The 1146152-nt window shown below is 37.6% G+C and overlaps 42 protein-coding genes, 4 long non-coding RNA genes and 4 other non-coding genes across 107 annotated transcripts; 25 read left to right on the top strand and 25 right to left on the bottom strand.

The window, feature by feature from the left end:
* Positions 1 to 479: 479 nt before the first annotated feature.
* Positions 480 to 20717, bottom strand: gna13b (guanine nucleotide binding protein (G protein), alpha 13b). The gene is made up of 4 exons (XM_052550399.1): positions 20336 to 20717; positions 13737 to 13963; positions 6800 to 6850; positions 480 to 3493 (listed from the first exon to the last, which is right to left on the bottom strand). Exons 1-4 carry the CDS (start codon positions 20616 to 20618, stop codon positions 2921 to 2923), a joined length of 1134 nt encoding a protein of 377 aa, XP_052406359.1. The 5' UTR covers positions 20619 to 20717; the 3' UTR covers positions 480 to 2920.
* Positions 20718 to 24117: 3400 nt separating this feature from the next.
* LOC127952103 (uncharacterized) lies at positions 24118 to 32858 on the top strand. 4 transcript variants are annotated; one of them, XM_052550387.1, is made up of 4 exons: positions 24118 to 24342; positions 24557 to 31355; positions 31479 to 31520; positions 32463 to 32858. In XM_052550387.1, the coding sequence occupies exon 2, from the start codon at positions 24820 to 24822 to the stop codon at positions 30688 to 30690; it is 5871 nt and encodes a 1956-aa protein (XP_052406347.1). In that variant the 5' UTR covers positions 24118 to 24342; positions 24557 to 24819; the 3' UTR covers positions 30691 to 31355; positions 31479 to 31520; positions 32463 to 32858. The 4 variants fall into 4 exon arrangements, with proteins under 4 accessions (XP_052406347.1, XP_052406348.1, XP_052406349.1 ...); XM_052550388.1 differs by having other exon boundaries at positions 24118 to 30713; positions 30813 to 31355; XM_052550389.1 differs by having other exon boundaries at positions 24118 to 30949; positions 31164 to 31355.
* Positions 32859 to 33155: 297 nt separating this feature from the next.
* On the bottom strand, positions 33156 to 40891 carry LOC127952104 (conserved oligomeric Golgi complex subunit 1). 2 transcript variants are annotated; one of them, XM_052550391.1, is made up of 14 exons: positions 40500 to 40890; positions 39783 to 40027; positions 39386 to 39567; positions 39094 to 39261; positions 38409 to 38565; positions 38126 to 38336; positions 37009 to 37794; positions 36682 to 36828; positions 35620 to 35781; positions 35379 to 35503; positions 35072 to 35180; positions 34806 to 34915; positions 34358 to 34439; positions 33156 to 33744 (listed from the first exon to the last, which is right to left on the bottom strand). In XM_052550391.1, the coding sequence occupies exons 1-14, from the start codon at positions 40806 to 40808 to the stop codon at positions 33607 to 33609; spliced, it is 2931 nt and encodes a 976-aa protein (XP_052406351.1). In that variant the 5' UTR covers positions 40809 to 40890; the 3' UTR covers positions 33156 to 33606. The 2 variants fall into 2 exon arrangements, with proteins under 2 accessions (XP_052406351.1, XP_052406352.1); XM_052550392.1 differs by lacking the exon at positions 33156 to 33744 and adding an exon at positions 33769 to 34189 and having other exon boundaries at positions 40500 to 40891.
* A 729-nt stretch (positions 40892 to 41620) lies between these two features.
* Positions 41621 to 43445, top strand: LOC127952110 (small integral membrane protein 22). Its single transcript, XM_052550401.1, has 4 exons — positions 41621 to 41765; positions 42185 to 42330; positions 42417 to 42484; positions 42599 to 43445. The coding sequence occupies exons 2-4, from the start codon at positions 42204 to 42206 to the stop codon at positions 42644 to 42646; spliced, it is 243 nt and encodes an 80-aa protein (XP_052406361.1). The 5' UTR covers positions 41621 to 41765; positions 42185 to 42203; the 3' UTR covers positions 42647 to 43445.
* A 64-nt stretch (positions 43446 to 43509) lies between these two features.
* On the bottom strand, positions 43510 to 49831 carry rogdi (rogdi atypical leucine zipper). Its single transcript, XM_052550400.1, has 11 exons — positions 49633 to 49831; positions 48978 to 49049; positions 48805 to 48890; positions 48589 to 48643; positions 46971 to 47051; positions 46716 to 46811; positions 45670 to 45768; positions 45479 to 45592; positions 45324 to 45373; positions 45095 to 45221; positions 43510 to 44506 (listed from the first exon to the last, which is right to left on the bottom strand). The coding sequence occupies exons 1-11, from the start codon at positions 49708 to 49710 to the stop codon at positions 44465 to 44467; spliced, it is 900 nt and encodes a 299-aa protein (XP_052406360.1). The 5' UTR covers positions 49711 to 49831; the 3' UTR covers positions 43510 to 44464.
* A 522-nt stretch (positions 49832 to 50353) lies between these two features.
* Positions 50354 to 61460, bottom strand: glyr1 (glyoxylate reductase 1 homolog (Arabidopsis)). Of its 4 annotated transcripts, none has more exons than XM_052550394.1 (16): positions 61335 to 61460; positions 60852 to 60888; positions 60564 to 60643; positions 60315 to 60453; positions 59652 to 59762; positions 59243 to 59326; positions 58908 to 58961; positions 55603 to 55653; positions 55420 to 55493; positions 53565 to 53664; positions 53352 to 53462; positions 53160 to 53261; positions 52916 to 53078; positions 52656 to 52838; positions 52198 to 52322; positions 50354 to 51944 (listed from the first exon to the last, which is right to left on the bottom strand). In XM_052550394.1, exons 1-16 carry the CDS (start codon positions 61370 to 61372, stop codon positions 51870 to 51872), a joined length of 1527 nt encoding a protein of 508 aa, XP_052406354.1. In that variant the 5' UTR covers positions 61373 to 61460; the 3' UTR covers positions 50354 to 51869. The 4 variants fall into 4 exon arrangements, with proteins under 4 accessions (XP_052406354.1, XP_052406356.1, XP_052406357.1 ...); XM_052550396.1 differs by having other exon boundaries at positions 52656 to 52835; XM_052550397.1 differs by lacking the exon at positions 58908 to 58961.
* Positions 61461 to 62687: 1227 nt separating this feature from the next.
* ppl (periplakin) lies at positions 62688 to 74824 on the bottom strand. The gene is made up of 22 exons (XM_052552835.1): positions 74551 to 74824; positions 72063 to 72162; positions 71547 to 71701; positions 71267 to 71387; positions 71059 to 71178; positions 70916 to 70957; positions 70658 to 70819; positions 70346 to 70453; positions 69531 to 69626; positions 69318 to 69440; positions 69076 to 69222; positions 68614 to 68765; positions 68429 to 68532; positions 68193 to 68350; positions 67595 to 67773; positions 67377 to 67515; positions 67102 to 67295; positions 66519 to 66669; positions 66339 to 66422; positions 66130 to 66246; positions 65931 to 66023; positions 62688 to 65829 (listed from the first exon to the last, which is right to left on the bottom strand). The coding sequence occupies exons 1-22, from the start codon at positions 74598 to 74600 to the stop codon at positions 63160 to 63162; spliced, it is 5265 nt and encodes a 1754-aa protein (XP_052408795.1). The 5' UTR covers positions 74601 to 74824; the 3' UTR covers positions 62688 to 63159.
* Positions 74825 to 83927: 9103 nt separating this feature from the next.
* Positions 83928 to 124796, top strand: si:dkeyp-72e1.9 (syntaxin-binding protein 4). 3 transcript variants are annotated; one of them, XM_052552998.1, is made up of 22 exons: positions 83928 to 84091; positions 94921 to 94994; positions 98645 to 98740; positions 100583 to 100652; positions 100785 to 100859; positions 104872 to 104951; positions 106218 to 106338; positions 106458 to 106599; positions 109110 to 109216; positions 109330 to 109471; positions 110261 to 110333; positions 114470 to 114558; positions 117428 to 117524; positions 118829 to 118956; positions 119307 to 119399; positions 120093 to 120158; positions 120738 to 120926; positions 121364 to 121480; positions 121793 to 121842; positions 121922 to 122052; positions 122250 to 122307; positions 123506 to 124796. In XM_052552998.1, the coding sequence occupies exons 1-22, from the start codon at positions 84027 to 84029 to the stop codon at positions 123567 to 123569; spliced, it is 2127 nt and encodes a 708-aa protein (XP_052408958.1). In that variant the 5' UTR covers positions 83928 to 84026; the 3' UTR covers positions 123570 to 124796. The 3 variants fall into 3 exon arrangements, with proteins under 3 accessions (XP_052408958.1, XP_052408960.1, XP_052408959.1); XM_052553000.1 differs by lacking the exon at positions 83928 to 84091 and adding an exon at positions 92985 to 93201; XM_052552999.1 differs by lacking the exon at positions 83928 to 84091 and adding an exon at positions 93067 to 93201 and having other exon boundaries at positions 106221 to 106338.
* A 690-nt stretch (positions 124797 to 125486) lies between these two features.
* rrn3 (RRN3 homolog, RNA polymerase I transcription factor) lies at positions 125487 to 132701 on the bottom strand. The gene is made up of 18 exons (XM_052553001.1): positions 132544 to 132701; positions 132218 to 132336; positions 132071 to 132127; positions 131711 to 131800; positions 131492 to 131621; positions 131352 to 131411; positions 130837 to 130900; positions 130691 to 130760; positions 130492 to 130590; positions 130321 to 130413; positions 129866 to 130001; positions 128980 to 129110; positions 128775 to 128905; positions 128357 to 128541; positions 126971 to 127079; positions 126729 to 126881; positions 126565 to 126652; positions 125487 to 126371 (listed from the first exon to the last, which is right to left on the bottom strand). Exons 2-18 carry the CDS (start codon positions 132311 to 132313, stop codon positions 126219 to 126221), a joined length of 1845 nt encoding a protein of 614 aa, XP_052408961.1. The 5' UTR covers positions 132314 to 132336; positions 132544 to 132701; the 3' UTR covers positions 125487 to 126218.
* Positions 132702 to 133812: 1111 nt separating this feature from the next.
* On the bottom strand, positions 133813 to 135233 carry LOC127953727 (transmembrane protein 238-like). Its single transcript, XM_052553008.1, has 2 exons — positions 134596 to 135233; positions 133813 to 134037 (listed from the first exon to the last, which is right to left on the bottom strand). The coding sequence occupies exon 1, from the start codon at positions 135066 to 135068 to the stop codon at positions 134610 to 134612; it is 459 nt and encodes a 152-aa protein (XP_052408968.1). The 5' UTR covers positions 135069 to 135233; the 3' UTR covers positions 133813 to 134037; positions 134596 to 134609.
* Positions 135234 to 137234: 2001 nt separating this feature from the next.
* On the bottom strand, positions 137235 to 139674 carry mpv17l (MPV17 mitochondrial membrane protein like). The gene is made up of 4 exons (XM_052553007.1): positions 138868 to 139674; positions 138720 to 138790; positions 138057 to 138086; positions 137235 to 137904 (listed from the first exon to the last, which is right to left on the bottom strand). The coding sequence occupies exons 1-4, from the start codon at positions 139172 to 139174 to the stop codon at positions 137719 to 137721; spliced, it is 594 nt and encodes a 197-aa protein (XP_052408967.1). The 5' UTR covers positions 139175 to 139674; the 3' UTR covers positions 137235 to 137718.
* An 870-nt stretch (positions 139675 to 140544) lies between these two features.
* pdxdc1 (pyridoxal-dependent decarboxylase domain containing 1) lies at positions 140545 to 153912 on the top strand. 6 transcript variants are annotated; one of them, XM_052552994.1, is made up of 24 exons: positions 140545 to 140677; positions 141673 to 141746; positions 141870 to 141938; positions 142100 to 142174; positions 142764 to 142910; positions 143521 to 143710; positions 143823 to 143891; positions 144843 to 144921; positions 145027 to 145111; positions 145241 to 145289; positions 145400 to 145501; positions 145631 to 145756; positions 145859 to 145909; positions 146725 to 146769; positions 148255 to 148315; positions 149191 to 149261; positions 149390 to 149495; positions 149918 to 150089; positions 150291 to 150409; positions 150492 to 150613; positions 150718 to 150810; positions 152030 to 152126; positions 152226 to 152324; positions 152431 to 153912. In XM_052552994.1, the coding sequence occupies exons 2-24, from the start codon at positions 141673 to 141675 to the stop codon at positions 152658 to 152660; spliced, it is 2331 nt and encodes a 776-aa protein (XP_052408954.1). In that variant the 5' UTR covers positions 140545 to 140677; the 3' UTR covers positions 152661 to 153912. The 6 variants fall into 6 exon arrangements, with proteins under 6 accessions (XP_052408954.1, XP_052408952.1, XP_052408955.1 ...); XM_052552992.1 differs by having other exon boundaries at positions 142761 to 142910; XM_052552993.1 differs by lacking the exon at positions 140545 to 140677 and adding an exon at positions 140690 to 140938 and having other exon boundaries at positions 142761 to 142910.
* Positions 153913 to 154254: 342 nt separating this feature from the next.
* Positions 154255 to 161428, top strand: gspt1l (G1 to S phase transition 1, like). Its single transcript, XM_052553002.1, has 14 exons — positions 154255 to 154706; positions 155927 to 155968; positions 157167 to 157421; positions 157958 to 157991; positions 158083 to 158160; positions 158312 to 158492; positions 158768 to 158922; positions 159030 to 159170; positions 159546 to 159639; positions 159838 to 159918; positions 160008 to 160181; positions 160287 to 160376; positions 160529 to 160697; positions 160791 to 161428. The coding sequence occupies exons 1-14, from the start codon at positions 154502 to 154504 to the stop codon at positions 160841 to 160843; spliced, it is 1752 nt and encodes a 583-aa protein (XP_052408962.1). The 5' UTR covers positions 154255 to 154501; the 3' UTR covers positions 160844 to 161428.
* Positions 161429 to 163940: 2512 nt separating this feature from the next.
* nde1 (nudE neurodevelopment protein 1) lies at positions 163941 to 170866 on the top strand. Of its 3 annotated transcripts, none has more exons than XM_052553005.1 (9): positions 163941 to 164037; positions 165030 to 165134; positions 165313 to 165466; positions 167708 to 167856; positions 167954 to 168090; positions 168261 to 168464; positions 168800 to 168885; positions 168995 to 169140; positions 169259 to 170866. In XM_052553005.1, the coding sequence occupies exons 2-9, from the start codon at positions 165049 to 165051 to the stop codon at positions 169305 to 169307; spliced, it is 1011 nt and encodes a 336-aa protein (XP_052408965.1). In that variant the 5' UTR covers positions 163941 to 164037; positions 165030 to 165048; the 3' UTR covers positions 169308 to 170866. The 3 variants fall into 3 exon arrangements, with proteins under 3 accessions (XP_052408965.1, XP_052408963.1, XP_052408966.1); XM_052553003.1 differs by having other exon boundaries at positions 163960 to 164151; XM_052553006.1 differs by lacking the exon at positions 163941 to 164037 and adding an exon at positions 164817 to 164835.
* On the bottom strand, positions 170853 to 186034 carry myh11b (myosin, heavy chain 11b, smooth muscle). The gene is made up of 42 exons (XM_052552991.1): positions 185818 to 186034; positions 184763 to 185128; positions 184002 to 184158; positions 183492 to 183519; positions 183093 to 183192; positions 182632 to 182658; positions 182353 to 182445; positions 182214 to 182277; positions 181969 to 182067; positions 181664 to 181807; positions 181483 to 181578; positions 181261 to 181379; positions 180895 to 181047; positions 180634 to 180807; positions 180358 to 180531; positions 180062 to 180176; positions 179703 to 179902; positions 179381 to 179502; positions 179203 to 179272; positions 178847 to 179007; positions 178596 to 178704; positions 177992 to 178123; positions 177687 to 177893; positions 177391 to 177528; positions 177154 to 177277; positions 176829 to 177000; positions 176531 to 176743; positions 176281 to 176425; positions 175923 to 176129; positions 175700 to 175804; positions 174521 to 174673; positions 174151 to 174399; positions 173848 to 174060; positions 173524 to 173736; positions 173190 to 173351; positions 172977 to 173105; positions 172816 to 172904; positions 172601 to 172724; positions 172303 to 172511; positions 172118 to 172226; positions 171863 to 172035; positions 170853 to 171699 (listed from the first exon to the last, which is right to left on the bottom strand). The coding sequence occupies exons 2-42, from the start codon at positions 185102 to 185104 to the stop codon at positions 171516 to 171518; spliced, it is 5997 nt and encodes a 1998-aa protein (XP_052408951.1). The 5' UTR covers positions 185105 to 185128; positions 185818 to 186034; the 3' UTR covers positions 170853 to 171515.
* Positions 186035 to 187187: 1153 nt separating this feature from the next.
* abcc1 (ATP-binding cassette, sub-family C (CFTR/MRP), member 1) lies at positions 187188 to 209043 on the top strand. 3 transcript variants are annotated; one of them, XM_052550176.1, is made up of 31 exons: positions 187188 to 187360; positions 189248 to 189424; positions 189533 to 189658; positions 189922 to 190059; positions 194147 to 194272; positions 194362 to 194423; positions 194583 to 194714; positions 194813 to 195040; positions 195444 to 195621; positions 196217 to 196378; positions 196471 to 196563; positions 196642 to 196845; positions 196960 to 197106; positions 197225 to 197312; positions 197572 to 197641; positions 198525 to 198651; positions 199274 to 199450; positions 199602 to 199769; positions 199852 to 200038; positions 202668 to 202719; positions 203173 to 203296; positions 203391 to 203598; positions 204503 to 204813; positions 204948 to 205147; positions 205254 to 205380; positions 205458 to 205559; positions 206490 to 206636; positions 206740 to 206898; positions 207044 to 207210; positions 207295 to 207489; positions 207617 to 209043. In XM_052550176.1, the coding sequence occupies exons 1-31, from the start codon at positions 187313 to 187315 to the stop codon at positions 207723 to 207725; spliced, it is 4539 nt and encodes a 1512-aa protein (XP_052406136.1). In that variant the 5' UTR covers positions 187188 to 187312; the 3' UTR covers positions 207726 to 209043. The 3 variants fall into 3 exon arrangements, with proteins under 3 accessions (XP_052406136.1, XP_052406137.1, XP_052406138.1); XM_052550177.1 differs by having other exon boundaries at positions 187212 to 187360; positions 202671 to 202719; XM_052550178.1 differs by lacking the exons at positions 198525 to 198651; positions 199274 to 199450; positions 199602 to 199769; ... (11 more) ...; positions 207295 to 207489; positions 207617 to 209043 and adding an exon at positions 198102 to 198512 and having other exon boundaries at positions 187212 to 187360.
* abcc6b.2 (ATP-binding cassette, sub-family C (CFTR/MRP), member 6b, tandem duplicate 2) lies at positions 208392 to 231691 on the bottom strand. The gene is made up of 31 exons (XM_052550179.1): positions 231384 to 231691; positions 226870 to 227046; positions 226193 to 226318; positions 225433 to 225570; positions 220493 to 220618; positions 220330 to 220391; positions 220098 to 220229; positions 219662 to 219868; positions 218320 to 218497; positions 218083 to 218244; positions 216638 to 216730; positions 216129 to 216332; positions 215895 to 216041; positions 215726 to 215813; positions 214786 to 214855; positions 214537 to 214663; positions 214278 to 214454; positions 213974 to 214141; positions 213219 to 213402; positions 213056 to 213128; positions 212852 to 212969; positions 212348 to 212555; positions 211948 to 212258; positions 211659 to 211858; positions 211448 to 211574; positions 211252 to 211353; positions 210991 to 211137; positions 210748 to 210906; positions 210504 to 210670; positions 210224 to 210418; positions 208392 to 210133 (listed from the first exon to the last, which is right to left on the bottom strand). The coding sequence occupies exons 1-31, from the start codon at positions 231423 to 231425 to the stop codon at positions 210025 to 210027; spliced, it is 4524 nt and encodes a 1507-aa protein (XP_052406139.1). The 5' UTR covers positions 231426 to 231691; the 3' UTR covers positions 208392 to 210024.
* Positions 231692 to 242059: 10368 nt separating this feature from the next.
* On the bottom strand, positions 242060 to 248625 carry ramp2 (receptor (G protein-coupled) activity modifying protein 2). The gene is made up of 6 exons (XM_052552982.1): positions 248464 to 248625; positions 247786 to 247850; positions 247171 to 247228; positions 243779 to 243808; positions 243438 to 243600; positions 242060 to 243352 (listed from the first exon to the last, which is right to left on the bottom strand). The coding sequence occupies exons 1-6, from the start codon at positions 248516 to 248518 to the stop codon at positions 243106 to 243108; spliced, it is 618 nt and encodes a 205-aa protein (XP_052408942.1). The 5' UTR covers positions 248519 to 248625; the 3' UTR covers positions 242060 to 243105.
* Positions 248626 to 253650: 5025 nt separating this feature from the next.
* LOC127952888 (histone-lysine N-methyltransferase EZH1) lies at positions 253651 to 269963 on the top strand. 7 transcript variants are annotated; one of them, XM_052551755.1, is made up of 21 exons: positions 253653 to 253939; positions 254600 to 254659; positions 255687 to 255837; positions 256841 to 256966; positions 258579 to 258701; positions 259152 to 259269; positions 261420 to 261659; positions 262239 to 262341; positions 263514 to 263677; positions 264015 to 264106; positions 264194 to 264383; positions 265470 to 265651; positions 266174 to 266265; positions 266383 to 266411; positions 266912 to 267037; positions 267347 to 267525; positions 268177 to 268272; positions 268402 to 268483; positions 268572 to 268652; positions 268737 to 268821; positions 268919 to 269963. In XM_052551755.1, exons 3-21 carry the CDS (start codon positions 255700 to 255702, stop codon positions 268977 to 268979), a joined length of 2307 nt encoding a protein of 768 aa, XP_052407715.1. In that variant the 5' UTR covers positions 253653 to 253939; positions 254600 to 254659; positions 255687 to 255699; the 3' UTR covers positions 268980 to 269963. The 7 variants fall into 7 exon arrangements, with proteins under 7 accessions (XP_052407717.1, XP_052407715.1, XP_052407716.1 ...); XM_052551756.1 differs by having other exon boundaries at positions 254600 to 254682; XM_052551750.1 differs by having other exon boundaries at positions 254600 to 254701.
* A 320-nt stretch (positions 269964 to 270283) lies between these two features.
* cntnap1 (contactin associated protein 1) lies at positions 270284 to 296533 on the bottom strand. Its single transcript, XM_052551749.1, has 24 exons — positions 296227 to 296533; positions 287784 to 287885; positions 286823 to 287016; positions 286421 to 286574; positions 285569 to 285772; positions 285308 to 285492; positions 285023 to 285175; positions 283988 to 284249; positions 283677 to 283826; positions 283246 to 283417; positions 282249 to 282355; positions 282044 to 282163; positions 281763 to 281966; positions 280616 to 280772; positions 279942 to 280069; positions 279521 to 279694; positions 279180 to 279398; positions 278857 to 279096; positions 277908 to 278150; positions 277707 to 277834; positions 277524 to 277617; positions 277205 to 277435; positions 276550 to 276594; positions 270284 to 275241 (listed from the first exon to the last, which is right to left on the bottom strand). The coding sequence occupies exons 1-24, from the start codon at positions 296288 to 296290 to the stop codon at positions 275042 to 275044; spliced, it is 3930 nt and encodes a 1309-aa protein (XP_052407709.1). The 5' UTR covers positions 296291 to 296533; the 3' UTR covers positions 270284 to 275041.
* A 14880-nt stretch (positions 296534 to 311413) lies between these two features.
* Positions 311414 to 349112, top strand: plekhh3 (pleckstrin homology, MyTH4 and FERM domain containing H3). Its single transcript, XM_052550768.1, has 13 exons — positions 311414 to 311890; positions 321770 to 321825; positions 332961 to 333049; positions 334836 to 335018; positions 336880 to 337037; positions 338710 to 338833; positions 340092 to 340416; positions 341033 to 341240; positions 341784 to 341920; positions 342813 to 342933; positions 344496 to 344927; positions 345207 to 345398; positions 346492 to 349112. Exons 1-13 carry the CDS (start codon positions 311756 to 311758, stop codon positions 346627 to 346629), a joined length of 2298 nt encoding a protein of 765 aa, XP_052406728.1. The 5' UTR covers positions 311414 to 311755; the 3' UTR covers positions 346630 to 349112.
* Positions 349113 to 350390: 1278 nt separating this feature from the next.
* LOC127952373 (tubulin gamma-1 chain) lies at positions 350391 to 364000 on the bottom strand. Its single transcript, XM_052550769.1, has 11 exons — positions 363431 to 364000; positions 362649 to 362761; positions 361004 to 361171; positions 359850 to 359918; positions 357727 to 357806; positions 357288 to 357414; positions 355218 to 355304; positions 354175 to 354324; positions 353716 to 353868; positions 353470 to 353631; positions 350391 to 351525 (listed from the first exon to the last, which is right to left on the bottom strand). The coding sequence occupies exons 1-11, from the start codon at positions 363477 to 363479 to the stop codon at positions 351328 to 351330; spliced, it is 1356 nt and encodes a 451-aa protein (XP_052406729.1). The 5' UTR covers positions 363480 to 364000; the 3' UTR covers positions 350391 to 351327.
* Positions 364001 to 364508: 508 nt separating this feature from the next.
* On the bottom strand, positions 364509 to 366561 carry LOC127952648 (uncharacterized). Of its 2 annotated transcripts, none has more exons than XR_008153018.1 (2): positions 365732 to 366561; positions 364509 to 365615 (listed from the first exon to the last, which is right to left on the bottom strand). It is a non-coding gene; the product is annotated as an uncharacterized LOC127952648 (long non-coding RNA). The 2 variants fall into 2 exon arrangements; XR_008153019.1 differs by having other exon boundaries at positions 364509 to 365203.
* On the top strand, positions 365013 to 367005 carry LOC127952649 (uncharacterized). Of its 2 annotated transcripts, XR_008153020.1 has the most exons (6): positions 365013 to 365161; positions 365352 to 365435; positions 365468 to 365573; positions 366112 to 366249; positions 366640 to 366723; positions 366882 to 367005. It is a non-coding gene; the product is annotated as an uncharacterized LOC127952649 (long non-coding RNA). The 2 variants fall into 2 exon arrangements; XR_008153021.1 differs by lacking the exon at positions 365352 to 365435 and having other exon boundaries at positions 365020 to 365161; positions 365500 to 365573.
* Positions 367006 to 367789: 784 nt separating this feature from the next.
* retreg3 (reticulophagy regulator family member 3) lies at positions 367790 to 378646 on the top strand. Its single transcript, XM_052551283.1, has 9 exons — positions 367790 to 368342; positions 370284 to 370390; positions 370867 to 370897; positions 370998 to 371124; positions 371466 to 371550; positions 371643 to 371780; positions 372478 to 372557; positions 372720 to 372852; positions 375147 to 378646. The coding sequence occupies exons 1-9, from the start codon at positions 368101 to 368103 to the stop codon at positions 375707 to 375709; spliced, it is 1506 nt and encodes a 501-aa protein (XP_052407243.1). The 5' UTR covers positions 367790 to 368100; the 3' UTR covers positions 375710 to 378646.
* A 575-nt stretch (positions 378647 to 379221) lies between these two features.
* Positions 379222 to 382101, top strand: LOC127953867 (homologous-pairing protein 2 homolog). The gene is made up of 8 exons (XM_052553218.1): positions 379222 to 379380; positions 379537 to 379637; positions 379794 to 379883; positions 379978 to 380089; positions 380178 to 380323; positions 380641 to 380694; positions 381046 to 381105; positions 381818 to 382101. The coding sequence occupies exons 1-8, from the start codon at positions 379359 to 379361 to the stop codon at positions 381872 to 381874; spliced, it is 642 nt and encodes a 213-aa protein (XP_052409178.1). The 5' UTR covers positions 379222 to 379358; the 3' UTR covers positions 381875 to 382101.
* On the bottom strand, positions 382048 to 389107 carry LOC127953866 (max-like protein X). Of its 2 annotated transcripts, none has more exons than XM_052553216.1 (8): positions 388983 to 389107; positions 388030 to 388069; positions 387722 to 387811; positions 387351 to 387460; positions 386654 to 386756; positions 386455 to 386554; positions 386032 to 386233; positions 382048 to 385058 (listed from the first exon to the last, which is right to left on the bottom strand). In XM_052553216.1, exons 1-8 carry the CDS (start codon positions 389022 to 389024, stop codon positions 385002 to 385004), a joined length of 744 nt encoding a protein of 247 aa, XP_052409176.1. In that variant the 5' UTR covers positions 389025 to 389107; the 3' UTR covers positions 382048 to 385001. The 2 variants fall into 2 exon arrangements, with proteins under 2 accessions (XP_052409176.1, XP_052409177.1); XM_052553217.1 differs by having other exon boundaries at positions 388030 to 388066; positions 388983 to 389065.
* Positions 389108 to 392464: 3357 nt separating this feature from the next.
* LOC127953864 (formin-like protein 1) lies at positions 392465 to 409458 on the top strand. The gene is made up of 26 exons (XM_052553215.1): positions 392465 to 393281; positions 397023 to 397106; positions 400068 to 400154; positions 400346 to 400419; positions 400532 to 400615; positions 401223 to 401366; positions 401517 to 401628; positions 401726 to 401802; positions 401882 to 401975; positions 402474 to 402548; positions 402663 to 402773; positions 402943 to 403092; positions 403217 to 403318; positions 403446 to 403725; positions 404540 to 404806; positions 405173 to 405297; positions 405568 to 405770; positions 405854 to 406088; positions 406182 to 406250; positions 406338 to 406418; positions 407472 to 407601; positions 407682 to 407845; positions 407932 to 408033; positions 408274 to 408372; positions 408502 to 408607; positions 408760 to 409458. The coding sequence occupies exons 1-26, from the start codon at positions 393117 to 393119 to the stop codon at positions 408822 to 408824; spliced, it is 3285 nt and encodes a 1094-aa protein (XP_052409175.1). The 5' UTR covers positions 392465 to 393116; the 3' UTR covers positions 408825 to 409458.
* On the bottom strand, positions 407940 to 514827 carry LOC127953863 (SRC kinase signaling inhibitor 1). 5 transcript variants are annotated; one of them, XM_052553210.1, is made up of 21 exons: positions 514434 to 514827; positions 465994 to 466019; positions 463766 to 464082; positions 455468 to 455494; positions 448956 to 449151; positions 446838 to 447130; positions 443048 to 443859; positions 441914 to 442006; positions 438838 to 438965; positions 438235 to 438255; positions 436078 to 436238; positions 429154 to 429329; positions 428306 to 428436; positions 428051 to 428198; positions 427310 to 427619; positions 426060 to 426473; positions 424913 to 425065; positions 421053 to 421112; positions 420214 to 420951; positions 418884 to 418997; positions 407940 to 408074 (listed from the first exon to the last, which is right to left on the bottom strand). In XM_052553210.1, exons 1-21 carry the CDS (start codon positions 514457 to 514459, stop codon positions 408063 to 408065), a joined length of 4356 nt encoding a protein of 1451 aa, XP_052409170.1. In that variant the 5' UTR covers positions 514460 to 514827; the 3' UTR covers positions 407940 to 408062. The 5 variants fall into 5 exon arrangements, with proteins under 5 accessions (XP_052409170.1, XP_052409172.1, XP_052409173.1 ...); XM_052553211.1 differs by lacking the exon at positions 407940 to 408074 and adding an exon at positions 414157 to 414516 and having other exon boundaries at positions 514434 to 514826; XM_052553212.1 differs by lacking the exons at positions 463766 to 464082; positions 465994 to 466019; positions 514434 to 514827 and adding an exon at positions 460447 to 460940.
* An 18123-nt stretch (positions 514828 to 532950) lies between these two features.
* arf2a (ADP-ribosylation factor 2a) lies at positions 532951 to 540824 on the bottom strand. The gene is made up of 5 exons (XM_052551291.1): positions 540701 to 540824; positions 536588 to 536745; positions 535975 to 536085; positions 535767 to 535891; positions 532951 to 535079 (listed from the first exon to the last, which is right to left on the bottom strand). The coding sequence occupies exons 2-5, from the start codon at positions 536733 to 536735 to the stop codon at positions 534918 to 534920; spliced, it is 546 nt and encodes a 181-aa protein (XP_052407251.1). The 5' UTR covers positions 536736 to 536745; positions 540701 to 540824; the 3' UTR covers positions 532951 to 534917.
* Positions 540825 to 543488: 2664 nt separating this feature from the next.
* Positions 543489 to 554120, top strand: wnt9b (wingless-type MMTV integration site family, member 9B). 2 transcript variants are annotated; one of them, XM_052551289.1, is made up of 4 exons: positions 543489 to 543677; positions 544793 to 545046; positions 546559 to 546824; positions 550996 to 554120. In XM_052551289.1, exons 1-4 carry the CDS (start codon positions 543592 to 543594, stop codon positions 551464 to 551466), a joined length of 1077 nt encoding a protein of 358 aa, XP_052407249.1. In that variant the 5' UTR covers positions 543489 to 543591; the 3' UTR covers positions 551467 to 554120. The 2 variants fall into 2 exon arrangements, with proteins under 2 accessions (XP_052407249.1, XP_052407250.1); XM_052551290.1 differs by lacking the exon at positions 543489 to 543677 and adding an exon at positions 544476 to 544581.
* A 13573-nt stretch (positions 554121 to 567693) lies between these two features.
* gosr2 (golgi SNAP receptor complex member 2) lies at positions 567694 to 574492 on the top strand. Its single transcript, XM_052553171.1, has 6 exons — positions 567694 to 567881; positions 568337 to 568401; positions 570463 to 570571; positions 572582 to 572714; positions 572824 to 572964; positions 573772 to 574492. The coding sequence occupies exons 1-6, from the start codon at positions 567853 to 567855 to the stop codon at positions 573931 to 573933; spliced, it is 639 nt and encodes a 212-aa protein (XP_052409131.1). The 5' UTR covers positions 567694 to 567852; the 3' UTR covers positions 573934 to 574492.
* Positions 574493 to 576416: 1924 nt separating this feature from the next.
* On the bottom strand, positions 576417 to 607624 carry gpatch8 (G patch domain containing 8). 15 transcript variants are annotated; one of them, XM_052553332.1, is made up of 12 exons: positions 607500 to 607571; positions 601871 to 601948; positions 599936 to 599971; positions 595537 to 595555; positions 592504 to 592576; positions 585269 to 585310; positions 583925 to 583943; positions 582378 to 582445; positions 582198 to 582284; positions 580997 to 581140; positions 580721 to 580851; positions 576417 to 580628 (listed from the first exon to the last, which is right to left on the bottom strand). In XM_052553332.1, exons 5-12 carry the CDS (start codon positions 592543 to 592545, stop codon positions 576722 to 576724), a joined length of 4440 nt encoding a protein of 1479 aa, XP_052409292.1. In that variant the 5' UTR covers positions 592546 to 592576; positions 595537 to 595555; positions 599936 to 599971; positions 601871 to 601948; positions 607500 to 607571; the 3' UTR covers positions 576417 to 576721. The 15 variants fall into 15 exon arrangements, with proteins under 15 accessions (XP_052409292.1, XP_052409296.1, XP_052409291.1 ...); XM_052553336.1 differs by lacking the exon at positions 585269 to 585310; XM_052553331.1 differs by lacking the exon at positions 599936 to 599971 and having other exon boundaries at positions 592504 to 593433.
* Positions 607625 to 609525: 1901 nt separating this feature from the next.
* On the top strand, positions 609526 to 626591 carry LOC127952266 (mitogen-activated protein kinase kinase kinase 14). 6 transcript variants are annotated; one of them, XM_052550656.1, is made up of 17 exons: positions 612873 to 613348; positions 613441 to 613779; positions 615404 to 615638; positions 615742 to 615781; positions 615903 to 616077; positions 616854 to 617219; positions 619034 to 619168; positions 619292 to 619421; positions 619563 to 619691; positions 623199 to 623297; positions 623386 to 623543; positions 623686 to 623836; positions 623921 to 624271; positions 625083 to 625204; positions 625416 to 625545; positions 625801 to 625901; positions 625990 to 626591. In XM_052550656.1, the coding sequence occupies exons 2-17, from the start codon at positions 613735 to 613737 to the stop codon at positions 626173 to 626175; spliced, it is 2553 nt and encodes an 850-aa protein (XP_052406616.1). In that variant the 5' UTR covers positions 612873 to 613348; positions 613441 to 613734; the 3' UTR covers positions 626176 to 626591. The 6 variants fall into 6 exon arrangements, with proteins under 6 accessions (XP_052406620.1, XP_052406618.1, XP_052406616.1 ...); XM_052550660.1 differs by lacking the exons at positions 612873 to 613348; positions 613441 to 613779 and adding an exon at positions 609526 to 609684 and having other exon boundaries at positions 625095 to 625204; XM_052550658.1 differs by lacking the exons at positions 612873 to 613348; positions 613441 to 613779 and adding an exon at positions 609526 to 609684.
* An 809-nt stretch (positions 626592 to 627400) lies between these two features.
* On the bottom strand, positions 627401 to 634080 carry LOC127952265 (apoptosis regulator BAX). Of its 2 annotated transcripts, XM_052550652.1 has the most exons (7): positions 633939 to 634080; positions 633149 to 633267; positions 631308 to 631356; positions 631066 to 631224; positions 630804 to 630939; positions 630612 to 630716; positions 627401 to 628885 (listed from the first exon to the last, which is right to left on the bottom strand). In XM_052550652.1, the coding sequence occupies exons 2-7, from the start codon at positions 633177 to 633179 to the stop codon at positions 628787 to 628789; spliced, it is 579 nt and encodes a 192-aa protein (XP_052406612.1). In that variant the 5' UTR covers positions 633180 to 633267; positions 633939 to 634080; the 3' UTR covers positions 627401 to 628786. The 2 variants fall into 2 exon arrangements, with proteins under 2 accessions (XP_052406612.1, XP_052406614.1); XM_052550654.1 differs by lacking the exons at positions 633149 to 633267; positions 633939 to 634080 and adding an exon at positions 632524 to 633139.
* A 309-nt stretch (positions 634081 to 634389) lies between these two features.
* rps11 (ribosomal protein S11) lies at positions 634390 to 636409 on the top strand. 2 transcript variants are annotated; one of them, XM_052551324.1, is made up of 5 exons: positions 634390 to 634423; positions 635200 to 635334; positions 635526 to 635601; positions 635837 to 635966; positions 636239 to 636409. In XM_052551324.1, exons 1-5 carry the CDS (start codon positions 634409 to 634411, stop codon positions 636360 to 636362), a joined length of 480 nt encoding a protein of 159 aa, XP_052407284.1. In that variant the 5' UTR covers positions 634390 to 634408; the 3' UTR covers positions 636363 to 636409. The 2 variants fall into 2 exon arrangements, with proteins under 2 accessions (XP_052407284.1, XP_052407283.1); XM_052551323.1 differs by lacking the exon at positions 634390 to 634423 and having other exon boundaries at positions 635152 to 635334.
* On the top strand, positions 634889 to 634973 carry LOC127953960 (small nucleolar RNA SNORD35). The gene has a single exon (XR_008153386.1). It is a non-coding gene; the product is annotated as a small nucleolar RNA SNORD35 (small nucleolar RNA).
* Positions 635371 to 635457, top strand: LOC127953963 (small nucleolar RNA SNORD35). The gene has a single exon (XR_008153389.1). It is a non-coding gene; the product is annotated as a small nucleolar RNA SNORD35 (small nucleolar RNA).
* On the top strand, positions 635643 to 635727 carry LOC127953962 (small nucleolar RNA SNORD35). The gene has a single exon (XR_008153388.1). It is a non-coding gene; the product is annotated as a small nucleolar RNA SNORD35 (small nucleolar RNA).
* LOC127953961 (small nucleolar RNA SNORD35) lies at positions 636062 to 636146 on the top strand. Its single transcript, XR_008153387.1, has one exon. It is a non-coding gene; the product is annotated as a small nucleolar RNA SNORD35 (small nucleolar RNA).
* Positions 636410 to 637256: 847 nt separating the features above from the next.
* On the top strand, positions 637257 to 643970 carry hrob (homologous recombination factor with OB-fold). Of its 2 annotated transcripts, none has more exons than XM_052551307.1 (10): positions 637257 to 637532; positions 637629 to 637682; positions 637897 to 638829; positions 639070 to 639153; positions 639991 to 640128; positions 640625 to 640733; positions 641378 to 641463; positions 641669 to 641788; positions 642010 to 642217; positions 643709 to 643970. In XM_052551307.1, the coding sequence occupies exons 1-10, from the start codon at positions 637521 to 637523 to the stop codon at positions 643765 to 643767; spliced, it is 1803 nt and encodes a 600-aa protein (XP_052407267.1). In that variant the 5' UTR covers positions 637257 to 637520; the 3' UTR covers positions 643768 to 643970. The 2 variants fall into 2 exon arrangements, with proteins under 2 accessions (XP_052407267.1, XP_052407266.1); XM_052551306.1 differs by having other exon boundaries at positions 639988 to 640128.
* Positions 643971 to 647015: 3045 nt separating this feature from the next.
* Positions 647016 to 650744, bottom strand: LOC127952673 (uncharacterized). Its single transcript, XR_008153027.1, has 4 exons — positions 650606 to 650744; positions 649906 to 649971; positions 649218 to 649334; positions 647016 to 648422 (listed from the first exon to the last, which is right to left on the bottom strand). It is a non-coding gene; the product is annotated as an uncharacterized LOC127952673 (long non-coding RNA).
* A 3557-nt stretch (positions 650745 to 654301) lies between these two features.
* asic2 (acid-sensing (proton-gated) ion channel 2) lies at positions 654302 to 1012715 on the top strand. 3 transcript variants are annotated; one of them, XM_052551309.1, is made up of 11 exons: positions 654302 to 654907; positions 656454 to 657076; positions 967989 to 968139; positions 980909 to 981036; positions 992959 to 993109; positions 994608 to 994664; positions 1004748 to 1004901; positions 1006801 to 1006892; positions 1006979 to 1007058; positions 1009930 to 1009998; positions 1010135 to 1012715. In XM_052551309.1, exons 1-11 carry the CDS (start codon positions 654889 to 654891, stop codon positions 1010234 to 1010236), a joined length of 1626 nt encoding a protein of 541 aa, XP_052407269.1. In that variant the 5' UTR covers positions 654302 to 654888; the 3' UTR covers positions 1010237 to 1012715. The 3 variants fall into 3 exon arrangements, with proteins under 3 accessions (XP_052407269.1, XP_052407270.1, XP_052407268.1); XM_052551310.1 differs by lacking the exon at positions 654302 to 654907 and adding an exon at positions 654943 to 655299; XM_052551308.1 differs by lacking the exons at positions 654302 to 654907; positions 656454 to 657076 and adding an exon at positions 893603 to 895794.
* LOC127952674 (uncharacterized) lies at positions 673871 to 674582 on the bottom strand. The gene is made up of 3 exons (XR_008153028.1): positions 674407 to 674582; positions 674215 to 674267; positions 673871 to 674114 (listed from the first exon to the last, which is right to left on the bottom strand). It is a non-coding gene; the product is annotated as an uncharacterized LOC127952674 (long non-coding RNA).
* A 12064-nt stretch (positions 1012716 to 1024779) lies between the features above and the next one.
* Positions 1024780 to 1048477, bottom strand: mpp3a (MAGUK p55 scaffold protein 3a). The gene is made up of 19 exons (XM_052551325.1): positions 1048334 to 1048477; positions 1040935 to 1040989; positions 1040720 to 1040838; positions 1040440 to 1040517; positions 1038594 to 1038674; positions 1038371 to 1038508; positions 1037756 to 1037837; positions 1037137 to 1037222; positions 1036849 to 1036923; positions 1036562 to 1036758; positions 1035697 to 1035761; positions 1035186 to 1035206; positions 1033895 to 1033936; positions 1029800 to 1029961; positions 1029077 to 1029157; positions 1028490 to 1028583; positions 1028278 to 1028386; positions 1027233 to 1027361; positions 1024780 to 1026506 (listed from the first exon to the last, which is right to left on the bottom strand). The coding sequence occupies exons 2-19, from the start codon at positions 1040969 to 1040971 to the stop codon at positions 1026327 to 1026329; spliced, it is 1776 nt and encodes a 591-aa protein (XP_052407285.1). The 5' UTR covers positions 1040972 to 1040989; positions 1048334 to 1048477; the 3' UTR covers positions 1024780 to 1026326.
* Positions 1048478 to 1049649: 1172 nt separating this feature from the next.
* si:ch211-198m17.1 (mucin-2) lies at positions 1049650 to 1069162 on the bottom strand. Of its 2 annotated transcripts, none has more exons than XM_052551301.1 (13): positions 1068934 to 1069162; positions 1061299 to 1061385; positions 1056430 to 1058124; positions 1056244 to 1056345; positions 1055914 to 1056020; positions 1055477 to 1055535; positions 1055249 to 1055394; positions 1054317 to 1054451; positions 1053985 to 1054027; positions 1053650 to 1053687; positions 1053456 to 1053552; positions 1053136 to 1053325; positions 1049650 to 1050870 (listed from the first exon to the last, which is right to left on the bottom strand). In XM_052551301.1, the coding sequence occupies exons 1-13, from the start codon at positions 1068980 to 1068982 to the stop codon at positions 1050748 to 1050750; spliced, it is 2871 nt and encodes a 956-aa protein (XP_052407261.1). In that variant the 5' UTR covers positions 1068983 to 1069162; the 3' UTR covers positions 1049650 to 1050747. The 2 variants fall into 2 exon arrangements, with proteins under 2 accessions (XP_052407261.1, XP_052407262.1); XM_052551302.1 differs by having other exon boundaries at positions 1057672 to 1058124.
* A 13526-nt stretch (positions 1069163 to 1082688) lies between these two features.
* Positions 1082689 to 1096208, bottom strand: LOC127952657 (zinc finger protein 281-like). Its single transcript, XM_052551304.1, has 7 exons — positions 1095776 to 1096208; positions 1090644 to 1091184; positions 1088543 to 1088644; positions 1088285 to 1088408; positions 1087376 to 1087459; positions 1087087 to 1087205; positions 1082689 to 1087013 (listed from the first exon to the last, which is right to left on the bottom strand). Exons 2-7 carry the CDS (start codon positions 1091088 to 1091090, stop codon positions 1085364 to 1085366), a joined length of 2526 nt encoding a protein of 841 aa, XP_052407264.1. The 5' UTR covers positions 1091091 to 1091184; positions 1095776 to 1096208; the 3' UTR covers positions 1082689 to 1085363.
* A 610-nt stretch (positions 1096209 to 1096818) lies between these two features.
* Positions 1096819 to 1100180, top strand: LOC127952662 (uncharacterized). Its single transcript, XM_052551313.1, has 4 exons — positions 1096819 to 1097472; positions 1098123 to 1098194; positions 1098362 to 1098427; positions 1098677 to 1100180. The coding sequence occupies exons 1-4, from the start codon at positions 1097362 to 1097364 to the stop codon at positions 1099787 to 1099789; spliced, it is 1362 nt and encodes a 453-aa protein (XP_052407273.1). The 5' UTR covers positions 1096819 to 1097361; the 3' UTR covers positions 1099790 to 1100180.
* Positions 1100181 to 1100604: 424 nt separating this feature from the next.
* LOC127952658 (uncharacterized) lies at positions 1100605 to 1107696 on the bottom strand. Its single transcript, XM_052551305.1, has 12 exons — positions 1107312 to 1107696; positions 1106590 to 1106661; positions 1105668 to 1106093; positions 1105432 to 1105489; positions 1105114 to 1105206; positions 1103323 to 1103461; positions 1103051 to 1103143; positions 1102597 to 1102889; positions 1102267 to 1102490; positions 1101808 to 1102008; positions 1101539 to 1101728; positions 1100605 to 1101250 (listed from the first exon to the last, which is right to left on the bottom strand). Exons 1-12 carry the CDS (start codon positions 1107420 to 1107422, stop codon positions 1100943 to 1100945), a joined length of 2208 nt encoding a protein of 735 aa, XP_052407265.1. The 5' UTR covers positions 1107423 to 1107696; the 3' UTR covers positions 1100605 to 1100942.
* Positions 1107697 to 1114515: 6819 nt separating this feature from the next.
* On the top strand, positions 1114516 to 1142021 carry kcnj19a (potassium inwardly rectifying channel subfamily J member 19a). Its single transcript, XM_052551311.1, has 3 exons — positions 1114516 to 1115460; positions 1133935 to 1134151; positions 1139961 to 1142021. The coding sequence occupies exons 1-3, from the start codon at positions 1114792 to 1114794 to the stop codon at positions 1140596 to 1140598; spliced, it is 1524 nt and encodes a 507-aa protein (XP_052407271.1). The 5' UTR covers positions 1114516 to 1114791; the 3' UTR covers positions 1140599 to 1142021.
* The last annotated feature ends 4131 nt before the right edge of the window (positions 1142022 to 1146152 follow it).

The raw sequence follows: 1146152 nt of genomic DNA, 5'->3' as shown, positions 1-1146152 counted from the left end.
TTCGTTTTTAACCCCGCCTTATACACAGAAGCATTGACATGTTAAAATAGGGTCCTCTCCAAACTGTTGCAATAAAATTAGCACACAATTCCATAGAACTTAATTATGTTTTAACATCAGGATGAGTACTTTATGTTCTTTTGGAAATTTGTACCAAATTATTCCAACCGGTTCACTAGTAGGGGGTGTCCCAATACTTGTGCATATAGCATATATCAAACATCACCTCCCTTTTTAAAATCAGTTTTTTTTAACACCCATGAAGTTAAACGCAAATAAAATGAATAATGCATCATTTTAAAATATTATTTGGAATCTTTTAAGGTTGTCATATAAATGAGAAAAATGGGATAAATGTGGTGTAACACTACAGCCTAGTGTTCACAAAACAGAATTGGGCTTTCATTGATTCGTTTTAAAGAAATATTTGTTGAAACTAAAACAAGTTATAGTGATTCCAAAAAAAAAAAAAACGACAGTTTTTGCAAAATGATTTTATTGAGTCAATGATGAAGAATGATAGCATAGATTAGACTGTACAATGAAAGCAGGCAGGTCTATATTCTGTACTGAGCACAAGAGTCGAGAAATCTTTAGTATGAATTATATTGATATGAGGACTCAAAGCATCCACATTAATCAACTTTTAAAAACCTATCTACAAAGAAAAAGGGACAAGACATGTCTGAGGCATCAAACTGGAGGCACTAGGAATTCTTCTTTGAGGCAGGCATAATTCTTGCATAATTATTATCAAACTTGATTATCTGGGCAAAACCAAAAACAGCGAATCAGCCATCTCTGATCAGAATCACGTTTCGGTAAAAAGGCTACAGTGAGAAAGACTCCATCGTTAACAATACTTATGAAAGAGCGGAAAAATATGAATGTGAATGGCTAATAAAAGCCAACAGAACTATGGCAAACAACCTCACACCTCGGCAGTGTACAGAGGAGAAATACAGCTAAAGTAGTGTATCTACCTGCAGCATTGCCCTTCCTTTAAACATGTCAACCGTTAGGAGTGACTCATTCTGACCCTTCTCTCACAGCTACACCACACAGTGACATCTTTTGCACAAGCACTTGGGTTTGTCCTCAAGGCTCTCCGATGCAGGAAGTCTTGGACTCGGAAGCGTGCTCAGCTATTCCTTTGCTTCATTAAGGTCTTCAAGCTCAAAGGCAGATAATACAACGTTTTAAGACTCGGCATGCTAAAACTAGGCAGCAAATACTAAAGGCTGATACTCCGTATTTCACTTAATATTAAGTTCACTTAAATCAGTCAACATCTTGTGCTTGGAACGGTCCGAGTTCGTAATGAGAAATACTAATACGGATACCACGTCACACCAAAATGACAACAAAAGCTCCGCAATGCCTGGCTTCCTGGCATTTGGGGGCCAGTGAATGGCACTAGAAAACACAGGACACTGTCAGTGGAGAGTGAAGACGTAATACTTGCTTTTCACGAGCGTCCCGGGACTTCAGCCAGGAAGGCGTGAGGCAGAATTCGACACCAGACAAAGAGTCCTCTGCTGCCAGGCTGAGCTGCAGCCATCTGAATGCATAGACGACAAATACAGGCACCATTCAGCCAAAAGCACTACAAGAGCAACCCTGAATGGGGCGAACTGCGGGCGAGAAGTCAGTATCTCTGGATTTATGGCTGCACAGTAGCAAAAAAACAGCTTTACATTTCAGTGTAGGTTACATATCCGTTAGAAAAGAGTGGTGAGGAGAGTGAGGTACTATTTACATCAAATACTCACTACAACAGTAGTATTCAGGGCAGACATGGCACTAAACAAAGTAGCTATACACAACTGTTGAGGGAACGAAGTTCACAAAGATCGATCCCTTTTGAGAAAATTTGTTCGAATTATTGGTACCTTACACACGTGGCACACTTGTGAATACATGCGCTTTTTGTTAGTGGGGTCTGACAGAGAAGCCAGTTTAGTTTAGTTTGATTGTGGACCAAAAAAAGATTCAAAAGAAAGCAAATAAATTAACAAGAAACCGTTTTCGGTTCCCTGATGGATGAAGAAGTCCTTCCAGACTCTAGCTAGGGCAGAGCGGAGGATGTCGCCTGCAGGCCAGCGAGGAAATGTGATTTCCAGCCACCGATGGAGAACTACAACTACTGGATGTTCCTGAAAGCGAACAGTTGCGCTTAAGTGGTCTACATTCAGCCCTGAGTTTATGCTGTGTGCATTCTGCATCTATCAGCTCGCCTAGCGTGGCTAACCACAGTGTATGTTCAGTTTATCAAGTGGTACGAATCGTTAAGCATTATCCATCAGCAGAGGAAAATCAGAGTGTAAACTTCTGAAACATAACTTAAGTTTATCGGTAAATATATTCATAGAGCTATATATTAAAAAAAAAACGAAACTCAATTCTAAAATTTGTACAATCGATTAGAAATCAACAAGTTAAAAACACCGATCAAAACGAGGGGGAATTAAGGCCAGGCAGGCGTCGACAGAAAGGCTCAGAACATAGTTCCTGTTAAAAGGTTAAAACAGCATTTGCATCTCATCTTGCAATTTGGTCAGTAATAAAAGGCTCAAAGGTAACAGATCAAAGAACAGTGCTAGGATATCTCATCCCGCTTCTCTCCTCTTTTGGAGGGAGGAGCGCATTGCGTTTGGCACCTCCGGCGAGAGGGTGACGCGTGCAGCTTCTCTTGGCAGGACGAGTGCGAGTGGCCAGACCCACTCTCTTCTGGAAGCGCACTCTTTAAGAGAGTCCCGTGCTCTTTGACAGACCGCTAGGCTAGGCCGCCGCCTTGGCGTAAAAGCACGTCAGAGCTATTCAGAAAGGTTACTGTGTGGAGTACAAACATTGGAGTCAGTTTCTTCTGAGCAGAAGAGGGTTATTTCGGAGAGATCTGAAGGTTACGGCTGGACCAGCATCACTGCAGCATGAGTTGTTTGAGGTTGTCGTGCAAGATGGTGTCCTTGACGTCGCGAAAGACCAGGCGAATGTTCTCCGTGTTAATGGCGGTGGTGAAGTGGTGGTAGAGGGGCTTCTGCTGCTGGTCTCGGCGCTTGTTCCGGAAACAATCCACCAGGAACTTCTGCACGTCCTCCAGGTTGTGCGGCTCCCCTGTGTACTCGGGGAAGTAGTCCTTGATGGCCACCAATTTGACCTTCTCCTCCAGCAAGTCTGTCTTGTTGAGGAAGAGGATGATGGACACGTTGCTGAAGACGCGGTTGTTGACGATGGTCTCGAAGATGTTGAGCGACTCCATGAGGCGGTTGGTCAGCCGGTCCTCCATCAGAACCTGGTCGAACTCGCTGGACGAGACGAGGAAGAGGATCGATGTGACGCTGTCGAAGCACTCGAACCACCTGCGGCGCTCCGACCGCTGGCCGCCCACGTCCACCATCTTGAAGGGAACGTTCTTGATCTCAAAGTCATACTCGTGAATGCCCTTGGTGGGCTTACGTGCCAGCAGGATGTCTTGCTGTGTTGGTAGATAGTCCTGCAGAGAGAGAGAGAGAGAGAGACAGAGAGGCCGTCAAACACTTAGAAGAGAAAACTGAAGATTCAGAGCAACATTTGACAGGAAGGAACATCTATTTTTGTTAGCTCCAAGAACAGGCCAGCGAACCTGTCGTAAAGACCAACCCGTGCTGGAAAGAGATTTGCATGTGGAGGTTATGAGATGATATTAAATTAAATCATGTGGCAGTAGTTTGCATACCACATATACAATAAAGAGCCCTTAACGGTTTGAATACGCTACACAAACATCTTTTAAAATCTAGGCATCATACACTTATCCTACACGTTCTTTTATACCCATTGTTAACAGTTACAGAAAAAACGTGGGAAATTTCTCTCAGGCTTTTGGAATCCATTGTTTGACTTCATGGTTTTCCATAGAGAGAGAGAGAGAGAGAGAGAGAGAGAGAGAGAGAGAGAGAGAATACTGTAAAAATAAATGAGTAGAACATAAAACTCAGACTGAGGACAAAAAAACAACTGAAAACAACTATGACGGCCAGCTCATGGCTCATTCTCCACATTGCTGGCATACCAGAGATGGAGGCTGGGGGTGGGGGTTAAAGCATTAGCAAAAAGGTGTATCTGGATCGAAGCACTGGCCAATAAGAATGTACGGGCAAATGCACTCCAAATTAATTCGATGAAACTCTACACTAAAGCAAATACAAGACGTATCAAGTTGATAAGAGAACAGTGCTCAGATCTAGCACATAAGACCTGAAATAGATACAGGATGATGTCAAAGACACCAACCTCGAGTGGACGAGATCATCGACATCATCATGGAAACTGTTTTATGTGTTTTTTCAAAATACATGTATTTTTACACCAAAAAATTATTGAGTAACTATTGCTAAAGTTTTTAATTTCGAATCAACTTTAATCAGTTTACTGAAGTACAAGGGAAAATTATTTTGTGTATTAATTAATCGTCCGCATATAAAGATGAATTGCTATTTCCATTAAAAGCTTAAGATTCAACTTCATATTCAGTTCTGTAACCAAACACACGCATCTCTCTCTGACACATGCTCTGCATTTGCCTGTATTTTATCACATGCCTGAGGTAACCCTTCTTCCTCATCTCCTCCCATATTTATGAGTCTGGGCTGCTGAGGTCTGTCTGACACCCACACTACATCCATCCAAAAAGGATGAACGTAAACTGAAAAAAAACAAACACATACTTTCCAACAGAGTCAAGTGGCTATTTGCCTCTCTGAACACACTCTGAAGCATGCACTCTTTCCTCTTCCTGTTTGTCGATGGCGTGAGTGCAGAAGTGGGTCTACATTGCTGTGATGTGGCTGAGTGAAGGGTAGCCATTTGGTTCAAGAAGAAAAAAGGGGGGGGGGGCAAGTCTGAGGCGTGCCGCCATAGCAGAGCACATTCAACACTGCTTCCTCTTTTATCAGAACATAAAGTCAGAGCGACAGACACGGGAACTGAGACCGTGCGACAGAGTGACGTCAAGGAGCGTAATACAGAAAAGTGAGATAGGTGGGGAAACAATAGAACTGTCCTTTTGGTCTCTCTTCCAGATGTGGCATCAGTGATTTGAACAGGATGACTGAGTGTGCCTGCTTTCATAGGACGTGACTTCAAAACAGGTTATCTGATTCTTTGTCGTAAAGCAGAGCTGCCTGGAGTCAAAGCGGAGATACAAATCATCACATTTACTGCAGTCAGCAGCGTATAGAAAGAGCACAAAACCGCAAACATCCGTTTAGCACTGAGAGAGAGAACATGAGCGGCAGGTCACATGACGCAAAGGGAACTGCACTGACGCCTCATGCATCAGTCCGAGACTGGTGCTGTGACAGCTGCAAGTCCCAAAACTAATCGCTCAACACACTCCACATATAACAAAATATGGAGCATAAAAAGAGGAATCAAAATAACTAGGGTTTACAAAAAAGTGCTGGAACTTAATAAAATGACAATTTCTCTGAAAATGTACTACTGAAATGGGAGCGGGGCAACTTTATTTCTAACTGGTGGTGAGTGTTAGTTGTTAAGAAAGCATATGGTATTTATTACCATTCCTCCTCAGCGTGAACACACGGATCATCTGAATGAGTAAGACAACCCTCATGAGCAGATGAGGTGCTGTCATAGGGTCATCCTTAAATCACACAGCCTCATGAAAACGCCACTCAAAGACTTCAAGACTCTTTCAAATATCTTACACTTTAAAACTGGTGAACTTATGTGAAAAAGGTGCTCTAGAAAGCGTTATGGGAAAGGGTTGACACACGTGACCCTTTGATGTCAGCAGAGCTAGTTTCACTTCTCGGTCTATGCAGGCTGGTGAACAGGGCAACCCTGTCACACCCCACAGCACTGCGAGGGAACAAACAGACAGGCATTCATCAGTCTCACACCATCTTCAGCCTTTGCCATTCAGTCTTTTCTTCATCCACTACTGAACGGAGTCATATTTGCTGTATAAAGTGATTCATCTCATGCTGCTTTGACTATGTGAATATAAAAATTCTTTAGGGATGCTAGTTGTCTCAGTTATGTACTTACTAGTCTTTAAGTGAATCAGTCTCCTGTATGCATGTATAGACCGAGATTTTTATTTTATTATGAATTTAAAGGAGTTGTTCACTCAAAAATAAAAACCCATAAAGTATTTTGAAAAAGGTCTCAGAAATGCTTTATTTGTTTGTGTGTCCATACACAATGGAAGTCAATGGGCTTCAATTGCTGATGTTTTTAAAATATCCACAGAAGACACGAACAGATGTGGAATGACATGAATGTGCGTAAATGATGACAGAAAGTTCATTTTTGGGGGAACTTTCACTTTAAATCATAGGTAAAAGTACAGCAAGTTTCCTAACCTTGTATTCTAATAACTACTAATTGATACCAAGATAAAGGAGATTTGTGATGGAGGTCAATCTCCATCTCATCAGTTTCCAGGCCTACATGGTATGTGTGCCCACAAATCTCCACAGAACTGAAACGCTGCCATTTATAAAGATGAAAGCGTCTTTGTTTCTTACACACTTTGGCTAATTTGTAAGTGCTTTCCACTTGCAGTAAGAATCAGTTCCATCAACACATTATCACATTTAAAGACATTCTGCAGAATTAACTCTAAAATCAGTGTTCAAAACAGAGAAAAAAAAAAAGTGATGACAAAAGTCTTTAGAAGGTAAAAGCATCCACATTAAATTAACATTGATACTAATCATAAATATTATATCTAGAAAGAACATGTGAGGTGAGAAACCTCGGACAGAATGATGACAGACAGTCACATGCTTACCGGTGTTCCAAGTTTGTCCAAGTTATCCAAGAAATATTTCACTGATTCACCCTGTGAGGATGACAAGAACAGAGAGATTCAGTCACGTTATCAAAGCACTGTGAACTGACAATAAAAACAGCTGAGCACAAACCAGACATGGTTCAGAAGATTAACAATATTCCTTTCTTCACACTTAATGTATTTGGATTTATACACACAAAAGTATGCTATTTGGTGTTTGTGACAAAAAGGTTGTTCTTAAATAAACCTGTCAATTTGCGAACATGTAAACTGTGCAGACATAAGCACTCGGGTTGTGACGGTGAGGAAATTTTCCCATCGGTTAATCAACGTGTGACAACACCAGTACGCTATCACTGCGGGGGCGGGGCGTTCCCGCTTTTCCTCACTTTTAAATTGCTTGTAAAAGCGGCGTGCACATTTTGCTTTCACTTTCAAAAAGCGGCAATTCGGCGAAAAAGCAATTGTTTGTTTTTAGGTTGTTTGAATTTTCCCTCTTTTTCTCACTTTTGAAAAGCTTGAAAGCGCCATGTGCATTTTACTTTCACTTTTGAATTAGCGTCCTAAAATTGAAACACACCATGCTATAGGGCAGGCTATGGCTAATATAAAATAAAATAAATAACTTACATAAAGTTTAAATCGGTATACAAAACTGTAAACATGCTAAATATACATGTATAGTATTTAACCAAATAAATAAGAAATGTAGAATGTTTATTAGCAAAATGAGTAAGAAAGCTTGTAGGCATGGCATACACCTTAATGTCAAATAAAATAAATGACAAAGTTTAAATAAAAGTAAAAATCAGCAAACAATATGGAACCAATCAAATAAACAACTTTTTTTAAAAATCACAAATCACCTTAGTGATAAGTGTCAGTCAGCTCTCCTCACTGGAGAAATGAAATCTGATCTGTGATCGCGTTCAGTATTTAATTGTAGTGTTACTTACTGTTACTATAAAAAATCTAAACGACGGTGGGGGTTGGTGCTGCTGTGGGCAAGTGACGTGCTTAACAGTCAACACCATCTATCGTGGCAAGTCTAATAAGCACTCAATCTAATGAGAACCTCATTCAACAACAGAACACATGGACATGACTCATGAAAAACCCTCTCACAGGATGTTAGTAGTTACAAGCATACTGGCATCTTTTGTTTACCCCCGTAAGAGGAACTTCTGTAGTGTTATTGGTTATCTGCATCAGTTTATAGTGGTGACAGTATTAGTGCTATACTAGCACCACCTCCAGCTTCAGCCATGAATTCGTGACAGCAGGTCTCAGTGTGGCACGCCACCAGCAAACAGAGGACACTAGAAATTGGCTCTGGTTTGGAAAATGAAAATCTTGAGTAAGAGAAACAAGCTGCCCAGGAAACAGAAAACAGGCCTTGTGTTAATGTTCCGTGACGCTCAGATGTATAACGGACCAATTAGCCTAGCCTAGTCTGGCATGCTGGAAGGACAGCAGGAAGTTGTTCTGTTCTGCAGGAAGTTGTTCTGTTCTGCTTCCTTCACGATGCTCATCTTTCTCAGAGCATGGTGGCACTGTAAAGCAGCGGTTCTCAATTCCAGTCGTCGCAACCCCCTGCTCTGCACATTTTGCATGTCTCTTTGTAAACACAATCCGAATTGGATAATCAGCTCATTAGAAGTGAGCTTCACGCATGAACCATATAAAAACTGTACTCCCTGAGCAGGGCATATCTGTTGAAGTTTACATCACTTCTGAACATTCTTTCATTCTTTCTGTATTTGCACTTTCATTTTTTTGTCTTCACACATGGACAAGTTTGACATCATATACCTCAGTAATTAAATACAATTTAAATTCACATCTCGCACACTTCAATGCACTTTGAATGTAACATATACATTCGCTTCGCACAGGAATCATGGCGGAATATCCTGTGATGTCCACTTCGCAGGGCACTTGAGTTCGAATAGAACAAACGTCTGAAGCCATAAGAAACATACAAAATGTGCAGAGCAGGGGGGCGTGAAGACTGGAATTGAGAACTGCTGCTGTAAAGCGAAGCTCTGTGGGAACAGTTCTTCCTCATGGCCTACAAAAAATACCCTTTCAAACCATTACAGCATCTATTTGCATCTTGGGGTTAACTGAGGTCTAGAAGAGGTACATGCAGGTCTTTCGAGGTGACTGTCAGTAGAGAGGGGATTATGTCATAAGAAAACCCCTGTTAACCTTCCCCCAGCTGGGCATGAAGCCACAGCCAACACGGTGCTGTTCATCTTCAATGAAGGGTGTGGGCACACAGGAACAACACGGTCAGGGCAGGCCAGGATATCAGTTTCTGAGCAACGCTAAAAAGGAAGTCCTGTTAACTCAGCAACAACTGAAGCTAATTCCTGAAGCTAACGCCTGCTTTTGAACACAAATCTCTTCATAAAAATGTAAAAACCAAGGTCATCTGAATACCACAATGCAAACACAGAGCAAATGCTTTGAATACATTTGTTTAGGCTTGGTACTTTTAATTGCTTTTTATAATGCCATAGTGATTTAGGTGTGTTTTTTTTTTCTTTTTTATAATTGTATACCTTTTCTGTTCTGAATACTGTTAAAAGACTTTCTAAAATACGTTTATAGTGTTTATGATGTTTTTAAAGATTTTATTTACTGGCATATTATAATTGTGACTAATACATTAATGTAACTTGTGTTCTTTTCTCTCAACAATAGACTTTTGACCTGTCGCAGCTTCAGAAAATACAAGATAAATCAAAGAAAATATGAAAATCATCTAAATAATAATAATGTAGAATTTTTCACATGCAATGGAAGGTTAAAGGAATAGTGCACACATTAACATCATATAAAAATGATTAATTAAATAGCCCTACTAGTATCTATAATGCTTAAATACCAATAATGAGTGTAAAAATCTCCTTCCCCGGGCCTCAGATTTACAGGAGTGCGAAAGAGTCATCATTTTAAATCACAGCTCAACATTCCTTCACGGATCACGCAATTCTTCTTTCAGATCCTAGTAATCTCAAGGCCTCTCCATACTCAACGCGAAAAGCTGAACGAATATCGGACGCGATGATGCGCTGAAATAAAACAACAGATTTGGAGCAGTGAGTGTTACTACAATAAATCCATGGTAAACGATGGCGATGTGTCTAGATGGAAAGCCTTCTGACTGTCTCGTTGCACACATGGTGTCTCCTGATTGGCTTTAAACTGGTTTAAATCACTGAGTCATTTGTGTTCGTCGCCGAGTTAAAGCACCAGATCTCTTGAAAGTATTACAACAATATAAACAGAACTCTTTAATGCTTTCCTATCTGTCCCTATATGGGGTGGGCAGAGCACAGAAACAAGTGTTTGGGAAAACAGGAGAGAGACCACTTCACTTGGGTGGCTGCTCCTATCAATATATCTCTTCCGGTGACTTGAATCTGCAGAGATCATGATTCCTGTGGGGACCACAGCAGAGATGTACAGCGCTTTCATTTTAAAAAGCAGCATGACCGTCTAAATCGAACAGGCAGTCGGCATTTTGAAATGGTGCGTCTCCCTAGTATTACCTAAATCAGATTAAGCCTTCAGTAAGTGGGGTTAAAATGAACCTCACGGACTCGCACAGACTGTAAGAAAACCTTGTAATGATTCACCAAACAGAATTTGACAGTTATAAACAATGTGCTGGCTTTTTAGCACAAAGCAGACGTCAAAAAGACAAACAAAAGAAGACAGATGACAGTGCTGCTTTTTCGGGGGTAGTGAGGGCAGCACAGCGAGGAATAAGGCAGTGGATTAGAATTACACAATGCTTAGAAATAAAAGGGAGGGTTGGAGTGAGGAGGAGCCAGAAGCAAAGGGATCTTGGCTGCAGGGATCTAGAACAAATTTTGTTTTGTTGCTTGTCGGGTGCATACCAAATCCCCAGAGGCTGGAGGGGCAGAGTTGATAATGATTTGTACTCGACACACGTGGTTTGTGGATTACAGGGCACAAAAGTGTTTTTTGTTGTCTTCACTCACACAGTGAGTCTGAAGTCTGAAGCAAATCACCAGAGCCAAGGAAAGAGGTCTTCTTGGAAAGTATGGAAACTGTTGTAGCTGTATGGTAACAGATGAATTTGCCTTTGACCAGCACAAATGGAGATTCCTGAGATAGGTCTATAGATAGATAGGTCCGGTTATCAGCTCCAGAAATCTGGGCCGCAGTAAAGCGGCTCAGTGTCGTGTTGTTTCTTGTCCTCAACAGCATGCATCCACTGCTCTGCTTGAGTCCCTACTTGCCCATGCTGATACGATTACTAGAAATGGGCAAAGACAACCTTTATCCCTCAGCAAAAAAGCAAACTATCTGGGCATGACACCAGTGATGGCTGAAGAAAACAACATTATAACTCAAACACAGGAACATATAGTGTTACATATGTTCTAAAAAGAATTCAATGACAGTCATGAAGCTAGGGCTGTGACAGTTGCTGTGACAACCGCGCCACCGCGGTGGTCGGTTGCTACCGCGGTTGACTACTGCCACCAGCGGTAGTGCACGTGACGTCACCAACTCTATAGCAAGCATAATAAAACGTTTTGTATATAAGTGTAATAACTGTAATAGTTGCAAATTCTAAGTCTATGGTATTAACAAATTACCTCAAACACAGTGTTTCCTTTAGATTGGAAGATTTGAGCACAGGAAAATACAGTTTATGCATCCAGCACATTAATTTAGTGTTGGGCGATTGATCTTGTTGGGAAAGCAAATACCACCTCACCAATCTGGAGTCATATGCATTCATGTCACCCATCAGCGTTTGCACAAGTTCTCGTAATCGCAATCGCTGGCTGGTCAGGTTTGGTGAGGCTTTCTCCAAACTGGTCAAATACAAACGAGACAGCGATAAATAAAAGATGGTATGGTAACAAGAAATATGCCAACGGATTCCTATTTCAAAGAGAGCGCTTGCAGATGAGGAGTTACTGAGCTTGCTTGGTGGCAGAAAAGTAAACCGGACGCAACACAACCGCGTTGCGACGGTTTAAGTCTGTCTAGTGTTTATACAGGACATTTGAACTCTGTGTCAGTACCTCACAGACCAGACGGGGATTTATCATGTCGTGTTGTGCTGCATCCAGTGTAGCATCACTGATCATAATGAGTATTTTGTTGCGCTGCGTCGCTCGCGTCCGTTAGACAGGGTGTATTTAACTTTCTTATTTAGGCTACTTTCTTGTAACCTTAATAAGTATTATTTCTTTGATAGTTATTTTAGTGTTTTGCAGGCGGCGTTCACTGACAGGAGTGCTCGAATAAACACGAACTGACGAGTTAAATAGGGTGTTAGATGAGTGATTTCTAGACGTGCATACATATAAATATATCCTGTATATTATACATAAAAAATGTATTACATGCATGCACAGTTTAAGTCAGCTTTAACCACCTTTTTTGGTAATTCCATGAATTAGCTGACCACGACACTACTTGCATATAGTTTATTTTCGCAGTTTTATATGAAAGGATACGCACAAAGGAAGCGCGCGCCACCTTTGAGCACAGGACCGTCCGCGCTCGCTTAACTTGCACCTGATAATAAAGTGAAGTGGAGCGCGTGTCTGAAACGTCTCCTGTTCAGTCATTCTGCGACTAAATAAATTCACTTCTTCTCATGAGAAAAAGTGACAGAAGCAGCAGTTGTGAGTGGATGGCCATCCCTGCCCCTACGTAAAATAATTTGAATACGTTAAATTGGAAAAAATGATCGCCTTCATTAACGAGCAAATTTTGACACTAATATATATATATTTTTTATTTATTTATTTATTTTTTCAAACACCACGCCACCGGCAGTTGTTGGTCCATGACTACCGCGGTGATAAAAATCAGCCGCCGTCACAGCCCTACATGAAGCTGCTTTGGGAAGTCACGGTCATGTCATTTTGGCTGAGAATTGCTTTACAAAGAGTTATCAAAGACAATTAAAATGTCCAATAACCAATTTGCACTTGCAATGCATGTTAAATTGTTAAGCGTCAATGTGGCATGAAGTACTACAGCATCAGAGACTTAATGTGACTCACATAGCACGCATGATCGTGATCATGTGATGTATAAACACCACAGCCCTAATTCCTCCTCATCAATTTTCCTCAGGAATGTTTGGAAAACATATGAAACAGTCTGTTTCTGCAATCCCTCTTTCTCTGTAATCTCTACAAATCATAATAGTAAGAGTCAGTTACAACTGCTTTGGTGAAATCAACATAAAAAATGTGGAAGTAATGCACTAGGAACTGAGAGCGTTTAGAGAAGTCTGAAGTTGCTAAGATGGCACTTGCTTATGTCCGGCCTTAATGAGGAATCATTTGAGATTTATTGGGGAAAACCATAAATTACCTAACCAAACTGATAAACTAGCTAAATAAAAAAAATAGGAATAGCAATTGGTTACCTAGGTTTGATAAGTTCTCAGAAACAGAATGCACAGGCCTTCTTCATAACAACCGTTATGTGGTTTACACATCCTCCTAGATATACACACACTATCTTGGCAAGCCAATTTGTGAAACTTTCAGTTGGGGTCTCTAAAAGTATTTCTGTCCACCACAAGACTTCTGTCAACTGCCAAAAGTCCTACAGACTCTGTGGTGCAAAGCAGGTGACTGTGGCCTAAAGTGCCGTTTGTTAAAAACAATAATAACTAGCATGAAGGTGTAGTTTAAGACAGTTAAGATAATATTCACCCTCTCAATAAATCTCTAATGCCATTAAAAGGTTATAATTTGCAATGCAAGCAAAACACATTTTCTGCTCAAGAACTGTTAAAATCCCACTGCCTGCTAAAAATAAATAAATCGATTTGACTAAAAAAAGCATCACATTACAGAAGTGAAATTAATTACAACTTCCAGTCATCTTTACAGAGAAATACAGTTGGGAAACTCACCAGTTGAAACTCCCTGCGCCGGTCATACGCGTTCTGTATGCCGGTGTCAGCCCAGAGGGCACGGATTGAAGGCATGTACTGCAGGAACACTTTGGTCTCCATCAGCCCTTGCGACACCATGGCTGAGCGTGTGTCAACAGCCATCATGATGTCTCCATGTGCCTGGTTTGAAGGGTCTCCCCATGGGATATGGAGCTTTTCTCTGGCATCCACAAGCACTCGAACACCTATGATAGCAGCAATAAGAGGAACATAATGTAAATATTTATATATGTTGTGTACACAAAATAGAGCTGCACGATTCTGGATAAAATGAGAACCATGATTCTCCCACGATTCTGAACTAAAAAAAATAAAGTGTGACATAATATTATTGCTGCAGACCATTTAAAATTGTTTAATTCTAATTAATACATTTTATGTATATGAATTATATATTTAAAATATACATAATACATATTTTTTTATATCAACATTATGAAAAAGTGGTTTGATTGAATGATCCAATGCATCACGTGGTGTGTGTGTGTGTGTGTGTGTACGCGCTGGGGGGGTGGGGGGTGAATAGGTTCACATCACAGTTGAGTCAGCTTCTTAATCTTGGATTGTGTACAGCAAATACATACGAGCGTCATCACGGTCACATGACTATTATTTTGTGAATAATAACAACACAAAAAGGACATTTTATCACTGCTTTATCATTTACCTATATTGTGACAAATGACAAGTGGTCTGTATGAAGGTAAACATTACAATTGTGGAGCATGCTAGTAAGGTTTGTGGTTTTGCTAGGAGATATATATATATATACATTTACACCCACACATACATAACAGAACAGCTCAGGACACAAATGAAATGCAGAGCTTTTTAATAACTTCACACAGCTAACAGAAACTTTCCATTGCATTTAAAGGAACAACAGCAGCAGGTGAACTAAAAGACAGTTCCAGTGTAGATGTGGGTATTGTGAATTATCCAGTGGATTCAGCATTACAAATGCCTCCGGGAAATCACAGATTTACTTTCAATTCAAAACACATTCATTTTAAAAAGACAGTATTTAAAGAACACAGCCATATTTTAAACAAAAACTATCTGGCCCTTTGCATTTCTCTCCTCCAGGAACATTCCTGTAGATCGGCTGAATAATTTATGGGATACTACTCATTAAAATGAGTGAGGAGATCAAAAGTGTTTATTATGCAAGAATTTAAAAACATAAAGAACTGGCAATGCAGGGCTAGGGAGACTCACAGTTATCACATTTGAGATAAAACCAGATAAACAGCATACATTGCATAGCAAAAAAAAAAAAAAAAAAGGTAAAGTTCAAAGTGAGATTTCTTTGACACGTTATCATTTATCTATTATCATTTTACATTTAATAAGAATACTTTAAAGAATACGGTACAATAAGTTAAGATTATTATTTTTATAAACAAGGCAATAAAGATAAATAAATCTCCTAATAACAATTACATACAATCTTTCACAATTAGCAAAAACTTTCCTTATCTAATAAAGCAGCCTATCTGACTCAAAGTGACATGATTATTTCACAAATGATGATTATTTTTTGTGCAGACTCTGCCTCAAGCGTTTCGTTTATGTGCTGATAGAGAAAATGCATCGTCATTTACACCTTTGTCGAATCAATCCCTTAAAAAACCTCCAAATACTTTCGCAGAGACCACGATCACATCTCGGGTACATTTAAATTGGGCTTTTTTGTGGTGAAATGCTTTCTGATTGTGATACATGATCATGTGAATATTCACAGTCTATGCTGCTCACTAAGGTTAGCTTGCTGTCTCTCTCGCCTCAGAAAGTCCCTCGCTAACTGAGCTGTCACCATCAGCACGTGCCGAAATGACACTGCTCGTGTGTCTACATTTGACTGAACATGCATTCAGTGCGATAAACTTCAAAATCCATTCTACATACATGAAATAAATGTGATTTCTGCAGCACCCACAATACATGCCCAGAAATCTCACATACCTAGGTATAGGAGTCGCAAATCTGACTTTAATTTATGCTTAATTGATAAGGGCAGAAATTTCAGTCAATCTCAGTTGCACAGATTGTCCCCTGAGCCTCGGAAGACCAAAGGAGCAATCATGTGTCCTACGAAAGACGTGAATCACCAGAATAGCTTCAGTCGAGTCCTCAAATGCTATCTGTCCACTTCTGTGACGCAGTACAGCAACATCACGAAAGATCAACCTTTTACTGATGTACTGGCAAGTCCTGAGCATCAAGCATACGCCACTCCTGGGCGAGGGTTTGTGTATCAATAGTGAAAACAGTGGTGACGTTAGTCTCTAGTATGCTCAGATTATCGTTGTAGGAGAGTCCCATTGTGAGCTGGTTTTCAAACATGGCTTTTTCTTTCAAAAACTGGCATCCCAAGCAGTCACAGTAGAAATAACCAGCTAAACCAGTTTCCACTTGTAGCTCTGTCTCACAATGACAGACAAAGAGCACAAGCTCTTTTGACCTTTCAGATATTGCCTTTGGCCGATTTAGTGGAAAACACAAAGTTCTTGGTAACTAGGATTAGAGAATGAAATTATGAGTTACTTTGCAGTTATCTTCCATTCTGCATAAAAACAAACATTTAAATGGGCTGCTTATTCTACACCATTTGTTCACCAACATAGCTCATGAAGCATATGATTTATGGAGGACCTCACACAAGACTCCTCATCCTTCTGGAGCTCACGTGCAGTTATCAGCCCGTTCTGGGGTCCTTTCAGAGGATAAGTCCTTAATTGTTCTCACCACACATTCCTGGCATGAGGTGACGGCAGGTCAGGAGTATTTAACTGAAAGCCATTTAAGAGGTCAGCAATGTCCAAGCAGAAGTCTATTACTGCAGCACAAGACTGCATGTAAAAAGAGCAGTCTCTATTATACGCACATCCTAAAGCACAATCAATAACAGCAGTCCATAGATGCACATTATCGAAAAGCAAATAGCCATTCAGTCTTAAGTACTCACGCACTACATACAGTGCAGTGTCTATCCTGTGTCTATCCTTGAGAGCATGATCAGCCTTTACGATTTCATCCCTAAATAAAAGCGGATAAAAGCGTCTGCTAAATGCATACATTTAATTTAATTTAAATATTGATAATCAGCAAATCAGCATATGATAATGATTTCTGAAGGATCATGCAACACTGAGGACTGGGGTAATGATGCTGAAAATGCAGCTATGATCACAGGAATAAATAAAATGTTAAAATGTATTCAAATAGAAGGTAATTTTAAATAGTAAAAATAATTCAAAATATTTTTTTGCTGTACTTTGGATCAAAAAAATGCAGCCTTAGTGAGCAGAAGAGAATTCTAAATGACTGGTAGTGTAGGCTGATTATTCATATAGTTTAAAAAAAAATGTGCTTCAGCCAGTATAAAGAGTATGAAAAGTGCTCAGAGTCGCTGCAGTAAACAAAAGATTTGAACAACAACTAAAACTGGAAACGTTGCGGGAGACGGGCTTATTGAAAATGCAAATTCATTCTCGGCCAGCAGGAGGCGCTTTTAGAGTGATAAAACTAGCGGTTTCCCTCTAATTCAATCACCTCTGCTCATGAACGCTACTTTATCAGATCAAATGAAAAAGACATCGAACCTTTCCCGAAGACAGTCGGTTTTCACTTCAGAGATACATTCATATAAAACACCCACGCGTTTTGATTTTGAAACGTGCCGTGCAAGTCAAACGCCACAAATAAATCAATGTGTGGGACACACTGGTACTGTATATCAAAATATTGGAAATATGTTTAAAAAAACATCAGAATTATTGAAAAAAAATTATATATCGTGATACATACTAATATTGAATTATTGTCCAATTAAAAAGACAGAAACCCTTGCGAGCTACAGTGCCACACTCCATTGTGCAGGAAACCGAAAGTGCAGAAGTGCTCAAAAGCACAACCCCTTTGACACATCCCACATCTGTTGTGAAGCGGTGTGTCCATGTGACTGCGGCTCTGAGGGTGTCCTCATTATATACATGTACATGCACTTTCACCTTAAAACTGACTACAACAATATGCGTCTTTAAATCTTTACCATAACTGCAGATGTTAATGGGATGTTTGGGAGATGAGATCTGACATCAGCGAGACATAATTTCACATCAAATTCTATAAACAACAGCAGGACGCAGCACATGCATGCTGGCCTAAACTATTTAGGATTATAAACAGAATCATGCCTGAGGTTAGAAAAGATAAACAACGAGCTACAGCTTGGAAGAGAAACCAAAGATGGCAGGATTTCATCCATACCGTCCAACAAACTCATGAGATAAACTACACAGACACACAGCTGGTGTTAAGGTCCGGTTAAACAATGCAGATGCTCAGGATCGTTATTCTGTTCTCAAGTTAAATCATTTAGAAATGTGTAGTACATTAAGTGAACCTGGCTATCTAAAGGTACTTAATTAGAGGAAATATAATGGTGACAACTACAACCTTTCATAAGTACTTCTTGTCTACTTCAGGCTCTATCAAAGTGCATTAGAAGTAGTTCACATCTGCCCTCAGGCATTTCTATACCAAAGAGAAAATATACCAAGCCCTGGGTAAAAGCTTTATATCGATTCTTTTGGACTATTATGCTAAAGTTTGGGGTCAGTAAGATTTTTCAAAAAGAAATGAATGCTTTTATTAAAAGAGCATGCATTAAATAGCTCAAAATTGATACAAAAGACTTTTGGAAAAAAAAATTGTGGATTCCACAAAAATATTAAGCACGCAGCAGAACTTTTTCAACATTTATAAGAAGAAATCCTTCCTGAGCACCAAATCAGCTGAATAAAATGATTTCTGAAGAATCATGCGACACTGAAGACTGGAGTAACGGCTGCTGAAAATTCAGCTTTGCATCACAGGAATAAATTACATTCAAATATATAACTCAAGTTTTGTTTTTGCTGTACTTGTCTTTTTTATCAAATGAGCTAACTGCAGCCTGGGGCGAGCATAATAGACTTCTTTCAAAAACATGAAAGAAAATCTCACAAATCACACATTTTTGACCAAACCAACCTGTTAAACAGGGAGAAACCATTCTGCTTCAAACACAACATCTTCACAGGTACACGAGGGGAAGCTGGAGCGAAACATGAGAAAGCATGCTACTGATTGTTAAAGTGCTTTTTCTCGGTCTCCAGGCATTATAAGGAGAAATTTCCCTGTTTTCTGCAATGCTTTAGGATTAGATCCAAGCAGCCATTTGACTAAATGCTTCCTGTTTTAAGTTGAGCTAGGGAACGATACCATGTTAGCCATGCCACAGACGAGTCTCCATGAGATCACAGCCGAACCATCTGTCATCATGGTGCCTCCGTAAATGATGACCGTTGTGACATATTAATCTCGTACAGGAAATCTCAAATCTTTTCATAGCAATAGACTCTGGAAATCCCCAGCCCAGCCAAGGCGGCCTCAACGGGGAGCCCCGTATTAAATAAGGTGGGTAATGATTTATCACATCCCCTTTTGAAAGGCAAAAACTGAGATGATGGAAACCCGACATTAACTCCTAAGAGAGAGAAAAAAAAACAAAACACACTCGCCTTAAACTCTTAACTCAAATATGACGAAATTGAGGATTGCTTGACAAGTTCAGCTCTTCCCAAGTTGTCTGAACACTATGGTTTGTTTCCAAAGCAGGTGTTAGTGCCACTGTAAACCCATCATGTGCTTGTAGTCCAAGACCTCTGGGACTCCACCCATTTCACAGATGCCCAGACACATCTTTTACTAACAAGACATATATATTTTTGAAAATCTCCCTTTTGTTTAAAATGTAAAAAAAATGCCACAATGAGGCCAATGAATACGGGTTTGTAGGCTTTGAATATGCGTTGGGTCAGTGGTGTGCCTCGGTACACACCAGTCTCTTTGTTATTTATGAGAAGGGCTCAGCATAGCAACAAACAAGAGAGCGCTGATTTACAATTTAAGGCCGGCTTTTCAGACTGGACTGATTTATTTGACATAATCCAGTTTCGGTTAGACAAAACATTAGCACGCGGGGAAAGATTTAGCAGCTCTTTAAACAGCCCCGAGATTCTGGTAAAAAGTCAAAATTAGGGTAATTACGAGTTTACGATTTCAGAAACCAACATTTATTCATAAACAAGAATGTTAGTAGTATTTTGGGTTCAGGTGAATCTTGGGAGTCGTGCTCTTCACGAAGCCGTTACAAACTCGAGCGCTAACGTTCATTTCTGAGGAAATTCAAACTCGAGTCTAGTCTTTCCCAGACCTGTGAAAAATCACGAGAACGAGAGAAATCACACTTTTAGTGAGGCGACAGGCGAGGAAAAACGATTTAGGCCAAAATCAAGTCCTTCGCGGAGGTCTTTGTTCAAAATCGCGACGCTCAAAAGTTGAGCAAATAACATGGGCGTTTCTCTTGAGCAGGTTACAGCGCAACTTCAGCTAACGCTAGCTGAGCCTCACTTCGTTAGCCTCTCATCACCGCCGAGCCCGTTAAAAGTCAAGTTTTGAGCCCACATGGCACTCTGTATAGATGTGTGGATGAGAGACGCGCCTCCTACCTTTCATCACATTACTGTAGATGGTGCCTCTGAACTCTTCTTTGGCCCGCTGGTCGAAGTCCTGGCCGTGTATGATGCGCATCTGCTTGAGGAAAGTGGACTTGCCGCTTTCGCCGGCGCCTAGCAGAAGGATCTTGACTAACCGTTTCACATAGGTTTTGTCTTTCAAAAGACCTCGGTCTATTTCTTTAGATATCCTCAGTTGTTCCGCTTCGCTGCTGTTGAGAAGACAGTTTGGAAAACAAACGGATAGAAAGGACCGGGACGGCAGGAAATCCGCCATCTTTGTGCAACTTCATCGATACAGTGGGGAGTGAAACTGCGCGCGCCGCGGGGCTAGAGGCGGGCGGGGCGCGTTACCATAACAGTGGCGCGCGCAGTGCTCGGGAAGTTTTGCGCGGGCTTGAACATCGAAATGTACGGTGCAAATATTCAGCCACACGAGGTGTCCGCTACTAAAAGTGCACTCAGTATATTTTGACGTCTAAATGAAAACTTTTACAAAAATAATTTAACCATGCAAAGTCAGAAAAATCTACTTTTTATGGAACAGTCTGTTGGCCTTTTAAACTAAATATTTTTAAAAAGTATGCATGTGTTTAAAGTTCTTGTCGTGGTCGACCGATATTGTTTTTTTGACAGCCAATGCCAATATCTTAGAGAGCCGTGTGGCCGATATAAAGCCTATTTAATTTTATTTATTCTAATTAATATTTAAGAAGTGTTAAATTATTTGATAATGATAAATGTGTAAAATAAACATACTTTAAATTATAACTACTTCTTTAATTCTTTAATCCTGTTACAGTATTGTTTCACAAATATACAAATAAAAAATAAAATAACAAATAGGGATGTTAAAAATATATATAAATAAAAAGGAAGTAAACTCTGTAACCTGTAGGGCTCTCTGTAATCTGGGAAGTTTGTGTGTACATTTTTTATTGGACAAACACATTGGAAAATGTCAAATATTGGCCAATATATCAGCCTTGGCAATATATCGGTTGTCCCTTATTTATCACATAATATGATATAATGAGAATATGAAGCTCACATTTGAGGAATAAAAAAAACACACATTTTAATTAAAGGTCCAAAGTGAGCAAATAAACAATTTTGGTGCAGCTGTTTAAATGGCCAAAAATTAAGATATATCATTTTATGTTTTAATGAAGTTATATTAACACTATAGCAGGCAGTAAAACATGCATATATCAATTGTCACTGTATATATAATAATATGCTATGTAAGTTATTTTTGTAAGTTGATCTTTAAATGATTAGGTTTTGTGATCAGAGCTCTGTATTTTGTAACATATAATGCAATTTAGTACAAAGGTGATTAAGACAAATAAATGTTCCTCAAAAGTCTGGTGAATTATTTGATAAATTTTAACACGATTTTTAATTTAAAAATGCTTTGATCCAGTAAATACCAATATAAGAGTTATTATCAAAGTCATTATATTTTATAGCAAAAAGAGCATGAGCTGAAGGAGGAGCATTTTGAGTTCTACTATAAAACCTTTTATTCGCTAAAAGAAGTATGAACTATCAGTCAGAGGGCAGACTGATGATTGTGAGCAACAGGTTTTCAGCAGTGTTGATAATTTTTTATAGTTTACAGGCCTCAGAAATTCATGCATCATACATGATTCAGTGGCATTTTTGAGAAATATCATCACATTAGATGATAACTAGATGTACCAGTCTTCTAAAATTAGCTATTTTATTCTACTTGGAGCAGGTTATGTGTTCATGAGGATTGCCATGTTGACATCCCAAACTGGAATGCACCTGTACAATGCATCTGCTTTCTGTTTCTGAACGATCACATTCAGCCCATCTGAGTCAATCTTGCCCAGCTGAGGAACTTCTTATGGGCCTTTAATCAGGCTGTAACTGAAACGGCAATTTCTGGTGATGGTGGAAAAACATGGCAGATAAAATGAAATGAAGCACTCCTCCAGTTAGTTCCCCATGGGAAGCAGTGTCGAGAGACAGTGCTGCTCTCTCTGTCTGTCGCCGCCTGTCGGTGTCTGAGAGCAGTGACGCTAGAGAACAGTTTTTGGTTTTTGGCCTTAACATTTTTTTTTTTTTTTACGGACTACAAAATGACGATAAGATCGGACCGAGACCTTGGACAACGTTATCAGTCACGGATGTGCTGCCTTAAAAAGGTAAGTCCATTCTTAAGGCAAAGTAATTACTATTGAACATTACTGCCCAATTAACAATTATATATATATATATACATATATATATATATATATATATATATATATATATATATATATATATATATATATATATATATATATACACACACACATGTAATTTTGGTCTTGTTTCTGGAGTTTCTGTTTATTGTTAGGTTCTTGGAGAGATCTTGGAGTCACTGAAAAGATTCGCTCTAAAAGAGCTTTCTGATTCTAAGCCTCATGCCACATCTGACAGCTTGCCTTAAGACTCTCATGTCTTACTCTTAAGTTCAAAGGGCATGCATGTTTCCTGAGTACACGAGTGTCAAACTCATTTTAGGCTAATTGGTACCTGTTACACATATTCAGTTTATTTGTTAAACCTTGGAGAAGCCGTGCAGAGCCAGTGTAACACAAATAATTAATGGCAAAAACTAGAAAATCAATTGGTGCAATTATGCAAATATATGACAGCTGTGAAAATAAAAACAAAGTTTTAATTTAATTGTATAGTATTGTATTGTCACTTTTTTCTCAGGCCGTTCTGTGGCCATCCCTTTGACACCCCTGGCATACCACAACATAACAACAATCTAAAAAAAAAATGTTTTTGTAATTTTATTTTATTTTTAAACTGCATGCACATCATGGTAATTGTCAGTTGCTTAGCACACATTTTTCTTTCTTTGCTGTTTTTGCAGTTGCTATGACATGGTCAGGATATTGTTGCATGGATCACCAAAAATATGAACATGGACAATGATGGTAATTGTGAAAATATATTGTTTTGAATAAATAATGGTCTGGAAACAAATATATATATATATATATATATATATATATATATATATATATATATTACCCAGCACAATAATGTCCTTGAATGCCTTTTGACAGAGGCTCAATCATTTAGCACAATGTTAGTGGCCTTCGGGTATATCTACCTTCTGCAGGACCACAGAAAACTTTTTCTCAGACCAGGCGGCAGTTTTTACTGCTTTCAGGTAAATGTGTCAGGAGACCTTGTATCTATAAAAATGTTTTAATAGAGGTGCACAGTACAGGTGACGTTTCCCTTCGGTCTAGACCCCCTATTTCTGGCCTGTGCAGAAATGGAAGACTGAGGACACTGATTATGGTTTGTAATCTTTTGTATATTAAATTTTTTTTTTTTGAGAAGTTGCTTCAAATAGGCCTTTCATTTACCCATGTAAAGAAAGAGACATTTTTGTCACCAGCCCCTAATAAAGATGTTTTCTGTCACTAAAGCAATCTATCTGGCAATGAGAAACATTCGAAAAAAGGGAGTGCTTGATGCTTATGAGCAGGTTGGTAAAAATATTAATTTGAATACTCATTTAGTTATTATTTAGAATCAGCTTGACTGTAAGAAAGTGGCAGGATTTAAGCAGATGAAATGATGGAGATGTCTAACATACATTGCTAGAGAGAAGTCACTAGATTAAAAATTACAGGCTCAACTTTAATTCAAAAATCAAACATATTAATGGATGAATTGTTCACAATAAGATGCATTTAGATAATAGCTAGTGTGAATTTCAATTTCATGCTGACTGTCATGCCACTTAAAGGAAAATAATAATAAAAGGCTTTTGTTTTTGGGTTTTAACAATGTAGTGTAATATGTTTATCTTTGTAACTGTAGTGACGCGCTACTGCGCACGTCACGAATCAGGAAGTTGATCGCTATGCGATAGTCAATCGCAACAGCCTGCAATCTCTCTCAGTCACCTGTTTCTCCAGCGATCGCGTTTTTCCTTTCCCTTTGCTAAAGCAACGTCTGTGAGTATTTCTTATCATGCAATATTAGGATAATGTCTATTTTTATCTTTGTGAGACTATTGAGAAGGCTAAGTTTGCTTTATGTTATTACTGCTGATTGTTTACTAGCTCGATTTTGTTTATCATATACATCACCGCTGTGTAGATAATCCGTTCTGTTTTCTCTGTATTTGGATCTAATATTAATATACATCTCATTTGCATTGTATTACAGTTTCACAATATTCCCAGTAAATTTTATGGAGATTAATCATCTGTGTCCTGGAGTTTTCTTGGGAGTGTTTAAGCTGAATGGAGCGTAGTCCATGACAGTGAAAAGACGGCGACACAGCTAATGAGGGACACAAGGATCGCTTTTTCACGGAGCAATTTAATGCCAAGAGAAGTGGCCAACGCTACAGCATTACAGTGTGCTTCTCATGTTATTGACACCGGAGTGAGTCACGATGTCACAACGAAGCAACAGTAAAAAAGGCAATGAAGATATCCAGTCAGAGACTGTGCGTTCAAGAATCAGTCGTGCATCTGGTACATCGTCCAGCTCGAAGATTAGTATGGCTGTCGCCATGGCAAAGGCAAAGGCTGAAGCAGCAAGCTAGAGCAGCACACACGCAGAAAGAAATCGAACTTAAAGTAGAGCAAGCTCGTGTTCAAGCCAATCTTGATGCATTAAACGAGGAGAAAGAAAAGGATGCTGCCATAGCAGAGGCAAATGCTCTTGTTGCCGGATTACAAGATATGGGTTTTGAAGTATGCAGTAAGGCTAGCAGCCAGGTTCCTCAATCGGTCAAAGACCAGCGAGTCGCCGCTTATGTGTCAGCACAAGCCAGCCTATGCAGCAAAGGTTTATCGGTAAGAAGAGGTAGTGACTATACTTCACCAACGCTGCATCCTCCACATTCTCAAACTAATGATGCAATCATCTCAACGCCTCACCCACTCAGCACGAGTCAAAATCAAGCTGCTGCTTCTGCAGACACTATGCCACATCAAGTTTATCAAGCTCCTCAGACCAGTGGAGTGCCGCTACAACAAAGCTACAATCCAGCGTTTAACACTTTCTCAGTTCTTCAGCGTGATGAAAGTCGCTTGCAACAGAACGTCAAATCGGATCCCTCCCCTCCTGCGCGCGCACATGTTCACAAGACACCTTATGAAGCTAGCTATGATCATTCTACTTCCACTGGAGATCTCATCAAATACCTAGCTCGTAGCAGCCTGGTGACTTCAGGTTTATCCGCATATGACGATCAGCCAATTAACTATTGGGCCTGGAAAACATCGTTCCTGAATGCTATAACCGATCTAGACCTGTCGGCTGCAGGAGAACTTGACCTCCTCACCAGGTATCTAGGAAAAGAGTCAACAGAGCAAGTAAGAAGAATTAAAACTGTCAACATTAAGGATCCAGTCATTGGATTGCGCATGGCATGGGAACGCCTTGACAAAGTATATGGATCACCAGAGGCCGTCGAGCAGGCTTTGTTCAACAAGCTAGAAAACTTCCCGAAGGTTACGATGAAGGATCCACGAGGACTCAGGGATCTAGCCGACCTGTTATCGGAGCTTCAAGCAGCCAAAGAAGATAACTATCTGGCAGGCTTATCGTATTTGGATACCTCCAGAGGTATTAGGCCTATTATCGAGAAACTACCATACAACATGCAAGAAAAGTGGCTTTACCTTGGAGCAAAATACAAACAGGAACATTTGGTTAGTTTTCCACCTTTCTCCGTGTTTGTAGACTTCATCACCATGGAGGCAAGGGCTCGCACTGACCCAAGTTTTAACTTCTTCACGGAAGCCACAGTGGAGAGAAAGAGTAAATGGGAGAAACCTACTAAGACACCAGTATACGTTCACAAGACGCAGGTCTCAGGGGTTTCTAAGGCAGAATATGGAGAAAGTACAGAACGTATTGATCCCAACAAACACTGCCCCCTGCACAAGAAGCCTCATCCTCTGAGGAAGTGCAGAGGCTTTCGCGAGAAGAGCATAAATGATCGTAAACATCTTTTGAAAGAGCATCATATCTGCTTTCGCTGTTGCTCCTCCACAGACCACATAGCAAAGGACTGCACCGCTGAAATAAAATGTACAGAGTGTGGGAGTGTGGCTCATGTGACAGCACTTCACCCCTACTCACCTACCTGGAAATCTAAGGCATTCCCTTCCACTTCAGAGGATGGTGGGGAGGAGGACAAAGCAGAAATCAGAGAGGTTAAGTCGACGTGCACTCAAGTATGTGGTGAAGGATTGAGCGCTAGGACATGTGCTAAGATCTGCCTTGTTAATGTGTTCCCCAATGGCTGCAAGAATGAGTCTAAGAGAATGTACGCCATACTAGACGAACAGAGCAATCGCTCCCTAGCACGGTCGGAGTTCTTTGAGATTTTTAAGATCTCTGGAAATTCCTACTCATACACCCTCAAGACCTGTGCAGGGTGTTCAGAGACGGCGGGAAGGAGAGCCAGTGGTTATACTGTGGAGTCGGTGGACAAGAAAATTGGCATTCGTTTACCTACACTCCTGGAGTGCAACCAAATCCCTAACGTTCGCACTGAGATTCCTACGCCGGAAGCAGCCTACCATCAAGCCCACCTAAAGCGTATCGCTGATAAGATTCCGCCTTTAGATCCGGACGCCAAAATTCTCCTCTTACTGGGGAGAGACATCTTACAAGTACACAAGGTCCGAGAACAGATTAGCGGCCCAGGTGATGCACCGTTTGCGCAAAGGCTTGATCTAGGATGGGTCATCATTGGTGATGTGTGCCTTGGAGGTGCTCACAGAACACAAGAGGTGAGAAGCTACAAAACAGCCATTTTCGAGAACGGCCGTACGAGCTATCTCCAACCATGTAACAACCAGATCAAAATAAAAGAGGTATTTGAGCAAGCGTTTAGACCTCAGCATCATTCAGCACCAATCTCCATCAGTGGTTCCATGACGCTCAGTGGAGGCTGCTTAGGGCAAACTGTCTTCGCTCGTTCTCCCGATGATCATAGACTCGCTGCATCCATGGAGGATCTAGAGTTTCTGAAGATAATGGAAGCCGAGTGTTTTCAGGACAGTTCTGGAAGTTGGGTCGCACCTTTACCCTTTCGGTTGCCGAGACAGCGGCTGCCCAACAACAGGAAGCAGGTTTTTGACCGTTTTGTCTCGCTCCAGCGCTCACTGGACAAACGACCACAGATGAAAGCCGATTTCCTAGAGTTTATGGAGAAGATGTTCAAGAAGGCACACGCTGAAGTTGCTCCACCAGTACAGCCTGGACAAGAGTGTTGGTACTTACCCCTGTTTGGTGTGTATCATCCAAGGAAACCAGATAGGATTCGTGTGGTCTTCGACAGTAGTGCATCATGTGAAGGAGTGTCGCTCAACGATGTCTTGCTAACTGGTCCCAACCTTAATAATAGCCTGTTAGGTGTCCTTATGAGGTTCAGGAAGGAACAGGTGGCGATCACTGCCGACATCGAGCAGATGTTCCACTGCTTTGTAGTCAAGGAAGACCATCGTGACTTTCTTCGCTTTCTGTGGTACAGGGACAATGACCCTACCTCCGACATCATTGATTACAGAATGCGGGTGCACCTTTTTGGGAATAGTCCCTCGCCTGCCGTTGCAGTGTATGGTCTGCGACGGGCAGCTAAGAAAGCAGAAGCAGACAATGGTAGTGATGCAAGAAGATTCATCGAACGCGAGTTCTATGTTGACGATGCTCTGAAGTCCTTCAGCACAGAGGAAGAGGCCGTCAGCGTCCTAGGGCGAGCACAGAAGATGCTTGCAACTTCTAACCTCAGGCTACACAAAATTGCTTCAAACCGTATGGCAGTTATCGAAGCATTTCCATTTGAAGATCGCACCAAGGACATCAACAGCTTAGATCTTTTCGTTGATGATTTGCCAATACAACGTAGCCTTGGATTGCTCTGGAACATGCGCACAGATACATTCATGTTTCGAATCGAAGATGACCAGAGGCCATTCACTCGTAGAGGAGTGCTTTCGACTGTGAACAGCCTCTACGATCCTCTAGGATTCCTCGCACCCATCACGGTCCATGGAAGACTGATACTCAGAGAGCTAACTAAGCAAGCAGAGGATTGGGACACACCTCTTCCCAAAGACATGGAGACTGAATGGACTAGATGGAAACGATCGCTCCAAGATCTGGAGGGACTCCAGATACCACGTCCTTATACGTCATTCTCCACTGCAGGTGCTCTAAGAAGAGAGCTTTATGTCTTTGCAGATGCATCGGTAAAGGCAATAGCAGCCGTAGCCTACATCAAGGTGACAAGCCACCAGGAACAGACTGAGATTGGCTTTGTCTTTGGGAAAGCAAAGTTGGCACCTCAGCCCGATCTAACCATTCCAAGGCTTGAGCTTTGTGCGGCTGTACTCGCCATCGAGATCACTGAGATGATAGTTTCAGAGATGGACACTATGTTTGACAACATCGTCTACTACACAGATAGCAAGGTTGTATTGGGATACATCCAGAACCAGTCGAGAAGATTCTATGTCTACGTACACAACAGGATCCAAAGAATCCGTCAGTCACCTTGTTCTGGCCTTTGGAAGTACGTCCCAACACACCTAAACCCAGCCGACATTGGATCAAGAACTGTGACTTCAGACTTGCTTAGCAGCACAACTTGGCTCAAAGGTCCAGCCTTTCTTCATGAGGCGTCTTTGCATTCACCTGAGATTCAAGAAGCTTACGACCTTATCGACCCTGACGCTGACTCTGAAGTGCGTCCCCAGGTGGTGGCAAGCTTCACTCGTGTTACTAAAGATGTGATACATCCACAACGCTTCGAACGTTTCTCCAAGTTCAGCACTCTCCTTACAGCCGTAGCTCGCCTCATTCATGTGGCTCGTTCCTTCGCTCACTCTATCCAGGATGAATGTCAAGGGTGGCATGTCTGTCGACCTACAGAGGAAGAATTGTTGAAAGCCAAAGTGTGTATTGTGAAGAGTGTCCAGAACGAGTACTATTCAGAGGAGCTGAAGTGTATTAACTCAGGATCCAACCTTCCACCAAATAGCAGCCTTTGGAAGTTGCACCCCATCTTAGACCAAAACCAACTTCTTAGAGTAGGAGGTCGAATTGAGCAATCGGATCTGAGTATGGATGAGGTTCATCCCATCATCATTCCTGGCCGGCATCATCTAGCTACTCTGATTGTGTCTCACTATCACGACGCAGTGAAACACCAGGGAAGACATCTGACCGAAGGTGCCATTCGAACAGCAGGATTTTGGCTAGTGGGAGCTAAACGCTGCATTAGTAGTTTACTTCACAAATGCGTCACTTGTAGGAAACTGAGAGGCAAAATGGAACATCAGCAGATGGCAGCTCTGCCAGCAGAACGGGTACAAGTAGCACCTCCTTTCACTTATGTAGGTGTCGACGTTTTTGGACCCTGGGAGATCGTTTCACGTCGTACAAGAGGAGGAGTCTTCAACTCTAAACGATGGGCTGTGATGTTCTCTTGTATGTGTTCGAGGGCAGTTCACATCGAGGTGATTGAAGCCATGAGTACCAGCAGTTTTATCAATGCCTTGAGGAGATTCTTTGCTATCAGGGGCCCCGCAAAGCAGATACGTTCCGACTGCGGAACTAACTTCATCGGCGCTTCTCGTGAATTAGAAATGGACCTGTCGAATCCTGGTTTCAAACGAGTAGAGGAGTACTTGAACACCCAGAACTGCACCTGGGTATTCAACCCACCCCACGCATCTCACATGGGTGGGGCTTGGGAACGGATGATCGGCATTGCCCGTCGTATTCTGGATTGCATGTTGCTTGAGCAGAAAAGGTCTCATCTTTCACATGAAGTCCTGACAACCCTCATGGCCGAAGTAACAGCGATCATGAATGCCAGACCACTCATTCCAGTCTCGTCAGATCCGGAATCGCCTCTCATCCTCACCCCAGCGATGCTCCTAACTCTCAAGCTAGGCTCTGCGCCTCCTCCTCCATCAGGAAGCTTTCAAGAAGCGCATCTCATCAGAGTACAATGGAAACAAGTTCAGAGCCTAGCAGACATGTTTTGGAACAAATGGAAACATGAATACCTCAAAACATTACAGCTTCGGTACAAGTGGCAAGGAAAGAGGCCGAACCTTCAAGAAGGAGATGTGGTTCTCTTGAAAGACAATCAAGCTAAGAGAAATCAATGGCCAGTCGGTCTCATCACGAAAACCTTTCCAGAAGAGGATGGATTAGTCCGGAAAGTTCAAGTGGAAATTGTTAAAGATGGAGCCAGAAAGGCCTTTTCTCGGCCTGTTACAGAAGTAGTTTTGCTTCTTTCTTCAAAGTCTGATTCTGTCAATTGATGTGGGCTCTTCAAAGACCCCAGGTGGGGAGTGTCATGCCACTTAAAGGAAAATAATAATAAAAGGCTTTTGTTTTTGGGTTTTAACAATGTAGTGTAATATGTTTATCTTTGTAACTGTAGTGACGCGCTACTGCGCACGTCACGAATCAGGAAGTTGATCGCTATGCGATAGTCAATCGCAACAGCCTGCAATCTCTCTCAGTCACCTGTTTCTCCAGCGATCGCGTTTTTCCTTTCCCTTTGCTAAAGCAACGTCTGTGAGTATTTCTTATCATGCAATATTAGGATAATGTCTATTTTTATCTTTGTGAGACTATTGAGAAGGCTAAGTTTGCTTTATGTTATTACTGCTGATTGTTTACTAGCTCGATTTTGTTTATCATATACATCACCGCTGTGTAGATAATCCGTTCTGTTTTCTCTGTATTTGGATCTAATATTAATATACATCTCATTTGCATTGTATTACAGTTTCACAATATTCCCAGTAAATTTTATGGAGATTAATCATCTGTGTCCTGGAGTTTTCTTGGGAGTGTTTAAGCTGAATGGAGCGTAGTCCATGACACTGACTTTAAAATCATAATGCTGTAACACTGAGGAGGAATACAACAAACTTCACAAATGGATTTTTATTGTGATGCAAGCTAAAGAGCAGTACCAGTGAGTTTCTCTACTCGACTGCTTTCTTTACAAACATGCATGGTTACTTTTTCAGTCTTTTCAGTCTCTGTCATATATATGTGTGTCATTTGGTTTGTCCCTTTTCTTCCTTTTCTTTTACAGCCTGGGATCGTCACATTGAGCCTAATGTGGAGGAGGTAACTGGTAAGTGTACATGTGACCCCTTAATATCTATTAAGCCAAAGTCACCAGACTCACTCTTCTGGAGTATTACTCAAGATTGATCTCGTTTGCTGATTCTATTTTAAAGCGTCAGTATTAACAGTCGTTAAAGCTATTATGGAGATAGTTCACCCAAAAATGAAGATTATGTCATCAATGTTGTTACAAATCTGTGTGACATTATTTCTTCTGTGGAACACAAAAGAAGATATTTTAAGCAAAGATGAGAACCAAACACCATTGACAATTGACATTTTTCCAAATAATTAGTCGTAAAGGATGAGTAAAAGAGAGTCAACATGAGGAAGAGTAAATTATATACATTTTTTAATTGTATTTGGTTGAATATTATACCTTTAATATTTAAATGCATATTTCATATTTAAAAATGAATTATCCCTTTAATATTTAAATACACTTTTAATATTCAAAAGACAGAATACTGTAAGTTACACTACAAGTCTGGGGTCAGTGAGATTTGACATTTAATATTAATATTTTGTGAAAAAAATTAAATGAAAAGGGTACAGTAAATACATGTATAATTCTACAAAAAAAAAAAAAAAACTTTTCATAAATAGCTACTTTTCTTTTTAACTTTCTCCACAAAAAACTGTTTTCGATATTGATGATAATAAGAAATGTTTTTGGGGCACGAAATCAGAATGATTAGAATGATTAGGATCATGTGCCTCTTGAAAATTCAGTGCTAGGGCCCTTATTACAGTATTAACTGTATTTTTGTTCAAATATATGCAGCATTGGTGGTTAGCAATGAAAAGTGTTGTCCGTGTGTTTGCACATTTTGTTGATATTGCTACAGTTTCTTTAGTGCAATTTCTACACAAGTCACTTCAGAAATATAAAACACGTGTCACCAAACCAACGGTATTTTGCTATAAAAAGGCTTGCTCTCCCCCTCAGTGAGGCCCAGCTGCAGCAAAACATGAGGAACCGCAGGCCGAGCATCAGCCCCATCATCACCTGCAGAAGCAGAAGGAAGAGAAAGCAAAAGCAGCAGGCGCAGCTGGACCCATAAACATTAAAAAACTGATGGCCAGCAAACTAGATCCCAAATAGAAAGCTGGAGACAGAAATATACATGCTGCATGATTTACAGATGCATTACAAGGTTTCATATCATAGAGACTCGAAGTTTAATTCTTCCATGAAATTTGCTGAATGCATAATTGCTATCAAATCTATATAAATAACAGTTAAACTATGTACAAATGGCTAACAAACAGCTAGTTCCTATCATTTGTATTGCCACATAATGATGTATTTTTGTAGTTTGCTAAATACAGTTTTTTCAGATTACACTTGTTCCCATGTGGTGATTCTGTTCATCCAACACAAAAAAACGGAGTTTCTTTCGATCTCGGTTTACCTGTGTAGCAGTTTCCCCATTATAGTGTAAAGATGTTTTGAATGGGTGCTATAGTCATGGTGAATACCTGTATGTCTTCTGTAAAACAGTAAGGACAGCATGTTTATTGGTTCAGTGCTGTGTGTTCATAATATTGCCTGCAGTGTTGAAGAAGCTTCTTGGAAAATCTAGTTAATCTTTTCTTAATTTAAATCAGTTTAAATGACATATCTAAAGTCGAAAAGTCATTGTGTTCAAATTTCTAATCTTTAACTTTAATGATTTCTCAGATACAAAAACATTTAAGGGAATATACACAATCAAACTCCTAATTAGGGTAACAAATGAGGATATCATGATAAAAATATATATTTACGCCAAGATGTAGTTTTCCAAAGAAAAATATAGACCTAAATTGTGTTTGAGATTCACTCAATTATAATTTTAATTAGAATAAAATAATTAAAATGTCACAATATAATAGCTAATGTGCTTGATAAATACAAAGTTGTAATTTCTATTAAATTTCCCACCTTTATTAATTAATATGCTTTGCATTGCAATTTCTCTTTATATCATGTGATTTTGTGAGAATAGGCAATACAGGACACGGTTTTAACATTTCAAAATGTATTTTAAATATTGTTTTACATAGTGTTGTATGCGGTTAAAAAAAATACCAACTTTTTCAATAAAAGTTTATTTGGCCATGCCAGAAAGCCAGCCTAATTTAAAGAGAGAAGGGGCTGTGGATTCCTCTTCTTGATTGGCTAACTGCCTGAAGAGATTTCCTGGCCGGAAACTGTCCTGTGGAGCAGAAGCAGAGGAGGGAGCCACCTAAAATAAAATACTCATGTAAATTGCCTTAAAAACTGATTTGCATTTCATAATGTTGAGACACAGAACTTTCAAGTGTTTCAAGACAGCAAGAGCCAAAAAGTGTCACCACAAGCAAACGTTTTAGCAGTTTTAAGGGTGAGTGGAGAAATCTGTAGCTACATGATGCTTGTTTGCTTATAATACATAAGTATTAAGCTCAAGTTGAACCGTTGTGATTGATGATACTGAAACTGCTCAACAGCCTTGACCCTCAAGTTGCTCAATATTCATAATGTATTAGTTGAGTCTGAGTGCTGCTATGCCATGTGTTCCATTCACAAAGATGCGACCAAAGTGATTAAAGTGCAAAAAAAAATAAAAATGCACTGCAAGCTCACTGCAAAAACTGAACCAGCACCACACCATATCACATCACCTATCGCCTTGAGATCCAGTAGCTCTTCTGCTTGGGAGCATTGGTAGAAAGTGACTCATTTGCAAACCCATCATTTTTCTTTTTTAAATAAACATAATGGTGTACTATTACAGTGGCTCAATCGTTTACTCTTTTTAAAGCATGCCAGCAGAAGTATCAAGAGTACTGTACACACCAAATGCTTAAGCAACCTACCAGTGGTCTAGTGAGATCTGCTCCATGTGTGGCTGAATTATTCTTCCGAGAGTTCGTCATACTCAGTGGCAGCAATCCAAACCTTGAGGAGGGAATTTTATAAATAAAATTAAACACATAACATAAACATAATAAAATAAAATATAAATGAATGAAATCATTACATTTAGTGAAAATAATGCAGTAATTAATAATGCATTTTTATTTAACAATTTAAAAATACTCATTTTAAAAGATATATTTGTATAATTCTGTTTTGCATTTTAAATTGAACATAAAATTAGTATCAATAAAATGTGCTATTAAGAGTTCATGATGTCCGACTCCAAATATATTTTCATTGTCTTGTACAACAATGAAACACACAGCATGACAGCAATAAACTAGCTATAAATACATAGCAATGAGTTAAACGGTGTGAAGTGTAAGATAAGAGCTTTATACTGACCGGATCTGGCTGCTTGCCAAAGGAAGGATGTTGTATGGTTCCTGAGAGTTGATATTGTTGGTCCTCGAGGTAAACTGCTTCTCCGTGCCAGTCAACAATCCTAAAAGCACCTAGAAACAACATGAGACAGCTTTAATAGTTCTGTTAAGGAGTGTAAAACACTGTTAAAGGCAGCAATCACCACGCCAACATATATCACATGACAAAATGTAAACTGAATGAGCCAACTAAACAGGGTTAGCAGGAGAAAACCGGTCTGTGCTTACAGAGCTCCTTTGTGATAGTCGGTTGAGGTTACTGTTCAGATGGGGAGTGAAAACGTCCAGGTCAAACGGATCAATGTGGCTTTCCAGTGAGTCGCAGACCTGCTGGATCCTTTAACAAACAACAAGAATTTAAGGAAAAGTGTAAAGAGGTCTGCTGCTTAGGAAAGAGCTATTCTTGGTGTAATCGCTTGTGCTTTGTTTTGAAGCTGGAAGTTCAAGTCACGCTATGCTTGTGTTTTCATGACCAATCATTGCTGTCACTTCCTACTGAGGTCTCGTGGCCATCCCTTGCCTATGAACGGGTTACCTTGGGTCTTGCTGAGAGCGGGAGCTCCTGCCCTCTTCAAGGCGGGACCCTAGAGTGGCACTGAGATAGCGAAGGTCAAACAGCAGCTGCAAAGCTCTGCTCTGGGTCATGGGGAGGCCTGCATCCTAGAGAGGAGAGAGAGAGAGAGGAAAGAAGGTTTTATAGATTTATTCCATTATTACAGTGGCTAAACAGGAATGAACATGTATAAAAAAAAAAAAAAAGTGTTTGATTGTCTCACCTTGCTGTGTGTTTTTTGAGTGAGTTTTTCATACTCACTCACCACCTGATCTAGACAACCCCGCAAGAGGTCCAGGAGAGTGACCTTTGGTAACGCGTGACCTCCGACCCGATTGACCTCAAGGCACAGATGAAAGAGTAACGACTGAACATACCATGATGGCTGTAGGGAGAAAGAAATGAAATGACTCTTTTATCATTTGAATAGCAACATCCTTTCAGTTTAATAAAACACTTTGCAAAGGTTTTCAAAACAGGTGGCCACACGGGGGTGCTAGGGAGGCCGCAAAACATAATTACATTTTGTTCATATTAAAGGGATAGTTCACCCAAAAATACAGAGAAGAATTTGTTGAAATTTTAATTTTTGTTTTCTTTGCACACAAAATGTTTTCAGTTTCGTAACACTACAATTGAACCACTGATGTCACATGGAGCATTTTAATAAAGTCATAACTACCTCTCTGGGTCTTGAATGGGTCAGTAACATCACTGTCTATGGAGGGTCAGAAAACTCTCGGATTTCATCAAAAAATATCATAATTTGTGTTCTGAAGATGAATAAAGGTCTTACTGGTTTGGAACGACATGAGGGTGAGTAATTAATGACAGAATTTACATTTTTAGGTGAACTATCCATTTAAAATATAAAACAGCTATTTTAAATTGGAGTCATATTTCACAATATTACAGTTTTTATTGTATTTTTGATTAGACAAATACAGCCTTGGTGAGCAGAAGAGAGACCTTTCAACAACATTTAAAAAAATCTTATGGATTCCAAACTTCTGAAAGCTGCTGTAGCATATTAGTTTATCTTCTGTAAACGGATCATTATAGATGAAAATACATAACTCACTTAATTTTTTTTTTTTAAGGAAGGTGGTCCCTAAAAAATGTATAATGATATTAAAAAAACTGTAGAAAGTTTGGAAACACAATATGCAATAAGGTATAAGAAATTAAGAGGCTCAAGTTAAGTCTCATTAATGTATTTAATATATAAATAATATTTGATATATATTAACTTTAATAATAATAAAAGGAATAATGTAGCCATTACCTGCACAGGGAGGCGGATTTTGGACATTATATTGTTTCCTGACTCGGTCTCTTCCTGTATTTCAAGCTCTTCCCAATTTGTGGAGGTACTCAGGATGGATCCAGCAGTTCCCGTGTGAAGAGGCGTAGCAAAGCTCCCCACAAGTGCCTGAAATGCATTTCTATTTATTTTATTTTTATGCAGAATATAAGCCTTAATAAGCTACCCTAATATATGTTCTCTGCATAAAAACATCCACACTAGTCATTTCCTGTATGGTCTTCCTGTTCTCAGAATGCACTGTTAACACCTGCAGCTCTTCCACAAACAGTGTGCTCTTCATCTTACCCTGGTGAGTGCTGAGCTCCAGATACCGTAGGCCTCCATGCTGCAGGACAGAAGCTCCTCGTTCAGACAGCTCCACTTAGCCTGTGCTGGGCTGACATCCGCTGCCTTGGCTGTGTTGCCTTTGCCTAACTTCTTGCCCTGTCGTGGAGTGCCTCTGCTCACGGGATCCAAGCCCCCCTGTTTCCCCAGAATGCACTGTTTCAGACTAGGACACAATTCCCCCATTGACTGGCATAGCCTGGCCATAAAGAGCACCGAATTTAACTGGTTGGGGTTGTTGGTCTTAGCCTGGGTGTTAGCAAGCTCAGCACGCACGCTGGAAAGGATGTCCCTGACACATGCCAAGCAGTGCTCTCTAAGAGTGTCCTCCACCGCTCCAGCATCCATATAGCGGTTAATAGAGGAGTTAGTGGTGACCGGGACCACCTCTGAAAGCTCCTTGCCATTTTTTTCAGAGGGCAAGTAGTGCTGCAGATCATCTAATTTGGCTTTGAGCTTGGAGTCCAGCGAGAAGCAGAAAGTCTGAACGCAGGGGGTGAGGGCCTGGGTCTTCATGGACAGACCGCTCTTCTGCTGTGGGGTGCGCTGGGCTACACTCACCCAGGCTGTGTCGCTGAGCAGGTCACCTTGAGTCTCAGACCACAGGAAAGCTGCAACGTCACTCTCGTAGTGCACCCCACGGCTGAAGCTCCCGGCTGTGGCTTGACCCTGCAGATCCCGCAGAGCTGAAGACAAGAGCTGTCTGGAGCTGCTGGAGATCCCTCCTGTGCCCTCCTGAGTGATCGCCTAGAGGGTAAACAAGTATTTCCATCCTATTAGCTAAAAAATGCACAAAATGATCATCTAGAACACATTTATGATCATCAAAACGATGTTCTAATAATCAGAACAACAGTGTTTTTTTTGTACAGTCAGTATATCATGTATATAGTCAGATGCTACACCCTAATTACAGGTGGCCAAAAGAGACGCGTTAAACCACATATTACATCCAGGTGTGAATGGCAATCTGTCTAGCCTGAATACTTGTGATGGGATCACAAGTGTATGTTCATATCAGTCAAGCGCTAACACATTTTATCAGACTAGTTAAACTAGTTAAATTGTTAACGAGTACCTGAAGTCGCTGCAGGAAGAGCTGATGCAAAAGGTCATCCCACAAGGCCAGAGGTCGCTCGAGGAGGGACTGACACACAGTGCTCCAGTGCTGACTGATGGACTCGCTGCCGAGCAGTTCCCACACTGCATCCCGGATCGCAGCCAGACCCTTCAGACTCTTCACAAAGACCAGAAGGCTGCTGACCCCGCTGCGCATATCCTCCTTACAGCTATTGAAAGACAAATGAGCATTAAAAACAACTACTGAGAAATGTTAATTAGGATGTGTAGGAGGGACATACGTATCAATCCACTGCTGCAGCGTGTCTCGGAGCTGCTCCCTCTGTATCGGCTGCGCTAGCGTCCGAAGAGCAGGCTGGAAGTTCATCACTGAAGCAGGAAGGTATTTAAACCAGCTTCCTGTGCTCATCTCCTTGTCCAGAACTTTGTTCTCTTTCCCTGGATTTCACAGAAAAATCACTTTTTTTATTTGAACCCTTTCCAACGATGACTGTATGCTTTTGAGATCCATCTTTTCACACTGAGGACAACTGAGGGACTCGTGAACTGCAGTCAGCACAGCTGGTCAGGACAAGCAAGGGACTCATGAACAACTATCACTAAACAAAACAACGCAGCTGGGGATCATTCAGGTAACAACATCGATTAAGAACCAAGTGTATGTAAACCTCTGAGAAGGGCCATTTTTATAAATGCTGAAAAATCACTGAAGCGGTCTACACTGCCAAATGAATGGGTCACATCATGTTTGTATTCAGATGTTTATGATGAGAGAATTTGTGAGCTAATCTAAAGACTTCTGATTGGCCATTGCATTTATTGCACCAGCCAGAAACATGTGTGTATCTCGAATTTGGGGGCAGTTTTGTTCCTTTTGTTGGCATTTTTGCCCCAAGCTTTAATTTCAAACTCTGGTGGCCCCTTATGTTTGGGCATCACAACATGAATGAGAAACTGACAACTCACCAGAAGTGTTGGAGGTCACATTCTCCAAGGTGGTGAAAAGAAGGCCACATCCCAAACCGGTATCGGACACTTGGCCCTCCGGAGGCACATAAAACACAGCGTATGCCTGGTACAGAGTGGTGACCAGCAGCTCCACCAGAGAACAGACCTGTGCTTTCACACCAGCACCTAACAGAGGCACAGCACCACATCCCAATCAAGAACAACCACATGTAATCCTTATAAACTAAGAACTCATAAGTGTAAAGCTTCTATAAGCTGAAAGGTTCGAAATATTATTAAGGTTATTCACCATGCTGGGGCTGATTGAGTAGTTGCTGAATGGATGCTTTCCTAGCCAGCAGGAAATCAGCAAGCGCCTGGCGAGGGGAGCTGTCTTCCAGCAGCATGCTGGAGACCAGCGCTTCAGCGATCGCTTGATCAGACACAGCCCTGCCGCGCAGCACAGACTTACTCTCCAGCAAGATGGTAGACCTACAGAACAAAGACAACTAGCTTTTTAGTAAGAGAAAAAACTAAACCAAAGCCATTTAAGGGATAGTACAGGCCATAATGCCAACTGTCATCGTTTACTCACCATCATGTCATTCTAAACCTGTTCTAAACTGAAGTCTTATGGCTTTGGAACTACATCAGGATGAGTAAATGTCTTTTTGGTTTTCTTTGTTGGGTGTAATTCTATGATGTACCTGAAATGACCGGCAGCTGCTACCTGGCGCATCAGGATGGGGAAGCGAGAGAGGACGGGGCTGTACTGATGCCCTCCTCCCTCCAGGTGAAGCTGGCTGTGAAGGTGACAGCACAGCAGGTAGAGCTGTGTGGCCTGCAGGTACTGGGACGACTCCAGCGCGCTCCACACACGCTCTGGGATTTCCAGGAGGAGCTTTATCTGGGATGCCATCGTGTAGAATCTCTCCTGCGACGGTTTCTGAGCCTGCCAGCAACAGAACACATCGATATCAATCTCATGAGTCACTAACAATGTTGGGGTTTAATGGATAATGATTAGGGCTGCAAAAAGTAAATTTCAGAAACTTTCCAGGATTTGTTTTTATTTTTTATATTTGAGTTTCATGAATTTGTCAACAGTGTAAAACATCATTTATGACAGTGGTGGTAATTCAGTATAATGGAGCTGCAGTTTTGTCCAGTAGTCTTGATTCAATCTTTCAATGAAGTGAGTCATATATTTGCCAATGTTTAAAACATGATTTAATGACATATTTTATTTGTACCATATTGAGCGAGGAGAAAATGAAAGAAACACGCTGCACTCATGCAGGCGAGAATCTCTGGCCACACTGGATAAATTAAGTCAGAGTAAAAGCATGTATAAACTTTATTATTCTGATTTGTGCAGGCTGTTGGTGTTGTGTCCCAGCCAGGACTCCAGAGGAGAGCTTTACCTCCGCTCTGCCGCTGGACTGAGGGGCTTGTTTGGCCTGTTTCAGCTGGTGGCAGTAGCGGTACATGTCCTGGATGGACTGAACCACACTCTCCGAGCACTGTCTCATCTCACCGATCGTGTCAGCCGCATCGATCAAATCCCGGTACCGTTCACCGACCATCTGTCGAAGTTCCTCCTTCTTCTGCTCGATCTCTCCGCGCACTTTCCTCTCGATAGCGCGGATCTCCTCCGTACTGTAGCGCTCAAATAAAACCGTGGGGTCTTTAATCTCCGAGACCCGGACAGACTGGGCCGGTACCGTGGCCATCTCTTTAAAACCGAGCAGATAACTGCAGCACTAAAACCCGGAAGCACGAACAGCTCTCCTTCCACGTAAACAACGGGTCAGAGGTCACACATGGAATGTAGCGTGACAGCGACCCCTTTAGTGGATGTTTGGTACTGGACCCTCCGTCACAATAATAGTTTTTTCTTTCTTTCTTTCTTTCTTTCTTTCTTTCTTTCTTTCTTTCTTTCTTTCTTTCTTTCTTTCTTTCTTTCTTTCTTTCTCTATTTCTTTCTTTCTTGTTTTTGATTGTGATCTTGTAGTACAAAACCAGTCAGGAGTATCAGTATTTTATTGTATGCCAAAAATCACCAGGCTGTTGAGTAAAGATAATATTCCATGAAGATATTTTGTAAATTTCCTACCATCATTATATCAACGTTTAATTAGTAATATGCATTGCTAAGAACTTCATTTGGGCATCTAATTAAAGGCGATTTTCACAGTACAAGTTTTTTTTTTTTTTTTTGCACCCTCAGATTCCAGATTTTTAATAGTTTGTCTCACCCTAACAATCCATACATCAATGGGAAGCTTATTTATTCAGGTTTCAGATTATGCAATATAAATCTCAATTTTAAAGCATTGTCCCTTGTGACTGGTTTTGTTGTCCAGGGTCACATATTTTTCAATTATGTTTGTTTACCATACATTTGTTACCTGAATCTGAATACATAGCAAATCTAAAGAAATTATGTATTGAATGAAATCCAGGCTGCACTTTACACCCTGTCAGCTGTTTTGATATTGAATAGGGTATGGTGTATTCTCCATGGTTAATATTTTGTCAACAGCACATACTTTATGACTAGATTCCTGTAGTTTTTATGCTATCATCGCACTTCCGCAAAAGGATCTCAGCGACTGAACAGCCTTCAAGATCTGCGCAGAGCAGCACAGCGACAGGTGTACACACCGGAAACACCACCAAAACAGCAGGTGAGAGATCGAGAAGTCCTCTCAAAGATACATTAGGACAGTTTGGGAAATAGAAAATAAGACATATTATAAAAAAAAAAAAAAAGTATGTGTTTATAAACGATTAGTCTACATGAGGATGGAGTTCATCGGCTTTCTTTGAAGCACGCCATTTCTCCCCTGTAATTACTGGTTTGTTTATTCAAAATCTATATACATTTTCTGTAGTTTAGAATATAGTTTATACCTTAGGATTCTCGTGGGGGTTTATTATCACTTGGTTAGCCTACTTTCAGTTCTTTTCGTAGAAAACTAGAAAGAACGACTTCCTGTTTCTTCAGGATGTCGTTTATGGGCATCAGGCTTTTTATTTGTTTTCCAAGCTTCGATTTTAGAATATTCGTGAACAGCGTGTATTCATACAAGGTCCCTCCATTCAGGAATCTTCTTGTGTAAGTCATGGATAAGAACATTCAACAGGATTTTGAGAACCAGTTCAATGATGTGGTCTCAAGACTACAGTCGAAGAACATGTTTCAGTCGGACTGGGACATTGCCTCGTTTGCGGTTTTCTTCATCTTTATAGGTAAGGTAGAATTATGCAAAAACAAAATAAGAAACGAAGAGATGTAATTAAGAATCATTAAGGTGATATAAATTCAATGTCCATAGGCATGGTGCTGTTGCTGGTCATCTTGGTCCTCATCCGCTGCTGTTGTTGCTGCTGCTGTGATGAGAAGGTCAGAATAATGTTACTGGTGTAAACTCACAGATAACTACAGATCCACGAGACCATTATTTGAGACCTTTCATGAGATTTCTGGTGACTGACAGCAAGTGTTTCTTTGTTACAGCCAAGAAGACAGAAGGTGGGCATCGACAATATGGCAATGGAGCCGTGATCTTCCACAATCGACAGGCACCATTACTGTACATCTACTTAGTTCATCAGTTATGCCACCTAATCATTATTTATACGTGAACAAGTAAAATAATGGAGGAAAGAGAAATATATTTTAGGTAGATGCTTCCTTATAGGGATGATAAATGCAAAAACCTTTCCCTATTGTGTAAAAATGCTGTTAATATTTACTCAGGAAATTACATGATTTAAAAGGCATGGTCCATTACCAGATCCACTTAATCAGAGATTTTATATAGATGCATGCCCACCAGGTTTTGAAGACATTGGTTACTTAGAAACACTTTATTGAATCAACTTTCCTGGATGGATCCAGTGCAAATGGCCTCTATTGAAATGAACTTGTTTTTAGTCATTCTTTGAACAACATGTTTTTAGTCATTCTTTGAACAGTATGTTTAATCTGTTCATCTGGAATTTAGCTGTTAAAACTGGTCTTCCCAGATGCCACTAACCTGCAACCTCTTCCTGTAAGTGTTTTTAGTGGATTTCTTTCAAATGCTTGACTTTTAATTCTGAAATTTATATAATACTGTACCTACACACTATGTAAGATTTAAAACATAGAGAGAAAAAAAGGTTAAAATGGCAAACGGATAAGCAATGCTTTACTTGTGAAAACTCTTACCTTAGAAAAACGAGTATCAATATTTGTTTAACTTTTTTATAATGTACCACATTGTTTGTATAACTTTTAGACTTTGTAAACCCAAAATAAATAAAATGCATACCTTTAAATGAACAGCATATAGCAAATAAAATGTACCTTTGCATATTTATTTTATGTAGACATAAGCACTGGATAATTTATTCAGTGTAAATGATATGGGAGAAGAGCAAAAGTGAAGTTCATAATGTTGATAGTATGTTTATTGCACAAAATATTCCACATTAAGCATGAAATGTACATGAAAATAGCTTAGGTTTTACTTAAACGTGAATCAATAATCAAATTAACATGCATGAAGTCAATAAGGACACAAATCAAGTGCATTTGACATGAAATAAATAAAAATGTAACCATAGATAAACAAGACTGACAAAGTAAATGAAGCAGAGAAACCTTTCAGTAATGATCACAAACCCTGAACAGCATCTGAACTAATGCTCGGCATGATATTCCTTTTTCCATCATGGAATGCTGAACGCTGCTCCCTAATCAGCCAGTTACAGGAATGTGTGTAAGTTTAATGGAATATGTTCACTGTTAGCCGTCATTTAGTGTTTATATAGTCATACCAGTTGAGTCACAATGGCAAATACACTACTGGTCATTTATGCACATTCGAAAGCTATGCTTGTGCTTTTTCTGCATTGATGATAGTCCCTGGAATCAGATAATGTTCAAGTGTTACAACCCTTGGACTAAAAGGCAAAAACACTGGTCTAATGAGGTTGAAGAGGTCTCTCAACAAATCAACTGGAGCATTGTGTATTATTAGCATTTCCTTGCTAAAGCCTAAACACACAAAGATGAGGTTAACTTCGATATAGGCAAGATTACTGACAAACGGTCAACACTGACGATGACAAATACTGCAGAAACACAAAAACATGTCACTGAATACCTTCATCTGAAGACACTGTCGTTTCAAATGAATGAATTCAGCTTGTATACTACATACACAGCGCACTCTACTTCGACTGCAGAACACATACTGAACAATAAAGCACACAAAATGAATAAATACATGGTCATATAGTCACAATAGATTATTTCAGGGAGCTTGTTCATGGAATTCCTTGTTCCTAGTGCATAATAATTTAATCAGATTTATTATCATTGGTCAGTTATAGCTTAAAAAGGTCTGTAGTTCCAGAAACTAGAGAAGACAGAAATCTGCAAGTAAAAGGAAAGAAATGAACATGTGAATTGATCATCTGTTTAGATCTGCTCCCAGTGTCAAAGTTTTGCTTTGTGTTTTGATATTTGAATTAGTCTACCGGACGATCATTAACAACAATTGGTGAGTTCTCCATGTTATGAGCCACATTTTACACTACAGTTCAACCTTTGGGTTAGCATACAGTTTTTGCAGAATGGAGTAATAGCTGCTGAAAATTCTGCTCTGCCATCAAATAAATAATTTACACTTATAATAAATATATAGTACACAATAATATATATTATCGTATTTTTGGTCAAATAGATGCCGCCTTGGTATCAATTATGGTATGAGTTCAAATTTGAAAAAAATCTTAGCAACCACAAACATTTAAATAGTTGTGAATGTTTGACTTTAATTTCACATTCACTGTTCTAGGTTGAATAATAATTTAAGAAAAAAAATTTAACTTTTCTTATCGGACATACTTTAAAGAAATCTCTGCAAATCATTGTCAGCAATCCTAGTAATTCAATTAATCAAAATCAATTCTTTTTTTAGGTATTAGAATGTCAAGGTAATTAATCTTTGGCCACACCCACCTTATCTTTGAGCTGCTGACAGAGCTGCAGGGAAATGGTGAAAAACACCAGCGTGTCATTCAGCCACGGCACCACACACTCCACCTTATGGACGTGGCTTACCTCGAACTTGGTGTTGTTGTATTCGCTTGAGGACAAAAATCAAATGTGCCAAAAACCCATTATGAACTCTTGAAGACTGACTGCTGGTGTTGCAGCATGAAAACAAGGAAACGTGATGAGCACTTACAACATCGCTCCAGGATTATGCAGCACTGAGCTTCCTGCAGATTTGAAGTTCTGACAACAAAACAAATAAAGTGCATTTTAAAACACGCATGCATTCTTGTTAAGAATAAAAGTAAAAAAGGTTGTTTTATTCTTCCAGTGCCGATGGCTTGATACCTTAGTAGTGTTAGGCTGCAGTACATGTAGTTGATACACTGTCAAACACAGTTTACTGAGATTGATATAGAAGTTCACCATCACGTCACCAGGCATTGGAGGCGTGAACATTTTCTAGAAAGAACAGGAGATATATTCACAAGAGCGCATGGAGAATCCACATTAAGATGAAGTGATGATCCCAGACTAACCACTAGACCACTGGCTGCGAGCTCAGGAAGCGTCATGCTGGCCGGGGTCGTCAGTCTGTTTCTGGCTCGGCTCAACTGAAGCATTACTGCATCCATCAGCTGAAACACCAGAGGCATGCCACTAAGAGCAATCTCACTTCACATACAGTACCAGTGAAAATGTTGCCTGTAAGGAAAGTGCTACTACTGCTGAGTAACCTGTAGCCCAAAACATCTTTAAATATACTCATGTAGAGCTCAATTATGCACATATATACACGCGCACACACACACATGAAGAAAACCTGGGGCCAAACATAAGAAGGTTCACGAGTTCACATCTACGTATATGAATTCAGTAAGGTTATGCGTATTTGGCGTGCTGTCCGGCTGGAGGGCTCCGAGCTCGGGATGTGGCCCGAACCCAGAGTGCTCCCCCCGGTTGTGGTAAGAGTAGATGGAGGAGGGATGCTGAAAACCGTCAATGAACAGAGATAGGTTCTGCTGTTATTTATGCCTTGTCATGAGTTGATTACTGATTGGTCTCCACTTGTGTTAATCAGGTTAATGAACTGCGACTGCTTCTCCTGAACTTTGTTATAAAACTACATTTATTGAAAGACTTAAAGCTTGAAGAATTTGGATTACTGAAAATACTCGTTAAAATCATTCCAAGTAACCTTTTATAGTGAAGTTATCTTTTCTGTTGGACTCTACAGTCTTATATGGACTTTGTTTTTGTTTTTTAAATTTTGTTTTAAAATTACAACAATCTTTGGTAGCATTTAGCACGTTCACACTAGCATTGCACGCGTATGCACACACACACACGCACACACACGAGACAAGATGGAGCACATAAAAAAAAAAAAAAAAAAAGACAGCCTCTTTCTTAAAAAGAAAAAACAAAAAAAACTTCTTAAGTAAATATAAGAATTGATTAAGAATAAACCTGTGTACAAAGGAGGAATGTATTTGTTTTCAGAAGTTTCCTATATTATTTTTTCAGAAGCTTCTTTTTGAATCTGGCCCCTTACATCAACTTTAAATGTTTGTGAGATACAAACCTTATTGACCTCAGCCCCAGTTTTGAAGGTGTAGCTCTCATCACGGCTGCTCAATAACTGCAGGGCCTGATTCACATGGTTTCGGGCATCCTGAATCTGAGGAGGGGCAAGATGCTTTTAACAGCGCTTTTTATAATAAATCAGACCCCCCAAAAAATATTATGTTGAAATGAGGCATTTTTTAATTGGTTTGGTATATTCATTAATTTTTTTGAGAGAGAGAGAAAGAGTGAGTGAGAGAGAAATAAACATTACCTGCTGCAGTTTCCACTGTTTATCATCACGGAACGCAAAATGCATGACTTGACTGCTTTTAGCGACTTTAATATTAATATCCTGAAAAAAAAAAAAAAAGTACAAATTTATCTTTCCATTTTATATAGAATCTAATAACAGTGAAAGTAAACAATGAGCTCAGATAAACTGCACTGCAAAGAGTCATTGCACTTAGACTGGATGAGATAAAAATGATTTTGTTAAATACAAGCCGCGTCCCAAATGACACACTATGTACTTAATCAGTGTAAGAATTATATATAAGGTTATTTTATCATTCATATCAGAGTCTGTTAGCCCCTCCCCCTTCACTATGTAATTAAAGCTGGGGTCTGTTTCACAAAGGAGGTTAAGTGAAAAGTTGGAGTATGTTAACCCTGAAATGAGGCAAACTCTAGGTTTTCTGTTTCAGGATGGGAGGTTTGTCAAACCCGAGAAAGCAGGGTAAGTCAAGCCCATTTCTGAAAAAGAGGTAACTTATACTCATGTCAATTTACCATGGTAAATTACTCTATGAACCTTACCTGGTCAGGAGCAGGTTTTCTTAGATAAACCCAGAGATTCTTTCAGTCTCCTCCCCCTTTTTTAACACTTCATTGATGCACGCTGGAAAAATGCTCTTCTTACTAAGTGTTTTTTTTTGCCCCCCCCCCCCCCCCCCCAAGTACAAGTAAACGAGTGTTTAATAATGATGCAACCATTTAGAATTGTAATAAATATAATCATTTACAATCTGTTATTATTGCATCTTGTTAATGTATAACAATACTGAGGTGCAAATGTATCTGCCAGTATAAAGTATAACTAGCATCTAATTATTATTTACACTTAGCCTGTTGCAAAGAACTGCTACTTTAACATGGTAAATAGAATATATCACGATTTTCACTGTACATTTTTTCTGTAAATAGCATCTAGAGCTACTTGCACTAAGCCTACTGTAAATAGGATCTATTGCTGAGAAAGTATGTTAATTCCACTTCGTGTAAATAGCCACTGCCATATATTTCTTTCTCTATTGGCAGATCATTTGTAAAGTAAGAAAAAAAAATCACTTAAAATATTATTATTATTATTTTATATATATATTAGTTAATTTTTGGCGGGAGCTGTTGCCATGGTGAATCGTAATATCGGCTCTCCATTGATAATGGCATTTTAAAGTTGTGGTGCACGCGCTTAACTCAGAGTCAGTCAATTTAGAGTTGATAAAACCAACTCATTTCAGCTGTTGTGTAACCGAAAACTCACTCAGGGTAAGTCAACTCAGAGATCAAGTTTAAACTCAGAGTTGGTTGAACCTCCTTAGTGAAACGGGCCCCTGGGCCTGTCAAACATTATTATTGTTTTTTTCTTTAAAATTTTTTATCTCCGTTATTTAAGTGCATTATCCAGACATTTAAAGTGCACTTTTTCCTCTTGGGAATTTTCAGTGTGAACCCCGAACAAAACATCATTTAACAGAAGTACGTGATTTGGGATGCACCTATAGTCTTTTATACATTTTTAAAAAGTCCAGTTGAAGTACCAGAAGCAAAGCAGTGCCATTAGCGCTGAAAGCTGACTTTATTTACATGAGGCTGTGAAACATACTCACAGCTTGAGTCAAAGCTTCTCCTTGTAGTGTCAAAACCCCTTTCACCTGGTCCATCCTAAATCAGATGCAAATTAAACAAGATTTTAAAGTATTTCTATACATCTTCAGGTGTACTGTACACGTTCCCATAAAACTGTAATAACAAAAACCATACATTACTGTATACTTTAAATCTAAAATGTTCCAAACAGAAGAGTTTGATTTCACGGCTCTTACGTTGAGCTGCCCAGAATGAAGTTCTCTTGTTTCAGTTGTCCTTCACAGAGACCTGGAGATGGCACTGAAAAACGCCTTGATGCCTCCTTCGGTGGAAGCAGACAAATAACATTATAAATGCACTTTTTTGTATAATAATGCATAATGATTGTGTAGTGAGTATCTGAAGATACCTTCAAAATTTCTTGCAGCTGTTTTAGCACCGCATGGACCTCTTCTTTCAGCAGCCAATTAAATTCCTCCTCCTAAAGCACACACAAGTTGTACATATTGCGCTTAAAAAAATACATTTCGTCAAAAATGTGTTGAAACGCATCATGACTTCATCATTCTGCCTAATGTTTTATTTTGACTTCCACAGAAGAAAGGGAAGCCTGAAAGCCGCAGACAGGACAGTCACCCTTCATCACTTTTACTCTCATTTATTTAAATCCAGCCGAAGTCAGTGCCGCCTTTATTTTAAACAAAATAGCAAGCCAACAACATAAAGGTGCGTAAATTCTAACCATTTTTTAAAATATCCAGTTAAATCTGAATTAAATCGCTCGGTATGGTGCAGAAACAGCAGTCAGTATCAGACCAAAGTAACACATTAACATCGATGGATAAACTGAACAGAGCAATGATGATAAAGACAAATCACAGTCACGATTGTTTAACCATCTACACTGGGATGCATTTAGACTTTGTCCCACCAGCTGCTCTGCGTGGAAAAGCAATAAACACCTCTGCATCTGCAGCGCACCTGATATCTACCTCAGAATATGTTTTGTTTATAATCAAATCATTCGTCTGTGCAGCAGTGTACTGCAGAGATCAGTCTCTCACCAGCACAGTCCTCTCGGCTTGACTCGCGGCCGTCATCTTCACTAATTCAGAAAGAGCAGAGCGCTCCGCTCCGAGCATCACAATTCAACAAAACTGTGCTTAATCTGATGAAAATGACCCGAGCAGTCCCCTACTTAGTGACTCGTAAACAGTTAGGTTTGATATACGCCTCCTTATTCTGTGCTTCCGGTTTGTGTAACCTTGAAATCTTCCGGCTTCGAAAGGACAAGATTAATTTTATCGTTTATTTTTATTTTTTTTTAACGACGCCAAACACTATTTGAAAATGTATTTCTATTAATATATGTAAATTAAAAAAATAAGTAAAATACACCACTTTGTGTGTATATATTTATATCGTATATATATTTGGCTTAATGTTATTTTAGAATCATTATATTCTTATAGCTTTTTAATTGCTTTTAGCTTCATTTTTTTTTGTTTTTCATATTAATGTCACGTTTTTAAATGTTGTATGCATTTGTAATTTTATCAAATTTCTTTATTTAGAAAATATTTATAGGTATTATTTTTAAGTTTTATCTCTGGATTTGTTTTTAGTTATTTTAATACTTGAATTGATTGCTTATGTTGTCCTTATTTGTAAGTCGCTTTGGTTAAAAGCGTCTGATAAATGACTAAATAAATAAAATCATAGCATTGCGCTTTTGTTTCATATATGCACTAAGAATGGATATTAGGATAATAATAAAAAAACAGCTGGACACTCGGTTTGTTTATTCAGAGGGATCAGTCGACCGCACAAAAAAAGAAAAAAAGAAGAAAATAAATTTCACATTTACATGAAATTATAAATAACTCCAACTATAACACCAATACTTTCCTTGCACAACTGGAATCAAGTCGTCAGTATGTCATTACCAGCCCCGAAAATCAAACCATTTACAGCAAATAAACCGATTCGCTAAGACAAAAGAACAGTCTACAATATTAAGACAACAGATGATTAATAAATTCAGTAGAGTCAAAATGAAAGCATGTTATTCCATGTATTCAAACAACCCAACCCTTTGATGGGGATATTTACAAGAGTCCTTAGTAACTCGCAAAATTCGCTCATCCATAACAAAGCACTTCAAAGTCCTGTTTTTTTTTTTTTGCATAACGATTTATAAAAAATAAATCACCCTGTATTTGTTCAGAGTTTAAAAAAAAAGGCCAAATTATATGCCACTGAGTTTACGGCTTTTGTAATATCACTTAAAATTAACAAAAGCAATCATAATTTAGGGATAAAATGCCGCTTAACTTTAGCTTTATCTTTTATGAATCATAATTGTAATAAAAAAAAAAAAAACAGATCCCTCTGCCAGCAAAACATGAACATCCGATTTAAAAGAAATGGCCAAATAAAGCAACTTAAAATGTCTTCAAATTTATATATATATTTTTTCACAACAGCTGAAAGACTTAAATGATGTGAAACCAATCTGTCTGTAAAATAATCAAGCTGGAAATCAGAAACACCCATTGCAGAGGTGATAGCCAAGACTCAATAATGGAAAACTTTGGGATGCTTTTCAGCATTAACTTCATTGTAAATGAGAAATCATTTCAGTATCTTCTGTGTGATAACTACACAACCAAATGTCAAAAAATTTAAATACTGCATTTCTGAAAAGGCCATAAAAAAAAAATACTAGTGGACAGGTGATCTCCAAAACTGAGAAGGAAAAAAACTAAAAATGTACGGCCAAATTTCACCTGACATGATGGTGATCTTTCTTTGAGAGATAAAATAAATAAATACATCTATCTTATGTGAGTTTTAAGGCAATGCAGTGGCTTTTTCTTTGTCGTGCTCCTTAAGCCTGTTTGTGATCAAAAGTTCATACTTCACAGATTTCTGAACATCGAAAATTACAACGTGGGAATTCATTTGTAAAGTTACGAATGATAAATAAAACCCCTAGCATCTTCAAACAACACTGCATCGTATGCAGTAGCCTTAAGGAAATGTGGATATAATACACTGCACATTCTATCATAAAATAATCACTCGAGGAGAGTTTAATAACCTCCCACAGAGTAGACGTGCAGCTATATTACAGTCAGTGCAATGCTCAGATCAGGCTGCTAAAGAGATCCCATTAAACATGGGAAAACATATCACTGGTGCCCAACAGAATTCATCAGCAGAGGAGAGAAAGACAGAGGGAGAGGAAGAAAGAAGCAGGCGAGGTTTGTGGTCCAGGACGTAGAGCACATCGACAGGATTAGTGAATATAAGCTCTGTAGACGGCAGACATGTCATTGTCCGACTGGTCCAATGCTTTTGCTCTCTTGTATACCTGCAGAAGTACGGAATAATGCATTACTTCAAACGCAAGCATACGCCAAAATTACATACAATTCACAAAACGGGAAAAAGACTATCAAATATCCATATACTACAATTAAATATGTATATTACCATTTCAGTTCAGTTATGTGGTTTACTTTACATTACTATTAAACTGCATTACAGAATCTGAAATTCATACATTAGTTGCTCAATCAACAAAGTATCGATTATGGCCAATCAGTTACCAAATGTGTCTTTACCTCATTTGCAGCAGCTGCCATTGGTGTTGGATGATTAACCGAATCTCCCATTGAAATGGCTAACCGCAGATCTTTCTGAATGTGTTTCAGGTAGTAATCAGGTTTGAAGTTGCCCTGCAAGATATCTGAGAAGAAACACATCAAATGTTAGATAAACTCAAGTCTCGTGTCATTTTAATAGATCCAAAGGTTACGCTGTCATGCTGCGTTGCCTCTAGTTTCTAATAGTCACCAGTTTCCATTTAAGTTTTGCAATGCTCCTTGCGCAATAAATGAAAATTTGTGCAATAAATGACTAAATAGGCATTTGGGTGGACACCGTTTGACATTGGAGACCAAAGGTTATGATGTCTAACCAGCGCCATGTAACAGAAAATGTTTAAATGGCAGGAAGATTCAAAAGCAAACTCAAATCTACCAACACTACCAATCTTAAAAACGTTAACAAGAAAACCTACTCTGGCATTTCTGGTCCACAAACGTGCTTGCCATTTGTCCGTGGCAAAGAATATCCAAAAATGTTTGCTGCGACTGTCCCGTGGCCTGCGCCAAGGTCAATCCCTCTGCGATGGTCGCCATGAAACTGCCTTGAACCATGTTAATGATCAGCATCATTCTGGCAGCATTTCCTGCTTCCCCTGCTTTGATGGAAAAGAAAGTTAATATGTGACGTGGAAACATCTACCTCGTATACAGCGCGAATGAAAGGCTGTAGTACCTATGAAGAAAGACGTCTTCCCCATTGCCTGGAAGCAGCTGCTACAGTCTTCATAAACACTGCGGTCTCCTGCAGCAACAATGACCAGCATACCGTCATTGGAAAGCTGCTGGCTGCCCGAAACCGGAGCTTCTAGGAATCTGCCGCCTCTGGATGTGATGACCTACAGATTCAAATGAACCTTAGTAACGGACTTCCCCTGGTAACGTCATGAAAGTCCCGTCTGGATGATGATGATGGTTACCTGTGCGAGCTCCATGATGGTTTCTGGATCAACGGTCGACATCTCTACGTAACATTTGCCTGGTCTGATTCCCTGCAGGACTCCGCTAGGACCTAACACAAGCTGAATGGACAAAATACTGTACATGTAAACCCAAGAAAGAGCAGCTTGACAGATTGAAGAAAAAGAGCTATTTACAAAACATCGACTTACATCTCTGGCAGCTTTTGGGTCTGATACACAGGAAAATGTGATATCGCACATGGACACAACTTCTGCTGGTGTTCGTCCTAATCTGGCACCTTCTTGGATGAACAAATCACACTGGAAAAATGAAAGGAGAAAAAAATAAAAGGTTAAAAACAAGCCATTCACTCACTACTGTAACGTCAGAAGCAATCATATTGTAAACACCTTTGATTGTACCTTTTCTGCGGTGCGATTCCAAACAGTCACAACATGCCCCATCTTCAACAAATTAGAAACCACACCACTTCCCATCAGTCCAAGTCCTAGGAACCCTATCCTGTTGTGAAAACAAAATAAATAGTTTAAGTACTGTCAACATACCATTTTAAGTGAATGGTTTAATAAACATTAGTAATGCCCTATGTTTTTTTGATTTTCTAAAAAAAAAAAAAGTTCACAACAGTCATTTGTTTGTGAATCAAACTACACTGGTAGTGTGCTGCATGGGGTCAGGAATCGAAAAAAAAAAAAACATTTGCAATATCGCCTATCGATTCATTTACACTTTTTTTTTTCCTCTTCACCTGTGAGGACCAGACCTAGCAATCTGCCAGGACCTTGCTCCAAAGTTTGGCTACATTTGCAATCAGAAGCTAAAAAAATATGTATAAGTATAAAGCTAAGTATAATATTTCTCTGATTTGTCCTTTGACACGTGTGATCAATGTTGTGCTCACTTGGTTCGTTCAAGCAGGGTACGATCACATCAGTATGATTCGAACCTTTGAATTTGCATTCGCGCTGCCGTTGAACTAAAGAGAGCAGCTGTCATTGGTCTTTTCAGCCACACAGTGCCATTGTTTCAAACATTCAAATCACAGAAGTACTGGGATAAAAGTTTATAGTTCAGATATAAACCATGTGTCCGATGTGTATGGTTGTGGTTCAAATAAATCACCTTTTAAAAAGTAATTTGACACCTCAAATGAAGATTTATCGATTACATTGTTACGCCAGTAGGTGACGAAAAGGGGCTGTTAAAATTTAAGTCTCTGGTTCTTAAAAGAGATCCGTTCAAGAGCGCCGATTCATCCAGTAATGAAACAAAGTACATCTTGAGTGAGTCATTTAATCATTAATTCATAAATTGCATACGATTTTGTTTACAGGGTATACACAGGAATCATGGAGTTAAATTTAATACATTTTAAGACTCTTTGCAAACATTGAGACCTCATCACCACTCCAAGTTTTAATCGGTTACATCGGCGACACAAACTTAAATTTACATTATATTGATTGTGAGATAACACAACTAAATAGACTAACTTTGTGATAACTCATTAATACAACAGAATTCAGAAGGGGGAAACAAGCACAAGGTTACTGAGAGACTAAACAATGCAACCCAAGAAACAAGAATTAGACCAATAAACAACGAGCTAACTGGGCAATGAGCTTAAACACAGTATATTACAAAAAATGTATTTGTCACTTCAACTCGTAACTTTCTGCAAACCATAGCTTTTTTTAATGACAAACAACTGACTGGTCAGACAGTTCACCTTTGATTACAGAGCGCTTGATTTGATTTCGACTTGACAGTGTCTGTAATACTGCACCTGATCGTGTCTGAATGATCATGGAAGGTAAAATAATGATCACAACTATTACAACATTTTAACTGTGCATGCCCAAGCTAGCAACAACAACAACAAAAAACTGCCAAAAGTACCACAATTACCATGTATTTATGTACCCTGTTGATTTTTGTTCATGGTATTCAGCTCCAATAATTGTTTTGCAAAAAAGACACAGGATAAATGCAAATGCAGACTATAATAATAATAATAATAATAATAATAATAATAATGCTACACTAACAACAAAAACCCTTCTCTAGGATCACAGAAAAAAACTAATTGGAAAAAAAATATATATGTGTCAATATTAGATTAAATATGTATTCAATTGGTAATGTCTCAGAAACTAAAATGATATTCCAGATTTGTAAACTCAGAACCTCAATGTGGTCTCAGACATTGGACTGGCACTTTTTCTGACCACTGAAACCATGATTGTTCCTGATTACCTTTTGTCTGTAGGTGTGATGCTGCCGTTGATGGCTGTGCTGTCTGCTGCTTGAATAGATGTTGATCTGGTGTCCTTTTCAAGGAGAAAACAGACTATTATTAAAATGACCAAGCAATGCGGGCTGGCTAATTAGTAGGGAAATGAAGAAACCACGAGCTGTGTATTCATAGACGGCACTCACCTCCTCGATTATCTTTAAGCGTTTGGTGATGGGCTCCATTGATGAAGCTGGCTGTAAGGGAAATGGAGATTTCCTTGTCAACCAAAGTCAATTCAGCAGATTCATTTCAGATCGTCTAGAAACAGCAAACAGTCTTGCACTCAAAGGATCCTAGACACACATTTATTGAAAACACCAACTCCAGGTGGAGACCTTTTGGCCCAACAGTCACAAATGATCTTAAGTGCATGTTATTCACTGCTCTGTCGGCTTCCAGTAAAGACTGCACTTATATTATTATCCACTGCTGTCATGTCACACAGCTCTTTCTGCCCTATCTGATGTGAGAGCCACGAGCGAGGACAGCGTTAGGAACTGAAAATCAAGTTATCGTGCTCAGCCACATGCTCCGTTTCAGTTTAACTGAAACTCATACAGGCTGACGCAGCCTAAATGAACATTTCTGAGAAAAACCTCAGGCAATTAAGATCTCAATGTCTCCTTTCTGGAGATCTAACTTTAAGATCAATTCGTTTCTGAATGTGGTGCTTTTAAGCAACAGGACAAGCAAGAAGGAAATGTTCCTCTGAAGAGGAAGTGCCAAGAGGAAAGGAAGAGTCATTTAAACAGTTTGTTGGTATAACTGGCACATGAACAGAAGCACAAGAGTATTCTGGCTGGGCGTCTTTGCTGGCTGAAAACAAGCTTTTCCGATACTGTTTTTTTCCTCCAATCCAATCAATTATTCAGACACACTAGCATGTAACAAACTGTGCAACCATAGGCAGAGTTCAAAATGTACTTCTTTGCCCCATCTATGCCCATAAATATTTTAATGCCTATTTATTTATAATATTTCTTTTTAGAAAATATTATTTTTGACCATAGTTTGCAGCTCACAAGTGCTGTGGCATAACAAAACTATTTCTTTTTGCTTTCTGACAGAATTGTTTTGTCTCTCAAGTCTCTAATACCCACAAAGGCTGCATTTAGCTGTACAAAAATATAGGAACAGTAATACTGTGCATTATACTTTATTACAATAAAAAACTGGTTATAATACATCTTAAAGTATCATTTATTCCTGTGCTATATTTTCAACACTCATTACCCAAGTCTTCAGTGTCACATGATCTTCCTGAAATAATTCTAATGCTGATTTGCTGCTTTAATTTGCTTGGGAACCATTTTTATCATCACAAATGTTGAAAACAGTTGTTGGTGCTCAAAGGGTTAGTTCGCCAAAAAATGAAAATGATGTCATTAATAACTCACCCTTATGCTGTTCCAAACATGCAAGGACTCCTTTTATCTTCGGAACACAGTTTAAGATATTTTAGATTTAGTCCGAGAGCTCTCAGTCCCTCCATTGAAGCTGTGTGTACGGTATACTGTCCATGTCCAGAAAGGAAATAAAAACATCATCAAAGTAGTCCATGTGACATCAGAGGGTCCGTTGGAATTTTTTGAAGCATCGAAAATACATTTTGGTCCAAAAATAGCAAAAACGACGACTTTATTCAGCATTGTCTTCTCTTCCGTATCTGTGTGAGAGAGAGTTCAAATCAAAGCAGCTGGATTTCCGGTTCGCAAATGAATCATTCAGTTCACCAAATAGAACTGAATCGTTTTAAACGGTTCGCATCTCTAATACGCATTAATCCACAAATGACTTAAGCTGTTAACTTTTTTAATGTGGCTGACACTCCCTCGGAGTTCAAACAAACCAATATCCCGGCGTAATTCATGTACTCAAACAGTATATTGACTGAACTGCTGTGATGAACACCGAGCCAGATAACGAACAACAGACTGACTCGTTCACGAGTGAAGAACCGGTTCTGTCAGACGTGTCCGATTCGTGAACCGAGGAGCTGATGATACTGCGCATGTGTGATTCAGCGTGAAGCAGACCGACACACAGGGCGTCTGAACTGAACTGATTCTTTTGGTGATTGATTCTAAACTGATTCTGTGCTAGTGTTATGGGTGCGGGTAAATCGAAGGCTTGAATCAAGGGCAATCATCGCAAATGACGCCATTACATCGAGCGCAAAAGAACTGGTGAACCGTTTTCTTCAACCGGTTTATTGAATCGAACTGTCCGAAAGAACTACTGGTGATCCGAACACCGATGCAACCGGTTCTTCACTCGTGAATGAGTCTATTGTTCGTTATCTGGCTCGGCTCGGTGTTCATCACAGCAGTTCAGTCAATATACTGTTTGAGTACATGAATTACGCCGGGATATTGGTTTGTTTGAACTCCGAGGGAGTGTCAGCCACATTAAAAAAGTTAACAGCTTAAGTCATTTGTGGATTAATGCGTATTAGAGATGCGAACGATTCAGTTCGATTTGGTGAACTGAATGATTCGTTCGCGAACCGGAAATCCAGCTGCTTTGATTTGAACTCTCTCTCACACAGATACGGAAGAGAAGACAATGCTGAATAAAGTCGTCGTTTTTGCTATTTTTGGACCAAAATGTATTTTCGATGCTTCAAAAAATTCCAACGGACCCTCTGATGTCACATGGACTACTTTGATGATGTTTTTATTTCCTTTCTGGACATGGACAGTATACCGTACACACAGCTTCAATGGAGGGACTGAGAGCTCTCGGACTAAATCTAAAATATCTTAAACTGTGTTCCGAAGATAAAAGGAGTCCTTGCATGTTTGGAACAGCATAAGGGTGAGTTATTAATGACATCATTTTCATTTTTGGGCGAACTAACCCTTTAATATTTAATAACCATATAAATATTTTCAGGATTCTTTGTTGAACAGAAAGTTCAAAAGAAAAGCATTTATTAAATCTTTTGTAACACTATAAATGTCTGCCAGTTCGGGTTAGATTAATGTGCCCTTGATTCATAAAAGTATTTTTTTTTTTTCAAACAACAAATCTCCCTGATCTCAAACTTTTAAATGGAAACTGTAAATAATTATCTACTTCAAATTCTGGATAAAAAAAAAGAAAACAAGAAATGTTCATTTTGGACCCTGGCCACAGCCGAGACAAAGACCTTGAGCAAAACCATAGCCAAAAATAGTTTATAAACTGCAAAGTGGAGTACGTGTCAGCTCACAATCTCAGAGGATCAACCAATAAGCTTGACGTTTTCGGTTTCCTTTAGGTACAAAAAAAAAAAAAAAAACTCTGCCATGCTGCAGATTCAGACAACTAACGTCGCCAGAAGCAGTTTGGGGGAGGATATTATTCAGAAATTATTAGAACAGCCATTGTGTGCAATGTGCAAGAGATAGGGGTAAAGTTACACTAACTAGAAAATCATTCAGCATCCCAGCAAAAGTCTCCTTACCTTCTCAGACTGGCTGAGCAGAAAGTGATGAAAATGTGGGTCATCCTTTACTGGCTATAATGGAAGAGAGTTAAATTGGAAACTATTCTCCAAAGAGACTTACTGACCTGATAGTTATTTCATCTCCAACTAATTACATTGACATGGTGAGAGGTGTGATTACATAGTGAAGGACAAAAAGTACAGTAAAGGACACCAGCCGTGCAGCTACTATGAAGAGTCACAGCTGTAACTGCACCAAAATCAGCCAGTGGGTACGTCTTACTGATACCTAAAAAAACAGCATATGTGCAGATCCCATAAAAGTGCAGAAGCAAACTGTGAATGTAACCTACACTGCTCTCCCATTTGAATCCTGATACTGTTCCTGCGACCAGCCGTCGTACAGAGGATGGCTCTGGGTCAGAATCAGTCTGTTCCTTAAGGGAAAGAGAGACACATTCACCATGTGTACAGAATGGCTTCATCTCATCAAACAAAGCCCTACAATAGCTGCATCTAAACCCAGTCAAAATATGGCACTGGTCATACTGCAAAAATGGCATCAGTCTCAATGAATGGGTGGGTTGCACTTGAGAGAGCCACCTCTAAAACATACAATTGTAACCTGACTCCACAGCAGGTGCAACAGCAAATGGCCTTAGCAAAGGACTTTGATGAAGCTGACAAAAAACATGTGTGGTTATGACCTAACCCTTCCCCTCCACAATGGTATTTAATGGTAAAGCAGTATCTTCCATTTACCTTGTCCGACGAGCCACCCTTGAAGGCATCTTCATCATCTTCTTCAATGATCTTCATTGGTTTAGCTGCTTTACGCCCTTTATCTGACTTGCTTTTGTCATCGGAGTGTGCCTGTAAAACAAGGTTCACACAACACGAGGAATTATTTCTGAAATACTACCTGGTGAATTTCGAAGAACCTGTCTATACCTGGTACCAATGCAGTTTGGGTGTCAATAATAAGTAGCAACATAAAAGAGGGGTGTAAGGGGAGCCCAGAGGTTAATATGGAATTTACCATCCAAAAAAAAATTGTTTAACCAACATTTTTCTCAAAATATCCAGCTGAAAGTGAGATTGAACATAATAACATGTGGAAACAACAGTTTGCTGACTTTGTGATATGCTTTTAAACTCTGGCATTGTGAGCAATGCATATCCCATCTTTAAAATCTGATCACAAGGAAACATAAATGCAGATTACAATCAATTAACAAAATTATAACCATTTTTAGGTCATTTTCCGATTTTCCTCATAATCTGCATAATGCAAGGTCGTTTTGTACATGTACAGTGTGACAAAATAAGAGGAAGACACATTTAAGATGCAGCCACAAAACATTGTGTTCAGATCAAAGAAAAGCCATGGTGGAAACAAGAGCACAAGTTTGTGAAGATACTAACCTGATCTTTCCCCTTGGCCTTCTTTAGGTACTCCTCAACTGCATCAACAGCCTGCTGGAAGCGCTTGCCTTTGTTGATCTTGATCATCTCCTCTTTGTGAGGATGGTAAGGCTTCAGCTGCTCTACCTTTATCCAGGCGCTGAAAGGGCGACGCATATCAAAAGTCAACATCTGCTTGGTTTACACTCTCAAATCCTATGCAAACAAGAGGAAGTGGTGGTAAAAGACTACGGCTGTCTCTGTACTCACTGATCTTCAGTTCCAAAAAACTTGACAAAAAAACATTTTTTGCCTCTTGGCTTTTTCAGATCCTTCGGAGGACTGACGATCTGAAAACACGAGGGTTAGAGATCAGTAAATGTGACAAACCAACGTTTAATTTGAAGCATTCTTGCTTTGATTGAAAGCAACCAAAAACGCTTTCTAGATAGCTAACTTAAGTTAGCTCGCAAGGTTTAGAAAACATCCGGCGACCGCGACCTCTAGATGCAAGAGCCTCAGAAAACAACATGAAAAAGCAACATGAAAAGATCTTACCTTGCCTGGCCAAGGTGGATAGCGTCCAAGCTTACCCCTGAAACACAAATTGAGACGACAGTTTAGTATTTTAAATCAAACGCGACAGGATTGAGCGTTTATTAACTGAAAGATCAAGATAGCTAGTGTAACGTTATAGCAAAACCCGTTTCGACACCATCAGCAAACTGCACCGAAGCTTGTATTAAACTCACTGTTTATATAATTACACACCTAAACTTTAGATGAAACCCTCATTTAGTGTTAAACACACTTAACATAACGTTAGCGGATTAACCTCAAAAAGCATATAAAGTAATCGTTAGCTTGTGTGCTAAGCCTGCTGCTCAGTATTTGGCTTGACGACACATAAACTGGGCCATAAACACGATTTTTAATAAAACATTTTATTGCACCCACGACGAAATGCTTTTCGCGTGCACGAAAGATAATTTAACCTTTTGACGCAAAATTAAATCGTGTAAAGTTGTTTTTTTATCTTACCAAACCAGATCCCCGATCCTTAGATGCACAGTCGCCATCTTAAACTGTTGGTGAGAAACGTCGCACTGAATGCAGGGAATGAACACACCCACTACACTTCACCCATCTACCCCTGCGAGGAAGCGACGCGACGCGACAAAACCAGTTCGATGTCGTCGCGTTGACAGGCTGTAACGTCGTTGTAGTTTCGCTCGTCGCTCGCTAGCACTGACCTGCCTCATGTTATTTTTAAACAGCAGGTTCTGGAGAAGTTATACAGAGTTTAAGTTTCTCCTGTGAATTCAGAGAATACCAACTCGGAGAGAAATATGAATTAACATATTTCTTCACACTAAACAAATAAATAAAGGTTATTCTTTGTCTATTTGAAACTTTGGATAATGCTTGGGAACAAATTTATCACCTGATGCTTGGTGAAACTGATGTTAATATCATTTGTTAACACATTTTACAAATATTTGATTTTGTCAAATTATGTAACAATTTAAATTATGTAAAAAAGTGTGAAATTATGTGATGCAAAAATGTATTTGGGAGAAAACGTTAGAAAAATATTGAGCCTAAAACATAGGACATTTTATTCTAAATATGTATAAAAATGTAATTTCTGATACTAAACCCAATACATAATATTTAAGATGTCATGGAAACAGTGTTGGATAAGTTACTCTTAAAAAAGTAATTAAAATATTACTAATTACATCTTCAACAGTGTAATTAGAATACTGTACAAATAACTCTCTCCAAAAAGTATTTAATTACTTATTACTTTCTAAATCAGTTACTGAATTATACAGGATAGACATGAAACGGTTCTTTTAATTCTTCCAAATAAATAATAGATAACTAGGCTACATAAATTATTCTGGTCACACTTTAGATTTGTGTCCAATTTTCACTATTAACAATGTTGACAATTAAGTTTAAGAATTGGGTGATTAAGGATTTATATTTAGGTCTTGCAGAATAAGACATTAATATGTGCTTTTTAAGTAATAATAAACAGCCAATATCTCACTATTATTCATGCTAATACCCAACTAGTCAATAGTGAAAATTGGAAAAAGTGTTACCAATATTCTTACTAAGTCACCAAAGTATTTAAAGTGAGAAGCATACATAAAAAGCATGTATTGGTTAGACTTTGATGTTAAATCCACTGTTGCATTGTATATAAATGTTTTACAGCCTTATAGTTCAATTACATAAGAAGTAACTGCAATTTAATTACAGAAAAATAAGAGTAACCTTACTTTACTTTTCAAGGGAAAAGTACTTCAATTAGAGAAACTAATTACTTTGTGTAACTAGTTGCACCCAACACTGCATGGAAATGACACGGTTAACTAAAAGTGATTGCAAAGACAGCTTGAGCTTTTATTACTTCATGATAAAGGCAAAGGGAAATAACACAGTTTTATCTTCATTTCATTTTTTCTTTATCTTAAATCAAACATGGAAGTAGTATAATCTGACACAAGTAAAAAGTGCATAAAGAGGGACAGATGGGTCCATAATTTTATCATTAAGGCACACATTTTATATGCATATATTAGATCGGATTCCAGTAAAACTGAACTAGATTTCATTAAAACATTCTCAAACATGTCTCGTCTGCTAATCTTCAATGAAGATTCGTAAGTACAGCGATAGAAACATTAACCCAAATTCAGCACCATAACCAAAGCAACACCATCTTGCATTGATATAAGAATGCATTTAAAAACAAATACATACTGTATTGAGAAAGTGAATCTAAAAAGAGATTTCAACTGCAATTTGGGAACACAAACAGCACATTTACGTAAGTTGTATTTGAATGGATCTATATGACTCTGCCTGACAGCAAGAGACCGAACTCCTGGATGCTGATCTCCTTGTTCTGATATTGTTGCAGCTGACGGTTTGTGATGTTTCCAGCCCTCAGAGCGTCTTCAATGGCAAACTTCTTGCCCGATTTTCGGTCATGAAGAACGGAGGACTCGCCATTCGGACCCTTGACTGTGATCTCCTCCCAGTCGCATTCTTGACTCTGAAGGTTGACGAACATTTTCCAGTCGATTAGGCCGAGCTTGTAAGCCTCCTCTGGCTTCATCTCCTTTCCGGTGTCTGGATCGATGACGACAATCGAGCGGCGGAGGTGACTTTCTCGCTGCTCCCTCTTCACTCTCATTGCAGACAGACTCTTCTGAAGCTTTTCGATTTCTTGGTCTTTCTCCATTCGGATGCGCCTGAGTTCAGAGAGTTCTCTTTGCAAGGATTCCAATCGAATTTCCAGGTTCCTGCTGTTTTCCACCGGAGAAGTCTCAGTGATGTGTCTGGTTTCTTTTGTCGTGATCTCGATCTCGGATTGAAGCTTTCTTATTTCGTTCTGCAGGCGCTGGTTCTCCTGCTGTAACCTGTTGCTTTCGTCACGAATGTAGTTGAGTTCTTTGGATGATTTTGTATTGGTGAACTCCACCTCCGAAAGCTTCGAGTTTAGGTTGATGATCTCTTGGTCCAGCTCACGACGGCGCTTTTCCTCTTCTTCAAGGCTTTTCTTTAGGGTTATAATTTCCATCTCGGCCTCCGGGTCTCGTTCGACTTGAATTTTTTCGGTTCGCACAACTTTTTCACGCACTTCCGTTCTCTCGAGTATTTCCTGCTTTTGAAACAAGACATTATACTCCTTCTCCAAGAGCATACGCTTGTGCCTCTCCTCTTCAACCTGAAGACGTAGGATAGAGTGCTCTTTTTCTTGTTGAGGGTCCTGCTGGAGAACGACCTTTTGCTTTACTGTAACCTTTTCTCGGTTTTCCTTGTCCCTGATCTCTAGTTCATTGAGCCGCACTCTCAGCCTCTGGATTTCAAGCTCAGCTTCTCTGCGGGACCTGCGTTCACGTTCCAGCTCCTCAAGCTGAATGTCCAATTCAGCCTTTTGATGCTGCAATCTGATCAGCTCCTCTTTCAAGATCTCTCTCTGTCTCTGCTCATTGTTGATGTTTTGAGTGAAGTTGTCACATTCAGACTTCAAGACTGGATCCTGCTCCATCTTCACTACTTCTTGCTGGACAATCTTCTCCCTCACCTGGGACAAGTCGATCTTCTTAATCCTGATCCTTTCTTCATTGGAGGACCTTTCGCTTTCCAGGTCCAAACGCTTCCTCTGTTCCTCAGCCAGTTTCCGCTTGAGACTCTCAATCTCCTCCTTGGTTTTAGGATCTTCTCTGTATTGCAGGATCTCATTCACAACCTCTTTGGTCTGAATCTGAGGCTGGGTGTCTTTCCATCTTTGGATCTCGTCTTTGAGTTGGAGGATCTCCATCTCGAACTTCTCGGTTTGGTGGGTTTTGTCCACAATTTCGTTCCTGAGCTTCTCCAGTTCTCTTTCAGTTTCCGGGTCAATCTTGTACTTGATGACCTCTTTGATTATCTCCTTGTATTCAATTTGTGGGCCTCTGTTTCTTAGCACTATCAGCTCATCCTGGAGGGTCTTCAGCTGGAGCTCTGAATCTCTGCATCTTCTCTGCTGCTCCACCAGGTCAAGTCGGAGATTTGCCACCTCTGCTTCCGCCTTCGGATCAGGTCGAACAATCTCACGCACCTTCTCCTGAATGATGACTCTCGACTTCTCTTCCTCCAGGCTGGTAATCTTACGCTGAATGTCCGTTTTCTCTCTCAGCAAAGAGCTGCGCTTGCTTTTTTCATCTTCATATTGTCTCCTCAGGTTCTCCACCTCTCTCTCCAAAGCAATATCTTTCTCAACTTTCAGTACTTCTTTGATGGAGATCTTTTCCTCAGCCATTGCCTTTTCCTTGTCAAGACGCCTTAGTTTCTCCTGCAGGAATCGAAGCTCGTCCTCGAGTTCCTTTCGGCTGTTAAGTTCTTTTTGTTTCCTGTCAAGCAATAGTCTGTACTCGCTCTCGAGCTGAGGATCATTCTGAACCTTAACGACTTCCTCCTCCCTGATGATTTCCTGCTCCCTGCTTTTCTCCTCTGCAAGAATAGTCACTTGCTTTTGAATCTGAATGATTTCATTCTCTCTGACCATCTTCATCCTCTTGACTTCCTCAAGCTCTTCTCTCAGTCTCCTGAGTTCTTCCTCCTGTCCCCTGTCCCTCTCAATGCGGAGCACCTCCTTGACTGTATACTGCTGAGCTCCCTCTTTCATTTCGGTCTCAATCCCACGCAGCTTTACACGGAGGGTGTCCAACTCGCTCTCTAAGACACGAGTGGTCCTGCTTTCTTCTAAGAGCTTCTGCTGAACCCGGTGGTATTCTTCATCAAGTTGAGGGTCATGCACCTGCTTGATGAGCTCTTTCTTGACGATTGTGTCCTGTGGTTTCTGGCCCTCTAGTAAATAGATGTCACTCTGGACACTCTGGATTTCTTTTTCCAGTTGGTCTCTCCGCTGAATTTCTTCCTGAAGCTGTTTTCTGATTCTCCAGGGCTCTTCTCCTGGGGCTGAGGATCTCACCGTCTGGACATTTTGCTGGATTACTGTAACTTCTGGTTGCTGTAAAGAGTTGCAAAAATAATCGATGTGGTAAAAAGCCAAGCTATGTTCATGCCATACTATGGTTAATTTTATGTATGGTGTGTGTTAGTGTGTTTTACCTGGTTAAGAAGGCTTTGAGCAAACTCTAGGTTCTGCAGCCTCTGCTTGTTCACAGCATTCGCTTCAGTGAATTTGGACTCAATTGCAGATTCCTTTAAAACACAACAATCATGTTTATTCTTTACCAGTCACAAAAACTGTCATTAAAAGGCATTACTTGATCCAGGAAACTGTTTAGTAGTTAAAAAAACAATTCACCTCTCTCTTCACTTTCAAGGCAGGAGATTCAAGTCTGCTCCTTTTGTATGTCTGAGGAACCAAGCCATCTTCAAGGTCAAGGATGGATTTAAACCGCTCAGCTTCATATTCATAGTCCTGAAAGCCACAACACAAAGGAGTTCACATGGCTTTGCATAAAAATGATATTAGGATAATGCTTTGCAAGTAATACACTGTGGTTTTTGTACCTTGACTGCTTGCTGATAAAGCTGTGCATTTCTAGACACATTGTTCAGGTCTGATTCCTTTCTCGCGATGTCAGAGAGCAGATTCTGTAAGAACAGATTCAAACATAATTTTGGTAAATAAATGTCATTTGTAGTATTATAATGGAATTATTGTAATGAGAGAAGTGGTTCAACCCTTACCCTTTGATTTTTCAGTTTGTCGTCAATCTGTCTAATGTCATCAGTTTCACGTGGCTCATAGTTTGGTAGTCGAGAAAGCCAGCTGTTAAGGTTGTCATAGTCATTGTTGTAGTTGGCATAAGCGGTTTTGGCTCTTTGCAGACATTGTGATCTGTAAAATGAAAACATTTAATTATTTTAAATATGCTGATTTTTTTTTTTTGTGATAAAATACACTTTCTGTAGGACCTATGCAATAGAAAGAAGAATGTATCTGTATAAAATAAACAAGGATAGCACTTTACAATAAGGTTCAGTGCATGAACATTTTGTACATTAGATCATTAATCAATCATTCATTTACAGTGCACAATAGCAAATTTACAAATTAATAAATGCTCTTCTTGACACATAATTAAATAAAACATTAAACCTTACATGAAGTGCAACCGTACACATTAATAGTGAAATCAATCAGGGTGCAATAGAAATAATATAATCACAACACACAGTAAACTAAATAAGATGAAGCCGTGCGATCAAATTCTCAAGTCATTTTTAAGTACATTTCTATTTTAAATAACTCTAAATAATATGAACTCACCTTGCTTCAACCTGTCTGTTCAGGTTGTCGAAGCGCTTGGTGAGTTTCTGAACATCAGCCTCTTGCCTCTCAATATCAGGGCAGTGTTCTTGCACTTTGTTGGCCATGTTGTTGCAGGTGGCCTTGGCATCTCTCAGGTTCTGCTCATTCTCTGTTATAGTAGATCTTTTGCTCCTCAGCTCAGATGCAATATCCTGGAGACAGGAGTACGAGACATGAGTGCATAGTATAAAAAAAAGAAAAAAAGATTACATGGCATGGATTACTAAACTTACCGATAACTCCCGCTGGGTCTTCTCCAGTGAGGTGGGGTTGGATGGGGCAACCTCTTCTCTTGCCAGTTTGTTTTCATAAGAGGACAGCAGAGCTTTGCCATTCTGCAGAGAATTCTCCAGCCGATAAGAGTTCTGCAGTCTACAAAAGTGCAATTTTTAGGCTCACAATTCAAGCTTTCAATTAATAAGACATGCACGATCTCCACTGTAATACTTACTTGTCCTCAGAACATTTCAACAGCAAATCAACTTTATTGTATTTTTTGTTCGTCTCATCCACCTTGGAGTAGAGCTGTGGTGCACTGGCACATTTGGGAGAGGATCGGAGGAAACTCTCAGCTTCCTGTACTTTCGCAGACTTTTCTGGCTCTATCTTCCGAACAGCAGTAGCAATGTCCTGGGAAGAAAATACTGGATCAAGGTTTAAGGTCAAAACATCAGTTTCCACTGAAAAGTAAGGATCGGAAAAAATGCTTTTGTGTTTAAGTTTCAGATTCCCATTCACTTTCAAACATTTATATATATCCCTTATTATTGCTGATATATGCAATAAAATGTATGTGCGGTTTCATAATGTTCACCTTTTATCGGGTTTGAACATGCTAAGACCCTCTAATGCACAGATAAGTTTCAACCTAACGTGATACTCTTAAAAACAAAACAGTAACTGACAAGCAACATACTGAGACTGAAATATCTGCTAAAAATTTATTTAATAAACATTATTACAATGAAACCCATTATATAATTAATAACATGCTGATGCATGATGTGCAATATGAAAAAAGCATACTCAAAAAGCACCAAACTTTGTACCTTTATGTCCTGTAGCCTGTCAGCGCTGTCTTGCACGGGACGTGTCTGCTCCAGTGGGGGGCGCACACGAGAGTAAATGGCCTTCTCCTGCTTATCCAGATCACTGACCACTTTATCCAGTCCTGCCATCAGTTGACGGCATTGCTGCTCTTGTTTATCTGAGGTGCGAGAAGTTAATGAACTGAGTGTTTTACTCTCTTTTGGAGAGCTCTGCATCTAAACGTGTTATTACAAACCTTGACCTCCTGTACTCTCCTTCTTCAGCTCTGCCAGTCGTGCCTGTAGTGCAGATTTGCTGCTGGCAACTTTCTGTTTGATACCCTTGTGCTGATTTATTAGACTGTAAAATATGTTTTTCAGATTAGACACATCTGTGAGTGTATGCATTATAAATTGCATATACAGAGCAGGGAATACCCACTTATCAGCAACGGCCACAGCCTCGGGGTCGGTCGGTGGGATTATGAAGCACACTGCTGGAACACTCATGGTGCGGCCATTTGCGTCCTTCACGTCCCATTTTGACCCATTGTTCCGGAGCAGGGTGTACCGCTCCCCTCGAATAATTGAACCCTGTGTCATACGAAATGAGCAAAGTAAGCTCTGTTTCAGCTTGATATTGCAGCACAAATTCTTAAAATAAATCTGAAATCCGTACAAAATCCCCTGCACACGTCTCCAGAGGTTTATACCAGATGAATCGTTTGGGTGAAGGTCTTCTTAAGGATTTAAATACATTAGATGGGGGAATCCAAAACACGAGCGGAGACCGGGTGCAATGTTTTTCTGTGCTTACTCATGATAATAGCTGATGTTTCACTGACTGGTATTAGTGGAGCTCTAAGCCGCATGCATGAAGTGAGCGAGAGCTCAAACTCCGTACCTCATTAGTCTCGTATTCACACAGAGCCTCGATAGGGAGCAGTTTCTGAGGAGTCTCCCTGCGGTACTTCAGAGGGAGCACCTGCAGGCTGCGTGTCTGGAGAGCTTTCAGCCGCTCGTCGAAACGGTCCATGGCCTTTGCCTGATCCTGTCAAGACAAACACAGACAGCCTTAGATAGCAGAGACACCTTTTAGTTCAGCAAGTCAGTAAAAATATAGCAATGTTAGAACCACGTATTTACATTCAGGTCAGCAATCAGGCCCTCCATCTGGTACATGTCTTTAAACTCGGGGTTATACTTCTGGTTGATCTCGGTTTCCAGGCGCTTCAACAAATCGCTGGTGTCTCTTGCATCCTTGTGGAACTGGAAAAAATAAAAAGAATGCAGCTGAGCAAGTCCGACAGCAAACGTGAGGAAATACCGAATAGGAAATGAAGCAAAATGCGAACTGACTTTGTGATAATCATCCATGTTCTTGAGGTGGTTCTCTTCACAGATGAGCAGGTTGAGGTATTCCTTCCAATCCGCATGTACAGCATCCATGTGTGCCTAAACACAAGACTGGTTTTAGAATAATCATATACAGCAATGCCACTGGGATAGTAAATGTAGGCTAATGTACACGTGCAAGTTTTTCATTAGTTATATGCACTGAAGTTATATTTGAAGTTATTTGGTTTATTTAAAATCGATGCAACATATTGTTACGTAATGTGTGCTAGCCTGATGGTGTTTGGTTTTTATATCTTCTCATTATGCTGTGGTTTTTATTACTTCATTGGATTTTTCTACAAATTAAAATTCTGCAAGACTACCCCAATTAACAAAACCCCAAATGATTACATACATTAAACAGTACAATAAAATACCTTCATAGTAATACATTAAAACACAAACACATTAAATATAAATAAAATCGACTGGCAAAAAGTCTTGACTGCAGAGTCAGCCAGTGCATTATCTAACTGGGACATCACACTTTATGAATCTAACTAAGAACCTCTTTAATCCACGTATCGATTATGGTGGTTATTTTAAAGTATGAAGCAGATTTTTGTGCTTCGAATAGATTTGTCACATGCTGTTTGGCTTAGCTATGCTCAAAGAAAATGCAAAAACTCATTTCAGATCAAAGTTTTTTGGTGTTTCAGTGTTGCCATAAATAATGCATACTACTCTATAGTGCAGCACAGTTATGCACCATAAAAAGACATCCCATGATGCCTGTGGCAACCAACAACTACTGCAAGCAAATGGCTTGTAATTACCCCAATGACATTTTTTCCTGGATGGTTCTGCTCAATAAGTTCCTCTCCATCTTCATTCAGCTGGGTGATGCTTTTCTCCTTAGCCTCCAGACACTTGCTGATGAAGTTCTGATGAAGTTTTCAAGCACAAAGCAGCATGTTAAAAATATATAGATTCGTTGTTTGCATTTCGATGCTATAATCATATCTCTTGTAGGAGGTTTGAATCATGAAAGCACATTTAAAATACAAACTACAAACTTATTGTCTTAGGTAATGAATAAATGAGTTGTAATTCTAGGTGGTTATATGAATAAAGAGGTGTTCATTTACCTCGTACTGCCTCTTGCGGGCAGGGTAGTCCAGGTTGTTGTCGCTCCAGTCATATGTGGTTCGCTCGTCAGCTTGCTGCTCCATCCAGTAGAGCTCGCTGGTGCAGCGCTGCATGTAGTCCCTCAGACTGAGCAGGTTCTTCTGGCGTGCAGAGGAGTTCGCCTGAGACAGACATGGTTTAATACAGTGTTTTGAGACACTAAAAACTTACCATTAAAACTTCATGTTGAAAATTGAAAGCAGAAAATGAAGTCTCACCAGTAGTTTGTTGTACTTCGCCTGCTGGCCATCCGGACCATCCTGTTATGCAAGTAAGCAGATGAGTCACAGATGTCATTCGCATGACTGTACTTCTTTTATTCAGTGTTGCATTTAAAAAAAAAAATGCAGTTAAAAAGTACCCGGTCTCCAGTGATGTACGGAGCCAGTGCCTCGACTTCGCTGTGGAAAATATTGTGCTCCTCCACTTCATCCTCGACGGTCAGCAGATCTTGTCCGTATCCTTTGTTGTTCACATTTGCCTGCATCAGAACACATTCGCACATGAAACGACTGCATTTAAAAGCATACATTCAGAAGAAGGATAGGGGGGTTTGTTTAGATACACACCAGTTTCTCATCGACTATCTTTCCCCAGTTGACGGTGGGAACCTGCTCTGATCGCGTGATGTGGTAAATGCGATCATGTTCCTCGCGGAGCTTCATCACACGCACTCGCAGCTGCCTCATACTTTTCCATTGAAGAGAAGAAATAAAATGAGTCATCCACAATCCCAGCAAAATTCACAGAAAAAAAAAAAAAACATTCCATGGCATAAAGCATGAGATGCTATTGGATATTTCAGTTTAAAGGTGCCTATGTAGACGGAGCTCTAGTATTAATACTCACTCCTTCTCAATCATCTCAGCTTGAGGGTGCTGCAAACGAGAGGCTTGGGCTGCGTCTTCATCCAGACTATTGAGCAGCTCCAGGGAGTTCAGGATCCTCTTGTTGGTGTCCTCCTGGTACAGGGGCTGCTTGCTCTCATTGATCTTCCTGATATCCTAGAAACATCAATGAGCAACACAATTAAGCATAGTTATGTATCAATAATTAAGGAGGTGGTTCACTCAATATGTCGTACCAAACCTGTATGACTTTTTCATCTATCAAAAGAAGATATTTATTTATTTTTATTGAATAATATTTTTTTAATTAGTGTTGCATATATATGTATATGGTGTGTGTGTGTGTGTCTGTATGTGTACACACACAACATATATATAGTGCAAAAACACATGAAAATGAAAAAAAAAAAAATTTCTAAATACTAAAAATGATATGCTTATTGGTGGAAAGACAGGAGGAGTGACTAACTCTCTGGCTTTGATTTGTAATCCCCAGAAAGAGTCGTTCTGTACTTACCCTGTTGAGATTCTGTTCCGTCTCAATGATGTTCTTCTCCACCTTATCTGCATTCTTCTGCAACTTGTCAATCAGGGTCGCCAAATCAGTGTCAGGTGGTCTACGGTGAAATAACAGAACTTTTTTTTTGTTTGTTTATTTGTGGGAGATGTTCAAGTAAGCCAGATATACACATATTTTTCCCCATTATACTGCTGCAAATGTAGGTTTGTTATGTTGTATCTCAGGATCTAGGATTTTGCACTTCACTTCTCTGTCATGCTGAGATGCTCTGAAAATAAATACCGGACTTGAAACAGTTTCATTCCACATCATCTGGCACAGATTTCAGATATGTTACGATAACCATGGTGCTAAAAAAAAAAAATGTTCTTTCAGCTGAAGCATATTGAAAAAATGCAGAAGCGCCGTTCAACATTACAAAAGCCTTGCATTGTTTTTAGTGCATTCTGCGAATTCCAGAGAAAGGGCTTTTGACAGTGCGTGGCAGACATGACTCAACTTGATCAGAAACAAATTGCAAACCTTGGGTCGTATTTGCCTCAAAGACAAGGCATGTTGTTTTAACATCCAAGAGTATGAATCATTGATAATGAGGTTCATGGCAGTTAAAAATATCTCACATGGACTAAAATGATAATGTCTTTATTTTAAGTTTTGTGTTCACTGTAGAACGGAGTATACATTATGAGTGAGATATGTAAATTAGGCTGATAATTACAACAAGAAGGTGGCTTTAATGAGGGCGTTAAAAAACAGGTCTAACTAGTTTTACTAACATGTCACTACTGCATATGCAAGACAGAGATATATATATATATATATATATATATATATATATATTTCTATGTCCTCTATTCTGAATACATCTGCATGTGAAACCCATCAAAATGAGTTGAGCAAAACACAGCTGGACTGTTAAAGCACGAGATTATGTAACCAGCGTTGTTGTTGTAATTTATTGAATCAAAAACAACTATTAAAGCAGCAAGACATAGAAAAGCAAAGCTGGAACTTTATATATGTAAAACTGCCAGATTTGTATAACATGGATGATGGGACAAGCAGCATCAGTCGAACTGCTGTCTAAAGAAAATGATTTAATCGGATTTGAGATGAAGATCTAGGTGTGGCAAGTAATTATTTGATGTTCACTTCCCTTCCCTAGAGGAGTTCCCACATCCAAAATATACAAATGCAAAACCATAACAATAAAAAAAGTGGATGTCTTAAGCATGGTATTAACTAGCCTGAGTTTTTTTTTCCTTTCTTAGCTTCCTGCAAACAAACTGCCCATTTCTCGCCTTGTTTCGGTCAAAAGATGACAGACAAATAAAAACTTGGCACATTTGACACACGAGTGACCCATTGTGCCTAGCGCAGTCAAACAACACCCGAGGATGACTTAAAAAGAAAACTATGTGTTTAGAAAACCCTTTTTTTTTTTTGTACATCTGTAACCAATAAAATAATTTTGACTCAAACTGAAACCATACTCCTAGAGTAAAATCCTTCATAACTGCTGTGAACGACGCTGCACTGCTTTCACAATATCAGTGTCCGATATTGTATCAAATGAAGCTGGAGGCCAGACTCATCAGAAGTCCATGCTTGCTTGAACTTGAACTTGACACTCTGTTTACACTTCTCTTCTTAACCAATCAGCTTTCTTTAAACATTCCCTACACATTTTCACAGCCTGTTCTGATTCATATGTAACTTGAGAACTATATACAATAGCATCAATAAAATGTTGGTTATTGTAAATTAGCCTACTACTAATAATACATTATAAACACAACACATTTAAATGACTGCTCCACATTCCTGTAATAGCTATGCCTTTCACAATTGCATGACTCAACTCTGCTCTGTACAGAATAACCAGTGGTCTTTGACCAAACAGTTTACACAGCCCTGTCAGTCTCACCTTGGACTGTCTTGCCTGGACTTCTCAAATGGAGGATGTCAGAACTAAAAGATCTGTCTGAAGGTTATCTAGTTGTTCATCACAAAGAGATGAGGGTCGAGATATAGTCAATGCAATCATTCAGAACATACACTCCCTCACTATAAACACGTATCCTAAGTAGAAACCAGACATAAAAATTGTAACTTTTCTAAAAAAAAAAAAAAAAAAAAATATATATATATATATATATTTGTGAAGTGAGACCAACCCAGGCGAGTCGCAGAAAACACGGAATATGTATCTCATAGAGAAAAGTTATCCAACCTGTTACAGCGCCACACCCTTACTACAGTAACCTCAAGTCAAGCAAGCATAAAACCGATATTTATCAAGATAGATTTCAAAATACAGGGGTAAATGGGGCAGCTTGGCTAGTGAAGCTACTACAATCCAAACGAGAATGAAACGCGACCGTGTTAAAACACGTAATGACTCCGGAACGACGCAAAAAAAAAAAAAAGAAAAAAAAAAAAAAAAAGACAATGCACAGTGAGAATGTATCCAGTCACCACCGACCTTTTGTCACTGCTGGCCATGCTGGACTTTCCGGTCTTCTTTCTGAACATGATGACAGCTGCGGAGTTTCTGCTAAGATGGCACGGTTAGGATCCCACTCTGCTTCTGTGTGTCTGTCGTTTAACAACCTGACGCGTGTCCCAGGACAGGTACACCTCACATACAACGCCCACAATGACCGAAACAGCCACTACCCTCCCGACAACACGAGCTTTCGCTGTCCGTCAAGGTTAAGCCGTGCTTTTAACATCAAGCCCATTTAAAAGTGCGGGCTGGTGTCCGCCCCTTTCTGAGAGACATACCTGCAGCCTATCCTAACTGAGGCGGCGTCACTTTTTCTTCTGTACACGTTTTGAGAGAGAGATTCAACAGGCTACAGTCACAGTAAACTTTTATTAACAGTGGGCTGTTTCATTCACAAAAGTAAACAACAACAACATCAGCAGCAGCAGCCTTTATTTGGATGTAATGACACTAAGCCTACATAAGTGTGTACATAAGGATCAGTTACGATACACTTTGGGGTCTCATGACTTTTTAAATAGCATTAAAAAAGTCAAAAATGTTTGAGACCTATTCAGTATTATTATCTTGCATAAACATATAGCTATTGGAACACATCATTTAGAACATTTATTAAAATTATGTTAATTTGTTTGACAGCATGTGACAAATGATCAAACTTTCTTTAATTTATAGGATTTAAATTCATTACTATAATTATTATAATATTTATTTTCAAATTGTCTTTAATTTACTGGAAATATAAGGTTGTCAGAAACTACAAACCAGCATTTGGTCTCTAACTTAAGCTTTTTGAAAGTGACATGACATTCAGCCAAGTATGGTGACCCATATTTATAATTCGTGCCATGCATTTAACCCATCCAAAGTGCACACACACAGCAGTGAACACACACAAATCGTGAACACACACATACAAAACCAGTCTAGCCTTAGTTTGGGATGCAGCTAGAGAAAAGCAAGACCTTTATAGTGATTGCTGATGTTAAGCTTCCTGAGCAGTCTTCATTTTATAGCTGGTACATATCTTTAACAGTTTTAAAATATCGTAATTGTCTTGGAACAGGGCCTCACACTCACAGAGCAGCTAAGAAGTCACCAGGGGAGCATTTTAATGCCAACAGAGGAAAAGCCATGAGAACCGGGTATTGTTGGATGGCTAGAAACAATGAGTCATTGTGGGTGTGTGTGTGTGTGCATTTGTGTGTGTTCCAGTGTCTGTTTTTGAATGGAAGCAGATGGAAACACAAGAAATCCTAGTTTGGTGTTCAATATCTCCCTTCCTATTCCATTATTTTACACCATGCCTTAGGCATCACATTATATAAATAATAAGCTCTTTCTTTCCAGGTCTATTTCAGCAGGTGTCAGATTAAGACTGTGATCCAACATAAACAAGCATACATGAGTAAACAGCAGGTGTCAAATTATTTCAGTGGGTGCGTTATTTGAAGTATTAGCATTAGCAGACCTAGAATTCATTTCAATTATTTGAATTACAGATAATCAAAGAATAATGGGATACAGGGTATAGCCTAGTGTCCTTAGGCAGTGATCATCCACACTGACCGCAAACCCAATTCAAATCAGAATATTTGAATATATTATGCTAATATTTACGCTGATGTAACGTCATGAGTTTGTCAGTCTCAGAAAAGCTTCCAGCATTTTAAGAAATATAAAGTGCATATAAACATGCACAAGTGTTTTAATAATCTGCTTTGCCTATAGTACTGTGACAAAATATTTAATTGTAATTTTTTTTTTCTTTATAAGAAATGCATCTCTATGCATGAAGATATTTGTCTGGCTTGGGCATCTTTATAGAATTAAAAAAAATTGCACACCCCTGCATCAGAATACAGTTTGCAAACCACAAAAGTATTTCAGTAGCCTATTTACAGTTATGGGAAAAAGCTTCCATAATGCCTGAGACTGTTGAAGATGTGAAATTATAGTACTATCTTACTACTGCGATAATGAATATAGCCGGCTAGCAGTGTGATATCACTACTTTAAAGGAATGCCCAAAGATAAGCTACAGTTGTGGAGTACTTGTGTGAAATTGGTTTGAAGTGAACACAGTCCATTCCAAGGGCTTAAATATTAACTTTGTCATGTAGCCAGTCCAACACCTCCTAGAGTGATCAGATGCCTGTTATGTGTGAATGGATTTCATCTATCATTTACATTTAGATCTCCATCATTAGAGTCTATTTCAATGGCGCAGAGTTTCTTCCATGCCAGATGTGCTTGTATGAACCGTCTCTTACTGGTGTTGCCACATTCTAGCTGTCACACACACATGCCAGTAAGTGAAAAGGGCACGAAATGTATTTGTCATCACATTATAAGCAGATAAATAGGTGTTTGCATGCGCTGCTGATAATGGATAATGCTCGATGTGAGTGGGCTTGGGACCAAGAATTTCTGAAACGGGTGAAAGGCCGGAATTCCCTTCCACACCCATACAGTGCAGGTGAGGAATGGAGTCGATTTGTGCTCCTGACATGTGTGGATCATTATGAGAACAGAACTCAGTGGCGAGACCTGTGCGGCCAGATTTGGAGTACCGTAGTGAATTTATGGTTTTTTGTTTTTGTTTTTTTTTAGCATTCCTCTGCCAGGATGGGCCTGCTTTGGAACTCAACACACCCTAAACAAAGTTGTACCGATGAGCTTGTGTTTAATCAGCCACTTTGAAGTGAAGATTTTAGTGGTGGGGGTACCAATGAAAGTTCATTCTCCTCCGGGGGACAGTCTTGTCTGTGATAACCATGTAGTATAGACTATGGGGTGTGTGCTTCATTCCTCTCAGTGCAAGGTGCATTATCCAAACATGGGTGGAGAGAGTATTTTAAACAGGTAGATGTGGGCTATCAACCAAAACTGACTGTCCTACTCGAAATGTTATGAGTGAGGCATACATTTGATTCCCTCAAAACTTTCATTAATAGACAAACTTATGCAGTGTAACATTATTAATTCATATATATATATATTTTTTTTACAGTATACATAGAAACCACTCTCATCAATCTTCTAATTTCAAATGGGAGAGGAATGTCAGTTTTTCCGGGTGTGAAGATTTAAGGTTCAATGGCAGGAGTGTCAGCACTTTTGTTCGACACACAGCCACCGAAGGTGTGTCGCACATTTTCTCTTAGCAATATGTGCCTAAAATAATGCACATAGAAACTGTAAAGTGCAAATATGCTAGCTATCCACTGTGGTATGTTAAGACATTGTTGGTGACAGCACAGCTTTTGTCTCTGTTGGGGATACGATTTAATCTTGAAGCCTTGCTTTGCACCTGTTTCTCTTGTAGATAAAAGTGACAGAGACAGATTACTTATCCTCTCTGTCTTTACCCAGCATTTATACAAATTGGACTAGAATTGATCTCATCATTGTGTATTTGCTCTAAAAGACAGAGGTGATGTGTAATATGTATTTCAACCACACTTCCTTTTTTTCTACATTTATTCACCTTGTTAAGTTTTTCCAGCAAAAGAAGTGCATTGTCCACTGTCAGTAACAATACACAAATCAATAGTGGTACATGAAGCACCACTTACACAGAAGTCTCTTCAATGAAAGTTTGCTTTAAAAACTTGAACCAGATGTGAAATCTGTGTGGGGAAATGTTACTTGAAAATCCTGTTCACATGGATTCCTATTGGCAAGCAATGGTGAATGGCAATGGTAAATGTCATCATATCATTAGTGTTTTGTTGCATAAAATGCAGTTTCAATGAGAGGCTGAGAAAGTTCATTACATGCACTTTAACAGTTACATTTAAGTCAAACTAAAGCAATAATTTGTCATGTAAATGCTTTAGTCTGACTGATACTGTAACAGGATCAAAAAAGGTTCTATCTACAGAAGTCTATGGAACACAAAAACTTTAAAGCTCAATATCTCAAAACTACTCAGAACGCAGACAGAACTTTATAATTCCAAGGGGACGCATTGTGTATTTGCTCTGAAAGACAGAAATGCAATGCAACATGCATTTAACCTTTGAAAGTCAATCACTTGGCAGAGAGATGATGATTATAACTGCAAATGGAAACATACTTAATTACTGACCCAGTGATAGCCATTTCCTATTTTCCCACATTGTTCACCTTAGAAAAATTTAGCCAGCAAAGAGGTCCATTGACAGTAGTGTAGTGATGTGTGAAGCACCCAGTAATGGGGAGAAACTAGTTATGTGTAATGGTGTTACATAATTTAATGTCAAAATAAAATACAGTTACTGAGATTTTTTTTAAATAAATTAGTTACTTCTGAAAATGTTAATAATTTCAAAGGGGGATACATCTGAATATTTTCACACACATATACATATTTAATTGATTTGTTTTCCCCCAAATTGTATTGACTGCTCTAAAATATAAGATACAAATATTTCAGGAGTTTAGGACACACAAAATGACACATGCTTATTTGATAAATGTTTTATTTCCTATTTTGGTTTATTCATATGTTTTATTTATTATTTTTTTAAAGACTTAACTGTTTTTTTCCTAAAGCCATTTGTTAGATGCCAGTGTTTCCTGTCATTACTATCAAGATTTGATTTCAAAAACAGTATCATAGCTATTAATCTTTTATTTTTATTTTTTTGTATGATTATGATTGCATATCTGTATTTAACCTCAGAATGATCTAAAAGAGGTGCTAAAGTCTGATTTTGTGGTGGCTGTGCTTCAAAATGAAACGATTCTCATCTTAATTCCACTGATGAAGCATTTTGAAAGTCTGACGGTAATCCATGCTGAATTCTACTGTAAGGTTAACCCTATCTGGTTTTAAGTGTTTGAAAATGATTAACAGTTGAAAACATTCATTGGAAATTTAGAAAAGTATCAAAAAAGTAATCAAATGTAATCATATACATTCCTCTAATTAAGTAATTGAAATAGTTGCACTACTTATTACATTTTAAATAGGGTAACTTGTAATCTGTAACCTATTACATTTCCAAAGTAACCTTGCAACACTGGGACACAGAATTCACTTTCAAACAAAGCTGCATTTTGTTGTTCAACACAAATTTGAGTGAAAAACTCAAAATCTTTTGACCTCTCACAAAATTCCCAAAATGTTTGTGAATTTTTATTGAAATGACTATATTTCACAGAGCAACTGTAAATGTGACCTCACCTGTTGGGTTCAATTTTTGTAACGTTATTTTATGCACACCAGTAGAAGTTTCTATACCACAAACTAAAGACTTCTATATAACTGTGTCTTTGCTACATGATAGTACCATTTTTCGATGCTGTTGGGGCTGGGAACTCTTTTGGGCATGCAGAGTGAGTCCAGAGAATGGCTGAATCTCCCCTGAGACTGTGGACAAAGCAGGAAGCCAAGGCTCAGTGAGTTTGAAAACCCCCCAAAGACCCTCTGACACACAAAACTGCTGTGTTGCAGCAATCCTGATATGGCCCGGCCACAGTTCAGCAAACCGGACTGGCCATGGTCTCAAATCTCAACAGAGCAATGATAATCAGCCACCGTTGGCTAATCACTCTATTTATCCCTTCAGAAACTGCTTTTTCTTTTTGTCATCGTAGAATGTCATAAGCCTGGAAATCTGATTGGAAAATGTACAGCTGATGTTCAACACATATGCATAAAAGGGTTATGGAGTGGCATTGACATACAGCCACACCCAGGTCAAGAATGAGACTGAGAAGGAACCTGCTCGGCTGGGTCAGACATTGCGGACGGTGCAGCTCCACCTACATTCTAGAACGGGGAAGGTCTGACAAAACCTGCCTGTCCGGCCTGGCCCCAGCCATTTATTTGAATTAAAGAGAGTCTTAAACGTGCTTTATAGAGAAATGTTGTTATTTGTGACTAATATGCTGTGTTGAAAACATTACTTTAGGGAGTCTGCTGTCAGAAGCTGTGATTCTTCTCTGCTTGCTTAATATAGAAAAGGAACATTGCTTTACTGATAAGGAGGAATGTTGACTGTAATGTACACTGACCTACTATACTATCTGAAACATGCTGCCACACCCATCCTGTCACTCTTTCTGTCGCTTTACACCTCACATCTCATTCAAAGTATGTCAATGGCACTGAACTCAGTGAAGTGACTCTTTCTTAGGCAGGATGTCATGAACGCTTGCTCTCAACTTGAACACAGACCTGGAATGATGCACACTTGGAATAAAAACAGAGTGTGGACATAATGATTAAGTGCCAGTCATCTATAACATGTGACACACATTTTAAACAATGTGCAGAAGCATAAATGCATTGATGTCTCACTAAAGCAGCAATAGCCTAAAGTTGCGCTCTTCTCACCAAAGCTCACCGCCAGGGGGAGCAGCATCGTCTGTCTTAATGTTCCGTCATCATTAAGAATATAAATAAAATAGAACACAAAATGTGTTTGAAGATAGACAAGATACATTTAAAATAAAACTATTTGTGATAATTATTAATCATAATCTGAGATGACAAGGCTAATTAGAATTTGACATGAAAGATCTGGCTTAAATACAACAATAAAAACTCTTTCACATTGTAAATATAAGTGCAACAAATTTGATCTCTTACGTTTTTTAACCCGGTTGTTTACTGCCTGTATCTTTTAGTCAGATACAGGCAGATACCCTCCTTGAAGTGTAAAGTTGCTATAGCCTACATGGTTAAAAATAATGCAAGAAAGGAAAGACCAATCAGAATTGAGATGAGAGAAAGAAGACAGAGCAGGATTCTGTATGCAAATATTATGTTGGTTTGGAATGTTAAACATTATTTCAAGTGAAAGGGAGAATTTTATATATGTGACCATGATCCACAAAACCAGTCATAAGGTTTTTTTCTTCTTCTTTTTTTATTGATATGTATACAATAAATAAGCTTCCCCTTGATTGGTTACATGATATATATAACACGTGTATATATATATATACATTATAACACAACTATTTAAAAAGATTCAAACGTTCACTGATGCTCCAGAAGGAAACAAGATGCATCAAGAGCTGGGGGGTGAAAACTTTTGGAATTTGAAGATCAAGGTAAATTGTACTTAATTTGTGTACCGGGAAACATAAAAGTATATTCTGTTGCTTACGAAGGGCAGAACTAAATGGAAAAAAATGATATTTCAACAAAATAAGACAAATTTGGCCATCTTCAATGTGTTCAAAAGTTTTCACCCCCCAGCTCTTAATGCATCTTGTTTCCTTCTGGAGCATCAGTAAATGTTTGAATCTTTTTAAATAGTTGTGTTTGAGTCCCTCAAATGTCCTCAGTGTGATAAGATGTATGTCAAAATCATACAGTCACTGCTGGAAAGGGTTCAAATATGCAAAGATGCTGGAAAACTGAAGAATCTGCAGGACCGTAAAGATTTTTCTGAAGAACGCTGCTCAGTTTAACTGTTCAGAACAAACAAGGGACTCATGCACAACCATCACAAAACAGAAAGACAGCCGAGGATCATCAGGTTACAGCACACAGTACTAAGAACCAAGGGTGGGGTTATTTTAATAATTTCAGCAATTTTTTTGTCTTGTGGACTAAATGTTAATATCTTTTATGTACAATATCTTACTCAGGACAGTACTAAATAAAATATAACATGCATTTAGTATGATCTCTCTTATTTTTTGAAAATTACTCATATTTTCACAGATTCTGCAAGGGGTGCCCAAACTTTCGATCCCCACTGTGTATATATATATATATATATATATATATATATATATATATATATATATATATATATATAATTAAAATATTGAGAGAATTGCCTTTAAAGTTGTCCAAATAAAGTTCTTAGCAATATTACTAATCAAAAATTTAGTTTTTATATATTTACTGTAGTAAATTTACAATAGATCTTCATGGAACATGATCTTTAATTAATATCCTCTCTTATTCCGAGGTCACTGTAGCCACCAGATCTAGTCTGTATCCAGATCAGAGGGTCACTGCAGTCACCCGGATCCAGTACGTATCCAGACCAGATGGTGGATCAGCACCTAGAAAGGACCTCTACTGCCCTGAAAGACAGCGGAGACCAGGACAACTAGAGCCCCAGACACAGATCCCCTGTAAATACCTTGTCTCAGAGGACCACCAGGACAAGACCACAGGAAACAGATGATTCTTCTGCACAATCTGACTTTGCTGCAGTCTGGAACTGAACTACTGGTTTCGTCTGCTCAGAGGAGAACTGACCCCCCAACTGAGCCTGGTTTCTCCCAAGGTTTTTTCTCCATTCTGTCACCGATGGAGTTTCGGTTCCTTGCCGCTGTCGCCTCTGGCTTGCTTAGTTGGGGTCACTTCATCTACAGCGATATCGTTGACTTGATTGCAAATAAATGCACGGACACTATTTAACTGAACAGAGTTGACATATCTGAATTCAATGATGAACTGCCTTTAACTGTCATTTTGCATTATTGAAAAACTGCTTTCCTAATTAATGTTGTTCAGTTCCTTTGACACAATCTTTTTTGTTTAAAGTGCTATATAAATAAAGGTGACTTGACTTGACTAATGATTTTTGACATAAAAGAAAAATCTATAATTTTGATCCATACAATGTATATTGTTGGCTACTGCCATGAGTCCTGTCCTTTATTACGATTTTACATGAACTACAATAGAACAATAGTATTTTTGACAAAGTGTGATTATCATGGTGAATGTGTGATTAAAGTAATTATAAACAGTGACAGTTTATGCACTAAAAAAACAAATGTAGACACAGGTTTTGATTTAGCGTACAGTAAGAGGCTATAGGGACAGATATTGGTGTTAAAAACAAATGTCTATGTGAGGAAACTGGAAACTCTTCTGGTGTTTTGGCTGCAGTGCAGCAGTCGTCTTAGGACAGGTCAGAAGTGACACTATTAATCTCAGTTACCTGAAGCTGAACGGTCACATGCTTTACTTCAGTCTAACTGCATACTTACAATTGTCTCTAAATATTTATCCTTGCCTCATTTTAGTTACCTATCTATTTCAGCAACAAGCTTACGTATGATGCCCTAAAATGCTCTCTAGGTAGACAGCTCATGGTTTTTGAGAGGCAACCAATGAATCTGATACTCACACATCTCGGTAGGCTACCTATATACAGACGTTGACAGTACCTAAGTCAAAGTAATGTGACCAGAGGGCTGTCGACAAGATGTAGATTTTGTCTAACAGACGGCCAGGTCAGCATGAAAACCACGTGTGTCGTACAGATTAGAAACGGGCACGGTTGAGTCTCTCTCTCTCTCTCTCCTGGCAGGTGCTGTATCATTGATTTAATGCTGAATGAGCGCTGACTCTTGAGAGAGGATGTGAACCACGAGCATCACACGAAACCGCGGTGATGTGTCTGGTGCTAATGTTTGGAGGCAGCGTTTAATTCCGTTTCCTGAGCAGACTATTTTTAACCTTAACGTTTCTGTTGGATGCGATGTCCTATCTGAACCCCCGGGGAAGAGAGCTCGAGCGTTTTGATGGACTTTCGCTCATTTACTGGTAAGAACTGAATATGTTTGTAGAGTTGTGCATGCCGTCTGTTTATTTTTCTTTGTCATTTCAGGCATTAAATGGACTTTATTCATATAAAGTCTCAAACTGTATAGGCTATGTAACAAGTAAAGACTCGCGTTATTAATATAGGAGTAGGCTACTGTTCGCATAATGTTCTTAAGCCGCGAGGTCCTGCTACTTCACAGAGGACAGGTATCCGTCAGTTTTTTCAGACACATTTTTTTTTTTTTTTTGGCATTAGCAATTTTTAGGAAAGGATAAATTAAAGAAACAGTCGCTTCAGAAACGAAGACGTCAAGTTCGCACGCAATCAAAGCTTGTAGTTATTCAGCCAAAAAGTACACGTCCAAAAACGAAAAAAAAAAAAAACTCTGTCATGTTGCGTTTATAAAAAGCACGTTTATATATAAAAAGCACGTTATATATATATATATATATATATATATATATATATATATATATATATATATATATATATATATATATATATATATATATATAGCCATTAGTACATAGCACTATGTATAAATTTTTGCAAGCACCATGGATTTTTGATGCCGCAAGAACCCCAAATATGATGATTCCCCGCCCATATAAAATTGTCTAATTATATTTTCATAAAGACTTATACGTATCAAAACTCAAGTATTAAGCCTGATATAATATAGTCAATATTACTGTTTTCCAAAATGTAATAATTGTTAATATTGTATAATATTAAAGAAATTATTTAATATCTGGAGAATATTTACTTTGTATATTTTCGACCCAGCATTAGAGCAATGTCAAATGTTTAAACCTTCGAAAAAGATGTATTTTCAAAGTAGCCTACTTCAGACGGCTTTTCAAAGTAGGTTTTCAATTAGCTACTTAGTATTAAAATCGAGGCTGTTATATGAACAAAACAGTTTATAGAAATTAAAATTGATTTAACCTTATGATTTCAACCAGTATTTCGAAAGCACAAACAATAAATTATGCTAATGTATTAGACATGTTTCATCAAAATCTTAAGTTTACAAAATAACTTTGACAGCCCCAATTTTTTTTTCTATCTCAAAATTTCTGTGGATGCCCAAGCACCCCTTTGCACCCCCCCCCCCCGAATGATAAAATCCTAATTTTACACTGTTTTAAATTCAAAATGGCAGATATTTTTCATTTGTTTACATCAAAAGGCATTACTCAAATGTAGATTAGGTGTGCATTTAAGGTGAGTAAGGTGCACTGGCAATATGCCACCTTCTGAAGTGTCTTAATATAGCTTAATAGATGGGACATATCATAGCTTTAAAAGATAAGAATAGCTAACAGTGTGTGTACCTGAGAATGAATATGCCCGGTGACATGCTAAATTTAGATTTTGGCAACCTGGACTTGATTAGACTATTGGGAAGAGTAGGAGACTTAGAGAAGTGATGCTGTCCCATGACCTGAAGAGACAGTCTAAACATGCAGGATATTTACTCAGTATATACAAATGCACAAGTCTAGACAAAACCACAAATTTTTACCAGCACTGTGAGGTCTGTAGAGCTATGTTAATTTTGAAAAAGAAAAAGAAAAAAACTATTTCTAAATGTAACATTTTAACATCTTTAAAATATAACAAAAACTGCATGATATTTTAATATTGTGCAATGTCTTGTGTGATTAAATCTGTCTTTTCATGCTAAAATCTGGTTCCAGTTTGCCTCAAGATGCTTAAGTTTCATTATGCAATAACAATAACTCAATATCAATAAATGTTATTTAATCTATTAGAAAATATAAAACTAAGGAAACGTGTATGATGCATAAACGTGTGTGTAAATCATTGATCTGATCATGGAGACGGTGTCTGTATCTCAGCATTGTGAGCGCTGTGTTCAAATGATACAAAATTACCTTAATCGCTTAAAAATACTGTTTGATTGACTCTGTAGTCAGTCATCTCTACAGCCAAACACACCTGTGATGCTTGTGCTGCAAATAGCATAGCATATTAACATTTTTAATGGTCACTTGACAAATAGTGACTTTATTTACCATTATTTTTACCTTTAATCAGTGCTTATGGTTTTTCACAAACAGGGCATTGTTCTTCATTGCTGATGTTGCACAAAAACCCCATGTAAAGGTTTTGGACTTGTATGAAGAGTTTTAGGAAAGGGCTCTCGCTATCACAGGGGTGTCCAATCCAGTCTCACTCATGGAGAGCTAGTGTCCTGCAGAGTTTAACTCCATCTCAGTTAAACACACCTGAACCAGCTAATCAAGGTCATTACGTGCATACTAGAAACCTCCAGGCGGATGTGTTGAGGCAAGTTGGAGCTAAACTCTGCAGGACAATTGCCCTTAAGGACCGACTTTGGACACCCCTGCTCTACCATGAAGCTTCAGTTGTGATGCATGAGTCTGTCACTCTTATGTGAATATCTGTGGATTAAATACTTGACTGCAATATACACTAAAAAAATATGTATATATATTTGAAACAAATTTCACTCAGAAATTAATTATAAATTTCACAAATAATAATAATAATAATATAGTAATTTAAACATTACATTTTAAGTTGAAAAACGCTAGTATATTCTTGTGAAATGTACTCAAATAATCTGTTTAAAAAAAGTTTATATAAATAAATAAAAGGATGGTGTATAGCACACTCTGAGCCTGCTACATGAGTAGACTCAAAAGTAACATTTGTGTTGAATGCAACCTTTCTTTCCCTTTATTATAGACCAGACACAGTCAGACACAAACTATATGTTTTTAAAGACATTGTTTTCATACTGTTAACACTAATAAATCTTTGTCTGCATGGTGCCTTTTTATTGACCCCCCCCCCCCCCCCCCCATGTTTTTGGTAGTCGCTATTATCAGTGAATCAACATCACATTTTTGCTGACTTAGCGGATTTTATTTATTTATTATTATTTTATTTTTAATCAGCCTTGTTAGTCATGGCATTGCCTAATAATGAGGTCTTGTCAACTGGTTTGTTGTGTCAGCTTTGTTGTGATTCATTGATTTCTCTGCTTTTTGCAACACTGTTGTTAGAGATTCATTAAAAAAGGCTTTTCTTTTTATTTTATTTATTAGTTGATCTGTCAGCAGAACAAATATTTAGTGTTAGTTTAGTGTATCTATTTACTAGAAAAAGTACTTTATTCTTACATTTCTAAACATATTTTTATAATTATAGACCGATATTTAACATTCACAGTTCATACAGCTTTATTGTCGTTAAAGAAGTTTGAATTTATTTGTATTTAATACATCTATTGTATTTTTGTCAGATCAAAATATATTGTGGTTTTTTTAGTTCTCTCTGCTTTCGGGAAAAAAAATAGAGCATTAATAGACATGTTTGACCAAAATCGTCTAATCAAATTGCAGTCTTATTCTTTGGTAATATGAGGAAAACAATTCCAACAATCCCTTCATGAATGTTCATCCCATTCAGTCTTGTTTTATGCTGACAGCATCAAGCAGGATTAAAAGTGGATGATATGTTGTGACATTTCCTGGGATGTGTTTCTGTTTGTTACCTACAGAGGGCAGTCATGGGCCCAGAATGCAGCAGCTAGTAAACAGGTCAGACTGGCCTGTCAGACTGTTTCAGATTAACCCATTTCACCACACTCGGTGGTCCAGCATGGAAATTTGGCACTCGAGTAAAGCTGCCACCCTCATTTCCCATTCTTCATTACTGCAATGGGTGGCACGTTTACTGAGCTTTGCCTTGATGAAAAACAAAAAGTGGGACTGGCCAAAAACTGACATAGTGCGTCTCCGCTGTTATGATTTCTCAATGTGGACTGGATTATCCCATAATCTGATAACAACCCACTGTGCAGATTTGGTGATTAAAGTTCTGATGCAATGCGTAGTTGCCATGTCTGCTGGAAGGAAAAGGGACAGTATGCATGGGTGTATTGTGGTCCATGCTAGTTTAGCTTGTGTGCATGAATTTGCAGTCAGAGAAACTAATAGATTTTTTACATAAATATTTTTGAGTGGTTGACATGACTTGCCTTTTCTGTGTAAAATGGATTTATTTGTTTCAGTTCACAGCTCAGGATTTTGAGACTAAAAGTGTTTTTTTCCTGATGCCATTAGTCAATCAGTGTTCTGATTAGTGGTCGACCGATATATCGCCAAGGACGATATTTTTCAAATATCGGCATCAGCCGATAAGTTTTTCCATTGTGTTTGAGGCAGGACTTTTATTTTGACTGCGCTGAGAGCGGCAGAACCTGTGACACTGAGGACCTTTGAAGTGGCCAGTTTTGAGCACATCGGTTTGGAACGACCCTTCAGTATGGCGGCCATGATTGTTTTCAATCCAAAGAACCCTTTGGAGGGCGATATACCCCTTTTGGAACACACTGTCCCTCTTGTTTACTGTCGTTGTTAACAGTTCTGTCAAATATGGAAAGAAGTCTATCTAATAATCAGGTAGAAGGGTTAAACAAAATAAATTAATGTATACAGAAAGTATGTAACGATTGCTTTTGTATTATCAGTGTACGCATGTCAAAAGATTTCAAACTTCTTAAATATTAATAATTATTATTATAAACACTTGCGTAATTAGTCACATGGCATTTACAGCTCAGGTGTTTGGCTCAAAAGCCTTTGTTTAGAACTGAATGCCAAAGAGCAAAATGGCAGCTATGTTATTAAAACTATTAAAATTTCAGTTTTCTTATTATTTGAGAGACTAGTTAGAAAAGTCATATTTTTAAAAAGCATTGAAACTATAACAGGCTAAATCAAAAAATCAATTATTTGCTCCAGAATTTGCATTATTTTAATAGCAACTATGCATTTGTCAAAGATTTCAACACAAACTATCATCATTTAAGCCTAAAACAAGTATATAATTTTCATGTTATTTGTCAGTTAAATTTCACCCATCCATATATGTGTGTATTGCACAATGGATAATTAAAGTATATTTGTTTATGGTCCCTGAAGTTCTGATCCATATGAACAGACTGAAGATGGAGAACAATCTTTTCTCCTAAGACGTCCATTTCAGATATACCTAATATATACTAAAGAATTTCAACCACTATATAAAAATTCACTCTGTGCCAATAAATACATGATATAGATAGATGGCCCATATAAATTCACATTCTCTGACTGCATCATGAGAAATAACATGGACAATCTGTCATGAATCGTCATTCACAGGATTTACAGCTTCAGCGGTTTAAGAGGGTCGAAGGGCTGTTGGCTTCCTGAGATTCTTGAGTGGTGAGATATATGATACGTTGGAGCAAGAATTTATGAAATTTAGAGATACTGGTACAAATATTTATATATATATATATATATATATATAAATTTAATAATTGATTCATTTAATAGTTCCCTTTATTCTAGGCTTCAATGAAAAAAAATCTACAGCACAGTGTAAGTACTGCAGCTTCAACATATAACATTATACTCCTTTTTTTTCTTTGATGAGCAGATTTGTTTTTATCAAACATGTTACAGCATGTTGCACTGCGCAGTAAAGCTAGTGTCTGTGTGCGTTTGTGTATCGGGGTGGTTGAAGGGTGAATATTATGAAAGACATAAATGTAAATACATAAGTAAATATTTTGTGTCCTATGAGTAACTGGTGATCTTAGCTTATTCTTTAGGTAGGATTTTTCCAAACGTTCTCCGGGACATTTGAATAGCTCATCTCAGACTGTCTTCTAGCACATAGTCTTACGCTAAGCCTTGCAGTGCTTAATATCAGCCAGAGCTTTATGTTCTGCCATTCTCAGGCCGATTCTTGAATAAAGAGCAGCTGTCTCCTGTATCTCAGAGGCTGCCCTCAAAGACTATTTATAGACTTGTAGTATTAGGCTTTATAAATGTAGGCACAGTCACTTTTTAGAGCAAATGAGATGAAAAGTCCTGTACTTCGGTCATCACAGAACAACTCTTTTTCTGTGTCCCTTCAGGTTTAGGGTACAAAATAGACAGAGTTCAACTGCTTTGCCTAAATCCCGTAAATGAGTTAGCATTTTGAACTTCTGACTCTTTCGTCCTGAAGTTTTTTTTTTTTTATTATTATTATTTTTTTATGGGTTGTTGGTTAAATGCCGATATTAAGGAATGTGCTTAGATTTTATCTTTTTTTTTTGGAACTAAAGAAGTTGTCGGGGACATCAAACGTCATCATGTCGAACAGGAAACTCATCTACTTACTTGTCCACTTTTTTTGGTTGTGTTCGTAATTGTGCTTCTGAAAACTACTGTACCTCAAACTTTCCAAGAGTTGTCGGAAACGTACTGGTGGTGACAGTGAAGTCATGTGACTATGGTGGAGTTCATTTATAACTTAACGCAGACTTTATATGTCTGTCTGCCAGTTGTACATAGTCTTTAAAATTCACATATGTTGGGAAGATTCTCTAGATGATAAAATAGGCAATCAGAGTGATCCTTCTTCCTGGTTGGCCTATAAAATTAGATAATTATGAATATAATGAATGAGAGAGATGGATTCTGGAGATGCCTGGCACAGAAGTTTTCATTTTAATGTGTTTCTAAGTTGTAAGGATGCATCACACGTCATCGTTTTTCAGCTTTCATTGGTTACTATCAGAGAAATGTACTGTTACAGTCAAAATACTCCCTTATAGACCTTAGTCAGGATATTTAATTTTCCAGCTTTTTAAATAAAAACAAAGCAGTGACAAATAGATGATGTCATAATTGGATAGTTCACCCAAAAAAGAACATTTTCTTAAAAAAAAAACTATCCTTGTAAGGTCCTGTCACCTTTTTTTAAAAGATGTACTTACATCTATCCCTCAGAGTAAAATGTTTAGAAAAATACTTCAGCAGTTAATACACACTGAAATGCTATTAGCTACCAAAGCATTTCAATTATTATTATTTATTTTTTTGAATGAGGTGTCTGTGAAGAGGGGCGGTTGAGTTTGAGGGACTAAGGGTCTGGTGGACTGTGACCTGGCCCTGCACGTGGTTGATTGACAGGTTGTCCTAGCAGATTACGGTGCACAAAAGTACACTGTCCAGTCATGGCTTGATATGTGAATGTGCTAATCACACTTGACATATTAACCTCATGAGAGGATTCACAGGAGAAATTTAAGGCAAGCCAGACAGAACGCTTTAAATCATTGTAGTTTAGTGTGATAATTTTTGAAAATAAAGCTTATCATGCCCAGGTGTTTAACCTCAAATTACATCATTACAGCCTGTGAGTTTGGAAAAAGAAAGGCTAAGTCTGGTCGCTCTGTGACTATCACAGAGCAGAGACGTGACAGATTGAGTACACTAGTAGATACATCATTTATATTGTTAAATAAGACATCTGATGAATTATTTTTTTTCTCTTTGCCTGATAACATTATCCAAAATGTAGCATTCAGTTAACTGCAACACAAGGGACAGGCATAAAAAAACTAAAGCACACTTGACTTTTGGCCTGATTTCCTCCAATTTACAGTCTGGAGATGTTGCTAGTCACCAAAAATCAGAGTCTGTCTGCAGATTTGAGTTTGTATTGTGTATGATGGTCATTTTTTAACTTCAGACTATAATCCCATCTGGTTGGAGGAGATCAAACATGTTTTGATACCTAATTTGTCATGCATCTCCTAACAACAAGGCACACGACACGTTTCTGAGTGATTTCGTTGTGAAAGTGAAGATTTTTTAAGTCTGGTAGTGCGTGATCCTCAGCTGTTTAGTGTATGATGGCCAGCTTTTCCTTTGTGACTATTTACAAAGTCGCGAATCTAGTGGTTTTTGGTACAACCTTGTGTGACTTGTTTTGGATTGTAGCTCAGGTTGCCATTAAAAAGTGGTCTCTGAGTCCCAGGACATGTGTCGAGGTAAATGACATTAAGGAGTTACACAGTGACAATGCTTTTAAGGGAAAGTGTCAGTCTGACTCTAACTAGGCCACAAGCAACACTGTTTGTAGAGCACTAAATGACAATAATCTCTTTTAACAGGTAGTCACTTCATTACATTATGAATGTAGTTAGTCATTTCAAAGAAGCCCACATAAAGACAATTTTAAGAGTACAAAACCCTAAGTACATTTGGTCAGTGTAATCCAGACATTGTGTAATTTTCCCTCAAGCATGTGTGTATAAATCTGATTGCTGTGCGAGAGGAAAGCACTCTAGCTTTGCATGGGATGACCATAGACAATAACACTTGCTAAAAATGGAAACAGTCGAGAGATTAAATATGTCTTTCTGAGTTGACAAGGATTTAGAGTTTTCTGCTTTTGCACAAATGTCGTTTCTCCCCAAAGCATCAGCGTTTCCTGTTTTTTCCCCATTTTTCATGACTACAGTGAAATAGCTTCAGTGGCAATGTGATCCCATCATCAGGAAGTAAAGAAAAACAGCTGTCCTTCAGTATACTGTAAATTATGCTACACTTTTTGATTAGACTTTTTCCACATCTGTTGGTTTAACCAAGTAAGGTTGATTTAGTCATATTCAGTTGCATCACATTTTATTCACTAGGCTGTGAATGGGCTTCATCTGGATGTATGTTCCAGTAATATTATTTTGCTTTGTAGATCCTGTGTCTTGTTTGCAGACTCAAGAGATCACAGAAGCTTGTCAGTTTTAATTCCCATATCATGTTTGATCTGATGCAAAATACTTTCAGTATTTCACAGTTCAGTCTGATGTAGGCTACCTGAAATATCCCTTGCATTGAAATATCTTAATGTCAGCAACACTTTATATTTCACACCACCTTTAAGCCGTTACAGTTCTTTCATAAACGCAAATATTTGGCTTCCAGCTTGGGAAGCACCTGTTCTAGTCATTGTTAAACAATGGAAAAAAAATATATCTTTCTAAAAAACACACTACCCCTCATTTCTGTTGCATAAGATTTAATCTGTGGGCAAAGTTGGCGATGTTTAGGATGATCTGTATTAGAGGGCTGTAGCAGTGAATCATGTGGCTCGCGCTGTGTCGGACCTCCGCGAGGCGCTGATCGCGAGAGGAATGGGCAGACGCTACACGCCGCTGGATGCGCAGAAATCTCTTCAAAATGCCTACATTTTCGGTCATGTACAAGGGAGCCGTCATGATTAGCAGGTAAAAACCTTTATTTTGGTCATTTTTTGTTTTGTCAGTTGATTCACGGCTCGTTTGTTTCCAGCTCATTAGCTCCAGTAAACAATAAACGCTTGAGCGGTCTTGAGAGAAGCGTCGACGTAACGCGCGTCTTCACTTCGTCCGCTACTGTTTTGGGAGACTTTGGGTACTTTGTGGTACCTGGGCTGTGCTCAGGTGTGTCACTAACAATGCGTGTTACCAATATAAGTGGTGAGAGAATGGAAAACGTGAGTAAAATGTGTTGGACGACGGTTACTTCACCATTCGTTCTTAAACAAATTGCATTGATTGCAGTTAAAGCGTGTAAAAGTGCGAGTTTGATTTCATTGGTCCGCTATATGTTTCGAAGAATGCACAACACTATAAAGGATGTACTATTAATGTGCTCTAATCACCTGGGGATTATAATGTACTAGTGCGTACTCACTAAATCCATTCATACACATCTCGTGGAATTCATACAACTTTGCAAGGCTTTATGCTTTTTGAACCAGAGGTTTTTAAACTTTCTGATGCCAAGAACCCACCTCAAAATGATGATCCATTTGCGAGGGACCCACTTTGTAAAATGTAAAGGCAGCTGGATATTTTCATGTACAAAGTGAGCTCTATATTAAGCATGATATTTAGGACAACTTGCTTATTTTGCAAAATAGAATAGTTGGCTTGTATAGCCTATGTCCATTTCTCTAAAAAACAAAATAACTCAAATGTAGGTCTGGAAAATATTTAATATAAGTAGTTGTATCTTAATGTTCAGTTAAGTTCAGTTTTACAGCTTTTTACAGTAGATATTGAAAACATCTCCAGTGAGCAAACCAAAAATAGAAACAAAAAAGAGGCTAATAAATATTCTTGAATGCATGTATAAAGATTTGAAATTTCTTATTAGAATAAAATAAGCATGATTAGTCCCACATTGATAGTTCAACTTATGCCAGGAACTTTAACATATTTGTTTTTTCTTTTTTTTTTTTCACTGACCCCCTACTATTTTAAATGTCTATTAGAGGCTGCGCTGTGCTGGGGACAGTGCACACTCTCTGTTACGTAACTCTTGTGAAGCAAGTTTAGCTTGAATTGTAGCCTCAGAGGAAGTCTTAGGTTCAAACAGTCTGAAATACAATTTCAAGGAGTCTGCAGGAAAGGCTGGAAGCATGTAATCTTTCTGGTGAAGTACTGGTTAGTCACTTAACAACAAAATGCCCAAAGAATGTAAGTGTCCTGATAAATTGCCTACTAAAAAATAGGCCTCATTTCCACTGCCAAAGGGTTGAGTTTCTTTAAGAAAAATCTTCATTTCACATGATTTAAGTAAAATGTAATCACTGTTATGTGACTGAGTTCTCAGAGAAATCAGAACCACACACAGATTCTGAGTTCATGAGAAAGAGGAGCCTGTCCAAAGCAGGACGTTCATGCTAAATAATTCATAATGATTCCCCACTGGAATGAACTGGTCTTGATACTAATAACAGTCCACAGGCACAGTGCATACAGAAAATTTGCCCCCACATAAACTCACAGTGTATATATATTGTTTCAATGTTCAGAAATGAATTGAATCACCAACTTAAAATGTAACAGATTTTGTTTCACATAAAAAAGGTAGATTCTCTGAATCTAACAAGCCTTACTTTGTTGCTAAATTCAAACGTACTAAGTTTGTTTTAACATGGATGCTGCTTTTCTTCACAGGACACTGATGGGTCCGTATGGAGGAGATCGAGCAGTGCATTCTATGGAGTTTACAGACTGTGAGAATGGATTAGGTTAGTGCCTCTAAAACGTATTCATTTCATTGTGCATTTGTACAAATCTTTAATCTTTGAGGACCACCTTGAAAATTTTTTTTTTTGCGTGTGGATTGAGAATAAAGGGTTACTAAGAATTATTGAAGACATAAGAAAGATATGGAGCAGCACATCTTTTAGCTGATTTTAATGAGGTCTATTGTACAGCATGCGTCTCTGATCTCTAATGGTAATGGAGAAGTGAAATAAAGTGTTCGGTGCAGTCTCCCAGAGAAGTGATGGGATAGGTTTAGGGTTCGGTTGTCTTTCAAGTCTTGCGCTGTCATTGTTATATTTATTCGGCAGCCTGATCTCCCTCTTCACAATAGATCAAAACCATTATTTGAAGGCGGCTCTAAGCTCCTTAAACCTGTCCTTCTTATATCCTAACTTGCACAGTCAACAATCCATTGTGTTACGAGACGATTCTGTTTCAGGAGACATTTCCATGAGTACAGACTCAAGAGGTGAAGCTCTGAATAAAAACAGCACCGATAAATAAAATATTGTACAACACATATTTGCAGTGCTGACACTGTCACAAGCATTCAAGGGTTTTTCCAGGACACAGTCCTTACTTTGCATTTATTTTTGAGTTATATGACATTTTTTTGAGTTTCAGTTTAGTAAAGAACACACTCTGTGGATAACCGGTTTGCATTTCTTTTCATTAAAGTGCTTCCAACGCTGAAGATTTATCTTAAAGCGAATCTATTAATGTGCAATACCAGCTCAAAACTCAATTAGTGCCAATACATTGTCTGTCTATTAATACCAGATAAGCCTGAAGCAAAAAGAGGATATTTATTATTCCACGAGTGTGACTAAATCGTGTGACCAAAAGCGAATCTGAAGCATCTGTCCATCAAGGGAAGTGTCTTTTTAGCATGTTTCTGCTTCACTGCCTGCTAATGAATCTTCCACAGGTATGGGTGTGAAAGATGCTCATCGCATTAAAGGCTTTCATGTTTCGGTTCCTGTTGTTTCAACAACATTGATTTGCAGTTGCTCTCTCACACAAGGGATCTGCCATCCTTTCACACTGACATCTAGACAATGAGTTTATTCAATATAATAGTTTTTAGACGAACCCTAAGTTCATCAGTTTTCTTATTACATGTTATTGATCTTACGGTGAACAAATTCATTGAAAAGATTTATCTACCACTTAATATTTAATCAAAATATCATACCTGGGTCTTTGGATGAAAAGTCAGATTTTTCTCTGTCAGTGTATTTTGGGCGCCTCTGATCATTTAACCTGTGAAATGGCTGGCGAACGTGAGCTGAGAATAAACAGACGATATCGTCCATTGGTGTGGATGCTAACATTGTTATCTTTACAGTTATATTTACAGTTATCATTCTTGGTGGTAACAGGGCTTTACAATCAACCTTAAGCTCACATTCAAATCTTCCTTTATCCAATCAACAGCCGATGCAAAGTACAATTCCCTGCCCCTCTGAAGAAAAGCTCTGTTGCTACTTCCCTTTCATCACAACTTTAACTCAGTATTTTTTGTTTATGTTGTACTGGACTCGTCTTGTTCTTAAAGGAATAGTTCACCCAGAACTGAAAATTCTGTCATTAATTACTCACCCTCGTATCGTTTCAAACCTGTAAGACCTTCGTTCATCTTCAGAACATAAAATCTGAGAGCTTTCTGACCCTGCATAGACAGCAACACAGCTACAGCGATCAAGGCACAGAAAGGTATATATACATATTTTGAAATAGTCCATGTGACATTAGTGGTTCAACCGTAATTTTATAAAGCTACGAGAATACTTGTGGTACTCAAGATGATGTTGTGAATGCCGTTGCACTGAAAACATGAACACGCTGTTGCACCTCTGAGAACTTTTAAGGCTTGTTCTGTGGCGTTTATATAAGTCTTGTGATGGGTTGTTGTCACAGAGCTGTAAAAACAGTTATGCTCACCAAGCGAATGAATCGCGTTTGTGCCAAACCTTTATTATAAAATAAAAACAAACCCTCTCTTTCAATCCATTAACATTTCTCTCGGTTAATGTTCCCGGTCTCGCAGTCGAAAGTGTTTGTCATAGCAAATCAACACACGCTGTTGTGAATAATTAAGTGAAGCATCTTCTCATAGGAATAATGAATAATTGAATAGACACAGATACGTCATCGATGTACTATAGTCCTTTGCCATGTCACAAATTGTGACGTCAAGACAATGTAGATTTTAAACCCGGAAGATGAACATAGCACAAAAAAGTTTAACATTCCCAGTTTTCTCCAACAGTTAAAATGATCGGATCCTAACATTGTCTTCTATGATGTCTAACACAAACACCTCTGCTATGCTCTGCTAAATCTTAGAAAAAGAAACAGGATTCCTGTGTTTAACTCACTTTAGTAATCGATTCAGTGCAGCACAGTCACCAGAGAGATTTGGAGCTTTTTCCAAAAAAAGCTAATTTCAGAGAGGATGCAAATCTGACAACATATACCTGAAGCTCTGAAAGTCTTATGTGTGTAATACCTAAAACTAATACTGACCAGAGCCAGCTGTAAATCCTTACTTTGGGGAGACTCATTTGAACATAAGCTGTTTAAGACCTCTATTATCAGACTTGAAATCAGACACCAATTAAGTCATCTACAGCAGCTGGAGTGCAGTATTTATCATATTTACATTAGGATTACTTTCCTTACCAAAGTGATAAATCATGTACACTGCTGTTCAAAAGTTTGGGGTAAAGTAAAACAGTAATATTGTAAAATATTATTGCAATTTAAAATGACTGTTTTGCATTTTGATATAATTTAAAACACAATTTAATCTTGTGATGTCAAAGCTGAATTTTCAGCATTATTCCAATCTTCAGTGTCGTGTGGTCCTTCAGAAATGAATCTAATATGCTGATTTGATGCTCAAGAAATGTTTCTTATCATCATTGTTGAAAACAGTTGTGCTGCTTAAATCTTTTGTGGAAACCTTGATATATTTTCTTCTGGATTTATTTATTTTTTTATCAAAAGAAGGTTCCAAGGAACATCATTTATTAGAAATATAGCCTAAAATGTTTCATAACATCATAAATGTTTTTACTGTTTTTACTGATCAATGGTATGCATCCTTGCTAAATAAAAGTAATAATTTCCTTCTTTCTTTCTTCTGTTTTTTTTTTTTAAATCAAACTGACCCCCATTATGAATTTTTGAATGCAAGTGAATGCTACAATTTACATTACACGTTTTTTAAACTATTGATTGAAATGGTTTTGGGTTTCTAAAAGGGAACAAATGAGAGTTAAAGCTTTCAGCAGGCAGCAGGAATCTATTGTTCATGGTAAAAATAAGTCGGCTTTATCTCCTCTTGTTTAGTCAGAAAAAGGATGATTCCCAGTCTGTTTAGTCAGAAAATAATAGTGTATATTCAGATCATTTCACATTCACCTATGAGCAAATCTTCAGTGCATACTGGCAATATAGTGGCATTTATTTGTCAATGAAAATGGCCATGTTGTCCTGTTTTAAAGAACCGCGGTATGATTTTTGTGTTTTGATTACATTTATGTGACTGAAAAATATCAACAACTAAACACAAGTATGAAAGAATATTTTACTTTGAGTAAAGCAAGCTTTGTCTCTTCCTAAGGAATCAAAGTGTTCGGTGGAGTTAAAGAACTAACAGGAGAAGAATATGGCGTTTATGTGAAGAGGATCTTACCTGGTGGCCTTGCTTCCAGTGATGGTAAGTTTTCTTTTTTAAATCACAGTTTGCTTGAACATTTATCCATGTGGTCTCCAAATATTTTTTAAACAAAGCAGAACGTAGCTGGTGAAGCTATAGTCAACTTGAAATCTGCTCTGACCAGTGATTTAAATTAAATAGCTTTGATCCACATTGAGCATGCTTTTACTAATAAACAAAATGATTCAATCTTGTTATTATCAATGGAAGCATCTACTGTGGCATCTAGAAATAAGCTTTACATTTACACTGAAATCTGTTAAATGTGAAGTATAAAAGCCACATAAAATTAAACCTGAGAAATTTGAACATCCAGATACAAAATAAGAAAAGAAACCGTGTCAGTGCAGCTGTTTACATTTCATGCAAAACAGATCGTCTGTCTCACTTCGTATACCTCTGCTTAAGTCTCTCACGTGTGAAGCGTCATCCCTGTGCTTAATGTTAATGCCCCTGACGGACTGGTATTAGAGTCTGCTGCCACCGAGCACGGGGTGTATAGGAGCTTATATGTGCGCATGCGCTCTGAGACGGCCCCGCTCACACGCTCTCCATTCAGAGAAGTCAGCAAGCTTCCTGGCTCATTCCTCTGGTTTAGTGGAAAGACAAACCAAGCGTGCTGGTATTTACCTGGCAGACAGATATTCTGAGGGAATCTAGACAGCTTTTCACAGTAGCGATGCTCCAGGGTGAGACTGGAAAGGTGACATTTGGCTGAAGTGAGTAGGACATAGGTGACCCCTTTGAGACTTTAACAGCTTGTTCCTTTCCTGATTTGATTTGTTCTGACAAGATATCTCAGAAGTGATGGTAGAAGGGGTCAAGAAGATAACCCTGACTTTACATTTGAGAGCAATGTTATTAATATGTCCTACAGTAATAAAAAAAAGATTGAGGGCTGTATGCTGCCTCTTACAAGGAGTTACCAAATTATGGCACTAAACATTTTGAACAGTAATGATGGCCTTAAACCAAAATGCAGTTTGGGAATCTATTCTGGGCTATTTACTTTTTATTTCTCATACAGAGCTGTTGAGGAATTCTTATGGCCAGGGTCAACAGCATTGAAGTTCACATCACAATCACCTTGCAATTTCCTTAGCGTGAAAAACGTATCTTTTTTTATTTATTTAGGTTTTGAGAATTAGCTCTTTATGCTCTTAGTTCCTAAATGCCTTCATTTCTGACTCCTTCAAAGTGGAGTACATATTTAATGATTGCATATATTACCGTTCAACAGTTTGGGGTTGGTGTGATTTTTTTAAAATGTTGTTGATAGAGACTTTTACATGCCCACCAAGGCTTCATTCAATTGATTAAAAGCATACAGTAAAACTGTAACAAATGTCAAGTATTTTTTAAATAACCATTATCTATTTTAATATATTTTACAATGTTATTTATTCCTGTGATGGCAGTCTTCAGTGCCACATGATCCTTCAGAAATCTTTCTAATGTTCATTTATTATTATTTTCAATGTTGAAAACTGTTGTGCTGCTATATATTTTTTTCAGAACCATGATACCTTTTTTCTGAAAAGCAAAAATAAAACAAATAAAAAAAACAACACAAAACAGCATTTATTTGAAACAGAAATCTTTTGTGACTTTATAAGTGTCTTAACTACAACTTTTGATTAATTTAATGCATCCTTGCTGAATAAAAATATTAATTTATTTTGAAAAAATCTTGAACGGTAGTCTGTATTTATATAGCAAAAAGTATTAAGAAAGATATCTAAATAATACTGCATATTATGTAATATTAATATATTTGTCAATTAATTTCATGGGCTTTTAATTATGGTCTTTATGGTTTTTATTTTATTAATGTTTTATTAGGAAACCTGCAGCCTGGAGACCAAATCTTGGAAGTGAATGGTGAAAGCTTGATTGGCGTGACAAGTGAACGGTGCCTATACCTTGCTCTCTTATTTTTTTTATCAATATATTATTCTATTCTGTTTTCCCTCTTTTAACTGAAAACCTGCTAAATTAAGCACTTTTAAAATACTTTATGTCTGATATTGTTGTCTGATTGCAGAGCGGTGGACGTTCTTAGAGCAGCATCCTCAACCAATCATATGCGTCTTCTGATCGCCAGAGATGAGGAAGCCAGGTAAGCCACTGATCGATCCATTATAACAGATCACAAACTTCATTCACATTAAGAGCTTCCAAAGAAAAAACATTAAGCTATCAAACCACATTGAACACAGTAGCCACCGTTAAAAAGTTTGGGGTCAGTAAAAAAAAAAAATTATTCAGCGAAGATGCTATTATGAGCAGAGCATCAACCTCTTAGAATGATTTCTGGAGTAATGGCTGTTCAAATTTCAGCTTTGTGTCACAGGAATAAATTACACTTAAAAAACAAAACAAATACTAGTTATTTTAAATAGAAATAATATTTACCAATATTACTGTTTTTGCTGTATTTCTGATGAGCATAAGTGACTTATGAGCATAAAAAAAAACCTGTACGAAATACAACAAACCACAACATTTTGAAAAGTAGTGTGTTAAGAATAAAAAAAACAGTATAATTAAAATTAATTTTTTTTTTAAATAGTGCTAAAGATTTTGCAAACCAAGCAAACCAAAGATTTGTTTGTTGCTGTTTTTTTTCCGGACTACTGCTAATAGTCTCTTTCATCGCCAACCTGCCACAGTGACATTTATATTTGTCATCGCTTAAACACTCTCTCATCCACTGATATTAATCTGACCTAAGTATCTTTCATTTGAATGTCCACCCCTTAGACAACATGTTCAATAATTCAATGAAGGATGAATAATTTTGTTTATAAACTAGATCTGAGCGAGTGTTGGCAGTGTACGTGAGTCTCTTGGTGTACTCTTCAAAGACATGCTTTGGTCCCACAGGCTCCTTCCACTGTTCACTTCACTCACTAGAAAAACAGCATTCCTGCTTATCTAAAACTAGTTAAATTAGGTCTAAATGATATAAAGAAATCAGCAATCATTTTTTACGCACAAACATTTAACCCCCCCCCCCCCCCATTTTTTCATGTAAATGTGAAATTAGTAATTTTTCCTATTTTATGTTAATATAGAGAAACAATTATAAGAAAGCCATTCACAGGTTAATTGAAGAAACTCTGTGATGCTACACATTATAAACAGAATTTTTCAATATTATAACAGCTTTATTGTCACTTTTGCATCTGTCACTTAATGCATCTTCGATGAATAAAAATATACATGTAATAAAGAAAACTGTACTGACCCCAAATATTATTATAATCAAACTTGGTTATGATATTGTATCATGTAATTATGCTAGCTAATTTCCCCTACTTTACAGTTTGCTGTCACCTAAAATGCTCACTTAATCCTTAAAAACACAGATCATTTAACAGTTAAATGTAACATTTAGCAAAATTCAAAACGAATGTCCATTTTTCATACTTTACCATATTTTTGGTATAAGTTGTAAATGTTTTACAAAAACCACCTGTTAATGCAGCTTCTAGTTCAAATGAGAGAGTAAGATGCTAGAATACCAGGATATTATATATTACCGGGCCACGTTGGCTTTAAGATTAACAGGTATTTATTCAGATTTCGGTACACATCAGACATATATTACGCAGAATCCCAGATGTGTTTACTGCGAGAGTCAGTGGCATGACCGCAGTGTACTTCTGACCTTTACATACGGACAGACTGGCAGCAGACTGTATGAATGAAGGAAGAGTGCATGGAGATACTGAGGGAGCAAGAGTAAGGGAGAATGAGAACAGACCCACAGTTTAAGCCATGATGAGATGAGTCCTTGCGTCTCGGTGCTTTAATCTGCGTTCTGTCCTTAACCAATGCGCACTGAGGGGATTACGCCACTGTCTCCATGCAAAGACCTCCGCTGCCTTCACCCGCATATCAACAACCTGGAAGTCTTCAGGGACCGAAAGACTGAGCGCAGCATTCCTGGCCTTTGTGTTTGTGTGTATTTATGAGGAAACCGGTTTGGATGTGCGTGTTTCCACGACGGTTTAATGAGACAACGCTCAAGCCTTTTAGAGTCGGCTCTTTGCCATATGCATCACAACCTTGTCTGACCTCCCTCCTTTTAATCCGCACTGATAACCCATCCTGAGGATGAAGGAAAAGGAGGAAAGAGCTCCTATTGCATTGCTTCATGTACTTCGAATGCTGTCACTTTGAGTACGCCTAGATATTTTGGGCTTAGAATAAATATAAATCGGCTCTGGGATGGAAGATTGCTACGGGTCTACAGTAGTTACAGAAGGCTCGGATGTCCTTATATAGTCTTCTGAGTCGCTTTGCATTGTAGTTAAAAGAAGCAAAGGTCTGCTTAGATTTGCATTTGTCTTTGGAGCTACTCAGGGACACCTGCATGCAGGTAAAGAGGCCAGTGGTTGAAGCTGTGCACTAGTGCGTAATGAACACATGTCCAGAAGTGAATACGGTTTGAGTCCAGTGACAGGACATTTCTGTTGACCTATATTTGACACTCAAGAGGTGTCTAGGGGAAAGTGGACTGAGATGGAGGGGAATATTTAAATAGACTGTAGATGCTGCCCAGCTCAACTTAAAGCAACTAAAGAGAACTCAGCATGTTTATTTTTACTCACTAGGCTGATGACCAAAATCTATTGGCATTGCTATATATTTCAGTAACAGTACAATGATTTGGCAGGACCAGTTGTTTCCAGCCTGCAAATTAACTACAACTACAAATATCTATCTATGCATAAATACATTCACTGGAAAACTTTGGATTAAGAAATCAGGATTTATTTAATAAATGATATCCATCCCCTTACTAAAATGATGATGGACGCATATGAGCATACACTACCCAGAATAATTTATTTTTTGTATGAAGTGTTGATGTCTAGTGGTCCCTCCTCTACATTATATATAAAATTGAAATGGGATAAAGAACTAAAGATTGAAATACCAGAAACGGATTGGTATGACTTGTGGTCAATACACCAAACTACTAGCAGTTCACAAATATGGAGGGAGTTTTGCTGGAAATGACTTCTTTATAACACCTAAGATCAGAAACAAACAAGTCTCTGAACAGCAAGCTTGCTGGAAGCAGTATGGACAATCAGAAGCGGATCACACACATATTTTTTGGAGCTGTGAGAAATGGGAAATATTAAAGGCATAGTCCCTAAAAGTGATCAATATTTATCACATTTAGAATTGGCTCAATGATACTACTTAGAAGTGTAAACAATGGTTTGGAATTATTGAAGAAATCATGGTTATGGAAGAACTTACATATATTTTAAAGATGAAGAAAGGTGCTTTTAAAAGGGACTGGGAAAAGTGGTTGATATATAAAGAATGTAAAGACATCCTCAACTAAGTAAACATTAATGGCTATTAGAATGATTAACCTCACCAGTTTGGCTTTGTTGTTCAGTGTTTTTTTTTTTTTTCAATAGGGGGGGTTAGCATACATATTATTTTAGGTATGCAGATATATGATGATTGATATTTAAGAATATGCATGTATATGTATAGGTATAAAGCTGTCTATGCTATGTAGCATATATTTGCGATGTATTCATGCTTAATTCCTTCTCCTCCCTTCTGTTAATATTGTTTTTGCATTAATTGTTCATCCTGTAAATAAAAAAAAACACATTCACTGGAAAACAGCTGATGCTGTATGTTACATATATACGATTATATATATATATATATATATATATATATATATATATATATATATATATATATATATATATATATATATATAATTTCCAGCTATTGTTCAAAATTATGATTTATTAAATTTTTTATTTTAGCATTTGCCATGTTTTTTCCCTTCTTGTAGTGATGTGGAATATTTTAATCACTGTAGAGAGCCGTATATCTGCTTAGAGCATATTTGGATTGTCTAGATAACATTCCCGAGTCCTTCACAAACGAATTAACTGACATGATATTATTTTGGGATAGTGCAAGCTGTTCTTACGTAATCTGAGGGCAGTAAGAACTGTTATGTCATTTAGGTGTCTAAAGGTATTTGGGTTGTTTTGTATGATGTTATTGAAGGTTTTATTTTATTTTTCTTGGTTGGTTACATTGTGGTTATTGTTAATTCCTCTTCTGTCTTTGTGTAGGAGAGAATTTGCAGAGCTCCTTGAAAAATACGGCTCAAACAGCAGCACAGGATCTAACAGGAATTCACCTATTCAGCATAGTAGGTTTCTATTTTTCAGTCATTGATAGGTTTATAGTGCATGAAATGTACATATTTTAAAGGCATAGTATTGCCTTTTGTAAATGCATTCATTTATGTGCTCAGGTGTACTAGAATGTCTCTCTTCTCTTCCCTGACATAACAAAGGTTATGAAATGCTGATTCATTATGCAATATGATCCTCACAACTGAAGGAGGAGGAGAAATTCACATCACATCTCTTCATCATCATCCTCTCTTTTTAACATCTAAATGTTTACTCTTCCTCAAATGTATATGTAAAACAGCAGACATTCAAACGGTTTGTGTTTTCGAAAATCAGTCTCTTTTTTTGGACTCAAGTCAATTATAATTATAATGTTTAGGGAAGAAATAAATCAGCCCTTGAAAATGGCATAAGACAGCGCATTTGTCCATTATGCAATTCTGAACATCTGTTCTTGCCGGAGGAAAGATGCTCCACAGGAAAAGTTTTTGGGAGTGGGGTGTGCGCTCATGCACTGCCTGCTCAGTCTGATCCCTGCTCTCCCCTCAGTGTACAATATTATAATGATATCGCTTTAAGCACAAGTCTTTAATTTAAAAGTGCAAATGAGACAGCGCTTTGGTCAGAGGTCTTCCTCTGGAAATTTTCTTTGACAAAACATAAAATAGTTCAGTTTGCAAACTTAAACTAATCACTTTTTATGAGCATGTCAGCACACCTTTTTATGTACACTACTGTTTAAATGTTTGAATCATTCAAATAACTGTTTTCTATTTTCCATTAATATGTTAATTTATTCCAATGATGGCAAAGCTGAAGAAATATATTCTGCATTATTATCAATGTTGAAAGCAGTTGTGCTGCTTCATATTTTTATGGAAACTGTGACGTCCTTTTTTCCCAGCATTCTTTGATGAATAGCAAGTACTAAATAACAGCATTTATTTGAAATAGAAAAATACTGTAATCTTTGATCAGTTTAATGCATCCTCATGCCGAATAAAAGGGTGAATTTCTTTAAAAATAAATAAATGGATAAAAATCTTCATTTGAACGGTACCTTATAACAAGCAAAGTTCTGTATCTTTGTTTTTAGTTGGTTTGGATACACTCTCATTCTTTAGATACTAAAGCCGCTGTTATTGTTGAAATAGATGAATTGTCACTGGATTTTATAAAGCTTTCAAAATAACTAACTACCTATGTCAGTGTTAATATCAGTCTATTTGTGATCATTAATTTTTCCACTCACGTCTTTATCCATCTCTTTTGTGCTAAAGCAGGCAGATACTTGGACAGCACATCATCAGGGTCTTCATCCAGATCTCAAAGTCCTCTATTGCTCAGTCCTGCTGGCTCTCAGATTAACTACAATACAGGACCCTTGCTACGCTCCCTAAGGTACTGGGAAACAATGATTTAGCTGTGTGAAGGTTACTTGCTGAATTGTTTAACTATTTAACAAGTAACTACCAACAGTTTATTCTAGTAATCTAAAGTTTGTGTGTGTTTGGTTTCAGTCACCCAGGTGAAGGGGTGATTCAGCTGATATCAATCGCTCGCTCCTGCAGTCTGGGTATTACAATCGGCGGTGGCTCCAACAGACCCGATGGCCCTGCAGTGTTCATCCAGGAAGTGCTGTCTGGAGGAGATTGTCATCGGGTGAGAGTGTGGGATCTGTAATGAACTGTGTGCACGTTTCTATGCGCATAATCTGGGTGAACGCAGAAATCATGATTCATCAAAAACTCACGTTGCAAAATTTAGAATCTATTTAGAGCCAGCTTCACAAAAACACAGTACACAGTAAACATGTAGCTTGATCTAACACAAGTTCTGGATCAAGAAGAAGAGAAAAACATTTACTGCAGTGGTTTTCGACCTTTTTGACTCCAAGGGCCCCACTGACCAAGATTTACAACAATCTTTGATCTTTTTCCATTTGTTCATGATTTACTGGATAAGGATTAAGGATAAGAATTTAAAGAAAAATGCAATGTTTTAGATATTGATATAGATATGATTTAGATACAGAGCAAGATATTAGCTTACTTTCATACTTGTTTTGCCTTATTTAAGTCATCTTGGGCCCCCTTGGAAGCTAGCTGATGCCCCTTGTTTTGGTAAATTGTGTTTTAACTGTTTAATTTTGAGAATAACAAGTGCTGAATGGCTGAGCAGGTGAGTTTGTGTGGACAGCTTTTGTATGGAGATGGTTTTTGGTGCGTATTAAGCTAACTACTTATTGTAAGCATCATCATTTGTCTTTAAACAATGATAAAATGAGACAGAGAAAGAGAGAGATCAGTGGACATAAATGAGTGGGATGTTTCACACAATTCGAGGAAGTGTTTAGTCTGAGCTGGAGAAGAAACCTCCAAGAATATTCTCCCCAAAAGCAAGGATCGCTCAGCTTTTTTACACCTTACCATTAAGCTCTAACACATTTAGCCATCTTTATCGCAGAAGGGGTTCGGATTAAAGTGAGGATGACATCCTAGAATGTACTGTGTACTGTGTTATATAGTCTGAGCCAGTGCAAAGGTTTCCTCTTAAGCAGGTAGACATCTCCTACAAACCGTCTAAGCAATGTATCCCCTGCTTTACATTGTCTTGAGTGTTTCCCTTGATAGATAAAATAGGTAAAGGCTCTGCTGGGCTGTTCTGGGGAAGGGCGGTACTGTCACAGCAGACTGCAGAGGTCAGGTGTACAGAAGGCTGTCTAGGGCATCGCCCTCCCTGTGAAATATACAGCTCAGATTAGCATTCACCTACAGGACTATTGTGCTGAAGCACAGATATTCAATAGCACTTTGATTTTCAGTGTCAGATTGTTGCCCATCTGTGACACCTATTATATAAGATCACATGCATTGATTCAATGAGAGTTATCTGAAATTAACCCTGTTTTTTGTTTTGTTTAGTCATTGGTTTTAGAGTTTACTTGCATGTAAGTGGTTTCTCCAAAAACAAGAATCACTTTTATTGTTGCTCATAGTTAGGACTGCAAAAAAAATTTTTTTTGTTTACAGTAAATTAGGTACATTCAAAGTTTGGGGTCAACATTTTTTTTAATGAAATGATTATCTTTATTCAGCAAGGATGCATTATATTGATCAAAAGATTTATAAAAATATCAAGCAGCACAACGGTTAAAAATGTTAATAATAAGAAGCAATGTTTTATAAGCAGCCAATCAGCATATTAGAATGATTTCCGAAGAAACGTGTTACACTAAAGACTGGAGTAATGCTGCTGGAAATACAGCTTTGTAGCAACAAGAATACATTACATTTTAAAATATATTAAAATAAAAAGTTTTTTTTTAATTTAAAATATAACGAGCAATATTACTGTTTTGTTGTCAAATAAAAGCAACCTTGGTGAGCATGAAATAAAACCTTTTTTATATCTAAAAAAAAACCTGAACCCAAAATTTTTAAGAGTACAGTAGTAAAAGAATACACAGATAAGGGAAATTTAGCAATAACTGTAATTATTAATATTTTTAAGCACATAACCAGTGTATCGCCAGATATCAAAAATTAGTCTAAAATTTGTGAGACTAAAACAAACAAAAAACTTAAAATGTATGTTTTAAAAGAAATTTATCTTTAACAAAACATCAGGTGGTCAGGTGGTAAAAGTTGTAGCTCTTAGAAAATTCTAAGAGTAGTCTAAGAGTAGTTGTAATTATGAGTTCTACAAGGATGTGAACGATTTTTACAAGTTGGCATCTCATAATTCCAATAATTACGACATTTTTTATTTATTTAACAGGCTCTAAATAAACATTATTTTAGTTGTGTTATAGATGCACCAACAGCAAAACTGATTAATTTTATTTTGTACAGTACCCATGTGACTGCTTATATACAGTATTGTGCATCTCTAAACCCCCAATTTCTGGAAATGTTAGGCAGCGGATAGGATTCCCAGGAATCAGAGACATTTCCCACACTTGTGTAGTTGTAGTGTCTCCGAGGGGATGGAGTTGCTGTAGTGGTGTCCTCTGTGACATGAGGTCACAGGTCTCGGGTCTCCACCTGAGTATACAGTGGCTTATGTTCCTGCTGATCCTGTTGGCACAGCTTTCTCAAACTGAATGTCTGCCACCAATTGTGACTGATCAGCAACATTTAGTAAGGATGTTCATTCCTTTGGCCTTATAGGATGGACGGCTCAGACCCGGAGATCAGCTTATCGCCATTAACAAGGAGTCATTGATAGGAGTCACGTATGAGGAGGCCAAAAGTGTGCTCAATAAAGTCAAATTCAGGTATTCACTCTGTTTAGTGTAGCTTTATGTATTTTGATCAATGTTTAATCAGTATATTCGTACATCTTTCTTTTACATAATGTATCTTTAACCCCTGTTCTTTGCCCTTGAAGTCAGGAACCAGTGGTGGATATTGCCTTCATCCCAGGAAAAGGACCTTTTTCCAGCAGCCCATCGTTGCATAATGGAGTTCAGAGGGGGGTTGGGAACGGATACAACTCCAGCAGGTTAAAGGTTCATGTCCGATCTCCTGAGGTTAGTGTTTACTAGTGTAGGGGAATTTACAGTTAAAACCCAAGGACCAGATATGTCGCAATGAAGACCAGGACTCAGAGATGAGTTCAATTAATAATAATAATTTTACTTGAAGAAAATAGTTTGCAATTTCATCAGCAGAAGTCAGCTTCAACACTCTCGAAGGAGTTCGCAGGCCGCCCCCAGTACAATACAAAATCAACCACAGTTATACCCTGACAGAGGATACTAATTGCGTCAATACATGAGTCAACAAAATTCTGATTGGTTCCAAAACCTAGATAAAACTCTCCAAAGACGTAGATCTGATACGCTGGACACTGGCAGTTGATCGTTTGTCCTGGGACTGTCTGAGCTTCTCCCTGTACAGACAGATACTAACACACATACACAGAGAACTTATCTAAAATTCAAGGCTTTCTAGCACTGGCAAGTGTCTTATCATTACGGTTGGATACACACACATAATATGTGGACATTAATCTTGAGGAAAAGAAATACAGCACACATAAGGTTACACATTTCACTCTTGCTATAACTTGATTAATAGTCAAACAAGAAATCATGTAATAATATAATATAATATCAGTATGAAGCAGACATGGGGACTTGGTCCCATCTCTGGTATGAAGGATATGGCAACTCGGCATCCACTCCTTCACTAGTATACAGATCATGTCACGTCTTTGGCATTTCAACAACAAGAGAGTCTTGTGGCTTACATAATGCACACACTTGTCATGGTCTTTCTGCTTCATAATGCAATGCTTCATCATTTTCTTCTTGTAGATGCGACGAGAGGAAACAGCTCCAGTACTTTCGTCCTCCCCGGATATCTGCCCTCCAGACATACAAGTTTCAGGTACGTCAGGACTCGTATATCTAACCCCCTTAACTCTGTCTTAATAAGCTTTGCTGCTAGTTGCCACTCATTCCCTTTTGAAAGGTGTGCTCTAATTTCATAACCATTCGAAACAAGTAATCACAAGATCTCGTGCTCTTTGTGACTTTCTATCATACTATATTATTGTTTTATTGCAGTATTTTTTAATTTACAGAATTCAGCATTATTTAAAAAAAGATATATTTACTTGTCAAAATTGAATAAACACAAAATTTTAGGGTTATAATTTTTTTTAAAGAAATTAATACTTTTAATCACCTAGGATGCATTAAATTGAGTTTCACAAATAACAGTAAATAATGACTATAATAATAATGATAATGTTACAAAATATTTATTTTTCAAATAAATGCAAAAAAATAAAAAAACATTGTTTTCATCTAAGAATCCTGAAATAAACCCACAAAATGATTAAGAGGCACAACTGTCTTCAGCACTGATGATAATAAAGTGTTTTTTGAGCAGCAATTCACCATATTAGTATGATTTCTGAAGGATCATGTGACACTGAAGACTAATGTAATGATGCTAAAAATACAGCTTTGCATCACAGGAATAAATTAATAAATTAATAAAAACAGGTACTGTAAAAAAATAAAAGCATTATTTGTATTTTTAATATTAACTTTTAATTTAATATAGATATTTTGCTGCAAATTTATTGTTATTGTGTTTGTAGAGTATATCCTTTAAAATCCTTAATGGAAACAGACTAAAAGGGGAAATACCAGTGGTGTTCAAGTGCAGGTTCATGAATACAGGAAGTAGCTGCTCTTTAGGTTACTGTACCTTGCCTCGGTGCAAGTAGCATCTAAAATTAACCAGAAACGGGATTCTTGCAAAGCAATAATTTGTTTTCAGAGAGAAAGTTTGGGGATTAGTCAGTAGCAGTGTTTGGATTTTAATCAACGGTTACTTGCAAAGTAATCTCTCGGTGCTGCGGGGGTCGGGCTTGTATGTGAAGTGTTTAAATGACACAATCAAATTCTAGAAGACGTACCACAAAAAGAGAGGAAGGCCTCTTTCATGTAGAGTCAGATGGTGCTCCTATCTCAGCTCACAGCAGCTGGGTAGCTGTTTGGTACAGACTGGTTTGCCATACATACTGTGTAATCCTTTCTTGGGGCACCAAATGGGATTGATAAATTGTTAAAGAAAGCATACAGAGAAAGCCACTTGTAACGTGTGCTAGCTGTCTAAGGAGCGCACGACGCAGGAGTAGTCCAGTGAAGTCTTTTATTATAATTCACAAAGCAAACACAAGGAATCGAGGCGCTGCGATAGCACAACACATAGACCAAAATACAGATAATAGCAGACAGGGGACTAAGGAACAGATAGGGCTTATAAAACACAGGGACTAAATGGGATAATTAACAACACAACAAGTGGGAACAATGAACTGATCAAGACACAAGCAAGACAAAACACAACAGAAACGTGACGTGACACCACTTTAGTCCATTTCATGCATATTTGAAGCAGCAGTCAGAGTGGATGTTAACATGTCAAGTCACTTTTCCAGACACCGAAATCTTCCTATCCTGAAATAATGCCCAAAAAACAATTCACCATTGTATTTCTTTATACAGAGTCCCCAGAAACATTTCGACACTGAATTCACACTTAAAAATGGCTATCGTCATTCTAGTGTATTTGAATGTGTCATGTATTAGATTAACTGTGTTAGAATAATAAAAAATAATATGCAGAATAAACAGTTACTGAAATTGACTATTCTGACCAAGTTATTTTTTGTTTATGAAATTTCCCTAACATTTAAAAAATAAATATTGATTAATTTTAACAATATATAGATTTTATTATATTGATTTATCCCAATAAACTTTTTAAAATGTGAGCTGTCAACTAAAAACAGAATTCATCATTCAGAACATTAATAATTAATATTAAAAAAATGGCATTGGATAAAGTTTTTTAAAATCTAACGATTAATATAATTAATATTAATATTTAATATGATGCATATTAATTATAAATACAAAACCCTCAAAATATATTCCCTAAATGCAATTATCATTACAATATTAATTTTTTCTTCTCAAGTAAATGGACCTAGTTGTAAGGATATTAAAAGAAAGGTCAAATTATATTATTGCTGGAATAAGATATTGGTTAAGAGACTATTTGTAACATTTGTAAATTGTTATTTAATGCAGTGACATTCAGAGATTTCAAGTCTGGCTTTAATGTCCATCGTCCAAACTTAGATGTGTACCATGCACCTGTCCATCAGGCTATCCCTGGCCCAGAGTTCAAGCTTAAGCATGCCCGGCTCGCCCTTGAACTCTGGATGGTGTTGTGTTTACTGGCATAACATGCTAATCATTTGTGACATCTATAAAGTGTATGGTTCTTACTTACCCATTTATCCAGACTAGCTGATTAAATCTTATAAGAATAAGGAAGCTCTGTCTTATCTGAATTAAATAGGTGCTGTAATCCAGCAAAAGCCCTTCTGGGTGTCCTTTTTAGAAAGGGAGACTAGATGCACTCAGACTGTGTGAGATCTGCTTATCTTCGTTCCTTCATGATTTGTAGAGGTATGGAGATTGTTGTAGAATTCTGCTCATCATTTTTTAACCTTATTTCAATTTCAACCCCTAAATGGTACTAATTAGTACTACCCCAGTTTTGTACCCTTATTTTTTTTTTGAGAGTGTAGGTTAAACATGACATTATAAAACCTATGTTAAGTTCTTATGTGTCGATTTTGAGCTTGGCCCTTGGATTTGAGAAGTCGGATCATATACTCACCCCATGACCCAAATGACATGAAAACCTAAAAAATAACTTTTGAAGAATATATAGGCTTTTCCATGTAACAAAAGTGAATGGGGACTGGGGCTGTCAAGTGACAAAAAACACAGTTAAAGCATTATAACAGTGGTCTATATAAATCATTTGCTATATTCCAAGTCTTCTGAAAACATATAATAGCTTTGTGTATGAAACAGACTGAAATCTATTTTTTTTTAAATAGACTAGAAATCATCATGACAAAATGCCATTCTAACTTCAGCCTAATTTTGCTGTATTTACTATGAGAACAATGTGAATACAGCACTTAAATGGATAGTTCACCCGAAAATGAACATTTTGTCATCATGTCGTTCCAAACCTGTGTGAGTCTCTTTCTTATGTTGAACACTAAAGAATATTTTTGGAAGAATTTTGCAGCTGTTGGAAAGAAATACTGTGAATACTGATTGTTTACCAGCAATCTTCAGAATATCTTCTTTTGTGTTCAACATAAGAAAGAGACAGGTTTGGAACGACATGAGGGTGAGTGAATGATGCCAGAATTAAAAAAAATGTTTTAGTGACCTATCCCCTTATAGATACTGTTAATGTACTCTTTTGTGATGTTGAAGCTTGACAGAGTCCCCATTCACTTTCATTATAAGGAAAACAGTAGGCAGGGAATTCTTCAGCAATTCACATTATGTGTTTCATAGAAGAAAAGGAATTTATACATGTTTGTACAACACGAAGGCAAGTAAATTATTCAATTTTTATGTGAACCAACCTTGTAATGAGTTGCAATTCTGGTGCAACATTCATAGACGCCCCATTAATCGGGATTGTTTTAGTTGTCCTGGATTGTGTGCCATCAGTAGCACCTGTTAAATCCACACCTCCTGGGCGAGCTCCTGCTGTGCATGGGACCTGTCTGAGTCTGCGTGAGTCTGACGTGTCTGAGCTCGAGCTGTCAATCATGAGCGTCAGAAGGCAGATAAATCCCCTGCAGGAGCATGTCCCCGGGGTGGGGGTGATCATTTCATAGCTCTCATAGCCAGCGTTGCTTAAAAATACACGCCACTGAAAGCACTGGTGTTAATACCTGACTTTCTCTATCGCTATCTCTTTCTCCACCCCTCGATTCAAATCCCTCACACAGTTCATAATCTTTATTGTATTAATATAATACCCATTCGTTTGAGCTCCCAGACAATGAAAAAAACATTTAAGGCCACGTTTTCCAATGCAGCTTACTAGCACTCGCCACTAAATGCTCTAATGTGAGTGTGACTCTTTAAGTAGGTGAATTACTGTTCCACTTTCCCCCTCAGCCTCCACCGCGCAGAGACAAGCCACTGTTTCCAAACCCAAGATCTCACTGGACCCCCACATACGGCTCAAATCAGAGAAGCTCGATCTGGTAAGCCTGGTTCACACAGACAGTTTTGCATGTGTACAAAGAGCTATGCTTCATGAAATATTCTCAGCTGTCCGGTGCTGTGAATGGTAAGTTTACATTTGACTGATAATCAAGGACACGTCCTGCTGACTTGACTGGTAATATTTTCACTGACCTCACAAAAAAATGGCTACAAATAAGCACAAATGTAATTAATTATGACAATGTTTCCTATGCAATATTTAAGTGGTAATGTGTTTTAGATGGTTGTAAGAATGCATATTTTATTTCCCTCCTCTGAACTTGATTGAGCAGCCTACTGTACAGTCAACCTTGCAGACATTTCAAAATAAGCATCACAATGTTTTTCAAGCCTTTCTTCCTGGTCATTATTGATATTTTGTGTACATAAACTGTATCTAATTTCATTTCATTTCCATTTCCATAACGATTGTAGCTTCTGTCTGGGATTCCTCATCACAGTACGGACAGACTAATAATTTTTTTTTCACAAAATTATTTATTTATTTTTTTTCAAGTTTTTATAGTTAAACTAAAACCATAAAATATTCTAATATTATAATTGAACTAAAATAAATGTTAACTGAAATTATAAAGCAAATCTATAAAAAAGGAAATAAATATCTAAAATAAATATATTAAAAAAACGTATTTTAGTTTATAAGCTTTATCTTAACTTGACGTACTAATATAACCAAAACAGAAATAAAAATAATAATAATGCATTGCAATTTAACTAAACCCTTTAGATTTTAGTCGACTAAAATTGTATGATATTTAGTAGACTAAAACTAGACTAAAATATGACTAAAACTAAATGGCATTTTGGTCAAAAGACTATAGCCGCATCCCAATTGATGCACTAAACACTATGCATTCATACACTATGTACTTATGCACTGTGTACTCAACCATGTAGTGTATGAATTATATAACGTTATTTTGTCATTCATAAATGGAGTCTGGTAGCCCCTCACCCTTCATTGAGTGAATGAAGCATACAACATTACACACTTAGTTTTTTTGGTTAAGTGCATGATCTGGGTGTTTAAACTGCACTTTTTCTTTGTAATTTTCAGTGTGAACACACTACTCACACTATTAAAACTAAAAAAAACTTCATAGAATAGTGCATAAGTATGCGATTTGGGACGCACCTTGACTAAAACTAAATCAAAATTTTATGCCAAATTTAACACTGGTAGGAAGTAAGAAATATTATTAAGAATATTAAGAAACACTAAGAAATATTATGAATGGTCCCCATCCCAGAACCACTAGATAACATTACAAAATATGACTCATGTGACCTTAAAGAGATAGTTCACCCAAAAAAATTAATTTCTGTCATTAATTGCTCACCCTCATGTGGTTCCTTACCTGTAAGACCTTCGTTCATCTTCAGAACACAAATCAAGATATTTTGATGAAATCCAAGAGCTTTCTGACCCTCTGTAGACAACAAGGCAACTGATTGTTAAAATAGTCCATGTGACATCAGGGGTTCAACTTTAATTTTTCTGAAGCTATACAAGAATATTTTTTGTGCCAAAAGAAAGCAAAAACAGCAAAATAACGATGTTCTTGTTACCTTTCTGGGCTTTGAACGTATCAGTTGCCTTGCTGTCTATGAAGGGTCAGAAAGCTCTCGGATTTCATCGAAATATCTTAATTTGTGTTTTACAGGTCTTACAGGTTTGGAACCACATGAGGGTGAGTCATTAATGACAGAGTTTTCATTTTTAGGTTAAGTATCCCTTTAACCTGGTGGCCCCCATAAGGCCTCCATAAGGCAACCAGCTAAAAGAAATCAGTTGCTATCATCTTCAGCTCATATGAGTGGATTTTCTTTTAAACATTTGAGATAAATAAATACTGTTAATTTGGTTAATTAATTAAATACTTTAATTATCTACATAGTTTATGATTGCAGTGGCATGTGCCAAGTGCTTTTCCCTGTGTTTTTAGTAATCGCAGGATTGGACCCAGCAGTTCAGAAAACAAGGGGAATTTAAAGGGTTAATCCCCACTGAAATCTGAACCAGTGACTTCAAGAGGAGCCTGTGTCTCAGTGCAAAGTAACTGACAGAGCACTTATGCAGATAACTTATCATAACTATCACAGATCTCTGTCTCTGCTCTTTGTTATGGTGCAGTTGTTTAGCAGAGATTTAATTTAATCCCGCTGATCCCGAGGCTGACCCTAATCTACCGACCCATTAATAGGATTAGGTCTCAATGGACGAGAGCACTTAAATGTGGACTAGAGGCACAATGCACACAATATTAAGTGTTGCAGGAACAGGTATTTGACATGAATAAAAATTTTGATGCGACTTTATGCTGTTTACTCCTCTGTTTGTCTCATCTTTAAGTAGATGTTTTATCTGGAACGGGACAGTTTTCTTGCCATTGGTGTTTGTACCGTATATATTACTTTTGTGGCAATATCAGATTGTAGGTTTGAACCTAATCTGATTAGCCTTATTAACGTCTTTTGAAGTCTTATGGACCATAAGCCTGGATTTATGGTACACTACCGGCTTGACCTCTGTTACCACACTGCCCTCCTGTGTACATAGCTGTAACATTAGATTCAAGCTTGCTTGGATGCTGTACAGTCGAAAAAGAATCAGTCATCAGTATATATTTTGTGTTTCTGTATGCATCAGAAATATGGATACATCATATATATTTTGTGTTTCTCTCATCTGAGCAGTAAATTCAAAACAGTGTTGTAATAAATAAATTAATAAATTAATAATGTTTTTTTTTTGGAATATGAGAATGGCATTGCAGAGTTTCAAAGGTGCAGGATGTGGTCGAGTAGGCCCTGAATCACTATATTGACAGTTTGTTCATTTTACAGGCTCTGTCGTACCTTGGTCTGGATGTAACGGATGAGAAGCAGCGGCAGCTCAGAGAGAGTCTCACTACAGACCCTCAGGGAACTGTATCGTATGGAGGTATAGACACATCCTTTACACCTTTATGCTGCACACAGCTACACCTTTATACGTGATCCTTAGCCAGTCAACTAGATAAAGAAAACAATCACAATCATTTCGGTGTGGACTGCAAACCCTTTTTAAAAAATCACATATTTCAGTATTAAAGTCTAAAATAGGGGCCGTTTTGATCTGAAGTGCTATTTGTAATCATTTTCACTTATTTTTCAAATTACAAGCATGCACACAATTACATTATGTTTTTGCACTACCCCTGCAATAAAAGCACATCCTGTGCAAACATCCTTTAATGAGTGGGGTTTTATATCATATTTAATTTAACTGATTAGGTTTTGTTGATTGTTTTAACCAATTCAGCGGTTGACATTTTAAGATTTAAAGTTATGATTATGATTTTAAATATTTTAAATATATTAATAGAAATGTATCTTCATAAGTAAACTGTTTTCTATGACTACCACCAACAATTTTTTTTTTTTTACAAACCTAAATAAAACAAACAGGTTGCATGACAAAGAAAAAAGCTTACTGCATTTTTGCAAAAAAGGAAGTTGTAGTTTAGCATGGAAATGTGGCAGAATTGAACATTATTGAAATGACTGTAATACTAATCTCTCTAGCACTCATTGCTCGGATGCCAGTGATTACCGGTGCAGCTTGCGAGCCTAAGGTTCCCAACCTCTGAAATAACCACAGGAAATAATCACATTTTGACAGGGACGGAAATACCTATTCTGAAAAGGGAATCACAGTCCATATTTGGATATTGAGCTCGAGTTTACACTTTGAAACACTTAGAATGAGTTTTTAGAGACAGATTGTCTGTCGGGGGGGGGGGGGGGGGGGTATTTGGGTTCAGTACAAACTTAGACAGCTAAGTATATTTCCAGGCTGCTTCACGACAGGGAGTTACGCTCCTCAGCAGGAAGATGCCACCGAGGCAAATCCTGATCAAAGTGCTTGCAGTGGAGCAAGAGTTCTGCCTGTTTTCTTGTACTTCAGCTGTGCAAACACTTCGAGCTAGGGCACCTGAACATAAATATTCCCTCTAGACGCTCTTTCTCATGGAATATTCTGGATAGATTCTGCTGAGTCACAGGTGAAGAGAATATATTGCACCCGTTTTCTGTGTAGCAAGCAAATGTTGACCTGAAATCACACGTGTTCAAATCAACATAGCAGAAGACTTGATGGTTTTGATGTTGTAATTCCTTACGTGCTTTTTTGTTGTAATTCCTTACGTGCTTGTTTGTAATGCTATTCTTGGCTATTTCTAACTACGCCTCTGTTTTCTTAATAAGACTTTGTGGAAGCCACCCGCAGCGTTTATCAGGAGAAGCTGGAGGAGGCGGGACTGGGGCATGGTCCCTTCATGTTCTCCTATCAGGAAGCAGCTAGTTTGATGGACACTTCTGCCTTTCATTCTCCGGTAAGTAGACCCGCGGGATTTAGTAGTGACTTTGATTGGGGCTAAACTCCAGCGCAATCCTCAGAGCACCTCCTCACATTGAGACTTCACTTTCTCCTGAAGTTGAGCATGTCGGGAGATTTACTTTGCATTCTTAAAGGAGCTTTTCTGCTGCTCAGGAAAGTTATCAAAGCTGTCTTTTAAGCTCTTAAAGGCTTCAGTTGTCAGAGCTTGCCTGTTCTGTAGCCTGCGCCTTTTGGATACGTCTCGCATCGATGTATGAGCCCTGAATTGGTCCTGGTTTTAATGTTCTTTTCAGATCTGAGAGGCAGGGTCACACACTTATGAAGGAGTGTCGCTCTCTCTTTCAGACCTATGAGTCAGAGTGCAGCTACAGCAGCGAGGAACTGGAGGAGTTTCAGACTGAAGTCAAACAACTCCAGCTGCAAATGAAACAGCTTAGGGTCAGTACTGATTAATCACTGGATTGTGTTGCAGAGTCCACAGTGAACACTCATTAAGTTACTCTTAAACTGACCTGTAACTCAGTTAGGAAATACAACATAATACATATAGTTTTAAGTCAAATTAAAATGTTAGTCTGACTGATTCAAAGACATACAAATCATCTTAAGAAGCACAAGTTAAACTGATTATGCTTTTTTTTTCTGGAAAGTTTTTCTTTCATACCTTCATTAAGTATATATATATATATATATATATATATATATATATATATATATATATATATATATATATATATATATATATACACACACACACATATATATATATATATATATATATATATACACACATATATATATATATATATATATATATATATATATATATATATATATATATATATATATATATATATATATATATATATATATATATATATACATATATCTATATTGATGTTTAGTATGCATCACTATATCATTTTACTGGAAATTGGATATAAAAAAGAATAAATGCATGGACGAATCATTCTATGAGATTGATATCATATATTTAGAAAAGAAAAAACTGCATTGCATGGTGATTTTAGGTTTGAACCCAGCTTGACTTTTGATTACATTTTGCGAGACAGTGCTGAACATCTGTGCAGAAAGGTTTGGTGACATGAACATTTATTGCAATGCTCTCAGGTGTTACTGAAAGACACAGAAGACAGCAAGAAGACTCTGGAGGAAGAACTGCAGAAGACGGCTGAGGTAATGCCTGCAGCATCTCAAATAAACACGATTTGTGTCTTAAATGCCTCAAATTATGCCATCCACATATTATCAGGCATGTGAGCTGTCTTAATACATCAGCACTTTGTGCTGGCCATGTGACCTCACTATATTTGTGTATACCAAATATAAGCTATAAGCACATAAGCATCTGAACTTGTTCAAACATTTAAGGGCCAGATTCGCGTTAGAGCGCGGATCCATGAAAGCGCCATTGGGAAGGGAAGATTCTGTGGGTGATTTACTAATAATGCACATATTAAAGAACACAGACGCAACATCTCATTTCCATAATGACCAGCACAATCTACCAAGAGCTTCGCAAATTACATTACCTCCTGCTTTAAGACTTGATTTTTTGGGGTGTTAAATAATGCCACAAATACCAGTGAATTGACAAGCGCAAATCCACGATTTCCCACTGTGTGTTTTAGTAAATCCTGACAGTAGTTTTTAAACCCCAAATGAGGGTTTGCGCAGGCAAAGGCTGACAATAAATCTGGCCCTAAGACTTTTCTCCACTCATCAGTCTTATTTCCATGTGTATGGATGAAACAGAAGGCCACAGCCACAGTGGAGGAGAATAAGTCTCTGAAGAGCAAGCTGCAGGTGGCAGAGGCCGTTCAGAGACAGACTAACAGTGCCGAGCAAGACTATGAGGAGGTCATTCAGCTCCTGGAGGCTGAAATCAAAGATCTGAAGAACCAGCTCGCCGGAAACAAACCGAGAGGCCTGGAGGCTACCAAGGTAAATCTCTCTGTTTGATGAAAAACCATGTATATTGTTTTTAAAAAGATTTACAAGATGACTGAAGGTTACTGTTATGCAGTGTAACACAGTCCTGTTTGTGAATAACAAGTTTTAAACAGTGCTGTTTTGGTATTTGTATAGTATTATGAATTTTGAATGATTTTTCATTTATTTTAGTTTTAGTAAATTTGTCATTTTTATTAGATTTCTTTTATGTATTTAACTTTATATAACTTTAAGTTTTAGTCATTTTAGTACTTGGAGTACTAAACTAATTTATTTAATTTCAGTTATTTGCTAAAGCAACATTTCTAGTTTTTTACACTTTTTCATCAAATAGTTACATTTCAGCTTCGTTTCAGTGAATGAAAATGATTTTGAATGGTTTTAGTAAACTATAAATGGCCTGGTTTTAAAGCTCTTTTTCTTCACAGGAGGATGTGATGGAGCTGAACCGGAGGCTCAGCATCATTGACAGCCAGTTAAGAAGGTCTGAACTCACACGGAAACATCTGGAGATATCCAACAAGAAGCTCCTTGGCTTTGCACAGGTAAACACAAACACATTTTTTGACTGAACCCTTTAGTTCACCCAGAAATGCAAACTAGGTTATCATTTACTCCCTCATCTCATTCCAAACATTCTTCTGCTGAACACCAAAGAGGATTTTTTTGAAGAATTGTGTTAACCGTACAGTTACATTGACTTCCAGTGATGTCCAACATATTCCTCAAAAGATCTCCTTTTCTGTTTAGCAGAAGAAACAAATTCATTCATGATTGGAACGACGTGACAGAATTAGCATTTTTGCTAAAAGTCTAGGTATCAGTGGTGCTTTAAAATTTGCGCTGTGTTTTTACAGAATGTCCACAAAGTTCTGACTAATACCAGCTTATTTGGGATGGAAAGTGGGTAAGTTTGTCAAGACAGACACAGAGCGTTGCAGTGTGTCTCCCGTCAGAGATCACGACTTCCCTTCCTCCTCCTTCAGGTGCGCACGGGCGTCTCCGGTGACCGACAGTCCCGACACACCCTCCCCGATTCCAGACCCCGCCTGCCAGCTCGCAGCTGAGGCCAAAGTCCTCGTAGATGGTGTCTGCTCACTTTGCAGTGAGGATCACAGTGAGTGAGAATCCTCTCTCCTTTAGTCTGATTGTTTGAAGCCCCATCAGTCTGTTCCAGTGGAGTGTGACTTACATAATCTGGATAGATTGCATTAGGACAATTTCTGGACTTTTTACTGTAATGAAATCATTTGAACTTGTGTTTTCGCACCTGCGATGGCATGGTTATTCACTAAATGTCTGGTTGTTTGGCAGCATTAGTGCAGTACGTAGAGGGAGACGTTGTGAAGGCTGAAGAGGACTGTGATTCAGAGTGAGTGGCCGTTTTTGTTGTGTTATAAAGCTATCAGCATTTTTCCCTTCAGCTCCTGCTGTCAGCTGAGTTTAGCTCAGGCCAAATATTCATTTCACCGTCACAAAACCCTTGGCTATAACTGCTAGCCTTGCAAAGTCTCTCCGTTATCCAGTTTGACAAGGAGTTTTGAAAAACACCACAGCAGGGGTCACGTGGCCCAGGTTTTAGATATGCAGAGTTTTAAATCATATTAATCATGCTCTTTTTGACATGAGAATCAAGGGCAGTCTTGTTGTAGGGTCAATCCTAACAAGACTGCATTTCAGAAGATCCTTCGAAGCAAAAGTGGTTTTATTAGTTTTACTAGTCTTTAATTATCATCCTGAAATGTTAACTGTATTATTGCTAAATAATTTATTTACTGAACATGCTCTGTACATTTGTTTTCTGGTATGTATGTCTTTCTTTATGTATTATAAAAATAATAAATAATTTAATGTATGAAGCATGTTCTTTAACTGTATATTTACTGATGAAATATACACACATATATATATATATATATATATATATATATATATATATATATATATATATATATATATTTTTTTTTTTTTTTTTTTTTTTTTTTTTACATACATACATACATACATACATATGTATTTCTTTCTTTGAAAAAAAATGCACATTTATACTTATTCATATGTGTGTGTTTAAATAGTATTAAATAACTAAATATAATATAGTATTCATTAATTAAATAGTATATTTTAAAAAAAATAACATTTACATTTTTACGAGCTTATTTTTTAATGAAATTATACGTTTTATTATATTTTATTATTATTATATTAAGCTTGAATTATTTCAGTAATCATTTTTTTTTATCAGAAATTTCTTAATTTAAACTTTACCTGTTCTTAAAGTCTAACAGTTTTTGTTATTAATGAAAAAAGGTACAACAGCTGTGCATTAGTGTCAGCCATAGTGTGTTTGTAATACTGACTCTGAATGACTGTTATGTTATACCCCTTTTTAACTTCCGAAGCTCTCACTGTGGAAAGTGTGTACTCTTAGGGGAATATGGCAAATGCATATCACTTCTAAATAGAACACAATCGCAAACATGCTTATGAGAATCTTCATTACATTAGAAGATTAGAGACGTGCACAATACCTCACCTAACCTGAAATAATTCTCTTTTTTCCCCTCTAGCCTCATTCAGTGGCCACAACCTCCTGTCCTCGGGACTCTCGCAGTAGAGCGGAGAGGTCAGTAGGGCATCTGGGATGGACAGACAAACCGGGCTCATTCAGAACACCGAGGTCAAACCGCAGCCATACTGTGGAGAATAAGAGACTGTGACGACTTGCAGTGTGGTCTGTACTCTTTCAAAGCGGTTATCAGACGCCTGAGCTCTACTGATCAAACTCATACTCATTTTTGAAAGCAGTCCGTGTAGATATTTAACATGTAGCAGTACTGAGTGTCATTACATAAAGGCAGAAACCAAAAGAGGGAATTATAATCTGAATCACAGACGTCACTGTTAACAGCAGAGGCGACTTTGAGATGCTCAAATGTGATTTCAGCTGTGTCTTATAACACTTGTAGCAGATGAAGCAGTTACCACACACAGTTAAGAAGATGATCTCATTTCCCCATTTCAACGACTGTACTGAAAACACATGTGGCTGTGCAGCTGACCTCTCTATTAGAGTTAGGTGTATTATACAGTACATGTATTACATTTCACATAGGGATCTCCGGGACAGTCCCCACTCTTCATCATTTGATATGATGCTTATTTGTATCTGTTCTGAGAAGTGCTATGATGTTTTCAAGATTTTATATTTTGGGTCCAAATCTTTTATTATTCAGAGACACGTAGACACGCTCGCTTCCAAGTATGTGCGCGGTTGCCGTTATAGACCTTGTAAATCTCGCCGTCCAACCCTTCAATGTCCTCTTCATGTCTTTGCCGATCATGTCATGTCTACGCTGGGACGCATTTGCGGTGCAGGTCAGTCCAAAGTCACCCAGCATCCACTGCATTACGATCAGTTATGGTCTGTTAAGTGCTTTGGGGGGATCCTTCGTGGTTGGTTTCGTTGATGGACGTTGATTGCTCCATCTCGGCGTCTTTGGGACTATACCGGGGGTTTTTCTTGTCATGGTACTGGTGTCGAGTAATGGGAGTCATATTGCAGTGTGTCAGCTGAACAATGCTCACGGTTCGGGTTACTGTTTTCATAAGCACACTGTATTCGACTGTTTTGTCTTGCTGTATAGGATCTACAGTCACTTATATCAATGTGTAATAAGCTGGTGTCATTCATGTCCCGAGGACAGAGGTGTACGGTTATGCAGATGCTTTGTTGATATTAATAACAGCAACATGCTTTGCAAATGCTGACATGTAGTCCTGTGATTTAACTAGATTGCATCATATGTGTGGCCTAAATATCTTTCTTTTAATGTTTTTATTAAAGTCGGAACAAATCAAGTGTGGTGTGGTTTTTGTTTTCGTATTTCATGAGGTGGAATTCAGTACAACAGCGCATAGATTTAACAAATACTAGAGTATTTGTCTGTCATTTTCAGATCCACTATGGTAAACAGACAGCCGTGCTCGTGCTTGCGTGTCTGCAGGAACAGCAGTGCGTGTGTGCCATCGTTGAGCCAAAGCCGTCGCATGGTACAAGATCTGAAACATTTATTTGGGCACCAAAGGTTGCATGCTGACAGTTTTAATGCTTATGTAATCTGCAACAGCTTGCATGAATCTTTTTTTTTTTTGTTATATATGACTATGCACATCTGTACAGTTTCTATTATTATTTTTTGACCTTCCAGTTACCTTTTAATGGTAACATGCATAGCCATAGGTTCATCACTGTGTTGGTATATATGTATACACATACATACATACACATACCATTTAAAAGTTTCTAAAAAGTTATTTTTTTTAAATGTTTTTTTTTTTTTACTTCGGTCTCTAATTCTGACCGAAGCATCATTTGTTGATCAAAAATACAGAGTGATAACATTAACAGCATGAAATATCACTTATTTACTAACAAACATACAATGGAGAAAATTAAGGCGAGAAACGTTTTGTTAATCTGCAATTAAACTTGTTTTATAATAATTATAATTTAAATGTTACATTTCTGTTGGAAGAAAAGAATAAACATTTTAAGAGTAACATCTTTTATTAAGTCAACCATTAGATCATATTTTCCACATTGTAATAAAAGAGCTACACCATTTTACTACTTCATGTTAATTTCAAAAGTTGAATTCAAAACTGTAGCGCAAAAGTACAAATCACTGTGGAGGTTTGATATTTGTACAGAATAAGCCAAGGACAACAACAGTTAAAATTTCAACAAATAACACAGAAAACCATCTTTAAATGAAGGTATTCACTGCAAGTCAATTTTCTACAGAATATTTTGTGCAAACAGACACTGGCTTAGTCAGAGCTCAAACTCATAACATGGGAAGTGACACCTGAAACACACCACCAGCCAATTCTAATCATTTCAGAATAAACTGAAAAAAAACAAAATTATATATATATATAAAACAACTCCAATTTACTCTGAGAACACAGTGATAATTTCATTAAAACTTTAGTTATAAACTAATAGTTTGTCCTGAAAACAGAAAATACATCAGACTGTCCACTTGTGAAGCCACCAATGTTTCTTTCATTTTACTATTAATATAGCACAAGTGTGCAATAAACGCATATTGGTATTTTATGATGCAGTCTTAAAGTGAAGTAGAGGGTTCAGCAAACCTACTGCCAAACACGGGGTCAGTAATGCTGGCGTGTGAAGGGCTCCAGTCAGAGCACAAGCAGTCCTTGAGCGCCCCCTCCTGATGTGATCTGTGACCAGCTGAGTGCTACAGCAGTGGATCAGAAAGGCCGCTGCAGGAAGGAGAACGGAGGCGAGCCAACGCTCCGCGGACTGTGAAGATGAGAGTCATAAGAGCCCGGAGTCATGCCCACTACCAAATCACCCTGAGGAGTTTCTCCATGCAGAAAGTCATCTTCCTCCTCCATAGACCCCTGTGAGAAAAGATCACAGTGTTATAGGATATTCTCTGAAGAGGCTAAACTACTGACATTAGCCAAAAAGAGTCAGTTTTCTTATGATGGTTAAAAAAAAGTGTGCATGAATTTGCAAACAAAATGAAACTCAAAAAGACAAAATATTTGAAATATTGAAATGGTCTTTGTAGCCACTGTGAATGTGTATCACCGTTATCACTTGCTTCTTGGGCACATCTATCATACAATCAGACGGCTCCTCCCACACCTGATAGATTGGCTCAATGAGTTTTCCAGAGCTGTTGTGCAAAATAAATAAGAAATGATTTTTAGTGAACTGGCGTTCCACGGCTGAGTTTGACAGGAATTTGTTACCTTTTCAGGAGATACGGATCAAAAGGGAAGAAGGTATCCAGAGGGTTTGTGTTAGTGGACACAGAGTTTCCGCCCGTTGAACAGCTCACCACTGGCAACAGGTTCCGGTTGTTTCGCTCAATGATGGTGTAACAGAAGACGAGCTGGTACTTCCTGCCAACAGATGGGTGGGATTTCCCTCATTTGTCATGCTTTTATTTCGTGCAGTTTTGTAAGCCGATGATCGATGTGTTGTGCTGTACCTGGTGATGGCTGCAAACATGTTGGTGACAGCAGGTAGACAGACTCTCAGCGGGTTGAGCTGGCACATCACTATACGCTCCAGATTCAAGCCCTGGAGATACGCCAACCCTGCAGAAGGGTCGAGGACAAATGACACAGAAAATGAGAAGTCTGGTCAAATGCTTTTGTATTCATGTTAGTTTTCATTTCATTAAAAGGTTTTTGTAAAAAAAATATAATAATTATTTTATGACTAAAAATTATTTGTATTAAATATTATGAAATATTAATTTAAGGCATATTTGTTAAGAGTTTAATTGTACATGTAAATACTGAGTAATATTAGTAATATGTACTACTGCAGTGTTAAGTTTATGATTGGAGGTTTCGTTTAGGGTTAGTTTCACGTAATTACGCATAATTTACTGTAATTACTATAGTAAGTACATGTAACGTGTAACAAGGACACTAAAATAAAGAGTTAATATTAGTGCTGTCAAACCATGAATCGCATCCAAAATAAAAGTTCTTATTTACATAATATATGCGTGTGTACTGTGTATATTTATTATGTACTGTATATATATATATATATATATAAAAACACACAAGCATGTATAAATTTAAGAAAATGTGTTTGTATTTGTTAATATATTAAACATACTGGTAAAAAAAAATAGCCTGTATATCCTGAATGCACAATAACTTGCTTTAGATAAAAGTGTCTGTTATATGCATAAATGTAAATATATTTATACATGATCTAATTTATATGAATATAAATATACACACATAAATGCATGTAAATATTTTCTAAATATATGCTGTATGTGTGTGTCTTTATATAAATATAATAAATATACACAGTACACACACATATATAAACAAAAACTTTTATTTTGGATGCGATTAATTGTTTGAAAGCAGTATTTAATATTAATTTTAATTTGAAATTATAAATTAAAATGTTGTTGTGGCATCACACAACATTTTACACCCTGAACTGACCTTTTCTTGCTGTAAAAAGTATGAAAGTTTTTTTCTTTTGTGCATGCTGGTTGGAGTCAGACCACCAACTTTCTTAAATATATATATATATTAAGCAGTGAAACATTTTTGTTAAAATACTTTTTATAAGAAATATTTATAAAACTGCCAAACTAAAGTTTATTATTATTATTATTTATGACCCCCCCAAATACTTGAATGAAATGGAAATTCAGTAATAAAATACAAATTCATAAGTGGTCACTGTTTGCACGATTACTTTAATAAATTAGAAGATCAGGGCAAAACAATTGTGTAACTGACCCAGACTTGAAACAAACCAAAAAAGGTTTCAGCATCTCAAATGATTTTGACACCTGTGCTTCACGTATAAACAGGTCAATTCCACATGTACTGACCTTTCTTCATATTGCCCTCCAGAATGGCATTGTGTCTGAAGATGAGTGTGTAAAACACAGCCTGGCAAGCTGTATAAAAAGGGCCGTGCAGATTGACGTCACAGAATGCTTTGGATCCAGCGTCCTGACTGTCAATGTAAAGGTGCAACCAGGGAACCAACAGGTCCAGACAGGCCTTGACTGTCCTGTGGAAGAGAGGAAACTCTACAGCTCCAGTTTTGACATCTAGGTTTCAAACCATGTGTGACAAACAGAGGTATCTGCGTCCAGTCAACCCTTTTTCTTTTCCAGATAACAACAAAGAGACATTAATGTTTAATTACTTAATCGTGGTCACAAACCACTGCCAGGAAAGATGATTAAATATTGAACTCTGTTGCATTAGATAGAATAAAACTGCATGATAAAGGTCACATACGATACTGGCAAAAACTTGGCTCTTGCCAAGAAGCTGCCCATGTATCCAGCAGCGGCTTGTCTCAGGATGGAGGGCTGGTTGGGGGCTTGTAACATCTTCCATAAGTGATCCAAAAAAGCTTCAGCCAACCCCTAAACAAAGAGATTAGAGTTAAGCTTCAGTTTATGTTTGTTTCTTTGAGAATGAGTGAGAGTTGGGAACCCACCAGGCGGAAGCTGCACAGGTAGAACATGTAGTACTGCACGTGACAGGAGGCGTGAGTGGGGAGCACCACCTTATCAAACACCCACATCAGGTCTCTGTATACAGCTTTGGTTTTCTCAAGATCTAATGAGCCTAATGAGATTGAAACAATGATTAAAAAAAGATTATATATTTAAAAAAATTAAGATAAAAAGTTCAGTTAAAAATGCACATGCCATTTATGAAATATGTTTGATGCCTGTGCATTTTAATGCACTTCTTTACATGCAAGTATAAACAAACTGACTAACACAACAATTACACACAGACTACCGTTCAAAATATCTCTGGACATTCTTGAAAGTCTTGTATGCTCATTATTGATGCATTTATTTTCTGAAATATACAGTAAAAATTGTAATATTGTGAAATATTATTTCTTTTTAAAATTACTGCTTTCTACTTGAATATATTTTAAATGCAATTTATTCCTGTGATGCAAAGCTTTTCAGAATCATTACTCCAGACTTCAATGTCACATGATCCTTCAGAAATCATTCACAGATAAACTGATTTGGTGATTCTTATTCCTTTCTATGTTAAAAACATCTGCTGTGCTGCTTAATATGTTTATGCAAACCGTTATGCATTGTCTCAGTATTCTTTCAGGAGTAGACAATTTCAAAAAGAACAGCATTCATTTGAGACAGGTGTTAGATGCATCCATGCTAAAATAAAAGCATTCATTCTTTCAAAAAAATCTTACTGAGGCCAAACTTAAGAATGGCAGTGCATTTTTCGTTCCTAAAAAATGACTCAATGTCCTAACTGAATTTTGATTAAACATTTTAATTAACCAACAGCCCTAAAAACAACTTCTATGGTTCATAAAACGGTAATATCCTGACCATTGACATGGCAAATGTCCTTAATATAAGCCAGCAGGACAGACATCATTGTGTCCAGTCTCTCTGCGACAGGATGAACCATCACAGCTCCATCAGGTCTCGATGAATCCTCCTCTTCCTCTTCCTTATCCTCTTCCTGAATAGACCACACAAAACATTACATTAAAACGACTAGGATATAAATAAGTTACTCCTAAATTAGGGCTTAATTTGGTTCCTCATACAAACCGGTTATGTTGCTTTCAAATTTAGTTTTTTGATACTTTTGCATCTTTTCTGAAGCTTGAAATTTCATTGCATGCAAAAGAGTGATTACAGTGCATTCTTCAAGATTTCACGATAGAAGGCAAGTTGTTTGGAGTGACATGAGGCTGAATATATGATGATGACTGAACTATCCGTTTAAATAGGTTTTGCATTCACACGTTTGGTTTTCTGAAGTGTTTTGGACTCACCATGTCAAAGAGGCATTCATCCTGTGCTGCTCCATTAGCATCTTGCTGAGCTCCGCTTTCCACTTCTTCAATCTCACTCCGTGGTGCACTAACCTAAATATCAAAAACAGCCGTCAAACCGCCGCACAGCTGCAAAGCTTTCAGTACAGTGACTGAACACGAGTCCCTCACATCTAGCGTCAGCATCTTGCTGATGATGAGCTCTAAGATGTCTCTCCTCAGGTCAGGGATGTAGACCGAAACTCTCAACAGGTTGTGCACGTAACACTCCTGTGTGGACACACAACACGGCCTCAGAACAATCACTTCACGCATGCATTGATATCCATTTAATCTAGTACTGCTTTTAAATGCTTTCTCCAGAACTCACAAGTGTTCTGGAGGATTTCTGCACAAAAGGGAACTTGTCGGAAAGGATCGGCATCAGGAATCGACTGGTTCTGAAGGAACAAATAAAGGGTTTATTAGTCACTGCTTCACTCTGCTACGCTTTGGGAGGCTTTAGAAGACACTTACGATGGAACATATCTTGCAATAAGCTGTAAGGCTTGATGACAATGATCAAATGTCCTCGGCAGATCTGTGTGGATTAAAAACGAAACAAACAATGAATCATGGTGCAAAGTAGAAGGTATATTAATAGCACAGAGACAATTTCACTGATTGACAGGAATGGATAATGACTGCAAAATGAATGCTTGCATTCAGAAGTTTGGAAGAAAATTTTATGCTGCTCACCAAATCCACATTTATTTAATCAAAACCGTAAAATCTAAACATTGTGAAATATTATCATAATTTTATACTATGAAACATTTATTCCTGTGGTGGCAAGGCTGCCATTACTCCAGTTTTCAGTGTCACATGATCCATCAGAAATCATTTTAATATTCAGATATGATGCTCAGGAAACACGTTTAAAACATCTGTTGTGCTGTGGATCATAAATCCCAGTATACAACTACAAAACAAATACAATAATCCAAATTCAATCACAAAACAAGCAGGGGATATAAAAAAAGTGCACCAACTTTCATCTTCATCATCAGAATCTGAAAATGCCACATTTCCTTCTTGGACTCGTATTCTCTCTGAAAGAAGAAGAAAAAGCGTTATTTCAAGTCATCTGAGAAATATGAACGGCGTGCAGCATTATCATAATAAATCTTACTTGGTGCAAAATTAGTGACGACCATTCTGAGACAGGCTCTGAGATAAACGGTCTGGGCCGACACCAGGTTACTCAGAAAAGCCAGATATTCTTCCACCACAGCCTGACTGCGACCGAGCCATGGCAGCTTCTGTACAGGGAAACACCTCTTGCATTAACACACAGTCAAAATCACCAGACTGCGCTGTTCATCATTTAACACAATAGTGTTTCCCTCACCAAAACAACATGTATCAATTGCTCATGATCTTTGCCAAGTTGAGTAACACAGCTCCTGAACTCCTGCAGCCAGTTGATAATCTGAGCGTCCTACAACGAGACACAACACACGTGAGAAAGAAGAACATTTCTGTTTAACGCACAAACGTCAGGATTCTAATGAATCATTTAGACTGATTCGTGAGTCGATTCGACCGATTCAATGAAAAGTGACTCAGCCCATGAAAGACTTTAAAGCACATAATACAGATTTATTCCCCGTTCATAGCATCTAAGGATTTTTAGGTTCAGTGATTTTTACACATGTCTTGACAACACAATCTTAAGCGTGGAAACGTTGAAATTGCGAACAACACTTGCCTTAATATCAGGATCTGAGAGTTGATGTTTTATCAGTTCATAATCACTCGTGTCGCCCTGCAGATGGCACATTAGACATGTCAGGGCATGTTTTACAGACAGTGACATCTCATTAGCTTTATACTACAGCGTTATTTACAATCTCACCTTTTGTAGCTTCGCTAATGTATTGGCAACTGTGCCTCCAAAACGCACAGTTTTCTTCGGAGGAGTGTTGAGAAAATCTCGGCCCTCAATTTCCATTATTTATCACTAATAATTTTACTCTGCGAACACAAATCAAAACGACGTTAAACTCAACTAACGTCGACTAAATCCGCTGCACCTTTCATCGTGTAACCTAAACGACGCACACTCGAGAAAAGACACAATTAAACCATAGAGACTGTGTGGAGATAAAATAACAGACACTTATAGACTGCACGGAGTTATTAAACGGACTACACCGCGAGAGTTAATAGATCACAACTCACCAAATAATGTTTATCTAGAAAAAGTCTATAATTAAATCCGGCATTATACGTGAGTATTATGTGAATAGTCACATGCGTAACCATGCCGAGCTCTGCGCGACCGGAAGTGCTGTTTTGTTGTCACGGATTCGGAAGTAGCGTGTTCAGTTCAGTTGTGCTCTAGAAATGAAAGCTCTGCCACCTAGTGGTTTGAAGTGTGATGACTTGATGAACGCTTGTTTTGCATGCAATATTGACGTTTATCAGGCCAAGGGCCCCTTGATGAAAGAGAGATGAAACAGGTAGCACGTGTTATATTGTAAATGCAGTATGTACTCTTAACATTACTCTTTTTATAAAATGCATTCACGTGGGATGTGAAATAGTTAACTGAGCTTTCATTAAACCTGAATGAAAATAGTTTAAAAACACTATCTTCTTTCATGCTCCACAGAAACAAGTCCCACAGGTTTGAAATGGCATGAAGGCGAGAAAATGATGAAAGAATTTTAATTTTGGGGTGAACTATTTTATGTTTAACATTTTATGTTTTATGTTTAACATTTTATGTTTAAACATTTTATGTTTAATAGGCTGCAATATTTTTAAATAAATAAAATTAAAAATAAATGTATGCATTTAGCAGACACTTTTATCCAAAGCGACTTACAGTGCATTCAGGCTAAAATTGAGCCCCAGGAACACTTTTTTATACATTTGTGAGATATCAAACAATAATTGGTGGACTCCTTATTGAAGACCACTGGCACATATATAGGATTTGAGAATTTTCTTATGGTTTTGTAATGAGAAGGATGTCACAGAAGAAATGTTCTCTCATCATAAGATTTGCTCTGTTGGACAGGACTACAGATCTTTTCCAGATTATTTGGTTAGATTAATTGTCCAAAAGTTTTAAACAGGCAGTTTTTAGTGTTGATGCATGAATGCATCTGGAATCACATAAAAGGCATTTGAGAAATAAAGCTGTACATCCACCTGAAAGCTGCATATAAATATCTGGAAAACTGATCTGAATAGAAATAACAATGTTGTTGAGTTAACCATCACACTGTCTGCCACCCATCTGGTTCATTTACACCTGCTGCTTCTAAACTGGTATGAGCAAACAAAGATAAGAGGAAGCAGACCTAATAACACTTCTCAATGTCCAAAGGTTGTTCACTATATGTACAAGATTCAATAAAAGCAGGACACTAGAACATGTCTGGGTTACAGTCGCGCTGTTTGAATCTCAGATATAAGACAGACAATTAAATGTAAGAAAATACATAATTGTTTTTTATTTTGTCATATAGCCATTCTTGTTAGTGCATAATCTCAAAATAGTGTATAGTACAAAGCACAAAACACAAGATCAATCAAATCAACAACATGTACAAAATCTAATTAAATTGTAAACATTTTCAAAAAAAAAAAAAAAAATTCCAACAGTAGAGAAAAACAAAAGTAAGTTGAGGCAATGCCATATTGTCGAATATCCTCTTCTGTGACCTGTTAAAACAAAAAAGAAAATGTGTAAACATTTTTATTGTCATTTAAAAGGTAGTCCATTTCTCTCTCTAGAGTCTAATTGTTTTATATATATATATATATATATATATATATATATATATATATATATATATATATATATATATATATATATATATATATTCATAAATTATGAGTTAGGCTTGTATATCAGGTGGTAAACAAACATCATATACATAAGCAGGCTACATCTTCTTACATATGAAGGTATATCCATTATACTTTACACTGTAAGTCTCCATTGTTTATAAAGCTATTGTAAGTTTCATGGTTGGTGTTAAACAGTGATCTGCTCTTACTTACGATACAAATACTTCCTCAAAGTCATTTGAATGGCAACTTTAATATTAAGACAATTATTGAATCAAGAATAAATAGAGACAGTCATCATCTTCTTTTCTTTTTTACTTGTTTGTAACTTTTCATAAAACATTATTTACTAAACTGGTGAAGCTGCATTGTTATGATCTTAGTCAGTGATGTAATAAAGACAATTAGACGTAACTAAATGCTATCAACCTGTAAGTGATGATTCAAATGGCCTGTGTTTCTGCTCTGAGGGTGTCTCCTCCGCTCACTGTCGCAGACACAGTGTTCACTTTATCCTGAGAGCCCATCACAAAAGCCGCTGGTGCTTGACTGCCATGTCTCCAAACTCGGGGCCCCCCACTTCTCCTGAGAGAGTTTCTGATTCCGCTCGAGAGGCGGCTGGAGAACCTCCTCACGACCCCGGCCAAACCTCTGCCCTTCTTCAGCAAACCCACATCGTCCTCTAGCTCCTCGGGGGGCACCTTGATATTACCCGTGTACCAGAAGACCCACCAAATCAGACTCAGAAAAATGATGATGGCTCCCGCATATATCAAGAAATCGTAGAAAAATAAGTCCCCGAACACGCCGAGCAATAATATGATGAGCCCGAGCGCGTCGAAAGCCACCGCGAGCCAGAACGCGCAAGAACAGCGCCCGAGACCGCCCGGCGCTGCCTCCATCTTCACGCGCCTAGCCTCGGTCGCTCGGGACAGGTTAACTGCTTTTCTGAAAAACCAGCCGCCTAAAGGAAGAGTGTGGAAGGATTTGAAAGTGTTTTCGTTTGTTTCATAGGTAAGCGGCGCTCCGTTAACAGTTCACCTGGAAGGGAGGGCGTGGCTAGAGCGGTGGGTGCGTCTTAACTACACAGACTCACCTGGATACTGTACACCTGAGCCGTGCTGAACACTAGCACTTCAGCTGTGCTCAAAATAAACCCTTACAGCCTAACTTCAACTGTCTAGACGTACAAAAGGTTTCTGAAATGTTAGATATTAAATTTTTATTAAATATTCGTTAATTTGCATACATTTCTAGTTCAAAAATCTACACTGTTTCAGAATTATTGTTGAATTATTATTATTTTTATTTTTTTGGAGGTATTAGTCATGTTTTAGAAGGACTTTGGAGTAGGCCTATTTCATTTTTATCACTCCATAATTCAGAAAATAGACAGAAAACAATATATTTCACATTTGTTTAGGGGAGTAAAATGTTGTATGGCCTATAATCGAGTAAATTGTAGGCTCTATGAACAAATCCCTCTGTAAAAACCTTCAGGATATAGACAGAAATAACATTTTTTTAAGTTGGGCGTGTGTAAGGGCTACTGAAGTGAGGATCTATGGCTCAGAGTAAACCTCCGCCCCCCCCCCCCCCCCCCCAAAAAAAAAAAAACTAATTTTGAGTAAGCAACCTTTAAAGTATTGTAATTGAAATCTATTGAAAAAAAACAGATAAAGTGCTATAAAAGAAACACCTTACAGTGTCTTTTGGATGTTTTCTATACACTCATCTGAAAAACAAAAAGCATAAAATCACCCTTAATACATGTAGAAAAAATTAAGCAAAAAAAATATTTGTACAATTCAAATTTAGAACATAAACACATTTGAGTGGTTCTTAACCTTTTTGATTCTAAGACCTTGTGTTATCCGAAACAATATTTGACAGTCCAGTCCCTGTATGTAGATTTCTGGTATTTCTAGTGAAATAAGTTCTCAATTTTTAAACTTCTTAATGTTCAGAATCCAAGAGTGTCAATATATTAAATAATAAAAAAAAAATTGAAATTGTGTTAATATATTTATGTGACTTTTCACTTTGTAATTAATTGGATAAGGTTTTAAAAATAATTTTTTACTCTATAACAATTTCTTAGTTCCAACTCAATAAAATATTCTAGAGCTTGACGTAAGTGTATATATATATATGTGTGTGTGTGTGTGTGTGTGTGTGTGTGTTAATAAAATTTCCTTGACCTTTTTAAGATTTTATTATTTTCCATAATTTTTCAGTTCTACAATTCACAAAATTAAATTAATATTTATTTTGTATACTCAGCTTTCTTAAATAAAATGAGTTTTTGAGGGAACAAATAAAAAAATAAAAATAAATGTTGGTTTGTCAATCTCGAGGCCTCCTTGGATTTTTCCTGAGAGCACCTTGGGGGCCACTTGAGAAATGAAATAGAAAAATGAAAATCTGAAAAATGAAATCTGAAATCCTTGAATTCAAGTTTTTTTTTTCTTTTTTGAAAATATATTAAAATAAATGCAGTGACCTTCAAAGTTCTGAGTGTTTTAAATGACCCATACATTAAATAAAAATAACTTGCGTGTAAGAAATGGCAAATATTTGATCTATGGCAACTTTGAATGAAGTTTATTCTCATCATTCTTTTTGTCTAAAAATAACATACATTTAAAAACCAAGATAAAAAGGCATTTTTCACACTATTATGCTAAAGTATTATGCATTAATGTACACAATACCTAAGAGAGTTTTTTTCTGTCCTGCCATCAGAGGTCATTGCATGCAGTGAGTGCACACCAGACATTTTTGCCCTTCTAAGATTAGCAAGTGTGTGATCCTGCCTAATCCAACCCAGACAATCAGTACCAGAAAAGCTGTTTATCTGTTACCCAGCATCACCCTCAATATCTCACAAAATCTACAGTAAGCCTTTGCGTTTCACAATTCTTCATGGTTAAACGCCTCACCTCTTACATACACTTTCATAAAAACAGCGCCAGAAGAAACTGTACAACTCACCTACGAACAAAGTGAACACTACTTAGTCTAAAATAGTGTCTAATCTGCAATATTCAATCACAACAAATACATAGTTCTATTACAAGTTTAATAAGATACAAATCTTTTTAAAACTGCATCCCTTACAAATACATGTGTATGTTATGTGAGTGAATGCATCTTTATTTATCTTTAGAAAGACAGTAACATTTGGATAAAACACTGCACAGTATGACCATTTTTAAATATTTCAATAAATTAATAAGGTATTTGGGTTGAATGGCAACCTAACCTGGGGCACAAATGTCACAAGGCCCCTCCAACCCACCCAGTGAAAATCATAAATACACAATGCATGTCCCTTCAGTAATAAATAAATACACTGAATCACATAAAACTATATAAAGTAAAATGGGCTTGTTCAACATAAATATAAAGTACACAAATATGTTAATTTAATATCACTCTTAATAAGATTATAAGCGACAAGATTTATAAACACAACACAGCGTCAATGCTTCTGGGACTCAACTGTCCATCTACAAAAACACAATGTTGTTAATGTGCGCCATTGTGTCTCTATTTCCCCTCGTCTGTACTGCGAGCTAGAAGCTGTTTTTTGGGGGCCATGATCCAAGCTAAGGCCATTGCTGCCGTGCCGTCCCCACTCTGTCGTGAGAAACATAAGAACGTGGCCCACAGGAACGCTGAACAGCCCATAAACGCTGTCCTCAGGTACAGAGGCATCAGAACAAAATTCAGAAACTGAAAGGAAATACAGGTAAATCAACATAAATAGTGATTAAATGGGAAAAATGCAATTCAGTTTAAGAACATTGACAAAGCAGAGGATGAAGACGTGCTTATGGCACGTTTATCTGTGTTTATACCATGTGGTGACAGAATGTGGTTCTTACCTGCATGAATGGCCAGTACATCAGTCCAGTCTGAAATGTAAAAACATATTTAAACTGTCAGCCATAAAAGATAGATGTTCTCAAAATCATTTGTAATAAATGTATTTCTTCAAAGCGGAAGTAAGCCCATGCATGGGCGAGAAGAACGAGAAGAATAACAACATGCAGCAAACGGTAAATCTGTTTGCACTACAAACCAGTGTGTTCACAATTAAGATAATACATAACAATAATATGGTAAGACACACCAGTTTGTTGAGAATTTACAAATGGCAACGGTCATTTTAACAGAAAGAAAAAGGTGAATAACATTTATAAACATAACCCTTCTGAACACAAACCTAATAAATGACAAATTAAAATGACATTTTATCTGTGGATTTTGTACATCATCTTTGGTCTCTTAAGTTGACACCTCCAGGTTGAGAGATTTTATATAGCATGCATGTAGGTTTTTTTTATTTATCATCTTGACATCAGAAGAAAATCTTGCCTCTATAGGACACAAATGGTTCAGAAAGACTAGAAAGGTCTATGAGGGATTTTTCAACTTCTGTGCATATTTGATTTAGACTTCAGCAAACGAGTCTTTGTAAAGAAGTCTGTCCTTGGGCTATAACCGGTACAAGATGACTTCTTTTTAGTGGTTCATGAAGGGCCTACCTTATATGTATTAAAAAACTTTTCTCGCCAGTCTGCAAATATGTCCTCCTTGCCCTCCAAGAAACTCACACCTGTGAAGACAATGGATTCAGTGATTAAACCAACAAGTGTGTTATATGAGACTGTAATGGACATTAGTCTGCATCACCTGTGTAGAAGACACTGGTCGCCAAAGGTGAAGCAAAAGTTTGGTCCAAAAGCAGTTTGCGGAAAATCATCCCGGCCGATCTTCCCGGGAAACGATGTTCTAAAGCTCTCAGCCAGAAGTAATTGAAGTTCCCCTGGAAGCTCAGCGCCACGATCGCCACGTTCCTCGTGTGCCTCCAGTCCATCTGATCTCTCTGCGCGATCACGCACTGATGCACGAAATCCCCGCCGGCGAACAAGCATCCGTACAGAGTCACATTACTTATCCAAGGCAATACCTTTGCTCGTTTGAAAAAAGATTTTCTCATGTTTAACAACACAGAAACTGCTGTAGGCCTACTTCGTAACCTTTGCAAATAATGTCGATGGACAGGAAACAAACCTGCAGTGACCTGACATTGACAGACGGCCGTAGCTATATAAGCTCATAAAATATGACCTTTTGCTCTTCAAGTTAAATTGTTCAGTTAAACTCTATTATTTCTAGTCAGTCTGGCTCGCTATTTTTTAAAGGCACAATACATTACAGATCATTAGTTTGACAGCTCATTTGGACTCTTGGTGAACATCCTTCAGTTTCTAAACATTAGAAGATCATTACAAAGCACTGCCAAATAAAACAGAGATCAGTCGAGTACTTGAGTTCAGACCATCATCTCTGACTTTAAAAGAGACAGCAAGGCAAAAATAAGAATTACGCTTCATTAATCCATTAGCAATTAAATTGAAAGGTTCCAGCGCGCGTTCTTCCAGTGATCAGCAGTTTCCCGTAACTTGGTCAGGTGCTCAAATCCCACATTAATCTGGCCGCGCGCTCCTGCGCCTTCGTGGGTGGCGCGCTTAAATCTGATCTGTATGTAATAAAGATCGACCACATACTCTGCAAGACCAGGCACTAGCTTTTATGTTCATGTCATCAACATTTTACTTAGACTTTTAATGCATGCACAATTTTAACATATTTCATCTTTGCTCTGTAAGGCTAATTTTATGTAGACTATGTGACGTTTGTTTGGCAATGGGATGAGCTCATTATAACTTCACCGAAAAATGCATAAATTTAATAGCCTATGCGTAAACGTCCCACAATATTGTTTTATTTGCCCTAGAAATCTGGTTCTAATATTCCTGGCTTTTAGCAATGTGAAATAATCATTCATTTTAATCATAGATAAATTTAAATGTTAAACGCTTGGATATGTTGGACATTACTCAAATAAATATTAATATATATAGGCCTATACATGTTGATACATTACTTGCTTTTTACTTTTAGAGATTAAAAAGTCTGTTCAAGCAAACTGGTTGGTAAGAAAGGGGGCATTTTAATAGAAAAGTAAATGATGAGATATTTGAATAACAGCAATTCTACAAATAAAAATTATTAAAATATGTTTACGGCTTTTTGTGTGTATGATAGTTTCATCCGCACACGAATCTGATTTGTTTTGGAGAATAGGAAAAAATAAACATGCAAAAACATGCAAAGTCATGACTCATGTGGATTATTATTATTATTTTGTATATTATGTTTTCATTTTTAGATTTTTATTCGTATTTACCATGTTTTTATGAGCAACAACAAACTGAACATGGACAGCTTACTTTTATTTAATCATAAAAGGCATGTGATGACACTGGAGATGTCAGAGACCACGTGATGTCGCAAAAGGGTTTTCGAACCAGTTTATTTATTCATTTTTGGAACGAACTGTTCGAAAGAACCGATTCGGCTCGGCCTTAACATCACTTCACTGCATCATTACCAGAGACTGACTGTATAAAAACAGATTACACGTCTTCACATTGAGGTAAACCCGACAGAGGAGCTGTAAAGGGGGTGTATGTTTAGGCTACGTCAGCGCTGCCAGCGTGGAGCGGCATGACACCAGGAAGTAACACTATTCAATTGACTGCACAATATATCGAAGAGAGAGGGGACCTGAGCTGGATTTGTGTGCTTTTTGGATTTGCTTCCTTAAAATACACAGCACTCGACGACGCACGGGGGACACGCGTCGGGTACTTGTGACGGGGTTTTTAAACATTGCACGGATAAGCCGCATGTGAAGGTAATGTTAAATGCAGGACAGTGTGTCATTCCCTGAAGGACTCGCTCATTTGATTAAAGTACAGGAAGCTTATTCACTGTCATTGCCATCATTTGTATCAAATATTTACTGTTAGTGCGTGGAGCTTGATACTCGCTGTCTTCTTTAAACGTGAAAGTGTCGCTGAATATTGAAGTGTTAATAGATGGTGGTCTGCAGACCACTTTCATGTGCAAGTGTGAGCCAAAAAAATCAATTGTGTTGCGAAATGAAGTGCTGTGTTAGAACAGGATGCGCATGAGGACATGACATTAAATTGTTCCTTGTCTGGACAAGGTGGACATACCTGATGAGTGCTAGTGTATTGAAATGAGCCTTGTCATCCGACAGGTTTTCGTCTTTTAACACGCCCCACACATCCTGAATATCAGGAATTATTAGTGCAGAAGTGATAAAGCACGAATTAAGACGCGCTGCAGGCTCATTTTACACAAATTAGCACAGTTTACAAATAGACCAGTGTTTGTCTAGTCTGCAAATAGTGTTTGTGCTATTTATTTTGTGCTTAAATGTATAATTATCACAAAAAGACAGAGGCCTAAATGTTTCCTCCTCTCTCACAGTGAGCGAAAGTGCCCTACAGGTGAAATGTATGAGCCTGATGTTACAGCCATTGTCATCAAGTTTGCGAGTTCTCCAGTGTTTCATACAGTGCCCTTCAAACATAACCGTATATATTTACTGTGTAATTGTAGATGATGGACCCTACACTTGCTGAGATGGGAAACCATCTCTCTGATGCCATGAAGATTTTGGAAAGTGGAAAACTGTGAGACTTCACCTTTCATATTGCAATATTTTCAGTAATTGCAATTAGAAATGGCAATGCTTAGCTATCTTTATGTTGACAGTTTAGTTTCACATATAACTGACGTTGTTGGGATGTATTCAGGGAATCTGAACAGGGCAAAGAAAGAAGAAAGTTGAGCTGGAAAGACTTTCCAGGACCCTTGCAAGGAGAGTGAGTGAGACTCCAATACTGTAAATCACACTGTTTCATGTCTTGCTCTGTAACTCTGCCCTGTTCATTTTAAGGCATTTTGTGGGTTTTTATAGTCAGCACATATTAGCTATAAAACACTTGAAGGCCTTTCTTATCCCTTTTCCATATTTTTCTGACAGTGGACAGGATGTTGTCAGCATACTCCAGCTTGTCCAGAACCTGATGCATGGAGAAGATGAAAAGCAGGGTCATCGGTAGGTCACCGCATGCTCTGTTTGTCATCCTAAAGCCTAGAGATGAATCATATAAGAATTATGAACAAGTTTATTAGAAAAATATATTATTACTTTTATTCTACAAGGTCAAGGATGCATTAAATTGGTCAAAAGTGATGGTTAAGACGATGTAAGATTCCTATTTCAAGTTAATACCGTTCTTTTGAACTTTCTGTTCATCAAAGAATCCTAAAGAAAAGTACCACAGATTCCTCAAAATCTGAATCTGTTTTCAACATTGATATATTTCTTAAGCATCAAATCATCATATTAGAATGATTTCTGGAGGATCATGTGACACTGAAGACTGGAGTAATGATACTGAAATTCAGCTTTTCTTTAGTAAAATAAGATCTGTGTTATATATTATTTGTAGAACAAAATGGAAAGTTTCTTTGAGTAACGCCGTAAGCCTTATTTTACTGATTAACCAAACCTATGTTGAAGTATTCTTTAGGGTTGGTGTACACAAATTGACGTCAAGAGCGAACAGCTCCATTATATTGCACCCAGAGCATGTGTAAACCCCTCTGCGTGTGTCATAAAACTATGAACGTCTGTTCAGCAGGATGCAGTATGTCGGAGAGCAGGGACACATGGCTCTACTGGGAAACAGTCTGGCTGCATATATTTCTGTCCTGGAACGAGAAGGATTGAGAAAACTGACCACACGCATCCTGTCGGATACCACTCTCTGGCTCTGCAGGCTTTTCAGGTATGCTCAAGCTCAGATGTGGTTTTGGGGGTTTCTCTTCTCCCTGTCATACACACACTTTTAAGTGATTTAAAGCTATTTTTAGAGATGCGTGTAAAAGCATCAATAATAGGCTCCACCTTTGGTTCACCTCAGCAAATGTTATTGGCAGTGTCTTCACTTAAAAAGCTTAGCCGGCAAAACATTGATCTTTTCATTAGAACAATGACAGATTTAATGCTGAATAAGAGTGGACAAGGGGAATCTTTATCTCAGTCTGTGTGCATCTATTATATGAAATAGGTGCTTTTCCCATTTTATAAGATGATTTTTGAAGCAAATTACTATAAGTTTTAACTTTTTCTACAGGTTTTTTATTTATTTTTATGGATGCACTGATTTTCCAGTTTTGGCTGATACCAATAAGCAAAAATGATTTTCATATAATGTCTGATAAATGGCCAATATTAAAACTCTATAGTGTTTTGTCAAAACAATATAAATAAAACACTAAAAACTAATACCAGTAATTTTAAAGGTTGCTTAATTTAGACATCATAACGTTATGATGAACAGAATAAAAATGCATATCCAATTTGAGATATTTCAAAGTTAATTCTTTTTTTTGTAGATATGAGAATGGCTCTGCATATTATCATGAAGATGACTGTGAGGGGCTGGTGAAGATGTGTCGGCTAGCTATTAATACTCATTATGAGGACTACGCTACAGAGGGCTTCACAGTGCTCAGCTCTAAACCTCCTGTGATTTACCAAAGTGCTGCGTCCAGACCTGGCCTGGGACAGCATCTCTGCAGCCAGGTACAGTGTCACCTCCATGTCACACGTCACTGCAGGAAATGTGTGTGTTTATGTGAGGCTGATAAAGCTTACTTTGATTGATTAGACAATTTTTTGTGTGTTTGTTTTTCAGCTGGGACTGCCTCTGTCAAGTCTTTGTATTGTGCCCTGTAACACCATGTTTGGCTCGCTGCACCAAATGGTAGGAAGTTGTCTCTTGGTAGATAGGTTTATAATTTATTTACGTTTTTAAAAGGGATTTTTCTTGGGCTTACCAAGAATTTGTTTATTTGACCAATACTCAGTAAAATTTAAATGAACTATTTTAATATATTTTAAAATGTATTTTAAAATCAGAATTTTCAGCAGTTATTACTTTAGTCTTCAGTAGCGATGTTTCCATCACCCTGTTTTGATTAAATTTTCCGCATATGTTAAATTTGGAACTTTGGATGGAAACCCAGCTAGTGTCACATGATCCTTTAGAAATCATTGTAATATACTGATTTGACAGTTTTAAGGTAAATAGACAATATTTGTATTTGGAAAGTGGTTTTAGCCTAAATTATTTATATTAAAAAGTGTCACCTAAGTGTATTTTCACGTTTGTCTAGTATTAACCTTAAATGTCTTCTATAGCGTCTTGTTAATTGCATGCCTTTTGTTATTTATTGAGTTTTCGCCATGAAGATAGCCTTGCTGCTGACATGATGGTGTTAAAAAAATGTAATATATAAATAGGTTGCTGGGTTGCTGCTCAAACAATTGGTATCAAAGTTAAAAACAGTTGTGCTACTTAATATTTTTATGAAAGCCGTGATCATTCTTTTCAGGATTCTTTTAAATAGAAATCATCTGTAGCACTATAAATGTCTTTACTATTACTTTTGATCAATTTAATGAGTCCTTGCTTAATAAAAACTTTACTTTATAAAAAAAAAAAAAAATCTTACTGACCCCCTCCCCCCATTTATATTAATACAAGTAAAACATAAACAGGGAATTTGCCTTAGTGCAAATACAAAACACTACAGACAGTCACATGTAACACATTAAATTGAAAGACAAATGAAATTGAAACTTTGGTCGAAAAGTGCAAGTAATGAGACAAGTGTTGAAATGGTGTGTTTTTCACTAACCTGTCTTTGCACAGGATGTTGCATTGCTTGACAAGCTCATCAGAGATGATCGTGAGTCAGGGAAGCTTCCATTGCTGTTGATAGCAAATGCTGGTCAGTCCGCTATTAGACCTTACTTATTCAAGCAGTATAGCTTTTGCAAGCATTTGTTGGTTGTCAGTTTTGCATGCAGTCATTAAAATTCCCTGAATCTCTCAGGAACGCCAGGTGCAGGTCACACAGACAAACTCAGTCGTCTGAAAGAGCTCTGCGTTCAGCACAACATGTGGCTCCATGTGGAGGGGTTGGTATTAGCTGGTCCTGTTTTTGAAGTACCACTTTTACTTGATTTACTTTTTCATTTAAATAAACAGATTTGATGTTTATAGTTAATATTCACCATATAAATTGCTTTTCTGTGCTATTCTTTCAGGGTGAACTTGGCAACACTTGTTCTTGGTCAGGTTTCTTCTACTGTCACAGTATGTTGTTTTTTTTTTTTTTTTGGTTTGGTTTTTTTTAGCACAAATATGCCCGCATTTGTTTCCTTTTCTAAAACATGTGCTGTTATTTTCTTCCTCTCTCTATCAAGGCGGCCACCAAGTGTGATAGTATGACTTTAACTCCAGGGCCGTGGTTGGGCCTGCCGGCTGTGCCTGCTGTCACTCTTTACAGACATGAGGATCCGGCCCTGGTAAGATGGACTGTAATTTTAAACACCAATCATCATTTTAAAGCACGTCATATGGAAATGCAGTCAAAAGATACGACTACTGTGTGCAAAAACCTGATGCTAATTATCCTCCCTGCCGCTTGGGGGCAGTCTCTTGCAGCGGGTCTGACCTCTAGCCAGCCAGTGGAGAAGCTTCGGGCTTTGCCTCTCTGGCTGTCCCTTCAGTACCTTGGGCATGATGGGATTTTACAGAGGATTAAGCATGCCTCGCAGCTAGTGAGTACCCTGCCAACTTAATTTAGATAATAATCCGATGCACTGTACTTTAAACACAAGAATTAATCTGACCTTGTTGGGAATTGATCTGTTTCCCTGTAGACTCAACAGCTGTTGGAGCATCTGAAGACACTGGCTTCAATAAAAACCTCGGTAGGTGAACTTGTCTTCATTCATTTAGCTGTGTGTTGGCACAGAGTCTTTTAGTGTTGCATCACAATCACCACAAAAAAAGAATGTGAATCAAAATGATTTTGAAGCTACTGCATATTAATGAATATTTCCTATGTCCTGAGTTGGTGTTGCTTCCTAGTTCACCCCAAAATGTCGTTACACATCCCAAGTTGCAAGTATAACATTCTTTCTTCCATCAAACACACACGTTTTGAGGAATTTCTAATTTTTCATACTTGCATATAATGAAAATAAATGGGGACTGGAAAGTGATACTCCTTAAAAGTAGCATAAAAGTGGCCCACTTGATTTGGACCTATATTCCAAGCCATACGATAGTTTTGTGTGAGGTACAGATTGAAATATGACATTATTCATGTATCAGCTTCCCTCAGATGGCACCACAAAAAAAAAATGTATGGTAGAAGTGTTAAATAAAGCAATAACTATTTAAATAGTTTTCACTAATTGACAATTGAAATAAAATATAAACATTAAAAGAAAACTTAAAAACTCGACAATGACCGAATTTACCTTTTTTGGTGCACTATACCTTTAAATCTCGATGACATCATCAGCACCTGGCATTTTCAACCAGACAGTATCATCGGGTTAAGATACGTTGTAAGATACGTCAGAAAATATTAATAAGTACTTTACTTTGCACTTTATCTGGCAGCTTCTTGAAATTTTGTTCTTTTCTATCTGTCAGTGGCCCACTTTGTCCTGTCACTCAGAGCATCTAGGCTAAAACCTTAAAAGCAAACACCTCTGTTCTGTGTCACCACCATTAGGATGTCCTTGACAGTGAGGTGTCTCTCATCGAGGCTTTGCGCATGGTAAAGAGCAGAGTGTTCGTCATATGTGTGTTGTGTGAGCGTCAGCACTGTGTGCAGCTCTTATACTGTGAACATAGTGTGGTAGTGAGCGTGGGTGCCTTGGTTTCAGGATGTGGTGTCTCATTCCCGGGTCCCTCCCATCTCCGGGGGCTCGCTGCGGGACGTGCTGGGCTCTCTTATACTCTCTATTGTAGGTGGGACCAACCCTCTGCCTGCTTGATCCCACTCCACTCCTTCTCCCTTTCACTCGCGCTGTTCCTCCACCGTTCCCTCCCTCACCATGTCCACCCATAAGTGCTGGTGCTTAGTTTAAAGGCTTTTATTCGTGTAAAGGCCTGCCAGTGCTACAGGCATGTGCAAAAACATTTGAGAAATGTCACTTCACAGAGCTTGCTGGCCCTCGCTTTGGAGCAATGATGCAGCATCATGGGAATTGAGCAGAAATGATTAAAATGGCCCTTGTGAGAGATGGAGCAAAATTAAGCGGTGATGTTTTCGTGTGTAATACTAACACTTGTTTGTTCAAAATAAACGGCATTGCTATAACAGGAACCACAGTACAACATCTATTTAATGTTTTTAAGATATACAAAGAGGTAGAGACACTCTGTGATATTTATAAGGCTTCGTTTACTTAATTTATGTCGGTGGTGGTTAGACATTTGTTCATGAGAATGCCCAGTAGTCATGAAGGTAGCATTGTTTGATAATTATAATAATGGGCATTTTTTCCTGTAATTTAACGACGTAAGCTTTTCTTAGTGATAACGAAGCTTCCAGCATCAAATAGACATTCCAGCAGCACTAATGCTTGACTTAAGGTCATGTGCCACATTGTCCAGATCAGCGGTTCTCAATTCCAGTCATCCTGACCCCCTGCTCTGCACATTTGGCATGTCTCTCTTTTGTTAACACCTGATTCAGATAATCGGCTCGTCAGAAGTGAGCTTTTGACTGACCCATTGACATGGTCCCTACCCAGTGTTCATTGCTCCCTACTCCCTGAGCAGGGAATATCTGTTGAAGTTTACTTCACTTCTGAACATTCATTCACAGATTCTCAGTGTGATTCTCATATACCTCAGTGAATAAGTACAATTTAAACTAAAGTCTCGCACACTTCAATGCACTTTTAGTGGAACATATACGGTCGCTTCGAACTGGAATCATGGCGGAATATCCTGTGATGTCCATTTCGCAGGGAACTTACAGTACATTTGAATAAAACAAATTTCATAAGAGAGATGTACAAATGTGGAATTAAGGGCTGGAATTAAGAACTGCTGATCCAGATTGACCTGTCAAACCAGTTGAAAGCAAACAAAAAGCCTCATTGCATCACAACAGTTAAATACTAAACCAATTTTGCATTAACATGGTAGTGCCCGCAGCATGACATTAAGACCTCCTGCAGTGAATGCTCATATGTGTAACTGGTGTTTTGAGAGCCTGTCCCCACTCTCTGTGTCTCTCTGATGTTTGTAGGTGGAGGATGAACTGAATTCTCCTGTGGTGGTGTTCAGGTTTTCACAAGACGGCAGCACTCGTAAGTTTCCTTTTCTTGGTTGTATGTGTGTTTATGTAAACCATACATAATCATGTTGGAAATGACACGTGATTTAGGTTGAAGTACCAGCCCGGTGTTTACGAAGCGAAAATTCCTGGAAACAGTCACACGTTCTTTACCAAAAAAAGATAAAACAGCGATGTCAGGCGATTTTGAATTTTGGATGAAAACCATAACCCTAACCACCCTAATTTTTTAACCGGAGTGAACAGACAAAGCGTTAACTGTGTATGATGTTTCACAAGTGATTATGTATTGCATCAAGTAGCATATCACAGAGCTAGGGCAAGAAGTGTATTTGTGGTTGAAAAGTATCAAAATATATTTATATTTGCTGGGGTCGTGTGGAGCCCTTTGAAGCTGCATTGATTCAATTCTGACCTTCAAAAAACTGTCATTTTGACCTTCAACCAGCTGGCCCCCATTGAAGTCCACTATATATGGAGAATTATATAACTTACATTATAAGACTGATATAAGGTTAGGCTTGAGTTAAAAAATCTTGGTTTATGTTCTACTGAAGAAACAAAGTCACCTACATCTTGAATGCCCTGGGGTAAAGAAGATAAATATCAAATTTCCATTTTTGGGTGAACTATCCTTTTAAGAAAATAAACCTGCAAATAATTGCAATTGCAGATTTCAAATATAGAGGGCAACAAAGAGGCAAAACTTACTGACTGCTGCTTTGAAGTGGCAGTAAAGACATTTGTTACAAAAGATTTTGAATAAATGCTGTTCTTTTTTTAAACTTCTATCCATCAAAGATTTATGAAATAAGGGTATCTGCAGAAATGTTATGCATGTATATACTAAAAGATCCTGACCTTTAACAATTTTTTTCTAATTTTCAGCCTCAAGTGGTGGCTCAGTAAAAGGCAATGTTGCAGAGGAAAGAGATATCCTTGATGCCCTTAACAGATGGGTAAATGCTTCTCTTACTCGTGGTGTATTATGATAAATAAATAGGGTGAATTATGAGCATTTATAATAGAGTGCCGAGATCATTTCCATACAAATGAGTTACCGGACTGCTTTGATCTGATTTGACAGTTGGGTGAGCAGTTGGCGCAGCAGGTTCCCCTAAGTGGTGTGGATGTGGTTGAGCTGGAAGATGAGGGCACTTGTGTTCGCTTCAGCCCCCTCATGACCGCTGCGGGTAAGACATTTGGGGCAATGCTAACACCGTGTTCAGGCCTAAGCCATACTGACTTAAGAACTGGAGGCATACACGATAGAGCTAATTATATATTTAAGAAATTAGGGTTATGTGCAAGTTCTATACATTTTAGCACGCCTATATTAAATAGGTGCAAGGAAGAAATCAGAAGAAATTGGCCAGATAGATTTCTGACATTCTGTTTAAATATTTTCCCCAAAAAAATATATAAATAAATAAAGAGAGAGAGGATTGAGAAAAATAATTCCGCAAAAAAGGGCCTTGAGTAGACTATTCTCTATCCTTATGCAAAGATATAAAAGTATCATTGATTTTGCAGTATTGCAGTGGTGAGATCCAATTGAAGTTAACACATCATACTCATAGGGTGTGTGTATGTATGTGTGTGTGTGTGTGTGTAGCTCTAGGCACTCAGGAGAACGACGTGGCTGCACTGGTGGAGAAGCTGGGAGAGATGATTCCGGTGCTGAGCTGCACCCTACGCTTCAGACAGGACTTCAAGGACGAGGTTCTACAACAAGCTTCACTCTCGTACATTGAGGACCAGAGCTGGCCTGGTCTTGGAGTTGTGAGGTGAGACTCTGGAGTCAAACCTGCATCATTTAAAGCAAATTTGACATTACATTCTGTATTAAAAATTGAAAACGTGACCTATTCTGCCAGCTGAGCTAAAAGGATATAGTGACCCTGATATCCTCTGTTCCTCTCTCGCATTGTTGTAAGTTTCCACAGTGTTAAACAGGTTCTTTTTGTTTGTCGTTTGTTTTTTAAAAGGTATGAGGCCAGAAGCACAGACCTGGATGAAGACAAGAGACAATACAGGGTGGAGAAGATCAACAGTGACTTGCTTAAGAAGCTGATGGAGCTTGACACTGACCTCTACTTCTCTGATGGTAAATTCCTGATGGTCTTATGATTGACAGTTGTTGAATTGGTGTAGACCTCAAAACCTCAAAACCTCTGTCTTGTGTGCAGGTCCGGAGTTTTGTGAGGAGAAAAACTGCATATTCATTGGTATGGCAACAGAAGACCTGGATGTGGCAGAGTTGGTGGAAACTATAGTATCTATCGGAAAAGACATTGAGGAAAGTGGAAAGGTTTGCACTGACTTTTGCTTTGGATGGGTGTTTAATAATGGAAGGAGAAAATGAAAATCTGAACCCTAAGAAGATGTAATGCATCTGTGTGTTTTTGTGGCTAGTTTTTTGAGAACATGACGGAGGTTGTGAGAAGAGGAATACAGGAAGCTGAGCAGCAACTTCAGAAAGCAAATGAAGAGAAACTTATGGAGGAGGTGAGTGAATATATCTTGGTGGACAGTAGGGTCCATAAATCTGAGATCACAAGATCTTATTCAAACCTGTAAAATACACGAAGAAACGTTATGGCATAAAGTGGTCGAGAAATATTTAAAGGGGTCATGAACTGCCATTGTTTTTAGTTGTCTTTTTGTACTCTAAGGTACAGTTATTTTATCAAGATTTTTACATAAAAAAACAACATTTAGAAGTAATAGGCTATTTTCTTTCCTGTTATTAGCTCTCTCATCTGCGGACGTAAATAACCACTGCTATGATCCACGGTAAAATGAAGTGAACGAAGGACCAAGTTCTTACTGACGTGGTCTCGATCTTCATTAAAAATAAAGTTCATTCACTCTTTTCTAATGTTAGGTTCAGAAGGAAGGCATTAAATTACATTTAGCAGACGCTTTTATCCAAAGCGACTTACAAATGAGGACAATGGAAGCAATCAAAAACAACAAAAGAGCATTAATATACAAGTGCTATAACAAGTCTCAGGTAGCTTTAACGCAGTACACATAGCAAGGGCTTTTAAATGATATAATAAATTAAAAGAAAACTAATAGAATAGTAAAAGAATAGAGAAAACGAGTGTTCGAGATCTTTTTTTTTTTTGCAATGCAAGGGTGGAGGTTGCATTGCAACTCTCTTTTTACACGGCGTGGCACTGCAAAGTGTCTTGTTGTCTTCGGAGCATCTTTATCGTTTTGTTTCTTCGTAGACCTGCACATTCCCCTCTCAGTATTCACACTACATGTGCAAATCAGTAGGCGGGGCTAAACTGGCAGCAATGTAGAAGCAGGCGTTGATCTTCTTCAGCAGAGGCGGGGTTTATCCACATTATTACATCATAGAGTAGAACATTCCACAAGCTGTCGCTTTGGCAGATTAGCTTCAATAAAAGCTGTTATTAGACTAATGAGTGTTTTGAGTTCTGAAACTTACAGGATGTTTTTATAGTACAATGACCTCTTTTATGTCAACAGATCAAGGGAATTTTGGTTTCCACAGTTCATAACCCCCTGACCCCTTTTCTTTCACTTGATTTATTTTAATATGTGATATTTTGCATGTGACTCCATGCGATCATGATCAAGACAAACCAAATACTAAAACATTCTGAAATTAATTTTCAGTTTCAACAATGCTGGTTTCATCATTTTATTAAATAGTTTTCTGATGAAATCATTACAAAATGTTTCTTTTCAGGGTGTGCTTCGACAGATCCCTCTGGTGGGCTCTGTGCTCAACTGGTTCTCCCCAGTTCAGGCCTCTGTCAAAGGAAGAACTTTCAACCTAGCTGAAGGTATAGATGTTTTAAAGTTTGTTATGCACAAAAATGTCCAATAAATATCAGTTTAATTGTAGTTTTCAGGTTTTTATAGCATCTATTCTACCTCCATAGGTTGTCTGGACAGCACCGAGCCTGTTTATTCTGTAAAAGCCCAGATTAATAAAGAAGCCTCCCTTGATTCCCCCAAGTCTGTCACCAAACAGTTTCCAGGTAACGCTAAGATCATTGTGACCCTAATTATACCGAATTACTTTGTGTCCACAAAATAATTAAATTGACAGCGCTCTCAGGGTTAATCAAACCATGTGATTCACAGGCCAAAAACTCTTCCGGCGGCACGGAGCGGGCTCAGACTCAGTCAGTGATACCAGCTCTGTCAGCCACCTCGAAGAATCATTCAGGGAAACGGCACACGTGCAGGCCATCGATGCCGAGGAGGCAGAGGTTCCTCAGGAGCATCACGTCCACATAGAGACGGAAACGGCTTTGTCAGACCAGCGTGTACCAGAGGGACAAGAGACCGAGAGTGTAGACGCCCTTAGATAAGACCACTCCTAAAGGGATGTCCCACAGGTTGGCTTTGTCTCACAGAGGAATCTGCGTCCGTGACCTTGATGCCTTGAGCAACCCACTCTTGAAATTAAGGAAAGAAGCAGCTTTAAATGCAAATAGCAAAACACTGGAATCTCATGGAAGTAATGTCTGAGTATACGTCCCTTTTTTTTCTCGTAATCAGTTGCACATTTTTAAGGTTTCGGTTAATCATATATTATAGGATCTCTCCTCACAGTTCTTTGTGCATTGCCAGTATATCCTTCCATGATGGCTGACACAGCTGTTACGTTTTGGTGTTGCACGCTTATCTTTGTCATCTATAGGCCTGTCTGACAGGTTTTTTTGATCCATTTCCACACATTATTTACACAACGAAAGGGCTATTGTGGCCTTACCGTCATGTACATTAATGTAAAAATGTCTTGTTTGCCAAAAGCTGGTCTAGCTCTATGTACTCTCCACTGGCAGACGCGTGAGAAGGAAGGTTGAGGCTTGAAGACTCATGCAGCTGTTTCTAATCAAACCATAGCCTTATTGCACTTTTATGTACAGAATGTCACACTTTAATCAGAACCGCAGAATATTTATTTATTCTATAAATAATTATCTTTAAGGACATTAGGCTATTTAGAATTAAGTAACATTTGCTAAAATAAGAGGAATAAATAATGATAAAATCAAATCAAACAGATATCCATCCAGCCCTTTAGGAAAGTTTACCAGAAGTGAAATGATTATCATATACTGTTGTCACTGTGAAGAATGTTTCAGAGATGTCTCTTTTGATGTGTATGAAGGCTAAATATAATGTACTGAAATGAAGATCCTTATTTGTTGTTTACACCAATGTTAACTGTTCTTAGCACATAAAAAAAGCTTGCTACTGGGGAAATTATGTAGTTTCTTTTAGCATATGAATATTGTGTGAATAATTAATGGAAGGGAAATTCACTACAGCTAGAACACGTCCATCCATATTTTTGGAGGGTATAAGGTGCTCTTTTCGTAACTGTGCTTCCTTACTGAATAATGTAATTGTTGATCTGCTCATCTTTTCAAAATGATTCTGTCTTAACTGGTGCAATAAAGCATTGTTTTTTCTTTTTCTTTGGGGGAGATAAGTGCTGACTTGAAATGTTGTGTCAAAAGTAAGAATAGAGTGGTTTTTATAATTACTATTTTATTTTACAATGAGCAGTTATGTAAATGACAATAAAGAAAATGGTACAAAAAAAAAAAATAAGAGCTTGGAGAGTTTTTCTTTTTTCTTTTTTTTTCCCCAAAACGCTGAACTTAATGTAAGCAGTTAGTTAAAACAGGTGCTTTATCACATCATTAAAATTATTTAGAAATAAGCTTAAAATACATTTTAAAAGCAAATTTAAACCATTCAAATTTTATTTTAGTTATATCTATTTTATAGTTGCGGTTAACGGAAATATACTCTTTAGTTAGTAAAAAAAAAAAAAAGAGGTCAGCAAACGACCGGGTTCATCCATAATGCGGAAATGTAGTTTATTATACCAACGCCGCACGTTCTTTCAGAACCAAAAGCACTACATTTCCCAGAATCCCATTCGCTGTTGCTCCGCGAGGTCAGGGGAGTCGTCAGCACACACGAGGACTCATTTCGAGTGCTTAGTCAAACCTCCCTTTTCTCTCGCCCCTCGCTGAGAGACACCGGCTGTTTGATTTCTACCAAACGGGGGGAAGGCCACAGTCCACTAACAAAGTTTTCACGAAGCACGGGGTGACATTAACAGCGGCTAAGGCCGGGCACGAAAGCGATCTAGTCCGTGGCTTGAAAGCGTGTGTGTGGAGCGGAGCAGCAGATGGACGCAATGGAGGCGATAGACACTGCTCCTGATTCCTGGGATCAGGAGGACGATGGCGAGGCCCAGGTCGACGAGCAACTTTCCAACGATTTTTCTACCAGCCTAAACGTGGACGCCAAGCCTTTTGTCCCCAACGTGCACGCTGCGGAATTCATCCCGACTTTCGGCCAGAAGGGCTCCACGGAAACGGTGGAGTCAGCGGGTGAGTTCCCGGTTATTTAACGACAGTTAGCCGCATTAGCTGTTAGCCGCACACACGCTTGTTCGCGTGAGCTTAGCACGGATGCTAACGAACACCAGAGTTATCGTCAACGACTCGGAGCGGAAACGGGGCCAACGTGTAATTTGCGATTTAACAAGCTGAAAAACTTTCTTGACGTGAATAAGAAGTGTTCAATAACACCGTAACCGTTGCTCGTGCTAGAAAGTGATTTAGTTTAATGGAGACTTTGTGTGTAGGTGCTTGTAAAGCAATTTTAGACGAATAACAACATATAACTTGATGATATAGATTTACGTGTATTCGGTTTAATTGTTTGTTATTTATGTAATTTGTTATTTAATTTTTATTAACACGTAAACTTGCACAAAGGGTGCTTGCGTTTGGTTTGCATAAAAATATCATCAAAACTGATAATCAGGGGCCTGGAGTTTCACAAAAAAAAACATTTTTCCCCATGCTTGAATTCTTTGTTTGAGGGGCTCTTTTTGGCTGATTGTTTAAGGGTGGGTTTTATCCCTCGTGCTGTCTTCCTGCAGACGTGGTGTACCATTATGTGTTGTGCTGATATACTGTAACAATGGAAGACAGTTGTTGGTCTGATCCGCTTAAATCACGACTCTAGGAAACTGGACATGTTCAACATCATCTGTGCAAATACAGAAGCATTTACCACTGATATCAAGGCAGCTAAGTGTTTTCACTACAGCAAAGTTTCTAAACTCTTACCTGAAGCCTTTGTGTCAGCTGTTGTGTTTGAATACATTGTGTTTGTAAGGTACACACTGCAGGTCTTCTGAGAAAGATCAGTGTAGCGTGTAATGAAGGTAAACGTTGTGATCTGATCTGCTTATTAAACTTTTTCATGCTTAGTTAACTTACTATCTTTGGAGAGCAATTTATGGTACTCAGAATATGTCTTTTATTAGACTATGATTTCTGTAAGTGATTGTGTTACAAAATAAAATGTCCTTTTGGACAAAAAAAATGGAAGTGTTTTTGGTGATCCATTAAACTATTTTTGTCTTGCAACAAGTGGACGATATGCCATTCAACAAACTCCCATTACACAGTGCAGGTTGTTGTCTGTAAATGTGTCAATGTTGTCATGCAGTTTCCCTTTTAAGATGATTCATCTTATTAGTAACTAGACTGTCCTGTGTAATTACAGCTGTAAAAAGAAGCGTCTTCTATTCGTGCAGGTCCCGATGCAGACGCCAGTGTGGAAGTGTCAGAAGCTGAGGGTAAGTAAATGCTGAGACACACAACCACAGTTTGCTTCACATCCCTGTAATAATGATGACAAACATACAGATGAGTCTGTGGCTAGTAACTTGTGCTTGCTCGCTTTCCAGTTTCCAACGATCTAACACACGTCCTGTTCACACCGAGATGAATGTTTCATGTGAATAATTCAATGTGATAAGCATTTTACTTTGAATTAACATGTTAATGCTTCTGTTTAAATGGAACTTAACCAGAAAAATAAAACTTTTCAACCGATACAAACCGTGCTCTTGGTCATACGCTCAAGAGCTGTCGCCGTTACATAAAACCAAGACTTGGTGGCACTCATGAGCCAAGTATTTAACCAGATTGTGGTGTATTTAGGTAAAGTTTGATAAACACCAAAGTGAAGGGAAAAATTGTAATCTAAATGTCTGTTGGAAACAAATATTGGTACACAGTGAGAAACTGGTATAAAAAATTACCATATTTTCCAGACTATAAGTCACACTTTTTTTCATAGTTTGGCTGGTCCTGCGACTTATAGTCAGATGCCACTTATTTATCAAAATTAATTTGACATGAACCCAGAGAAATGAACCAAGAGAAAACATTACCGTCTGCAGCCACGAGAGGGCGCTCTATGCTGCTCATTGCTCCTGTAGTCTACACTGAAAACATAGAGCGCCCCCTCGCGGCTGTAAAAATAAATAAATGCGACTTATAGTCCAGTGCGACTTGTTTTTTTCCTCATCATGACATATTTTTGGACTGATGCGACTTATACTCAGGTGCAACTTATAGTCCGAAAAATACGGTAAGAGTTGCATAGCGTGAACTGGGGTGTTCCTTACTGTCTATTCCAGCGCCACCAACTGTAAGAGAGTAAATGTGCATATTCATTCAGCCTGTTTGCCATTTCTAATGCATTAGATTGAATTTTCTTGCTGAACGTTCATGTTGGTGAGAACAGACCTTCACCTTGCTAACAGACACAAGAAGAGCTATTTTGTTTGTTGTTGTTTTTTTTTTTATTACTGTGTTTTCATGTCATCTTGATTTCTACGTTTTGTTATGGTTCAAAATAGCTTTTAGGCACAAATATGTTGACACCAGACACAGCAGTATTAGTCAGAACGGAAACAACTGTTACTGCTCAAGATCAACAGTGATTGGATAAACAGTGTAAAGTGATCATGTTGACTTTGACATCAGCTCCGCCCATGGAGAACGGCGATGCAGAGATGGCATCAGATGACACCTGGGAGCAGAAAGGGAGTGAGCCCAGCCAGGCTGAGGCAGAGCCAGGAGGCAGCCCTGGAGGAGACGGGGGTCAGGCTGGAGAAGACTCTCCTCAAGAGGAAGGAATGGAGGAGGAGGAGGAAGTAGTGCCAACACCTAAAGTAGTCCCCACACAGCCAAATGCCCCCAAGAAGGAACATGTTAATGTAGTCTTCATTGGCCATGTCGGTTAGTGTTTGCATACTGCATTTACATGATGTATTCGATGCCAGTGTCCTGTTTAAACTCCTCAAGCGCTGTTTACTTTTGGGTTCATTTCCATTAAAAGATTTTTAATGTTAAGGCCAGATTGAGTTTTAGATTTAGATAGACTTTAAATAAATCAATATTTTTTTAGTTTATAGACTTTTCTATTGTTCACTTGCTTTGGATTCCTTAATATATCGCTGGCGTCATGCTGAGTTATAATATGTATCTTTGCAAGATCTCCATGCCATTTCTTAGTAGTTTTGGTGTTTTTAATTTTTTTTTTTCATTCATCTCATGAGTTTCATTCATCTCATTTTTTTTGCACTTGGCTCTAATTTGCTTGGATTTGTTATATAACCGCTTAATTATTAATCAGTTACCCTCAAGGCATCTGTTCATACATATCTCAAGAGCATCATGGGGAACACTTTTAACATGTCTTTAGAGAACAGAATTTTACCGTTTTTATCTGTCCTGGCCTCACCCTGTCTCTTTCTTATCTCGCCTTCCTCCAGATGCTGGAAAGTCAACTATTGGAGGACAAATCATGTGAGTTGATGATTTTGCCGCAGTTTTAAACAGATGTTGGTTTTTCAGTCCCATGTTTCTTGATAGCTGATATTCTGCCCCTCCTCCGCAGGTATTTAACAGGAATGGTGGACAAACGAACTCTGGAGAAGTACGAGAGGGAAGCCAAGGAGAAGAACAGGGAAACTTGGTAATTAGCTTAGTTAAGTTTATTTACCAGAACATCTGGTGGGCAGTCAAACCCATTCCCTCCATAAACAGCTGAAGCTCATAACACTGCAGTACTTTTTTTTTTTTTGCCCAAGGTGGAGCAGTTTTTCATAGTTAATGGTTTTCCTCAGGTACCTCTCTTGGGCCCTTGACACAAACCAGGAGGAAAGAGACAAAGGGAAGACTGTGGAAGTCGGACGTGCATACTTTGAGACCGAGAAAAAGCACTTTACCATTCTGGATGCACCAGGCCACAAAAGCTTTGTGCCCAACATGATTGGGGGTGCTTCTCAGGCTGATTTGGCAGTGCTGGTGAGTCATAGTATAGAATAGGCACTCAAAAAGAGCCGTGAGAAATATCCACTCATGCTACCTGCATGAACTCCATAGGAAAAAAATCTGCATGATCTCCATAGGAAAAAAGCCTCTCCACTGTTGAGCTGTGAGCAGATTCAATGTGTTAATGACACAGTAGAGGGCGCTATTTGTCTGTCTCAAAAGGCTTGACTTTCGCTGGAAGCCCAGAAAACTTACTGCCTGTTCATTCACTTCAGCCTCTCAATTCATTTCTTTATTTCTATCTGAAGGTAATCTCTGCAAGGAAAGGCGAGTTTGAAACGGGCTTTGAGAAAGGAGGCCAGACGCGGGAGCATGCCATGTTGGCCAAAACTGCTGGAGTCAAGCATTTGATTGTACTTATAAACAAAATGGATGACCCAACAGTGAACTGGAGTCTGGAGAGGTCAGGAGATGGACATTTATACACAGAGACTATTGTTACTGTATTTTATTTGGTTTTGTGAAAAAAATGGTATTGAGTGTTAATCCGTTTATCCTGTTTTCACATAGATACGAAGAATGTAAGGAGAAACTTGTTCCTTTTTTGAAGAAAGTCGGGTTCAACCCCAGGAAAGATGTTCATTTCATGCCATGTTCGGGACTTACTGGGTCCAATCTGAAGGAGCCAGCAGAGTACTGCCCTTGGTATACGTAAGTGCTGATTTGTGGTTATTCAGTTTTTGTTTGATTGCTTTTTGACAAGTGTATAAAAAAATAAATCACTGGCTTTCAACCTTTTTGACTCCCAAGCCATCCCTTCTAAGATTAAATATTGAAATATTCCTCTTGTGCTTCTGTAATAAGAATAAATAAGCTAAAAAATATGATGTCAGTTTATGATTGTACTTTCTCCTATGTAATATTCTAATTTAGTTCTATTACCATAGGCTTTATGGTACTTACTGGGGACCCCCTACAACTTGGCTGAGATGTCCTGATTGTCCAGGGCCCCCGGTTAAGAACCACTGCTTTAAATATCATAAAAGTACAGAAATAATGTGTCTCACTTGTGTGTATTATGGACAGAGGGTTACCATTCATTCCACATCTGGACAGTTTGCCAAACTTCAACAGATCAAGTGATGGACCAGTCAGGTTACCCATAGTAGACAAATATAAGGTCAGTTGAGGAGAAGGGAAATAAATATATAAATGCCCCCTCCCCCGTTGTTATCTTGAACTGTATGAATACTTTTAACTTCATAATACATCACTTTGGTTCCTTTAGCCCTTTTACTTTTAAAAAAAAATAAATAATAATAATTCTGTTGTCCCTTCACATGGTTTTAAAAAAAAATTGCTTCTGGTGTTTTTGCAGGATATGGGCACTGTGGTATTGGGAAAATTGGAGTCGGGATCAATCAGCAAAGCTCAGCAACTTGTTATGATGCCCAACAGGGTAAGGTTATTGTAACGTAAGCCATTAAAACGTCAGGTTTTGTGGAAAGAATTGACTGGCAGATCTGTGCCTGTCTCATCTGTGTGCAGCACACTGTGGAGGTGCTGAGTTTGCTTTCTGACGATGTTGAAACCGATGATGCCAGTCCGGGAGAGAACTTGAAGTTGCGACTCAAAGGCATTGAAGAGGAGGAGATCTTGCCAGGTTTCATCCTCTGCACCGCTGAGAACCTTTGCCACACTGGGCGCACGTTTGATGCCCAGGTCAGTGAACTCCACTGTAATTAAAAGAATGATACAAGTTCAGCTCTATCAGTATGATTACTGCAGTACTTCATATTAATTGTGCTTTGGTCTCTGTCATCTCAGATAGTCATCATTGAACACAAGTCAATCATCTGCCCAGGTTACAATGCAGTTCTTCATATCCACACCTGCATTGAAGAAGTGCAAATTACGGTAATGGCTGCAAATGTTGTTGTTTTTTACATTTAGTATTTGTGCAGAAATTCTCTTATAGCGTAAATCTGTGGCCATAATGAATGGGTGCCCTCATTAAGAGTGAGTTCTGTATCAAAGTGGTTTAAATGAGCCTGTGGCCCCTTTTACAGGCCTTAATCTGTCTGGTAGACAAAAAGACGGGGGACAAGAGCAAAACGCGACCCCGCTTTGTCAAACAGGACCAAGTGTGCATTGCTCGCCTAAGAACAGCTGGGACCATCTGCCTTGAGACCTTCAAAGATTTCCCTCAAATGGGACGCTTCACCTTACGAGATGAAGGTGAGGGGACATTATTGGCAAAAGCAGCTCTCTAACTTGTCGTTAACTTGGATTTTCAATTTAAATGTGTTTTGTGAATGTCTTGTCTTTTAGGGAAAACCATTGCCATTGGAAAAGTGTTGAAACTTGTTGCTGAGAAGGACTGAAAAGAACGATTGGTGGTTGTGAAACGACTGACCGAGGCGGAGGCAGATGCTGCTTCAGCCGCAGCACACTTCATAGCCCTCCTGTCCTTTCTCCTCTCCACCTCCCGAAGACCAGCTTAAAAAACTTCTCTTAAAGAAACCTGTTTTTAAGCAAATGAAAATGAAATCAAGTCCACATGTGTCAGCTTTCTCATATTGAGAGCTCAGCGATGCCATTGTTTTAGGTTCTCCCCCAATGACCTGTTCTTCATCAGTCTGCACATGTTAAACGGCAAGAGAAACTTTTTTTATTTTATTTTTTATCATTTTTCTTTTTGCTTCCATCAGAGAAATATAATGGCAGCAAATACAGTAAACGTATGTGGACCAAGATTTGCTTGTTAACAAAGTGATTTATGAGCAGTAATGTTTGAATGATTAACCAATGGAAACCAAAATGTTAATATCTTGGTTGTACATGTCTCCCATTGCTTATTCCCATTTTGGTTTCTGTTCACATAGCGTTCTTGCAAAGTGCATGAGCGTATTCACGTTATTAAAGCATCTTCTATGACAATAAAATATAAAACTGGGGAAAAAAATTAATTCTTGAATTCTTTTGTTCTATATGATGGCATTTCTTCTTTAAAAAAAGTAAAGAAAAGAGAGAAATGTGATAGAAATTTGTTTAAACCTGTATCTCTGTCCTGTTATACAGATGTCTTGGTAACCCCTTTTTTAAAAATGCTTTCTGTGTTTCTATATTTCTCCTTTAACTTGGACTCTATTTCTATTTTTCATGTTTAGTCAAAGATAGAAATCCTAAGTATTATGCATTACTAATTCATATATCACTGAATACATTGCATGTGCAAACTGCAACGATATTTTCAGTGTTGGCAGATGGTTTAAATCCCTTGTCCGGTAAATGATGTGTTCATTATGAACTATCTTTAGCCCTTTGCACAAACCGGTTGCAATGTGATCTTTGTATTTGTGGGTGCATTTGCTCAAATAGGGCAGTGTGGTCCAGCTCCAGATGTTCACACTGACACACCCACAGGGAGTGGCTTTCTCTGCACTGTATTTTGTGGGTAAGTACAGTAACTGGCACGCAGAAGTGGAACAAGAGCTTCTGTATAACCATTGATGGTCTCTGAGCTTTCAAAGTAAGTGTACTTCATTTTTTGATTTACAAAGTTTTTTTTATATATATAAAATGATTGTGAATGGTTTTTCAATAAAAGCAATATTTTCAGTTTTGAATCCTCTGAGGCTGAGTTTATATTGATAGTCTTACATTTCTATAGGTCAAGATGCATTCCAACATATCTGCTGTGAGGACGGAGACCAATGAAGCTGGTTCATGTCCTGGAAAGACTTCCCACAAAGGAGTGAAATGTGGCTGGAGTCACTTTAAAAAGCCAGCGCTGGCCATCCTCATTGGGGGTCTTCTCTTTGGCACTGGCACTGCTCTGTCCTTGTTGTACTTCACCCAGGTGGGCAATGTGCCCTATTTAGTAGGACCTATATTCTTGTCCGTGGGGCTGATGTTCCTGGTCACTGGACTTGTCTGGGTGCCTGTCATCAAGCAGAAGATGGTCCATACAGCAATGACCCAAATGAGCCATGGCAGACCTCTGCTATCTGAGCAAGGAATTCATACACAGTCCTGTGTTACCATTTCATAGGAACTCTTGAGCTGAATGTTTGTTTTATTTATGTTTCTTTCATCCTCTTGAAAATAGATTTTTTTTTCGTACAGTCTATAGATATGTCTCCTGTTGTAAGTGTTTTTTTTTTTGTTGTTTTGTCCTGGTAAATCCCTACAACTGGATTAAAATGGCTTTAAATGCTCACCGCTGATGTCATCAGAGGTCAGAATTAATTCAGTCTAAACTGAATAGCAGAGATATGCAGAATACTGAAAAAAAAGCACAAATATTTAGGTCAGCTCTGTGTGTGAGAGAAATACATTTAGATTGAAAATATGAAGCACTGTGCTTGTCTACCATTATATCATTATTGATATTGATTGCATGAATTATGTAATCAATGAATATATGGTTATAACCTACTGATGAGTGTGTTCATTGTGACAGTTTGCACCTAAGTGTTGCTGCCTTATACATTTGCCCAGAAAAGATATGCTTTTATGTTCTTGCTTTATTTTAGGAAGCGGTAGTATTAAGTACGCCTGATTGATGAACGAATCGTTTTTTTTCTGTTCTCCTCATTTCATCTATTAACATGTCATGCACAAAACGATTCGTTCAAGAATTAGAATGACTCGGTTTCCAATCGACTCACTGAACTGCAGTGTAAGAGCAACCGAGAATTTGGGTGTTCTGAAAGATTTTCGGAACAGCAGCAAATTTATTAATAAAACGTGTTCAAATCTAAGTTAATAAAAGTGTTCATGATTGTAGGACAGTTTTGTCAACAAACATAATTTTTTTTCAAACGTTATAATTATAACTCGGACATTAAAAACACACATTTAGGACTAGAGCAACAAGTAATCAATCAAAACGAATACAATACTTGATAAAACCAATTGATTCGTTACTTTTTTTATTTTATTTATTATTTTCGGTATTTATTTTAAACTTTATATTTAGATGCATTCTGCAGGTTTAAATTAGTATTGTTCAATGTAATACAATTATTTTCAAAATAATGAAGCTGAATCATGTCTGTAATTACATTAAACATTATTATTTAAAAAAATGTAACTGGAAAAATGCTGAATCTAGAAATGTATTCGAGCGCGTATAAGAGTTATTCCTTCCATAACGTGACAGGGGTTATTACCATAGACAGTAAAAGTAATATATGCTTATAACCTCTGCCCTGCCACGTTATGGGAGGAATTTAACGTACATCGTCATGACTTATTATATCACGCTATGACGTAAAAGCAGTTAAAAAAAACTATACAACGAAACTTTTAATCTCTAAAGTGAATAATTCATATTTTAATATTTTAGAGGTGTTGAGAAGTAATTTCAGCGCCTTCTAGTGTCCGGGGTAGATAAAGGAGGATCGCTTGAAACAAACGTATCCAACCAACCAACCGAAGGCTAGTAAAATAATGGCATCATTAAAAATCGGCCAATCAGAAGCAGGCATGAAACAAACCACGAGCTGAGAGTTTTTACACAACAGTCGGAAGAGTCCCATTGTCAGGAGTGTAACGTTCCCGAAAATAGTTGGTATAGTGTTGTTATTTTATTATCAGAATCGTAATCATACTATTTAGTTCGACATATCTCTAACAGGAACTAAATAAATATTTGCAAGAAAGCCACTTTGAGCATTAGCCGAAGGTAAGGTGCTAGCTAGCGTGATGTCTCTTGAGGATAACTTAGTGGGGGTTTTGTCAGTTCGGCTGAGTTGTGAGATGTGCTAGTTCTCTAAAACTGCGGCGCGCGACAAGCTGTCAATCATATCGTTATTTAAATATAAACCAATCGAAGCTGCATCTCAACTTCTTATTCATTCGTTATTAAAGTGGTTTCAGTCGAAGCATAAATCCGCCGACTGTTGAGAAGTTTAAGTGTCCGGTTTGTTGTTAGCTAGCTAACGTTAACATAGCTAATTTAAGACTGCAGTCTTTAAATATGATGGTGATAGATAGTGTATGTGTTCTAAAAATGTTTACTATATCTGGACTTATTGCGTATTTTATCCGAAGCATAAAAACATACCGCTTTATTGCAGTTTAGAGAATTCAGTTTGGTATTAGTCTAGTTTAGTTTAGCTAGTAAATCCTTCAGAAGTCTTCAGAGAGTCTATTAAGTCACACAGTTCTTAAATACTGACATATTGTTACTGTTAAAATTGTAGTTTAATAGTGAGTTGTAGGCCAGAGGCAACATTTTTAGGTTTTCAAAATCATCAAAAGACACGCCCTTCCTCTTTTGTTTTTAACCCTGCTATTACAAAAAGTTGAGCACCCTTCAAGAAGAAACATTTTCAGTAACAGAATAGTCTAATAAGATTTTGATCAGGTATTATCATCTTCATCATCAATATGAATGCTTCTGACTGACCACATACAATACATACACAACAATAGATTTGATAAATGCGTTACTCTAAACAATATATGTTTTTATACCGTGTTTGAATGTTATATCATATGCAATCAATACATTTTTATTCACTACATTTTGTAATATATTGATGGCCATTATTTTGCCAGTAAACCTGACAGAACAGCAATGAATGACGCTGAGCCTGCGACATTTGCGTCTGTTGAACAAGAGAGGGACTTCTGGAAGGAGCAGGCTGCCAAATACCAGCAAAGGTACTTCAGTGTTGATTTTCAGTCATTATGACATTTGATCTAGACTGGACATAAATGAATCTAAGTAAGGCAGTTTGCAGAGCCCATGTTTGTTTTTGAACACTTGGGATAAATCGAAGTATAAGATCTTCCTTTACAGCCTATGTTCAGCCATTGTAATAAAAAACTGCTTGTTCAGGGCTGAGGAGGCGCAGGAGGAGCTGCAGGAGTTTCAGCAGATGAGTCGAGACTATGAGGCAGAGCTGGAGACCGAACTGAAGCAGTGCGATGCCCGTTATCGTGAGCTGCTCTCGACCAGCAACAGACTCCGCATGGAGCTAGAAAGTTACAAGGTACTGTGGTGCATCATAGACACATGGTTAATAAACTGATTTATGGGCAGTCGCTTGGGTGGCTCGCCAGTGTACGAGATTTCTCTGATACATGTAGAGTTTATGATGCATTGACCCAATGCTGACCTCAGGTGCTAGTTGATCCTTCGCTGGGAGTTTGATTGACAGATGATCTGACCAATAATAACACCAAATCTGCAATTTTTGTCCCACAAACAAACTAGTTAGGAGAGTTGATCAACATTGGTGGACTTGAACTTGAAAAATGGTGTGTATCTTTCCGCAGTTGAAACAAGTTGAAATGATGTTCATTCATGTTTATTTCATGCTATAACTATTAAGGAGGAAGAGATGATCGTTTCATGTGCCCCTTGAACTGAGACGCTACAGCGATTTGTAATGACGCATTGAAGAGCCACAAGACTGCTTTTATTGTTAGAATTTCTTAAATGACAATTTGAAAGCTAAAACTTTGTTTCAAACCTGAAGTAACCTGCTCTGTCTTATCTGTTGGCGTGTTGTCAGTTTCCTTTTTAGATTCCTCAATGTATATTTAATTGCAGGAAAACAGGATGTGTGGCATGAGAATGCCATGACTTGTTGGACATAACAACAGTTACTAAGAGGGACAGGTTTTTGCGAAGGTTCAATTATATGATCCATTGAAGGTCATACTGTTGTAAACAAAAATGTAGATTACTACAGTTGACTGCAAATACATTACAGTCAAGGGCACAGTCACAATGTAAGTGGCTCTCACTAAAGATAACTGAAGTGCACAATATTTCATCACTAACCTCTTTAACTAAAAAGACTATGGGTCGATTTAAATGAAAACATGCCCAAATCACACTGGAACAGTTTGCAAACCTCATTTAGCTGTCATTGCTGCAAAAGATGGCTCAGCAAAATATTACATGAAAAAAATGCATGTTGTGCTTATTTTTCTAATACATCAATTTATATTATTATATTCTATTAGCTCAAACCATATGCGCACAACATAATAATAACAGGCTGTATTCTGAATAACTGTACTGTGAATAACTGTGACACCGCTGTCTCATAAAGCACATTAATGGGGTTTTATCTAATATTTGAATAAGAATTTAATCTATAACTGACGTTCACTTTGTAAGCATATAACCACAGATAAAAGCCATTTGAATGTTCTTTGGCTGAATGTGTACATCCCGAATGTCTCTGTCTGGTTTTTTCAGTGCTTACTGAGAACACAATCACACATTCACAGACAAACAACAGGGATCCAATTCTGGATGAGGAAATCAGCTGATGCGTATTTTTGCATCAGTGCCTGGAGGGCATGGAGGCTCAAAAAATGTTTTTACTTGGCATTTGTGGCAAAACATGGTTGCAAAGCCATGTTGTGGGATTAATTTTAAAAGAGACCTAAGTCAATGTACATTTAAATGCATCATCTCATAGCGTCAGCTTTGGCTTTGGTACAATACCGGAATCTAATACCTTGGTATTGATACTAAATTATTACCATAGGTGACAAATAAGCAGCCTGAAAAGATAACTGAATTAAAAACAGTATTATTAAAAACAGTGCATGAAACTCTGTTGCTGGGTCACATGAAACAGATGTGTTGCTTGTTTATATGTTTACGCTTGAAAACAAAATAACTTTTTAATGATACAAATGTGATGCAATCAGAATTGTAATATATATATATATATATATATATATATATATATATATATATATATATATATATATATTTTATATATATATATATATATATATATATATATATATATATATATATATTTTATATATATATTTTATATATATATATATATATATATATATATATATATATATATATATATATATATATATATATATATAAATATATATATAAATATATATATATATATAAATATATATATAAATATATATATATATATATATATATATATATATAAATATATTTATTATTATCAAGGATATTTATAATGTTACAAACAATTTCTATTTCAAATAAATGCTTTTTCTTGTCTTTGTTCTTGTCTATTTCAAAGATTTAAAAAAAATGATCACAGATCTCACAAAAATATTAAGCAGCAAAAACTTTCAACATTAATAATAAGTACAATACTAGGAATAAAGAAAGTGTAAGTTTAAGTGTAGTTTCTCCACAAGTGTTTTTCTTTATCTCATCAAATGTCTGTTTTACCTTTATTTGTGTGGTCCTCTGTCTTGTTTGCTAACAGGAGAAGTATGAAACACAACACTCCGATGCAATCCGGCAGATCTCGACTCTAGAAGGAGACCTGGCAGAGACCACAGCCATCAAAGACCAACTGCACAAATATATCCGGGAGTTAGAGCAAGCCAACGATGACCTGGAAAGAGCTAAGAGGTGCGTTTAATGCTTTTGCCAGGAATACATCTCATACATTTAGATATTTACAACTTTAACAATTTATTACTAATACCTGTCTGTCATGTTCTTATAGGGCGACTATAATGTCACTTGAGGACTTTGAGCAGAGAATGAATCATGTTATAGAGAGAAATGCCTTCCTTGAGAGTGAGCTTGATGAAAAAGAGAATCTTCTAGAGTCAGTACAGAGATTAAAAGACGAAGCCAGAGGTAAACTCAAGGGAAGCTTCTTTGCATATACACCATTCACTCGTATCTAACTTACAAACCTCCATTTTTGTTGATAATCGGCAGAAGAATCATCTGATTTGCCAGTCTCAGATGTTTTATCAGTGTTTGTTTGCTGATTGTGTTTGCGGTCTTCTTTCTTTTCGGGGCAGATTTAAGACAGGAACTGGCTGTTCAGCAGAAACAGGAGCGCAAACCATCAATCAGCCTTCCTAAAGATGTAGAGAAGCCAGAGGCCACACCTGCAAGACCCTCGTCTGTTGTTACCTCCAAGCTCCCATCTCTCCACGCAACACCCTCCAGACCTCCAGGCTCAGGGACCGCTTTCAACACTCCCTCCGCTTCCTACAGCAGAAGTGAGCACTTACTAATTCCTGTAAGGGCTGCCGAACTGGCCCAAGGACCGTATCCAATGAAGTGACTCAGTTTCCCCATCATGTATAATGCACACTGTGCATTATACTTGATTTATTGCAGTTTAATGATACTAAATAGTTTACTTTCATGCAGAACATTGTATTTTGCATGAAAGAATTTTGAGTCAACTACGTGAAGGGAAGGATTGGTAAAGAATGGGAAGAAAAACCAAATTTGAAGGAAGGAGAGCGAAAGGAGCATCTCCCTCGTCTTCCAGCTTTATATTTCTGACACATTTTTGATTTATTAACGTATTTTTTTCTGTCATGTCCAGTTGAAGGTCTGACTGGAACTCCTCTCACCACATCTGCAAGGATATCTGCCCTTAACATTGTTGGAGAACTGTTGAGGAAAGTTGGGGTGAGTCCAGCTGTAACTGTGGATATTACCAAAAAATACACACTCTTTCAACTGAGGTTGGTCTGTCGTTTTGATAATCATGTTCTATGTCCCTTTGTTCCCTTTTCAGAACCTTGAATCAAAGCTGGCATCATGCAGAGAGTTACACATCCATGACAAAACACCCAGCCGTGCAGCGATAAGCCAGGGCACACCGAGCATTTCACGGGAAGCCCCAGAAATCCCATCCAACACAAATGGCTTGTATGATAAAGGGTTAGTCTCGGTATTAATTTGAGTACATCTCCGTAATTGACCAAAATGATGTAGATTGTATTATATCTGATTTGTTCATAAGAATTCTTCTCCAAACTTTCTCTGTTTCGTGTTGCAGGATGGTGAAACGGTTGGACTTTGGAACGGGACCCAAGATAATGCTGTGAATAAAGTACTATTCGCTACCAATGCACAAGCATGTCTTTTGCTCTCACATCATTGGGAAAACAAGTATGCCTAAACCATTAATATGAAAATGGTTTATTTTCTGGAGCTGAATCATATCTTATGCCCCAAGTCTTCCACTATCTCAGAAGGGCTCTTGCTTTCACATTCATATCAACCCTTTTATTGTGTCTGTGGACTGAAACTACTACCTGTTGTTTTACTATTTTGTTGGAGATTTGCATTGTGTTTTGCAGATGTACTATCTCTTAAATTCCCACTGTTTGTTTTTTATTTTTGTTTGTGTTGTGTTTAGATATCTGGTGATTTATAGCAGTTTTAAAATGTATCCGCACTGTAATTTTTATTTGCTCTTTTTGGGGCCATAAATATGGAGACTGTTGCAGGTGCCTGGCAGATTTACTACTGCAGTACCATTATATTTGGCACTAAACTACTGATCTGTGTTCAATGAAACGTCAACTGCACATGCTTCTTGTTTGTTTACAGGACTGGAGCAAGGTGTATATACCAGGTTCATTTTTAATTTAGAAATACTGGATTGATTAGATTTTTTTTAGAAACTAGCATTTTAATGATATATATATTAAGTTTGTTACTAACTGAATGGCATGTCTTCAGTGTTTCGATTTGAAAATTCTAAGAAGGTTGGTGAGATGTTATTAGCTTAAGTTGTTGTTCATTTCGTTGCCTTGTAGGGGCTGGCGTAAGTAACCAACAGTAGCCAAAATGTTTATGCATGATCCTCTCTGGGGCCTTTTTGTTTCTAGTGATTGCTAGTGAACTCCTCATTTGAACAGTCAGTGCCATCTTTGTTTTCAAAGATTACAGTGCTACGGTACTGGAGAGTAGTTGCTGTCATATTATGCGCTGAACATGAATTTAATGTGCCTTAATTTTGTGGCCATAATAAGCTTTGCTCCAAAGTTAATTTGGCTATTGGGGAACTTACTAGCCCGAAGGGAGTTGCAGCTTCTCTCGCTATTCTTCCCAATGTATTAAATCTCTGATATGTCAGGGATTCCATGAAGAGGAGAAATTGAATTCTGATTGGAGTTGAATCGCTTAGTTTTCACATTTCTCTTTGAAGTGTAGATTTAAATAACAAGCAATATGAATACTTCAGTGAAGGGTACAGATATTTTTATGTTAAAAATAGAAATGTAAGGAAGACTTGATACATTATATTATCCATTTTTTCCTAGAGGTACTAATGAAAAATGATAGAAATAAGAGTATGATTGTTGATGGAAGAATTTATCACACTTGATCGCACCATCTCAGGGCTTCATTTAAGCAATAACCTCACTCAAGAAGTCATTATAGTTCAAATTCTGTCAAATATTTGTCTCTGTATGCACAAGACATGCACAGTTGCTAATTATTGTCATTATGGGTTTTCTTTGTTATTAATGAACCTTAACATCTGCAGTGTCCATGCATTCATCAGCAAAGGCAATGCTTAAGTTTATCCTGTCTGTAAAACCATTTCTTTGTTGGTTAATCCAAAACCATCACAATAAATGTGTAGTTAACAGGACTGATTATTTGACTTTTATTTTTCTTCCCAGAAATAGTACAACTCTTGGTTATGGTCCTAAATGCTGTATCACATGCAAGGGACATCTATTGGTCTTATGTAGAAGCAGAAAATACAATTTAGGTCAACAAAAGCGCCTTATACACTTTGATTTAAGTGTTTTTTTTTTTTTTTTCAAAACATCTCTTTAAAGGACAAATTTGCTGATTGCCATCCAGCTTTGCATTGTTACAGTGTCTGTATTATATGTAAATTAATCATGTGTACTCTTCCTCCATGTTACTTGCACCCAGATATCCCAGTTAATTAGTCAGCAGGAATGCTGAAGTTATATATAAATATAATAATTACAGCTATATAATAATAACAATATATACCATGGTACAGTGCGGTATAACTTTTGTATCACTTTGTAGTACTTGTGTATATACTATGCCACTTTGTTGATTAAAAATGGTATTAAGTACATGTCCAAAAACCATGGAGGTACCCTTGCACTTTCTGAGTAGAAAAATCCCATTAGAATTAGTCAACTGTTAGAGTCAGTGAAGAACAGAAATAAACACCAAACCTCGCTTTAGGAGATAGTCAAGATTAAATAAGCATAAATTATCATTCAGGAAAGTGAAAGGCTTTGGGAATGAATTCTTTAGTTGTCATCCTTGGTGCCATTGATTGGCTCGATCTGAGGTGCCTCAGGTCGATACACAGGAGTAGCAGGACCTTCATCTTCTGGGACCTCAGATGTTTCTATCATGCTCCTGCGTGTTCTTCTAAAGCTCCCCCCTGCACTACGCCTTAATGGACTGCTGAAAGATGAGTCACTGCCGCGCCTGAGGAACATACAAAGAGTTAAGAAACCGCACATCTCCAAACGTACCACATGCAAAATTATGTCTCTCAATGTATGTTACTGTAGAATGCAAAAAAGGAGGATGCCAATGAATGGGATTCTGGTTTCACATACATTACAGAAAGGGGTTACTGCAGAACAACCTGAGTTTGTTCCTGAGTGAAGACACTTCTCGGATCAGGGCGTCATTGGCCTCGGTGGCCTCGTTCAGCTCTTTTTGAAGTTTACGACGGGCAGCAGTGGCACGCTGAGACTCTTCGTCACTTTCTTCAACCTGCAACTTAAGCTGTCTTGCTCGCAGATTTGCTTTTTCAGCCTACAACAAGGATAACATCAGTCAGATGTCAAAGTTATGAGAAAACATGGAACCTCAAAAACTGAATAAGAATGCTTCATACCTGATCCTTAAATTGCTCAGTATGTTTTCGTTCATCCTCTATCTGAATCATCAGTTCCTTTAGTTTCTTGTCTTTCTGACGCATGGCCTTGGCAATAGCTTGTCTCTCCCTGTTACAAAAAAAAATGACTAGTAGGAATCCCTTTGTCTTTACTGCCAAATCCATCTTAACACTGATGATCTTACCTGCTCTCATGGTCCACTTGGTCCTCCATTTGTTGTAACTTGGTCTCTAGTGCAGCTGCAGAGGCCCGTTGCTTGGACTTGACTTGTCCCTCCATCTCCAGCAGCTTGGCCCTCAGTTCTTTGTTCTGCCTCTCCATTTGCTGCCAGCCACTCTCCATCCTCTGAGCATTGGAGCGTTCGACATGAAGCTCACTGGTCAGCTGATCCACCTAGTTATAGATGAAAATTATCTGCATTATCACCTCGAAAGAACACCTTACAGCATACAAGTGGATGAACGGCACATGAACCCTATCACCTCCTGCACGCTTCTCCGCAGTCTGTCATTGAGCGTCTCCGTGTTTGCCTGTTCCTCGTCAAGTTCCTCTTCCAGCTGTTGAATTTTGGCTTCCAGGCGACGCCTCTCATCAGACATGCCAGATCTTTCAGTGGACAGTCATTGCATTTTAAATTGTAGTTTCAAAGTAATTTTATTTTTTCTAATATCTTTGTAAATATCAATTCCCAACATACTTTCCAAATGAGCCACTTGCCATCTCCCCTGCTATGTCATCTCTCTCTCGCTCAGCCTGTTTGCGGGCTCTCTCTGCTGTCGCCAGTTCCTACGAAGAAATTGACAACTGTATGGCAAGATATTTAAGCCTATTGCATTCAGCCATTAGTATCATGTATACCTCCTGTAGGTGTAAGATTTCTGCCTCCATGGCTCTGGCCTTTCTCTCAGAATCTCTAGCTTCGGAAAGAACCTCCTTCTGGGATGCTCTCGCATCTTCCAGCTCCCTCTGGGAATCTTTCATCTGCATCTATCATGGTAAAACAATAAAACATGAATGAAGTTTGATAAAAGCATTGGAGGTTTGAAAGCATGAAAGGTTTAACCCTCTGACCTGAGTCTTGCGGAGCTGTTTAATGGCCTCATCCCTCGCCCTACTGATTGCATCAATTTGGTCTTCAAGGTCCTGCAAATCCCCCTCAAGTTTCTTCTTGGCAGCTGCCAATGAAGTTCTCATTTTCTGCTCATCTTCTAGCTCAGTCTCAAGCTCACGTACCTGTGTGCCAAGTGGGAAAATATTACAACAGAATAACTTTTTGCCCCCAATTGCTGACTGGAGGAGTGTAAGGAGTCTACAAGAAGTGTCATGCAGTTCAGGAAGACCTACAAAATTATATATCGCTTACCCTTTGAGCAATATAAACAAAATCAAAGAAATACATTTTCACCTGCTTGAGCAGTTGTTTCCTCTTCTCTTCATTTTGCTCCTCTCTGACCTGCAGGTCTCTTTGAAACTGGACTTTGAGGGCCTGCATATTGACTTCCAGATGGAGTTTAGAGTCCTCTGCAGTCTGTAATTCATCCTCAAGTTCCTCCATTTGAATTGCCATCTCTTCCACTCGAGCCTCCAATCCACGTTTTGCCTTCTCCAGCTCATGGACCTTCGGTAGTTTTTATACGCAACATTTAGTAATCTAATTTCAGACAACTGTGGGTCTAAGTTGACTATGAACTAATGTCCAAGATTCACGCTACTGTAAAAAACAACTTACATTTCTGCCCACGTCGTCCTTTGAACTGATCAGATCTTCCATCTCAGTGCGAAGTGTCTTATTGAGTTTCTCTAACTCTCGTAAAGAACCCTGGGATTCTTCAAGTGTTCGGGTGAGGGCCAAACATTTGGTCTCTTTCTCCCGCGCCTCTGCCTCTGCGCAGTCACGCTCCTGAGCATACTTGCTGGAGATGGTCTTCTCATCAGCAAGCATCTTAATGAGATAAAAAGATATCACCTAATAGCAGTATTTGTACTGACGAAATTAGGATAGCTGAAATTAGCTGAAGCATAGAAATGCAACCTGGTCAAATTTCCGTTGTTTCTTCTCCAGATTTGAAACCAGCTGTCTCTGGTTGTCTAGGTCCATCAGCACATCCTCTAACTCTTGCTGAAGATGATTCTTGGTCTTCTCTAGCTTGTCATAGGCTGCAGCTTTCTCCTCAAACTCTCCAATTGTGGCTTCCAGATCCCTCTGTAGACGTCTCTTGCTTTCTTCAAGCATTTGGAAATTGCTGGAGTACTCATCCAGCTTCTTCTTTGCATCTGACAACTAAAGTAGAAGCAAACTTATTGGAAATGAAATTTGCCTTATTTGTACATTTTTTGATTATCATATACTGAGATGCTTAATGGAATTTTTAGGGTGTTCTTAGCAAATGCGAGTGACTTGCCTGTGTGGTAAGGCTGGAGGCCTGTCTCTCCACATTCCTTCGGGCTTCTGCCTCTTCTTCTATTTGTTCCAGCAGACTATTTCGTTCATCTTCCATTTGACGTAGCCGAGTGGAAAAATTAAGTTTTTGACGGGTCTCCTCAGCAAGTAACTCCTAAATAGGCAGACATGCAAAACATCAAGAGCCAAATGGTTCTCAAAATCATAATTCTGACACAATTATTATTTTTTTTAAACTGGGTTATATATCCTAAAATATGGAGGCACGGCCGCAGCCAGGCTTTGAAAATTAGTGAGGTCCAGGGGGTTACTAAAATATTCTAAAATTCGAATCCGCCTTTTCGCAAAATTTTTTCTCCATTTTCAAATTTCAAATCACATCAGAAAAGCATTTATTTTCAATGAAAATTAAGTAAATAATCAAAAAGTGTAGGGAGGGCTTTATTGTCCCAATAAGGTGGCATCCATTAAATTAGACTCAATAAATTATTATTGCATACTGTTTTATAATGTAGTACAATACTGAGGTGCAGATAATTGCCACTATTTGCAGTAGGTAGTATAAATAGCAGAAAATCCTGCTATTTTAACATAGTATAAATATAATCTATAGATATTTGCACTTCATGTAAATAGCCGCAGACTTTTTTTTATTACTGCCAGACTTATGCCGGCGATGCAAGGTTGCCAGATGTTGCTATTAAAACAAACAAAGCCTCGCGATCTCGCTCACAACTCTCTGAAGACTCGTTTACTTCGGAAGCGTTTCGCAGTGATCATTTTCATACCACGGACGCTAAACATTCTGAATTATACATGCAGACATTCATATGAGGAGTTTAACAGCAAATCAGTCAATCATAGAACAACATTTATTTTCGAACATGAAAAATGTATCGAGGTCCGGACCTCGGTGACCTCATTGCTGGCTACGGCCAGAGGTACCTACATATACAAAGACCCATTTATTCAGTAAAAAAAATAAACAAATAATAATAATAATAATAATAAAAAAAAACTTCCATTTGTGTAAAATATTATTTGTATATAATTAGATTTTATCAGACAAAAAAAAAAAAGGCTTCAGTGTTTAGAAATCACAATTAAATTTTTCTTTTTTCCCCCCTGAACTTTTCTAATGACTCCAGTTTGAAAACCTCTACTTTAGATTATACAGTACCTGTGTATCCTGGAGCTGCGAGTTGAGACTAGCAAAATCTTTACTCAGCTTGATGTTCTTGCTCTCTGCTTCATTGAGGATGCTATTCACATTGTTATACTCCATCTGAAAGTTTTTACAAAAGACATCCATAAATCAGTTTTTTTTCCAGAACCTCTGCATTGTATCTAGTAATAATAATTTATAAGTGTTAATTCCGAGCACGTCTAAATGTAAAACTCACAGTCAGTTTAGAGACTGCATCTCCAAGCTCTTCTCTCTTCTTTTCGCTCTCACTGAAGCGAGTCTGAAGGTCAGCAAGCTGGGTCTCCACCTTTTTCTTCTTCTGTTCCACATCCTGCTTGGCATTACTCAGTGAGCGAAGGTCTCCATTCATGTCTACAACCTCCTTCTCCAAGGCCTGTTTCGCCTTCTCCAGATTGGCCTTGGCCTGTGTTTCAGGTTCAGTTTAGGAATTTGACATTTATTTCATCTGAATCATCTTACGAGACTAAAAGTACTGAAGTATCTATTTGAATGATTGATGTTGTTGTAGCACTGTCATTTTTTTGTTATATGCCAATGTTAAGTAGTTTTCTTACCCGTTTGGTTTGCTCTAGCTGTTCACCAAGTTCATTTACAGACTGAGCATGTTTTTGTTTTATCTCATTCATTTGAGCCTCATTGCTTCGGCCTTCATCTTCTATCAGCTTCTTCAGCATTGCCACCTCCTGCTCTCTCTTAGCCCTGTCCAAAAAAAGAGGTTAAGACTAATATCTACTCTACTGTGTTCCACGTAAATGGTAAAAAGTAATAAATGACTATTTGAAAGCTACACATTTAAATAATCACCGTAGCTCTTGTTGTGCTGCTGTGGTGTCTAGTGAGTCCTCCAGTTCAGTCCTCAGAGCCGACAGCTCTTCTTCCAGCTCCTTTCTGGCTTTTTCTGATTTTCTGCAAGTCTGCCGCTCAGCGTCAAGCTCATCTTGAAGCTCTGAGACTAGCCCATCCATTTCCTGTATCTTTTTCAGAGCATTGCTCTTCTGAGCGGATTCTTTCTCTATGCTGGTTAATATACAGATGATCTGGTTACGATTTACAATGAGCAGTGAAGCAATGTCTTTGAACAGTCATGTGAGTAACAATGTACCATGCCTGAAGCTCCTGAATTTCCACTTCACTTCTGGCTTGTTGTGTCTTGAGTTCTGTTATCTGGGTCTGTGTGTCCTTTAGTTGTTCCTGTACATCATTATATTCAGTTTCCAGTTTACGTTTAGCTTTCTCGACATCCTGCCGACTTTTCTCTTCCTTTTTCATTCGAACTGCACAGACACACAGAAATGGCAAATGCTTCACGGTATTTACTTGAGGTGTTTACTTATTATTGATCTATCAATTAATTTGGTTAGGATTCAAATTATTTTCAACTACAGACAATTCCATACTATAAAACCCGAAAGTCACAATGAAAAAACCTTCAAGATCTGAAATCATAGATTCATGTTTAGCCTTCAGTTTAGTCAAGTTTTTCGATTTCTCTTCCTCTTCAGCAAGGTTGGAGCAAAAGTCAGCTAGCCGCTCCTCTAACTGTTGCTTCTCCTAAAACACACACAGAAGCAGCAGCCATATTACTCAGAACTGATATTCATTTTTCACAAAAAGTATTATGATGATCCAGATCAAAATACAGCCTGATGAAACCTTCTACAAACCTTCTGCAACTTGCAGTTTTGATCTTCCACCATGAAAAGATCTTCCTCAAGTTTCTTAATCTTCCCATCTGCAGTCCCACTTTCCAGTTGAAGCTTCTGTCTGGCATTTTCTTCTTCTACTAAATGTTTCTCTAAATCCTGCACAAAACGATAGATGAGTACAGTTTTCTTATTTACTCTTTCCATTTTCTTTTCCAAATCGTATGCTTTGACCAAAATGAGACTGAGAGAAAAAATTACAATTAGCAAATTAAAGTCTCATTTATTGTTCCACTTAGTCTGTGATAACTGATCACCTTGAGTTGTTGTTGTAGATTCGCCTTCTCTTGCTGAAAGACCTGGCTTCGCTCCTCCTCCTCCTCAAGTCGAGCCTCCATCTCATGCAGCACTTCCTCCAGCTCTTGCTTCTTGGCCTCCAGCCGTATCCTCACCTCCTCAGACTCTGCATACAGCTCTGCCTCCTCCTGTAGTTTGGCTTGTAGCTGGTTTCTCTCCTCTACCACCTGCACTCCAGCCAGTGTGGATGTATTGATAGTGAATCAGTATAAATGAATGCACCACTGTAGTAGAGTTTGGATCACATATGGTTCTGCCCTTGTACCTGGTTGTGTTTCTGTGTGATCTCCTTAAGTTCAGCTTCAGACTTCTGGGCAATTTCTTTGGCTTGCTGAAGCTCCTCCTCCTTTTGATTCATCTCCTCTTCTTGACGAGTCACCTGAAGCAGGGGTTTTACCTAAACAGAAACATAAATTGACCACAAAATGACCACACTCGTATCTAAATTTACATGGATTCTGTCATGACCACTTTTAGGGTGTTTGGCATGGTAATGCACACGACAATGTGAATGTGAAGAACCGAGACTTGTTACTTCCAAAACATCCACAACATGCTGCTGTGAGCATGAAAGAAATGCTGATGCTGCACGTATTACATATGAAATAACCCCTATATAGCATACAAGAAATGATCCTGTAGCAGATCTATACAGGTGGAGCTGGGGAAGGTGGAGGGTTTCTGAAGCGCGCTGCAACTGTTGAGTATTTGAATGTTGAGCAGCAAGCTCTTTGGCTGCTGATACAAAAAGACCAATCAGCTGCACCTTGTGATAATGATGTCTTCTTTATATCAGCTTGAGGTCGACCTATCAGACTTTGCCATCTAAAGTTTAATGCCAGAACTCTGAATTTGTGTTTAGGACTTACTTTAGTGAAAAGTCTCCACCACTGCCAGTTCTTAAGTGTCAGATAAACAGCGCAGTTCCTCTGAATCACTTTCATGGCTGTCAGCTGCTTCTGTTTTTTGCTGAATGCCCTGTAAATTTCAAGATTTTTGGATTTACTTTTTCAAAAAGGTTTACTTTTTGTCTTTAGCTACAATGAAACTAAAATGACAGCAATACGCTTCAATGGTAGATGGTATACAGTATATTTGCATTTATTTAAAAAGAACTCACTTTCTGCTAAGAAAGCCACGGGCCTGGGCCTGGAAGGCAATTATGATATCAGTTAGTTTCAGGTCACGTTCTTCCTCCAGCTGTGCCAACACTCCTGTGCGGAAAAATATCTTGCTCAGACCAATCCGGTACAGGTTGGGGTCCAAGTCTAGATGTTTGATCTGATGGTTAAAAGCAGGGAGGAATTGTCATCAATGAATGAAAAAATAAAAATAGCACTTTCAGTAAAGTGTAAGTAATTTTTTTTTTACACACAAACACACACACACACACACATATATATATATATATATATATATATATATATATATATATATATATATATACATATATAAAGTATATTTTGCTCAACTCGCCATAAGTGTACAGGCTTGTTTTCCATCCATGAATCCTTTAGGAATAGACCCAGCAGCAAGGATCTCATAGCTTGGAAATAATCAGAGATTGCAATCAGTATTCTGGCCAATTAGAAGCATGCAAATCTACAAACTCAGTATTTGAATTGATGAAGTAGGTGTTTCAGAAATGACTCACCGCTGGCGGAACTCGTGAAAGACGATGCGATTGGGGAAGCCCTGGCGACAGATGCGGATCCCTTCCAGTACACCATTACAGCGCAGCTGCTCGAGAACCAGCTGGGCAGCTATCTTGCCAGACTAAGGATAAAATTGTACTACTGCTTTCACTAAAGTTTCATTTTTTTTTAACTGTATGCATACTTTTGGGGTATGCTTAAATCTCATATAACACAGATCAGGTGAAACCTGCTTTTGTCTTCCTTTTGGAAAAGGCATCTTAGATATACCACTAAATACAGATAGGAAACACTATTATTTAGATATTTGCTGAGGCATACCCTTTTTTCATGGTTGGGAATGATGCACCGTACAAAGTTTGGTTGAGTGTTATGGAGAGTCGTCATGAGCTTGCCAAGAGACTCTTTGTACAGCTGTCCTACGGTGCGGAACATGCCTTTCTTGGACTTGGAAGCAGTAGGAGCTGCGCTTTCAGACTTAGCCATTTTAGCCATGGTTTCCAAACCCACCACACGGTCCGCTGTGGGAACACAGGGTGTTCTTTCAAAATTCATTTTAGTTCAGTTGCGTTTAAAATAAAGAATTTGAGAAATATAAAAGCTTTCTTTATAGAGAACACATAACTGTTTTTCTGCTCAGACGCAAGTAAACCCTGTTATTTATCCTAATAAAAACTAACCATCTTTCCAGATGTCCTGAACAAAAGCACTGGAAGAGTTACACAGCAGGGCTGTGACATTGTCATTGAGTGGGTCCATGTTTTTAGTCAACCAAGATGTGGCATTATAATCCACCTAAATCAAATGAAAACATTTTTATTTTAGGAATCATATTTTTTTTCTCATAATGATCTCATTTTAAGTACTTTGCTTTACAACTGCTCAACTTTTAATCAGTAAACTTAGTGCATTTTTATTGAATAAGTGTAATAATATTTTTAAAATATATCTTTTCTGACGCCAGACTTTTGAATACCTTGCCAGCATAGTGTTGCACAGTGAAGAAAGTCTTCTCCTTTAAATTCTTAGGTTTAGAGAATTTGCAGTGGCTTGAGTGAGTGTTTGTCAGTTTTTCGACAAAGGAAACATCCGTTGCCTTTGGAAACCAGCACTCCTCATCTAGCAGAGCTAGGATACCTGGAGGATTGTTCTGAAATGGAAAACCAAGAGAAATGTCACGACTGAGTGACTTTTAAAGATAATCAAAATGATCATTACACTTAATATGTACGAATGGCATTGTTTAACTGACCGGTCTCTCAATGAGCTCAATGCAGGGTTGGAGGTCCAGACCAAAGTCAATAAAGTTCCACTCGATGCCTTCCTTCTTGTACTCCTCCTGCTCCAGGATGAACATAGTGTGATTGAAGAGCTGTTGCAGTTTCTCATTGGTGTAGTTGATGCACAGCTGCTCAAATGAGTTATCCTGTGAGAAAGGCAAAAAAGGAAAGCTTTGAGTTTGAAAGTTCACAATTGGATTTTAGAATCCGTTAATGAAGACTTTCGGACTCACCTCAAAAATCTCAAACCCAGCAATGTCTAAGATGCCCAGAAAAGAGGCTCCCTGACGCTTTGTCTTATCTAGAGCCTTGTTGACACGTGCCAAGATCCAGCGAAACAGACGATCATACATAGCCTTGGCCAAGGCTTCAACTGCAAAGTCAGCCTAATAAATAGACATAATATATTATGTAAATTGATACATACATTAGTCAACATTTGAAATGGATCAAATCCTTACATCACAGTTGTCCTAAAACCAAAACAATACCCTTGTCTTGTACTTTTGTGGATCAACCACTTCAAATGTTGACTACTGTGTCTGCTGAAATCTTACAAATAATGCATTATAGCTGTATGGCATAGTGTGGTAATGCACCTGTTCTTTGGTCTGTGCCTTCTGTACCAGCTCTCGGCCTACTTTGATGCGAGGAGTGAGAATAGCTTTGGTGAAGTCAGTCACATTAATCCCCTGCAGATGGCACACTTTCTGCGCAGCTGGTGGATGCATTTACCACAACATATGAGCATTCTGGATTAGTCAGGATAGTTCAGGATAAGAGCAACATTACAGATGAAGCCCTCTGGACTGATTGTTTACCTGTGTTATCTGGCATGCTGGCCTGTTCCTGGTTTTTCTCTGCTTTGAACTCAATGTTCCCCAGTTGCAGCACAGTTGAACATAATTTAAACATGCCTAAAAGTAACCCAACACTTCATGTAAAACAGAATGAATAGATAGGATATTAAATGATACGACTAGTTATTGTTTTGTTATATACCAATTCTTTCCTCCTCGTTGAAGCCCAGGACCTCCATGGCTTCCAGAGTCTCTTCAAACATCTCATCATCTTGCTGGTTTTGTACCTGCACATGCCCAGCCACCAGGAAACGGTAGTTACCAAAGTCCTCTAGCAAGAGCTCGTCTGTGGAAGAGAATGACTGCTAGTGGTACGTCTGAAATGATGTCTAAAACAGTCTACTAAAACTAATAAACTGACTAAATGAGCTGATTTGTATTTGTGAATGTAATTACATAAGACTCAATACAAAGCTGGTGTAATAAAAATCCCCGGCCCTTACCCACCTCGCATTTTGTCTTTGGCTCCAGCCACCATGTAGTAGAAGATGTGGAAGGATCTCTCGATTTTGGCCTGTCGGATACACCGAGACTTCTCCAGAAGGTCTGTGTTCATTAAGTCATTAAGGTGAAAATGCATGTGCTTGACTTTATGATGTACAATAACTCTAAATATTTTTTTTGGAAATGATTCATCTAACTGATCTGGACATCAAACTGTTCAGATTCAGAGGAAAGATTTATTAGGATACAGGTTTCAATGTTTGCTCCAACGATGTAGCCAGTGTTGTCAAAGTTGATTTTAATAAATTTACCCTGAGAAGGAAAAACAGCAAAAGTTTTGACACTAATGTTGATGATAATTTGATGAAAAGTTGATGGTTAACTCACGAATCTTGAGGAATTATCATTTTTGATGGTCTTTGCATTGCCAAATGCCTCCAGAATAGGATTGGCCTGCAGGAGCTGCTTCTCTAGCTCACCCTAAACAAACGGACAACACAAATGTTATTCATTGTGATTCAAATAAAAACTCTTCTAGTGTACTTTACATATTATAGTTTAGTATATATTAAGGTAAAACACCATTCAGGTTTTAACCATTCACAATTATTGACATCCAAAATATAACAATAACAATAAATAATAGCAATAAGCTTAGGTACTCACAAATGCTAACTGGGGTCCTTTTTGTTGCTAAATAGGGGTAAATAATGAATTGAGTTAAAAATTGAAAAGTTGTGTATTTGATGTCCAGTGATTATTTGATTTCAGATCTGTATATTCTGTGAATTTGTGCAAAAAAATAAATCAACAGTAATCAATTCAAATGTTCATGAACAGCCTTCCAAAATCACAAAGCACATGCAGAAGCATATCTGTATGGACACAATTGTAAATGACCCACAATGCACTGCACCTTGCATGCAATATTTAAATATATCTTGTTAAGTGCTGACGCGTTTTTATTACATCATAAAGACATGACTATTATTCTAATAAAATGATACACTGTTATCAAAACCTTACTGTAATAAGGGCATGCAAAAATTGTTATTATAACAGATACTGTGTGAAATGTTAATCAGTATAATGATAAAAACAGTATGATGATAAAAACTGGAACTCACAGATCCAGCATCTTTCTTCCCTTTGTGTGATGATGCCACAACTGCAAGGTACTGGATGACTTTCTTGGTGTTTTCTGTTTTTCCTGCACCTGACTCACCACTATTAAACACACATTAAAGAATGCTGCCACATGTCACATAATCATTTGCATAATCATTTACATGTCAGGCTGCTTAGCAAATTTGATGATATTGTGCATATAAATGGCCCATGTGATATTTGACCAGTCAAACTCAAGCTCTTGTTATTCTTGCAAATTTATCTGCTGATTATATCTTTACTGAATAGTGCCTCACAGACACAGTGGATACTTCTCTCCTGAGTCAATCTTGGGTTACTATTAAAGTATTTTTTAAGAGTATATGGAGCAAACAATACGTAGGGCATTTAGAACTCACGTGCAAAGAATAGACTGGTCTTCACGCTCTGTGGAGAAAGAAACAGAAACATTTGAACCCAGCACAAGGACAGGACAAGAAATGCATGAATTGTCACAGTTAAGAACCGGAACGAGATTAACAAGGGTCCTGGCTGTCTAAACACAAACTCCACTATTGTTCACTGGAGATCCCTACCTCCAAAATCTTACATATTCTAAATTGAGTACAGGGTGAGATTAACTTCAGTTCATCCTTCCAAAAATAGCTGTAAAAAATTCAGTGAGAAAGGGAAAGGTCCCTTGTATGGCCATTTTAATCCACAGCTTGTAAAAACACACACACTCTCCAATACACAGCTGGCTCTGCTGGACTGAACAACTATGAATAATCTTCATTTTTACAGTTTCCTTATTCAATATTATTACTGAAAGAATTACGTTAGGGAAGAAAGACACTGTCTTTTCTAGTTTCTATAACAACTACAGTAAGCCTGTGAATCGACTAATAGTTTTTATAAGGTGAGTTCACCTTGCAGCATGTTCCTATAGGCATTATCAGTGACGGCATAGATGTGGGGAGGAACCTCATGACGCTTCTTCCCCTTGTACATCTCAATGATCTTCTCAGAGTAGATGGGCAAGAACTTATAGGGATTCACCACCACACAGAAGAGGCCTGAGTAAGTCTGGATTGGAATAAATATTAAATAAATATTCAAAGTGTATTATGCAATATTAGACATTTGACACATATTGGTACAAATATGCTTAATTTTTTCCACACTATAAGGCGTTTTCAACTTTTTAGATACAAAGACTCCCGGATTCTAAAGTATAAATGCATATATTTTAAATAAAATTAGTGTATTTCATAATATTTAAGGTATAAAGACTCACACACTATCATTCAAAAGTTTTGGGTCAGTAAGTTTTCTTTTTTCTTTTTGAAATAAATTAGAAATTAATAAATTAATTTATTTTTATTTTTAAGAAATGAATACTTTCGGGAAGCAAGGATACTTTAATTTGATCAGAAACCACTGTAAACACTTTTACATTGTTACAAAACGTCTATTTCAAATAAATGCTGTTCTTCTGAACTTTTTACTCATCAAAAAATCCTAAAAAAAAGTATCAGTTTACATAAAAAAAGGAAGTAGCAACTGTATAGACATTAATTATAAAAAGAAATGGAAGTGTGTGTACCCTGTGTTAAAAAAAAAACCCTATGACCGAGCAATGATCATAAATAAAGACTTTCATAGTAAGATGACGTTTGAGTGAACTTACATAAATGAGACCTGAGAAATACCTCTCCCTGAGGTTGTGCAGCACTGAGGCCTCATTCAGACAGGTCAGTGCAGCCATGTCTTCAACCTTGTTGAACTTGGGTGGGTTCATTTTCTGGATTTCATCTTTGCTGACGGTCACCTTCTGGCCGTTGTCGAGCTCAACCACCACCTCATTCCCCGTCTCTTCTTTGATGCTGGCTGACTGGAAACCTTCCCTTTCTGAAGGTATCCACACCATCTTTTTGGTTGTCCAATCGGCCTGGGCCACCCCGCTGTTTTTGAAGTCATTGTCAAGGAAAAGGAACTTGCTGCTGTCTTCGTTTTCTGGTTGCTTGGTCATCTTGAAGTGTTTCTGTGAGTTATTCTATGATGTAATAAGAAATGTGTTTTATCATCTGTATGTATTAGCTTTTTTGACACTATCGATGGATGTGCAAACATGTAGCCTTATTTTATATTCTAATCAGGCAAACCACAGCCATATCTTTGCCACTCACAGGCCACTTATTCTCTACAGCTGTAAACCCTGTTGAAAGGTGATAATAAAGTCCTCATGATCATTCCTTATATGGAGTGTGTCCAGTAAAAGCTTTCTCATACACCACTGACATACTGGTGCCAATTTATATCACCTGTTTTGTGTTTAAGTACTCGATTTGCATGACAAATTTCCAGGACATTTTACAGTCAGCATGTCCTTAGAAAATATTTTTACGGTTAAATATACAGATACAGATACTTATGATCTCTGCAATATTTCAATAACCCTGCAGTGCATAAACAGGTAATTCAAAACATTTCAAGAGTTTCTACCAATATGGCAAATGTGAGGATACTAGACCATTATCATTTTATAAAAATAATAAATATTAATAACAAATCAATTATACTACCATTAAATGAAACTACAGTTAACCAAGAATTTTTATTTTTTTGAAGATACAGTAATATAACTGAATGCACTTTATAAAATATAATATATTTAATTAAAGTTTTAATAACAATTATAATGTATACACAATACATATACCAAAGCATAAATCTATTACTTACATGCTACGGCAACCTCTTCTTTTTGCAGTGTCTGTGTATGCTTAGAGCAGTATCCAAAAATGAGTGCCTAGGATGATCTTTATTAATTTTAAGCCTTAATTTATAGACAGACTTGGTTTGGTGGGAGGAGCAAGTCATTTGGACCATCCTACAGCTAAAAATTCATCAGAATATAGCCTACAGCCTATGCAAATGATGAGGCTTTTCTACTGAAAGACAGTTTTGTAAAGATCATTAAACACTAAATGACTATCAGTAGCCTATCTGTCAAAGTGGCTTGACTGAAGTCAATATTTATTACTTCTGTTTAACCTGGCCAGTATGCCTGATACCTGGTAACCAATTAATAATAAGTCAGCTATAAACTTTGGTAAAAAGTCATCAAGCTCAGGCTGATGCTCATTATACAAGCTCATTATGATTTAATTTCCTGTTTGTTTGTTTTTTACAAGCAGTTTGACACAGATCTATAATGGCAAGCCATTTTAATGTTTAATCCTTAAGATTTTACTATTTCTATTTTCTTTCTAGTAGTACTTTTGACCCTACTGTCTATTCATTTATTAGTACTTGTGTCTAATAGGTGCAAACTATCTTTGGTCTAAAGGTTACTAGCAACTACAATTATTTTCTTTTAAATTAGTAAAGTATAAATTATCTAGTATCTAATGAATATGTACTAGGTAGTAGTATCTAAAAATAAGTAGTAGTATTTAAAATAAATAAGTACTAATACACAAAACTGGGTCAAAAAGAAAGAAAAAAAAGAACTTAAATCCTCTAAATTAATCTGTAAGTATTAACTTCCAAGGTAAGTATTAGACCACCAATAAGAGATAGACGCCTCGTTTGACTTCTTATAGCACACCTATACATAAACAGTGCACAGTTCTAAAAATGTATTTTAACATTCAAAGTAATACAATTCAGTATATGAAAAAGTTTATTTATTTAATGACATTTCCATCATGTGAAACAACCGTTGCGATGTGCTTTTAACTGCCATCTTGTCCCTATTTATTGCATTACATAAAGTAAAATGACTTATCCTACAATACAGTCATAACTTTATAGATAAAATAAAATGTACACAAACAGTTAATTGCTCTCTCCTGTAGCCTATACGATGTAACACCCCCTCAAGGCTGGGTTTCAACTGTAAGTGAGATTGTTTGAGCCACTAACCCAACAACTTTGTAACACAAAATCTACTTAAAAAAAAAAATCACCCAGCATTTTAAGAATGTAATGAATAAGTTCTAGTAGCAGGAAAGTAGTCGGTTTTAAAGGGGGGAAATGTTAAAACGGCTTGCCATGTGTGTGGCTCCCGTTGCGTCAGTTGTTAAATTGATTAAGTGACAGCGCCCCCTATATTTCAGCCCATGCGTCCCACTTCTACACAGGTCCCCAACATCATAACACGCACAGAGCAGTGGTTATGAAACGGAGGCAGTGTAAACCTAGTACACTATAACAGATCCTTCCTGCGGAGCGAATGGATATTGACAGTTTCTGTAGTTTGGACGGTTCTGATCCATTTTGGGTGAGTAAATAAATTAAATGTATTATTACGACTATATTTTGTTTTCAACAGATTGCCAAGGCTCACCGGGTTGTGTTCCGCGGCATCACACTTGTCTGTGTCTCAAAATACAGCGAGCTCTCTACCTAGGCATCTTTTCGGGGCCTCATATGCGCTTTGACGGGTGTTTTTTTGGGGTCAGAGCATTTTCAGGCATCAAATTCAGGTCCTAAAAGATGAGTTTGGGTTGAATGCGCCTATAACGCCGAATTCTGCTGCCTAGGTAGACAGCTTAGTAGGTTTTGAGACGCAGCCACTGTTGCTAAGCTAACCGGTTAGCCACACAGCAACTACCATATGCTTATAACTCTCTGTGGACTTTAATACTGCACTGTTGATATTTCTCTGTGACAGTCTAATTTAAGAGTGATTTATAACACGATCACCTGTTAAATGTGTGTCGTTATCACAGTGTGAAACTTAAGTGTTGACTTGTCACTGTTCTGACTTGTTTTTGGTTAGCTAATTCCTCTAATGCTAGGTAGTTTCCTCTTAACTAGAGAACTCATGTATTTGTCATATATAATAATTAAGTCTTGTTTATTTGTGTTCCAGGTCTGACAGGTCAGTGGGTTATCAGTAATAGTTGTAGTCTGACAGGTTTAGGCAGACTGTTTGCCCTTCAAGATCAGAGGGCCAAAACATGCATATACATATGCATACACTGCATGCCAAGAAAATATGTCACTTTTCTTGAAATTCTCTCAGCTTTTATGTTTACATTGTTAACCCTTTGTCTGTCTAAGGCTACAATGCAATGAAAGATTAATAATGAAAGGTTAGGAGGCCTAGGGTTAAAAAAAAATACATGCCCCATAATAAAAATAATATAATGAAGGAAATTTAACAAAGTAATTTTTATTAAACATTGTTTTTTAAAGTTCATCAATCTCTTTTTGTATTACAATCAAGCCATACAATTAGTGTTTAAATAATTGTTTTCTTCCTTGTCAAAGTACTGGGAATTTGAGGTAAAATGTTTTCAATTCTCATTAAAATTTTGTGACATGTAGCTTTATTGTTCAAACAAACTTTTTGTATTACAGTAATTTAAAGGCCCAGCAAATACTGCTGTGACATAATTTACAATCGGAATAATGTATTATTTGCTTTTATCTTTTTACATTTTCTCATGTCTTTCCTTGTTACAATAACAAGAAATTAAGGTTAAAATGTTACTTTTTTTACATTTTCACAATGCAAAAAGTCTTATTGGTCATAACAGTCCTTTTTCTTCTTTTAGCAAAACGTATCTTTTTTTTTTTTTAACTCAAATTTTTTATTTATTAATTTTTTTTTAATACATATAACAAATAACATCCATTCAGAATAAAAATGCAAAAACAACAACAACAGACATATAATCATTTTGAATCTTGACCGCTGGTAAGGTTGTACAAGTGCATTTAGTTCAATAGCTAAAATGTCAAGTAAAGGACATTTCATGTCTGGTCTTGAAATTTTAGGAGCGCAGCCTTTTTTTTATTGATCTATTATTCCTCCTCAGAGAAAGGATTATGGGAAGAGATGCTCCCTACAGAGAACAAGATTAGATTTTCTTCGTTAGAAAAGGTTCAGTTCATTTTTTTAGGCATGTTTTGGATGTCACTACTTAAAGGAGACTTGTTTTTGTCAAGAAGCCTCTCTGCTCTGCTTTGCTCAGTTGGGCAGAAAAGATTGCGCTTGACTTTGGTTCTCTTAAAAGGTCCTCTTAAGAGTGTTTGTTCCTTGCACACATCATTAGATCTTTGTGTGCTTTGCTGGGGGCCTAGAGCTCTGTGTCTACTCCAGTTATTACTTTGTTTCTAAGTTTCATCCAAAGAATCTTTTGTCCTCTCATGTTTTCAGGATTGGAACCGGACCTGGCAAACACACAATCCAGACCTGACACCATGTTTCCAGAACACAGTGCTGTTTTGGATACCCTGTCTCTACCTCTGGCTGTTTGCACCATTCTACATCCTATACCTCAAAAGAAATGACCGTGGATACATATGCATGACCCACCTCAACAGAGCCAAAACAGTGAGTATTAACAAAAAGGATTCCGGTACAATGCTTTTTATGTAGCAGTGTGTTTCCTGAAACTAGCCTAGACAGCTGTTTCAAAGTCATGTGACTCTCCTCCAACAGGTTATTGGGTTTACCCTATGGCTTATCTGCTGGGCAGATGTTTTCTACTCTTTCTGGGAAAGAAGCCATGGTGCTACAGTAGCCCCAGTCTACCTAGTCAGTCCCACAATGCTTGGCGTTACAATGGTGAGACCTGTTCTTTCACAAAAGGAAGTGCTGAATTTAACTACTTTGCTTGTCAATTACTCTTCGCTCTGCATTGATTTCATATTCAAATGGCATGAAAGTTTCCTGTTTTCTTGCCTCGAGCAAAGAGAAGCAAGTCAAACAAATTCTCCCATATTTCATAATATTGTTTATAGTTTCTTAAAGTTTTCTAGTCATGTTATATTCCTAGCTTGATGTTTACAAAATTTGAGTAAAAAGTTTTGTAATTGGATGTGTTTTAGTTGCTGGCTACGTTCTTGATCCAGTATGAGCGGATGAAGGGGGTCCAGTCCTCAGGGGTGATGCTCAATTTTTGGCTGATTACCATAGTGTGCGCTACAGTCACCTTTCGCTCCAAAATCCTGCATGCACTGAATGAGGTAAATATGAGTTTTGCATTAAAACGGACACTTTTTGCAGTTCATGTAGTAATATATATTTTTAATTCAGATGTAATTTAGTTAGTTTTTTTTTAGTCTGAATGGCTAACAAACACATGTAATAAGATATTTACAAACCTGAGCCAATCCACATTCATTAGTGATTCCAATTACATTTGTTTTTTTTTTTTGGGGGGGGGGGGGAAATTAACCTCAATCTGAATTGGCAGATCACATTTTAAGTAGTTTTTTGGTTATTTAGAATGTGTTGTTTGTAATGTCTGAATACACTCATTTTTGTTCACTCTTTTCTCATATAGTTAACTATGTAATAGAGATAGTGTATGAATGAATCAGCAGTTTTAGATGCAGTAAATGGATGAATGTGTAAAATGTCTCTGTCGCTCGTGATCTCTCATGCGCCACGTGGGTTCTGCACCGCAGCAGAGGCTACATTTCCTGTCCCTTCCCACACTGAGAGCTACTCTTCAGTTTCTGTAGAAGAAATATTCTCAGTACTATGTTGACTGCCACATCTTTAATATAGCAACAAATTTATAATCATTGATATACAGGTGCTTCTCAAAAAGTAAAAAATTAGAAACTTATTTCAAAAAGTGAAACATGCAAATATTCTAGATACATTACATGTAGAGTAAAACATTTCAAACGTTGTTTTGTTTTAATTCTGATGAGTAGAGCTTAAAGCTCATGAAAGTAAAAAAAAATATTAGAATATTTCCTACGATCAATCAAAAAAAGATTTACAAAACAGAAAAGTTCAAGTTCTTTAAAGTATGTTCATTTATACAGTCAATACTTGGTCGGGACTCCTTTAGCACAAACAACAGCCTCAGTGAGGTGAGGCATGAAAGCGATCAGCCTGTGGCACTGCTGAAGCACTATTGAGTCTTTAGCTTGTCTCTGTTGTTTGATCGACTGTTTCTCATCTTTCTCTTCAAAATATCCCATAGATTCCATACGAGAAGTTGTGCCAATAAATTGTGCACTGGACCATGTTTAAATCCTCTCTAATCCTTTGATAATAACACTTGAAGTCTTGAAAGTGAGCCTTTATCCAGTTTGCCCACTTTTCTTGCACTTGAATCCAGAAGAAGTGCATTCTGATGTGTGATTGTCATGTTAATTTATATTCATGTGAATTCAGTCTTTTTTTATCATAGGCTACTTATCCAGATTGTTAATGTCCATAAATGTCGTTTTATGGACCTCTTGAAAATATCCCATTAGTTCCATACATGGTTCAGGTCAGGTGAGTTTGCTGGCCAATCAAACGCAGTGATATCATATTCAGCAAACCACGTGGAAGTAGTTTTTGCTCTGTGGGCAGGTGCTAAAGTCCTGCTGGAAAAGGAAATTAGCATCTCCATAAAGCTTGTCAGCAGATGGAAGCATAAAGAGCTCCAAAATCTCCTGGAAGCCGGCTGCATTGACTTTGGACTTGATAAAACACAATGGACCAACAGCAGCAGATGGTATGGTACCCCAAATCATCACTGACTTCAGAAACCTCACACTGGATTTCAAGCAGCTTGGATTCTGTGCCTCTCCAGTCTTCCTCCAAACTCCAGACTTTGATTTCCAAATGTAATGCAAAATTTACTTTTATCAGAAAAGAGGACTTTGGACCACTGAGCAGTATTCCAGTTCTTTTTCTCCTTAGCCCAGCTAAGATGCTTCTGGCTTGGTTATTACCTTTATACTTGGTAAGAGGAATTTGCTGGGATCCAATATTCATGTTGCGATTAATTGCTAATGTTTTTATCACTGTATACGATATTATCACGGTATTGAAATGTATTTTCAAAAAAGTGGTCATAATACAGTATAACAGGTTTAATATTTTTTTCTTATAACAAAAATGACTTAACATTTAAATACAATAAAGCAATACAGAAAAATATATAAAGTTAAAAGTTTTACACAGATTAAAGTGCAAAAGAACTATAAAGACCAATAGGTATCTCTTTAAAATAAAACCTCATTAGTTTACCTTAGTTAATGCATTAACATTCACAATGAGTGATAGCTATATTTGCTACAGAAGTTATTAATTTTCTGTTAAAAAATACAAGTCTTAGTTCATGTTAGCTCATTAAATAACAGAGCTGCAACTTTTGAGTTTAACAACGTGTTATTAATCAGAATAACTAAGATTAATGAATGTTCAGAAGAATTTTTCATTTGCTGTTTAACTAATGTTAATTAATGAAGCCCTAATTTAAAGTTGTTGAACAAACAGTAAAGAATCAGAACACTTTCAAACAATATCTAGAGCATGTTTGTAGTCCAGATTAAAATGTAAGAAAATGTTTGAAAATAAATAGCCTAGTAAGTCTAAATATTTAAGCATTAATATTATGGCACCGTGATGAACAACACAGCAAATTCACAGATTTGAATAGCTATTTAAATACGTTCTAGAAAATAGTGCAGCTGCTTTATTTATGGGTTTTCCAGAGTAAAGGCTGCATTTTCTGCAGTTTAGCACCATCTGCTGTCATAAAGTGAATGTGCTTCCATTCAGTGCATCTCTCACGTGTTCCTCATGTGCTTCTCATGCGTGCTTGTTTACATCAGAGTGCACACGGGACTTTCAAGCAGCATATAGCGGTGTTTTGACCAGTTGATAAGAAAAGTATTCTTAAAATGCATTCAAAATTCTGTATAATTTGTAATATATAATTATTGACTGAATTTAGAAGTGCACATAACAATATCGGACATATTCATTACCGTGATATATTGCATTACAGCATTATTTGTGAAGCTCTCCCAAGTGTTTCAATCTGCTTTGCCTGACAGTATTTTCAAGCTTGCGGTCATCCTCGTTTCTTGTGCACCTTTTCCTAAACATTTTTGTTCCTTCCAGTCAACATTGCATTCAATATGCTTTGATACAGCACCCTGTGAACAGCCACCCCCTTCAGTAATGACCTTCTATGACTCACCCTATTTTGTAGAGGGTGTCAGTAGGGCCTTTCGCACCACTTTAGTTCCAGAACTAAACGTACAGTACTAAAGTACCGGGACGATTTTGCGCGAACTATTTCCCAGTACCATTTAAAGGGTTGCATTCACACTGACAGTGTGTACTAGGATGTGATGTAAGCCGGTCGATAGCAATGTCATTTGTGCGGGGTATTTAACAACATTAACAAATAAGAATAACGTTCACAACAGGAAGATGGAGGACGCTGTGATCAGAGCTGTGTTTTTGTTGTGTCTCACATGTTTCACAGTAATGGACATAGAATGTCGACGTAAACGTAAAGCGATTGAAAGAACAGAAAGGAGGACTAAGAATCTCCAATGATAACTGGCAGTGCTACATTTGTTACAAGTGCCTGCACTTCAGCGTCCGTCCATCTATTGCTGTTCATCATACTTGCAAAATAAGTTGACACAGTATGTTTACACTGCGTTTTAAATCATGGCGGGTGAGGTTGTTTTTGAACGTGTCTGGCCAATCAGTGTCTTCTTACGTCACTTGTAGTACCAATTGTGCTGTTTACACCCTGCTCAGGAGTAGGAGCTAATTTGGTTCTCGAAAAAGGCAATCCGTACTAAAATAGCAACCAGTTCCGGTAGTGCAAAAATGCCCAAAAGTGGGTAGTTCCACAATTAGTTCTGGTACTATGAAAAGGTTCCCTAATGATTGTCTTCTTGACCATTCCTAAGTCCACAGTCTTCCCCATTATTGTGGTTTTAAAGAACAAGAGATACCTGAAATTTATACTGTAGCGATGGTCATTTAGTGTAACTCAAATGTAAATATTCTAATATTTTGAGATGCTGGATTTTTGACTTTCATGAGCTGTAAGCTCTTATCATCAAAATTAAAACAAAAAAAATGTTTGAAATAATGAAACTTTACCAATGAATCTAGAATATATTAAACTTTTTTTCTTTTTAGATGCACATGTATAGGATATTGAGCAAACTGGATATACACATATTTCATCAATTGCAAAAGGACAGTCAGTTCTAAAGTACAGATTAAAACACAAAGCAGGTTTGTTTGAAATGTGAGGAAACCCTTAAAGTGTTGTGTCTTTCCTTTCAGCCTGCCAGTGTGAATGTGTTCAAATATACCACCTTCTACATATATTACACCATGGTGCTCATCTCCCTGATCCTGGCCTGCTTGTCCGACAAGCCTCCGCTCTTTTCACAGGCTGTCAAAGACTCGGTTAGTGAACTTTACTTAAGGAAGGTAGAGGAATGCCTTATTATATGAATGTTGAATTGATGGCCAGCGCTGTGAATGTTTCTGTACAGAATCCATGTCCAGAGTCAGGAGCTTCATTCCTGTCCAGAATCACTTTCTGGTGGATCACAGGGTGAGAAAAATAAATGTCTGCCTCCCCTACTCGCGTAATTTCTTGATCCCATTCATCTCCTCAATTTAAATCTTCCGTCTGCTGAATCCTTCATTTTTAGCTTGTATTCAGACTCAATGTTTTTTCTTCTTGATGTATGTTCCTCTTGTTTCCTCATAGATTGATGGTGACTGGTTATAAAAGGCCTCTGGAAGAGAAGGATCTGTGGTCGCTCAACACAGAGGATAAGTCTCAAAAAGTGGTGCCACAGCTGGTGCGCCGCTGGGACCAAGAATGCAACAAGGTCAAAAGGTCAGAAGTGATTTTTTTTTTTTTTCTCTTTCTTTCAAGTAGACAGCTTGCTGCAAAAATGATTAATCCTCTGATTGGGGTTATGCTTTTTGTGTTAGGCCAGTAGATAAGACACTCTACTCCCCAAAAAGAGCTTCAAGGGGAGAAAAGAAGGATGGACAACCAATAGAAGAGTCTGAGATTTTGCTTGCAAAAACCCTTCAGAAAACTGGCGAGCCGTCCCTTTTCTGCGCGCTCTGCAGAACCTTTGGACCATACTTTCTCGTCAGCTCTCTGTATAAGATTATTCATGACATCCTGATGTTTGTTGGGCCCGTGATTCTCAGGTATGAATATACAGCATAAGTATCATCTCTTTCTTTTTTTCACGTGCGATTATTCCCATCTGTGCTGAGCTCAGAAGCAGTAGTTCTCTGCAGGGGAAAGTGCAAGTGTGCCCTCTGCCTTTGATATGACTTTAACTCTGTGGGAAGGCCACTCTGTCAAAACAACAGCTGTGGCTCTTTAAAGAGCTCTAGTGAAGAGTTAGTTTTGGCATGCTGAGAAGTTGTGCCATCAAATTTTGCCTCTGGACCATGTTTAAATCCTTTCTAATCCTTTGAAGTTTAGCAGTGAAACTTTATCCAGTTTGCTAATTTTTCTCCCACTTGAATCCAGAAGAACTGCATTCTACTGCACGATTTACATGTTAATTTATATTCATGTGACTTCTGTCTTTTTTTAACTTAGGCTACTGATCCAGTTTGTGAATGATTCAAGTGCCCCCACTTGGCATGGCTACTTCTACACCACCTTGCTGTTAGTTTGTGCCTGTGTGCAAACCCTCATTCTGCAGAAATATTTCCATGTTTGCTTTGTGACAGGCATGAGGTTACGTACGGCCATTGTCGGTGCCGTGTACAGGAAAGTAAGTGGACTTTTGATTGCTAAAATGTCTGTAACATGAAATAATACAGTGTTCATGCATATTTAGAGGTTATTTGTTTTATTAAAAAAAACAAAAAAAAAACAAAAAAAATGCATGTCAAATGAGAATATGACATATTTTATATCTCAGAAAACAATTTTAGCATTTTTATTTTTTTAACTAATATGATTTAAAATCTATATACAATACCATTCAAAAGTCTGGGGTCAGTAAGATTTTTAGTTTTTTCGAAAGTGTGAACAACATGCTCGCCAAGGCTGCATTTGTTTGACCAAGAAAACAATTACAATAATTTGTTGTGTAATATATTGTGAAGTGTATTTTGTTCATGTCACAGCTGTATACTATAAATGTACACTATACTAGATGTATTTTACTGTCACTTTTGATCAGGTTAATGCATTCTTGCTGAATAAAGTAATTCATTGCTTTACTTAAAAAAAAAATTGAATTCCTTTTTAAAAAGTACTATATATATATATATATATATATATATATATATATATTAATAATAATAATAATAATAATAATGGTGGAAGTAGTGATTTATAATATTTTCCTTCATTTTGTGAAGGCCTTGGTCATTACCAATGCTGCGCGACGAACATCCACTGTTGGAGAGATTGTGAATCTGATGTCTGTAGATGCTCAGCGTTTTATGGACCTCATCACCTATATCAACATGATTTGGTCAGCACCTTTGCAGGTTATCCTGGCCCTTTACTTCCTGTGGCAGGTATGTGCCTACACAAAGGTGTCTTGGCTTGAATGCTCGTTTCATTACACATCACTAATACCCATTTTTATTTTGTGCTCTTTTGTTATAAGAATCTGGGTCCTTCTGTGCTTGCTGGAGTTGCTGTGATGGTGCTGATGGTTCCTCTAAATGCAGTCATTGCCATGAAAACTAAAACCTACCAGGTTTGTACCTCTTTTCCTGCTCGGCAAGCAATTTTGTTAATTAGATTACCTTTGTTAATCTGACCCACTCATCCACAGGTTGCCCAAATGAAAAGCAAGGACAGTAGGATCAAGCTTATGAATGAGGTGATGAATGGCATTAAAGTCCTTAAACTCTACGCATGGGAACTGGCATTCAAAGACAAAGTGTCTGCCATCCGAGAGAGTGAATTGCGTGTGCTGAAGAAGACGGCTTACCTTGGTGCTGTGTCCACCTTTACTTGGGTCTGTGCACCATTTTTGGTAGGTGGTGCCTTTTGAGTTCTGCTTTTTCATCATTATTATAGCCCACTTTTTTATGTTACCTTATGGTTGTGCAGTGACATTTGCTTTTGTCATCTTGTCTCTTTTACAAAGGTTGCCCTTTCCACGTTTGCAGTATATGTGTTAATAGATGAACACAATGTTTTGGATGCACAGAAGGCGTTCGTTTCTCTGGCCTTGTTCAACATCCTCCGCTTCCCTCTTAATATGTTGCCCATGGTCATCAGCAGCATGGTGCAGGTATTACCCGCCCCCCTCTCTCTCTCTAGCACGATATAGCACGGTTAACACAGAAATCCAGGAACATGCCATGTGATTTAAAAATGGTTATGACTGTGAAATGTATTGCTTCCATCAGGCCAGTGTGTCTATGAAGCGTCTGCGTGTGTTTCTGTCCCATGAGGAGTTGGATGAAGACAATGTGGAGCGGCCGGCCATCACTGCAAGTAAGTCAACTTGATTAACAAGCACTTCAAATCTGGAATCAAACAAATGTGCTGTATTTTGTGTTGTGCATTTTTTTGTATTCAATGCGTATTTGACTCATGATGAAGTACTCCAGTCCCCAAACAGTTTCCACAGACAGACATAAAACAGCATTGTATGAGAGAGTAGCAGCTGTCCAGTAGATCTGTGGGTTCAAAGACAGCCCGTGTGTTTTGATCTTCACTTAAGAGACTTCATTGTTGTTTCCTGCTCATTCAGCTCCTGACAGCATCAGGATTGTGGACGGAGCTTTTAGCTGGTCTAAAGGCGACTCCCCTACTTTGAAGAGGTAACAACAATTTCTTTGCATGTAAAAAAGACACTACGTGAGCCAATAAATAGCAACTTGTTCAGTGTTATAGAGCGCTAGGGATGGGAATGGTACGGAATTTCACAATTCTGATGAACGATTCCATGTACAACTATTTTATTACTTTTAAAGAAGCACCAGTTTCCCTCAACAGTTAGTTAAAACTAAACACAAACAACACTTTTTTTTTAATAATGTGTTTCTTTAACTGAAAGTGTCAGTGACAAGTCTAACATAAGACTGATTAGTCATTTGATTGCCATTTGCACATTAGAAAACCTTTAAGAACCGTTGGTTACAGAATGTCATGAAAAAATGTTTTGTGCTTAATATCCATTATCAATTCCCAGCTCTATGCACTCTACACAAATGTTGTTATTGTTATTTTGAAGGCATCAAAATGACTTTTAGCATTAACATGACTATTGCGGTTACATAGAGCACAACCAGTGAAACAGACTTCTGAGGACATTACAGGTAAGTACATGCGCATGAACCCCGAAACAGGAGAGCATCAGTCGCCAGAAGAAATGTAATCCGGTGAATCTCCACTGATATTAATGAGAGGGATAATGAAATTTGGGAATGCTGAATTGCTTTCAATCTTAGCTTAATTTCTATCTCATCTACTTCAAATCATGCATTGAACTGTGTAATTTGACTTGCATTATTGTTCACTCTGAATACACCTCAATCAGTACACTCTGAAGGATTTGCCTGAAATGTTCGATCAACAATGAAGTGAATGAAGAAATCTCAATGAACTCTTTTAAACCTTCATGACACAATGCCGCCTCTGACCACATGTTGCTTGAACTGTTTGTATCTGTTCTTGACTCGGCGTGTCTCTCTGTCTCTTCAGGATTAATGTGCGTATCCCTGAGGGGGCGCTTGTTGCTGTGGTAGGGCACGTGGGTTCAGGGAAATCCTCTCTGCTTTCAGCTTTGCTGGGAGAGATGCAGAAGCAAGAAGGATCTGTCTTGATCAAGGTACTGACACAAGCTGTGGGCTTCTTTATTGCAAGGTGGTCTGAAATTATTTTGTGTGGAAACAGTGGCTCTTTGAGTTAAGTGCTTTTGTGGTATTTAAGTTGAATAGATTATGTAGTGTTTGCACTGGGGCTCAAACTTTTCAGACCACCATATCGTCCATTATAATTGAATATTTTAAAATATAATCTACTATAATTTTTTTATAGATATTCATTTCATTATATTAGCAGCATAACAGTGTAATGAAAGTTTGAATTTCGTAATGTCTTTGTATTAGGTTTGTTCCCTTGATTGGCGTCAACTCCACGTGATTTGGAAATGTTCCAAAAAGCGTCTTGTGCTTCTGTGAAAGCAGGAACATCTGACTGTCACATGATCAATGTCCCAAATGTATTTATTTGATTTAGAAATGGTTAATTATGTGTCGAAACCTGTCTTTGTATTTATTTATTAATAACAATGCCTTGAAGACATTTAAGGATAAAATGAATCTTAAGAACAATATGAAAGAAGAATATCAGTTTTTCAAAGTGGTCCAAGAATTTTGGTGTGCACTGTATTTGGAAATCATTGATAATAGGATGATAAAGAAATGCATTGAGCATCTGATGTTTTTCAGGGCTCTGTGGCTTACGTGCCTCAGCAGGCCTGGATCCAGAACGCCACTCTCAAAGACAACATTTTGTTTGGACGGGAGGCAAAAGACAGCTGGTACCAGAAGGTGGTGGAGGCGTGTGCTCTCCTACCAGACCTGGAGGTCCTACCTGGAGGAGACTCCACAGAGATTGGGGAGAAGGTAAATAAAGACTTCATACACTTTGTCATAAACAAGCACAATAGATTGAGGGTTAATGCTGCATGGTGTCACGGGCTGCTTTTGAATGCAACAATCTGACATGATTTAAATAGCAGTCATTTGGGTTAATCACGTGACATTGTATTTTTAGGGCGTGAATCTGTCCGGAGGTCAGAAACAGCGTGTGAGTGTGGCCAGGGCTGTGTACTGCAGCTGTGCAGTGTATCTGCTGGATGACCCACTCTCGGCTGTGGACGCTCATGTGGGAAAACACATCTTTGATAAGGTCATCGGACCTCAAGGGTTGCTACAGGGCAGAGTAAGGCCGTTTTAGCCATGTATTATCCAAATATGTATACACCTCTTATAGACATTTCTCATCACACATGGTACTCTTTCAGACACGAGTTCTGGTGACCCACGGGCTGAGCTTCCTGCCCCAGGCTGACCTGATTCTGGTGATGGTGGATGGGGAAATCACAGAGATGGGCTCTTACACCGAGCTGTTGGGCAGACAGGGTGCTTTCGCTGAGTTCCTGCATACCTACAGCAACACAGAGCAGGAGGAGGAGGAGGAGTCCGTGGGAGGTGAGGCTGCCCTCCTCATGTCTGAACTTCTTTCACGTGTCTGTCCTTTCACATAGCCGTTTCCTGTAAATGATTACTATTGTTCACATTGTGTGTGATTTTTGTGTAGTGTATGTCTGTGTTTTCATCTCCATTTGTTCTTATTTGTTGTGTCCCCTCTGTTGGCTCTTCAGAGGAGGGAGGGGAAGCAGAGGACGAGAAAGGGAAATCTGAAGGTTTGAGGGTGTAATTTGTCCCCGGGCCGTATAGATTAAATAGGTCTGCCTGTACTGCATGTTAGAAAAGGGTTTATTATCCTGCTCTGAGGCCTGAAATATTGGAGGTGCACACTGGGTTGTTTTAGTTCTTTCCCATTTCATTACTATTGGACTATATCTCATAACGCTTAGATTGACCTTTGCACTGCGCTTCATTTTGATGGAGTAAATCGAATTGCATCCCATCTCGGCTCACTTGAGAGCCATGCAATGATGTGAGTTTTACTACATAATTAATGTATGACACTTTTTGACAAAATGCACTGCTGTTTGAAGCCTCTTATTCTCACCAAGACTGCATTTATTTGATCAAAACCTAAATGAATAAAAAACATGCATAATGCATTATAAAAGTATTAAGTCCATTAATTATGCCTCGTAAAGCACCTTCTAATCTGTTGTACAAGCTCTTAATAATTGTAACGACAATTAATACATCATAACATTTATCAACACTACATATTTTAAATTTGGTTGTAATTATTTACGAAAAGGTTTAATATATTACAATAACCATTATGAATAATTATAAAGCATTATACCATTCACTAACCCTTTCTAATGCATTATACATAAAGGCTTTAAATACTGTAAAGTGTTACCAAAATAAGAATTGTAATACTGTGGGAAAATTATTACAATTAAAAAGTACTTTTTATATATATATATATATATATATATATATATATATATATATATATATATATATATATATTTTTTTTTTTTATTTATTTTTTTAGATTTTTTTTCTGCGAATTCTAGCATTCTAATATGCTAATTTGGTGCTCAAGTGTTTTTTTTAATTCTTTGAATAGAAAGTTCAAAAGGTTAACATTTATTTGAAATAGAAATGATATTTAAACATGATTTAGAAATAAGATCATTACATTTCAGATATCCAGGGAAAGGTCTTTGTAGTCTGTGCAGGACATTTGCACTGTGAATGGCTTTAGCCTTTGACATTCACCAGTCTTGTCACTGTGCCAGTCCCTCATGTGTCTGAGGTGCTGGGCAGCCTGCGGGTGATTCTTCTAACCTTAACCCACAACTCTGAGCCTAAATCGCTGAGTGCATTTAAATGCACATTCTTAAGCCGATTATGCTTAATAAGCCGAAAATGCATTTGCTCATGTAAATGCAGTAACCTGTTTTCTTTTATCGGAGTTTGGTCATAAACGGCATAAGCATAAACCGGTCGCAGCAGGTAGTTTTTTGCCTCTTACTCCGACTACGCATGGCATGTAAACACATTATCCAGCTTTCTGTTGGCTTATTGAAGTGCACGTGTGTGATACGTGACAGGAATGCACCCTTAGTGCAGATTTATGCACATCTAGACTGAGCAAATATCTTGCAGTAAAGAAAGCAGGAAATATTGAACAAAAGCAGACTTTTTCATGACTCAGAAAATGATAAGTTTTCTCCTCTCATGCAGTAGTATTTGAAGTGGATCAGTCACAGGACTGCGTTTATAACTGCATCAGAGGATAATATAGTTGCAAGCTGACCTGTTGCAAGTTTAATTTAACATCACAACTTACAAATGTATGGAATATGCCTACTCTGAGTCAGATGAGCAAATGATTATATTTTGACGTCCCTACAGCGAAATAACCTGATTTATTAATGAAGTTATGTAAACACAGCTTACTTGCATTGTCAGGTTACTGATGTGTGTAAACAGGGAAAACTGGTTATTTTAATAAGCTGATATTTGTGACTTATCAGCTTACCGGTGTGCATGTAAACGTGTTCATTGATTTAGTGTCTACAGTTTTGGTAGACTCTCTTTCATTTCAGCTGACCTGAGATGTGTGGTTGCTTAGAAGCAAATTACGATTGCCTTTTATTGCCACATTAAATCTAGGCATGTTTGTACTCGAGTCCGGCCTTGTGTTTTAGTTGCTGCTTGATCACAAAATTGGTTGCAAAACGATAGTGTTGCATATGTGCTTTTGAATGACATGATTTATAGATAATTATGAGAAAGCTTGTCTTCTGTAACGGAATAGTTTAAGGAGTCATTGGTATGGACATGGAAAAGTATGAAGCTTACAGGAAGATATGCATGTAATTCTGTGTGATGTAGGATATATTTTCGGTAACAGTTTATTTTACAGTTACATCTATTAGTTGCTTATTAGTATGCATATTAATAGAATATTAGCCATGTATTAGTGCTAATTAAGCACATATTAATGCCTTATTCTACATGACCTTATTCTACATCCCTATCTCACTATTAATACCTTTCTCACTATTAATAAGCAGAAAATTAACAATTTATTGAGAGAAAAGTAATAGTTATTAGTAATAAGCAACTAATAGATATAACCATAAAATAAAGTGTTACCATATTTTCTCATCCACAGAAGCAGTTCCACGGAAAGGTCTTGAGAATGGGGGCCCTGCTGCTGTGTTGGGGTAAGAGACACCGAATACCTTTTCCCATTCATGAATAAACACTGCGTCTAGACATGTTGCAACATGATGAATCACTAGTGGCGAGACATTTTGTCTTTCCTAATTTGTGCATTGCTTTCTGCGCATGTCTTCTGAAGTCTCGTGATAGATTTGTGTGAAAAACAGGAGGAAATATAATTGGTTGTTCACTGACAATTTCATTTGTGAGTTTGAGAAACATAGTGACCAAATCCTGAGTCATTGAATCAGTCGTTTCACATGCCATCCATTTGTTTGACAGATAAAAAACAAGAACCAAACCTTACTGCATCACACACTTATTTGTGCTAGATACTAAAAATGACTTGTGTTATGGTTGATAAAGACTCTGTCTTATATGTAATGACCATTAAACATTTAACTACTAGTATTTAGACATTATTTGCTAGCCTGCTCTATCTCTGTGTCCTGTAGGCAGAGTCAGATCTCTCTTAACGCAGCAGGCAAAACTGAAGCCAATGATGTTGCGGCCGCAAAGAAGACCAAATCCACAGAAGCTTCCCGACTGACTGAGGCTGACAAGGCCAACACTGGCAGGGTATGAGTCAGTTATCTCTCTATGTCAGGATGTGAGATCATGGTTCCTATTTCCATCTGAATTTGAGATTAAGTGAACGTTGTGTGTTGTGCAGGTGAAGCTGTCCGTGTTTTGGGAGTACATGAAGGCTATCGGCTTGCCCCTGTCCATCTTCAGTATCTTTCTGTTCTTCTGTCATCATCTGTCTTCTCTGGGCTCAAACTACTGGCTCAGTCTCTGGACAGATGACCCTGTTATCAACAACACGCAGCCCAACAGAGAGATGCGTTTAGGGGTGTATGGAGCCTTCGGACTAACACAAGGTTATTTAAGAGGCATTCATGTTGTTGTGTGTTATTGCATATATTTAGTTTTTAAATTCTTGAACACATGCTATTTAAATGACAACTTGTATTCAAGGTTACATAGCCTCCTCAATCAATTTTGTTTTTATATTAGCTTGTAGTTACATGGATAAATGTATATTCCTTCGTTTTGTTATGTCTTTAAAATTAAAAACCATATTGAATTGTGAAATTCGGTAAAATAAATACATTGCTTTAACAGGGCTTGTGTTTTGGGGGCTGCAGTTTAACATTAATATTTCAGGTAACAGTAAATATTTTGATTGGAATTGACAGTTCGGCAAAAATGATAAGTGCACGCATCCAGCAAGGCAGAAATCTCAGTGAGAGTGGGCAACTACAAAAATCACAAAAAGGAAAAGTTGGTACACCAAAGCTCAATAAACCAACAGTGAAGTTACAAGGCATGTCGTCAGTGTTGGTTAGAACTAGAAAATATTTAATGGTGTGCCAACGTGTCTCTTTTTCGAAATACAATATTACATCATTGGAATACTTTTTTCGAATACCTTCCAAAATTTACTAAAATATAATTTTTTTAAAATACCATCTCAATTTCACAAGTTATAAATAGCTGCAAATTAATAATGATTGTATTTTCATAATATATATTTTTTTTACTTTAAGGTAACATTTTGAGTATTGTTTAATGTCAGAATTGTTTTAAGCTAATGCATTTTTATGCAACTCTGGATCCCTCTATATTATATATTTTTTGTCATTAATATACCATTTGTATATTTTGTCATTATATATATTTTTTTCAGTTATTAATATTTAAGCATGTTTTGTCCAGTAACCAGTTTGATTCTGAAAAGCCGTATTTCTCTTTCTTTTTTCTTTTTCATTTTCTCTCTGACAGGCATTGCAGTGTTCTGCTATTCTGTGTCAGTGTCTGTGGGTGGGATCTTAGCCTCCCGCTACCTGCACCAGACGATGCTCTACAACGTCCTGAGATCGCCCATGTCGTTCTTCGAACGCACGCCCAGTGGCAACCTGGTCAACCGCTTTGCCAAAGAGACGGACACCATTGACACGGTCATCCCTAGCATCATTAAAATGTTCATGGGCTCCTTGTTCAATGTGCTGGGTTCATGTGCTGTCATCCTCGTCGCCACTCCGCTGGTGGCCATCATCATCCCGCCGCTGGGCTTGCTTTACTTCTTTGTACAGGTCAGTTATTTATTCCACGCAGCTGCTTATTAGGAAAGGCTAGTTATTCTGTAGGCTAAAAAACATTTAGATAGAAAGTGTAAGTGTAGTAATGGTGGGTGCTGCTCTAACATTTGCCTTTTTCTCTCTGTTAGCGTTTCTACGTGGCATCCTCTCGGCAGCTGAAACGACTGGAGTCTGTGAGCCGCTCTCCTGTCTACACGCACTTCAACGAGACGCTGCTGGGCACCAGTGTGATCAGAGCGTTTGGAGAGCAGGAACGCTTCATCAGAGAGAGTGACGGAAGAGTGGACTACAACCAGAAAGCGTATTTCCCCAGCATTGTAGCCAACCGGTGAGAATTCGCAGAAGATTCAGTTTTCTGGTTTACGTGTCATTAAGTTTGATGTAGTAGTGTTTTGGACAGTTGATCAGTTGTGTGTGTCTTTGTGTCTCTGCAGATGGCTGGCAGTGAGGTTAGAGTTTGTGGGCAACTGTATTGTAACATTTGCAGCGCTTTTTGCAGTGATGGCCCGGGACAGTCTGAGTCCGGGTATCATGGGGCTGTCCATCTCTTATGCGCTGCAGGTCAGTTTAACTTCTAAAATGATGAGATACAGACCAAATGTTCATCCAAATCCTTACTAGTTCTGTATTTCTCACAGGTCACAACATCTTTGAACTGGCTGGTGCGGATGTCCTCTGAGCTGGAGACTAACATAGTAGCGGTGGAGAGGGTGAAGGAATATGGAGACACAGAGAAAGAGGTCAGTGCACCAGCAGGCAGATTGTGTGTGTGTTCAATCTGTTCTTGTGTAGAGTCCAATCTGTGATTAGCCTTGTTTTCTAACTTATCTCCCACTGTACTAGAGAGATGAGGATATGTAGCACACATGAAGTGGTGGGGGATAGTATATGTCTACAAAATGTGGCAATAGTTTCCAGAGCTTTAAATCATTTATTTGACATCTCCATGGACTTTTTCTTTGCCAACATTTATTAATTAAGTCTACGGCTACAATTTGTATTAATGTATGAAAGGAAAGTCAATGTCTGTGATCTTGCAACTGGTCTTTTTTCCATTAGGTATGCTGACCACTGTTTTTTTTTATGTTTTTATTTTATTATTTTTTTTTTTTATTATTATTTGTAATGAACTTTTTCTTTTTCACTTGCTCAGTTTAAATGGACCATCATTTCGACAAATGAATTTTTAAGTGATTTTTACGTGCAATTTTTATAAATGATTACGTACACTTTATAAAAAATTAGATTCTTTAGACTAACATTCAAATGTTAGTAATTTTATAAAGCAAGGATGCATTAAATTGATCAAAAGTGACAGTATCTCAGTCAACACACACACACTGACAAAGATATCTAGGGAACATGTGACACTGGAGCAATGGCTTATGAAAATTCAGCTTTGCATCACAGGAATAAATGACACTTAATTACATTTAGATTTAAACATTACGCTTAAACATCCTAACCGCCCCAGTCTTCTAAATAGAAGTGTTATAAGCATTTAGCTATATATTCAAATAATATTAGATGAACTACAGCATGTCACACTGCAGGACATATAAATGTCACGAAAGTCTTTCAAGTTAACTTCATGTATTTCTGGTTTCCATCTTAAAGATGGATTGTTGACATCTGATTGGTCTATGCTGCATTAATGTCTCTGTTTACAGGCTGAATGGAGGTCCGAGAACTCAACTCTGCCTGCTGGCTGGCCGACCACTGGTCATATTGAAATCCGCAACTTTGGCTTGAGATACAGAGACGACTTAGAGCTGGCTATTTCTGATATCTCGGTCAACATTGAGGGAGGAGAAAAGGTGCCTGGAGCCATTGCAATATTCAGAATCTTCTCAAGCTTTGACTTCATCAATAAACATTTTTTTTTTTTGTGAATCATGTATGTATTTGTGTGTTTCTTAGGTGGGAATTGTGGGTAGGACAGGAGCAGGGAAGTCCTCACTGACACTAGGGCTCTTCCGCATCATCGAGGCGTCTCAGGGGCAGATTTGTGTAGATGGGGTCAACATCGCTGAGCTGGGCCTGCATGAGCTACGATCCAGAATCACAATCATTCCTCAGGTACCACACTTAAATACACCTAAACATTGATTTAAAGTCACCCATTTGAGGACATCAACAATAAAGTTTTAATCTGTTAAAATGCTTTTCTTGCTTTCTTTAGTTTTTCTTTCTTATTTCTAAACACCTCTTTTCTCTGTCTCAGGATCCAGTGCTGTTCTCTGGTTCCTTGCGTATGAATCTGGACCCCTTTGATGGCTACACTGATGAGGAGGTCTGGAGAGCTCTGGAGCTCGCACATCTCAAGAACTTTGTGTCTGGCCTGCCAGACAAACTCAACCATGAGTGTTCAGAGGGAGGAGAGAATCTCAGGTACAAACCCCTTCTCAGTCATGTTTACTCATCATTTGATTAACATCTGATATGATGTTTCTGACTGGATATTCTGGGCTTCAGTTTGGGCCAGCGGCAGCTGGTTTGCCTGGCCCGAGCTCTCCTGAGGAAGACCAAGATTCTGGTTTTGGATGAAGCCACCGCAGCTGTAGACCTGGAGACGGACAATCTGATTCAGTCCACTATCAGAACTCAGTTTGAGGACTGCACCGTTCTGACCATCGCCCACCGTCTCAACACCATCATGGACTACACTAGGTATACATTTTTTTTTTTTTTTTTTTTAAATAATGAAACTTCAAGAATATTAAATAATGATAATAATAATTGTAAAAAAAAATGTTATGTAATAATACTTAAAAAAAATTCCCTCTATGATTTGAAGGGTGCTGGTTCTTGATAAAGGCCAGATGGCAGAATTTGGTTCTCCGTCCAATTTAATTGCCAAGAAGGGAATTTTCTACAAGATGGCCAAAGACTCAGGTTTGGTCTGAAAAGTAGAGGGGCTGAAGAGCCCTCTGTTCATCCAGGACATATCACAGACTAGAGCCCTTTGAGAGTGGACCTTGCGAGACATGGACTCTGAAGGTACCTCTTCTGTGGGCCTGGAGCTCACACACTCACACCGTGTGAACATGACACCACTCCATCCTCAGCTATTGTATCCCTCCATTTTCAATCACATTTTAAAGGTTTCACTGCAAATGCTGCTTTAAATGATGTTTGCTCCTAAAATTTGGGAGGTTTGAAATCAGTTTGATTTATTCATGGCTGTTTTTGTTGGAAATTTCATTTGGAAGACTTCTCAGTTCACCACTAAGCCACACTTCGCTGCCAGTGGTTGATTGTGAGGTCATGAAAACAATTATACTTGCAACTTTAGTTTCACTAGAAAGAGTAAAGAACAAAGTTTCTCTGTGCAGTGTACCATTGATGCAGTGATCAATTGTTTATTGACCAAACAGCTGCTGGGAAATCGCTCCTTGAGCATAAGGTACTCATCCCAAGCCAAATTTCATATTTGAAGCTATTCTCATCATCAAAGAAGCGTCACATTTGAAATCTCTAGGTTTATTTCCATTGTTTACTCTCATTTAATCTTTATTTATAGTTTGAGAATATCTGTTACAATATTTATTACTGGGTATCTCCCACTAATGGTGGCTTAAGCATCATCTTACCAATGTCATGCAGTAGAGTCTGCACTGACCTTCTGTTTTCATTGGTAATTTATTTAGTTGTGTTTGATTAATGATCTTTGTTTACTCCTATTTCTCAGTGATCATTTCACCAAAAAATTATGAACGCACTTACTGTTCTTAATATAAACCTCAAACTAGGGTTTATTTTTCAGCTTTATTGGGAGTGATGTTTAAAAAAACAAATAGGAATAATCCAATGCCACTTTAAGGTTCAATACCTAAATTGTAGTAGTTCTTTAAGGACAGGTTGTCTTGTTGATTTCTGTACCTACTGAGCTGTGTGCTGTGTGCTTCACTCTGTTTGCTGTATACCATATATCTGTTGAATGTACGCTTGTGCGCCATGTTGTTTCATTCAGCAGTACCTCCACTCTAGATCATTTAAGCCTTCTGAGTTTTTAAAGGCCAATCTGTTTTTTTAAAGAACTGACAAAGATACACTTTGAATGATAAAAAAAATATATCTGATTTGTTACATATTTATATGATTTGTATGTAAACATAATGTTATTATTTGATTTGTATTCATGCACTAGTTTTAAGTGTGCTTAGTTTAATAAATCAGGCTGATATGTACAGGGGAAATATGAATAAAATTTTGTAAAGAGCCTTTTGCTAGTGTTTTAAGTGTTGTACTTCTGAAACGTCTTTCAAAATGTTTTGTCACAGTGAGAAGGAAAATGATTTCTGATCACTGCTACCAACATTTTATTTTACTGAAGCGGTCCAGAAAATAAAAAGAGCATTTTCAAGTTTGAGAGTCACTCATGAAGTGTGCACGGAAATGTTATAAATATATATAAAAAAATACAGTACAAAATATATAAATACAGATTTAAAGTTTTAGATTATGGATAAAATACTAGTATTAATACACACAGACAAATTCAGTATAAGGAAGGGTGGATGTTGCATTGTTTTTAACATTTAAATGATCTTCCTCTCATCACAAATATCTTAAAATAGATGCATCCTTTCAACTTTATGAGAATTTATGGGAGTTTAATGAGTTGATATAATTAAGGAATTCTTGCAACAACCTGAAAAGGTTCAAGTAGAATTGTGACTAGTTCTACAGCTGTGTTATGACAGGATCTACAACAATAAACTATACATCTCCACAAATCTTCACTTTGACAGCAGTGAGAGGTGGTGAACATGGCAGTGTACACCCTCTGACCATCTGAAGTCTGCTTTTTTAACCTACTGAACACCTCTACGGTAAGATAACGTCACTCAAGTCTTTGTATTCTGAGATGAGACTGTTGACGACATGAGGGAATCAGTCTGTTCCTTCAGCACTTCAGATCTCGGTTAAATAATAAGCAGGAGAATGCTGAAGCACACCACTTCTGTAATACTGGAGAAAACATGGACACCTGAACAGCTATTACTGGTGAAACCTCTTCACCCTGAGCTTTTTGCTTCTCTCGTTTGAGAAGGCAAGATATGCCCTTTAGTAAGTTCTGTAATAAAAAAAAAAGGTTCAGGTAGTCTGAGCAGGTATATTGGTGAGATTTCTGCACCATTTTTATAGTCTCTCCTGAGTGAAGAGATGATGTTGTCATTGTTTCCTCTGGTACTGAATGGTTCACACTAGTCCAGCCTCCCGGCACATTCGATAGAACTGACCACGCTGAGAGATCAGATTAGTTGGAGAGTCCATTTCTGTGATGTGCCCCCTGTCCATCACAATCACCCTGTTGGGAACATTTGAATAGGGTTGAGTTTGAACATTGTCAGCAATCATAATCATATTCTTAGAAATAAACACATGCTCTTTGTTATACCTAGTGTAGTCCATGATGGTGTTGAGACGGTGGGCGATGGTCAGAACGGTGCAGTCCTCAAACTGAGTTCTGATAGTGGACTGAATCAGATTGTCCGTCTCCAGGTCTACAGCTGCGGTGGCTTCATCCAAAACCAGAATCTTGGTCTTCCTCAGGAGAGCTCGGGCCAGGCAAACCAGCTGCCGCTGGCCCAAACTGAAGCCCAGAATATCCAGTCAGAAACAGTCATATCAGATGTTAATCAAATGATGAGTAAACATGACTGAGAAGGGCTTTGTACCTGAGATTCTCTCCTCCCTCTGAACACTCATGGTTGAGTTTGTCTGGCAGGCCAGACACAAAGTTCTTGAGATGTGCGAGCTCCAGAGCTCTCCAGACCTCCTCATCAGTGTAGCCATCAAAGGGGTCCAGATTCATACGCAAGGAACCAGAGAACAGCACTGGATCCTTGGGGGAAAAAAGGTTGAAAATAAAACGCACACAAAAAAAGGGTATTCAATACTTTTTTCCATTTTCAGGTGTACCTGTGGGATAATGGTGATTCGAGACCTCAGTTCATGCAGTCCAATCTCTGCAATGTTTATCCCATCTATGAAGATCTTTCCTTTTGCCGCCTCAAGGATCCGGAAGATTCCGAGAGCAAGAGATGATTTTCCGGCCCCTGTTCTTCCCACAATTCCAACCTGAATAGATTCAGTGAATTGCTTAGAATGTAATAAAAAAATAAAGCACAAATATGACACAATGTGTTAAGGTGTTATATTTACTTTCTCTCTCTCATTAACACTGAGAGAAATTTCTTTTAAGGCCCAGTCAAGACCCCTGCGGTACTGAAGTCCATATTCCTGGAATCCAATGGATCCGGATTTGGGCCAGTCTGATGGGAGTGGACTGTCCTCGATTGTCCATGGTGCCTGTGACAACCCAAGACTAACTTAGCGACCTCAAGAATGAACGTAGAAATATGCTTTGGTTGCTTTATATAAAGGAATTAATAAGGGGGGGGGCATCCTTCAGATCTATATTACCTCTTTTGATGTTTCGGCATATTCCTTCACTCGCTCAACAGACACAATGTTGTTCTCTACATCTGTCCATGCCCGCACAATCCAGCTTAAGATCCCAGTAACCTGCAATGTAATTTTTCTTGAGGTTTTTGACTAATAGGCTTGCCTAACGTGTGGTTGTCCAAAGATTTTTTGAAAGACTTTTTGAGTTTCCTACCTGGAGAGAGTGCGACACAGCCAGTCCCACGATTCCAGGGCTTAAAGTTGCTCTTCCCATAACAGAGAGAATAGCTGCAGCAAGGACCAGCAAGTTACCAAGGAACTCTAGATTTACTGCCAGCCACCTATTGGAATGACATTAAAGATATTATATAGAGTTAGACTGGATTACCAGTAACAAAAGCAAACAAGCCAAGACTGAATCTGACCTGGTTGCCACAAATCTTGGGAAATAGGATGTTTGATTGTGGTCCACTCGGCTGTTAGCCAGTAGGATAAACCTAGACTGTTCTCCAAAGGCCCGAATCACACCGGCTCCTTGGACTGTCTCATTGAAATGTGTATAGATGGGTGATCGACTCACCGACTCCAGTCTACGCAACTGGCAGGATGTGGCCACGTAGAAGCTCTGAAAACACAGTAGAATAGATCAGGTTCTGGTATCTGGTTCTACTTGATATTATACTCTGGCATGCTGATCAATCTCTAGTAGCATACCTGGATAAAGGCATAGAGCAGAGTCAGTGGCAGTATAATCACTCCTGCAAAAGGAGTCGCCATCAGCACAATAATGCAAACCTCCAGAAGTTTGAACACATAGCCCAGCATCATCTTCAGCCCATCAGGGATCATGCAATCAATGGCGTCTATCTCTTTAGAGAACCGATTGAGAAGGTTACCACTGGGTGTACTCTCAAAGAACGACATTGGAGAATGAAGTACATTGTTGAGAAGTTCCAAATGAAGATGCCGGGATGCAATTATTCCTCCAAGAGAAATGGCCACAGTAGTGCCAAATATTGCAATTCCTGCAATTCAACAAAACCGTTAATGATCAACAACAATACAAAGTCCAAGAATACTCAATGAGGGTTGAGGAACATGAGGGATTGTGAACCTTGTGCAAAGCCGAGAGCTCCAAAAACACCAAGCTTCAGATCCGTGTCAACCTGTGTTCCATTTACAACCGGTTCATCTGCCCACATGCTTAGCCAGTAGTTGTAGGCCAGTGAGGCAGCTTGCTGGAACGTGTAGAGGAAGATGATGGGGATGATGAAGAACAAGCCGATGGTCCTGAAGTACTCCACATACATCTCCAGTTTTACCTATGTGTGAAGCATTATGGAGAAAAACATGACAAAAACACTCTGGATGATATAGTGCAGGCTATTTTATTGTGTTTGGAACAATGAAGCTCAAAGACATGTAATCAGTGGTAACAATTAAATCTCTGTGGTGACATGAGAGCATCCGAAACCCTTGTCGCTGACCCGTATCTGAACTTTAAAACTGACCTTCCACTCTAAATCTTTGGCCTTTGGTATTGAGTTATGCATGAAGGTATATTTTGATGTGTCTATCCATTGTTTGAAGTCTCTCTGGATATGGCTCTATTACTTACTCTGCCTGTATGAGCTTTGTCAGCATGGGTGAGTTTCCCAACTTCCTCCTGGTCCTGCTCTTGTTCTGTGTCAGACATGGCCTCCATGGTTTGTATACTGGCACTTCCCATGTCTCCGCTTTATAAAACAAAATTGACAGAAAGATAAACATGTGCTCGTCGATAACATTTGCATTTTCATTACCAAAACTTAGTGAGTTTTACCTGATGAGTTGCTCCTGGGAGAGGTCAATAGAGAAGTCTGTCATGCTGAGACGAGATACTGATTTTCTGGTCCCTAAAGCAAGGTGAATCTGCATTTTTAACTGTGTCTACATACAAAAGTGTTGTTGTAGTAAGTCATCAAGCACTCATTCCTTTAGCTTACCTCTGTGGGTGGTACATTCCTTGCGTTCGCTAACAGAAAAAGCTTTAACAAAGTCTGCAAAGGTGTTCTTCCTACTCAAAAGCTCGGCATAAGAGCCCATCTCCGTGATTTCTCCATCCTCCATCACCAGAATCAGGTCAGCCTGGGGCAGGAAGTTCAGTCCGTGGGTCACCAGAATGCGTGTCTGTTTTAGCAAGCATTGGAGAGCATCATCAAGCAAGCTATTTAGTTTGTTATTTTAAGCCTGAATGGTTCCCTTTCCATTCAAAATCAGGAAATTGAATTAAATTGGCTACATCCACGAAAATTTGAATCCGAATGACAGGAAGATACATTTGCTAAATTGCAGTCTAATCTATCTGTCTAGCCAATAAACTTTCAAAGCTTTTTAAAGATTTTTCAAAAAACTATTGCATTCAAATTAAAATTGTGATTCTGCATCCTTTTTGCTCCTTCAATTTAAAATGTAGTATTGCTAATATTAGATTTTAAAGGGATAGTTCACCCAAAAATAAAAATTCTTTACCCTCATATCATTTTGTAAACCTGTAAGACCTTGTTCAACTTCGAAACACAAATTAAGATATTTTTAAATAAAGCCAACTTTCTGACCCTTCATAGACCCTGAAGTTGAATGAAGGTCTTACAGATTGGGAAGGACACGAAGGCGAGTAATTAATGACAGAATTGTTGTTTTTTGGGAGACCTAACTTTTTAAGGTCACTTTTTTATCTTACTCGTGTTTTAATGTTCACCTTATTTTTAAGAACGCCATTAGGTCCGATGACCTTTTCAAAGATGTGCTGACCCACATGTGCATCCACAGCTGACAAAGGATCATCCAGAAGGTAGATATCAGCCTTCCTGTAGACTGCACGCGCCAGACTCACTCTCTGTTTCTGACCTCCTGACAAATTCAGACCCTGTGAACATTGTAAAAATGAAGTGGGAGTTAAGTCATGACCCTGCTGATACCCTGCTATTTGGTGTTTAGAAAATTAATTATATTTAAAACCACTCTATTCTGTTTTGTAAGAATCATTCTTAGTCTATTTTTACCTTCTCTCCAATCTCTGTGGCATCTCTTGCAGGTAGGATCTCCAGGTCTGGTAGAAGAGCACAGGCCTCTAATACTTTCTGGTACCAGCTGTCTTTCCTCTCGCGTCCAAACAAAATGTTGTCTTTGAGAGTGGCGTTCTGGATCCATGCTTGCTGAGGCACATAAGCCACAGAGCCCTGAAATAAAGTGTTAGAAAATTTATTTGTGGAATATGTGAATGATGCCAGTATATTTTCAGTAATTTTTCTGACGATTTACCGATAGTGTGACGTGGCCACTTTTCTTTTCCATTTCTCCCAACATTGCGGACAGAAGAGAGGATTTTCCACTGCCCACATGACCTACCACAGCCACCAGTGAACCCCGCTGCCCTTTGACGTTGATCCTGCAGAAACCAACCATTGCCAGATTATCATCTTTATATGTTTAGGAATGGTGGACCTACTGAGATCTTTCAGCAGTTATATAAATTTACTGTAAGGGATAAATATATTCAAAGGCACCTACCTCCTGAGACATGGTGTGCTATCTTTAGACCAGCTGAAAGTGCCATTGTCAATAACAACACCATCAATATCTGACGAAAGGAGGAAATCAAGAGGTGAGGTTTTTCTTATTTATTATTTACACACTCATGCCACTCATTTCAACGCCTCTGCAGAATATTGAAAGATTTTGTATGTTTTATTTAGTATTCAGTTACAATGAATATTAGCTTAAAAAGGACACAGAGAGACCATAAAAATATCACAAAATTGGTCCATACAACTCTTGGACACTACAGTATGTTTTAATAAATATTGTGAAGATGTATAACAGCTTCTGTTTCAGTTAATGAGGCAACAGTTTGATGATAATTATTTATTAATACATTTCCATAATTATTTAAAAATCGTCCATGGGATATTATTATTTACCTGGCTCTGTTATTAATCGTATTTTCATTAGAAAACATTTTCACAAAACCTTCTCTTTGACCTTTAATATAAAAAGATTCATTTTTAACAAATGAGTTTTAAAATAGGCCTTTAACACAAAAATGTGGAAAAGTTATATAAATATAATTACAGCCCCAAAGCTGAAAATCCCCTTTAACCGCTGCATGAAGTCATCATGCGCATTTCAGCCACTACCAACACCCACCTCATAGCCACACAATTTCCTTGTAGTGTTTCTCGAATTACAGCTTTTCAATTCAAATAAGCTTGTCATGCAGAATAACTGGAAAAATATTCCTCAAGGTGGGTCTTTTTGGCAGATTAGTAACTCGTTATTTTTGTTTTTGGCATGCCAGATTTGGTTATGCCTTTTTCTTTTAAAACTCCACCATCACATTAATAGGGAAAAATCTCTGTATTGCTCAACATGTATTAACAATGTTGGTGAGCTTATAAGCTGTTGTATGTCAGAGCAAAGTCTGAAAACAATGACAAGCTAATGCACTCACCAGGATGGTAGGGCGCTCTTTCCACGCTATCCAGTTTCAGCTCGTCTTGACAGAGAAACTTCCCGAGGCGCTTGAGAGAAACCAGAGCCTTAGAAACAAGAAAAAAAAAACAAGTTATCTTCAGAAGTTTCTTCAAAAATATAAAAACATCAAATATTAGCTGCTTTACCTGCATGGTAGTGCTCATTGCAAAGGGCAGTTGACTGAGTGGAGCTTTAAGAATATTGATGAGAGCCATGGACACGAAGACCTTCTGAGCATCCAGAACATGCTTCTCATCAATCAGCACATACACCCCAAACATGGCAAATGCAATCTGAAGGCAAAGTGGCATACATGATTAAACTCTACTGTTGTAAGGACTATATTACTGTGTTAAGATGACGACGATGATGCAATGTACCAAGAAAGTGGAGGAGTTGAAGGAGGCGATGGATATGGAGTAAAGAATCTGAGACTTCTTCAGAGCATTCAGCTCTTTTTCCCGATAGCCATTAACACGTTCTCTGAAGGCATTCTCCCAGGCATAAAACTTCAGGATCTTTATTCCGCTCAAGATCTCGTTCATGAGCTTAATGCGTCCGTCCATGTACTTCATCTGGACTTCCTGAGAGCAGCAAACAGATGTGAACTGAGAATCACGCAAGCAAACTTGTTTACGAGACCAGACAGAAACCAATATGGGCGAGTTTCAATTCTTCGGATGTTTGAGACGAGGCAAATAAAGACATTTCAATTTTACGACAAAGCAAAATCCTGTGGTTTCCTCCATGTTCATATAACATCAGAGAATCAAAAGGCAGACTGTCCACATGCTGGCGTTTTAAATCATTTGTAGGCATGAAGCAGTTCCTGTCGCCACGGCACGAATATCATTATGGAAACTTGACTGAATGGCACAATAGACTATACCTGGAGCTTGCTTCTCATTTTGGCAATGAACCCATTCAAAGGGAAGATGAGAATTACAGTGGCGATGCCAGCCAATGCAGATGGGCCGAGGCGCTGTACAGGGGTGAGACATTTCAATTAATGAATTTTAGATCTGTGCTCTCAGAAATATTGTGCATACAATTGGGGTACAATACTGGGGCAGTACCCTTAAGGGGTCATAGCATGTATGGTGCATGCCGTCAGCAGCTGAACACTTCTGTGTTCAAATACACGCAAAAGGTTTAAGCTTACCACAAAGCACCGGCAAAAGTAAATACCATAAATAAGGGTAAAAATATTAAGGATATATTTGAATTATTTAATTTAATTATTTTCTGAGTCTGTGTTGCAAGAATGACGTTTCCGATCCTGACTCACCATCTCATTAGACACACTTTTAGAGAGAAGAGCACCTTTACGATTATGATTATAATGAAAGAGTTTTTGTTTTTGACCTATATTTGAGGCATGTTTTCACTGAGTTTGGTTCATTTTGTACTCCAGTACTCGAAGCGCAACGTTTTGTTGATATTGTGAGTGGAAACAAATAAAAGTAGACCTTTTGCAGTTAGGAATTATGTATTACTCTTACATTCATGAGTATCCACTAAAAAAATACAAGTGATCACGCTGTCGCCTCCATGTCCTGAAGCTCTCCACACAAACTATTGGATATAGTGCACATTTATCTGGGTCTAACGTTTAAACATTGTCATATGCTTGAACTGTTTTATATCTATAGATTTTATTTTAGGCAAGTCGTGATGATTTGAGAAGGCTAAATTGGTCTGCCCCTGACAGCTTGGTCGTTAAAAAAAAAATAAAAAAAAATAAAACTTATATTTATCAAAAATAATTTAATAAATAAAACAAATGTGCCTTTTTCTAAATTAACTTAATAACAAAAAAAATGATGCTAAATATTAATCACTTTGCTATTACGTACAAAACTGAACTATTTTAATAGCTGAAAGTAGTATAATTTATTTTTATTTAATCTATCTTGAGATGCTTTAAGTTTACATTTCAGCTCAATTAAACACTTTAAGCACCAACACTTTTTCAGTAAGTTACTTTGCTTTGTGAATTGTACTCCCAATAAAGAACATTTTGTTGGCCAGATTGTTCGTTAATCATTTAGGCTATATTGCTTATATAGACAACGATTAAAAAAAGTGAACTTGTAAAACTGCGGTGTTAAATGCAATGCGGTCGAAAATTTGGATGCACATAACTTTGTGCTGGTGAGTCCTGCGGTTTAGGGTGTCGTTTTATTAGGATTGGAGCTGAACTCTGCAGGACACCAGCCCTCCAGGACCAAATTTGGAGACCCCTGCCTTAGAAATATGATTTTGTGAATTTTTTCCTACTGTGTAACAATTCAACATACTGTAGAAGATAAATAAACATGCATCTGTTCTTACCTGCCAGAGGAAGAAAAGACACAAACCGATTTCAATCGGGGCCACCCACACTGCATTGAAGTACACCACGAAATCCATGAGTTTCTGGGTGTCAGCCGAAACCAAGTTCACTATCTCTCCAACTGTACACGTTCTGCGGGCCGCGCTGTTGATGACCAGAGACTGTGGAGACCAGAATGCACGTGAGAACCATTATATGCATCTTTCCAATTTTTTGCAAAGCTTTCAAAGGCCTACCTTCCTGTACACTAGGCCCATAACTGCAGTTTTAACCCTCATGCCTACTGAGAAGCATGTATACATGTACTGATGGTTGAACAGGGACTGCAGACAAGACAACAGGAACATCAAGAAGGCAAAGAGGTAACCCTTCCACAAGGGGGCGTCTTCATCCCTCACAAAGCCAAGCAGCAGACTGGAGAACAAGAAACACACTTTATCATTTATTGAGACACAAACAATGGCACACCAAATTTGTGAATACAGTTATGAGTTTAGCTTTTATTTTGTTCATCTGCCTTAGGAGTACACCAAACATAAAGAAACTTGAATGCGAGCATAATTTATGACTATAAATCTGAGCCTTTATAGACCTGATACAGCTGAGCCTGATCAGTATTATCCCCATGCATCAAAGTTTGTCAGAGTGCCACAGTTCTTGTGGTTCTGGAGCAGTAAACCCACCAATGTGCTCTTGTTATATGCCAGACAGAGCGGCTTAATTTGATGATCCAAATCTAGTTTCTTCTGAGCTATAGCTAAGCCACAAAGAATATAATGCTGCAGTGAGCAGACTCTCCTAAGTGTCATGGACTCCTGGTGCAATGGACATAATTAACAGTGTGTGGTTGCACCACAGCAGGATGTGCTGTTATTCCTGTCTGTGACGGGAGTTCACACTCAAAACTGAGAAAGGGCAACAAGTTCACTTTACAATTGTGTGCTAAAGGTCTTGCTCTACATTTGCACCCAGGCATGTGTTTTCTTATAAAATAACATTCAAAACTGACGCTTTGATATGTAGATGTTACCCAGATGCAAAAATATGTTGTAGTCTTAACTAAGAAAACACTCAAAAAAGTAATATTTAAAAATGTTTAAAAATTATTCAAATGTTGACCTTTTTTTAAATCAGTAACTGTGCACATATGACTTTAGAATTTGTAGTAGAGAAAACAAATGTAACACTTACATAGACTAGATAAACAAAACAAAAAATCATTTGAACTTTTTCAATAAAAGAGAAATAGAATGAAATAAAAATTGCGGTTTCTACAAAAATATTAGGTAGCACTACTATAATATGACACTGAAAACTGGAGTAATGATGCTAAAGATTCAGCTTTACCATCACAGGAATTAATTTTATTTTAAAATGAAGATATATTTAAAAAGGGAATAATCATTCGAAATGTATTTTTAATTAAATGTAGCCTTGGTGAGCACAAAAGGCTTCTTTTTAAATAGATTAAATCTTACCAACGTCAAACGTCTGAACAGTAATGAATCTTATACTAAATGCCACATTCTGTTTACAGTTTCATTTTACATGCCATGACAGAATGAATGCGTCTCTCACCTTAACACTTGTGGTATGGAGAACATAAAAGCATCTTGAATGACCAGAAAGATAGTTCCAGTCAGAAAGTAAGGACCAAAGTTTTTGGCCAGCGTCCGGAGCAGACAGAAGCCTGAGATTTGTTCTTTATGAAGTTTTCTGAGCAGCTGCGTCTGCTCGCTCAGTTTATAACCAAGAGCATGTGCTCCATTCAGAGTGTTCCCTTGCCTTGTTTGAGGGAGAAAACACAACATTTTTATCCAGACTTTAGTCTCTGGTATATTATTGTACATTGTAGCATTATTGTAGCATTGTCGCAACAAAGTGAATAAGTTGTGCTTTGTTAATTAATAATACAAATAAATAAGTAATTATGAACAGACAAATTTCGAACATCTCACATTTTCATCATCTCAGGATGGAAGACATGCAGTTAAAGAAACAGCAGGTATCTTACTGTTGCATTTTGGCCCATTGCTTGGCCCACTCTTTTTCCAGATCACAAATGATTTTTTCAGATGTATCCTCTTCTCGTAGAGACCAGAGGTCTTCAGCTTGTAGAGGTGAGCGGTAGCCCTTTACCACCAATCTGTGGAGCAGGAATATGTGTGTTTATCAGTATCACATGGGTTTTTATTCTGCAGACATTTACAAGAAGTCAATAAAATCAGAGACAAAAATATGACTACCTGCCGTACCACCAAAACAGCACTTTTGAAAGGAAAGAAGCATCCTCAACTGGACATGGGTTCTAGTGGAAAAATAGTATGTCCAGCTATTATTTTTTCACAATGTTTCAAATATTTATTTACTAATTAAAAAAAATGTATCATAACATGGATTACATTGTACCTTTACATATACAGGTTTAAGAGTCGCTGGGCGCTGATCAGCGAAACAGCTGAGGATGAGCTGAGCCAACTGGAGAGAGAAGAATGTGAAAAATGCCACGAATCGCATCGCATCTGCAGAGAAACCCTGCAACACAAATGACTGGTCATCAGCAGACTGTAGACAGCAGTGTGGAGCACATCACACAAATGTGGTACACTCCTTCTACAGCACAAATGTTTCTTGTGTTTTAATTGTATAATGCTAGATAAACTGCTATGTAACATTGTCTGTGACCCTCCTCTTTAAACTGCAATTTTAGCCCATCACACCACAGAATAAAACCAACATAATCTTTGATATTTAACTCTGAGATTTGAAACCTTAAATATTGCACAGTCAAATGGACATTTATGTGTGTGTGTACCAGGACTACAAAACCAGCTAAAGGGTTTCCATTGAATTATGGTTTGTTTAGATCGGACAATATCTGGCAGAGATACAATTATTTGAATATCTGGAAACTGAGGGTGCAAAAATAATAATAATAATATTTTAGAAAAGTTTTCCAAATGAAGTTCTTAGCAATGCATGTTACTACACAAAAATTAGGTTTTGATATATTTACGGCAGGAAAAATGAAATCAGCATCTTCAAAAAGCTGGTCAGCAGAAGAAAGGATGAAGTGCTCCAAGATTTATTGGTAAACGGGTGCAGCGACTTTGGTTTTCAAAAAACACCAGCAGATGAAATTGCACCCCAAATCATCACAGACTGTGGAAACTTAACACTGGACTGAGCTATAAGCCATGAGCTTCTCCACCCTTCCTCCAGACTCTAGGACCTTGATTTCCAAATGAAATACAAAACTTGCTCTCATCTGAAAAGAGGACTTTGCACACTGGGCAACAGTCCAGTTCTTTTTCTCTTCAGCCAGATAAGACGCTTCTGACGTTATCTGTGGTTCAGCAAATTCCTTGACACGTCTGTGTGTGTTGGCTCTTGATGCCTTGACCCCAGCCTCAGTCCATTCCTTGTGAATTTCACTCAGAATCGATTTTGCTTAAAAATCCTCATAAGGTTGCGATTCTCTCAGTTGGTTGTTCATCTTTTTCTTCCATACTTTTTCCTTCCACTCAACTTTCTGTTAACATGCTTGGATACAGCACTCTGTGAACAGCCATCTTCTTTGGTAATGAATGTTTGTGGCTTACCCTCCTTGTGAAGGGTGTCAATGATTGTCTTCTGGAAAACTGTCAGATCAGCAGTCTTCAACATGATTGTGTAGCCTAGTGAACCAAACTGAGAGACTTTTGAAGGCTCAGGAAAGCTGTGCAGGTGTTTTGATCTGATTAGCTGATTGGCATGTCACCATATTCTAATTTATTGAGATAGTAAATAGGTGGGTTTTTTTTAAAAATGTGAGCCAAAATCATCACAATTAAAAGAACCAAAGACTTAAACTACTTCAGTCCGTGTGCACTGAATTTATTTAACACACAAGCCTCACAAATTGAGTTTGAAATAAACATTTCCACAACATTCAAATTCATTGAGATTCTCCTGTATATTGAAAAACCTTGACCTAAGCAGTAATAAACTCTTGGTTTTTGGGATAAATTGAACTGTGTGACAAATTAATGATTAAATAATGTTCAATGTTTTGATTCAACCCTTCTGTGGAGACGACCAGCTAGGCACATAAGTGGTGTATGCACATTTGCCAGGGATTTCCCAAGGAGTCATAACCACATAAGCTGCATGCTTCCTGTGGGATCATATCCATCTTTTGTCTTCCGCCTTCCCAAGCACCAGAATTGATCTGAGATCAGCCGCCCACTTTGTCTCACCGCAATGTGCGGAGGTGGGACTGGTGGCTGATGTGGGGAGTTTTCTTTCAGGGATGTTGCCTTCTGTTTCCCTCCCTTCCTTTCAAAGACCTCAGCTTATTATAATGACCTAAATGTTCCATCAAACCAGGATTAATGACACAACAAACCTTTTTATGGACACTTCTAAACCATGGTACAATATACAAACCACAGACACATATTTATGCCAACGGAACCAAACTCTTCATTCACAGATTCTAAGAGTATAATGGTGGTTGGTAATATTATTCAATAAGCATTCAATTGCAATAACCGGACTTCAGCTAAAACTACCAAAAGTTGCAGATGATCTACGAAAAAGCGCATTTGCTTTTCAATCAGCCAAACAGAAGAAATTTGACCATTTATAAAATTCTAAAATCATTCTACTCATAAGTAACACTTCTGTTTGTATTATTGTTTTACAGTGTTCTCAGTTGTTGTTTGGGACAAAGTTACACCATGTCTTGTTTGACCTGTTTGTGTAGTGCTCGATACAAGGTTCAAGATTTGTTTGGGAGAAAATATGCTGAGGTCAGGGTTTTAGGTTCAAAACAGCTGGCCTGCCAGAGGCCTGGAGCCGCTGTTGAAAGTTTTACAGGGGCCACCAGGGTCATCCATACCTATGGGCTTCTGACAGAAACTGTGTCAGATGGCCACAATACAAGAGAAAGTGGCAGCGCAGGCCTCTTTAAGAATATGTAAACACAAGCTTCATTTACTCAAATGGTCACAGTCCAAACTCTGGACACCACAATGCTGGATACTGTGATTATTTGTCCGCCACACTGTACGCTTAAACAGTTTAAAGAATCTCAAATTGGTCAGGGAACAAATCCTCCCACAGTGTGGTATGAAAGGACCAAGAGCTAGTTGTTTTGCTGTTGCTGTTGGACCCACTGCCCATTGGCAGAGGGCTCATTTAGGTCAAAACAGATCCCACCACAAACCAAGCTTCAGTTCCTGTGTAAACGTATGGACTGTCATCGCTAAGTCATTATTGTTTTTTATATTTCCATACTGTATTTTTACTTCCTTACTAAGGAGCCTGCATTTTAGTTCAATTATATGTTTTCAAACTTTCACTTTTACTTCAGTATATTATATACTAAAACGTCATCATGAACTGAACTAAAGAGCTGCCGTGAGACACAATAATGACCTCCAATTCGTGAACGAATGAACGTTTGAAGGATTTGAATTATTTGAACCGATTAATTTCAAAGAACCTGTTGAATCAGTTACCAAATTTCAGCGAATGATTCGGGAATCAGTTGAATCAGTTCACAAATTGCAAAGAATCATTCACAAAAGAGTCATTACTCAAATAAATGATGAACCAAGGCTAATATGATCTCCAGTACTTTAATGTCAGAAGGATTAGACCGATAGCTTAAAAAGTAAGTAGCTAATGCTGAATTTAAGTCTTAAAAATATGAAATACCAAACTCATATTTGATTAATTATGACTTTAAGTTTGTGAACTAAATGTGCTGTGAAGGAGTGGTACAGCACAAATCAATGCCTTAAACCTTATTGCTAAGTGTAGCAACATAGTGATATATATGTAATATAATAATAAACATATATTTATAACATTTTATAAAGTAGATCTGGTGCCTTTGTTGTGTGGCTTACGCTAAAGTCGAAGTATTTTTTAAATGTTGATATTTTGTTCATTATTGTAAAGTTGAATTGCCTATGGGTTGAGTCCATTTTGTTGCCATACTCTCATCACTATACATAAGTTCTGGTTACCACATAATATAAATACCTTACAAAATATTCACATGGTCTTAAAGATTATACATTCCACGCTCAGTATGTGTGCAAACTGTGCAAACTCAGTTGCATGTATATTCCCAATGTCAAGACATTGATTGTTGTGTCTGTGACAAGATGCAGTGAAATAATTATGGAGCAGGAGCATCACAGCAGGCCAGAGACAAACAGACTGAGGGAGAAGTATGGGGATCCGCAGACATATGCGGCTTCTCCTATCTGTCTGGAAAAGCACCAGCGCTGATTGTGACTGGTCTCTGCACAGCCTCAGCTCCAGACAAAGAGGGCATTGAGGGAACTGAAAAGGGAAAACCGACAGGCTGCCCAGACGTCAGTGCTGAGAACAGCACCATCTGTAAGCACTCTGTTTACGCACCGCTGTTTTAGACTCTCAGACACAACACAGATAAATTTAGAGAGTGTTATTGTGTAACATTCATTAAAAAAAAACCACGCGAGAGCCCATGTTACGCTTGCATGAATGGAGAACAACACAGCATAGGCATTTTATAGGGCGGGAGATTCAGAGTTTAGGGCAACAAGTCAAATTCACTTATTTCTTTTATAGTTTCGAAGCACCATTTATGGCTGTTATAATAGTGGTCAAAATGTCTGTGACTGCAAGTATAAATGCCTCTATTTTGTATTTTTACCAATATAATCAAGTATTTTGTAATAATTACTAATTATACTGGGAGCAGCACTCAAGATAAAATAAGTGTAATCTTCATGTTATTTAGTTTTTTTTTTTAAATGCTAAAACTTTCTGCAGAGGGTTTGAATTACCAGTTTTAAAGTAGATTTTGGGCTCACTTTATATTGGGTGAACTCTGGTCTGTCGAAGTATGTCTTCATTTTTATTTATTTTTTTATCGAACCCTGATGGAAAAACAGTTTTTTTATGCTTCAAACACTTCACTCTAACACTTGCATTCTCAATTCTATTTTATATTCTATTTACTTGTTTCCTTTGTATTATAAAAATCTTGTCCCTCTAACACTAGCACTCTGTTCTGTTCTATTCTAATCTATTCTTTTTCTTTTCTATCTACTTGTTTTCTTTTTATAAAAAATTATCTTCTAACACTAGCACTCTCTATTTTAAGTCTATTTCTTTTTTTATCTACTTTTTATTTTTATTTGTTATAAAAAATAAAATTAAAACTTGCTACAGTATGTGCATTTTTTTTTGATGATTAAAAAAAAGATTCATTTTTTTTGTTTTTCCTTTGTTGATTTTATAGCTTCTATTGTCCTCTATTGTCCTTCTATTTATACAATAGTTGGATATACTGGGAATGCACAGACCTCGTCTATGATGGCTTGTATGTTGGCTCTGAGAGGCACCAGTGAGCAGATCACCGCCAGCGTCCAAAACAGGAAGAGAAAGATGGAGGAACGAAAGCCCCTCAGCCTTTCCAAGTGGATCACCAACACTGCCAGTGTCTGAGGACAGAGAGTATTTCGGTCAGTATGCTAGTCATGGTCAATTTGAGAAACCCAAAACACACTAGAGGAACATGACAGAATACCATTAGGCAGCTTAGACGTGTTGATACAAAAATCTTGCAACCAAATTCTATTGATTTTATACTAGTATGCTAAGACTACTGTGAATGTTTAGTCTGTGTCAGGACTTTAAAATGGGCTTATCTTGTTAGGCAGATCTTAATTAAAGAAAAGTAATTTACTACAACCACTGTTGACACTGCTGTCTGCTGTGACCAGAGGTAAAAGAAGCTTATTTATCCTGATCCCTTCAGGAAACTTCTGCCAGACGTCTAGCCACAAAGAGAGGTGTTCGTTCAAGCTTAAATATAACAGATCATAAATCTTATCCTCAAAAAAGTTCCATTAAAAAAATAATAATAATAAATAAATAAACATCATTTCAAATCATAACTTGTGTTTCTTAATCAACATGTTGTTATGGTCTCAACAGCCATGAATAGAAAAAAAAATCACTTTCCAGTGTAGCTTGATACCTTATACTTTTACACTGATTACACAATTATGCATATAATTAAAAGCCATTTTTATTGTGGATAATAGTAATTGTGTGATTTACCATGGTAAGGCTGCGAATGATAGGGCTCAGGAGAAAGACCATGTGATGCTCTAGGTCTCTGCTCTTTTCCACCAACAGATAGACCATCTCCAGCAAACCAAAGGAGGCCAGACAGAGACCCAAACCCTACAACACAAACACACAGATGTCATGCCCCCTCCCTTCACTTACACTACTGTTCAGAAGGCTGGAGTTGTCCATTTTTATAATGTTTTAGATGCATTTATCTGATAAAAAATATAGTAAAAGCTGTATTGTGCAATGCTATTATAATTTAAAACAAAAACAAACAAAGTTAAAACAAAGTGTAATTTATTCCTGTGATGCAAAGCTGAATTTGTCTTCAGTGTCACCCGATCCTTCAGAAATCATTCTAATATGCTGATTTGCTGCTCAAGAAACATTTCTTATTATTAGCAATTAAAAAAAATAAAATAAATAGTTCTGCTGTTTAATATCTTTGTGTAAAATGTTTGATTATGAACTCGATATGACCTGTTTTTCTTCCTATAGAATCTTTTTCATGCCTGCCTTTTAAATGCTCTTAAACAATGTCACCCATTTGAACGCTTTTGAGCACATAACCTGTGAGTTTTTCAGCTGATTGATATTATATTCAATCTATAGAGGTGACATCTAGAATTCAGTCAAGTCTTGATATGAGCAGTATGACTCACCGTCTTGGCACAGCAGAGGCTGGATAAAGAGATGCGTCCATTGTCATAGAATCTGAGGTACAAGCAGTAGAAAGGGGCACAAAGCCAGAGATAGAAGCAGGGGAACCACACCAGTACTGTGTGCTGGAAGCACTGGGTCAGGTCTGGGTGTGCTGTGTACCACGTCACATTCCAGTCCTGAAAACACAATGTTAAACAGTTAGTCCACGTTAACTTGTTACATTAGGATTGTATAAGTATTGACAACTACCTAAGCACATATTACAGCTTATTAGATTGTATTAACTCTTTGCCCTCATAGTGAATTACGTTGTGCAAAAATATAAATAAATAGATAATTCATCAGATTCCTTGATGTCCATTGACTTTCCCCAGTGTTTGTTCAGTCCAAATGGCTATGTGTGTTTTATATCTGTATAAAATATCTGTGTGTGATTTATCTCTTGCAGGGAGAACAGACAAATTGTGTGAAGTAGCACGAAGGTGAAAGGTAAAATTGCTGTAATAAATCTTCACAGTTTTTCTGTGCTTTGGAATATAATATTGTTTGCCAAGTGAGTTTATGATGAGTATTGCTGGATTGGGCATATAACGTAAAAAAAAAAAAAAAAAAAGCCTACATGAAGTGCCATTCTATATATTAAAGGTGAACTCTTTTTTTAGAATTCCACATTCTGATTGTAGAAAATTCACTATTTCCACAAACGTAACTTGCAAAGAAACAAATACTTTCAATATTTCGCTGTTGTAGACTGATATTGTTCCTACTCCGAACCATTGCCAAGAGCAGACCAGTTTTCACAGCACACACTGTAGTGTGTACAAAAATTGATGTTGAGTAACAGCTTGTGCACACTGGTTCTGCTGAGTGATAGTTTGAATAGAGTAAAGCAAAGCTGTGGTCTGTGACAAAAATACTGTTCTGTGCATTTTGATTACATCAAATTTGGGCAAAGTCCCAGTTTGGCATCTTTGCCAAGACTTCTCTCTCAAGCTGAATTTCACAAGTTTGTTCTATTCAGACATCAGTAATTCACACTCTACCTCTTCAGTTATTTATGGCCTTTCTATGTTGGAAAACAGGCTGATGTCCAAACGCAGCTCTTTTTTCTTTCTCTGGACTGATGAGAACTTGTTTGGCTGTGTTTTATGCTGTGGTTAATTCGGCAATGGTACGGCTCTGATAAATACTGCATGCTGGTTGGAAGGAGTCCTATGGTTATGGCAGTATATAAGAAGTGTACCTTTGGCAAGCCAAAATGTAAACCTCATATGAGCCATGAGAAGGACCATGAGCACCAAACACATCTCTGTGTAAGCTTCTTTGCTCACGAACATACAGCAATACAGCCCGAGCTTTAGTTTTCAGTTTTTCTCAGTATATTGTCTTACTCAAAAATAATTTTCTAGGCTTTATGTATGCCAAACCTTTTTCTTACATGAAACACCAAAGAAGCTTTTTCACTGATTGAATTTTTATTTTTCGTTTTTTTCATATTGACCGATCATCATTTTAATGCCATATCTGCAATTTTTGTCCAACAAACAAACCAGACAGAAGAGTAGACTAACCCTGGTGGACTTGAACTTGAAAAATGGTGTGCATAGACATCTGTATGACTTAAAACAAGATACCTTCTAATGTTCATTCATGTTTATTTTATGCTATAACTAGTAAAGAGGAAGAGATGATAGGTTCATGTGCCGCTTGAACTGAGGCACAACAGCGATTTGTCATGACACGTTGAAGAGCCACAAGACTGTAGTTATTGTTTGAATTTCTTTAAAATTTCTTTTTTTATACCAAAAGTAACCTGCTGTGTCTTGTCTGTTGGCACATTGTCAGTTTTCTCTTTGTATTTTTGACTGTGTGAGAAGATGATGTGTGGCGTGAGAGCGGCATGGCTTGTCAGACATATCAACAGTAATGAAGGGGGCGGGGCTTTACAAAGAGAATCAAATACAACAACCTGGGACTGAAGCTTTCATGCTTCTAAGCAGGATGAAAAAGAACAATAAAGTATTCATAAAATTAGTCTATACACTATATATTTGAAGTCTTTTGCAGTAGCTTTGTGTGAGGAATATACCAACATTTTGCTTGTTATTCATGTATAATCCTATCATCCAGTAACTGTTCACTGCTGCAAGCATATTGTTTTGTTAGTTAGTGTAATTCTGAGGACTGGACTGGTCTGATTTGTGAACAAATCATTCAGAATTGGTTTGTGAACTGGCTAAAATGATTCATTTAAAACCTGGATCAAAAGAACGATTCATTCATTCCTAAATCAAAGCGTCTTGCACAGGTTTTCTCGTGAATGCCCCATAGTGAGCTGTCATGATTTTTAGCAATTATTTACTTTTTTGGTCTTTATATCAAATAAAACAATGAATTTATTTGCAATATATAGTGTAAAAGTCACATGGACCACTTTTATGATATTTCACATGTTCATTCTCGCATTCACAAATGTTCCTTTCGTTAGAAGAACTTATTATGAACTTGACATGGTGAGTAAATGATAAAAAATGTTTTTTTGAAGTAAACTAGTTGTGTCTTCTAGCATTCCACCTTCATTTAGACCAGTCTAAAACCCTGAAAGTGCAATCCAGACACACACTACAGGTTCAGGATGAGACACTTGGTTACGTTGTTGTTTTGGTCAGGATATGTCCTCATCTATGAGGGGGTGTACTGCGGTCTGGGCCCAGGAAGGGAAAGAGATTCTTGTTCACGTGGCAGAGCCTAGTCACAGTTTTCCACAGGGAGTTCAAATGGAGCATAAAGACACCAGCTTCTACTGGTCCTGCATCCTCCAAGACTATGTTTGCACTGGTGTAAACCCAATGACAACCACAGTCTCAGGAAGTGATTCAGAGTGGTGTGTGGACCCTTCCTGCGAGTGTAGGAGTTCAGACTGCCGGTCAGCACAAATAACGTTTAAAAACAGTTTAAAAATGACACCGCTGAAGTTTGGATTTATTTGGAGGATATTTATGAGGATGGCTTGCAATTCACAAATCTCTGGTCATTTCTTTTGGAATTGGCCCCTTGGACGCTAAAACATTCTCTCATGCTAGCCATAACAAGTTAGTCTAACTTAAGGTTCAAAAGGTTCAGCCTGATTGCTGCTGTCAGTCATGCTTCAATAGACGGGAGTTTACGACTTTGACTTAACCCTAACCCTAACCCTAATCTCATTCCACATGTTTTTCCCAGATAACGATTTAATATTCTAAGAATGTTGTTCCTAGGTACCCATTATGTTATGAAAATGTTATCTTCATAAATTCTGATGATACAAATGATCTGGCAAACATTCATTGTGTTACACAGGACTGGTCAAAAATACATTCTAATAACAGTAAAATATAAAGTCAAATTATTAAATAAGCAATTATAACTAATGAAACATCAGAGACTATTAAACAAAAGTCCTTTTCAAGGAAAGTTGGTTCACTCAACGGCTCCATTTACAAAGCCTCCGGGCAGCTATTTCAGGCACGCAAGACCAACACAATCTGAATGACAACATAACTAAATCTCAAATGCTGCATTAAAAAACCCACATTTTGAAAACCGCAACAAAAATATGACATGAACGGTTTAATGAATGTTGATTATGATGCTGAAATAGCATAAAAAATTTGTAGTACCAGTCATGTCTACGGACACTGACTGTTTCTATGGGAAAGCTGCAGTGATGCGATGCCTGTGCCAAATCGCCATTGGCTCTTTTATTTAGAAGGCGGGACTTTCGTCATATTGGCGGTTGCAGCTTCTCCCATTCATAGTAATAGTAACAGTCTTGTATGAATGATAATGTATGAATAATTCTTTTTTTTTTTTTAACATTGTAAATCTAATAAAATTGAAAGATTGTTCTGTTAACATTTTGAGAATGTCCTGAGAATGTTTCGTATTAGCTGGGATGCAAATGTATTATTTTGAAATCATCCTCAGAATGTGGTCAGTTACTTATTGTATGTGCATCATCTGTTCCACCATCATTGTGAAATGGTAAATATTGCTACATGAGTACGGTGTACCTTGGAGAACCTTAGTGGGCACAGGGCCTGGAACAACATTTGCTTGGCTTTTTTCGCTGGATTTTAAATGACCTACTGTAGTATACTATATGGGCTAAAGTGCAGTTACATGCAATGCACTCTTAATGATACCAGAGTACAGCTGTTTAAAAGTAAAAAAGAAGTTAAAGCACACAAATAATCTTTTCTCACACTTAAAACTGAACAATTAAGGTCCTGCATTCAGTCTTAGTCAATGAATCATTGGTTGAGAAATGCATGACTCACCCCAAATAACTGTTACTGTAAAAAAACACGATCACTTACAAGAATAAAGGGGCATAAATAACATAAATGGATGTCTAGGCACAGTTTGTGTTATGTCACTGACAAGCAGTTATTATATCTGAGGTTTTAAATAGCTATTTAGTTTATCTCATTAAAGTGACATATGTCCTCTCCATCAGTTATCTGAGACTCACCCAGAGAGGGTCCAGGCCACTGAGACTGCAGAAGGTGTCCATCCAGGTTCTTCTCTTCTTCACCTCACTTCCTGTAGTAAATCCCTGCTCCCTGAACTCAACAGTGTCCCAGTCTCCTGTCTAGGTAGTTTCTTTTGGCAGTGTAAGTGTGTTTGACAGTTGTTGTGCCTGAGTGTGTGTTTCAGCCCCTTTTTTGTAAGCCAGCCTCCTGTGTCCTGACTTGAGTCTTGTCAAAGCTACAGTCTGACACCAGGTTTGTGTAGCTGTCCTCTTTATGAGCGCTGGCCTGCCAGGTGGGTGGAAGATTTGGGCTGTGTAAAACTATCGTCCCTGCTCTCTCTCGTCGCTCCGGCCCACGTGTGCCGAGGCCACAGTACCACAGACACACCCCTGGAGGAGATGAGAGCGCCGCAGATGTGGCCACACCCCGCTCTCCTTCAGGTCTTGCTTCTGTAAACTCCCCCAAACACCACCCTTCATGCTGCTTTTTAATAGACAGGGAAAATGCTTTGTGGCAAATAAGGAATGTGAGTCGCTGTTTACAGGTGGTTCAAATGGCATTTTGTGTGTGGGGGGTTCAATGGGGCTACTGGTATTCTTGACAGAAAGTTTATTTATTTATTTGTTCGTCCCAAAATATAAGACTTTGGGTATGATATCAGAATTAATTAATGTTTTGCTAATTGAACATTGATGGAGCAACATAAAATTGTGTAAAATAAATGGTTAAAGGTATACAGAAAGTGTGGAGGACACAGAGTGTTGCAACCCAACACCAAACCAAAACAGCTCAGCATACTCAGTTGAATTGTACTGGTTTCATGCTATCCAAATATTGACTGCACTGTGTTTTTGTTGCAAGGTAAACAAGTATTTAATGCAGTCCATGTCATACTCCTTATTATTATATAATATAATATTTATTTATCAGAACAGACCTGTTCTTCTCTTTAAAAATCCTTTTTACTCTTGTTATGCTTTACTTATTGTGTCCTCTCCAGCACTGCGTTGAGAATGAGAGGAGCTCAGTGAATGTGTCTGGAAGGTTCTGCCAGGGGTCTGATCAATAGAGGGCTCTTGAAAAGCAGCATTTGTTTTGGCTGCAAAAATGCATAGTGGAGAATTTAAAAGGGGATTTTCCTTTTGGGAGAACTATGGTTTAATGAAGCACTGTAACTGACACACATCCACTTCAAACCATTCCCTCATTCCTGTACATATGGTGGAATTATGACATAAGCTTCTGTCTTAATTTTCCATTCAACTCTGACTAGACAGTCATCAAAACAAACGCGAGGATGTTAATGGAACATCGGAAAATGTCTCATCTGTAAGAAATGAGAATAGTGGTCTTTTTGATTGGTAGTAACATTTAATATTCATCCAAACATGGCGATTTTGGAGCAAACAACCACAAAAACATTTCATTTGCAATGGAACTTTACAGCTTATAAGTGTTTTTACAGTGAAACACTGCTCACTATTTCTGTCTTCATTAATGGTCGCTGTCCCAGCCTGTTTCCACAATTAATGAATGGTCATTGCAGATGACAGTGGAGAAACCATTTTTGCAAAAAGTTTTGCAATCATTTTCATAAAGCAATGGATTTATAAGCTCATTTTTTAATTACTGAAACATTATTCCAAAAAAAAAAAACCCTCAAAATATTTATATATATCTGAATCATACATATCATGCTTAGTTGGAGACCTTCACAGTCACTGGAATGTTCCTCATGATTTATTGTGTGTAAATTACTTAATTGCATGGCAGGGTAACTATACTATATTATGTTTATATTCAGGGATGCATACATTTACAGCCAGCATTCTCCAAAACTCAAAGAGATGATTGTATGCTCAGAGGCACTGGCCTGTGCTTTTGGCATTGTCCACCGAAAATGAAGATCACAACAGTGACATTTGGCTGAAAATACCAAAGTAAGCTGCAATTTCCCCCGCTGATTTTGTTTACAAGAAGAGCCTGTTTACAGGTTTACAGGTTAACAGGAATAGTGTGCTTTTGGACAGCTTTCATAGGTAAAAAAGGTCAACAACAGGTGAGTCTCTACTATTTTCTTGTTTTATGGTGTTCTTAAACTCCTTGTAAAAGTCTGGCACAATCTAATTACACAAGCTAATACACAATTTGACTATTGCTATGGATTGAGGGATAATTTACACCATTATACAATGTTGCACAACCTCATTAAAATATTCCATCCCGTAAACCTAAAACATGACATCTGGAGACAGTTAGCTTGTCAGTTGAATGGTTTAACATGCGGTCTCAGGATACTTTCTTTGAACACCACTGAACATGCCTACAGGACAGAGGACAGTCACTCAAGCATGGGTATTTAATGCAATATAAATGATCGCTTTACTAATACCTTATATTACATCCTAATATTATTTGTATGTTCTTGTGAACAATAGAAATGGCAGTTCTATTATAACAACTCTCACAAGGTTTTAGCGTAGTAATAGACATGGCAATGTTAATGTATTTGGTCTCAGTGGAATAAACGTGCTATGCTGCTGCTGAATTACTGCTGCTGTTGGTTATTGCTGTTGTTTTAGATTATTGCTGCTGCTGCAAATCAAGTACAGCAACTTGCTACTGCCAATGTATACGCCAATACAGTGCTGTGAGTATTTAAGACATACTGCTGCTGCAAAAATAGTATAATAGCCCATGGCAGATACATAGGTGGAGCTGGGGAAGGTGGAGGGTTTTAGAGTTAATGAGCCTTCAGCCTGATATTGATTCTGGTTTTAGCTTTGCTTAAGATTGCAAATCTGCTTTGAAACAAGGTCTAAATGACTCGACTATACATGATTTATTTATTTTTTTAATTATTATTTTTACAAACTGAGGGGCAAGTCAAATTTTTTTTGCAGTAGTAATGAACAACATGTGGTAATAGAGCTTTTAGACATTTCTTGAAGTATCAAATCAGAATACTTTCTAATGCACTATATACATAAGCTTGAAGTAAATTACAACTACATTTGTCTTTTCAATAAAATTAGCTCCATGAGCCTCATGGCTTTTCTGTCCTGTTACTAAACCCTTCTAATTGAAGGTAATGCATGAACACGTCCCAGACCAAAACAGAAGGAAGGAGCAGACACAGGAAGGGAAGGCCCATCTGAGGGTCTGAACATAGAGAGCTTTCTCCGAGGCCTCAACAGCGAGCTCCACTGAGGAAAACATAGGTGGCCTGTTTGTATAAGATGTTGTGGGAGGTGACTCATGACTGCAGGGATGCATTGAGAAGATCGACTGTTTCCTCTAGTTGGATCTCTGCCATCTCCACACTCTCAATTACAACATTCGACTGGCCACGAAAAAGCGGCCTCCGCCAGACGGGCTGAGGGCAGCAGCCCTGCAGTGGTAAACCAGACGCAGATCACCTACACTTCCTCTGGCTTCTCACGCTGGAGCAAACACGGTCTAGTCAAAATAATAGTGTAAGTTTCTGCTTGAGCTCTCAGACGACGTGTAAATATGCTCGCATCAGATGGAGACCAAAACAGAAAGACAAAAAATAATTCCATTAACAGGAAACATTCTTATGTCGGAAAACAATGTGGTCAGCCTCCATAGAAGGCAGTCATTCCTGATTAAGCAATATCGTGTTTCTGCTAAGGATTAGGCTGTATGCAATTTGCCATACCGATATGCAAAAAAACTGTTCAGATATAATGACTTATAGGATTAATTTTGCATTAAGCTCAGACAAAATTGGGCAAGTTTGGATTTTTTTACCCACCAATAAAAAATAAAAAAGCACTGCAATTCACTGATGATTTTGTAGCAGTAGAGTTAAAAAAAAAAAAACTTTTGCAGATTTTTTTTCTTGCTTTGACCAAAGAAATCACTTGACATCAGAATTATGATATTCCAACATGTAAATACAATCTTCCCAAGAGAGTTTGAATGCACCATTTTCAGCTTCTGACACATCTTTCTAAAAACAGTACTGTGCATTTTTAAATGCAAAAATGCATTTTATGTGAGTGGCCAATAAAGCTGCTTGACCAATCAAATTACAGGATCAATAGTGATACAAGCCACATAATATATGACAAAGATGATGACTTTCAGTGCCGCTCAACTACAGTACATGAGCACGTCATCATGCGTTCAGCATGTCTGTTATTGTTCCCATTTGTGCTAGCTTACTGTAAGTAACACAGAGATCCTTTCATTACTCATTTTGTGGTTTTCACTGATCTGTCCGTCTTGAAGAGGGAATCTTAAAAAAATATGTAAACGGTCTCAGAGTTCATGCTTGGGTGCGTTTGACATTGTTTGATGTCTCTTACGATGAGCTCTGGCTGCTAAAGGTGGAAAATTGTTCTCTAGTTAAATCACTGCTCCTGACACTTCATTAACTTTCTTAACCCTTGATGTATGATAACCCCATCTTCTCAAAGAACAGCAAAAAGAAACTGTTGTGTATGTTGATGGTTTACAGGAACTGAGATGGCCCGAAGGCAAAAGACTTAGTCATGAGGATGTTCTGTTCTTAGGATTTCAGAGGTTCTGAATACATTTCCCTGAAGATTTTAGTACAATACCAGTAACTGACTGGACAATAAAAGTGATTTCATGTGAGTTTCTATCCAGCATTCAACACACAGACATTTTAGTAAGAGATGCATTCATATGAGGTGTTCAGAAAAAAAAGAGTCACTTCTTGTCCAAGTAGTTTTAGCTTGACTGATTGTTCATGATTTTAAATAAAAGCAGACTAAAATAAAGCATAAAAAGCAGCCATATTTTACAGCCTAAAAATAAAATGTTTAAATTAATCAAACTTTAATTGTATTGAGCAAGAATGCATTAAATGAGTGAAAAATTACTATTTCAAATAAATTATTTGAAATTTTCTGTTCATCAAATAATCATGAAAATGTTGATGATAAGAATAATAAATATTCATTGAGCAGCTAATCAGCATATTAGTATGATTTCTGAAGGATCATGTGACACTGAAGATTGTAATTATGATGCAGCTTTGCATCACAGGAATGAATTACATCTCACATATAGTAAAATAGAAAACTGCTGTTTTAAATTGTAATTATATTTTACAATATTACAGTTTTTACTTTATTTATGAACAAATGAATGCAACCTCGGTGAGCATAAAAGGCTTCAAAAACATTTAAAAAATGACTCCTAACTTTTGAATTGTGCACTGCATTTTTTTCTCTCTCTCTCTTTTTCAGATATGCTTTTGAGCTGGTATTATAACTAAATTGTGATTCATAGGACAGCTGCAGCTGCATTAGCTACAGTGGCATAATAACATATAATTACAAAAGCAAAATGTCTGCAGGCATTTACATGTTTTTGCAGGTAAAATTCAACCATTCTTAGAGGGAAACTGTGATAAACGTCAGAAGCATCTTGACTAAACTCTTCACTACAAGAGAAAAGGCAGCAGTGATCATATTAAAAAAAAAAAAAAAACATTTGTTTATGGTTAATTTTACACATTTAGATATTAAAATATCTGTTAATACATAAGAATGTTTTGTTTTCCATAGAATCTGTTCATTGAAAAGTGCAGATTTTGTGATCATAGCCTCTGCTGTTTGTTTTTTCTTCTGCTCTCACATCACAAGGGTGGGAAGACATATTGTGTAACACTATGGTGATCAACAAACAGTTCCTAGCATGCCATTGGTGAAAGACATTTTCACAATGTGGCATCCCACCCTCCCCCTCTGACCACTGCTGCCTGTCTGAAACCACAACGCCATGGTCATTGTCCAAATGAAATACACTGGCTCACCTCAGGCCAGACCACATTTCACACCAGCGGAGCTGACAACACTCTGGCCCTCTCTATGGGTAATGACTTGTATCAACAACAGTCTAGTTTGACACAGTGAAACACTGAACTCTAAGCTCCCTTAAATACCTTGGTCAGTGCTTCATTTAATAACAGCATTCTTCGGCTTTTTAGTTTGTTACAACACTGGCTGTGCATTGCTGAAGTGTTGAGGTGCTGCAGGTTATATGATTGTTCTTTTAAATAAAACGAATAATTAAATTGGCTGCATATTTTTGTATTATTTAAAAAATGAAAAGCAATCAAATATAATATACAGCCACAAAGAAAAACACTAATAAACAAATACAGTTTTTCAAAGCATTTCAGAAGTATTGCTGCCATCTATTGGTGTAAACAGAGATAGCTACATCTTATGTATCAAATCAGGCCTTCCATATGCCCCGCCCTCTTCAAACCTCTCATCCAATGATTTTCAAAACATGCATCCAATTTACTTTGTATCAGAGCATTTAGTTCTAGTTTTACAAGCTTTCATAATTATGTTTTTTCCCATCTTTATTACATAAGTGAATTATCTTTATTTGCTTTGATAGATTTTGGAAAGAGATTGTGTACTTAGAGGGATGTCCCAACTGCAGTCAGGCCAGTATGAGTATATCCACTCAAACTGAAGAAGACTTTAAACATGATCATAGGTATTAATGTATTGATTTTAATATCTTGTGTCTAAAGTGACTTCCAGCTAGAAGAATAGTAAAAAATAAAAATAAAAACTTATTTTAGTCTTTATTTTAGTATGAAAGAAAAATGTTGTAATGGTGAAAATTAGTTGTATGATTGTTTTATAGTCAAATAAATAATTTACTCCTCACATCATTAGAGTAAGTGAGAGGTTTATGTTTCTTGTACAACCAGTCAGTAGTTTGATTTTGGTTTTATTTTTTATAAGTATTTAACAGATTCTAAGGCTTTGCCAACATGGGAACACAAAGGCAAAAAAAAAAAAAAAAAAAAAAAAAAAAAAGGATGAGAACTCCTTCTGTAAATGTCTCTAAGCTTTGTTTTCAGGTTATTATGTGAAGTCTTTTATGTGCTATTTTTCTTTTCTTCCTTTACAAGTTTGCAGTTCGATGAGACTTGCAGTCTTAGTTTCTTCTTTTGTTGGAAATGGTGCCACAGGTTAGTAATGTACTAAACTTTACACGTGTTACATTAAGAATGTTTTCTGCCCATTATGTTCACAAATACAATAAAGTGCTGAAATCACTGCTAATTTTTTTTTTTTTTAAATAAACACATTAAAATGCACTATTGGCACAGTACCATCGTACAGTGATGGTATCATATAAAATATATATATCTATATTTATCAGGAAAATGTAAACACAACTCACCACAATGTTTCTGTTCATTTGGTAAATGGACATACACATACTCTTCAAACAGTTACTGAAGTAAATGTAACAGTAGAGCATTACACCCCCCTTTGGGAAGTGGCTCTGTCTTTGCACTGTAAGCACAGAAGTCCCTTTGTTGATATAAAGTACTCTGGAATACTTTTTGCATTATTAATTATTAATTTAGGTACCTGTTTTGTTTCTCTTCATGTTTTCACATCTTTTAATTCATTGATCTGTTGTCTGATGTCTTATTTTCAGTTTCATCTTTTCACTGTTTGTTATTGTCATGTGTGTCCATGTATCTGAGCCCTCACGTTTGTCATGTTTGTTGTGTATTGTTTATGTTCAGGTTTTTGTTCATGTGATTCATGTTCATGTTACAGTCATGCCCACAAATATTGGCACCCTTGGCAAATATGATCAAAAAGGCTGTGAAAATTCATCTGCATTGTTAATCCTTTTTTTATTTATTTAAAAAATTCACAAGAACGTATCCTTTCATTGGATAATAAGAATTTAAAACGGAGGGGAAATATCATTATGAAATTAATGTTTTTCTCAAATACTCGTTGAACACAATTATTGGCACCCCTAGAAATTCTTATGAGTAAAATATCTCTGAAGTATATTCCCATTCATATTCACAATTTTGAGCACTCCAGCATGATTATAAACATGAAATTATCCAGCCATTGCTTCCTGTTTCACAGAAATATAAAGAGGAGGGAAAACAAAGCCCAAATGCCCTTAATCATCCATCACAATCAGAAAAACCAAAGAATATATTTCTGATGTGCAGCAAAAGATGATTGAGCTTCACATGATTGAGTTTCTGGTTCAGAAAACCTTTAAAAAAAATGTCAAACAGAACGTACATCACCACATGTTGTTTGGGAGGGTTTCAAGAAAAATTCTCCTAGCTCATCCAAAAACAAACTAAAGCAAATTCAGTTATCAGACATGACTGGAACTTCAAATGGGACTGGCTTCTATGATCAGATGAAACTAAAAATGAGCTTTTTTTGCAGTAAACACTCAAGATGGGTTTGGTGAACACAGGGATAAAAAGTACCCCATGTGTACAATGAAATATACAGCTGTTTTTTTTTATTTTGTGGGCCTATATTTCTGCTGGGGGTCCTGGACATCTTGTTTAGACACATGGCATTATGGATTCTATTAAATACCAACAGATAAAAAAATCTAAAAGTGACTGACTCTGTTAGAAATCTTATAATGGGCCATGTTTAGATCATGCAACCGTACAATAATCCAAACACAAACCTCAAAAACAACACCGAAATGGGTCACTGAGCTCAAAACCAAGCTTCTGCTACAGCCATTCCAGTCCTCTGACCTAAGCCCTATAGAAACTGAGAGGAGTGAACTGAAGAGGAGAAGCTGGGAATCTGAAGGGTCTGGAGTGATTCTGGATGAAGGAATGGTCTCTGATCTCTTGTGAGGTGTTCTCTAACCTCATCAGGCATTATAGGAGACAGTTTTGAGCTGTTAAACTGGCAGATGGAGGTTTAAAAAATAATTCAATAAAAGGGTGTCCTTAATTGTGGCCAATGTGTATGAGAGAAAAACATTTATTTCATAATGATATTTCCCCCCATTTTAAATTCTTATTATCCAATGAAAGGATACATTTTTGTGGATTTTTCAAATAAAACATCAAAAGGATTAACAATGCAGATTAATTTTCACAGCCTTATTTGATCATATTTGCCAAGGGTGCCAATATTTGTGGGCTGTATGCTCAAGTCATCATCATGTTTACGCTTTGAATTCGTTTCCTTATTTCTTTAAACTGCACTTGGTTTTGCATTCTTTGTCAACTAAATTAGTCATAGAGTAAGAAATACTGAACATTTTTCATATCTTAGCATATTTATATGAAATATATTAAATTAAGTAAATTCATCAGTATTTTACAGACATGTTTATTTTTCCTCCCCAAACTACTTGTTGTGTTGCCTCAAAGAAAATGAATGTTTCTTCTTTTGGTAAGCCACATCATCATCCTTATCATAATCAAAAATAAGTACGCGAAATAAATAAATTTATGATTTGGAATTATCATCAGTTCTATCAAATTATGTTGGCTGTTCTACGGTGTCCTTCTCTAAATTAACTTTGTTCTCTTTCTGTTTCTTGCAGGTAAACTTCAACCATTCTAAGAGGGAAACAGTGAGTGCACAAAAATCAACAACAGCGCAAACTGACACTGAGAGAGAAATAGTTTAATAATAAATATGAATAAATATCTCACAAGCTTTTAAATAACTTAACCACTGGGTGGCAGCAATATCACATAAAACCTTTCCAACATCCGTTCCCTTCCTGTCAGTCCACTGAACTTAAAAAGTTTTTATTAAAAAAAGTTTGAAACAGAAACATGAATAAACAAAATAGTGTTCATAACTTCAATCCAGGACAGTCAAAATTTATTGTAAAGGGTACTTGGAAACGCATTCAAATTAGGTACTTTTTATATAGGCTGATCAATGTATCCGTAATGTGAATTCCGTGTGTAAAAATAAAGGTGTGTTATAGGAATAAAACGGGTCTGTCAGGAGCTCATAAGTAGGGTTGTACAATGCAACTGTAAGCTCTTGATTGCATAAGTCGCTGGCCAGGGGTGGGTACAGATGTGCATCTGTGTTTTGGATCAGTGCCGGGGATCTGACAGTGAGATCTGGCAGCACTGAAGGCCTGCAGCATCTGGCCAGCTGTGAATGGCTGAATGGTTAAGATGTGAGGTGTGTCCTCTCCCTCGGGACCTGTGAGACTGACCCCGGATTGGATGAGCTGCTGGAGGAGGGCTGTGCCTATGGAAGGCCTGACCTGAGCCTGGAGGAGAGCAGCCGAAGAACGAGACAAAGGAGGAGGAGGGTTATTACTCTCGTTCCCACCACACCCTGCCAAACTGAGTCCCCACAAACACAAGGTTTCACTCAAGACTTTGTGTGTGTGTTTTACAGTGGAAGAGACTCACACCCACGAAATGTTGTACAGAGTTAAGGCAGCCAGTGGTTTGAAAACACATCTTAAACTAGTTCAAGTTTAACGTTTTGGATTGCTGGCCAGTCTGCCTGGAAGACCACATTAAACCAGTTTAGTATGGTTTAAGTGTTTTTTTAAAATTATTATTTCAGTGGTTCATGCTATAAACAAATAAGATCTTACCGTTTTAATTGACTTTAATAGAGTTCACTGGAACATTTTCACTCACTATCCCACCATTTTCCGCTCTTAGATCGGACATCCACCCCTCTGACTGAAGTGTGAGGGGTATTTTGAGCTTGAATATTTGAGCTCTCTGTCACAGACGAGCAAGTAACATGTATCAACCTTTTCTATGTTAAGATGCACGACAAAATATGATATATTCTTAACACAGAAAATCAAAAAACAAGGACGCTTTTACAACAAATCACAACAACAGACTCTAATATTAATATAACATGGTTTAATTATTTAATAACATGTCAAATTAAAGTAGGAGGTGAAGTATAAAATTGTAAAATAGTTCACAGGCTCTTAAAATAGTTGGTCTATAAAAAAAAAGAAAAGAACAATCTGCAGACATAAGCTTGAAAAATGTTTTGTCTCAATATAAGACTCATCCTTCATAATCAATTACTGAAATTATTATAAAACACAAACTAATGCCATTCTCTTTCATGTGACTACACTGATACAGTAATTATATAGTAAGCAAAGTATACACTGCAGTTCTGTTTGAGGGGCACAGTAATATTAAAATGAACAATGCAAGTGGACATTACAATAAATTTCCATATTCTGACATTGCCTTCACTCTTAAAAGTTTACTTTTCCGAGGCACCTGTATGTCGTTAACTTATATAAATAAACAGTTATTTAATAAGCTGCCTATTGAAATGGGTGGCTTTCAGTCGGCTTTGTTTTGTCATGCATTCAGATTGAATCATTTATGCTTAATTCCTCAATAGCTGTCATAATACATTTAAAAAGTCAATTGTTATGACGTGTCAAAATAGAAAATATACTAAGCGTCAGCTAAACAGCTCTTGTCACCTAACTAACATCAAAATCTTCATTAAAACATGGGTTAGAGATTACAGTGCATAAAGTGGACACTCAAATGAGTTTGTGGTTCTGCATTGTTCTGCACAATTTGTCTGAATACTTCAAAGTAATATTTTTCCATTGCCATTTCACATTTCACTGGATTATAAATCCTGAAGACAACAAAACGCATTTGGAGATAATAATGCTGCGAAATATCTGTAATGCACATTAGCTGTCTGTTAATGATAAATATACATTTCTAACCAACAGTTATTTCACTGAACTACAGTTATATTTTCCAGTAAGAGATCACCCCCAGAACAAATGCTCATCCTCCATCCTGGTTTAGTCAATCCTGGAGACAGGTGCACATTTACTGGAGAGCGTCGAGTCAGGACATTATCCCTGGGTGGGATACCATCTCGGATGAAGACGAAACCTAGGAGTCTAGGACCTGTCTCCATTTTTAGACTTGAGAACAACTAGGACCACCATAACAGGGATTAGGCATATGGGGGTCATGACAAGGGCAAGGATGATGTTGGGAGGGGGGTCTCTCAGTGCCTCTGTGGGGCAATCTTGAAAATAGGTGGTGTGGATTTTCACAAATAAATGTTCAACCAACTGATTCGGCCAGGGAAGCAGCAGACTTTCAGCAAAAGACTCCGTACACACACTGAATTTGTTGTATGCACTGCCAGAGAGACAGATGGAGAAAAAGAGTCAGCAACTACTATCAAACACATTTAGTATTATGATAACGAATCCTTGGAATGTACCTTTTAACTTTTTCCAATGAACACCAGTCGGTACTGTTCATGGACCCCATATCATCATGAAAATGATATTCACACAGTTCCACCAGCAATTCATAGCATTGTTGAGCTGTATAGTTCACGCAAATTGAACAATATGGCTCACAGATGCTCCTGTTACTACTGCCTATGATGTAAACAAAATGAAATAATTCATGAACTTCGACATAGGTTGATGTGATTCATCCCGTCATGTATAATGGACTTTTCTGTTCATCTTAAGTGTCCCAGTCAAGCTGATACCTACAGTAATTAATTATCTTAGTTCATTAACATAAACTTTTTATATGATAGCAAATACATACCAAATGTTCCTCCAGCTCCATAGCCAGGGTCTAAAAAATATAAGTAGCGCAAATAAATACAAACATAAACACATACACAACTGTGTAAATATAATTAGGCAAAATGTGCATAAGGTGTGTCCAAACTTGTCGCAATTAAATGCAACTCTCTGTCTTTGATTATTAAAAATAATAACAAGCATAACTTGCTTCAGTTAAAAGAGGACGAAAAACTACGACTTATAGCATTCATCCCATTAGATCGTCTGTGACCGAGTCATCTGCATCTTTTAAACAATTTGTGGTGGACTTGTATACAGTCTCTAATTCAGATTAATGAGAGCTGAAGTTTTCTATCGACGCACACACACACACGCACACACTTACCACAGATAACGGACAGTAAGACGCCTAAGAAGCTGAACGATACCCTCATATCAGAGCAAACGAGCGCTGGCGAGCTGCTCTCAACCCGCCGCTGAATGTGTCTGAACTTTTGGAGAACGCGAGGCACAACAGGAAACGCGACGCGAGGGTGGAAGCGTGATGCGCCGTCACCACATGTGCAGTCACGGTTACCAGATGTTCAGAGAGCTGCTGACCGAGAACGCTTTAATTTTCCCACATAATATTGCTCCACCTCTGTCCGCCTCTCTCTCTCTCTCTCTCTCTCACACACACACACACTCACTCTCTCTCTCTCTTTGCCAGTCAGTCATCAACTGAAAAAAAAAAAACTAGACAAATGACAAATGTGCTAATTTGTGTATTTGTTTACTTTAAATAACATTAATTATAAAACTCATGTTCATCAACAACTTACGTTAAGGCTTATTCGTGCTACATCGTAGGTAGCTCTTGCTAATTTAGAGTTGATGAAAGTATCTACTTGCTTTCCGACTGATTTATAAGCGGGGTTGGGGAAAGTTACTTTTAAAAGTAAGGCATTACAATAGCCTATTGCGTTACTTCCTGAAAAAAAAAGTAACCAATTGCGTTACTTTGTTACTTTTTATTGAAAGTAATGCAATATGTTACTTTCGCGTTACTTTTTAAATCTGGGCTGGGCTTGGTTGTTTGCGTTTAATATAAAAAGTTATATTTTTGGTTTGCACCAAAATGCTCATGATGAAGGAAATGTAAATTCACATCTACAGTAGAACATAGAGGACGAAAGTTCAACACTCTTTAGAAATAAAAAAAGAAGAAGTTTATCTTGTGTCATTTTTGATGGTTGAATTGGACCATCGAAGGTCAGCAGCAAATTGGTTAATAAAATAGGATTAAATACATAAAGGATATTTGTATTATTTAACATATTTATTTATTACAGCTTTGAGTCATATTCTGAGTTGCTTTTAATTGTTTTAATTAATTTTCACATTTTGAACTAAAGTAACATCTTACTCTCGATTTCTCTTAACATGGGGACAGGAGAGTTTTCAATTAATAAATGGGGGGGGGGGGGGGGGAGTAGCTGGCGTTACTTATGTGTAATGTTCTGATAAAGAACCACTTCATACCAGTTCGTTGCCAGTTCAGGAATAGAGACCACATGGGTCGTGTTGTGTGGATTTGATTGACATAAACAAACCGAGAAAGAGTCATACTTTCGGGGTTTCGAAGTCACTTGTAGCACATTTTTCAATGTATAGTTTGATTCATTTAAAAGAACCGATTCATAAGAGTAATTCGTTTGGGAATCGTATTTGTTACTGTAAGTTTTGCAGTATCGATTTACACAACAACAATGTAGCCTAGAAAAAGCACAAAATATACAACAATGTTTTCAAAATGATTATTAAAATAAAGTAAAACACTGCATTATTCATGCCAGACCCATAGTTGGAAATGTAATTTTGGGAAGAAACACTAATGAGCACTAATGAAACATTTGAAAAACACTGATCATTTTCAGATGTCCACGATTTCATGCCCCAGAAAGGGGTCATGTAGGCCCTCTTTACAGGTTGTGTAAGCACACCCTTGGGATGCAAATTTACTGTGTTGCCATGTACATTCTTATTGTGTATTCAGGCTGTTTGCATGTGTGAACACTTGAAAACCATAATACAGAATTTGTAGATTTTTTTTTTTTTGTAGGTCCTTGTGATATATATATTTTTTTTTTTACATTTGTCATCTATATGCAAAAGTTTTCAAAAATGGCAAAGGAGTAACTTATCTGTTGCTAGTACATTGTTGTCATGTAAACATACCCTTAGTAGTGGTGTTGGGATTTGTAGTGGAAATGTCAGATTATTTTTGTAGAACAAGGAAAGCATGTTCAAGAACATTTTCACAAGCTTCATAAAAGTCCTTTGGTATTTTTGTATAAATGGAACTGTTTCTTCATAAGAATCAGTTCTCAGTTCCAGTCCTGACTCTAGAATGTAAAGCACTGTTGTGTTTAAAGATTACTGTTTCCCTGTGGCGCGGTTCTTTTCTGGGCTGATGTACATCTGCAAACGGGTCTTCCCCTTCAGGAACCACTCCATTTCTCTCAGGTAAGATTCCTCGTCGGCTCAGTGGTTCTGATTTATTTTTTGCATCTGTTTCCAAACAGGAAACATAAGTGAACATTTAGGTGCAGAGCAGGGCGGTATGATTGAACGGACACTTTTAAGAATAACTGGGTCATATTAAACAGATCGAGTTCGGGAAACGATATAATCAGAGTTTGCCATCTGTGCTTGAAGGGCTGCACCTTTGGTTGGAGCCCAGCTGTGATCGAAACAAACTCTCAGCTCACTCACTTCAAAGGAAGAGAAAGAAGTGAATCCAGGGCCGAGGGAGGACTGGAACAGTTTATGTAACACTTTTGGGCTTGTTGATCTCATGTTGACCATGTGAGACTGTCTTAAACCAGTACCAATAGATTAATTCTACAAAAAAGCATTTATTGTAGTACACGTTTTAAAAGTTTTTGATTATATATATAAACTAGGAACTAGGAATGGTTTTAGTTCAAACCAAAAGTAGCTAAAACAGTTCTATTGGAGCTATCAGTGTACGCTGATTGGCCAAACACATATGAAACATGCAGAATTGGTCTCTGTTTTTGGTTCCTAAATCTCTCCAGTCCCCAGTGTGTATTCAAATCTCAAACTGAAGCAGTTGGATTATTATTTGTTCCACAGTCTCTAGTTTTGCATAGAATGATCAAAAGTGTCAACAAAATCTCTCACCGCAATGTAGAATTGCTACACAACATTCTCTTCAAAAGCTTTTATCAACAACTTTGTAGCAGTAACCTTTCAAAGCGCTGATTGTCTGCTATTCATTGCTGCTCTGTATTCAATTGAATCCACATTGAAAACGTCCTCACAGTAGGGCTTATTTGGATAAACAATTCAGAAAAACAAAGAAATTAGCAGACATGTCTATCATATTTACACAGCTGTATCACTAACCTGCTGTGGTGTTTGCAGTGGTTTGAATTTTTGTTGGCATGGTTGAAGTAGTCTGTCTCTAGAGCACAGAATAAAAATAAATGATCATGAGATGCAGAGGATATTTGACAAAAATACCTTTTTAGAGCAAACTGAATTAAATTTTAAAGGGATAGTTCTGTATGAAAATGAAAATTCTGTCATTAATTACTAACCCTCATGTCGTTTCAAAGCCACAAGGTCTATGTTCACCTTCAGAATACAAATTAAGATATTTTGGATGAAATCCGAGAGCTTTTTGATCCTGCATAGACAGCAAGTGATCTACTATGATCAAGGCCACTACTAAGGGTTTTCAAGAGAGGATTACAACACATGGTCCTCAAATAGCATTTGACAGTGAGAGGGCACATAAAAAGTATTCTCGTAGTTTCATAAAATTACTGTTGAACCACTGATGTCACATGGACTATTTTAACAATATCCTTACTACTTTTCTGGGCCTTGAACATGTCAGTTGCATTGCTGTCTGTACAGGGTCAGAAAGCTCTTTTTTGGATTTGGAACATCAAGGGGGTGAGTAATTAATGACAGAATTTTCATTTTTGTGTGAACTAACCCTTTAACACAACTCACCACAGTTTGTTTCTGTTCATTTGGTACCAGGGTATGCAGTGTTGAGACCATGAGACACAGACAGACTATCATAGAAAAAAAAAAAAAAATTAAATGAATTACACTAATATTCAGAAACACACTTATTTGTCATTGTAAGAAAGCAAATTCCAGCAGTATGGGGAATATTGACACGCATGGAAAAAGATGCAGGAAGGGAGTAGATGAAGAAAAAGGCATGGAACATCCTCCCTTTGTCCTGACCAGTTGAATTATGACAGTCATTTCCCCAGAAGCTGTCTAATTTATCTGTGTCTACCATATAGTAATTTTAAAGAAGTCAGCTGTATAATTTACATTTTCTTTGTGGTCATGAGGGTGATAAAGTTACATTTGAAATTATTAAAATTAATAGATTATAACAGAATTATTGACGTATTGACGACTAATTCAATGTGTGTGTGTGTGTGTGTGTACATACATACATACACACACTACATATTCTTATATATAATCAAACCAGAATTAATATTTTGAAGTATCAATTAAAAACACATAAAATTCAGATATACATTTTTTACAATATTCAAGATAGCTAAAGAAGTCTTTGTTTAGTCTAAAATTACAATGTTTTTTCTTCTAGATATTGCCTTAAATTTTCAAGCACACTAAACCAAGCTTTTATTCTTAGATACTCACCCCAAAACAGAAGAGTCCCTGCTGGTTTCGAAGTAGATATAGATATGTATGCCATTACGCTTTAATCCTGTGGTGGTTCTATCCGTCTGTCCACCTCAGCTTGCACATAACACAAGCTCTTCAACAGGAAGACTATTAAAACAACAGGATGTGCTCATTTCCTTAAAGGGGTGGTGGATTCTGATGGAGAATGGAGAGACATTATAGGGCGGGCGGTCTATTATGTGCCAATGTTGTCATCATCTGTCTCTCTAAATTTCCATCATATTATCTTCACTGTCACTATCTATCTATCTATCTATCTATCTATCTATCTATCTATCTATCTATCTATCTATCTATCTATCTATCTATCTATCTATCTATCTATCTATCTATCTTCTGTTTCTTTGTCTGTCATATAAAATATGTGCGTTTGTCACTGTACACTTTTTATTTTTTAATTAACAAAGCATTAGCCAGATTTTGCTTTTAGTTTGGCTCACTTGTGTATCATGTAGAGTACAGTATATGTAGATGACGTGATGTATGATGTTTTGGTGTAAGACCAGCTGCTATTTACTCAGGAACCAGTGCGGAAATGGAGGAATCTGCTATTCGGGATGCTTTCTATATTTGTTGTTTACACATATTTCACTTATTAATTACATTATAAATTATTTATGATCAATTATGTACAATTCCAATATAGGGTGTGTTCAAAAATCCCAAACCTGCATGTTCTTCTGCATGGACAACCAAATACATGTATAATATGAAATAATCCCACTGTAACTATAAGACCTTTCTTTAGAATATTAGACAAGAACTGGCTTCTGTGGTAGGTTTCAGAGTGTTTATTATTATAGAGTTGAGTCAGCAGCCTCATTCCAAACAGACTGTTTCTTTTCATGTTTCTGGCAGGGATTCTGTTAACCTCATCGGGCCCTTCAGGGGGTCTTACCCCAGGTGCTTAGGAGAGTGAACTGTGCAGCAGAGATAAAGTCTGATGACAAATCCACCCCCTGAGCATTGGCTCAGAGTGTCTACCCTCGCTATTGACGTACACAGAGCTACACCACTGCCATTGACGCATGTACTGTACACTATGACCACCACTGGCGTGCACTCAGTTCAGCTCAGGAGTGATGCAAGAAGAGAAACTATCATCCCCTTAGAGTTTCTGTCCACACACACACGCACACACACACACACACACTCTCACACACAGCTACAGATGTGTAAGTCAACGGTCTGGCGATTCCCTCTCTCTTACACAGCTGGACTTGGTCTGGTGCCTTGTGAAGTTCTAAGGACCCAAATTACTTCCACATTTGATTCACATTAGTAAGGAGAGGCTTGTTTTCCACCCTTAATTGGTTTGCTCTGTTTATAAAGCAGATTAAGTTAGCGGGACAGAAAACACAGGGTTTATTTAGCAGTTTGGGACACTTCCGTTTTTACAATAATTATTATTAGAAAAGCTGATTTTAATTGGGATCACACAGGGATGACATCGTCACACTGATATTGCGGTTCACTAAAATAAAGTTTAGTAAAGTCAAAAAACTTTTTTTTCCCAATAGGAACACACGCTGCTCAGGTTTGTGAACAGAAAATGTGATTCAATTGTCCATGAATGTAAAGTAGGTCAGTTGCTTTCAAAAGCCTGTAGTCTGATTCACGAAACAAATTACTCCTATAAGTCAATTCTTTTAATGAATTCTTCAAAAAGTCTGGATCCCTTAGAAAAATTATTAACTTACTCAATCCATACGTGTGGCTAATGAATCTTACTGAATCTCCATGTCAATGAATCTCTCTCTGTTAAAAAAAAATATTTTAGAAATATAAAAATATAGTCTTAAATTACTTTGGTCTTTGTTTGTTTGTTGTTATTTTCATCTGATAAAAATGTAAAATGAGACGTACACTTAAAAGAAATAAAAGTTCTTTACTGGAATCTTTAGAAACTTTCCACTGTACAAATGGTTCTTTATAGATGGAAAATGTTCTTTAGGTTTTTAACATTTTCTTCACACCACACACTGCAAAAATCCCCTTTTGAAAATGTTAGTGTGTTCACTGATGCCATAACATAAAAATGTATACTATAAAAAAGTATGTAACCGATATTCCTTTTATTCAAATATCAATCTCAAAAAGAAAGCTTGTCTAAGCATTCTACATCCTTTACATTTAGCACATGCTTTTCCCCAAACTCACTTACAAAAAAGGAGCCCCTGGAACTGTCTCTTTAAAGCCTCTGTATCTGGAGTTGTTCAACAGCATGTCAAATGTCACAGTCTCTGCTATATTTCATTTCATCCTCTAAACTCAGGGCCTCAGAGCAAAGAGCCCATCCCTCAGTACCTCACACACCGGCTGATACTAATCTTCATTTGACGTGCCAAAACCAACATCCAGGGTTTGCACTGCACGTAATTAAAACCTTTCCACAGATAAGACCTCCCTCTTATGTCTATCTTTCTGCGTGTGTTTGCTTCTGTTGTGAGGTCCAAGATAAACACTGGACTGGCCTAAGAAAACCCTGTTAGGATGGGCCCATACTGGGATAAGGGTGTGAGGAAAAATTGCGTTGTCAGTCCATCTATCACCAGAGCTGGGTAGTAACGGATTACATGTAATCTGGATAACGTAATCAGATTCCAAAACTCAAGTACTTGTAATTAGAGTAAACTACTTTTTAAAATACTCTAAAACAGACTACAGTTACTTTTGTATGGATTACATTTTATTTACACAATGGTAATAAATTGTAAGTAATTGATTCTCTTAAATTTCCTTTTTTTCCCTTCCTTTTTTAGTCTTTTCAACAACAAAAAATGTCACTGATACATTCATATGCACTTCTAGTGTTTTATTAGATTAAATATTTAACCTGGCAGTGATTTTGATTTGAATTTCATTATTGTTTTTGTTTTTCAATATTGTTTTTTGTAGTGTAGCTGTTTTCCAAATTTACTTAATTATAAGTTATTAATTCTAAGTTTTTTTCATTGTTACTAGCAAACACTAACAGCAAGGCACATTAATGTTAGTATTTTGTAAGTATTAACTGTCCACACTTTGAACTTGAAAAAGAAGCAATTGTGGCTCTTGTTGGTGAATTAAATATATTTTGTGGAATATATTTTTTCTTTGTATATGCCAAAATAGTACAAGCTTAGGCTAATTCAATATATGTGCTATCAAATGAGGGTTAGCACAAATGTAATCTAAATGTAATCCAAAAGTAATCAGAGTACATTACCAAAAATGTGTAATCTAAGAGATTATATTACAGACTACAAATTTTGTCATGTAATCTGTAATCAGTAATTGATTACAATTCTTAAGTAATCTACCCAGCTCTGTCTATCACATGATGAAGTGCTTTGCAACAACCACCTCAGTTCTACAGACAGAAGATACAGAACATATATAATAAAATATATTTTTCCTTGTTAAATGGATTGTATCATAATTTACTCGCCCCCATGTTGTTCCAAACTTGCACTACTTTCTTCTGTGGATCACAAAAGAAGTTACTCAGAAGAATGTTGTCAGCTAAACAGTTTAGGTTACAACTGACTGCCATTTTATGGACAAAAACACTCAGACGTTTCTCAAAATATCTTCTTTTATGTTCCACAGAATAAAATGAATTCATATAGATTTGGACTGACATGAGGGTGAGTAAATGATGAGCCAATTATCATTTTTGGTGTACTGGTCTACATCTACACTTTTTGTTAAAAAGTATCACTTTTATGTTAAAGTATCAAGAAAGCAACAACAACAAAAAACTCCCAAGTGTTTTTCTTTAAGTCATTAATCTGTAAAAATAAACCAAATATTATTTCCATGTTCTTTCACCTGCAGCTTGATGATATTGAGGAAACGCAATAAATAGTCCAAGATACAGTAGATATGTAAAAAAATGATAATATGAAAATCCCTGTGTTGTTCCAAACATGACTTCCTTGCTTGTGAAACACAAAAAGTCGCCATTCACTTTAATATATATTTTTTAAACAAAATCTAAAACTGATATTGTCCTTCTGCCTAATATCTTCCTCTGTGTGTTTAACTAAAGATAGAAAGCCAAACAAGTTTAGAGCAAATTGAGTAAGACTTCTGACGTTTGGGTGAATTATCTAAAAAAAAAAATATGACTGAGGAATAAATGGCTACATGTCGCCACCTAGTGGATTCATAAATATCAAATCATCTGTCGAAATCAAGCTATACACGAGATGTATTCTTAAATTATATAACATAATCCTAACTTATTATTATTGCATTTGTAGTTGTAGCATTACTATACCATGGCTATACTATTATTTTTATTGATTTATTATAAAATATTTTTAAAAAGTAATAGTGGCAACAGCAGTCATTGATGCTCACATAATAGTAACAGCCAATTACTGATCCAATCTGTGTCAGGGATCGGTAAATGTGTAAAGCATTTATTGGTCTATTCATACACTGTTAAACTGCGATGCGCGTTCTCGTTGGTCACGTGTGACTTACAGAGAAGGGCAGTGTCTTCTGTCACGCTGCCCTCGCTCGCTCTCTGGAGGAAAACAGCACATGCTAAGCGCTGCGGATCTCAAGGGAGACGTCCAAAAACAACAAGCATTGGATCCTCAAGCCAGGCCCCTTTGCGCGGAGGAGCCTTCTGTCTCTACATACGTTAACATCCACGTGTACATATGCGTAGGCTATATGAATAGGCATCTTGCTATAAAGTAAATACAACTGCTTAAATGGTTTATATGTCCCATGTTTTTATGTCATCAACACTTTATAATATATATATATATATATATATATATATATATATATATATATATATATATATATATATATATATATATATATATATATATATATACACACACACACACACACACACACATATATATATATATATATATATATATTGCATGTGTATTTTTATTTAGAATTAACACGCAATTGTGGGAATATTTAAGACATATTCAATCATAATAATAATACTAATACTAATAATAATTATTATTATAGACGGATAATCGTTATTAATCGAATATTCAATTATTAAATGACGCGTATTAAATGTCAGAGCTCGTGCACATGTGTGCATGCAGGCTATTAATTATACAGAAAACGAGTTGCATTATTATTTTCCTCCTCGGTGCACTCGTAGCCTGTGGTCCAGCCAAAGAGAGCTGGAGTATGTTCATAATATAGACGTCACCCTGTGCTCTGACCGTGGCAACCAAGTGCGCAGCTCTTAACTGTACAACTACAATCTCGACACGCTCACGGACGACCGAGGAATCCACGCATCCCTCAACACAAGCAGTCTGGCACCGACATCCGCAGCGGCTCGCTAGACAGGACACCGTTTTTCACTACAGGACGTTTTTGGGCACGCGGACTTCTTTTCTGCGCACTTGAAGCTGATTCGCGAGAGGGTTTAAAGGAAGGAGCAGGGACTCTTAAGGTATTTAAAACTGCGACGGCGATTCATCGATCTCTAGCATGCGCGAGAAAGCTACAGTATGTGCACAAGACATGTTTACTAAATCGTCTCGGCGTGTATCGTTTGCTTCTGTTGCACGCATTTTTTAACGTGTGGCGTTGCTGAAGCTTAGCGTCCTTCATTAACGCTGTCGTTCGTGGCCCGTGCAGCCTTGCGTTATTCGCCCCCAAACCACATTTCATATTTCATTTCAGTTCCCCGACAGATCGAGGAAGCAGTATTGGAGGGTTAAGATTAAGAAATTTGTGAAAAGTGTACTACGCACTTATCCGCACCGTGGAGAAATGGGCTCTTGAGAGACACGCCCACTTCCAGTTCAAGCAACCAGCGCGTGTTTTTCCCCGCAGAGTGTCACTTGGATGAGATTTGCATTGGCTGTTTTGTTCTGTGGCAGCCAACGCGTTACTTCTAGCCATTTTCCATCAAATGACTGATACCTCAAATGCTAATCTGCATTGGAGACCTTTAAATGGTGTGTAATGCGGAATGTTAGTTGTGTTTTGTGAACTGCAGGGGGCAGTAAGTGAGTCCTATATGGTGTCATTACTGATGATAAAGTTTGAGTCATGCAATTTATCGGTCCCTTGTGTGTGTGTGTGTGTGTGTGTGTGTGTCTGAAAGAGAGTGAGTCACATCTGACGGGAACCCTTATGGAAGGTGCTGTTTATCACATCCCAGAGAGTATGTTTACCATGAAGAGGAATGTATGGATTCAGAGAATAAGTACAAATACAGATGATTTTACGCACGTAATATACATTGCTGGGAAGGTTACTTTGAAAATGTAATAGGTTAGAGATTACAAGTTTCCCAATACCCTATTTAAAATGTAATTAGTAGTGTACCTATTTCAATGACTTTATTAATGTAACTGCTTACATTTGATTTATTTCTAGCAGTAGTACTCAACAGTGATTACTGTCAGACTTTCAAAATCCTTCTTCACTTGAATTAAGATAATTTAATTTTAAAGCACACCCATCAAAAAAACAGACCTTAGCACCTCTTTTTTACTTTGAGTTCGTTCTGAGGTTAAATACAGATTTAAAGGGGTCATATGATGAGATTTCAAGTTTTCCTTTCTCTTTGTTGTGTTACAAGCTAGATATGATCCTTAAAGTTGCAACGATTAAAGTCTCAAACCCAAAGATATATTCTTTAAGTTAAGATTCATCCAGGCCCTCCTAAAATGCCTCATTTAAACACACCCCCACATGTCTACATCACTGTGTGGGAAGATTTGCATAACACCACCGAAATGTTTATGCAAAGAAAGAGATAACTTTGATTCTTGCTGCAGTATTGTTGCTGCAAGAAATCAATCAAATCTCTCTGTGTGTGAAAATATTCAGATATAACCCCCTTTGTAATCATTACAATTTTCAGAAGTAACTGTAATTTAATTTAAAAAAATTCTCAGTAACTTTAACAGAGTACAGTTACATATTTGTTTTTATTAAATCATATAATTCCATCTCATGTAACTAATTTCTTCCCAACAATGTATATTTATATATATAATAATTATGATGTCTAACGTATGTTATACATCTTGCACACACACATTTTAATTTTTAAAAACAGTCTGAAATATTAATTTGATAAAATCCTTAAACATACTGTTTGTTCCAGTGTTGTCTTAATATGAGCTCAGCTCGGCTGTTTGTGTATTTATGCCAAATATATGTATTGCTCCTGTGCCTTGCAGCCAGGTGAGGCTGATGATGGAGGAGGTGTCAGGCCCCCGGTCCTGCACTGCGAAGCCCCCCCGCAGTCTGCTGGAATGGAAGAAGAGAGTCAAGTCTGAGTACATGAGGTTAAGACAGCTGAAACGCTTCCGCAAAGCTGAGGATGTCAAGGTAGAAGCTCTTTTGCAGTGCTGATTATCTTTTCATTCCTTTACTCTTTTTAATATAACTGATTCTGTATTTCTATACTAGCTTCGGGGTGAGTACGTTTTTTTTAGTTTTTTTAGCAATTAATAGTTTTATTCATCGAGGATGCATTGATAAAAGGTGGCAGTAAATACATTAATAATGTTACAAAAGATTCCAGTTTCAAATAAATGCTAAAGATGTAGGTTTCAAAAGATATTCCAAAAATAAATGTGGTTTTATTAACAAAGTTCGGGAGAAGCACGATCAGATAATCATCCAATTTGGCACAGGTGCATCTCGTCTAGCTAATCATCTTAAATAGCACGCAAGCGTGTATATATATCCAGTCTTCCTACCTCCTGTCCCACGACAGTTTTTTCGGCAACCCTCCTCCACCCCAACTCCTCACTTCTAATCTATTTATCCCGAATTAGGGATAGGGGGAGTCATTTGGGTTCGGGCTATGCTCCGGGCCCGGACCCCTCCCCCAGGACAGCACGCCAAAATATGCCTACTATTTGCCTTCAGATTAGATGTAAGGGTGAACTCGTGAATGACAATCAAATGATTCTTGAGCAGCAAATCAGCATACTAAAATGATTTCTGAAGAATCATGTGACACTGAAGACTGGAGTAATGATGCTGAAAATACAGCAGGAATGAATTACATCATTAAATTATTATTTTCAAATGTATTAAAATATTTTTATTTGTAGTTAAATGTCATAAAATTAGTGGTTTACTGTATTTTCCATCAAATAAATTCAGCATTTGGTGAGTATATCTGACTTCTTAAAAAAAAAAAAAAAAAAAAAACGTTTACCAACCCCAAACTTCTGAAGAGTAGTATTTCTTTTAGAATTTTTAATTATTCTACCACCTTTTATTTCCTTGATTTGTTTTCTATGTCATTCTAATTAGAAAATGTAGCTTTCAATTCATATAATTCAGTCCTTTTAACTATTAGGCTGTGTGTTTTTCACAGTCCCTTTTCCAGTCGAACCGCCGGAAGATTGAAGGAAGAACTGAGCTGCTGAATGAGGAATGGTCCAAGCTCCGAATCCAGTCCATTCCCCTTTCCACAGCCAGTGGCTCTCTGCCCAGCAAAAAGGCAAGAATGAAACAGCTGGAGGCCTTGACCACCACAAACCAGTGTCAGTCATCTTGCATCTGCTCTTCGACACTAGATCGCTTTACTGTGAATTGCCCCTGCTAATTCAGCACAAGACTGTCCCTGCTAGCTGATTTATGAGCCGAATCAATACATAGTCAGCTTTGCCTCGCCATTTCAAAACATAATTTATTCTAGCAAAATGCCAGTAATGACTCAATATCAGGTGCCACAGTTTGCCTTCTATTTCCTGCAGCTCCTACTTTATCATATCCTACCTGACAAGCATTTAGATCAATATGATGTTATTAATGGACTGACTGGGGCACAGTTAACCTCTGTTTAATTAGTCAGGGCAAATATTACCAGCAGGCCGGTTAAATGCGCCAGTGTTTTTGCCTCTCTTCGTGAAATTGCTCTGTTGCCAAAAATGTATTTGTATGTTTGCCAAGCCAGAGCTCAGTATCTGAAACTCCTGTGATATCCACAATAAAAGCAGCCAGCGGGCACAGCAGAGCTTAGCTCTCTGAGGAATACAGAGAGACTGCTCAACATACCAGCGCAGCTGGATCCTGCTTGCAACCGCACTGGAAAACAACACCATACTTGATGTTCTCTCTATAACACCAAACCAAATATTTTGATTAGTAGATTATGATATTGTAATTTCCCTGGGCACTCATTTGGTCCAAGTTCAATTCTTTTTGCCCTTATGACATTTCTATCACTGATTTGGTTTGGAATTAAATTATTTTATTATTTATCCACCCTCATGTTGTTCCTATATGACTTTAAATTATTAACTATGACTTCTTCCTCAATAGACTCCTAATTTGCTGCTTATTAATAGTTAGTACAGAAGCTGTTAAGTTTAGGTATTAAGTATGATTAGGGATGTAGAATATGGTTGTGCAGAATATGTGCTTTATAAGTGCTAATAAACTACCAATTTGTTAATAACGGGCATGCTAACAATCAACTAGTTAATAGTGAGAGTTGGTCCCTAGTGTTACACACTTTTGTTCCCCTGTGAAACAAATGGAGACATACCGAATACTGTTAATTTTTTTACATTTAAGCATGACTGAAGCTTTTAAGCTTCAAAAAGGACACAAAAGCATTATTAAAAATATTGTCTGTACAGATAGTGCACTATGTTCTTTATGAAGCCATACAAGCTTTGAGTGATTGTCAGACACAATTATAAAATAAGTCATTATCGCACACATTTCCAGTTAGGTTTTTAATGGATCGTTTGATCCAGAATGGTCTTAATGATCTGGCCACAAATCAGTCTCATCTGAATTTCTCGGTTAATATTGATTGTAAATTGCATGGAAAGGAGTGACCAGTTTAATTCTAGAAATTTCACCTTTTTTCCCGGAAGAAAGAAAGTCATACAGGTTTGGAACAATTTAAATGATGACAGTATTTTCATTTAAATTCATTAATCTGTCAGTAAAATACAGCCAATGTAACATTAATATATTCAAATGACATGGACTAATTAACATATGCAGGACTAAAGCAATTTAACGGTCCTCGAATAGTTTTGAGTGACACTTTGACTTGTCTTCTGTTTTCCTGTCTCCCCTTTCTTGTCCAATCACAGTTGTGCATGGTAGAGTCTGGCTTTCCGTCTTTTCCATACCAGGCAGTTACCATGCGTCCCTTGACAACTGTTGCTGGGATACCATTCATGTACTCCTGGTCCCCTTTGCAGCAGAACTTCATGGTACTGGATGCGGACAATGAGCGCACACACTTTAACACACATAAAAAGCACTCAGTCATGATCACCATTAGAAGCCTGTGTCTGCAGACAAATATGAAGAGAGAGTGAGAGATGAAAATAGAAGAAAAGCATCATTTATGACACGGTCATTTTGAAAGTAGGTCACCCTGCAGCAGCACATTCACATGTCCTGACAGCTCAAAGCATGTGTTTTTGAAGTCATCTCTCTCAGGTAGAGCAGGATGTGAACCTTTAAACGCCTACACTCACTCACAGGCACAAATGTAGGAATACACAAAAACAGTCACCCACAAAACACATGCACAATATTGTTATGCATTTATCTCTCATTAGAAAAACCTCACTGATGCATTAATGCATATAGAACATGTCTTTATATAAATCAATAACATCACTAAAAAGTCTTTCCTGCCTCTCTTTGTTTCTGAGGTGGAAGATGAGACATTTCTGCATAATATCCCCTACATGGGAGACGAGGTGTTGGAACAGGATGAAGCTTTCCTGGAAGAGCTTATTGACAATTATGACGGGGTGCATGGAGACAGAGGTGAGCATCACAATATGTACAAACCCGATTCCAAAAAAGCTGGGACACTGTACAAATTGTGAATAAAACAGAATGCAATGATGTGTAAGTTTCAAAGTTCAATATTTTATTCAGAATACAACATAGATAACACATCAGATGTTTAAACTGAGAAAATGTTTAATTTTAAGGGAAGAATAAGTTGATTTTAAATTTCATGGCATCAACACATCTAAAAAAATAGTTGGGACAAGGCCATGTTTACCACTGTGTGGCATCCCCTCTTCTTTTTAAACAGTCTGCAAATGTCTGGGGACCGAGGAGATAAGTTGCTCAAGTTTAGGAATTGGAATGTTGTCCCATTCTTGCCTAATACAGGCTTCTAGTTGCTCAACTGTCTCAGGTCCTCTTTGTCACATCTTCCTCTTTATGATGCGCCAAATGTTTTCTATGGGTGAAAGATCTGGACTGCAGGCTGGCCATTTCAGTATCCAGATCCTTCTTCTATGCAGCCATGATGATTTAATTGATGCAGTATGTGGTCTGGAAAATGCAAGGTCTTCCCTGAAAGAGACGACGTCTGGATGGGAGCATATGTTGTTCTAGAACTTGGATATACCTTTCAGCATTGATGGTGCATTTCCAGATGTGTGTTCTGCCCATGCCACACGCACTCATGCAACCCCATACCATCAGAGATGCAAGCTTCTGAACTGAGCACTGATAACAACTTGGCGTCCCAGTTTTACAAAAAGAACTTCAAATCTGACCACAGAACAGTTTTCCGCTTTGCCACAGTCCATGTTAAATGAGCTTTGGCCCAGAGAAAACACCTGCGCTTCTGGATCATGTGTAGATATCGCTTCTTTTTTGACCTATAGAGTTTTACCCGACAACGGCGCATAGCACGGTGGATTGGGTTTCACAGACAATGATTTCTGGAAGTATTCCTGAGCCCATGTTGTGATTTCCATTACAGTATCATTCCTGTATGTGATGCAGTGCCGTCTAAGGGCCTGAAGATCATGGGAATCTAGTATGGTTTTCTGGCCTTGACCCTAACACACAGAGATTGTTCCAGATTCTCTGAATCTTTGGGTGATATTATGGGCTGTAGACGATGATAACTTCAAACTCTTTGTAATTTTTCTCTGAAAAACTCCTTTCTGATATTGCTCCACTATTTTTCGCCGCAGCATTGGGGGAATTGGTGATCCTCTGCCCGTCTTGACTTCTGAGAGACACTGCCACTATGAGGGGCTCTTTTTATACCCAATCATGTTGCCAATTGACCCTATAAGTTGCAAATTGGTCCTCCAGCCGTTCCTTATATGTACATTTAACTTTTCCAGCCTCTTATTGCTACCTATCCCAACTTTTTTGGAAATGTGTAGCTCTCATGAAATCCAAAATGAGCCAATATTCGGCATGACATTTCAAAATGTATCACTGTCAACATTTGATATGTTATATATATTCTATTGTGAATAAATATAAGTTTATGAGATTTTTAAAGTTTTCCATTCCATTTTTTTACCCAACTTTTTTGGAATCAGGTTTGTATTTAAACACATTACGAGAGGCGTCACTAGTCCTGAGCTGAATCTCTTCTGGAATCCCTGAATGTTTTAAATGCATTTTATGTTGTTTTTGGAAATGTCTTTATTATTATTCTGTATTTTTTTTTTTTTTTATGAAAAATACAACATAACAAGTAATATTGTGAAATATTACAATTTATAAAAACTTTTCTTTTTAAAATTGAGATTTATTTTAAAATATAATTTATTCCTGTGATGGCAAAGTTACACTTTCATCAGCCATCACTCCAGTCTTCAGTGTCACGTGATCCTCTAGAAATCATTCTAATATGCTGAGTTAATGCTGAAGATACATTTCTTATTATTATGAGAATATAATAAGAATATATTATACTGCTTTTTTTTTTTTTGTAGAAAACTGATACTGATAGAGGTCTCATTTGTATCATTATAAATGTTTTAAATATCCCTTTTGAGCAATTGAATGCATCATTGCTGATTGAAAGTATTAATTTCTTTAAATAGTACTGACCCCAACATTTTTGAACCGTAGTGTTCATGCTAATCAACATGAAACTTCTATGTGAATCTTAGACAGGCAGTAAGTATGTAAGTATCTTGTACCAACAGAAGGAGGCTTCATAAATGATGAGATCTTTAAAGAGCTGGTGGAGGCACTGAGCCAATACTCAGACCCAGAGGAAGAGGAGGAGGAAGAGCCCTCAGAGCAAACAGAGAATAAGGAGGAGGAGGAGGAGGAGGAGGAGGAGGAGGAGGAGGAGGAGGAAGCGGTGCAGAAAACTACAGCTGAAGGAGCAGAAGAGTCAAAAGAGGGCTTCCTCAAAAGGAAGAGGAGGAGCACTGCTGAAGGTGAGTTAGTTTTGAGCAGAAGCAAAATACTGGAACAATTATAATACAATTTCATGTGAAATATATAATGTGTTTAAAAAATAATTATTATTTGTTTAATTCGTTTTTTTTATTACATTTTATTTATTTTAAAGGAAACAGGGTTACTGTCTAAAAACATATTAATGCCTTTTTATTATTCAAAAATAATAATAAGACCTTAATAATTAAATAAATCAGATGATCATATGTTAGGTCAAATTTGCATAGAATGCTTTTAATGGACAGTGGCTGGTGTAGCACTGTTGGTCTGAATTTCACTGGTTTAACAACAAATAGACTAGAGCTGACATGCATTACCCATCAGATCAGCCTGTCTCTATGTCTATGTGCAATTGTTTGCTCTGAGTGTCACCTCTAATCCCAGTGAGGGCTGTTTGTTCATTCAGTTTGTTTTAGGACAGTATCCAGTTACGGTACACCCTGACCCTTACACATGCACACACACACTCACACATAAGCCCGTGCACTACTCCACTTTTGCTTTAAAAGTCAAATTCAGGACAATGCTGATTTTAGTCTCGCTTTTCCCTCTACTAGGAAGGGAGCTCTCCACCAATAAGAAGATTCCTCATGACAAGATTTTCACAGCTATTGCGTCTATGTTTCCATACAAAGGCACCATGGAGGAGCTGAAGGACAAGTAGGCCACCCTGCTGATTTTTAAACCTTCATTTTTAGAAATGAATGGAATCAGGACACAGGGCAGGTTCAATCCGGCTTTTATCTAAATGCACCCCAAATTGTGTATGCTATCAAACCGTTTTCTAAATACTCTAATGTCTTCTATTGTTTGGACAAACAGGTTGGCTTGTTTTAGTGATTTTCAATTCAGTCCAGTTGATTGATTTACACAATGCTGTCCCAAACAAAAGCTTTTATTCACTAAGAGTATGCATCCATAATGGCAAATCTAACATGCATGCACATTCTTCGCAAGACTTGGAAAGTATATGTCATGCCACCTTCATGCAGCGGTAAATGAAGGTTCATGGGAAGCTTCTCATGCTCTGCTGGCAGCTGGCAGCAGTGGAAACAAAAACCTGTCACAGTCTGCCTTATCATCCAACTGTTTACCGTTTCATGTCATTATTGTTCATCCCACCAGCTGTGCTCATTTTATTTCTTTCCGCTTGCTGGGGGAAATCTGTGGGTGAGAGTTGTGTTTAATGGCCTGTCATGTGTGTCAAACAAATTCAGCACTTTAAAGGCATAGTTGATCCAAAACAGAACATTCAGGGTTTTTTCTTTTGGACTTAAAAATACACAGAAATAATACTTAGATGCACAACAGCTCATTGTGACTACGGCTGTTATTGTGCAACATATGGATGAGTAAATAATGGCAGAATTGCACATAAACTACAGTTCAAAGTTTAGGGTCAGAATTTTTTATTTTTTTTGGTTTCCACAAAAATATAAAGGAGCACAACAGTTTAAAACATTTATAATAATGAGAAATATTTCTTCAGCAGCAAATCAGCATATTAGAATGATTTCTGAAGGATCATGTGAGACTAAAGACTGGAGTGATGATGCTGATAATTCAGCTTTGACATCACAAGAATAAATTACTAAATAAATTACGAAATACACTCAAATAGAAAATTATTATTCAGTTCAAATTTGAATAATATTTCACAGTATGTATTAAAATATTCTAATATATAACATACATTATAATATTTCTGACCAAATAAATGCAGTCTGGTGAGCATAAAAGACTTCTTTCAAACCCCAAACCTTTTACTGTAGTTTCAGTTAATGTGTTTTGCTGTTATTACAAATTATAGTGTATTTTTCTCTCTCTTGCAGGTACAAGGATCTCCTGGAGCCATCCAGCCCTGTGAAGTTGCCTCCTCTCTGCACGCCCAACATGGACGGCCCCTGTGCCAAATCTGTTCAGAGAGAGCAAAGTCTGCACTCTTTTCACACACTTTTCTGTCGCCGCTGCTTTAAATACGACTGCTTCTTGCACCGTAAGAAACAATAAAAGTCCTTCTCTAGTCTTCTGCCTTTTTGGGTTTATTTAAATGGAGAGCGAGATGCTACAATCCGTCCTTCAGTGCATGTTCCTGAATTATGCACAGAGCAATACCTTTCATGTATGATACCATATTGTATCAGTACATCAAGCATACAGATATGCCCTGTTTAAACTTGGTAATAAAGTTCGTCTGAAATGATCTGCTCACAAGTAGTCAGTTGAGTATCAGACTATATTTAGAATAATTATAATTATCTTATATTAAGCAGTGACCACTTATGGTTACATCATCCAAAATGGATGTAAATTAGTATGCTGTTTGTGTTTAGCTTTCCATGCATCTCCTAATGTGTATAAGAGGAAGATTAAAGAGATCCGAATGGAGACAGAGCCCTGCGGACTGGACTGCTTTCTGCTGCAGGTAGCAGGTTTCATAAGATTTTCTACTTAGATGAGAATTTTGGATTGGATTAAATTAATAATTTAATTAAATGTATAATTTATGTAGTTCTTTTCATCCCTTCTTTGGTCACAGAAAGGGGCAAAAGAGTTTGCTGATCAAAACATGCAGAGGTCTCAAAGGCCCCGTCGTCGAAGAAGACAGCCCCGCCCCTCGAGTTCCTGTGGCCCCGCCCCCTCAGGCTCCGGTGAGGAGGGAAAAGAAGGAGACAGTGACCATGAGACCACCAGCTCCTCAGGTACAGTGGATAAAGAGTTAATAGTTTATCCAAACTAAAATAACACAGATGAAACACACAGCCAAGCCGTCCCTTGCCAAAAATAACTCTCGTCCCATGGTGAGTTCATTGTCTAAATTGCAAAAGAGACATCAAAGGAAATGTTTGCAGAAACACAGGAACATTATTAGTGGTGCTTACTAAAGTAATAATTATTTTTTTTTACCTGCCGGATGATAAAAGGAGGTAACAATTGAATAGGCTTCTTTAAGCGAGGGATTTAAGCCATATCTAGAGAAAGTATAATAAAGATTTTGGCTTAAAATCATCACATACACAACTCAGAATGGCCTAAAACTCATGCACAGCGTATCATCTGGTCATCAGCCGCTACAGGATTACAATCTTTTTTTTATGTATCATATTGGTTAGTATTGCATATTTAATAGTTTATCATTCTAAATTGAAAATTTAGATTACCTTTGCCTTCATCTCATGCTCACTTAAAGCTAATCTTAAAAAAAAAAAAAAAAAAACTTAATAACATTATAATCTTAAATGAATTTCAAGATTAATGCAATTAATTAATGTTGCGATGCCTAAATCCACTTATAGCATTTAAAAATGACTAATTTGAGTTTTTATTGTATTCCTGTGATGGCAAATCTGAATTACTACAGAAATCATTCTAGCTTGTTGATTTGGTTATCATGTAACAAACCGTCTTATCAGCAATGTCAAAAACAGTTGTGCTTATTATTATTTTTGTGGAAAACGTGACATTTTATTCTAGGATTCTCTGATGAATAGAAATTCTAAATAACAGCGTTTATTTGAAACCGAAATCTTTCATAACATGTTAAATATCTTTACACTGTTACATTGGATCAATTTAACATATCCTAGCTGAACAGAAGTAGTTAAAAAAAAAAGATCTTACTCACCCTAAACTTTTTAACAGCAGGGACTTTGGACACAATAGTACAGAATTTTAATTTAAGAAGTTAATATCAAATATCTGCTGCTGCTATTCAGTTCTGATTTCCTTCAGTAAAGAGTGTTTGGATGAAAACCTGACATTTAGCTGTGTGCTTATTTGTGTGTCAGAGGGTAACTCTCGGTGTCCCAGTCCCGCCAAACTGAGATCAGGGGAGGAAGGAGCAGAGGAGTCCCATTCTCCTCCTCAGTGGAGCGGAGCAGAGGAGTCTCTGTTCAGAGTCCTGCACGGCACATATTACAACAACTTCTGCTCTATTGCACGACTCATTGGCACCAAGACATGTAGAGAGGTACGCACACAAACGACTATGAACAGGAGGTTATATATTTGTCTTCTGCTAGTTTTGGTAGTGTATTGTCAGGTTACTCCCTGGTAAAGGAGTTTATTAATACAGATCTAAATTGAATTAAAATGTATTAAATGTGCAGAAAGTGCTACAGTATACACTCAAAAGCAGAGATGACGAAAATGTGTGCGTTTAAATGTGTGCCTGTGTGTTTTTCCCAGAAAGACTGTGGTTTTGTTAACTGGAAATGCGATTACCTAAAATCATGTGCTTTTCTTTCATTTAGGGAATGGTCCAAATCTTTTTCTAGAAGAGTGTTGTTTTGATTGTGTGTTTGAGTGTGTTAGTGTGTGTGAGAGCTCATATGGCAAAGATCAACATGATAATGAGCGGTTACCTCTCAGCTGGGTTTCAGAGCTCTGACTAACGCCCATTAAGTGTTCACTGGATTGTGATTAAGTGTGTGTGTGTCTGTAACATGATGCAATGCTCTGGCTCATGTGATTATGGTTGACTTTCTGTCAGGTTTACGAGTTTGCAGTGAAAGAGATGCTGATTCACCGCGTTCCGCTGGAGGACGGTGGGATCTCACCACAGAAGAAAAAACGAAAGCACAGGCAAGATGTTAACACACCCTTACCTAGCTGTCAGATCCATGCTGTTATAAGCTGGGTGTTACACAGGCAGCAGTATACTAACATTAGAGCTCAACTCTGTTTCTGTTTGTTTGATAGATTATGGGCAAAGATACAGCTGAAGAAAGGTAAGACTCTCAACTTAAATTCCAGACTGAGACGAGGTTTCAGTGGTTTGGCAGGTACAGGACTGGACAAACAGAAGGAAAAGTCATGGAGATGGCTGTGGTTAGGGAGATTATTCTGGCTGACGATTAGTAGTCAGACAAATTAATAATCAGTTTAATGGTTTGTTCATGTGCATGTGCGTATTTCACATAATATATGTGAATAATTTATTCAATTTCAACACAGAAACAAAGACTTTGCAAACAAATATTAAACATGGTAGAATAACAAAAAAATTAGATTCTAAAGGTTTCAGTCCTTCATGTAACTTTTAAAGTATTTTCAGTATTTTAAAGTATTGAAAATGTGCAGTCAGAAAAATGGAATGGTGTTAAAAATGAGCAGTTTCTGAAAAGTAACTTAAAAATATTTATGTAATAATCACAAATATTTGGAACCATAATGAAAAGTTTCTGTTCATAAAGAATTGTTGTCATTTCCCTTTCTATTTGTCTTATAGACAACTCATCCAATCAAGTGTACAATTATCAGCCGTGTGACCACCCTGAGCACCCATGTGATAGCTCCTGCTCGTGTGTGATGACACAAAACTTTTGTGAGAAATTCTGCCAGTGCAATCGGGAGTGTGAGTTCAACACGGATGAACATTTTTTTCCTTTCTCTCTCATTTTATCTAATCTTACACCATAAAAACAAAATTTGCAAACAATGCACAAATATTGCTGCTGTTTTTATGTCTATACACCACTAGGGGGCACAAACAAAACAAGCATTGAGAAGAAATGACACTTTAACTTTGAAAAATCATTGTACCATTTTGACATTTACTCAAACTGTGTGATTTTTTTTCAACATCCATTTATTTTAGGTATAAGAACACCTCAAACATCCACAGGTCACTTTAGCCAAGTTCTGCTCTGGGTTTTTGTTCTAGGTCAGAACCGGTTTCCTGGCTGCCGCTGTAAGACTCAGTGTAACACCAAGCAGTGTCCGTGTTACCTGGCGGTGCGGGAGTGTGACCCTGACCTCTGCATGACCTGTGGGGCCGCAGACCACTGGGACACCAAACAGGTCTCCTGTAAGAACTGCAGCATTCAGAGAGGAATCAAGAAGGTATCAAGTACATTCCAGTGACACTGTGAATGATCTATCTGTCTGTCTGTCTGTCTGTCTGTCTGTCTTTCTGTCTGTCTATCTGTCTGTCTTTCTGTCTGTCTGTCTGTCTGTCTGTCTTTCTGCCTGTCTGTCTGTCTGTCTGTCTGTCTTTATGTCTGTCTTTCTTTCTGTCTGTCTTTCAGTCTGTCTGTCTGTCTGTCTGTCTTTCTGTCTGTCTTTCTGTCTGTCTGTCTGTCTGTCTGTCTGCCTTTCTGCCTTTCTGCCTGCCTGTCTGTCTGTCTGTCTGTCTGTCTGTCTGTCTTTAAGTCTGTCTTTCTGTCTGTCTGTCTTTCTGTATGTCTTTCTGTCTGTCTGTCTGTCTGTCTGTCTTTATGTCTGTCTTTCTGTCTGTCTGTCTGTCTGTCTGTCTGTCTCTCTGTCTGTCTGTCTGTCTGTCTGTCTGTCTGTCTTTCTGTCTGTCTGTCTGTCTGTCTGTCTTTCTGTATGTCTGTCTGTCTGTCTGTCTGTCTGTCTGTCTTTCTGTCTTTCTGTCTGTCTGTCTGTCTGTCTTTATTCAGTAACTTATGCCAACATGGTGATATTCAAAAGGGAAATAACTGTTACAGAAGATACTTCAGTGATATAAATATTGTTTGACCTGTTTGCCAGCACCTGCTCCTGGCCCCATCTGATGTTGCAGGGTGGGGTACATTTATCAAAGAGCCAGTCCAGAAGAACGAGTTCATCTCTGAGTACTGTGGAGAGGTGTGTGGAAATCACACACACCCCTGATGATGAGCACTAGCTGTTGTTCTTTTTATGGAAGTTGTGCTCTCAGTGATCTGATTAATGCATTGTGTTTGTGTATGTGTGTGTGTGTGTGTGTGTGTGTAGCTTATTTCCCAGGATGAAGCAGACAGGAGGGGCAGAATCTATGACAAGTACATGTCCAGTTTTCTCTTCAACTTGAACAATGGTATCAGCCTCATTCTATTCCATTCTATTCTATTCTTTTTTAGATGTCAATTTGGTGTTTTCAAAATAGTGTTTTTATATCATTCCAGACTTTGTAGTGGATGCCACTAGAAAAGGGAATAAAATACGATTCGCCAACCACTCCGTCAACCCCAATTGTTACGCAAAAGGTACTTTATCTCATCATATAAATATCAAAGTATTTTGTGTTGAAGCTATTAAGCACGTTGATGTGGTGTTGGTTTTTGTTACAGTTGTCATGGTGAATGGTGATCACCGCATTGGAATCTTTGCCAAGCGAGCCATACAGCGAGGAGAAGAGCTCTTTTTTGACTACAGGTATGTTTTGTTTGTTTCAGGAATACCGTTACATCACAAATAGACACTGGTATATGCGGTTTCATTTGATTTTGTGGTCATTTTTTCTGCTTCATAGATACAGTCAAGCGGATGCATTGAAGTATGTGGGTATTGAGAGGGAAATCGACATTGTGTAGACACACACCCATTGAGTGTGTCCTCATTTACCTGGTAACATTTTTGCCTACCCACAATGCTTTGCACTTCACTGACATCACAGATTCAATTGATGATGCAGTCAGATGGTGATGTCACTACTTTAACCTGTGGTTTAATTGACTCTGAACAAGCGTTTTTGTTTACCTCTTTGAGATAACGTCTGTGATACCCTAAAGAAACCAAAAGGTGTCCTCAGATTTACAAATCCACTCCTCCGCACAGGACGAATATTGATAGACTGCACCATTTTCTCTGCCATGGAAGGAAAAATGACAGTTCAGACAACTGTCATAAAGTTTTTATTTTATTTCATCCCATCTCTCCATTCATAAGGCTCTGTAAACAGCTTTCGAAATAGCTATAACCTCTATATGCTCAATATATACTGTAACTGCAAACTGAATGCATCACACTTAGCCGTTGTTGTTTCTAGTCAAAATATTTTGTTGTGCAAAACATCAAGCAATATTTCAAAGTTACATTCGCTGTTATAGTCAGTCAGGTCAGTATCTTCTCTCTTTAAAACAAACTTCAGTAAACTCCTCTGCAACCTGGTGTTAGCCTGTTACTGTAATGTGCACCCCTCTGCTATCTATCTATCTATCTATCTATCTATCTATCTATCTATCACTCTTGCTGTGTTGCACAAAGCTGGCTCATGTTGTCAGAAATTAGCATTCTAGCTAACATAGCACTAAGGCAGTTAATCTTCATCTCTGCTTAAACTGTATGAGGTCAAATATTGTTATTGTTCTGTAGAAATAAACAAAACAAGTGACCATATAAACCGACAGACTGAATGTGAAATGTGAGCTTAAGAGTGACTTAAAGGACATTGTATAGCAGGTTTTTTTTTAAGAGTGAACAAAAGAGTGTACAAAATAGGCCTAGCAAGAGTTAGGGTTTGGGTTCCAATGTCATATGTTACATTTTATGTCAAATAAAGAACTAAACCAAATGATCATATTTGTTTAGCATGCCCTAGAATTGAAACTGCATTTCACATGTCCACTAAATACAAATATGAGCAATAATTTTCCAAAGCTGAAAAAAAAAAAAATACAATTCCTAGTGTCTTGTAAAATACTGTAGTTACATTTTTATCTGACATTTCGAATCCCGAAAACACTGAGCTTTCTGAAAAATGCAAGTGTAACTGAATTTCCAGATGCATTTAAAAGCAGGTATATCTTTTGGACACACTTAACTCTATCAGACATGCATTTTGTCAAATGGCAAAAACAAGATATGCACCTGTCTGTTATAGAAAGAGTCCTCAGAGTTTGTCTTTCCTTCAGGCTTCTTTTATTAAAGTGTCATTAGGGGTTTGTCTTGATTCTACACAGTCATGGTCATTTACAATGAGGTTGACACAAACAAAACCAGAACTAAAGCATTAGGAAAACTCAGAATGAACACCTTGTCACACCTGACCACAAACCTGAAATTACCTGCTTGCAAGAGGAAACCATTATTTTAATAGATTCCATGAAACTAGTTCAACTTTAACTTTTGAGATTTTCATGGGAATTATTTTGGCAAATGCGTTCGCCTTCACAGGACCTACAGTCCCCCTGAATCAACCTCAAGAGCACAGTGATAATAAAAGATCATTGAGATCACAATGAGAAGAAATAATATAACAAATAATGCACGCAGTATTCATTTACCCTCAGCAGATGCAGTTTACTGTACCTTTCAAAGGTTTGGGGTGTACAATTTTTTCAGGTTTTGGAATTAAGTCTCACCAAGGCTTCATTTATTTGACCAAAATGTCAGTAAATACAGTGAAATATTATACTCTTAGAAAAAAAGGTACAAAGCTGTCACTGTGGCAAAAGCTAAAATGTACATCTTTGTACCTTATTTACCCTAAATAACGGATATCAGTACCTTAAAGACAAATATTAGCACTTAACATGTTATTACCTACAGTGTGTGTAAGATATATATATCACTTTTGATCAAATTAATGCAACCTTGCAAAACATCTTATTGACCCCATACCTCTAAAGGGTATTTTTACTTAAATGGTATGTTTGCACCAAGCACTAATATCAACAAATACCATATTGTTTACAGTGAAAATTGTGATAGATGCTACTTTAAAAAAAAAAATTAATTGTTATGTTTAACACTGTTAACAAAGTTGGCTGTTTGCAGAAAAGATACATACAGCTACTATAGTCACCGACATGACGGTCAGAGTGGAATTCTTTTTCCACAAGATAAATGGCCTACAAGATTTCAGATTTGTGCTAAATATGTAGTGCATTTGGAAAAGATGAAGAAATTACTTCACAGTGAATTACTGGGTTTATACAGTATGTACATAAAAAAAATGCATTAAATATAAAGTGAAAAAAAACACAATTCCCTACAAAACAGAGGTGAAGGTCGCTTATTAATAATACATTTCTCCCAATGAAACAAATGGATCTCATGTATCGATCAGTGTTGTTGTTTTCTTCAGACATTCAGTTAAATGTATGTCAATGAGGTAACTCTCTTATTAGCTGCAGTATTAACACAGATGACACACAATACCTCATTTACACAACATACATGACACAAGCTAGTACACCAGTCATTTACACTGTCCACTCGCTCCTCATTTCACATTAACATTCATCTGGAACAGACTGGGGGTTACATCTACTTTTGTCTGAGCATCACCAGACTTTGGTGCTCAATTATTTATACTGACTGCGTAGTTTTAAAGAAAATGTCAAGTAGGAAGACACTCTTTGAGAGGTTTTTGTCCCTGTTAAATTTAATATTTCTTTACAGTAGCATTCCATTCTTCATTCAAGACACTCTTCAAAATAAAAATGAAGTGAAAGTCCATAAACCACTGGTTTAGAGGACGACAGAAGAGAAGAAGTGAAAGAATGAGGGACACATTAAAAAAGAGAATGAAAACAACACAAAACCTGGCAGAGGTCATGAGGTTAAAGCTGGACTTATTCATTCAGTACTCATCTATTCAAAATACTCTCACATGCCTGCCTTTTTTATACAAATTAGAATGATAAAAAGAGAAGTACACTTTATTTATACATATACATAAACAGCATATTCTGTGGGTGGATATTATGTGATCTCTTTGATAAAAGCTCTTATGGCTCTGTTAAAGAAACAGACTAAAGAACATGTGCCTGGTTCTGGAAGCAGCGGATTCTTCTTTTTCTTATTGCATTTCGATGAAAAGTGCAGTAGTCATGCAAAATGCATAGCTTCTAAAGACAATACATATTTGCTCTTTTGTTGCAATAGCTCATTTTACATCTGGAAAGCTGATGGAAGTGCTCTAAGCTCTTGCTAAGACCACCATCAAAACAGCTAAGAAGCAGCAGCAGCAGCAGAAATAATGGTTTCCTACAGCAAACACACGAATGAATTGATAAAAACCACGACTTTTTACATGGGAGTCTTTCATCCACAGACCGTCTGTGGTGTGTGAAAGCCTCTTGACCTCGATAATCAGACTTGTGCTGAACTGTTCAGTGTTACTTGCTAAGAAAGCTATCATATGTGACTTCATGTAAAAATATCAGCTGCTTTATGATTATTTCTGTCCAAAATCCACCTGTAACAAACCACCACAACACATTAAGGTTGCCTTTCCTCTAATACTCTAAAGATGCCATTTTAGTATTTCTATCACTCAGTTATTGTTGATCCAAAGCTAACACCGTTCGTTTACCTTTTCCTGATCAATGTATAGGTTATAGGCTCCACAGCTGAGTGAACACATTCAGCCCACAGAAGCTCCACACTAGAAACAGTGCAGACTGTCCAAAACAGGTTTTTTCTTATATAGGCCAATAGACCCATCAATAAGGCAAAATTACCCCATCCTCACTTAGAAATTAATTCATGATGTCATTTTTAAAGAAAAACCTGAATTATGGTCGGAAAACACCTCAAAAATATAAAACTTGCATACATTACAAAAATATTTGTACTTTTTTTAAATGAACTGAAAAAAAGATATTATACCCAATTAGTTTTTATATATACTGTATATCGGACATCCTTTTTGGGAATCACTGGTCTAAAATGCTTCATCATCAATCACGTGACATGAATATGATGTGGACTGAACAAAAGTATGACATCATTATATTCTGGTATAAGAAACAATATTGTTTTTCTTTGGCCCACAGGAAAAACAGCTTCCAATCGCTGATCTGTGGCATCATTAGAATCCGACACAATGCAGTTTTTACCTGCCCTCATTCATGCACTTTTAGGTTTGTAAAATATAAACCGAAACATTATTTCAGAGTCAAAGAGTCTAGAGAAGGGCTTGAAAAGGCTGGTGTGTGTTGCTGTAGCAGCAGTGAGAGGAACATGTGAAGACATACAGTACAACACACCCTGTTCATTACGGCTACTCACTGGGCATTAGTCAAGAAACACTTCTGTTTATCTTTCAGGGAGCTGAAATTCATTCAGCTTGTTTCGTGAGAACTACTGTGATCTTTATGAATCTTATACCACACAAAGCAAGATGTGATATGGCTACTATCACAAAAACACCTTTCTGCAGTTTTTGATTTCTGATATCCCCAGACACGTTATTGTTCAGCACATTAATCTCATTGTGCTCTAAAGAAGCTGAAGCCATTCAATGCCATTGACTCTTCATCTCTTATAAGCGCTGCAACCAAATTTAGACAGTAGTAACACACAAATATATATATATATATATATATATATATATATATATATATATATATATATATTTACCATTAGCTATGTGTGAGCTAATTCCTCCAAACGTTAATGAAGATTCAGTGATGTTGAACAGATATGTGTGAACATGTCTACATTTTCCAAGCACTGTACTCTGAAGGTTGTTGTTGTGCATTTTGTGCAGATTCTCTCATGGACACAACAACATGGCTATCAAACACACTACTTCTGCCAGTACACAAGAATGAGCCAAAACTTGCACTTAGTATACACAGGGTTCCCACACCCTTACACCAATTCATTGTCAATTTTCCCAATCATTTATGTTTTTTTTTTTTTTTTTTTTTTTTTTTTTTTATAAAACAGATTTTTATTACAGTATGCTATTTGTTTTCTGGGCATAACTAAAACAACAACAAAAAAAATATTCTGACTACAGGAATGTCTTCCTTTCAAAATTTTTATCAGTTTTCCTTTTTCTGGTTTACCAGCCAATTGGGATTTACATTTATTTTATTTATTTATTTTTTATTGCGATTGCATTCACAAAAAGTGAATTTGTAACCAATAAAACATTTTTGAGATGGTCATTACTACTAAGATTTATATTACAGACTACAGAAGTGAACATGAATTAAGTTTAATCATTTGCTTATGATATTTAAACATAATTTTTAAATTATGGGTTCGATTTGATTTATTTTGCTGTTTGATATTGTATCATTGAGTGTTGCATCTTAATTTATATATTTTTTTACATTGTTTTAGCGCTTTGGGTGTGAGAAAAGCACATTCTAAATGAAGTGTATTATTATTATTATTATTATAATGATTTTGTAAAAACAATTCTATTGAGATTGCACACAATAAAATATCATCGTGATGGTCATGACTATATAAATATATATTTACAACACGCATTTCCAAGACTTTTCCACGATTGTAATCATTCCCAATACTATTTTCTAGGCCTGGAAATAAAAATGGTTAAATACCCTGATGTTTCCTGATATCTATGACTGTGGGAACCCTGGATTGATCTTTCAAAGTTTCTTGTAATGTTGCTGAGGCACTTCAGTCGGCCTGCACTGCTAGTGCTCATTGATCAGATGGTAAATTGTCTCTAGCCTGCTTATTTTGAACCCTGCCAAAAGCACCAAATATCAGATTACACTGTAAAAATAATGGGACAGAAAAATAAATATAGTTACATTACCATAAAGGCAAACGATACATAAAAACAAAACAAAACAAAAATCAGATTAGCAACTCATTCCTCAGTCTTCACCATGTACCTCCCTCATAATCACCAGCACTCCTCTCTTTTTCTCAGTCTGTGTTATTCATTGGGACTTTCCTCCTGTATTTCCGGCATGTTCTTTCTATCCTTGCGCAGAGTATCAGTGAGGGGTCGAGAGGAGCTGGGGGACTCCAGCTGCTTGGGTTCATTAGTGTGGTAACTGCCTTTATACCTGTACAGGTAAATGTAGAGGCCGTACAGGATCAGGAAGAGCAGCATCAGAGACACTGTCACGATTACTGTGGAGAAAAGACACAGAGACAGAGAGAGCAGTTGTTAGCATTAAGCTTAATACTCTTACGCTGCTCTAGTTGAGCCGTCTGCAAATGATGGCTTAAACATAATTTGTATCATGTTGCAGAATTGAAAGGAGAGACTGCTGACTGTCAGCGCAAATGTACTCATAAGCTTTAAAGGGTTAGTTCAGCCAAAAAAAATAACATTTTCAGCGTCATTTACTATTCCAAACCTGTTTTACTTTCATATTTTTCTCTTTGAAACACAAATGGAGAGTTTTCATGCAACCAAACTGATATGGATTATTTTATGATTTCCAAAAATCCAAAATGTACCAACATTTGAGGTGGTCACTATTGTTATTATGGAAAAGAGCGCCATAAGGATTCTTCAAAATTCTTTTTTTTTTCTGTGTGTGTGTGTTTGTGTGTGTGTGTGTTCCACAAAATAACAGTACACAGGTTTGGAACAACATGAGAGTCAGCAAATGATGACAGAATTGTTCTTTTAACATCTTGACATCTTGTAGTTTTTCTGTTTTGCTGTGAGAACTGCTTCCTCTGGTAAGGAGGATTAAGTGTGTGTGTGTGTGTATGTGTGTGTGTGTGTGTGTGTATGTGGGAGAAACAAGTCTTGTTTGTCCTAGAAAAGAGATGACAATCAGACAGAAAAAAGAGGATTTGAGTGAAGCAATGATGAATAATTGCAAATGATGAGCAAGGATTCTGATAAATTTCTTTAGGAAAATGTTAGTGTTCATTTTGAAAAATTGTCTTTTTGTATTGTCTTGATGAGTATTTAATTTTTGAAATTATCGCATTAGTATTATAATAGAAGCTCTGTAAAACATTTACAACAAATAAAATTAACAGGTTAATGTAACAGTGACATATTTTGAAATATGGTCATTTGTAAAGATCTGATGCTTATTACACCTTGATTTATTCCACATACAGTATATTATCCGTATATGACGTATTATCACTGATTATACCAAATTTCTGTCACGTGTAGAGGATCGTCTTTATGCAGAAGCTTATATTCCCATGAATGTTCCCTAATCCTGTCTTCTGCAAATTAAGAGGATTTTAAAAACAGGTTTTAGCATCACAAACAGAAGATCAGCATGATTCGCAGTACTGCCTGACATGCTGAATAGGAATTAAAGACAAAGAAAAGCAAGAAGAACAGAATAGTAAATACATAAAAAAAGAATTTTGCCACTTTTATTAGGAGGATGGTGGAAATCTGACAGGAATAAAAAAAAATGGCGCTACAAGATAATAAAATGAGTGTGACTGTAAACTTACGTGTCATCCAAGGAGGAGTAACATCATCATGAATGTAATAAAAGACTAAAAAGAAAAAAAAACACTGAGGGTTAAAACCAACTTTTAAATCACAGTGTAATAATACAATAATAATATACTATACTAGTAAAAAACACTAATAAATTGCTTAAAAGTAAATACATTGGACCATATCTACTTTACTTCACCCTGCACTTATTTACTTATTCACTACTAATCAAATGTTTCGACGTCAGATTTTAAATGTTTCTGAAAGAAGTCTTGCATTTAGTCTTGCATCTAGCTGCATTCATCTGATCTGAAAAAAAAACAGTAATACTTTGAAATATAATTATCAGCAGCCATTACTCCATTCTTCAGTGTCATGTGATTTTACAAAATCATTCAATTGTAATATGATTGCTTTCTTCTCAAAAAACGTGTTATTATCATAATTGAAAAGGATTCTTTGCTGAATAGAAAGCTAAAAAGAGCAGCATTTATTTGAAATAGAAATCCTTAGCAACATTATAAATGTCACTTTTTTTAATCAATTTGATGTATCCTTTCTGAATAAAAGTATTAATTTCTTTCCAAAAAAACCCCCAACAACAACATTTGAATGGTAGTGTATGTTAGAAGGCACTCATGCGAATGTCAGGATATGTAATCTTACACAGGCCAGTGAACCAGGGGTCATCCTCCCAAGGGACATATCCTAAAACAGGGGGAAACGCCCCACAGTTAGACTCCACCACATATCCTTGAGTCGTCACCGGTGGATTGGTTACATTGGGTCGGAAGTAAGCCTTCAGTGGAGCAAAAATATTATATCGGACCCCTGATATACAGCCCATAAAACCTGGACTGTTGTGCCTCTGAATTTCGTAGTCGACACCTCCCACCTCTACGAAAAAGAAAATAAATCAGATCAGTCTATTAAATGCAACTTTTCATCCCCAGGCAACAAGTTAAGATCAATATGCTCATCTTACCCATGACTCGACCCAAGAATATCGACTTCGGTGAATCAAATCTGGGAATCTCTCCCGGTATTAACTTCTCAATCCATGGATCCATGTAATCCACCTAGATCCAGGTGCAAATACACATACAAACAGTAAACTCCTGCTGTGCTTATAACTCTAGATGTAGTCTGATCTAGTTTGAGATCCTACCTGTGTCCATATGGTGTAGTTGTGTCGGGTGATGTTGACGAAATGAGGGAAGCCGTCGGCCATGTTTCTGTCAGTCAGCTTAAATTTGTAGCTTATTATCCCAAGCCGATATCTCAGCGAAAGAGTCCCTGCAATGGTGGTGACATCAGTGCTAAAGCTAATGTTTCGTATGCTCCGCTGTGATTATGTGTGTGTGTTTACCATCTTTCTTGAGCAGGACGGCGATGTAATCATTGCTGAAGGAGCTGATATACAGCAGCACAGCTGGGGCCTGTAGAGTGCTGAAGCTGAACTCTATGTCGTCAGTTGTCGTGTTGTAACCGAGGGTGAAGTTGTGCCAGTGAGGCTCTATCCAAAAGTTCGCCCACCATGCATCAAAGGAAATCGGCTCTTTGCGGATGTCATACCGCAACCACGCTCCCACGTCGAAGAATGCCCCAATATCTAAAAGGATGTGACACAAGCAGAGATCACAGTGCTGTTTATGTCAGGTCATGTCTCGTGGCCAATCCTCACATGTGAGGATGATGTTACTTGTTTTTAGGTAAATAAAAATGGACATGATAGAAAAAGTTTGTCTTAATAACATTTCTTTAGACTTGAAAAGAATAGACCTGTAACAGTTTGTATAAAATTTTAGTATAAGAAGGTTATAATAAGTTATTATACCTGATGAGCACATTATGTATCCTTTAGGTGAGTGTATTAAGATTTACTGAAGAAAATAAAATCAGCTCAAAGACTAAGATCTTGAATTTTCCCACAGATTATCAAAACAATGCAGTTTAATTCACAGAACAGACAAATCCGTCACTGTTAGTCTGGATTTAGATGCTTAAAATGGAAAGTGGACCCAAAAGCTAAAATCTGTCACTCTCTCTTTTTTTAAGCCAGTGAATCTCTCTTTAACAGATTCTCAAATTTTTCATGCGTCACTTGAATCAGTTTTGATCCTTTAAATCTCCTAATCACGGTTTCGTGAAATTAAAATGCATTTGTAATAATTAGTATTTTTTTCCACATAAGGATGAAAAGATATCATTTTAAATTTGCATATGTTTATTATGAAACGGCTGCAGTCTGTTTTGTGCCATGTCAATTTGTGTCATCATAAGTGTGAGAGAGCAAATGCAAATGTGTGTTAACTCACCTAAATGACAGTAATAGCCGTCGAAGGCTGTGTTATTGCAGTCACAGATGTATGAAGCGTAGCCATCAATGCACTGGCCTCCATTTCGACACGGTATGGAGGCATTCAGACACGCTCCGGTGCAGTTCCTACGTATGCCAGCCCTCTCGTCAACCTTACCCTCCAAATCCACAGGCACCCCGTTCATCCTCAGCCCACGCAGACAACCCAGAAAAGGCCTTAAGGTGTGATTGGCTGCCCCTGAATACAGTGCATGGTATCAACTGCTTAAAGCAATGTTTTCATATGAACTCTGCTAGAAACTCCAGCTCTGTGATTCTTACCTACGAGCAGTGGTTGTGTGAACTTCATAGTGATGTAGGTTTGGCCCGGAAACTTGTGAATGGCCGGAGGCAGGAAATCAACCTTGAGACGTGCCAATTTCACATTGATTTCAGCTTCCACGTAGTGCCATTCATTATCATTGAGAGGTTTAGGAGAGCGCAGGGTCACGTTTCTAATCCCATCACCCACCATGAAAATGAAAATCACCTCAGTTGTAGCTGTGAAAATTTAAGCAGAAACTGCTAAAGGAGACATCAGATGATATCAGTTGATATACAGCATATATTTTTAGGCTTTTCAATGGGATTTACAGTCCCTCAGCCATGGAAACAGCACTCACAATTGAGTTCAATTCGTAAGAAATTACGCAGGTGGTCATCTGAGCTTTCCACAAACACTCCGTTAGTTCGGTAGGTCCTGAAGTGGAACGTGATGTCAGCACTGGTCCCGGGCTTGAAGGTGGGGAACGTCAGATAGGTGGGCTTGGTGAACGCTATAGTGTGCCAGATACTCCCTAAGAAAAGGATTTCCCAACAGCGAATCAGTGCAAATATACATTACTCAAATCAACATTTTATGTTCATTTCTTTATTTATTTGGTAATTATATGTTCAGTCAACCAATCAAAATAAACCCCTATAGGCTCATTTAAAGCTTTGTGTTTATTTTGCGATATATCAAATAATTGTACATTTCCCTTTACTCACACGTCAGAAAGGATCTTCTTATTATTTAGACAGACTTTTCATCCATTTACTCACTGTCTCCATGGCAGTACAGTGCCCCAACACTGTAGCGCGCCTCTGAACCGGTGCGGTTCGTGTCTCCTATGACAATCCTCCTGACAGGCAGGTGGTCTCGGAACGACAGGTAGCCCTTATCTGAGTGCCTGGTGAACGGAAATCAGCCTTTCAAAGTAAATATTTAGCTTGCATTTATACACTGCTGTTCACAAGTTTTGGGGTTGATTAGATGTATTTCTTTGGTTTTTGAAGGAATTCTCCTATGCTCACCAAGGCTGCATTTATTTGATTAAAAATACGGTAGTAATGTGAAATATCATTACAATTTATAATAACTGTTTTCTATTTGAATATATTTTAAAATGGCATTTATGCCTGTGATGTCAAAGCTGTATTTTCAGCCCCATTACTCCAGTCTTCATTTATATTAACATGTTGATTTGGATAGCATTTCTTATTATTGCACTGCACTTCTCAATTTTGTAGAAACATTTTTTTTTGAGACACATTTTTTTTTTCCAGGATTCTTTGTTTAATAGAAAGAGCAGCATTTATTTAAAATTATTTCCAAAAAAAAGTTCCCTGAGGTCCATTTATTTTCTATCTTCAATATAATATAATATAATATAAAACACCACCATAGGCATGCTTAGATAATAAAACATAGTTTTCAATTGTTTATTCATTCTCACCATTGGCGGTAGTCTGCGTCACAGTTGCACCAGTACTTGGAGTCAGTGCAAGTTTGATTGACAGCACATCCACATTTCCCACTTTCAGGGAAAGCTCCTCCCCAGTATTCATGACTCTCATTATACCGACCAATCCAGTAAGTGTAAGGCCGTCCACCTGTTTACAACAATAAATAAAACCAAAGAAACACTCAGTGCATTCCTACTGTAGGCAAGCCAGTCTCACAAAGCAGGGAACCATGACAATTGGCCCCTACTACGTAAACTCATTTCAATGGTAAAGGCTGACTGATACGAGTCCTATAGTTACTCAGCAGAGAAAAAGGCTGAGAAGGTCAGTGACACTAATTACGTGCAAGCTCCTTGCAGTTCAGCTGAGTCAGACCATTGAGTGTTTTTGCACTGATTGCCTTAAGATCCTAGCTAAGATCAATACTTTAACAGCCATCTAAAATTCACAGCTATAGTTCCTTCTTATTCTACTATGCTATATTTTAGATAAAGAGTGATGGCTGCATATAGAGTACACTGTAACACAACATTTAAATACATTCATTTTTACTGTGGAATGCAATAGGTTGTTGACGAACACAATTTCCACTCTTTTCAATATAATGAAAGTGAATTGTTATTGGGGATGTCAAGCACCAGATATATATATATATATATATATATATATATATATATATATATATATATATATATATATATATATATATATATATATATATATATGCAATTAAAGAAGAAACATCATAAATCTATCATTATTCCCTGTCTTTTCAAGGCATAAGTCATTCTAACTCAAATACTCTATTTACTATATACGTCTAGTGAGCTGTCAACTGCTATGACTAGATTTTGAATCAGTAAGTTGAACTCCAGAACCAGACCAGATTTTGTGTACTGCATTAACTGATTCAGCTCAAAAATATAATTTGTTCATGAATTGGTCATTGCTAATTGTCTTGTGAATGCTGGTGATTGCAAGAGATTAAGAATTTCAGTGCATAATGAGTTAATAATGAGGATTTCAGTGAATAATGAGTAAAACTTTACACTGAATATTTCATATAGCTACAGAATGTATGGAACGTAGTGCAGGAGTCTAATCACATACTTAGAGTGACTAAGCTTTTGAACTTACCTGGAGTATTGAGGAGGCGTGACTTGTAGCAGGAGAACTCAATCCACTGTTCGCAGTATAAAGATGTGTTTGCTAGGGCAGTGACTTCATCCCACGATGCATTTACATACTGGAGGTCCCCAATATACGGTCGATCCATGGTGGAGCCGCTCACTTTGGTGCTTTTCATGCGGTTGTGCTCAATAACAGTCCATGATTTTTGCACTGAACATATTATAGGATAAACCTCAGCATGTTGTGAAAAATCTTTCTAAATTGCTTCAGTTTTACTTCATACATACACATATTGCAGTAGACGGTGAAAGGCTTGAGTGGTCCGCTCAGATCTGGATCTATGGTGTAGTTGCCTGACCAGTACTTCCCGTTCAGTCTGTAGGCCTCACATGACTCCCTGTAGACCGCTGAGATGACAGAGAGAGGCTTGATTCTCATGTTTTACCAACAAAAAGTCAATACAGAGGAATCTCCTCAATGAAGGACACTCACAGTTATGACAAACTTCCCCCTTGTAGCCGGTGTTGTTGCACACACACAGGAAGTCATTCCAGGACTGAATACACCTGCCTTCATGTTCACAAGGGTTTGGACTGCATCTGTGAAAAAAATAAAAACAACAAGAGACGGTCGACATTTTAATAATGCACGTCTCAAGATATTACATTGGGCATGTCATGTTTTCTTGCCAATACTGTTGTTGCCTATTGAACAAAATATGATTTGCAGGTGACACTAATACGAGATGAATCAACCTGAGGGTTATATTATAAGCTCAAAACCAAAAAACTGTTGTTATTTTTATAATTTAATCATCTTATGATTTATCAGTGATTAATCCATCTAGTTTATCTCCTTTGTGAGGCTTTGTTTCTCTTTTATGAGTATTTACGTATATGATTGTATGTTTGTATTATTGTTATTAATAATATTTTTGACAATAACTGACACTTTGGAAAAAAAATTTATTTGTATTTTTATTTTGTAATCCAATCCAGTATGAATACTTACAATTATGTAAATCAAGATACAAAATCTTGTGAAAATATTAATAATTTGAAGGCAAAACAAGATTATTGTCCTACCCCACTGACAGATGTTTTCTGGTTTCAGATCATTTTGATTAGACTAAAGAAGTCATTTATAGCTTCTAAAGTAAATCTATATTAAGGACTGTTTAGCTATTTGTACTGTTTTTTTTTTTTCATTTACATTTTTCTTATTATGTTCATCCTGTTTGCCTATTACAGATCAAGGCATTAGACTTTGACGTAAGAAATAAACACTTAAACTCAACTCATATCACACACATGCATGCTAGTTTTCACATCATGGTGGTGATTCCCATTGATATATATTGTTTTTATAGAGCTGAGCTACTGATATGTCCTACAAGTGTACTTCTCTCCAACAGAAGCCATTCTGTATTTTACATGCTTCTTAAAATTCCAGGACACTGTTGGCAAAGCCCAACCACACAAACACACACCTATCAGTGATTCCGCAGGTGCCCAGCAGGATTTCGGCATATCTGCCCCATTTCCTCTGCAGCATGACATCTATATCCACCGGCTCATCATCTATAAAGATCTGCTGCATGCAGCCATGGAAGCGAGACAGCTTGGTCACACAGCGTGCCGTGTTATTGGTCTTAGGACAACCTGCAGCACATCAGACATGGAAAATTAATCGAGTTATCTGCTATGCAACTGAAAGGCACTGAATGCATTCACATTTAGTATAGATTAGAAACATTAGCATTTATGGCATATGCATATTTATGTATAACATGAAATATACATAATATTGCAAACACTAACATTGTTTCACAGTGATTTTTGAGGCAGTTTTACAGACTCCATTTTAGTCATGTGGCATTGAATCATAACAGACTAATCCTCCTTAGATTCTGTTACTTACCCCCGAAGAAATAGCGATCTCCTGTACGAACCATGAAGGGGTTGGTGATCTTCAGTGGTGAGCTTTCATCTTCATCTATAGTGATCGTTAATAAGTTGTCTTTGGCGGTCAGGTCTACTGTGTGCCAGAAGCCGTCATTGAGACGGTACCCTGAGACAAGGCGAAATAGGATAATATTTACTGTACTGTATCTATTATATTTGGTGTTGGTTCTGCTAAACTCTTGGTCTTAAAGGGCTCTGTTCAGTCCTCTCTTATAGAAACAAAGTTCAAAGTGTCATAATGACTATGGACACAGTCCTCGATCATACCTGCAGCGAAGCGTAATCTCTTGTTTCCAGGCTGCATTAGAGTGACGTTGACTTGTCCTTCACTGAGGCCCAGCTCCAGAGAGCCCAACTCATCTGCAAACCTGGTGAACATCAGTAACCCTGTGTAGTCCCATGAGCGAAACTTAAACTTCACTGCCAGACGGTTCTTCCGGAAGAAGCCGGGGAGCTGCAGGTAGTTGTTCGGTCCTGCAAAGGTCATGGGCTTCCAGAGGAGATCCCGGCAGGTATAAAGCATCTTTTTCTGAAGAAAGGCAGAAGAGAAGATGGAAATGTACAAATTAATATTACAAATATTTTTTAAAAGCAATACAATTGTCATCCAAATGTGACATAATATGTAGGATGACCATACGCCTCTTTTCCCCGGACATGTCCTCTTTAAAAAAAAATGCATCCAGCTGGGATTTCTATATCACCCAAAATGTCCGGGATTCGGCTTCTCCTTTCTACAGTCGCCATTCATTGTGTGCGTTTTTGTGTTAGAGCCATGCACGCTGTTTTCTTAATCCCGCTCCCGCTGAATTTCTGACCATTAGCTACTGTGTGCTCATGCAGACATTATAATATTGCATATAATTTTCGCACATCAGGTAGCCGATATCAATAAGCCGAGTATTTAAATCACTTTGGATGCCGCTCGTGTTGGATGCAGGGTTGCCAGATCTGCTTTTTCATTCCACGATTTGGACTGATTTTAATCTGTTGCGACAGGTTGATTTTCTTCCCTGGGTTAAAGGTTTGAAATATTGTATAAATAACATTTGACTGAAATGCTTGTATTGAAACATTTTGCATTCTACCTATGATCAAACTGTGGCAGATGTTAAGTTTTGTGAAGGACGGCCACTGTAGAGAAAGCCTTTTAGCTTGGTTTATACTGGGACTGTAAAAGTTATTTTAGGTATGGAAATTACATATAATACCCTAAAAATAAGTGATTCTTCATCTCTTAATAATTCACCCACACTATGCTCTTGCTGTTGGTAGTGTGAATGTAAAGAAATCATAGCATACCTTTTTAGGAGCTAGTCGAATTTCAGGCTCCTGATACTGTGTCTTGGAGATGATATTGATTCCATTGATAAATACGTTTTCCATGCAGCCACGGAAGTTAACCTTACCAGGCAGATGGGGCACGTCTTTCTCAATCACGCCACCAACATAAATCTAAAGAGAAATGGATAATTGCTGTGATCAGGATGCAGGGAACATTGATTCTTCATTTAAATCTTCTGAACAAATGTGTGTCATTTAGTCAAGTGTGCATCAATAGTCTATGTGTTTAATCCAACATAACACCTGTTTGTCCAGATCAAGGTACTGGAACTCTCCGTTGAGGATAGCAGTCTCTGTCTGGCTGTCCAGGGTGAAATTGACCTCTCGTCCGTAGCGCTTGATGGTGACATAGTGCCAGTGCTGAGTGTCCAGAAGGTTTCCCAGCATCATTGTGGTCATCCCATTGGTGTTATGGACAGTGCTACTCCCTGAAAAAGAGCAGAAATACATGGCCTGTGATTGCAGTTAGAACGATAGACAGATAGATAGATTTGTGATCATTACCCAGACTGATATGTAAGTAGAGGCGTCCAGTCTTTAGCTCCAGGGTAATGGAGTCTCCCTGCAGACCTTCACTGTGCAGGAGAATACCGTCCTTCTCCAAGGTCTTAAAGTTTAAAGCGTAGCGGTCCTGAAGTGTCCTCATTCTACCCCGTGGGAATGAATACGCCACCATGTCATCCCCCTCAAACTGCATCACATATGAGTCTGTTAGGGTCAAAGGTCAAAGAGTATAAAGAAGACTGTCAGAAACTGTATTGGAAGATGTTCTTCATCTTAAAAACCAGACACAAAATTGGCACGCCAGTTTGTCTAGTTGAATGACAGGAACCCAGATCATCAAGGGGTACACTTGCTCCCTAATTGCTTCGAGCTTGCATAAATGAGCATAAGACAATGTTTATACAGTAGTTGTTGAATTGACAAATGAATATTCAATTAATCCATAAGCTTAACAGGCAGTATGTGTGAGTGCTTGATATTGTATCCAGAAAAAATATAGTTATTTTATGCAGTGCAAAGATATTAACATTTAAATGACACACTGCATGTACACACACACAAACTCATGATTTTCAGTATTAATATGAAAAAATCCTTAAAAAAATGTAAATATAAAAATGATATAGTATGTTCCCTTTCAGTCTGAAAATGATCTTATGCCATTTTACTTCTAAAGCACATGGATATATTTATTAGAAAACAATACCAAAATACTGATTAAAGAATTATTTTCTGCAGTACAGCTCAAAGGACCGGTTAACATTACACAACATTTTCTGTATCAAGTTAAGATAAAGTTCCTGGCAGCTGATAAAACATAAGCTGCTGCCAGTAACTCAGTGAGCAGTTTACCGTAAGGACAGCCATAGAACTCTACGCGAAGGCCGATCTTGCCTCCGTTCTCAGTATTCCAGCCCATGGGATAGATGCGCAGATGTTTGGCAGTGAACGCATAATGAAAGACGTTCCTCTTCACCTGGTAGTAATTCCAGTTGCCAGGCAACGTCTGAGAGATTCAAAAATCTGCTATTAGAGGCTCTATAAATGTTACGCCCCATTTAACAAACAAACCGCTTCTCTCGCCTACAACTAATCCTACATCAAAAACGTAAGTAATCTCTAAATTCTGAGTCAAAAATGATACAAATGCATGACCTCTTGGCCTCTGAACAACTAAACATCAAGATCATTGATCAGCACAAATCATACAAACACTCTCTTTCCAAACACTCATAAAGCATAGATTATTTTTACCATGTTGCCTCCTTTCATGACATATGGAGTCCATGCGTCGAATCGGTCCCCGTACAGCAGCATGTATTTGGTGACCCAGTCATAAGAGTTGAAGGTACCCTGAGTAGCAATGGCCATGATACGATACTTCCTCCCCAAGTCAATCTGCATCCATGGCTGCCTGTCCCGAGGGGACGGAGACCAGCCGCTGCTCCCTACATCATCACATTTACATTCATTCATTTTGCAGATGCTTTTATCCAAAGTTATTTACAAATGCATCATCACACAAACATTTGAGAAATTTGGTTAATAAAACACATTCTCGAGCCATTCTTGTCATGGGCTGCAGGAACCATTATAGTTGGTAAGGCCTTGGTCCCTATTTGGGCATTCATAAATTGATAGATATTGAAAAAAAATCTAAATAGTCTATATTATTTTTGTATTTTTGAGTTCTAAACAATAAACATAAATTTCCCAAATCCCTTGTGTGTTTTTGGCACTTCAAATAAAGCAAAACGTTCAAATTGTTATTTTTCTCCACCAACCAATTAAATTTATGCCTATAGAATCCCCTTTATTTAAATGTCTATGTCTACAGCAGATCTTATTTTACATATTTAATGAAAGGTCAAACCAAACAAATAAAATAAAATAAAAGTCAGCATTTAGTGCAGCATTCAACTCTGTTTCAAGTGATTTTGTGACATTAACTTTTTCTTATACACTATATTATTTTCTTTTTTATTCATAGCTCCGTTATGTAAGATATAGTTACAAATGCTTTTATTCACAAAAAGCCAGATATTTTGTTTCAAAAGGCAACCCATCCAGCAGTTTGCTAGTAGTTGTAGTGGCTTACAATGTATCTGCTAATTCAAAAAATCAGAGGAGGAGGTTAATATCACTTCATTATTCTCAATGAGATCTATTCCAACTTATTTCTGCAACCCATGCTTTTTATGGTGTAGTCACTTACCATACAGTTTGGCAAAGTGTGCAGAGTAAAAAAAGTTATATCTGGAGGAAGCATGGAAAGAGGAGGCGTAGAGCGGAGAGATCAGTGGATCTAAGCATGGCCCTGAATAAAGAGAAAGAGAAAGAAAATTACTGGAAACAATTAACAACAGCATTTCATAAAAGCATTATGAATGAATTATGAGAGCATTATCATAAAAGCAAAATGAGTTTTTTTTTTTTTTTTTTTACTTCTGACACAAGATTTTAACGGAAGAACACAATAAAACTAAGTTATGTACATAAAGTACCTGCAATAAATACTTTTCATTTCTGTTATGTATAATATTTCTATTATATAGCACCATCACAAGCGCAATAAAACCACTCTTTCATGAGAACTGAGTGTCTGTGATTTCAAAAGTGAAAAATTGGCTGGAACCGCTTATTGGTCAACATAATGTAATGCTTTGGCTGTTCTGGCTGAGATTATTACTAGGCCTAATGAACAACAATGACACTTGACATTGCACTCAAAATGGCATATAATCTACCATGTAACCCTATTCACTGCCAAAACAATCAACAAAACATATACATCTTCATGACTGAAAGCAAATTACTGTAATCTCAGACAAAGAAGTACCATGTTTAAATATTTTGCCACTTGCTTGAGCAACTTAATATGCAAATCTGTTTAAGAAGTAATGAATGGAATATTAAATTTTTACAGCATAACTGTAAATTCATCTATCAAAGATTGTATTATTGCTCTTAACTTCCAGTTCTGGTATCCTCCTCCTTCACCTTCAGGTCCTTTTCTGACTGTTTATATTATTAAAAAAATCTTCTGTTCACAATAATGAACAAGCTTTTTCATTATCTTTAACAACATTTAGATTTAATTTCAGAATAATTGAAAATAAATAGATTATTTGTGGTATGAAGAAGCTGAGGATCCGTTGCATATATGTGCACATAAATGTGCACTGCAAATGAATCATGTGTGAAACATGCATCATAGTTGTTACATACAAAAATATGTGTGTGACTTAGTGGATAGATAGAACATTAATAAGGCCCTTTTACCAAGTCTTGCCATGTCATTTCATCAGTCCCTCTGTTGCACAAATCCCTGCTTCAATTAGGCCTGGCAACATTTCAGCCTAATCTAAACGGCAGAGTCAGATAAAGCCACCTCAATCTCACCCTCTCAACAGAGCTTTAATAAAGCCATAAGCCCGAATGGCATCGCATCTCACATGCCCATCTAGCTCACCTATCTAACAACAGATGACACACAAACCAACAGGAGTAAGAAAGGAGGACATGAAGAGAGATTGCTGACAAGCTAACAAGATAAAAAGACAACCAAGAGAAAAGACACAGACATGTGGACAGAGACAAATAGGTCCTGTAATTCATGAACAAAATGATTGCACTGGTCTACAAACAACATAAGTCATACTGTATCCTCCTCCTAAAATACTGTATTCTTTAACAATTATTTGTGTATCAGATGTTTTTTATCCAAATAAACAACAGGTTTAGGAGAAGAACAACAAATATGGAGATAATATAATATCTTATAGAAGTATCATAGTTCATATGGTTCTACAGAAAAGCACGAGCAAACAGCCTACAGACAGTAGAGTAGTATTTTTATGGGGTTCATTTGAATATTAAATGTCAAGTCAAGTCACCCTTATTTATATAGCACTTTTTACAATGCAGAACATGTCAAACATTGCCCCAATCCACAAGCCAGAGCAAAGCTGAGCGACAGAGTACAGGATCCCCCTGGATGTAGAAGTTAACCTGTCAGACCAGGTGCGAGAGCCGGCGACAGTGCCCACCTCGAGGGAGCAAGCCTTGGACAGTGAGAGCGCAGAGTGGAGCTCTGCCCACTGCAACAGAGGGTGAGCTGATAGTGCATCTGAGGTGACTAGACTTTGAGGGTGACCTTATTGACTGGGAAAATAAGATTTGCCCCCTCTCCTTTCTCCTTTGTCACTGCTGGTTCTTTCCAGCCCTCCGTTGTCTCCAGTCCCCAAGTCCAGTCCAGAGTGGGCTCCCGTTTCCCAGTCCAGCGACGAGAGAGATTCAGTCCCCAAGTCCAGCCAGCAGTGGGCTTTGAGTCTGGAGGACAGCCCTGAAAGCCCGGAAGCTCATGAATATCCACCCACCCATCCACTCCTGCCTCCTCCACCACTGTCATCTGGCAGCCCCTCTGCTCACCTTCAGCCCACCATCAATATGGTGTGAGCTCCGTTCTACCATCCTCCAGCATCACCATAGCTGGAGAGTCCATCACCTCCACCTCCAGCCTCCGAGGTCCGGACTTCGCCTCAGCCTGTAGACCCAGCGGCTCCACCTCGGCTCCTAGCTCCCTAATCTCCACCATCAGCCGTCGATCCACTGGGCTTCCTCGTCCCTCTGGCTCTGCCTTGGTCGGGCATCAACCTGCCATCACCTCCTCTGGCTGCAGCTCATCGGTCCTTCCTCTCGCTAGCTCCACCTTGCTTCTCAGTCATTACGGCTCTGCCGCAGATCTCTGGATCTCCGCCTCGGTCACAAGAGCCCTCAGCTCCACCCTGGCCCCCCATATCCTTGGCATCCCCCTGGCTCATTGGCCCTCCATCTCCATAATAGGCTCCAACACCACCTGGTCCGCCGGCATTGGTTGACCCCCTGGAGTCGGTGCCCATTTCTCATCCATGGCTCCTCCCTCCATCGGCTCCACCGTGGGTCATCATGGCTGGGGCCTGGGTCCAGCTGTGCTCCTCCTGATCCAGGTCCCTCTTTTCTACTCCCTGGTCTCTGTCTACCGGCCCCCTCCTATGTGTCGATCCTCCTCCTGAGTCTCCTCCCAAGCTCCAACCTATGCCTCCCTATATTGTTGCCTACGGTGCGAGGATGCACCTTCCGGGAGGGGGCGAAATGTCAACATTGGACCTGTTTTGTTAAGTGTTTCTGTCCTTGTTTAGTTTGATTATTAGTTGATTCCCCTCACTTGTCTGTCCATCGTTATACCCAGTCTGTTCAGTTTGTGTTTGGTGGGTCTACTAGTGTACTACGTGTGTTGCTAAAGCTCCTGTTGTGATGATTCCCAATGTTGATCCCCTTGATTTAAGACAGCTAAACGTTCCTTCATGCCTCCTGTGTTCTTCCTGAACAGCGTTATGTGACACTTATAAAATCACCATTGGAGATGTATTTAAAGGGAAGAATGGTTCATAAATAAATACACCCATTGTGTGCCCATATAATCTTAGCATTAAGGGTAAACACATTTGGCTTGATGTCTGCTATGGATGGCTTAGGGAGACTATTCATCTCAAGCACCGATAGCCCCCCTATAGACTTAAAGATAAATATGCATAAAAAAGAGGAGATGGGGAGGAGGAGGAGGATTGCCGAAATAACTAACAACAGAAGTGGTAGGAAGCTATCTTTTATACTGGGATATTAATTGGAAAATTAGATGGGCGTATTCCTCCAAAATTACATTAATAATTTCACGTATAATCTTACAATCCTTTTTTTTTCTCAAGAATACAGATGAGATTGGCTCAAGCTTAATTTGTTTGATTATAATTAGCTTCTAAAATAACAGAAGTCCATTATGTAATGTTCTTATATAATTGTGTGAATTTTTCAATGAGGTATTAACTGTAGCTACCACAAAGAGACTGCTGGAGTCAGACTGCTTAACACAGCAGAGGTTATTAGTATTCTGAACACTGCAACTGCCGGTGAGGGAACAGAGGGGGAAAAGAAACAGTTTGATAGAAAGAGAGCAAGAAATGGAGAAATGGAGAGAAAAAGCAAGTAACATAACAGAATACTGCATGAGTCATCTAGTTTATTCTCAAGTGATTTCAATTCCCATGTGATGCACAGTCCCCTGCTCTGTCATCTTTCAGCCTTTGACTAGCCGGCATCATCAAGCCATGAACTCCATTATGAAAATCTTCTGAAAGAAATGGCTTGTGGTGGAAACATCCTGTGAATATTCCTTTATTCCAGCTGATCCAATGGAGGAGCTGCACATCTGTTTCCTGAGATTTGACTTGCTAGTGAAAGACATGCTGACTGACAATGACCTTGGCTGTTCAAAGAAGGTGTGTGTGTGTGTGTGTGTTTGTGGGGGTTTGGTCAGGATGTGGCCTTGATACACAGCTAGTCAAAGGGGAACAATTATTCATGCTGTGGAATTTATGATTTTATGATATCTGTAGTTTTTGGACATTGATATATTGAAATAAATGTAATAATATAGGGGGAAGTTGTGGCCTAGTGGTTAGAGAGTTTGACTCCTAACCCTAGGGTTGTGGGTTTCAATCTGGGGCCGGCAATACCATGACTGAGGTACCCTTGAGCAAGGCACCAAACCCCCAACTGCTCCCTGGGTGCTGCAGCGTAAATGGCTGCCCACTGCTCCGGGTGTGTGTTCATGGTGTGTGTGTGTGCACGTTGGATAGGAAAAATGCAGAGCACAAATTCTGAGTATGGGTCACCATACTTGGCTGTATGGCATGTCATTTTAACTTTTTAGTGCTATAAGCATAAGCTTAAAAATCCATGTTAAGATCCATGTTTAAGGTTCTCGTCTTAGATTAGCCTCACTTTCATACTGTCCCAAAAGCACCAGTTTAGTATTCTGATTCACATTAGGCAGATAAATTAATCGACTGAATGTGTCCCAGCCCTATCTATCTTTGTAAAATATGAGATGCAGAGACTGTCTGTCCCTCTTCACCAGCTCTGAGATCAATGATCTCCACCCTGTGCTATTCTTTCCCCACCAGTAGTTGTGCAGTGCAGAGAGGAGTGCCTGCCCTGCAGGAGAAACATTGCAGTTATTAAAGCGCTCAGTGCAGAAGAGCTGCGAGGTAAACTGGGAATAAGCAATGACAGGGTCATGGAGATATGTGCCGAGACTTGCACATAGACATGCTATTTAAATACAAAAGCTCTGTTCCAAAACCTACTAGTGAGCTACCTCTCTTCCCATAGCCCACATAAGCAGCAGCCTTCTATAGGAGCATCCTAACTGTCATGGAAGCTGATAAGTGATGGATTCATAATGCTCTATTCAGTCAGCAATTGTGCACACCTTGCAAATAGCACAGCATGCTTGCCACACTATTGATTTCAGTAGATTTTCAGTAGATTTCAGAGTGATGTTAGCATGTTGCACAGTGAAATTATTTAATCATAAAAACACAGCATACATACAAATTGGATGAACACTGGGCTATTTATAATAAATAATTTCCAGTATTTTATAAAATATAAACCACCCTTGTTTTGTTTACCTTCTTTTTTTTACCCAGTGAATGTCTCCCATTGCATTCTGGGACTGTGTTCTCTGTGAAGGTCACAAGTGATTCTGCTTTACATTCTGGCTAAAACAAGAGGTGTGTCCCAGTTTGTGTACTTGTGCACTATGCCATTTTATAGTATAGTGTGTTCACACTGAACATTCCAACAAGAAGAAGTGCACTTCAAATTCCCAGATAACACATTTATTTAAAACTATGAAGGTTTTTTTCAGTTGCACAATTTATTAAATATATAATAAAATAAATGAATATATAATATATACAATAAAAACAAAAAATGTTTGCAGATGTGTGTTTTGTTGAGTATAATTTTTGATACATTAAGCTTTTATTGCAAAATATATATATTGCAGTGAAAGGCAACACAAATAAGAGATAATGTATACCAACATGAATAAGCATGCACAAACATGATACAGTACAGGCTTTATAGGATTAAGGATAAAACAACAACAAAGTGGAAAGCTTGACACTCAGCTGTATCAGCTTTCTTACATAGTAAAGAGGGAGGGTTTTCATCCCTTGTGTGTTCCTTGACCCAGTTTTCCCTAATGTCTGATATTCTTGTTTTCCTTGTGTCTGTTTCCTCATTTTGTTCACCTGTGCCTTGTCAATTATCCTCATTTGCTTGTGTACTTAGTTCTGTTCTTTGCAAAATTGAAGTTGAGCCACTGAGGTCACATGGACCATTTTACAGATGTCCTTGCTATGTTTGGGTCTGGGAACATTTCAGTTGTGTTGCTGTGAGGGTCAGAAAGCTCTCATATTTCATCAAAAAATCTTAATTTGAGTTCCAAAGATGAAGGAAGGTCTTACATGTTTGGAACGACATGAGATGAGTAATTAATGACAGAATATTTATTTTGGGGTGTGCTATCCCTTTAAGTCTTGATAACCTGTAAGTCATCTGTCTCTTGTTCCAATGCACTAAATCTGTGCTCACAAAGTGGTGATTTTAATTTTTTGCAAAATACCTTGTTGAAATTTTAAACTGTACTATTTCACTCCCTTATGATGTTATTTTTTCACTCTCAGTTGTTCCTTCTCTATTCCTCCAAAGACCTTGGCTGCTCTCCACTCAAAGATAAGAGAGAACAGTGACACATGTGAAGCGGCTCCTTGAATGCTCTCTCTCTCTCTCTCTCTCTCTCTCTCTCTCTCTCTCTCGCTCTCTCTCGCTCTCTGTCTCTCTCTGTAACACATGTGTTGAATTACAGGCACTCCCCCAGTCTCTGCAGGCTGATGCAGCACTTTGCTGTAGGAGAATCAAGTGCATATCACATGAGCTATCTTTCATCACTGGGAGGAGGCCACAGTACACTAAGATTGCTAGTTCAGATCAATCTGTTTGGGCTGCCTGAGATTTGAATGATCATATAGGTGTAGAGGCTATGGCTAAATTTTTAGCATGGTGAATAGAAACCAGGGGGGATCAGGTTGGTATGAATTATTCATAACAGGACTTGCAGCACAGTAGATGGCAGTCTTTGAATGAAATAAAAGCTCAAAGATTACTTCAAAATACTGAGTCAGTCTAAGGCACTGCAGCACATTTTTCTACAGTGCGCACACACCCACTTGACACAGACTAAAAATACACACAAACCTGTCACCTGAATCTTTTACACCTTTTTTGTGCCTTTATTTAACCAGGAGAGAACCTCACTGAGATTAAGAATCTCACCTTCCTCCATTCTGGATCTAATCTGTAGCCCAGTTTCAAATCCAAAACACATTTATACTCTCTATCATCATCTCACCAACCACCCTGCCTAAAATCAGCCTACAGACAGACATGGCATCTTCAGTCTCAATAAAAATTGAATTTTCAAGGCTTTTTTTCTGTGTTGACATAGAACCCGTTTTCAGTTTGGACAGTTTCCACTCCCTTCCAAAGATTTATGCCAAATGCGCTGTTTGTTCGGTCTCATTTCCCTGCTCAGTGCTGCCTGGATTATCTTCTTTACACAATACGTCACACTGAAGCTCTCATTGTTGTCAAAGTAGTGAAGTGGGAGCCTAGCAAAAGCCCACTTTTGGGATTTCACAAAAACTCATTCTTTCAAAATACAATGTACTATTATGCTTTATGCAAACACTGTATTGAAAAACAGTTACTAATTAATATAAGCAAATGTAATATGATTTGTAAAAAAAAAAATGTAATAAGAGCTGATATGTAAACAAGGAGATCTGTTATTTAAGGGACAGCGGGGGTAATTTTAAGCAAACTGAAAAAGAGTGCTATTGATATGAGATCATATGGAAAATATGAGAAAACTTCTTGAATAAATATACATTAAATGCCCCCTTAATTATAGAATGAATATCCAAATAATTTTAAGTACATACACATTAAAACATCACAAGCTTTCTTGCTTCACCAAAATATCACCTAACTGTGGTATTTTGTAGAGATTTATTAAATCATAGAACAGAATACTGCTTGAGTTAGGAAATATTTTGATTTTTGAGGATTTAAATGCTGTCTTGAAGGTAACCTTACGTGAGGATTCGCATGCAGTGTTCTACGTCATGTGAATTTGGGATTTCGGTGAGTTAATGCGCCCGCCCTCTGTCTCCGCATAGGGCTGCTCCCACAAGCAACTTCACGCAATGCGAGCCACGCCATTTCAAATGCACCGACAATCTCAACTTTCCCCCCATTAAGACACTAAAGACACGGCTAATTCCGCGAATACATGTTTCAAGAGTCTCTGTTTAACAGCAGGACGGTGTGTCCTTCGCGCGTGTCCCCTGCGCAAGGCGCACCTTTCCATGCAGAAACTTGTTCAAGTGAGCGCGCAGAAGCACTGCAATGCAGAAAGAGTCCGTAGTCACAGGCTAAGTCGCGAGCCCGGACTAAGGACTACAACTGTGCTTTACTTTCAGCCGAAACCCTCTGGACTTATTCATCTAAATATGGATTAGCAAAATATTTTACAATTTCACGCGGATTTAAATCAATACATGCTTCAAATATAGCAATTTTGAGATCAAAATCATTATGTCATAGTATTACTGATGCACCTTTTCTGATAGAGAATAACAGTCACGTTCATAGCAAATAAGAAACACTGAATTTGCACTGCATTTTGCATCTGCGGTTTGACTTACGTGACGAGCAATGCTGAAAAGCGAGAAAGAGTAAAAGGCTTGGGGCAAGAATTTTGATATCCATCCTCTCCGGGAGATGGAGTCTCTCTTAGATGAGCAAATCAAATGTTATCCTCTCCTCGTCACCGGACAGTACAGCATCGTTTATCCGTCCTTTCGGCCAACTTTAACTCTCTCGGCCGGGATGGCGATAGACTCGCTCGCTAGAGGCGGGAGCGCGCGCGAGATAGTGGTGCTGATGCTGCGCTTTGGCGGGAGCGCGCATACTTTCATTAAACCAAATTCCTTGATACTTGGGAAGTTGTGGCAATCTGGTCGAAATACAGATATAAACTCTCTTTTATTACAAACAGAGGGAGTGTGGAGTCGTATGGTCTGTGTAGACGGTGGACAGTCACGAATTTAGTGCCCGGGTTCGCAGTGAGGGAGGGGCGCAAGATGAGAACAGAAAGAAAAAAAAAGTTTTGGACTCGAGCAGTTCGTCATAGTGATGAGAAGTCCGAATCCTTTCCGTGAATCGGTTCTTTTGAACAGAACCTCTTACAATGATTATTTTACGTAATGTCGAGATTACGTTGCTCCTGACATCCTTGTATTGACTAGGCACATAAATTGAGTTCACTAAAATTTAAAATTAAGATTTAGTAATAAGGATTCCTTATCGCTATGTGTCTCACTTAAGTTTGTTGCAGCCTTAATAAGCCATTTAAATTACAATAAATTGACATTTTTATTTTTATTACAAATAATTTTTACCTAATTAGCCAAATATTCAGTTTACTCCCAATGCTCATTAACCGATTAATTGAAAAAATCTGACTCGATTTGTTCACAATCCAGACATCGCTCACTTAAAGTATTGCACCATTTCAATTATATATTTTTCTAGTTGTCAAGAGAGATATACAATAGTTTAGCACAGTTGTAGGCTACCTTGTATTCCAATTAGTGCTATCAAACGATTGTATAGTTTTTATTTAACGTAATATATGTGTGTGTGTACTATGTATTTATAATGTATATATAATTAAATACACACACATTCATGTATAATATTTTTTTATATCAAATATATTTGTTTATAATATAATAATATATAATTTTAATATTTGTATACTTTATGTGTGTGTGTATTTATATATGTATAATAAATATATACACAGTGCACACACATATATTAAGTAAACAAAAACTTTTATTTTGGATGTGATTAATCATGATTAATAATTTGACAGCATTATTACCAATGTAGAGATCTAACAACATGGCTTTAGTTAAAATATAGTTAAAAATGTCTTCATTTGGAGTGCCTCCTTGCCCTGCAGCATGGGTTTGCCCAGAGAGCACAAGTTCATTACTACAGTCAGTCCAACTGCCTACAATCAGATTTGTTTGTGGGGGTCATTTGTGCAAGGTGGGTAGTAAATCCGGATTTGTGTTGGAAGAGGCGGACTGTCCATGATTCTGTGATATAAACAGGCTTTGGGATTAAGAAGTGGGTTTGTAGGACAGCAACAGAGCAGGGGCACAGGGGCAGAAGGGGATTTGCAGAGTTTCTAATCAAATCAGATTGGGATTTACCAAAGTCCCTCCCTGTTCTTACAATCATCTCTTACACACATCAATATTCATTCATGAATATGAATATGCATGGGAAAGCAATCTGCAGTGCAGGGGGTTATGATGTTTCTTTCTTAAAACAAAAGGCATAAGGTTTCTATCCTCAGTCACACACACAATTAATTTCGCAATTGTTATTATTGAGGAAAAATTCACATGAGCTGTGGAAATAGATTATTAGTTATCTAGTTATGTGGGCATCTGGATGGATAGGAGAATATTACATTTAAAGCATCAGTTATTGCTTTTACATAAAATAAAATTCAGTAGATTCAACAAAGGATTAAGTGATAAATCCATGCATTGATCTTCTTTACACACTGACAAAATCTACTACTTATTTGCTGGATCTGTCCGCTGCTTTTGACAAAGTTCACCACCAGATCCTCCTGTCAACCCTATTGGTAAAGGGCATCTCAGAAACCACACTCCAGTGGTTTGAGTCGTATCTCTCAGATACGTCCTATAAAGTATCTTGGAGAGGTGAGGTGTCCAAGTCTCAACATCTAACTGGGGTGCCTCAGGGCTCAGTTCTTGGACCACTTCTCACCTCTGTCTACATGTGATCATTAGGTTCTGTCATTCAGAAACATGGCTTTTCATACCACTGCTATGCTGATGACACTCAGCTCTACCTCTCATTCCATCCTGATGATCTGATGATAGCAGCTTGCATCTCAGCTTGTATAATAGACATTTCTTTCTGGATGAAGGACCATCGCCTTCAACTAAACCTTTCCAAGCCAAGACAGGACTTCTTGTGGTTCCATCAAACTCGTCGTTTGATGACAATTTCACCATCCAGTTAGGCACACCAACCATAACTCCTTCAAAAACAGCCAGAAACTTTGGAGTTATGATTGATGATCAGTTGACTTTCTCAGAACACATTGCTAAAACTGTCCTGTCCTGCAGATTTGCTTTATTCAACATCAAGAAGATCAGGCCCTTTCTTTCTGGACATGCTTCACAACTCTTTGTTCAAGCTCTTGTTCTGTCCAGGCTGGACTATTGCAATCCTCTCTTGGCAGGTCTTCCAGCCAGTTCTATCAAACCTTTATAATTAATCCAGAACGCGGCAGCAAAATTCATTTTTAATTAGCCGAAAAGAATGCACATCACACCCCGGTTTATCAATTTGCACTGGCTACCAGTAGCTGCTTGCAAAACATTCAAGGCATTAATGTTTGCTTACAAAAGGGATACTCCACCCCAATTTTTTTATTTTGTCATTAATCACATGTCATTGCAAACCTGTAAAAGCTTTGTTCATCTTTGGAACACAATTTAAGATATTTTGTATAAAAACTGAGAGGCTTGTGACTGTCCCATTGACTGCCAAGTAAATACCACTGTCAAGGCCCAGAAAAGTATTAAAGACGTCATCAGAATAGTCCATCTCTACAGTGGTTCAACTGTAACATTATGAAGCGACGAGAATACATTTTGTACACAAAGAAAACTAAAATAATGATTTTACTCAACAATTCGTCTGCTCTGTTCCTCTCCAAATCAAAACAGTGCCATTTTGGAGATTATAGGCTGAACACAAGAAGAGAATGCTCTTCTGTATCAGCGGCACTACAAGGATACTTTTTTAAAAACATATATTTACGCTTTGATTTGAAAGAAAACAGCGCAACCTTGTGTTGCAGCTAACTCAGAAGAGGGAATGCTGCCTGCATTCAGCTCATAATATATATAACTAGCTTCTCTAATATTTTTGTATTCTATATGTTTTCTGTTTTATTTATTATAGCAGTTCGCTCTATTCTTTTCCTATTCTATCTTTTTTTATTTATTTTGTTTATTTACTTTTAGTTTTCTTTCTTTCCATTTATTATATTATTTAAAAGCCTATGTGATCATTTACTCACACTCATGTTTTCCAAACCTGTATGACTTTCTTTCTTCTGCATATTTAAGTCAATATAATAAAAAATTAAATAAAAGTATGTCTGTATAGTTTCAGCTATTTTAATACATCAACTTAAACTAAATTAAAATTAAAATAAGATGAAATAATATGTTCAATATTAAGCTGTTTAGTTATATTTACTATTTTAAAAAAAATTGTTCAAATGTATTTTATTTCAAGTGACAACAGTTTTTGTTTATGGTTTTAGTTGTATGTAATAACCCTAATTTAGACTGTTTACAGTCTGTTTGTATGTACAGTAAAGACTAGTACTACAACATGAACTGATAAAATGCCTAATATAAGCACCAGATGGCGCACACAATTCATAGCGTGGGGTTTCCAGTAAAACAAAGGCCAGCGAGCAACCCTACAAACTACCACGAAGCTGCTGGTCAGACAATCTGGGACTGTCCATCAGAATCACTTCCCTTTTCTGTTCCAACCAGTGACCTCTCCAATAAGAGGAAATAAAACTGTTCGTGTGACTCAGTGAGGAACAGATTTTTGAGTCTCTACACGTGAGGGAAGTTTCACGTTGAGGCATACGCACAGCTGTTTGGTTTACTTGACTTTACTGTGGTCTCAAGGTAGTCATTCGTCAGGTTAAAGCTTAGCTGGTTCTGGTTCAGTGCTCCCTCTCAGGCTGTGCAACATCTTTGGATGGAAAGTGAAACCACCGATCGATCAAAGTGGCCTGCTTTAGCTCAGGTTACAGAATCATGCAAATATAGGCAGTAGGAACTATACATTCAGATGTAAATGCACTTCCTCTTCATCTCTTCCGCTTTGTAAATAGTTTCCTTAGTCTCTGTAGTGCTCTAACACACATTCTGTACCCAGAAATTAACATGACACCACACGTGCCTCTAAACAGTTCTCTTCTCTTCTATTCCTTTTCCTCCCTTCGGCAGGATTTTCTTTGATCTAATGGTTTCTGTTTATCAGACGATCTATGTAGGCCTACTTATGCATGTGTGTGGTTGTCACAGGCTGCATATGAATTTTCCATATGGGTATTTGCGTTTTTATCTCTTGGTCATTCTATAAACATACACAAGATAGTTTTGCTGATGCGCTGTTGTCTGTTGAAGTTAAGATAAATCAGGCATAAACTTGCATTATATGACCTCCAAGTTAATTTTGTACTGCAGAATACATAGTTTGGTATATTAGTTGGCATTTAGTTGTCAAAAAAGACTTGAAGGTCTACAACATACAAAAACATACAAATGGCTGGAATATATGCATGTGTATTTATGTAGGGAAATAAGTCACTGACATATAAGCTATGAAAGCTGGAAAGGGAGGGAATAGTTTAAATGTGACAAGTGCTGAAAGCACTAATTTACATAAAAGGTAATCTGACATGTATTTGTACAGTTCAAGTCTTGCAGTGACTCTGTGATATCATTTCCTGTCTTGTCTTGTTTTATTGGGTTTGATTTGGCAGATAAAAGTGTTTAGAATATTAATAAGTAGTGAAAAAGAAGTAAAACATTTTTTTAATGAAATAATAGGAAGATGTATAATGACATCAGGACAGTTGAATCACTCTGACATCAAAAAGGCACCAAAACCAAAAGACAATTTTAATTCAAAATCTTTTAAATATGCTCATCAAACAGTGGTTCACAAACCCCCAAGGGGGCCTCAAGATGACTTGAAATGATTTAGGCAAAACAATAATTAAAATGAGCTGAAACAACTAAAAATCAAGATAATTCTTATTTTATCAATTAAATCCCTCACCAAGTGATTTTTTTCTTTGAAGAACCATGGTTCATGTGTTCTTGGAAAACCTTAATATACTGTATGAGGAAGCCTATTTAAAAAAATGTGACTTTTAGACCACAAAGTCATGTAAATGTATGAAATATTATAACTCCATGACCATTTTTAAAACGCATATGGTTTTTTCTGGTTACATCAAACTAAAATATTTTATCAGGTGGAAATTATGAGCATACTGTACATACTAAATAAATACAGTACAAAACATATACTGTAAATTATGAACAATCCAAAATATTGTACAGTATTTCCATAGAGAAGGTGTATATAAGTTCATGCATATGTGAATGACATTTTTTCAGTGGATTAATAGATTTCAAATGAATAGATGGAATGAGAAAAATAAGTGTCATGTCATCCAGCTATTTTTGTTCTTGTCAGGTCCTGGAACACTTCAGCTGCTTTGCAGCCCAGCAGGGGCAAACCGAGTCTTGACGGTGCTGGTGGGGGGCACCTGAAGTCTCTTCATGGCTCATCATCCCCTGACAGGACAGCTGCTACAACAAGATGGCTGTGGTGGAGTTTAATGGGCAAATAAACAAATAAAAAACCTGACCGCAAGCACTGGCCAGCTGCCTGACACAATCTACCAGACAATAAAGAGAAATTTCCATCTAAAAAGAGAAAACGACCAGTTACTACCTCCTACATCTGTGAATTTCCTTCAAGTAATAATCTGTTTTGGACAGTTTTGGGACCTGCATGCAGACACTGTGGAGGTTAGCGTGCTAGCTCTGTCAGCAAGAGTTTCAATAGCAGGCGCATTAGAGTGCAAGCGGTGTAAGCAAGTATTGTATTTTACAGAGCCCAGACTAGTCCTGTCATCAAGTTCCACTTTACAGTTTTAAATAACCATGACTCCAGCTCAGCTCACAGGCTAGAATAGTGTTTGCCTTATCAAGGTGTCAATGGCCATCAACCAACACCTTTGAAATGAAATGATCACCCATCCATTCTCTCTATGATTTTACTGAAGTTGCTGCAGAAGCCTAGAGAGAGATATTACATGTGGGGGAAATTTGCAAACATTTGCAAATGCATATGGAAGAATGCAAAATGCTATCTGCACCCTTGCAGACACACAAGCACACACATTTGACTCGAACGCTGAAACACAATCCTGGTTACCGCTGCCAAGTATGATAGTCAGCACAGTACTGTCAATATCAAACAAACACTTTGGCGTGCAAACAAACGTACAGAGCAAACATGCAAGGCCTGTCAGACGTGTGGGAGATGAAACGGTGTGTGTGTAGACTATATGTAGATGTTGCTATAATTATTAAGCAAATAATTCAGAAAAATACCTGTCGTTTTTTAGTTCAAATACTAGGAACTTGCACTATGGTTTTTCCAAGTCAAATGATCATGCACAGCAGGTCAGCTGGAATTTTTGAGTTCAAATTGGCTACTAAGAAAAATGGTTTTGTGGTTCAGTCTGAATTTCCCTTTTCCCAGAATGCTCTTGGACATGATTTATTAATATGGCTGTGTTTTTTGCGCTTTTATTATGTTCATTTTATTGTCATGCTATTATGTTTTAAGATTTACATGTCCTACAAACGTTTGCAACAACCCTGATCAGGTTTTAGATAATAGCTAAATAAATCCTTTTGATTGTGCTTTGATGAAATAAGAATAAGTGTATTTGACAAAGTATGTGATATTGTCATAGTATAGTAGTTTAAGACAAGAAATCTGCACTCCAAAGCAGATTTTAGTTAATTGATATAGGATGTGAGGTATACTTACAGTTATGAACTGTAAAATATACAGGGATCAAAATTCCTCCCTAATGCTTTTCACATTAGATAACATTTTCATTATTTTTGTGGTGACATTTTTTTTGTTTTATTATTATTTTTTTGCATCTTCTTCTTGGACGCACTTCTAAATAGGTATGTAACAATTGTAAGTCAAGACAGCCTGACATTCTACATTGAGTTAAAACATTTACCCGATGTTATGAATGAATTGATTCAGCAATAAAGGAATCTAATGCAAACTGTTGCCCTTTTTCTGACATTCTACAAACACCTCATTCTTTTCAGTAAACACAAAATAAATGTAAAAAAGAATCTGTGCACATGATGTATGTGGTGTGACGTGCGAAGTAAATATTTGAAATAAAAGGGGTCTGAGCTTTAATCCACAATCCCCAGCCACCAGTGCCTGAATTCATTCCAGCTGCTTAAGGCTTTGTAAAAGCGTCAATATGACAAATGGACTGTACATTGTGTGTGCAGTGTGATTGTCTGTGAGTGCTGGAAGCTTTACTGAACTCTCCAAGCGCAAACTGATCCAGTGAGCATGTGGACACCCTGCCAACCCTTTGACCCACAGTCTCTTATTCTTGGCTGCCCTGGCTGTATCTTTGCGGAAGACTGCGTGCACAGCTATACAATATAAATGTGCGTATATGTCGATGTCTGCATATGTCTCCTTGTGTGCGTGTCTGCAGGCTAAGCAGCAAGCTAATGTCTTTCATTAACAGTCATAATTGCTCAGGCTTTTGACCACGATAGCTTGTAAATTGACACACTGGTCTAATGGTTAACAGTTCAGTCCCACCTCAATACTGAAATAGGTCTCATTCACCCATATTTTTAATGTGAGTGTGTGTGTATATTTGGGGTGAAATTGCAGGTTTCTATGATTGTTCACTGCGGCTTCCACCCTTCCCTAAAGCAAAGCAAGCCATGCTTTTTCTGGGGCCTTATGCATATGAAATCACAGCACAGTTATATGAGATCTGGGAACACACACAGATTTCCACTCAGTTTAACAGACCCTCGGTTATTTACCCTAAATGTGCCAACATTTCTTTCCTTTTTCCTTTTTCTTGCCCCTACCGCACACTGAAGTTGAAATCTTTCTTTAAGACAGACATGGTTTAATACTTTGTCATATGAATAAAGATGCATGCAAAATGCGCGTGCACACACTCACACACACACACACACACACAGAGAAGTTCAGGGATTTTGGCAGCTCTGTACAAGTTCTGAGTACTTTCACACAGTCTAGAGGCTATAAATAGAGCAAGGCCTCTGGATGACTGCCCACCCTTTCTTAACTCTTAATAACCAGTGGGTCTACCCTAGAGTTACGGGCCGTGCACTTCTGCTCACACGCAAACCTGTAAGAAAGCCTCTTTTAAGAGCGCATACGCCATGCAAATGAATGTAAACACATGCTCGTAAATATGCTGGATTTTGGCTGCTTTTGGCAACATTAGATGGGTAATTTATAGCTTCTTAAAGCTTGGATGAAAAAGAAAATAAGCTTGCATTTTCACTCTAGTTTACATATTATGCTAAAAACAGGTTCTCTCACACAGAATTGTGAAATAATATGTAGCTACCTACAGCATATCAGAAGTATTAAGAGTTACTACTTCAGTGATAGTTGATTACATATTGCAGCTAATTAACGATGTTTTAGCAAGTACGATATAATGGTAAAATTGCTTATTGTATTAATGGAGATTTTTTTTATGTTGTCTATCAGTCGATATTAAAGATGTGTTTCAGCTGATATAGGGGAGTGTGCATGCCTTAGTTTTACATATAATGTTATTATAACATTACATAATTACAAATAATTTAATTAGTAAATCATTTCATTAGTCCTTCATATTGCCGGTTTCGCTATTAACAAGAAAATCATTTTTGGCATTGGCTAGAATTTTTATATCAGTGCATCTCTACTTTTGGCTGCCAAGAGTTTAACACTGTCAGTTCAGTTTAAACAATTTTACCATGTTTAAGTTTTGTCTGTAGTCTGGGCCTGCAGTTAACTAGAGAGTTAAAAGAATAGTTCAACCAAAAAGGAAAATGGTGTCATCATTTATTAGCCATCTTGCCATTCCAACCCTTTATAAGTTTTGTTTTTACGTTAAACACAAAAGAAGATATTTCAAGGAATTTTAAAGAACCAAACAGTTGTTTGGTCACAATTGAGTTCCATAGTAGGGAAAGAGATGGGGTCAAAGGGGACCAACAACTGTTTAATTACCAGCAATCTTTTGTGTTCAACATAAGAAAGAAACTCAGGGTTATACAGTAAACGAAGGAATAAATGATGACAGAATTTTTCTTTTTAGGTGAACTACTGTATATCTTTAATAATAAAGCAAAAGAGGGGATAAAGTCAAATTTAAATAGATAAGTATCAAGTATAAGAAAAAGAGAAGAGAAGAGAAGAGAAGAGAAGAGAAGAGAAGAGAAGAGAAGAGAAGAGAAGCGGTTGGTCTTATCTTTCTCCCTCTTTAGTGTGCATATACCGTGCAGTATGAGGGCGTCTGGATGCTGGATACTTCTCACTGCTTGTTTTGCTTTGCTTTGCCTTTCCATTGTTTTGTCTTATTCCTTCTGTGCTCCAACCAGCCCTATAAGAATGTATGTGTCTGTGTTTGCGTATGCATTCAAAGATCTGCGCCTTTCTTCCTGGATATTGTGGTACAACGCTGATGCAAGACATGATAAGGTCTGCTTTTGTTTATGTCCTCCTTTATCCTTTAATTTTCTAGGCCAGTTCACAATGGACAGAAATCAGCTACTATCAGATAGCCGAGAAGTGTCTCAGATCCTGCTCTGTCACCGCCGTGACCATAAGAGAAACATTTTTTTGTGCAAAAGGAAATACCAGGAGGTTCACTCTGGATGGCGTTAACATGAACAAAAAGAGTGGCACTTGCTTTCTTTCTCAAAAGTAAAACAACATCTTCCTGTAAATGAGCAGCAAAATGTGTCCACAAGGACATGGTTTAAACGACACATACAGTGCATTTTACGGAAATTAAATGGTCTGTGAGAGTTGTTTGTGTCAGAGGGATTTGGGATTTTTTTGGGGGGAGTTGAAGGAACCAGGGTCAAAGATAGAGTAATGGAGACCATGAAGGGAGGTGAGAGGGGGTTGGGAAGAGAGGTCAGAAGTTTATGGAGAGAATATTTTTTCTCCAATGTGCCCTCTCCATAACACCCCTCCTTCCAGAGAGATTCAGAAAGAAGGAAAGACACATACACACACACACACACAGAAAGAAAAAACAAAGAAGAGCGAGTTGTATACACTGATTTTCTTAAAGCAGACATTTTCAACCTAAGCATCAGAGCCAGGATTCAGAATTCATCCACAGTTTAATCAGGCCTGCAGGTTATTTATTATGAAAACACATTAAAACAGATCCAAATCACCAAATCTGTCAGCCTCATGATTATCTCATGATTTGGCTTGATATCTCATATTTGAGTTTGTATCTCATAATGTTACTTTTGACTTTATTTCTCACAATGTGACTGCATATTTTGTAATGTGACATCATGTCTCACAATAATGTGACTGTATATCTCATGTGATTTTATATCTGACAGTTTGACTTTATCTCAAAATGTGACTGCATATCTCACACTGTGACTTTTGACTGTATATCTTAACTAATTTATTTTTTTTACCTTTTTCTCTGAGACACTGGAATAAGGCGTCCAAACTCTCCATTGCAAAAAGGCACAGCTAATCACATTATTCTGCTCAGAAAAGTTTAATACAATGTATTCATTGACGGTGTCACTTATTTGTGAGCAAACCTTCTCAGTAATAACCTTTGATGAACCAAATACAGATATTATATAAACCCATTGTCTTTATTCTGAATCTTCCTTTACTTTGCCGTTTTCATTCAGCTTGCATATCTTTTGCAGTTATACTTCAAATATAAAAATATAATTGCAACTGCACCAGTGCCACTAAATTTGCCCTAAAGGCATCACTATATCCTTCTAATAACTCTACCATGACACAGTGTAGTAAATGTTTGTATGCTGGTCATTTGTGATGTCCTCAACTTAGATTTACAAGGCTTCAGGTGACCTCTGACTTCTACAGCTATGAGCTATTCAGCCACATTTCAGACAAGCCAGTAAGACAAATAAACTATGTAAGACAAAAGTCTGGAGAATAAGGCTGCATACTAACAAAAGAAGAGAAAGAGACCGTGTGGAAGAACTTTATAGGATGACTATTATGAGTTTGGTGTCTGTTTATTGTCAAGTTGACTCAGGGATTGACCCTATCCCATTCCTCAAGTAGAATCAACACCTTAAGGCATAAAACGACCTCATAGACAGGAAATGTCAATTACCAAGTTCTGACTTGAGTGCAAGTCATGAAGAGACAGAGGCAACGTGAAGCAGGGGGCAAAAGACCAACTACAATACAAGAATTTCTTGCATGATTTTATGTCAATCTGAATTTAGTTTTAATTAAAAGTTTGAATTCTCCAAGTTTCACGATTTTAATTCAAATCATGAAATTAAACATAAGAGGGGTCCTGTTATGCTTTTTTTTTTTTTTACATTTTCAACTTCCATCAGTGTGTAATATTAACTGAAGGTACAAACAGTGCCATGTTAAGCCTTTGTGAGACCCTGAGCTAATGCAGCTTTGGGACCCCACCCTCACGCCCCATCGCGTGCTGGTTATATTCAAAGAATTAGTAAATCAAATGTGCAAAAACACATTATATTCGTGAAAAAAAAATAAAGAAAGAAAACACAAAGCACACGTCATAATCCTATAATAGGTTAAAAAATGATGTACATAATATTATTGAGTAATAATCATACATATCAGAAATAAGGATAGGGATAGCAGAGGATTCCGCTTGGTCTTAAAGCCTTCTTTGAGTAGCTACGTTTGCATTTATTGAAAAAATAATAATTCATTAAGAAGGGCCTTCTGAAGTGAAACAAATCATTTGTTCATCAGAAACTGTAAGCTGTAAAATACCCATTTGAACAGCCGGGAGGATGTGGAGGCACTGTGGACTGTGGCACTGTGGCTGAAAACAGAAAAAGGGCCCCAAATGAAGATTTAGGGTTTGTTTTGTGAAAATGAGACAGAAAACTGAAAACATCAGTGTTGTCAAATTCCTTTCACTCCCTTGTATTCAGAGACAAAAGATGGGTGTGATAATGACAGTCTGTTTTCCTTGAAAACCACACTCTCTCACAAGCCATATATAGACACAAGACTCCCTATTTCTTCTTAGCGTGGGCACAGAGAATGAGAAAGAGGGAGACGGAGAGAGAGTGCACTAAAAATAAAACATCTGTTCCAGGAGCAGGTCAGGTGGGAGGCAGGTCTGAAGCGCCATGACAAGGAAGATGAGAAGAGAGAAAAGCAGAGATGTAAGCTGTGAGGAAAAAGATACTGTAACCTATTAGAGAGAGAGAGAGGATGAGAAACTGATAGAGAAAGAGAGATGCCAAGCAGGGGGGTTTTACTGGACAGCACTCTAGCTAGCCCCCTGCACGAGTGTGTGCGTTTGTGTGCATGTGTGTTTGGTAAAGCCATGGGCAGACTTGAAGACAAACACCAGGGCCAGCTTGCAGAATGATGAATGCGTGGAGAGAGTCAGCAGAGAGCACAGCAGAGCAAACGAGAGGAAATGAAGGCACAGAGAGAGAGTGAAGGGAGCACAGGCACAGAGGGGCCCTGAAAAATATCATGTGTCATCTGCATGAACGTGCGCAAGAAAGAGTGTGTTTGGTGTGCTTTCTGAAAGCGTGATTTATGGGTGTACATGAGTGAGTAAGTGAGTGAGCTGGGTTCTGTGTGAGACTTCAGGAAAAGAAGGATTAGAGTGGAAAGACTGACAATGTGTGTGATGGAAAAATTAAGCTTTAAGACACATCTGGTGAAAATGATGAACTCACACTGAGGAAATTATCTGTTTAAAAAAAAAAAATGTATGGGAGAAAATTTTTATTTCACCGATGATTAAGCCATTGATTTTATACAGATGAGAGACAAGAGCCTTGAGTTTAAGGCCAGTATTTTATTATTATTACTATTATTATTATTTTGAGAAATTCATACTTTTAGACACATTATTATTGATCAAAATCATGGTATTTTGTCTCATATTTTGTTTTTGAACACTCCTTTTTTGCATAAATGCTGTTCTTTTGAGCTCTCCATTTGTCAAAGATTCCTGAACTTTTCAAATCAGTATATTGAATGATTTCTAAAGGGTCATGTGACTCTGAAAACTGGAGTAATGGCTACTAGAGATTCAGCTTTGCATCACAAGAATAAATTCCATTTTAGAATACATCAACATAGAAAACAGTCATTATAAATACTAGTAATATTTCACAATACTGTTTTACTGTAGTATTTTGATGACATAAATGCAGCCTTCATGAGCAAACAATAAAAAAAGAAAGGAAAACAGAGTAGCAATGGCACAACCAATGGCTGATCTTGGGAAGGGACTTCAATGGAACTAGGAACAAGGAACAAAAATTTACTTTTTGTTAGCCCAATGACTGACGTCAAGTATTCCCCTACTGGAAACAACAACATCAACTTAAACCTAAGCTGGTTTGCTGATCTTAGCTGGTTTCCCAGTCTGGCCCTGGCTGCACAATGGCAGACCATCTTAAACCAACTAAGACCAGCAAACCAGTGTAGTTCAGCAGGGACTGGAAACCTTTTTATTTTACTTTTTATATGGTTACTTTTATTGACCTTTCTTTTGATCTTTTTAAATTAATCTCTCACCTATATAAATGTGATTTGATTTATTTGATTCATACCATGACCAGTTATTTCCTGGAAGAAAGGTACAATAAAACTAAATGAGTGATGTTTGTTTGGTGTCCACAAGGAGCAATTTGCTTTCTAAGCCATAAAAATATAATAAATGACAGAATAAATGTAGAAAACAGACATTGCACAAGACAATAAAGAGGAAGAGGGATCATCAGACCTTTTGGAAGTCACACAAAAAAAAGTCTTTCTGGTGCTCTACCCTCTCCCCTCATTCTCTGTCTGTCTCCCTCTCTTCAGAGCCTCTCGTGACAGGAGTTTCCTGGAATAAAGGAGTCCATCTGCTTTCCATTCAGGCACATAATGTGTTTCAGGAGACTACATTACCCCCCAACACACACACACACACACACACACACACACACACACACACAGAGTGCTCATTCACTCCTTTACCCAGAACTTCACACTAACTTGATAATACAACTGCACAGTGTCCACGTCCCAGCACTATCCAGATACTAGAAGGTGAATTTCACTTTGCCATTCAAAGTAAAGCCTTTCTGTGATGACTTCATAGTTTGGACAAGGACAGATTTGGGTAAAACCTAGAAAGTTGTTCTTATGTGCAGTAATCACTAAGTAAACAGAGCAAAGAGTGCAGACAGGTTCATAAAAAAGTATAATTTGCTTGTTTATGGTCTAACTTTCTAAAGTTTAAATGACAAGGATTTGACATTTGTGACCCTTTGTGTCATAAGTAGCACGGGTATATTTGTAGCAATAGCCAACAATACACTGTATGGGTGAAACATGTTCTTTTATGCCAAAAATCATTAGGATATTAAGTAAAGATCATGTTTGAAGACATTTTGTAAATGTCATACTGCAAATATATCAAAACTTAATTTTTGATTAATAATATGCATTGCTAAGAACTTATCTTGGACAAATTTAAATGCGATTTTTGCACCCTCAGATTTTTAAATAGTTTTATCTCGGCCAAATAATGTCCTATACAAACTAACCATACATCAATGGAAACCTCATTAATTCCGCTTTCAGTTTCAGGAAATTTACCCTTATAACTGCTTTTGTGGTCCGGGGTCACATTTGTTGTTGCTTTTCAACGAGACTCAAACATTTCTGATCCCATCACCGAATCGCTTCCATTTCCTGAAATGCCTACTTCCCATGTGCAGCGAGCCAGACAGTGGGCGGGGCGTGTTCTGGGCGTGTGCGTGGCCAGCCAATCATATTGCGAATCCTAACGCATGGGGTGATTCGCCCCGCCCCTTCACTCACGCTTCTCAAAGAGCCTGCATGCTCATGTCCCGCTCACGCAGAATCAGAGACGCAACAGAAGCCGATAAGAAGCGTTGTTTTATCAACTCTCCTTTGGAACTTAGCTGTGTGATAAAAAATATTTTATCATATCAGTTCTTTTCTCTTAAGTTGGACTCGTATTTGGATATATACCGCGTGATAAAACGCGGTATTGTCAGTTGTCTCAGAGTTTATTCACTCGGATCAGCCCGTTTCCTGCGACTAGACAGTCTCCATCTGTCCCATCTGCACGACAGGACGGTGGACGTCACTGGACTTTTACGGATAGAAACTGGACGACACGCCGTGATTTGAATGCCTTTGCAGGGACTTTGCTGGCTTGTGTGCTGCAGACAAGGCTTCAGTTTGCTGGCTCGGGATCATGGGGAGAAAGAGGAGGAAGAGTCTTTTGAGTTACGCAATCAGGACGAGCACACACACACAGGACGGGTATGTTAGACAAAACCTAAGAAGCTAGTTGACTACCTAGACAGCACTGTATGATTTCCAGTATGGTTCATTTCTGTAGTTCAAACTAACCGATAGCTGTTCTGATGCCACTTATACTTTTTTGAAAACGTAACAATATTTTTGTATACTTGTTTTATTTTTTTTATATACTTGTTAATATTTCACTAGTCATAATCCCATACATAACAATTAACTTTTATTGTTTTTAAGCTAAATCAAGTAACATATTGACATTTTCCCCCGTTGAATTGTATGGGGATGTGTGGTTCAGATCACTTCCAACTAACATGTATTGCTAACGTTAGATACCTATTCCAGTTTACTAGTACCTTTTCATTTGATACAAGTTCTTTATGTTGGGTGTTTACTAGTAACTAGTCCTGCTTAGTACTTATTTACTAGATACATGTGTGTGTGTGTATATATATATATATATATATATATATATATATATATACATATATATATATATATATATATATATATATATATATATATATATATATATATATACATACATATATACATATTTATCTAGACACTAGTATCTATCCTAAGTGTCACTAGCTATATTACTTGTCTCAAGCAATGATTGTTTTGTTTGTCATATGATTATTTATATTAGTGTCTATTTATTCAGAACTAATTATTAGTAGTAAAGGAACCAGTGTTCATATAAAGAATAGGTGTTAGTGGTTTATTAAATAGCTATTAGTCACTGTTAGTATAAGTACTGATATGTAATGAATAAGCACCACTGTTTAAATAAATGGATATTACTAGTGAAATTGGAAAGGCTACTAGTTGTCACTACTGGATTGTATACCAGTAACGGTATAATACCATAATCACAGTCATTCTCAAAGACTCTCTACATGTGTATACTGTAATGCCCAAAGGTAAATAATTTTTTTTATATTCATACATTATAGACATACAGACATATTTTTGAAGCACTGACATGTGTAGGTTGATTAGTGTTGGAAATAGTGTGTGATAAGAACACCAAGGTTGTTCTAGCAAAACTAGTTTTTCTGGTCATATTTCCGTTTGCATGCTAAGATACCATTGATCCCAAGGTATTATTTGTGAGCCATTAATACATATGCTCACTGTGTATATGGTTTTGAGAGCTTTTTAATTCTAGCAGTCCTTTTAGTAGGACACCATGAAAATCAAAATATGTAGTTATAAAATATGTAATTGTCCTTTGTCTGTATGTCAACTATGCATCCAAAAGTATTCCACTGTTGTCACGCACAAGATCGTATTGTTGAGTTGTTTCAATATTAGCCTATATGGGTTAAAAAAGAGAGGCACAAATCATAGTGAAGAACAGAGATGAAGGGTTCCTGCGAAATGTAATGAACAGTGAAGTACATTCAGCTGAGCCAGCACTCAGGTTCCCCATCTATTTTATGCCTCTGTGACACTGCAGCGGAACACATCCGCATGATCAAATAATTCATAATGGCTCCTCTGTCAGTAAAATCTCTGGTATTGATCCCCTTTGTACACTAAATTAGTTTTTCAACAACCAGAGAGCCTTCCTCACTCTCACACAAAGGCAGTTTTGAGCATTTCTGAATTTAAGCAGAAATATTTCATCTCACACTTGGTGGATCCTGTGTATTTCTTGGGATGGCTACTCGCTTACAGCTGAAAGTATTCCAAACCCCATTATGACCCAACATCCACATGTAATGCTGGCTTACCTCAAGTGTACTGTCTACAGTTCATATCAGTTCTCTGATAGGCGGGTATAAAGACATATTGACATATGACGTATATTATACACACACGCTGTATGAGACACCTACTGGTTTTCTAATCGGTCACATATTGTGAAACACTGTTTTACACAAATGCACTAGGCCAATCAATAAGAAACAGCCTAAGGGACCTTTTGCGCCAATCTCTTATGGACTGACCTCTTATCTCTCCCTACTCCCTTTATCCCCACTCCATCTATCCTCTATGGACTAATCGCCCGGGGATCAATAATCCTCATATTTCCTTGCTGAAGTCTTATGCCATTAACCCATTTATGTCTCTGTGAAGGATTTCTATGCGCGTCTGTGTCAGGGTAATGGGGGTAGAATATAGGAGGTTAATAGGTCAATGCATACCCCTCTTCCCCAGGTTCATCATGTCCCTATTTTTATTTTAAAGGCACCAGTCCTTGGCACCAACTGGCAAGAAAAGACATGACCAGGAAGAAAAAAAATGCACTTTTTAAAGTGTTGTCAGATGGGATAGTCTAATAGTACAGGATCATTTAGACCTGAATGGGTGATTTTGGAAACAGAGTTTCAGAGAAACTCAGTTTGAATTTGATAGGATGATTAAATTTGATAAAATTGATCTGCTGAATGCTGCCAGTCTCCAGTATGTGATGTAACCATTAGATAATCTTACATAGTCAGCCGAGTGCCTTCCCAAATCTTTGGGTATCACATATACAGTAATGAAGCAGCTTTAAAGACTTGATCAGCTCTAACTATATGAATGGATGTTGTAATATGTGTGCCCATTTGCTGAGTCATTGTTTTAGGGCATGCAGAGCTTGAATTTTTATTATGATTTATCAATTTTTTCTTGCTGTTGCACCACTACAATTGACTGTTGCTGTTTTCACTGTTGCCACGGTGTCTTTATTGATTATTGATAAAAGATATTGATATCTAAAGTGCATCTGCAAAGCCAGGCTTCCTCTACATGCCAGGCAGGATCAATAGTCCAAGCAACAACCTTCAGTTTTCCCTTCCTAAGACAAACTAAGTGGCTGCTGCTCAGGACTTGGTGGGTGGCACCTATTTTTCTCGTTTAGAATTAGCACTCTCCCATTTTGGTGGTTTGAACTATCAAAGCTTATTCTTTAAGGACTTGTTGGAATATTAAACTTAAACTTGCAACATGAGAGATGGTGTCTATCTTGACTTAACTGGTGATTCAATTTTTTTAGCGTAGACGTGCCACCAAAAACAAGCTTGACCATCTTGGTGTTAGTCCATTATCTACCAGTCCATGATCATTTACATTTACTAATTACTAATGACTGGCTTAAGGTGCAGTCAGATTCACCATTATTCAGAAAATGGTGCAACATTCCAGAAATTTCATTAAGAAACCACACAAATGGGAATTTTGCACAAGGGCAAAAGATTTCCCCATTCGGATTTCACATCTGGTTCAAGTTGGTCATGTGAATTCACTTAAATGAGCAACAGAAAGCTACTTGGATTGAAAGTGACTTCTGTGTGATTGTGCTTTGCCCACAAAATTTCACTGAAATGTTTCTAATGTGATCATATTTCTATCACATAGATAAAGGCTTAAACTGGATTTTCAAGCTGGGAATTTTGCTGGCTAAATCAGTCTGGCTTAGTTTCATTACTTCATGATTTTTGCTCTGTTTTGATGAAGTATTAGCAACCTTTTCCCCCAAAACAAACTAAATACCAAATACCTCTAGAAGTTGGGCTTTCACTGTCAACTATTATTGCCGAAGAGGAAATGCATGCTTGGAAGATACGGAGGGTACAAAGAGGCCTGATTTGGCTGAAGTCTAGGAAAGCCCGCTCCGGAAACATCCATTGACGTGTTTACACAAAGACCTCCTCCATTGCACCCAACCCTCTGTAGGCCACACACTCAAGCAGGTGGTCAGACCCCACAGACGTGTGTGTTTGGATACTTCCTCTCTGCAGTGACTGTTAACGGTCCTTTTGTTTGTGCCGCAGGAGGCCGCAGTTGAATGTATCATCTCCACAGATCCACTTTTAATTCACACGTACATCTGCACTATATTTATGCTGAAATAAACCATATATTGTGTCCTATATCATATGTAAACCTTATATTCAGGCTTATAACTTTGTTATAACTTTGCTAACTTTAATACTTTTCTCATCCTCATGTTATTCTGAACCTGAATGACTTACTTTCTTCCGTGGAACACAAGAGATATGTTTCAACATTTTTTTTTGTCCCAAGTCAAAAGGAGGTCCAGTAACATTCTTCACAATGTCTCTTATTGGGTTTCACAGAAGAAAAGTTATAAAGGTTTGAAATGACATAAAGGTAATCATCTTTCCCTTTAAAGCCTTCTTAATAGCAAGCATGCAGCAGTGCAGTGCTGGTTCTGGGATCTGCTCTTCTGACGTCAGCCGCGTTCCCCAATCAAGCTGGCCAAACAGACAGTGGGAGAGCTGAAAGGGAGCTTCTGTTTGTCCTGCACGCTCCTGCTCTTCCCCCTTTTTTCCTATTTTGGAGTGACGAACATCCCTTGATTCACTCTTCCATGTTTCTTAGGAGACACAGAACTTTCTTTCTTTTTGTTTTTGCCATTCACACTGTGCCTTGAAGATGCTATGACACCCGCCCACTGCAGCTGTTGGGGTGAGGAGCAGGGCATCTTGGGAAAGAATCACAAACTGGCAGGAGTTCCTGGCACAGCCTCAGAGCTGTTAATGTATAACGGTAGAAAGCTTTGAGATGGTATTTCCCCCACAACCTCTGCAATGAGCCAAAATCTTGCGCTATGCAGGTTTAAATTGAGGTTTAATGTTTTGTTGTTGTTTTTGTTGGAGCGATATGGGCGAAATAAACCGATTTTCCATAACGCTACATTTGTTTTTTTCCCCTTATGTTTTCATTTTTAGACTTAGTTTCCCAGCAACACACAGCAACTTTGACAAACTGTTACATAAACATAAAAACGGATTGCATGATACCTTGACATTCAGTATACAAAGTTAAAGTGGTGGTCTTTTAGGCCACTCGGAAAAATGTAAAAAGTAAATGAAGTTTGTTTTGTTTGGCTAATCCTGCCTGTCCCTAAAAGTCCCCTCAGGGTAGAAGCATAGAAAAAAACAAAAAGCACACAGATGAACATCTGTTCCAGAGGCCCGTGGTTGGCAGAGCAGCGGCATTTCCGCCCTCTTACTCAACCCCATCTCTTGGGACACAGGAACGGAAGTGAGCCACGGAACGAACCCATCACAGCATCTCCTTCTGGATGAATCATCCCGCTCCTCATCCCAGAACGCTCTTGCCAGAGGTCTCGCTCACACGCCATACCTTTCCCAGTGTTCCTAACCGACTCAATCCCCAGATTAAGCTTTATTAGATATGAGAAAAACATGTGAAACAGACAGACTCATTTTCAGTGCTGTGAACTCTTTAAATGTCTTGGGAAGGGGTTTGTAGTGGAACCTATGACATTGAACAAGAATTCGGATGTGTGGTTTCCTGAATTTCATCTGGATTTGAATTGTGTTTTTTTTTTTAGCCTACAGGCTAAAAGGACATCTTTAAAATACGACTAAATGCACGTACACCAACATTAGCAAATGAATGAAAAGCGTGGGCCACTCAGAGGAGCCGAATGGCTAAGAGAGAGCAAAAGAGAGCGGTTTAATGGCACCTCTCAGTCTCTCCTGCTGAGCCTGTCCAACATTTATGGTGCCTCTCCACCCTGGTTAAACATTAAGTGAGTCTCATTATACACACCCCTTTTGCTCTGTAACACACTTTTATCTTCTTTCTCACCTCCATCCTGCTCTTTTAGCTCCACTCTTCCTCTGGCAAGGACCTCAGCCAGTCCATCTTCCTATGCCAAGTGGACATCTTTCCCTACTCCCTACACCATCATTGTTAAAGTGTGTGCGTATCTACTAAACTTAGCAGCTCTAGTTGTAAATTGTAGCGTGCTGGTCATAAAGCGTCTTGCCGCTGACCTGAATAGCGTTTCATAGATTTAGTGCCAAAACTGTCACGTGCACCTTAGAATACAATAATATTTCAATATTTATCTAACAGCAATCTTTTTTATATTCGAATAGCATTTAGCGTTACATTTTGCTGTGTTTGATCTTTTTTAACTGTTTTTTTTTAAATGTATATATACTTTTAGAAGCTTTAGAACCTCTGTACTACTGTTCAAAAGATTGGGGTTAATGAGATTTGGTGAATGTTTTTGAAAGAAATCAATTGTGCTCAACAAGGCTGCATTTATTTGATCATGTATATGTATTCTATGTATATATTATGTAAACAAACGTTTATTTTGGTTGCGATTAATCGCAATTAATTTATTTGATCAAATATTCAATATCGCTACTCATCATAAGTACTTGGTACATTATCAGCACAGCGTGAGACGTTCAAACTAATAGCACGTAATTTACATCTCTGTGATGATTGGTTGATATACCAGAGGGGAGGCTAGCCTCCCCTACAAGGTTTTTTTCCTCAGCACTCCTCAGGACTGAAGGTGAACACTCAGTGCTGATAGGTTGTATTTGTTTTTTATTATTATTATTTTTTTTTTTTCCAACGGAGGCACAAGAGCTCAGCTCTCTCCCAGCCTCCCCCTCCCCTGCTCTATCACTTAGTAATTACGGCAGTAGATTTGTCACATTTGCGTTAGAAATGCGGCATTTTCCAACTTCAGTTACATACATACAGTTACAGTTACTAGAAACTAGACATTTATATGAGTATTATGGTGACTCTTTTTAAAACAAAGAAAAGATATGGCCTAAAATAAGAAATAATAAATGTAAAAAATTTTTTTTTTTACACATTTCTCATGAAATGTTGTTTCTTTGAAAGAGTTTGTGTAAGAAAAGAACCGTCTTCTTGAGTCTTTAGCCCCATGACCCTCACGAGCCCTCAGCCCGGCACGGAACGTTCCTCCGAGGCTGTGCCAGAGAACTGAAACACGATGCCACAGAGGGGTGCCGATTTTGTCGCACACACATAGAGGTGCGTGTCTGTGAAAGAGGTCAAGGTGAGGGGGGCTAGAGTTACAGCTGATGTGGGGGAGTCAGACCGAGTCAGTTTACAGCCGGATCGATTCTGATAAACCTTACAGAGTCACTGGACCAAAGGGCAGAATCAGAGCCAGTGCATACCAGTCATTAACAAGAAGGCATAGGCAAACCGAGCGTGGCACCGCAGCCTGGGCTTGCCAGTGGGTGGGCGGTTGACAGGGGTCAGATGGACTCAGATCTCAGTGGTTAGAAATACATGGTTGTGTAAATGAGCCTCTTTGTAATTTTCCTGGAAATCAACTTTAACTAGAATCCACTCATAAACAGTATTTATTGCAAATTGCGGTGTGCTCGCTGCCTGTTATGGGCAAAACACTGCTTTTATTGACTACAGGACCACTCACAAGAAAATTGTTGGCAAAATGGTAGGAGCCAACAAATCTTTGAGGACACTTTTGTATGTTTTTTTTTTTTTTTTTTTAGCCATCACCTCCCAGAAGGTATTCGAGGCTTCACTTTGTGTTTGTTTTAGTTTAATAGTGTTGACAGAAGCAACACAGTTGAAAGCAGGAAATGTTTCCCTCTATTTCTGACATTGTTTTCGTCCCTTCCTCATGTACGTCATTTATGGGATAGTTCACCCAAAAATGAAAATTCTGTCATCACCCTCATGTCGTTCCAGTCCTGTATGACTGACTTTCTTTTGTGGAACTCAAAGATATTTTGAAAATCTTTTTTCGTCTCTACAGTGAAAGTGAATGAAGAATGAAAAGTCATACAGGTCAATATTCAGGCTCAATTACATGCATGTCATGTAGAACAGAGAGGAAACTAAAGCTGACATCAGATCTGTTCGCAAGGAAGGACAGTTTGGATTTACTGTCCAGTGGGTGTCAAGGGTCTGAGTGCTGGCTGCGGGACAGAGTTTGTCCAGAGGGGCTGGGCGAGGCAGAGCTGGGTTGGAATTGCATAGAGACGGATTGAGCACAAAAGTGCTCTATGTCTTTGTCAGTTCTAAGAACAGCCCTTATTTCTAATTTTATGATCTGAATGCAGCAGTCAAGTGCCCACGACTGCTAAGTGTTTGTGTGTTTGAATTAACTGCCAAGCACTACTAAGGAGGTGCTGTTAATAAGTGCACTTGTTTTTTGAAGTATGTTTGTTGGTTTATGACCAAGTGACTAAGTGTTAGCCAAATTGCAAAATTCAAATGCAAAAATGGTTTATAAAGTAACTAAATAATGTTCAATTTTTGGTAATTTAGTGTTGAAAGATGGTGAAGTTCCAGTGAAAAGGAAGTAGCACCATATCTTTTTGTGATGAGTGGGGTGGGGCCGAGAGCTGTGGGAATGGAGCAAGGCCAATGGAGTTAGTGATAATGCGCGACTCCTGAGCCACAGAAGGATAAAAGGGTGAATGGCACAGGTGTCGTGCATTATCCCTTTCTCCACCAGCCTCATTCCGTTCCCAAAGCTCTTGGCACTCACATGTTTATTCTGCATTGTGACATGCATTGACCCTTTACAAAAACTGCCCTAGTTTTGGTGCCAATAGCATTGCTGTTGCGCTACAGGCATCCCGAGTTCGAATCCCGACTCGAGGAACTTACCCAATCCTGCCCCCATCTCTCTCCCACTTCTCTTCTTGTCAGTTCTGATCCGTCCTATTCTAATAAAGGCAAAAATGCAAAATAATAATAATAAAAAAAGAAATGTTATGTCCGACAAACCATTCTGCTCTCACACTACCATCATGTTCTGGCTTAAGTTAAGAAGGTCAATGGGGAAATCCAAATTTAGACTGCTAGGTGATTGTGTGTTTGTGCGTGTGATAGTTTCAGAACATGTATCATGCAGCAAGTAGGAAGTTGGTCAGTTACCGTTCCGGTTTACATATGCAGAACCCATGGGGTTTTCTTTAACCAAGGGAGAATTTTAGAATCCAGTAAATGACCTTATGACTCACAGCATGGATTAGGTATTTGTACAAGTTGTTTGATAGTTACCATACAAATTACATGACTTAACTCATCATTAGTTGACAATTATGAAGGGTGAGACACCATAAAGCTGGCTAACTGCCATAATGACCTATTTCTACATTTTCTTTTGGTTAGCTACGTTGAGCCTCATCAAAGGCTTTCCAGGTCATTCCGGTTGACCTTTCCTGGACCCCTGCTGCAGTCCAGAGCTCCTTTCTCCTTCCGTCTTCCCCTCTTTAATATGAGCTCTGAGATGGGGAAGGGGAAGCCAGACCTGAGGAATGCACTAAAGAATCCGGACATCCCTCGAACCGTAGCCTGCCGCGCTATCAATCATCTGCGCAGGCGTCAACGGCTAAACATCTCAGACAGCTAGTTTTTGAAGCCACTGCTAGCACATTGTGCAAGAGTGGAGTTGAATGTATGGTTACTTTGAAAGTTTTCACCCATATGCTGGTGTTAGATTTTTGGTATAATGCCAAGCCATAATTATTTATAATGATTCATAATTAAAGACCAGCTATTTCATCACCAACCTATTTTTTTCCCCACCTGGAATGGCTTTTTGCTCATTTAATGTTTAAGGGAAGCATATATGACACTAAAATAATTCAAAAATATTAACTCATGTACTGTATATAGAAAATGTTAAACAAAACACCCTGATGTGCATTACTGATGACACAAATGAAGAGACTGACTTGTGTCACTCACACTAAATTACAGTAATTCATAGTTTTTACTCGAATGAAAAAAAAATACATTTGACAGAATTGTATAATAATGTTACATAGTGTGATGCTAAACCATTTACAGTTTTTCACCATACATAGTTATGTAACTTGCAGCTAACCAATAAACAGGCGTTTACTGTAGAATCTTTTTTTTTTTTTACAGTTGGTATTGACCACTGAAATTTTGGTATCGTAGCAACCCGACACTAAAGTTCTAAATAGAACCATATGATGTGTGTTGAACATTGAAACAAAGGAAGTGAGAGAGACATCCTTCGAGAATATCTAGCAGAGTTTACTGGAAGGCAAGTGAGAGATCAATACCTTCCAGATGCCCATGTGATCTGTCCTTTCTCTTTTACAGGGGCAACTAGAGGTCACTCTGTCTCAGCCCACTCGCACAGCCAACGGCACACCCTGGTGAGTTCAGCCATTAATGATATTTAATAGGTTGTGTGTGTATGTGTGTGTGTATATCTGTCCTACATCTCCCTCACAACCTGGACAGATAGATTTGTGAGTGCATACAGTACATATCCTTACAAACAAGTACTCTGGCAGTACAGGGATGTATCAGATGGTAATACCATCTTAGTTTGATATGAATAGCATATGGAATTAGTTCTTATGCTAACCAAAGCTACATATATTTGATCAAAAAAAATATGTGAAAAATTATTACATATATAACATAAAATATTAAAGTATATATATTATTTTAATGTTTTCAGTTTAAATATATTTACAAATATAATATACTTCCGTTTTTAAAAATAAAAATGCCTTTACTCCAGCCTTAAGTGTCACATGATTCTTCAGAAATCATTCTAATATGCTGATTAGTGCGCAAGAAACGTTTCTTATAATTGTACATTTTGAAAACAGTTGTTTTCTGCTTAATATTCTTGTGGAAACTGTATGGTTTTTCAGGATTCTCTGATGAATAGAAAGTTTAAAAGAATAGCATTTTTGGAAATGTACACACTTGTTACAGAGCCACTTGTAAGATAATGGTATGTGAGCTAGCCTGACTACTGTATGTCAGCTTTGGGTGTGTCACAGCACAAAGAATCAAGCACATTCACAAAATGCTTTACCATTAATCATCAAAAACACGGTCATTTTATTATATTATCAAGATTGTGAATCCTTGAATCTGGAGGAAGTGTGTGTGTGTTATAGCAGGTTGAGATTTGCAGGAAATCGTCAGCCAGACGGTGACTCAGTCTTTTTTATCGCATGTAGAGGTCGCTCAGTCTCATCACGGATTAGACACACACGTGCTGTCATCCTGAGTGCTTTCTGTCTCGCTCGGCTGGCTGGATGTGGAATGTCTTGGAGCGGTATTCTTGAGTAAACTGTATTATTTTTAGCAGAGGTCAGAAATACTCACTCCATCATACTGTCCTCACAGTCACCATGTCCGAAAGAATGCATTGTCTTTGTATCTGTCGCTCTTGGTTTATTTCTTCCGGTCTTTTAACCAAAATCTCAAACAGAAAAACATTCTGCTCATTTTTGGCTTCCTCCTGTTGCCAGCTGTTCTGCACTGTCAGTCCATTAATGGGTTAACCTGACAGGTCACAGCTTGGTGCTAATGTGTTTCCCACGTTTTAACAGCTGAGCGCTTGGACTTTCACGTATTGTGGTTTTTTATGAGAGAGGCGAACGTGCAGGTACACACAGAAACTAAATGATAAAGATGATCTGAAGACAACAAGATGCTGTGCAGTGCCAATTTGTTGAAAAACTGTCTTCATATTGCCTTTCTTCTGATCCCAACATTAGGAAAAAGTGATATATAAAATATTAAATATATAAAATATTAAATTACTATAAATCCTGAAAGGAAACTTTTTTTAAATGAGGGCATTCCAGAATGTCCCAGAGGGCTTTTTTTTTCACATTTATTTTTTTTATGGACAATTTAGCTTTCCTACATGGCTAAGTGTGCATACATATATACACATGTGGTCGAGTGTGAGCAGTTAATGCAGTTAGTTAATAAATAAGCAGCACTGCATTTTAAATGGATTAAAATCAATCATCTATTGACTACAGTTCAACATACCAAAAGTGTACCAATGGAAAATAAAGTTTTAGAGATTAAGTGTACTACAGAGGGAAGTATGCACTCACAGTGTAACAATGAATGAAGATCGCCTACTTCTTTTTTGTTTGTCGTCTTAATAATACTACGACAATGGGGGAGTTAGCAGTTAGCATTTCCTCACAGGCTAACTACCTAAAAAACTGATATTGTGTTCCTGTAACAAATCAATGATTTATTTCAATCTAGAACGTTTGTGTGTGTGTATAGTGGATAACTAGGTTATATTAGCTTTTATCATGATTGTGTGTTAACCATTGATTAATCAGGCTATTGATGTCTGTTACTGTAAGTCACATGGAATTGGCAGAAAAAGTTACACACAAAAGAATCTCCTTCATTCAGCAGACATTTATGGAGGAACGCATAATATATGTTTCCCTTATTTTTACCTTTCCTCCATCCCTCCATTTCTTTTATCAGTTTCCTGTCAGTGTGGGCCACACAGCTGGTTTGGGTTAGTGAGCTTATGCCACCGAGAGCGTCAGAGAGGGAGGGTTACACACACAGTGCTACTTTGCCTTCATATGAACCATTCTGTCTGGCAGTATTACCAACCAGACTTTCCAGTTCCATGACGCTATTCCACTGAAAACATACAAAACATTTCAATTCACGTCTCCAACCACAAAATGGTTTCATATGGCCACCTCACGCCTTTATTCTTAAATCTGCAAATCAGTCTTCTTCGGCTTTTAATATTATTATTAAATTTTTTTCAACATGCTGCACAACTACACATCTAACTGAAATACAATTAGCCTATGTGAATTGATTTCTATGTATTTTTGGTCTTTATACATTAAGTTTGTATAAGATTTTGTTGATATTTTTGAAAAAGGACTCTTTTGATCAAATATACATTAAATATCGGTAATATTATTAAATATTGTCACAATTTAAAATAATAATTTTCTATTTTTTATATATTTTTAAACCCATTTTATTTCTGTGATGGCAAATGTATTCTGATTTGCTGCTCAAGACACATTTCTTAATATTATCAGGGTTGAAATGGGTTGTGTTCCTTAATCCTTTAGCTGAAACTGTGACATTTCTTCAGGATTCTTTGATTTAATAGAAAACTTAAAAAAACTGCATTAACTAGAAACAGAAATCTTTTTTAACATAAATTTCTTTACTGCCACTTTTGGTCAATTTTTATGCATCCTTGAATACAAACATTAATTGTTATTTTAAATGTTTCTTACTGACCCAAAACTATTAAAATAACTTTGTGTGTTGTCATGGGGTTATAACTGGAATTCAGGTACTCAACTGGTTTCCAGGTCATTTTAGTTTGAGACTCTCAATGTCCAGGCTCAGTTTTGTTCTTGTACAGTAAGGAGAGAAAAGGTTTTGCAGCTGGACTGCAAAGGTTTCTCAGAGTGAATTTGCTTTCACTTCCATAAACAAGCACGATTTGCTTATTTTCCTTCCTTCCCCTCGTCAAATCAGTGCTCAGTGTGTTGCATTGTACATCTATCACCAAACAACAGCTACATGCTCTGCAGCGCTTTCCACTTTCCCTTCTAAGTCCTCCTTCCTGTTCTTTGTTCCTCTCTCTCAATTTCTTTAACCATCTTATGAGTCGAATTGATGTCCGTGTCTCTAACCATGTGTCAGCAAAGTCAACATCCCACTTGACTGACAGTTTGGTTTAATATTTTGTCTATGCTGCGTTATCTTATATTTTCATTTATTTGTATTTCTCTCTTGCTGTTTCTCCCTCAAGGCTTTCATGTCTAGATTTAGAGAAAGGCTCACTCATTTTCCTCTCCTCTTTTTATTATTCCTGTCGTTTAATCCTGTGTGACAAATTGCTTCCTGCTTTGCTCTCCCTCTTACAGGAAGTCGACTTGGAGGCCCCTCTTGGGGGCCACTGCTGTGGACTCTGGGAAAAGAGTGGGCAGCAGTGGGTAGGATTGGGATGGGTTTGATTGGAAAGCCTTGGAAACCTTGTAGACACACACACACTCACACACTTATCTCACAACCCTCACCTCTTTACAGATCCACTATACCAGTCCAAACCTGCGTTCCAGCTGTGACTATTGAATAAACCTCTACTTTACAGTTTCCAGACATAAACTTCAAACACGCCTCCACATCTAACACACACTCACTCAGACGATCACACAACACAAATCCATCTATAAACTTCAGTCTTCAGTCTCACATCGGAAAGAAAATGACAAATGAGACCTCTAAATGTCCCAGTTGATTCTCTTACATGACAACTTTAAATAGAAAGCAAATGGACATTTTTAAAATAACAGATCTTAGTGATAGATATGTTTTCATCCAAGTTATTTTCTCCATTATAGAAATGGAGGGAAATTGGCACAAAATAGAAACGGAAGTGGTATACACTGGGGAAGCCATTTGTGGCTGTTTTATTAAATATGATTAATTAATTGTTTTAGAGCACAATAAGCAACTGACAGTAAATATTTCAGAGAGCTACAGTGAATGAGCCAATCATTTTAATAGGAAAAATTAACATGCAAATTGTTTAGTCTCTTGGCTTGTTGAGACAAAGTCTTATGACTTTACCTAGGAATATATTTGGTGTGTTTCTATTGTAGTTTATGCATGTGTTCTTACTAAATAAAAACTCTATCTGCCTCAAGTGAGCATATCCTTTTTTTCTAGCTTTTGTTTACATTATGGAAAATTTTAATATGAACATCACTTTGAATTTAAATTCATCCCATACTGAATTACAGTATTTGAGCTATGCTGTTCACATACATTTTATATTTCTACAATTAAATTTTGATGTCTCCAAATTAATTGTAAGAGGAACATCTGGGACGAAGTTGATACTTATATGAAACGCAAATGAGAATTCCATAAAGTCTCTTAACCAATCACAGATCAGGGTCTGAGAGTTTGCCCAATAAGTTGGGCAAACATATCCACACACTCTGTAAACATTCATGATAACTTCATCATGGTACATACATATTAATAGTTTAAAAATGATCGCACGTATCATCATTTATAGCCACCGACTATTCGGTCGGAATGGCAATGGCTCATTCATTGCATGGCTTTTTCTATAGAGCAAGTATTATTTTCTTCACCCTCCTTCAGCTGACAGGAATGGCTCAATCAGGGGGCAAAGTTTTGGCATACTGCCATGTTGATGTCACTGTGCGCCACTCTTATCCTATATAATGGATCAAACAGTCATACCACGCCAAACCCTGTGGGCTTTATCAGTGCCTTCGCGTGTAGGTGTGGCATTTCAAGTTCAGACACACAATAACTGCACTGAAATGTGTGTGTGTGTCTGCGTTCACTATTGCGTATATACATATACTTTTGAATGAGACGTGACCTGCTTCATGTTGATCGGGAGCTGGTATTGTTAGGTAATCGACAACATAATTGTGTTACATGTTATCTGGCTTCTGGGGTCCAAGGTGCTTATATTGATCTAGAGTGGCTCATTCACTCAGAAGGGCACCACTGTTTAGACAGCCCAAAGCCTGCTACTGTAACCCTCACTTCCTGCCTTTCTTATTGCTTTCTTTAGCCACAAACTATATTTTCCCAGAGAAAAAGGTAGATAACAAGGTTTTGTGTTCATGCCTGCACTTTAAACAAAGGTTCTTCCACCCCATTAGAAACTATGCTGTTATCAAGAGCCATTCTTTACTGTGTAGGCGTCTTAAATTGGATATGTTATAGTTCTAATCTTAAATTATCTGTCTATCGCTTTTGACCATGTATAATTCAATCTATTAATCTGTCCATTGCTTTATCTATGGTTCTAAAAACTAGTAATACATTTAAAATATATCTATGTATCAAGTATAGTTCAATTCTATTAACATTTACTGTCATATCGCTCAATACTTACTGATATAAAAATTATAATTCATCTTTATTTGAAATGCAACTTGTGCACAATGCACATTTCTTAGTATTAAATGCTTGGTTCACTTCCAGAATAAAAAGTTTCTGATTTCCCAACATGGTCTCACTCCAACTTGTCACAGTATCCCGACGCAAAAGGCTTATCCTCATGATTAAATTATGTATTGGGCAATAATATTGCCATGTTGTGGTGTGATTTTTCAATGTAAACAGTCACAACAGTTTTATTCATATTAAATTATTTACACATTTATGAGCAGGTAACCCATCCCCTGCCCCTACCATTTGTCAGTAAGACACAGTGTATAACAGGTAGATACAACTACCATCATGATTATTAAAAAAAAGATTAATATTCCAAGTCCTTCGAGGCAAAACAATTGATTTGTGAAAGGAATAGACGTGATCACCATCTCAGTCCGCTGTGAAGCTCTTCCTGTGTGCTGTCTCTGTGGGTGAATTCAAAAAATGCCACCAGAAGAAGCCTTACGCCAGCCATTGTGAGCACATTAACGGAGCGGGATCATTTTAAGCAGTTAAAACCTTATGTTTTACTCTCTTCTTCACATAAAGGTATCGTATATGGTAGACTTGGAATGCAACATGACATGTTTGTTATGCTTTTATACTGCTTGTTTATCGTTGGTTTTTGCAATCAATACCTGTGACTTTACTCTTATTAGCCTGTTACATGTCTTATATTGTTCAAAAGTGGCTAGGTTTAGGGTAGGGGTGGATTTACGTTCTCCAATGAAATTATAAATGTATATAAAATTATTTATATTTACTACAAATGCATGAATATCATTAAATTAAGACAAACAAACAACCGAAAAACATGGAGGAAACTTTGCTTTGAAAAATGATGGGGTACCTTGAGCATCAAAAAGTGATGCCAAGGTGTCCTGACCAAGTGTCAATATATGATGAGTTGGAATGAGCCTGTGTTGGACTTCCTGATATTTCTTCAGTTGAAAAGAAATAAAAAAATTTTTGAGTAAAAAGGATTTTTCTCCATATAGTGGACTTCAACAGGGACCAACGGGTTGAACACAAATGTACACAAGGGTCCAAATTGCAGTTTCAGTGCAGCTTCAAAGGGCTCACGATCCCAGCTGTGGAATAAGCGTCTTCTCTAGAGAAACGTTTGGTCATTTTCTAAAAATAAATAAATAAATAAAAATTCTATACTTTTTTATCTACAAATGCTTGTCTTGCACTAGCTCGACCTCACACATTACGTAATCATGTTGGAAAGGTCACAGGTGATGTAGATGGAAGCACCAACCCGGTGTTTACAAAGCGACATCCAAAAACCGTCAAACGGCCTTTACAAAAGAAGGTAAAACAATGATGTCGGCTGATTTTGAAGTTGCAATTGAAAATGAGATTAAAATTTTCACCCTATCCTACCTTTTTTGAACTGAAAATGAGTTGTTCCAATTTAACAGACTTTGAAGTATACCAGTACCAGGTATCAGTCCCTTCACACTGTAGGCGTTTCTCAATGTCAAGGATACTTCCTTGGTAGGACTGATCCTTCCAAGTCACTTCATTCAGAGGCTAGGTGAGACTCCTCTTTAGCATACGGAGAACACGTAAATGGAACAGGCTAGCAAGTGCACATAATTGCGCCATTACATCAGTGAAAAGGTCCGTTTGAATAACGCTGTGAATGGTATCATTAAATTACTTTGGACAACTTAACTAGTTATTTATAAAAGAAATGCCGTTGACGCAACCAATTGTTAAATGACAGGTCCGGTTCAGTTAACCATTTGTATTTGTATAATTTACAATATCAATACAGTAGAATTTGTACTGGCATTTAAACGTCAAACTTTACTTATATTTACTACAGTTATAACAAATATTTGGTAACGTAAATAAAAACCGTAAACGCTCCGACTACGTTAATGTTCGACATTTTTTAATTTTTGAACTAACGTTAGATAGCAAAGCTGCGCGCATAGGATTGTGGGTGATTTGAGAGCGCGAAGAGCGCGAAGGATACACATATGCATCCTTTCCTCGGTATGGGATATTCTTTGAACAAAGGACTCAGTCCTTGGTTGAAATTCCGAGGATCCTCGACATTGGAACAGTCCTTCGACGGATGTCGATGATGTAGCATCCTCGAAATACTGGCTTCCGAGGATCCTTCCTTGACATTGAGAAACACCTTGTATCAGTATACCAGTTTAGTATCTATCTATCAATCTTCTCCGCTATAACTATATTCCCTGCTACAACCCAGAAATCACTTTATTTTCTACATGAAGGCACAGCTCTTATGTAGCAAAAACATTGCTACAGTGAATATTGTGAGTCTGCTTTTGCAGTTATGCCAATGCATGTGCTTGCTGTTGGAAACAGATATTAGATTGTGAGTTCCTATTTTGTAGTGCACACTCTCTGTTGAGTATTACAGGCTCCTGTACTGTCATGTCCTGAAAAAAGGGCAGGAGATAATCCGATGATTCAGTCTTTCATATCTGTCTATATCCTTTAAGTGAAATGAGGCGTGCGCCAACCTGGATCAGTCATCGCCTGCTGCTCCAGTTTTTCTGTTTAGCACCAAAATATCTGTCCTTTTAGGTCCCCATCACAGACCTCTCTCAACTCCATATTCATAAAAAACATTTTTAGTTTTACTGATAGTCTAGACAGATAGTAAAACAGTTCTAGCCCCACGAGACATGAGTCATAAAGCTCATCTCAACTTTTATACCCCATACCCATCCATAATATATCTTACTGCCCTCTAAAGTCTCTATATAGCAGAGCATTTTTGTCCATATCTGCATGCTGGTCTCATTCCAGCGGCCTCCAGCAGAGATAGACCTCAGCTCATTTTATCTGTGTGTGTATGTGTGTGTTAATGCTGTCTAGATTAAGATGAGGGTTATTCTCATGCCTGCGGGACAGAGGGGTTTTCTTTTTGTTAAAACCAGATTCTTGATCTTGATTCTGTTCTGATCCGTGAACCGGTTCTGGCAGGTTCTGACTGGCTGATTCCGGCCCTCACAGTTCCTGCAATCGGAGGCTTCCTCTTTTTGTGCTGCCTGCCTCTCTCTCTCATTCTCTCTCTTTCTGATGGATGTCTGTAAACTCTTGACTCCGTCTGAGCGTCAACTTAAATTAGAGAGTGATGCAAATCCACAGGGATCTACCACTGCATCTCCATTACACGCATACACTTGTAAACAGACCTGTAAATAAATGTACAGAACACTGATAGGGTTCAAGATATTCAAGAACACAAAAATATTCAGACACCGCTATCGTATCTGAGGTCAATGAAGAGGCAACATACTCTTAGACCAGATTGGCAGGCTCCAAAATACTGCTTTAGAATGACTGGAGCCAGAATGTAGAGCAGATATTTAATTGTACATATTCATATTGTATTCTTAAATTTAAATGACCTTTGTCATCAATTAACGATAACAGTTAATAACACAGTTGAATCTGGAGCAAATCTCAGAGTGAACAGCAATTTTTCATATTGTACATTAAAATGTTGTGATGGCTAAACATGTAGCATTTAAGAAAAAGTGTATTTTTTTCTTGATTTAGCAGCATTTTGTTACTGGTCGTGAAAATAAGCTTATTGATATTGTCCAAAATATTAATGTAAGTACATATACTCTGTGTGTGTTTTTAGGCTCTTCCATTAGAGACACTTGGCCAGTCAATGACCATGACCTCTGGTTTCAAACCATGATGTTTTTCCAGAGCATCGGCATGAGGAAATTAGTTTTCAGGACTCTCAATTTGATTGACTTAACAAATGGCTGATTTGGGTGAGAAAATAGCAAGTCCAGATAATTAGTGCCAAATTAAGTTCTGACTTCAGGAGATCCAGGAATGTCTCTTTTGATTAACCGACACTCTCACATTCAGTTCCTCCTTTGCAGCCCAAAGTGTGTGTGTGTGTGTGTTTTAGACTGTCTGAATGCCAGTGTTATCAGAGTGATTATCCATCTATCACTGTCTACTTCAAGGTACTTGTGCTCCCAGCATTGCCCAAAACACCTATTATTTGTTAGCTAATGACGTCCTCTGACTAATCTTTTAGCTGCTCATTACAAGCTTGTATTCTGTTCTTAACAAGAGTCTTTTAGTCCAGGTGTACAATTAGCCATTCACTTGACACCTTGATTTTTTTCCATGTTGATGATGAGTTGTTTCTCACAAGAAACAACCTCAGCAATTTGTGAAATTTCATCCATGCTGATTATTCCATGGTTAACTGTAAATGGTTTTATTGGAAAGTGAAATATTTAGGAACAGCAGCAGTTAAGCCTTGAAGCAGAAGACCACGTAAAGTCACAGAGCCCTGAGGCGCATGGTGCGTAAAAGTTGGAAATGCTCTGCTGATTCGATAGCGGCGGTGTACCAAACTTCTACTGGCAATTATACCTGCGCAAAAACTGTGGCAGGATCCTCATGGAATTGGTTTCCAAGGCCGAGCGACTTCATGCAAGCCTCAAATCAATATGTGCAATGCCAAGCGTCAGATGGAGTGATGTAAAGCGCGCCACCACTGGACTCTGGAGCAGTGGAAACCTGTTTTGTGAAGTGACAAAATCTGGCTTCTCTGGCAGTTTAATGATGGATGCTAGGAAAACGTTCCCTGTCTGGCAACATTGTGACAGTTGTAAAGTTTGTTGAAAGAGGGATAATGGAATGTGCTATTTTTCATGGGCTAGTCCTCTAATTTCAAATGAAGGAAAATCTTAATGCTTCATCATACCAAGATATTTTGAGCAATGCTTCCAAATTTGTTTGGGGAAGGCCTTTTCTATTGCAGCATGATTGTGCCTTTGTGCACAAAGCAAGATCCATTTAAACATGGTTGGATGAGTTTGGTGTGGAAGAACTTGACAGTGAGGCCTGACTTCAATCCCATTGAACACATTGCAAGGCCTTCTCTAACAAGTGCTTGACTCAACACATGGCTTTGCTGGATGAATGGGCATAAATTCCTTTCTAAAATGATGAGGAGGGTCCTACTAAGGTCCTTTGTAGTATAGTGCATATTTATTGACCCCCAAGGGAAAGTGGACCCACCAATGACATTTTTGTCCCAGGCCCTGTGAACTTTAGTGATGGCTATTTGACATCTATTTTCTTGTCAGGACTTCTAGACCACTCTTGTTCTCCCAGGCTCTTCCTAATTCTCTCTTTGCGTGCGAGTGTCCTTGGCGTCTCTTAGTCACGTTTATTTTCAGTCTTTTCCCTGGCTGCCAGACCGATAAAGCCCTGCCTGCCTGGCCATGGTGGTGGAGGGTGGAGGGATGTGCGTGTGTGCGTTGTGTTTGTGTGTGAGATGTGAAATGTCTGCATATGTGAGGTGGTTTTGTGCTATGTTGGGGTCTGTTTTAGCAGCAGAAGTGTGATGTTGACCCCAACTTCCCTCAAGGGATGGGTGTACCTATATGTGTGTCTGTGTGTGTGTGTGTTTTGGGGGCTAGGGGAGGGGGTCGTACAGTACTTACTGGGTTACAGTAGGCACACTGCTGATATCTGTGTTGTGTTTCATGTTGTTCAGTCTGTCAGGAGTTCCTGAGGAGAAGAGAAGTCTCATCACACAGAAGAGCAAGATGACGATGGATGAAGACCCTGAGGTGCTTGTGAAAGGTGAGGAAGAAATTCTTCTGCTTAATAACTCTGATTCACCAGATCAAGTCATATTTGTTATTATGGCTGTAAAACTTAATTGATTCTTTGCATGCATTAGTGCATTTTTGTGAATTATGTCCCCTTTTTTATTGTGCTGGTTACTTGGAATCCTCAATCTGAAGTAAATTAGATTTGTACGTGTTTCAGTTTTACAGCATGTAGATTACAATTTCAAAGGTTGAATTGTGTTTTAAACTTTATGACACTGGCAGCTTTATCGGTAGTGAGTCAATCTAAAATCTGGCTCATAACTACCTCTGTATAAACCAGGGTGCAGCTGGCTGAATAATGTCTACACACACACACACACACACACACACACACACACACACACACACACACACACACACACACAGCCATCTAAATGAGGACATACCATATATTTCTACTGTCTTAATAGAATTATAATTAGTATAAACTAACCCAAATAAACTAACATGTAATAAATTAAGCAATACTGTTTAGAGATATTAACATTCAACATTATCATTATTGGTAATTTTCAGGTGTACAGATAAACATGCAGCTGTTAAAAAGTTAATTATTAAAGAGTTTTTAAATGTTTTTGAAAGAAGTCTCATACTATATAAGTATTCAAAATAATATAAAATAGTAAAAGTATTATGAAATATTCTAAAACTATTTATATTTGCAAAGCTGATTTTTCAGCATCATTACTCCAGTCTTCAGTGTCACATGATGATCCTTCAGAAATCTGTCTAATATGCTGATTTGCTGCTCAAGGAACATTTTTCATGGTCAATATTCTTTGAGTCTTTGATGAATTTAAAGTTCAAAAGAACAGCATTTATTTAAAATGGCAAACTTTAGCAACATTCAGAACTACATTCAGTATTAACAATATTTATCAGTTGACAACAACTCGATTATTTAACACTTAAAAATAATCAGTGTGGAATACCAATATTGATCAATCTGTGACTCCTATGCCTACCATTAAAGCCACATTTTTCACATTTTTTAACCAACACTTATACTGCTGTCCACAGATTTAAGTGTGTGTGTGTGTGTGTGTGTGTAAATGTGAGTGATATTTGGTATTTGCTGCACTGGAGTGGTAATAATACTCAATCACATGTAATGAGTAATAATAAGCAAGGCAGAGTAATATTAGTGTAGAGGGGTCCAAATACTCCGCCAGTCTGTCTCATGCTGGCCAGGCAGAGCTGCTAAATAAGACAGTCTTCCCCCAGTCTGTCTGGCTGACTCACACACACACACACACACACACACACATACATATTCAAAGGGAAAGGTAGCAGGTGCAATGCATCTGCAAGCAGCAGCGGAAAAAAGGTAACATGGTTCGAGTGTAATGAGGGTTTCCTAAAAGGAAAAAAAAGCACTTTTCCCATAAAATGTATGTTTCTTGATTATTGGCTCCGATACACATCTGTGTGTAGACAACCAAGTTTCTGAAGGTCTGGAGGGAGATTCTATCCCCAGTGTGACCTTAACACAACCCTCTATTAAGTTGGGTGAGTGAGGTTTGGTATCCTGCTCTCGGCTGGATGTGGACGGGCTGGTTTGTGCTGTTTCGCCTTTTTCCATGATCACTCAGTCTGACTCTGCATGAGCGCTGTGAACTAGCTCTCAAAGAATGATATTTCAAATGACACATCATTCATTTCTGTCAGGTTTTGAGATGGATTCTCTACTTGATTGGTCTGTTACAGTATTTATCATGTGTAATATGGGTTATTTTCTCTGTTTTGTTTTTCAGGCTGGCTCCTGCGGGAGGTGCAGGGAGGTTGGCTCCGGCAGAGGAGGTTCTGGTTCGTGCTGACAACAGACTCTCTTGACTACTACAGCGGCCCGGACAGAGATGCTCGCAGACAGGGCACGCTAGTCCTCACATCCCTCTGTTCAGTGCTGTGGCCGGATAAACACACCTACAAACAGACAGGTAACACACCTGCAATTAAACTAGGACAGTCTAGTCTTGTATACGCTCTCAGAGCACTCTGTATATTTAGCGGTTCAACAGCTTGTCACACTTAAAGGGAAAATATTCGGACTTGTGTTACCCTAAAGGTACATGTTATTTTTCTGTAGAACTAATATGTACGTTTTAGGGACAAATAAGGGATCAGTCAAAGCAGTTCTTTCCGTTTACACTGGAACAGCATAAAAATAAAACCACATCTTCTGTTTTCTCATGACTTTGGTGATGATTTTAAGGTTTTTTTGGGTGATTTTTATCATATAATATTTATTTATTTTAAATTTCACAATCAACCTCTCCTCAAACATTGTTTGACACCATAAAAATATACTGACATAATTTGTGTCAGCAAACACATTGTATAAGAAAATCCTATTTCAGTTTTTCTACTTAAAACGTAATGTTTAATTGAAATCGTTGCTTGCTGTTTCTTTGCTTGCTTGTGAAATTTACTAACCTGCAGAAACCCAGTGTGACTTTATGTGTTTGTCACTTTTTGTCCTGGTCAGAAAATGGTGTGAGCCAGGATTCATAGTCCAGGGGAACATAAACACAATATATCACTCACTATTTTAGGGTTTGCACTCACAGTGACATGCATTTTTTCAGAAAGAGCTGATCTTTTGGACAGATCACAGGCACAAAGCGGTCGTGAGACCTGTTGATCTCTTGTCGGCTTTGGTGTGAATTCTTTCTTGTGGGAAGACTTTGATTGAGGAAATGAAATGCATGATTGTTTGAGAAGATAAAAAAAAAAACCAAAAGAAAAAAGAAAGGCAGACAAACAAGAGACATTGTTGTCTGGGAAGATGCTAGGGAATGACCAGACAGACTCAGAGGCTTAGTCATACTGTATATATGTATGCGTGTGTGTGTGTGTGTGTGTGTGTGTGTGTGTGTTAACCAGCACCGTCCACAAAACTCAGAACATTTCCCAGATTAACTTTAGGGACTTTCCTAGATAAAAGTCTGTATGTCTGAAAGTAAAGCTTTGTGTGTGTGTGTGTGTGTGTGTGTGTACAAGGGCAGCAGTCGGTCAGGAGTCATTCATTATCCAGCACAGCGGACACGATAGAAACAGTTTCTTCTTTTAACAAACAAGCTGTCATATAATATCATGGCTAATTCTTTGGCTCGTCCACAGAGTAAAACAGATCTCTTAATGAAAACATTAATGAGGTACAATTTTCACCTAAGAAATCGGAGATGTTTACAGTGGACACCAAATATTTTGGCCTGTAAATTTTAGAACACCCGCTGGTTTTGAAAAACCTGGAAATGTCAGGGAATGTAACCATGAATTAGTCATAGAAATGAGTTTCCACAGCAAATATATAAAACGTTCTGCTTTAAAATATTGAAGTTGCTTGATATTGCTCTTTTTGAATGCTTGTGTAGAGCAAATACTTGCCCCTAAACAGTCTAGAGAGATTGGTGGACTTCATGGAGATTGTAAAGAAATGGTGGGTTTCGAACCTCAGTTGTGAACCAAAGCTTCATTCTTTTGACTGCCAAAGTTAACAACGGGAGAAATGAGATATTAGTTAGATCCTCATAAAAGAACTAGATCCAGCTCTCTGAAGACATCTGAAGACATTTACTGCAGGTCAGACACATGAAATATGAGGTTGTCAGAGTGCTGGAGCTCTAGGACATTTGTCTTTAATCAGAAACAGTATAAGCATGTGGTTCTTCTTTGTTTATGTACTCTCCCAATTGTTAGGAAATGCTATTTTTGTATTGCTCCACTTTGTTGAATGGCACTTTTTTTTATTTTATAGTTGTACTAAATTTGGGCCTCTTTAATGTGTATGTGTGACAGGTTACTGGAGTCTGACAGTGTACGGCCGCAAACATTGCTTCAGACTCTTCACAAAGCACTACAATGAGGCGGTGCACTGGGCCTGTGCTGTACAGAAAGTCATAGACAGCAAAGCGCCGGTTGAGACGCCGACACAGCTCCTCATACGAGACATTGAGGTGAGAGAACAAGCAGCAGCGGAGATGAACATGACCGCATGTCAACATGTATCAAGAGGGATTATGATTGTTGCATGCACACACTTATTTAGAAGGGATGCTTTAAATTGACCATAAGTGACAGTAAAGGCATTTATAAAAGATTTCGATTTCAAATAAATGCTGTTCTTTTGAACTTCAGAGAATCTTCAGAGAATCCTGAGAAAAAGTTTTCTTTAAAGTATTAAGCAGCAGAACTGTTAATTTCAACATCAATAAGAAATGTTTCTTGAGCAGAAAACCTGAGCATTAGAATGATTTCTGAAGGATCATGTGACACTGAAGATTGGAGGAATGATGCTGAAAATTCAGTTTTGCATCACAATAATAAATATCATTTTAAAATCTATTAAAATAGTAAACAGTTGTTTTAAATTCAAATTATATTTCAAAAAATTACAGCTTTTTTCAAAACTTTTTCAAAAATATTAGAAAATCGTATCGACCCCAGATTTTGGAAAATAGTGCATAATGTAAGATAATATTTTTTGTATGTGTGCGTGTGCATACATATATATATATATATATATATATATATATATATATATATATATATATATATATATATATATATATATATATATGGCAGCTTAGCTCCTATAGACAAGTTCAGGATGGCACACACATACAGACACGATGTGTAAACCATCTAAACCCCACCCACTGTCATCTTTCTGTCTCACTATATTATTCTTAGTTTGTTGGCTAGTGATTTTACACTTATAGATGTGCTCCTCTGTATCCCGTGTCTCTGGAAATAGTTCCGAAAGGCAGCGAGTAGCTCTTCAGTATAACTCTGTTGTTATGATGTAATGCCGGCGCTCTTGGATAGATCTGTATTAATAGGATGCTAGTTGCTAGCCCACAGAACTCCCCGGAATCCCATTGAGGTCGCACATAAACAGACAGATAGACAGGCGTGAAAACTGCAGTGGTTGAAATGTTAAGTGCCCAAACCCCTAAATGACCTTGCAGATTGCTATATATCTCTTAGAGATAAGATATGCATGGATATTAAATATTTAAACAATAAGATAAGAGAGGCTGTGCTTTATTCTCAATCTAGTTTTTGCTAAAAGACACAATTTTTTTTTAAAATGATAACCATGCAATAAAATAAGCTTTGTTTTGATAAAAATGTTGTAATCTTAAGTTTTTATATGTATTGTACTATTTATTCTACCCCTCACAAACTCACACATACAGCACATAGTGGTTACGGCAGGAGGTCTTGTCACGTTTAACTGCTCTTCAGTTGGTTTATCATGTCTGTTATAAGCAAACATCCCACAGCAAACATAAACTGCTCTTTTTCATCCTTGAAATGTACATAGCAGCTTTCATTATCCACACATACACAGAGCAGACCTTGACCAGGGCTGTCAAGTCCATCTGTAAGCTGAAATCTGTTTCCCTTTCATTCATCCCCCCCTAAGCCATTTTCCCAAACACAACATTTTCATATAAAACATCATTTCATCATTTCATTACGAACCACATAACAAAGAGGTCATGTGTTTATGGGGATATAATGATACACAGCAGATATATCTGTCTTGAGTTTATATATATATATAAATATCAAGGTGTTTAATTGACCTTGCATTGATCTATGTGCATTGTTTTTGTACAGGAAAATAAATTCAATCCAGAAGTTGTAGAACACATCTATGAACATAATCCCATCCTGAGGTACACCCAGAGCCCCCTTTACGCCCCACTGCTGCCTTTCCCCTATGGCAGCCTCCACCACACACGTGAGTCAAACACACACGCTTGCGTTGCATATTATAGCACATACACACACCACTGCTCACATTTCAATGAACCATTCAGATCAGACACACCCCTCTGTCTACAACCCTGCCGTTTTGGTGTAATCTTGGTCACTTGTCACCTGTCAAACTCCGCATCGGTTTTCAAGTGTTTTGAAGCTCTCACCGTCCTTGAAAACCTTTAATGTTGTTTTTTGGTCTCCTGTTTTTTTTTTATATTCACTATGAAATCAGAACTAACCATTCTTCTTTAAAAATCTGACTTTTTCCGTGTTTAAGTGCCATAATATTGCCCCGGTTTATCTTCTAACCCAGAAAGTGTCAAAAAGAACAACACGGTAATTTTTTCTTTGCAAGATAGTGAAAAAACAAGCCGCTCAAATTTTGCTTCCCCTGTGATGTAGAAAGGGGATCTCATTATAATATTACCACCCCTTAATCTGTAAGTTTCCACCCACGGCACCACCATTGTTTCCCAGCCTCAGAGGAGATTTCTTAATTTATTTACTGTATATTACGCTTCTGCCAAACACATCTAATGTAAACGTAGTTTCTTTCCCAGCTGTTTACTTTCACAGACATTACCAGCTGTTTTTGTAACTCAATTTATGTTTTTAATATTTGACAATTTAAGCTCAATGTGTGTGCTCAGAAAACCGTACATCAGAAGTTTAAACTAATATGCTTTAAAACGCAAGATTTCAGCATTATAGACATGATAATAAATATCAAACTGATGTTTTTTGGCAGAATATCTGAGGAACAAGCTGATGACCTTTCCCCTCCAGCAACTTTCTGACATGAGATTGCAGCAAATAACAAACAACCATTCAATGATCAAATAAATTCCCAATGAATACAATCAAGTCCCATCCTATTTTTTTCTTTTTTCTTGATCGAGCAGCTGTTTCACTCAAAAATACATCACAATAGTGAAGAAATGCAATCACTATTTCTGCTCAATACTGAATGACATATGGCTATATAAGCTATTTTTGATGCATTTTACACCAAATTCAGTTTGTCTTGCTCTCAGCATCTGGCTTTCTATAGATGAATTGCCACTCTGAATGCACAAAATGATTAACAGGCAAAAAAAGCAACTCAAAGGCATTCTGATTGGGCAAATACAGATTACCATTTACAGAGACAAAGGTGTGATATTCCAGGACAGCGACTACATTTTTAGTGACTACAAAATGTATATACACAGTTAACCTTCTCTCACTTTTCTTCATAGATATGGCAGGTAAAGGCTACATGTCCATCCGTGAGGAGGCGGTGCGGCTTTTTAACTGCCTCCAGCAGTTGGAGTTGGCCCGTGAGCCCATTCCTCTCATACAGGGGATCCTCCAGACCTGCCTCGACCTCCGGCCGCTCCGAGATGAACTCTACTGCCAGCTTATCAAACAGACCAGCGTCACCAACTCAGGAGTCCAGACGCAGACGCAGACACAGACACAGCTGAATCCGCAGCTCAGATACTGGCAGCTGCTCACATGCATGAGCTGCACCTTCCTGCCCAGCTGCAGCATACTCAGATACCTACGCTTTCACCTGAAGAGGTGGGTTACACACATTACAAATCAATACAGTACACTCACAAACCAACCCACAAGCCAGATCTCAACACACACACATAAACGTTACCTAGAAGAGTGTAAACACGCACAACTGCCTCCGGTCCTGCGGTCGAGTGTGGAAGAAATATGGGCTGCCTGAGGTTGACTGGATTGGAAAAGTGCACTTCCTGTTCGCTCTTTCTTTTCCTTTCCTTGAGGGGTTGGGAAACGATGCTTTCTGCATCCCATGGCTAATTAACTCTTAAAGCACTGCCAGGCCCGGAGGATAGACAGAAAATAAGAGAATAAACGAGTGTGCCGTGAGGAAATGGTGCGTTGACCACAGGGCTTTGATTACAGAGGTGGCTGGTGTAATGGAGACGGACGAGTCTCTGTTCTCCTGAGGCTCCCAGACGCTTCCCGCATGTGTTTACTTAACACAAATAGGGCCTCCGCCATGCATGTGATTACCAAGTGGCTGACACTTCATATCACAAATAGACAAACTAAACAGAGAGGCCACACGATTTCCCTTAGATTTTTTGGGGGAGGGGAAATTTTGCGGTTTATATGCCAAATTATGGAAATGGTCCTTAAAACCCCTTTCTTTTGTTATCAGGGTTCAGAGTTTGAGTGTGGACCCGGAGGTAGAGAGCTACGCATCCTTCATAGCCCAGGCTCTGGAGAAGACGCGCGGCCGTGAGTGTGTGCCCTCGTGGGAGGAGATCCAGGGGCTGATGGGAAGGCAGGAGATACTGTGTACTGTGCACTACCCTGGACCGGGCTGCTGCCAGATACCGATCACCTCGCACACCACGGCTAATGAGGTATTGCATCAACTGTTTCCTCTGTAGCAGGGGCTGGGAAACTTAAGCTCATGTGCCACCACTGGAACACAAAGGATTAATCATTAGCACGCAAGTAATAAGAACCAGACAGATGTATTTATTTATAAGTGCATTTATTTTTGTACTGTTAAATTCTCTTTTTGCAATTACCCTTCCACAAAAATGTAAGAATATGTATTTATTTGTTAAATTGCCCTGTTACTTTAACATGGATTTTTCTCTCTTTCGAGCAGTTGTTGTTATTAAAACGAATATATTTAGTTTTAAATCAAAGTTGTTTTTATTAATCGAAATAAGGCTAAAATCAAATATAAATATGAGAATACTTGCAAATACTTGGCAACTAAGTGACTTAAGTTTATGCACTAAAATGACTAAGCTAACAGGGAAAAATAAGCCAAATCTAAAATAGCAATAAATAAAATATAAAAATAAAATCTAATTCAAAATATGAATACATACTATAATAGTATATAAATACTACTAAAATAACAATAAACAACTCTTATTTTCTCTGTCCAGGTCGTGAAGCAGATGGCGGAGCGCCTCGGGCTGCAGGACAGCCCAAACACATTTGCTCTTTTTGAGCAGAACTCTTGCTGGGAAAAAGCTATCGGAGGCAGCACCATAATAGCAGATGTCATCACCAGATTTGAAAAGTAAATATTTTTAATAAACATCTTCAACCTATTGTAATATGTATAATACAACTAATGTTCTGAACCCAAAGTACCACAGCATAGTTTGTTGAACATGGTACCATGCAAGTACCATGTTTTATGAACATTAACATTTAGAATATTTTTAAGTACTATGTAAAGATCATGTAGTCAGTCAGTACCATGGTACTGTACATGTCAAGTTACAATGATATTACCATCCATGGCACCAAAGTACAGTACAGTGAAGATCTGTTTTCATCATTGATCTATTCACTTTCCCAGCACTTTAGCACAGTTTAACCAATCCCCCGATGCACACACACACACACACACACTGTGAGAATGGACAAGCAGCTCTTTATTAGTATTCTGTGTTCCAATAGACATCTCAAGGTGAGACTGATGTCATCAGCATTAACTGATGTGAAAAGCAAACTGAAGGAGCGATAAGTCAAGTCAGCCAGAATTCAAGGCATCCACTTTATTCTGGGAAGTGTGTTTCTGTGTGTTTTTGCACATCTCAGTGCCAAATCTTCCCAGAAGCGGGTTCATGGACACACGCCTCGTCTTTTTGTACACACAAACAAACCCGCGCTTACAAAACTGCACATGCAGTAGAAAAAGCTTAGCAAATCAGTGTGAGTCATGTGTTTGGGAATGTTGACGTCGCTCTGTTGGGGTGATTTTAGTTGTGTGTTTAGGAAACGTTGGTGGATTTAATTTGTTGCGCCATGCTTTGCTTGACAAGCCTCCTGAGCTACTTGAAGACTAATAGTTTAAGACACATTCATAGTTTTAGGGTTGAATAATAAGCCTTTTAGAGCCTCTTCTGACGTGCATCTGATCCATATCCATTTTGCATTAATGAATCTCTGTCTCTGTCTTCCAGTTTGTCAGCTAAAGATCCCGACTCTGACTGCCAGTGCCGACTCTGCTTTAAACTGTACTGTCTTCTGGACACCGACAGCATCAGTACAGACAGCATTGAGTACCTCTTCCTGTATGAGCAGGTAAAATAACAAGAGACGGGCGGAGATGAGCAGAAATGAAAAAGCTTAATTAGGGGTAGGCGATAAGACCAAAATCTTTTAGCACGATATGAGTAATTTTATTTCACTGTAACGATATTTATCACGATATAGCTAAATAAGGTTTTTTTATCAAAATTATTGATACCATACAAATTTTATAATTCTAGTATCCAGTATCAGTATCACAAGAAACCATTACTAGCTCCTAATTAAAAAAAAAAAAAAACTAATTGAAGACAAGTAAACAGTCAGCGATCAAATAAGAAAAAGAAACTAATTCCAAACAATAATAAAAAAGACTACAATAGAACAAATAAGAAATTATACATTCATTGTACTATAATCAAATTTATGAAAACAGTGCAAATTCTTCCTTTGTAAATTAAATATATATTTCTTCTTATTAAAGTTACAAAAGTGATTTAGTCAAGAGCAGTGAGAGATTTTCTCTCTATTGTTGTTTGATTGACATTAATGAAAGACAGCAGGATTATTAGACTGCTGTCACTTTAAGAGCTGCCCAGATCCAATATATGTACTGTTACACGTGTCTTCTTTCTCAGCTGTTTGCTTTGACTTTAAGATCTTAATTAGTGTGTTTACAGAGATAATTACAAATACCAGTATTTTGGCAAATAAAATTGTGTTTTTTAGCCTTCAAGGCCTATAAAAGCGGCAAAAATAACTTGAGTGTTCCCGCACTCTATAAACACGTCTTCCCATGTGCATGTCTCTCTAACAGCGCTCAGAAACATCTCTCAGACAGCACGTGCATATAGCAAAATGAGTTCTCTTTCACTGCTGCTTGTGTTTCGGTGACTTAAAATCACTTTTTTTTTAAACCGCGATACGCTTTTGTGATCACGTGAGCGTGAAACCGCGATAGAGATGATAATCAAAAATGTCTACTGGTTGACAAATTTCTACCGTTTAATGGTGTCTACCGTTATATCGCCCATTCCTAAGCTGAATGTTGATGATTGAAATCCATGAGTTTTGCAACATTCACACTTTTAAAGAACTGAATTAAATTAACGTTAAACTGAATTGAGCTGATTGACAATGTCTTCAGTAGAGCTCCTTACACAGAACTTTACACAGTTATTGAACTAAAGTGAATCAACACTGAACTGACTGGAGCTGAATAATGACACTTGTCTGGCTACAGCTGCTTTATGGCAGAATTTGGATTTGCCTCATTTCTGAAGTTACTTTCCTGTTTAATACTGTGAAAAACTAAAAGTAACTTTGACTGTTGAGTAAAAGTGTACAGCGAAAAAAGAAGTGTGACTATAGTGGAATGTGTTTTATAAAGGGCTAATAATAATAATGGCTATCTTCCTCTCAACATTTAAAACAGGGATTTTCCAATTCTTCCTCTCTGTTTGTTTAATGCCAACTAGTTTCACACTTGTGTGCATAACGTCTTTATCAGTCAGTTGAAAAGCAAACATACAAACACAGCACACTAGTGAACTCGGTAAACTTTCCCTGGCTTGACTCCCTCCTCCCTCCTCCCTCCCTCCCTCTCTCGGTCTCAGTGTCATGAGATGGTGGTGCGGGGGCAGCTGCCAGCCTGTGAGGACGACCTTCTTTCCCTGGCAGCGTTGAGACTGCAGTGTCTACTGGGAGATTTCAGCGCCCTCTCACCGTACCCGCCCTTGGAGCAGCTCTTTCCGGCTGAAGTGGTGGAGGCCCGGGCCCTGCTGGCCCCCGTCGATCCCCCTGGCTGTCCGTCATTCCCCGGGGGTCTGCTGGCTGGGACGCTGTGGGGACACAAGCGGCGTCAGGAACAGGACCAAAGACTGCGGGCCAGACTAAGGGAAGAGGGAGCCGTGGTGATGTCGGCCATTTTGGAGCGCTGGAAAGCCCTGGCGGGATACAGTCGCAGAGACAGCATGGCCGCCTATCTCACCATTGCCCAGCAGTGGTCGGGGTTTGGCTGCACGCTCTACGAAGTGGACTTTTACATCGTGAGTGGTTTTCACTGTGTAACTGTTTTCAACATTGATGATTGGGCCAATCAGAATATTAAAATGATCTCTGAAGGATCATGTGACACTGAAGACTGGAGTAATGATGCTGAAAATACAGAGTAATTCAATTTTAAAATATGTTATTTTAAATTGTAATAATATGAATTCACACTGCTGTTTTTACTGATGCAGTCTTGATAATCCTAAAAAGCTTCTTCCAAATGCTTAATGCTTAAATCTTTAAGGTTTTAAACGTCTTCCTCCTGTTCCTCATAGAGCTCGACAGGAAGCTTCTCTCAGAAGTTGTGGCTGGGCGTGGCAGCTTCCTGTGTGTCTCTGTATCGTCAGGGTGAGGCTGAAGCGTTGGAGTCTCTGCCGATTGGTCAGATCTGTTCCTATGGCGTCTCTGACAGCAACACATTCAGGATCACTGCGGGAGACAGAGATCTGCTCTTCGAGACCTCCAAGGTAAGCGTGCAACATTATATCAGCAATATCCTTAACCTATACTAAACTAAAATACAAAAAAAGCGCAATTACATTTTTTTAAGTAATTAAAATGCATAAAACATTGTTAAAATTTAATTAAAAACTCACTCAAACTAAAATTAAAATGAAAACAAAAACTAGCTAATTTAAAATATTAGTAGATGTTATAATGATATATAGATAATATTAAAATACTGGCAGCCACAAAACCACTCACAGCATCTTTGCATCAGGGAAACACCCCTCATATTTCTTCAACAAAAACTATTGCAAGAGCATTTTATATACATAGATGGCAGCTCTACCTATAGTTTTACTCTAGCAGTAATAGTGAGTTGCAACTCGGCCTTCATGTTAGCATCATGCATGCATACCGACCGTTAGGCCTAAATACTCCAGATATAATAGGGGAAGCATATACCCCTAGCCAAGGTGGAGTTTTAGACTAAAATAGAAAATACTTCATATGTTATCTAAATTAAGAGTTAACACCTGAACCTTCAATAGTTCTAAACTAGAAAGATGTTGACGTCAAAGTGTTTGTATCATGCATACTACAAACCTCTTTCCAGTACTTGAACAATACAGGTCAGACCAGCTGTGTGTATCTGTGTGCTCACATGTGGAAACACCGAGACAACCAGTCTATCTTCTCCTGATATTAGTTGCAGGCTCACACCCATCCTGTGCCGTCACTCCTGTGCACTTTAACCTGATGAGTCTCTTGAGTTTTCATACCAAACCGCTCCACTTCACGCCTGCCTGAACATCTGTTCACACATAAACTGTTAATAACATCCAGTCATTTTCAGTCATCAACATTCCCCTGTAGCTATTCTGATCCATAATCACTCTTATTGCGGTCAATATAACAAATAAAAAAAATGTTAAATGTGATAAGTGCAACTGTCAATTTCTGTTGGATTTCATTTAAATGAACTTTTCTCTCTTCTGTCTAATGAGTTTGGTGCACAAAGCCTTCAAGAGTATAACCAAGTGATTGTACTAGTGTATAATGTCTGACACACATTTGACAGTGGAAATTTACTCGTCATCTCTCTCTCTCTCTCAGCTGACTGAGATCATGCAGCTGATGAATGCTTACTTCAGTGCCACCCGTCGCCAGCTGGACAAGGATGACTGCATCTCCACGGAGACAAACCCTAAGCTCCACCCCTCCCTACTTGAGCTCCCCTCTCACCCGGTGTGAAGAGACACGGACTCGTGCATATGCAGTCCTGACCGATTGCTTGCCTGTGAGGAGCTTTTGCAAAGAGGACGAACTCTGATGAGACTGAAAGGAGCAGATGCTGTGGAAATGGAGGAGGAGTGGAAGGTGTCCAGGAGCCACAGACAGGAGAGCAGGTTCAGGAACTCACTTGCTACACCGCCAGCCAAATCCAGAAAGGACACGGGGACCTAACCAGCCCCTGTCACCTGGGAGCCCGCCAAATATCACAGAGAACATAATAGCCTGACAGAGTGCAAAAATTTCTTAAGCAGTATTTTTGCCTTGTTTTTTAAAATATTTAAACATCCTTAAAAAACATTAATTTATTTTTTTTTAATTGCTTTTTAAAATTTATATACATTAAATCTTCCTTTAATTCATCAAGTATTAAAACGAACTTTTCAAGAAAGTTTCTTTTTATTTTGCACCTCATGTAAATTTGCCTTGTTTAAAGGATGTTCCTATGTTTTTTGGAAAACATGACAAAAATACTTGGTTTTTTTTCTTTCTTTGCAGTGATGTCTTTGTATTTCACTAAATGAAGACAACACAAACCACGCTGCCATTGCACTCGCACACAAACACTCGCTCCGCTTTAAACGTTCCTTTCCAGACTCCTGCCCGGATCGCCATTAAAACTCATTCATCAAACTATACCTGACTTTGAAATGAAAGCAGGTGCAAGTCACTTTCACATCGACCTTCAGAACTGTCCAATACTGAAGCGACGGTGCTGCGTGTGCATGTGTGAGACCGATCTGAACATTTTAAGCTGTAGAAACCAAAGGATCTTTAGCTCGTCTCTATGATGTGAGTGTATTTGTGAAATGCTTTGAGCCCGACCTGGTGCTGCTTGACTGCTGTTAGCTTACAGTAACTCTACACTGTGTGTCCTGTAGCCACAACAGCCTCAGATCTTTAGAGCCGGTTAAAACCAGCTAACTTAGTCACCCGTTTGCATCCTGGTACCTGTGAAGGTAAATTACATTTTGACATTAAAAAAATAATACATTTTGTTCAAACCAAGCTTCCCAGACCTCTTAAACACGTTCAAACACTGAAGATAGACAAATAATCAACACTATTGATATGCAATTTTGTCATGTATTCTAAAGATAGTACATTTCCATTTAAGGGATAGTTTACCCAAAAATGTAAATGTAGTTATTATATACTAACCCTTTTTTCATCTTGCTGAACATAAAAGAAGATATATATATATCTGGTATTTACATACTATGAAAGTAAATAGGGTCCAAAAAAATCACTTTGGATTCCATTGACTTTCATTGTAAATAAACACACACACACACACACATACATATATATATATATATATATATATTCTTCTATGTTCAACACTATAAAGAAAGTCATACAGATTTGGAACATGAAAGATGTAAACGATAACCTTTGAGCATAAATTGTAGCCTCTGTCAGTTGTGCTTTTGTTATGAAGCCTCATGTCGGCTTGTTTATCTGCTGAGATATTGTCCTTTTTTAATGTGCGTTACTTTCCACTAGTTTTATTTATGCTGTCTGTTGTATACATTGTGTGGAAGTGACTTTTGTCCTTTTTACTTACGTTTCATATATCTTTCATAAAGACCTATATTTGTGTTTTAGTGCTTGCATTGAAATAATTTCAAAAGAGCAGACGACGTCATAGTTCAAATATGATGTCATGTTTATTTACTTTTTTTTTGGTTCTTTGTCATTTATTACCCATGCGCGAGAGGTCTGCATATGGCAATTAATCCATTTTTGTATATCCAGGAGGATTATTGACATTTTGCCAGAACTAAGCAATGAAGAGTCGTTCACCCCTTTTAAAGTCACTTGGACCAAATTTCCCTCGTTTTCTTTTATTTCCCCCCGTCAGATGACTGCCAAACTATTACTGAAGCAATAAAACCTGCCCAAATATCCAGATATGAGCCTATTTTCAGTATGGGGCTCTAGGTTGCCTAAAGAGGAGCCACTAGTGCCTGTCACACAGTATGTACAATCTTTAATTCAATTCACAGAACAGCTTGTCTGCCTGAACACAAATCTGAGAAAAGGTTACCAGCTACTTAATTCAAAGGTGGAGGGCAATCACATCTTCAGTGTTGTTTATTTTGGTTTTTGTCCCCTGTGACGGCAGTAGCAGTTGTTACGTGCTTTTGTGTTCTCTTCGTGTCACTCTTTAGCTGCAGGCAGCTCCGCCCACTTTCATACATGTAACAAAGCTCAAACGACAACCTCTGATGCTTTAGATGGTTTGTATGCTGCATGGTACCTTTATTATGGTATACGTGTAATAGTCAATTGCACTATTGTTTGTACAGCTAACTTAAATGTGCAATAATGCAAAATGATGAATACTGTATGTAATAAAAAGCAGCACCATTACAACATCACTTGAGTGTCAGATATGCTGTTTTTGTGGAAAATAAAACATTATATTATTAGTAATGACATATTTATGAAGTAATACTTTATTCACCAAAGATACATGAAATTGATAAAGAGTGAAAGCAAAAACTTCTATATTTGACAAAAATCTCTCTCTATATCTCTCTCTCTAGTGATTTCAAATGATTAATCACATCCAAAATAAAGGTTTTTGTTTATTTGTGTGTATTGTGTATATTTATTATGCTGTTCTTTTACCTTGCTATCCATTGATCCTAACGGATCACGTTTTACACAAAAAAATATTACGCAGCACAACTGTTTGCAGTAAAAGACTAGATTAATGGCTGGTGAAAATTCAGCTCTGTCATCACAGGAATAAATTACAATTTGTATATTGTATATACATACTTGTATAACAATTCTCAATTGTAATATTTCACACTATAACTTTATTTAAATTTAAATTTTTAGTTTATATCAAATAAATGTTGATATAATTTAAAAATGTTATCAACCCCTAACCTTTACAACAGTAGTGTGTATATTTTAAAGTGATATAATTTCTTTAATATAGTGCTTTTCACTCCATATGCTTACTATTTTAAAGCAGATATAGAAAAATATTAGAACATAATTTGTTATTAGAAATGTTATAAATAACTTGACTGCTAACAGTTATGAATAACAGTTATGAATAATTTGGTTTTGCCTGTTTGTCATGTTTTCAAGCTTTATAAAAAAAAAATTAAATGCATCAAATTAAACCAGGCATCAAGATCCTATAATGTTGAGTAGAAAAGATTAAAAACCCCACTGAAACAACTGTTGAAAATAAACATGCCAGTTACAAGGAAAGTAACATGCAGTTCTGAGAAACGGTCCTTTGATTTGATATATGAAATTAAGTTTTGGGACCAGCGTGTCCCTAATAAAACAATTCCACTGGAGAGACATGAAATGTCTGCAACCTTTGGAAGAAACAGAAACGGCTTTGGAAGACACTTTAGAAGAAAGTGTAACTGCTACCATGTGGGATGTCCTATCCTGTTCCTGGAGGGCTACTATCCTAATTAAACACCTTAACCAGCTAATCGAGGTCTACAGGATGACTAGAAACTACCAGACAAGTGTGTTAAGACAAAAGCCCTCCAGGAGCAGGACTGATACGGAGTACGGTACAGAGTATATCCTTTACTCAGCTTATCAGTATCTGTCGCAAGTATTGGAATATGAGATGAAGACCAAAGAGGTAATTAAAAGTAGAGGCATTCATACCAGAGATATTTTGTGTTTTAAGGTCAAATGACCCATGTGAGAGACTATGACATGAGCGCAGACGGTTTTGAGGGTAATCAGTATTTGCACACTGGAAATATTTATTCAAACTCATGAACTTCAAGTAAATGCATCAAGTCTGACAGCAAACTATATACACAGTATAACATTAATAATAAGAACAAGTGGTAACTGAGGGGGGATAAAGCATTGAGATTTCAAAAGGATGACTGGAGCAGAAGAAGAAATGATTCAAATGATGAAATCTGATGCGTTGGGATTGGTTCTGCCAGACTTTGAGGTAACTTCACTGATTTGATTGACTAGAAGAACCTGATGAGGGTTCGCTGATTGGATGGATTGAGGTACAGAATAACACTTGACTTTATTGATCGACTCTCAAAACTCTTTTGAGAGTAATCCACGACAACGAGAGGAAAACTGATTCAATCGCACAATCATAGTCTATGCCCTGAAAGCAAGTGCCTTTTGTCTAAAAGCATGCATGCGTGAATGTGAGGGAGTGAGATGGAGTATTCATAAACTGCTTCTAGTCTGATCTCTTCTAAGAGGCTTAATCTTTCACACTCCCTCCCTTCGGTTACATTCATCTGAGACCACCCAGTCTTATCGGTGTAGACGTCCAGCGTGTGTGTGGTCAGGGAAGTCTGTGTGCAGGCCACCTTGATGGAGATGGATGTAGATTTTGTGCAGAAGAGTTCGGAGTGCAGTACAAAAATAGATTAAGACGGAGCCATAAATTCTCTGATTAAAGAAATCAAGGAAATCGGGAGGAGAGGGAGAAAGAGTGAAAGTTACAGCTCAGGATAGAGGCACCAGGTTATGAAGAACTCTTCTATAGGCCTGTAAACATGACAAATGACATGTATATACATACGTGAGTCTCTCTGGAGGTGCGCGTTTACTAAAATTCTGGTGAACGCTACTGGAGTCATTGTGTATTTTACAGGATGAGTTTCCACTCTAAGAGCTTTAGGGATTTCACTGCTCTTGTGTGCCCCATGAGATGTAGTCGGGACGTGTGGCAGCGCTGTATTCGTCAATGAGCTGCTGAACCACCTCCCGAGAGTTATCCAGCTCGTCGAAGTTGTCCTTGAATATGTCCTCCTTCCTGAACTGCTCGAGGAAGGCCTCCCTCTTCCTCAGCTTATCATACTGACGACAGGTGCGCTCAAACAACTAGGAGTGAGGGAGAGGAGAACAGAGATTAAAGACTGCTCGAATCTAGCCTTTCTACATACAAGACAGATGTCAGGCTTTCCCTACATCTTTGACCCATTCATTTCCATGAGCTTCCAATCATATGCAATTACTGGATGTGGATTTTTAAACACATCTCATAGCAACTGCACTCTTGGACAGTCTAGCTGTTGAACTATTTTAGAGTTGAGCATTACCAGACAAACTTATATTTGCTGTAGAATATTTCCAGGCCTGGATATCGCAATTTAAAAAAATTGCTTGATATTTCCTGTTTTTTTCATAACCATGGAATCCCTGTTCAGTGGTGTTTGGGGTTCTGAGAAAATAGTATTTAATAATGTTAATAAGTTATGTTAATTATAGTTGTTTCAAATAATAATTCTCCTTTTATGGCTGATAAGGGACAAGGTCCATTCTACAAACTGCTGTCCCACACATTTAAAAAGCATTTTAGTCTTCAAATCTTAGATGTGTATTAGGATCCTTCTATCCTCTATTGAAGCCCCAAAGATTCCTTTTGAAGTCTCAAGAATTTTATTTTTTTCATACCTCTTTTTAAAAGTATCTTTTTGATTCTTTTAAAACGTAAAGTTAAACATAAATAATTTATTTATATTTTATTTGTAAATTCTGACACTTTATGTAATAAAAAATAATTAAAAAAGTGTCCTGCATTTTTCGTGTCACTACCGAAACAGCGTATGTTTTAGTCCACTGGCTGAGACAGATTTTAACTACACTCCTTAATTTATGATCAGGAAATATTCCTGTCTCCCCCTTTCTCATATCTACAAGGTGTGAGTAGATAGGTCCCATCATTTTGAGGTAAATGTGTTGAAAAATCTGTGTGTTACTTTAAGGAACATCACCACTGCACATTTTTTGGGGGGGAGTTTCCATAACATTTAGTTTTTATATGTGTACCACAGTTCAGAACTGTGCTAGCTTACCATGTTCTGATTAGCATCTTTGTGCTAGGTTCAAAGTTTCTAAAATTGTCCCTACCAAAACATTAGGTGGAGTTTTGGAAGTGACATCTTTGTTTTGTTTGGTGTTATCCAATAGAATTTTCACTACCTAAACCAATTATTATTATTTCGGCAGTGGCAGAAGGGAACAAATAATCTTCATATTTGGGGGAATTAAACAAAAGTTTAGTACAGTTATGTAATTTTTTTGTTTTAGTATGCGAGTTAAAATTCTGTAATGTGATGTGATTTGTCACAACCAAAAATGTGCAGTCACTAGCGAAACATGGGATGTTTTGTCAAAAACAAAGTATACTGAATTATCAACTAAGATGTTATGATAGTTACTGGTTCAATGTATATTCAAACTAACAAATCCTTAACTTCGAAATCAGTAAGATCCACGTTTAGATTTGTATAAAGGAAAAAAAGGATTCAAAATACAACAAATCTCATAAATTACACTAGAAGTACTGTTAAAAATTTAACTGTTATTTATTTACCTCAACACCTTTTAATAAAAGTCACATTTAGTGTCTCAAATATTTAGAGTAACAATTACTTTCAACATTAATAATAAGAATAACTGTTACCTAAGCAGCAAATTAGCATATTAGTATGATTTCTGAAGGATCATGTGACACTGAGGACTGGAGTAATGATGCTGAAAATTCAACCTTGCAGCAAAATGAATAAATTATTTTAAAATATTCTAAAATAGAAGTTATTTAAAATTTTAAGAATATTTAAAAATATCACTGCTTACTGTATTTTTTTATTTAACAATTGCTGAAGAGACTTAAACAAAGACAAAAACGATCTAACCCCAAACTTTGTAAATCCAATACCAACTGATATAGATGAAATTAAGAACAAAAATCACCAACATAGAACCTAGTTCAACCCCTTTTTTGAACAGTATAGACATGGAGAATTCAGGGTCAGGTCTTACTGAAGAGATGCTGGTGTGATTAGCCATCATAAGACCACTGACACGATGAGCTGAGGGCAGGTAGGGGGATCGGCGGGACAGTGCCACCTGAATACTAGCCGGACCCCATGGGATAAAATTAGCTAGCTTCCTCTCCCTGATTCTCTGCAGACTCTTATGGACCTACAGAGACACGTATAAACATATAAAGATGAGGACATGCACATATCACTTCAAATAAGCTGGGTATATTTAACATGCTCACACCTGTGTGGGGTCCACCTCTCCCTGAATGATGTTGAGAATGGCAATGTAGCAATGATTGGTCTGACGGTCTCGGCCTGTGGACACCATGACATTCTTGGGCTGCAGGAGTCTCCTCATCACATCAAGAACTGTAGTCTTCCTCACACTTGCCACCTGAAAGATGACGGCAAATTTTAAGGATATTCAAACCAAGATAGTGGAAATGGAAGAGAAATTAAATTAGAAATGTCATGTCTTTACTAAGGAAAAAATAAATAAAAAATAGACGGGCTGGCAGAATGATAGACAGAGAGGACTGACAGATCAAGCTGATGTAATTAAAAATGAGTCATTTGTACTCAGAGTCATTAACTCAGCAACATGCTTACACAAAACTACTGGAATCAATAGTGAGTTGAACAATCTTTCAACAGTTGAGCAAAGGATCTTAATGCAAATTCCTCCGTTTGACCAACTTACGGCCTGATCGGTGGTCAGCGGTGTGTATCCAGTCATGAGGAAGTGGAGGCGGGGAGTGGGGATGAGTGATGCAATCAGGCCAATCAGATCATTGTTCATATATCCAGGGTAACGGAGAGTTGTTGTGCTTGCTGACATTATAGTAGACACCTGTTAAAGAAAAGCACACTTGTCTTTTGATAAACCATGTGGGTGGGGAACAAAAATAGACCAGGCTCCTTTATTTTCATTTTTATATTGTGCTGTCTTAATTATCTGGGTGTGCTAATGGTACACTAAACGTGTCCTATATGTAAAAGCAGCTGGTGTTGAAGAACGCAGTAGCCTAGACTGGTGAAACAGGTTTTCTATTTGAACTCTGTTCACCCTTTACAGAAATCTACACACTGTATTGTTAAAGTTCATGTTCATGTCGTATGACCGAGTCTATTAGAGGTGATGAAGACTGTGATGGATAAGTTGACAAAGTGAACTACTGATCTCGGAGCAGGGTGCTATAAGAATGGGCGTATAAGAGGAAAGCATAGGAGAGCGCTGCACAGGATGCCACTGGTTATTTATTACCAACTCTTTAGAATGTGACACAATAGCATGTCAGGCTGCTGATGACAACTTTCGGATCAGGCAACTCCCCATGTTTCATCCTCACGAAACTGACAGGCTGTGCTATTTCAGATTTTATGCAGATAGTACAATACCGCTGTGATAGAACAACATTTTGCTAACATTTTATGGTTTAGCTTTCTATATACACACACACACACCAAAATCATTCTTTAATTTGTCTCATTGCCAAACAAACTCAGAGCTGCTTTAGTACGGTTGATTTTCTGATTGTCTGGATTAGCGCCCAACTGTGATCAACAGAAGAGGAGTGACTCTACTGTCCCTGCATGAACCGCACCAGACCAGTCCCTCGATCTGCTGCAGGGATGGGCTTTAAAAATGACACTCTCTGGGTTGGATGCCTCAGCTCGGGACAGATGAATAGGGGCCTGTATTTTCACAGGTTAATGAGTAAATGACAGACTTCTAGAACTCACCAGTTGGTTGATCTGAGAGAATGAGGGGTTCTGGATGTGCAGCCGGTCTGTTGCGATTCTGTTCAAAGCTGTATTGTCCAGCACCACCTGAAAGAGACATGGGGAGGAAAGAGATTTTAAACAAGTCAGGACTGTGTGTTGTATATCTTTGCAGGTCAGAAGATCTGTAGCCAGCCTGAGTCGACAAATCCATTTTGAATGGAATTGACAATGCTAATTATATCTACATTAAGATAGCAGCAGTATTTAAAATTTTAATTCATATGAATAAATAAAGAATCTTACAGAACTAAGCAACACTCAACTGGTAGAACATTGGCAAGGTCATGGGTTTAATTTTTTTAAAACACCGCGAGCCACTTTAGATTACAGTCTCTGCCAAACCAATACATGTAAATTTAAAGAAGCAGAATCAGAATGAAAGAAATTCATTGTTGTGAGTTGTATCAAGAATTGCCATCTTGCTTACAGTCACGGTGTAGAACAATGTCAATATTTACTTTTCCAACAGAACTTCATTTCAATATTTATTTTCACCTGAAAACAACGTAGTTAAATAGTATGTGGCAAGGAAAAATTATACACTATTTTGATGTCTGCGATAGTTTTTTAACAGTGCTGATGATTATGTTTGAATTTTATTTCTTTTTGCAAACCTTGCTGAGTACCAATGAATATTCCAAGTTCAATATGATGTTTCTTGGCCAATTTTATTCCAATTTCAGCTAATAAACTGAAAGAAACGGAATATTAAAAGGAATTCACCCAAAAAGAAAATTCTGTCATGAATTACTCATCCTCATGTCATTCCAAACCTGTAACTGTAAGACTATTTTGGTCAATCTCAGGAACAAGATATTTTTCCCAAAGATGTACAAAGGTCTTATGGGTCTGGAGCGACATGAGGGTGAGTAATTAATGACAGAATTTTCTTTTTTTTTTTTACTATCCCTTTTTAATTACCTTTGTCCCTAATTTGTACATTTATACAATATATATTGTAGAGGTACAATATTTTTGTATACAAGCCGGAATATTTGGATGAAACTGGCTTTTTAAAAGGAAGAACAGAAATCTTGCTTGATTTCATTTAAATTTGTGTTTGAAGATAAGCAAAAGTCTAATGGGTTTAGAACAAAACGGTGGTGAACAAATTAATAGAAATTTCTTTATTTTTAATTAAGAGTTAGGAATAATGCCTCAGACTTGGCATTAACTCTAGATCTGTATTCTCATCAGAGGAAGACAGAAAGTCATCTACCTCCATTAACCTCCTCATCTTTTGGGCTGACTCTCTGATCTGACATTATTATATCTGCCAGAGACGATAATGAAGCTAGCAGACAGCTGCAAGAAACACAATATGCATAAAACAGATCTTACCCTTTACTAATGACATTTGCTCCACTAAAGGCCAATCTATTCTGAATTGCGCAGCCCTCACACATAGAGATTAGCTGGAGATATAAATAATGATGTAATGCTTTTGTTCTTTTGCTATGGTGATCAAACCCATAAATCCCTTTAAAACTCAAATAAGGATATACAAACACAATTACTGGCTCCTCAGAGAGTCAATAGGATGTGTTTGTTGAATAAATATCTGCTCAATCATGTGCTGATGGATATCAGTATGAAAGTAAAATAGAAAGTGTTGTTGATATATCTATAAACTTAAAGTCCAGTGTACAGATATGACAGTACTCTGCATGGTTTATTGAAAGAACCCAGGGACCAAGCTATTGTTAATAAGGAGGAAATGGAAGGAGAGAAGTGGATAATCACATAGGACTGACCCTCTTTTCTCCATCCGCTGCTGTTTGGGGAATGAAAGCAGGAGAGGTAGAAAGAAGGTCTGTTTGGGAAGGTGGATTGTGTAAGTGAGGAAATGTGTAGTAAGAGTAGCAGGCTGTGTATATGAGAGGGGCACTGTTTCAAATAGAAACACATTCATTTAAGATGCACAATCCTGGAGTGTGTGTGTGTACCACTGTGTAAAACATCCTCCTGAATTCTAGGCCAGCTGAAAAGGTTAAAAGACAGTGTGTGCGCGTGTGTTCATTCACTCACCACACAGTCTGCATTCTGGGTCAGTCTCTTTAGCGTCAGAAGAGAATTATACGGCTGTACAACAACATCACTCATCTCATCTTGGTTAGGGAAGACAGAGTAGGTCTGAACCAGTTTTTTAGGATACCTTAAAAAAGACAGAAGAATGGCTGAATGCTTCAGGCACAAGAACACGTGCCCAGCTGAGCACCGCTGGTGCCCTTGAGGTTGCACACGCAATGGTATTAAACACACCCCTAAAGAGAGGTAATTACACCCGGTGATGACCGCTGCCGCCTGCATCTCCCTCTAATTACACTGACTGCCACCCAAACGCTTCATGCTTGCACGTCTAGACGAACAATGCAGAGGGCGTGGATCTGTGCTTCAGGAGAGGGAGTGTGGACTGCTAAATCAGTCAGAGCAGCGGGATTCCTTTATCAGTGAACTGTATTCACACCTGTCGTTCAGTCGCTCCAGTAGGTAGGACCCGAGACCAGATCCTGTTCCCCCGGCGATAGAGTGGCAAAGCACAAACCCCTTAAAAAGAAAAAAATTTTTTAACATAAAACACACGCTTTAGATGCTAACTGTGACCAGAAAGAATAATTGTTCTTTGGTCTCAAATACCTTAACGCTGCGCTGCCTACTATGTCAGTTAATCAAGGGAAGATTTACCCCACTAGAACTGATGTTTAGAGACATTTTTAGCCTTTATGAAAACATATTCTTTCAAATCATATATAAAAAAACAAAGCCTTTTCATTAAAAATTCATTAAACACTAATTCTGTTCAATTAATCAATTAAATACATTTACATGCACCCTCATGGTGCAATTATGAAGGGATTTTGGCAATATTGCGATTAAACTAAACATGATGTAAACAATACTTCTATCAAAATAATGGGATCAAGCTCATGATAAAAGCAAGCATACCTGCATTAAAATATGTGGTGTATGCTGATTCTAATTGCAATAAAGAAACACGTTAATCCCATTATTAAAGCTCTGACCAAAGTGCACGTGAGCTCGGATGTTCACTCAACTGCACAAATGACATTATTCTTAAGCAGGCCCAGTTGTACAGGGGTGCTAATCACCCTCAAATGAAAACAAGAGCACCCTCAGCCCCCTTAAAACACCAAAGTTTTGTTCATTGCGGAGTTAACCAAGTTTGTAAATACTCTTGCTTTATAACAAAGCTTAGAAAAATTTGTGATTCACTGTACAGTGTAGAGAGATTCATTGATTTTAACTGAACTTGAAATCAAAGAGATTGCAAAGTTCATCATTAGACTGAATACTTTCCAGCACATCTGCATTCATGTCTTGATTTTGATGTATTTGGCAAAGTGTCCAACACCTAATGTATGCGAGTTAATCGTTTTTGTTGTGGGGTTTGTGAATAATGAAATGAAAAATAATGACATTTTCAAAGAATCTTGAAGAAAATATCAGTTACCACAAAAATATTAAGCAGCACAACTGCTTTCAACAGTGACCAGAAATGTTTCTTGAGCACCAAATCAGCATGTTAGTATGATTTCTGAAGGATCACGTGACACTGAAGACTGTAGTAATGATGCTGAAAATTCAGCTTTGCATCAAAGGTATAAATTACATTTCAAAAAGTTATATTTTAATTATACTAATATTTCACAATAGTACAACTGAATTATTTTACTTAATATTTCACTTAACAGGGCGTTAGGTTAAATAATATTTTTTGTTTAGAAAAAGAAACTTAGCTGGAATATATTTTTAAAGGTATAATTAATTAAAAAAATAAACAACATGGTCAATTTGATCACAATCTTTCTCTTAGAATATCTGTATATGTTGGGTAAACTGAGGGAGTCTTTTCTGCCCCCACATTTTAAATATCTGGGGAATTTTTTTTTGCCCCAGGCCCTAACTAGTTTTTGAGACAGTTACTCCCCTTTCAGCAGTTAGCATGATATGCTATACACACACACACACACACACACACACACACACACACACACACACACACATCCAACTAATTGACTGGTAACACCATCCTCCAAACCACTCCCTAACCTCCAGTTACATACAAGTTATACATGTGCACGCACACACCAGTAATTGTGGGTAATAAAATGAACGACATTTCGAAGGGAGGGCTGAGTCTTGTTTTAATGGGAGGAACATCTGTATCTAGTAAATTAACAGTGCATGAAAGGCATAAAATAGCACTTTTGTATAACTGTCTGTGGACGATAGTAAACATACATATATATATTATAAATCTAGCTATATGTATACATAGGTCTATGTATGTCTGCAATCTAAAAAAGAACAGAGAGAGCACCATAGAAAGGGGTACAGAAGGAAAAAAGTAACGGAAAAAATGGAAGTACGTCAAACGGTACGTCACTTTACCATCTGGAGATCATCAGAAAGGGTTTTACTTTGTTTAAAAACTGAATCTGTTTAAAAACCCAGATGTTCTCCAAGAGTCAGAGAAAATGGTATTAATGAATGACACGCAACTAAAGGGTAAAAACCAACCCATTCACCATAACACACAAAGAAGAGTACAGTCACTGAGAATCATACCTCCAGACTGTCACTGCCATCTGCCTCTCTGTCAATGATGTCAAAGATGTCCTCGTGGATTTTTTCACCCTGAAATGTACAAATATATTGACCACAAATTAAATTACCAAAACAAGTCATTTTTTTCCCTTTTTTTTGTGTTGTTGTTGAAACAATAAGTCTAATTCTTGTACAATTATATATATATATATATATATATATATATATATATATATATATATATATATATATATACACACACACACACACACACACACACACACACACACATACAATTGTTTGACCACATCATAATTGAATTTCGTTTTGGAAAATGGCATAATTTGTAAAGAAACTGTATCATCTAAATGTTTAATCACTCAATGTATTTGTGTACCTACAATTGATGCAATGTGCTGAATCATATTTATATTGTTGGAAAGATGCATTCATTTAAAAATGTACCACTTTAGTTAAACGATGAAATGGGGTCATTTTCTTGTGCAACTGCTTACACACCACGAAAAGGAGTTAGCTTTCGAACTAGTTTTATTTGAACTAAAAATGAAACAAAGTGCCGTCAGATGGAGTTTTGTGTTGTTCATCAATATCTGTTAGCGCGAGCCTGTGCTGCTTGTGATTTTGACTCATCAATAAAGAACACATCTCTGACACATTATTAAAGGGTGTTCTGTTCATTTAACTATTAATATAGGAATGGTAGACCATCCCAATTGTAGCAAGTATAACCGGTATCGCCGAGTCTGCTTTAATTATCAGCCTTCACGTTCTCATAGACACAAAACTACAGAAACTACAGTCTGACAGAAAGATTTCAAATTACTGATTTGATCTGTTTGGAGTACTTTGCTAATTCAACTTACATGCTATTGAATTAATGTTGCATTATAAGTGCAAAACTTGCAGGAAAAAGTAATGTCCAGTCTCCACTATCCCAAACCAAAATTCAGGGCCCCAGAGACTGCACTAAATACCTCTAATAGTCATTATTAATATCTAATTAAAAACGATATTCTCACACTATATGAAGAGCAAAAAAAGTGACCATGCATTGTGAAAAACTACAAAGGAAAGATGGCAAGTTGAAATCTAAAAGAAATGTAACCTAAAATAAAAGTCAGCAATGATCTGATGTCTAACATCACTCAGTGTACCTGAGAGAAGCCACTGGCCCAGTTGTTACCGGCTCCACCGCCATGCTCAGACAGGTAGATGTTCTCCGGGTTGTACAGGTTGGCGTAGGGAGAGTTCAGGATGGTGTGGATGACTCGGGGCTCCAGGTCCAACAACACAGCACGAGGGATGTAGTGCTCATCATCTGCCTGAGGGGGGCAAAACAGAGGAGAAAAAGATCAATGGAAATTACTTTTCCTAAGTGCTCCTCAATATTCCTTAACAGGAAAGGACAAATGGATTCTCCATTTAAAAAATGAGAAGTACTCAAGATGCTTATGATTACTTGACTAGCTTGAGACTGCAAAATGAAAGCATCCATGAGAATTCCTAAATATATCTTAGAATGTATGACATCAGTAGTAGACATTAGTGGATGAGCGATGTATAGGCAAGGCTGATATATTCACAGATAATTGGCATCTTTTACTTATCGGGATCGATCAACAAATCTTTTGTGTCTATAGTTGCCAGAAGGGGAACTTTTATTTCGACAGTGATGACAAAGCCAGTGCATTAATAGACATATATGCCATAATACCTTCTCATATACAAGCAAATCCACATAATTTAAACAACTCTTTGAATATCTAATAAATATCGAATAAATATTTAATTCCACAAACCACACAAAAGTTTGCAAATCTAGCAATTAGTTACTTGGACATGTGCATTTTATAGCCAGACTAAATTCTTTATTTGTGAAAATACTATAATACGATTATAGAATCAAGACTTTGATATCAATAAGTAATAAACAGATTTCACATATAATACCACACATATATAGACACATTTCAAAGGCCACCCTGCTCTCTAAGATATTGGCATCACCATCAAGAATAAAAAAATAAAATCTATATCAGTAGATCACTAATTTACATAACACGCAGCTAGCCATAATACAGAGGAAATGAGTATAATACTGTGACTCATGCAATTTATTCACATCAGTAGAGAGCTTTAACACTCACTGCCTCATTTCAGAAGAAATATAAGCAGTCCCTTTGAAAACATTAGGATTTCACTGCAGTTTCTGTTGAAATAACTAATTTTGTTCTTTAATTGGAACAGTCTTTTGTTCCAAAAAAAAAAAAAAAAGGAACTAGAAGCTGTGCCATTTATTCCTAATTAATTTTCCCTCAGATTGTGGACAGGCCTCCACATAATGGTTGCAGAGGGATTATGGACTTCCAGCAGCTGCAAACACATGCACCCAGCTCCGCCTGGTGGTTCATTATGTGAACAGAATCAAGAATCTTACAGAGATATCACATTTTATTTGAAATGATTTTCATATTATATACACTATATTTTATTACGTAAATTTATGTATTACTTAGAACATTGTTTTAATCGTATTTGCACTTGTTTCTTACTGTAGCATTTATTTTTCTTGACATTACCTTTTTTGTGTATACTGTTTCGGCAATATTGTATGCAAACACTATCATGCTAGTGAAGTACTTTGCTTGATGTCTTGATGATAAGATAGGTGTCTATATACAAACTTATATAATTTATATAATTAAATAAAGACTTGAAAGCAGCAATCTTGACGTGTTGATTATGGTTGGTGATTGATTTGCTCCAAACGCCTTAAGTTATTGGTCTATATTTGTGTACCTGATAGAAGAAGACATCTTTCCGGTCTGTACCCTCAGTGGCGAACTCTTCGACGATGCCCTCAGGGCTGATGCCATGCTCCGCACACAGCTGCTTCCAAAACTCAAAACCAACTGAACAGAGAAAGGAAAAGCACACCATTCAGTCCATTAATGCTGGATTCTTAACAACACTTGTGAAAAGGCTGTTAGCTACTGTCACGTCAATATATAGTGGTGTGTTAAGAATATTAATGTAATGGCTATCGTTTATACCACATATTTGACAGAAATCATATTTTGTCTTCAGTGACCAAGTCTGACACAGTCTCAGATCACATGAGACTCACACAGTAACTTACATGAACATCTTCTTTAGTAAAAGATAAAGTCAATGCAAATTCCTCTAGCTAAAACTGCCAAACGTGACTGTAAATAATACAAAGCAGCGTTTAGAATCATGTGCATAAGTTACATAAACCCACAAAGTTAGACGGTCAGGTTGGATACATTACAATTTGATCCATTACAGTTATCTCCAATTGACAGTATTAAATAATTATCCTTACTAATTTGCAAACAAAAAATAAAGATTAGTCAATAAGTGAAAACTAGTGAATACGTTTTTGGCTTCTTGCTGACGAAAATCTCCAATAAACAACCAAAACCATATGGACTGTATCTATTGTGTCATTTGAAAGCTATCCAGTGTGATGATAGCTAACTAACGTTAGCTAGATAGCTAACTTTTTATGTAACGTTAGAGACTATCAAAAAGAGCGTAATACACAGCGAATGTCTCACTCTGATTCCCGCACTGTCCGAGCTGCAGGGTGATGATTTCTCGTGGCATGCTGTGCTGTTATTTAAGCTGTAGGACCAGTAACTTAAAGGTGATAGATGTGCCGCTGTCAGTCACCCACTATGCGTATTCCCGCTCCAACAGCAACGGCCCAACGGAACGGGCGCGCGCACTGCGCATGCGCAGACGTAGGCCCTACTTGGCCTCGCCAGCAAACGTGAACCGATCGATACTTGCTGAAATTGTACTCAAATAACTCTTTATTGATATTAGTGGGGAAAAAATACACTAACGAGAAGAAAGAACAGACAGAGAGCATCAATTACGTAATTCATGACGTAGGACGGATGCGTTAACGTTATACAACATCAAAGCTGCGCGTCAGTTGTGCAAACAGAGGAAATTTGATCTAAGTTATTAAAGAAATTCAGATCAGGTTTAAAAAAAATTAAAAAAATATTTGTTAAATTTCTCAGTGTATAGCAACATTTTTATTTTATTTATTGCCTTCATTTAATATGTTTTATTGTAGTCACTCAATCACTGGCAAAAAGCAAAAGTTTTAGCCTACCATTTACTTTGATATGAAGGGTTTTCAAACGTTTTGATGCCGATGATTCCGAAATATCACAATCTTTTGAAGATTTTAAAAAAAAAATGTATTCATTTATTTGTATGATTACATTAAATTTTTGTCCTTCATAGTGAAAAATTATGGAACCACTGCACTCAAGTATAATGCATAAACCTCTCAAATAAAATCCATAATATCTTTTTTTTTTTTGTATATTATATTTATTGTATCATTTTCAGAATTTCAAACAAATAGACAATACAACCACAGGACAGAACCAAATACAACTACACAAAAAAAAAAAAAAAAAAAAAAAAAAAAAAACTCCTTCAGTTAGATTCAAGTTTGCAGATAAAAATCCATAATATCTTTAGTATTTCTTTTATATAAATAATAATTATGAACGATATTTGGGCTTTTATTACCTAATTATGGTTTTATAAACCATACTGTAAAATCTAAATCTTCCTATCAAACCTCATCCAAATGACACCATTTGATTTAAGTAGAGTTTACGCTTGTGACAACCTTTAATAAGAAACAAACATGTAGTCTGGGAGATTATTAAAGTTGTTCTCATCTGAAGAAAGAGGTGTTAGTTGTTGTCGGTTGTTGTTTTCCTCTGAAGAGAGAGGTGTTGGTTGTTGTTGTCGGTGGTTTATGTTCTCATCTGAAGAGAGAGCTGTTGGTTGTTGTTCTCATCTGAAGAGAGAGGTGTTGGTTGTTGTTCTCTTCTGAAGAGAGCTGTTGGTTGTTGTTCTCATCTGAAGAGAGAGCTGTTGGTTGTCGTTGGTTGATGTTCTCATCTGAAGAGAGAGCTGTTGGTTGTTGTTGTTGGTTGTTGTTCTCATCTGAAGAGAGAGCTGTTGGTTGTCGTTGGTTGATGTTCTCATCTGAAGAGAGAGCTGTTGGTTGTCGTTGGTTGATGTTCTCATCTGAAGAGAGAGGTGTTGGTTGTTGTTCTCATCTGAAGAGAGAGCTGTTGGTTGTTGTTCTCATCTGAAGAGAGAGCTGTTGGTTGTCGTTGGTTGATGTTCTCATCTGAAGAGAGAGCTGTTGGTTGTCGTTGGTTGATGTTCTCATCTGAAGAGAGAGGTGTTGGTTGTTGTTCTCATCTGAAGAGAGAGCTGTTGGTTGTTGTTCTCATCTGAAGAGAGAGGTGTTGGTTGTTGTTGGTTGTTGTTCTCATCTGAAGAGAGACCTGTTGGTAGTTGTTCTCATCTGAAGACAGAGCTGTTGGTTGTTGTTCTCATCTGAAGAGAGAGCTGTTGGTTGTCGTTGGTTGTTGTTCTCATCTAAAGTGAGAGGTGTTGGTTGTCGTTGGTTGATGTTCTCATCTGAAGAGAGAGCTGTTGGTTGTCGTTGGTTGATGTTCTCATCTGAAGAGAGAGCTGTTGGTTGTCGTTGGTTGATGTTCTCATCTGAAGAGAGAGGTGTTTGTTGTTGTTCTCATCTGAAGAGAGAGCTGTTGGTTGTTGTTCTCATCTGAAGAGAGAGCTGTTGGTTGTTGTTCTCATCTGAAGAGAGAGGTGTTGGTTGTTGTTGGTTGTTGTTCTCATCTGAAGAGAGAGGTGTTGGTTGTTGTTGGTTGTTGTTCTCATCTGAAGAGAGAGCTGTTGGTTGTCGTTGGTTGATGTTCTCATCTGAAGAGAGAGCTGTTGGTTGTTGTTCTCATCTGAAGAGAGAGCTGTTGGTTGTCGTTGGTTGTTGTTCTCATCTGAAGAGAGACCTGTTGGTTGTCGTTGGTTGTTGTTCTCATCTGAAGAGAGAGCTGTTGGTTGTCGTTGGTTGATGTTCTCATCTGAAGAGAGAGCTGTTGGTTGTTGTTCTCATCTGAAGAGAGAGCTGTTGGTTGTTGTTCTCATCTGAAGAGAGAGGTGTTGGTTGTTGTTGGTTGTTGTTCTCATCTGAAGAGAGACCTGTTGGTAGTTGTTCTCATCTGAAGACAGAGCTGTTGGTTGTTGTTCTCATCTGAAGAGAGAGCTGTTGGTTGTCGTTAGTTGTTGTTCTCATCTGAAGAGAGAGGTGTTGGTTGTCGTTGGTTGATGTTCTCATCTGAAGAGAGAGCTGTTGGTTGTCGTTGGTTGATGTTCTCATCTGAAGAGAGAGCTGTTGGTTGTCGTTGGTTGATGTTCTCATCTGAAGAGAGAGGTGTTTGTTGTTGTTCTCATCTGAAGAGAGAGCTGTTGGTTGTTGTTCTCATCTGAAGAGAGAGCTGTTGGTTGTTGTTCTCATCTGAAGAGAGAGGTGTTGGTTGTTGTTGGTTGTTGTTCTCATCTGAAGAGAGACCTGTTGGTTGTCGTTGGTTGTTGTTCTCATCTGAAGAGAGAGCTGTTGGTTGTCGTTGGTTGATGTTCTCATCTGAAGAGAGAGCTGTTGGTTGTTGTTCTCATCTGAAGAGAGAGCTGTTGGTTGTCGTTGGTTGTTGTTCTCATCTGAAGAGAGACCTGTTGGTTGTCGTTGGTTGTTGTTCTCATCTGAAGAGAGAGCTGTTGGTTGTCGTTGGTTGATGTTCTCATCTGAAGAGAGAGCTGTTGGTTGTTGTTCTCATCTGAAGAGAGAGCTGTTGGTTGTTGTTCTCATCTGAAGAGAGAGCTGTTGGTTGTCGTTGGTTGTTGTTCTCATCTGAAGAGAGAGCTGTTGGTTGTCGTTGGTTGTTGTTCTCATCTGAAGAGAGAGGAGTTGGTTGTCGTTGGTTGTTGTTCTCATCTGAAGAGAGAGGTGTTGGTTGTCGTTGGTTGTTGTTCTCATCTGTAGAGAGAGGTGTTGGTTTTCGTTGGTTGTTGTTCTCATCTAAAGAGAGAGTTGTTGGTTGTTGTTCTCATCTGAAGAGAGAGCTGTTGGTTGTCCTTGGTTGTTGTTCTCATCTGAAGAGAGAGGTGTTGGTTGTCGTTGGTTGTTGTTCTCATCTGAAGAGAGAGGTGTTGGTTGTCGTTGGTTGTTGTTCTCATCTGAAGAGAGAGCTGTTGGTTGTCGTTGGTTGTTGTTCTCATCTGAAGAGAGCTGTTGGTTGTTGTTCTCATCTGAAGAGAGAGCTGTTGGTTGTCGTTGGTTGTTGTTCTCATCTGAAGAGAGAGCTGTTGGTTGTCCTTGGTTGTTCTCATCTGAAGAGAGAGCTGTTGGTTGTCGCTGGTTGTTGTTCTCATCTGAAGAGAGAGGTGTTGGTTGTCGTTGGTTATTGTTCTCATCTAAAGAGAGAGGTGTTGGTTGTTGTTCTCATCTGAAGAGAGAGCTGTTGGTTGTTGTTCTCATCTAAAGAGAGAGTTGTTGGTTGTTGTTCTCATCTGAAGAGAGAGGTGTTGGTTGTTGTTCTCATCTGAAGAGAGAGCTGTTGGTTGTCCTTGGTTGTTCTCATCTGAAGAGAGAGCTGTTGGTTGTCGCTGGTTGTTGTTCTCATCTGAAGAGAGAGGTGTTGGTTGTCGTTGGTTATTGTTCTCATCTGAAGAGAGAGCTGTTGGTTGTCCTTGGTTGTTGTTCTCATCTGAAGAGAGCTGTTGGTTGTTGTTGGTTGTTCTCATCTGAAGAGAGAGCTGTTGGTTGTTGTTCTCATCTAAAGAGAGAGTTGTTGGTTGTTGTTCTCATCTGAAGAGAGAGCTGTTGGTTGTTGTTCTCATCTAAAGAGAGAGTTGTTGGTTGTTGTTCTCATCTGAAGAGAGAGGTGTTGGTTGTTGTTCTCATCTGAAGAGAGAGGTGTTGGTTGTTGTTCTCATCTGAAGAGAGAGCTGTTGGTTGTTGTTCTCATCTCATTGGCCAGATCAAGTCCGTCCTCCGCAGCTCGCGCTGTTGCTCTCGCGACTAAAACAACGACTGGACATGACAGCAGCACGGTGACAACATAAAAAAAGAACCTGTGCTGACACTTAAATATAGCAAATCAGACCCCCAAAAATGGGTTTTATTTCACATTTGCTTTGTATGCACGGTGACAGCCTCGCGCGAGGTCTGCCTTCTGCTGTTCTGCCCTGAGCGGCTTCATGCTAAAGCTAACTAGCGATACATACATTCAGATCGTTTCTAAAGCACGGGGTGTATTTTCAGCACTCTGATATTATAGATTGTGTTACTTTTTTTGCTGTCACGTTTCCCAGACGCGTAAGTATGGCTGGAGCGGAAGACGCGGCTGAAGGGAGCGGTTTTGCGGGGCAGCTGCGCTCTCGTGTCGGCCTCCGGAGCGGCTCGTGCTCCGGCGAGAGTCAAGAGCAGCTCCGCGCCGTGAAAGCGATGCTGCTGGAGCGGCTGGGACCGCACGAGCGCCTGCTCGCCTATCTGCAGTCTGTTTTATTGTGGGAGAGACCCTTTCACAGCGCCCTGCTGTACACGGCCGCCAATGTCCTGTTCTGGTGAGTGGATGAGCTTTATCTCCATGGATTTAACGTTCACGTTATCTCCACTCGGGCTCTGTTTACAACCTAACGTTAGTGCTTTCAGCTGAAACGTTTACATTATTCATGAACATTTTTGAGTATCGTGTATAAGCCTTTCTTGTTTTATCTGGATGCATACGTGTCGACATGTTCTAGACGTTTGCTCCTTTAATTTAAGATAAGCAACAGATGGTCAGGCTGGTATAGTGTCTATATTTAGACAGTGGGCTCTGGGTTTACTGGTGTGCAACTGTTAAAACAATGCTGAGTGCACACGCGTTGTGTTTTTGTGATTGACAGAACAATAACGTTTTATTTTGTATTAGGTGCCATGTTTGACTAAGGCCTGTTAAGCAGAGATCAGTTTGCACTGGATTTCTGTGGCCTGTATATGCTGTATGTTGTCTTCCACCCCTCCTACTGTCAGTTATTAATGTATACAGTAGATAACTGCATATGAGAGACGCTACCACACACACACACACACACACACACACACATACAATTATAATATTAATCACTATATAAGTAATATATGAATCATAATGTTATTAATATTTAATATGAACTTTATTAAAGGATTTACAATCAATATTATTATTTTGTATTTGATAAGATTGAATAAAAAATTCAAAGTAACGTGCTGTATTCCCAAATCAGTTTGTTGGGGCTGGTCTTACAGTTGTATGATTTCTTGTTCATGCCTTGAGACTTTTCTCAGGCCAGCCTAACTTGGGAAGCCATGTGCTCTTAGTACACGCTTTTGTGCATTAAAATCAGCATGAATTCAAAGTGGACCCTATTTATTTGCTAAAGGCATGTCCTGGTCATTTCATTTGTGCAGTTACTACAAAGATTACAAATTGTTTGCCTCTTTAATCTTTAATCTAGGGCTGCAAAACGATTAATCGCGTTCAAGATAAAAGTTTGTTTACATACTATGTAGACACTGTATATTCTGTACTTACTGCTTATTGCACTTCCGGTTAGATGCTAACTGCATTTCATCGCCTTGTACCTTACATGTGCAATGACAATATAGAGAAATCTAATCCAAACTAATTTAAAATGTACATTAAGGAAAAATGTGACATTTATAAAAGTAAACTTAGTTGGGAATGAGAGTTTATGTTGACTGTTTGCTATAAAGGATGCTTAATAAGTCTGAAAAGCTTTAGATGAAATGCCTCAGGAGGGAAAGATGTGGAGGGAAGGATCGTTTTAGGTTGAATGGCTCCCTCTCTTGTTCTTTATCATTCAGGCATGCAGTCTTCATTCACTTAGTGCAGCCACCCTCTCCATCAGAGAAATATTCTCCTGATCTTATTATCTCTTTTTATTTGTCTCCGTTAACAGCAGAGGAACCGTTTGTGATATTTCTGTGCTTATAAAGAAGTACTTGTCACCACCAGTTTGGTTATTGTGGATATGACAGGTCATGTGGGAATGCTGTTTGATCCAGTCAATAAACAGCATTCGCTGTCTGGTTCCACACCGAGAGCTCAGCAGAATTCAGCCTGGTCTCAGTGGCGGCTCACCTTTTGTTCAAGTACTGTAGCACATGGCAGTAATTAGCCATGCAGCGAAACTGTCGGAAATCACAACTGCTTGTGCAGCACACGCTGTCTCTGAGATTTGCACAGGAAGACACTGGGGCTGGAAACACCTGTGTAACAAAGGTTTCCTCATACATTCAGGATGATAAATGCGTGACGGGTGCCAACACAAGGTTTTGCTCAGAGGATCCACAGTAGAGCTGCTGTTGCAGTATAAAGCACACATTGTAATGCATAAAAAAGGGATGATTCAAGACATTTCACAAAAATGATTAAAAAAAAAAGAAGCTTTTATTCAATGTTATTTCATGCTGAAATAGAGTATAAATAATGGACTACAGTCTTTCTGATCTCTTCTCAGGTTTTTTGCTCTGAGCTCCTTGAGGTTGCTCTTTCTGCTGGCATCAGGTCTGGCTCTGGCTGTTTGTGTCGACACTTGGAGGAATAAGATCTGGCCGAAGATCAAAGGTACAACTGACCTTCCTCTGCTGCCTGTCTACAGCTACTACCTATAAGACCTCATCTTTCTTCCATCTGTTTATCATTTTAATATGAATCATATTGGCTGTGATTAATATCTCGGTGTTCCTTGTGCTGTGACCCACTCGAGTTTAATTTTCTCCCTGCCCATTCACTCAGCTCCTATCACGTTATGAAATTGACAGTTCCTTTTAGTGCATTTCCAGGAGGAGAACAGTATCGACCTGAATCAATATTTTGCATGTAGCTGTTACACAGTGGCTTATTAGCATTTGATCTCCTTTCTGGGACGTCTTTAAAATAATTAAAACAAGATACTAATATAAAAGTCAGTGTTGCACTCATAAAACCTGTCGAAATATTCATATTTCTGACGGAAGTGAAAATGTAATGAAGCAAATGGTGAAAAAAAAGTCTTGTAATACTCACACATGTACCTTACACTGTTTGTTTTTGTTTTACAGTTAAAAGGCAAGATGAGAGCGAGAATGAAAGGTAACGTCAGTTTGTTTATTCTTTTTCAGGTTTTTCTAGTGGTGTGAGGCTTGAGTTGTTATTTATTAATTCTCTCTGCTCTTCTCTGATTGGCTCTCAGCTGGGGTCTGGTGCAGCCTGGGACTTTGAGCGTGCCTGAATTGTGCCACCACCTGGCTGAAGTTTGGGTTATGGGCTCTTCCTGTGCAACAGATATTGTGCAGTTCAAACGGAAAAATCCAGGCAAGGTGAGAATACGTACAAACCAGAAACTTTGTGACAATTGCATGGTGATATTATAAGCCCTATATTGTGTGTGTAGACAGACTTTTGACTTGCTTAAAATAGTTTGGTCCAGTTTGCACATTTTTTCCTGGCTCACTTAGAAAGAGACTTTCTGAGCATCATGTAAAGTGACCAACCACAATGCATTTAGTTGTGCATTCGTGTCATTGAAGTTCTTTCATTATTATTATGGCTTTTATGACTGCTTTATGAGGTTGAATTATTATATTGTTGGTATAATATACAAACTCTTTTGTTTAAATGCTAAACATTTATCAAATGATGAAACTCCATTGTTTTACAGTTTTGTATGCTGGTTTGTGGGCTGTTCACGTCAGTGGCCATGGTGGGGCGCTACATCCCTGGACTGGTGCTGTCATACATGGCTTGTGAGTAGCAGAAATCCATCAGGGCTTGCTCATTTTCTCCAGAGCCTTAACAACTGCAGAATATTCACTTTCTTTCTTGTCCTGTCCCTCAGTGCTGGGTGTGTTGCTGTGCCCATTGGCTCTGTATTATCGGCTGTGGCAGCGTGCATGTGTGAAGCTGGAGCCAGCCCTGCAGTGGCTGGACTTCAGCGCCAAAGGATATATGATGTCAAAGCCTATAGACAACCAGTGTAAGTACACTGTAGATCTATACAGTGAGAGTCCCATAAAACTGATGTTATGCTGAAGACAAATTTTGCATTTTTAGAGTTGTATTTTAAGGACTATATCTGAAGATAAAATTGTGTGCATAAAGTCCCATTTGAATAATGTAGTGATGCACTGTTAACACATTAGTCTTTCAAACCAAGCAGCTTTCTGTTGATCAACACACAACATCACAATGCAAAATCTTCATGCATGAAGAAAACAAAAATATACTATTATGTGGATTCCTATTTAAGCAAAATTGCCTGCTATTTTATCTCCAAACCAGTCTTCTCCATGTAAAGCTCTTATTCTACAAATCTGTGCAAAACAACCTTTCTAGGTGTTTGTTGATATATATTTTATAGGCATGAAGACATTCAATATTCAAATGGCATCTAACCTGACTAGGGTCTGTTGCATACAGTATCTTGTTTGACAGTAGAACGAAATGATGATTTTAGCTGAAGAATGAATCAACACGTTTGGTTATACTGAATGTTGTACAGAAACTTTGAATTACTTTGACTCAGTCTCTCAATTGTATTTGACATTTACCTATAACAATAAGCATTTGTGAACATGACCAGTTGATGTCTCTTGTAGCTATCTTTTACTGTATGTTACAGTTCTCAGACGTTGTGATAAACCAAACTAATGTTTACCCTTCTGTGTTTGCAGTTCTTCGTAAGCCCTTCAGAAGCGGGACCTCAGATGACGCAAGTGACAGCGAAGAAGAACTGGCTGCATTCTGCCCGACGGTGAGCCCAGAAACAGGGTTATTTATATCACAGGGATTTAGAGCTGCTGCATGCTCATGAGGTTAGGGGGTCTGCAGGGGGTCATGACAGTAAAAAGCAAATTGGAAGATCATTGTTTTTTTCTAATACACTCACACTTCTCTAAATATTTTGCCCCTGTAGTTTGATGAAGCAGCTGTTGCTAAAGAACTGGCACTGACTGACTCCGAGCACTCAGATGCTGAGGTTTCATACATGGATAACGGCACCTTTAACCTCTCCAGGGGTCACACACCCCTCACAGATGGCTCTGAGGGTAAGACACCTTGATGACGTCTTTTTTTCAGTCTTTGTATGCGAGTCAATGACAAGATTGTCTACAGTAACGAAAAGGAAGAAAAAATAAATAAAACACAACATAGCCTTAGAAATGTGCAATTTGTATTCACGTTGGTTTCATACAGTGTTGAAAAACCGTTGTAATATTTTAAAGAAAATCGTATGACTTGGTGCAAGGATCAAGTAAAAATTGATTAAATATTTCCTTACTCATAGAATATATGCGAGTGTACACATCTAATGAAAATATTTGTTTTGAATGTGTGTATTGTCACGGGAGGAGCACAAGACAGACACAGTGGGCGTGGCGTCAGGCCTCGGAGAGGCTTTTATTAACAGAAATCATAAAACAAAGGGAATAAAAGTGGCCAAAGGGGGAAAGTGTCCAAAATAACAGGGGATCTGGTGTCCTCGTTGTGCTGCGGGGTTTGTGTGGGTCGGGCAGTGTTCATCAAGGAAGGGTCCAGGCAAGGGGCGGAGTCCGGCGGCCGCACGCGCTCCCCTCCTTGGTCCGGGGCGCGAGGGGCGGCGGCTTCTCCTAGTGGCCGCGTCTCTCTCGTTGGCCGCGGCGCTGGTAGGGGATGGACGGCCCGGCATCCTGGCCCGTCGGCCGTGTATACGGGTGCGGTTCCCATCCGGATCGCGGGTCCGGCAGCTCACGTCTTGGTGGCGCGGGAGTCCCTCAACGCACCCTTCCTGGACCCACGAGGACACCAGTGTGCATGCACGGGGAAGAGACCGGTCTCCTGAGGAGAGGCGCGTTGGGCTTTTAAACAGCGGCGGTAATGAGGCTCCACTTCCTTCAGGTGTGCCCCATCACACGCCGCCAGCCCTGACTCGTCCAGCGCCCCTCCTCTCACACACCCACTCCAGTCGGGAGCCTGGTGAAGGGCGGCGATTTAGGACGGGGTGCCGGTGACAATCAGGGAGGAGGCAGCTGACTCGTCACATTCCCCCTCCCAAGCGACATCCCCGTCCCCAGGGCGCCACCCACACGGGAGTGCTACCATCCTCAACCAGGCTCCAAACGGTCGGAGTGGGCGGGGCTTCCTCTCCGGGCGGTCCTCCCTCTCGCAGCGCACCAGAACAGGGACAGAGAAACCGGGTTTTAGTGACAGCCTCAACCAACCACAGGGTAAAATGACAATGGAAAAGTCACTTACCCCTTGTGTGGCTGGGAGGCTGTCCCCAGTTTTCCTCCGTCCCAGTCTGGGTTCTCACGAACGTTTGCAAGCGAGAGGGGGGTGACGTCACCAGACGTTTCCCAACTGCGCTGTCTAGGCTCCGCCTGCCCGCATTCTCCACCAGTGTCACGGGAGGAGCACAAGACAGACACAGTGGGCGTGGCGTCAGGCCTCGGAGAGGCTTTTATTAACAGAAATCATAAAACAAAGGGAATAAAAGTGGCCAAAGGGGGAAAGTGTCCAAAATAACAGGGGATCTGGTGTCCTCGTTGTGCTGCGGGGTTTGTGTGGGTCGGGCAGTGTTCATCAAGGAAGGGTCCAGGCAAGGGGCGGAGTCCGGCGGCCGCACGCGCTCCCCTCCTTGGTCCGGGGCGCGAGGGGCGGCGGCTTCTCCTAGCGGCCGCGTCTCTCTCGTTGGCCGCGGCGCTGGTAGGGGATGGACGGCCCGGCATCCTGGCCCGTCGGCCGTGTATACGGGTGCGGTTCCCATCCGGATCGCGGGTCCGGCAGCTCACGTCTTGGTGGCGCGGGAGTCCCTCAACGCACCCTTCCTGGACCCACGAGGACACCAGTGTGCATGCACGGGGAAGAGACCGGTCTCCTGAGGAGAGGCGCGTTGGGCTTTTAAACAGCGGCGGTAATGAGGCTCCACTTCCTTCAGGTGTGCCCCATCACACGCCGCCAGCCCTGACTCGTCCAGCGCCCCTCCTCTCACACACCCACTCCAGTCGGGAGCCTGGTGAAGGGCGGCGATTTAGGACGGGGTGCCGGTGACAATCAGGGAGGAGGCAGCTGACTCGTCACAGTATATAGATATTTTGTTTCAAGGTTAAAGGCTATTATGTTTGTATATTAAGTTGAAAAAACAAATTAATTAAAACTAAATATCAGAATCAATTCCAAAATTAAATTACTGTATGCATGAATTCTGTTTTTGTTACAATATTGTTTAAAAGTTTGTGGCCAGTAAGAAATGTTTTGGTATATCAGAATGATTTCTGAAGGTTCATGTGACACTGAAGACTGGAGTAATGGATACTGACAATTCATGCTATAATATCTTAATCTTTATTTTTTCCCTTAATAGATCTAGACAGACACAGTGATCCAGAAGAATCATTTGCCTGTGGGCTTCCAGACTTCCCCTCCATCAACCCAGATGCCACCCTGATGGAGGACGATGATGATGCCAGCATCGGGCTGCCCAGTCTCAACTCAGCCGCGCTCTCTGGCCCTCGCGGCTCTACCTCCGCCCTACTGGACCTGGACACCCAGATGGACTCAGATCAGGAAGACTTCGACCCCGAGATCTCCTTCGGCTCCCTAAATACTACCTCTGACCTAACTAGTAACCTGGCAGGGGTCATCGCCAGCAACATGATCCAGGCAGCCATCGCAGGAGCCATGCAGCCCCGCCCACCGCAGGGTCCTCGGAGAGAGAGCGGCCCACGGCCAGGAGCACCCCCGAGGGGATACAGGAAGCAGTCGAGCTCGGAGTTAGACACAGATCTGGACTTTGATGGCGAGGACTTTGAGATGTTGGATCAGTCTGAGCTGAACCAGTTGGATCCCTTGGGAGGGGGGCAGGGGGGCCAAAACAGAACCCAGGGATCCAGTTTCCTGTCCAACTTGCTGGGGAAGCCACAGTGAGCCCATCTCGCAGATTCTCCCTCCGTCTGTCTGCTCCTCGTGTCCCTCGCACCTTGATCCGAGTAGAAGTTTGCAGTGTTGGCTTGAATGTCTACTGAGATGCTTTCGATTTATCTGAGTGAGTGCGACGGAGAGAGAGAGAGTGTGTTTGTTTTGCACTATTAATGTCATATTAGATTCACCTGCCAGGTTTCCCTTCACTGGCTGCTGTTGATATCACTGTGAAGTAATCTTGTTTTTAGTCTGAATCTTCTCTGTTTCTGCTCTGTGAGTTTCTGTGTCCTCTCTCATTCGTGTGTGTTAAAAGGCTCCGATTTACTTTGTAGGCTAAGCAATAGGACAACAATCATAAAACATTTAAAAAGATCCAAAATCTCTTTAACTTTTTTAGAAACCAGCAAAACCAATACCAGATATTTTTACCACATCCGAGTCTTCTAGATCTTACACATCAATGGCTGGATTGTTTGTGTCTTCAATAATAACACACAGGACCAAATCAGACATTCCATCATCAGTGCAAAGCCAAGACCCTTAAGGTGTACAGAAATGAAATGAAGACGCCTGTAATAAAGCAATCTACAGTCAGAGGAGTCGGATGAAGTAGCAGTGACTCTTGTTTTTAAAGGGGTAGTTCACCCCAAAATCTCAATTCTGTCATCATTTACTCACGCTCATGCCATTTCTAATCCTTTATATACATTTTTTCTTCTGTAGAACATACAAGAAGATATTTTGAAAAAATGTCTCAGTGTTTTTTGTCCATACAATGGAAGTCAATGGCAACTAAAACTGTTTGGTTACCAACATTCCACAGAAGAAAAACAAGGGCTGAGTAAATGATGACAATTTTCTTTTTTGAGAGGCCTATCACTTTAAGAGTGAACTTTACTTAAGGTCACAGAGTGATAAAGATCAGTCGGGTTCTCATTTTTCCTTATGGGGTGAATTCTGGTCAATTGAGATGCTTTCTGTCATTGAAACGACTGGGGAAAATGTCCCAAATAGCTTGAATTCACCTTGTTTGCACCTGTTTCCCCCCCATTTGTTTATACAGTATCTTTATGTGGTAACTGCACATGATTTTTAATCATGTCTATCTGATGGCGATGAAAATTTCTTAAATCAGGAGTAATATAATTGAATACATTAGTAACTAAATTAGTAGTCGAGACAGTTTTGTTGAAGATGTTTCTCTCTTAATGATATTTACATTTAAGTTCATACTGGCTGGATTTTTTTCTGCATTTCTTGAATAGCACATGTTAATGAATGACAGTAGCTCTTTTAAAGACAAAATGAAAAAATAGGGAAAACTACAGTATATTGTGTTTCAGATGGATGTTCTTTGTCTGTTCGTTAGTCAAATTAAAAAACAATTAAAATCAAACAATACCAACTTGTTTAACAGCTCAGCAATGCTGCTCAGCTGGATAATATGGCAGTACATTGATCTAGTTTGTAATGACTCTACCTCAAACAAGACATTGGGCTGTAACTGCCACCTCTTTGTACACCGCCTCCTCTCTTCATACACACCTTTAACCATTCTGACTTTATGCAGGAACTTTTAAACAGGTAGCAGCAGAAAAACAGTAGATCTCTGCATCCTCTCTTCTCATCTGGTCTGGTCTGGTATGAGATTTAGGGCAAAGTCTTACATTCAGTGCAATACTAAAGCACAAAAGGATTTGAGAAAACACCTTTCTTACTTCCTTTCTTGGAAGCTGGTGGAATTAAATGAGTGGATTTTGCTGTTTCTTTAGTAGATGCTGAGCATTGTTTGTTTCACTGCACTTTTCCCAAGTGAACCGTTTCTGTTTCTGACCTAATGCTAATGAGGCCATCATTGCTGGCTTTAAGCTTTCATTATTGTGTATGCTGGAGAGTAGGAAACGTACCGGAAAACTGCTGTAGCGATAAAAAGGCATTCAGTTACCAGAGACCAGTGAAGTGTTTTCTATTTTCTAGGCATACATTGGTTTTCTCGTTTTAATTGAAGGTAATGGAGCGTTTAGGAATTATAAGGAAGCATCTTATCTTTCTCATGTGTATTCACAGTCTGTCACTTCCTGCTGTTCCAGTTTGTTTATTACATTTCAAAGTCACAAGTCTTACTTTACCCAGCCAACATGAGTAAGGTTAGAAGAACAGTACTGTTTATTGGAGTGTATCATATTTGACCACTTTTCACAAATTTTATTCAATCTTTCACTCTTTTTTTTTTCCTTATTGTTTTCCTGTTTTGTTTTTGTTTGGTTGTGAGCCCTAATTGCTGATGATTTTTTTTGGATTGCTGTGTTAAAAAAGATTTGATTTATTATTATTATTATTATTTAGGTGTTGACATTGAAGTGTAATGCATAGTAGGCTCATAGATCGGAAAGCCTTTTAATTTTCCCCTTTTTACTGTTTCATACTATTATTAAAAATACTTAACTAATTATATGGACACACTCTTTAATGATTCATTTGGTTTGATAGATTATCAATATTTCTTTTGAAAAAACATGACAAAGATCTCTGTTTGTAAGTGTGTCAGTGTGATTACTTTTCAATGCAAAAATTCCCTGGCCATTTTAGCCATTCACCTTTTTGTGTTAAATTTCAGCAAAAATCACCAGCAATTCAAATCGGACAATGAAGTGGTGGTTTACTGGAGGAAGATTATGCCCAGCGTCATCTATTGATGTTGTATTGATGTTAGTGCTTTAAACAGAAATCAGTTGGCAGGCCGCCATGTTGAGGCCAATGCAAAATACAGAATCACTCATTTTTTCTTTCTTTCTCTGTGTGAGCATTTTACAGGAGTCTTTCTATAGCTGGATACTGCAGTGAATTTTATTTCTGTACAGAACTATTTCACTCTTCCATTCTCTGTAATTGTTTTTTTGATAACTTTTGATGTGTAAGACAATAAAGAGATGAATGAATGTATTCTTTAAGTAACAAATGTGATTTTTCTTCTATTAGTTAGCCCTACTGGATACATTTAATTTAGTTTTGTGACCAAAATAATCTGCAATAAACAATGACTGATATTAACAGAAATAACACATTTTAGTAAGATTAAAAAAGAAATCTGTTGTGGAAGGCAATGCAATTAAAAATTAAAACCGTGAACGTGGTTAATCTTAAGTAGCTCTAATTCTACAGAAAATTATATTTAATGAATGTACAAATTACAGTCAATCAACATACATGAAATTGGAAAGTTGTTTTAAATCATTTAGAAATATTATAAACCGTATGGATAAAAAAACCCCTGCATTAAATGTTTAGCAGTAGAATAATAATATACTAATTTTAAGTAATTATATGTTGTCTAAAAAGCAACAACAACAAAAGTTAAAGATGCAGAAGGGCATTTTAACTGTGACTTTTAAATTGATAAACTAATGAGACGTTTATATACATAATGTGTAGATTATACAGTATAATGTCAAAATGTTTCACACACACACACACACACACAAGTGACCAGAAGATCCGACACAGACCATCGAGTTGACGTCTTCAAGATGACGTACGTGTCGTCGTCACCGGTACTCCCACAATTCAACTCGGCGCGCGAAAGCTACCTGAGGTAAACAACAGAAAAGTGCAGCTCGCTGTTTTCATACAGTCTATGATCTAGACCGAGTAAACAATGAGCAAAAAAGACAGTGCTGGTACGCGATACTTCTCATACTTACACTTCTGAACATTTCATGCCTTCATTTTGAAGTGATTTTTATAATTGGTAACGTTACGACAACGCCACTATAAAATACTCCGCTGTACGTTACTGTTACTGCATCGGATCTCCGTCTTTGTCTTCCACACAGGCGTTGCACAGATCCTCGCATACCTGAATGAGAAAAACAGACCCTATAGTGCTCAGGATGTCTTTACAAACCTACAGAAGCAGTGTGGTCTGGGTAAAACGGTAAAAACAACATTAACGTACATGACAGATGACATCTGTTCAGTAGTGTCAAGCGCTCTTTGCTCTTGTTAAATGTGATACGTTAAAATTACAGTTTGTATACAGAGTGTATGACGTTATTTGATTTTGTGATATTAAACGCCTTTATTTTCCCAGGCTGTGGTCAAAGCAATGGAGCAGCTGGCCCAGCAGGGACAGATTCAAGAGAAAGTCTATGGAAAGCAGAAGATCTACTTTGCAGATCAGGTTGGTCTAATTAGGATGGAGACAGATTGCTGTTAATATGAAGAGAACTGGCGTTGGGTAATCAGCCTGACCGATGCCTTGTCTAACCCCTCAGTCTCAGTTTGCGGATGTGAGTGATGCTGAACTGAAGGAGATGGATGCTCGTGTCGCACAACTCAGTGCTGAAGTACAGACCATCTCACAGAGCTGCAGGCAGCTGGATACAGGTGTGCACTCAACGTGCGCTGCTGGGAAAAAACATTCGGTTTGATCTTAACTCTGTATTTGATAGAAAGATCATGGTTTTGCCCTCAGAACTGAAGGAGCTGAACAGCTCATTAACCACAGCAGAGATGGAGGCCCAGATCCAGGAGCTGCAGGCGGAGTGCTCTGGGTACAGAGAGAGGCTGGATAAGATCAAAACCGCTACAAACCATGTGACCCCTGAAGAGAAGCAGAAGGTTAGAAACCAAGTGTCAGTGTTTACAGTATCAGCTCTGTGCATGATCAATAAACGCAAAATATAGTGTTGAGTAAGTGCAAATCGGCCTGAATCTCTCCCACACTAGCCCTGGGCCATTCTTATTCTTGAGCCCTGCACATTAAATAGCTTTTTTATGTAAGCAGTGCAAAAATACTAATTTAAAGCCTTCTAGCATCTCTGGAATACGTTTGATTCATTAGGTGAAGTTTGTACAGATAATGTGTCTGTCCTGGGGCAGTCAACAGTATATTATGCTTGTTCATGTTGCTGACAAATGTATTTCTTGCCCCTCAGGTTTACAAGGAGAGAGAGACTTATGTGAAGGAGTGGAGGAAGCGGAAGAGAATGGTAATGAGCTGTAAAAATATTTATTCACACGGCTTCAGATTCTACCCAGGAGACAAAATGTCAGCTAGTTTTTAATGATACAGCCATAAGGCATGCCTTTATGAAAGTGCATTCATTTCATATTTACCTTTGTGTCCTCAACACCATGGTTTATTTATGTACGAATGGAAACTGCACATTATGGCCTTTACTATCACAGCCAATGGTCAACTGACCTAACAAATGATGCCTGTGATATAATGCTACATAACTTACATTATACAGATTATTAGATATATATTAAGTCTTATGTATCGCAACATGAATCTCCAAGCATGGCTTTTAGATAATTTATGTCTGTTTACCTGCCAGGTTACCGATATGGTTGGAGCTATTTTGGAGGGGTACCCAAAGAGCAAGAAACAGTTTCTGGTGAGTCATTTCCAAACTTTTTTGTTACAAATTTACTTGAAGTACCCCTCTGAGATTTGACATTAATATTTCAGTTACAACATGTTTGCTTGTTCACAATTCTCTGATGTCAGTTATCGGTCACATGGCATGCAAGTAAATAGATAAAATCATTACGGTTGTAAATTATTTTTTTAACGTTCAAATGCTCAAGCTTTTATTTTACCCTAATATGGAGATGGGATCTTTTTATGTTGGATAATATTAGAGAGAGTTCATCCAAAATGTAAAATGCTGTCAATATTAACTCGCCCTATTGCCGTTCCAAACCCGTAAGGCCTTTGTTTATCTTCAGAACACAAATTAAGATATTTTTTGATGAAATCCGAGAGCTTTCGGACCCTGCAAAGACAGCAAGGCAACTGACGCGTTCAAGTGCCAGAAACAGACCATGAAAATACTCCATGTTCCATTAGTGTGGATGCAGGGTCAGAAAACTCTCGGATTTCATCAGAAATATCTTTGTGTTCTGAAGATGAATGAATGCTTTGGAATGACATGAGGTTGAGGAATTATTGACAGAACTTTCATTGTTGGTTGAACTATTTCTTTACAAACCTCGCACAAACCCTTGGGGTATCACAGCCATTGTTTTTTGAAAACCCTGCTTTAGAGTATCGTGTATTTGTAAACTGGCAAATGAAAAACCTTCTTTTCTCTCCTTTGAAATCAGGAGGAGGCTGGAATTGAAACAGATGAAGACCATAAAGTGACAATGCCCAACATCTGATGGAGGACTCACTGATTAAATTCCGATCGTTGCTGGGACACCAGACCTTTGGAAAGGTTGGAAAGTAATGTAGAGTATTCTGGGACACTGAGACAACGGTTTTGTTAAAAACCAATCCTATTTATAAAAGTTCTGTTGAGAAAGAAAGAAAGAACGAACAAACAAGCTGTAAAAAAGTTTGAACATTTGTTTATTTTTCAATTAAAAAAATGATACTGATACAAAAATATTTCCACCAGATTCTTCCGTTGAAGTCGGAAACGCAAAAGCACAGAGTCTAGTAAAGTAGTTCAGCACGACGTAGGCTCATCTCTGTGAGCTGGCATTCGCTCCACCGTATGGCTTTTAACCTGTAAAGACGTCCCTTATTCCAGCACAGGTCAGACAGTTGATTGTACAATCATCTGTTATCAACAAAACAAAGATCTCAATACCTAAAAAGCTGTGTCCTGAGTAGACTTTGAATTTTCATTACGCCTTAATTGACATTCATTGAAAATATAAATAGAATTGGGCGGTCACACCATGTGAAGCTGCTATACCACGCACAGATGCGACCGTGTCTTCATCGATAGCTTATGCAGCACAAAACATACTGAACACAAGAGCTTAAACCATTATCATAAATGTAGGATGCGCTACACAAAGCTGAAGAAAAGATGACATAACATGACAAAAAAAGAGGTTTATCTTCCATTATTTGTGCGTAGACACTGCAATCTTTGGTCACAGCATCACAATGACAAAGAGGAACTAAGATGGCTCAGCATTGCCTAACTTTAATTCTATTAAAACATGCAAGACAGCTGATGCATCACAGTGCAACCAGACCTCTAGGCTCCCCTTTCCAGCACTAGGCGGTTCACAAAGGTGAAAATGTAGTTGTGCTTTGGAAAATGATTTGAACATGAGGTAAAGATGATAACTGAATGCAACACACCAAGCTTAATCATTCAAAGGCAGCTGACTGGTTTACAATTTCACCTCAGTATGTGTGGGGTGTGAAGTTGAGTATTCTCGAACTTATTTGTGGTTGTCAGTATGATATTTTATCTTAGCATCACAACTGCAGACTCTTGAACATATGAATACTGATGAAAGTCTTCTGGGTTTAGACTAAACAAAGAAATTATTCAACTTCAGGACTGAGGTGTGTTTCGACATCAACTAAACAGAACTAACTAGGGGTGCTCCGATCAACATTTTTGAGGCCGATCACAGAAAGCAGGATCACAGATACCAATCTTTAAAGCCTTCTTTTTATCATGTTGATTTATTTATTGTGATGATCCAATCAAGATTTTTAGACATTTATTCAGGGCCTGAATTTCATATTTGAAAATGTATCCCTCTCTTATGTGACTCTTGTGGGAGGATTTTTATTATTTTTTAATTTGGAGGTGTAAATATATTATATAAAATATATATTTATATATAATGTTTGATCATGCAATGTATTTTTGTTTTTACAGTCGTGTAGTTGTTGCACAAGCCTGATTTAATCAGCTGTATGTGAGGTCCACACATGCTCTGTTTGCAGTGTGCATGTAGTCCATGTGTGGTACAGAAGCAGCACGGACTGAGCTTTCACACAGGAGTCTGATCCTGATCCACAACATTTATCCATTCTTTTGATTTTAAATCCAAACTTTTTTTCTTAAAATGCTTTTTCAACATTGTGATTCTTTTTTTTTTTTTTTTACACAGTACAGTAATACAAACTTTCATCAATTATTCAATGCTTTTTACTTTTGCATTTACTTCTAGATTTATATATTATGTCGCTAAAACATAACATTTAAACTACTTTTCTCACGTTATCACAAACATTCTAAATTAAAACCATTGACAGAAACAATCAGCTCTACTGCCTTTCTTTTGCATTTAAATCTTTATTACAAGCAATCCTGCAGTTCACAAAGAACTTTAAGAAATGATTGCCTTGTTTATCTAAAAGTGCTCTTTTTCTTTAAACCTAGCCAAAAAACCATAGCCTATGTGTTGACTGTGAAGCACAGCAGACTTTAATCATATGCATTTAAGGTGTAATTACTACAATTTTGTGTTAGTGCGTATTCACATTTTTGCAAACAATGCACTGTTACTTTAATTCAGCGCAGCAAAAAATAGACTTGGTGCGGAAACTATCTCTGTACTGCTGCAAACGCTCTGCCAGACCGCAACCGTGTCTGCAGTGTGAACGCTTTAATCCATTAACATGAGCGCGGTAAAAATACACACCACATAGACACTGCAAATGTACTAATGTGAACCTGGCATTATTATGTGTGTGCACTGTAAGTGTGCATGAGCGCACTGTCTTCAGGAAAGCACGCGAGCGTTGAATGGCTTGAACACTGACTAGAGTTAAAAAGAAAAAATGCTATTTAGTGATGCAATTCCTGTGTCAGCTGTGCAGCTCACTTATAGAGCAGACCTGATGTGATTAAGGCATTTGCATTTTGAGAAAGAGAGAGCACACGCAGTGATTCACTCAACGCTGTTTGTGAAATTATCTCTTACAGAGACTTTTACAAATTACTTTATCAGTTATTTAATGAAGAAATATGAATTGTACCTCAGCTTAAGTACTATAATTATTTAACGCACGCTGGACAGAGACTGTGCCGCTGCATGTCATGCCAAACCTCTCACGGCAGGCTCATGTTAATGGATTAAAGCTTGAGTTCAGTTTTATGAGATCGGCCTTTTTAGAGATCGCCGATCAATCATCCCAAAGTGATTATCGGCCGATTGTGATCGGCGCACCCCTAGAACCAACACCTTCTTTAATTTCTAAACCAGCTGAAAGTGTGTGAGGAAACTATATGCAATGGCAAACATCTTAGATCAGATTATTACCTTCCAAATTATTAGTAATAAAATTACTGATCAGAATAAATTAACGCATTTCCACATTTGTTGATTTGAATCACTGCCATAAACACTGTCAGTCAATACTTCATCTCTTTAGAGTCCTTGTAATCCACCCCAGTCCATTAGTGTGCTGATACCCTGCTGCATAGTGTGTGTGTGTGTGTGTGTGTGTGTGAGAGAGAGAGAAAGAGAGACTGTTCTTGAATGAGATATCAGCCTGAGAGACAGACAAACATACAGATAGACAGCTTCAGTACAGCTGACCATTCACTTGCTGCAGCACAGTCACCACAAATTCTCTCAGCGTCTGTCAACAATACAGAAAAACATAGTCAGCCTGGGAGTTTACAGTGTTTAACTAAGCCTGTGTAGGGCTATTTTGTGCCCAAAATGCAATGACTTTCTTTTTTTTCCTTTTGGAAATAGGAAAACATAACACAGTTGCTACTTGCGCATTAAGTTGATCAGCAATTTCTAACTTTTGACAAGGGGCATTTACACTTGATAATGTAATTAATTTTTCCTGTTAAGAAAAATGGCAATCTGCTATAAAATTAAAAAAAGTGTAAATGTCTTCTAAAACAGGTTCTCAACCAGGACACTTAGCAAACCTAAAACTTGCAAAAAATACTTTAAATGTTTTAAAATTTGACTGAACAAACTTTAAAATGAGCTAAAACAACAACAACAACAAAAAACCTAATTTTTTGAAAAGCCAGGGTTCTAGTCTAGTTAATTAATTTAATATTAACTTTTTTTAAATAAATATACATTATTTGCTAGTTTTCAAGTTCTAAAATATTTGACCGGGTAGAAATAGAGTAAAAACTATTTTAAAAAATCCTTCTGAATCCAGTAAATCACAATCAACTGGAAAACTCATGGGGTCTTTAAATATTGTTGTGAACCTTTACGTGAAAAAAAGCTGTGAACTCTTCATATCGTAATTCAGCTATTAACAAGCCGTAAAGGAACAGTTCACCCTAAAAATGAAAAGGTTGTCATCATTTACTTACCTTCATGTTGTTCCAAACCTATATAAGTTATATTCTTAAGTTGAGCACAAAAAAAGATATTTGGAAAAAGTTGTTTGTTCCAACTGACTTCCATAATAAGAAAAGAAATACTACAGAAGTCAATGAGGACCATCAACTATTTGAATACCTGCACTTTTCATAATATCTTCTTTTATGTTCAACCAACTCAAACAGGTTTGAAATGACATGAAATATCATCTCATTTTTGGGTCAACTATTCCTTTAAGCATGTGTATGTGCTACCTGGGGCTTGCAGTGTTCCTCGATCCAGCTGAAGACGCAGGCAGAGAGCTCCTGAAAGCTGTTGACCGACACTGAGGCACTGAAGGACTGGAACAGAGAGTCCATGATGCTCTGAAACACACTGAACTTCACCTGGTCTGAAACCTGCTCGCTGCCCTGCTGAGGGTTATTCTGATGGGCCTTCACAATGTGCTCATAGTTCCTGAAACAAACCATTAAAAGACACGTTAGTATCTTTAAGACACTTTTCTTCCTCCCTCCCTTTTATAGGTCTTAAAGGGGGGTGTTATCTATTTCTTGGCAGAAGAGTGACGGTGTCAGATAAAGCCGGAAACAACCCCGCCGGAGAATAAGTGGAACTACATTTGTCAGCTTATGCAGTTCAAAATGTCCCGGCCACGTGTCAATAACCCCCCCACTCACGTTTTCATAATTTTCAGCGCCATCACCTCCTTCCTAAGTGTGGAAACATCCTCTTCCTGCTTCTTCTTTTCTTTGTGGAGAAACTGAATGTAGTCGATTGCTGCAAACACACACACACACACACAAGCTGCTGAGCTTTTCCATTCCAGAGTGAAAGGCATGTGACAAGGAAATATAAATAGATAATGAAGGTTCTCACTCTTCTGCAGGACTGTAGCTTTACTCATCTTCTGAGTGGCCATGGCAAAGTCAGACTGCTGCTGGCATGTAGGCACTATAGACTGCAGGTCATCATAGCCTTTCTGTGGGACAGAGATCCGTACAGACACTTCTGAGTGACAGAAGTAGAACGCTAGGAACAAGGCACGGTGTTCTTTTACACACGAGCAGCTCACAATCCAGTCTGTCCACAGTAAACTGCTCCACATGAAATCATCTCTGCATGTTTTGGGTTGCTTGTACCATGTATCTGGGAACACAACTTGCGCTGATCTCATCTGATACCACCAAATTTGTAATGAAAAGCACTTACAAACCGCTCTCTTCAACAGAAGAGATTTAATGGGGTCGCTGCGTCATTTTTTTTCCACCAAAATGGAAGCTTGGATTATTATTGCCATATTTCTATTTTATAATCAAAGTGTTTGGGCAAATTGAGCAGCCCTACAAACAAGCCCAGCACCTGGAGCTTTAAAAAAAAAACATTTATAAGTGTAAACAATTTACCATTTTATCAGGGAATAAACTGTGCAGACCTATGCTTACGAAATAAGTATTTCTATTTGGCAGATAATTACTGTGCTTTTGTGATCCATTATTGCGATCACTTCCAAGTACCTTGTGCTCATGTAAGCTACTATATTTTCTGTCTTTGTTTTTGCTCTTCTCTCTCTTACCTTGATGGCATCTCTGCGTTTCTGCTCTGCCTGTGTGTGTGCCTGTCTCCTCCGGTCTTTATACGACTCCTTATAGGGCGTCTCATGTCTGTTATCACTGTCTTCATCATCTAAACCAAAGGGAAGAACAGTGTGTTAGCAGACTGTATCTTGACGTCTGTATTTAATGTCGCAGATATCAACATGTTTTCTTTTATATTGTTACGTACAGCGTCAGAGTGTAACATAATTGAAAAAGAAAAAACAATATAGGGCACGGACTTGGTTCTTTGCATCAGAGGGAGCAGGGAAGAGTCTTGCATAAAGTACATTTTAGAGCAAAGGTTATAAAAAAAATGGCCATGTTTGATTTTAGATGATTGGGGTATTACCTGTGTTTGGTACAGAAGAGGCACTCGTGGATCCGATGCTGTTGGCTCTTGACACCAAACTTCCTTTGCGAGCACTCTCGGCAAAGAAACCTAATGATATAGAAATTTATACAAGTATAAATGTAAACACTAGTATTAATGTTTGGTTACTTCAAAATTTGACAGCACAAAGTAGTTTCAGATGGTCGAGTCCAGCCCATGGGTTCATTATATTTTTAAAACTGCATGTCTAACCTTCATCTTCGGAATATAAGAAAAAAACACATTGGTGTAGACTTATAGTAATAGTTTATAGCTCTGGTACTCACTGTGATCGAAGCCGTTGTCGCTGAAGGCACCGTCCGTCTGCTGAGACATGGTGAGATGGGTGATATAAAAAGACAAACAGAAGAACAGTCAAAGCCAGCCTGACTAAACAATCACATATGCAAACATAGCCTGACCTGTCCTGCCTTACCTTTATCTAGGACACCTCTAACTCCCGACTGTGATGTGTCCCAAATAACCCCTTTAAAGAGTGACATTTAATCTACATGCATAATGCGTCTCCAAACTCTCAGATTGAGCAATATCTGTCATATTGTCAAGCTGCCATTACAGTCGGTGCAATTGAGGGCATATTTTATGATTTTATAAGTTGCATATGAATGCGGCAGGAGGTTATAATGCACTGGAACAGCAGCATACATACAGTGGAGGCACAAACAAACAAAGAAAACTAGTGAGATTTAATTTGCTGTCTTGACAGTATTTTGGGACATCATCTGTCACTTGAATCGAATCCCGTTCTCTGGGGAGTCGATTCGATCGTCCGAACGCGCCTTCGATGCCCAAAAATTCTGTCTAGTGGCAATTTAAAAACGTTTCAAAACAGCCAATGTAGCGATCAAACCAGTTAGCTTAGCGATTTCAACTCGTACACATCTGTTATAGCTTCCATTCTAACATTTACAACATAAAAAGTCAGTTTATAGGCAGAACTGTTTTCGGACGCATTTCTGTGGTTATGTGTTGCCTAAATCACCGCTAAATACAAAGCATTTTAAGACCACTATTATGTGGGGAGCAGGGTAATTGTTCTTTTGACTTGCTGAACTTTACGACTAACGTTAGCCAGCTGAGCTAACGTTAGAGAGTGAAACCAACCTCTGTAGAACTAACGTTACACAGATAAACAGAAACACACTTCACGGGGGCGATTTGGGAGGATATGGCTGTTTTAAAATCAACGGACAGACTTTATCTGAATATTTTTCCTTACTTTGAGCCAGGGATCCTCCGGTGACGCGCTGTTTTCCGTCATGTTGAAATAAACAATGAGTGGATTTCACGAACTGCGCCTTCTATCGGCCATTATCTGATCTGACCTCTAGAGACTCATCCTGCACTCTATCGTTCTCTCCGTCTCCTGATTACTGACGGCTAGGATTTCCGATGAACTCTAGTTCATTAATATATATTGATCTATACGCTCTTCCATTTCGTTTCTTGATGTACTCATTGCATTGACTGTGTATTATATTATATTTTATTGTAGTCTATAGCTACACATATACCTTACAATGCTTGATTAGATATAAACATCAGTGTGTGGTCATTTCTTCCACATGGTGGTGCTCTAAGAGTTCATCATGCATCAAACTGAGAGTTAAAGCTCGTATCACAGAGTAATGGGTATCTATCTATCTATCTATCTATCTATCTATCTATCTATCTATCTATCTATCTATCTATCTATCTATCTATCTATCTATCTATCTATCTGTCTGTCTGTCTGTCTGTCTGTCTGTCTGTCTGTCTATCTCTGTCTGTCTGTCTTTCTCAGTCTGTCTATCTCTCTCTGTCAATCTATCTATCTCGGTCTGTCTGTCTATATATCTGTCTGTCTATCTCTGTCTGTCTATCTCTGTCTCTCTCACAAAAAAAAAATAAAATAAAACGGGGGAGTCGTGGCCTAGTGGTTAGAGAGTTTGACTCCTAACCCTAGGGTTGTGGGTTCTAATCTCCAGCAGGCAATAACATGACTTAGGTGCCCTTGAGCAAGGCATCGAACCTGCTCTGGGTGTGTGTTCACAGTGTGAGTGTGTGTTCACTGCTCTGTGTGTGTGTGCAATTTGGATGGGTAAAATGCACAAATTCTGAGTATGGGTCACCATACTTGGCTGAATGTCACTTTCTCAAATATCACTTTCACCTATCTATCTCTGTATGTCTATCTACAGGTGCATCTCAATAAATTAGAATGTCGTGGAAAAGTTCATTTATTTCAGTAATTCAACTCAAATTGTGAAACTTATGTATTAAATTCAATGCACACAGACTGAAGTAGTTAAAGTCTTTGGTAAATAAATAAAAAAATAAAAAATAAAAAAAACATTTCATCTCAACGAATAAGAATACTTCATGAGACCAGTTAAAAAAAACCTTTTAGTGATTTATTGGCCTTCTGGAAAGTATGCTCATTTTCTGTACATGTACTCAATACTTGGTAGGGGCTCCTTTTTTAATTACTGCCTCAATTCGGCGTGGCATGGAGGTGATCAGTTTGTGGCACTGTTGAGGTGTTATGGAGGCCCAGGTTTCTTTTTACAGTGCCCTTCAGCTCATCTGCTGTGATGATTGTGATGATTTTGCCTAACATTTAACAAAAACCCACCAATTCACATCTCAACACATTAGAATATGGTGACATGCCAATCAACTCAAAACACCAAAGGTTACACCTCTAAGGTTTCCTGTGCCTTCAAAATAGTCTCTCAGTTTGGTTCACTAGGCTACACAATCATGTGGAAGACTGCTGATCTGACAGTTTTCCAGAAGACAATCATTGACACCCTTCACAAGGAGGGTAAGCCAAAAACATTCATTGCCAAAGAAGATGGCTGTTCACAGAGTGCTGTGTCCAAGCATGTTAACAGAAAGTTGAGTGGAAGGAAAAAGATGCAAAACCAACCGACAGCCTTATGAGGATTTTTAAGCAAAATCGATTCAAGAATTTGATTGAACTTCATGAGGAATGGACTGAGGCTGGGGTCAAGACATCAAGAGCCACCACACACAGACAAGTCAAGGAATTTGCTGAACCACCGACAACCTCAGAGGCGTCTTACCTTTGGCTAAGGAGAAGAAGAACTGGACTGTTGCCCAGTGTCCAAAGTCCTCTTTTCAGATGAGAGCAAGTTTTGTATTTCATTTGGAAACCAAGGTCCTAGAGTCTGGAGGAAGGGTGGAGAAGCTCATAGCCCAAGTTGCCTGAAGTACAGTGTTAATCTTCCACAGTCTGTGATGATTTGCAGTGCAATGTCATCTACTGGTGTTGATCCATTCTGTTTTATGAAAACCAAAGTCGCTGCAGCCGTTTACCAAGAAATTTTGGAGCACTTCATGCTTTCTTCTGTTGACTAGATTTTTGAAGATGCTGATTTCATTTTCCAGCAGGATTTGGCACCTTTTTTTTGGTCATTTTTTTTTTTTTTTTTACTGGTCTCATTAAGTATTCTAATTTGTTGAGATGAAATGGTGGGTTTTTGTTAAATGTGAGCCAAAATAATCACAATTAAAAGAACCAAAGACTTTAACTACTTCAACTTTTCCAAAACATTCTAATTTATTGAGCTGCACCTGTACCTCTGTCTGTCTCTGTCTCTCTCTGTCTATCTGTCTGTGTCTATCTCTGTCTGTCAATCTCTGTCTGTCTGTCTGTCTCTCTGTCAGTCTCTCTATCTATGTCTATCAATATTATAACATCTTAGAAATATTAAACTGTAACAAATTATAATGTGCAAAAATTTGATACCAAAGTCTTTAACTTACATAGAAACACACATTCGGATCACTGTGGGGGACACTAGGGTAACACACTGAGGTCAGACACAACACATATTCACCACATTCTATCTATGTCTGTCTGTCTGTATAAAACTTAAAGTCCTGGCTTTGAAAAAACGATTTTAAAAACTTTTATGCTGTTACTGCCGGAGGAGAAAACAACAAAATAATTATTCTGCACATTAAATAGTGTATTATCGGATTTGTTTAGTAAAATTTAAACAGTAATATATTTATGACCAGCAGAACATAACAGTAAATATTAAATTAAACCAGTTATATTTAATATTTAATAAATTTAATTAAAATACAATAAATAAATTAAATATTAATATACAACATTAAACAAATGTGATAGTCTGTCAAATAAAAAAAACATAAAAAAGTCAAATTGTTTATCAGTACAGTACAGTAAGGTCCAGTTAGCTAAAGGTAGTTTATGTATTAACTTATGTTAACTATCAATCTGCAATATATTTGTTACAGTATTTATCAATAAATGTTCTGGTTAATGAAAAGACAACTGTTCTTGTTAGCTCAGGTCCATGAAATAATATGAACAGAGTCAATTTTTGATTGTATTTATGTATAAGTAAATGTTGAAATTAACTGAGACTTCTGAATGCTTTAGGCCAAAAAAAATAGAAATAAAATAAATAAGATATTAGGTCAGATTGAGAAAACAAGTAGCCTTGTGACAACAAGCCCTGATCAACAGCATCAGTGTCGTAAGATACATACAGTACATAATATGCACATGAGTGGTGTGATATGTTTTAGATCATCATATTGTTTTAAACATAAACAGAATTTAAACCGACACACCCAGCGTTCTCTCTCTCTCTCTCTTGTGCGAGGTACACAGGAAGCGTGGATGCTTCTGCTTTTTTCTGTGGTTTCCTCCTGCTGTCACAACTGCTTCTCTCTCATTTCTGTAACACACACCAGTGTGCTCGGACAGGTGCCTTCATCTAAATTTGCCAACGTCTGTATATTCTTCTGGAAGAAACTTCTGCAGGCTTGATCAGAGGGGGTGGACATAAAGGAAGATGCTCCAACATCTGAAGCACTCACATGATAGGCAGACAACTGGAGACAAGGCCTGCTACGCTGGTAATCAACACACTCAGCCGCACTGAGAGGCTGAAGAGCTGAACTTTCAAAGGCACCTCTATTGTCTTTATTGTGAAAGTATAAACAGAGGCTCTTCTTCCTTTTTTTGACTAAGTAAAGGTTCTTTTAACCCTCCATTTTGAAATCGGAGGAATTTTCTGATTGTGAGTTTGACTTCAAGTTCTCATCCTCATTGAGAGCTTCTTCACAATCACGTGCACCGTCCTGCACACAGTTTTCAGTTTGAAAGGTATCTCTCTGACAGCATGTCCTAAAAGACTCCACGTGCTTCCACCTACACTGGATCTGAGTGACTACAAAACTTCAAACAGTGGATTGTTCCCTTCGATTGCAGAGAGGTTTGTCTGGGTTTCTCCAGAGTTTGGTCTTTTGGAATTGCCAGTGGTAGATCCAGAAAGAGTTCAGTATCCTGGAATTCCTAAGGAAAGTTGTGATGGGCAACGCTGCCGGCGGGTTGGAGCAGGTGGATGGGCCTGAGACCAAAGGCTCAACAGGAGGCTCAAACGCTGCTCCCACCACATCCAAAAAGAAATGTGCCCCTACTAAACTACCCATGCCTCCTGAGGAAGAGCTAGAAGAACGCTTCAGTGTGGTTTTGGTGAGTACTTTTTAAACATTATATACCAACACAGCAAAAGCGGCTAATCTTGATACTTCCTGTTCTGATTTAAAAAAAACAGCCATGCTAGGAACTACAACAGTATTAGATTCTCTGTCTTTGCATTTTTGGAATCTAATTACTAGCTGTAGAAAAACACACACTTCTTGTATCCTTGACGCATAGAGAGTGATCATCTAAGAAGAAAATCAAATACAATATGAACATTTCAATGCAAATGCAGTGTTCCTCCTGAAATGCAAGATGAAGTAACATTTGGAAAAACACTTCTGACTTAATGCACTTTAGTTCCACATGGGCTTGTGGCAGTGGTGGGATGACAAATTAGGCAACTTCTTAAGAGAAGTCATAAGATAAAAAGAGGTCCTGTATTTTCGGTGACGACTGACCTTTGTTACGTCTTTCGCTTCACTGCAAGACAGGAACTTTCCTTAAGGAAGCTCAGTTATCTTCCATTTGGGTCCACTTCAGCAACACATTATAAGCCTGTTTTCCATTCACAATAAATATTATGACTTCTCATAAATGTGACTTAAATCTCACATAAGGATTTTGTTTCTTGTTTTTAACTTCTCAAAATAACATTATAATTTTACCAAAGTAAAAAAAAAAAGTACTTCCATATAACAAATGGCCATTTGATGTTTCTGAGCATTCTCTTATTTGTCCATGCACAGTAGGGCACAACCAAACTGTAAAGTACTGTATGAAGGAGTTTGGGACAATCCTTGCAATTTTGTCCTTGACCCCATAAATTCAAGTAACTACTACCCTGATCAGATTGCTATTGTGTTCTAATGGATATATATGCATTACAAGGTCACACTTCAGAGAGATGTCTTCATTACAGGCTAAACTGTGCTTCATTTATAATACCAACTTTATTTAGTCTCCATTTTATTCACTCTCTTGCACCAGTAGACCACAGTTAGTCCAACACCCCCACCCCACCCCGCTCTCTCTGTTCCTCCAGTAACCACTCAATGTGTTTCTAAATGTGCTTTCGCTCTTTATGCACACAACCTTAAAAAATAACCATGCTCAGAGCGGAAACGTCTTAGTGCTTTAGAAGGAAACACCCAAGATCACAGCGTTTCTTCATTAAACTTTACACCGTTTTTTTACAAACCCCACCCTTTTAATTTGGTTGAAAGGTGCCATTCTAGATCTGATGTGAAAGTAAAAAACATAAAGCTTATAATGATGACTTTTTGTGTGTTTAAGGGTAAGATGTAGCAACTTAGCCTTGTTTTCAGGAAGTCACATTGTGTCAGACTGATGACTGACACAGCATATTATCTTAAGCAGATAAACTTGAGGGAAAAATAATATGTACATAATATAATAATTTACTCAAAAATGATAATTGTATCATCATTGACTCGCGCTAATGTCATTCCAAACCTGTATGACTTCTGTGAAACAACAGTGGACCCCACAGACTTTTATTGAGACAGTTTTCAAAATTTCCAAAAAAAACTGAAAACTAAAAATGAAATAAAGCGAAATAGTCGCCTAAATGGTGTCAGGGTTTTAATTTTTGTCTGAAATATGCCTTTAACCCTTTATCTGTCACCCCCATATTTGAACATAGAAAATCCAAATTACTATAGTTCATGAACAAACACAATTTGTAATATGATTTTAATGTACTATTTCCATGTTAATGCAGTGTCTGATTTGAAAACGGTTCTCACAGAATGAGATTTTAACCTTTCAATTGCTATGTATACTCACCTAAACGATTATTATGAACACCTGTTCAATTTCTCATTAGTGCAATTATCTAATCAACCAATTACATGGCAGTTGCTTCAATGCATTTATTATTGGTGTGGTCCTGGTCAAGACAATCTCCTGAACTCCAAACTGAATGTCAGAATGGGAAAGAAAGGTTATTTAAGCAATTTTGTGCGTGGCATGGTTGTTGGTGCCAGACGGGCCGGTCTGAGTATTTCACAATCTGCTCAGTAACTGGGATTTCTAGGGTTTACAAAGAATGGTGTGAAAAGGGAAAAACATCCAGTATGCGGCAGTCCTGTGGGCGAAAATGCCTTGTTGATGCTAGAGGTCAGAGGAGAATGGGCCGACTGATTCAAGCTTATAGAAGAGCAACTTTGACTGAAATAACAACTCGTTGCAACCGAGGTATGCAGCAAAGCATTTGTGAAGCCACAACATGCACAACCTTGAGGCGGATGGGCTACAACAGCAGAAGATCCCGCCGGGTACCACTCATCTCCACTACAAATATGAAAAAGAGGCTACAGTTTGCACAAGCTCACCAAAATTGGACAGTTGAAGACTGGAAAAATGTTCCCTGGTTTGATGAGTCTGGATTTCTGTTGAGACATTCAGATGGTAGAGTCAGAATTTGGCGGTGGTGGTGGTGTAATGTGATGTTTTCTTGGCACACTTTAGGCCCCTTAGTGCCAACTGGGCATAGTTTAAATGCCACGGCCTTCCTTGAGACCATGTCCATCCCTTTACGACCACCATGTACCTATCCTCTGATGGCTACTTCCAGCAGGATAATGCTCCATGTCACAAAGCTCGACTCATTTCAAATTGGTTTCTTGAACATGACAATGAACTCACTGTACTAAAATGGCCCCCACAGTCACCAGATCTCAACCCAATCTTTGGTATGTGGTGGAACGAGAGCTTTGTGCCCTGGATGTGCATCCCACAAATCTCCATCAAATGCAAGATGCTATCCTATCAATATGGGCCAACATTTCTAAAGAATGCTTTCAGCACCTTGTTGAATCAAAGCCACGTAGAATTAGGGCAATTCTGAAGGTGAAAGGGTGTCAAACACAGTATTAGTATATGGTGTTCCTAAAAATCCTTTAGGTGAGTGTACGCCATAAGGTTTTCTAAAGCTTGATAGGGAAAAAGGCAACGAAAAAAGACTTTTTGTGACAAAATTCAAATCTCCTGTCATGATGTAGATTTTTTTTTAAAGTGTGCACTCTTGTCATAAATGAATCTATTTCTGTTTCTACATAATTTGTAACAAAAAACAATGGTATGTATATATATATATGTGTGTGTGTATATATATATATATATATATGTGTATATATATTAAGAAGTATTAGAGATTTCCAACTATATACAGTGCGTCATGATTAGATTAGGATTTAATCGTAATATAGTGAAGTAGAATAGGGGACAGGTGACAGTTAAGAGGTTAACAATCTGAAGAAAGCCAAAGAAGGAACAATAATTGCATCATAACACATTTTGTAATTTCCTTCTCTATGTCTGTTCCACCAACGTCTTGCATCTGATATAAGTGGTGATTATCAGTATTACAAATTCATAATGTGAATGGCAAATCAGACGTTATTTGAAACTAAGATCAGACGGCAGTATACATGTTAATGCCAATCTCTTTCATAAAACGTAATCAGACTTTCCCAAGCCATCAACATCACAAACTAATTAGTATTTTGACACTGATAGTTTAACAGTTTAAGCCTGGTTCTGGGTTACGTTTTTGATATCCAGTATTATAGTTGTAATCAGTCTATTGAAATCCAGCACTTTGGGTTGGATATGCATTGTGCACATCAACCAATAAGAATAGCAGTGTGTTTACTCCTAAGTGTATTAATACTGATACTGCAGTAATTTGAATCCATGAGTCTGCTAGCATGTTTGTACAGTTCTTCTAGAAAGGATTTCACCTGTGAACCTAATTTCTCTTCTCAGAGCTCCATGAATCTGCCTCCTGACAAGATGAAGCTCCTGAGTCAGTATGACAATGAGAAGAAATGGGAGCTGGTCTGCGATCAGGTGAGTCGATCAACTTTCAACATTATGTGTTTCAAATAATGGCAGCAAAGTAGAACTGAGAGCATCTTGATCGTTTCTCCCGTTTACTTCTCATTTAGAGAGTGAGACATTACTCATATTGAAATACGTCATGAATTAGTCATATTGAAATGCATAAGGCATTGCATCTTTTGAGCAGTTTATTCTGTGTATCTCCAATACTTCATGTCTGCAGTGTAGGTGAACTTTGAGAGGAAGTTATCTGCTAGACTACATTTAGACAAACCAGAAACCTAAAAGAGATCTTTACACTGTGACGCAAATACAAAACCAAACTCACACAAGTTATTTGAAGACTGTAACCAGGGCTCAAGCAACTGCAACCAGTTTATATAAGAGTCTGAAAGATTAAAAGTAGGGCTGGTAATTTAACACGTTAATTAGATTAATTATGGACAAAAATAACGTGTTAAAATTATTAACGCATTTAACGCACTTGCCCCGCCCCAGACCTATGTGGATCATCTGCCATTTCATACAGTTGATTGATGACTAATATGAGGCAGAGCAACAATATCCCTAAAATTCAAGGTATTGGGCAAAATGCCCCGATTGAACTTTTGTCTCATATTTACATCACATAGTTAAGAAATATCACACGAGCTGTAGGCTAAGTGCAATACCACACAAGTGCAAATGTGATACTCATCTTATACAAGAGTTCATTAAGAAGTTAATATTGTGTTATTTTAGACAGAATGTTGTCTGTTTTGCTGAATTTTGACAACCAAAATATCAAAACAAATCAGACCTGTTCATCCCCGAGCAACCCACAGTGGCATTTCATTTCTTTATCTACGTTATGAACGAATTTGGTGAACCATTTGGCGCGTTGAACCATTGGCCATAGTCGCCTTGGCTTTGAAGTGGCGCTGCACAGACCGATCGGTGTGATTTAAAAAGCACAAAGAGTCGTCCGCTTTCTAAGCTCTTGCGGTACTTTGATGTCACATGACGATCGGTCTGATGGTGATGATCCACTTCAAGTCGAACCTAATGATTCAATGAACCATTCATAAAGAACCATTTACTTCACTCCTAAATGAATCAGCCATTTGAACCGAGGCAACCTCCCGCTCTCTCTCTCATGAAGCCAACAAGAAGTGACTAAAACTGCAATTCATCAACTGGCCTCTTGAGGCTGGCTGCAAAAGGGAGTCAATCCCATAGCCTCCCGATGTTAAAATGCCCAACTTTACACCAGAAAAAAACCTGTTTATAGCCCCATTTTGGCCTTCATGGCAACTGCTAGCGGTGTGATTTTTTTTTTTTTTTTTAGAACTCATCTGTTTAAATTATATTAAGACTTAAAGTTCTGGCTAATTAAGGGCGTGGTCACTTGATTGACAGGTGGATTGCCGCTGCTGCTGTCACCGCTGTCAAGCTAGGTGGGCGTGGCTTCAGCAAACAGCTCCAGCCTTTTTGCCCATTTTCTATATGTAATAGTTTATCAAACAAAATATTTCTTGCTGAACCTACTTTTTGTAATCTCTGTTTGATGCTTTACACAACAATTACTTTAAATGATCTTTTCAGAGTAATTTCTCCAAATTTGATGTGTGATTAATAAGATTAATTAATCACCACATCATGTAATTAATAAGATTAAACATTTTAATCTCCTACCAGCCCTAATTAAAAGTAAAACAGCTTTTAATTCATCACTCCATTTATACATATATCAGGAGAAAATATAAAAGCTTTTCAAGTGTCTCTAAGTGCTGATTATAAGTGCTCCAATGAATGATCTGACCTGTTTTTCTTGTTCTATGTTGTGACAATATAATTAAAAAACAGGTTGGGGCATTTGTTGTGATCAGTTTCAGAAAATAGAGAGCCTATAGAAAGGAAAAAACAACAACAGCGGTAAACTCTTTCTGTAATTGGTGTTAATTTAAGTAGGCTTACAAAGTTTTGCAACGGAGGTGTATTCTTAAGTTTGGATATATTTTTGCTGAACCATTTAATAACCGTAAAAAGAATGATGCAAGTGTGTGGTTGAAAGAGATGATGTAAAGGATGATAGCGAGCAGACGTGGAGGGGAAAATAAGAGCACAGGGATGAGGTCAGACTCTAAGGTGCTGAAACTGTTTACGCACTTCCTGTGGTAATATTTATGTCTCTATGACAACTGTGGGATGCAAGTTTTGTAGCTATGCATGCAGAAAGCACAGGTTGTTATAACAACGAATGCACACAAATGAAATGTATTTCTTATGGGCATTATGTAGGCAATATACCACCTTTAGGGGAAATATGTATTAATATGACTTAAATAAAATCAATAAGTATCTGAGATTGATGTACAGGACAGTTTAAAAGTTTGGGGTCAGTAATATGTTTTATTTATTTAGTAAGAATGAATGCTTTTATGATGCATTAAATTGTTTAAAAGTGGCAGTACTGTACTGTAAATACATTTATAATGTTACCAAAGCTTTCTGTTTCACATAAATGCTCTTCTTTTGAACATTATTCATCTAAAAATGTATCTTGATTTCCAGAAAAATATGAACTGTTTTCACTATTGCTAACAAATAAATGTTTCTTGAGCATCAGATCAGTATGTTAATTAAAAGTCATTTCTGAAGGATCATGTGACTGAAGACTGGAATAATGATGCTGAAAAATTCACAGAAATAAATGACCTTCTAAAATGTGTTCAAATAAAACTGAACATTTGTTACATCATATTTCACAGTATTACTGTTCTTACTGTATTTTAATCAAAGCAACTATGGGCATAAGAGACTTCTTTTAAAAACATTATAAAGTCTTGCCAAACCCCAAACATTTGAATTATATTATTCAAACTTTATATTATTTCATCACTATTTCATCAAAACGTGGTTTTAATATCTTAAATATCACAGCTGGAAAGCAGTCCATTTATTGTTTCTCTTTCTCTTGGTGTCTTTTAGGAGCGATTTCAGGTGAAAAACCCTCCCTCGGCTTACCTGACTAAAATCAAGAGCTTCTACCAGGACCAGGGTGGAGTTGCACGCAGGGTCAGTACATTACTCTCTTTCTGTTCTGTTTTTCCCTCACCCCCTCCATACTCTCATTTCTCTTTTACCCCATCAGTGCTTACACCCACCTGCCTAAAAAGCCCAAATGACAACTCAGTTTAGAGTCTTGATGAGAAGTGAATGAGTGTCTGTCAGTGAGTCATCTTATCTCTGTGATTCCTTCTCCGCAGTTCAAGAAACGTGTGCAGGAGTCAACTCAAGTCCTGAGAGAGCTGGAGATCTCGCTGAGAACCAATCACATTGGGTTAGTGGCAGCCGTGCTGCTGCTCCTGAATAAACCTGAAAGATCATTTTGCACCTGAATAATTGAAAACCTCCATAGATGCATATCATGATATTCCTTTTGTACTCTATAGGTGGGCTCAGGAGTTTCTGAACGAGGAAAACCAAGGCTTGGATGTCCTGGTGGACTACTTGTCTTATGCACAAAGTGATGCGCCGTATGTTTATTCTGTCTAAGATTTCCCATTTAAAGTCAATCCTACAGTAGATTTGAACAAGAAGTAACTACAATTCACTTGCCATTTTAAAAAGAAATGTTCCAATATATATATATATATATTTTTTTTTTTTGCAGTAATGCCATACAAGGACAACTTTTGGTTCCCTAAAGAACTTTTCAGTGAACAGCTCTTAAAAAAAAACCTATTGCACTCTTGAAACTGATAGTTTCACTAAGATTATTTAACATTTATAGAACCTTTCCATTACACGAAAGGTTGTTTATAGTGTAAAAAGGTTCTTTAGATTATTACATTGTTCTTTACTCTAAGGAAAAATTGTTCTTTTAAGAACTGCTCACTGAAAGGATTTTAGGGGATCCCAAAATGCTGCTTCTGTGCCATTTGCGTTAAAAAGCCCCCTTTGAAGCCTTTTTGTAATAGTGTAGTGTGAAGGAGATTTTACAAATCCAAAGAACCCTTTGTAGAATGGAAAGGTCCCACAGATGTTAAATGTTCTTCATGGAACCATAGCTGCACAGAAAGAAAGTTTATTTTTCAGTGGGGCTAAAAATGAACTCCTATTCTGTGCCAACGTGTTTCTTAGGTTTGAGGTGGAGTCTGTGGAAAACGGCGGATCTGTATCAGACAACAGAAGGTTGTCAGAGAGATCAGTGGAGGATCTAGCCAAAAATGTGAACCATTCTTCCACACATGGCGTGGGCAGAGCGGCCCGTGCATTCACTGTCCGGTGAGTCATCACTACAGCACACCCCAAAATACAGGGATCGCTGTACAGGACTAAAATGAAGAAACCATGTCGTTTAGATGTCATTCTTTTTAAGATAAGTGTACTCAGATCTTCATCATATTTTGTTCATTCCCTGCCTTTTCACATTAGAATAAGTAACTTGACCCATAGCAGAAAAACTATGCGAAACGCCCGATTGGCCACCCAAAGAGATGACGTTCACCTCTGCATTATGTGTCTGCGTGCTATCATGAATTATCAGGTATGTTGGTGTGAGGAACACATACAAACACTAGACTCGGCTACTCAAATGTCATTTTAGGAGCTCTTTGGGACTCACCATTTTTTGTTTTCAACAGTCTGGGTTCAATTTAGTCATGACTCACCCCAGATGTGTCAATGAAATTACACTCAGCCTCAACAACAAAAACCCCAGGTGAGTGTTTTTTTGTGGGGTGTAGGGGTTGTGTATTTGTTGTGAGAGTTTGTGATACATTTCAATACACTGTCCATAGGACTAAGGCTCTTGTGCTGGAGCTGTTGGCTGCAGTGTGTCTGGTTCGAGGAGGACATGACATTATCATCTCAGCCTTTGATAACTTTAAAGAAGTAAGATGACCAGCCTTCTACACATACACATTCATATTCACATTTTTTTAATCAAATGGGATGTCCTCATAAAATGGTTCAGTCAGGTTTTGCATATGGTCAAGATACATTTTCTTCTGCCCATATGTATTCTCTTAAAAACTTGAACTCTTCTTAATATTTTACCTCCTCTCAGTGTACTCAGAAACTTGTATTATTATTATTATTATTATTATTATTATTATTATTATCAAAGCTGAAAACAGTTGTGCTGCTTAGTGTTTTTTTTTTTTTGGAAACCTTTCTAAAAAATGTATTTTATTAATCTTTTTGAATATTATAAAACATCTTTACTGAGACTTTTTTCATCAATTTAATGCATCCTTTCTGAAAAGAAAGAAAAAAATTACGCTACCAATACTACACAAATACCTTTCAGAAACTATAGTACAAGTCTAGACATTTTATAGCGTAGAATAGCTCAACACTAACTTCTATATTTGGCCCATCTTCTCACAGGTGAGTGGAGAGAAGAACCGCTTTGAGAAGCTAATGGAGTACTTCATGTATGACGACAGCAATATAGACTTCATGGTGAGCTTTGATATGAATCACATCTATTGTCAGTTATAAGAAACGTGACTGTCTGCTTGCTTTTTTCTTTCTTCTTTTTGTATAATGAATGCTTTTAAATCTTCTTCTACACAGGTGGCTTGCATGCAGTTCATAAACATTGTGGTCCACTCAGTGGAGAACATGAACTTCCGTGTGCACCTTCAGTATGAGTTTACCCAGCTGGGTCTCGACCAGTACTTAGAGGTAAGACTAGTGTACAGAACAGACAAATAATTTATTAAAGCATAACGTGCACCTTAGACATAATTAACATAGGACTGGATCCTAGATTTGAGATGCTTTATACGCAGCGTGTATTTATCAAGTTGTGCATTATCCTTGTAATGTACCACACAACTGTTTGTGTCCGCAGTCCTTAAAGGAGATGGAAAGTGAGAAGTTGCAAGTACAGATCCAGGCGTACTTGGATAATGTGTTTGATGTTGGAGCTCTGCTGGAGGATGCAGAAAATAAAGGGGAAATAATGGAGCAATTTACAGAACTGCAGGAGACCAATGCACAGGTTAACTTTACTCTACGGACACAATGCAATTTGCACATAATCATCTGCTGCATAGTGCACATGCCTCATGTTGCAGGTGGGCTGTTCTGTTCCTCATATGTCTGTGTATATTCTTGTGTTGTAGCTGAATGCCAGATTGCAGGAATATGAGAATGGAGCAATGGAAAAAATGGCAGAACTAGAGCAACAACTAATGCAGGCCACTAAAGAGTCAGCACTGCTTAAGGTACCACACTGCATTTTCCTTTCTTTGCATACTATCTATACTATATACTAGTAGTTGTTAAGATTACATTTACATTTAGTCATTTAGCAGAACCATTGTCTCAAACCTTTACCTGTGTGTGTAACAGGAGAGTTTGCGAGAGTCCTGTGCCCAAGTAAGCACCTTGCAGCAGCGAGAACGAGAAAGAGAGATTCAGAGAGAGAGAGAACGAGAGCAGGAGCGTCAGTCACAGCCCTCCCAGGTAGAGAGAGAGAGAATCAGAAAGGCGAGTGAAAAGGAGTCCGTACTGGAGGAGAAGCTGAGGGGACTGGAGGAGAAGGGCCTAGTCCGACTGGAGCGCACAGCCTCTGGGAGCTTGGACATCGAAGTGATTCCAGTCACCATAGAGAAAATTGTTACTCAAACAGGTAGGAGCACTTCTGCAAAAGTTCTCCTTCTGCTTCGCATCCAAAATTAAAAATAACTTTTTTTTTTTTTACTGTTCTCTGGGGTTCACTTATGATTTTATCAAGATATAACATTATATTTTGCATCAAAAAAGCATCAGAATTTAGAAGTAATAAGCCATTTCTGTCCTGTTTTGACCTCCTCATCAGAACGTTCCATTTGAATAGACGAAACCGATTGTAGACTCAGAAGTAAACCACTGCTGTGATTGGCTAACAGTGGTGTATGTTTGACAGCCTACATCCTTCACAGAGGACACCGCTGTGATTTAGATTAAAAATCCATAAATACTAATTACATATCAAACGATCTGTAATGACAGACAAAGCAGAAGTGACTACTAATGAAAACAGTTACTCACATTTGTGATGTGCGACATCGGATTCAATATATTCGGAATAACATCCACTATTAGTTTAAATCTTTCTTAAAATTCTGCATCGAATTGTGCCTTGTTTGTAAAAGAATCCATGGTAGAATGAACCAAACAAAGGACCACGTTCTGGTTTGGTCTGGCACCTCATTCAAAAATTAATTTCATTAAATAAAGTTTGGTTTCTGCATAGACCTGCGTCTGCCTCTCTCATTATTTAGGCAGCGATGTAGAAGCAGGTGTTGAGCATCTTCTGCAGAGGCGGTGTTTATCCACACTGTTTTTGTAGTACACTGACCTTGATTAAAAGATCAAGGGATTTTTGATTGATGCTTCTAGTTTACTCAAAATGATTACATTTAGCTGGCTATGTTGATAATATAATGTGTTTATGTTCATAGTGACTGTGTCAGATCCAGCTTCTCAAACATCGTCCCCTCCAGCCGCAGCACCGCCTCCACCTCCACCTCCTCCTCCTCCACCTGGAGCTGCGGCGCCCCCTCCTCCTCCTCCTCCTCCACCTCCTCCTCCTGGATGTGAAGGTATTCCACCTCCCCCTCCTCCTCCTCCTCCTGGTGGAGGTCCTCCACCACCCCCACCTCCACCTGGCTGTGGACCACCACCCCCTCCAGGAGCTCCTCCTGCCCCTGGGGCTGAAACAGGGGAAGGTACAACTAAAGAAATTTAAATACTTATACAGACAAAAAATTTTAATACATATACAGACATGCAACCTGAGCAGAGTTCACTCTTAAAAATAAAGATGATTCACGATGACATTGAAGAACATTTTGGTCTAAATGGTTCCATAAAGAACATCTGAAGAACCTTTCTGTTTCACAAAAGGTTCTTTGTGGTGAAAGAAGGTTCTTCCGATTATAAAAAGGTAATAAGGAGATGGTTCTTTAAATAACTTTTGACTGAATAGCTCTTTGTGGAACCAAAAATAGTTCTTCTATGGCAGCGTAGTGAAGAACCTTTTGAAGCACCTTATTTTTTTAGAGTGTGACTGCATCTTCCATTGTTTCACACAGGACCAAAGGAACGTAAACCAGTTCAACCAAAGTTTAGGATGCCTCTGTTGAACTGGCAGGCCTTGAAGCCCAATCAAGTGACGGGAACGGTGTTTAGCGAGCTGAATGATGAGCAACTGTTAGGGGTAACAGCAAAGAAATCCTTAAAATGCACTCAAAATGAACCTGTATGACTCCTGGAGTTACACAAAATAAAATATTTCGAAGAATGAATATAATAAAAGTCAGTGAGGCCAAAAATTGTTTTGAAATCACTTTAAATAATTACATTTGTGTTCACAAAAGAAAGAATGTCATACAGGTTTAGAATAAATGAATTTACATTTTAGGGTGAACTATCTCTTTAAATACTTGATCAATTCGTCAGTTAATCTATTATACTTTCTCTGTCTCAGGAGCTGAATATGGATGTATTTGCAGAAGTGTTTAGAACCAAGGCTCAAGGTCCTCCAACAGATCTCTCTAAGCTCAAGGTTAAGGTGGTTGAGAAGGCACCTAGTAAGGTCTCCCTGTTGGAGGCAAACAAAGCCAAAAACCTTGCTATCACCCTCCGCAAGGGAGGCATGAGCCCCAATGACATCTGCACAGCCATTGAGAGGTATGTTTCAATAACAGCAAACTGCACCAAAAAAAAAAAAACCTTTAAACCAACCTGAACCAGCATGGAAACTCTTCTCTCAGATATGATCAGCAGTCTCTGAGTCTGGACTTTCTGGAGCTTCTGGAACGTTTTATCCCATCGGAGTATGAGATGAAGCTACTGCAGAACTACGAGAAGGAAGGGCGGTCACTAGAGGACCTGAGCGAGGAGGACCGATTCATAAGCCGCTTTGGTAAAATCCCACGCCTTGCTCAGCGGATCAACACCCTCACTTTCATGGGCAACTTCCCAGAGAGCATGAAACGTCTGCAGCCGGTCAGTTCACATCACTCTTTGGCTGTTGTACCTTGTATAATTCAAATGTTTTATTCAAAAGTCATTTCAAAAGTCCCCTACCTGTTTCTTTAGCAACTAGATGCAATCATTGCAGCTTCCGTGTCCCTCAAGTCTTCATCAAAGCTGAAGAAGATGTTAGAGGTGAGTAGACATTTCATTTGTGCTTCGAGGTACAGTATGCATGGTGTGCTCCTTCAGTGCTGCTCACTTATCATCCTCCTGCTTCAGATCATCTTGGCTTTTGGGAACTACATGAACAGCAGTAAAAGAGGAGCAGCGTATGGGTTCCGTCTGCAGAGTCTTGATCTGGTGAGTGGGTTTGTAGACTGGAACTTTAAAACCCATATTTTTATTGAAAAGTGACGTGACATTCAGCCAAGTATGGTGACCCATACTCAGAATTTGTGCTCTGCATTTAACCCATCCGAAGTGCACACACACAGAGCAGTGAACACACACCTGGAGCAGTGGGCAGCCATTTATGTAGTATTATGTATTGTAAATAACAGCAGGAAGTTTCAGACCCAGGTGTGTTTGGGAAAGCTCTATTTTTATTAGTTATGAGAGACCTCTGATGTAGAGGCCTTTGATGCAGAAACAAAGAGGCTAATGGAGTCTGAAGAAAATAGGGATTGAAACTTTGTATGGAAATGAAAACTTTGCATGCTAATCTTCTGTAGCTGAAATATCCTATAAATAGTTTTTACCTTTACCTCTGTTTTTCAAGTTTTTCAAAGGTTTCAGATAACCCCACCCTATTTTTAATTCATGTGGTTTTTGACAAACTCAAAAACATAATTAACATAGAAAAAAATATATACGTTTTTAATTCAGTTTTATTTTCAGTTATGTTCGTACATCAAGCTAAACTAAATGAAAATGCAAAATTGAAAATGTAAAAAAAAAAAAAAATGCTGAAATAAGTTTGTTTATTATTATATTTTGAAAGTTTGATACTATAATAATCCTCATTAAAATATTTATCAGCAGTGACAATTTGCAGGTTATTTGTCATTTTAAAATGAAATTGGTCTCAAATAGTTTTAAAAAATTCTTCACACTTTTGTTTACTACTTACAAAGACTGATTAGAAACTAGTCATCCTTAAAATTTTATATTATACATTTTTAAGCAAATCCATAAATTCATATTCATATTACAATTGCTGTTTAAATATATTGATCCAATTCATTTCTTCATGAGGATATTTACCCAAAATAAAAACAACTTCTGCATCTACTTCACCGCAATTTCTACCCTCTACCTTTGCAGTAACTTCATCTCATCTCTGCATCTGTCCTTGGTGGTCACAGTAAAATATCCCAGTGTCCTCACCCAGTCTCACTCTCTTGTGTCTTTCAGCTGTTGGACACTAAGTCCACAGACCGCACACAGACTTTGATGCACTTCATTGCGAATATGGTGCAGGAGAAATACCCTGAGCTTGCCTCCTTCCACACTGAACTCCGTTTTGTAGACAAGGCTGCTCTGGGTAAGACGCACCATAGTTACTGTACAAACATATATAAGGATACATAGTCTTTTCTCTTTCTCACTCCTTTGTTCTCTCAGTGTCTTTGGACAGTGTGCTCCAGGATGTGAGATCTCTGGAGAGAGGGATGGAAGGGACCAAGAAGGAGTTCCTGGTGCAGGACGACATCCCGGCGCTGAAAGAGTTTGTAAAGGCTAACAGTGATATGTTAGACTTGCTTGTTAAAGACGGCAAGACAGCACAGGTGAGAGCACAGTGTATGCTCAATGCACACAATCTATCTGACAATGCTTAATTAGTCTCGCTGACTTTTTCTCTTTTGCCAACAAGGAGGCATACACGTCTGTAGTGGAGTACTACGGAGAGAATCCGAAGACGACACAGCCTTCCATGTTCTTCCCACTCTTCGTCAGGTTCATCAAAGCTTATAAGGTGAGAGATATAGCAACATTTGCCCACGTTCATGTCAACACCTACACATAATAACAAAGATGTTATCATTTGATTGTTCACGTGCTTATGGGAATTACTTGAAGAACTGTAAGCACAGTAAAGGAATAGAAGCATGTTATAGAATAGAAGCATGTTAATAGAAGCATTGAGCAAATATACTGCAAGCGTTTGACCAACTGATTATGAATAACTGTGATGTATTATTGTGTCACACAACAGCAAGCAGAACAAGACAATGAACTGAAGAAGAAACAAGAGATTGCGGCAGAAGAACAGGCGACTCCTTCCCCAAAGAAGAAAGATAGCACTCCTCAAAAGGTTAGAAAAGTGTCATTCTAAACGGCGTTTGTTTTATATTGTTTAATATATCAACTATTTGGATATTTCATTTAAATAAATCATTGCACTGGAACTGCACACCTGAAGTTATTCCCCTACTATGATCAGGGTCCCATGATGCCCAAAATGCCTCAGATGGACCTGATTGCAGAGCTGAAGAAAAGACAGGTGAAGCCCCAAGTCACAGACGGGGCCATCGAGGGCATTATAACAGGTAAAAATGGGCCAAAATACTAATCGTGTCGAAATGCACCTTAAGCACTTTCCCTATTGTGTAAACTGGCATGAGCAATTTGCCACCTACTATTCTATAATCTGTTTTTTTTTTAAAGAATTTGAATTGTATTTTTAATTTGTCTGCATCAGATTTGAGAAATTCACCCTACAGAAGAGCTGATGGTCGGAGAGCAAATCCACGACAAGAAAACTGAGGGTTACCTTCGGAGCTTTCTCTCCCACCACACACTTCTGTACTTATCACCTGGTCTTATTCTTTATATAATAAAACATTTTTCATCTGTACAGAGATACATAAAATGACTGCCAAACATACACAGCAACAGATGGTGCACACAAACAAAGAGTCACACTAACAGACACCCATCATCACACACACTTGCATATACTGTTTGCTTGGATACACGTAACCTTTTGAGAATGTTTCAAATAATTGTACATAAGGCAAAAAAATATTTTTTTTGTACCATTGCAAATGCTCCTGAATATGTAAACAATGCCTTAAGCTTCAGTTTTCACGTTTTGCTGTGTTAATATCGTTAATGAAATTGTAAAAAGTGCTCACAGATGAAGGCACTTTTAATACAGCCTGGTGATAAGAATTCTTCGAGATTTGATTAAAACATTGAAAACATTGTACAGTAAGACACATTTCATTTATTATGAGAAACCCAAAAATTAAAGACTCTGTAGAAATATTGTCATAGAAGAGAGCTGTACTTTATTAGACACACAACCACAGCAAGTATGTACAAAAGGTTTCAGCTCTCAATGATTTCTCACAGGAAAAAATAAATAAATAAATAAGTCACATTTCTCACAAAGTTATCATGGCATCCACACTGACAAATTAATTTATTTTTCTTCTGTATCTATAGGTGTTTATATATCCTATTTGTATATATAGTGATTCTCTGTTGGTATATTTCTCTACTCTAGAGATGGGAGGGTCACAGCGTGGGCTTGGGGCTCGCACCATTACTAGTGCGCTGATGGTCAGAGCTGAGTTTATTCTGCTCAGTTAAACACACTCAGAGCTTGCCACTCAAGTCTGGTTACCACATCACCACAGGTTACAGTAAGACTGGACATGCCTGAGCCACAAAGAAATCAGACTATTTGGACTCTACAGCTGTGAACCTCATATCAGGGCACTTGACCTCACTATTCTCTCCCTTGACTTTTTTTTAGAAAAACATGTAGATAACTTAGTTTTTTTAAATCATCTGCACCGTGCGATTGCTTTTAGAATGTACATGCATTGCTGTAATTAATGTTTTAAATATACTTTTTTTTTTTTTACTTTTAATATATACCTAAGAACTCCATCTTTTAGTAAATAAAACTTTTTTTTTCTGGACATAATTTTGTAGGACTCTAATAATTACGGTTTTATTTACACGCTATAGTTTTCTCATACCCCCCCCCCCCCCCTTATTCTTTTCTAGTATTTTATTATTATCTTTTTAAAGTCAGAATTTTATAACATCCAAACAATCCATGTAGTAAAAAATCTCACTTAAGGGACTAAAGAGCTCTGGTAACATATTCCACATAAAGACGTTCCATCATAGAATGTGCTTTCTCCCAATTACTCTGTGTTATTTTTGGCCTGGTAAACCAGACATAACTAGCAGAAGCAACCAGCTCCTCCTATTTCCTGCAGTCTTTCCGGGGCAAAGTCTGAACTGTAACTCAAAAGAAGCATAATGTGGCAGAAACACTTGTGCAACTGTTTCCTTGACCAAGGCTTTTGTACAATGACAGTTTAAACATCTGCTATCCATTAGTGAAATGAAATTGCAGACTTCCTCCCTGCCACTAGAGGACAGAAGAGGGCTGTGACAGTTCATTTACATTTTCCATTATATCCACATTGTTCATTTCCCTCAAATCAAACAAATTAAGAGTTAGCAAATGACATTCTCAGGTCACAATACAGATTAGAGCTTCATAAGTATCAGCAATGAACCCGATTTCGTTCGAATCACATTAATTAAATTCTTTCGAATGGCTGGCTGGCTGGCTGGATAAAGGCTTTATCAGATTTACCCAACACTTATACCGACTCAGAAAATTAACAAAATATTAACCCGTGGTTAGATGCAGCTATACTTTATACATGAACTGGGCTGTAAGGAGTAATATTTTCAACTCAATATACAAAAAACTTCTCTTATGAATAAATCATTTTCTAGGGTGCTATATATTTCCTCAGGATTACAAAAACAAAAATATGTACAAATAAATCGCAGCTCATATAAAATCAACAAACAAAATATATACAAACGCAAATCTCACATCACACATATTTATGTAATTTTTTAACCAACCATGTTGAGAGAAAAATGAGTGACTTAACTTTAAAGATGTATTTATATATCATGTCTGAGCTGTTATCTTGCCATGTTTTGAGAGAGAAAGATTCTTCTTGAAAAAGGGAGATTTCACCACCTTCCTGCATTTATCTGTCAGTCTCTGAGGGGGGTCAAGAAAGTCTTTTCTTAGCTCACAAATTTCTACCCGTGGCTTTACTAAGAGGATGAAGTGTACTTCCTGACAGGAAGTGCTGTAGTTTCTTACCATCTCCATTCAAGCACGAAACCCGCTTCTCGTTTCTGTGAAACTGTAGGCGCAAGGGTAACGTTTTGAATGTTTGAGAGTGCTCTCCGTAGCACCATTTGCTAAATTTGTCTCATTTGCTAGTTTGTAATAATAGTTCAGTCTGGGTCCTTAAATAGACCGAGCTGTGAATTTGATGCTTGCTCTGAACTTTCCAGACAAATCTAGAGTGTGAAGTATCTGAAGTATGAATCAAGTTTGAATCATTTTAACAAGTCATTTTTAGGAATCTGCAAGCCACTGCTCAACTTTTTGTGTAACTAGCAGATCCAGACATGAATTACGAATAAAGCTTTGTTTTCTCTTTTCACAGATGTTAAATTCAAACATGGCTTAAATTAAGGTGTTTCCATGCCTGTAACAGCCTACGCTTGACATTTTCCCCTCTCGCAGCACCACGTGAACTATTATACATTTTGGACATGAATTACAGGCCGATTTGGCTGCGAGACACGGAGTAACACCACTAATCTCTCCTCTGGCCATTTACTCTTGAAGTCGACCTGGTGCTCAAGCCATTAGTTTAAACCCCCGCGCCACAAGCAATCAATTTCACACATTGGTTTCATCAGAAAGCTGGAAAAATCTCCCCTTTTGCTCTATTCATCTCATTCTAATCCACTCTCACTCACCTTTACACATTTAAATTCTCTGGGCTCATGAGGAAACCTGCAGGTTTTCGCATTGACAAATTCACAATGCAGGAATACTCTTGTGAGTGTGTGAACGTCATGAGGACTGGATTGAGAAAAGAAGATGGGTGGACAGAACCACAGCCTCAATGACCAAAAAAAAGCATTGCAGTCTATGACTGTGGAGTGCAATTAAACCAAATAATGGATTTGAGATTCTTATTTGTATCACCATTCTAGGTAATCATAAACTGGCATACATGACCTTCTAGAAATGATAGTGAATCTAAGTGTCTGTGGTTTGATAGAAGAGTAAGCGGAGGGTTTGACTGGCTCGTTAAGAGAAAGGATGAGTTGGAAAGCTCTGCCGCACAGATGTCTTCCACTCGATGGATCACGTCCACTGGCATACGTGGAATTACACTTAGTCTTCTTGCTTGTGCAACCCCTACATGGTGAACCTAACCATCTGTTTGTTCATTTTAAATTGGAAGTCGGTTTCACAATCTGGGAGGCCCAAAGGTTAAGACAAGCTTGTGCCGAATGTTTGATGATTGTCAGAACATTGTAATTTCTCTAGCTTCTTGTGCTTCTTTAATGACAAGAACAGGGGAGTATCCTATATCCTTATGTGGGAAAACTGTGACTGTTAAGAACTTAATATAACAATAGCCCAACAACAACACCCCATACCAAGTGATTCAGAAAGCAGGCAGCCGTCCACTTTCCCACAGTTCCTCTGTTGCCATGACAACTAAGTTACAGCAAACATGTAAAACGGCTGTATGAAGACCTATTTGAGTGCAAATGAGAACAAAAATAAACTCTTAGGCAGTGTATGTGTATCAAAGGAATAGTTCTTTGGAAAATGAGAATTCCGCATGAATTGCTTTCTTCTGTAGGACACAAAATAAGACATCCTGAAGAATGTTTTTTTTTACCCCACACAATTAAAGTCAGTGGAGTCTGAAGCAATGTAAGACCCCAGTGACTTCCATTGTATAGACAATAAACCAAGACATTTGCAACAATACAAGAATGAGTAGATCATGACAGAACCTTCATTTTTAGATGAACCATCCCTTTAAGGGAGTGTATAATCATCTAAATGTTAATTATAGCACCAATTTCAGTAATTTTTCTTTAGATAGTCAAAATCTACATTAGAACGAGCGATGCTGCCTTAACATTAAGGTTTTGCTGTTTTTTTTTTTTTTTTACATTCCTTTCATTGATATAGATATGAGCAATAAAACGTCTCAACAAACACCGACTACTACAGTACTCACTTTCGATTATTGCAACTCTACTTGGTTTTACATAGTCTCACAGTCTTGATTTTACACTTGATGGACATCTACCGAACTCAGCTAGACCTCCAACATGTGAGATTTGGCAAATGATTGAGGGTTTGGGTAAAGAGTCCTTCCCCAGGCCTCCCGTGGGTGGTGTGATGCTGGCTGTGCAGTGGAGCTGGAAACAGGCTGGTGGTGAGTGTCCAAGCCCATCTGTTGGTTCTCTAGTTTGGGGAACTGGCAGAAACACAGAGTAGGTAGGGTTTACAGATTGGATCCGTTTACAAACTGAAGAAACGGTGAACCTGTGATGCAAAGCGGTAAGTCATCCGACCTCCATGCCTTACGTCACTGTTCTCCGCAAGGCGTCTTGGTAGGGATAGGAATGGAAACAAAACACTTTAGAAACCAATCCTCCAAAAAAAAAAAAAAAAAGCTTTCTTTTATGTCAGTTACATTTAAGTTCATCTACTTGTGCTGTCCACATCCTATATATGGATCATTTCCAGCCACATCCTCCTTAATCACTATCATCTGGAGTCAGCGTCTTGGATTCGGTCTTGTTCCGCTCCAAGCTGCCGGTGGTGGAGGGTTTTAGGGCCAGCGATGACAGATTCAGTGAGGTGAGAGCAGAGGGAGATGAGGGCGAGGATGAGGAAGTAGGTGAAGTCGGAGAGGAGCGGCCATTGGAGATGGAAAGAGGAAGGCTTGAGTAATTGAAGTTCTGCTCTCTGTGAAACCGGTGTTGTCTTAAGGTGGATGGCAGGAGGAGTGTCTCAGCCGAGAGGCTGGATCTGGAAAGGCTAGCCAGGAGCGCTTTGGCCTGGTTGGAGGAGGCCGTCAAAGAGGACAGTGCCCCCTCCTGGGGGTACTTTCTCAATCTGGAGGGCAGGTTACCGGAGAAGCTTGCGGCTCTGGTGCTTGCGAGGAGCGACTCAGTTGCTCTGGCTCTGCTGATGTTCAGACTCAGAGCCTGAGGGGTTGGGTGTTGAGGGCAAAAGTAGGGAAGATAAAGGACAGAAGAGTGGGTAGAGAAGAGTAGAGTAAAACTAAGAACATTTTTGGAGGCATTTACGGTTTGCTTTGGCTGCACTACATCATCAATCTCTCTCACAAGACACTTTCTCTAAGGAATGAATGAGGCTCTGGTGAATATTGACAGCTGCATGATATTTTTCTTCCTTAAAAGTGTACAGGATTGACTTGGAGGAACTGGGTAAAGGATTGTGGGCTTCAATCAGGAGATGCTGATGAAGAAGTGGTGGTGAACACGGCAGAAGAGGAGGTGGACAAGCTTCGGTCAGGTCGGGTTGGTTTGGGTCGCTCGCTTCTGCTCACTGGGTCAAGGAGTTGGACGTGAATGGTTGCCATGAGGGACGACGAAGGATGGCAGGTAGCGGTGACAAAGAGGAAAATGCAAGAGGAAGGGGATGGTGGGAGGAAGGATGAAGACAAACACAGGACAAAGTTATTCAGGTTATGATCATTCATGCATGATGCTAGCCTGGTACACATCTCTACTTTCGGATTTTACCACATGAGGGCAAACCCACATACATTTATAACACCCACAATGCATTATGCTAGAATAAACTGACCATTTGACAAGATCTTTGGTTGGTTTATTGAACATGAGCATATATGCATCTCTATTACCATCAGTCACTCTCAAACACTCTTTCCGTTCCTGTGTGACAGGACGCTGAAAGAGTACCACTGAGATCTGCTCAAACTCTAATCAGTTGTGAGGGAGATGGATGGACAGCACGGATACAAGGAGTGAAGAGGAGAGAGTGATGAGGGTGAAGAGAGAGCCTGTGTCTTTCCACATGAAGTGCCAATTATTCCACCCTGATAGAGCAGAAAAAGACCCTCCATCTCTCTCTCGCTCGTATCTCTCTTCCCTTTAACCTTCTCCCTCTCTTTCATTTCTCTTACTCTTTTCCAAACCTGCTGGCCCATGTCCTTTTCACAGAGCCTTCTCAAAAAGTCCCTGGAGAAAACAGCTATGATGGAGATTAAAATAGCTGCTGCTTTTGCACAGTCATACGGACTACATTTTCCTTTTGGCACCATTTACCACTTACTTTCTCTGCCCTTTTAAAATGTATGTGCCACAAGCTAATGTAATTGAGAATAGACATAATGCTGTTCAAGGAAGTCATATGTAAAAAGAAAATGGGTGCTAGGGGATACACAAACAATTTCAGAGAGAGATAAAAAAAAGATACATTAACAAAATATGTGTAACATAAGGAAGGTGTTTTCTTTTTGTTTTGTTTTTTGCATTTACTAAATTGAGAAAACCAATTTTGTCTGCTAGACTTGTGATTACTTCATTCTACTGACAGCATAAAAGTTTTGGTAACACTTTAGTATAGGGTGCAGTTCACACTAATAACTAGTTGCTTATTAGCATGTGTATTATTAACATATTGGCTGTTTATTAGTGCTTATAAAGTACCTATAATGCATGACATCCATAATCCTACCCAATACCCTAAACTTAACAACTACCTTATAAACTATTAATAAGCAGCAAATAACGAATTAATTGAGGCAAAGGTCATAGTTAATGGTTAGTTAATAGTGAGAATTGGACCCTAAAATAAAGTGTGACCAAAGTTTTAACTGCAAGGAAAAAAAACTGAGTTTTTGGAAAAAGAGGTCACACTTTAATTTATGGTCCAATTCCAACTATTAACAACCCATTAACTAAGACTTTTTTCCTCAGTAAACTCCTAATTTGCTGCTTATTAATAGTTAGTAAGGTAGTTAAATTGAGCTATTGTTTAGGATTAGGGATGTAGAATATGGTCAATTAGTTAATAGTGAGAACTGGTCCCTAAGTGTTACCAGAATTTAGTTTTTACAACACCATTCAAAAGTTAGGGGTCAGTTAGTTTTTTTGAAGAAATTAATACTTTCATTTATCAAGAAAGATCCATGTGACAGTAAACCCTGACATTAAATAAGCTTAATATTAAAAAAAGGTTTCTGTCTCAAATAAATGTTGTTTTTTGAACCTTCATTTCAAAGAACCCTTTTCTATAAAAAAAAATATTAAATAGCAACATTGATAATTATATGCAACAATTAATGAGTACCAAAAATATTAGAAATATCAGAGTGACATCTAAAAGATCATTTGACACTGAAGTAATGGCTGATGAAATTGCATTTAAAAAATATATTTACAGAAAACTTAATGCAGACTTTGTGGTGATCATAAGAGACTAATTACCAACCCAAACTTTTTAAAGGTGTTGTAAATATCAATTACAAAGACAGGGAGAAGAAGTGAATCAGACCAAAAGAGAGCAGTGATGTGTTAATTTCCTTTAAGCAGTCAGGATGAGCAATCATTTCAAAGATGAAGTATTTTGAGAAAAGGCTAGCGTACAAATGAGGCCGTGAGGTACAGTGAAAGACACAGCAATCAGAAAAAAAGCCTAAATGAAATGATGAAAGGCACAGCAAGCAGAAAAAAAGCCTAAATGATGAGTCCGGGTGAAAAGATGAGTGTGCATAAATGTTTGTATCCATTTGCCGCTAAGAGGGTTAAGACAAGAAGGAGATACTGTATACGCAGTCCACTTCAAAGGGAATAATTAGCAGTTACACTGACAAGACTAAATCCTGATCATATCCAGTTTAGCAGGAGTGTCTATAACAGCAAATATGCTCTCCTGTAATTATAGTTGCAACGAACCCTCTGATCTTGCTCTCTCTCTTGCCAATATCTGCTTCTCTCTTCCTTCCCCATAAAAGATTAGATTCTTTTCTAATATTCATGGCCTGTTGAACAGGGGCCAGATTTATTAAACACAGAGTGAGGAGATTTAAAGAGCACCAGCAGATCTATCATCTCCTTACCTACAGCACACAGGCCCATAGCTGTCCGTGTGTGCGCGTCTTTTTCTTTCTCTAATCCGTCTTCTCCACCTGTCTCTTTCACTTCACTTATGTTGTGGAGCTCACATTTCCCTAGTCTCTGGCTTTATGCTTTCTCTCCCCCCTCTACTGAGATTCACCTGTCTCTGGTTTCTTTGTTCTGTTCGAGGGTTTTAAGTGCACTTTAGAGTCCCAAATGTTCTGCGATTGACGCTCCAATTCAGTTTTTCAAAGCGTCACTGCTAGAGAGTTCTCTCCCGGCCTCACTTCACTTGTGACTGACACACACAGACAAACACGCGCATATACACGTCTCTCCTAAGGCTCTCGGCAACAGTCTGAGCTGAGGAATCGGAGCTGTGAAATGCCTCAGACAGACATCATGAATTGGTTTCAAGCAGAAAATGATCTTCTTAGCTTTCAGTAACCATTTTAAAAGCTAATACAAACATGCACAACAGTAAAGCGAAGGAGAAGTCTAAAACCTTGTTGCATGCAAAACCAAGATTGAAAAAAGAAAATATCAAGAACAGACTATAAGACTACAGATAGACTAAGAATAAACTCAACACTTACGCTAGATCAACTCTTGACCAAAACTCTAACTAATAGCCTACTAAATACAAGACTAAACCAAGTTTCTTTTTTTAGGCTAAACTAACAATAAACCAGAACTAAGATTAAAGATAGACTAAAATTAGACTGAGATTAGACTAGACCTAGATATATTTGAATAGATTTGAAATAGACGTTTACATACCTTTCGCAGATTATGCAAATATGTTAATAGTTATGCAAATATATTTTAATAAGAGGGATCATGAAAATTCCATGCTATTTTTTATTTCATACTGTCCTGAATAAATAAATAAATAAAAAACTTACATGTTTCCGAGAAGACAATATAAATACAATTTACCCTGATCATCCAATTCAAAAAGTTTACACCCGCCGACTCTTAATGCACTGTGTTGCCTTCTTAAGCATCAGTAAATGTTTTCACCCTTTGTAATAGTTAAGCATGAGTCCCTCAATCGTCCCCAAGTAAAAAGGTGGATCTCAAAATCATACAATCATTGTTGGAAAGAATTCAAATATACAGATGATGCTGGAAAACCAAAGAATGTGCAGGAGCTGGAGGATTTTTCTGAAGAACAGGGGGCAATTAAATCATCCACACAATATTAAGATTAAGATTCAAGGGTATGTAAACTTTTGAACAGAGTCGATTTTATAAATTCAGTTAATATTTTCTCTTGTGGAGTATACTGTTGTCAACATCTGAAGCGGATAAAAAATAAATAAAATAAAAACCATTAAAGTTGTCCTATGACAAGAACAGGTATTGTTTTGGTTTTCAGGACAACTTTGATGAAAGGTTCTGAACCACTTCAAATGTTGATTACTGTATATAAACATATTGTATGTGAAATAGCCTATTCTGGACTATCCTAATTAAAGAATATCATGCAATTTTCATGATCGCTCTAATTTTGTTAAAATCATTGATGTTTTGCATATTCTGCAAGGGGTAAGTAAACTTCTGAGCACAACGATCGATAGATAGATAGATAGATAGATAGATAGATAGATAGATAGATAGATAGATAGATAGATAGATAGATAGATAGATAGATAGATAGATCTGCCTCGTACCCTAATAAAATGAGCCGTAACAATAGATAGGAATGACAGAACAATACACTGGATAATAGAAACAAAGATAGAAGCACAGAAAGATGGACAAAACCATGGAATGACAGAAAAACTGATATACAGGACAACAGACAGACAGAAAGACAGATCATACCTGCTGTTGACCCTGGTTCTTAAGGAAGTCCTCTCTCTGTTTGCTTGTTTTGCTCTTTTCTGATCCGCTCTGCTGCAGGTGCTTGAGACGAGACAAGGCCTTTCCACCGCCAGTCTGAGACGGATTAGAGAGAAGAGGAGATAAATCTGTGCACTATATTTGGTAATATTTTCCCTCCAATTTCCAACAGTGTATTTGCCATCACCAGCAGTCAAAGGAAGTGCTGGAGAAGAATGGTGTGCAAGACAGGCAGGAGGGTGATTTGTTTTTAATAGAACACATGCATCTCAGTACAGTCCTCTCGTTCATTCATTCTCACACACACAGACACATATTAGTTATAATTTCTTGTATTAAATTCAGAAAATATAAATTATATGCCTTTGCACGCAAGTTGACGAAAGCTCTCAGCCCCATACAAAATAATGAAAGCTATCTCTAGTCTTTTCTCTCTCTGAATATATTACCTACACAAGATCAAGCACTAGACCAAAGTCTAGAGTCACAACCAGCCAACAGTCCTTTTAAAGCTTCAAGGAGACCCATTAGCTGTGTGTTTTATGCAAACGAGCACCTCACTGAATGAGAGGCTCTGTAAGAGGATCTAATGCCTGCAATCAGGTGGAGCTGAGTTTGCCAGGCTCCATCTGTCCTACGAGAAAAGTGTGCAACAACCTAGAGCAAGGGACTCGAACACACCAGTTAGAGGAGGGATGATGCAATGCCGGCTTGTATACAAATGTGTGGGCTGAAAGAATCACAGTGGAAAACTTCATGTTTTGTGACTTCATGCAAATCCTTCTCTTCTATCACTCACAAAGATCATCCCTGTTCTCAGCAGAGCTGAGTTATAGACATGATGTCTGGTGGATCGCGGCTTCATAGTGGTTTATCCTGACAACTAGTCTCTGAAGACGAAAGACAAATGTGAGAGGAGACAATACCGCATAAATTAGGAGTAGTTACGAAGTGCTTCACTGGGCTTCATCCTTTTATTTTACGAGAAAACCACATATAATGTCTTATGTACCAAAGGAAAATAAGACCAGGGGAAAGTAATCAAATTGCAAAGTCATTTTAAGAGTAGAAAAAAAAGAGAGTAGGCTAATAAAGAAGAGGAGGAAACAAGAGAATTTATTGTGCGAAAGATACAAAATGTATTTCTAAAGAGGCTGGAGGCAAACAATTTATCAAAGCATTTGCAAAAGAGAACTGATCTAGTTGAGCAACCCAGCGGAAGAGACCAAAAACCTTCCACCACACAGGAAGAAAGAAGATGGAAAAAACAGATAGACCAGGGCTGAAGAAGATACTGAAGGTTAGGTTGAACCTTGGATGTGGATGTGCTGATGCAGGACGGTTTAGGTGGGACAGCGGGTTTGTTTGTGTCTCCTCCGTCTGCTGTATGTCGAGTGCTGGCGGATCTCTTGGTGGAGGAACTCTGCGCCTGGACGGATGTTGGGAAGATGTTCCCCGTGTGAGGATCAGTGCTGAACTCCATCAGGCTGAGCTCCAGCTCACGAATGGTTTCCTCCAGACTGTCCAGACGACGGTACGTGCTGTGGCAGATGTCTTCCTTTTCCCCTCCAACGCCTTGAGTGCGGATCACACCCAGTTGAGAAGTCTCTACGGGTCCGTTTCCCGGCGAGGCAGACAATGTAGTGTCCGACTTTCTCAATCGCTCTTCTTTCTGTACTGTCGCCGCCTCGAGAGTCTCCTGAACCCTTGGCTCCCTCCTCAGGGGCTGTTTAATTGCTCTCTCGCTTGTTAAGGGCGGACACGACTGGGTCACATCCTGGACGGGACTCTGGAGCTCCCTCTGGGCTGCATCCAAGTCTTGTAATCGAGGGACTTTTTGGCTGGCTGACAAGTCTTGTTTCCATAGCGGCAGACGGGGAGTCCTCACAATGTGGCTGAAGTAACTTACTCTGATGTTATTGTCTTTGATTGTCTGTGTGTTGTCAGAGTGCCGGGTCTCTGCTGAGTCCTCAGAGGGGGACATGGGGAGAGAGTTACACTCAGTTAAGACTATCTGGGGAACTGGAGTGGAGGACATCCCGTGCTGCATCTGCAATTTAACAGGAGTAATTGGCATAATTAACCCATGAATGTGAATCATAAATGTATTAAGTTTTAAGGTTAATATAAAGATGGCTAAAATAAACTTACCTGTGATTTCTCAGTAAAATCACTGGAGTGGTCATCACCACCCTTAGATGCAATCAACTGCTGGCACATGTAGCGTAGCACACATACAAATACAAAATTAAATAAACAACTATTTAAACACGTTCAACCAAGAATAGTTCACTCAAAAATCACTCATTCCTCATTTACTTTTACTTATATTACTTACTTATATTTACTCTTTTTCATGTAATTACAAATGTTCCAATGTCTGAATTCAAAAAATGCAAAAGAACTAAAAAAAAATAGTCATTTTGACTCATGCTACTCTTGCTTTGTGAGGAACTGATTACAGTCGACATAGTTATTCACTCATAATTTGAGTTGTTAAAGGGATAGTTCACCCACAAAATAAATTAAATTAAATTACTCACCCTCATTTAAGACGTTATCTTAACAAATTAAGATATTTTTATATGTGTTACACTGCAACACAACTGACACGTTCAAGGCTCAGAAAGGTAATGTGTACACCGTTAAAAGAGTCCATATGACATCAGTGGTTCAACTGCAATGTTATGTAACTAAAAGAATACTTTTTTTGCACATAGAAAACAAAAATAACAATTTATAACAAATATAAAAAATAACAACTATTCAACCATATCTTCTCTTCCACATGCATTGTGGTACTCTCATGAATGGCGACAGACTGACCCAGAAGAAAAGAAACAATTGAATACATTTATTTTTGTTTTCTTTGTGGACAAAAAATATTCTTGTAGCTTCATAAAATTATGGTTGAACCACTGATGACACATGGACTATTTTAACAATGTCCTTACTGTTTTTCTGGGCCGTGAACATGTCAGTTGCATTGCTGTATATGGAGGGTCAGGGTTTGAAGATGAACGAAGGTTTTACAGGGTTTGGAACGACATGATGGTCAGTAATTAATGACATAATTTTCATTTTTGGGTGAACTATCCCTACAACTTTTTACTGATTCATGGAGTCAGTGAGCTGAGCTCAAGAGCCGGATTCACTGACAAATCATTTAGACTAGTTTTGTGAAACTGATTAACTGATTCAAAGAAATAACAAAAATAAATTAATTACAAACCAGATATTCCTCTCATGAAATTACATAAATATTACTTTTAGTATTTAAAAAATATTCTGGAATTAGATAACTTGTATTATGGACTACATTTATGTTATCTTTAATGCTTTTGTATACTTTTTGAAATGCTGAAAGTTTTGGTCCCCACTCATATTACTTCATGAAAAGGAGCATAGTAAAACAAAACATCTCCTTTGTTCATCAGAAGAAAGTCATATGGTTTTGGAATGACATGATGGTAAGTAAATGGTGAGAAAACATACATTTTTAGGTGAATTATTCATTTAAAGATCACAGAGCTGTGCTCACTTTAAAATGTAAAAACAGCAACATTCAAACCACTTTTACCTTCAGTGGAAGAAATTAGAAATTGGGCATTTCAACACAAAACAGGCATGCACTGGCAAGTGCACACACACACACACACACACACACACACACACAAAGTAAAGTATTTGGTGATTATGTAGTTGTGATCGTGCTCACTGTGATGTGGGAATATCAAAGAGCATCCTTGGTCTTTAGTTTGAGTGCAGTGAGTTTTCTTTGTCTATATAGAAGTACAGCTAACATTGTAGAGGAAAACATATAGATTCATGTGTGTGCATGAGTGTACAACATCAGTCCACACTAGCTCGCATCAGGGGTTGTTACCTGTCCAGACGAGGACACATGGGACAACAGCTGTAAACTAGAGGGACGAGCATATTTCCTGGGAGAGGGCAGGGGGAGAGTCAAATGTCGCTCAAAGAGCTGAGCATCAGGGAGATTGAAGAGAATAAATGAAAAATATGGGATGATCAATATCAGTTCAGACAGTGACATTTCAGCATTTTCCCATGAAAAGCTCTAAAGACTCTGAAACTCAATCATTTAGCACTATCATCTTCACATAGTGTACATAATTGTAAATCCCATAATTTATTCAAATTTACACCAAATAATTTGACAGACTTTCAGAAATGACACGCTGTATCTTTAAGCAATGTTTAGAGATCAGCTATTTCTGTTCATGAATGTGTTACTGTGTAGTTATTGGGTTATGGGGTGTTTTGAGATGCAGCTTGTGAGCCTGATTAGGTTTAAGAGGGAGGTGGGTATGGTGTCACTGCAGCAGTGCCCAGATCTCCACAGGTTGCCACATGCAGTGGGGATGGAGGACAAGAGACATCTGCTTGCTTACCATGTCATCCACTCAACCAAGACAACAAAATCTGTCTGCTTGTTGGTGTTAATGAGCCTTGTAGTTTGTGTTCCATGTGTGTGTGTGTGTGTGTGTGTAAGCGTATGTGTGTTGCTGGCCTGAAGCAGGTCAAGGAAGCCTAAAATCAACACCAACACAGCTCAAGCAGTGTCAGTCAGGAGAAATGCACTGTTATGGCCCCATGGCAAAATGGTAATATGTAAATGGAGACAGCTGGGGAGAGAGGTTAGAATTTTTATTTGTGCATCAGTTAAACAAATATAAAAAGCATGTTCTGAAGTAGGCCTGGGTAAAATTAATTAATTAAGGTTTTTGTTTAAAATACAAATGAAACTAAAATGAACTGATTAAAAAGTACAATCTTTAATAATAATAATAATTTCCCCATAGATTATATATATATATATATATATATATATATATATAATTATGTGTGCTGAAACGTTAAAAAAATAAAAAATAAAAAAGGCGTCGGCGTATCTGGACGCTCAGGTGGCTCGGAAGAAGTGGCCAATGTGGTTTATCCATTTTGCAACGCGAACTGGAGGTAAGCAGGCGTTTTTTTTCTCCCTCTTTTTCTTTTTCTTCACTTCAGTCCACACTACACGCCGTGTCGCCATGGTTTCGTTTATGGTTTCGCGCATGCACAGTGAGGGAAACGCGGAAAATCGGTTCGTAGCCCTGCTTCAATAGTGCGATATCTCACGAGAGCTGTCAGAAATCCATTCGAACAATCAATTGCCGTCCGGGTGAGGTTAATCGACTCTCGTTTCACCTTGTATACTGCACGAACACTGCACGACAAACGACAATGCTGAAAATCGGCCCGACTTGAAAAAGAGTCGCACAGGTCAGAATTCGGCTCTAAATCTCATGAAAATCGCACAGTGTATGCCCGGCTTTAAAGAGCATACGAGACTTTTTTCAAAAACATACAATGAAATTTAAATTAATTATAGCATTTATAAAGATTATCAGTAATATGTAATGTTTTTAGAAATATCCAGTGTGTGCTGTAGGTTCTGGAATAGAATTAGTATGTAGAAGGCATTCCCAATTCAATTTGAGTGGTGCATAACCCTGCTCTGAAGTTGCTAATGCATCTAGAGATAAAGTATATGGGTAAGTGAGATGGCATATATTAGATGTTATGGTTGTTGATTTCATGCACATTTAAATTAGACACAAACGCTATCCCACAATCCCACAGTGCCTAACTAACAGCACTGTACATCAGCACAGCACACAACATTGTCAAACCACTCATTTGAGCTTAATAGTTCATGAGCCAAAGAGCACAGACAGAAATTCAGATCTCCTGCCTGCTAATGTGTGCTTAATGAATGAATGAACCCACCAACTGGTAGAAGCCAACAATGTGTGTGTGTGTGTGTGTGTGTGTGTGTGTGTGTGTGTGTGTGTGTGTGGGTATATGAATGTAATTGCACAGCTCTGTGGGTGTACACCAGACACATCTGGTGCGTGTGACATATGGACATTAATCACCAACATTAACACTTCAGCGTGAGGGTACACATGGTCTGATGTGACCCCTCAGGTAACACATGTGCTCACCTCCAGCTCAGCTGCTAAATTCTCCTCGTTGCCCTCCTCTCGCTCTCCACCAGCGATGGTCGGAGGGGTAGAGGCTGGTCGGGGGACTTCAGATATACTCCTCCTCAGCTTAACGTGTGGCTTCTGAGACTCAGTCTCCTCTGATTCTGATTTCTGTTTAGATACACAAAGACAAGAGGACAAATCTGTATATACAATATGCATTTTTTTTAATAAGGGAACATATTTCAAAAGAAAAAAAATCATGCATATATATATATATATATATATATATATATATATATATATATATGTATATAGTTCTCTCTTTTATATAAAATGAATATATTTATATATTTATATAAAATGAATGAATTAATAAATAAATATATTATTTATTTTTAAGTATATTTTTTATTTATTTAGGATTACACAACCAATCAATGAATGAATAATATAAAATAAAAGCATTCATGGTTGAAACAATATTAAAAGAAATAATATATATATATATATATATATATATATATATATATATATATATATATATATATATATATATATATATATATATATATATATATATAATTATTCTAAAATATAAACATTGATTTGTTAGATTATGAATGGATGAATGAATAAATAATTATACAAATATTTAAAAATACAGCATATATATTTATTTATATGGTTGAATGAATGAATAATGTAAAATGAATTATGTTTTGATTGACATGATAACTGAATTCCGGAAAATAATAACTAAAAGGCTGCAAATGTATAAAATATATCCCATTGTAATGTAACGACTGAATCTTAATTAAAAGTAAACGCAAGGGAATTTAACACCTAGAACCATCTTAATCTTTCTCAATCTCTCTCAGATTCACCTGTGACCGACAGGTGATTTATTACCATAGGCAACTGAGCTGATGGAGTAAATATCAACCATGACTAATACACCCACGGATTTATGAGATGCCTGACATTTTTGAGACCCTGCTCTCAAATAAAAGTGATTTAGTGTGTTCCTCTGACTCCTCTGAACATCCGTGTGCTGCTCTTTCAGTAACATCTTGCATATAAATGTTTGAGAAAGTTTGCATGCATAAACACACACATGCAAAATCATCTGTGTGTGGGTGTCATTCTGAATGTCTCCAGTCACCTTTATACTCTTCCCAGGAATGATCATCTCTCCGCTGCGTGTAGTCAGGCCAGGGGAGGAAGGGAAACTCCGGCGGGGAGGTGGAGGAGGGGGGGATTTCGAGGGCTTCTCCGTGCGATACCTCGCCACCGTCAGCTCATCCGAGCCTCGTCTGGATCCGCTGTCTTTACTGGAAAGTTTATTCTGAGGCTTATTAGGCTTGTGTTCAGGTGTGGCATTGGTGCTAGATGGACTCTGGCTCTGGTTTTGGTTTTGAATCTGGTTCTGAGCAGGTTTGATCTGCTTGGCAGCAAAGTCCAAGTCAGGAATGGCCTTCATGAGCTCGGCCTGAGTCTCCTCCAACAGTCGATTAATGTCCTGAGCGCTGTACTGTGTTAGACTGGCTCTCTTCTCTTCCCAGTCCCGCTCTGCTGCCTGAGAAGACATACAGACTACATTTTACAAGATCATCAGTGCTTCAAAACAGCTGGTAAAGAAGCTGAAGTGTTAAAGCCTATTCACACAAAGTCAGACTTTTCAACTCTAAACACATTTACAACAAGATTTCACAAGTGCACTATTATTCAAATTTTAAGGACGGTAAGATTTTGTGCATGTGTGTTTGAAAGAAGTCTCTTACATTTACCAAGACTGCATTTGTTCAAGTAAACATCCAGTAAAACCACAATTTATAGTTTATTCCTCTAGTTTATTCCTCTAATGTCAAAGCTGATTTTTTAGCATGATTACTCCAGTCTTCAGTGTCACATAATCCTTCAGAAATCATTTTAATATTCTTATTTGCTGCTCAAAAAACATATATTTTATTCATTATGAAAAGAGTTCATGATTCTTTTATGAATATATAGTCAAATGAAAAGTTTTTTTTATTATTAGAATAGGTTTGTAACACTATAAATGTCCTTAATGTCACCTTTAATCAACTGGCTCCTTAGAGAATAAAGCATTAATTTCTTTAGAAAACAAAATACACTTTTGAACGGTTGTTTATCTTTATGAACTTTATTACTGCCACTTTCACATAATAAATACTTCAAATTGCGGATTTATCAAATGTCATTTTTTTTGGCAACACAAATTGTCCAAGGTTAATTTCTAATGTCAAAAAATACCTTCATACTTTGTCTAATTTAATGACGTCAAACCTGGGCCTGATATACATATTAAAACAACATTACTAAATAAAAAAGGTATTGCTATTGTATACATTTAGACAACTGGTTTCCTTCATTTTAAATCTCATTCCTCACCAGTCTCACTTCCACGGATGAGGCCTTCTCGGACCCTCCTCGACCTCCCAGCTCGCCCAGCTCCCGCCCCTTCAACGAGCTCACCATCCCATGAGCATCCTTCTCACGCTGTGCACTAGAAGGGTTCGAGTGGCCGTGGCCTTGACCAGAGTGTGGGCTCCAGTTAGCCAGGCTGGTCTCATTGAGGTTCAGCGGTGGACTGGTTGGAATATCAAAGTCTGTGTTCTTCCTGTACTCGTCCCCTCCTCCGAGTTTAGGAGAGGGGCTGGAATACTCATCCTGGGTTTTCCACACTCCTTCATTCATCTGCCTGATTAAGCCATAAAACAGCACCCAAAATAATGAAGAGTAAAATACATTTGAGACATGTGGCTAGACGGCGAGTGTGATTTCACCAAGTACAGCATGTTCCTGGATCAACATCCTTGTTGATCCTGGAACAACATTCCAATCAACCAATCAGAACTGAGATATAACTTTTCAGGAAATATCTGTTTTAGGCTTACAATCAGAGTTAGCTGCTTCTAAACTCTTGTTAATCAGCTTTCATTTCCCACTGATTTTAGTAATAAATTATGGGTAGGGTTAGGTTTAGGGGTAGGGATAGGGTTAAGTCCATATTTTTGGACAATAATGTTGATCCAGGATCATCAGAAGATGTTGATCCAGGAACATGTCTTACTTGGTAAAATCAGGGCGACCGTGGGTAGCAAGGGAATGGTTAAATAAGTGTTTGTCTACCTCCTCAGCGTGGAGAGAGTGTCTGTGATGGATCTGCAGCGTTTAAGCAGGGCGTCCAGTCTGTGCGGCTCCTCTTTCAGGAATTTCACAGCTTCCACTTCCACTCGCAACACCACTCGCATTTTACTCTGGAGCCCCGGGAACTGATCTGAATGAGAGAGACAAACAGAAAAACAGACAGGCAGAGAAGTGAACAACTCTCTCCTCTAACTGAGGTTCAAGTGTCTGGCTGTGAAGGACAGAAGACCGTCTCACTCTTCAGCTCGGTGAGAGTCTCTCCCAGTTTCCTCAGCAGTGAGCTTTTCTCCTCCAGCTCCTGCACTGTCACATGTCGGTGATTGACAGACATCTCCTTCTGGATTTCATCCACGGACCTTTCCAGATCACTGTCAAGAGCAAACATTAGCTTCGTTACATATTGATTGTTTCAGAAAAGAGCATAAACCTGCATGACATATTAATTGATGCTATCACAAAGCACCTCAGTGTTATTACACAGAAGGGACTCTTGATGTTTCTGACATTTAAAAGTTGAAAAATGTAGCACGAGATGAGCGTGAAAATCCTGCGCTGTGGCGTCGGCACGCATTTGAATAAGTGTCAGTGCAGCAGGGTGTTTTAGCACTAAACGACTGAGACACAGCCAGACTGTTTACACTCGAAATCCAATTTAACCACGTCAAATAAATCCACCCCTCGCAAAATGCTTTGTTACAAACAGCGTACGGTTAATAATTGAATCACATCAACTGGCTGTTAGCTATACTTAATAACCGCTATCAATTAAAAGCAACACGACTGATCTGGCAGCGGGTTGAAGAGGCGGATTTAGTCACCCTGCTGCTTTTAATTGGAAGAAAATAAATCAATGAGATGCTGTCCGTTGTTTGGACGAGCTAAAGCTGAGGTGCAGGTCTGCAGGTCTATAACTGAGACTGTTTATGCCTCATTGTTATGCATTTATTCACATTCGGGTAAGAGTTGATGAGAACCCGTGCAATAAAAATAAATGTGAAATTATTTTTTTCAGCATTATGCAGCAGTTTCACTAAGCTAGCGCCTCAGATGGCAGTATTATAGCACATATTGTGTGCCAGACGCACTGCAGTTGCTGAATGATGAGTTCCTCCTCGTTCAGGTATTTTAGTCTCTCCTCTTCCACTAGGAGGCGCTGTCTCTGGAGAGGGTCTTCCTGTTTCCTCAGCGCATCTGATAGACGCAGACTCAGCTCTGTCTCGGTCCTCTTCAGTAGACTGCGTATGGAGTCCTGGTTCTGCAACTACACACAAACACAAACCAATTAAATTCTGTGCAATGGCAATTTAGATAACTATTTCGAAACACATCGTAAATGTTATAAATGTTTTGCTGAACACATTACAAAGACTAGATAGCTATGCCTTCATCACGTAAATGCATATCATAAACATGTATGGCTGTGTAAATCAAATGAAGCTGCTAGAGGAAGCTTTTTACTGTAATTATTTGTGAAATTTTCTAGTAATTTCTGAGTGATTTTTTTTTTTTTATAGCTATTTTTTTGTGTGTGTATAATTATCAAACCAGAGGGCCAGGGTCCACTAGGGGTCCTCATCAAATTTCCAAGGGGGCCAAAGGACAACTTTAGAATGAAAGGGAAATTAAAGTTTTAAGCAGCTTTTTTAAAGTTATAATACATGCCAACATGGGGGAGGAGTGGTAAAATATTGTGTTGGACAGCAGAGGCTCTGGGTCAAAAGATTTGAGAACCACTGCTTGAGGTGATTTATATAAATGTAGGACATGTTACTTAATCAACCTCCTATGGTGTTACTAGAACAATATTCCCAACAACCAATCGCAGCCCTTCTATGTTCAGTATTAATCTAGTCGTCAGAGGTTTCAGGTGTATCAGTGTGGGAGCGTTTAGGAGCCACACAGATGGGAAATCAAAAATTACCAGTATTACAGTGTATGATGTAGCTGTCCATCAGTGTAAACAATGTGCAAAGTAATTAAACCAAAAAGTACACGATTTATAAAGTTATTGGCTTCTTAAGTAAGGAGTCGACTCTGAATCACTGAAACGAGTCGTTATAGATTTCAAATCTTTTGCCCATCTCTATGTACGTCACTAGGAACACTTTGCATAATAATCTCCGCCTACCATCTTGAGAGAAACAAAACTGTGACCTGCCCCACCCCCCACACAGACGCTCTGGTTGGTGTGAGAGCATCATGTCGAGGAGACAGTGTTTTTAATTGTAAAGGCAAGTTTGTTTTATTTTCACTGCCAAAGAATGAAGATCAGAAGAACCAATGGCTAAAATTCATATTTACCACAATACCAGAGCAGTACAACAAATCCCTTTTGTTGTGTCCACAACATTTCACTGATGACTGCTTTTCTAATCTCGGTGAGTACAAGGCGGGATTTTCAAAGCGTTTGGCCATAAAAGAGGGTTCATTACCAACTTTATTTAGAACAACGAGCATCTCGGAATCACAACGCAAAGTATGATTATGAAGTTATGTGTCTGTTTTCTCCCGAGCGTCTTATCAGTATGTGTGCTGTCTGCAGCCTGTCTGCGCTGATCTTCATTTACGAACACGTCATTAAAATGAAGTGTAACTCCGTGAATACTCAACGAAGAGACATGAGAGAGATATCTATAGAAAGTTTGACATGTCTACTTTAAAACTAAACAAGTGCTGCCGAAAACAGATATTCTGTGATAAAGTAATCCATATGAAAACAACGCGATGTCCGTTTTTCACGTCTCCCTTCATTATATCTAATGAGACCACGCCCCCGCGTTGAACGCGCTATTCAGATTCAAACTGAAGTGCGCGGCTTGAATACACCCACACAGAAGAAAAAGCAGCGAGACTGTTCAAGTTTTTTATTTTACTGTTTGTTTCGTGATGAGAGGAATAAGACATAATTCACCCCAAACAGATGCTAACGCATAGTTTACCGTGGAGGTGTGTGCGGAACAACCAATCAAACCTGACTATGTTAGTTGACCAATCAGAACACAGTATGCTACCGAAAGGTGGGGTTTAAGGAAACTGAATCTTTTGAACAGCTTCGCGCGAACCGTTTGGGGATCTCTGAGAATTGAGGTAATTTTAAAATGATATTTTGACAAAATGACAATGTTTTTTAACCTTGGATGGATTTCAACCTAATGTACAAGACTTATAAACAGTGATAGGAAGCTTAGAATTTTCATCTTACTGGCTCTTTAACAGAAGGTCAGCCGTCACAATCCATCACAACACAGCCATCAGATGACTCATATATGTATCCATATGTAACATTGACCTGTCTTTGACCATATGCAGCTGTCATCTTGAATGTGAAGATATAATATAGAATTGGCTTTGATAGTGTGTCAGTATATACCGTATACTATCCTTGATAGTGTTTGTGATGGACCACATTAGTTTTGGTCTCTTGAATGCCCTAATGTGAATGTGCATCCATGTCCTTGAGTTTATTTTGTAGTATTTTCAATTTGTGCATGTTGAAGGTTGTGTGGGAGTTGGAGTGCCAGATATCACCATCATTTTGCGATTGCGTAAGCACTAATGTTTGTTTGCCCTGAGAGAAAAACAGAGTGGACTTTGTCACTTGCATAGCACCGATAATGAGAAAGTGTGTTTTTGCACACTCTAAGTTTGTGTGTACGATGAGATTTTAGAGTCATTTGGTGGCAGTTCCTCCTCGAGCTGAATTATTTATAAGTCTCATGCATTATTCAACATATCCATGTCTCCTAGGTAACAGGATGAGGGCAGGGGCCGTGTCTCCAGCTCTGGCATTCAGGCAGGTAATAGTCTAACTCAGCAATATGCAGTTGCATGACACCAGCGGCTTGGCTCTCGACACCAAAGCAATTGACACCAATCTCGCCGTCCCCACGCGACATGCTTAGACTGTTGCAACATCCCCTCTACTTCTCCATGCATTTGTCTTATTGGCTTCCAACTCACATCCACCCCAAAATTGGGGTATAGTGCTCTGTTTCAGTGTTAAATGTTCATAAACTGCAAAAGGGAGATCTTAATGGGTTTAATCAGTTTTTTGACATCCCATACAAATCTCTCTCTATTTATATAGTAAAAAAAAAAACACATTACTTAAAGACTTTATTTATAATGCATTATAAAGGGTTATTTAATGCATTATAAGTTTGCATAATGTGCCTTGTGATTCATTATAACTTGTTGTATATAAAATGCATAGTGTTACAATCAATTTACTGTGGTCACAATTATTTGTGAGATTGTATAATGCATTATAAGGTGCATTACAATGCATTAAATCTACTTTTATAATGCATTATACATAAAGGCTTTAAGTAGTGTTAACAAAATCTCTCTCTGAAAATTTGCCAGACAATTCTTAATGTCCCATGAAGGTTTCTTTCAGGTTTGCTTTCAAGTTCACTTCTCTAGCAAAATTATTTTGTTTTAAGAACTAGTAGATACTTACACATACTTATTATGATTAATTTACATATATTTTATTTCATAATTAAGAATATTCCATATCTTATAATTATTTGTTTATTTTTTTGCAGCATGGGATTGTGTTTCTTTAGCAAATGCAGACTCTATACAGGTGCAGGGTTTATATTATGTAATATGGACTACAATTTTTCATCTTCCTTGTATTGAAATCTACATCTTTTAGAAAATTCCATATGCAAATAAATGGTTTTACGTTTTTGAACACGAAGAACCACTGTGTAGGAAACAACAGGGAATATTTAAGGTTGTGCACTCTTTCTAGGTCACTAATTGAATAAGCAAATAATTCATGAGAACTCCTTTGTATAAAAGATCAAATTTCCTTGCTTCTATTGAGACAAAAACAGATGTCTCTTTAGAAGCTTCCTCTGTTTATTCAGAGAGTTCACAATAGAGATGTGAGTTTTCACTCATGAATCACACCAGTAGCTATCATTCCACAGTCAATTTTTATTAAAGCATTGCTGACTGAAAAGCTGCCTTGATTTGGGGCCGGTGTCCTCTCTCTCTCTTCATCTACGTATCCCTGCTGGCCCATACCATCTCATCATTGAGTATGATATTAAGAGTTATTGCCTGCCCTGCTATAGTGAATCACACACAGCAGCAGCAGGAAAATTAATGACTAGTTGAACACATGGTCACTTACACATAAATACAAACACACTAAGATATACTTACTTATACATAGTAGAGTAATAAATACAGCATTTTTTTTTTGGATCAATTAATTTCTTTAATTTTTCTTTAATTAATTATTTTAATAATAGTCTATTAGTTCAAAATTCAGTACGTTTTTTTTTTTAAAGAAATCTTTTATGCTCATTACGGCTGCATTTATTTAATAAACACGATCCTTCAGAAATCCTTCTAATATGCTGATTTGCTGCTCAAGAAACTTTTTTTACTGTCAATGTTTAAACAACTTTAAAAAAAATTTAAATACAGGATTATTTGATGATTAGAAAGTTCAAAATAATTGCATTTATTTAAAATAGAAAACGCATCCATGCTAGATAAAAATACATTTAAATAAATCTTAAAATAAATAAAATAAACAAATAAATAAAACTCTTTCTATATATAGATTATGTTCTATTCAAATTTTAAGACTTTTAACATTCTGTCCAGGTGTCTATCCTGGTTAAAAAATAATGTTTTATTAATGTACAATGTCCCTGTTAAGAAAACAAATAAAATAAATAAATATATATTACATTATTTAAAATTGCTTTTTGTGTGTGCAATCACAAATGACTGGAAGATTCATTGCTGTGAGATCCCTGTTTTATAGACACCACACTCTCAGAGAAATGTCTGATGCAATTTTATAGCTGAGCATAACTAGAAAAAAATTATTTTCCGCTTTAAAAATTTCCATGACTTTTTGAGGCTAGAAAAAAAATCATTTAAAAATACCCTTGCGTTTCCAGGTGTTGCAAGACTGTGGGAACTCTGTAAATACAGAAAGGAAAGTATATGACAGACACACAACCCAATAGGATCTGTCAGACCGTTCGTGTGCCTCTCTGCTGGCTTTCAGCCCTCCCTAAAGCTCCCTCCACATCCTTCCTTTCTCTCCTCCTTCACACATTCACCAACACAAACATTTCCCTTTATCATACTCCTGCTCAACATGTCACCGTGATAATCTGACAGCTGGCCGTACAAGGAATTTCCACAGTTTACAACAGTATCCATACATATTTTATTTAGACGTTTTGCCCCATTCAGACATCAGATTCTATATCCATTCTGCTCGTCAGAGTCGACTGCTTCATGGGATAGCTGGCACATATCTAAAAAAATCTGACATTTTGACAGATACATTTCTGACTGATACAGTATGTGAATGTTCCCTGTTCCCCATAGATGTAACTTATCAAACATCCCTCTTCTTCCTCTGTTTCTCTGTATTTCTGCCCAACTTAACACACACACACAGGAACAGAATACCAGCATTCCAATATAAACTTTCTGTAATGTAAAAAATGTTCAGTGTCTATCTTTTGTAAATATGTATTAAAAATCATCAGTAACACAATTAAAAAACATTCAACTAGGTTTGATTTTACCATCAAGTGCTCTGGTTTGGATGTTGAAGTGCGTAACGCATGCAAACTTTCCATGCTGAACTCTACACATGGCTGAGATCGATGCATTTCCTCCTCTACACCACACACACTGAACACCATCGGGACATTGAGCAACAAATCTGCCGTTAATATCAGGTGAAGCCATTCTGCACATCCTCTTTGTTTTTCACTGCTGTGTGTAAATAAATTTGACTGTGAGATATTGTGAAGACTACAAATCAGAGCTGCTGTTCCTGCCTTCTGTACCACCTTCTGTATCACCTCCTTAAATCCTCCTCCCTGCCAGCAGACAAACATCTACAGTAGATGGCTTGCAGTGTTAGGTGCAGGTTAGCGCATCTGGATCTGTTCTGTTGATTCTGATTGGTTGACACTCATTCTAATGTGGTTATGAAGCATTTCCAGGTCTGCCAATAGTGCTTTACATTTAACCAAATCTAGAGATAAGCACATGTACAAGTGATTTCCATGGAATAAGTGGAATGATCGACACCGAACTGCTTAAGAATGAATATTTTAATACACATCTAAGGAGTAACAGGTTTCTCTGAGGCTTCGCATCATGCTGCATTCTGACCGCATATGCATTCAATTTTCCATATTTCAGTGGTCCGTTGTCAGTTATTCCTTACTTTGAGACTGAGGTCTTACAGTAATGACAATGTCTGATCTTCCAACTGTGCGCTCCTATGACTGAAACTAAGCAAAAACATAGCTATCATCATTTACAGCTATCAAATTAAAGCAATTTGGAGCAGTTATCATTTGCACTTGAGTGTTGCTGTCAATCGAAAAGTGACACCTTTCCAAGTAGCAAAATTACAAAGTGTAGAGCATCAAGAAACATTTGTGTCCTCAACATTGAATTGAACTGAGCTGAATAATACAACTAATTAATTCTTAGAGTTACTTACAGCTGAACTGGATTTGTTTTATAACTTATGAACTTTGTAACTTATACACTGTAACTAAATTCAATCAACTTTTAACTACATTGATCTGAATAATGACACTATTGCTGCTTCCCTTTTTCAGGATTTCTGCAGTATATAATCTATTATGTTCCTGTTTATTCCTTTGAAGCCATGTTTGGACACAGTCTGTATTATACAAAGCACTCTATAAATAAATGTGATTTAACGTGAAAGCTAAATGCCCCTATCAGTCAATCAGAACAACTTTGAAGTTTGAGTTGAAGTTTCATAACCAGCTTTGTGGAGATTACTACCTAGTGCCACGTGTCGAAAATAGAAACCAAGCAAGTGACAAATTGTCTTGACATGCTACGCTGTAGACGGTCACCCATGGTGAGGACAAAAACTCAGATTAACATGGAAGAGATGCCGCTTTATCATGTCATGCCTGTTCAGTTACCTGCTGTGTGTCAAGATGCACGAGATTGTAACGTCTTACCTGCATTTTACGGAGCTGTGCGAGCTGCTTGCGCAGATCGGTGGCGTTCTGTTGAAGGTCGTGAAGGTGAAGCTGCATCTGTAGCCTGGAGACGGTGGAGGCCTGAGAGCCTCCGGATGGAGGTGGAGGCATCAGTGCCAGCGGGGCAGATGGAGTCAGTGCTAATAACCACAACACAGGACAAAGAGTCGACACTGTGAGCTCGAAATCCCACTCAATCAAATACAAATTATTTTGCACTTACCCATCTACACCTTCTACACCTTCATCGTTTAGTCCTGCTCCTGGAGATGGACCTTACAACAGAGTTTATGCTGCTTTCATATTACAACAAATGTGTTGAAAAGTTTAATGCAAACATAAAGGCATATTTAATAGTCAGAAACGCAGGATAATGCTAGATTCAAGTCCACCTGGGAAGCTCTCACAGCCAAGTTAGGCAACTGCTTTTAGGATATACTGCATAGCACATTCAAGCTGGAAACACAATATCCAAAATGCAACAAGGTCAAAAGCTATCTGTTTCTATTATGTGACTCTTCTCATTATCACCAAGACTGCTTTTATTTGATTAAAAATACAGTAGAACAGTAATATTGTGACATACCATCACAATTATAAAATGGAATTTATTCCTGTTATGGCAAAGCTGAATTTACAGCATCGTTACACCAGTGTCACATTAATATTTTTCTGGAAAGTCCTGGTAAATATGACTTTGCTTGGTTATCCATTAACACAAATCCCATGATTGTGATATTTCTGACCTGAAGTGTGCTTGAGCCCAGACTTTCCAATGAGGCTAGGTCGAATAAAGAATTATGGCAGATTTTTTTTTTATTATTATTTATCATAAGCTGTGAATGTTGATGGTGCAGTATAATATGTACAGATTCTGTGTGTACTGTTAGAGAAGAAGAAATATAAAGCTTGCACTAGTCAGTTTGGTTTAGGAGGAGACCAAAGTACTGTACGCTTCTCATCATTCTCCATTAGAAGCACTGAGTGATAAAACACACCAAATTACACACCTAATGTTCATTATTGCTCTTCTTTATTTTGTTTTATTAGCTCTTTCCGTCTTAGTCTGTAAGTGAAAATAAAGAGAGAGAATAATGAAACTGTCCTGCGAGTCTATCTTATTCTGAGCAGAATCACTTCACAATTTCATGATTTCTGAACTTGTGAGGAGGAACTTCCCAGAAGGACTTGAACACAGTTTCAGTTCCAACACACCTAGCTGTAGATTCAATCAAGTGACCTTGACTAGCCGGACTCGGTGTGACTGATTAGGATTGAGGCTAAACTCTGTGGAAAGGAAAATCTCCAGAAACCAGATCAAGGACTTTTGCTCTACACCCATCCTTCTTTGTGTTTTCAGACAGAGATACACTAACCCGCACACACACACAGAGAGAGTGTTGTCACCTCCAGAACCCATTCAGGAACATGCTGTTAGTGAGGAAGACAGAGATACACTAACAGCACTCTCCAGTCAGTTGTTTTTAACAAAAGGGTACATTGTACCAATTCCCCAAGATTTGGGAAATGTGAAAACCAACACGTCCTCCCCACACTTCATTTTCAGCATGTGAATGTGTTAAGTTTAGGAAAACAGACTGAGGGAGAGAAATATCTAGTGCAGGCAGGCCACAGAGGAAAGCTACTGTGGAAATATACAGTTGGATCAAGCATTAAAGTGTTAGTCCAACCCCAAAAAATGACAATTCTGTCATTTCTATCATTCATTCACCCTCATGTTGTTTCAAACCTGAAAGAGTTTCTTGCTTCCATCGAACACAAAAGATTATATTTTGAAGAATGTGAAAAATCTGTTGAAAAAAACAGTTGATGGTAGCCATTGACTTCCATAGCATTTTAACCATACAATGGAAAGCAATGGCTACTGTACCATCAAATGTGTGTCCAACATCCTTCAAAATACCTAATTTTGTGTTCAACAGAAGACAGAAACTCTTCCAGATTTGAAACAAATTGAGGGTGAGTAAATGATGACAAAATTTTCATTTTTGGGTGGACTATCTTTTTAAATAAACAGAAGGATCACATTTTCTTATACTGTATATAAAAACAAACACTCCCACCACATTCACCAGAAAAGACAAATTACATATGAGAGAGCAGAGGCAAGGCTACCTTTCTTCTTCAGCCGGCCAGCTGTAACACACATTAGAAGCTTTCAGCTTGCAGTTAACTAAATAACCGTAATAAAGTAAAGAGAAACAGAGTGCTGAATTGGACTTTTTGTGGATCAGATTCAAAGGGGGAGACTAGGACTCATGGGAAACTCTCTCGATGGCCCTTTACTGAGGTGAGAGTCGACTCAGACTCACCTCTCTTAACCGTGAAGAACCTTCAAAGACAAATCTAGCAAATCAAAACCCTGGCTGCAGCCTTTGAAGGCTTGGCCACTGATGAAGACGCTCTCTGAGGACACCCGTTACGGTTTTGAGAAGAAACAAAACTGAAAACTAACAAAAAAGGAGCACTGAGCACGATCCGTGAAAACATCAAGGTTGTTCTGACTAAGAAGAACAGAGGAATGAAAACAAGGTAGGGTGCTTCATTCAAGTGCACTCTGATGATGAATCATGTTTGCTTGTTTTAATATGGAAACAAGGCCTTTTTGAGATCAGCATTTTTTTTTTTTGGGCCACCAAAACATGATATTTTAGACATTAGTTTTAAAGCCTGCTGCACAACTGCTCTGGGCAACCATTAAAAAGTAGCTGGACTCACTTCCTGTGGCGGAGCCATCACTGGTGGATTCGGTCTTCTCGCTGGAAGAGAAAGGGAAGGGCCGTGAAAAGTCCGCCCCTTGGTCCGGAGGGCAGCCCGCCATCATGCAGAGACGCAGCAGGCCGCATCTGAGGATCATACAGCCATGATACTACCACTGTACTACAGCACCTAGTACTACACTGACACTACACTACTCTAACACCACAACTACACTAGCCTTCTCTAGGACTAACAAAAGGTTTTGCTATCTATCTTGTATAATGCTACTTTTATTGTGCCTTTTACTAATTTCAACACATTAGAATTCCTTTGAGTAACAAAGCTTTATTTAACCTATAAAACAATTTTGTTAAACCACGCACACTGCTGTTCAAAAATTTGGAGTCAATAAGATTTTGTTTTTTAACTATTACTTTTAATTTGTAATTAGATTGCACCATATTACTGTTATTTCTGTGTTTGTGAATCAAATAAATGCACTCTTGATCAGCATAAGGGACTTCTTTCTAACACATTAAAGGGGTCATATGATGCGATTTCAATTTTTTCTTTCTCTTTTGAGTGTTAGAAGCTCTTGGTTCATAAAGAAGATCTGTAAAGTTGCAAAGACTAAAGTCTCAAATCCAAAGAGATATTCTTTATCAAAGTTACGTCCCCCTAAAACGACTCGTTCTAACACGCCCCCACATGTCTATGTCACTATGTGGAAATATAATGCCGCCCAAATGTTCACGCAAAGAAAGCCGGCGTGGTTTCAGTAACCGCAGTTAGTGTTGAAGCAGCTATGTCAGGGAGATGCTTTGTGTATCCATTTAGAAATCGTTAAGATTACTTACAACAGAACAGCAACGCATTTTATGGACGACTGTTTCATAAACCTAGAAGTGGAGGTAATTCTGACTTTGCTACAACAATCTGGCTCTTCTTAATCAGCTACTGTAAGAATGTTTTGTTATTAGTTTAAGTATTTTCTATTGAATGTTCAAATGCAGAGTTTTTGGCCAATCAGAGCAGATGTCGAAAAGAGGGACTTTGTAGAAGTTTGTGAGGCGCAGGGCATATAGGACCTACAATTATGTACAGTATTTGAAAAATAATGTGTTTTTTGAACATTGAAGCATGTCAACATATTCTGTTTGACCAAATACAGAAAATAATTATCTTTAAAAAAGCATCATATGACCCCTTTAAAAAATGTTACCAACCCTAAACTTTTGAATACTGGTGTATTGGAACTGAGCTATACCACCCAATACACAACTATTCTTCAATTCGACCCATTCTACCTATTCTACCTATTTTTCTTTAACCCAAAACAGTATTTAAACAGTATGCTTATTCACAAGTCACTGGCTTTAATAACATCTAAAGGTCAGCAATGAACTCTCACTGAAAGTATCTTTAAGTCCTATTTACACCAGGATTATTTAAGGGGACAAATGGCGCTATAAGATTTTAACATCAAAATGCACAGATTTACACTGTAATTATCTGACTTCTTGCTTTTTTATTCATACACTAAAAAAAACTCTAATCAACAGGATTTACATCAGTCATTTTTATCTCTAACTCAACCTAATCTGAATTAAACACCCTACTTATACAATAATCTTATAATCTCTTCTCAATGCTTTCTTCAAAATGCTCTTTTTGAGATCAGAATCTAATTATTATTCATTTCCTTTCATAAAATAGTTGATGTGAATGATTTTTCACATCGAATATGAATGATAATAAATGTCGAGCAACATCAAAGCATCGGGTACAAAGAGACTCATGGCCATCGCAGGACAAAGAAGACCACCAGCACACACGATTTCAATACAAGCGCTTTACACTCAGCAAGTGAAGACATTTTTGCAAGCTTATGAAACATAAGAAAAGGCAATGGCTACGTAGCAAACAAGAGAGCAAAGGATATTACTGGGTGATAGCAAAATTTAACCATGATAACAACAGTGAGCATGTGTGAAATGGTTGAACGTATTGTGTTAAACTATTTTGTAGTGTCAAGGACATTTCACATGGTACACATGCTGCGTTCAAGTCCTCCTGGGAAGTACGTACTTACGAGTTGACAAGTCATAATTACGATGTCGGGTGCATTCAAGTCAGTTAAGTCGGCTAAAGAATGTTAAGTTAATAAATTACAAGAAAATACAACAGGGTTTGTGAACTCTGCTTATAGAAAATGAAGAGCAAAGAATTTATGAAGCCACTTTAATCTGTATCGCATAAAAATGTATTCATTGTTATATTATATAGTGTTCCTGTAGCTCAACTGGTAGAGCGTTGCATTAGCAAGCAAGCTAGCGCAAGGTTGGGGGTTCGATTCCCTGGGAACACATGATAGGTAAAAATTGATAGCCTGAATGCACTGTAAGTCGCTTTGGATAAAAGCGTCTGCTAAATGCACAAATTTAATTTAATTTAAATTTAATATTGCAATCCTGTCTATCATTTTCAACAACAAAATTGCCATCAACAACAGACGTTGCATCCATCGATCCATCGATTCTGTCATGTTTCTCATGGACACTCCCCCAACTCGGAAACTCGAAGCTTTCCCACTCGTAATTACGACTTTGTGTTGGGCGTTCATGTGCGTTTAATTCATAATTTACGATGTATCCGACTTGACTTGAACGCACCAACAGTCTTAGGTACAGATGTTTTCCATACACAAGAGAGAGCGCAACAACACTTACTACTGCTTTAGTTCAATGCTAACTAACAACAGGCTGCTTCCATAATAGATGCGATTACTGTAAATGATGTATTTAATGTTGCATGTGAAAACTTATCAAACTAAACAAAAAATGAACAAAATGCCATTTATTTCTCCTATTAAGGTATTTCTCCATAAAATACGTTGAACTGTTAACTCACACAGTTACTGTGTACCATGTACAATGGTCTTTACATGTCAAATGCTTATTGTGACTGACGTATCAGAAGCCTGTATGAGTGAGATGGCTTTTACAGGTTGGTTGTCAATATGAGTGAGCATCTGATTGGCACTGGCTCCATGTAAATGGATATAGATGGCTCTGTGGATGTAGTCATGTCTTACGTGCTGTCACTGTCTGGGGCTCGGGTTAGGACGCTCTGAACCAGTCCAGTCAGACTGGCTATCTGCTTCTCCATTGCCTCCATACGATCCCTGCTAACGAGACAGAGACAGAAAATCTTTTGAAGTGTGTACTTTTTAACATACATTTCCCAGCGATTTTTGCTTAAATTTCCTCTTAAACACTGTTACAGTAGTATATGTACCATTACTAGGAGTCATATCTGCTCAAAGACAGCAACATTTCTCCAAACAGTAAATTGTCTAGGGCAGGGGTGTTCAATCCAGGTCCTGGAGAGCCAGCATCCTGCAGACTTTAGCTCCAACTTGTCCCAATCCTGAAAACCTTGATTACTTCGGTCCAGGTTTGTTTAACTGGGTTAAACTCTGCAGGACAGTGGCCCCTCCAAGAGCTGGATGTGACACCCCTGGCCTAGAGGCATCACTCAAGATCTCTCAATAATGAAGTGCCAGTGTTCGGCACAGGTTTCATTTTCTAGTGACTAGGTGTAGCTTAGCACAGAGCAAAAATTGTTTAGCTGTCAGATCAATCTGTTTGCAAGAAAACTGATTAAGAAGAATCCAGTATTTAAAAAAAAAAAAAAAATGTACCACAGTATCCCTGAAAATCCCAATGAAAAGACACTGCCAAAAATAAATCACATAAAGACATAAACAAGATAAAGCAAGATATTTAAGATATTAAAAAGCTTGTTTAAATCATGTGCAAACTTTGTCAAGTTCTATAAATATACTCTATATATTAATGTTTTATATATTTAATAGATTTGGGAAAAAAATCTAAGGTTTTAATTTAAAGACTTTTGCATTTGGTGTAACCATGAAGTAAACAACAATAACATATGCTCCAAAAATTACTTTAAAAAAAGTTGTTTAAATATACAGTACACTTTAAATAGAGAAGAAATTGTTAAATAAAGTCTTTAATTTTCATTTTTTTGTGCACAAAAAATATTCTTATAGCTTCATGAAATTAAAGGTCTTTGCACACCGAGTCTGAAATTCTTGTCCAAAAAAAAATATATATATTTTTTTAAATTTAGGTTTACTGAAACTTTCATCCGTCATAAAAAAAATTCTGATCATGTTAGATTAGATAGTTTTGCTAGTGCTTACCGTGTGTCCGTCTCGCCCCCAGATAATGATGACCCAAATCCAGGTCCCTTACTCCCATCTCCTAGGGGTTCAGAACTGGAGCTGGGTCTGGACTTCGGACTCTCCACAAACACCGAGGAGGAAGCGGAGTCTTTGCGGAAGGTAGTTCTCACAGGCGACCCTCGGCTGGAAGACCCAGTGAATGAATCCCGGTCCCTCAGCTGCATGTCGGGAATCTTCTGCGGGGAGGAGGGCGGCAGACGAAAGCCCATGCCGAGCGTGGAGCTGCTGTAGGTGTCGGAGTATAGAGAACCTCCAGGCTTATACAGGCTGTCCTCCAGGTCGCTTTGCAGCGCTGCAGCTGAGTATGTACTGAGAGACCGCACTGAACCTCGACGGTACAGACCTCCTGACACCGGGAAGCCATAGGGGTCTGCGATGGTGGCCAGGGACTGAGTAGAAGCCATACTAAGCCTACCCTCATGCATCAAGCTGTACGGATCGGCATAAAGACCTTCATTCTTTAGGAGGACCATGCCTTTACCAGACATCTCCTCGTCGGGTTTGACATCACGCCGCTCCAGGATGGAAGAGGAGGAGGGGTTTAAGCCTTGAGCCTGTCCATGAGAGGGCGAAGGGTGGTGGGAGTGGGACGGATGCTGGGGACCCTGTGGGTGAGGGTGACCCGGACCAGTGAAAGAGGGGGTCCTACCTCCACTGTAAGAGAGACGAGATCGAGAAGGAGAGCTGGAGGAGGGTGAGGCAGTGGAGGAAGGGAGAGTGTTGATGCGATGGTTAGGAGACGAGTCTCGGGATGAGTATACCATCTCTCTCTAAAATAAAACAGAGAAAAGAAATGAGCATTTTATGAATCGCAGCATTTTATGAATCACTCTAATTTATAATTTATTTATATAATCCAAGTCCAAGTCGTAGAGAATAAAATTTTAATGCATGACTATAGAAATGATTAATGGGGAGTACCCATCTATGGTCAAAACATTTAAAGTGCATTACATAGATCAAAGGTGCAAACTTGAATATATTATTTCAGAAATAATTATAAACTTATGTTACTCATAATGCTTTTTAAATATATGATACATACACCATAATAATATAATATAATAATACATGCAAATACAAATTTTATACATTTGATAAATTAAATACATCTGATAATCACAACACTTACAGGTGCATCTCAATAAATTTGAATGTTGTGGAAAAGTTCATTTATTTCAGTAATTCATTAAATAAATTCAGCCAATCAACTCAAAACACCTGCAAAGGTTTCCTGAGCCTTCAAAATGGTCTCTCAGTTTGGTTCACTAGGCTAAACAAAGGTTATTTAAGAAAAAGTTTATATATATACACATTTTTTCTAAAATAGTTAGTTTTCTATTATTTATAAATGCAGAATATCAATTACATTCAGATAGTACAATATTTTTTTAGTTGTCTCATATAATGTTTAAAATCCTACAGAAACCTAATGTAAAAAAAATATATTTTTTTTTTTGGAAAAGCCACCAGTTCAACAGAACAGTTCATTCATAGTTCAGAGAGTTAAAGTGGACTTTTGCAAAAAATCAATCGAAGGTGAAAATGAGTTGCTGACAAATCAAACATCTCAAAGCAAGAGCAGTCCTCTGATGTTTAGGACAAAAACCAAGAGCAGAGTTCTAGACTTATTCCCCTTATTCTCTCCTTCTCTCACTCTTTCTTTTCATGGGTCTGTAATTCAACTCCGGGGAGCTCCATTCACCCTGTACAGTCCTTTCACCCAGCCTAGCAAAAGCTTCTGGCATAACATTGGATTACATGACACTGTATTCAGATTTCACCAGCGCTTCTGAGCGAGCGCATATACTTTACTAAGCTACAATGAGCAGAAGGAAGAGCTTTTAAACTCTCCATTCACAAACACCAGGAAACCCATACTCATCTAATAGAATAGATTTTTTTCTGCCTTGTTGCTTCTCAGTATCTTTCATTCTCTTCATTCTCACCTCTCCTTTTCTACATCCTGCATATCATTCTAAAAATGTACATCTGCTTGTCACTTTACTTGCATTTATTCCACAGCTTGTTTTGTTTTATTTTAAGGCACTCATCCATCTTTTCTTTATTTTTTGTTTTTCTTTTTCCCCTCTTTATCTCTGTTCCCCACCTCTGAGAGTGGTCAAACTTACTGAAGCATTACAGGGATATAGCTTGTTAGCCTGCGTACAATGGACACACTGACGTAACTGTAAGTACACACTCCAGGGAGCAGTTGACATGTTCTGTCTAGAGTTCTGTTGATGATAGAGAAATGGGCTTTAAATATTCACTCAAACACACAAACAGTGAAGGGCTGTAGAGTTTCAACTCGAGTGGCAATTTGAACAAATTCAAATTGGTCAAAAGGTGCAAAGAGCTTGTCACTGCAGGCTACCACTTTTGAAACTCTTATTTTGTTTAAAATATGAAAGCAGCAATAAAACTAAAATAAAATTAGCCGTATTTTAAGACTAGCAAAATGCACATAATTAATTACACGTTTTATTTGATTTTTAACACATTAAATAAAATATTATTACAGTTTGTTCTATCTAACCAGAAATCATGAAATGAATCACAATTATTAAATCCTATGGACAGTTTAAATGTTATATATTTTACATCAATAGCGGGTAAAAAAAAAAAAAAATCTCGCAACTTAAAGTAAATATTCTGCAGATAATATGAATATTTAATTTTCAAAAATTAAAATTAAAAAAGAAAAAATAATTAAATTTTATAAACATGTTGTCTTAGTAGTACCACACCACACCAGTAATACCATATATATATATATATATATATATATATATATATATATATATGTGTGTGTGTGTGTGTGTGTGTGTATATATATATATATATATATATATATATATATATATATATTCCTTTGTTTTTTATTGCACATTCTTGCAGAAGGGACTCATCATATTTTGCAATCCTTGGCATAATAAAGTTTGAAAACCATTCAATTAAGTGACTAACAATTATTGGTCTTAAATACAGTATATACTAAATAATCTAAACATAAACAATAGCACATTTTGCTACAACAAAAATCCGTCGTGTATGTGAATCTTTAACATACAAATTGTTTAGCAGTTAATAATTAATTACACTGATTTTAGTCTAAATTAGTGAAAACCCATTCTGCATTCCCAACTTTGACAAACGCACACACACTCAGACATCAGTGTACAGACATACAGTACACCCCACACAAACAATCAACAGAAATATTTGCATACATTAACAGCCTCGTGTCTAATAGCAGTGGGTATGAGATGGTAAAGACGTCTCACACCTGAGAAGTAAAAATGAGCATTTGATCAACAAAGTGACGCAACATGATCGCTTTTCAAAGTCAACCCACATCAAACTCCTGTGGTAGCACAGCGAGCTCACAAAGTGAAACGAACTCCCAAGTGATATGCCAAAAACTGTGCATAATTCAAAAACCTCCGAGTTCAAGAACATCCAAGTCTGAAAGACGTCGCTCAAAGGATCAAACAACGGGTACTTCCCTTTAAAATATTTAACACACAAAAAGCACTGTGACGTCGATTTGAAGGTTAGGTTTGCCTTTCATCTCGCCACATACTGCGATCTACATCTTTAACCTTGTGATTTCTTATTTTGACTTGGGTGAGAAAACATTCTTTAAATATGGATCATGCTTGGCGCCTTTTTACCCATAAGCCCATGCTGAGACAATGTAAGATGGCAAACAACTGAATCATCAAAAGCAGGAGGAATATCTCACCCTGAGGTCTCCGTTGGCCAGATGTGCAGCAGGATAGGAGGCATAGATGGGCTCTTTGCGATAGATTTTGATGATACTGCGGTCCTGTATGTCCCTCACGTCCTCCAGCTCGTAGAAGACGTTCCTTGCTTCGTCTTTGATCAAGATGGCTGTGTTTGGGGACTTCAGCATTCCCGCAGTCAGCTTCTGAGGGAACATGTGCACAATAAGTGCGTGCAAGGTCTCCAAACTGTTGAGCTCGTGAGTGATGTGAACACGTCTGGTCTCATCTCCAAACTGAAGGAAAAGGACACCTGAGGAGAGACAAGGAGAGAAGTAAGAAGAAAGTCAAGAAAGACCACCATGATCAAGATGAAAATGTTCAAGCATCTGCTCCTAAATTTATGTATTTAAATGGCATTTAAAATTTCCATCTATTTGGATTACGCCGTTTTATTATAAACTAACAAGCTTAATGTGATGTATACAGTATTTATCAGTTATACATAAACGAGAGAGGTAAGAAACCGGTAAGACTTCTGTAACATAAACTGAATGTGTTTTAAAAACACATAAATCCAGTTACTTTCAGACTAATACATTTTAACTAACTGAATTTGGCTTGTTCCACATCTTATGCCATATTCATACTTTTCTAACTGAATGAATTCAAATGTTTTTCACAATGAACAGGTTTATGCTTCTAAGTGATCTGAATGTATGCATTTAGAAGTAAAGACTATTTAAATAAAATCAAACAGATGGAAATTGCTGAGAATAAACTGTGCAGAAATCTAGTTTTATTCATGTACTGACAAATATAAAGCGTAAAAAGCATCACATTAGATGTATTAGATGTACACAGTACAGTAGTCTGTTTATGTTAAAACAGTGTAATCCAAGTGCATGTCAATTTTATATGCAATTCAACTGCATAAATCATAAATGTAATCATACATATTTTTGAAGTGTTGAGAGAGGGAGAGAGTGACAGACAGATTTTAGGATTGATGTCAGCGACAGCAAGTCGCTCATTCAGGGCTGCTGAACTCCTCCTGCACACTTTTTGTCATTCGTTTTTGTCAGTTTATCTCGGTGCACTTCACCTAACGGGGCAGCAGGCGATCCTAAACTTCCTGCTGATGGGACAATAATCTCTCTGAGGGGAAGTGCTCTAACCGAATCACTTTCAGCAAATATTGTGCGCTTGCTGCTAACACACAGACACACTCGGCTACATCTAACAGAGACTTCGCACCATGGAAACCAAAGCTAAAAACCAAACTGCTGAAGGTCAGTTCATCTGAATGCATTGTACTGCTGTAATTAAAGCACTGTTATTAACTATCAACAAGTAGAAAACATTTCACAGTATCTAATTGCAGGACAGCGAAATGTCATCTTCTGCCAAAATCAAAGCAGAACAGTGAGGCACATGTTTTTTTTTTCACCGATTCATTTATACCACCCAAACATTCAAACAAAGTGATTCAACAGAATGAATCGGATTTTCCGTCCCCGCAAATGAGAAAACAACAGAATTGATCGTTGAATTATTGCGTCATCTCACTCAACTGTAAATACAATGTGACATTTAAAGAAGTAATGTAGCACCATGTCACATCACGATTCAAAATAGCACAGATATATATCCTGAGGTTAATCGAATTGCAATTTGAACTGTTCTTGTACTCTGAGTTATTTACAAGGATATTAATCATAATTAATACTGTCCATCAAACATTCAAGTAATGTTCTGTATAACCTTTGAGATTATGTTAACATTTTAACAAAGCATTTTGATTTTGAATTGCACCCTGAAATTGTTTCATATTTTTGGGAAAATTGTGATACACTTATTTAGAATTCTCTGATGAATAGAAAGTGTACGATAACAGCATTGATTTCTAAATCTTTTGTAATATTATTCATGTTTTTACTGTCACTTTGGTCAATTTGAAGTATTTTTGCTGAAAAAGTATTCATTTCTATACAAAAAACAAACAAAAACGAATACAAATCTTACTCACTGACACTATTAAAGTTGTTAACTTACTCTTGTGTTTATGTGGGCATGAGTGTATTAGTCATTTGAGTGTCAGGTAAAGAGAGTGATTTACTGAGAGCAGTGTATGTTACCTGGAGAGCGTAGTTTATTCTGGCTTGCAGAGCGGGAGAGTGGGAGGCTCTGACGGAAACGGTTCATGCGGTTGAAGCCCAGCGGCATGTCGGCCTCAGACATGGTCTCCAGAGACTCAGCAGATGCGAAGGACAGTTTAGACGCCTGGTCTGCCAAACCTGACTGAGTGGACTGGGAGTGACGCGGACTACGGCTCTAAATGAGAGAGAGAGAGAGAGAGAGATTTTAAATGGCATGATGCAAAAGGCAGACATTATTTACTCACAGGGAGAAACCTAAAGTCAAGTCCTCCAACCAGAGAAAATTACACCTAAACAACTGCTCAAGCTCAGGGTGAGAAAGTAAGGCAGATAAAAAGTACCTGATTCTCTGTTTGTGTAATGAGGGGAAAAAGAGCAATGCATTGACAGGAAAATCACTCACAAACTAACAAGTCTCTATGGATGTGTCTCTAAAAACAGACTGAGATGCTAACTATTACACAGAACAAAACAGTCTGCTTCACTGTAGTATATACAGTAACAGTGAATCACACATCTGTGGATTTCTTGTCAGATGTTTCTGTTTATTTTGTAGCATTTAATAAAGAGGATCCACACAACCACATCCTGGTGTGTTTCACAAGACACCTGTAATGAGCTCCCAGGGTGCACTGGGGAAAGACTGGCAAGCTGGTTTACAGGACAACCACAGAGCGGCATCAACATACATCAAATTCATTCTCCTCTGTACTTCAAAAAATATGCTTCTAAATCAGTATTTTTCCTTATATTAAAGCTGAACATATTTTAAACTAGACATATTTACTTGAAAAGTGTTTTTATGTAACAAGTATTATTTTCAGAGAATAAAAAACACTACAAAAGTTTGGGTTCCTTATGATATTTTAATGTTTTTGAAAGAAGTATATTTTGCTCAACTAGTGCATATTAGAACAAAATTAATACTGTGCATTTTTTATTATAATTAAAAATAACTGTTCCATTTTAAAATGTTTTTTTATTATTGTGATGGCAAAGGTGAATTTTCCAGTAATTTGTACAGTCTTATGATCCTTAATAATGTAATTACAATTTTTGGTTTGTTTTGTAAAAGTCTTTACTGTCAGTTTGTATCCAATCAATGCATATTGTTGAAAAATTAAAAGTTTTTTTTTTTTTAATCTCACCAACCCCAGACATTTCCACAATAGAGTATATCTTGAATTACAGTAATATTTTTTTTCCTGTTTTAACCATACATTTAATAACATTTAGAGAAGTTTATACTAGATTTAAACTAGATTTAATTCACGAATAGTGAACAAAAACAAATCAGCTAATTCGCATTTATAAAAATAAAACTTATAAAAACGGTGCTTTATTTACACACAAGGTAAAAGCTCTCTCACACACACACACACACACACACACAAATGCTGAAGCACAGAAGCAGTGCTGTGTCTGTTCCCTTGCAGACAGTGTCTGAGTGCAAAGGGGCCAAGTTGAGCTGATAGATGACCCCCCAGTGTAACTATAATGGGGTCATTTATCCACAACAGAGAGCAGTCCAGGTGCTATTCACACACAAACGCACATACATACACACATCTATAAAATAAGAGCTTGTTTATCCACAATAAGATGCATAGCCATATAGCTTTCATGCATCCCATGCTAAACTAAATGCTATACAAACTAAATGTCCAAACTTTTTCAGGACACAGTATTCATTCATGCTGCTCACATAAGAGTGTTATTACAGAAAAACTTCTCCAGGGCCCCAAAACCCTCTCAGACCCTTAGAGGGTTAAGGATAATAAAAAAAAAAAAAAAAAAAAAAAATCTAAATAATGTGCTAACAATGAGCTATAAACCATTTTTGCACATGCATGCACCTTACGATTTATTGGCAGCAGGCAATTAAGTTCAGAGTTATAATAATGTCCATAATGATTAAGACTAGTCTAAGACAGGGAGACAGGAAGGACAGCTGATCGTCCTTGCAGTGCCAAATCAAATGTATCCAAGTGTCCCCCGAGACATGTGCAATGCCTTGGTGAAAGAGTGGAGTAACATCTCACAGCAAGAACTGGTGGTCTGGTGCGGTCCATAAGGATGAGAAGCTCTGAAGTAATTAAAGCAGCTGGTGGACACATCAAATGCCTGTGAAATGTGTTCAGTTTATGACTGAACAAGTCATAAACTAGTTTAAAATGTTATATAAAAAAATATTTAGATGAAATGAAAGCAGTTGAAAGTGAGAGGAGGTTTCTTTCTTGCCGAGTTTATAATGCGAACATGAATCTGTTATGAGGTTTGACTGCGCCGTCCTATGATGAATTTTGTAAGAGGAATCTCGTTATGATTACAAAATACACATTTTTTGAGATAAGGGCAAATATGAGTAAATACAGATCAGAAGCTAAGGAAAGCCAAGTTGTTCTGATGTGGTTTCAAACCTGGGAGAAAACGCAGCACACTGTTAATCAATGCTCCACGTGAAAACACCCTTAAGACCATCTACATAATCAAGATCTCCTTCTCTCTCAAGCACTAATGCACTTTCAAACGGCTTTTTGTCAAATGCAATAAACAAACCAGCACTCAGTTTCCTTCTGAATTTGTATTTGCATCAATAAACGTGTCAACGGGTGTCATATTATCTTTCTAAAGTGCCTGTTTTTTCTGAATTAAACAGAATCAGGGATCCCTGCAGGATTCTCTGCAATAAATCTCCACACACATGCACTTCAGTTCTGTTCCAACAGCAAGAAGGAGGACAACCTCATGCCAAAAAATACACCTGACTAGAAAATGAAATGAAGGTAACAGCATCTGACAGGACTGTAGTGTGAATGGCATGCGATTATGGTAAATACAGATGTAGCTGAGAAATCCACTACAACAACAGAAGCAGTGATACTAAATGCAACATGAGGCAGAACAAATCTGAGAATGAAACAACTCGTTCACTATCTACTGAGTACCACACAGTGAACGGACAAACTTCGAATTAACTTCCATGCAATAATGAAATTAATCAGAATAAAATGAATGAGTCAATATAGGGCACAATGTTCTGAAAGGAATTTATTTTTCACGTTTTACCAATATGTTGAATTTTATACTGTAATGCAGTATGTTTTTGAGTAAATGGAGATGTCCTTAAAATCAAATGCATACATTTCCATGCAATGAGCTGTCAGTCCTTATTTCTTTTATTTGTTTGCATATCTTTATGGAATAAAATAAACAACAATGTTTAGCTGTTCAGAGATATGTGAGAGAAATATTTAAATGCACAAATATTACACAAAGTACAGGAGACAAAATCTAATTCTCAGTTTGTGTTTAATTCACCTTGTTTTATAATCCTAAAGATTAGTAGTAATAAATAGTGGTAAACAGATTGAACTTGCTGGCTTTACACACACACACACACAAATGTAAATGAATGTGGACAGCATAGCCTACATCAAGTTGAAGCTCTTTATCATTTACCATGATCTTTTTCTTATTATGAAAACTGAGACAAAGACTAAAATCTGAGTATGAACACCTAAGCACAAGTCTCCATTAGTTATCCATTTAATTTCATTGCCCTCTATGGGTAACGATTAAGATATTACAGAAAAAAAAATAAAGAGAGAGGCATATTTTTTTTTCCTTGTACATGAGAGAAGTGTGTCTATTTCAGATAAGATGATGGGAGATACTATAATATAAGATATAATGTGCACAATTTTATTAAAGTAACATTATTAACTATTACAAAGTGACAGACAGAGAAGGAAAGGGAATGAGATAGAGAGAGAGAAAAGGAAAGAAAATAATTGCTCTTGAGAATAATCTCTCTCTCCTGCTATTGTTAGACACAGGCTGAAGGCACAGCAGAAATTGCTCCAGCAAATTGCAGTAGATTGAGGCCTATTCAGTCCAATGCTGAGAGAGGGAGAAAGCAGGGAAAGCAGGGAAATGGTAAGCTGGTAGGTGGTCATAAAATGGCGGCATTCTCTGCACTTATCGTGGGGGACTAATAGCGATGATGAAGACTGAAATGATAAGAGGAAGAGGAGGAGGACAGTGGATTAGTTCAGCACACCTTTACTGTCTGCTGGAGGACAAGCTGTGAGCTGTCTCCCAAAACAAGAGATAACAGCTGACACTGTTTAACAAAAACACTAAAATAGTGCTAAACTGGATACCCAGGGAATGCAACATGTGTCCAGTGTACGTCTTTGTTTATGTTGCACGTGATTTTAAGGATACACTGAAACTAATTCAATGGAAGCTACTTTAAATTGTAGTTCAACAGGCTACAGTACTTCAGTTACTCCTAATACAGAAAACAGCTAAACTACACATATTCACATATTACAAAACAAATAAATAAATCACAAAACTATGTCCATCGAACCTAGGCTCATTGGAGAATCGTGCCTCTACCCACATTTTTGCAGAATTTCAGAATCCTTCTGTATATTGTACATTCCACTCACTGTAGCTTCCAGTTAAAACTGCAGCTAGTGGGAATAAAACACTAAAAAATGTTCAGACAAAATATTTTTACAGGGCAGATTATCAGTTAATAAAGACATTTTCCATTTTCATTCCGAATTTAGTAAAACATTTTACTAAAATAAAGTAAAACATTGAAATGACAAATTTAGAATTCAGCAAACCATTCAAGAGCTACCTGAAAAATACTAGTTACCTAGAAAAGCCAGAATAAAAATGGAAAATACCTGAGGTATTGTCAAGATATGTTTTCATAGCACCTCTACTTGAACTTAGCTACTCCCCAACACTGTCAATGACGAGCTCTGCCCTCTCTTCGCTGTTAGCATATGGCTAGCTCTAATGATTCGAAAACAACTGATAAAGAAAAGAACAACGGAAAATGCTAATGAACCAGCACGTAGACATCAAAACACATTTCTAGAAACGAGGAAGTTATCAAAGAAAAAACAAGGCAGCACAAATGAGAGCGGAACCAAACCAACAAATCACAGCTCTGACAGTAATTTGCAGAGAGGCTAATTTTATGCGGCGCAACCAGCCAGGGGAGACGTTTGCTTTTAACAGGCATCTGTTTGGGGCCTCAGAATCTACACCTAAAGGAAAAAATGTTCCGAAAGCATCTGACAATTCATCTTACCGTGACAAGAACACACAAACATCAGAAGAGAAGAGAAGAGAAGAGAAGAGAAGAGAAGAGAAGAGAAGAGAAGAGAAGAGAAGAGAAGAGAAGAGAAGAGAAGAGAAGGACCATAATTCAGGAAAATAAACAAGAATAGAGAGTGTAAACATCAAGTATTGGGTAAACGAGAGAGTTTAAGGCATTTGCAGGGTCAGGTCAGGAGGAGACTATTAGTCTGGAAAGTCCACAGTGAAACAAATAATATGATGATTCACAAACCCAACTGACATGCCCAGCACTCTAGCAGAAAAACACAGCAAGATCTCATTAGTCCTAAATCAATGTAGACGTGCACTAAAAAATGCATGTTATTTAGTGTCTGGATAGTCAAATCTACAAAAACACTTGACATTATTGCTAGACATAATGAGAGAATGAGCGTGTGTGTGTGTTGGCAGGTGGAGTGTAATGTGAGTAAATAAGTGTGAGAGTGAATATGAATGAACAGAATCAGGAGGATCCGGTTACTGAGTCTCAGTCTAATGACACTGTTTATCACAGCCTAAGGCCTTTTCCTGTGTCCTTCTACAATTATACACACCCTCCAACATCACTAATACATACAGTATAATACACATTTCATCCTCGATAGAATACATATCATTCACAATACAGAACAGGTTCAATAATGAAGGATTTGATGGAGTACGCAAGCCTATAAGGTTTCCGAACCAACATGCTAGCACCACACTCACTGCTCTGGCTTCTGATGTGTTTTTTTTCCTACAGTCTCATTCCCTGGGCTTTTAAGATGCTGTGACAACTTAAAAGAAATCTAGGTTTTAAAAACATCCATGTGTTCAGTTCTATTAAGTTGACTTCCGCTGTAAGACTTTGATGGGTTCTGTGGGCAGATGTGCACAGAGAGGAAAAGAGAGCTACTGTAGATGGAGATAGAAAGAAAGAACAGGGGAATGAGATTTAGAAGATAAAAACCAGTGAAGCAGATCATCACAAATCAGCCGCAGACCTGCACGGCCCACAGATCAATGACTTTAACACACCTGCCACGTGATACACACCTATTCAGCACCACAGACTTCAGCTGTTTTTATCAGAGGCTCTTTGCTGACTATCATTCATTTTAAACATTTAAGGTCGTCCATGTGAGCCACCAAAGGATAGTTTTTTCCAGATTTATCTCACTTTTAGCAACAATTATGTCATTTTTTTGCATTTCTTTGTTGATTTTAGGGATGTAAGGTGCGTAAAACTACAGCAGACATCAATACACACCATGTACTGTACATACAACATAAGAACACACAAACAGGTATCAAAAGAACAAGTTTTTGATATAGCAACACACAGAAGTAATCAAAGTACTGACCTTAAAGCTCCAGTAGTTTGGCTGTTGCTATGGAGAGAGAGAGAGAGAGAGAGAGAGAGAGAGAGAGAGTTACTTAGACATTTATCTCTGTGTGTGGCGAAACCTCATACACAGTCACCATCTCCAACCATCTTTTGTCATAAAAGAATGTGAAGGAAAATATTAACAGAGAGAGAGAGAGAGATAGAGAGAGAGAGAGAACAAATCCCAGTGAGGATATCTATCAAAATTTACTGAGAATTTTTGGACTCACATTCACTTCAACTCACTCTTAAAAATAAGCAAATGTAAGTAACTACAACTATATATTGCATAACGTAAGGCCTCTTAACACAAGCAAGGTACTGCTTTATTATTTATTCTCTAATTACAATATAATATTTTCATTCAGCATTTGATGCAAAACGTATTGATACCACCAATGCTAACGTACAAAATTAAGGGCAGAAGTCCCTTATGTTCATCAACGCTCCATTTATGCGATCAAAAATACAGTAAAACAGTCACACTGCAAAATATTACTTCAATAAGAATTTTTAGCATTTTAAAGAAACAATTTGTGCTGCTTGTTATTTTCTGTGGAAATTGTGCTAAAAAAATTTTTTTTTCCAAAATGTAAATAAAGTTACAAAACAGCGTTGCTTTGAAACCAAAATCTTTTGTTATATTCTACTGTATATATCTTTGCTCTCATCTTTGGTCAATTGACATTACATACAATTAAAAAACGTACTGAGCCGAAAACTCTTGGTAGTGTATAAGCAGCAATAAACAGACTTTTTACACCACATATGCGGCTTCATATGCAGAATAAAGACAGAATTAAAGCACTTGGTGATACAGGGACACATAATTCCTCTAGTCTGGTCATCATAGGGAGCTGTTCTGAAGGGGCTGGCCCTCTAAAGGAGTCTGCATGAAGGTATTTTGAGGCTTTCTCTCATCTGTCCATCAGCTGCCCTGTCTGACAGACTAACTGACAAGATTGCAGCAAATGAGAAAAAAATTAATTACAAAGATCCCCTCTGTGTCTACGCTTGGCCTGCTGCCCAGACCTATCAATCATACTGAAATTGGTCAGCTGTCTGAAGCGCTCACACCTCTCTCCAATTTTATCCGTGAATTTCACTTTTACAGAAAGTCAAAGACATTACCAGCTAAAACCAGATCATGAGTTTTTTTTTTTTTGCTTGGTCACTTTTTACTTTTTTTGTAGCATTTTATAAAAAAAAAGAGAGATAGCGAAATAAAGAAAAGTAATTTAAATCCCTGTCACTTCCACCACAGGATGATTTGAGATGTGACAGAAATGACACTGTGGTGAAAATAACATTTTAAACACTAATTCATCTGTCATGTACGTATGCCTGCTGCATTATTAGAAGACAAGTTAAATAAACTAGTGAGTCTGAAAAATGTGGGTAATAAAGTGGTTTATTTTCTTTATTCAGCTCATTAAGGTCACAGAGCCTAAAGTGCCCTGAGCTCCCATATATTCTTTGAATAAAGTTCAGACCGCCGCTTATTTGGTGAACACAACCCTGATCGATCAAGACCTCTGAATATTTCATGGCCAAGTCTAGACTTCATAGTCAGCTGATTAAAAGTGTGTGCATGAAAAACATACATACAGGAAAATATATTAATTGGGAATCTTAACATCAACTAAACATTTCCTTCAACACAAGGCCAAAAATCCAGTTGAACTCCCTTGAAGCAGGATGTAGATATCAATGATGCATAATTGCTCACTGCTCACATAGCAGTACTTCAGCAATATATTTATAGTAGAACAATATTCTGTGCATTCCTTCACCTGCTTTCAACTTTGTGCAGTTCATCCTGCCAATGCCCTACAAGGAGCAGCAATAGGAAAAATACATGGAGCTCTATAAAGCACTACTGCAAACATGTGCTGCATGTATTTTAGGAAAGTTGTGGCCTAGTGGTTAGAGAGTTTGACTCCTATCCCTAGTGTTGTGGGTGTGAGTCTTGGGCTGGCAATACCATGACACAGGTGCCCTTGAGCAAGGCACCGAACCCCCTGACTGCTCCCCGCAGCATAAATGGCTGTTCACGGTGTGTGTGTGTTCACTGCTGTGTGTTTGCATTTTGGATGGGTTAAAAGCAGAGCACAAATTCTGAGTATGGGTCACCATATTTGGCTGTATGTCACTTTCACTTTATATTAAATACACACAAACACCACAAAGTTGAGGTTAAGACAACTTTATACACATTGCATCAGTGTCTCTCCAAAAAGAAAATACCACATATACTTAAAATCATATAATATATATTTCAGTGTTGTTGAGTGTATTTGTGTTGCTGATATATGGAAAACTGGCCAACCCTTCTCTGTGTTTATTGTGTTATAAAGCAGGTTTAACTGGTTTCTCATCTGAGCTGTTTTAATGATTGACAGAAAAGGGTCAGATATAGGGGCAGGGCCTCACCTGCAGGGATTGATTCTGGGTTACCTGATGTAAGGTACTACTGAGCAGCAGATGGACCCATCGCATTGCTGCCAGGAGGTGTTCTGGTACTGAAGTTCAGCCTAAAGCCAAGCCTCTTGTACAGTTGATGGTCAATCCGGGGGGATACAACCATACTTTGGAACAGCTTGAGCTTTAAGTGCCTGCTCAAGGACGTAATATTAAATGTCTCCCAGCAGCATTTTTAAGCTAAAGCATTCTCGTATTACGTGGGAAACGATTGTCTGAAGCATGAAAGGAATGGCAGTGTAGTCAGTCTATACAGCCCCTTATATTCAGCACACACACATACTCAAACATTCATCTAAAATGTAAATGAAAATGAAAAGTGCATGATTCACTGGATTCACTGGCAGATAAAAAAAAAGTGGACTTTAAAAGTGGACACCTATCATCATGGATATAAAAAAAAGCTTTTGGACATTTTCTTCTTATTTTTATTATTCATATTCATATATATATATATATATATATATATATATATATATATATATATTACATTATGCTTGTAAATTATTTTCTTAAAGAAGTACTAATACAATTTACAAACAAGTAAATATATAAAAACATTTATTTATTTATTAACCCAATTTGCTTTTGATGACATCCCCTAAAATGAGATTTTGACAGTTTTAGCAAACTCCTAGCAACATGTCTCAGCAAATTTGTCTGAAATGTATGGCTAAGTTACAAGTTCGCACACACACACACACACACCTTCGCGGCCATTTCAATTTTCTCTGTGGTCTCCAGCCAAACCACGAAGGAAGTGAAAAATTCACAGCAATGAAAAGTCCCCTAAATCATTTCAATGTGACAGCCCTAAATTTCTCTCTTTGACATAGCTTTTGATAAATAACTGAAATAACACAACTACCGACACCATCATATTGGATCATAATTGAGGGGCCGCTTCAGCGTCTTATGGATTTATGCACTGCAGGGCCGGCGAGCTGTGGCTTGGTGATGTTATTTTCCCCAAACAAGCAGAATTCCATGAAGCGGTATGAGGTTAGCGTCCTCAGTTGCTAAGAAACAACTCTAAATGGAGGATAATTGGCTGTCTAAGCTGCGGCTGCTTTTGCCAGCGGTAAATCAACAGCATGTTTAAGGGTTAATAGATGATACAGGTGCATTCGAAAGGAAACATAAGACACAAGAAAAATTCTGTTTATACCAGATACTAACATTCATTTCATATGAGCAGCACTAAATATATAACTATAAAAGGGGCTCATATTGTTTTGTGATTCGATCACTCAAACCACATTTGGAAGCAGCTGAAAATGCTAATCTATCAGTCTCACCTGTCAGTCACCCATTGCCCTAAGGTAAGTGTTTATTCGACAGTTACATAAAATAATGGTGAAATCTTTGCTGAATATGCCTGACATCAACAAGCAGCAACAGATCACGTGAAAAAGCAGATCCAAAGTATAGTTAAAATACAGTTACCTGACTGAAAATTCTGCTCAGAACCTAATGCTTGTGGTGAGATTAAAATTTGAATGAAAATTTGATAATTTTAATCAACACGCACTTAAAGAGTCACTTTGAAGACAATGGTGTGGAAACCATTTTCTCTCAGAAATTGTAGTATATTTAACCAATAATTACAAAGAAATAGCAAGTAACACTTGAGTTGAACATGGTAATAGTAGCCTGTTTTACTACAAAATGCCAATTATCCAATAGTTTTTGTTTTATTCACAAGTTTGAAAAATCCTTTTTAAAATGTCGCCACAAGTCAAAGCATTTGCAACATTTTACTATAAGTTGAAAACAGCTGACCAGTTGTGATTGGTAATGGACTGCATTGACACATGGAAGTTAAACTATCAGAGGTTATTTACATTAACCCCATAAACCTCAACCCGTACATTAAGTCTTAAATGTACAGGAACAAGTACAGCTTGCTTGTTAAATGCTATAAAGTGAAAACTGGTATTGAAATATAAATGATCACACATTCTTGTGCAGTAATCCTTAACTAGCATTAATCAGGAGGTCAAAATAAAATACTTAAAAAGTGCAATAGAGTGTGTCCCCTTTAAATCCACCTCCTGCATGCATCACAAACATGGCTTTTGTTTGCAAGTCAAATACCACCATGTGCACCTAGACGTCAGCATTATGACTCAATCCACCTTTATTAAAGCAAGAAGCCTTAATCCTCATTCGCGCTAAACACAACAATCAGGCCTGAATACTAGTTGCATCTGATCCTCTGACCAGCATTAGTCTCCACCTGAGAAACATGTGTCAGCCCAGCAAGACTACATCTAGCTATACACTACCTGACCTGCATGTAAAACAGCTCATCACATGCACACACATGCACACACGATTACAAATACATACATTCAGAACAGTCATGCGCAGATACACTCACACTGTAAAAATCAAACCCAAGCGGTGTCCATCTGCATGCAGTCACCACGTCAGCCAATCTTGCAATAACCAAACACACCGAGAGAATCTCACCTGCACCTGCATGCATGTCCGCTATTGAGTGTGCGCCCTCCCTACACACACACATGCGTGCACACTAGCTAGATGCCTTCAGTCTTAGCAGCTGGCTGTCAGGTGTGCAGAATACTCATTCTCTTATTCCTGCCCTCTCTTTCTCTCTCCAGCACATGCGACGGCAGGTTCTTTATTTAATTCATTACAGCATCGGCTGGCTACTGGCTGCTGCTTTAACTCTTCCGTGCTGGAGTCTCGGGAAAAGGCTGGTGGAGGGTAATTAACTCTCCCCCCGCCGGTTTACACACCGTTGCGCTCATCTGTCCCCTCTCTCGCTCTCTTCTTGTCCTCCTCTTCCCCTCCCCCTTTCCATTATTCCACCACGGCTACAAATAAATAAGGAGGAATTCCTGTGAAAGCGTCCTCCTTCAGAGGTGAGGATATTCCGAAAGCCTTTCCCTTGTTCTTGTCTCTCTTTCTCTCTCACTCTCTTTATTCCTTGTTCTCTCGCTCTTTCTTTCTCTCCAGCCTGACCTTTGTAATATGATATCACCAGTTTCCATATAAGGGCAGTGTTGCCTTGGCAACCATGGACTCCACCTGTCTCTCACCAAACCTCCCTGTATCTCTCTCTCTCTCTCTCTCTCTCTCTCTCTCATTTGATCCTATCATCTCCCACACACTCACTGGGCATTAATGTCACACTCAGGTATAAACTGGGATGAGAATCACATACATGAGGATGAAAGAGCTGTAAAATAGGTGATGAAAAGACAAAAGAGAGCCCTGCTGAAAAGACTAGCTTAGACCCGCATGAGTTCCCATGTTTATGCTGGTTTGGTGCTAGTCTAGACTGTGGACGTGTATTCATAAGAACTACTAGTAACACTTTAGTTAGGGACCAATTCTCACTATTAACTAGTAGCTTATACAGTATGTGTACTAACATGTACTTATAGTGTACTTACAGTGTATTTATCTAAGAAAGTTCTGGTAACACATGGTAACTACATGGGGTAGGGTTAGGTTTGGGGGGGGGGGGGGGTAGGGTCAGGGTTAGTACCTAGTTATTACATAGTTATTGTAATTACTATAATAAGTACATAGTATGTACATGAGGAACAGGACTGTAAAATAAAGTGCTACCTTTATTATAATGCCTATACATATTGGCTGTGTATTTGTACTCATAAAGCACTTATTCTGCATGACCATATTCTACATCCCTAATCCTACCAAATATCTAAATTGAACTACCTTACTAACTATTAACAAGTAGCAAATTAGGTGTTTATTAGGGCAAAAGTTGTAGTTAATAATTAGTTAAAAGTGAGAAATTTACCTCAAAATGAGGTGACCAAACTACTTTTATAATACTTTTAATATAATATATTTATTTAATTTATTATAACTGCATGATAAAAAAAGAGATTCTAGTGATCAACCAATATATAAGAAATGTATCAATCTATCAATAAACTTTTCTGTCCCACCACCATGACTTTTATTTTGGCATCATTGTAAACTCTTAGATGCTCCTGTTTTTAATTTTTATTAGTTTTATGTTCTTAAAAGCAAATTATTCAGCAAATACATATTTATATATTTTAAACAAGACGTTGAATTATCTAATCAATATAACATTTTACAAACAGTGTTGGTTACAGAGTTTATTTCCTATTCTATTTTTAGTACAATATTTTTTAACAATTTATTTTGTAAAAAAAAATAAAAATGGCTACAGTTACAGATTCAGAAGTCAAAATTTAAATTCAGTTTATTTTATAGGTTTGTCCATCAACTTCAAAGTATTTTTTCATATTGATTCATTTTCAGTGTACTTTATCAATTTCTAATTGAATACAATTTTAAATAATGTAAATATCATTGCAGTGTGTTATTGTTTTGAACAAACACGAGGCTGAGTAAATAGTGACAGAATTATTGGGTGTACTTTCCCTTTAAACTAGTTTAAGAAGCCTGATAGGGACACCTGATAGTACGCCACAACACAGTATATGCTGCTGACCAGCACTGCAGGTCAACAGAAAAAAAGAACAAGAACAATGGATTCAACATGAAATCATTTTCTAAGGGGATATACTGATGGCGAGATAATGCGATGATGTGGATAATTAGAAAGCAGAGGCAGAAAAGTTTCTTTTTCGACACCCATACCTCTGAAAATATTAAAGGCATGTGGATTTTGAAAGACTTGAGGGTAAACATGCCTGTTATACCTGCGTGTCTCTCGCTCTCTTTTCATGCGCACAGCTGATTGGCTGAAACTGGTTTGATGCAGTGACATCATCCATATTTTAATTCAACATTACGTCACCCTCCTCCATAAGAACCAGTTGTTCCATTCACAGAGTGGCTGCTGTTTCGCTGCACTCTTGCATGCAACTGCCTGTTCTCTATGGTGAGTACAAAACGTTTCAATGACATTTTGACAGCGTTTTTCAAGCTGTGTGAAAGCTGGGGAGATATTGAGGCTATGTTACCAGGGACTGAAGTGTTTGTATGTACTGCAGGCTCTTTGTGTCAATGCCTCTTCACAAGACCTCTCAGATGGGTACAATTTCAAAGCCACATGTTGTGCATCTTGTGTGTGTGAGAGTGTGTCCATGCATGCTTAATGTAATTTACACTAGCAGCATATGTTCTTGAATCAACATCCTTTTGTAGTTACTGGAGTAGCATCGCTATTAACCAGTCAGAGGCTTCAGGATGTTGAACCAAGAACCTGTCCTATGTGTGAGCATTTTTCCAAATACACTCACTATACCAACATTGATAATAATCAGAGCTGTTGCTTGAGCATTAAAATAGCATATTAGAATGACTTCTGAAGGATCATGTGACACTTAAAGCTGAAAATTCAACTTTAACACCACAGGAATTAATAACATTTATAACAAAATATGACTATTTTTACTGTAATTTTGATCAAATAAATACAACCTTGGTGAGCAGAGACTTCTTTAAATAACAATCCCAAACTTTTGAATTTTAGAGTACAACATCATCTGTAGTTCAACATAAATTTATTAAATAAAAGACTGAAAATATGTAAAAAAAATCAAATAAAATAAAAAATAGCTTAAATAAATAAACGTCATTTTTTTTCCACAGAAGTTACTGTAAAGTTACTGTATTTTAAAAAAAATGTAATAAAATTAAAAATCCATAACCCTAACCATTTAAAAGAATATTGTTTCCTGTCCTCGCCCTTGACTTAACCCTTAACATATATGATTGATGAATCAGAATGTCGGTCCATTACCAAGAATAACAGTTATCCAGCAACATCAAGAAAGGTAAGCCTTGTACAGACCTGCTCACGTGCGCTTCTCTCTGCAGTGCTCCTCATGCTGCCATGCGAGGGGGATGGAGAGGGTGGTAGGGAGTGCTGGGGAGGGTACTTGTTCTTCAGGTGGTCCATGAAGGCATCCCGCTTGCGTTCCATGTCGGCCTTGTGCAGGTTGGTGAGGGCCTCCAGGCTCTGGGCGGCGATGACCGTGTGCCGGTGCTCAGAGGTGTGGACCAGCCCCACATTGGAGAAGCGCCGCGCGCTGTTGCCCAGTGTGCGATATTCACGCGGGTATTCCAGGTCATCAGTGGAGATCATGTGACCTCCGCCACGCTCCGGGTCTGGTTTGAGAAAGAGATGAAAGGGGGCGAGGAGGAGTTGAGGAACATGAAGAGTGTGGCACCAGCATCCATTCGGTCATGGACGATCACACACATACATGCAGCAGCACAAATGCATTCACAGACAGATGGTGGAGAGTGGGGTGAAGGGGAGGAAGAGAGAAAAATGGGATGAGATGTTAGACTTATTACAACAGAAAGGAGCACAAGAGCGAGTGGCTGCTCCCTGCAGAGTTATTGATCTCAGGTTTAGTCGAAAAGAGGGAACTAAGGAAAAGTAAAAGCCTGAGCTATAGATCAGAATAAAGAATGGAGCCAAAATTTCTTTGTAGGAGATTACATTTTGCTTTGCCTGTCGGTTCACCTTTGTCATCTGATGTGGCATTTCTTACTTTCTAAGCATACATACTTGATCACTCACCTCAAGTGCATGCTCCACCACATGCAAATTCACATATACACACATGAAAATATGTTTATACGAGCTGGGAGAGAAAGGCATTTGAAAAATTGACTACAGAGGTCAGGAGCATCATGTTGCAATGGGGGCACCAGTGGCAGTTTAGGCTCATTTTATGCCCTAGAGGAGATAAGTGCTTTAAAGCACTTTTCAACAACTTAAAGAAATAATTCACCCAAAAATGAAAATTCTGTCATCAGTAATTCACCCTCATATAATTTAATGTAGGGCTGCAGAATTAATCGCAAAGGCAAGAAATCACGATTAGGCAGAAGCTGCGATTGTCATGTGTATCTTTCAGTGAAGCACTGTTCTGTGATCAGCAGTAAATATCCATCCGAAGGCCAAAGGGCGTTTTTGCACTGAAATGTCAAATATGCCCCGAAGAAGAAATCCAGGTAATGTCTATCGCTGCAGCTGAACAAACAGAAGATTTAACTGCTTTCATTGATGCAACGTGACTTATAAACACACTACTACAGCAATATATGGTTTATGGTTCTTATTATTATAATTTTCAAGTATATTTATAATGAAATGCTAATCAACATAGCCTTTATCACTGCTTAAAATACAATGAACTACTGTGTGCTTTAATTATTCTGTTTAATAAGCCACATCATCTCACTGAAGGATTTTTTTCAAACACTCGACTGATGTTACGAAGTGAATTTGGAATGTGTAACACTATACAAACTTCATAATCATGGGAAGAAGGAGGCAGGAACTGGCGAACATTCAAATCAAAGTTTAATTACAAATTAAACAAAAAACAGCGCGACAGCCCCTCACAGACCCACACCACTCGTCACATACCCCCATCGCCCCTCTACTCTACCCCCCCCCATCTTCATTACTGTTCCAAAAAACAAAACTCTGTTACTGTGTTTGGAAGCACATGAAAGTGAGTAAATGATGACAGACATTTCATACTACTGAGATCAATGGGGACCAGCAACTTAAGGTGAATTATCACTTTAAGAAGATGGGGAAAAAAACATACAGATGAGGTAAATCTGTTTTAAAAAGGATGATTATATAATGTAGTGAAACATATGTGACCTACAATTGGCATTTCACAGATCCTTGCTAATTACCAGCAGGGGCAAACTGAACCATGCTAACCAACCAAGCCTTGACACCTTGGTTTACTGTTTGGGCCCCCTCAGTTTAAAAGTGCATGACGCCTCTGACATATATTTACGCATACCCAGACCACCTCTGAGGACAAGAGGTGCAATCAAATGCACGTGTAGCCCCTCTCCTTGATCATAAAGACACACATATGACACACATGGCTTGCAGACAACACCGGGCCAGGCAGTATGCAGAGACGAGACATTGACATACAACTGACAAAATCAGTGAAACAAAATGACAAGCCAGTCAGAGGCTCTGATTGGCCAGAGGCGGGCCGACATGAGAGGAAATGAGAAGCTGGGTGTGGTTACCTTGCTTCGGAAAGCAGGCCCCAACACTGGCTGTAGAAAAAAACAAAAACATTGACCACGGTTAAGCTCCTCGTTCTCTCTATCTTTCATTCTCTCTTTCATTCCCTTTATCTCTCTTTCAAATATACGCACGATAATTGCCTTTGGTGCTGTTGGCAAGAATTGATTCCCAAATCATCTCTCTCTTTTGTATTATGCAAAAGGAATAGGAACATTGTTCAGTCAGAAATACAAAACATGAAATCCTACACGGAGCGAATTCTCTAACTGCTGTTCACAAAATATAGGAAGGTGCTTCTCACATTGCTGGAGTTGTATTTTTTTGTGTAAACAGAAGCTTTCGGTACACATCCTCAATAAGAAAGGGCTTCAAACCGAAAACCTTCCCGAGCACATTCTGTCAAGCATTTATGAGTCCCACTGTCAGCTTCTGCACACACAAATACAAACTCCCACACAATCACTACATTCAACTTTACATTTAACAACCATTCCTCTTTCTAGCTACTGCTCTTTACTCATTTTCTCTTTCACATGTTAACAGATTCAAACCTTATATCCTCTTATGACTAACACACATCAATAAATACATCTTACAAGAACTGATGTTGTGAGGCCTTTATGTGTTAGGAAAGTTTTCAGCAGGGAGTGAGGTCAGAGAAGGAGGTACTGGTCTTGATCGCTTGTCTGGAGTAATTCTGTTAATAAAATGTTCATGAAGTACCTGAATGTTTTAGTGGGCTAAAGTCTAGCCCCTGGTGATGAAATACTGCATTTAAACCTGAGGCCAGATTCCAGGAACTCACAGAGGATAACGAAACTGCTGAAAGCTGCAGGTGACTTAGTGCTCGAATTATATCTTCACTGATGTTTGTATGTTCCTTCATTTATACATCATGACATATAGATTTATTATTTCACTTATAAATCCATACCACAGTTTCTTTGTTAGAAAAATTTACTGTATGTACGAAAAAATCATATTTAATTTATAGTAAACTGACAATACTTGCAAATAGCTCTATGGCAAACTCTTAGCAAACATGCATTACTGTTCAAAAGTTTGGGGCAAAAAGTCTTTTATGCTGACTAAGGCTGCATTTATTTGATCAAAAATACAGCTGTATTGTGAAATTTGATCACAATTTTAAAAAAACTTTTCTATTAAGGATGCACAGTATCGGTATTGGGCCGATACAGAGCTCCTGTACTTGTACTTGTTAAAATGCCCCGAAACCAAGTGCCATATTCAGACCAACACCAACAACAGAACAACAGACAGCAGAATGGAGTTAAGGTCGTCTACGTAGGATATCTATACAATAAATATAAAGTTAAACATTCAGTATTAACGCCTGTATAGCTGACGTGCGCTATCTGATAAAGCACGCTGAGTGGATTGCGTGCGCTGCGGCGGAGATGCGCGAGCTTGTTGAGTGAATATACAGTTAATCACTGGAAAGTTTGTAGTTTGGTCGGTTATGTCAAAAACAAGTAAGTAAAACAATGCACAAGTTACTTAATGGTAGAGGGAGGGAGTAAGGGAGAGAGAGAGAGAGAGAGCGAGCACACTCGTTGACTTCTGTTGTGTGATCTTTGACGTTCAGTCACTTAGCACATGCATTTGGATTAAATCTTAATCATAAAAAGACAATTTATAGGGGCATTCACTATGAACATCATTTATTTTCAATCTTAGGCATACATGACTCTGGCGAAAGTGAATCTAACAGCCTGTGTGTAATGCGCTAGGCAGTAGCTACGTTACTACTGTCCCTCTCGTTCTGCAACAGTACAAATACATTGCTTGCTTTAGTGATTCTGCATTACATGAGTGGCTTAGGAATATAAATCGCAGCACATTTCAGAAGAAAAAAAACGCAACTAATATATGTGAAAAATATCACAGGAAATTTATAACGAGTGGTTCCCTGCATTATTACAGCAAAGCACGTCATTACATTACTAAGTCGATGCAACCGAGCAGCTCTAATGCTATTGAATTACAGATGATAAACCGTAGAGCAAAAACATGAACAAAGAAAGTAACAAAAACTTGTAAAATATATTTAATGGGCATAATTAAGTGTGAAAATAACACATGGATATACAGTCAAACCAAAAACTATTCAGAGACCAGATATAATTTAAAAAAAATGTTTTGTCTTGTGGGTGCAGGACACTATAGTTAATTTATATAAGTGAGGATAGCAAAATAAAGTAAACTGTGACAAATTGTACCCCAAAATTACCAGTAAAACTGATAAAAATTTGGGACCAATAAATTATTCAGACCTTAAAAAATTAAGTTCAGGTTTGCATGATCCTGGATGGCAGCATGTCCAGGAGACTACAGGAAGTCATTAAGGCTAAGGGTTGCCTGACTAAGTATTGATCGTTGTTTAAATACTGTCATACCAACAGCTGTCTGAATAATTTTTGGTTGACTGTAATCCATTACATACCTTTCTATCATTATAAGTAATCTAACATTATCAGTATGGTTTTGTTCTGACACAGTTTATCTATGAGTTCTTGTAATATTTTATTACCATCTTCTAAACTAGAATAAACTGTCATAATGTGAAATGGTGACAGAAAATGTTTGGGTTTGACTGTATTAAAAAATTAAGTCAGCCAGCTAACATTATACATAATCTTTTGGATTCTGTACCCAATATTAAAAAAAAATTACAAGTGCAATAAAAATATCAGTATCGGTACTCGTTATTGGTATCGGGCAATTACTGGAAAAAGTGGTATTGGTGCATCCCTTTTTTTTTACAAATATATGTTTTTGTTGTAACAATTTACATAAAGCCTATAATTATTTATAATGTGTGCTGATATAATGATATCATGTGTACATTATATCTTGTTGTAAATAATAACAATAATAATAAGCAAATTTAATATGCATAGTGTAACAATGAATTGATAAGTATTGTATTAACTGTGGTTACAATTATTTATGAGATTGTACAATGTATTATAAGGTGCATTACAAAGCATAATTAATGCTTTGAAACTATTTCAATTGTGAATTATACAATAAGGCTTTAAGTTTTTTTCTGTAATAGCAGTGGGGAATTGTCAGCAGAAAATCTTCAATGTCACGTGAACTTTCAGAATTCCTGTTCCATTTTTGTCTATGTCGAAAAGAGTTTGTGCTGCTTAATAGTTTTGAGAAAACCATGATACATTTTTTTTTCATAACAGTAGTGTAAATATCTGCCACTAGTAGCAAATAGTGCAGTGATGTGGCAACAACAAATGATTCACGAATTTGCTAAATTAAAAGTGTGATTATTCACATTATTATTTGAATGTATTTTATGAATGTATATTAGGTGAGAAATGTTTGAGAACCTGTCATAAGAAATATGAACTGTCGTGATGAACTGGCACTTAAAATATTGTAATAATATATTTTCTATTCTATTCTATTCTATTCTACTGTATACTATTCTATTCTGATCTGTTTTGTTCTGATCTGTTTAAATATGTGCAATTTTAAACTTGAGAAAACAGAATGAAGACCTGAAGTCATTCTCTCTGAGGAACAACATATCGTGTACTTCCAGCTCAGTGGGATCTGAATCACTTCTTTCAGTGACTCAACTGTCACCGTGGTCTCCCTATTGCCCCTTCAACCCCTTCCAGGAAGCTTGAGGCTAAAAACACCATCACCATCCAATGAATTATTCACATATTATTTAAAGCATTGAATCTGAAAGCAGCTGGTGTTTTATTAAGCAGAGCTGGTGCTTTAAACAATCATCAGGGTTGTTCTGAGAAACAGATAGCAGTGGTGTTTCTGAGGATCGGCTAAATTGAATGACCTTGTGGTTAATGTTGTTAGCATTAAATACTTTAATAGCACTCATACTCTCCTGAGAAGGGAGCATTATCTTTCAGAGAGCAGCCAGTCGAAGGACAGACGCAACTGATACTTGCTTTAGGGAGTTTGAACCACTAATACACCCTGACAATGTGACTAAACTGTGTAAGCTTAAGCAATAAGAGCTTTGAATGGAAGCAAGAAGGACATGTTCAATTCACTTAAACTGGCTGAATAATTGAGTGATATCACTCTGTTAAAGTTGTTTTGTTCAGAGAACAACTACATATTGGTGACTGCACTTATATACCTCTGCCTACAGTTATCTGATGACCTTAGCTATTATTATTTTTATACTAAATTGTGAGATAGTAGTAATAGTAGTTGTAATCCTCTAACTATAGTAAAAACATTGGTTTTGCTTGTGGACAATGTGGCTTTATGTGATACATTGATAGAAATGCTAGAGCTGAAGCATGATTACTGTCCACAAACTACAGTAAATTTGCATTTAATGCATATGATAAATAACGCAATCCCATGTAGCTCTGCTCAGAGCTGTATTAAATTAAAGTAAGGTAGTGCAAAGTCAACAGGGGACAGCTTCAGCTGAATTTGAGTCCACAATGGGCCAGATTAATGAAATAAACCCAAAAGGCTTCAAGCGCTGATTCCAAGAAAACTGTACCCTGCTGTCTCATTCTCTCATCTCAGATCACATACCCTCAGCTACTCATTCTCCTAATAAAGACAAAATGCTCCGCAAAAATAACCATCTTGAGTGTAAGGAAACAAAGGGCATTGATTTGACCTGTGCATGGAAGCAGATACCATCAGCAGAGAGAGTCGACCCATTTGATGTGCTAAAAGCAGGTAACTGCTGCAGGCACAGAGAAAGAGAGAGAGTGAGTGCACAACTCCGGAAGTGGAGACAGGTTGTTTGCCTCCATCCGTCACACAAGCCAAGCTAGAATTACTCTGACATGCAAAATCAATGCAAAATAACAGCCCGAGAACGTGTTAGCAAGACCTTTTCAAAAAGTACAAGAGAACAATGATGTTTAGCGAGCAAGGGAGAGAAAATCAAATTCTAAACACTAAAGCTTCATAAGAAGTCTTCACACCAATCTTTATTCCACTGTTATGAAGAACTACTGTGTGCAAAGGCAATACCTGTGCTGAATACAATGTGTGTTTTTGTGAATTTTCTGATAATTTTACAGCACAGCCTTGTATTGCTGCATATTTATTCTAGATACCTTTTTTATCTTCCAGAGATTAGAATGACTTCAGCTCCAGCTTTACCTGGTTCGCAGCTAAATAAATAAATAAATAAATAAGAGAAGCAATTTCATATTCCTAAATTAAAAAAGTTTCTATCATAGGGGCAAAACAAGAATGTAAACATAAAAAATGATGGAACTATAGATAAAGAAAGTTGAACTGTGTGACTGCAGCTGCACCCAATCAAAATACACCTGTGAAACAGGTAACCAATCAGAGAAGAGAAAACCCCTGGCAAATTCTAGGAGCCTGGATAATAAAGAACCAGCAATGAAATCAAAGGCTACAGACTTTGTATTGAAACACACAAAAAATAGTTTAATTTTAGCACCCTGAACATAGATCCTCTACTGCCTCCCCTCTCATCTTCCCCTTGGCCGTTCCTTTAACCACAGCGAAACACACACATGCTGCCATCAGGGAGACAGACTGCCTTCTGCTCGCCTGGGAGCCCATCAGGAGCATATGGAGAGGAGAGAGAGGAGGTTATGAATGATGGGGAGGCAGAGGAGAGACAGGAAAGAAATAGGCTGGGGTGTCATGCACCAATTTGTTTTGAAGGAAGATCAGTGGCAGTTCTGGCACTCTTGGACTGGCAAAAGTAAATTTGTGTGTGTGTATATATATATATATATATATATATATATATATATATATACATACGCATTATAGATTAGGCTCAGTAAGATTTCTTTGAATCAGCAAGTATGCAGAAATTGATCAAAAGTGACAGAAAAGACATTTAGGATGTTAAAAAAAATAAAACAATGTTATTTTGAACTTTCTATTTATCAAAGAGTTCTGGAAAATGCATTCTGGTTTCCTTGCACAGTGTCTCCAAACTGATGATACTAAGAATCGTTTTTGAGCAGTAAAACAGCATATGATGATTTGTCAAAGAACATGTGACACTGAAGTAATGGCTGCCATCGTAAGAATAGAAAACAATAGAAAATCCATACTGATCCATAATGGAGTAATGGCTGATGGAAATTCAGCTTTGCATTACATAAATAGATTATATTTTAAGATATATTAAAATAACATCATAATAATATTTCACAATATAAAATTTTTCTTGTATTTTTTATCAAATAAATGCAGCCTTGATTAAGCATAGGAACTCCTACTTAAAAACATTAAAAATCATTCTGATCCCAAACTTGTGTGTGTGTGTGCGCTCTTGTTTTTGTAACACATCAGGAGGACACAACTTTGTATAATGACATGGGTATGACACAGGTATTACAAGGAGAGGGTGACTTATGATTTTTCAAAAAGCTTATAAATCATACAGAATTAGTTTTTTTTTTTTTTTTTAAGTAAAAATGAACAAAGTTTCCTGTAAGGTTTAGGGTTAGGTGTAGGGTTGGTGTAGGGCCATACAATATACAGTTTGTACAGTATAAAAACCATTACAAGTTTATTTTAAAAAACATATAACTTTTTAACTTTAAAAAAATCATGTTTTTTTAATATTGATGTTAATTATTTACTATTTTTTATTATTAGTTATTATTCATTATCATGTTCAAGTTTTTATTGTGTTTTATCAAAATAACCCAACTGCAGTTTGATTGAGATTAATTGGAGTGGACAGTGAAAAACACGATTTTTGAAACTTGTTAAAATGGAGTTATCTGTTTTTGCACATAAATTAACATGTTAATTCCATTTAAGTGAGTATGTATTCTTGAATATACATATACTTGAGGTATATCCTGAATTTTGTCAGAAAGAAATGAAACCACTGCAAAAATGAGATCACATACTGTATGTAAGCTGAGTTTGTTGATTCAACACAGACTATAAGAGACACTTCTCCTTTCTCTTGCTTTTTCGTTCCTGTTTACACTTTGATTTCATAATGCATGACATAAATCCTACAAAGTTAAACAAAGACATCTTTTACTTAATAAAATGTGCACAGAATCCTCCAATATGCTCATTATACAGCAAACACACAAAGCCAGTACTAAACATTGGAGGCCTGTTTTACAATGGCCTCTAGTGTTTGGCTGCTCAACAACATCACTGGCTTTTCACCAACGACCTTTTTAAGGGTGGAATATGTCATTTCTGTGCTATTAGTGTCACCCAAGTTGTCAAGGTTTCGCTGGTTAGCATAATACCGTAAGGCCCTCCAGGCAGATGCAGTTACTACACACTTTGTAGGCCAAAAACATATTTCTCCATTGAGCCATTCAAAATGAACCATGCATCCCAATAACTCTCAAACGGATTTGTCAGCCAAAGCCCTTTGACCTACCATGAGAGCAAATATTCAAATAATTAAACCACACATTTGTATGTTCACAGTTGGCTAATTGGCACTTCAGATGCAATAAAATATTATTTTGTGTGTGTTTATATTTTATCTTGATTTAATTAAAATTATTTATTATAATTAATTATTAGCTTTTCATGAAAACACAAAGCCCCAGGGGTACACAAACCCCAAACAAATAAGACTTAAATTGTCAGTATTTACCTTTTCAATTTAGCCATCACATCCAGAAAGTACAGGAAGAACTAATTTAATTAAACTAATGAATTCCTTTGGTATTGTAAATGCTGCACTTTCACATTCAAAACATTGCAATTATTTTAAAAAGCCAAAGGCGAATTCTAAATGGAGCCCTATCAAATGTAATGACTTCTTCAGGGTGAATTAGTGGGTATACAGTAGAGGGAATAGCTGAAACACACAAACACACACAAAAGCAAAAAATCAGTTAATTCCAGGAGATATGTAAAATCCATCCAGTGGGAGGAGGTGCAATCGGTCAGATGTTGTTAAACAAAACTAAAGAATCCCTCCTCCTCTCTCTTTCTGCGGTTTCAGATGGAGCAAAGAGACCTTTCCTCGCTGTTGTATAATTGCTATTACCTCCTAGGGGCCATCAAACTGACTGAGAAAAAACTCTTTCACTAACAAGTCCATTATGGATGAGTCACACAACCCGAAACACATTCACAGACAGACATACAGGGACTAAGAAAAGCTAAACAAAAGTAGCAGCGCATGGCCACATCTCTATCTGTCGCATGTGGTGTGTTTTGTCCCCGTCTTCAACATCAGATGCTGGAGCAGTGTTCATTATTTAGCTCTGCCCTGGAAGATTTGATTAGACTCAAACAGAGATTGTGAATCAATCTGGTTTCAGCCTGAATGTTCCCAATACCGTTACACAAACACTCACTCACGCACTATGGTTGGGGCGGATTACCAGCTTGTTTGTTTCCCCTAGTGTTAATAGCAGGCTTTTTAATTAAACTAAACAAGAGATCGCCATCCCCTGTCTCTCTTCTCTCAGTCGCTGTAGAGACCCATCCCACGAGTAATTACAATAACAACACTGCTAACAATGTCAATGTTTGATGAGACAGAGGCGTTTTTGAAACTTAAGAACGAATATTTTAATACACATTAGAGTGTGTGTAGTATGTCTATGCGGGGTTCATTTTTAATATGCTTCTGAAAACCATCAGAGACATCATTAAAGGAGCTGAGAGAGAAACGCTTCATCTGCTCAGTTTTGCTCCGCAGACGTTCAGTCTAGCAGAACACTTACTGTCAAGCGGTTTCAGATAGCAGTCGATCACAGATGTACAGGAATGTAAAATCAAATCAGATGTGAGATATTATAAATGAAATATAATTAAAAAGGCTGTTATTACTTGCTACATAATCACAGTCGGGGAGATATGCTCAGCTCAGATCAACATTGCCACTACAACATGCGAGAGTGATATTGTATACAATTCAATAAACAAGAAGTTCATATTCAGTAACTTAAGACATTAATGACATAATATTATCAGTTACTTTGTACATTTCTGCTTTGAGAAAGAAAACTGTTTCAAATACGTATAAAGCACGAACTGTTATTGATTTTTTTTCTTCCTGAATCAATCAGTGTTTTAAGTCAGTCTTTATTAAATGAAATGGTTGAGTGAATAATTCAGTGATTCACTCATGAAAGCAGTCATTTGATTTGTTCCTGAATGAATCAGTGTGTTTGAAAGAATCAGCTGAGAGAATGATTCACTGAATCGCCCTTAAAGATAGTGATTTGTTGCCACCTACTGGTGTAACAAAATAAATTATTGATTGTCATATTTTTTATTAGTTTCACTAGCATTTATGTCATAATTTGCATTTAAACATGTTTACGTGTGTCTAATGATTTCACTCTTACAGCTACCGTCAGTTAATATGCGTAAACCAGTACAAATTAAAACATCTACACAAGTAGAATTTTTCAATCACTGCGATAATAAGAGTGCTACCAAACAGGACCTGGAAAACTACAACAATACATAATCGCAGGTTTGTAATTAATGACAAACTATTATTATTATAAATATTTGATGTTTTAATTTTAACATGCACACACATTCATGCCCTCATTTACTGCTGAGTTTAGTTGGTTGTTAGCTCACCATTTCACCAGGCCTATTAAAGAGGAAATAAAACAGTTATGGATTTAGGTCTGCTAATGTGACAGTAGCAGTCAGGTGGAGTAAGGTCAGGTTTTAGTTTAATGCCAGCGCAGAATAATATTTCAAGTCATCAGGAAATTATTACATTCACACACATTCACACACACACACACACACACTAACCTGTTCCCACCTACTTGATCTAAATTTGGTTAATCACTGTCTACAGGAGACTTCATTAGCTTGAACATTGCATAAAATAATAAATTCCTCAAAACGGATCCACATAGATCACTGTAAAAGGGAATTTCTTAAATATCATAAAAATAAGCACAAAGCAGGAAGGAGAGACATGAGTGTTTGTTTCATAAAAATAAAAAAGAAATGTTGAGTCACACGAGGTTCTGCATCTCAGTTAAAGTTAAAGTTATTTAACTGTTATATAATGCAAGCAAAGAGCAGGAAGGTCCAGCATCAAACAGGTTTTTTTTTTCCGAATGGGATTGTTACCAGCAGCAGTATTTGTCTCTTTTTCTCCCTGCTTCTTTTCCTCTCGCTCTCTCTTTTTTTATAACTGCTGAAATAACAGGGTCTGCCAGGTCAGATGTACTGGAGAGCTACGCGTGCTTCTTCACTCATCTCTTTACCTCACAGCAAAGAAGCAGGCAGAAGAATCGACCCACTTTCAAGTTCTCTAAAGAAAGACAAGCGCTCCCGCTCCATGCTGCCCACTACACTGATGCACACAAAAGAGCATCACATTTATATTTCAGGCCTTCATAATTCCTTTTAAAATCCTTGAGATTTTCCAATACCATTTAGGCACGCATCGCTTTTTCATTCATTTAGTGATGGATTTAATTTAAAACAACTGAAATGAATGACTCAGAGTTGATGATTAGTCTATTCCTTTATTGGATGTGAGGCGGCAGATGTTAAGCCTGCTACGGGAGGCTGAAGCTTTTTAATGATGATGTCATAATGATGTATAACTTGAGGATAAAACCTGATTAAGCCTTTGACAGTGAAATTAAATTAAATTAGTCCTATGAATCTATACAAATTAGCGATTATAGTATGCACATAAACTATCATCAGACACACACACACACACACACACACAATCCCTTTCATGCATTTCCTCACTGATAATATCATGCAAATATAAATATGTAAGACAATGCCTAATAATTAGAGCATAATAAATGTCACATACATTTACATATAAATCAACATGCATTTTTTTTTTTTTTTTGGCTGACCTCTAAAGGAGCAAGGTCATGGAAAATATAGAGTAAAACTGAATCTTAACTTTATCATGATTAAATAAAGTCTATTGCTTCACACGGTTATGGGATATGAGGGGATGTACAGTAAAAACATGAAATATACCAAACACTCAAAATACAAAATCAGTGTAATGTATTTTGCATTTGCTTTTTTATTTTCAGTTTTCATTCTAACTTTAGTTTAAGTTTGGTTATTTTGTCGTCACTTTTTTTAGTACTTAAACTTCTTTGAGCTTTTTTTCATGCCAAGGTTTATTACAGGGTTTTTTTCTTTATCTTATATGTATATTTCATTTTATTCCAACTTTATTCCTACGCTTATCAAAAGATATTTTGAATAGTTCAGTTTTACTTAGCACTGACAAACAATGCTGCAAACTTTAAAAACAAGCACAATAGAAAAAGCTTGAATCAGACTGACTTACAGTGAACTCAGAAAAAGCACAGGCAGAGTGAATGTAGATGAAAAGAAAAGCTGGTGGAGTTATAAATAAGTGAAAGCTGATGCAAATATTGCATAAAGTGGGTGTGCAGAACTGTGACCTAAGATAACGTCTGATATCAGATTGCAACAATGCCCTAGCACACCTGTACGCACAAAAGAACATCTTAATTGAACACAATCAATGCATGGTGCTGGTGAGTAATACATTCTTGGATAAACAAATATTAGCAAAATAAGCAAAGGGAAAGAATTGATGTTCTTTGCTGAAAAATACATTTATTCACCATTACAAAACACAGATTCATAAATATTTGATGTGCCCCATTCTTGTTAAACACATGAAGAAGCCTTGTGTATAAACTAGTTAAATGGATTATTCATCCAAAAAGGAAAATTCTGTTCTCATTTACTCATCTTCAATATTCTTTGTGTGTGTGTGTGTGTGTGTGTGTGTGTGTGTGTGTGTGTGTGTGTGTGTGTGTTTTGTGAGCTGTCCCTTTAAGACTTCTAGGTGACTTAAGAGAGTTTCCCATACTGCTTTATGACCATAAATAAGAATGAAGTTTGAATTAAATTAAGCTGGATGATGGTACATCAACACTGTTATTTATATGAACTAAACCATGAAAACCGAGTTTCCATTATTGCTTCTGCTTGTTTATTTCTATGAAGCTGCATCGACCGTCTGTATTGTATAAAGCACTGTAGAAATAAAGGTGACTTGATTTGACTATGACCATGGTACTCCAGTTGTTCCTGCTGTAAATAAATCACTTATTTAAAACCAAAACTTACTAAATGAGAAGTTAGAGGACTCAAAAAAAAAAAAAAAAAAAAACACTTACTGAATACTAAGGAACTCTTTTGAAAATAGCAGTTTTAGAAATAGTCCATGTCATCAGCTTCAGCAGGTCACATGATGTGCATTTTCAATGGAAATGATGAGTCATTGCTGTATTTGGCTGATGATGTTTTTTTATTTTTTTATCCAGGATGAGGGCATTGTGTTTTACTGCGTGTGTTTGCTCATTTGTTTCTGGATAGAGAATGTTTCCTCCATTGATTCTGCTGTATTGACTTTGGCTCAGAGACTCCCGAGTGCTATATATGAATGCATCATGAGAAGACACTTAAGTCAAACAGAGGGCATTCTTACACTGACTTCTTCGTAACTTAAAGTTGCTGTAGAAAATAAAAAATTTTGTTACGTTGAGTAAAATGCGTTCATACGGTAAAATTTGCTCAGTCAAGGACAAACATTTGTAATTGTTTATTGGGCACTGGTAAAACAAAATAAAATAAAATAAAATGCCTTCTGGGATCAATGAATTGTCTGTGATTCTATGTGGAAAGCTTCAACAGAACTCTCATTCTTGTTCTCAGTCCCTCCGGCTCTCTGTGTCTCTGTCAGTCCCTCGTGGTCGCCCGTAGGGAGGGGGGCACGGAAGGAGGAACGGGTGGGGCAGCCTCACAGATGGGCTGGTGGGTAGGTTTCCGTGGTTACATGCGAGGAAGAAGAGGAAGAGGAGCCATCTGGCAGTGGTTTGTGTGAGATGACGTGTCTCGCCCCTCACCCCCCGCCACCACACCCATAACCCACATGAAAACATGCCTAACGCTCCACCAACTGTTATACAAACTACAGGTATCAACCTTACAGACACAGCTGAATGACAACACCTGCTCTCGCACCTGGAAGGATTTGTAATCCCAGCCAGGAAATATCCATCTACTCTAATACTCGACTACCCATAGGTGATGGAAGAAACAGCGGCATGAGGAGTTAACCAGCATGCATTGCAACAGTGAAATACTGCCATCAACAGACATTAATTATAACCTTCACTGCTTCAGTAGTTCTCTGCTGGTCGCACGCAAAAGTGGATCCTGGGCAGGCAGCGAAAAACAATGTTACATGCAAATCATAAACAAAACTAAATAATAATAAAAAAAATTATAATCAATGGCAAAGGATTATTAAAGAATAAATACAAACAAATAGAAAGACTTATTACAAAGATTAAATCTTTTATGTCATGTCATTTATTTACCATTAACCAACATCGGAGATCAGGGAATGTGCAGATGATTGAAATATCACCTTAAAATTTCACAGTGCACTTCAAGTCAATTTATTATGTCATAGGAATTTGGCTGCCAAATAATATAAAAATAATTGTTTGGGGTTCCCTGCCCAACAGTAGGCTATATTGTTTATGTCAAACGTACCTTCAATCAGATATCTAGCACACATTCTCCTATCACTTGGTAATAATAATATTATTATGCTAAAAAAAACTCTTTAAACTAGTCATATATTTATGCTGTTGTTTAGGAATTTATTCATAAATTAATCATGATTTTCCTACTAATCTTATGTAATATTAACAATTTTGCATTTTTAAGCATTGCATGTTTTTTTTTTATAAACTTCGATATTTAATTCTAATTTGATTTATTTTTTCATACTAAACATTTTTGTTAATATGGGTGTATCTGCATGTAAAATCTAGAACTCAAAATCGAATAACCTTTTTTTACACCTCAACATTTTACACCTTTAAGAGCCAAAAATTAATCAATCACATGGGAAATAAAATAATAAAATAAATAAATAAAATAAAATAACTGAATGACTCTCAAAGAGAAAAAATATTTTTGTTAGAAAATGTAATGTAATATATTTCAAATATATTAAAATAATACTGATAATATATTAGCATATAATGATAGTCATAATAATAATAATAATAATAATAATAATAATACTAGTAATTAAAATAATTAAAAAATATATTATTGTTGAAAATAATAATAAAATGCAAATTTGATTACTTTTATATTTTTGAAAGAAACAAATAAAACTGAATGTACAATTTCATAACTTTACAACTCCACACACACCAAGTCCAAACACTTGATCAGATATGCTGTTAGCACATTGTGTTATATAAAGTCAGAGTGTCTGTCAAGAAGAACATTCAAGATCTTCATCATTCTTTTCATGACATCCCTTTGAGCATGTTCACAGTAGAGGGGACAGATTTGCCCATTAGAAACCTGGGAAATGTCAAATGGCCTGTTTGTGCATGTGTGTGTGTGTGTGTGATTGAAGAGAATCAAGCTGAGTAGAGCAGTGGACGCACTCTTATCATGATCTTCAGTAATTCAGCAACCAACAGCAATAACAACAAAATGTTTTCAGAGCTCTGAATCCACAACAGTGGAAAGTGTGTGGTAAAGAGAGAGAAAACAAAGAAGGCAAGAATAATGGATGAGCACACAAAACTGGGACAAGAGGTGGTCAGAGAAGAAAAGTAAGAAAAAGGGAAGCAGAGGAGAGGCGAATGACTTATGGGCGGCCCGAGCTGGAGGAATGGGGTGTGACAGAGAGAGAGGCATGAGGGATTTGGGAAAGCACTTGATGTCTTGTTAGCCTCAACCTTCCTCATACTGTGATTGGCTAAAAATATCCCATAGCTCATGTTGAACAAGGTGCATTCTGGTTTGTGCCACTGGAGCATTCATCATCACATGGACTATAAAGTGCCAAACGCAACCTTTCTCTCTTTCGCTCTCTCCATCTCTGTCGCCAAATGCCTACTCTTCTCCTTCTGTTTATTCTTCCTCAAATCTAGCACAAACCCCATGTTTAATTACCTGTACTGTTCTAGGCTCTAATGATCTTTTAATAAAGCCCCATTACTTTAGTTATCCTCTCTTTCTTTTAGCATAACCAAGTAGCATACCTTTCCTATCTAAGTTATTCATCAAAATATTCTTGGTCCTTTATTTCTACATATGACCTCTTCAGCCATCAGTGTTGTCTTACATATATAGACCTTATTTCCTTTCCCTCTCCACTGATTTTTTATTCCTCTTTTCCTCCATTTCCTCTTATATTTTGTCTTTCCTTCACTGTAGATTGCATTTAATCTACTCTGTTTTATTATGTTACTTCCATCTGGTCCTTTTTACTTTCTATTTCCTTTTCATATCCTCCCTCCAGCATCAATGCCATTTTGCGTCTGTCTTTTCTCTAAACACTCTGATTGGTGGGAGGGGGAAATGGGCTCATTTCTTTCCACGGATATAAAAAATAAAAGAAAACCTCCCAGGCACTTTCCGTCTCTTCTTCAACCGCTCAATAGTGGACGACAAGTCTAAAGCGTTTACTCTCAGAGCAAATATACTGAGTTTCAGAATGAAACCACATTCAGAATCTAATTCAAACTTTGTTTTTACACATTTAAGAGCTCTAAGATAATAAAATGCATGGAAAAAAAGGATAAATAAAATAAAATCAATGAAGAACATTTTTTTTTTTTTTTGCTGCCATGCAGACAATTTTCCTTCTAGGATCAAAGTGAAATCACTTCAAGAAATCCCTTAAATCTGGAGTTCAAAAAGCAATTTTAACTTGGAAATAAACAACATTTTATTTATGAAGTAAAATGAATAAGAAATGTTTCAGATTCTTCAATATTTCTAGGTCACAAAGCAAATTAGTGACACTGTTCTTGGTCTTCCTCTATTGAAGCTCAAGATGCTCGGTGGATCATCTCAAATCATGCTGGAGAACATGATCATCAGACTCAACAAACTTCTGGAGTTCATTCAAGTGCTACCATTAAAGCAAAAAATTAAAAATACTAAATACATTTTTAATTGAACTTTTCACTTTAGTCAATATGCTGTAATGAAACATGCAGTATTAAATTATTAATGAATACAAAACAGAACCATTTTCATTAGTAGTCTTTTTGACCCCAATAACTGCAAGTAAATCTTAACAAATAAAGACAGAAAAAGGGCAAGCATCCAAACAACCATATTACTCCCTCTGGCAAAGACACTCCTCATTCCACTAACAATTAGCAATAGAAGAAGAGCTGGGAATATCACGTTAAAGATGAATAAGAAGAGAACAATTTACATCCAACCTGGCTCTTCTTGTTCCTCATTGCTCATCACTTTTCCTATCTCTTCTGTCCAGCCTTATCCAGCCATCATTCCAATCCATTTCCAAAACAGTCAACCATATGACGGAAAATATATAAGCATTGACAGAAAGAGAGAGAGAGAGAGAGGGTGGGTACAGCAATCTCTCTCTCTCTCTCTCGGTTTCGCTAACATATCTCTCATTATCCACAGCTCACTGCACGAAGCACAGAAAAAAAGAGAGTAAGAAGCTTTTGCCCTCCTAAAACTCCAGCGTATGTGTTTATGAGTGTGTATGAGGGAGAAAGATTTAATGTGGGTGCGTCTGTGTCTGTGCATGTGAGAAAATGAGCAGACGGTGCTGTTTTTCAGTCAGTGGGTGATAGATAAGGTGGGATGTGTCACTGAGGCATCAGTAATATCTAACCTGGCTACCTGACAGTCCTACTGAGAAAATACACACACACATTCAACTTTCCATTGACGTCTACTGCACCCACAGAGTAGGTAAAGCCTAACCCACACACAAACACACAACAGCCAAGGCATACTGGCATATTGCATTAAAAGACTGACACTTTGAGAAAAACATTGCAAAAATTGTACTTCTTGTGATACAGCAGCTTTAGCTTTTACAGTTGGGCAGTACATGTAAAGGGATAACTTTGTTCCTTATCTACACCTAAAAAGTGCATATTAGTACATTAAAGTAGTACATGTACCAGGGTTATTATTTTTAGAATAATTTAGAATTTTAGAATTTTAGAATGCAGGTTAAGGCGTTTACATGCCTGTGTTGATAGGTTTATGCTTGAGCTGTTTATGACATTTCACCATTTAACACGGTCACATGATCACACACATTGTCAAAAGAAGATATTTTATTTTGATATTTTTATTTGGTGACCAAACTTTTCGGCTTCCACTGACTTCCACTGTACGGACAAAAAGAAAAAGAAAGGAAAACAACAGACATTTCTCAAAATATATTTTATGTTCAACAGAAGAAAGAAAGTCGGTAACATTTTAGTATAGGAACCAGTTCTCACTATCAACTAACTTTCTCACTATTAATTAACTAGTTGCTTATTAGCATACCTATTATTAACATATAGGTTGTTTATTAGTACTTATAAAGCACATATTCTGCATGACCATATTCTACATCCCTAATCCTACCAAATACGTCAATTTAACAACTACCTTACTAACTATTAATAAGCAGCAAATTACTCATTTATTTAAGCAGAAGTTGCAGTTAATGGTTTGTTGATAGTGAAAACTGGTCATACAGATTTAAAATCAGCATAAAGGTGAGTAAATAATGCCAGAATTGTCATTTTTGGGTGAACTAATACTCTAAAGAGGATGTCTAGGCATTTTGGTCATGAGCCTATGTAAATCTTCACAGTGGGCTGTCAGTCTTCGTGAAACTCAGAACACAGATTTAAGAGTTGTATTCCCTTTAGGGAAATATTTCCAAGAATCAGACAATTCCCTTGATACCTACAGCACCGAGCTGCTATTAACACAAGACAAGTACAGGCCTATACACTCTGATCTTCCAGCACAACATAACAAAAGCTGATCAAAGAACACTTGTTTCCCTCCATTTCACTTTTCTTCAGGCTGCAGCTCGACTGAGGAACTGACGTCCATAATTAATGAGCTTCAGACAGACTGCTGGCCTGATTTACCTGTCTGCTTACTAACGGTTCCATCACCAAAACAATCTTGTTTTGATCTTCTTTTAAAGACGCAGCCCTTTTATTAGGTCTGCATGCAGGGCATCTTTATTGATGAACATCTAGAGCGTGGGAGGCTGAGGCAGTATTTGGATGTCACCAACAGTGGCAGATTTCTTCCTCCTCTGCTTAAAAAATTATTTCTCTTTCCAACACCCAACTGAAATCATTTTATTCCGCTGGAAACATTGCTCAGCGTGGAGGTAAGCAAACATACTTATACAAGCATTCACTAAACCCAAAAAGAAAAAAAAAAAATGTGATAAAGTCTGAGAACTGCTTAAGCTACAGTAAATGGCCAAAGCATGCATACAGCACTGAGCAACTTGTACTTCCTGTAGCTCTTCAGCATCATGACCTTGAAAACCATAGATATTCTCCTTTTTTGCCCACACTTGACTGCTCACAAGTGTGAATTTGAAATGGAAAAAGGTTCGTAATTAGAAAAGCATCAGGTTGTTAGCGAACCCTCTTTGCAGCTAAAGAGGTTTCAGTAAATTGGTTAATGATTTTCTTTTGTTTAATCTACTCTTGGACTGACATAAAACTAAGTCTGGCATGTATTAAGGGAATCTTAGGTGGCTAAATGGCATTTTTTGGGCCAAGAACAGCTCTTCTGAGCATGAGTGCACAAACAGTTCCCGTCCTGAGGTTCAGACCCCCAGCTCCCCAGTGCTGTGTTTTAATTGGCTGATGCACTATATTTAAATTGGCCATCAGGTAATGAGTCAGGATTTAGGGAGTTTTCAGATAGCTTATTCCTGTTACATAGTTCAACATCTGCTCACTTTGAGTGAGATCAAGTTTAAATGTGAGTGTGGGTTAAGAATATATATATATTTTACTACCTTTAAAAAATTTACATTTCTTATGCTCACCAGCATTAATTTTATAATACAGTAATTGAGTAATAAAAAAAAAAAAGATTTTCTATCACAGGAATAAATTCGATTTTAAAATAAATTCAAATGGAAAAGTATCAGTTTTTTGATCAAATAAATTTAGCCTCGTTGAGCATATCTGACTTATTTTCAAAAACATTAAAAACACACACACACAACATACAAAATATAGCTATGATAACATAATTAAAATATATGAAGAAAAGAAACATTGAAACATAAAAACCGAGAAAAATACTCATAAAAAGAATTCATAGTCCAGCTGCTGAAGTATTATTGATGTTTGTTGCTGTCTAATAAGACAAAAACACAAAAGAAAGAGAGAAAGTTTGGCTCTTATGCTTAGAGAAACTAATTATTACAGTAAGTGTTTATTTTTAATTGGATTCAATGCAACGAGAGCAATCATTTTCGAAGGTTGTACTTGAAGAAAGTCTTGTTTGTGTGTGAGTTTGAGTGTGTGTGTGTGTGTGTGTGTATGTGTGTGTGCGTGCATTTGTGTTGTGAAGGCAAACCAGCTTTGTTGAGAATCCCTTCTTTTCCCTCAGTTGCACCACAAGAGAATGTTGCTTTAGGGAACTAACATCCACAGAGAGAGTTTCTAAGGGTCATTAGATACTGGATCTCATGATTTTCTGCAAAAAATAGTTTTCTGTTTGAATATTCATCAAGTGATATACATCAAGTGGAACACCCCGGAGGTGGCAAGAGTTAATTTCTGTAATTTATGTGCATCCTGCCAGTGTGCTCTTTGAGGTCTGCCGTCTTTCAGCAGAATTAACAGATGATTCTTTAATTAGTGCAGGGCAAAAACAGTGTGAGGCCAAACTAACTGTCATTTAATTACCACTCACAAACACACAGCAATGAACTTTGAGAGAGTGAGTGCGGCTATATTGTTTATCTCCCGGCAAAACTGGATTTAAATTTACATTGAGAATTTCTTCAACTAAAGCATTAAAACTAACAGATAGTATCTCCAGCGCTTCAGGTGACCTGAGCTTGAGTCCCCCCTCTCTCTGTCCTCTCTATATACTGGCTCTTATAAATTAAAAGAAAAAATAGCAAAAATAAATAGAAAATTTGGCTTCATTCATTTTTGCCACTTTTCAAATGACTTGTATTGTTTAAACCATGTTCCAGAACCAAACTTGTGATTTTAAAATAATAAAAAAAATAATTTAAAATAGAATTAATTAAATATATCAACATCTAAACAAAAACTTGCATAATTTATTTTTTATAATGGAAATTATTTGCATAATCTTTAACGTTGCCTCGGTTTTTGCATAAACCAATCATTTCTAACACTATCAACAAATTTGCCATTAAGTGTTATCAAATATGTGCTTGTTCTCGAAAGTGACAAAAATTTGAAAATCATGCTTTAGAAAGAATAAGACGAAAAAAATCAAGATCGTTATTACATGTGAATTTTTTTTCTTTCCTTTTTTTGTAGTCATTCAGATCAAGCTGTAATTTTCTCAAATAATTAACAGAGTGTTTTTAAGATACATAAATGCTGGCTATGAAATTACATGAGCAGGACCAATAAGCCAGCATTCTTGCTAAAATAAAATAAAATGAGCCCAAAGCTGAACTTTTTTAAAAAGTTTCTGTGTGAGAGAAAGAGACGGGAACATAGACAGAGGGAGATACAGCATATCTAAAATCGAATGCACTTTCATGGCTGTTTTCCTTCCTTGGCAAGCTCTCAGGGACTGATAGCAAACTCAGAGATACACACACTCACACCTCACCAGACAACACTGTGAGACCACGAAGACTCCCAGTCAGCCCAGACGTCTAGATCCAAAACAGTGCTGAATAATTTAAGGGCTACACATGGCAAGACTTAGGCTCTTCTGTGGACAACAGTGGAACGTCTGCCAAATATTACCAGAAAGTCAAGTCAAGTCACCTTTATTTATATAGAAATTTTAAAAATACACATTGTGTCTAAGTAGCTTTGTGGTATTAATTAGGAAAAACAGCTCAGCAAGGAAAGATAGGTTAGAAAACACGACCGTGGCAGTGTCTAAAAAAATGTACAGTAAGTGAAATATTCCATAACATTGAAAAGTTACAGAGCATACAGATGACTGACCAGCAGTTTGAGTTTGTGTGGGTGCAATGTCTAAACAAGTCTACATAAACTAGCTGATATATAAATATATAAAGGTGTATGTGTGAGCACACACTGTATGTATATAAGTAAGCATATATGTTTTTGTTCTAGCCCTAGACTGTCTTACACAACATAGATAAACAGCCATGGGACTATTAAGGGTGAAAGGTTTTTCAGCAGACAGCCAGTAGCTTTACATTTCATGCCAGAGCAAATCGGAATTGCACTTTGGAAAAATTGCAGCATAAAAAACAGCATGTAATTATCTACAGCTGCCAGACGCTATTATCATCACATACAAAAATTACGAATTAAATCAGCAAACTTTAAATGACATATTTCGTGAGCGTTATCTGCACGGCAGCAGTGTATTGTGGGTATGCATCTTGGCTGATACAGACAGGCTGAATGTATTCTGTGACGTCTCATCTTTTTGAAAATGTTTTTCCAAGATTTTAGTTGTATTAACGTTAAACATTTATGGGGAGCTGCACATACACACACACACACACACCCACACACACACATAGACACAAGTGTCTCTGAATGCTGAGAATAGCAAATTCAGCACAGATAAAGAATGTCACACATGGAAATCTTTCATGTAATGCATCAGTCACACATAAAAACACAGATTCACAAGCAAACACACATTCAGACAACACGATGACAAATACTGGAGGTATTTCAAGCTGGCAAAGGATGCACAGCCTGAATCTATTTACACATTTGTTTGGACTTTTGGTTGTGGGGGGGGGGTCATATTTCTAATGTTTAAAATACTTAATTCTGGATTGTTTTCAGTTGTGAAGGGTATGGAGGATCGCTTCTGAGTTTTCACATAGAGAGCATGGAAATGTCAGCTTGATATATAAGTGCGAGTGTGTGAGAGTCTTTGTGTACAAAGCCACATATGCATTGGATGTGCCCATGTGTTAGCTGAAATATAAGGCCATCTGGTGATCACAAGACACAAGCGCTCTGATCTGACGCCTACAGACTCCAGCCACAGAACAATGTGTCAAGGAATCATCATTTTTCACGCCCTGGCTTTGAAAATAAATAATGGTGGCACTAACAGTAGAAATTCCTCACAGAGCTGCACTTGACACACATAAAGCTCGAAATAGTTGAGCTGAATTACCAACGGACCAAAAGCACACAAACTAGAGCTTGTTCATACTACTGTGAAAAAAATCAGCAGCCAGATGAACTCATACCACCACCAGCAAAACATTATACTGCAACAAAATAATTAGCAATTATGTCTTAAATATAACATGTCTTGCACATCGCCAAGATACTGTGTTCATTAAAAAGTTACTTTGGTTTCTTAGCAACAAAACAGATGATGCAGGATAGTTCAGGCAGTTATCATATTGAATAATAATAATAATAATAATATAATACATAAAATATATTATTATTAAATTGTTATACCTTATATATATATATATATATATATATATATATATATATATATATATATATATATATATATATATATATATATATATATATATATATATATATATTATTATTATTATTATTATTATTATTATTATTATTATTATTATACAGTGAAATAAAAATTCTCTAATGAAAGACAAAATAGTACTACTATATTGTCCACTACTATATTGCTTTATGAAAGTGAAAGTGAAAGTGACGTGACATTCAGTCAAGTATGGTGACCCATACTCAGAATTTGTGCTCTGCATTTAACCCATCCAAAGTGCACACACACAGAGCAGTGAAAACACACACACACACCGTGAACAGCCATTTATGCTGGGGGGAGCAGTTGGGGGTTCAGTGCCTTGCTCAAGGGCACCTCTATCATGGTATTACCAGCCCAAGACTCGAACCCAAAACCCTAGGGTTAGGAGTCAAACTCTCTAACCACTAGGCCACTAGGTGATCTTACTACAGTAATAACTGTAAATTGGTAATAAATAAATTACAGTAATTAGTAATAAATAAATTAGTAATGCTTTAAATTACAGTAATAAGAGTAAATTATTAAAAAGTGAAACACATAAATAATAGCCTGCCACAGCACAATAAATACACACACACACACACATACACACACACACACACACACACACATATATATATATATATATATATATATATATATATATATATATGTATATATATATATATATATATATATATATATATATATATATATATATATATATATATATATATATATATATATATATATATATATATATATATATATAATACAACAATGAATATATATATATATATATATATATATATATATTCATTGTTGTACTATTATTCTATTTAAGAAATATTATTATTTAATGATGATAAAATGATTTATTAATCAGATATTTAAAATTGTCATATATCTATATCATTTAAATATATATATTTGTATAAAAATGTGTAAACAAATCTTTTGGTGCATAATTTCAAACAACTAATCCGTGATAAAACCCTAACTCTATAAATGTTACTATTATTTGTTAAATAATATTGCTGATTTGTATAATTGTAACAATAACATTTTAAAATAAAGTGTCACTAAAGTAATAATAATAATTACTGTATAAAGTGTGTGTGTGTATATATAGTGTATATATCATAAATATATGAATACAGTGAAATACAAAAATTATAATTAAAATAGTTAAAACTATTATATAAATTTGTATCATAAATCATTAATATATTAATGCAAATTGCAATTGAATTAAATAAATATAACTAATAATTAGCATTTCTTTATTTTTAAATCTCTGTAATCATTATTATTATTATTATTATTATTATTATTAATAATAGAGACAAATAAAAATGAGAGGGAGTGCAAAAAATAATAAAAAGATAACAATAAAAGATTAATTGAGAAATGTGGTATAGATGCAAGCCAAATTGAGAAACAGAAAACAATAAAAGGATTGAGGATGAGTGACACTGACGGAAAGATTACCAGCTTATATGCAAAAGCATACCTAAGAGCTTGACCACATGCTTGTCAGCTTGACGTAACAGAATGTATCTCTAAGCACACACACATACAGAAGAGCACGTGAGAAACAGGCATCTTTGAAGAAGACTGCGCTGTCACTTACTCGTCTGAACCGACAAGGACGATGGTTAGTCCGTTGGCTTTAGAAGAGGACAGGCTGAAGGAATCCAGTGTAAAGAAGCTTTTATTCCAGCGGTGTCCGGCAGCACTCATGAGTCTCTCTGTGTGTGTGTGTGTGTGTGAGCATGCATTAAAGTGTTGGACTCGTGTGAGGATGCTGCCGATGCGTGAACATGTGAAGAGGGCAGAATGTGACACCAGCGGGACGAGCAGCCAATCAGAGCATGCATTCAGACAAACAGGGCACTCTCTGTGACTTTCTCTCATCCCATAGCCCCTCTATCACCTGCTTTTCCTCTCTTATTTCCTTCACTTGCTTTAGGGGAGAAGTGGAGAGGGTGATAATGGGAGACTGTCCGTCATGCTAGTGGATGACCCAGATTCAGAGCAAGAGAGGGAGAAAGGAAGAAGAAGCTGGATGCAGTGAAAGAGAGAGAGTATGAAGAGTGGAGAAAGAGAGGAGGAAGAGGGGAAGGTAGCATGTCCATGATGATTTGATTAGGCTGGTTGATCATGAAGCGGAAGGGATGAGAGATCCTCATCAGATAAAGGAAAGAGGGAGAAGAGAGAAAGAGGAGAGAGGGACAGAGTGAGAAAGAGTGTGTAGAAAGGAGGAGGAGCAGGAGGAGCTCTGCTGAAACACACAGCGCCTCACTGTGGAAAGCACACATGATACATACATGCACGCACACACACACACACACAAGCTCACAAATACACACACACACACACACTAGCTAAATCAAGACATACTATAGACTTGTTTTGGTGTTATATTTCTTAGCTACTTATAATAAATACAGACTAACCCTTACCCCCAGCAAAAAAAAAAAAAAAAAAACTTAATAAAGTAATTTATTTCAATATGATTTTTATTTTTTTTATTTTATTTAAATTTATTATTTACTTTACTTACGAATAGTTATAATTTTTTATTGCCTTCATATCATTTGAAACACTATATTTGTACTTTTAAAAACTCATTAGTCACACCAAAGGACATCCATAATGAACTGCTGAATAAAATAAGCTGATTAAAAATTACATTAAATTAAATTAAATTTATGCCTTTAGCAGACGCTTTTATCCAAAGCGACTTACAGTGCATTCAGGCTATCAATTTTTACATATCATGTGTTGCCGGGGAATCGAACCCCCAACCTTGCGCTTGCTTGCTAGCGCAGTGCTCTACCAGTTGAGCTACAGGAACACTAAAATTAAAAAAGTTAAACTTAAAGTTACTTATTTACCCCACTGTGTACACCTACACACACACACACACACACATATATATACACACACATACATAGACAATTAATTTAAAATGTATATACATACTGATTTTAAAAAAAAATACTGGGCATTTAAGCATCAACAATAAATTGCATACACATGATTCAGAATGATGACTTATTCTGAATGCTTTTGGCAACACTTTAAAATGGACATTTTCCTCAACAGTCATTTATCGGGAAGGCTCAGTCAGCAGAGACAAGACTGATCACTTCCAACACACTTAAGCTTCAATGCTGATGTAAAAATCTAAATGTCTGAGAGATGAAGGGAATGAGGCAGCAGCGTGATTTGTTGCGCATGACTGCACAATGTTAAATAGAAGCAATGCAGCTCATAAACACCAAGATACTGTAAGACTTACATTAATCACATGCTCCCAGAACAGCATTACTGCAACCAACACGATCTGTACCATTTTAGACAGCAACAATGCATAATATGCAGTAAACACAAGCATTTAAGTTAACAGAGGAGTCAGCATTATTTTCAGCACCAAGGACAGCTCCAGGTTGGCCCAGTTTATCAGCACCACGGACAGCACCAGTGCACCTCTCAACGCAAATAGCAGCTTTCTACATCACTGAAGATCTGCACAAACAAAGATCTTAAAGAGCAGCTCCATGTAGAGGTGGACAAATGTTTGAGGTGTTTTGAATACACAATGCAAATATCACAGTGCCAAGCATTCTGTCATGGGCCATGCACAGGGATCAAGTGAAAATGTGAATCTGATAGAGAGGGGAATGAATTAAAAACATAATGGAGGTTCAGATGGGAGAGTCACAGTATTTAATATGTAAAGATCGAATGATTGCACTCTCAGTGAGACAGGAAGAGCGCAATCTTTCTCAAGAGCCATCCTTCACTTGCCCTTCAACTCACAGCGTCTTTTGTTCTCCTTCCTCAAGCGATTTAAATCACTTTTCAAAGGGAGGCATATCATGTAAATCAGGATTTTCCTTGCTCTTTTGAATTAAAACATCCTGAAGTACTAATACACCAAACAACCCAAAGCTTCAACCCTACCATTTATGAAAATTTAACTGCAAAAATGTGTCACGCAAACCATCTTGAAACCATCAAGTGAATCTCAATTTGACTAAAAAGAAGTACGTATCAGCATGGATTTTATTTATTTATTTATTTATTTTGACATCTTTCACAATGTAATGGAGGAACTAATGCATGTTAGCCAATCACAACAGAGACCATTTACATATAGATTTAAACGGAAATTTCAGAAAGAAAAATGTTATCCATATAATGAAAGTCAATGGGGTCCAATGTTGTCCTGTCACCAACATTCTTCAAAATATTTTGTGCTCTTCTTTTGTGCTCCAAATTCTAATTCATACAGGTTGGGAATGACATGAGGGTCAGTAAATGGCGACAGAACTTCCAATTTTGGGTGAACTATCCCTTTTTTAGGTATATTAGCAAACACAGTCTACCTAATTGAGAGAGAAGTTGGACAGTGGGTATGTTAAACTACATTATGACTCTTTTGTAGACCTGAGAGGGCAAAAATAATAAGTTAACACTTAAGTCAGATATGCATCCTACAAGTGATTAAAAATGGATTGCACTCAGTCTGTGTCTATATGACTCAAATACATTTCTTCGTCAATTCAATATCAAAAGATGTTTTCATGCCCACTGTAAAATAAAATAAAATAAAAATAAAAATAATTGTTTGATCACAGCAGTGGAAGTGATTTAAGGTTGGGTTTTGTTAAAATAAAATGTAACACATGTATCTGATCAATTCTTTCGTCTTCCACTCCCTCTTTCTCCCCCCTCCCTCTCTTTTTAGTAGGTGGTATCTTTATATTGAGATAGACCCCATCACCCTCTCTGTCTCTACTGTGCTTATCTCTATCACACATACTTCTGGCTTCTCCTCCCTCCTCCCCTAAACCAAATATCGCTGCTTTCATTTTCCCTCTCCTCCTTCGCTTTGTTTTTTGTTCACTTTGGGGACAAAGAATAAGTAATCTCTGCATCTTTTCAATCTGTCACTCAGCCGGAGAATGGCAGAGGAGCGGAAAAGAGGAAAAGAAAAAATGCGACTGAGGAGAAAAGATGGATGGGGTCTTTTGATTTTAGAGTGCTTGTTAATTTTCCCCAGCTGTCGTTCACACAGAACAGCGCACGCACGGCTATAGATAGATGCGGGATAGTTTAGCGCTGTGGCATACTTTGATGACTCATTATGCTGAAAAGAGTTCGTAGAAAGTTGATGAATCTTTCTCGACCTTGAAACCTTTGATCTGTCATAAACAATTAATAACTTTAGTCTGATGTTATAGATCAGGTTTGTTGTGTGATATTTTTAAGGTAAAAATCAGCAACTGTAGCAATAGATTATCTTAACACAATATACAGACAATAATCATGTAAAGAGTGAGTTAGAGAGGGATATATCAGACCGAGTGTGCAAATAAAGTCTTATGAGCTGCACAGTCTCACCTCGCCAATTTTTTCACTAAATGCAGAAGATCTGGTCCAAATTCTTCTGGCCAAAAACCACCCACAATACAAGAGACTGTCAGACTGACAGATTAAAGCAACAAACCACAGCAAATTCTGTTTATGTGCTGTTTGGATTCAGATGGTGAAATAGATTAAAACACAACCTTGAAATAATAAATTTTATGCATAATAAAATGAATGCATAAATAATGATGGAGATACCAGTGTACACACATCACTATTAAAATCATTTTTATTATGTTATATAATAATAAGACATAATATTATATGCCATTCAAAAGTTTGAGGTTGGAATAAAATGTTTTGTTAGAAGTTTTTTTTTTTCTTACTGTAAAAACAGTGATGTTATGGATCTGAATTAATAATTTTCACTTGAATATATTTTAAAATATAATTTAATTTAAATTTTCCGCATCATTACTCCAGTCTTCAATGACACATGATCCTTCAGAAATCATTCTATCATTCTATTTTTCTGTATCTTTTGGTGAATAGAATATATATTCAAAAGAAAAGCATTTATTTTAAAACAGAAATATTTTGTAACATTATAAATGTATTTACTGCCGCTTTTGAATTTAATGCACCTGTGAAGATAAAAAAAAAAAAAAAAATCTTATTTCTAAAAAATCTTACTGACCCCCAACTTTTGAAATGTGTTGTAGATATATAGAAAAATATTATATATAATGAACGTGTAAAATAAATAAATAAATCATATACATACATATATATATATATATATATATATATATATATATATATATATATATATATATATATACACATATATATATATATATATATATATATATATATATATATATATATATATATATATATTCACTCATTCATATATATTTTATTTATAATTTATATTAATATAGCTATATTTATTTATATATAATCTGTTTAATTTATATTTGTATGAGTGTTTATTTTTCTCAGAAATGTGCATTGTACAATTTTAGCACATTGTGCAACATTACTGAATGACTTAGTTTTAAAAACTGTGAAAATCGTTTAAAATGTCATCAAATCCACACCTGATTAACTCTCGGCAATCCTTATTAGCTTCCCTCCATTCATACAAAACACAAAAGTCCCAGGGAAGAGAATTTAGGAGGAGGAACATTAGCTAAGCCTTCCTGCGCTCACTAATGCTCTCTGAAAGTCATGACCAGTCTGTTTCCTGTCACTGTTTGCTGCGTGTGACTCATTCCTCACAATCTGGATAGACTGCAGAGCACAAGAGAGGAATATAACACCATTCAGATGAAAAAGTTAGATTAAACAACTTCAAATCATGGCCTCCAACAACGCTGGGTTATTTTTAATGCATAATGAATGCATTTACAATATGCCGCAGCGGCTGTCGAGTAAATTGCCTGCTCCGTAACACCTGGCACAATGAGAAAAGTTCACCATACAGTTCAGAAAAACATGAGTTTACAGGGCGCATGCATTTTAAAGCTTACAGAACATGACTCTTGGCTATTTAATATAAATCTTATTGTAAACAGGCCTACAGTAACCAGTTTTACGTATTAAAAAGCTGTGGCTTTCCAAACTCGATACGAATAGTGGATTGCTTCATGGTTTCACGTGATAGTTTGACTCTGGCATGCTCTTCTGATGTACTGCACTAATTGGCCTGTGCTGTCAAAGGCCACAGAGCATGTATGAAAGAGGAAAGCGCCGGCATCAAAAGACATCAGCCGGAGCGCCTGTAGTGAGAAACCTTCTCCATCTCTCCTCACAGTCACATTCATTCCATCATTCCTCACTGCTGCACACATTTCATTTCCTGTTAACTAGCCATTCTTAAAATAAAGCACATTAGATTCAATAAATAACCATTTGCACTATTTAAGGTTGAGTTGACGCTATTGTTTTACAGAGCAGTTACGGTTTATACTATTGTAGTTTCATCAAATTGGTTTCTTTTAAATCAATAGCACATACACAGTGGACAGACTGACACCAATGAAAATCTGAAAATAAAGATAAAAAAGAAACAGAACTTTTTTTTTAATGAGTGAGATATATTTCGGATTCTGAATTATTCCTAAGTAATTCTCCACTATTCCTGCACTGATTAAAAAAAAAAGTAAATTAGTTACAATGATCACTTGACTATTTTTACAGATGGTGAGATGTTCTTTCCTTCCACTGAAGCTCAAGATGCTCTTTGGATCATCTCAAACTATGCTTGAGAAAAAAATATATCATAAACTTTTGGATTTCAAGGAGCTTGAGTGCTGTTGTCATAAAGGCAAATGAAGAACAAGCTAAATACTGGCATACTCTAAAATTCATGTATGTGCATTTTGATATATAAATAACATTATTTTATATATAAAATAAAACTGAATAAAATGTCATTTCATTTCATAGTTTTAATAAATTATGAATGTTGTATTTTTTCCCACAATTACAGTCATAATTTCATTCTAAAATTCCAGCTCAGAGAGCTTTCTATTTTTATCTCAACACTCCCTTAAAAAGGTTTTGTATTGTCAAATATACAAGCTATGCCACACACACACACACAGGGAAAATGCCACAGAGCACAACATTTATCTCAGGCCTGCTAATGATGTGTGCAAACAATTAAGAAAAAGACAAAAGCTTTTCAATTCTTTGTCTCGCATTCCAAACACAACACAATCTAATCTGCACAGCAGACAGAGAGAAGAAAGCTGCTGTCTGCATTAAAGTTCCTCTATGAATTAAAATAGTATTTCGTATTCCAGCGCAAACCAAGGAGCTAAACTTCCATCCACTTCTCAAAGCCTTTGGACCCGATCCAGTAACACTTTGGTCAAAATGTTCTGCATGGAGGCAGTCTGGTGAGTAAAAGCCCTCCCCATCCAACCCAAACAGCAGGTAGTCTTCCTGCAGCATGACTATCAGCCCAAAAAAGTGTAGGATGTGATGCTTCAGCCCACTACTGTTCAAATGCACATTTAATACACCCATCCCCCCCATGTGTGTGTGCACACATATGTGACCACATGTAATAGGAAAGAGGAAATGCTATACATAACGGTACTCATATACACACACACACATACTAACTGTGATCTCCACTGTACAACATTGCTATTCTGAATAGAAACATGCACCAGAGGGCACAGAAGCACTCACGTTAAACCCCTTCATTTTTTTAGAGGGGGAGGAAAGGAATGAACAAAGTGATGCTAAATGCATCATATTTTAAATGCTGTATTTGTATTCATATTTAAATCCAATAATTACAAGAAATTCTGAATTTTAAGAAAATTACATGCAAAAAAAAAGAAAGAATCTTTGCATGTCAACAATCCTGCAGTGAAATGGCAGTTTACGGCACATGTGTGTGTGCTAAAGGTTGATCCTTGCTTTTAAATGACGGAATTAACCTCTATTCAACCCCATAGGCAACACTGAAAACACATCAACAAAAAACAGCAGCCAAAAGCCAGTCATCAGTCGCTCAGTAAACACAGCTCTTCAATCCTGCTCTTTTTATCTATTTTCTCTCCTCTTCCGCTCTCTGCCAAATTACCTCCTTTCTGCTGCCTCCAATTAAAGTGATTATGAGACTGTGGTGTGCTGAGTGTGTGTGTGCAGAGAAAAGAGGAATAACACACTGATTATAGCTAATAGAAAACGTGCATATGGCTGCGGTCGCCAGTGCCTTGAAATGTTGTATTTATGTGCATGTTTAAAATTCTATGGCAATGTAATGACATTTGCAGCATATCCGTAATATGACTTATATAATTTTATATTATATAAATAATGTTCACAAGGACTTAATTTCATCCACTGGGATTTTTGATTGGACCGTGAAACATTAGGCACGAAAAGTTATTGCACTTCTACTAAGTTATAAATTATATATAATATATGTAGCCTAATATATTATATATAATATAAAATACTATAATATAAGATTTATTGATATGGCGCAGATATATTGTTCATACCCAAAACGCTTTCTTATATTCAAGCTAAAAGTGCACAGACAACTCACTAAAAAGCACTGACAAGTAAAGAAAACATTGCACTATTTTTGCACTATTTTTGCACATCCGTTTGGTGGAACAAAAATTACACACCTTTAAACACTCCCAGCAGTTTCACAGGTGTAAAACATGTAAACCAATGACAACTTTAAAAAACACATTCACAGTCTAGAAATGGCATTCCTCGTTCACTAGAGCACTGTGCATGCCGAAGGTCGAGTTGACGGAGCACAGCTCACAGCCAAATAGAGAACAGCGGGATCTGTGGCTCAGGACTCCATGTTGAAGAGTGGGCGGACATTGGCTGTCAATAGCCTTTATGCACACTGAACAAAAGATGGAAGGAATAATCCAGAGGGAGAGAGGAAAGAGACATAGCAATATCACAGCAAATCATGTGTCAAACAGAAAGAGGAGCAGGAAGGAAGGAGAAGAGGAGATAAAGTGAGCTAAATCAATACTGCTTCATATGCAGTGCATGTAAAAGTCAGATCATGCAGGACAAAAGGGGTAGGATGAGGAAATTTTAGACACAAATAGGAATAGTGGTATTGGTGTGCTTGTTTGTTTCGAGGAATTCATTCTCATTGTCTATGGACTGTGAATACCACTGCCTCAATTAGATTTTACATGATTCACAGGGCACTAAGCTCAAACAGCATAATGCAATTGTTTGGTATTACTACAATGTTGCTTTCAAAATTAGATAGATCGAGTGGTTACTAATGCTATTGAGCAAAGTTCTTTGAGAGTGAAATGTGCTGAATGTTATTAAAAGTTTAGGTATTTAAGTTTGAGCTTACTGCAGTGATGTTAGCATAGCGCTCAGATAGTGTTTAAGTACAGCACATTGACATTTAGGTTCAGCACAAGTGGTGTTTAGGTTAGTGTTCAAACAGTGTTTAAGTTAAGAGCAATGACATTTATATTAGCATTCAGACTGTTTAGATTCAATGCCGTACTGTTTATATAAATGTTCAGACAATGTTTAGGTTCAGTGCAGTAACAGTTATGTTAGCATTCAGATGATGATTAGGTTCAGTACAGTGACGTTTACGTTAGCATTCAGACAACGCTTTGGTTCAGTGCAGTGACGTTTACATTAGTGCTCATAATATGTTTAGGTTCAATGCAGTGATGTTTAAGTTAACAGACTGTGTTTAGGTTCATTGCAGTAAGTCACTGTGGTCATGCATGCATGAATTAATCAGGAGCTATTGTCATTATGGGGGGAACTTGAACATATATTTAGGTTAAGCACAGTGAAATCAGTGTTTATGCAGTCTTTGGGCGATTTATGCATTTTTGTTTTTCAGTCTTGGGTTGTGTAAAATCCAATTTCTTAATGTTCATGTAAATTCACTTTATTAAGCTAAAAGCTCTTAATCAGTTCCTGTGTAAAGGACCTTACATTTTGTCTCTACTCTTCACTTTCATTGATTCAAAAACTCTGAGCAATGGTGGGCATGGATTTTCCTTCAGTTGCTTGTTTGTGGTTGTTTAATTCCGCTGAAATGACTGCATATGGAATCTCATAAACTGTCTCGCAAGATCTTGTTTCTCAGTGGACAAACACACACATACTCAGTCTAATACAAGTACTTTCACATTCTCTTGCATTTCATACCAACCGGAAAAACTGGCTGTTTAAATGAAACCCATAAAACACAGAAGCCCTCCCACGGGAAACACTCACGCTCTGCATCAATAATTCCAGAAGTTCATGAATATTTGAAGATTCCATACCTGAGATGTAAAAGGAACAAAGAATGTTCGAGAGAAATGCAACGGAGTGCACAAGAGAGATTTAGAGCCTGAGAGTTTGTGTGTGTGAGTGAGTGACAGAGAGAAAAAGAGAGAGAGAGAGTGAAGGAAATGCCACCATTTTTGTCATCTAAGTGGATCTCTAAGTGTCAAGAGTTGTGAACAGTTATTGATGGCATTCCAGGATGGCCAAAAAAAAAAAAGAAAAAAGAGGAAGGCAACTCTTTGCAGAGTTCCAGAAAGTTCACTGAAACACATCCAGAGCATCTTGCCCAGGCAGATGCCAGCCAGCAGAAAGACACCACTTTGATACCTGTCCAACTGTGATGACATCACATCCAGTCCACACAGCAGGGGGCAACAGATGGTTTGTGTCATCTGCTATCAACCACGGGTGCTTTCTAAAACATCTTCCGCCTCGCAAAAGATGTTGTGATGGAAGATGAATAGATGAACACATGAGAGCAGGAATAAAAGTGAAGGAGGTTTCTTTCAAATGTCTCCATGACAACGGCATCTGCCTGGTCGAATGAGGCTATTTTATTTATTTTATTTATGGTCACACATCTGTAAGTGCACGAACAAGTGAGATTTGTTTTCTAAATAACATCTGAGTTATAATTATTAATAAAGGTCGTCAGTGATTTTATGCAGTGTTTCAGACCAGATTAAGATCTCTGAAGTGTTTTTTGTCAGGATGAGTGTCACACAAGGTCATGTGATCAGGATTTGTGTATCACAAAGCCCTCTGAAGTAAGACTTGTGATGTGTAGTTGGAGTAACATGCATATAAATAAGGGAAGGAATTCATTTGATTCAAATCGGATACTGCTACTTAAGTGTTCATTGAATAAAAAGCATTTATTCATAACACCCTGCAATGTTATCAAACATAGATGAGACTTGTTTCATGCATATTATAGGAGTTTAATGTATAATGACATAATATACTTTTTTAAATACTGTACGTGTATATAACACATCCATGTGCATTTATATAAATATTACATTATCACTGACTGATTTATTCATAAATTGTCATTTGAAAGCATTAAACTGAGTTATAAATGCCTGTTGATGTTTAATATGAAAATAAACATAATTTGGTTCTATCAGCTGTGTATTTTATCTTATTTAACCGTAGTCATGATAGCTGCATGTAACAGCCCATTTTCCACAAGTTGATATGACTCTTTAGGGTCTTGATGAAAAGTCTGTAACATACTTTGGTTAAAATTTCTCAATGGTAATGTAAAACAAAACCCTTTTACCCTGCCAAAAACAGCTCTTTTCAGAGCAAGCTGTTTTGCTGCATGCCGCTTTAAATGCTAATGAGCTCTGCTGACCCCGCCCCTCTCTTCCATGGGGTGGCGAGCCATTCTCTGAGAGACTGTAAATTTTTCCTGCATTCGTCTCAGAACTTGCTAACTAGCACGTTATTAGGAAAGGTGATTTGCAAAGATTCATTAAAAAAACTTAAGCTCATTTCTTCTGTAGGTGAAGCTGGATCATGAATGATTTGCACGAACATATAGACACATTTAGGTAGATCGGGGGCACATTCCCTTCAAAAGCAAACATAAACCAATGCGTCTTCAGTGGCTCAGATGTCGGAAGTAAATGATGACTGCTATGTTTATAATTACATCCAACAACAGAACACCTCAATTTTTTAAGAGACATTCTTGTCTACATCTGCTCCGGAGGTGAAACAATGGCGGCTCACTCAGGCAAGTCTAAGGTAAAACGCTACTATCAATCAAACTATCGTGGGTGGGGCCTGGGTCTTTGTGACGTCACACTGGCAGGAATCTGAGAATGGCTTGATTTAAGAAAAGGATAACGATGACCCTTAAAAAAAAAAAAAAGCTGGTTTTGATTATAACACTTCTTATTCCATTTACATCGGATGAGATACAATTATTCCACAGTCCACTGAATCCATGATGGAGATGCACCAGGATATAACACAAGCTTTATATAACTACATTATTAGCTAGTATGCAAAAAAGTCTAAACAAACAAGGAGAAGGGTACTGCAATCACAGACAACCCTATCAGACAGAATTAAAATTCTCAGAGACGGAAATACGATGAAATCAGAGATGAAAATGGATGGACAATGCAATAACCACATTCAGAATCTCACTGATGTAGCTTAATGTAATTGATTTCTGTGTATGTGTGTGTGTTCTGGCATCAGTCCATGTTATGATTTTGATCTTGATGAAGGTCAAACAACAGGCAGTTTAACTCACTCACGGGCATGAAAGCAACTCTCTCTCTCATTCCCTTTCCATTATTTCACTCCTCATCAGTGTTCCAGGCTGCAAGCCTTTCCTTTTCTGTTTCCTCCTTTCACTATCCTCACGTCACAAATCCATAGAGAGCATAAGCAATTTAACGGGACATTACCATAATGCATAATGCTAAAGCCAAACATCAGTTCACTACCACTTGCTCCAAATTTACATGTAACATTAAGCCACTACAAATGTGCATCCACTGCACTGCACCCCGAAAGCTTTGCTTGTAAACAAAACCTTGGTGTTCTCATTACTGTGCAACAAGACTTGGTAATTACAGACAACAAAATGACCTCACTTACAAACAGTGACTCAGACACACACGCTTCACTAAATAACTGAGCATGCCACGATGACATATGAACAGTGTTGGGAAGGTTACTCTGGAAATGTAATAGGTTACAAGTTACCCTATTTAAAATCGAATGAGTAGTGTAACTATTACAATTACTTTATTAAAGTAATGTAACTGATTACATTTGATTACTTTTTGATTACTTTTCGAAATTTCTAACCAATGTTTTCAACTGTTAATCATTTTGAAGCATTTATACATGATAGGGTTAACCTTACAGTGATACTCCACACTGAATACTGTCAGACTTTCAAAATCCTTCATCGCTTGGATTAAGATTAGGCTCATTTAATTTTAAACCACAGCCACCACAAAATCAGACTTTAGCACCTCTTTTTATTTTGCAATCAATATTAAATAAATATTTAAATTCATAACAAGAAATAGTAAATATTAATACTTATTCAGATGTAACCCATTTTCTAAACATTAACATTTTCTTAAGTAGCTGCAATTTAATTACAGATTACATTTTACATTTATTTTTGAATTAAATTATGTAACATGTTACACATAACTGGTTACTTCCCAACACTGCATAATATGACCATGAGCAGACAGAGTGGGTGGCAGAGATGAAGTTGAAACAATCATGCAAAATGGTCATAAAGTATAAACACAAAAATAAATTAAGGATAGTTAACACTTTATTTCGATAGTCCACTTTAGACATTATAAACTATATCTATAAGCTCATTCCATGTTACATCAAACTAATTTCAGAAACTTCCCTGGCTCTAGTTTTTTATTTAGTTATTAAGAAAGATTAACATAAATAGTGAAGAAATCCAAAGCATTAAATGTTATGGACGTATATTTATCCACTGTTTTATAGATGGGGGTCGAAATGCAATTTTTGGAGCCAAATTACAAGAGGGAAAAATGATTTCAGAATGTTGGCAGCATCATGTTATTTTTACACAAAGATAAGTAAGATCTGTTTGTTTTAGCAATCTGTTGCATTAAATGTCAATGGTGACATTTCAAAAATGGGGAAAACACTATTTGTTTCTGGAAACCTGCAAGCCTTTTGAACACAAGTTAAAAATCAAACTTTGGCACCAGGAATCTTTGGTTGCGTTGATGTGGAATGACCCCATAACTAAAATTACAACTCCATGCCAACAAAGCAGTCATTAGATTATTAAAGAAGACATTCTACTGGCTATAACTAACTTTGCAAGTATGTCAACTAATTCGACTAACTCTAACCCAGATGTCTAATACTCTAGTCTAATGAGAGTTAGCTGATTTGTAGTTGCAAATGAATCACCATTAGTTGACATGCAGTTTTTTATAGTTAGTAGAATGTCAACAGTGGACTATCGAAATCAAGTGTAACCAAAACATAACATCTGAAAGTGCCATGCAGTACCTATGTTGTTTATTGTTGAGATAGAAAAGAAAAACACAGTGATTTTCTTGTGAAAGAATGCTGGGGGATTGTTAGCAAGGTGTTATGAGTGCATCACCTCAGCCCTACCCATAACCCCCTCCGCCCCCACACACCTTCCACATCATCTCGGCCTGCTTTGTATTCTGGTCGCGCTGCCGTGTGCTCTCTCTCTCTCTCTCTCTTTCCAGCAGTGAAGGCTGAAGAACAGAGGGAGGGAGATGAGTGTCAGAGGGAGACCAGCCGATTACCATTTCAGTGCAAACACACACTTTCACGGTTTCAGAGCGACACAACAGACTGGTGCACACATACATACATATGACATATTTGTGCCAGGAATACCCATGAATCCCTAACCTTGTGCTGAAGGCCACTATTAAAAAAAAGTACAGATTAGATAGAGCTGTGTGAATGTGTGTGTGTGTGTGTGTTTAAATATACAGCCGGTACCGGATATTTCCCTCCATTTAGCGCTCAGTATTAAATATCATCCTGCAAACACACAGTCTACACGTGTAACTTTGCTCTCTTACTCATCTCCATACGTATGGAGTCCATACGTTGAGTGCAATTTAAGTATGTTGTTGGGACAGAAAAGAGAAACACAGTGATCTTCTCATGATCTTCTCATGATAATCACAAAGTGAAATAAATAATTTCAAAAGCTTTTGTGTGATGCCATTTAAATAAACATTTATAGAAATTATTGCAGTCCCACAACCACAATCAGGCTGTAATTTTGCTTATTTATATAAGATTTTCTTTCTTTTAGTGAGTATTTACGTATTATTATAAAATTAGCATTTATCATTTTATTCAATGAAAATATTTAAAATGTCATGACTATTACAATCATTCCCACCACAGTATGCTGTCAAACACATATAATCATTTAAAGGTTTGGGGTAAAGTCTTTTATTCTCACCAAAGCTCCATTTATTTAATACAGAAAACAGAACTATTGTAAAATATTATTACGATTTAAATTTTGAAAAATATACATAACCTATACTATATTTTAAAATGTAATTTATTCCTGTGACGCAAAGCTGTATTTTCAGCATCTTCAGTGTCACATGATCCTTCAGAAATCATACTACTATGCTGATTTGCTGCTCAAGAAACTTTTATTATTATTACCAATGTAGAAAATATTTTTATTGAAACTGTGATACATTTTTTCAGGAGTATATTAAAAGTTCTTCTGTAAAACATTATAAATTCTGTTACAACCACTTTTGAACAAATGAATGCATCATTCCTTGTAAAAAAACAATGTTATTCGATGGACAATGCTGGAATTGTTAATGGACAATTTAAATAAACTAGTGAGTGTTAAGAGTGAGTGCTGCGAATAGGACGACATCTCACAGGCTGCTTTTAAAAGCAGATATTTGTCTGCATGGGTCGCTCTGCTGAATGTGTTCATTCAATTGAGTGATGGAGCGCGGTGCCGATGGAGCCTCATTGTCTGCTACTAATGGCTAACAGCAAACAACTGTGGGCTCCTCAGGCCAGACAAAGTGGTGATTGCTTGTTTCTGTCTGCAGGCACAGACACAGGCTCCAGTCTGACCTAGTTCTGCTGCCGATAAAAAGAGAATTAAGAGCAGTCCAGCCACAAATCGCAGCGCTACTTCCAGTCCTGACAGGTGAACAGTCATTCACAGACGAATGACAATGAGAGGGAGATCAGGGGAATGCTTAAATACATGCAAAGGATAGAATAGAATAGAATAGAATAGAATAGAATAGAATAGAATAGAATAGAATAGAATAGAATAGAATAGAATTCAAGTATCAAATATGCCTAGAAATTTGTAATTTGTGTGAGACCAAGGTGAACCTAAATCGAAGATCAGGTGAACGTTTAAGATAAATACATGACAGTGACTTATGAGTAGATTTTTTTGTTCTACTAACATCAACAGACAAAAAAAATGTCAAAAAAACAAAAACAAAAAATACAGTGGACATGCAGGTAACTGCCAAAGTATCCAGTGAGTCTGACAAAGCCAGAGAGGGGCAGTGACTGCAGGAGAGGAAGAGCAGGCTCAGGCTCCTGTGTGGTTTCTGTGGTGCTGTGTGATTGCCTCGCTCTTTAATTATATCAGCTAATGATAAGAATCACTGAAGAATGACATGGAGCGAATATTATCGAGAAGTAACAGCTTCTGAAAGCCCCCTTTCATATTCAACTGAATATAAGAGACCATTCTGAATCAGAGCAATAAAGGTGCGCACATAATTTAATTTCATATGTCGGTGATTCTTCAATTAGGGGAAATTTTCTGCCTATTTAATAATCAAAATACAGTAAAAAATAAACAGTAATATTATGAAATGTTATCATTTGAAATATTTACTATTTTAATATATTGTAATGTGTAATTTATTATTGTGATGCAAAGCTGAATTTTCAGCATCATTACTCTTCAGTCTTCAGTGTCACATGACCCTTCTGGAAACATTATAGCATGCTGGTTTGCTGCTAAAAAGCATTTCCTATTATTATCAATGTTGAAAACAGTTGTGCTGCTGCCGTTGAACATTTTGTGGAAACTGTGATACATTTTTATTTCTCAGAATTATTTGATGAATAGAATGTTCAGGAGAACAATGTTTATTTTTAAAATACAAATCCTTTACGACATCATTTATTACACTGTATTTATTTATGTACATATTAATTTGGTTTTTATACACTGTAATTGTTATCTTTTTAACTAACAGTTAAAAATGGTTTTCATATTAGTTCCCATGTGGAACTTTTGAGCAGTGACAGCTTTTGTGTAGTGTAGTCAGGTTAATTCAGTCAAGTTAAGTAATATTTTCAACTCAAATAAACAAGTTATACACAATTAATCTGGTGAAAGAGATCGTCGTTCACACCTAGTATTAACATGCATCTCATTTCACCACTCGTAATTGAACTTCTTGACTTCACAAACGAGACCTCAAGCACAAACGAGACATCAAGCCGAGTCCTTGCTGTTATTACAGTTGAGTAAATTAACAGTTTGAGTGATTGGATCATAAACCATATTGGAGCCATTGACGACTGTTAATACTAGGAAAAATAATATAATATAATCCAGACCATCTAAACAAAACAGTCTGACAAAAGCAAAAGGACTGAATTATCATTAGCAGGATTAAGTCTACATGTACAAAGATGGACAGATGAAAAGAGAGAACACAGAGAAAGATGAGAAGAACGGCATGAGCGTGACAGGAAGGATGTCAAAGGGGATCTGGCTGTTCATTCATAAAGACTAATCGATTCACGGGAGGAAAGTGCTAAGAAAGCATTTGTGGGCTTTCTGTGCTCCCGGCAAATTACACACTGATTGATATGGATCTTATAGCAGCCAAGTGTCGGATTTATGAACTAAATCTGTAGATATGGACACACATATTCGAAAGCAATGCACACACAGAGCTGTGTTCAGGGGTGTAATTTTCAGATTTATTTTAGGGTTTATCTTGTGAGCCAAGACCTAAAACCTCGCAGTAAATCCTCTTTTATACACAAAAGCAAACACATATAGTCAAACAGACTGACTGATAACTTAGTAAAGGATTTTGGGGCCTAAATTAGCCATTATTGTGGCCCAACTGAAAAAAAAAATCCTTTGAAAAAATCTACCCTTTGCAGAAACAGACAGCGCTCCAATTAAATCAGATTGAGTCTGGAAAGAAATAACTGTCATTAAAGCGTCCCTGCTGTTATAAAGCCCCGGTGAATATACCAGCACCTGTTTGTGTGTGTGACTGAGAGAAACAAGAAGAGAACTAGTCAAAGGATAGACAGACGCCCCTCAAGGTTACCTGTCACAGCAATGTCATTGCTGGAGGCCGGGGTATCCCATGTTGCCATACACTGTGGATGAGATCTCTGGCTGATGTTTAGTGCTGCAGCAGTGATACTCTACGGTTTCCTCTTAAAAAAACACTGCGTCCAATCATCAACACACTGTCATAAAACCGTTATGTCATTGTTAGCCAATCACATGAGAGTTCATGCATATGATGGCAGAGCTCTCCTGAGGTTAAATGCATTCAGATTAACACGCAAAAATGTAATTTAAGATAGGAATATTGAAGTACACACAGCTATCAAAAATTCATAAACCGTAGTAATAATGGATATTTATCCCTAATGAATTTACTGTTACAACTATAATCTTTTACAATTCAATAAGCCTGGTGTTTTTTAATATAGCCAAAGTATTTTTTATTTACACTACTGTGTGAATGATGATTGCACATTACCACATTTTACACTGTATAAATACCAAAATAATATACACTTTTATCAATACAGGATATACTGTTCAAACGTTTGGGATCAAAAAGAGACATTTATGATGTTTCCGATTTGGATTTTAAATAAATGATATTCTTTTGAACTTTATTAAAAAAGTAAAATGTATCTTGGTGTCCACCAAATTAAGCAGCCCAATTGTTTTCAGTTGATTGGGAAACAAAAGATTGATTGATAATGATTGACTGATAATGATAATGTTTCTTGAGCAGCAAATCAGCATATTAAAATAATTTCTGAAGGATCACGTGAGTAATGATGATGAAAAATCAGTTTTACCATCATAGAAAGAAATGATATTTTAAAATGTATTAAAATAGAAAACAATTATTTTAAAAAGTTAAAATATTACACAAAATTACGGTTTATAAATTAAATGCTGGCTTGATAATCATAAGACACGAATAACACATGAATAACACATGTTGCGTTTTGCACAGCTAACCTGTGCCTAACCTAAGTTTAGTCACTGTAAAAAAACTCAAAACCCAAAATACATAATTCTGGCACTCTAGATATGGAGGTTAAGTAATTTCCCTGTTTTCCTTCTGTCATCTGCAAAATGACCGCTTCTCTTCTCTCATATGAGGATGTATAGTAAGTGTGCTGCTATACAATCACTGTATTATACTGAGCCTCCCTTTCAAACCCTGTTACACTAATTCAAAATCCATACTGAAAAACTGGCATGATGTAAATCCTCTCTCAATCCATGGCTTTATATTCAGACAGTAATATTAATGCAAGGCTTGTTCTATACAATTACACACGAGTGAAAAAACACAAAGCATCACTAGCCCACTATAACAGCACCTCAGGTTATAGTCACGCAACAGCAGAATACAGCTGTCAGTCCAGTTTGAAGTGCTAATGCTGTTCTTCTCATAAACATTTCAGTATACAGCCACATTTTTAACCACAGATACAACCTACATTTCGAGCAGTCACAACCAAAAACTTTGAGAAGGGTTTGTGGGTTGTATTTTTACTGGAAATTAATAATATTTGAGATGTAGTTCTGTGGCAAGTTTTTAAAATGTTCTCTGCGAATTTGCACTCTTGTCAATGAGATATTAGATCATTGCACTTTTTCCCATTCTGACCTATTATGAACAAAATTTTGGACTTCAGCCAACTGGTTAAGAAGTGTTGAGTAATACTGTAGCTTCTGCTCCTCCTACAGTGTGTTGAAGTTTACAAATAACAAGATACAAGAAGATAACAAGATGGTTTCCTGCCTAATAATACTCTCAGGTGGAGCTTTGATTATCCTGAATCAGAAAAAGGAGCAAATCCAAGCTGATCTGAATCATGCTTTTACACTTTTGCTCAGCTACCAAACTGTGCTCTACCAAATCAGCTGAGAAAACAGAAGGGAGATCATGACCTTGTATCTGTGAGGACAATTTTAAATATTAAGCGATTACATTAAGTGCACTATCATTACTCATCACTGTGGTGAAACATGAGTCAGAAAAATGGACTGACTCCTGTTGTATTTTCAGGACAGTTTGAGATAAAATGTGAGATAGTAACTAAATAGTTGAATATAGAAGCAGACAAAGACAACACATTTTACAATGCCGCACACAAACAGTTTTAAAGGGGTAATCCTCTGTGAATAAAATTACTATATTTTGAGTAATTGTCTAACCTCTTCTTGAGTATAACAATACTTCCTTTTTAATATCTGTTTGTAAGAATTGTTAAATGTCATTTGTAAGCATTCCTCTACCTGCCATTGACATATTCTGTGCAGAAACTCGAATCAGGCGCAAATCACTTCAACAGCACTCAAACAATCAGAACAGAGGCAAGACTGGGGTGGTGTCGGGATGGCTATTTTTACTTAGATCACAGGTGTAAATGCTGCTTTGAACATACATGACTATCCTGATACATGCAATACACAGTATTTTCTCCTGTTCAGCAGCTGAAAGGAGGTTAATGGGAGAGTTTACAAGTAGTGTGGAGTGCAGAAGCAGGATAAGAGAAGACACTTGTAAAAGTGCATTCAGTGAGATTACAGTATATATAATTCTGGTACGTTTCAAATGTATTCATGTTTTAAAAGTACCATTTTTTTGCCTTTTTAATCACAGTTACTGGTTACTACTGGTACTGCAGGTGGTCTGCTAATTATAATTTGTTCTAAAACTAAAGCAAAAAAAAATTACAAGTTAACTTTAAAGCTCAAATTGAAGACATAGTCCACCCAAAAATGAGTCCATCCTCAGGCCATGTAGAAGTAGGTGAAGATTTTTAGCTGACACTGTGTTTTTTGGTGATTCATAAAATCCAAGTCAACGGCTGCCCATTTTTGAGGGCAAGTAAATGAACAGCACATTTTCTCTTTTGGGTGAACTATCCCTTTAAGAAGTTGCTTCTTCAATGAGCCTTCTCTGTTAAAGGTATTTAAATTGAATGTACTGTATATTGCATTAAAATGTAATGACCAATTATAAGACTCTGTCCATCAACTATGATTATTTTAATAGCTTTGCTATGTAAGCAAAAGACAGAGATAAATTACTATGGTACTATACAGGTTTAATTATAGGACAGGTTCACAGTATGCAACACTCACAGTATGTATGCACGCTACCAATCAAACGTTTTAAATGTTCAAACCTCTACATGATTTTTTTAAAGAAACTTATACTTTTATTCAAAAAGTATGCATTAAACTGATAATGGCTTTGGAAAGAGATTCTGTATTATATATGCTACAGCATTGGTATTGGGAAACATTGAAAAGCACATCACACAACACAATATCACACAACCATGAGAATGAACCAAGATCACACTAGAAATCTCAACATCTTCAAGATTCATCCAGGAACTCTTTCTCCTTCATCTCTCTATCCGTTTCTTTCATCCCATTAGTGCTTTCATCCCCCTGTTTTCCTTCATCTCCATTTTATGCTTTCATTACACCCACCTGTCTGTCTTGAAACGTTTTTCTCCTTTTCATTCCTCAGAGCAATGCTCTTACACTCTCTGTCCTCCACACCTTTGACACCTCCACTTTCTGCACCCTTCGCTCTCTTATTTCCGGAACCTGCAACAGTCAGGTTCCGCAAATAAAAACTAATTTCCATTCATTCTTCTCCATTGGGAAATTGAATTTTAACAATAACTAATAATCTTTAAAGAACTGTTGTGAGTCTGAGGTTGTTTATACTCTTTTCAAACACATCTGGTCACATTAAGTCACCTTATTTTTAACAGCGGAATTTGGGGTGAAAAACTACATTACCCATGATGCTACACAGAAAATCCCACCAATCAGAGACTCACAGTGAGCAAACAACACCAAAAGATCTTAGGTCTGCCCACTCCCAAGAAGCACCGCAAATTATGTAATCAAGGCAGTCTCCCTACACTCTCAAAATACTTAAATATGTGTGTGTGAATGTGTGTGTGTGTATATAAAACCATATTTCAAAAACCACACTAACCACATTACATCAATATTGTATGCTGGTAACTGGTATCTTGCTGGTAAAAAATAGTCTAAAGGCCTTGACACACCATTCGACCGACGATTATGACAAAAACAAACAAACTTTTCCTTTCACAGAATTTACATGATAGCTGCCTGCTGGCTGCAGTGTTTGCGGTGTATTTAAGTGCAGCTTTTTGGCCCAGATGCACACGATGTGATGTGACAACACAGCCAGCTTTTATCTCCCCTAGTTCTGTAATGCTGATTTGGTTTGTCACGGCCTTAACACAGTGGTTTTTCAACCAGGGGGCCGGGGCTAACTAGGAGGCCTCAGTAAATTTCGATGATTTTAATTGATTTACTATAAAATATATTTTTTAAATAAATAAATAAATTGGCTAACAAAAACAGGAAATATTTTAATTCTGAATATTATGTATATAATTCTGAAATGAAATATATCTTTGAAAAACAATAGATCTCACAGTCGTGGAAAACTTGGATAAATTAAGTAGTCCAATTAAGATTGAAGTGAGATTTCTAGACCTGGAAAAGTCTTCTTTTTTTTTTTTTTTTTTTACGAATGACTGGAAAAATCATTGGAGTTAAAATAATGTTGAAACAACTGGTCTAGCAGTGTATGACCTGCTATAAATCATAAGATTTTTCAACAGGAAAAGAAAGAACTGAAGGAGAGAACTTGTCTTGTTCTACTGTTCTTGAGATTATCTGTAGTGAAGCTCCTGTAATAAGCATAAGTGTTCTCCATCTGTTTCTTCTTTTGTAGGCATACCGGCCCTCTCTTTTGTGCTTCCCAAAGCTGATCTGTCCCGAAAGAGTGTGGGTATGCCTCCTTCTCTCTGCCCGCCTTCCCCAGTCTCACTTCAAGCAAGCATTCCCTTAGTTTCAATCCATCTCTCTATCTCTCATCTGCTGTATATGTGCTTTACTGTGTTGAAGATTTTTCTCATCTTCTCTAGTAGCATTTCTGTCTCAGGCCTCATATGGAAACTTCTTATCGTTCTTCTCATGCTTTATTCTTTCTCCCAGCAGACTTCAGGGACAAATGCCTCTAAGCACCTCTTTGCCCATCTCTCTTCCATTGGCTTTTTCTATCTTTTTTGTTTTTCTGCCTGCATTTCGCAGCCTTCTTCCTGTAAGAGTTACTTTGAAACTGTGAAATACAAGACAGAAGAGGAATCTCTTTCTCAAGAAAAAGAATGCAAAACTCAGCATGATGCTAAACTGCTGTAGGTGGTAGCCTGGATGTTGGTATGCAGTTGCTTTGTAGTTCTTCAACTAGGGGTTTATTGGTATATTGCTACATGGTAGCTAGGGTGTTTTGGGTGGTCATAAAGCCATGGTCACATTGGACTTTGTCTTTGATCATGTAAAATTTCTACAGACACTATTTTTACCATATGAATCATCAAATGTCAACTTTGGAACAGCAAAATTAATGAGTCTGCATTTGTGCAAAAAAGTCGGACTACACCTTTAAGGGTACCGTTCACCCAAAAATGAAAATTCTGTCATTAATTACTCTTATGTTGTTCTAAACCCGGAAGAACTTTGTTTGTCTTCGGAACACAAATGAAGATATTTTTTGATGAAATCTGTGAGCTTTCTGACCCTGCACAGACAGCAATGTAACTGACACATTCAAGGCCTAGAATGATAGTGAGGACATCATTACTAGAAAGTATACTGTCTGGTAGCTTCATAAAATTATACTTGAACAACTGATGTCACAAGGACTATTTTAACAATACCCTTACTACCTTTCTGAGCCTTAAACGTGGTATAAAACTCTCAGATTTCAACGAAAATGTTTGAATGTGTTCCAAAAATAAATGAAGATCTTACAGCTTTGGAACAACATGATGGTGAGTAATTAATTACATTTTTAGATGAACTATTCTTTTAAGAAGCCATAATCTGGCATCATTTATCACCCTCAAGATAACAAAAGAAAATATTTTGGGGAGTAAAAATTGTCCTTACAATGAAAGTCAATGGCGTTTCAATGTTGATTTAGACCTCATTGATTTTCACTGTATGGACAAAAATAATTTAACATTCTTTAAAATAATATAAAGGTTTGGAATGACATCAAGGTGAGCAAATAAAATCTTTATTTCTGAGTAAAAAAGATCTTAAATTCTTTTTAAATTGTAATTGTTTTATAGTCCAACAGATATGCCCACATGCTTAGAAAAGTAATAGCAAAATAATATCATTTCTACTCAAAAAACCACAATTTGAAGTCCGTAGCACAAACAATGCGAGTCAAGTTGCACATAAGTTAATTCCTTGGGGTTCAAACAGTAATTGCCTTCACAAGCGCCACAAAATTCTCTCCGACAACGTGCTCACACACTCACTTCAGGTTTAATGGGTGCGATGACTTCCTCTGCTTCTTATGGTATTCCTACACAGCCACTGAAAGCTCAGACACGAAACCACAAATACACACACCTACACGCAAGCACGCACAAACACACACACACACACGTTCAAGCATCATTAGCGATGCTTGTTTTCACCCTCTCCCTTTTTCCTATCTTCCCGTTTCTCCAGGAATGGATCCCTCAATTCATATCTGAGCTCCCACACCCACTGAGCCATCCTCATCACTCCCATCCCTGGAAACCCTGCTCACCGGCAGAGCCCCCAGATCCCACAGACACAGAGCAATCGGCATGAAGCACCAAAGGACACTCTGCACATAAACACACACACACACACAAACACATACACACACCCTCCACCCCACCTTGCCCCACCCCCTCACCAAAAAAGAAAAAAAAAAACCTTGGATGAGGAAACCAACAAACACAGCAAACAGCAAAATACTGCTACATAAGAATGGATGAAGATAAGGTTGACATGCCTTGGGATGGTGCATTTCCCATAATGCCTTCACTGTGCTCCACTGCCTACAAGAGAGAGCCACCAGCCTGCTTCCTGATCCACCCTCCTGGTCCTCCTCCTCTCTTGTCTTCTCTCCGTGTCGTTAGCCTCTCCCGGAGCCGGCTGCGCTTCTATTCGCTCCGTTTTTCCTTCCGTCCCAGCCTTCCTTTGTCTCGCTCGCTCGCTCCTGTCCTCTGTTCCTCTCCCTCTCTCTCTGAGCGTGCGAGATGGGCTTTCTCCAGCTGGTTCTCGCGGACAGCGCCGTACGCGTGTGAGGCGATGTGTGTGTGTGTGTGTGTGTGTGTGCAACTCAGGGAGAACGAGTGTGTGCGGTTTTGTATGTGTGCGTGTGTGTGTATATATCCTTGCTTTGCGCCGTACAATTAAACTGGTTTACGAGTGTTGGAGAAGCTGCAAATAGCTTTTACTAAACACACAGCTTGAACTAAGCGAAAAGAAAGAAAAAACTAAACATTCAGTGACAGATTAGCATGGTTTTGTTGTTATCCCCTCTCTCTCTCTTAAAGGTACAGTCTGTTCTCTGCAGTGATTGTGCTAATCTCTTTTCTCTTTGCCCTTCTCTCTTTCTCGGTCTCTGCAGACTTCTTTGTAGAGGAATATTAGGAGCTCTAGGGATCGGAGCTCTCCGTGGTTCTGAAAGTCACGGTAAGGTCCCTAGGGAGCGGTGCTGAGGCGGGGGAGGGAGGGGGAGCCACGGAGGTCCCTCTATAGGCTCAGAGAGACCACCAGGAGACGAAGCCACGAAGGTGACCAAATTTAACATCCAAATGAAGGTGGGAAGGAGTTAAATGGTTAGTTTACTCAATAATTAAATACAAATGTTGTCTTTTTTGACTTGCAGAAATGATAATACCACCAATACATTTGTTGTTGTTGTTATAATAATAATAATAATAATAATTTGAATATAATTAAATATTATTATTATTATTATTATTATTATTATTATTATTATATGTATTGAGACTATATGGTTAATTTTAAGTATTGTTAGAATAATAATAATTATTATTATTGTTGTTTAATTACTGTATTGATATTTTTTATTATTAATATTAATACTTATGCTTAATTATAGTTTTTGTTGTTGTTAATGTTGCTGTAATTTTAAAACATTATTCTGTTCCTTAAATATACTATTATTAACTATTAACTATGACTATTATTATGTTTAATTATGTTTTGTTGATATTTTTTAGTGCTATTTTAAATATTATTATTATTAGCTGTTTTTTATTATTTATATTCTCAAATAAATACGCACACATACTTGTCTCAAATGTTCGTTTAAATAGACATTATGTTTAGTTATATTAAGGTCATATTTCAATATGTTTAAAAACATTTCAAATCAATACATTGAAAAACTATGAAGTCGAACATATTTTTAAAATTATATGGAATTTAAAATATCTTATTCTGTGCTTCACAGGAGAATGAAAGTCATTCAGGTTTGGAATGACATAACGGTGAATATATTATGACAGAATTTAAGGTTTTGGTTGATCTAGCCTTTTAAATAATTAAGACAATGACAGCAATCAACAGTGTAAGTGTTATTCTAAGTATAAGTGAATGCATTGGCATTGCCAATTTTAGACAGGAGAGCATGGATGTGTGAAGGCGTGAGTGTGTTAAGCATAAGAAAACATATTTTAATAGTGATCCTGTGTGCGTGAGGGTTTGACAGGAGCGCAGCATGAAAGTGTCAAGCAAGTGTTGCATGATTTTGAAGAAACATGGTGAGGTTGCCATGACAGCAACATGTCCTTCTGCATGGAGAGGGGAGAATGATGACTGTATGTCCATTAAGTGCAAGAAACACAGACATCCCTCCCTTATTCACATGAACAAAAACACATTAATAAACAGTCACACTAATACTCTTTTAATTCAGCTCTGTACCTCTGATCACAAATCAGGCCACCTTCTAATTAACATAATGACCATGAAATTTATCAACGTGAAAATGCTGCACAATGTTACACAATCACAGCCAATCAGAAGATGTGTGATGTTTAATGTGCATATACATAGAGCGGGACTTTGGACCAATGAGATTTCACTGTGGGCAGGGCTGCTCGAAGCAATGCTATAAAAATAGAAACCAAGTGATCAACAAAATGTTGTATGCCACAGTTGCTGCTAGTTAGGACAAAAGCTCAGGTTTACATGTTAGAAAGCTTTCATCGCTTGTCAAAATAACACATGGAGCCCACAGAGGACACGGTGTAACTGTGACATCATGCACTGCAGGAGAAAATGACATGGAACAGATGATGGAAGCATGAAGGATCATGCAGAGAACACGTAAGCTCATGCTAAGACAACACATCATGGTGCATGGACAAACCAGGAGCAACAGCAATGGAACAAATGGGTCACATAACATTTTAATGAAGGTCATGTTAAGGTCATACTTCAGTACTGTTCATACTAAGTCATACTTAGTCCTGCTGAGATCATAATAAGGATCTGGGAGATCATATTAATGATAAGTGGTCTCTTTCACCCCCTTTTTTTTTTTTTTTGCAGCAGGCAGCAGGACACATGACCAAAGGAAAATTTATGTTTTAATAACATAACACACCACAACGACTGTTACACGTCACCCTGGACTACATTTCCCATGTTCCATTGCACTGATAATGCACTCACCTAAAGTCAATCACACACTTCAAACGTGAGGCCCTAACCACCATTCAGGGCCAAGTATCATTTGCATTTTGCGATTACGTTTGCCATCGATTGAGCTATGCCTGTCTTTGGGTTAGCTATACGCTGGTTTTCCATTGTTTGACCCCTTGACAGTTTTAATACCACACCTTTAAAATAAAGCTTTGCATATGGATTCGCACGCCAGTCTTCACACAAACCGTAATACTGTGAAATGATATTTACATTTGTGAAGAAAAGCTGGTGCTCAGTTATTAATAATGGTTCTATTATGAATGTTAAAAAAAAAAACGTTTTTGCTGTTTAATATTTTGTGTAAAAAATATTTTATTCATGATTCTTTGATGGATAGAATGTTCAAAAGAACAGCATTTAGCCTATTTGAAATAGAAATCTTGTGCAACATCATAAATGTTTACTGTCAACTTTTGATTAATTTAGTGAAGTGAAATGAAGTGAAGTGAAGAGTGACCAAGTATTGTGACCCATACTCAATTTGTGCTATGCATTTAACCCATACAAGTCCACACACAAAGCAGTGAAAACACACACACACACACACACACACACCTTGAACACACACCTGGAGCAGTGGGCAGCCATATTGCTGTGGCACCTGGGGAGCAGTGGGGTAAAAAGTTTGGACTTGTGAGACCCTTGAGCAAGGCACCGAACCGGTGGAGAGAGCACTGGTTATTCACTCCCCCATGTCAACTCCTGCCAGACCTGAGACTCGAACGCACAACCTTTAGGGTTACAAGTCCAACTTTCTATCCATTAGGCCCAAACAATTGAACGGCAGTATACCATGTTTTCTGCATAAATACCAAGCAACCTGACTGATTTCAAAATTAACAATGATAAAAAAAAATTATTGAGCATCAATCAGCATAATGGGATGATTTCTGAAGGATCATGTGACACTGAAAACTGCTCACTGAAAACTGAGTAATGATGCAGAAAATTTTGCTTTGCCATCACAGAAATAAATGGTATTTTAAACAAGTATTTAAATTGTAATACTATTTTACAATATTAATGTTTCACAGTATTTTTAAAGGGATGCCCATTTGCCACAAGTTAATATGATTCGTTTGGGTCTTAATGAAAAGTCTATAACATACATTGGTTAAAATTTCTCAATGCTAGTGTAAAAAACAAGCTTTTTACCCTGTCAAAAACAGCTCTGTTCACAGCAAGCCGTTTCAGTACATGTCTCTAAATGTTAATGACTTTGCTCACCCCACCCCTCTCTTCCGTGGGGTGACGAGCCATTCTCATGCAACTTACTAATTAGCCCATTATTAGGAAAGGCGATAAGCAAAGATTTATACAAAAAAAAAGAAAAAAAAAAACTCACTTCTTCTGTAGTTGAGGCTGGATCATAATGGTTTGCATGAACATAAATGCATTTAGGTAGATCAATGCTACTGCCAGATGTTTACCAAACTGTTCTTCTCTCACAGCTGTCACCGTTGTTGTGTTTAGGGGTACACACGGGCGGCGTGACGCATGTTTAAAACCACGCCTCCAGCAGCACGGGGATAGTATATTGTCACTTTGCCTTTTCAAACTTTTCCCTCAAACAAAGAATGATAAAGAACTTTGTTTGAGGTATATCGGGGCCTTTAAGGTCATACACAGGCTGTGAATCCATCTAAGCACATAACTGATACATCACTGACTCATGGGTCAAGAATCCCTCTGATCATAACTAAGGCAGAAAAAGAAACCACAACATGTATGTGCAGGTGAGTTACACATTAGGGTCTGTTTTTGTGCATGTGTTTTTACAGATGCTTCAAAGATTGACAGATAAAGGGACAGCAAGGGAGAGAAAGAGTTCTTAATGATTTGTATCATTAATAATGTATGGCCAGGCAAGCTCAAGCTCAGGGAACACGACTGCCTGCCTGCAGTCCATCTGGTAAATGACAGAAAAAAAATTAAGTAGGACAGGATCCAACCTGCTGCTATACCTCTATTAAGGAGAGGGAGATCACAGGAGATCGCAGGCATTGTGCCAGGGAGTTATGCATAGTTCAATCTATCACTTGCTTGTCCAAGATCAGTTTAGCCAATAAACTCGTCGCCGTGTTATAATGAGACGGGTCAGATCTGATTGCATATCAACCTCAGTGCTGTTTGTGTTAGCGGTTATTACAGAGCAAAATGAAGGATGAGTCAGATGAGAAATGCACACACTTGCACGCTCATTAATATGCAGTACTGCATGCAATACCGTTGGACCACAGGGGTCTATCACACTCAAACACAAGTGCATGATTAAACACACTCAAACACACACCCTCAATCACACTCATCTTTCACTGTCACTCTAATCTAGCGCATACACGGCATGACGATGATGACAGGAATGATTATAATAGCAGACTAATTCTCAAGGTCATTATTATCATGATGGAGAAAAGCATGGGAGGAGAAACAGGAATAACATTGAGAAAAAGGGAACGATGAGTGTGAGAAAGGGAGAAAACAATATGGATTTATTGGAAACAACAAGGGAGAAAACATTGAGGGTCAGTTTAGTCCTTGAACCCCTACCAAGACTGGACTCTGCAGCAAACGTGCAAAACCAGCAGAGAACAATGCAAATCAACTGAGATATTGATGCAGCGGAAACAGCGCTCTGCTCATCTAATTGGATATATTAGGACAAACCTTCAGACTCAGCAAAAACACAGCAACTTTTTCAGGGTGTTTGTAACTGCTTGTACTTTTGTGTTTTTACTTTGCAATTCGATTTTTAAACACGAATAAAGGTAGCAACCAGGATGTATAATATTGCTACTACTACTACTACTTTTACTGTGAAATAACTGAACATAAACATAGGAGCCTGATAAAAATGCTTAAGAAGAAATTTTAGATTTTAGATGGCACTCTTCATATTATTATAAATATTATTATTATTACATTTAAAAACATTGTTATTGACAAATAATCATTTATAATCATTAAATTATTTTTGGGAAGCAACTCTCATTTAATTTGATGGTGTTTGTGACCACTTGTATTTGTGTTTGTCTTGCAATTAATATGAATACAAGTAGTAAAAAGGATGTATAATAATAGTTATGTTTGAAGGGTTATGCCATTTGGCAGAAAAATAAAAAAAAATGTCAATGACAAATAAAAAAAAAATGTCAATGACAAATTATCATTTAAAAATCATTAAATAAACAGTTTACCCAAAAATTTAAACTCTGTCAATAATAACTCATGCTTTTGTTGTTCCAACTCAGTAAGATTCATCTTCAGAACACAATTTAAGATATTTTGACGAATTCTGAAAGAATCTGAGACAGCACAAGTTCAAGGCCCAGAAAGGTAGAGAGAACATTGTTAAAATAGTCAATGTGACATCAGTGGTTGAACCTTCATTAATGAAGCAACGAGAATACATTTTGTACACAAAGAAAACAAAAATAACGACTTCATTCAACAATTTCTTCTCTTCCATGTCAGTCTTTGCAGCGTGTTCATGACAGTAGAATGCTGCATGCATGTGGTTCTGTCTGAAGAAGAATGTCCATCTCTCCTATAGCTCATCTTGTGTATATTCTTGCTTAAATAAGCAAGTCTGAGCAAAAAATTGCATGTCATCATCTCTGTCAAAACATTCAGACATGTTTACATGTACAACGTGTGTCTTCTGTATGTTCAACGTGTGCAGAACATGTTTGTTCTATGTCAGAAAGCTCTCGGATTTCATCAAAAATATTTACATTTTTGGTGAACTTTCCCTTTAATGCAAAGATGGAAATCTGATCATTTACAAGGCAAGATTTTGTATAATAATTTATAATAATTTACTTGTTTTTGTTTTGTTTTGTTTTTACACAAACTGAGCATTTGAAGTGTGAAATAAGATTCATCTTTCCAGCATATGACAAACCTACAGTGCCCTTTTCAAAATGTATAAATGATCAATGACTCAAAACAAAACTAAGGCGCCATTAAAAATGTCAAATGGTACGTCAGACTAAGCTGCCTTTCCCTTTGAAAGCAACCGAATCATCACAAAGCAAATTTTACAGTGACTTTTGACATGACGCTAAAGGCATTCATCTATAAAGAGATGTTTAAAGGCCCTTTCTTTGTTGCTCATTCAATCAATGTCATCTGAAGAATACCGTTTCCTAAAGGCAGCTTTGATGACGTTATAAGAAAATTACTCAGAACTTCCTCTCTGTAATTCTTTATGAGATTTTTCTTGCATGAAAAACCCTGTAATTGCCAGGGAAGCAGTGTTCAGTTTGAGACTACTAAATAATTTAAGACACTTTCATCAAAATAATGAATGTGGTTTAGCATCACCAGCGATATCAATTTGCCAAATGTAAACTTTCATTACTAGAAGTTTAAGATTTTTTGTTATTTTCCTCTCCAACACGAATTCCGAAATTGAATTAGTTATGCGAATTAAATTATTTATGCGGTTTAAAGTATCGGTATGAGGTCTGTGACTTTCACAAGGTCTTAATATTAAAGCAACTAGTATGAGAAAACCGAACTAAACTAATACAGCTGTCCAAACTTTATGAGATATTTTCTGATTTAATCCAGGAAAACATATTACCATGCAAAAACTCAGCATATTTCAGCCTATTTGATTTTGGACAGTAATTTGTTCCTTTAAAAAGCATCTGTAAGCGGTAATCAGTGGAGGCATGCTGAGATCAACTGAGGGATTTGATTACTGCAATTTAAATATCGCCAGGGCTTTCGAGCTCTATCAGCCGGCACTGAAATGTATTTTCTCTGAGAATTTTAGCTCAGAAGACTGAGTGGTTATGACAGGCTTTTCCAAGGCAGAATATGGCGTTTTACAGTTTTTAATCCCTTCCTTCCAGAGCAGCACAAATTACATGGACGTGCAAAGCCAACAGCACCAGGCTGGCAGAGACTGACCACCGCTGACCATGTTTATTTCCCATGCTGCTCTTTAAATATTCTTTTTTTCTCAGTGCATGTGATTTTCTGGGCTGTTTTAATCTAACAAAAATACCTTTTCTATATTGTTTTCCAAATGGTTGCAAGAAACAAAACTAAACATTTTATTGCGATTCTTTGTCACGTTGGTTCTACTATTTTGCAAGTTGTCTGAGCATGACAGCCAAACTAATTTGCCTATTATAAAGACAAAGCCTTTCAAGGTAACAAAATTTAAAAAGGATATTAAGGTCAAAGTGGGCGGCGATAAAAATCTGGCATTATTTTATCTTTGTTATTAAAAAATAAGAACAAAGATAGACATTACAACAACACATAATATACAAATAAAACAAACAGTGTTTTATTTCCAGGTACAATAGGTGTATTTAGCAGGAGCATTCAAGAAATGTACTTAAAAATAAAACACTATAGAGACTATATAGCATTAAAATACTTCAGTCAAGGGCAGTGAGCGATTTGTCTCTTTTCATTTTGTTGTTTTATTATCATTAAAGCAATAATTCACCCAAACATTTAATTCTGTTACACTGTTTTATTTTTACACCATCATTTACACACTCAAAAGTTGTTTTAACCCAGAATGAGTTTCTTTCTTCTCCTGAACATAAAAGCTATTTTGAAGAACTTGGAAAACCAAACAGTTGCTGGTCCACAGTGACTTCCAATGCATCTCTTCCTAAATTCAGTGTCAACCAGCAAATGTTTGGTTACCCGCATTCTTCAGAATATCTTCTTTTGTGTTCAGCGCTAGAAAGAAATGAGTACAAGGTTTGGGACAATGTGTAAGTAAATAATGACAGAAATTACATTTTAGGGTGAACTATCCCTTTAATGACCGTCAGCAGTATGTTTAGTACTGTCCCTTTAAGACCTGCACGCATCTAATAAACAGCCACATATCCGACTTTCTGTTTACTATAATTTTAGACATAACCAACTGAGTCTATATATAAACCGTGAGTAATTTTATAGTTTTATCAGAATAAATAATAAATATAAATATATACAGTATACAAACATATATTACGTTAAAAAAAACGTTTATTTTGGAGGCGATTAATCATTTGACAGCACTAATATACAGTGATGGGAATAACGGCGTTATAAATAACGGCGTTACTAACGGCATTACTTTTTCCAGTAACGAGTAATCTAATTGATTACTCTTCTCATCTTAATAACGCCGTTACCGTTACTGCCAAAAAATGCGGCGCGTTACTATAACTGATGATGAAGCTGTTTTTTTTTTTTCATCAGACCAACTAGATCTCTGAGCGAGAGGCAAATACTTTTTTTTACTGTTCTTCCTTGGTTAGTGGGCAGAGCACGAGACAAGCGCATAAATGCTGACGATTGGCTGAGGTAGAGTAAAATTTCATTGTAAGCCAATCACAGGTAGAGTTGGGCGGGTTTTCGAAAGCACGCATAGTAGTGATGGGAATTCGGCTCTTTTGACTCAGCTCACTGAAAAGAGCCGGCTCTTTGGCTCACAAACGGCTCTTTAAATGACTTTGACTATAATATTTCAATTTTTATTACATAATTATTTAATTTCTATAGGCTAAATCTGAAAAAATAGAGTTGGCTCTTCAGATATGCGAGCCAGCTCCCGAAGTTCAACTAAAAAAGCCGGCTCTTAGAGTCGGCTCATTCGCGAATCGCGAACGACTCATCAAAAGCTCATTCGCGAACGAGTCGATCCATCATCACTAACGCTCATTCGCGAACGACCCATCATCGGACAGGACAGGACACACAACGAACAACACAAGCCAGTCAGTCAACGAGAGACAGGTATGGCGACGACTCGACGAGCCCAAATAATCCAAAAGTAGCCTTCTCTAAATAGAAGTATATACATTACTTTTTCCTTCAAGAAATTAAAGAAACAATAAAAGGAAATATCAAAAGTTCCCAAAAATCTATCGTGTTATTTGCATTGATCCACTATATAAACATAATATCTACATACATGCCATTTGATTGGAGGCTAGTCTCACTTTGTCCCACAGCAACTTTTTTTTTTAGATGTGTGTACAATGTTTCATGTTTCTGTTAATAATGTATTGTATTAAGTGTCCATTTCATTATAATATTCAGATTTATCATAAATAATTGAACATGCACATGTATTTTAAGTTCCTTTAAAGAGGGGTAGAGGTGGGGTCACGTTTGAGCATTTAAAATTTAATTTTACTTGAAAGTAACGCAATAGTTACTTTCTTAAGTAACTAGTTACTTTAAAAATTTGTAACTGAGTTACTAATTTAGTTACTTTTTGGAAGAAGTAACTAGTAACTGTAACTAATTACTTTTTAAAAGTAACTTGCCCAACACTGCTAATATATCATATAAATGCAACATTACATGATTTCTCTCATTTCTTTCTTCAAACCTTCATCTTTCTTATAATATATATTATGCCTTTCACTCCTAGACATGTTTACCTTATCCATATGTGTCTGTGTGTCTCATTAGTGAGGTGGTTGTGTTTAATAAAGCACAGAGCGGGTTCCTCCGATATGGTCTCTCTCTCTCTCTCTCTCTCTCTCTCTCTCTCTCTCTCTCTCTCTCTCTCTCTCTCTCTCTCTCTCTCTCTCGCCTCAGGCACTGTGCTGCAATCTCTCTTTCCCTCCTGCCTTCTAATAACATGTCATCCCTCCTTCACTGCTCTGACAGCACAGTGAAGCTGATGAAGACAGATTCAAGTGCTTGTGTTTCTTTAACCTTCCTCATCTCTGCTCTGCTCTCCTGTACTCCACCTGCCATTTCACTCAGAAAGGCCAGTGGCAGCTCAACGTGGTTGCTCTCTGTGCACATGTATGTGTGTGAGCGACGCTTTCTACTGGTCCTCTGTTTCCAGCACTGCCCCTCTGAAGAGCGCTGCGCAATAACCCAGAAACCTTTGCAGCAGACAGCAGCTCAACTAAAAGTATTTCTCCTTCGCTCCAGTGACAGCATTGCTATGGCAATCGTTAGCCCTCTGGAGGTGGAGATGCTGGGCTAGTGGCTTGAGAAGACTGGATCAGACAGGACAGTTGAGTGGGACAGGAATCACACACACACACTTCTCAAGCTATGCATAATTGAACTAATGACAATAAAAATGGCCAAAAAAAAGCTTATTTTCAATTCAAGTACTATCAGTGTCAGCACCGCTAATATCTACAATACATGCTAATGCCTCTATTAAAGGGATAGTTCATCCAAAAATGAAAATGCTGTCATTAATTACTCGCCCTCATGTCATTCCAAACCCATAAGACCTTCGTTCATCTTCAAAACACAAATATTTTTGATGAAATCAAAGAGCTTTCTGGTCCTCTACTTCACGCATTTATGCATTTAGTAGATGCTTACAGCGCATTCAGGCTAACATTTTTTACCTAACATGTGTTTCCAGGGAATCAAACCCACAACCTTTTGCGCTGCTAACACAATGCTCTACCACTGAGCCACAGGAATAACATTTTAAAGCATTGTCCTAGTTTCATAAAATTAAGGTTGAACCAGTATTGTCTCTGGAGGGTCAGAAAGCTTTTTGTCATTTTAGTAGTTTTTGTTTTTTACATGTTAGATTTAGATTTTAGTTTCAGTTTATTTTGTTTTTAGTTTCAGTTTCTTCAAACTAAACAAAAATGAGAAATGTTGCCTTGGCAAATCGCTGAAAAAAAAATAATGTAATAAATTAATTCTTTTATTCATTTAATGTTAATTTTATTTCAGGTAACACAATTTATTTAGCCTTAGTTAACAACAATAACCCTGTAACAAAGTTGACATTTTCAGCCATAATAGAGCCACAAAAGATTCATAAATATTTTCCTTTTATTATTAAGAATATTCTTTGAATGCTTAAGGTTGCATTTTTGGAATATTTATTTATGAAATGTATATTTAAATATTGCATGTTTATGTGGAATTATGCAAGTTATCATACAAGCATACAAATTATTTTTAAATATCAAAGAAGGGGGTGGTTCTAGACAATCTAGAGCATGAAATCGTGTTAATTTTAAAGCTTGCAAAAAGTTACTTTTTTCTGTATTTGGAAAAATGAACAAAAACTGTTATACTGCAAATTAGTGGCTTCATATGTCTAATCATAATGACGTTCCCTACAGACATGGCAGAGTTACTAAAAAAGCTTACTGCCAATACAATATGCATCAATTTTTGTGCTAAATAAACAAAATTATTAGTATTTGAAATGCACACACATAGGATGTGTTATCTGTATAACAGTACATCGGTATGACATCCGTATCAAAAGATTTAATGCATCGAGTTCAATCCCTAATGTTGAGAAAACAAAAACTAAGAATATTGTCAATCCATCACAGCTTTCCCCTGCACATCTTTTGTGTACCAACACAAACAACATGCCAAGCGCACACTAACATTGATTTTCACACATCCCTGGGCCACTAAAATTTCAGTGGAGGATTACACTCATGCGTCTACATTTTGCACTTCATTTACAGGTACACAAACAAGCGAACATCTTCAGTTTAACCTTCACATTTTTGTTTATGCTATTAAGTTGGATTGTGCCATGGTGCAGCGATGAAGAGCCAGGGTGATGGATAACTGTAGAAAAGCACAGTGAGGCACAGAGGATTCAATAACCTCAATTCTTCATCACACACTGCCATCCCATCTTCTCACTGTCTGCATTTTAACTCAAAACAGCCTCTCCTTCACCAATAATACTACATAAATTCCCTTTTTAAACACCCACATTTATCTGCCTTTGCTTGCTAAATCCTGCTTTTTACCTGCTTCAAAATCAGTATTAAGGAATCCTCTTTTTGTTTTGGGATGCAATGGATGAGAATGACAGCTGTCTGTCTTTCCTTGTGGACCAATAATGCAAATTATGATCATTATGATGTGCATATTATATGCCATTAGTCTCAGGTCCTCCCTTGAAAATAATTATCCACCCATCTCTGTTCGGGACTCATTCATATGCAATTAATTCACAGTATTGCGTTACAGTTGTTACCTTGGAAAATGTCAAATAGTTTAATCTCTGTAGATTCTATGGAATGACTGTTGTGACATCTTACACTCTTTTTTTGCTATATAAAGAGAGAATTTTCCCTCAAATCATAACCCTAATGCACAGCACACATCATCACACACCAAGCCAGACCTTTGGGTTTCCATGGCGACCATGATGACGGTGGAGGGGTGCTGTATTTTTGCATTGTTGCGTGAGATGAGGAAAGTAAAGAAACTGTGGGGAGCTGTGTTTACAGGGCACCGATGAGGGCTGAATGTGATCTATAGCACAGCCAGTTTTAGTAAGGGGACAGAAAAAAGGCACCAGAATTACAGACAAGAAATCTCATTTACTATTTGCACATCTGTGCATGTTTGCGCAAAACAAAATCACTGTTCATCATTAAGAAAATATAAATAATAATACGCATTGTAATATTGTGTGTATTTAGGCAGCATTTATTCTGTTATTCTACCATTCTGGTCTATCTATTTTTCTCTTATTCTAGATTTAGAGTATTTTCATTAAGAAAAATACATGAATTTATATATATATATATATATATATATATATATATATATATATATATATATATATACACACACACACACACACACACACACACACACACACACACACACACACATAGTGCTGGGTAGATTACAAATTATAGTTCATTACTAATTACTGATTACATGATGATAATTGTAGTTAGTAATGAAATCTAGATTACGCACTTCAGGTATTGTATTCTGAGTACTTTTTATTACTTTTGGACTGCATTTTACCTTACTTGTTTTAAACTTACCAGAACATGTATCACAGAGAAAGAAAATATATTTCACTCTTTGATACCAACATCATAAAATGAATTAAACACTTGAACACTAGAAATATTCAGTTTGTTCACCTACAATTCTGTTTTTACCATTAATCGATATCAGACAACTGCGAACGTGCAAATGTTTCAACAAATTATTGAAGCTTCTACAGGGATATCTCGACTAACTATTTTATGTCAAAGGAAAATTATGAGTAAATGTCATTGCCCAACCAAAGTTTTCAAAGCTAAATGGTATGACAAGGAGTGGGAGTTTTAGAAAGGAGGCTTCTTAAACAACATAATAAAATAAAATAAATTATGAATAACCTGCTGACATTGTGTGAATAATGTAATCCATGTAATCCATAAAAAAAACAATAATCTGATTATGAGCATTTTGAAATGTAATATAATTTAATTATGTGTGCTTGATCCAAATTACATGTAATCAGTTACTATCCAGCACTGCATACATATGTACAAATACACACAAGACAAAACTATTACTCAATGTCCTTAGAGTACAGCTTGCGTGCCAGTGATTGCGTGTGAAGCTGGATGTGAGCTGTCGATCTGATACAGAGGAAAATGTGATCTGACACCCTAAAAGAGGTCAGATAACCAGTGAAATCTTCATATACTTCATATACTCAAACTAAACAAAGAGCAAAACCATGCTCCTATACTGTATTTTAGCACAAAATGCATTAAACATACATGCATACAAGTGATATCACACATGCACATTTACACCTGCATACACACAATGAATAACTAAAGGGGCACTCAAGATAAAACACACATTAACAATATGCCTTTCTCCACTCTAGAAAACACAGAACTGTGAATCTAAAAACAATTCTCATAAAAGTAGAAGTTACTATTTGATTGTTTTTTATTAAACTACAATTTAAAACATGAATGAAAAAAATTTAAATATGCATTTCAGATTTTAAGACGCGCATATATATATATATATATATTGAAGGCCATCGTATATTGAAGGCCATCATATATATCATTTTATCTACCTGAATTCAAGTTTTAAATGTCCTCTAATTTTCCATTTAAGATGTGATTTTTTTATTTTATTTCCATTTTTATTTTTTCTTAAATGAATAACAGAATTCTTCGTTTTTATTTTTATATGTCACTTCTAGTGCTCCATAAAAAAGAAGGCATGGAATTATGAATCGATGAGGTGACACAGAAATGACCTTTAACATGCTTTGATCAGCTCTATCAAAATGCTAACTTTGCAAAGAAATATGAGGAAAAATGTCTTCTCGATTATACTTTGTTCCTTTATGGCAGTGTGGGGAATAAAGGAGAAATAAACTCTCATCCATCCATCTTTCCTCGATCCACGATGGCCTTCAAATAGTCCTTTGGGATTTAGAGGGAAAGAGAGATGCTCGGTGTGGTGGAGGCTGCAGCTTGTCAAATGAATAACTGCCCTCTAATTTCAAAGGGCCCATAGGTTCAGCGATCAATGCGATTAATGCCGAGTGAGTGCATGGGTGATGCATGCGCCTGTTTTCTCTACTGGGAGACATTGGGTGGGGTTACTATGGCACTGAACTAGAGGTGTGTGATGCTGAATTCGATGAATATTTAAGAGACGTGCCTCACCGATCAAAAAGCCCCCAGATGAGGAGGAGAGAGAAAGACAGGAGGTTTCTTCTTATCTGTTCATGCTTTTTCTCTCTCCTCTTCGACTCTATAAATAAGTAAGGTTTTGTTTCCAAGGTAACATGTCCCCTGAGATCCGGTCCCTTCTACTTTTAGTGGGGGAAAGGTGTGAGAGGACCCGAAACACAACAGGTCTCACAGAACTTGCAACTTCAATAGGCTTTATCAATACGCAACTGTTTACAATCAAACATAAGCTGGAGTCATAAATCTATCTATATGCCTAGGGTTTCCCATCATTCCCTCTTGCCGGGTTTGTGTTGTCACCAATGCTTCGTTCCCCATCAGCGGCCACCTTTAAATCACAGCATTGTTGTGGCTTTGTGCTGAGATGCATGAATAAGTGCTCATAAACTGGTGGAGAATTTACAAGTACACTGCTGCAGCATGTCAGTAGCAATGAGAACACATGCGAAGTCATAAAGATTTGAATGCTGCTTTTGCAATTAACTCTTTATTGCAGTTCATATCTGACTGCTGACTTTGCTATATTCGGCACTGTAATGAGAAGCTGAGAAGCTTGATGTAATTTAAGCATGTATTAACTAACAGGAGAGTTGGATGAATAGCAAGGCCTCTCACATGCAGTTGTTGTGAAGGGCTCCCACTTGTGGTGGTGTTTGGGAGCCGAGCAATGGCCTGGAACAATGTCATGTGGAGATCGGAGCAGGATCAATCATTCGACTGCACAGGCGATTTAACCAAGCCATTTCACTTGGCTACGGACCAGTAAAACACTAGTGTACTGTAACCCTAGTCAAATTCACTAAAAAGTCATTATATAGAGAAAAACTTTAAAACCACACGTGCCGCGTGCGTGTCACGTTTTCTGTCGTTCGTTTTGAATCTTAACTACAGATTCTCAAATGATTCGTTCTTTTGATTCACTTCAATGCTAGGATAGAACGTTAGAAGACCGGTTTGAGTCGGTTCGCGAATCATTTGAACAGCTTGGTCACGTGCTGAAACGAATTAAAAAAACAAAACAAAACAAAAAACATTTATTTTTGACAGAGTCCAAAAAATGATGAATCTAGAAAAACATTGTAACGGTTTTTTTTTTTTAGTTCAATATCTGCCCATAGGCTACAACCTTTTTTAATCACTCAATATTCGGTCAAAACAGTCTACATACATGTTTGTAGTATAAAAGTGTAGCCTAATACACGAAAATGTTCATCACTGAATACAGGAATACATAATTTTAATATAGGCCTAATCATCTTAACATTTTTGAAAAGTAAATTGGAAAATGTAGAAAAGCTAATTCATATGATTGCCGTCAAATTTTATTAACTTGTCTTCAGATAACCTGTTCAGGAGATTTCTGCCTTTATTCAGGTGAATGTGTTACTAAACACATATCTAAAAGCCCAAAAAGAACATTATAAATGGCCACTAAGTAAACTTAACCTGAACTCAGTAAGCATACTGAGGCTAAAGACTTCCCAGCACTGTCGATTATATGTGCACCAGTCAAAGGGTCTAGTCTATGTAGGTGTTAATGGAGCACACTAGGGAGTATGGGAATACAGTATTAACCTTCTGATTGCATACACCAAGTCTAGCGGGAAGAGTATCTAGCGTAAAATCCCTCCTTGTCTCTCCTCTTTTCACTAATGCTAATTAACATCTTTTAACTGAGCAGATCCCAGGAAACATCACAGCATACAATTAAATTATCACAATTAGTCCACTGGAAGTCATTATCCAGTGATCATCCCAATATATCAGTCATGGGGATAAGGAAATGCAGGAAGGAGAGATGGGTGGAGTATCGTGAGGGTGCAGAACAATGCAGTAGAGACCAAAAATAGAGATGAAAACTAGATGTTCATAATCTGATGTTTAACAAAAGTTCATTTGTGAATGTGTGATGATGGTTCTTCACCTCAGCTAATGTTTGAGTGACATGGGGAAGCTTGTACAAGAATGAAGCATTACACCAGATCTCTCTGGAGCAACATATACACCTCTGTGTGAGTAATGAGATTAATCCATACAGCGGTTTCTCTCACCCTGGTCCCTTAGGAATGTTTTAGATGACTAAATTCGATTTTTTTGACCAAAATTAGTCTCTATTTTTTTACAGGCAGATTCATCTATTTCCTCTCATTTCTACTGGATCTCAGTCCTGGTCTGAGTTTTCCCGTTCCCAAGCATTGAGTGTTTTTCTCTGTGTGGCAACACATAAGGGAGATGTTCTTCACATTAAGCTGCTTAAATGAAAATAAAACCACTGTGTGTCTTTTCATTTTTGTGACAGGTGCGGTTTTAATGGGAGATGGAGACTGACTCATCTGAGCATTGAATGATGCAATGACAACTGGGTTTTTGTCACCAATATACAGGAAAAACAGAAAAATAATGAGCAGAAAAGCTATTGCATGGAAGCAGATCTAAATTGAGATGGAGGTTGATTGTAAGACGGGCAATGTTTAAGCAGAGTAAATGGACCAACTTAGATTTATTTAATTCCAACTTTAAAATGAATAGTTGAAATACATGTTATTTTTCGAGCCCTTTGGTTTAAGTGATTCATCTTGAGCAATTGTGCTAATTACCTTAACAGGGTACAACCTAATGTTAATTCGAGCCCCATCATTGCTCGACGGTATCATTAATTCCAGTTTGAGAGTTTTGCTCAGTTGAGATTTTATAACTGAAATAGAAGCATAAATCAATCCTGCCATCTGTGGTGTGTAGAGGTGAATTTGCAAGAAGGAAAAAAGAAAAAGATTTTCAAAACCTTGAACTTTCTGCCTGAAAGGAAAGTGCTATATTGGGTACAAACCAAATATAGTTTCCCCACATAACTGTGGTGACAGCATCAAGTATTCATTTCAATAGGAGTAATTGGAAAGTGTATTAACATCAAGGACAACCTGGATGGAACCAAATATAGGCAAGTCGTTTTGGACAGTCTACGTCATCTAGAATTCTCCAAAACAATTAGGCTAAGAAAATGGTAGATGGTCTGTAATGGTTCCGTTTTGAGTCTTGTTTTAAATTTGGGTATTAGAAACAATGGTTTGTGTAAATGCTTAAACAGCTGAGAACATAAGGAATCTAAGATTGTATTTTCCCCAAACTGTTAAGGTAAATATATGAAAGCTCCAAAACATTTAAATGTTGACTTAATGTCTTTATAAGGCATGCGTGTCAGTTTGATTGCTATAGAACTCTTGGCTTGTCAGCATCAGTTCCACAGCACCACCTGGAGATGAACTAGTTTATGACATAAAGAAAATTTTAATATTTACAGAGGTTGTAAAATAAAGGAACAACAAAAGTTAATTGTAATAGAGATCTCTTTATTATAGTGCATTTATCAGATGTTACAAGATGGGTTAAAAAAAAAAAAGCTAATAACCATTTCCATAAAAGAACAACATGTGCACGTTTCTTGCTCCTATTATTTTACAGAAAATTTGAAATTAAAGCTTCACGTCTGAACATAGGATAGCTAAATGAAATCTGCAAGCTAAATACATTTCATACTCATACACTTTAATTACTTGTCATAGATGATGCTTATTCAAATAAATCTTTCTCTACTACAGTAGATCTGTATCAGAATAACTAAAAAGGCCCAAAAAACAATATTAGAGTTAAGAAACATGAATTTTGGTGACAGACGAAGGGGGAAGAAAACTAACCAACAAAATGCATTTATGTTGCTATCAAGTTTTACACGTTGTGAAACGTCACCTATTCCCTTGTGAGAGGTCAGTACAGGGTTAGGACCGCTGCGATCGTTACAGCTCAATGCTCAGTGCTGTATGCAACACTGCAGTTACCTTTGGAACATGAAGGAAAACAAAACGTGTTTGTCAGTTTTGGATTATTACAAGATGTGTGTACACGTTCTCGAAGCGAACATCTCTCTGCTGGTGCTTGATTCTATCAGTGACGAGTTTCAAAATGGACTGGTGCATCAGGTAGAGCAGCCATCGACTGATGAAGAGGAACAAGGAAGGAGGAAAGAATGTGAGAAATGGAAGAGGGAGGACTGAAGCTGGCTGGAGGAGTTTGCATTTTGACCTGCAGCTGTTCTGCAGTTCTCTTATAACAACAGAGGAACCACTGGAGCTCGGTGGCGACTCTGGATCAGTTACACATGTGTCTGGATCCTTATCTATCATGCATCTCAATTTTAGATTACAATTTGAAGAATGAATGCATCTCAAAAAAGCCCTTAGTGGCCTCACCTGAACACTCATGATATTCTGACTACATATGATGCAGCACAACTTGAAAGAGACCATACTAACGAAAAAATGATCAAAAAAAGAGAGCTATAAGAAGAATCACTGGAGTGGGAGCAGCTCACAAAAGGCCTTGCTGCTCCAGCAGAAGGCTCCCTCCCCTTCATCCTCCCACAAACACTCATCACTTCTGCAGTCGTCTCTTACATGGCAATCAAAACACATGTAAGGCTGTTAGTGCCTGGGATCTGACTGAATGATCAGCAAGACCCACCCAAAAAAAAACAAATAAAGCAAACACACAGGGTCAAATGATTTCTTCCCCACAGGCAATAGTTTAAGACGCTGTACAAACTTTGTATAAATGAAAGGTTTCACAGGCTTGTGCTTGAATGCGCTTGACTGAGGACAGCAGTGGGGAAGGCGAACTGGTGTTCACATGGAAAGCGTCAAGTGACGTACCTAAAAGCATTAGAATGATTTTCAAATAACGCGAAGAAGAATGGATGGCAAAGAAAACTTTATTGTCTGATTTTTTTCCTTCTTTTTTTTTTCCCAACCTGATGCAGGTTACAATGAGTTTTATCAAATGTGGGGTCAAAGGATGGCAACTCACACCTTGTAACATTTTAGACATGCGTGATTGCTTTAAACATTGGGAAAGGGACAAATCAGGCCTATAGTCTGGTTTCAGTGTATTAGGTAACAGAAATATTTAACATCCTGGGTCATTCTTTGCGTGCAGAAAACCACGGGGAGAGGAGGGAGAAGAGAGAGAAAGAGAGAACCGTGCTGTACACTGAGTGTCTATTTTGAAAGGCACAGCAAGGCTACTCCCACCCTCAGTTCACACACATGCACACGTAAACACACACACTCTTGCATGTGTATTATAGACAGCACTGGGCAGAGTCTCTGACGTATACAAGACTGGACAAGAGAAAGAAATGGATAAACTGGGCAACCGGGCAAGACTGAAACCAGTGCTGTCACCCTTCAAACACATTCACACACACACACAGCGCTGACAGAAGAGGAGAGGGTGGAATGGATCATTTAGCGTTTTTGAGCTGGTTAGAGAGCCAGTCGAGCCCTTCGTACAGGCCATCCCCACTGGTGGCACAGGTGGCCTGGATGTACCAGTTACGATGACGCAGGGAATGAAGGCCCAGCTTATCTGTGATCTCAGCTGCGTTCATCGCATTGGGCAGGTCCTGTTGCGCAACAGATGGAAAAAGCAATGCAGTCAAATACTGAGCCTTTAAAAAAATAATTTTTAATTGCTCTGAAACACTGATTCATAAAATCCCAAGATCTTTTTGGCTATGCAAGTTTTTTTTTTACTGGTTGTGTGAAAATGTGCTGCCTGTCCTGCCGATGTCATTGTGTTCTGCTGAACTAACTTCAGTTGAAACGAACAGTTCATTTTAATTAATCAACAACATAACCAAAAACACGGCCAGTGCAGTAGTTAAAAAATATGAGTTAGTGGTCTGAATCAGTCTAGAGATGAAAAGTAATCCACCAGTGCTTGGTGCATTTAATCTACAAAACTTACAGAGGGAATTTTTTACATCAAAATTTTGGTGTCGAAAAAAAAAAATTCCCTTATGCTTACATTTCATTACGTTTTAAAAAATGTTTTCTATTTTACTATGCAATTTATTCCTTCGGTGACAAAAGATAGATGTTTTGCAGCAAATCTGAAGTATATGCTGAATTGGGGATCAAAAAACTAAGCACCAAAAAAAAAAACCACTGCTTAATATATTTTTTTCAAACTAAATAAAAAGTTCAAAAGAAACGCATTTATTTAAAGAACTATTGCATTTCAGAAAAAGAACCAAATTAATACTTGGACTGCTGATGCTGATAAAGAATTTAGTTTTTCTCTCTTTTACCTGTTTGTTGGCAAAGACGAGCAGCACGGCATCTCGCAATTCGTCCTCTGCCAGCATCCTCGTCAACTCCTCCCTCGCCTCATTCACTCGCTCCCTATCATTACTGTCCACAACAAAAATCAGGCCTGTGGAAATAACAGTGACAGACTTAAGTATGCACCCAAGAGTTGCACAATACCTGGTTCTGTGTGTATCTGTGGACACTCACCTTGTGTGTTCTGGAAATAGTGCCTCCAAAGCGGCCGGATCTTATCCTGACCGCCCACATCCCACACAGTGAAGCTGATGTTCTTATACTCTACCGTCTCAACATTAAAACCTGCAAAGAGAAAAGGGGACAAGTTAAACACTGGCTCAAAAAAAAAGAGGTACAAATGGAATGAGGGTGAAACGGCATGGACTTCTTGTGTCTCATGCTGGGGCCCCGCTCTAATAACACTACAGCCCCAGGGCAAAGAATTTAACCACATACACACACAGACAGCAGAGAAAGAGATGGGATAAGATAGGACACAAAGAGATGGAATAAGACAGGGGAGGGACAATGGATAAAAGTCAAATAAAAGGTAAATATACAGGAAACTTTTTTTTCTTCAAATTAAAGTAGGCCTATGTAATGAGCTGGTTGAATTTATGCATGCCTTTTAACTATTTAATGCCCATGGAGAAGAAAACATTTCCAGAGCCAAGCACACTGAGAAAAAAAATAAAACCGCAGCACTCATGTGATGAATACTAATGCATGTTGCAAAACAATTTTATTAGTCTGAAATACGGAAATCTGAGAAAGAAAGCATGGTAAAATTGCAAGAATCACAGACCGATAGTGGGGATGGTGGTGACTATTTCTCCCAGTTTTAGTTTGTACAGGATGGTGGTCTTTCCAGCGGCATCCAAGCCCACCATCAGAATTCTCATCTCTTTCTTCCCAAAGAGATTCTTAAAGAGGCCTGCAAACATATTCCCCATGGTGGCGGATCTGCAGAGAGGAACAGAGAAGGTAGATGGAATTAGATCTTATGCGCCAGAGAAACAAGTGCGCAGCAGTCTTTAGATTTTTGTCTTTGAACTTCTGTTTTTGCGGTAGCCCTGTAGCATCACTGCTGTAGAGAAATTAGCTGGCGGATCAACTTTTACAAAAGATTTAATGTGCGTTTGAATGTAACAAGCAGATGTCCTAAATGTCGGTAGACCAATAAGAGTTTAAAATCTTATTGGAAGACAAATTGCAAATTGAAGACACAACAGACAACTAGCTACATAAAGTAAGTCTATAGAGCAGACTCAAGTCACTGTCCAATTGAAATTGACAAAATCTTTACTGACCAAAACAACAAAATCAACAGCAACTTCATTACTACTGGCAAACAATATTTTGACTGCCTGAAGAACACATAATAGCAGTGATCAGTGTGAAGAAGACTGAAAAAACAAAAGGTTAAACCCTGCCAGAGGTGATCCTTCAAGTCAAAGCACTTAACCCCAAATCACTCTGAAGTAGACTGCAAATTCAGGTATCTGCTAAATAAATGCATAGCATTCATTTGAAATCCATTAATCCACAATCATTTACACAGGAACTGATTAAGGGTTCAATGTGCTTTGAATGCTTGTTATGGTTCAACCACATCTGACTCTGGGGAAACAAGTGTAGGTCAAGGCTGATTCACCATGTGAAGAGAAAAGAGGAGGGAGGACAGTCAGAGAAACAAAATGCCCAGCAGTGATGAGGTGAATGCAAGATGCCATCGGTGGAAAGAAGAGTACAGGAGGTAACCAGAAACCTGACAAACCTGTAAGAGGAGACACCTGCCCACTGAATTAATCAGAGACACAGGGAGAGAGAAACACTGGAGATCCTGGTCCCTGTCGACTGAGTTACACTCAAATACCTAAACTGTAACTCAAGCGACAAACTACAGTTTTAGACAATGAAAAATACATTTTGTGCAAAAATAATTCAGAAGACTGCAGCTGCACAAAGGACAAAAAAAGATGTCGTTCACAAGTACTTAATCTGAAGGAATGTGCATTGTCTAGTCTACTCGAGTCTCAATGTGTCACAAAAGCTAGGCGCTAAGAATGGTGTGAGAACACACCCAATGAGATTGTGAGTGCAGTGCCCTTTGGGTTAAACAGAGGAGAGGTGGGGCTTCAGAATGCAGTGACACCAGAGTTAAAACAAAGTCCCAACAGAACAAAATGACTACATAAGCCCCAAACTATTTGAAAAACGCCCTTTTTGTTGAAATGATGTGCCATACAAGGGGCCACATCATTGGCAGAAGTCCTTGCAAATACAAGGAAGTACTACAAAAAAACTGACTCATTCTGTAACTTGCACACATTTTCACAGATTGACTCACTGATCTGTCAGATGGGTTGCATTATGGTCGATGTGTGTTTCAGATAAAGACAGAAAAGGTAAGACCAAACCATTTGTAAGAACAATGGACCTATTCAAAGATTTATTTAATTGGCCATAGGATTTGTCAGCAACAAATTAAGCCACATCAATTATTTACAAGAACCAAAGAAGTTGAATTATTGAGCAGAAAAGGTGAAATGAGAAGCTCTTGCTAATGAAGCTACTATAGTCATGACTGTACACTAAACAATGTCTTGTGTAAATAAAGCTAGATCCTCACACATGAAATTGAAGATGACCTCAATCATCAGTCTACAAAGCCTTGATTAAATTAAAAATATATATGATGCCAGTAATGTTTCAAATAAACGTCTTAACATAAAGTGGTTAAGTGAAATTTTGCTCTATTTTTACCACAGTGATACACTTTGTCGCTCTGTGCAGCGACACATTTAAAAATCATGCATCAGATTTGATGAGTGTTGCTGACACTTTTTTTGTATTTTCCACTGGTTACAACAGACCGAACTAGTCATGCTGAAACTGATGGCATTTAAGGTTAAGCCCAAGCTTAAATAATGACCCCATTCTTACTGTGAAGTTTTCAGCTTAATACTTAAATGCAGAGTAACATTCACATACACTACCATTCAAAAGTTTGGGGTTGGTAAGATTTTTGTTATGAGTTTGAAAGAAATCTCTATCTCTGTGACATCAAAGTTGCATTCACATTCTCATATGCTGATTTGATGCTCAAGCAAAATTATTATTTTCAGCTAAACAAAATATTTAAGTCATAAAAAAAAATCTTTCTGACCCCGAGCTTTTAAACAGTAGTGTAAATTGTGTTTCTCCTGTGTAACTCCAGCAACTGTCTGCTAACATTTACAATAAGTGACTTTCCCTAAACGCGTTACACACAGGAAATGTTTATCTTCCCGGCAGGGAGTATCGAGAAACAACATTCCTGGTATCTGGGAAAGAAAATGAAAAAAATATTAACAAAATGTTTAAACAGAAACTCTTAAGACTTAGCTTTCATTTGAAATTCAGAAAACCTTAATAAAGTCAGAACATAACGCTTTACAAACTCTGGCTAACGAACAACCCCTAATGAGAGAAATCAACACCTTCCCATCCAGCAGTCACTTCAGGCTCCAAAAATAATAGCAGCGATCAAGCTAATTAATCATAACATTAAACATGTCCTTTTAGATGATGTACAAAAAAAACATCAATAACAAAAACAAACTATGTGACAAATACATCCAAATCTCTAATGAGCTAATCCACTGAGATTAAAAACTCTTGATACATGTAAGATATAAAAAAAAAAGATGAAAATGCTCTTTAAAAGTGCAAAAAGATCAAAGACTGAAATGGTTGCGATAACCTATTTATCAGCATACTAGGAAGTGAGAGCATAACAGAGGCTTACAAAATACAAAATCACATGACAACGTCTGATCCCATCCACAGTGTCAATGTTGCGAGAGAAAGCCAATTATAGCGAGAAATGCTTCCTAACTAGAAATCAACACGACAGTCATTCATGATCAGAGTGACTGTGAGGCTGCTTACGAAACACCTTACAATTTAACCAGAAGCGGTACAACCACACGTTTAAAAACAGATCCAGTTTTCTCATCTGACCTAAAACTGAATGGAGGTTAAACGAATCATCATTTCCATCGAACTGCAACTACACTTTGAGTGAATCGATTCCTTCATACATCTCAATGCAAACCCGGTGTTTGACACCTGCTAATTCTGCAGACAGACGAAAGATGGCATCCCATCACCGGGGTTTTTTTTTTTTCATGTATTTTTTATGATGCAAAAGACTGGATCGATCCTGTTCCCGTATGCCAAAAGGCAAACCGCTTTAGACATGCATAAGGTTCCCAACATGTAACGTTACAGAGCCTTGATTTCTAATGAACGCGTAAAGACAGACGCAACACTTGACAATTGAAAAACAAAGCGATAGAAACGACGTTATCGACGATATCAGAAACACGGCCTAACGATCATTCACACTCACAGATTACGCACAGTAAATCTAACGCTGCCTTTAAGTTCAGTTCCTCGTTGATTTATGTTTACACTGCTAGCTAAAACGCAAAACTAGATCTCATAATTATCTATGCAGACTGTCAGCGTTCGTGATGACGGGATCGTTCTGCTCGTGTCGCGACCGACGCCTCGTCGTCTGTTAAGCGCATAACTAGATCACCTTACTGTTTACTTCACTGCTACTTATGCACTCCGGTCACTTCTGAGCAACTATACAGTTTCGAAGACATGTTTAAAAACCGTTTACGCGGAAAAAAAGGTATACGTGTCTGTATATTCGGATAAGTAGGCGCGAACTGGTTGTGCAGTTCCACATCAGCTAAGCAAACATCCGTTGGTTAGCCTGTTAGCCTCCCTGACTGAAATGATAATTCATTAACCGAGGTCACGATTTCTCTTGGCTACATGTAGACGACATGTAAACTGAAAGACCTCTGTATGACCAACGTCAGAATAACATCGCAAAATGTTGGGTTTCGGCATTATTTACCTTTTGGTGCAGTTTCGCTACGATTTTTCCGGTTCTCCTCCTCACCGCTAAAAAACAAAATGGCGTCTTTCTCTAGTCCGAGGACACTGGCGTCATGGGCCCCGCCTTCGCGTAAGTGTAGTCCAATCACATTGTCCAGAGTGCATGCGAAACTCCGCCCCGTTATTTTCGTCGTCCAATGACTGCATCGTGGGCGTAAGGGCCGAGGGACGCGTGTACAGGCCGCCTTTTCCCATGCAAAATGAAAGATGAGTCGACCTGAATATGTTTAGCAAATACGCCTCTGATGAGAAACTCATGTTTTCGAAGCGCGCTCACCAGAGGAATACGTAATTATGAAGTAAGGGGATAAATGAATACAAGGTTGTGTTGGAAGAGGACTTTATAAATATAAGATTAGCTGCTTTGAGTGTAGCTTGTAGCCTTAACATAGGTACTGTATGAGGTTACCCTCTAGTGGCAAAGATGCTACAACGTGTCAGGTGCCTTGTCCTACATCGCCTGTAATAATAATCATAACAATAATAATAATGATAATAATCTTTATCTGACAATCTTAATCTAGCACTCTCTATTCTATTATATTATAGACTTGCATTCTTGCAGAGAATTATTCATTTACTAACTGATTGTTAGGGGGAAAAAAACTTTATAAAATATATTCATGTTTTCTATCTGTTTTCTTTTTATTTATCATACAATTAACAAAAGCAAAATGCCTCTAACACTAGCTTGCTCTATTCTTTTTCTATTATATCTGTTTTCTTTTTATTGTATAATAAATAAATAAAAACCTTGCTATGTGTACTGAGTTACGCTAACTGAAGCTTGTTAAAGCACTTTTTTGCTCTTTTGTTGATTTTGAATGCTTCCATTGTCCTCATTTGTAAGTCTCTTTGGATAAAAGCGTCTGCTAAATGTAAATGTTATAACAACAATAATAATTTTTCATTTCTTTAAATCCTTTAAAAAAACTTAGCAAGGTTATTATACTTAAAAAAACTGAACCATTTATTATCATTTTATTTGTTTGTTTGTTGTTGTTGTTTTACTTTACATTCAAATAAACGTTTAGTGAAATAAAATAGAGAAAAACTTGAGCTTATTTTATTTCAACTAGTAGCAAGGACAATAAACATCTATGAAAAATATTAAGACATATTTAAAGAAATTATCATAAACAAGTGAATGAAATAATGATAAAAATGACAAATCACACACCAGAATTAAAATGCAAAATATACATTTCAAATAATTACATTTATAGATCCTATAAAAGTATCTCAGTGATAGGCCTACTAAAATAACACTAATATTTAAACATACTTGTCTTTGTATTACCTTATTTATTTATTTGTCATTTATTTCTTAAATGTTGATGATCGACTGGTCATGAATATTTAATCAAAACATAAAAACAGTCCACCAGAGGGTGTAATACATTCTTCTTGATCCACTGAGTTTTACTGCATTAATGCTGCAGAATTGAGACAGAGTATAGCACAGTCAGCAGAGGGTGCTACAGTTAAGACAAACCAAGCATTTGCAAATCCACTGAAACCACAAAGCTACAACTGCTGGCAGCTCATTCAAGATTGTACCTGGATGGCACATTCAAAAGTTTATGTCAGTGTGGGACAGGTTACCCATCTGGGTAAGCAGTGATGATATGAAAGTAGGCTATTGTTAACATAAAAGTTGGGTACCTTGAGAGTATGCCATTCAATTAATAAAGCTAATTCTATTTTTAGGCTGAAGCTTCTTTCAAGCTGTACCAACAGCAATGATAGAGAAATATGACCAAACAGGCTTTTTCCAATTCAGACCTTAAAATATCTGAGACACATAAATGGACCAATTGTTGGAAAGATTCTATTTGTTATAAGGTGTTATAGTCCTGAAATGCAAGTTAATCTAACAACTTTTCATCTAACAACAGTTGCACAGAACAAGAGTCTTGTATCCAAGATATTACAGTCAACAAGATAAACTTATCTGAATAAATAGTGGCATACCTAACACTCTTAAATTTAGTATCAGCTTATGTGTTATCTGATGATCATTTCAAAGACCTGAAAACAATTTGAAACTAAACAAATGGATCTCTAATCAAGAATCCAACCACATATAGATCAGTGAATCCAACACTAATGATTGTGTGTCCTCTTAAACATTATATTCACCCATATTTTTCACATTTCCCACACAGGCCTATGTCTCATTTGTATTGTTTGGATTGGTCACCACAAGCAGGAAGTGCACCTGGCACACCTCCGTCATAAAGGTGGGTGTCTTAAACAAAGAAGGTGACATCATAAGGGAAATGTGGAGTCCGGTTGGTCAGTGACTGATGGAGGCGAGAGGAACTGAGATGAAAGATCAGTCATGATTAGCTCATTATATCTCGTGCCTAGTGATGACAACCGCATCAAAGACGCCAGTGTGTTAATGATGCGGAGGAAATGAGAATGGAGCCACAGTTTGTAAACAAGGTGTTAAAATTAAACAAGAGTAAACAGACACTCATTATCCTTATACTGAACTCAGAAAAGAAAAAATAAGAAGAAGAATAGTATTTATAGCAAGTGTTGGTTGTTGTTTTTTTAAATCCATATCTGATTAGAATGAAAAGGAACTAACTCAGCCCTAAATAAATGTGAACCCTTCAGCAGGTAAACGCACCTGCTAATATGTAGGGAAATATCGTTTCCCTGGCAATGGGCGGAGTGACTGATGATCCAGTAAGTCTGGCGTGCCTCACCCCTCTCGGGACCGCGCCTCCCCAAGGGCTAAAATGAGTTTCTGCCCCTTTAAGAAGTTGAGCTGTCCAGCACAGCTGGGATTTCAACACGGACAGATAGCGCAATGAAGAGCAGCGTCGACCCGTCATCATGTGCACCGGGCTTTCGAGGACTGCCTGTCCGCTGCGACTTTTTGCCCTCTGCATCCTTCTTTCCCACGCAGCAGCCTATTTCGGGTCAGCAGAGACTTTTCTATCCTCTATCTTTTCTGAACTCATGGAAATAGCCTCTGACTGCATTATTGTTGCATTTCACATGGAATCGAATCATTTTAAGATGCGGCAACAGGTGGAGATATTTGGTGATGTTGGATGTCCCATGCGCAATTACGCATATCTTGTTATTGGTTGTATGTTTAACAATCAGGTTTAAAAGCTACATTGCAGGTTGTCTGTTACAAATAATCAAATGAGGCTAAGTCATATCATTATATCCTGAATGTGGCATTTTAAAGATATCTCAAATTAATTATTTAAATAAGGAAGACTTTTTGTCTGCTCTTAAAAAGTAGCTACAAGTAACGCTGTTAGATGTAATTTAAAGTTGTTGTTTTTTTTCTAGTTGTTAATGTTTTTAAAACATTGATGTGTCTAAAATATGTCAATGGTGTGCTGCTGGTCGATTATTGGCGTTGAGCGCAGCGCAGTGTATGGATCCAGATGTCTTCCGATGGTTTGGCACCGCGTCCTTGCCCTCGCACTACCTGATAATTAAGATCTTTCTGGCTTATGCTCATAGGACGTTGCTCCACTTGTGTTTATAATAAGAATCATGAGCGTAAAAACACTCTGCAATTGGTTTTTATTTAAGAGTGCTTACTTAAATTTGTTAAGCGCCACAGTAAATCCAAGGGCGCTCAGACGTCTACTGGGTGACTGGGGAAAGAGCACGTGTAGTTTTCTGCATTATTTATTCAAACAAGACTATTCAAATTAGGTATTTAAACATATATTCAAAGCAGATGTGCCATCAGTCGGGCATTCTAGAAAAAAAAAGTTAATTTGTTGTCTTAAGTTTTCAAATAGCCTACATTAACCTTAGTGACAAAGTTTAAACTCTGGAAACCTATTGGAAATTGGGGTGAGATAAATAATTGTAACAAGTTAAACCAAAGATGTTTTATAACATTAAGATGAAAACGTCTTACACTCTGTGTGATGTTCAAAAGGGTCTTGAAGGTCTATTTTTAGTGTCTTTTAAATATGTGGTGATTGTGAACAAATCAAAATTAACCCCCTGCTGAAAAATAAATGAATGGTTTGAGTGACTGTAGCGTGCATGTTATTGTTAGCCTTACAGGTCGCGAGCCACTGGTCTTTCTGCCCGGTCCTTTTGCCAACGAGTCTCCGAACGGTAAAGCGCACCTGAAGCAATGCGAGCAGATGACTTTGACGCGCCGGCAAAAGCGCTTGTGCCGGCGAGAACCGGGGCTGGCGGAGACTCTGAGGGAATCTGTCCGCCTCAGCCTCCTGGAGTGCCGCTATCAGTTCCGCAACGAGCGCTGGAACTGCAGTATGGATGGCCGTGGAAGCCTTTTAAAACGAGGTAAAATATATGTCACCCTTATTCCCACAATATTTGTGTTCCATTCTGAAAACTTGTGTTTAAAAGCACATTTCTGTAAGAAATTAAAAAGAAATATTAAGTGTTATTAACATCAAACTAAATGTACAAATGTTTTGTGAAATGTTTTACAATATGTTGGAATATGATAAGGTTCACAGTTCAGCCATTTTAGCCTTGCGCTCAAGGTCATTCGTTTATGGAATTGTTCATAATTTGAATATGATGGGGGGGGGGGGGGTTCTAAATAAAATGGTATGTCCATCTAAAGATAGATAGATAGATAGATAGATAGGCTACTGGCCTTTGTTTAACTGGAATGTTGATGACAGCCCAAATGGAGAAGGAAGACAAAACAATTAATTTATAATTAATTAAAATTAAATAAAAAAGTTTGTTCCATTAGGAATATCACATAGTAAAAATTTAAAAAAGCGTTTTCATTGTTGAAGCAATTGTTTAATATTAACATGGAACAAAAAGAAAAGACCGAATCTTGTGAGTTTAAAACCCACAAAACACAATTGTACAATTTGCTGTTTGGTAGCCTTAAATTAGTCAGTACTACTTATTTATATTGTCAGAAAGGGAATGTTTTAGCATTAACAACTATGCAGAGACCTGCATGTGGTGGCTGCTTCCAAACGAACATGTGCGTAATGTGCAGGATGTGAATGTGAAAGCCATGCGTAGGTCAGTCCGCTGGTAATTAGGGACTTGGGAAGCGCGGAATCCCTGTGCGGTGAGGCCTCGCGGGGCCAGATGAAGTATTTTTATCTCGCGGAAAAGCGCCCAGTTCTCAGAGGAAAAGGGCGGCGTGGTCGCGCGCTTTCATCTGACAGAAAACTTAGTCAAAATAATAATTAATTGGATCAAAATACACGCCTTGCCTCAGCTCTGATTTAAGCAAACAATAATAGGCTACGAGGAGGCTGCGAGCAGGGACTGTGCTTAAGGATCGTGACAATACTGCACTTAATACTTAATTGGAAAAGTTGTAGCCTATAGTTCATGTTAGGGTTTCCATACAGGCTTGATAAGGGTGGCCTTTTCGTTTGAAGTAGATTTTGAAATAATAAATATAGTAATATAAATGTTTTTCAAAAGAAAAATGAGGCATAGCTACAAACAAAGATCCACTATATTTATTTTATTGTGGACATATCATATCCACTTTGTTATCAGTTATCAAAAGAACTTTAGATTTGCGTTACTTGCAATCAGAGATGATTGTTTTAAGTGCTCAGTATTTAGCTTGTAATGTGAACTCCTTATGCCCCCCTTATGAGGTTACCAATTAGTACATCAAATCTTTTATTACGTTAGTAATGATATGCCTGGAGTCATTATTTCAATGCACGCTATTTAAAACATTTCTCAAAAGCACTAATAGGCTGATTTTATTTCTGTGCACGACTTTTTAAAGTCTAAAAAGAGCTGTACACCTTTAAAACAGTTGCTCAGTGCTCATTTATGAATGCATTACTTCATCAGGTTTTAAAGAGACGGCCTTCCTGCTCGCGGTGTCATCAGCAGCGTTGTCTCACGCGCTGGCCAAAGCGTGCAGCTCGGGGCGCATGGAGCGCTGCACCTGCGACGATTCTCCTGGTCTGCAGCACCGCGAGGCCTGGCAGTGGGGCGTATGCGGGGACAACCTCAAATACAGCACTAAGTTTCTCAAGAAATTCTTGGGGCAAAAACGGGTCAGCAAGGACCTGCGTGCCCAAATCGACGCTCACAACATTAACGTCGGCATCCGGGTAAGACAAAAAATATGAACAAGCCTATGCCTATTTAAAAAAATAATATAATGCACGCTTTTAAGAGTAAAGTTTTCAAAAGGGGTTTTCGTAAAGTAGTTCCCCAGTGAACCAGTTTTTATCTTAATTTGCAGAACATGTAAACTATAATATAATAATATAAAGAACCTTTAGTAGAACTTGAAGGGTTCCGTTGATTCTTCATGGAATCCCTTATAAAACGTTTATTTTTAAGGGTGTAGTCTACATGATCCATTACCCTCCAAAGGTCATTTAGAGAAGATCTGTAAGGGTTAACTCTCTCACAGACACTATAGCGTCCTCTCTTGGTTGATGGGGTGCGGTATTCTAGTTCATTGTTGCCCAAAGGAGAGTTCAGAGAGTGGGGTGAGGCAGGTAGGTGAGCAGGTATTGGCCAGCTCTCTAGAGCCAGGTGTTCCTTCCACTGGTCCAGGCATGACAGCGCTTGCTGTGGAGGCCCTCTTCAAAATTAGAGGTCTCCCATGAGGGCGATTATGCAGAGGCCTCTGTAATATACTAGCATTTTTTCCACCTATGCCTCCCGCTTTACCAGTCTTACTGCTGCCGCCGTCGCCACCGCTCTCCTAGACTTTCATAAATCCTCATAACATCCCTCAAAACAGTACTGTTACCAGGAGACGGCCAGCCTCGGGGAAAGACAGAGGGAACGAAAAAGGGGGAGGCTTTACGAGGTTCACAGAAAGAGTAAGAAAAGAACTGCTGGACAAACTCGGATCTTATCTTATCAGTCTCCGGTTTTGTTGTTTCCCACAGTTGACACCTCAGGCCACAGATGGCGGTTAACAAAAACAAGCAAAGGTGGCTGAGGTCTTGTTTTCCCCTCCCCTTTCAGATTCTCTTCGTTTCCTTGCTTTTTCTCTGTATTGCTCATGTGGCCCTGGGGTGGGAGCTCATACCTGTGTAGGGTGGAACACCCCCATCGACCATTTGACCTCCCCATCTCCCCTTGGGCCCATTTTTGATAGACTGATTTGCTCTGCAGCTACTTCCGCAGTTGATGTGAAATGAAGAGAGGAGGATGAATAGGAGACATAGATCAACAGTCAACCAATAAATGATGTGATTTTAATTTAGAGTACCAATACATTGAAATTGAAAATGGAGGGCGAGAGAGCAAAAAAACAAAGATGTGCTGATCTGAGCATAGATCAGGGATGGTGGTCTTCAAGAGGTGCAGGTCAGAGTGGAAAGACCGCCAGCTCAGGCATTCCACCTGCATCCATCTACACCAAGTCAACCCAATGTTTTTAGCTCAAGGCTATGGAGTCCTAGAGTATCAGCGGAATTACTCAAACAACTTATAATTTTGGAAAACATGCTGTTCCACATTTACAACTTGTATGCTCACTTCCCTCCCCACTTTTGGGGAGATAATCCATAACAATATATTAATGTGACTTCCCAATCATGTAAAATAGTCCTCTCTAGCCCAGTGGTTTCCAACTTTTTGGACTCTAAGCCTGCCAGCTGTCCACAATGTAACTTGAAGGTCCCATTACTTTTTCAGTTGGTCATGATTTTTGGTTAAGAGTTGAGAAGAAGGAAAATACGCTTACTCACAATATCTAACTGATAAAACATAAATATATATATATATATATATATATATATATATATATATATATATATATATATATATATATATATATATATATATATAGAGACCAACGCTACTTTGGCGTCATCGAAGGTTAACGCCCCTTTTTGGGGGAAAACAAACGGATTCCTGATACAGAAGTCGCTCCAGGGACCTTTTGTTTTTCATTGTTTCTGATGTGTACAGGCCTGTCAGACACAATTACAAACAGATATTGTATAATAGTTATATTGTTTAGTCCTAGCCTGTGAATATTTGAAACTTAAAATCAGTTAACAGCCAAGGTAGCGTGCCTAATGAGAGCTAACGTTAATCACGTAGCTACTAGCAGCTTCGTATTTCTAACTACAACAAAACTGTCAATAGCTTAAATCAAGTGTTATTCATTTGCACATTCAAAGCCAATGGAGCTTCAAGATTTTCATTTATGTGACTATTTGGGTCTAGAAATTCTACTTTTAAAACTTTTACTTTTACTACTTTTTAGTAATCTTGAGGCCCCCTTGAAAGTTTGCTGAGATCCCCTAGTCACCCTAGGTCTAATAGGGCCCATTTACACCAATGCAATATGAAATAAATTAAGAGAAATCCCCAACGAAAGGCCTGTTCACACCAAAGGTGAATCCACTCATGATTACTGCGGTAATATCGAGTTAACTCAAATTTGATTCAAAGTAATTATCAGGCTTGGGATTTGGACATATGACTAAAAGCTTAGGCTACACTTTTTTTTAGGTGTCCTTGTTGCAGTGTAATTATACATTTAAGTATTGAGTAATATTAATTAACTACATGTGCTATATGGTTGGGGTTTGGCTTATGGTTACTTGCATGCAATTATGCATACCGTATTTTTCAGACTATAAGTCGCATAAGTCGCATCAGTCCCAAAATACGTCATGATGAGGATAAAAACATATATAAGTCGCACTGGACTATTAAGTCACATTTATTTAGAACCAAGCAACAAGAGAAAACATTACCGTGTATAGCCACCAATAAATGCTGTTCAGTGTAGGCTACAGGAGCACTGAGCAGCATAAAGCGCCCTCTCTCGGCTGTAGATGGTAATGTTTTCTCTTGGTTCATTTCTCTCGGTTCATATCAAATTAATTTTGATAAATAAGTCGCACCCGACTAAAAGTCACAGGACCAGCCAAACTATGAAAAAAAGTGCGACTTATAGTCCGGAAAATACGGTAATTTATTCTTCTTATGAATGTAACATGTAACATGCTTGACAAGGACACCTTAAATGGGTTATATGATGCGATTTAAATTTTTCCTTTCTCTTTGGAGTGTTACAAGCTTTTGGTGCATTAACAAGATCTGTAAAGTTGCACGGACTAAAGTCTCAAATCCAAAGAGATATACTTTATAAAAGTTAAGACTCGTCCACGCCCTCCTAAAATGGCTCGTTCTAACACGCCTCCACATGTCTACGTCACTATGTGGGAAGATCTGCAAAACGCCACACAAATGCTCATGCAAAGAAACAAGGGCGAACCTTTTATTCTCTCTGTTGCTGTCAGTGCCATTTCGTGGAGAAGCTGTGTGTTTCATTGTGAAAGTGAAACTACTTTGCTTGGGCTTCAAAAAGAGCACAACATCCACTTTGTCAAATCCACCAGCTGTTCCTCGCTCTAGCCGCTGGCTGCTGCTCACTCAAGCCATGGGCCGTTCCTCTCTCGAGCTGCTGCTAGATTTACATATGTAAAGGATTTGCTATGATTCATATGCGAGTTTTGAGCAGTGTAGATTAGAGCTTGTTGTTTGTCATTTCTCAGATCACAAATGCAGACATGGTTTTATGTTTACGTAGCGCGATATTCAACGCAATGCGTAAAAAGACAGTATAAGTCATTATAATCAGTAATTATGTTCCCACTGGATGCAACTGCCTCTTTTGTAATGGGTTTCATTGTTTTTGTCTTGTCATGCCAGTGTTCTGACCAGGACACGCCATAACAGTATATTCTGAGGGGCATAACATTTCCGTCAGACGCTTAAAACATTCGGCCAATCACAAAGCACTGGATAGCTGGCCAATCAGAGCACACCTCGCTTTTCAGAACAAAGATTCTTGTAAAAATCAACGCGTTTCAGAAGGCAGGGCATAGAGGAGAAACAATAATGTACATTATGTGGAAAATAATGTGTTTTTTTTTACCTTAAACCACATAAACACATTTCACTACACCAAATAAACAAAATAATGTTATTTTTAGCTACATCATATGACCCCTTTGAAATAAAATGTTACCAAACATATATCTTATTGGCTGGCACATTTCATCACCAGACAAAACTCAAAAAATCGCTGAAGTGTGAATAGCTTTACAAAAATTGTTTCTCTTTAAAATCTTCTTCAGTACCAAATATCCATGTGAAAAGGTCAAAGCCAATCCAATAAGTGAGACCAAACTTCAGCAGCCTATATTGAATTTTTTGTTTCATTTTCACAGGATCATAGTGTTGTATTTGGCGTGCAGCGTTCATGTCTTCACCTCTGTCTTTTAATTTTTCTCTCAGGCGGTGAAGAGTGGTCTTAAGACTACTTGTAAGTGTCACGGTGTCTCCGGTTCTTGTGCTGTGAGAACATGCTGGAAGCAGCTCTCCCCGTTTCAAGACACAGGCCATCTGCTGAAGTATCGCTATGACACGGCCATTCGAGTGCATAGTGTTACCAACTCTGCCACTGGAGAGACCGAGCTGGCCAGCCCACGGCGCCACAGCAACACAGGTCCCCGTCTGCGGCCCACCGAGCTGGTATTTCTGGAGGAGTCGCCCAGCTTTTGCAGGCCATCGCGCTACTCCCCCGGGACGGCTGGCAGAACGTGTTCAAAGGACACCAGCTGCAGCAGCCTGTGCTGTGGACGGGGCTACAACACGGCCCTCCACCTCACCACCCTCTCCTGCCACTGCCAGGTCCGCTGGTGCTGTCACGTCGAGTGTCAAACCTGCCTCCAAGAGGAAGAGGTCTACACCTGCAAGAAACACTGATAGCAAAGAAGGAGACCGAGAAGACAATGTGGAAATGGAAGAAGGCTGAGGATTGTTAATGCGTCGGCTAGACAACTAGTAGAGTTGTGAGAGGTTTTGAGGTTGTGATAAGGAAAAAGATCTGCCAGTCTTACCTGCTTTAGTTGTGATTCACTTTCTTAAACTCTGGGCTCCCACATGGAGTTCTGAACAAACGTTCAGGAGGAACGTGGTCATTTAATACGACCAATCAGTGCCTGAACAAGCATTTATAAGTGCCTTTGACAGTTCCTCCACCACCCCAGCTCAACCTTTGAGGAAATCTTACTTTTGTTCTTCAGCTCAAACCCTTTAACATGGACAGCAAGCAAAATATGTATACCCTCTCTTCATTAAAGATTAAACAGACCCGTTAACTCATGCCACAAGTGTGGGCAAACCTGGCCATGGGTCCCAGGGCATTTGTGAGATGCTTAGATTCAAATGAGCTTTTCTGCTGTCAAGGAAACTAAATGGGACGTTTCATATGTTTCCTAGTTTAGTGGAGATTTGAATTGAACCAGGCCACTTTTTTCTTCTGCAGCAATAAACCAACTTCACTGGGAGGTTGCCTGTTGAGTGGTCTGTGTTGATCACACACTGATGGCAATGTACTAGAGATCTGCCTAGATCCGTGTAGTTATACTCAAACTGATAGTGAGGAAGTGAGACGGCGGTCTGCTCAATTATATTTCTGACTGCTTGTACTGTATATCTCTCTATTGCTCTGAGAGTCCACATATGAGTATGAGGCACTTATGAATGCATTTATTTGTGAATATTATGATAGTCTTTTATATGTAGTGAAGAAAGTACTTATGTCTGTTATGGTATTCACAGTTATAATGCTTAACAAAGATATATTACAAATTGGGAGGGTGGGGGGTGGTAATGCTGATAAACTGGAAATCTACTGGGACACTGTCTACTTTTATAGACTCTTCTAATGAATGTTAAAGAAAGTTATATAATCAGAAATATTTTGCTTTAGATATTGAATGGCCACTAAATTGCTGTATCTGGTAATAGATAGGAATGTATTTATTGCAATTCGATAAAACTGACCACCTGCCGCACCCGCTTCAAGTACACTTACTGGTGTATTCCAGACTGCATTCACAAATCTACACCCTTTTATTTATATTTGTCATATTGCTGCATGATTTCCAGCTTTGACTGTGTAGAAGTATGGCAAAAGCATTAGGGATCAGACAGAACAAAGTGTGTCATTAGAGCATGACCCGAACATCACCTCTCCCTACAGCTGCATATACTGTGTGCACACATCTGGGCTTCTGAGTATGTAGTCTTTATTCTACGGTTTCACATCAAGGGCAATGAGAGTGAGTATGTACCATCCAGAACAAAGGAAAACATCTCCTTTCCTAGTAAGCAAGGTTCTCTGGTCTATAAATTCTATAAGCCCTTTCATGTGTATGAAGCCTTTGATAAAGCCCATTCCAGTCCCCCATTAGCCCATTACCAATCAGAGCAAATAACAGCGCTTTTTCTTCAGAATTTGCTGAAAGCAGAAAGAGTTGAAAGTAGGTGTGCTGGATTCCCAATGGAGGCCTTTGTTACAGGGATATTTAATATTTTTTGTTATGTAATGTTTTGTTAATTTTAGCTTTATTTTTTATATTGTATTAATTTGGCTGTTTTTAAGCTCAATTTTTGTTTGTTTTACAGTTCTTAGCTGTTATTTGTTTTGTTTTGACCAAATGCGAGTGGAATTGTTGAAAATTAGTTGTGTAGGTGCACTGCACATAAAGGCACATTTTAACTCAGACACAAAGTATTACTCATAAATATTTTCTGTTAAAATAAACATAACATGCATTTATTCACTTAACAACTGAAACTCAAATTTAAAGTATGAGAATGTGAGCGTGTACGTGCCTATTTCTGTGTGTGCGTGTGTGTGTGTGCATGGTGATTCTGGGAAGGCAGAAAACTGCAGTAAAATTGGCCACATCAATCAAGTGAAAGAAAGTCCAAGCATTCAGTGACATGCCATTCAGCTGAAGCATTTGTAATGTCTAAAACGTTTGCTTCAAGAGGGTTTCACTCAGACTCATTTGAAGTTCATATGCATGATATGAAAGCTTTGTCCTGGAATCGATTCAGTTTCTATGAAAGAGACTTTACTGAAGAAAGAGAGTTCTCACACTGAGTCAGCACATGCAAATATCTGAAACCCCAACAGTGGCTGTGAAAATCCAAATGAGATTGTTTCCTACATCTGAGTGGATGTGTGTGGATGTGAGCGTGTTTCTCTGCTGCATCTGATGAAATGGTAACATTTATAGCACAGATATCCGTAATGAACCCTCTGTCAACCTGTGGGTTATGGAGTCTATGTGTTTGTTTGTGTTGTCATAGCTTTAACAGTGTAATGTTTCACTTTGTGATTTCATGCCGGGGATTTTTTTCTACTACCTCACCCGGTCTATGGGGGAAATGAAATACTAAGATGTTTTTTCTTACTAGATATTTAAGACAATGCTTCTTTTAAAAGTTTTAGCCTGAAATACAGATGCATTTACTATACATTTCTTTTTAAAAACTTTTGTGAACTATTTCCTTATTTAAGAACCAATTTATCATATTCAAATAAAATACTACATTTGTAAAAATGGTGCCTGGCATTTGTCAACAGATTGACCTCTTGAAATGAAATGTAAAAAATGCTCACTTCCTTTCTGTCTCTCTGTCTCTCTCTCTCTCTTTCTGTGTTTGTGGTTGCACACCTGTCCAGAGCTCTGCACGCAAACACCTGCTCTCTAGTTAAATCACAGCTAATCATGGAGCTGATGGATCCTGACCTGCAGTATTTTCCTGTCACTACTCTCAACTTGAGCCTCATTCTAATTTCACTCACCCAAAACATATACAAATAGTTGGGCTTGCACATGATGTGCCCCTGCCACACACACACACACACACACATTCGCATGCACAATACCTAAGTAATGGACACCGGGAGTCTGGCATGAGGCAAGTGAGTTACTTATAGTTCAGGTACATTCATAATTGTGTAGCTTTCCAGTAACAAAGCTAATTTATGAAAGGCTGTTGTAAATGTCTGTAAGCCGGGAGAATAATCCAACAGGCTCACCTCAATGGTCCTCTATCCCTCAGTTCATTTAATTTAACCAAATGAAACCAAAATATTCACCAATTCTAGTTCCTGTTTAAGTTTTTGATTAATGTTTGTTCTGTTAAGTATAAACTTATGTCCACAATAGATTTTCCATTGTTTGTAAACCCTTCATTACTTTTGAGTGAGGGAAAAAATAATGAAGTATCATTGGATTTTTATATATTTTAATTATAAAACATATCTATGTTAGTTTTCTTCAGTATAGACCTTAGTCATGCATCATATTGAATTTAACAAGAATTTAAAAGAAAATGAGGCTTACAGTCTAACGGCACACACTTTCCCCTAGATTGCGTTTTGTTTTCACAATTCACAAAGTTCATGTAAAACTTTTATTAACTTTTTGTGTACCCGAAAGTTTAATATGGCACTACCCTGACTAAAGTCTATAGTTTACTTTTTTGTGTTTGTATAGTGCAGCTATTTACAGGTGCATCTCAATAAATTAGAATTTCGTGGAAAAGTTCATTTATTTCAGTAATTCATCTCAAATTGTGAAACTCGTGTATTAAATAAATTCAATGCACACAGACTGAAGTAGTTTAAGTCTTTGGTTCTTTTAAATGTGATGATTTTGGCTCACATTTAACAAAAACCCACAAAATCAGAATATGGTGACATGCCAATCAGCTAATCAACTCAAAACACCTGCGAAGAATTCCTCAACCTTCACAATAGTCTCTCAGTTTGCTTCACTAGGCTACACAATCATGGTGAAGACTGCTGATCTGACAGTTGTCCAGAAGACAATCATTGACACCCTTCACAAAGAGGGTAAGCCTCAAACATTCATTGGGTTTTTGTTAAATGTGAGACAAAATCTTCACAATTAAAAGAACCAAAGACTTAAACTACTTCAGTCCGTGTGCACTGAATTTATTTAATGCACAAGTTTCACAATTTGAGTTGAATTACTGAAATAAATGAACTTTTCCATGACATTCTAATTTATTGAGATGCACCTGTACTTCTTCAAAACAGCAGCTTGACTGCAGATCTTTGCAAAATTTCCAAATATTTCAATAGAATTTAAACAACCATTATTCATAAAGAGCCCCTTGTACCGTGAGTTAATTTATTAAATATTCTGTTAGTTTATTAAATTGGATCCTTTTTTCAGCTTCTTCAAAGAGTGCTTTCAGATCTAAATACCACATTTTACCATATTTAAATCCATTCCACAGACCAAAAAAAAAATCACAGAAAAGAGTCTCCAGATACTGTTTGGCCCTGGTGACATCCATAAGCTGACCCATCACAGAACTCATGTGCCTGTACACAGCACTTTATTATCTGAACATGAAATCATGCGTGCATTGCTGTGTTTGATGTGTCTAAAGGTAATAGCCCCAATAAGACTCTCCCATTCTCTGTTTAGACATAATGAGAATAATAGTCGTTCTCCATCAAACAGATCTGTCCTTTCACTGTCTGCCCAGATCGTCAACCCAGACCTCGTCTAATGACTGTTTATAAGTACTTACCTTTATTAAAGAAACAACCAGGAATAAGGTTGGAGGTGAAATGGCCCAGAGATTTCATGTTTACAAGACAACAGCCACGTCATGTGGCGGCTTTTTAAATCAAAGCTGATTTGATACAAAACCAAAAAAGTCTAAAAAACTGTCGTCTTAAGCCTAGTTGACTATACATTTAAGCACACACACAGATCCACGCATGCTTCAACAAAGGAATTTCTAACCCTTGGGGCATGTCAAGGAGAGAAAGGTAGAGTTCAGACAAGGGAGGAATGAAGAATGAGTGAGTGAGCGAGTGTATGGATGAAGAAATGAAAAATGTGCAGCAGAGAAATGGCTACTTTGTAAATAAGTTACTGTTTGATGTTGGACAGGACAGCAGATGAATATGCTGCTGTGGTGAACCGCAGGGGGTCTGTGAGGGATGATACAGCACTAGTTTAATAATGAATCCTAAAGCCTTCATTTCCCCAAAGCCCAGCATCCACAGCCTTCTTCTCACGCACACATCCCCTAGAGAGAGGCTGCAACGGGGGAGACAGTGTGTGTGTTCCTCAATGAGTGGCTTTAATGTGTGAATTTTCATCCTTATCCTCTTTTCATTTGCATATGCAAGTGTGTTTGTGTTGTGGATATTTAAATATGGACTATTCGACTATGTTTTACTGTAATCATAATGTGTGTGTAATGTAATACTGTTTTGTTTAGGCAGCGAGGTCAATCAGGTAGGTCTGTTACCTTCTGGGGACAGGACGTTTTATCTGCCATCTTCATTCTGGATAGAAAACAGACGCACATAGCATAGAAATACCAGTTAGCTCTTTGATAAATTACAAGTAAATTAAATCTTTACATCTCATTTTCAGGCTCGTGACAAGATGAAATACTGCAAACCAGCCAAAGAAAGTGATATGTAAACGATTTGTGTGTGTGTGATTTTGGAAAGAAGAGTCATACATGTTTGGGAATTTTCATTTTGGGGTGAACTATCCCATTCTTAACAGACATCATTTTTACTTTGGTTGAACTAGCACAAAATAATGGTTCTAAAAAGTTATAGCAGAACCACTTTCAGGTTTCCCAAAACATCTTTCAGTGAACAGTTCTTAAAAGAACCATTCTATTCTAAGTGTAAAGAAAATGTTAACCTAAAACTTTAATCTAAATTTTTAAAAAAAAAGTAACTTTTTGAGAATGTTAAGTTTCTAAATGATGTTAAAGGTGCTTTATGGAACCATAGATGCAAATAGAGAACGTTTATTTCTAAGAGGTCATGTATAGTGTACATTTTCAAAAAATATTATTTTCTGCTGCTTAGCAAATGTCCTTTATCCATAATGGCTTACATAGTTTTACATTGATTACTGGTTTATGGGTTACCTATTGGAACAAACTTATGCTTAGTTCTTTAGCCTTGAGCAAAAACATATTTCTATGAATTTGTTGCCTTATGTTTTGCTATGAACCATAAAAGACCACATGAATACTTTGCAGAAGAACAGTGGAGTAATTTCATTTGAAATGATAAGGAGAAATTTAATAAAAAGGTATTGTCTGCAAAGTTTCTGTGAGTGAGTGAGAGAGAAGATGGAATAAGAGAGAGAGAGAGGTGGACAATGGCACAGGGTAAGAATTTGGAATGTGAAATGAGTAATGTTATTGCTCAGCCCACATCACAAAGCCACACTGCCTGGAGCTATGACAAGCTGAGTGCATATCTCCATACCTCCATCCATCCCTTCATCCCTTCATCTCTCTGTACTTTTTGCATTCTTTATTCCTTCATTCGTCCAGCTGTCTATAATTATGGGTATTGCGTCTGTTTTAAGTTAAAAATTGAATCTAATATCCAGTATTTACAATACAACAGTTATTGTATTTCAAAAAGGCTATACAGCACTTTTCAGATTTTGTATGAGGGATAAATACCAGTTTGTTGCTTGTCAGAGTTTACACGTTTCAGACAGACCTTTCGTTTGTGTGTTCTAATAATGGATGAGATCCGACTCTTTCTATTACATAGTCACGGCAGTAGGTGGCGACAAATGACTGCCTTAATGAGTGAGTCATTTAAAGGGGTGGTTAATTGTGGTTTCACTTTATTAACTTTAATGTGTATTGTTGCTGATTGAGCATAACAATAAATGCCAAGTTATGAAGCTTAAAGTCTTTTAAAATTCTGGCAGATTAATGCCTACAAAAATGGCTGGTAGGGACTACAACAAGTTACTTCCTGGTTTTCTGACATAACAAACCCAGATAAACTGGTAAAAGGCAGCAAAGGGGGCGAGGCCATGCTGCACTGCTATAGAGAAGAGGAAGAGAAAACTAGAGTTGCATGTAAAAAATCTGTTCATATATGAATCATGATTATGTCTTCTAATGATTCTAATGGATTCAAAATCAATGTTCAGGGGTTCTTAATACTGTTCCTCAAGTCACTCTTCTCTGCACACACTCTGCACTCTCTCTTCTCTCTCTCTCTCTCTCTCTCTCTCTAACATTCATCTGAAGTCCAACAATGAACTGTTCCAATTATACACTTATTTTCACATAGTTATAAGAAGTGTTATACATGGACACGCATGCAGCTGCCGTACTGTATTAAAGCTTTAATCAGGATAAAACCATATATTAAAAGCTAATATAAGCAATGGCATTTACAGATAATAGCATATCTAAAAGTATGAGAGAACAACAAACAAAAAATATAGGCCTAACATTAAAAGGTTTTCTGCACTGTCTTCTTCAATAATATCCTCTGCTTCTAAATCAGGCTCAAACTGATAAGTGATATTAACACAGCAATTTTTTTTTTTTTTATTAACAATGCCATTGTTTACAATACAACTCGCGCACATGCCGCTGTGGTGATGGGCGGGACTTTTAGACACGTGCTAGAGGCGGTTTAGCCAATTACAGCACACTGACTAACGAGCTAACCAATCAGAGCCCATCACCTATTTATGAGGGAGGGGCTTCATAAAAGCAGGAAATGAACAGAGTGTTTCTCAGAGAAGGGACAGAGCGGTGTGGAATAAAGGTAAAATAAAATTAAGTGAAAATAATGTGTTTTTTTTAAACAAAGCATTAATACTTTAGACTGCACCCTGGAAACAAAATCAAGCCTAGAAAAATAACTGTAGCCTATATTTCACTCTAACTGTAGTCAAATATTTAAGTTTAAGCATTTAGAATAATTAGTTCAGATTTAATGTCATAATGCTATATTATTATTGTTATTATTAATCTAGTTATTTATTTCATTATATTTTATCTTCATGCACAAGTAAAAACATCACGTTGCTTTGGTGTTAACTGTCCCTTTGCGCCACCTGGTGGTGAATTCACAAACGAGTTTCACATCTGATTTTTATTTGCCGCTGAGGCATAACCGCGACGGTAAGTGTGGCGGTAATAGAGCATCACAGTCCCACCCACAGCCCGAGAGGGCTCTGGTGCCGGAAGTAAATTTCCCATTCATTTCTCCCATTGACTTTCGGAAAAATCCGTATCTAAAGAGTTTTAGAGCATGTGTGAGGATAACCAGCAACGGCTGAACTCATAAGCTGAACTCGAAACATATCATTTCGAGTGAAAAAATTTAGAGAAAATCCAAAAAAAGTCAAAGGTACAAGACTGTGTACATATTTTCATTTCGAGCGCAGGAACTACTCATCCCATAAACCAGCGCGCCCCATTGAATTCGACTGAAGCCACAACCGCGAACGAGGCAACGAGCCTTTTGAGCGACTTCCAAATCTGATGACAGCCGCTCGCGCGAACTTTTTCCTCCAGTGAATTATATTTTATATAGTGAATGTAGTGAATTTACAATCGTGTAAATAAATAGTGTTTTATATAGGTATTGTGTATTGATTTTTATATTTATCATCGTGTATTTTATATATTGTGTGCGTGTGTGAAAGTGGTTAACAATAACGTCAGCAACATGATGCAGTGCTTTGTACCTGACTGCAATCACCGCTCAGTCAACACATGTCGTTGCCATTACACAAATGTTCAGTAAATGCACAAAAAGGTATGCCTAGGCTAAATATTGTTTTGACAGTGGCATTATAAAATGCTTGATATGACTCATACCATATGAAGGCTACAGTAGCCTAGCTAAGTTACCAACCTCCCTGCAAAACTCTCATGGCAGCAAAGGAGATCATGATTGCACTGATAAGTCTACCGTGCAAAAACGCAACACAGGTTTTTATTTTATTTTATTTTTTTATTAATGATCTTCACGGACCTTCGCGGGGTTTAACCAGTTACACAAGCTCCACCTATTGTCTATGGCTACACCAATCAGATGCAACACTGTGGGATTGTGGGATTGTTCAGGATTGTGGGTAATGAAGTACTTAGCCAAGACATCGCGAATAAAAGGCATTTATATCAAAACAAGGTTAGTGCCCCATGAACCTTTGGCATTTATATGAGCATATGCTATCGCTTATTACAGCCGTAGCTGGTTTTAAATCTACCATGTATGGTTACGGTTTTATGGCTTATACCCTAAATGTCAATGCAGAAATTGCATTGAATTTTTACTTCCGGCACCAGCTGTGGGCTGGACTGTGATGCTCTATAGGCATTCTGGTTGACTACGTACCCTAGAACCCGGATGTGCTGCAGTACGATTGCTAGCAGAAGAATGTACACACGTCATTGTACTCTCGTGAGCATGCAAAACTGACACAGAATTTTTGAATAAAGTAATTATTTTTGTTTTCTTTGTGCACAAAAAGTTTTATTGTAGCCTTATTAAATTACGGTTCAACCACCGATGTCAAATGGACAGTTTTAATTATGTCCTTACTACGTTTCTGGGCCTTGAACATTTCAGTTACATTGCTGTCTATGGAGAGTCAGAAAGGTTTCGGCTTTCATCAAAAATATCTTCATTTGTGTTGCAAAGATGAATGAAGGTCTTATGGGTTTAGAACGACATGAAGGTGAATAATTAATGACAGGATTTTCATTTTTGGGTGAACTATACCTTTAATCTAAATATCTAAATATCGTTACTCATCATTACATTACAGATGCAGACTCTCTCTTTCTCACACATATATACTTCACACAAGAAGTTGTATGTGAAATATTCTACAAAGACCATTAAGACAAAAGTTTTGATGAAAAAAAGACACCTTTCTCAACCTATCCTTGTTCGGCCTTGCATCACACACAAACACACACACTTAACAGAGTTTTGTCTCCTCACTATCCTGACTGGGTGGCTGAGGGCTGGGAAAACTGTGAAGGAGGATTTCCCATGAGCCTTGGCATATTGTTAAAGAAACACCTGTTGGGTTAAAACCCAAAGCCACCCAGGATAACATTCATTCCACACATATCATACACTACACTGTTTCAAGAGCACTGCAATACCCTGTACTACCAAAGATTTAACTAAAGATCACAGAACATCATATTCAGTACCTGTGCGATCAGATCCAGTCTTGGACCTGACCTCATTTAGCAGATAAAACAAGAGTTTCCCAGACTGATCAACAAGTGCGCTGAAGATAACCACAGATAGGAGGCAGGAGCAGCCTTCACTCCTCTCTTGTTCACATCAACATCCAAAGTTTCATACACACACAAACGACATGTGTTCATCTAAACATCTCATAAGAATAGAGCTCGGTGTGTGCTCTTGGTCTTTCCCAAGCCTGCACTCTCCATCTGCACCCTCTCCATAGACATTCAGCCATCTGCACACTGATAATTGTATTACATGAAAAAAGATATGAAGCATTGACAGTGTTTGTTATTTGATGGTTATGAAAATTCAAAGAGGGATTTACAACACTTATCAAAACACGAAACAGGGTAGGGATAAAAAAAAAAAAAAACAAGGTCAGAAGATGCATTTCTTTTTCTTTTTAAATTTTTCAAAGTCCTGTGTTATGTGTGGGACACTGTAAAATACACTAGAACAACAGTCAAGCATGTCCAGCTCATGTTTACATAGAAAAACAATGGAAAAGTGATGCAGTGGAATGCAAAAACATGTTGTGTATAAACAGCACTTGAAACTAAAAGTAACCAGACTTTGCATTTAAGATTATAACATGACAGAAAGCAAAAAAGCTGTATTAAATTTAATTAAATGTACTTGTATTGGTTGGTCACCATCTGAACCATCTGAACCAACTGAAACAAGAGATTTTAAATAAGGCAGTAAATGAGGGGCATACAAGTGCTGAGGGTTAACTGATAATTTCCTAATGAGCTAATGTACTAATGACAACAGGAACACAACCAAATATGGGCAAACAGGAGCCTAAACCAGGAAAGAAGACAAAAATGTAATGAAACACACAACAAGAGTTCATATCTTTGACAGTAACCTTTTTAACTTGTAATTCTTCATATACTATAAAGTTGTCAGCAAGCTATGTGAGTATCATCATAGATCTGTGTTATTGTTTATGTTTATAATATAGAGACAGAGGGAATGGTTGATGTCAATCTTTAGTATGCTGGAGGGGTGTGTGTATGTGTGTGTGTGTGTGTGTGTGTATTCACTACACACAGCTGCAAGTTCTTCAAGCTCAAGATATTCAAGACACACACCCAGACAGAGTGTGAGAGATGATTCCAGTAAAAGGTTGAGGGGGAGGCGAAGTTGTGCAAAAAAATAAATAAAAAATGAATACATTTAAGATTATGTGTTTGAATTACAAAATGTCCATCCATTTAAATTACACATTTTTACTTTAAAACTTACATTAAAAAGAAATAAAATCATAATAATAAATTATAAAAATAAATAAATAAATAAATACTATGGCATAGTTTATGAATGAACTACTTGCATATCTACTTGATATTATTTAAAAAATATTTTCATAATGCATTTATTAAAATTAAAATATTAGAATCAGTATTAATCTGTTCATAGTTAAAACAAATACCTTCATTCGGTTAATTCATTATTAAAATATGGCTTGATACATTCAGATTATTTGTACTATTACAGAAAGCTTAGATGTTTTTTTTTACGTTTAATTTCCAGTAGCCTGTTTATGTCTGACAAGTGTGTATGACATTAAGTTTAGTGAAGTGTAGTAAAACTTTAATCCAAATGGATATAAATGTAATATGCAATTAAAAAAAACATCAATCTTAAATCTAGGCCTAAATCTTTATTTGTTTGCCTAGGGTTCAGAGATCCATTTCTAAAAACAGAGGCAAAAACACAAAGCCTTACAGGTTTTTATTAGTTCTCAGTAACCTCTCATTAGCTGAAACACAATTGTTTTGCTCTTCTCCTCAAAATAAAGAAAGCTGAGAAAACAATAATGAATGAGAAAACAGACATCTGGCATCCAAACATTTCTACCCCTGGAGCCATTTCAGCACCATTTGTAATCTTCTTCATCATGACATTACAGATTGCCACCTTCACCGGCTGTCAAGATAAAAGACGCCGACTGCTCTTTCCACCAAACATTAAACTTAAGTGTCTTAATAACATATTATTTTCTCTTTATGCGTGAAAAACACACAAGAACACCTCTCACTGTATATATCTCCACAGAACAACAGAGTTGTTACTATGGTGCTAAAGCAAGACTGAAAAAATAACACTTAACCCACTTTTAACAACATTTCTATACATTTTTATGAAAAACAGGTCATCAGGGGCAAATCAGCAAATCATCAGTACCTGACAGAACCCCCTGCCTCTGGTTCACAGCTGCATGAGTTTGTGCCTATGTGTGTGTGTGTGTGTGTGTGATGGCAAAAGGTTGAATGATGTTTTGTCACCGGAGGACAAATTGCTTTGACGTGTGTAACCTCAGAAAATATGATCGAAAACATCAACTGGCCTCATTGCTCTCTATCTAATTCCTCTTTCTAGAATAATCATCCCTTTCTCCAGTTTTTCTCCCCACCTTCATGTCTCATGACTCCTGTCTGCTTGTTCCTGTGAAAGTCTCCCTCCCTCTCTCTTTCCCTGAATATCCCTCTTGGCCTCAGGAGGTGTTATGACAGTAAGGATGGAGTGTGTGAAGAGCAAGAAGGAGCATGAAGAGAGATAGTGCTGGGGGCGAGCTGGATAGAGGGGAGATGAGAGTGAAAAAGGGGGCACTGTTTCAGGAAGGTAGCCCGGAGAGACAGACTTCAACCACCATTCGGCCTGTCTGTCTCACCCGTCACACTAATGGTTTGGGGTGGGGGGTAAACATCAACACCAGTCAAAACAGGTAGTCGCCCTGATCACGCACTCACACACATATAATTACACACACCTGACCACAGCAGAACTCAAAGAGAGAGAAGAATGACTAGATGTAATGGAAAAGATATTAAATCCACAATTTTTGAAGATGGAATCACGTTAGGAGCAAGCAATCACCCTTTCTGCATAAAATGCAAAATGATGATGAATAAAAAAGGTGGGGTTTTGCTTTTAATGTTTTTACTCAATTTGCTTTAAATTACATTTATACATTTATTAGAATTGCACAGTGTTATTTGGTTAGTTTTAAAAAATAAAATAAATCACTGACACATTGCCTCAATTTTAAAACTAAAAGGCTTTAAAAAAAATCCAGTTTACCACTTATAATTACGACTTTTTATGAAGTAGGAAGTAACCAACAACAATTTTTTTTATTGAATTTATGTAACTAAATAAATAAAAAAATTAAACATATATAAAACAAAAACCAAAACATACCAACATACCAGCATTTGTTTTACATATTGCACACAAAAATGTTTTAATTACAAACCGAAATTCTAAATTGAATCAAACATTAGGGTGAACATATGCGGCGTTCATACGGGACATGTCCCAGCCAGGATTTTAATAATGCCTAAAACATCCAGAGCAGTTTGACCAATAACATGCAGGTATTGTACATAATCGACCAATCGTGGGGCTGCGTGTGAGAAGGTGAGATCTAGAGGGAACGATCAAAGCGATGCAAATTTTTTAGTTTGACTTGAAGCTTCGCTGTGCACAAATCCTCAAAAAATGCTTCAAGTCAACCAAATGAACAAACACGTGAAAGCGATTCGAAAGCATAAGGAGCCATCTGCTCTGCTCTTTATAGCTCTCATGAATGTTACACAACGATCAACCTGCACATTGCAAATAGCCAAAACCTGTATATTTTAGGCAATATTAAAATCCTGGCTGGGACGTGTCCTGTATGAACGGCACATATGGTCACCCTAATCAAACTGTCACTCTGATATAAGCTGATTCTTTAACACATCCTGTTAATTTATTTATTTCCACCCTTCTTCTTCACCCTTCTTCTTCAAGTATGTCAATCGTATTGCCAGTGTGTAAATAAAAGTAATCTGTTTAAAGGGGTCATGACCTGAGAAATCTAAATTCCATTGATCTTTTGATCTATAAGAGGCCACTGTGCTATAAAACATTCTGTATGTTTCAGAACTCAAACCCTTCTTGTTATATTGAAGCTATACCAAAACGACAGATTGTGGAATGTTCTACTCTATGATGTAAAAGTGTGGATAAGCAACGCCTACGTAAAAGAAGATCAACACCTGCTTCTACATCGCTGCTTGTTTAGCTCCGCCCACTGATTCCTGCATGCTGTGTAAATTACGAGAGTGGAAAACACTGGTCTATGCAGAAACCAAGCGATAAACATTATCTGATGAACTTTACTTTTAATGAAATACCAGACTGCATCAGTAAGACTTGGTCCTTTGTTCCCTTCATTTTACAGCAGATTCGTTTACAAACAAGACAATTTGATATGCACTGTATTTATGAGTTCTTAGCCTAAATCACTGCAGCGTCCCTCTGTGAAGGATGTTAGCTGTCAAACACACACACACCTGTTAGCCAATCACAGCAGTGGTGGTTTACTTCTGAGTCTACAATCTGCCACGTCTATTCAAACAGAGCGTTCTGACAAGGAAGTCAAAACAAGACAGAAAATAGCTTATTACTTCTAAATTATGAAATAAATAAAAAATGATAATGTTATAAGTGGACCTCAGAGAACAGTAGGCCTACACAATAAAAAAAATGACAAAGGCAGTAAATGACCCCTTTAAAAACTTATAGGTTTAAGTACTTGAGTTTTTAAGAATGTCAGGTGGACATTTTCATAAAAACACCTTATTTAATTACAACATAGTTTATAAAAAAGGGTGTAAGCATGAATAATTCAGCTGTGCTATTTTTTATGAAACCACCATGTCTTATTATTTACACATACTTACATACACACAGACCAGTCTCTGGAGAATTCACTGATGACATTGTTGAGGTTTAACCACAGGGCAACAACAACAAAAAAGAACCCCAATCTTGCTAAATCAATGTCACTTTCATCAACTCATTCTCTTCAAACTGTGACGAACAGGTCAACAAACATCCACCTCGTCTGTCTGTCTCCCTTTTTGGAAATTTTGATATGATTATTCTTGTGTCTGTGTCTCCGGGCATGGGAGGCACCAGATCAGACTGGTGTGTTCCGATACAAGGCTGCGGAAACCACCATAATTAGACAAAGCCGGGACGAGCGAAAGGAGTTGACAAAATCTTGCCCCAAGAAGTTTTTTCATTATGTTTTTCCTGTCACTGACGCTCCATCAAGGGATGAAAGTTGACACACCTTCCCCCAGGCCTCAAGCTGTAACCATACTATAAGAATAATGATATTTGCGTTCATAAAACTACAATTGCTTCTTGATTCATGTTTCACATAAATTATGAATGGGATTAAGGTTTACAATAATAGATGTCATTTAAAGGGCTTTATGGAACAGATTTCTGAATGTTGAGATCTTATGGGAAAAATAAACTCCTTAATTCACATTATTTAAGATTAAAGCTGGCTGCTAATTGCTGTTCACATTCTAATCTAAACATTCAGATCTTCCTTACAAAACGTTAATCTTATAATTTGTTTTTACACAGGGATAAAATGTAGTTGTTGTTTTAACATCTAGCTAGTTTTTAACAACGTTATTATTATTCTGTTATTAGTTAATGGTGTGCTTCTTATAGTTAAATTTTTAGTTCATGTTTAATTTACAAATTAATCTGATGATGTAGCTGTAGCATATTAGTTTTAAGATTTTAGCATAAAGGCTTCTTGCCCCATGTGGCATTTAGTCTCATTGTGCCTTTATAGAGAACTGTAGAAGTAAAGTAAAATCTTTTTGTCAAAATTCATTCCCAGTCATAGATGTAGCACTATTCCTTATAGACTACATTAGGATTAATGACTATCACCCGTTTTTACTAATGTCACCACAAATAAAATTAAATAGACCTAATATTGTAGGCTATTATTAATTACATTTTCGATTTACTTTTTCAAGACTATTCTTTATTCTAATAATAAGAAAGCCATTAGGACTCTGTTGCCTGTATATGCAAATCTTTACTCTGCCTCCTTGGTTGTGTGTTTTCTTTCATTTATAGCCTATTATTGTAGTTCTGAATGTGTTTAATTTTTGTCTAACTAAAAAAGTTAATGTTGACTAGCATCCGCCACTGCTGGCGCTGTTCTGTCTTCCAGCGGTGTGTGTGTGTTTCTAGTCAGGCGGAGAGGGCGCCTAAAAGAGGTCCTTTTTTCCTGTTGACGTGTATGCTTGTCAGCGATATGTGAAACTAAACGAAACGGAGGAAATAAAACATTACATAACTTTCCTTTAAATACTTTTTACCTTGTTTTTAGTGGCGTCCTTAAACCGTCACTGAAGATGGAGACGCTTTACCACCAGACCAATAAGTGAGTTTGTTCACACTGCTGATCATTTAGCTTATCTTACCAGTAAACAGAGCTGTTTAATGCTCCGATATCAAAGTCTGACCGTTTCCATAAGTTCGGTGTATACCATATTACACATAAAAGGCTCTTTGAAATATGTTGTTTGGAAATAGAATATAAGCTGCTTTCGTCTGGCAGCATCTGATGATATTATAGATTCCTCTTTATACTTTCTGTTTATGAGTCTTAGTGATGAGTTTCGTTGATATTATGCTTTCATTGCGGTCTGTCAGCTGTTTTAATTAATTAAACGTGTGGTTATAGTGTAAGTAAGGTAAGGCACAGCTTGTATAATGCTATTATCTGTCTGACATCCACAGGGCCCTGATGTGTCTAAAATGTATTCTTTGAATAATGACTTCCAATGTGCATTTAATCCCCTCCCTCTTCTCACTTATCCATGTCTTTAACTTTAGACAAATCCAGGAGGTTCAGTCACACATGGGAAGACTGGAGACAACAGACCGACAGTCAGTCCATTGTAAGTGTGTCTGTGTGTGAGTGTGTGAGAATAAAGATCCTCAATCCCACAGAGACAAGAGGATTCAAATAGGACACATACTCCAAAACAAAATGAAAATTAGAGCGGGGCAGTGTGGTTTATGAATATGAGCATTATCCAAAAGCAGTTATTCCATATTAGTAGTCCCTGCTTGAGCTTGTCTGTTTCAGGCCCTTAATTGAGATTCAAGATTCAATGGACAGTCCAATTATTAAAGAATACAACACAGATGAATATATACATAAATATAGCTATGAAAGAATGAAATAAAAGTAAACAATAAAAATATAAGAAAAAAATATAAATGGGTATTTAATGAAGGGTATTTTAGCACTACATTGATTGTGAAACATATGTTTTTGGTCTGCCCAATTTCTAATGACATGAGACAATATTGTTTATTTGGACAAACTTTGAGGGTCTTATTTTGTAAGATGGACCCAGAAACACAATTTTAGAATATTTTATGGACTTATGTGTATATATAAAAAGTTGAATAATAAAAAAAATAATTTTTTGTTGAATTTGGATCTGCCATTAAGTAGTCTGTGAAGCTCATATGTCAAGAAACTTAAATACAACCAACCATTTCTATTAACCTATAGTATTAATTAATGTAATTACAAGATTATCCTATTTCCAGCTGTTTGTTGATATTTAATTGCTATATACATTTACATCTTTATTATTTTGAAACTCATTAAAGCACTAAGAAAGTGCAGGACGTCACTCCAGCATTTCTCAAAAGAATTGTTAACCTATTTGTAAACTGTAAAGTAGTATATAGAGACCATCTGAGTCCATGGTTTATCTGTTTAGGGCCTACAGTGCTTTTGGGAAACCCATCAGAGATCAGTTAGCAGCTGGCTTAGGCTTTATTTACACATGTATACTGACATCCACTACAAGTTGTCCACGACCTGTGATTTCAGGGATCATATCGCCAAAACCTGTAGACCCCTGATATTTTCCATTGGTGATTGGATAATCCAGTTATCAAACCACATATAAACTGGTTAGAGTATAAACTGGTGCCAGCCAGCGTCATCGTGGTGCCACTGAGCAGCTGATTGTTCTGGAGAGGTGGAGCTTCTGCAGAGAGCCAGGCTGGTGCCACGACAGGAAGGACAGGGAGGAGTGATGGGGTGGGGGCATAGAGACTCATGGAGTGCTGCGGTGTGTGAGAGTGTGTGTTTGAGCTGGTGTTGTGGCTCTTTGGTGAGTCTGAATAAGATAACCGTCTCCTACCAATACTGGTGACATCATAAGAGCTGTCATAGGCGGGAAGGATGCATAACGCATGCATAGGTTTGTCTGTGTGAGAGCAACTGTGAGATTGCATTGTCTCAGAGGGTGGGGGTCAGGGCAGACTGCATGTGTGATAAAACTTTCCCACCAGTCAGCGGATCTCTCCAAGGAAGCGCCACTCATTCCCAATCAGCGGATCTGCTTGTCAATGCTTGATTCTCTCTCTGCCTGATACTTACTGCAGCTTATTGCATGCATGTATTATAATTAAATAAATGTCTTCGTCTATTTCTCTTACTTTCACATTAAGATTACTTTTATGGCCATCTAACACTCATTTAATATTTAAAAGAGTTTAATAAGCTTTTGCATATCTATGTTTTTGTACTGTGTAATGTTGTGATGCCTAAATTCACTTGTAGCAATTAAAATATTACATATATAAGAAATTAATACTTTTATTCAGCAAGTATGCTTAAACTGATGTAAAGCGTAACTGATACTATGCATAGCTGCTAATCATCATAATATAATGATTTCTGAGGGATCATGTCACACTGGATCACATGAGTAAATTCGATTTTAAAATCTATAAAAAAACAAGTCATTTTAAAATGCTGTAATAAATGGCAATAATAAAATGCAGCCTCGATGAGCATAAGAGATTGCTTTCAAAACCATGAATAAATCTTACAGACCCCACACTTGCATTTCAGTTGAAGTATTTTGTTTTGTACTTGATATATGATTCTTATTTGTGTACTTGTTTCTGACTCTTATGTCTTCCCGCAGTACTTGAAAATGAACTTCAAGCAAGAATTGACCAGATCTTTAATCAGCTGGAGCGACTGGAGATACTGGCCAGTAAAGAGCCACCAAACCGCCGGCAAAACGCCAAACTGTGAGTGCAGCAGTAGAAATATCCACTAGTGCCTTATTGAATCGTGCAAAGGTCCAGTCCTTGTCTTGATCCGAGGTTGTTTTTTAGGAGGATAGGCAACTGAAGCAAAATAAAAAGCTTCCTGGCAGAAGATTAAATTGGGATCCAATTTGATCTGTAATAATTAACCAGAGTATGTGGAAGCTGTACTATAGTATTGGTGGATAGATGGCTACCTAAACGTTGTAGGTTCAAAGATCAGGGGATTCATGAGCTTCAGCAGTCGTCTCTACCATCAAATGAGTTGCTCTGTCCTCGTAGTAAATACATAATGTAAGCTGTTTTGAATGAGAAAGCCTCTGCCAAATGAAGAATGATGTGACGTGATGTGAGGTGATGAAGGTGAGGAGTGTTTGTGTTGTATGCGCCCCGTGGCAGTGGGATCCAGTGAAAACATTCCGTCTGCAATCACGTCATCAGCAACATTCCTGCCGTGTGTGGCAAAGCCTGGCTAAAGCACTGCACAAACACACCTGAGGCCAGCACACCTGTTACACTCACTCACTCACTCAAGAAGCAACGGATATCGTAAAGAACAGACGTCTTTATTACAGTGTGTGTGGATGATCTCTAACACACTATACAGAAGCTTTTCACACAAGTTTAACAATATGAATTCTAGTTCTAGTTTGTCATTTATTTCTGTTCCAACACCCTACATGGTTTTATGTATTTAGTGTTCAATACGGAGTTTGTCTGCTGGCCCAGTCATATTTAAAAAATATTTTATATAATTTTATACAAGAAATAGCAATATGATAGTTTTTTTAATTATATAAATAATAGTAATTTTTAAATAATAGCATGTGTATATATAATAACTGAAACTATTTTTAATAAAAAAAAATCAATTAGACTTTTAGCAATGCTATCATTATTAGAATTATTATAATGATTAATTGCATAATATATATATATATATATATATATATATATATATATATATATATATATATATATATATATATATATATATATATATAAAATATGCGCCAAAAGTATTGGAATTGAGGCCAGTTTCTTTTTTTTTGCCTTAGACTGAAATTTTTTGGGTTCGACATCAAAAGATGACTATGGGCCTGTTTACACCTGGTCACTTCATGCGTCTTTTCTGATTGGACACCTATCTGATTGCGAAAAGATCAGGTGTAAAAGTGTAAATGGAAACGTTTTAACAAATCAGATATATGTCTGATCAACGAAAATGCATGAAATGACCGGGTGTGAACAGGCCCTATAAGACAAGAGCTCAACATTTTATTTCCAGATATCTAAATTTGGATCTGATACACAACTTAAAAGATTTTTGAACCCACCCATTGCTCATGTAAGCAAAAGTATTGGAACAGATTGACTTAAACAAGATTAAAGTGAATAAGACTTTAGTTGTAAATATTTAGTTGCAAATCCTTTGCTTATATATATATATATATATATATATATATATATATATATATATATATATATATATATATATAAAAGGATAATTGTGATTATATGTGATCATAATTAAAATATTATATATGACAATTAAAAAAAAACATTTTATTGTTAATATTTTTTTTTAGCAATGTGATATTTAAATAATTGTTAAAAAATAAATATTTAATAAAAGATTTACATTTTCCATTAATAAATGAATGCAAAAAAAAAAAATTATTTATTTATTTATTATAGTTTTTTTTATTTTTATTGATAAATAGTTTTATGATTTGCAATTATTTCAGGCTGTGGTTCTAATAAATGACCTGAAATGATTTTGCATTAGCCCAGAGCCTTTGTATTGTTGAGCCTTGAGTGGAGTAAATAAAATGCAAAAAGTTTTATTCCAACTTCATTTTTGGCTGTTGTTGCGTGTGAAACTTCCTTCTGTATAAACGAGCAGGTAGTCTACAACTGTTGCATCACCCAACAAGACCTGCGGGCTGCTGTGTGGTCTGAAAGACACTCACTGTGTTTTTCTTTTTACAGGCGTGTTGATCAGTTGAAGTATGATGTGCAGCATCTCCAGACCGCCCTGAGGAACTTCCAGCACCGCCGTTACGCTCGCGAGGCTCAGGAGAGAGAAAGAGAGGAGCTCTTGAGCCGAACGTTCACAACAAACGTCAGTAGACCACACACACTCTTTCTCCATCACTCATCAGTCTATAAACGTATATCACACTACAAAGAACACATTTTGATTCTGACAGTGCTGTGTGCTTTTTGTGTAGGATGCAGACACCTCCATCCCTATTGATGAAACCCTGCAGTTTAATAGCAGTCTGCAAAACGCTCACAGAGGAATGGACGACCTGCTGGGCTCCGGCTCCAGCATCCTTAACGGCCTGAGAGACCAGAGGAGCACGCTTAAGGTGTGTGTGAGACGCACACAACACAGGGTGGATTCAACTCTAGACCAGGACGGGAAAGTTTTCCATTCTCTTATCAGGGTGTTTCTAAAAATGTCAAATACTGCTCCACTGATTGGTGATGGCTGATATAACACCGTTTAATGATAGCCAGGAATAATGAACACAATAATTAACTGAATCTGGTTTATTTTAACAGTAGGTGTTGGAGTGTGAAGTCAGCATTATTTTAGGTTGATTTAAATACTATTATAGTAGTTATTAATATTTTGATTTAGGCTTCATTTGATATTTTAGTTTTTCTTATAGCATCTCTGATTTTGCTTTTGTCATTTATTAAATTATTTTACATCATTTATCTTCTTTTATTTCTGTTTTAATTTGAGTAATCTTACTATTTCAACTTATTTTTTCAATTGATCGCCGAGGCAACATTTCAATTTTTTTTTTCATCAAATGTTTGTTTTATTTCCACCGTTTGAGTTCAGGGAAACGTCAGTGTAGCTAACAGTGACGCCACTGGTTTGAGGTCATGCATGCACACACAGACACTGACCGTGTGTTTCCAGGGAGGAGCGTGTGCTCTTCCTGACGCTCCTCTGATTATCACAGAGCGTGAGAAACCGTCTCTGTCTGCGCTTTTGGGGAAATGGGGATTGATGTGTACCTCAGATATTTTACTAAGTGAATGAAAGTTTATCTGTTGTTCATTGTTTTCAAAGAGACAAAAATATTATTCGAAAACTGAATTTTTTTTTTTTTTTTGAATTCGAGATTTGTTAACTTTGTTTTTTTTTTTTTTTTTTTTAGGGTACCCATAAAAAGATGCTGGATGTGGCAAACATGTTGGGTTTGTCGAACACAGTGATGCGTTTCATTGAGAAGCGAGCATCGCAGGACAAGTTCATCATGATGGCTGGAATGCTGGCTACTTGCTTTGTCATGTTCCTGGTGGTGAAATACCTGAGCTGAACTCTCCCAGCTTGAGCCGACCCTGCTGCTCGATGGCGTCAGTGCTTCATTCCGGTTTTCATGCCACATGCATCACATCTATGAAAAATGCACAGGTGTGCTGAAAGAAAATCACAGAACTGCCTCTTTGCAGGATGACTGCCACTCTTCAACATCACAAACCTGTTATGTCTCGAAGTCTTTCTTCTTTAAATGTTTTTAAAGACATTGAATCCTTTCAGAACTTTCCTCTCAGCTAATTCAGAAATAAGCAGCAAATTTGTCTTACTGCTCTTTATTTTAGAGTCTAGACTGAACTAAAACCTTTATTTCTCGTCTGTATTATTGAAGTATTAGAGCAAATAATTATTATAGACATTTAGATTTAAAATGCATAATGGTTAAAGAATCGGTCTGTTATCTTGCTCTTCATTGCCACCTTCTGGACAAAACAAAAAACTTAAATATTTGGTTACTCAGTGCTCAGTTTGTACTGTATTGTTTATAATGCTTCTAACCTGTAAATACAAATTTCTGTGCAATAAACTCAAGTAGCATCCAGCTGCCCTGAAATGTTAAACTCTACACTCGTTTCATATCATTAAAGTGTGAGTGTGTATGCCTGGATCTACGCAGGAGCCACAGCCTCCAGCAAACAGGAAATGAGACGTCTTATTGGACATCTGCTGCATGGATCTTGACGCTGTATGCGCACATTCATACATGCTCAATACCCCAGCAGCATAATCCTCAACAATATCCTACTGCAAAAGTCAAACAAACAAGTGTTGACCAAGAGGATAAAATACTATTATTGAAAGTTAACAAAGAGTATCTCGTGCACCTCTTTTTCCCTGTAGTCAATGTAGCAAGACCTATTTATGCAGCTATAAAAACTTACATTTGACTGGCAAACCACACTATTTTTGTATGTTACTTTATCAGGTTCTTACTACGTCTACCAGAGCTTATTTTATTTGTCCAATGAAACCAAATTCTGGCACAGATGTCTCACAGATGGCATGTCCCTTTCTGATGGCTTGCAGCTGGGTTTGCACTTCCTGGGGTTCACCACTTCCTAAGCAGTGAGGGACAGGTCATGGTGGTTCGCAAAATAAATGGCCTGTCATTAAAGAGTGAAATTTGATTTAGTCTGAATTTCTATAGCTACCTGGTTTTATTGCAAATATCTTGTGGTGCTGATGTTCAAATGATGGCTTTTTTGGAATGTTAGTGCAAGTTAACCTGAAAGCCTAACAGAAGATCATGCAGCTGTACAATGCAACCATAAAGTGTGATTTGCTGCAGGAACATTTTCATACTATGACAAAGTTTTATTATATATATATATATATATATATATATATATATATAAACACACACACACACGCATAAATGAATCACTCCTGAACACCAGTATTATAAGTCAAAGTTTTTATTTGCTGATGCATCAAGGAGGATAAAAAAAAAGAAGCTAATGTCATTGCTGCCATCTACAGTACAATTCATGTCAACAAAAGTTTTGCCACATTCTGCGGTCCCTCCACGTTCCAAAGACACTCCTGACCTTAGTAGTACCAGCCCGGATCATGTTTACATAAGCTTTTCCACCCATTTTTCATTTCATTATTTTTATTAGCATTTTTAAACGGGTGTTACAAACCTTTATTTTACATAGTTTCACAACATTAACTTTATTTACATTTAATTAATTGTACAGAAAGAAAACATTTTCCAAAAAGACAACAAAAAAAAAGAAAGAAAAATAATTTAAAATCAAATAGAAAATACCATTATTGCAGAATACTACAATCATACAGTTTGTTACAAGATGCAAAAACAGCATCTCAAAATGTACATTTGTCAGTGCAAGATTTCACAATTTCAATAACGGGGTAGGAACCTTTGCATCCCAAAGTGTAACCTGTTATGCAGTTTCGTTATAAAACTTTTGACATCATTGTGTATGATGTCTCTTCTATTCACGGTTTTCTGACATTTTATACAGATTTACAACCAACCAGCAAAAATAGCTTAACACAGTTGAGTGCTGAGTATGGCTTTTATTTGAATCATCTTGTTGATGTTTTGTGACACCCTTTGATCAGAGTATGGTACAACGGTTTCTGATCATTTCTGAGCTGAAAATGATTAAATATAACAATATTTCAGCAAATCAATCATCAGTTTATCACACCCTGCTTTTGAATAGCAGGCTGAAGTGTATCTTTGCATATTCATACAATGAGTTAATAAATTCTGCAACTTTCATGAATGCCTAGTACACAGAAAACAAGTCTCCAAAAATGACCCTCAACACCACCCATATCAATTGTAGCAAACCACGCTAAAAGCTTACAACAAAGATCTTGATTATGGCTTCAGCCAGTGAGCATGTGGAGATATTATATATATATATATATATATATATATATATATATATATATATATATATATATATATATATATATATATATATATATATATATATATATATATATATATATATATATATATATATATATATACACACACACACACACACACACACACACACATTGAATGCACCCATACACACGTCAACCTGCCAACCTGGCTTCTGGTTCAGGCCATTACAATCTAAAATGACAGCCAAGATCGTATTCTGTCCTCATTTTAAATGTACTCCTAAACAGCCCAGTTGAGGTCATCCTAAGGTAGCAGGGCACACAGAGGACAGTGTGTTGCCAGATCGTGCCAATCATTAGCTAGAACTTTTTAGCTATTCACACTGCTGGGCCAGGCCCTCTTTTTGAGAGAAGACTAATTTTCAGGAGCCATGGTTTGGAGGGTGCTGAAGGTCCTGCCCTGAGAAGATAGGGTGAAGAAGTGGGTGTAGCTGTAGGGCAGCTGCTGCCGCAGCAGTTGCTGGCCGAGGGGCGAAGAGAGTTGGGTAGAGAGCAGCATGTGGGATGTGGTGTAGAGCGAGAGGGGTGTGATGGAGTGCAGAGGCTGGTATAATATGTATAGGTTGGCCTGAAAGGAAGGCAGTGTGGTGGGCTGGAATCAAGCCGGTGTGTCCTAAAGAGTGACCCAGTGAATGACTCAAGGAATGGCCCAATGGTGACAAGGAGATAGGGGTCAGATGATGTTGAGGTATGTGGTGAACCTGGGCTAGCTGGGCATGGGCAGGATGGGGATGATGTGGGTTATGGGGATGGAGTCCCATGGCAGCAGCGTGGTGCTGCAGGATGGCATGCTGGACTGAAGTAAGAGAGGTAGCAGAAGCTGCAGAAACTGTGGGTTGTTGAATGTGGATAGGCTGCAGTGCAGCTTGTGGGGGCGGTGGTGCAGGGGCAAGGTTGGCAGCTGCTGCCAAGTTAGCTGCTGCAGCAGCAGCTGCAGCTGAAGGGAAGGTCTTCACCTGCTTGGCTAACAGTTGCTGTTGAATGTGCTGTTGAGCTGCTTGCTGCAACTTGCTGTATTTCTCCATTTCCTCTGGGGTAAAGGTGATTGGTTGACTTTCTAAAGGTGCAAGACCATCTTCTTCAGGTTCCATGCCCATTTCCCCATCTTCCATGTTGGGAGGGTAACCAGGGTAGGCGTGCATAGTAGGCTGTGGACCCATTTCAGGCCCCATTAAATGTCCATCCAACATGGGATTGTTGGGGTCTTGTCCGGGTTCACCTTGGTATTGAGACATCATAATTGCTGGATCCTGCTCATATTGTGGTTGAGACTCATGAAGGGCTGGAGGGTCCAAGGTCGGATGTCTGGTCTCCTCGGTCACAGAAGCATTTGATACAGCCTCCTCCAACTGCTGCTTTTGTTGTTGTTGTTGCTGTTGTTGAACTGGTGGCTGAGGTGGAGGGGGAGGTGGGGGAAACTCACGAATGGGTTCCACCAGGATAACTTCATTACTATCTGAATTTTTCCCTTGCTCTGACTTTTCGCCCTCGATTGAACGTGTAAAAGGAAATAACGGTGGCTTCTTTCCTGCTTGAAGCTTGCCAAAAAGGGGCAACATACTTTTGTTTCCAATGGCAGGGGGGAGCTTGGGCCCGAAGTATCCCTGTGGAGGGTCCTTGATCTTGAGGCCAGTCTTGGTGCCAGTACCAGATTCATCCCCTCCTTTTTTAGACTGGATTTTCTCCAAGAGTTGTCGAGCTGTGAATGAATTTCGATGTTCTGCAGCCCCTCCTCCCTCCTTTGAGGAAGCTCCACCACCTCTTGTCCCTTGTGCCGATGAAGAGTTGCTATTTCGGGTTTGTGTGCGGGAAGATGACCTTGGAGACTGGGAGCGGTAGATTCGCGACCGGTTGAAATCCCGTCGCCGTGACGAGCTGTCAGATCGCCGGCTGTGACTGTGCCGTTGTGGAGAGCCCTTGGTGGAGCTAGATGAACGACTAGCAGAGCTTCGACTGCGACTGTAGCTGCTATGTCTGTAAGAACGAGCGCTGCTACTCCTACTACTACGGCTGGAGCTGCGACTACTGCTCCGTTGGTGTCTCCGCCGATGGTGCTTCCTGCGGCTGTGTGAGCGTGAACGTGAACGGGATTCCTCCTCTGAAGAAGATGGGGTGTAATGTCGCCTGTGAGATCGCCCACTATCACGCCTTTCATAGTCTGATTCAGAGGAAGGTCTTCTTGATCTGCGGCGACGTCCTTCATCACTGTAGTCACTGTAACTGTCTGAATAGCTATGGCTACGGCGACTGTAAGCACTGCTCCCTGCTGAGGAACGTTCAGAGCTACTGGAGTAGGATCGACTGCGTGACTTTTGACCTCTGTGGCGTCTATGGTTGTGGTCTCCTCGACGAGACGACCTACTATGTGAACGTCCTGATCGTCCAGAATCATCACTGCGGTGTCTTCGCTGCTCACGTGGTGGCGTGGAGCGACGGTGAGCTTGTCGAGAACGTTGAGAGGATGATCCACCATCCTCCTCGCTGTCACTACTTGGAGGTCGACCTCCACTTATGCTCTTTTGGGCTGAAGCAGAGCAGGAGGCAGCAGGTGTGTTGGTGTCTGGTTTAAGACGTTTGGTACCATTGTGTTCCTCTGCAGAGCTAGGCTTCCCTGCACTGCTTTCCTCAACTCTAGAGCACTGAGAAATTTTGTGGGAACGTTTCCTCTTTCCTCCTTCGTGGGATGTGCTTACTCCTGATGACTGAGCAGGGGCTACTACATCTTTGTCATCCTTTTCTTTCTCTATTTCCTTACCGTCACCTCCCTCTGCTTCAATTTCATCAGTGCTACGTGGTTTATTTTTGCTTTTCTTTCTTTTGTGTTTTTTCTTCTTTTTAGTTTTCTCCCCTGAAATCTCATTTTCTAACTCCCCCTCCACTGCTGCTTTTTCTTTACGTTTGGAACGCTTGCTTGACTTCTTGTGTTTCTTCTTCTTCTTTTTTTTCTTAGACCCTGCAGACACATCTTCATTACTTTGTAATTTCTGCTTGCTGTTCTCACTCTCAGCATCCCCTTCTTTCAGGGATGATTGTTCTTTTTGAACTGTACTGGACCCAGCAATCGTTGTAGCAGTGCAGACCTCTCCACTATTTGCAGGAGTACTGTCTGTGTTTTCAGACTTAGACCCCTCTCGTCCTTCAGTGCTAACTGGCTTGGCAGGTTTGAGGTTTTTGCTTGCCCAGTTTCCTTTGTTTCTTGACTGTTTGAAGTCAAAGTAAAGAGGATTACAACTGTAGGAGAGGGATGGCTGAGCCTTAGTAAACTCCAACAATTCAGAAGGCCACTGCAACGTGGTGCTTTCGTCCTTACTTAGCACAGGAAAGAAAGGGCCAGTTGGCATGCGGGGACCCGTGTCTGTAGGCTCAGACATAACTTGCTTGGTATCAGCTTGTTGGGATGAGATATCCGCCACTGCTGTATCACCTTGCCCTGCAGGTGTGGTACCAGATTCTTCCTCTGTCTTCACTGTAGCTGATGTGGGATTTGTGTTTTGTGCCTGTGTAGGTTCATTCTCAGTGTGTTTTTCAGATGTGCAGCTGCTGATTTTGATATGTTTTTGCTCTCCGTCATTACCTGCTGCTGCCTTTTCATCTTTTGCTCCATCTTCCTCCTCCTCCTTGCTATCACATTGGTCTGAAGCCTTCATGAAAAGCAGAAACTGGAAATGCGGCTTGACCCGACAATGTGCAGGTGGTACATAATGATAATACTGTGGTTCCTGTCCGGAGTAACCTTCCTCCTTTTTCATCATCATCTTCAGTTTGTTTAAAGTCGAGGCCAGGGTACCTCCATCATCTGGTTGTGACTGCTCTTCCTCACCCCCACCACTTCCACCTTCTCCTTCTGCTCCTGCTACTTGAGGGATATCAGTGGTGAATTCCACACCTACATCCTCTCCTCCAGTCTTTTCTCCTCCCTCTTCCTGACCTTCTTCTCCTTCCACTGTCTCCTCACCATGGTCTGCAAACACAGCGGCAGCTGTCTCAAGTTTGACTGGGGCTTTCTTAGCAAAAGAGAAGGAGACACTCAGTTTGGGAGCCTGTGAGCCTCCAGAAGGTATTGGAGAAGAACTAGCTTTGTTAAAACCAAAGCTGATGGCAGGGCCTGTTCTAGGGGAGCCTTGACCGCTAACGCTACAGATTCCCTTATCTTCATTAGCCTCTGTGTTGGTGTCCACTGTCATAGGCACTCCATCCATGGAGTCTTCCCCCTTTTCTCCATCTACTGCCACTGTGGTAGTTTTAAACATAGGGCCACTACCAGGGACACTGCAAAATAAAGAATGATAACTTGTGTTACAACTGGCAACACTTCCTTAAAAAAAAAAAAAACATTAGAATTTCTGCTCTATTTTACTTACAGGTCTTGCTGTTTCCTCTGTTCGGCCAGTTCAAGAAGCCGCCGCAACATCTTTTCCTGTTTTTTGCCATCCTTCCTGGAGCGAGAAGACACATTCCGGGCAAACTCTCTCTGCTTCAGCTCCTTCAATCTCTGTAGGATTAAACAGAGAGGAATATGAATTTGTTATGAGATGTAGTGTCTAATTGATAATAATAAAAGTCTGATTAATCTTTGAATGTGAAGAAAATTATTCCGTGTTATTAAGTAGAGTCACGCAGATGCAAATCTCTCACACCTGCTTGTGTGCATGATCGTAGGAGTTGATGTGATTGTCAAACTCCTGATGTTTCTGGTATTGCTTATCACACAGTTCACAGTAGAAATTGGCCCTCAGGTCCTCTAAAGCTTTAGCTATGGCTTTCTCTTTCTCCGCATAATCCTGCAAAACACATGAAATATTAATGGACTGAGGTTAAATGGGCTTGGTATATGGACTTACATAGGCAATTTTTGGCATTGAAAAATGTAAATAAACTTGAGTTATGTACTGAATACGTAAAATATTTTTTAAGTTTTTTTAAAGTTTTTAAGAACGTTTCAATCAAACACTACACTGCTTTAGAGAGAGACACACTTCTCTAAAGTTAAACATGATTATCCTCAATGACATTTTAGTATGTTTGTTTGTGGTTGAGCTGCAATAGAACAAGAGAAGCTTTGTATCTGTCCAAGCATAGTGACTGTGACAAATCTCAATCTCAAACATTCATAGAATATTAACTAGATACGACTCATGGCTACTTTATGACAAAAGAGGGAATCGTGGAGGACTGGAAGTAAAGAGAAATTTATGTCCACAGGTTTGACCAAAAAATAATTAAAGGGGACATTTCGGTGCATGTCTCTTTAAATGATAATGAGCTCTGCTCACCCCACCCTCTCTTGTGTTTTTTGTGCATTTTGTGACATGTTACCATCAAAAACAAAACTAATGCATCCTCAGTGGCTCTGATGTCAGGAGAAAATGAAGAATCGTCACTGCAATTGCAGACTCGTAAGAGTATTCACACTGGAAGCATTTGTACAACGTCACAACAGCAGTGGCTCATGCCTGTGGTGAGAAACTGGCGTTGTGTTCACTTTTACATCTAGCTTCAAAACTCCTGCTTACGGCACATTGTTGTTTCTACAGCTGCTCGAGCGCAGAGAAAATGTGACAGTGACCTCTGACCGAGGGCGGAGATATGCTAATACAATATAGTCCATCACCGGTTGTATGTGTGTCGGGGTGGGGGGTGATAATTGAAACAGATTAGGTTTTTCTGGGATAAAAAAAAAGGAGTGATTGATTTTTTTTTTTTTATCATTGTAGGTTGGTTTTGTCCACACACTGCTAAGACACATTTATATACCAACACAAATAAATTTGGTTCAAATGTGCCATTTAAGAATGACAGAAAAGTGCAATGAAAAATGTTGCTGTCTTAGAATCTCACCTTGTATTTTTGACGCTGTTCCTCTGTGTCTTCTTTTTCCACTTCCAGCACCCGCCGCTTCTCTGTGGCATCTTCTGCATAGTCCAACTGTGGGCACCCCACATACGCACAAAGGTTAGAGATGCATACATTAATATTAACATTCGGCAAAAAAAAAAAAGCCCAAACAAATCTTTTCACCTCCATTTCCATGCGCCCCATTCCCATGACGTCATATTTGAGGATGATGGGCACAGGGTCAGTTCGTCCTATGATGTTGGGGGGAGAGGCAGAGACAGAGAGGGACAGAGGTTAGACTTTTACTCAGTTACAAGAGAAAACTTGGGGCGGGACAGCCTGCTTAGAGCACAGGGTGCTGGGTTAGAGAGACTGCCTTCAAGTGCAAGAGACCAGAAAGCTACAGTGAACCAAACTCTAGCCATTCTCACAGCTTCATGTGCAGCTCTTCTCTAAAAAGCTATTCCAGGTGCTACGACGTTACTGCAACTAAGCCTAGTTGTAATGGTTTACCATTTGAGTTTACTGCCAATTTATTTTGTAATAAACTGCATGCCCTGAAAGAAACTTCTGTTAAAAGAAGCACAGAACAGAAAACAAGGAGGGGAAGGTTGGGCCGAAGTTTTATTGAATTTGCCACAGTGTCCTTACAGTGGCCTGCTTGAGGAGGTCTTTTTCTGTCCTTTCTTACTGCCTCACTTTTTTCTGTTATCTCATCCCTCTTTTTTGAGCCATGTCCCGCATTGTGCTCTGTCTAACTCATGTTCTTTACTCAGATGACAGGGAGGCAGGCATTTGGGATGCTGGAAGGAGTACTTAAAAGAGAGGGAAGATATCAGCATTTACTGCATCTTTTCACAGCACTGCAACGACACTGACTACCTGATCCACAGTGTGCCTTCCTTATTACTCTCCTCTTTACACCCATTTAGGCTTTTCTAGGTTTCAACCTTCTCTGAGCTTTTCATCATCTGATTTTCCTACCTGACTGCCGGCCACACCTGGATGCAAATGAAGGTTTGTGACCCATATGATATCCTGAAAGAGTACATTGTTTTACTTGCCCGTCATGTTTTATATACACAAGCTGTGAAAAGACCTAGATCAGAGGAAAAGTAACATCAGAAAAATGAACAAATCAGAATGAAACAAAAGGGGGGGGGGAGGACAATCAAAACTACACTGAAGATTGACACATAATTGCTTAATCCACTCATAACCAGCCAAACGAAGCAGAGTGAAAGAAAGAAAGAGAGACACGGGGAGTGAGAGAAAGACAGAGAACAGAGAAAATAAGGACACAAGCACTGAGCTACAGCAGCAGAGTGACGTCAAAGGCCAGAGGTTGCCATGATGACAGTGCAGGGCTGGGGAAAGGATGTACTTACCTGGGAGAGTGTGGGGATGGGGTGGGGGTGGCAAACATACAGACACAGAGACAGGAAAGGGTGGGGGTCTCAAATAAAGGAGAAAAGGCACAAGAACAGAAGTCATACTATGCGGCTGCACAGGCTAGCACCACGGTCACAGTGAATCAGACTCCAATCAATCGTTTGGATTTCAGTTTTTTTTTTTTCTGTCAGTCTTCCTCTTTTATTGACAAATTATTTATTTATTTATGGGGGGGGGGGGGCGTTCAAGTTAAGAGCAGGATCAGTTCATACCATTGGGCTGATCTAATTACAAAAGACAAGAAAAACGTCTGAATAATAGTAGTAGGAGTAACTTACCGCAATGAAGGGCTAGATACTTTACATAAACACAAACAAAAAAGTTTATATTAGTTCCTTCTTTTTCCGATCAGATAGATATACAAGGATGTTCATTATTAATAATATTGTAACATTTTTTATAGATAATACATGCATTACCCATATACATTATAATTTTGGGAAGTGAAGTAAGAGAGAGAGAGAGAGAGAAAAGGGGTGTGATATGTCGCTGTACATTATAGTTGCGTGAATCCTAAATACACTGATTTTACAATGACAAAACTATTTTAGATTTAAAAAAAATTCAATTGCAATAATATGAAAGTAAGTATTGTCCATCAATATTGGCCAGAATTTTTCTATCAGTAAATTCCTAAAGCATTTAATCATTGTTTTCTCAATACAATGATAAAAAAAAACATTTATCTTTAACTTTACAAGACTTAAAAACGTAAACTTCTGAGAAACATAAGCAAGTATCACTGTCTTTACACTCACCCTGTTGAACTACTAAAAAAACAAAAAACAAAATCTGTACGCCTTTCACATTTCTTTAAATTAAAAGGAATTAAATCATCAGTAATGCATTTTGAGAAAACAGTGTTTAGAGTCATGATAGCTAAAGCATTAATTCATAGCCCTTGAGCAGAAAAAGACGCATTACAATTTTGAAGCTTAATATGGTCTAATTTGTGGCAAACTTGAGTTTCAGCCCAGTGGTATAGTTGTTCCTGTAATGAAGTGATAAAGGAGTGTGTGAAAACGATAAGGGCCTGATGGGATTCCAGCCCCCACCAGAGCTTGCAAGAAAGTGCGCTAAGGGATTCATCCTACCACCAGGGTGCACAAGAGAGTTTCATAACAAAACAGAGAATGCATCATATTGATCATCTGAGAGGGTTGTTTAAGAATGTTGCCTAAAAATGTAGGTGGGAATCCCAAAATCAGGCCCCCAAGTCAACGATCTCAATCCTTTCCCTTCCCAACAAACTTTGGGAACAATGTGAGGTCAAGACTAGCATTATGCATTCCAGTGGAAAAAACATAACGAGACTGGACGACGAAAAGGGTGCAATACAACAAAAAAGGGGGAAGTGGATCTAAGTGTTCCCCTAAAAAACTGAAAACAAACAGAATGAGAGTGTTCTAGAAGAGTGCATATTGAACACTAAGAGACGGGCAGCAGAATGAAGACTAATACAAAGAGAGGTAGAGACAGTTTAAGCCTATTAAGCACTGGTGCTCTGATGATGAGAGTCATATCAAAACAAGAAATGGGGGGAGTAAAAAAAAAAAAAAATGAAAGCATAAATCAAATCAAAATTAAAGAACCAATTCAATCGGGTTAAAAATAACATTTACCACTAAGTTTACCATCAGCACAACATGGCCAGGATCATAATGCTGCAAAAAAGAAACACCAATTGGTTAAGCAGGAAGATTGAGGCACAAAGAGAGGGTTCAGGGGGTAAAGGGTTTGGGGACAGGGGCTTCGGTGTAACCCCTACCAATGGACTTGGGTGATTACAGGGATACCCTCTCACCATCCCTGACACTCCTTCTCTCCTCCTCTTGACCGCTCATTTCTGGTACTATAATTTCAGGCTTTCGAATTCCTCCACAAGGAGGACATACTTTCTAATTTCAGACTTCCCTCAGAGGAGAACCTGAAAACCATTCCTAAAGCGGTCCGCTCTCTTGTTTCCCCTCTCTTTGTTGACTGTCCTTCAACAGAAATGTATCAACCATCACTCTGTCCCCATCCTCCCCCCTTTCGCCCAAGTCCCCGCATGAATGCATTTGAGACAGAGAGGCCGTCGTATGCATACTCCATCACGCAGCTGTACGAGCTATGAGAAGCATACGCTGTGAGAGAGCTTTTAGCAGCGCATCGTTCTTCGAGGACTAGATCGCTTTCACAGCTGTTTTAATCTCGCCATTTATCGAGGATCAGTTGCAATCTGTTTTGTGGTATCCTGCGTTGCTCAAAACTCAGCTTCACAAGACTGGGTCTCTACAGCCAGCATGCTCTGCAGGAGAGGTGGAAGGAGATGGGTCAGGTCAGGTGAGGCTTTCACAAGTCAGTACATTTATAAGAGGAGAAGTGGGATGCAGGTGGGATGGTGTGAAGACTTCTCCCTGCAAGCTAAAACACCTGAGCCCCCACCCCTCGTTTTGGTGACACACACACACACACACACACACACACACACACACTCTGCAAATACAATTTCCACTCCCACATGTACCACAGGTGTACATTCACTTCACAAAAGTGGACGCAGGCAGATAGACCGATCGAAGGCGGAAGGAGGGGGAGAATGGGCGAGAGATTGAGGCTCATTCTGGCAAGCCATTCAAGGGAATCATGGGAAAGAGGCAGAATCATATTCTCAGCCAATCAGAGGGCCCCATCTCTTGTTCTCAGCCAATCAAAACACCCCCATCGCAGCCAAACATACATTAAACTAATATTTACAATTACTATTCTAACATGGGTGAATTCTGAACAAAAAAAAAAACAGTGGACAATTAATTAATTTCTACAAAATGTTTACAGATTCCATTTTGGCATGAGTTTCAAATCGTAGTGCTGGTATTTTGAGCAGAGAGCGTTTAGTGATTGTAAGCGTAGAGACAAGAACTAAGAGAAGCCGTTAGGCTACACTGTAAAAGGGGGAGAGTTATTACGTATTATTTCAAGAAAAACATCCACACGCACACTTACTCAAACATACACACAAACATACAGTGGGGGAGGTCCTACAAACCTTACCTAAAAAACAAGAGTAAAAAAAAAAAAAGAAAGAAGAGTAAATAAACAGAGTCAATACAATGGAAACTCAAAGCATTGGGGAGACATTTCAGAAAATGCACACTCAGTACCAAGGCTCTGTCCAAAAGATAGAGAGAAGAGGAAAAGGATAAGGTTCAAACACCATGGCATGAGCACCAGAATGGGTGAACAGACATTGTTTGTTTGTGCATGTATGCAGCAGAGCACTTTGCACTAACAGCGAGTGTGTTTTCAAATAGATCCCCACCTGAACACTGGACTGGGTCAAACATATGTTCACTTTCTTCTGCCTCATTTTCTCCAGTTTTCACGAATGTGATTTGCGTGTAATTTGGTGTGCTCTCACTATGGCCCTGCAAGATGGAAGTAATCTACCTCCTCAAGCTCGCTGGAAGCTCTAGCACTTTATCTGATCTGGAAAATCTCTTCCACTGCAAATAACCTTCAGCCACTCCCTGTCTGCTCTGTGTTTTAAATGCAAACAGTATGATGACAGGATGACGACAACCAAGAAAGGACAAAACTCTGATCTTTTGAGTGTCTTGCCAAGCTACAAAACAGATGGGCGGTGCTGGTGAGCAATGGAAACATTCCTAATCTTTCACACACTTGACTTGGCCGGGATGACAACCTCTGGCTACGGCTGCTTCCTCTGGGTTCTCAGCACTGCGAGTGGAGTGTGAGCTGCTAAAGCAGAGGCCAAAAAGAGAGCGGCCATTCTGCTGTCACTGCTAAGGGAAATGCTGTCTCTGTGTGAAGTAGTGCTGGCAATATAAAATTAAGCAATACGGAGAACATCAGAATGATTTTATTGGCCCATTAAGCTTCTTAATGGGCAAATAACCTCTTTCTACTGTGACTTTTGACTATGAGGGCGAAACAAATGAGATATTTTAAAAGTGGCTCTGATTTAAACATCAGCAGCAAAAACAGTAATGCTAAAAATGCTAGTTTCTTAGGTTGAAAAAAGTACATCCTTTAAAACAATTTCTGAGCAAATATTAATATATATTTCAATCAATATTCTAAAAGTATACACCATCTAGTCACACGTCTGTAAATGATTTTGAATCTTACTTCTGCTGTATTTATTTAAACAAAACACAGTAAAACAATAGTGTGAAGTATTACCATAAATTATGACAATTGGTTTCTATTTTAAATTAAATTTAAATTTAAAAATGTAAATGTAAATTTATGCATTTAGCAGAAGCTTGTATCCAAAGTGACTTACAGTGCATTCAGGCTATCAGTTTTTAACTATGCAATGCTCTACCACTTGAGCTAAAATATTATAAAATGTTATTTCTTCCCGTCATGTCAAAGCTGAATTTTCAGCAGCCATTACTCTTCAAAGGTGCTTCAGAAATCATTCTAATATGCTGATTTGGTGCTCAAAATGTTACTTTTTACTTTTAATCTTTAAAACAACTGTGCTGCTTAACATTTTTGGGGAAGACGATACATTTTTAAGACCTCAAACTTGAAACTTCAAAAAGATCCAAAGAAATATCGTGCAACATCATGTCTTTATTGTCACTTTTGATCAATTTAATGCATCCTTAAGGAATAATTGTCCTGCTAATGTTATTTTTCTTACTGTGGTTGATATGGGATATTGATGGAAGTGTTCACTGGGAATAATAAAAGCAGACAGGATGCCGTTCCCATTTCTGCACACGGAGTACTGAATTAAGATCTTGAGCTAACGCTGACTTCAGCATTTAAACTGCAGAGCTATCTTAACAGCTGCAGGGCAGTGTCTAGAGAGTGTGCATGTGTGCAATAAAAAAGCAGTTTCTAGGGAGAGACTCAAACTCGCCTGATGGATCAAATGACCTTGCAAAAGTTAGCTGGCTCAAACCTTTCAACAGAAGTCCTGAGAGAGAGAGAGAGCCATTCATATTCCTATCATTGATTTCTGTCAGAGCAAGTTCTCTTTGAATCAAAACCTTCTGCTAAAACGATTTGTAAAGGTCAATTCAACAAGGCAGCACGTCAGAAAGGCAGCTGGGTTGCCTTCTTTCACCTCGTGTTGAGAACAGATTCCACTGATTTACATGTGGGCAGAACAATTTACCGAAACATGAGGGTGTTTTCATGTTTCGGAGCAAACCAAACAAAACCTCCCACATGCTCTGAAGTTGTAGTGAAAAAATAAAGGGAAAGAACAAAAGAAAGAGATCAAGACCTAGAACATCACAAATCTCTCTTCCTGTTGAAATGTGCTCAGATATCTAAACATCCTTTCAGGCTATAATACACTACATTTTATTCTGCACTAAACTGATGCACTAAGAGCATGAGGCATGTAAGCATTCCTCTTTGTGTGCTTTACTTCCTGCAGGCTTTGCGGTGTGACTGCAGCACACATGCATCCTGAGGGACGATAAGATATGTGTGTGTGTATGTGTGTGTCTCACAGATCAATTTCTACATAGACCTCGGTTCGCCAATAAACAGCATCAGCATGAGGTAAAGACCAAAAACAGAGTGGTCTATAAAGCTAACTTTACTGTGCGACTAGGGTGAAATTTAAGCATCTACTCTATCCTTGTCCAAGTAACTGTGTTTCCTCACTCACATAATGTGACTTTCGCTCACAAGTGCCAAACTGTTATAATTTTCTTAAAAAAAGTCAACAATAAATCTTAAACTCTGTATATCTCAACTCTGCTCTTTGTGCAACGGGAGACAAGGGATCTTCTTGCAGGGAAGAATGGCTCATATGAATGCTATTCCACTTTCTCGCACACATGCAAACCACACAATCACTGAACGCAGACAACAAGACTGCATCAATACTGCATCTCTGACATTCTTCAGGCCATAAGTCAAGTGCAGGGGAGAAAGTAAAGGGGAACTGGGAGAGGACAGACACAAAGAAATGAAAGAGCTGATCTTCCTCAAAGGCACTCCAAAAGAACAGAAAGTTAATGAATGCTTTTATTTGGTATGATCGAGAGGAGCTCATGAGGGTTTGTGTTTTGGTTTCACTTTGGTCCTAGGCTACATAAAAATAAAGGCATGTCTGTCCATTTAAGGGATGTTCATGAGTAACTGAGCAATCAAGTAGCAGAAACACTTCTGGATAATGCAAACTGATTTAACTTTTCCTACTGAATCAATCCCTTATTTATTTTTAAACTCTTCCAAGCTGTTCAATAATTGTCAGTAGTACAATAAATTTATGCAGTTTTTGGGCATGTTCAATAATTAAAATCTTATTTATACCTACTAAACTTTTGCGAGTTTGCAAATCTTTGTCCTTGCAAACAGAAAAACTAACTTTTGGGTGGGTATGAATCTTTTGCACTCTGAATGTTTCATGGTTGGGTTTGTTCAATATTCTTGCTCAGTTTTGGCTTTATTACCTTTTTTACTGACCTGCTTTTTTTCGCATCTAAAAGTCAAGTTTCAACAAAACCATTTTTTCATTTTACTCCTTCCTCTATCCATCTCACCCTTATGGAGCCAAAAGAGTATGAATAAAGATAAAAGCACACACTAAATTCACATATGCACACATAGGATTCATACATGCACACACATAATTCATAAATACACACACAGGATACACATATGTGCACAAAATTCACAAATGCACACACAAAATTTAAAAAGCACAGAAGATTCACAAATGCCTAAAAAATTCACAAATGCTTACAAAATTCAGAAATGCACACACAATTCAGAAATGCACACACAATTCAGAAATGCAAACAACATTTACAAATGCACAGGACAAGATTCAGAAATGTATTTCTGATGCACACACACATATATCTTGATTTACAAACTGCTTGCGGTCTGTGAACTTCACTGCATTTGTGTGTGAATTTTGAGACTCCTCTGACTTGGCTCACTTTTGACACACAAATGCCTTTTTTTAAACAGGAAATGATCTTCAACCAATCAGATATCTCCCTTGTTTGAGCCAATCACAAGAATGCACCCCACGTGGGGGATTGTTTACTTATAAGCCAATCAGCGAACGACTCACTTTCCTCAGCGAACAACTCACTTTCCTCAATCAGCGAACGACTCACTTTCCTCAGCGAACGATTCATTTCCTCACGCAGCGAACGACTCACCTCACGCAGCCGGCGACTCACTTTGCGCAGCCGGACACCCACTTTGCGCAGCAGGAGAATCACTTTCCGCAGCCGGAGAGTCACTTTCCTCTCACAGCGAACGACGAACGACTCACTTTCCTCACGAGTCACGCAGCGAATGACTCACTTTCCTCACCCAGCGAGGTTGAGCGAATGATTCCCTTTCCTCACGCAGCGGCGACTCACTTTGCGCAGCAGGAGACTCACTTTCCTCTCGCAGCAAACGACTCACTTTCCTCACGAGTCACGCAGCGAACGACTCACTTTCCTCAGCGAACGATTCACTTTCCTCACCCAGCGAGGTTGAGCGAACGATTCCCTTTCCTCACGCAGCGGCGACTCACTTTGCGCAGCAGGAGACTCACTTTCCTCTCGCAGCGAACGACTCACTTTCCTCACGCAGCGAACGACTCCCTTTCCTCAGCGAACGATTCACTTTCCTCACCCAGCGAAGTTGAGCGAACGATTCCCTTTCCTCACGCAGCGGTGACTCACTTTGCGCAGCCGGAGAGTCACTTTCCTCTCTCAACGGACCACTGACTCTCTCTTCATGTAGGGACCGAATATTATAATTAAAATGACTTCTATATTGCATCCAAAAGAATATTTAGATATACTTAAAATATTCAAAAAGGTGTAATTTTTTTTTTTTTTTTTTACTTTAAAATATTTCAATAAAATGAAATAATTGCCTATTGCAAATTTATGAATCCATGGTTAACTTTTTTTCTGCAGTCACAGTCTGGGCTATATGTATTGAGATATTTTTACATTTATATTTTGTAAAAAATAATAAAAAATAAACCTGAATTGTAATCTAAACATCTGTATTTCCATACAATTTCATAAATAGGCTGTGTGAACACGTTCATGTGATTGGCTTATAAGTAAACAACCACGTGGAGTGCGTTCTTGTGATTGGCTAAAAGAAGGGAGACATCTGATTGGTTGCTGATGATTCCATGCATTTGTGTGTCGAGCCAATTCAGAGGAGTCTCAAAATTCACACACAAATGCAGTGAAGTTCACAGACCGCAAGCAGTTTGTAAATCAAGATATATGTGTGTGTGCATCAGAAATACATTTCTGAATCTTGTTCTGTGCATTTGTGAATCTTGAGTGCATTTGTAAATGTTGTTTGCATTTCTGAATTGTGTGTGTATTTCTGAATTTTGTGTGCATTTCTGAATTTTGTATGCATTTCTGAATCTTCTGTGCTTTTTAAATTTTGTGTGTGTATTTGTAAATTTTGTGCACATTTGTGTATCCTGTGTGTGTATTTATGAATCAGGTGTGTGCATGTATGAATCCTGTGTGTGCATATGTGAATGTAGTGTGTGCATTTATCTTTATTGAGACTCTTTTGGCTCCATACACCCTGTCTTCCCCCATTCACTGTATATAGCAACCCTACAGTCCAAACAGACTCATTCCTCACAGAGACATCCATGTCAGTACAAATGAGAAATACAAATGAGTGTGCTGGAACAGAGGAGAGAGCGAGAGCGAGAGAGAGAGAGAGAGAGAGAGAGAGAGAGAGAGAGAGAGAGAGAGAGATCAGAAAAGAAATATATATTTTTTTTTTACAACGGATCAAACCATACGGCATCGATGCTGTTGGGTGGAAATATAGAGAGAGAAAGAGTGGGAGAGACTGAGTTGGATAGAGAGGGTTACTGGCTTACCCTGCATGGTTTTGCCCAGGCCTTGACCCAACTTCCAGCCATGTTTCTGAAGGAGCCGGTGCCCAATGTTATCCTGATGTGAGGAAGAGAGGAAAGAAAGACCACAATATTCCAATAATAAGAAGTGCTTTCCTCACACACACACACACGCACACATACACTCACTCAGTCACACACAAGTACATGTGGTAGCCAGACAACGGTCAAAACATCTTCACTCACTGTCATCAACATTAGCAACATCTGCTACACCTTTAAACTCCTTGTTAGATGGGGAGCAAAAGGGAGAGAGAGTGAGGAAGAACAGAGGGAGATAGATAGAAAGAAGAACAAGAGGAGGAAAAGTCACTAGAAGAAGGCACATCTGTTTCTGTGCGGGATTAATTGAACCCAACTTCATCCTAAAGTCTATAGTCTAACATCTAATCTATAGCATAAAAAGGGGCCCTTACTAGAGGTAACAGAGCTTAAAAAATAAGACAAAAACAAAAAAAAACATGTAAATGCTACCAACCTCTGAGTCTACTAATTCACTTTCAGATTCAAAAGGAGGAGGAAGGGACGTTCGGTTATATACATATTACGACACAAATACATATATAAACCGTCTCTGGGAGGGAGATTAATACACAAACAACTAAGGGGGAAGGAACGGCAGAGACATAGAGCTTGCAAACAGATAAAACCCAAAAACTTTCACAAGCTTTTTGTGAGTTCATCATCATGACAACAGAGACACCAAAAAACATACAGTATGTAGCTGTAACGAGAGCGAAAGGAGGAGATCAAGGAGCGAGACAATCAGACAAGTAGAGCGATAGATTTATGGAGTGACAAAAAGAAAAGTGTAGAGAGAGGGAGGCCTCAGGTTACCACTGAGAGGCCTGATCTGCATGTGTGTGAGTGCGCGGTCATATTTACATACTGATGCTTCATCAAAAACAAAACAATAGATATAGAAAGAAACAAGAAAAACAGAGATTATAGAAAGAAAAATATGAAATGCAAGAATAAGAAAAAATTCAAGCTTGAAGTCATGACAAATAATTGGCTTTAATCTGATCCAAGCATAAAGAAAAATAACTATATATATATATATATATATATATATATATATATATATATATATATATAAGTTTGCATTGAGAGAAAAAATACTTGTCTACACACACACACCACAAATAAAGGCCATTATGAACAAAAAAAAAATAAGTGAAAACAAAAAACCATTAACCAGCATGCAGCTTTTTGTTAAACCACTTTTAACAAAAAGAAACGGCGGTGTTAGTCATGTCTGTATAGTAGTAAGCATATACAGTGAGGGAGAGGGCAGCAGAGAGCTCAGGAAGTTGTTAGTGATGAGGACGAGCATCCAGCGGTGATGCACAAGGCCATCTAAACAGATGTCACAACCTACAGAGGGTGAGCATAAGATGGAGCAGCCATGAGTGTTGTGTGAGAGGCGAGGAGTGGCGAGTGCGGAGCAAGAACTAGGTTAGAGCATTATGGGTATCATGTGATCACCCCCACAAGACACACCCACTTTCCTTTAGCGCTGCCGATTGTCTGCCACGCCCTTCAACAGTTGGGACAATTTGCAGATTTTAATTTAATTTTATAAAAATACAGTCTGTTATTGGAGAACCATGAATCTTGTTTTAAGCAGTGCTTCGAACAGCTCCTCCGTTGCTTTCTCTTGCTTTGGTGTTAAGATTGCTACTGGGATTTGATCATATTTTTCAATTTTTTTATGGGGTTATTGCAACAGGGCTCCTGAGGAATCCATAACCTCGCTTATGATTTGGGTTGCAATTTGAAATGAGAAAACCCGTGGAAAATTTGAAAAGACCATTTCCTTAGTTCATCTTACCTTAAACAAAAGGGTATGAAAATGAGCCGTTACATAAACCAATAATCAAGCACACAATTTTATAGGTCTCTAAACAACAGAGCTAACAATGATATTACACCACTGAATGTTAAAACAGAACTTTCTGCAAGTTATGTTACTTTATATGCAAGTCACTTTATGGGAATCTATTTATATATACACACTAACATTCAAAATTTGGGGTGGATCATTTTAATGCTTTTAAAAGAAGTCTCTTAGGCTCACTAAGACTGCACTTGATCAAAAATACAATAAAAACAGAACTGAATCTTCAAGTTTATTACATATTTATTTGTGCGGTGATAGAAAGTGGAAACGTTTTCTCCAGATGGTTGGAGCATGGGGAGCTGCCCTAATGCTCATCTTGTGCAAAATCCCCTTAGGGCCTCTGGACATCCAAACACTTCTGTGCATGTTCTTCCGTTCAGATTACAGAGATGAAAAAAGGAACAAGACCGTGGGATCACGGTCATTCCCTTTTCTGTATTTATAGTCAGCAGGGGAGGCCACAGAGCGCACATCAAAACCAGCGTAAGGCCAATTGCAGCAAGGGTCTCCAATGTAAAAATCTGATGGTAGAACAGAATTAATCAGAAGATACATGATCTTACTGCGTACAGATGAGACGACAGGCTGCAGCATCGAAAGATCCCAGGATCTTTGGTTTATCAGCAGTGAAGATGTGCCTGCAGTAAGCCCAGCCCAAAAGGCCTGCAATGCAGTGGCTCTGCAGCATCCTCTGCTAACAACACACAGCATTTCATCATACTGAGGATTGCTGGAGCATCTGAACAGAGTGTGTGTTGAGCTGACCTCACATTACCTCTTCTTGCTGAGTGGAGCACTTTACATACCAATGGTGAACTCCTCTTTCCCCAACAGGAGACCATTAGATCAAGAGAAACAGAAATTGATGAAGAGAGCTGTCATTGTTTAGTCTAATCCTTCATATTAGCCAATCAGAATCAGTCAAACTTGGCCCGGGGCCGTGAATGGCATGTCAAGCAGACGTAGGAGGTAGGTGGGTTTTGTGGAGACAAACGGATGAATGCAGACAGATAAATAAAATGGACAGATGAAAAGCAACAACGCCGAAGAATCCAACAGCAGTGCAAGTGGAGTGAAAACATGTCCATACGAACCTGGCTTTTAAACCCTGGGCTGTCAAAAGAACAATCAAACGTCACACAAACTGAAGAAACTGGCCAATCTCTACAGCTTTCTACTGGTCACACGGTCTCTTTGATCCACTAAAATACCACAGTGAATTCATACATCTACACATCCACTACCTGGCAGTTCATTCATATAAAATGATTAAAACAACATAAAGAATGTTATATTGTCCAAACAGATACACTCCCACAAGAAAAGAGTGATAGAGAGTGATGTTATCAACATATTAGTAGCAGGGAGTGAGAGAGGGAGAGGAAGGTGGGATTCAATTAAAACAGGACAGAGATGTGCAGGGCAGCGAGTGGATTTCCAATGTGTAGGTATTTGTGACAGCTTCATTAAGACTGACCTGAAATTCAGTCTAGAAGAATGAGATCACAGTAAAGTTGACATTTTATATTGTGCATTACTTAAGCATGGGAAATTCATAGTAGCTGTGTAACAAAAACATGTCACCTTGTAAATAAAATGTGAAAATACACACCTATTTCTAGTATCTAATGTGCTTCAGTCCATGAAAAATGTGAAAATAAGACAGCATCTGCTCTCTAGATTTGACTTAAAAACTATTATGCTGATACATTGGAAATAAAAACACCTTAAAGTGACAACCACACTAGGAACTGTCTCGTGACAAATGGAAATGTCAAATCTGATAACTGTAGGAGTCAGCCAGTTGTGGCTGATGATGAAACTATTTATAAGGTGACTGTGTTCCTGCTGACCTTCATGCTCTACAGCTGGACGCCGAAAGGTCAGTCCTTTAAACAGAGAAACAACCAACAAGCGCCAGAGAGATCAGAGCAGGAAAGTGTTACCAAGTTAAGGTGGGGTAATTGGCTAGCCAAGGTTTTTTTTGGGGTGGGGTCATGACAGCTGGTGTTGTGTCAGTGTGCTCATGGAAGAGAAGGAGAGAGAGTAATCTAACACCTTCCCTTCCTTACTGCCACAAGGTGGAAACTACTCAGGACCAAATGGGAAGACAGCAGAGAGGCTTTTTAATGTCACATTCACTTCTTTGTCTTATGCACAGTGGCCACAAATGTGCTGTATTTCAGCCACAGTTGAATATCTGAATGATATTTTGAGAGCAATATATCAAACCAGGAGACATCTGAAAACAAATGAAGCTAGAGCCAGGTTAAAATTTACTTTTAACAACAAACTCATTTGCAACATACCGCACTGTGTGCTTTAAGATCCAACAAAAATTTGCTTTAAAAGTGAGCTATGATCCTTAATGCATGACACTTGGTCTGATTTTGTGTTAAACAAATCAATGCCATCAATTAAGTGTGGCTTAAGTGTCAAAACACTTTTTGATGCCAATGAGTTTCCTGGGTTTCAGTGTTAAAAGGACAGTTCACAGTGCTATTGTATACTCAATCCCTGCTCCAATAACACCAAAACATCATAATCCTTACTTTCACCTTCATACTGAAATCTCTGGTGGCCAGAAAGAGTGATTCATCTTTTCTGAATCATTAAAAATATTGGTGACTTGGATGCCATAAGCCAAGATAATGTGTACACTGAGTTTTTGAAAGCCTAAATTAAATGTGTATTATAAATATATAGTCCTCACTAATGGCTGTTAAGATTCTCACCTGAAACAGAGTGGAGCCTTGGTCCTAGAAACATTATTTGTTACATCACAGCTTTAACAAAGCAGATAGGATCAGGTCAGTGCGGTCTCGAAATGGCAAACCTTGACCTTTCCATCAGAACATTCCTGGGGTTAACTTTCATACAGAAGATCGCCAAGAGCTTCATTAAGAGAATGTGTGTGCATGTGGTTGCAAAGCTTAACTGTGTGAACTGAATGTCCCGAACAATGCAGGTACCAAATTGCTGTAGCAGTGAGATATACAATTACAGTGTCTCATCAGTCACTATTTGGGATTGACTTCATTTACTTTTTGTTTTATTTTTGTTAATACTGCTGGTATAAACAAGTAACCAAAGACCATTTTTTATTCTCAAGATTGCAACAGTGACTGAAATAAATAATAAAACAGGGGAACCTACACAACACCTGAAAGACTTAAGTAAAATAAATGATGCCAGTCAAGGTGCAGATGAAGCCTAACCCTTCAATCTTGATTAATGGATGATGACTTCAAATATTTATTTTTTTTATATTTCCTTTTAATATTTAAGTGTAGACTGCAATGCTTGGGTCTCATCCAGACCACAAAACTAATGGGAGCAGCTCCAGTGAACAACACCAACTGGATCTAAAACCCTCAGAAGTCACACAGATCCTATCAACAAAGCTGTGAGTTACCAGAAGCCTAAAAGACAATCCAATGTGGTTCTGTTCACACAGCACAGATTACCTGAGCTCAAAAGGTTGTCCTGAACAATTAAGGGAGTGATCTAGGTTAAAAGTACTCAGTAACCAAATTGTGAAAATAACCACATGCATATTTTCTACTGTATCAATGTAGTGATTCTGAGTTTCCTGCAGTAGTCATAGTGAAACCCCTTAGAGAACTCATACCAAGAGTTACGTACCAAGAGCGATAACAATCCAATTTGTGATGTGTGTGATTTGTGTGATATTTGTCTATTGACTCGGTCACTGCCCAGTGCACATCTCCTTGGGTTAGGGGATGGGAGAAAGGAAGATGAGTTTTGAGATACATAGTAAGAGAAACTGAGAGAGAAACTAATGCTACTGAGGTTACATGCAAACAGACAAACAAAGGTGTTGAGAGAGCAAGAAAGATGAGGGAGTAGATAAAAGCATATGGGAAATTAAGAGAAGACCCTGAGTACCACAGAACTCTAGCTGCCTACAGATCACACACAATGATTGGCAGAGGAGGGGCATGGGAAAAACAAGAGCGTGGCAAACACAGCGCTTGAACAAGACACATACACATATATGCAGCGATGGCTGTCACCATCCACGGACCAGCTGCTAGGACTTGTTTGATATAAATACACCTCTGCTGTTTGGTGGAAAATAGCCCTGACACTCTAGATCCAGAACAGGAAAATGGGTGGCATATAAATGAAAGCTCATATGTTGTTGTGTGATTGAGGAAACATCATGAACGGTGTATTATACTCAGAGTGTAAATAATTGACAGTGATAGCCATCGGTATCTGCAGGGTGTAGCGTCTGCTCATCACGAACACTGCATGTGACAGCTCTACTCTCCACACCCCTCCATAGACAATAATGCAGGAGCAGGACTCATTTGGTTCAGGCAGGCAGTCAGGCCACCTCTCCTGCTCTCTCTCCCGTCCTTCTGACTCGCACTCAGGGACGGTGGCTGCTCCAAACAATACGAACAGATCTGATCGTGAGATCTGAGAAATCCTGATGGGAATGCTTCTACAGCTTGTGTTAAAAAATAAGGGATTATTGGACATGATTATATTATTCAAAGACGTTAGTAATTAAAGCTAACACATGCTACAGAAATAGAGATATTAAATATATATTATTTTAAGATCACTTTCACCATGTCACATTTAACAAAAAAGATTTTTTCAGCCAGTCTGCTTGGCCCATAGCACTTGTCCTGCTCAAATTTTTACCTATCCTATGCTAAAAAAAATGAATGTATTTTTAATTTACATAAATAAAAATAATGCATTTTTATGTATGTGTTGTGATTTGTATTCACAATTTAAACATAACAAAAAACAATTAAAAATGAATCATTTTATTTACCATAAAACACACAGACATAGGCTACACAAATGAAATAAAAATACATACAGTTTAATGTGTTAAAATTTTCCAATAATTGCTGGCTCAAATGAGCTGACACAGATGCACATGGAAAAATGGTCCTTTCAAAACGTGTTTTTCATTAAACAGATGACCTGTTTTTGAGGATAAGACTGCAGATTTTTTATATGGGACATAAAACTCTTAACCATGACAGACGTCACCTGCATTTTCATGTGTATTACAAACACTGATAATAAAAAGGAAACAGGACATTTTTGAGAATTTACCTAATCATGTTTGCATAAATTTGCCTTAGTCATGGGGTCTGAGTGTAACTGGAGCAGAAAGGACAACATGGAGAGGAGGAGAGGCATCAAGCGTGCAAGCCCCTGAAATACAGAACGAACCAGAGGAACTAAACGGAGAGACAGAGACGAAAGCTGCCTGCGATATTATCTACATGCCTACTCAGCGAAAAAATGCAGTCCCAGTTGCACAAGCACCATGCCAGCACATAATGACAGAGGGTACTGTACACCGAATCACCAGAGAGAGAGGGACAGAATGATGAGACAGACAGAGAGAGGAGAGGTGAGAGATAGAGAGAGTGAGAAAGCGTTACAAGGAGCCCCTAAAGAGACAGGAGGAGGAGAGCAGAGCGTGCAGATACAAACCGGGTCAGAGCTGCTTAGCTAATTGGGGCCAATTCGCTGCAGGAGAGAAATGTCGAACACCCCAAGTTGTGTACAATACTCAAAATATCTGAAATAAACTGTCCTACACAAACACTTACACACATAAACACACACACACACACGCACACACACCACACACTCTCAATCAAAACGCACACACACTCTCTCTAGCTCCACTATGTGAGGTGGATGACACACTGAGGAGATCATATTTAAATCAGGTCAGTCTAGCTTGAATCAAATGGAGCAGACACACAGACCAGTTGCGTAACTGAATTGGTGGCATGTCTGCGTAACAAAGGTCTGCCTCCGAGTCTGACAAATCCAACTGACTCAGAGTTAATACACTGACAGGGTGCTTTAATTGAACCACTGGATGTCTGTGTGCATAGAGGACTGTCCTTTACTATAAAAGTCTAGCTCTGAGAGTCGATGCATCTTCTGAAGAGGTGGTTGGGCGGTTTGGTTTCTTTGCCTTGTATGCTTAGGGGAGTCTATTTGCAGGAGGACAGAGTGAACTACAGGGCCTGTTACAGCTCAGCCTCAACCCTACAGCATAACCTCTATTTGGTGGCTTCTGCAGCATGACTGTTTGCAGCTAGCTTTGCTGTGCCTGTTTAATACACTATTTTGCTGATTACAGAAGCAACCCATAAGCAGATTTGTCTCAACTAGAGTTTCAATCACTTTGTGGGATTCTCTTTTTAATCTCTATCATATTATATATCAGAGATATTATGCATATTTGCATACATATCTTTTATGCTCGATTTGCTGCTTATTCCTTTTACCATAATTATTAATGTTGTAAACAGTTGTGTTTAATATTTCTGTGGAATCCGTTTTTTTCCCCAGGATTCTCTGATTCTCTGAAAGTAAAAAAACAGTTTAACAGTTTATTTGTGTTTATTCATATCAGTGCTTATTTGAAAAAAATAAAAAATAAAATCACTTTAAACAAATGTAATGCATCCAAAAATGTAATCTTACTATCAACATTTGAACAGTAGCATATAAAAATATACATATTATAGATTGCTAGGTTTATTCATAGTTTACTATCTTTGTTCAACCTGTTGCATTTGGAATCAGCCTCTCCTTTTCTATTAACTTGTATAACTCAACCTTTAAATAAAGAGGGCTAACTGTGCTGTGGTCTGGATGTACTGTGGCCGTTATGAGGGCCCTTAGCATCCTCCTACACTGAAGCTGAATCCAGCACAACAGCCAGAGGGACCTACTCACACACACATGGACACACACACACACACACACGGACGGACAAACACTCCATGTGTGTACTTTGAATCGGCCTTGGATAAGGCTGTTACTCATAAAATTAAGCAATCATGGGTAACAGATCAAAATCTACATGTCAGTCAAAGAGTCTGGCCAGTGTTGAGTTATATATCGTATGCGCATGACTGTGCATGTCTGTATGTATCGTTCACCTTTTCCACAGCGTGCCATCCACTTCACATTTCAAACAAGTGTCCAAATAAAACACTAGGACATTCATTCTGGAATACCATCTTACATCACACAAGCACATCCATTACTCACTCACATCTGTGATCAAATAATACAAAATAAACAGCAGGCTGATCACAGTGATTGGTACAATCCAACAGATCTCTTTCACCTGTGTCTTCACTAAACAGTCACAAAGTGGCTGACACCAGATGTGTTCACTGAAGGCCAGGGTGGAAACCACGGAAGGGGTCTACGGTGGCCTCCAGAAAGGGTGTGCTGACATATTTACTGAAAAGGAGGGGTTTGACTATCTCTAGAATAAGGGAAGGGGCTGACCATAGAGGTGGTGTGGCTATCCCTGACTGGACCAATCATCCACACTCTCACACACAGGAAGCAGCTGTTCTAGTCAACAGAACAAAGTGAGGTGTGTGGCCTTACCGATTCTATGGGCTTGTCCAAAGATGCCTGTTCCAACTCCAGCTGACCATCCTCATACTGGTCAAAGTGATTTCCACCCTGAGAGGAAAGAGAGACAGGGAAGATGACAGATTACAGCAGAGCAAAAATGAAAAGAAAAAAAAAAATTCACAAAAATTAACAACTAGAACAGAGACATCCAGTTTTTGTGAACAAATTTCTGACTTCATGCTCAAAGCTTAACTCCAAAATAACCGGATCCCGACAACAGGAATTTAATCAGATGAGGAAAAAAATGAGGTCACCTTGAAAGGGAGGAGGGGTGATATCCGATCCACCTGCTCATCTTTTTTCTCTATGAAAGATAGGTCAGTCTATCTAGACTTTACCCCCTTTATTCCTGATATTTTTATCTTTTGCCACTCACTACTGAATAGAGATAGTGAAAGGAGAAAATCTGCAGGCAGTTAAATGAGATTGGGCAGGAATTAAATCTGCTAGTGCTCAAATCCAAACCATCGGACCTCTTTGGCCTTTTAAAGCTTGGGTCTATTACAATATAATCTAACCAGTCAAAAAGTAACACACACTTTGTGCAAGACAGCTCTTTAAAGTTGCAATGTAACAGATACAGGGACAGATCATTTTTCCACATACTGTCATGTTCATCTGAGTGCATCAAAAAAAAGGGGGGGTGGGGGGTGAAGACTTGGTTCTATTCATCATTTGTTGATCTGAGTATGAGTTCAAAATTTAATGTAAGAAGAGGTCAGAGTTTAAGAGGACTAAATGATTGTCTGAGCTTTGAACTCACCTGAAACTTTTCATCTTAATATATGAATATTAGAGCACATGAATTACAGGAAACATGGCAAATGAGTAGATGGGACATTGATTTAATACAAACAGAAACCGCTCAAAAGACTTGACAGCAGCTAAATCTGGTTAAGGCAGTCAGTTGTTTTTGTACACCAGCATGAGCCTCTGCTACAGGGAGTCAATGACAGGCCAATGACAAACACACCGCTTAAACCAGAACTGGCCACTACAAGATTATGAAGAAAACCGTCATAAATTCACTCAACAACACAGCGGTTGCGCTTGACATTTTTCGGTGGAACAACATTCAACAGCAAACTCCGACTTACATCCAACGGGAATACTGTGCGCTCTTTCAAACACAGAAAACACACTCTCAGCAGGGTCACGATTTGACACGCTCCTGCCCTCTGACACAGCGCAGTGCTGCAACTAGAGACTGTGTGTTCCCCAAATGAAGGATGAGGCTACTATATCCTCCTCTCATCTAATCAGTCGGTCTTTGTTTAAACTCTGACCCGAGTCTCTGCTTAAAGCTGTTAGACTTGAAACGGCACCTGTTCACTGAATTTACACTCCACACTTACATACACACAAAAAACACTCAGTTAAACATCCGAGGAGCAGCTTGCTTAGCGTTCAGCCGAACAGCTGATGAGCAGGGTCAGACTCATTATGAGAGGTCTGTATGATCCCACTGCTCATCTACAACTGATGATAATGTGAAAAGGGCGGGCAGCAATCATGTATAACACAGCTCTCTAGAAAACTTAACTCTGATTGGTCATTTGCTGCATCGAGCAGTCAAATATGACCAATAAAAGTGGATATTTCACTGGTATCTGTATCTGTAAATGTTAAGCCGCAAAAGTTGGTTGAAATCTGAATCCTGCATGTTCAGTGTTAATGAATGAATGGTTTGTTTACTACATAGACTGAAGCGCGTGACGCTTGCAGTAATTTCAGCATCTGTCGTTTCAATGAGGACATAAATACATAAACAACATCATGGACTGATCTAACTTGGACTGCAGATAATTTAACACTAAAATGTATATAGTAATATTAAAAGAACAGTTCAGCTAAAAATACTGCTCTTCAATTTGAGACTAAAAGAACTAAAAGAAATGAGAGACAGACTGTGACGCCCCCTGCGGAAGACCTTTCTGGGAAATGCATTTCCATCCTCCACCGATTTTACTCTCATCCCGTCTGCTGGTAGCAAAGACATCTGCGCGGCGACAGCAGGATCAGTGACAGTTGAGTCCAGACCCCTCAGGAGCCTCATACAAGCAGAAGTTTGAACAGAAAGGACAACCACTGAGAGAGAATATGGCACGGGGCACATCGATCTATATCAAGAAAGAAGAAATCAACATGGAGGCTTTGCTCGAAGCGGAAAGAAGCAATGCACTCACACAAAACCCTTGTTTGACTGCAGCCAAGACAGAAGCACAAAGCTGGAATCTGACTGACAGCTGGTCTGTTGTGGATCAACCAAGCAGAACATGTGGCTCAGACCGCGTGGCATGATTCATCAGACTTTAAGCTGAACTCACAACCCAAGTTCTGCAACCCATCTCTGAGATCCCTCACACACCTCAGCGCTGCAGCTAGAAAACACAACCAAACATGGAGAGAGAAACTGCCACAGCCAAGATAAATAATCCCACTCCATCACCCGATTAGAGACATCACAACCTTGAGCAAACTGCAGAATGCAACGCTGAACCAATCCACATGAAACTGCATGGTGTCTTGTAGGGCTACACGATAAATCGCATGCAATATTTAATGCGCATCTTGTCAGTAAAACCATCACCAGTAAATCTCCATCACCTGCGCGCTTTCACATGGAGCAGCATTAACTACAAAGAGCCGTTGTTCACCGACAAGCTGCGCAAAACATGTCAAACCAATACTGGTGGACTTGTTTAGCCTCTTCAGGCTCACAAATACAAATATGCAGTGCATTCGGGTTGTTTGCCAGACACTGCAAGTGAAAAAAGCCAACAGTCAACTAAAGACCAGCCGGTGTCAGAGACTGCCAGACTGTGTCTGTTGCATAAAACGAAAGATTTATATAAACGTACCTCATGAATAAAGATAGACCAAAGGCACAAAGGTGAAGCAACAAACATACAAAACTGACCACTCCATCAGGACCTGAAAGTACACAGACCAGAACATTGGTATGCTGACCACAGTCAGCAAGAGACACTTCTGTCAAAGATAAAAATTCTACGCAGGTAATCACACAAAGCATTTGAATTCTCAATCCATTGCCTCGCCTAAGACAGAGAGAAAGAAAAAACGTAAAGGAAAAACCCAAGGGAGAACAAGAACAATGCCCACAGTTATGAATTTCTGAAAGTGACCTCTGTAGGACGTGTATAAAGATTTACTTTCAGTCTTCCAAGATTTCATGGACTTATTTGTTATATTCTCCTTAACATATCAAAATCTGCATCTTAACATGCTAAAACTCTAAAAATGTGATTTTGACAATCGGCTGAAAAAAGTCAGAAATGTAAATGTGCAAAGAGAAACTACTTTTTCTTAAACAAATACATCTGAAGAGTTCTTATGCCTTCTTCGTGTCATTGTTCTTTAACAGGGGTTTTTAGATGTCCATGCTCCAAATGAACTTTGACTTTAGTTTTCTATATATGATGTGGTTCACTAACATGCACTGTGATGCATTTCATTTCATCTCGATAATTAACCCTGTCTAATTCCAAATACCGCGTCTAATATTTGTTGTGCATTTTATTTATTTAGGGCCAACCTACAGTAAACCAAGTGAATGAATGAATGAATGTGAGTAAATAAATAAATAAAATAAAACAGACAGTGTGCATGCAAAGTAAAACATTTCTATTGACTTATGCAAGTCTTGCATGCGTACAGTAGGTTTATTTTATTTATCAGAATAGGGAAAATATAAAATATAATAAAATAAACAATTAAAAACAAAAATAAAAAATTATAAAATAAATTAATTTAAAATAAAATAAATTAATTTAAAATAAAATAAATTATAAAAATATAAAATACTGCTCAAAAGATGTTGTAAAGTTCATTACCGGTAAATAAGTCTCTTCTGGTCACCAAGGCTGCTCAAAAATACAGTAAAAACAATAATACTATGCAAAACTATTACAACTTAAATTTAGCCATTACTCCAGTCTTCAGTGTCACATGATCTTTCAGAAATTATTCTTATATTCTCATTTGCTCCTCAAAAATATTTCTTAATATCATAAATGTTGAAAACAGTTGTGCTGCTTAATATTTTTTGGTGAAAGCTTGATTAATGATTTAGGATTTTATAATAATAAAAAAGTTTACTTGAAACAGAAAATGTATGCGTTTCTACAATTTGACAAAATGTGTTGTTGCTATACACAAGCACTGAAATCTTACTAACTCCAAACTTCTGACACTAGTCTAACAAGGCTGCTAAAACCAAAAATTGGTTAAAAAAAAAAAGTTTTAAAAAGCCACAACCACAGTTTCCAAACACTACTATCGATTGTTTAAAGAATAAACAAATGCTGTTAATTCTGTCGCCAACCCCTGACAAATTGCCAAGGCGAAGCTCTCAGCTGGCCGCTGGCTCTAATCTAAACTAAGGGCTTCACACTGTTCGTGGGCACGCTAATAAAAGCCTGTTTGTTCCTCTCAATGCTCCATGCACAACCCAACTGGGTGGTTTTGGAAACCCTTCTTTCAGATGGGAGCTGGACAACATGGGCCATCTGCCTACACATCAGTGAAGGACAAAACAATCCCAGCCTTTAGATAAATCAGTAGAGAACCTTCCCAGAAGGACCATAAATAATTATATTAATAAACCCTCAAGAAGACAAACAACACCGTTCATAAAGACAAAAACAACATTCCTTGAGCACTGCCCGAGAAGGTCTACAGCACCATTTCTCAAGAGATGCACAGAAAATGTTACATGCCTCACTCAATAAACCATTTAAAAATAAAACAACTGTTTTATTTATGACATGCCAACGCTCATCTGACATCAGCAAAATGCAATAAACAACGGATCTCTCTCATCACACTCTGAGTCCATGCATCAATAATACAGAACTTGTTACTGGCATAACTTGCAAATCACCTATGCAAAATACAGCACAAACATGCCATTGTGCACGACGAGAGTCATTCTGAGACAGAAAAAAAACAAACAAAGCAAAAACAAATCAAACAATGCCTGTATTATTCACATATAGCCAAAACCGCGAGCATACACAAGACATGACTTCACAGCTAACGTCCTAGCAAAGTTAAAAGAGCTTGAATTAAAAAAACTCAGATTTTGATTTTGAAGCTTCACAAGCAGAAACAAACATTTGATATTCAAATGATTAACATTACAGGCGGGTGGCCGTTAGTACATGAGATATTTGCTCATCTTCTTTTGACTGAGGCGTTTATCTCTCAGTGCCAGGCCAGCTGCAGTTATTCTCTTAGCGTCAAAACCCCTTCTCAAATTAACAACATATCTCGTCAAACACAAGGGGTCACATAACGACACTTCTCAAACTTCAGCGGCCATCTGGATATTCACTGGAAATGTTTAAAAATGTATGAGGTAACCAGGAAAGCGACACGGAGAGCTCACTGGTCTCACGCTTGTCACTGCTAAATCGGGACGATAGCGCTGTTGTAGTGTCATAGAGGCAGCGCTAGGCTCAGTGCCTCAAACAAATAATACCACATTGTACAACGCACTGCTCTCTGAGACGCACGGTTATCCAATATGTTTCGGACACGTGCAGCTCTTGCAGTATTTTTATTTTATTTTTTTTACCTGGAAATCACGTTCTTCGTTGAATCTAGAGAATCTGTCGGCCATTTTCTCTCCTGCTCGCCTCGTCTCCTGCGCTCCGACTTGTTTCTCCGTTGACTGAAACGCCCAGGAAAGTAAGCGGATGAGCGATAGACCAATGGCAGAGCGCCTCTGTTGATTGATGGGCTAGCTGTCCAATCACCTAAGAGCTTCGTACTGCGAACGCATTGGCTCTGGAATAAAGCATTAGAACCATCGCTGGTGTTTGTTCTTCATATCTTGAAGGGTAAAGTGTAGGAATACCGAGCATTTATTGCAAAAAAAAAAAAAGATTCTGGACCCTTTTATCAAATTTTTAAGATGTGGTTTACAGTTGCTAGTACTATTTTATATAAACCTTTTAAATCTCTGTTTCTGAATGACCGAATAATGACTGAACAATGCCAATAGGCTATACATATTTTATTCAGTTTGTTATAAGATATGGTTGTTTTGCTATTTTATTGTATTATGTATATAGCATTTATCATTCATTGTGTCAGATATCTTTTGTAAGTTACTATGAGGACCCCCTCTGGTGCCAGAAAAACAAAAAAAATAAAAATCACGTTGGCTCACAAGCTTGTCAAAGTAAATATATAACTATAAATTCTCCAGTAGTACACTAAACTAAAACACCAACAACAACATTAGTGTAATAGTCTCGTAATATGATAATTGCAACATTTCACCAATAAACGTACTGTTTAATATTTTAAAAACAAACATAAATTTAGCGCTTAGGTTGGCTACTAAAGTATAAAGTTGTAAATTGGTTTTCATGCCTCAACCAATTTGAACTTTGCAACCATGTTTTTCAATGTATATAGTAGTTTAAAGGTTATATAACATTCATAAGTGATGGAGATTCATATACAATAGGTACTAAGTTTGTATACATAACACAGGCCTTCAATGCAAAGTATGAACTGTAATAGATTTAGTCATTGAGATAAGACAAAACTTACTAATAAAGGTGTGTGAAATAAAAAAGTCTGTTTAAGGGTATTCTATAGTCTTTGGAGAAATGCTCATCACACAATCAGTATTTCTTGCATGTAATTCATGGCATCGCCAGTTTTAAAAGACAGGCTCAACAAACCACATTCATACAGCATTGCCCAGAGCTAATCAAATATTTTTAAGTGATTCTGCTCACAGCTGAAAAGCAAACAAAGTGGTTTTGGTTTCATCCCAAACCTATGTAAAGCAAAATAAAAGCATCATATAATTTAGATAATTCAGTCACAGATTAGGTCACTTGACCATAGACCAAATTCTACAGAATCCAGTCCATTTTCTTATTCTACCGCAGATGGGACAAGGCAGAGGAAACAGTTACGTCAAGTTGGACATGAGTTAAAAACATTCCTCAGGATTCCCAGGCTGGCTGACTGGCCCAGTTTCAAAATTATATTACTTTCAAGTTTTTCCTCATCCTCTCATGGGATGTTTCTTTGTCCAACTTTTGAGTGAGCGTATACTATATGTGAAACCAATGTGTACCGGTAGATGGGGCTGTAGACCAAAACATTGGCGTTATACTACTGAAAACTGTAGATTTCTGCACGGAAGATGAATAATAAATGTTATTTAGCTAAAAATAATTAAATTAAAAAAATAAAATATATTTTTTTTAAACCACTGACGTGCCTCCTCACCGCAATTCAAATGTTGTGAGGTAACTTGATCAACGGAAATTGTCCCACATTTTTGAACAGGTATCAGTGGGTATGTCACTTTCTCATTATTTCCCATTAAAAGCATCTGAACAAAATGAAAGTTTAAAACGTTCTACGTTCTACGTTCTACATCCTATATGTTATTCTATAGAATTTGTCTTTTAATACATAAGAATTCACAAAACAAAACTGTTTTGATATAAACAGTCGATCTGTCTATTTAACGCCAACTTTAACGGCCTTTAGAAAACGTTACTTTCAATATGAATCTTCAGCCGTGATGTCACGTTCGTGTCTGAAAACCTAGTGAACTGTCTATCTAGACAGCCGCGTGAACGCGTGTGTGACGCCCGAAAATGCTGTCTATGTAGGCAGCGCACTAGGATTTGACTCGCATCCTCCGTCTTCCTGTCTCTAAGCGATCAGAAGAGCTCGACAACGTCCGACACAAGACACATTCTCTCGTCTTATTAAAAACAGTTAAGGTAAGTCCCCTTAACTTTAATGAATTACCCTTATAGTGTTCGTCACGAAGGCCTGTCTTTGATAGGTAACGAGCTGAAGTCACTCAATTCTGCCTCGGAGTATTTTCTCTCCGGAATTTGTGCGAAATGGCGGAGGAGGAAGTTAAACGCTTCTGCCTTTCATCATTTAAAAATGCTTTCATGCTTTTCTCCATGCCAGAACTCGCGAGCTTTCAAAAGACTGCTCATATAAATGTCTAAAAGATCATTTTCTTGCACAGATCTCTCGAATGTGAAATGTTAAGGAAGAAAGTTATGTACCTCTACATATTCATCATGTAACATTAATAAAATAGCCATCATGTATTCAGTTGCTCAACTTTTAAATTTGCCTTGAGTGTGCACGGATCTACTGTAGGACAGTTCATACCCCCTTCATATACAGTGCATAAGTGCAAAGTTTGTTATCACGTGTTCAGTGTCTATCCTCGAAAGCCTGTATGTAATGAAATGGAAATAGTTTCATAGCAACAGCGTTTATGTACTGTGTGTCTCTTGGTGGCAAAAGTGCAGAGGGGCCCCTGACAGGTTTGCAGTGGGATGAGTAACAGGTCCATAACATGCAGGCCTCCACAGTCCCTGAGTTTAGACTTTAGCAGGACTTACTCAGGCCAGAAGCATCTTGTTCATGTGTGGGGGCGTGAGTGAGTCACTGCTTAATGTCTCAGTGTGTGTGTGTGTGTGTGTGTGTGAAAACCCTTTTTGTTTTTTCATGCAGTGGTCAATTTTGAGGTTATTTTGTTTCCATAACACGTCGTCTTCTTTCAGACTAGTAAAAAAACAAGCATCAAAAATTCACTGCACATTCAAGTGTTTAATTTATTACCCTTTATTTACTTGAATCTGTAGATTTTAATTTACAATCTATCTTGAAAGGCATTTTTCTTCAAATTATTTTCCCCCCTTATGCACCAAGGTAGTTATCTCCACTTCAGTTAAACCAAGCTTTACAGTTTTATTCCTGTCTCAGATCTAGTTGTTCATCTATTATTCGCCTGGTTTATATGAAATTGTATTCTTTAAATTTGATAACGAAAAAAATAAAAAAATAAATAATAATATATATATATATATATATATATATATATATATATATATATATATATATATATATTAATGTTTTTGGCTTTTTACAGTATTTTCTGATTTATGGAGTGATTTGTCTAATATGTCAACCAAATTAATCTTGAATATTGAACATGTATTTATCCAATTTTCTGCATCTGTTTTGGAAATGTATGCAAATTAGTGCACTTTTAAGATATTTCTTAATTTGAATATGTAAATCTAACATTTCAGAAAACCAATACAAAAATGTGATGTTTTTTTTTTTAATTATAAACTGGGAGAGTAGGATGATATTTATCAGTTTGACCCTATTCACCTGTAGTGTTTAATTGGAAAATTGGTTGTCATGCTTCAACCAGTTTGCACTTTCAACCAATCGCTTTGAATGTGTAAAGTAAAAAGGCAGTAGTTTTAAGTGATGGAGCTTCATATACAATAGCGCACACCCAAGTGTCACATTTTCCAAGAAAACCACTGTTTTACCACTTAGTGATAAAGACTGTGTAATTGCCTAATGTCTGGTCTTACAAACACAAACACAGTCATTGTGAAGTGGACATTCCCGAAGGCTAAACCAATGTTTTTTGTCACACACTTCAGTGGTAAAAGGCTATCATTATACCTCTTAGCATGTGTTTTTCTTCTCGGCCCGGTCCCTGGCCTCAGTACCACATTGTTCCTGTTTGAGCTGTCCAAAACATCCACACTTCTGTTTGCTGTAGTTCGCTGAATTGGATTGCGTTTTCTTCCTCATCTGCCTGTAGCTAGCTCTGTTTCTCACTTCTGCAAAAAACTTTTGACATTTAAACAAAAATGCAGAACCTGCATTTTTTTTTTTTTTATCTGTTGATAATTACAGGCTGTGAGTTTTGATGCGTTGATGAAATGTTAACGTCCGTTAACGTTATAAGCCAAACTGCACCGTTTCCCTTGAACTGTTAATTAGAAATGACAGATGCAGGGTGTGGCGTAACTTCTGGTTCTGTAGTAGCTTGAACATTAATTGACTATGACAGATGTGCCTAGAAAAATTTTGCAAAAAGTCTCTTGTGCTTAACATGGCTGCATTTATCTGGTCGAAAATACAGAAAAGAAAAAAAAAAATCATGTTTCTCATGATCCTTCAGAAATCAGTCTAATCTACTGATTTGGTGCTCAAGACGTTTTTTTTATTATTATGAATGTTGAAAACTGTGAAAACCGTAGCACTATTTTTTCAGAATTCTTTGATTTAATAGAACGTTTGAAAGAACAGAATTTGAAACCTAAATATTTTGTAACATTATGATTAGTCTCTTTTGATCAATTTAATGTATCCTTGATGAATTTTTTAGTTCCTTATTTAATAATAAAAATGTACCGACTTTTGAATGGTAGTGTAACTTAATGAGAAATATTTAATGTCAAAAAAATGTTTCAGCTCCAGTTCCTTCAAAGAGGAAACAGTGATGTAATGAAATGAGCTTGTTTATTGTATTGACATACCTTTTAGCTGACAAAGTTATTTCTAACTTGAAACCCATTCAGTGAAGCAGTCAAACCAGTTATATATATATATATATATATATATATATTAAAAAACAGGAAAGGTGTGTAGATAGAAGTCATTTAGGGACAGTCATTGCTGCAATTTGTTTTATTACAAACATTTGTTACAGAGTCTTGTCAGTAGCAATATTTATATTTGGATAACTTCATAGTACTACATGTACAAAAGTATACTTTGAACTTTGAGTAGGATATTACGACAGCATTTAGGATGTAGACTTTGATGTGGGAATCCAGTGACAAGTAACTTGACGTCAGTGAATTGTCAGGTTACAGTAGATGAGCAAGATCTGACTTTTCTCAGTTTGATGAGGTCTTCAACGCAATAAACAAAACACAAATTGGACATTTTAAATGCCACTTCTTACCAGTAAAATCTTTCAGTATTTTGTTGAACGATGCCCGCCTACTTGCAAGAAAGAATTAGGTAAAAAAAAAAACGGAATTAATATTACGTCTATCATTATTTACTCACCCTCAGTAGTCTGAAACATATGACTTCACTTTCTCTGTGGAACATGAAATAAGATATTTTAAAGAACATTGGTTTCTCAAAACATTTTTTATGGTCTACAAAAAACATCAGTCATGAAGGATGACATGAGGGCGAGTAAATGAAATCAACAATTTGGTGAACTATCCCTTTAAGAGGATCAACGCTAAAAACATAGACACACATAAATGGAAAATAAGGGTCTGAGGTGGATCTATTTGCACAAGATAAAGTTCAGTTAAAGAACGAGAGGCTGCAGGTGAAGTTAAAGAGAAAGGAGGAGGAGGGGAGCCCAGGGAGGGGAAATGGAGATGGGTTTCCCGTAAATCAGCTCCATCCAATCAGAGCACAGATGCTGTTTACATGGCAGAGAGCCAGCAGGAATCAATCGTCAGAGGTGTAGCTGACGAAAGGAGAGAGAGAGAAAGAGAAGGAACCGGCTGTGATAGATCGGATCATATCATACGAGATCTCTCATGTTTTGCTCTATGCATGTGAAGCTGCATTTAAAAAGCAGTAGGTTTTCTTCTCTCTCTCTTGCCTTTGCTCGTGTGCCTGATTAAAGTGGGTGCGTGTTTGCTAATCATCACTGAATCTGTAATGGAAAGGACATTGAGCAGCAGTGGCGGTCTCATGATGTCAGTCTCTGCTGGGTGTCTCGTGTGAAACTGCTCACAGCCTGAGGAACGTTTGAGGAACTACAGTTTGCTCGACTGCGTGACTTTCCTGCAACATTTTTCCATTGCTCATGTATGGAGCGCTGTCGGATGGATTTCTATCTTCCCACAGTGCCGTGAGTGCTCTCTGAATTCATTTGGATGATGTAACAGCTTCTCCATAAGCTATCAAAATGGAGGATTCGACTCCTTGCAGCCAATAAACCTTTGGCGGCATCTACATGGATGACGTTGGTTTTAGATGGAGGCCTGTTTTCTCTTAGTGTAGAGGTAAGAGAGAGGGAAAGGGAAAGGGAGAGTGTGGGACAGATTAACTGGGGTCATATAAAGGCTCACTGATGCAACATGCTGTAACTGCATTAGAGTTTCTCCAGGCTGTGCAGATCTTTCCAGCTGAATGGAGCAAAAAGATTTGCTTGTTCAGATTTTAGAGTACTCATGTTTTTCATTTTGCCTCTTTGATTGGTTTTATAAATGCAATGTTATAAAGGTAAATGATTGCACATTTGTTAAAGCTAAGTAAATGTGGTTGCTGTTTTTAGGGCCTGCCATGACAATGCTAAAGTAATGTGAGCGGATGCCAGTGTGGGGCGCTCACAAGGTTTTGTGAGTGATTTCGGCTGGTGTTTTTGCAGTTGCTATACAATGCAGGCCGAAATACACTATAAGACTCCAAACAGATTATAAAACGCTATGCATCGTACACTAAACGACTGAGGATCACACACTACCAGACTTTAAAATCGTTCAGATCCCAATAAACTAAATGCAGAAACTTTTTGTTGCTGGATTCGTGACAAATGAAAACAATATGTGTTCTAAAATCGAGTCTGAAGTTACAGAAATCAGAGTCGGAGATTATCATAAACTGTGATTTTCTGTGAATGCTGTCAACTCAAATCTGCTGACGGGCTAGCGTCTTTTTGGCGACTAGCGTCAACTACTTCAGACTAAATCGGGGCTGAAATCACGGCAAAAGTCATGTAGTGTATTCCAACCTTTTGGCACACTTTGAGGGATCATATATGTCTAAAAGACGTCAAATACAGACCAAATAATGCTTAAGCAAGGCACAACTGCTATTTCTTATACACACTGCATTCAATTAACAAATGCATCACTGTGCTTCAAAACAATGAGGAACTAGAAGAAAATATTTCAACCACACCTTCTGAGGAATTTGATTTGAAAATGTCAACCAAGAAAACCTCCCACATATACCCAGAGTGAAATAGCGAGAAGTAGTCACTGATGTTAGGTTTATGATAACAAGCTAACTTTCTTTGGTAATGCATCAGAGATAATGCTCTGATATAATGTTCTAAATTAAGACTTTTTCAGTTCCAAAATGAGTTCTCAAGGCTGGTAAGCTTACTTTTATCGTGGGTTGTACAACTTAATCCCGTCAAACAGTGTCAAAAACACAGCCCCCGTCTTCATTTTGATAAGCAGAAAGCTCATGTTTCGCCCCTAGTGGTTCCTCCTGCTCCACAGAATCAACTTTGAGGAGCAGGAAGTGTTCATGTGAAGAATAGAGTCTTTGTGTTGACTGAAAACACTGAGAGCAGTGGCCTCAGTTGCCTTTAGCAGGTACAAAGTTCAAGCTTTGTGACCAATCACGGTTAGATGGAAGATTTAATGAATTTGGATTTGAAAGAAAATACCCTCCCTTGCCAGTCAGAATAACCAGCACCAGTCAGTGAAGGCCAGGTGTGTGGGATCTTTTTCCCACAAAATCTTACGGTTGGGCTGTGTGTGTGTGCTTGAGGCAAAAAGTTAATCATAGACCGTATTTAAGCACTGAGAGGTTTAGGGATACACATCCAATGTTACTTCTTTAGAATGAGCAATATAAGACTGAATTGGTTTATTGTTCTGTTTCTTTGTTTCGTAGAATTTCAGGATGCCTCGAATTTTGAACTCCACTGTCCCGTTCTCTGTCATGGACCAAAGGGACATCAAAGCTTTCAACTGCCCCAGCTTGGGCCCAGGCTCTCGCACAGAGAGAAAAGGAGGAGAGCGGGACAAACCCAATCAGTTGAATATCTGGACGGCCATAGAACTTGGAACTGCCGACCATGAGTGGACACAGAGGACCGAGAAACAATCCATTATTGCACAGGCAGAGTGTAAGTACCGAGACTGAAACAGATGAACTCATTTGATTTCACTGATTTGTCAGTGTTTTATCCAAATATACATTTGGGTTAAATAGTTTCTCTTTTTTTACAGGTGAGTCCCAGGATTCACAGGAGTTCTGCCCCAATGGCAGGTAAAGGCTTGTGTGACTGTCACACAATCGCGTGTTCCATTACGTTCTGTTTTAATACCAGGACTTAATATATCACGGCAACTAACTTATTTTCGGACATTGATTTTCCGCCACGTTTTAGCATCTCCTCCAAGTTGTTTCTTGGAGCCTTCCCTCGCAGTCGGCCCAAAAAGAAACGGCATAAGAAACAGCGGCGAAAACAGGCAGAGAAGGACAGCCGAGTGAGTGAGTCTGTGGGAGTCTCCGGAGTGCCAGAACAGGACAGCGGCGAGTGCCTTTCTTCATCTCTCATTCAGGTTAGACTGAACTAACTCACTGTGTATAAAAGATATATTCAATGGCGTCATTCCAAAACGTAATGTGCTGCTTTGATGTATAGTATCTAAATCCTCTTTATATTCATGTCAATTGTGACAAAACCTCTAATCAGTTTTGATACTGACTCAATATCATCTAAACAACCGTTGATCTCTAAGCTAAGATATGTCCTGGACACTAATATTTTTACAATTCACACAAGATAAAGTCAGCAGAATCTGACTGTAGCATGTTGGAAACTAATAAGCACAAAGTGTAACCTAATATTGACTGAATTGCATTTTTAAGTTCTGTTCAGTAGTAAATATCAAAACGGTTATTTACTACTTGCTTATTTTCACTGATCTCATCGCAGTGCACCCTGGCATTACGTAATACATGAAGGATGCGTGCGATACAGCTATAGGTTTTCTTTGTATCTTATCAGTGTAGTTTTGGTGGTGTCTAAATGTGTTACGTAGATAGGAAGCACACTGCGTTTTCCAACCGAATATATGTAAAGATTACCTGTCGATTTAAAACTAGACTCTGGTCTCTGCTGTGCTTTTACAATACCTCGGAGGGAATTCAGTGATTAGCTAACCACTGAGTCAAACAAAGCTTGTCTTTAGCTCTCCCTAAAGGCCTGAAGCGCTTGATATAAGTGATACATCTACAGATCCGAATGGAATTTTAATTATCATTGATTTTATGCAGTGCTTTTCAAGTGGCTTTCTCTCTAATAGTCCAGTCAACTTGTGTCCTGTTGTTTCAGGTTAGAGATCCAGTGTGCATCAGCAGCAGCAACAACAGTAGTGCGTACAGCAGCAGTGGCCTCAGCACGGAGAGGGTGTCTGTGCAGGAAACAGAGGGCCCCTCGAACTCTTATGAGTGGGAGTCCCGGCGGACCTCCTTACCCAGACCCTCCTGCTGCCAGAGCTACAGCCAAGAGAGCGAGGAGCTGAATTCTCCCCTGAGGAGTGAGACCGAATGCCCTCTGGCTTGTACGGCCCTGAGGAACTTTGTTACAAGCGAAGATCGCTGCTTTGCATATGGCTTTGTCACTGATTTGCTGAGAGAGGAGAGGGATGAGGGCGACAGAGAGGAGAGCGACAAGAATGAAGGGATCCTGTTCAAAAAGGTGATTTGAAATGGCATTTAAAACATATGACGTTTAAGCATGTCGAAATTGACACATGTGTGAACTCATACCGAAAGAGCTTGATGCATAGATGTGCACGCAAAGATACAAATTTACATACAAGAGCACAACCTGTAAGTCATACAGGCACACGCAACCTGAATCCTCTAGAAAGACAATACAGATAAAGACAACATAGGCTTACTAATACAGAGAGGAAGAGAGAGAGAGAGTGAGAAACACATGCACACATGCATGCATGTGTACACACAGCCAGAAATTGACTTGCGGTCTTGATTTCCTGTTTTTCTTGTGTTCAGCAGGGTTTCATGTTTACCTCACCAGCCTAGTTCTGCTTAGGGAGTTTCCTTGTAAAGAGAAATAGGCGAACAGTACAAAAAAACGTCTTCTCACACTTACTGTGCTTGTCATGTGCTCTGAAATAAGACATTTTCAGTGGTTCTTCTGTGGAACTGTTAGGTAATAAAACAGCATTAGTATTGAAATTGTGGCATTTACCGAATTTGTTACAAAATCTTAAAACTCTAAAATAAGCCAAAGTCGTTTATTTAGCCATTACAGCATTATAAGTTACATCATGAAAGATGGCTGAATATTTACTGCACGTCTAAGTGATATAAAGTTGGTTTACTTTTTCAAGAAATGAAACTTTTTTTATTTTATTTTTATAAACAAATAAACAGAATTCAGTTCAAAACTTTTGAGGTGAGTAATATATAAAAAAAATACACTTTTATTCGGCAAGGATGCATTTAATTGATCAAAAGTGCCAGTTAAGATATTTATAATTTTACTAAAGATTTCCATAATATATGCTGTTCTTTTGAACTTGTTATTCTTTAAGAGACTTGAAAAAAAGAATTTTAATAATTGATGATAGTAAGAAATCGGAAAGCACCAAATCATCATATTAGAATGATTTCCGAAGGATCATGTGACTCTAAAGACTGGAGTAATGATGCTAAAAAAAAGTTCAACTTTGCATCACAGGTAACAATTACCATATTTTTCGGACTATAAGTTGCACCTGAGTATAAGTCGCATCAGTCCAAAAATATGTCATGCTGTGGAAAAAAACATTTAAGTCACACTGGACTATAAATCGCATTTATTTAGACCTAAGAACCAGAGAAAACATTACCGTCTCCAGCCACGAGAGGGCGCTCTGTGTCTTCAGTGTAGACTACAGGAGCACTGAGCAGAATAGAGCGCCCTCTCGCGGCTGTAGATGGTAATGTTTTCTATTTGTTCATTTCTCTTGGTTCATGTAAAATTAATTTTGATAAATAAGTCGCACCTGACTATAAGTCGCAAGACCAGCCAAACTATGAAAAAAAGTGCAACTTATAGTCCGTAAAATACGGTACATTTTAAAATATATTCAAATAGAAAATAGTTATTTTAAATCATAATAATCACAATTTGGTTGTTTTTTCTATATTTTTATCAAATAAATGCAGCTTTGGTGAGTATAAGAGACATCTATTAGAAATACAAAAATAAATCTTATAGACCCCAAACTTTTGAATGGCAGTGTAGTTACATGCCCACACAGATCACCAGATCTTAAGTGCCAGATTAAAAAAATCTATGCTTTTTTATGCTTTCCATGATTATTAGAATATAGTCCATAGTATACCATAGAATATACCTTAGAATTATAGTCTAAATGGCTAATGCATGTACACAGTAGCTTTTTATTTTTGTCACTATATTGCGTATTGTAACTGTATTGGCCAGTACACATCCATAACATCATTTGACAGCAGCATTTCACATCTCTTTTTTTTTAGGGGCTACAACCAGTGAATTATGAGTACAGAGAGGGACTGGAATATGAACGCTGTAGATTTCTCAAGCAGGGCTCCTTTGGAGAGGTCTACAGCATCAAAGACAAAGGCACTGGCTTCATGTGTGCCGCCAAAAAGGTATTTGTGCCCTGCTTTTATGTCCATCTTATTATTCTGGCAGATGGCACTGCTGGCATTTAAATGTAAGTCACACTGTCTGTTGATCCATAGATGCGTGTGTGTGTGTGTGTGTGTTTTCAGGTGCCGTTGGTGAGTTTCAGCAGTGAGGAGGTGGGCTCGTGGAGTGCCCTGCAGTCTCCTCAGGTGGTTGAACTCTTCGGAGTGGTGCGTGAAGGTCCTTCCATCATCCTCTTCATGGACCTTAAATCCAGTAAGTGCTCAGAACAAACAAACAACCTCATTATTCCTTCATCTTTTTCCCATTCCTTATTTGACATATCTGGTGTTTTACTCAAAGGAAGTGTTTTGTGGAGAGATGGAGAGATGTTTGATGACTGTGCACTTTCTTCAGGTTCTCTAGGACAGCTGGTGGAGGAACGAGGCCGTCTGCCAGAGGATCTGTCCCTGCACTACTTTCAACAACTATTGGGGGCGCTAAACCACCTGCACAAGAAGCGCGTCCTTCATCTAGACATCAAAGGTACGTCCAGAATGTGGGCTGGATAGATACAAATGCCACAGAACCATTTGATTGGTTTAGAGGGGTGTTTTTCTTTTTCTGTCCTCTCTTCACTAATCCAGACTGTCTCTATTTCACTTAGTGGAAAGATGACATTATATTGACATTTAACGTCTCCGCGTTATTTATGTGGAAAGTGGACATTTGTTTTTGTTTTTTTGCACTTCCTTATTCGGGATCACAGTTCTTTGGAAACCACATAGAGAAATGAAAAATCACAAGTCAGATGTCCTTAATATCGCAATTGTTTCTTCTGAACAGCAATTGAGATTAAAAACACTTTTTTTTTTTGTGAAATAAAATGACCCTCTCACATTTCCTCATGTTTATTCAGATATGGCACAATATCAAAATAATAAAATTATTAAAACTAAAAAGTAGAATTATATATAAAACAAATAAAATCCAATAACAATGACAAAAGCACATGACACTGTTACTAAAACTGAAATATATATATATATTAGGGGTGTAACGGTTCACAAAATTCACGGTTCGGTTCGATACGATACACTGATGTCACGGTTCGGTTCGGTTCGGTTCGATACGTTTTAGATACAGCAAAATGTAAAAACATCTCAACTTTTCAGAATGCCGCAAGCGCACCGCGGGTCATGTGACAAGAACTAACCAATCAGCTTCATCCTTTCCCGTAACAACGTTGAGAGCTCAGCCAAGATGAAGGATCAGCTGATCATAGTTGTATATGGATTGCAATTTTGAAATAAATTTAGTAGCAGAGCTACTGCAAGCGATTTTTAGAGCTGCAAATCCATTTATCCTTCGCTGAAATTTCCGCGTCTCATGGAGAGAGCACGTCATTGTTGCTTAGCAAAGACAGACGCCTCATGAGCGCTTCTGCCCAAGCGCTTTGGAAAGGAGGAGAAAGACGCGCTTAGCGTTTTCCATGCGTTTTTAGGCACGATATGTGAACGGCCCCTAAGGCGCTCGCTCACTCAGCACGCGCTGAAGGCTCGTTGCAAAATGTCGAATGCCTTTAACAGACCAGAAATATAAGATCCTAAAATAACCAACAGGTCTGGTGTTTGGGTTGGATTCCCTGTAAGCTATAGTTTCTAAATGCTGCAGGGATAGTTTGCTGCGTGCATGTTTCTCCTTTTTTTCGTCTTTTCCCAGATAGTACTGACGCATATATCCCAGATATTCCCGCTGGTGTTTTTTTTTTTTTTTTTTTTTTATTCCCGCTGGTGTACCCTGTCATGTTGCAGATGCGACATACCGTTGTTTTTTTATCCACCACTCTCTTGCCATCACCATTATAGCTTAAAGGGAATCCAAAGTGCACCCAAACACCAGACCTGTTGGTTACTGGAGGATCTTCTTTTTCTAGTCTGTTAAACGCATTGGCCATTTTGCAACGAGCCTTCAGCGCGTACTGAGTGAGCGAGCGCCTGCTGAGTAGCCTAACATAAACATATAAGATGGTGTTTTTTTCTTCTTCGGGAGTGTCAGGGGCGTTGCCTGTTACGTTGTTTGGGTTATTGGGCTACCTTGTTGAACGCATATCATTATATTTCTCTCTCTCTCTTTTTTTTTTTTTTTCAAATATAATTAATTACTCCAACGAACCGTTCGGTATACATAATGCGTACCGCGTACCGAACCGAAAGCGTCGTACCGAACGGTTCAATACGAATACGCGTATCGTTACACCCCTAATATATATATATATATATATATATATATATATATATATATATATATATATATATTCATTTTGATAACTAATTCATAATATATAAAAAAATACAAAACTAACATTGAAGTTATCTTGTATAGCTCCTGAGCTATAAAAGAGTAATACATGTGCAATAAAATTGCCTCATGAATCGGTTCTTTTCAAAGCTACCACAGAAAACACTGTTAGCAAATGCATTTTTTTTAACAAATGTGTTGCATAAAGACATAAGCAATTTTAAGAACTATAGATTGGTTGTCGAGGAATTTAAGTTGATTCTAATGCTGTGTTTTGTTGTTTTTCCGGGAGACCAGGTGAGACAAACAAGCACCTGTGGGGAGAGAGAGAGACAGAGAGAGAGAGAGAGAGAGAGAGAGAAAGGAGATCAGAGTACACTGTGATCAACCCAGGGCTGGGAATTTCCCACAGCATGACTCATGTGGTTCAGATGAGGGGGAGAGGAGGGGAGAGACTGAGAGTTCAAGAGAAAGAAACTAGACACTGACTGAACAACTGACCGTGTATAATGCAGATGGACACGAGAGACCAAATGAGCAGCTTTATGTCTTTATCAGCCATTCAGATTGATAAAGGACAGTTCAATTCAAGCAAGCAGTAAAACAAACCTTTCTGCTCTGACATCTACAGCGCCATCTGCTGTCCAAATAGTCTGATTATCAGTCATTTAATCTAGACTTTTTTTTTTTTCTTCTTGTTCAGTCAACAAGCTGTGGTTTGCAATTCTGAAACCGAAAGTCTCACACACTCCAATTTTAACTTTTCCTGGAACCGTCCAATCGCCAGTTCTAGAGCAGAGACTTATGGGAAGAGATGTGCCCGCTGGCAAACATGTTTATTTTCTAAATACGCATTACTAGTCTAATTGTGCATGACTCAACAGTATTGCATTGTGAAAATAGATGCATTAAAACAGCTTTTGAAATGGCTTGCACTTGTTCCACGGGTTAACTATTAGTCAGATAGATAGTTTAAGGCTACTGTATATGCACTGTATATATAGGTACTGCACCCATTCTAAAATCTAACCAATAGTTAATGAAGTAATTTAATCACGTTTTATGTCAGTGTATTAAAGGTTACAGAAATAGAAGCAAATTATGTTCAGTTTCAAGCAAAAGCACTATCATTTTGATGCTCTTGAGGATGGTCTGAAATCAGAAAACCTCAAAATGGGTTTAGATTTTTTTTTTTTATGTATTTAAAAATAATAGTTTTTTGCTGACCAACGCTGCATTTATTTCATCAAAAATACAGTAAAACAGTAATCTTGTGAAATATTATTACAACTTAAAACAACTGTTTTCTATTACTAACTGTAATTTCTTCCTGGGATGGTGAATTTTCAGTGTCACAAAATCATTCTAATATGCTGTTTTAGTGCTCAAGAAACATTTGTTATCATTATCAATGCTGAAGACAGTTGTGCTGCTTTATATATATTGTTTTGTTGAAACCATGATAATTTTTTTCAAGATCCTGTGATGAATAGAAAGTTCAAAACATCTGCATTTATTTGAAATAGAAATATTTTGTAGCATTATAAATGTCTTTACTGTCAGTTTAGATCATATTAATGCATCCTTGCGGAGTAAAACTTATTTCTTTTGAATGGTACTGTACATTACATTGTGGATTTCTTCATATTTCAGTTTCCTGTTGATTTTAATTAACAGGACAGGAGCAGGCAGACATAAGTTATTTACATGTTACCTCACCACTGCGTTCTCATGTTTGTGTTTTGTTTTCAGCGGATAATATTTTGCTGTCAGAAGATGGGAAAGATGCATTCCTGTGTGACTTCGGATACTCTGAGAGATTGGACAAACAGGGGCTTAGTTATTGTAAGAGTAAGTACATTTCAGTCTAGCCTCAAATATATTTCAAGTGAACATAGGCACATATTTAAATGAATCAACTGGTTTTGTATGTGTTTAGGTCTGAAAGGCACAGAAAGTCATATGGCACCTGAGGTGGTGCTCAGTGAGCCGCGCTCTTCGAAAGCAGACATCTGGAGCAGCTGCTGTATGCTTCTGCACATGCTCAACGGCTGTCATCCTTGGACCCGCTACTATTCCCACCCACTATACCTCAAGGTTAGCTACGATCGGAAACAGTTTGAATAAGCCCCTCCCACTTTTAAAGTCACACTCCATTTTAATTAGTGTTTTGTGAAACCTATATGATTTGCATTGCCATAACACTTACAAAGTGTTGTTTGTGTTTGCATGCTAACAGATAGCAGAAGAGCCTCCTCCAGTGAGGGAAATCCCTCCGGACTGCAGCTCCTATACAGCAGATGTCATAAGATCAGGACTGCAGAAAGATCCAAACACACGAGCCTCTGCCAAAGAACTTTTTGTTAAAACTGCTAAAGCACTTAAAGAAGGTAACCATAAATAACCACCAAACACATACCAATGGCTGTGTATTAAATATTAAACTATTAGAAAAGTCATACATTTATTTGCAGTGGGGGGAATTCGCAGCCCCGCAAGAGGAGGAACCTATCAGAAGCCACTGGGGAAGCCTGAGAATCCAGACTCCGCCCACACAGCCACACCCACCACATCCCACCACACCACGTCCTCTGAGAACTCTGAGCAGCAGTGGATGAGCTCGGAGTCGAAGAGGAGAGCGGATGATAAGGAACGTAATGATGAGCCAGACGAGGTAAAACAGGGCAAACGGACAGAGGAGACGAGAAACGATGAACACTCTCCTCCGAAGTCACTGCTCCACATTCAAACCACTTCACCTGAGCCACAGATCATCAATAAGACCGAGCCAGAAGCAACAGCGCCAGAAAAAGAGCTGTGGAAAGGTGAGCCGGGTGCCCTCACATGATCACGTCACATTCATAGCAGTTCAGTTGCAAATTTAGAAAATCGTAGAAACAAAGAGTGACAATTGTTTCCTTTGTCACTTCTGGGAAAAAGGACACAAAATAACAGAAATGGAATTTGAAGCCACTTCATTTATTAAACACACTATCGTAGAAATGTTTGGGGTCAGTAAGATTTAAAAATGATAGAAATTATATTTTTCAAAGGTGTTACAAAATAACACTGAAAAGATCTGCAATGAAGTGTCAATTTCCGTTAAAATATTAAGCAGCACAACATTTTTTAACGTGGATAATAATAAGAAATATTTGCCGCAAATTAGAATGTTTTCTGAAGGATCACGTGACAGGAGTAATGATGCTGAAAATTCAGTACATTTTAAAGAATATTAAAACAGAAAAATATTTATCGTATTTTTGATTTAAAAAAAATACAGCCATGGTGAGCATAAGAGACTCCTTTCAAAAACAAATCCTACCAACCCCAAACTTTTGAATGATAGCGTAGAATAAATATGTTAGATGTGAATTAATTCAAAAGATTCTAAAACAGTATTTTATTTAGTAAATGTGGTCATATAGTAGTTTATGCACATTTATTCTTAACCAATAAAACTGTATCCAGCGTAAACGTTTTGAAAATGTATTCGCGTTTTGGTGTCATTTAGCATTTTTTCTGTCCCATATCCCAAAATTAGCATCACAGATATGAGGACGGAACCTCAATATTCTTTCTTGTGATTACAGCCATTGAAAGTTTGTAGCTTTGCAGATTATAACACTTGTCTAGCTCTCCTTGCAGATTTCTACGTGAGCAGTCTTTCCCATCCTCATTCTGCTGAGCAACAGGAGCAGTTGCTCTCGTGTATCAGCAGCGACGACCTTTACTCCAGAGAATACTGGGACAAGAAGGTAAACAAACCCAAGCATCAAGTTCAGAATGCTGAATATGAGGCAGCCTGTGATTCCTCATAACCTGATACATGTCTAGTGAACACATTAGAGGGATATTACGAGTGACGTTTAACTTCCTGACGACCATCACCTGTTGTTTGCTAGTAAACCATCTCAGTTAAACCAATCACAACTTATTTGAAATTCAAAGGGTTTTTTCTCCTTCCAGGATTCAGGGCGTGGGTCAGACGGTTCCTATGATGACCTTAGCTCAGGCGTGTTTTCTTACAACAGCCAACAAGATGGCCAGAGCTTCAGCAGGGCCCCCACACACGGCCCCCCGCCCCGCTGCTTTGACGGTGTGTGAACAACTCCTGATCACATCATTACATAACCAAAGAGTTGGCATGATACCAAACTGTTAGCAATCCGTACCAACATTGGTTCAATTTGCTGATTCTCATTATCCTGGAAAAAATCATAGTGCTATTTAAATTTGAAATTAAGCTCTCTCATTGACTCATGCTGTTGTTATGTTGGTGTTGGAGATATTATTAGATGACATTTAGCATGGTTATTTGTGCCATGCTCACATCTGTGCTTTGTTTCTTTAGGTGTGGATGTTTATATTAGGGACTTTGACGGGAGATGCTTTCACATTCGGGAGATGCCTGGGGTGAAAGTAGGCCACGTTGCAAGAGGAATCAGCGACCAGGTAAACTATGTGTGTGTCTGTGTGTGTTTATAGTTTTATTTGCATTACTCTTTGTTTGCTAGAAGTTAAAATCTTCCCTCTTGTGTAGATCTCAGAGAACGTGTTCAGTCTGCGAACAGAGGATGGTTGCTTGGTGTCCCATGACAAAGAGGTCCTAGAGAACAGCCTGTTTTTGCGCTGCGTCCCAGCCCCTGACTCCAGCCACTATCATCCCGACTGCAAACTGCCATGGAGCTGGAGGATCAGAGACGGAATGCTGGAGACTAGAGACTGATCTCTCCATCTCCATCTGTTCCTGCCGAACTTTCTGTTCCAGTCAAAGTACCTGTGCATTCAGTTAGTATGCATGAATCTCATCTGTGCCTCTTGTCGGCCAAACTTTTGAGCCCTTGTCATATTATTGATTTACTTTCTCAGTATTTTGTTGTTGTTTTAACGATGTATGTCTTTTGTTGCACTGTGTTCGGAAGAACATTGTGAGCCGTCAAAGAGTTATTTCATGATTAATAGTAAGATTCAAAAGCATTTAGTCGATCAAGTATATGCCTTAAACCTTGAGCCTATATGAGTAAGTTTTAAATGCCAGTATGGTTTACCATGTACTTACCATGTACCATATGAAATAATCACTGATCTTCTTTCTAAGAACTGTATTTTAGATTTATTCAATAAAAATATGCTTTTTTTGCAGTTGTCTGTGATTGAGATGTGATTGAGATTGAGTAACTTACATCAAACAGTGACCTAAACTTATGTTAGTTAGTTGGCATGGCAAAATTTCTTAACACATTTTTAAGTTACGTTTTCATCTAATGTTTACTTAGTTTTAGTTAACAATAACAACACTGCATTACATACAACTGGACGTTTGAACAAAAAGCTGAATTTGTTTCTCATGATCTAATTTTCCAGAGAATGAGATACATTTTTAAAGGAAAACGGCTAGTATCTAGTGTCTAGCACACGTGAACTTCTTTAATACTGTTAGAATACTGTTTTTATTTTAAAACGGATGGTTCTGGTCCTTGATTCTGATTGGTTGAGCCGTGTTTGAAGCTGTTGTATATTACTCTACAAACACACACCTTTGTTTACTCTGTGTGTTGCTCGGCCACCACTTTGCTGGAACCACAACTGTTTCTGAGGAACTACATTGTTTGGTGGAAGAACACTGTTTAAATTCATATAATTACACTTTATTGTCTCTGTTCTATGAAACCTTACTACTTCAATGGAATAACCATTTTCTAAAAGCAATAAACCCTGTGAAGCCGTGGTTTACAGCAAATTTATAACAGCTAAGGGGGTTTTACAGTGCCCCCTAGCGGTTTATAAATTCACTGTAAACTACAGCTTCTCAGGGCTAATTGCTTTATTTAAAATTTACTACGATTCCTATATGCTCATTTCGTAGATTCGATCCTTTACTGGTATTTTAAAATGTGACAATTTTAATAAAGAGTAACGGTTTCTCTACCAAAATCAAAACACACAACACATTTATATTGAAATACATAAAAACAATTTATTGTTTAATTTTACAGCTTACAAAACAAACTCATGGGCTCAAACAGTAGACAGACTGCCTTAGGGTGCACAATTTTATACCAGTTTACAAAGATGTAGAAAAAGATGAAAAAGTGGTGGCTAATATCATAAAAAGGCCAAGGCACTGTCAACGAAAGAACCATAAAATAAAAGAATATGAAACTGTACCCAAACAACCAAAAGATAAAGAAACAAGTATATATAGAAAAAAAGAACAATTGCATGTAAATGTAGGATTGTGGGTCTTGCCAACCATCTTAAAAATACAGTACTGAGAAGACCTTGCTGAGAGGACAAGCTCAACTATTCGGCATGATATTTCCTGCAAGACCGAATGTTTGCACCAGCTCAAGCCAAGCGAACTGCTTTTCGCCAAAGAATCTGCACCTGCATCTGAAGTCTTTGGATTGTCGAATCCAAAAGAATTTTTAGAAAAGGAAAATATTTGGTTCTGTAAAAAACACGCTCATCATGGCTCAGAGAAGTTCAGTTCATTTAAGAGTCACTAGTATTGTCCATTCCTGTCGTAGGAGGGGCTTGCTGATGAAGACACACCCACAAACCAGAACACGAGTGCTGATTGGTTGACTGCACTTCTCAAATGCTGTTGCAAACATTTCATGAACTCTTAAGAGGCTAAACCTTCAAGTACAATCAACTTCACAGACACTTTGTAACCCCGTGAAGAACTAGAGGAGACAGTGGAAAAAAAAAAAAAAGACGAGGAGGATGAGGAAGAGACAGGAAATTAAAATATCAGCAGAATAGAGTCTGAACCCATTTCTACCCTTTCAGATAACAGTGCGCTAAAAAAAGACAGATACAATTATGCTTTTATCATAACGATAATAATAATATATTAATAATAATAATTCCATTTATAAGCTATCATAACTATTTATCGCATGCAAGGATGAAAAATAAAAATAACATAATGAGGATATATGTCCTAGACACCCACAAGCCCAAACTAAAAATAAATAGCTAAAATCAAGCCTAACCCCAAACTCTTACGCGTTAATCTCTGATTTTCAGTGCAAATGTTATCAAGTTTTAAAGTTGTAGATGAGAAAGAGCACAAGCTCAGGAGTAACAAGAGTGCTCAAGACATCTGCATCATGCTGGACTCTCACTCTTTCCTCCTCCTCCTCCTCCTCTCTCTTTTGATTAGTTGAGGCCGTTTTCAACTCTCTTATTTGTCTTTTTCTGTGCATCTCTACTCCAAATCCCTTCCTCTTGCCCCTCATCCTTTCTGTTCTCTTTTGCTGGTCTGTTTCACTCTCTGTCCTTTGTCTCAACTCTCTCTTCTCTTGCTCTCCACCTTCCTGCCAGTCTTTTCACATTTTGCGGATCACCACAACCGTGGTGAGCACCCCGGCCAGGAAAACGCCAATAGTCTGCCATGTTGGGGTTCCGAAATAGGAGCGGATTCCCTCCTGTGTGAGAATAAAGGGCAAATTTGATCACATATTTACTTTTAATAAAACAAAATAAATAAATGTATCAATAAAAATACAATTAAATAAACTAAAACAAACAAAATGCTTTAATGGGAAAGTTTGCACAAAAATGAAAATTACCCCAAGATGTACTTTTGAAAAATAATTCTACTTAAAACTTAATAAACGCTTATCTCTAGCTTCTGCTAACTGTCATACATGTGTTCACGTGTGTTCCAGCGAATGACGTAGGCATAGCGTAATCTCCAGTGAGATGTGACGAACATGGAGGCGCAGAGAAAGAGCAAAACAAAACACCGGACATGAATTAGAAGTATAAAACTAGGATTTGTAAAGAAAAATGTTGGAGGATTTCGATATAACCCAAGAGGAGACAGGGTTTCCTTTCATGTAAACAAAACTGCTTTCAGGAAACAGTTGCGTATTCTCTCTGGAGCTTACAATACAAGTCCTACATCACTGGAACGTCACTCTTTCGTGAACCCATGTACGACAGTAAGCGGAAGCTAGAGAGTACATTTTATAAAGTTTTAAATAGCAAGATTTTTTTTCTTACACAACTGCATTACTTTACTTCTTAGGCCTTAGTTAACCCCCTGGAGCCGTGTGGAGCACTTTTATGATGGATGAATGCACTTATTTGGCCTTAGTTCTTAGGATTGTACTTAGTACAAAGTCTATAGAATACCCAAAATGTGGCACTTGTGTAGTTTTGATTGAAGAAGAATGCAACGCTCAATACGGCGGCTCCATCGAAGGAAGCCCTGCCTTATTGATTTACTGATTTAGCCTATAAACGCTATTTGAACAAAAGAAACTTCATTTATGACACAGTTGTTGTCGGATTTCATGTGTGGTTTCAAATTCGAATTGTCGAATAAAATCATTATGTATTCTTGTAGCTTTGCAAAATTACAGTTGAACCTCTGATGTCACATGGATTATTTTAACAATCTCCTTACTAGGTTTCTCAGCCTTGATCATGTAAGGGTCCGTGCTGAACAAGGAGGGTTAGAAAGCTCTTGGATTTCATCAAAAATATCTTAATTTGTGTTTTGAAGATGAACAAAGGTCTTATGAGTTTGGAGTAATTAATGACAATTTTCATTTTTGGGTGTACTATCCCTTTAATGAGTCTCGTGGTACAGAAAAATTAATTACTAATTGATGTCAGTGTGAATACATTAGTCATTTAAAAATGAATGTATTTTTAATGGTACTTTAAAAAAAAATAATAATTTAGAAAATAATTAAGTTTCAGTTTTTTGCTGACATTTTAGTCAATAATTGCATAGCCAAACAATAAAATCAAATCCTTTGCTAAATAGAAAGATGTAAAGCATTTATTTGAAATGTAATCTTTCGTAACATTGTAAATATCTGTACTGTCACTTTCAATCAATTTAACGTGTCCTTGCTGAATAAAAGCATGAATTTCTTTAAAAACATAGGATCTATGTATGGCTTTATGATTTTATAATGTATGACTTTTGAACAACGGCATTATACGTCTAAAGTACAGCTGAGATATTCAGCTTCACATTACGGAAAGCTAAATGTTCATGTTGTGTTTTGCATTTTGTTTATCGCGTTATCAGTAGTAAAGGTCATTGTGGCCTGTGTTAAAATATCACATCGACACCCGATGTTTCACATGATTTTAAGGAAGTCACTGTGTAAGGAATTCACTGTCAAGACTTACCCATCCACCCTGTTCCCTGATCCAGTTAATAACGTGCTCCTGAATGTAGGTCATAGTCCAGTTTATGATGGTTCTTATGATGTCAGGAATCTTGGTTATAATAGCCTAGGAGTACAAGAATAAGAAAAACAAATATTTAAAACATCAAAACAATGCATTTCCATATGAGATTGAGCTTATGTAGGTCTTCACCTTGATGACAAGCCGACACGCAAAGTAGAAAAGTGCCACCACTCTGCCCCAGTTAAACTTCCCATCAGAGAAGATCTCACGGGCCACTTTCAGGAAGACTTCTCGAGTTGGTTGAAGAGTGGATTCATTTAACATACTAGATCAACATGACAATGGAGAGGTATGGATGAGTTGCAGCACACTGCCATCCAGTGAGCATTTCTGAGCACAGCAGGAGACTCTGTATTTAGAGACAGTCGAGATGTCTCCCGCAATCCATTACCTTTGCAGCTGCACATTTCCATCCAGCTCGTCTCCAATCTGCTGCAAACACTGCGCAAGACGTTTATGGCTGGGGTCGCACAGATCCACATCACTCAGTTGACTTCGGGTTAATTCAGCTTCACTGTTTCCATGGCGACGAACTCGTTCATAGATGAAGCTGTGAGAGATGGGACGAGATGACTGAGGTAATGAACAAAAACAAACACAGAGAACGTGAAGAAGAGATAAGATGATACTCACTTATTGAGAAGTGCAGATCCCAAGGCAATAATCTGCTCATTGCCAATGCCTTCAGATATTGGAAATAAAATCAATAATTAAAAACAATGCAAAACCAGGAGGGAAGACACTTAAGAGTAAACAAAATGGATTTAAAATATGTTCAGCATAAAAAAGTACAAATGTCAGTACACAGGTCTAACAACACCATTGTGACCTTAAAAGGGAAATGATAAGCATCTGAATGGTTCCATACTGTTCGTGACATGACTCAGCGGTGCATGTATAATTAATTCAGTGCACGTTTGGTTACAGTTTTCTGATGAGTAACGTTGATGTAAAGAAACTAATATGCATGAGCTGTCTAATGGAGAAAGAGACTCGGACAAGCTAAATCTCTCAAGTACGCATCATAACTCATTTTAAGTATCAGTTCACGTATTTAAATATTCAAATAAAACTAAAGACGTTGAATCTTCACGTGTCATGAACACAATACATACAGGCTGTGTCGCAAAACTAGTGAGCTGCCTACATAGATGGCATTTTGAGCATTACAGATACCTAGAAATTAAAGCAAGCATTTTGGAAAAAAAAGGCTGTACAAATTTCAAAATGATCCCTTTTAATTTCATTTAAATCTCTCTCTCTCGCTCTCTCTCATATATTATATATTATATATATATTATATATATATTATATATATATATATATATATATATATATATATATATATATATATATATAACCAAAATTCAGTCCTGGAGGGCAGAGTTACAGAGTTTAGCTCCAACGTGCCTCAACACACATGTATGGACGTTCCAGCTGTTTCATGTGTGTGTAACTGGGATCGGAGCTAAACTCTGCAGGACAGTGACCCTCCAGGAGCAGGATCAGACACCCCAGCCTTAATAAAAATGGAGGGCCTATTATATCAACAGAGCAGCAGGATTTGAAATGAATAGTTAAACCAAAAATGACAATTCTGGCCTTCATGTCGGTTCTGCCTAACATCGCGTACAGGTTTGAACTTCAAACCAGTATGCAATGTTGGGCAGACTGAGAGCCTTTGGTAATCATTAAAGTTCATTATGATCAAGACGATGCAATGAAAGTAAATGGTGACTGAGACTGTTACACTGACTAACATCCCTTTTAGTGTCCCACAGAACAAAGACAGTGATACCGGTTTGGAACAACATGTGATAACAAAGCCGACCTTTTTTGTGAACCATACCTTTAACTCGACAGCAACCCATCTCGAGACCTGTACATGGCCAGTTATAGCTGTGAAGAGTGTTTACTCCCCCCTCCTAACAGATCAGCACTGAAACGATGATGTCACCTCTTCTGGGAATCAACAACATCGCGGTATCGGGGGCATGTGAGCACAGCCAACACAAGCGCACAGAGGCTGTCTCAAAAATAGAGTGCTGCCTGCCGAGACCGCGTTTCTGGGCATCATGGGCGCGTTCTGAACAAATCGAACGTTTGGAACGCGCCTAAAATGCTCAGGAATTCTTTTGGAACGCGCGTGACGGCCAAAAGAGTTGTTTGGGTAGACGGCACACTTTTGGATACAGCCAAGGGACTGTGCTTTGTTTGTTTAACTCGTGTCGTTATCGTTAATCGGAAGGTCTGTGCGCTGGTCGTTCAGCCAGTGATCGGTATGTGTACAGACATGTTTCAGACAGACAGCGGTGTTGTGACAGTGAACGACACTGAGAAAACTCACAGTTCACATGATAAATACTATTCTAATACATATTAAAGCGCCGGTCTGTGTGCTCTGTCGGACATCTGAGTTACGACTCGGGAGAAACGGGCGAAAATCATCATTTGAACAGGAAAGCGCCACTTACCCGTATCGCCTCCACCCGACGGCGCTGCCATGTTAGCAAGAAAATAAGTGAAAAGTCTTCCGCTGCGTGACGTCAATTCTTGGACAGGAAGGAAGTCGCTCGCGAGTCTGTGCGGCACACTTCAAAAATAATAGGGAATAATCAGAAGAAACGTTCTTGACATGTTATAAAGATCTCATGTTGCAAGATAGCAGAACAGTATCTGTAACAAAAAGCATATGTTGCTCTGTTTGGGCTTCAGAATGTAATCGAAGCGTTTTCCTTTTCGAGTATTCCCTTTATATCACACTATAAGAGTCATACAAGCATCAAGTGTCACATATAAAACGCACACACATACAAACTTTTTATTATTATTATTTTATTTTGTCTAATTGTTCAATAAACTGCTCCATTATTATTATTGTTGTTGATTTGACTAAGATTTCATGTCAGACTTTAGAGGGTTAATCAAATATTAATAACCTGCTTATTTTATAGAAAATAAAACAATTATCGAACCAACATGTGTCATATTATGTGTCCTAAACTCCTGAAACATTGCTGTCTCATATTTTAGAGCAGTCAGTGCAATTTATCAAATAAATCAATATGTGGGTGTGTGTGAAAAATTCAAATGTAACCCTCTTTGTAATTGTTAACGTTTTCATAAGTAACTGTATTTTTTCTAAGTAAATGTGACTGATTACAATTACATGTATTGTGTAATTACATTACGTAATTAAATGTAGCTAGTTAATGTACTTCCCAACATGGGTAAATAAATATGAGAGATTTAAGCATTCAATACCTTCTCAACAGTGAACTTAGACGATGACCAACCGCACGACGCACACAGTGCTGTTACTGCGATTTAAAAGTTGTTTAAATGTAAATAATCAAATAACCACGGATAACGGTTAAGGCAAGGCTAGATGGCATACACATTGACAGTAAAAGGGGCATACAGCAAATTTCTACTGGGCATGCGCACATCAATATAGTGTAATTTTTCTCACACTGTACAACTTTATAATAATGACTATTTTTGCCTTATTGTAAGGGGTAGGTTTAGGGAAGGGGGGGGGGGGGGTTAGGTGTAGACCATAGACGGTAAAAAAGTGTAGACGTTGATAAATTCAATTTATTGTTAGCTTCCGGTTTTTGCCGTCTCCCAAACTGTTCAGTCGGCCCCACCCACAGTGTGTCGTCACGTCCGCGGAACAGCTCTTCCGTCTGTCTCGCGCATGTGTAGTCCTCTTTACGACTCGGCTGGCGAAGATGGCGGACGCACAGGTATGCGAGTCTGAACGGCGTGGTCGTGGAAACGCGTTTGATTTCACGTTAAACTTTAGCTCAAAGTCACAAATTCTAGTAGATAGACAGCAAAGAAAGCACGATGGATGCAATCATGTCGAAATGGATCACACTGGAGACTAGAATATGTGTTTTCTGTCTCCGGTTAACGGGAAGGAAGCGTTCGTGAACGGCAAGGCGAGCGGCCTTGCCTTATCCGACCAGCAGAAAGTGATTTTATTTAAACATGCAGCTGCTTATTTGTTTCCAAGTTGTGGTGTAAAAAAAATAGCTGTGTTTAATCTGTCTTATTGAGTGGTAAAATAGCCGAGTTAGTTCGCAAGGCATGGACAGTACATGGATGTCATCCAGAAGGAATAATCGTATGACTCTAAAAAAGATAAAGCTCTGAAGATACCGTTTATGTTTTTATCTCTGTAACACTGGTCTCAATGGGAATGATGCTGCAAATGATGTTTTTTCTCACGATGGTCTTCCAAGTCTATCAGGCTTTGACGACACTGCCTTATGGCATCACTGATGCAGCATAAAACCCCTCAAGTGTTTTGAATTGGCATTTTAATATGGAAAACACTTGTCTCCAAAAGTCCATCAGGTTTGGTGTAGGTGAGGATATACTAATAGTCCAGGATGTCTAATGGAAACCTTGATCTACTGATCTGAGTGTGTTCCGCAACTTCACATGAATGTTATTCAAGCACATGCATTAGTTTGTGAGGAGTATGACTGACACTGTGCTTGTGGTGGTGTTTCAGAACGAGAGGGCTTATCAGAAGCAGCCCACCATCTTCCAGAACAAGAAGCGGGTTCTGGCTGTTGAAGGAAGTGGCAAAGAGAAGCTCCCACGTTATCACAGAAACGTCGGCTTGGGCTTCAAAACCCCCAGAGAGGTGAGATTGCGATTACACACAAGTGTAACTTTAGTTCGCAGAGGATGTCTTTTCTCACGATGGTCTTCCTAGACTCCAAGAGAGCTTTGAGGATACTGCCTTTGGCATTGCTGATGCTGTTGATTTAAGATACCATTGTGCAACCTCAGTTGAGTTCAAGTGCCTAAATTGCTTGTGCTTCACTTCCACAGGCTATTGCTGGCACTTACATTGATAAGAAATGCCCCTTCACTGGAAATGTGTCCATCAGAGGCCGTATTCTCTCCGGTAAGTCTGTGTAGTGTAACTAATTGTATTGTAATCTGGGGTGCAGATGATGTCTTATCTCACGATGGTCTTCTGAACCCTTTGGGTTTTGAGGATAATGCCTAATGGCTTTACTGATGCTTCCCCTTTGTCTAATTTTGGGGTATCTTAGGAATTATTGGAAATTGAAGATTCTGTTCGCTGGCCATTGATATACAGTGAATGTGAACATATTTGGCTGTCATCTTTTTTCCAGGTGTGGTGACCAAGATGAAGATGCAGAGGACCATTGTCATCAGGCGGGACTACTTGCATTACATCCGCAAGTACAACCGTTTTGAGAAGCGGCATAAGAACATGTCTGTCCACCTCTCTCCATGCTTCAGGTAAAGTTTGTCTATTGCAGCTTTCTTTTAGCGGCTGAACAATATCGTTGACCCTTTTTGTGGGCTTGAACACATGCTTTAAATAAACGGTGAGCTGCAAATGATGTTTTTTCTCACGATGGTCTTCCAAGTCTGTTAGACTCTGACGACACTGCCTTATGGCTTCACTGATGCAGCAGATAATGCTTTAAATGTAGTTTAGTTTGTATAAGTTTTGATCACCGAACATTTTTCTTCTTGAATATCACTAATAATGCTCTCCGATTGTTTAGGGATGTGACCGTAGGTGACATCGTTACAGTTGGAGAATGCCGACCCCTCAGCAAGACCGTGAGGTTCAACGTCCTGAAGGTCACCAAGGCTGCTGGAGCCAAGAAGCAGTTCCAGAAGTTCTAGGGCTGTTTTAACAATATGGCACCTCTGTATTGTGGAAAATAAAAAAAATCTGTTCTTCAAATCTGTTTTTACTGTTGGTTCAATCTGCATGTCTCTTTGCATAAGCATCTTGCTCTTATATATCCCTCCACATTTCATATTTTGGATTCCCCTTTAACACCTGGTTCAAATGACCAGCAGATATAGATAGATAGATAGATATATATACATACACACTCGTGTTTATAAACTTATATACACATACATATTGTAGTACTTTTAATCTTGTACTACAGTAATATTTGAATAGGCTTTACAATTTTTTTTTTAGTTCATTCTAATTTAAGTTTTAGTAATCGTATGTTTGTCATTGTAAAAAAATTGTGGCTCAATGTTAGTACTATGACAAACTTGTTTCTGTTAACCTATTTCAACGTTCAAACACTTTTTTTCAACTTGGTATGTTTCAGTGTGATAAGTTCATGTAGCTTATAAGCTCAGTTATGTTGTTTCTGTAGTTTTGTAGACTTTAATTTTCATAAACAATAATTCGCTAGCCACATAATTAATAGTTTTTATTTTATACTTAACCTGTCACTACCGAGAAGCTCGCTTACATGTTTAGAAATATCTATACATATCCTCACATTTTATGAGTGCTCTACAGCCATAAAATCCATGAAGCTTTAGCGACAGCATTTGCTGTAATAAAAGGCAGATGCAATTTAAACTCGGTGAGGTAGAAAATAGATGCGATTTTCTTCGTATTGGGCGTTATTAGAGAGAGAAAAAAAGTAAACTAAAGTAATATCTTATTCGCCTTTGCCAATAATCTCGGCTAAATTGAGACGATCTTTCATCTCGGCATGCTACTATTACCCCAAAGTGGATAAGTCCTATAGACAGTAAAAAATAAGTCGAGCAGATGGCGCTGCGTCACTAGAGCTGCGCGCGGCAACACAACACGTCAAGCGCAACACGTCACCTGCGTAGCGTGAGTGACGTATTTGAACGTGGCGGCGCGAAGGTTGTGAAAATCGGAGATTATGCGATGTTTCCTCGGTGTTTCTTAATGTCTGCATATCAAATGAGAACACAGCTTTCAATGGATAGTTGCTTACATTAACAGTCGATAGATACGTTTAGCGTTATATATCTGCTCTTATTAATTGAACAGACATGAAAGCCATGGTAAGATAACGTTACATACAAACAGCTAGCTAATTTGTTAACTAACAGCTATGTGAACTGATTAGTAATGATGATATTTATTGTTTGTTGATACAGGCTTGTAATAAATGGAAGGGCTTGTTCACCGTTGGAGAGGAGTTTGATGATGAGGTGTGGAATCTAACTTTTAGTTTTAGCGTGTTAGTATAGTCGAGTAAAGCCACTTGCATGTTATCTGTACACTTAATAATGTGCTTAGAAATAATATGGCAGGCTATAAATTATAACTCGTTATGTTCTGATTTCTAGAAAGTTTATTTACTGTACCAATGACAACACGAACAATTGCTTGGTTGTCTTGTAATCCATACTTTTTCATCGGTAGGATTTGCTTGAAGCAGATTGGACGTGTCCATCAGAGCATGCATCTTCAACAGCTCCTTCTGTTGCACCATCATCTGAATCCTCAAATGCACAGCCGAGCTCTGTTAGCTCGCCATCAGGCCCTGGGAAAAATACATATGAATCTGCTTCTGTTCTGACTCTTCGTACTCCAGCATGTGGCTCTATCAAAGCCCCACCAGATCTCGCCATGACTTGCCATCAGTCAATCTCTGCCTCCATTTCTTCTCTCAGAGCGCCGGTGTCATCCTTTCAACCTTCCTCTAACCCAGTAAACCCTCCACCGCCAGCATCCCTTAGAGTCCCGCAGAGAGAGCTCCCTCCTCTGGATGAGTTCGATGACTGGGATGTGGATCTGGAGGAACTGGATAGCATTCCTCAGATGGTTTCTGAGCCACAGAATAATCCAGCTGCACCCCTGGACAACATTTCACCCGCTAAACGCATGAGGCCATCAGCACAAGAAGTATCCTCTCATGGGAGGTTCAGTGCTATCTCCTCAGTGTCAGCTACACGGCCCTTAATCAACACCTCATTTGTGTCCACCATCCAAGGCCCCATGTATCCATCCACCCCTTTTCAGAATACAAATCACATGCATGGTCCCGCTACACCAGCCTCGCGATTCCCCAGACCTGTGACTCCCAGGCCTCCAGCTGCGTTGCCTCAGTGCCAGAGGGGCGCTTTGACACCGAGGACCCCGCTGCAGCCCCGAGGGTCTCTTTTCCACTCTGTGTCTTCTACACCCGAGTCCTGTTCCACATTTACACCTCGTGGTCTCAACACGCCTGTCCTGACCAATCACCTGGTCCAGCTGGTGTCTGCAGCCAACAAGACACCTCAGAGACCACAGAGCCGCATGATGCCAGCCAAAGCACGTCGTTTTCCTGGCCCGGCGGGAGCACTACCACTGCAGGTCATCCAAGCACTATTTTAGCTTATCATCGTTAATGTCACGCAATATTTTCTGCTCAGAATTGTTATTTAATGTGCTGCAAGGTTGTTTCTCTTTAAAACCGGTTGTTGATGTTTATTGTTGTTCTGTACCCTGCAATCTGGAAATTTTCCCACTGCTATCAAAGGACTTATTTCTTATGAATAGTATTTCTAATTTATTTCCATTTGCATGGTTTAATTTCCGTTTGTTGTCTTGTAGGCAAGTGCACAGAGTCTTGATGAGATTGTTGTGGCAGTTCCTCAGACACCTGCACATGGAGCTGTCGCTCGGCTAAGAAGTGATGTATGTAAAATTGTGCTGAACTAAAAAATCTTTTTTTTTTTTTGTAGTTGGGGGGGAAAAAGCTTAATATATAATTAATATGGTAAAAACACTTAAACGTAAACAAACATTAGAAATGTTGTCTTGCCATCTAGATAAATAAGGGTGGGGATCTTGCTTTCAAGGCTAGCTTGCTATCACTAGCCTTTCCGAAAATGCATACCCTACCTTTATATTACTATTAACTGCAAGTAAAAAAAAAAAAAATTGATGCTAAAAATAAATAAAAATGATAAATGCATATATCAGAATTACCTAAACTAAAATCAGAGTGAAAACTATATATTCAATTTTTAAAGCTCTTTCAAAATACTAATAAAAAAGTACTATATAAATATACTGAAATAAAATACATTCCCAGTGTCAGGAGAACCAAATTTATATAAACAAGCATTACTTAAAAGTAAAGTATTAATGTTTGTGCCAGTTGTGGCTGCTAAAAAAAAAAAGAATAATTATGATAAAAAATCTGTCATTTTTATGCATCATGCCATAAGATGGATATTTATTTAAATATTTTTTGTAGTATTATATTTAGTGTTATTGAATTGGTTAGTGTTAAATGATGGCACGCACAATCTAAATGTAAAAATGGGAAAAAGTTGCATTATTAAAAATCCAATCTCCACTGATAGATAATGAAAAATATGATATGGTACCAAAATATTGTGAATCCTTTTCTGCTTTTTCTTTTTTTAAAAACACCTTTTGCACACTTTTCACTCACAGGTACACTTTTCTCTTACACATACTCACAAACTTGCATTCATCAGATAAGGTGTCCATTTTTCACAGCAGGTTTCCAGCTCTCAGATGAGTGAGGAAGAGGAGTTCAGCAGGGGTCCATGGGCAGTGATGAAGACTGAGATGGGATTGGACGAGAAGAACCCTTCTTGCTTTCTGCACTCTTACAGTGTTGTCATGGTTCTCCGCAAGGTGAGCTCCTCAGAAATCTCAAATGAGCTTATCTGAGTGTTTGTGCTAAAAATGTTGTTTGGGATAGAACTTTGTTAGTCTGCAGATTTCTTCGGTTTTATCCAGATTTGTACTATAAATATCTATATTTGTGTTATTTCTGCCTAAAGTGGAAGTCCATGGCTATAATCAGAACAAATGAAGAATCTCGGCTCCCCAAATGATTAACACAAACATAATCACTGTTGTCATCAGTCATCTTAAAGTGATTATTAATGTAATTTTAATGTGTTTTGCCCAGTGTGTCATAACGATCCTCTACTAATGGTACACGTGTGTTAAATATTCATTAGGCTGACAAATGCTGATTAGCTTTTCACTTGATTCGTTACCAATGGCCTTGAGGCTGTGCTGCAACTTATGCTTTTTCTTTTCTCTTATTCTCTTCTTTTTCTTTTCTCTTATTCTCTTCTTTTTCTTTGGTGTTTATTTGTGACTTATTGCTTTCTCACTCCAGGCTGCTCTCAGGCAGCTAGCTAAGAATAAGGTCCCTAATATGGCTGTTGTCTTGAAGAGTATCACACACACACATGCAGATGCCAAGGCCGTCTTCAGAGATCCCACAGGTACTAATAATACGGGGATATACATTACCACAAAACTATATTTAAGCTGTTTCAAAGTCACCACCATATTGCAGATTCTTTCTCTCATCCAACTTCATGAGGCCGGGGTGCTTTTTAAACCATTTATTGAGCACTTTATGCTGTAATAACTGTAATGTATTGTATTTATTTGATCTCACAATATTACAGTTTTTCTGTAACTTCAGTAAAAAAAGTTTTTAAATCTTACTGATCCCAAACTTTTGAAGCGTAGTGTGCATTTATGTGTGTATGTGCATGTGTTTTTTTTTTTTTTACTAATCGCACATTTTTCAGAAATGAATCTTGTATTTTTAAAAACTTTAATGTTAGGTGGGATTAATTGCGTTAAATATTTTTTTAATGCGATAAACTGGAAAATAATAATTGCCTTAAGCATTTAGTTGCTCAAGTATTTAGAAAATGTTTCTCCATTGTGATATATTACCATATCCATCTCTCTCTCTCTCTCTCTCTCACACACACACACACACACATACAATCACAGTGACTGAAATCAGGGGGTCACTGACTGAGCTGGTGTTCTTGGTCTGATTGCATTCTTATTTTCAGAAGTCTCTTTTGACCTCTTCTCTTTTTCTGTTTTTTTCTTTGGCCCTGTGAAGGTGAGATGCAGGGCACGGTTCATCGTCGCCTGGTAGAGGAAAGACTGGGAGAGCTCAAGACCGGAGCTGTGTTACTACTCAAACAAGTAACTATATTTCAGACCTAATTATAGACTACCAAAGGAAGTAATGTACACTTTAGATTACTCCGATAGCTCATACAGAGCTGTGGTGCTTATGTGGGCATAACAAGATTGTCCTTAATGATATTTGTAGATCCAGATCCTTCACTCTTCTCTATGATTTCCCGTCCTCTACTTTGTTTCCACATAATTCTAATTTTTTTTAAAGGTGGGTGTGTTTTCACCATCACACCGAAATCACTACCTAAATGTCACACCCAATAACCTTCTCAGGATATACCCACCTGATGGGGTCTTCCACAACTCCCAGCCATCCCACTCTCCACTGGTGAGTCACCTTTTGTTTTCCAGTTTTAGACTTTTCTGTAGTTGTCATATTCTAATCCTTTCTCCAGGTGTTTAATGAGCGCGATATGGTGGTCTCCAGCATTCTGCTTGTTTGTTTGTGAAATACCTGTCCTCAAGAGATGCTTTCTTTTTCCAAATATCCCTTAAATATTCCTTTTTGTTTTGTGTTCCTTTCACTCTGGTTGTTGCATGCACATGCAGGAGCTTACATTGCGCAGTGAATCCACAAGGCCTGCAGAGGGCCCGGTGTCTCTGATGGAGCTCCACTTCGATGAAGAAGACGACAGTGAAAATGTGTTCCTCAGTGAAAATCGGCCTCCTGATGGTTTAGACACTGCAGCTGTCTCTAATGAGCTCTGTCAAGCGCCTACAGTGTCCAGACCAACCGGAGACACAGCATGGGACACAGGTGTGTATGATGGAGTATCATCAATTAAGCAATATCACAAGCAAGTGTGCTGTTTTAGTCTCAAAGTGATGTACTGGCCAAAAGCTGGTGTGGAACGGAGTATGTGAGTGGAGTGACAGATTTCTTGTTCTTTCTCTAAGGGTGTACTTTTGGTTCCCTTGGTCTGGTCCAATAACGAAAATGTTACCGTTAGTCCAGTGTCGCTTGGCGTTCTCACTGTTATGTTTAACAACAAACATAAAGATACAAAACAAAAGACAAATAGATATGATCACAAAAATATTGGTCCGCGTTCATGACATAATTTCGCAAACTGGCAGCAGGGATTCCCACACATCACATAAAATTATTATTATTTTCTTTTTTAGATCTCTTTAGTTCCTTTTCTGTTCATAGCCCGTATTATTCAACCTGCTCCAGAGTTGATTTGGAAGTGGACCGAGACCCCCTGAAACCCTAAATGTTCTGTAAATACTCATTGATTCATGTATTTCATTCCCACTGCCACGCAAAACCTGCTCTGGGTTTTGTTTACCACACGGCAACATGTTTTGGTACCTAACCATCATCGTATAATGTATAATTTGAGAAAATAACTAGCTAGTCATTTAGTTCCTACATCTAGTCTGTTCGGCAACGGCAAAAACATAGACATAATGAAGCACTCCTGAAGTGCCACTCAACCATTTAAAATAGAGAAACCAGAACTAACTGTTTTATAATTTCATGAAGCACATTTCATGAAATCATCATTTGCATGTTAAAAGCATCAGGTATGAGGTTAGAAAACACGTTGTTGAAATGAATCTTGGCAGGGCGCCAGGCTAAGTCTAAATGAATACTTTTGTCAGACCCATTAGAATTTGGCACAATTTTGTTACAAACTCTTTTCTGACCCCTAAATGACTCAATACTTAAGCTAATTTAAACCATATTTAACTGCTTTGACGTACTGAAAAAAAGCACAGAGAAAGAAAACGAGATGGGTCACACAAAGCAGCAATGATAAGACCGCTTTTGAATCTACATCAGTATCCAAACCTGACCATGGGTTTACTGTAGTATCTATAACCTTAGACCCTAGGCTCTGTCAGGCCTGGAATGAGCTGAGTGTGATTTAGAAATCAGCCAACATTGAGTGTATCATGATTTGTGATAAATGTTTTTATCGCACACCCCTAAGCTGGATTCTTTTTCAATTTCAAACTTTTTTTTTTATATCGTTTGCACTTTACTTGAACATGCGATGTGAGATAAGATTAATGCAATCATCCTAATGGCTTTTATCACGCAATTCACTAGACTCTATTAAATTTCAGCAAATAACGGTTTGTGTTTCACACAGAGGGTGGTATGCTAAGTTTTACTATCTATTAGTATTTAGATGGGGAAGAAAATGTAGCTTTTTAATTTTCAGATGCTTTGGTGTTGCAGTTTTTTGAAGAGAGTGTGTGGATTGAAGTTTTAATCGGTGTCAATGTTTCTTTTAAGATGACCTTGATGAGCTGCTCGGGGAGTTACCTGCGGATGCATATGACGGATTACAATAATCACAAGATCACTTTATATACAAAGTATAGTTGTAGAGCCTGTCTCATATTAATGCATACTGTGACCATACACACTAATAAACAAGCAACCCCTGCCACCCAGACTACTTTTGTTCAGTTTTTGTGCAAACCTTTGTAAATATACACGAGTCCCTTGTCTCATGCATAAATTGAAAGAATAAATACCTGATTTGACCCGTAAATGATGTGTTCACTTATTGAGTCTTGCTGACAAATGCCACATGCTTTTGTAGCTAATAATAAATGGGTTGAAGGAACATGTCTGTACAGATTAATATTAATTTCATGCTGAAATTACCCAGTAATCTGATGTTTTTTTTGGCAAGCTTTCCTTGTGAATTTAAATCAGCCATTAAGGCTACAGTTTGCCAGCTGGGTTCCCCCTTAAAGGACTCAAATGGCATAATTAGTCATTTCTGATGAGTGGCTGGCATAATGGGGTTTGTTCACGCTGTTTAAAAGCTTTTCCATGTCTTTCCGCAAGACGTCTTGAGTGGTTGACATTTATTTGATCATTTCATTGATTATAATTGGAAGTCCCTGCATGGTTCTTTGTCTTTCACCGCCATCTTTGAATTTACATTTTTACCTGTTTTGATTAATCTTCATGTTTTATGAATTGCTCATTGCTGTCTTGGTCTCACAGTCTCAACCGTATGTGTATTATTGATTTCTAGATTAGGTTTATTCACTGTGAGTGATTATAAAGTCATGAAGGTGCAATTACTTATTCAGTCTTCCCTGGCGTACCTTATATAGAATAATTAATTGATTAAATATTAAACCTCCTGTCCTCTATGCATAACTTATTATTTGAGCTAGAGGAGAGTAAAATCCATTAGCTTATAGCCACATATATGAAGTTTCTCTTGACCATAGATGGTACAAAATCTAAACCCTTTTCATAAATGGTTATGCTATTTTAATCCATGCTATGCTATTTTAACATTTTATTTTACATCATTTGAATATTAACATTTGTGAGATTTACTCAGCCTAAAAAGTTTTGAGGTTAACTGATCTGTTAATGAGGGGTTGGTGCATATTTTGATTTGTGGAGTAAAATGTAGTTTTATTTCAAAGTAAAAAGATAATAATAGACCCTTTGGAGTGAGATTGCTCCTCTAGAATTATTGCAGAAGTCCCAAGTGGCATGTTGTTATTTTTAGTTGTAATACTTGTTATAATTGTTGATATTATAATTTAATAATTATGTCTTAGATGTACATTTTCGACATATTTCCCTTTTCTTAATTAAAACCTATAGGCTTTTTGAGTAAAATAATTAGATTTGCATTCATTGTGTTGCTGTTTTCAATTAAATTATGGGTAATTAAACATGTAAAAAATGTAAATATTCATATGCTTGTATATAGGTCATGAATACATTTACATTTTTTTATGTATCTCTCTTACTGTATTCAAACAAACTGTCAAAATACAATTACTAAATAAGCAAGTGATTGGTTGCAGTGTCACCACATACATTTTTAAATATCTTGCAACTTTAAAATAAAAACAGAATTCTTAAGAGGGGGCAAACTTGTATATTTCTAATAAATCAAACATTGTACAGTTGCATTAGATCAATATCTCTTAATCTTCAGTAATATGTGATTCGGCAGGTTTCCCCCGCTTTCCTTTGTTTTACTTCAAGGATAGGTTCGAGTTTTGTAATTTTTTTAAATTAAGATAAAAATGATAAACAATGCAAATGTATTTCCAAAGCCACCTTTGTTCATATTCACCAAGGTTGCCAATAATATTGGGCGGCACTTTTATTAATCTGCTTCCAGAAGCTTTGTATGTTTCATGAAAAGCGATGTAATCTTTAAACAGCTGAATGCAACTTTTAACTGCTTTTGATTTGAACTTTTACATTTTCATCCCTTAATAGAGCTGTTCTTGAGTTTGACACTGCTTTAGTATTGAGCTCAGAACAAAGACGGGATCTGATCTAGTCTGTCAGCGTGTCACAGATCAGTAGTTACTCGGAGAATGAATGTGAGTTTTATCCAGGGCCCGGAGGAGGAGTAATCCATGTTTAAACTTTGCTCATTACTGCAGCTCGAGGGGGCACAGGGACCTTGACTTATTCGCCTCATTAACTCATTAACAGTCTGGAAGCCCTACAGCTGTCAGCAATATCGGTGCCTCCACAGAGATACTGGTGCAAGACGAGCTGTGAATGGCATATGTAAGCGATAGAGGATAGGGATTATCAGCAGATGTTAAATTACAGCCATCTTTTCTAATAGGCCTATGTCCCCTTTCATTTGGACTCTTTCCTCATCTTAATTTCTATACTAAAAATAAATAGGCATATTACTTTGACTTATTTCATTTCTTTTATAAAATTAGAGATTTGCTCACTTATCCTCAGCGCTCTTGGCTCGTCTATCTCCTGTCAGATGAATCCCCCCAATAATCTCTTCTAGAGAGACATTTGAAGTATTTATGTGTGATGTAGGATGTGTATCAGTCACTAGGGGGCGACACGCGCACTAATAATTAGACCCGTGTCATTACTGAGGCTAATGTGCCTCCACAAGCTCTTTAGCTCCAGTCCATAAAGATGTGACTACTGTTCCATCCCTTTTCTTTAGTTCTTAGTAATTTGCCTCGAGTAATTAACTGACACTTGAACGGAAGCCAGATTTAATCAGTATCGGGTCTTCTGTCAGTTTGAAAAGCCGTTGATTGTTGGAGACACTTGAAGAATCAATCACCCAGCTCTTCAGCATTGATTAGAAGACCTTACACCCATCTTGTCTTTTTGAGAGTGCCAAGTTTATTAAAAACATTCATGTATTTATCTGTTTCCCTCTGCTGAATTGTGAATTTCTGTCTTTGATGTGCAGCTACTTAATCTGCTGGTCTAAATTTGACCAAGACAGGTCTGTTCTCACTGCTTTCCTTCAGGTCTTGTGGTGTGCAGTTCACTGGTTAACACTCTAAAAATGGCTGGGTTAAAAATAACCCAATTGGCAACCCAGCACTGGGTAAATATTGGACAGAACACGTGCTGGGTTAAAGTAACCCAGCATGCTGGTTTACACATTTTAACCCAGCATGCTGGGTTATTGAGAAAACCCAAGATAGAGTAATTTTTACCATTTGTGGGTTTGCATTTTTATGATTCTGGGTTATTCTTGCTGGGTTATTCTCATAATTTCACTTTTGCTTAACAAAGCAATCATGGATTAATAAATAATGAAGAATACAGGTTATTTAGACTGTTAAAAAATATTTTTAATGCCATCTGACATTAAAAAATTTGTACCAATGACAAACAACATGGAATTTTCCCTTTTTTTGTTTCCAGCAAATGCAAAATAAATAAATAAAAATCACAGAAATACAGTTGCAATAAATAAGAAAATTATTTCTGAATGACCTGTGTCTAGCTGTTTAACTATTACATTTTGAGATTTTTAGCTATTTAAATACACAGTGAAATGACATTGACAATTAACATTCTTTAAATTTAAATGTAAAATCATTTAAAGATGTCCTTAAATTTATATCAAGTATATAAAGACTCCTACGTAGGTAGATGTGCACTGCTTAGGGTAGTTCAACATATAGTTCACCCAAAAATGAAAATTCTGTCATTTATTACTCAACTTCATGTCGTTACAAACCCGTAAGCCCTTCGTTCATCTTCAGAACACAAGTTAAGATATTTTCGTTGATATTCGAGAGCTTTCAGACCAGCGTGAATAATTAGTGACAATTTTCATTTTTGGGTGAACTATTAACTATCAAACACTTAAGCTCTGAAGCAAAGATCTACACCTGAGTGCAGTGTACTCCGTTATAGAGCCTGTCTATGGAAGGACAATTTTCAAAAGGAATTGCTAATTATATTTTCAATTGCGTTTTCCACATGTGACAAATTGTGACAATCCAAACACAATTGCAAATCTTGAACAAAAACACTGTTTCAAAAACACTGAACAAAAATTACGGTTTCAGCTTTCATGAATGCACAGTGACTGCCAAATTTCAAATGGAAAAACAAAGTCAGTTTGTAGCTGTATTTTCCATGTATTATGAGTAATAAGCCTGCCATATTGATCAAATACTGCATCATAGCAGCTTTACAGTATTAAATAGGAAAATAGTGTGTAATAATGCAAAGGGACAAAAGTAAACACTCAGTTTTCAGTTCAAGTCAGTTCGTCATTGATTCAGTGATGTATCGTCCCTCTGTGCAATCAAGTGGATGATATCGCTTGATATTAATTGTCCCCAACTAAAGAAAAACAAGGAACCAAAACTCCATCGGTGACAGAATGGAGAAAAAAACCTTGGGAGAAACCAGGCTCAGTTGGGGGTCAGTTCTCCTCTGACCAGACGAAACCAGTAGTTCAATTCCAGGCTGCAGCAAAGTCAGATTGTGCAAAAGAATCATCTGTTTCCTGTGGTCTTGTCCTGGTGCTCCTCTGAGACAAGGTCTTTACAGGGGATCTGTATCTGGGCTCTAGTTGTCCTGGTCTCCGCGGTCTTTCAGGGATGTAGAGGTCCTTTCTAGATGATGATCTCCATCTGGTCTGGATACGTACTGGATCCGGGTGACTGCAGTGACCCTCTGATCTGGATGTGTACTGGATACGGGTGGCTACGGTGACCTTGGAATAAGAGAGAAACAGACTAATGTTAGCATAGATGCAACATAAGAACAAGTACATGAGGTTTTATGAATTACCATGTCTGTTTTTTCACTGTGTCGCACATGTTACCTGCCAAAACTCAAATGGAATCTTTAGCATCTGAATTTCCAATGCCTCACATTGAAAACTGTCAATTTTTGTCAGAGGTGGGACCATACTATGGAAAGTGTTTGTATTGGGAGGTGACGTCACTCAAAGACAACTGTGCAAAATGCTTTAAACAATGGAGGTTAAGGCACTACTAAAGGCAGCTGCCGCTCCAAGAGATGCGTGTTAAAGAACAGACAGTGCAACCCGGATCTCCTTATATTCTTGGCACCTCACACAATAAATAATTCTGTCATTTTTACCCCAAATGCAGCTACTATCCCCTGCTAACCGTTAGAGCCACATGGTACTATTGGTCAATATTCACCATTAACCAAATGCTTTTCACCGGAGGAATAAAATATAGGGTAAGATGCAGCTAGGTAAATAAGAGTAGAACTGCAATGTTGTTTGCTGACGTGCATCAGAGTGCAAACAGTGAGAGATTTGGGGTAAAAACTACAAAATATCTCCCAATACAAACACGCCCCATAATATAGTCCCACCCTTGACACAAATTGACAGCTTTCTGTGTAAGGCATCTGAAATACAAATGCTTTTCAATTGAGTTTGGACTATTTCACAATGTATATGACCACATGTGGAAAAATACAATTAAATATACAATTTGCAATTCCTTTTGAAAATAGTGCAGAATATCCTTACCTGTCCATTGATTATGATCAATGCCTGAGAGATCTGCTGTCATTTTTAAATCGCCACAACAATTGGATGGGGTTTTGTGGACTCTGCTCAGTTAAGGAATTCCATGTTTGTTCCAACCTTTAAAATAAAGTTTAAAAAAAAAGAAAAAATACAAATTGTTTTAATAACAGTGATTCAGTTCAATTAACTGTGTGAAGTTCATCATGAAATTGACCCATCATGATTATGAGTTAAATTCACCTATGAGTTGGTCTACAGAAGCAGAATATGATATAGTGATTGGCTGAAATGTGTGCTTTCAAACTGTCTAATCAATGGGATGTTCCAGTCATTATAAATCACAGTTTTATGTTAATATGCTGGCTATATCAAACACACACAGTAACTGGCACAGATAAGGGAGATCACACTGCATGCGCGCACACAGACATTTCTATGACAAGTCACGTAGGTAAAACAGTCCATATATAAAAACTTATAGATGTACCAAAGTGATAAGGACAAGTCAAAAACACGATCTGGAAAATTAATATATGATGTTTACGCTCATAAATTAGGTACATTCTGGTGCAGCTTTAACTATAGCACGAAATAAAAATATATGTGCGTTTAAGTTACGTGAGGGTTAACGTTAGTTGATTATCACAGACAAACAATTATGTAAAATGAATAATAAACACGAACTTACCGTTAGACGCCTCAATAAGACTGCACTCGACGAGTTTTTCTCACACAAATGTATCCATGCGCTTTTCTGACAGGAAAAAAAACACATTTTGAATTATAATTTGTATGTAAAAAGACTTTATAAACCACAAAAGCATCAAATCACTTCACTAACGCGGCCAGCGTCACTCGCTGTGCGTGCGCGCACTTTGAAATGCCCTGAGACGTCGATTCTTTTCCGGGAATCACTTTGTTCGAGAATTACTGAACCGGTTTACTTGAACTGGGTCGTCGGTTCTTTTAGACCTGCGGTCCGACTATATTGTACGTAATTTGTATGATTTAAATGTCGATATGGACAACTGCAGGCGTTTACATTAGAGCAGAAAGTCGTATTCACTTTTTGAACTCATTTGACTCACTTAAATATCAAATTCGCTTTTCAGTGTCAGAAACTACTTTTTCCTGTATTTTCACAATTATTCGCATATTTCAGCCATCAGTCACTGTCTGAAACTTAATAAAACTTTATTAATCTGTCGTCTCAGATAACACGATTATGCGAGTCGCGTAACGTAGGTTGGCCGTTTGAGGTAAACAGTTCATCATTTAACGTAAATAATGTTGGCCTGTAGACGTTTAACAGTATTGTTGCTGCAAAAAAAAAGTTATAATTCTGCCAATTTAAAATAATTATTATTGAAAACATTAAATAAACTTACCTTAAAACAGTTGAAAGCCGTGGCTTTGCCCCGTTGTTCTTCCAAAGTGACAGTTGGGGAGCGATTTAAACATCTTCAAGGCGCGTTAAATAACCCAGCGCTGGCCTGAAACAACCCAGCGACGCAACCCAGCAGGTTTAACCCAACACGTGGTAAATTGAAACTACCCAAAAGTGTTTAAAAAGAAATTAAATAACCCAACAAAATGACCCAACAGACTCAACCCAGCATTTTGGGTTAAAAAATAACCCAGCCGTTTTTAGAGTGAAGAGCGATGTGAGTGACCCTGCCTGCTGTCAACTTGCTGTTATTTCGCACTTCTTGAAAATAACAGGTATCTGTGAAGAATACTGTCTTCAAACTCAGAGAAACGGTCACAATTATCATCCGCTCCAGAGCAATACCTGAGCAATAACCTTCTGTTTTTCTGACAAGATTTGTTCAGTCCTATATTATTTCCATAACAGACCAAAAAGGGGTTGTTCTAGTCAACCAAATAAATAAATGCCTTTTTCATAAGGGATGTGTCTCGTTTTCTGTTGCTGATCATCAACACATAACAGGGCAACTGTTCCTCCTTTGCATTTTAAGGGGCTGTTCACACAGGGAACTTTTGTGTAAAAAGAGCTAATATTAGATGGAGCAGAACAGAATTAAACGGGCCTCAAACCACACCTTACAAACCATATTTACGATAATCGTGATATTTAAAAACAGAAATATCCTTATGTTGCTGCTATATTTGAAAATGAATAGTACGTCAGACTGAAATAAATAATCCACCAGCAGTAACTATCTAGTTGGCATCCCATTGTAGGTGGCGGTATAGCATCCTGTCGTAAAACAAGCGCACGCCGTTACTAACGCGGTGTGAAAGCATGTTGTCAGATAAGAAAGACAAGACAGTCTACATGCACTTTAAAAAAGTTAGCTTGATTTTTTTTTTCATTCAGAGAAAATGACTTGTTGGTCACCGCAGAGACTGCAGGAATGATCTTTCAACAGTGAGCGTAAAAAGGGCAATACCACAAACTGTTCACCCTCTCCGTCTTTATCATCCTGCAGATTTCGCCACTGTACAGAAAGTAAGTTCAGTTGTATTATTTTGCTAGCATTGAAAAAGGTAATGTTACTTGATTGTTAAAACTGTTAACTGCTGACACCTTTCTATTGTAATTATACCCATCTGAACTTTTAGTCTAAAAGTGTGTTTTTTTCCCTATTATTTTCTACATTAAATATCTTTAAAAATAAGTATTTATTATTATGTTTACTCTAAATGGGGTGATGCGAGCTTTATTGGCGCGCTAAACCATGTTATTTATGTTTCATTCATACTCGACGACGGAGGGCGCCTTTGTGCAGAAAGTCCACAGGCGAGACTCATCGGAGTAATAGAACTTATGCTCCAGGAAATCCCTTATATGGACCAAGTAGCTAAATAAAATACAGATAGAAACTTTTGACTGATTAAATATGAGGAGAATCAACACACGATTGCGACAGACATTGAAAAAAATTATATATTAATTTTTTTGTGGTGCAAAAATCCAAAAGATCCAACAGAATAGCCAAATATCTTTTTTATTATAATTTTAATATGTGCCAGAATCAGCACATGAGTACATGTCCACATCATCTCAATAAATAAATAAATAAAAATCAGGAATATCAACACAAGGTTACAATGTGAAGTGTACTGTATATGTGCGGACATTCTTTGTGGACCATATGGCAACGTCATTGCTTTTTTTAAATTTTATTTATTTATGTCTTTTTTTATTTTTAAGGGGTGCTAGTTCAGGGTCACTTGGTGAGCTAATACAAAGGGGGGAAATAGATTTACCAGTAAATATGAGATGGGATACTGATACATTTTTTAGTATGAAAAAGGACTGTCATCTAATCATTTTTAAGTGATCCAACCAAAATTAAGAACTTGACAGTCATTAATTACCATTCATTTTTTGTTGAATGGAAAGTGCTGCTTTAATTTTATTCCACAAGCAAAAACATTTAAATTTAAAGTTTTAAATGATGTGAGGGTGAACATTATTAATGGAAGGTGCAACTTGATTGAACTGACATTTGTGAGTGATAGGATTTTAGACAGTTCAAAGTCTGTTTTCTTTTTAATTCAACACAGCAGAGACACATTAAACTGAACAAAAGTGACAGTAAAGACATTTATAATGTTACAAACGATATGTTTGAACTGTTTATTCATCCACAGATCTTGAAATAAATTTGTTTTGACAAAATCATGTATCCACATAAATATTTAGCAGCGCAGAATGATTTCTGAAGGATCACGTGACAGTGAAGACTGTAGTAATGCCTGCTACAAAATTAAGCTTTGCCATCACAGGTGTAAATTACATCTAATTGTATTTTGTGTATATTCTGTAAAAATAAACAAATATTTTAAGTGAAAAAGGTTTGGGGTTGGTAGGATTTTTTATTTTTTTTAAAGATACCATTTGTTTTTGAAAGTTACATTTAATATCCATTTGGGTGAATGGACATGATGCTTCAGGCAGTATGTGTTTTTCTGTCAGGTCATGACTGTGTCTCATATCCTCTTTACTCTTCCAAACAGCTTTAGCTGAGCTCGTGTCATTATGCTGTCAGAGCTCCAGTATAAAGTTCCAGCCTCGCCTATTGATCTGTGTGCCAAACGCTCTCCTCGCTTAGAATCAGAGCTGTGTGTGTGTGTGTGTGTGTGTGTGTGTGTCCCGTACACCCACTTTGCGTAAATGTATTTGCAGAGGTCCATAAATTACCTCTTTGCTCGTTCCCCTTCTCTGTTCCTCTGCGTACCCCGGGCCGAAACGGATGAGAAAATCAGGGAACTGGAATGAGGGAATGAAAGTGCGTGAGAGAGAGACTGATGAGGGAGAGGGAGAATGAAATGGGTGTCAAGGGCAATGAATAAGAGAGGAACATTTTCTCCACCTCACCTAACCAGGAAAACAACAACGACAACGAAACGGAGAAAGACATTTACGGTCTGTTGTGAAAGATAAAACAAGCTTCTTTCTGTCTTTTTCTGGCTTGACGTGGGAAGGTTTATGAGAGGTGAAGAGAGCTCAAGTAGCCGTCCACTTCCTCCGGCTCTGCTCTCTTAATGCAGTCTGGCATCTCCAGCCAGATGAGCCGTGAAAAACGTGATGTAGACGATGTCATTTCCGAAAAGTCGCACTACATGACTGTCAGGAAGAGAGATGGAAGGAGAAATAAATGTGAAAAGTATTGTAGAATGATCTAGAGTGGAGCTCGGAGACGGGGGAATGACATATATATTTTTTATATATCAAATTTTTCACCAGCTGCTCATCCATTTAAATTGTATTTTTATCCCCTTCTGGCAAATCCTTACTTTCCTCCAAATTCAGCTCTTGCTGTCATCTTATTTTTCATCTCACAGTCTCTGTGCTCTCTCTCTCTCTCTCTTGTCCTGTCTGCTTGCATTACAAGACACACTTGTAGCATCTCTCTCTCTTCCTCCATCCCTGTTTTTTATATCTCTCTTTTTCTTGTCTATCTCTTTCAGTCATATTGCTTTTCTCAGCCCCCCTCCCTCAAGTGTTTGTGCCTTGAATGTTGTGCACACGCAAGCATTAAACTTAAAGATGCCTCACACAGTTTCCATTACACATTTCCAGTGTGATGGCAGTCAGTCACCCGCCGGGCACCAAATGCAGTATCTGTCATCTCCCCCTCTTTTCTCACTCTCTGTGTTCCCTTCCTCTCCCCTTTCTCGTATTTGATTATTTCCAGTTTCCACGTTCCTCCTTTTACCCACAATCTGCTTCTTGTATCCATCCATCACGCTCTAAGCGGAGAGGAGAGGAGAGGAGTATGAACGCACGCGGAAGGAGAGGAGAGAAAAGCGAGCGCGAGAGAGGAAAGACGGCACAGCGTTTCGTGAAGAGCAAGAGCAAACGAGCCTCTCTCTCTCTCTCTTTACCTCAGTTTGCGCTTTTTACATGTGAAAGTGTGCGGGTATCTAACATCTGTACCAGCTGAGTTATCGCTCGCGTGGACACGGCGGGTCGCGTGAAGCACCGGGCGCGTGATGGTTTGGTTGGACTAGCGCGGGAAGCGCGAGACTAGGAGAAGCTCGCGTTTAAACTCCGTCGACTTGGGATCAACGACAACATCTTCTCCAGCCCTCTCTGACCCGCCTCTCTCTCTCTCTCTCTCTCTCACACACACACACACTCATGCACGGCTGGATGTTGTGTCGTTTGGCTACGTGAGGTGCTAAGAATCGCCTTTGGATGTCCAGTGACCGTGTGTGTATGTGTTTATTTTGGGATGGTATAGTTTTTTTAAGCTCTGTACTACTTGCTTTTCATTTTTCATTTGAGTGTAAATAGCTTTATTGGCAGGACTCTCAAGCAGTAATACTATATTGCCATTACTGTTTCAGAAATGTATGCTGTTTTTTTTCTGTGGGCATTGTCTTAGCGTATTTTAAACAAGTGGGAGAAAGTTAGAGATAGAGAGATTTCTAGATGTAAAAGGAGGAGATGGTGTAGAAAAGGAGGATCCTGGCATTTGGAGGGGCTGAAATGATGGAGTGGGTGGAGAGACAGACGGAGGGAAACCCTTGGGCAGCATCTTCCACTCCATTGCCACCCTCTCACACTGCTTAACTGGAGCAAGATCTGTTCTTTCTTCACTCAGTGGTGTGTGTGTGTGTGTGTGTGTGTGTGTGTGGTCCAGGCTGATATTTATTTATAGGAGCAGCTCTGTACTAGTGTTCAATGGACCATGTCTTTCTCTCTGTGTATGTGTGTCGCTCTCTCTGATTGGACAGGAGACAGTTTGGCTATGATGTCAGGGGGTCTGTGTACCTTGATTTGTCTCTGTCTGAGCATATGTGTTAGTGTATATCTGCTGAAATTATTTTTTTCTTATGTATTTTCAGCATTTCTTCATACCTTCTTTCCTTTGCGTTCTTATCTTTCTTCCTTTAACCTTTTTGTGTTCATTTCTTTCTATCTTTTCTTCCTCCCTTCATCCCATCTTTCTCCTTCCTCGTTTCCTTCCTTCCACGATATAATTTTCACCTTTCTCTCTTCTCTCATTTTCCTTTCTGTCTCATCTTTCTTTCTGTCATTTCTTTACTCATTCTTTCCTTCATCCCATCCTTTTTATTCTTCCACTCCTTGCCTCCTTCCTTTTTTACTTTCGTCTTTCATCCCATCTTTCACCTTTTCCTTCTGTTTGCTTGCTTTCTTCCTTCAACCCAATTTTTTTCATCTTCTTCCTTTCCTGCCCACCTTCCTTCTTTCCTTCTTATTCTTCTTTCTGTCTTATTTTTCTTCATTCTTCTTTCTTTCCTTTTTCTATTTCCTTCCTACCTTCTTTCCTTCCTTACTTCCTGGCTTTTTTCCTGCCCATCTTCCTTCTTGCTTTCTTCTTCTCTATCATTGTCCTTCCTTCTTAGGCTCTGTCATCCATTTCATCCTTCCACTCTGTCTTTCCCTCTTTCCTTCCATCTTTCCTCTCCTTATTTTTCTTACAGTTTCACTTCTTTCCTTTCTTAGTTCTGTGTCTAAAACCGTTTCAGCTTCTTTGGTCAGTAGGGTTCATGTTATATAAATCCTCTCTCTCTCTCACTAGTGTCTACATTCAGTTTTATGTTTTTTCATAAAGCCTTACAGTGTCACAGTGTCTCTTCATGTTTGTGTCAAACCCGCAGCTTCAAGAAAGACTCTGGATTCCGTGCTATATTATTGATGTGTCTGTGAAACTCTAATGAAGTGAAATATAGCCAGAATCAGATGCCAGAAGGTGCCTGGGCTTAAGCTGACAATCACTGTGTGTCTGCCTGCAGGTGTGTGCGTGTCAGTGATGGACCTGAAGGAGGGCTGTGGAAGCGAGGCCAGCCGTGAGACCGAGAGCGGAGGCATGGGGAGCCTGGGAGGCCCCACGTCTTGGCAGTCCTTCGCCCATCGAAGCACCCTGCACGGTTTACGCTTCATCTTCCCCTACTCTTCGTCCTCCTCTCACCGCTCCACTTCACGCCGTCTGCTCTGGAGCGCGGCCTTGCTGGCCAGCCTGGTGCTCCTTGTCCTGGAGAGCACCGAACGGCTGGCTTACTTCCTCTCCTACCCCCACGTCACGAGTGTGGATGCTGTGGTTTCTGGCAGCCTAGTGTTTCCCGCGGTCACCGTCTGTAATCTGAACGCCTACCGTTTCACGCGTCTCACGCAGAATGACCTCTACCACGCCGGGGAACTGTTGGCCCTGCTAGACGTGCACCTGCAGATCCCTGAGCCGCACCTGGCCGAGCCTCACGTGCTGGCCTTCCTCACGGAGAAATCCAACTTCACTAACTACCGGCCCAAGCCATTCAGTATGCGGGAGTTCACTGAGCGAGTGGGCCACGACCTGAAGGAGATGATGCTCTACTGCCGTTTCCAGGGCCAGGAGTGCAGCCACCAGGACTTCAAAACGGTGAGTTTCTGCAAGGTGTTTCTTTTATAAGGTATTTTTCAAGGCTCGCTGTAGACCTGAAGAAAATGTGTTCTGCTGTTGTGGACTAAAGCATTATGGGCTCAGTGTTGTTAGCTCTAAAGATTATCCTTGTCGTTCAGCTGTTTCAAAGGGTTGTAAAGAAAATGATGATATTGATTCTTGTTGATGGTGTGGTTCTGGATGCTGAGCTGTGGAGTGAAGAATTGTACTAGTTTGTTAAGCTAATCTTTCACTTTTCACTCTATAAACGCAGATGTTTTCATCTTAACTGTGATTCTGTGCTTATGTTAAAGTTAAAGTGACGTGACATTCAGCCAAGGATGGTGACCCATACTCAGAATTCGTGTTCTGCATCCAAAGTCATGGTATTGCCGGCCAAAGATTCAAACCCACAACCCTAGGGTTAGGAGTCAAACTCTCTAACCACTAGGACACGACTCCCCCACAAAGAGTGGGAGCTTTTGCCGAAACCCGGGATCGAACCAGGGACCTTTAGATCTTCAGTTATGTAAAGCAATGGACTGATTGATAGTGTTTTGAATGTCAAGAACGCTACAAGGATTCACAACATGTTCTACTTTAGAAACTGGTTTTCTCTAGAAATGATGTTTAAGACATTATGGCTCTGTCTCAAAACCCACCGCTGATGGCTACCGCCTACATAAACTGCATCATAACTGAAACAGAATCTCATAAGGCACTGATCTTCACAGGCAGCAACTTTCTTAACAGCCACTCAGGCACGTTCTGGGCCTCATGTGAACCTCATGAGACTCGCTGACGCTCTCGTCTCGTTCTGTTGTTTACATGTAGCCTGCTAATGATTCTGGCATAAAAAAACTCATTTATGTAGCTTTTATCAGCAGCTCCCTCGATCCTTTGTCTACATTTTTCGCTGAGTTCAGCGCAATACATTTTGGCCATGAAAGACGCAAACAAAACCTTTTCAAAGTATCTTTGGAACCATTATTTGCTGACTACAAATTGAGCAGCCTCAGTGTCAGCAGCATGCCTACGGCAACAAGGAATGGTTCGTGAGACAGAGCCATTTACTTTTATACATCAGAAATTTAATTGACTAGTTGTTGCACTAAATATTTGAAGAAAGCTGTCACTCTAGGATATTCTCGAACTGGTTGAAGTGGTTTTAGTGGTTTAGTGGGGTAAAGATGTAAATGCTGGCCGCAGCTGTGTGTGAAGAATGTGTTTTTCTCAGCACTGAGGGCTGAGATGATGAGTGTTGATAGTTGGTGTGATACTCAGTTGGAGTGCTGCTGTTCTCCTCAGGGGTTGAGGTCTGTTTATCCAGCCTCAGTCACTACACGTGGGCTCTCAGTGCTTCGAACCGCACGCAAGCACATTATAAACAAACTTGCACACTCATGCCATGCACCAGCTTGCTTTCTGTTGCTTTGTGCTTTCTCTTCTTGTTTTCATTGATGATGTATAGTAAGAGTCAATGTTTGCAGCAAACAGGCATTATAGTGTTCTTGCTGGTTTCTAACAAAAAGTAGTTCGCTATATTGAAGCTATTAAGTGACATTTATTTTTATATCAGAATGATTATGCAATATGTGGCAGTATCTGATACATGGACTGATTTGGATCGATTAATTAAGTATTACTACACAGAGCCGTTGTTAACTGAGAAGATGCGCCAAAAAACGCTGAAAATGAAGTGGATTTGCGCATCTTTTCTATTAACAACGGCTCTGTGTAGTAACAGCTGCTCTATGTGAAATCACGCACCTGATGGAATTATCCGCTGATTAGAGAACCGGCTTTACTGACGAGATGCGCATAACAATCGGCCGATCGTGATCGGAGCACCTCTATTAATTTGTATTAAATAATTTACTGTAATACAACTAATGTGGCAAAACATTGAAAACATCTCTTAACTATTAATGATGAAACAATTTTTTAAGTAAAAAAATATATAATGTAAACAAATATCATGTATCATGACTTTCTGGTCCTGAATTTCTACTGGTTAGTTAAAAAGAATTGTCTGAACAAACCAATTTGCCTAAGTTAATTGGACTTTCTACTTAGGAGAGTTGGCATTTACAGTAAAGGAGGTTACACTGTGTGTGAATATATTTTTGCAAGATTCCGTCAATCTGATCTTAATCATGTAAGTAATTAGTCGCATGGCATTTCCAGCTTGGATGATCATTTAAACCAGTGGTTTTCAAACCTGTCCTGGAGTACCCCCTGCCCTGCACATGTTGCATGTCTCCCTCAATTATCACACCTGATTTAACTCATTAGCTCATTAGTGAAGACAAGACCTGAAGTGGGTGTGTCAGATATAGGGAGACATACAAAATGTGCAGTGCTTGGGGGTACTTCATGGAGAGGTTTGAGAACCACTGGTTTAGAGGATCAGATATAGTAATGCAAGTAATGACCATTCAAATTTGTGTAAAATTGTTAGTAGTGTTTACAGAAAAAAAACTATAAAAATCCCACAGTAAAAACTTGTTAATTGGCTAACATCAAGTTACCTTACCATGTATGGTAAAAGCTGTGACTGATTGACCACTGCATTATGTGTAGATAATGTCTACAATTTCCGATAAAAAAAACACCCATCTGTTTGGTAAACCTATTTCTTGTGTTATTTAACAGGATATGTTTTACAACTTAAAAAAGCTAACAGACATATTTCTGTGGGTATTATACACTTCTTTGATTGTAACCACTGTATGATGTAAGCTACTTTATATGTATCTTCAGAATATGAGGATACATATTATCTCCGAGAATGAACATATTATCACTTGAGTCAAATGTACATCCCGTCTATATTACTGTATTGCCCTTGCTGTATTGTCGTGACCCTCTGTCCACCGACAGGCCGTGTGTTATCACACACAGAGAGGCCAGGACATCAAATGGCTGTGCAAGCCGCTTTACTTTGAAGATTTCCTCCATTTTAAATATAAGTGCTTCACATGTACTGTAGGCAGCAGATATCAAAGGCAGGAGTCAGTCTGTTATGGCATGACCTGATGAAATTCTTCACATGCAGAGCCGAGCGTGAACAGGAAATTATGTGTATTATGTCTGCATGTTCCTTCTGCCCTGCATGTGGGCTGATACAGTAGCTGCTAATGTATGCTAATAGTCTGTCACTAAAGAATATAGAAGCACTCATACTGATTCCACAAGCCTGGATGAAGACATACTTTCTTTGTAATAGTTAAGTGCTGTTTTTTGCTCAATCATTGGTTTGAGTCGTCTATCCCTCAAATGGAATCGAAATGAAAAAGAAATGAAGAAAATGTCAACCAGCAACAGTTTCATGTTTCATATCTGTGTTAGTTTTGTATTATGAGTAGGTCTTATAGGTTAATGCAAGTGTTGTCACTAGAAATTTGTAACTAATTTGTCCTATTTTTCAATACTTCAGGGAAAAGCTGCCTCAAAATTAAGGACATACAATTTGAACGGTTAATTTGAAGTTAAATTACCTTTGACCATAATAAAAAAATAAAAAATATTTTCTAAGCAAGTGAATCTGTTGTGTGAAATTTGGTAGCTTGATTATATTATATTAGAATGTTACAATAATGATAATACATTAATAATACTACTAGTATTATTATGATTATTATAGAATAAAATTAACTTACAATTGCATTGTTAAATAAAAATAAATACATATATGCAGTGTTTTTCTAGTAGTAAAAATCTCTCACGATTTTCATTCACACCCTCAAGCTTTTATTTTGACAAAAAAACTGCAGGGAAGCCTTTTATGGTTCTGTGACTACCGGTTTACAAACACATTTCATTACAAATGTAGTGACTGCTGTAATTGTCTGTCCATGTAATGTTGGATATTATGTACAAATACAGCATAACTGGAGCACATTGCATTGCCAAATGATGCAGAGATGAACTAACAGATGCAGAGATGGAGTTCACTGCATTTCCTGCGAACTGATCCTCTCTGAGACCATGAAAACACTGTACAGTTATATTTTTTAAAACAGTTAATACTTTATCAAGCAAGTCTTTTCTTCACTTGCTACATTTTATGCTAAATTAGTGTTTCGTCACTGGTGTTCATAATCAGATTTTAATGATGAAACAAGGTTAAATATATCTTATGAGTGTTTGTAGGACACATGGCCTGATGATACAGGCTCTGGCATACTGTGTAGTGATGATTATGTGCAGGTGACCCGAGTTTGACTCTAGCTTTTTCCAATTCCCAATTGGTTCATTCATCTTTCCTGTCGCTTCTACACTTTCTTATGAAATTACTGGCAATATGAGAGTAATTTTACTGTAGGGTGAAAGCCAAGCCAGACTGTGTGACCTCAACTGTCTTTTATGTCACGCTGTGTTATGTACACTACTTCTTCATTTAGACTGGTCACGAATGACACTGAAGACCGTTCTGACATCCTCATTTACACGTGAAGTTGAAGTGATACTGTGATACAAGTCTAAAGCCCCTTCACATCCCACAATGCAACACCACCTCAGTAAAGAGCATGAGAGAGGACAGCCACCTCTCTGTAATGTTAGTGAACATTTCCATCTTTTTGATTCTTCCTATGATTGTGTATTGACCACAACAGCACTCGGTAATTATATGGTTTCGATCGTGTATTTTAGATGTGGTGAGTCACGGTGCTTCCCCGTGGCGTTGTCTGTGATTTTGACTCTGTGTCCTCCTGCGCTCCTCTCTGTTGTGACTCATTTGTAGTATGCTGATGCCATGAGTATTGAGTTTTCACTTACATCCTGCAATGACCCTGCTCCAGGGCTCTCACTGCTGTCGACGGTTGGGGAAAATGTGTTGTTTTCTTATAATGCAGTGTCAAAAGTAGTATTAAACACAGTCCTTGGGTTGTAAGAGCTGCAGCCTCCTCCATGACTTTACGTTTTTCTAAAACAAGCCAGGGCCACCAGAGTTTTATTCAGATCTTCTCAGATAATTGCTGAAGGCTTATAGGCTTTACAAAGCAAAACGGACCAGAGGAAATAGCCCAGGGAGGAAGCTCTGGGGTGCCTTTTCGATCTATGGTAAGATTGCTGGCTGGATTTATAATGCTCAGTTTTGGTCTAAAGTTTTTAGTGCTCTCAGGAGCCACCTGCAATGTCGACAGCTTCCTGTTCTTTCCTTTGAAGCACTTTTAAAAGTGTGTGTGTGTGTATTTTTTGTTCACTTCTTTCTTCTCATGTTACGTGTCACTCTAACCCCTGTTCTAGTTCAAGTGTAGCAGTGTTTTAGGTGAATCACGGCCATGCTGTACTAATTCACTCTATCGTGGTCATGATTTGTGGAATTTATTATTTTGTTTTCTTCTTCCCTTGTATTATATATGGGGTTCTTTACATAAATGTCAGCATAGGACTGGGAAACATTTTTGGATCATGTTAATACCATACATGTCTAATTTAGTTTTGGTAAGTATGATAGCAGGCACTTTTGCACTGGATGAACCTTTTCATAGAGGAATTTCACGCTTTTTGGTGTGTTCACACCTTAGGAACTAGGAATGTATTCTATTTAGTTCTAGGAACTGTTTGAGGGACCTGATTTAGCTTCTACTTCAGAGTAGGGTCTATAACAGTTCTATAGGAACTTTCAGTGACATAAGTATGCACTGATTGGCCAAACGCATACAAAACACCGGCTACCTGGAATTTTTAAAACGCTGTCTAAAAATATATACTCCATTAAGTGATAATAACAGCAATTACCGGTTGTCTGCAGCAGTGTGTTGTGCTAAAATGTAACACTGCAAGTTGTCATAAAAGATTTAGTCAGATTTTTTGCACTCTTTTAATCACGTAAATTGTGCATTTACTGTACATTCCATCTCCACTAAACAAAACCCACGACACAACAAAAACAACTCAGACCAACATGTCCTCAAATCACCAATTGCTGATGTTTGTAAATGGCGATCTTAAAGACGTCACTATTTAGGCCGGGTTCACACCGCAAGCTGCAGCAGAGCAGAAGCAGCGCGTATTTTTTTCGGTGCCTATGTTAACAGATGAGAGCGTTCACACCGCACGCAGAAGCTGCGCGGCAGAGCGTTGCAGAAGCAGAGCAGAAGCAGCAGTGCCGCGATCGTTTCGGCGCTGGGTCTATTTTTGCAGCGCTGCTGATGCTCAGTTAAAGTGAAAGTACACCTTTGATGGACAAAATAAATATGATTTCACACAAAAAGTGCTCTAACTGCACAAAAAAAAAAAAAAAGCAGGAAAAAGCATGGGATGAAGTTGCAGCGGCTCTTATAGTCTTATAGCTATTATAGTGTTTTTGACGCTTTCGCTGGCACACGAGCAAACAACTCAATATTTGATTCAAAATTGATTCAATTGGAACCATTTATTTACAATTTCTAAATTACACATAAGCACATAAATAACAAAAGCAGGTGATACATTCATATATAATAAACAAGTAAATGCTGATTTCAAGATGAGCAGGAAGTCAAGGCTGTGAACCATTTACAATACACATAATTTAAAACCGTTTATTAAATTGGTTTTCAGGGTGTTTTTTGGTAAATTTGATTGCAAACAAACCCAGTGACAAGATGGTAATATGCACCATGTTCTCTCCTACGTCGGTTAATGGGATGAACCCAAAGTCTGGGTCTTTTTAGTCTCCTTAATAACAAATATAGCGCGATGGCCTTTCTTCTATCAACAACACGTACTGCACGGAAAACAAAGACAGCAAAACAAAGGTCCAACAAAAGAAACAATTAAATTATTAATTAAAAAAGCTTCTTGCCTAGTCTTTTTATTTAAATGTATTTTAAATGGGAAATAAAGCAATGCGAACGTACCCATTATAGAGCACTCTGACCAAAATCTGCTGTTCAGTTGCGCGCTGCCTCCGCTGCCGGTGTGAAAGCAAAATAGGCGCGCGCTGCTTCTGCTCTGCCTACCTGCTGCTAACGCGCTGCTTCTGCTCTGCTGAAACTTGCGGTGTGAACCCGGACTTCCTGCTGCTGGTGTGAATACAGACAAGAAAATGGCCCTAAGAAGAAATTGGTTCTCTAGGAACCACCATGCTGACTAGTTCTTGTAACTACGCTGTGTGAAATTACAGTCTGGTACCATCACTGTACTAACATTTTACACACGTCACAGTTAATAATTATTGCAGCATCAACAACAACAATGTGCAATAACCAGTTATTTCACTACTACATAATAGGACTAGTAAAAGCAGCCCAAATGTATTTTAATTGTCTAAATAATAGAAATCCATGTGTATGTGAAGATTAGAGATGTATTAGTGGGAAAGAAGCAGTTCTCCTTTCAATGGAACTAGACATTAAAGCAGTAGGGAGTATAAAGCAGTAAGCAGCAGGGGTTTTGAATGTCAAAAAGTGAGCTACTGTTAAGAAACAGACATTTCTTGCATAATGGGTACATTTGTTTTACTTTTTGTGACTAGCAGCTCGAGAGAGAGAGAGAGAGTGAGATTTAGACATACATTCAGAAAGAGTTAAGAAGTAGGACGATAGGGCTCTCTAAAGTAATGTTTCAGACATTCTCATGACTTTGTAGCAGCAGTGTTGTCTTGGCAGTGTTTGTGTGTGATTAGGGCTGTTATTGGGCTTTGATGATCACATCTATTGATTTGAAGATGACGTGCCATTCAGGAATATCTTTACACACATTGTGTTCATCCAGCTGAGTTTAACCTTTCCTTCGTTTTGGCCTTTTAGAATTACAAGCACTTTGTCAAAATCTTCACTTGCTTGAATAGCAATCCCCCGAAGGCAAGGAAGACTGATCCAGCTGCGCTCTTTTTGTTTACTAGAGGATACTTTTCCTTTAATCACCTAACAAAATAGGATTAAGTTACAGTTTTTGAAGATCAGATCTAAATTAAATCCAGCCCTAGCACTTTAAAAGATAAGTGTGCCATAAAGCACACACAGAATTGAAAAATGCATGCTTGCTTTGTCTTTATCATCGTGTGTCACACATTGCATAATTTTTTTTTATTTTTTATTTTTATATTTTGTTTTATTCATCTGTATGAAATAGCATTATTGATATGCCTTTGTGCTCTGCACCTATTGTAATGTTCCTGAAAATTTCAGTGACAATTATCTTTTTATCGCTCTGTGGAGCATTCTTGGTAGTTAAAGGTCTGGGCTCTGATTAGGGATGGAAATAGAAAGAAATGTAACAATTCTTGTTCAAATGTACAAAAACATTTCTTCTTTTAGTGCTTTTCAGGAGCCTAATTCATCATTTTATTCATTCTGTGAATTCGGTTTATTTCAGTTTGGACATGACAAAAGTTGAGTTGCAGTTGCAGTTCAGTCGACACGAGTTGGATGTGAGTTGCTGGTTAAAGTCTGAATCGTAAAACCATACATGCACATTTCCTATGCAATGTCTGGAAATGTTTGATGCGCCAAGGTTGATTCAAGACTATATTAATTTCTTTGGCCCACATATTGTGCTCCCTCAATTGAAGAAATGGATCCAGATGAGTTATTTATGTTTCAGGGTGCTACTGGGTCTTGCAATGCTTGTGTAATTGCCAGGTGAAATTGAACGTCAATTCTTATATCAGCACACTGCGTTTAATTTGCAGCTGTCAGCCAATAAACACACTCATGCGAAGAAGAATAGCCTGTGACTGGAAAAAGGAGAGAGGTTGTTTTAATATGTAGGCTAGTTTCTGTCTGTCTTCAGAGAGTCTTTTCACAGAAACGCGAGCGTGACTGATTGAAAAGAGTTGTAAGGTTTTTCCTTCTACTGAAAGACAAGTGGACAGGCAATTCAGACTCCTACATTCATTCTTTGGGAATCAGAGAAAAGAAAGTAGAGAAAAGCAAGCAAAAGACATTGGAAGAGTAGGAGAAGAGGTGATGAAACAGGGTGGAAAAATGTGTGTGGTGGGCAGGTTTCCTACGGAATGTTATTTTTATATCATGGAGCCCCTGGTTTACCTCCATTGCACCTAAAATTAACTATATATGCAGGTTTGTGCAGATCCTTAAAAGTCTTCAAGTTTTAAATGTAGTTTTATCAAATTAAAGGCCATCAAAACTCTTGGTACAAGAAAATGTTTTCAAGAGGTCTTACATTTAGGGACGGAAAGACAAGAATTGCGATATGGCTTTATGTAAAATATATTTATATGTTAGTCAATAAATATATTGATTGATAATAATTGTTTAAATTAATATAAGAATTGATACTTTTGACTTGAATGGGAAGTTTCTCATTTTATAAAATGTTCTGTTTTTGTGAAAACTGTAAGCATAATTCATGCTTTATAGTCATTTTACAGTTTAATATGATAGACATTCCCCTACCCCACTCGTATGGTATTCATTTTATTTGTGTATGTCTTACAAAGGTCTTTGAACAACAATTATAATTTTTTTGTAACCTATAAATTTGTAGATGTGTAATTCATAGCTATGTTATGAATTAACTTTTTATTTGATTATTTTTCAGTTTTCATTTTAATTTTAGTTTTTTTTTTATCATTTTGTGATATTCTTTTGTGTTTTTTATTAGTTTTTTAATGTCTATTTAGGTTTATTTTAATTGTAGGTTTTCATTTATTGATTTATTTTAAGTTTAAGGTTTTCATATAGTTTTTAATTATTCATATAATTATTTAGGGGTGCTCCGATCACGATCGGCCGATCGTTAATGCGCAACTCGTCAGTAAAGCCGGTTCTCTAATCAGCGGTTAATTCCACCAGGTGCGTGATTTCACATAGAGCAGCTGTTACTACACAGAGCCGTTGTTAATAGAGAAGATGCGCCAATAAACGCTGAAAATTTACGTGATTTGCGCATCTTCTCTATTAACAACGGCTCTGTGTAGTAACAGCTGCTCTATGTGAAATCACGCACCTTGTGGAATTAACCGCTGATTAGAAAACCGGCTTTACTGACGAGATGCGCATAACGATCGGCCGATCGTGATCGGAGCACCCCTATAATTATTTAATTTTAATTTCAATTAATAGTTTTAGATTTGTTTTTTACGGAAAAGGATTAAAAAAAATAAAACCATCTAGAGATTAAAGTAATTTTATTGCGAGATTAAACTCATTAAATTTCAAGAAAAAAAGTAGAAATACAATCTTTAGAATAAGCTCATTAAATATTGAGAATAAAGTCGTTGATTTTCGAGAAAAAAAGTTGAAATATAATCTTGAGAATTAACTCATTATATTACATGCCATTAATTGCAATTCCGTACAGTTTAATGTATCATAGTTGTCCATATGCCAGAGTGCATTTGGGTGAAGCCAGTGATAACCTTGCATTTGTCCACTGGTTGTCATTTCATGTTGGACAAAAGCGAGTAGCCTACATTGCGCAAATTGGACAGATTTTTTCTTCTAAAAAGACCTAGCCGCTTGCAAATTCTCTTTAAATTCATATGCTAATTATTATTCATTCATTCATTTGATAGTATTTCTTTGTTACTGAAAGAAAGTTTCAAATATAGCTTGACTAAGTGATCCAACTCTGCCATGTCCTCTATCAGTAGGCTATCTAATTAACACTGGTCGAATGCGTTATTCTCTACTTTTCATTTTGACTTTTTTTCTCGAAACACAACGACTTTATTCTCAAAATTATTTTATAATTATACGTTTATTCTCTCGATTTATTTTTTTTTATCTAAATTTAACGACTTTTTTTTTCTTGAAATGCAACGACCTTATTCTCGAAATTAAATGAGTTTATTCTCACAATTATTTTGACTTTTTTTCTTGAAATGTAACGATTTCTTTTCTCGAAACACAATTACTTTATTCTCAAAATTTAATGAGTTTATTCTCAAGATTGTATTTCAACTTTTTGTCTCGAAATGTAACGATTTTAATCTCGCAATATAATGACTTTAATCTCAAGATTGTTTTATTTTTTTTTATTATTGCTTGGCCCTAATCCTCTTCCGTAGGTTTTAGTTGAATGTAACCAGAATACATTATCATATAAACAATAGTAAAGTAATGGATGTTACTTTAAGTTTCACAAACTTTTAGTACATAAATAATTTCATGCTTCATTTCAAGTTGTATGTGACTTGTGGTTCAGTAAGTTCAGTAAGTTCAGATTCAGTGAAGGATTTGTTATAAAACCATCCCTTGAACAGTTCACTGAAAGAACCAGCTCATTTATTTGTGAATCGTTTGTGTCATAATGTGAGACACGACGCAGTAAATTAGTTTTCTCACCATTATTTTGTTCTACGTGGTCTGTTTATCTCATTACATTAAATTCACTCCCACAAGTTGAGCATCATAATATTTATTTTCTTTTGCCGTGGCCCTGTAGAGCTGTGGAGTGCCAGCACTGAAAAACAAATTTGGAGAGACTGGGATTCATTGCTGAGCTTTGCGATAGGCTATAGATACAGTATGCTGCATAAAACAACAGATGTAATGTTGAGTGCGCATCGCCTGATGGGATTTGGGCTCTGATGTGTTTCAGGATGGCCCATTTAAAGTGGAAATGGAAGATCAATCTTTAGGGGACTGTGCCTGCCTATTTCTTTTTACCCAGCCTATCAAAGCAAGGAACTTCTGTGAAGCAATTTCAATAAATGAGGCAATACTTCGCAAGCCAGCAGTGTCCGCCCACTTTTTCAGCAGCCTTGGTTCTGGAAGTATTTTTCAGAACCACGTATCTCCACAGGGACTGAAAAAAATCTTTAATTGAAGATTTACGAATCAGAAACATTACTGGAAAACTTGAAAACGAGTACTTCAGGGAATGAACTACTTACGTAATTGTGGCATCCATAATTGTAATCGCGATTAGAAATTTGATTAATTGTGCAGCCCTAGGTGGAAGGTCGCAATAACAGATTTTTCTGATTTGTGGTCTTCAGGATTTATTGATGGTGTTGATATTCACTGAGAGTTTTACTTGGACACACACTTTTGAAATCACATTGACTTGTGGCTTCTGGAGAGGCTAATGTTAGGCCTGTTTAGAAAGACAAAAAAAAAATTTTTTGTTACTACTGAAATCTCATATTTACACTTTATAAATGTGAGCTGGCACCGGATCTGGAAAACATTAGTCTAGTTAAAGAAAAAGCTTAATTTACTTGGAATTTAACCAGAAGCTCCACCGACAGGACAGATAAAGACACACAGTGTTTTTTATATCCAGGACACAGCTGTCTCCTAAACTGCCTGACTCTCTTTATTACACTATGTCAAATGCAGAGAAAGGGATGTTATATTACTCCAGAAAGCCAAACATGCATCTCCACCAAACCTAATGTGTCTCAACACAATTGATGCCGATAAATACCTGATTTGTCTCTTCCTCAAGGACAAATATCTGTTCCTGATGATCCAGAGGAACTGTAGAGACGCTTAACATTACAGTAACATCATAAGAATACTATATTATGTATGAGTACATACTTTGACATTTCAATGACTTTCACTGGGATCTAGCAGACAAATCATGTCTTGTCACATGACCTCTGACATTTTGTTTTTCCTTGAATCAGACATTGTGTCTTTTTTCATTGTCTCTGTCTCACAGTGATTTTTCATTGTCTGCTCTTAGAACTTCTCACCACTTTCTTCTGCTGCTGCTTTTTTTTTTTTTTTTTTTTAGGTCTGTTTCAGTTCATCTTTAAAGGGAATATGCAATTGACAGAGTTATACTCTTTACTATGTCTGTGTCCTTAACACTGTAAAGCTTATTATTATTATATAAAAGTCCATTTATTTTTGTGTAACAGATAATTATTATTATTGAACCTTTAAACAAAATAATTTCGACAACATAATTTATAATAAAATGTTTCATTTTTTTTATTTTTTTTGAGTGTCATATTTAATACATCAGGCTTTTATGGCTCACGGAGATAATGATATAAGATAATATGCAGCTCATACCCAGTACTCATACCACAGATAAAAATTGATTGCAATTGCAATTGCAATTTGATGCAGTTGCTAATATTTATGTGGTCGAAAAGAAAGATAAAATTCTGGTGCTTGAATGTAAATCCAATAATAATACAGTATTTAAATGCTTAGTTTTATGATCAAATCTGTAGTTTTTAATGGGATGAGAAAAAACATATAATGCACTGTAATACAATAAGATTTAAAGATAAACAAATGATTGGACAATCAAGTTATCTTAAATTACTTATTATGTTCATCTTCAGTAATACTGTTCTTATGCTTGCTTTATAAAAATCATTAAAGCATTAAAGCAGTTACCACAATGTGATGTTAGACATTCTTACAGTTATACTAAAAGGCCTTTTACTTGTTAAAAAAGTGATGACAGACTCAGATGACAGAAGGCATGTAGAAGATTACAACAGGTTTTTCAATAGAGCTTTAATTATGTTGATAATTTTGAGGCCTTAGAATGTTGTGTATCAAATATTATAAGATGTATAGGGTTAAAGAGAATGCTTTACATAAAACAAAATAAAACAATAGCAAATTTATTCTGTTTTCATAAAATGTTTAGATGCATGAAATGTATTTCATATATTTATTTTTTATAATTTTTTTTAACCGATCTCAACAAATGATGACATGCCAATCAGCTAATCAGATCAAAGCACATGCAAAGCTTTCCTTTCCATTTCCCCAAAATGGTCTCTCAGTTTGGTTCACTGGTCTACACAATCATGGGGAAGACTGCTGATCTGACAGTTGTCCAGAAGACAATCATTGACACCCTTCACAAGGCTCAAACATTCATTGCCAAAGAAGCTGGCTGTTCACAGAGTGCTGTATCCAAGCACGTTAACAGAAAGTTGAGTGGAAGGAAAAAGTTTGGAAGAAAAAGATGAACAACCAACTGAGAGAACTGCAGCCTTGTAAGGATTGTCAAGCAAAATCGATTCAAGAATCTGAACTTCACAAGGAATGGACTGAGGCAGGGGTCAAGACATCAAGAGCCACCACACACAGATGTGTCAAGGAATTTGCTGAAGCACAGACAACATCAGAGGCGTCTTACCTGGGCTAAAGAGAAGAAGACCTGGACTGTTGCCATTGGTCCAAAGTCCTCTTTTCAGATGAGAGCAAGTTTTGTATTTCATTTGGAAACCAAGTGTCCTAGATTCTGGAGGAAGGGTGGAGAAGCTCATAGCCCAAGCTGTTTGAAGTCTAGTGTTAAGTTTTCAGCTTTTTGAAGATGCTAATTTCATTTTCCAGCAGGATTTGGCACCTGCCTGTGGCAAACAAAATAATCTGTTCTATAACATTGGTTACTTTCACTTTCATTTTAGCGTGATTTCTGGGTGGAGTGTGTCAATTAACGGCCGAAGGGAATTGTATTTAAAGGGAGCGTGTCATACCTGAATCAGAAGCGTCATCCGTTTGTTTGCACATGAGGGTAGCCCGTATGAGTGATAGTTTACGGTGGAAAGACGGCTGTGTGTCAATCAGCTGTTTCATGGGTATGATGTCTGGTGCGTGACTGAAGCATTGCACTTCCAGACCAACTTCCATGGGCAGTGCTGAAGACAAGAAAAAACTGCTTATCCACCTATCTTGGTGTCTGGTGACCCGCGATACTCATTGGTGCCTTCAATACCTGCAAACGTGGTCAGTACCTTTGCGCCGCCATTTCACACACTGCAACACACGCACGCACCCATTCACATAGCTTTCATATTCGCACATTCTGTGTGCTTAGTGTTTTGTTTATAATTATTGTGGCCCGATAAAATTATTGACGCTGTTGATTTAATGTGTGTGATTTAATGAAACTGAATGAGATGTTCATCCAGTGTTTTCTTTGTTCTCTCTTTTTCTCTTTTTTTTTTTATGGACATTTTTGTGAATGAATGTGGACACGAATCTGCAAACGTGGATTAGCGTGACGCGGTCGGTTTCTGGCACGGGCACGGATTCCGGAGAGAGACCGCTAGTGGGAACGTGTGGTCATTTCTTATTTTGTTTTATTTTTTTTTTGTCCATTTTGTTTTTCTGTGTTATGATTTTGAACATATGAAAGAAATAAATATCCTGATGACCTTTAGTCTGGGATTATTATTATTTGTTGTGTAACAGGTGGTTATTTTTCTGCTATCCTGGGTAAAGATAATTTTTGACAGGTTTAATCCTGTCTGGCGCCCGAAGGTTCCCCCCCCCCCCCCTTTAAAATGGTTATTTTACTTTGGGGGCGGCTACCACCGTTATAGAGTAGTGTGGCAAACAAAATAATCTGTTCTATAACATTGGTTACTTTCACTTTCATTTTAGCGTGATTTCTGGGTGGAGTGTGTCAATTAACGGCCGAAGGGAATTGTATTTAAAGGGAGCGTGTCATACCTGAATCAGAAGCGTCATCCGTTTGTTTGCACATGAGGGTAGCCCGTATGAGTGATAGTTTACGGTGGAAAGACGGCTGTGTGTCAATCAGCTGTTTCATGGGTATGATGTCTGGTGCGTGACTGAAGCATTGCACTTCCAGACCAACTTCCATGGGCAGTGTTGAAGACAAGAAAAAACTGCTTATCCACCTATCTTGGTGTCTGGTGACCCGCGATACTCATTGGTGCCTTCAATACCTGCAAACGTGGTCAGTACCTTTGCGCCGCCATTTCACACACTGCAACACACGCACGCACCCATTCACATAGCTTTCATATTCGCACATTCTGTGTGCTTAGTGTTTTGTTTATAATTATTGTGGCCCGATAAAATTATTGACGCTGTTGATTTAATGTGTGTGATTTAATGAAACTGAATGAGATGTTCATCCAGTGTTTTCTTTGTTCTCTCTTTTTCTCTTTTTTTTTTTTATGGACATTTTTGTGAATGAATGTGGACACGAATCTGCAAACGTGGATTAACGTGACGCGGTCGGTTTCTGGCACGGGCACGGATTCCGGAGAGAGACCGCTAGTGGGAACGTGTGGTCATTTCTTATTTTGTTTTATTTTTTTTTGTCCATTTTGTTTTTCTGTGTTATGATTTTGAACATATGAAAGAAATAAATATCCTGATGACCTTTAGTCTGGGATTATTATTATTTGTTGTGTAACAGGTGGTTATTTTTCTGCTATCCTGGGTAAAGATAATTTTTGACAGGTTTAATCCTGTCTGGCGCCCGAAGGTTTTTTTTTTTCCCCCCCTTTAAAATGGTTATTTTACTTTGGGGGCGGCTACCACCGTTATAGAGTGGCGCCCGAACAGGGACATGAATTGAAACCTGCTTGAACACTTGAAACTTGAGCTTTTGATTTTGACAATCCCTGTGAACTACTGAACACTTTTGAGGAAAAAAAAAAAAAAAACCACACCTCTGAAACATTGTGATTTGAAAACTTGATATATATTTTATTTTTTTTTTTGGGAAAATTAGTGAAACAATGAAATTGTCTGAATTAATCTTGAAAATTGTTTTTTTTTTTTATACTGTGAACGCTAAATGAACAATTAGAGGTGTTCTCTCTAAGGTGTCACAGTAATTGATAATTGTTTGAATAGTGGAAAATAGTGAAAATAGTGAAAGCGAATACTTATTGTTTTTGATTTACTTGGTGTTTGTGAGATAATACTGATTGAACAGTTGTGAAATGTTGTATTTTGTTGTTTAGTATAAATTTCAGGGACAAACAAACTGAAACACATCTCATTTACTGATATTTATTGGTTTTCACACTCAACATTCTTGCACTCAATCACAGCAATCATGGCACATACCCCTCCCTCCCAATCTACTTTTGTGGAAATTGAGCCTCCACCAGACATCTCAACTCCAGTTTGGCCGCCTGCACTGCGACCGGGGATGCCTCTGGAACCACCTCCATGTGCTCCGGTGTTCTACCATACCCCCACTCCACTCAGCCCTGTTCATCCTGGAACCCATGTGCACATGTCCTCTCCTGCTCTGGCTGGGAGCACTCCAGTACAAACTCTCACCTGGGCAACACAAGGGGATAACATGCAACTTTGCACCTCTTCTGAAGGTGGAACTCATTCATCAGTGGCACAACATGAACTGCCCAACATTCTACCAACTCCTGGAAGGCAAATACAAGAAGTCACTGCTCGGGTACAAGGGAACTGGGATACCTTGTTTGACTTAATGGCAAGACAAGAAACAAGAGTGAATGAACTTACCCAGGAAGTGAAAGATACCTCTTCTCAGCACCAGAGCCAGATTGCTGATCTTGCTGCAAAAGTGGAGGATAACAAAAATCAAGTTTTAACCCTGTTTACTACCACTAAGCAACATGAGGAGACTGAAGCAGATAACCTGACTAAAGCGATGAAGTTAATGATCACGGAAGAACTCCAGAAGGTGGAATCTACCTTGGTTTCTGAACTACGATTCATGGTTGATCAACTCCAAGCAGAGGTTCAGCAGGACATCAAAGCTGTTCAAAACACTTTCCAAACAAGCCATAATAAGATAACTTCACAACTCCAACAATGTGTTACTCAAACTGATCAATGTCTCACCGGTTTCAAAGGGTTGAAAAGTGAAGTGGAGAAAGGATTTTCAAAAGTGCAGATCAACAAAAGTTAAGCGTCTTGACGCCACCAGGTCCCAGCACTATCAGTATTTCATCCCAGCCATCTCCTTCTGCTCCAGTGACTCCTTCAACTTCTTCAACCCCTCCGTTAACATCTGTGGTTAAAAGTGACCATATTAAATTAACCTTCCCCACATTTGGAAGGCCTTCAGATGATGCAGACCCCCTATTGTACCTAACCAAATGTCAGGATTTTTTGGCTATACATCCCCTGACAGATGCAGACATCCTGGCTACCTTCTGTACTGTCTTGTACGGAACAGCACGAGACTGGTGGGTAGTCAGACGGTCCACCATAACCACCTGGAATGAGTTTGAGACTGCATTTTTATCTGCTTTCCTTTCGGAGGATTATGAGGATGAACTGGCTGAACGTGTCCGTACTAGGATTCAAAGAGACACAGAATCCATTAGAGACTTCGCGTTTTCTTACAGAGCTCTCTGTAAAAGATGGAAGGCAGATTTTACAGAGGGTGAGATTGTGAAGATGATACTTAAGAATATTAAGCCATACCTTGCCAGTCAATTGCGTAGCAGAGTAAATACTGTGGAAGAGCTGATAAAATTAGGACATCAACTGGAAAGAGATTATGAGCAACAGCTTCGTTATGATTGTGGTCGAATGGGCCCTAAGCATCAAGCCACATCACAAAGACCCTACTCAAACCAACCTACTGAGAAAATCCCAGTTCAGTGCTGGAGATGTAGAGGACAGCATCCACCAGGAAAATGTCCACATTATACCTCTCCCCAGTCACCTCAGACGTCTGGTCCACAGTATTCCACCAGCGGCAAACAACCTTATCACCCCAAGTCAGGTGGTCATCCGTCCAACAACTCTGTTGCTGCAACAAGAAGTCATAAGTCACAATCAGCAACCAAGAAAACCTCCTCCTCACTTACAAGCTCTAATGAACGTGTAGCGGTACCTCAACAACTAGTTGTTCCCCTTTGTATCGATGCCTGGTCAGGTAAAGCCATTGTGGACACTGGTGCAAGCTACACACTCATCCATGAGAATCTCATGAGGCAGCTTACATTCCCCGACCAGCTGCAACCGTGGTGCCATGGTCCTCTTTATCTGGCGAATGGAAAAGCAGAGATTCCGTTAGGATGGCTGAATACCACCATTAATTTACATGGCCAAGCATTTACCTTACCTACTGCTGTACTTTCATCCCAAGCTGTAGCCTATGCTGTAGTCTTGGGGTTGGACTTTATTTTCTTCAGTGGGCTGCAACTCAATGTCATTGATCAAAAATATTCCTTCAAGCTGGATCCTTCAAAAGAGTACCCCTTTCAACCAGGAAATCCAAGTGTGTCAAATGTAAGTCCCCAAAAAGATATATGTCAATTTACCATTTCATCACCATTGCAAATTCAACACCCGGACGGTATTGATGAAAAGACATTGATAAAAAATGCTGTGGACGCTGCTCATTTACCCTTTGATGAAAAGCTACAGTTACTCCAAATCCTGAACGAAAGCCCTCAGGTGTGTACTCTCCGTACTGGACGTACTGTGGTTCTCCAACACAGCATCTATGCCACCAGCCAAGTCCCCATTAAACAACGGCCATACCGTTTGTCCCCCCTCAAGCAAATTGCCCTGGAGGAGCAACTTGATGAGATGTTGATGCAAGGAATAGTTGAACCATCTCACTCTGCTTGGGCATCACCGGTGGTCTTAGTACCCAAAAAAGACGGCAAATTTAGATTCTGTGTGGATTACAGAAAGGTTAATTCTGTAACAGAAAGTGACGCTTACCCTCTTCCCAACATCACAGAAATTCTGGAATCCCTCTCTGGGGCAGCCATCTTCTCTACAATCGATCTAAACAGTGGATATTGGCAGGTGACCATGGACCCCAACAGCAAAACCAAGACAGCCTTTATCACTCCTGCAGGTCTCTATCAATTTAATGTTATGCCGTTTGGTCTCAAAAATGCGCCCGCAACTTTTCAGAGGCTCATGGAGACAGTTCTGGGAGAACTAAGGAGAAAAATATGCTTTGTGTACATCAATGACATCATTGTGTACTCACCTTCAATAACTCAGCATTTCCACGACCTCCAGACTGTCCTCCATAGACTAGGAACTGCTGGTCTCACCATAAACTTAAAGAAAAGTAAATTCTGTCTTCAAGAACTCTCCTTCCTAGGACATGTTGTAAGTGTCAAAGGCATTTCAGCAGACCCGTGTAAGACTGAAGCCATTCATACCTATCCTGTGCCTACGAACTTGAAGGAAGTTCAGCGGTTCCTCGGGTTAGCAGGGTGGTATCACCGTTTCGTTCCAAATTTTTCAAAAATTACTGAACCCCTCAACGCACTGAAAAAGAAGGGACATAGTTTTCAATGGTCAATTCAGTGTCAGCAAGCTTTTGAACAGCTAAAGTCTTGTCTCACCTCACCTCCCATTCTGGGCCATCCCGATCTTCAGCGGCCATTCATTGTTTACACCGATGCCAGTGACATCGGCCTGGGTGCCATATTAGCACAACGGAGGGATGTAGGCAGAGAGGAGGTTATAGCCTATGCAAGTCGAACATTAACTGGGGCCGAACTCAATTATACTGCAACGGAGAAGGAATGCCTTGCAGTCATTTGGGCCCTGGAAAAGTGGCAACATTACTTGGAGCACAAGCTTTTTACAGTTGTTACCGACCATGCTGCACTGCAATGGGTCATGAACTCCACGAAAACCACCAGCCGCCTCATTCGTTGGGTCCTGAGATTGCAGAAATTCGATTTTGTTATTGAGTACCGAAAAGGGAAGCTAAATGTAGCTCCGGATGCTCTATCCAGATCTTCGGTTACCCCAGGATGTAACTTGTACACCAGCAGAAAAGACCTAGCCCTGCCTGTATCAGATGTTGTCCTGTGGGTCGAACAGCACAAAGACCCCGAAGTTACAAAATTATTGCAAGCGGTTGCAGATAATTGTGCCAGTCTGAATGGCCAGTACGAAATAATTGAGGACAAATTGTATCACAAAGCATACCTGACAAATAACCAACTGCATTACAGAATCTACATTCCCAGCAGTCTCCGATCCACCCTTCTCCAGTACTATCACTCCACTCCCATCTGTTGCCATGGAGAAATCTACAAGACCTATAAGCGACTTCAGGAAGTAGCATTTTGGCCAGGCATGTGGTCAGCGGTGAAACAGCATGTGAGGACCTGTGTTAAATGTCAAACTCTGAAAAGTGATAACAGGAAGCCTGCTGGAAAACTACAGCAAATCACAACAAGCCGCCCAAACCAAATGCTAGGAGTCGACCTCATGGGTCCGTTGCCACGTAGCACAACTCAAAATGAATACCTGCTGGTCTTTGTTGATTATTATTCTCGATGGGTGGAGTTGTTCCCTATTCGGAGTGCCACAGCAAAGAATGTTGCCTCCATCTTCAGAAAAGACATCCTGACACGTTGGGGCGTACCAGACTTCGTTCTCTCAGACAAAGGCACTCAGTTTGTTTCATCTGTTTTCAGAGAATTATGTGAGAACTGGAGTGTTATTCCCAAATTAACTACCGCCTATCATCCCCAAACCAACATGACAGAAAGAGTTAATCGAAATCTCAAGAGCATGATGGCAGCCTATGTGGACGACAACCATCAGAGGTGGGACCAGTTCTTACCAGAATTCAGATTCGCCCTTAACCCCTTACTAGTAACCCCCCTTTTTTGGCATGGAGACCGAAATTACATACCCAAAATAAAAAGGTTTCTGCTCATGATTCTTTCTGACTAGATACATAATCAACCTTTGTTCACAAAGCTGACACTTTAAAGTTTACTGTTCAGGAATCAGAATCACTCAGACTGTTATGATAATAGAGATATATAAGCTCAAACATAAAAACAAAAATAAAAATATTAAAAACATATGTTTTAAATGTATTTAAAAATATGTTGATGTAGGAAATGAGTTTGAAAACACAGTGTAGCTAAGGCCACAAGTCTTCCAAGACTTCATAAAAAATTTCATAATCGAATCTGTAAAACTGTGAATTTTATGAAATATTTTCTAAGGCCATGTCATGTGTGTTTTTAGAGAAGGCTAATCAGATTGATTTATGGCCCTTGTCATCTCTGTAAGATCTCACATGTAAACTCTCCTGTGCTCTTTGTGTATGTTTCACTGTTGAAAACTGCCCGAATCATGATTGTATTGTTCTCACCAAACGGTTCTTTCACACCTCCGCCAGGTATGACACATTATCTGCATTATTCTTTTATCATTATTCTTTTGTTTTTATTCCACCTTTATTAGCATTGATTGTGGTTTTTCAGGCTTTACAAAGCAACAAAGCAGCGATCTCACTTCAGTCTCTCTTTGCATTTAGCCCTTATTTATCAAAAGTCTTACTATAAAAATACAACAAAACATTTTCTTACGACCTTACGTGAATTATTGAGACAAAAATGCATTATGAAGAAGAAAAGCACCTGCTATTAGTAGCATTGGTGCTAACGTTAGCATCAAGCTACATCTGACAATTTATGAAATTATTAGTACACTTTTACTCAAAACTCACTTTAAACCCCGATCGAGTGTTTATAATAACTTCCTTTAGCGATCAGGGGTGGAATTTGGTCGTTTACTGTTGTAAAAATATGTTATTTGTAGCCTTTTTCATCGCTGCACAAGTTAGCATTCCCGATGTACATTTTCGATTTTTTTTATAAAAACGCCCCAGATCTCAAGAAATTCTCATACCAAGCTTTACTATCGTAATCGCGGGTTTATTATTCGGATATTTCGTGTGTACAGAGGTGTTTCAGTGTTGTTTTGGCCATATAACTACCAGGAAGTGTGCAGGAAGCATGTGACACGATGGGGCGGTGTCCAGATATGAAACTCTAAGATTGACGTTTGAAAGACCCAATCAGAGTCTGAGTCACACACCGCACGAGCTGTGACTACTGCACGCACACATAGATCGCTGGGAGAGGCTGTTTATCATCTGATCGCGTAAATCCGTGGAAAATGAATAGAAATGACGATTCTGTCTGAAGAAATATGAAGTAAACATCAGTAAATATATCCATATATCTCCGCAGATATGTATCTTTGGTCTGTAAATCCTTATTGACGCTGTTCAGTGAGTCTATGTGAACACAAATAAACCGCTCTTGACGTGACTGAATATGAGTGAGTTGTGAATTTCTATTCAAAATGTGGCATAATACGGATTTATTATTTTGCACTCCTGACATAAATCACTAAATATCTGTCACTGCAACAATGTTTTATCAAAATATTGGTCAAATATCGAAGCTTGAGTCTTTAAACTTTCCATTGATGCACAGTTTGTCCAGATGAAGTAAGACAGTGATGTTTAATGTGCTGTGAAAGTGAAACAATAATAAACTGGGGCCGTCAGCGATGTTTGCACGCAAAGGGGTTAATTCAGCCGTTCAAGAGACCACTGGACTAACCCCAGCCGAACTCCAGCTGGGTAGGAAACTCCAAAGTCCAATGGACAAAATACTCTCTGGCCCTAATCTAACCCCAGATGCTGCCTCTTATGATGTAGTTCATCATCTTCATCATCTGCAAACTCAAGCGAAAGAAAACAGCAAGAGAGCCAAAATGAGACAATTGAGGAACTATAACAAAAATAGGAGAGATGTAACATTCAAAAGCAAGGATCGAGTATGGTTGCGTAACTTTCCCCAGTCTAATGCACAGCGTAAATTTAGCGCAAAACTAGCCCAAAAATGGAGAGGTCCTTACCGCATTATCAAGCAGCTGGGTCCGTTGAACTATCAAATAGCCCTGGAAGACACTGGAGAAGACGTACGTACAGCACATGTTTGCAACATAAAAATGTGTTATCCAACAGCGGCAGAACTGGAGATACAAGAAAAGAAAAAACTCCTGGATATATTTCAAGAATCCTCAGATGACGAAGATTTTCTAGGATTTTCTCTCTCCTAAACAACCATAGGTTGTTTTCTACTAGGGGGGGAGAGTGTGGCAAACAAAATAATCTGTTCTATAACATTGGTTACTTTCACTTTCATTTTAGCGTGATTTCTGGGTGGAGTGTGTCAATTAACGGCCGAAGGGAATTGTATTTAAAGGGAGCGTGTCATACCTGAATCAGAAGCGTCATCCGTTTGTTTGCACATGAGGGTAGGCCGTATGAGTGATAGTTTACGGTGGAAAGACGGCTGTGTGTCAATCAGCTGTTTCATGGGTATGATGTCTGGTGCGTGACTGAAGCATTGCACTTCCAGACCAACTTCCATGGGCAGTGCTGAAGACAAGAAAAAACTGCTTATCCACCTATCTTGGTGTCTGGTGACCCGCGATACTCATTGGTGCCTTCAATACCTGCAAACGTGGTCAGTACCTTTGCGCCGCCATTTCACACACTGCAACACACGCACGCACCCATTCACATAGCTTTCATATTCGCACATTCTGTGTGCTTAGTGTTTTGTTTATAATTATTGTGGCCCGATAAAATTATTGACGCTGTTGATTTAATGTGTGTGATTTAATGAAACTGAATGAGATGTTCATCCAGTGTTTTCTTTGTTCTCTCTTTTTCTCTTTTTTTTTTATGGACATTTTTGTGAATGAATGTGGACACGAATCTGCAAACGTGGATTAACGTGACGCGGTCGGTTTCTGGCACGGGCACGGATTCCGGAGAGAGACCGCTAGTGGGAACGTGTGGTCATTTCTTATTTTGTTTTATTTTTTTTTTGTCCATTTTGTTTTTCTGTGTTATGATTTTGAACATATGAAAGAAATAAATATCCTGATGACCTTTAGTCTGGGATTATTATTATTTGTTGTGTAACAGGTGGTTATTTTTCTGCTATCCTGGGTAAAGATAATTTTTGACAGGTTTAATCCTGTCTGGCGCCCGAAGGTTTTTTTTTTCCCCCCCTTTAAAATGGTTATTTTACTTTGGGGGCGGCTACCACCGTTATATGCCCACACTGCCAAAAGCACCAAAGACCAAACTCACCAGACCTGAACCCCAGAGAGAATCTATGGGCTATGGGCTAGTTGCATATTTCTGCCATCTTGGATTTCTGGTCTTGCGAGTGAGTGCAAAGATACTTCTGGTTGTGCTAAACGTCAGTGCAGAGTAAGATATACACTGCTATTATTACTATAACTATAAATGTTAACTGAGCCAGTGGATTTGAAACTTGTGTATGTTTGAGTCTGGTGAATTAATTAAATACACTAATGTTCCCTACTGTTCACAAAATGAAAGTTGAATTCATGGTGTGTATACACAGCTAAATAATGTATGTTTATCTTACCAATTATGTAAATGTACACTTATGTTACTTATTTTTCTTGAAAATGTTTGTATTACTTAGATTTTTTTAAATGAAATATTTACCCCGTGAGACGTGGGCTGCGATTTATCTTCACAAGTATCCATTTCTCAATTGTGCACATACATCAGTTTGTTTCATCATAACATATTTTATTATTTTACATAGTTAACTGATAAATTACTAATTTTAATATCTGTTTTATCTCATAATTAATGCAAAATAATAACAATATGCGCTGCTCATAGACAGATAATGATTTATGCTGCAGATCTTTCACAAAACAAATAAACATTGATAAAAACACACATGAATCTTTTAATTAATGCAAACCTACCATAATTACAATACGTTTAATTGTACAGTTACAGTTATAAATTGTTATCAAATAAAGTTAATAAAACATGCTTTATCAGAAATATCTGTTTGTCTCGTTTGACAGTCAGAAACTTGCATCTTACATAACAGTCAGAACAAAATCAGTTCGAGAATGTGATGTGTTGTACGGAGCCCCACACATGACATGCAAGAAAAAATTAAATTGTGCGCACAATTTACTAACTCGTTCCCTCAATGTACTAAAACATGCACACGATTACTATTGCGTTCCCTCAATTTACTATTGCGGTCCCTCGATTAACTATTGCGTTCCCTTGATTTGCTAAATCGTGCGCACGATTTAGCAAATCAAGGGAACGAATTAGTAAATCGTGCGCACAATTTATAAATCGAGTGAACGAAATAGTAAATCGAGGGAATGCAATAGTAATCATCTGCACGTTTTAGTACATCGAGGGAACCAATTAGTAAATCGTGCACACAATTTATAAATCGAGTGAATTTATGAATCGCTGAAGCTCACCGGTGCCATCTTGTGCACCGAGCCCATTGTCAACAGGAAAATGAGAAACAAGAGACCAAAAAATGCAGATGAGCTGAAGGCCACTGTCAAAGAATCCTGGGCCTCCAGACCACCTCAGCAGTGCCACAAACTGATCACCTCCATACCACACCGAATTGAGGCAGTAATTAAAGCAAAAGGAGCCCCTACCAAGTACTGAATACATGTACAGTAAATGATCATACTTTCCAGAAGACCAACAATTCACTAAAATGCTTCTTTTATTATTATTGGTCTTATGGAGTATTCTAATTTGTTGAGAGTGAATTGGTGGGTTTTTGTTAAATGTAATACAAAATCATCACAATTAAAAGAACTAAAGACTTAAACTGCTTCAGTCTGTGTGCACTGAATTGATTTAATACACAGGTTTCACAATTCGAGTTGAATTACTGAAACAAATGAACTTTTCCGACATTTTAATTTATTGAGATGCACCTGTATATTAAGTGCATAACATAGTAATATCAATTAATAATTTTTAAATAAATTAAATTAAGCTTGGTGGATTTTTGCCCCAGTTTTTCTTTTTGTGTGTGTGTGTGTGTGTGTGTGTGTGTGGCAAAACTAGGTTTCAGAATGAAAACTATACATCCCTGTGGACTTTTCCCTACCAAAAGCGTAAATGTACACTGCAGTGATGCAGGTAGGATGTAGGTGTTTTTGTTAGTTTTTATTCAGAATTTCATCAGCAAATGAGATCTAAGATTTCTAGTCTTGGGTCCAGCCTGCTGATGGTGTGAGTTGTATTTTCCATTCATTGAGAATAAACTGGTGTGAATAGTATTAGCATTGTTTTGGAGTTGTGTGTGTATCGTGTTGTCAGTGTTTGTATCATTTGGTCACAATGAGAAAAGAAGTATTAAGGGATTTTCTGCTGTCACTCACACATGTCCCTGCCATTGTGGTCAATCAATCAATTCAATATTTGACAGAACAACAAATAGTGGGAATGAAGACTAATCCACGAATGACATCAGCCCTGATTCAGCGGCACACATGGCTTAGGACACATACCAGGATCATTTAAACCCTTGATTTCTCTCTGCCACTTGCCAGCCAGCACCTTGATTGTGATCTAGCCCAATTTGGGATTGTACCACCAACCTTGTAGTTTGTAGCCCAGGTTATTACACATTAGTCTATTACTGCCCATGTGTAATGTATGGCTTGCCCAAGTTACACCAACAACTAATCAATCACTGACTCCCTATATTATCCATCGCTCAAAAACAGGCTTGCACAGGACCTGCAGACAGTTTCGCATTATCTGAGCTGAATGGATTTAACCATGGTAAAATGTGTTCAAGCTGAGTGTACTATGCTGACATTCATAGCTGAATGCATGATCAAATGAGCCAAATTTTGCGTGGATTCTGTGTGGGCCTGGTCAAAAGGTCATAACCCATCTCGAGTCTCGACTTGTCTTTACCGTTTAGATTGGATGAGGCATTTTTTACAAGGTGATCCCACAGCAGCCATATGAGAGCAGAGCCAACAACTGTGTCTAATCACCTTAAGAATCATCCATTTCATTTTTTTACTCCAGAGACATTAAACAGAATGTCATTTCAGTGTGCGTGCCTGTGTGTAGCTGACATATTGATACAGATAGCATTAATCTGTGTGTGTGTGTGTGTGTGTGTGTGTGCATGCGTTTATGAGATAAAATAGGGGAGAGGGGGAGAGAGTTAATCTGTTTGTGTGTCGAGCAGGTAAACAGAACAGCTGTGAGATGAGCGAGATGCATTTCATACAGAGGCTTGATCTTCTGTTTATGTGGACGTGAGAAGAGTAGCAACAGAACAGACTGCGTCAGTTCACACTCTAAACATTACATCAGAAACACGGCATCGTGCCCCTGTGTTTTTAAAGGGGTCATATGATGCAATTTCAAGTTTTCCTTTCAAGTGTTACGAGCTGTTTGTGCATAGATATGATCCCAAAAGTTACAAAGGGTAAAGTCTCAAGCCCAAAGAGATATTCTTTATAAAAGTTAAGACCCGTCCATGCCCCCCTGAAACGGCTCGTTTAAACGTCCCACATGTCTACGTTACAATGTGAAAAGATTTGCAGAATGACACCCAAATGTTCACGTAAAGAAAGAAGGTGTAACTTTGATCCTCGCTTTAGTATTGTCCCCGCCGTCATGACGTAAAGACGCTGTGTGTTTTGTTGTGGAAGCGAAACTACTTTGTTTGGGCTTCAAAAAGAGGACACAACTATAAATCAGTGGTTAAGTTGTATTAACAAAACTGTTCCAGAACAGTTCAAATATTCAGTGTGCAGCCAATTTTATGGAGGACTGCCTCCTGTGAGAGTAGCTTATAATTCCACAGTGCACAGTGAGAGTAGCTTACAATGAACAAAGGTTGTTTCTATAAAGTGTAGCAGTTCCAACTTTGCAAGGACAGTCTGGGATTCTGACTCAAAGCCTGTAAGTTTTAAGCAGTTTAGAGTAGTGCTTTGTCATTTCTCAGATCACAAATGTAGACATGGTTTTATGTTTGCGCAGCGCGATACCTAACGCAATGCATAAAAACACAGTATAAGTCAGTATAATCAGTAAAAATGTCCCTACTGGATGCAACAAATGCCTCGTTTGTAATGAGTTTTATTGGTTTTGTCTCATCGCGCCGGGAGACTGCATCACAGTATGGTAAGGGGTGTAACATTTCCGTCACATGCTTGAGGTATTCAGCCAATCATTAAGGGGCACCAGTGGTAGTCCTGGCCATAGACGCCGATCCTGTGGTTCACCCACGGAAAAACATGTTGTCATAGTCCACTTAAGCCCATTTTTTGGCGTTATTTTAATGGCAAATGTCAAGAGTGCATTATTTTAATACGAGAGGGTGCCAGCATGAATCTCTCGACTTGCAGATAGTGTGCACCCTCCAACTTTGTCCTTTGAATGCGCAAATAAGTGCTTGTTGTAAACAGGTATTTATAAAATCAGTTTATTTTGTGTTTTTTTTTTTGATTACTAAATCATTTATTTGCAGTCCATGTGTTTCACTTCGAAAGATACATTTTGTGTAGTAAATTAATCAAACACACCATCCAATGGAGTATACGCTAGAAAAAAAATGAAATGTTTTAAATATAAAATTTGTTGCATATGTGTATGATAACTTAGCCCAGTTTTTATTTAATTGTGGAAACAGCTGTGAAAATGTGTTATATAAACTGCACATTGGATGGTATGGATTTGAGCACTCACCGGCAGAAACATAAATCAGTACCTATGGTCCTGGCTGACTTTTTTGCCCTTGGTTAGATGAGCCAGTGGTCATAACACACAGCTTTGATATTTAAATAACTTAATTTTGTGTTCAACTGGGAAACAAAAGCATTGAGTTTGGAGCAACATCTTAGTGGTTAAAATTTCATTTACAATTTAAAATAGATCTGTTTAATAGATTAAAACAGATCAAATGTTTGTGAACAGGTGATTTCTGACACAGTAGTTTAGTCAAATCTTTTTAGATAAAAAAAAAACAAACACATGAAATGCCTTAAACTTCTTCACTACACTAAGTTATTTTAATATTTTAAATGTAAAAAGATACTTTTGTATACATCAATAAAAAGTGTATAAATATACTGTATGAATTTTATTAATCCAAAATAAAATACGTTTTGTGTAAACATTGTGGTTATGTATAGGGTATTTACTGAATGTTAAAGGATTTTTTTTTTTTAAACTGGTAATTATTTCGGCTTATCTGAAAATATTTATTCATGGATGAGGTAAAAATAAGATTCCATTATAACAAACTAGCATAAATCAACCCATTATGATGTATTCAATAAACAAGCAAACATCCAAAGTTTGTTCATATTTGATTAATCTGTGGGTTGCAAAACCACCCAAATTGGTATACTTTCTAGTTTATTTATCTATTTCAAATTTCAGAAGCTTTCAGAATTTTCTTGGACGCAGAAATCGTGAGGGGAGCACAGTTTGAATGGGTGCTTTTTATCAGAATAAGTGGCACTTTACTGAGAATCTACCTTTGTTGTCTGATTCCAATCTCCAGTCCACTTTTTTTCTTTTTTTGTACAAATTGGACAGCGTTTCTTTCCTCCTCCCTTGCCTTGGCTTCAGTTTCCCCCTTTTTCATCCTCTCCCACTGAGCCGTGTTTGTTCAGGGGGCTGTCAGAGGTTTGAGGCATTAACACAGAGCGTGGTGCTTAGGACACTTGAGTGAGGCCGGAACAGGAGGACTGCAGAATCCCTCAGCACGTCCTGATCAATAATCCACTGAGCTTTAAGAGACACTCCACGGCCTCTCCTTTAATGCATCACCATTTATTAAGGCTTCTGTTTGAACACTCCACACAACAATGTTTCAGTCGCTTTGGCTGTTTGTTTTCAAACTGGTCTTTGAATACATGTGTGTTTGAAGGTTGGAAAAAAGCCTGCTGTGGTGTTTTGCTATCTCTGCAATGTCCCTCTAAACGGAAGCACCTGTGGAATACATAAGCAGTGTGACATTGTTGTGCTCGTAATAAGGCTGCTGATTGTTTTTTCTTTCATGTCTTTGTCAAATTGAAAAAACAAGGTTGGTGAAGCATTTGACAGAACAAGACCATTTGACTAAAGCAGAGACAGAATAATAGGCATGCTCTAATTTCCGTCAGTTTCAGATTTTGAGAGTTTGTTTATGTGTACCTCAACCTTTTCAGTCCTATTCATATATCCTTTACACATGCATAACATGTATTCAAATTTCTTCGTTTCAAAGTTTGAGCATATAATTTTTTTTTTTTTTTGCTTTGATGATGATTGACAAATTTTTTTTGCTGATATTTAGGATATCATCAGTCACTTCCTTTCCCTAGTTTGTAAGATTTAAATACATTTATTCATAAGACTCCTTGTTGCTCTTCAGTTGGATTGATCGAGGTGTGTACATTAGAGCTGTTTTTCCAATTGAGAAATCATATAAATGCATTATTTGGTAATTATATGTAAACATAGCTAATGATTCTGATCATCTCTTATACCAGTAGTGTCCTTCAGCAGTCTACTCTAGTTTAAAGGACCATGGGACCCTGGGACCCTGGGACAACAACTGCACAATGCCTCCTAAAAGCAAACATAATAGCCTGGAAAGCCCTTTCAGAGACGGAGCAATTTATTATGGTTTAATAAATAATTAAATTAAATAATAAAGACTTTTAAGACTTTGATTTGAAAAGTATTACTGTATTTTTGCAACTGGCTGTTGGTTTTTAACATTAACCAGTAAATTATTCTATTCACAATTTAATCATGAAAGTGTATTTTGAAAATCAAATTGGGCCAATTTAGATTTTATGTTGATAGTAAGAGATTTTCAAAAGTATGAAATGAGTATAATAGAATCTGGAGCCTGTCCCTTAATTGACCATTTGATTAATCCATCTAAAGGCAGCTTTCGATGGTAGCTGGTGATTCACGGTTTCTAGCTGGTCAATCAAGGTAATTAGCTTGTCTCAGGTTTCTCAAAGACCACCAATAACACTCTCGTGGCCTCCTGGGGGTCCCATTGACCCCTTCACCTTTTTTTATGACACGATATCAAGTCATGATAAAAATGCATACTTTAGCATTTAACCCTTGTGCATCAATTAAAAAAAGTTACACATAGGTTCATAGGGGACAAAAATGTCCATGTCCAAAAAGTGTCATAAAAATATTATAGATTAATATTTTTTTCCACTTTCACTCACGCCATTTTTTTAACCAGAATAAGCTCTAATCATAATAGCCAAACATTCATTAATTTTCAGGATTTTAACCCTTTAAATGCTGGTTTATTTACACAATGCCACTGTTGTTTTTTTTATGAAAAAAATAAATTTTTTTATTATTTTCAATTTACTAAATTCTAAGCAGATTATTTTTTCTTTGATTATTACAGCCTTGGATATGTCAATGATTAACAACAACATAAATTTTTATGCATTCATATTTTTTATGCAGTATCAGATAAAAAATAAAAGTACCTCTCAGGTCCATAAAGGACAAAAATGTCCGTGTCAAAAAAGTGTCATAAAAATATTATAGATTAATATTTGTCTCCACTTTCACTGACTTAGATTTTTTACTAGTGCCAGTTCTATTCATAATTACCAAACATTCATTAATTTTCAGAATTTTAACCCTTTAAATGCTGGCTTCTCTACATAATGCCACTTTTGTTTTAAATAAAAATAATAATAATTATTATTATTTTCCATATAGTGAATTCTAAGCAGATTTTTTTTCTTTGACTATTACAGTCTTTGATGTGTTAATTATTAACAACAATATTAATTTGGATGCATTTATATTATTTTTGCAGTGTCAGCCTAAAAATAAAACTACCACTCAGGCCCATAAAGGACAAAAATGTCCTTTTCAAAAAAGTGTCATAAAAATATTATAGATTAATATTTTTTTCCATTTTCACTGACTTAGATTTTTTTCCAGCATCAGTTCTAATCATAATAACCAAACGTTCATTAATTTTCAGAAATTTAACACCTTAAACGTCGGTTTCTTTACATAATGCCACTGTTGATTTTTATAAAAAATATAATAATAATAAAACATTTCCATATACTAAATGCTAAGCAGTTTTTTTTTTTCTTTAAATATTACATCCTTGGATATGTAAATGGTTAACTACGACATTCATTTTTATGCTTTCATATTTTTATGCAGTATCAGATTTAAAATAAAAACTACCACTCAGGTCCAAAAGGACAAAAACGTGGGTATCTAAGACACAGCTGTGTGCGTCTTAGTAAAAGCAAAGAGGGAGGACAGAAGTGCTCTATGCTTTATTTGCAGCAGCTTTGGGGGAAGCTCTGGCTTGTTCCTGCGAATTGTGCCAACTAGGGCGATCTTCCTCTTTAGAAGCTCCTCCGCCAGTCCATAGGAGGTGAAAAAATCGTCACAGGTCACAGTGTTCCCCTGGAGCCCCTCCGTCATTTCCAGAATGACCCTTTTTCCTTGGTTCACCTCCGCAGGACTTCAAGGAGACTTCCCCGTGTAAATTTGCAACTTCCATGCATAGGATGTGGTGACATCACAGGTGACCCAAATTTTTATGCCATACTTGGCAGGCTTGCTGAGCATGTACTGGCGAAATCTGCATCAGCCTTTGAAATCGAACCTCAGGGTGGAGCTCAGGAGCTTGAATTTATAGTGGGACAAAATGGAACGCAAAATGGAACGTCCGTTTTCCACATCCCACAGGCTTCTTGTTGATTCATTTCGGAACTTGTACACGCCGGCCAGAATCAGCAGCCCGATGTATGCCTGAATGTCAGTGGAATCAAAATCAATCCAATCCATCACAAAACGCATCCCATGTAAATTAGTGTTCTCCAGAAGAAGCTGAATGATTTCTTCGGTGATGAAGAGGTCGAAGCAGGACTGCAAAGTTGTGATGCGGGCAGTTGCATAGTGTGTGGGACCCGGGGTCATACCCTTGGCAGGATTGTAGCGCAGCGTCTAAGTGTGAGTGGAAGACCAGAGAATCTGCCCATTTTTTGAATTCCACTGAAGATCTGCAGTCTCTTCTGTGTCCTCACTCTCAGTGTTGTCATCAGAGGAACAAGAGATATCAGAGTCAGACTCTAATGCAAACTTGACTTCATCCTCTGAAGTCAATTATTCATCCTCACTTACACATGTAGCTGGGTGCTCACTGTTGGTTGCCACAACTAGATCCAGAGCTTCCCTTGCTGTGAAACCTCTCTTCATCTTGCAAACTATGAAATGACAAGGCACTCAAGCCACTGATATTTATAGGTTTGGCTGTGAAAGCACCCGTCTCAACTAAAATCTACCAGACAAAACAATCGCCATTTTCTCGAGGTGGAAACAAAAACAAGGTTTTGAGGGGCTTCTGAACTACTACATCAAAATCAAGCTCACATTTTTTCTTTGAACAAAAACAATAACAAATTAAAAAGTGCAAACAAGTAATAAGAAATGTGTTTGACTGAAAAAAATCTTCAAAGCTCAGTAACTTTTTCACCTTCACCTTGCATTCAGTTTCCACATGACAGGGTCTGTAACTCTGTATGACTAATTTACATGGGGTGGGATTTGTGATTTCCAGTACAATATATATTTTTTTCATTCAAACTGTTCACACACACACACATAAGATTTTCAGTACACACAAACCACACTCTGACATCCATAACCAATAGGCCCACACAATTATAGCTTCATAATATATCTAATTGGCTCTATAATATGCATAATCCGAAAACAGCAGAAAACAACAATAAAGCGATAATTTGCTTTATATGCCAAAACTGAAAAAATGGCACCATCTGGTAAAATATAGTAAAAATGTACATTTTGAAGCCTTGCCAACAGAATGAAAGCCTGTTGACAAAGATTGCATCATTTTATAGTTGAATGCCACCGGGATTAAAAATTGCAGTTTTAATGGGTTTCAATGGGGACATTTTTCTCCAAAAGGTCCTGAGGGGAAGTATTTTGTGTACCTAGTAGAAAATAGATTTTTTAAAGGAAATGAAGGTGAAATATTAAAATTCCAATAAAAATACACACCTGTGGCAAATTTTATGCAGTTAGCATTAACACAGGCAAAGTTATCAAAAAAACTAAACTGAAAAAGCCAAAAATGTCCTCAAGGATGCACAAGGGTTAAGTGTATTCTGTCTAACTGTTTGACAGTGTATAATGTTGACACAAATTGATTTCTGATGCATCAAGGTCATGTGAAAGCCACACTGTAACCAATCACAAAATTGAAAATGAGCCCACGTTTGGCAAGTTTTCCTGAATAGCAATCAGTGTGAAATGTTTCAACAAAAACCCATGCAATTATTGTGTTTCATGATCGATCATCACTGTTGCTTATGAGTTCTCTCGTCCTCACGCCCATCCCTAATTCCCACTGATTCTTGATGAGTGCATGCTGGCACACTTGGCCTGGATTCTCGTCTCATTCATTATTCAGAAGATGTTGTGGCACACCGGGACAGAATCAGGATTAAGGCTGATCCCCAAAAATATCTCACAGCTACATTTGCATTCTCCACTTACAAGGCCCAGACCACCGCTGACACTGTCACATGGCACAAAAAAAAAAAAAAAAAATCACAATCACAGGCTAGACCTTCTGTGGCGGCAGTTCAGACTTTGAGATTTAAATACAAAAACTTACATTTTGGCCTCGTGCCGCAGTTGAGATTATCTGTATTATAATGCACAGTAATGTGTCACGTTGAGTGATTGGAGTATACAGACATGCTTGTTATCCTAACCCCATTAAGATAGCAGATGCTTAATGAAAATTAGAAAGGATTGTTTTTAGATAATCCCTGTTATAATCCAAGATAATAATTAAAATATGCAATTCTATAAATACTCAGCTCACGTTGTGATAAGCAGCCTCGAGACTGACTGTCTGTTGCTTGGTTTATTAATAATCTCTGCATGAATCCTCTGTAAACGCATTTGTATTCATCACAATTTTTTTAATGTCTGCGTTATGCTCATCAAGGCATAAAACTATTTTATAATATAATGCATTTTTTTATCAGAAATACAATAAAATGTATATTATGAAATAGTATTACAATTGAAAAATATAAAACAGTTTTCTATACATTTGAAAATGTAATTGATAAGTTTCAGCATATTACTCCAGTCTTCAGTCACCTTTATTTTTTATATAGTGCTTTAAACAAAATACATTGCGCCAGATTGTGTCAGATTATCCGTCAGAAATCATTCTAATATGCTGATCTAATCACAATTTTATTTTATTGGGTTTTATGATTTGTCATTGCTGTCACTTCCGAGAACTTCAGATTCTAATGCCTATCCTTAATTCCCAGTGATTCCTGATGAGTGGAAGCTGGCGTACTTGGCCTAGGTTCTCGTTGCATTAATAATTCAACAGTTGTTAAAATTATTGTTTGTAGCATTTTATAATAGCTGTTTTGTGACAGCTGTGTTTGAGTTGAGTGGCAAAGCTAAAGCTCAACATCACTGAATAACAATGGTGAAGAAATTAAATGTGCATGCTTGAACTTTACCTAGAGGATTTTGTCAACAGTTTAAGACAACAACATTTTAACAAAATCTACACTGAAAAAACAAAACAAAACAAAAAACAAGTAACACACTGAAGTACACGTGGAATTGTTATGTGTGCGTAGTGTGTGTGCTTGTACATGTAGATAGATAGACAGACAGACAGACAGACAGATGGAGTAGTCAGCCCAACTTCACTTAAACGTGTTGAGACACATCCTTACACTTTTTAGTGTTGAACTGGTGAGCAATTCCAGCTGCAGTGCTGAACCCATTCCCAATTGAGTCTCTGCATCATCCTGTCATTCTTTTGTCTTACGTGGATTAAACAGCCTTTTGGGGGACTTATTACTTATTGGGGGGCAAATTAGTGTTATTGTAAACCTGCAATATTGAGTAAATCACATATTTGGAATCACCAACTTCACTCGCAGTGGCAAAAAAAAAAAAAAAAGGGTCATCCTTTTGGCCTTCAGCTGGTTGCAGGGTTTCAGTCACCTTAGAGCAGCCCGCCATCTTGCAATATCAGTGAAAATTGGATGAATGCTGCCAGTTAAATAGGCTTTATTATACACTGTTTATATAGATAAAATAAAATAATTTACTTTTTTTGTTGTTTTATTATTTATTAAAATGTTCCTTTATTATTATTAGTAGTAGTAAAATGTATGTTATATCTGTAATCATTATAAATGGACTATTTTATTATTTATAGAGCTGAAACATTGTTTTTAATTAACGCTTATACTAAATATCATCCATAAGCCTAGCTGATCTATCAGTCTGCATCTTCTTTTGCTACATAGTTCTACATGTTCGCCTCATAGCTATCAACTCCGTTAATTCATTCTCCTTCAGACTTTTTTCTCGGTACAACTTTTCCCTGTCCAAGGTCTTGCAGCGTTCAGCATGAATTCTAGCCACAAAATGTTTACCACCACACTCTGTGACCCACATACACGTACTTACACAGCTAAGGATTTGAAAAAAGAGCAGCAGTAGCAGATATTTGGCTGCAGGAAAGCATAGAGGGCCTGTGAAGTGTTTGGCAAGCTATTATGTTGCTTAGATATGAAATTGAGTTTGCCATCTGGGAGCAGTTCTCCTGGCCCATGTGGAATTGTATTGTCAGCTTTTTTTCCTCTTGTGTTGTGATTGCGTAAAACGTCTGGAATATGAAATACTCTAGTCATACACTAAAGTGGGACGCATAATTATTGATATGTAGCTATATGAGGAGCATATGCACACAAAGGATTCACATATACAGTGTAAACTGAGGTCTGAAGCTATGAATTAGTAATGATAGAGAGAGAATAAAGGGAAGCAGAGGCGAAGCAAAAATGTTTAAAATTTTGTTTACAGCAATCTGTTGAAATGAGTTCTTATACAATAGGAACATTACATACATAAAACTGTCAATGAAAAACAATTGTTAATACAAGACTGCAAAATTTGTTCATGCAAGACACATAAAATTAATTTGTAAGTGTAAAAGAAATGGATATTATTCAGATGGACAGCAGTGCATTAATATATGGGCTTACCTTGGTTTATACTTAGGCCATAGGCACAGACTCCATTTCTCTCTTATCCATGGCCGTTTCATGGGATCATGGCTGTTTTTGTTCCACTCGACCTTCCTATTGAAACTGAAATGTGACCTAGCTTGTAACTTTATCTGAAAAGCTCTTTGCGCTTTACTTCTCCTCCCCTCTCACTTCAGCTGCTATTCGTCTGCTCCATAAAAATAGGATAATACTTATCTCTATGAAGACTCTTCACCTGAAGCTCGAATGTGCATTGACTCTTAATATATATGTGTGTTTATTAGGGGTGTAATGGTACGTGTATTTGTACCGGACCGTTTTGGTACAGGGCTTTCGGTACGGTGTACGTGTGTACTGAATAACCGAATGCAATATTTTGTGTGGAACATAGGTACATTCTCGTGTTTCCAAACAAACATATTAAGTGGCGGAAGTCTCCGCGTTCAGCGCAAATCCCGCCCTGCAGCTGATTCTAAGGCCGGTGACACACTGGATGCGTGGCATGAGTGTGGCGTTTCTGCTGCGTGTCAGTTGCGTGACGGCTGCTTCGAGTTTTCTGTGCCTTTACACACCAGAATCGTGCCTGACGCCGCGATGGCGCGCTGCTGCTACTGTAGCTGACATAGAGGGAGATCGCCGACTGACCACGATCTTGTCTTCACGACAACAATATCTATACTTCATGTTGAGCATAAATATAAAGCCTACTGATAATTGACACCGTCAACAGTATTGACGGCAAAATAGACTATGTTTGACAGTTGCAATATGCCAGTGTGTCACCGGGCTAATGTTTTCAAAAGGCATCACGCGAGTATGAACAATCCAAAGCAATAACGAAATCTGAGCAGGTCTAAAAACTGAAACTGTTGATGATGCACTTTACACTTTGGAAAAGTTATATATATTTTTTAATTATGAGCAGGCCTACAAGCTGGGATTGGTAATGCTGCACTGTAATCATAGTTATTTATTTATATTTTTCATTATTTTTTATTATATGATATTGGTTTTATATATATTTTATTTAAAAAGTATTTTAAAAAAGTGTAAACAAAAAAAAAGTTTATAGTAATAAACAACCTGCAGTTTAATGTTTGCATTTCTTTCCCTTACTGTACCGAAAATGAACTGAACCGTGACTTTAAAATCGAGGTACGTACCGAACCATGATTTTTGCAAACCGTTACACCCCTAGTGTATATATATATATATACAGTCCCCTCCACCAGTATTGGAACAGTAAAGAAAAAATTGTTATTTTTGAGTCAAGAAATCTGTAAATTTGTTAAAATTCTGTAGTTTTATCTCATATTCATCTTTTAATCATATTTATATGTAAATGTGACCATACCGTAACCTTAACCAATGATAGTGAGTTTGCCTCCAAATGCAGGACAACATTAGCACGAATGCTAGAATTGCTAGTTCAATTTGTTTTAAATGTTTAGAAACTCTGTATTTTAAACATTTGTAGTCGATTTACAACATGACTAATGTGCAAAAAATAACGTATTTTACAACATATTTTGGTTGCGTCAGTAAATAGTTTATTTTTTCTTGTTTATGTTTGTGATTGAGCTATAAATCATTAAAATCATATTACCACTTGAAATAACATGGCTTGTGACTTGTTTGGTTGTATTTGTTTTATCTTATACCTCATATATTTTTCTTTCCCTCAGAGGACAAGATCAGTAAGAAGCATTACAGCATACCCCACCCTCCCTCTTTCAGTTGAGCAAGAAACATAGCCAGCGACAATCCTTAAATATTCCCCCTCTTTCATTCAAAGGATGCAAACAAAGATCTGCTCATCAGATGGAAGGTGATGCTAATTTACTGTAATTTACTATGAAATGAGTTGGATGACTTCCCAGGAGAGAGTAGACGGTTTATTAAAGTCAGAGAAAGAGAAGTATTCAGCTTCTAAAGATCAGTCCCATCTGAATATTTGTTTACAGGTAAAGCCAACCGAACAGCAGCGACTATTTGTAAAAAATTTTTGCATTCTGTGTTTTTTCCTTTACCTTTGTGAAGATATGACACCTCCACACCTGTGACTTATTCATTTTCGCTTTCTTGCTCTCCCTCTTTCATCTCATGGTAATGTGATGATTTTTAGATTACGCTTTGGAACTTATTTTGACAGTCAAACAGCCAAAATGACTTTCTATGCTGATTGGCCGAGGCAGACATGTTTGCAAGGAAATATGTGACCTTATCTGAGTTCATCAGACTCGGCTGAGAGAGCAAGGCATCAGTTGCTCCTTCTACATTGATTGAGAGTGGCCACTTCAGAGGTGCCAAGGCTTAAAGATTTGGTCTTCTAGACTGATTAACTGCTTTTACAGTGTAATTTGCTTAAGCAGGGGCCACTGCAGAGTCTGGAGCCATAGTGATATTTTGTTTTTGAGGAGTCTGTCAGTGGCGCTGACACACTTACCCATTCCGGTGCAGTGGCTTCTTTTGCAAACCCAGACAGCGGCTCCATCAAGGAGCCCCATTTAGATGTGCTAATGTAATCAAATTCATCCAATGACAATGCCTCCAAACATTTCACTGGGCACATGCATATGAATGAACATTATGCAAAGAGAGCACTTGAGGCCAGCTGTTGAAAAATTTGATGTTTTCTTTCTTTCTTTTTTAAATGGTCCTCCTCTCTTCCTGTTTTCTCCTTTGTCGAGTGTTTGCGAGAAACTAATGTAAACACACATAGCTTGAAGTAAAGTCTGATCCCCTCTCATGTTTTTTTTTTTTTTTTTACAAGACTGAGTGATATCATATTCTTTTTGATATATCACATTCTCAACCCTCACCTCATTAAGTGTCAACTCATCCCACAACCATCCTACAATCCTCAGTGATTTTCTCTTCTTGTCTGGTTTAGATTCCTGCATCACCTACCCAGGGCGAATCCCGGGCTATGTAATTTGGCAGCTTGCCTTTTGTAGTTGGATGAACATTTCTCCACACTGTAGGATGGTCTACAGACACCGTGAACTAACTAAACAAGAAAAAAAGTTGTTTCCTTACCACCACCCCCTCAGGAGCATTAATTATGAGCATAGGTTATGAGATATGGAGTTTGCCTGCTGGGATGCTTGGCTGTGCCGCCTGCTGCGTTGGCTGTGTTCACCACTGGAACCATTGATCTTCTATAGTTAATCATGACTATAGGCTTAATCATCAAATCTCCTATGGGCCCTATTCAACGATCTAAGTGAATGGACTAAAGCACACGGTGCAGGGGCACTCAGGGCATGTCCGATTCCACTTTTGTTTGTTTAACGACGGGGAAACGGTCGGTGCGATTGGGCACATGGTCTAAATGGGTTGTCCCTATTCTCTTTTGTTTTTAGGCATCACGTGCAATAAACCAATCATCTCCCATTCCTTTAAGAGCCAGTTGCACTCGTGCCATGACGGATTTGCTATTTACACAGCAGAATTTGCAAGTGCAAAACCAGAACACTTCACCGAGATGAAACAGAGCTGCTCCTGTGCATGCAAATAGGTAGCCTAATTCTGATACATGCGATGACTATTCATTATGACATATAGGCATTTTTATATTTATGTAGCTTACACAATAATATTATTTTGCATTGTAATCCTTTAATTTGTAATATTTGGCATATTTGTGAGCTACTGAGCATCACTGTGTGTTTAATAAGCACTGTGTACACTAGGGCTGCGAGATAAATCGATTTAATTGATTAACTTGAATGTGTAGTTCACATTGATTTGTTTGAATGAATATCGATTTTCTTTTTAACATCCACTGACGATTCACACAGGGCTCCCGTATTTCCGATTGCCATCTTGTCTTTTTGGCTTGTTGTTTCTGATTGAACTTTAACCCCAAGGGGGAAATCCAGATCAAATCCCAGAAGGTAAAATCAAAACAAAATAAAGTTAAAACTTGTTTTGAACAATTCTGAATATTGATTTTAATTAGGTGGGAAAAATCGATTTAAATCGTAAATTTTTTGTGAAAATGTACATGCATTGTGGACCCGCCTATACTAAAGCGTTCTTTAAATAACAAGGAAAAAAACATTGCACCAAACTTAGGGCCATTATGCTGTCGTGATTGACTTATGTGGCAGGAAGACAAAAATCTGCAAAAATTGTTGTAGACGAATGCAGATTGCTTGAACTTGGTTATCGTTACGTGGTAAATGAAAACTGTACCACTTAACATATCTTTTATTTATTTTATATTTTTTTTAAGAACTAAAAAGTTCTTAAAAATATATATTTTTCTTTGGGCAAGTGTTACCTTGCCTCAGGCACTAAGTGAGGCAGGGCTAAAGCTCTTGCCCCCTCAAAAAACATAGACACATGATGCTCTTGTCAAAAGTGAAAAAATGTTATCTTCACCTCGAGACCTCAGACTGAAATGGTATTTTTGGACTGCAGACCATGAGAGAAAATGTTCTGTTTGAGGGGAGACTCCCCGGTGTCTGCTTCTGTCATTTTGTGTTTAGTGTCAGAGTATTGTCCTGGGATTGGAGCTTTGTGTAAGCAATTGTGTTGTCACGTGGTGCTTGACATGACCTCAGTTTGTTAAGGCCTCCTGTGATGTTCTGTGGCTTCTTTTGGTCTTGTCTATGTACATTTGTAGGTTTGTTTGTATACTATGCTGGCCTGCTGTATTGACATTTGTGTTTATATTTACCAGTCGTATATGCAATAGTTATTTCAGTATCCTTATACATCACATTTATCTAGCAAATCTAAATGGTCTTAGATGTATGCTTTATTTTCTTAATGCAAAATGCAAATCTCTTTTTTTGACTCATTTCTCAACAGGCTTTGTAAGATCTGCCCTTTATGACAGTCAGTTCAAACTAGATTATGTCCATTTAACAAAGAACACATTAATTTGCATCCTCTGGGAAGTATAACTTACAATAATTATGCAGACGCAGAGAGTCTCAGTCTCTGATCAGTCAGAGATATGATCATCAGGGATGATCGTTTCTAATTAGGATCTATTAAGTGACTGTACTCATACATTATGCATGTGTCTTTAATCGCAGTAAACAGCCTATGGCATGACAGTTTAAAACACAAGGGCATGACAGAGATTGCAGTATCACTGGAAAAATAGAGTTATTACTGTTAGTTACTGCGAAGGTGTGATGGGGGTCGGATCCTGCCGAAGCCCCCTTATAAGTTAATTTAAAACACAAGAACATGCAGACCTGAAGCAACAAGAAGCAGTGAGCACTCATATGCAATATACGGCATAAACATGCACTTGTAAAAAGAGGTGGTCACATAAATGCAAAAGTTTGCATGGCTTGCTTTCAAGTTTGATTTACTTAATTTAATGTAGTAAATGTCTTGCCTGTGCTTTAAATGTCAAGTTGCCATGACTTACTATGTAATCTGCAATTGTAAAAATTTTTTATCAACAATGTGAAGACAATGCTAAACATGACAACAAAATCAACAGCAAGAATGGACATAAATCTGGCTTACAATCAAAAAATGCAATCATATTAATTATTCATGGCCCATTGCATGCTGGGAAATAGAAATGGGAATGAAGGCCAGTTTGGACTCACTTTAATCATATAAGTCTTTAATTATTGGTTTGACATATATTATATAGATCCTAAGTATATAGTAATAGAAAAATTACTTAAAAGGTTAGTTCATCCAAATGACTCACCCTCATGTCTTTCCAAACCCGTAAGACCTCCGTTCATCTTCAGAACACAGTTTAAGACATTTTTTTTTAGAATTTTCTTGCACTAATTTTGGTGACAAACACTGAATTCAAGCATGGTAAAATGTGTTAAATGGACCCAAGAGAACTGTGCTCTTGCTGGTAGCTGAAAACATCATCAAAAAATCTAAATGAATAATAAATGAACACACTAGGGATGGGATTTGTATCACTTTGTGAATGATGCCTGTTCCAGTTCTGGTCTGTTTATTATAGCAGAGGACTGTGTCACACGTTTCTGATTCATGGGAGTAGATTAAGTGGATGTATATTTCCCTCCGAGGAATGACCTACATTAGCCAACCTCAATCAATTTGTCTTAAACATTACGCTGTACTTTTCCTATCATTGTAACCGAATGAACAAGTCTACTTTGCCAGAAGTTAGCTATGCCAACTCTAATCAATTCATTGGAAGAATTTACTCAAGCTTACATTTATTGTTTGTGTAGACTGAGAGGAACAGATTCTTTTCACTCAGACCAAGATTTCTGTGGATATTCCACATTTGCTTTCTGTGTGCAATGTTGCATCATAGATATATCTTTAACCTTAAAATTACAGGGCAGTGACTGGTTATTAGGAAGTTAAAGGGATAGTTGACCAAACAGTTTTCCTCACCCTCAAGTGGTCAATCTTTGACACAAGTGGAAATTTTTAATATTCTTTGATAATTTTCTCCTGCACTGGAATGTTCAAGTTTCAAAAAGCTCATAAAGACATGATAAATGTAATCCATATTAATCAAGTAGTTGAATACAAGTCTACTGAATAAGATGAACTGATTTAATTTAGGCATTTATTAAAATATGATGAATATTCATTAAAATGAGAAAATGGTGAGGTAATATTAAAACAAAATTGAGGATGAACAAAATTACAATGGGTTGGAACAAAATCATGGTGAGTAAATTATTTTTTAGTTATGGAATTATCCTTTCAAGCTACTTTTTATAACTACGTATTGCTGAATATCAGCATGTTTTAAAAAATGAGTTCAAATTGGCGACTTGTATGAACTTATAATAAGAAAAATGACCATAAAATGGCTGTGATTAAGATTAAATGCATTTACTGTTTGGTGTATGTTAATAGAGGATTAATTGGCATTCATTCGCATTAGGCTAATATTTATAGTTATTCTACCCCATAAATAGTGCTTTTGTTCATCAGTGAGTAGATCACTTACATCAGGTAGATCATAGTGTGCTTTTTGAAATATGCAAATTATTATGCTTAAAAGAACAACTTTTCATCTGGCTACCTCATTTCTTGCAGCCTATATATTCATTCTTTTGGACGAAAGGCAAATACAGAAACAGGCTAAATTAATTTGGCCTTCAACTTGTTGACCATTTTCAAGGAAAGTCTGAAATGAAAATGTGAGAAAATAAAGACGTATGGAGCTGCATTGGTAATCAACAGTATTACAGCTCTGTTTGCATGGCAGTATCTCTCATTTATCATCTGATTGATATTTTGAATCCGTTTCCTGGTACTTCAAATAAAATTTCCAATTGGAAATGTTTTCTGCAAGCATTTTCCATTATCTGTTCCTGACACCAATTCTGACATAGCAAAATGAGATGCATTGAAGTGAATGAACAGTTTGAAGCGCAGGAATGTTCAAAGTTGATCTGTTTCTCATTGTCTGAATATTCAAATCATTGCAGTACCTCTGTTGCTTCAGGATATGTAACTTCACTGGCTGCCATTCAACTTCTATGGATGTGGATCCATGAAATTGTACTGCGGGCTTAAGGTAAATTTGATTGAACAGCAGCACATGCATATGAGAAAACATCTAACTCATATTCTGCAAACTTTAGTCATTTTAGTGCAAGTTAGAGCTGCTGCTAACAAACAAATTTGAAAGACAATCTTGAATGAAACAGGATCAAAAGATGCAAGAAGGCACATATAATAAGGATGCTGTTCCAATAAACACCAAAATTCCTTTCTGTATAATATGCCCTAAGTTTGTGTGTGTGTGCAAGTCTCATTGGTTAGCAGGGGTAAAGCCTGTTTGAAGGCAGTGTAAATCAGACAGCGTTGTCCTTTATTCCCTATTAATGATGACAGGCCTTAACCCTGCTACATTATTACTAAAACCTTGTGTCTCTCTGTATCAGTAACCTTTAAAAGAGAGGTAGGCCGAGGATAAGAGAGATGAAGTGAACACTTTTATAATGAAATTGAATTTATTTTCTCTGAAAATGAGGCGGTCCCTTGTCCTTATGTAAAGAGCGTGTCTGTGTGTGTGTGTGTGTGTTTGGTAAGGTTGTTAGAGCAGCAATTGAAGATGATGATGGCTGTCTGAGCCTTTTGAGAACTCGGCTAGACAATTTCAAACAACTTTCCTCCCAATATCTTCCATCAAATAATAACCTTGGTCTGCTGCTCCTCTTCATGAAACTGTATGTGTGTAGGTGTATTTGTTTTTGTGTTTGTCTATTTTTGTGTGTTCAAGCATGATTTCGCAGCTACAAAGTGAGCTTTAACACAAAAGCTTCTGTTCACATTTTTAGACTTGTACTGTATACACACAATTGCACAAGCACAAATATGACTCTCTCTACTGCCAGGTTAGATAGTAGTCTACCCCTTTTTTATTATGCAAAATATTTCATGTGGTGCTGGCTGATACACTGTGGATTTGTGTTGACAGTAGGGATGCAGCGATTAACCGGTTTCACGATTAACCAAGCTTTAAAACGGCACGGTTAATTAATCGTAAAGGCTCCGCTATACCGAGTGTTTCTGTTGCATGGAACGAAACAGTTGCAACGTGCGCAAAATGAAAACAAAGTTACACAAGCGTTGCACCATCTTATTTCCACCAGAGAAATGTCGAAAAGGTCAATAGTGTGGGAATATTTTAAGTTCACCAAGAATGACATTTAAATATTGCCGTAAAAACTGCTGCTAAAGAGCAAATACATGGTGTGAAGGCAAGACTGACGCAAAGCGCATTTTGCAAGCTTCAGATCTGACAGAGATTAAATAGTGCCGTAAGATCACACTTATTTGAATTAATTGATTATAACATTTAGCTACTCAAATCAATTGTTCGATTGGGAGAGTGAGATAAGTGTGTGTGTGTGTGGGCATGTTTTTGTGACATATGAAGACACAACTTTGTATAATGACATGGGTATGACACAGTTATTACAAGGAGAGGGTGACTTATGAGGACATAACCCATGTCCCCATTTTTCAACGCTTATAAATCATACAGAATGAGTTTTTTTTTGAGAAAGTAAAAATGCACAAAGTTTCCTGTGAGGGTTAGGGTTAGGTGTAGGGTTTGTGTAGGGGGATAGAATATACAGTTTGTACAGTATAAAAACCATTACGCCTGTGGGATGTCCCCACTTTTCACAAAAACAAGTGTGTGTGTGTGTGTGTGTATTTGAGTGTGTGAACCTGTGTCAGCGCGTCTCTCTTCAAGCGTGTGTTTAGTTACTTAAACAGTGATTTTACCCTCTCATTGCTGATGAATATAATATAACAATTCAGTATCAAAAACTATTTTATTAATAAAAGTCGTGGGGCAGGGTTCACAACAAGTTTGTGTTCTCCTGGATGTTTGTATGTGTGCGCAGCGTGATCTCCGATCTCACAAACCAAAATAATAGGCATGATTTTCTCAGGTCACATGTAAAATCATATGAATTATTTTAAAAATTATTAAATTAAATATGTATGAATAGTTCAGCTTATTCCCCTCAATATTAAGAGTTTCCCCTGTGGGGTAAATAAAGTTAATAGTCTTATATTAATAATACTTCATTAAGATTGATATTCAGTATCCCTTTTAAAGTATTATTCATGAGTCAAAACCCAACAAGATTTATTTTTTTTTTCACCATGTTTCCAGTTCTCTGCCTCAGGTCCAAAAAAAAATGGAAAGAATGTACAAACTGAGTTCTACTATGTCTTTTAATAACTAAAGACCAACCTAAAGGTGGATTGAGTAGTTCTTTAACAATCACTGTTGTTGGTGTAATTATAGTTGAATTTCTGGCTTCATATAGTACCTTTTCTGATTCTCCTGTTGTCTCTGCTAGTAAAACTCGATAGTAAATGTCCATATAGTCAGTTGCTCTTCGCATCACCAAACTACACTATGCTAGTAGCACATAGTGGCGTTGGTGGAGAGTGGAATGCAACACTGACAGATTACCTCATGTATCACTCACTTGTTAGAAAACATTACTGTACGAAGAGCATGATATTACAATAATAACTTCCATTCTCCATTGCTATGGTGATGTGAAGAGATGTTCAGCATCACAAAAATGGTTTTGGACCAAATCACCTACCCTGCCTTTAACCTGTTAATTGTCACCCCGTCCCGTATACGGGACGCCTACGTTGACTATACTATATTACAATCAAATCTAATCTAATCTTGACAAACTATATATCGTTGGAAAGGTCTAAGACTCCCAAATATATATATTTTACCAATATTTTTTGTTAAAAATTATGTAGAAAAAAATAATAGATCAATTTATGACGAGTGCACCCTCAGAAATCTATATTACAAAAAGAGCTTTGACCTTTGTTTAAAAAAAAGACTTCCTCGTTGCCTTGGCACATCAAAATCATGTTACAAAATGTTTTCAGTCATGATTTATAAAAATTTAGGTTTGTATCATGCACATTCAAGTCTATCTTCAAAAACGTGAGTGACAGTTAACAGGTTAAGTAAAAAAAAAAGTTTATTGGTTATTGATGTCACTGAAAAAAAAAATATATATAAAAAGTCTTTCTACTTCATATTTTATTGTTACTAGTTTATTTTGTAATTATTTGTTAAATTGTACTAGGAATTTGAGGGGAATTATTATTTTTTTTCAAAGTACATCACATTACAAGCACATCTTTATTAATTGTAAGAGTTTACAGAGCCAAAATGAATTTTATTTATTTCATTAAAACTCGGTTTCATTTCATAGGATTTAAATGGAAAAATACTCAATTTAGAAAATAAATACTTTATTTGGCTTAAATGCATAAATACCCACAGACTGTGCAGCATCCTAGGAAGAAAACTCCTAGGATATGTTTATAAGGTTGTTTTGGATCAATATATTTTGGCATGTAGTGAAAAGATGAAAAATGGAGGTGCTGGAGGGAAGAGGACAAGACAAATCAGGACTAAGAAATCAAAGTCAAACTCTCATTAAAGGATCAACTCTTGTCTCTAAACCTCAGGGAAAGATGGATACTCCCTCCACATGCCTGTGTGTTTATCATTTCAACTAACAGGCTCCTTCAGCAAAAATGTTTGTTTTGCTAAATTTAAGATGAGAGCTAAAAAAAAAAATTAACAGCACCTGCTGTTTACAGACTGCGGTTCAAGGTCTTTCAGTTGAAAATATGGCTGTGTGAAAAGCTTTTTTATACAGTCCGTTAAACAGGTTCATAAAATTTGCCATCAGAACAACTATAAATTGCTATAAGTAATGACCCCCTAGGCTCAAAATAGATATTGATTCATCTTTATTCATTAAATTTTCCTCCTCTTAATGATTTATCTGTTTTTATCTTGTGATCTTTAAAGACAATGAAAGTCAAGGAAAGTTGCCACATCTTACTTAGGCTGTTTGTACAGGGCTCCAAACTGTGACCAAAATGGTTGCATTTGCGATTAAAGGATATTAAATTGCAAGTGAAGTTTTTGCAGAGGTCACCACTGGTAACTAGGCCTATGTATTTACATGTTATAACTTAAAATTGGCATGTCATGCCTTTTTCCTGATTGTCTTGTGATCTTTTATGTTCGCATATTAAACTGAGATGATGTGCATCAAAGTTTTAGTGAAAAAAAAGAGTTTCGAACAATCCTCATCTCTATCGCAAAGCAGCGCTGACACACACCTGATAAACGCAGCTCAGTTGAGCAGCGCGAGAGAGATGGAAGTGATGGAGACATAAGAAGTGAAAGTGCAGAGAAACAGCGTGTATTTCATGGACAACTTGAACAAACTACAACAGAAAAAACTGTCGGCTGTGTAGATATTGGCAAAATCGTTAACAATTATCGTTTATAATCATTAATAATATGACTTCTTCTTAACAAGATCTTAGGTCTATGCTGTGTTGTTAATGTGTGGACTAGATTATTTGAAGCGCACTTGCCATCCAGTAATCGCAAAAAGCTTTATGCGTTTTTACTTTTTAATTAACAAAATATCAGCTTTAAAATTATTCCAAATTCATAACGAAATTCAAACAATAAATAAGGCAGGCACGATCACTTTGGCCCAACCGTTCAAGCAGCAAAGTAACCCATTTAATCTTTATCTTTACTACTATAGTACATTATGAACAAGAATGAACATTAAAAGGTAGGCTATTTAATAAGAGAGCCTACAGGACAACTTACTGAAGTGTCTCGTGTAAAAGCTCATTCAGTGTTTCAAACTGTGGAAAATATGTAACGCTTGTAAACATTGCAACGTAATATATACATTTACCTCAGAATAACCATTCGGTGTCAATAAGCTAATCTGTCAGATAGAAAAATAGCTATAAAGAGGAGCATTTTGCTATATTTGGTATATTGCTATACATTTCAACTCCTCCTTTAAAATTTTACTTATTAAGAAAAACTGAATGAAAGTGTGAAAGACAAACACTCTTAAAAATAAAGGTGCTTAAAAGGTTATTCACAGAACCATTTTTGGTTCCACAAAGAACCATCTAGTCAAAGGTTCTTCAAAGAACCATGTCTTTCTCAGCTTTCTATAATCTGAAAAACCTTCTTTCACCACAAATAACCTTTTGTGAAATGTAAAGGTTCTTCAGTTGTTAAAGGTCCTTTATAACCACCATTTAGACAAAAAGGGTTCTTCTATGGCATCATTGAAGTGTCTTTATTTTTAAGAGTGTATGACAAAATTTACTGGATGCATTGATGAGGAGCCTAAACTACACTCAGTAGCCAAGTGATGCTTATGGTCCATGATATTGGTACAGATTTTGTGTAATAAACAATGAGTCTATATTTCAAATTGGAAAATATATTTAGATCCCATTTAGTGGATCCTAGTTCCCAGGTCATCTACAAAATGGATTAAAATGTTGATAAAGTCAAGAAAGATGAGACATAAACACATGACATTATAATAGAAATGTTAAAATGTAAAATAATAATAAAATAAATAAAACACATTTATTCTGTGGCTCCTAAAAAAATAATTTGGCACTTTTTTTCTTATAGGAGCCAGTGGCTCCTTTGTCGATTTTTTTTTGTTTGAAGCCCTGTTGTAGATTATCTTTGACGTTTACATTTTGGTCTGTATGCTTTTCTCCTTCAAATATCAGGGTGAATACATAGTTGTGTTTTGGCAGGGTAGGGATGGTTAAAGGGGTCATATAATGCCCACTTTCCACAAGTTGATATGATTCTTTAGGCTCTTAATGAAAAGTCTGTAACATAGTTTGTTTAAAATTTCTCAATGGTAGTGTAAAAAAAACCCCTGTCAAAAACAGCTCTGTTCAAAACAAGCTGGTTTGTGGAATTCACCTTTAATGCTAATGAGCTCTGCTGACTCTGCCCCTCTCTTTTCCGATCTGCTCTCTGAGAGAATGTTTACTTTAGCCACATTCATAGTGAAACTTGCTAATTAGTAAATTATTAGGAAAGGCGATTTGCAATGATTCGTTATAATACATTATATTCACTGCTTCTGTAGGTGAGGCTGGATCATGAATGATTTGCGCGAACATAAATGCATTTAAGTAGATAAAGGGTGCATTTCCCTTAGATCCAAAAGTAAGTTAATCCTCTGCGATTTCAGTCGCTCAGATGTCGGGAGTAAATTACTACTGCTATGTTCATTATTACACCCAACAACAAAACACCTCAATCACTTAGGAGTCATGCTTGTCTGCATCTCGGACTGATGAGGTAAAACACAAGTCCAGTCTGTGCTGAAACGCTGCTGTCAATCAAACAATCGTGGGAGCGGCCTACGACCGTGTGACGTCACATGGTCAGACAGCTCGATTTGAGAAAGGGGTAAACTTTTAACGAGATTACAAAAAAAAAAAAAAACACTTGGTGGATTTTTATAATTATAAGGTGGTTGTGTACACACACTGCCAACACACATTTCAGTTCAAACAACTTGTAAAAGTTCATGTGGCATTATATGACCCCTTTAAGAACACAAGGCTTTTTTCGACCTTCTCTCAGAGGAAGGAGAGCTGTTCTGAAATGGTATGATCCCACTAAGTGGCTCTGCTGGCAGGGCAGATGTGTCTGTGTTTTAGCAATCCAGCTTGTACACACTTCACTGGGTTCAGGGCTCTCTGGGACCAGGTCTCTGCGAGTCAACCCAGGATGAACTCTCACCATGCCTCTACACTCGAGCGATCGGCACAATGCAATGCAACTAAAGAAGCCTTCTTGCTATAATTAACAAAGCTGTCTAAATGATGCAAGGGTGGCAAGTTGTCCTTCTTTCAACATTTACAGTTACATATGTTTCAATATCAGCTGAGTTTAGTGTTTCATAACAAATGAAAATTCCTTTAGTAATTCCACTCTGGCTATAATGTAACTACAGTTTAAATTTTGGAATCAGTAATTAATAAAATAAAATAATAATTTGATCAAAAGACATTTATTATGTTACAAAAGAGTTCTATGTCAAATAAATGCTGTCCTTTTGGACTTTTTATTCATCAAAGAATCTTGAAACAAAATACACCAAGGTTTCAGCAAAAACATTAAACAGCTGTTTTTAACATTAATAATAATTAGAAATGTTTTTGAGCAGCAAATCAGCATATCAGAATGATTTCTGAAGGATCATGTGACACTACATTTTCCAAAAAAATACTTCATTCTTTCTACTTAAAAAAATAGGTAAAACTTTAGTATTGAGACCAGTTCTCACCATTGACTAGTTGCTTATAAGTATGCCTAATATTAACATTTTGGCTGTTTATAACTGTCCACCTGTATAAGGCACATATTCTCATAACCATATTATACATCCCTACACTAAATTTTATTATAAAAATCTAAATATTAACTAAAAACCTCGCTCGAAATAATGCTGGATGCAGTATGTAAATTGTGGACAAAATTGCTGGTCTTAGTTTTCCACCCATCACGGTTATCAGTAATTCCCCTGATCTTTCCTTTTGCCCAGCTGTCTTTCAGCAGTTTGAGCCGGTTACATTCTCCTGTCTTTCTGACATAGTTTAACAGCTACGTCCTGCAAACTGCCCCCTTGACAGTAATCCTGCACGCTTGACTAAAGATGTCTTTGACACTGTTGGGCCAAGTGTTGTATCTTTGGTTAATACATCTCTCAGCTCAGGGTGTGTACCAGCTGTTTTTAAACATGCCTTTGTGCAACCATTACTAAAATAGAAAATCTTGGATCCTTCCATTTGGTCTAATTTTAGACCTATCTAAACTCCCCTTATTACTGAAAGTCTTGGAGAGAGTTGTTTTTAATCAACTTCAATCATTTATAGATGAATTTAGTATTTATGAAAATGTTCAGTCTGGTCACAGTACAGAAACTGCTCTTTTAAGAGTTTCTAATGTTATTCTTTTAACTGTGGACTCTGGTAACTCTGCTGTTTTAGTCCTTTTGGATTTGACAGTGGCCTTTGATATGGTCAACCACTCTATTCTTTTATCTAGGCTTGAACAGTGTGTCAGCATTAAGGGCATAGTCCTTAAATGGTTTCACTTGTATTTGGCAGACAAAAGTTTTTCTGTTCACCTTGGGGAATTTTCATCATCTGCTGCCCCTCTTTTTTGTGGCGGCCCTCAAGGGTCAGTATTGGGCCCTATGTTGTTTTCTTTGTATATGCTGCCCTTGGGGTATATTTTTAGAAAGCACAATATCACCTTCCACTGTTATGCGGATGATGTACACATTTATTTGACTGTCAAAACAAATGACAAAGCTTCATTTCTGTCATTACTTAATTGCCTGAGAGATTTAAAATATGGCTGGATCAGAACTTTCTTTGTCTTAATGAAAATAAGACTGAGATTGTTGTGTTTGGTTGTCCTGGTGATTTAAGTGCTTGTGTAGATGCACTTGGTAATTTAGGTTTGTATGTTCATCCATTTACCAAGAATCTCAGAGTGATTTTCTAATAGTGCTTTTAAATTTGAAAAAGAGATTAGTTCTGTTGTAAAAGCCAGTTTCTTTCAACTGAGACTATTGGCTAAAGTCAAGCCCTACCTGCCACGTAAGGAGTTTGAAAGTGTAATTCATGAAGCCTCACCTCGGCTAGACCTTCTGACATTTGCCGCTGGCTCTGATGTCTCTTTAGTGGTTCAAGATAAAATATAATTAGTTTTGGGTAAAACGAAACGTTTCTTATCTTTGGCCTTTATTCAATTAATCTATTAATAAGTTTTTTATATATAGGTCCTTTTTATTCCTGTCTCTATAGAAATATGAACTTTTGTCATATAACGTTAGCTCCAGTTGACTGCTTACTGCTTACTGCCAACATCAGTCATTCCTCCATGTTGCATGAGTGACTCCTGAGCAGGCTCCTGATTGGTTAACGCGGCGCAAATTGACACCAAAGTAAAAAAATTTCGGGCGGCAGACACAAATTTGCGTCAAACGCTTAAATGCACAAAAAGCACCATTAAAAAGTAGGACTAAAAAGTATGAGCATATTACCCATGTCTTAGCTTCACTACACTGGCTTCCAGTCCGTTTTAGGATTGATTGATTCAAGAATGAGTCAATGGTTCGCTCATTATCTGGCTCGGTGTTCATCTTCAGTTCTCTTTTCAAAGCAGTTCAGTCAGTGTACTGTTTGAGTAAATGAATTACTCCGGGATATTGGTTTGTTTTAACTCAGAGGGAGTGTCAGTCACATTAAAAAAGTAAACAGCTTAAGTCATTTGTGGATTAATGCTTATTGGAGACGCGAACCGTTTCAAACGATTTAGTTCGATTTGGTGAACTGGTTCAAAAGATCCATTTACATCGAATGATTCGTTCGCAAACCGGATATCACAAACTGCTTTGTTTTGAACTCTCTCACAACAGACATGGAAGAGAAGACAATGCTGAATAAAGTCATAGTTTTTGCTAGTTTTGGACCAAAATGTATTTTCAATGCTTCAAAAAATTCTAACTGACCCTCTGATGTCACATGGACTACTTTGAAGATGTTTTTCTTACCTTTCTGAACATGGACAGTATACCGTACACACAGCCTCAATGGATGGACTGAGAGTTCTCGGACTGAATCTAAAACATCTTAAACTGGGTTCCGAAGATGAATGGAGGTCTTGGAACAACATGAGGGTGAGTCATTAATGACATAAATTTAATATTTGGGTGAACTAACCCTTTAAGTGCCCCCAACTAAGCAAGCCAGAGGCGACAGCGGCAAGGAACCAAAACTCCATCGGTGACAGAATGGAGAAAAAAACCTTGGGAGAAACCAGGCTCAGTCGGGGGGTCAGTTCTCTTCTGACCAGACGAAACCAGTAGTTCAATTCCAGGCTGCAGCAAAGTCAGATTGTGCAGAAGAATCATCTGTTTCCTGTGGTCTTGTCTTAATTTAGCCACTGTATTGAATAAAAGCCTTGGGTTATGTTTGTTTTCTTCTAAAGGAGACAAAAAGTAATCAGATCTAGCAGTTTTTAATGTTTTTCTTTGGGATAGCATACTTTCCCGCCAAGCAATACGAAATACCTGAGAGTGTGGTCCTTTTCCTTAATCTTCTTTAAGCGTAAAGGAGCAACCGTATCTAAAATGCTAGAAAAGAGAGTTAATAGTTTCAGTTACATTATCGAGTTGTTCTGACTTTTTGGATATGCTAAGTAATTGAGATAAATCAGGAAGATAATTTTGTGGTAGAAGTGATATTTCTACCATACTTGTATCACGGATTAGAATTTACAGTTGTACAGTAGCTATATGAAGTTTGCACAAAACTAAATAATGATCTGAGATTTCATCACTTGGCTGCATAATTTCAACACCATCAACATCAATACCATGTGACAATATTAAATCTAAAGTATGATTTCAACAATGAGTAGGTCCTAACATGTGTTGTCTAACCCCAACAGATTTCAGGATGTCTATAAATTCTGATCCCAATGCATCTTTTTCATTAACAACATGGATATTAAAATCACCAACAATTAAAACCTTATCTGCAGCCAGCACCAACTCTGATAGAAAATCAGGAAATTCTTTAATAAATTCTGTATGGTACCCTGGTGGCCTGTTCAAACATCACAGGGGATTTATCATTTATGCTTGTTTCTCTGGATAATGTTATATGAAGCACAATTATTTCAAAGTTATACATGAAGTCTGCCCTCTGAGAAACACTGAAAATATTGTAATAAATTGTAGAAACATCTCTCCCTTTACCTTCTGGACACAGCTCAGGTTTATAACAGTAATCTTTAGAAAAAGCTAAATTTGATTAATTTCCTGTATACTCCTCTCTCTGAGGGAACTGATGCCAAGGCATTTTGATGTTGGTAAATTAGTTGTATTGTTTGTGCTTGCTTAGTATAACAGACCAAATACAAAGTCTAATAACTGTCATGAATTATGGATAGATAAGAATGTGATTAAGTTGTTGGAACAGACGAGCAGAGAATAAGAGGAAGGAAAATACATAGAGGAACAGGTGACTTAAGATGACACACAAGGTCATGCTGATACAGACAGTCTGTGTAAGTGGTGGAGTGTTACCATGGAGACAGCTGCTTTGATGTAAATTTGTTGGTATCCATGTGTATGTACTGTACATAGAGATCATTCAGAATGACACAGCAGACACTGAATAGCAAAATCTTGGCATTTAAAGTGTCTGAAGGATTTTTTGTTTTGTTGTTAAACTCAGTGGTTTGGAGTTGAGGAGTTTAGAAGAATCTGAAACTTTAGACTTTTGCTTCATTTCATCTGTATTATTGTCTCATAAGCAAGTACATGTAGTGGAGACTAACTAAAGGGCTATTTTTTAATGCTCACCAAGGCTACGGTTATAATATTAAAAAAGGAAATACAAACAGTAATATTTTGAAATATTATGATAATCTGATTGTCATAATATTGATGCCACAGCTGATTGATTAGTTTTGAATGTATTTTAAAATGTAATTTATTCCTGCAATGGCAGAGCCAAATTTAGCGGCAATTCTTCAGTCTTTAGTGTCACATGATCCTTCAAGAATATGGACCTCAGAACCAGTCTTAAGTCGCTGCGGTATATTTTTTACAATAGCCAAAATAAACATTGTATGGGTCAAAATTATTGATAAATCATTATGATATTAAGTAAAGATGCCCCATGAAGATATTTTATAAATTTCCTATCATAAATATACCAAATCGTTAAGAATTAATTTGGACAGCTTTAAAGGTGATTTTCTCAATATATATATATTTTTTTGCACCCTCAGATTCCAGATATTCAAAAAGAATATTCAAAAATCTCTGCCAAATATTGTCTGATCCTGTAGATGATGTATAAATCTCAATTTCAAGACTGGTTTTGTGGTCCAGGGTCACACGCACACACACACTAACACACACACACACACACACACACACACACACACACACACACACACATATATATAAAACATTATAAATACTGTCACTTTTGATCAGATTAATGCATTCTTGCAACTAGGAGTTGAGGTAAAGTCGTAGTTAATGGTTTGTTTACGGTAAGAATTGTACCTTAAATTAAAAACTCATACTGACCCCAAACTTTTAAACAGTAGTAGTATAAAGTACAGTAGTTTGAGTCAAAGTCCATATTTTGCATATTTCTGTGGTTTCTTTACTGAAAACTAATATTCCTGTTTTATAATTTCCCTTTGTTATAAAAAATTAATAAATAAATACTAGTAATAGAAGGATGGTAGAGTTAAACCAAAAAGAAAATAGCTGTATTCCTATAACAGGCTATAGATTCTCAAACTAACCGCATATTGTGTGACAACATAATGCTGTTGACAACTTGTCCAGTTTTTTTTTCCTTGACAACAGCTGCAAATTCTTTTTTTAAGCTGTTAAAGTTTGTATCTATACAAAACTTAGTAAAAAAAAATCCAGGAAAAGTATTTTCTTTGCAGCACATTGTTGTTAATTCTCTTTCTAGGCAATCTTTACACAACAGACTGACAAATAAATGTTTTGTTACTCTTGTTATTGTGCTTGTTTTTCTAATGATACTATACAAATACTATTTTTGTACAGAATCACTGCTGCTGTTTCTAACAAATGCGAGTTAGCTGAACATGAGTCAGCGTGTCCAGTAGCTTTCTCTCTGGAGAAATCTGAGAAACATCTCTAGCGAGCTCGTTTTGTTGGCACAGACCTTCTGAAGCTCATGTCAACAGTAATGATTGAAATTCAGAGGAAGGGTAAATGTCAAACCATGTTGGCTGTCTGCTCTTATTTAGCATTCATGTGCGATAGTTAGACAGAGAGCTGGTGAAGGTCTCAGCTTTGCTGTCTTCTACCATCCCATCTGTGAGTGATCACAGTGACTGCTGTATGCTGTGGAATTAATAAGGGATGTTTCTGCAGGATAATACTCCATTCTTCCAGCTGTGCAGGAGTGTGTATATAAAGATTTGAGTCTGTCTGGTGTGTATGTGTGCAGGTAGGATTAGGTCATTTTGTCATTTCAGGATGTTTCAGGGCTATCTTGTCAGGATCTTTTTAAATACACTGAGTAGAGACACAGAATTATGTCATTTCACATCTGACGGATTAGTTCACCCAAAAATAAATCGTTTTGTCATCTGTCATCATTTTCTCCAAACCCGTGTGACTTTCTTCTTACCTAAAAACATTAAAGGAGATGTTTTTTAAAAATTTACTTCTCACTCTTTTCCATGCAGTTTGAATTAAAAAAGAGGCTACACTACCATTCAAAGGTTTGGAATCGGTACGTTTTTTTTTATGTTTTCAAAAATAAGTCTCCTGGGCTGCACATAAAAAAATGCAGTAAAAGCAGTAATATTCTGAAAAATTATTACGATTAAAAAAAAAAAAAAACAGTTTTCTATTTAAATGTATTTTCAATTTTTATTTATTCCTGAGATGCAAAGCTGAATTTTCAGCATAATTTCTCCCGTTTTCAGTGTCACATGATCCTTCAGTATGCTGATATGCTGCTTTGCTGCTCAAGAAACATACAGAACCATTATTATTATTATCAATGTTGAAAACAATTGTTCTGCTTAATATTTTTTTGCAAACAACATTGAGACTTTTTCAGAATTCTTAAATAAAAAATATATATAATCTCTTAAGGGGTGGGGGGGTGAAATGCTATTTCATGCATACTGAGTTTTTTTACACTGTTAAAGAGTTGGATTCCCATGCTAAACATGGACAAAGTTTCAAAAATTAAGTTGTACGTTTGAAGGAGTATTTCTGTTCCAAAAATACTCCTTCCGGTTTGTCACAAGTTTCGGAAAGTTTTTTTCGAGTATGGCTCTGTGTGACGTTAGATGGAGCGGAATTTCCTTATATGGGTCCTAAGGGCACTTCTGCCGGAAGAGCGCGCGCTCCCGTATAGCAGCGCACTGAGAGCACAACAGACATTCACTGATCAGAGCGAGAGCGTCGCGAAATGTCACAAAAGGAGTGTGTTTTTGGTTGCCAGGGCAAGACAACCCTGCACAGATTACCAAAAAAAAAACAGCATTAAGGGACCAGTGGATGGAGTTTATTTTTACAGAGCATCAACGGAGTCTTGCAAGTGTTTTTGTTTGTTCCCTGCATTTCGAAGATGCTTGTTTTACAAACAAGGCCCAGTTTGACGACGGATTTGCTTATCGTTTATTTCTTAAGGATGATGCAATCCCAACGAAAAAGGGCCACGATCGTGTGTTGGAACCGCAGGCGGTGAGTAAAACTGCTTCAAATATCTCTGCCTCCTTGTTAGTGCGTCCCCTCCCATGTGAGACCCGGGTTCGAGCCCCGCTCGGAGCGAGTCGTTGCTGCTGCTGCTCTCGTTCAGTTTCAGCCTCGGGATCTGATTCTGGATCATAAATAAACGGCTGAATCTGACTGTTAGCCATGGTTTTTTCCTCACGGTGTCACAGCTTCCAAACGCTCTCAACGCAAAAGCCTACTGGCGCTCGTGATTCTTTAGCTCCGCCCACACGTCACTCCTCCAGTCGGTCGCGTTTTTCCGGGAAAAATCGGTACAGACTATCTTTCTCTTATGAATATAATAAAACTAAAGACTTTTTGGAGTTATGAAGGATGCAGTACTACTCTATAGGTACTCAAGATTAACAGGAGATTGAGTGAAAACGAGCATTTAACCCCCCCTTTAACATATTAATGCTTTCAAATACAATAGAACTAAAGTTATCAATATGATTTTAGATTTGCATTCCATGCTTTTAGTCATACAGTAGTTTTCTGCGACAAACAGACTATAATCCACTGGTTAATAACACTATTAATGTTGATACTCTTCCTCTCCATTAAGCTTGAGAACCAAATCATTGGTTCAGTGACTCATTCGTTTTTGTGAACAGCAGGATCAAACAATTCATTCAAAAGATAATTTATGAATCAGACATCACTAAAGATGAATACAAAAATAAGAGCTAAAGTGGAGTAAGTGAATAGATGCTGATAGTTCAGAAGATCACCTGGGATATAATTTACAAGTCATAACTGACCTTTATTCTGCTTTTTTGAAATGTCCTCATTCATTTAATTTTATTGTGTGGTCATGATGTTGTTTGAAAATTCACCTTTTGTGCTCCACAGAAGAACAAAAGTCACACAAGTATGAACCTGCATGAGGCTCTGTAAATGCTGGCGGAATTAGCATTTCTTTCCTATTTAATGAACTTTCATGATCTCATATCTTCTACACATTGTGTCTCTTTTCTAATTGTAAGTAATTTCCTTTTAATTGTAAGAGCTCAGAGTCACATCCCAAACAGTCTTGATCTAAACTCAACTGGTGGAGCAGAGGATTATGGGATGCAGACACATGAACTAAAGATATCCTGAGCTGTCTGTATCAGTGACAGTGATAATGAGAGGTACTGGGACCACATATCTGCTCTGACGACTGGACCGTGAGCTCTTTGTCTTCACTTCTTATGCACTTTTATTTTGCACTTTGCTACATGGCTCTCAGGATTACTTTGTAATGACTGGTCAAATGCAGTGCTGAACAGGCAAATATTATATAATGAGCTCAAACATGTAGTTGACTGAAATCCACTGCAATATATTTGTGCTACTTTCATTCTATTTCTCTTTTTTTTCTGACGTTTCAGTTTTGTAAGGAAATTAATACTTTTTTTTTCAGCAAGGAAAAATTAAATTGATCAAAAGTGAAAGTAACACTGTTATATAAATGCTGTTCACTTGACCTTTCTGTTAATTAAAGAGTCCTGAAAGAATGTATCATGAATTTCAGTATAATTGAATAAAATATGAAACTTCACAACTGACAAAATTGAGAATTATACATTGCTTGAGCTGCAAATCAGTATATTAGTATGATTTCTGAGTAATGGCTGCTGAATATTCATCTTTGCATCCACAAGAATAAAATACATTTTAAAATAGAAAACAGTTATTTTAAATTGTAATAATATTTTACTATTGTTACTGTTTTTGGATAAAATAAAAATAGCCATGGTGAGCATCAGAAACTTTTTTTTTCTCCAGTAAGAAATAGCAGTTAACACCTAGAGAGTCATTTTTAAAGGTCAGGTCAGGTATCCATAGCTTCTTAATGCAACTATTCACATTTTCACTCTTTATTGCGGTCTTAACTATGCAGTAAGGGGCAGATGTGGATGAGTTGGAGTGAATTATGCATCCAGCACGTTTGTTCACTGCTGAAATTGCTGTGATGACAGATTGACAACACGATGAGGGACGCTTGGGGTGAGAGGCAAAGAAGAGAGACAGGAAAACACAGATCAATATGCACACTCCATCCAGACAGTTCTGCTGATAGTTTGATAAATGCCATTCTTGCAAAAGCAGGCTGAGCAGCTGGCGCAGAGCTCTGTGCACTTTGTTTTAGGCTGATTTGTAATAGACAGTAGGAGATATGAAAATTGAATGAAAATAGCACCAGTGGAGTCAAATAGGACCCGCCCCTCACAACACTGTGAGTGACTCTGATTGGCTGAGGTGCAGGCAAGCAGAGCCTATAATTCAATTTGACTGGTTTAAATTCTGAAGGGTCTTTGGGAGACTGATGAGGACTTTATTGCCGATGACCCCAAGAGCTTTTACGCCTCAGTGGCTGCAACGGAGTGCTCCCTAGGCCATTGAAAGCAGAAATCTCTGACTGATGGATTGATCATTTGGACAGATTTCTCTGAAGGACTGCCGTTGAAGTCTGAAGCTGGGAGAAATTTGATTGGTTTAGGACTTTAGTGTACGATTGGTTTATGGAATAGCAGTTTTATTTGAACGGACGAATCTGACAGGGCAGCATCCCCCTGGATTTCCTCTCAAGCTCTTTTGTACTAATAAACACATCTTGCCAAATATATCGATCATCCACATTCCCAGCACAAGTCAGCGGGAGGTCTTTTTCTTAGGGTCCATTAGAAACGCTCTTAATGCACGTCTCACTATGACTACATTCAGTTGTAAGTGCTGTTTCCTTGTGGGTGGGTGTTAATAGCCCCAGCGACTCAACTCCCTGTTGAGTTAATGGCTCATCTGATTCAAAATAAACTTCTGCTTGACATTACCATTGAGTCACGTTAAAGAACTAACAAACTATTGTATTACTCACATCTGATCCATATATTTGATTAATTAAAATGGAAAGGCCTTTTCTAAAGTATACACTCCTTCAGGAAAGTTATTTTTATTTGTGGATTCCTTGTATGGGTACTTCTCCAGAAAGAGTGTGCACACACATCAACCAGAATGAGAGCAAGAGAAAGCCTGTCAAGCATGCTTCATTCATTAATATGTTAGCCGTAGGTAATTTAAGTAAATAAATTCAGTTTTATTTATATCGATGTCACAGCTTGCAGATGATCGCTATGCAAAAGTTTTATGTGCTTGCTCCCCCCACAGCATTCCTACAGGAGCTCGACTGTTTTCAGAGAGGAGAGTAAGCTCTATCTGTCTTTTATAAATCTGATGAAACTAAAACTCTCCGGAGATATGGCAGATGCAGTACTACTCTGTAGGTACTCAAGCTTAACATTAGATTGGCAGAAACTGTGTGCATGTCTGCTTTAACAATGGGGATTGTGTAAACCAAGTGCCTTCTGGGGATCACTTGCATTTATTAAATGATTAAAGAAACTAGAAAAAAGAGAGCCGGAACTGTCTATGATTGTTTAATTTAATTACTTTTTCTTAGCTTTTTTTGGTTATGATGAAAAACATGTCAGTGAGTTCAGTTTAAGGCCAGTAGGTTTTTTTTGTTTTTTAAATGCTTCTATCCAGCAAAGACATGACATTAAATTACATTAAAGACATTAATGTCACTTATTATTTCGGTTTTTAAATCCTGAAAAAAATGTATCACTGTTTTCACAAAAATATTAAGTAACACAACTGAAGAGCAGCAAATCATCAAATTAGAGTGATTTTGTACTGTTAAGGGTGGAGCAATGATTCTGAAAATTCAGCTTTACCAACACAGGAATAAATTACATTTCCTAATATTTTTAAATATAAAAAAGAAACAGATTTTGCTGTATTTATGATTACATACATGCCTTGGTGAGCAATGCATAACAGACCATGGCCAAATAAATACACAAGGCTGTTTCATATGATTAAAACAAATATCTAAATTTCATTCATTGGCTCTGTGTGAGATAAAAAAATCTTCTTAAAACATAAAAATGATTGTCTAGTAATCAAGAACAACTAGTGACAAAAAGTCATGAAGAATTAATTGTCTAAAAAACATTGAAACTCAGATTTTTTATGATTTCCAACAGATATTATTTAGTTTATGCACATGTGTGAAACTTTTTTCCAACTGAGGATGTTCTCATTTGTCCCCAAATGGAGGTTGTGTCAAGTTTAGCTGATAGACTCACACTCTGTATCCCTGGCACTATCAGTCTCACACACAGCAGTGAACACACACCGGATCATTCATGCTCGTTTCTCCATCACTGTGTTGTTACTAATGGTTGTGAGTTGGCAGCACACATCTGCCTTCTGGCAGGGGTCAGCAGGAATATGTCCCCATGTTGATCGCCGCTGCAGGCATCTCTTATCATACTCCCTCTGTTATCATCATACCAGGTTTAGCTCTTGAACTTTGACCTGCTCTATTTCTCTGGAAATACAGTAGGCACTATCTATCTCTCTCATGCAGCCTACTCTATTTACTCAATTTATCTCAGTGCTTCACTTATATTTGCTGTCCTGCCTGACTTCTCCTCACCCTGCAGCGTAAACGGACGTGGCAGCTTCCATTCATTCCCTCTGCTCAGAGCTGTTGGACCTAAGAATTGTTATCACAAGATAATCGCATTCAACTGCCAAACGGCATGTGTAGACTGTCAAACGCACTATGTCTCCCCTTTTTCAATCCTCACTGACAGTTACACTGTGCGTGGGGCTAAAAGTTTGTCAAATTGAGTCTTGTGGGTAAAACTGAGTAGTAAAGCCCCTCACAGAGACGCTTCCCATCTCTCTACCTCCACTTCGCTCCCTTTCCCCCTCTTATCTGGAATTTCCCCTTTAATCTTTCCCAAATAGATAGCATCAGCGAGAGATTACATGAAGATGAGGCAGTAATTGGTGTAATGTGGAGAGTGCTCCGCATCCAAACAGCTCTACACTTCCACATAAACTGGTATTGCTTGGGTTTTTCCATCTATTATTTATACCTCCGGGGCTTTGTGGCTGTGTACTTACTGTGGATTCTGGCCTCTCAGAGTCTACAGAAATCTCCTATGTACACTACCGCATGAATCAAACCAAGAGGACAGAGTTTGGCTTGTTAGATTTGAATAGTTTTCCCCTGCTGGGTAGAGGCTGTAACTACATAATCGGGGGGCAAAAAACATATTTCTCTACTGATGGCCATTGTAACACACTCTAATGGCAATTTGGAAATATTTTATGTTTTGGTGAACTGGTGGCTAATTTGTTTGAATTTGTGTCTCATTTATCCGATTTCATGCAATTTGCTTATGATCGTTCTACTGAGTACGGATCATGTTGTAAGAATCACTGCATTGTAAAATAGTTTTGTCATGAGATTTTTTTTTGTAATGTTATTTGTTGAAATATTGTATCACATGCTGGTATGGCATGTATACTACATTGTTTTGTGGTTTCATGTGGATGCAGATATTTCTTGAGATGAGGAAAAAATTGTCGGATAGAGAAAGCTCTGGCTTTGTGTGGACGTTGCCTAAATCACCCATTTTTTTAATATTATTTAATAAGACAAAATCATATAGAATTTTATTATTGAACGTAATGGTTGTTGGTCATAAGATGAAAATTAATATCAGCTTATCAGAATTTTAATAATGGCACATAAGTGTATGTAATATTGGTAAATTTGACACTTTCAGGTAGCATAAACATGCCAGTGATCATTTTTAGGGCACCTGAAAGTGTAAAATTGACTTTACCAGCAGACGCACAGAACCTATTTCTTGCAAGTAGCAAATGTGAGCATTTTCAGAATGTGCAGTTATTGACACATTCAACTTTCAGCCATTTGTTAAACAAGGAGTCTTATTATCATGACATGACCATTGCAGTGAGCTCAGTTAGGAAATCTAATTCATTAAGATTAAGATCACTTTTTTTCTACACAGATGGCTACTGGAATATACTGGAATTTTTGAGAAAGACAGAAATGTCGGTAACACTTTAGAATAAGGTTCCATTAGTTAATGTTAGTTAATGTGTTAATTAACATGAACAAACAATGAATAATACATTTATTACTGTATTTATTCATCTTCGTTAATGTTAGTTAATGAAAATACAGTTATTCCTTGTTAGTTCATGGTAATTCACAGTGCATTAACTAATGTTAACAAGCACAACTTTTGATTTAAATAATGCATTAGTAAATGTTGAAATTAACATGAACTAAGACTTATAAATGCTGTAGAAGGATTGTTCTTGCTTAGTTCATGTTAATTAATACATTAACTAACATTAACTAATGGAACCTTATTCTAAAGTGTTACCGAAATGTCTTAGCATGTGTTCTTAGCATTCATTATGTCATGACATTCATTCCCTAACAGACCAGCGGCTGTCTTGTGACAAAGCAGTCATGCATCTGTCATGTTTGATAGAAAATGGTAAACAAAGTTTAAAGCCTCAAGTTCTCTAGATTAGTTTTTTAGTGAGTTTGTAAAAATTTAGCATTACATTATTTGCTCATCAGTAGATATTCCACAGTGAATGGATGCCATAAGAATGAAAGTTCAGTCAGCTAATAAAAACATCACAGTAATTCACAAATAATCCACATGGCTCCACTCTATCAATTAACATATTGTAAAGAAAAACTGTGTGTTAATGCATTTTCATTGTAAACCTTTACTTCTGGACAAAATAGTCCATAATTCATAATAACTGTTCCTCCAGTGGCACCCATTCACTGCAGAAGATCTAGCCTAACGGTGAGCAAGTGATGAGATGTTAATTTTCTCCAAATCTGTCCCTATAAAGAAAAACTCATCTACACCTGAATGGCCTGAGGGTTAGTGAAATTTCAGCATATTTTCATTTTTGTGTGAACTGTTCCTACATGTTTGAGCTACTATATAAAACACGTCGGATCAAATAGTGAGTCTTTTGAGTTTACTTGGAATAAATAAACAAAAACTTTGAACTCAAAAATCTTAAGATGCTGTTACCGTGATTTTCCAGTCTATAGATTATGCACGTCTCTTCGCTTGTGGGATGGAATGAATAAAAGGTAGGTTACGTTAGGTTCGAGAGATGGAGAAGGTCAAATTTATTCATTTAAAAGTTCTACAGAGAGCTTTAAAATCAAATAAAGGAAGGCGGAAGCATGTATGAGTGTGCATACCCAGGTGCTCATATGTGTATTTCCAGGTGTGTGTTTGAAGCTAGCGGTGGGTCTCGTGCTCATTAATTTTCTCATTTAGGCTGAACAGCGAAGTGTGCAAACAGTAGCACGGGTCCTGCCTGCTAATGAGCGACAGAGTTCCATGTGCTTATGTTAAAATAACCAACATTTGCTAGGAAGCTCTTTGATGTGTTTTGCTAATCAATAGTGCATCTGTAGAGAACGCGTGCTGTTGTATACATCACTCAGCCTGACACACTCTGATTCAATTCAGCTCTGTGTTGTCTGAAAACCCCTCCATGTGTCCGTGGCTCTTTATCTCTACTGTGAGCTCCACTGCTGCTCTCTTTCACCGCTCTCTGGGCTTTGGCTGGAGTGTGTGCATCCGCAGAAGTGCTTTCCTCTTATGTGGTTATGTGCACTGAGAGCTTAACTGTATGGGGCGGATTCACTAAGAATTGTGCTTTGCTGATAGTGTTGTTTATTTTCACAAGCTGTTTGCTTTGCTTTGCTGCTTTCTGCAATTCACTAGTTATTATCCAAATCAGGTAACATGGAGGAAAACCAAGTCTATGCTGAATGTAATTTGCAGAGTGTAGTTATTCAAAAATAATAATAAAAAATTGGATGAAGTCTCTTATGCTAAACAAGGATCAAAATGCATCAAAATGCACCAATTGATCAAAAATGCAGTAAAACAGTCATATTGTAAAATATTATTACAATGTAAAACAACTGTTTTCTATTTTAATATATTTAAAAATGTAATTTATTCCTGTGTGATGCAAGGGAATTTCTCCAGTTTTCAGTGTCACATGATCCTTCGTGTATGAAATCATTCAAATATGCTGATTTGTGCTGAGTGTTGAAAATGGTTGTCTTTTTTGTTTAGTTTTTTTGTTTTCTGATTCTTTGATGAATACAAAAAAAAAAACATTTATTTGAATAAAGCAAAGTCTAGAATGATACTATTTTTTTTTTTTTTTTTAGAAAGGAGGCATGTGCTTTCTAGGAAAGACAACATTTTTTATTTAAATACTGTACACCTAATTTTCCACACATTTAGTGCCTGGTTAAACTGGACTGTAGTTAGAAAAGTCACAGGTTTTTCTGTTGAAATAATGCAAAAGTCCCCCCTCTATGTGTGTGTGTGGTTTTATGACCAGGGGCCTCGGGAGCATAATAAATATCTGAGCTAAAATATTACAGAAATACAGAGAGAAGCTCTGGTCTATTTCTTTGTAATGGAGTTCATCTTTCATCTGTACAAGTTTCCTCTGTCCTCTATTCCATCCCTCATTCCTCCTCGCTTTGAAAACACACACTGCATTTCAGTTGCTGCTTTACTTTATTTTTCACCTAATTCTGCTTTCCAGGTTGCCCATGTGTCCCTGTGTCCATCTCTATCCTGCTCTCTAGATAGCATATGTCTGCCTTATTAGCTACTGTGTTTTGGCCTCAAATTTAACACTACATTCAGAATGCATTGCAATGAGCTCAGAAAATTTGAATTCAAGATGGCCACAATGTAGTGAGCTAAACTACCAAGTATCTACAGAGTTTTCTAAACTAATGTAACAAGCTATTTGTTAACATTAGATTTCATATAAACAGTTTTTTGAATGTTCTTTTTTGTAGTGCATGCTACTGTTCTGCTGTGCTCACACACAACGAGATACTGTACACAGCAACCTGTCAAAGATGCTGTAATGGCTTTTAAACTGGTTTGAAATCTGGCTAGCCAGTTAAGTGTATATACTGTCCTGACTAGCAACAAGCAACAGTCAGTGACATTACAAGATGGAGAAGCAGAAGCTTATCATATCATCACGGGGATTTAAAGGTGAAATATCATGAAAATCTGACAGAATTATATATCGCCCATCCCTATTTGTTAGTTCTGTATGTTGTTTCAGGGTTGGCATCATCTGAGGTCCTTTTAGATATTGTACAAAGGGGGGTAATAGGGCTTTTTAAAGACGGGAGGTTATCCTAAATTTAAGAATGTATTTCTGAGGATTTTTAAGAAATCCTTTCCAAGAATTATCATTTTATTTTTTTTGTATTTAGATTTGTCTAGATAAGAAAATGCTTAAGAAATGTTTTTTTCAAAAATACTAAATATTTGGTAACACTTTACAATAAGTTTTTTTTTTGTTAACATTAGTTAATTACATTAGACATCATGAACTAAGAATGTACAGTGTGTATTAATGTTAATGTTAATTTCAACATTTATAAAAACTTTTTTAAATTCACTGTTTATTAATATGATCAATTGTGTTTTTATTAACAAAGATTAATAAATGTATAAAAATGTAGTATAAAACTGCACGAGTTTATCATATATTGCCCAATGTTAACAAATGAGACCTTATTGTAATATTCTAAATATTCGTAACTGAAGTTAGAAAATATGAAGAAAATGACAGTTAAGAAGAGTTTTATTCTTAACAGTGTTCTTCGAATCTGTCTCTAGACTTACAGTTTGACTTGAATTTCAGTTAGTTAGAATGCTTTCTATGTAGATAGCATGGCAGCTCACTAGGCATTAGAACAGACCCTCTTTCTCACCTCACCACCTCTCAATTTATTTCTCCTCATTTTTATGTACATTAAAATATGTTTTTTGTCAAAGTTCACATAGAACCAGCCTGATGAATGTGAACCCCAGCACTCACCGAGGAAACATATTAGGCCTAATGCAGTTAATGTTGACAGCAAACACACAAACACTGGCACAGCAATTGGTTTTCTGCTGTGCTAGGGGCACACTTATGTTTCAGGCTGATGAGTGGAGCAGTGAGGTCCTCGGTTGCCAGATCCTCCTGTCTGTTTGACAGCTCACGGCAGAGCTCCTCTAGCAGGTGATAATGAGGGGTCTTGGCACTGACTGGCCACCTGCTGAGAGAGTTTGATTTTAATGATCTTATGGACAGCGCCCTGTTAATAAGCTCTCTTTCCGCGCGCACACACACATGCACACACGCGGCTGCACACGCCCCCCGTTAATGAGCTGTCTGTCGGGAGAGTGGGCGGATAGCAGGTTTAGCGCTGTTGCACATCCGTAATGACTTGCACTTCCTGCCCCTCTGCTCTCTTGAAGATCACGCTGCGACTACTCAGCTAAGCAAAGACACTCTGTATGTCCCTCCACGGAGTAAGACACATTAGTGTGTGTGAGTACAGCTGTGTGGGCCAGAGGTATTCACATACACACAACTGCGTACGTATATACACAGGTACACACAGTTAATCATGACCAGCCACACCATTAATCTTAGTTAGCTCAGTCAAGATGCAGAAGGCCTATATTTGCATCTGTGTGTGTGTGTGTGTGTGTGTGTGTGTGTCTGTGTGCATGTGTGTGTTCGCCCTTCAGCAGAGCGTGCAAATGCTAAACAACCTCCCACTGATTGAAACCTAAGGCAGCAACACACCAACACTTGATTTTAGTGACACTACTTTGTTTAGCCAGTTTACTTTTTTTGGGAGGGTTTTTCAGTTAATAATTTCTTGCCAAGGTAACTACAGATTTACAAATTTTAAGTACATTAAAAAAACATATGTCCTATGTCTGGTTTTATAATCAGATGCCAAATTGAGCTTTTAAATGAGAGAATTCTTGTGCTATAGTGGTGCAATAGTTTAATGTAGATGCATACACTTTGTTGTGTTTCCAGAAAAAAAAATTAACATCCCTAAAACAATAAATTAAGATGCAAAACTGCAAAAGTTATATTTGGTTTATGCTTTAAACAAGTGCAAATTATTTCCCAGTGGGTTGAAAAAATTTGTATTCTAGATACACACAGTCTCTGAAAACACATCTTAATGTCTTGTTTCTTCTGTAATTATATCTTTACGAAAGTTTAGGAATGTTTATAAATAAACCAAAAAAAGTATCTTTTGTATTGTATTTTTCCCATTATCAACATGCATTATTTCAAAATGTTTTAAAACATTGTTTTAAAGCATAATAATATAATTTTTTAAACTAAAGCTGAATTTTCAGCAGTCATTACTACAGTCTTCTAATGCTTTCTTTCTTTCTTTCTTTCTTTCTTTCTTTCTTTCTTTCTTTCTTTCTTTCTTTCTTTCTTTCTGCCCTATGTAGGTGAAGTGAAGAAACATCACTCAATTTAATGTACAGCTGCAAAAAAAATTTCTTTTCTTTTTTTGGTCTGTATGATGATTAGATCCATACTAAAAATCTAAAATCTCACCAAAATGACACATTTTCATTTTATCCCCAAATAATGTTCAGCAGAGAGAACCTCCTTAGACCAACCTTAACTTGTCTGGGTAAAGACAGCCTTAGTTCCCCTAACTAACTAACTTTTTTTATAGTGTGGGGGAATAGAAGAAAGAGACAAGACTGGAGTGTAAAATAAGTTTAGTACGGCAGAATATCAAACAATTTTGTCCTACAAATGGTGATTAGAGACAATGTCTGTGCCTGTTTCATATGAATAATGGAAGAGAAGGCCACAGGAGAGGGGAGATTCAGAGGAAAAAATAGAGGAAAAAGAGTCAGAGAAGGAGTGGATGAAGGTACTAAAAGGCACCAGAAGTGAGAGCACACACATAGGCATGTGAAGGAATGAAGCTTGAAAATGTGAGTAGCAAATGTAGCAAGTGTGAAAGATGACAGGATATGGGAAAAGAGAAAAAAGATAAAATGGCAAGTGAATAAAAAAAAAAAAAGTGGCCGAATGTGGAAGAATGTGGATGGTGACTGCTGGTCTTAAATTCACACTATACTTCTGTTCCTAAACAAAAATACATAGACCCACAGATCTTCCAGTTTTTAAAGATGGATCTTGATTGGAATCGCCAGTATGTACTTTGTGTTATAGATATGCCTTTTATAATTTTGCCACTCTCCCTTTATGGAAATTTCTGGTGATTTTTTTGAGTGTGTTCATTCTGATTTAAAGCTGAATATTTGTAAAACAAGTCCTTCAAGGAACATATACTGGAAGCATTTGAGTCTGTATGAAAACTGCCACAAAACTCTAGTTAAACCTGCTCTTTTTCTGGGAGGGACTCCAGCTGTTGTGACTGTTTGAGATTGCTGTTGTTTGGTAATTACTTTGTTGGGGTTAAAGTCATTTTTTGTGCTCATGTGAAGAGCCTCTCCACGGGTCTGCAGTGTGGTGTAGATCCCACTCCATTTCTTCTAAATAATGTTGTTCATTACAGCACCGTATAGTGCACAATCAGTCTCTGTCTCTGAATGACACACAGCCCAGCTGATCTACTCCATCCTGCTGCTCCATCAGGACAATCAGCCAGAGCACTCAGCACCTTCCATCAGTCTTTACAAGAGAGAGATTTTTTTTTTTTTTTTGATTTTTCAATCATCTTTATTTATCAAAAATATTCACATAAAAACAATTGTAAATCTTGTTACAAAATTTTATTTATTTATTTTTTTTTTTTTTTAGTGGAGTGCAAAATGAAGTTCATTCTCAATGACAGAACACAATGCTCCTCTGTGACACCATATCCCGTCAAAAACATTTAAAGAATCCATTGCTTTGTTAAAACGGAAATCAATTACAATCCTTGATTTGATCATTGCTGCAAACACCTTTTCAACATTGTATTCACTTTTTTGCTCAATTTTATCTCTTCTACTGATATAAATCGCCATTTTGGCTTTACCCAAAATAAAATTCAACAAATGACACTCATGCTTTCGCCTTTGAACGTATTTAAAACCTAAAATAAAAGTTTGTACAGAAAACTCCTCATTAAAACAACTAAAAAGATTCTGTAAACAATCAAATAAAGGTTTTAGTCTTGAACAGTATAGAAAGGTGTGAAAAACAGTTTCTCTCTGGCAACAAAAAGGACATTCTTTGCCAACATCTGGATTTAAAACAGAAATAAAAGCATTAACGGCAATAATGCCGTGTAAAATTCGCCATTGTAAATCTCCATCTCTTTTAGCTAACGGTGGCTTGTACAATGCTCTCCACTCTGGTCTGACATCATCACTCATCTTTAGAACATTACGCCATGGTGTGTCAACTCTTTCATGTAGCTCTTTCTTGTTAAAAGATTTTACACAAGCTTTGTAAAACATTTTTCCATTGCTTTCACACAAATCTGTCAACTTTTCAGATTTTAGAAAAATTCCTACATATTCACCTAAATTTGGTGAAAGAGACAGATTTGGAAACGGATCCCTCTCGTTAGGGATAACTTCCCCTTCACAGTAATCTTGAAGCATTGCTTTCTCTTCAGTTGTAAAGGCAGAGTACAGTTTTTTTAACACTTGTGCCACAATTCGAACAGATCTAACCCCCAATAAAACAGCTACCTCTTCAGCTTTTTCAAAGCTTGGACCAGCCACTTCAATTAAACACCCAAGGGTTGTGATCTTAGATTTAATAAAGTCTGCTGATATTGTCCCACACGCTCCTAGAATGTCCAACCGTGATCCATAAATCAGAGGTTCCTTCAACAGCCAAAACAATGATGACGGAGAATCAGTTCTTTTGATTTGAAAGTAGTCCCAGACTTTAAAAAGATTCTTGTAAAACTGTGGTAATCTGGAGGTGTTGATTTTTCCGGGATTTAACAAGAACAATGACTTGTCCAAACATAGTCCTCCAGCGGTCTTTAGAATCGTCCTGGTCACCGGTCTCCAGCTTAAAGTCTCTGGACCAGTGAGGAAACGCTGTATGAACTGTAGCCGGAAAGCTGCAGTCCTGCTCTGCAGATGTACAAGCCCTTGTCCTCCTTCCTCTTTTGGCAAATACAATACATTATGAGGTATCCAATGCATCTTTTCCCAAAAAAAGTCTACTAAAAGGGACTGAATTTTAACAATTATCGATACAGGTGGATCAATGCATGCCAGTCGGTGCCAAAGAGAAGAGGCTACTAAATTATTAATGATCAGAGTACGTCCTCTGTATGATAAACTCTTAACGATCCATTTCCATTTCAATAGGCGACCTTTAATTTTTTCAACTGTTCCCTCCCAATTTTTTTGAACAGTTGTTTCATCTCCTAAAAACACTCCTAAATATCTTAAACCATCTTTTCTCCAACTTAATCCACTTGGGAGTGCTGGTACCCTTCTTTCCCACTTTCCTATTAGCACTGCTTCGCTTTTACCCCAATTAATTCTTGCTGAAGATATGGTTTCAAACTCTCTTAATGTTTTTAATAATAAATCCACATCACTTTGCTTACTAAGTATAATGACCACATCATCAGCGTATGCTGACAAACACAAAGTGCTGTTACAGGCTTGTAAAGATACCCCTTCTAAAACTCTTCTCAACTTATTTAAAAGTGGTTCTATTGCCAAAGTGTATAGTATTCCTGACAGAGAACACCCCTGTCGTACACCACGACACACTTTAAAAGGAGCACATAAGCCACCGTTAACCTTCAGTAGACTCTCAATGTCATTATAAAGAATTTTAATATAACCTATAAAATCAGAGCTAAAACCAAATGCTTGCAAAGTTTTCCAAAGGTAATCGTGTTCTACACGATCGAACGCTTTCTCTTGATCCAAGGAAATCAAACCCATATCGATTCCCAATATTTTTGACACATCAAATAAGTCTCTTATAAAATAGATATTATCAAAGATTGATCTTCCTGGTACGCAGTATGACTGACCAGAATGGATTACCTCTTCCAAAACCTTTCCTAGTCTAGTAGCTAGAACTTTTGAGAGCAATTTATAGTCACAGCACAATAATGACACAGGTCGCCAGTTTTTTATGTCTCTCACATCACCTTTTTTTGGCAGCAGGGTGAGGACCGCCCTTCTACAGCTCAGCGGCAGAAGTCCTCCGACTAGACTGTCACTGAGAACCGCCAGCAGATCCTCCCCTATCACAGGCCAAAAGGCTTTATAGAACTCAACTGGGATTCCGTCGATCCCAGGAGCCTTGCCGTTCTCCATACTCTGGAGGGCTTCATGCAACTCTTCAAGGCTTATAGCTCTCTTGAGTTCTGCATTAGAGTCCTCAGAGACCTTTGGTAGTTCTTCATAAAAACACTGCTCAACCACATGATCTTCTCTGTGCTCACAACTATAAAGTTTTTCATAAAATTCGTTTGCTCTTTTCCGAATTTCAATAGGGTCTGATTCAAGAGAACCGGTCTCAGAAAACAAAGAATGTATAAAGCGTTTCTGACCGTTCTTTTTTTCTAGACTAAAGAAAAATTTTGATGGAACGTCCATCTGGTCTATATCATTAAAACGTGATCGCACTAGCGCCCCCTGTGCCTTTATTCTTTGTATGTCAGACAAAGCAGATTTCTTTAAAAAAAGGGATTCGATATGTGTTTGATTTCCACTTAACTGTGCTGTTTCTTGAAATTTAAGAATTTCCTCTTCTAATTGTTTCATGGATCTTATTATATCTTTTGTGACATTGTGAGTATACTGTTGACATAATTGTTTGGTTTGTATTTTGCCATACTCCCACCACTTTTGTAGCGACTGAAAATCATCTTTTTCTTTCCTAAAATTCTTCCAAAAACAATTGAAAGTTTCTCCAAAATTTGCATCACTTAATAAATTATTGTTAAAGTGCCAGTATGCACTTTTCGGTTTAACAGAGTGTAAAGTAACTGTACATATAACAAGACTGTGATCGGAAAAACCAACTGGAATTATGAAACAATTTTTAAAAGTACTAAGATGGTGTTTAAAACAGTAGAATCTATCCAGACGTGCTAAAGACAACCTGTTATCACGAGCATGTGCCCATGTATACTGCTTTAGATTCCCATTTAGACTCCTCCACACGTCACATAAGTCATTTGTTTCAATCATCTCAATAAGTCGCTTGCGAGAAAGTAAATGTGGCTCTACATGATTTCTATCCAAACTACTTTCTGCACAATTAAAATCTCCACCTAAAAATAACTGCTCTTCACCATTACATTTGTTCAGCGTCTCACAAAGGGTGTATAAAAAGCTCATTCTTTCTGTTGGTAAAGTTGGAGCATATGCACATATAAAAATAAAAATGTGATTCTCAACCTTGGCTCGAATCTTTAACAATCTTCCTTTCACAACCTCTTCTATCTCAGTAGAGCAGGGAGTAAAACTATTGGAAAATAAAATAGCAACACCACCGCTAAGTGAGGATTTGTGACTAAAAAAAGAGAGACCTTTAAATTCTTTCGACCATTCATCTACATTTGCTGTGTCACTATGTGTTTCTTGTAAAAGTAAAACATCAAGTTGTTTCTGATTTATAGTGTTATATATTAATGTGCGTTTTATACATTCTCTTGCTCCATTCACATTTAGAGATGCAATGCGAATGTCATCCATTTGAAAAGAATGAAGAAATAGACTTAAACTATAAAGAAAAAAACAGCCATAGAGGGCCAAAAAAAGAATCCTTTGTACTGCCATTAACTATTAAATTTTTAATTTGGTCACAAACTTTTTCAACCTATAGACTTCTTTATTTGTGAAACATCCCTCAGTCATGAAAGCCCTCGTATTTTCCACAAAACGTTTTATGTCTGGAAAATAGTCAGCAACCTGTACTCCCCTCACATTTTTTGACACCTTTAAAAACTTCTTGATTTCACCAGCATCATACTCTAGACATGTCCATTCAGTCTGAGAACAACTAGAAGCACCGGAATCTGAGACATCGCTCTCATTACCATCATCTCCATCAAGTTCAAACTCATTTTCATTTTCTTTTTTTCTAGTTTGCTTTGATTCAGAGACCTCATCAATCTTTTTCCTCTTTAAAGGGGTTTTGAAAACTGCCTGATCTATGTCCCTAAACATCATTAGATCGTCACTTAAGTTGACTTTCTCTGAAGGAGACTTTGAATCAGACACTTTGTTATCATGTGAAACATCCATACTGTCAGCAGCCTTAGGCTCACCTTTTTCAAGCACAGGGATAGATGAATCATTCTCCCGATTCTTCCCAGCCTTGTCATGATTCACCTCAGTCTGTGAGTGAGGAAGTGTTTCAGTTTGGTCGCTAGTGGATGGCCCTGGATCAGAAACATTATCTGTGCTGACTTGGTCACAGGCTTCACCTGAAACATCTCGTTTATTTGTACCGTTGTTATCTGGGCAAACTCGTAATATGTGGCCTGTTTCTCCCGCAGCCAAAACACCTCATCACATCCGTACTAACGAAAACAGTATAATCAAAGTCATCGACTCTGAGTTTCAAATTCAGATTGAGTTCGTCTCGGTTATCTTTCAGGATCATGTAAGTGAACCTCCTGAAAGATACCACATGTTTGATTAAGTCTGATTTGCTGCCAAAAAACATCCTTTTCACTGGGCTGACTATCTTTCCGAAACGCGACAGTTCTTTTGTCAGCATTTCGTCTTTTATGAACGGCGGAACGTTAGACAAAGTGACTTTCTTAGCGGGGGTAGAGAGGGGAAGCACCGGGGTGAACGAACCGCTGATAACTATACCTCTCTCCACTACTTCGTTTGCTTTCTCAACAGAATTTAAAAACAAAACAATTGCATTATTCATCCTAGATGCCGCTAAAATACAGTCATGACCAACAATATTTCCGACGGCCAATATGCATTCCTCCACATTCACTGCGGACACCACTTTGACTCCGTGGCGCCGCGTGAGAGAATCTAAACTAGTGTTTGTGTTCTGGGCTGCCATGCTTCCAGTGAATGGGTGATACACTGGTTGCTAACGGCCAGCCCCTCCTCCAATGGAGCCTTACTTCCCCACCCGATGCTCCACAAATATCAACTAAATAAAGAATTGAAAGAAGAAAAAGGAAATTTTCGCCACAGCGGGCATAAACCATTCACACTTACCACGCGCTCTCAACGCTCACCCAACAAACGCTCACGCAACAAACGCACACGCACACGCACGTGCTCGAGAGAGAGAGAGAGAGAGAGAGAGAGACATCTGTCTGTCTATCAGAGTCATTCTGTCTCTAAGACTTTCTGTCCATCTATTGGTCTATCTATCTATCTATCTATCTATCTATCTATCTATCTATCTGTCTGTCTGTCTGTCTGAAATATTTGACATTATACATATTGCAAAAGGTCACATATATGCTTTCCTCTCAGTCTGAATGCATTATGCATGTCTAAGTGTGTACAGAGAGTGCAGAACTGTGAGAAGAGACAGACAGGTAAAGACAGACATGCTTTGATCAGTCTCACAGTAAATTCCTGACTGTTTGACTGATACTGTGATTTGGTGCTCAGATAAGACAGTGTGGAGATGTGTCTGGGATTGATAGAGTTGTGTATATTATGTGTGTCTCTGGCTGATGCGTGTGTGGTTTCGGTTCTTACACTGTCAGTAGGACCACTGGGCATATTTTGCTGTTGTCAGCTTGGCTTTCTGCCCCACAGCAAAATAACTGTGTGTGCATTCTCCCATCTGTTTGTTAATGTGTGTGTGTGTGACATTATGTGTGCCAGATTGATTCACTGTATCCCTGTGTAGTTTTACAGCTTCACAGTGCAATCTTCACACTTTTCCCTCAAAATATTTCCAAAGAAACACAAACAAACATAATGATTTTTACCTCTGAGTACCACAGAGAATAAAAGAACACAAGCACACACGTCCTTTGCTCTTGTTTACTGCATTTTGTCTAAATAGATTCCCTCTCATCTGCCACCTGTTCATTTGTTTCTTGCGTTCTCACTTTTTGAATTTGATGGGAGACTTGGTAAGCGGAGATGAAACGGGATGAAGATTCCTCCTCCTTCATGAGGGAAGTGAACCGTCATTAGAGCTGAACCTCTCAGAGATGCACTGTGAATATGCGAGTGGAAAGACATCCGGATGTGTGAGTGTGCTTCAGATGGCAGAAAGAGATGAAGGCTCTGGAAGTATGCAATGAAACATCGTCAGCGCCTGCCACTGTTGTCTGACAGCCTGCATGGTGTGTTTATGTTTGTTCATACTGTAGCAACATGTTGCATCAGATGGGCATACTTTAGATGCTCATATGCTCAGTCATTCTCTTCACTTCACTTACACATTCTCATAGTCTAGTGAGTGTCTGTTGGCTTATTAAACTACAGTTTGGGGACAGTTGTTGCTGGTTACTTTAAATAAATACAAATTATTTATGCTGGTTAAATTTAGTTAAAAAAATATATCATATAGGGACATTTTTAACAAATAAAAAAATATTCTTAAATAAAATTAGCATTTAATTTGTATGTATGTACTTTTTTTATTTATTATTACTAGGCTTGTTGTGATAGACGGTGATGACTGGTTACGTCACTTGCCCACCGCGGCACCGACCCTTAATTTAGTTTTTTTTTTAATAGTATGTTACGTGTTCAAAGATGTTAAACGGGATGATTGCGCAACACTTGCGTGAGTTACTGTTGCTATGAAAGCAAGCAGAAAAAAACAACCAGAAAGACCAGACTTCAATAATACAAGACGTTTAATCTTTAGTGGATGCAGTTACCAGGACCAAAACAAACAATATAAAATGTGAAAATATTAATAAAGAATAGAATACAAGAGTGTCGCCAAAGTAATTAAACAATCAAAACATAAATACCATAGCTAGTTTACCCAACCACTAAACTAACTAGCAAAGTAAAATGTAGAAATAAACCCCGAAATCTTCAGCGGATTCGCCGCCTTAGATAAACTATTCTAACTAACAAACAAATACAACAGTGGCGATCACTCTCCGCCTAGCTAACAATTCCAACAAACTGCCTACCGTTGGTTCACGCTGTACATTCCACAATCGGCAGAATAAACTCAGTAGCAACACATTAAATGCGCTAAACAGATTATGTTACACGTACAAGCAAATACAACGTTAGAGTTAACAAACACGAAGGAGTATTACTCACATCAGAGAGACTAGGCATAACTCAAACATTAACAACAGTTCATGACTTTGGAGCAGAGGAACAGATCAATTCACATGAGCTGGCTGAAATCTGGCAAAAGAACAATCTTCCGTGCTTCTTGTGAATGGGCCTTTTAAACCCGGCAGCGCGCCATCGGATTGGTCCACCAGCTTCTATGACGTGTGTGATAGTAACGACACACCTGCCGACCAACCAATGAGCACCACCTGAAAGTAATGAACACACACAAAGACAAAGAGAAACACAAGTCCACGTGGGACGTAACAAGTAACAAAAGTTATTTAGTTCAGTAAAAGAACAGACACTTCAATTAAAAACTGAACACAGCTGCTCAAAGCAATGTGCCAAAGACAGTCGCATCACAGATCAGATCTTATTTCTCCAGTGAGGAGAGAGTCGAGCTGACTGACAAGAAGAGTGAGAGGAGACAGTCAAGACAATGGCGGATCATTTCGTTTTGAAACAATGCAAAAGCGCTTGTTTGGCAATATTTTGGATTTTGAAAGCATATTAAATTTTGCTGTTTATCTAAGCAGTGATCATCACTGATCTAAGGTGATTATAATTATTTTTTATTTATTTTTTATTTAATTGGTTACACTTTGTTTGCTGTCTATCTATCTATCTATCTATGTACTGTTTACAATGTTATTTTTAAACAATGTTTGCAAAATTAGTAATTAGTAGTAGTTTAATGAATACATATTGTTTTATGATGTTTTTTTTTTTGTTGTTGCTCCCAGCAGCCAATAATTATATTACAATATATTACAGTAGTCTGGGTCCTATTTTCTTCTACCTTGCATTAGGTTGTTCATGAACATTTGCGATGCATTGAGCATTGTTTTTCCAACCTTTAGTACAGATCACAACCAATTTTTGAGTTGACCCACCAGTTGTAATGCAAAACAATGCTTTATTACTATTTCTTAAGAACCGAAGTAGTGAGTATCTAAATGATCAATTGTTTGTGCGTAGATGTGCACAGCTGTCTGAGAAGGGATACATCATTGGGAGTCTTGATTTGGATTTGTTTGAAATGTTTATCAGAGTGAAAGACTTAGGAGCAGGTAATTTCCACGCTGTAATAATCTTCAATGTCCAGGATGCTCAGCCAGAGATGGAAGCCTGAAGCCAATTACTTTTTCACTACACCTGATAATGCACCTGATAATGCACTATAGCGGTTTCTTTCATTAGCTGAGCCAGACGATCCAGACAATGACAGAAGAAGTGATTACTCCTTTGACAGTGGTGATCTAGAAGCATATGAGAAAAGCTTGCGAGATTATAACCAGGTCCGTATGTATGTTTATGAGGTGCATCTTTCTGCATGACGTCTGCAAAAAGACATTCGCATTGTAGAAATAATATCAGATGGCAGTATACTCCCATGTTTGGAGTATGCTTTTCTTCATTAGCATTTGATGTGTAGGTATGTGTGCATGCGAGTCTAATGCATCCATTTCCATTCTCTGGCACCGTGACCCTGTTGATCACAGTCTGACACCATCCACACTGGCTCATTACCATCCATTCTCTCTCTCTGTGTGTGCTTACTCACACAATATCTGATTTATCTGATATTATTCCTGTCTGCACATTGCATAAATCACCTGCTACTGTACGTATCTGGAGCAGACAACATCCGAACACTGATTGATAGAGCTCTCTTTCCTTCTTTCTCTCTCTTTCTCACACACAAGCACAAACACCATTAAGTTTGAGGATGTCTGTGATTTCTCTCTTGTGCATTTGTTCCACTTTGTATTATCTACAATACATCAAAATGTATATATGTGTCATTTATTTCCCCTCACAAAGTCAGCCATAGTCATATTGTGCATTTTTCTAGCTTAGTAAAATTTTTCAATAATGACAGCAGCACTCTCAGACCTAATGATCATGTTCTCATGAATTTAGAGATTCAGTCGAAGAAGATCTGACAGTCTGTGCTACAGGATCTGTCACAAATTTACATATTTCATTAATGACCTAGAAACAGTGTAAACTTTTTATTACCAGGTTTAAATGTGATTTATTTATTTATTGGTTTGCTTGTTTGTTTTAATTATTAAAATGCAAACTTTTTTTTAGAGATAGGAGTAGGGTTTGGGTTAGTAATTACAATAAATTTTTTATGAAAACAACAGCAGTATATTTTCAAATTTTAATGAAGTACTGAATAATGATGGCGAATTTAAGGGATTTTAATTAAGAATTTCAAGGAAGGTTACACTTTTTCAAATTAATTAGTTTGAAATTAAATTAAATTAAATTAAATGTATGCATTTAGCAGATGCTTTTATCCAAAGCGACTTACAGTGCATCCAGGTTATCAAATTTTTACCTATCACGTGTTTCCGGGGAATCGAACCCCCAACCTTGCGCTTGATAGTGCAATGCTCTACCAATTCAGTTGTAATTTTTTTTTTGTTTAGATTAGAAGATTTGAGATTTTATTTACTTATTTACTTAAAAATGCAGAAATGTTTCTGTAGTAGTGTTTGAGTTAGTAAATACAATCAGATTTAAATGAAAATAACAGCTGTATGTTTTCGAATTTTAATAAGGTACTGAATGAAGATGATGAATGAACAGATTTAAGTGATGAATACATAATTTTCATTTCCAGGTTTGAGGTTTAAATTGTATTTATTTCTTTACTTATTTTCTTTACTTACTTAAAATGCAGGACATTTTCTTTTAGAGATAGGAGTGGTGTTTGAGTTATTAATTATAATCAGATTTAAATGAAAAGTCTGTTTTAGAATGTGAATGATGTAGTGGAATGCCGAGTCTCAGGCGTTTGTAATATTCCACTGGTTTATAATGAATATAAACGAGCTTTCTTTCGTCACAATATTGAACTAACGTAGACATTTCATTACAACCATCATTGACTCAACACCCTTATTATTACACAATAATTCAAATGCATATGCATACAGTAGAATTAATCTCACACACTCACGTATTGTTGCTGGCGGGGATTGAAACTAATATAACCCAAAGTTGCCGAGAGATAATTGCTTTTCTAAACTCATGAATACACATGATACAGCAGCAGCACGAACAAGCAGTGGACTCCAGAGCCAATGCCAGGCCCATAAATCAGATTTGGGCCGCTTGTAATGAAAAAGCGCCAAAGGATGCTGACACTAGAACTGCATTTCCCAGGGGCCTCGGCAGTTATCACCTTAGCAACAGACGTGGCCTGAAGGTCATAGTTCTTAATTGAGTTTTTGTTTCTTGTCAATCTGAGAGACTCTCAGAATGATAAAACATCAGCGAGGAGCCGTGAGGCTATAAATGAGAGAATATTTCTATGTTATCTCGTCTCGATCTCTATTACACATTGATTATGTCTTCCTTCTTTTTAACGATTCTTGTTGTTTTCTTATCGTGAATGCATTTTTGAACTCTCTCTCCATTTTTCTCATTATAAATTCATACAAAATGCTCTCTTATTTTCTTTCCTCCATGCAGTTCATAACCTCAGTATGGCTTTTATATATACTGTTTCAAAGTATATTCAAGCTCTTTTTATGTCCCATGATGCTTCGCCCCAGGCATGACCATGACCTCTTGACATACAGTATTTTCCCCTTAAGCATATAAAACTAATTCTGTTGCTCTACCTACGGAATCTGTCATCAGATTTGCTGTTCCACAAAAATGTATAGTTTCCATTTACACTTCCATATCTCTGAGGACAAATGCATGATATATTCATAAATCATCATAATGCGCCTGTCTTTGTGAGAGTGGGAGATTTATTTTTTTCAGCAAGTGTAAGGCTTTTGAACCAGTTCCCAATTTCTGTAAGAAAACCCTTTAGTTTTCCAAACATAGATCAAAAAATGTGCGGCAGAAATGAAAGTCAGGTTTAGGGAACATTAATTTGGATGTTTCGTCGGTGTGAGGAGTTTTGGGATGGAAGACGTCTGATGAAAGGAGGCTTATCACCCTCATCCACAGCTCACTCTCATCTGAATAATTCTCTCTTTCTCTTTCTCTCGTAAAGGCTCTTGAGGCTTCAGCACACATACATCCCTCAGGGAGACTTAGGTAACTGCGTTTGCCTCTCATCTCTCTCGAGATGAGGAGACACTTGAGCGGCATTTCAGAAACTCTCTGAAACAGAGAAACAAGACTCCGAATTGAATTGAAAAACTGACACTTTCAGGTCTGGATCTTCCTTCCTTCTTTCTTTCTTTCTTTCTTTCTTTCTTCCTTTTTCTTTCTTTCTTTCTTTCTTTCTTGGCGTGACGTTTAACGAATGTTCACATCAGAAGGAATATAATCTCTGATAGCAGAATAAATGATGATCGAGTGGGTTACGTACATTTTACACAATTTAAGAGGGTTTATCCTGAATTGAAATGATTGTGGTGGCTGCCAAAATGAATCGTTCTCCCACCAAAGCTTTATTTGATTGTTTAACATGATTTCTGGCTGTAGAATTGTGGATGACTGCTGTCCTTGTGCTGGTGGTATGGAGCACATGTTGATGACCGAGGGAGAGAACGCCTGTCTGTTCAGTTTTAATACCTCAGTTCTCTGATCAGGCTTCTCACTTCAGCTTATTTGCCTTTATGTCAAATGCCCTTCTTAAAAAAAAAGCAACATTGTAATGATCTTATGTGGATTTGCTTTGCAAAATAAGTAAAACTTCACAAAATCACATTACATTAATAACATTTTATAAATATGACAGTAAATGATAAAACAAAATGTATTAAACTAATATTTTCTAATTGTATATACTTTTTTGAACATACCATACCGTATTTTATTTTGTAATTATAAGAAATTACGGCATATGGTGGTAAGTTTAAGTCTCTTAAACTGGTATCAAAAGCATAATAAGCCAGAGAAAAAAAAGAAAAATGGGACTGGATCATTTTTTGACACAGCAGAGCAAGCAAAAAAAAAGTACATGACAGCATTTTACTGTGTAAATACCCAACTGCTTACTGTAATGCAGAAAATGATAATCAGCACACATTGCTTCATCATACATTTCCAGCTACTGTTAAGTGTGAGGATGCTATATATAGCTGTCTTTTTATTTTTATTGTAAATCCTTCAACTACTGCTATGTAACAGTGGCAGGTAGCCAGAAATATACTGTCAAATTGACACTTAGAAGTTTTATATTGCTGGATTTTTTTTTTTTTTTTTTTTTGTGCACAACAACCTCTAGGGTTCACAGAGAAATGACTGAGAAAAAAAAGAGCAGTGAGTGTCAGTTCTGTGGGTGAAAAGGGCTTGTTATGAGAGCGTTCACAGGAGAATGGGCAAACTAGTTCAAGCTGACAGGAAGGCAACAGTAACTGAAATAACCAGCCAACAGTACAGTGACATACAGAGAAACATCCCTGAACGCACAACACATCAAAACCTTGAAGAAGATGAGCTACAGCAGCAGAAGACCACACTGGCTTCTTCAACTGTCAACTCAGAATAGGAGAATGAGTCTAGTGGGCACATTTACAACTGGACAGTATAAGATTGGGAAAAAGCCACTTGGTCAAACTTTGACATTAACCTTAGCATGAATTCATGGATCCTTTCTGCTTTGTATCAGTACTTTAGGCAGTTGCTGGGAGTGTAATGATGTGGAACATATTTTGTTGAGCGTATTTGGCAGCTTAACGGCAGTTCAGCATTATTTTAATGCCACAATCTACCTGAGTCTTTTTACTGGCCTAGTACTCTAGTTTATCTTCTGACAAAACCAGTTTGTCACCGAGCCCCGTAATGACCAGATGTCCATTCACTTGAGCAGTTTTGGGATGCTGGAGAAGGGCAATTTTACAGCACAGATTCACAACCAACATCTGGAGCAATGTGTCATGCTCTCATGTCACTCTGGACCAGAATGCTACAGCAGCTTGTTCAATTCATGGCACAGATCAATCAGACTGTTCACTTGGCACTGTAATGAACTGTGTTCTCTATATGCTGTAGATTATACATTTATAATGAAGGTGTAGGTGTAACTATTTTGTTATGTTTTTCTGATCTTTTTTGGTTTAGTTTTCTGTGATTCCCTTTCTCCTGCTTTGTTTGTTTCTATGGTTTTTGATTAATTTGCTCATTAGTCATTATTAGTTAACTCCCTCTACCTGTTTTGCCCTTGTCAGCTGCCTTATTTAAGTCATCTTCCTGTTTAGTATTTTGTCAGTTATTAGTTCATGTTTTGTGTGGAATACAATATTAAAGAATTTTGTTGTGAATTATCCCAGTCCTCTTCGTCTTAATTTGAGAGACTGTAACATATATATTGTGCCCTTTGAAATTCGCCTTTTTCCATAAAAAAATTCTCGACTCTGTTTTAAACTTGCACAGTTTAACAGCAATTTATTAAAAGTTCAACAAAAATGAAAAAAAATCTGTTTTCCATTAATTTTCTCGATTCCATTATGTTTTAATTAAATTGTATTAAACAAAATCATTTCTAATTAATCAATTCTATAAAAATAAAAAAAAATATATATATATATATTGTTATTTTCATTCTTTTTGTTCAGAAATACTATGTGTATTTACACTTTTTCTGGTAAATATTCCTTAAAAAAATAATAGTTTTATTATGCGTAGTAGTACTATCATTACATTAAGTGATGTTTTTCTGTCACAGTTTCTTTATGATATGATGGTAGTTTTTCTCAAATTAAATGGTAAAATGCTCATAAAGTGACTGTCAGAGCAGTTCTAGAGATCATGTTCATGTGCTGATGTACTCACATTTACATTTACATTTAATCATTTAGCAGACGCTTTTATCCAAAGCGACTTACAAATGAGAACACTCATATACTCATACAGTATATTGAGGCGGCAGAGGCTGAAAACTCTCTTGCGGTGAGTGTCACGTGTGCTTCAGTAGCCTATGTGTGTAGTAAACGAAAGTGCACATCTGCGCCACTCATTTACACAGAAACATGCAGAATGTAGAGGATATTTAAGTATACAGACAGACCTACTTTTATTTTATTTCTCCAAAATTAGACAAATTCTGTGACATTCCGTGTTATACAGTAAATAAAATTTGTATGACTGGATTCTGCAATTCTGTCTGTTTTCCACATTGCTGAAGTTATAGGGCCCTATATATACACACTTTGTTTATCATTATATGCAGAACTCAGACTAAGTGTAATTTATTTGTTCTTATGGACAAATCAATTTGAATACTGTTTTAATTTGAATGTCTTTTCTTTCCATTCGACCCATGAATCCAGGGCATTGTTTGTTTTGAGTCTTGATTAACTACGGTAATAGAGTTTTTTTTTTTTTGCATATACTGTATGTCTGTGTGTGTTTCTGTGTCTTTGTATGTGTGCGCACGTAGGTTTTTGTTGCTTTCTGTTCATTTGCATTCATCCTTGGCCACAGGATCTTCAGTTCTCTTGTATAAAGTGCAGTCTGTTTATTGCCTTTACAGTATATTTGGCATCACTCCCAGATAGTGCATGCACATACACACAGGCACACACAACCACATACACACACACACACACACACACATACACAGATAGAGACAGCCAGCTGAATGTTATGGGTTTAATTGTGCACAGTGTAAATTCATAATTGAATTCATTATGGGTACAGGATGCCAGATCACCCACAATTCCCTAGTTAATCAGTGAAGAGGACAAGTTCAGTCCTTAACGGACTCAGACATGCACACATGCCATCAGAGACTGCAAGCAGATGCCACGGCAAAGTGGTAATTAATAACTAATCATAAATGCTTTTGTTTGACTAGAGTGTTTGTGTGTATGTGTGTGTTCTGTACAGGATGATGGATAGCAACATTATATGCCAATAGATCCACACACAAAAGTAAACACACATGATGATCTTGAGTTAAACAATACCGTCTCCACTTTCTCCCTGCCTCTAGAAATCATTCTTTTCCAATGCAGTCTGAGAGCCTTTGAGATCACAGGTAGATGAATATTTAATCCAGATAGGAGAAAGGTTGCTCCGAGGGTGCCCTTAGCTCTCTTACATTGTAAGTTGAACAAAACAATAATGGGATGATGTGTGTGTGTGTGTGTGTAGAGGTGTATATATCCTTGTCTGGACTTAAACCTAAATACACTTAATGCTGACTTATGTCACGATGGGGACTTAAATTGAGGTCCCCATTTGTACAAAAGCTTATAAATCATACAGAATTAGTTTTTTAGTATAAAGATGAAGATGAAGGCAGGGGCGGAGCCTACCCCCAAAAGAAGTGTAAAATGATTCCAATCAGTTGAGGCTTTTCTTTATTGTATATCCTAAAATGAAGTCAAAAGATTAGCATTACATTTTATGAAAAGGCATAATTAATAAATATTTATAAACAAATGACTGTATGAGCTATGTTATGACAGGCCGCATTATGCCATTTAACACAAAGGCAGCGTAGTTCATGTAATGAGAAAAGCCATGATAGGCCAATGTTGTGAAGGGTCAGAATAGGCTAAAGTTAAATAAACAATAATATTCAGACTTACCTGATGGTCACACTAGGCCATATTGTGCAAAGGCAACTAAAGGCTGTGTAATGTGTATTTCTGTGGCAGAATTACAGCACCACAGGCTGGTCTGGCATGTATACTACATCGTTTTGTGTCGGTTTTGTGGTTTCATGTGGATGCAGATATTTCTTGAGACGAGGGGAAAAAAAGATTGGATAGGGAAAGCTCTGGCTTTGTTTGGATGTAGCCTTAGTAGAAAAAAGATAAACATGCCCTATGATTATAGCTTAAAGATGCCTAATGAGCATTAAGCCATATATAACTAGACCTCCAGTGGGAGAATGACCATATGTGTATCCCCTTGACAGAGACTGCACTAGCAGCACCAGTCCAAAAGAATAACCTGTGTAAAGATGAGCTGAGAGCCACAGTTCTCTTCAATGTTTAATGTAACTTTAATGTTAAGACCAAAGCGAGAAAATGTGTCTGTTTTCATTCATACTCTTTCAGAGGACACAGAAATGGACAGCAACTGTAAGCGAGGACCTCTTTGCAGAAACGGTCTACACATCAAGACCAGGACGAGGTATCCAGAGATTGTTGTAGTAGAATAAATGAAAATAAAACATAATAATTGAAAGTAGGCTACATAAAGACACAAACATGAGATCAAGACAGCAGATAGATTAATGGTGTGCTAAACATAGGATATTTTCAGAAAAAGATGGAAGTATCAGTAAAATATTACATAGGCCTATAATAATGTCACATAACAAAATAGTTGTTTCAAACACTGAATGTTATTGAGTGAATCTGATTAAAACACGTCATTAAATCATCTCTTTTGCTGGAAAACAGGTATGGAAATACTTGTCATTAAAATAAAATATACTGAAAATGGTTTATGGTCATGGTTTTATTAAATCCACTGTAAAGGTGGCAACTGAGCTTTCAAAGATAGATCGTGGAGCATTAACAAATCGCAGCATGTGTTCAAATTGACTTAAACATGCAGCGCTAGTCTGCTAGATCATCGTAAGACAATGAAACAGAGTTCACCGCTTACATACTCCATGTGTCAAGCAGTGACTGGTCTGACCTGTTAGTATGAATGAATGATGTGGCATTGGACTCTTCATTTTTGTAAGGACAGCCAATCATAAGGTCACTGAAGTACTAATATGCTGCTAAAAATCTTTTTCTTAATCAGTGTTTTTTTTTTTTTATTATCTAAACATCATTAAAGAGATCATTAGAGTGAGGGTAGGGTAGGTAACAGATAACAGGATTTTATTTTCATGGTGGAATCTCTCTTTAAATCATAATAATGTCACTTTACTATATAGCAGTTCACTTTAATAGTATAGCATTAGTCACAGTCTGTATTAATGTACCTTCATAACAGAAAACAACAGTAACTATTATTGAAGTAAGCAAGCTGCACTCTATGAACTGGAACGCGTTTGAACAACCATTTTTACTGAGTTACTTTGTAATTTGGCAACAAGAAAAGTCATTTGGCTCCTAAATGTGTTATTTTAAGAGCCAATTACTCTAGTCATTTTTTCCCCCTCTGGAGCCCGAGCTTGTATCTATTTCAAGCATGTAACCTTTTAAAGGCAAACCTCTTCTTTTTTTCATGCACAGACAAATGGCATTTTGATAATACTCCACTGCTAAATGTTACAGTGTCATATTTTATCACAATTCTAACAAATGTTTTGCCATACTCACGGCACTTATTTCTGTCATTGGTATAAAGGGTGGAACGTTTTATAAAATCCACTGATATTTTTGTATTTACATATTAGTAGAGTATTTGGAATATATATATATATATATATATTTTAATTAATCAAATTTTAAATTATTTATTTAATTTTATTTTTCAAATATTTCTATTTAGCTTTGGTTTAACAGCCCCCCCCCCCCACTCCAAACCTGCATTTTTTTCTTTTGATGAACAAAAAAGATATTTTGAAGGAAGAGGAGGAGAAAAAAAATCAAATATTTTTTCTAATACATTTCATCTAATATTTAGCTTTCATTTTAGCTCAGATATTTTTTTTTTACTTAAAATAATTGTAATAGTTTTAGTTGACAAATACAGCACTTATACTATCAGGCATCCAGTGTAGCTTTATTCTTACAGACTGGTCCCAAACAATGCCTACTGTAGCACAAACAACTCTAGACATAAGAGTCTGTGGAGAAGGTAAAAGCCAGTGTGGAAAGACGAGATATAAAACGGCATGGAGTCATCAAATGCTACAGTTGGGGAGGTCAAGTTGACATTAATTTTAAGTGCAATACTCAAGAGTTGGTCAGAGGAGCAGGGCACTGGGTTGTGTTTGTAGTTTCCCTGCGAGGAAGGCAGCATTTCCACATCGCTGTGCTTTAAAATGTTAAATAAGAGATAGCAGGAAGAAGAGGCACACAGCCAGGGATCAAGAGGTGTTTCAGAATGAAACGGAGCAAAATAATTTAGGATTAGGAGGAAAATATTGGGGTTGTGGACTTAGAAAGTTAGAATGTGAGAGGGATGTTGAGGGAAATAGACTGAAATGCGGGAAAGGAAATTACCCAAAAATTAAATCTGGATTTATGGGGGAAGGGGGAAAGAGAGAGAGAGAGTTTTAGAATTATCTTTATAGAAAGAAGTTGCTAAGCAACCCCCTTCTTCAGATTGCATTTGGATGGATGCTGCATTTAGAGAAAGAAATAAAGAAATAAGAGGCACTGTAAACTGGGGGGAAGAGGGAGGAAATAGGAAGAGAGCAGAAGAGTAAGTGAAATTGTGGAACACAGTGTGAGCCATTATCATTCAGGAAGACTTTTTTTCTGAACTGAGTGAGCAATAGGTGGATATGGGGTGAGATGCACATCAGCTTGATCTCTATGGATGTACGCACGCACGCACACACACGCACACACACGCACGCACACGCACGCACACACACACACATTTAATTCAGTCCCTTTCTGCATCATATTCCCAGACATTAGTCCCACCAGTGTGCAGTGCTATTTTTATCTGACCTAGCTAACACAAACATAAAAAGGAGCAACTCCCTTCAACTGCTGGAGAATCTTCTTCGGTCGTGTTACTAACGCGCTCCTAATTATTCACTCAGGTGTTTAACATACTGTCATAATTATGGTTTTTGAAAAGGTGAATATTTAAATGTCACACAGTGCTGTTGCACTTTTGATGAAGACCGTTTTTTTTTTTTTTTTACTCATTTCAATAGGATCTCCACCCTTACAGTATTGTTCAAAATAATAGCAGTACAATGTGACTAACCAGAATAATCAAGGTTTTTCGTATATTTTTTTATTGCTACGTGGCAAACAAGTTACCAGTAGGTTCAGTAGATTCTCAGAAAACAAATGAGACCCAGCATTCATGATATGCACGCTCTTAAGGCTGTGCAATTGGGCAATTAGTTGAATTAGTTGAAAGGGATGTGTTCAAAAAAATAGCAGTGTGGCATTCAATCACTGAGGTCATCAATTTTGTGAAGAAACAGGTGTAAATCAGGTGGCCCCTATTTAAGGATGAAGCCAACACTTGTTGAACATGCATTTGAAAGCTGAGGAAAATGGGTCGTTCAAGACATTGTTCAGAAGAACAGCGTACTTTGATTAAAAAGTTGATTAGAGAGGGGAAAACCTATAAAGAGGTGCAAAAAATGATAGGCTGTTCAGCTAAAATGATCTCCAATGCCTTAAAATGGAGAGCAAAACCAGAGAGACGTGGAAGAAAACGGAAGACAACCATCAAAATGGATAGAAGAATAACCAGAATGGCAAAGGCTCAGCCAATGATCACCTCCAGGATGATCAAAGACAGTCTGGAGTTACCTGTAAGTACTGTGACAGTTAGAAGACGTCTGTGTGAAGCTAATCTATTTTCAAGAATCCCCCGCAAAGTCCCTCTGTTAAAAAAAAGGCATGTGCAGAAGAGGTTACAATTTGCCAAAGAACACATCAACTGGCCTAAAGAGAAATGGAGGAACATTTTGTGGACTGATGAGAGTAAAATTGTTCTTTTTGGGTCCAAGGGCCACAGGCAGTTTGTGAGACGACCCCCAAACTCTGAATTCAAGCCACAGTACACAGTGAAGACAGTGAAGCATGGAGGTGCAAGCATCATGATATGGGCATGTTTCTCCTACTATGGTGTTGGGCCTATTTATCGCATACCAGGGATCATGGATCAGTTTGCATATGTTAAAATACTTGAAGAGGTCATGTTGCCCTATGCTGAAGAGGACATGCCCTTGAAATGGTTGTTTCAACAAGACAATGACCCAAAACACACTAGTAAACGGGCAAAGTCTTGGTTCCAAACCAACAAAATTAATGTTATGGAGTGGCCAGCCCAATCTCCAGACCTTAATCCAATTGAGAACTTGTGGGGTGATATCAAAAATGCTGTTTCTGAAGCAAAACCAAGAAATGTGAATGAATTGTGGAATGTTGTTAAAGAATCATGGAGTGGAATAACAGCTGAGAGGTGCCACAAGTTGGTTGACTCCATGCCACACAGATGTCAAGCAGTTTTAAAAAACTGTGGTCATACAACTAAATATTAGTTTAGTGATTCACAGGATTGCTAAATCCCAGAAAAAAAAAATGTTTGTACAAAATAGTTTTGAGTTTGTACAGTCAAAGGTAGACACTGCTATTTTTTTGAACACACCCCTTTCAACTAATTGCCCAATTGCACAGCCTTAAGAGCGTGCATATCATGAATGCTGGGTCTTGTTTGTTTTCTGACAATCTACTGAACCTACTGGTAACTTGTTTGCCACGTAGCAATAAAAAATATACTAAAAACCTTGATTATTCTGGTTAGTCACATTGTACTGCTATTATTTTGAACAATACTGTATGAAACAAAAATATGTTGCAGTATATTGGAAAATATCATGTAATATATTAGGCATATATTCTTATATATATTTATTGCAATATATTGAAAGCAGCAATCATCTGTATATTTTGCAATATATTATATAATATATGTATCATAAATATATTATTAAATGTATTCAAATATATAAAATATTAGAAAATAAAAAGGGAAAATATTATATTAAAATATATCACAATGTATTTTAAGAAATATATTGGTAAATATATTTTCCTTTCCTAAGGGGCAGTCTCTGAAGAGAAAATGAACCCAGACCAATCAAAGCAGTCCATACATGTCAAGTACATTAAGGCAAAAATATTAATAGTTTATACTAATAAGCTATTGAATATCAAGTGAATGAATATAACACACTAGCCATTGTACAGTATCTGAAGGCATTTGGGTGTTACTAAGAAAGTTTCACGTTAAAAGGCTAAACAGAAAGCACATTACTAAAAAAATAAATAAATGTATTTGCCTTCTATGGCTGTTTGGTGGCATGTTCGTTTAAGCATGTGTAGTTGTTTTTAGAACATCTTTGTCAGAAAATCAGTTACCGCTGGCAACAATGGAATTAGTTTTCTTAATAAGAGAATGTCTATTTAATCAAAGTGAACTGATAGTGAAATATGAGATGATTACCGAGCTGCGAGGTTTAGTTTACAGCTGACTGATCTCAGATAAGTCATTTGGATGAGAGTGAGTGATTTACAGCTCTGTTCCTGTACAGAATAACTAGTTTCTCTCTCATTGAGCTTGTTAAATGGCTCCAGTAAATCACTGTAAAGTGAACTAGGCAGCGTATCTCAGCTGTTTTCTCTATTCTTTGTCTTGTGTCATCTCTACAGGTGTGGAAATGCTTACACTGGGGCATGTTTTGGGGTATTTTTGGTTTGTTTGTTGTAATATGTCAGCAAATCAATGTGTAAATTAAATTAAAAGTGAAGAACCTAATTTTCATCATTGCTGATGAGATATGTATTTATTTAAATGTATTATATTTTAATCATAACACACACACACACACACAAATATATAGGCCTACACATATAATAATTTTGTATATATAATATATATAAAAAAATTACATTCACAAGCTGTATATTCATAGTAAAAAACAGTAGAATTGTGAAATAGCTTTACAATTTAAAATAACTGTTTTCTATTTCTTTGTTGCCAAAGCTGAATTTTTAGCATCACTACTCCAGTCTTCAGTGTCACATGATCCTTCAGAAATCATTCTAATATGATATTATATCTAATATCTAATATCATTTATTATCAATTATTATCGGTGCTTAATTGCTAAAAATGGTTCTTATAATTCTCATAAATACATGGTCAGTTATCTAATCAGCATATCATGTAAACGTAATGTTAACATTTTAATTGACAGAAAGCCTTACTTTGTAAAACAAAACAAAAAAAGAAAGCATTAAAATATATATAATTAGAACAAAATGATAGGAGTTAATCTTCCTCATTTTGATAGCTAAACTTGTGTTTGTGTGGCTGATAGTGTCTTAGCGCAGAACTGTGTCTGACAGAGCTGATTTTCCTCGTTTTTCTGGGACGTGGCTTGTTTTTCTGGGACACAGCAATGTTTTCTCACCCACAGATGAATGCTACAGCCATCTGTTCCCGTACGGCAGAAAACAAAATGGTGCTGTGAAACAACATCTTCACATGGAGCACCGATGGGGCTCATTAACACTTTCACATCCTCTACCAGCACAACTCCCCTGCATGCCCACTTGCTTTCGAAGCCACACTTCCTGAGTATCCTGCATGCATGATTAAGTTGAAGTAACCTTGCTCTAGTTTCAATGGAAACTTAAAACCAAAAAACAAGCAATTGGAACATGCTAGGCATACTGCTTTGCAAGTAAAATATATTCTTTTACAGATTTAACCCTTATTTTCCCCAGGAGAGTGACAGGATCTCAGATTTTTTGATACTGGATATTTTGTTTAGCATTACAAAAGCCACTGCGAACTGAAGTGTCCTGATCTCTTTGAATGGCATCACCTGCACAATGTGGATCTGTGCAGGTTTGGTTCACTCACTCGCAGGTCATCAGTCTTCTGTTTGAGAAAAGCAGAGGTCTCACTCTGATTCGATGTTCTGAAGTGCAGCAGTGATGATACTGGAGACAGCCATTGTTCCAAAATTATTTTTAGAGTATCAGAATGAATAAATACAAACTCATTGAAGGCAAAGTAAAATATTTATAACCAGCTGGAAAATTTCAGTGTTGACTTATTTAAAACTTTTTGACAGTTAACGATCTGTGGATTACTTTCAAAGCAATCTCAGTAGTGTGTACACAAACAATAAGTCTGATGTGTTTGTTAGATACACAGATGGATATAGGCCTATATTTTTTATATTAATCGATATTGAGAGTAATTCAGCAGCATGTGTCCTTGCTTATTACTTAGTTTACAAACCTGGACACTTGTATTAACAGGTTAATCATGAGACACATGAATTTAACCATAAAATAAATGAAATGCTTTTCATGCATACTAACTTAAAAAGAGATCTCTGTTTGGTTATTGTGGGACAAGTAAAATGCATAGCCTTTATTCTATTTCAGATTTTTTTATTAGACATTTAAATTGGACGTTTTGTTCAAGGAAAGGCAAGGTTAATTCAGGTCAAATCCTAAGAAAACTTAATGCTAATAATAAATTCATTATATTTGTAATATAGTATATATACACTACTGTGCAAAGTCATAGGTCATTAGTGATTTTAAGTCAGTTATTTCATCACACATATTTCTTTTGCTGTAGTATGTCAGTATCAGTTTACATTTCCAAACACACACACACACACACACTTGTAAAGATAAATGCAAAAAATGATTTTCTAAAGAGTTATTTTGAACTACATTTTTTTCTGCTTTTCATCATCCCAGACGTCCACTCTTCTGCCATGCAAGTGAGCCCGAGTGTTGCTTCAGTCTTCACTAAACGTTGGTGGTGAGCACTACTCCAGGTATAGTCTTACAGGGATGAGCTGGTGTTTAGGGGTAAGAGCTCTTTAGATGATTGATGCTGGGACACTCACAGCACCTGAGACTGATGAAAGGGCTCTGCTGATTAGACGTCCTGATTGGATGACATAAAGTTGGATGAATATTATTGATTTGTGAGCACTCACTCTAGACGGTGTGTGAATTTCAAAAACCTTCCTCGATCTGCTGATAGCTCTTCATGATTTGAGTTTACAAATGTTAATGAAACCCAAAGTTCTGATGAAACCACAGTCAAATATTTTCTCTCTCATTACTTCTGTGTTTTACCTGCATGTTCTATTTCGAGATTTAATCCGACTTTGATCCCTGATTATCAGGGAGAACTTTCCTGGTGCATACATTAGCCACAGCCAAACACTATAATGCTATTTTAATCAAACATGTTATTAATCTCTTTCTGCTATAATAATGATTATTCACCGCATGTACATTCATTCACGACACTCTGACTACTGAGAACAGGGAAGAGGAGATTCACAGTAGTATAATGATCTAAAAAAGTGACGAGTCCATCAATGTTTCTGGTGAAAAAAGACAGGAACTGATAAGGGATGAAGACATCATGTGGGACAGATTCAAGTCATCTATGTGTAACTGTCTCTTGAGCATGTGTGTCACAAAAATGCCACCAAAATGACCAAAAAATCACAACAAATTTACGATAAAGGAGAGAAAATTGCCCCTCTATTAAAAAGTGTTCCCTTGAACTGAGGGGCATGAGAATCTGTGACTTTCCTAAATAATCTATTTAAACACACACAAAAAAGACTTGACTTGATTTGGTTGTTCTAAAGGTGTGTAAAAAACTGTTAATTTAAGGTCATGGGGTCAGACTGAACCCACACTGAAAAGATTTTTTTTTCATTTGCCAAAAAAGTAGTAAACCCAGTATAAATCTGAAATATTTGACATTTTTATAAAGGCCTTAATCTAGAGCACAAATGCAAATTGGAACGAACATTCTATCTCTTGCACACGCGCACACACACAAACACACACACGGGTTTGTGTGACTGAAATAGAGTGCATTATTTTAGGAATTGGCATTTAAAATCAACAAATTTGGAATAAATCTGAAAATGACCCTACAAGGAACGCTTATTGTACGATGGAAGCTATTTGGTAGAACTTTGTATTTTTCAATTATAAGAGCAAATTATTTTGGCGAAACCAGATTTATTATTTTTGCTCTAGAATACTGTACACATGGGCATTAGCTGGACCAACTTGAATGTAAAAATGTATTTTTAGGTATTTAAGATTGTATTGGTGATTTCATACAGACTACTGTGTACTGTATACTGTATTGAAATAGACGGTTTTCTCTGTTAATATATTTAATATATATTATTTGTTCCTGTAATGCCAAAGCCAAATTTCAAGTGTTCAAGTGTTAGTATATGCGTGTTTATGTGTGAGCAACTTCATCTAAGTCCTTGTTCTGGATCTGTCCTGACTCTGACAGCTCTTTAGGATCGTTTGTGCCTTTAACTTTTGTGTTGAGCAGCCCAGTATTACAGAAGAGAGCTCATTGTTGTTGCTTAGAGGGATTGATGTAATGGCCGAAATGTCAACCTGAACCACCTGTTTTCATCACTGCATGGGCCAAAGACCACAAGACCAAATTGCTCATATTTTTTTATGTGTATGCTTGAAGGAAAGATACAGTTTTATCAGATCTTCAAATCCAGTCTCCACTGGTGAAATCTGCTGGGGTTATCGACTTACCACAGAAGATCAAATGTTTGTACTGATGCTACAAAGCAACCACTAACCATAAAATAGATCTGAAAACACACAAAGCTATGACAAATCATTCTGGGTGTTAGCACACATATTGTAGCATCTGCACTCAAAAAAAATGCATGGTTATTTTTAACTAAAATGCTGGTTTGTTCCTTTTGGGTGATTTTAATCTTTTTTTTTATTATTATTATTAATTTTACATTACTTTTACTTAAGTGCTGGATAGTTTTTCCTGTATCTTAGCAGCTAGGTCAGTTTTACTGGAAATACAAAGTATTTGGTCAGTGTAACCCAATGCTACATTGTCTGTACCAAACCAATTAAAACCATGCATTCATCAAAGGTCATTTTCTGTACTGTACTGAGATAAAAAAAGAAAAAAAAAAAAACTTCCTGAGGGGAATCTTCCAAAATGAAATTGAGCTACATAATACAAGTTTTCCTATAAAGTAATAACAGTAGAAACAGAAAAATGTTGCAGCTTTAGTGTGCTTAGAATGATGGCCTTCCACAAACTCAGCATACACAAGATCTACACTCAAACAACACACCACCATATCAACAATTTAACTACCATTGGCTCATTTAGTTTACACTCGAAGTAGATTGGTTTCTCGAAGCAAGACCCCAATTCGTCGGTCACGATGTGATGACTCTGCTCCCTCCTTCAGGGAATGAGGGGTACATACTGTACGTAACCAAGACATTCTAGTTTCTTCTAAAGAAAGCTGTTCAGTTACACTGTTGTTTATTGCAAGAGATGCCAGATGACACTTTTCTATCACTGATGTCTGATGTTGAAGAGAAATAATTATGAAAGCATTCTGATTTACAGAAGTCAAACACTTCTTTCTACTTTTGGAGGATAACATTTAACATTAAATAACATTTGTGATACAGTTTAAAGAGCCAACACACACGCATACACATAAGTACTGTGTGGAAGATATTTGAGTTAAAATGTAAATAAGGAGGAAATTTTTTTTTTTCTCTCTAATGCAAAATATTTTTATTTTATAAGCCAGCTGTTTGGATCTGGTAAGATTAATGTATTTTTCATGAGTTTTTAGTTGAGTTGAATGTGTCTGCATATTTCTGTGTACTTTAGAGTTTGACTAAGTTTAAGTAAAGCTTGGGTTTGCATACAAAATATAATTATTTGTGAAAGTTACATAAAGAAAAAAAAATATATATATAAAATTTCCCCAGTGAAATAAATGCCTTACATTTTCTTGAAATGTAAATCTGTAGATTTCTTTCTTTCTTTCTTTCTTTCTTTCTTTCTTTCTTTCTTTCTTTCTTTCTTTCTTTCTTTCTTTCTATGTTCTTGGTAGTAAGAATCCACTTTTGTTTGACTCACACTCTATTAGTCAATGTTATTTTATTTTCCTCCTGTCCCTATGTATGGTGTATTCCAAGTCTTCCAAGTCTATGCATACTAATGCCCATTACCCACAGTGCTCCGGGGCTGGGCTGAGATTTCAACCCACCCTGTTACCCTGCTCCACAAAACATGCAGCAATTCGTGGAGGCTTGACATCAGTTTAGCGATTGTTCTAGGGGTTGGCAGGCGAGTGTGGATGGCACAAAATAAAAGGGAGATAGAGAAAGAGAGTGAGAATAAAGGACAATGAGATAAAGCTGAGTGTTAGACCGTTATAGTGTGGGCTCTCTAAAAGCTACTTGGAGGCTTGAAATGCAGCACGTAATTCCAGAATGTTACAAAGAGCCAAATGTAATTAGAGAGCAAAGCTGGAGGCTGCGATGTTCCACTGTGTCATTAATGACTTCCTCCCCCTCCTACTCTCTCTAACTCCCTCTTTCTGTCCCTGGCACCTTTCTTCTTGTTTCCTCCTTCTGTTCTCTTACAGTAATTCTGATAAGCTCAAACACTGCTATATGCCCTTTGCATTGAATAATGACATGTAATTGGCTTTGTGTTGGAGTTGTATTAGAATCTCCTTCATAGAGCTGCTCTGCTTCAACTGCAGCTTTAAGTGGACTGGGAGTGAAGGGAACTTTGTTAGAGATGTTGCGAAACACTTGGACTGGTTCAGGGTGAGAGAGGCAGACAGAAAAGTGTGTATCAAGAAAGATGAAAAGGAATAAAGAGCTAAAGATAAGGAGCAGTTCACGGTTTAAGATTGAGACAATGAAATTAGAGATTTTTTTAGAGGAATAGGAGCTCTTGTGGGTCTGTCGAAAAATTGCATTTATTTATTTTTTCTTAACCAAACCTGTTAGATTTCTATATCATTTTGTACGCTACCTTTACTTTCTTAATACATCTCAAATATTGAAAACCACATTTTGAAACTACCTATTCAAGGAATGATTGATATCTTCTAAAATATTTCATTGAAGAGCTACATAGAGAAATCATTGTGACTGCAAATGTGTTTTATATATATATAATATATAATATATTATATATATAATACTGCCTTTTTTACTATGTTTACTGTGGACTGTTTTGCAGTGCTTTTACTGCTTCTGGAACTGTTATGTCCCAGTGGCATTGATTTAGTCATTCAAACTGTCGTTTTTATTTTTGCTACTTTTGAAAATCCACTTCTGTAGACATTTGTCACTGAAGTACTGTATACTTCAGATGTCACATCTTGATATCAATAGGGAGAAGAAACTAATGCAGTGAGGTGGATGTATTTCTGATAGTTTTCTAAAGGGCTTATCTCACAGGACTTATTTTTACATAAAAATCCTGTCAAGCTTTTTCTTTTTTGGTGAGGAATTTGGTGAGGAATTTAGTAAACTGGGTGTTTCGGAGAAAGTCTATGGAAGCAAGGTCAGATCACTGAGTCATAGATGCAGGATGTTTTAATGAAAGAAGTGTTTTACCTTGTACTGATAGAACTGAAGAGATATACAACACAAATACAGATACAGGAACATTGCAAGTTAGGCTACTTGCATGATATACTCTAAAATCTGATTAAAAAAACAATAAAAATAAAAATAGTTATGAATTCTAAAATTCATCCCATAAAAAAACTCTAGAAACACTGTTAATAAATGCAAAATTATAATGTTTTTATTTAGTAAGTTTAAGTTTAGCACCCTCACTTGGACTATCCTGCCCCCTCACTCAAGATAAGTGTGAAAATAGATTTTATTTGAAATAAATAAAATATAATGGTTTATAAAAAAATATATACTTGCCAAATGTCAGCTTCTCGCGCATAATAGCCTACATCATTCTAAAACAGAGGTCTGCAAGCCTGTCGGGTCCCGAGTCCATTCGGGCCGGGCTCGGGACATTTGTTTTTGTTGTTGTTGTTGTTACAGATCTGGCTTGGGCTCATTTAATAATAATAATAGTAATAATAATAATAATTATTATTATTATTTATTTATTTTTTTACTTTTACTCTGTGGTATTTCATCGCCCCCTTTCTTTACTTCAGACGCCCCCTCATCACTGCAGCGCTGGCCCTGGCTCTGCTTCTGGTGCTAGGATTTGTACTTCAATAATAAAGTCTGAGTTTAAGAATTGCCTATACGTTAAAAGTAATAATTTTTTTTCTAATGCATTTTTTCCCCTCTCTATTTAACAGCATCAACTAACAATGAAAGACATCTTCCCTCAGGTAGATGAAATGTTTTCCTGGAGTGCTGGATGTTGGGCTCATGATCAATGAGTTGTTTGCATTCGCCCAAACTGATTCTGTAAAATAAAAAAGCGGACGGTGAAGGGAATTGCCATTAGTGCGAGACACACTCGCTGTGAAGCGGGAGCCAGCAGAGGATTTGGCTTGGTCTTTAAGCCTTCCTCAAATGTCTACAGTACGTTCACAAATAAAACAATGATTTGCGCAAAAAAGAATGATTAGTTATTAACTGAGAATTTGTTACTGATATTATCTGGTGAAAATAATAAAATTGGCTGTGAGAAAATGATAAATAAAAAGAGATCACAAATGCGGATAATGTTTTAATGTTTACGCAGCGTGTTACCGCCGCAACGCGTAATAAGACAGTGTATGTCATTATAATCAGTAATTAGGTCCCCATTGGATGCAACAAATGCCTTTTTTTGCAATGGGTTTTATTGTTTTTGTCTCATTGTGCCGGGACACACAGCATCACAGTACGGTGAGGGTTGTAACATTTCCATCACACACTTGAAGTATTGGTCGAATCACAATGCACTGGATAGCTGGCCAATCAGAGCACACCTCACTTTTCAGACCGATGAGCTTTGTTCTGAAACTATCTGTTTCAGAAGGAGTGGCAAATAATGTTATTTGAACCTTAAATCACATAAACACATTTCATTGCACCAAATACTCAAAATAATGTTCTTTTTAGCAACATCATATGACCCCTTTAACACAACCATCGTTGATCCTAAGTGCTTTACAATAAAAGCTTAGATAAGAAGCAACAGAGATCATTATTAAAAGGGAAAAAATAAATGTTAAGTAAAAATGTAAATCAAAATATGTATATGTAGCTACTTAAAAAAAAAAAAAAAAAGATTTAAAGTACCATACACTGCATCACTCAAATGCAAAGGAAACATTCGGGTCCATTTTGGTCTGCCATTCACCACTGCACATGGGGTCAGATGCCTAATGAGCCTTGAGGAGATCTTCACAGCCTGCTTTCTTTTCTTTGACTCGCTTTGCAGCTTGTCATCAAAAGAGGCCAACAACATATGTGTCACCCCACTCATCCCATCGTTCTCAGGAGATCTAACACAGTGGGTGCCACACATCTTTCTTGAGCCATCCTCTGGCTAATTTCCAGCAGCTATCCTGTATTGTCTCATTCCACCCATGGCATGTCCTTCAGTGGACATCCTCATTCCATGTAACAGCAGGCTGAAATGAGGTTTCATTGCCATCCAGCCTGGAATCTCTGCTGGCGAAGAGAAAAGACTCAACTGTTCTGGCAATATTCTGCACTCACACTCATTCTTTCACAGAGCTGCGATTGGCAGGACGGTGGATCAGCCTTTCACAGCTCTTGTCTTGTGCTCCTGAACTCTTCTCTCCGCGACAGGCCTCTATTACTCTAAAGTAAAGTCTATTACTTTGCCCAACTTGTTCCAAAACATCTAGTATCCACTATTCATTGCTATTCTTACAACTTCACAGCTAAATATGTCAATGAAAAATGATCAGTAATGTGACCAAAGCTGTGATGTCTTACAAGAAAAAAATAAAAGTAAAAATATACTTGTAAGAAAGCAATGCTCTGGTCACATTACTGGTCACATTACAACAGTGTTTCAGTCTCTTTCAATAAAGGTCTTCTGACTCTCATGGCAAAACAATGTAAAGTCACCATCACAAACACACAGTTTGCCCATACTAACTACAACTATTATTTATATAAAATATGATTTATTAAATAATAATGTTCAATAAACAACAACAGCTATCATAAATGTAACTAGGTATTTCAGTCAAAAGTAGAAAGGCAATGCTCTGATATACAGCATTAAAGTAACATAAAATATAAAGTGATCAGATTTAGCCCTCTGTCAAAACTATTTGCTCTGAAACAAATAATATATTAATGAGACCAAGACTACCTGGGAGATTTACCCAAAATGAATTTTATCTCATATTTATAAAGATATCTGAGTCAGTTGCAAATTCCAGAAGATCTGGCTGAGGTGAAGTGCTCTTGGCAGGTTTATGAGCTCTGAATGACTGCTGACATCATGGAGCTTTGTCTTCAAAAACATTGAAGCAAATTTTCAAATCGATGTTATCTTTATTAACAAAGTGCAAATTTGAAGACAAAGTAAGTTTTCTTTTAAAAAGTCTCTTAAAACTACATTCCGTGACACAAACTTTTTATTTTATTTTTTTTATATTGGATGCCCACCATGACACTCACTGTGAGAAAGACTGCAAGCGGAAGGATACAAAAGGTAAAAAGGTCGGAGTTGCGATATCACTTGAATATCAGCCAATCAGATTTGAGGACCAGAATAATCTGTTGTGTATACTATATATATATACAGGGGCATTGTTTGTGGTATAACCACCCCCCCCCCCCCCCCCCCCCAGTAAGCAAAACTAGCAAGTATACCCCCCCCCCCCAATATTTATACTATGGTTAATGAAAACATAAAATCAGACTATTAATTATTTAAATCTCATCTTTGCTGTTTTTGTAAGTGCAAACCTCACGTACAAAGTGAATGGAGTGGTGATCACCAGCTCGCTCGAAAAGTGTGATGAGATTTGCGAGAGTCATTCCTATCTCAAAGCTGATGGTCAAATATGAGATCTACTTGAATTATTTAGAGAAACAGACAATTTAAACTGCTATGGAGAAAGTCTAACAGTATCTAAAAAAGGCAAATCAACTAAAAAGACTGATAAAAATTCAGCTTTACTAGAATTTACCATGTTTTATTGTATGCTTATTTATTGAGTAAAATGTTGTCTAACTTGTTGTAGAATTTAGAATAAATAATTCTCTATATTTTCTATATATATACAGTGCCCTCCATAAGTATTGGAACAGACAAAATTGCTTTCTCTGCTGTGGAGTCAAGACATTTGCAAATATGATTAAAAGATGAATATGTGACAAAACTACAGAATGTCACAGTTTATTATTAGGTCTTTTGACACATAAATATTTTACAAAATAAAAAGGACAACACTTTTAAAGTTCATCCCACTATTTTATGTGAGCAAAAGTATTGGAACAGTTGAATTTGAGGCAGATGTAAAAGATTAAAAGCTAATATTTGGTGGTGTTAGCGCAGTGGGGTGGTGTTAGCGCAGTTGATAAGACACACGTATGTGGTGTGGGAGACCCAATGTGTCCCTGAGCAAGACACTTAACCCCTAGTTGCTCCAGAGGCGTGCAACCTCTGACATATATAGCAATTGTAAGTCACTTTGGATAAAAGCGTCAGCTAAATGAATAAATGAAAATGTAATATTTAGTTGCAGACCCCTTGCATGCACTCAGTGTAACCCATAGACATCAGCAGACTCTTGGTCTTATGCTTTGAAATGCTTTTCCCCAGTCTTTAATACAGCCAATTTCAACTGTTGCTAGTTTTGGGGGGTTTCTGTCTTTAGTCTCCTCTTCAGCTGGTGAATTAATGTTCGATCAGATTTAAATCTGGAGATTGATTTGGACAATCTAAGACTTTACATTTATTTGTCCTGATAAAATCCTTGACTGAACTGGCAGGGTGTTTTGGCTCATTGTCCTGATCCAATATGAAGTGCTTTCTAATGAGTTTGGTGGCATTTTCTTGAATAATGGTAGCCAAGATGATTTTGTAGCCTTCCAAATTCATTCTGCTGCTGCCATCATACATGAAGTCATCATTAAAATTCAGAGGTCCTGTTCTAGAGACAGTCATGCATGCCCATGCCATGACACCTCCTCCACCAAGCTTTACAGATGAGCTTGTATGCTTAGGATCATTTGCCGTTCCCTTTCTTCACACTTTTGCTTTCAAACCACTTAGATAAAGGTTAATCTTTGTCTAATTGGTCAATCAACTAATTTTCAAAACTCTACTGGCTCACATTTGTGAGGCGCCAATCAGAGATTTGCATCTTGCTGTAGCTTTTGTAATTCTGTGTCAAATTCTCCTGCGGACTGTAGATGGACAGAGCATCACCCCAACTTGTTGCTGATTTTACAGAAGTAGTTATTATACTATACTACCTGTCAAGATGATTTATGACTTTGACCTTTGACCTTTTGACAGGTTGAACTTCCGGTGACCTTATGATGGATGGACGGAACAAATGAGTTCAAGGGTTAACCTATGACCTTTCCCACGCATCGATCATGTGGTTTTGACAGAAAGTTTTACCCTATTGACCTAATTAGTTCTAAATCATGGTTTTTGATGGCTAGTTTAAACGGTACATGAAAGACTCCCCACGCATCGATCATGCGGTTTTGACAGAAGCTGTTTGAACTTTGTGTCAGTTAGCTTGTTTGAAGTTTGTGTCAGTTAGGTTGTTTGAACTCTGTCAGTTAGCTTGTTTGAAGTTTGTGCCAGTTAGCTTGTTTGAAGTTTGTGCCAGTTAGCTTGTTTGAACTATGTGTCAGTTAGCTTGTTTGAAGTTTGTGCCAGTTAGCTTGTTTGAAGTTTGTGTCAGTTAGCTTGTTTGAAGTTTGTGCCAACTAGATTGTTTGAACTTTGTGTCAGTTATACGGTTATAATACGGTTATGTGTGTGTGTGTGTGTGTGTGTATGTCTCCCCCCTCCCATTACATTTATGAGCAGTGTATAAATGGGATCGGTGTGTTCTACATGCACCACCGGAAAGGGAAACATGAGCTACATGAGCATGGATGGTTTATCCTCCCCTCAATCGACAGATGCGGGGCCGAGCAACAGGACGTCGAATAGTCTGACTATGGCGCCGAGAAAACCTTTCGGACACATCCGTTTGACAAGTTTTCTCCATGAAATTTCAGAATGGACTAAAGGTGAATTTATGATGCGTAGTAACCGCGTATTCGGATACAAATTTCACAAACCAACTCGAGTCGTTACGCTCTACACCACCGACGGCCTCGGCGAGTTTCAGGCTGGGGAAGACGAGTGTCTGGTATTTCCTGAAAAAGACTGGTCTCTATTTTACAAACGTGTCTGGAATGATCTGAATGACGGCGGCAAGGAGCCTTTGTACGTGGCAGAGTGGGACGGGATGACCCCGAATGTCCGGTACCGTGTGGTGGGTGACCATACTCAAAAGAGGCCGAATGATTCTGTTTACATATTCTGCTGTAAAGACAAGACAAAGCTCAACAACACACGGTTTGGACGCATCCTGCCTAACGAGCATCACGATCTGTATGAAATGCAATTTTTATTCAAGTGGTGCAATCTGGATCTACTGAATAGGCTTTTTTCAATCATCAACAAAATGTTCAAATGGTGTGACATGCATGACGGATACAACAAAATTAAAGTGCAACTGTTCCACCCCGAGAGATGTGCTCGGAGCAGCACATACTCTCTGCCGTCCCCGCCCATTCACTACAACCATTCTTAAGCTCCGCGGTCGGACCTCGTCAAGCGTCGTGTATAAATCAAGGCTGAAGCGCTCCAAAGTCCCCTCCCCTTTTCCACAGCGATCATAAAATACAGCGACCCAACCCTCCCAAGCATCATTTATAAACCATGGCCGAAGACCACGTATGCAGCTGCGGTATCTCTTTCGGCAGCATTCTCGACCCTCCCGACGACGACGCAACCCTACATACACCGACTGACGCCGGCGGTCCATCGGACCTCCACAACGACTGGGTCTCGGCTAAAACGGTCAGACGGCGCATAGAGTTGCAATCGTGCTTTGAAAACGATTGGGCTCCCAACAACATCGTCACCGCTGAAGCCTCGGACCTCCAAAACTACTCTGGTCCACCTATCAAGCGTAGCTTAGACTCGGATCTGATGATCGTGAGCCCCTGCCCCCACGGACAGGACAAAAGTTTAGGGGTCCAATCGCACGACTCCTCTACATTCGACCGAACCCTTCCTCATTCTAATCCTGGCTTCGACGCCACAGACGGATGTTTCACCGACGTCGGATTCAAAATCGTAAAAGCCGCGACCGTGGTTTTGCTGCAACGTCTCATCAACGATAAGCAGAAGGACGAGTGCGAGGGCTGCGCGATTGACCATCCTAGCCAGCTGCAACATTCCTGTCTGTTTGACCCCATCGTATTCAAGGAACAAGCGGGACTATTCTGCGTGAATTAAAAGACGAACCATTCATCGTCTCCAAGGTGGAAGAAATCAGGGCGAGACTTCTGGACAAACCCTGCAAGGAAATAGTCGGTGACGTCGTTGATCTCTGGGAAAATGTCCCCAACGCGAATGGCCAGTGACCAAACCACCTCCAACATGGGTGCAGCCTGTAGCCTAAAGTACTGTATGGAATTATTGTTTAAAGAGCATTACAGAGAGCAGATGACCGATCTCGTGAGCAAGATTATTATGGACGCATCCCACCCCGATACTCCATGTCACGAGAGCGTGCGCGAGGCAAATCTAAAGAAAAATATGGTGTATCTAAGAGGCCTGGTTAGCTCATGGGACTATATGACGGACAAATGTGTTGACGGTAACGATCCACCCATTGTAATGATAAAACAGGTTCTAGATATGCTGTGTGAATCACGATCCCCGCTCGAGATCACCGATCTGCTGAGTACTTGTACCTACGTGGCGGACGTCTGTACCGAGCTAATGAAGAAATCAAAAGAATGTGACTTACACATTACAAACGTAGACAAAATTGTCGTAATGTACGTCGATTACATCCTTGACAAAAACATGATGGCCTGCCGCGATTTTCTTTTCTGGTTAGATTTATTATTAAACCATTTTGTATCCTGTAACATCCCTGTTATAACCATTGTACTTTTTTAGTCTGTGTATGTAACGTCATTATATCCATTTTGCATGTTGAATCGTATTAATCCTATTTTATTTTACTTAGAGTGTGTATTTTTACATGTTGCATTAATACCATTTTACTTAGTCTCTGTATATATGTTTTGTATTATATCCATTTTTACTTATAGTATGTATCTTTTCTATCCTCTATTATATCCATTTTACTTCTATTATATCCATGTTTACTATGTTTTATTATATTCATTTTTCTCGTATTATATCCTGTAGCGTTTTTTTAATAAAAGATTGATTCAAACCGCTTGTACGCGTCATTCTTTTCCAACGGTTGCGACGGCACCATGTCGGAGCTCATGAAAGAGGCCTATTATACGCCCTCCAACCCGGGCTCTTTAGGTGGTAAAAAAAAACGATTAAAAGACGCCGTCTTGAAAGACACCGGGGTCCGTCTAAGCGATAAACAGGTTTCAGAATGGCTGGCTGGTGAGGACGCTTACACATTACACAAACCAGCGCCTATAAAATACAAACGAAACAGAGTGGTCGTGTACGGGGTCGATACTCAGTTCCAGGCCGATCTCGTCGACATGATCGCCTACGCTAAGGATAACGACGGTCATAAATATCTGTTGACGTGCATAGACGTATTTAGCAAGTACGCCTGGGTTCGCGTGTTGAAGAATAAGAGCGGTCACTAGAGCGTTCGAGTCTATCCTCGAAGAGGGCCACGTGCCTCAGAAATTGCAGACGGATCAGGGAAAGGAATTTTTTAACAAACAATTTCAAGATGTGATGAAAAAGCACAACATTAATCATTTCGCTACCGCTACCAATTTGAAAGCCAGCGTCGTGGAACGATTTAACAGAACCTTAAAAAGTCGAATGTGGCGATTTTTAACGGCTACAAATTCCCGTCAATACATAGATGTTTTACAAGACATCATGCAGGGGTACAACACCAGTTATCATCGAAGTATCAGAATGAGACCCGTGGACGTCGGCAAAGTAAACGAGGATCAAGTGTTTCAAAACTTGTACGGCGATATAAAGAAGACCGAGAGACCCGTATTTAATTTCAAAGTCGGCGACGTCGTCAGGATTTCTAAAGTGAGAGGTCCGTTTCGCGAAAGGTTATGAGCAGAACTACACGGAGGAAGTTTTCACCGTATCCTCGCGTATTCCACGTCAACCGCCTGTCTACAGACTCACCGATTATGACGGCGATGTCATTGAGGGGGTTTTTTACGAAAAAGAGCTGCAAAAAATAATTGTGAGTAAAATCAAATCTTTTAAGGTGGAAAAGATTTAAGGCCAGAAAAAACAAGGGAAATCTACGCTCGTTTTAGTGAAATGGCTAGGGTGGCCTTCAAAATTTAATAGTTACATAGATACGCCGAAATCGAATATCCTAGAAGTTGGTACAACTTTGATGACGAAGACGGTCATTTCATCCTACATACGGCCCCGGAACCCCCAGATAGCAAGACCTCCAAAGACTCTTATATCGGTTTTTCTGTAATTACGAAATTACACATAAGCGGCGGGTACTACGCAAACATTCGTAGAATCCTGCGTGCTATAAATCAACTTACCGCACCGGCGGCCGTATTGAGTCACGAAGAATTAAAAAACAAGGTGATTCTGACCGCGAAACCCAACATTTCGATGAGTTTTCGAGGGAGAATAGCCACTATTTTAGGAACGACACTAAAACCTCTAGGAGGTTTAAACTATCATAAAAAAACAGATTTTACCGTAAACGCCGTCATGTACGCCCCTCATCAATGCGATATCAAAGGGGGGTTCTACATGATGTACGTCTACACAGACATTATCCTATATCAAACGGTCGGCGATTCTTACGTTCCTCTTTTGAGATGCGTACATATATCGGGAAAAGCAATGACTCGTTCATTGCTAGATACGACACCCCCCATTACGCATCGATCAGCAAGGATCACATCACCAACATCACCATAGAGTTGAAGGACGATCAAAACCGCAGAGTACCATTTTCTTACGGGAAAGTCATCGTAAAACTACACTTTAAACCAAAAAATGGTTTATTATAGACCCGGAGAGACCGCCGACTACGTCAGCTACTACCGAAATCAGGCCGGCGGGGATTTGCCGGGCTATGCCGGGGGAGGGGTTTTGTACGGAGCGGGCTTAGGGGGTCTTTTCAGAGGCCTGTTCAGGATGGCTGTACCTCTGTTAAAAAGAGGATTTAGCATCGCGAAACCCCATCTAAAATCGGCCGCTAAAAATATAGTATCCGACGTTGTCTCAAACGTATTGACGCGGTCTCATAACGATAAAGCTCAAGACGGATCCGGTCTGATGGTCATGGCCCGTAAGAGGATGTCTAAACCACCGGGTGTGAGGAGGCATGGTCAGTGGCGAAAGAAGAAAACAACACTTGGACCAAAGAAACGCTCAGTCGTACGCAGAAAGCGTAAGGCGGTTGTTAGACGAAAGGTGTCGATCAAGAGAGTCGTAAAAACCATCTTCTAACATGGCGTTATTGCACCGCATGTTGGGGGAGTGCATCAAGTCCGAGTTGTACCTATTTACTGTCCTGCTGACGCAGTCCGTTATTGAGAAAAACGGCTATTTAGAAGTAGCCCCATTATCGGCCATATCGGACTCTTCACCGTTGGAGTTTTTTATCGCCGGCAACGGCGACGATTATTTGGATCTTAACAACACGATGCTCTATCTACGGGTGAAAATCACGGGCCTGACGGAGCAGTTATCGCTCACCCGGCAAAGGTGGGGCCGATAAATTACCTGGCAGCTAGCATGTTTTCACTGGTCGACGTAACCCTCGGTGACCGCCTGATATCTCAGAGCTCAGGAACTCATCCGTATCGCTGCATCATCGAAAGTCTGCTCAACTACGGTAAAGATACGCTGGAAAGTATTTTCAGCGCCGGGCTATTTCACAAAGACACAGCCGGTTACATGGATGTAAATGACCCCACAGGCCGTAACGAGGGGTTTACGAAGAGATCGCTCTACACCAGCCGAAGCAGCGAGGTGGAACTGCTAGCCCCCATACACAGCGATATATTATTTCAAGAGAAACTTTTAATTAATGGATTGGATTTAAAATTACGGTTCATACGGGCAAAGGATGAATTCTGTCTGATGAGGTCCGACGACGTGGCTTACAAATTACATATAGCAGCGGCGTCCCTATTTGTCAAAAAAGTTTCCGTATCGCCCCCGGTGAGACTGGCTCACGCCCAGACACTGCTCTCGACCACGGCCAAGTACCCCATCGATAGCGTCTGTCTAAAATCGTTCTCAATACCCACCGGCTCTCGCGTTTCCAATCAAGAAAATCTGTTTCTAGGAACGCTGCCAAAGTCTATAGTTATCGTTATGGTCGATAACGACGCATTCACTGGTTCCTACGAGGAAAATCCATTCGCGTTCAAACATTACAATCTGGAATTCCTAGCGGTCTACGTGGACGGTCAACAATTTCCCGCCAAGCCTCTACAAATAGTGCGCAAATATTATCAGCTGGCTATGACGACCAGGAGACACCTTAAAGATCGACCGCTCTGTATCGGCAGGAATGATTTCCTGAACGGATACACGCTCTACGCATTTAACCTGACGCCGGACGAGGACTGCGGTCAGCATATTTGCCTCATCAAGTCAGGGAACATTAGAGTCGAAGCTCGTTTCAGACAAGCGCTGCCGACTACCGTTAATTTAATAATTTACGCCGTATTCGACAGCCTCATTGAAGTGTCTGACCGCAGACAGGTACTGATCGATCACTACTGAGAGATGAACACGCTACAACTCACAGCTATCGTGGATAAAATAGCATGCGGGACTCATTTTCTTAGGGTTCTGCCAAGCGATCAACTACCCAAAAAAACGTTGAGGATCTTACCGTCGTTCTGCGTCGTTAATACCCATCTGGCTCGATTGCCGGGGCAACATTGGTTAGCCGTTTATTTAGCCCGAGAGGGGGCCGCTTGTTTTTTCGACAGCTTCGGCAATCCGCCCGACAGCCCACGCTTTCCAATCAGCATCAATAACTTTCTAGACTTCAACGACGTCGACGTATTATATTCCAACAGATGCGTCCAGGATTATTCATCGGATACCTGCGGACAGCACTGTGTTTTTTTTCTATATCATCTAGCCAGAGGTTGCGACTATAACCACGTGATGAAACTATACACCGATGATTATATTAAAAATGATAAAATGGTGTCCCTCTTTGTGAAGAGATTGAGACCGCATGTTTGTAATGATAAAATGTTATCGTGCGTTCATTGTGTGCAGACATGTTTGACGTATAAATAAAAAAAAGCTTAAACCATTATATTTCTTATCGTCTTTTATTTATTTAATCATAAGATACAAATTAATGCTCGTGCAAAATATAAGGAGTCGTTACATTTCCAGCCATTGTCGTAGGTCGATAGAAGACGGCGAGTCTTCAAAATCAGGACCCGAGGGAGGTGAATATGTTCTCCCTTTTTTTTTCTTTTATAAGGTCTAACAGACGGTGATGGGGGTTCTACGGGTTTACTCTTTAGAGAGTTAATCGTACGTCTGACCTGTTGGTTCGGCACCTTAGAAAAAGGGATGTTTAATTCGCCAAAGGTGCGTAGAAACTCCGACCATCCCAGAGGTCTCCGTTCATCCCTAACATTTTGTGGGGCCGTAACATTTTTTAACAAATCGACCATGTGCGAACCTTGTACGGCTTTACCCCTGAACACAAACTCCCCGGATTCGTTCCACGAGCTTAGTCCTTTAGCTTTAGACATCTTGTCTAATATGTATCTGCTGTTTTTCATGCTTCTCGACGGGACGTTCTTCAGAACTTCGGCGATGACAGCCTCCTCGGCTTTAGCGTCTTCGACGTTAGCGGCAGTCGGCGATTCGTCTTTAGGACCGGGATCAAGATCGGGTAACGAAAGCGTTAAAACACCGCTCTCACGATCCCCTTGTTTAACGACGGTCAAAAACCTGTTCAGGGTTTGGCTGTAAAGTTTCATTTTTCGTAAGGATTCAAATCGTCGCGGCGTAAAATATTTCTTATGGCGGCGTCAAAATCGCTCTCCACGGTCTGTTGAATGTTCTCGCGAGCATTTTCACTCTTGAGCTTATCCAGTTGATGGTGAGGGACTAAATACATCTTTTCGGCATACTCCATCCTAACGATTTGCTATTAAGCTCGTGAGAAACGGCACGGCGACGCTGAGGAGCGGTAACAGGAACCCTCCCTTCTGGTTGAAGACTTGTTTCTTGGCCGCTATGCCGATTTTTTTATTGGCTACAAATTTAATATCCGCTTTTCTCTTTTTCAGTTTTTGGTACTGTTGCCTGCTGACCGGAATGATGCCGTAGAGGATGTTTAGAGCCACTTCGCAGAGCGCTAGAATGAATTCGTCAGACGCCGAATGTAAAACAAGGTGTCGTTGTTTAGGAGTGGCTTTATGTAGCATTTTTAACACCGGCAGATGCTTACAAAGCCTGGCGGACATGGTGATCACGCTCTTCTTTTTTTCGGGATATAAACCACTTGACGATCTGAAAGCAATCCTGTTCTGAGACTGCTCCGGAGTTTTTGCTTTATAGTCTATCATTAAATAGCCGAAAGGTCGGTCGACCGCGTCATGATAACACTCCATAAAGTATTTTGTGTTTCCGGGGTACATTTGACGACCTAGCATCGCCACTTCATGGACGTCCCTAGGATTTTTAAACAGGATCATATAATTAGCGTTTAAACTGATGGTTCGGCTCGACTTTCCCTGCGCGAATAAATTTTGCACTATGTAAATAGAACTGAGATTACGATGGTGGCAGTATTGAGTGAACACGCGCTGCAGTTCGACGTTAGCGCTAGCTTGTTCCATGAGATCGTCGACGACGTCTAATTTTTCAAATAATAAGACTTCGACAGATCTGAACCATTTAAAAAAAAAACACTGGATCGTCGTGGATTTTAAAAAAACACTCGGTTTACGTCTTGGAACAAATTCTGAAAAGGATGTCTGCCACTACCAGCGCTGCTGCGGATGAGCGAGTGGAGTGCGGCTGTGCCGAAGGAAAGATGTGTCATGTAAAAGCCAACATAGACTCTATGTTTAAACAATGTTACAGAGAGCAAATGATTGATCTGATGCGTAAAATCATAGAAGATGCGTCTGATCCGAATCATGATTGTACGACGGATTCCAAGCGCGTAACAAATCTCAAGAAAGAAATGGACGTTGTAAGAAGCCTGAAAAATAATCCGTGGCCCGATTTGATGAGCTTGTATATGACCAGCAAGGCACCGATTTGTGTAACGACCAGAAAAATTCTGTATGTGACCGCCGAATGTAGCGACGAGATGTACATTAACGAGACTCTCTGTCTGTGTACGTGCATAACGGATTTGTGTGTGATGTTAGTTGCTAAACATTATGGTTTCGCGATACCTGAAATTATTGAAACCGTCGTCAATTTCATAGTAGAACAAAACTTGAGGGCCGCCTGCCGAGATTTTCTTTTCTGGCTAGATAACTTGTGATGTCATGTCATCCCTATTGTTTGTAATAACAATTCGATCACTTTCTTCATTACTTCATTGTAAATTCAACACTGTTTTGTTGAAATAAAAGTTTGAATCCCTTCACTGGATATTCTTTCTCAGAGTTCATTTTTTGGATTGTAATGATTTAGCATACGTCCGAAGTGATCTACAATGAGTATACAGTCATGGATACTCTAACGGGGGTAGATGTAAGAGAAATATGAAGAAACAAACTAGTATCTGATATAAACTAGGATAGTATAATGATATAACGTAAAAGAAATAACTCATCATCAATTTTACACAGACTTTCCCGACTACACCATTTCATTTTTAAAGTACAAAGATCACACATAGCTTTGTAAAATCTGATATCAATCAAAATTCTTACTTTAAGTAACGATTTAAAAACAAAAACAACATCATCATTGCTTTTTTTTCTCTATTTTGTTTTTCCTACTCATGTATATTGCCAACTTTGCTTGACCCAAAATAAAATTCAACAATTAAAAAAAACAACTCGCTTTTTTTGATCATATTTAAAACCAAAAATAAATGTCTCAGGATAAAAACACTCTTTAAACTTATTACACAGTCTTTCTACCATCTCAAACAAAGGTCCAAGTCTGACACATTGCATGAAAGCATGAAACACAGTCTTTTTTTTTTTAAACAAAAAGGACAACCGAAGTTATTCTTCGGATCTAAAACTGAAATAAAAGAATTCACTGCAACAACTCCATGCAAGATTCTCCACTGCAAATCCCCTGTTCTTTAGATAATGGTGGCTTGTACAATACTCTCCATTCAGGTCTTACCTCATCACCCAGCTTTAAAACAGCACGCCAAGGCATATCAACTCTATTATTCAACTTTTTTTGTTTAGAGCGAGCACAAACATTTTATACAGCTCTTTTCCAACACATGAAAAAAAAATCAACAGATGAAAACTTCCTTTGTTGAATAAAACATCCCGAACACTCTTCAATTTTTGGTTGAATTAACAAACAAGGAAACATATCTTCACTGTCAGGGATATTATTTCCTAAAGAGAATTCCTCTAACATAAATTTTTCTTCATCCGTAAACACTTCTTTCAATTTATTCAGATAACGAGAAACTGAACGAACAGATCAAATTCCAAGCTTTTCAGTAAAAGTTTCTACATTTTGAAAAACAGGCCCAGTTAAACACAATAAATGTTTTAAAACATAAATTCCTGAGTCTTGTAAACTCTACTCTCTACTCTAACTCTAACTCTACTCTAACTCTACTAAATCCTGGTAGGAAATTAGGTGCAGAAACATCTAATCTTGCATTAAGTATCAAGGGTTCATTCAGTAACCAAAAAAATTGAGTGAAAATTTTCAGTCCTTTGAATTTGAAAAAGATACCAGATTTTAAAAAGATGTTGATAAAAAAAAAACAGCATTTTCGAGAGATCCAAACACCGACGGTCCATTAGGAACAGAGATTTGTCCATTCCGAAGTTTCCAACAGTCAAGTAGGGCACAACTGATTGCCCTCCAACTCACATTCATCGGTCAATCGAACAATCTACCATCTTCTCCACCTCTGCCGAACTTTCCACATTAAATTATTTTCCATCATTTTCCCTACCCTGTACAACTTCATTACTTTTTTCTCCCTCAACATTTTTGTTTGGGCAATTCCGAATTAAATGACCTTTCAATCCGCATCCAAAGCATTTGACTTGACCAGTCGTGCCGAAAATCAAAAAACTAAAATCCTCAATTTGAAAATTCAAAGTTAAATCTAAATCGGCGTCATCTGGAATTATTATGTATACGAAGCGCCTAAATGAAACGATATGCTTCAATAACGGCGATTCACTACTGATTGGGATCTTTTTTTATTGATGACACCAGTTTGCCATAACGCGACAGCGCTTGCGTTAGAATCACATCACTGACAAAAGGTGGTACATTCGAAATGATTAAATTTTTTGCTGGCATAGAAAGTGGTAGAACTGAAATAAATTCCCCATAAATGACAATTCCCTGCTCAACCAAATAATTTGCCTTGTCTACACTATCTAACTTTCACATTGTTCATTCTAGACGTTGACAAAATGCTAGAATGTCCAACTAACTCTCCAACGGCCAAACAACATGCCTCAATGCTCACAGCTGACGCAACCTTAATTCCGTGGCGTCTCGTGAGTGTATTCAACACCTGTGTTTGTTGGGCCGCCATGCCACCGACTGACAGACAGCACACGACCCTCCAAATAACTAAAACAAAAAACAAATAACAAAACAGACAACAAAAATAAGAAATAAATAAGCAGAAAAAAGAGAGAAAGAGAAAGAGAGAGAGAGAGAGAGAGAGAGAGAGAGGTTATTATGTGAATGCAAAATGTTTGAATGTTTTTATATTTGCATGTTTTGAGGATAAGGTATTACCAACAGGATTAATCACTAAAAGGTGAAGTGACAGACAGCCGAATTTAGCTGCAGTGTATACGTTGCCTGAATACTTAAGTCTGATAACGTAGATAGAAACATATTTGTAAGTCATCTCCCAGGTGTTTCCTGTCTGTGGCGTTCCATCTCACTGATGATTTTCTGTAATCTTCCCTCTCTGCCGACCTCTGATGTTTATTTTCTATTGACTTCTGGGTAATCTTTGAATTGATTTCTGGAGAGCATGCATAAAGTGCTACAGACAGAGAGTGAAAAAGGGCTGCTGAATGAATGCTATAGGACGTCACAGTTTGTTTAGCATTCAGAAGGGTCAATTAGCATTTCCTGTGAGTGGTCAGGATTTTCTCTTCACTGCCTGAGTTTGATAAGCAGCAACTTAGACTTTAAAAAATGTTCCATGGAGCCGCCATTAAGACTGTTTTGTTTGTCCCTCTGGGAAAACATTTTGAAATACAGATTCTTGGTAGAACCATTCCATGAGCTCTACTAAGAATCCTGTCAGAGTACTGATTTGATCAATTAAAGTTTCTGGTCCTGTTGTTCATTGGTGCTGCTTAATTACTGTTTAGGTGTATGACAGATAAAGAAAATCGTAAATGGGCTAAATGTGAAGTACACATGTATTATGTGTGTTAACTAAATTTTATATGTGCATTTACTAAGTTAATTTGTTTACATTACTGTAAAATTAATGTACACTTCTCTTCAAGTTTGGGATTTGTTTTTATAAAAGTTTTTATGCTCACCAAGCTGCATTAATTAAAATGCAGTAAAAACAGAAACAGTGTGAAATATTATTACAGTTTAAATAAAAGTTTTCTGTTTTAATACATTTTAAAAAGTAATGATTCCTATGATGGTAAAGCTGATTTTCAGCATCATCACTCCAGTCTTTAGTGACACATGATCCTTCAGAAATCAGTCTAATATGCTGATTTTAAAAAGAGTTGCTTTTCATACATTTCATGATTCCTTAATGAATAGAAAGTTAAAAATAACACCATTAATTTGAAATCTGTTGTATGTAACGTTATACTGTAAATGTCTTCACTGTCACTTTTAAGTTTAATGCATTCTTGCAGAATAAAAGTATTACTTTGTGACATTCTTAATGACTCCATAAGTTTGAAAGTTAGTAATAATAATAATAAAAAAAAACACAGTTAAATTAAGCTTTTTTCAATAGTAATGATTAAAAAAAATGCAGGATGCAATTCTCATCCTCTAGAGTAATTTACAGTTCATGAAGTCAAGAGAACAGGAGAAATTAAATTTAACTTGATTGTTTATGCTCTTTTCACACCTTTAAATTGCATTTGTTTTTGATAATACAGTATGCTGATGCTAATTACAGGCTTTGAATCTCTTTGCCGTTAGCAAAGTGACCACTGGCCTCAATAATGAGCTCTTTGTTTGTGTGTTAATTAAACAAATTAATTCAATTTCCACAGCAAGTTTCTTCGTGAAGAAGCTGTCAAGCCCTCACTTCTCCGCAGTAATTACTTCAGATGAGACTACATCACTAAGGTCTTCCACAATATTTTAAAGCAGAGGGTTCATCGCATTCTTGAAAATGTCACCCAGTCATTGAGGAGTGTAGAGCCCACGCATGGTTTTGTGTTTACTTGCATAGCTGCTTAAATCAGACTTTATTTTATTAGCATGTGGGAGTTGAGATTTGAGTTTTACTCCAGGTGTGACGGAGCTAGAAGTGTTCAGGACCTCTTTGTAATTACTACATGTTTTTAAAGCCTGAGGCGATGTCTGTGTGATCCCTCATTAAGGTCACACCTTTAGTTTTGCTAAAATAAACTTTTAAGTGCTATAGGTCAGTAATGTACAGGACTTGGCATAAAAATGCAATCTGACCTTTGAAGAGTAACTTAAAGTAACAGATAAATATATATGAGGTGTATTCAGTTAAACTTGTCTCTCTGGTTCATAAAGGGAAGTTGCATTATTGTTTCAAACCTGATAATTAGTTCTACATCACTGGATTACACAAGCTTTTTAAGCAACAATTTGATTTGTTCCACATTGAGTTACAACAATAAAAGAGCAGCAGCAGAGCACAGACAGAGTTGCAGTGAAGATTTGAATATCTAAGAAAACAAAAGGTGTTTGGTTTTCTACTGGAGAAGCACTTAATGATGATCAAGCGATAGTACTGTATAGCCCCTTTCACACAGCCATTACGGAAAATACATGGGTAATGTGACCTGGCAATTGTTCCCAGGTTGCTAGAATTTGACCCTTTCACACTGCCAGTGATTACCCAGAATATGTGTGTGCATTCCTTCACACACAACCTGTAAAGGTCCCGTAACGACACGTGACATCAGAATGTGACGTGCAATTTACGTGACGAAAACACTAGGCATGTTAACTTTCACTTAAGCTGGCGAACGATCTCAGATTCAGCGTGGAAAGTGAGGAACTAACTGATCTCTGCTTCATTACAGTTTGCACATATTTTTTTCGCCGCAAATCACTACGACACACTGTTTATGGCATTTGTTCTGGCTTTTGTTCACACAGCGCTCATTCTGGGATGTGTTTGCATTCACACAGAAGGCGACCCTGCAATGTTCCTGCAATTTTCCGGGTCCAACGTGTAGTGTGAAAGGGGATTAGGTGAATGCAAAAATTTTAAATCTGTAATTTATTCACTCTTCATGTCATTCCAAACCTGTATGATATTCATTCTTCTGCTGAACACAAGACAACGTTTTAAAGAATGTCACAGTGTCTTTCATACAATGAAATTCTGTGTTGTCAGATGTTTTTTTCTGACTCCCAGAAAAAAGGGTACAAAAGCTGACACTTGAGAGGTAGCCTTTAGAAAGGTAACCTTTTGTCCCTTATTTCCCCTTAAAAGATAAATTTAATTACCTTAAAGATACATATAAGTAGTACCTATCAGTACCATCTGAAAACGCCATTGACAGCTTTTTTTCTGAGATTGTACACTCTTAAACAAAAAGGTGCTTGAAAAGGTTCTTCACAGCGATGCAATAGAAGAACCATATGTGGTTTCACAAATAACCATTTGTTTCTTACCATTCAATAACCTGAATAACCTTCTTTCACCACAAATAACCTTTTGTGAAACAGAAGTTCTTAAGATGTTAACGGTTCAACCATTTAGACAAAAAAAGGTTAATCAATGGCATTGTGAACCACCTTTATTTTTAATAGTGTATGTACAAAAGCAGGTAAAACATTCTTCAAAATAACATATTGCTTTCATTCTGCGGCAAACTACGATATTTGTTGGCAAACATTTATAGAACAGCAAAAAAATAAAAATACTCAAGGCTCATTATGCCAGTAGCCTTTCCTAACAGTCCTGTGATGTTTTTAGAAAAGTAAATGCTTTCTAAGTGATATTTTCTCCTCAGTCAGCAGGTTCCTCAGTTCTAAATAAATCTGCAAACACTACAACAGCGACTGACTTATTTCTTTATAATTATTCTGGTGCTCCATCACCAGCAGTTAAGCTACCTGTGCTCTAACTGCTAATGCCATCTTCACACCAGCTACTTATCAGGGAAGGTCAGAGATGGATGTTTGCATGAAAATTTGCTTTATGTACCATCTCTTAAAGAGACGGAGGTTATTGTCAGGGATCTGGAAGAAGGACCTAATTGCAGTGTGAGTAAGTAACAAGGGTTTATTGACAACAGACCAATACAAAAGGGTTGTGAGATGCACAAGTGTTACCACAACAGGAACACAGTAAACCGAGACAGCTAGGGAAGGCCACTGGAACAGCCACAGACATGAAATGGCAGAATACTATAGCAGCAGAGGGGGCAGCAAGACTAGGCTGGTGGAAACACCAGAGAGATGGAGCACAGATACTTGTTGACCATTAACTCTGAAGCACACCAGATGCTAGACAAGGGAGCCAATGCACAGAAACAGTTCAGGGCAGTAACTAACACCACAAGACCAGGGTCCAAATGGGACACAAGTTACTCCAAGACAGGCAAGAGAATAAATAAAACATGGAGTTATGAAAAATGTAAACAAATTATATCAACACAAAACAGCAAAGACAATAGGATAAGGGGCACTATAAATAGGGAGGGAAACACACAAGGAACAGGTGAGCACAATTAGACCAACAAGGCTAACAAGAGGGTGTGGTAAAGAGGAAACAAGGAGGAGGGGCTAGAGAAGTACATGGCTGAGAAAAACAATCAACTAGGCCATGTGCAAGACAACATAGACACAAGAAACAAACACAATACAGAGTGTCAGGGCAAAACCCTGACAGTTATACAATATATGGCACACTTTATGTGGTTACTTAAAGGGGGGGTGAAATGCTATTTCATGCATACTGAGTTTTTTACACTGTTAAAGAGTTGGATTCCCATGCTAAACATGGACAAAGTTTCAAAAATTAAGTTGGACGTTTGCAGGAGTATTTTTGTTCCAAAAATACTCCTTCCGGTTTGTCACAAGTTTCGGAAAGTTTTTTTCGAGTATGGATCTGTGTGACGTTAGATGAAGCGGAATTTCCTTATATAGGTCCTAAGGGCACTTCTCCCGGAAGAGCGCCCGCACACCCATACAGCAGAGCAGAGACATTCACTGACCACAGTGAGAGAGTGAAATCTCACCAAAGAAGTGTGTTTTTGGTTGCCAGGGCAAGACAACCCTGCACAGATTACCAAAAAAAAAAAAAAAAAAAACAGCATTAAGGGACCAGTGGATGTAGTTTATTTTTATAGAGCATCAACGGAGTTGTGCAAGTGTTTTTGTTTGTTCCCTGCATTTTGAAGATGCTTGTTTTACAAACAAGGCCCAGTTTGCGCCGGATTTGCACATCGTTTATTTCTTAAGGATAATGCAGTCCCAACGAAAAAGGGTCACGATTGTGTGTTGGAACCGCATGCGGTGAGTAAAACTGCTTCAAATATCTCTGTGTTGTTAACTTAGCTATCGGCGCGTAAGCACATCAAGTAAACCTTGTACACCTTTAAAGAAAAAAAAAAAAGATGACATAAAGTGGAACTTAGTCATTTTCCAAAACCGCTAAGCAAATATATACAGTTTCAATACATACCACATAGAGACGTCCTGCTGTAGTCGTTGCTGCTGCTGCTTTTGTTCAATTTCAGCCTCGGGATTTGATTATGGATCATAAATATACGGCTGAAACTGTTAGACATGGTTTGTTTTGGATGATGGTTTTTTCCTCACGGTAATGTCACAACTTCCAAACGCTCTCAACGCAAAAGCTTACGTGCTCTCGTGATTCTTTAGCTCCGCCCATAAGTCACGCCTCCAGCCGCTCGTGTTTTTCCGAAAAAAATCGGCACAGACTATTTTTCTCTTATAAATATAATAAAACTAAAGACTTTTTGGAGATATAAAGAATGCAGTACTACTCTATAGGTACTCAAGATTAACAGGAGATTGAGTGAAAATGAGCATTTCACCCCCCCTTCAACCATTAAACAATGTTTCAGTAACATTTAATTATTAGTGGAACACAAAGACTAAAATCAACATGGTATGTCATCATATCGTAATGTTTGGGTGATAAATTTGGGATTAGATGTGGGGTTATATGTTCTTCAATAATACAGTTCTTTGTAACATTGCATATCCTCCTAACGTTTTATTTTAAGATGGAGCTTACAAGTAAGTACATTGTGCTGAAAGATGCTGAACTGTTGCCAAAGCAGTAGTCTGCCCAACATGAAAACAGAGAATAAATGCTGCCAGTTGTACAGAATGTCATCTTGTTATAAGATATTAATATGTCTGAATATATTAAAATAATCATTGTGGTTTTGGTAAGAAGGGTTTGAGAAATGTTATTGCTCAGTCCCAGAGATAAATCAGTGTGCTCCCATCTGTGGTTTGTGTGTTATTTTTTAATCAGTTGTAAGCAAATACCAGTAAAGAACAATCAAACATTTTGGCAGTAAGGCTTCTTCAGTGAATCATACAGTGACATTCCCTACAAGAGTTCTTAAAAAAACAAGAAAAAGAAAAGCCTAGTTTTAGTCCTAGACTAAAATGTAAATCTGAGCTCTTTCAACTGAAAGAACCTTGCACTGACTGATGTTAAAACATGTCAGTGCCTCTGTTTTGTCTTAAGATGCACACCAGTAATGCTTTTTTTCTAAGGCATGTTTATAAAAATTACTTAAATGTCCTTATTGAACAATGGCCTAATCCTGGTTTAGGCTAAGCCCTGTTTATGAAACCAGGACAAAATATCTTAAAATAATGTTTAAATGAGCATACTGTACACAATTTTAATCAGTTTAAGTTTTCCTTTTTTATGCTTTATTTTTATTCATTTTTTTTACTTCTGACATTGTCATTGAGAGAGTAATTTTCATTTTCATTTTGTCATTTTGCTTTTTATGTGAACTATCGAATGTGTATTTTATGAGGAATTTGTGATCAGGTGTTACCACAGTCCGTGTAGAAGCTGAATTTAAAAATTATTACTGTCTTAATTGACTTTATATTTGTGGTATTTGAAAGCATTGCTCTGTTTTTGAGAAGACTGCATGAGTATCTGTATCAAATACACTGCCATTCTCTGAATGATGCACGATAATCATAATCACATTAAGTAGCATTTTACAAGCTTCTTGAGCCAAAATATATTTAATGCCTGTAATTATAATCTATAAATGTAATTGTATTAAAGAGCCATTGACTGCTTTTGTTCCTAATAAGCCCAATAAGTTAAGAACCTCTTGAACCTCACATAAAAATGAATTAACTGAATACGTTGTCCTCAAAACACATCCTTATATAGTAATTCATCAACTCTGCCCACTTACACAATGCTTTTAAGCCAACTCTAAGTGTTAATAATTATTAATATTATTCATATATTTTTGTCCCGATATTTTCTTTGTTGCAAGGTATGCTTTTTTGGGGATTACACAGTGGTGTAGCGTCAGGGCATGCAGGTGCATATGGGGGCCTGCCGAGCTGGGGGGAACTTTTCATTGAAAGGAAGGGGCGAATAGAGCCCTGCATGGGCTCGGCCCGTGTCCAAAAGCTTATGTGAATTCTAGGCCTGAGTCCAGCTGGGTACCGTGTTTTCTCTCTCTCTTCCCCATTACACAGCTTTTAAAATAGTTCAGTTTTGGGTTTTGATGGCAAAGTGGTCATATTTCTTTTTGTTTCTTTATTAAATTAATTTAGAAATAAATTTGGAACATTTTATCTTTTTAAAATTCAAGATTTTCTTTTTTGTAAAGGAATGACCAAGCTGCAGCAGCAGACAGTGAGTTGAGCATTATGTTTGATCAAAGTAGTCTTCTCAAACCTACACGAATTGCCTAAAATAAACAGACATTAAACACTTGATGCATTTCACAGTATTAATTTAAACATTTTTCCTAGATAAATGAGCACTGTTAGGCACATATCCAATTGTTTGTGCAGAGTGGATGATAAAGTGCACTTTGCAGGACATGGATCCATCAGCGTGATCACTTTTTTTTTTTTTTTTTTTTACAGTGGAAACTTAATTTTTGCTCATAAAGGTAAGAGTATACATCAGCGTTATTCAAATCTTGTCCTGCAGGGCCTATACGCTGCAGAGTTTAGCTGCAACCTTGATCAAACTGATTTTAAAATGATCCTGAAGACAATGATTAGCATGCTCAGGTGTGTTTGATTAGGGTTAGAGCTAAACTTTGTAGGACAGTGGATCTCATGGGCCACATTTGAGGATCCCTGGTATACATCATTCGGAACTGAAAATTGTCTACTTGGGGCTTCATCGACATGATAAATATATCTGTAGAATACCTTAAATTACTATTTTAAAGTGAAATAATTCAAATAAAAAACAAAAACTCTTTTATTCTGTAATTTTTTAGATGCTTTTCTCTCTAAAGGCGCGTCCAATGAGGAGATGGTGAGTCTGATTCGTCAAATAAATTTTTGGAACATTGACTTATTAACAAATAATTAAAATATATCCCTTCACTATGTTTTACTGTTTTGTTTGTTTGCCAAAATTGTGTTTGGGTTCAGCAGCTTATACGGCAGCATTTTTGTTCCTTGTTGATAAATAACAAATTTAAAATAAGACTAATGTCATAATATTTTAAGAATAAAGTAACAATTACAATAGTAAAATCATGTTTTATTAATGTGAATGTGCAAATTCCACTACTCCTCCAAAAATAAAAGTCTGTGGCATCCATCATTCTTTTGAATTTTTTTTTTTTAACTCTGATTGATCAATTTATGAGACATTCATTTGTATTTATAATATAAAATTATATATAATATAAATAGGTGATTGCTACAATAATGGTGGCTTTTAAGTTATGATTACTTGACATTTTCAGTTTCATCAAGGCATTTATAGTAAGTAGGGACATATTTAGCACAAAAAAAGTCAACGGTTAATACTTTTTTCCTTACTGGTTCTACATGCACTTTATTTTAACAGCTGTTGAATTTCCTAACGTATTCAGCTTTCATATGATTCTAATTCAATTAAATCTGTAATATAACTTTTAAACATGTCTTTTTCTTGTTTTGTTAGATACCACATATTACTTGGCACCTGTTGTAAAACTGTGTACTTTCAAAACATTAATGCAAAACCAAACCGATATCATGAATAACTGTCAGTGAATATTTAAGAAAATACAATATATATGGTATATTTGAGAGTTCTGGAATGTAATCTAATATGAGTTTGGCTTGAACTCCACCGCTCTGGAAGTAGATGTTAGAAATAGCCTTTGCACTTGATAGAGTGATTTCTCTAGGGCACTGGGGTGTGCTGTACATAGTAGACGTGGGGTTTGCATTTTGTAAAGAACTATCAATCTCACGTTTTAAAATACAGCAAATGCCTGAAAGCTGCGAAAAAATATGTTATTCTTTCAATGAAATCTGATAAATTCCGACCTAGACAAACTATGTTTCTGTGCTTATTCTTTGAATACTTTTACCATAGCAACAAAACTGTCAAACTGGCATCTTTCAGTCAAGAACACAATCAATACCAACATGGGGAGAGAGGAAAGAACAGAGCAGAAAGAGGAGATGATGAAAAAAGAGAACTGACATTGACGTTTACAGTAGATGGCTCACTGAGCAGTAACACACATATACACTTAGATTTTTTTGTTTCTTCTTCAATTCATTCTTTGCTTTATGCTTTTGCTCTGTCAGGTTCATATTCAAATGTAGATGTGAACTTTTTTCAACACCTGCATTTATGTTAAATATTATTTTAGTGTCATATTAGCGTTTTATATGAATTAATACCCATTCACACGGAGGATGGTAGCTATGACAATAACTATTATGTTTTATTAATTGTATAATACCACAGCTATAATAATAATGGAACAAATGAGCAATATCTCAGGAATATCTTTAAAAAAACAAAATTCCACCAGTTGATGAACGATAAAAACAAACAAACAGAATTCCCCGACTGCTCAAGCATTTAAAGCAACTAAATAACTGATGCATTTAAACACTTATTAAGATGTTATTATCCATGTGTGGAAGCTAATATAGCTCCTCATTAATGTTTTCAGTGTGAATGCGCATTAAGTAAGTATACTTTATACTTCATGTTTTATTCTCTGTATACAGAATTTCTCAGCATCCTTCTGTCTGTAGTGTAGAGAGTCCAGCTTCAATCCTCAGAGACCCGACTAAATAGTTCCCATGTGTCACTAAATAAATAATACCTAGCAGCTCAGACTCTGCAATGTACAGTATCATAGCAACAAGTTTGGCAGGAAAATATTAACAATTATAATCTCCAGCATGCCAAAATCACATAACATAGCTGTTTGGGTCAATAGCTTTCAAGTAAGAGTTTGACCTGTGATCTTTTATTCACAATTCTCAACATACTTAGCTACACTAAAAATGGCAACATTGCCAACAAAATTAGCCCCCCACCCCCTAAATTTTGCAGATATGCAGCACTGGGTCATAGCGGTCACCAAATTCAACTGTACAGTATTTCTGCAAATTCCAGGATCATGGAAGTTCAGAGTGTGCCAGAGTGCCACTCTGACACTGACATACTGAGATTTCAGAACCTTTGTAAAGGTCAGAGCAACTGTTCTTTAAACCTCCGAATATGACTTTCTGAGGGTCACTGAGGTTCCCAGGTCATGAAACTTCAGAGATTGGCAGAGGAATGCTCTGAGATGAATCCAAATACTCATTTTGATTGCTCAACCTTATATATATATATAACTTAAGATTTGTGTAAGATTTTTAAAAGGGGAAATAACACTTCAAAATCAATTCTAGTATCTCTGAGGGATTATAAAAACTATTAATGCCATTTTAAGATTCAAAGAGTGTCTCATAAAATCACTGAGATGACTAAATGTCATTCTTCATTTCTCAATAGATTCTGTCTTAATGGCACTCACTGTAGTTTTTCTCTTTTCTGTTCTTCCTTCCTTTATCTGTCATGTTCTCTGCACTCCCTGTCCTTCTTTTCTCAATATCAGGTTAGCAATAATGGGACTGCTGTAAGCTTTCATTGTGTGCTTCTCAGCGAACTGTCTGTATCACACAGAAAATGCTCATTCTAATGTCCTCTCTCTCATTTCTTATAGCTTGTTTTATTCTTTATTTGTAATTTTTGACAGTGCTAAAACAGCCACACATCTCTTCCAAGGACATTAATTGATGCAGCTGAATGTTGTTCAGATTTCATCTCTGTGTAAATATGTCTCTTCATCATGAAATAGGCTATCCTGTTATTGGACTTCTGACTCTAAACCTCATAGTTACCAAAAAACAGTATACACAGTTGTTGTTACTAAGGTATTAACAGTTACATCATCGAGCATATTTCATTACAGTGGCAGTAATTGTGCAAATAGGGATAGTGTGTATTATCCACCTCATACACAAAGTTAAAGTTAAAGCTCACATGACTGTATTTGTTTACATATCCTCAGGGCAGTTGACTATAATGAGTCGACTTATTTAAAAACACTAAGAATAAAATCGATTACTGGATATTGATGACCTTTTATTTTTCAGTGCCTGAACGGAGTTGTATTTCATCAAAAAGTGCAAGTTACAGGTGCATCTCAAAAAATTAGAATGCGGTGGAAAAGTCCACTTGTGGAGAAACTGTAATTATTTACATGTTTTGATTACAGGTTATAATTTTATCAAAGCAAACGTCACTAACAACATCAACACTCACCCCTTCTAAAAAGAAAAGACGGCATGTAAAAAAGAAAAAGAAAAAGGCAAATATCTGCAAATAACATCTTTTGAGCAGGTGACGTTCTACCACTGCTTTTTCACTCATTGAAAACAAGTGTTTTAAAATAAAATGATACGAAAGTTAGGAAATGATGACATTCAACATAACAGTTGCAAGATATCTTACCTGTCAAGCCAGAAAAAAAGTCGACCCCTGGGTCGATTTGAAATCCTTTGAAGACTCTGAGTTGTCTTCGTCTCTGAAAAGCAGTCCGATGTTGATATTGAGATGAACAGGCTCGGGCACTTTTTCCTGTTTGCTTGTGAACGGACAGATTTTTAGCGAAATCCAACCTGATACCTCAAATTAAAACACATTTTTATAACCTTGTGGGTAGGGCAACTGTATGAAAGTTTTAAACACTGATTTGCTTCTATACAGATTTTGGGTTATTTTTAACCAAAATGTCTTGCCCACTGCAGCTTTAAATATTTATTAAAACGAATTCATTTGAACCACATCATTAAAAGTAATTAAATAGTAATAAGTATTTTTTTTTTTTTACATTTATTTAGTTATCGATTCAATTTATTCTTTTCAACAGATTATCAAATATGTTTTACTACTACTGTTACTTTATTTCATTCCCAGCAAAAATAACTTAAATATCTTAATACAGTTTATTATCATCATATAAACTTCTTTTAAAATAGTTTGGTCATACCCCTCATCCTTATTGGGTCTCTGAACATGAAATCCAACATGACACTGAAGGACATTTATCCATTTATTTATGCTCTAGCTTCATATTTCTATTAATTTCATGAAGCTCCTACAGTATCTGGCATGCTTGTCTGTGAGAGAAGGTCACAGATCGAAAGTGTTTGGATCACAGGAGGTTCCGGTCATTTGACTCGACTCCTGTAAGAAAGGAATGTGATGCACATGATGCACATGATGCACAGACCCGTGACTGTTGTTTTCAAAGGCCAAGAGACCATGCTCTCCCCAGTTCATCTTGACTTATATACCCGCTGACAGGAAGGATACTATGAGCTCGGGGACAGTGTAGGGTAGTTTGTATGTGTGTGGTGTGTGCCGTCAGCCAGCATAACTGTATTTAATCATAGCAGTACATGTGAGAGCTGTGGCTCGCTCAATGCTGAAGAGTTGTGTACTTACAGAAATAATAATGCATATTCAGCCTGTGTAATGTTCTGATCCATTACCCCTCATTTGTTTCTTCTTTCCTGTTTACTCTCTACTGTCTCATTTTGTAAAAAAAAAAAGGTGTTAAATAAAATTAAGGCAACAATTTGCCATGTTTTGCTGAATTCATTTGCTTAATTATTTAAATGTTTAAATTGAGTACGTCTTGACTAAATAGAAATTTCATTAACTGTGATAACAACTGTGTTTAGTAATTCTATAATCTATATTTATAGAAGGGATTTGCATCACCATAACTGAGTCTGATGTGATACGCATCTCGATGCATAGTCAACGATACAAAACACTAAAGATGCATATGAAGCAGATAACGATGCGATATGATACAATTCACTCCATTACAATGCAGCGTGATCTGATTTTGATTTGATTCAAACAATGCAAAACAAAAATATAAAGCAGCACAACTGTTTTCAACATAAATAATAATAAGAAACATATCTGAATGATTCCTGAAGGATCATGAGACACTGAAGATTATTGGCTGGTGAAAATTCAGCTTTTCCATCACATGAATAAATTGCATTTAAAAATATATTCAAATCAAAATCAGTTACTTTTGTAATTGTAATAACATTTCATAAAATAATTGGTTTTACTGTATGCTGTTCATATAAATGCATTTGTAATGGTATTGTAAATAGTATTAATATTGTCTTACATTGAACAATACTATGTGCTTTGAGAAATGCACCTCATATGAATTATTCATTTTAGAAAATAGAATAGCTTCATTTAGCTCGTTTACTTAAGTTGCTTGGTATACAGCAGACAATATAACTAAATACAATCAAATTATGATGCAAATAGATTGAGATGATTTGCATTTCCTGAACACAATACCAGTGTTTCCAAGGCAGCAGTAGAATAATGTTAAAGTCGAGACAAGCTTGTAAATCATCTGCAGAATCCGAGCTGCTTTGCTGTTGTCATGATGCTCAACATGTGTCTTGTTATCAGTTTTGCTCGACACAAGAGTCAACTCGGTCACTGTGTAGGTGTGAAGTGGATAGAAAGTATTTGGGTATGTAAGAAAGAAGGACTAGAAGCAGTCCTGACTGAGACATGTAGGCATATGAGTGGAGAAGAGAATGGCTGGTTATATTTAAGAATCTGTCTCCTATCTGAGGTGTTCTGCTCTCTCTGTTGGTCTGTCAGCACCACTCATTTTGACCGTAATGTGATTAGACAAGTCTACAATCATAGATGGCTTTTCTAATGATGTGCCCGGACAAAGCATTGGCAGAGAGGATTCTGTGGATGATTTGATTGGTCAGTGATGATTGCACATTGCAAAAAGTTAGAGAAGGTCATGGATTGGTCCAGAATGAATAAAGCGTGTGGATTAGTTTGAAGAGTGTCTCTTGATAATGAGATTTCGTGACTAGAGGAGTTCTGTAATAAGTGTGGAAATTGTGCAGGATACTGAGGATAGCTCATCTTCTGATTTTCTTGTTGTATTATTGTATAGATGTATATACTGTATTATGGGGTAACTCCGTGTCCCTAATACTTTATGTGGACCCTTTGAGTTTTCTCTAAGGAAAAAAGGTGACCTGATTTTTCTTTAGTTTACTAATTTGTTTCTTCAGTGTCTAACTAAGTATCTATTTTTAATAGGAGAGAGGTTGTTTCTATGGCAACCACATGAGATGTATAACCGTTGTCTTCCTTCAGCTGGTTTGACAAGGGCATCATCAATGATCTAGAACAGCAGAACTTTATGAGACTTGTGAAATCCACTTTTGGCAAGCACATAAACAAGTGACACATATAAAAATATATTATGATTAATGACAACGTCAGTTATATATCTCCAAAATATCATAATTTCAACATATTAACTAATTTATTATTTATTAGTATTAATATTGCAGTAATTAATCCTCTTTTTTCTTTTATTTTCATGTCTCTATATACATGTATGACTAGTTCAGTTAATTCATGTTTTTTTTTTTCATGGGTGTTTTTTTCTTTTTTTGGTACCTTATTGGTTTCTTTAATCTTTTCTTATACATCTTTTCTCACTCTATTTATTTAAATTTCTTGTCATTTTACATTTATTTAAGAGGTTCACTCACCACTGTTCAAATGTTTTGGAGTCAGAAAGGAATCAATGCTTTTTATCAAGCAAAGATGCATTAAATTGATTAAAAATTGACTGTCAAAATTGAAAGTTAAAAGAAGGTTACAGATATTTCTATCTCAAATAAATGTTGTTGTTTTTAATGAACATCAATCAGATAATTCTGAAGAATTCTGAAGAGAAAAGTTTCTAAAAATAGCTTTTTTAAATGTTTCTGTAGCATCAAATCTACATATTAGGATTTCTGAAAAATCATGTGACACTGGAGACTTGTGTAATGATGCTGAAAATACAGCTTTTCCATCTCAAGAATAAAATACATTTCAAAATGTATTTAAATGGAAAAACTGTTGTTTTAAATTGTAGTAATATTTCACAATATTAAAATTTTACTTAATTAAAAAAAAAAAACATTTTATTACAATTGATAAAATGTATTTATTTGTATGTGTTGTAAACAGTACCGTTTGCATATACACAGGGGCAGTTGATCACTATTTGAGAGTCTAACTAGAAGTTTATGAGAGTGCAAAAAGTGCTGAGCTAACACCTGTCTTGAGATTTAATTAACAACTTGACCCAGATAGATACTGTTGGAGAAGATTCTGAAACTGCTGATCCAAGACCCGTTATAATATAGTATCTTGAGAACAGGGTTTGATTTAATAGAGGAGTATATATTTATTAGGAGATACGCGCCGGTTCAGCTGTATTGATCTGCGGTATTGAGAAATAAATTTGCACACACATACACACGATGAAATGTGACATCAAGGAAGGTTACAGAGATGCAAGCGTATCGACCCAATTTATAGGTCTGGAAAATAACCTGTCCCTAACCCCCCCACAAAACACTCACTCCCGTTTAATGGTCTCAGTGTGTGTGTGTATAGCCTGAGGCTGTGGACATTTACTTGAAGTCTTTGTTAGTTTACCCATTTGTTTATTTGAGGATCTATTTACTGCTCACAGGCACCTGTTTAAGTCCATAGATAACATGGCAGACTTTATTTTACTCAGTCCTTAATGCTTTATCAAGAAATTAACCCTCTGGGGACGGATTGGGCGGTACCGCCCAAAATGGCATACTTTTACAAATGTGTAGTTATCTCAAAAAATATTAATGCTAGAGAGATGCGTTTTTTTTTGCCGTCTTCCTCAGATTCCGCTGAAAACAGCGGTGTTCAGTTTGTATATTAAACACTTCCCTTATTGCGCAATACCACTGCGTAAACAGGCCAATGAAAACGATTGTGTTAGGCAGATTCAACACGCAACAGCCAATGGAAAAATTGCCGCTGGGAGGAGTCTTTTTCTAACCCAATCAGAGGAAGGTTATGTCTTCTAGCCTTTCAGAGGACTGTGTAGCTCTGCTGTAGCCTTGTAAAAGCTGGCTGGACTATCGTAAAAGACATGTAATCAATAAGCGTTTAGAGAATCAGCATCAGGGTGGAGAAAGCAGAAAGCGATCGAAGTGTTACAGAGAGCGATCGGAGTATTAGCGAGCACAAAGAGCTACATTCGAGCGATCGGAGAATCAGCATCACGTGGAGAAAGCAGAAAGCGATCGGAGTGTTAGCGAGCACAAAGAGATAAATTCGAGAGAGATACAGCATTATTACAGAATTGTTTTATCAAAATGGCAAGCAGTAAAAGATTTACGGCAGAACAAGCTCTGGAACAATTACTGGAAAGGCCTGGGGAGGCCTTTCTTTGCTCACTGGCATGCCTAGGACTGTTTTAAAAAAAAGTTAATTATTTAATTGTTCTTTACACATTTGATTAAACAATAACACATTTCTGTCAAGCAAAGAGTTTGAAAAAATATATTTTCTTTGTTCAAAAACTGTTCTATATTGTGTGTTTTTCAGTAATAAATGACAAAAATCTAATTTTCGTTTTTGAAATTCTCTAGTTTATTGTAAAATTTTTCACTCATACTTCCTTTATATAAACATATTGCATGCATGCTTATGGTAGCTAAGGGTCTTCTGAATCCATAGATACCAAACACAGGGTGTTCCATCTCCTTTACATATGATTTATAAGCCCAAATATAAAAATAGAGAAAACAGACCAAAAAGGGCTTAGTTCCAAAAATAAAAAAAAACGCCTAGGACTGTTTGTAAATAAAGTTAATTATTTAATTGTTCTTTACACATTTGATTGAACATTAACCCATTGCTGTCAAGCAAAGAGTTTGAAAAATATATTTTTGGGTCAAAAACTTTTAACTATTGTTGTGTGAGGTAGGATTTTCAGTAATAAATGACAAAAATCTAATTTTCGTCTTTGAAATTCTCTAGTTTATTGTACAATTATTCACTCACACTTCCTTTATAGACATATTTCAAGCATGCTTATGGTAGATTAGGGTCTTCTGAATCCATTGATACCAAATACATGGTGGTCCATCCTCATTACATATGGTTTATAAGCCGAAATGTAAAAATAGAGAAAACGGACCAAAAAGGGCTTAGTCCCCTAAGGGTTAAGAACATTTCATGGCTTTTTACAAACAGCTTACTCATTGAGCATAATCCGAAAATTTAGGGCAGTAAAACAGCACAAAGCTTGGGAGAAACACTAACCCAAACCTGCATAATGCTGCCTTCAAAGGCTTCATTCAGCAGACTCTGAACATATCCGACTCCAGTGGTGAAACATCTTGTCTGTTCAAAATGAGTATTGTATCATTAAATATTCAATTACCTCCAGAGCTCACTTTAATTTGTTCTAGACCATTAACCATGATGTTATGAAGCTGGTCTGAATCCAGTTTCCTTAGGAGAAGCCTTCGTACAAAAAGCATTTTATGGTCAACAGGTTGTAAACCGGATGTGAGTATTTTATCATATCGTACAGTGCCGTAGGATTTGAAGCCATAAACCGTAAGAGGTTGTGTGTTATAGAGTTATGGGGCTGGTTACATTAGTGGAAGTTTTGCCAGAGTTCATGTCCATTATCAATTGTCAATCTGTTGTGTTGTATGAAGCCGATCTCAAAAGAAATCCCTTTCAAACCAAGCAGCGTTCTGCTGGTCAACACGGTGACCAACTTAAACCCACTGCAAAAACTGTTTAGGAAAAGTGTTCTTGTTTAAGCAAAATTCCAGAAAAGATTCACTCGCTAATATTCAAATAGCAATGGAAAAGATTTACATGTCAACTTCAAAACAGACATTTTTAATTTATTAATTAATTTAGTTCAATCAGGACCACTACCGTCAAGTATATTTTATAACAATTATATTGCATACAGTTAGTGTTGGTAGTATGGTTATGTTCTGGGCAACTGAACTAACGCGATGCTCAATGTTAATATTTAATAGGATTTTTTTATTTATTATATAAAAAACAATGAATTAGAAAAAAAATAAAAAAAACTGTATTGGTCAATATACTGACAGATATTTATTTCTACATGTTAATTTTTTTTCATATTATTCTATTTTTATAATTAGTTTATCTTTGTTGTCATGTAACACTCATGTAACTAACTTAATAAAACGGTTAAAAACAGTTCTCACAAAAGTGATTATCAAATGTTTTATACTGTACATTATATTGTTCTGATGCCTACATTTACCTAAAATTATTAATATTAAGGTTAAATGATAAATGTATTTAATTATAAAATAGCGCCTTTGAAGCCCAATTCATGCGTCCCGCAAATTGAGACTGTGTCACGCATAATCAATGCTTGCTCAAAAAAAAGTTGATGGCTCTATATCCTCGAGCCCCAGGCAGCCATACGAACATTACTTGACAGTTTAGCACGCTACTGCGAGAGCGGGAGCGAGCGAGTTTGAATGAGAGATGAAGTTTACATCTTTATTATTTCTGTTTTAACGGTTTTCCTACATTATTTATATTAAAATATGTTATGTAGGCAATAACTCAGTTTACTATTTGACTAATTTACTGAGGTGGCATCGTTGTTAAATTACAAAAATGATGATAATTTGGTGGATAATTTACATTTTTCCGTTAATAACAGGTAGTGTATTCCGATGTAAAATTAACAGTCACCTGAGGACGCTCAACAACCATCTTATCTGAGCTCAAAACACTGCTTGAGCAAGTGTCAAGATACTAAAAGTAATAAATACATAATTAACGTTTATTAAGTACGTTAATCAGTCTGTTCTCAGTACGTTATTTTAATAGCAATTAATGATTATGAACATAAAAGCATTACAAGAAAAACATATATATATATATATATATATATATATATATATATATATTATTATTGCTATATACCATCGATGAAACCACAAAGCTGACGCGGGAGGTATGTATAACTGCAATATAAAGTAATTTTGAGTATTATTGCTATTAGTATTATTTTCTAAAATTAGGTACATGTAATATAAAAGTACACATGGCAATGTTTTTGCAACAGCTCCAAGTCTCACGTGCAGTGTAGGCTATACGTCACTGTCCGAATCCGTTCACTTATTTATTTGTTCACTCCTTCCTGATATAGTGAACTCAACTGCCATACACTATATAGGGATTATTGAATGAGTGAATTCCCTTCCCTTGAGTTGTGATGTTAGACTTTTTTTTTTTTTTTTTTTACTGTTCCTGTGGTGTTGAGCAACGTCTCGGTTACGTACGTAACCCTCGTTCCCTGATGGAGGGAACGGAGACGTTATGTCGACCGACAAATGGGGTCTCACTTGGGAGGCCAATCATCTCTGATTTTAAGAGAAAACGCCAATGAAATTGGCAAGTGGATTAACACACCTGAGCCACTCCCCGTGCCAGCGGGTATAAATAGGGCGACAGGTGCATCCACTCATTAGGTTTTACGCTGAGGAGCCGAGAACGTGTCCCGGCAACAGCGAATGGTTCAAGGTTGTGGCATGGGGACATAACGTCTCCGTTCCCTCCATCAGGGAACGAGGGTTACGTACGTAACCGAGACGTTCCCTATCTGTCGGTCACTACGAGTTATGTCGACCGACAAATGGGGTCCTATGGAAAACGCCATAACCTGAACCTCGTCACAACCCTGAGGCGCTGCAATTGTTGACAAGCCTTAGCGTGCCACAAAAGCTACGCTTAAGGTCGTAACCTTCCCAAAGCCCCAGCGCAAATTCACTGACCTTGGTACCGAAGGGGCCAAAGGGTGAGTACATCGCTGCTGGAGAAGGCCATGCTGCTGTTCCGCCCACATAAAGTAAATGGAAGGGATTTCAACCTTCAGTGAAAGATTGCTTCAAATCTTCCCTATTTGTTCTTTCAGCTGGCAAGACAATGGGGAAGCGAGCCTTTAGGAAAGGTCGCTACGGAGACCACATCCTACCCGTAGGGAGGTGACATGTGGATATACCGATATGGACTGACCCAGGGGGCAGTACTACATATGGAAAGGGTCTCTGAGGCAGGTCCTACCTTGGAGTAGGGATGGAACGGCTGCCAGAAGAGACTGACAGAGCGATCTGTCAAGGGAAGACACGGGTTTGCCAAGAGGGAAACCTTACCGTGGAAGAATACACATATGGGATTACCCGTAGGGAACCCAGCCATATGGACACCTAGCCCAGTACAGGGGCTGACCGGCTCCGGGCATGCTAACGCCAGTACTGGGCCTGGCGACAGACTGCTCCGCCAAGTCTGACGCCGAGGGTGCTGGAGGATGCTCGACCAGGGTACGCCAACCGGGGAACTCTACTGGGAGAAGAAGGCGCTCACATCCCCGTGTTAGGGGGAATGGCGCAGCAAGCGAGACACCCAGCCAGCCCTTCCCGCCAATTACCTGTTACCCAACACACGGGAAGAAACTGGCTCTACACGGAGGTTGTAAAACCTCGCAAAAGTGTTAGGTGTCGCCCAGCCCGCAGCTCGACAGATGTCTGCCAGAGAGGCGCCGTGCGCCAATGCATAGGAGGAGGCCACACTCCGTGTGGAGTGGGCCCTCACCCCCAGGGGGCACGGCTCGCCTTGGGAATGGTAAGCCAAGGCGATGGCGTCCACTATCCAGTGGGCCAACCTCTGCTTAGAGACAGCCTTCCCCTTCTGCTGACCTCCAAAGCAGACCAGGAGCTGCTCAGAGCTTCTGAAGCTCTGGGTGCGGTCCACGTATATGCGAAGCGCTCTTACGGGACACAGCAACGACAAGGCTGGATCTGCCTCCTCCAGGGGCAGCGCTTGCAGGTTCACCACCTGGTCTCGGAAGGGAGTGGTGGGAACCTTGGGCACGTATCCAGGCCGGGGTCTCAGGACAACGTGAGAGTAGGCCGGCCCGAACACAAGGCACTCTTCACTTACCGAAAATGCTTGGAGGTCCCCGACCCTCTTGATGGAAGTGAGCGCGATCAGGAGCGCTGTCTTGAGAGACAGGAACTTCAGCTCAACCGAATCCAGCGGCTCAAAGGGACCCCTCTGAAGTCCCGCCAGGACAATAGAGAGGTCCCAGGAGGGAATCAGGGGTGTCCTAGGAGGATGTAACCTTCTGGCACCCCTCAGGAACCTAACGATCAGGTCATGCCTCCCCAGGGACCGGCCGTCCACTGCATCGTGATGTGCTGCAATGGCAGCCACATACACCTTCAGGGTGGAGGGTGACAGCCCACGCTCCAGCCTACCTTGCAGGAAAGAAAGCACGACTCTGACCGGGCATCTCCGGGGGTCTTCTCGGTGAGAAGAACACCAATTCGTGAACAGACTCCACTTCAGAGCATAGGCCTGCCTCGTAGAAGGGGCTCTAGCCTGAGTGATAGTGTCTACCACCGCTGGGGGCAGATCACTTAGGTCTGCCGCGTCCCGTCTAGAAGCCACACGTGGAGGTTCCAGAGATCTGGACGCGGGTGCCAAATGGTGCCAAGCCCCTGAGAGAGAAGGTCTCTCCTCAGGGGGATGCGCCAGGGAGGGGCTGTCACGAGGAGCATGAGTTCCGAAAACCAGGTCCGGGTGGGCCAGTAAGGCGCAACCAACAGGACCTGTTCCTCGTCCTCCCTGACCTTGCACAGTGTCTGTGCGAGCAGGCTCACTGGGGGAAACGCATACTTGCGTAAAGCCCGAGGCCAGCTGTGTGCCAGTGCATCTGTGCCCAGGGGGGCCTGGGACAGGGAATAGTACAGCTGGCAGTGGGAGGACTCGTGGGAAGCAAACAGGTCTACCTGGGCTTCCCCGAATCGACTCCAGATCAGCTGGACCGTCTGGGGATGGAGTCGCCATTCCCCGGGGAAAGTGAGCTGTCGTGAGAGCGCGTCGGCTGCACGATTGAGCTCCCCCGGGATGTGGACAGCGCGCAGCGACTTGAGCCACGTCTGACTCCAGAGGAGGAGATGACGGGCGAGTTGAGACATGCGACGTGATCGTAACCCGCCTTGTCGGTTGATGTACGAAACAGCCGCAGTGTTGTCCGTGCGGACCAACACGTGCTTGTCCAGCACTAGCGGACGAAACCGTCGCAAAGCTAGATGCACTGCCAGCAACTCCAGGCAGTTGATGTGCCAAAGCAGTCGAGGTCCTGTCCAGGACCCTGAGGCTGCCTGCCCGTTGCATGTCGCGCCCCAGCCCGAGTTGGAGGCATCTGTTGTGACAACAACGTGCCGGGACACTTGTTCTAAGGGCACGCCGGCCCGTAGAAAGGCAAGGTCCGACCAAGGGCTGAATAGGCGGCGACACATCAGTGTGATGGTGACACGATGTGTACCGCGGCGCCATGCCCATCTCGGGACTCGGGAGTGTAACCAGTGCTGAAGTGGTCTCATATGAAGCAATCCGAGCGGCGTGACTGCGGCTGCGGATGCCATATGCCCCAGGAGCCTCTGAAAGTGTTTCAGCGGTACCACTGTCCTGCCTCTGAAGGAACTCAGGCAGTTCAGCACTGAGTGGGCACGCTCGCTGGTGAGACGTGCCGTCATACTCACCGAGTCTAACTCCATACCGAGATAAGAGATTCTCTGCACAGGGGAGAGCTTGCTCTTCTCTCGGTTGACCTGAAGCCCCAACTGACTGAGGTGCCGAAGCACGAAGTCCCTGTGATCGCACAACTCTTCTCGGGACCGGGCCATAATGAGCCAGTCGTCGAGATAGTTGAGGATCCTGATGCCCACTTCCCAAAGTGGGGCAAGGGCGCCCTCCGCGACCTTCGTGAAGACACGGGGGGACAGGGAGAGCCCGAAGGGGAGGACCTTGTACTGCCATGCCTGACCCTCGAAAGCAAAGCGCAGGAACGGTCTGTGACGAGGGAGGATAGAGACATGAAAGTACGCGTCTTTCAGGTCGATCGCTGCAAACCAGTCCTGGGGCTGGACGCATTTGATAATGCGTTTCTGCGTCAACATCCTGAACGGGAGCTTGTGTAGGGCCCGATTCAAGACTCGCAGATCCAGGATAGGTCGAAGGCCACCGCTCTTCTTGGGCACGATGAAGTAAGGGCTGTAAAACCGTCCGGCCAGTGGCGGAACAGAACAAAACAGAAACTGAAGATTCTCCGCCCGGCCCTCCTCCGGGGGAAGGAGTGGCGCTGTCTTCGCCATCTCCTGAAGAGCAGTTCTCCGCATCTCCGAGTTGCCCGTGTCAGGGCCGCTTGGTCGACTTCCTCGAGGACTTCGCGGCCGGGAGTGACACGGGGGGCGCCGCTCTCCTGCGCGGGGCTCGACGCGCCGGCCTCGAAGAACTCTCGGCACGGGGCGGAGCTGGAGTGGAGGACGCAGGGGGGCGCCCACGGCGACGAGCAGGCTGAGGCGCTACCCGCGACGGAACGGTGGCAACCGGAGAGACACGTCGGGGCAAGATGTGCTGGATGGCCTCAGTCTGCTTCTGTACCGCCGAGAACTGCTGGGCAAAGTCCTCGACAGTGTCGCCGAACAGGCCTGCCTGGGAGATGGGAGCATCGAGAAAGCGAGCCTTGTCCATGTCTCTCATCTCAGCCAGGTTCAGCCAGAGATGCCGCTCCTGGACCACCAGCGTGGACATCGCCTTCCCGAGGGACCGCGCCGTGACCTTCGTCGCCCGTAAGGCGAAGTCAGTCGCCGTGCGCAGCTCCTGCATCAACCCCGGGTCGGTACCACCCTCGTGCATAGCTTTGAGTGCCTTGGCTTGGTGTACCTGCAGGATAGCCATGGCATGCAGGGCAGAGGCAGCTTGGCCCGCAGCACTGTAAGCCTTGGCAGCGAGCGCGGCCGACAGCTTACAGGCCTTGGACGGGAGACGCGGACGATTCCTCCAAGTGGCGGCGTTTTGCGGGCACAAGTGCACCGCAACCGCCCTCTCCACCTGGGGAACCTCCACGTACCCCCTGGCTGCCCCGCCGTCGAGGGTGGTGAGGATGGAAGAGGGAGACGAGCGGCTTCTGGCCGTGAAAGGGGCCGTCCACGACTTCGTCACCTCTTCATGCACCTCCGGGAAGAAAGGCACCGGAGCAGAACGAGGTTGTGAGCCGCGTCCCGCGCCGAGAAACCAATCATCCAGCCACGAGGGCTCGGGACTGGGCGGTGTGGTCACCTCCAGCCCGATACTCACGGCTGCCCGGGCAAGCATGGCCGACAGCTCCAAGTCAGATTCGGCAGTGGCGACAACACCCGAGGGGGGCAGCCCCGCCGAACCCTCATCCTCAGAGGTCGATAACCCATCCCCCGATGCCGCGATCGACATCTGATCTTCGGGCGGCGCACCGAAAGACACGCTGGGACCGCCGTGAGACGGCCCAGCAGAATCAATCGGCAGCTGCACGGGACAGGCGCTGCGGGAGGAGTGAGAGGTCCGTGGGGCGTGGCCCGGCGGAGAAGCTCTCACTGTAATCCTCAGATCTCCCAGAGCGCCAGCCGGCGGCCCTCTGCTCGAGCCAGAGAGACCGGGACGGGTGGCGACAGAGGGGTCTGCTGCACTCCCCTTGAGGAGTGAGAGACGCGATCGCAGCGCTGCCATGTTCATACGCCCACAATAGACGCATGAATCATCCACGAGCGCAGCCTCAGCGTGTTGGACGCCCAGACACTGCAGACAACGCTCGTGACCGTCAACCGAAGACAGGAAACGACCGCATCCAGAAGGACACGGACGAAACGGCATCTTGAAAAAGACGCGAATCGTCCGTGATTTGCTCTTTTAGAGAACTGTCTCTTTTAGCCGAAGCGCCCAGGGGAATCGCCGCTCGCAGGGACACCACTGTAACGCGCCGTCACACCGACCAGGAACAGCTCTACCGAAAACAAAGATGAATGGCTTTGTAGTGATCTTCTTCATCGACTACTCGGCTCCGAAGCAAAAATCTAATGAGTGGATGCACCTGTCGCCCTATTTATACCCGCTGGCACGGGGAGTGGCTCAGGTGTGTTAATCCACTTGCCAATTTCATTGGCGTTTTCTCTTAAAATCAGAGATGATTGGCCTCCCAAGTGAGACCCCATTTGTCGGTCGACATAACTCGTAGTGACCGACAGATAGGGAACTACAATTCATTTTAATCATATAAATTTATATTATAATTTATTTAAAGTGAAAAAATTGTAATGAAAAATAAATAAAATAGCTAAAGTAAATCGTAAGTGGAAGTGCATCTGTCAATTCTGTCATGAGCATACATCAGCAATTACACATGTTTAGGGGAATAGGGCATTATTAATATACCATGTAAGGTGGTATGTGCTAGAAATGGGTAAACCACTATCAGTGAGTCTGCCCATGGGGTGGGGGCACCGCCGCGCAAGGTGTCCCACATTGTCCCTCAGAAACATACCCCTTGTCCCCCCAGGTGGTCACCCTACTGTTACGGAATCATAATAAAGAGACATTTATCAGTTGTCGACCGTGATATGAAAATGATTATCAGTGCTAGAATCATAGTATCATTTTGTGGATTATTAGGTATATTGCCTTACTCTATCCTGTCTCGAACCATTCCTGTGTTTCCTACCTCTCTTTGGTGCCAATCTAACTCTCCTTTGTCATTCTTTCATTTCCTCTGTCACTTCCTCCCATTCTGGCTCTCTTCATCCTGCTGCTCTTGTCTATTCAACCGTGCTCAGTCACGTCGTGTGACACAGAGTAAGTTGCTGTTACTCGGTACAGTAATTGCTGAGCTTTTGGAGAAATGGGGTTGATTTTATTGGCTGGCTTTTTTGTCATTAGTTTGGCCGGCGTTCAGAGTCTGTTCTGTCTGTGGATGGAAGGTGGAGGAACCAGGTTGGGGCCAAGCTGGCAGAACTGTGCTAAATGAACCGCTCCACAGACTCTCACACCATTTAATTTGGGTCATTTGTGTGTTATTGCTTTCCCTAATCGCTCTGGAACATTATTGTTAATTGCTTTCTTTAATATCATCATAACGTTACAAAGGTATAGTGAACTATAGTAGCCTGAGACACTTTATGCAACTCAACAGTCAGTGATAAAGGCGGAAGAGGGAAATTGAATCAATATTTTTTTCTACTTTCATTAGTAGACTAACATATAGATGACCTCCAAACTGTCACACATGGTCGAAAAGTCATGAAACTCAGGTTTTGATTTCATTGGGTCTTTAAGACAGCCAAATTTCTATACAGAGAGAGAAAGATAGAGAGGAGGACCCACACAGAGGCAAAAACAACAAGACACTTGGAGGAAACACATTCATAATTACTCAAATTTGAAACATTATCATGCAAAGGTCAGACACTCATCCTCCTCTACAGTGACAACAGCTCTGTTCACTCCCATGTCTTTCAGAACCCATTAGCCTTTTTGTTTTACATGCTCTTCTACAGAAGACCCCAACAACCCAATAAAGTCATAAAAGCCCTCAGGCAAGAGCGTGACTTTCAGAAAAGCACAAACTGCCAGACTAGAAACAAAATTTATGGGAGTCCATCGTTTCTGTATCTTTGATAACTGTAACAATGAAATAGAATTGTGTATCCTCCACAACCCCCAAATAATAATTTTAGTAGCCATAGACTTTGAATATAGTGTATAAGTCAGATTTATGGTACCTTTGTTCTTTTTGTATTCATAAGTTAAAAATTATACATTTCTAAATGGTCTAATTATAAATTACCCCCCCTTTAACAGCTTCAAACGTGAAGATGATTTTATATTTGTGTTTACAGTTATCCAAATCTATGCTGCTTTGCTACTCAGTTTCAGTAGTGCAGGTTTATGGTAAATACTTTTTTTTTTAAGGTGATGCCATGTATTGAAGAGGAAATAATTATTTTTCCCTCAGCAAGTGAAGAAAAGATGGTATTTTTGCAGTTTTTTAGATGGCAGGTGTGTACGGTCATGACTCAGATGTTAGTCACTGACTGGAGAGCAGCTGTGCTTTGGGGTAGAAGGATTGTAACACTAAAGATTATGACAGTCATGTGGCTGTGCCTCTGACCCCAGCACAGTGACCTTAAAGCAGAACAACTCACTAAAAAAACAAATGATATTCATTTAGAAGTCATTTTGGAGTTCATTTTGGTCCATATATATGTACAAAAGACAGTTTCTTTGTCATTCTCTGACATAGTGATGTTCTGTGAAGACAGAGGTTTAAAGCCCTTCCTTAAAGCAGAACAGCTCACAAAAAAAAAACACAAAACAAGCCAACCAAAGATTAACTGCACTGGCTAATTAGTGTTTCATTAAGGTATAAAAAAAATTGGGATTACTTTTAGAAACAAATTCCATTTTTTGTTATCACTTAAAATAGTAATTTTGATACTGTTGTCTAGACCTACAGGATCTAAATAGTGAAGGTCACTGGATATGAGGAAGACAGCTATATGTCAGAAGTATTTAGTAACTTGCTGTACATGCTCATACAAGTTTCTAAAATAAATATTAAATTCAGACCACTTTAACAAAAGTGGACTGCAAGGAAGGGCTTACACTCTAAGGGTCACTTGTCATGCTTGGTTCGATTAAAACGAACCCTGGTGCAGTTGCTCAGTAAGTGCGGTACATTTGAGTAAGTGTGAACGCTGCCATACCAACACAACACGGACTGCCAAATGAGGAATGCACAAGGGTTAATTTTAGAACATATGGTAGAAAGCTTATAATAATAAAAAAGTTCACAAAGTACACATTGTTGTTAAAAGGTACTATAATATGAAATTAAAAAAAAAAATGCAAACATGTTTTCTTTCTGAAATTAATTTAAAAGGCCTGAGGGGAATATATCTAATGAAACTGACATTGCATATAACCAGCAAACCTATGTTTTGACACATGTATGAAATCATCATAGATTTGGAAAAACATAAGGCAGTGTGAGAGGTGTTTGAGAATTGTATTAAAATCATAGAATTGGAGCCCAATTTTAAAAGTTTCTCTTATTCTTTCGTGACCCTGTCAAGGTATTATATAGGAATTCACTACAGTGATATTTTCTTCCGCTCACTGTGACATTTTTTCCACTTACTGTGCCATTAGGGGTTATTTTTTTCCTTGACCCCTGCTGAGCGTCCAATATGACGCTGCTTCAGTGAAAATTTGAAATTTATGCTGCTTCAGTGAAAATTTGAAGTACAGTATGACATTATTAATCTGCAAATAACACAGACAAAATAACAGTTCTTTTAAAAATGCATATAAAACAGTGGCTGGTTCAGTGCTATTTGAGTGTTTGTGTGTGTGCGTTCGTGCGTGTGTGTGAGAGAGAGAGAGAGAATAAGAGGCAAAACACTTGTGTTTCAGGGTGTATGTATCTAATACAGCCTGAATAATACAATAAACCATTTTCTCAGGGTTTGCATTGTAGGTTATTATATGCAAAAACCTACCAGAGTGAATATCCTAGATTATTCATCTTTATCTAGCCCTTAGCCACTGCTCTTTCATGCTCTCTGTTATGACTCTCTTAAAAAGGGGGAAAAAAGAAATAAAAATACCTTGATGATTTTCACTGATTCACTGTGTAGCTCACTTATACAGAATCACACTCAGGTTTGATGGAGCAACACAGCAGACAATAAATCAGACCTCTTCATCTAATAATGTGATGATCAGTTCAGAAGGACAAGTTCTACTTCAGTCCTACCATCTGGACAATTATAATTCTCTCTGTGTGAAAGCTTGAAAAATAAAATAAAAACATCAACCAACCTGAAAGCCTATATTGCTGCCATAAACCTCAGCGAAACCAGAGTTGTACAATTCATTATTGTTTAATAGACTGACTTTGGATTGTCCATTGTTTTAGTGTTCCAATTCTTGTTTGTATTTTATTTTTATTTAACAAATGTATTTAGCAAGATTTAATTTACTGTTTTTTTTTTTACTTAGACGTAAAACTCCTAGAGGATTTTTTCTCAACTTAATGCTGGATGTTTTCCAGGGTTGATCTTCTTATTGGCAATATTGGCAAATGCTTAAGGGTCTTGACATGGTGATAGGCTTGCCATACACCAATAGTAATGATCTGAATGAACTGAGGAGCTAGTAACTATAAATATTTTAGACACACATGGACTGTGCATGCTGGGAAGTCAAGTAGCCCTAAAGCATCTTTCATAACTGTGTAGTCTTGTGTTGGTGACTGAGCTTAACTCCTCTTATACTGTATATTAAATGTCAGTCATCAAACGTATCATTATAAGGGATAGTTCACACACACACACACACACACACACACCCACAAACCACATTGTTTATTCACTCTCATGTTGTTTAAAATCTGTATTACTTTTTTCTTCTGTCAGTAACAATTTTATTCATAATTAAGATGGTTTAAACTTCAAACCATTGCTTCCAGCTAAAATACAAACCCTCTATCAATAATAGTGCTTTCTCCAGAGAGAAAAAAGTTGTCTCATCTGAATCAGGAGAGAAATATGCACATATTAAGCAAAACAGTTCTAGACAAATATGTCAGTGGATTTGGATGTAAGGATGGAGGACAATAGACAATTGACTTTTTCACTGGAGGAAGGTTTTTTTATTAATTATGGGCTCATATTTTGGTCAAAGTCATGCACCTTTTCAACTTGTGTATATATGTTTATTGATGGACTGGAGTGTGAGGTATTTTATTCACAATATGCTGACTGTAAACTTACTGCCATCTTTCAGTGGCTCGTACCTGGTGTGTAAAAGCCAGGCTGCTAGCACACACTTGCACAAACATAATAATAATAATAATATTTAAATGAGCTTGTTGTAAGCCATCTGGAATGAAACATTATTTAACCTCATCACCATAAGGTAGGTTCTCACAGAGGTGATAAAATCAACACATGATTTAATTCAGTGTTGTGGATGTTAATTGTGCTCACATGCTAATGTTGGTCTAGGTTAGCTAAAGGTCGGGTTTAAATGTATGTTTTAACTGCAGCTGCTGATGTGTATGTGTTTCCTCTCATGTGGCAGTGGCTCACTGCTCTCTGTTCTTAATTCCAGCGTGTCTTTAGCGTTTCAGCCGATTAAAGCCGGCCCCTCCTTGCAAAGCCAGAGCAACAAACAGCTTAATTAGAGAGACCTCCTGTCCTTGTGAAATCAGACATATCCATTATGCGCAGTACACTCGTGTGCTTCATACAACAGGGTTCTTTGGGTGAAAGCCAGGAACTTTCAAAGCCTTCGCTTTAACTTGCTATGGCCTGTTCACTCGAAGCATGTTGTTTTGGCATGACAAGAGCATCATCCCTGTGCTCAGTGCACCCCTGTGAAGCCTTACACACGAGTGCAAATTTACCCCGCAACAAAGAGATATTTTTAAATACTTCGATTTTAGTTGTTTTGGTGCACATCAGCCAATAAGATCTAAGCTTATATATATATACTTGACACAGTGTTCATTACACATACTATTACATCAGTAAATCTAATAGTATTATCATTATCATTTTTAACAATAGTAAGTGTGGTATTATGTGTGTGTACAGTGTGTGTGTGTATATATATATATATATGTGTGTGTGTGTGTGTGTGTGTGTGTGTGACCCTGGACCTCAAAACCAGTCTTAAGTCGCTGGGGTATATTTTTAGAAATAGCCAAGAAAAAAAAAAAAAAACGGTGTATGGGTCAAAATGATTGATTTTTCTTTTATGCCAAAAATCATTAGGATACTACTGTAAGTAAAGATCATGTCCCATGTAGATATTTTGTACATTTTCTAACGTAAATATATCAAAACCTTCTTTTTGATTAGTAATATGCATTGCTAAGAACTTAATCTGGACAACTTTAAAGGCAATTTTCTTTTTTTATTGATTTATTTTATTTTAATTTTTTGCATGCTCAGATGCCAGATTTTCAAATAGTTGTAGCTCGACCAAATATTGTCTGATCCTGATAAACCATACATCAATGGAAATATTATTTATTCAGCTTTTAAATGATGTATAAATCTTAAGACTGCTTTTGTGACCCAGGGTCACATATATATGTGTATATATATTGTCTATGTATTAAACTGTTTATTTATTGTAACGGCTGCTTATTGTGTACATCACTAATAACAATAGGTATTATATGATACTACAGTAACACACTTTTTTACTTCCATCTTTAACTCCCATCAAACCTTGGATTGACAGAATATCTTCTAAATTGTAGTGAAATCTTTAACAGGATGAGTGAAGTATTTATTTGACCTGTCTTTTGACTTTTCTCAGAGTGTCTGAGGTGGATAAATATGTGTGTTGGTCAATGTGAACAGTTTCAATGCAAATGTTCATAGCTGCTTTTTTGTGTTGGTCTTAGTGTGCAGTCGATGTGAAAGGCCTTGAGTTGCTTTCAGAGCATTTTAAATCTGTTTTATAGATTGCTTGAAGATGGGAGGCAGTTCAAGAAATAAACTGCTCTTTCTGAACTTCAGCCATGGCCTGTACAGTTTCCACTGGCAGATGTATGTGATGTGAACTGTACATTTAGATTCACGCATTTATCAGATGCTTTTATCCAAAGTGACTCCCAGTAGAGTAGCACAAGCAATTCATCACAGATATTAGCTGTATTGATTGACTTTATAACTGGAATTGATTCATTATAAATATGCCGTGTAACTTTGCACTGGCAAGGATGTCCACCACCTTATCAAAGCTATGTCTGAATTAATGGACCTCTATGAAGAAATCGGGAGACAGGAAAGGAGTCTATAGACTACTCAGAAAGTCTGTTGTTCCGAGTAGTAATATGGATGTTTTTTTCTTTTCCATTAGAGTCTAATAATCTTCTCGTACACAGCTTAGTGTAGTATTTGACTTTCCACTGTGTGGGTGGTGTATGTGCATTTGTACGCACCCATGTCTGCTTTTCTGTGAATAATCAAAATTGTCGCTTTAAAGGGAAAGTTTGTGCTAAAAATTCAGCCAATTATTTACTCGCCCTCATGTATTTCTTTTTTTTTTAGAGTAGACATTTTTTGTGGAACCATTATACAGCCATACAACATCATTTTATAGTGATCGCATCTGTCAAGTTTCTCCTTAGCAATTGAACACTTCTGATTTGACACAAATAATAAGGCTCCTGCTGTTCATAATTCTTCAAGCCGTCAGTGTGCATCATCCACAGCTCAACAGATGTTAACATGCTCATCTCAGAGTGACTCACAATGATTACCAAAATCGGGGGAATAACAACAGCAATTTTCTTACATTTCTTACTTGAACAACCTGTTTTTAAAAGTGTTTTTGTGTGTGGTGTTATTTAGCTGCCTACAAAGCTATTATCCACTCGTCGCATAACACCACTGGTCAGTGATTTGGCTACGCTGCTTGGGTAATGTTAAGTGAGAAAAACAAAATGAAACCGCATAAACAAACACACGAACCTGACTGTTGTAGGAGTAACATTAATATTTTCCAGTGCATTTGGAAGAATTCTCATATTCTCACCAAAGCTGAATTAATTTGATCAGGAGTAAAAAAAAAAAAAAAAAACAAGTAAAATTTTGAGTTAAATGCATGAAATCAGCCTGATGAAATCATATCACGCTAACAAATCATTTTTTTTTATTGTGAGATCATGTAAAATAGCTCCTTAGGGTACACGTTAGCACATTTTACATTTATTACATTCATTTATTTGTTTGTGTTAGACCTGTGTTTATCAAATCAGTATGTGTGGAACAGAATGCATTTCATCTTCACAAACCACAAGCTGTGGTTGCGAGGGGGAAAAAATCCCAAGCTATGCCATCTAGTGACAACAGAACAGGATATTGCATTCACACATGACATGATAAGTGGTACATGGCAGATGCTGTGTGCAACTGCTTTGTGTGTCTGCAAACACACTCTTTATTTGTTTGGGGAATATACAGTATGCAAACATGTTTATTATATGTTTGTGCATTATTGTAGGTATGTTTGTGAAAGGAACCCACAAATGACGACAGAGAAGAAGAAAGTGAAGGCTTTTACTGATTAAAAGCGGTCACTACTGTGTGTGTGTTGTGGGGGAGGGTTATTTTGACAGGGTGGGAACAGCTATAATGACTCTGTCAGGAGGTGGCACAATAACAAACGCTTGACACATCAATAATGCGGCTCTTTCACACTCGCTCTCTTCTCCTTGTAATTTCTGCTGTCATTGTCTCGGGCGATCTGAATGAAAAAGGCATTGCGAATGGATAATGATCAGTCAGTGAATCTCATCCGCGCACCGCTCCTTTATCAAATCATCTTTCATTTCGTCGTCTGATCTGGAAGGACTCAGGCATGTGAATCTGAATTGAAAGTGTGAATCAGAGTAGCTTTGAACTGAAGCAGAGTGATCTCTAATCCTCTTTCCTGTACATCGGCCGATAGAAATCAGAATCAGAATCAGAATCAGAATGAGCTTTATTGCCAGGTATGTTTACACATACGAGGAATTTGTTTTCGTGACAGAAGCTCCGCAGTACAACAGAATGACAGCGACAGAACATAAAACACATAATAAAAGAATAAAAAATACAAATATGTAGACAGTGAATGACAATATACAAATGACAATTGTAGGTAGGTATATTACAAAATGGAGTTATGTATGTACATATATATAGTGTGCAAAATTTAAGTGTATACTAAGTATGGTGTTAGATAAATAAAGTGTATGTGTATATAAATATAAAGTGTAGTGTGTTCGCAGTTATTGTCAGCTGTTCATTAGATGGATTGCCTGAGGGAAGAAACTGGTCCTGTGTCTGGTCGTTCTGGTGCTCAGTGCTCTGTAGCGTCGATCAGATGGCAACAGTTCAAAGAGGGAGTGTGCTGGATGTGAGGGGTCCAGAGTGATTTTGACAGCCCTTTTTCTCACTCTGGATAAGTACAGTTCTTGAATAGACGGGAGGGTTGAACCGATGATTCGCTCAGCAGTCCGGACTACCCTCTGTAGTCTTCTGAGGTCAGATTTAGAAGCTGAGCTGAACCAGACAGTTACTGAAGTGCAGAGGATGGATTCAATGATGGTGGAGTAGAACTGTTTCAGCAGCTCCTGTGGCAGGTTAAACTTCCTCAGCTGGCGGAGGAAGTACAACCTTTGCTGGGCCTTTTTCACAATGGAGTCAATGTGAATGTCCCACTTCAGGTCCTGAGAGATGGTGGTTCCCAGGAACCTGAATGACTCCACTGCAGTCACAGTGCTGTTCATGATGGTGAGTGGGGGGAGTGCAGGGGGGTCTCTCCTGAAGTCCACGATCATCTCCACTGTTTTGAGCGTGTTAAGCTCCAGGTTGTTGAGACTGCACCAGACAGACAGCTCTTTTACCTCCTGTCTGTATGCAGACTCGTCACCGTCCTGAATGAGGCCGATGAGTGTGGTGTCGTCTGCAAACTTCAGGAGCTTGACAGAGAGGTCCTTAGATGTGCAATCATTAGTGTACAGGGAGAAGAGCAGTGGGGAGAGGACACAGCCCTGGGGAGCTCCGGTGCTGATTGTACGGGTGCTGGATGTGTATTTACCCAGCCTCACTAGCTGCTGCCTGTCTGTCAGGAAGCTGTTGATCCACTGACAGACGGAGGTGGGCACGGAGAGCTGATTTAGTTTGGGCAGGAGGAGGTTTGGGATGATCGTGTTGAAGGCCGAGCTGAAGTCCACAAACAGGATCCTCACGTAAGTCCCCGGTCTGTCTAGGTGTTGCAGAACATAATGCAGTCCAATGTTTACTGCATCGTCCACAGACCTGTTTGCTCTGTAGGCAAACTGAAGAGGATCCAGCAAGGGCCCAGTGATGTCCTTCAGGTGGGCCAGCACCAGTTTTTCAAATGACTTCATGACTACAGACGTTAGAGCCACAGGCCTGTAGTCATTTAGTCCTGTAATTTTGGGTTTCTTAGGGATGGGGATGATGGTGGAACGTTTGAAGCATGAAGGGACTTCGCACAGCTCCAGCGATCTGTTGAAGATCTGTGTGAAGATGGGGGCCAGCTGGTCAGCACAGGATTTCAGACAGGCTGGTGTAACACAATCTGGGCCTGGTGCTTTTTTCCTTTTCTGCTTCCGGAAGACCTGGCGCACCGCATCCTCGCTGATCTGAATTGCAGGTGCCCCACCTGAGAGGGGGGATGCAGGAGGTGTGAATGGTGAGAGTGCTTGATTGGAGAGGTGTTCAGGATGGGTTGCAGGAGCTGTTAATTGTGTGAACGGTTGTTTGGAGAGGCATTTGGGTCTGGTTGCAGGAGTTGTGAAGGGTGTGAATGGTTTTGTGGGGAGGCGTTCAGGGCAGGTGATGGGTGTTCTTTCAAACCTGCAATAAAACTCGTTCAGATCGTCTGCTAGTCGTTGATTCTCTACAGTGCTGGGGGGTGGTGTCTTGTAATTGGTGATGTTCTTTAGACTTTTCCACACTGATGCGGAGTCGTTGGAAGTGAACTGAGTCCTTATTTTTTCAGAATAATTCCTCTTTGCCACTTTGATCTCTTTTTCCAGTGTGTATTTAGCCTGTTTATACAAGACATTGTCCCCCTTCACGTAAGCATCTTCTTTGGCCTGACGGAGCTGTCTGAGTTTTGCAGTGAACCACGGTTTGTCATTATTGTAAATTAGTTGAGTCTTTGTAGGAATACACATATCCTCACAGAAACTGATATATGATGTTACGGTCTCTGTGAGTTCATCCAGATCGGTGGCAGCAGCTTCAAAAACACTCCAATCAGTGAGGTCAAAACAAGATTGTAAATCCTGCTCTGCTTCATTAGTCCATCTTTTTACAGTCCTTGATACAGGTTTAGCTGATTTTAGTTTCTGCCTGTAGGACGGTATAAGATGAACCAGAAGGTGATCAGAACGTCCCAAAGCTGCTCGTGGAACAGAGTGAAATGCATCCTTTATTGTGGTGTAACAGTGATCCAATATATTACTGTCTCTTGTGGGACAAGTAACATGCTGTCTGTATTTTGGAAGTTCACGGGACAGATTGGCTTTATTAAAGTCCCCGAGAATGATTAAAACAGAGTCCGGGTGTTGTTGTTCTGTCTCTGTGATCTGATCAGCGAGTTTCTGTAAAGCTGAGCTCACATGAGCTTGCGGAGGGATGTAAACACTGACCAGAATGAACGAGTGAAACTCCCGCGGCGAATAGAACGGCTTGCAGTTAATGAAGAGTGTTTCGAGATTTGAGCAGCACGTCTTCTTTAACACAGTTACATCTGTACACCACCGTTCATTGATGTAAAAGCATGTCCCGCCGCCGCGCGATTTCCCAGTAGATTCTGATTCGCGATCCGCTCTAAACAGCTGAAAGTCCGGCAGATGTAGCGCGCTGTCCGGTATGGTGTCATTCAGCCAGGTTTCCGTGAAACACAGAGCAGCAGAGTGTGTGAAATCCTTATTTGTCCGAGAGAGCAGAAGGAGTTCGTCCGTTTTGTTGGGTAGAGAGCGGAGATTTGCCAGATGGATGCTAGGCAACGGCGTTCGAAATCCGCGCTTCCTGAGTCTGACGAGCGCTCCCGCTCGCTTCCCCCGTCTGCGCGTCCTGAAGCGCTTGATCAGCGCCGCCGCTCCTCCGATAACAACGTTCACTAAAACATCTGAATAATTGAAATCCGGAAAAACATCTTGTGGTGCGTTCTGCCGAATGTTCAGCAGTTCTTCCCTGGTGAAACTGATGGCAGGAATATAACTAAAGACAGGACAAACTAACAAAAACACAAAAACATATGCAGAGCTCGTCACGGAGGCAGCCATCCTGTATCGGCGCCAGCGTCTTATCTGTGTTCAGACTGTGTTCAGAAAAAAAAAGAGCAGACTTAAAGACAAGCTCAAGACTCTTCATGTTCTCATGCTTTCTTCATGCTTTTTATCAAGCTTTCGTGTGTGTGAGGTTAGTTTGTGGATGGGAGGATTGATCCTGAAGTACCATGTTTTCAGTAAGGATCAATCCTTATCTAAAAATATAGATCCAAAGTGCTTTGACCTACCAAATTCATTATTTATTTAAACTGAAAAGCAATGCCTATTCTAAGCTTTAATGTGAAAAAAATGAGACTTGTTTAGGATTGTTAATAATTGTCCTTTTGATTTTTCATGTAATCCTTTTTAACACTAATAATTAAAAAATGTTGTTAAATGTAATCTCAAAATTATTTTTTTGATACTGTAAATTGTTTTAATACCTGCATTCACTTGTCAGTTTAAGTTCCTGTGTATATGCTATATATATATATATATATATATATAGACAAAAGAATATAAAATCTTGATATCTGTAATTTATCAGTTATTAGACATAATGCCTTATTGGTATCAGCCATTTTTTATAGTAATCATCTCGGATATTTTCATATTGAATAAAGATAATGTAAAGATACTTTAAGCAAAGATAAATTAGAAATTTATAATAGGTGTGTGTACTTCAACTGTTTTTTTTTTTTTGTATTTCTTTTTGAAAATTATTGTTTATAAATGTACTGTTAAATGTAATTTCCAAGATCTATATTTTATACTGTGTATATACCATGGTCTGTCTGAATACTCAGTTCAGGTATGCATTGAAACCATTCAATGCTCATGTTCCAAGTCAGTTTAATCACTGTTCTGTATTAATGTTCTACTTTAATTGATGCACACACACACACACACACACACACAGAAAGAGAGGGAGAATGGTGATCATGCTGGGCACACACAGAAACTTGTGGTCAGCGCTGCCCTGCAATTTTTATGAATAAAATAGCCCCTAGATACTGTATCTTTACATTATATTCTTGAGGAGTGAGGTGGTAAAATTTATGTTTTTGAAGTAACTAAACTTCATTGTTTGTATAGAGAGACAGAGGTAACTTACACACAAACTATTATCTTTATCTCTCTCGATCATAAGTTAATTCAAATAAATGCTGTTATTCATTCAAATAAATGTGATCTTACCGTGTTATTTTATCTCTGTGTCTGATTTAAAGCCGTCAGAATGCTAGAGCTAACGAACCTTAGCTGACAAAAATAACCGTCATTTACCTTCCGGTCAAATATTGTGCTGCAAACATCATTAATAGCTTTAACTTGGAAGTGCTGGAAGAAAGACCATGGCAGAAGCGATGTAGTGCATGGCTAGCTGTGCATTAGATCATTTTAATGCACTCCACAGAGGCAACAACTCTTCACTTTGTGTTGGGTGTGTCGGACTGAAACTAGCAAAAACACTTGTGCCGCACCTTGCACCGCATTGCACCGTGTGTATGATAGGGCCCTGTGTGTGTGTGAGAGAGAAAAGAGACAGAAGGTGAGGGAGAGAACATACACACATATCATAAGAGAGAATAAAAACTTGTTCTCTGTACTTTCTTTCACGTCTTTTCTGAGTGAAGAAAACCTTCTTGCATGTGCTTTCTTCAAAGACACTTACTTTTTTATTAACACACCACATGCGATGATACTTGATCAGCATGAATTCAAAAATGAACCTTATATATATATATATATATATTGTCAGCAGTGCCACTGGGTATCTGCTAGTTGAAGCTGTTTGAACAAAGAAACTCTTATGGAGCTGTATTGGTCTACTTCCTCGAGAAAGTCCCTTTTCACTAATGAAAGCTTTATATGTCTTCTCAAGTGCTGACAGAAAACTAACAGTGATTTCAGGCTCAACTTTTAAAGAGGTTGTAGTAGCTGTAAAAAGTTTGTTCAGTATAATGCAAGAGGAAATCTTTTTTTTATTTTTATATAGCCTCTTGCTGTCTGTTTAGAGAGGATTGGACGAAGCTTGACATGACAAAATATTTTACGCAAATTGAACATTAACCCCATAGCCAGAAAAAAGATAGTATGGGCAGGAGATATGCATCAAATCAAGCATCACTGTGGTTGCAATTTTTTTTTTTTTTTTTTTTTTTGCATTTAGCATTGTCCCCCCAATGTTGTATTCTGTGTTTTCTCCTGTTTGGCTAATGTATTACACTCGAAATATAAGTGTAGGAAGGCAGAGAGTTTATAACCATAACTTACACACAATGCACATATTTATGGTATTATAATTTGGAGGACCTTGGCATCAAAATGTTTGACAACCTGTTGAACTTAACATCAAATCCTTTTTCAGATCTTCTATATGTTGCTTGCCAAGAAGTGTATTTTATTTTATCATCACACAGCCACTTTTGAATAGCTGTTTACAGGCGTCTGCCAGCAGGTGCGAACAAGCCAAACATTGATCAGTTTACTCACATACAAGTGCCTGTTATTTTCAAGTGACCCCAAGAATTTGATTAGTCATTGTGTTTGATTTGTGTTTAAAACTAGACATGCAGTAAATCAAATGCTCAGAAACACAGGTGGTGCTCTAGATATGGTTGTGCCAAACTTTAATGTGAAATGTTGGAGAGAGAAAAAACTTCATCAATAAAGTTTAGCTTAATGCATTGCCAGTAACTTGGCTGATCCATCATCACGTACGCCGAGCAGATGGAACATCTACTAAATGTACATTTTCTTCAAATTCTCACTAATACCTTGTTCGCTCGGTTTCTTTCTACCTCTTTCTGCCTTTCCCTTCTTCCCTTCCTCCCTGGCACACATGCACAGCCTGGTTGGCAGGCCTCTCCTCCCATGAGAGCTTTCACTTTCTAATGCGGTAGAAAGCAGTTTAGTAGTCTCCTGCCTTCAGAGGAATGGTTAAATCCCTGCTGCCTGTCTTTTGAGGGTCTCCTGGGATTCTGCTCTAACAAAGCGAGACTTAGAGACCCTTACTAAGACACTGTGGCTCCAACATACACACATGCATTTATATTGTGAATCTGTCAGTCATTTTATGCAACACAAACATGTCTGTCGGACTTCACTCATAATATCTAGGTGTGCTGATGGGAGAGTAGAGAGCTATGCATTAGTATTCACATTCATCTCAGTGGCAGGTGCTCGGCTGCTGACAGGAACGACAGGAAAGACACAATATAAAATCAACAGTTTTGAGGCAATCATTGAGACGCATGAAAAATCATGACAATGATTGACTGATGGCTCCAAAACTGACACTAGTGACTATCCTGGGCTCTGACGTCAATGGCAGCAGATGGACATTTCACACTTTTTTTTTTCTTCACATTTCACAAGTTTTTGTATCTTATGTTCACTAAAGCTGAACTTATTTAATCAGAAATACAGTAAGATGTTGAAATATTATTATAATGTTATATTTTTTCCTTTATGCATTTGGCAGACACTTTTATCCTAAGCGACTTACAGTTCATTCAAGCTATACTTTTTTTTTAATCAGTATATGTGTTACCTGGGAATTGAACCCACAACTTTTTGCACTGCTAATGCGATGCTTTACCACTGAGCTACAGAAACACTAAATGTTAGCACTTTGATGTCAAAGCTGAGTTTCTAGCAGTATTTATTTAAATTTTTTTTTTTTTTTTACAATCTACTGTCATTTTTTTCAAACTTGAAGCTTGCTTTCTAAATGAAAGTATCAGTTTCTTAAATAAATAAATAAATAAAAAATGAACTTAGCCCAAATATTTAAATGATAGTGTTTACTTTAATATGCTTAATACAATGGAATTTTAAGGCACAATGATGAAATAGAATAGAACTTCAGTTAAAACTATGACGTAAATTAAATAATACCTCTAATATTAATTCATATTAGTTTTAGTGCAATTGATTAATATTAAATGTAGTATAAAATTGTTCCATATTAAATAATGTTAGTTAAAATAATAATATATTTTTTTTTTATTCCAACTCAGCTCAAATTCATCTGTAAGGCATGTAAGCTGAAGCTGAGTGGAAATAGCATGAAGTTAAATTCAGTTCACATTCTAAACTGAAAATGATCAGATTTCGGAGTTTTGTCCTTTATAAACTGACTTTTTAAACTCAACTGCAGAACAAAGAGCTCTTCACAGAATAGCAGGAGTGCAATGTAGTACATTTTTATACATCACAGCAAATATGTGCTGTAGAACAAGAGGCTGACCTCCTGAGACGGATCATGTTTATTATACATGACAATATCAAACAAGCAGGGCTTTGATCATACGCTTACAGGCCAAGAAGCAGTTGATCAGAGGGAACGTCAGCACAAATGAGTATGAATGCGCTAAGCTAGCACCCGCACAGGGACCTCATGGGTGTCAATGACCACATTAGCATTTAGACGTGAGCTGACGGATGGAGAGGAGGACGAGGATGCAAATCAAAGCTGAATGAGGGATTTAAAAGGTGTGTCTGTCTCTCACCTCTCCATTGATTTTAGTGAGTGAGTGTGTGTTCAATCAATGTTTCTGTTATCGCTCAAAGAAAATTAAGTAGGGACTATGTGAGCATATACCCTCTTCAAGCATGATTACTTCCTGTGAGTGTGTGGAGAAAATGCGGGCAGCCCTTTAAGGCCTTAGAGCTGTCCTTGCTTCAAGCATGTGAGTGGCCACTAAATGAATTTTTCTAGATGTCTCTAATGTTTAACAATCTTTCAATGCAGAATTGTGCTGTTGTTCTGTCATTCTAAAATTTTTTACCCACTATTGCTTTGACCTTGCTGGTTCTGTGTCACTTTTCATCCTACAGTGCATCTTATATAGGTACTCTTCGGAAAACATACAATAAAATAACAAATCAAAATTTCTTTGATAAATAGAAAGGTCAAAATTCAATTGATTAGAAACAGAAATCTGTTAATACACTTTTTGATAGATATTGATAGACTTTTTGCTGAATTTAACTTTGAGTTTTTGTATATATATATATATATATATATATATATATATATACATAAACATTTCAATGATAGTGTCAATGCAGTATATATATATATATATATATATATACATATATATATATAAAATATATAATGCATAAATTAAAAATGATGATATAAACATTTATTTAAATTATTTTAAGAAACATTTACAAAAATTTATGTAGATTTATATTGCTTAATATTAACCTTACTGTTTTTCATATTTTGATAAATATTAATGAACATTATATATTTCATTTAAATCCAATTTTTCTGTATCTTACCTTGATTTAAGAGTTATACTTTAAATAATGACCCTTCTCTGATGTTCTACTGTCATGTCTTTCCAAACCCTTAAGACCTTTGTTCATCTTCAGAACACAAATTAAGATATTTTAGGTGAAATCCTGACCCTCCATAGACAGCAACACATCTGAAATTGTTGAATGAAGTCTTCTTTGTTTTCTTTGTGCAAAACAAGGATTCTCGTAGCTTCATAAAATTAAGGTTGAACTACCGATGTCACATGGACTCTTTTAATGATGTCCTTACTACGTTTCTGAGCTTTGAACGTGTCAGTTGCATTGCAGTCTGTGCAGGGTCAGAAGACTTTCGGATTTCATAAACAATATCTTAATTCATGTTATGAAGATGAAAGAAGGTATAATGGATTTGGAACGACGTAAGGATGAGTAATTAATGACAGAATTTACATTTTCGGGTGAACTATATATATATATATATATATATATATATATATATATATATATATATATATATATATATATATATATATATAATATACTAAATATCACACATTAAATATATAATTAAAAGGCTGAAACATATGGACAGTCTTAGAAAATCCTTTAACAAGAGTACATTTTAACTTGATTACTTGAATATATTTTGAAGTGTCAGTAAATAATAGTACAGTATTGTAATGTAAATTTTTCTCTGTTTTTTTTTTCTTTTCTTTTCCCCATGCTGCTAATGTCCTCCTCCTTGACATCCTTTTCAAAACCTTTCTGGACCTGCAATGCCGATGTGGGACTCCACTCCTCTCCTCGGGCCACACAGGTAAGTTATCTACCCATTTGCCTTGGCAGCAGTGCTATTGTAAATGAAGCCCTTGATCTGTCCTCTTGTGTGAACTCCCTGCGGAGGGCGGGGGTAAGACAAAACACTAGCTTCAGACAAGGAATTTTATACAACAGAGATAAAAAGTACTGCATGGGAGATCAGGGTCAGTCTTTTTCATTTTTAGCATTATGTCTTTGTCAGCCCGCGTGAATGCCGTTTCTTTCTCTACCCTTGATTAATCAGTCACAGCCTTAAGGCTAATAATGACATGTGTCCTGGGAGACTCTGTATGGTTTTGATTTGTAGCACTGCATTCAATCACTGCAGTCTTTTATCAGGCTAATAGGACATTCTTCCATCTTTAGACTTTGTGTTTTGTGTGGCGCACATTGTCCTCAAGGAGTTTGGGTGTGTTATTCAGCAGTGCCATCAAACTCGACTGATAAGCTGAAGAATAATGATTGTGTTCGTACAGGTTTCCATTCATCTGTCATAGAGTTGTTCTGTTGGGCCGCTTAAGGAACCATAACAATGTTTTGAAAATGACAGTGTTTACATGCTTCAGGAAAATCAATCTGCGAATGACTGACTTATATTTGTACCACAAAATGGATTATTTAAAGCGGTCTCTACACATTTTGCTGGGTGCGTATAGAAAGTATTCTAACATGGAAACAATTACACACATCAGCTCTAAAATGAAGTCACTGATCACAAGAAAGAGTGAACTATTATTCATTCGAAGAGAATCATAAGAGATGACACACCCACACATATTTATGTAAATGAAACCATGCCACTAATTCTGTTAAAAATAATACTTTGCAATGACACATTAAAGGAATACTTCACCCAAAAATGAAAGTTTGCTGAAAATTGACACACCTTTCAGGCCATCCAAGATGTAGGTGAGTTTTTCTTCATTTGAACAGTTTACCAGTAGATCCTCTGCAGTGAATGGGTGCCGTCAGAATGAGAGTTCAAACAGCTGATAAAAACGTCACAATGATCCACAAGTATTATGAAGTTTAAGCCCAAATGGATAAAAATGTATATGTCCATATGATTCTATTCAAGAAACCTTAAAAAAATCATGGTTTCCACAAAAATATTAAGCAACACAACTGTTTCCAACATTAATAATAAGAAGCAGAGATGTTACTTGAGCAGCAAATCAGCATATTAGAATGCTTTCTGAAGTATCGTGCAACACTGAACACTGAAGAAAATTCAGTTTTGATATTACTACAGTGAATATCATTTTATAATATATTCAAATGTATATACAGTGTCATTTGTATTAATATTACTGTATTATATAATACATAATTAGCAATATTATTGGTGATAAGTCTGATCAACCACAAACATTTGAATGGTAATGCAGTTATATTTTATAAAATCAATCCCGGATGATTCAAGTTCAAGTTCAAGTTCAAGTCTGCTTTATTGTCAATTTCCACATGTACAGTACATACATACAGAGAATCGAAATTGCATTACTTTCAGACCCCGCTGCATACAGATTAACATTAAAGCCTAAAAAATCTAGATCAAAGATTGCTGGTCTTAGCTGGTTACTTGTTTTTTATTATATATATTTATTATTATTATTATTATTATTATTATTTTTTTTTTTTTAGAAAAGGCACCTCTTTAAGAAAACATTAAATACAATTAAAGTTTCATGTGGCATATACTTAGATATAACACAAACCACTTGAAAGGAGACTTGGATTATGAATAGAGACATAAACAGTGATACACAGTAAGAGGCAGATGAAGATGAAGATGCTAAGTCGCAGTGACAGTCAGAGAGAAAGAGTAAGAGAAGGAGGACCAATAGAAGGAAGGGCTAGACGGGGACACAGATGGGAAAAGACAGAAAGGTTCCCTCAAGCTCAGTCATTTGTTTTTTATGTTGGATGGTAGGAGGTGGTTCAGGCCAGTGGCTGTGAACTGGTTTGGCTTCAGGACACCGATTTTTATACTGGACATCAAGTATCAGATTTGTTTGTCACATAAAAGTAAACCAAATATCTGTTTTTGTGTTCCAGCAGTCAATAATTCACTGTGTAAAACACATTGTGGCACAAGCCATGTTTATCCCTGCAGCAAGTGAAGCGTATTTAGGACACGTCATGCAGCCTCTCTGTGCTACCGTCTGCCTAATTTGACTTGTGACAGATGAATTTGTGCCAAATTACTGTAGCTTGATTGGCCGCACGATCTTTAACATCTTTAAAAGGTATGGGAGTTTTCTTCTTTCTTTCACTGTGCATATATATATATATAATTGTATTATTTACATTTAACATTGGGATTGTAATTGCTGTCAGAACAGCCATATAATCTAAGAATTGTTTTAGAGAGACCTAGAAAATTTGAATAAGATAAAGCTAAATAAATAAATAAATAAATAAATAAATAAATTCTCCAACAAAAACCGTCTTCATTCCTATTCCGGTTCATCTATTGCCCTCTGGTGGCTGATTGTGGAAGTTAGTTTAGCCTTCTTGTTCAAGATGCCTTAATATAATGTGGTGAAATAAATACATTATTTATATTTTTTAAATGTATTGTTTATAAATAAATAAACAAATTGGAAAACAATAATATAATGTACTTAATGTATTTAGTTTAAAACTAATTTAATATATTTGATTTGATAATTAATAATAATTGGTTTAATTATTCAATTAGATAACATTTTTATCTGTTTGGATTACATAGTTTTGACACTAATGACTTTTATGTGATGCATACACTCTTGAAAATAAATGTGCTTAAAAGGTTCTTCACAGAGATGCGATAGAAGAACCATTCAGTCAAAGGTGCTTTGAACAGAAAAAAAAAAAATATATATAAAAGTTATTCTATGGCATTATGAAGCACCTTTATTTTTAAGAGTGAACTGTATTTGTCATATATTAAAATAATAATAATAATAAATGTGCTTAGTTTAATGTATTTGGTTTAATAATTAATCATTGATAATAATGATAATATAATTGCATAGACATTTTTTATCGATTTGGTTTACACACTTTTAACAATTATAAACATATTGTGGTGCATACTGTATTTGTCATATATAAATAAAACAGATGCTATTACTAGTTTTTCCACCAGCAACTATATATATATATATATATATATATATATATATATATATATATATATATATATAGTATATATATAGTTTTTCCACTATTATTGGCACCCTTGGTGAATATGAGCAAAGGCAGCTGTGAAAATAAATTTGCATCGTTTATCTTTTTGATCTTTCATTCAAAAAATGATCAAAACTTATAATTGAATTAAAACAATTGGAAGTGGTGGGAAATCTCGTTGTGAAATAAATGCTTTCTCTAGTTCACGTTAGCCACAGTTATTGGCATCCAATTATTGCAACCTCCTTTTCCCAGGATAACAGCTCTGAGTTTTCTCCTATAACGCCTGAAGAGTTTGGAGAACACCTGATAAGAGATCAGAGACATTTTTGTCTTGATTTTGATGTTTGTCTTGGATCATTGTCTTGATCATTGTCCAAACATGTTTTGGTATCTGATTGAATCCATGATGCAATGTATCTGAACATGATGTCCAGGACTTCCGGCAGAAAAACAGGACCACTACATTAAAGATCCAGTGGTATATTTAACCCGGGACATGGGGTACTTTTTAATTCCTGCTTGTACTAAACCCATCTGGTGGGTTTGCTGCTCAAAAGCTCTTTTTTTGTTTTTTGTTTTTATCTGACCATAGAAGCCAGTGCCATTTTAAGTTCCAGTCGTGTCTGACAACTGAATATGCTGGTGTTTGTTTTTGGATGAGCAAGGAGAATATTTCTTGAACACCTCCTGAACAACATATGGTGATGTAGGGGCTCTTTGATTATTAGTATTATTATTATTATTTTTAATAAATATTCTTGACCCCAAGACTCAACTAATTTCTGCAATTCTCCAACTGTGATCCTTGGAGAGTCTTTGGCCACTTAAACTCTCCTTCTCAACATGCATTAGGACGATATAGACACATGTCCTCTTCCAGGCAGATTTATAACATCTTTAGTTTATTGGAACTTCTTAATTATTGCCCTGATGGGGGAAATTGTGATTATTAGTGCTTTAGCTCTTTTTTTACAGCCACTTTCTATTTTGTGAAGCTCAACAATCTTGTTCTGCACATCAGAACTATATTCTTTGGCTTTACTCCTTGTGGTGGATGATTAAAGGGTATTTGGCCTTTGTGTTCCTCATATTTATAATCCTGTGCAACAAGAAGTCATGGCTGGACAATTTCATGCTCCTAGTCACCCTGGTGTGCTAAAAATAATAAAAAAATATGAATGGTAATGTACTTCAGAGATATTTTACTCATATTAATTTATAGGGGTGCCAATAATTGTGGCCAACATGTATTTGGAGATTTTTTTTTTTTTTTTCACAATAAGATTTTCCCCCCACTTTCATTTTTTTTTTCTACTTAAGTGAAAGGTTAGAATTTTGTGCATCTTTTGAATGAAAGATCAAAAGGAAAAACTATTATTTTCACAACCACCTTTGCCCATATTTACCAAGGGTGCCAATATATATAGAGTTTAACATTGAATCTGTTTGTCATCTCAAATAAATGAATGCTTTTTCAAAGATGGAAAGTGTCAGACATTTCAGTTATTAGTTTATGTGCTAAAGTGCTTTATTTTTGTAAGCTGCAATGATCTAATTAAGGATGTGACCTCTACAGTCCTGCTGCAGTTGTTCTGTGGGTTTGTAGTGATTAAAGAGTATGATAAAAAAGAAGGATGTCTGCTCTGTGCCTGCCATGACACTCCACTAGATGGTAGAGCAGAACAAAGACCAGAGAAACAACCGCCAGCACTGCTTCCTGAGAGCCTCTGTGAAAAACACAAATCTCAAATATCAGTCCAGCTTAATAAACATAGTTTAATTAAGATATGGAAATGCAGATGCAGAACGTTTCTGTCAGTGTTAGTTTTAAAATTGAAGGTCAAAAAATGTCAATAGCTTGATGTGTGTGTGTGTGATATTTTGCTGTTTGATGCTCACTGGATAATAGTGCTGTGAGCTGAACATATTTAACCTTAAGTTGTGTCTGATGTCTCATGTAAATTCATAATGGTTTCATTAATGAGTGATGGAAAGGCAAATAATGAAATGCAAACCATTTGAGATTCCCCATGCATCACCTTTATGTCTCTGCTAAAACGATTAAGTGGTTGCAATGGCAATTTTAATAACTTTGTGTGAACACATTACATTCATTTGGCATGACAAAACTGAGAGAAGTCTCAGGTATGACTTTTACTTTAAGGGGCTCTGCTGGAGTGAATAAAAATCTGGTCTTATTACACTGTCATTGTGCCCTTGTGGCAGACACTTAAGCCCAGGTCCTTTCAATAAGCTGTTTTTCATGTAAGAAATACATTAATTGTAGCATTGAATAAAATTGTCAGCTACAGTATATTACTAGTTACTCTACACTCTTTATAAAAAGGCAGAGAAATGTCCATTTTACCACAGCCACATTTCAAGAGAGACAGAAATGAATGTAACGCTGTTGTGAAGAAGAGAATGGGTAAAATAAAATGTTTACAAGAAGAAAAACTGCTTTGAAGAAAGAAAAAAGGGTGTCAAAGGAAAAAGACAAATCAATACTGGTCTTTATTCCTGTTAAGCATGCTTATTTTTAGATTTTATTTGTCCTTCCCCGAGGTGAGAGTGAGAGAGAAGAAGAAGGGCACTGAACATCTTAGATGTTTGTTTATCTGTCTGTGATGATGAAAAGATTCATAAAGGGTCACTGGTGACAGCATGATGAAAGAGATGGGCAAAAAGATTATCGATAGTCAAGTGGAGGACAGACTCAAACCTTAACATCCATTTGTTATTATTTTTTATTATTATTTAACATGTATGTACTTCAGATAATTGCCTTTGCACAATTTATAAAAGCAGTTGGCTTCTCGTTGGACTCTCGATGCATAGAAACACAGTGTTTATTGTGGTAAAATGCACAGTATCTAAGGCCAGGGTTTATTGCACATTTTGTATGCTTATAATCAAAAACCTTTTTTTTTTTTTCTGTTCGGTGAAATATAGCTCAAAGTAGTAAGATCTCAATACAATTTATGCAAATATGCTATACATAATTTATGCCTATAAGCACGTTATGCATTGCATTCCCTAATTTAGTTTTATTGTATTGCTGTAAACTAATTAATGCCATTCATTTCAGCATAAACACCTTATACATATGTATTTTCTTTTCAGTGGAATATAATAACACATATCATCCGACTCTATCTTCCCACTCTTTCCTTCATACTGGATTTTCCTGTCACAAGAGATTTACTTCACTGAAGTGTAAGATTTGCATTCCCACCTTCACTTGTGTGTTTCTGTGTTCACATGTGTCCTTACTGAAGGATGAATAGAGAGCGATCCGCAGCTGTGTGCATTAAACTGACCCCTGTTTGCATCAAACCTCATTAGCCTCTGTCTCACAGCGGGACCCACCCTCCATACCAACACCCCTGCCTCATTCATCTCACCTCTCACCGGCCACCTACAGCTGTGTGATACTGCTTACATTCAGAGCTTATAGTGCCACTGACACCCAAAAAACACAGTTGTTCTGTGTCTGTGAGGTTACATACAGAGAGGTACAGAAGCATCTAGAACTAAAGCTGGTGCTCATATTCAAATTCTATTCAGTCGACGGCAAGGCAAAGTATGTTTATTTATGTAGCACATTTCATACACAATTGTAATGCAATTGTAGTGCCTTACATAAAAGAAAGTAAAATAATCATAACAAATAATCACAACAATAAAACAAAGAATTTCAAAACTTTGATTATGTTTTAAAAATGGATTTAAAATTAATTAAAAAGTTAAAAATAGAAAATGATTATACATAAAATACAGTGAAATCAGTTTGGACGTGCACTGGCAGAGGACGTCAGTGGGGCTGTAATCATTTGGCAATAAGTGTAGGTAAATCTGGGTATCATGATTGTGATAGGAAATTTAGGAGCAAAGGCTAAACAAGAGCATTGCAAGAATTGAGCCTTGTGGGTCTCCGCATATCATGGACGTCCTCGTAGACTTTTGCTCTCCTATTCTCACACAATAACCTCTCTCTTCTAAATATGACCTGAACCATTTGAGTACCATCCCAGAAAGCCAGACCCAGTCTAGAAGTAAGTTATGATGGACAGTGTGAAACGCAGCACTGAGATCTAGTAGATCAGAATGTAAGCAAATATCAATTATTGTTTCATTGAGGACTATTGCAATTCAGTTGCTAGCCATGTTTCATTAGAAAAACATAAGATCAAGGTTGTTTGTGGTCAGTGTTGGGCTAGTTACTCAAAAAAATGTAATAGTAACTAGTTACTAGTTACATCTGTAAATTGTAATCATATTACTTTACTAGTTACTGCATTTGAAAAGTAACTTCACTACTTATTACTTTACTTGTCTTTAAATTAAACCAGACTCTTATTTTGACGTGTTAACGTGAATACCTTTACAGTTCCGTGTATGTGATGTGATGCTAGTTTTACTCAAATCAAATGGTCAGATGCTCATGAAGTGAACGCAACATGACTCTCAGTGCAGTTCTGGAGGGGGAAAAAATTTCATAAGGCTATTTTAAATAATTGAATAAATTAAGTTGTTTTTATGCATGTAAATACAGTATTGTTCAAAATAATAGCAGTACAATGTGACTAACCAGAATAATCAAGGTTTTTAGTATATTTTTTATTGCTACGTGGCAAACAAGTTACCAGTAGGTTCAGTAGATTGTCAGAAAACAAACAAGACCCAGCATTCATGATATGCACGCTCTTAAGGCTGTGCAATTGGGCAATTAGTTGAAAGGGGTGTGTTCAAAAAAATAGCAGTGTCTACCTTTGACTGTACAAACTCAAAACTATTTTGTACAAACATTTTTTTTTTCTGGGATTTAGCAATCCTGTCAATCACTAAACTAATATTTAGTTGTATGACCACAGTTTTTTAAAACTGCTTGACATCTGTGTGGCATGGAGTCAACCAACTTGTGGCACCTCTCAGCTGTTATTCCACTCCATGATTCTTTAACAACATTCCACAATTCATTCACATTTCTTGGTTTTGCTTCAGAAACAGCATTTTTGATATCACCCCACAAGTTCTCAATTGGATTAAGGTCTGGAGATTGGGCTGGCCACTCCATAACATTAATTTTGTTGGTTTGGAACCAAGACTTTGCCCGTTTACTAGTGTGTTTTGGGTCATTGTCTTGTTGAAACAACCATTTCAAGGGCATGTCCTCTTCAGCATAGGGCAACATGACCTCTTCAAGTATTTTAACATATGCAAACTGATCCATGATCCCTGGTATGCGATAAATAGGCCCAACACCATAGTAGGAGAAACATGCCCATATCATGATGCTTGCACCTCCATGCTTCACTGTCTTCACTGTGTACTGTGGCTTGAATTCAGAGTTTGGGGGTCGTCTCACAAACTGCCTGTGGCCCTTGGACCCAAAAAGAACAATTTTACTCTCATCAGTCCACAAAATGTTCCTCCATTTCTCTTTAGGCCAGTTGATGTGTTCTTTGGCAAATTGTAACCTCTTCTGCACATGCCTTTTTTTTAACAGAGGGACTTTGCGGGGGATTCTTGAAAATAGATTAGCTTCACACAGACGTCTTCTAACTGTCACAGTACTTACAGGTAACTCCAGACTGTCTTTGATCATCCTGGAGGTGATCATTGGCTGAGCCTTTGCCATTCTGGTTATTCTTCTATCCATTTTGATGGTTGTCTTCCGTTTTCTTCCACGTCTCTCTGGTTTTGCTCTCCATTTTAAGGCATTGGAGATCATTTTAGCTGAACAGCCTATCATTTTTTGCACCTCTTTATAGGTTTTCCCCTCTCTAATCAACTTTTTAATCAAAGTACGCTGTTCTTCTGAACAATGTCTTGAACGACCCATTTTCCTCAGCTTTCAAATGCATTTTCAACAAGTGTTGGCTTCATCCTTAAATAGGGGCCACCTGATTCACACCTGTTTCTTCACAAAATTGATGACCTCAGTGATTGAATGCCACACTGCTATTTTTTTGAACACACCCCTTTCAACTAATTCAACTAATTGCCCAATTGCACAGCCTTAAGAGCGTGCATATCATGAATGCTGGGTCTCATTTGTTTTCTGAGAATCTACTGAACCTACTGGTAACTTGTTTGCCACGTAGCAATAAAAAAATATACGAAAAACCTTGATTATTCTGGTTAGTCACATTGTACTGCTATTATTTTGAACAAAACTGTATGTCAATAACTTGCTAAAGTGCATGAAAGCCACCTATTTATGTATTAGACCTGGAAAGAACGTCTCTCTCTCTCTCTCTCTCTCTCTCTCTCTACTGTATAAAAAGTATATTATATATTATTATGTAAAGTATAATTTTATACACTATAATATAACATATTATTGTATTATTGTTTCAATAAACGAGCGTGTACTAAAATTACGAGTCATTCTTTAAGGTGACATTTCAGCACTTGACAAACGGACAGCGACTCCTCTAAGCAGCACTTAAAGCACAGCTGATTGTTAGAAAACTCACATGAAACAATAACGAACGATCGTAAAATTACTTGTTACTCTTTATCAGGAAACCCTGCACAGAACTTTACACACAGGCACGGCTTGTGTGACACAGGAAAGCACGTTTCTATAGTCTCGCAAAGTAGTGTAGTTACCAATATTATTAGGGTGATGCGTTACTTTACTTCATTACCCAAAAAAGTAATATAGTTACTGTAATCCGTTACTTTGTAACTTGTTACCCCCAACACTGTTTGTGGTTAAGTCACTGACCAGAAATGATTAATTTTTTTAGTGAGCAAATGTTTGAAAATGCTAACTCGTTGGCATTACTTTTTGTCTCTACAGCAATTTATGTTTGATGTATAATCGGCCGCAGATTAGAAAGAGTTGAAGAGTTTGGTTCCAGCGTTCACCAGTTCCTCCATTTTCTGTGAGAAGTTTAGAAGTGGTGATGCTGAAGAGATGCATAATATATCTGGTGAGCGGGGCTCTGGCTCTGGTGATTTCAGTGACTGAAATATGTTGTCCTGGCTTCCCTGGCTGTTTTCCAGCAAGGTGTGGTGAAAGTTAGGTTCTGAGTGTTGACGCTTTTCTGGTACATCACGTCTGTGATGAGCTCTGTGGGCAGGGCTCAGCTATGATGTCCATGAGAAGTGCTTGTAATGGCTGAGCAGTGTTATCAGTGTCCTTGTGGGATGTGTCAACCACATGAAGACTCGGAAGCTGATCTGGAGTCCTGTGGTCACCCATACTCTGTCCAGGTGTGTGTGTGTGCCAGGTTGAGTGGTTTTGGTACACACTAATGAAGTATGATGGAGGAAAAAGTAGATATTGTCCTTTAGCACTCTTGCACCAAGTTTGTTTGAGTGAAGGCCATCCAGTTTAAACAGTTGTCTATAGCCCCAGAAAAGATTAAAGTTGTCGATAAAATTCACTCCTTTTATACTGCAGGTTCTTTGTAGCCCCCCAAAAACCTTTGTCTTTCACATAATGCATTAAATTCAAATGTGTTCCTGTGATTGTAACCCTAATCCACTAAATTTGAAAATAACAAAACATTTCTGGGGGAAATATTGTCCTTGCTGTCTAAATTCCGGTACCTGATTCACTAAAGGAATCATGTAAATCAGGTTACCACACAAATAAGTTTTTACACAATTTGCAGGCCTTGCAGCTTCAGTTGTTGTGGTGGATGTAATCTACTGCAATCTGCCATATTTTACTAGGAATGTACAGCACTCTTCAATACCACTGCAGACTCCTAAATGAGCTGTTATCTGGATGTATGCCTGGTTATAATGCTGTTATTCATTATTTAGATGATCATTTGATGAATTACTTCTGCCATGATCACTAGACTAACTTGCCATCTGCTTTCCACAGGTGGTAAAAGCACAATGGAAATGGCACAAGGCATGGTTTTATGAATAAAATGCAATAAACACTATAAGAAATTCATTTTTTTTTTGACAAGGATGCAATTAATAGATCAAAAGTAACAGCAAAGACATTTGTAATTTTCTAATGATCTTTTATACATTCAAAAATCCTGAGAAAATGGAGGGTTTCTGCAAAAATGGGTTTTCTGTCTTCAACACCGTGACCATTAATGATAATATTAAATGTTTCTTGAGCAGCAAATCAGCATATTAGAATGATTTCTGAAGGATCATGTGACACTGAAGACTGGAGTAATGATGCTGAAAATACAGCTTTGCCATAACAGGAATAAATTACATTTTTACATATGCTATTTTAAGTTGTATGAATATTCCACAATACCACTGTGTTTTTGTTAAAGTAAATGCAGCCTCAGCGAGCAGAACAGACTTCATTTAAAAAACATTTAAAGTTTTTACTGATCTCAAACTTTTGAAAGGAACTGAGGCTAATTTACATGAAAAGGGGTTAAACAGTTCTCCTTGTAAAAAAAAAAACTATTTTCTATGTACATTACAACAGGTTAGTCACTAAAACCAGGAACTTTGTGCTGAATCAATGTCTATGCACAAAAATGTCTCAAATATAAAGTGATCTCACTCTTCGTGTTTGGCGACAACCGCAGCAAACCATCATTTCCTCATGAATTATTAAAGGACACAGAAGGATAGAGATATATCAGAAAGTTTCCATAGTGATATTTGTGCTCCAGTGGTTATTCCAGTTGCTCACCAGCTTGCGATAAAGTGGATAAACATGCACTGCACGCACATGCACCAAATTCAATCCTTTTTTTGGGGGGTAATCTTAGCTTTAGTTCACAATCCTCTCTTTTGCTTTTTGCTAGTCAAGGACATACCTCCCCCTGGGTTCTCTTTCATTGATGTCTTTACATGCTATTAGCTCTTTAATGGATCCCTTTCTCCCCCATACATTACTACAATCCCTTGCCAACTGGACGCAGTTTGGTCTGCCTGTCCAGTCAATTACAGTGTCCACCGAGGAAACCACTAAATGAGAGAAGAAAGAAGAAAGAAGGATGGGGTGAAAAGTTAAAGATACACTGGGACTGTGGGAGGAAGAGTTAAAAATAAAGAAAAAGGTCCATGTTTAGTCTCAAGAGGCGTATGTGTTGGCATCAGAGTGCTGGAAGTAAACTGTGTGGAAAACCTTCCTTGACTCTGACACCCACACACCCAGTCTTTTCTCTGTGCTCATTTACCTGCTAGCAGAGGCCAGCATCCATTTGGGACTTCGCTAGGAGGTGAGTCATGAGAGAGAGAGGCTAAAAACAGCTCTTTTGATTTATACAGCCAAGAAGTCTAGTATCAAAATAAATAAGATAAGCATTTGTTGTCTATGCTTATTAATCATTGCAGTCCGTTTTAAGAAATTGATGTATAAATAAAGGTCGCCGTTTTAAAGCTAATTGCCATTACTCGTTTTTTTTTGTTGGCAGTTTATGAAAGAACAACTGAATTAATATCCTGATAGATCAAGAGTGTAAGATAACCTGGGTTCAGATCTTTTAAAACAAACAAGGATCCAGTCGTCAGGTTTTGGAAAAGAGCTTCTTTGACATTTTGGTAACCACTCTTTTTGTGTTCAATAGGAAGGCAACAAGGTGGATTGATGAGATTTAAAAATAAATGAATAAATAAATGACCTGTGGAAAGTGCAACTGAACTGGAGTATTTTGATAATAGTCCTGACCTTGAGAAGGTTCGGCATGACCTCAGAATATCGATTCAAAACATCCTAAGAATATTGCTGAAGTGAAGTTGTTTTTTAAAAAGTAATGGTGCAGAGTTTATTCTGCAAGGAAATACACTCCTGTTCAAAGTTTCAGGGACAGTAAGAATATATATATATATATTTTTTGAATACTTTTATTTAGCAAGGACACATTATAGTGATCCAAAAGAACAATAAATACATGTATAATGTTACAAAAAACTCTATTTCAGATACTGTCTGCACACAAGTCGTGGCCTAGTGGTTAGAGAGTTTGATTCCTAACCTTAGGGTTGTGGTTTCGAGTCTCGGGCCGGCAATACCATGACAGAGGTGCCCTTGAGCAAGGCACCAATCCCCCAACTGCTCCACGGTGCCGCAGCATAAATGGCTGCCCACTGCTCCGGGTGTGTGTTCATGGTGTGTGTGTGTTCACTACTGTGTGTGTGCACTTTGGATGGGTTAAATGCAGAGCATGAATTCTGAGTATGGGTCACCATACTTGGCTGTATGTCACGTCACTTACTCAAAAATGACTTTACTGTTCTGCAAATTCACCCTTTGTGTTTGGCTACAGCTGAAGCAAACCATCAGCTCCTCATGAATTATTAAAAAAGGACAGGAAAGGAAATAAAGGTATCAGAAAGTATTTGTGGTGATATGTTTTTTTGTTTAACAACAAATTCTGAAAAAAGTAATCAGCACAATTGTCTTCAACATTGATAATAGTAAGAAATGTTTCTTGTGCAGCATATCAGCATTTTATAATGATTTCTGAAGGATCATGTGACACTGAAGACTGTAATAATGATGCTGAAAATTCAGCTTTGCATCACAGGAAGAAATAGCATTTTTTAATATATTCTAATAGAAAACATAACTTTTAAATTGTAATACTATTTCACAATAATATTGTTTTCACTGTAAAACAATTAAATAAATGTAGCCTTGATGAGCATCAAAAACATTCAGACACAAAACTTTTCAAATAAAATCTTTCCGACCACAAACTTTTAAACACTAGTGTGCTTTTTCCACACTGTACTTATCTTTTTAAAGCAGATGATTTGTGACTTACCTGAAAATCAGATCAAATTTCGTGACCAATTTATGCAGAAATCTGCGGTAAATTCACAAATCTTTCCTTGCAACAGTTCATTTCCAATGCTTTACAACCCCTTAACACTAATCATGCAATGTGACGTGACAAAACTAGGATTTTCTTTTAATTTTGTTGCAGTGTGTTGCTTGCAGTTCATCAAGATAAGCAGAGTTTAGGAAGTTATGTATAGCAAAGTTATAGTTTTCCCACAAAACATTTGTAGGAGTACAACACAACAATTGGCTTAATCTTTAATGTGACAACAATGAAGACTGAGAGCCTGTGAGGTGAGATGCATGACCTTCCTCATCCCCAGCAACCGGCAGGTGTTCGACCAGAATACTGAAAACCCCAGACACTGGACGCTGAAAATGTCAGTCTGTCTTTGGCTAATTTTAATTGCAAAAACAATTCAGCTTCTCCGGACAGGTGCGCAGATGTCATGATGCGGTGGGTGCTTAATTCAAATTGAATCATGAAGTAAACAACCCCATGCGATTAGATTATGCTAAATGTTGAATTTCCATACTTGAGGAGTTAAAGCAAATGTGGCTGGACGTTTAAAAACAAAACAAAACAAAAAAACTTGTGTTTTCATTATTCCGGTCGAGCACCTGCCAAATGCAGAGGATGATGAAGGTCATGTTTCTCACCTCTCAGGCTTTCAATGTTTCACTGTTTGTCACAACATTAAACATCAGACATTAAATTATTCTGTTACTAAAAGGAAGCTTTTTAAGAAACACATTTGTTTTCCTGGCCTTTTTGAACTGTGCTTATCATTACACAAAGAAAGGAAACAAAACAAGAAGTGCATTATAGTTTTATCACGTTGCGTTGCTTTGTTTATAGTGTAGACAGCTAAAATAGACAGTGTGAAAACTTGAATGTACTTTGAATCTCTGCCTAAGTTTGTCATAAAATGTCAATTCAAGAAGAAAAAGAAGAAGAATATGATCAAAATACAGTCTACTTAGCACACAAACAATGACATATGTTCATGTTTTTATTGAACGCATTGTGTAGACATTCTCAGCGCAGGCTAGGAAGAGTATGTTAACCTTCGTATTTCGTGCCTCCTTGCTCCAAATCTTTCTCTTGGAGCAGACCTGCACGAAGAGTCCATTTTGCACCATTTCTGTTCACAAAACTGCTTGAGTTCAGCAATATTCTGGGGATGTGTGGAGTGAATCGCTCTCTGGAGGTCAAGCTAAAGCATCTCAATCTAGTCCACATCTGAACTCTGTTTTGGGCCATTCCAGAAGGTGTATTCTCTTCTGCCTTAAGCTCTTTTTTTGCTGATTTCCTCCTGTTACTTGGGTCGAAGTCATGTTTGCAGGACGCCCACTTTTAGAGAGACTTGAAACAGTGCTGTACTCTCTCTGTTTATTTGTCTAACTGTGGACTGATGACAGGCAGCTGTATGCAAGTCAACAATTCTTAGATGCTCTGAGATTTCTTCTTCAAATGATGCTTCCTGTGAATATGAAACTCAAAATGTTTGTTTTTATAGAACAGGGTATCTCATACTAAGACCTCCATCTCACCTCATTATTTGGACTCCAGGTCCCTGACCTCTGACTCTGAATAACTTTTGGAGGAGTTATTAGTGTAGAGATTCACATGCCCCCAGTTTGTACTGAGAATGTTTACACAGTGTTGTATCAGTGCTTGTTTGTTGCTTAAAATGAGCTTGAAATAGAAATGGTCTTTTTCTATTGTGATGAGTGAAATGGCTTCTTAAATGAGAAAAAATATAGGGTGGTTTTTGGATTGTTTGCTAATTGCCCTGATCTCCTGTGAGAGACAGGTTGATGGAGAGGAGAGTTTATTGTCCCGGCTTCATGACACTGCACAAGTCATCAAGTTATGAATTTAATTAAGATTAAGAGGTCACATTAATTAAAAAAATCTTTACTGACTATGATCAAGTAAACATATAAAAAGAAAGAAAGAAAGAAAGAAAGAAAGAGAGTTATATATATATATATATATATATATATATAATGTTTATATTGTTAGATATATTTTATAAACAGACACTTACTGGTCTGAAGCAGTGTAGGTTTATTTGAGGGTCCATACATTATTTTTATAAAAGTATCTTTAATCGTAGATCTGTAATCATAAAACTTATCATCTAAATATTATCTTACTAAGAGATATTATAAAGCATGAGATAGAGAGTGACAACTGACTTTATTCTCATAATTTTGATTTAAAAATTCTATGACTTTCATCTCATAATCTTAGATTTTTTTTTTTTTTTTTTACATGGAAGTAAAAGATTGTCAAAACATCTGAATAAAAGCAAGGTGTTTTTTATTTTCTTCTTATACACTTCATATTCAATATCATGACTGTAATTTCATATTTTAGGCTTTATAGACTTAAGCTGTATTTGTGCTTGTGCTTTCAGGTCATATTGTATGACTAATTTATGCAAAAGTCCAAGTAAATCCACAGTGTTTACTTACTTTGATCAGCACACAACTGTTAGCTGGTAAGCTTTCCAGGCTCAAATGGGGAGAAAAATTGCTAGTCAAGGATTGCATCAATCCAAAAGTGTGTGTGCACTAATGATCCAGGGAAATGAATTTTGTTTAGAGGAAATGGTCTATGTTTGTATTAGTAATACGAAGCATAAGCCACCAATCACTGGAAGTGCAATGTTTGCAAACAATAATTTCGCCTCATCCCCTGATAAAATGGCCAAATCATCCTCAGGATTTATATAGCACAGTCAGAGAAACGCCAGGGTGGGCAGGTGTTCTTTTTGCACGTGAAGACGTGGCCCACAAATGAATTTGTTTTTGTAATATTTTTACATGATTTAATGTGGTATTATATTTATGCTGTCGGCATACCGGTCCTCCGATAGAGGGAATAACTGTCTAGTGCTAAAACATGAGGGATTTCAATGACTTGTGTGTTGCTACTACACACACACACACACACACACACACACACACACACACACCCTTAATAGTATTTGGTTGCTGCAGATGTTATTACTGTACTCTGTCATAAGTGGGTTTCCACCTTAGGCCCTAATATGAGCATTAGAACACACACTCAGCCTCCAAATTCACCCATCGGCGTTGTTTTCCTCCATCACATGGCTGTTATTGCTATATACATTCTGTTAAAAGACAAATTGGCCAATAGAACAATAAAGCAACCCCTGTCAGGCATGTACCACATTCGACTGCTCATTCAGAGACCCCCATGACCACATGTGTGTTTATGTGCAGAATAACAATTTAGACACATGGTATTCAGTTTATATACCTTATTATTGATTTAAAACATGATGTGTTTAATATCAAATCACAACAGTGAGTGCACCTCCCAGAGAAGCCATTACCCTTTTGGTGCTTAGAAAACTATAACCAAGGATTCATGAGCATTCAGACAGTATATTGAAAACCCATGTTGTATAAAAGCCTCTAACAAGCTTTTAATCAAGTACAGTGTCTACAGTTTTTGAAAAAGTTTTTTTTTCAGGAGCTGTTTTGGCACTGCAAGGTTAGCTGTATTTTATGAAAGCACGCTATATACCTCAACTGAAAACATTTTATGGGCAGGTAAGTGAGTTGGCGTGCCTTTTATTGCCGAATAACAGCCATATGCTGTTAGTAGTGGATTGGTCACAGATTGAAAATATAAAGCACTTTTCCATTGATTCAATGTCATATTATTTTCCATAGTCTCAGAAGCGTTTTCTTCCAATTCATATCTCAGATTGGAGAGGTATGCTTGGTCCTGCTGAACCACTTGCGATTAATGCACTTTAGGTAAGTTATTGAAAGTGCACTCACCGTAGCTGTTTTCCTGAAATCAACTTTCAAATATATTGCAAGCTGGATTGATTTGATTTCATGTGTATCGGAAATCAATACAAGGAACATTACGGAGAACATTTTTTATTGTCTGTTTTTCCCTTTGTAATTAAGCAGAAACCCATGCAACTTTTACAGACACTGAATAAACTCAATACATTGCTCTTGATAATCCTTTTATTGCTTTATTGACCATTGAGTACCTTCGTAGACATGTTGTTCCTATCCTGTTGGCTTTCATATATCCTGTTTTGGAGCATACCGAGTGGCTTCGTTAGGTTCTGTTTTCCTGTTGATGCGCAGTGACTCTTTGATTATGGCGAGTTCAGAGACATTCCAGCGCAGAGTTGCTTTGGACTGTTTCATGTGCTTTCGGCACCGTCTCAGATGTGTTCAAATGAGCTTGACTTCTTAAGCGCAGCAAGAGATGGACAGGTGTTGATGGTGGTGGAGCAGATTAAACATACTGTACTCTTTCTTATGTGAAGAACAGAAGAATGCAAGACAGAATGGGGATAAAAGCAAAGAGAACATCACACAAACACAAGAGCATGATTTCATTATGCATTTGTTCAGCCAAATATGCTTCCAACTCAGACATTTTGCTTGATTATACATGGCTCATACATTCATTACATCAAAACTTGATTATTGAAATGCACATTTGGCTGGATGCCCCAGTATTTCCATAAAATTAGCTGCCGCTTACTCAGATATATCCAGATATTTAAATGCATGCTGTTCAGAAGTTTGGGGTCAGTAAGATTTTTTATTTGTATTTTTTTACTGTTTTTGTAAAATTAGTTTGTTGCTTACGAAGTCCTTATTCATTTAATTGAAAATACAATAAAAACTGTAATATTGTGGAATATGATTATGATTTAAAATTGACATTTTCTATTTTAATATGTACAAAAGTGTAATTTATTCGTGTTACTGCAAAGCTGAATTTTCAGCATGATTACTCATCTTCAGTGTCACATAGTCCATCAGAAATCATTCTAATATGCCGATTTGCTACTCAATATATATATATATATATATTTTTTAATAATATATAATAAATATTAACTGATAAAGTTGTGCTGTTTAACTGAACTAATACTCTTATAGTATTCATTATTCTAGGTAGAAAATCGTAGATTATGAATACATTTTAAATTCTCTGAAGGAACATACATTAACAATAAACACAAGTACATTTTCTCGCTTCTGCTAATAAATTAGGCAATACTTTTTTTTTTAATCAATATACGTCTGAAATACATGTGTTCAAATCAACATGTCTGCATGTTTGAATAATTTGTTCCTCTCAAGGTTTCTTGCTCGTCTACATAAACATCTTAGGGAGTTTTTCTTTTCCGCTGTCACCTTTGGCTTGCTCATTATAAAGAAGAATTCTTTGTAGCTGCTTTGGGGTGAGATATATTGTGCAAAGAGCTGTACAATTATATTGAATTGAATTGAATTAAACCCCTTTTAGGCCAAGTGTGAATAGGCATATTAAACACTCAGACTTGTGGCTTGAAAAGTGCCTTGCTTTCTCTTTCTCGGCCTGTCAGACAATAGCAAGTGGTTTGAGCTTGTTCTGTGTTGAGAGCTGTGCTGCCACAGGTCTGCTTTCCTGTTGTCACAAATGGGCGTCCTCTGACTCTGACCCTATCTTCTGGCAGTGCATCCAATTAAAGTGTGACAATGGCTACCTCCATCGCACCCAGAACACCATCCACTGACCATCATCACTGACACACATGAACACGCGCTCACATTCTCCAATCTCACCAGCTCAAAACCTCATTAAACTCCATAGGATATTTGTTTGTTGTGCATTATTCACATTTTCAGGCCTCGGTTTCCGGTCACCGCTGCCTCTTCTTTATGTTGTTTTGTCATTTAGAGTCATACTCTACCAGCATTAGGAATAGTCCACCCAAAAATAAAAATTCTGTTATCATTTACTCTTATTCATTTCAAACCTGAATCAATTTCTTTCTTCTATGGATAGCTTTTCCGTAAATTTTGAAGAATGTTAGTGGCCATCCAGTTTTGGTTCCCACTGACTTCTTGTCAATGGTTTCCCATCAAAAAAAGTGCAATTTAATGAAAACCATTGGTTTGGTTACCAACAATCTTCAAAACATATTATTTTCTTTCGCAGGAGACAGAAGTCCATACACATGTGGAACCTCACCTGCTCCATCAAACCACTCTCATAATAGCTGTCAGTCACCACTCAAATTAATAGATGACTCAGATTAACTGTCTAGCATGTGTGTAAAACTCTAATAAGATTATAAAGTAATTATTTTATGATGAGTAAATATTCCAGTGAGTAAACCTGGCTGTATCTATTATAGACTACACAACATTTTTATTATATTTTCAAATTTTTTTTTATTATTATTATTTTAATGTATTGTCCGTAGCTGTGGTTGGGATAGATTTGAACTATCAATTCATCTTAAAAAGATGCAATCTAATTATGTTTACAAGAAATTAGACTGCATGAGCAGGTTTAAGATTATGGACCTGTTGCTTTGAAAGCAAGTCAAGGATGAGCTTTGAATAACCAAATAATCATTTTTAAAGAAAAATTCCCATACTGTTTTGGATGTATTGATTTAAACAGCCTTCATTTGCAGCAAATGATCTTTCACAAACTACACACACAATGAAGAGCTGCTTCATCACTGAAAAATACCGGTGCATCTCATTTAATAAGAATGTCGTGGAAAAGTTAATTTATTTCAATAATTCAACTCAAATTGTGAAACCCGTGCATTAAATAAATTCAGTGCACACAGACTGAAGCAGTTTAAGTCTTTGGTTCTATTGATTATTATGATTTTTGCTCACATTGAACAAAAACCCACCAATCTCAACAAATCAGAATATGGTGACATACCAATCAGCTAATCAACTCAAAACATCTGCAAAGGTTTCCTGAACCTTTAAAATGGTCTCTCAGTTTTGTTCACCTAGCTACACAATCATGTGGAAGACTGCTGATCTGACAGTTGTCCAGAAGACAATTATTGACACCCTTCACAAGGAGGGTAAGCCTAAAACATTCATTGCCAAAGAAGCTGGCTGTTCACAGAGTGCTGTATCCAAACATGTTAACAGAAAGTTGAGTGGAATGAAAAAGTGTGGAAGAAAAAGATGCACAACCAACCGAGAGAACTGCAACCTTATGAGGATTGTCAAGCAAAATCGATTCAAGAACTTCACGAGGAATGGACCGAGGCTGGGGTCAAGGCATCAAGAGCCACCACACACAGATGTGTCAAGGAATTTGCTGAACCACAGACAACGTCAAAAGGGCATCTTACCTAGGCTAAGGAGAAGAAGAACTGGACTGTTGCCCAATGTCTTCTTTTCAGATGAGAGCAAGTTTTGTATTTCATTTGGAAACCAAGGTCCTAGAGTCTGGAGGAAGGAAGGAAAAGCTCATACCCCAAGTTACTTGAAGTCCAGTGTTAAGTTTCCACATTCTGTGATGATTTGGGGTGCAATGTCATCTGCTGGTGTTGGTCCATTGTGTTTATTGAAAACCAAAGTCACTGCACCCATTTATCAACAAAGTTTTTGAGCACTTCATGCTTCTTTCTGCTGACCAGCTTTTTGAAGATGCTGATTTCATTTTCCAGCAGGCTTTGGCACCTGCCACACTGCCAAAAGCATCACAAGTTGGTTAAATGATCATGGTATTGGTATGCTTGATTGGCCAGCAAACTCAACAGACCTGAACCCCAGAGATAATCTATGGGCTATTTTCAAGAGGAAAATGAGAAACAAGAGACCAAAAAATGCAGATGAGCTGAAGGCCACTGTCAAAGAAACCTAGATTTTTTAAAGCAAAAGGAGCCCCTGCCAAATATTGAGTAAATGTACAGTAAATGAACATACTTTCCAGAAGGCCAACAATTCAATATTTTTTTTCTATGACATTATAAATGATTGAGATGCACCTATAAATAGAAGATTTTTGTAAGTATTCTTTCCTACATTTTTAAGTACATATCCACCACATCCAGCACTTTATTTTAATAAAGGAATAGTTCACCCAAAAATTTAAATTGTAACCATTTACTCACCTTCATGCCATTTCAAACTTGTATAAGTTTCTTTCTCATGTTGAACATAAAAGGAGATATTTTGAAGAGTGCTGGCAATTTAAAAGTTGTTGGTTCCAGTTTACTTCCATATTATTTCTTTCACTTCTGTAGAAGTCAATGGGGACCAAAAACTATTTAGTGTTTGGCTCTTTTTTTAAATTCTTTTAATTATCCTGTTTTGTGTTAAGCATAAGAAATGTATACAGGTTTGGAACGACATAAGGGTGAGCAAATGATGACACAATTTTCAGTTCTGATTCTAGGTAGCTGATTTAAAACAAACAGGACATTATTTCTGAAATATTACCAGGGGAAATGATTCTCAAGTCGATATAAAGTAATCTCCACCATTAATTAATAGGTAGTTTAGCATGAACTAATGATGAATGAAAAAAAAAATTAACAAATAAGGAATTAATTCATGCTAATCCTATTAATTAAGGTATTAGTGCATTATAAATCTTGTACCCTTATTGTAAAGTGTTACCATAATATTTTTTCTGGATTACAGCAGAATTTCACTAGCGACACCCCTGCATGCAACAAAGGATATAATAAATGTAGTGGTGTTTAAGAAATAACAAGAATTTGTCACAATTGGCAATTAGTGTTCGGTCAAGATAGTCAATTAGTCATCCAGACCATCCAAGAAAAGTTTATTTAGATTATCTTGTTGTTTTAATATTTGTAGCAGTTGTATTTTAATTAGAATGCTCTGCTTTGGCTATTACACCGCTGCATGGTAAAACTCTCTCAAAAAGTTGCATCATTCCCTTTAAAGCACATTGGCCATTCTTTGGCCATTCTTTCACATCTCACGCTGTGTTTTTGAGAATGTTGCTGGAAGCATATTTAAGTTAACGATAGTTCCACTTTTGAAAACCTTTTTTTTTCAGTTCTGTGAGTTCTGTTTAGCTGTTTTTGAGTGCAAGACCACAACAGTGATGCAAACCTTAAATCAGCCTAACTGCACTTGGCTTTCTTATGACTAATTAGCTGACCAGTGATCCAGGCAACCAACAGACTAGTTTTGTCAATGTATCGTCATAAATATAGTTTCAGTCGGAGAGAAAAATCTGTAAAAGGTAATTTGTTCACTTAAACTACATGTCTCTTGATAAATGCATCTTTCTTGTTGGCAGTGCCTGCAGGTCTGATTCCAGCTGCTCTGGTTGACAGAAAGTTACATGTCTCACTTTCAGCTCTGTGTGGCCAGCTGCTGTCTGCACTGTGTAGCCGACCCATTACAACAGTGCATCTGTGTGAAGCAAAATACACCATTGTTCCCGCCAAAGACCCCCTCATCTTCCTTTTCAGAAACTCCCACCTAAGTATATAAAAGCAGGTTAGCCAAAGAGATGATATTCATCCCCCTATGAAAACAAATTGTAGAGGGTAGTAGTAATAGTTAGGTATATGCTATTGTTTGTGGCTGTGAAATCAGACTGACATCCACTAGCAACCAGTTGACCACAAAGCTGTAGCCAGCAATAATTTAACACACTTTTATCCAAACACATTACAGTTCACTTACTACAGGAACAATCCCCCTGGAACAACTGCAAGATAAGTGCCTCGCTCAAAGGCCCACTGGTGGTGGTTTATGGCTCATATGATCAAACTTCTGGGTTTCAGACCACATACTGCGGTGAACAAAAGAGAAAGGAACCCTCAAGGAACCCTTCCTTAAAGTAAACATAAATGATGATCTCTTTATGGATGTAATTTCAGGTACAATTGAAAATCTCTTATGCTCACAATACTGAATTTATATGATCGAAAAAGGCACAACAAGTAATATTGTGAAATATAATTAGTCATAATTTCTTCTGTTCTGTGTCAGTCTTCGCTGAGTGTTCACGACAGTACCACGATGAATGCATATGGTGCTACTAACGCAGGAATCGGCCTACTGATGTAAAACCTGGAGGCACTGTGGCTTTTTACGTTTTGCGTTTGTAAAGAGAGGAATTTAAGTTGTTTAAGTTGTGCTTAAAAAGTATTTTTAACAAAGGTCTTATGGGTTTTGAATGAAACAAGGATGAGTAATTAAAGGGATAGGGTAGTTCACCCAAAAATGAAAATTCAGTCAATAATTACTCACGCATGTCGTTCCAAACCCGTAAGACCTTTGTTTGTTTTCAGAACACAAATTAAAATATTTTTTTATGAATTCCGAGAGCTCTCTCACCCTCCCATAGACAGCCATCTAATTAACATGATCAAGGCTCAGAAAAGTAGCAAGGAGATCGTTAAAATAATCCATGTGACATCAGAGGTTCAACCGTAACTTTACAAAGCTAAGGAAATAGTTTTTGTGCTTATTAATAATTTGTTATTTATTAATAATTATGCTTAATCATAATTTGTTGCTTATTAATGGTTATTACAGTAGTTGTTAAATTTAGGTATTGTGTAGGATTAGGGATGTAGAATATGGTCATTCAGAATATGAGCTTTATAGGTACTAATAAACAGCCAATATGTTAAAAATAAGTATGCTAATAAGCATATAGTTAATAGTGAGAATTATTCCCTATTCTAAATTGTATGTGGAAATTTATATGGAATTTTGGGGCTGGAACCAATGAAGCCAATGGGGCTTACTGTAGATATTTACATATTTTGTAGAAATATAACACAAGTGAATAATTTATCCCCAACACAGAAAATTAAATCATCATATACTCAATCTTATGTTGTTCCAATCCTGTATAACTTACTTTGTTCTGCGGAATACAAATGAAGATTAGGAATGTGAAGACTGAACAGTGCTATTTTTATTTCTTTCTTCTTCTTTTTTATGAATTTTTTGTCCGAATAATGAGGTCCTAAACAACATTGACAATGAAGGGGAATGTTGTTTTCGACCTCATTACATGGACAAAAACATTCTTTAATGTTTCACAGAAGAAAGAAATTCATTCAGGTCACGTGTGAGTTTTAATTTTGTTTAGGAAGCACGCATAGTTATTGACTGATTTGCATGCACTACGTTTCCCTCCAGTAGCTAATTACAAACTGCTAGGCTTCATGTATCCCTGCAACATGCACAGCATGCTTGGCCTGATCTCAAATCAGAGCTGAGCCCAGATGATCCATGTAATATAAACACCCTCTCAGCTGAGTTTCATCAGCACAAATGATTGCCTGGGCTACTTAGTTCACTTTGTTTGGAGTAATTTTTCATTTGCGTAATTATAAACACCGCCACTCTGAATCACGTAAATGAGATAAAGAGTGCTGTTCATTATTAAGACAGCATTTGGTTTTACCACTGGTTTGTAAAAGGATCCCATTACACTGCTGTTAAAACCCTGTTCAGACAGCAGGATTAGGACTGGATTTGGAGAAGGGTAAAGTGTAGCTGTCCTCAGAGATAGAGGATATGTAGGAATCGAAAATGAGAGGTCCAGTTGTTACAGGAAAAATCATGACATGAACTGACTAAACATTTGTCACGTTCTGTTCAATGTGCTGTTCCTGTGTCACAGCAGTGCTCAAGTCTAGAGCTGAACTCATACCAGACTCCCTTCATCAAGTGCTCCTTAAATGGTGTGTGGCTGAACGCTGTGCATCAGCTGTTTCCAAAGGACCCTCAGGATGGAAGTTATAAAAAATTGAAAAATTCTCCTGCTCTCTTTTAGAGCTAGTTAGACATATTAAGTGGTGAGCGACTATGCCCTTTATAGATGGCAAAATAGCGAGAGCTATGAGATATGTGTTGCATAAGATTTATTCTTCCTGTGAGTTTCCATCACACAATGCCACCTACAAAACATTTAGACGTCTATACACTTGGAAATGTCTGTATTTATGTTTTTCATAATATCTGCACTATCGCTGAACGTTTTGTCTGTTTGTCTATTTTCTTCAACCTGCTATAGTAAATCCTGTTTCAGTGACCTTGGCTTACACTGCCCATTAAGTGTTGCATGTCATGGCCCCCTGGTAAAATACTAATTTGTTCTCTCTTGTACAATAATATAGTCCTGAATGGCAATACATCTTTGGGATATTAAGGAACTGTAGGGAAAAGTGCAAATATTGTATCAATTATTAGTTAATTTCAGTTGATCCAAAAACAAGCCAACGGTCTTCTGACAGCAGATGCAAATAATAAAGTACAGTAACAAGACCAACAATATTGTACACTCTGTAATTACAGTAAAGATTAAAACAACAAATATTTTCACTATTATTGCCAAGTGTATTTTCCTGCTAGCCCTTATTTAGTCCTTCCTGTTCCTGTCCTCATTGTGTGTATTCATCTCCATCTGTGTTTTTTAAAGATCATTATTGTAGGTCCCCTTTGCCATCCACCCCAACCCTCCTCATGAACACATTGTTTTCTGCTAAGTTCCTCCTTTCGGCATGTCTGCTCTGTTTGGCCAGCTGACCCAGTGCATTGTGATTGGCCAAACACTGCAAGCACTGTTTGGAAATGTAACGCCCCTTTATGTAATGTGAGCTTCATCTTTCAAATTTAATGTAAAGTTAATAATGACCTTAGTTTTACCATCAGTTCAAGCCCGAAAGGGGAACAATGTGGCGTTACAGACACAGCGAAGAAGCTCATATGTGTTTGCAGTACACAAGCCACGGACATTTAAGACAGTTGACTCCACTGTGTGACCCTGTCTCTTTTTCTTTTTCTCACACACAAACACACGCGATGCGCAAAACTCTGCATTTGAACATTCAATAGCAAATACTATGTTATTGTAACTAATAAAAAAACATACTTACAGTAGCTGATTCAGAAGTGCCAGATTGTTGTAGCAAAGTCAGAATTACCTCCTCTTCTAGGTTTACAAAACATCATCCATAAAATGTGTTGCTGGTCTGTTGTAAGTAATCTTAACGATTCTTAAAATGCATCTACTTTTGGAAGGCCAAATAAAGTGCATTTGCCTTCACCTAGACACACTCATCATCTCATCATCATCGTAGACATGTGGGGGCGAATAAAGAATATCTCTTTGGATTTGAGACTTTAGTCTTTGCAACTTTACAGATCTTCTTCATGCACCAAGAGCTTGTAAATTTACACTAAGTGAAAATAGCAATGCATTCTATTTACATTGAGTGAAAAAAGCTGTATTTCTTTAGGGATATGCTATTTATACTGAGTGCAAACAACTATAGATTATATTTACACTATGTTAAAATAGCAGGATTTTCAGCTATTTATGTTATTTATTGCAAATATTATCGGCGCCTCAGTTTTGTAGTACATTATGCAAAATTATGCGTTTATAAAGTGTAAATTATATTTTTGATTAAAATGATTAAATGGATGTCACCTTATTAGTACAATATAAGTCCTCCCTACACTATTTGCACTTAGTGTAAATAGACACAAACATTGTGGGTAATGCTCTACAAAAAAATTAAATGCTTTAGGTATCATGAACCAAACGTGAACATGATTTATGAATCTAGGTTAAGGGTAATTTAATATGCTCTTGTTCATAGTTAATTCATGTTTGTTCACAGTACAGAAAACCATATTATACAGCTTGAAACTTTAAGATTAACCAACATTAACCAAGATCAGCAATTTATTATTTCATGTTAGCTATAATGTTACATGCAGAACTTTATTGTAAAATGTTTTCAGATTCGGTTGGATGTATTAGGTTGTAAAACCACTTGTGACCCACTCTGTTAGACCATGCTACTTTATATTTTGCGGTGTTTTCGAGTACACATATATAAACAAGCAGTGAACTTTGACCTGCCCATTACTGTGAGAATGTGTATATAATGTTAGACTCCTGTGAGGCTCTGATCATTCGAATCTCATTACCTGGCTCATCACTGAGAGAACTGACCTATGGCACACAGGTACCAAACGTTATTAGCCCTCATTACAGTACCTAACCTCTACAACAAAAACAAATACACACACACACAGGTACGGTTACATAAGGTATAGTCCTTCATTAGGGAGCTCAGCGCTCACAGCAGGCTCTGTTCCGTGAGCTTCATACCTCACGGCGAGTTTAGGGTCCTGAACTCACACTGCTCATTATATCCCTCCACCACACACTCCATCGCATACTTACTGTACAACATCCAGCAGAGATACACACTCATTCTGCATTCAGCCATTGTGCTCAAGTACACACCTCTCCAAATGGTTTTTTAAAACTCTTGTTCTAAACAATACCTGGAAGTTTAGACAAATAAAAAGGAATTCTGAAAATACCTAATGTATATTGTATAATATACTCGATCGTTGTATACTGCCATTCTAAAGTTTGGGGTCAGTAGGATTTATATTTTATTTTATTTTTTATTATTAATACTTTTATTGAGCAAGGATGTAGATCAAATGTGATGATAAAGACATTTACAATATTTTAAAAGATTTCTGTTCTTCTTTTTTTTACTTTCTATTAGAACAATGGTTTCATGGTGATTTCACAAAATTATATTTAGATATTTATATTTATATATTAAAATATTAAGCAGCAAAACTGTATTTAACATTGATAATAATATTTAAAAAAATATTAAGCAGCATATTATAATAAATTCTGAAGGATCACATGACATTGAAGACTGGACTAATGATGCTGAAAATTCAGCTTTGCATCACAGGAATAAATTACATTTTAAAATATTCTAAAATAGAAAAGAGTTATATAAGAATGACATATTGAATTATAATAATGAAATTAAAAATAATAATAATAATAACTTCCAAAACATTACCCCATCTTTTAAACAATCATGTACTTAAAGGGTCCACCCAAAAAAAGATTTATTCATCACCATCATGTTGTTCCAAAGCTGTATGTATTTCTTTGTTCTGTGGAACATAAAAGAATATATATTCTTCAAAATATCCTCTTTTGTTTGGCACAGAAGAAAAAGCAATATCTTTATGGAAATGGAGGTTGTCTATTAGAAGAACACTCAATATTAAAGAACATGAATAATCAATCATGCTTAATCAAAATTGCATGTGAACAGCACAAATAATGTCATGGCAACCTAGATAAAAGATGGGGTGTTGGAGTGTATGTTAGGACATGCATTTGTTATTAACTTAAGAAACGCTCCAAGTGATTCAATGATTGCATGTTGTACTACTGGGGCCTTGGGAAACAAAAGTAAACTAAAGGAATTAAACCACAACACTCGAGGAAAAGCCCCAGACAAAATAAAATTAAGATATGAAATATATATTTGTAAAAGGGGTGCATATGTACTCACCACAGAAGTGCTCTGGGCAATGCATAAATGCTTTTGTTTCCACCGGAACTGAAATAAGAAAAATGTCCTTGCTTGCCTCTGCCTCCATAATAGTAAATCACATATAATTCATGTCAAGAAAGGTTGAATGTTTTCCCAGTATAAATTGTATCTGATGGTTTGTGCCAAGGCAAGCATCACTATTACTCATACTCATTTGAACAAACCCCTATCCTTAAGTATTACATTTGGCATGTAACTTGTTCAGCAGTATTTGTGCAACAGACACTAATGAGACCTCAAATCACATGGTATATTTTTCACCCAGTTGATGACGAAACACTTTTACATCATGTTTTGCTCAGGAAAGCACCGCTCACATATTTAAAAATGTTAAGTTGCTTTATACTGTTGCTGATTTTCTGTGTGTACCCATGTATGCAGTTTTTGGAAAATAAAAATAAAAGTTATTAAGATGTACTCACTCAGTAAATAATGTTAGCAATGTTATTGTCAGGCTTTTCATGAGCAGATCTGGTCTTCATTGATTCACAGCACCCAGGATCATGATATTACATTATATAACATATGGCACCTTGGTAAAATGAAGATAACTGCATGTTATTGACTTCTGAATGCAGTATCTGCTAAATATTACACATGTGAAGGCAGGACAGCTGGAGACTTGTTTCACATGGACAAATCTTATTGCACAATACTTCAGCAGTGTTTTGCAATTTCCAACTATTGTTTAAGCCAAAAATCTATGAAATAGATTTGAATCAAAAACAAAGCTCGCAAGGACAGTTTCTTCTGATTAGAGCCCATTGGTTGTTATCCAGAGCACTTCTGAGATTCAGATTCATGATTTGTGAAACAAATGTGAACATTTCAATCCAGTTTGATCAGTTATTTCAAATGAGGCATTGTTATTTTTCAACAACATTTTTTTGCTTTCAGTTACTATGCTCCTGCAGAAACACAGTTTTCCTTGTTCTCTTTTTCTCTTTCATTGGGTAGTGTTTTTATTTATTTATTTCATTTTAACCTGCTGATGTGATTTCATGGTTTCATTTCACATTCTGAATTGAATTAATTTCTTTTGAGCATGCTTGTATCTTTCCAGCCCCTGATATCTCTCTCCTCTGTTTTTAACCCCCTGGACAAGAAATTTAACACACCTCTGTCACACTTTTACAGCTCAACATACTCCTTCTCAGCACAGATTATTGAGTGTGTGTGTTTGCGTCTTACATTTCTGTAAATTTCTCATTAACTTGAGCATTGGCATTTTTCTATATCTCTGTGTAAATGTTTTTTTTTTTTTTTTCATTTCCCTTCCTAATTCAAAAACTCATTTAAGTTTTTCTTTGCTCAAAGATTAATTACATTAACATTATTTTCTCTTTGACTTACTCTCTGGTGTTGTCATTTAATTTGTTTTACACCGGAGTTATTTCCTGTCAGTTATCCCCTGCTGGTAGATACTGTAACTACACCACTCTGCTGACTAAAACACATTTGGTGGTCATTCAGAATTAATTTTGTCATTTGTTCACAATAAAACTTATTGTAAGTTGAGCATCAATTAAAAATATTTAATTATATAATACACTGAAAAGAATTAGGTGCAAAAACAGTTTTCACTTAAAAACTGCTAGTAAAAGACTGCAGAGAAACAAAATGTAACAATTATACAAAATTTTTGAAGTAGAAAAACTGAAGAATTAAAAAAAAAAAATGTTTTACACATTTGAAAACATTTGTCTAGTACCAGATTTTGTGGAGAATGCGAAAAGTGAAATGAAAAAACACGATTGCATCTCTGTGTAAACCTCACTCCCCTGATCTCAAGAGACTATTGGCTGCAGTCATTTAGCCTCCTTGTTAATGTGTCCGCCTCCCATGCCCAAGGCCCACTCGGAGCGAGGACGAGGTGTGGCAGTGAGGACCCGGGAGAGAGGGGTTACATGTGCATGTCATATTTTATTATTATTCCATTAAAAAATTATGTAAAATAAAGAACAACAGTAACAAACATTATAAACACTATAAGTATGTACTGTATTGTAGTTCCCCTCACCCCACTGCAAATCTATTAAATTTAACATAACAGGGCTAAAAATTGTATAGTATAAGTATAAAACCTGCTAAAAAGTATAGTGGTATTAATCCTAAACAACATTTATTCTAAAAAGCAAGTGTAACTAAAACTAGTGTTGAGCTCATGTTACTCTCTCATTCGGCATGAATCCAAATGTGTGCACTGCGCACTGTTTTGTGTGCCTGCCTCTTTGGAATAAGTTACAGCACATTTCAGATGATGAAATAAATTTGCAAACTTAATTGTCCTCCCCTGTCTACTGTCTTTGATGTCACAGCTCATGCTGTTGTGGTGCCATAAGCCAGTCAGCTTTCTCATGTTATTTTTCTGCGGCGATGGCTTAGGTGACGGGCTCCTGTGGCCTGAAGTGAGAATCCATGCGGAAAGAAACAGATTCGAGCAACAGCTGTTAAGATAAATGGGAATGTTAAAAGATAGCTCTCTTAGGGTATTATAGATGTCTTTCCAGACCAATCCTCAGCCGCACATCCCTAAAGCTCATCCCATTACAGCCCGACCAATCTCCTGTCACATATCCTTAAAACCACCCCTTTTATCCTCTGCATCTAGAGCACTTCAAAGTGACAGCTTAAAAGTTGATTACACTCCTGTGTAACATTAACAATTCGGGTCTTTTGGCTAAAACAAAAGAAAAAAGGGCATTAAACATTTATACTCATTCATTAAGTCTAAAAGATAGTCTCACGTTAACTGTATAAAGTATTCATGCTCTCTAGCACCAGCCCCAGAGCACTGGATCAGATGCTGATTTACCGACCTTGCTATGCTTGTGTATTGTGCTAAATGTTAGTCATTAATCAATATCTCTATGTGCAGTGACACAGTTCACAAGTCCCCAGCCGCCTTCACTATATGGCTACCTCAATATGCAATCAGATGCATTTTTCCTCAGGAGTTTCATATGAAGTGGCAAATGGTTGTAGATGCTGTTGGACTCGATAGCGATACTGTACCTGTGGCTGTAATTACGCCTGATTTGTGTCTTGGGCTTAAACTGTGATTCATCCAAATGGGTAATTTTCTCATTTCCTCCTCTCTGTTCTTCCTAATTAAAGCTCCTCTGTTTTTAGCATCTCTCTCCAAACCTGCTATTGCACCCATCTTGAACGTAAGAATTATTTTTTTTTAAGCATCAACTGTAGCTTCTCCTACGAACCATTTGTATAATTTCCTTTTGTCATAATATGCATTATCATGAATGCAGAAGCCATGTCAAATCTACCCTTGAGATAAAATCGCTGGTTGCTAGAATAGTCAGGTGTGAGAATGGGCAATGCCGGTTATTTTCTTTTCTGTCCCATTTCAAGAACAATCAAGGCAAATATACCAATACAATTACTGCTATTAAACTAAAAGGATTCTTGGAATAAAATGGGTAATTATAGTCATTTACAAACCCATTGTTAATACCACTAAAGACATTTCCATTCACTAGCAACAAGAATTATTTTACTATAATTATAGATGACTAATTTTAACAACTATTATAGTTTATGTCAAACACCACACAACCTATCATCCTATAATAATCGTCACATATTTATATATGTTTTATAATTATTCAAATTATGTTGGCTAAATGAGTGCTGTGCTGAGCAGGAGTGCAATTGGTTAGAAGCAGATTTCCTAACTTATATTTTAATGACTGCTAGCTGACATGTAGTTGCAAAGTTACTTATAGTTAGTACACTGTCTAAAGTGGACTATCACAATAAAGTGTTACTGAATATCCTTCTCAACTATTTGCTATGCATTCTCTTTTGCTCACCAATAGGGCCTTTTGCACCTCTTTAGTTCCAGAACTAAATGTACAGTACTGAATAATGGTACTGTTTCCCAGTGCCATTTAAAGGTTTGCATTCGCATCGACCGTGTGTACTAGGATGTGATGTAAGCCGGTCGACAGCGATGTCATTTGTGCATGGCATTCAACAACGTTAACAAAGAATAATAACGTAACAGGAGGATGGTGGACGCTGTGATCGGAGCTGTGTTTTTGTTGTGTCTCATGGGTTTCACAATAATGGACATGGAATGTCATTTTATAAGTAAAGCGATTGAAAGAACGGAAAGGAGGACTAATGCTGCGTTCCAGGTAGGTTTTTGAGCCCATGAATCACGACTTCAAACCACGACTCCCGACTTTGTAGCATTTCAGGCAAGTCACGCCAAACTTCCTGAGCGCAAGGAATTTTAGCTAGATTATTAAATTTACTGCAACGTTATATTGTTCTAAACTCTATTTCTACCATGTACCACTTGCATAAACACTGCATCCATAGACAATATTGTTCGTAGGGGCTGCCATAGTTGTTTTGTGGGCTATGTGACGTCAGAAATCGAAACTGGGAGTACATCGATCTAGTACGAGTTCAAGGGTGGAAAGTCACGGGTTTGACTGCCGTTCTGCTGCACTTTCACGAGTAGAAAGTTGTAAAAATGCGGGTTATGGGTTGCCTGGAACGCGCCATAAGAATCTCGACAACTGGCAGTGCTACATTTGCTACAAGTGCCTGCACTTCAGCGTCCATACATTCATCGGTGTTCATCATAATTGCGAAATAAGTTGACACAATGTTTACAATAAGTTTTAAATAATGGTGGGTTGAGGGTGTTTTCGAACATGTCTGGTCACTTACGTGTTCTACTTACGTCACTTGTAGTACCAGTTGTGCTGGTTAGACCCTAATTTGATTCTCAAAAAAGGTGATCCGGTACTAAAATAATAAAAACGCCCAAAAGTGGGTAGTTTGACAATTAGTTCTAGTACTATGAAAAGGTTCCTATGGTGCAAAAGGCCCTAATTCTGCAATTATTTAATCAACACAACAATAAAAACTGTACAAATATTGTGAAATAGTATTATCATTTTCTTATAGATTTCCTGTTTGAATATATTTTAAAAGGCAATTTATTCTTGTGATTCCTGCGTAAAGCATTGTTATTCCAGTTTTCAGAGTCACATGATCCTTCATAAATCTTTACATTACAATTTGATGCTCAAGAAACAATGTCGAAAACAATTGTGCTGTTTTGATTTGATGTAAGGATTTGAAAATGCTTTGTGAAAAGAAACTCTCTCTTCTCTTTCTCTTGAGTCAATCATCTTTTGAACAGTTACAGTTCATTTAACTTCTAAAATGTGAATGCATGTGAAAGAGAAACTAAATTTGTAATTGGTTCTTTGCTCTGTTAACCATTCAGAGCCTAGCCCAGATGTTTGATGCATTAATCAGGAGTGCAGGCTTTTGTTTCTGTGATGTCTCATCCTTTACATCCATAAGTTTGAAGTTTTTCTGGATGACTCTTAATCTCTTTCTCTTGTTGGGCAGCAGGTTTTTAATTTCCCACTTTTTAATTCTGTTTAAAACCAATGCCTTGTTTGAGTTTTCCAAGTACTAAAACGCAGTGATAAAAAATTCTTCAACAGTACATGTTTTTTGTATGTTTGACTGATGTAATATGCTTGCAAATGTGTAGGAACCTGTACAAAAGCTTTATGCATAAATAATTGATCTCTTATTTTGATACTTTTCATTCTTTTGGTTTCAACATACACATTCTTATGTTTCTTAAACTTTATTTCCAGAGACTCTCCAACTTTCAGTGTGTGTATTCAAACCTCCAATCTTGTACTCATTGATACTGTAAGCCTTAAATAATTATGGCACCACTCTTAAAGTCACAGAGCATGAAATTGGAAGGAGAAGATGCACAGAGTGAGTGAAGCAGATGAATGGAAACAGAATGTTTGTTAAGAGGACATGTTAAAGTGATGTAACGTTTGCAGACTAAATCATGTGGGCTGTACCAATAAAAGGCTACAGCATAAATCACTTTTAATAAGTGTGTTTCCATTATCAGAAATCATAACCAAATGTCATTGGTATTTTTGACAGTTCTATATTAGGCACTTCTTGCCCCAGCAAATCTAAATTGGAGTAAAACATCATGATTTTACTATAATTTTAAGTCTGTGTCAGTTTGCTTTAATGCTCTTATATACGTTTAGCCAATTAAAAGCATTTAAAATGCACAGTCTTTCTAAATATTAAATATCAAAACATCAGTGAATCACTATTTACATTTTTGTCTAGTCAAATGCTGTCTAGAATGAAAATGATTATATTATGCAATAGTCACTTGAACTCATTTTATTATTATTTAGTCTTTTATTATTATTTGATCTCTTTAAACCAACATTGTAAGGTAAAATTATCAGCTGAACTCATTGTTGGCCCAATTGAAATCCGCTGCGAGTTAGTTTAACAGATTTATATCTAGTAGTAAACTTTACCGCATATCTCTCTCTCTCTCTCTCTCTCTCTCTGTTTAGCTGCTGTCATAAATCAGACTTTGCTATTAGCCCTAGCGTTGACCTCTGCGGATCCAACTGCTTTAGCCTGTCTCCGCATGTTCTTTACACACTCTTTGTACACACACTGACGGCTTGGCCCTGTGTGCTTAGATACAGACTTATTGATTAAGAGGATACTCCTCTGCAATTTACAACATACAGAGTACAAGTCCCATCGATCCCGAGCAAAGTGACAGTGGCCACATACCACGCTTCTACATTTCATTCAATACAGCGCTGTTTGGCGGTTTCTTTTGCCTTTTTTTTTCTTTTTCTCTTTCTCCTCCTGTGCTATATGGTTTGTCTAGTTGTAAATGTTGCTGTAGAAACTCCGAAAACTTTAATTGCACATCTCAGATCTGTATAACTAAAGCAAATTAGCAGAATAAGTACTCAATCTTAACCCTAACGTCTTACTGAAAAAAATATTTTTTTTAAAAATCAAGAAAAAAAAATATATGTGCAGTTGGTCAGTTTAGTCTCTCAGGAGCAATTAATGACAGTTGGATCCTAAATGTACTCCTGGGCCTCTTTCCATGACTTGCTGCTTTCAATTTTCTTTCTATGAAGCTATTTTTTTTTTTTAAACATAGTTAATACAGCCTTCTGTCTGCTATTATTGAAAATATTCTGTGAGCCGAGAAAGCATAAATAAATTTATAAGAAATAGTTATGAGGCTTTGGTATTTGCATGTTTTAAGTTTTATCTGATTACTTGTGCATCTACATAAACTGGCTCTGCATGGGCAGAAACTTCAAATGATGCTACTGTGTAAAGGGAAAGTAAACTTTAATATAGCAATTTTTTATCTCAAGGTTTATGTCACTCCAAATCCATATAACTGTCTTTCTGCCATGGGACACAAGAGTAGGATTTTTGAAGAATATTAGTGTTTTCTGTATAATAATAATAATAATAATAATAATAATAATAATAATAATAATAATAATAATAATAATTATTATTATTATTATTATTATTATTATTATTAATCAAACTAATGTGGTGACTGAATTCACTCGATCACACTAGATTATCAGTGAATAACAATTTGAATATCATTTTCCTGGCACACGACTTTCCTGGCATAAGACTTCAAAAGATAAAGTGTTTGTCAAAAGTTTGAAAAATTTTAATTTTTAAATGTTTTAAATTAAGTCTAGTCTGCTTACCATGGTTGCATTTATGTACTCAGTAATATTGTGAAATATTATAAATATTAGTACACTGCAAATGAAAACAATTATTTTCTATTTGAAAATGTTTTAAAATGTAATTTATTCCTGTAATGGGAAAGTTATTCATTTATTTATTATTATTATTATTTTTTGTGTGTGTGTGTCATTTTTGTAGTCTGATAGTCCTCATTCACTTTCATTATAAAAGAAAGAAGAAAGAAAAAAATGTATGTTCTTTTTGGGAAAAAAGGAAAACAAAGACATGGAGGTTTAAAACAACACAAGGGTGAGTAAATAATGACAGAAGGTTCATTTTTGGGTGAAGTAATCCTTTAAGGCATTGCATATCCGTGCCAACCAGGATGCAATTTATTTCACTGTGTATTCACAAATACACACACATGCACAAACACACAGCATGTTTCATCAAGCATCCTGGGCAAAGGCTTAAGATTACACCACATCAGCTGCCTAGCAACATTGCTCTGAACTTTTTTTCTCTGCAGGAACTTTAATACTTTGAAGCTGTCCAAAGTTATGGGTCTGAAATCGTCCCTCTGAGGGAAACCTAAGCTTCAAATCACCAGCTCCCTGCCCATCTTCTAAAACACACACACACACACACACACACATGGGTGGATAAACTGTAAACTGTAAACCTTGCATGCTTTATGTTGTCCTCGAGTACACCATTTATTTTATGCAATTCGCCCCTTAATGCTTTCTGCATGACGTCAGAAATTACATAAATTCATATTTCTGATGTATGGATCTATAATTGTATTTGAGCACTATCCCACTAGTACTTGTTCAACATGTATAATCCTTATAAAACTGTTTACATTTAGGGGCACATGAGCTTAAAACTGCGTTTGTATCCTTAAAGGGACAACTTTGTAATTACTTTTGAGTAGTACGTACCCTTTAAGGTACTATATGAATCTTTTGGGACAAATAAGGTCTAAAGTTGTCCTTTTAAGGGAACTGACCCAGTGATAAGCTGATGTGCTCCTAAAGGTACAGTTTTTGTAAATTTTGAATAATATAATTTTGTTCCCCATTAAAGGGATAGTTTATCTCCTTACCCCCCCGGGCATCCAAGTTGTAGGTGACTTTGTTTCTTCAGTAGAACACAAACAGAGATTTTTACAAACCTTTGCAGACTGTTAGTCATATAATGCAAGTGGATGGGAATCATGGCTAAAACATACAATAAAACCAAAACTAAAACCAAATTAAACCCTGCAGCTCGTGACAATATATTGATGTGTAAAGACACAAAATTATCAGTATGTGCTAGAAACTGAACAGTATTTATATTGTTTTCTACCTCTGATGCACTGCAATGCATGAGCTGTATGAGCGCCTCCTCAAAACACAGCCTGCGTATGAGGAGTCTTCTTCTTCTTGCTTTATGGCATATATGCATTAATTCAAGTCAAGTCAAGTCACCTTTATTTATATAGCGCTTTAAACAAAAAAGATTGTGTCAAAGCAACTGAACAACATTAATTAGGAAAAGAGTGTGATTTAAGTACATCTGTGCAATCATTTGCAATCAAGTCAATGATGAAATGAAGTGTCTAAGCAAGCCAGAGGCGACAGCAGCAAGGAACCAAAACTCCATCATGACAGAATGGAAAAAAAAAAACCTTGGGAGAAACCAGGCTCAGTTGGGGGGCCATTTCTCCTCTGACCAGACGAAACCAGGAGTTCAATTCCAGGCTGCAGCAAAGTCAGATTGTGAAGAGGACTCCTGTTTCCTGTGGTCTTGTCCTGGTGGTCGTCTTTACAGGGGATCTGTATCTGGGGCTCTAGTTGTCCTGGTCTCCGCTGACATTCAGGGTTGTAGAGGTCCTTTCTAGGTGCTGATCCACCATCTGGTCTGGATATGTACTGGATCAGGGTGACTGCAGTGACCCTCTGATCTGGATACAGACTGGATCTGGTGGCTACAGTGACCTTGGAATAAGAGAGAAACATACAAATATTAGCGTAGATGCCATTCTTCTAACAATGTAGCGAGTACATTGGCTGTTATGGGCAGTGTTTCCGGTTCTGGTTTACCTAATTAATGCAACCTAAAAATCCTTTAACGGAGTTGGATATTAGAAGTGTATTAGTGTATTATGTGTAAGCCAGGCATTACCACCACCTATCTCTCAAGTGGACCATTGACACTCCTTATTGAGATTATAAATACTGTTCAGTTTCCTGCACAGACCAATCGTTTTGTGTCCATGACACAAGCCGCAGGGTTTAATTTGGTTTATAAGACTGATAGACTGTAATGGCTTGAGTTAAAAATCACCATATGTGTTCTACTGAAAAACAAAGTCAACTACATCTTGGATGCCCCGGGGTAAGCAGATAAACATCACATTTTCATTTTTGGGTGAACTATCCCTTAAAGTATCGAAAGTTTTATTTTATTTTTGAATTGAGAATGATTTCCCTTCACTCACTCATTGGACTAAAATTGTAAGAAATTGTGAAGACACCAAAAGACAGGAAACAAATAAAAGCTCATTTTGTACAGTAACTGTTCACCTGCACATCAAATCACTCAAAAATGTAACATAACATTTAATCATCAATACTTTTCATTCAGTACAGAATCACTCCCTTTTGTCATCATTAAATATCCCTGCTTCCATCTCCCCTAAAGATTGCACCATAATCATCTTCATATTAGAGTTTCCTCCCAGTGAAATTATATTGATTTGTTGTAGTAATGGTTATATTCTTTTTGCATACCAATGTCAATACTACATATTTGTTTAAGATTGAGGTGTACATTTAGTGGCATCAAATGTAATTGCAAAAATAATGTTTTCAAAAAGCTTTCCAGCTCTTCCTTTGTCTTAGACAAGGCGTGTATTCCCATTTATCCTAATGGCAGTTCCTCAGCTAAAACATGATTTGCAGTGGAGATTTTATTTATTTTTATTTTGGGTCCAGCTGGAGCTGGAGCCAAAGTCCTAGGTTTGGATATAAAAATAAGCTAGACATTGAAAAAATGTCACTTCATTGCAAGGAATTTAAAAACCACTGTTTGTTAAAGTACAGATAGAAAAGCTTTGTGAATTTCTGTGTGAGCAGTCAATGATAAAAGTGTAGCGGCTAAGTGCCTCTTAATTAATTATGCTAATTGAGTGTGTCTACACATTTGTTTAAAAAAAATATTAAACATAAAATTACACACACACACACACACACACACACACACACACACACACACACCTGTAGTTTATGGATTTTTCATGGCTGTGCATTTGGTCTACCCTGTTTCTTAGTCACAATGTGTTTACCTTGAAATTACAAGTGAAACCACATTAGACATCTTAATAAGAAGAATGTGAGACACAGTAATCAGAGAATTGTTTGCCCATATGTGACACTGACAGTCAGGCTAGAGGAAACTGTTGTGTAACTGATCTGATGGTAATGTAGAGGAGGCGGGAAGTGTCTCTGTGGTGAGGATAAACACTAGCTGTCCCCTGCCCATCACTCACATTACTGTCCCCTCAGAGCAGACACGAGCAATCAATATAAACTGCAGGGGTCACATGTCAGCACCCGGCCTTCTCCCCTGAGGATTTGAGAAGGTGATAAAGTGCCTCTCAGTATCTCTCGCGGTTGATTCTGCCTTGTAATAGTGCAACTACTTCAACACTCAAGTGCTGTCTGTTGGGTCGGAGAGCCCAGGGAGATTTTAATAGCTTAAAAAAAAAACTCCGAACATTCAAGTGCAGCTTGAAGCTTCATATTCCTCATCTTGTGAGAACTTTTGAAGAGATTACAGACAGAGTTTCAACATGATAATTTTTAAAATGTCCTCATGAGAAATTTTAAAAAGATACTGTACAAAGTGAGAATAAATACGAGGGATTTCCTCAAGCAAAGATCTTCTAAATAGTGTTCATTCTCCTGTACTTTGTTGTTTCATTTATTTATTTAGAAGTAGGTCTACTTTAAAATGCAACAACTCTAATCTTCAATATTTAATAATTATATCTGTCTAATAGGTTTTAATTTAACTACCGGTACACAAGAAAGAAAGAAAGCAAGACAAAAAGATTGAAAACAAGCAAGCACCACAACTCACAAGAACACAAACAAAGAATTTTTCTAGAGAATCAGCTCAGCATATCGGACTTAATTCTAAAAATGAAAAATTCTGCATCGATAAACATGTTTCAAAAACATAAAAAAATCCCAAATCCCAAATGTTTAAATGGTAGTGTACATTAGCTCAGATGAACTTACTAAAACAGTTTAAAAGAAATAAAAATATTATTTTTGAAATTATTTCTATTATTATTGTTATAACCGCATCATTGTGATCTCTGGGAAACCCGAACAGATCATGAGGGTTTGTTGATCTTGCACCCTCTCACTTTGCAAATGAATGTATTCTGTACACACCAGCAGATATACAGATATACAGAACATTTACAGCTTGCTATTACAGAAATATACCACTTTAATGTCATTTGACAACATTACAGGAAAGTATTCTCCTTTATTTGCATTAATTTATTGCATGTCATTGTTCTTTGTTTGCACTGCTCAACTTTAAACAATATTATATGTTTACATTTGGATCTACAGCCACTGTTGCATCAGCAGTTGTTTACCAGCAGCATCTGAGATCAGTGCTGTCAGTGGAGGGTGTACACTACGCCTCAGATCTAGCACTTAAATGCACTGCTTTTGTTGGGTGTGTATGCAAATATGGATTTGAAGTGTCAATAAGCACCGCTTACATGAAAGCACCAATCTAGCAGCAAATACAGCACATGTAAGGTTAAAGCATGTCTATGAAACAGGCTCATAGGCATCACTGGAGTTCTGCACCAGCTTAATCAATTTACAGCCCATGGCACCGCTGACAGGAATGTATTCATCCTGTCAGAAATACATAAAACAGTATTTATGATGCCAGATGTTTCCAGTATACACCGTTAATCATTCTGTTCTGATGTAGAATCAGTGAGAAGCCTGCCTTCTGTGACATGATAACACAGTGTTTTTATACACAATGAAATGTACATTTCTCCACAATATTGCATGTGTCATTTAAAATGTTAATTAATTATTTGAAAAAAGGAAATCTGTTTACCCTTTCAATGAAGGGAAAATTAAAGGCATAACTCACCCAAAAATTATCATAAGTGGTTATGTTTGACTTTCTTCCTTCAGTACTCTAAAAAAAAAAAAAAAAAAAACACTTTTGTATTTTTTGTCGAAACATTCATATCAGTACCTATAATGTACATATTAGTACAAAAGTTATATGTATTTGTATCTTTTGTCACTGCTAAGTGACATTTTTCTGTGGCTTTTTTTTTCTGGCAGCATGTGAACCATAAATAAAGATATTTTGAGAAATGTATGTTTTTTTCCCCATACAATGGAAGTCAATGATCACCAAAGTTACCAGCATTCTTCAAAATATTTTATTTTTGTGTTCTACAGAACAAAGTCATACTGCAACACCAGGGTGAGTAAATAGTTTAAAGTATGTATAACTGTCTCCAGGTGTTAAAAACCTTCTTTTGCAGTAAAAGAACCTGTCTGCAAATCTCGTCTCAAATGAACCATTGTTTTAAATGGTGCACAACATTTATATCCCTTTTTTTAGACAAAGTCCATTATACCCATTAGATATATATTTGAACTATTCAGGTTTACTGCTGTGACCTTAAATTAGATCCTCATTGATTTTGTACCAGATGAAATCTGCTCCGACTGTAAAAATAAATGATATTACTGATGGTTTCATATTTAACAAGATATTGCTTTCTAAAATAGCTTGAACGTGCTTTAACTGCTTCAAATTATGAGTAGCACTATTAAAGTATTATAGTTGTGAAGGAGCTTCCTCATCACTGCTAATAGACTGTGTAAAATGGCCTCGACAGTGTGCAGCTAAATCAATGTATCTGTTTAAAAACTGTATCTCCACATCTCATCCAAAACAGATCTTTAATCAGTTAGGCAATAATATGATGAATGATGTGAAGACTATACACTCGATTCATTAATTCAACTTTAAGCTGCATTAATTCACATCTACACAGTTTAGAAGACCATGACTGATATAGTCCTTCAAGATGGCAAAATACATTTTGAAACCCTGAAGATTAAAAACTAAAATAACGTTATGGACTGTCGGCATCGCAAATGAGAAGTCAATGGATGTGAAGATGTCAAGAAATGCAAGATGGCGGTTCAACAGCGCTGAAAATAGCGCTATCACTAAATAGACTCTTTGATCAAAATTCGACGAGGGAGGATACGTTTTGTGCATGTTGCTGCATTTGCTATCTGTCTCTTAAGATGAGAATGTTTGCGTGTTGGGAAGCCGTTTTGTTTGCCACAAAGTGTTAAACAAGTCACAGTCATGTCAGGCAGTTGAAATCCGGAGCCCAGGAGTCTTAGCCCTGCAAGTCTGCCCAAAGGTCATGAAATATTTAAGAGCTTCTGCCCCTGTGGTGCTCTGTCCGATAAATCAGAGTGTTCCGAGACTCGGGATGCTTCCTGGTAACCCAGAGCTCAAGACAGTCAGATCCAGACACCCTCACTCATTTGCCCCCTTTGACTACTCATGTTGAGCATTTAAGAAGATCCTTCAGAGAGCCTTTAGGCCCACACAAAGACAAAGAAGACAACACTTGAGTCTCCCTCTCAATAATAGATAAGGCAAGTGTGGAAGAAAGCTGTCACTAAGAGTGTTGTGAGAGAGGCCTGAGAGATGGACAGGAAAGCCCCAGAGAATCTCACTGCCACAGTTGGAGAACAGAAAGACGAAGGCTTCTATACACCTGGGACAGAGGGACATGGAGGGAGAAAAGACAGATTGCATTTCAGAATGGCTCAGTGGATGGACGCTGACCCACATCAGTTTTTCTTTTTTCTTTTTTTCAGCGTGCTCATTAATTGATATTGAGAAGAGAGGATAAGACTAAGATAAGATGGTCATGTGTCAGATGAGATGCACATATGCTTTCACAGACGCACTGTTTATGTCTATTTTCCCTTCTGCACATTTAGGACATGTGGAAACATGTAGAACATTTGGAGAGTGGGAACACTGAAAGTGTTACTTTGAGGAGAAATCAATAATCAAATGCTTCTTGTTATCATTGTCCCCCTCTTGCTGTCTAAAAATGCAGTTGAATCTTACACAAATATCTGGTTTACAATCTATATCTGAGACTGTCAGCATCAGAAAGTGCCCAGGAACACCTTTGCAGATGTAAAAATGTTTAGAAATGCTTTAGGGTTCATAAAATAATGAATTCAGGCAATTTATGAATTCTTTTAATGACGCTCAGAGCATCTTTTAAAGTTGAAAAACGTTTTTCTGAAAAAAATAAGCCCTACATCAAGCGCCTTTTTGATGGCTGAAAAGTATGTAGCAATACCCATTGTTTCCATAACAACAAGAACAACAAGAAAAAAATGGGAGGGTGCCAGTACATAGACTTATAATAATATAATATGCTGCCAACTTTCTCTTTATCAACATCTCTGCACCAACCAGCAATAAGCCAATTTTGCCGCCGTTGTTATAGCAACTAAAGATGCCCTCAGGTGCTATTTGTAATGAAAACTCGACCAGAGAGGTTTTTTTTTTGTTTGTTTGTTTTTTTTTTTTACTAGAAAAGCGCCATTATCAAAGTTTATGTGTATTTACGCATCCTTGTGGCGCGGCTGACAAAGAAGAATGTAAGCTGCCTGCGTTCAGCTCATATTCTGAAGGTGAAATCTAGAGGGAATGATCAAAACGATGCAAATATGCGCACGTGTTTGTTTGTTCGATTGACTTGAAGTGTCGCTGTGCACAAATCCCCCCCAAAAAACCAAAGTGCGCCACAATGCTTCAAGTCAAATGAACGAACAAACACGTGAAATCGATTCGAAAGCATAAGGAGCCGTCTGGTCTGCTCTTTATAGCTCTCATGAATGTTACACAACGATCAACCTGCACAGTGCAAATAGCCAAAACCTGGATATTTTAGGCAATATTAAAATCCTGGCTGGGACGTGTCCCGTATGAACGGCGCACATGGTCACCCTAGTGATAGGGAGAGACACAGAGAAGACAAGTTGTTGAGTAAGTCGTTATTTTTGTTCCGAAGACGAACAAAGCTTTTACAGGTTTGGAACAGCATGGGGGTAATGACAACATTTTTATTCTGGGGGTGGAGTAACCTTTTAAGTTGAGGTATTGGGTAGGATTAGAGATGTAGAATATGGTCATGCGTAATATGTGCTTTATAAGAACTAATAAAAAGCCAATATTGTAATAATATACATGCTAATAAGCAACAGGTTAATAGTGAGAATTGGTCCCCTTACTAAAGTTTTACCAATAATATATCAATAAAAAATAAAATAAAAATATATGGAGTGTGTATTTATAAATTATATCCTCTTTAAAGTTTGTTTAACAATGATGATTTTACTTAATTATATACAAGTAAATGATAACTCTTCAGGCACAGAACCCAAAACTATATCCAATGTTGTCAAAGTAAATGAAATGAGACATCAACATTTGTCAGTTGAATATCACAGTGAGATAAGATCCCTCAAAAGCCACATCCTTCAGCTCTGCTAACATCAACAGTGCATTAATATTTCATATTCACAGAGATGGCTCATATCTACAAGCTTTTCTAGAAAGGTCTCACCAAACAGAGGCATGCACTCAAACAAAACATGGCAGGATCAATGTGATACATTGGAATCAGGCATGCTAGGTTGTGTGAACTCTACCCTGGTGTCTGGGATAAAAGCACAGCGGGAATACAAGAAGGGCTATGGTATAGCTTAAATAACTGGAACCCAAAAGTGCAATTGTATAAATGTGTTATTTGTAACAGTGGGTTTGTGTGTCTAAATGATTTGTGAATTTTCTGCTCCAAATTAACATTTCTAAATCATATTGTAATGGGGTAATTGGTAAACAAGTGAACACACTACAACTGGCAAACATTCAAGCAAGAATTAACTAGGTAAAGACATGAAAATGTACACACCAACAGACCTTTTAAGATGTAGATGAGTTTGTTTCTTCATCAGAACAGATTTGGAGAAATTAGCATTATTTCACTTGCACATCAATGGATCCTCTACAGTGAATGGCTGAGAGTCCAAACATCACAATAATCCACATGACTCCAGGCCATCAATTCATGTCTTGTAAGCTGTGTGTTAGTAATAAAACAAAGAAATAAATGTCAGTAACGTATTTTAATTTTAAACTGACATGTCCTGCCAACATCTTAAATATCTTATGAATCCATTATAGTGCTTGAACTTGGCTGTTTGGAATATAGTGTTAATATATGTATATTAACTCATGGTAATGTGTTAATATTTATGTATTCATTAATATTTAATATTTTTATTTTATTGATATGTAATGCATATTAATAACTATATATCATAATACTATTATTTAAAATATGTAAATATTTAAAGGCAGGTTGTCATTGTGACATCCTACCTCAAGTATTGTGCATGCTTTTTTGCCCCTGATAAATAATTATGGATATGTTATATCTTTTTAAAGATCCAAAAGCATTTATTTATATTGAAATTCATAAGGTAAAATGAATCAACTCATTAGGTAAAAAATAAGTTAAGTTACTAATTAGTAAAGTGCCACAGTATCAAATTTTGAAGAGTTAAGTATTGCTGTTTTTCCTTTTTCATTTGTCATCTGAATGAACAGAATGTGCAGAAAAAAATTTCTCCTTTTATTCAGTTAATTTTTAATAACATCTGTAATGCTGCAGATCAAGATACCACTTAACTTCGGGAAAAAATACCTTAACAAGTACCTCTCTTTGTCTCTCCCTCCCCTCCTATGTATGTCCAGTACTTTAATGTGTAAATTAAAATTTTCTGCATTTTTTCAGTCTTTCCGTTTCTCTAATTCATTTTTTTTCTGTGCCTAGAAACGTTCTCTGTATTCAAAATCCCTTTCATCAAAAGCACACACTCACCATCGTCCTCATTCACAAATTATTCTTGCAAAGTGCTTAACAGCCAACCCTCCAACTGCTTGCCCTCATTCACCATGACAGGATCAAAGTAGCAGGTAGAATTCTGCATGAGGGAGCTGCCAAAATCAGCAATTTTCCAAAGCCATGGTTCAGGGGAACCAGCATACGAGAGCTGCCAATGCAAGCAGCCTCATTTTAATTGCACAGAAGAGAGGAAATCAAGAGGGTGTTTAGGGAAAGGTGCGACCTATGTTGGAGATTATTTTCTGCATGTCACTGCCATTTTCATCTTTTATTTATTTATTTCTGAAGGAGGCTGAGTTTGGTTTTAATGCTTGACTGGATCCTTGCAGCCAGTTTGAAGGTTCAGATACCAGCCGTAGGAATGACCTTTCCTGACAGACTCTTTCATCACTTTCTTTTCTTGTAGTGCCCCATTTACCAACTGCAATGGTGAATAATACTCATGCCAGCTTCTCAGTTTTTCTCCGTCCACTTCCCATTATCCAAGAGATGGAGCTTAATAATGTCTGCAAAAATCAAATGATTAGCAGTGAGGATTATATGGCCCACAGGGACTCTTTAGCACCACATTGTCCACAAATCTTGATTTTTTTATTATTTTCTTTCCCCTGTTAACACAAGCCATGAATATAAATTGTTCCCATGGAGATTAGTCTAATTATGATTCACGCTACTTCACTGTAGCTTAATGTGTGTGTCTAATTTTGGACTTCACATCAGGCCTTCAAGAAAGAGAGACCACTTTGTTTATGCCCTGCTGCTATATGAATCACACATCAAAGTGTGGCATCACATTTAGGAGTTTCTTTTTTTTTTTTGTGTGTGTGTGTTTTAACTGCTGGCAGAGGTTGAGCTATTGAAGTGCTGTAGTGATGCTTACATTTATAACTTCTGCTAGTGTATGAGGTTTATTTCGAGTAGTCCCTGTAATCTGTGACCGTCATAAAAGGCTAATTATGATTGTATGTGAAGACTTTTCATATGATATAAGAGGTGGAAAAGAATACAAAGTAAAATCCTCATTTACTACCTGAAATGAAACGGCGATGTTAGATATGATCTTTCACTGGCTTCATTTGAAACATATCCTGTATAATGAGAGTAATTCATAAATATATAATACCCAGAGATTTCATTAAAGCAGCTTGTGGAATCAAGGGGGTTCTTCACAAAGCAAAATGAAGCGGGTGGGTCTGAACCCACAAAAGGTGAGTTAATGAATGCTTTTCTATGGCTTTAGCCCAGAGCTCTGTTCTCAGGTGGTCCTTTATCCCGGCAGCTGAGAGGAAAGGCCTGCATTACAATCACATAACCAGCGGCCTTTGATCTAAATTCAGTTTATGTGGTGAGAAAGATGGTGAGAAGAGTCTGGCTGCAATTACACTGAATAGAGGAACTCGCGTTTGGGGTCATTTTTGCTTTTTAGTTAAAGGAAATTTTTCAAAAGAATTCAAAGCCACTTACAGAACTCCAAGACCTTTAAGATCTTGTGATCACTACATACTGTATCAGCAGAGAGTCTGGATCCTTATAACCTCCTAACAACAATCTACCTACATCATTATTCTTTAATAAGAAAAGAAGCTCGGAAGCTTGACGTGGATTAAGCCTCTGTGATGGATGTATGGAAGATACTTAATGGATCTGTCAGAGGGAAAACCTTCCATCACCTCTCCTGTATTGACTAGAGCCTTAAATAAAGATAAGTATGGGTGGTGTATGAATAATATTATCTCAGCGTGAAGAGCAGGCAATTACACTTTGGACTGTTGCCCAATAATTACTTTTTCATTAAAAAAAGAAAGAATATATTGATATGAACTCCCAGACTATCACTTCTAGAAATAAGATAGCATATAAGTGGAGATGAAGTTTCTTTCACCTACACTCTCCAACACAATGACCTTTGCCCTGACATCCAACTGTTCTCATTTTCCAGTAAAATATTTAGGTTTAAGATGCAAGTTTAACATGTAAATAATTTGTCAAGTCAAGTCACCTTTACTTATATAGCGCTTTAAACAAAATGCATTGCGTCGAAGAACATTCATTAGAAAAACTGTGTCAATAATTTGTTACAGATGCAGCACTGAAAAATACATGGTAGTGGTGTTTTTAATGAATCAATCTATCCATCCAACCATCCACCCAAAGCAGAATCATCTGTTGTATACTACATAGTTTTCTGAGACCACAAAACAGGTCACCCCTTTTAATGCCACAAATCTAACTGATGCTCCAAGTGGCAATCATTTGACCCAGGGGTTACTGGAGTGAAAAAACAAGAGCAGTGCAAGATCGCTTCTGTGAGAGTGACTTTAAGTATGCACTTAGCAGATGGAGTCTGTAGCTACTTTGTTCTGAAATTTGCTGTATGAACCATTAACTCTGCTTTGTTAAGGTTGACTGGACTAGAACAGTGTAGAGTCCTAATAGCTAAGCTCAAGCCCTGTCCTAAGCGTATCTAATGTCTTCTGAAAGTGTATTTTCATTTGTGTGTGTGTGTTTGTGCGAGTGTGTGCATGTTTTTGTGGCATATCAGGACACAACTCTGTATAATGACATGGGTATGACACAGGTATTACAAGGAGAGGGTGAATTATGAGGGCATAACCCATGTCCCCATTTTTCAAAACGCTTATAAACCTTACAGAATGAGTTTTGAGAAAGTAGAGAAAGTAAAGTGTGTGAGGGGACATTCTTTGGCTTTAAATGATTTGTTATGCACTTAATAAAGAAATCAACAGATTTGAATGAAAATGACTATCATTTTTAACATGAAATGCCATACAGGGGAATAAAATGTCTCTTATATAATATGTAATTACAGAATAATTAAGAATAGCTGGTTTCTTCTCTTGTTACTCTTAACAAAAACCTTTAAAACTGTGATCTGTCCTTGTCTTGACCTAGGGCAACAAATTGCACCTGCTTACTAGAGAGGACTATTTATACTATTTTGTAACTTTACTATACAGTATATAAAAACATGGCACCAAGTGGGTTTCACTTTACTTTAGGACTTGGTTAAAAATCAATACACTTACTTACATCTGAGAGATGTTTTTCTTACATTCACCTTGTGTGAATGTAGCTTTAGACAGGAGGAGCTGATGTCATTAAATGGTGTACAGCACTCCTTGGGTTGAGGCTCTTTCTGCTGCCTCCCCCATCCTGCAGACTGCTACCTTCCTCTCCTTACCTGTTAGTCCAAATGTTCGACTGGGACTAGCCATCCCTGCCACCCTCTTTCTAATCCTTTTGGAGGCTTGGTGGCATTCTTCTTCCCACGACTCTGCAAGTTCGATCAAGATGATGATCTTTACCTTGTCAGATAGCATAACCTCAACTGGTCTACTGGACTACTTGGGGGAATTGCAGTTATTCTCTGAGATCTACTCTCATATCCCATGCGTGGGCCTTTTGTAATAGGTTGTTGCTGAAGGTGGTGGCTTTTCACATTCTCTCACTAATGTAATCATTGTTTGTTTCTGATACCAAATAAAAAGTTAAAGACAATTATAATTATACAGAAGATTTGTATTTCAAATGAATGCTGTTCTTTCAAACATTTAAGTCAAACAAATTCAGAAAAATCGATCAAATAAATGCAGCCCCAGAAGTGCAATAGATGCTAAATTACTGGAAAACAATAAACCAAAATACATTCTTTCCCTTTTTTGTATCTTGCTCATCAAATGCAGCAGGTGTTGACACCATTTACTTCACCTACTAAAAATCAAAAGGATGCCTTTTTGATATGTTGAATTTACTGTAATATAAATGGTTCTCTCTCTATGTATATATATGGTATCTATATCTGTCTGCTGGTTCCATAAAGAACCAATCTGACAAAAAGCACACAAAAGGTGTTTTTATTTATTTAGATTACTACATTTGTTACGGATCACTCGGGAAGCTGAGGAGTAACAGATGAAGATGTTTATTAACAAAGACACAAGCAGAGGAGTAGGTAGTGAGGAGTGGATGGGAGTTTGGATCCGTGCAGGTAAGGCTGTGACTTCTTGAAGGGAGCGGTGAACCACACACACGCACTTCGGGGAACTGGGTCCTTCGGAGAGAATTTTTGGAGAGGGTAGAAGAGGAGTTAGTCCTTATAGTAAGCATACAGGAATGATCTTGTCGCGAATGTGACCGGACGAAGACTGAGTGCATGGCTTTTATGGTGCAGCGCTGATGAGTGGGTGATGAGGAACAGGTGGTGGTGATCTAGTATTCAGGTGAGGGTGTGCGCTGTGATTGTGTGGAGGTGGAACCTGGCGTGGTGGGCGTCCTCTTCTCCTGGGAGCTGGTCGATTGGGGTGAATGGAAGGTATCCAGTAAGGTGGAATCCAAGATGTCGTTGCATGGGAACCAGGAACGTTCCTCTGGACCGTATCCCTCCCAGTCCACGAGGTATTCCAGCTGCCCATTACGTCGCTGGGAGTCCAGGATGTCCTTGACTATATAGGCTGCACCGTCATCCAGGAAGGGGGAGGAGGGGGGGCTTCCGTCTCGCCAGGTTCTGTGGAGGGAGAAACAGAAGGATGGTGAGGTTTAAGGAGTGACACATGGAATGTGGGGTGAATCCAGTACTCAGGAGAGTACTGTCCTGGGTGGACAGCCAGACCTTCTGACCGAGTTGGTATTGGGGAGCCTCGGACCGGCAAAGGTCGGCTGTCATCCTGCGTCTGCGAAGTGCCCGCTGTAGCTGGTGATGAGCCGCGTCCCAGACCCTCTCCCGGAACCAGTAGTCGACGGTGGGAACATCCGAGGGCTCTCCTGACCAGGGAAACAGAGGTGGTTGGTAGCAGAGTACGCACTGGAAGGGGGTGAGTCCGGTGGTGGGTTGATGGAGGGAGTTTTGTGCGTACTCGGCCCACCCCAGGAATTGGTTCTAGTCCTTGACTGCAGGTTGTTAGCAAAGCCTGTTCGTTCCATCCACTGGAGGCCGCCAGAGTTCTGAATTGCAAGGCATATTCATTGACAGACATTTTCCCTTGTTTTAAATTGTACAGCTTCTCACCAATCGAAGAATCCCAGGCAGGTCTGCCGAAAACTTCACGGAAATGGTCGATGAAGCAAGACTGGATAACTGGGTTATTTTGAGTCCAGAGTGAATCTGCCCACAGTAGTGCTTTGCCTTGCAATTGGGATATTGCAAAGGCTACCTTAGAGCGGTCCAATGGATACAGGTGCAGTTGCATCTCCAGGACCAGTGAACACTGAAGCAGGAATACGCTGCATTCCTCCGCCAAGGCAGAGTAGGGCGCCGGCCTGGCCATGGGACTGGCATGCACGGCAGGTGAAGAAGTGATGACGGGGTCGGCGGAAGTGCTAGCTGGTGGTGGAGATGCTGGGGCTGACATGAGTGTTCGACAGAGTGCATCAACCAGGTCTTGAAAGGGGTCCGTGAGGCTCATGCTTGTGCCTGTCGGTGCTGGTCCGGTCATCTGTTACGGATCCCTCGGGAAGCTGAGGAGTAACAGATGAAGATGTTTATTAACAAAGACACAAGCAGAGGAGCAGGTAGTGAGGAGTGGATGGGAGTTTGGATCCGTACAGGTAAGGCTGTGACTTCTTGGAGGGAACAGTGAACCACACACACACACTTCAGGGAACTGGGTCCTTTGGAGAGAATCTTTGGAGAGAGTAGAAGAGGAGTTAGTCCTTATAGTAAGCATACAGGAATGATCTTGTCGCGAACGTGACCGGACGAAGACTGAGTGCGGATGTGTGGCTTTTATGGTGCAGCGCTGATGAGTGGGTGATGAGGAACAGGTGGTGATGATCTAGTATTCAGGTGAGGGTGTGCGCTGTGATTGTGTGGAGGTGAAACCTGGCGTGTTTGTAACAAAATTGTTCTTAATATTAAAAAAAGGTTCTTTTGAGAACTGTTCAATGACAAGTTCTTTGTGGAACCCCAATTTATTATTATTATTATTATTGAATGGTTTTGCTAATAAATATCACTTTTTGGAACCTTTATTTTTGTAAAGACTTCATAAATAGAAAACACAAGAAACGCGTTGTGAAAGCGAGAAAAAGCCAGAACTAAGTCACATTTCAGTTCATTTATGCTTGTCTTTTTGAAACTGTACAAGAACACTGTTGATCTAATGCAGGTAACCTTTTAAAACCCCTCATTACGGATAATCCCTCACCAGGACCACTGACCTTTTCCTCTCCCTCTAACTCCCCGGGGGCCCTATGGACCATCTGATGAAAGCAATGAGAAGCCTAGAATGACTAGAGACTATAAAAAAGGACCCCAAAAGCTTCATGATTATTCCTCACAGCCATCCTTCCCATCTTAGAGAAGATTGCTGAATGCGATACATCAGCAAAGTGGTTATCGGAGAGCATAATGCCTTACTCTCCTTAGAGAGATAATGACCAGCATTTATATGCAGGCACTCATCTACAGCATGTCAAAATTATTCGCAAGATACTGCTACATGCACCATTTCCTGTAATCCATTCACTGTATCTAGGTATTGGCTGAATGAGTTTTTTCATGTTGAAATTTGGTTTTAATGTCACTGAAGAAGCCTTTTTTGAAACACCATATATTGGTGGACACTTAATAGACAGTAAAAGCGGGTTCATTTATTTGTTTTATGTAAAAAAATCTCAAAGCATTAGAGTTGGGCTTGTAACCTGAAGGTTGCGGGTTCAAGTCTCAGGTCGGGCAAGGATTGTCGTCGGAGGAGTGAATAACTAGCACTCTCTCACCTTCAGTACCATTACTGAGGTGAAAACCTTGAGCAAGGCACCAATCCCCCACCTGCTTCCCGGGCACCGCAGCATCTGGCTGCCCACTGCTCTGGGTGTGTGTTCACACTGTGTGTGTGTGCACTTGGATGGGTTAAATGCAGAGCACAAATTCCAAGGCCACATGTCCTTTCACTTTCATTTATTTTAAATAAAAGGCATAATTTGTATTTACTTATTTTTTATTTTGATCAAAACACTATAAATGTCCCCCAATACTATATTTCTCTTATCACAATTTCTGCTTGACCGTTTGATGCCCATTTTAACCATCACATGGCATGGCCAACAAAATGCACTGTTTGTTGCCTTTGAAGCTCTTCATGTTGGAGTGATTGTAGAGCATGCCAGGGACATGCTGAGATTTGTAGCAGTTGTTACAGTGAACAGATGAAGGTTCTGGTGGCCAGATTTAATCAGTGTAGGATCTGATACTTGGCTCTGACATCAAGATAAAGGCCTCTCCCTTTTGAGAGTATCTTCATGGGAACAATCTGATGGAAAGCACACGTCCAGGACCCAGCCTTCATGCCTCATTTGATCTTGTAACCATCTGTGCTAAGTATGGGTCTCATATTTAGCCCAAAGTTTTCATTGTCCTCAGTCGACTTCAGTAAGAAGGCTCCTTGGGCTAAATCCTGGTTTTGTCAGGAGGAGCTGTCCCTATTTGTTTATTCATTAAGAATGCATTACATTAATCAGAAATGGCAGTTAAAAAATATTTCCATTTAGATTAAACACTTTTTTTTTCTCAAATTTTCTATTCATAAAAAGATTCCTTAAAAAGTATATCATGGTTTCCACTAAAATATTGTGCAACACAGCTGTTTTCAACTTTTATAATAATATTAACTGTCTCTTGAGCAGCAAATAAGAATATTAGAATAATTTCTGAAGGATTATTTGACACTGAAGACTGGAATAATGATGCTGAAAATTAATCCTCGGATCACAGCAATGAATTATATTTTAAATATATATCAAAATATTATTTATAATATAATACTATACCATACTATACTATAATAACTTACTGTAACTGTATTAATATGTCATAATGTGTTTTTTATTTTTTAAATTTTTTTTTATCTTACTGACCCCAAACATTTTAACAGAACATCATAGCGAGTGTCATGGCTGACACCCAAATTCACTATAATTTTATAAATAATACTGTTTTTGTTGTGTGGTTTGTTAATGAAGATAATGTCTACTTAAAAATTCAATTCTTTCATTATTCTGGGGAGAGATGTGAGCTCCTGGATGTCAGCAGCCATTTAGAACCTGCCGAGAGCAGCCTAACCTCGGCCAGATCTTCTGGAATTTGTTGCTGGCTCTGATATTTCTATACTGGTTAAAAATGAGATACTAATTTGTTTTTGGGTAAATCTAATGGATCTCATTAATCTTTTATTCTTTTTATGGCTTATGTACAGCAATATTGCACTGCTGATTGTGTGGTATTGCTTGTGTTTTTGTGTGTGTGCGTGTGTATACACAAGCAGCAGTGCAATATGTCTGTATATCAGCAAGTATAAAAAAGTACAAGGGCAGCACTCTGATAGACAGTACAGCATTAATGTTTCCTACTTACATAAATAATAATGTGATGAGATTTTGTCTTCAGCTAAAAGTGCTCTAATACACATAAAAGTTTCTAAGCAGCTTCACAGTGCTAAACAGGACAGTGACAAAATCAATGATGCAAATGATAACACTTTAGTATAGAGAACATCAACTAATATAGCTGCTTGTTAGCTTATTAGCATGCCTATTATTAACATATTGGCTATTTATTAGTACTTATAAAGCACACATTTTACATGATCATATTCTACATCCCAAGCAGCACACACACACACACACATTTAAAAAAAAAAAATTTAAAACCCTAACATGGAGGTGATTTACCATATACTGAATATACATGCAAACAAAATCAAATATGTATGTGTATATTGTTTTAGCCTACTTTAAATCCTTGTTGTCTTACATCTCTGGTCACAGCTTTTACTCTTCTACAATAAGATCCTGAAGCACTTCAAACCAAGATTGTCAAAAATATATGCTTCTGCCAAATGAGCGGCTGATGCTCACAGGCTTCTTAGCAAAATGCAAATTGAAAATCTGTTCCAGTCAATTCAAGTACTGCTAGAATAATGTGAGGTCATCTTTTATTCATGGTTGTTTTTTTCTTGGGCTGCTGCATGAGGGTGAGTGTCTTAACATTAACACAGATGTCTGTTAATCACGTCAGTGTGGATGCCAGATGGGTCCCTTAGGGAAACAACTGGAAAACATTTCACCTAATGCCTTCCTCCCTGGTCTCTCTGTGCTTTTGAGCTCACTCGTTCCTTTCGTACCTCCCATGTCATCGCTCTTACCTATCCATCAGTCCTGGTTCAATCTTGACACAGTTCTGCACGATTGAAACATGGGAGTCGTTGTGAATCTTCCCCTTTGGGATTAAAACCGGTTGTATTGTTTCGGCTGCTGCCATTGACTCTGGACTTGATTGCATGCTAGGTATAAATATTTTATTTGAAGAAGCCATTTGCGCTCTTGTTGAGGTATTCCTCAACATTTTGTCAGGTGCACCTGGACACCGAGCAGGCAATGAAATGAAATACTAGGAGCACACCTGACAAGATTAGTTTAAATTACCATATCCAATGGCATATTATTCTGATGTACTTTGTTTTATGTATATATTCTTTTTCTGTGGTGTTTCTTTTTACCCCTGTGAAGAATCCTGAGCTCAACTGCTCTTACTGTTTATTAAAACAGCAGCAAGCGAATAAAGGATTATACTACTGTAATTATTCCAGTTTTAAAGCAAGTCAAGTTATGCTTAACAATTTAACACGTTATACAATAGAGACTGTTTTGAAGCAGCTTTACAGTATTAAACAGGAAAGTAACAAAATCAGTGATGCAAATGGTAAAACTTTAGTAAAGGGACAAATTCTCACTATTAACTAGTTGATTATTTGAAAGACTATTGTTAACAAATTGGCAGATTATTAGTACTTATAAAGACCATATTCTACATCCCTTATCCTACACAATACCTAAACTTAACAACTACCTTATTAACTATTAATAAGTAGCAAATTAGGAGTTTAATGAGGCAAAATTCATACTTAATGGTTTGTTCATAGCAAGAATTGGAGCTTAAAACTAAAGTGTGACCATGCAAACTTAAAAAATGAGGCAAATCCAATTTCTTCTATAAAACAGCTGGCAATGTTGCAATTCATGAATTATGAACAAATTTGATTATTATTAATCTTAATTCAGTTCATCATCATTCACATCCTTCTCTTCAATCTCTGAGGGAGAAGTTTCCAAACTCACCCTTTCTAATCATCCTAGTACTTGTCCGCGTGATCCTATTCCATCTCATCTCCATCAAGCCATTTCTCCTGCAGTTCTACCTGCACTCCCTCACTCACATCTTTAACATATCCCTCTACACTGGTGCTTTTCCCTCATCATTTAGACAGGCTTGTATAACTCCACTTCTTAAGAAAACCACCCTCTACCCATCTCTTTTAGAGAATTACAGACCAGTTTCCCAGTATATTGCAAAAACACTTGAATTAGCTGTGTTCAACCAAGTCTCTGCCTTTCTCACACAGAACAACCTCCTTGACAGCAACCAATCTGGCTTCAGAAGTGTATATTCAACTGAGACTTCCTTGCTCTGTTGTTGAAGCCCTAAGACTGGCAAGAGTGTAATCCAAATCTTCAATACTAATCTTGCTTCATCTGTCCACTGCTTTTCACACAGTTAACCACCAGATCCTCCTCTCAACCCTACTGGCAAAGGGCATCTCAAGAACGGCACTCCAGTGGTTTGAGTCTTACCTATCAGATAGGTCCTTTAAAGTATCTTGGAGAGGTGAGGTGTCCAAGTCGCAACATCTAACTACTGGGGTACCTCAGGGCTCAGTTCTTGGACCACTTCTTTTCTCTGTCTACATGGCATCATTAGGTTCGGTCATTCAGAAACATGGCTTTTCATACCACTGCTATACTGATGACACTCAGCTCTACCTCTCATTCCTGATGATCCGACGGTAGCTGCTAGCATCTCAGCTAATCTAACAGACATTTCTTACTGGATGAAGGACCATCACCTTCAACTCAACCTTGCCAAGACAGAACTGCTTGTGTTTCCAGCAAACCCTTCATTTCATCACAATTTCACCATCAAGTTAGGCACATCAACCATAACTCCTTCCAAAACCAGAAAGCTTGGAGCTATGATTGATGATCAGCTGACTTTCTCAGACCACATTGCTAAAACTGTCTTGTTCTGCAGATTTGCTTTATTCAGCAATTAAGAAGATTAAGCCCTTTCTTTCTGAACATGCTGCACAACTCCTTGTTCAAGCTCTTGTTCTGTCCAGGCTGGACTATTGCAATGCTCTCTTGGCAGGTCTTCCAGCCAGTTCTTTCAAACCTTTACAATTAATCCATAATGCGGCAGCAAGATTAATTTTTAATGAGCCGTAAAGAATACGTCACACCTCTGTTAATCAATTTGCACTAGCTACCAATAGCTGCTAGCATAAAATTTAAGGCACTGATGTTTGCATACAAAACCATCACTGGCTCTGCACCCCTTCACCTAAATGTATTACTTCAGACTTATGTGCCCTCTAGAAGGTTGCGTTCTGAAAGTGAAAGTCGCTTGATTCAAAGAAGCATAAAAGTCCTTTTTACGTACTTTTTAATTAAATGTTCCCTCTTGGTGGAAAGACCTGCCCAACTCAATCCAAGCAGCTGAGTCCATCTTCAAGAACTGGCTTAAAACACATCTCTTCCATCTTTATTTTACCCTTTAACTTTTGCACTCACTATTCTAATTCTATTCTTAAAAAATAAATAAATGATATAATCTTTTTTGTATTCTATTTTCTTTTTATTCATTAAACAATTATAAAAAAAGACCTCTGACACTAGCTTGCTCTATTCTTTTTCTATTCTATGTTTTATTTTTATTTATTATATTATTTAAAAGCCCTTGCTATGTGTACTGCTAACTGAGACTTGTTATAGAACTTATATACCATTGCTCTTTGGTTGTTTTTGATTGCTGCCATTGTCTTCATTTGTAAGTCTCTTTGGATAGAAGCATCTGCAAAATGACTAAATGTAATGTAATCTTTTCCTTAAACACATTTTGTAAGACTACATTCAAAATGAAAATAAGTTCTTAAGTTTGCATTAGCTGTAACTTAGATAAACATTATTGTTTGTCATTAAGAGTTCCCTGTCTTGTTTTTGGTGATTGACAAGCAAAGATTACACTGTGACACTCCTGCTGATTTGGCGAATTAGCCATCTGACATGCCCTCCTTCTGAAGACACACACGTTTGTACTGGTGGTACCAAACCCACAGCGATCCATCTCCCCCCGTGTCCATTTAGTGCACAGCTAAAAATGATGGCTGTTGACTAATGGTGTGCGTGCCTTCCTTTAGTTAGCACTAATAACCCCTTGATTGATCGGCTTCCTGCCGAACGTCTAATGATAGCATTAGAAATATTCCAACTTTTTTTACTGTTGTTTTTCCTGTACTTCTCCACGTGGGTCATCTGATCACGTTGCCGCAAAAGCAGGTGAAAACTCACACTGATGAGAAACACTTGATGTTGACTACATGCAGTTTTTATGTAATGCAAATGAAATGAATAAAAGTACAACTTCATGATCTGTTCAGTATGTTTCTTTAATTGCAATGCAATTTTTTTTATGCTTTTGTAAATCTTACACTCATGACCCCAACCACCAGCTGCACAGAGAGCAGCGAGTATGCAATTACGGTCAGCAATTGTCATGGTAACATGCAATAAAAGAAAGAAAGAAAGAAAGAAAGAGCACCAACAATTTAAACTATTCTGAAAACGGTGTACTTCAGTGGTATGAGACAGGATTTCTAGGAAAAGCCAAGGCATTTATAACTCAAGTTAAATCAAATATATTGTCATTCATCTCATTAGAGGGCAAGTTTTGGGAAAAAGGAAATGCACAGGAGTATTTTACCACAATGTCAATCATTCCAAGCTATTACCTACATCTGAATAGGCGCTGACTTGAAGCGCTACGTGCCCTTTTGTTACCCCTGAGGTCAAATTTTGCTTTAGCTGTGTGTACATGGGGCAGTTTTAGCTTGGCTATCACCTTGTTAGTGCTCCCTACTGGCATCACACTCATAACTTAAATATTTTCCATGTGCACATGCCTTAGGAGACCAAAGAGGTTTTTGTGTTGCAGGTGCAAATTAAATTACATAAATGACCTGCTGTCCAGAAGAAACAAGAAAACCAACATGTCTTTCTTAAAAAGCTGTGCAGCTAGAATCTTAATTGCCAATTGAATAGGCACAGATTTGATTGACTTATTGCAGATGTGTGAGCAAGCAAGAATGGACTGAAAGTCAAAATCACTGCTATTAGGCAAGGATAAATAAGGAACAAGCCTTAATAGACCAGACAAAAATGGCTGAAGTACAATGAAATCTCGAAGGAGCTTTGCTATTGATGTTAATGCTTGAGTTAAATGGAGGACTGGCCAAGAATAAGGATTTCAAATTTGAGCAGGTGTTTACAAATAATGAATGTTCTTCTATCGTATGCATGCAAAAACTTAGATGTGCATAGTTCAAAAAGTTACAACAAACAGTAGAACTGCAGTCAAGCTCATATAAAGAGCCATTTGTGTAATTAAAATCCTCATATGTCAGATGTTTAGTGTATACCATATATTTTTTCCACACACTTTCAAATGTGCAGATAGAGACACATTGGGTATGTAGTCTTTATATTGATATTTAAAGGGAAAGTTCACCTAAAAACACAAATTCTGTTTCATATTATTCCATATCAGTGTGACTTTCTTTGTTCATGGTACATATAAAGGCATCTATACACAGCCAAGTTAAGGCTCTGTGCCTCCTCAATATTCTCTGTAAAGACACAATGCCTAATAATAGCCAGACTAAATTATGTTTTGGAAAGCCTCAGCCCCTACTATCAAAATATACAGTACAGTTGTAATTGCAGTCTGTGTGAAGACACTTATGTACCACCTTTGCAGTATACATTTGGAATTAAAACAAATAAAAATAATAAATAATACAAAAACATTTCAGATAAATTCAAAGGCTACAGATTTGGAATGATATTAGGGGTGAACAAATAATAACTGGAATTTTCCTTTACCTTAGTGGTCTCAGTTATAGATCTGCAACTGTGCTGGTGATCATCAAGAGTCATTCAGTACTGAAATACAGTTTTGTCCAACTTTTTCTCTTGGTCAGTACCAATCTCTGACTGTAATTAAGCTCAACCTTTATGTTCTGCGTGAGTTTGCCATTGACTCCGATGAGATGAGGGGAATTTAAATCAGCTCTGATCTTTATGCACCATAGATTTCTTGTTTATCCGGGCTGCTAGTTTATAAATGTGCAGTGCTGGTGTTTTTAGCACATCCCTGAATCTATAGGGGAGTGTGTGTATAATGTTTTCTAAAGTTGTTTTCTGAGTTTAAATTTGGAAACGCGAATCTTTGAGAAAAGTGGCCACAGTACATGGCTCAGATTTAGCTGTTTATAGTATATATTTACCATCTAACCTCTATATTTTGTGGTGACTGCCCATTTAATGTGCCTTGGCTCTCAGGAGGATGTAGTTTTGTGCTGGCGCTGGCTGTGGCTTACTCTGCAGTGATTAGTCACAGCTGAGTGTGTGTGTTTGAGGGGAATAAATAACCTGGTTGGTGATTCAGGTCACGTCAGAATCACTCTTTACAAAAACACATGCACATTCTGAGCAGCACCAAGGCTTGGTAGACTGTGCTGGCTACCAAAACATCTGACCAAAGGAAACTTTCAAGCAATTGTATTGGTTCCAGAGAGGCAATGATACCAGATTATGCACAAAAAGCTCAACTTGAGCATCTTTAGACACTCTCCCACACATTTAATATAACATTGAGCTGTCTGTTTTCTTCATCAAAAGGTGTCATGCTTTTTTCCACATGGGTTATGTGTTATGACACTGGACACAGATGTTTTTGTGAGGCGGTAATGCGAGAACCGGACTGAAACATTCAGGCGGTTTCAGGGAGAGAGATTGAGAAAAATAAAATGGAAGGAAGGAAGGAGGTAGGAAGAGGAAGGAAAACTATCACACTGTGCAGAAATCCTGTAATGTTTTTATTGCTTTCCTGAAAACAGGAAGCAGCTGAATGTGAAATGTGCCACTTGCTCAGTGATTTGAAAAGGTCAGAGATGTGGAAGCTTGCGTGCGCTGCTGTGTGTGCAGATAGATTAAGCAACTTTTCTCTCCTGACCTTCCAGAAGTGGAAAGGAATAATCTTCCAATCACAGTAGGCTGCCCAACACCAATAACATTTTACTATTGTAGGAAATCTCACTTCAGAAATCTCCTCAAGTCAAGACCTGAAAAAAAAAAAAGCCCAACATTTTATTTATTTATTGGTCTAAGGTATAAATGATATATTCAGCATTTTCCACTCATTTTATTAAATGTTCTAGTTCTATCACAAAACCTCTTAACCTTAAGATGTGTGTGCTATTTCACTGCTTGGCGCTGCAGTTTCTGCAGCTGTATTTATGTGTGTCTTTGTAAGTCAGAGCCTGCTAAATGAATAGATGTAATGGAAAGATGAGCAGACATGCAGTTAAAAATTAAGATGTCAGGAAACAAAAGTTTTATCAACATCTGGAGTGAGACTGAGAATCACATTTATTTTTGTAGTCACTTTAAGTGCCTTTCCCCCTTTGTGTCTCAGAGACCTGATAACTTAGTCAGAGACGCACCAGTAAATCATTACTAATAATTTGTGTGGCACCTCTTTGCTCCCTGGTGGATCTGGTCTGGGAGAACACAAGCAGGCAAAGCTGTAAAGAGCCCTGGGAGTGGCTGAGATTACAAGCCTGCAGATGAGTCAGAGAGCAGTGCCAGCGGCACTCTAACACTTCCAACCCTTCTGAGATTCATCCTGCGTGATTGCTGTTTTCATTGTTTGCTTTCTTGGGGTAGGACTATATACCAGGTGTCTCTTTGCCCAGACTTGAAAAACCTGACCTTAAAAAAATAAAATAGAAATGTCAATAACTGCTGCATTATTTATTTTTTTATATATATAAAAAAGCCATACGTTTCTCAGAGATGATGCCAGACTTACAATGTATTTGTCACAGTCTGGTGTGCTAGAAATCAGGCAGGACGAAGAATACAATAACACATTCATATTCCACAATAGGTAAAGTCCAAGCAAGGTAGGAACACACGCACAGAGTAACATTCACAATCACCTACAAACTAGAGACTGAGAGACGATGAGCCAGGGAGACAATGAAGATCCAGAGGGCCAAGTCAGAACAGATGGCGCCGGCGACCGAGGCGGGTTCCGGAAGGTCACGGTGGAGCCGGAGTGACAGAGGACTGAGGTGGAGACAGAGGAGCCTGACAGTGCCTGAGGGACAAGGTATGGCCGGAGGAGTGGAGTCCCGAGGAGCCGGATGGCCGACGACTGACCAAGGCTGTATGGACGATGGAGCCTGGTGGAGCTGGTGGACTGACGGGCCATGGTTGAGCCGGTGGATCGATGGTCCGAAGCAGATTCAGAGACTCAGAGGCTAGAGGAGACGTGAGATCCACCAGCCAAGACACCTATGGAGACTGGCATACCCACGGCGATCCCACCGCACAGATGGTGGGCTAAGGGTGAGCAAAGTGGCAGACACGAAGCAGTGGCAAAGGGACAGATGATGACAGGGCTGAGGGAGCAGGGATAATGAGACATGAGAGGCAGGGAGGGTGGGGATTTGTGATTGTCTGCGTATAAATCCATGTTAAAGTCAATAGATCCCCCAGAGTTCAGCAGAAGCTCACCCTCAGTGGTGGTGCAGTAGGCGAGGCTTTCTTCCAAGCCCTCGTGCTCTCTTGCATCTGCCACTGGCACATCTGGATCTGGAGTGGGACTGGTGAGATGCTTCTCGACGGGGCTGATGGTCAAAGGCTATTTATTGCTCACCAGCACCCACTCCACAAATGGTCCACCTCTGGACAGCCAGGATTTGCACTCCTCGTTGAGGCTTGCCAGAAAGAATCCACAGAGGCTGCTGTCCGGGTAGCTGGAATGATTGGAAACCTCTACAAAGACTGCAGAGTGGACCTCGAGAGGCATCTCCCTCTGCTCCAGCAGCAGGAGGAGGACATCTGGATGATGTCCATGTTGAAGGATGTGAAGAAGATCCTTTAAATAATCCATAAATGACAAAAAAGGCTATAAAACTGAGAGGACACATTCACAATAACCTGACAAACTACATGACAAGAGACAAGAAACTAATATAGGGCAAATAACAAGGGGCAAACAGGTGAGCACAATGAAGGTGATTAACCAATAATGAAAACAGGAACATAACCGAATATGGACATGATCAACAGTCCACGGTGTGTAACAGTAGTGGTACAATCGGATATCAACATTTTAGTTTGAAACTGAAGTTCAGTTTGCACTAACACACACACACACATAAAAAAAATGATAATAAACAATATTGTTACAAGATTTCTTTTGAACGTTCTTTTGAACGGTAATGCATGTCACAAACGAGTTCATCTTTTTTCTCCTTAACAATCCTAAAACAACATTTTAGATTTAAATTGGACATCATATTAAAGGTTCAAATTACTGTTATATTATTTATTTATTTCGATTTTTAAACTACTTTACCCTCAGTGTATATCAAAAGGCATTTGAAACACTGCTTGTCATTAAAAGTCTTAAAACTTAAATTCTATATCAGACACTTGCAAGCATATTTGGATACAATTCTGCTCCTAAAATGTCACTTTTGTGGTTAGAGTTAATGTAAGATATAAAAATAAGTGTTTTACAAACACTTATATCTAAAGTGACGTATAACAGGAACAACCTGGAGAAACCTGTAAGTGCTCAGCAGCACAGTAATAGCGTTTGGTTTCTTGCTGGGATTACACCAGTAAAATTATTGCTATTATCTCTAAGCATTGACTATTATGTCCCAACACATCTGATCTTGATCTCTTTATAGCCCACTGTTTCTCTACAGTTAGAATGCTTCATTAGTCCTAACTGTTGTATAGCTGTTTTAATAACTCAACATTAACCAGGAAGATAACTTACTTTGAGGTGTGGAATTCTAGTGAAACAAACTTAGTCAAATCATATTTTTGCTGGTTTATTAAAGCCGTTTTTCTCAAATAAATGTCAAAACAGGAATACAAACTAGTCACAAAATGTTTGTCTGATGCCTGAAATAACCAGGTTGGTTCTAGTGGTTTTAGTCATGCTGCAAACAGCAATCTCTAGCTGAAAATCTGATTTTATTATAGATGATGCACTTTTTTCCACTGGCAGGGCACCAGGTAGGTAGTGATTGCAATAGATTGAAAAGTTCTCATTTTGAATGTTTGCTGCCTGCCCTGCTTCCATCCACCAGCAAGATCACAAAACACCCATGACATTTTAGGTGACACATTCACATTTCCTCTAGCTGGCCTACTTATTTGATTGAAGACACTTTTCCCTTGCCAGCTTCTTGTATCAGTCCAGATCCACACTTGGTCTTGGTCATGTGACATCTGTTTTGGTGCCACAAGGGCAGCAGTTGGCCAAATGAGTGATGTTCTTTTAAATGAAGTTTTCTCTGTACTGACAATGTGTAGTGATGATTTGAATCAGTAATGTGACTGAATAACCAATGCTTGGTTTCTATCACCACACTGTAAAAAATGACTGTATTAACCAACTAAAGTTTGGATCCAACCTCTTATGGAGATGAGGCGGGGCCCCATCCCCTTCAAGTACTTCAGATGATGCCCGCGCTGCATCAACATAAAACCTGTCAAATAAGGACAAACTGAAATTAAACAGGAACACACACGTGACAGATATCACCCCCCTCCCGGAAGGCACGTCCCGGACATAACAGTACCATCTAGGAGGGTGGGTGGGGGCTGTGGAGGCTGGTGCAGGACAGGAATACGGTGGAGACCAGGAGAGCCTCCTGGAGAGTTCCGGTTGCCATGGTGGAGCAGGGGACACAGGAGGCCATGTCCAGAAACACAGAGTCAGCGGGGGCTGGCTGTCTCGATGAGAAGCTGAATCTGGACTGATCCCTTCCCTCCAGCTCAGTCCAGTGGTGTTTGGGAGGTCCAGAACAGCGAGTTGAGTGTTGCATCATCACCTATTCTTTGACCTTGTTTCTGTCTCCCCTTGATTGTGTTATCATGTTCAGATGTTTCATGTCAATTACCCTCATTAACGTTCCCCTTATAAGTTGAATTCTGTACAGTGTTTGGTTGTCCGGTCTCCCCTTACGAAAGGAAAATATATTTACCAATATATTTCTTAAAATATATTGTAATATATTATTTTCCCTTTTTATTTCTAATATTTTATATATTTAAATACATTTAATAATATATTGATGACACATATATTATATAATATATTGCAAAATATACAAATGATTGCCGCTTTCAATATATTGCAATATATTGGAAAAAACAAATATATATAACAATATATGCCTAATATATTACATGATATTTTCCAATATACTGCAATATATTTTTGTTTCATAAGGGTCGTCGATGTGTATCTGTGTTTCTGCCTTCACCTAGTGGATTACCCATATGAGGATTATTAAAGACTTTGTATAATCATCTGCCTTGTTTACATGCTTCTCTCCCACACACCACACCATGACAATTCCCTTTCATTGAATTGAATTTTAATTTTATTTGTCAGTGTTTTCAGAATCAGAATCAGAAAGAGCTTTATTGACAAGTAAACTTGCACATACAATGAATTTGTTTTAGTGACATAAGCTTCCAGTACACAGAGACAACAAAAACACACAGATAAAATAATAATAATAAAAAAAATATATTATAATAATAATAATAATAAATTGTAAATATAAAGACAAATATTGCAAAATAAATCAAAAAATAAATAAATTGTATGAACAGTTGTGCTATAGATGACAATGGAATTGAATAGAGTGATATAAAGGGATGTACTAGGATGGAGGTGGTAACAAATAAATAAAAGAATATTGCACTTTTTATTACTGTAAATTTCACTGTTTTTGTCTGCTCTGCTTTAGTCGAATCCAAAATGTGCACTTTGACAATCATGATATCATAGATTGTTTTCCTCCTAACTTTTATTAAACTGTTGTTATCCGTTTTATTGTTCACTCCCTTTGAACTTTAACTTTTCTGTTGTCCTTAGCTTTCAGCCATTCATTTTGTTTCTCTATTAGCTGCCCATAGTCCGTTATCTCAGCTCACCCCATCTAGTCCTCTCCCCATCTCTAATCTCTTCTTTAATGAGTTCATTTTCAGTGGCTTTACAGCAAGACAGATTGCTGTGGTGTCCTGCTGGTCACCCACAGTGTTGAACAGAGCCAATAAGCTTCACTCTGTCTTTATGTACTATATATTGCAGTATGTCGTATATTGTCATAACATTTTATGTTATTATACAGAGGATTAGGTCAGCTGACACTCACAAGTGATTTAATATTAGTTAAACTTCACTGTGAAAACAACACATGTTGTACTAGTATTGTTGGGTCAAGAAAATTTAATACACACCTACTGTTATCTTAATGTGTGGATGTATTCTTTAATGATATTCTAACTAACCCTTATGTAAAATGACTTGCCATGATTGCCAACTCAGTTGAAACAAATATGAGTAGCTGTCAGTAGTGATCAACCTAAATTTTTAGTAGCTGATGTTTTAAATTGTTCCGTTGCTTTTTAAGGAAAAAAAAGTGTTAAAGCATTGGGTTCAGCAATTTGTGTGCATGGCACTCAATTGGACATGCATTTAAAAGGCAGATTTCTTAAGCAGATCTTTAGCAAATCTGTAAATCTGCTATTTCTTAAAAAAAAAAAAAAAATTCTTTACACCTTTTCAAATCGTGTTTGCAGATTACATTTGCAAGGTGGCAACAAGTATTGTCATTTGAAGTGATAATTTGAATAATTAGGGGTTAGGGATCCCCCGAGGGAAGGGATCCTCTGGTGTCTGGCGGGCATCTGGCCCTGATCCAGAACCAGCCCTCTGGCTGTGGCATTCTCAAGCCCACCAGCCATTCCTGTGTCAAGCCCATTGGCCACGCCGAAGTCAAGCCCACCTGCTGCGCCAATGTTAAGCCCGCCAGCCGTGCCAAAGCCAAGCCCTCAGCCTACTGCCTACCACCCCACAAATCAAAAGAGAAACCTGAGGAGGAAAAGTCTGATGGCTTCAGCCACAGAGCTCGCTCCAGTGTTGGCTCCAGCCCCAGAGCTCACTCCATTGTTGGCTCCAGCCCCGGAGTTCACTCCAGTGTCAGTTCCAGTCCTGGAGTTTGCTCCCATCTCGGCCCCAGCCCCAGAGTTCGCTCCTGCGAGGGCTCCACTCCTCGAAAGTGCCCTCTGGTGCCTGTTTCTCCAGAGCGCCCTCATGACCCTGTTCCAGCCAAGATGCCAGTGATTCTGCCCAAGTATTTTTCAGGGCAGGGAGGTCGGGGTATAGGGATCCAGCCATAGGCCTTCTCTGCCATAGCCTCCTGAACTGTCTGCTCTGCCATGGACTCCTGGATTGTCTGATCCACCAAGGCCTCCTGAGTTCCCTGCTCCACCATGGCTCCCTGAGCTCCCTGCGCCACCATGGCTCCTTGGACGGCATGCTCTGCCACTGTCCCCTGAACTGCCTGATTCGCAGGCAGAACAGGTACCGTTCCGTGTCTGTCCCGAGAGGCCTACAGAGGGCCCACCCCCTTCCAGGAGGGGGGAGTTATTTCAGATTATGTCTTTGGATAAAATAAAGACTGTGATTATTGTTACATCATCTCCATGCTTTCTCTGTGCTCCTTAGTTCCTCCACAGCAGCACAACTGTGGCAGTCATTCTATTAACTTGTTTACTGAACTATTATATAAACACACATGTATATATATATATATATATATATAAACAAAAACTATAAGATTTAGCAGTGTGAACCAGCCTGAATATAAGGTGAATATCTGCCCGTTGCTCTCTAATCAGCAGATTGAATGTGCACTGATTGAGATGGCCACCTCTCCTTTTAGAATCAGATGCATGTGTTTCCAGGTGATTACCTCCTCACACACACATACACTTCCCATCATGGTGACTATTTGCTGCTTTTTAATTTGGTCTTGATGGACAGCCACACCTCCCTTTATCGCTCTCTGTATCTCTTTTCTCTCATATTGTCATGTGCAAACAACCAACTCAATAGTATTTGAGCATTGTCTACTAGATGAGTGTGGATGACATTGAGAGTATGCACTATTTCCATCCCCTCCTGCACAAACACTATTAATTTCCTTTCCTGTCTGATGAGGCATGCCCCTTCCATTAATTTCAATAGTCTGCTGATTTTTAAAGCAGTAGTTCTGTAATCTGGGGTAAAGCCATTTCTCACATCAGACATGTTTGGTGAATGCTTGATTAAAAAACTTATAGAGCAGACTGAGCTCATTGATTACCAGTGCTATTGGAGTCATCTTTATTCAGAACACTGTCTTATTGATCACCTTGACAAAATGCATCTCTTCATTTTTGAGCATTGACCAATTTGGCTGGCGCTTAAGCAGAGCTTTGTACATCGTTTCATTTTTTTTTCTGATATTGTGAGATTTTCATAGACTTGTCTTGGTAAATTGAGCGACGGCTGAAAGAAACTCAGTAATGCCTTATTCTAGAGTGAATTGTATGCAAATAAGGGAGAAGAAATCTTTAGAGAAAAGGCTTTACAAGCTATTCTCCCTTGATTTATCACAGCAAATGAGGAGCTCCTCAACTCATGTATATTGGTGCTTCAGTGCACATTAACACCTAATAGTACAGCTCTTTTTGGATTGTTTTAATATGCCTAGTCCTTACAGTTGACAGTAATACCCCCATTGTGCAAATACTCCTACACAGCATTACCAAACCTTTTCAAAATGACATTTGTTTTTAAATAGCAAGCATTTCCATGTCTTTTACTCTGCAATATAGCTTGCTTTGCATAGCCAATTGATTGCTATCTGCCATTTCTCTAAATCTCAGCCTGTGCCTGCACTATGCATATAGTATTCACCAGAGGCGTCTGTTGATAGTGGGAAAAGAACACTAATGACACAGTTTGGAGAGAGTTGTGTGTTTCTGTTCGTTTATTTAAAAAATGGCTTTGTTGTTTCTAATAATGTTGCTTCATAACAGGCTACAAACAGTAAGCTAATCCCTTTTGTACTGTTTTCTGATACTTTCAGGAATCTAGAATAGATCACATTGTCAGGTTACCCCCGTGTCTATGTCTGTGCATGACTATGCATGAGGCTGCAGTCTTCTTGTCTCCAGACTTCTATAAATGAATGTAACATTCTAAGTGGGGAAGCTGGTGTGTAGCTGACTATGCAAATGCGATTCTGCATTGTGTAGCATGCTGAGATCCCGCTCATGCAAAACAAGACAAGCTTGGATAATGTCATAAGAAATAAGCAATGGCTAAGCCCAAGCATTTTCATATTTGTGCATCAAAGCATTATTTGCTATTTGCCGTAATGTCACTTTGAGTTATTACTATCTTTGTTTAGACAAGTGGTTTCTATATTGTTCTCATAGCTGACAGTAATATCCAGTGATGCAAGGTAATGTTTTAATTTAATTGCATTGCATTGCAAGAGTTGCATTGCAAATATAGATTCTAATTTACATGATTCATGTAATTTGTAACTGAATATGACAAATCTTACAAATTTAAGACCCCTGTATGTCTATAATTCAGTGTAATTTCAGTAATATTTCGTATGCAGTAGTTCTGTTTGTTTGTAGGCAGTAACTGTGAATGTGTGAACATGGCTCTCAGTAATAGAGACTGACCTTGTCAAGCTGAGAAGTTTATATTCATCAGTATTCTCATACACACAGGTATTTTTATCTGAGTCAGGACCTGTAAAGTGAGGAGAGTTTTTTTTTATTTACCTGTTGATTTATAAATGTATTTCGTTTGATGAAAGAACCTAAATGCTGGTAAAAATGTAATACTTGTGGCTGGATTTAGTTTTTGTTTTGGTTCTAGAAGAGGGTTTGAGTGTTTGGCCTTCAGGTATCTTGTGTCAAATTCAATCCATGGTTCTTTGAATGAGGGTTGGACACTCTCATTAGTGAGCTGCTGCATGGCCTCTTGCTCGCTGTAGAACCCAGTTTGATTTTCAGGGAAGTAGATCTCACAGTGGGGCTCTGGAAGTAAAAATCACTTTAAAAATTTCCATGGAGAAACAGATTTTTTTATTGTGAAAAGCTTGAACACAGCCCTGCCATGGGCTTAGACATTTTAAAAAGTAGTATAATATTGTATAGAATCAAAACGGGATAATAATAATAATAATAATAATAATAAAAAGCGAAGTAAAATGTGCTTTTCAAGTAATTGTTTGAAGTAGTTAAGATGTAACTGCTTAATTTTAATTAAAGGTTTTGGGGAGGTTGTGTGTTTCTGTCCGTTTATTTCAAGAATGGATTTGTTGTTTGTAGTAATGTTGCTTCATAACAGTCTACAAACAGTAAGCAAATCCTTCTTAATTTTTAAATACTTTTTTGCTTCAAATGTTGAAATCTCTGTGCATGTTTAAATGGTTCAGATCATTATTGAAGAGCATGTAGTGTTCTATCTTGTACACCATTGTGTTGAGATTTATGTATAATTATGTATATTTATTTATGTGTTCCTGTAACTCAAGTAGTAGAGCATTGCGTTAGCAAGCGCTAGGTTGGGGGTTTGAATCCCAGGGAACGCATTTTAGGAGAAAAATGATAGCGTCTGCTAAATGCATAAATTTATGCATTTCTTGTGTAAATATGTAAACTTTTCAATCAGGCCTTTGTGCCCGGTTGGACTGTACTTTCTTCCGATTTTTGTGAATTCATGCTTATGTTTTTGTTTTTTTGTTTTTTTTGTACTCGGTTGACTTTGTTAGCATGGTAAAATATGAGGTCATATTGAAGGGCTAGTTTAATGCTGGGACAGGTGCTGGTCATATAATTAGAAATATCATCAAAAAGTTGATTTATTTCACTAATTCCATTCAAAAAGTGAAACTTGTATACTATATTCATTCATTACACACAGACTGATATATTTAAAATGTGTATTTCTTTTAATTTTGATTATTATAACTGACAACTGAGGAAAATCCCAAATTCAGTATCTTAGAAAATTAGAATATAACTTAAGACCAATACAAAGAAAGGATTTTTAGAAATCTTTGCCAAATGAAAAGTATGAACATGAAAAGTATGAGCATGTACAGAACTCAATACTTAGTTGGGGCTCCTTTTGCCTGAACTTCTGCATCAATGCGGCGTGGCATGGAGTCGATCAGTCTGTGGCACTGCTCAGGTGTTATGAGAGCCCAGGTTGCTCTTATAGTGGCCTTCAGCTCTTCTGCATTGTTGGGTCTGGCATATCACATTACCCTCTTCACAATTCCACATAGATTTTCTATGGGGTTAAGGTCAGGCGAGTTTGCTGGCCGATTAAGAACAGGGATACCATGGTCCTTTAAACCAGGTACTGGTAGCTTTAGCACTGTGTGCAAGTGCCAAGTCCCTTTGGAAAATGAAATCTGCATCTCCATAAAGTTGGTCAGCAGCAGGAAGCATAAAGTGCTCTAAAACTTCCTGGTTTTACGGCCGTGTTGACCTTGGACCTCAGAAAATACACTGGACTAACACCAGCAGATGACTTGGCTCCTCAAACCATCACTCACTGTGGAAACTTTACACTGGACCTCAAGCAACGTGGATTGTGTGCCTCTCCTCTCTTCTTCTCTTCTTCTTGTTCAAGAGTGGCTTGACAAAGGAATGCAACAGCTGAAACCTATGTCTTGCATACGTCTGTATGTAGTTGTTCTTGAAGCACTGACTCCAGCTGCAGTCCACTCTTTGTGAATCTCTCCTACATTTTTGAATGGGTTTTGTTTCACAATCCTCTCCAGGGTGTGGTTATCCTTATTGCTTGTACACTTTTTTCTGCCACATCTTTTCCTTCCCTTCACCTCTCTATTAATGTGCTTGGAAACAAAGCTCTGTGAACAGCCAGCCTCTTTTGCAATGACCTTTTGTGTCTTGCCCTCCTTGTCCAAGGTGTCAGTGGTCACCTTTTGACAACTGTCAAGTCAGCAGTCTTCCCCATGATTGTGTAGCCTACAGAACTAGATTGACAGACCATTTAAAGGCCTTTGCAGGTGTTTTGAGTTAATTAGCTGATTAGAGTGTGGCACCAGGTGTCTTCAATATTGAACCTTTTCACAATATTCTAATTTTCTGAGATACTGAATTTGGGATTTTCCTTATTGGTCAGTTATAATCATCAAAATTAAAAGAAATAAACATTATAAAAATATCAGTCTGTGTGTATTGAATGAATTTAATATACAAGTTTCACTTTTTGAATGGAAATACTGAAATAAATCAACTTCTTGATGATATTCTAATTATATGATCAGCACCTATAGGCACTCAATAAAGCATCTGCCTGAAAGAAAGCATAATAAAATCCATTACATGCTCACTGTGAAACTGAATGCCCAAATACTGGGAAAATTAATATAAACTAAAGGATTCTTCTATCCTTTTTATTTTACTTACCACAGTTTTATAATGAACGGCACAATGTAGCTGGAGATGTACTGGATTGTACTTACTAAAACTGAATCAAGCAGCAGTTAATATATGCACTGATGTCCAGGCCGCTTGAATGCTTTTCGGAGGATATGAGATCCTAGGGGATGTGTGATGCTAACTGATAAGTAATGGCTGAAAGGCTCCAGACTGAAGTTGGAGATTGTACTCATGATTTGAGGATGATGAAGAGAATATTAATCTTTCTGTTGGAAATGAATTAAAATGTGTTTTATGCAAGGCTGCAAACCAGTTCACCGTTGGCCTTACATCAGTGCCAATTTCTTTGTTGTTTGCTAGCTGGAATTAGAATGACCTTTTATCCATAAATCATTTTGTGCATAAATCAATATATTTTCTCGTTCTACTCTAACAATCTATTGCATCAAAGGATGAGCAGACAACTGCTAGACAGGTTCAAAATATATATATTTTTTACAAGACAAATTCAAGTCCCAGGTCTGAACCCTAAAATAATTCCCAAGTTACAAGGTTTCACTAAAACCATTAATTTGAATTTAGCTCTCCAAGTCTTACCAATGAATTATAAAACACATTTATTGTAATTTCATTAGGTTTATAAAAAATACATACAACTGGGGGTAGTAATGCAATATGGATGAAGTGATAAATATTGCAAACTTAACTCTAAAACAGTCTCAGTTTTATGTTAAGGAATTCCTTTTGGTTTATAGCCAAGTTACATAATTTGATAAAAATGTGTTTGCCAGCATAATGATGATTGAATAATCATGAAAGATCTAACCATCTGCAGCACTGTGAACAACTTTACATATTTGAGACTTGCAATTTGCTATTCAAGACCAGTAGATGCAACAAAGTAATCCTGTTAAGCAAGTTTCTAATTGCATCTTCCTTTTGATTTTTTTGTTGTTGTTTTTATTAATGTATTTGTAAGAATTTATCCAAATGTTTTTGTGGGATTATTGTGGGAATAAATGTTTCAAAACTATAACCATCATTCCAGTCCCAAAGAAGCCATCTCCATCCTGCTTCAATGACTACCGTCCTGTTGCACTTACTCCCATCCTCATGAAGTGCTTTGAACGGCTAGTCATGCACCACATCATGTCTGCCCTCCCCACCTCCCTGGACCCTTTCCAGTTTGCATATCAGTCCAACCACTCGACCGATGATGCCATCACAACTGCCGTCCACTCAGCAATCACACGTCTAGACAAAAAGGACTCATACGTCAGAATGCTGTTCATAGATTTCAGTTCAGCATTCAACACAATCATCCCTCAACAGCTCATTTACAGACTGGTCCAGCTGGCACTCAACACTTTGTTCTGCAACTGCTGTAGGACTTTCTGACTGGAAGACCTCAGGCAGTACGCATCGGCAGCAACACATCCAGTACCATCACACTGAACACTGGGCCCCCCCAAGGATGTGTGCTGAGCCCCCTCCTCTTCACTCTGCTGACCCACGACTGCACACCGTAACACAACTCCAACCTCTTAATTAAGTTTGCAGATGACACTACTGTGGTGGGTCTCATAAGCAACAAAGATGAGACAAACTACAGGAGCGAGGTGAGCCGCCTGGCCGGATGGTGCAGTGACAACAATCTTTCTCTGAATGTGGAGAAGATCAAGGCGATTGTTGTTGACTTCAGGAGAGCACACACTCAGCATGTTCCTCTGACCATCAATGGTCCAACTATGGAGAGAGTGAGCAGCACCAAGTTCCAGGTTGTGCACATCACAGAGGACCTCTCCTGGACTGAAAACAAAGCAGCACTGGCCAAGAAAGCACAGCAATGTCTTTCTGCCTATGCAAACTGAGGGGAGCCAGAGCCCCACCCCCCATCATGTACACCTTCTACAGAGGCACCATCGAGAGCATCTTGTCGAGTTTCATCACTGTGTGGTATGGCGCCTGCAACACGTCCTGCCGGGAGACTCTGCAACGCATAGTGAGAGCAGCTGAGAAGATAATTGGTTTCTCTCTCCCCTCCTTCCAGGAAATTCACGGAACCCGTCTCACTCGCAAAGCCCTCTGCATTGCAGGTGATCCCACCCACCCATCACACAGCTTCTTCAATCTGCTGCCATCAGGGAGGAAACTGCGAAGTTTACAGACCAGGACCAGCAGACTGAAGGACAGCTTCATCCATCAGGCTGTCAGGAAGCTGAACTAGCTCCCAAACTTTCCCCCCATCCCTTTTCTGCCCCAGGCACCACTGAACTATGAACACCCCCCCACCCCCCCACCAGATCTCACATACCCAGCCCCCCCACCCACCCACTGTCATACAATGACATGCACCAGTCACTTTGTGCAGCATTGGTCTGCTCACTACCTCATTCACCATGGAACTGACATTATTCTACTACCTCATTAGCCAGTTAAATAAAATAAAATAATACTTTAATCAGACTGAATATGTTTTTTTTGCACTACATTTTTTTTGTTTGTTCACTTCACTGGTTTGCACTCTATCTGCCATGTGCCTTGCAATGCTTTATTTAACTTTATTTTTTATTTTATTATATGTCCTTTTTACATTCCCTTATTGTATAGTTGTATCTTATATTTTATATTTGATGTAGATTTTTTGTCTCTACTGTTAGTGTTATCTATATGCACCGGGGGTCTGAGAGTAACGCAATTTTTATTCTCTATATGTATGTACTGTACATGTGGAAGAATTTACAATAAAGCAGACTTGACTTGACTTGACTTGGCTTGATCTGCTGTCAGCTTTTGATGATAAGTTTTCAAGCCAAGTACTTAAAGTCCATGTTGTTAACAAGGTATTTTTGTTCACTGAAAAAGAGAAATAAAAAGATTCACAAGAACAGAAAACAGGTGAGAAAATTAATTTTGAGGACAATTATTTGATACGAAATAGCCTTATAGACACTATTTGCATCCCCTGGTGACTCATTTGTAAATACAGAGCCCATGTGTGCATACTATTCATTGAGGATCACCAACAGAGAAATCTTCTTATCTAGTTAAATGGTCAAGTATATATTTGTAAATTATTTATTTATTTATTTATTTAGTTAGTTTTCTTTTTTTTTTCTTTTTTTTTGGTGGAGTGTTAGCAAATAACAAAAACTGGGATTTTTCTAAGACACTGTTGGATAATAAGTGAAATGTTATAAAGAATGATGGGATGTGTCAAACATATGATTGACTAGTCAAAACAGTTTGATATTGTGCTGTTGTGATATATTCAGTTTGTGATTAAAGAACACCCCGCCCCCCAGGATCCAAATCTCGCTCCATCGGTTGCTTTCTAAATATTTGGTGATCTGTGACTCTTTATCTGCCTGCCTATTGCAACAATACGAGTACAATCTAGAGTACATGCACTCATGTGACGAAACTCTGACAGGTCACTTTCTCCATCCCCCAAACTGTAATGCAAATCTTTAGTAAATATTGTTCGTCATGCTAGAAGAATCGAGCATTTTTGTTGTTGTTGTTGTTGTGCCAAAACGTTTTCCAAAAAAAAAAGAAAAAAGCACCAAATATGTATGTAAAATATAGAAAAAAAGGTGACAGAAAATATAAGCGTGAGAGATAGGAAGTATGGGACACCAGTGAGCTCATTTGGCTTTTCTTTCTGCTCAAAAGCAACCCTCCTACACGCTCACACACAGAGTGACAGGACACCATTTTACTTTTTAACAAGCTCATGAAGAGAAACATTAGAGGGACTCTTTTGTTTCTTTTCCGCCTTGTTCAAGGAAGCAGACTGTGAAAAAAACATACAGGCAAAAAAAGAGAGTTTGAGAGAGGGAGAGAGAGAGAGAGAAACAGAGAGAGAGAGCAAGTAAGTAAGAAAGAGAGTGAGAGAGAGAGAGCTGGCACAGGCTGAGCCAGGCGCTGGCTGTGTGGACACGGAGGAGTGCAGAGCGAACAGAAACGACAGAGCAAGAGGAGGAGTGAATGGATGGAGTGACCCAGGAGGAGGAGAGGAATGCTGAGCGAACAGACCGACAGAGCGCGAAAGGGAAGACGAGAGTGGCGTGGCAGCAACAGCAGAGCAATTAAACAGTGGAAAGACAAGCAAAGGCTCACATGCCGAGCAGCTTCTGTCGCTCGCTCACACTCTCTCTCTTTTGAGCAACTGAAGAGGCAGAAGTGAAGCATCCAGACAACGACAAAGGACAAGAGGAGGCACACAAGAGGCAGGGGGAGGAGCAAGCATGCTTTGATTGACAGAGGAAAGAGGAGGGACATGGACGCAAATTGAAGAATTTGATTTTCTGGGAATGGATATTTTTAGTGAAGAAAAAACAAAGGAGAAGAAGATAAAGGATGCCGTTTCAGTCTAAAATAAGGATGGAAAGGGGGAGGGGGAGAGAGAGAGTGAGATGCTGAATTCGGACCATGTCAGAACAGATTCCACATCAACGGCATTCAGTCCTCCTGCAGGCAAGAGTCAGTGTGTGTGCGTATGTGTGTGTGCGTGTGTGAACTAGCACGAAGTACGAGCTTTGTAGCACCAGGCTTTTGCCCATGTGCCCCCGTAGTTGAGGACAGAGACACATAGATATGGGAAGGAAAAAAGTAAATGATGTATCACTGTCAAAGCTAGAGAAAAAAAGGCAACAAGACAAGATGAGTGTGATCGTGGGGTTGTGAGGTCAGCTGTAGCTAGTTTTTGGGAAGCCCTCCCTTCAGGGACTTAGGAAAAGGATCGCCCGAGACAGTCTATTTCACCAACAGGTCAGCCTGCCTGGAGGCTCTCTCAAAACCTTAATTCTTGTGACTCAGCTGGTGCTGCCTCCCACTATCCATCTCTTTTTCATTATTCTCGCTTACAATCTGTCTTGAATCTATTGAATCTCTTCTCTTATTAAGATCACTTCGCATGTAACTGCCTCAATGTTTCTGATTCACTTGCCTGAACTTCGGGAGATTCTGGGAGAAGCTCAGAGGGAGATTTCAGGCTGTCCCTAAAGCCAGACTGAGCACCCTGATCAGATGGACTGAGGGGGGAGTAAAAGATAGAGCTAGAAAGAGAGAGCAACAAGGCAAATAGCCTGGGGATTTAGCCTGAGGGGTTATAGAGAGTTGCCAGCGGGTATGAAGACACATACTTAATTTTGGGTGCCTTAGGGAGCAGTGTGTTTGTGCATGAATGTGATTATTCAATCAAGAAATAAAGTTTGCATACATTTGACAGGATATTAAAGTGGAATTTTAAGTAGAGCTGGGGTTGTATGCTTCAATTATACTTTGAGGAGTCCTGCAGGTGCTACAATCGTACATGACTCGATAGCTGGACTCTGAACATTAGATTTGTATTCACAAAGTCAGTGTTGTGGCTCTATCCGTGCTCCTGGAGCCCCATGAGGGCCCCGGCCGTGGAGGCCTGGTTGGGAGATGAAGCAGTCCGCCCTGCTGCTCTAGCAGCTTTGTGGGCCCTCATGGCTCTGGAAGGCCGCTGTCTGCGCCCTGCCTCGCCCACGCCAGGCCAACGCAGGGCCCGCCGTCGTCTCACCCAACCCGGAGCACCACGAGATGATCTGTCCCGCCTCACTGAAGCCCTCCTAGCGAGGGCTCACCTCCACGGATTGCGGCACATCTGCTCTCCGTCAAACTCTCTCAGCCGACGGGCCTTTTGGATGCTAGCCTTCTGTATTTGTCTGGGTTTACTGTTGTCCTGGTCCTCGAATCGGCTACTTCACTGGCTGGCCTTCCCCACTCACACAAGAGTCCACACAGAGTGGGCGAGAGAACTGCCTTTTCCCACGGTCACCATCTGCAACAATAACCCCGTACGTTTGTATCACCTCACTAAGAGCGACCTGTACTTCGCGGGTCACTGGCTCGGACTGTTGCTGGCCAACCGCACGGCCAGACCCCTGGTGCTTGACCTGCTTCAAGATGACAGACGGACATGGTTTAGCAAGCTGTCAGATTTCCGTCTTTTCCTGCCTCCACGGCGCTTCGAGGGCACCAGCTTGGAGTTCATGGACCGACTGGGCCACCAGCTGGAGGATATGCTACTGGCCTGCAAGTACCGCGGAGAGCCCTGTGGAGCTCACAACTTCTCCACTGTGAGTCTGAACAAATGACCTCCATCTCTCTTTCTGTCCTTCTGTCTCTTTCATTGTCACCCTTTTCCTCTAGTATTTGTCAGATTTACTGTGATTTACTCTTTTATGCAGCACATGTACAGACTCGGCTCTGACCTCTCGTTAGTTCTTTTCCTGTGTTGCCCTCTCTGTCGTGCTTCAAATATTTCACAGCACATTTTGTTCACCCATATCTAAACTTTCTGAACCCAATTTTGTATTTACTAATTTTTTGTATGAGGGAGCCTAGTGTCTAATACAAGTGTTTACAAACACATCAGGTGCAAGGTTGATTTCCATAATGCAATTCTGATTGAGCATAATGTGCTATTTGCATTTGCGTAAAGACCCTCAACCTATTTACACAGAAATCTGCCAATGTATCAGCTGTCTAGCCTCAAGTACATACTGATCTTTCATGCCAATAAATACTTATGTATGTATATTAGGGTGTTGCTATAGGTGTCTATACACTGCATTGCTGTGAACAGTCTCAGACTCCTATTGTCAGTGAACATGTCTTCCTTCTCCTCATGCTCATCCTGTTTCTCCACAGTCACAGCTGCTGCTGCTGTATTGCATACACTCACTCGATCCCAGACACATTTCCCTGAGAAATAACAAGCACTGTTATAGACAGGTATAAGCGGAAGCTTTGAAAACAATGACGTAATCAATTAAATTATAGTTTAAATTTGTGCAGGAAACTTTTGTTTTGATATGCAGATTTTATTATTATTATTATTATTATTATTATTATTATTATTATTATTATTATTATTATTATTTTCAATTGAACACTTTTTTTTTGTTTTGATCTTCAGTTTTTTGGCATGTTCCCATTGTGACAAATTACTATAACAATACACCATGCTATTGGGGGATGTTGTCAACTACTTTAAGTTCAGTGTTTATTCTGTAATACCCCGACCCCGGGCAATTACAACAGAATTACTTAATCACTTTATAATGGAGTTAAACTTTATAAATTCTAAATATTTAAACATGCTGTTTATTTGAACATACTGTTCAAAATGCTTTTAAACATAAGTGTATTTAAACATACTGCATCTGTAGCACAAAATTACAGATTTGGCTCAGAAGTTTGTTTTGATAAATTATTGGATAACAAGGTCACCATATCTCAGTGGAGATGGAGTGCATGCTCTAACCACTCTTACCACTGAACCACATCTCCAGACACCATTATGAGGTTTTAAATAAAGTGACATTGTATAGCGGACTATTCATTTTGACTTTACATAATATGAGTAATAGGCCACTATTAAATGTTTTATATGGAGCAGTGGGATGTTGCAGTCAAAATTTGAGTGACAGCTGTAGGACTGTTGTTGTTGACATTGTAAATTAACTAATGGGATGCTGTGGGACTGTGAGAAGCAGGCACGTGCACAGGTAGGGCTCAACCTGTGCAGAGCACATGCCCTTTTTGCCCTTACACTCCGAAGTGCCCTTTTTTTGGTGTTTTTTTTTTATTTTTTATCAATGCTATTGGTCACCCTTTACGCCTGTCTGTCTGTTTTACCAAATTAAAGTTCTTAAAACGAGCTTGTGTAAATCTTATTCGATCCTCAAGCTGTCAGTAAGCTGATAACTCCGCCCCCTCTATATTCATCGAATCAACTGAAGTTCCACAGGAGCCGCACAGTAGACAACAGCTGAGCTGAACAAAGTTTTGCGAAGGGTAAATAAATATCTTGTTGTTTGAATAAGTACTACTAAACACTGTCTATAAAGGCTCATATTTTATTTATTTGATGTCTGACTGACTCACTGACTGAGACATGTGGGACGTCGCCTGAGAGAGAGGGCTAGCATTTGCCATCTAGTCATAGCCAACACTTAAATAGCCTGTGCACACAGTTGCATTTCATCTTTTATAAAATGCTAATTTGGCCAAATGCATTTTACCACAGGAAAAACTGAGCGCTCCGTCTATATAGCTACAAAAACTAGATGTTGATGAAAATGTAATGTGATGCCGGCAGCGGCAGGCGCCGTCGCCGTTTTAATGACGGACAGAAAAAAAATTACATTTGCACACATTCGCTGGTCAAAAACTATATATTGATAAGTAATACAACAACATAATTTGTTTTTACAGTCGGGAAATCATAACAGGTGCGCCCCCGCGCTGTTTCGTACTGGAACTTACACAAAGCGACGAGCGATCCTCGTCACCTAACATATATTTCTAAGAAATTTCTTCTTTGATTCATGATTGCTGATAGACTTAATTTATTTATTTAAACATTTAGGCTAATCATGTTATGATATACTCTCTGTATACTCTCTGTATAAAATGTTGTAAAACATGGTTTTACTACAGTAATGTAGTAGTAACTAAAAAAAAAATTACAGAAGATCACTGAAATCTTTATATTTTATCATGCAGAATGTAATTCATGATTCATTCCAAGGCTTCATTTATTTGATCCAAAATACAGCAAAATCAGTAATATTGTGTAATATTTTTACAATTTTAAATAACTGTTTTCTATTTGAATATATTTTAAAATGTGATTTTATTTTTGTGATCAAAGCTGAATTTTCAGCATCACTACTCCAGTTCAGTACTCTTCAGTGTCACGTGATCCTTCAGAAATGCTTTTCACTGCAACTGTACTTTTCACACTATTCTTATTTATTTTTTCATTGCTGGCTTATTTTAGGGAAAGTGTAGTGAATAAGAGACCTTCAAGAGACCAACATCCCTGGTCCACCACAGTATCAAATTTTTGCCAGATACATGGGTCACAGAAGGTTGCTGTTGTATTAGATTTAAAGAAGCCCTTAAAACCCTGTTTATCTATATTATCGAATTATCTAATATTATTATTATGGTTGTTATTAATCGTGAATAAATCTAAAGCTTTTGAGACTATTATTTTGTGTTATTGAATTTGTCATGAAGATGTGACCATTTCTTCCTTTTATCCAGGCTTACTAAATAATCTTGATATAAAAAAGGGGGGGGGGGGGTGCCCTTTTTCAGTTTCAGCACATGCCCCTCAAAAGGTCTGTGCACGGCCCTGGTGAGAAGGGAGTTTAGGAAAGCTAGTTTATTTTTTTGTTCGTATGTTGTTCTGGATTCTGTCCCCCCTCTCTCTCCTTCTAGTCTCATTGTGTTGTTTGCTACTCTATTGTTTCTCTAATTCTCTGGATGTAGGGAGAGGAGGAGCGCAGGCAGATGTTCTCTCTCAGGCTATGTTTCAGCATAGCTTTTTTCTGCATGTGTGTATTTGTGCGAGACTACTTTGCAACTCTCTCACAATAATTCTTAATTAGGACTGTATGTCACTGAGGTGTCTTTCTCAGTGTTTAGAAATGGCACTGCAGTTTGCAAAGGATTTACAACTCATCTCACAATGACAAAAACATAGTGCATGCATCTTATTCCAGCTCTTAAACATATGTCTTGCGTCTCCTAATGGTACGCTATATTGAAATATTTTATAGAAATAGGATTAATGTGTCTATGGAAATGAGTGTTTATTTAACTGTCTTCTTACTGAACAGTTTATCCATGGGTATTTAGCTTAGATAGGGTAAATATGCCCATTTAAAATGTTTAGAAAGTAGAAATCCCACGTGCAATGGCTAATTTTCTTCTTCCTCATCAGCTCAGCTTTCCTCTCCATGACATTAACTAAACATTATCCACTCATCACAAAGTGTATAAGAGACCCAGTAAGAAAATGGCAGAAGCTCCAGCAGGGAAAGCTGGAATACCCATCTCTGGGATGTTTCATATGGCTACAGTCATGCATTCCCAGATGTTACAGAAATATATCCTCAGAACACATTAGCTTACTCATAATAATTCCATTAAATTGAGATGTGCGCAATAATTCTCAATAAGCCAAAAAAGGCAGGGTTTATTATTTTTAACACTTTTGTCTGTTAGTAGTACTGCTCCTACAAAAGCTATACTACTATAATTTAACTTAATGAAGTTCTACTGCTAAATGTTTTACCTAGTGGGACTACAGTTGGTTTTAAAATGCAGTATGTTTAGTACACTTGCCAACTTTTGAGCTTGGTTTTATATTTATAATATCAGTTGCTGTTGTTTTTTTCTCTTAAAAATTCTGAGTTATAGAGACATAGATTTCCATCACTGCATCCCCATAGTAACGCTGTTAGCCTGCCATGTCCATCACTTGATGGGAATGGATGAGTTTCATTAGCTCCAACACTGTGTTGATTAGTTTGGTCTGGCACTGTAATGATCCTTGAGGTTGAAGCTTTCCGTCAGGTGGTCCCCCGTCTGGAACGAGAGCAAGATGCGGCGCTACGCCTCCCGTCTCTAGTCTTTATATAGAAGGTTTTGAAATTCACAGAGAATAGTTTTAGATTTTACAGTAACGTAGCCAATTTGATTTGTTGTTTGACAGGTGTTTAGCAGAAATGTTTCATAAATTCAGTATGCTGTGAGAGCTTAGGTGCTTTGGGGAAGTTGCTATGAAATGTATTACAGATTTCCAGTTGCGACTCTAGCTCTTTATTTCTGATGGGGTGCAATCAGTCAATTGCCAAGCTGAGATCTTTTCATATCAAGCAAAAATATTCCCATTTATAGTCAAAAAACAGTGTATGTTATTATAAACTGAAGTGTAACAGAACTGTCTATGTATAAAATTTGAATTAAATCATCAATGAAGATTTGTAAAAAAAAATTATTCACTCATAGCTAATGCATGCAAGGTTTTTGTCATTATGGAGCTCTTTCACCACGTTAACATGTACATTAATTTTGCAATATGAATACTAATGTGCTCATATTTGGTCAGCGTGAAGCACAGATTTTTCTTTTAAGCATTAGAAGAAATTAGCATAAATCAATATACTGTACAGATGGGCGAGAGCACTGGAACAGCCTTGTATTTAAAAAGGTTACTGGCATGCATTTCCCAATTCATTCATCATCTTTCTCTATAATTAATGACATGAATGAATTGATTTATACTAAAATGCAGCAGAATTAATGGCAAGTGCAACGTAAGACAACAGCATGAAAAAAATGTACGTTTACATATTACCATGACCAATTTTACATTAATGACCTTTAATTGTTAATTGTCCCAAATCTTAAGAAAATTAGATTACTTTAACACCCCCAAAGGCTAAATGTATGCTTGCTTTTCTCCTTTTTATTTTTATTTAATTTCTTTGCACCATAATACAGAGCTTCTGCCCAGCAAGAGATCATAATTTGTAACAGACTCAACTTGAATGACTCTCATCGGATTTGAGACTCTATGTTCTCTCCCTCTCAAATCTCCTCTTCCTCTCTACCTCCCTCTTATACCAACTTGTCTCTTTCCTGGACTCTTTTTTCCATCTACTCTCAGTACTCTCTTCTCCCTCGGTTCCTCTTCACCTATTCCTTCTATTCCCACTCCAGCTCTTCTCAGTCTATATATATATATATATATATATATATATATATATATATATATATATATATATTATGGTCTAATTCTCGCCATTTGCTAACCATTAACTACAACTTTTGCCTCAAACTCCTTTATAAACTCTGCTGCTTATTAATTAGTTAGTAAAGTAGTTGATAAGTTTAGGTATTGTTTAGGATTAGAGATGTAGAATATGGTCATGTAGAATATGTGCTTTTTAAGCACTAATAAACAGCCAATATGTTATTAATAGGAATTCTAATAAGCAAGTAGTTAGTAGTGACAACAGGTCCCTATACAAAAGTGTTACCCAAAAAGTATATTGTTAAAATAAAAAAATAAAAAACTAGTTATTTACTGTGAATCATTGAGTTCAAGCAACGTATCTCTCTCTCTCTCTCTCTCTCTCTCTCTCTCTCTCTCTCTCTCTCTCTCTCTCTCTCTCTCTCTCTCTCTCTCTCTCTCTCTCTCTCTATATATATATATATATATATATATATATATATATATATATATATATATATATATTAAAATCAGTTATAGTATGAATTACTCTACCCAGCTATAAAACGGCAAGTCTTATCCCAAGGCTAAATCGGTTTTTAATGTTCCTCTGGTGAACAGTTTCTGTGAAGTTGCATTCAAACTCATATCCAATATTTTCAGACAACTTTACACCCTTCTGCTTCCAGCAGTTTTGGATGATGTATCTTTTGATATCCTGTGGCTCGATCAAGCTATGGTCTGGAGTCCGGTGGGTTGAGATAGGCGTTTCAATGAGTTAGCTGGCAGATGAATTAAGTACTGCTACTGTATGTATCTCTTGACCTCTCGATACTCCCAGACCCTGCCGAGATTTTAACTTGGAATGTTTTTGACACTTTGACAAAATAACATTAGTGAAGTTTTTGTGTTTTCTGCAGTACTGCTATCATTCTCACAGTGTGCCTAAAGGGTTTGCACAATATTTTCTCACATTAATGGGTTGTGGCTCCATTTGTACTTACTTTCCTGCTGCCAGGTGAGGCAATATGTTATTGTGTGTGCGAGCTACCTTTGGCTCTCCTGGCTCTTATTGAGAAAGCTGTGTGTGAATGCTGGTCGATAACAGATACAAATAGCTTCACGTACAGTCTTGCCATGAAAATAAGCCATGTTCCATATCAGTAAGCAATAGATGGCTACCATTATTTTACAAACTTACAAATGGCCCAGTGTCCATTAATTGTGTTGTGTATGTCCACTGTGCCACATTCAGTTCATTTGGAAAATATTAGGTATTGAAGAATTGGAACCTTTCACTTCACAAGATGGAATTAGAATGGAATTGACTATAGAAAGTGTTTTTTCCTTATTTGCAATATCAAATAATAATAATAATAATAATAATAATAATAATAATAATAATAAATTAATTAATCAAACAGATAATTACATTCTAATTAATAGTAATTCTAATTAATAGTATAAATTATATTAAAAATATGTTAATATCACTACACTCTTTTTATCTACTGTTATATGTGCGACAATATTGCAATGTCTCTGAATTGTAATCTATTCAGCAGAATTTCTCAGAAAATACAGTATTTGATATGATACATTAATTTATTTAAAATGTTATAGGTTAAAAGCCCTAATTATTATACCCTGTCAATGTGGGAAATTGTGTTGTGACTGCATTATTGATTCCTAATATATACTGCTTTTCCTCACATATAAAGTAAAGACACAAACAAATACACACACACACACGTCTATGAAGAAACGTGCACAGAACAGCACAGTGTTCACAACATCACTATCGCACAGAACATCAGCGCATTAATGAGAGAAAGAGACAGAGTTGCTTTGGGTCTTTATGGAAATGCCTGTGCATTGCCATCTTGACGAACGTAAGCTGTGACAAGTCCAACAGAGCTGAGAACCCTTTGAACACCAAATTGAGAAGCAAAGAGAGGGGGCAGAGGACAGAGAAACTGTGCCATTACTGTCAGACACACATGAAAAGAAGGAGCTTTGTGAGGTTAAAGGTTACAGAGATGGACTGCTAAGGTCTGATCAGTGTTAGGATGTGCAGGTTACAGAGTGTATGTGTTTATTCATGGGTTTGATGCTTGATGAATCAACTAAGCAGTTTCTGAACATATCGTAGTATAAATTGGGGGTAAGGTTCGTGTGTTATTATGGTCCATTCAATCTCTGCTTTCACCATCATGGGGACAAGAAGCATATTTTTCCATTGGTGGCCACTAAAAAAATGAGCAAAATGAAAGATTTTACCATTCAGTACATTTTTATAAAAATAAAAAAAAATGTTACATTTTACTTTTATTTATCAAGAATGCTTTACATTGATCAAAAGTGACAATGGTACACAAGGTTTGGTATTTTGGTGTTTTAATTTTCTGAAAAAATTGACATAATTAGAAAAACTAGACTTATCAAAAGTAACGATATGTAAAACTAGAGTTTTCCGATTAAGTTCCACCGTGCAGCTGTCAAAACATTGCTGTATTTGTTCGTTACACATGCAAACCTAAGCGAAACACCCGTGCCAAAAATCTTTGGTACGAAAATATGTACTATAATAGCAGGTGTTATCTTTCTAAGATTTTCTGTCTGTGGTGGTCTGAAGAAAATAAGTAATGCACATCTGGGAAGGTAAGAGGGTGAGTAAATGTATTTTCATGTTTGGGTTAAAGGGTTAATTCAAAAGTAAACACTTGTAAAATTCCCGGGCACTGAAAAGCCCTACCATTACTGCTATATAATGGGAATTAATTTACACATCTTTAATTTAACTGACCCAGATTTCTAATCTCAAATTGCTGAAAATTGGCATGGCCTGTGGATCCTCTGAGTCTCTGTATCTTCAAATAGGCTTAAAAGCCAAGCGAAATTGCCAATCAATTAATCGTCATTAAGTCTTCTCAAGGGCATATTTATATGAAATATTTTACATTATGCTTACAGATTCCTCAAGTACTCGTACTTGCCTCTTGGTCTGCTGTGTGTTTATGCCACCATGGTCATTCTTGTTTGAGTTATTAATGTGGACTTGATATTGATTTTTTTTTTTTTTCATCGTGAGTCATTTATCTATGATTACACTTGAGTGCAGTAGTGGCCTTTGTCAATAATTAATATCACTCCAGTTTCAGTAAGAGCTCCTGCTGGTTTTAGAGGGACCGCCGCAACAGAATATATTGAACCGTTGACTTAAATCCAAAACAAACCTGACCCATAATAATATGAAATCTGTTCTTTGCGGATATTTAATTGTTTGTTTCTGCGGAGGTCCTCCCTTACTGTGCCATCTGCAGGTTTATTGTACCTTTTACTCAAAGGGAGTGTCAGGCAGTAATTTAGTTACTGTAATAATAGTACTTTTTGCAGCAACTATAGTGTAACTAATTACTAATAATATTTCAGTAATAATATTACAGTTACCATCCATAAAACAGCTTAGTTACTTAGTTACTTTTGTTGCCTCAACTCCGCTTATTTAAAATCCAGCAATAAAATAATTTCCTAAAAAAATGTTTTCTTACTTTTCATGACTCACATGCATGTGATGTCCCCAGTGCAGCAGATGAGCTTAGAATATGGAAAAGTTATTACAAACACTCAGTAGTGACATTCAATAATATGGATTTTGGTCAAATGATGGTCAAAGCAGAAATATGTTGTTAGTAACATTCTAGAAGAATTTAGAATAAAGACACAGTTACAACTTCTGTGGGACGTGAAGAAAAAGTAATGTAACTAGTAGTGTGACTAATTAATGTTGCCAGAAAGTAAGTAAAGTAACAATATTACTTTTGAAAGGAGTAACTAGTAATGAGTAATATATTACATTCTTTGAGTAACTAGCCCAATACTGCTCAAAGGTCCTATTTTCTATGGCATTCTGAGTACAATCTCATGGAAGAGAGTTATTACCATTATCAAATACCACTTGCAAAGCCTGATTGCACTGTGTTGTGGAAATTGCCAATGGTATTTTAAAACCTCTGCCTAATAAACTGCCAGAATCCTGTTCTTTTTTTTTTTTTTTACTGACCTTCTGTGGTGTCCCATACGTCATGGTCGTAAACTATCGATCCAAAGTGGAGCAAACAGAACGGGCTGTCACAGTGTTGTGAGCGGGTCTGGGGTCTGGGGTCTGCCAGATCTGCGACAATCTTATTAATGCATGGCTCTGATCTAATTTATGCTCTTTAAACCCACAGTTAGAGTCTGGCTTTTGCTGTTTAACAGTCTATAACATCCCTATCTCTAAACACAAAATAGGCCGTTGCAGGCATTATCAGATCTTATGGGAGCGTGTTAGTATGGGGAAGGAGGGGTTTTGCTGTGTACACTTATTCTCAGTCATTTAGTGTCTGAGCAGTGTGCTTCAACCATATTAAGTGGAAACTGAAGTCTTGCTACACAAACACTTGGTGCATATGGTAGCAATAATCAACTTGTTGATATACATGAGGATCAACCCAGATGAGAATGTTTAGCATTTGAGATGGAAAAGCTAATAGATTGTTTGGGCCCATGAATACCATTAGCATTAGCAGCATGTTTGCTCACCTTATCAACTGAGCAGAAGTCTTCATTTGTTTCATTAGAAAGTCAGATTGAATAGTTTAGTTGGAGGTTAGGAGTCATTCCAGCCATTGATATGAGCCAGCAGCTTATATTGATGTGTAAATTAAGAACCCATGCTTACTAGGGGTGTGCAGCGTTTATCTGTACATATCAATATCTGTTGCATTGACAAAATTTGCTGTATTTAGACAACATTGCTTATGGAAATACAACAAACTAATAGAAAATCTATTTTTAATTTCCCATACAGCAAATATGAATTTTATAAAAAAAATAAAGAAATAAATAATAATATATATATATATATTATTATTATTATTATTATTATTATTATTATTATTACTCTTTATTTCAGACTCATGGTCCATATGAAAAGAAGAAAGAATGAAGAGGAAAATACACACAGAGAATTTAAAAGACATACAAGCTTGCATTCCAATGCTTCCGCAAGCTGGAAAAATACCTTGTATCACTTAATGTAACATCATTTAAGACCATTATGATACCATTTTTTGAATCATTCAGCCGACATATGAAATTATACATACACTTCCTTAAGACAGCATGCAAAGTAGGTACATTATTAGATACAAACAATTGGCTTGCACTTGTCCACCTTGGATGTTTAAGCAAAATTCTTAGCGCATCATTAAATGCCACCTGGAGTTTTTGCATTTTAGCTTTAGCATACCTACACCATAAGTGAGCTGTATAAAAAGATGTACAGAATGCCCTAAATAGAGCTATTTTAACAGCATCAGTACACATATAAAATTTACGAGCCAGCATATTAGCTTGCCCATATAACCTACAGCACTGGCGCTGCACATCATCTTCATCATTTAAATCATTTCTAATGATGTGACCCAAGTATTTCACTTTATTTACCACATTCAATACTTGGTCATCTATATAAAAAGAAGGAAAATTTTGCTTAAGGTCCTCTTTGGTTTTAACAATCATAATCACACTCTTTTTAACATTAAATTTTATATCATGCTGCACACCATAACTTGAACATACTCGAAGCAGCTTTTGTAATCCTGCGCTACAAGGAGACATAATAACCAGATCATCAGCATACATCAAATGGTTAATGAGACTATCACCTATTAAACATCCAGTCTTACAATTATTCAACTCCACAGAAAGACCATCCATGTACAGGTTAAAAAGAAGAGGTGACAATATCCCCCCTTGCCGAACCCCATTCGTCATAAAAAACGGTTCTGATACGTTCTTACCCCATTGAACTTTTAAGGTTTGATGTATATACCAAAAATATAATATTCTTATCAAGTATGGGGGAACCCCTCTTTCTTGCAATTTTAAAAATAACTTAGTATGATTAATTCGATCAAACGCCTTAGATGCATCTAAAAAGCACAAAAAAACAGTTGAATTATGTAGATTATACTTACTAACTACTTCCTTTAATGAATATATGCATAAATATATATAATCAAATATATATGTTTGGTTGAACTATCCCTTTAATGTATTAAACATGTAACAGACTGTTTTTTTTTTATATTCAGATGTGTTAATTTTGCTTTAGAAAGAAATGCCTCTTATTAGTATTGAATTAATGTTTCCCATTTGAAACACAAGTGTTGCATCCCATTTTTGATACACTGTGACCAACCACGTTGTAGCGTAAGCATCTTATTACACTGAGCAGACTGAACCCTTAGAGCTCCTTTGCTATTCCACTTCCTGCATAACTGGAAATGAGGTGGACATAATTGACCCCACTGCTGTGAGACGAGAGTCCCTCCACAGCCGGGCCGCTCTCAGTGTCCCAGCACAGGCTGTTAAAGCCATAAGATTCTGGCCAGGGATCCAACCTCAGTGGACTTACTCTTCCAAATGGAGCAATTCATCCATCTGCTCAGCCCTGTTTTTGAGTTCAATCTCAGTTGATCAAAGCTGCACAATGTCTAAGCTGCTGTGGACGCTCTAGAGGAAGATTGCAGCTTTAGGTGCAGTGCAAGAAGCAAAAGGTTTTAAAAAGCTGCAATACATGTAATGACAGGCATCAAGACACAACATCTCTGGTTCTCTCTTTGAAAAACCTGTCAGGGATGAAATCAGCTAGCATGACAAGAAATTCTGAAATATTTATCTTCATGAATGCTGATGTTCTAAGACCACAAGCTGATAGACTGGAGGCACTAAATGCTGAAATCACTCAAGGCTATTTACCACAGCTAGTAAAAAGATCTCTTTTATTCATGTGTTTATTGGGTTTTCCCGAGTAGAGTGGCTCATAGAGCTTCACAGATAGAAGCACAGAATATCATGGTTGTGATGATACAGATGGAGAGAGATTTTATATCAGAAACCAAAGCTGTTTGGCAATCCCAGATATACAATTTGAAATTATGTTTTAGAGAATATTTTCATCTTGTGAAGTAAAGCGAGAAAAAGGATCTGGTTAGAGCAGTCATCTAGAGCTACAGGTTATTGTATTCTTGGCATTACACACAGAGTGCTGTCAGAGCCAGATAACAGCAGGCCCAAAATGATAAAGCCATATGTTATTTATATCTGTGTATGACAGCTGACCTGCATTCAGAGCCTGTGGACTGTGAGAGTAACTTCCGTTTTGAAGTCACAGCAGACATATGTAGGTGGAATATATATTGTGGAAACCTGTAATTGCTTCCTTTTATATTTTGTGTGTGTATGCGTGTGCGTGTGTGTGTGTTTGAGAGAACGATCTGATGCATTTAGGTTGATTTTGCGGTGTCAAACAATATTTTTTTAACTTTGATAAAAGTTAGTTGTTACTTCATGATCCCCTTATACAAATTTCTATATAACGGTGTCTTCAGATATGCTCTCAGATTAAAAGTTTTGAGTTTAATTAATTTTCTCAGTGGTTGGTTCAGCTAGAAATATGCACATATTCACTATTAACTAAGCGTTTTACCTGAACAAACTCCTACTTTGCTGCTTATTAAGACAAAGTAAGGAAGTTGGTAGGATTAAGGGATGTTGAATATGGCCATGCAGAATAAGGCATAAATATGTGCTTTATAAATACTAATACACAGCCAATATACATGCTAATAAGAAACTAGTTAACAGTGGGAATTGGTCTTTAAAATAAAGTGTTATCAAATTATTTTTGTGTGTTCCACAGAAAAAAAAGAATTTCATATAGGTTTGTAACAACATGAGGGCCTGTAAGTGATGACTGGGTTTTTATTTTTGAGGGAACTATGTGAGTTTTATAAAGTTTTGACAGGCTCTAACTTTATTCTCCATAAAATCCATTCTTGGGCAGAGTAAGAACTCAGCTGTTGCCTTTTCAGTCAGATAAGTATAGGTGTTACTTACATCGATAAACAGATAAAGTAGCCAAGTGTTTGCACAGTGGGATTGTCTCAGCTCACATACAAAAAAGTGAGCTGTAATACACTAACAGAGCTCAAACAGTGGAGCACATATTGTACTCCATCAGTCATTTCTTTTAAAAGCTGTATTATCTTCACGGCATTTATTTCACTGGCCCAGAGCTGGATGTGCTGATCCCTTTTTTCTTTTTTTTTTACATTTAATCCAGTTTCGCTCCATTTATTTAATATAGATATTTCAACAATAGCTGTCACATAATTGCTTAATGGAGTGTAAAAACACAAAACAAATCAAATATAAATAATAAAAATGTTGATAACAAATATGAATGATATGTTATTGGGCTTTCTAAATGTGTGCTCTGTTGAGGTTTCTGATGTTGTGTTTTGGGAGAGTTTAGTACAGCTGTGCACTTTTAAGATGTATGATGGATGTCTTACAGCTTCCCATCAGTATGAGTGTGTGTCTGTCTGTCTGTGTGTGTGTGTGTGTGTGTGTGTGCGTGCACATAAGGCTCTTTACAGTGAATCACCATTTTATTGATTTCACTTAAGACAAACACACGCGAAGAACACTTCACATCCATTTCCCAGCCACATGACTCTGACCTTGACCTTTGCCTCTGCTCTTGATCTGTGCTTGAGCTCTCACAGCTTTTCCTCCTCCGCATTTCTGTTCTCTTCTCTGATCCTCCATCATGTTACCCATTCATCTCTCTCTTTCTTTGGCACTGAGTGGTGCAGTATGTTGATGGAGAGAGAACTGCTGATACTGCTGCTTTGGCTGTTAATGTCTACATGAAGCCTGTACCTGTCAAGAATATTTGTATTCAGGAACTTTTGGTTTCTAGACCTATGCCCACTCCCCTTTCTGTATGCCCATCAAAATCTAATATTCTCAAATCCAATGAGATTTTATGAAAAGTCTGCAGTTCTCTGTTCTTTTGCTTTTCTGTTATGTTGGCTTTTCTATAACAGTGTAAATCAGGGTTAGGTAAAATTCAGAAAAAGCTTAAAACTAAAACTTTGCTAAGTCATCATTAGAAGTTTCCCTGATGAAATGTAATTTTCTATTAAAGATTACATTAAAGTGAGCAGCCACGTAAGGATGCTATTACTTATATGTCTCAGATGATAAGATACATTTGAGGTCGATGAACAAAATAAGGGTTTGCATGCCCCCCATTGACTATAAGGGGGCAGCTCCAGAAATTACAGCTAAGTTCATTGCATCTTGCAACTTGGAAAGATATAGATATAGTTTGAAACCAAACAGTAACTTTTTATGTGGTACAAACTTAACTTTAATACATTAATCACGCGTTACAAAGAGGGAGCAAATGTTAAAAGTCTGCTCTCCATGGTTCTTAATATCTACAGCTGTATATATATTAGGGGTGTCCCCGACTAAGGATTTTCAATCTTAATCTTGCCGACATTCGACTGATAGTCGAATCATATGTTTGGGGGCGGGGGGAAATACATTAACAAGAGTCAAGTCAGACATTCGACTAACATAATTACTGATGTTAACACACAGGGAAAATGTGTAATGAACACCTTGCAGGGTAAATAATGTTTTATGTTTTGATGAACAGATAGCTAACACTTAACGTTGGCGAAACCATAACAATTAACAATTGTATTTTTTTATTTTTTACAATATTGCTCACATTATAACGTTAGCCTAGAACTCTGCATTTCTGTTTTGAGCTGCGCGTGCTGAAGATGGCCAGTAGAGTGACGCATTTGATAGCAGGTTTTTAATGGGATTCAACTTATAATTTAGTTAGAATACACTTCATTATTTATACAACATAGCGTTAATATTAAGACTTATAGGCTATTTGCAAAAAGGGCCCGAATGCACATGAACATATCTGGCTCTGAATGCGAACTCCTTTTGTGGATGTGTTCTATACGAAACAAAGTGTACAGAAACACAGCTAAAAATTCATAGCGTTTTAGTAAAATGGCCTTCTCATTATAAAAGTATGTATATAATAGTCCCAGTCATAGTTATTAATATTCTGCATTGTAGTTTGACCTGCTCGTGCTGTGCGTTGAAGAGATATCACCATAGTAATACAATGAAGCGCTCGACTCTAAGCCAAATGAATATTATATCAGGTAAATAATATATCCACGATATATATACACCGGCTGAAATGTTTTAAAATCACTTGTACCCTACCCTGTTCAAAAAAATCCAGTCTCAGCCTGTGTCAGTTTGAGTCTTGGTAAAGTTTTAAATCCCTGCCGCCAAGATGCTCCTCTGTCAGTCATGGATTATGTAAAGTGAAACATAAATCTATAGGGGTGGTTGGATTTATTCACACACTTTAAAATATTAATTTGAAGCTTCTTTCTTTTCAGATTATTACAGCTTTATCATAATAGGCTGTATATTAACTTATTGGGAGAAAACCTGTAGTTCTATGTGAAATCAGACATTTGAGCTCCCCCATATAGTCAAAATGGCATAATCAATAACACCCCGTGAATATTCGACTGTTAGATTGGTAGTCGCATCAGGCTTCTTGATTCAAAGCATCGATTTGTCGACTATTCGGGGTCACCCTTAATAAATATATATATATATATATATGAGCTGTCCGTGGTGCTGAAGATCTGCTTGCGCATACCTATGCACATATGCACTGTCCGTGGTCCTGAAGATCCTTTTATATGTATTTAAATGCATGTGCGCTGTCTATTGTGCTGAAGGTCTGCCTATATGCTTCTGAATGCTGGCCTGGCCTGTCTTTACAATACTTTAGCTTTTTGATTCCCACCTTACAACCGCTCTCTATCTGCCATTATCATCCTTTTTTAATACAGTAATACATATTGAAGCTCAGTCTGTACACTTCACAAGCTATTAATGCTGATAGATGTGCTCTTCAGGGAAGGAAAAATGTCCTCCATTGTTTAACTATATGGCTTATAGTGGTCCATTTTCAGCTTTTTTAGGAAGGCACATTTCATTGTTTGAAACCGTGTCATTTTGCTAAAGCCATTAGCAGGACTGGGGATCTCACAAGGGGGTTCAGATTATTGTCATGTCTGTGCTTCTCCATTGGGTTTTTTTTTTTTTCTTTTTTTTCTGATAGTGGTATTGTGATGCACAGGCACAAGTGTGGTCTCTATGTGACTCCCAAAACAGCAGCACATTCTCATGACAGCTTGTAATAATTTTTCCTAGATGGTGAATTCATGAGTTTTTTTTTTTTTTGTATCAGTATTTGTTAGATTTAGTGGTTGAGGTTTAATTTTATGCTTAGATTTAGGGTTTGGATTGTATGGTTTTTTTTTTTTTACGGCAGTTGCTTATTCCAACATCTTTTACGCTAAATCAAATTGTTTTAGTGAAGAATGCTGGTACTTGTCATGCAGTATAATCCTCCATTTAAACACGTCATGTGATAAATTTTCAAACATACACTGATGTTGATCCATTTCTCCTTTGGGATTAGCTTTGATTAACATTACAATCATTTGAGTGAAAAGTTTCCTTTCTTCCTCTGGTGTCAGTTGAAATAGGTAATAAAGGGCAGCATTTGTCTGTGTGCGGGTGTGTGTCTTTTACCTGAGGTGTTCTGAATATATCCGCTATCCTTCAGAGTTAATGAGGCGTGTCCTGTGAATGGTGTTTACTTATTCCGATCACAATCCTGGTTCATTTAAACCCATAATCTCACTTCCCTTAGTAGGATGTGACATGCATTTCTATAAATATATTAGTATCCTCAAATACACCATACACGCTTTGAGGCATTCTAGGTTGTTCTGATATAAGAAAAATCAGAGGATATTGAGCACAATTAAAGGAATAGTTCACCTAAAAGTAAGAAAAAAAATAAAATAAAAAATAGCTGAAAATGTACTCACCATCAGGCCATCCAAGATGAAGATGAGTTTGTTTCTTCATTTTAACAGATTCTGAGAAATAGTATTACGTTGCTTACTAATGAATCCTCTGCAGTGAATGGGTGCTGTCAAAAAATATCCATAATGCCTATAAGTCCATAGTCCATAACAGTGCTTCCTCCAATAAAAAATATATTCCCTCTTCTTCTTTCACATCAAAATCTATCAATATACAGTAGGTTTTTTAGGTTAAAATATACATTAGGTTTTTAGGTTTTTAAGGCTAAAAGCAGCCTAATCTATTAAATACAAACATCATTTCTTTTTAGACAAGAATCAGACAGTGGTGTCTTGTAGGCTAATTAAATATGTTTAGTGGGACTGGATTTGCATTTAACGTGATTACAATTTCACTGCAGAGGAACCACTGGTGAGCAGGTTTTCATTTCTGGATGAACTATTGCTTTGAAAACACATCACACTTTCACACATCACAGTAAACCTGAGACACATGAAGAGATCACAACAAAAGAATTCCACAGATTTTCTTTTCTCTCCTAAGTAGCTAAGAAAAAATATAGACAGCACACACATAGAGACAAGCATTACAGAAAAATACTGATGATTTGACAGTGGCACCTTCTGTGATCTTGTGGCAAAAGTTTTTCCTTTGAGACCTAGTGAGAAAAGAGCAAAGCCAAAGTCCTCCCACGTACAGACAGAGAAGGGTAAAAAATCTGATTTCTCTTTACACCACCAAATATAAGTACAGTAAGGAAAAATCAATAAGTAATAAACTTCCAGGCTGATTTTATTAGCTTATATTTGAGTTGCATGCATTTGTCTGTCAGCAAATATTAGTGGCTTTGATGAGGGATTTTATTATTGGATGAGAGTGACATGTGACTGAAATTAGATCCTTTGACTTATTTAAAAGACATGCTCTCAAACTTTTCCTGCACAAACATATGTGAAGTGTACACACACAAACACACACACAAACACAGAGCTCAATTTATGACTGCAGTGCAGTCTCAGGTGTCCTCACCCTATTAACCAAACCCCTCTCAGTGGAGCGTTGCCTAGAATAACAAAACATAATTTTCTCCATTATTATAATCACTGTATAATCATTTCACATAATGGCTTCTATATAATTTTACAAATATAGGGAATCCATAAACTCAAAAAATTATAAAAACATTCTAATTGTTTAATTATCAATTACCTTACCATTTATGGTTAAAATTAAAAACATTTCATTGTTTTTGTAAATGTAAATATATTGTTAAATACTGTTAAATATATAGGATTTGGTAGTAAAGAGTATGCATTACCATATAATTTGCTATTTTAATCTGTATGATACTCAAGAATACGTGCACTTTTAATTTAAATTATTGATGTAATTTTTTTTTTTTTTATAAATAAATAAATAAATATATAACAGCCACCCCATCATATAATAAATATTTGTCCTTCCTTTCTATTATCAGTTATGATTAAGAGTGCCACATTTTATCTAAGTGTAACATGATTTTCATGCTAAGGCTGAGGATGATTGCTGTTTAGTGCATTCTAAACCGGTTGCTTGTTGCCATGGATTTATGATGGAAATGGTTATGATGTCTTATCGCAGTTTCTTGTCTTTGAGGTTTGCAAGTTTGAAGTTTCATAAACTCAGGTGGTGTCAAATGCACACTGGTGATATAATCATGTCAAAGTGGCATAAAATCACTGGTCTGTGGGTGAGTCATCCGATTCGTATCTATTCCTGTCATTTTCAGTGTCTTAAAGATTTGACATGCCTGCCCTTTTTTTTTTTTTCTTCGGTTGAGTCTTCAGTAGAGGTGTAAAGAAATTGTAAGTGGATCACTTCTCTTACCTTTTACACTGAATTATCTTGTCACCTGCCTGTGCATGTATCCAGTGCAACCAGTGTCATGTTTGATCTGTGTACTCTCACAGACTCTGATAATGTCTCATGCGTCCAACCCGAGATGAGATAAGATCAACTTTTTATTCTGTGACTAATATGTTCAGCGAATGAATGTGTCTCATACCTGCTCTTTCTCTTGCTGTCCACCGATGGCCCAGATAATTTCATTAGAGAGCATTTAATTACATCATTCCTGAAACTGCACATAGAAGTGATAAGTCAGTGCTCAATAGCATGACTGAGAAAAGATAAGTCTCTAACCGAATTCCCTATTTTGTGCCAAGGTGGTAGCTTGTTTCACACTCAGGCGTTCAGGTCGACAAGGTTGATTGATCAAGGGCTCGAATGTTAAAACAATCAATTGGATATAGAGAAGGAGAGCGCTTTATGTGCGCAGGGGTTAGAGCCCTGTACGGGCCTCAGATTAAGGCCCTAGCCCGGCCCTGTCCCAAGATGCTCAAGCCCTAGCCTGGCCCATGTCCAACAGCTTATCAGAATTACCAGATGTAAAATAAATATATATTTTTTCAAGTAATGACCAAGCAGCCAGCGACAGTGAGCTCAATTGTCAATTCACTCAATTATTCTCAAATCATCATGACTTGCATAAAATAAAATGTATAGACATAAAACAGTTCAAGCATGTTTGTCCGGAGACGTTTTGCAGAGCTGCAATTTTTTTTCATCACTAATTGATGGATGTCTAAAATATAAAAATGAGAAGCCTAAAACAGGCCTGAGGCCCGGCTCGCGTCTGAACTATGATGTGAAAATTGTCCTGAAGCTAGTGATGGGCGAATCAATCCTGAAGTATCGATATATTGATACTAATGCGAGTATCGAAAGTATCAATACTCAAATAAAAAATATCGATACTAAGGTGTTTTTAGTTACCTGTGATTCTGTTTATCAAACAGAAAATAATGCCTACAATATGCCTTAAATTGGACGAATAACCTATGTTAGCAAATAATTGTGTGGAAGGGATTTTCCTGCTCATCTGAACATACGCAAATGTTGCAAGGCAGAATCAGTCAATTACAGAGAGCATTCACTCACTTCTGACAGTGCATTTAAATAGAGCTGTGTTTCCCAAGAGTAGCCTATTGTAAGAAAGCATTTATGTTTTTTGAAAATGAGCCAGGAACAATGCAGAAAAAAACCATAGGCTATATGTTTGAGTTATTTCACAATAAACCTATTGAAATTGTACCCTAGTTTGTGCAGTACATTTTTTTTTTTATTTGAATGTTAAAAGTTCATATTGCTCATGTTCTATTCTATATTGCTAATATAAATCATACACTCTCCGAATAAAAAGGTTGCATTTTCTGCATGCAACAGCCTATTACAGGCAGTCCCTTATGACAATGAACCATGGTAAAGTGAACATAGTTTAAGTATAGTATTTGTAGATTTCCTTGGTTACCACTACAGTAAAACATATTTTAACCATGTGTAAACAAAAATATAACAAGTTGCAATTAAGGCGTATTGAATGTTAAAATGCATTTCAAATATAAAGTTAAGTAGGTATTATTACCCATTGTACTCATAATAATTAAATAAATTTCATAATCTAAAAATTCAGTTTATAAGTATTGTATTGGTATCTATATCAACGATACTGGCCTTTAAAAGTCTCGGTATCGTATCGAAAACAAAATATTTTGTATCGCCCATCCCTACCCGAAGCCCGGCCCAAGGGGCATAAAAAAAAAGTCAAGGCCCATCGTGCCCGGGCTGAAATGCAGGGCTCTAGCGGGGGTGACCTAACTAATTCATGCATGCATCTTGCTTTCAGATATGGAGGTGAATTATGGAGTGTGACTGATGTTCGTGGGTTAGTGATTTGGCTGTAATGACATCCTGTGTGGCCTGAGTCATAGCCGGAAGGTTGGATGTGAGTTGTGTAATACACCTTCTAAAATGTGTACAGTGGATTAAATTAGATGAGGAGAGGTGAGGAGAGGAATGAATAAGAAAGACAAGAGAATATTATACAAGTAGAGGTAAACAAAAACAGATGAGTAGTAGAGATAAGATTACAAAACAGGGTTTGAAAGTCATGAAAACAGGGCCGGAGTGAACAATAATTGGGTCAGTTGACAGACTGGGACAGTGCATTTTCACAAAAGTTGATCATTTGCACAAGTTTTTAAGTCTTGACAGTTGAAACATTGGTCACACTTTATTTTAAGTTAACAAACCATGACTTTTGCCTCAATTAACTCATAATGTGCTGCTTATTAATTAGTTTGTAAGGTAGTTGTTAAGTTTAGGTATTATTTAGGATTAGGGATGTAGAATATGGTCATGCAGAATATGTGCTTTATAAGTACTAATAAACAGCCAATATGTTAATAATATACATGCTAATAAGCAACTAGTTAATAGTGAGAACTGGTCCCTATACTAAAGTGTTACCAAAATATTCAAATGATTTAAAACCATCAAGCACAAAAATACATGAAAGATAACTTAATTTGCATACAGTTTGTACAAATACTATATTGAGACTTCTTAATCCTGAATGGTTTAAAATTGCTTGAATGTTTACATTTTATTTAATTGTATTTTTATTTGGTTGTATTTCTTTATTCTGTTGCTTGCCATTTGTTTATTTGTTCTTGTATTTTCCCTGACTGGTTGCTTGTCTTTATCAATGTTTGAAATTGTTATCATTTTAGCTAGTCTTGCTGTGGTATTGAAAATAAAATATAAATGTTTGTATAAATATAAAAAAAAGTACATTTAATTAATTAAATTAAATATTAAAAATATAAACCTTACAGCAGTGTTAACTGTTTTTTTTGTTTAGTTTTTTTGATGCAAAGGTAGTATAATACAAAGTATAGTGTTATAAATGCAATATAAATATATAAATGTACACATGTAAATGTAAAAATATATTTAACTTGCTGATGACCATTAAAACAAGTCATCACAGTCTTTGAAAATAATACACAAAAATTATAGACAGACTTGAGATGAAACTAGAAGAGAAGAGAAGGTAACATGAGGCAAGAGTTGCCTGATGATCAGTAAACAGGAGCAGAGAGAAAACGGGGGCATATTTATGTTTGTGTTCTCTGCAGATGTTTTCATATCAAAGCGCATTACAACAAAGTGCATATACAGTTTGACAGATAAATCAGCAGGCGGCTGCTTTGTTAGTTTCATAGATGAATTCACTGGAGGCCTACTTTAAGTGCAGTTGTAATATTAATACAATTCCAATGCTATCAGAAGTATTGAGGTGTTAAAAAGAAAATATCTGACCACTCAAACCATCTAATATTTCTAGGTTTATGCAAGGCTAGTTCTGTTTTTGCAAGTTAAAACAGAAAACCTGCTGTTGAGCCTCATTTTCTCAGTTTGATTTTGATCGAGAAGTCAAGCCACTAGAGCGGCAAAGCACAAAGAAGTGCCAGAAGTTTGAGAAAGAGTATTTTAGATACATAAAGAGAGAAAGAGGGGAGGTCATGGCCCCATGAAGCCCAGTGTGAGGGATATTCACAGTTTCTTCTGTTCCCTCTCTGACAGTCTAGACTTAACATACACACAACTCCATCTAGCAGTTGTAATCCTCCCATGAGAGTCTTTTCACATGTGTAACAACCCCCGCTTAGAAAGCTCATCTGATCATTTGTATTTTTGTTCTTGCTACAGATGTGAATTATTAATGGTGGTATAGAGTGGATTGTGTGGAACTGTGCTGAATTTGCCTGATTTTTTATAGCTTGGTATAAGGCTGTGCTCCAGTTTTCACCTTTTTTCCCTAAGCCAGGAAAAAACACCACACGAGATACACACAAATAGCATTTTTGATTTAGAGACGTCTATCTCTTATCTGCGTCTCTTCCATTCTCCTCTCATTCCCCAACTCCCTTCAACTCGCTTGTATACTGAAATCTGTTTTGGCACAAAAACATTTCAATATCTCTCTCATTCTTTTCCAAGCTTTGGCTGTAACTCAAGGGCCCTGAGCTTGCATGTCTCAGGGAGGCTTTTTTTTTTGACAGCAAATTGACATGCCTCGGCCTCTGGAGGGTTTCCTTTTTTTATCTCTGAAAAGTCCGTTGTGCTCCAAGGCCCTGGCATGGACTATATTGATAAACACATTTGTCAGTCATTGAACTATGAGTTTTAGGTTCAGTCCAGGAGAGGTTATTCAGGTTAATGAAGTGTTTGTTCTAACGGAGAAAAAATAAATAAATTTGTATTATTCAGCTACTGCACACATGAACTCATTTAAGTCAGGGGAACCGCAGATTAATTCTGTTTGCACTGCAAAGGCGTGAGATCTGGAGTCTGAAGAATGTACTTTTCATAGTGTCATTATAAAATTATGTTTTTGCATTCATGGAAAAACTTGTTTAAAGAGTAATTAGAACATTTCATTCCTATGTTTATTCATAAACAGTTGCAAAGAGGGTAGAAAAGGCCTTGTAGCAGCCAAGCTGACAGCTGTTTTTATCTTCAAAGACGGCACCAGAGATGGAAATGGCAGTATCTCAGAAGAGCCCACGTTTCTGGTCATGTCCTAACTGCACATTTGCCTCAAACACTGTCGTTCTGTGTTGTTCAGTTTCACATTCGTACTCCATCTGCGACACACTCTTTCTTTTTAGCTTGTGTTTTTCCTCTCACATTGTAGGTTCCAATTTTCTTTTGTGTCTTTTCACCTTACATTGTTTCACACTCCCAACTTGTTTATTGTCACTTTTTTTCTTTTTCTTTTTGTGCCACTTTTCCAACAGGCTAAATAATATGCTCTTTATTTTATCTCCTACCTCCCTGTTTATGACAAAGCATAAAGAGGGCAGCCTTTTATATATATATATATATGTGTGTGTGTGTGTGTTTCAATATGGACTTAAACACTGATTATTCTCCAAGAGGGTCAGTGCACTCATAAAGAGTTTTTGAAGACCATTTGAATGACAGGTTAAATGAAAGTTTCAAGTGTTACTCAACAGTTTGAAACACTTGTGCTGAGTGTGTAAGTTAATTATATTTCTCCAGTCTGCAGTAGATCTTTAAGGACCACCTGCTGCAGAGGCATTTGCTAGAGGGCCACCGCTGAGGGCAGACATGGGATGTTTTGAATAGTAATCCACTTTTGTATGTTTGGACGCCTGGAGTTTTTTGATTAGGGATACAGCACAATATCATCCCCCTCCCCGGGTGGCCGCAGCACTAATGATGGATCATTGTGGCTGGACTATAAACTATATATGTTCGTAAAACATTTTGTGTAATAGGGTGATTGTGGAGGCTGTAAATCTGCTTAATTGGGAACGGCAAAGGTTGTTTAATTCTTCATGGTGTTTGCTCATGGGTGTGTCTTATGTTTGCACTATGTGTGTTGTAGCAGTTATTTCTGCTGGTCGGCTTATAATCATAAATCAGTCACGGCTAACCGCAACGCAGTCAACCTTTAACACTAAAAGAAACATGGCTTCATTAAATAACATGCCAGAGATAATTTACCTCAGGAGAACTTGAACGGTGTATGGGAGAGAGAAAACTAGCAGAAATCATGTTTTCAATTATATATATCATATCTCTTATCTATACATTTTTTGAATTTACTGTTACAAGAAAGGAAGAACAATTGTAAAGGACTTTTTTTTATTATTATTATTCAGATGCCCATTTACAGTCGAGACTGAGACTGTGAAAGATTACATAAAAACAATGGCAGCAAGAAGGCAAGCCAAAGGAAGCCATACATTTTTTTTTTTTTTTTTTACAAGTTAAATTTTTTTTTTAACAAGCTTTTTTGACAAATCCAGTGTTTTCTCTTTAGTAAGACAGATGGTCTAGTAAATTTGTTTAACACATACAGTGCTTAACACATTGTTTATATTTTATTTATTTACTATAATTGGGCATCTGAATAAAAAAAAGTGCTTTCATATTTTTTGCCTTTCTTGTAAAACAGTAAATTAAGAAATTCATGGATAACAACAATCATATTTCAGCATTAGAAACACTATTGTGATTAAACATTAAAAAATATATATATATATATATTTTTGGTAATCAGCAGTGCTGTTAGTTCAGAGCAGCTGTGGCACAAACCTTACACTGGGTGGTAGTGGTCTAATAAATTTGTTAAGCACTGTTAAGCATTTCATTCTTTTTGCATAAAATTTCATAAACATAACACTGCCTACGCATATAATCAGATTTACACTACACAATATGTATCTGCTTGATTCAGTCAGCTTTCGTCCATGCTAATCAGCTAAACCTTAACACCTTGGTTGTGCCATTCTGGGTTGCTTATTGGTCCAAAATCCAATGACAAACTAATCTTAGTGCTGGAAACTATGCCAGTATCCCATGTGTGGTTAGGACACAGTGTGAGACACTAACAAGGTGCCTCTCAAGAGACCTTTCGGATGATAGTTCATATCACTGTGAGTCAGTATTGTAAAGACTGACATTACATTCAGTTGTGCATATTCATGAGAACATTCCTATTGTTTGATAATGACATGAGTGTGCCATGAGTGTTCAAAGTCATAACACGCACTCAATTAATTAGTCACGACATTTAATTACTCTCCATTCACTGTCGTTTCTTGCTGAGCCATTTGTACTGATTGCATTAAACACTCCGGTAGAGGAAATAAAAGAGTGAGACAGGAAAGACAGAGCTGAGTCACTCAGTCTGTAGCTCTCTCTCTCTCTCTCTCTCTCTCTCTCTCTCTCTATATATATATATATATATATATATATATATATATATATATATATATATATATAGACCATGAAAAACTGTTTACCCCTGCTGCTTTTCCACATCCACCCAGCCTTTCCCTCTTCTGTGAACAATTAAGCAAGGTCATTAAGCTGTTCTTTAAGATGATGTCTGTCTTAAAGGGCAGGGGAATCAAGAGAATCAATCTCATTAGAGATTAATTACCCTTTTAATCATTCAGCCCAGTTCTTAGTCAGCACTGGCCTGAACCCCATTTCATATTTATGGTCCTGCGATTATGCTTTTATTATGACACATCTATTTTCTGACGTCTCCGTCATTCCTTTGAGAGACCCTGCTTGCAGTCTCTTTGGATAGACAGTGATGTCCCAAGACACAGATGACATTTAATTAGGGAAGCGGGTAGTGTCGGGGTAAAAGGTGGGTTTTAATCATGTCAAAGGTTTTCTTTTTCCTCTGTAAGTGGACATTAGGCGGTTTGAATGCTTTTTGTGGTGCATTTGTTTCGAATGTAATGTTTTGAGAGGTCGGTAATGCATTTAAAAGCTGATGCAGTGAAACTGTTTTGGTCAGCATTCATGGTATACACAAAAACACTATTCACAAAATATCTTCTTACATCTGTTGAACAGAAGAAAGAAAAGTTATAATTGGATTTGGAATTATGTTGGGTACATGATTTTCGATTTTTGGTGAACTATCTAATATGAAAAGTTGAGATGGAGTGGTATATAATAATAATAATAATTATTATTATTATTATTATTATTGTTGTTGTTGTTGTGTTGGGGCACTTTATTATTGGTAGGGTCATGAGTTATGTAAAAATATTTTATTTTTCCTAGTTTTTATTTCAGTTAATACAATTGCATTAATCTAAATCTTATCTATTTAATTAATGATGATGATGATGATGATGATGATAATTTATTTACTGAGAATCTACTACATTTGTTTGCTGTGTAACTTTGCAAAACTTTCCTCGGCTACGTTTTCATGTTTGATTTTTATCCTTTTCACCTCTCTTCCCCGCTTTCACCTCACTTCAGACAAACTCATATACACAAGCAGGAAAACCTTGTAGCAGAGAATCAAAGGTTCTGGAATAAGCTACTCCCAACAAATGCACCACACATTGGAGGTTATATTTCATCGCCATCCCCTGCACCTCTCCAAGAAGAGAGCCAAACACTGGATCAATACCTCATTGCCGCAGTGTGTCAGCGTCTGTCCCCCCTCTCCCCGTCCAGCTGTAATCTGGAGTAGTTGCGTGGATCCAGTCTATTAGTTGAAAGCATCATAAAATCACAAGAGGCAGTGCGAGAGCTGACATGAGCAGGAGAGAAGCAGACAGAAAGGAAAAGGCAGAAAGAAAGGGACAAGGGGAGAGAGAATTAAACAAAGGAGACTGAAATTAGGAAGGTGAGAAGCTCGCATGGTGGACCTGCAGGGACGCACATATAGGCTAGTGACAATGCCCCAGAATTTTCGAGATACCCCTACCGGAGGTAGAACTAAACCCAACAATGTTTTTCCTCATCTCTAAGGTCTCCCATATATGAAATGGATTCTTGGCTAAAAATATTTACTGCTAAGATTGTTAAATTAACAGATATTGTTATACACCACAAAACCAATAAAGGACTAAAATATAGCCTGTCCGTATGGGAGTTAAGGCATATAAACTAATGCAGATCAATCACACAAGCTCTGAGAGCTTTGAAACTTGACATGTTTGTAGTCAGGAAGTTGATTTAACTACTAGAAAAGACTGGATGTGAATATCTTGATGTATGGAATAAATAGACACATGTAAACACATATCTAAAATAAGCGGACATGCACAAATTCAATATCTATGCAGAATGTTTTCATTTACTTTGTGCTTGCTTTGCCTGGCATTATCATAGAAACACATATGATGGCTTGTTGGAAAGGTGGGGTTGTGCTGAATCCAGCAATACCAAATATGTAAATATATAATAAAAGAGAAGTGTTCTGTCACTCAATGTATGAGGTGTCCAAAATGAATGAAAATGGAACACTGACATAATTGAGTCCAAACCCATTCATTATCAGTGGTGAGAAGAATGTTGAGAAATTCAAATATAAGAGACATCAAAAAATATTTAATATGGCACCTTGTACTATATGGAAACAAAGATTGAAATCGAAAGATAACACCTTACCATAGCACAAACAGGAGACCAGGAGTTTTAACTTAATGAACTTTTTAATAAAACTATAACTTAACTTCACACAATACAACTTAAATTACTGTCTTAAATAAAACAAATGGAAATCTAACTAAAGAAACAAACACTCTTCGGGGAAATGAGCCCTGTCTTCTCAGGCTGTTTAGTTTATTTTCTAGCAGCAACCATTTGGAACATCAACTGCTTTTGGTAACCATTGGAGAAGGGTCTGGCTGCAGACTTGCACTTGCACTCTCAGACACTGCTTCTGCTAGCGACGTCACTTGCAGTCTTTATTTTTTATTTTGTTCTATTTATTGATAACTTTTTGTTTGAATTTCCCAACATTTTATAACAGTTGCCATGTGGCGAAGACAAGAAAAAATAAACTAAATTACAATGTCAATTGCAATCGCTACTTGCACTTGCACTTGCACTTCACTTGCAATCAACACAAATCTTGCATGTTGCCAGTGGAGACAAGACGCTGTGGTTGTGATTAAACGATTAAAACTAATTTAGTACTATAACGTACAGGGTCCTGCAAGAAAAAGACAAGCACAGACCTTGGCCACAGAACAGCAGAATATACACGCAATGCACAAAGTCTTTCGTTAAGCGTTTTCCTCCTGTAGAAAAAAACTAACACTTAATATGGCATAATGTATTCAGATACATTAAGTTCAATTAAAAGATCAAATTCGATATATAGTTTTTATTCAATGTACTACAAGGCACGCAGATGGCTATGAACACAATGTGCAAACTTTGTCCTCCCATACAACATAACGCTTAATGTGGCCTAATAACAGACTAAGATGATAAAGACAATTTAGTAGGCCTAGGCTATATGTCTTGTTGTTGACTCTAAGTATATACAGACCAGCAAATATGAACGGGCATTATGCATTAAGTGATTTTAAAAGGATCAACTCCGTACAGGCAAGAAGACGAGTACAGAACGCAGTGCGTTAAATTGTACATTAAACGTTTTTCTCCTATAGAAAATCATTATAAATAAAACACATAATGTAGGTTAATGGACAAAGACAGTGATATAAACAAGTTGTAGACAGTTTATTCTATATGGAAAAATGCTTAATGTGAAACTTTGCGTGTTGCGTTTATTCTGGGCTCACCTGCTTGCCTGTACATATTAGTTGTGTATTTTAATAAAGTAGAGAAGCATGAGTTTGGCCTTTCTCATCTATGTCCATTATGCCACATTTTGCGGTATGTGAGGAAAATACTATATACATATTCCTTATATTAATGAACTGTACATTTAATTTGATATTTTAATAGCATCTTAATATATTAAGCCATGTTAAGTGTTTTTTTTCTACGCTTAGCTAGAGACTTTGTGCAAATGTTCATATTCTGGTGTTCTGGCCATGAATTTGCCGATCTTGTCTTTTTCTTGCAGGACCCTGTACGTTATAGTACTAAATTAATTTTAATAATTTAATCACCACCACAGTGTCTTGTCTCCATTGGCAACATGCACGATTTGTGTTGATTGCAAGTGATGTCACAGGTAGCGGAGAGTTCAAGTAGCAATTGCAAGTGACATTGTAATTTAGTTTCTTTTTTCTTGTCTTCACCACCTGGCTTTATAAAATGTTGGGAAATTCAAACGAAAAGTAATAAAAAAAATAAACAAAATAAAAAATAGTGATGCAAGTGATGTCACTAGTGATGTCAAGTGATGTCACTAGCGGAAGTGCAAATGTCTGAGTGTGCAAGTCTGAGAGTGCAAGTACAAGCCTGCAGCCAGACCCTCTTGGAACATTTTGGGGTCAACCCCCCATGATGTTACAACTGCAACACACCACTCATCCACATTGTCATCAGTGACAAAGTGGGTCATATTTGGACAGTCTGGGAAAGGGCAAGAGCAAAACCCTGTGCAGGTCAAGCCCACAGAAAGACACTGGCATTTGGTGGCATCGGCACAGTTTTCGTCTTTACAGTAGAGGTGGGTGAGGTCTAATCGCCTAATTGCACGCAACCATTTCTTTCATTTTTCGCTATCCTTTTCGGAGGGAATTCGAAAAAACTTTTTATCAGGCCCCCAACTAACCGTACAATCGACCACACAGCAAGAGTGAACCATCCTCTTCTCTAAATCCTCCTCCAAACATGCAAAACAATCAAATTACAGGTATCTAGCGGTGTTTCCTGCCACACGATTCCCATGATGCAACGCGACAAACATAAACAATGACGTCACAAAAGATCCGCCTATTGACTCCCTCTGCCAATGCATTGATAAAATTAATAGTTGGATGTGCCAGAGCTTTCTTCAGCTAAACAAGGAAAAAACTGAAGTCATTGCATTTGGAAACAAACATGAAGTGTTCAAGGTGAATGCATACCTTGACTCTAGGGGTCAAACAACTAAAAATCATGTCAGGAATCTTGGTGTGATTCTGGAGACAGGTCTGAGTTTCAGTAGACATGTCAAAGCAGTAGCTAAATCAGCATACTATCATCTCAAAAACATTGCAAGAATTAGAGGTTTTGTTTCCAGCCAAGACATGGAGAAACTTGTTCATGCCTTTATCACCAGCAGGGTGGACTATTGTAATGGGCTCCTCACCGGCCTTCCCAAAAAGACCATTAGACAGCTGCAGCTCATGCAGAACGCTTCTGCCAGGATTCTGACTAGAACCAGAAAATCTGAGCATATCACACCAGTCCTCAGGTCCTTACACTGGCTTCCAGTTAAATATAGGATTGATTTTAAAGTACTTTTACTCGTATATAAGTCACTAAATGACCTAGGACCGAGATATATTGCAGATATGTTCACTGAATATAAACCTAACAGAGCACTCAGATCACTAGGATCGAGTCAGTTAGAAATACCAAGGGTTCACACAAAACAAGGGGAGTCCTCCTTTAGTTACTATGCTGCCCGCAGTTGGAATCAGCTTCCAGAAGAGATCAGATGTGCTAAAACACTAGTCACATTTAAATCTAGGCTCAAAACCCATCTGTTTAGCTGTGCATTTATTGAATGAGCACTGTCCAATGTCCGAACTGATTGCACTATATTTTCACTGTTTTTTATGTAAATTCATTTTAGTTAAGTAGTTTTTTTTCATAATTTTAAAAGTTTTAAAATTGCTTATCTTTATTTTTATTATTTTTCTTCATGATTATTTTACTTTATTTTATGTAAAGTACTTTGAATTACCATTGTGTATGAAATGTGCTATATAAATAAACTTGCCTTGCCTAGTAATAAGTAGACATTTAAAATACATCAATAACTGATATCATAGTTTAAAATAGATAAAATCAGAGTTAAGGCTTGCTTTATGTGTTGCTCGATGAGGATTTCTCAATCGTTGCGACTTTAAATCCTGAGGACACAAAATGCCGTGGAAGTTCCTGCCGCGGAGTGAAGAAGAGGTGGAGTTACGAGGATTCTCAGACAGTTGAAGTGTCCAATGGAGTTAAGAGATTTGCTCTCAATCTATTTTCAACACTTTAGATTGTTTACCATGTGGGGTTTGACCAATAGCATTGAATTGGGAAAAAATATGAAATAGACAAAATTTGGACATGCGAGGATTCTGCCCGTCAGTGACGATATTTTAATAAAGGTGTTCCATTCCAATGTTAACCTGATTCAATTGGATCTGTGGTTCATATGAATTGTATAGTATACTGTGCCTTATGAAATGTATCATTATTAAATGTATCATAAATATAGATCAGCACTTACCTAATGTAAGTTACTTTGCAGTGACCATGAATTTGTCAACATTCTTCTCACCACTGATAATGTGATTTGGACTTGAGGCTATTTTGTCCAGCGTTCTTTCATTTTGGACACCTCATACATTGAGTGACAGAACACTTCTCTTTTATTATATATTTACATATTTGGTATTGCTGGATTCAGCACAACCCCACCTTTCCAACAAGCCATCATATGTGTTTCTATGATAATGCCAGGCAAAGCAAGCACAAAGTAAATGAAAACATTCTGCATAGATATTAAATTTGAGCATGTCCGCTTATTTTAGATATGTGTTTACATGTGTCTATTTATTCCATACATCAAGATATTCACATCCAGTCTTTTCTAGTAGTTAAATCAACTTCCTGACTACAAACATGTCAAGTTTCAAAGCTCTCAGAGCTTGTGTGATTGATCTGCATTAGTTTATATGCCTTAACTCCCATACGGACAGGCTATATTTTAGTCCTTTATTGGTTTTGTGGTGTATAACAATATCTGTTAATTTAACAATCTTAGCAGTAAAATATTTTTAGCCAAGAATCCATTTCATATATGGGAGACCTTAGAGATGAGGAAAAACATTGTTGGGTTTAGTTCTACCTCCGGTAGGGGTATCTCGAAAACTAAAGCACTTTTTGACCATTTGTCACTAGCCTAATACAGGAAGTGGAATTGTTCTGGAGTAGCAGTCCTGCATGGTCCTTCCAGCTCAACACCTAATCCCTCCATATCATTTCCTCTGAGGCACTGTATTTCTTCTCCTTCCATCCACTCGTCTCTATACCTCTTGAGGGAGGGCTGTGAAGAGGCTTAGAGATCTGCTTCTTTTCATACCCCATCAGTGCTGTTTACTTGCAACTCTGGATATTTATCTGGGGCCTATAAAATGTGATATACGGCTTTGTACCAATCAAGAAGTCTGCTTCTAAACTTTTTCCTGAGTGCTGAATTAATTGTCGAATGCATTTTTATGCACTGCTCCTCTTTAAAAAAAAAAAAAAAGAATTCTAAATAGGTCATAAAATGTGGTACTTGAGCTGTCTTGGGTAATAATTACCTAAACAAATGGGAAAAAGTGAATACTGTGAAATTCAGCGCTTGTACCATCATCATACCAGTCCAAAACATCCATTAAAACAATCAACCAATCAACTCTACAAATGTTCATTGGAGAACATTGGGCGTGTGAAAAGGCACTATGGCCTAATCTAATGAAAAGAGCAAAAAGCCATCTGCAGAACTAACTGCTCTTTTAAAACAAGATTGGAAATCTAATTCATGGCACATAAACACACACAAAACACACACACACAGAGAAATCCCTTTAGTTTCCTGAGTGTTATAGCCCTCCTCCCACTCAACCCTGCCTTGATTTCCGTCCCTCTCGGGTTCTCATTTCATTAGGCTCAGTGTGGAAAAGCCATGAGAATGTAAATAAAGCCTGTCTCATAATGACTTTATCACTCAGTGGCAACCATTTTGGTGATTTATCACTATGGTGACTGGGAGAAAGGAAATGGCAGCAGCGATAGAGACAGACTCGGTGAGGGAAGGACAGGCACTTGTGTCTGATTATGAAGTTCAAGTTCTTGAGGGTCAGTGGTGATGAGCTTTAAACTGCAGCTGAAGTTGTAAATGCTAGATTTCTGAAAATGTTTTATGGTATCATACAAACTTTTCACAGATAAAATGTATGATTATACACTAATGCCCGACAGTGGACATTTGTGAGAGGGAATAATTTTCATCACATCTCAGTTGTTGTGTTGTTTATTCTGTTATAGAAATAAAATAATTGTAATCAAATGTAAAGAGTAATTTCATAGCTCGGATTGTATGTATCCTAAATAAACACAATTAAATCATATTTTCACTCTAAAAATCAGTTGGGTTATTTGGTAAATCACACTTTAGGTAAACATTTTTTTAAATGAATTATTATAATTTTAGTAATTGAAATAAAACAGAAATTAAATGAACACTAAATGTAAAATGTTATCAATTTAGAATTTTAATACAACAGTATTATAATATTTAAACATTAATGCAATAATATATAAACATTAATAAAGTAACGTTGATTTGCACAGTAAAGTGTTTAACAAATATTCTACTTACCTTAATTTCCTTGGTTTAACCAAGTTCCTATACCGAGTTAAGATGGCGATGGACAGACAGAGCGATCGATCAATAGATAGATAGTCTAGCAGAATAGTAAACATATGAAAAGTAACAAAAACAAATATTAAGGTAAGTTTCAATATAACCTTCTGATAGTCCAAAAAAAAAAAAAAAATAAATAAATAAATAAATATATATATATATATATATATATATATATATATATAAACATCTTTTTAAAGGGGTAGTTCACCCAAAACTCACCGTCGTGTTCCAAACATATGTGACCAATCACGGAAAGTAGGGACACAAGTCGGTTCTGGGGCATTCTGAGTTATTCACAGATTCTGAAAGTGTAGTCTCCAAGCTTTCCAACGATGTGTAACACATGGAAATCTGATAATATTTGGAGAAGTTGTGGCCATTTGAAGGTAGGCACTCAAAAAAGCTCAAAAAGCAGAAAATAGCCTCTAAAGATTGTGCAGTTCTCACCTGTTCTCACTGCTGCGAGTGACAATGGGGCTCATTAAATCTCATTTAGATGCCTCCAATGAAATAAGTCGTTCTGGCACACTTTCTCTTTGTCGGGGTCTTCTTTGTGGATGGAACCATCTCCGAAGTTTGCACTGTGCGTCTGTTTGCCTCTATGGGCCCTATTTTAACGATCTGAAACGCAAGTGTCAAAGCGCGAAGCGCAAGTAAGTTTGTGGGCGGGTCTCGGCGCTGTTGCTATTTTCCCGGCGGGATAAATGGCTCTTGCACCCGGCGCAAATCTAAAATGGGTTGGTCTGAAGTAGCTTCATTATTCATAGGTGTGGTTTGGGCGTAACGTGAAATAAACCAATCAGAGCGTCATCCAACATTCCATTTAAAAGCAGGTGCGCAAGTTCCATTATGAATTGCTATTATTATGGCGTATTTACCAGGTGCACGCCAGGAGCGGTTCACAGCCGAGGAGACTGATGTTCTTGTAAGAGCAGTGAAAGACAGAGAGGTTGTGTTGTATGGGGATGGGAGAAACCCATCCTAAATAGCGTCGGTTAAACAGGCGTGGGAGGAAATAGCCACAATTGTTTCATCGATTTTTTTTCCTGGTTCTTGACGGACAAACCAATTTGTCAGATGTCCTTATATACATATATGTCTTGCCACTATTGGGCAAATTGGTCTGATCCTTAATTACTACAATTAGCCTGAATAATTTGTAAGCTAGATTTATGCCTATTTTTTCACATCTTCGTGGCACACCACAATGATTTTCGTCATCTCATGTGTTAATATTTTTTTTAGTGTAACAATTTATGATTTGCAAAAATAACTGTTGCATCTGTGTAGATTACATGAGCAAAGTGTATACGCGTTGTGCACGCTATACATTATGGTCAAGCATGCGCCCTTAAAATAGCACAATGAACAACGCGCCACTGACTTTAGACTAGGTTTTTTCTGGTCAGTGGCGCAATTGTTTAATGGAACAGCAAAATAGCACCAGGGATTGTTTGCGCCGGAACACGCCTCCTTTTTTACGCTGAACCGCCCAGGCAGCGCAAGTTCATTCACTAGTTTAGCAACGTGCTTCTGTGGAGGGAAAAGCGTGCTTTGCGCAGGTGCAAAATAGGAATGACACATGCGTCGGTGTACAAAGTCAATTGCGCTGGGTGCAAGATAGGGCCCTAAATGTTACGGATTTTCCTCATTTCTCTGTCTTTATCCCCATCAAATGTTACTATCGATATAGCCTTTGATATCTTACGGTCCAACTCGTCTGACGCCAGTCCAATACATTCTTCCTCATCGTCATCTTCGCTCAGTTGTAGATTAGGGATATTATACAGTCTTATTATGCCGCTTTCATTGTCGCTCAGATTCTCTTTAGAATCAGTGAGCGCTTGTTCATAAGCATCCGGATTGTAACCTCAAAATGTACGCTTTTAAATATACCAATACTGCTATCTCAAACACAGAGAGGCTTCTTTGTGATCTCAACTAACAGATTCTGCAAAAAAATGAAAATCACCAATATTGAAAAAAAAAAAAAAAACGCTTCTTTCTCATTTTGCTCGAAAGTTGTGCTGCCGACTTGTGTCACTGGTTTCCGTGACGGGTCACATATGTGAATTTCTCTCTTCTGTTAAAAACAAAAGAAGATATTTTGAAGAATTTGGGTAACCAAACAGTTGCCATTGACTTTTATAGTATTGAAGACTTTTATAGTCAGTGGCTAAGTACACTTTTTGGTTACCCACAATCTTCAACATATCTTCTTTTGTGTTCCAAAAAAAAAAAAAAAAGCACCTTGAGGCTGAGTAAATGATGACAGAACTATCCCTTCAAGGCCTATAGAGTTTTTTAAAGAGAACTTAAACAAGTTCATGGGTGCTGTGGACTGTGGTCCATTTCCAGGGCAGAGAAAAACCTCACAAGTTTGACACATCAAGGCCTGTGTCAGGATGCATCTCATCAGAATGATATGTCCACACCAGAGAAAGGCTGGTAAGGAGACGACAGAGAGTAAGGGGTGAGGTTTAGAGGAAGCGCTTTGTCAGATCTTGTTTTTGTTGTGTGTCTTCCTTTATTCTCTCTGTGCCCTCACACGTTTTCTGTCTCTCTGTCTATTTGAATCTGTGCTTTTCTCAAAGTCTCTGTCATGATTCGTTGGCCCACCTGTCCATCATGTGACCAGATCCTTCCTTTCTCCTTTGGCCAGGTCTACACCTATTGTCTCACTCATTTACTCCTGCTCACCCCATGTCTATTTCACTCATTCTCACTCAGTCTGTCCTGTAATCGTATTCACCCCACATAACCATCCATGCTGTGTGGCATCACACATCGTTCAAAATCAAAATGGTGTTCACCTCAGTTTACTATCTCAAAAGAGTTAGCAATGGGTTTAATCATAAAATGTGTACAAATATGTTTCTAAAAAAGCATTTAAGCTTTCCCATTGAAAAGCTTTATTTTAAGATTTATTATTTATTTATTTTTTTTTAAAAAGAAGTTATAAAAGAAGGTATATTTATAACAGATTTCTGGCCCGTCTTAATCTGGTTTGTTTATTTATTTAATTTAACTGAGCTAATTATATTTTCTATCCCCAACCCTCACAAAAATGTTTTAGCCTTCTTAGACCTTACCATGCTGCCAGTATTAAAGAGCCAGTGTACTTACTGGGTCAGATTGACCGTGCTTGACAAATCACAGCTCAAGAGTTGCAATTTGTTGCTTGTGAGTCAGCGTGTGTGAGAGGCATGGTGACACTGAAAGCATTTTACATTGCCATGTGCAAATCACATCTGTGGAGCATGTCAGGAAATTTCAGGCTGAAAAGCTGAAAAATAAGCCATAGCAGTTTGGAAGGGTTGAAACTTTATTTAGGATAGGGCTTTTCAGCATCAGTCCTACAGGGCCACTGTCCAGCAGAATTGTGTTTCTATGCTAATCAAACTCACCTGAGAAAACCACGGTAATCAAGGTCTTATTGATTTTTTTGAAATTACAGCAGTTGTGTTTGACCAGGGTTGGGAGTGAACTCTGCAGGACAGTGGCCCGTGAGGACTGGAGTTCAATAGCCTTGATTTAGTATGTTTATAAAGCTGTTTTCCTTGAGGGGACTGTTGGCTGGTCCACACAATCATATTTTACCTTCCTGGTGGGAACATTTGATCAAAACCTTAGGCAGCAGGCAAAACCTCACCATGTATATATCTTGCAAATCACCCACATGCATGATAAGATCTTCTGTATTTGTTTTCCAGTACAAAAACTAAATACAAATCTTTACAAACATATTTACTTGGAATAATAATAATAATTACAATAATAATAATAGTCCATACCCTACAGAGTATAAGATATATGGAGAATGGATAATAACAATTAGCCTTTAATTTATTCATATTTTATTTTTTGCTTTGTTTTGTTCTGTTCTGTTCTGATCTGATTTGCTTTGCTTTGTTTTGTTTAATTTAAGCATAAATCTGCCAAGATGTAGCAATGTTTTTTTTTTCTTTTTCTTTAAACAAGTATTAAAAAGTAACTGCCAATGGAAAAGTTAAATGAGTTTCTCTTGTTTTAATGATATTTTTGCATGAAAACAGAACAACATTACTGATTGACAAAAATGAGCTTTTGTGCGATTGTGCTTATTAACCTGCTTTAGTCACCCTATCTAAACCAACCTGAAATCCTGTAGAGATAAGGTTTCACATGAAGAATTGAACAGAACAGCTGAACTAGAGAACACACAGAGTTGAACATCTGAAGAGAAAGAAAACAAAAAAACAAACTGAGACAGTCCGTAAAGGGAAGGTATGGAAGCAGAGGGAAGACTGTTTTGATTAAAATAACCTGGAAGTGTGGCAGCACCATCACTCTGCCTGTCATCTGAACAGGTGCTTCTGATGTGCAGAGAGAACAGGAGAACAGCAGAGCGTTACTCAGGGCAGGGTGGGACCTCTTCTCCTGCTGCTTCTCCTCAGCGACTGCTGTCTGCTCCTACTGCGCGCCAAATTTTCCCAGTGCATGCTGGTGACATATCAAATAAATGAAGGAAAATGAAAGGAAGATTACATCATTTGATGCCAGGCACATGCAATATCTGTTTGTATGAGTATATAAGTGAGATTATGATTATTTTAATTGAACAATAAATTGTTTGAGTATTTGTGCATTCATTTTCATTGGGTTTTCCAGCACGCACGCATATAGCCTGCAGCGTCCCAGTCCTCTAGAGATTACACACAGATAATGCATGGCACAGAGTGTATCAAAGCCTGTGCTTATGGAAGAACAATGTGGTGAGATCTGTCCTCACTTCAAGACATTTCAACAGCTTGTTTTCAGGTTTAATTCTGTATTCAGAACTGGCTCCATTTTTGTTCCAAAAAGTACAGGAATCAATGCTTTAGCACTTGTGAGTTTGCCATCAGAGGTAAATGAGATGAGAGAGAAAGACTAGGCACTATAAATAATGCAATGGAAAACAGACAAAGCACAAATGACTATTCTGTTTGAAACAACATGCATACAGCATGACCAGTGTATGACTTCATTACTTTTTTTTTTTTAATCATTCATAATGACCCAAGTGAAGTCATTACACATACAGGTTGTGTTTGAAACCTTTCACGGTTTCAAACACAACCTTTTCAAGGTTTTGCCTGAAAAAAAAAAAAAAAAAAAAACCCTCAGACAGGATTTTGAGACATCATACATCATGTGTAATGGTCTCGGACAGATTTAGAGATAATCATGAAAATATTGAGTGACTGTGAGGCTTATTTCTTATTCATATTCTAAAATATTCTAAAAACAGGACTCTTTTAAACCACACTTTGTTCATTTTACCAACAACCAAACTGCCAAAACAGCAACTGTGAAGGATATATCTGCTGTATGATACTGTCAAAAACTGACCAGATAAAAGCATCTTAGCAGACAGGATATGATGCAAAAAGTAATTTCAGATCTATCTCATTGTATTTCTATCTGCAAAGAACACAGCCTCAAACAAATCATCCAGCTCAAAATGCCATGATGTTATATGCTTCAAGGCGTAGCTGGACTAAAAATAAAAATGCTGTCATGTCTTCCTGTAAAACTTCCAGTAAATGTCAATGCTAAAACAACACTGGACCACACTTTCACTGTATGGACAAAAAATATCATTTACATGCAATATCAAGCACATCATTTACATTTTTGGGTGTATCATTCCTTGAAGACTTGAGAGACATAAATCAGTGTATTTATTAATTGTTTGTTCATATATATCTCTAACAGTATCTCGTTAAGAACACAATTTAGTTAATTTAATTAAATGATAGGGGAAAAGTACCAAGTTACTTAAATGTTCCAAAGAAATACTAAGAATTGGTCATTTAAGGATCTAGAATCAATATATTCCTTAAGATTCCTGTTCATATTCAGGACATTTAGAGGAAGAAAAGCTGGCGTTTCAGCGCTCAGTCACTGAACTTGGGTCATATGATGGGGTAGGTCATGTGAACGATACATGAAACACAGCGTGGTCTGGCTTTTTCAGTCCATTCTCTTTTTCTGTCTGCCTGCGGGGACCACTGCACATCAGCATATAGTCCAAACTCACATTCTTGAAAAAAGAAGCTTTGAAAAGCAGGCGCTTTGAAGCCTAGTCAAGCTTTTCACTAATGCTGAGGAGAAAACTTCAGAGAAATAGACAGAGGTATAAGAAGTTGTGTGTTGTCTAATCTCAGACAGGGCCAAAACTGTTGCTTGAATTCTTGAGACCAGGGACAAAACTTTAATGTTTGGCCCCCCTTCCATAAAAAGGTGGCTGATTGATGGCTTTAGTGTGTGTCAAGCCAAAGACGGAAAAAAAAGTGCACTGCGTCCAGAATTAGCATTTCCTTTCATCGTAATATCTGTGTGTTTACTCTAAAGCAGTGCTTCTCAGTCTGGTTCTCGGAGGCCACTCAAGCTCTGCACATCTTGGATGTCTTCTTAATCTAACACACCTGATTTAATTCATCAACTCATTAGTAGAGGCTCCAAGTCCTGAAATGTGTGCCTAATGTGGGAGACGTCCTAAATGTGCAGTGCTGGGCTGGGGAGCCTCCAGGAACAGGACAGACAAACATTTCTCAGAGCAATAGCAGCAGTCAGCCGTTAAACACCACTGCATTTCACACCTGAGACTAGCTGTGTGTGTTAAAATTATGTTTTTTGCCTTTTTTTTAAAGTAGATTATCCATTATTATCCAGTTTGTTCTTTTACTAATTTAGTGATTAATTAGAGCTGCCATTTATTTCTTAAAACTTTTTGTAATAAGGAAAAGGACATGTAGATTATGGAGGGTTTGAAGAGAGCTCATAAAGCGAGCAGTATAGAGTTGAGATGGTGAAATATGATGTTGAAAGGCAGTGAAATAGAGATGAAGGGTGTTTGTGAATTGGCCTTGGTACTGGCCTGGTGCTGCTTCTGTGTTCAGCTTGAGTGCTTATTTATATAAGGATTTAGACCACAAGGGTCACCGGTATTTTGTGTTTGAATCCACTCTAGTAGACTGACCCTGACAAAGCAATGTCTGCCCTGTATTCAGTCTTCATTAGTATGTTTTTGTAACTCATTAGTTTATTTACTTATTTGCATTTTGTCTTCCTTCAATTAGTAGTGAATTTAGGGTTGGCCATAGGCAGCATTGGGACACTTGGATTAATTGCAACATGGAAACCCAATATATATATATGAGAGAGAGTAAAAAAATAAAAATTGTAATTCTGACCCATTTAAATTGTGGATCTTGGTGTAAAAGTACTGTTTGATATAACTTATATCAAATAGTACTTTTACACCAACATATAAGCAATGTTCTGTTGAATAGTAGTACGCTCCACTATACACAAGTCTGCAATCAAAAGTCAGAAAATCTTAATATGCACTGACAATTCCCAGAGCAAATAATCCCAGCTATTCTTTCCACATTCCTTTTCTAGCTTCATAATCATACTGTCAACAACGGTCTCATTGGTGTGCATTTTAGGTGAAACATCAGTGACTTACATAAAGTACTCCATTGAGCTATGAAAGCAATTTAATATTCCTCTGAGATCTTCTTCGATCCATGGTTCCATTTTCTGTGACTTTGATGCATGACTCTGAAGTATTATTCTTTGGTTTTTTATCAAGTTTAAAAAAGGGACATTCGCAAGATTATAAATAATAAAAAAAACAACATGATGCGAGGCAGCAGACACAGAGGTGAGAGAGTAATTCATGCAGGAGAGAGAATGACGCATCTGCCCTTGTGTCAGAGCTGATTAGACAGACAAACTGTTACCTTGAGTCAGTGCCTTGCTGTTGAAGCAGTACAGAGCCTCATGGTTCACTGCTTTCAAGATCAAACCTCATCTGGGAAAATTAACCTGAGGAGTCTTTCATCCATACAAATGGATTTTTTATCCTCATAAAACAGGTCTTATTTTTGTTGTGTGATAAAGTCGTGATGTCACTCAAGCTAGCGCTGGAGTTAACATGACCTAGTGATGCTGTCATCCGATGTCAGCCTACTGTGTCACAACATTCCCTGTCATTGCGTTCATTTACAAAATGTTCACACATTTCATGCACGTTACGATTAGTTTTTGCCGGCATAGGATTAGTGATTAGCTTCCCACTTGTGCCGGTGTAATTGCAGTGTGCTTGTCTAGCAGCTATACCTAAAGCTGCTGAAAATCTGCTTCTGAATCCCGTCGACCGCAATCTCCACCAAGTCCCTGTCAGGAAATGTTAGAGTTACACTCCGCAGTTATTCAGCCTAATCAAATCTCTTCCCCAAAGTCTCTGTGTGCAAATGATTCCTCTTTAATCTGGTCTGAGGAGGGAAGGCCATTTGCCTATCACGTCTCTGAATATTTCACAGCAAATTAGATGCATGTCTGGAGACTTTCTGGCTGTTTTTCCCCTCCTGAACTCTATTTCTAATTTACTAAAGTAGAACTGTGGATGCTGATGGCATGCTTTGTTGGATGTCATTGCACTGTTCAACCCGATCTGTGAGAAAATGAAAATATTTGAGCTATTTTGTAAGATTTTGACTATAAAAATCTATTTGTTTTAAAAAAGCAGAGCATGAAAGTCCGTCCCTAAGTCAGTGGGTTACAAAATTGTATGCATGAAAGAGATTGAATTGAGAATGTATTTATACAAATTTGCCACTAATTCATCAAAATGTAAAATAGTTACAAATTCCAGTGAGAATGTATTTGCATTTTATTACTGGGTATAAAGGAAAAGGGCAGAAAGTTAGCAAATCAAATTATGTCGTAAACATGCCCACAAAATCTGTGCTGAATGAACTGTGTGTGGTGCAGCTCCTAAACACTTTTTTAATCAGGTAATAATAACTGTGCATATCAAATAGTGTTTTTTTTTGTTGTTGTTTTTTTTTTGTTAACTTGTCTTATTTGCATAGAAAGGGATGTGTATTTACACTGAAAAGGATGACACAGATTTAATTCAAATACAACGCAGTGCTATTTCAGTGCATTTAGCACCTGGTTAAACTTGATTGCACATGGATATTGAATAAGATGAGGGGGCTATTTTATAATAGATTTGAACACAAATTCCATGTATTTTATCCTACATTAATTATAATGATTTCAAAGTTTGAATTGAGTTGAAAATGTTTATTTGTAAAGATACACAGTTAGCTAAAATTTATTATTTTATACATAAATTATTACATAAATTATTTTAACATTTCAATAATTTGTTTAGTAAATTAAAATTATTTAAATTTCAGGAAAAAAAATTAAAAAATAAAAATAAATAATGAAGTGGAAGGGAGTTCAGAGCTGCTCTGTTCTCCTCCCTCTATCTCTCAGTGAGCAACATGGGAATCTTTTACTCTGGCATCCTGAAATAGATTAAAGATTTTCCATCTATTAATATTGGTTTTGATTGAGGAAGGATTTCATCCCTGTTGCACTGAACCCGATTCGTGCTGTGCTGAGCTAACTTTCAATGAGGGCATGTTGAATTACAAAACATTCAGCCTATAAATTAATCCTGTAAATCATGCAGATCAGAGCTTTTCCACCTGTTTAGACATAGCAGTCTTATTTTTCTATAGAAACTCTCTCAAATCCGCTTTGAAGTAAGATAACACCTGTCCTGCTGCGATACTTGCACCGTGTGAAACTAAGCTCTGTCAGATAATTAGCTTGAAGCTCAATATGCTCTTCAGAAATATACCGACTTGCAAAAATGATTATGCAGGTGTGTGTACTCATGCTCTTGCGTTTGTTTGTGATTTTGTATATTTCAGGCTTTAGTAGTATTCCTTTGACAATGCAATTCTTTGTAAGAAAAAAAAAGAAAGAAAAATCTGTGCATGTAAACAGCAAGGTCTATAATATCTATAGAGAAAATGATCTGTTAGCATTCTCATTCATCTCAATGGCCATGTCTCGAGGCCTTTTTCAGTGTGTCCTTGTCTCGCTGTCTGCATTGTGATGGAAGGAACATGAACAGGAGGGTTATTTATATATGTGGAGCTGAATTGATAGTAAGAGGGTCACTTTTATAAAAAAAAGAAAAGAAAAGAAAAGAACTAGCTGATATTGTTTAAATGGAATTGGTGATTATTAGAAATCCCAGTATTTATGAATACATTGTTCTGATTAATGTGTTGAAACAAATGTAACGGACGGTGCTATGAGACTCAATGACGATGAACAAAACACAAAACAAATCATTTGCATTATTTCAAAGTTTATTGTACAGATGTCAACATGGACACAACTAAAACATCTTAAAACGGTGTTAAAATGCCAGGCCAGTAGTTGGCGATATCACTTTGTGAAGAAACACAGACTAAAATTTAATGTCATTAAATGTCATTAAATATCATTTAACTATAAGTGCTTTGTGACCATTAGTGGTTCATTTGTTAGATGTTGGTTCATAGTTCATAGTGGTTTATAATTAAGGCCAGGCCTTGTAATCACCTTAATGTGGTTGTAATGGGAGTCTTTATTTACAGTATAGAGCTATATTTAAAGCTATTGAAATGAGGTTCTTGCTCATTGCTAGTTAATAAAGGGATGTGAAGCCACACAATGTCTAATGCTGACAAAGAGGCTAATGGGATATGTTCACTGGTCATTGAGCAAAACTGCCAGTGTTCAAACACATATCAAAATACACTTAGTGACATACGGTTCAACATATGGTGCATAATTATATATATAATATGTGTTTTTGTGTGTGTGTGTGTGTTTCTTTCGTCCAGCCAGTTATTTACGAATGTGAGTGGAGTGTCCCTAATCGATTACAGGGCAGTAAAGTTTGAGCACATCCTTCCTCACACTGACTGGTCTTGATCATGTGACTCATTGGTCACCAATGAAATGTTGTTAGTTGTTAATAAAAGCGATCAGATTGATGCGTGCGAATCATATGGATGAGCAATAGAACTGAGGCCAGCAACTTTAATGAGAATGGAGCGATACAAGCCTGTCAGAAACTTGTGTGCATTCTTAATTAACTTCTTCTAAATCCGCTTTCTCCATTCTGATCTCTTGTGGGCTATCTCTAATCCACCATGGCTCACATTGTCTTTTTATTATTTATTTATTTATTTTTATCTTATTCATTATGCTAATTTTTGTTTCCCAGTAGGCTCTTTCTTGTCCATCTCCGTTCCTTCCACTTCCTCTTCCTTCACCCTGCATCATCTGCATATCAACACACGCACACACACATTTGTATGCATGTATTATGGACTGTGGTTTTTTTGCACTTGTATAATAAGATATTCTCTTAATAAGACATGACACAGGATGTTGAGATGCAAAACACTATTTTTTGGTCACACTCCCCTGAAAGTTGAATTTTGCCCACCTCGCTTGTACAAGAACAACAACAACAACAAAAAAATAATAAATATGGGAATGAAATCAATAAAAGCACATTGCATGTATAGTTTTAACTGTTTTCTGTATTGAAAAATTTCATCAGCAGCCATTTCTCCAGTATTCAGTTTCACATGATCCTTCAGAAATTATTCTGTTATGCTAATTGGCTTCCAAAAATCATTTCTCATTGTTGTTAATATTGCACATTTGAAAACATTGTTATTTATTTATTTATTTTTGTTCATTTATTTATTTATTTTTTTAAGGCTTGTATAGCTTGGTTTATAACATTCAGCCATGAAGTTTCAAACAGTAATCCATTTATGTAGTTTATTTTAAAGCATCAAATGATCAGAAAGTTATTTATTTTAAAGCTGCATGCAGCTGACTTAAACTGAGTTTAAAAGGCTGGTTTTAGTTCTGAGGTTAACAGTTGGGCTGTTTAAATTTAATTCATTTAATTCAGCTGTGGTCAAATGCATTTTGAATATATCAAAAAAGAAACAAAAATACGTTTGTCAGAATTATAATTTTTTTTCTTGTCCAAATGAACTGCCAGATGTAAATTGGGCCTTTGTTGATGATTTCACCAAAGAACGGCCTATTCTCAGACCAGCTGTTGTCAACAGACAGTGCGGTGTTTATCGAAATACACTTGAGTGTGAAATGGAAATATCTGGTTCAGCACCACTGATTTTAAATCAAGATTTAATATCCTAGTCCTTAATAAGTCCTCTATAATAATTCTGACTTTTATTAGACCAAAAAAACTGGCCAGCTGTCTCTTTCACCATCTGAATGTCTCTTTCTATCTCTCTTTCTGTCCATCTAATACTAATACTGTAGCAGCACCTTCGAGCAGCTATCTACTTTAATAGAACATTCTTGTGAGCCATCATGATGAATGGATTTGAGGCAAACAGGAGATGAAAGAGAAAAAGGAGCAACAATAGACAGGAAGTGAGATGATTTGAATTTAACAGAACATAAAAAGAGAACGAAAGACCTGTGAAGCCCGGAGGTGACCCTTCAGGGTCAAGACACTGTATGATGGATTAAGACATTTTGGGAATACAAATATAAAAGGATAGTAAATCCCAGGGACAGAGGCAGAAAGAGAGACGGGCACAAAGGAACGTGTGTTTGCTGGAAATCAACCTGCAAAGTGCAACACTTAAAGTTTCAGAAGTTTTCTTATAGTCCCCCCACCCACAACTCTGCTTCTGCCTCTCGTTCCCAACAGTAAACATAGCTTTAACAGGAAGCCCCTAACATCTTCCACTTTCACTTTTTGAGGCCTCAACAAGAATGCATAATCATCCATATTACATTCAAAACACCAGGGAGGGAGACTTAAATAAGGGAGGAAGAGCAAACGGGAAATGGGGAAACAGAAAAGGGGGATCAGTGATTTAAAACGAGAAAAGTGAGGCAAGAGTTTGAAATCATGATCTTATTCTTTTGGATATTCACTGTGCATATATTTATAGGGTTTTCATATAAACCCAACACATAAAACAGAACATAAAAGTTATTTTGTATTGTTTTACTTTTATTTAATTCTTTCATATCTTTACTTATGTATATATTTTTTTCCTCAGTGTTGTATTCTTTAATAATTGCACTGCCCATGGAGCGGACCTGACTCCCATTTCACTGCTGGTTACATATTCTCTATGTAATCGTGTATGTGAGGAATAATACACATATTATTTGTCGCTGAGGGTGGACGCAGGGGGCCACCCTCAGTGACGAGCAGGCTGGGACGCTGGGGCGCTGGGGGCGGAAGACAGGAGGAGAAAGCAGCCGAGAACTGCTGGGCCATGTTCTTAACTGCATCGTTGAAGAGACCAGTCTGGGATATTTATTGTCTGACTGGGACATATATTAAAATGCACCAAAATTACAGTCTTCAGCAAGCATTTAGTTAAACTTGACCAGCCACCCTTTAAACAAACCGTCTTCTATTAGTTAAAAGTCCAATGCCTATAAAGATACTAACCGATTAGTAGTAATTTAAAAACATTTACAAATGATGGATAGTTTCAACTAGATTGGCTACTGCAAAAAAACATGAAAACATTATTAATAAATTATTTGTAAAATATCATGGATAGGGTAAATTCAGGTAATTTGGGACACTTTTTGCCTTTGAGATGACTGCTCGTGAAGGGAATTATGATTAGCAAACATTTATAAACACTTGCAAATGATGAATAGTTTCCACTTGGTTCTACTTTTTGTAAGTATACACATTTGTGATTTGAAAGACTTTTATTTTTTATTTGGCTTCAAACTGAGACCTAAAGATAATTATGTTCCAAATATGTACCTCACGGTGCAGATTAATAGTTGTTGCATGATCAAGATCTGTTTGCGAATAAACGCACCTTTTCATGGCTTGTGCTTTGTTGATAAATGGTCCATGCTGCACGATTGAAAGTGCATAACTGAAATGGCTATGCATAATGAAAGTGGGTTGGACAAATTTGTAGCTGCATCATTGCCACCGCTAACAAAACTTTGCACCGACATGAAAAAAGGTTACAAAATGTGACCACTCAGACACTTTTGCCTGAACTACCCCTTTAGGAAAAATAAGTAAACTGAATGAAAAGTAAATAAGGCAAAGCTCTTTAGAGCAATTAATCAAGCAGAAGATAGAACAGTAAAACTCTTGCCAAGGAGAGATGCAGACTCTACAACAACATTACAGGCTAAAACTTCATGTTGATCAATAGACGACAGGCGAACCCCATTAAAACACCAGCAGCGAGTAAGTGCTGGGAAATAGTGCAGCATTCTTATCTCCAACAAGCAAATGTCAGGATGTCAGTCTCAAATGTTTACCCCATAAGCAAGAGCAGTGAGGGGAGGGCGATTATCCTCATTTTAAACCTTTAAAAGAACTGCAGACAGAATGACAGACTAACGGTTTGCTGAGTGGAGTTAACACTGTGATTGAAATGCACTTCAGGCTGCGGTTTAGCTGCGCTAGCACTCTGTCGCTAGTTTAACTCAGTTCACATAGTATGACCAAGCTGTCCATCAAGCGGATTATGTCCACTAAGCACTTCCACGCAGTTCACATTGTTCCATCAAGTGCTGATATCTATTCCATGAGCACAGAAGAGAAATCTAGACTTTTATGCTTTATGGACGACAGACATTTGTAAATCCTACATGGTGCATTGATTTCAGATCTGATGGCTTTGCCTGTTTTTCCGACTGTTAGTTGACCCAAGTTGTGCTGAATCTCTAATCCAATTGAAGCTATTATGCAGTTCAGTTTCAAAAGAGGAAGCACTATTCTGGGAGGTTTGAATTGAACAGTGTTATTATGTTACAAACCCAACAGATAAATTGTACTGTGATCATGAATTCTCTGACATTCTTACCCTGAGACCGCTGTATGTGCTGTAGGTCTCTTTAATATTTGCATTGGCAGGTGTATATATATATATATATGGTATAGACAATGATTTGTAGACTATTATACTCAGGGGAAATCAGAGCTGTTATTTCAGTATAGCTGATGCTGGAGACATTTCTATTCTAGCTCTACATTTCTCTCACTCTTTCTAAGAGACTGAAAGATGATCTGGGTTTGAGATTCTGAACTTGAGGAATGAGGGACATGTTTTCCTCCATTGTTTTTTTTTTTTTTTGCATTTGCAGAACACGACTTTATGTACACTGCCATCCAATTGTTGGGGTCAGTTAGATGCTGTTTGTTTTCTATTCACCATAGAATTCTTTGGTTTCCACAAAAATAAGCAGCACAATTGATAATAATATGAAATATTACTTGAGCATTATATCAGCGTGTTAATGATTTCTAAAGGATCATGTGACAATGAAGACTGCTGAAAATGTTGCTTTATGATCACATGAATAAATTACACAAAAAAACCATTAAAATATTAAACAGTTATTTATTCCTCGGTTAGAATGTAGAGCCCTTTGAAGCTGCACCTAATCCCCAATCTTGACCTTCAGCCGTTGGCCACCACTGAAGTCCACTATAAGAAGAACAAATCCTGGAATGTTTTCCTCAATAACCTTAATATTTTTTTTTCTGAAGAAAAAAACAAAAATAAATCCATGAACATCATGGATGACATGGAGGTGAGTTAATTATCAGGAAATTTTCATACTGGAAGTCAGCCAGTCAACGTAGTTCTGTAGTAACATAGACAAGTTAAATTGAAATCCAGACAGAAAGTTTATTGATTGATAAATAATTTTTTTTTGTGTGTGTATTTTGCCTCCATCACATCCCGGCAGTGTCTATATCTATGCTTGTCTGATAGTGTTTGTGTGCATGTGTTTAAGTGCCTGTGTCTGTGACCTTAAAGGCAGTCTTTGGTCCAGTGTGTGTGTTAGCGTTTCACGCGAGGAGGGTGGGGGTGGACGTGCTTGAAGAGAAGGGGACACAGCAGAGAGAAAGATGGGAACCAATGAAGCAAGAAATTGCTGTTTCTCTACATGTCAGTGGCCTATTTGTTTGAGTACCCCCTGCATGCACAGGGACCGAACACTATCTTTTCTCAAAGTCCTGAATTCCTTTAACTGCACCAACAACTAACTAATGTGCAAAGACCACTTCATCCCAGCTTTTCTTGTTTTCTCCATTTCTGCAGTATTAATATAAAGCTCTCAGCACTGTAAAATGTGTTTTTGAAACATTTTAAAGTTTTGAACGTAAAAAAAAAAATGAAGGTGGCAATTTATATGGTGTATAAATTAAATTACTTGAAGTAAATGCTCAGAACTTAAACTGGTGTAGTTGTCATGACAACTAACTGACCATTTTAAGCATAGATATGTATAGGTAAATGCCCTATTAGCGGCTGTTTCTATGGGCTGCTTTATGTAAGCTGTCCGCCATATGGAACAGTTAAAGCAAGTTTCCTGTGTATCTGCAAGCATGGTTATATGCATGTATGAACATCGATAGATTATGCATATACATTATACTACATACGGTAAAATGCATTCTTTTAAAAGGCCATTACTATTACTGTACTGTAAAAGCAGCTTTTTCTCTTAAAAGAAGCCTTAAAGACTTAAGTGGAATTACATTTCCTAACAACTGATTGATATTCTGACACAGTGAGCTTTCACACCCCTGCAATCAAAACCTTTGACGCTGATTGTTCTCAGTCTTTGATTGCAGGAACAGGCTTTTGGAGTGTCGTTATGGTTTATCTGTTCTTCGCATCAACTGTTTTTTTCTACCCTCTACCTTTTTGGCTTTTTAAGGTCAATAAGGAAAAAGTGGTTGATGGAAGTCACCACATAGGTGGACTCAGGAGACCTGCAGAGAATACCATTACTGCAGGAAGAGAATAATATCACCTTAATGTATTTAATCCACAGGTTTCTGAAATAAAATTGTACAGTATTGTGCAGTGAAACGCTTTTTAACGCACATAAAATATACTATATCCTGGTTGTATATGCTTTTAGATGTAAAGCCACACACATTCATGTCAGATGACATTTACACACACATACACACAAACATCTAAGGTAATGACATACAATTTCCCTCGAGCTCTTCTAGCTTTTATGAGAGACATGCCTCCCTGAGAGTGGTAATGACAAAATCGTGTGAAGGACAGTTAGCTGTTGCTTGTAACTGCATTACTCCCTCTGGACTTACACTTGCACACACGTGCGCGCACACACACACACACACACAGACACTAGTAAATAAATAGTTTCAATGGGGATCTGGCTCTAATTAAGAGCCAATTAACAGCCAGAGCAGCACATAAATGACCTGCTAAATCATGGAGGAGTTAGGGGTTCATGAGCGGCCTCTGAGCTTAGCTAGTTCCATGCCTGCAAGCTTCATCTGGGTTAACTTCCAGCTGGGAGAATTCACTTCTTTTGAGTGAACTGCCCTTGGCCAAAGGGCACTTGTCTTAAGTGCCCTAACAAATACAGCCACTAGCACTCTGGAGCACTTCTGTCCGTGATCAAGGCAAATACGTGTCAGGAGAACATGCACCTTCATGCAGGTCTCAAATTGGTTCTGCACCTACATAACCCACTTATAAATGGTTGTGCTTAGTGTGAATCTAGCAGTGTAATTTGATGGACAAACAAATGGCTCTTATGAGAATCAAAAACAAGTCTGGAAAAAAGCACTTCATAAGAGGTAATCTGTAAGTCCAACAACACCAACTGTGTTTTAGATTCACTTTAAAAAGAATGGATCATGAGAATCATTCATTCAAGAATCAAACTACAGTACACTAGTTGCACTCTTATGTTTTCTTTTGTGTGCAATCATAATCAGTGTTGTGCATTTCACTAACAAATGACCCTTATAAGACAATACAGGGCGACCTGGTGTAGTCGCATTCCTGAACGACTGATTCTTACAGCCCAATACTTTTAGGTGATTCTAAAAACGTACAGTGTTATCAGTGTATTTTGATTAATAAACAAATTATTCTTATGAACTTTTTAGTTAATAAAAAACACAGAACAGTATAGTCCAATTCACTAATAAATGCCTCTTTTCGGTCTGTTCTTGTTAGTGACACCGTACTGGGTGACTTATATAGTCTGATTTAGGAACAAATTCTTATGAGACAAGTTTATGTCAATATCATTACTAAATGGTTGACAGGTCCTTCATATATCTAAAGTGTCTGATTTGTGCAGTTGGCTGGATTAGGTTCTGTCCTCACAAATGTGGATTCTTATCATTTATCAAAGATAAACCTTGCATTCATGAATCAATGGCCCAATTCCCATTTGAACACAAAGCCATTAAAATATGATGGGTATCAAGCACTGTTTCAAAGAAACAGATACGCATACAACCAACAGGCATTGTGAAAGGTTAGAAGATAAAAAAATAAAAAAAAATACATGCAGAGTGATAGATGTTGTTTAATGATGTAAATGAGTGGTGCATGTGTAAATGAAGCTCTAATTCTGTGCTGGGACTGACATCAGAGACCAGTTATTATTATAGTGCTTTGATATTTTGGATTTGGAAGCTCTGACTGATGTTATGGTTTATTTTAAAATGTGACTCAGTGATACTTATGTGAGCCAAACAGATCACATAAAGTGCAAATTAAAAAGATTTGTGCTGGTTTTTCAGTCATTCAGCACTCTCATAAGGAAATGTTAATGTAGTAACTCTCTCCAGCACATTCACAGAACAACACTCTTGTATATTAAACCATTTAAACAGTTTTTAGATGTCACAGTGATGCAATAATCAACTTGTTTTTGATGTCTCTTTCAGCAAATCACTTAAACTTAGCTTCAGTGCAAATGTTGATTTTTTTTTGCAAATTTACACACACACACACACACACACACACTTTTCAACTGTAGTGTATATTGTTAGAAAAGATTAATATTTTAAATAAATGCTTTTTTTTTTTTTTTTTTTGTCATCAAAGAATTCTGAAAAAAATCACATTCCAAAAATATATATATATATATTAAGCAGCACAACCGTTTCCAGCACTGATAATAAATCAGCATATTAGAATGATTTCTGAAGGATTGTGTGACACTGAAGACTCGAGTAATGATGCTGAAAATTCAGCTTTGCATCACAGGATCATAATATTTCACAATAAAATGTTTTTTACTGTATTTTTGATCAAATAAACACAGCCTTGATGAGCATAAGAAACTCCTGTAAAAACATAAAAAATTGTTCTGATCCCAAACTTTTCACTGGTAATGTATATATAGGCTTATAATACAATTCATTAATTATGAATAACACATTGTTTCATTCTTTCTTTTCCCTGTTCACTCACTGCCACTGCACAATAGATGTGAGACATAAGATTTGAAGCAGACCTTTTCAGTCAGTGACACGAGTGGAAATTTCATCCTACTAATCAATAGATATAAATTAAAGAGCTTTTGACTTTGGCTTTTGACAGACCATTATAACATCCACTTAGACCGAAGAACAATAAATTAATTAGGCTAGTTCAGACTGGAGACGAAAACAGGAATGAGAGGAGGTGAGACTTAATTAAATATGAAAGCAAGACAGTGGCAGAAGATGTGAAGTAAAAGACAAAGAAGAACAAGCAGAGAGACAGAAAGTGAGGGAACAAAAACCAAGAGAAGCTGCACACCAAACCTTTAGCATCAAACTGAGGCCTGACACGTCAAATTTACAATTCACATGCACCCAGTCATCTCAGACGAGAGGCTTAGCATTTTTAGCATGTCATCACAGTTAAAAAAAAAAAAAAAAGCAGATGTAAGGGCTTAGGAGATTTTCCTGTGACACAGGGCCAGGCTGGGGCTCTGACAGTACAGAGCTCTCGCTAGTCAAACCCCAGCGAGTCTCTGACTCTGACAAACTAAGGAGGGCTGCTGTATTATTGATGATTCATTCTGCTTAGATCCTTTTTAGCCCTAATACAGTTTCTCATTTTCTGTATTAATATTTCACAGGCTGGCTAATCTTGATGGAAGAGAAGGCTGCTCTTGTCCTGGTGGCTTATATGGTGCACAGCCTCGTGCGACATGCATAAGAAGTATGCATGCATACATAAACACCCCTTAAAAATACAGGGCAACTCATATACTCAAATACCCTGCCTGATAGAATGCTGAGGCAGGTCTTCCTCTGAGCTCATTTTTATGCATTTTATGAATCATATTCTATTTTAATATCATTATTCAGATAATCCCTCTTTCAATTTCAGGCCGTAGCCTTCTTTCGGTCTCTGTCTGTCTGACATGATGCCCTGAAGGCCATTTTCTCCCTATATTTCTTCCTTTACTGTGATAGAATGAATATTGTCTCGGCCTGCCCAGCGTGCAGCCCCTGATGATGATGAAGGTTAGCTGTCAATGGGGGCTGGACGCTGTCAAACTGAGGTCATGGAATATCCTCAAGGCTTCAGAGAGATGCATTTTTTAAATCCATCCGCTCTTCTGTCTATCTCTGTCTATCTATCCTTCTTAATAACAAAACGAACTCACATCTGCTATATTATTATTTGTACAAGCATTAATGAAATGAAAGCTTCCACGGCCTAATCAAAATATTCATTATAATCTTTGTATGACTCTACAGAGACGTGTTTAATTCCTGCCTTTCTTTGTAAAACACCTGCTGATCATCATTCCACCCTTGTAATTAAAGACATGAGAATAGATTAATCTAACCCGCATGCCTCTCTGCATGTTTGTTGTTACATTAAATTGTATTTCCCCCATGGACTCTGTAAAGTTTCAATTAGCTAACCTTCCCATCTGCAGAGGAAAACCTTTGGCTTATGCAAGTGCACTGTCCATAAACTTGTCAAGTTGTTACATTTTTTCACGCCTGGACTTTTTTTCGAAGACGTTTACATTTGCATTTCTTTCTGACCAAACTGACTTCTTTATAATGCATACAATACGTTAGTTATAAATACCCCAGCAGGAAGAACAAAATGCAGTTCAAATACACAGAGAAAGGCCTGAGGCATCACAGTAAAGATATGTTTCAGAGTGAGGGGAGAGACAATGCACTATGCTCTGAGTATGGATGAACAACATTATGCTGTTCTGTTCGAAACAATGCAACAGTGTGCAGGACAGTAGTGCGTAAAAATGATATAATTCAGTGCAATAGCACAACGCAAGGACAGCACTGAAATGCATTATGCTGTTGGAAAGAAATCATGATGAATAGAGAGTAGATTGTAATTCATCGTAAAACTATTTCAGTCAAATTAAAAGGAGTGTATCATTGTAAAATGAATTTTGCTTTGTCCTTTAAAAAAATTGCTCCTTTGCCAGTCCACCCAAACCAACAGCACGATTTCACAAAAATGGCATTTTGAAATCAAAAGGAAAGACAGCAGAGGAAAGCACCAATAGAAGAAAAGAAGGAGCTGTGTTGAAGCAGGAGTGAACAGAGAGGAAATATGGAACCAAAGGCACAGAAAGGTCTTTTTTCCTCTCCATCTGAGGCTGTAGCACAGCTGGTCTGTGTTCCAAAAGATATCAATTAAAGGTCTTTCCACTCTAGACACTCCAAAGCGCTTTATAATCACAGAAGTCCCCGCTCGGGTCAGTCCTCCTCTCGAAGAGCATTTCTCTTCAGTCCAGTGTATGTGTGTGATATATTGTAGGACCACTAGGTGTTATAAGGTGAAGAGAAGCCTGACAGGTTAAGTGTGTGATTCTCACTAGTGACACCACTAGTGGATTGAAATGCAATTCTGGCACATGCATAACTGGCTCAGTAAATGACATGAATCTGGATAGGCACTATTTATTTGGGTTTTATTTTTTTAAGCAATGGAAGACAAGGTCAGTGTTGGAAACTTTGCTGCTATGAAAAAGTCATGATGTACATCCTTGATTTTACGTGCCATAGGGAGATCATCAAGAAGTTGAAACTACATGCCTACTTAGATTACAGGTCAGGCGTTTTAAAGTAAAGGTATTCTCCACATCCAGAAGCCACAGATCTCTGGTCTGTTGACCACACAGCTTTGCAGGATGTTTCTCAGGATACCTTTAAAGAAACCTGTCATGCTGACTTTATGAAAAGTGTTTGTGTGCACTTGTGAGTGTGTGTGTTTATCACAGAAGAAGTTGCCGTTTCATCAGTTTCGTTATTCTGCTCATTTTCATCGCACATTTGAATTCAAGCCTCCTTTCGTCTCATTCTTTCTCCCACTGCATTTTCAATCTAATATTATCTCTGAGGTACAGTAGAAATGCTGAGAGTGGCTATTTGTCTGTTTTTGATTGCCGGCTAGGCACGGGTAGGGAAGCACATGGTTCCCGTCAGGTTTTTGGATCAGGGATTTTAGCATCTTCCTCCTGCATCATCATAACATATGCTCACAAATGAGATCCCTGCTGCCTGCTGCCAGAGCATCAAGACGCCATGTTCTCTTCTTTCGGTCTGTCTTTGATATGTCACCATGTGTCACTGCACACTGTTCCATGCACTAATTATTCTCAGAAAGGTTACTCTGTCTCTCTGACTCCTGCTTCTGCCTCGCTGTGGGCTGATGAATTAAAAGTGGCATAGATATAGACTTGAGTTTTGGTTTAGTTTATACGATCTCTCACTCAAATAATCAAATGGATCTATTTAAATTGATATCACAGCTAGGACGGGGTGACATATCTGCGACCATTACTCCAATATTTAATTTGCGATCCTTTAAAATCACTCTCATATAGAAATGCATCAGTTCTGAATAAAATTGTCAATGATTTTTTTTTTTTTTTCACCAAGGCTGCATTTATTTAATAAAAAATAAATAAAGGAAAAACTGTACTATTATAAAAAATTATATGTATTTTTTATATATTTTATTATATTTTAAAACATTCCTATAATGCAAAGCTGAATTTTCTGCCATTACTACAGTCTTCAGTGTCACATGATCATAAATCACTCTAATATGCTGATTTATATAATGCTGCTCCAAATTCTTACTATTATCAGTTGAAAAGGTTGTTTAATTGTATAATGTTTATTACATTTTTCACAGTGTTTCAAATACCAAATCATGGTTCATCGTTCATAGTTGTGAAATAGCCAAAAGTCTATTGTCTATTAAGCCCTTAACTATGGATAAATGTTTTTTTGTTTTTTTCAGTTAGAAATATTGATGATATATTCTTGATGTAGCTTAATTTTATAAAGTCATTTAAAAATCATTTCAAATTTAATGAAATATTTTGTTTATCACCCAACTTCAATCACAGCTTATTCTCTCATTGACTGTCATTTATTAAATCTGATTTCAAATGCAGACTCATGTATAAAGCATCTCTTCTCTGTCTTTGGGAAAACACTCAATGTAATCAACCTGAGAGGACTGAACTAATCGGAGAACTTGCACTATGAATCAGCGATTGCAAAAATAACAGCTGATGTTTCGTTTGTTTGCTTGTTTGTTTACTCCACAGTGTTGATCTGACAACTCAGCACTTTGGAGTTTGCTTTTACGCTGTCAGTGATTGCATCTGAAATTCATACGTAACACTGTGTTGAAATCCCCCCAAAAATTGGATTTGGAGATTTGAATGTCTTCCCAGTAATCCCTACTAGAACGCAGCATTAATCTTATTTTTTCTACAATGTCAGTGATTTGACTTTTTGTATAGTTACTTTAAAAGCTAAAATGCGAAAAGGTTTGACTTACCGTTATCATGCTGCTCAGAATAACACAAAAACCATAGTGAGTCTGCTGATGAAACCAAAAATACAAAAAGGAAGTTTTTGTATTGTTCTTTTGGATCCGAACTCACTTTTCTAGTATGAAAGTTTTTGTCTCAAACTATCAGCTTCAGGATTTATTGGTGGTTCTGCAGCTGAAAATCTATCGATCATGTGCAACAGTACAGAGCAGCAGTGACTGGCATGAAATAACCAGCATTTCTGTAGCCTATAATGGAAGAGACCACAGACCACAGTTTTCCTTGGACGGGTGCTAGAGAGGTTTAGGCCCGGGCTGTGTGCGGTGGTGCACACTGACTGTATTTATTAAAGGTGAAAAGCACAGGACAGCACCAGGCACAGGCGTCTCAAGAATGCTGAATACTGTTTTCCACCCTCCGCATTATTGCACAGAAGAATTGCCTAAATCTGTGCTTGTATGCATCTCTCCAGAGACGCAGCGCCATGCCTCCACAATGGGCGTAATGAGATTTTTCTCAGGCTTGTATTCTCACTTATTCACTTGGGATCATATAGGGCAAATATTACCTGAAAATATGGATGCAGTTATGATTAATATTGCACATGAACGCAAATAGATATAAACGTCTATTTCAATGGGAATTATTGCTTGACTGGATGGTTTTAAGCAAGATTGTGTTCATTCATCAAAGATTGTGTGATGCATTACATTCATATCCCGTGAATTAGTTTTTTCCATGCTTCCGGAATCCTCATCCCAGGAGTCTTGATGCTGTAGTTATTAATTCAAATCCGACCAGAGCTGCTAGACATCAAATAGTTTAATGTGAGCACATTATATATTGTCTGCCAGTTGCTTATCACCTGTCATTTTAAATGGAATAGGTTTGGTTAAGACTTTTATCAAGATGATTCGATTCACATTTCATAGCTTTTTTCTTAATACTTGAAAATGGGTTTGAAATTTTCGATTTTACACCCCAAATAACATCTCTTCTCCCTCTGAGACTTCTGAAGTGCTTCATGCCATCCTAAAGGACATGTTAGTTAACCACTTAAATATCACGGCATGTGTAGAACAGCATTAGGGAGATAAACATATTTGGTTACAAGGCAAACATTTTTTGTTTTAATATTTATCTTTCCTCAGCAGATGTATTTTGTGCTTTGATGTATGGTTTCAATAATATTGAAGAAATCTCAGAAGAGGTTTTGCCTTCACCCAGTGCTCTCTCGCAGGTCAAATTGACTCGTTTTTGTATTTTTTTTTTTTTTTTTTTGCTCATGCTTGATAATTCTCCTTTGCTTTGCAACCACATGCTCATTACCATGGAGACTAAAGCATCCTGTAAATGCAGATAACATTTTCATAGATTAATGTGATAGATGAGGCAAACACATTGCTATTAATATACATAAAAATGCAAAGTCGCGAACAATCTGCAGCAAAACGTCACTAAGCAACACAAACGTTCGCATCGTGGGCTAATTTTTCACTTCTAACCAAAGTACTTCACAGCTCAGTGCCTAAAGTCATCAATGAATATGAAAGGTCACTGGCTAATAACCTTCATCCTTCATCTCTGTCTTTTCTGGTTCGTGATTGTGTGTGCTAGATCATCTGTGTATCTTTGTGGGTGTTTGTGTGTGCACTGGACCTCACAATATTGTAACTCTCCCAGAAGTCCCGTGGCCTTGAACAGAACCAAGGGCACACAAACAGCTGAGACTGCGGGGGCAGGTGCAATGCCTTTGACTTTAAGAAAATGGTCATTTATCAGTTTCATACCTGTTGGAATGTGGGTAAATGCATCTAAGATGGAATTATTTTATCCATAATATTTCAGCAAAATCTCATTAGTATTTATAGATATGCATTTTTTTATGTATGTTTGAATAGAAAATGAAAAGACAATATCAGCATATTAACATCTAAACCATAAAGGTCTTGAACAACTAGGGATGTTCAAAATGTATTCTGAATGAGATTAATTAAATATGTTTGACGTGTGTTGTACAGTTGATACATTTATCTTATTTGATTATGGTTTCAATCGTTTCTCAGTTATATTTAAAAAAAAAAAAACAGAAGGATTTAACAACCTTTTAATATACTAGTTAATATACTAAAATGTATTTTAAACATTTATTTCATGCTAAGTATACTACAAATACACTTACATATTTATGTGATTTGTAAAAATACCCTGCAACAGTACTTGTATACTGTATATAAAGTCTGCTAAATTGGAACAACTAATTTTGTGCTTAATGAATTTAAATGCAGAAGTAGTGCTGAAGTCCAACTAATATATACTGAAGCATATCTGACCTAAAGTGGAATTATTGCAAAATTACTTCAGGTACACTTTAAATATCTAGCATTTAAAGACAGTCCTCATCAATAGTGAGAAATGTCACTGTACTATATTGCTACATATTTGTCCATACACTGATATACTACATCTCAATTTGTTTTCAAATGTTCTGAATATGCTTTGGAATTTATTTACACAAATCTACAAATGAGATTACTTTGAATACTTGTATGAAGATTTTGCATAATGAACTTGTACATGAGCACTGTAGAGCTGATTTTCCACCGAGCATTTGTTTCACCTTGGCACACTGAGTGGGAAAACTATGAATAAAATGCTAGTGTATTTGAAAGACAGCTGGTGGATAGAAAGAAAAAGAGGTTTACAGCATTTTTATGTCTCCAATTCAAGTCTCCGGTCACCTGGATCTCTTTTCTTTTTAAAATGGTGTGCTTGTAAAACTACCTGTTCTTTTGCCTTAGTGGAGAGTGTAAGCCCTGCAGCCAAAGGGCAGGACGCTAAGAGTCTGATTTACTGACCCATGAAGAGCATGTGAAATTGCTCTGCAGGAGCAGAAAGTCATGGATTTGGTCAAAAGCCTTGAGAATTGAAGCAACCAATCCACATAAACCCCACTATCCCCCCCACCCCCACCCAATGCTGGGCACTATGAATATAGCATCAGGATCTCTACAAACACAGGGCCCTATCATACACCCAGCGCAATGCAACGTACTAGTTTCAGTCCAGCGCCGTTCGAATTTTCCCATCCAGCGCCACGTTGTTTAATTAGCAAATGCATTTGCAACCATATATATATATATATATAAATACCTACATGTCATAATGGATAGCCATCGCATGTATCAGAATTAGCCTATCTATTTTCATTTCATCTCGGTTTCGTTTCATCTCGGAGACAAGTCTTTGCAAATCCGTCATGGCACGAGTGCAGCTGGCTCTTAAAGGGAATGGAAGATGAGACTCTGATTGGTTTATAACACGTTATGCCCAAAAATACTAAAACATTACTCATTATGAGAAAAGGGACAACCCATTTAGATCATGCACCCGGGCGCACCAACCGTTTTTCCGTCGTTAAAATAGCAAAAGTGGATTTGGACATGCCCTGAGTGCACCTGCGCCGTGCACTTTACAACTTGCATTTAGATCATTAAAATAGGGCCCACAGTGTGTTTACACAAGTAGATGTGAAGTTTCCAGCAAATCTGCTGCCGATCACAGACAGTCAGATTTTATGTTTTTTTTTTTTTTTGACCAGTAAGATTTCACAGTGGACAGGTAAACCAAGAGATGGTTGTGACGAGTGGGGCTGGAATGCTGGAAGCATTACTGCCATGTGGAAAGTTAAAAACATTTTTGAAAACTTCAACAGCACTTCTGTAGAAGCTAATGAAGTTTGGAGAGGGTTTCACCGGTAAATATGTAACTGACACTTGAGAGAATGGTAGGCTCATAAAAACAGTACGTATTTAACAAGTTAGTGAACTTCACTCGACATGACCCTCAAGAGCAACTCAGAGATGCATGTGGTGTCTCTTCAAATGCCTGTGCTAGGTTTGTTATGGACTCTTGGGCTTTCATGCTTAATTTCCTTTTATTCAACCTCTTCCTCTAACACTCACAGCTTGGATCTGTAATGGGAGACAGAAGCAGGATGCAAAACACAAAGCGCTATAAATATATATATATATATTCTTTTTTTCATTAAAAGACGGCTCTGACTGAGTTATAAATTATAAAATTTGAGAGTTCAAATGTCATTGTCATAATTTGCTTATTTGCAAATGCATCATTTGCAGGGAAGTTGCTCTGCATTGCTCTGCATTTAACCCATCCAAAGTGCACACACACACACACAACAGTGAACACACACACACACCTGGAGCAGTGGGCAGCCATTTATGCTGCGGCGCCCAGGAGCAGTTGGGGATTAGGTGCCTTGCTCAAGGGCACCTCAGTTTTGGTATTGCCGGCCCAAAACTCGAACCCACAACCCTAGGGTTCGGAGTCAAACTATGATTATGACTATGATTATGATCTAATTATGACTATGATTTTCATAATTTATGCAATTATCTCCTTTAGAATTTAATAAGGGCTTTATTTTAATATAAAAAAGATGTTGAATGAAGGAAAAATCTCAATTAGAGAGTCAACATCAAATGTTCACAGATTTCTATCATTTAATTTAAAAAAAATCTGGTGGTGGTGGTGGGGGGGGGATTAAAATGAAATATTTTAGAACAAACTAATTCATACTACTCACTAGCTAACTACTCATAAGTTGTGAAAACAAAGGTGTATGTGAGAAGGGGTTTTGATTAAGATAACAATTGATGCCTAAACAAGGTGATTGATGAGCCTAAGTCGGGGTCATCTCCTGTTGCTACGGCAGCAAGACACCTTGATTGACAGTTGGGACAGAAACATACCCGAGGGGGTGTGAAGTGTCTTTTGCACATAAATATGGAGAGGAAGAGATGGAGACAGGTAGAGAAAGGGCAGATGAGGGGGCTGATGTTGCTGTGACAGGAGGGACCATTTTATAACCCATCAGAGGCTCAGAGAGAGAGAGAAAGTGAGAAAAGTGTGAGTGTCTGTAGAAGAGAATATGCAAGATGGGCCATTAATCTTCTATTGAGGGCATGTGATGTCACGGTTGTAATGTTTTTACGTTACCACTGGCTAAAGCTGTAATGATAATATGCCATTTACATGGTTTTATTATAGTAAAAATGTAGTAACCATGGGTTTTGGCATATTGACCACCATTTGTATAAACACAGTTTTACTATAAATACCATGGTTGAACAATGGTTAGTGTGGCAATGGTTAACCTGGTTTAACTATAGTAACCAGGTTTTTTCCTTTTTACTGTAAAAAACAGTTTTTTTTTTTTTTTGTAAGGGAAGCACTAAATGCACAGCAATTAGTTAATTTTTACACTAAACACGGGTACACTAATCTTATCATTAATTTTCAGTGTTCATGCTCATTTTCATGAGTATTTCTCATTTCATTTTCTATCAACTAACGATTGATGTCATGTTCCTAAGCTAATCACGCAGTACTGCTGTTCTGATAATACTAAGAAAAGTCTCAGCATCAAATCAGCATATTAGAATGATTTCTGAAGAATCACATGGCAGTGAAGCCTGGAGTAATCATGCTGGAAATTCACAGAAATAAATCACATTCAAGTCAATATATTAAAACACATCTTATTTTTAAATGGTAATAATATTCCACAACAATACTGTTTTCACTGTGCTCAAATAAATCCATGCTTGTTGAGAGACTTCTTTAAAAAACATTAAATAATTCACTCACACTTTAGTTTGGGGTCCAATTCTTAATGTTAAGTATTAACTATGATTTTTGCCTCAATAAACTCCCAGTTTGCTTCTTATTAATAGTTAGTAAGGTAGTAAAGTTTAGGTATTGATTAGGAATAGGGATGCAGAATAGGGTCATAAAGAATATGTGCTTTATTAGTACTAATACACAGCCAATATGTTAATAGTAGGCTAATAAGCAACTAGTAGTGAGAATTGGTCTCTAAACTAAAGCGTTACCAATAATTCTTCCAAACCTACCAACTTTTGAACAGTAGTCACTTTGTCTGTTTTTTTTTTTCACTCACTCTACATGCTGGGATTGCCTTCTTCGTGAAGGATACATGCAATGCTGACCTAGAATTTGGCAAAAACAAGGTATTTTAGGAGACTGCATAATTATGCTGTCAACCTTTTGAACCAGCCCTCGTGTCTGCAGTATGCTTATTGAGCCTTAAAATACTGCCTTCGTAGGCAGCGCAGAAAATTTTGGAACAGAGCAAAAGTCTCTGAATCATAAGGACTCTACTGAGTGACGTCTCATGCTGCATTTGAGAGCACAGTATTATAACAATTTAATGAACTAATTTCAATTAGGGTGTTTTGAGGTGTCACAGCTGAACATGAGTTATAGTTGAATAGGAGAGATGCTAATTTGAGTTGCTTAAAATAGATAAATAAGCAAATAAATGAAAGAGGACATTGAATGAGTGGCAGAGAGGGTAAGTGAATTATATGAGTCCATGCAGACACTGTATGAAATTACAGTAATATTGAATGCACAGAAATAGACAAGAATAATAGTTGTTAGAAATATTATTTCTCTGCTGATGCATCACTCTCTTTCTTTTTTTTTTTTTTTTTTTTTTTTTTTTACTATCTTTGAAGATTTATTGCCTAGAATACTCTGTACATTCCCTCATCAGGTCCTTAATTAGCGCTAGTCAAGCACATATAACTGCTATTACATTTATGACGGGGTAATAAAAGATTACATTTGTGTAATGTTGCATGTCCAGTAATGTTCTTTGTTTAATTGGATGTAAAGATGATGAAGTTTAACTAAACCAGTCTGCGTGTGTGTGTGTGTGTCCACTGTGTACCCATTTTGTCTGTGGTTTGTATTATGAATTATTCACCGACTCACACCCATCACTGTTAATGCTCCATGAAGCAAAGTGCTCACCTTGCAACTCTACAGATTTTTATAAACATAACTGCCATTAAACACCCCGCCCAGACCCTCTCTGCTCCATCCGGTGACAATCCATTGCAGAATGGAAATCGATTTAGGGGAACAAAGCAGGACCACATCACAATAAAGGTGGTCAGAAATGCTCTAGTCCACTTTGGCTTTGATAAAAGCGCTTAACTGGTTCTAAACACACCTGATTTAAATTTTTCCATTATTGCTCCATCCTCCGGTGAGCTGTTGTGGCAGAATGGGAATTTGTCTAAGGAGATAAGTGTTGTATCACCTGCTTATGTCATATTAGTGGAAATGCTAGTCCGGTGCAGTTACTGTGGTAATCAGGAAACCGTTTTCCTGCTTAGACTTTTTTTATAGTATAATGTGAGAAAAAGTGGTGGTATTTTGAAATCTTTTTACTCTGTAATTTTCAGTTACGGCTGGAAGTTACGTTCTTCTCACTTATGATTTGAGATATGAAACAGCTGAAAGCTTTAGACACAATGGATTTAGAGGCATTCTGGCAGCTTTTTAAAGGGATAGTTGATCCACAAAAAAATAAAAATACTCATTTTGCTCAAGATCTGGGACAAAGTCTTTCTTCTGTGGAACAGAACAAGATATTTTGAAGATTGTTGGCAACCAAAAAGTTTGGTTAAGGTTTCCATTCCCAAGGTTTAATAGTTATAGTAAGTAACTCAGATTTTGGGGGGTTTAATGGAGGCCTACTTGGAAACTTTGAGTTTCTTGACCATTTTTATCTTCCTGAGTTGAATTTGTGTGTGAACGATGACACAATAAAAATGTCAAGGTGTCATTGATTTTTGTGATGGTGTGAATGACCAGGTGGAATCATAAGACTGAGCAGGTTTGGGTGGCAGACTGTCAAAAATATCCTGGCATTATGCCATTAGCCGCAAGCCATTGGCATTTCCTGTCCAGAGTGAGTGAATATAGAGTGAATATAATGCGTCTGGACTCACTTCTTCCACTCAAAGGCCAGATCTACTCAACAGCAAGGATTTTTTCTGCTCTCTTCTTCTCTCTGTAAAAAAAAAACGGTAGAAAAAAATGAAAGCGAAAAAATGAAAATGAAGGGAAAAGTTTGCTTGTCTTAAATTGATTTGCAAAATTAGTAAATGTATTGACCAAACTTAAAATATCAAGTTACCATGACTTAAAATCTGCTGTCATTATAACATTTATATGTTTTGATTGTTTAATAAGTTTTCTATAATTAAGATGATTAAAATGACTAGAATTAGATTGTTGTTGCTGTTATTGCTGGCAAGTTATTTACATCGTTTTTTTTTTTTTTTTCATTACACGATTTAACAGTAGCATGCAAAACAGGGTATATATATATATATATATATATATATATATATATATATATATATATATATATATATATATATATATATGTATATCTATATCTATATATACATATATATATTATTTTATTTATTTTATTTTATTTTTTCTCGCTAATGTGCGGTCATTGGAGAACAAAATGGATGAGTTATGACTTCACATCACCCACAGTTAGAGATTTTTTGATTACAATGTCATGGTTTTCACAGAAACATGCCTACACAGTGATGTGCCCAATAATTTTGTTTCTCACCCCTAAGTATTCAACCCTCATCATAGCCTCGGACCTGTAGCACTGCGGCCAAAATAGAAAACCCGCCCTTTACACACCTCTCAGGAACAACGTCATGCAACCCCATCATTTCACCAACAGAGAGAAGTTAGCAGAAAACTAATAAGGAATAAGTCACTGGAACTAGCGCAATCACAAAACGAACATAAAAAGGGCCAATTGTTTGTATGCTTTGTTAAATATTTAAATCTAAAAGCATTGATGTTTTACTATAATAAGTGATAGCCTACATTGATCATAATGAATTCATTTATCAGGATTGAAAATTAGTCACAGTAACAAAAACGTTCCAATTGCAGTATATTTATTGGAGAATGGTCAGACAGGCAGTAATCAGATAACAGTGTCGAGAATGTCAAAGAATATCCAGAAACAGAACCAGGCAGAGGTCGGGGAAGGCGGCAGAGAATCACAGGTGGTATAAACAATCCAAGATCAGACATGAATGGAACAAACGCAAGGGAAACGCTCGGAGATATCAGACTGGGCTTAACAAGACTTCGCAATAACTGAGAGTCCAAAAACAGTATATATAGGGGAGTGGTAATGGGAAACACCTGGTGGTGATTAGCCCTAGGTACGGGATTGTGGGAAATGGAGTTCATACCCCAAATCCAACAGTCCTGAGTGGTGTTCCCTCTACTGAAGTTCATGGGCACTCCAGCTAACGATCATGACAGTCACACAAAAATAAAGTGTTATACACACCCTGCTTATTCAGTTGAGTCTATTTCCGTTATAGTCACAGTAGCCCATATACATTTAGAAACAATGATATTTCTATAAAAGCTCCCGAACAAAAAACATTAATATATTTTTATGACATGGCTATGTGGAGCTAAACTCTCGAGATGAGACTTGTGACAGATAAAATATGTTACTAAATAAATACACTATTGTGATAGAGAATAAGAAGCTGACATCTGATTTCTTCAAGTCATCGCATTTACCATGTTTACTATGGTAACGTTAATGCCTAGTGTGCATTCTTTTGCATCGGTTATAAATATTTCTACATTGTATGGTGATTATAATCCACATCGGATCAAGTTATTTCAAACACTTGCTGCTGACTGAAAGTTTTGAGCTCAACTTATTTGTGAACGTTTTTAATGCTTGTGCCATAGCTGTAAGCTTTATGAAATGATCCGCTTGCTGACGCTCTCTAGACGTGGAGAAACTCCGCCTTTGTTCATAACCACTTCTCAAACCCCAGCTGGCCCGCTTTGGCCCAAGGTTTTCGCCAGGCCAAAAAACCCAGCCGTTGGCTACGGTATAAATGCAACTGACTTACCTCTTTTCTTTGATGGATTTATCAGCATACCCCTCCACCCCATCTCCTCATTTGGAGTTAATATTACACTTATACAGGGGGGGTACTCTAGGTTCGGGCCGTTCCCGATCTCATAGCTTGTCCCCGGAAAGCATGTCAAATATGCATTACATACTTCAGCTAATTATATGTAAGTGTGAACTCGTGAACGGCTTATTGCACTTCTGGTTCTTGTTTTGTACCTTACATGTACAGTGACAATAAAGTTGAATCTAATCTAATCTAATCTAATCTACATATATATATGGTTTATTTCAGAGAAAATTTTGATTAACTTTTTAAAGGTTATTTTTTTCAACTTTCTCTTGTCCTAGAGTATACACTGCAATAAATTCATCAAACTGAGATTTCCTTCTAAATATAACAGACACTTCATGGTGCAAAAGCCACTTTAGAGATAAACACACACTGTAGAGAGGAATAAAAGAATGGAGGAGGGCCCGGAGACAGCGAATGAAATGAGAAAATGATGGCATCCATGTCTGAAGAAGATAATCCATGTGGCAGGCGACATGGGAGAAAAAATCCACCAGGCTGGTGACTGATAAGACTCAGAGACATCATAGAGCACTTCCAGGTCTTTAGATAGGAAATGGCAAAACATTATGCTCCTGGCACACTAGTTGAAACTTCTCCAGTTTTGAGGATGACTTTACTTAGTGCAAACATTTGCAGAAAAGACCACATTTTTCTCTGTGGGTTTAAAACCCTTGGGGTAGTCTTAATTTTCCCAGTTTCATTGATGAATACCCTGTCAGTCAGAGAGCTGATCTACACACCGAATGATCAGTCATTTAATACAAAAATTACGTGTGCGAATACAAGGTGATCATGTTGGGGAGTGTTCATAACATGCTCCGTTAACACAGTAGTTAGCAGTTGTTTCGGACCACTCCAAATAGCATCTAATTCTACACCCCATAAATATTCAGATTAACCTGATTTATTCATACTGTACATCTATATTATTAATCGAAATCTTCAACGTGCCAGAGAGAGCAGCTAAACAACTAGATGTAAATGAGTGCGACCTTTTTTGAACATCAAGTTGTGCTTCATCTCCCACTGCTTTCCCTAAATATGATTATCATAATGTATTCCGTGTCGGCATATTCTTACGGTCAACCCATCGCATATTCACCTGTAAAAAGAGCCCTGCCACAGTCAATCTTCTCTTGCCTACAGCCATATCACACAAGTACCTTTGCTAATAGCGTCTCTGTCGGTGTCATTAAAAGCAATGGGCATCACTCAAACCAGGTCACGACCTTTTTGTTCTAGAACACTCAAACTGCTTCCTTTCTTTGAATGTTTAATGAGAATTTTTGTCTTCGCAGAAGCGCACAAACCAGCTAATGAGCTTGATTTAGCTCACAAAGGCGCTTGCACACCAACATCCACAACGAAAGTTGTGAAGTTGTCACAAATGTGAATGTTATGAGATGCAAGTTAATTGAAAGTGAATTGATGCGTTTCGTAGCATCCTGTGTTCTATCAGTAACCTGCTAACTTTGAAGTAACAGAGGTTGTCTTGTCTTGACATAAACGCATCAAACTACAGCACTGATGGAAGAATTCTATTTATTTATTTCCTCTCTGTGAAGAGTACATGTAAAAAAAAAAAAAAAAAAAAAAAAAGAACCACTTTTTGTGTTTCATGACTTGGCTGAATTAGTTTAATGGATTTAGAGGCTATTAAGAAAGTATTTGGCATGTGTGCTCAAATCAAGCCTTCACAAATGTTTTGCTGTTTGCTGCTAGTTCAGAGAAACATCCTTGGTCAATAACAGCAAATGACTATTGGCATGTTTACAGTGACTCTGAACGTCAACATGCTAGGTACTAAGTAGTAATGACAGTGCACCCACAAGATCTTTATTGCAAACAACAGCAGTCATAATGGCTTATTGACTTTTTTAAAGGGTCATATGTATTTGTGTGCTTTGTCTATCAGTATTCTGTGACAGATTTTTGCAGATGTTTGGTTAACCTCATTTAGTAAAACAGGGATTAGCAACCACCTTTAAATTGGATCTTTTATTAAGGTGGTTTGAGTTTTTAGATTAAATTGTTTGACATTTGCTCATTTTCAAAGATGTCTGGCTTAAATCCTAAAGGAATGGTCTGGTTCTAAAGGGACGTCTTTGGTTTTATGAAGAAAGATGGCTTTAAGTCACTGGTTCCTATTTAATAAGCCGCAAGTTATCTTGAGCGGAAATCCTTGCTTCTGTTTGCCTTGTCAGTTGAAATTAAATTGAATTTGTAGTAGAGAACAAGAACAAGAAGTAAAGCTGTCAGTCACTGCAGAAAATGAGGACTGTATGTTACTCTCTCTCTCTCTCTCTATCCATTAAGAGTAATCTCTGCTAGCACTTAGCTCAGGCATGAAGGATGAGACTGAATATTCATGTCGATTTTGTGGGCTGTGGTCTGGCAGCTGCAGGCTATGGTAATTTATCTTGAATGTGTGTGTGTGTGTGTGTATGTGTGTATATATATACAGACATTCTGTAAGGAGAAACCTTCTCAATCACTCATCCATCCATCAAGCTCCTACACTAGCTAGAAGTAGCTATTTCAGAGATTTTTCCACACCAATCCTTGGAAAGAAACATTTTCAAAGCGGCTTTCCAAATACAGTTTCATGCTTATCTTCGAGCGAAGACCGAAATCTTTCAACATGTTTGCTGTTCAGTCAGTGGATTGCACCTCTGGTAGAGAAATATAGTTCACCTCTCTATGCTTAAAGGTTAGTTCACCTAAACAAAAAAAACAAAAAAAAAAAACAAAAAAATGATTTCATCATTTACTCACTCTCATGTTGTTTTAAACCTGAATTATCTTATTTTCTTCAGTGGGAGAATTATTCAACTGTTTTTGCTTGTACAATTAAAGTGAATGGGGTACAAAACAACATTAACTCTATTGAACAAAAATAAATAAATATGGTTTTCTAAAGAAGAAAAAAAGTCATGTAGGTTTGAAATGATGTGATTCCAATTTCCAATTCCAATTCCTTGATTCTTAGACACTGAGGGGGTTGAACCATGCATAATCTTAATTATCATCATTATGTACTGTATAACAAGGGATCCAGATTTGTCCATCTATGTCTTTTCTTGTACATTATCATCAAAACAAACTGAGAATTGCTTTATCTCGCTCTCTTAATTGCATATCATCTCACTATCGAATTAATTCCCAAATTAGAGCTAAAAGCAGAACGAAAGGGATAAAGGACTTGGGCTTTGTAAAAGGTGGTGGTCCCTTTCTTCTGCGGAACACAAAAGGATAATCTACTGGCTGCTCTTTTCTGGGCAACTATAATGCATGGGACTAGAGCTTTCAAGCTTCCAAAAGGACTAAAAAGCAGCATTAAAGCAGTATGAAAGTCCACATGACTTGTGCTTTCCCAGTCTTCTGAAGCCATGCGAATGCTTTGTGTAAGTGATAGACTTCAAATCGATCAATTTAGAATAAAAAAAAAAAAATCACTTCCAACTTCACCCTAGTTCTCCTTTTAAATATTCACGAAAGCCATGAGAGAAGTAATGGTGCCCAATTTGTGAAATTTTCAATTTGAATTTGATCTTTCCAGTAAATCAAAAACAGTCTGCATGGTTTGTTATTTGTGGTGACTCAAGAGGGGAAGAAGATCAGTCAATAATGACTTAAATTCCTCCCACAAAACTATCATCACAGAAGAATAGAGTTGCCTGGACCATTTTTATAATACTTTTATGGTGCTTTTGTATTCTTTTGAAGTGTGACGTCAGCTCTTCAATCATTTTACTTGCATGAAAAAAAGGCGTTTTTTGCCTTTCACAGAGGAAAGAAATACAACATGAGAGCGAGTGCATGGCATATGTGACAGAATTTTCATTTTCTGATAGAAATCCAAAATAATATTTCAAACTAATTTCTGTATACTGTGTATGTAGCGTACAGCCAATTATCACAGTTATTCTGATTTGTGTGTAAAAATTTAAGCAAAACACATTATGCTACAGTACATACAGAAATAATAGCGGCCTATAATGAAAAATTGAAGCCTATAATTTACAGTACTGCAAATAAATGCTTCCATATGCAACTGTCAAACTTTTCAAAAGTAAACACACAGTCTTGGCTACAAAAAACACGTTATAATTACCGACCCTTGTGACAACCGCCTCCAATATATATAGTTATGTATAATATTTCAACTCTTGTTATGACCATTTAAAAAAGTAAGGTCACTTGGTTATTTTTACTTTTTTTTATATCGGTGCATTGAAAAACCAGGAAGGCACATGAGGGACAGGACATAAATATTGTAGGTGATATGTAAACCACTGTTTATTCTGAGCCACATGCGTTCTGTATTCTCCGCTCGCCAGAATTACATCAATATCTTATAACCAGAAGTTCATCGACCTTGAGAGAATTGCCATCTCAGGAGGACGATTCAGGCAACTTAACAGCTCAATAAATATACATATTTTGATACTAAATTATTCACGAAATGTAAAAAAGTATACAAGCTTCACATAACTACTTCTAAACAGTTCAGGCCAATTTGCCTGCTGAGCTTTCATTAACAATTTATTTAAATGTAATTCATGGCATTTAAACACATGCAGAGTAAGTCAAAATTATTGTTCGTGTGAATCAACAGCATGTTGCGAATAAATGAATAAAAAAAGTCTGATAAACGTTCTCTCTCTCTCTTTCCAGGTGTTTACACGTTATGGGAAGTGTTACATGTTTAACGCTGCCGAAGAGGGGAAAACTTTGAGGACTACGATGAAAGGAGGCACAGGCAACGGCCTGGAGATCATGCTGGACATCCAGCAAGATGAATACCTGCCTGTTTGGGGAGAAACAGGTACACACACACACACACACACACATGCAGTCACCCCTAATCACACTATTGTACACTTGAGCTCTCCCAGAGGTTTTCCTTGTTAAACATCTCTCCTCATTTGCAGGAGAAACTCTGATTGTCTTACAGGTGTCTGATTAGGGCAAGGTTTTGTCAGCGCTTTCATTGTGTCGCCCGTCCCCAGGGACGCAGCGAATATTTGTGAGAGACACACACCTTGAAGAACAGCTGTGATGCTGTAATGGTGTTGACAAACCCAGTGGGATTCATTATCAAATAGAAGTTCTTGCAAGCTGTTGAACTGATCTGATGCAGCTACACTTCTCTGAACAGTGGTACACAAACACGTCACTTTTTTGATTACCATTGTGACACCCGTGCAAAGCATAGCTTCCCTTGTAGTGTGTGCGATATTTCAAAGGAGATGAAAGCATTTAAGATTAAGAGAGCGGCATCGAGTATTCCCGGCAAAATATTCATTAGCATTTGAAAGGTTACAAGTTTAGCTGAGGCTGAATTCAAATTTATTCCAAGAAACATCGACATACTTTTTCTGACAATGAACTATGAAAAGGAATCAGAGCATGATGACTTTACATTTCATCAGCTGTTTTGAAGAGTGGCCTTTAAAGCAATGGCACGTATTGTACCTCAAGCTTTATTGCTGCTTGCAGGGCTGATGCGTAAATCCTTTAGATGTACTTTTTCCTCACCGTCACATAACTGTGAATGATATGGACAATTCTTCTAAAAATTCCTATGTACCATAGATCCAGTATATGGCCTGTTTTATGGCCCAAAGTCCATCTGTTTTCGGATGAGCCAATAGGGCAGTGCTGTGGGGCAAGTGCCTTTGGGGAGATTTTGTAAAGGTGAATGCTGAGGTCTCAATCACTTCTTTGCATTCAAAGTTAATGCTATGATGACGCAAGCGATGAAGTTTGTGCACAATTTCTTCTGCTTCTCTTTTCTCTTTATATGGTGTCCAGCATTCTCGCTGCAATGCTCTTATGTAAACACATTCTCTCGTGTATCATTAAAGCACCAGATTTGAATTATATGAAGATGTTCAGTGAATAATGACTCACACAAAGCTATCGTACGGTTTCAGAGGACTCTGAATATTCCTCATTTGGAATCAAATTTGTATGATTCTTTTATGCAGTTTTTGGAGTTTGAGAGCCACTATCCTCTCATCCCACATCCATCTCCTGTTGTGAAATTAATTTTCATTTTTTGGATGAACTTATCCTTTGATATTGCTCCAGCAAAGATTTTTTCATTTATTATGTATTCATTTATTTGAGGACATTTGGATAAAATGATCAAAATGGTCTTTGCATAGAAAATAATAGAACACTATAGTTCACAAAATAAATGAACTTTTCAATATTCAACAGAATTCAACAAATTTAAAGTTTCATTATTTATTTTTTTAAAACATAATGCTGTGTTATTCCTCAGCAGAAAAAGGCACACAATGCTGAAAGACAAAATGTTTTTCACAGCAGTTTTTTTGTGAACGTTCACAACTAATAGCTGCAGAAGATGATGCTATAGTGGTGGGGGAGTTTTTCAAGCTTGAAAGGGAGGTTTTACAATGAAAAATTAAAATAAAAAAATCTAGCACCGGTTGGATAGACGCAAAGTCAGCAGATCACCGGCTATATTGTTTACTTTCTTTGGAGTCTAAATTATGAAGACCAGAAAGTCATCTGTCTGCATCCACCGCTCTACCTCTGACACTCAAACATTTTTGGAGGGCCATGGGGACAGAAATGGAGAAATTGGAAATGGAAGAGGTGAAGAGGAAGTGTGCGCATGCATATGTAATATAATAAATGTGCTACGTCGTGCTGAAAAATCTTGGCATGATGCACAAGGAAGATGACACGTCTGGAGCAGAGGAAGAGCCCATGATAAACTTGCTATCATCTTTTTCAAATATAAGACATTGAGAGAGATCTCTGAGCCTCACTGAATAAATGTGCAGCCAATCCGTCATTCTGTCTGCTGGTTTCAAACTCTGATGAATGCAGAGTGATGAAGAACTTATTCACTTTGAAAGAAGAAATGGGCAGATAAACCATATATTATGTAGAGCAAGATTCGGTGTGCTTGAATGGGAATATTTATGTATTTATTGTTTTTTGGATGCGGTGGTAAAGCTCAGCAGTACTGTAAATTCAGTTGAAAGATCACTACATTTCTTTCTTGTTTCAATGCATTTTGCATTCCCCTTTCTTGTTTCACTTTTCTTTCCTTTTCCTGTTTTTGTGTTATTCTTCTAAATAAGTTCCTTCATTCTAAATAAACGTACTTTCACTATCTCTGCTTGCAAAAGATAAAAATGTAATTCGATGTAAGTTGGCTAACTTTCATTAGTTATCTTATCTGTGGGTTCTAGATATTTTTAAGTATAATAAAGTATCACTGCAAGATTAAATTTTTCTAAATAAATGTAGAGAAAGAGAGAGAGAGATGCATAAATTAATTACTTGGATCTGTGTTATTTACTATTTAGACTGACCAAGGATTTTTAAATATTTACCAGCACATCGTTGTTGTTTTTTTTTTTCTTTTTTGAGGTGATGTTTTTGATTCACTAAGAACAATGCATTAAAGAAATTTCAGCTTTATCAAAATGCCTTTTCACTTTTGTCTCCATGTTGCTTTCTTTCTTTTATGTGAATTCTTATGGGTTTTTTTTAGCCATGTGTGCAAGCGAATCTGAATAAGTAAAGTTACAATTAAATGAAATTATATATATAGTCATATAGTCATATATATGCAGGTTTTAAATAAAAATAAAATAATTATTTCTTTATATTTTATACAACTGTATGATTTACCCATAAACAAGCAATACGCAACATATGGGTTTTTCCATGAAATGATGATAATAATCAATACTTATAAGGCAAGATTTACTAAACGGCAAATTAGTATTAGAGCGCAATTTATTGAAAGTGCTGATGGGAGGAGATCATGTGACCCTTCGACAGAAATGAATGCATTTTTTTTTTTTCAGAACAAATAACTTACATAGTACAGAGCATAGGACGGTCAGTGTAATATAAAATAACATTAATTAGTTACAGGGGATCTAAAGAAAATTTCATAATATTTTAGACATGTTAATGACTTTTTGTTTTTTATCCATTTCAATGAAGATATAAAACAATCAAATTCAATTAAAAATACTTTAAATATAGGGGATGAGTTTAAACATTTTTGTTTATGTATGTAGAATTTCGCCAGCAATATGAATAAATTAACAATGTATTCAAGACCTTTGTTTACATTAATTTCATAGTACATAATAATATCCTTTAAAGAAAAATAGTATTTATCCTTTACAAGAGAAAAAATGAAATGTATGCATAGTGCTCTGCTCACTTTGTCAGAAACTGCATATATCCTGTCAGTTCATTTTTGAAGCACTCTTTACCTAGCCCTCTATGACTATCCCAGCAGTCAAGGACGTTCAAGAAAAGAGAGAATGAACAATCACCAAAAAAAGGAAAAAAATTCAAACATTCGGTACACTTGATTCCGTTGTGGCTTCGACTGTAAGAGAAGCAATAGACTCTACTGACCCTAGCACTCAGTGATCTACATTTGGATATACAAACAACCAATAATTCTATGGATTTACATTCAGTTCAATAAAAATTAACATAACTTTATAAAACTCAACGTAACTTTTTCAGAAACTATCAAAAATATGCCATTACAAAAGAAGAAAAACACAATGAAAATGAAAAAAATGAACATAGTTGCACAAAGTAAACAGGCTCTTCAAATATGCTTCATTCTTTGTTAATGTTTTTCAAAGATTCATTTTGCTAATCGTGGATTCTGGATGCATTGCCACAGATTTCACTTATGGTTCGCAGTTTTTCATTTGGTGTTTTGACACAAACCTCTCGTGGGGTCGAGCTTAACATTGATCTACTCTGATTGGATAGTGAGATTTTGATGGACAGGTGCTCTTTGACTGGGAAGTACAAACGTCACTCAGTGGCGCACATATTGGAAAAGCTCCCATGTTGGAAAGCCCCCATGACTGGGAGAGGATGTGGTCTAATCTAACTTTAACTTCTAAAAACTTGGCTCATCGTCTTGTACATTTCAAAGTCATCAATTGAGTATGCATAACTCCTTACAAGAGGTTTAAAATTAAACTGGTTTTAAAGCTGCCAAGAAGACAAAAAAGTAAAATTGGTTTACTCCACACATGTACAAAACAAATTCTGGATTCATAGCCTCCTTAAAAGAGTGACTTGTGAATGTACAACAGCACAACTGAATAAGGCTACACCTTGTACCATCAATGCATGGCAATTTTTTCTTCAAAACATTTTAGAATATGGAATGGCCATAACAGTTTTTTTTTTCATATTGTAAAATTATTGATGTTTCTGTTGTTTCCCCTTACCTGTTTTGTTAACGTTGTTTTGTTGAATAAACATAAAATTTTTGTTAAAAAGTTGATCACAGAAAAAAAGTGCCAATGGGAGGGTAAAATTCTGTGTGATTTACTGATGCAGATCATAAATGCAGCCAGATTTTTTCTATAATGACCAGCGCAATCTACCAAGAGCAGCACAGATGACCTCATGCTTTAAGACATTATTTTTTGTTGCACGTTTAATGATGCCGCAAATACAAGCATAGATGTTAGTAAATCGCGTTGCATGATTCATTTTAATACTCTCATCCCATTAATTTTTGCACCTGAAAGAGAAACTCCTACAAATGCATATTTAAAAAGTCATGAACAAAAAACCACGCCTTTCCACGTCTTTAGTAATTCCTGACAGTGCTGTTTTAACACCAAAAGACACAAGATGCAAGCTGTTAGTAAATCTGGCCCTTAAAATGCCACCTATAGGGGTGTTTTATTTAATTTATACATTTTCATCATATTTAATATGGACAATGGTGGAAAAGCACTTCATGTCCCATGAATGCTGTGTTTACATAATGACAAAATGTTTTACTTATTGTAAATGTAAAATAAAGTCAAATGTGGTAAACAATTTTTGGTGCTGCATAGAAACATTTGTGTGGGGAAAATTGCTTTGATGGCTGTGTTAATTTTACATTATTGGGCTTAGTTCAGAGAAATTTGAGAAAGCATGTTGAGAAAACATATGCATAATTAGTAATTAATGATCCAGCTATGGTTTGATGTAAACTGTGTTGGGGTAGTGAAATTCCTCTGTTGCTGTAACTTTAAATTCAGAACATTCCTCTTCAAACTCCAAATTCAACAGCCTGTGAGGCTCAAATCAATTCAAATTCAAACCCATGAACTGAAAAGGAACCCATTCGAAATTCCAACTTTGCTCAACCCTGATGCATGTGTGTGTGTTTAAAGGTGAATGCCTCTGTGCTACAATATAGTAGGTCTAGTTTAGGGAGGAGACCACTAAACCTCTCTTCACTCTCTTTCTGTCCTTCAGGCCTGCTCTCTTGTTTCTATTTCTGATCAAAGCCAGATATTTGTGCGTTCTGCTCAGCAGTATGTTGCTTTTCCACTTTAGCTGTGGAAATGCCGGCAGGTTTCGGTTGTGATCATTAAGTCTGGAATCAACAGCCTCAATCTTTAAAGATATAAAATTTCACATGGCAAATATTTGATTGATTTATTTCCATTTCTGAACCTTAATTAAACCAACCAACTTATTGAGGTGAGGACCCCGAATTAGAGTCAAGAGTAATTTTTTACCAACATATGTTTGGTTGTGTGCAAATATGTCAATCACAGCAAAATAGCAGCATGATGATTATCAGCAATTTTTTTTCCTTTGCCTCTTCTAATAAAACACAAAAAGTGTTATTACGTGTCTTGTTAAAACAGGAAAAGGACAAATCAGCAGTCTATACAAATGAAAAATAGAAGCCCGGTGTGTCATAGATTGCTCAAGAGAGGATGAAAAGAGACTTTCCGAATAGGTGTTGTTGACTTTCCTTCACACGCATCACTCTGTACCTCATTTCCCATCATCCCCTCATAATGACCTCTCTTTCATCTGTAATATCTAAAGTGTCAGGTGGAAGAGAAAAGATGCAAAGAGACTGCCTTCAAAAGCACTGGCATGGTTTTGAGTTGAAGAGAGTCCTTCTCATCTGTCTGCTAAGAGCATCAGTCTGAAGACTGATTGAATCTTACCGATTCATCTTAACACGCACACGTACAAAAATAAATAATTCTTGCAATGTGAATACATCATGCTAGGTTTTTTAATTAAAGGATTATCCCACACTGTAAAAAAAAAAAAAAAAAAAAAAACTGATATTGTACTGGCAGAAAATTACCAGGACATTTTCTGTTAAATTTACGGACACTTCCTTCAACATTGAAATGGAAAATTCTGTAGATTTACATTTTCTTCTGTACCATAAACAGAAAATCCGTTATGCAGATATTTTAAAAAAAATTATAGCATAGGCCTATCTTTTGTAGCAAATAAATCCAGCACAATATATACAAATTGAACATGGTTTATTTTTACGTGATGGAAACATTCTTTAAAGTGCGTTCAGCAGCTTTTATTTGCCTTAAAGTCAAAAACATTATGACATCAATTCATTTAACAATGTGTATAGCATCACTGAAAATGCTTATATTATGGAACACTTTTTAGTTTTAAACAACAACATGCAAAAAAAAAAAAAAAAAAAAAAAAAAAAGTACAGTATTGGTGTTGCACTAAATAGTGGTTATGAAGATAAACATTTTCAAATACATGGGGACATATTTTTTATACAAAGACAGGAATGTCATTAATAACAATTGCTACAGACTTATAGTCAATAGTCAAGTGAAATGATTGTTGACTAAACTTCTTGTTCGCACAATGCAAAGTGTAAAAAAAATAAATAAAGGTACATTCCTTTAAATTATTACGGTATAGTGTACTATATTTTTACAGTCTTTTTTTTTACAGTGCATTTAGTAGGCTGTTAACTACTGTGACCAAATTATTGAGCCAAGTACGAGAACTTACTTCTCCTTAAATTATATATTTTTTTAAGTTGTGTAAACTCCTTAAACTGAAAATTTACCGTTTTTAATAAAATGAAAATAAATGTATTTTATGAGCTGAACTTGAGAACTGGTCAAGAATAATTCATAAATTATTCATGCTGTTTTGTTGAAAAATATCAAAAGATTAATTGAAAAGATTACACTCAAAAGTGGAACGGGGTATGGTTCACATGAAAAAACGCTAGTGTGAACGCTGTCATCAGACCCTGGTGCGCACTGGGGTACCGAACCCGAGACCACATGGAGAAGGTGGTCCCAGTTCGGTTGCTCCCGAGCTGTGGCACGGTTCGCGTGAATGTGCAAGCAACACGGACTCGGGTGCACACTTGTTCAAGAAGTAAAGTATCCTGCGCATGCATAACACTGTCAATATAATTGTTTCCTCAACACACGAGAGAAGCGAGGTTGAGTCCACACACTCCTAAAAGTCAAAATTAAATCAATTAAAATTAAATCATTAAAATAATAAAAATGAATTATTATACTGTGCATAAGAGCACCAAAATAACAAAAAAAATTACAACTATGCTCAGTCATGTTGTGTTTTCCATGCGTTTGCGATGACGTAAGGTGACTGCAAACGCACCTGGGTTTGATAAAACTATTGAGTGTGAAAGCAGACCAACATTGTGGGTAGTGCCAGGAACAATCATGCTCAGACCGCAACAAACGAGCCCAGTGTAAAAGCTCTCTTAAATTTTGGTCAGAATACTGTAGGCAGGAGACACACATAGGGACATAATAGGCCAGACGACAAAAAGTTAACTGAACACAACTTATTGTGTTCCTGTAGCTCAGTTGGTAGAGCATTGTGCTATCAAGCGCAAGTTTGGGGGTTCGATTCCCCGGGAACACATGATAGGTAAAATTTGATAGCATAAATGCACTGTAAGTTGCTTTGGATAAAAGTGTCTGATAAATTCATTAAAAAAAGTAGTAGGGCTTAAGTAGGAGGGCTGATGAGGGTAATTAATGACACGCACCTGAACCAAATGACAATAATTGGACATGAGGGAAAACGAGGTCACACAGAACACGTGAGTAATGAAAACACAGCAAAAGTCCAATAGGATGTGACAAGGGTATTCATTAATTATAGGGTAGTCTCGAGTAGCCAGATCTTCAGACTGATGGCTATGGCAGCTTTCATTGGCTAAGGCCTGTCCACCCGTCCACAAACATATCAAACAACCAATCACAGTTTGTTTCGTTCAGCGTCACATTTCAGGGCGTGGAAATGTCGCCACAATAACAGACCGGAGTGTAAAACTCACAGAAGTATTTTAAAGATTATATGTCTCGAACTAAAAATTTTTGACATACTTTTGAATATTCCGTGTTTAGTTGATCCTGATAAGCGTTCATCGTCACAGATGTAAACTCAACGGCTTTCTTCTTTTGAGAGGGGGTTTAACACTGCAGCATTTTTGTTTTCAGGCAGAATGTGGGATGTGGGGAATGGAGGGTTGTGAGTGAAATGTTTTTTGACTGCTTTTCCTTTATAGCCATTAGAAAATTTAAGAAATCAGGATATATATTTTGTGATTTGACTGGAACGGAGATTCTGTGACACCTGAGCTATGCTCCAATAACTGGTGACCTCTGACTTACATATCCCAGGACTCTGTACTTCTCTGTCAAGTTATATAACAAGATTTATATATTTGCCTTTGGCATTCTTTACTAAGACAGTGAAAGAGGTTTATTGTAAATCCACACCGATCTAAGCTAAACCACTGTTCAAGAGTTTGTGGTCAGTAAGATATGTATTGGAAAGAAATTAATGAATTAATTCAGCAAGGACAAACTAAATGGGCATATATAATGTTACAAATATTCTGTTTTGAAATAAATAATAAATATGAATCAGGTATTAAGTGGCTATTGTGAAGAAATGATTGCAAACATTTTTTAGTAGGTAGTTAGCAGATTTATATAGGGGTTATGATATTATCCTATTAATTTATTAATATTAACATGACACTTTAAATAATGCAAAGTACACATTTGTGTTTACTGCTTGCATTAAATGCATTTGTATGCTACTGGCATGTTTTGAATTTACTAGAATTCGACATCTACAACAGCAGCAAGTGTCTGAGCCTCCTGTCTTTATTCCTGTTTGTGTTTCTCTCTTCATTCTGTTTCTTTATTCTCTGAGGTTTAATTTGGAGTGACAGATTTTTATCTGGAGCAAACAATGAATTAGCATGACAATTCAAATACGAAATTATTCACCAACCCAACAGCAAACATTCACATCTCATCATTAACCTGCAGACACACACAACAACATATTCACACACACACACACCATAAATCATGAAGGAAAGACTTAAGCAAATAGACTACATTGCATTAGTCTTGCATTTAGTGAGGACAATACAGTAGTGGGGTCTATTTATTAAATTATGTAGTATTTCATAGCACTCTTTCTTTCTGTGCTGGACATGTCTTTTTTTGTAACATTTAAAGACACAAGAAAACAACTGACCTAAAAATAATTTCTTATGTCATGGCACAGAACATGCACTAGCAGCACCAGAAACCCATCTCAGTATTTTAGTAAAGCCTTTCTTCCACAAATGGAACATTATTATTTATTTATTTATTTATTTTTTATTTATTTATTTTTATTATTATTATTGTTATTATTATTATTATTTTAGTGAGCTGGTCCACAGTGCTAGTCATTGTTGACTGTATATTTTTATTTGACTTTTTTGCCTGTTGAATAAATACAGTTGTTGGACAGTAAATGATTAGAGTTTTCTTTCTTTCTTTGCAACATAGTTTATATATACTCTGGTCTGAAAACTTGAGTCCACTTGACTCTTTGAAAGGTTTTGAGCTTTAAACTGTCTTTTGGAAAGTAATACCCATCTTATTTGACAAGCTGCACTTTGGTGCATTTGATATGGGACACGTGAACACACACACACTTACACAGCAGAAAGTATTGACTGGTCCCAGTGTGTGTGAGTCGGATTGCAGCTGCTGTCATTGTGTGTCCATCACTGCTTTGGTCTTTGGAGTGTGAGTAGAAGGTGGGGGGTCTTTGTGGCTGTGCTCTCCTGTTATAGAGGGCTGTTAAGATGCCTGCTAGCCTGCGGGGGTCCTGATGACTGAATGAGGCCTCTCTCCTTGCCAGGCCTTTGAGAATGGTTGAGGCGGGAGGGGGGGAAATGAACACATCTCTCGCAACCAATATCACAGGCTAGCGAGGCACGGCTAATCAAACAAAATGACAGATATTAAATGTGTGAGTGAGTCATGGCAATACATTTGAGAGAGAAAAAAAGGTCTCATTTCCTGACCCACTTTGCTTTATGTGATGTGTGTGTGTGTGTGTTTGTAATTGTTAAGATATTGAATTTAGCTTAATGGTACTAAAGCTGTTACTTTTTCACAGATAGTTTGAACCTAATGTGTAAAATTGCTAAATGTATTCTGGTTGTGGTTTGGTAAAATTCACAGGTGAAAAATTTTTTGTAACACTTTTCTAAATGTGTGTTTGGACAATGTATAAAAGGTTCCCCAGTAGAAAAGAAGGGTGGGTCACACCGTGTCCCCCCACTCTGACAGAAGCAACCAATCACAGTCTGGAAATGGAGAAGCGCCAAATTGCAATCTCCTCCTCATCAGAAAGAGATAAAGGTACCTTCCAAAAGACGCTCCTGACGAATCTGAGTCCATTGAGGGAGGAGGCTATAACAGCTACATTGTTCTAAGTCTGAATCTGCAAGAGGAAGGGTAACTAACAGATCAATTCTGAGTCTCGGTCCTCTAAAGAGACAAACTAAATAGAACAACCCATTCTGAGTCTCCGGCCTGTTCCAAGAAAGGCAGCAACAGACACAACCGTTCTGAGTCTGAGTCCTGTCCAGGAAAGTACTGCAACAGATCACCAACATTCTGAACCTCTAGCCCGTGAGGAAAGAGGCAATAACAGATATAAAGTCCTGGGTCTTCAGCTTTGAGGCAGTAACAGACACAACCAGGTTCTGAGCCTTCAGCCTGTGAGAAGAGAAATATTACGTTTAGAGTCTTCGTTTAGTGAGACAGCAAAAGATGCACATCCTGAGTCTCCATCCTAGGGAGACAAAGCAAATTTACCAAAGAGAGGCAGAAGACACACAGACATCTGCATCAAGGTTATGAACCTTGGCATTGTTGTGTATTATACAGTATATGATTTTCCTAATTTACATTAGATGTTATGTAGCTTATTGCAGTTGATAAAAAATAACCTTTCACATATTTGTTTGATGCATAATAAGGTTCTTCACCTTATTTGTTTCAGAGTAGCAGCAGTTTAGCTTTCCAGATAACTTAGCTCTGACTTAGCAACATCCAACTCACCTTTTTCATTCATGGTATTCATTTAGTAGTTGAGCTGAGATTACACTTGTCTTTTGTTAATAAAATCTTTTTGTTTTTATGACACTTGTGTCTTCCTTGTGTTGATGATACAGAAAGAGGTTCTACAAGGTGCCACCAATATTTTTTATGTGATGTTTTTATAACCACACCTTAAGTGACACTTGATCCAAAAATCATAGCGTCATTGGTGACATGGGTACCAATCATTACACTATTTTGCCTCCCTAGGTTGGTGAAAGCTCCCTAAATCTAGAATCAAATTTAGAACCCACTCAAACCATACACCATAATTACCTTAAGAACAATACAGTTTAAACATTGCCGGGGCGGCAGTGGCTCAGTGGTTCATGTAGGTTGTCTACAAACCGGAAGGTTGGTGGTTCAATCCCCGGCTCCACCTGACCAAGTGTCGAGGTGTCCTTGAGCAAGACACCTAACCCCAGCTGCTCCCGACGAGCTGGATGGCGCCTTGTATGGCAGACACCGCCGTCGGTGTGTGAATGTGTGTGTGAATGGGTGAATGTGAGGCAAATTGTAAAGCGCTTTGGATGGCCATGTGGTCTGTTGAAAGCGCTATATAAATGCAGTCCATTTACCATTTGGGATTACAATTATATATATATATATATATATTTTTTTTTTTTTTTTTTTGGGTCTGAAATAAATTAATACTTTTTATTCAGCAAGAACACAAATTGAATTAAAATTGAAAGACAAAACAATAATAATGTTAAAAAAGATTTCTGAATAAATGCTGTTCTTTTGGTCTTATTTGGTTCTTTTGGTTTTATTAAACAGAGAATGCTGAAAAAACATCAGTTTCCACAAAAATATTAAGCAGTACAGGTGTTTTCATCATTAATGATAACAAGAGATGGTTTTTAAGCAGCTAAACGGCATAGAAAGATTTCTGGAGAATTTTGTGACACTGAAGATTAGAGTTATGACTTTTCTAAAAATTCAGCCTTGCCACACAGTAGGAAATTACATTTTATAATATATTCTTTAGTCTTAAAATTATGGTTTATTATTTTTTGTCACATTGTTAAAATAATTAAATATAATTGAGCAATTTAGTGATCTTAAAATGATACTGTATTCCATCAAATTAAGAAAGTTTTTGGAAAAAGTTTTTGGAAAAAAGTGCAAAAAAGATTTTTGAAGTTCTTGAAATTGGTAACTAAATTTTTTTTGCGTTCATCAGCATTACAACAAGGTCAAAAACAAATGTTTGTTGTTGTGAATCTGGTAAAAAAAAAAAAAAAGCTGGTCAACAGCTGAATCAGCTTTTATTTCTCTTTTCCTCTTTCTCCTTCTCTCCTTTAGAAGAAACAGCATTTGAGGCAGGAGTAAGGGTGCAGATCCACAGTCAGGCGGAGCCTCCCTTTGTACATGAGCTGGGCTTTGGAGTCGCCCCAGGCTTTCAGACCTTCGTGGCTACCCAGGAGCAAAGAGTGAGTGAGCCTTGACTTAAAATATTTGTCCTCAGCCTAAATATTTTGGTCTCTCAAGCCCTATTAACATCTTGTATTAACATACATCTAAGGTGATCCTACCACAATAGTGGTGCTTAAATCACAGGAGTTTAGTAATAGAAGTTGGTAATGTAAACAGTAAGTCATTCTGACTCATCCCACACATCAGCTCCGAACATCCCGCCAAAACCAGATCACGCGGGTTAGTAAATAGGGCCTTTTAAATCCATACCCATGTGATCATGCTCTTCATTGCTCCACATTTCTATTCTGTTTCATGTGTAATGTTTACATTTCGTCAACCTCCTCATGGGTGTTCGATCTTAAAAGACCATCACATGGTTTGTGTGTCCGTGTGTGTGAGACGGGTGAGATTGTGAGCATACAATTTTTTTCACTTGTTTTTTCATTCACTTAAATATTGACTGCTCTTAATTATACCTATTCCACAAATCTTTATTTTTTCTATTGGTATTTCGTTTTCCACTTTGTTATACTTTGTCTTTGTTGTCCTGATGCTGCGAGGCTTTAATATCTCCAGCTGTGACCTTGCTGGCAATCTGACTGCCATTTGTTTGCAATCAGTCTCACTGAGTCAGAGTCTCGCCAAAGTGAGCAGAAAACAAGCGTAGCATTGTGTTTTTCTGAGAAAAGAGTGATTTCCATGTTAAATAATTTGTTTGGTGCTAATTCAAACAGTGTCACACATGGCATTATGTGTTTTTGTGAAGAGTCATCTGAATGGCATACACTTATATGAGACTGTAGACTGTCCTCCATAATAGTTTTCTATAAGCAGTTATTTAATTACAGTATGTATGATGTAGGTCCTTAAATCACAGGAGTTTAGTAATAGAAGTGCTCAAATCACATTCAATAGTCAGAAATGGATGCACAGTACTTTATTTTGCCATGTACCATGTAGTTTTGGTGATTCAAATCTAGACAATGAACTATATAGACTTTACCAGCCGAGACAACAGAATAAACAGTCCTTATACAGCTGAAGAAGCAGAAAAGGTCTGAAGACAGAAGACGGAAATACTGACAAAGACAAAACATGAGCTTAACATTGGTATACCTCACACGTTTGATGAAGGAGAAAATCCTGAGTCATGATGCCCAAGTTGTTTCTTTTTTGTTAGACAAGTAAGCGACTACAAGTTTATTTGTCGTTTCCTTGTTAATTGCATTCACGGATGATTACAGGTTTTGTTTGATTATGCTAATTGTCATGTTTAGGTGGCTGTTAAACTGAAATACAGGCTAATGACAGTGTGCTAGTAACCTCAGCCCTCTATAGTTGTGCTGTGTAATTATGATTATGAGCATTAGGACTGTTTGGCAAGCCTTTAGTGGTATGCGTTTTATTCCTTGTCATACCAGCCCAATAATATACTAAAATCACTGGCAAGAATCAGCATTAATAATGGTAATAAAAGTTTTTTTGTTTTTTGTTTTCTTGTCAAAGGCATCTGTCTGGTCACAGCAACCTTTATAAACTCTTATGGATGATACATATGCAGCGTTGGTGTTTCTGTCAGGGTGTCTGCAGCCTTCGCCCTCCCTGCTGTTATCTGAGAGTGTAAGGCTGGTGTTCACTTATCTGCTGTTGTGTCCAGGTTAGGGAGGGTATCAACATCTCTCCCTGGGCTACTTTTATCTGTCAGGGTCTCCTGCTCTCTTACCTTGTGTTATCTGCTCTTTCTCTCTCTCTCTCTCTCTCTCTCTCTCTCTCTCTCTCTCTCTCTCTCTCTTCACTCTCTCATTTTTTAACAATTTCTTTCTACAGCATGTTTTAGATTGCTTTTAATTTAGTAAAATAGTTTAACTGTGCAATACATTTTGTAATAATAGTTTTATATTTTTTTTAAGGCAATACACTTTATGGAAAACAATATTTTTTTCTGTGTCTGCAATGGTAGAAAAATTCTGCACAAACCTCCCGTAATATGCGGCTAACCCTAAAGAATTTTTGAACTGATGTGAAGTTGTAGGAGTGGGCCACTCACTCACTGCTTCTTGCTCTGTGCCTGACCCCTGCCTCCTAAGCTTGTGCCAGAAAGAATGTCACCTCCCTCCAAAAAAAATGACATTTCTCTGGGTGCAGCTTCAAGCCAGACTCGCTCACGTGACCAAGGACATGCCTGAGAGCCTCTAGAGAGGCCTGAAAAGATCTACCATGGACCAGGATGTCATCCAGGTACACCGGACACTCTGACAGTGGAATACCTGATAACACCCTTTCCATTAACCTAGCAAAGGTATTCGGCACATTGCAGAGGACGAAGCAGAGCACTCTGAACTTCCATAACCCCCTACTTGAACAAAAAGCAGTTTCTGGTCTGGCATTGGCTAATAGCCAGTGCACAGGTCCAGGGAAGTGATCCATGATGACCCAGCTACGAGGTCCAGTAACACATCTACCCGAGGGATGGGATATGAGTCCATCCTGGTGACCTCATTAAGGTGCCTATAGTCAACACAAAATCTCCACTGACCCCCCTTTTTAGGTACCATGACCACCAGTGCGGCCCACACACTCTCAGATGGCTCAGTAATAAATGTCCAGCAAGAGCTTATCATCAACATCCTAGCGGGTAAAAGGGAGCCTCCGAGGCTGCAACCTAAAGGGCATGGCCTATCTCAGTTTCGTGCAGCACCAGATGTGTTTGCCCCACATCAAATGCGCAACAATGTTGGAAATCAACCAACAAATCCCAAAACTTCTCTTGCTGACTCTCATCAAAACCCTCCCAATTCTTCAGACACATCTCCCTCAAAGCAACCAACCCTTCCAAATCTCCAAAAGGTGCAAACAAAGCACCATTCTCCTGTCCATAGTTGAAAATCTATAGTTGGATTTTCCTTAGTTGTCAGTTATAAACATTAAAATTAAAAGAAATAAACATTTGAAATATATCAGTCTGTGTGTCATGAATAAATATAAAAGTTTCACTTTTTGAATGGAATTAGTGAAATAAATAAACTTTTTGATGATATTATAATTATATGAACAGCACCTGTATGTTAGACCTGTGTTTTTGATCACTCTCTGCTCCTCGTGGTCATTTGCCATTAATCAAAATGGAATTAATGTGCAAAAACCAGAAATAGGATCAACTCATCACCAGCAACTCGCGGTAATAACACTGACTCTGATTAAGTTTTTCAAACATTACATTGATTACATTTATTTATTTATTTATTTTGACAGGAGATGATGATTTTGATCGTTTTATTGATTATCTAAACAGCTTTATTCCAATGATCAAATTTAATATAGAAGCAAGTTTCAAAAACATATTTTTTTCCCCATGCAAAAAGCTTCCATTACATTCCTCTGAAGAAAGTTGTCCCTTACAGATAATTTCTCAGAATCAAGAGGTTTCTTTTTTTTAGAGGATATCCTGATAAATTGCTTAAGCAAGCAATTGAAATGGTAAATTCTACACCAGTTAATTTACAATCCAAGACATCTTAAAGACCTCCTTATACTGTATGTGTTGTACCACATTAACTGTTCATAGTCAGGCAAGCAATTCTATCATCAATAAACATTTGCATGTTCAGAGAGCCGATGACAAGGAGCCGTCCCTTTTCTCATATTATAGAGGATGTAACCAGAGACAGTTTATAAGAAACATGCCACTTCCTCAATCCTCAATACAACTATATTAGGAAAACCCATAATGGCAAAGATGGCGGTTGTGTGCACATGTCCCGCTCATTTCACTGGCTTCTTTCCATGTAAGATTTGTTTAGCTTGTGAAAATGCAATTAAAATGGACTCTCTCACTAGCACCACCAGTCAGAAAACATTCAAAATCAGAGAAACCATCACTTGTTTGTCATCTTTTTTCTGGATTTACAGTGTCAAATTTTAGCCCTAGTCCAGATCTGCATTTAAAGGCGCAAATTTGTAATTTTTGCCGCTGGAGGGCACATATTCAAAATGGGAGTTGTCATCTTCATCCAAATAGCCAATGTAATCCGACGGGACTTGGGCAGAAATCATGTTCATGGATGAGCAAATGATTTATTAACGTAGTAGAATGAAGCAGGGTGAGGCTGAAACCCATCGAAGCGAAACTAGAGCGCTGAAAGAGTGTGACACGCAGCTCAAAAGCAGTGGAGCTTTTATTATGCCACAGTCGACCACTTCCACTCCTTCCAGTCATGCATATATGAGGGGCAGTGCTCTTTTCTCATACTAGATACATTTGAAAGTTATAATGCTACTCTGTTTGGTCGTCACTGGTCTTTTAAAACGCACAACATATTAAAGTGTCTTTGGTGTTTCCACGTTTTCTACAAAACAGAACTGTAAATCGAGGGGTTATAATGTCATTGGCAGGTGACACAATGACACTATGGAGACAGTCCATGTCACTAGTTAAAATTGTGACATAAAATTGTTTAAATCTCTGGATTTAAACATTCCAATATCTATCTATCTATCTATCTATCTATCTATCTATCTATCTATCTATCTATCTATCTATCTATCTATCTATCTATCTATCTATCTATCTACAATAGATATCTATAGAAAACTCAAAATGATTTTTTTTTTCTTCATGCAGAAATCACCTCTTCGTTAGCACATATACTAAACTTTAAAGTTTTATACCTATCCTACTTTTGAGTAGTTCGTTCATATATCATTCAGCTGATTTATATGACATTTTATTCTTAAAAACATGGTTTCTTATTTTCTGGTTGTTGACAGTATTTTTGATTTATGGAGTGATAAAAGAGATATCCAGAGTCCCCAATGTAAACAACTTCAACTCTAATTCGTCAACAAAACGAAAGAAGAATTTTGAACCTGACTTTATCCAGTGTTCAGATTTTTCTTCTAGAAATGTAGGCAAATTAGTACATATTTAATTAGACAATGCATCATTTATACATAACATTTCAGAAAATTGTAAAACAAAACAATTGCCCTACTGTATGTACTGTGATTAATGTATTTATTTATTTATTTTTTATAAAACTGTGGTACCTTGCCTACTCTTTGCAGTTAGCAAGTCTGTCTTCTGCACACTATTATGGTTGACATCTTTGCATAGGAAAATATAATTGGCCCTGTCATGTGTAGAAGAGTTTTGAACAATCCAGGTGATGAATAATGGTCATATACAGTACAGTATTGGTGCTTTTCCACTGCGTGGTATGACTCGGCTCGGTACGGTACGGCACTACTCGACTCAGCACAATTTGCATTTCCACTGCAGTTTAGTATTGCTTTAGAGTGGGCAGCATTATTCACGGTTCACTTGGAACCTCAACCGTGGTGGTACTAAAAAAAGTACCAGGTACTGTACCCAGGTAAGTGGTTGTAATCAATTTATTTTATCTACATTTAAACAAATTTAGTTGACTAATATCCAACAAAATGAGTTTATTTAAATGTAGCTAAAATAAATTGATTGCAGCCACTTACCTTAAAAAAATTAATGAATACTTTACTTTTAGACATGTTACTGTTTTGATTAGTAATTAATTGGTTATTCTTTATTCATTGTTCATAGTTAGCAAATAGTTCTCAATACAGATATTTTTATTTAGCATTACTGAATACCTTATGAGGACCTACTTTTGTCCTTAATTTTCTATTATTTACTGCTTAGTTAATATTGCTTCCATATTAGTTAATAGTATTAAGTTCAGTAGTACTTACTTTTTGCATAGTTTTTGGGTCTGTTTTTGGGTCAATATTATTATTATTTTTATTATTATTATTATTATTATTAAAGCAACTTTAATTCTTGTTCAAATGTAGAGTTGAGCCAGAGTAACCATTGCTACTAGCTTTGTGTCTCATAATTAATATTTATTAATAATCATTTAAATTCAAATACATTTTTCATGATCATGTAGAACAGACATTATTACACATATATTTAATGGATTACAAACAATTCACGCTGACATGCATTGAACCAAACATATAATCCTGTAACTGACACAATCAGGCACTTCAATAGGAAAATGCATTGGGTGTCAGTGGGCCGGCAAGGGAGGCAATGATGTGAAAGTAGGCATTGACTTATTACTGTGGAGGCGTTAGTGTGTTGATGCGTTCATCCATGTTAAGTCACAGTCAGAACAAGTCCTTTTTGCAGTTTGTTTTTAATAATATTTTTCCCAGCATGTTTTTAAACATTAGCCATTAAATATATCAATGTGCTATCATAATTATCTCAACTTATTGCTTGTGAGAGGCACTATAGGGCTAATGCAGTAGACTCACTTTTCAGTGTCTTTAGAGCTGCCTCCAATTTTATGTTCAATATCGTTTTTTTACAGTAAAACGTTAATATTGTAAATGTAAAATGTATTTATTTTTTATACATTTAAGTCTGTAAAGTATAATTATAAATTGAAAATGTAAAGAAAAGTTATTTGATAGATCAATTTAATGCACCCTTGCATAATAAAACATTATTATACTATACTATATTCATTATATTGTATCATTATTATAAAAAATAAAAATAAAAAATAATAAAAAAGGAAGAAAAATAAAAAGTTTACATTAATAGAAAAAAAGCTGTGAAATTAGTATAAATCAAAATAAATAGAAGAACAGAACATTCCTTTAGATTTTGAGATAATTATTTGGTTTTAAAAACCTCTGAAAAACGAATTATCATTAACCCTGATGTCCGAGCCAGGGGCTGTAATGTCTCGCTGATGTAATTTAGCAAGAAACCCATTACAAACGAGACCCAAAGAGAAGGAGAAAAGAGCAAACAAGGTGAATGTGGCCAATTTCTAAAGCCATGTAATATGAATGCAGCTAGTAGGGTGAGCTGCAATGGCTTTTCATTTGATTGAAGAGTCTTGAGTTCACAGATTGAGTCTGATTTTATTCTCAGAAATGCCTTTTCATTCCTCTGTTGTGCTTTAGCTCAGCTGGGGGCTCTGTAATCTTAGCACTGGTTAATTAACTTTATTTAATACAACTTTATTAATTTAACTTTACTTTAGGCTTATAGGACCCTAGCCCCATCCACCCCCCCACCCCCCCCCAAAAAAAAGTTTAGCCTGTTGCAATGAACTGCTACTTTAACATGGTAAATAGAATATATCATGATTTTCACTGTACATTGTTTCTGTAAATAGCATCTAGAGCTGCTTGCACTTAGCCTATTGTAAATAAGTTATTTCGCTAAAAAAAAGTGTGTTAATTCCACTTAGTGTAAATAGCCACTGCCGTATTTTTCGTTGCCATGGTGAATCATAATATCGGCGCTCCATTGATAATGGCTTTTTGGTCACACTTTATTTTAGGGTCCAATTCACACTATTAACTAACCATTAACTATAACGTTTGCCTCAATTAACTCCTTATTTGATGCTTACTTATAGTTTATAAGGTAGTTGTTAAATTTAGGGAATTGGGTAGGATTATGGATGTCATGCATTATATGCATGCATTATATATCCTTCATATTCATGTTCATCTTCACAAAATCGATAACCGTTTTTGTTTTTGTTATTAAGATAAAAACAGAGAAAGTAGAAGCTTTAGTTGCTCCTAAAAATATTATGGTTGGAACTGCTGTTCTTAGAGAACAAATAAATTATTTTTTTCTTTTTCTTTTTCTTTTTTCACAAAAAATTAAATAAAATAAATAATAATAATAATAATTCATGTAGTGAACGTACATGTAGCAGAAACAAGATATTACCACCTGCAAAGCTCTTTGAGATATAAATTCAAACTTGAGTGCTTAACTCCCTGTCCCTGAAGGTGCGATTTCTATATATATATATATATATATATATATATATATATATTGAATGTTCACCTGCATTCATGTGATCACAAAATACAGTAAAAACTTTAATAATGTGAAAGATTTTTACAATTTAAAAATTCCAGGCTTTAGTGTCACATGATCTTTCAGAAATTACAAAATATTATAAATATTAAATGTGGAGATTGTGATACTTTTCTTTAAGTGGCAAAGTAAAAGTGTTTACTTTTTCTTTTGAAAAATGCAATGCATTTTGCAAAGTTTATTTGAAATGAACAGTGATCAGAAAGCTTGTGTGTGCATAGGAGCTGTGTAATGACAGAAGGTGGTATATAAAGTATCTACCCTCAGAGTTAGTTGAGTTTGATCACAGAGCAGAGCAATTATAAGCTTCATACACACTGATGCTGGAAGGGAAGGTCATTATGAAGGGCAGAACCCTGATTTACACTCTCACTGTCTTAATCATTAATTAATAATTAATGTAAATGGAACATCAGCATTTTCTACAACTCAGCTGAATTAAAAATTAAAGCTCACACAAACCTGTACTGATTTGTAATGTTAATAGTAGAACTGATTGTTAAGTCCGATGTGTAATAATTAGAGCTATCAATTTAACATATAACAGCTAGTGTGGTTAGTTTAAAAAATCAATAAAAGTAATTCAATAAAAAAGTAAAGTTATTAGTTATATTCATATTTAAATTTTAATCACAATAGAGGGGCTTGATATGTTTCTGACATCTTTAAATTGATATATATATATATATATATATATATATATATATATATATATATAGTGCACGCCTGCTCTATTGGTAGTAGTTCGGCGGAGTTGATGATATTACCGCGACACAGCTACGCTACAGCGAATGTGTGTACCAACTGAGACGGGAGAGGTATGTATCAACTCGTCTAAGTTGAAGGAAGAACATAGTGAATATGGAAAAACTGTGGCGTTTTCCTCTAAGGGAGATTTTGGTGCTTCTGGATCATGTTTAGATATGGCTTCTTTTTTGACCTATAGAGATTTAGCCAGCAACTGCGAATGGCATGGTGAATTGTGTTCTCCGACAATGTCAACGACAAAGTATTTCTGAGCCCATGTTGTGATTTCCATTACAGTAGCATTCCTGTATGTGATGCAGTGCTGTCTAAGGGCCCGAAGATCACGGGCATCCAGTATGGTTTTCTGTACATTATGTACCTTTAACTTTTCCGGCCTCTTATTGCTACCTGTCCCAAATTCTTTGGAAAAATTTGGCATGACATTTCAAAATATCTCACTTTTAACATTTGATATGTTATCTATATTCTATTTTATATAAAATATAAGTTTATGAGATTTGTAAATTATTCTGTTCCTTTTTTAATCACATTTTGTATTGTATCCCAACTTTTTGGGTTTTTATTTATATTTTTGTATTCTTTGATGTTGGAAATTACTGATGCATTCACACCTACTTGTAATACACAGATAAAGCATGATTTCAAACATTTTGAATAATACTTAATTAAGTTTGTTTTTCATATAGTTCAAAGGCAGTGTATAGGCTGCACTACCTCTGATGGAACACTGCAGAAATGCAAATGAAGTTATTATAAGGCTGTTTACCAGAGAATCTGTAATTGATTTTGTTTAAAAGATATTGTTTGTTGCGGCAGGCTTTTGTCAGCATTTCAGATCTGGAAGCTGGGCTTATTTTTGATTCCCAGAGCAGAGGGTCTTTTAAAGTCTTCACATGCCAAAATAGCTTTGATTTTATCTCCACTGACAAATTTCATTTGTCTGTCAGATATCTTTTTTTCCCATCAGCAGCCGCGTGAAATCGGTTCCTCAATCTGTGCCTGATGCTCAGTGGTTTCCAGACGCAGTTGGAAAGAGATTATGTCCCTTCTTATCCCCTCCAAGTCAGCTCATTATTCACATTTGGCTCTTTTGGTCTTAAAACCGCATTACCCATGATGTCCCCCGTTGAGACTAAAAACTAAGACTAAGCTGACCTGCGTGAAAGCATGGGTAATGTGTGCTCGATGAAGTGTGGATGTGGGCAACCTATTGTTTTGGGGCAGATGGACTCCTCCTCCTCTCCACCTGCCATTTCCTGTCTCATGTCTCTTCCTCTTGTTGTTTACGATCTCTTTTGTCATTCCCTCTTAAATCTTTAATCCTGCTCCATATTTCTCTCTCCCTTGACATTCACGCCCTTCCCTCCTGCTTCGTTCCCCATCCATCTGCTGCCAGGTTCACTGATACGAGAACCAGTTCAGGGTGTCTGCTCATGGAGAACTGTGGAGTGTGATTGTGCTAGAAGTTGTCTATAAACAATCCTTCCAGCCAATGGACACATGCCAGCAGGATGCCTCTTGCTGCATCTGACAAAATGTGCTTCTTGTGTCTAAGGAAAGTCCTAAGACAAAGACCTCTGTAAAGCATCCTTTTAATTATCATTTTATGATAAATTCATGCAATTGTTTTTCACTCTTGTGCAGAACAGAACAGAGGGACTCTGTGTGCTTTGTGTGCCAAATTGGAATTAATTCACTTTTCTTTTTTTTCTCGATGATTGTGATGTGGTGTGCATTTTTTTAATGTTTTTTTTTTATTTTTTATGTTTTTTTATTTATTTATTATTTTTTACGTTTTCCTGGCTGATATAAAGGTGGTCTTGGACATTATTCTGACATCTATGGATTAAGCTTTGCACCAGTTTTACAACTGCCATTGCAGAAATATCCAGGTGATAGAATATTATTTATGTATTCAGCAAGCAAACATGCCCCATAATAGTGGGTTAGTCTTGCTAAGAACCTCCCACTCAGATAGGAAGAGACTGTCTGATTGATCTGATGTCAAATGAAAAGCAACCAACCACAGATTACATTTTTGAGTCACCCATCCTATCTTTACTTTTTAGCTGTGTATGTAGTTTTAAGTGAAAGCTTTTTTATATACTATTAGTTAACATTAATAATGCATTAACTAACAATGAGCTATATATTTGATGCATTATTTATTAATCATTGTTAATTTTAGTTAATTAAAAATATAATTGTTTTATGTTAGCTCAGGCCCATTAGCTAATATTAACAAATACAACTTTTAATAAGTTTTAGGTAACACTTTAGCATAGGGTCCAATTCACACTGAAAACTATAGTTGCTTATTAGCATGTCTATTATTAACATATTGGCTTTTTATTAGTGCTTAGTAAGTACATATAATGCATGACATCCATAATCCCTTAATTTAACAACTACCTTATAAACTATAAGTAAACATCAAATAAGGAGTTAATTGAGGCAAAAGTTATAGTTAATGGTTAGTTAATAGTGTGAATTGGACCCTAAAATAAAGTGTGACCAAGTTTGAATAAGTAATATTATTAAATGTTGAAACCAATTTAAATAAATACATGCATGCAAAATATTTTTTGTCAATTTATGATAACATAATATAAACTATAAACTAAAATTATCAAATAGAACTTTATTGCAAAGTGTTACTATTTTTTATACTGATTTCTTTTTAGGTAAAATTTGACTAGACAATTTATTTTGTTTTTGCTTGAAATGTTGAGATATACATCCATAATTGTGCAAATACATGAAAGTTAATTATATAGCAATCTCTGCGAACTATGTTACAGAAAGCAGAAAAGGTCAAAACAGGCATAACTGGAAAATACAGTTCTGCTTGTGAATATCTAATTTATTCAATCAAACTAAACTCGAATGCCAATCCAATTAATTCAAAACAATAGTAACTGAAATAACGAATTAGTTCTGGCTCAAAAACATTCATTGTATCAGCCCACTTCTATTATCATCCAGGGTTTTGTGTGTGTCTGTGTGTGTGTGTTTGTCTGTGAGTGTGATATGACATTAGATGGTTAGGAAATGGACTGTGAATGCTCTGTGGATATGCTGCCAGAGTATGAAACGAATTGGTGTTTATTGAGATAAAATAAAATAGATTTGCATTGACCACTGGTGTTGTCAAAAGTAGTATACTTCCCACCAACCTCCAAAATTAAATAAAATAAAAAAGTTGCTGCATGAAAATGTTAATCACACGCTAATCAGCCTGTCTAATGCATTATAATGTTTTCTTCTCCTTCAGCTGACTTACCTTCCTCCTCCGTGGGGTGAGTGTGTGACCAGAGCCCTGGATTCAGGCCTCTTTCAGGTGTACAGTGTGTCTGCCTGCCGTATTGAGTGTGAGACGCGCTACATCGTGGAAAACTGCAACTGCAGGATGGTGTATATGCCTGGTAGGTCCCAACATAACACTGCTTGAAACTTATCTTGTTTCTTCATACTCACCCTCTCTCACTTCTATAATACATTTCTTTTCACTGTTCAGTTTCAGAAATTATCGTGATTTTATAAACCCCTCTGTATATTAAGTGGCCATAACCATGATGTACTTACATTTAAATTTATCATGTGATACAATACACTTATTGTGTACATATTTTCTGATGTAAATGCATAAAGCCACCTAATATATAGTTATACCAAAAAACATGTCAAAAAAAGTGCCTGTGATGGTATTATTATTAAAACATCAATCTACATTATATATATATATATATATATATATATATACTTAATTTGCATACACATCAGAACAGATTTCCAAAATTAGACATCACTAATAATGTCTGTGACTATCACGAAGCCAGCAGGGACCAATGTTCCCATCTTCTTTGTGTAAACCCATCTCAGTTCTTTAATTCTTGATGAACAGTCATTCAATGAGGTCACATCTCATATTCTGGCAGAAAGCAAGTCAGTATGAGGTTGTGTGTAGTGATAACTTAATGGCTTGTGGCCTTTGTGGTTTGCATTTGGCAGCCAAGGTAAACCTGACTGAACTTGTCTAGATGAGGTCAGAATATAGAATATAGTTTTCTGTGGGTCAAAGGTGGTTTGGAACAAGCCCACGAACAGACAGCAAGGGCCTGTAAGCATAAACCATGAGTGAACTTGACATATTGTATAATTTGAGAAGTGTGGAAGATCTCTCCGCAAAATGGTCTTCAAAAGCATTCCCTTTTAATTTCATTTCACTGATAAAATAGTCATTTTGGTCCATTCATAAATACTCATCTTTAGCTGTTGCTAAATGGTCTTTTTAAAGATGCAGTATATTTCCATGATTTCACAATGTGATTTTCATTGTGACTTAGTGCCCTTTATGTCCCATTCTTAATGACAATTTATGCTCTTCCCTAATAGCTGATCTTTAAAGTTATTGCTGCAGTCGTTTTTATTTTCAACCAATCTCCTTTAATGACACTATATGGTTTCCATTTTCACCTATCTGATAAAACTCAACTTTTTTTCACAAAGGTCCCTATTAATTCTAACCCATAGGTGCCAACCTCAACCTCTTGCTACTTCAGTTGATGCTGACGACAGGACAATTATCTCATGCTCTAATACTGCAATTATAGATTCATTAACTGATTGTGACTGCTCTGTGATGTACATTCAGGATATGTCTTTGGCCAAGATCAAGTGCAGACATGCACAAAGCTCTCTTCCATAAGCACACACACACACACACACACACACATACACCCTTTCCCAGTTGTTTATTTCCTTGTCGTGCTGCTGAGTTTGGCTGGGTGAAGGTTGGGTCTGTTTTTCTCCTACTCAGAACACAATTTCAGTGTCTCATTATTAATTTAAGAAGGCTGAATAAAGAAGAAATTTTCTTTGGCACTTACCTTTTTTCTGTTTCTGTTTTTCTCTCATTTCTAGGTGATTCTCCATACTGCACTCCTGAACAGTACAAGGACTGTGCTGAACCTGCTCTGGGTGAGTGTGCTTTTCATGCGCACGTACACACACACACACACACACACACACACACTGTTTCCATGTTTTACGGGAATATTCCATAGACGTAATGGTTTTGTAGTGTGTATACTGTATTTTTATCCGCTTACCCTACACCTACCTGTAAACCTCACAGAAAATAACTTTAATTCTGTATCATTTATAAGCTGTTTTCCTCATGAGGACCAAAAAAAATCTCCACAAGATAAAAAATGACTAGTATTACTATGCTTGTTTGGTACATTTGGTCTCTATAATAATAATAATAATAATAATAATAATAATAATAATAATAATAATAATAATAATAATAATAATAATAATAATAATAATATAGTAATAATATAATAATAATAAAAATATAATCATATAATAAATACCCAGTACACACACTAATCTCTATACCCATTTATTATTTATGCATATTGTATACAAGTATTGGCTCAGAACAATTCAGAATAGCATTTCCCACATTTAATTTAAGACACATTGAGAGTTTGTATTCCATTTTGTTTGTAAATGCTCCAGTCAAGGTTTTGTTTGGAACAGCATACATATTTCTGCCTCCATTAAGCATACTTTCTCAAAAAAAAAAGTTGTAAAGTTTGATATGATCTATCTCTATAAGTCCAGTGGATCTCGGTCCTGGAGAAATCCAGCACTGCATATTTTTTATGTCTCCCTGTTGATTTAAAAGACAGTTTATATTTAGTAATATTCTAAAATTGGACTGCATTGACACTATCAAATGCAAGCAAAGCTTAAACTCTCTTGAGCTGGATGATTACACTGTTGGCTTCTGTACACCCTTAAAAATTCTGGGTTAAATACAACCCAGTGCTGGGTGAAATATGGACAAACCCAGCAGTTGGGTTAAAATGTTTAACCCAACCTTCTGGGTAGTAACCCAACCGCTGGGTCAAAACCAGTACTGGGTTGTATTTAACCCAGCATTTTTAGAGTATAGAGCTGCTTTTTAACTTTTAAGTCAGTTATTAAGTCAAACTTGAACTGTTTTGTGCACCATCCCTACCAGCAGAATGCAGTCTGGCCCTCATTAACTCCCTCTCTACGTACCATCTGACAGTATATACCAGCAGTCTATCCCACACATAATAACCGAGTTGGCTCCATGTTCACTAATTATCTTCCACTAATGAGGAAATTCAAATTAAAGCACAGCTCGGAATATATATTTTCAAACGGCTCAGGTATTCAGCACACAAGCCATTTCCAAAGAAATCCTGTTTTGACCCAGCAGTTGGGTTAAATGTTTAACCCAATCTTCTGGGTATAACCCAAGTGCTGGACCAAAACCAGTAGCGGGTTATATCTAACCCAGCAATATAATGTAGATCTGCTTTCTAGAGCTGCTGAATCAGATTTATTTAATCATTTATGAATTCTGCAACATTAACACAGTTATTTTCTGGTTTATTACTGTGAATATTTAGCACTATCTGTATTGGTAACATTTTAGGATGAGCAATTGTCACTATTAAGTATTAGCATGCCTATTATTAATATATTGGATGTATTAGTACTTATAAAGCGCATATATTCTGCATGAATATATTCTACATCTCTGATCCTACCCAATACTTAAACTTAACAACTTCCTTGCTTACTATTAATAATAGAATAGCAAGAATTGGACCTTAATATGAAGTGCGACACAAAACATCCCAAATGACCAGTGCTTGTGTACTTCAGTGCCAGGATTGAGAACTACTGTATTTTTCTGCAATATAAATAGGCTGGTTTCAAAACAACGTAGTCTTTTCTTTTTTTTTTTAAGTGAACTCCATATTTGACCTGCATGACATAACAAAAGAAGAACGATCCTGCTGTAATCAAGAAAAATTCTACACAGGCAGGTTTTTGTTGTGGTACTCACTTTCATGGTTTGAGTCCGGATGTTTTTGACTTTTTCTCATCAGTGAGACAAGCTGGTCGGATAAAGTGTGTTTTGAATCCTGATGTATTACTGGGCTCATTTTCATTCATCCAGCAAACTCCCGTGGCACAAAATACATATGCACAAGTTTCTGTTCAGCAGACCCTCATGACTATTACTGGACTGACCCTTCACAAATCCAATTACATGGGCAAAACTCATGAAAACAGTCACCACCGTCCCTCTTCATTCTCTGCTCCACATCTTCCTCCTCTGTAGCTGTATTTTGTTTTTAAGTCACATACTTTGAAAAGGGGAAAAGGACAAATGGAAGAACAAAAAGTAAAATAAATATAATAGAACAAATGAGTTTGTTTGTATGTGTGCTTGTGTCTCTCTTTTACAGCAGTTGAAAGCATTAGACATCAGCACATGTCATATATAATCTTCCCAAGCTTCACCAAATTAGACTTTATTACCTCTGCATGGAGAAACTTTGAAAGTATGCTTTGGTTCTCTTACAAAATAATTGTATTTTTCTTTGCAGATCTTTATTCCTCTTGACACTGAGACTCTTTTATTGAACTTCAAATCCCCTCGTGAACTCACACAAATTAAGTCATTATTTTTTAGTCAGTTATTAAGTCAGACTTGAACTGTTTTGTGCACCATCCCTACCAGCAGAATGCAGTCTGGCCCTCATTAACTCCCTCTCTACGTACCATCTGACAGTATATACCAGCAGTCTATCCCACACATAATAACCGAGTTGGCTCCATGTTCACTAATTATCTTCCACTAATGAGGAAATTCAAATTAAAGCACAGCTAGGAATATACATTTTCAAACGGTTCAGGTATTCAGCACACAAGCTTTTTCCAAAGACATCCTTAGGTTATTAATATATCCAATTTCACACATTTTTACCTTTCTATTAGAATTCTCTATGCACAATTATGCAAGATAAAGCCAACAGAGTATGAAGAGGGACAGACTTGTAAACCACTGGAAAAGTTGCAGTGGGAAGTCTCTGACCTCAGCTGACAAGTAAAGGCACTACGACACAGCACAAGAGGCTGAACAGCTTGTCCGAAACTTTCGCTGCTGGCTTCAAAATGCTTGACAGCTGGTTCTTATCTTTGGCAAAGTGGATAGGAAATAATCACCAACTCCAACTTTCTGTTCACAGCACACTGAGGATAGAAGGAATATGTATTTTCGGTTTCAACAGAACAATATGCAGATGAACACTTTGAAAAATGAATGGGAGGCTATTAGAGGTATGAAAGGGAAATTGCTGGAATAAAAAGAAAGAAAGAAAAGAAAGCTAAAGGAAAACAGAACAAGTGAGATTGACCATGATAGAACACACTCAGAGACAGAACAAGGACTATTACACACAGAATGTTAATCAAGAGATGTTCAGAACAGAATAACAATCCACTGCTTACAGCACACTGTGCACTATACTGTATACCGCCTATGCAAAGAGTATTCAATGAGGAAATAGTATGCGATGTTACAAAAAAAAAAATGTACTCCTAAGAACTAAGCATTGCTGTTTTGTTTTGTTAATTCAGTTATTTTAATCCAAATAACATTTTTTTTTCTCTTTCTCTTTTGGTAGTCTGATCAAATACTGCAAGAGGGAAATATTACAAGTCATGATCCAAGCCAAGGTCAAAACCTGGTAGTTAGAACAAATAACAAATACTTTATAGAAATGACATGATGACATAATGATTTAGTACTTATGTAAAATACTAAATCTATTCTGTTAGAATAGTAGTTAGTTGAATAAATGAATAACTGAAGATGGTACAATAAGATCAAATCCTTAACATGAACTAAGAATGAACAATACTTCTACAGCATTTGGTAATCTCAGTTAATATTAATTAAAGCATTTACTAATACATTATTAAAATCACAAGTTTTGTTTGTTAACATTAGTTAATGTCAACTGTCAACATTAACAAAGATTAACAAATAGTGTAATAGATGTATTTTGTTCATGTTAGTACATTAACTACTGTTAACAAATGACACCTTATTGCAAAGTATTACCCAGGGTTACTTACCCTGATGACAATAAAAGCAGAATCCCAGTAAAAAAGATTAATCTGGTATTTATTCTATATACACAATACATTTTTACATAGACAGGTAAAGCATATTTTAATTGAAGATATGTGATAAAAGCAACACTATGAAAGAAAATTGAATGATTTAACTCAGTCTATACATTTTAATAAAAAGCAAAGATGTCTAGAATGTACATTTAATTAATGGAAATACTGAATAACAACCCCCTTACAATAACTATTACATTTTAAAATAATAACCCTATTAACAACATGCCACTCCGGGTCTAATTTTATTTTTGCTTTTAAAATATGAAAACTATGTCAGCATCGAAAGCCTTGTTGGTAGTAACTGTACTCACGCAACCTGAGGTCCGATTCGCTTTCCTGTCTAATCCCCACTGTCCCGTCTCTAATAATAAAATGGCCATAAATAGCTTTTTAAGTAGCTTTTTTTTTATTTTTATAAATAAAACTATAATTTTACTCCACAAATCTATAATCATTTGTACCCACAAATAACTCATTAACAGACTGACCCTTTTTTATTAACATAATGCAATGCAAACAATTGAATCAGTCAACCTTAAAATTGTTTCAACTAACTAAACCTCACAAATGTTGATGTTTAGATGATGAAACAAAAAATAGCATAGCCATTCAAAAGAGCATAGAAAATATTAAGATGGCGGAGTCAACTTGCTCTGAGGTGCATCTTACCCTGTATAATACTATACTATGTTATAAATAAAAAGGCCAAATATGATCAAATTTATGGTTGAAATTGCTAGCCACATCGGAAATTGAAGTAGAGTGCCCCATGCATCGAGAGCATCTTTGATGCAGAATGCTTTGGTTATATGCTGTACCTTTTTGACAAGTCAATTGACCGTTCAGAAAGAGCTTGATTGACAAGCAATCTAACCAATCAGAACGTGGATATTATGTGCCGCCGCTGCAATCATCATCTTACCTGAAAGCTAAAAACATTTTCAACATAACTAAAAATAAAAATGTGTGGAGAAACTGTGGTGCCATATGCCTTTTTAAAACCGTTTTCATATACTGTAAAATCCAATAGTTTACCTTACTTAGATTTATTTAGTAATCTTTACTTATTTGTTATCCTTACTAGGTTTTAGGTACAGCTACTTTCAAGGCAAATTAAATTATTTACTTACTGTTTTGAGTGACACTTACTTAAAATATTCAAGTTGTCACAAAGGAACCAATGACATTAATAAACCAATGAGAGGCAGCAGTAAACTAATATGTTGTAATGTGCAACAACAACAGAAGAAGAAGAAAAGAAATAAGACTTTTTACTCCTTTCCTCCATGTCTGCAGTTATCTTTCAATAGTTGTGCATACACTAGTTTCCCAAAGTCATCTTTAACATTGAATTTTCAATACATATTTGAGAGATTATCACATAAGCTGACTTCATAAATTGATGTTGATTTTCCAATTTTTTTATTTTTTTTCCACCATTAAAGTGATTAGCATTCCCTTTGGTTGGGCATTTGGAACTTCTTTAAAATTATTATAATTTTCTTCCTGGTAAAGTGGCAATGCAATATGAAATCAGGGTAATTTGGTAGGGAAGAAAAGTAATAAATAGGTTGCTTATAGAAGATGACATATCTTTTAATTAAAGCAAATTTTTGTGCTTGTGTTCATCAATGAGCTTTTGCAAAATGTATTTTTCATAAATATCTTGACAGGTTCATAATTTGGTTAATATAATCCTTAAATAACACACAGACTTAAACATTCAGCACGGGAATCACAACAACGGTAACAAATTACATTTCATTTATTTGTATTAATTGTAACAACAACCATTTTATTAAGAAGGGTCTGACTGCAGACTTGCACTCTCAGACACTTGCACTTCCACTAGTGACATCACTTGCAGTCTTTATTTTTTATTTTGTTGAATTTTTTATTACTATCTGTTTGAATTTCCCAACATTTTATAACAGTAGCCAGGTGGCGAAGACAAGAAAAAGGAAACTAAATTACAATGTCACTTGCAATCGCTACTTGCACTCTCCGCGACCTGTGACATTTGACACTTACTCTACTAAGTATATAGTAAACTATACTAACTAAGCATTTTTCAGTACAACATGCTATTCCTATTTATCTTTACTTAGTTTTTTCAAGGCAATTGGTTTGCATGCTTTTTTTAATTAGGCCCAATGAATTCGATTTTACAGTTATGTTGTTGGCATGCCCAGTAGCTGTATCCCTTCTAGCCTTAACCACAAGTCTACTCTGACACTACTCCGTCTTCTCTGTCGGTGTGTTGTCAGCAGCATTGTTTGTCGGGCATAGCAACAGTGACTAAGGAGGGTGGTTTTTGTGAACGGTCAATTGACCATTGAAACAAGGTAGAAAACAAGGTCTCAAGACTCGAATTGTGTCATTTTTGAAGAAATTCAAACAATAGTTGGAATAGTTATCGGTAATAGCTTCTCCGATCAAAAGTCTGTTGTTTTTGGAGCTTCCTTTCCAACACCTGCTGTCAAACCATGTGCACCTGCACAACGGCTCCGTGCAGTGAATTCTGTGACTGTTTGATTTTTCATAATGGTTCTTTTTTAATGTGAATCATGAATGCTCACCTTAAATTATTCTACTCGTGCACTCCGACAGATCTGTAGGCGCACGGAGCTCAAATGGAAGAAAGACAAGCTTCAAGTTTCCTGTGATATTTTTAGGGGTTTGCTGTCAAAATATCAGATAGCAGTCAAAAGAGCGAGGGCCAATTATTTTTCTGATATTATATAAAAAATTAAAAAAAAAAACTCTTTGCAACCCCTGAGTTCTATTTAGTACTTTGAAACCTGCCATTAATCCTCCTGTATCTGACTGTCTTGATGCCTCTCTGCTTACATGTGATAACTTTCATAATCACTTTATTGAGAAGATTGCTAATACTAGATCTTCTATTCAGTTACCTGATTATAATCCATTGGTCTCAACTGTTTCATGCTCTGCTCTTTTTTATCAGTTTGAGCCTGTTTCTCTCACATTGGTAGATAAAGAATCAGTTGCGATGGGGTGGTTTTATGCCTCTTTATGCTACTTTGGTGTCTTCTGACTGGCACTTCGGATGGTGTGCATAAGCATGCTCATTTTATTAAGAGCACACATTTTAACATATTATTCAACACTCCGTATTTAACTTAAGCTCAGCAAGCCATGCATACAGTACATGACAGATTTTCTAGTACAGTGGTTTTCAACCTGATGATATTGCAGGTGGGCTGCCAATTACTATAAAAGAAATAATAATATTGTTAATATACTGTATGTAAAAATGTCAATGTCAAAAAAAGTCATAACATAATAGCATAATTTCATATATATAATTAAATAACAAAACATAAATATTAAACTGTAACTACGCTTCCACTCTCGAGCTTGCAGATTGGTTTAAGAATAAACCGCCTATTTATCTTAGATATTTTTGCTGCATATGCTACAGAACAACAAATTCAAACATAAATGCATAAATGGTTGTCAACAAGGTCAACATAAATGGCTGTAAATGTGTTTCCTCCTGACTGGTTGCTCCACTGACTGTCTACCCGCTGATCTGGTTTTCACTATTTGTTGAGCAGTGCCAGCCCGAGTTATTTTCTGTTCATTACCAGTTCTTTCAATAAAGACAGTTAACTCTCTCAGGCTCAAATTAAGTTTAAGTAACAAGTTTTTAGTAAGGTAGTTAGGTTTTAACTGTTGCAAATCAGCAATGCCTGCCTTGAGAGGGTTTTAACAATCTAGCTTCTGAGTACTAAGTTATTAACCCAACAATAATGGGGTCACCAGGTCAGTTAATTTTTTTTTGCAGTGAGCCGCGCAAACATATGTGTTTGATTGTGTGGGCCGCAAGTTGAAAAAGTTTGGGAACCTCTGTTCTAGTACCAAAACAAGTACTTTAAAGGAATTCCTTAGCTTTTCGCGTTATTATGGCAGCCTACAACAGCACAGCTTAACCGTTCGCACATTTTTATATGTAGTTACATTGAAAAAATTTCAGTTTAGTCAAGTTTTTACCCCGTTTTAGCATGGATTTCTATGGAGACCAGCCGCGGCACATAATATCCACATTCTGATTGGTCAAATCACCTACCATTCTTTTTTGTGAACAGTCAATTGACTTTTCCATGCATGGAGAACATGTCCACACTGTGCACTGTTTACTGTTAAAGTAGTACAAGTAGTGTGGTAGTATGAATCTCCCAACTGTTCTATAACACAACCCTTCTGGTTTGGAGCACAGGATCTGCCATTGGCAATGCTTGGAGAAGATTTTGTGAAAGTTATGGGATGTGAATAGTGCTGTGAAGTTCATACAGAACGATGGATTTAGCACAAGATTTTAGCAGATTTAATAACCCTGTATTTGTGTGTGTGTTTTCTCTTCAAATGTATGTGAGAGAGTGTGAGTGTGTATAGAGGACATTAAATCTGACTTAATTCTCCAATTAAATGATGTGATTTTAGCTTAATCTCCAACAGCAGGGGTGAGAGAGGGGATGGATGTGAGGAGAAGAAACAGAGGTGGAGATAGAAAAGGTCAGGGAAGGAGAAATTTAAAAATGTTTCTTTGAAAGGTCAGATTCCATCTCCAGGTCATGCAAGTTATGAGCTGATTAGAAATCTGAGGAAGGCACAGCCAAGAGCAAAAGATTCCAGCCCTTGGCAACAGTCAAGAGAATGGCAAAAATTATCTTTTGTTATTTTACACATACAAAAATGGGAAATAAGAAACAGTAAGGAGTTGGTTATAAAACAAATGTTATTCTAGCAAAAAAAAAAAAAGTTTTTAGAATAAATAAGGCTATTGTAATTAACAATAGCATGAAATGTCCCTCTAGGGTATTAAAAGGAATTCAAAATGAATTGTTAAGGGTTTTTAATCTCCTGTAGCTCTCCTGTGATTTTCTTGAACTGTCCAGCAGCAAGACACTTGATGGAAATCACAGTTCCAATACAATAAGTGGGAGTGGAATAAAGACACAGTTGGATTCTAGGAATCAGATATGAATCAAAAAGTCCTGTAGCAATTTCTTTATATCGAGTAGAGGCTTTGAGAATTCTTATTTGATCCTATTAGGATGCTTTAGGTTTGGTTCCTAACTATGATTGGCATTCCAATTGAAATTCTGCACACATTGCTTATGCTTTGACTAGCGGGGCACAGACCCTGCACTGAAGCAATAAGTCTCTTTATCATTCACCGAAAGCTAAATGTCAGCAAGTTTATTCAAGATAAATACTTTTTACATTAAATACGTTTCACCTGTCAATCAGTCAGTCTTTTGTTTTTCTCTCGAATGTTAGAAAGCACTTTGAGAATATGATCCTTGTGGTTTATCAGATTCATAGTGGTGGTTTTCATTGTGCTTGCAGTATCTCTCTAAAGGTAATCAAAAGTGCAACACATAATATTTTTCCAAGCCGTCAAGAGCAATGATTTGAAAGTCTTCTGATAAGGCCAAAAGTTTAATTATACTCCAGTCATTGTGTGTGTGTGTGTGTGTGTGTGTGGGCATGTTTTTGTGACATATCAGGACACAAGTCTGTATAATGACATGGGTATGACACAGGTATTACAAGGAGAGGGTGACTTATGAGGGCATAACCCATGTCCCCATTTTTCAAAACGTGTATAAATCATACAGAATGAGGTTTTTTTGAGAAAGTAAAAATGCACAAAGTTTCCTGTGAGGGTTAGGGTTAGGGGTAGGGTTGGTATAAAACCATTATGCCTATGGGATGTCCCCACTTTTCACAAAAACAAACGTGTGTGTGTGTGTGCGCGTGCGTGCGTGTGTGTGTGTGAAGACACAGAAAAGACTCTCTATGTGCAGAGAAGGATAAGACGACCTCATGTCTTGTACGTTGTCAGTTGAGGAATGTCATACATAGAACCCAGGAATGCTGCCCTGCAGAAAGAACTGACATGTATTCTCCCTTTCTTCTTGGTACCCTGTCCTGTCTCTCCTCATTTTCTTTTTCTCTTTTCTTTTTCCTCTCCTCTATACCCTTTCATGCTGTCCATAGCTGCTCTGTCAGCTGTTGAAGGCACAAACTGCATCTGCAGGAGCCCCTGTAACATGACTCGATACAACAAAGAGCTTTCCATGGTCAAGATCCCCAGTAAAACCTCTGCACGCTACCTGGAGAAGAAGTTCAACCGCTCGGAGAAGTACATAACGTGAGTACACACCTCACATCTTTCCCCTCAAATACATCAAACCGGCTTTGAATTCAGCATACAAAAAGGTTTCTGAAGTGTATTATTTAACTTTTTCACCACTTTCCAAACTTTTTAATTGTTGTCCTTGTACGAATTTTAACTTTTACCTCATTACTGCCACCAATTTGCAAAATTACCAGTTAATGTTCCACCTCATATTAAGATCACAGAGATGGCGCTTGTTAATTATCACAAGCTTGCACTTTTCTAGCAGGGATGAGCTCTGCTGTTATTAAGCTTGGGTAAAATTCTGAATTTACTTCAATTTATTCACAAGCTTGAATGAAACTGGACATGAATCACAGGATGTTACAGTGAAATTAAGTCTCTAAATACAATCAGCAATATTTTTTACAATATATACAAAAGCCTTGTTATGAATGGTTCAATATGAATATGTGTATCGTTACACCCCCTAATATATATATAAGCACAATTTTTTGTTTGGTAATGTTTTTTTATAACTCATAATGAAAATACAAACAATTGGGTTATTTTAAATTGTATTCTATCTTAATTTGAATACTAAATTCACTTTTAAAATTATTATATTTTTCAAATACAAATTGAGCAAATAAAGTATAATTTAATTGATTTTGCTGTTTTACTACAAATGATGCGCAACCCTGGTTGTGACGCGAGGAAATGGACGCTGTATTTTGAGAGATAGCTTTCCTTGTGTCAAAGAAACTCCCCCTGTGTGTTGTTGTCCTACTTAATGTGTGTTTGAAATGTTGCCTCAGTTTATAGATGTGCTTCTCCACAATAAAAACAACATTAGGACGCCAGGACATTTGATGTGGCTCTCAGACATATTTATTTCTCCTCTAGACATTTAGCTGACAAGTTGGGAAAGCTTTTGCTTTGTGTCAGGAAGATTCAGGGAGTTGTTCTTCAATATAGTGACAGATATCACATCCTCTCCATTCATTTGTTCACCGTCATAGCGATAAGCTTGTGATTGATGTGTCTGAGACGTGGAGCTTTTGGGAATACTGACTCTCTCTCTCTCTCTCTCTCTCTCTCTCTCTCACACACACACACACACACACCCACACACGCGCGCGCACACACACACACACACACACACACACACAAACTGTTGAGTCAATTAAATCAGCATAAAGCAGACAGCATATCATCACTCTGGTGTCCCACTAGAGAGATAAGCTTTTCTAGACTGCTTCGTTTTATGATGATAGGAAAAATAAAAACTTGTTTACTTGGACTCTTCTACACATGCACGCAAATTATCAGTCATGCCAAGATCATTCATCTCTGCAGCATAATAGAGGGGTAATGAAGGGTTGAGATAATGCTAGTGTAATTGTTCTCAGGGTTTGGAGGTTAGCCCTCTTGCAGTTTACCAACTAGCATCCAATAATTGCCAATTTGCCTTTGGCCTGTTCTTGAGACTGCTGTGAGAAAGGTGTGTGTGCATGTGCATTAAACTGTATTCTAATCAGGTGACACACGGATGAAATGTTAAGGTACATGTCCACTAGTGCAGATGTAATCACTATAATAATAGAGCTAACAGATATATAGTTGGGAACCATTTTTATTGACTGCACTTCCTAAGCAGCCATGATATTTTATTGGTCATCATGTGGTTTTATTTCTGTTGCATCACGCCTGCTAGCTCTGCCTACAGTAAAATATCATTGGTTTAAAGCTCTGCTTCAATCAGCTTATTATTTAACATCCAAAATCTCCTGCTTGGCATTGCTTGTGTCAGGTTGCACAACTTGCTTCTGGTGTGAACAAACGAATCACTTTTTTTGCAGGAAGCTTGTTTTCTGGTTATGAATTTGAATATAACTTAGAAACATCACTGTTTGTGTTCTGTTGATGCAGGGACAATATCCTTGTTCTGGACGTGTTCTTTGAGGCTCTGAATTATGAGACCATAGAGCAGAAGAAAGCGTACGAGGTGGCAGGTCTGCTAGGTAAAAGCACACTGCAGCATGAATATGTGTCTTTCATCTTTTCTCTTTGTTTGTTCCTCTAAATCATAAATTTATTTATGTTGCAGGTGATATTGGTGGTCAGATGGGCTTGTTTATCGGTGCAAGTATCCTGACCATACTGGAGCTGTTTGATTATGCATATGAGGTATGTTAACAACTAAGCACAGGGTTCAAAAGGAACTGCGAAGTAAATTGAGAAAGTATACAAAAAATAAATAAATTATACAATTATTTTCACAGTTATGTATCATTTTCTATTAAATGATAAAATAATATTTTATTATGATATAAAAATATATTTATACATATTTATTTAATAAATTGCAGCACCTACCATTCAAAAGTTTGGCATCAATGAGATTTTATGTTGTTCTTATTTATAATTTTATTAAATGAATCTAAAGTGAGAGTAAAGGCAGTTACAATATTACAAAAGTTAGCATGATTGTTTTCAACATTGATTATAATAAAACATGTTTCTTGAGCAGCATATAAGCATATTAGAATGATTTCTGAAGAATCATGTGACACTGAAGACTTGAGTAATGATGCTGAACATTTTACTTTGGAATCACAATAATAAATTACATTTTAAAATATATTTAAATAGAAAGAAGTTATTTTAATTTTAATAAAATGTTTTGATATTATTTTTACTGTGTTTTAAGCAATAAGCAGCTTTGTTGAGCATGAGTCATGGTGAGACGTCTTTCAAAAACATAAAAAAATCTTAACTTACTCAAACTTTTGAATGGTGATGTATAAAATGAGTCTGCATCACTCTGTCAAAAATGGGATATGTGCACTTTGTGATCCTATTTACTATTGCAAGACATTCTCCATATGTGATTATCATTCTTATAAGTTACCAGCCACTGGCAGGAAAGTTACATTATATATACGCACTGAAGCCAATTTTTACATGCATTTGGCATTTGTTGAGTGTTAATTCTGGACCCTGACTGGCACACAAACATGATGTTCAGTGTCCAGACACAGAGACACAGGAGACACTAAACACCCTGTAATAAACACACTCAGACATGATAAATGCAAATGTATTCAGAGAAACACACACATACACACAGAATCCACCAGACACAGAGATGGCTGTTGAAAACTTCAGTCTGTCTCTGGTGTAGAATGAATGACACTCTGATGGAGGGTTTCATCATAATGAGCCTTCATTAATTCTGCATTGCTGCTGGTCTCTTTGCTCTATGGACAGCAGCCAGCACAAGCCCTTACACCACTCATACCCTGGGGGGCATACACACACACACACACACACACACACACACACCCTCATTTTGCATTCTGTACCGTCCTGTTTTAATGGATTTTTGATGCAAGATCGCTTAAAAAGGACATATCCTTTTTTTTTTTTTATTATTATTCTAAAACAAGCCTCTCTGGAGTTTAAGCATTTTGGCATATGTTAACAAAGAACATAAAAATAAAAGACACACTAAAGCATTTAGCTTCATTGGAAATGCATGAGAACTATGCATGCCCAACGAGATTTTAGCTTTAAAAATATGGTCATCTTAAGAACTGACCTATTAGCGTTTTTTTATATATTCTTTTTAATTCACAAGACTCAATAATGTCCTCGGGGCATGTTAAGCCTCCTCTGGCCCACGGTTAAGGTACCTCTCCCAAGTGTGTGATATTATATATCATACTAGAGCTCATGCATATTGATTAGGTCAGCCTCACATCTCTTGGTAGCCTCCTAGTGTAACCCAGTAATGTGACCTATAACGTTAGACTTGGCAAAAGATTTTCACATGACCAAAATTTTATACCAATAAAAGCACAGCAGACTCAACTACGATAAACAAGCTGCTCTGAGAAGAGATAGTGCTCATAGTGAATGCCACAGTTAGTGTCTGAATGGATACTTGTTATCAAAAATGAAAATTCTGTCATCTCTAAATCTGCATCTAAATCTATTGCACTCTTAAAAACCAAAATTCCAAAATGTGGTTTTCACACCAGTGTCATAGAAGAACAATGTTGGGCTCCCCAAAGAACATTTTGTGCTTTTGTGATTATAAATAGATGTCAATAAAGAAACTTTATTCAAGCAAAGATATCAAAACCACTTTCAAACAGGCATTGACATCCTTTGTTGCCAAAGGAATGGAATGGATTTCGTTTTCAATGGAATGGATTATTATTAAAAAAAAAATTTGACAGCGAGATGAATATTAAATAGTGACTGAAAACACGGCCAATTTAGACTACGGTACTCCCTTCCAAGCTGTTAATATGCCCTATAATCCTGATTCATAATCAAGATGTCATAAAAATCAACTACACCTAAAGACAATGGCTGTGCTGTTTTTCAGCTCCGTTTCGGCTATATTTACATGTAAAATGATCACTCAGATTAGAAGGAACAGAATATCTAGTTATTTAACTGGATGTGTTACTCCTCTCAGCCACTCACTGAACAGAGCAGATGCAGAGAGATGACCTTGCGTGACAGTACAGACGAGTTTGTTCAAGAAATTGCTAGATTTGTCGCTGGCTTCTTTTGGGAAAAAAAAAAAAAATCTCTCAAGGACTCAGAAAAGTAAAAAAAATCTAGCAAATAAGTCGCTAAATTGGCCACAGTGTTGACATCACCATTAAGAAGTTCAGTTTGTTTTGATTTATGAAAGTTCTCAGACTATTTTTTTAGCTCCAACTTCAAAAAATGTCCTTTCTTGTGGCATTTGAGACGGGTGAAGCTGAGATCATTTGTTCATTGCCAACATGTGGCTCTGCAGAGCAGATGAACTGAAAGCTTGACCAAATTGCGTGATTTTCCCAATCTAAATCACCATTTTCAATTCCTATGTGATTTCCTGATCCCATGATCCCTCAGTGGTCAGTGCCCTGTGCTGCAACCCGTGTCGCTGATTTGATTAACGCAGTGCTGGCAGAGCTACAAAGCTGTTCTGAGGCCAGCAGTTTGAGACCTGATTTGGCAGTGAATGAGATGGTGGTTTGTGATGTGTGCTGGCAGGTGGTGAAGGAGAGACTGCAGGACCTGCTGAACCGAGAGGAGGAGGAAGAGAGTCATGGGGAGGATGTGGTAAAAAAATAACTGCCTTCTAAGCTGCAAATCATTTATTTAGATATCACAAACTCAGTGTGTGGAATGACTGTGTTGAGCCTCGGGCGCTCAGTTTTAAGAATGATAACATCTGTGGTTTTTCTTTCTTTCTCAGAGTACCTGTGATCCGGTGGTAAACCATTCAGAATCGATTAGCCACACGGTCAGCGTTCCCCTCCAGACCACCCTGGGCACGCTAGAGGAGATTGCCTGCTGAGCACCGTAACCCCTCCACACCAACAGGGGGAGCCGGGCCACTCCACTCTAATGGGTTAAGGACAGAGTAAGATGAGGGAACGTCTCTGTTGCTTTTTCTCGGCATGTCATCATTTGGCACAAACATGAGAACTGGAAGCCAAGGAGCTTCTCGAGAAACACGAGGACCGCAAAGCTTCTCACAAACACCATCTGTTTGTTCTGGACTCGTGAAGGAAAGCAGAAGCTTGTGGACCCATCAGGACAGTCACTTGTAGAAATAAGACGAACATGAAAACACGAGCATGTGAGGAACTGCAGATGTGCACGGCCGCGGCATGCTCTCACGTTCTCTCTCTGCCCAGCCGCCATTTCGAAGTCTACTGCCAAAACACTGTAAATTATTAACGGAGAAAATGTTGTGAAGCTGTTCTAACTGTGCATGTGTCAGTTTCATGCGTTACAATACGGTTTTCTCGAACTTTTCATCCTCTCTCACGTGGGGAGACAGGTTTTGTCTTCTTGTGCTGTTCGTTTGCTATGTGTTTCTGCATCTCAGCTGGCTTCTTGATGTATCACGGATACATCATAAAACTGAGAGCTCCTTTCTTCTATCCTTTTTATTTTTCTATCCTTCATAGAAAAGCCGAATGGCCCACAGTACAATGGCAGCCATCATGAGCCCATTGTGGCAGCGTTATGGTTCTTCTACATGCTTTCTGGATCCCATTTGAAAAAAGAAGAACAATGAGAGTACAGAAAAAAGTGTTTTTGTCACTTTTCTGCAAAAGAGTATAAGATTATAAGAGTATATACTGTATAAGAGTATACTTAACGTTTTTCTTTTTGTTAATTGTGAGAAGTGTTGATTTGTCATTTAAAGCTGATAAGATCTCTCATGCTTTTAATTCAGCGCTTTTCAGAGATTTTGTTGACGGCCATCATGATTCTGCTTTCCCAAATATCGTACGTGGGATATTTTCATGCATATAAAGGATCTAGAGGCTCTAGAGGTGTTCATGGTGGTTTATTATGTGAGTTGTCGCTATACTGTTGTCTATGTCTCATAATTTCAGAGCTCTTCATCTGTGCTGCAGTTTATTAACACTGTAATTGCCATATGTTATCTGATATTTACTATGTTCCCACTGTGTTCTCTGATGACGGATGATAGACGATTCAAAGGTGTGATTGTGTTCTTTTCTGCTCTCAAACTAAATGTAAGGATCTCGGATCACTATACATCAGTATGAATGAAGCCTTTCATTCTTCAACGTATACAGTGCTTCAGCCAAAATTCATTAACTGAGGCAAAATCATTCATGCAGAATGTGCTTTGGCTGAAAATAATGAAAGCAGGACCAGTTCTGGGTGACGGGAGTGAGCTTGATTGCATTTCTCAAATTAACTTCCCTCAATATTCAATTTAACAAAATTGACCGGTGCAAAATTCAGTCACAAAATGAAAAGTAAAATAAGAGCTTGTGTACTAAAACTGTAGGGGAAGCTTCTGAATAAATTGTTTTGGGACATGAAGACCTCTGGAGGACAAGAAATGTGTTGACAAGCTCCTGAGATCGACATATAAATACATTTAAAAAAGTATTTAATCTGGTTTATTAAGCCTAGGCTTTCACACATGACCTAGGGCCCCCTTGTCCAATCAGATTTGAGCTTAGAGGCAGTATGCAAATATCTGTCATAAATATCCATGCTCAGAGATTTTTCTTGGAGGATTATTAGTAGTTATTATTTCCATGCCCCCTTTCCAGGGCAACGGTATCAAGAGCGTGATTTGCACCTATATCATAATGTGACATGTATTAAATAATAACATTAAGAGCGGAAACATTATAATTTTGCACAGGGAATAGAATAATGAATGTGAGCCATTGGTTGTTTGTGGCATATGAGAGAGCCATGTTATTGTGTTAATACAGACACATTGCTTAATGTGTGTTATATTTTATTCTATAAATATAGTGAGCAAAAAGTCCAGTCTGGCCACTTTCCTGATTTACAAAGTATCTGTGACCGAATGTAAATGTTTTTAGTTCTTTCATTTGCAATTCAGTTTGCGGATCAAATGTAATAGGCTGTACAGGATGAATGTTTTATCCTTATTTGCCCTGAAATGTGATGATTTTTTTTCTTAATATGTCAAAGATAGATCTGTAAACATCAGAGGGTTTCAAGCACATGCAAAAGAAAAATAAATCAATAAATAAAAATAGGCTAACTGATCAAGCACACACTACAAACGCAGAAACCCACAGCATCTGTCCATACATACACAAAAAGTGAATTAAGAAGTTACTCATAATGTTAAACAGTAATTTTAGTAGATAAACTCTTTCTTGCCATGTGGACAAACACCAAAGGGGTGTCACATCACCTTTGCTATTTTCTCATTAGGAGAAACCAGAGGGGTTGATGGTTTCTAACTCCAAGGTATACCTCAAACCTTAGAGATAAAAACAATAAAGTCTAAATGGATTACAGCAGCTGTGTCTGTCTGTCTATCTATCGTCTCGTTTCTTGTATATAGCAAATATACTATATATAATCACAAAGTTACATCAGGAGCACTGTCGCAATGATATCCACTATTTATAATTTGATTGAAATGTTTTTCTTTTATATTTGCTGTCTCTTTACCATTTCTTGTTACTCGATTACGTGGTTGCTCTTTTATCATGTGTGTGAGCACGGGCGAAGACTACGCATGTCTGTCTAGGTTGTCAGAAACAAATGAAGAAATACAATTTTGACAGCATGTGATTATTCGTGCCTCAGCCCAGTAAAGAAGAAACAGAGAAGCGAAGATACAAGAAAAACTCAATTTTGTTTAACAAAAACAAATGCATTTTTACCGCCATTATAAACAGAGATACACATAAACAAACAGCACGAAGAACAAAAGAGCTGTCTTTGAGCTCGGAGATAATGCATGAACTCAAGTGTGGGGGCTCTGCGATGCCATTTACTTCTAAGAAAAACAAGCTACCAGTTTTAATCAGCTTAATTGTTCTGCTACATACATTGTTGAGTCACTACTCACAAGGCTTTATAAAGTCACGTTGCGTAAGATGCCACTGCTGTTCATTGTCATCATTGCATCATTAATTATTTAAGGATGAAAGGTTTGTTTACTGATTTCTTACTGCAAATGTTACGATTGTCGTGATTGTTGTTGCCAGTTTGTCGTTTTATTTATTTATAGGTTAATGTCAAACATGGGTAAGATAACGTATTATGACACCATTATTTTTCCTCAGCCACATATTTTGCTAAATCTTATCTCAACACATTTAAGAAATGGCTATGCAAATATCAGCATTTGTGAGATTTAGATAAAAAGCACTGGTCTGAGAGGTTAATGAGGAAAATACGTTTGTATAATGATATGGGTATGACAGGTATTACAATGTGAAGGTGGTTTATGAGGATATTGCCTGTGTCCCCATAATTCAAAAGGCTTGAAAAACATACTAAATACTGTTTTCTAAAATCTAAAAATGCAAACCTTTCTGTTAGGGGTATGTTTATGTTTAGGGCGATAGAAAATACAGTTTGTATGAAATAAAAACCATAACACCTTCGGAGAGTCCCGTAATAAACCACTAATACCAGGCTAATCAAATTTCATGAAAATAGTCATCTATGATATGTAGTGTGATATACTATGTTGAATATCAAAGGTTTTGTGTCTATATTTAATAATAAATGTGTTGGCCTTATTTAGATTTGTGAAGTAACTTTTCTTGGTCACACTTTAGAATAGGTAACACTTGTTAATTATTAACTACGACTTTTCTCTCAGTGAATTCTTAATTTGCTGCTTATTAATAGTTAGTAAGGTAGTTGTTAGGTTTAGGTATTGGGTAAGATTAGGGATGTACAATAAGGTCAAGTAGAATAAGGCATTAATATGTTCTTAATTAGCACTAATACATGGCTAATATAAAAAATAAAAAAAGTTTGACTCCTAACCCTATGTGTTGTGGGTTCGAGTCTCGGGCTGGTAATACAATGACTTAGGTGCCCCATGCTCCCCGGGTGCCGCAGCATAACTGATGCCGACTGCTCCGGGTGAACGTGTGTGTGTTCACTGCTGTGTGTGTGTTCATGGTGTGTGTGTGTGTGTTCACTGCTGTGTGTGTGCACTTTGGATGGGTAAAATGCAGAGCACGAATTCTGAGTATGGATTATCGTACTTGGCTGTATGTCACGTCACTTCCACTAAAGTGTTTGTTTTTATTTTTTTTATTTTTATTTTTTGAGTAACAAATGCATTTTTATTTTTAAGTGAAAATGTAAAAATAGACACTTGGGGTAAGATGGCATGTCTTCAATTTAAAAAAAGGCAATTCAATATTGATATATTAATTTATTTTTAAGTTATGGAATATATTTTCCATGAATGTCTTTTAGTGGGATCCTGCTTTGACTGTCATCAGTTATTCAGTTATTCTATTTTGTCTTAATACTGAAAACACAAATAGAATCGCTAATTTTGTACTTTATATTAATGATAGTTTAATATATAAATATCCCCATTGCAGATTAAAGCAGGATATTATAAAATTATTGACTAAATGCTTGATTAATTCACTGAAGGAGTGGAAATTGTTTGGTTTCTTTAACTGCAGTTATATTTTCATGTCACTTGTGTCAGTTATATTTCATGTAATTTTAAGATTTCAGGTGTGAAGCTGACAAGATATTCCCAGTAAAATTTTGTTGTTAACACTTTAGTACAGGGAACAATTCTTACTATTTACTAGCTGCCTATTAGCTGTCATGATTCTGCCCTCGTGTCCTTGATTTTTCCTAGTCTTGAGGCAGGATCATGACAGACCCGTGTTTTGTGTACAAGCGCATGGCCTTGTCTTTGGGCCATGTGCTTGTGTTGTCTCATTCCCTTGCCCCGCCCCCCTTGTTAACCTAGTCGTGTCTTGATTGTCCCATCTGTGCCACCTGTCGTGTCTTGATTGTTCCCCCTATTTAGATCTCCTAGTGTGCTCTGTCTTGCGTCGGTTCATTGTGTTACTTATGTGTTTCTCAGATGTGTTCCACACTTGTGACTGTGACTGTGACTGTGATTGTATCCTGTATCCTGTATACCGTGAGTGTTTGTTTATAGTTAGTGTTTAGTGTCTTTATCTGGTCAGCCCTGTCTTGTTTGGTTTTAGTCCTTACCCTAGGTATTGTTTTCCCCCTCGTGGGTTTTTGTTTTCCCTTTTTGTCAAATAAATCCTGTGTGTACCCGATTCCTGTCTGCACCTGAGTTCCTCCCTTACCAAAACCCTGACAGAATGAACCGACCAGAATGGAACTCAGCGGACAGGAGGCAATGCTGGATGCCCGTGCCAGCAGCGTCGAGAGCTGGCGTGCCCGTGCCAGCAGCGTCGAGAGCTGGCGTGCCCGTGCCAGCAGCGTCGAGAGCTGGCGTGCCCGTGCCAGCAGCGTCGAGAGCTGGCGTGCCCGTGCCAGCAGCGTCGAGAGCTGGCGTGCCCGTGCCAGCAGCGTCGAGAGCTGGCGTGCCCGAGCCAGCAGCGTCGAGAGCTGGCGTGCCCGAGCCAGCAGCGTCGAGAGCTGGCGTGCCCGAGCCAGCAGCGGTGGGCTTGCCCGAGCCAGCAGCGGTGAGCGTGCCCGAGCCAGCAGCGGTGAGCGTGCCCGAGCCAGCAGCGGTGAGCGTGCCCGAGCCAGCAGCGGTGAGCGTGCCCGAGCCAGCAGCGGTGAGCGTGCCCGAGCCAGCAGCGGTGAGCGTGCCCGAGCCAGCAGCGAGGAGCGCTGGCGTGCCCGAGCCGGCAAAGAAGAGAGCCGTATTCAAGTCTGCAGTCGTGAGAGTGGAGGAGAGAGCCGCGGCCGACTCTGCAGCAAAGACTTTAGTACAGTCTGTCTCATCTCATAAGGAGATGCCAATTGTCCTAGCTGCTAAAGCCTTTTCTGATTATTTGTCTAGTCTTGTCCGGATTCTAGAAGTCCCCGTCAGTCCTGTCTTGTCCCCAGACCCTGTCCCCAGAAATCCAGAGTGTCCTGCCGTCGTCTCCCCGTGTCCCGTGAGTGTTGCCCCTTGTCCTGCCGATGTAGTCATGTGTCCTGTTGATGTGGCCCCGTGTCCAGTAGATGTTGTCCCCCCGTGTCCAGTAGATGTTGTCCCCCCGTGTCCAGTAGATGTTGTTCCCCCGTGTCCAGCTTTCGTCTCCCCGCGTCCTGTAAGTCTTGCCCCGCTTCCCGTAAGTGTTGCCCCGCGTCCCTTGTCTGCTCCTGTCATGTCCCCTGTCAGTTGTCCCGAGACCCCTCCCCGCCCCTCACCACCCAGACCTGCCCGTACCCCCCGTCGTCAGCCTTCGTCCTGTCCTCCTAAGATTCCTACCCCTCCCACCCGCCCTGGTCTGTCCCCCATGAACTTTGTGGTCCCGCCCCCTCCCCTTCCCTGTTTGTTTTTTTTGATTTGTCACCCCAACCCTGCCGTTGTGTATTCATGTTTGCCCTTGTTGTTGTTCGTCATGTCTTGTTGGTTTGTGTCTGTGTCCCAGTCTGTCATGTCAGTCGTGTCCCGTGTTTGATGTTCCCTTGAGGAGCGTCTGGAAGCCGCTCCTTAAGGGAGGGGTTCTGTCATGATTCTGCCCTCGTGTCCTTGATTTTTCCTAGTCTTGAGGCAGGATCATGACAGACCCGTGTTTTGTGTACAAGCGCATGGCCTTGTCTTTGGGCCATGTGCTTGTGTTGTCTCATTCCCTTGCCCCGCCCCCCTTGTTAACCTAGTCGTGTCTTGATTGTCCCATCTGTGCCACCTGTCGTGTCTTGATTGTTCCCCCTATTTAGATCTCCTAGTGTGCTCTGTCTTGCGTCGGTTCATTGTGTTACTTATGTGTTTCTCAGATGTGTTCCACACTTGTGACTGTGACTGTGATTGTATCCTGTATACCGTGAGTGTTTGTTTATAGTTAGTGTTTAGTGTCTTTATCTGGTCAGCCCTGTCTTGTTTGGTTTTAGTCCTTACCCTAGGTATTGTTTTCCCCCTCGTGGGTTTTTGTTTTCCCTTTTTGTCAAATAAATCCTGTGTGTACCCGATTCCTGTCTGCACCTGAGTTCCTCCCTTACCAAAACCCTGACAGAATGAACCGACCAGAATGGAACTCAGCGGACAGGAGGCAATGCTGGATGCCCGTGCCAGCAGCGTCGAGAGCTGGCGTGCCCGTGCCAGCAGCGTCGAGAGCTGGCGTGCCCGTGCCAGCAGCGTCGAGAGCTGGCGTTCCCGAGCCAGCAGCGTCGAGAGCTGGCGTGCCCGAGCCAGCAGCGTCGAGAGCTGGCGTGCCCGAGCCAGCAGCGTCGAGAGCTGGCGTGCCCGAGCCAGCAGCGTCGAGAGCTGGCGTGCCCGAGCCAGCAGCGGTGGGCTTGCCCGAGCCAGCAGCGGTGAGCGTGCCCGAGCCAGCAGCGGTGAGCGTGCCCGAGCCAGCAGCGGTGAGCGTGCCCGAGCCAGCAGCGGTGAGCGTGCCCGAGCCAGCAGCGGTGAGCGTGCCCGAGCCAGCAGCGAGGAGCGCTGGCGTGCCCGAGCCGGCAAAGAAGAGAGCCGTATTCAAGTCTGCAGTCGTGAGAGTGGAGGAGAGAGCCGCGGCCGACTCTGCAGCAAAGACTTTAGTACAGTCTGTCTCATCTCATAAGGAGATGCCAATTGTCCTAGCTGCTAAAGCCTTTTCTGATTATTTGTCTAGTCTTGTCCGGATTCTAGAAGTCCCCGTCAGTCCTGTCTTGTCCCCAGACCCTGTCCCCAGAAATCCAGAGTGTCCTGCCGTCGTCTCCCCGTGTCCCGTGAGTGTTGCCCCTTGTCCTGCCGATGTAGTCATGTGTCCTGTTGATGTGGCCCCGTGTCCAGTAGATGTTGTCCCCCCGTGTCCAGTAGATGTTGTCCCCCCGTGTCCAGTAGATGTTGTCCCCCCGTGTCCAGTAGATGTTGTTCCCCCGTGTCCAGCTTTCGTCTCCCCGCGTCCTGTAAGTCTTGCCCCGCTTCCCGTAAGTGTTGCCCCGCGTCCCTTGTCTGCTCCTGTCATGTCCCCTGTCAGTTGTCCCGAGACCCCTCCCCGCCCCTCACCACCCAGACCTGCCCGTACCCCCCGTCGTCAGCCTTCGTCCTGTCCTCCTAAGATTCCTACCCCTCCCACCCGCCCTGGTCTGTCCCCCATGAACTTTGTGGTCCCGCCCCCTCCCCTTCCCTGTTTGTTTTTTTTGATTTGTCACCCCAACCCTGCCGTTGTGTATTCATGTTTGCCCTTGTTGTTGTTCGTCATGTCTTGTTGGTTTGTGTCTGTGTCCCAGTCTGTCATGTCAGTCGTGTCCCGTGTTTGATGTTCCCTTGAGGAGCGTCTGGAAGCCGCTCCTTAAGGGAGGGGTTCTGTCATGATTCTGCCCTCGTGTCCTTGATTTTTCCTAGTCTTGAGGCAGGATCATGACAGACCCGTGTTTTGTGTACAAGCGCATGGCCTTGTCTTTGGGCCATGTGCTTGTGTTGTCTCATTCCCTTGCCCCGCCCCCCTTGTTAACCTAGTCGTGTCTTGATTGTCCCATCTGTGCCACCTGTCGTGTCTTGATTGTTCCCCCTATTTAGATCTCCTAGTGTGCTCTGTCTTGCGTCGGTTCATTGTGTTACTTATGTGTTTCTCAGATGTGTTCCACACTTGTGACTGTGACTGTGATTGTATCCTGTATACCGTGAGTGTTTGTTTATAGTTAGTGTTTAGTGTCTTTATCTGGTCAGCCCTGTCTTGTTTGGTTTTAGTCCTTACCCTAGGTATTGTTTTCCCCCTCGTGGGTTTTTGTTTTCCCTTTTTGTCAAATAAATCCTGTGTGTACCCGATTCCTGTCTGCACCTGAGTTCCTCCCTTACCAAAACCCTGACAGAATGAACCGACCAGAATGGAACTCAGCGGACAGGAGGCAATGCTGGATGCCCGTGCCAGCAGCGTCGAGAGCTGGCGTGCCCGTGCCAGCAGCGTCGAGAGCTGGCGTGCCCGTGCCAGCAGCGTCGAGAGCTGGCGTGCCCGAGCCAGCAGCGTCGAGAGCTGGCGTGCCCGAGCCAGCAGCGTCGAGAGCTGGCGTGCCCGAGCCAGCAGCGTCGAGAGCTGGCGTGCCCGAGCCAGCAGCGTCGAGAGCTGGCGTGCCCGAGCCAGCAGCGGTGGGCTTGCCCGAGCCAGCAGCGGTGAGCGTGCCCGAGCCAGCAGCGGTGAGCGTGCCCGAGCCAGCAGCGGTGAGCGTGCCCGAGCCAGCAGCGGTGAGCGTGCCCGAGCCAGCAGCGGTGAGCGTGCCCGAGCCAGCAGCGAGGAGCGCTGGCGTGCCCGAGCCGGCAAAGAAGAGAGCCGTATTCAAGTCTGCAGTCGTGAGAGTGGAGGAGAGAGCCGCGGCCGACTCTGCAGCAAAGACTTTAGTACAGTCTGTCTCATCTCATAAGGAGATGCCAATTGTCCTAGCTGCTAAAGCCTTTTCTGATTATTTGTCTAGTCTTGTCCGGATTCTAGAAGTCCCCGTCAGTCCTGTCTTGTCCCCAGACCCTGTCCCCAGAAATCCAGAGTGTCCTGCCGTCGTCTCCCCGTGTCCCGTGAGTGTTGCCCCTTGTCCTGCCGATGTAGTCATGTGTCCTGTTGATGTGGCCCCGTGTCCAGTAGATGTTGTCCCCCCGTGTCCAGTAGATGTTGTTCCCCCGTGTCCAGCTTTCGTCTCCCCGCGTCCTGTAAGTCTTGCCCCGCGTCCCGTAAGTGTTGCCCCGCGTCCCTTGTCTGCTCCTGTCATGTCCCCTGTCAGTTGTCCCGAGACCCCTCCCCGCCCCTCACCACCCAGACCTGCCCGTACCCCCCGTCGTCAGCCTTCGTCCTGTCCTCCTAAGATTCCTACCCCTCCCACCCGCCCTGGTCTGTCCCCCATGAACTTTGTGGTCCCGCCCCCTCCCCTTCCCTGTTTGTTTTTTTTTATTTGTCACCCCAACCCTGCCGTTGTGTATTCATGTTTGCCCTTGTTGTTGTTCGTCATGTCTTGTTGGTTTGTGTCTGTGTCCCAGTCTGTCATGTCAGTCGTGTCCCGTGTTTGATGTTCCCTTGAGGAGCGTCTGGAAGCCGCTCCTTAAGGGAGGGGTTCTGTCATGATTCTGCCCTCGTGTCCTTGATTTTTCCTAGTCTTGAGGCAGGATCATGACAGACCCGTGTTTTGTGTACAAGCGCATGGCCTTGTCTTTGGGCCATGTGCTTGTGTTGTCTCATTCCCTTGCCCCGCCCCCCTTGTTAACCTAGTCGTGTCTTGATTGTCCCATCTGTGCCACTTGTCGTGTCTTGATTGTTCCCCCTATTTAGATCTCCTAGTGTGCTCTGTCTTGCGTCGGTTCATTGTGTTACTTATGTGTTTCTCAGATGTGTTCCACACTTGTGACTGTGACTGTGATTGTATCCTGTATACCGGGAGTGTTTGTTTATAGTTAGTGTTTAGTGTCTTTATCTGGTCAGCCCTGTCTTGTTTGGTTTTAGTCCTTACCCTAGGTATTGTTTTCCCCCTCGTGGGTTTTTGTTTTCCCTTTTTGTCAAATAAATCCTGTGTGTACCCGATTCCTGTCTGCACCTGAGTTCCTCCCTTACCAAAACCCTGACATTAGCATGCAAATGAATCTGTGTTTATCAGTGCTTATAAAGCACATATTCTGCATTCTACATCCCTAATCCTACACAATACCTAAACTACCTTACTAACTATCAATAAGCAGCAAATTAGCAGTTTATTATGGCGAAAGTCATAGTTAATAGTTTGTTTAATAGTGAGAATGGACCTTAAAATAAAGTGTTATTTCAAACTGATTTAATTGGTAGAAATTGTAATGTCATATGTGAGGTTTACCCCTCTGACACAGAAATTTTGAGTGATTTTGCATGTTATTTCCTCACCCAAATACCAGGACATGTTTTGTAAATCACAGGCAGTAGTTATGTTGAGGGCAAGTCAAATGTAATAACGTGGCTCTTGTTTACTACCTCGGAGAGGCTGCTGACTAATTGAATGGCATAAACCCTGATAAGGGTGCTGCACTGTAAACACCGTAAGGCCTGGGGAAATCAATGCCATTTCAAACGGTTACCCAACAGCTCTACTGAAGACGTGGTATTGGCATCAGCCATTTGGATTCGTAATGCCTCTTTTCTCCCCGCTCAAAAATAATAATCTCAGCTTGAGGCATTCACAGCAATTCTCACAGGCTTCTCTGAACCTGTCATCCCTTAGCAGCCTTAGTCCCCTTAAAGAATTTCAGGTTAAATATAAAAAGCTTCAGACAATGAAAATGATCACCCTGAAGAGGTTGTGAAATAGCTTATGACATACAGTAAACTACTCACCAAATAATAAATTAGGTGGATAGTGGTTTGAGTTGAAATCATTGGTTACACTTTATTTTAAGGTACAATTCTTGAATTAATCGTTAGTAATAGTGGTTAAATGTAGTTATTGTGTAGGATTAGGGATGTAGAATATGGTCATGCAGAATATGTGCTTTAATAGTACTAATAAACAGCCAGTATGTTAATAATAGGCATGCTAATAAGCAACATAATAGTAATACCCAAACTTAACAAAGACCTTACTAGCTATTTATAAGCATAAAGGTCCAAGTCTATCGCTGTGCAGCAATGAATAAAGTTTTGTATATGACATAAAGTCAAGCCCCCTGAGGCTAAACAACAGCTGTATGCAGGCAGAAGATGTTCTGCCGAGGTAATTTATCTAAATCCTTTAAAGATGACACAAAGCTTTTATTTTCCTGCTCATCTAATGTACAGAATACCAATTTCAGCTAAGAGTGATCACAAATCACCCTCTAACTATTCAGCGCACATTTCTAGTGTGATATGTGATATATAACCTATAAGTAATTTATGAGAAAACAATATGTGCAGCAAGAAGGTGTTATTTCTATAGGAGTAGCAACTGCAGGGACTTTTTCAGAATTTTTGAATTTTTTTTTCATTTTTTTCAGTGTGATTACTGTTCAATAAATCAAAGTCCCCAGGAAATCAAACATAACAATGATTGCATTAAGTTGCTTCTATTTTTTATTGAATGTGACTTCCAGATGTTTTGTCATGGCAGAATTAGAGACAATAAATTGTCCGTAGAACAGTAGGTCTTGTGATGGATTGGCCATGTTTCACTGTATACAGCCAAAGATGCTGGAATAGGCTCCATCTTCCCCACAAACCTTCATGGGTTGATGTTGGTCATTTTTTATTAATAAGAACTCTAATGAAACGAATTATCCATTATGTGCCTAGCTGTGTTTTGCAAAGCATTACATGTGGACATAACACACCACCATAATTAAACTAGCAAAAGTGATGCAAAACAGACATCCACTAGCAGGATCTGATGGTTTATTTATTAAAAGAATAATCATGCATGCTTTTTCATAATTTTTCGTTTTGACGAGCCAAAAAGAATTCATGCCAAAGATTTAAGTTTGTTTGTGAAATCGAGCAATCCTCAGCCTCTTCATAGGTCACTTTGCATAGATTTTTGCAGATATTCTCTTGGCTTTGAGTTAGAAACTAGAAAATAAGGTAATTCTGCATCACAAGTGCAGAACAAAATTACACCTTTAGGGGTGCAGCAGCTTGTCAGCAGGGCAGTATGCTCAAAGATACATTCGTTGTGCCTGTACATGTTAAGGTACTGATGTACCCTTTAGGCTACATTGACAAGTCGTCGTGTCTAAAGGTACAAATTTTGAAAAAAAAATAAATAAAAATAATTCTGACAGTACAGTATTCTCATTAAGTTTTTAACAAGTTATAATGCCAGCAGTGCCTGTTTTCATGAACAGACATCACGGCATGTCTGACGTAACAGGCAGATAATCAAGCCTCAGGATACTTGTGGAACGTTTTAAATTACTGCTATGTAATGAAAATCCTTACACAACCCCAGAGTTTGGGGTCTGAACACCAAAGCAGATAATCCAGAGTGCACCACTGGATAAAAATACAATAAGGTAATTGTGACTTCATCATTATTATTATTATTATTATTATTATTATTATGAGTTTGTCACACAATTAAAAAAAAAATCTTGCAATTCTGAGTTTATATCTCACAATCCTGACTCTTTTTTTTTTTAGTTTAAATGTCTTAATTATGACTTTGTATCTCACAATTGTGACTTATTTCACAATTCAGACTTTTTAATTCTGAGTTTGTCTCACAATTATTCCTTTTTTTTCCCCTGGCAATTCAGACAATTTTTAAATTAGGAAATTCAGACTTTTTTTCCTGGCAATTCTGATTTATTTTTTTTATTCACATTCAGACTTTTTTTTTTTATTATTCTGAGTTGTTCTCACAATTTTGACATATCTCATCAATCTCAATTCAATTTTTTTTATTTATTTTCACCCTCAGCAGTTTACATTGCAATTCTGGAATAGAAATCAAAAGGGTATAGTGACTTTGTGTCTTCAATTTGGACTTTTTCTATTATAAGTTATAAGTTATAAACTCCCATTTGTATGTTAACTGAGATATAATCTCAGAACTCTATATTAAATCTCTCCATGTGCATATTTGCGGTATCAGCTGCTGTCATGATATTCAATGGACATAACTCAGAACAGGCTAATGTTATTGATGTTGGCCTTCAGCAGTGTTATTAGCAATGCCCCTAATGATACCCAACACAATGCAGTGTAAATCACCGTGCTGTCAGATGCATGCTACACAACAGACTCAGATAAATGAATAAACCAGTTGATGAGAATATTGTTTCCTCCAAGAGATGAATCTCTATTTTATTTTTTCAGTATAGCAATATTTCGCAGAAGTTAATCACACTGTATGTGTGTTGTTTTTCAGCTTTGTTTTTCAGCTTTGTTTTCAAGCGTCTTCTAAAAATGTTGTGTTTATGATATTAAGATTCTTTGCCGGTAATAGAAATCCACGCCTCTGCCAAGACTTCCATACTAATGAGATCAATTGCCACACATTTTCTTCTTCCCATCTGTCTTATAGGGCAAGCAAAATGTTCCAGAACTTAATTGCTTGCAAGAGAGAATGAGACTGAGACGGGATTATTTCAAAGGATCTTTCTGCCACCAAACAAATACTCGTTCTTCCCACACAATCAAACAAATGTCAATTAGCAAGCATCACATCCCCACCCTCTCAGCCCAATTAAGGATGGAAGTCAATCCCACAAATATGCCACTGCTCAGAGACCTGTGAAATAAAGCTGGCGGAAGATAGCCGAGTCCAGACCTTCTGTCCATTTTCCAATTAAAGACCGTGATCTACTAATGAGTAAGCAAGTCTGACACTAAGAGGTCTCAGCCAGTGGGTCGTTTGATTGGATCCTTGACTTTCATTGATGGATTAAAGGCCGACTCCACTGAGGGAATGTGTTGTTTTGCTGTTTTCTCCAGCTTTCCACGACTTCCAGATTGAATTTGGCAGAGTTAGGACCCTGTCTGATTGATGCATATTCCTTTTTGCCCGCATATTAGGAGAAATAATTCATCGGAGTGTTGTGGACACCTCAGATTTGACAAATCGAACATTGTTTATTGCGGTTCTGTTTTAGGACAGCAGCTGTCAAACTGTCATAAATGCAATCTAACATGAAACAGAAAAAACAATAGCCTCTAGAGCTTGGAAATGGGATAACACAGTCTCTGGTTTGATTGCCCGCAGCAAAGAATATATTCATAATGTTAATGTGCAATAACATTAGTGGCTGACAGAATAATCTTGAAAAAAAAAACACTGCAGTACTGCTCACTGTCATTTCAATCTGAATGCAACAGACATATGTATAATAAGTATAGTATAATAAGGCAGTGTTTGTCAAAATGCTCAAACTTGCGCACATTCAATACAGGCAACTTTTTGATAGGATTTGATATTTACTTGCAATCAGTACATGACATACAATTAGGAATTTACACTGAAGAATTGCAGCTTACAACAAAGGCGACAGATTTCAGTTCAAACCCAAGGTGAGGTAGGATCAAGAGGATTTGTATAATATGTTGGGAAATGGTTCTAAAGAGATGTTTAATGTATGAAATGTTTCATATGAAAGTTAAATGGCAAAAGATGCATAAGCTCAAGATGCAGATATAAAATATGCACTTTGATCTGTCGCATAGACCTTTACAAACAAATAATAAGGGACCTGGGTGTTATTGTCTGAACTCAACACTGTCTCAGTTCATCTACACCCAACAAACCTAAACTCCAGGAAGCTTAGTTACATAATTACATAGATATATTGAAGCTCATGTGCTTTGGCATGGTATTTTGCAACCCTCCGAATGAAGAAGCTCTGAGAGGAAAAGCTTGGTGCATTGAGACAGTTGTTGGCACAGCAGGAGTTTAATATTTTCCTGTGAAAAAGTTGATCAATCGTGCTCTTCAAAAAGAAGTTGATTTCTGTGATTAAATTACACAACAAAGTCCGACAGGCAACACTTGATGAAATTAAAACTTCAAATAATCACAAACTGAAGTCGTTACGGCTGCTAAACGAGTCTCTGCATGGGTGTGCGTGGGAACAGCTTGATGTGCATTGTTGAAAAATGTACAGTCCAACTTGCAAATTTCCCACTCGCTCTGGCCAGATGTGCAATGCAGGAAGAACAATGATGTTGCTATGGTAACCACTTTCCACAGCCTTTTAATAGCAAAGGTCAATGGCTTTATGATAATATAACCTGACACTGGAAGTATTGCTTTAGTGAACAGCCTATTGAAACTCTTTAAATAACCTGAAAGGAAGCCACAAAATATCATAAAGGAAACTTCATGAAATAAAAAGCCAAATAATAAATAATAATAAATAAATAATGTCTTTCAAAAACAAAAGTGATCATTCATGGCAAAAAATAAGGGCTTATGTGCCTGCATGTCTCAGCCTTAAAACTAAATCCGTAATAAGACAGACATCCTTCCTTTCTTATTTAGTCTCTTTATGCCTCCTCTTAAAGATGGTGGACTGTTTAAAGAAGCCAAGCCCAGGGCAATCCAACCCGAAGAAAAGAAGCCATCGGAGGAAATGTAGGTCAACAGTCTGAACCGAAGCTGAGCTCCTAGGCTTTGATCCAGCTCACAGGAACCCAGAAGGTCTCCCGCTCCAGCCTCTCCAGGATGCTACGTAGTTCTGCGCAGGCACTGGCAGTGTCCTCCTTAATCAGGACCCGATCCACTAGGTGACCATACTGTTGATCTGTCTGCTGCGCCGACAAACGCATTTCCTGCAGGTCCTCCTCCTGAAAGATGAGGAGATGAGAGAGTGTAGTGCATCAATATTTACAGTGAGAATGAAATGAGGGAGATGTCAGTGTGCAGATGTGTGCAAAATAAAAAAATATAGCAATCAAGCTAGTGATACTGTGTCTGTAGATACTGTGATTTTCCCATAAATTTTGCAAGTGAGACAAACCTTAAGATGATTTTTAAAGCCAGACAGTCTCTGCAATTTTATTCCAATTATTATGAAACGACAGTTTCAAGGCTGATTTTTTTGAGAGGTTGGAAGAATTGTCGTTGATCAGTGCCATGGGCTTTCCTGAGAGCTAAGTGACGTAAACCTGTGATCAGACCATAGATGTATAAAAACATGGACGTAGTGTCCATGATGTCACCCATAGGTTTCCAAAGAGAATTTTGAGGTTAAAATTGGCTGGTGGCTGCCATCGCCATCTTGGCAGAGTGTAACCGCATGTCAATCCCAAATAATCGAAAATGGGCAAAAAGGCGGGAGCTGTTTTCTGAAACCACGCCCATCTAGTGGTGTCATTAATTATGCAAGCACTTTAAAGCTTAATATAATTTAAACGAATAAGTTATACAAAAAAAAAAAAAAAACATTTTAACATGAAGAGTCTATGGGATTGCAAGGCAGCCTCTAGCGGTCAGTTGACGAATTACAGTTAAAGTCACCCGTATGGGCTTAACGAGAGAGAGCGGGAGGTTGCCGCTTGGATCAGACTCACTGTTATTCGCCCATGTTCACCTCCTCCTGGTGAAGTGGCGGCACTGCGGCGTCTGCGACTCTCTGGGATTCGTGGTTTTACGAAAATGACGTAAGGCTTAAATTCAGCTGTCCGTAGGGCCTTCAGAGCCTGTAGCGGGACAAACAACAAAACCAGCAATGTGGGGAGCTAATGTCACTGTCACATCTACCAACACTGCTGTTCAAATTTGAAGTAAGAAATAAATTCAGCAAGAATGCATTAAATCAATGATGAATTTAAATAAATGCTGATGTTTTATTTTAATTGCTTTCTATTCTCTTTCTATTAATCACAGAATCCTGAAAAAATATATTAGGAAACAGAGTTACTCTATCAATAATTTCACCATTAATAGTAAGAAATGCTTCTTGAGCGCCAAATCAGGATATTGGAATGACATATCTATCATTCTATCCATTGTTCTGACTCTTTCATAACCTTTTCTTCATAATGAGGTTTGACATTAAAAACATTTAAAATATAATCAATAGGGTTTCACAAAGAGTTTGTCTCTGATCCAGTTTTAACCCAGTTGCAATGAAGTTTACAAGTCTGCCTACAGAATCACATAATAAATAAATGCTGTCTGTATGCCATGATAAACCTTAAGTTCAGTTTAAGCCAGAAGCAATAAAATCTCACATTAAAAATGTATGAGAGCAAGTGTTAGGTAAATTGCCTCCCATGATCATAAGAAGGATTCTTGCCATCGGGTGTAAAGTACTGCATGCGGTCTTGCACAACTAATATTCTTGTTGCAATAGACAAGTAGCTCCACCTGAAGGTAAGACTTGTCAGTACATATCAACATTGGAGAACGGCTTCCTTTTGGCTATGTTGTGTATTATAAGTGATGCATGAAAATTGCTAATAAAACCAAAACAAAAAGTTCAACGCATAAGATGTTTGCTTTTATGCATAATTTAAAAGAATAGTTTGCTGTTTTCATGTAAATTATAAATGCATATAAGTGTTTACTGTAATTCTTGAATCAACACCCAGAGCAAAATCTGCTGTAATTTACCTCAGGCTGTACATCTACCAGACACATCTTGTTCTTGGCTTGAACGGAGCGGATGGCCGCTATACTGGTCCCATAAAGATTCTCTTTATACTCTCCATACTCTATAAATCTACAGACAAACCATGCAAGTCAGTGTATGACAATAGGACAATATACTGGATGTATAAAACCTGTGTAGCAGTACAAGAGGAACACATCACAGTAGGACTCACTTGTTATTCTGTGCATCTGCATCAAACACCTCTTTAGTCACAAAGTGGTACTCCACTCCTTCCTTCTCATGACTCTTTTTGGGCCGTGTGGTGTCTGTCATGGAGAACAGAGAGCCAAAAATGTCATATGGATTAAAGGAATGGTGATTTATTCACTCCTGTGTACCTATAAACCTACAGTATGTAACTTTCTTTGTGTGAAACACAAAATAAAGATTTCAAAGACTTCCATGTGATTATAATGGGGACCAAAGCTTTCAAGCTTCAAAAAGTATGTAAAAGAAATGTAAAGACATAATCAAAGTGGTGCATATGTGCTTTTGTATTCTTTTTGAAGCCTGACAGCGCCAGTCCTACTTCACTTTCATTATATAAAAAATGGTCATAGGGTGTACATCAGAAATTCACATTTTGTGTCATATGAGTTGGGAAGAATATGACAATTTGTGGTGACTTTAAAGTTAACAGATCATTTCTGAAACACTGGGAAGTTTCAGTGTTCATGGTCTGAACTGTGTGTGTAATTCTGCTAGTGTATTTATCAGAAAGCTCCTTTTATCTTGTTTAGGAAATAAGGCAAGACCTACGGGGCACAGCCACAGCGTAGCGATGGGGATTTTCTGCTATCACTTTTTGCTTTAGCTCATTGATCCGTGCTCCCAGAGAACCTGTGTAAAGATAGGCAGCAAGTTAAAATGATTGCATGTATAGTAGCTTATTTACCTAAAGTGCAATGTACAAGAAAAAAGTAGAGAAAATGACTGAGAGCGCAGATATATTCTGAAGCTGAACCTTTATTGCCACTAGAGGGCAGTGTATCTTCATAATGTGGGACACAACGAACCGGGTTAGCAAACATCTTATATTAGCAGTTATTTATGGAAGGTATTGTGTATTTCTGGCTTTTTTTTATTTATTACATGTTTAAAGCACTTTAATCACAATACTATATTTGGTAATTAGGAACTTGTTTAACAATAATTATTTTTAGGCACATATTTCCAAGAAATAACAAGTAGCCTATGATTAACTTGTCATGATAATCTGGCTAGTTTCATTGTTGTAGCTGCCAAGTGTTTATTTATAATTATGCCTAATAAGACATGTCATTGCTTTGTTGATGATATGTACTTTCTAATAATGTGAGGACTTATACAACCACTTGTGCCTTCAATTTATATATTTATATTATATTTAAGTTAATCAGTGGGCCATTTGTTGCAACAAAATTACACAATTGACACAGTAGAAAAAACACTGAACTGCAGATGTGATCTTTTGCTTTATACAGTAAATATTCAGTATCTTACCGATGAGAACTACTAATCGGGGTCTCTCATTGGGCTTCTGCTGGTAGCGTGTCACCTCTTCATAGGTCAGGAATTCTGTGTCATTCTGGTCAGAAACACTGGCCTCTCCTGAAGAACCACGACGGTCCTTCCGACTTAGACGGAAACTTCTCCTTAAACCGGCTGAGACAGAGTCAAGAAAGCAGGTCACAAATCTAAATTCATTATTTATTACATGACAAGAAAAAAAAAAACAATCAAGAATAATAGTTCATGTATGTTCACTACCATTCAAAGGTTTTGAGTCAGTAATGTTTTTAAAAGAAGAATCTTAATCTTAACCAAGGCTGCATTTATCTGGACAAAAATACAGTACATTTTCGATTTTCTATATATTTTAAAATGTAATTTATTCCTACCATGATAAAGACAGAAAACATTCTAATATGCCAATTTACTGCTCAAGAAACATTTCTAATTATAATCAATGTTAAAAAATGCTGCTCTTCTTCATGCTGTGTGTGTGTGTGTGTGTGTGTGTGTGGAAACAATGATACATTTTTTCAAATTAACAGAAGTTATAATTTTATTTCCTCTCCATACAGTGGAGAATCCAACCGTATAGTGCATCTACAGTAATACCATTAGGATATAATTATGAATTAAGAAATACAAAAAGTGCCATCATAATTAATTAAAATGAAGTGTTGTATTTCTGTAGTCAACTTTTACTTTATAAAGACAATGCCACAACCTAACCAGTAACTCTGACATTTCTACAGTAGTCAACATTGGAAGTGGATCAAAAAGGTTCACCAAAGTTGTCCTAAGTAGAACAGATTTTGTTTTTGGTTTTAGGACAATTTTGACTTCAAATGTTGACTAGTGTAGTTCCAACAGTGCGACTCCTGTAGCATAACTCTAATCTTCATAGCAAAACTCGAATCAATATTGTTATAAGAGATGATGTGTTATTTTTCAGGACATGGATGTTAATGGTAGCAGCTGTGTGGGAAGATCGAGGACTGTACCTGAGTAAAACTCCCAGGAAAACACCTGGCCACAGGAGGGAGCCACTGCATTACACTTCGGAGACACTATAATGCGCATTAGACCACCTCACACTTGTGCATAAGCCACACTCTGCCCTCAACAACTGACCCAAAATCAGCTTTGCAGTTCATACATTCAGTCCGGAGGTTATTTATAACTGACCACGAGTTCAATCCTGCATCAGCATTACCCCAATAGTTCTCACAATTCCTCTAACGTTTGTGAGGGGAAGTCTGCAGCATGCAAAGAATTTTAATATATATAAGTACAATCAAATGTTTTAAATGTAAAATAAAGAGGAGAACACTTACTGGCAGCTGAAAGAAACAACAAATTATGCAAAATATGTAACAAGTTGCAAAAAGGAGGGGATATAAAAGCTTAAATTACAGATATTCTGTATTGAAGTTCTGCCTAAATTTCATGTTTTACAGATTCCATGCTGTAAGTAAGTTTGACTTCTAGACTTCCCCACTGTCCTCTTTGGCACTTCCCACCCAGTATTATGACTGAAATTATTATGATCAATTATGATCAATTATTATGATCAGATGACTGAAATGATTCTCGGTCAGTCGCTAAGGCTGAGATTTGCCATCACGCACATTAGCTATCACACACTTGACTCAGTGAGTGAGTGCTCAGCCAGTCGTGCAGAGTGGAATGTGCAGAGTGTCCAGTGGAAGGGCAGCAGCCTGACAGTGGCTCAGGGGTGAGCGGGATTTTTAGGGATGGAGGACTAAATAAAGCAGATGGCAGCAAAGGGATACATTGATACAGAGACTGGGACAGGGAAAGTGCTACCTGCCAGAGTGGAGGTCAATTATTCTCATCTAGTTTCAACCTGAACTGAGATTTGGTTAATTTTGAACAAAATGAAGAGTCTCACTAAGACTCACACTGATTGCATATGCATACTGACTGCAATATCATCATTATTATTATTCTATACAGTAATATTGTGAAATATCATCATTTAAAATAATTGTTTTTAAAATATTTTATAATGTAATTTATTCCTATGATAGTAAAGCTGAATTTTCAGAATCATTACACCAGTCCTGAGTGTCACATGACCCTTCAGAAAACATTCTAACATGCTGATTTGCTGCTCAAGAAACACTTTTTTTTTTCATAATTATCAATGCTGAATAAAGTTTTGTTGCTTCATGTTTGCATTGTTTTTCAAGACTATTTAATGAACAGAGTTACAAAAAAACATTTATTTAAATTAAAAATATGTAGAAAAATATGCTGCCGATTTTAATGCATGCTTTTTGAATAAAAATAAACAAATTTAAAAAAAAATAATTGCTGTGCAAAATAAATGCACAACAATAATTTTGCCAAGCAAACAGCAAATAAATAGGGTGCAATCTATAATAAGCATAATGTAGATCAAAAGGAGGCATAATTGCAGTAATTTAAATAATCACTGCACATGCTATTTCAGCATAATTATCACTCAGAAAAAGATAAATAAATTACAGGGGGCTAGTGAACTAAAAAGTTTTTGTGCTAAAATTTGCTTTAGAAAGTCAGAGTATCTAAACTTGGACAAAACCCATCTTCACAAATCATAAGAAAGAGACTTCTAGTGTCAGAGAGAAAGTGAAGATGTGCAAATGAAAAGCTGTAAGCTTGTTGGTAGTTCCTACTGACAGATTTCTACAGCTGCTACACATTGTGAAAATAACGTGATAGCCTGTGAATGAAATATCTCACACTATATAACTAAATATCACTTCCTTTTCTTCACTCTTTTAACAGCTATTCAAATTAGCACCCATTAACTAATGAGACTTGAAACAAGCCAGACATGTTGCTAACAGTTTTAAATCAGAGGGATGACAAACTCTGTCTCTCTTCTTATTATAAGAGTATGTGAGTGGTGCAGAGCATGATTTTGCCTGGAACAATGAATCTTTTGTTTGTAAGTTGGCGCATTGATGTTCTCATTCCATCCAAGTCCACTTCAGTATTTCTCCATCATGTACATTATGCACATCTATACTTGAGCATGAATTTTTATCAAGTGCAAAAAAAGTAATTATGGACCATTAGCAAAAAAATAAATAAATAAAAAACTATACTGATACTTTAATATATAAATTATATTATTTAAAAAAAATGTAATAATGATTTTTATTATCAGAAAAACACCCATCAAAATGACTAAATGTTTTGTAAAAACTTATTTCATTTACAGTAGATAAACTACAAGTCGAATTTTGGAATAAATATGTTTTTTCTTTTTATGTTTTTGAAAGACATGCTCACCAAGGCTGCATTTATTTGATTAAAATACAGTAAAACAAGTAATATTGTGAATTATAATTACAATCTAAAATATTTGAAAATGTAATTAATGCTCGTGATGTTCAGCATCGTTTCTTCAGTGTCACACAACTTTTTTTGATTGATAAAAAGTTAAACAGATCAGCATTTATCTACATTTAAATTAAATTTATACATTTATTCATTTAGCAGACGCTTTTATCCAAAGCGACTTACAAACGAGGACAGTGGAAGCAATCAAAAACAACAAAAAGAGCAATGAAATATAAGTGCTATAACAAGTCTCAGTCAGGTTAACACAGTACACATAGCATGGGCTTTTAAATAATAAAAGACATTTATATGAAATCAAAATCTTATGTAGCATTATAAATGCCACTTTTGATTCATTTAATGCCTTTTTGCTGAATAAAAGCAGCTGGAGTGGAATGATTACTGAGGGGAAATTGCTGTTGTCTTGCTCCACTCACATACTCTTTCTATCAAAGGCGTAAACAAAAACAACAACCAGGTTCCACTTTTTCTTCCAAAGGCATCAATGCACCACTGCAAATTGGTTTTCTCACAGTGAGAGATTCTGACTGACCTATAAATTTCCCTTCCCTTCAATAAGCTCTCAATCGGGCCTCACCTCATCAAGGGCTCGGTCATAACTCTTGGCACAGTGGCAGGCAGCAATAGAAGCTCACTCAGGCAGAAGGTTAGTGCATTTCAGAGTTAGCAGGCGCTGGGTACAGGAGTGGGCAATGGCATGCAGGTTCTCACCTATGTACTGTCCATTGAAATAGCCTTCGCAGTCACAGTCTTCTGTAGGGAGGCAAGCAGGGAGAGAGGAAGTGAGCAGAGGACACCAGGAGAGAGGAAGTAGGGCTGCAGAACTACAGTTACACACGCAGGCTCAACAGTTAGGCAGGCAGGCAGGCAGGCAGGCAGGGGACAACCGAGGGGTTTGTTATTTGCCAGGAAGAAAATGATGATGTTATAGTGTATAAATGTCAGGATACACTTGTGTGGTTGAGCAGGACTCAAAGGAAACCATGAGAGTTTATAACCTACAGTATACTGGAAAAGAGGCCCTTAGATTGAAAAAGATCATGAGAAAAGGTGATAAAGATTAAAAACAAACTAATTGAATATATCATTACCAGAGAGCTGAACATATTTGTAGGTGGTGTACTCAGTGATTTGTGTTTCTGTTGTACTGGCCAAAATGCCCATTGTACTAGAATTCTAATGTTCTAGACTTGCAAAAGCAAGAGGTGTCAGTTACTGATGCCACTGTAAAATGTGTTGATCTCAATATGAAACACGTGAGGTGGTTATAATAAAGCACAACTATTACTGAGTGCACCTTTAGGAAGAGAACAGAGAAAGGATAGAAGGAGGAAGAGTCTTTGAGATCTCAGAGCATTAGTTGACAGTGTAGTAAGGAGGGACTTGATAAGGGAAACGATTGAAAATGGAATAATGTCAGAGGAAAAAATATATATTTTTTTTGTTAATGTTGTTGTTTATTAATTTATTTATACTGTAATATGTTATTGCTAGATCTGTTTTGATTGTTCTTGAAAAAGAAGAACAATGTACAGCATTTTCCACTAGGGTACAAAACAAAGGATTTATGAATTTTTGGATATGTTTTAAACAAAATTAAATCTTTCTTTTTGTAATCGGGGAGATATAATGAAGTGATTCAAGAATGTCAACACCTCTAAGGTGAGATCAACATCACAGGATACAGACATTTAGTGACTAGTCATGCTGGGTTAATTTTAAATGAGATAATACATTTTGTGGAACTTGATCCCATAATGCTTAAAAAAAAAATAATGGACCATCAAAGTGTACCTTGTCCCTGGAAAGTATCATACATTGAACCCTCTCTCTCATTGAAAGTGTGTATGTGTGTTTATAGTTGAACAGCAGTTGTCTCTTTCCAAGAATTAACATAGATTAGATGACACACTGGCCTAATGTCCTAATCACCGTGGAACCAACATGTGTGTGTTGTGTGTATGTGAGGCTGAATGTGTGAACTCAGACCTAGAAGACCTACCTTTATCACATCCCTGGTCATCTGGTGTCAGCGGTAATCAACAAAGGAAAATACATTATGACAAAAGAAGCCAAAACTGCAGACTTCATTTACTTTGAATGGGAAAAACTGCTAAAACTGGCCCGAGTTATTTATTAAATAGACCTTCATTATTTCAGTCATTCCCACATCATGCAGTTCAAAGTGCGCCCAGCAGTGAAGACCCACATACAGAGTAACAAAGGAAGACGCAGAAGAGGAGGGGATATAAATTAATGCTCAAGACGAGAGTCTGTGAGAGAGAACGGGTGAGAAGGGTGTTCGTCGTAGCATGTTGCATGTCAACTGTAGATGTGTCTGTTCTCTAATCAGCTTTAGATTAGTGAACATGAAGCGCTTGTTTGGAGCCCAATAATCACCTGGCAACTTCACACAAGCACACACATCAGCAAATAATGCCTCCTGTTTGTCAGCACTGATTAATAACTGAAGGACTTTTCTGTAAGGAAGGAAGAATTACTGAAATACTCACAGACAGCTTTATTTGGAGACTTGGAGCTTTGAAGGGAGCCCATATGTATTCTGTAGGCTAACCGCCTGAGGGGAAAACCATATGGGGAGAACCTCAAACAGGGCAAAAACATCAAATCTCTTGACAATAATGTTTTGCACTAGTTTGACTTGATATTCCTGTCTCTGGAGCCATCAAATATACTACTGAGTGAGATCAAACACATTCAACAGTGAGAAAGAAATACTCCTGTTTTAAGCATGAGAGTATAACCAGCCAAGATGCACCCTGCTGAGATAAAAGAGGGGACGGGACAAAAAGACAGGATGGCCCATCTATTTCAAAAATAAAACCTAGAGGGAGAATAATTTAGAATTAATTTGATTCGTTTAGCCTAAAGGAAAGCACAGCTTTTACACTGATCGTATAAACCTGATTCACAAAACATTAGCGCTGTTATTTACAAATATAAAACACACTGAAGCTAATTTTGTAGACGTGCTAATATTGCAGACAATAGTTTTTAAGCAACCTAAGTTATCCTGTGTAAAAAAAAAAAAAAAAGAGAGAGAGAGAGAGACAAAAAAGCTAGCTGGGTTGGAAAATAATCAACGAAATGCTTTATTGGACTAAATTAACACTTTGTATATATATTTATATATATGTATATATTTAATAGAAATGACTGTCAGACCACGGCAAAAACCACAAAAACAAAAAGCAGCATTTTCTGTCTTGCGATGTTGCTGGTCAAGTTGTATTGAATGACTGATTAATTATTTGATTGACTGATTAAGCAGGGCTACTAAAAAATATTTCTCAATTTCTAGCCGACTAAACAGCCTTGAGGTAGTAAGGTGTGTGTTTTCTGGATGTTTTGTCCCACCTCTCCTGAAACTGTTTGGAGGGGATGAGTCCTGCACGCAGGCTGCAGTCTCCCACTCTCTTGGCCTGCCACCACGTCTGATCATCCTGACTGACCACCTGCAGGATGTCTCCACGCTTAAACGGCAGCCCTGCCTCCTGACACGGAGTGGCTCTGTCCTCCAGTGGAGTGTAATCAAACAGCGCCCGCATGAAGACCTGAAGAAAATGCAAATCCAGTGAACAAGACAAAAACTGGAGGGATGCTGGACTGATTACAATGTTTTATCCTGTTTTATAGTCAGTTGCCTTGCTCTCTTTAAACTTGTCCTCCTCTCTGATTGCTGGGATGATCTTCAGTGTGATCGAGCCTTGTGACTGAGACTAAGAAAAAAAGAAAAGCTCAATTACTTCTTTTATTCTAACAGTAAGCAGAAATTATTATGGTATGGTTTTATTTGGATTCATTGTTTTTTAACAATTAATTATATATTATGGCAATTAATTAACTATTCTAATTAATCATAAAAAACAATCAAATTAAAATTATATATATATATATATACAGGTCCAGAAGGTCTAGAAGAGAAGTGTTACCAGCAGTTGACTGATCTCATCTGGGCCCTTGTGCATTACAGAGCTGCCATTGACCTCTCTCAGTTCATCACCGACATGCACCAGACCTGTGGAGAGAGGAGGGCTGATTTACAGGCTCTACCTGCTGTGTGTGATCCATAATAAACTTTGTAGGCATAGTTCAATTATTTTTTAATGAAAAAATAATAATAATAATAATAATTCCCACTGCCTAGTGCCTACTGCTATATACACGTGGCAACATCTGTGGTCAGGTGGTTAAAGAGTCTGTTTGATTCCCTTGATTGGGTCTCTGGAGACTCTCTTTGACCACGCAGATGGGTCATGTGTAATTGCAGCAGACATGCAGCCTAATGTCTATCACAGAGGTAAAAAAATAACCATATCTAGCACACTCAGTAGAGTTACAGGGGTATTCAGACACTTCAATGGGTTTGGGGATGAATATAGGACCTTTGAAGACTGCATTGGTTTTCCATTGATATACTCAGTGGTAATTGAAAAATATTTTCAGGAGAATATTTGGTAAAAAAGCTTTCCATTAGAATTATTATGGATTTCAGCATGGAGTAAAATGAGGCCACAAGATTGAAGACAAATTCTTTGAAGTGTCACTCACCACTCCTGTCTGCAGCCCCTCCTTTCATGATCCGAGCCACAATCACGGCCCCTGTGGACTCATCCCGGCGAATAGTGGCACCCTGAGAGACAAAGAGAAGAGAACTGCAGAGAAACACCAAACAACTATGAGCTTATCAATGATGGTGCTGATTGATCAAATTGTTTTGAATCTCGTTTGACTTTCCTTTTCAAAAAACAAGTCTTCATGTTTAGTGACCCAAAACGTATTTGGATACTTTTCACACTTACAGTGTATTCATTTTCATGAATCATTTGCATTCCTACATGTAGTTCAAGTCAGTTTTGTTATTTGATTCTTAAAGCTAAATTAAAACATCACTGATCACTAAATAAATACTTAAACTGAAAAAAAATATATATATTATATATATATATATATTATAAATAATAAAATGACAAAAGTACAAACAATTACAACAAAACTAAACAACTACAACTAAACTACCACAACAATAACAAAAATGTAAGAAAAAAATGAATGCTTTTCAAAATATTACTTAACACTATAATAATATATTAATAATAGTAAAATAAAAAGTGTCCTAATATTTTCAGGGTCACTTTGTTTATGCAACTTCTTTCTTTCTCTTACCAGTGGCTCTTTGTTTTTGACTAGGCGGACAATCTTGACAGACTCCTCGTCTAGCTCATCCTCAAAGTCATCGGGCAGAGGAGGCAGCACTGGGTCAAAGTTCTTCTGCGCCACCGTGTCATGCACTGACAAAACCGCCTATCAAGCAGAGTAGCTATGTCTATGAGCTTCTAGATTTAGTTTTTGACTAAGTTATCATGAAGGTCTAACAATAAAAGTGTACCCTGAGATGTGGTGATGTCAGCAAATGCAGCAGCTCTTTTTCCTCAGCACTCATTGGTCCACTTTGCAGCTCCTCTGCCACCTACCAATCAGTGACAAAATCAAAGCATTTCACAAGCTATCGAATAGCTGACTTGAAAAATTGTTTCATGATATTGCCTAATAAAACACTTCACTACATGCAATCTCAAACGTTTGGAATAATTACAACCTTTATGGTTTTGAGACAAAAATCTTATGCACAACAAGGCTGGATTTATTTGATCAAATAAATAACAGACAGACAGAAATATCGTGAAATAGTATAACAATTTATTTCCAACTGTTTACTGTTTTAATCTATTTTAAAATGTAATTCATTCCTGTGATGGCAACATTTTTTTTTAGCAGCCATTAAAATCAAAAATCATCTTTAAATCATCATTAAAATCATCAAAATATTAACATTTAACATTATATAAAATAATAACATTTTGATCAAATAAAAATAATTGCAACCTCGGCTTCTTTTTTTTTTTTAAGTTTTTATTAATTATTATTTATTGGTTTTTACTGGTTTTTTGATTAGAATCTTGGTCTATTGGTATTCTCATCAGACAATGAGAGTTAAATGGGGGAGTGTAACAACGGCTCCCTTAAAAGTGACCAATGGGGTTCGACAGGGTGGAATTCTGTCTCCTTTTCTTTTTAATGTGTATATGAATGATTTGTCTATGATTTTAAATGCTTGTGGTACAGGTTGTAGGGTTGGTGACTCACTAATTAATCACCTTATGTACGCTGATGACTTGGTCATTTTTAGCCCATATAGTGCTGGTATACAACAGCTTTTGAGACTATGCACACAGTATGGTGTAGATTTTGATATAAAGTATAATCCAAAAGAAGAGTACAATTATGACTATAAGAAGTAGAGATGATAAACATTCTCATTTTCCTGATTTTTATCTATCTGGTACTGTACTTGATGTATGCACAGATATTACATATCTTGGCCATATTATTGCAAATGACCTGTCTGATGACAAGGATATTTATAGGCAGCGTCGTAAGCTGTATGTGCAAGTATGTGCTCTGTCCCTGTGAAGATTTCACTCTTTAGAACATACTGTACACCGTTGTATACTGCCTATCTTTGGTGCCGTTATAAGCAAGATAGCATTAGAAAGCTTACAGTGGCTTATAATGACAGCATGAGGCTGCTGCTAAGAGTCCCAAGAGACTCCAGTGCAAGCCATATGTTTGTTGGTGCTGGGGTACCTACCTGTGCTGCAGTCTTGCGTAACTTAATGTTTAGATTTATGGGTAGGGTGTCTGAGTCAAAAAATGATCTAATTGCTGTGTTGGCTTCTGTAAGATTTTCGTCCAGACTGTGGAACCATTGGTGTACATGTCTGTATGTTAGACACTGAACACTGTGGAGGGTCTATTTTTACTTCTTGTATATTTATTATTTGTTTTTTGTTTAGTTTTTTCTTCTATGTATCTGTTTTTGTATTGTACTATGGATCCCTCTGGGTCTGGAAATAAAGTTTATTATTTATTAAAAAAAAATTATATATATATATTTTAGAATTCATTTTTTGTATATAAAATAAAAAAAAATTAGTGACATTTTGGAGCAAATTTGTCCCTGTAGCATAACTAAATTAGAAGCACACATTCTTATTCAATTTAATTAACTTTTTCAGCAAAATGTAAGTTCTACTTTTGTTAAGTTACTGAGTCAAACGTTTTAGGGTTCCCTCATTACCCCCAGATACCATTAACGTCTGTTCTCATATATTATTGTAAAACACCATTTATCTTGCCTATGGTGATGTGATATGACATACTGCAGCACTTACATCTTCTGCCAGAGCGGAGGCACTGTGGAGAACTGGGGTGGGGCTCTGCTTTTCATACTGACGCAACTTCTCATGGATCTAACAAATACATGCACAATGCACATACAGAGCTGAAGATGATTGGTCTTTTACACATTTCCAGCATACATTTAAAAATAAGCGAAGGTAAATGATACATGCTTTAAATAATTTATAATATATGATGCTGCATATATGAAGTGAGTTCAATGCAATGCAAAACCATTCAATGCAAAACCATTAATGACACACACACACACACCTTCATCAGGTAGCTGAGACTCCTCTCACTGAAGACATCCTTGAGGAAGACCATGTCCTCTTTGTGATTGGCATCTGGACGCAGCTGTGATGTCAGCAGGGCAAGCGTCTCATGCAACCCTGCATGCAAACAGGAGATCAGTGAGTGTCAATACTGTTACTATGCATATAGGCCTACATATGTGTTTTTATGAAGGTTGTACATGTGCAGTGCACCTGCTCCTGCAGAGAGGACTTGCATGGCTTCTTTCATCGATCAGGAAGGGTTGAGCTGAAAGAGAGATAATCATCATTACAGTACTTCAAGTGCTGACATTTGCGACTATAGCTTAAAGCAGGGGTCACCAGATTTGGTCCTGGAGGGCCGGAGTCCTGTAGAGTTTAGCTCTAACCCTACTCAAACACACGTGAACCTACTAATCAAGGTCTTTTACTTGGTTTACAAGTTTGGTGACAGCAAGTTTAAAGTCAAATCATACTATCATTTTGCGTTAGTTAGAGATGCCATTAATTTATTATAATTTCAGCTTCTGTGTGTTTACAGCACACATAGCAGACAAAAAGTAAGCATTTTCAATTCATAAACAAATGACTCTTATGAAACGATTCTTTTTACTGAGTCAGTGAATCATTCAGTACTGTCAATTGGTTACTACTGAGTTTTTTAACTGAACTGCCTGTTATTCTTCAGTCGGATTCTAAATAAGATTTCTGAGATGTTGTAGTTTATTTCTTTCATCAGAACACATACTGTAGCAGTGATGTTAAATGGTTGTTAAAAGGTAAATCAGCATAACCTCCGAACAACCATAACTCTTTGTCAAGACAAGACACACTTGCAACTGCTACTGAACTGAATCAATACTGAACTGACTTAAGCTGAATATTGACACTTTTATTTTCTGAGCTGCTTATGAATGAATTAAAATTTAAAACATTAACACTGTTACCCATTTATTGATGTGAATCTGCTTTGAAAGAGTCTGTATTGTATAAAGTGGAATATTGATGTCCCAAAAAACAAATCGACCAGAGTGTCAGGATTGAGACACACAAAAACATGTCACAGATGACAGAAATAAACTCACAAAGGCCCATGACACCAGAGGTTCATAATTTATTTATTTATTTATTGTTTGTTTGTTTGTTTGTTTGTTTCAGTGTTTTGTTCATCTACCATCTATCTCCTTGCTGGTTTCCTCAAGTCTCTAGTACTCAGTTTAAATGCCTGCAGTAGATCGGTACATCAATATATCCCATCAATATTAAGCATGTGACATATCTTATATCATTTTACCCAGTGTGCATTGCCTTGATATGATTAACAAATTTTCAGCCAAGATTAAGTGTTAGAAGAGAGGGGAGAAGGTGAATGGAAGAGCTGAGTGATGCTGTTCTGTGGGTGCCAAGAGGCCACAGCAGGAACACAAAGCTCAGAGTGCTGCCACAACTTACTCTTTTACTCTATCTCTCCCTCGCACACACTCTTCCAAAGCAATTCACAGATGCCATGCTTTCAAAGTCCCTAGTGAAACAGAAATAGCATTTCCACAAGCAATGGTCTAGAAATGGGGCAAGAGACAAAAAATAGAAGCTGCTGCAGTTTCTCTTCCACATAACACTCAACATAAGGTGTGTTGTAACGGAATGAGTGTTATCCGTTGAACTAGTTAGAAATAAGCTGTAGTAGAGTTTGAAACTTCGCATAGACTGAGAGTCTAGAATGAATACTGATGGTGCTGATGTAGATCGATATGGACTGTTCAGCATTGATGTTTAAATGTACTAAATTAAAAACATTTACTTCAAGTAAAAATGTAAAGTCTGAGCAATAAGGAAAAATAAAGCAGAGGAAATTTTTGTTATTCTGTGTAAATGAAAAAGCTTATGCTTATTTAGGAATATGAACTACTAAAAGCCAATCATGCAGATAATCTTGGTAACATATGTAACCATCGTTCCCTAAAGGAGGGTAACAGAGACATTTAGTGACCCGGCTGCTTAGAGGTGGTACAGCAAGTATGGTGACGGGACGTCACGTCTGTGACCTACAAATTGGCATCCTCTACCAAAGAGCCATGGATGCTTCCCCTTCCAGTGCCCTGTGCGAGCTGCCTGTGCCCCTTTTTGGTGTAGGCCAGGGCTTGCAACAAGAAGACCATTCACCATTTTTACTGCATTATCCACTCAGTGAGACTGGATAACACTGGGAAAACGTACCCATTACAGTTGGAACAGGGATGCTGCAGAAGCCCCATCCTTTCCGAAGGAGGTTTCGAAAGCAAATATGCATATGAACATCTGTTTACGTGCATATGAAAAATTGGAGCTAATTGTAACCCTCTTGGAAATGGCATACGTCTGCCAGGGGAAACATGGGCTCTGAGGCTATACCATGGACTTTACACATATGGGATCCACTTAGGTCTCAGATATGGAACCCAGGCAACTACAGTTCACAGGGATTCATCGGGAGAAAGCCTTGTGCCAGACATTCCACTGTGTCTGGCTACTGAGGGGATGAAGGAGCTCGACAGGGTCTACAATATGGACACTCTCAAACCAGCGCCAAGGAGGATGCAACACTTCTAGCAGAGTGAGCTCACAACCTGAACGGGCAAGGCACACCCTGTGCATAATAAGCCAGACTGTGCATGACTGATTTCAAAGGCTAAGGCTAAGGGCACTGCTGTAGTGTTTTAAGCACTAGAGACAGGTCCTAAGAGGGTATGGAGGGGGGCTGGGGAGCATTTAACCTTCCGGCCTCTCTAAGGAACCCGATGACCAGGTCATGCTTACCTATCGACTTCCCTTCCATGGGGTCATGGTTAGCTGCTATTGTAGCAACATAGATTTCAAAGGTGAAGGGAGAGAGCCTTTGCTCCAGCTCTAGCTGAAAAATGCCTGGGGGTCTTCTTGACAAGAAGAACACTACTCGATGAACAGGTTCCACTTCATGGTGAAAGCATGTCTCAAAGACAGTGTTTTTCACCGAAGTGATGGTGTCCACTACCTTTTGGGATAGGTTACCAACAACCTCCACTTCCCATCCAGGGACCATACATTAAGTTTCTAGAGGACTGGACGAGGGTGCCACAGTGTGCCATGTTTCAGAGTAAGTAGGTTCTTCCTCAGAGGATTCCGCCAGGCAGGGACTGTCACGAGGAGCATTAGTTTTGGGAACCAGGTCCGAGTGGGCCACAAAACATGCTCCTCTCTGACTCATGCACAGCGTCTGTGCAAGTATGCTAACTTGAGAAAAGATACTTGCTCAGGCACGCAGCCAGCTTTGTGCCAGTGTGTCCATGCTGAGTGTTCCCTCATTCCCTAGAACAACTGACAGTGAGAGGTTTTTGGAGAGGCAAACAGGTCTACCTGAGTGGCTCCAAAACTTTTCCAAATCAGCTGGAACACCCGGGGTTGGAGTTGCCACTCTACTGGAAGTTAGCTCAAGGCAGCTCGTTGTTTGTTTGGTTGAGCAGGCCCGGAATGTGATTGGCATGAAGTGACCTCAGAATCTTCTGATCTTGTGATCAGTGAGACCACTGTCCTGGAGGCCTGAGCATGGTCCATTGTTGGTGCATCCGCAACTCTCCATGCCCTCCCAGGACCCAGAAACAGAGAAAACTGCTCTCTCGTCAAGATTTTCCATATTCTGCACCCGGCCCTCCTCCGGGAGTGGGAGAGGTGCCTTCACCATCCCCCAAGAGCAGCCTTTTCCCTCTCTGGGTCAACTAGGCACATGAGGTAGCAATTGTGATCATCACCCATAATGATCGCATCTAGAAACGACTGGGTGATACGTTGTATATAGCAATACCCACATAACCACAAAGACGTAACATCAAGTTTGCCACACAACTTATTAAAACTCTTATTAAAAAGAATCCCCCCTTAAATGCTCTTTTAGAAAAAAAGCTATTTTTGGAGTGCTGAAGCACACGGTGGAGATGGCAATCTGCAACACAAACAGAGGGTCGTGCAGCCCACCTGACATGGGAAATCACCACCGCTGAAGCACCGTACCCCCAACACGTAGAGCTTTCAAAGAGTACACTGAAATCGTTCAGTCTTCTTCTTTCAGTAGAGTAGTCATGAGCAGAACGATGTGATCACTCGGCTCTGAAGCAAAAACCTGGTATGCATTGCACCTGCTGCCTTTTTATGCTCATGCTGTGATCAGCGGCTGCTGGTTAATACCTGCATGCCAGTGTGCACTGGCTCGTTTAGTTATACTCGAAGTAGATTGATATCTAAAAAAAAAAAGAAATTATATATATATATATATATATATATATATATATATATATATATATATATATATATATATATATATATATATAACAAGCCATGTGTGATTGCACAGTATATGTAAGAATATGGCAAATCACAGATAGTTTTACTCATAACATAGAGCTGCATTCAATTCTCAGAAATATCAGGAGAGTGAATGTGAGAGATAAATTTATAATCCCATCATGGCTACCACAGACAGGAATCCGCTATTACTTTTTCTTTAAAGGATGATGTCATTCCCACTTCTGCTGTTCTGTTAATGATGTAATTGGTTAAAGAGCTTAGTGGAAGCAATACACAGGGGCATATGAGGTGTGTTTTTAAAGGGTTTTGTGTGTGTGGCAGAGAGAGAGAGAGAGAGAGAGAGAGAGAGAGAGAGAGGGTTGGTATAAACAGCAAGGCCAAGTTAATACTGAGAAAAACAGGTTCAGGACTAGTGTTAGATAAACAATAAATTATAAATGTACAGTCTATCAGTAGAGAAATTCCATGTTTTTATGATATTGGAAAATAATTAATAAAATGAATTACTAAAATAATTTATTCCTAAAATACACACATTTTTATTTGATGCATTTTTGGATTCTTTGATAAAACTAAGTTTAGAAGAACATCATTTATTTAAAGTAGTAATTCTAAGTCTTTACATGGTAACATTTTACCAATTTAATATGTCCATGTCCAAGTATTAATTTCATTTTTTAGTTACCCCATCCTTTTAAAATGGTATGTATAATAAATTATTTGTTTGTATATGTTATAATATATTGCTTGCATATTATGTTATGTACAGTATGTTTATATATATTAGTATCTTGTTATGTAGAAAGCCAATGCAAAGTTAATGTTGCTTGGCTTGTTCATAAACCTAAAAAGACAAATATTAACTTTGACATAATAAAAGCATGAACACGTCATTGTGTGCTATTTCTATCCAGAACAGCTTGCCCTTTTCAGTTTTGGGCTTGTAGCTAAGAAAACCACACACACATGAACACACAGAGAGAGATACTGACAAAGACCTTTCTGCAACCTTATTGGCTTTGAAGGTCTCTTTAGGTCAGAAAGCCTTCAGCAGATAGTACATCTGTTTGGCCTGCCTAATTCGCACGGATGTGTGCTGAATTTCAGAACATCAAATACAATCTGGTTGTTAAAAAACTTTAAGGGTGTATAAAACACATTTAATGTTGTTAGGTGAATGGTGCTGTCTGCCTGCTGCCAGGAGGATATTAACTCTCTGATACTCTGAAGGGAACCAGAGCGGAATATGTAAAACTATAGGGGAGCTTATGTTTCTATAGGCCACCTGCACATTTGAATATGATTCAACTTGATCTTGAAAATCATTTAAAAACAGTCCAGTTTTAACACACCTCTTATTCTAAACTTTATATTCTTTTTATATTGAGCTAACTTTAAATGGAAATTGTGTCATTTTTTTTTTTTTTTTTTTTTTTTTGTATTTCTCCAGTCCTTGTTTTATGTTAATGAAAAGTGAAACACTGGCTCTGTTGTGCCATCAGACAATTAAGCATTGTTTGAGTAGCAGTTTGACATGTCAGCTTCTTGCTTAAGTGTGAGTTCAGGATGGAATATTTTGTTTTTTCAACAGTGGAAGATTTACTTTACTTTTTTTGTGTTGACCTTTCTTGATAAAACAGGAAAGTTGAATGGGATATACACCTTTCATAATCTTAGGGCTGATTTGCTGCTCAAGAAACATCTCTGAATATTATCAGTGTTGAAAACAGTTGTGATACTTAATGTTTTTGTGAAAACATTGATACATGCTTTCATTTTTTGATGAATAGAAAGTTTAAAAGAACTGTTTATTTTAAATAGAAATATGTTCTAAAATTATTAATGTGTTTACTGTCACTTTTGGTCAAAAAAAAGTATTCCTTTACAATAAATCTGTCCCCAAACTTGGGCTCATTTTTGAAAAATAAATAAATGAGCAATTAATAGTCATTCGCAGGTTGCAGTCTTTGTTTGCTTACACAGCTGAAAGCAGGTGGAGAGCTGCTTGGCATGGGATAAGGCTCCTTTAAACAGTAATAATGGCAGAGGGATTTCAATCAGGTTATCTAAGAAATGGATAGGTTTTCACAGACAGAGATAAAAGCATGTACAGGACTGTTAGAGGAGTTTTTATATCCCTCAAGATGAATTTTGATCCAGTACTCGTGACTAATCTGGGAAATGCATGTGAGGTCTGAAATAAACCTCCTCTTTGTGTCTAATTACTTAAAATAACTCTGTGTAACAAATAATAAATCAGTCCTCTATCTAGAACAAACTGTGATTCTGCATTTTGAAATAGTTTTTAAAATGAAATATATATATATATATATATATATATATATATATATATATATATATATATATATATATATATATATATATATATATATATATATATATGATTTTATACATCATAATTTCAAGTCCAAGACTCCATTGGAAGTTTGCTCAGAACTACTGCTCTCTCTATAAAATTATGCCAACAAATGAGACTTATTCTTTAGTGCCTCTCAGAATAAAAGTGACACATGTTGATGAGACATCAAGATTTTGTTTTAGTGCCAAATGGGATTTATGAATAATAAGTTGACCCGGGGTGAAAGGTCAGCAATCACCCAGATTCGCCTTTTGTTCAAGATTAGAAAGACATTAAGACATTTGTAGACATCTGGCTGAATGCCTTCCTGGACCATCTTCAAAACTTGCATTGATCTTAGAGAAATATATGTTGCCTGGAGGCTACATCATGTTCGAAACATTATTTTGCAAGCGCAAATTCATTAATAGTTCAAATGCCTCTTGCCATGAAGCATTTTGTGTTTTGGCACAAGCAGCGTTTCTCTAACAGACCACTAGAATTCAACTTGCAGTGATTAATTCTGTTACACTTACACTGATGCGAGAACACTTGCACCTCAGACAAACAAAGAACAAACTGATGGACTCATATTATCAATAATGGAAACAGGTCAGCACGTTTTTCTCTCAGCACTGTTGTGAAAGCATCAGTACTTTCTCTTTCTCTCTGCTCAGATGCCTAATGCTTCCTTACTCTCCCTATCTCTCCATTACAGTCTTCCTCTTCCTCTGAATCTCTCTCTTCTCCATCTGCAGTGCAGTGCTGGTTTGCACATATGCCACTGATTCGCTCCGAGAGAAAATAAAGCCCCTCTGGATGAGATAATCATCAAAACATACACAATAATCTCGTGCAGTGCACGCTGGGCCTGGCTTTGTGTTTAGCTCTGGTATCATGAAGCAAATGAAGGTTTAATAGAGAGGAGCAGCCTACCTCTGATTCCGTCTTCTTCTCTTTTTTCTGTTTCTCTGGATCTGTCGTTCCCAGATGGTTGCCTTACTGATCTTTTGACTGTAACTCTTCCTCCGGCTGCCGTCCCTGCCGTCTGTCGCATCTCTTTCTGTTTCTCTGTGGTTCTCGCTCTTCCACACACATACACAAACCCCCTCCCCTTCTATCCTCCCTCCCCTCCTACCTCCTCCCCTTCTCTCCTCCATTCATCCAGTATCCCCCAGTCTCTCTCTCTGCTGTCATTATATCACCAGAGACAGTAGCAGGTGGGTGTTGTAAGACACACAGGGGCCGTGTTGCCTCCATTGCCCCCCACCCCACCCTCTGTGTCTTTTTTTTCTTCTCTTTAGATTATCGTGTTCACTTGAGCTGCTCTGAAAGCCTGAGCACTCATTCACTCGCAGTCAGATGGAAGACATGGAGGTAGAGGCCCTCCACATCCCCCTCCTCGCTCTTGCATAGGCATGCAGTGTATTTACATGTGAGTGTGTGTGAGATTGTAGATGGATTAATCCACAGTCCAAAGCTGGGTTTAGTGTAGTCCTGAGCTGTAGTATGGGTCATTTTAGGTACAGTAAGGTTCAAAATATAAGACCTTATCGAAAATCTGATTGTTTTTGTTGTTGTTGTTGTTGTTGATGTTTTAATTACGCCTTAATTTAAATTTGAGCAAGAAACAAGAACAGAAAGTTTTAGAATCCTTATAGTGTTTTAAAATAGTTAGATAGGCGTGCAGGCGTGTGTGTAACCCAGTGTGTGCTTTGCATAGGGCCATGTGGTCTTCTTTGACACAGTAGCATTGCATAAATAATATGGATGTTCTTCAGTCAGAGGCCCTCATTAACGGGTACAGGGGTCGTCAAGGGTTGAAAGGCTTGTTTGGGGCTTCTGTCTAATTAATTCAGAGACATCTGTTACAACTGATCTGACTCTAAGGAAAAGATTTACAAGAGTCACTCTGTCACACACATGCACACACACACACTCATGGGTAATAAAAGGTAATCTTTTTAAATGGCTATTTTCCCAGTATATCTTTAAAATTTATAGTGTGTATGTTATTTTCTCTTATACGGACAGCATTTTTATTTGAAAATGTATATTCAGGTACTGAAAACTTATAACTTTTCAGAATTAAACAATGGATTTAACGGATTTGAAAATTTGATTTTATGATGATTGTTACCAAATAAAACAAATGCTACTGCGGCCATGTATTTAAGAAAAGGTAATAAACCAATATTTAAAAAAAAAAAAAAAAAAAAATGTGGAGGCATATACAAGAATAATTAGTCAAATTGTAGATAACTATATCTTTAGAAATTTATTTCCTTTCATTATACAGAACAATATGAAACACTTCATACAAGGAGCATAACTTTTTTTTTTTTTTTTTTTTTACAAAAGCTTTATGTACAGGTAGAAAATATCCCAGCTACACATAAATAATTATATATATATATAATTATAATTATATATATGTATATATATATATGAAGCAAACAGACAGCTGAGTAAACAGTGCCATGTTCTGTTTTAAATAAATATATTGGCACGACTACAAAGGACACATTGTTGTTTATTCATCATCATTGCATAATTCTCCTATTCAAAAGAAAACATCACAGTCAGGCACAGAGATCAATTTCTGGTGGCATGCATTGTCCTGGCATAAAATAAATTAATTCTTTGGAGGAGATATCAACCAAAAATGCATAACTGAATGTACCAGTTCTGTCTTTCTGACAGATAAATCTTAAAACACACACACACACACACACACACACACACACAACAGACATTGCATGTTGTCTCCTACAAAGTGCAGTTACTGTCAGAATATAGATCAGATGCATTAGTACTACTGGATTACATTATATATTCTGACCTTATTGCTTCCACAGATGAGAAATTTAAATAAAATATGCCAAAATATGGTTTAATATTACATCCTTTATAATAAATTATTTTGTGTTGAAAACCACAGAATACATGAATGATCTCTGTCTGATAACAAAACTCTGAATATGAAATGTGCAGACAAAACAAGAAGTGAAAAAAAAAGACGAGTGGTTAAGCATTCATCTCACATTGTCAAACACAGGACACGTTTATCAAGCTTTTGCTTGGAAAACCCAATCATCAATGCACTTTTAAGAAGTGAGTACTTTATCCTGGGTGAAAGAAATTTGGAATTAAAACAGTAAAATTTATATATATATATATATATAAACGTATCTCTCAAATGCTGTTTGTGTATGCACTTTGAGTCTGTGATCAGCTGTATGGTTTTGACAGCGTTAACATTCATGAAACATTTTGATCCAAGGCCTTTTTAATAATTCAAGGTGCTACTGCACTCTTTTCTTGTCCACTGGCTTTCTCTGCTGTTTTCTTCATCTCTTCTCATCTCCATGTATAAAATAGGGGTTTTCATGACCCACCAGATAAGAGTAGCGTGTGGGGTTTATGTCCTTAAAGGTCCTCATACCATCTGTTGTGAGGTCAAACGAGCCCGACTGCAGAAGAAATGATAGTTCATTTTAGCCACAAACAGGTAAACACAACCCACAATGCTTCATTCTCTCAGCACATCTCATTTTATAATACCAGCATGCAGGAAAAACACAATAACTAGCTTAAAAATTCATGCAAAGCTTATGATGGCATGCAAACAGGTCAAACCAGAGATCAAAATTAAGATCTCATCCCAGACGCGACAGTAATACACCTCTCTTTGTGACAAGATGCCAGTCACAAAGAGAAAAGAGGCAAAATAAAGCAAATAGAGCAAAAATAAAGGAATATTCCTTCTAGGTTAAATACATAGTTGATGACAAAGGTGTTGTTGGTGGTATGTTCATTATTTTGGTAATGCTAATGCTGCAGAAGGTGCACACTTTAACTTATAGTTGTATTTAACCCAAAATATTCCTTTACATGAAAGAACTTGAAGACCAAGGTCCTTTTAAAGCAAGCCAGTTCACTTGGCAGACATATTTCTTATGCAGTTTTCAACCATACAAGCCATGAAAGATCCAAATTTATGGAAATTAATAACTAATATTAAAGGTTTGGGTCTGTACGATCTTTTTTTTTTTTTTTTTTTTTTTTAAGTATCTTATGCTCACCAAGGCTGCATTTATTTAATACAGTAATAGTAAAAAATATGAAAAGTTTAAAATATTGTTATTTTCAAATGTATTTATTCCTGTGATTACAGAGCTGACTTTCCAGCTTTCAGTGTCTTCAGTTTCACATGATCTTTTAGAAATCATTCTAATATCCTGATTTGATGCTCAAGAAACATTTTTTAGTATTATCAATATGAAAAAAACAATTGTTCTGCTTATTATAATTTTTTTCAGGATTCTTAGACAAATAGAAAGTTTTTTTTTAAACATTTTAGCTGTCTATTTTAACTGTGAGATGGGACTTTCCTTTCCTACAGCCATCTGTTGAGCATTTCAGTAATGCAACTGACTCTTTTCAGTTTAAGGCGGAACCACAGCTGGTATGTTGTGCATTCATATATGTATCAGTGGACCGTCCCTGCCTTTTACCATCCCTGACGACACACCAGGACACACCAGGAGTCACTGACTTACCTTTCCTCCAATCTTCTATAGTCATAGTGTTTGGAGTGAGGAGAAAGCAAGCCCATATACGGTACACCACATACACAACACAACAACCATTAATATGTGCACAGACACACACACACAAAGAGGTTTGTTTACTAGATAACCATCACAAAACTTGTACATCCATTATAATTAAATTCTGATTTCATATATTAAAGTTATGAATTATACTCAGGGATAGTCCAGTTTCCCAAGTACTATGTTATACGGTTAGCATTCAGCTAACCACAAATGCAATTGTTTCACTAATGCAATAGACCCTCTTTATATGTGCCATTGTTAGGAATACATTTTCTCATAATGGCCTTCAATTATTCAGCCAAGAAATACGTAGAAGAAAGTTAGCATAATCCAATCTTTGTATCAATCAGGAGTATGTCATTGGAGTTCAGCTGGGCAGGCAGAGTAAAGATTTGCAAATGGACAAGGGTTTGATTGAACAGATATTGAGATATATTTGTCACGTGGCTGATTCTATGATTGGTGTTAGAATCACAGGGCACATGCAGGTTAATAGAAGAATTTCAACTTACAGTGGGGTCATTTCTTAAAATTAAAAAAAAAAGAAAATAAGTATAATTCATAATATAAAGTAAGCAATATAAAATAATATTGTGAATATAATTTTACACTACTGTAAAAGTTTGGGGCCTGTAAAAATGGTTTAATGTTTTTTGAAAGACATCACGTATGCTTACCAAGGCTGCATATTTTATTAAAATACACAGTAAAAAATGTGAAATATCATTACAATTTAAAATAAATGCTTTTTTTTTTTAGAATATATATTACATTTTTATTATACATTTTTCCCTGTGATGGCCAAGCTGAATTTTCAGTCAAATGATCTAATATGTAGGTTTTCTCAAGAAACATTTCTTATTATCAATGTTGAAAACAATATAATTATTATTAATATTTCTTTATTTATTTTTGTGGAAATTTGCCCCCAAATTTTAAACAGTAGTGTATATGCATACTTAAATTTTACAACAGTTATTCTGTAAAAAAATGTCCACACATAAGCTTGTCTTTGAAGCAGTACAAAACCCACTGTAAGTTACAGATAAGTGTAACTGCTTCAAAAGGTTAACTGGTTATTAATTATTTGTGAAGTTTTGACTGAAAGGATGTACTCACCAATCCATTACTGTAGTCTTTCTTTCCTGGCTCTTCAGACATCTCTAGACTGTTGCCAGTGGCATCAATGCTGGAATTAGATGTCAGATTGACACGTGGAATACGGGTGATGCCCTGAGTGGGCCACGCGGCCTGGAACTCCTCAGCAGGGTACGGGCTGTTGAAATAATTGCTGCTTGACTTCTTATTGCTGTGAAATAAACAATAAACACACAAATTGTTAACAAGTGGGATATGTAGATCCATAAACAAGCATAAAAGTCTCTCGCACAGAGACATTCAAATGCACGTCCTATTCCTGTCGTATCATGAACACTCACCAACGAGTCACACAGATGTAAATGAGAACAGCCAAAATCACAATGAGCAGAATTCCCCCTAACACACACGCCACTACCACTAGAGCCAACAAAGAGGCTACACAGAGAGACAAGGTCATTAGAAACACATATACATACAAAATGATTACTTTAATGGTTAAGAATCAAGAAATAATGTAATAATAATATCTTACAGTCATCACAGTTGAATCCAGAATAGCCAAATGGGCATCTGTTAAAAAAGAAATTAAATAAGGGCATGAACATGCTTACACTTATCTGCACTTCTGCAGTTATATGACTGTTGTAATATTGCCTTGACACAAGGGGGCAGTAGTTTCTATTACAATACACTGATCATTGAATAGAGCAGCTAAGTTTGTGACAAGGAAGCCATCAAGTATTTCTGAACATTCATGTTTGAGTTGAGTTGTATGACTGTGGTTCCAATAAATGGAACAGATAAGTAACTCAAAGACTTTGTTTTACTAAAATGATAGTGTGAACAAAGAAATTAAATAGTTCTCACCGAACACAGGTGTTGTTCTCCGCTTTGTAGCCACTAGGGCAAACTGTGAAAATAATTAGTAAATAGTAAATAGACAGAATCATAGAAAGATGGTAGAGCAGACAGAAAAAAAAACATGAACTAAACTATGTTTTGTCTCAGATGTGTGTGATTCCTATACCTGCCAATATTTGCAGAATCAAAGAAATCTACCAGTCAAAAAACATCTTTCTCACCTTGAAACTGTATCAATTATTGATTTATGTTTTATTTCTTAATTGTATTCATTCTTCACGGTGGTCACAGATGATTATGATATGCACACACAAACACACGTGGTAGTACACACTCACCTGTGCAGCTTCTGGGCTGGTAAGAGCTAGATACATGGCCAGCTTTGCAGGTACATATAGGTGTCCCATCGTTGGCCGTACACGATGTAGTGTTAGTATCACAAGGAGGAGGATTTTGGTCACACAAATTGGTTGCTATAAAGAAAGAGACAGTAAGTAGTTGTTTAGATAGATGCATGGCGGAAAGTGTTTATCTCATGTCCTTTACGTTTCAATTATGTTTAATTTTAAATGGTCCTGCAATGTAAAAAATTTATTTCTAAATACTTACTCTAAATATTAAAGCATTTAGCAATTATAATGCATGTCGCGTTTTATGACTTATTTAATATGAAGTCATAAAAAGCTCCATGGATTATAATTGCAAACAATTGTGCATAATATTTAAACATTTAATAAAATTGTTTAGCAATGAGCTAGTTATAGATGGTAGCATAGTCAGTGGTGATATCAGTATCTTGAAAGAATTTAATGTAGAAAACTCCAGTATATTTCAGTGATACAGAAACATCTATTATGTGATCTAGAATGGTCACAATTACAAAACATGGCCAGAGTCATGGCTAAACATCTCTAAACACCCCATATTTGGCCCTGTATTGTATTCTTATTTGAGGAACAATATTTAGCAGTTTAATACAGCAAGAGAAGTTGCTTTGTCAATTTTTGTGGAACTGAACAAAGTACTGTACTTCATGCTCTTAAGGTAATTTGTTGCCTAAACAGGAATTAATGTTTTAAATGTTTGTCAAATAAAGTAAATGTAAATAAAGAATGATTTAATATGAAAATAGTTTTATATAATTATGTGAGAGCAGCATATTTGTGAAACTAGTATAATGTATTGTATTATTTTCTATGTGGGCATTAATGCGCCTGTTTCACTGTTTTCAAATCACAGCTTATATAATACATATTTTCAAGTCACTCACCTTTGTATTGGGCATTAGCAAGAATGCCACAGCTTGTCGTCTCACAATTATTTATAGCATCAGTCATGGCAGTTGTAACCATTGCCTGTGTGACTGGAGAATTGGGCTCAAAAAAACTGTGTACTGTGGCCACTACGCTGCCAGGCCTGTAAGTGTTTACATAGAGATGAGTATTCTGCAAATATGATACAAATGTGTAAGAGAGAAGTGTTACAAAGGGTCACTTACGTCAACGTAGTTACTGTGCTGCTAATGTAGTTTGACTGGTTACGCAGAGCTTCATTTACCTATTTGCGAAAGGGAAGAAGTGTAATGATTACGGCTCAAGGCAATACAACGCAATAATTAAATTTTTACTCTGAATATAACTATAATATGATCAGTTCTATTTGAAACTCAAAGAATAAATGCAGTTATAATGACGCATTCCTTATTTATGTTGTATTTACCAAAATTTGTTGTTTTTTTTTTAATTCTAAATAAGAATGTTGCATATGGTATGTTACATATTTAGTACACTAAATAATGACATTTACTTTATATTTATTTAAATAAAAACGTTTCTATATTGCCAACTGCACATGGTTCCAGTAAATGAAAATAAATATTTAAAAGTGAAATGTTTAAGTTAATAGACCAGATTGTAATGTAAGTTTGTGACCTACCACAACAATGATCTCTTTAGCAATTTTCTGAAATTCAGGTGATTGTGGATTGTTCATAGCCTCTACAAAAGTGCGGTTCACCCGCAGTGCACTAGGGAAGGTTTTAGCTGGAAATAAACACATTTTATGTGTGAGGAGAGAGAGTGGGGGTGTTAAAGTGTTTACACTATTTGTCTTTTAGTCTTTTTACTACAAAGATTCTTCCTAATAATCACTGTAATCATATGATTTATATAACAATTAAATATAGAAAGATTTTTTTTGTAATGACCCATGGTCCAGCCTAAGAAAGAGTATAATTTGCCAAGAGGCTAGGCATCAGTTACGTACTTTCCACACAGGCGTTATTTAAAGGAATAGTTCCTGTCACACACTGACAGATGGATTTCACACAGACACTGAGTGGTGGGCAGGTCACTGTAGGACAGGTAGCTAAAAGAAAAAAAGATGTAAACTCCTCATTACTCAGAATTACTTTGCAATATACAGTCACACAACACGTTAATTCAAACACACCTGGTGTGGTTGCAGTGTTAGTTGGGTTAGTAGTAGAAACAGTGGGTCCAGTCGTTGAGTTGGTTATGGATGGTATAGTAGCATTTCCTGGTGTAGACTGAGTTGGTTGGGTAGCATTCCCTGTTGTAGTATTTCCTGTTGTAGCTATGGGTGGTGTTGTAGTGTTTACTGTTGCGTTTCTCCCTGGTGTAGTTAGAGGTGGTGTAGTAGCATTTACTGTTGTAGTTAGTGGTGCTGCAGTAGCATTTACTGTTGTAGTTAGGGGTGGTGCAGTAGCATTTACTGTTGTAGTTAGGGGTGGTGCAGTAGCATTTAATGTTGTAGTTAGTTGTGATGCAGTAGCATTTAATGTTGTAGTTAGGGGTGGTGCAGTAGCATTTACTGTTGTAGTTAGTTGTGGTGCGGTAGCATTTACTGTTGTAGTTAGTTGTGGTGCAGTAGCATTTAATGTTGTAGTTAGTTGTGATGCAGTAGCATTTACTGTTGTAGTTAGGGGTGGTGCAGTAGCATTTACTGTTGTAGTTAGTTGTGATGCAGTAGCATTTACTGTTGTAGTTAGGGGTGGTGCAGTAGCATTTACTGTTGTAGTTAGTTGTGTTGCAGGAGCATTTACTGTTGTAGTTAGTTGTGGTGCAGTAGCATTTACTGTTGTAGTTAGGGGTGGTGCAGTAGCATTTACTGTTGTAGTTAGTTGTGGTGCAGTAGCATTTACTGTTGTAGTAAGGGGTGGTGCAGTAGCATTTACTGTTGTAGTTAGTTGTGGTGCAGTAGCATTTACTGTTGTAGTTAGTTGTGGTGCAGTAGCATTTACTGTTGTAGTTAGGGGTGGTGCAGTAGCATTTACTGTTGTAGTTAGTTGTGGTGCAGGAACATTTACTGTTGTAGTTAGGGGTGGTGCAGTAGCATTTACTGTTGTAGTTAGTTGTGTTGCAGGAACATTTACTGTTGTAGTTAGTTGTGGTGCAGTAGCATTTACTGTTGTAGTTAGGGGTGGTGCAGTAGCATTTACTGTTGTAGTTAGTTGTGGTGCAGTAGCATTTACTGTTGTAGTTAGTTGTGGTGCAGGAGCATTTACTGTTGTAGTTAGGGGTGGTGCAGTAGCATTTACTGTTGTAGTTAATTGTGGTGCAGTTGCATTTACTGTTGTAGTTAGGGGTGGTGCAGTAGCATTTGGTGTAGTTATGTTTGAAATATCTGTGGTTAAGCGTGGAGTAGTTGCAATGTTTGCTGTTGTAACATTACCTGTTGTAGTCTGTGTTGTAACTGTTACATAGCTTGGTGTTGTAATTGGTGAAGCTGTGCTGTTGCTTGGTGTGCTAATGGGAGGAGTAGTGTCATTAGCTTTTGTAGTTTGGGGTGGGGTTGTGCTGTTGCCTGGCTCAGGTAAAGGAGTAGTTGTGGCATTGCCTGGTGAAGTTACAGGATGGTCTGTAGCATTCTCCAGTGTAGGTACAACTGGACTTGCGGAGTTGGCCACTGCTGTTGTTACAGGTGCAGGTGAAACTGTGGCATTTCCTGGTGTACTCACTGATGAACTGGTAGCCTGTTCTGGTGCAACTGTAGACGAGCCTGTCACCTTGCCTTGAGTAGATAAAGGTAGAGATGTGCCATTACCAGCATGCGTCGACAGCGGTGGGGTGGTGGCATTGTTTGTGAATGGTGCAGTTGTATTCTCAGATGGAATGCTTGTTACTGCTGTTGATGACCACAAACACATAATCAGAAACAGAAAAAAGATCATTGCATGAAGATTTCAAAAGCAGCATAAAATGACAAATCTGAACATGTGTCATACAGCCATTCACAAGTGTTTTTGTGTCAGCCTGGTACACTTAATCAAAGAAGTGCACAATGGATTTTTATTTTTATTTATTTTTTTGGGGGGGTTAGGGTTGGGTTAGTTGGCTTGGTCAGTCTGGCTGAAAGTTAAAACAATATACCCCTCCATCACCTTACAAGGTAACAAGTCTTCCATTTATACTCTAAAGTCAGAATTCAGACTTCCTAGTTGGAACTTTTAACTGCAGCACACTCCCCAAGTCAATGTTTCAACTCTGAGTATTTGCAACAACCTCAAATTCAGAATGCAAAATAGCTGTTCGATGCATCAACAGTAACTGAAACTAAAGTAATACATTGGTTCTTATCACAGTGAAGTGACAAATACTTAGAATTTGTGCTCTGCATTTAACCCATCCAAGTGCACATACACCCAGAGCAGTGGGCTGCTATGTTGCAGCAGCACCCAGGGATTCAGAGCCTTGCTCAAGGGTCATGGTATTTAGGGTGGAAGAGAGTGCTTGTTATTCTCCCCCCACCTACAATCCCTGCCGGACCTGAGATTTGAAGCCACAACCTTTGGGTTATAAGTTTGACTCTCTAACCATTAGGCCACGACTGCCCATTAAGACTTCTGTTAGTCTTAAGAAACACAGTGGTGCACCCAGTGCTATCCAATCAGCTAACTGTGGATATGATACTTCGGTAACGGTATCATGCATTTTTATGTATTTTATAAACTGTTATTGATACCAATGGATGCAGTCATCTTGATTTTCTGACTTTTTAACTGGAATATGGTCGTCTCAGACATTGTTCCCAGCTAAGATAAAAGTGCAAATAGCTCGCCTTGTTGACCAAAATCAAGCAGAAAAATATTTAAATGTAAAGTTGGCGACAACAAAGCTCCAAAGGTATCAAAAATGTATTGTTTAAAAACTATCGCATAGCAGGCAGGCTATCGCATGACATTTCGAGCAGGCAGGCTCTTCATCAGACAAATGAACAACACTGATTTACCAATCTTTATAGGCCAACCTCCAAGTAATTAAATGTCACATAACCGTATAATATTATCATAATAATATCACAACAATGACATACGTCACATACGTTATGCGATAGTTTTTAAAGGGGGGGGTGAAATGCTATGTCATGCATACTGAGTTTTTTACACTGTTAAAGAGTTGGATTCCCATGCTAAACATGGACAAAGTTTCAAAAATTAAGTTGTACGTTTGAAGGAGTATTTCTGTTCCAAAAATACTCCTTCCGGTTTGTCACAAGTTTCGGAAAGTTTTTTTTCGAGTATGGCTCTGTGTGACGTTAGATGGAGCGGAATTTCCTTATATGGGTCCTAAGGGCACTTCTGCCGGAAGAGCGTGCGCTCCCGTATAGCAGAGCACTGAGAGCACAACAGGCATTCACTGATCAGAGCGAGAGCGTCTCGAAAAGTCACAAAAGAAGTGTGTTTTTGGTTGCCAGGGCAAGACAACCCTGCACAGATTACCTAAAGAGAAACAGCATTAAGGGACCAGTGGATGGAGTTTATTTTTACAGAGCATCAACGGAGTTGTGCAAGTGTTCTTGTTTGTTCCCTGCATTTCGAAGATGCTTGTTTTACAAACAAGGCCCAGTTTGACGCCGGATTTGCACATCGTTTATTTCTTAAGGATAATGCAGTCCCAACGAAAAAGGGTCACGATCATGTGTTGGAACCGCATGCGGTGAGTAAAACTGCTTCAAATATCTCTGTGTTGTTAACTTAGCTATCGGTGCGTAAGCACATCAAGTAAACAACATGCGATGTTGTCATCAAACTGCACTTTCCACATGTACAGCTTAAAAAAAAAAAAAAAGTGGAACTTAGTCATTTTCCAAAACCGCTAAGCAAATATATACAGTTTCAGTACATACCACATAGAGACGTCGTTGCTGATGCTGCTCTTGTTAAATTTCAGCCTCTGGATCTGATTCTGGATCATAAATATACGCTGAATCCTACTGTTAGCTAGGGTTTGTTTTGGTTGGTTTGGTTCTCACGGTGTCACAGCTTCCAAACGCTCTCAACGCAAAAGCCTACTGGCGCTCGTGATTCTTTAGCTCCGCCCACACGTCACGCCTCCAGCCGGTCGTGTTTTTCCAGGAAAAATCGGTACAGACTATCTTTCTCTTATGAATATAATAAAACTAAAGACTTTTTGGAGTTATGAAGGATGCAGTACTACTCTATAGGTACTCAAGATTAACAGGATATTGAGTGAAAACGAGCATTTCACCCCCCCTTTAAACAATACATTTTTGATACCCTTGGAGCTTTGGTGTTGCCGACTTTACATTTAAATATTTGTTCAGTATTGGTAAAGTAGGCAGTAAAGAGTGTGTCAAAAAAAATTTATGCAGTTGATCCAAGTTAAAATCCACCTTTTTTACCGAACTCTTTCTTCTCCTGTTTTTCCCATCACATATCAGATCGGAAATGTTTATTGGAAAAATTGGAAATATTTGAAAAGTGGAAAATAGAATCCATTGCTATTTGCACTGTGTAAATATTGCATTTATGCTAAGTGCAAATAGCCTCTGACCGTAATTATATATAGCTGTAGGTAGTAGCTGCTCCTCTAAAATGCTTAAAGCCCATCCTCACTTTATTAAACACACAAAAGACAATACAACAACAAGAGAAAGGATTTGGTTCTTATATAAGCAATGGTGTACACTGAACAACGAAGAGGGGTTCTGGTTAAACTGTTATCAGAAGAATATGCAACGCTTGGGTGGCAATCGAGGACAGAATGACTGAACTTTGAATGACTTGAATGAGAAAATGAAAGAATGTTTACAAAATTGTTTTCACTTATAAGAAAGATCAAATATATTATGAGGAAACAGTTCTGCTTCATGGAACATCTGAAGCAACACCATATTAACACAAATAATTTATTGAAGAAGCTAAGGTTTTTGTATGCGTTACTCTATATAATAATGTCTTATATGATAACTTAATCTGTAACAGAGGATTTGGAATTAAATATTCTAATGACTGAACTAACTGGTGTTTTGTGTTGTATGCAGTGAATGTGCTCTTACCAACAGTAGCAGTAGAGGAAGCACTGATCGGGCTGTCTGTCGAATTATTGGATGAATCTGTGCTCACAGTGGATGTGCCTATTACAGCTGTGTAGAAACAGAGATACATATGTACAACAAATACATACAATCTTGGAACACAAGTTTCAATCTTCATTCATTTCTTGTCTGTTACATGTAATCCAATCAGCCACACCCAGTTTCTAATTAAGCAATAATGTACTATTCACTGTGAAACACAGCAACTACACAAGTAAATTCATACATTTCCAAGAAAAAAACTGTCATACAGAGTGACTGTCATCTGCAGTTATATGCTGCTTGTCTTATTTCTTAGCAACCACACACACAAAAAACAATAGATTAACAAGAAAAAAAGTGAACTTCAGAACACACAGATATAGATGTCATGATTCTAATATTACTTTATTATTTGCTTTTTAAATTAGATTTTTAAATTTTTAAATCCAAACACTGAAAAAAAAGAAAGATGGATAAATTAAGAACTCTTCTGCTATTTGCATAACTGTCCAATTACTTATTAACTATTTTCCACACAACTACACACTCACACATTAAACACTCACACCATATTGAGAGACCTTTGTAAAAGTTAAATCCGGTTTAATGGATCACTTTAGATGGATAATACATAGCAGTGCATGGGCCATGTCTCAAGAGAACCGCGTTTTAAGCAAATGATGTTCACATTTCCTGTGGATTGAAGGCCGTATTGCTGGTAAAGATCAACAGACTTAGAGGCACAATATATATATATATATATATCTGATTCTATATATATATATATATTATGTAAAGTATAAAACAGATATATACAGCTAAAAATACCCTATAATCCCACATTTTTGTATTAAACATGACATTAGTACAACATCTTGTGTGTTTTCCCAAGGGCAGTGCATGACTTAGAGTGATTAGCCTACTTGCTAATCCTTTCCAGACACAAAGGAGATGAGTGGGTTAAGTATGGTCCAGTTCTAGCTCAAACCAGTACTAGAAAACTAAGTCTGAATGAGAAATGAGGCTGTCTGGGTCAAAGAGCACAAAAGACTTCACTTCTGACCAGAGCAGAGCAGAGGTCAGGTCAGATGTGATCTTACTGGAATGTACCAAGTTAATTGAACTGACTAAAAACATATGATCTCTTATATGAAGGTAATAGTGGCCTGGACAGCAATGATTCATGAGCAATGAGTTTTTATTTCTAAGTTAAATTTTATATATTAACTTAACTATATATATATATATATATATATAAAACCATTTCTTAGAAGCTTTGCAATGACAAAAACGTCTAGTTTTAAATCTAGTTAGCTATTGGTCAAATACTAATTGAAGTCAATGGAAAAGGAAAGTCATACATTTTTATTTAAGAATACAAAGACAACAACAGGACTATCAATACATAGAGTCATTTTGTTCTTCAACACTAGTTGTAACTTCAAATTTATCTACAAAAAGGTAGACTGGTCTAATTTGAATGTAATTTCACCTTGTCTACTGCTAGTTGGTCAAACTAGCTCTTAAGACAACGTCTTTACATTATGCAACTCGCTCATTGAGCATTCTAAAAAATTCCAAATAAGAGGTGGCACTAAGGATCAACAACTTTAAGGTCAGTTAATTAGTTGTTAGTCAACTTAATACAGACTCCTAGCCTGATGAGTGCACTCACATGATACATCTGTAAAGGTTAACCGAGAAGTCAACCACTCGCTCACATTCTTTCAGGTTACTTCTGATCTGTTACCAGAGTAGCTGATGTCTCAACACTCTGTCCTCTATCTAGAAAGACCTCTATTTCTCAACCAGTGTGTGTCTATGGCAGGTATAAAATGACCTTTGAGCGTGTCTCACTCCCTCTCACACAAAAACATACCCACTAGGTTTGCGAACTATGTTCCAATAAGCTTAAGTGCAAAATCTGTTCTTTACTGTGTTGTACCTGTCTTTGCTATATATGTAGCAACGTTACATAAAGCCAATGATATGTTTTTGACAGAACATACACAGTAGACAGTGTAAGAAAGACAAAATAAGATGGGTTGTGTGTGTGAGGGAGAGTTAAATGTGGGGGTTGACAGGCAGATCTGAGATGCCCTGAGGCTGGGATCTTCTGCAGTCGTGGCTCTCTGCTTCAAAGCAGCAAGCTTGACACCAGGCGGCAGGAAAACCTAACAACTGTGAACTGCTTTCACCTCCACCTCCCACAGACAAACACACACACCCACACTCACTATCATCCTGGCTCTCTAAAACACACGCAACCTTCTCATTCTCATAACCCAACACAAAGACCATGTCAGGCTTTCTCTGACACACACTGATTGCCCTTTCACTCGGTTTAATTATTTCCTCCATTCATGCCGCGGCTCAATTAAAAACTTTTGTTAAATAAGAAAATAGGCTTTGTTCGAGTCAATAGCCAAAGATGAGTTTCGGTTATCGGACAAGCTGTTAAATATACTTTAATTTTGTAAAATTATGTTTCCTTGTATGCATTTGCTGATTGAGCCAGATATTCTGTTGCTCCGCAGCTACAGATAAAGCAGGCAATCAATGTATTTGAATATACAGAATCATAGTTTAACAACCATGGAACGGGAACTGTTGTTTACACCCCTTTTTTTTACAGCAAGGGTGTGAGTAGAACAGTACGTCAGTCTCCACACAATGTTATCTGATGTTTTCACATATTTTTTAGAACCAATGTTTTCCCAGTCACATTTTTACTTTGCATGCAGTTTAATGGGGTGGGGGTGGGATACATTGTGCCACTTTTCACTTAAAGATAAAATAAACTAAGTTACAATTCTGCCATCATTCGTTTTAGTTACCAATGACTTCATTTTGTATGGACAAAAAAAATAAAAGCAGAGTGATTTTTCTAAATATATTTCTGTGTTCCACAGAGGAAATAAAGTCATAATGGTGAGTAAATGATGACACAATTTTCATTTTTGGATGAACTATGTCTCTAAGTTGTCCTCTAAAAATGAGGAAATTAGATGCTAAAATGCATATACTTCAATGTTTAACAATGGAATAAAAAGGCTTCTAAAAGAGGGTCATGAAAATGTACCATTAAAAACGTCATCTAGTGACACAACTTTCCTAAGATTGCCCCATGAAATGAATCATGGGGCAATACAATTAACTCGCTATTAAACAATTTCAGGGATTGTCATTATGTAGTGAATCAAGTTTTGGATTTTATTTTATTTAAAATGTATGAATTAAGGTAGTAGCATTTGTTCACCCAAAAAGCATCTGGCACAATTTATCCCACAAATAATGTTCCCCTTCTAATAATTTATTACTTTATTACATCCAGAAGATTAACATGCTTTTGTGGTTTGTAATTGTTGCCATAAACCCATTTTTTTATATATATGACCAGTTTAAAGTTCCTTAGAGAAGAAGACACATTCACAATCTGCCTACTTTAATAAAAGCAGATGTAAGAGGTCACCAAAAATTGCATGAGTTCAGTATTTACCTAACAATCCTCCCTAACATTGTTACATACTCAGCCTTGACATTATTGTTCCACTATCTTATCTTCCGTTTCTCTCTCTACTGGCACAGACATACTCTCCCACACTACGTCTGTTCCTCCTTCACATGGCTTTATCTCATTTAGAGCTACGTGACCTCTGTTTAGAGTTCCTGGTGCTCTAAAACTACTTCACAATATAAAGATTTTGTGATTTTAAAACAAAAGTGCTTCATGAAACAAGTGAATATTTAACTAAATAATAACAATTATTATTAAATAAATGATACATTACTGACTTGTGTGAGAGAGCCATGAGTTAAATTAAAATAACAATTAACATCATCACAATTAATATTACTATTTAATGAACACTGCTAACCTTAAGTTAGGAACATGCAATAATCATATTGATGTACTTTTAATTTGGACCAGCAGCAACACCCTAGAAACCACGCAGCAACATGCTAACAACCCCACCATGATAACAAACCAAGGAAGCATTATAAACTTCAGAGCAACATCTTGGCATCCAGTCACAACACATTAACACTGTAGTGGGATTTTTTCATATGCACAAAGCACTCAAATCTTCTTTAGTATCTAGTTATAAGTAGCACTTAAGCTACATGCCTTGTTTTAAATATTAACTTCCTCTCTCTTAAGGTTCCTTAACCACACTTCCTCTTCCTGTCTAAAACTAATGTTGATTTTGCCATTAGTACACACAACAAGCCATTATAATGCCATATACTCTCCCTTATTCTCTCTTACAAAGGCTTACAAAGCTCCAAATGGCTCTTAGGCAACAGATGGTTCCCTGGAGAAGCACTTCTGGGCTAGTACAAACTAGACAAACTCACACTCAATCATGTCCAGTTAGAGCACAGTGAGCCTGTACTGTCCAATTAAACGAGCAGGTTTACAACCTCTCATCTCAAAAACATGAGAAGAAGAGGAGAGGAGAGGAGAGGAGAGGAGAGGAGAGGAGAGGAGAGGAGAGGAGAGGAGAGGAGAGGAGAGGAGAGGAGAGGAGAGGAGAGGAGAAGCAGCCTGATTACAAAAAAAGTTATTACAAAACATTTCTGAAAACAAAAAAATATATTAAAAAAAACTATATATTTGTGTATATAGTTAAAATTGTATTTATCTCCTTGTAATTTTAGTCTAATCTTAATTCATTTACTGTACTGGTTGTGTTTGAGAGCTTCTTTATCCCAGATTAGCATTACAGCACTTTGCCTGGATTAGAGCTCGCGCTGAAACAAGGGCCTTATTCCACAATCCTCCGTGTCTCAGCCCCACATAGTCAGACCTCAGATGATCCAATAACATAATTTAACTTATTGCATATCAAAAACATCACATTAAAAATAGCAACAACACCAGCTCTGTTTCTGACAACATACTGAAGTATCAAGGAGGCAAAAGAATTGAATGACTTTGCTTCAAAAGTTCAATAAACAAGAAGTTTCTATTCAATAGCACTTACATTTTAGACACAATACTGCTAGCTACAATGTTCACAAACAAAACAAAAAAAGTCACAAACAAAGCTAAATCAGAGCAGTTAGCAGCACACTTTAGTGGTCTTTGTTTTGGTAACGAATGATTCTGTTTTTTAATGACTCTTCATACCTTATACCTGTTCCTAATTTACCACTTAAATGGTATACATTAGAGCCATCTATCACTGTTTTCCATGTTCCTGGAGTAAGTATATGTGAACTGTATGTTTACACTGCTTTGTAAGATGGAAGTGTTTTATATGGCATGCGTTAGGCCAGTCAACATCCAATTACATCACTCGTTTTTCCTATTGTGCTGACCCTACTCTGAAGTAGAAGCTAATTTAGTCTCCCATACAGGCTACCACAAAAAAACATACCCAGTTTTTGCAGGACAAACATGCCAAAAAGCAGGTATTTACGCTAATAGGAACTATTCTGCTGCGATAGTTCCTATAAGTACTTTAAAAGTGCATATTACTAACTAATTTGTACATGTGGTACATATAAGGAGCTTTTAAAAGAGTACTGCCTCAGTAATAGTTATGAACTTTTTTTTTCTAAGAACATATGGTCACTTGCTTTTTCCATAAATGAATTGGTATTTGTGAACGAATCAGGTGAGTGAATGATTCAAATGATTACTCAAAAGAACAGTCACTTTTTATATGTAGGTTACTTTTAATCCCATATTTTATATATTCTCTCTCTCTCTCTCACAGACAGGTTTGTCATTTCTCTCACACATGACATCTTTCCATCTATTTGTCATGTTCTCTTTCCCTTGCTTTCTGTCTTTGACAGGTCCACCAGTGGGACACAGCTGGACTTGGTGCCAGACATAAAGACAGGACATACCCACAGGCTATTTTTTTACTGCACTCATGGAACTTCACACACACACACACACACACACACACACACACACACACACACACACACACACACACACACACACACACACACACACACACACACATGCACACAGTAGGACTTACTTTATTAGAAACACAAACATGCCCTGAAGGAAGAGGTGTGACATACTGTGGTGCCATATATATGCCAAGTTTATTACAGTATGTATCTAACTAGGACTTATGGAGTAAATGTATCAGTTTGTGATCAGTGAATGTAAAAGTAAGGCTGCAAGAACACAATCAGAGCTGCAACACACAAGCACAAATTCTGAATTAACAAAGGAAATTTGATATCTATGGCAACTGCTAAACTAGAGGATGTGAAGAGTGCCGATCCCAAGAGTGCTCACTCACACCCAAGTGTGTGTGCGTGAATGAACATCGGAGAGTCTCAAAGTCATGCTACAGTGACTCACCACAGACTAACCCTCACACCAAACAAAATGCAACAACTTTGTAGCACTGAAACTCAAATTTAGGTTTGATTAAGTGTCAAAAAGGGCTGAATTAACAAAAAGAACTAAAAGATCCAATAAGAACCAATAAGAACATTGAGTTACAAACAATAAATTAACTTTCTTTTTCTTCTTTTTCTTTTTTTCAGACAGTTGATTGTGGAGAATAATAATCCAAGAATAAATGAATTTGCATTATTACTATTAATTATTAATTTAATTTTACATCATTTTGAGACCTACAATTTTGTGAATCATTAAGTTAGTTATTCAAAATGTTTTCCATTGACCACAACTGTGAGCAATGACATTTGCATGTGATCATGATATATATTGATTTGGATATTTGGAGATATATAAAAAAAAAAACTATATATATATATATATATATATATATATATATATATATATATATATATATATATATATATATATATATATATTACAGATATTTTTAAAGAGATTTTACAGAGGGAAAAACTGAATGTATAAGACTATTTAAACTAGCCATATAAAAAGTTCACATGAAATCAAGTCAAGGTGCTCTTCTATATATATGTGTATATATATATATATATATATATATATATATATATATATATATATATATATATATATATATATATATATATATATATATATATATATATGTGTGTGTGTATATATATATATATATATATATATATATATATATATATATATATATATATATATATATATATATATATATAATTAATTATGCTTTCATTGCTTCAGCAACTAGTTTTAGAGCCTTAAAAGTACATTTGAGGGACAAATGTTAGCGATGAGTTAGCTATATCCTATAATGTGTAAAAATGCTGTCTAGGTAGTCAGCTCACTAGGATTGTAGTATCGTGGAGCAACCCTTACTTCATTTCGTTTAAAATCCGGAAAGTCAAAGTTCCGTGGGTCCGTTCCACGGGTCATTTATATGTGCCTCACGTTTTGTTTGGTGTTGCCAGGCGAAAGTTTTGTATCTCACAAACACTTCTAAACACCAGGCGAGCAATAATATTAAACTACAATGTAGTTGTGGAGTTTCAACACACGAGACTGTCCATGGTCCTTAAAACATAACAAGGTCACGGCACAAATCAGATCGTTACCCGATGGTTAATCTACAAAATATGATGTATTTTCAAATGCAGACTACTTGTTGTATATCTATAGGAATAAACCCATCAGCACACACAAAAACACTCAGATTGCAGGCTTACCTGAGGTTGAGATTGCTATTAATAGGAATAGTCGACCCGTCAGGAACATAGTTCTCTATTTAAATGTCGTTCATACAAATAATAATAACAATAATGAAAGTTACTGATAATGATATAAAGAACGAAAGAAAACAGAAGACGTCTTCCGTGTCAAGAGCTTTAGGTCCGTTAACTCGGTGGCTTTCGGAGGTGTATTTCCTTTGGAGGATAGAGATCCGCTACAGGTGGCTTCAGAGAGGCGGCGGGTTAAATACGCCTGCAGGGGGAGGACACTTCAGCTATTGCGAAACACGACTCTTCAAATCAGTATGACACATTCACTTCTTCTTCTTCAACATATCACACATTAAGAAACGCAGGTATATATTAATCATCTTAACAAATAGCCCTTGTGGAATAACCCATTTGTTTATTTGTTTGTTTGATCAAAATCGCAGTCAGTCATGAAAACAATGTTGTAATGTACGTCCTGATATTGCGGAGTTAGATGTGTTCCAGGGTCAACAACATTTTATTCCAAAAATGTATTCTTGAAAATATCCCTACACCTAAACCTAACCTTAACCATGAGTAATCCCTAAAATCAGAGGAAATTATAGATTAATGACATTGATGTACAAGCACCACACAGTGATTTTAAGCATACACTTCACAAAATCTATAAACTGGTTCTTCAAATCTGATTGGTTAATCACAATGGGATGTTGTGCCAGATGTTTGCAGTGCCCATAGTAGATTTTACAAGTATAATATTAGATCCCGTGGCACACATTTGGTTTTTACGTCATGGGTCTGGACAGAAAATGACATGTAACAAGGACTCTTTTATTTAAATCAATGGTTAACTTCCTATTTTTAAATGTTTTAAACTAGACTTACTATATAGGTTGCGTAGGTGTTGCTTTATTTGCATCAGTTTGGAGCATTTGCATCAATATGCAGTTTATTTGCAATAACATGGGTGAGGTCAGAAAATCCAGAATTTAAATTAATTGCCATGGGAAAAAAAGAGGTGTGAAACTTAAAACAACAACAACTTAAAGATGCAGAAAAATCCAGAAAGTTTTGTGTTCTGATTGTGAACAGTCTAAGCTCCAACAGAGAAAACTTGCCAGTGCCAGAGCTTGAATAGTTGTATGTTCATAATGTGTTCTGATGAAACATACTTCCTTGTTATTTTCTTTATTTAAATGTAATAAAAATGTTCTCCTGATGTGTCATTTACTGTTTGCTAAAGACTGATCTGTTTAGGGATAGGGTTAGGGTTAGGGGACAGAAAACACAGTTTGTGCAGTACACAAATATCCCCATATTTATGGAATACCAGTGTGTGAGTGTGTAACCTTTTTATATTTTATTCCATCACTTTATCACGGAAACACTTAATTCCATTTACTTTTTATATATTTTTTTTATTTTTCTTTTATCACGTTACATTATAGAAACAGGAAATGTTATTACCATTAACTTTTAACCTATATCGTCACATCGGCCATATACTGACGCACATACAGTTAAAAAAATAGGACAATTATAGCACACCTTATTGTGAAACATTTTACAAAATCTTTTTCATAAAATTAACTCAAGCCTTCAAATAAGATATGTATTTTATGAGGCTATAAAGGGATCCTGCTTTGAGCAACAGCATATCTGGAGACGACAACTTAACAGTCGTGTTTGATGTTTGCAGACTCCACAATGAAACATGAGTAAACCCCAATAACATATATTAAAAATTAAACCATGGAGATGAAACAAATATGTAAAGAATCTGACGTCAAAGCTTTATTGTTCTGATTCCTTTCAAAAACTAATTAAGACTGTCGCAAAAAGGGTGGGAGGTGCTCATATCTCCAATGGAAATGCTCTGTTTGTTACTATTTCAAAGATGAATGTCTTGAAATTTAGTGCTCGAACTCCTTCACTTGTATCAAGTAGCTAAAGACACTCCCTTCCTTCTTATCACTATGGAAAATTTGTGGATTGCCAAGGACGGGATGGCAACATAGGCCTTTTGTTTAACCAGCAGTGATAAAAAGAACAACTGTGAACACTCCAAGCTCCAAAAGATAAAATTTAGCCATGCCAAGACTCAGAGTCAACTAACAAGCCACAGCAAAATGTCAGCAAAACAAAAAGCTTGAATGGTTTTTGGTTTATAATTTCTTCTATTGGAACATATTTCCTTGTCATTTTCTTCTTAAGGCACCTATGTATACTAAAACAATAAAAATAGTCATTTCACAAGACAGTTTCCATATAGGGATATTGTATCAGAACATCCTGTAATGAGAACATATTTGGCCTTTTAGGTCTAATCTGTCATCTCCTGAACATTCTACACACATTTGATTGAAAATTTATCAAAAGCTTCCTCTGATGTGTCATGTGTCTGCACTCAAAAAAATGTACTTTCACCTTTGCCAATTTTACTTAATCCGTTCATGTAATGATTACTAAAAAAAAATTATTTAACAATGTGAACTTGATTTAATCCAGTTCATTCAACAAAAAAGTGTGTATTGTCAGTTTAACTTAAAAATTATTTGTTCAGCCAACATAACATTGTTGCGTAAAAGTAACCAGATTAATGAAACCAACACAGACTTGCATCTTATTGGCTGAGGATTTCTGCAGTGTATTGTGGGTAATTGTTATTCTGTCACCCTCTTGGAAAAGTGTAGCACCATTAGATAGGTAGATGAGTAATACAAGGTATAGTAATTAAGCTGTTCTAATATGTTTTAGAACAAAACAAATAAAGAAACAAAGGTTTGAAATGTTGCTTTGTGTTTCTAGTATGTATGTGACATAATTGATAAGCTGTAATTATAGAAAGGTCTGAATGGAGTTGCATATTAATCAGCTGCTCATGATCCTAATGCAAGGGGGTGGCATTCCTATTGTGGCATTATTCAAATTTTATGTCATCATTATTTAACATTTTCAGGTACAATTAACTCATTTGTTGTTTGTTGACTCTATTAAGGTTTGTTAAGTTTACTTAAACTTATTTTGTAAAATGAACTTAATTATTAACAACATTGTCCAAAACATTGCAAATTAGTTGGGCTGACACTATTAAATTAAGCTTTGCCCAACCATAGTAAATAAGTTGAATCAACCTTAATAAATTAAGTTGACCCAATGGAAGTACATTAAATTGGAGTAACAGAATTGCATAATGCTGAAATAAAGCAAATTAATCATGTGGAAATCCTTTCCATGATTTTTTTATGTTCGTTCAAAGAGTTATTTTTTTGAGTGTGTGTGAAAAAGACTGATCTATGCTGTCATTCAGACTATATAAGAGGGTAAAGAGTTCTAGAGCTGAGGCAACCATATTGTTTACATTTCAAATGGTCAAAAAGACAAATGGGGTTTGTGTAATGAGGAGGGTTCGAACTCTAATCTGTGCAGGAAAGCGAAGTCATTCAGTGTTGAGTGTTTCAGTATAGTCAGTTTAGCAACGACACTGACATGGATATTAAGAAAAAATATAACTCGATAGACTTAATAATAATTTTCTACGATATATATAATTAATAAGAATTTTCTTCTCTTAACTGGCACCTCATTACTATTTTAAAAACTTACAGGGACATGCCACATATTAGATTTTTTTCATTGCAGCTTCCAAAAATATGTTCTACTAAAAATTGTTTCATTAAAATTCCCATTAAGTAATAAAATTGTAATTAATGAATGTTCTCGGAACGTTCCTAATGTCAATGAAAGTGTTAATGAAAAAAATTTTCGTTCTTGGTCATGCAAACAATAAGGGAACATTCCATGTCATGCAATGCCATGTAAAATCACTAGATGGATTTTAACTTAAAACATTTCATGAAAAAAAGTTCCAAATAAGTCCTGATTGAATTTACATGTAAGATAATGCATTTATTTCATTGGTCTCATAGCAGGTTATGTAGGTTATTTCATTGCTGGTCATTTAATTCTGGCCTTTACAGCTTTATTGACCTTCGCTAGACTAAAATGCAATCACTTTCAGTTAAGTGTCACAATAGCAAACACAAAGTACAAGGAAGGTCATTTTGCTCTAGCCTTTATCTTTCATGAGAACTCTTTACATTATATACTTATGAAAATGTGAAGGATCCAAACAATTATTCTGATAGGCAGGCAAATCATTATGAGAGATAGCTGACGACATCGTTCCAGGAATGAGAAACAGAAATTGGGAAATGTGCAGCCTATGAAAATGTTTTATTGCCTAGTTAAAAGAATAAATGTTTACGTGCGGAACATGTCATGGGTTTTTATAGTAGGTACTGAAACATGACCTTTCAGGGAGACTTAATAATAAGTGTTAGTTTATTTGAGCAAAACAAATTATATAAACTTTTGTGGAAAGCAAACTGGAATGTGTGTGAAAACAGGTGAAAAGTGTTGAAAGTTTTGAGAAACGCGTCTTTGTTTTAAGAACTGAATGAATTGTCAGGGAAGTCTTGCCAACTGAATCAATTATAGAGTGTTAGCAATTAAGAAACCTGTAATGTGATTGGAACATGATTGAGTTGGAGGAGAGGAGTTTTCTAAATTGTATAAGCAGGTATTGGCTTAAGTTTTACTCTCAAAGTCAAGTGATCTTACCCACAACATGTATTTAAATGTGTCTATTGTTTCTGGTTATTGATGTATCACAGGAAGTAAAATGAGGAAACAGGAACAAAAATAAGTGTAAAATGGAAGTTCCCTGAAATGTGGCAAATACTAGTGTTGTAATTCTTCATTTATGATGCTTATTGTCTCATATCTGCAGCTCAAATGTTCTCAATAATATACTCTACAGAGACACATCTAATCTATTGATTTGAACACATCTGATTCACTGTCTGTTAAGCAAGATTACTGTGTTTGAATATGTTGCTTGTTCCTAAAATACATGTGAGAGAAGTTTTATGTGTGGCCAGTCATTCGTCAAAAGGACAGGACACAGAAAACCGGGATGAATAATTGTGCTTCAGAATAAAAACAGGAACAAGTTCTTATAGTTATGGTATAAACGTGACTGTTGTACAGCTGCAGTATTGATGAAACATTTTGACAGCCTATAAGAATCTACAAATCGATTTTAGTAAAATAATAAAATAATCCCATGCATGAATCAGATCAAATAGTTTGGGTTCCATGTTATAAAGTAAAAGAGTTTTAAAGCATGGGAATCATTCAGTATTAAAAATAGTAGTGCACAGTGTACAAAATAAAATTTAATTTAATATAATAAAACTAAATTAAATTAAATTAAAACTAATTTATTTAAGCATTTTTTTAGGAATGTATCTGAATGTTGTTGTTTGTTTCTGAATATAGTTTAAGTTTAATAATTCACTCATTTATGATGTTTGTTAAACATAGACATTAGTGATTATACATCTTCACTTCCTTTTGGCAGTTAAAAAATGCATTCTGAGTTCAGATCCACTGGGAGGTGTTTTTCCATGACAAGGAAGCCAATTATTTTCACACTAAATATATCACTCCTTCCTTATTGTTCTGGTTTAAATGGAAGTGTCTGTTAATGTAAACAAATAACAAACGAGTGTCGTTAGAAACATGTTTAACGCATTCTCATTATGATATTGCATAGTTGACAGAGACTGTACACCATCTCAGTGATTCAAACATAATGCAGTCTCTCAAGAAGAAGAAGAAGAAGAAGAAAAGAATTCCGTTAAACTTGTTCACTTGAGTTCTATTAAGATATTATATTATTTAAAAAGGCACAAGGAAGATGAGTATAGATATGAGCAGTCCTTTCATGTTACACTGAGCAACATACAGTCAAACAAAAGCTTCAATATAGACCAGGGATTTTCTCCTAATTTAGTAAAAGCTATGAGGTAATCAGAGCAAAGCAGGATTTTGTTTTATTTTTCATATCGACAACCTGCATTACCCTAGGCCTTTTGACATACAAATGTCATATCGAGGGAATGACACAACTTTCCTTGTCGTGCCATATTGCTTTCTCTGCTAAAAAATGTTTTTATGATGTTATACATGTCTGTGTGGGTTTGGAATAGCAGGGACCTGACACATATCACTGAGAGCTGTTATCGGTTGTTTTTGGTTCACCTAGAGCAGATGGAGGAGGGTTTGACCCCTGATGTTGTTGCAGTGGCCAGAGAGCTCTCACAGGAGGAGGAGGAGGAGGCAGAGTTAAGCCCACAGGCTTTGGTGGTTGGGGGCCCGCAATTTTTTAGTTGATATCTGTGTGCTTGAAGTGAAAGAGTTGGATTTGGTCCCAGCATTCACCAGTTCCTCCATTTTCTGTGAGAAGCTTAGAAGTGGAGATGCTGGAGAGATGGATAATATAGCTGGTGAGCGGGGCTCTGGCTGGCTGGTATTTCCAGTGACTGAAATATGTTGTCCTGGCTTCCCTGCCTGTTTTCCAGAAAGCTGTCACTCAGTGCTGAGTCTTGTAGTTGTTCTGGTACATCACTGTCTGTCTGTGATGAGCTCTGTGGGCAGGGCTCAGCCGGGATGTTGTCCATGAGAAGTGCTTGTTGCGGCTGAGTGGGGTTATCAGTGTCCTTGTGGGATGTGTCAACCACATGAAGACTCGGCAGCTGATCTAAAGTCCTGTGGTCACTCATACTTTGTCCAGGTGTGTGTGTGACATTCAGGTTGAGTGGATTGGCACACACTACTGCAGCAGGCCAGAGGAAGAAATAGATATTGTCCTATAGCACTTTAGCAGCATGTGTGTTTGGGTGGATTGCCCCAGGAAAGGGGTTGTCGAAGAAGTTGGCTCCTTTTATACTGCAGGTTCTTGTAGCCATGTATTCTCCCCAATAATAAATGAAAACATGCTAGTTCCCCTTGCTGGGAATTGTCCACTGATGAACGACTGAACTTAAAGTCTTTGAAGTGTTTCAAAGGGTTCACTGAAATCTTACTTAAGGAGTTCTGCCTGCTCTTTCCAAATATCATTCACCCCCACATGGAGGATGATCTGATTTGCGGTCTTGTGCTTCATTAAAATGTTCCGAAGTTCCTTGTTCATATCAAAGATGGTTGCTTGAGGAAAGCAGCATGTAGCTGTAATCCTGCTACTGATGTTTCTGATAACTGAGTCCCCCACTATCAGAGTCCTGGGCTCGGCTGAGCTCTGAGCTGAATGCCGCTGTCTGCACGACCTTGAGCGCCTGTCGATATTAGCTGCTGGCTGATACAATCCATGTTCAATCACATTTGGGGATTCCTCAGCCACATACATTAATTCTTCAAATCTGTTCTCAAGGTTTACAGGGGTAGAAGAATATCAGTGTTTGCAAGCCTTGTCATAGCTGTATCTAGGGTAGAGGATGCTACCACAGCAATATGAGATACTCGTGAAAATCTGATGTCTCAAGTGCCTTTGGATCTCACCGGATGTTTGTACCATTGATCATTGCAGCTTGAAGCTCAAGGAGTCAATCAATCATGCATGACAGTCTCCTTCATTCAAGTGACAACTCTCTGTTTGATCAGTTGTGCTTGGGACATGATACACCTTTATGGCTTTATAACATGCAGGTTGCTTGCCAGAGTAACAAAGGCCACTTGATTCTCAGATCTTTGTTAGAAACCTGCTCTTTTGGCCTCCTTGCTTACCAGGGCCAGTACTAATTTAGAAACCTACAACTTTCCTGACAAGATGAGTGCTAATCTAATGCATGACGTAAATTGCTACAAAAAAAAAAAAAAAAAAATAACAGTTTGTGGCTTTGAACCTTTTGAGTGATGCATCTAATCTGTTATTTAAACAGTTTAATTGAGACAATTAAATAGCTGTTCTCATTGCAGTTTCTCACTTACTTGGAAATTGATACATGCATATTTGAAAGGTAATCAAATTATCACAAAAAAAAAAAAAAAAAACACCAACCCCCACCGACCATATTTTCCATCAATTAAAAAAAAAAAAAAAAAAGCATTTCTTTCATACATTCAAATGACTTTTCAAACAAAATGAAAAAAGCATCTGGTGATTATGAAGATGAATTTATTATCTCTATCTCTGATTATAATTGCATTAAAACTTCCTTGAAATGTTAAGATATAAGAAAATTATTACAATTAAAAATAATATCAACATTTAGAAGCACATAAAATGGGAATATGAATATGAAATGGTAATAAACTAAATGTTTCATAAACACTTTTAAAACTGTAAAATAATAATAATGGCTTTGATGTATAAAGGTAATGTATAAGACAATAGCTTGTGTATTCTTATACAAAGATTTAAAAACTCCTCAGTTTCCACCATTCAAGTTGATAGAAGGGAAGGGAAAAATAAGCATTTTCTATTTTAATATTTTAAAGTGTAATTTATATTTATATATGTGATGGCAAAGCACAATTTTCAGCATCATTACTCCAGTCTTCAGTGTTTCGTGATCCTTCAGAGCATTCTGATATGCAGAAACATTATTATGAACAGCGTGTTAGCATTTGTTAACCATTTATCTTGACATTCACATTTCCATCCATGTTTCTATTTGCATCTATTACCGGTTTCTTTTCTCTCTCACTTTTTACATCAAACAACAGTGGTAATTCAGAATAATTCTTCATTCACCGTAATGGCTAATTCTCCCGCTTTTGATGTTTGTTACAGTATCACATCAGACAGTGCACTATAAATCCCCTGAGGAACAGCTCCACTCATTCTCTACTTTAGGACAGGAAGAATTGTATAAACTTTTTAAATCATCTAAACAAACAACATAAATGTTAGACCCTATTCCATCTAATCTCCTAAAAGTAGTTCTTCCAGAAGTCATAGATTCACTTCTGACTATTATTAATTTATCATTGTCATTAGGATATTTCCCCAAAACCTTCAAACTGCTTGTCAGTAAGCCTCTTATCGATAAAACACAACTAGAATCCAATGAACTAGTTAATTACAGAGCGATCTCGAATCTTCTGACTGGATTCTGTGAGGACTTCCAGTCAGGATTTAGACCGTATAATAGTACTGAGACTGCTCTCCTTAGAGTTACAAATGACCTGCTCTTATCATCTGATCGTGGATGTATATCGCTATAAGCGCTATTGGATCTTAGTGCTGCGTTCGACACTATTGACCACAACATTCTCTTGAACAGACTAGAAAACTTTGCTGGCATTAATGGAAGTGCATTAGCATGGTTCAACTCGTATTTATCTGACTGCCATCAATTCGTTGCAGTGAATGAAGAGGTATCATATCGATCATAAGTGCAGTATGGAGTACCTCAAGGCTCAGTACTAGGGTCACGCTTTACATGTTACCTCTGTGAGATATCATCAAGAGGCATGGTGTTATCTTTCACTGTTATGCTGAAGATACTCAGTTCTATATTTCTTCACTGCCTGGAGAATCATACCAATTTGGAAAATTAATGGAATGCATAGTCGATATAAAAACCTGGATGATGAGTAATTTCTTACTGCTAAATTCTGAAGAAAAAAAAAGAAAAAAACAGATGTGTTACTTGTTGGACCTAAACCCTCTGCATGTAATAACCTAGAACACTGTCTAAGACTTGATGGCTGCTCTCACAATTCTTTGTCAGCAGTTAGGAACCTGCAACATTTACATGTAGAACCAGTTATATTTAGAACCTTGGCATCCTGAAGAATCCTTTTAATACTGAAATGGTTCTTTGTGTCAGAGTTTAGGGTTCTTTATTCCTGCCTTTTTGTTTTTTAAATCTGTAACTGTCAACACTCTGCATTATCAAGTTTCTGGAGTTTAGTGATCCAACTAAAATTACACATACTGTCAACACACTCTCAACATGTAAATTATTTCATTCCTAAATTTAAATGCAAATTTAACTTTAAAATTGTATCTGGTTTTCAAACAAACATGTTCTTTTCTATTCTTTTTTGATCACATGTACAGTATTGTTCAAAATAATAGCAGTACAATGTGACTAACCAGAATAATCAAGGTTTTTAGTATATTTTTTATTGCTACGTGGCAAACAAGTTACCAGTAGGTTCAGTAGATTGTCAGAAAACAAACAAGACCCAGCATTCATGATATGCACGCTCTTAAGGCTGTGCAATTGGGCAATTAGTTGAAAGGGGTGTGTTCAAAAAAATAGCAGTGTCTACCTTTGACTGTACAAACTCAAAACTATTTTGTACAAACATTTTTTTTTTCTGGGATTTAGCAATCCTGTGAATCACTAAACTAATATTTAGTTGTATGACCACAGTTTTTTAAAACTGCTTGACATCTGTGTGGCATGGAGTCAACCAACTTGTGGCACCTCTCAGCTGTTATTCCACTCCATGATTCTTTAACAACATTCCACAATTCATTCACATTTCTTGGTTTTGCTTCAGAAACAGCATTTTTGATATCACCCCACAAGTTCTCAATTGGATTAAGGTCTGGAGATTGGGCTGGCCACTCCATAACATTAATTTTGTTGGTTTGGAACCAAGACTTTGCCCGTTTACTAGTGTGTTTTGGGTCATTGTCTTGTTGAAACAACCATTTCAAGGGCATGTCCTCTTCAGCATAGGGCAACATGACCTCTTCAAGTATTTTAACATATGCAAACTGATCCATGATCCCTGGTATGCGATAAATAGGCCCAACACCATAGTAGGAGAAACATGCCCATATCATGATGCTTGCACCTCCATGCTTCACTGTCTTCACTGTGTACTGTGGCTTGAATTCAGAGTTTGGGGGTCGTCTCACAAACTGCCTGTGGCCCTTGGACCCAAAAAGAACAATTTTACTCTCATCAGTCCACAAAATGTTCCTCCATTTCTCTTTAGGCCAGTTGATGTGTTATTTGGCAAATTGTAACCTCTTCTGCACATGCCTTTTTTTTAACAGAGGGACTTTGCGGGGGATTCTTGAAAATAGATTAGCTTCACACAGACGTCTTCTAACTGTCACAGTACTTACAGGTAACTCCAGACTGTCTTTGATCATCCTGGAGGTGATCATTGGCTGAGCCTTTGCCATTCTGGTTATTCTTCTATCCATTTTGATGGTTGTCTTCCGTTTTCTTCCACGTCTCTCTGGTTTTGCTCTCCATTTTAAGGCATTGGAGATCATTTTAGCTGAACAGCCTATCATTTTTTGCACCTCTTTATAGGTTTTCCCCTCTCTAATCAACTTTTTAATCAAAGTACGCTGTTCTTCTGAACAATGTCTTGAACGACCCATTTTCCTCAGCTTTCAAATGCATGTTCAACAAGTGTTGGCTTCATCCTTAAATAGGGGCCACCTGATTCACACCTGTTTCTTCACAAAATTGATGACCTCAGTGATTGAATGCCACACTGCTATTTTTTTGAACACACCCCTTTCAACTAATTCAACTAATTGCCCAATTGCACAGCCTTAAGAGCGTGCATATCATGAATGCTGGGTCTCATTTGTTTTCGGAGAATCTACTGAACCTACTGGTAACTTGTTTGCCACGTAGCAATAAAAAAATATATGAAAAACCTTGATTATTCTGGTTAGTCACATTGTACTGCTATTATTTTGAACAATACTGTAAGTGGCTGAGGATACGCATCTTCTCCACTAAGTAACAGAGACATTGATTGTATAATCCATATTGTTAGAATTTTAAATAATTATTTGTTTATTACTAACAGAGGCTACTCTCTAAATATGTATCATTAGGCCTACTGAGTTTCTGGAGTTCAGTCATCCAACTACACAGACTGTCAACACACCCTCAAAAGGTAAATTGTTTCTTTCTTAAAACGTCTATAATTTTTAACTTTCATATTGTAACTGTTTTTTTACAAATCATATTGTTTTCTCTTTTCAGTTTAAGAGAACACGTAAGTGTGACCAGCCCTGTTCAGTCCTCCTCATCAATAAGTAACATAAATATTTAATTTATGATCCTTTTTTTTTTTTTTTATAAATGAAAGGAGACACATAGTATACTGCTAATAATTGTTAGATCACTGTAATTTTTGCAACAAATCCAAATGTCATGAAAAAATTAAAGTACCTAGATTTTTGTTGCTGTTTTTATGTAAAACTCTAATGGACACTGCAGGATATTGTAATACTAGGCAGATAGGAGGAGTAAAAAAAACTATATTAATAAAAAACAAATACAAATAAATAATGACAGAAATATTAATACACTAATATGTATGAAAAAAGTATCATTAAAAAGGTTATTTATAACACCATTAAGGTCCTAGATAGCATTTTCGAATCATGTTTCTTTATGGAACCCTAAAAAGGGTTCTGCTATTGTTACAAGCTGAAGAACGCTTTTCTGGTACTGTTTAGAAACATTTTTTCTTAAGAGTAGTTGTGCTGCTTGATAGCAATCTTTCCATTGAAAGCCAGATTCCTAACATTTGTGAAACTGCATTTTTCCATCTAAAAAATATATCTAATACCATGTCCACTGCGTTCTCAAAACTCTGGCAAGAGTTAGAATATCAAAATCAACTGCGGACGACAGATCCTTTTCCTATTTAACGCCCAAACTCTCTGTAATATTGTTCGGGAGGCAGACACACTCTGTCAGTTTAAATCTAGATTAAAGACCTATCTCTTTAACCTGGCCTACACATTACACACTAACACATTTCTAATATTCAAATCCGTTAAAGTATTTTTAAGCTGCATTAATTAAGTAAACTGGAACCGAGAACACTTCCCATAACACCCAATGTACTTTGCTTGCTACATTGTTAGAATGGCATCTATTCTAATATTATTCTGTTTCTCTCTCATTCTGAGGTCACCGTAGCCACCAAATCCAGTCTGTATCCAGATCAGATGTTTACTGCAGTCACCCGGATCCAGTACGTATCCAGACCAGATGGTGGATCAGCACCTAGAAAGGACCTCTACAACCCTGAATGTCAGCGGAGACCAGGACAAATAGATGAGCCCCAGATACAGATCCCCTGTAAAGACCTTGTCTCAGACGACCACCGGGATTCTTCTGCACAATTTGACTGAGCCTGGATTCTCCCAAGGTTTTTTCCCCATTCTGTTAGCGATGGACTTTTGGTTCCTTGCAGCCGTCGCCTCTGGCTTGCTTAGTTGGGGACACTTAATTTCCAGCAATATCGTCGACTTGATTGCACAGACAACATTTAAACTGAACTGATAAACCGCCTTTTTGCAGAGTGAAAGTCATAATTTTCTCAAAAAAACCTTTTGCTAAAGAAAAAAATAATACTAATCCCAAGAGATGAAAAATTAACCAGATTCGTTCATTCATATTCAAGGGCAAGTTGCTATGTGTGAATGGTTGTGAACCTCAATGAACTTATAGGCCTTGAAAACCAAGTTGTGCTGGACTGGGTACAGAGCTATAAAAATCTTAAACACACAGTTCACGCTCCACCCTGATAATACACACATTACCTCATGATGGTGCAAGTGATGTGATACCAAGAGGATTTTTTTTTTTTTTTTTTTAAATTAGAAAGGTTTGCCTCTTTGTAATTAGAGTAGGCTAATTGCTCTGATTGTCGCCCAGGCATGTACCCTGAATTATGGTCACCCTGATGATAGAGCAAGACTCAAGATTAGACTCAAATTCACTCCTACTTCTGCATCAGTGCCTCAGAACATCAAGTCCACTTACTTGAGCCTCTCAGCTCAAAAATAAAATAAAAAATGGGATGTTTACCAAACAAGATACTGAAGGGGCGGATCTCTAACAGTATCATATATAAAAATATCTTGTAACATCACACACTAGAAAAAAATACATGATTCCAGAAACATTGATCTCAGCATTTTTATTTTTTTCTAATTAATAATAAAGTCAACATGGACAGGTATAGCCCTGTGTATCAGATCACAAGAATCTGTGATGAAATAAGACAGGAGAGAAAAAGATAATTAGCTACAAATTTGGCATGGTGACAAAAGGGGGGAAAAATAAAACAAAACAAAAAATGTACATGCAAAAAAAAAAAAAAAAAATTGTAGTGTTATTAACTATGTAAACAAAATAAATACTTTCAGGAATATACAGCAAGAAGCCAAAAAGAAAACTGACAGATTGATGGCTGGCATTATTCAAGCCACACAGGATTTCATTCAAGGCTTAACAGTGTCTGCGGGGGCTTTACACACTGAACCAGAAATTATATTTCAGCTGTGCTTCACATCAAATCATAAAACAAAATACAGAACAAAACTGCAGGGCACAGGATGAATTTAAAACAAAAGTAAATGCAAAGTGAATTGACAGCCTGTGCATCTAAATTAAATTAGATTTCAATTCATGGCATCTTTGGATCTCCTTGACCTTAGTTACTGAAACAATACTAAACTTACCAACTTCAAGAACCTTTAAGTTCAGAAAATTGTCACTGAAAAGGTAAGAAAACAGGACATCCTACAATAAAAACAGACAAGTTTAATGGCAAAGGGACTATTTGAGGCGTTTCTTAACGGTAGCCACATCGGTCATGCTACATACATAGTCACTCTTTGATATCCCTGCTTCTGTGACCAGTGATATGAGGTATAAAACATCAGCTATGGTGATTTCATTTCAGTCATCACACTCCTCATTAATGTGATTATTACTACTAACATTATTGTGAACGGAGTACCCCCCAACCTTCCTAAATGAGTCCTAGTGGTCAGTTTGTGTTCCCTAAGAGCCGTCCGCCTGTCAAACAATCTAATTGCATGTGGCTCTGTCCTTTTTTGGGGGATCGGTGGCTAAAACACATGAAAGAAGGAACAACATTAGATGACAGTAATTCAAGGACAGTATAACAGCAGCCAACAGCGCTGATGGAAGACAGTTATTGATCGTTTAAAAAAAAAAAAAAAATACAATAATACTTGTACAGTACAAAATCAAACGCATAAAAATGTAGTTCAAGGTAATACTTTGCCCTGCATGCACGCTGCAATAAGTTTTCTGAATTCCTTTTGGACTGTTAAGTCAGTAATATTTCGGACCAATACTATATAAATTACTAAGAGCCTGACTTTTTACAAGTCGCCTCTGGTGAAAGGCTTGGTACAACAGGGGCCATTTTAACACGAAGCACATTTTCCCAACCCAATACTCTTGAAATAAAACCCCCCCTCTATAACCTGCCCTATATCCATGAGAAGCTGGGAATAAAATATTAAAAAGACACCCTACGCTCCCACCCCAAGAAAAGCCCACCCTTAATTCCAGCAAACACGACCCATTGAAACTAAAGTTCTCCATAAGTAAGACCTCATCATTGGTCTTGTCAACATAACCTACGCTTCCTAAAATGAATCCCGCCCCTTTTCTGTCCCCTTTTTAAAAACAGCATGTCAGTTACACAGTTCACATTCTGTGTGATCAGCCTGGGTAGTTTCATTCTCCTTGTAGAATAAACAGGATCAAAAAAGTGCTAAATGGGATTCTTTCTGACGAAGAAGAGAAAGGAGGAGTGGATGGAGGGAGAGAGGGATGAGCAAGCCAGACAGGCACAGAAGAATCCCATGGTTTGGCCTGTGCCAAGAGGCACTTACACGCTCGCATGCAGTGCCCTCTAGTGTATAACTCTTGGCTTCGCAATCTAAGGAATAAAAAAAGAAGGACATGGCGAAGGGGCTTTACATGCTGTCAGTCACAGGCCTCCCTTCACAAACTCAATCCCTCTTTATCTCCCTCCGAGTCACCTGCCTGTCCAGTCTCAAGAAAGAGTATATGTTATTTTACATACAGATATTCTTATAAATATATATTTATATATATATGGCCCTTACTGAAAGACAATGTGAGTATTTCACATTGACAAAAGTACCATAATCTCTATACAGCTAAGTGGAAAGTGGTGTCAGTGTAATTTAACAGGCAGCGCTTTAGTCTTCTACTTGTTGCACTTATTCAGAAGAATAAAAATAAAAAAAATCTCCCGAAAAAGCTCTTTGTATTTGCAAAACGTCTGCCTCTTGGATGAATGCTTGCTACCCTTCTGGATTTGCCGTCCACACATTTTCCTGAGTTATACTTGAATCACTGTAACAGACGATTTCAGTTCTGGGCAACTCCCTGCCATTGCTTTTTCATAGTTACTTTTACATGCTTGTGAATTCAATTGCTAAAATGCACGTGAATGACTTTTGGGAAAAAATTAAGCAGAACTAATTTTGCATTTTTGTCTATTGATCAACAGAGCGGAACTAAAAGTCTACGGAGCATTAACAAAGGAAATTGAAAAACAGAAGAACGTAATAATGCAAAATGCAAGCCAAAGGAGGGCGAAATTTCATATTAACAATGGCGGTGAGAAAAACATTTCTTAAAACCTTGACAATTTCATTGAAGTATGAGAACTAAATAATAACAATAATAATAATAATAATAACAATAACAACAACAACAACAATAAAGACAGCATGACAAAATAAAACTAGGGAACCTCCATCTGAGCATCTAGGCACATGAGCCCGTTCACCTGTAGCTTTGGCTTGTTGGGGTTTTGGAGCCACTGCTGACTGGGTCGCTGGCGTCAGCCAAGAGATTGCTATACCCTGAGAATTCGGAGACTGATGTGTGTAAGTGGTGAGTCACCTCTCCCCCCGAGTCACTGCTAAAGGCCAGGGACACTCTGCCCCCTTTAAACTGCGCCCCGAAAGCCTGGGCAAAGTTCTCGATCTGATAAGGAGCCTTGGCTGGGTCCAGCGTGGCCAGGTCCTGGGAGGCAGCCAGGGAGAATCCTCCAGTGGTGGCTGCGGCTCCGTTTTTCGGCCCTTGTGTTTCCTTCGGACCGCCCAGGTCGAGAGGCTGAGGTGTGATCTGGTAGGCGTTGGTGTTGGGGGTGTGTGCAGGCGGCGGAGGGGAGGTGTGCTGCTTCTCCAGCTGTTCGGTGAGCTCCTGGGAAGGTGTGAGCTGCTGCGTGTGCGCAGACGGCTCCAGGCTGCTCAAGTGGAAGCCCGTTGGAGGCGACGAGCCCTCGAGGAGACCAAAGTGGGACTTTGGCACAGACAAAAGGGAGGGCGAAGACGAGACAGGATGAGAGAACGAGTACTCCAGAGGTGAGGAAGTATACACATGCTTGTCTGACAAAAGTGGGCTAGGGCCTGTAAATGGTCCTGTGGTAGTCACGACAGATCCAGGACTGGAAACCAACGGGAAGCTTGCACTGTGACTGGTCCTCTCTAGCGCCTGTAGGAGAAAACGTGAGTACTCATGCATGATTACGGATTTGTCGCCACCATTGGGACTCGACGGGGCATCCTCGGTTCCCAGCGGGTCTGTAGCATCTGTGGCGGCTGGCTGGAGCTCCACGTGATGGGGATCGGTGATGTCGAAGGTCACGTCAGACTTGTGAGCGTAGTGGTCCAACAAGCTCTGGAGAACCTCATCTGGGATACCAGACTTGTCCTGCTTTATATCTTCCAGAGGGGACGCGTCCAGGAGGCCCAGTGTGGCGTCACCATCTAGGACCCCAGAAACGACACCCTGGATGACCGTCGGCTGCGACTGCAGGTGACTGACGCCTACATCATAGTCTGAAGCTCCAGAAGCATTGCTCCCATTGTTTGGCACATGGAGGTATCGCCTCTTCTTCAGAAACTGCATTGCATCATCATAGTTACTGCTGCTGGGACCAGCTTTGTCTGCTTGACCTGGAAGAAGCCCGAGGCTGTCCAAGCCTCCTCCTGCAGGCAACTCCATGCCTCCTGGCTTGGTCTGATCCATGGGGTGAGTATTTTTCTCCAGGGACTTCCTGTTCCCCTTCTTAAAGACCATCTTGGGAGCCCGGCCGTGTTCACTGTGCATGCTGGAGCCCGGCTGAGCTGAAGATGAAGTTGTTGATACCCCAAAGTCATGCACCCCGTAACCATCTGCCCCCTGACTATGCGTCGCTCCCATAGACCCGGATGACTTTTTACGTTTTCGCTCACCCCCCTCACCAGCATTTTTTGTCTTGCTCCGTTTGCGGCTGGGCGTAGCTGCATTTCCCTGAGAGATTCCGTAGCTGCCGTGTTCTCCGTTGCCTGCTGAGCCCAACTCGTGCTCTCCCCCATCCACACCCTTTTTGATGGCATCTCCACACGTCCGCTTGTGCTTCAGCAACCGGTCCGTTCTGGAAAAATACTAAAGGAGGAAACACAAATGTGAGAACACTGCTGCTCAACAGAAAGGGTTGAAACTCGTGCATGAAACGCACCTGTTGGCAGGTGTCACACTTGTATGGCTTTTCTCCACTGTGAGTTCTCTTGTGTCTTTCCATGTGATACTTCTGAATAAAACGCATGTTGCACTGATCACAGCTGAACGGCTTCTCTCCTGGAAACCGGACATCAATGAAAGGAAAGATCAGTTGTGCACCAAACAAATCTGGCTTGCAAATTTTTATGATGAAAACAGAAGTGGCTGTGAAGTGTGATTTACATCTTGCCAACAAATAAGCCGGATATGAGGAAATGAAAGCTGAAGTGTGAACTTGAAGAACTTACCACTGTGGATCTTCTCGTGTCTCTGTAAGAGGTATTTCTGAATGAAGCTCATGTTACACTGAGTGCAGCGGAAAGGCCTCTCACCTGTAAATGACGGAGTTCACATGTTTATATAAAGACATCATGATGGTTTTTAATGAGGTCCATACACTTCTAAGTCTGAGTAAAATAATTGTATCAATTACAACTGAATCTAAAGTTTTATTTAGCAAACCTATCTGGCTGCTGTTAAAATTGTAGTTTTCAACCATTTAGACTCCAAGGGCCTCGGTTTGTATAAAATACTTTTTTTTATTATACGAGTAATCGCATCCAAGATTTTGTGTTTGTTTACACAATGTGTGAGTGTACGGTGTATATTTACATGTACATTATATAAACACACACATTAACATACATACAATACACACACACACACACACACACACACAAAAGAGTCCTTTCTGGTTCTCGAATCTGATTGGCTGACAATAGGGGCATATTACAGTGATAACAGTGCTCCTCCAACCATTACACCCTTTTTGTCAGTCTGCTTGTCGTTTTTCTCACAGGAAGTGTCATGGCAGATGCCCAAATCTACTAAATTTAAAAATAATACTGCTTTTTCTGTCATGGAATGTTTTTTTTTTTTTGCCATATACAAATAGCTTTTTCGCAAACCTATTTTCATGATAAATCCTTTTAAATCTTTAAGAAATGATTCAAACAGTTTATCCAAATGTAAAACAAAAAGATTTGCACTTTTGTGAACTTGACAAACCAGCTATTTTAGAACGCAAGTACCCTTAATCTCTATTTAATACTGGCTGTTAATCCTTGGAACAAATTGTTTGTGATGACACGGTGTGCACAGGCCAATCTCTACTAGCATGTGCACGCTCTGTTGTGTAAGTGTAAAGGCATGCTGACCTGTGTGTATAAGCACATGTCTGCGTAAATGATAGGAGCTCCGGAACGCTGCATTGCAGTGCTCACAGATGTGCGGTTTGGAGTTTGGAGACAAGCTCCCTCCATCTTGATCCAGCATCATTGACTGCAGAAAAAAATATTTTCAGCATTAGACAACACTACTATTATTTTATGAAGGGAAATCTTTTTCACATTTTAACAATAAGCACAGCGGTGAATAATAAATCAGTTTTATGTTGATGAAGTGTTTGTTTGCACCTTCGACTCTCCTCGTTTCCTCCGTGTCTTGCCCTCCTGTCCCTCGCCGTTTGACCTTCGACCTTTCCTCCCTGAGGATTCCTTTACCAGCCGCCCTGACAGCTGGAAGGATAACAAAGGAGGAGCAGACTAAATAAAAGACCACAAAATCCCATTCAAACACAACATTTGTGAAGCCAAAGACGGTTTTTCTTTTTGTATGCATGGCATATTGAGACTCTGCCATGTTGAGATTTTTGGGGGGATTGTTTTTTTTTTATTTTTTATTTTTTTTTATTGAAACAAACGCAGATACAGAACATCTACAATACGAACATAATAGATGAGAGACTAGTATTAAATATTAAAAGTATTGGCTAATGTGTAAGTGGCAGAAGGCAGGGTGTTAAACCTGTTATTTAGGAGTCTCTATATCTATCCCTCGAGAATCAATGACACTTTCCCTTTTTCGTGTCCATCTATGGAAAAACACCATGTGGATTATTGACCAGCTGCACATCTGAATAGTGTCTCACATTTGGGCAGTATAAAACACCAGATCGGCGAGAAACACACACACACAAAAAAACACCCATGTTGAATGGAGATTAAAATATGAATTGTCTATGTGACACTCATTGTCCTTCAGATTCAGAAGGCTATGGCATATTTGACAATAGAGCGAGAAAGATATGACATTTTAAATTGGCTAGCCAAAACATATTTTACTCTTTGCTCTAGTCTGATGTCTTTAAAATGACCTCTACTTTAACAGAAAAAAGCATGAGGAAGAGCAACTGGGATAGATTAACCAACCAACCAGATACAAAAGACAGAACAAAGACATCTTGTGTGATATTCTTTATGTGCTGCTAGAAATAATCGTGAATTAGCATGAGTCATCATTTTATTAATGTAATCACAGCTGCCGTTGGCTACTGCACAAAGACAGAGCCAGATGCAGTGTCTCAATGCTTCAGCCTGATTTTCTTTCCAGTCATCGGTGCGGATGAGACGATCAATAAACCCTTCTAATGATTAAATGGCTTCACTGCCCTTATAACCTCGGAAAGGACTTAATTATCACAGTATCACATGCAAAGGTGCCGTTTTTAATTTCCGAGGACACAACTGCCCCGTTGCATTTGACCTAGTCAAACCCCTCAATCAACCACAGAAACAGGATGACATCACTGACAGGAAGGACCATTATTTTCTGTCCTACAGTTATATTGTGGAATCTGCCTTCAGCTTGGCTTGGGATACTTCCACATACCTTAAACACAAACTTGGCTTAATTTAAGAATCTATGGAATTTGGAAATTTAGATATCAGAAAAAAAAGAAAAAAAAAAACACCCATGCCCTCTAAAATTCCTGATTACTGATGTGGGACACCCAATACTTAGCACAAGTTATGAATTAAAGAGATTTCTTTATTTATTCATTCACTGATTGAAGATTTATGGTGCTAGTGATTGAAAATTTATGGTGCTAGTACGCGTTGTAGCTGTTATTGACTAGGGATGATACCTTCTTAAATATATGAGACTATATAAAAATCTCTGAAACTCTTTCTTTTAACACTTTCTTTAGATTAGCACCAGAAGCTATGTAAATGAAATTATATTAAAAAAAAAAAAAAAAAAAAACATTGACACTATCAACAAAAATAAATTCCATTACAATTATAAAAAAAATTCCTTTTGAGATATTTTCCTTTAATAGAATAACTACATTCTTAAAAATAAGGTTCCAAGAGGGATTTCGTTTTTTTCTGTTTTCAGCATTGCCATTGAAAAACCATAGAGCCTTTTAGTTAATAGTTCAAAGAACCTTTCCTTTCCTTAATGTGAAGAAAACTTTATAATCTAACATTTTTCCACTGAAGAAGCTTTTGTGAAATGGAAAGGTTCCATGGATATTAAAGAACCTGTAACTTTCACAGTGTAGTGATATTGAAAGTAGGGAAGGGAAGTTCAGTAAAATATGGAATCTAGGAAATCACATGATGAGGATGCGTAACATTTTTATAACAGCACAAGTAATAAAAGCATTCCTTGGTGTAATTAGCAACCACCCAGTCCAAGTATATTTTTACAGACAGACATGGGCACACTTACGTTTCCCAGACTGAGGTCTTGCACCATCAGGTTCTGATGGTTGCCCAGCGAGACCTCCAGCAACTCTCCTCCACTTCGTACTCCAGCTCCAGCTCCACCTCCCGGGTAGAGAGGCAGCCTGTAATCATGTTCAGAGACCTTCTCCTGTTTAATGCCCATGGCATGAACGTAATCTCCCATGCTTCCCATCATCCCTCCTATGCCACCCCCACCACCCATGCCTCCAGCACTCAGCCCTCCTCCTCCACAGTCCGGTGAGTCCCTCTCCTTCTTCAAGATCATTTCGTGGGGCTGCAGGTCAGCCATAACGGTTTGACTGGCCAGCCGGGTGAAGCTAGTAACAGGGGGCAGGTGACTGAACATGAGCATGCCCGGACCAAAGCCTGGCTCCATGCCACCGTTAGAGCGGAGGAACTCATTGCCAAATTTGTCCTGGATCAGGCTCATGTTGAAGGCGCAAGGCTCAGAGTGTTATCACACTCACGCTGATGCTGGAACGGGGCGACGGGGTCTGCTTCAATGCAAGGCCACCTCACTCATCCTAAACACATAAAAAGAGACCAAATAATGATTTGATTATAGTGATTCTTTACATACATGAAGTGCTCACCAACTGATTAGGCAAATAGAAACACAATTATTTTTAATACGCAATATACAGAGTAATAAATGAAAATAATGTGAAATGTGAAAAAAATTATAATATATTTGTTCACAAAACTCACTAAAGATGTATTTCTTTTAAACATTGTGAAATATTACTACAATTTAAATGAACTGTTGTCTATTTTAAAATACTTACTTAAAAAACATTTCTTCTTAATATCAATGTTGAAATAGGTTGTGCTGATTAATATTTTTGTGGAAACAAAATATTTTTTTTTTTTACAATGTAAGCCTGACTTTAAATGTATCCTTAATGCATAATTAATATAAGTATTATTATTTTTAAATGATACTTGAGTACACACACACACACACACACATATATATATATATATATATATATATATATAATGTGTGTGTTTTTGTGACATATCAGGACACAACTCTGCATAGTGACATGGGTATGACACAGGTATTACAAGGAGAGGGTGACTTATGAGGGCATAACCCATGTCCCCATTTTTCAAAACGCTTATAAATCATACAGAATGAGTTTTTTTGAGAAAGTCAAAAAATGCACAAAGTTTCCTGTGAGGGTTAGGGCTAGGTGTAGGGTTGGTGTAGGGCCATAGAATAAACAGTTTGTACAGTATAAAAACCATTGTCTATGGGATATCCCCACTTTTCACAAAAACAAATGTGTGTATTTGTGTGTGTGTGTGTAAATGCCATTCTGTTGTAGATATCAGTGTCAACAGTTTAAAAAAAATAACAATACAAATTCAATCCTGCCATTATTTTAGTATTTCCTTATTATTTTAAAGCGACATTGCTGAGAAGCAATACAATCTTGGTTGTAAAAGCAATTTACAGGTGGCCAGTAAAAGTTGTAAAAGCTGAAAATTAAGTTTCAAAAGCTGCAATAGTGTGAATGTGCCATGGACAACCACGTCAGCCATGTTTGTGTGAAGACTCTGATGCCTACTGCATCCTTCTGAGTGCTTCTGTAATTTGGAATGTTTTCATTTCAGGTTTCTGAGGCTCTTCAAAACCAGGTCACTGTGACAAATGTTTGTAACAAAATGAACACTGTATGATGCTTGCCAAATTCATGTAAACCGTGAAGCATGTGATGCAAGCGAGTGATGATCTTTAAAAACAAATGTAGAAGCAGGAGCCGTATGCTCTTTTGATCCAGCTAACAAGTGCTTAACTGGATTAATCAGAGGTTTGTGGGGCAGACATAAAAAACATGTCAACCTCTCTTCAGTTTACTGTGCTTTCCATTTCCTCCTTTTAACACACAAACAACAACCTATGGGAAACAATTCACTAATGACTTCTAAAGAGAAGTAATGTTAAGTACTCATAAAGATAAGGAGTAATTACAATAAGAGTGAAGCAAACAGCTCAACATTAGGCTTTCACTTTCATTTAATGTGCTTCAGAAATAAATTATATTTTTATGTATTTTATTTTTAAATGAGAGACATTACCTGGCTATAGTTTCATTGCACGAAAGCATCTATTCAGACTCAATGTAAACATATCAAAAATCACACATGCACAAGAAATCTCTAAATCATTTTGTATGTTTTTTTTTATTTGTATCATTTAAAAGATTATGTATGTTTTTGCATCTTGCAGAAGTTTGAATTTGAGAGAGAGAGAGAGAGAGAAAGAGAGAGAGAATTGACACACTACATGTAAACAATAGTCTTTATTATAGTTTACTGTCAAAATTTCCTTTGGATTTTTTCAGCTTTTAAGAACTGCCAGGTTCTCTGGTAGTGGGCGGAACTAATGAGCAAACGATTATCTCATTGGCTGGTTGAGCCTATTATCGTCACCTATTATCGTCCCTGTTTTGATTTCAGCAAATCAGTTCAAGCGAATGTACACAACCTGAATAATATTCATAAATCCAGCAGCTCGTTAATCCTTAGTGCATTTCATATTGTTCTTATTAGTAGAATTATTAGTAGTATTTTTATTAGTCCCCCCCCCCCCCCCAATTTTTTACAGAAACACTGAATGACCAAAAAGCTCAACCACCTGTCCAAAGGTCAGTTAAAATGATTAATATGCATTCATACATGGTTATCAAGTTTTAATTCTAAATATTAAAGTTCTGTCATTAAATAATACAGAATTATTATATTTTAATGCTTGACTGACCGATGTTAAGAGTATACTTTAAGATATATAAAAAAAAGTTCCATTTTACAAACATATATACATACATATATATATATATATATATATATATATACACACCAGTCTGGGGAGTAAACTAAGAAATTTACTAGCCAATGGCGATTTAATTGCCACGGTTTCCGTAGAGAGTTTCAAGGTGAAAAAAAATTATACATGCACAGACATTCACTTTAAGATATCATATGCAAAACAAACCGTCTGGTGTTTGCTCACATGCTCTATTTTTGAACGTTAAGGATTAAGAGCAAGTTATAAATATAAACATGGATGCTGTGCCCTGTGAACATTGTCTAACATCAGGAATGTTAGTGAATTGTGGCCTGTGGAACATTCTTCTTTAACTGTGCAACGTGTGTGTTTATGTGCGTGTGAGAAAGAGACATTTGTTATTAGGCCTACATCAATCAACTGTGGTGGTTATTTTATATGCAAGTATCATCAACTTTGAGGGCTGAAGAGTGAATATCCTGCTCTGACTAATTATGATTTTCTACAATTGACAAACTGGCTGTTGCAAATGCAGATTTACAAATGTAATCCGTCAGTAATGACCTAATCTAAAACCAATCAGTAATGATACGGATTCAAGTTTGGCAAACCTTAAGCAGCCAAAACTTAATTTCAAGACTGAAAGTAATGACTCAGACTGAGTCAAATGATGATTCAGTAAGCAAGTCATACAGGATAGGAACAACATGAGGGTGAGTAAATGATGACACTTTTCATTTTGGGTTGAACCATCGTCATTTAAAAATTTAATGGAATTACAAAAAAAAGAAAAAAGCTTCCCATCAATTTATCATAGATCCCATTATAAAATAAATTTGTTTAACAATTGTAAATGAGAGCTGGTATTTTGCAGAAATGTTTCCGTGTAAATTATGACAAGCATTATAGATTGGTTTTCATGTCTCACTCAATGTGTGTGTGTACATTTGCCAAGAGTACATCATGTTTCCGGGAAGTCAATGGCCAATGGCTCTTCTTTAGATTCCTGCGCCATCCGATGATTCATACTAATTCATTTCCCCTTAAAAGGCTGATGGATTGGATCTAAACCAGATGCTCTGGCATCCATGTCACTTCACATTTAAGGAAAAGATGAAGAATCAATAGGAGCTCGTTCATCACGTGGAGAATTCATGTCCAACATTTAATTATTAGATTCAAAACATCTCTATCTTTCTTGTGGTCCCATGTTTACTTGTATCAACAAATTTTAGGTGGAATATGGGTAATGTTAGTGTCGAGATTCACAGTGTGGTTAGGTTAAGGGTGGGTTTAGGTATTAAAATGTTATATATATATATATATATATATATATATATATATATATATATATATATATATATATATAAATATATAACAATTACATTCAGGTATTTTTAAATAATTAAAACCTATAACATGTGTACACAATATCTGCCCATCAAACGATTAATTTAAATGTTAGTACATGGCAGTAAAGACACTTAACATAAAGTGGGTCCAAACATATCGTGGAATAAAAAAAGGCGAAATAAAGGAACACTTTGTCCTAGTAGATGCGTCTTTTATGTCGTTTAACCGCACGTAGCTCGCGTCTCTTTGTGTTGTGAGTGTGCGCAGACGGCACGCGACGCAGATGGTATGTAAATAGCTCGTGCATACGTTAGCCAACTGAGCTAGCTCATCAATCAGAGAGACATAAATCATTTATTTCACACGCTCAAATCAAAGCGAGTCCTATCTTGGGACACAGTGGCCATATTGGCCAGAAAAAAACACACGACTCCGTGGCACGGGACCCTGAAGTCTATACTGTGGACGTGGGAGATTTAACGTTACGTTTTTGTTAGTAAGGCAGGACCGTTATGGTGGGACCCATATTAATAACTACATGCCGATCACAAAGGGCCTCGCTGCTTACGCGCTAGCTGCATCCGGCTAAGCGACGCTTAATAAATAAAATACACTAGCAAAAGTATAGAGCGTGGAACGAGCACTCATATAATATGACAAATATAATAAAACATATGCAATAATTAACTAAAAAGCACTTTGCAAAGTCGAAATGTGCTTTTGTTTTACACCACACGTTCACAACAAGAAATGAAGACGTATAGAATATGGACAATGGCACTGCTGTGAGTGCGACAGCGCTTAGCCATAATAAACAGCCCCGTGCAACTCCTACGAACAATTGATGCTCCGCGTCAAGCTACGCGGCTACATGCTACACTGCGTTGCGCTTTGTTGTCTACCACGCTGGCGTGCGCCTCTCCGACGCTTCAAACTTAACGCAAAGCGGATCTCAGGGTTTCGCTTACCAGTGCATGTCCACCGTTGTCTCTCCGTGTGTGTATTTCCCCCCTCAATCAATCCTTTTAACATTCAGAGCCCAAACATTGTTCTCCCGCAGCTGCTGCTTTCCTCCATCTTGTCTGAGCGCGGGGAACTGTGGGTAGAGCCGACGGGTCCTGCGAGGAGACAGACGATGTGATCCAGGGCATTGGAGCAGCGTCCGATAATGAACTACCGCACAGAGGAGCACACACTAGACCTATTGAGACAGTTCAGCTTTGCATTATAGATTGTACCAACGCACACATCTACTGTGTATAGGTTTCATAAATAGTCTACTTTTTGGCAACTTTTTCTCACCCTTGCATTCACAGAGGAAGACGTTTCTGCAAAGACTGTTTTTCACAATTTTCTCTTTGAAAACCTATTCCCCATCTTATTCTCCCAAGACTGTGTTTGTGTCTCAGAAATATGGTGGTATCCCGTTGGGTCTCCCAAAATTAGGACACAGCACATAGACCGTTTATATGGCTCTCAAATTAATAGGATGGCTGTTATGGGGCGCCTTTTGTAAAGCTGCTCACGCTGAAAATAACAGCAACATTTTGTCACATTTAGCTTCAAACAATGTTTAAAAAACTGGTATGAATTTTTGACGGTCACTTTTTATCACATTTACAACAATATTTGTCAACTTAAAGATATTTTAAATAGTTAAATCTAAATATTAAATGTTAAATCTAAATATTAAATGTTACACCTAAATGTTAAATATTAATCTAAATGTTAAATCTAAATGTAAATGTTAAATCTAAATCTAAATGTTAAATCTAAATCTAAATGTTAAATCTGAATGTTAAACCTAAATGTAAATGTTAAATCTAAATGTTAAATCTAAATGTTAAATCTAAATCTAAATGTTAAATCTAAATGTTAAATCTAAATCTAAACATTAAATTTAAATCTAAATGTTAAATGTAAATGTTAAATCTAAATATAAATGTAAATGTTAAATATAAATATAAATGTTAAATCTAAATGTTAAATCTAAATCTAAATATTACATGTAAATGTTGAATCTAAATCTAAATCTAAATGTTAAATCTAAATGTTAAATCTAAATCTAAATCTAAATGTTGAATCTAAATGTTTCGGGTGAAACTAAATATTTAACTAATATGCAAATTAAAAATGCCGACAACCGGAAGTGCCAAAATAAAAGCTCGAGGAGGTAAGTGTGTGTTTATAGCATCGTGTCAAATAAGAAACGAATAAAAACCATCTCATCCCAGGAAACTGACTCTTGGACATGGTTTATCGTAATAATAACTACCTAAAATAATAAACATGTTTGGAGAAACTGTATTTGAAGAGAAGATTAGTGTCATTTTAATGAAAAGTGCGGGACTTATGATGACCTGTAGCCATAATAGCCAGCCACAAGGGGTCTCACTTTGACTGAATGTTATGTCCTTCACACAGTCTGTGGTCCTCACTCATCATGCTCATCGTCACGCTGTCATCACTCTCTGTCGTGTTCGCATGCTAAAAGCCTATATCACCTCCCGCCCCTGACCAGGTACGGTAACTGTTCACGTTACTGTCGTTCAAAATGTCCAACGAATCGGCGTTAGCCGAGAGCATCGGCAGAGCCGTCCTGGCGGCTATTCAAAATGTTTCAACAATGACAACAACCGCCTCGGGGCCACCACAGGCCACCTCAGTAAGTATGTTTTCCAAATCACGTAGCATTGGATTGTTGTTAAGGCTAACTTAACTAAACTAGCTAACGGTAGCCAGTAGAGATTTGCTACTAGCACCAAATGCACTTTATGTGTAGCACATTTGTTTCTGTAAACGTAAAACTCACACCGGTTAAGGTAAGTGACGCAGTGGGAGGAACTCATGAGTAAATGTGAGTTTAAGATTATGTGAAGATTTTCTGAGCTGCAAAGCATGATAAATTATATAATTTAGCGTTACTGCTAACGGAGGCTACTTGTCACCCCTCAGGCCCACAAATGACACTGTAAATTGTTGTTAAAATGGAAATCTGCCTCTGTCCTCAGTCAGACATCTCTCCTTGGCTAAACTTAACGTTACCTGCTGGCCTTTACTCACAAGATAAAACCGTTCTCTGCTTGGCTAGAGAGCGAGAAATGCTAATGGAGGACAGAGGCAGTCACAATGATAAAACATTTAATTTAATGTGAATAAGGTACCAGAATCAGAGTGCATACTGTAAAAAAAAAAACATAAAATGTATCTCTCTGTTTCCTTTGCCAATCTCAACCCTGCTTTGATTGCTGGGCATATAAGCATTAAAAGCAATTGAAATATAATGTTGCTAATATTTTGCTAATGTCTATTCAGGCTCCCACCACTTACAATTACACACCGGGGCCAGCCACACCCACCACCTCCACTGGGACATCATACCGCTCGGTATACTTGCATACTCATGTAACCTAGCTGGCTGTTTGTTGGTTTTTTTAATTTTTGATGTGTAATGTTTCAGCATTAGTTCCAATCATGATGGCATATTTTATACAACACTAACATGTGACAAGATAACGTCTTTGGTATTTTGTTTATATTTTAAAACTCCTCAGGGCTCCAGCACCAGCGCTACCACACCTTTACCAGCAACAGACTTCGCTCCAGTGATCTGTCTGTCAGTAAGTACTCATTAATATTCATGTTCATATTTGTTTGATTTATTTCTCATTTAACTCTCAGTAACATCTCATCTTTTGATTGTCCATTTTATTTAAACATTCCTCAAGTAAATGTACAGTACAATCTATAATTTTTTTTCAGAAGATAATGAGTGGATGTGAATGGTCATCATGTCTATAATTCTCTCTTGAATAACCCTTGTTTGTTATATAAACATTCAAAATTTCATATTCTTTGGTGTGTTCTAGAATGACTACCAAGGAAGACATCAGATTTCCAAAGAGGAGCTTGAACATGTTCTTTCACTGAAAACCACCTTTACCGAAGCGGCATCTATTCTTTCAATCTCAAGGCCAACTTTCTACAAGTTACTGCAAGACTATAATATCCCAACATCAAAATTTAAGAGCATCAGTGATCAACAGTTGGATCTTGAAGTGTCACAAATAAAAACTCAACACCCAAATGTTGGAGAAGTGATGCTTATGGGGCATCTCCGTTCCAAAAACATTGTGGTCCAAAGACAACGTGTAAGAGATTCACTGCGAAGGATGGACCCAATTGGTGTCCTAGCCAGGAGAACAACAGCAATAGCTCGCCGAGTATACTCTGTCCCACATCCAAATTTCATATGGCATGTAGATGGAAATCATAAATTGATTAGGTGGAAATTGGTTGTTCATGGTGCCATAGACGGCTACAGTAGGATGCTGATGTTTCTTCACTGCTCCAACAATAATCGTGCTGAAACTGTAAGAGACCTCTTTACTGCAGCTGTTGGACAGTTTGGCAGACCACTGCACATCAGGACTGATCACGGAGGAGAGAACGTTCAGATTTGGGAGGACATGCATGTGAGCAGGGGGGAAGGCTCTGTCTTAACAGGAAGTTCTGTACACAACCAGAGGATTGAGCGTTTTAACCGAGACTTGAACAAAAACTGCAGCCATATTTATGCACCCATTTTTTATGAACTGGAATCCCTGGGTATCCTAGACATAGACAATGCAACAGACCTATTTTGTCTCCATTATGTCTTTCTACCCAGAATCAACCACACTTTGGAAGAATTCAAAGCTGGATTTAACAATCACTCTATATCATCTGAAGGAAATAGAACACCAGTTCAGCTTTTTACTCTGGACAATGATTTGCCTCATTTTCACAACCCAGAACTCTCAACAGCAGGGTTAGTTTTTTGTTCCTCACCAAACTCTCAAAGAGGATTTTCCCCATTGAATGACAGGGATTTGCAAGAACTGAATGATGCCATTAACCCTCTTCAAAATGACAACAACAATGGCAAAACATTGTTTCAGAGAACACAACAGTTTATTTTTGAGAAACTTGTAAATGTGTGATCTCAGCATGACATGGACAACTGGGTAGCATTAGCCTTATTGTACTTTCAAAAGTACACTGTGAAACAAATACTGATGTTTTGTTGTGCTTCTTTAACTACAAGATTAACAGCCTCTTGCCAGCATATAGATTTTTGAAAATTACATGATGGAACATAAATGATGTCAGTGTTAAAAAGGCTACAGACGTACTTTTGCATCTGTTAGTTTTCTGTCAAGTCCAAAGCAATGGTAGTGTGGATAAATACAAGATGACTCATGTTATGTGAAAGAACAGTAAAATACTTTTCAGGGCTCTACAGATGTATTGATGCATAACTGTCTTCCACTACATTGTTCCTGATTTTAAAGTACCTAAATATGCAAAGTAAAAGTACTCCGTGAAGTAAAACGATACCTGTCAGTGTTTTTTAATATCTTGTATATTACATACATAACTTGTATCTTTATTATGTATCTCTGAGAAGATGGCTGTACATAAAGGTAAGACATTTTTTTGCATTTTGCAGCTAATCCAAAAGGTTTTGTCAAGTGATGGAGTGGGAATTTTTTCAACATATGAACATACAATCTTCAGTTAAGCACAAAATATTCAACAGCAATAAATCTGAATATACAAGCCTTTCAATGGTGAGGAGGGGAATTCAAAATTTAAATGTGAAAAGTACTTCAAATTTCTACGGAAGTACCTTACTAGAGTAAATGTACATATTATATTCCTTCACCACTGATTCAGTATATATATAAAAAAAAAAAACTATGGTAGTTAAATTCATAAACAATCATTGTTAAAAAAAAACACACACATCACAGGGTTAAAGTAACTACATTGGTAATTTATTATTACTGCGATGACTGATTCCATATCCTTCCAATCATACAGTACAACATCTTACAGTATAAAGAAGGGGTCAGATAGTCCTCACAGAGGTAAACGTTTTTTGTAAGAAAACAAGGCAGAGTGTGGAGCAAGATGGAAAAACACAATCTAAAGTATTTATTTTTCAGCTTTTTTATGTACTGCAATTGAAACCATTGCTTTATAACATGGACAAACTATGTCCTCTATGAACAAACATGTGGAGCCCTGCACTAAACAGTGGTGTATTACACTGCAAGGGTTCTTTCACAAATTAACAGTTGAACTGTTTGTTTAAATGGTGCTGAATAAAGATCCATTCATTAGAGCTACTAGGAAGCAGTAGTTAAATTCATCATCATCAGCCATTGTTTTTGCGTTTACAAAAAGGTGGAGCTCATTTGCACAAGTGTGTGCAATGGGAAGATGTTTTTTTTCATCATGAATAAACATTAATTTAGGAGCTGGATGAAAGCCAATGGCTGGGACTTTGCTGCTACCTGTAGCAAATGCCAGGATGTGACCAGGGCTCAAAATCTTCAGGAATGCCTCCTCATCGTTGGTTAGAGTCCTGTCCCCATACGTGTCTCTCAGCTCTTTATCTACAATCAAAGGGAAAACATTGTTGACTTGGAGACTGGAAAATACTCCGGTTTAAGAAAGCCTGAATCAATGAATAATTGAGTGACTAATGGATTGTTATGGACTGTATAGGTATTTTGGTGAAAAAGCAATTTTATTCTGAAAAGCATCAGATAACTATTCTTGTTTGTGGTACATAAACATTAGACAGGCACAGCTTCATGAGTTGTAAAGAATAAAAGTAATCTGTAAATTTCCTGGATTGCCTTGTATAATATACTGAATTACAAATACATACCAGTACTTACTTTCAACACATTGGAGAAACTCCCTAAATTTGACCACTATCAACTCCTCCTTAGCTCTTCTGTTGCTCCCCAGTACGGAGTAGCTTGGTTTGAGAATACCAGCTACAAAATCAGCTTCTTGACCTTTGTCCTCTCCTGGTATGTTAAGCAGCACACGCAAGCTGGGGTTCTCTCTCAGGAGTGATAAAACCTGGAGGGAAATTCAACACCATAAATGAAAGGCCATAAAGATAATCAAAGATGATACAGAACTGTGAGGTAAATCTTACTCCATAGTGAGACAAGCCATCAATGAGTTGATCAAGACAGCTCTGCCGTTGCACAACAGTATGATATAGAACTGCATTTTTCACAAACAGATCTCTGTTGGCCATGGTGACTACGACTGGAAGCCCCTCTACTTGATATCGCCATGAGTCACAGCAGCTGACAGCTTTCTCCAAATCATCCTGCAAGGTTGCATGTTGAACCTAAATATTACAGATCAAATGTTATTTTCTCAAATTACTGCATTTAACCAACATTAACAGAATTACTATGTAGACTGTGCATTTAACTTAATAGTTACTTACCTATGACAAGAAAAGTTTGAATTTTTAGTTATTTATTTGGTAATATGAAATCAAAATTATTTTGATAATGCATTCTACCAAAATAAAATTAACTACTGCTGTGGAATATTTAAAAAAAGCAAAGGCTTACTACAATAGTCTTCAGATCAGAATTACCTTATTGAGGTTTTCCCTTAAATCAGGGTCACCTATATCATCAGGTGACACGTGAACTTGAAGGATGTCCCCAGACACAATGTAGTCCACTACACTTGGGGACAGGAATGCAGGTGGTTCACCCCCTTGCACTATTATTGTTGACATCATCCTGCCAATGGTTCGATACACTCCATTTTGCAAGTGGAGCATGTTCAGTCTTGGTGTGCATCCATTTGGTGTGCCTGAAAGATTAAATAAGTTAAGCAGCACATTCTTTATCATTTTCTCTGGCATTTACAAACCAATATTTGTGGTCAGGTAGCCACAAAATAAATATATATATAAAACCTTCAAAAGTTCCACTGTCCTGGAAGATAGCCTTCACCAGTAAACGGAAAAACTCTCGTCTGGGACCCCCAAGGTCAGCAGCATCTTCCACAGCATCATGTTCATCACTTGTAAATGTGACATAGAGCTTGTCACAGCTTTCTGCAAAACTGGGTCTTTTAAACACACGCAAGGCTGTGGTCCAAACATTGGCTCGACTGATATAGATCTGTCTTGTTCCCGATGTAATAACTCTCTCACTGTGAGCTTGTAGAAGACCTGCAATTTCTTCTTTGCTCAGCATTTCAGATGACCTATATTAAAAATGACAAAGATGAACAGACCTTTGATTATCTGTGCATTTACTTCACTATTACCTTCAGTGCACGATGACATAACTGTTTGATTTTATTTGCGATTTTTACACTGGTGTAAACACGTAATTTACCGTAATAAAATTACTTGTAACTCTTACTTTAAAGTATTAACAGCAGGTACATCCCACTCTTCTAGCAGACTACGCTGAATTGCCTCTTCAAGAGCCTCATCTTCCTCCAGATAAACAGGGCTGAGCAAATGGAGATAAATAGGGACAGCAGAAAATTCAGCAGAAACCAGAGAGAGAGAGTGTGAGTGTGTGTGTGTGAGAGAGAGAGAAAGAGAGAGAGACTTTTATCAGAGGTTCATAATGTAAACGGACTAACATCTACACTGCTGTATTTCTATGAAGCCCAAACAATATATTACACAAATTCTGCCACATTATAAGGAAACACTTGTCTCAGGTCCTCTGCCTGGCCCTGACTTTCACTCTCTTGAGTGCTGCTCTCTGTCTCCTGACATCTGGCCTCACTTTCCCTCTGTGATGAAGGCACTGTACTCAGCACTGCATAAAGAAAAGGAGGTAAAAGGGAAATATTTTTGTAATGATGTTAATCTCATTTCATTTAAAGTGCAACTTAACCCTAATTTCATTTTTAATATTTTTCCTTTAAAATAAATTTAATAGGCAGCCTTTAAGGATCGAGGGTTAAGCAAAACTGAATGAGATGAGCAAGGTTTGAGAGTCGCCTTTTCCTTTCAGTAGAAATGACTGAATTGTGCTACTAAGCTCAGTCTACACTTCTTATAATGACTTGTATGTAGATGAATCAAGACATCCAATCCAAATCCATTTGAGGCTGACAAAAAAAATTAAATAAAATAACTGGTGGTTAAATTCTGTCAGTTTGGCCTTTGTTAAACTTTGGTCACACTACAGGACTTTCAAAGTCTTAAAGGATTAGTTCACCTCAAAATGAAAAATTTCTAATAATTTACTCACCACAATGCCATCCGAGAAATCAATGTCTTTTTTCCTCAGTGGAAGAGAAATTAAGTTTTTGAGGAAAACATTTCTGGATTTTTCTTTACCATCGTTTTTCAAGTCCAGATAAATGCAGTTTCAAAAGTCTTTAAAGTGCTTTAACTTCGATCTGCATGATCCCATCTGAGGATTAGGGGCTAATCTAGTGAAACGATCGGTCATTTTATGAAGTACAAAAAATAAAAATTATATACTTTTTATACAATTTTTCGGATTGAGCACAAGCCGGAAAACTGAAATCACACATTACATTTGGTTAAAAAGTTCGTTGATTGCTCTCGGCAAGTGGAAAATCAGGGCTACAATCCTAAAGTGTGAACTCAACTTTTGCAGGTAATAAAGCAGTAATTATTGAGTTGTCAAGGACAAGGGAATACTTTTTTTAATCACACATACAATTTAGTACAGTGAAACTTGTCCTCTGCATTTAACCCATCCCAGGAGCAGGGCAACCATAGCACAGCACCCATGAACCAACTCCAGATTCTGAGCCAGTGCCTTGGTCAAGGGCACTGACTGGATAATTAATCTAAATGTGCCTGTTTTTGATGGTGCAGGAAACCCACACAAATACAGGAGAAAATGCAAACTCCACACAGAAAGGACCAGGGCTGGACTGGGGTTTGAACCGAGTTACCATACAGCCTATAGAAAATATAATTTAAAGTGCTTTAACCTGTTAAATGTCACCCCGTCCCGTATACAGGACGCCTTCGTTGACTATACTATATTACAATCAAATCTAATCTAATCTTGACAAACTATATATCGTTGGAAAGGTCTAAGACTCCCAAATATATATTTTACCAATATTTTTTGTTAAAAATTATGTAGGAAAAGTAATAGATGAATTTATGACAAGAGTGCACCCTCAGAAATCTACATTACAAAAGGAGCTTTGACCTTTGTTTAAAAAAAAGACTTCCTCGTTGCCTTTTTCTCTATCACATTTTAGAAATCATCAGAAGTTATATATCACTTGAATACATAAAATCTCAAAATTCATCCTTTAAAACCCATTTTAAAATCAGACATTGCATTACCATGTAAATGGCACATCAAAATCATGTTACAAAATGTTTTCAGTCATGAATTATAAAAATTTAGGTTTGTATCATGCACATTCATGTCTATCTTCAAAAACGTGAGTGACAGATAACAGGTTAACTTACTTCTTTGATGTGATGGACTTTCTTGCATTCTTTCATTTTCACTACCTTGACTGATGAGCTCACTTTCACTTGTGGAAGGTGACACTGTATGAACTAAATGACAGGTTATGGACAAAAGAAGGGAAAATATATATCAGTAACTGGAAACAAAGTACTTAACATTTTTAATGAATTACCCCTATCAGAATTTTGGGATGAACAGAATTAGAACAGATACATTTTTTTATAAATGAATGATAAACCCATTGCTGTGAGAAAATAACTGTTGACTCTGCCTACAACCTGTTGCGAAACAACATTTCAAATTCTCAAACCCACCTCTCCTTCTCAAGCCCACAGGACTTTCAAGGTCACTATCGGAGAGTTCCTCAGGTTCCTCCAGGAGAAAAAAAAAATCAAGCCATAGGTAGTTAACTATTTAACACTAAGTTAAGCTAAAATAAGTATATGTTATTTATGTAAAGAAGCAAAATAAGCAACATAAATATTTTTACTTCTAATACATTGAATGTTGCCCATAACTGAAACTCTGTACTGTCATATAAACTGTTTACCTGTAAAGGTTTGCTTATCAATGCCATTATATAGAGACAAGAGGCTGAACTAATCGAGGCAACTTCTTTTCCACCCCACAGAAAACTGCTTGAGACGTTTGGTTTCATTAGTCTTTTGCATCCCTTGACTGTACTCAAATACTCAAATGGGAAGGACTGGCCCATAGACAATGCAAACGTTCTTCTGAAAATGGCACTCATTTCTTCTTTAAGTTGTGCTTCAGACCAGTCAGATGTAAAGGAGATCTTCCCAATAAGGCCATCTCGTGCTAAATTTGCTCTTGAGTCTCCCCTTGGAATGCGGAATGTTGATGCTGACGAAAAAGGCAAGCACACAACATCTCTTGTATAGTGTTTGCAGGCTTTGTTTTTCCTGCCAAAACGTGAGTGTGTAGCAGTCCTTTGATGAACTGATGGAAAGGGAACCTGAAATCAATGAAAACAGACACTTGTGCAATAAGCAATAAGTTTTTGTTAATTGTGAATGCAAACTGTAGATGCAAACCAGTTAACTGACCCCATCATGGGGTCTCTATAGGGGTGGTGTTAGCGCAGTGGATAAGACACACGTCTGTGGTGTGGGAGACCCGGGTTTGAATCCACTGTGAGACACCAATGTGTCCCTGAGCAAGACACTTAACCCCTAGTTGTTCCAGAGGCGTGCGACCTCTGACATATATAGCAATTGTAAGTCGCTTTGGATAAAAGCGTCAGCTAAATGAATAAAATGTAAAATGTCTATTGATCGATTACCAGGTGGTTAATTAACCTTTTTTTTTGTCAATAAGCAATTTATTTAATAAAAATACTGGTGTTGTATAAAATATGCCATCATGATTGGAACTAATGCTGAAACATTACACATCAAAAATTAAAAAAACCAACAAACAGCCAGCTAGGTTACATGAGTATGCAAGTATACCGAGCGGTATGATGTCCCAGTGGAGGTGGTGGGTGTGGCTGGCCCCGGTGTGTAATTGTAAGTGGTGGGAGCCTGAATAGACATTAGCAAAATATTAGCAACATTATATTTCAATTGCTTTTAATGCTTATATGCCCAGCAATCAAAGCAGGGTTGAGATTGGCAAAGGAAACAGAGAGATACATTTTATGTTTTTTTTTTTACAGTATGCACTCTGATTCTGGTACCTTATTCACATTAAATTAAATGTTTTATCATTGTGACTGCCTCTGTCCTCCATTAGCATTTCTCGCTCTCTAGCCAAGCAGAGAACGGTTTTATCTTGTGAGTAAAGGCCAGCAGGTAACGTTAAGTTTAGCCAAGGAGAGATGTCTGACTGAGGACAGAGGCAGATTTCCATTTTAACAACAATTTACAGTGTCATTTGTGGGCCTGAGGGGTGACAAGTAGCCTCCGTTAGCAGTAACGCTAAATTATATAATTTATCATGCTTTGCAGCTCAGAAAATCTTCACATAATCTTAAACTCACATTTACTCATGAGTTCCTCCCACTGCGTCACTTACCTTAACCGGTGTGAGTTTTACGTTTACAGAAACAAATGTGCTACACATAAAGTGCATTTGGTGCTAGTAGCAAATCTCTACTGGCTACCGTTAGCTAGTTTAGTTAAGTTAGCCTTAACAACAATCCAATGCTACGTGATTTGGAAAACATACTTACTGAGGTGGCCTGTGGTGGCCCCGAGGCGGTTGTTGTCATTGTTGAAACATTTTGAATAGCCGCCAGGACGGCTCTGCCGATGCTCTCGGCTAACGCCGATTCGTTGGACATTTTGAACGACAGTAACGTGAACAGTTACCGTACCTGGTCAGGGGCGGGAGGTGATATAGGCTTTTAGCATGCGAACACGACAGAGAGTGATGACAGCGTGACGATGAGCATGATGAGTGAGGACCACAGACTGTGTGAAGGACATAACATTCAGTCAAAGTGAGACCCCTTGTGGCTGGCTATTATGGCTACAGGTCATCATAAGTCCCGCACTTTTCATTAAAATGACACTAATCTTCTCTTCAAATACAGTTTCTCCAAACATGTTTATTATTTTAGGTAGTTATTATTACGATAAACCATGTCCAAGAGTCAGTTTCCTGGGATGAGATGGTTTTTATTCGTTTCTTATTTGACACGATGCTATAAACACACACTTACCTCCTCGAGCTTTTATTTTGGCACTTCCGGTTGTCGGCATTTTTAATTTGCATATTAGTTAAATATTTAGTTTCACCCGAAACATTTAGATTCAACATTTAGATTTAGATTTAGATTTAACATTTAGATTTAACATTTAGATTTAGATTTAGATTCAACATTTACATGTAATATTTAGATTTAGATTTAACATTTAGATTTAACATTTATATTTAGATTTAACATTTACATTTATATTTAGATTTAACATTTACATTTAACATTTAGATTTAAATTTAATGTTTAGATTTAGATTTAACATTTAGATTTAACATTTAGATTTAGATTTAACATTTAGATTTAACATTTAGATTTAACATTTACATTTAGGTTTAACATTCAGATTTAACATTTAGATTTAGATTTAACATTTAGATTTAGATTTAACATTTACATTTAGATTTAACATTTACATTTAGATTTAACATTTAGATTAATATTTAACATTTAGGTGTAACATTTAATATTTAGATTTAACATTTAATATTTAGATTTAACTATTTAAAATATCTTTAAGTTGACAAATATTGTTGTAAATGTGATAAAAAGTGACCGTCAAAAATTCATACCAGTTTTTTAAACATTGTTTGAAGCTAAATGTGACAAAATGTTGCTGTTATTTTCAGCGTGAGCAGCTTTACAAAAGGCGCCCCATAGGCTGTGACACAATTCATTAAGCTAAAAAAAAGGAAAATAATTCCTCAAATAGCCTCTTTATTAACTACTAGACTATCATAATTGCAAGCAGAAATTGTGACACTAAGAAAAGATCCAGATGGGGAAACAAATTCATGGAAAAATCAAAGCCTATTTTGAAGTCTAAGATTCTATATTGTATCCACTTTCCACAAAATGACAAACTACTGCAGCCAATATTTGTTTCTTTATTTTATAATTTGCTTTGCTTAAATGCCTGAAATATGTATGTGGCATAGGCATATATAGGGATAATACATTATTTCAATCTGAAAGTGTGAAATCTATCCTATCTCTGGACCAGATAAATGTGCACTGAACATTCTTTTCAGACGTTATAGTCTGACAATGTTCTGTCATAGATAGATCTGTGTGTTCATATGTGTTTAATACTTCACTGTATAATTCATTTGAAACACTGTTATGACTAAAATTAGACAGTAGTTCAATCATAACCAACCACAACAAACTCATTATAGAAAGACCTTTAAGCTCCAGACTAATCTTATCACAGACTGATTGTTCTATTTAAAATTAATGTATGCAACAGAATTAAAAATTAAAATGAAATATGCAATTATTACATAGACTTTGCTATGAGTAAAGTTTATATATACAGTACAGACCAAAAGTTTGGAAACATTATTATTTTTAATGTTTTTGAAAGAAGTTTCTTCTGTCTGCTCATCAAGCTTGCATTTATTTGATCAAAAAAAAAAACAGTAATATTGTGAAGTATTATTACAACTTAAAATATTAGTTTTCTATTTGAATATACTTAAAAAATATATATATATATTCCTGTGATGCAAAGCTGTATTTTCAGCATCATTACTCCGGCCTTCAGTGTCACATGTTACATCCAGTCCATCACATGATCATTTAGAAATCATTCTAATATTCGGATTTATTATGAGTGTTGGAAACAGTTCTGCTGTCTAATATATTTGATGAATAAAAGGTTAAAAAGAACTGCATTTATTCAAAAAAAAAAAAAAGTATAATAATATGTATTCTAATAATATATTTTCTTTACTATCACTTTTTATCAATCTAACACATCCTTGCTGAATAAAAGAATCGATTTTATTTAAAAAAAAAATAGAAAGAAAAAAATTACTGACCCCAAATTACTGACCAGTAGTGTATATTGTTATTACAAAATATTTATATTTTAAAAACATAGCTTTTTTTTTTTTTTTACTTTTTATTCATCAAAGTATCCTAAAAAAGTATCACATGTTCTGAAAAAATATTAAGCAGCAGAACCGTTTCCAACTTTGATAATGAATCAAAGAAATGATAACGGTTCTAAACACTTTTGACCTGATTCAGCATGTGCATGGACTCACGCACAAAGGTGGACACACTCTGGATCTAATCATCAGTAGGGGTCTAAACATGTCATCCATTGTTATTAAGGACATAGCACTATCTGATCACTTCTGTATTTTCTTTGATATATTGATCTCTGCTACCACTGAATCTAGATCGGTCTCTGTCAGAAGGAGATGCATAAACGAGAACACAAGACTTACTATTTATGGAGGCTATATCTTTAACACCAAGCATTTCTGCAGACTCTGTTGTTATTCTCCTTGATTCCTTCAACTCAAAAGTTAAGAATGTTATTGATGATATTGCACCAATAATAGTAAGAAAACAAACAGACAGAAATCAGTTTGGAGAAGATCAACAGCAGTTCAGACTATGAAAAGACAATGCGGAAAAGCCGAGCGGATGTGGAGGAATTCACTATAGCATCTATAAAGAGAACCTTTATGCTTTTAATGTGAATCTAGCCACAGCTAGACAAAATTTATTCTCAAACCTTATAAACAGTAACTTAAATAACACTCATACTCTTTTTGCCACTGTTGAGAGACTGACCCCAAGTCAGATTCCCAGTGATATGCTCTCAGACAGCAAATGCAATGAGTTTGCTTCTTTCTTTTCTGAGAAGATCATCAATATCAGGAAGGCAATTAGCACATCCTCAAGTAATGCAGAGGTCAGACAGATTCCGCCACAATATCAAAAAGATACTATGTCTATTTTTGAAACAATTGATAGTAAAATTCTGGAAGACATAGTGCAGCAACTAAAATCGTCAACCTGTTGTCTTGACACACTTCCCACATCTTTCTTCAAAAGTGTGCTTGACTGCTTAAAAGCAGATCTCTTAGAAGTGGTGAATGCCTGACTTCTTTCTGGGACATTTCCAAACTCCCTAAAAACTGCAGTTGTTAAGCCCCTCCTGAAAAAGACCAATCTTGATAACACAATTTTGAGCAATTTTAGACCAATATCTAATCTTCCTTTTATAGGCAAAATTATAGAAAAGGTAATTTTTAATCAGCTGAACAAATACTTAAACTCAAATGGATACCTGGACAATTTTCAATCTGGTTTCCGACTGCATCACAGCACAGAGACAGCACTCATTAAGATAATAAATGATATTCGCTTAAATTGTGACTCTGGCAAAATATCGGTGCTGGTATTGCTAGATCTCAGTGCTGCATTTGACACTGTTAATCATAACCTACTACTAGAGAGACTGGAAAACTGGGTTGGGCTTTCTGGGATGGTACTCAAATGGTTCAGGTCATACTTAGAAGGGAGAGGCTATTATGTGAGTATAGGAGAGCATAAGTCTAAGTGGACGTCCATGACATGCGGAGTCCCACAAGGCTCAATTCTTGCACCACTCTTGTTTAGCCTGTATATGCTCCCACTAAGCCAAATAATGAAAAAGAACCAAATCGCCTACCACAGCTTTGCTGATGATACCCAGATTTACCTAGCCTTATCTCCAAATGACTACAGCCCCATTGACTCCCTTTGCCAATGCATTGATAAAATTAATAGTTGGATGTGCCAGAACTTTCTTCAGGTAAACAAGGAAAAAACTGAAGTAATTGCGTTTGGAAACAAAGATGAAGCTTTCAAGGTGAATGCATACCTTGACTCTAGGGGTCAAACAACTAAAAATCAAGTCAGGAATCTTGGTGTGTTTCTGGAGACAGACCTTAGTTTCAGTAGTCATGTCAAAGCAGTAACTAAATCAGCATACTATCATCTAAAAAACATTGCAAGAATTAGATGTTTTGTTTCAAGTCAAGATTAGGAGAAACTAGTTCATGCCTTCATCACCAGCAGGGAGGACTATTGAGATGGGCTTCTCACCGGCCTTCCCAAAAAGACCATTAGACAGCTGCAGCTCATCCAGAACGCTGCTGCCAGGATTCTGACTAGAACCAGAAAATCTGAGCATATCACACCAGTCCTCAGGTCCTTACACTGGCTTCCATTTAGGATTGATTTTAAAGTACTTTTACTCGTATATAAGTCACTAAATGACCTAGGACAGAAATACATTGCAGATATGCTCACTGAATATAAGCCTAACAGACCACTCAGTTCACTAGGATCGAGTCAGTTAGAAATAACAAGGGTTCACACAAAACAAGGGGAGTCCTCCTTTAGTTACTATGGCGCCCGCAGCTGGAATCAGCTTCCAAAAGAGATCAGATGTGCTAAAACACTAGTCACATTTAAATCAAGACTTAAAACTCGCCTGTTTAGCTGTGCATTTATTGAATGAGCACTGTGCAATGTCCGAACAGATTGCACTGTATTTTCACTGTTTTTTTTATAACTGTTTTAAATTAATTTTAAATGAGTCAATTTTTTGATAATTTAAAAAGTTTTAAAATTGCTTGTTTTATTCTTGTTATTATTTTTCTTCATTATTATTTTAATTTATTTTATGTAAAGTACTTTGAATTACCATTGTTTACGAAATGTGCTATATAAATAAACTTGCCTTGCCTTGTTATTGTAGCAGTTGAATCTTCTTTTTAAATTTAAACACGGGCCTACAGCTCATGACTGTTATTTAAGAAAACATGACAGGTCATGTGATATTATATAGATGTCATCAATTCTTAGAGATCATTCATTATTCAAGAGTTTCCATGTAATAATATGCTCGATGTTTCCATCATGCCTTTTTATTCATTCCTCTTTTTTTTTCTTTTTTGCCTTCTCATTCTTTTTTTCATTTCCAAATACGAAGGGCAGTGTAGCTGCATCTGATGTTCTAATAATGTATTATGTTGTTTATTTATCATGGAGAAGAATATATATCAATCCCAAACTTCTATGCATCATCCACATGGGGCCAGTGAGAATCTGGAGGGGGGTGACACTGTTCCTGTCAATCAGCTATAGCATAAAGAGACCCTGATTCTTTTCCAGCACTGTTTTCTTCACTGTTGTTTAGTTATGTGTGCTCAGGTCTTGGTTATTGGATCACACTGCTTCATATTTCATTACTGCTATAACTCAATCCCCTGATAAATGTGTTTAATAATGTTTTTAATCTAAGTCAGAGACAAATACACAGCGTCTCCCCTAACAAGAGAGATGTTTTTTCATTTGTGTTCAGTATTCCTCAGAGCCAGAAGAGTTGTCATTACAAGAAACTATAATAATTTTTTTCTATAATGCACAAACAGATATACTGGCCTGGTGGCCTGATGGCTGCCCATGTATTTTAGATTCCCCAAAGGAGCAAACAGAGAGAGGAAGAGGATGCAGTTTCAGATTTCTCTGCAGTGAATAACTGCACAATAACCAAAAATAAGCATGCAATAAGACTGGTGGGAATATTATGTTCATGTGTCTCCACTGTCCAGAGCTGTAAGTTACAGCTACTTATAAAAAAAGACACATAGTGCCTTTCTGTTAGCATTAACATCATCAGACACAGCGCTTTCTGACTAGGTGGCCTTTTACACAATTCGTCAAAAGAGCACAATGTGAGGTAGTTCAAATTTAGGAAAGGCTTTCTGTTAAACTAAGCATGATGATGTTACTGATGGCTTTAAGCACTTCAATCAGTTTGTTTAACCCTTTTCAAATAATCATCAATAAAAAGAGCATTAAAAAATAATTAATTAATTTTGCTAAGGGTGCTATATGAGAATGAAGGAATAAATGTGAATTAATGAATTAATAAATGTGAATTTATTTATTGAAAATAAATGTAAATTTAATATTAGTAGTAGTATGTGCATTTCTAATAAGGATTAAAATAAATGTAAGAAAATCAGTAAAAGTAATAAAAGTCTTATATTAAGACTCATGACTTTCAGATCTTTTGAAGTCATGGCCTAATGGTTAGAGAGTCGGACTCCCAATCGAAAGGTTATGAGTTCGAGTCCCGGGCTGGCAGGAATTGTGGGTGGGGGGAGTGCATGTGCAGTTCTCTCTCCACCTTCAATACCACGACTTAGGTGCCCTTGAGCAAGGCATTGAACCCCCAACTGCTCCCCGGGCACTGCAGCATAAATGGCTGCCCACTGCTCCGGGTGTGTGTTCACAGTGTGTGTGTGTGTGTGTGTGATCACTGCTCTGTGTGTGTGCACTTCGGATGGGTTAAATGCAGAGCACAAATTCTAAGTATGGGTCACCATACTTGGCTGAATGTCACGTAACTTCACTTCACTTCACTTGAATGAACGGCTGTCGTTTGTTTCAGTGAGTACTGTGTACTCACGCATCTCAGTCAGCAGATGGCGCTGTTAGATTGATTAATTGACTTCGGAATAGCGTTCAGTTTTGAAGGGAAATTATCATTTTAGTTTTGCCCTTAATTACAGAAAAGACACTTTTAATTTTCCGCATATATTAATACCAGCACGAAAATACTAAATAACGTGTCAGCTTTAACAGGACACCAATGTAGTCGACTGAGTATAGTGTATTGATTTCAACATTGAACTGGAAATCCAATCCAATCTTCCTCCCAATGCCGGGGAACACGCACACACACACACACACACACACACACACATCTTTTCCAGTGTAGAAAATAGTATTTCACTCACCCAAGCCCCCCTCCTCCCACCCACTCTCTCTTCTCTCTCTTATTCTCCTGTTCATATTATGTGCAGAGGAGCACAGAGAACACAACCCGTGCATTTCACACGGACATCCAGATAAGAAGACAGACTAGTACAGAGATGCTACAGTAAACTGACATTATAGTAGCCACGCGTCTTCCTTACCGCATTTACAGTCCAGATTTACACGAGAAAAAAAAGTTGGCAAGAGAGACCTTGACCTGCCTCGCGACCTTTTTTCATCTGCTTTAGAAAGTGGAAGGCACCAAAGCCATGCTACAGAGAAAGTAAGTTTCCTTTTTGTATTTTTAAGATAATCAACTCCCAAATGTGCTGAAGTCATGGCAGCGCTAAGGCGTAAATTTGGAGAGGACTACCATGTGGTGAACACGAACAGAGGCGCGTCTTTCCCGAGCGCGCCGGTCAAGAAGAAGCGCCAGCGTTTCGTGGACAAGAACGGACGCTGCAACGTCCAGCACGGGAATCTCGGCGGAGAGACCAGCCGCTATTTATCTGACCTGTTCACCACGCTGGTGGACTTGAAGTGGCGCTGGAACCTTCTCATTTTCATCCTCACCTACACCATCGCCTGGCTGGTCATGGCCTCGATGTGGTGGATCATCGCGTATATCAGAGGGGACTTGAATCATGGCCATGACGCTTCGTACACTCCGTGCGTCGCCAATGTTTACAACTTCCCGTCGGCGTTTCTCTTTTTCATTGAAACCGAGGCTACCATTGGCTACGGTTACCGCTATATAACTGAGAAGTGCCCTGAGGGCATCATCCTGTTTCTGTTCCAGTCTCTGCTGGGCTCCATAGTAGACGCGTTCCTCATCGGCTGTATGTTCATTAAGATGTCCCAGCCCAAGAAGCGCGCGGAGACGCTCATGTTCAGTCAGGACGCGGTGATCTCACAGCGAGACGGAAAACTCTGCTTAATGTTCCGCGTGGGCAATCTGAGGAACAGCCATATGGTGTCCGCGCAAATCAGGTGTAAACTCATAAAGGTGAAAACACACACACTGCACACGCACAGCTCTGCTTGGCCTTTAGTTTATCTAATTATTACAACACAAATACTACAAATAAAACCATAAGTAGTTTAGACTTCACTGTCTATTTAAAAAATAATTTTCTTTCAAATTTGACTGCAACAAAAATGTAGTACATTTATATTAAAAGCTGGCGGCAGCTGTTTACAGAACATTATGGGATTGCTGTATTTCACAGTTTCAATTGTTCCTTAAATTAGCCATATAATGTAAATTCCAACATATTTATTTACGTATCCCAAAATTTACTCTCTAACGATGTTAACAACAATACTAGATAGCCTAATATAAAGACAGCATAGCCTTCCATTAATAACACACATGAAACTAAAATAATTTAATCAACTAAACACCTAAAATGCCACATAAAATTCTCAAATATAATACAGAACAAAGTGTCATTTAAAGGCTTGGAATTAAAATAATGTGCTTTACATTTTATATAAATATATAAAGAAAAAGACAATATTTTACTGACTTACAGTAAAGTGACTTACAGTTAACAAATGAACAGGATTTTACAAAAAACAGTATGGTTAAACAAATTGTAGCTTTTCTTTAAACTACCAAGCTGTTTAACAACTTTTCATTTACATTTTCATTCATTCATTCATTCATTCATTCATTCATTCATTCGCAGGTTTTTATTATGTGCCAAGATGCAATACTGAGATTACTATTCACTAAGTATTTGATGTTATTGTTGCTGTCAGTATATGTGCAGTTATGGTGCACTTTGTTTATTTTATTATTTTTATTTTATTTTACTTTAATACTCTTAAGCTGTTTAGCATTGTTGTATCATTAAGTTTTATCTATTTATTATTATCTTTTTTTTTTTTTTGAGTTTTGTCTCTTTTGGTATCTTTTTAAAATATGTTACGTGATGTACAGCAGGCAATGGAATCCATTTGATTGTCAGAAATTTAATGAGTTATAGTGGTGATTCCCATAGCAAAGTTTGTCTATGAACAATAGTTAACATGAGTACTAAGTGGTGTGGTGGCACTGAACCATAAGCAGAATGTGCGTCCGTAGTGGAAATTCATATATTTATACCAAGCTAACAATATGTTCTTGTTTTTTAAATTGTGTAAAACATTGAACTTCAGAAATATCAGAAAATAATTTTAATATCACAGAGTTATTATTTCCATTTCTTCTTACCAAGAAAACAGGAGGCTGCTTACAAATATTTTAATCATTTTTTGCAATGCTGGAATCAGTAATGTGTAGGAAAAACTCTTGTCTGATTAATTTCTTTCATATTGTCATTCTGTTAAGGTTTTTTATTTTTTATGCTAGTGTATGGATGCATGCCAGTATTAATATTTATACATTTTAGGATGGAGCTACATCTTAAAATGTCTTATTGCTGGATCAGTCTGGTGTTTGCAAACCCCTGAGTGTTCTTTAAGGGAACTGCATGGGGTTTGTGAGTTGATAAAAAGCTAATAATTATAAAAAAAATAATAATAAAAACAAAAATTTATTAAATAAAAAATTGTAAAACAAAAATGATCAAAATAAAACTTAAAAATAACTAATTTCTATGTTTACCTGCATATCCTGTGACCATTAACAGACATGTTAAATTATTAAAATAGTAACTTTTCATTTTATACTGAGTTTCTCTAGTCATAAGATCTGAAATTTTCCTCAGAAATGCACTGTCATCTTTCACAGAAAGCATACCGAGCAAAGATTTTTCAGAATATGTGACAATCAAGGGACCTATGAAATGTGATTTAGCAGAGAGTCAGTACAGCTGAGAATTTGAGGCGCGCGGGTGCCCCTTTCACAACTGATTACCAGTTACATGAAAAGGCATGTTACATGAAATTTTATTATTGTAATCTCGACATGGACAGCCATCATCACAGCTGAACAAAATGAGATTACAGTGACAAAAGGCTCAGATAAGAGAGTTTTACAGACGGCTAACTGTGCCAACATCTAACATCTGTCACTTGTAACCAGTGACATTTAAACCGACCTGCTCGCTAATTGGAAGGCGGTTCCACATCAGCGACATTTCTCTCAGTTTTAGAGGGTTCGTTCCAAAATGCAAAGAGAAAAGACAATGTCTCTGGGTTTTGAGCCCATAAGCCTCTCTAAGACTCCTGCGGGAGCTGAGGTCACAGCCAGAAAGATGTCGGAAAATTTGCATTTGCACACTTTTGAAGGAGGATTTTTTTGTGGCTTACAGCCTCATGCAATGACTTTCAAAGCCTTAGAAAATGTAGCAGAATAATTTGCAGATGTGCACGTGAGAGCACTGCTAGAGCTTTACGAAATATATTCTGAGGGGGAGAGGAGTCGCTCTTGTCAATGGAAGCTTTTTTCTAAGGAGATGCTTACATAACAGCTCTAGTAGAACCATACTATGTGTTCTTACACTGCGCTTTGATGCTACTGTGTTAGTGAGTGAGTGAGTGAGTGAGTGAGTGTGTCTGTGTGCTGTTTCATATCAGCTCAGTCAACAGAAAGGCTTAAAATGAAATGAATAAGGCATGGAAGCTGACACAAGGACGACAAACTCACACAATAGGATTTCTTCCTAGTAATTGATAAATAGGACTGTCAGTCAAAGGCTGCTGATACGGTGAACAAAGAGGTCAGTGTAATAAAACTGAACTTTTATGGCCGATATGCTTTGAAATTGTGTGATCATCTGAATCTATTCTATAAAATAATGTTAGAATAACTGATCTCAGCCTGCAGAACAATTATAGAGTTAAAAGCTGGTGAATATTCTTCAAAGATATGGATGAATGACCTTTCAGGCCCACTCCAAAAATCTTTCGGGGAGCTTACACTAATTATCTAGTGCCAAGTGAATGCTGTGATTGATTAAGAGTCTTTGGTCAATGGCGTCTGGCTTAATGAAGCAGACTGTCAGTTTAAGCTATGCTGAAGTTTTTCTCTCAATGAAAAAAGAAGAACCAGGGGTATAGAGTATAAACAGGGAAGGCAGAGTAAGTTAGTGAGAAATAGTGAAAGATAGTTTGCCAGAATGGTATGAGGTTGGGACGGCATCAGGGAACACAAACAAAATTGACAGGGAGAGAAAGAGAATTGGACTTATTGGAAGTAAAAGGGGGTAAAATAAAGAAGGAGAAAACCGACTCAATAAAAAGAAGAGAGTGGTGAAATGTGAACATAAATTGGAAAGAAAACATTTCTCTCTCTCGCTCTCGCTCTCTCATATAACCCTAAATCTTTTCTCATCAGTATTTTTTTCAATGTGCTTCAGGGCTATTTAAGCAGCCAAGAGTGTTTTTTATTTTTTTATTTTTAAAGATCCCACAGCCAGAGCACAGAAGATGTGGAATATGAATACAAAAATAACTTCCATAGTTCTCAGAAAAATTGTAGAAATGAAGGGGTTACAGAACAACTATAATAAACAAAATATATAATATAATATAATAAAAAAAATATATAATAGCACTAGTTGGATGTGCAGGGTCTTGCTTATACAATAATTGTTGAAGGAGGCTACTTGACACTTAAGAGCACTTAACATATACCTATCTAATCTGGCATTGCTTTCTGTGTTTTAATCACATACAAACCAGCTCTCACTCTTTCTCTCTCTCTCCATCCTGCCAATTTTTTTGTTAAAGCCGGCATATCCAGTCCATTTAGATTCAGTCGCCCACACACGCTCACACACAGTCTCAGTCATTCCCAGTCACCTTTTGTCAGATCATGTCTCCTCATGTCGGATAAACAAAGCAGACACATCTCAATTTTGCTTTGATTATACTGATCATGCATTTATAACTTTTTAATTTATAACAACTGTGAGATGCACACTGAAAGGGGCACACTTAACTGTTATGATTGAACGTGAAGGTTTACAGTGGATCTACGACATATGGTGTGGTGTTTTGTAAGAGCGTGTGTGTGTACATCATTCACTGGAGATGCAAGTAACACACTGGAGACAGTCAAACCAGAAGGACCGTCTCTCAGTTCATCCTACATTCTCTCTAATAGGCAAATATAGAGACATTGCACTAACCCTAAAATTCCTTTTAAAGGAAAGTCAGTAAAAAAATTCTTAATGTCATTATTTACTCGCTTTCATGTCACTGAAAACATATATAAATTAATGACAGAATTACCTATCCCTGTAATATTTTTTGCTTGTTCTGTTGCTAATTGCTCCTTTCATATCCTCTAATTTGAGAGAAGCTTCAGCATATGAATTTTTCCCAACTTTCTGTTGTATCTTCAGTTTCAAACAAATGAAGAGGTATCTATAACCTTCCTCTCACCTAATTACAGTTCTGAGTCACTGTCTCTATTGTTTGTGAATTGATGAACAGAGAGAGGGTAGAGAGAAAAGAAAAAAGGACAGATGAAAAGAGCAGAAAGATGAAAGGAGACAAAGATCGTTATCATAAGGGACAAAAAGGAGAAAATACAAGGCATGAGTTGATAGAGAGTGGGAGACAGAAACAGAATTCAGCCTTGAGTTTCAGGAACACACAAGAGCATTCTAATGCAACATGGTAGAAATGAGGAGCAATGAATATCTCTCCATCTTGTGTGAAGGTCTGGGTTGAGTTGGGCAAGGAAACATGAGCAAGATGAGAGGAAATTTGACAGTACTTACCACAGTATATAGAATAGAATAGAAAAGAATAGAATACAATATTGAACACATGATTATACCACAAAATATATATAATAGAATAGAATAGAATATTTGAAACTTGAGAGTAAAACAATATGCATAGAATAGAGCAGAATAAATTAGAATAGAGTAGATGACACTTGAGAGTACCACAACAGAATAGAACAGAATAGAAAATAATAGAGGACACTTGAGAGTACCACAATATTAATAGAATAGAATAGAATAGAATAGAAAAAAAAAAAAAAAAAAAAAAAATATATATATTTTATATATATATATATTTTTTATGGTGTTCTATTCTGTATGTGGTACTATATATTCTGTATATGGTGTTCTATTCTGTTGTGGTACTATATATATATATATATATATATATATATATATATATATATAGTCTCCTCCACTATTATTGGCACCCTTGGTAAATATGAGCAAATGTGGCTGTGAAAATAAATCTGCATTGTTTATTCTTGTTTATACCTCCTGAACAACATGTGGGCTCTTTGATTATTATTTTATTTAATTTTGTAAGGCTTTCAGACAAAAAGACGCAACTAATCTCTGCAATTATCACGCTGTGATCCTTGGAGAGTCTTTGGCCACTTAAACTCTCCTTCTCACCATGCATTAGGACAATATACAGGTGCATCTCAAGAAATTGGAATGTCATGGAAAAGTTATTTATTTCAGTAATTCAACTCAAATTGGGAAACTCGTGTATTTAATCATTTCAATGCATACAGACTGAAGTGGTTTAAGTCTTTGGTTCTTTTAATTGACATGATTCTGGTTAACATTTAACAAAAACCTTCCAATTCACTATCTCAACAAATTTGAATACTTCATATTTTTTTGTGAATTGTTTGCCTTCTGAAAAGTATGTTCTTTTACTCTTCATGTACTCAATACTTGGCAGGGGCTCATTTTGCTCAATTACTGCCTCAATTCAGCATAGCATTGAGGTGATCAGTTTGTGACACTGCGGAGGTGGTCTAGAAGCCCAGGATTTGAGTTTGCTAGCCAGTAAAGCACCGCAACTCCATGTTCGTTTAACCAACTTTTGGTGCTTTTGGCAGTGTGGCAGGTGCCAAATCCTGCTGGAAAATGAAATCAGCATCTTCAAAAAGCTGGTCAGCAGAAGGAAGTATGAAGTGCTCCAAAATTTCTTGGTAAACGGGTGCAAACTTTGGTTTTCAAAAAACACAATGGACCAAAATCACCAAATGACATTGCACCCCAAATCATCACAGACTGTGGAAACTTAACACTGGACTTCAAGCAACTTGGGCTATGAGCTTATCCACCCATGGTTTCCAAATGAAATGCAAACTTGCTCTCAATCTGAAAAGAGGATTTTGGACCACTGGCCAACAGTCCAGTTCTTCTTCTCCTTAGCCTAGGTAAGAAGCCTCTGTCAGTGGTTGTCTCCTGGACAACTGTCAGATCAGCAGTCTCCCCCATTATTGTGTAGCCTACTGAACCAAACTGAGAGACCATTTTGAAGGCTCAGGGAACCTTTGCATGTGTTTTGAGTTGTTTAGTTGATTGGCATCCTCTGTCACCATATTCTAATTTGTTGAGATGAAGTGAATTGGTGGGTTCTGTGCCGCCCCTGTCAGCTAAGAACAGGAAACGGAGGCTACAATTCGCACAGGCTCACCAAAATTTGACAATAGAAGATTGGAAAAAGTTGACTGGTCTGAAGAGTCTAGATTTATGCTGCTACATTCATATGGTAGGGTCATAATTTAGCGTAAAGAACATGAAACTATGGATCCATCCTGCCTTGACTCAACGGTTCAGGCTGCTGGTGGTGTTGTAAGTGAAAGTGAAAAAAAAAGTGAAAGTGAAAGTGAAGTGACATTCAGCCAAGTATGGTGACCCATACTCAGAATTTGTGCTCTGCATTTAACCCATTCGAAATGCACACACACAGAGTAGTGAACACACACACACACACTGCGAGCACACACCCGGAGCAGTGGGCAGCCATTTATGCTGTGGCGCCCGGGGAGCAGTTGGGGGTTCGATGCCTTGCTCAAGGGCACCTAAGTCGTGGTATTGAAGGTGGAGAGAGAGCTGTTCATGCACTACCCCCACCCACAATTCCGCCCGGCCCGAGACTAGAACTCACAACCCTTCGATTGGGAGTCCAACCCTCTAACCATTAGGCCTTGACTTCCCCATTCAGCAGACAGCAGATGTCTGTCTAACGGTGTGGGGGATATTTTCTTGCCACACATTGTGCCCCTTAGTATGAATTGAGCATTGTTTTATACACCACAGCCTACCTGAGTATTGTTGCTCACCATGTCCATCCCTTTTTTGGACCAAAATGTATTTTTGGATGCTTCAACAAATTCTACCTGATGCTCTGATGTCACATGAACTACCTGAGTGACCACAGGCTCCGTGTGTCTCTGCTGTCTGTGAAGTGACTGTTGATTTTTTGAGAATATAACCATTTTGCATTTGTGATGCCACAGGACAGATTGGCTCTTGCTGTTTTGAGGGCTGTTTTATCTCCTGATCTGAATGCTTCATCCCTGGTCTTTAGCAGCCCACAAACCTCTGCTGTCATCCATGGCTTTTGGTTTGCATGTGTGGTGATGGTCTTGGTAACTGTCACATCAGCAGTGCCCTTTTTTTATATATAAGCACTCACAGTTTCAGTGTACTCCTGCAGGTCTGTGAGGTTGTTGTAGGTGGCTGCCTCTTTAAACATGTTCCACTCTGTGCACTGAAAGCAGTCCTGTAATGTTGAGGTAGCATCATCTGGCCAAACTGTGATGAGTTTTTGAACCAGTTTGGCGAGTTTCAGAAGTGGTCTGTATGCTGGAACACTGTACACTTCACAAACCCCACCAGCGATGAACAGTGTTTTGTCACTTACCAGACAGTGCTTTGTCTCTGTCCGCTCAGTAGCAGGGAAGTCCGTGCAGCTGAGTAGCGGAGTCTGAGATGTTGTCGTTCAACCATGTTTCAGTGGAAACAAACACACAACAATCCCTTGTCTCATGCTGTGTGGACCTACTGAGTTGAATAAAGTCCAGTTTATTTTCCAGAGAGCGAACGTTTGAGAGCATGAATTATGGAATTTTTTGCGATAAGGTGAAACTAACAGACATAAAAACACAGTTCTTGGGACCCGGAGTAGCCACTGTAACCAACAGCGCCACCATCGTGGAGTTGAAACACATATTCATTCTCACATTTTATGAGTTCTAAATTACATTTATTTAGGGATGATAGAAACCCATTCACATTGTACGATTGAATATCCTTGTCTAAACTCACACACAATGATCGTAATGATAACAAAGTGCTGATTGTGTAAGCAACCTCATAAAAGCTGAAGAGAAACCCACTCCCACTGCACTTCAGCTGGATCTGTTTGATCTCATTTAGCGTGTCTTACAGCAAGAACAGATGTTTTCTGTTGTGGAGACAGTCACATGTGTGCTGTGATGAATTAGTTAATTGCTGATAATTTGATTACAGGGACAGGTTTTGACTCAGGTTGACTGTGTGAGTGTGTGTAAAGGTCTTTGTGTGCCGATCTTTTGTGAGCATAAAGGTCTGTTTTAAATTAGTTTGTGTGTGTTTATGCTTGGCAATATGTTTGACATGAATGAAAAGGTTTAGAATTGCTTATAAGGTTCATGTACATAACCTCAAATCACTTGAGTGTATGTTCATAGGACACGGGCATACTGGGAGATATTTATGCCTTTGTATGAATATGTATGCTTTGGTGTATTGTGTATGTGTGTGTTGCATGGCTGGCAGTGATGTGTGAAATGTAAGGTGGACAGCATGTCATTTGTCTTGTCACTGACAGGCGTTGGCGACATGTGACCCAGCAGTGATACAGATAGATGAGTTTATTACGGAGACACACAGGGGTTATACGTGTATGACCTTCAGCAGTATAAGATACCCACTAAGAGGTGCACATTACATTGTCTGTATAATGCATGTGCATTTTATTGGGTAATTCTACAGAGAAGAAGAGAGAGAGAAAAAGAATGCAGAAGCCAATTTGAATTGCACAGTAACGGTTCAGTTCTGTAAGACTGAATAGTTTTTTTGGTTTGCATGTGATTCTGAGTAGAAACTGAGTAGAGAAGTATTGCATAGAGTAGAATAACTCCTATGAACATATATGCACTGTTCTAAAGAGTTCTATAGAATTTTATATTTAGTTTGAGAGCAGATAGATAGATAGATAGATAGATAGATAGATAGATAGATAGATAGATAGATAGATAGATAGATAGTTAGATAGATAGATAGATAGATAGATAGATAGATAGATAGATAGATAGATAGATAGATAGATAGATAGATAGATAGATAGATAGATAGATAGATTGGCCACAATTATTGGCACCCCTAGAAATTCTTATGAGTAAAATATTTCTGAAGTATATTACCATTCATATTTTTTTATTTTTAGCACACCAGGGTGACTAGGAGCATGAAATTGTCCAGCCATGACTTCTTGTTGCACAGGATTATAAATATGAGGAACACAAAGGCCAAATACCCCTTAATCATCCACCACAAGGAGTAAAGCCAAAGAATATAGTTCTGATGTGCAGAACAAGATTGTTGAGCTTCACAAAATAGAAAGTGGCTGTAAAAAAAGAGCTAAAGCACTGAAAATCACAATTTCCCCCATCAGGGCAATAATTAAGAAGTTCCAAACAACTAAATATGTAACAAATCTGCCTGGAAGAGGACATGTGTCTACAGTATACCACCCTAATGCACAGTGAGGAGGAGAGTTTTAATGGCTAAAGACTCTCCAAGGATCACGGCTGAAAAATTGCAGAGATTAGTTGAGTCTTGGGGTCAGAAAGTCTAAAAACGAGTCACTACATCACCACATGTTAGTCAGGAGGGTTTCAAGAAATATTCTCCTTGCTCATCCAAAACAAACCCTGGTATTTCAAAAGGCACTGGCTTCCATGGTCAGACAAAACAACAAAAAAGAGCTTTTGAACAGCAAACCCACCAGATTGGTTTAGTACAAACAGGAATAAAAAGTACCCCATGTCCAGGATGTCATGGTCAGATACATGGCATCACGTATTCAATCAGATACCCAAAGATAAAAAATCTAAACCAGACTGCCTCTGTTAGAAATCTTATAATGGGCTGTGGTTGGATCTTTCATTAAGACAAAAATCTAACACAAATATTAAAATCAACACAAAAATGGGTCACTGAGCACAAAATGAAGCTTCTGCCATGGCCGTCCCAGTCCTCTGATCTGAACCCTGTAGAAAATGAGTGGAGTGAACTGAAGAGAAGCACCAACATGGAGCAGTGAATCTGAAGGATCTGGAGAGATTCTGGATGAAGGAATAGTCTCTGATCTCTTATCAGGTGTTCTACAAACTGTTCAGGCATTATTGGAGAAAACTCAGAGCTGTTATCTTGGGAAAAGGAGGTTGTAGTAATTTGGTGCCAATAACTGTGGCTAACGTGAACAAGAGAAAGCATTTATTTCACAACGAGATTTTCTACATCGATAATTCTTTGAATGAAAGATCAAAAGAATAAACAATGCAGATTTATTTTCACAGCCACATTTGCTCATATTTACCAAGGGTGCCAATAATAGTGGAGGGCACTGTGTATATATATATATATATATATATATTAAATCTGCTAAATGCATACATTTTAATTTAATTTTTAATTTAATTTAATGTAGAAAAACTGCTTCAACAAACAGTTAAACTAAACTGGGATAATAGTTAGCAATATTACTATTTATCTGTATATTTCATCAAATAAACTCATTAAATAAATCTTGGTGAGCAAAAGAGACTAAAACAATAAACTATTAACTATTAAAACATTACAACAATCTTTCCCACCCCAAATTTTTATTGCTCCTCATGGGCTGCCTTCCATTTTTAAGTCTAATCAAATTGGCACTACAAGTAATTTCAACGTAAACTACATTAAACTTAAGGAAAAAATAGCTGAATTATGTATTGTAACTTAAAGCATGAAGTTGGAATTGGTTAAATCAATTGAATGTGTTAAAGTAGTGTGAAAACATATGTTGACATGCATTTGTTGATCAAACCATTTTATGGTGTTACGTAAAACAGAATAAAATATACAATGTCATATTTTACTTTTTTTTGTAGAGTTCAGTAGAATAGGATATATAGATTACATCATAAATTTCTATCTTAGAGTTTAATTTAGGCTGTAGTATTACCCTGTTAAGTGTAAAAGTCCCATCTATTTGCTTGTGAGTACCCCGCCCCCCTTCCCTCCCCACAGCTCTGCTGTCAAAGCCACTGTGAGTCAGCGGAAGGCAAAGCAGTGAAATCCCAGCTTTTATTCACCCATGCACATGACTGAGTCAAATGGATGGCTGCTGGTACCTGCTGCAGAGGAAAGAGGTTTCAATCCACCTCCTCCTGATTTCTCTCTTCTTTAATACTCTCTCCTTTCTATCTCTCTTCCTCTTTCCTGTGGGATATGAAGAAGAATGACAGGTTTTATCTGGCAGCTCTTTAGTCTACAAGGCACACATAAACACACAGATAAACGTTCAGTCACATAGATGCATTCAAATGGCCATTTGAATAATAGCTTTTTCTCTTCAATCACAGAGGTGCTGCTTTTAAGATTGCTTTGGCTCTGTCTAGCTGTGTGGCTTAAAAGCCAATGGTTACTGAATTAAGACAAGTACAGCCTTTAGCTTGACATCAATCAGCGTTAATGTAAGCATTAGAGCTCATCAGACCCATGCAAACATCTCATCACTTTACATCTTATTCAAATTAAGGAACTTGCTCATCTTAAACAGTTTATCAATGCTGCCCACTGTGATTTGGTGTGAATGTGTGTATTTAGCAGTGTTATCCTGAAATGTTCAGGAAAGACCATGTGTACGATTTGCTGGTCTGCTTCTTGAACATAGTAATCTGTCTTTTCAAGCTTAATTTAAAGAGACAGGAGTAAAAAAAAAAATACCATTGCCTAGATTTAAGAAGCAGAAGAAAGCAACAGAACGTTTGTGTTTTAATACAGCCTGCTGGAAAATAGTGTAATCCCATTCATACTCAATACAACAAACCTTCCAATGAACCCCACATCGTGTGTACAACAATGGTGGCTTCAGTCTCATGAATTATATATTTTATTTACATGCCCGGGAGGAAACTGAACATCAGAGAAACAATCAAAAGCAATGCTGACAGGTTTGAAAAGGAGGTGATGTTCTTAAATATTTTAGTATCTCATTGGTGTGATTATCTATTTGTCCCAACACTTGTGTTCAAAATACATTGGGAGGAGAACTCACTATTAATTACTGTAGATGCTTAGTAGCATGCATATTAAAGCATATTGGCTGTTTTACAAAGCATATATTCTGCATGACCATATTCTACATCCAAAGCTAAACTTAACTACCTTGCTCAGTATTAATAAGCAATAATTAGGAGTTTACTGAGGCAAAAGTCGTGGCTAATAGTTAGTCAATGGACCTTAAAATAAAGTGAGAACATAACTACAGGTGCTGGTCATAAAATAAAAATATCATCAAAAAGTTTATTTCAACTAAGAAAAAAACCAAATTCAGTATCTCATAAAATTTGAATATTGTGGAAAGGTTCAATATTGAAGACCCTTGGTGCTACACTCTAATCAGTTAATTAACTCAAAACACCCGCAAAGGCCTTTAAATGGTCTGTCAGTCTAGTTCTGTAAGCTACACAATCATGGGGAAGACTGCTGACTTGACAGTTGTCCAAAAGACGACTACTGACACCTTGGACAAGGAGGGCAAGACACAAAAGTTCATTGCAAAAGAGGCTGGCTGTTCACAGAGCTTTGTTTCCAAGCACATTAATAGAGAGGCGAAGGGAAGGAAAAGATGTGGTAGAAAAAAATTTGTACAAGCAATAGGGATAACCGCACCCTGGAGAGGATTGTGAAACAAAACCCATTCAGAAATGTGGGGGAGATTCACAAAGAGTGGACTGCAGCTGGAGTCAGTGCTTCAAGAACCACTACGCACAGACGTATGCAAGACATAGGTTTCAGCTGTTGCATTCCTTTGTCAAGCCACTCTTGAACAACAGACAGCATCAGGAGCGTCTAAAGACAAAAAGGACTGGACTGCTGCTGAGTGGTTCAAAGTTATGTAAATTTTGCATTTCCTTTGGAAATCAGGGTCCCAGGGTCTGGAAGAAGAGAGGAGAGGCACACAATCCACGTTGCTTGAGGTCCAGTGTAAAGTTTCCACAGTCAGTGATGGTTTGGGGTGCCATGTCATCTGCTGGTGTTAGTCCAGTGTATTTTCTGAGGTCCAAGGTCAACGCAGACGTATACCTGGAAGTTTTAGAGCACTTTGTGCTTCCTGCTGCTGACCAGCTTTATGGAAATGCAGATTTAATTTTCCAACAGGACTTGGCAATTGCACACAGTGCCAAAGCTACCAGTACCTGGTTTAAAGGACCATGGTATCCCTGTTCTTAATCGGCCAGCAAACTCGCCTGACCTTAACCCCATAGAAAATCTATGTGGAATTGTGAAGAGGGTAATGTGATATGCCAGACCCAACAATGCAGAAGAGCTGAAGGCCACTATAAGAGCAACCTGGGCTCTCATAACACCTGAGCAGTGCCACAGACTGATCGACTCCATGCCACGCCGCATTGATGCAGAAGTTCAGGCAAAAGGAGCCCCAACTAAGTATTGAGTTCTGTACATGCTCATACTTTTCATGTTCATACTTTTCAGTTGGCCAAGATTTCTAAAAATCATTTCTTTGTATTGGTCTTAAGTAATATTCAAATTTTCTGAGATACTGAATTTGGGATTTTCCTCAGTTGTCAGTTATAATAATCAAAGTTAAAAGAAATAAACATTTGAAATATATCAGTTTGTGTGTAATGAATTAATATAATATACAAGTTTGACTTTTTGAATGGAATTAGTGATATAAATAAACTTTTTGATGATATTCTAATTATATGACCAGCACCTGTATTTCCCAAAGTTTTCCCAAACAATTGAAGTTCTGTCAACATTTACTCACCTTGATATCATTCCAAATCTGCAGGAAGAAAAAAAAATGAATATAGAAGTCACGTGCCTTTATTTGAATTGTTTAAAAATAATGTTAAAGCTGATAATTTGATAGTTTGGTCTGTTGAAAGGAAGAAAGGAAGTCACACTGGTTTGGATCAATAAAATATGAAACATTTCATTCTGGCATGAGCTAAAAAAAAAAAAAAAAAAAAAAAAAAAACATTAAAAAAATTTTTAAGTATAAAATAAAAATAGCATAAAGTAATGGCTTTAAGTAACTTGTAGCTAACTATAAGATATTTATGGTAAAATAACTATTATGATAGTAATTTAGATAAAAAATGGTTACATAATAAGAGCAATTGTTATACTATCACCTTTAAAGTGACATTAAAAATTAAAAACATATTGATAGCTGAAACTCAAATTAATACGCCTGAGTTAAGACCATGGTAAAAAGTTAAATTTAACTAAAAAAAAAGTAGGTATATACTACCATTCAATAGTTTTTCAATAGTCTCTCGTGCTCACCACGAATGCATGCTAAACTATACTGTAAAACAATAATGTTGTGAAATATTATTACAATTTAAAATAACTTTGTTCTATTGTAATGTTTTGACATGTAATTAACCTGTAAGCTGAATTACTCCAGTCTTCAGTGTCACGTCATCCTCCATAAACCATACTGATATGCTGATTTGATGCTCAAGAAACAAATTATTATACATTTTGTAAACAGTCGTGCTGCTTAATATTTTTGTGAAAACTGTTATCCTTTTTTAGGATTCTTTGATGAATAGAAAGTTGAAAAGAACAGCATTTTCTCCAAAATAAATGGTACTTCCCAGTACTAATTACATTACACACAGTTTTTGCCTCGCTATTTCTTTACTTTTTTTTTTTTACTGTAAATGCTACAATATTTTAAATAAACTTAGCTACTGACACACTACTACAAAAAATAGTCAAGTTAACGCTACTAATTTTTTTGGGAGAGCAAAACCTGTCCAGGAAATACTAGACTGATATAGTGGGGAATGCAAGACAGGAGTGCTGCTAAATAAAAAGCAGTATGCATGTCGATTTTTGGCAGGGATGTGTGTGTGTGTGTGTAACTGGATATAGGTAGTTGGTGTGATACGACTTCACGGTGGAATTGCTTCTTGTGGGTTGATAGAGAGTTGAGTAGACACTTAATGCAGCTGCTCCAGAACCTCTGTGTGGGTGAAGGTTGTTTATCCGTGTGTGTGTGTGTGTGTGTATATGGGTGGGATGGTGTGATTTCAAAAGTATGTTTATATTCTCTCAAGAGGTGTAAATGTGTGCAGAGGTGAATCTACTGTATGTGTAGAAATGTATGTGTAAGTGGTTGAACAAAGTTTTACATCATCATCAAAACTGTATATCATCTTTGAACAATTAAATGACAGTTAACACTCAATAAGGTTTTTTTTTTGTTGTTGTTGTTGTTGTTTTTTTATGTGTTAATTTTTCATGCTGCAATCAATATAACCAATTAATGGATAAACCAGCCTTACTGGTTACTGGATCAATTTCACATTAAAGCCTTAATCAAGTCAATTGGCAATGCAATACATCTGATCGATGTAGGGCTAGTGGCTCTGGCACAAAAAACAAAGACACACCTGCTATCACATACTGACAGACATATTTTCAGAGTTTGATCTTTGTGTGTCGTCTCGTGGTGAAATTTCCCTCACTGTCTCAGATTTTTTAGCCTAGCCAAGAATGTGTTTGCAAGAGAAAGTACAAGACAAAGAGAGTAGGAGCAATAAGAGTGAGATGGAGAAAATAATGGGGTAAGAGAGAGATAGAGAAATGTCATACTGTGTCTGTATGAGCATTATTAAATTTTTCTGCTTGGGCGCACTGGATGTAGGAGTTATAGGCCCTGTCCAGCAAGCCTCCCCTGCAACCAGAGTTCAAACTCACCTAGCAACTCGATAGATTCATCACATCATATTAAATAAATATTCATCTTACATGCCATATTGGCTTCAGCTTACTGATCAGCTGTTTTCAGATATGGATTTGAATCAGCTATGAATCAGACACTTCGGAGAGGTGTTCTCTTCACAGATGAATCCTGGTTTTCACTGTAGAGGGCAGATGGCAAACAGTGTGTATGGCATCGTGTGGGTGAGCGGTTTGCTGATGTCAACAATCAACTGATCAGCTGATATCAGATATGGATTTGAATCAGCTATTAGCTATGTACAGACCTGACAGTCCGTTAACAAAGGTGTGCAGTTTAAGCTCATTTGGATTTGTGTAATGTCTAAAGATGCAAATATGTCTGATTATATATAGTATATCAACTTTTATTAAGATTTATTACTAAGATTAATTATTAAATATTATTAAGTCTATTTTACCCACAAAGGTTGTATTTATTTGATCATTAATACAGCAAAAACATTATATAATATTGTAAAATGGTACTAAAAATAGAACATTTTAAATGGTATTTTATTTTAATATATTTTATTAAATTTTTTTTTCCCTGTGATGGCCAGGGATGCATTAAATTGCTCAAAAATGAGTGAGAAGACATTAAAAATGTGACAAAAATTAATATTTGTATTTTAAATAAATGTTGTTCATTGAACATTCTATTTATTGAATCATGAAAAAAATATATAATTTTCACACACAAAAAAAATATATATTAATAATTGAGTGCCAATAATAAATAATAATAGAGCACCAAATCAGCATATCAGATTTCTAAAGGATTATGTCACACTACAGACTGAAACACTGTATCACTGCTGGAAAATCAGCTTTGTCATACCAGTAATAAATTACATATTAAATAAATTAAAATAGAAAATAGTTATTTTAGATTGTAATACTATTTAGCAATTTGACTTTTTTTACTCTTTGTTTTTATCAAATAAATGAAGCCTTGGCGAACATGAGTATTCTAATTTGTTATAATACAGAACGGTATGACCTAAATTTACACTAAACAAAATTATAAACGCAACACTTTTGTTTTTGCCCTGAACTCAAAGATCTAAGACTTTTTCTATGTACACAAAAGTCCTATTTTTCAAATATTGTTCACAATTTTCAATCCTGTCAGATAATCCATCCACCTCACAGATGTGGCATATCAAGATGCTTATTAGACAGCATGATTATTGCACAGGTGTGCCTTAGGCTGGCCACAATAAAAGGCCACTCTAAATTGTTCAAATTGTTTTAAGGGAATGTGCAATTGGCATGCTGACTGCGGGAATGTCCACCAGAGCTGTTGCCCGTGAACTGAATGTGACTTGACTTTACTACACCCATGAAGAGAAGTGGACAATCATTCCACAGGCCACAATCAACAACCTGATCAACTCTATGTGAAGGAGGTGTGTTGCACTGTGTGAGGCAAATGGTGGTCACACCAGATACTGACTGGTTTTCGGACCCCAAGCCACCCCAATATACAGTAAATCTGCACATTTTAGAGTGACCTTTTATTTTGGCCAGCCTAAGGCACACATTCGCAATAATCATGCTGTTTTAACCTGTGAGGTAGATGGATTATCTCATGAAAAATGGGGGCAAAAACAAAAGTGTTGTGTTTATAATTTTGTTCAGTGAAATAATAAAATACATTTAATTAAATTCAAATAACTTTAGAACATTAAAAACTACAGGGAGGTTAATCAAAAAAGAAAGAAGTAAGAATAAAATTACAATTAAATTCTAAGTTATCTTCCTTTCACCTGTATTTGCTCTATTTAGGGACTGGAAAAGCTTCCCCAGTTTTGTGTAGTTTAAATGGAATATGATTCCTTCTGGAAGCTTTTAATGCCTCATCGAGCTCCATATTTTTAAGTAATGGGCCTATTTATAAAGGGTTTTTGGTTTACATCCCATGAGGCTGTTCTACAAGGCCCTTTGGAGATGATCTTAGCCTAAACAGCTCCAGTAAGACCACTGCACTGAGAGATGATGATATGGAGACTTGGAAGTGAGAGGACAGCCGCTGAATGTAAGAGTGCTTCCCTTCCACTTGGTATTCAGAGCAACATTTTAAAGAAAATAATTATTGTGTGTGCAGCTTCATCCGTTGCCTTTCCACACACAAACACAAACGCTATATGTAGAAAGACACAACCCTCATGCTGGAGTTTCCTCCTCTACTTTAGTTTGACATCGTCCTGTAAATCATCTGGTCTTACATTTCCCTAGCTTCCTGAACAGCCACTCTTTATCATCTTAAATCATGGCTAAAATGACACAGTGCTTTGTAAGCATTTCTTATCTCACCCCAGCCTCCTCCTTTGCTCCGTCTGTGTTTTATTTCACTGTTCTGAGCACTCATGCTTGTCAGAATTCCCCATTCACTCCTTGCCAGCCACAAACACTCTCTCTCTCTCTCTCCACTTGCCTAAAGCGAAATATTTCCCTCACACACTAAACAGCATAAATGTCTCCCTCAATTTCAATATATTCTGTTATTTCGGGTCTGATTACCATAAACTGTATACAGCAGAAAAAATGTAAGTATACATGCTGACATCCTTCTTTCAATTTCCTATTTCCATTTCCATCTCCATTTCTCACCATCCTTGATTATCTTTTTTTTTTTTTTTTTTTTTGATTGATTGTTACTGCTGTAATTTGTCTGGGTTATTGATGTTTTTGATGTTGATGATGACTTCCCTGTCTCTCACCAGTCTCGTCAGACCCCGGAGGGCGAGTTCCTGCCGTTGGATCAGTGTGAACTGGATGTGGGCTTTGGAACAGGCGCTGACCAACTCTTCCTAGTCTCTCCCCTCACCATTTGCCATGAGATCAATCCCAAGAGCCCCTTCTTCGACTTGTCCCAACGCTCGCTCATGAACGAGCAGTTTGAGATTGTCGTCATCTTGGAGGGCATTGTGGAAACAACGGGTGGGTAGAATCTTTCACTCCAATCTCCATTTATTTACCAACAAAATCTGGCTTAACACAATTGTTTATTTACAATATTGCTCAAATCCCTTTAGTTATTTTTATTAGTTTTCATGTAAGAAATATGAGTAACACTTTACAGTATGGTCCATTAGTTAATGTTAGTTAATGCATTGACTAAAAATAAGTAAATGTTTGTTAGAGTATTAATCTTTGTTAATATAAGTTAATACAAATACAACTGTTCCTTGTTAGATCATATTTAAGGAAGTCAGATTCCAGCACACAATAAAGAAAATTAAAAAGTCACTTTTTATTTCAAAATGCATCACACAATTGTGATTTTTTTTCTCTCTGAATTCTGACATCTCACATTTCTGTTTTGTGTTTTCTGCCACAGAATAAAATAAAAAAGGTAATTGTGACTTTTTTCTTTGATTTCTGAGTTGTATTTTTTTCCCCACTACTAATTAAAAAAATGTAACAGCAATGTTTTTATTTATTTGAAGAATAGACAGGAACTAACTGCATCTTCAAAAGAGTCCAAAGGAGTCCGTAGACCAAAAAAAAAGAAAGAAATAGAAATAGAGAGAATGGGTAAAAAGACCGTATACTCTGCCAAAAAAAAAGTTATCAAAAGCAAGATAAAATCAATATAGATTTTGTCATATTGATTTTATCTTGCATTTGATAACTTGATTTTTCTTTTATCTCACAATTCTAAAATTATTATCTCTACAAAATATTGAGAAATAAGCTCAGAATTTAGATAAATCTGAATTATGAACTAAAAAGTCAGAATTACCTTTTATTTATTTATTTATTCACTCATTCATTTTTTATGGAAAAAAAGATCTTCAAAGATGGTATGAATTTCGAAAATCAGAAATTTAAGTATGTCTGCATAAATATTCACAATTTTTCTGCTGAATGAAATGAATGGTAGTCACGCCCAAAATAACAGATTATATTAATAAATGCTTTAAAGTTTTATATTGTAAGTTCTTTTTAATGAGTGTTACCAAATGATCTTAACATTATCTAAAGAAATGCTCTAATGCTCTTTTTTCACATTTGTTTTTGTAATATGCATATAACATTTCTGACAAGAACAAAACAAATGTGACAATGACAATTAAATTTTCTCAAGATGTGTTCTCTGAAAACAAGTCTCATGCAAATTTGCTTCCCAAGTAAATTTATCTTGTTTTAATGGCAATGAGATTTTAATGGAAAACATAACACGATTTCTAATTAAGAAATTTTTTGCAGGGTGAACATTTGTCATCATTCATTTTCATTTATCAAATCTAACTGAACATATCACTTTTCTCACACGTTCTTTGTACTTTACTTCATAAACTGTGAATACTCCTCTGTATTCTTCCTCGCACCCCTCAGTCTGAATGGATGCAATAGGTACACAGTCAGGTCAGCAGCGTCTTTCTGATTGCATTATCAGGCCTGTGCTGTTAGAGGCGCCTTCTGCATAATACATTTGTTTTTTTGTTTTTTGTTTTGTTTTTTTCAGTCACATGCTTGTCATTTTGATATGTGCTACAAACCTTGCTCGAGTTTGATCTGTTCCTGGTGTCTTTTATGCTGGCAGAGTGCGAGGAAGTGAAGTAACTGAAGAAGGCAGGGTGGGATTTTCTTTTGAGAATGTGAGAGTAAAAAAAAGCGAGAGACTTCTTTTTCACTGTACAAATAAACAGAAATATAATTTGAATTTTCATTTCCTGTCTCCTTCTCACCCTTTAAATCAAATATGATTCTCATTTTCAATTTTAGAGGTGTTTTCTAAGCTTAACTTAACTGACAGTTTCTGCTACAAGAAGGGCACCTCAGATCATTGGAGTTATCCATGCTATTAATTGCATTTCTAAATGATATGATTTATCTAACAATAAAATTAAATATAAATACCTAAGATTATCTTGCTCTTCTGATCTGTTTTTATTAATATGCTGAATTAGATTTTATTTTTTCACTTGTATTTATTTGATATTACATTTTGTCCTGTTTTACTGTTGAATTTATTTCAGTTTAAGTACTTAAATAAAAAAGCTAAACAAATATTGTCTGGGCAGCTAATGAAAATAAAATATGTTGTTAGCCAATATTTTGTATTTTTTTTATTTTTTTATTTCAGCTTTATTTCAAATAAAGAAAATGTTTAATTCTATTGCATTTTCATATTGAGAGCAATGCATAAAAGAGGCAATAATAACAACGTATTAGAATGGAAAATAAATAAACAAAGAAAAACACAGTAAGTTACCATATATTAAGAATTACTAATATATATATATATATATATATATATATATATATATATATATATATATATATATATATATATATATATATATATATATATATATATATATATATAATTATTTTTGTTAGTTCTTTCACATTATCTAACCGTTCAGAAGAAAAACAGGAAATGTAATTCAGCTTCATGTGTTATTAGTTGTTTCACTGTAAATTACCTCTGATAATAGAACAGCTTGCAGGGGGCCTTTCAATTTGAACTCTCGCTCTCTCCGGGAAATGATATGAGATGGAACCAAAGCAAGGAAGGGTATTACATAGCCTCTGTGTCAGTGATTCCCATTATTACAGGAGTAACAGCAGTGAGAGACACAAACACCCTCACACGCACACTTATCAAGCGTATCAGTGCACACTAGAGGAAGGCTCCTGGTAAACCATTTCTTCATTCACACTTTCATTCAGTAATTAATTTCTTGTCAGGCCAGTAATGTGGCAAACAGTCATGTGGTGAATTGAAACAGTTAAACACCCTGCTGATCGAGAGCTGAGGCCTGTCATGTACTCATAAGTGCTTATTGATCCACTGAAGCCCTGGACACAGACAGAAATGTCAAGTTAATCATTTTACACAGTGGTACAAGACAAAGCCACAGCTCTGTATGACTTTAAGGGCTGTGCATGAACCTTTGTAGCTCACAGTATTAAAAAGCCTCATTTTAATTGGCATCTTCTCTTTTTAAACCCTAATATGAAACAACAAAGAACTAAATATATGTGCAATTTAGTCAAATAGACTACACGCATGTGTGGAAGCGGGAAGCATGAGGCTTCTTTTAATCAATACCATAGATCAGACCAAAGGAGACAACAGACAGACTCTAATTATGTATGCCGACAGAGTATTGCGCAATCAAGGGTCTTACTGTGAAGACTGTGAAATTTGTCTTGCTTTAAATGAGAGCTTAAAAAGCTACTTTCAGCTGAACTGCAGTGAAGCCATTGATACGTTCGCAAAACCTCTTCCAGCATTGATCCATCATTTAAGCCTTTAGATGAAGCCATGCCACCCCGTTGCTCCTGCTCAGCACGATCACTCTGGCAGCAAAATGTGGGATTTTCAGTGTGATTAATGTCATATAAACTGGTTTAATTACATGGGATGATGTAGTGCCAGCAGAAGAGACCGAGTGAGTTGTTGTGATCTTCATCCTTCATTTTTGAAAACTGAGGCTTGTTCATGTTTCGCATTAGGTGCTGCTAATTAGTAGGCTATTTAATGATAATTATTAAATCATGACCAGGCCCACACAAAAGCGCCACAGACACCTGTCACTGATGATTCTTTACATGTCCCCTGTCTTTGCATATTTGTTTATTAAATATTTGGCTAATCTGATGCTTATTTGTAATACACCCAAAGCCAGTTTAACAGATTTCATCATGTTTACGTTCAATCTGCTAAAAAAGTGCAGATTCTTCCCTAAAATCAGCACTAAAACTGACTGCAAAAGCCTGGGCCTGATTATGAATTAATAACCGTGCAATATCACAATAGCAAGAGTGCTGACTCACTGAATGTCACTAATGATGTTAAAAATTTATATTGCTTTTAAACAGTTAAATAAACAATTAGTAACTTACAATTTAGACAGTTTTTCTGGATACTTGGTGTATTTTTTAAATTAATGAGTGGTTTAAAAAAAATATTTGGATGAATGATTTAGAAATGAATCAGTGTTTTTAATCAAAATGTTGAGTGAGTGATTCAATGTCTCACTCATGATCACTTGGTCAGTACAGGAATGAATCAGTGCTTTGAATAAATCGGTTGAGTAAATTATTCTATGTTTACATGGACATCAGTAATCTAATTAAATACCTTATTCTGAATAAGACAATATTACGTGTAAGATGTTTATATGAATTGCTTTTAGAATATTACTCTGTTCCTGTTCCCATTATGTTCCTGCTCTTTTGTTTGCTGTCAAATGGTTGTCCACTGCCGTCTGTGTATCCTGTGGCAAAATGTGGCGAAAAGTCCCACTCAACGTTAATAGTGTGATTAAGCAGTGTACATGTCTATAGTGCACTTCAATAATGCGACTAAAATAGGAATACTCCACATGTCCTAATTCGATTTGTGTTTACTTTGAGAATGACTTTAGCTGGATTAAGGTAATCAAACTTCTCTGTTTACATGGTAGATTTTTAATCAAAGCATTGTCTTATTCTAGTTCAAATCTGAATATTATTGTCCATGTAAACGTACCCAATGACTCACTCATAACTATTTGACTGGTTTGATAATGAATCAGTGTTTTAAACAAACTGGTTGCATGAATGATTTAGTGTCTCTCTCATAATCACTTGTGTAAATAAATAAATCTTTTTTTTTCTTTTTTTTTCACAAATTAGTCGAGTGTATAATTAAATGGCTCATTCATTATCACTTTTTTCATTCATGAATGAATCAGTGTTTTTAAGTTGCATGAATGATTCAGTGACTCACTCATGATCACTTATTCGGCACATGAATGAATCAGTGTTCTGAATAAATAGGTTGATATGAATGATTTATTGACTCATTCATCACTTTTTTTTAACATAACTGAATCAGATTGAATGATTCAATGACTCACTCACTTCATAAATGAAGGAATCAGTATTTTTAAAATGAATTGGGTCAGTAAGTAACTCAATGACTCACTCATAATCAGTAGTTTTGTTCAAGCATGAATCAGTGTAATTATTCTTTAATGACTCACTTATGATCACTTGTTTTGGTCCTGAATATTTCAGTGTTCAGTGAACAAATCAGTTCAATTACACACTCGTTACACACACTAAACCACCTACTGGCATATGGACATAACCAGCAACAACACAGACACTGCAATATCCCCACCATTTCACAGACTGACAGTCTCAGCCAACTGAATCTGAGGACTGGAACTATTGCATAATATAATCATATACCCTAAACACCATTCTGTTTGTAATGACACAAATGCTACTGCGGCATGACAGCATACATTTTTCCAGCTCTCTTTTTATTTACTGGTTTGTGCCCATGAAAACAAGAATTACAATTTTGCAGAAAATGAGAACAACAAAACACAGTGCATTCCATAGTAAGCTGTTGGCAGTTGTTTAGTGATTTCTCTATTGATTGTTTTTAATTTTATGTTGGAACAGATTGGATTTTCAGTCTCCCTGGCCATGTTTTAAGTGAAAGAGCCTGGCCATGTAAAGCTATGGCTCGGGCTGTGTTTATGACTCACTGAATGGCCCTCTGGCTGAATTATGATTGCAGGAGTCTTAAACCTCTGCCTTGCATGGCCTTCTCACGCACATTATGTACTGAGAGTTTGTAAATCACAATTCTTGGAAGGAAAAGTAACAGGGAAGTATAAATCATTCTCATGGCCAGGCTAACCTGACAATGAAAGCCTCCTTATTTGTAATACATTTTTACCATAGACCTTTCCTCTCCATTGTATTGCTTGTTATTATCTGCTGTTTCTCACAGGTATGACATGTCAAGCTCGCACCTCGTATACAGAAGACGAGGTGTTGTGGGGTCACCGCTTCCTGCCCGTCATGTCTCTGGAAGAGGGCTTCTTTCGGGTGGACTACTCCCAGTTTCACAGCACCTTCGAGGTTCCCACGCCACCCTACAGTGTGAAAGAGTACGAGGAGAAATCCTCGCTCCTCTCCCCACTGGACACGCCGAACAGGGAGCGGGTGTTTTCAATGGACTGCCTGGAAGCAGGTGAGGATGGGGCGCATCCCGGAAGCGCTTCTTGCAAGCTGCCCAGCAAACTCCAGAAAATGAGCTCGTTTGGTAGAGAAGATCTGCAGAGAAAGGTGCTACGCTTGAGTTCGCAGCCACCCGAAAAGGCTTCAAGCACGGGGGACCTTCCTCTTAAACTACAGCGCCTCGGCTCCAGCCCTGGGCAGGCTGATGGAGAGGCACGATTCCACCTCAAAGCCCTCAAGGTGGGTTTCCAGCCCATGGCCATGTCCACGGGGGACCTCCACCAGAGAAGTCTGCCTCCCACCCCAGCGGCCATCCCCACACACCCCCACGGTCCTCCACACACGCCTGGTGGACGTCCAGAGGACAACTTGCCTGCCAAATTAAGGAAGATGAATGCAGATCGCTGACCTAGAAGTGCTTTTAAAACTTTCTCCTAATCTGGGAGCAGTTTTCCATGTTTATGTACAATGAGCACAGACAACTGTGTCCAGATTAGAGCAAAATTATTGTTTTGTTTGGAACTAAATAAGGACTCCTGTAGAGTAACAGCAACAAGTCAGGAATTAGCTTTCTGACCGCACAATGAATGAGTATTTGCATTGGCTTGCACTGCAAAAGTAATAACTTATTTTTAATTAGTATTTTTGACTTTTACAGTAAAGGGTCTAAAAATCGTTGAAAAATGATTTATTTTAAAAAGTTTAATGCCTGAAGATCCTGGAAACAAAATAAACAAAATAAAAACACTTGAAACAAGATACATTTACTTAAATGAAACACATTATATACTGTATATACTTAAAGTGTGGTGTTAGTAAGATTTCTTGTTTTGTTTTGTTGTTGTAAGAAATTAATACTTTTATTTTGCACTGGTGCATTAAACTGATTAAAAGTGACTATGAAGATTTACTTCACAAAAAATTTTATTTGAAATAAATGCGGTTCTGGTGAACTTTTTCAATCTAAGTCCTAAAATAAAAAAGGTATCGCAGTATCCATTCAATACTGATTGAGATTAAAAATATTGAGCAGCACAACTTGATAATAATGATAACTGTTTCTTGAGCAGCAAATCAGCATATATGAATGATTTCTGAAGGATCATGTGACACTTATCACTGATCATGTGAGTAATGATTCTGAAGATTCTGTTTTATCATAACAGGAATAAAATACATTTAGAAATATATTAAAATAGAAAAACTATTATTTTTTTAATTGAAATAATATTTCACAATAGTACTGTTTTTACTGTATTTTTGTTCTAATAAATGCACCCTTTGTTAACAAAATGTTACTGATCCAAAACTTTGGGGGGAACAATACACCTAAATTAAAGATACTTTATTTGAAAACAAGTCTGAGTATCTTATGCATCGTTGATTCTCAAATAATGTTTGATAATTTCAATGATTTTCTTTAGATATTTTAGCTGTAAAATTAGAACAGAATTACTTGTTAAAAATAGAATGTTCTGCAGTGTGAGAACAAGGTGGGGGTGCATAACTAGTAGAAAGCACGAGAAGAAACATTTAATTGGTTTTTATTATTTTATTTATTTTCTGGTTTGTTTGTCTTTTTCTTTCTTTCTATCTTTTTCTTTCTTTATTTCTTTCTTTCTTTGAGGAAGCACAAAACTCCAGCTGGATGTACTGTGGTTTGAATTCTTTAGCTGTTTACTGGTGACTATACGGTCACCCAGTGTGTATCACTCACACACTTAGTAATATCACAAATATACACAATTACAATATGTGCATGCCTACTTCTCATCTCTAGCTGTGTACCATACAACCCTCTGTCATCCCTAGTTACAATTAATAAATTATATTCAGCTGCAACATAGAATGTGTTTAGTTGTCTCTCTGGTACAGAAGAATCAAAGACATAATATTTTAAAGCATACACATCTCTGGCACATAAAACTTTAAAGTTTAGTATTTAAAAGTATTTTATAAAATGCTCTCTTGTGACAATTTATGTATTGCACAAAAGGTCGTTACATTGCCATTAAAGAGGATGCATTATGCTGAATTAATCATTACATCCTCAAGTCCAAACAGCTTGTTCATTAATAATGTCTGTTGAATCTTGTACTTTAATTAAAAATTAATGCATCTGTAGAAATGTTTAATGGCCATTGGAATTTGACACTGGCATAGAGAGAAATCTTCAAATGGACACTACACACTTCTTGTGGATTCATACAACATACAAACTAATGGAAAATAGGTTCCAAGAGAAAAAGGAAATGGAATTCATAAATCCCGTCAATGCATTAAAATCTGACAATGTCTGGATGTAATCACTAGACTGGTGACATATTCATATTCAAACAATCTTTCTGTCACCTTGTTTGCTGTGTGGGGTGAACTTTTGATGCCCTAATCATTATTACGGTAGGAAAGAAACACATTAAATGCCCATTTTGTTTTAAAATGATCCATTAGGAGCTTTCGCGGTGATTGGTTGAGAGGATAATCATTGTGGTGCTTACTGGTGATTGAAAGTGTAGTGATTGGTTGACAGAGTAAGTAATTAGAGGAGTCATCAGGTCAGACAGGAATGGATGACTCGGACAATTCCATCAAAGCACATCAAGATCTGAACACAATTTATTAAGGGAGACTGATCAAGAGAATAAATATAGTGGAAAAATAGTAGTAGTATTAATGGTCAATGATGAAAATTGGAAATCTATTTTTTTTTAATCCTTCTTTAAAACAAGTTCTGTAATCTACTATATATATATATATATATATATATATATATATATATATATATATATATATATATATATATATATATATATATATATATATATATATATATATATATTTAAAAACATTCATAATTTGCTAATCAAACACATTGATTAAATGCCTCTTAAAATGTCAAGTGTTCTTACCATTAATCACGAACTAAAGAAAAAAAAACTGCTTAAGCAGATTGAATACACTTGAAACATGCTCATCATTATTTTTCAAATGTTAGAAATAAAAAAATCAGGAATCAGGAATACTGACCTGAACTAACCCTTCCTTTTCATAAAAAGGTTATAACATGTAATAATAATTAAAATAACTTACCTTGATACACCTGATAAGCCTATACGGGTTAAATAGATCACACTGCCTTTTTAAGAAGTAGTTAAATTCCAAAGGTTTTATAATCCTCTTAAATTTGTTATTATTTCTGGTTGTGTATGTACTTGTACAACATGGGAGAGTTGGTTTAAATTTTTATAAGAAAGAAAGAAAAGAAAGTGTGCTTTCAGCACCATGGACAGGGCTCTGTGATGGCTGCTTGAATGAAAAGCATGTCCATTTAACACCTCAGCTCTGCAGAAAATAAGTGAGAGTGAAAAGCTGAGAAGACACTGAGAAGGGTTGAAAGGTAAAGATTGAAATACAGAAGGGACAAAGAGAGAAAAAGAGGTCTCAATGGACAGTGCTCAGATGTTGAATGAGTTTTAGGTTTCACTGCAGGGTTTCACTGCAGAAGTGACATATTGCTGGGACGCAGAGAGCTAAAAGGTGAGAATGAAAGATAGAAGACGAAAGTAAACAGTGAAGTATTGATAGAAGGTGGGGGAGGAAGATGTATGTCTGTGCATTTGTATTTATGAAAAAAAAAAGCATGACGTGTTAGATTATCAAAAGAAAGAAATCACCTCATTTTTTGACCATGCAGGTGCATAAACACACAGACCTAAATAACTAGAGAAACCCATGTCATGCTATTTCATAATTTCACACCTTTATTAAAACAGGTGCAGAAGATCATTCTTGAGAGACTATCTAGACTAGATCATGTTACTCTTTTCATCTTTTCACATCTGAGTTTCAGAAATGACAGTTTTCTCCAGCTCATTTCTCACGGTGTCTAAAAGCTGAGGAGACTAATAACGCTGACAGACTGCTGGTGTAAAAATACTTCTGACATTAAAGTTTCAGAAGAACTTAGAAGGGTGAAGGAAAGGAATAGGACATGAAGAGTCAAACTATCTGAAAGAGCTGGTGAAGTTGAAGGATTAATCTGGACAGAGAGACAGCAGTGTCCAGCAGCAGACGGACACTCTCAGGCCTGATTACCTGAATGTCTCTCAGGAGAAGTTAATAATCAAGACCGGTAATGATTAACACCATCTATTACGGTGCTCTGGAAAATTCAATACCGATTGGTCAGACACAATATTTGGTATCTTTAATATACATTGTCCATGGCAACACTGATAATATAGTCAGACTTGTGGTTTGTTGCTACACTGTAGTGGATTTCTTTTTTTTTTTTTTTTTTCATAGCTGTCAAAAATAAACATTTGCTGAAAAATATCTCACTTAAGCCATCCAAACTTGTAGATGATTTTGTTTCTTCATCAGAACTGATCCAACATTACATCACTTGCTAACCAATGGATCCTCTGCAGTGAATGGGTGCCATCAGTAGGATAGTTCAAACAGTTGATAAAAACACAAGTTAATATCTTATGAAGTGTGTATTGACAATATATATATATATGTTTTCTATACTTGTATTTTGGCCAGAAGAAAAGTTTAAAGTTTATACAAAATCTCAGTGATCGATCATTCATGTGGATTACTGGATTATTATGATGTTTTTAACAGCTGTTTGGACTTTCATTCTGACGGCACCCATTCACTACGGATCCACTGGTGAGCAAGTGATGTAGTGCTAAATTTCTCCAAATCGGTTCCAATGAAGAAACAAACTCATCTACGGGTATGTCTTGGATGGCCTCAGAGTGAGTCATTTTTTTATTTATTTTTTTTTTTTTTTTTTGGGGGGGGGGGTTAACTATTCCATTAATAATATTATTGTCTTTTATTTATTTATTTTCTTACATTTTTTATCAATGGCTTCTGTGATCAGAATCCAGTCTTTAAATGACAGCCCCTGCAAGCTAAAATAAGTGAATTTCTGGATTAATATCAGAAATATTAACATCAGCTGTACCAATTCTGATAACAATATATCCCAAATAATTTTGGGGTGAAACTTCATAGTCTACAAAGTTCAGTTTATAACAAAGAAAACCACACTTTGTCCAGAAAAAAATATACATTTACAAGGAATAATTTCTGGCTTTTATTTTATTTCTGAAAGAATAGTCAGCTGTTGTCAGACACCTGCCACCCCCACCACATACCAAAACAAGTCTGATCATATTTTTGTTCACACCAGTAGAAAAGGTTTTCTATGTAGTGCACATCTCATTAGAGCTCTCTGAATGCAGCAGGGCATATAAACATGTGATTGTGCTTGTGTGTCTCCTAGAGTGTATGCGCTGTAACCTCAGTGAGTCAGTACTTAAGATGAGTAGACATGCTCATTTCTCAGTGCATCCTGTCACTCAAAGCAATAGCTTAGATTAGAAAACATCAGGCTACACAAATGAGACACGTTCTTGATTCAACAGTGTTTGTTGTTTCTGGACCAAAATTCCTATTAGCCCTAAAACTATTCCTTAAATCAGAAGGCAACATATGTTGATTTAGGGACATGTTGTACTTCTATGCACATGAAGAAATACCACCACAAAGAGTAAACCACCACAGAGCTTATAATAGTACATAAAACCCATCACAGCAAGGACATACTGCTGTATTCCTCCAATTAATCTCAACTCTACAGTCGAGAAGGACAGATTTGCTCATATTTCGTTAGACAGCAGATGTCCTGAGCAGTTGAATCAACTACTCTCTATGTAAAATACATACTGAATCTGTAGAAGATTCTTAAATGGCTGTAATGGGCACAAATCAGCCTGAGTGGGATTTAAACAACAATCTCCTTATGTGTCCGCTCCAGACATCACTGGAACGTGGCGTACGCTTGCTCACTTCTGGCATTCCTCAATAAAGATGTGCATTAGAGCTGCGAGAGGATCACACAGACCTGGAGCTTAGTTCAATACATTTAAACTCTGTAACACAGAGT

This window comes from Carassius gibelio, chromosome B3 (genome assembly GCF_023724105.1).
Source record: "Carassius gibelio isolate Cgi1373 ecotype wild population from Czech Republic chromosome B3, carGib1.2-hapl.c, whole genome shotgun sequence".
Lineage (NCBI taxonomy): Eukaryota > Metazoa > Chordata > Actinopteri > Cypriniformes > Cyprinidae > Carassius > Carassius gibelio.
This window is presented reverse-complemented; position numbering and strand designations above follow the sequence as displayed.

Coding starts and splice junctions, on each gene's coding strand:
- gna13b (XM_052550399.1), bottom strand. CDS start 20,618: ATGGCGGATTTCCTGCCGTCCCGGTCCTTTCTATCCGTTTGTTTTCCA. Junction 13,964..20,335: donor CTACAGTAATGTGATGAAAG/GTAGGAGGCGCG, acceptor CTGCTATCATAG/GTGTTCGAGTGCTTGTGGAT. Junction 6,851..13,736: donor GGCGCAGGGAGTTTCAACTG/GTGAGTTTCCCA, acceptor TCATCCTCACAG/GGTGAATCAGTGAAATATTT.
- LOC127952103 (XM_052550387.1), top strand. CDS start 24,820: ATGAAGATATCCAGTCAGAGACTGTGCGTTCAAGAATCAGTCGTGCAT.
- LOC127952104 (XM_052550391.1), bottom strand. CDS start 40,808: ATGGCCACGGTACCGGCCCAGTCTGTCCGGGTCTCGGAGATTAAAGAC. Junction 39,568..39,782: donor GCAGCTGCCGGTCATTTCAG/GTACATCATAGA, acceptor TTTGTTCTGTAG/GTCTACCATCTTGCTGGAGA. Junction 34,440..34,805: donor TTGGCAAGCAGCCAGATCCG/GTCAGTATAAAG, acceptor TCCCTCCTCAAG/GTTTGGATTGCTGCCACTGA.
- LOC127952110 (XM_052550401.1), top strand. CDS start 42,204: ATGGATAAGAACATTCAACAGGATTTTGAGAACCAGTTCAATGATGTG. Junction 42,331..42,416: donor GGTTTTCTTCATCTTTATAG/GTAAGGTAGAAT, acceptor CAATGTCCATAG/GCATGGTGCTGTTGCTGGTC. Junction 42,485..42,598: donor GCTGCTGCTGTGATGAGAAG/GTCAGAATAATG, acceptor TCTTTGTTACAG/CCAAGAAGACAGAAGGTGGG.
- rogdi (XM_052550400.1), bottom strand. CDS start 49,710: ATGCTCGGAGCGGAGCGCTCTGCTCTTTCTGAATTAGTGAAGATGACG. Junction 48,644..48,804: donor TTCATTCTGGGCAGCTCAAC/GTAAGAGCCGTG, acceptor CATCTGATTTAG/GATGGACCAGGTGAAAGGGG. Junction 45,593..45,669: donor TCGCAGCCAGTGGTCTAGTG/GTTAGTCTGGGA, acceptor TGTTCTTTCTAG/AAAATGTTCACGCCTCCAAT.
- glyr1 (XM_052550394.1), bottom strand. CDS start 61,372: ATGGCGACTGTGCATCTAAGGATCGGGGATCTGGTTTG. Junction 60,889..61,334: donor AGGATCGGGGATCTGGTTTG/GTAAGATAAAAA, acceptor TTTGTGTTTCAG/GGGTAAGCTTGGACGCTATC. Junction 55,494..55,602: donor GCTTAAAGATAATCGAGGAG/GTGAGTGCCGTC, acceptor CTCCTTGAAAAG/GACACCAGATCAACATCTAT.
- ppl (XM_052552835.1), bottom strand. CDS start 74,600: ATGTTCAGAAAGAAGACCGGAAAGTCCAGCATGGCCAGCAGTGACAAA. Junction 70,820..70,915: donor CGAAGTACAACAAACTACTG/GTGAGACTTCAT, acceptor TGTCTGTCTCAG/GCGAACTCCTCTGCACGCCA. Junction 66,247..66,338: donor TTTATCAGCAAGCAGTCAAG/GTACAAAAACCA, acceptor TGTGGCTTTCAG/GACTATGAATATGAAGCTGA.
- si:dkeyp-72e1.9 (XM_052553000.1), top strand. CDS start 93,134: ATGCGCAGAAATCTCTTCAAAATGCCTACATTTTCGGTCATGTACAAG. Junction 106,339..106,457: donor CCCTTGCTACGCTCCCTAAG/GTACTGGGAAAC, acceptor GTTTGGTTTCAG/TCACCCAGGTGAAGGGGTGA. Junction 106,600..109,109: donor CTGGAGGAGATTGTCATCGG/GTGAGAGTGTGG, acceptor TTGGCCTTATAG/GATGGACGGCTCAGACCCGG.
- rrn3 (XM_052553001.1), bottom strand. CDS start 132,313: ATGGAAATTGAGGGCCGAGATTTTCTCAACACTCCTCCGAAGAAAACT. Junction 130,901..131,351: donor TTCTGATGATGAAGATGAAA/GTTGGTGCACTT, acceptor TAATCCACACAG/ATCTGCCGAGGACATTTGAT. Junction 128,906..128,979: donor ACCTGTGCAGCTTCCGCCTG/GTGGGTTCCCAA, acceptor CTCTTTGTTTAG/GGGTTGGCTGAAGCTTTTTT.
- LOC127953727 (XM_052553008.1), bottom strand. CDS start 135,068: ATGGAGGCAGCGCCGGGCGGTCTCGGGCGCTGTTCTTGCGCGTTCTGG.
- mpv17l (XM_052553007.1), bottom strand. CDS start 139,174: ATGAGAAAATCTTTTTTCAAACGAGCAAAGGTATTGCCTTGGATAAGT. Junction 138,791..138,867: donor GACCAGTGTCTTCTACACAG/GTGATGCAGACT, acceptor TTGTCTTCACAG/GTGTGAGTTTCTTGGAGGGC. Junction 137,905..138,056: donor TGTACTGGCCATTCATGCAG/GTAAGAACCACA, acceptor ATTTCCTTTCAG/TTTCTGAATTTTGTTCTGAT.
- pdxdc1 (XM_052552992.1), top strand. CDS start 141,673: ATGATGGACCCTACACTTGCTGAGATGGGAAACCATCTCTCTGATGCC. Junction 141,939..142,099: donor CCAGGACCCTTGCAAGGAGA/GTGAGTGAGACT, acceptor TTTTTCTGACAG/TGGACAGGATGTTGTCAGCA. Junction 145,910..146,724: donor TGGCTTCAATAAAAACCTCG/GTAGGTGAACTT, acceptor CACCACCATTAG/GATGTCCTTGACAGTGAGGT.
- gspt1l (XM_052553002.1), top strand. CDS start 154,502: ATGGACGCAATGGAGGCGATAGACACTGCTCCTGATTCCTGGGATCAG. Junction 157,422..157,957: donor AGTCTTCATTGGCCATGTCG/GTTAGTGTTTGC, acceptor GCCTTCCTCCAG/ATGCTGGAAAGTCAACTATT. Junction 158,161..158,311: donor GAGAAGAACAGGGAAACTTG/GTAATTAGCTTA, acceptor GGTTTTCCTCAG/GTACCTCTCTTGGGCCCTTG.
- nde1 (XM_052553005.1), top strand. CDS start 165,049: ATGAATGACGCTGAGCCTGCGACATTTGCGTCTGTTGAACAAGAGAGG. Junction 167,857..167,953: donor GACCTGGAAAGAGCTAAGAG/GTGCGTTTAATG, acceptor ATGTTCTTATAG/GGCGACTATAATGTCACTTG. Junction 168,465..168,799: donor CTCCGCTTCCTACAGCAGAA/GTGAGCACTTAC, acceptor TGTCATGTCCAG/TTGAAGGTCTGACTGGAACT.
- myh11b (XM_052552991.1), bottom strand. CDS start 185,104: ATGACCAAGCAACCAGAAAACGAAGACAGCAGCAAGTTCCTTTTCCTT. Junction 179,273..179,380: donor TTTCACGAGTTCCGCCAGCG/GTGAGTCATTTC, acceptor ATTATTTCCAAG/CTATGAGATCCTTGCTGCTG. Junction 174,674..175,699: donor CGCAGCTCCAGGATACACAG/GTACTGTATAAT, acceptor CTGCCTATTTAG/GAGTTACTTGCTGAGGAGAC.
- abcc1 (XM_052550176.1), top strand. CDS start 187,313: ATGGATATTGACAGTTTCTGTAGTTTGGACGGTTCTGATCCATTTTGG. Junction 197,107..197,224: donor TCATCAGCAGCATGGTGCAG/GTATTACCCGCC, acceptor TGCTTCCATCAG/GCCAGTGTGTCTATGAAGCG. Junction 197,313..197,571: donor GCGGCCGGCCATCACTGCAA/GTAAGTCAACTT, acceptor CTGCTCATTCAG/CTCCTGACAGCATCAGGATT.
- abcc6b.2 (XM_052550179.1), bottom strand. CDS start 231,425: ATGGACACCTTCTGCAGTCTCAGTGGCCTGGACCCTCTCTGG. Junction 212,556..212,851: donor ACAAAGCTCATACAGGCAGA/GTAAGTAATAGA, acceptor CTTCACACATAG/GTAAAACTGGAGATGTATGT. Junction 210,419..210,503: donor GAGGGAGGAGAGAATCTCAG/GTACAAAGCCCT, acceptor TCTGGGCTTCAG/TTTGGGCCAGCGGCAGCTGG.
- ramp2 (XM_052552982.1), bottom strand. CDS start 248,518: ATGGCATACATATCTATATCTACTTCGAAACCAGCAGGGACTCTTCTG. Junction 247,851..248,463: donor AGGGACTCTTCTGTTTTGGG/GTGAGTATCTAA, acceptor TTTCTATGATAG/TCTGTCTGTGTCTCATGGTC. Junction 243,601..243,778: donor TGGAGCTGGAGGAACATTTG/GTATGTATTTGC, acceptor TTTACATCATAG/GCAGTAGTAACAGGAGCATC.
- LOC127952888 (XM_052551750.1), top strand. Junction 255,838..256,840: donor GCAAAGCTGAGGATGTCAAG/GTAGAAGCTCTT, acceptor TGTTTTTCACAG/TCCCTTTTCCAGTCGAACCG. Junction 267,526..268,176: donor TTCAGAGAGGAATCAAGAAG/GTATCAAGTACA, acceptor CCTGTTTGCCAG/CACCTGCTCCTGGCCCCATC.
- cntnap1 (XM_052551749.1), bottom strand. CDS start 296,290: ATGGATATCAAAATTCTTGCCCCAAGCCTTTTACTCTTTCTCGCTTTT. Junction 282,356..283,245: donor ACCTGCGGAATCACTGATAG/GTGTGTGTTTGT, acceptor TTTTTTTCACAG/ATGCAGTCCAAACCCTTGTG. Junction 277,618..277,706: donor ACTACACCATATGGACACAG/GTAGGATCTCAA, acceptor ACCTGGATCTAG/GTGGATTACATGGATCCATG.
- plekhh3 (XM_052550768.1), top strand. CDS start 311,756: ATGCCTTTGCAGGGACTTTGCTGGCTTGTGTGCTGCAGACAAGGCTTC. Junction 321,826..332,960: donor ACAGCCAACGGCACACCCTG/GTGAGTTCAGCC, acceptor CATGTTGTTCAG/TCTGTCAGGAGTTCCTGAGG. Junction 342,934..344,495: donor ACCTCTTCCTGTATGAGCAG/GTAAAATAACAA, acceptor TCTCGGTCTCAG/TGTCATGAGATGGTGGTGCG.
- LOC127952373 (XM_052550769.1), bottom strand. CDS start 363,479: ATGCCACGAGAAATCATCACCCTGCAGCTCGGACAGTGCGGGAATCAG. Junction 357,415..357,726: donor CTGGAGCGACTGAACGACAG/GTGTGAATACAG, acceptor GTCTTTTTTAAG/GTATCCTAAAAAACTGGTTC. Junction 354,325..355,217: donor TCTCTCAGATCAACCAACTG/GTGAGTTCTAGA, acceptor TTTCTTTAACAG/GTGTCTACTATAATGTCAGC.
- retreg3 (XM_052551283.1), top strand. CDS start 368,101: ATGGCTGGAGCGGAAGACGCGGCTGAAGGGAGCGGTTTTGCGGGGCAG. Junction 372,558..372,719: donor TGGCTGCATTCTGCCCGACG/GTGAGCCCAGAA, acceptor TTGCCCCTGTAG/TTTGATGAAGCAGCTGTTGC. Junction 372,853..375,146: donor CCTCACAGATGGCTCTGAGG/GTAAGACACCTT, acceptor TTCCCTTAATAG/ATCTAGACAGACACAGTGAT.
- LOC127953867 (XM_052553218.1), top strand. CDS start 379,359: ATGAGCAAAAAAGACAGTGCTG. Junction 379,884..379,977: donor AGATCTACTTTGCAGATCAG/GTTGGTCTAATT, acceptor CTAACCCCTCAG/TCTCAGTTTGCGGATGTGAG. Junction 380,695..381,045: donor GGAGGAAGCGGAAGAGAATG/GTAATGAGCTGT, acceptor TTTACCTGCCAG/GTTACCGATATGGTTGGAGC.
- LOC127953866 (XM_052553216.1), bottom strand. CDS start 389,024: ATGACGGAAAACAGCGCGTCACCGGAGGATCCCTGGCTCAAA. Junction 386,234..386,454: donor GCGCTGAAAATTATGAAAAC/GTGAGTGGGGGG, acceptor GGTTTGTTTCAG/GAACTATGAGCACATTGTGA. Junction 385,059..386,031: donor AGGAACACTGCAAGCCCCAG/GTAGCACATACA, acceptor TATTGTTGACAG/ACGCTGAGAGAATTTGTGGT.
- LOC127953864 (XM_052553215.1), top strand. CDS start 393,117: ATGGGCAACGCTGCCGGCGGGTTGGAGCAGGTGGATGGGCCTGAGACC. Junction 400,616..401,222: donor TATGCACAAAGTGATGCGCC/GTATGTTTATTC, acceptor CGTGTTTCTTAG/GTTTGAGGTGGAGTCTGTGG. Junction 406,251..406,337: donor AGCTGAAGAAGATGTTAGAG/GTGAGTAGACAT, acceptor CTCCTGCTTCAG/ATCATCTTGGCTTTTGGGAA.
- LOC127953863 (XM_052553210.1), bottom strand. CDS start 514,459: ATGGGAAATGCACCATCCCAAGGCAT. Junction 443,860..446,837: donor TGGCCAACGGAGACCTCAGG/GTGAGATATTCC, acceptor GTTTTATTTTAG/AGAGAGATGGTATACTCATC. Junction 438,256..438,837: donor TGATGGCTCCGCCACAGGAA/GTGAGTCCAGCT, acceptor TGTGTGTTACAG/CTGGCCGGCTGAAGAAGAAA.
- arf2a (XM_052551291.1), bottom strand. CDS start 536,735: ATGGGGAATATGTTTGCAGGCCTCTTTAAGAATCTCTTTGGGAAGAAA. Junction 536,086..536,587: donor CACCACCATCCCCACTATCG/GTCTGTGATTCT, acceptor TTCTCTTTGCAG/GTTTTAATGTTGAGACGGTA. Junction 535,892..535,974: donor CTATTTCCAGAACACACAAG/GTGAGTGTCCAC, acceptor TTATTTCCACAG/GCCTGATTTTTGTTGTGGAC.
- wnt9b (XM_052551289.1), top strand. CDS start 543,592: ATGTGCACCGGGCTTTCGAGGACTGCCTGTCCGCTGCGACTTTTTGCC. Junction 543,678..544,792: donor CACGCAGCAGCCTATTTCGG/GTCAGCAGAGAC, acceptor TGTTATTGTTAG/CCTTACAGGTCGCGAGCCAC. Junction 546,825..550,995: donor ACATTAACGTCGGCATCCGG/GTAAGACAAAAA, acceptor TTTTTCTCTCAG/GCGGTGAAGAGTGGTCTTAA.
- gosr2 (XM_052553171.1), top strand. CDS start 567,853: ATGGAGACGCTTTACCACCAGACCAATAA. Junction 567,882..568,336: donor CTTTACCACCAGACCAATAA/GTGAGTTTGTTC, acceptor CTTTAACTTTAG/ACAAATCCAGGAGGTTCAGT. Junction 568,402..570,462: donor AGACCGACAGTCAGTCCATT/GTAAGTGTGTCT, acceptor GTCTTCCCGCAG/TACTTGAAAATGAACTTCAA.
- gpatch8 (XM_052553328.1), bottom strand. CDS start 607,544: ATGGCCGACAGATTCTCTAGATTCAACGAAGAACGTGATTTCCAG. Junction 601,949..607,499: donor ACGAAGAACGTGATTTCCAG/GTAAAAAAAATA, acceptor CTTTCCTCTCAG/GGTGGAAATCACTTTGACCA. Junction 582,446..592,503: donor CCTGGGCAAAACCATGCAGG/GTAAGCCAGTAA, acceptor CCAACATCATAG/GACGAACTGACCCTGTGCCC.
- LOC127952266 (XM_052550656.1), top strand. CDS start 613,735: ATGACGTTGGTTTTAGATGGAGGCCTGTTTTCTCTTAGTGTAGAG. Junction 615,782..615,902: donor GAGTTCTGCCCCAATGGCAG/GTAAAGGCTTGT, acceptor GCCACGTTTTAG/CATCTCCTCCAAGTTGTTTC. Junction 619,422..619,562: donor CTTCATGGACCTTAAATCCA/GTAAGTGCTCAG, acceptor CACTTTCTTCAG/GTTCTCTAGGACAGCTGGTG.
- LOC127952265 (XM_052550652.1), bottom strand. CDS start 633,179: ATGGCAGCGCCGTCGGGTGGAGGCGATACGG. Junction 631,357..633,148: donor GTCGGGTGGAGGCGATACGG/GTAAGTGGCGCT, acceptor CAATATCTGAAG/GCATTGGCAATGAGCAGATT. Junction 628,886..630,611: donor TCAGGGAACAGGGTGGATGG/GTAAGTCTTGAC, acceptor ATTCTCACACAG/GAGGGAATCCGCTCCTATTT.
- rps11 (XM_052551323.1), top strand. CDS start 635,167: ATGACTGACACTGTGCTTGTGGTGGTGTTTCAGAACGAGAGGGCTTAT. Junction 635,602..635,836: donor CAGAGGCCGTATTCTCTCCG/GTAAGTCTGTGT, acceptor TCTTTTTTCCAG/GTGTGGTGACCAAGATGAAG. Junction 635,967..636,238: donor CACCTCTCTCCATGCTTCAG/GTAAAGTTTGTC, acceptor CCGATTGTTTAG/GGATGTGACCGTAGGTGACA.
- hrob (XM_052551306.1), top strand. Junction 640,734..641,377: donor CGTCTTCAGAGATCCCACAG/GTACTAATAATA, acceptor GGCCCTGTGAAG/GTGAGATGCAGGGCACGGTT. Junction 641,789..642,009: donor AGCCATCCCACTCTCCACTG/GTGAGTCACCTT, acceptor ATGCACATGCAG/GAGCTTACATTGCGCAGTGA.
- asic2 (XM_052551308.1), top strand. CDS start 895,084: ATGAGGGCCCCGGCCGTGGAGGCCTGGTTGGGAGATGAAGCAGTCCGC. Junction 968,140..980,908: donor GCCTGTTTGGGGAGAAACAG/GTACACACACAC, acceptor TCTCTCCTTTAG/AAGAAACAGCATTTGAGGCA. Junction 994,665..1,004,747: donor CTGTGCTGAACCTGCTCTGG/GTGAGTGTGCTT, acceptor TGCTGTCCATAG/CTGCTCTGTCAGCTGTTGAA.
- mpp3a (XM_052551325.1), bottom strand. CDS start 1,040,971: ATGAAAGAAGCCATGCAAGTCCTCTCTGCAGGAGCAG. Junction 1,029,158..1,029,799: donor CCGATTAGTAGTTCTCATCG/GTAAGATACTGA, acceptor ATCTTTACACAG/GTTCTCTGGGAGCACGGATC. Junction 1,028,584..1,029,076: donor CTACGCTGTGGCTGTGCCCC/GTAGGTCTTGCC, acceptor TCTCCATGACAG/ACACCACACGGCCCAAAAAG.
- si:ch211-198m17.1 (XM_052551301.1), bottom strand. CDS start 1,068,982: ATGTTCCTGACGGGTCGACTATTCCTATTAATAGCAATCTCAACCTCA. Junction 1,056,346..1,056,429: donor TAACACTGCAACCACACCAG/GTGTGTTTGAAT, acceptor TTTTTCTTTTAG/CTACCTGTCCTACAGTGACC. Junction 1,054,452..1,055,248: donor TGCTAATGCCCAATACAAAG/GTGAGTGACTTG, acceptor CTTTCTTTATAG/CAACCAATTTGTGTGACCAA.
- LOC127952657 (XM_052551304.1), bottom strand. CDS start 1,091,090: ATGAGCCTGATCCAGGACAAATTTGGCAATGAGTTCCTCCGCTCTAAC. Junction 1,088,645..1,090,643: donor AAGACCTCAGTCTGGGAAAC/GTAAGTGTGCCC, acceptor TTATCCTTCCAG/CTGTCAGGGCGGCTGGTAAA. Junction 1,088,409..1,088,542: donor GGAAACGAGGAGAGTCGAAG/GTGCAAACAAAC, acceptor TTTTTTCTGCAG/TCAATGATGCTGGATCAAGA.
- LOC127952662 (XM_052551313.1), top strand. CDS start 1,097,362: ATGTCCAACGAATCGGCGTTAGCCGAGAGCATCGGCAGAGCCGTCCTG. Junction 1,097,473..1,098,122: donor GGCCACCACAGGCCACCTCA/GTAAGTATGTTT, acceptor ATGTCTATTCAG/GCTCCCACCACTTACAATTA. Junction 1,098,195..1,098,361: donor CTGGGACATCATACCGCTCG/GTATACTTGCAT, acceptor AAAACTCCTCAG/GGCTCCAGCACCAGCGCTAC.
- LOC127952658 (XM_052551305.1), bottom strand. CDS start 1,107,422: ATGTCCAACGAATCGGCGTTAGCCGAGAGCATCGGCAGAGCCGTCCTG. Junction 1,103,462..1,105,113: donor AAGTCCATCACATCAAAGAA/GTAAGTTAACCT, acceptor TTCTTTATGCAG/TGCTGAGTACAGTGCCTTCA. Junction 1,103,144..1,103,322: donor TATAATGTGGCAGAATTTGT/GTAATATATTGT, acceptor CCATTTGCTCAG/CCCTGTTTATCTGGAGGAAG.
- kcnj19a (XM_052551311.1), top strand. CDS start 1,114,792: ATGGCAGCGCTAAGGCGTAAATTTGGAGAGGACTACCATGTGGTGAAC. Junction 1,115,461..1,133,934: donor TCAGGTGTAAACTCATAAAG/GTGAAAACACAC, acceptor GTCTCTCACCAG/TCTCGTCAGACCCCGGAGGG. Junction 1,134,152..1,139,960: donor GGGCATTGTGGAAACAACGG/GTGGGTAGAATC, acceptor TGTTTCTCACAG/GTATGACATGTCAAGCTCGC.